Raw genomic sequence first — 1,153,433 nt, 5'->3', positions numbered from 1 at the left:
AAGCAAAGTAGCACAAAAGTCAGCATTTATCAATTGTCGAGCACTAACCTTTCTTGACACCAAAAAGTGCCCCTTGCAACATTCCAAAGCCTCTTTTGTGCCATAAAGGGCAATGCCCTACGAATGCATGCAAAAAAGGGGTATGTGGAGGTGATGCAAGGTTTTCACACAAAACCATATCAGCTATTATGGCATGCCCTGACTTTGCACCCACGTCTGATGCTAAAAAACTAGGTCCAAGCAGTATTTCATGCACCAAACCTACTGTGACGTGTGCTTTATGTGAAAGAACATATCTTATGCAGAATTCTTTCTGCAGTTGTGTTTGTGCAGGGGTTGCACCTGAAGTACAAATCCACGGGGTCAGCTCATGCCATAGTGCAAAGACCTGCATGGCACACAGCTTCATTTTTAGCACCAGTGCTGCTGATGACACCATCAGCCAGCAACTCTTTATAAATCTGACACTACTCAGTTTTCTGCCTTTCATGTAATGGGGCACTGATTTTGTTTCATGCAGCACTCCATTGCAGGAAGGATAGTAAGCTTAGGCTTCAGAGCATAGCTAAGGGAAGCCTCTTGCCTTTCTGTTGACGTAAATTTGGTGTTTATGAGCTAATCACTGCAGGGTGTCAACCAAATCTTAAATGTATGAAAACATTGGTAAAGAGATGGCGGCTGCTCCACAGCAGGATTTGGGAACAATCACACTAAACTTCACATTGTGGGATTCTGCAGAACCCAAGCACGATCATGTCTAACGATCGCATGGCAGATTGGCTTTCTAAGCCAACCTTTTTAGGTTTCACTTGCGCTGTGCTTATGAAATCTATTGTATATGATATACATTTTAAAAGGAGATTACATCCCACCCTTCCTTTTCATTTGTTCACGTGCTTGTCCCTTACTTACCCTTCATTTCTATTGGTTGTAGCACACCAATTCCTTTTGTTCTCCGTGTCTTCTTATCAGCAGTGTCCCGAGCTCAAAGTACTCCTTTCCATCCGCTTGAACTTCTTTGTTATTTTTAACTATGAGCGAGTCCACCACATATTTTGACCTGCATCTTGGTGAATGTGCTGCTTCCTAAATTAAAATGTAACATTTCTTATATTTAGTGCAAGTTCTTCACATATTTTTAGGCATGGGAAGATTAAGCATGTTAAGCCAATGCCGAGACTCAAACCTGGTCCCCCAGCTCTAAAGTTGGCAGCTCTGGCTGCAACGCCAAATCCCCTACCCGCTCTCCCAGCATTGCTTGGTTCAGCTCTCTGAATGGAGGCACTTTAGGCAAATCATGCAGAGGCGTAGCTAGAATGTCATATGCCCTAAATATACTCCATCCAACCGCATCATAGGACGCCCATTCATTCCAGTGAATTTGCAAATCATCAAACCAGTTGTCTAACAAGTAAAAATTATTTTTTATTTTCAATTATTCTAAGGCATTTATAACATCTATCCCAAAGACAAGACTTCCAAAAAGGCTTCTACAGTGGCTACAGATAGCGAATTTTTGAACTTGAAAACAACTTGGAGTTTTGGTGTCATGTGAATTTGGGAAAATGAGTTAACAGCTCTGTTCCCTTTTGAATTGCACTTAGTGCGAGCAGCATCCATCAACAAGGGCTTTTTCTTCTTACTTCCCCCGTCGTCTTTGCTTCCTAATCCTTGGCGCTTGCACTCCTCTCACCCTGACCCCTCCATGACCTCTGCTTCCCCTCCTTCCAAGTCAGAACTCAACCCTTTTGGCAGATTTGCTTTCAGCAGCGAGAGGATCTTGCTGCAGGTGTCAAGGAAGCCTGCTTTACACCTTATTATGCAACACTCAGTTGAGCCAAATCACACCTCTTTCAAACTGTTTACTATTTACCCAGTCCACCTTAGCTGTTACACATCACTAAAAACCAAGAGATACCAATGCAAAACTCCACAAAAGCCTGTCGTTGTTTAAAACAAGTATTATCAAACAATGAAAATCCTAGGCTCTATACAGTTACCGGAAGTGCCAGTAAGCGAAAGAGCAAAAGAGCAAAAAGAAACAAAAAACAAAAATCAAAAAAAACAAAATCAGCACCACCTCCAAGTTATAAACTAGACTTGTGCGATGATGATCATCATCGCACAAGTCTAGTTTATAACTTGGAGGTGGTGCTGTTTTTATTTTTTGTTTTTTGTTTTTTGTTTCTTTTTGCTCTTTTGCTCTTTCGCTTACTGGCACTTCCAGTAACTGTATAGACCCTAGGATTTTCATTGTTTGATAATACTAGTTGTTTGGGGATATAATCCTTAGTGGTCTTTAAACTCATTCCCTTGGACTCTCTCCTTGAACTGTGTGGTTTGTTAGTTGTTTAAAACAACACAATTTACAGTCTGCAGCAAGTAGTTTGAATTCACCTCGTTTTCTGGTGTGAGTGAGGGGTATTTGTTATGCCTTTATGAGTTAAATTCTTATGCTTGCAGTTTAGTAAAACCTACTTTGTGCTTTCCATGGCCCCAGTTACATTACACATTAATTTCTTGTAGTGGCAGGGAGAATACATTACTTGCCCTGAACCACAGGATGTTGAGCCGACACTGAGACTTGAACAGTGGTCTCCACCAGGTCCAAAGTCAACAGCTCTGACTGCTACACCACATCCTCATCTTGTCTCTGTACTGTGTTTTCTGGGACAAAGCCAAGAGCACAGCATTCCTTCTCGAAGCTCACTTAGCTTCTTCACTTGTGTTGCTTGTTTCAATTTCCTAACAAGCACTCCTTCTGAGTGAGTGCATCTGCAGGCCGTCTCTCTCTCCTCCCTGTGTCTTGCTGCCTCGTCCGGCTAACACCTTGTTGCTTCCCCCCTCGTTTTATTTATTTCACCTCTTGAATGCCGCAAAAAGCTGAAGCCCTGGCCTTTTGAGTAGTCCACTAGACTCTAGGTTTACTTCATTATGGTATTTTCTTTTTTGGACAGTTTCGAGCAACGAACGCAAAGTTGACCAGCTATTACCAAAAACTTCTCTAACAAAAACCAGAACTATTGGCTTTGTAATTGCTTGTCACGTTTTCTGTGCAGTAAACAACCCCAGGAAAGATTTTAAGCACTATTGGGTTCATCTTTCACTACTAAGAGACAGGGTTTTGCTGAAACGGTACAAAACAACTGAACTTGATAAGTACACATTCAAATAAAGGTGGTAGAGAATGCTTGACAAGGTGAGGAAATGAAGAAAGCGTAAAACGAGAGAGTAATTGATATTTCATGCACAGCTAGGACAGCGATCAAATGCTTAATCGTGCAAAACTCAACATGCTGCAGAGCGCTCAAAGCATATGAAAAACCTCCTTTCAGTGTCTCACTTGTAAAATGTCATGATTAGCAGCAGCATTGATCGGTTCATCAGACTTCTCTCTTAGCATCCATTAAGGCACTGTAATGACCCGTCTTTCTGAGGACATTGTGTGTTTGATCCCTACAACATTTTGAGGAGTTTGAAAAGAACCCCTAATTAAGCCTCTAAAACATTCAATTAGTGGGAAAATAGACGCTAACACATCGCTCAGGGCAATTCTCAAGAACCTTTGAAACCGGTAACAGAGCACTCCATTTACTCTGCATCTCAAGCCTGCTGCGGGCAGGCTTAACAAGGTGTACCGGGGTGGAAATCAAAAGCACGGGAGCCGCTTCACTTCTGTAATGGGATTGATTTTTCATTTACCTTTAATTCTTGACATTTTAAGGGGAAAAACATTGTCCCTGAAAAAAGACGTAAACAGATAAATAATAAATTACCAACAAATCTGTGAAATGATTTAGTTAATACAGTGTAACTGCTGTACATACAATTACCTTATTTAAAGTAAGGGTATATGTAAAGTTTACCTCAAGTAAACTCCTAGTTAACTAAGGAGTGAAATAACACAAATAAAGTTGTTAGTTAGTGCTAGCCCTCTCCAAGTGTGATTCTATAGTTTTCCAATGTAATTTAAAGATTAATATTTTTTTTAAGTTGTCGCTTTCGGAAATCCTGAAAAAGAACCTGCATCCTTCTCGAGGTTTGGGCAAGGGCACTCAAAGTAGGTAACCTCTTTCCCCATGCTGTGTCAACATGACATTCTCAATATAGAGACTGAGTAGCAAAGAGACAGCGAGCCTCATTCAGGGTTGGGCAGATTGGATTTTCTCAATGAATATCCTGTCTGCCATTACAAGTGCCAAAGCCTATATAATGTAATGTGGCAGACAAAGCATCCGCCACGTTTGTGATAGAGTATTCCGTCCTTCAAACTCCAAATATAGCTCTGAATCCGGTGCCCCCGTTGCTGAGTGGCACGTTTGGGGAGTTCATGCGAATCAGAGACGTAATAAGCGTTGGCAAAGCCAATAGGTCTCGCCTATGGGAGAGCTATTGGCTTTGTCAATTTCCTTAGCCATTTTGTGCTATGAAGCGGCCAGTACTGGCTGTAAGGGGCAGGGTTCCATTTTCTTAGTATGGAATTAGTCTCTGCCTTCATATAAAAAGGTTTAATTATCTTACATCTGAGCTGAAGCTCACCATGTTGGCCTCACTTGAAGACCATTCAGTGTAGGGAGGGCAGTGCCATTTGCATCTTTGAAGCATCTTGAAACCCATTGGTGCAATTTTTGGGTGCTTTTTTATATGGTAGGACTGAAGGGTATAAGCAACGAAAGGGAAGGGTGGAGGGCTGAAGGGCAGGCAACAACGTGAGATGGGCAGGGCAAATCAGACAAGCAATAACACAGAATGGGAGTAGAGGGTCACGGCAAGCAACAATTTGGAAGGAGGAAGGGGGTGCATTTAAAAGGAAAAAAAGGTACCTAAAAAAGGTGAGCAGTGGAAGGGCACTGGTCAAGGGAAGCAGTACTTGGGTCATGCTCCAGGGTAGGGATAAACACATGAAAAGGAAGTAAAGTTGGCACTCACTGACAAAAGAGAACAAAGGAAATGAGAGTGATGATGAAGCCACCCAATAGTAAGCAATGGGAGAGCACTAAGTCCCTTTAAGTAAACAAAATGTATTGCAAGCAACAGTGCATGCAATGTCTCAGATGAGACCTAAAGAATAGGGTGGGGGAGGAATAAAGGGAGGGTAAACTGGCAAATAGGCAAAGGTTCCAACCAAACATACTTAAGGGCAACTAAAAGCGGCCTTAAAACCTTTAGGGTTCAGGAGGATGAAGGCATGAGAATGTTTACATAAGGGGCGGGATGTGTTCTGTCTGAGGGGCAACAGCCTTTAACAGGCAGGACCTTTACCACTCATATATTACCATGCAGGTAAGTGTCTGTACCTTTACCACATAGTACTTTACCAAATAGGTAAGTCTTTTTTTAAGTAACATACTTTTATACTATTTAAAAGAAAAGTGACTTTAGGTTTTAAGGATGGGTGGAGGCAAAGAGAGGTGAGGGTGACTGGTGAGATTGACCTGAGGGTTCAGGGGTGGGTAGAGGTAAAAGGAGCTGAAGGTGGCTTTATGGTTCAAGGAGAGGTAAAGGGAGGTGAGGGTGACTTTAGGGTTTGGGTCTGGGTATAAGTAAAGGGAAGTGAGTTTGACTTGAGGGTTTGGGGTTGGGTAGAGATTAAAGGAAGTGAGTGTGACTTGAAAGTTTGGAATGGGTAGAGGTAAAGGTAGGTAAGGGTTATAGGATATTGGGTTGTTGGTTGAGGGGTTGAAACCCTACTCAATCAGCAACCACAATTCGTGTCAGGGTGAAACACAAGCAGACTCCAAATTAACATGTACTCAACACTTTGGTAGCTTGGCACAAAGCAGTCACTCTTAACTTAAAGGCAATGTGTAAAGTACTTATGCAGCACAAAAACAGTAATGAAGTGGAAACACAGCACAAGAAAAATCGAATAAATTAAATGACACCAAAATAACAAAACTCCAATCAGTAAACCAGGAGATATGCAATTTTAATGATTTAAGTAAAGTAGTGTTTAAAAGCACAAAGGGCCAACTGTAGTCATCTGGTCACACCGGATCAGAACGAATTCACAAGTTCAGGCTGAAACCGATGGAGAGCTGGCTGGATATAGTGACCAAGGTAGGCCCACTGAACAAATGACCTTTAATCCTGGATGCGAATCATTGTGAGGTCCTTTGTTGAGGATGTGTCACGCAGCAATAGTTCCGCCGAGCTGAGGGGTTCCAATGGGAGGTCCTACATCATGGACCAGTTGCACAGCGGCAGTTCCTATGCAGAGCTGTGAGGTTCATCGTCCAGGATGCATCACACAGCAGTGGTTCAGATAAGGAGCTACAAGGTGATGTAGCACGCTGCGTTGCTTCTGCTAGGAGCACAGCTAGGCTGGCAGAGCACCTTCATGTCCACATCCAAGGGTTCAAGACTGGGGTGGCACCACATGGGGGCAGGGCTCACAGCAGCAAGATTCTAGATCAAGGATTTAAGGTGGTTGGAGCCTTTTTTCCCAGAGTCTCTAATCAGGAGGCCAGTCAACTAGCCCTTGAAGTTGCTCTGAGGTCCAGTGTTCAAGATGCAGGTCCAGACCTTCTCACTCAGGCAGCAGGGCAGCAGAGTAGTAGGACGGCAGAGTAGAAGAACGGCAGAGTAGCAGTCCTTGTTGCAGCAGATCAATACAGCAGGCCTTCTGAGTTTTCCACTGGTCCAGAGGTCTACTGAGGTGCTAGGTCTGAGGGTCCATTACTTATACCTGGTGCCCACTTTGAAGTGGGAAAAGCTTCTGGAATCCACCCCCTACAATGGTATCTGGAATTTCCTGCCTCCCTGCCTGCCATGGCCCCAGTTTGTCTGGGACTCAAAAGACTAGTGTGAAACCATTTGTGAGTGTGCTGATGAATTTAGGGTTGGGTTGGTAGTGGTAAAGGGAGGTAAGGGTGAAATTAGGGTTGGGAATGAGTAGAGGTTGAAGGTTGTAAGGGTGATTTTAGATCTTGGGGGTGGATAGAGGTGAAGGAAGGTGATGCTGATTTTAGGGGTTAGGGGTGGGTAAAGGTGAAATATAAACGTTTTAAAATTACTCCGTTTGTTGATGAATAAAATATTCTCTAATTTCTAAAAGAGGTTCAGAAACACACACATTGTATGACAACAGTCTTAAACAAAGGGACTAAGTTTACAGCTTCATTATCAATGAAAGCGACAGGTGGCCAAAATATTTTTCAGAAATTGTCACAAACTGTCATTATTGTTAGTTGTTTGCATTCACCTCTTGAAAATGACGGAAAGTGAAAGCTTCAGTTCTATTGGTCTCAAGTTGCCCTGCAAGCAAAACCCCCAAAAGTACCACAATCTGAGCATAAGCAATAGATTGTCGCAAGCATGTGGACATTGGCAAGGAGGACGCAGAAAATACAAAATACTGAGAGCACTAGGGCTCTTCATGGATGCTGACACTACTGAACATAGGAAAACATTAATGTGTTAAAAAAACATTCTATACATCTACGTTGCATTTTTTTCCGAAGATGCAGACTAAAGAGTAGACCTAGATGGAATTTTTCATTCTGGTCATAAAATTGTCAGAATTTGGTCACTCATTGATACTCTTTCAATGCAGAGTTCAGGCCAAATTCCTCCAATTGACGCGTGGTGGAATTTTGCTGCTGTTCGAGTCACAAAATGGCAACAGAAATAATGCAAGGCTCTAACACACATGCTGGTGAGTGCAAGTGAGATTGGGGTCCCCTAGGGTGATTTCTGATCACTAAAAAAAGCCCTCCAGCGCCATTTTCTGACATTTTTAGGTGCAAGAGGTTGCGATCAGGGGGCTGCATTTTGAGTAGATTGTCTACTCAAGAAGCAGCAAAATGAACTTGAAAATAGGTTTTTGAGTAACTATTCTACCCAAACAGATGGTTCAGGTAGTTTTTTAACGCAAAACATATTTTTTTTAATGTTACGTTTTTTCTAGTGATACCATGAAATGTCAAGACAAAGAGTCTCTTTTTGAAGTTCCGAAATGGTTACTGGACAAACCAAAAGGTTTTTACAAGTGTGGCAAATGTATTTCTTGTAAATTTGTATCTGAGGATAAGAGGAGTTTTACCGATGTAACTCGAAAGTATATTTTTAAAATTGTGTCATAACACTTTAAACTGTGTTTACATGGTGGTTTGTGTTTGTAAAAAGCAATATGTTGGCTCGACAACAAGGAAATTAAAAGAGAGATGGAAGGAACAGATCAGGGCAATCAGAAATAAGGACACTAAATATCCCATGGCTAACCATTTTCACGGGAACATTCCTTGTCCCAACTAAACAAGGTCTGTTTTTTTTGGTATAGAGCATATTGTGTGTGACAGAAGAGGAGGAGATTTTGAGAAGAAAGTTAGGACAAGGGAGACTTACTAGATAAATGAACTCGGTATGGTATCATTGAGATTGCATTTGGATAGGGAATTGTATATGTTGCTCTGTGTGATTATTTAACCTTATGCAATCTTCAATTATCAGGTTTCACATTATATTCAGTAGTAATGTAAGAACCAGGTGGTTCAGAGGACATAAATTCTGATTATCAATCAAGAGTCCATAATATGGAGGTGTTTATTTCAAATTGTTTATCAATCCAGCTATATTTCTAACCAATATGGTTTTGTTGTTTTTTATTACAATTTTTATGTTCCACTTTATTATTATATTTTTTTCTGTGCTGAGATCTGATAAGTGGAGTTAGAAGTACTGTGGGCCAGATGTACGTCTGTTTTTAGCATGCACAAATGGGTTTTAGACCCGTTTGCGGACGCTAAAAACCTTGGGCCCATGTACAAAACCTATTTTGCGACTCGCTAATCAATTAGCAACTCGCAAATTTGGTTTTGCGACTCGCTAGGGGCGTTCCCTTCCATTTAGGGACTCATGAGGCATGTATGAATGTTTTGTAACTGCAGTTGCAGTCACAAAAGACTCGCAAATTACCACCTACTGCAAGTAGGTGGTAATGCAATCGCAAATGGGAAGGGGTCCCCAGGGGACCACTTCCCCTTTGCAAATGCATGTGAAAATATTTTTTAAGGGCAGGCCGTGGTCCCAGGGACCACGGCATGCCCTTAAAAAATGAAACGAAAACGTTTCATTTGTATTTTTTAAATGCATCCCATTTTCCTTCAAGGAAAACGAGCTGCATTAAAAAAAAAAACTGCTTTATTTAAAAGCAGTCCCAGACATGGTGGTCTGCTGAGCCCAGCAGGCCACAATCCCTGGGAGGACCAGCCATTCCCAATGGGGTCGCAAAATGAGAGTGCCTCATTAATATCACTGAGCCTCGTATTTTGCGACCCCATTGGGAATCGCAATCAGTGTCTCTGACACTGTAGTACATAGTAAATTGCGACTCGCAATATGCGACTCACAATCTAACGCAAATTACGAGTCGCAATTTACTATGGTCGCATATCTGACCCTGTGTCTTTTCGTCTATTTGGGTGAATGTATTATTGTATAGATAGACAAAAAATGTGGTCATGGCATCAAATAATAAGCTGTGCAGTACAAGGGAAAAATATTCAGACTATCATTGTTAATCTAACTCAGCTTCAAAATACATGTTATGTTATTTGCATTTTTAGAGCGCATGTTTACCTGGGGGTGCCCTGGCGCTGGTAGCTAACCAGGAGATCATCAGTGGGAGATTCTGTACGTTAAAAAGACAAGTTTTCAGTTCCTTTCTGAATACGAGGAGATAAGTGGAGTTCATCAGATTCCAAGGGAGGTCATTCCAGGCTTTGGCAGCGCACGTGACGAAACCTCTTCCCCCCCACGTAGCTTTCGTAGTGGGTGGTATGCTCACTAGTTTGGCTCGTAGTGAGCGCAGAGTTCTTTTGGGAGTGTTCCATTGAAACCTTTGTTTCAAATATTCAGGACCCAGGCCATGTAAAGCCTTGAAAACTGTACATAAAGATTTGAAAGCACCCGTTTCCTGATGGGCAGCCAGTGTAGTCTTTTGATTTCCTTGGCGACCGATACAAATTTGGATGTACCTGTCAGAAGTCTTGCTGCTGCATTTTGCAGGATCTGCAGTTTATTTAAATGACACTCTTGGATGTTCACGTAAAGCCCGTTGCAGTAATCCAGCCGTGATAAAATGAGGGATGAGACGACAGTTTGTATACTCTCTTCCGGCAGTAATGGTTTAATCTTTTTAATCAGTTTAAGAGAGTGAAAAGTGGCTGAGGACTTGGCGTTTATCTGATCCCCAAAGTTCAGTCTACCATCCACTATAACACCCTGGTTTTTAGCCTTCTGCATGGGTTTAGGGAGGGTACCAAGTTTAGTTTCAGGCAATTCTGTGTCATCCAGGTTTTAACTGCTTCCATGCAGTCATGGAACTTCTTGCACATCCCTAATTCTTGTCCTGGCAGCAGCGACACAACAATTTGTGTCATCTGCGTATAAGGTGAGACTGAAGCCAAAGGATCTTATCAGGGGAGCCAGAGGTGCCACATACACATTAAAAAGGGTAGGGCTAAAGGATGACCCCTGCTACACTCCACATGGCAGAGAAAATGGTGTGGAGTAAAATTTGTCTAGGGACACTATTTGTGGTCTAACAGCTAGAAAGTATTTTAATAACTTCAATGCCTTGCCCCGGACCCCACACTCTGTCAAACAATCCATCAGGAGATCATGGTGGACCGTGTTGAAGGCCGCAGAGAGATCCAGCATGATTAGTGGGCCTTACCTCCCTGAACCAGAACTTCCCCAATTTCTTCAGTTGAGTTTATGAGGGCGGCCTCAGTACTGTGCCCGTCTCTAAACCCATTCTGAGTGGGATCCAACACCTGATTCTCATGAAGAAAGGCACTCAGCTGCAATTTCATTGCTTTCTCAACCACCTTTGCCGGCAGTGGAAGGCAAGAGATTGGCCTAACATTATTTGGGTCCCTAGGATCCAGGTTGTGTTTTTTCAATAATGGAAGTATAAAGGCTATCTTCCAAGTATTTGGAAAGTCTCCTGATTCAAACATGGCATTGAACACGGATGTGAGTGAGTTGGCGATGGGTTCCAGGGCTAATTTGACCACCGATACGGGCAGGGGTCATAGGGAGAGCCTGATCTGATTGAGCCATACAGTTTCACTGTGCAATATTGTAAACTTAATTTGCATCTAACAATAGTTGGTATCTGTTAGACCTGGCCCTTTTGTCAGGTTTATCCCCAAACCTTTTGCTTTCTATTTTTCTGACCCTGTTTTTGTAGGCTATAGGATTCTGGGCACTTTACCACTGCTAACCAGTGCTAAAGTGCATATGCTCTCTGTATAAATTGTGACAATGATTGGTTATTCATAATTCGCATATTTGATTTACTGGTAAGATTCTAGTAAAGTGCACAGTGTGTGCCAGGGCCTGTAAATCAAATTCTACTAGTGGGCCTGCAGCACTGGTTGTGCCACCTACATGAGCCCTGTAAATGTACCTCAGACCTGCCACTGTAGTGTCTGCGCGCAGTTGTAAACTGCCATGATGTCCTGACAAGTGCACCCACTTTCCAGGCCCAAACCTTCCATTCCTTACATGTGAGGCACCACTAAGGTAGGCCCAATGTACCCCCATGAGCAGGGTGCAGTGTATGCGGAAGGTAGGACATGTGTGTGTGACATGTCCTGATAGTGAAATACTGTGTAATTCGTTTTTCACTATTTAAAGTCTATCTGTCCCATAGGCTTAACATTGGAGTTGCACTGTAACATTTTTACATGTGTAACTTGCAATAGGGACAAGATAGGAGAACTAAGTTTAGACTCTCTGTACTCAGAATTCATTAACACACCATTTGGTAAAGGTGGTTTTGAAATCCTGTGTTTGAAAATGCCACTTTTAGAAAGTGGGCATTTTCTTACTTACCTGTGTGCCTCTGGTTGTTTGTGTATTCAGCGTCTGTTGTGTGAGTGACAGGAGCTGAGATGTGTATTCACTCTAGACAGTCACTGGGGGGGGTTGAGGTGTTCCCTGTCTTGCCTGCGTGACTCATCGCAGGCCTGAATAGACCTGTTCTGCATTTAGAGTAGTGGGAGTCGTTGTGATTACACCTGAATAGGCTGTGTCTCCTTTGCACAATGCTGTCTCTGCTCCCTGTGGTCCTGCTGCACCAGTGAGGGCAGAGCTGGTTTGGACTGGGTTCAGAGACCCTTGCCACAAGGAGAACAAATGCATTTTGGGGTATAAGTATTACACCTAAAACCCCAAGACTTTGGATTGCTTTAAGAAACAAGAGGATCCTGCCAGGAAGAAGAGCTGAAGAGCTGTAAGGAGGAGTACAGCCCCTTTGCTGTGTGGGGTTGAGCTGCAGTTGCTCCTTCTGTCTTCGGTGGAGGAAAAGGACCGACTCTTTTTGCCATGCTGTGGTATCCTGCTTGTGAAGAATCCCCAAGGGATTGTGTGTGCTGGCCCCCTTACTCTTTCTGAGGACCAGTTGGGCAAAACCTGGAACTCTTTTGTGCCCCCAAAAAACCACAAAGGAGGACTGGTGCAGGGAGTCAGGAGGACCAGCTTTTGGAGGATTGCACCACGTTAGAGGTGAGGAAGGTTGTCTCGCCTGCCCCTGATAGATAGAGCTGGTCGCCAGAATTAAAACAAGCCCAAGATCGTCCAAATCAGCCCAAAGATGCCCGAGTTATGACCTTTTAAAGTTTGGCAACGTTTGACCTTTCCTCGCTGGGAGCGCATGGAGCTCAGCTGCCGCTCGATCGGATTCCCCCGGGGTGGGCCAGGGCCCGGAGAGATCTGCTGCGATAATGTGTTACATTGGAGGAGGGGGCGTGCGTGTGTCCCTCTTCCCTGTGCCTCCATCATGTTAAAGGGGGCCAGAACTCCATCTCCGGGCCCCCGTGCTTCCTGAGGAGTGCCGTCGCGCTTCCCTGAGAGTATAGATGGGGGAAGGCTGCTGCCTCCTTCACGTGGTCCTTCCTGCTTCCCCTGCCCGTGTCTGGGGGAGCGGGAAGCGACCGCGGTGGGCTGCAGTCTGTCTGCCAGAGCAGGCAGACCCCCAGACAAGTTGTTGGCTCCTGCAGCAGCACGCATGGTGCTGCTAGGGCAAGGAGCTGGCAAAGACAGCCGTGGTGGGCTCCCTGAGCTGCCCTCAACAAAGAGACATTGGGGCATATGTACAAGCCCCTATCGCCACAGGAATGTCACTTTTTGTTATGTTTCCGTGGTGATAGGGGCTTTGCCTTATTTACAAGGCAGCGTTAAGCCACTTAACGTAGCTTTTACGCTGCCTTGTAATATGCGTAGTATGAAAGGGGTGGGCAGTGGGTGTTCCACCGCAACACCCATTGATTTTGACGCTGCCCCCTATTTACAAGGGCAGCGTAAGTAGGAGGCAGTGCCAAAATTAAGGCCAGGGAAAACCTGATCTTAACTTGGCGAAACGAGGAGAAATGCTTTATTTCTCCTCGTTTTTGCTTTTTCCATGTGTACTGCCTTGTGCAGCACACATGGAAAAAGAAAAATGCCCTGGATTGTTTATGTGTAGGAAGGTGACCATTCCTGCACATAAACAATCATTTAAAAAAAGGACATTTTGTAACTTCCAAGTGTGCTGCATTAAGCAGCACACATAGAAGTGACAAAACGGCATTTAAAGATTGTTTATGTGCAGGAAGGGACACCTTCCTACACATAAACAATCTTCCCCTGCACGCAGACACCCTTGCACTATGGTGCAAGGGTGCATGCGTTGGCACTACACTGCTAAGTGTAGCGCCAAAGCAGGGGGAAACACAAGGCTGCACCATATCATTGTAAATATGGTGCAGCCGTGGAGAGGTGTGGCTCACTGGTTAGAGGAAGCAGACCCAGAAGCAGAGGATGGCCCGGGACCAGGGTTCAATCCCCGACGCGGCAGGGTCGTGGACCAGGGCCAGCGGACTCGATAATTCTCGCTTCGGTGCCTACTCCAACCAGGGATCACACTCGGCGACTCTGGGCATTAGCTTGCCTCATCTCCACAACGGACCCCCACATTCGCCGGGGATGCCTGGTTTCACCTTGTAGATACCCTGGAGGGACCATCTCACAGGGATAGCCAGGACGGGTTCCCCAGCGGTCTACAGCGCCAGGACGCCTCAGGGCAGCAGTGCGCTTTACAAGACACATACATTTACATTTACATTCTGAAGTGGCGAAGTGAGGCGTTAAGCCATGATGGCTAACGACTCACTCCGCCACTTCCTTGTACATATGCCCCATTGTTTGAGGTGCCTGGTGGGACAGACACCTCCCGCAAATCCCCAGAAGCGGGGATAAACCCAGCGAAACCTTGCAGTGGCTCTCCCAGCTGAGCAGGAGAGCTGATACTATGATAGTCACTGCACTAAAGAATCTCGCCCCATAATGCATTGCGAGGCCTTTTATTTGGATCATATTTTTGCCCATAACTTTGCTTGGGGTGGCCCTAGGAGGATGGGACCACCACCAAATCGTTCAGCATGATGTTCTCTTTGTGTTGAAGTCATCTGCTTGGTCCTCGCCCTAGGTTAGCAGGGTCCCCAAAATCATCACGTGCCTCATTGTTTGTTGCAATGAAAATAACAAAGTGGTGTATGTGATATCATAGTAAATGTCTAGTGCAGTGGGGGCTGATGTGTTATGTACCTTCTTAATGACAAGTGCCTAGTAGCACAGTGTTTTATGTGATTGGTCTCATGTGGTTTACATGCATCTTAATGACAAGTGCCTAGTGGCATATTGTTTTATGTGATTGGTCTCCTGTGGTTTACATGCATCTTTATGACAAGTACCTAGTGGCACAGTGATTTATGTTGTGTGGTCAAAAAGTGTTTTACATGCTATACAGTGATTTATGATCTAATGTGTTTTGATGTATATATAATACAAAGCCTATTTTTATATTACCTTATGTGGATTCTCTTTTTGTAGTGTGCCTAGTGTATCACTAGTGTTTGTGTGTGTGTGGTGCACAAATGCTTTACACATTGCCTCTGGAATAAGCCTGACTGCTCTGCCAAGCTACCAAGGGGGTGAGCAGGAGTTATCTTGCGTTTGTAACTCCCTTACTCTGACTAGAATGGTGGGTTCTGCCTGGTTTAGGTGTATGCCCTAGCCAACCAGAAACTCAATTTCTAACAGTATCGGTGTGAAATTAAAGTACTGCTACTTTGTGTTTTTCCTTTATTTTTGTACTGTTATATTGAAGGATAAGATTTGCGCGTGGTTGAAATGAATAAGGGGTGCTGCATTGGAGACTAGATTCTCCGATCACCAGAAGAAGGTCAAGAGAAGTTGGGAATTCATTTTCTTTATTTGGAACAACTCTGGAATTATTATTTTCAATATTAAGTTTGATGATAGCGGTCTTATGACAAATTGGTACTGCTATTCTTTATTTCATTTTCAGCTACTCTTTAAGAGGCTTATGTCAGGTAAATGATGTGTTTGATAAATCCCAAATTTAAAATGGATATGCAGTATAGAGAATAGCGATTCCAACTATCATGAACGATCGAAAAAGGGTTTGAAACACACAGTGCTTAATTTGAGCCTGTGGTGTCTGGTGCTTGGCACTGGCACTTAATTGTCAACACTGGCACATGTGACAGTCTGCCACAAGGTGGAGCTGTCTGGTTAATCTAGAGATGACCACAACAACAGTCAACTATTAAATCAATATACATTAAAATAACTATTACCTGCCACCCAAGCCATTCTTATAGCTTTGGGGTCCTGGAATGGTCCGATTTGTCACACTTGTAAGAGTGTGATGGTTAGTAGTTGTGTTTTTACTACCACTGGCAGCATGACAGGAGCAATGTGATGTGCAAGCTGCAGTGGCCTCCTGACGAGCACCCTGGCACTCATTTCTTTACAAATTAAGCACTGGAAAGATGGATAGTTTATTGTTTGGATCATTCAAGCTATGAATTTGTATCTAAGAATAGTTGCATCGGTAATAATTAAAACAATTTGGCTTTGTATATCCGTGTACTCAAATATACAAGTTCCGCATGGCAATAACACATTGATGGTGTGGCTTGGAAGATGGCATCTTCAATTATCGTTGTAAGTGCAAGCAGGACTCTGAGTACATGGCAGTTTCAATTTTAATTTACTATTTATCCAGTAAGTCTCCCTTGCCCTAACATTCTTCTCAAGAGCTCCTCCTCTTCTGTCATGCACATTATGCTCTATACCAAAAAAACAGATCTTCTCTAGTTCGGACAAGGAGTGTTCCTTGTGAAAATGGATAGCCATGGGATATTTAGTTTAATTATTTTTGGATTTCCTTGATGTGTTCCTTCCATCTCTCTTTTAATTTCCTTGTTGTAGAGCCAACATACTGTTTGTTACAAACACAAACCACCATGTAAACACAGTTTGAAGTGTTGCAGTTAATAAATTACACAATCCTAAAAATATACTTTTGAGTTACATAGGTAAAACTCCTCTTATACTCAGATACAAATTTACAACAAATACATTTGCCACACTTATAAAAAACCTTTTGGTTTGTCCAGTAACCATTTCCGAAATTCAAAAAGAGACTCTTTGTCTTGACATTTCATGGTATCACAAAAAAAAGTAAAATGACTTAATTTAAGTAATAAACAAGCCACTATATTTTGTATACAAGTTTGATGGGAGTGATGCCACATTTAATTGATTCTGTCTCTCTCTTTTTTAATTTTATTTTTGGTTGAGCTGTAAAACAGGAGTTATTTTGCAACGGGATCGTCTGGAAATTTTTTAAATCTTAAATCATTCATTCATTTGATAACTTTATTTCGGTCGAAGACCATAAAAGCACAGAGTAAATTACAAGAAAAATTGCACATTTCATTAAAACAATCAATAGAATCAAGTTAATACAATAATTAAAAATGAATTAAACTGGTGTTATCAAGAAAGCTGATTTTGATAAAAAGACAACATTTTTTAGAGAAATCAGCAAGAAGCGTTGTGATTCATTTGCGGCCGTAACAGGCGCACTAATTGTTTTCAAAAGAGTAAATATTGGCATGGACAGAGAATGGCTCTGAAAATTATCAGGTAAGTATAATTGGTAATAGCGATATACGGTGTGCTGCACTTTATGTTTAGAAATTATACGAACGTGAAACAGAGAGAAATTGTGGACCCATGGAGATTCAGGAGAGTAGTACCAGTAATTGAGAGCAATAGTGTGTTGTTGGAAAACAAGTTGTGTGAGGATTTTTCACTTTAGTGTTTGAGTATGAGCAATTCAAGATTTGACATCATATCATGTTGAAAAGCGGTGCCCCTTGGATCTTCAACACAGTGCAATTAATATAGTCTTTGATGTGTTCACATTTTCTCAGCTAATGTTGGCCAATTTATAGGGTGATTTAGGAAAAACATAAACAGGTTATTGCAAGGTCCTGCATGTATAATGTTAACCAATCGTTGAGATACAAGTGCAATTTAATTACAATTCAGAAGCCTATACAAACAGAAATGAATATCTAATGTAAATTCATGATGAATTAGTTCTTTCTTTTTCTATAGCTGTTATGGAGGTCTTATTTTAAAATGATCTAATGAATATTTATTGTGATGTCACAATGAAAAGGTTTTTTTTCTTTTTATACATTTGTGGGAATTATCTTATTTCACAATGATTGGTCATTTTTGTAACATAACTTGGTCTTAGGGTTGAGTGATTTTTATTTTTATTTCAATATGAATTATATTATAAGTTGTGTCTCTCATTTTTAATTTAATAGCCTTGAAGAAGCGACGGTGTTGGTGTTGCAAAACATGTGTTATCTGTTTCAGTTATTGTTGTAGAAATAGAGTAAAAACATACCTTGACTGGAAAAGAAAGGATAGTCTGGTGAAATGTTATCCTCGGATCATAAATATATATAATCATCACGCAAACAACTTACCTGTGATCATGCTGCTTGAAAAAAAAAATAATAATAATATTAGAATTTTTAGAAAACAAAAATATTGCTCAACGAGCTCTGCAAACCTCGAAGCTTAGCAGGTCAAGCAAGTCCTGTTGCTTATTTGGCTGTCCTCACAACGGTGTGTCAGCTGCTCTTGGGTACGCAGGACACCAGTGGTGCGGTTCACACAGAGCCACACTTGCTACTAGAGAATCTGATGCTCCTACAGGATGTAACCCTTCCCAGACCTGCCACCTGCTGACAACATGCCGGGGGAGGTGGCCCTGCACCGAGAATATGAGTGTGGCCACCTCTGCCTCGCCGAAGATAGAGCGGGCTGCAACCCTGCCTGTTTGCATCACCAACAGGGAGTGCAGGTGCTGCTGCCTGCTTCTACCATTGTGGTCAGGACTCGCCAGACTGATGGGATGGGTGTCAGATTTAGATGGCAAGGGGAACACAAGGACAGAAGACAGGTCAGGAAAGGAAAACAAAACAGAAAGTACAAAAAAGTCACCAGAAAAGCACACTAACATAAATATACACAGGGAAAGTCAGAGAGTAATAAAATAAAGTAAAGATAACAGTGGGATTGGGAAGTGGTTGATAGGATGGGGTGAATTAGGCTGGACGTTATTTGGAAATTTGGGAAACACAAGGAAAGCTAGACAGGACAGGAGTAGGTAAACAAAATGGCTGCGCATTGCATTGTTCCGTTCGCATGTATTTTTCAGCTCGGAATGCGCTACCAGTGTTAAATCACAGCACGATGTGTGTTTTCAGCCCATTCGTGGAATTCTGCTGAATCTCGCTACTTTTTTTGTACCTCTGTGGAATTCCACGAGTTTTGCCCACACGTACTAAAGAGGGCCCCCTGCCACTTTGTTGACATTCACAGTTGTGTTTGCCTGGAGATAGATTCTCACCTTGTTAAGGTTTGAGTGCATAAGGTTAGTAGTTGCCAGGAAACTCTGCTGTTCGTTGCTTTTTTTTTGCAATATTGTATGGTGCAAACTCAGCTTAGAGCACTGACTGGAATGCTTTGCATGAGCACCATTTGTATAACACTTCAAACAGTTACTCAGTGAAAACACCACACAAAGGGACATATTTACAAGAACTGATGCATCGGCATCGGTGGGTCAGATTTATTGTGCCTGAAGCAAATGACCTACCGACGTCATGGATGCACTGTATTTACAATACAGTGCTCCATGGCGCAAGGATTCACAGATACGTCAGAAATTTTGAAGCATCTTTTGGTGGTAAAGTGACGCACTGCTGGAGTTGGTCGTGAGAATAACGCAACTCCAGCAATGCATCAGAACACAGATGTGAGTCTCATGTTAAAAGCCCTGCATCGATCCTTACACTTGGTTTGAGAAGAAATAGGGATTTTGACGTAGTCAAGTCATAGAGTAACGCAGTAAAAAGTTGTAAATTTCACAGCATCAGTTCTACATGGCTTTTAACATGGGAACGCCTGTCCTGCATACATTATATTTGGCGCAGGTATAATGTGACTCAGTCCTCTACAAAGTGAATCATTGGGTCCAATATGTCAGTTTGTAAATATGGAGCAGTGTGGAGCACTGATTGCGCCCCTACTGCACACAAAAAAATGACACTGTGGCAGCGCTAGCACCTTATAAATATGCCCCAAAGATTCAACACCAAGTTAGAAAAATAACTTTGATTTGAATAATAAAACAGGACCATAACAACATAAATCCATTCAGTAGAACCAGAGAGGTTGATTTTTAAAGTTTATAATGAAAAATTGGGCCAAAAAGCACAAAGCGCTATTGGGGACAAAGTCACAAATTCAGGCCAATCGCAGTGGAGCGAGGGCCGGCTACAGGAACCAGTTAATCCTGCTGAACAAAGTACCAGGAAAGGCAATGCAGCAATTCCGAGAGGGTGGCTGCGGTGTGAGGTCCTGTTGCGTTGCGGATCCTGTCAACAGGGCTTGCGATGCAAAGTCCGGTGTCGAGGAGTCGAGGCACAGCAATGGGGATGCATTAATTCCAACGAGCAGTGAAGATGGAATAAAGAGCTCCAGCATTGCCGTCAAGGCTGCTGTCGACAAGAGATGAAAATAACTTGTGCCGGGAAAGGCATTGCACAGCGGCAGTTCCGTAGGCAGTGCATCAGTCTCAAGAAGAGGGAGGCGGCAATGGAAATCTTTTTTGATGGGTCCAATCCACGCAGCAGCAGCGATGCACCGGTTCTGCTCAAGGGTGTGCCGCTCAGCCGAGGATATGCTTTGGTTCTGCTCAGGGATGATTGTGCCACCCACATAAGTAGCCCATTAACCATGTCTCTGGCCTGCCATTGCAGAGCCTATGAGTGCATTTTACACTGCCATGTCGTCCTGGCAAAATAAACCTTTTGCCAGGCCCAAACCTTCCCTTTTTATACATACAAGTCACCCCTAAGGTAGGTCCTGGACATCCCAGAGGACAGGGTGCACTGTATTTAAAAGGCAGGATATGTTCTTTTAAGTTTTGTATGTACTGGTAGTGAACACTACTTAAATTCATTTTTCCACTACAGCAAGGCTTATATATCCCATAGGATAACATTGGGATTAATTTATGACATTTTATAAGTTTAATTTCCAAATGGGAAGATATGATTTATTCAAATTTGGTGTCTCTGGAATTCTAATTTAAAATCCTAACGTGTGGTTGGATTTTCAATTACAATTCTGAAAATTCCCCTTTTAAAAAGTTGTCATTTTGTTGCTTTAGCCATTCAGTGCCTGTAGCCTGTCTCTGATCACATGATTGGGTCTAGTAATGTAACTTTATTACTGTAAATGAGAATATGAATAACGCTGCAAACCGCTCTGAGCCCCCAAATGTAATCGCTGAGGATAATCATGAAGGTGAGGGGCTAGGCCAGATAGCTCTTGTAAATATGCCTGTTATTACAACTACATCAGCGGACCTGTATCAGGTTCACCTCACCCCTCTATTTAAAATAATTTCCTGGAATATTGCAGGCATTCACCCTAAATTATCAGATGAGATTTGGTTGGAGTATATTAGGGGATTTGACATCATCTGCCTGCAGGAAACATGGCTTAAAGAGGGCATTGTGTTGGATGGCTATTATGCTTTTATTGTTCTTGCCACCCCTTCGCTGGCTGGGAGGGCAAAAGGAGGGTTGGTGACACTAATCACATTTAAATACGGTTCCATAAAAGCCCTCTGTGTAAGTTTGTCGCCTTGGTTTCAACTGATTATGATTTCAAACCTGACGCAGGTCAGGTTAGTATTGGTAAATTGGTACTACAATATTTTTGACTTAAATAGCTGTCATGTTATGGACGGAAATTAATAATGTTTCCAGGAAGTGGTAGCCATTATGTATCCTTTGGGTAGGGGACTTTAATTGTACCTCTTGAGTGCATAGCACTAAACAAGTCTGTGACCTCTTGGATACAGAGGGCCAACCTCTGGCGCATTTTATCCATACAACGCTGAGTAATGCATTAAACTCTATTATCATTGAGAATGACCAAGATAGTGTGATTAGCAGCTCTTCAGCCCAGTGCCCCACTTTTGTTGGTGGTGGCAGGGAAAGTTTTATTGATTTTTTTGTTTATTTGTTGGGAGTTCTCATTTGTCAGTGACTTCGAGGTGGTACCCAATTCTTCTAGCGATCACAACTTACTCACTGTCTTTCTTAGTATAACAGCTCAGGCAGGGATGGGTGATGGTCGCCTGATTTATTATAACCCCAATAAAGGGATAAGATTAAATTGAAGCAAGATAAATCCTACCCAATTTGAGGCAGAAAGAGTTAAAGTAAATTATGATCTGATAATGAGGTGCCTTCAACAAGTCTACCCCTCAGTCGAGATTGTCCGAGGTTTTGAAAGGATCTGCACAGACGTAGCTAATAGATTAACCCACCCTGTCAGGTTAAAGAAGCCTCAAGAGGCACGGTGGTTTAATGCTGAATGCTCTAGAGCCGACAAGAATTTAAAAATTGCTCTTCAAGACAGCCTTCCTAATGAACCCAAATTAAATGTGCTAGACGATTATTTAAAAGTACCATTAACAAAAGGAAAGAGGAATTGAGGCATTTGGCCTGGGAGGACTTGGAGAGAGCAAGTGCCCTTAAAGACAGTAAAAGTTTTTGGGATATTATTAACCGTCCACAATTTACGAAGGAGGTGAAGAAAATAGATTCATTGATTTTGGCCGACACCTGGGAATCCCACTTCTCGGCCATATTTAACCCAAATTGCTTGCAGTTAACAGGGAGTAGTGAGGATCTGCCCATGGATTTAACCTTGGCCTCCCACTTTAGTGCCTCTCTCACAGTGGCAGAGGTTGATGAAGCCTTAGTAAAATTAATCTGCATGAAAGCCCCAGGACCAGATGGGGCACCCCTATTGACTAATGTCTTCAAATCAGTTGTGATTGGTTCCATCCCAGAATCATTGAAGGAGGCCATTGTTGTTCCTGTGAATAAAAAGGGCAATAGAATGACCCCGCTTGTTACAGGCCAATTTCCCTCATCGATGCTACTGCTAAGGTGTTGGGGAGGGTTGTTCTTGCTCGACTTGAGGCTTGGGCAAGCATCAAGGGGGTCATTTAAAACACCCAATACGGCTTCCGGAGGGGGTTGGGTACCACAGAGCAGTGCCTCAATATGTCCCTGGTTATGGGCAAGTACATGAAGGCCAGGAGGGGTTCTATCCACCTGGCCTTCATGGACTTGTCCAGTGCTTTTGACCACATTAACAGGGAGAAATTGTGAGAGCTAATGGGGAAAATGTGCATAGAGGGAGCACTGATTTCCTTTCTGAAAAGACTCCATGCTAACACCTCTGTGACCATAAAATATGGCCCACAGGGGGAAAAGACCAAGCTCATTGTCTCCACAGAAGGTGTTCAGCAAGGGTGCATTTTAGCTCCGTTTGTTTTCCTGATTTACACTAATGTTTGGAGGCATTTTTATTAGGAAAGAAAATTGATTTCCCCAGTATTTGGGGGGAAATCAGTCCCACTACTTTCATATGCAGATGACACCGTGCTCATGGCTTTGGCGGCAAACAGCTTACAAAAATTACTCAATGCCATCACGGATTATATGTTGGCTCTTGACCTAAAGGTTAGTTTTACAAAATCGTATGTCATGGCCTGTGGCCCTAAAATTACCAAAACTTGAAATTTTATTGTAAGGGGCAAGAGTATTGAGAAGCGGAAAAATGTTACTTATTTAGGGAACGTGTTTAACAACGAGACGAAGTGGGAACCACTTGCCATTGCAAGAGCTCAGCAGACAAGCAGGGTTGTGGAGGGGCTTTTCCGCTTTGCCTGCAAGTTAGGCCACAAGCTGGTGACTGAGTTAGTTACACTATGCAACGCAAAAGGTTTATCTGTTGTGTCTTATGGGGCAGGGGTTTAGGGCCGTACAAAAGGGGGTGGTGATGGACGGAGCATTAGAACCAATCCAACACTCACACCCAGTCAGCAGATCTGGGTTTGATCCATCACCGTTCTTTAGCCCACTCTGCCACCCCAGTTCAGACATGGCCATATGCAAATCAGTCTGACTCTGTGCCTCATGGGAACAGTCCAGCCCAAACTGCCAAGCCATGCCTTCCCTGGACCGGAAACAAGCTTCCTAGGACCGGTTTCTGGCATTTCAGCCGTCTTCAGCCAGGCTTGCTTGAATCCAGTGGCAAAGTGAGCAAGGGACTCACGTCTGAGCATACCCTGCCAACTTATGGCGAACAAAGCGGTACAAAAGGGGGTGGTGATGGACGGAGCATCAGAACCAATCAAACACTCACACCCAGTCAACAGATCTGGGTTTGATCCATCACCGTTCTTTATCCCACTCTGCCACCCCAGTTCAGACATGGCCATATGCAAATCAGTCTGACCCTGTGCCTCATGGGAACAGTCCAGCCCGAACTGCCAAGCCATGCCTTCCCTGGACCGGAAACAAGCTTCCTAGGACCGGTTTCTGGCATTTCAGCCGTCTTCAGCCAGGCTTGCTTGAATCCAGTGGCAAAGTGAGCAAGGGACTCACGTCTGAGCATACCCTGCCAACTTATGGCGAACAAAGCGGTACAAAAGGGCCATGTCTGAACTGGGGTGGCAGAGTGGGCTAAAGAACGGTGCTGGATCAAACCCAGATCTGTTGACTGGGTGTGAGTGTTTGATTGGTTCTGATGCTCCGTCCATCACCACCCCCTTTTGTACCGCTTTGTTCGCCATAAGTTGGCAGGGTATGCTCAGACGTGAGTCCCTTGCTCACTTTGCCACTGGATTCAAGCAAGCCTGGCTGAAGACGGCTGAAATGCCAGAAACCGGTCCTAGGAAGCTTGTTTCCGGTCCAGGGAAGGCATGGCTTGGCAGTTCGGGCTGGACTGTTCCCATGAGGCACAGGGTCAGACTGATTTGCATATGGCCATGTCTGAACTGGGGTGGCAGAGTGGGCTAAAGAACGGTGATGGATTAAACCCAGATCATTTGACTGGGGGTGAGTGCTTGCAATGTTCAACACTCCGTCCATCATTTCCTTTGGTTTTGCTTTGTTCGCCATAAGTTGGCAGGGTATGCTCAGACGTGAGTCCCTTGCTCACTTTGCCACTGGATTCAAGCAAGCCTGGCTGAAGACGGCTGAAATGCCAGAAACCGGTCCTAGGAAGCTTGTTTCCGGTCTAGGGAAGACATGGCTTGGCAGTTCGGGCTGGACTGTTCCCATGAGGCACAGGGTCAGACTGATTTGCATATGGCCATGTCTGAACTGGGGTGGCAGAGTGGGCTAAAGAACGGTGCTGGATCAAACCCAGATCTGTTGACTGGGTGTGAGTGTTTGATTGGTTCTGATGCTCCGTCCATCACCACCCCCTTTTGTACCGCAGGGGTTTGGGGCCACCATAAAAGTTACCTTCTACAAGTTATGGAAAATAAGTTTTAAAAAGGCTACTGATGACCCCAAATAGCACTCCCCACAATTTTTTATCACCGAGAATTGGGGATAGAATATGTAGAGGATCGTATTGACATCGCCCCTTTGCTCTTATGGGCCAAAATCTGGTTGTCGGAGGAATTATTGTTCTCTAGGGAGATGATTGAAGATTGTATCAACTAGGATAATGCACTGTCGATCCCCTGGCTTCGATTTGTGAGGGAAAGGCTTTTTGATATCGGCTTGGGAGAGTACTTTGACAATCCGACGAGTGAGTATTCACACAAACGTTAAGGCCATCATAAAAGAGGCGCATTATTTCTGGGCAACCGCGTGCCACATGCAATCTGAGGCGACAGATCCCATTTGCTCATTCACTGCCAAACAGCCATTTTATTTAACTTTCACTATTAACGTACAAACACGATTTTTTTTTAACCAGATTTCCTCTAGGCACTGTGCACTTTCTAGTGGCATTCCCAAGACAATCTGGGTGGGCCCAACAAACTCATTCCTTGTCCTTGTGACAATATGGCAACCCAGAGTATGTTGCACTTTATGTTATTTTGCTCGGTTTACAAAGAACCAAGGGGAAAAATGTTAGCACCACTTCTAAGGGACATCCAGCCTTGTACATAGGTTGTCAGGGTCCAATATTTGCAATCATTGGCTACTCCTGCTATTTGTATTGCGGTCTCAAATTATATTAAAGTTGTAATGGCCATTAGAAAGCGTTCTAAACTATAGTAAACAAATAGGAAGGAAAAATTATTTTTTTACTGTGTAATTTTAATCATTATGAAATTTTATGGTTGATGATATCTTATATTTATGTGATTTTAGCAATAAGGATATGTAAATGTTAACATGTAATGTCTGTTTGTCAAACGTTTGTGGTCTTGGCACTAAATAAAGTTATTTTGACTAGACTTGACTGGGTCTAGTTGGCAGTTGGGCTTTGTGTATTACTTCAAGACATGCACACACAATGGAAGATAAGGTGTGACTTGATGGGCCATCCAGGCAGGATGGGAGGAAGGAGCTGTGCACAACATCACTTACACCTGATTAGGCTTTGTCCTGTCCACACACAAAGGGGTGTATACACCCCTGTAGTGAGTGTGGAACAAGGCAAAGAATGAGGGACCTCTGTGCACTTCAAAGGCATGTCTTTGAAGCCTCCTCCATGACTGAGTACAAGTACTGGACCCCCAAACACTACCACTTCAGTACACTACTGAACCTGAGGATCCACTGCCAGGAAGGACTGCTGTGCTGCTGAAGCACTGCCACTCTGCTGGACTGCACTCTGAGGAACTCCTGCTTTACTGTGCTTATCTACTGCCTGCTGCCCTCCTACTTGGGTGAGAAGGACTGGACTTGCCTCACTTGACCCCAGAACCCAGAGTGACTTCAAGGGCTATCTGGCTGGCCTCCTGATTTAAAGCCTCAGGGACATAACAGTCTTCCAACTACCACACCTGGGCTCTGCCATCTGTGAGTCTGCGCTGCCAAGTGGTCCCACCCCAGTCCTGGACCCTTGCAGTGGGTGTAGGGTGCTTGCCAGCAGAACTGATGCATCTTCTCTGCTGAGTGACGCATCCCTGAGCAGAACTCATGCATCTCCTCGCCTGACCGGCCCATCCTCGAGCAGAGCCGACACATCACTGCTGCTGCGTGGATTGGCCGCATCACAAAAAGACTTGTATCACCACCACCTCCCACATCATGGGACCAATGCATTGCCTTCGAAACCGCCACTGTGCAATGCTTTACCTTGCACAAGCTCCTTGCATACCTCATCGATGGCAGCCCTCAATGACGACCCTGAAACTCCACATCACTGCTTCAATGCTCATCGGAATCGACGCATCGTCTCTGCTGTGCCTCACATCCTTGACATCGGACTTCACATTGCAAGCACCATAAACAGGATCCTCGACATCGACACATCAGGACCTCGCATCACAGCCTCGTCACATCTCGGAACCAACACATTGCCTCTGCTGTGCACCGCATCTTTGAAGTGGATCCATGCAACACTCTGCAACCAAGATTTAAGGTACTTTGGTCAGTGGGCCTAACTGGGTCCCTGCATCAAGCCCATGCTCCATCGTGATTGGCCTGAACTTGTGAGTTTGTTCTGATCCGTTGCAACCAGAAATCCCTAATAGCGCTTTTAGCTACTTGATACTACTTTACTCAAAAACATTGAAATTCGATGTCTCCAGTTCATCTAATTGGATTTTTGTAGTTTTGGTCTTGTTTTATTTATTACATTTAGCTCTATCTTTCTAAACTTGTGTGGAATCTTTCTGTGTGGTCTTTTCACTGGTTCACTGTTTAAAGTAACAAATACTTTACAAACAGCCTCCAAAATTAAGCTTGACTGCTCTGTGCCAAGGGTGAAGACAGTTTCATTTATGGTTTGCCTGCCTTTTACCCTGTCTAACATTGTAGTTGCTGCTTGATCAGGGCTCATAGGAAAGCAAAAAGTTGGGCGGAAGATCACCCTAAGACTTTCTCAGAGATACTGAGGCATCAGTCTTTTGCAGAGAATCATTGAAAGTCTCAGGAGTATCACAAAAGGTTTCTATTTACTAACAAAAATAGTGATGGGGCACAAAAACACTGGATACTCTTGCAGTTCCCCCTTCCCCACAATTCCACCACTCAGTGGGTGCAGTAAAGAGTGCTACAATGTTCTCCACCTGACTGGAGCAGGATAGAAAGAGATGCTGAACTTTGAGGAAGCTGCAGCAGGTCTTCTCTGATGTCCTACAGAATGCGAACAGAAACCAGGGATAATTTCCATAGCAGGCCTCTTGGTGGGGTCAAACAAGCTGAGCCATAACAATGTGAGGGCCCCTGCCAGTACAAGAGAATGCCAGGACAAAAGAATAGAGGATGACTATCAGGACGGTGTGACTGCCTTGCAGGGCAAAGACAGCAGAGTAAAATGCAGACTCCAGCAGCACATTCAATATGACCACAGATATTTGTCCAATGAGAACACTGGAGAAGATGATAAGAGAAATACTGATGAGAGGGTTAGTAACAAGGAAGTCAGTTACCTTCCTGGGGCCGGCCGCATTACAGAAAGTGCCCCAGGGGCGCAATGGGTATGTGTGCCTGGTTTGTGCACCCCTAGAGCACTTTGGTATTACAAAAGGGGTCGCAGACATTTGTGCGCCCTGTTCTGTAATACTGATAGCTCTGGCACACATGTAGCAACAGAGCTATCATGAGAGGGTGTTCCCTCATTTGCATTGGGGTATGGCCTCATGCAAATAAGGGAATCACATTGCCTCTGCACACGAACCTTTTTATGGACATGTGCGCAGAGGCAAACATGCCTTTAGGAGGCACACAGAAAGTCCACCACAAAAAGTTGGTTCACTTATAGTGCGCCTCCTAAAGGCAGCCCTCTGGAGGGGAGAAAGTGGGTCCCATTCAACCCCCCAGTCATCCTCTTGCTGGCGCATGCAATCAGTCATTGCACCCGCATGTAGGGGGATCTCTCTCTCCTCTTAAAAGTGCTGGCAGGTTGCCGCTTGCACGGTAAAACAAGGGCGGCTTTGAAGCAGTCACTCCATATTTCACTTGAATGCACTGCCCCCCGCAGCACAAGTTCACAGCTGCCCTTCGGAGCAACACATTCACAGTAATACGGCACACGTTCAATGTTTGCACACGGCGCACCGATTTAAATGTGCACCTTAGCACAAAGAAGGAAAGTGAGCCGTATATGTAATACGGCCCTAGCTGATGTGGAGTCGCCATCCTCTTTTTGTTGTTCATCATGAAAGCAATCTACTCCTTGATGACATATATGGTTAAAACATTGATCTGCATAAATGCAAAACAACGTTTTTCAATACTCTGTATGGTTGTGAGGGGATTATTCTTGCCCTATATTTCCTTCTTGTCCTTATTTATGTTGCTATTTTCCAAGATATGTTAAAGTATACCGCATATTTTTAGTACCTGAGGTGAAGTTCCGCTTTAGCAAAATAATGAGGTATATTCCTCAGCACTCAGCCCAGCAACTGAGGATTTGACTTTGCCTCTACCAATGTCACAGGTCATTCTACAGGAGATAAAGTGGTGGCTTATTCAAGAGAATATTTTGAAGGGGTCTGTTAGAAATTGTGTTACTGGTTGACTGGGGTGTGAGCCCGAGTCAAGGACAACCACAATCCTTGTCAGGGACAAGCAAACCACGAATTAATTTGTGCTGAACCACCGGGTAGCTTGGTACAGAGAGTCAGGAGTACTTAGAGGCAATGTGTAAAGTATTTGTGCAACACTGTAAACAATAAAACAGGGGAAACAGCACACATAATTTAATATGTAAAACAAGACCAAAATAATAAAAATCCAATCAGCAGCACCAGAGTTATACATTTTTGAAGAACAAACTGTATAATAGCATCTAAAAGCAGAAAGCGGCAACCACAGCTACCTAGTCGTGCTGGACCAGGTCAAAGTCAAAAGTTAAGGCTGACTGCGATGGATTGTGAGTCGAATACAGTACCAGATTAGTCCTGCTGAAGTTTTACTTTCTAAAGTTATGTGCCAAAGGCCCAATCTCATTGTATAGGGTCGCAAGGAGTGCATTGTAGGTGCAGCCAGTGTGCTGCAAAGAGCAGGCCGGGCGTTGCGGACGAGCGGACTGGAGCTTTGCGTTGGCAGTCCCCTGCTGGCTGTCGATGCTGTGGTGCAAAGAGATGGGCTGGCGGTTACTCACGCTCAGATTTGGTGATAGCTGCATGGTGTTGGTGTAAACGGGCCTATTTGCGAGGGGCCATAAGCTTCATTTCAAGAGCTTGTGAGCCACACCAAGGAACCAGGGCCTGAGAGGCACCACTTGGGGTCAGGTACTCGCTTCAGCTGGGTCCAGGGGCTGGTTGGAGAGCCTTTTATGTCTCTGAGACTCAAATCAGGAGGCTAACAGACTAGCTCTTTGAGTCACTCTGGGGTCCTGGCTTTAAGATGAAGTTGCAGGTCCAGTTCTTCTTCGCCAGGCAAGAGGGCAGCAGGTCAGCACAGCAGGACAGTAGTTGCTTTAGAACAGCATTCCAGCAGAGTGGTCATCCTTGTAGCAGCACAGCAGTCCTTTTTCCTAATAGAGTATCCACAGGTTCAAAAGTGTACTAAAGAGCTGATGTCTGAGGTCCTTCTTTTATACATTGTTGTGGCTTTGAAGTGGAAAGACGCTTCTAGAGGCATGCCTTTGCACTGCACAGATGCCCTGCCTTCCTGGTACTGGCTCCAGTCTAATTATAGGGGGTATGCTGCCTATGTGTAGTGGCAGTACACAGCCTATTCAAGTGTAAGTGGGTCTGGGCCCAGCTCCTTCCTTCATCCCATCTTGCCAATGATGGCCAATCCAGTCACACCAAAGCTCCCATTGTGTGTGGTTGTCTAAGAGGAATGCAAAAAAGCTCAGTTGTCAGCTACATCCAGTCATGTGACCAGAGACAGGCTGCAGGCACCAAATGACTAAGGCAAGAAAATGCCAGCTTTCTAAAAGTGGAATTTTCAGAATTGCAATTTGAAATCTGACTTCACCATAAGTTAGGATTTTCAACTGTGATTCCAGAGACACCAAATATAAACTGATTATCTCTTCCCAGTTGGAAATTACACTTCTAAAATATAATAAGGCACCTCCAATGTTATCCTATCTGAAAGATAGCTTTGCAGTAGAAAAAAAAAGGAATTTAGGAGTTTTTCACTACCATGACATAAAAAACGCAGAAGTACATGTCCTGTTTTTAAATACATGGCACCCTGCCCTCTGGGATGTCTAGGACCTACCCTAGCGGTGACGTATATGTATTATAAAGGCAGGTTTGGGCCTGACAAAAGGTATATTTTAGGTAATCACACAAGGGGGCTTGAGGAGATTTTAGGAACTGCGGGAACCAGCTCCCCACTCATTAATCATATCACAAAACAAAGGCCCCGGGTCCGTAATGATAGGGAGGTCTAGCAAAAGGCTGAGTGCACTCTTAAGCGCACAGGGGGATTCCCTTTTCAGAACAGTGCCCCTCACACACCAGAAGTGTCATGCTTCATCATAGGGGTGCCTCCTCGCATGAGAGACCTAGTCTCTGCGCGGGCTACGGGGGTCGCATGACACCTCTGGTGTATGAGGGTAACCGTCCTGAAAAGGGAATCCCCCTGTGCGCTTAAGAGTACACTCAGCCTTTTGCTGTACCTCCCTAACATTACGGACCGGGGGCCTTTGTTTTGTGATATGAAAAGGTTTATTTTGCCAAGTCAAAATAGTAGTTTAAACTGCACATACAGGCTCTGCAGTGGCAGGTATGAGACATGTTTAAAGGGCTACTTAAGTTGGTGGCACCATCAGTGCTGCAGGCCTACTAGCTACGTTCCCTTTAAGGTGCTCGCGCGCGCGCGCGCACCTTCCATGACGTCAGCGCGCACTCCCGGATGTGGAGCGCGCACAACGATTCCAGGACGTCGGGAGAGAGGCGCCGCCGCTTTAAGAAGCGGGCGGCGCGAAAAGCAGGCACTGTTGAAGCGGTGCCGGAGAGGAGTCGTGGAGAGTGCAGGTAAGGGTGCTTGAGGGCTTGGGGGGGGGCGGCTCGGGGCGTGTGTATGCAGAGCGCGGGGCTGATTGTGGCCTTTTGTTTATGTATTGATGGCAATCACAGCCCGTGAAGGGGCTCTGATTACCACCAATACTTAAACAAAAGGCCACAATCGTCCCTGCGCTTTACTAGCAAAACAGTACAGTCGGTTTAAATCACAGCGTGTACCAAAGTACACGCTGTGTTTTTAAACTGGCTCTACTCTTTTGTTAGTAAAGCGCGGTGCGGGGACGATTGTGGCCTCTTGTTTAAGTATTGATGGTAATCGGAGCCCCTTCACGGGCTGTGATTGCCATCAATACATAAACAAAAGGCCACAATCGTCCCGGCACCACGCTTTACTAACAAAAGAGTAGAGCCAGTGTAAAAACACAGCGTGTACTTTCAGAAAGTACACGCTGTATTTTGAAACTGGCCCGCTCTCCCGCTCAAACTTATGGAGGCGTTTCCAACCCCATCCGGGGCCTCAAATGACAAACGCCTGTACATGCCGCCCTTACTGTAGCCTGCTTTGAATCCGACTTTCTAGTCATAATTGTATATATGTGCAAGTCTCTGCATCTATCTATGCACTCTAATTTCTTCGGAAGTTGCACTGCTTGTCAAAGAAAATATAAAGCGTTATGTAAGATGCATTTATGTGTCGGGGTAGTTCTGTTCTCAAAGGCCTCTCTATGCCTCGAACATGGGGAATTGACTTGAAGTGAAGGAACTGGTGAGTGTCCTTACTCAGTTGGCAGTATTCTTATTTATAAAAAACACACCCACATGGTGTTGCTGCTAATGAAGAATTACAGGCCAATCCAATGCTGGTGACGTTAACCCTTGTAATCTGTCTATGTTTGCAATACTGCGATCCCATCAGAAATAGATCTGGTAGTGCAAGATGTTGGCTATTTGTATACTCGGTGCACAAAACAACAAGCTAATTGCTTCAAATGTAGGCGCGCTTCTCTAAAGAAATCCCGTTTTAGTGGCAGGACATGAAATCCAACAATTGGATGCACAGCAATGCCAACACCAACACATATGCTGTTCTTGAACTTGGCCTGGACCTTGAACCTGAATTGCCCAGAGAATGCTATAAAAGAGTTCCTAATTTTCATTTAAAAATCTTTAAGATGCGGCACATCTGGCTGGAGACCAATATGTCCACATTCCTTTGACTCTGCTAGGATGCCTACAGGCGCCAGACACATCCCAAAGTTACCTGGGAGCCATTGACGCAGGGAATGCAGTGAGGAATCTAGCGGTGCCATTATAGTAGCTTCGCGTTGCTGGGCAAGCTAGTGGTGCCCATCTTGCTTTGTCCCCCATGGCTAAATGTTAGTGGTATACAGGTTACATGAAACAGATGAGAGCAGCGGCGGTAAGGTATGTGGGGAGACTCCTGGGTGCGGGTGAAAGGAGCTGAAGCCAGGAGGTCTGAGGAGTTGGAGGAGAGGGAGCATGTGTTACCTAGTGTGCTGTTGCTGAATCTGAGCAGCAGCATTTCAGAGTTGGCACCGGAGGATGGGGGGTGTTCACCATGGAAGTGGAGGTGCTGAATCTCGAGTGGGCCAGGATCTGCCCATAACTGAATAACAAGGCCATGGCTGGAGATTGTTTGGCTGAGCATGCAAGTCCCAGGTTCTAAAGAAGCTACCCAGCGCTGTGCTATAAAGGAACAGCAAGCATGTTGAGATGTAGGAAATGGAAGGGAGACTTCTATATTGCTTTGAACAGGGACCCCAACAGTAAATATTGAAGGTGCTGGCTGATAAAGCAGGCTGACTCCCAGAGAGAAGACCCTCATGAGAAAAGTACTGACATTGTTGACAAGACAGTGGTCATTGAGCCATGTTGAAAGCAGCAAATCATAAGCTGGAGGGCCTCATCAGCAAAGGTCAAGAGGTGGACCGTTAGCAGGGAAAGGCTTCACAGAGACTCCAGAAACTGGGGCTCACTCTGCTTTGATGTTTGTTAGACCTGGCACCATTGGCGTGGGTCTCCCTTCCATATTTGTTGCTGTTGCCTCATGTGTTTTTGCTGGTTATAGATGCTTTGGGCACTGTGCCACTGCTGTTAAGTGCCACAGTGCAAGTGCTCCCTATGGTAAATTGATGTATGGATTAGTGACACCATGATTGGCTTGATTGGTTTACTTGTCAGACCCTAGTACAGTGCTCTGCGTGTGCCCAGTGCTTGTAACCAATGCTGGTGGTGGGCTTGCAGCACTGATTGTGCCACCCACCGGAGCAGCTTACAAAGTGTGTCTCAAGTCTGCCATTGCAGAGCCTGTGTGCAGTCTGGTACTGCCATGCTGACTGGGAAAGTGCACCCACTTGCCAGTCCCTAAACCTTCCCTTTTATACATATTAGTCACCCCTATGGTAGGCCCAAGGGCAGGGTGCATTGTAGGTAAAAGGTAGGACATGCCCTGGTGTGGGTGGCATGTCCTAATAGTGAATGACAGCCATTTGCGTTTTTCACTATTGCAAGGCTACCTGTTCTCTATAGGCCAGAATGGGCAGTTTGATTATTACAAGAATGGAAGGGGCTAAAAATGCATTATCTTTTGTAAATGTTAACATCTATGACAACATTTTAGCATTGTAGACATATAGAAATTCTCTACTCACTCTTGATGGCCTTGGTGCTGTCGCTCTGAACACTGTCATTTGAATGGTTGAATGGTTGCTTGAGACAGAAGATACACTGGAAGTCCTTAAGAAGCCAAAGGCTGGCATCTTAGCAGTAGGCAAGCGTGAGTAACCTGGCGGGCGGAGTCCTGACCTACGTTCCCTTTAAGGCGCACGCCCTGTGCTTCATTTTAAAATATCTAAAGGCACCTGCTGCACATATTTTTGTGTGCCCACCAGGAGTGAAAAGTTTGGGAACCACTGGTATGGGAGATGCTATAAAACAAATGAAATACATGTGACAGAGGAATGAGAGGTACCGTTGAAGGGTGATATTAAGGGAATCATTGAGGAATCCCAACAAAGCTTGTTGTATGCTGGTGCATTGTAAGATTGTCATTTACTATTCCTTAAAAGCTAATAAAAGTCAATATATAATGATACATGTGTAGTAGAATGCACCATTGATTCCTAGTTTTCTTGGGGGGAGAGGCCACTCACTGCACTTAGGAGCCTTGTACTGTGAAAGAAAACTAACTATTTAAAAGTTAATCACCGAGATGCAGCACCAACATTCCCACTACATGTTCCCGTTTTTGGCAAACTCTTCCAATATAAAATACTGAATTCATTAGTAATTAGAGTTTGTTTTTGTGTGCCCATGTGTTTATTTTTTTCGAATTACTCTTGTACTGTTTACATCATACTAATAATGAAACACATTGGCACACGCCTGTTTGTCCTAGACTGGAACCCCAGGTAATTGTTTGGTATTTTTTTCTATTGGGGTCTCTAGACCGGTCCCATTCATAGTTTGTGATTCTTCAAGCGTTTGCTGACTATCTTGTCTTCAGTTGCAGGTTTCCAGTCTGTAAGGTATTTGGATAGGAGTGGTCAGGTGCGAGTACCCACAAAGACAAGGTAATTCTGTGTACGTTCCTCGTTGGGTTGGGGGTTGCTGGGTAAATAGAATCACGATCTGCACCCCTTTTCTTATGCAGGTTTGGGAGACCGTACTACGAATACAATTGCACAGCCAGACGGGAGTACAGGCAGAGCAAACAGGTAATTGTTTGCTAGAGTTAAAGTAGTGCATCTTCTGTTGCAGGCTTCGCAGCCAGAACCCCATACATTCACACAGGCGTACGTGAGTTCAAGCAGTAGAGGTAATTGTTTGGTAGAGTTAAACTGTGGTGCATCTTCATCCTTGTAGTATAATATACTTACCCATGTTTTCTTCTGTTGCAGGCTTCGCAGCCAGAACCCCATACATTCACACAGGCGTACGTGAGTTCAAGCAGTAGAGGTAATTGTTTGGTAGAGTTAAACTGTGGTGCATCTTCATCCTTGTAGTATAATATACTTACCCATGTTTCCTTCTGTTGCAGGCTTCGCAGCCAGAACCCCATACATTCACACAGGCGTACGTGAGTTCAAGCAGTAGAGGTAATTGTTTGGTAGAGTTAAACTGTGGTGCATCTTCATCCTTGTAGTATAATATACTTACCCATGTTTTCTTCTGTTGCAGGCTTCTCAGCCAGAACCCCATACATTCACACAGGCGTACGTGAGTTCAAGCAGTAGAGGTAATTGTTTGGTAGAGTTAAACTGTGGTGCATCTTCATCCTTGTAGTATAATATACTTACCCATGTTTTCTTCTGTTGCAGGCTTCGCAGCCAGAACCCCATACATTCACACAGGCGTACGTGAGTTCAAGCAGAAGAGGTAATTGTTTGGTAGAGTTAAACTGTGGTGCATCTTCATCCGTGTAGTACAAAGGATTGCATTCATGAGCTAGGCATCAACGTAAGCCATGTTCCCTTATCTTGCAGGCTTTGTGGCACAGCAGGTTCAAACCGGCGGGCACGGAAATGTTCAAGCGCAAAGCTGTCACTTTGGGAGAGTGCAATGCTTCACCACAAAGGAAGAAATGTTGCCTTGTATTCAAGGGAGAGTGGATGAAGGAAATTGTGGAGGCTGAGACGCAGAATTCACGGAGCAAGGTTCGCGTGCAACTCGGGGAACTTTTCCAATACAGTCCAGACGTGGGCTTGATTTGCAAAGCATGTGCCGAAGCCAAGATTGTTGGGGACTTTTCCACAGGGAAGAAATTGAGTGATGGCTGGAAACTGGATTACACGAAATGCCATCTACTTAGCAAAGTACACGAGTCTGCCATGGTGATCTTGAGAAACAGAAGTGCTGCTGCCAGGTTTGGTTTTGGAGTGTGGGCAATGCTGACAGAAACTGCCACTGACAAAGCAAATAGAATGGAAGTAGTTGAACGCCAAAGATCTGTGCCTGAAGAGATAAAGATTCTCATCAACAACGTGTTGCTGGCAGTCAAGATGAATACTTCAATGTTATCTGTACAAGACATCCATGACCACCTAGCTTTGTATGTCAAGATACCAGACAGCTGGAGGAGCAAGAACTATGCCTTTGAGTTCCTTGAGGCCATCAATAGCGTGATACACTGTGAAGCTATGGCAGAACTTCGTAACGCTTTGTATCACACATTGATAATTGATGAGAGCACTGATATTTCTGTTTCAAAAATGCTCATCCTGTACTTCAAGTTCCGACCAGTAACATCTACAGAGCACAAAACACAGTTTGGGGGCATAGTGAAGCTGACTAGTTGTAATGCTGAGGCTATCACTACTGCTGTGAAAGATTTCTACACTGCCAATGAACTGGACCTTATGAAAATGGTCATGTTCACATCTGATGGTGCGTCCGTGATGCTGGGTAAGAATAATGGTGTTGCTACTCACCTTAAACAAACCATACCTCATCTAGTTGAGCAACATTGTGTCGCCCATCGAGAAGATTTGGGAGTTGATGATGCCTGGAAAAGGGTTCCAATGGTTAAAGAGATGGAGACATTATTGAGGACTGTCTACACTGTGTTCTCCAGATCTCCTGCAAGGAAGTCCAAGCTGGATGAAATTGCATCGGTCACTGAATGTGAAGTGGTCTCTTTTCGACCACTGAATGAAGTCCGGTGGCTTTCAAGGCATTTTGCTGTTGGTGCACTAATTCGTAATTACGAGGCTGTTCTTAAGTACTTTGAGCATGAGAAAGTTGAGGAGAATGATCCAGTTGCTAAATATTGTTATAAAAAGCTATCAAACTCCAACTACCATATTTCACTTGCAGTACTTAATGACATTCTGGGTGAATTTGCATCTTTGTGCAAACTATTCCAAAACAGTTCTCTGACTACTGTTGAAGCTGTACAGTATGCAAGAGCAAAGATTGCCCAAGTTAAGCAGCAGTATTTGGGGGACACTGTCTTTTGGAGCAGCAATGTAAGAGATCTGATGGTGTTGTACAAGGAAAGGCAAGAGTTTGACAGTGGGCCTATTTTGTCTTTTGTTTCCCTTCTTTGTGAGCACATGCAAAAAAGGTTCCCTGAAGATGAGCTGAAAGAATGGGCAAGTTTTGAAATACAGGCAATGGCCGCACAATCACATTTTGATTTTGGGACTGAGAATATACAAAGACTTGTAGAAAAGTATAAAAATGTCTTGGTCCTGGGTGATTGTGAAACACCAGAAGATGTTGTTAGGCAATACAGTGACTATAAATATGCGGTGGCAGAACATGTAAAGGGTGGGTTATTTACCACCTTTCAAGACATGGTGAATTTCACTGTACGCAATGCTGCTCAGTATAGTGTGGTGGCTCAGCTTGTTGATGTCTGCGCAACGTTTCAAGCATCTAGTGCAGATTGTGAACGAGGATTCAGCCTCATGAATACTATCAAGAGTAAGTTGAGGAACAGACTAGAGCAGAAGCATTTGGATATGCTGATGAGGACAAAGGCCTACCTCCTGAACGGGAAAGGTGACCTAGATCGAGTTTATAACCACTGGAAAAATGCCAAAGATCGCCGTGAGAAGCAACCCTGTCACCCCTCTAGTGATGCCACTTGACATGTCTCCCTTATTGTCTGTATGTGATATTGTATAGGCTCCCAACCATTTCCCCACCCAATTAACAGTGCTCACGTTAATAATATTTATTAAAATCATATGATGGTACCACCGTTTAAGTCTTGTGCTTTTCTAAACTTGAAGTGTACTTGCCTGTGTAACCAATTCATGTCATGGCGTGTTTATCCAATTTGGAAACTGCCCTTAAGACACTTATTGTGGCACTGTATGTGTGAAAATGCACCATCTTTTCACTTTTTAAAGTAAACGTTCTGAGTGACATTTGACGCCGCGCACACGCGCAGTCTGGTTCCTGGCGCACATAGCCATGGTTGCAGCGCACAGAGACCCTCCACTGCCGCACACAGAGGAAAGAAATTAGAGGGAACATTGCCTACTAGTATCATTTAATTTACAGGCCCTGGTTACATGTCGTAACACTTTACTAGGGACATATAAGTACATTAAATATGCCAATTGGGTATAAGCCAATTCTACCAAGTTTTAAGAAGAGAGTACGAGCACTTTAGCACTAGTTAGCAGTCCTAAGGCCAACAAAAAAGAATTCAGTAAAAAGTGGAGGGTAAAGATAAAAAGTTTGGGAATGACTCTGCAGAAAAGGCCAAGTCCAACAGGGACACTGTCATCTCCTCCCACCTTTCACCACAAGTGGCAGTGCCTTGGGATGGGGGGCTTGGATGGGTTCCCGACAGTTAAATGGCAGATTGCCCCCACCACAGGCAAAAAGATCTTTAAATTGGAAAGACTCGGAAACAATCAGATGAACAGTAAATGGCTTCTCTCCATACTCGAACGGTCAGTTAATGGTGTTTAGAATTAACAACATGACATCAAGATCATATGTGGTCAGACAAGGTGGTAGCAGGTCACCGCCCTTAGCCAAAATAAATTTCAGGTCAAGTCTTCCAATGGACAGAGGAAACAGTGGTACAAATTTCAGCAGAATATATTTGCTGTGTGTTGTATGTGAAGGCTGACAAAATTAGCAGGACGATTTCTCCCTCTCAGGACTTTGCATTGAATGCAGAAGTGCTTGTGATGCTTTGCCAGAGGTGGGAGAGGCCTGGGACAGATCTTTTTGTGACTTCTAGGAATGCTCCTTTGCAGCGCTTTTGTTCAAGGAAATTAGAAAAAAGGGGCATGGGGGATAGATGCTTTGACCTGCCCATGGCCAAAGGGGAGGCTACATGCTTTGCCATCATTCAATCTGGTCCTCGGAAACTTAGCCAAAATTAGAGACCAGGGAGCAGTAGTGACATTGATTGGGCCAGCTTGGCTCCACTCTTGCTGGAGTCATGTCCTGAGGGCAATGAAAGTTTGTCAGAAAATACTTCTCCCAATGAGTCCTTGTCCTTTGGAGTTCCCCAGGTTGACTCAAGAGTCCTAAGTGAAGCTCAAACTGTCAGCAAGAAACTTGAAAGGGAAGGTTTAAGAGCAATAGGGTTATCAGAGAAAGTGGCCCTTCTTTACAGGCTTCTAGGAAGTCTTCCACCTTAAAGTCCTATAATAAGCATCTGAAGTATTTTTCGAAGTGGTGCACCTTGACAATTTGGTTCCTTATTTGACAGACTTGGCAGACATTTTATCCTTTCTGTAGGATGGATTTAAGTGAAGGTTATAGGTTCCAACTTTAAGAATACAGTGATCTGCAATTAAGGCAGTCCGTGCATCCTGGAACAATTTACCAGATGACCGGAGATTGGTCAATAGATCATTTAATGGTTTTCAGAATTTAAGACAAGCTGTGGTTCGGCAGCTACCTTCATGGGAGTTGCTGTTGGAGGCTTTGAATGATCCTTTGTAGGAACATTTAAAATTAATTGATATCAGTAATCAGACATTGAAAAAAAATGTTCACATCAGCTAGAAGATTGGGAGAGCTGGGTTTGCTCTCGGTTACACATCCATTTCTTAAGGTATTTGATGATGGTGGTATCGAGACAAATACAGCATTTAACAGGAAGCAGGAAATTGTTCCGCCAGTTTTTCTTCCTTCTCATTCAGACTCAGAGGAAAATCACCTTCATGGATTGGATGCGAGAAGGGCTCTGTTATATTACCTGGGCAGCGTGACGGAGTACATAGCCTCATCTTCACTATTTGTAAATGTTTGACGTGCCAAACTAAGCTCAACGCCTTAGTACCAAATGGCGGTATTATGTGATAATGGCTGGGAGGCCTTACCATGTAATATTAACATGATCCCCAAAAGTGGATCTCAGATTCACACTAGTAATCCATCTCAGTACTTTTCAGAGCTGTCAAACTTTACTATTGAGGTCAATGGGAAAATCTCAGGTGTCACTTGCTGGGTGAGGTCAACGGAACCTAGTTAGTGTTAAAGTCTTGCAGGTCCACAGACCAAGCCTCGACAGTCAGAACAATTTTACCTTAACCAGGGAGTCTGGGTGCAAAGGTGACTTGGCTGTCCTTAGTGCTGAACGGTAGCTTCGGGAGCTGTCAATAACAGCACTTGACAAAACAGTACCTGCAGGTTGAGTTCAGAAAAGCCCCTTGAAGAAAAAGCTTGGCGGAGCCCCTGGTCTAGGAATCACCAGGTAGAACAGCACTACCTAGCACAGGCATCCCGGGTGCAGAGGTGTGCCTGGCTACATGTGGTGCTGAATGGGACGGCAGGTGCTGGCTTTACTATGTGTGCCAACAAAGCCTTCTTTGGAATGCAAAATTTCGACAACTGCACCACAGGAGTGGAGGGGGACGATGTAGAAGGTTCCCTTTGCGTGGGGCATCGAGTGAAGTAGTTGGTAGTCAGTCAGACCACCAACAAGCCTTGGTCCCTCCAAAGGTCCAGGCTGGGTCAGTCTTCTTCCAGAGGTCCTGGGAATGCTGTAGAGGGCTGAGACTGGCTGAGGTTCAGGACTACACTCCCCAGTAGGCACCAGCCTGGTCACTTTTGGGCTGGTCCATGACCGTACCCGGTGGTGAGTCCTTCTTTTGATCGTGGAAGTGTGGTTTGTGCCTGCCAACTGCAGGGGACCAGTACCTCTAGTTCTAGGGAGTCCTGGGGAAGTCTTTGGGTTGCAGAGGGGTTCACCATCCCTTTGGAACCGGTCTCCGGTCCTGGATGAGTCATAGTCCAGCAGGTGCAGGAGGGCTGCCACAGGTCCAATCTTCGTGCCTCTTCTTTGTGGAGTCCTGCCTAGCGCAGACATGGGTCTCTTCTTTGTCCTTTTATTCTTCAGAGCAGATCTGTACTTCTGATCTCAGGGATGCCCCTTAAATGCTGGATTTAGGGAGTATTTAGCGGTGAGAGGGCTAGTAGCCAATGGGCTACTAGTCCTGTGACTAATCTTTGTCTGAGGTGACTACACCTGGAGGGTCCATGTCACCAAACTACCAAGAACGCAATATTTTTGGGACTTTTAAAGATGGCATCCTCAGCTGTATGGACCCACTAGCCCGCCCTAGAGGTGTGGCTAGCCTTTTGCGGGTGGTACGCCTCTTGAATATTTAATTTCCCACCTGTTTGCGAAACATGAGTGCCTGGGGAGAGGGGGACCTTTGTCTCCACTGGGAAACTAGTCAATTACATTTCAGAGGCGGTCAAGGCTCTGAGGCTCACCACTTTGATGGGTCATTCACTAGCCATCCTGGGAAGGCAGAGGAATGACCTCCTTCCTGCCCAGTCCTTTTGTCTCACATCTCCCTCTGAGAGTGATAGCACTCACCAGCAGGAGCTTAGACTTCTGTCTTGACGGCAAACAACTCGGGAAGCCCACCAAGACACAAGGGAACTCGATATCTTGGTTGGCAACCTCTAAGGATGCCATCTGGGTGCATGCCAGCTCACCCTCGACATGCAAATCGTGTCAGGGGTGAAAAAGCAATGTGTATGATACCAAACATGGCTAAATTCAGTGGTACCATTATGGAGCTGGCTATCTCAGTTTTGTCCGGTAGCCAGTCCACGGTAACTGATGGACCGCCGTTTACTTACAGTAAACTTGAATGGCAAAGTTACTGAAGAGGCAAATATGTCCCAACATATATGCCTTCATCATTAAAATAATGCACCCTGCCTCCTGGGCTTTAGGAGGTCTACCTTATGGGTGAAATATATTTTAAGACAGTGAGGGGTCTCTGACACACATGGGATTGGAGTCTAACTCGCACAGGAGAGCTGCTCGTGCTGGCTGCGACAGCAGCTTTGCGGACTTTACTTTTACTCAGGTCACTCAGGGTGGCCCAAGTAATTCAGCAGCCTTGGTGACCCCTTTAACATCCTTGCCCTGGGTACCATTGTTACCATATACTAGGGACTTATAAGGGGGGGTGAAGTATCTTGCCAATTGGAGGTACCAATTCACATTACCGTTTGAGGGAAAGAGCACTAGCACCTGGCCTGGTTAGCAGTTGCAAGGGCACTTTCAGTTCTAAAACCACAGAATGTAGAGCAAAAAGTGTGGGGGGTGACCATCGAAAAAGGGCACTATCCTACAGCCTTCAATTCAGACACTGAGTAGGTAGGTAAGATTTCCTATAGAGATGGCTTACAAGGACTCTGTACACCACTCCCTATTAGTGATACAGGGTCAGTCTACCGGGGGAATGTTGACGTCAATGGCAGAAATACAGGTTGCCTCATTATTAGAGATGTGTAGTGCGCTTTTTCATCAACATTCACAAAACATTGTAGAGCTGGATGATGTGTTTGGATCTAGGGTCTTAGCCTCCATGAAGCAATAGAGTCTGTTCGAACCTGGTCAACGGAATAAATGATTTCTGAGTGTGAGTTCAGTTGTCCTGCTGTTATTGGCATGTTACTTCTCATAGGTGATGAAGCAAAGCAACGGGACAAGGAGGTAATGCTTCAGTTACTTAGTCGTAAATTCATTACCCCACATACGTTCTTGCTTTGTATTCATTAACACCCTTCTAATCTTTCCTGAAAGATACCAGGCCAACTGAGATGTCTGTGTCTTGTGTATGAACAGGTAGAGGTAAGAGAGGCTCTTTTTAAAAGGGGTATTGTGATTGGTGGTGTCTGGAGTCATTGCTGCGTCATAGATAATGAATCAAATGAGGAAGAACACGGCATAAAGCAATTACCAGTAAGTAATTGAAGCATTTCACCCTCCTGCTCCATCAAAAGAACTTCAGTTACCACCTTCCTCACACAGCAATTTTGGTAACCAATGTGTAGACTTTCTGTTACTCCCTTCTCTCTCAATTTATCCATTGTTTCCTCCTTAGTGACTTTAACATTTGGGCTGATCAACCCTAGTTCCCTGGAGCAGCCAATCTTCCTGATTCATGTGTAGCCCTTGATTTTATGCAACTACTGTCTGAACCCACTCCGCTGGGCACATGATTTATTTTTGTACCTGTGGCACCAAACCCCAATATTCAAGCACACCCCAATATTTACATGATCCCAAAATTTACCTCAGGCAATTTGGCTCCACACTGCTTTGACCTTGAGATAAGAGTCACCACCCTCCTCAACACGAGGCCCAACAGAAAAACATTAGTAGAGTAAATAACAACTGGAACCACTCAAATGCCTAAGTTCCAGTCTAAGGAAAAGTTAGAGAGCTTTATCACAAAATCTCAAAAATAAGCAGTACATAATAATGTTAATGCCATGGAAACATACAGCAATACATAATCAGAAATCAGAATAGTTCTAAATCCTAAATGAACAGCAAAGTCAATAGAGAACTAGACAATTAATAATTGGGCAGGAGCACAAGGAATACTAACAGTATCCTAGGAGGAAAAGGAAAAGTCTCATGGCTCTTCCTCAAAACCAGGGGTTTTATGCACATTTCTAACATAATCATGAGCAAAAAACTGCAAATTCAGCACAGCATGATCACAGATAGCATAACATTAACCAATCTTCATTTAAAAGGTCACAGTTTCTAAGGCAATTTCTCTCACCTCTCTCTACGTGTGAGAACCCATTAGCTCCTGTTGCTATCTGCATATGCACAAAACAATATGTTACATTAACTATCGATAACCCAAAGACAACATTTTCAACCAGACCCACATCAGGAAGCTACAGCAGGAAGACCTTCAAAAATGCTACATTACAGATCACAGAGAAAGTTTTATTCAGAGTACATGAGCTTGGAGAAAATAACCAGTTAATGCACAGTGTGCTTTACTCTGCAAAGTCTGCAGAAGACATCCAGGGGGATATTGATTGAGAGGGAAAATGAGCAGGAGCAGTTTGAACAGATCATCAGAAACAACATCCATAATAACTAAAATGGTGTCCAAATAGAAAATGTGGTCTAAATAAACATACTATTAAACACACTTCTAAATATTCTAGAAATCTCATTCTAAGTGCAATATTATTATTAAACCGGTTATGAATAGAATTCATCATAAAAATCATTAGAAATTCAAAATGATTTCTCACCCAAAATTGCACTTTAATAAAAATATCTTCAACAATATCCCTCCTTTGGATATATTTATAATCATAAAAATACATTAATGAACCTTGAATAATCATCATTAGAATGAAGTCATAATCTTCAGTTGTTTTCAAGAAGTTTCTTTCGCCATCTTCATCTGAATGTAGACATTTTCCTTCTGACATTCTAATTCCATTTCCTTAGATCCCCTTTCTCTTCTTCAACCAATTAGCTTGAGCTCTTTCAATTACACACTTCATAAAATTAATAAAAAAATACATAGATTTTTTGCACAAACCATTACTATTATCACAGGGTAAGTATGCATTTTAATGTACTAACACCCACATCACTCAACTGTTCACTAGTTTTTTCAAAACCTTTTCAATGATTACTAAATCAAGAACCTATACTTTCCATATCCCATGTTCCTAAATTAATTTAGTCACATTACAAATATTGGTAGGATTAGTTACATACAAGTATAATTCTACTATTATCTGGTACATAGGTGCAGAAATTCTTCGCCTTTGTTACCCTTTAGACTCCTCCTTCATTTGCCATGATAATGTCTAATGCTAATCTATTCTGCATAACAATTGCTTTATAAAACCTCCTGATGTATCTACTGCCATTCTAGCTACTAAAGTTGAAAGGTGCCTAATTCTCACATTATTCATAGCAACCCCTGATGAAGGCATAGTAACTCCTAAAACATCTAAAACTACTGAAGCAAAACTCGTTTTAGTTCTACTAAAGCAAATTAATCATCAATCTCTTTCACCTGATCATTTCTAGGAAATAATAAAGCCGCATAACAAGCACCTTCTCAATTTTTTGGGCAAATTCACATACTCTTTATTTCCATACACATGTGATAATTCCCCTCAAGAATGTCTCTCCACTTGATAGAATATCACCTTTTTTTTCAAACTTACATTCACACACACTCTTTCCTACTTTTCCAACTTTATCTCCACCTATACGTTTTCGTACCAAACATAATTCATCCTTTCTTTCTTGCTTCATTCTCAATCTAGGATGTAAATTTGAACTTCTAAATTCTTCCCCATCCCTTAATTAGTGATCTACAAATCTTCCTTCCTCTGGATTCCTCACAATTTTAATCCCTCTTTAATTATAATCAATAATGAACTCAATTTTCTCTATATTAAGACTACACACATACTTTCCACTCATTGTGTTAGTCTCTACCTTAGTGTAAGCAATACTCATCGTATACATACCACAGACCTGGCATCTTTTGCCATGGTTTACCTTGTATTTTTGCTTCTGACCTCCTGTTTTTTGACTGTGTGCTGTACTTCTGGTTACTGGCAGATTGCTTTGATCGGAGGGGCACAAGACAGGTCAGCCTTCTCAACATCAGAAGGGCACTACCAGTTCTGGCTTATGCCTTTTGGGTTGAAGAACGCTTGTTAGAAATGGGATATCTGGTTGTCTAGGGCATGCGCCTCCACCAGGCAGAAACCACCACTCTAGTCGGGGCAAGGGAGTTACACGCTGTAGAAAACCCCTGCTCACCCACTTGGTAGCTTGGCAGAGCAGTCAGGCTTATCCCAGAGGCAATGTGTAAAATGTTTGCGCAACACACTCAGAAAGCAGTGAAACACTGGGCACACCACAAAAGAAACTCCATACAGGTTATGTAAAAATAGCCTTTGTATTATCCATAAAACACATTAGAATATAATCACATATATACACTGTGCCACCAGGCACTTGTCATGTATTTACAGGGATTGCATAACTCATTATGCCAATCGGGCCACTGTAAACCACATTACAGTAAGTTAGGACAATCAGTAACTACTGGCAGGAGTGTACTTAGCACACCACTTTTAGTCATAAAATATCATCAGCAGTGCATCATTTCCATAACACATCATGCCCCTCTCAGGCATAATCATAACTGCGCAGTAGGCCACATATGTTCCTCCATGCACCTTAGTACACATTTATCCGAGTGCAACCTTGGCCGTGTAACCCCAAGGCCTAATCACATCAGGGCATAAACCCCAGAACAGTCCTCAGCACATCGCATTATGCAAATATCATAGCGATCCTTAGTAAACCCTTGTAAGGGGTGCACACATTGTGGCCATAAGAACAATAGAAAAGACCCCCAATAGTTTGCTTAACCAGGAGCGTGGGACCAGGATGAACCGGCATCAATCCCCCTGGTTACACGCAGTCCCCTCCAGCTCCAGGTACTGTCCAGTTCAGTGAGTGCACAAAGTTTATGGGGTCACAGACCCAACATTTATATGCTGTGTCTTTGTTCTTCCCCCTAGCAGAGGGCTCTGTGCCCAGTCAAAACCAGTTCTGGGGGGTACTTATATACATCTTTTCAATTGCACAAACACCTTTATTGTTAGTTTAGGCTCTGGCTCCAGACACACCACAGGGGGGCGGAGCCAGCATTGTGGAAGGCAGGCACAGCCCTATTCATGTTTAGTTGCCACTCCTCCCACTACTCCAAATGCAGATCAGGCCTATTCAACCTAGCGCTCACTCACCCAGACCCTCTGCAGCCACTGCACCTCCCAAGCCCCTGTCTCTCCAAGGCCAGCCAGTCAATACACAACAGGCAGACACAAAGACACATAGCACACAGAAATGCCTACTTCTAAAAGTGGCATTTCTAAAATAGTGATAATAAATCTGCGAACACCAGTACGCAGCATTTATCACCACTATTCCAAACATACCAAACTTGATCACTCTGCCCCTCTCATGTCAGGAATTATCACTGAAGCACATATCAGGGAATCCCCAATGCATTCCTATGAGAGGGCAGCTTCACAGCAGTGAGAAACCAGATAGGCTGTTTGTCAATACCAGGACATGCCACACAGCTAAGGCACATGTCCTACTTTTTACCTACACCGCGCCCTGCCCATAGGGCTAGCTAGGGCCTACCTTAGGGGTGACTGATATGTAGTAAAAGGGGAGTCACAGACATGGCAACCACTTTATGTGCCACGCCACAGTGGCAGTAAATTGGGCACGCAGGCCAAACAATGGCAGAGGCCTGAGATAGGTTTAAAAAGCTACTTTGGTGGGTGGTGCAAGCAGCGCTGCAAGCTCACCAGTAGCATTTAATTTACTGGCCCTGGGTATATGAGATACCACTTTACAAGGGACTGATAGGTAAATTAAATACGCCAAGCCGGTGTAGACCAATCTTACCACGTTTACCATAGAGAGCACATTCACTTTAACACTTAACAGCAGTGATAAAGTGCCCAGAATCCTAAAACCACCAACACAAGGTCAGGATAAATACCAGGAGGAAGGCAGAAAGTTCTGGGATGAGCCTGCAAAAAGGGCCAAGTCCAACAACGCCCCTGTCACATTCCAGAGGTTGGTCAACCAGGTCCTAACTGGATTGGAGAATTTCAGTGCAGCCTACCTTGGCGACATTGCAGTCTTCAGCTTCAGTTAGGAGGACCATTTGCACCACCTCCAGGAGGTGCTAAAGGCCCTGCAGTGTGCAGGCCTCACTATCAAAGCCAGTAAGGGCCAGATAGGGCTGGGGTCTGTGGTGTACTTCGGACACCAGGTAAGGAGCGGCAAGGTGCAGCCCCTAAAGATGAAGATTGACACCATTCTGGCTTGGGCACCCCCCAAAACCCAGATAAAGTGCGAGCCTTTTTAGGTCTCACTGCTTACTACAGGAGATTTGTCAAGGGATACAGCACCATTGTTGCCCCCTTGACAGACTTGCCCTTCAAGAAGCAGCCCTGTCAGGTGATCTGGACGGAGGCATGCAAGACCGCTTTTGAAAACTTGATGGAGGCCATGTGCATGGCACCCGTGCTCCTGGCTCCTGACTTCTCCAAGGAATTTGTGGTGCAGACTTCTGCCTCAGAGCATGGTCTGAAAGCCGTGCTTCCACAGCTAAATGGAGAGGGCCTAGATCAGCCTATAGCCTTACTTAGCAGGAGGTTATGTCCCCGGGAACAGAGGTGGAGCGCAATAGAAAGGGAGGTTTTTGCTGAGGTCTGGCATTGAAGAAACTTAGACCTTACTCGTTTGGGACTCACTTCCGGGTTCAGGCAGACCACAGGCCCCTCGGATGGTGAATGCAGATTAAGGTTGAAAGGGTGAGAATCCTAAACTGTTGAGGTGGGCCATCTCCCTACAGGGAATGAACTTTATGGTGGAACAACACCCTGGAACAGAACACAACGTTGACACTTTCCAGGTACTTCCACCTTATGGATGGGAACTCCCAAGAGGTTGAGTAGCTCTCCCCACTTTCAGCTTAAGGGGACACGTGTTAGACCTGGTATCCTTTGGCATGGTTTGCCCTGTCGTTTTGCTTCTGACCTCATGTTTTTTTACTGTGTGCTGAACTTTGTTTTCACTGGTGTTAGGACTCCGGGCCCTTCACCACTGCTTGACAGTTCTAAAGTGCAAGTGCTCTATGTCTAACAGGTAATTGTATATGGTCTATCCATGATAGGCCATTTTTGTTTACAAGTAAGTCCCTAGTACAGTGCTCCAGGTGTGCCAAGGACCAGTAAATCAAATGCTACTAGTAGGCCTGCAGCACTGATTGTGCCACCCACATGAGTAGCCCTGCAAACATGCCACTGCGGAGACTGTGTGTGCAGTTTTAAACTGCCATATCAAGTTCACCTACTTGCCACGCACAAACCTTCCCTTTTATTACATGTAAGGTACCCCGAACTTAGACCCTAGGTAGCTCCATTGGCCGGGTGCAGCTTATTTAAAAGGTAGGACATGTACTTGTGAGGTTTACATGTCCTGGTAGTGAAAAACCACTAAATTCGGTTTTTGCTACAGTAAGTCCTATCTCTCCCATAGGTTAGCATTGGAGCTGGCTGGCAAAGTCGTACCAGTGTATCTTCTAATTGGGAGGAGAAAGAAAACTGGAGTTTGGTATCGCTGAACTCACAATTAAAAAACACATCTTTTAGTGAAGGTGGTTTTTAGATTGCAGGTCTGAAAGTGCCACTTTCAGAAAGTTTTCTTACTTAACCTAGAAGACACGTCTGGGTGGGGTGACAGTTGCGTTTTATGAATTCACTCAATAGATAGTTACACACAAAGGGAGCTGAGGAGTGCCCTGCATATCCTGGTGGCCCATAACCTGGGGGATGGGTCTCCCTGAGATTGAGTGGAGGGACGAGCTGACACTTGGCCCTGAATAGGGTCGTGACTCTCCTCACACAAAGAGCTGCGTACCCCCCTGAAAAGTGTTTGGAGCCAGAGCTAGGAAGGGCAGGGTGATGCGCACTACAAAGGCCTTTCTTTGAAGTCTCCCTACTTCAAAGGCTAGAATGTGTATAAATACTAGACCTCTGACACCAAATACTCGGAACACTTCTGGACTGAGGTCATTCTGCCAGGAAAATTAGCTGTTGGGCTGCCAGGAGGGACTGCCACTTTGCTGTTTGCTTTGCTGTGTTGGCCTGCTGCCTGCTGTTTCTATCCTGGGTTGATAGGACTGGACGCTGCTCCCTACATCCTGCTTTCTAAAGTTTCTCCAAGGGCTTGAGTTGAGCTTGCCTCCTGTTGGAAGTCTCAGCGCCATCAAAGACTTCTCCTGTAGCACCTGGGCTCATCTGCTGAGAACCTACTTGCCAAGTGGTACCAATTCCAGTTCCTGGGCCCTTGAAAGTGAGTTTCAATGCTACAAGATGAAATTGACACCAAGCAACTTCGGATTGGTCGCATGTCTGCAACACTGATCCCGTACCACTGCCTTCACCGAAGCTGTGGTCCCCGCTCGATGCAACAACTGTGACGTACAACACAGGCTCTGACAATGACACAGTGCTTCCGAAGAACTGCCACTGCAGGAGACCTCAGCACCACGCCACCAATCTCCTCTTATACCACTCTGACTCCTATGCCACAGCTGTGGCCAAGTGGTTCGACCTCAGTGCCAGAAATCCGAGGCTTCGTGGCTTGGCCGCCGACTGCATTATCGATACTGCACAGCAGTATGGAACTGAGGTATCGCACCTGCAACTGATGCATCACCTCCCCTGCGCCTTGTATCGTCTCCAGGCATTAGCGACTCAATAACCCTGCACCACCTCTAGGAACTGACGCCTCACTTGCTAAAGTGACGCCTTCCCTCCTTTGCACAACGCACCATTCCCGAGTGCTAATGTGCCAAAGAAGCTGCCCAGCAGTAAGGAACTGACACATCACCTGCTTTTACTACGCCTCACCTCCTCTGCACCCCGCACCGTGGTTGAGGTTTGACATATCCAAGGTACTGTGTTGGGGTCTGCCTGACTCCTGTATTCAGCCGGTGTTCCCTCGCGGTCGAACTGAACTTGTGGATTGGCCCAGTCAAGCGTGACCTGTTAGACACAGTCGGAGCTATTGTTTCCTTAGAACTACAACTTTACAGAATATTGAAAACCCCATAACATGATTTGAGTATGCTGAATTTTTGTCTTTTTGGTATTGTTTTACTCAGATAAATACTGGCAATTTTTTTAAACTTGTGAGGAGTACTTTTGTGGTAGTTTCACTGTCTTACTGTGTGTGCGTTTACAAATACTTTACACATTGCCTCTGGGTATAAGTCTTACTGCACTTGCGAGACTACCAAGGGGGTGAGAACAGGTTATTGTTAGTGTGTAACTTACTTATCCTGAGAAGAGCGAGGGTCACTTCTTGGACAGGGTGCAAATCTGTGCCAACTAGAGACCTCGTTTCTAACAGGTATAGTGAAATTTATTGACATAAATTAAATTGAAACAATAAAATCAGTCAGGAAAGGAAAAAGTGCATCACATTCATTAAAAATAGCTATGACAATATTGCAGGACAATAAATAGGACAAACGGAGCTGGTTATGGGTTATATTATCAGCAACAGAAGTAGGAAGCCATGTGCAGATATATCAACTGCCTATTTTTGTGATGTCTAAATACTCATTTATCGTCCTAAAACTATTTTCATTGAAACCACTACCACTAACTTTTCTATGTTCAAACCTATTATGCCTAATTTAATTTTGATTATCTGTAATTATGTTAACCTTCAAAACATAGCCCATGGAAATAGCAAGCTAAACAACAGCCAAATTAAAAATATTAATATTGTTATCAACATTATAGTCCCTATAATTTTACAGTATCTGTCGTTTCCCGTCTTCAGGTTCAGACAGAAAAAAATCTATCTTAAACCAAAATCAAGAAACATTCTTTTTAAAAAAACAAGATTGTTTTCTTTTTCTTCTAATCATCTTCTTGACAGTTTATGACTTAATTTCAAAATTCTTTAAAACATGCATCAGATCACTGTCTAGTCAATGGGTTTTCTTTAGCTAGTTAAAAAATAAGGAAAACAATTTTAAAAGTTCATAAGTCTCTATTCAGTAGAATTCTCAATTTTACTCAAAGTCTCTTATTAATCAATCTTGTTAGGTTTTAGGTTAATTCAACAGTCACTTCTTCTCATTAAAGGTGGTTCTTCTTTTGTCTCTATTTCTCTTTCAGATTCAGTTTCATACTTGAACTGGCAATAGTTCACAACTGGGTCAAAATCTTTTAACTCTGCTGCTTCTTCTTCTACAGATACGGTGGCTAGATACACCCATTTAAGCAAGGTATAGTTTCTATTTGGCACTCTTCTTGTTGTTGATCTTTTAGCAACAGGTGACTCACTACCACTAGTTTCAATCTGTTTGTCTCTCACATTTGTCAACTAGTTCACAGGGGTTGCAAGTTTTTTTAATTGTAATATCTTCTTCAGGTTTTGTTTCTTTGGCAACTGTATTAGTCACAATGTCTTTTTTTCACAAACACTTGTACTCAAACTTGAACTTGCCCTTTAACTTGAGCTTTGATCAACCTTTTCTTTATCTGCTTTGTTCACAGCAAACTAATTTGTCTTTTTTTTCACAAACACTTGTACTCAAACTTGAACTTGCACTTTAACTTGAGCTTTGATCAACCTTTTCTTTATCTGCTTTGTTCACCACAAACTAATTTGTTCCTTTGGAGGATCAGTGAAACTTTGATCCTTAGCTGCAATTTTTCTTGGATTGGACCAGAGACAACCTCTTCTTTCTGCCGCTCATGCTTTTGATTTTGGGATTAAAACAGCTCTTCACTCTGATCTCAGCTTTGAAACTGAACTTCGTTATTTTCACATGCTTCATCAGAACTTTTACTCACCTGAAATTCAAACCTTCTCGCTTAATTGATTTCCTTGCTTTTGTCTCCACCAGCTTCATAATTCACCCCAGCCCACTGGATCTATGCTGCGAACTCGGGTTTGGCTATAATCTCAATCTAGTACTTTACCCTGCACTTGACTCTGTGTACTTGACTCAGGACCAGCCAACTAATTCACCTCTGCAACTGCTTTCAGTATTTTGATGTGAGTAGCGTGAATCCACTGCGGCACTCCGGAGCACTTGACCGCTGTGTTCGACAGAAAACTCACCTGGCAGGGTCCACGCCACCTTTTTCCAGGCAGCTCTTCCTCATGTGTCTGCGGATTGTGACCCAGTCCCCAGGCTTAAGAATGTGACATGGAGGATCTCTTGCCTCCTCTGCTGCCACATTCGCCTGATGAGAAACATATCTTACCATACCAGCCAGATCTTTCCAGTAATCTAACACAATGTCATCACTTATTGAAAGTAGTGCAGCTGATTGAACATATGCCAGCTTCATTGCTCTACCCATCATAATTTCATGTGATGACAAACCAGTCTTTCCATCAGAGTTAAGTAGGATATACTTTCATTCAGTATTCATACACAAATCCTGATAGTTCTTTTTATACCCAAGTCTTTCGCATTAGTTTTACTCATCATCTGCTGCCTCATCCTGTAAATCTCTCAATTCGCTTAGTGAAGTCTGAATTGAACTAGTGAAGAAATAATTTATACTCAGCATTTCGAGCTGAATTTACACTTGCACTTTTATCAATCTCATTCTCCTGCACAACAGTTTCATCTTGTAATGCATAGTATTTTACCATTTAATCCGTATAACTGTTACCAAGTGTCACAAAGTCTTTTTTTTTTTTGTGGGCAACACATTCCACCATAGCAATTTCTTTTCGCTTCAATATTCCTTTCAACAAAATCAAAATAAAAGAACAATTTTTAATATAAGCTCCAGAAGATGTCATAAACGAATATAGCACATTACAACGCGATGTATTACATTGCGTGCTTTCACAACTCGGTTGTTACAATGAGCGCGTTGTTAATACGCAATGCATTTACATCGCAAGTCATTACAACGAATTGCAGTAGGGGGCGCGCTGGATTTAGGAATAGAATTATTTATGCTTCCTACTCCAGTTTGCGCAACAGTAGGGAAGATGTTGGAATTTATTTCCAATACCTCAGCGCCCCCTACAGCAAGTTGTTGTATTGACTTGCGATGTAAATGCATTGCGTACTAACAACGCGGTCGTTGTAACAACCGCGCTGTAATAGTCCTGCTATGTAATGACAGCATTGCAAACGCTGCAAACGCTGTTTCCGTCATAAACCCCCTCTGTGACCAATGCTGGCCAAAATCATGCATAACTCCAAAATTACATTTGCTGTCTGTGTAAATTGTCACATACAAATTTTCTGACAAGCAACAAGCTCTTGTCAATGCAACCAACTTTACCACTTGTGCTGAAATTATATTCGACAGAAAAGATGCTTACAAAACCTCAGAAATGCATAGGCAGCTCCCAGTGCACCATATTGGTCTCTTAAACAAGAACCATCAACAAATGATTTCAGATCAACCATTTCAAGAAAAGCTTCTTTTATGTCTGGCCTTGGTTTTGTGCATAACGCATCACTGTGAGGCGGTCATGTTCTGGGTCACTCTTCATTTCATCACCTTCCGTGTCTTCACAATTTCTGTCTGAAATAAGAAGCAGTGTTGCAGGGTTCAAGGCATTACATCTCCTAATAGAGATGATTTCAGCAGCAAGTATCACCTTCTTATAACGAGTCTGCCTACTGTTAGTTAAATGCAGTGTCCTTGTTCTTGTCAACAGAATTTCAGCGGAATGTGGAACACAGACAATTAAAGTATGTCTCATCACAATCACTTCACTTTGTTCAATGGCAACACAAACAACTGATTTCAAACATCCTAGAAGACTTCCCCTTCCCCTTCTATCTTTTTTTTCTATGACTATGTTCTTTCCGTCTTCTGCTTCTTTCGCATGTCCATACTGTCTAGTTCTTGGAAAAACTGCACCTTTTTTTTTACCATCTTTGACCTTTTAATCAGTTCAATTTCTTTTTTGGTAAGATCTCATACCTCATTTTTGACAGGATGTCTTTAATCCAGAGGCTTCATCTTTTGTCAAAACTGGAAACAACTGAACTTGTACATTTTCTGAATTAAACTTAAAGACTGAATCCTCATCATGTTTTTCACTTGCAACACCATCCATTGTACAATAAATTAAGCAATTAATTTTGCAGAGTAAGTCCCTTCACAAAACGTTCACAGGACTTGAATCACACAAAATGATGTTTGTACTCCATCTGACCAATTCTAACAAACATATGCTGAAACCTGATTACCAATTTGTTTACTGCTGATCCCTACAATTTGTACTTCTCTTCCTGAGAGGGGTGGGTTTGGGACATCTACTGTATGCATTGTAGACTTAGTAGCCCCCGTATCAATTAAAAATAAACCAGTATGGCCATCAACTTCATCAATATATGGGCCACTTTGGCCTACCTCTAGGACTGCTGCAATTACACAATACTCTTCACCCCTCAGGCACTGTCATTGTGAACTGATCTTTGCCAACTCAGAATCAATGGATTCTGCTGATACCCTGCATTTTCGGGCATTTTATTTATCACGTTTTGCTGCATCACTGGAGCTGTACACATTACCATTTAAAATGATTTCTGATTCTGTACATTCTCCTAAGATTTCTGCATATTGGACACATTTCTCTAAATCCAGTTAGTATTCTGTTGGCATTCCCTCTTCCAAATGCCCGATTTTTCTGTAGAAGTGATATGCTGCATTCTTTTTTGTCATTTCAACATTCATTTTTATGCCATCACTCATCAATTCTCTTTAACAACCTTGCCGCATCATTCCAATTCCCAAGTGTCCACCATTCATTTGATTCATCCCATTCATTCCAGACTGTACAAAATTCATTTTTAAAACTGTTTGATTTTGGGACCTTTTCTCAAACTGCTTTGTCTGAGCAATCATCAGCTTCTCTTTAAGCTTTTGTTAGGAAATCACTTTGCACTCACCTGGATTGTGGCTCATCTTGTAGAAGCGAGATGAGTCTCCAGATGCTTGACCACAATTCCTCTATCAAACTCTCACCCCCCCCCCCCTAAAAGGTGGTAATTCTGGAAACCCAGAGAGTACGACAAAGGGAAAGGGTTGGGATGAGAGAGAATAAAGGCTCCTCTTGCTGACATTCTCACTTCTCAGTTCACTCCTAGGTTCCTGATTCAGAGTGGTAAATTGGATGGATGATATCTTATGTCTGCCATTGGCTGAAAATGCAATGCAGGTTGTGAGTTACTTCAAACAGTGTATTTCTAGCTAATGATATTATTATTTTGCGATGATACCTTCCCTCACCTTCGAATACCCCTTCCCTTATGTGTTGGAAAATGTGCTCCCTCACTCTCTTTGATGATGAATCTAGACAGGGCATATTCCTAACATAAATTAGAAACACTGTAGACCTACTGTTACTCAAAATACCCCCCCAACTCGTGAGACTAAAATGTGGATCATACCCACCTACGCCCTCTTACTGGATTTGTTAGGTGAACTGCTTCACAATGTCTTCCTTCAGAAATGCATAGATACTTTCTCATACAAACATCTTTCTCACATTATACTTTATAACTGTACAGTAGCACACAGGTATTCAACTAACATGTTTAATTTGCATCAAAAAGTTTGTAGATATTACTGTAATACAAACATAAGTCTTTTTTGAGTTCCTGTATCAGTAAGAAGACACTTGTAACAAAGTTTCTTGCAGAAGTGGAAACATTTTATCGAGTTCATTGCCTTTGTAAATATACTTGCTACTTGTAACTGAGTTTTGCCCTTTTTGCCTCTTTTGCAGATGCAGAGAGGTCTGCATGTACGGAGCTTCTTGATTAGTCAGGTAAGCCTTTCACGTACAGGTACTAGCGTGTTACTGCCTTGCAAAGTTCTAACTGTGATTTTGGTTTCCTTGTCTAGATGTCCACATTGCTGGGTCGTGATGCAGAAGTCGGAGTGCAAGATGCTTCCTACTTCAGCTAAGATTCAGAATAGTAAGGCCTCAAGTGCAGTTGGGCGGGGCTTAAATAGGCAACCATATCCAACCCCAACCCAAGCCAGCCACGCCCGGCCACACCCATAGAAGAGTTCATGTTTTTGAGAGGTTTGTCAAGTATTACATTAAGTAATGCAGGAAGTTACAAGAACTATTAGCACATTGTGTTGGCATTTACATTGTGCAGAGGAGTGGTCCCATTCAAACTGATTGTGCATTGACATCCTTTAAGGGTCTTTTGCCCTAGGCACAGCTATGGCATCCCCAATAGTACATCCTTCCCAAAAAATCCCTCCCACTGGTTTGGGTTTGGTTGGTTATCTTTGGTGGAAATAACAAGCCAAACTTGGTACGTGTACATGACCTGCTAGTTCCCATGTTCTAGCTTCTGGTCTATAACCCCAACAGTCTATTAAGTAGAATAATGTTTCCGTATTCTCTTGGAGTCTAAAACTTTCTTTACTTCAAATGCTTGATGACCTTCCACTTCACCTGGAGGGGGATATTCTGATAGATGGGTTACTTCTGACACTGGCTTTAGCAATGGCACATGAAACACTGGGTGGATGGCCATGGTTGCTGGTACCTCAAGTTTGTAGGCCACTTTGATGATTTGTTTAAGAATTTTAAAAGGCTCAATTTACTTTGGGTTGAATTTGTTGCGTTCTTGCAAACACAAATGTTTTGTGGGCAACCAGACTAGATGTCCCCTTTTTTGGTGAGGCATAGGTTGTTGCTTTTTATCAGCTTGTACTTTGTATTGTTCTTTAACTACAGTCAAATTGCCATGAGCATATTTCTGTACTTTTTAGATTTCCATGGAATTCCTGGACTGCAGGTGGTAAATGTTTTGTGGTTACATGAAAGTCCATCATTCGAGGGCGAACCTCATATCAGCAATAAAAGTATGAGTAACCTACAAAATTATATAGGGTATTTTTGTAGGTGAATTCTGCAGCCCATAGGAGGTCTGCCAGTTCTTGACCAGATTGTAACAGGTGGCCTCGTAATAAGTGTTCCATACATTGGTTGACTCGTTCCATCTGGCCATCTGTTTGTGGATGATGACTAGTCGAGAGTGGGGCATCTATGTCCATGAGATTGCAATGGGTTTGCAAAAATTGTGACAGAAATTGTGGATCTAGGTTCTTAATGAGCACTTATGGAATTCCATGCAATTTCACTAGTTCTTGAAGAAAAACTGTAGCCAGTTTTTAGATGTGGGCAGGGATTTCAAAGGAATAAAATGGGCCATATTAGTAAGGTGACTGACTATTACAAAGGCTGTGGTATAACCCTCCAGTGTTCCGGGTAGCTCTACTACGAAATCTAGAGACACACTGTGCCAGGGTTGAGGAGGGTTTGGGATGGGCTTTAAGGAACCTGCAGGAACTAGATGGGAGTTGTGACTGAGTGGATTCAGTTGGTGACAAAATGCATCATTAGCATAAAACAGATCATTCTCTAATGTTCCTTCAGATTTATTAATGAGGTGTTTTGCTTCTGCAGGTTTTTTTGCCTTTTGTACTTCACTATTAAATGTATCGAAATTATTTTGCCCCATCAATCCTTCTTGAGTGACTATTACCAGTGGGTTTCATGTATGTTCTGGAATTATATGACCATATCCGGATAAGGCATCTGCCTAACTATTTCTCTGTCCTGGTTGGGATTGGATTATGAAATCACAGTCACTAAAAAATGTAGTCCAGTTGAGTTGTCTAGCTGATAGTGTTCAGGCTGAATTAAGAAACTGGAGATTTCTGTTATCAGTCAAATTTGTAGCTGTGTGCTTGGCCCCTTATAAATATTGTCTCCACTACTCAAATGCTCTTTTAATAGTTGGGAATTCTCTATCGGCTACAGATAATGGCCTTCTGCAGGGCTTAACTTGTGGGAAAAGTAGGCTACTGGATGCAGTTGGCTTGTTTTGCTGTGCCTTTGGGAAAGTTCCCCTCCTACTGCTGTTTGGGAAGCATCTGCTTCCACTATAAAAGGCTGTTCGGGATCTGGGTAGATTAAAATTGGTGGTGTTATAAACTGGTCTTTCAGTGTGTGAGAAACTAATTCAGCTTCTTGCCCCACAGAAACGTAGCTCCTTTCTTTAGAAGTGTAGTGATTGGGAACTCAATGCTGGAAAAATGATCAATAAATCTGCGATAGAAATTTGCGAACATCCAAAACATTTTGCACGTCCTTGATGTTTTGGGGGGTCTTCCAGTGCTTAACAGCTTCTACCTTTTTTGAACCCATTTGAACCCCAGATGGAGATATGATGAGGCCCAGGAATTCTACCTTTTGTACACAAAAAGTGCACTTCTCAAGTGTAGCATAGAGATGGGATGATTCTCTCTAACCCTTTGAAACTGGCCTGGACGTGCTGAACATGCTCATAATACAAAGTAGAATAGATCAAGATGTCATCTATATAGCCTACAGCACACCTATTAATGAAATCCCTTAGTAGCTCATTGATGAAGTACTGAAATGCTGCGGGAGCGTTGCACAGTTCGAAAGGCATGACGAGATATTCATAGAACCCAAAACTAGTACAAAATGCAATTTTTCACTCATTGCCTTATCGCATCTGTACAAAATGGTAGGCCCCCCGCAGATCTAATTTTTAATAGATGGTGACCTTCTTCATTTGGACAAGCAAGGTGGACAATAATGGTAATCCTGCCCAAGGCCCGAGAATCCATGCATGTTTCAATTTCATTTCCATCCTGTAGTAACAAAGAATACCCGAAGACTATGGTAAAACAGAGAACTTCTCTTAGATTTTGGCCAATCAGAATGGCAACTAACCTATTAAGTATTATTATACATGATAGAAGTTTTTTATTTTTTTGCTTTAGGTTCAACAATTTGGGATCAATTGATTGCATGAAAGAATTTCTATTGAACAGTGTCTTCATTTCCTCTTTGAACGAAAAGTCATAGAGAATGGGATTGTTTCTTTCAACAAGAGGTATCCACCAAGAGGCAGCTGGACCTCCTAAATAGGATAAAACTAAAGCCATTTTGGACTGTTCATCAGGGAAAAGGGTTGGGCGACACATGAAATTAAGTGCCATTGATTTATAAATAAAGCAGATTTAGTTGAGTCACATTGAACTGTTAAGGGGGAGCCAGTGGGACCGCTGGGGGAACCTGAATATCAAGGCCCACTATTGACTCGCTACTAGAGTTTGGGGAAAGGCTAACACTGAGGGTTTGACTACTGGTCTCCCCTTGGACAATAACGGAGGTGAACCCCATGCCTTTCCACTCTCGACTGACATCTGATCTTGCATGTCATCCAATGATAGTGACGAAACTTGGAACGCTCTTTGTAAATTCCCTAATATTATGGCCAGATCGCACAATGTCACAAGCTCCTTCTTTCCCAAGCGGGAGTCTATTAGTGGGCTTACTATTCTGTCAGGAAATTACGTTCCACCAACCTAGATTATGGCTGACCCTCTAGAGGCGAAATGAGTCTCCAAGATACCTGATCCCAATTACATTGTCAAAACTCCCAAGCCCTCAAAAAGAGTTCAACAGGGGAAAGGGTTTGGAATGAGAGAGAGAGAGAGAAAACAATTCTCTCGCAGACGTACCCACTTCTCGGTTCACTCCTAGATTCCTGATTCTGAGCGGTGAATTGGATGGATGACTTCTATGTCTGCCATTGGCTGAAAAAACAAAGCAGGTCATGAGTTACTTCAAACAATGTATGCCTTGCTAATGCTATTATTATTTTTCAATTTTACCTTTCCTGACCTTTTAATACCCCTTTATCGGTTATGTTGGATAATGGGCTTACTTACTCTCTCTGATGATGAATCTAGATATGGCTTTTCCTAACATAAATGAGAACACCATTAGACCTGCTCTTATTCACAATACCCACCAACTAGGGAGACTCAAATGCAAAAGATATCCACCTATGCTCTCTCACTGGGTTTGTCAGGTAAACTGCTTCACAACTTCTTCCTTCAGAAGTGCATGATTACATTATTTTCCATAAATCTTTCTCACTTCTTACTTCAGGAGTCTCGTGCAATGACACATTATACTTTACTGTATAATAGTACACAGTAATTCCAATAATATGATACATTTGCATCAAAAACTTTGTAGATGTTACTGTAATACAAGCATAGGTCTTTTGTGAGTTCCTGTATCAGAAAGAATGCACTTGCACTTTTGCAGATGCGGAGAGGCCTGAACACTCGGAGCTTTTAGGTCATTCAGGTAAATTTTTCATCACAAGTGGTAGCTTGCTACCGTCTTGTAAAGTTCCAAATGTGATTCTGGTTTTCTTGTCTAGATGTCAATGATGCTGGATCGTGATGTAGAAGATGGAGCGCATGCTACTTCCTCCCTTGGGTAAGGTTCCAAATAGTAAGCACTCACATGCGGTTGGGCAGGGCTTAAATAGGTACCCACACCTAACCGCGCCCCAAGCCAGCCATGCCCAGCCACACCCAAAAAACAGCCCATGCTCTCACAAGGTTTGTCAAGTCTTGCCTTGGGGATTGCATAAAGCTACAAGTGCTATTGGCATATTGCCCATGTGCTGGCAGTTACATAGTGCAGTGGAGTGGACCCATTCAACTTGATTGTGCACAGACATCTTATAAGGGTTTATTGCCCTATTAGCATCTATGTAAAAAGAACAATTGATGGACAGAAGGCTGAATAATGTCAAACATTCACCCCAGTACAGAGATCTGGGCCAAAAGCCATCGTTTTTTGCTGCCAATGCGATTACAGTTTAAAGCCAGCCATATGCAAATCAGTCTTGGCCCTGCTCCCCGTGGGAACAGTCCAGCCCGAACTGCCAGGCCAGGTCTTCCCTGGACAAGAAACAAGCATCCTAGGACCGGTTTCGGGGTACCATCTCTCATCAGGCTAGCTTGACTCCAATGACATGGAGAGTACAGGACCCACGTCTGGGCATACCCGTCTGACTCTGGGCGACAAATGTACCCATGCCATTCGAGTTTAAACCCAGCCATATGCAAATCAGTCCTGACCCTGCTCCCCATTGGAGCAGTTCAGCCCGAACTGCCAGGCCAAGTCTTCCCTGGACCGGAAAGAAATCCTCCTAGGACCGGTTTTGGGGTATCATTCCTCATCAGCCAGGCTAGCTTGACTCCAGTGGCATGGAGAACACGGGACTCGCGTCTAAGCATACCTGTCCCACTAGCGGTGACAAATGCAAAAAGAACAGCCGATGGACAGAATGCTGAACAATGTCAAACATTCACCCCAGTACAGAGATATGGGCCTAAATCCATCATTTTTTGCTGCCCATGCCATTCGAGTTTAAACCCAGCAATATGCAAATCAGTCTTGACCCTGCTCCTCATGGGAACAGTCCAGCCCAAACTGCCAGGCCAGGTCCTCCATCCCTGGACCGGAGACAAGCATCCTAGGACTAGTTTTGGGGTATCACCCCTCATCAGCTAGGCTAGCTTGATTCCAGTTTCACGGAGAGCACGGGACTCATGTCTGGGCATACATATTCCACTCGGGGTGACAAATGCAAAAAGAACAATTGATGGACAGACTGCTTAACAATGTCAAACATTCACCCCAGTACTGAGATCTTAGCCTAAATTCATAGTTTTTTTCTGCCCATGCCATTCCAGTTTAAACCCAACCATATGCAAATTAGTCTTGACCCTGCTCCCCATGGGAACAGTCCAGCCCGAACTGCCAGGCCAGGTCCTCTCTGGACTGAAAACAAGCATCCTAGGACCGGTTGTTGGGTATCACCCCTAATCATCAAGGCTGGGTCCAAACTGGGGTGGCGTGGTGAGCAAAAAAACGATGGATTAAACCCAGATCTTTGTGACTGAGGAGTGAATGTTTTCATTGTTCAGCATTCAGCCCATCATTTTTTTTGCGCTTTTTTTTGTTTTTCAAAGAACGTCTATGGCATTCCGACAGCTTTTTCTACTTTGCGTCAAAATAATCACTACTATTTTTTGCCAGCTTCGAGATCTCACCTATTCTTTTAGTTTACCAACACAAGTCATTCTGTTGACTCAGCTCTGGTCTTAATTCTGACACAAAAGCAGCTATGAAACCACTGACCTCATCTCTTCAGGATTTTTGATTCCACTGCGTTTCTTACAAATGTGCTAAACCTTTCATAAAAAGAATGCCTGATTTGTTCAGCTCCTATGAAGCTTTCAAAATCTTTTGACAATTTATCCTTTTCAGGAACTCATTTTCTCAAATGCTCAATCACAATCTTCGATTTATCCATCACTTCTGCAACCAATACATTACTCAGACCAATCCTTACTGGTTCTTGTGCTGGCCATCCAGTTACAGCTTTACAATCTACTCCTATAAAAGTATTAATCACTATCTCAACCAATTAATTCAAATCAGTCCACAGCACCTGAGAAATGTGTGTCAATTTGTGTACCTTATCATACCAATTTGCTGGATCCTCTTGCAATTTCAGGAGATTATCTGTAAAGCAACATATTAGCTCTCAGCCACAACACATGCATAAGATTTCCTCTGTGAATCTCCAAAGGAAACCCTAAAACCATTCCTGACATTGCCTCTATGTCAATTCCTAAGCTCCTTGCCCCACTATCAGTCCCCTTTGATTTCTTTCTACTTGTTGTCCCTCTCTCTCGATATTTCCCTAAGTCACTCCATTCTTTTGTTTCATCAATTAAATCTCTAATATGAGCTGTCAAAGTAATCAGGTCCATTTCTTTAATTTCATCATGAGTCAAATCCATTTTGTAATTTTGTTTCAAATTTAGCATTTTGCTGATTTCAGCCTCTAATTCATCAGCTACAACTTCTAATTGATCATGTTCAACATTTGCACATCTAGCTTTTTTAATCAAATATCTAATTTCATCAACATTGTAAATCAACAGCCTATTTGAATCAACATTGCTCTGCAGCAATTCACAAAATTCAATTTTTAAAATACAAATATAAATTTCTCTAGGTGCCTCCTTAACTACCACTGTCCTTTCAGGAGTGACAGCTTGAACTCATGTATCCATTTGCACATTTTGGCTCATACTCTATACTGCGGTCATTATCGACTCACTTGGTGCACTCGGTACCACACCAATAGGTGCTTGCACCACAGTACTATCTCCTCCTCCACCTGTATATGGTCCCACATTAGTAGGAGCTGTACCTGCTGTTCTGTCTTTGTATGGAGGAGGTCTTGAATTCAAAAGCTCATCTATAACGTCATCTCATCAAAATCATTTTTGTCAACCATGGCTTTTTCCTCAGGATCTGCACAAAGATCTTTACGTCCACCTCCAGACACCTCCAACTCAGAATGCTGTAACAGTGCAGAGTATTGGAGTGGCAAGGTGAGAGAAAGGGATTTGGGAAAGGAACAGCAGTGTGGGAGATCTGAAAAGGAAAGATTAGTCAAAAAACAAAAATGAACTATGCTTCAGTCACCTATCACCACACTCCACACATAACTAATAACAAAACATGAATGATAGGTGTTGCCCTCAGAATACAAATGTTTATAATCTGTGCCATGTTTTTGGTGTGAGAAAAATAGAATTTCATTAACGACCACGGTTGTCCTGGACATGCAACTCTCGCACATACTGTCACTTATGTCACAAAAAGCATGAGATTTCTCCAAGACCAGTGCGAGATGAACAACTTCTAGGTTGCCACACCGGGAAGATAGAGCACGAATCTAAGAAAGGCCACAAGCCCTATTACATCATAGGAGACTTAGTATTGACACTTGTTTCACCTGAAAAAAGAGCATGGTTAACTCAACTAAGAGATATTTGCCATGAATTGTATTGAAATGTATGCTCCAAAACAGGAAGCAGAATTCTTATGGTTGCTTCGTTCTCAAAATAAAACTGCTAACCGGTAAAATCTGACCAGTCTTACTCAAGTCTCCTCTCCCCCCTGGAGACACATGCAAATCTTTCATCCTGCCACTTCTCACCACAGGGCGCTAGCTGGAAACAGAAGGAACTGATCCTCAGCTGAGATGCAGAATAGAGAGCGTGTACCCTTGGGTGGGGCCGGTCTTATACTGAAGCCACACCCAAGATAGTTGCCATACCGGGGCACTTGGGAATTGTAATTCGGAGGCAGAATGCTGGACAGCCAGAATAGAAGGCAGTGGTTTAGTGGTCACAATGTCAAGGTTGTCACAGTAGGCTACAGTGCAACCACGAATGCACAGACCTAGCGATACCATGGGCCTTACCACCGGGTAGGCCCCAAGTCATTTGCACATTACGCATGAGAAAAGGACCTATAAGCGAAGGAAACTGGGGTTGGAGCGGGCTCTGGAGTGCTCACCGCCGTGATGTCAACAATCGGCTTGCTTTTATATCTTGTTTTATCTCGATTTCTTTTTTCAATAGCTATAGCAGGGAATGTGTTTACACATTCAATCATATCCTTCCCTCCAACTCTTCTCCTGTTAATCCATTTTGCCCTCTAGTCAGCATTTGAATGAACTTTTCAACTGCTGTGTTACTTTCTTTCTCTGTCGCCATGCAATCCCATTTATTAAGCACCTCAAACTGTGTGAGTCTGGGCATCGGCTTCATGTCATGCATGGTTTGTTTTAGGAAATCTAACTAGTATTAAAGGTACCTTTCAATGGAAATTGCAAAACTTCATAATCTGCGATGTAATAATCTCAGTCCAAAATCCAGATACACGTATCGTACCCATTCTCTTTCATCATTTGGCAGGCTGGTGTTCCTTCTGCTGGTGTTTTCTGACCCTCCCTAGGTGATACAGTAACCTTAGGTTTTACAAACAAATTCCCCATTATTCCTACTCAAAACAAACTCAAAATAGACTCAAAATCACAATAAAAGAACTAGTGAAAAACCATCAATCACAGCGCGGCTCTATAATAGGCCAACCTATCACAGTGTGGTTTTGATGACACCCAACCAATCAAAGCACAGCTTTGGGATGACGTCTCACCAATCCCAGTGCGTATCACTGGATGAGGAACCAATCAATGCGCAAGTTCTCAGTAAACAGGAAAACAATTGCAAAACCACTTTTGACCAAATAAATCATTAAACCATTGTCGGCTTACCCTAGAAAGGAAGTAAAAGTCAGTACATCAAGTATGACAATTCAATTGCAAATCACAATAGTTTCAGAAACCGCAAAAACTAAAATGCAGAGTCAAGAATGGAAAACAAAATACATATCACGTTAAATAGAGCACTGGAAAATGCCATAAATTCATCAATTAACACAAGGCAAACTCGCGTCCAGCAGAAATTTACCCCAGCCAGTGCTCTTAGTCTTGTGCGCTCAGAAGAAGAATACACCAACTCAAATAGGTGCACAGTCCTGAAGAGAAAAACATAGTAGTTCAGAATTCCCATAAATGTGTATGAGGATCCTCACATTAAACACCACAATTACAGAAAAGTAATCACTATATCTTGGATTTTGATTAATCCGATAACCAACCAACAGAACTTCAAGCGAGTTACAAACATGAATAATACTGCTTCACAAAATGAATCAACCCACCATTTGAGCCAACAATCATCATCGCATATCCAAATAATTAACACAGATAACAGAAATCAATATCCCAGACACAACACATACTCAAATGTGCACTCATATAAAATCAATTCACCCTACTTATTCTTATACTCAAAATCATTCATGAATCTCAGCTTGTCACTGCTCAGGAATGTCCAGCATTAGAATTATAGGCAAAGTTCCAAAAACTCTTAGCTCCCGGCGTACTGGACATTAAGGACTAGGAAACCTCTGGAATCTTTTGGGGAGCCCCTAAGAGAGCGGAGGTCTTCTTACACAATCATCCTCTGCTACCAAGATCTGTGGACGCCGAACTCCAATAATCAAGCACACCCCAATATTTAGATCACCCCAAACTTCACATCAGGAGGTTCAACTCTGCACTCCTTTGACCTTGTGATAGGGAGTCACCGCCCTCCTCAACATCAGGCCCAACAAAAAAACAGTAGTAGAGTAAATAGTAACTGGTACAATTCAAATACCTGAGTTCAAGTCTAAGAAAGGGTTTTATCACAGAATTTCAAAAATAAGTAGTATAGAATAACTGTTAAATGCCATGAAGACATACAGCAATACATAATTAGAAATCAAAATAGTTCTATGACCCAAATGAACTGCCAAATCAAAAGAGAAGTTGCTAATTAATAATCACTAAGATTCCCTAAAGACTAATAAAAACTCTGTCAGGATCACAAGGAACAATGATAGCATCCTTGAGGAAAAATAAAAGTCTCATCGCCCAGGCTTTCAATACACATGTTTAACATATATGATGAGCAGAAAACTGCAAATTCAGCATAGCATGATCACAGATAGCACAACAGTAACCAATCATCATTTAAAACATCACAATTTCTAAGGCAATACCTCTCACCCATCTCTATGTGCAAGACCGGATCAGCTCCTGTTGCTGTCCAGAGATACACAGCACATTATGTTACATTAAGTAAGCAGTAACCCATAGACAACATTTTCAACCAGACCCAAGTCAGGAAGCTACAGCCGAAATACCTTAAACATTATACATTACAGCACACACAGAAAGTTTTATTCATAGTACATGATCTCCAGGAAAATAAGCAATTAGGTCACAGTGTTCTGTGCTCTGCAAGGTCTGCAGAAACCATTGGAGGAGATGACATCCAATGGGACCTTGATTGGGAGGGGAAATGTGCAGGAGCAGTTTGAACAGTTCATCAGAAACAACATCCATTTTAATTAAAATGGTGTACCAATAGAAAATGTGGCATAACGAAAACATATTATTAAACAAACTTCTAAATATTCTAGAAATCTCAGTCTAAGAGCAATATTAATAATGTGTCAGTTACAATTAGAATGCATCATAAAAATCATTAGTACTCCAGATTACTTGTCACCCAAAATCGCACATTTAAAATAAACTTCAACATACCCTCGGAGGAGGCAAACTGCTGGCATACTATCCTTTTTTGTATAGTGATCATCTAGCGATTCCTTTCACCCTTGTTATCCCTACTCCTAATCACGTCAAACCTGCTCCTTCCTCCAAGCATCAGTGATGTGTAATAAATTCATACATTTTACAAAGCTGTTCATGGGATCATTATAGTTCTGCTGGCCATTGTCTGAGCATACATCTGTTTTTAACTACTAGTTCACCAATGGTTTGGCTAAGGAGTTCCTCCCAATCACCAGCTCAGTCCTACTGCACTGTTCTTGAGCTCAGACATTAAAACAAACAAAAGACTTCCAAAAGTCTTGAAGGCTCATAGCAATCTGATTAGTCTTTTTTTTTTAAAACACCAAGTTTATCAGAAGGCACTTCAGACCTATACCAAACTTGTAAGAACTACTCATGCCTCTTACTATGCTATCTGTACCTCCAAGTGACCAAATATCCTAAGTAATTTGTTTTATAAATCACTTTTCTTTTAACCCTATGAGCTGCAATGGGGGCGTGGCCATGACTAAAGAGAGATGGCCACCTACGCTGCAGTGAAGGAGAATGGATTCCTCACATCACGGACATCCTTGAGAAGTGGAATGCTCCCTTAAATGTATCGTGCAGAGAGTGGACCTTAATTCCAGCTCTCCATATTGAATGTTTTCAATCTTCTCAGCCAGTCACACTGATGGATTGTTAACATGGGGCTCTCAAGGAGAAAACTCACTGATGCAAGGGCTCTGGTCCCGCGGAAGCTGACTAGCATTCAGGAGCCATCTACTCCAGATAAATTCGCTGAATAAGATCTTCAGGTACACTGCCTCATAAATTGATTTAGATCATATTTTGGCAATAGTTGCAAATTTCTTTACTTTCGACAATGTTGGGCTGTGTTTGGTAGAATTTCTACCGAAGTTGTTCTAGTTATCATACAGGCTTCTCTACTGAATTTAGTCATAAAATCTGCCAGATTTTTTCTCATGCTATAAGTAGATTGCCTTTCCTCTACGCAATTTTCATTCTCATGGGCATTGCATCAAAATCTGCACAAAAATCGCAATTGGGCTAAGCTTTTGGTAGGATCTGCCATTATTGAGGCTCTGTTACTATATGGAGTTTTGATCACGTAACAAATATGTTACTGTTTACTTACCACAGTTAACAGGAATTGCTGCAGCAGATCAACTCCATCTTACTCTTACTAGCATGAGTCGCAGCCGTAACAGATATACTGCCTCAGTGGTGTTGTGTTGCTGCTCACTCCAACCTGTCACTGTCTTACCCTTTATTATAGTCTGCTGTATCCCATATTTCTCATGGGCCACATGGAATGGGAGTCGATATATTTGCACAATACCTGAATGAGACAGTCCTACTTTCCACTGCTACCATATCAGAATACTCCAACCTTGCCCCTTCCACCACTAGTGTCAACTGTGTCTATAGTGATATGGCTGAGAAGGTCCCAAAAGTTGGATCAAAATGCAGCAAAGCTGAACCCCCATTTCCGCGGTCACCTATCAAACCTAACAAAGACAGCACTTCTTCAATAGACATGATCCTTAAGAAAATAGAGGACGTAGTCGAGTTAGCAAAATCCACTAAGATGAACAGCAATGCGATGCAATCTGATCTCAGCACTATGAAATTGGATATTTGTCAAATAAATAGCAGAATCGCTGAGGCTGAAAATAGAACCAGTAACTTGGAAGAAAAGGGAACCTCTAACACCAGTTACTGTGATGCTGTCCATAACACTCACTCTTCAAAAAACAAAATAGGATTTAGAATACCGTAACAGGCGAGACAATCTATGTATCTTTGCCATCCCTAAAGGATCAGAAGGAAAAGACCCAAATGCCTGCATATGTTTTCTGGAAGCCGGAATACCAAAAATGACTGGTCTCTCCTTCAAAAAAGGATTTGAATTAGAAAGAGCTCACAGAATTCTGGCTCATTCCCCGTCACAAGAGAAACCTCTGAGACCTTTCACATGTAAACCTCTCCAATACGAACATGCAGACTTGGTTCTCCAATATATGAAAAAGTACATATATTCATTGGGAGAGGAAGAACATCTATATTTCAGAAGACTATTCTAAGACTACTGTTGACCTGAGGAAGTCATTCATAGCTTTAAGTACTAGACTAAGAGCCAGACAAATTGCATTTTCCTTTGCAAGTCCATCTCACTTCAGGATCTTCTTCAATGGCTCCTTGCGTATCTTCTAAACTGACTGAATTGAACTTAAGACATTTCTTGAAGACTTGTATGACTCTGAAATGGAGGCTCAAGGTAGGGTGGTTTCACCAAATGATCCAACACTCCTTCACCTGCAAAAGAAATCTTCATATGACAGATATGAGTTGCACCCCATTGAAGTTATTTTCTGCACCGGTCATTTACTAATGGAACATTCATTTGGCACCTGGTTTCATCATCTTTCTGTTAGCGGGTTTATGATGTGAAGTGGCAAGTGATATATACTGTATTGACTGTAAGTTTAGCAGTGTACAAGCTTCTATCTGTTGATACAACAGTGCACTATTAGCATTTCTCTGTTCTGGTATCTGTTGGTAAAACTAACGGCTATGTTTTATGTTTTTGTCCACCAATGGAGCCTATTCTCCTTCTTTCCCCATGTCGTTGGGATGTAAGGGGGGGTTAGGGCGGGTAGGGGAGAAAATGTTGTTCTTGTTTGCATTGTTGCTTATATTTTTCATAATGGTTGGTGTCTATGCGAATGGGCAGACCAATCTCTCGCCACCTTCTTATTTTTATCCTTGTTTTACGAGTATGCTGTTGATTTTATTGCTGACATCGCAAGGTGTCCAGTTGTGTCCTCAGCGAAAGATTAAGAAAACAAACCTTAAGGTGGTCCTTGTGTCAGCTCTTACATCTGATGGTCTATACAGAGTGGCTTGTAATTGACAGAGTGGAAAGTCTATTTTAGGCCTGGGCCAAAATTCCATTCCGTTCGCGGAAATTCCGATAATTTGGCATTTTCGCGTTCCGCGGAAAGCACGAAAATGTCAAAATTTCCGCATTCCGCAGCTTAGCGATAATTTGTTTCTTGCTCGCGCTGTAAAAAAATACATTCTTGCGTGCGCGCAATCGCCTTACCTGAATCCCTGCGTTCGCTGACAAGTTTTCCCGACCCGGTCGCGTTCTCCACGAGATATTGGATTGTTGGTAGCCATTTTGCGCTGTCTCTCAACAGTTTGCGCTCGCATTGTCGCGCGATAACGTCATTTGTTGCGCGATCACGTCATTCTTCTCGCGATCATGCACCGCGCGAGTATGAGAAGATTAAGATCTCGAACACGTCATTCTACACCGCGAGCAAGAGGGTGAGGCTACGGGCACGTCTAATCGAACGCGAACAGGAGAAAGAGACCCTGAACACGTCATATCCAACGCGACAGGGAGCAAGAGAATGCGATCATGTCATTTTCGAGACGCCATCGACATCCGGCGGAAGTAATGTGAAGCTCGAGAACTCGAACATGTAAAATTTTCAATTTGGAGAGGAATATCAGCTCTAGCAGCATGAAACCTTCTGCAAATGCTGATTTTGGATGAAAACAACTCCTCACATTGACATTTGGCTGTCCTTTTTTGTACAAGGAGTCCTTTTTTAAAAAGGTGGGGAGAGGGAGGAAGTGACACAGAATCTCCAACTTCCTGTTCCTGTCCAGCAGGCTCCTCCCAGTGCTTTGTCCATCTCCTGCTCATTCTGCCTTTGGATTTGGAGCTGGAAAGATCACTCTTTTTGTCTGCTGCATCATTGCAATTGGATTTGAGGATTTTTGGAATAGGATATTTTACAAGTAAGTGGTTGTTGTGTCTGTTTGATTGTGGGCATTGCAGTTGTTGTAACTACAATTTATTTTTGATAACTATCATCATTCCTTTTTAAAAAAAATGTTGTGGGTAGTAGTAGTAGGCCCGAGCTAGCCATGGGCATGGCCTTATGGGTGTGTGCATGATGAAGCAACTGTTCCTTTTGGTGTTTTTTTTAATGTATTTCATTTTCAAGCATCATTTAGGGCATGGATGGCATTGGATTTAGTTGGGGAAGTGTGTTTATTTGGGGTGGCCTTTCTGATGTTGTTGTGCCTGGCCATGTGACTGGTGGCCATTTTGAAGCCTAGGCCTGCAAGCTTGCCTTGCCTTGTCTGCCAACAGGCCTGCTTTCATCCACTAGGATCAGAGCAGGTAGCCACAGCTTTATTAATCAAGTGTTTTCTGTGTGGTCTGTTGAATTTAGACTTCATTTAGGGCATGGATGGCATTGGATTGAGTTGGGGAAGTGTGCTTTTTGGGGGTGGCCTTTCTGATGTTGTTGGGACTGGCCATGTGGCTGGTGGCCATTTTGAAGCCTAGGCCTGCAAGCTTGCCTGGCCTTGTCTGCCAACAGGCCTGCTTTCATCCACTAGGATCAGAGCAGGTAGCTACAGCTTTATTAATCAAGTGTTTTCTGTATGGTCTGTTGAATTTAGACTTCATTTAGGGCATGGATGGCATTGGATTGAGTTGGGGAAGTGTGCTTTTTGGGGGTGGCCTTTCTGATGTTGTTGGGCCTGGCCATGTGGATGGTGGCCATTTTGAAGCCTAGGCCTGCAAGCTTGCCTGGCCTTGTCTGTCAACAGGCCTGCTTTCATCCACTAGGATCAGAGCAGGTAGCCACAGCTTTATTAATCAAGTGTTTTCTGTGTGGTCTGTTGAATTTAGACTTCATTTAGGGCATGGATGGCATTGGATTGAGTTGGGGAAGTGTGCTTTTTGGGGGTGGCCTTTCTGATGTTGTTGGGCCTGGCCATGTGGCTGGTGGCCATTTTGAAGCCTAGGCCTGCAAGCTTGCCTGGCCTTGTCTGCCAACAGGCCTGCTTTCATCCACTAGGATCAGAGCAGGTAGCCACCGCTTTATTAATCAAGTGTTTTCTGTGTGGTCTGTTGAATTTAGACTTCATTTAGGGCATGGATGGCATTGGATTGAGTTGGGGAAGTGTGCTTTTTGGGGGTGGCCTTTCTGATGTTGTTGGGCCTGGCCATGTGGATGGTGGCCATTTTGAAGCCTAGGCCTGCAAGCTTGCCTGGCCTTGTCTGCCAAAAGGCCTGCTTTCATCCACTAGGATCAGAGCAGGTAGCCACAGCTTTATTAATCAAGTGTTTTCTGTGTGGTCTGTTGAATTTAGACTTCATTTAGGGCATGGATGGCATTGGATTGAGTTGGGGAAGTGTGTTTTTGGGGGTGGCCTTTCTGATGTTGTTGGGCCTGGCCATGTGGATGGTGGCCATTTTGAAGCCTAGGCCTGCAAGCTTGCCTGGCGTGGTCTGCCAACAGGCCTGCTTTCATCCACTAGGATCAGAGCAGGTAGCCACAGCTTTATTAATCAAGTGTTTTCTGTGTGGTCTGTTGAATTTAGACTTCATTTAGGGCATGGATGGCATTGGATTGAGTTGGGGAAGTGTGCTTTTTGGGGGTGGCCTTTCTGATGTTGGTTGTCTTAAAGACATGCTTTTGTTGTATGTGTCTGGTCACTGGTGTGTTGGTGTGCAATGCATGCACCCTGCAGACCTTTTTGGCACCTGTGAATGTTCGTATTTACAATTTGTTGCATTAAAAAGGCAGAGCAGTGTGCTTTAGCATGCATCCTTTACCTGGCTTTTATAGGCCTTTTGTCAGCTCATGGTGTTTCCCAGGCCCCCGGCTTGTTTGTGATTTGTGAGTGTCCATGTGGGTGGTGGCCTTTTTTTGTGTTTGGACTGGGAGTTATTAGTGTCCTGCTTTTGCCATAGGCCTGCATGGTTTTCCTATTAGCTATTTGGCTTACTGCTTTCATCCATCCACCCCCTTTGCCAGCAGCAGCTCCATGGATGCTGAGATGCTCAAATAACTTATTGGCAAATAGGGTCCACCCCACTTCCATTACATTTTTATTTTGGTGGTTATGATTAACTTTCCTATCCTTCCTGAGAGTGTAGTTTGTGGCTGTACACAGTAGTATAACATAGCCCTAGTTAAAAAAAAAAGTCATACATGGCTAGACTATCTTTTGTTTGCACTAGTACAGTACTAAGTAACTGAACCACAACAACAAATGCAACATTTCACTGATGTTCTTCTCCTGGCTTATTTGCTTTTAGGTGCACAAAAGACAGAGTAGGAGGTGTCATCAGCATCACCCAGCTACCCGTTGTACTGCCAGCCAGACAGAAGTCCTGCTGCGCATCACATCCACGTGTGACCAGAACTTGTTGTGCATCTGCATCCTGCCTGACATCTGAAGAAGATGGCCCCAAAGAAAGGTACCAGGTCCAGTACCAAGAAAGTTGCCGGTGAGAAGAAGGAACAGAAAAAGGAAGTGCCATTAACCACGACTGGTGGTGTGCCAGCCAATGTTTTTTTTGGCACCAAAAAAGTTACGCCTGCAGCAGCGTTGTCCGGGAACCAAGCTGGGAGAAGCACAGCGGTCCAACCCCACCAACCTAGGCCCAAGGGCTTTAGTGTCGCAGATGTAGCCAGTCTACTAACGAGCAGCGATGTTGAAAAAATGTCATTACCGCAAAGTAGTACACAATCAAGTTCAACGCAGGCGCAAACTCAGCAGATCAGTGTGCAGCCGCAACAAGAACAGCAGCAGCCGCCGCAACAAGAACAGCAGCAGCTGCCGCAACAAGAACAGCAGCAGGCGCCGCAACAAGAACAGCAGCAGCCGCCGCAACAAGAACAGCAGCAGTCTCCACAACAACAACAGCAGCAGCCGCCGCAACAAGAACAGCAGTGGCCGCAACAGCCCACCGTAGTAGTTGTTGCTCCTGACGTAGGGGCATTTCAGGAAATCGAGCTTCCTGCAGACAAAGTGGAGCAAAGTGAAACCACTGTTTCAGAAGATCTATTGTCTTCCAGACCACCAGCAAGGAAAAGGAGGCTTAGTCCATCATCTTCTTCTTCAAGCCCCGCTTCTGATGATCGTGATGCCACTTGGCTCCCACCAACTCAGTCTGAGAGTGATATACGCCACAAGACAATGCTTCTGAAAAGGAAGGTCCCAGAAAAACTTAGAGTTATGGAGGTAGATGTAGAAGAGGGGGGTGATGATGTTGATGAAGACGAGCCAGTCATCACGCACATTACTCCCGCCCCAAAGGGATTGGAGACCAACATTCTCACCCTATCCAGAAAGGCTGCTACTGAGCGGAATGTAGCACGGATATCACCAACACAGGTTACACCACCACAACCTCCAGCTGCCATATTTTCCAAGGCCCGGCAGGGACCTACATCCAGCTCAACCATCTCAGTAGGTAGTGGTAGTAAAAGTCACAGTCTAGGTGCACAGGGTCACATTTCAAGCACCCCCTCCAGTTCATCTGGTGTTGAAAGTGGCACATCCAGCAGTGCCAGAAAGTTCTCCTCCCCAGTTTGGGACTTCTTTTCTGCTAGCGCCAAGGAGGAGAACGTTGCTATATGCTCAATTTGTCGGCAAGGTGTTCGGCGTAGTAAGCTTGGTACAAACGATGGTACCGGAGGACAAGCAAGTCATCTAAGAATACACCACACTATTGTGTGGGAGGATCACCTACTTAAGTTAAAAGAAAGTAGAAAAACTCAACCCATTGGAGTTGGTCAGGATGAATCAGAGAGCGATATTATTGCGGTGGCAGGTGAAGAAGAGGGAGGCATTTCTAGCCCTGTCCCCAGTAGTGCAGTGGTAACGCCCACATCCTCCTCAGTAACATCAGAGTGGCACCGCAGTAAGAGCCATACTCAGAGTCAGGATGAGACACCAAGGCGACTGAGTACCTCAATGAGACAATCTGTGTCGTTGAGCCTTAGTGGGTTAATGAAAACAGCACCACAAAGGAAAGTAATCCAGCCTAGCATTGAGAGCATGTTTAAGTTGGAGGGGCAGTTCCAATGCAACCACCCAACAGCACGATTGTACAATGCGAAGCTGGCTAAAATGTTAGCGCTGGACCTTCTTCCTTTTTCATTTGTGGAAGGGGTGGGTTTCCTTGAATTTGTGTCTGCCATCTGCCCTAAATGGAAGGTTCCCAGCCGGTCCTATTTCGCAAGAATTGCTGTTCCGGCACTACATCATGATGTGCTGGAATTGGTTGGACAAGCTTTGCAGCAGAGTGCTGTGCACAATATCCACCTGACAACAGACATGTGGACCAGTTGCCAAGCCACAGATTACATGTGCATCACTGCACACTGGATCTCTTTTGTGGGGGTTAGAGATAAGCTATCTGCACGAGGTGTTGTTGACACAGCTGCGATTTTTGAAGGTACTCAGAAACATGCAACTGTAGCCATGTTCGCCATGGAGAAATCTCATACAGCTGAAAACATTTTACACGAGTTTCGCAGCAAGGTTTTGGAATGGCTGCGGCCCAGAGGGCTTGGTATTGGTTTTGTTGCCCCAGACAATGGCAGTAATGTACTTAAGGCCATGGAACTTGGTTCCTATTTCAGGGTTCCGTGTTTGGCGCACTGCATAAACATTATAGTTCAAGACTTTCTGAAAAAAGAACCCATAGTCAGTAATTTACTGGCCATCTGCCGAAGAATATGCACTCATTTCAGCCATTCTTTTAAAGCTCGGAAGCAGCTGAGGATCATCCAACGTGAACAAAGGATGCCAGTCAAGGCACTCATCCAGGAGGTGGCAACACGTTGGAACTCAACGTATTACATGCTTGATCGTCTGTACGAACAGTACAGGTCACTCCATGAATATGTCTGGAACAGAAGCGGGGATGCTAGTGTTAAAGGCATGAACTTTGAGAGGGATCAATGGACCCTAATTAAATGCCTGACTGAGATGCTGTGTCCTTTTGAGGTCTTCACACGTGAAGTCAGCAAGGAGGACTGTACAATGGGCCAAGCTATCCCCTTATTGCAAATGCTAGAGCATGAGCTGAATAATGTGTCTGAATCATACAAAGGTGTAGAGGACAGAAGGTAAGCCCATGACTTGGTGGAGAGCTTATCCCGGCACTTAGCTGAAAATGTAAGGATACAAAATAAAATTTTGTCACAAGAACATTACATTTGTGCCACAATTCTGGATCCACGTGCAAAATTAGGAATACTGAAGACATTCTTTGCTTTTTCCGACATTGATGTTTCCCGCTACAAAAGTTGTATAGCTGAAGCAGCCAGTAAGTTGGAAAACGAACGGCTGCTAATTAAAAGCCCGCAAGATCAACCCAGAAGAAGTACTGAAGCAGGCCATGCAGGATCAAGTGCAACTTCGTCGGCTGAGGGCAGTGCGTTTGGATCACAATCACAACACTCACCATCACTATTGACTACAGAAACAATGACTGGATCATTAGGCCGAGTACAATCATTATCATTACAGGATTGGTATGTAAAGATAGGCCTTAATAAGCACAGTGCTGATGCACAGAAAAAACAGCACGAAAGCTTAGCAGCAGCAACCCTGAACATTGAGCGGATGGTCCAGGCCTATCTGGACGACCCAACAGAGGGGTACGTTGATCAAAACCCATTGCAGTATTGGTATAGGAAAAGGTCTGAATGGCCACAGCTCAGCAGGCTGGCGATAAGCTATCTGGCTTGCCCTGTCGCAAGTGTCTCTTCCGAATGTGTTTTCAGTGCTGCTGGTTCCATTGTATTACAACAAACAAATGATGGACGGAATGCTGACAATGCATACATTCTCCCCCAGTCAAGAGATCTGGGTTAAATCCATCGTTCTTTTGCCCACTACACCACCCCAGTTTAGACATGGCCATATGCAAATCAGTCTTGACCCTGTGCCTCATGGGAACAGTCCAGCCCGAACTGCCAAGCCATGTCTTCCCTGGACCGGAATCAAGCATCCTAGGACCGGTTTTTGGCTATCAGCCGTCATCAGCCAGGATAGCTTGACTCCAGTGGCGTAGTGAGCACGGGTCCCACGTCTGGGAATACCCATCCCACTTAGGGCGAAAAGCGTTACAACAAACAAATGATGGACGGAATGCTGACAATGCATACATTCTCCCCCAGTCAAGAGATCTGGGTTAAATCCATCGTTCTTTTGCCCACTACACCACCCCAGTTTAGACATGGCCATATGCAAATCAGTCTTGACCCTGTGCCTCATGGGAACAGTCCAGCCCGAACTGCCAAGCCATGTCTTCCCTGGACCGGAATCAAGCATCCTAGGACCGGTTTCTGGCTATCAGCCGTCATCAGCCAGGATAGCTTGACTCCAGTGGCGTAGTGAGCACGGGTCCCACGTCTGGGAATACCCATCCCACTTAGGGCGAAAAGCGTTACAACAAACAAATGATGGACGGAATGCTGACAATGCATACATTCTCCCCCAGTCAAGAGATCTGGGTTAAATCCATCATTCTTTTGCCCACTACACCACCCCAGTTTAGACATGGCCATATGCAAATCAGTCTTGACCCTGTGCCTCATGGGAACAGTCCAGCCCGAACTGCCAAGCCATGTCTTCCCTGGACCGGAATCAAGCATCCTAGGACCAGTTTCTAGCTATCAGCCGTCATCAGCCAGGATAGCTTGACTCCAGTGGCGTAGTGAGCACGGGTCCCACGTCTGGGAATACCCATCCCACTTAGGGCGAAAAGTGTTACAACAAACAAATGATGGACGGAATGCTGACAATGCATACATTCTCCCCCAGTCAAGAGATCTGGGTTAAATCCATCGTTCTTTTGCCCACTACACCACCCCAGTTTAGACATGGCCATATGCAAATCAGTCTTGACCCTGTGCCTCATGAGAACAGTCCAGCCCGAACTGCCAAGCCATGTCTTCCCTGGACCGGAATCAAGCATCCTAGGACCGGTTTCTGGCTATCAGCCGTCATCAGCCAGGATAGCTTGACTCCAGTGGCGTAGTGAGCACGGGTCCCACGTCTGGGAATACCCATCCCACTTAGGGCGAAAAGCGTTACAACAAACAAATGATGGACGGAATGCTGACAATGCATACATTCTCCCCCAGTCAAGAGATCTGGGTTAAATCCATTGTTCTTTTGCCCACTACACCACCCCAGTTTAGACATGGCCATATGCAAATCAGTCTTGACCCTGTGCCTCATGGGAACAGTCCAGCCCGAACTGCCAAGCCATGTCTTCCCTGGACCGGAATCAAGCATCCTAGGACCGGTTTCTGGCTATCAGCCGTCATCAGCCAGGATAGCTTGACTCCAGTGGCGTAGTGAGCACGGGTCCCACGTCTGGGAATACCCATCCCACTTAGGGCGAAAAGCGTTACAACAAACAAATGATGGACGGAATGCTGACAATGCATACATTCTCCCCCAGTCAAGAGATCTGGGTTAAATCCATCGTTCTTTTGCCCACTACACCACCCCAGTTTAGACATGGCCATATGCAAATCAGTCTTGACCCTGTGCCTCATGGGAACAGTCCAGCCCGAACTGCCAAGCCATGTCTTCCCTGGACCGGAATCAAGCATCCTAGGACCGGTTTCTGGCTATCAGCCGTCATCAGCCAGGATAGCTTGACTCCAGTGGCGTAGTGAGCACGGGTCCCACGTCTGGGAATACCCATCCCACTTAGGGCGAAAAGCGTTACAACAAACAAATGATGGACGGAATGCTGACAATGCATACATTCTCCCCCAGTCAAGAGATCTGGGTTAAATCCATCGTTCTTTTGCCCACTACACCACCCCAGTTTAGACATGGCCATATGCAAATCAGTCTTGACCCTGTGCCTCATGGGAACAGTCTAGCCCGAACTGCCAAGCCATGTCTTCCCTGGACCGGAATCAAGCATCCTAGGACCGGTTTCTGGCTATCAGCCGTCATCAGCCAGGATAGCTTGACTCCAGTGGCGTAGTGAGCACGTGTCCCACGTCTGGGAATACCCATCCCACTTAGGGCGAAAAGCGTTACAACAAACAAATGATGGACGGAATGCTGACAATGCATACATTCTCCCCCAGTCAAGAGATCTGGGTTAAATCCATCGTTCTTTTGCCCACTACACCACCCCAGTTTAGACATGGCCATATGCAAATCAGTCTTGACCCTGTGCCTCATGGGAACAGTCCAGCCCGAACTGCCAAGCCATGTCTTCCCTGGACCGGAATCAAGCATCCTAGGACCGGTTTCTGGCTATCAGCCGTCATCAGCCAGGATAGCTTGACTCCAGTGGCGTAGTGAGCACGGGTCCCACGTCTGGGAATACCCATCCCACTTAGGGCGAAAAGCGTTACAACAAACAAATGATGGACAGAATGCTGACAATGCATACATTCTCCCCCAGTCAAGAGATCTGGGTTAAATCCATCGTTCTTTTGCCCACTACACCACCCCAGTTTAGACATGGCCATATGCAAATCAGTCTTGACCCTGTGCCTCATGGGAACAGTCCAGCCCGAACTGCCAAACCATGTCTTCCCTGGACCGGAATCAAGCATCCTAGGACCGGTTTCCGGCTATCAGCCGTCATCAGCCAGGATAGCTTGACTCCAGTGGCGTAGTGAGCACGGGTCCCACGTCTGGGAATACCCATCCCACTTAGGGCGAAAAGCGTTACAACAAACAAATGATGGACGGAATGCTGACAATGCATACATTCTCCCCCAGTCAAGAGATCTGGGTTAAATCCATTGTTCTTTTGCCCACTACACCACCCCAGTTTAGACATGGCCATATGCAAATCAGTCTTGACCCTGTGCCTCATGGGAACAGTCCAGCCCGAACTGCCAAGCCATGTCTTCCCTGGACCGGAATCAAGCATCCTAGGACCGGTTTCTGGCTATCAGCTGTCATCAGCCAGGATAGCTTGACTCCAGTGGCGTAGTGAGCACGGGTCCCACGTCTGGAAATACCCATCCCACTTAGGGCGAAAAGCGTTACAACATGTCTGAACTGGGGTGGTGTAGTGGGCAAAAGAACGATGGATTTAACCCAGATCTCTTGACTGGGGGAGAATGTATGCATTGTCAGCATTCCGTCCATCATTTGTTTGTTGTAACGCTTTTCGTCCTAAGTGGGATGGGTATTGCCAGACGTGGGACCCGTGCTCACTACGCCACTGGAGTCAAGCTATCCTGGCTGATGACGGCTGATAGCCAGAAACCGGTCCTAGGATGCTTGATTCCGATCCAGGGAAGACATGGCTTGGCAGTTCGGGCTGGACTGTTCCCATGAGGCACAGGGTCAAGACTGATTTGCATATGGCCATGTCTGAACTGAGGTGGTGTAGTGGGCAAAAGAACGATGGATTTAACCCAGATCTCTTGACTGGGGGAGAATGTATGCATTGTCAGCATTCCGTCCATCATTTGTTTGTTGTAACGCTTTTCGCCCTAAGTGGGATGGGTATTCCCAGACGTGGGACCCGTGCTCACTACGCCACTGGAGTCAAGCTATCCTGGCTGATGACGGCTGATAGCCAGAAACCGGTCCTAGGATGCTTGATTCCGGTCCAGGGAAGACATGGCTTGGCAGTTCGGGCTGGACTGTTCCCATGAGGCACAGGGTCAAGACTGATTTGCATATGGCCATGTCTGAACTGGGGTGGTGTAGTGGGCAAAAGAACGATGGATTTAACCCAGATCTCTTGACTGGGGGAGAATGTATGCATTGTCACCATTCCGTCCATCATTTGTTTGTTGTAACGCTTTTCGCCCTAAGTGGGATGGGTATTCCCAGACGTGGGACCCGTGCTCACTACGCCACTGGAGTCAAGCTATCCTGGCTGATGACGGCTGATAGCCAGAAACCGGTCCTAGGATGCTTGATTCCGGTCCAGGGAAGACATGGCTTGGCAGTTCGGGCTGGACTGTTCCCATGAGGCACAGGGTCAAGACTGATTTGCATATGGCCATGTCTGAACTGGGGTGGTGTAGTGGGCAAAAGAACGATGGATTTAACCCAGATCTCTTGACTGGGGGAGAATGTATGCATTGTCAGCATTCCGTCCATCATTTGTTTGTTGTAACGCTTTTCGCCCTAAGTGGGATGGGTATTCCCAGATGTGGGACCCGTGCTCACTACGCCACTGGAGTCAAGCTATCCTGGCTGATGACGGCTGATAGCCAGAAACCGGTCCTAGGATGCTTGATTCCGGTCCAGGGAAGACATGGCTTGGCAGTTCGGGCTGGACTGTTCCCATGAGGCACAGGGTCAAGACTGATTTGCATATGGCCATCCATGTCTGAACTGGGGTGGTGTAGTGGGCAAAAGAACGATGGATTTAACCCAGATCTCTTGACTGGGGGAGAATGTATGCATTGTCAGCATTCTGTCCATCATTTGTTTGTTGTAACGCTTTTCGCCCTAAGTGGGATGGGTATTCCCAGACGTGGGACCCGTGCTCACTACGCCACTGGAGTCAAGCTATCCTGGCTGATGACGGCTGATAGCAAGAAACCGGTCCTAGGATGCTTGATTCCGGTCCAGGGAAGACATGGCTTGGCAGTTCGGGCTGGACTGTTCCCATGAGGCACAGGGTCAAGACTGATTTGCATATGGCCATGTCTGAACTGGGGTGGTGTAGTGGGCAAAAGAACGATGGATTTAACCCAGATCTCTTGACTGGGGGAGAATGTATGCATTGTCAGCATTCCGTCCATCATTTGTTTGTTGTAACGCTTTTCGCCCTAAGTGGGATGGGTATTCCCAGACGTGGGACCCATGCTCACTACGCCACTGGAGTCAAGCTATCCTGGCTGATGACGGCTGATAGCCAGAAACCGGTCCTAGGATGCTTGATTCCGGTCCAGGGAAGACATGGCTTGGCAGTTCGGGCTGGACTGTTCCCATGAGCCACAGGGTCAAGACTGATTTGCATATGGCCATGTCTGAACTGGGGTGGTGTAGTGGGCAAAAGAACGATGGATTTAACCCAGATCTCTTGACTGGGGGAGAATGTATGCATTGTCAGCATTCCGTCCATCATTTGTTTGTTGTAATGCTGGTTCCATTGTAACATTGAGAAGGACCAGTCTATCGCCAAAAAACGTGGAGAGGTTAACAATGATCAAAATGAATCAGCACTTCATACCACCGAATTACACAATACATGAAGCAATGGAGGAAGATGAGGACAGCAGCTCAGGTGACGGAAGTATTGTGTCAGATGATTACCTACTACTGGCTGAACCTCCAGAGTTTGAGGACGAGCTATACTTCCCTGACAATTGGGCTTGCACTTACTGTCTTCCTCCCTTTTTCCCCCTTTGTTTGTGTGTCTGTCGTTCCGGTTACAAACTTGTGAATCACAACAAATCCATTACCACCGTCTTCTACTCTTCTAATTTAATATACAAGTTTCAGGTGTCTGCAATTTGACAGTACAGTCCTCCGAATCCAGCTCCTCCACTCCATCATACTGAATCTCCCGCCCAAATCCATTGCCCTCATGAATGATGATTGGATGAAATAGAAGAACAAATTCAAACTTTCCTAGTCCCGCCAAAAGAAGTGGAGCATGAATCAGATGACTACTATAGCTATCCTCCTTTCAGAGCCGAGAGAGACTGCCATTAACTGAAAATAAGATGGAACAGGTAATGATTGATGCCATGCATTGGACGCAGAGTCGCAGACTGAATGATTTAGATTTTGTTGTGTTTGTTGTGCATGAATTTATGTAATTGTGCACTGCCACTAATCAACTTTCTACAGAACACACTAAACTTAACTCAAGGTCAATTCAATTTTCCCCTTATTGCAAATATTAAATTTGTACTTCTCCTACAGCTAGGTGATACATTGATTTTAATTCAATACAGGAAGGGGACTCACTCAATCTGCGCAATGAGTATGATTGACACAACAACACCGTCCATCATGATGATGGCGAAATAGACGGCCCGTTAACTTAAGATGAGAAGGAACAGGTAATGACAATTAATGGCATACATTGGACAACTGACTCTGAGCGATTGGTCTTTGTGTTTTTGTTGTTTGTTTGTTGTGCACAAAGTGAAGTCAAAGTGTACTAGTAATCTTTCTTTCTGTACACACTAAAGAATGACTCAAGTCAGTAATATTTATATTTCTACTCTTGTTGTGTCATAAAAATTTTACTTATACTGCAGGCCGATCTTCACAGTCAGTCAGTAAAATGATCGGAGATGATGATGAAGTCAGGAGGATGTTTCATGAGTGGCATAAAACAGAAAAGCCTAAAGGTAAACACGTCAACAACAACCACAGCAGACCCAAATGTCTGTGTAGAAGTCGAATAGAGTGTAGCGGTGGGATGACTGCAGTGCATTGATTTTACTAACTTAAACTGTAAAATGCTATGTTTGGAATGGATAATGTGCTTTGCGTTTGTCCAACTCTTTGAGAGAAAAAAAAAGGACTCTAAAGTGTTAACGTAGGATGTGCTACTGCTAAGCACTGTGGGCCTGCTCTCTCCTGTTACTGTTGAAGGCCAATGCTGGAAACAGAGAAGAGTATAGACGATGCATACATGCCACCTCGGAAAGTGTTCTTGTTGCACTATACCATAACTTGTGCATTTGTTTCAACTTTGTTTCTCAATATCCCCTTTGGTTTTCCCATGTACAATTACAGGCCGGGCCTTGCCCTATACTTTGGAAAACATTACAACGCATACTTACCTTACCAATAAATCAACATTTTTTTTCCAGCCGGGCAGTGGCGAGGCGACACACCAAAGATTGATGGATGAGAGGAGCAAGAGGAATGCCGAGATGCAAATCCAGTCCACATTTTTACCAGGATAACACAGTAACAGTATCCACTTTAATCTTCTTTTAAATAATTTGATTAATATTTTGTATACAATCTTTACAACAGTGTGTTCTTGGAGTTGTTATTATCATCATTAGGTTTGCTCTGTGTTTACGATTCTTCCCTACCAATATTTAAAATTTCTATTTGCTATCTGTAAAAGTATTAAGACCGGAACAACAGAACAAGAACTAGAAGTGTATGTAATCCGGGTCTCTCATCATCATGCATGCATTGCCTTTTTCTCCCTTAACATATGGATATGGTAGTCTTCAATGATTGTCGTTTGTTTGTCTATGTATGCATACTGTTTTTCTATGTCAAACCTTTCCCAAAAACCCCCTTCCCATCCATTCAACAAAACCTAACCCTCTACCCCCGGGCTGTGTGACTTATTGTCGAGTTGTAACTAAATGAAATGTACACCAATACGTAATCACACACTTGCTGGGGTGGATGTGGTGAAAGCAACACTATTTCAATTTCAAGGCAGAGCGATGATCTTCTTCTGCTTGGCCACCCTTGAGTAGGATATTTCAGAGGTTATTTTATTTAACATAGGAACATATACCTCAGCATGAATTGCCGGCATTGATTGGATTTGTTTGTTGTCATTCCTCATATACAGCACTAACTGTTAGGCTGTAGGCCTAGTCAAGTGACTCGACACAACTATAGTTTGTAACTCTGTCTAGGAGGCTATCCCAGCCACCATTATGTTTTTTTGTCAAATATTTGAGCATATTATTGTTGCTCGGTAAGTTCTGTACTGTACTTCATTCTACTACTCCTCTAACAGTCTCTCAAAGGCGATTGACTGTCTCCTTTTCGTTTTTTGCAAATGCTGCCGCCCTGCCAGTGTCTACTACTACTACTATGCTACCACCACCACCACCCCAATCATGGCAGGTATGAAAAAGGAAACCATCTTCACCATGCAGCCAGTGCTGTGCCACAGTTGGACATAAACATCAAGCACCGGTAAGAGAGAAGTTTGGGGGAGGCAGAATTAATAATGGAAATGTTGTCAATGATTTCATTTTCACACACCAGTCCAAAGAATGCATAGACTAGAGGACAGACTGAAAGTACTAGAAGGACAAGTCAATGAGTGAGGTGTGTCGCATCTATCTGTTTTTGTCTTATACAGTCAGCCAATTATTTAAATCAAACACAGGCTATGGGCGGCCATGCACCAGCAAGGAAACAGTGTGATGTAAAACAGATACCCCATCTACAAAACATTAACAACATTGCATGTAACATAGAAAAATATATTTAATTTACCCCAACAAAAATAAACTAAACCCACAAAAGCTGACCCACCCCCCTCCCTAACCCCAACCAATGTCCATAGGAGAAAAAAGTCTGTAACGCCCAAACAAGTTCCCACCCACCCAAACAAGAATTAAAAAAGGGGCACAACAGGATGACAGGGACTAAGTGGTGGGGCGGGACTCAAGGAGAACACGCATCTGGCCTTCTAAACGGGCGACGCGGTGTATAAGGGCGCGGCAGTTGCAGCCACAGTTGGGGGGCACCGGAGATGGCACTATGGTGGCGGCGGGCAGCCACCAGACGGTGGCGCCGTACCGCTGGAGGGCGGTGGCTGGGGCCCGGGGCACTGGAGGAGGCTTGAACAATTGCTGCCGCAATCTCCTCTTCCTCCTCGGCTAGAACCACCAGCCGCCGGTATTCCCTCTGGATTGCCTCCAGCTTCCGGCGCGGTGCCTTGGCGGCCAACTCCTTGCGATTTCGTTTCGGAGTAGCTGTGTATCAAAAAGAAAAAAACAAGACAATTGTAAAATATACTCTTAGAAAAACAGTAAGACAAGTTAATTATTTATACACATAGTGGCATGGTAGAGTAGCACTATAAAGCACAGTAGTACATAACATTTTAAATCTCGCTCGTCCTTCTTCCTTCCACCCGTCTTTCACTTTTTAGTTGAACAGTGCACCAGGTGCTCCTCTCCATAAAACTTTCAAAGCGGAGTTGAAATCAGATAGATGAGGCCATTGGTTACTCAATACTCCCGCTCCTATGCCAATTAAAGGGAATTCTAGTCTTCTAGTTCACTGTTCAAACGTCCCCAACAACTCATACTTACTTACGACATCGGATAGCGGGCGGACTTTGTCCGCCCGCCATCCTCACGCTAAAAAGGTCGGGGGTCCCATGGGGACAATTAATTAGGATGATGCGCCCGGCACAGTGGCGGGCGCATCCTGGTTTTTTTACATTCTGGTTGGCGTTGCCGAAAGCAATGCTAAAAATACATGTTGTGCTGCTTTTCCAAGCGCAACATGACGGGCCCCGCACGGAGCCTGTCACGTTTTGCTTTGAAAGGCGGGGGGTACCATAGCATAGGTAGGTACCCTCCATGGGGGCCCCCAAGCATACTCTGCAATGTCTGCATGCCTTTCCGTGGCGGACGGCAATGCCACCACGCAAAGGCATTCCAAAATGCAGATTATATGGCTGGCGGTGTGTTCAGAGAGACACCACCGCCATATTGAACCCTTTTCTGACTGGTCGACATGTGGGGGGTCTGAATATTTTCTACAGGGATGGCGGGAGGTTTGCCCCTGCGGTGTCGGCAGTGAATTCCAGCCGGCCCGGCGGGGGCAATACGCCCACCATCCTAATGGGGCCCTAAGTCACAACTGTACAGTATACATATACATACAGTACACCCTTGCAGTGAGTGTACTGTCAAGTTCAACAATAGTTAAGGATTATGAATCTAACTTACCACCGCGTGCCACTGGTGGTGCCCCTCCCCCTACCGCTCCGTTGCTATCTGCAGCAACTGCCGCATCCTCGCCCTCCGCGTCGCCTTCGCTGGCCCCGGCAATGGTGGTCGGTAGTGCGCCTAGAAAACATTACACATTTATTAGGCATCATATACACCTCCCCCCTATTGATCAGTAGCAAGGTTGAAAAATGAGTTAATACTAACATACATCACTAGTACAAATCAGGTAGTAGTAGAGTAGACACTAATAGTTATATATGATCATTGTAGCCTTTGCTTAATTAGCCCTAGCCATGCTACCATTTTACCTTTGTGTCTTTTATTTTTGCACATGTGACGTTACCTTGCAGCTTCTTGTATAAGACACCTTTGAGCCCACATGACCTGCCTCACACTGCTACTGTCTAGTCTACGCGCTGCATACAAGCAGTCAACAAAAACATTAACAAGCCACTTTTTTAGGAAGTACTGGTGTACTACTGTTACTGTTAGTCCATATTGCTTATCCATAAATGCTACACTTTTTGGCACGGCTGAGAAATGCTTGCAAATTGCAATATACTAACGCACACCATTTCATTTTTCGCATTACAGACGGAAGATTCCCTTCTACGAACCAGAGCTTCTGAATGATGCAACAACTACCAGTACTAGGTTCTTCTAAGGTGAGGGGTCCCTTCACTCACATCTTCATTTATAAATTTATATAAACTAAATTCCTAGGGGATGGTGGTGCTGCCTTCCACCACTGTTCAGTTATCATGATTTAATTGCCAACTGTATAAGTGTAACAATGTATATTGTTTTAATGTTATTGATTTTCTGGTTGGTGCTGCATTTTATAATAAAACGGTGTACAGAGCTTCTCAAATTGAAATAAACATTTTGAACTTACATAGACTTGGTGGTATTTGGTGTGGACTAACTTACACGAGTGAGCAAATTAAAGTAAGGGTGTGCACGTGCATTGCTTCCACGACTGAGAGGTTGGGTGTGTTATGTTCTGGGTTGTCTACTTGTTGGGTATCTTGGGGGGAGGGTTCCGAGACCTAATAGTTATGACAAGACAGTACTATAGTCAAGCAGTGGAACTGTGGTGGGTGCGGAATTTCTGATTGAGGTGTGCGAGGAAGGTCCAACCAACCATCACCAACATCCTATTTTCTGGTGCAAATGTCTGTGTATGTGCAAGATCCCTACAACAGTAGTAGTATGTCCTATAGGCTATCATATCAAAATAGTAATAAATCTGGTAGGGCTGTTGTTGCTGTGAATTTTCAAAGCCTCAAGATTAACAAAGACTCAAGATCAATAAGAGTAAAAGTAGTACAAGACGACGACCCAAAGGATTGGACTCAATGGCTCGAGCTACTGGTGAATATGAGTTTTATATTACAACCTTTCACATAAAGAGTGGCACTGGCCAACTGGGCAAGACTAGCTACTACAGTACAGACAGACTGATAGTATGTAGTAGTAGTAGTACTGAGAGTCATCATAGCGGAGGCAGGGATAAGATTTTTGAAACTGTACAGATCGAAGGATAATTGGTGGTAAAAAAAATAGCATTTGGAAACAAACAATAGTTCGTGAAAAATATGGGGCAGTAAAAGTTATGGAATAAGAAATATTATTAAAAACAAGAAGACTTACTGGGGCCAGCAGAGGAGCCCTCAGCGGTGTCCTCCTGGTGGTGTTCTGACTGTCCCGCCGACTGCCCACTCCCTGTCTGTCTGCCCCTGGGTGCTGATGAACAGGAAAGATATAAGAAAGAGACAAACATTGATGGATGGTGTCACACAAATACAATATTTTTCAACAACGGTCAAAAAACACTTATGTAAACAACAATTGCAATAACTACATTGACCGATCTCATCTGGTCAACAAGTAATATCGGGGGATTCGCAGTTCGACTACTTAAGTTACTATTTATCAACAGTAATCCAGTCTTCCATTCTGATTCCAGAATACTAAGTTACAACTAAGCCTAAGTACAACGTACCACCCAACCTAGCCCACCTATTCCAGGCATGCCAATTGTACATTAAGTATGCATTTCCAATGTATTCCTCAACAATGCATATGGTCAAATCATGGAGGACACATGACTACATTTTTTGTATACACCACATTTTTGGTTTGATTGATTGATGCTGATCTGCTAGTGCTAACTGCTAAGCCTACCACCACTCATTGAACAAACTAGAAAAGGTTCTAATAAAGACTGCCGTACTAGCAGCAAGTCACGTAACTGAGTGAGGGGGCATCACGCATACCACTAACAAATTAGAAGCTCATACAAAGTACCTAAACCTAAGTATCAATCCGCCCCTATCTATTAGTGACAGGACAAAGTAAGGAGTGGACTAGAGTCACTGTAGCATTACGTAACTTAATTTCTCTAAAATAAACTCGTAAAGAATCACGCTAAGCAAGCGCAAACGCAAAGCTGCAAACAAGTAAGATTAGTAGTAGCGCAGAAGAGAACCTGTGTCATAATCACAGAAGACTTTTAAACGTTATTAACCTGGAATGTATTGTAAGCAGCCACATTCTAGCTGGTTGGAAGGAAAAAAAGACATTCGCAATATATAACACAGAGCAGAAGAACAGACACAAAGTTGTAATAATTAAATAGGTACTCACCAAACCCCGGGACCTCCACTCCTAGCAGGTCCAGCAGGTCCTGCTCACGGTCCAGGATGTCGGACCACCGGTGCGTCAGCTGCGCCTGGGTGCGCCGGACCCCAGAGAAGCGCGACACTGCCCGGCGCACCTTCCCCCACCGCTGCTGACGCTCCCGGAGGCCGTACCCGGACCCAGGCCTGCCACCTGCTGCCAGGGTTGAGGGGAGGTGGCGCTGCACAAAGAAATTTAGTGCAGCCAACTCCACCTCCCCTAATAAGGCCCGTGCCTGCACCCCTTATGGGCGCCGCCTTCCGCAAGGAAGGCGGTCGCGGCTCTGGCTGCGACGGCGAACAGCCCTACCCTTAGACATGGTTCTGGGGACGGGGCGGGAAAGAAAAGGTAAAGAAAATAAAGGAGTAAAGGAAATAAATAGCAGGCAATAGAAAGAGAGAAAAAGTAGCTAAAAAACAAAAAAAAAGTAGACAAAAACAAAAAATATAGAAGCAGGAAAATAGTTAGAGAAATAATAAGTAAGAAAGATCAAAAAAAAGTGGCTATAAACAAAGGATTGAAAAGATTTTGGGAGGATTCAAAATCAGGCCCCAGAGCCATGCAATAGAGTGAAAAACAAGATGGCCGCACCCATTGCGACCACGTGCGCAAGTTCGCGCAATATTTTCTCCCCGAGCAAGCAAAAAGCAACGCGATAAAGTAAAAGCGGTCGCGAACAGGAAATAACTACCGCAAACGGGCGCGAACATGCATTGCGCGACCCGGAACAGGAAGTAAGCATCGCGAGAGGGCGGGACAAGTGAAAACAAGAGGGCCGCGCCCGTGAGCAACCGCATGGGTAAGTTAGCTACCCGCGATCACGCAAAAAATACCGCTAACAGGTGGGAAAAAAACTTCTGCGTCTTTGCGATATTTCTGGCGTGTTTGCGGAGATTTTCAGCATTTTCGCGATAAATTGCGATAGTTAATATCGCAAATTCCGCCCACCCCTAGTCTATTTGCCATCTTACTGTTTCTTATTATGGTCACAACATCTCTTTGATCCCATATGGCTATACCAACTAATCATCTCAATATTATTTCCTTTAACACTAAAGGCCTACACCACCAAGTCAAAGCACGCAAAATCATAAACTCTATATGCAGATTGAAAGGGGATAATATTCTCTTACAATAATGCAAAATATGCTAAAAATGAATTCCTATCCCAACGCTCCACATGGGTGAGCGACTTACTTTGTTCTCTTGCTGATGGCATTGATGTTGCTATCCAAGAGAGCAAATGTTTTGGTTATAGATCATTCAACTGATAAGAAAGACAGATGGATAATTGCAAATCTCCTTAAGCATGAGGAAGTGTTTTATGCCATAAACACATTTGCTCCAAATACAGATGACCCTAAATTCTGTGAGTACTACCCCACTTAATGCTAGGATAATTTTTGGAGGCGGTTTTAATTTACCACTTGATTGTACACTCCATAGCTCCTCCTGCTGTCACTACAGACCCCCTAGAGTTAATAAAAAACTGTTCATCCTCATGCCAGAGATATGATCTCAGAGATGTCTGGAGACTTCAACACTCTGAAGCATTAGACTATACTGTTCATCCTCATGCCAGAGATATGATCTCAGAGATGTCTGGAGACTTCAACACTCTGAAGCATTAGACTATACCTTTTTCTCGTCACCACATAATACACATTCTAGAATAGACTACACCCTGATCTCAGGGTCACATCTACAAGCTGTTCAAGAAACCTCCATTCAACCTAGGTATATCTCAGATCTCTCATATATAACGGTATCTCTCTCATGGAAATCATCACCTATACCACAACAATTGTGGTGACTCAATGATGAAATCTCACTAGACCAAGCATACTTAACACAAATTGGTAATGATATAAAAAGAATTCTTGCAACTGAATAAACAGGATGATACTTCCTCTATTATTCACTAGGATGCCTTGAAAGCGACGATTAGAGGTTCTTTAATACATATACACTCACAGAAGAATAAGAAAACAAATGAAACGATCCTAATATTGGAAAAAGAAATTAAGTCTCTTGAACTTCTACACAGGCAGTACAATGACCCCTTAATTCTACAAGATCTAACCAATGGGACATGCACTCTCAATAAGATTTTAAGTACAGGACACTCCTGCAGAGGCAGTTACAGTGGTTGTTACGAAGGAAGGCGAAGACCTCACACAACCTAAGAAGAATAGGCCAATATCATTAATTAATATTGGTTGCAAAATTTTTTTTTTTTTGTTTGTTTTTTTTTTTAAAAACCTTTATTGACATTTCAACCAAAGACAAGTATGGGCCTACAACCCCCGGGGCCGGCCGCTAAGCAGTCAGAGTAACAGAAAGTAAATTTTAGTCACAGGCCGCACCTCGGGGAGCAGATTCTCCATGCTAGTATACTCTTGGCCACTGAACAGCCCAAGTGGGAGACCAGGATACAGAAGGTTTTCATTTTATAATGAGGAGTGGAAGGATCAGGTGCCAAACAATTTCCCAGCAGCAAAAAATGGCAGGCAGAATAGTAAACGTCAACAATAAACAGCAATCTATCAGGTCAATGGCGCTGAAACAGGAAGTTAGGATGTGGAGGAATATCACGGCCATTTGCGCCTGCAGTCCCCTGCCCTAAGACCCAGAAAATACCACGGAAATTGAGGCACACATGAAAAACAGTGATTGACAGCGAGGGAGACCCACCGTGCTGATCCCAGAAAAGAAAGACAAAGAAGAATAAGAGAAGAAAAAAGGAGGCCATGGAAAAAAAAGTAAAAGACTAAAGAATCCCCTCCCCCAACCCCCCACCCTGCACCTCTGCAGATGAGTACGGCCCCCCCCCCCAGCAGTGTGCCTGTCGCCCCGGAACCAGACCCGAAATATAGAAGAAACAGAGAAAAAGGAGTAAGAAAAGAAACCCCACCGGACGGGGGGTAGAGAGAGTATTAATAAACTGGAGGAGGGCCTTCAAAACATGCCCCCGGCTCCTCCCTCCCGCACAATATGTTTTCCCCCAAAGCAAACAGTAAACAACACAAAATCGACCATGTCAAAGAGAAATGGGGAGCATTATGCACCTATTACACTATCAGTTATGCCGTGAGAGCACTCAACCCCTTTGCCCGCCCGCCTATTAGATGACAACCTCTGAAGGATCTACCTTATCCTTGGCCACTCTTTGCGAATCTACCCATGCATATCCATCGACCCAGCGCCATGTCCAATGTTACAAGGAAGAGGAGCGTCCAAAAACGACCAGGAAGCGACACACACATGTAGGGTGGACGTCTCTGAGTACCAACACAGTCAGCATTTTGGAGGATCATCTTTCCCAGTACTGCCCCAGGATCTGCACTGCACACAAGGTCCAGGAAGGCGGAATCAGCCAGAGCAGGCGACCGTTGCTTGAATATTGCCTGGGTCGCCAGAGGCTGCGCGTGGGACAAAGCCTCCACCCCCCGCTCAAATCCAAAACCTCCGGAACAGACCAGACCCACAGCCAGCTGATCACACGTTGGCACATTGTCCGGAGTTTCCAGCTTTTCCCTATTCACAGGGGCGGCCACGACACTGTCCTCCTGTGTGAAGTGTAATAAGTCCCTGTGTACCTGGGAACAGGCAGATCGCAACTGCTCCGACGCTGACGCCATACCATCAAGCTTTCTCCCCAATACCCAGGCGCCGTGAACCAAGGTGGAATGAAGGGCACCGAGAGCTTCGAGAAGGTCACCGTACCCCAGCACAGCTCCCGGCGCTCGCTCCGCCACGCTCCTCGTAGTCACACACTCCCAATCTTGCTGAGACCCAGCGTACAGGATGATAGACTCCATCCTATCAAGATGGCCGCCGGGTAGGTCCACCCCAGATTGGGACCGGGACTCAGGCACAAGCGCCTCAAGTTCCATGTCACTGGAAACAGGGTTCCGGGGGCAGGCAAAAATATGTATCCGGTGTGTGGTCACGGGTAACAGTCATCCCCACCATGGACCAGCGCCCGCGAAAATCCGGGAGCAGCCCGCGAAAATCGGGACGAGTTACGAGCAGCGTCCGGGCAGCTCACCGGTGAAGGCTCAGGCAATTACCGGAGAATCCCGGAATTGCCACCTCGGGCATGCACTCGTTCCGCTACGCTTAGTGGTAGGAATGACCACGGCGGAATTCAGGATAATATTCGCACCGCTCCGGTACTCCGACTCCACCCAGTCACCAAAGGCCGCTGTTGTTGAGCTGCCGCCCGGCCATGTTGTCCACCCGAGGTCCCGGTTCCAGGGTTGCACAGGCCGCAAACTTCAAATGAAAATTTCTCCGGCGGTACCACCGCCAGAAACTTCAGAATCACACGATCGGTTGCCGCTCTCAGTCACCAACACGGGCATATAGCGCAGGCTAAGGATCTCATGCAGGATATCTGTGCGGGATGTGGAGGTTCACGGAGCCGGGAGCCTACGCTGCCGTCCCGATCGCCATCTTGGCTCCTCCATTGGTTGCAAAATTGATGCAAATGTCTTGGTAACCAGACTGGAATCACTAATTCCGGACCTTGTTCAGCCCAATCAAGCAGGGTTTGTAAAACACAGACTCTCAAGTGACAACACAAGACTATTCTCCTATGTTATTGAAAGGGCGCACTCAGCTTCTATGCCCACCATGACCATTGCTTTGGATGCTGAAAACGCCTTTGATAAGGTATCGTGGACATTTCTGAGTTCTTCATAAATTCCAGCTGGGAATTGACCTTGTCCGAATGCTTATGTCTCTTTACGATAAACCTTCTTCCAGCATCTGCCTAAATGGCCCCCTTTCTGAGGCATTTCCTGTTAAAGCAAGGTACTAGACAAGGATGTCCACTGTCCCCAGCATTGTTCCTGCTAGTAATAGAAGCCTTACTTTACATGATTAGAAACATTTCCAAATTACAGGTATTAATTTTAATATTAATAAGGGTAGCATGAGAGCACCTAGCCGTACTTTGAGCAGCAGGGATGCAGAGTCTGTATAACTCAGAACCTTACACTCTGCTGTGTATGTTATCACCGCATCTACAAAATTATTGTTAATGCCAATGCGATACGGGTGGTGGTCAAAGCAGCAGCGAATGCTGATGAGATTTTGATTTTCGCTGATAATGTGGAACAATCAATCAGAGCACTATCTCAAACCATAACCACATATTCAATATATTCTGGATATACCTCACACAAAGATAAATCAGAGGAATGGCGCTAAATATTCTGGGGGGCAAGGAGGTACTAGGCAACATGAAATACATGCGTATAGAATTTAACAGTGACCTATTAATATTATCACAGAAGTCACTGGCACTAGAATCTTACCTATGAATGAACTACCTAATTTGATTAATAAACTCTTTATAGTAGAGAACCCTTTACCAAGCTTTTCCCAAACACTTTCAACCTCCAATGGAACAATTTCCTCATGCAAATCAGTTATATTCTTAATATATTTCTTTAAATTTTGACTCACGTCAGGAATGTAAGTACAGCAGTGTTGTACCGTCAGCATTCCATAGACTCCTCCCTCTTTTGCTAAAATAATGTTAAGGGCAAGTCGATTTTGCTGATCATGGCTCTCATGGCAACCATTTCAGTATTTACCACTAAGAACCCTTCAGCTGTGCTTGTCGATAAGCGATCCACAACTGTAGACAGTTTTCTAATTTTATGTGCATTTAGAGATATTCCAACGGCTGGTATCAGTGCTCCAAAGATATCCCCTACAATTTCTGACCAACTTTCTCTCCTTCTACGTGTTAGTTGTCTACCTATCTCGTGCAAACCGTCCTCTCCCCTTCCCACATGAAATATTTTTGGGAAGACCAAACCTAGGTAGCATGTACCATACCAATGGTCCGATAACCTATAGTAAGCCTTGTTCTCACAGATGTAATATATTCCAGGGAATACCGGATCATTTCCTCCTTTAAATCCCCATCCTCCCATGATCTTATATACATCATGACATTCACTTGCACCTACAAAATAATTATCATACACAGTGTTATCTCTACTGATGCACAATTTCCCTCTCTGAGGACAATCTAAAGCCATTGCAGGATTTGATTCTCCCTTTAAATGGTTTTCTTTCTCAACATCCCAAAATGTTGTTTCCATCCTTTCCCCAGATACCTCTCTTTGCATCTTAATTCTCCGTTCTTCTACCATGTCCCAAAAGGTCTTCTCTTCATTCCTCAGACTACAAGTAAGATTGTTCCTAAACACTTCTTCTAAAGTTAATTCTCTAGTTTCTAAGAAAAATTCACCTAATGTTTTTCCAGGAATCACCTTATTTAACTCGGGAACTACAGGTATTTGTGAAAAGACATTATCTACATTAGTATAATAATACTCTAATTTCCCTGTTTTATAGAATAAACTTGCTACTACACTACATGATATTCCATATGTCAGAGGAAGGTGGTGATAGGTGACACCCTCCGACACCGATGCAGGTAATTGCATATAAACATAGCAATCTAAACGTCCATAGTCTTTATATATTCGTACAGTAGCTTTGAAAAAACATTATTTGAAAAATCAGTTATAGACCTATCCTTATGTAAATCAGTTCCATCTACCAGTTTAGTCGCATGAGTATCATAAACTTCTTCTCTATTAGTCTTATTCTCAGGATGGTTTTCCACCCTTTCGAATGTTACTTTAAACAAAATTATTATGGCTGATATGATCCATAGAAGCATTAGTAATCCTGTGCAACAACAACACACCTTGCACCATCTTCGGAAAAACCCACATGTAGGTTTTCTACCTTCTGTGTTTGCCATTTCGGAAATGATCAGTGTCTTTTGACATAGCTTCTTTTAGTCACAACTATAATTTTTTGTCTAAACCCAAGGCTCTAAGTGCTGACTTGGTTCTTTCGATTATGTGTCTCGTCCATATTTCAATCTCTCTGCATCTGCTCTTTGTCACATCAATCTGGCATTTGATCGTCTTTGTCCTCTTTTTCACAGTCTTGGTTCAGAACTTCCTGATCATCCATCTCTTCTCTGATGTCAGACAAGATTACTCTCAGGATTTCCAAATCTTCTTCTTCTTCAGCCACTTCCGGTAGTCACTCCTAGACTTCCTTGGCTGTCTGCTCCCTCTTGTATATCACATATGTACATTCCGGTGACTTATACTTCTGGTTGGGTTTCTTTATTCTCTTTTCTTTCTTTAAGTGTGCCTGTGCAGTGTCTTCTGGCTTCTCTTGACTAGACACTTCCTTCACTTGTTCAGCGTTAGATGATCCTACTCTCGTCAGTCGGTATCTCAATCTCTTTATCTTATTCGGCCACATTTCCTCTTTCGACGTTCTTTTCAACCTATTTCCCTTTTCACCTCGCTCGGTTTTCCAAGCTCTCTTCCTCAAGACTCGTCCTCCTTGGCCTTCTCCTTCACTTTCTTCAGATTCTGTATCGGTTTGGCTTTTACCTTCTTTGGATTTTTCCCTCAAGACCTCATGTTCTCTATCTACAGTTTTCCCTCCTCGTGTTTCTTCCACGCAATCTTCCTGCTGACTAACTGTCCATTCTTCTACCTGGATGTGTGTTGTCCCTACGCCTCCTCGGGGGTCTTCCGCAACAATCTTACCCTCACTCTCTGTATCTAATTCCTCACCTTCTAGTTCTATGACCTCAGGTGGAACCTCTCTCGTGCTTGCATGTGGGGCTTCCTTATCGAGAATTTCTTTGTCAGTTTCCTCAATGTTTTCTTATACCTTTTCTTGTACTTCCACCTGTTCAGTGTCTGATTCGGAGCTAGTATCGGAAATTTCCAGTCGTCTCCTTAACAGTTAATTTTTTGGCTCCGCAACTTGACTCGGCTCCAATTCTCCCCTTCTTGGAGTATGTCTTTTCTTGTTTCTTCTGATTCTGACTCAAAGCTGGTATCCGATTCTCCCAAATACTCTTCCTCAGGTCTATTGATGGGACTAGGGATTCGAAGAGTATGACTAGCATGAATCCAGTTCTTCACTCTGGCACACTTCACAGTAGTCGTCGTGGTCCGAATCACTTGACGTGGCTTCCCCCAACGTGGGACCAGACAATTTCTCCTTCTATGCACTTTGATCCGCACCCAGTCTCCTGGACTTAAATCATGAGCTGGCTTCAAGGGTGGTTGCATCCGATTCAACCTGATGAAACACAGAATGAACGGAATCAGCCAACCCCTTGCAATAATCCAAAACGAAGTCATCAGATATAGGCAGTAGTTTGTTGACAGGAATGAAAACATGTCTCATCACTCTACCCATAACAATTTCATTGGGGCTCAGGCCAGTATTCCTATCAGGAATCGATCTAATAGTCATGAGCACTAGAGGCAAGACATCAGGCCATTTTAAACCTGTGGACAAACACATTTTTCCCAATCTGTTTTTAATGGTACCATTCATCTGTTTCACTACTCCAGAAGCCTCTGGACGATAGGCACAATGTAGTTTCTGTTGTACATTCAATGCTTCACAAATCAATTTTATGATTTCATTCTGAAAATGCTTTCCTCTCTCTGATTCAATCGTCACTGGAAAACCAAACCTAGGAATGAATTCTCTCAATAGGAGTTTCGCTACTGTAACCCCATCACTCCTTCTGGTCGGGTATGCTTCCACCCAGCGTGAAAACAGACAAACAACCACTAGAACGTACCTTAGCCGGTTACATGGGTGCATTTCGATAAAATCAATCTGCATTCTAGTAAAAGGACCTTCCTCTCGTCCTATTGTTCCCAGACTCACCACTGTCTTCCTTCCTGGATTATACTGCTGACATATAAGGCATCATTGATAAATGCTCTCAGCTACAAGCCTGAACTTGGCATTGTATCAGGTCTGTTTGAAAAGTCTAATCATGGCATCCCTACCTACATGTGCTTATCCCATCACAATTCCTTCACTTTGCTCCAAACTCTTACAGGTAGCAGCTACTGCTTTCAAACAACCAGGCAACACTATGGCCATATGATCTAGTACAGCTGAAAAGTATGCAATTGGTCATCTCAGTTTTCCATGCTTCTGTACTAACACAGAAAGTGCACACCCATCTCTCTCACTGCTAAATAGCTCAAATTCCTTTTCATAGTCAGGCATTACAAGAGCCGGTGCTTCACACAAGCCATCTCTCAATTGTTAAAATGCCTTCATCTCCTCTTTGTTCAGTTCAAGGGGGTCTTTCACATCACTTTTTGTCAAGCGCACCAAAGGTTTTGTAATCAGCGAAAAGTTACTGATCAACTGGCGACAATATCCCACCATTCCAAGAAACATTCTCACTTCTCTCTGCATCATTAGTGCTCTCATTCCCTTTATTATTCTGATCCTGTCTGCAGTCACCTTCCTTAGGCCCTTCTCAATCTTGTGACCTAGATACTGTACTTCCTTTTTACAAAATTGTAATTTCGATGGGGATACTTTAAGTCCTCCATCCGCTAAATGATTCAACAATGCAACTGTGTCCACTACACATGCCTCTCGTGTCCTCGGTGCCACCAATAGGTCATCGATGTACTGCACTAGTACTGAACTTTCGGGCATTTTTAAATCTTCCAAGGACTTCTTTAGAATTTGATTAAATATTGAGGGACTTTCTGTATACCCCTGTGGGATTCGGCACCATGCCAAAGTACGTTCGTCGAACCGGAACGCAAAAATCTGTTGGCTGTCAGGGTGCAATGTGATAGAAAAGAAAGCATGACACAGGTCAATGACCGTGTACCATTCTGCATCATGGGGAATCTGATATAGGATCACTGAAGGGTTTGGTACAATGGGACAGCAAGGTACAACAATCTTATTCACTTTTCTCAAATTTTGCACTATCCTGAAAGTTACGTTAGGCTTCTTCAAACCCATGATTGGGGAATTACATGGACTACTCATTATCTCTCTCAAAATTCCCTGTTCAATCATTTTGTCTATTACAGGGGTCACTCCTGCAATTATTTCTGGTGTCAATTTATACTGGGGAATATTCGGGTAGCTTACTCCTTCTTTTACAGTTATCTTCACAGGGTCTACTCTTTTCATCAATCCCATATCTTCTCCCGTGAAATCCCACACTTCGGGTTTCACTGTTTTCTTCAATTCCTGAGGCAATTCCTCTGGGTCAAATACAACAAATGCCTCAGTAATTTCGGGTTCCAGATTGGCCATTGTCATTCTATACAGTACATCTTCATCCAGAGTTTCAAAGGCTATGCCATCAGGAGTACAGAAAATCGTACAATTCATCTTACACAACAAATCCCTTCCTAACAGATTCACAGGGCTAGTATTGCACACAACAAATCGATGCATATCAGTGAATTTCCCTATTTTAACTTTTACTGGATCAGTAAGGTAAGTTTTTATTTGTCTATTTGAGACTCCAACTACTTGGATTGTGTCACCCGAGAGAGGAAGATTTTTAACGTCAGCTGATCTAACAGTTGACCGAGTAGCACCAGTATCTACTAGGAAAGTAATATTCTCATCATTTATCTTTCCATCCACAAAGGGTCCTGTCTGGTCTACTTCTAGAGTTGCGCCAAGTACGCACTCTTCTTCCTCTCCTAGGCACTGTCAATAACTCTCTTCTGACTCACTCTCATCGCGCTGCAGCCAATACTGCGAAACAGCACTAGCGCGCGGTAGCTTTGTTACCTGTTCTTCGGTGTAGAATCCTGTCTCATTACTGTATCTCTGAGGATTTACGCTCTGTGGAAAAGGTGGCTTTGACACCTGACACTGTTGGGCAACAACCTGCTGCTGTCGCGGCGGTTGACAACTCACCTCATTCTGCACCTGTGGATTCAATGATGCATTATCGCCATTAGCACTCGGGGCCAATTTACACTCGGACTTCCAATGCCCTAATTTTTCGCAATTATGACATGGCCATCTCTTTTTTGCTTCCTCTAAGCTGATTTGTCCCTTTCCTTTTCCAATATTAGGTTTTTGTCTCACTTGGCCCATGACATTTGCTTGCTCAATCAGCTGGGCTTCTTGTCGCTCCACTACCTTAACCTGTTGCAGTACTGGGTTTTTCAGAACCAACCCAGCGGTGCCAGGGGACACACCCGAAGACTTCGAGTTCTTCCTGTTTTCGGACCACAGAAACACAGAGTCTTCTAGGTAAAGTCAAAGATCATATTTATTGGCTGCAGACCAATCACAGGTATCCGAGAAGTACAACACAGTGTATGTTCTCAGGAGACTGCTCCCAACCAAAAACCAGTCTTTTCTTATATACAGAATATTACGCTCTGGGCAACACCGCCCCTGTTTTACAAGTGGTCGTTCACATATTTTCACTTCAAAGGAAGAGCACAGTCATGATGATAATCCCACATTTCAGCTCGGTCAGCACATGGTTATTTACCCAGCGAGGCTCAGAACCCTCATCAGATATCAGCAGACCCCAATAAAACTGACACCTCCTACTCGTAAAACAAGCCATAAAGTAGGAAACAGAGTAGAGTGTGAAAGGGATTAGTCAGGAGTCGCGTGGGATACACGATTCTATGATGTGTTGGGCCCTGATGCTAATCCCATAAGGCCGCAGTAAAAGGAACCGGCCGGGCAGGACTGACCTCGGGCAGCGGTGTCAGTTTGCATAGGTCACACAGAAACAAAAGAAAGATTGTGTGTCCTTTAGGCCTGGGCATGGCCTCAATGTGCAGCCTATGTGAGGGCAACCCCAAAATGGTTACCCTTTTAAAATGGAACCCGAAGGTTCGACATGTAGTATCGTATACACGGTGAATTCATCGGTGAAACATGATGAAAACACTCATACATACCGCATTAGTCATTTGCGGTTCGCTGATACCAAAATCGGCAGGGTAGGACCGTGTTACCAACATGGTTCCAAAATTTACAGTACCACAGACCCTCCTTTTGCCCTTACATAGGCAATAACTATACTATTGCTTAGTTCGTCCCTTGATACAGGTCTCCTTACACATGATGTAACACAGAGGCTACACACTACAGGAGCACACTGTACACATAGACAGAACAGGAAAAGGATGGCTAAGATCGTCCCAATGACTATTAGAATCTTCCATCCCCAAGCTGATATCAGTCCCCAGAACCACCCCATCATCGACCAGTCTCCTTTATCCACATGAATGGATTCGGAAATCTTATGCAGTTTGGAGATGGCTTGATAGACTGTCGGAGCGCTATCTGGTATGAAAATACAACAGCTTGATTGGATAACCTTGCATACCCCACCACGGTCTGCAAGTATGACATCTAGAACCATACGGTTCTGTAACGTCATGAGGCGATCCGCTTGGAGCTCAGCTTACAAGTTACCAAGGGCACCAGCCGTTACATTAACAGTGGTTTCAACTACACGAGTCAGTTGTCTCAGGTTCCTACTATTGACCATTGGTCCCCAAAATGGCAGGAAACCCAGGAAAAAGTCTCCCGCTTCCTGACCGGCAGTATCCTCCTTACTAACAACGCCTCTCACAACTCTGGTCTTGTGATAATCAGAGGCGGCAGTAAATGTCGGCGGTAGCAAATTTGCAACATAACACGTGCCCGACAAATCAGGGGGCAACCATGTATATGCTCGATCATTACAAACAAAATATGTACCCTTGGCTGCCAAAAACGCAGGGGAAAACTGTGATGGGAAAATGTACGTTTCAGCACAGTCACTCTTCCCTAACTGAGCTCTTGGATTTTGACCATTACCTTGTAAACAGAACCGACCTATGTGGGGTACGACCCAAATCGGGGATGAACTTTTACGCTGTTTCTCGCCCAGACAAATGCTATACCCCGTCGCGTTCCAACCCACATAAGCTCGCAACTCATCCTTGGGAATAGATGAATATGCATCGATATTTCTGCTCATGTCAGCAACTCCTTTCATCAAGGCTTTATTGTTCGTGCTAGGTCTAATGGAACGCGGTGGTCGTGGGGAATAGGTCTCAAGTGCAAAAAGAAACATAGTCTGGAATGCCCATGATGACCCATTATAGCTAAACGGCAGCACTAGATATGGGATACCTTTATTAATGGTATGCAGCATCAAACCACACACCCAGCAATTCGTCGTATTCATAACTAGTTGGTGCTGGTGCAGAAGTTGAATAAATGAATTGTTTACGAACTCAGAACGTCTAGCTTGTTCATGTTCAGGCAGAGGGTGGAAAGAGTGTGAGGAAACAGTAGGAAGAGGTATGGGCTGTATAGTGGGTGCAGACGGCACTTGAAAAGACAATAATACATAACCTACAGAAAACATCATCATGCTAAATAGGACAAACAGACATAATATTACAAAACGTTTGCTATTCATTACTTTACACATTCTGCTCTTAAAATGTATTTCCTCAGCGGGTCTCTTCATCTCGAAAAACTCCATCCTCTAATCGTGCTGTTCGCGGCGGGTGAGTGTCTTCTGCTAAGGAGTACACCTGTCAGTCCAGGGAACGCCCTAGACCAACCAGACCGTTGACCTAACGTCTCCGGCTTGTACCCCGAAGTCTTGGCACCGCAACCCTGCAGCTGAACCCGGATGGCGGTTCGAAAAAGCAAAAATAAGAAAGTTTTTCAGATGGAAGAGAGAGCTGCACTTCTCAAAAAAATATATCAAGGAAAAAAGAATTTTTATTTGTCCATAGTTCTCTGCCTCAGATTGTAGCGACTTCTTGTAGGTACTGTTTGGTCTTGAAACAAGAGTTCAGGCTCTGTAGTGTCCAATAGAATTGACGGTGGCACAGTTTCTTGCAAGATGTCATCGCTTTCCTTCTCAGAAAGCGTTCCTTTTACTCGTGCATCGCTAAACGGCAAGAAACGAGGCACAGTCTCAGTCTCTGAGTCAGCGATTCCTTTCTGGACCCACTGGTCGTCAGGAAAAGGCAAAGGGACCCTTTTGCAGTGAACGCCGTGTACCCAGTTCTTTTTACCTTTTACTCGAACAGCCGATCTCGTGGAAAGAAGGACGAGATGGGGGCCGGTCCAACGGGGCTCATCATTCTTTGTCCTTTTGAAATTTTTGACCAGCACCCATGATCCAGGATTGATAGGGTGTCCTGGAGCTTCAGAGACCTGGGGCAGAGTATCATGCACCTGTTGGTGTAAAACACGCAATTTAGCCGTCAATTCATACAAATAATCAAGCAGTATTGGGTGTTCGATCTCGCTGAATTTTGTAGGCCTTGGCACTCCCCATATATTGGCCGGGCGGCCAAACACGATTTCGTAGGGACTAAGTCCCAGCCGTGAATGCACAGTCATTCTAGTTGATAGGAGTGCTAAGGGCAGAGCGTCAGGCCATTTAAGACCAGAACTCGCTTGGATCTTGGCTAATTTGAGCTTCAATGTGCCATTGTAACACTCTACTAGTCCAGCTGATTGGGGGTGATTTGCAGCGTGGAATTTCTGCTTTATACCTAGTCCCTCACATACATTCTTCATCACTCGTCCCACGAATTCACTCCCATTATCACTCCATACCATTCTTGGCATTCCAAACCTAGGGAAGAATTCTTTGACAAGGGCTTTAGCTGTGGATAAGGCAGTATTGTCTTTTAGGGGGATATGCTTCTATCCACCTTGAAAAAGCGCAGACAACAACAAGTACATATTTCAAATTGTTGCACCTTTCCATGTGGATGAAATCTAGCTGCAAAACCTCAAACGGATACGTTGGAGGCGCAAAATGGGCGGCTGGAGTTGGGGTTCCCCTACCAGGATTGTATTTCAAACATACCATGCAATTTTTGACCACATTCTCTGCACACTTGAGAATTCCAGCGTTCTGCCATACTAGAGCCAACAACTTACAAATCCCTTTCACACTGATATGCGCTATTCCATGTGCCATCGTGACCACTGGAAGCACATATGCATCAGGTAACAACCATCGCCGGTGTTCTGACAGGTCAATCCAACAACCATTTTCATCCAATTTACCCTTACTTTCTTTCCACATGCTCAATTCTTTCTCTGTGGCTTCAGCTTGAAGGGACTTCACACTCTCTATCGTGTCTTCACACATTCCAACATCACCCACCCATCTTGCAGGGCCTGTAACATACATTCGATTCGTCACATCTTTTGCTGTTTCTTTCGCGATTTCGTCAGCAAATGCATTACCACGACCAACATCATCAATAACATTCTTGTGTGCACTGCATTTCACAATCGCAACCTGTAATGGCAAGGTCAACAACTCAAGGAGATCATTCACCAACTGACCATTCTGAATCTTAGTTCCATGCGAAGTCAGGAACCCACGTTCTTTGCACAAGCGCCCAAAACTATGGGCCACGCCAAAGGCATACTGACTGTCAGTATATATGTTCACTTTCATTCCTTTCGACAACACGCATGCTCTTGTAAGTGCAATTAATTCCGCTGCTTGAGCCGAATAATGTGGTATACGTGCAGTTTCAACAATCGTGTGCAGAGTCGTGACAGCATATGCAGCAGTCGTATCACCATTCGGAAGCTTGAAACACGAACCATCCACCCATAAGGTACCATCACACTCAACCAGGGGAGTATCTTTAAGATCCACTCTCCCTTTTGTTTCTTCTTCTGTTCTGAACGGACAATCATGCTGTTCAATCTCATCTGTGTCTGCTGAAATCGGCAGTAAAGTAGCTGGGTTCAACGTGTTGCACCTCTTTATGTGCACATGACTCGCTAACAGTGTCAACTCATAACCTGACAATCGAGCACTAGTTAGGTGCTGTGTCTTGGTCCTGTTTAATAACGTGTCCACTGCGTGTGGCACCATCACAATCAACGTGTTGTTCATTACTAACCCTGCAGACTGTCGAATAGAAGCAGCTGCTGCCGCTGTGGCTCTCAAACAACTTGGCAATGCCTTGGCTACCGGATCCAAAGTCGACGAAAAATACGCGCATGGACGCTGTCTGTCTCCAAAAGACTGTGTCAGCACTGACAAAGCACAACCTTCTTTCTCGTGAACATACAATGTAAAAGGTTTACTGTAGTCGGGGGTACCCAATACAGGAGCCGAACATAATGCCTTACGTAATTCCGAAAAACTTTTCTGACACTCTTCAGACCATGAGACGGGATTCGGTGTATCTTTGCATGTTAATGCTATCAAAGGTTTTGCCAGCAAAGAAAAACTCGGGATCCACTGCCTACAGTATGAAGTATTCCCCAAGAAAGCACGCACTTCTCTCTGTGTTCTTGGCACGCTCAATTGTGCAATGGCCTGAATTCTTTCTGGGGTCAGTTTCCTTCCCTCCTTCGACAAGAGATGACCTAAGTAGGTCACTTCTTGTCGACAATATTGCAGTTTTGAGAGAGACACTTTGTGATGAAAGGCAGACAAATGACGCAACAATGACAATGTAGCTTCTCTACAAATCTCCTCCGTATCCGCGGCGATTAGTAAATCGTCAACATACTGAATAAGGGTAGCACCGCTAAGTAAGACAATTGTATCAAGCTGCGCTTTTAAAGCCTGACTGTATATTGATGGACTTTCACAGTAGCCCTGCGGGGCGCGTTTAAAGCGGAAGCTGCGACCTCCTAAACTAAAACCAAAAATATCCCTGCTTTCCTCTGCAATCGGAATGCTAAAGAAAGCGTTCTTTAAATCAATCACTGAGAACCAAGCAGCGGAAGCTGGGATCATAGTCAACAAGGCAGTTATATCAGGGACAACTGGAAACTGTGGCACAACTATCTTATTTACCTCTCTAAGATCGATCACAAATCTGTAAACAGGTGGCTGAGAAGGGTCAGTACGTTTTAAAACAGGCAAAACAGGACTATTGCAAACGTTGCCTCTTGTCTCTTCAATTACATCCTTTTCAATCAAGTCATAGATGATCGCTAACAACGCTTTCTCACCTTCATTAGAGATCTTGTACTGGGGAATGCGTGGCAATTTAACACTGGCTTTCAAAGTGACCACATATGGCGGTATTTCCAAGCGACCCACATCGTTAGGACCAGTAGCCCAAAGGACATCCGGAAGAGACGACAATTCAGCTGGAAGTTTATTCTTCGACAAATACATTGGAGAAATCACCTCCCTACCCAGTGTAAGTTGTACTCCCGAGGGGGAACAATATAATGTCGCATGTAATCTCTTTAACAAATCCAATCCTAACAGATTTTCACCACAACCTGTCGTTAGGATAAGGGGTGCTTTCAGCTCACAAGGTCCGACCGAAAGGGGCATAGGACTAGAGATCGGGTTCCTAACCAGGGCGCCAGAAAAACCTACTGAAACATTCATTTCGCCAGACAAAGGCACGCCAGGGAGTTTCGAGTGCATAATTGAACTCTTTGCAGCACCAGTATCCAATAAAAAAGGCTCTGATACACCCGCTGTAGTCACCTTGACATACGGTCCACTCTGGTCCACTGGTACTGAAACAACTCCCTCTCTCTGTCTATGGCTGTCCTAGTAATCATCACCTTCCGCATTTCCATCTTCTGCATAATAGTCGTTATTATAGTACTGAGCTGTCCCACCAGTTACATTGGCCTGCTGATCAAAACTGTTCATCGTATTTTGAGGCGGAAGAGGACGCGCGTTCTGGGGAACATTCCCACGCCCTCTACCTCTAGGAGCTTGCTGACCACCTCTACCTCTCGCGCCATAAGCATTATTCGTGCGCTGCAACAATATAGGACAACTATACTTAAAATGACCTTCTTGTTTGCAATACGAACACTGATTGGGACCCACAGGAACACGCGGTTGGGAATACTCGAACCTTTGCGAGTTACTCTGAAACTGTTGGGGTTGTCGATAGTTACTCTGATCTTGCTTATAGCTATTCTGATCTCCACGTGGCGGGTAAGCCTGCTGTAAAAGAACCTTCGTCTTTAATTCTTTTGTTTTCTTGTCTGCTCTATCCTTCTCATCTTTATCCCTATTTTCGTAATACTGTGCAGTAGCCAGTATTTGCGCTGATGAGGAAACAGCCCAAGAACTCTCTGAATCTTTTAATTTCTTACACAACTCGGGAAGCAAATTATGCACAAATGTATCAACAAATAACCGTTGTCCACCTTCCGTACTCATGTCTTGACCACTGTGGTCGATAAATGTTTCTTCAAACCTGGTGAAGAAATCAGACACTGTTTCGTCTTTCTTTTGTTGGCATGCGGATAATTTATCCCAATTCACACGCATCGCTGGCATTAAAGTCTTCATGTAGGTAATAATTCTACCAGGGAGTTCTGCTACTAAGGGCTCAGGTTTCGCACCACCAACTTGTCTAGTATCTGTAGCAGTGATATTAGCCCATGTGCCACCTAATTCTGCAGCATGATCTGTATTACGAATCAACCCCCATAAAGGCTGCGGAACGATAGTCCCGAACAACATATCTATGTCAGCTAGGTTCATGACACACGATTCTGCAGTCTGTGATAACTCCTTATAATATCCTGCGGGGTTTTTACGGGGGTCAGGCAATGTCTGCTTAAGGGCTAAAATTTCTGATCGCTTCCAAGGAACATGTACCCAAACACGTTGGAAATGAGCTGGCATGGCCGCAATACTGTTAGCGGCATCAGCCGCAACCGCGTCCTTCCATACCGGAGGGACTTCTCTCATAGGGTATTGTCTAACCTTCCTATCAGAAGAGTCACGTTCAAACAGTGACTGAGAAGGACCCTCGATCCTAAAAGACAACAATGTCGCAACTGCCTTCTCAACATCGGGACCCACAATCGTACCTTTTCCAAATTCAAACCGTACATGACACAATTCCTGCGGGCTTAACTCCAAACCATGATCTTCCAATTCCTCACAGAGGAATACACACATTTTCTCGAAAACGTATCTCTGTTTTGGTGTTTCCCATTGATGAAAAACATTTACAACAGACTCTACATCATATCTTGAAGGAAAAACAATCCATTTATATGCCATGCGGTCTAATACTTCTTTCTCTTCAGAACCTGGCAGCTGACTACGCAACTGCGTACGTTGTGAACCAGGGGTCGTACTAGATGACCCAAAGAGAGGCGATATAAAACTAGTGACCGAACTAGCTATTCGTTGTCGTGTAGAAGGAGAAGTTGAGGCAAGAACAGGGGGAAAGACAGAGGGAAGAAAAACGGGTGCAGATACAGGTACAGGGGTCGTATCAGGAAGAGCGCCGAGGGAAGCAGCTGATGTACTAGGTAAAGTCACAGGAAGCGCAGAAGAGATAGGCAGCGAAACCGGCGGCCCTTGAGAGGGCTGCGCCGTAGGCATAGGAGCCGGGTGAGGAGGAGCTGGCGGCTGCGGAAAAGCTTGCGGCAAATTAACTGGAGGCCGTACATTTAAAGGCTGCGGAGGCGCTGTAGCACTCTGCGCATACGGGGGTGGCGAACTCAGCAAATGTGACATTAGGGGATCTTTCTCCTTTTCTTCTGACGCATCTTGCTGAAGGGGCGGCAAAACTGGGTAGCATTTATCAATCACTAATTTACGTTGCCTGTGCAGCTGCTCATTCATTTGCTCTTCTTCATTATCTTTAAACTGCAAGGCTGCTTGCATTATCGACATACCTTTCTCTCTTTTATTTTTCTTGGCTAATTTGATTTCTTTCTGCTTGGCTTCCTTTCGCCATAGGCGGAAAGAATCAAACATCGCCGGCCGGGCTTTCTTTTTAAATAATTTAACTTCTAAGTTATCTAGGATTTCTGTGTCGAAACTACCATTTTGGGGCCATTTTAAAACACCATTCTTCCTGGTGTATCGGATCCATACTTCATTATACACAATGGGGCCCACGCCATGTTTCACATAAAGCTCATACGTTGGAGTTCCAATTGGAGGAACCGGACACGAATCCTCTAATCGGGAGTCCCTATTACAACCCAAACAAAACAAATTTCCAAATATACTAGAACCAGGCATCGTCGCTCACTAGTCTAGTTTCAAACTTCAAAGGATTATCGAATACGATAGCCTCGTGAATACACGAGTCCTTCGGCTTTGGCACTTGCAAGTTCCAAATCAAAGCGATCCCAAAGGGATACCAAACCAAACTAAGGACTGGGAGACGCTCCACTTATACTTAACTGAGGTATCGATGACGTCACCAGAAGACTCGTTAAATCGTTTCGCTCTACCAAATCATCAAGGGTCCAAAACAGGGCGATAGTCAGGGCAGCAGTCCTTTGTAGCCGTCGGGACGCGGAGAACCTCGCAGCAAAGACTTTCGGACCACGTCGACATGCAGGGGTCGACGAAGTGGCGGCCTTCCTCCAGAATTTTCACACGAAGCTCCTCACAAACCTCTGGCTTGGACCGGTACCGCTGAAATCGCCCAGCGTTGGGCGCCAACCTCATTCTGCACCTGTGGATTCAATGATGCATTATCGCCATTAGCACTCGGGGCCAATTTACACTCGGACTTCCAATGCCCTAATTTTCCGCAATTATGACATGGCCATCTCTTTTTTGCTTCCTCTAAGCTGATTTGTCCCTTTCCTTTTCCAATATTAGGTTTTTGTCTCACTTGGCCCATGACATTTGCTTGCTCAATCAGCTGGGCTTCTTGTCGCTCCACTACCTTAACCTGTTGCAGTACTGGGTTTTTCAGAACCAACCCAGCGGTGCCAGGGGACACACCCGAAGACTTCGAGTTCTTCCTGTTTCGGACCACAGAAACACAGAGTCTTCTAGGTGAAGTCAAATATCATATTTATTGGCTGCAGACCAATCACAGGTATCCGAGAAGTACAACACAGTGTATGTTCTCAGGAGACTGCTCCCAACCAAAAACCAGTCTTTTCTTATATACAGAATATTACGCTCTGGGCAACACCGCCCCTGTTTTACAAGTGGTCGTTCACATATTTTCACTTCAAAGGAAGAGCACAGTCATGATGATAATCCCACATTTCAGCTCGGTCAGCACATGGTTATTTACCCAGCGAGGCTCAGAACCCTCATCAGATATCAGCAGACCCCAATAAAACGGACACCTCCTACTCGTAAAACAAGCCATAAAGTAGGAAACAGAGTAGAGTGTGAAAGGGATTAGTCAGGAGTTGCGTGGGATACACGATTTTATGATGTGTTGGGCCCTGATGCTAATCCCATAAGGCCGCAGTAAAAGGAACCGGCCGGGCAGGACTGACCTCGGGCAGCGGTGTCAGTTTGCATAGGTCACACAGAAACAAAAGAAAGATTGCGTGTCCTTTAGGCCTGGGCATGGCCTCAATGCGCAGCCTATGTGAGGGCAACCACAAAATGGTTACCCTTTTAAAATGGAACCCGAAGATTCGACATGTAGTATCGTATACACGGTGAATTCATCGGTGAAACATGACGAAAACACTCATACGTACCGCATTAGTCATTTGCGGTTCACTGATACCAAAATCGGCAGGGTAGGACCGTGTTACCAACATGGTTCCGAAATTTACAGTACCACACTGTGCCCACATCGCCTTCTCTTTCAGCTTGCGTTGTTTTGCTTCAATATCATCACTAAAATATTTTGCATGTCGTAACACTTCGTCTATCTTTTTATTTTGCCAATCTACTGTATGCTGTTTGATCATTTCGCTTACTTCAGGTCTTAAACCATAAACAAATCGATATACAAAATGACTTAAATCCTTCTCACTCACTTTTTCATCACCACTGTATTGCTTAAAAGCTAATAGCAACCTTTCATAATAGGCATGGACATATTCCTTAACCTCTTGGTGAGTTCTATCAATTTATACCCAATCAGTTTCTTTTGGTGGCACTTTATTTTTCAAAAAAGTAATTACCTGCTCATACTTTCTCATTACCTCCGGATCAGGGGCACCCATTTTAGGATCTCTAGGGTACTCTTGAGTTGGCCATCTTACTGTAATTTTACATTCTGCCCATAAGTCTGCGGTACAATTATATCGAACAGACCATTTAAATCTATCCACAACACTTTGGATAATTTAACAAACCTTTCCACCTGTCGATACCATTCAACAGGTTTTTCTCTTAGCCTGGGGAAATCATTTGTAAATAATAAAATATCCTGTCTAGTCCAGGGAACATGCACATAACCTCCTCCTGGGATCTCCCTCATGGGGCACTCCATTACTACAATCTCTTTTTCTCTTACCGGAAATGCCGAAAAGGTCTTATCTGTTGTATCCTCTCTCTTTCGAAACCACCTACTCTTCCACCTGTCTACATCACCCCATTTCCTCAATAAGGCAATCAATTCTTTAATCTGAGTCAATCTTCCTGCAGTATTTAGATTCTCAATATCCTTGTCAGAAAAGTCTACTCTATATGGTTTCTGTAAGGATCTTATTTTCTCAAAATCAATGCCCATTTCACTCGCTGTTTCTTCAAGTTTCTCATGCAGACTCTTTGCTCTCCAAGTTACACTCTTGCAGAGAAACATTAGCTCTTCATCCTGATATGCTTTTAATTTTTCAGTCGGAATAGTCCCTACTATTAATTCTTCCAATGTTATCTTTAATTTTGCCACATCTAGAGGTTGAGGTTCTGTATCTTTTCGCTGCAAACGCCTTAGCCAATCGCTTAATTCATCAGAAGTGGGACCTACAGGGATTGTTTCATTTCTTATTCGCTCCGTATTTCTTTCTGGATTTCCTGGCGCCGATTCTGTTGTCATCAGCGTATTACTTGCTGGACTTTGATTTATCATCAGATTTTTAGGAGTACTTAACCCTGATGTTCCTGCCATTTTTCCCCATGCATTTCTTCTAGAATCACTTTTTCCTGTCTCGATTTGCTTATTACTGTTGTAAGGAACTCTTAAACAATGTTCACTATCTTTCTGTTTATCAAAAACAGGCATCAGTGGCCCTATAGTTACAGGTACGGTTACGGCTTCCATATTTTTGGTTAATTCCCTAATTTTCTCAGTTAATTCCAGAGTAGTTCTAGCTAGTTCAGCTGAGTTTTCATTTCCTGTCCTAACAGGTTGTGCCAATTCGGAGCCTCTAAATTGATTATTTTTCCCAAAATCAGGTGGCGTTTGCTCAAAATATTTATTTCGCAGGGTTTCTTTTAACGGCGCACTCGGCGTCAGCAACGTAGAATTTGGTTGATACAGGGGAGGACTTTTATAAAACATGTCTTCTAGCACATCATCCTCCGACTCATTCACACGATACTTATAACCTTCTGACCCTGTATTGTTTTTCTTCTCTGTACACTTTCTGTCACTTGTCTCCTCAGTATTTCTCAACGGAAACCTCCCATCAGTCATGTTTGCACTTCGCCATCTTCTCATTCTGCCATCATGACTTTCCTGCCCACACGGTCTACCATCCATGTAATTATACCTTCTTCCACTTCGATGCCATTCCCTTTCATACATCTCTTCTTCCCATTCCGTCAAAGCTTCGAACTGAGTAGGTCTAGGTCTCGGTTCTAACCTCATCATTCTTTCTCTTAAGTTTCTTAATACAGCTAAACTAAACGAACCACTTTCTGGAAACGCTAGAACTCCATCTTCTTTTGTATATTTTGCCCAATTATCTAGCCAAATACATGCATGGTACCCATATTTCGCTGCCATAAAGGATGCAGGCGATTTTGGTGGAGGAAGTATCTGTCCTTCCCTAGTCACAGTTGGCTTATCCTTTTTAAATAGACTTTTAATTTTCCCAAACCATGACTTTCTCCTTCTCAGGTGGATCGTAATACATCATTTTTATTTTCTCTAGTTCTGAATCACTAAACTTCTCAAGTCACTTCTCTTGCGAGTATTCCGTATGCTCTCCAATCACAGCGCGACTCACACTAACGCACCAATCCTGTGCGTCTACGTCACACTGAAACTCTCAACTCCTAGCGCGTCTCACACCAACGCACCAATCCGTGAAAGCTTCGTCTCTCTACAGCTGGCCAATCCTAGCGCGGTCTTTCTGACGTCAGCTTTTCTTGCTACTCCTGGTTCTGCTGACCCCTCCTTTACAAATTTTATCTGCAAACTTTTCTTACGTTTTCTTCAATCAAAATCTGTTAGTAACGACATAAAAACACCACCATTGCCTGTTTCGCTAAACCAAAGAGATAATTTTTTTTCATTTACACAAGAATTCTGCATTTCCAGTAGGCAGCGCTTACCTCTACCCTACCACAGAATTATTCTGTTTCGCCGATAAAGTAGCACTTCCCTCTACCTTACCCTTCTAACAGGCAAAAAGGCTAACCGTTTCTCTGGGGATAAAATACATGTGGAGCTACACTGCTCCTGAGAATTAAGGCCAGAGTTTCACAAGAGAACCTGTTGCTATTGCACTCACGCACATCCACACAGAAATGTCCCTAACGATAACACACAACGATGTTACCAACTCGAAACCAGACAATACACCGTGCGACTTCTCTTGCCACACGTTTTCCCCGTGTACCTACAGGGCATCCAACTTCCTACGTCCCGGAAGTCTTCAAAAACAACATAAAACGCAACACGACTCACCATAGAATGTTAGTTCATAAATCAATAATCAATAATCACCAAACGAATGCAATAAAACCATAACTCTGCTACCAGAAAAACTGCTCCAGCGCAAAGGGCAAATTTACATATCCTCCATGCGTCACAGACCCGTCCTCACACTTATTCACTCATACACACATTCATTGGTGGGGCCCATAACACCAACACTCATACGTCTCACTCGAATCTGCACACAGGAGGAAAGAAACTCTGGACATGTGGGGTACCTTGTTACCTATCGGGGAAAAATTCTTTACATTATATACATTATATACATTAGTACCTATAGAATCCTAACTTTTAACATCAAGGCACTCCACCACTTGGTCGATGGACCAATTAGTTGGACTGGTTGATGGTGATTTAGAACCAGCTAAAACACATTTAAAGTTTCGGAACCTTAGGTTAATCAATACCTTATTAAAGAATCACGGACTCATTTTATTAATCAATGCTTAGTTTATCTAATTAATTCACTTTCATTAGCACAGTCAAATCTCAATCAGATCAGAATTTTAATGAGCATCATGAACACAAATTGACATGACAAGTATATTTACCTAAATTTGAATATAGGTGACCATTTCCAGAAGAACCCATCAACCCACAGCTTAATATAATTCCTTCAGATGAAATCGTCCGGTTAAACCCAAATTGGGACCCAAATAAGTCCGGGAAAGTCTCTCTCTTAGCACGACTCAGTCCCACACGTAGCCAAGGGACCAGACTTTCGCGCCAATAAATCGATCCTTCTCACCAACTGTCACCCACGGAAAATTTTGGAACAAACCTTTTTTCCCCTTCTAAATTTCCCTTTATATATTCTTTTCCCCTTACATCTAGAACAATGTGCAACAATTTTGAAGTAGAAGTGTTCTGATTGGCTAAATCCCCTGAATTTTGCAATAGGGTCTTGTATTCCCAAGTTTTCTCAGTTCCCATGAGATTGAACATGTCATCTCCCAAATTGTATTCTTTTGTACTGTTCTCAGGCGAAAAGTTCCGAAGTAACAGCATGTAGACCTCCGGGTACAGGTCGCCTTTGTCTTTTCAGTCATTCACACTAGCTGGGTCCTGGCAAATCTCCACGTTCCTATCCTTGACAAGGAACACGTAGTCTTGTTGTTAGAGGTCGCCTGCAGATCTTCAGAGCCATCCGAGTCTGCACAGTAGGCATTGCGCTCAAATGACGGTGGCCACTTCCGAACCCCATTTTGAATCCTGCGGCCTAGTAGGCCCGAATGCCAACTTAAGCAAAAACAAACATAAAAGTAATTAATATATGGAAATGAAGATTCTAATGTTTAAACCCATACTAATCCCAATATATATTAGTATTTGCCTAGCTTGTAGCAACATTTAAAGCAATAATACTCACCACTCCGCAACACTGGAAGCACATACCATCACAAAAGCACATAAATCATGCAATTCTCTGTGTCAACACATCCTACGGTTAATTTGCATGCCATAGTTAATCATTAGATTTATTAGCCATGCAATTAGCATTTTAGTCCCACGTGTATCTTGTGTTTATCAAGGTGTAAATGTTGGTTAGTCATAACATTACAAACAATTAATACAGGTTAATAGTTAGAATGATTACATAATTAGTATTTTCATGCAAATAGAGAAGGTATACAAAATGTTGTTTTACCTGCTCCACCAGCTTCAATCACTTTACCTCCATTCAAAAAAAACAAAGTTCTTCCTTTTATTTTCTACATATCCACCTTTTCTGTAAAGTCATGACTTTTCTTCCTTTTCTGCCTCTCGAACGATTGTTAAACCAGCTATAGTGAGCCAGGCTCGAGTGTTGTTACTCCCTTACCTGGTCTGCTTTCATACCTGCTGTCCCATCTGCAGAGACCACATCATGCTGCAGTTTGCCTTATCTCCACTCTTCCCTCCATCCTCACATACCACATGACCACTCTTCATTGGATCCCCATTAACAAACCTGTAATCCTCACACATTTCAGCTTTACCCATCCCACCCATCCATGGACCTTGTTACCTGTAATCTAAGTTATATCCGTAGCCACAATGCGACCTCAGGTCCATCCTCTTCAGCCAGACTCTTGGAGGTCAGTCTGTCCTTTTACTCGGCTGCTGTCAAATGGAATTAGCTTTCTCTAAAAATCCATATCCTTGATGGCTGTGTCTCTTACCACAGGGCTTTCAAAACCTGGCTGATTCCTCCTTCTTACTTCTTATCCTGGACTCAGCACCTTATTCGGCCTCTTAGCAACCCTACAGCGCCAGGATATGCCCTTGGGTAAGTGCACCCTACTCTGCGTCCACACACCATCATGCACTTACCTACTGTATATTTCCCTTCGTTAAATGGCGTCTTTTTATCAACCAAACCTCGCGTCCTGTTACTCATTAAGAAAAGCTAAAACAGTCAATTTACTAAAATTAGAATGCAACATGATTCAATGACTATGCATTTAATTGATTCAAACTACTGTAATTATATACTAAATTGAAAGACTAAGATTTAACAATGCACAATGTTGATTGGGTGGAGTATTAGGAATCGTATTAGACCTTTCAGTTTATTTACTACTATCCACAATTTGTAGACTATTCAGACGTGCAAAAAAAAGCATTGACTAGTAAAAAAGAGAATGCATAACTATTTTTAAATCAAGACTAATTCATGCCTGTATCTTTTGTAAAAGAGCCACTCCATCCAAATCTTAGGATCCATGTGTCGGCTGTAATAACACAATGAGAATTGTAAAAGATTCTTCTGTTTAGCACACCGACTTCCAGGGTTCCCTTCCTTGAACAAAGAATGTACAGCTGTGCAGGACTGCCCTTAGGAACAGTCAGTCTTGCCTGATATATGAGGCTCATGCCTATACACGCTTGTTACATATCCATGGCCGGGACAATAAACACTGACTATATTCTTACTAACGAGCACTAGGGCACCTGATGAGGAGATACAAACATGAAACTTGCAATGTATTTATTAAAGAAACAACTTGAGTGGCTGACTGAGGCTTAGGCCCAAATCATGTTATCCACAAGAATAAAGACGGTAAACTACGAATACATTTAGCATGAGAGAATACAATGATTATAATTTAGTTATTTGTGTGGCTCTTACTACGTGTAAATGCAGTGGCAGCTGTCACCTATTGGAGGGAGGTGGAGAGGGCAAATCGGAGGTGAGTGCCAGTGCAAATGACATTAACAAAATTGCCAACATGCATTACATTATCATAACTTTAAAACGGTAATGTAATGGATGTTGGTGATTTAGTGTGCATACATTTAATACATTAGAAAAAGAAAAAACAACGTACATACCTTGCGGCACGGCACGTCCATGCTCCCTTATGTTATCCTTCACTACTCCAGTGGGCGCCCCAGGCAACTCCCCTAACTAATCCTGGCACTGCTCTCATGCAGCATGAGAGCAGTGCCAGGATTGGATGGAGCAGGCTCTCTTAGGGCTCCAAAGAGCACTGGAGGCAGGCGCGCAATGCCCACAGGGCTAAAAGGGCTTCAGACCACCCCCTCCCCCGCCCCGTGTCTCAGCCCGGGCTGCTGAAGCACGAGCTGCTGTGGCTGGGCAGTATCTGGAGTCTTCTATCCAGCATAGCCCCAATTTTTCACAGGTCTTTAAAGACCATTTGCGTATTTACATACCTTTGTAAACAAGGCTTCGTTTTTTTTCTAGTTCCAGTACCCCCTGGGCCCCCACTCTGCCTATTCTTTACATTTGTATTTTACATATACGGCCGTACTGTGAGGATGCATTTCAAGAAAAGAAATATAAAGTAGGGTCGCCAAAAGAAAATTGCCAGTCTTGTGTTGTTTAAAGAGCTTACAAAGGCCTGGTCTTGACACTAAGGTGCCGATTCCGATCCGGTAAAACCCGGGTACAAATGGTCGTACGGAGCGTTTTCTCCGTCCGACTCGTGCCCGAGAAAAACACCCTACAAACTCACAAGTACGATTCGCACAGAAATACCATTTCCGTACGAGTCGTAAAAAACACCGACCGGCAAAAAAATACATACAAATCTGATTCTGGACGGCGCATATGCGACGTCCAGACGGAGTCAGGCAGCGTTTTACGGACCAGCAAGTACGATTCGTGCCGACGTCACTCCGCATGTAGCATTTGTTACGGGAGCCAAAAACTGCCGGGAAATTGAGGAAGACGTGAACAAGGAGCACCGATACGCGACGGACAGCCATGGACCCCAACCTACGCGTCATCCCGGCCCTCATAGCCTACGACCTCGTGTTCAGAAACCGACGCAGACGCCGCAGAAGGTCAGAACAACCCCCAGGGGCTAAGGGGGGGGTGCAAGGGGCAGGAAACATAACCCACACCCCACAAAATACTAATGCATCCTGCACATTGATTACCTCCATGGTCTGGTCACTTCGGGGGGCGTGTCCACCAATCCCACGTCCCTCCACAACGGAAGTCGACGTGGACGCGCACCCGTCACCACCACAATGGTGGTACGGGACGTACCCACACCCCTCAGAGCGTGGGTACGGTCCGTACCACCATTGTAGTGGTAATGTAGGGGTACGCGTGTACGGCCCGTACCCACGCCCCAGAGCGTGGGTACGGACCGTACACGCGTACCCCTACATCACCACTACAATGGTGGTACGGACCGTACCCACGCCCCCCAGAGTGTGGGTATGGCCCGTACCACCATTGTGGTGGTGACGTAGGGGTACGCATGGTACGGCCCGTACCCATGCTCTGGGGGCGTGGGTACGGGCCGTACCACCATTGTGGTGGTGATGTAGGGATACGCGTGTACGGACCGTACCCATGCTCTGGGGGCGTGGGTACGGGCCGTACACGCGTACCCCTACATCACCACTTCAATGGTGGTACGGGCTGTACCTACGTTCTGGGGGTGTGGGTACGGTCCGTACACGTGTACCCCTACATCACCACTACAATTGTGGTACGGACCGTACCCACGCCCCCAGGGCGTGGGTACGGCCCGTACCACGCGTACCCCTACATCACCGCCACAACGGTGGTACGGCCCATACCCACGCCCCCAGAGCATGGGTACGGGCCGTACCACCATTGTGGCGGTGACGTTGGGGTACGCGTGGTACGGCCCGTACCCATGCTCTGGGGGCGTGGGTACGGGCTGTACCACCATTGTGGTGGTGATGTAGGGGTACACGTGTACGGACCGTACCCACGCTCTGGGGGCGTGGGTACGGGCCGTACACGCGTACCCCTACATCACCACTACAATGGTGGTACGGGCCCTACCCACGCTCTGGGGGCGTGGTTACGGTCCGTACACGCGTACCCCTACATCACCACTACAATGGTGGTACGAACCGTACCCACGCCCTGTACCACGCGTACCCCTACGTCACCACCACAATGGTGGTACGGCCCGTACCCACGCTCTGGGGGCGTGGGTACGGGCCGTACCACCATTGTGGTGGTGATATAGGGGTACGCGTGTACGGACCGCACCCACGCCGCCAGAGCGTGGGTACGACCCGTACCACCATTGTAGTGGTGATGTAGGGGTACGCGTGTACAGACCGTACCCACGCCCCCAGGGCGTGGGTACGGGCCGAACCACGCGTATCCCTACAGCCCCATTACATGATGGATACAAGGCGTACACATGCCACGGATGTAGGTGTACGGCGTGGTGCAGCACATCAGCTGTAAATTAGGGGTGGTGTATGCCCAGGACAGCAGTGTACCACAGAAAGAGCGCAAGTGGGTGGGTGGGTGGATGCAGAGGACTCCCAGCAGTGCCAAGACATCTGAGGGGTGGGTGCCTATCACTCCCAGCAGTGGACAGACATATGAGGGGTGGGTGCAGAGGACTACCAGCAGTACCCAGACATATGAGGGGTGGTGCCTATCACTCCCAGCAGTGCCCAGACATATGAGGGGTGGGTGCAGAGGACTACCAGCAGTGCCCAGACATATGAGGGGTGGGTGCCTCTCACTCCCAGCAGTGCCTAGACATATGAGGGGTGGGTGCAGAGGACTCCCAGCAGTGGACAGAGACATGGGGGGGTGTACATCATTATCAGATGACCACAGCTCCAAGGGTGAATGTACGTATCCCTAACTTAGGACAATGATGATAGTGCCATAACAACACATCACTGACAGCAGTGTACCACTCCCAGGAGGAAGGATGTCTTTCCCCCACTGCATGACACACCTCATGTGGGTGTGAGGGCAAATAACACATGCATACCCACCCCTGGCAGATGCAGCACAATACACACACTGAGATCATGCCACAAGACTGTATAGTCATGTCACTGCCTAACAAGCTAAGAGAGCCAAAGAGAACACACACTGTCACGCACATCCCAGGACTGATATGAATGTTCAGGTGCTGGGCTAGCCACCAAGATGTTGTTTGTCATGGAAGGAATGGGGTGGAGTTCCCACAGATACAATGCCCACAATTGTCAGTCAGGTGTGCAAACACCCAGCAGAACAAGTACCATATGTGTACTAGGCTGGGATTACACACATGCATTGTGCGGAAAAGGGACCATTTATCCATGAAGGCATGGCAAAATACTCTATACACAAGTACAGTGATTACCAAGGATGGCACAGACGATGCAGCCGGACACATTGCTGAGCAGGCATGGCCAGAGTTGAAGGGATCCATCACCAACAAAGGACATGTAGACACAGGGCAACACAACAATTGTGCAACTCTCTGCAGGGGAGATGTCAGGTGCCACAGAGGAAGGAACACCCCTTGGGACAATGTCTCCAAACACAAAGAGCAGACACGACAAAGAATCTTTGCAGAGATCTTGTGATGGCACGCAGATACCAGGTTCCACCCCATGAGCAGCAGACTACAACATTTCCCTGAAACATAACACATGCCCACAACCCCAACTCCTGTAGCATCAGCATCAACATCAATACCTGAAATGCAAGACTTTTCAAACGAAAAAGAAAATGCTTTATTCAGCATAAAAATAATAATTTGTAAACGAGACTATTCACAAAGGCCAATGGCCAGTCCATATCATCAGTCCTTGGGGGGGACACATGGCCATGCGTCTCCCCTAGCTTGCCTGCACATCACAAGACTGTGTCGTCGACTGGGGGGGCATCATGACCAGGCACCGCAGGGACAGGTGGGGGAAGGGTAGGTGTGGTGGGTGCAGGGATGGATGACTCCACCACAGGGGGTGGGGCAGCACCAAAGGTGGAGGCGAGCTCGGCGCTGCACACTTCTGCCAGTTCTTCAAGCGTCTCCCCTGCACCCGGAGAAACAACAGGCCCCAAGGAGGGGGGGGTCGGAGGGATGGGTTGCAGCGCTACTGGGGGAGGTGGTGGATGGGCTGGGGGACTTAACTCCCCTACCCGTGGAGTGCCTTGACCGTTTGCGTCCAGGTGAACTAGTGGGGCTGAGGCCCAGCCCAGCAAAGTAGGCCTCCTTCTCCGAATCTGGGGCAGGGGAGCCAAGGGGAGTGACATCGGAGGGACTGGGGAGTGAGTCATGTGGACGAGGACTGTGGCTGCGTGCCTGCCTGTGTGCCCCAGACCCAGTGGGTGTGCCTGCTACCCCCTGAGTGTGCGTGTCAGGAGGTGTGCGCTTGCCCTTACGTGGTGGTGTGCTGCTTCTGTCTGGTGGGGTGCGTGTGTGTGGATGTCTTGGTGTGCTTGGGACAGGCATGGGTGTTGGACTTGTGGATGGGCCAGGGGTAGGGGGGGGAGGCAGCGCTGCAGGTGACTCGCTACTGCCGTCAGTGACGAGTCCAGGGACCTCAACAACATCCGTTGGTCAGACATCGCTGATGACATGTCCTCCATGTACGACACCATCTGGGTCAGCAGTCTGGTGTGGCCATGGAGGACAGTCAGGATCGATGTCTGCCCAACTTGCAACTGCCGCTGAATGTCCACAGACTCGGCAGTGAGGGCAGCAGGGGGGACAGGGGCAGGGGGTGCGGTGCCTGGCACGAAGGAGACACGGTGTGGCCTAGCACAGACAGAAGGGACCCGAGCGAGTGGGAGGGCGGTGATGGGAATGGAGGGGGCGGCGAGAGATGTACTGCTGCTTTCAGCTGTGGGAGCAGCCTCCGCCCCCTCTGGGAGCTCAGCCTCGGACCCGTCTTCCTCGTAGTCTTTGTTGGTACTGGGCAGGTCCTCCGCCTCACTCCCCTCGCCCTCCGTGCCACTAGATTCCACCGACTCCACAGCAGTGGTGGCACCACTGCTCGATCCCTCCTCCACATCAGTGCCGGTGTCTCCCTCGGTGTCCTCCGATGATGCTGTGGGCAAGGTGAAGAGACAGGAAAAAATCAGTCACCTGTATACATCTGACACATGAGTCCAAACAAAATAGGCAACAGTGCATATCAGGAAAGGCATCATGAGTAACATCTAGGGTGCTCCCCACATATGTAAGCCCTGCACTTCCCAGTTGGTTGACGCACCATGCCACTTGCAAACAATGAAAATTAGGACACAACAGCTAAAAACTTGAAATCCCAAGATCATGAGAAGCTAGTGTCTGGGATCAGTTGAGCACAGCAAGACTATGAAGGCATGCCACCTTTTGTTCACTGGGAAACAAACAGTATTGTTGCACCCAAGGCCAAATACCACATGCCAATGCAGAAGGTGTCCCCACACTCAGAGACCTGTGAGTACTTTTGACACCCCAAAGAAATACATTGTGACTCCTGGAGAATCACAACCCTTTACAAAATGGACATGTCTAGCATGTGTGAATGTGGCACTCTGTGAACACAACACACATGTGTCTGTATAGCAGAAGTCACACAAGGAGGTGCACACCAAACTACATGTACACAGTCATTGTCTGAGCTGCCAGACTCATTCAAATCAGCCACTGTTAGGCAGAAATGGCGTAGCAGTAAGTACATATACATGGCACCAGGGTGGTCTGGATGACTCGACACTCGTAAGTTGGTATCAGCAACAACCAAGGACTAACCCAAATGCAAGCACACTGTGGGAACATGTATATGTATGAACTCCAAACAAGTGTTGTTCAAACTGTGCGTTACTTTAAAATGTGCCAGCGTGTCCCTGGAAAGTGTAAAGGGGGTGTCTTGTGCACTTCCTTGGGAGAAATCTGTCATGCAGGCACATCATTGTCCTTCACAACCAAAAAACAAGGTCAAGCATATGAAACATTGAGACATGTTGACAGGTGTAGTGAGTGCCAATGGACATTTTCTCAGAGTAACAACTTGAATAATGTCATTTGTCACACGGCTATCCGTCACCTGATCACACAGTTGGCTACACACATCACCTACTGACTGTCATCTGGAGTGGCACACATGTCCACACCCAGGACAATGCATGAGCTAATGTGCCTGCAATTGTTTAGCAAAAAAGCCTAGCTGTACTGTGGGTTCCCCCTCATGGCAAGGCAGAATGTACCCACAGATGTCAGCACACAAAGAAACAACTGTGTAGCATCTGAACCACACACAGGTGCCAAAAATGTCCAAGCAGGATACATGATTGTCAAGAACTGACACAGGCAATGAAGCACCAACAGCAAGCACTGGCCAACATCATGGGGGCACTGCACGATGACTTTCTGTACTGCGAATCATCACATACAAGTCAGAACTGGCAATGAAACATCAGGGTTGAACATGTACGCCCCTCCCGCACACACCCACCCATACCTGAGTCAATGTGACTGATACCAATCAAGAAGTGAAAGCTCTTATTCAGGGTTCCAATAACTGTGCTTGAAAACTAGCTTCATTAACACAACATCACCTTGTAGGGCTGGCAAAACATATTGGTCACAAACAAACATCAACAGATTGTTGTGAATAGCCACACAGGCACTGCCCAGTGTGAGTATGCACAAGCAAACTGCTGTATCCCTGTCCAGTGGGCAAATGTATCACACATGTGAAAACTACTACCTAGGCCAGGGAACAATGCCACAGAGGCAGAGCCATGATGAACCCACAGTGAAGTGCACAGTGTTGGATGACACACATGAGTAGGAGGACAGGCTGTGTCAGGGGACTGTAGTGTGCACACTGCTCCATGGTCCTGGAATGAGCTGACTGTTACAGGAGCAACCGTCCCAGCACTATGCATATATCCCACTCATGCACATCATGTCTGAGGCCACAACATTGTTAATGCATGCAGCAAGTCTGTTCATTTGAAACCTCACACTCCTATGTTGGGACTCAGCATCAGTGGCAACAAATATGCACCCCCAAATGACTGTACAGGACAGGGCACAGGCAGACCACCCCCACACATGATGCTGAAAGCAGTGTGCACCTTGATAAACTGGCAGCCTAGATGACCATGTGTAATAGTGATAACACACAGACCAGGTAACACATGTCACGGAGGGGAAGGGAGGAAGAACAGCACAGGTTGACTGTGGGGGAACAGGATATGCACTGCACATATATACCCTGGCAGTGTCTCCAGGCGACTGAGCAGCAACAAAAGCTGGCGACACACAACAAACACACATGTACCTACCCCCTTCCTACTGCTGTAACTCCTGTATCCGCCTATCCAGGTCAGGGAAGACCACCGCCAGGACACGCCGCATCTGGTGGGTCAGGCGCCAGCGCCCGCCATGCTTGTGAGGAGCCTCCTCCTTCAGCATGACCCGGGCGATCCTCCGGGTCCAGCACCGGATGTCCTGCCATCTCTTCCTCACTTGTGGCAGGCGCCGACTGCAACCCTCGGCCTATTGCACGGCCTTGACGGCATCCTTCCAGATCTTCCCCTTGTGGTAGGGGGATACCTGTGTGGATGACAAAGTGGGACAACATCACTACACCTGCACCATGTCACAGAGACACACATTTGAACATCTTAGATTTGTAGAACAGGGCATAGTATGCTGGTAAGTAATAGCACCTTAGTCATAGGGACTTTTTCCACTGGGGATGCACCAATGCACTACATGGCATAGTAAGTACACAGGTGGCATGAGGGGTGCGAACCAATCTCTGATCATGGCACACACTGTGCATCCCAAGCAACACAAAGCTGATGGACAGCACCGCAAAGCAGTCACATGCCCCAGGCCACTGACGAAACCTCAGCAGAGTACACAGACACACACAGGCACACATCAATCACCTGCCATTGGCAACAGCGGATGCAAACCTCACTCTGCACATGTGCCACTTGCCAGGGGGGGTCACAGGTGTGGGGCTAGCTCAGCAAGTCAGACACACAGCACGGCTTACTTCACACATCAGATGGATTGAGCAGTTGCCTCCTCCATGCAGCTGTGGTGCAACACTCCACATAGACACTCATCCACATGACAAGAAACATTCACACACATCAATGTCCAAGGGGCGTACACATCATTTGGACACTCTCACCACTCTCACCACAGCTCCACTCAACTCTCACACACATCTGTGGGTGCAGTCACCTGTCACACCGGGGTGACCACTGAATCACCGCAGGACAATAGAACAAGAATGCCCAAGAGGATTTGACTGGCGGAATGTGCCATGCACTATGCAGTGAATGTCACAGTAAGCACAATGCAAGTGAGGAGTGCACACATGAACTACTTCAAGCCCTGCATGAGAGACATAAGCCATCCCCCCCCTGGGACCCACTCCACCCAACATTGCATGTCTGTCACACCTGGCCACAATGCCAGAAGTGACCGACACAATAAAGGTGCCCAGGCAAAGGTACTGGAGTCAGCACTCACCTGCTCCCCTGGTCGACCATACAGCATGGGGTACTGTGGGAGGATCACATCCAGCAGGGCCTCGTTCTCCTCCTGGGCGAAAGGCTGGGCCCTCTCCACAGTCCTTGACATGGTGCCAGAGGGAGACAATACAGCAGCAGTGGTATCGACTGACATGTTATGCAGGCAAGTGCCCTCTCATGGGTTTTGCCTGCCTTATATCTGCCTTGCTGGCTGTAGTAAATACACTTAACGAATTTGAATTGTGAATATAATTTATTGATAAGCTCAACCGGACGTCTTCTAGCGTCTGGCTCTCTCTCACAGAATAACGAAATTCTCCTAACTGATACTCTACTTTCCAAATAAACAACTTCGTTAACAGTACCCTTACACTCGAGATAATGCCCTTGAGCATGCACATTTAAACATACACATCTCCAATGCGCATTCTCGCTCTGCTTTGTCCTCGTGAAACAGAATCACCAAACACGCGGACAAAGCAGAGCTAACACGCGACACTACACATCTCCTCCCTTACACAAAACATTAATTTAGTCACATATATACTCTTGTAAAGATACAGGTGGTTTGATAATCCTTTTAGGCCTAACAAAAACCTTTTCATTCTGTGAAGACATATGTTTGACATTATCCAACTTGACATCACCTTGTTGGGAAGTAACATTAACACTTTTACTAAGTACAGTGGGTTGAGCATTCAAACTAGGTTTGGGAGGGTTACATAATGCAACTCTCTTCAAATTCCAGCACTTTCCATCCTCCAGAACAATTGCATTTTTCTTTAAAGAAATAATGCTTTACGGTGGAAAAAACTTGCTAAACCCCTTCTTGGTAAAACCTGGTTTTTTGATCCTAACCCACTGTCCAATAGAAATGTTGACATCTTTAGTTCCATGTTTGTTATCATAAAATTTTTTAGATTCATCATGTTTAATAGATAAATTATTTTTTACCTCCCTTGATGACCAAATCACATCCTCTGAGTTTTTAATCCAACCAGGACACCATTTACCCCTCGGTTTTCTTCCCCTCATCAGCTCAAAAGGAGAAAACTTGGTTGAATCGGTAATTGCAACTCTGTACGCCCATAAAGTTTTAAAAATTTGAATTTCCCATGGAATACTATTTTGGCAAGCTAGTTGTATGGCACCTTTAAGAACCCTGTTATACCTTTCAACTAAACCATTACCACTCGGGTTGTACAAAGACGTAGTTCTATGAGTGATACCGCATTTCGTTAAATAATTAGTCATGGTTTCCGAAGTAAACTGCACCCCATTATCACTAATAATGTTAGCTGGAGTGCGTTCAGATGTAAACACTTCGTCAAAGAATGCAATTACCGATTCTGTATCAACCTTTTTGATTATCTTGAGGACAGGCCACTTAGAGAAAACATCCATCATGGAAATTATGTATTTACTCGACTCACCAATAGGACCCATGATGTCTACTGCAATACTTTCCCAAGGTACACTAGGACAATAGAAATCACTCATTGGCGGTCTAAGAGTTTTGAGAGATTTATCAGCATTGGAACATAAACTACAATCTCTTATTAACCTTTCCACCGAAATATCCAAACCTGGCCACCAGAACTTATTTTTAACAATACACTTTGTTTTATTAATTCCCAGATGTCCTTCGTGACACAATGTTAAAATCTTCTCTCTGAGTGCTGAAGGAGGAACAATCTTATCACCCCTCATTAAAATACCATCTACACAAGACAATTCGTTCCTGACCTCCCAAAAAGGTTTGATATCGCTGGCTTCAGGCTTACGCAGCCAGCCACCAATGACCCATTTCAAAACCTCATTCAAACATTCATCATTGGCAAAAGCCTCTTCCCATTCCTTTTTATTTAGTGCCTCCATACCATGATCCCAAAGTAACGCCACTTGCTCATTATCCATTAGTTCATCGCTATTTTCAACCAACTGGACTGGCAACCTTGACAAAAAATCAGCTACAGCATTTCTTTTCCCAGGTAGATATTCCACCTTGTACAAGAAGTCTATAAGTCTCATTGAGATGCGAGCTAGCCTAGAAGACACATTTATCATACCCACATTTTTTAAGACTTTAACCAGGGGTTTGTGGTCGCACTTGATGGTAACATCACTCCCCCATATAAAAGTACGAAAGTGCTCTAAAGCCCAAACACAAGCAAGAGCTTCTCTTTCGATTACAGCATAACGAGTTTCAGCGGGAGACAATGACCTAGAAGCATACGCCACAATGTGTTCTGAACCAAATGTATCCATCTGTGAAAAAACTGCGCCAATCCCAGTCCCGCTAGCGTCTGTGGTGATTATATTTTTTGCCTTTGGATCAAAACCTTGGAGTGCAGGAGCAGAAACTATGGCATTTTTTACGTCATTAAACTCCTCTTGACATACATCACTCCAAAAAAATGTACTTTTTGACTTGAGGAGATCTCTAATATGAGAAGTTCTGCATGAAATTCTTTTTACAAATTTCGAGAAGAACTCAACTAACCCCAGAAAAGATTTGACTTCATCCTTGTTCTTTGGACTAGGGGCATCAGAAATCGCAGAAACTAATTTAGTTTTTGGGCGAATACCAGAGGCGCTAATTTCATGACCTAAATAAGTTACTACATTTGAGGCAAAATTACATTTTGAAGGTTCAATAGTTAAACCAATTTTTTTTAGCAGGGACATGACATGGAATAACCTTGCTTTGTGTTCTTGGCTATCCTTGCCCATTATCAAAATATCGTCCTGAAAAATAAGAACATAGTTCAAATGCCCGAAGATTTTAAACATCAGTCGCTGAAACACAGCCGCCGCAGAGGCGAGCCCAAAAGGCATCCTTGTGTATTGAAAACATCCAATGTGAGATATAAAGGATGTTAAATGTTTGCAAGAATCAACCAAAGGAATCTGATGGTACGCTTGGGATAGGTCAATTGTTCAAAAAACTGTCATTCCTTTACATTTGGTGATCATTTCATTGATTTTAGGGAGAGGAAATTGATCAACCAAAATATTGTCATTCAGATGTCTTAAGTCAATGCATAACCTGAGATTTCCATTGGATTTCCTTGCTGCGACCAATGGAGAAACCCATAATGAAGCTTCAACAGGTTCAATAACTCCTTTTTTCATTAAGCACTCGAGTTCCTTCTGTACTTCCTCTCTAACAGAAAAAGGAACATTGCGTAATTTATGAATTTTAGGACACGCATCAGGTTTGAGACGAATGAGATGCTCAAACCCTTCAATTTTTCCTAACTTGCCTGAACACACCTCTGGAAATTTACTATAAAGCACTTCCTTTAAGGAATCCCCTTCATTTACTACCAGGACTTGCTCAATTCAATTAGGATCAAGTATTATGTCAAGTTTTCTTTGGTCCTTCCAACCCAAAACAGAAGGTCCTTTCTTTGATACATAAAGCTTGCATAATGCATTTCTGTTTTTGAATCTAAACACTAATTCACGGTACCCTACTAAATCAATAGGCTCACCATTATAACTTAGAGGTGTGATGTCTGGTGCAAATAATTTAGGACCAAGCTTGATGACAAATTTATCTGACCACACAGACTCATTCACAATGGTAAAAGGGTCTGAATCAGCCGCGATGTCAATGTTAACACCTCCTAAGGAGATGTGACACATGGGTTTGCTAGAATCATTATCATGAAAGATATTGAGAACTACATTACTCAAAAAATTGGAAGAATGATCATCACTATCTTCATTGTTAGAAGAAACATACCCTTCCTCAATACATTTGACTTGTTGATTTTTAAAACTACTGGCATGACAAACTCTGCTGAAATGACCCATCTTTTTACAGATGGAGCATCTCTGTTTAATAGCAGGGCAGCTGTTATCATTGGCTAAATGGTTCTTACTATCACAATGATAACATTTGTATACTTTGTCTTTCTTAACTGAACCAATTTTGTTTTTTACTGTGAACTTTGGAGTTTTGCCTTTAGTTCTATTAGAAACCACTCTGGCTACAGTGTCGTGCTGAGTATCGTCAGAATTTTCTTTTTTTAGTGCCTTAGCACATCTACCCGACAATTCTGCCTTCCTGGCGATAGCTAATACATCTTTGAGTGCATTATCTCCATTTACCCATAACCTATCTTGAATGGAAGAATCATAAGCATGCATTACTACTTGGTCTCTAATCAATTCTTCCTCAATAACACCAAATCTGCAGTCAATGGCTAACTTCTGAAGAGCAGTTACAAAATCATCAAAAGATTCATCTTTAAGTTGTTTCCTTTTGAAAAATTTAAACCTTGTAACACCAATACAGACTTTAGGTGAAAAATAATTGTCCAATTGTCTGATGGCTTGATTAAATACATTTTCATCACCAGCAACAGTTTCTTTATTTAATTTATTATAAACCCTTAAGCCTTCTGGTCCTAAACTGTGCATTAGTAACCCTTTTTTTCTGTCTGCAGATAATTTATTTGCATGGTCAATGGTGAACAAATAATTAATAAAATACTCCTTCCATTGTAACCATGGGACAGGAGGATCACCAGGGGTGCACAAGAATTCTTTAGGTGGATTGACGGTAATACTGGTGGCAGGCGTAGCCATTGTTAATGTTTAGTGAAAAAAACTGCACAACTCAATATGTATTTATAGCTGAAAAGGAAATCAAGTTATGGTGATAACAGAGAAACAAAGCTGCAAGAAAAACTTAAACCTGTAATAAAGTTGGGTTAAACTTGAATTATAACTTAAATCCGTGTGACACTGCTGAGGAAAAAAGATAACTGTTCCCACAAAAATTATTTGTAGATCCTTGTTTGATAGGAGTGACTCTGTAGAAAAAAAACCGAAATATTGCCAAGTTAGAAGTAAACTTTGAGTCCGACTTTGTTGCTCCAGTAACAAAAATAAAGCCCACTAAACTCAAACCTCTTAAAGCTTGTGACGCTAAGACGCTTATCTTTCCATTTAAAGTACAGAGAAAGGCTTCATAAGTCACTCACACTGTAGCAAAGAAAATAATAATCTTCCAGAATGTGTGGAACACACTACGCTTGTGGTTGGTTTGATAATGAGCACTCTGTCGTTTCCTCTCTTTCGCGCTGTAATTGCTTGAAAATTGGCGCACTACGCTCTAAAAGAGACACTTAATCAACCGGTGCCCAGTCAAACGTTGTTACTGCTTGACACTTGCCCCACTAAGTTCAAACAATTTTTTTTTGCCTCCAATCGAGACGAAGCGCACCTCTTACCGCTTACTGCTGTTTTGAATCATCGCAGAAGAGATTGTAAAGTGACAGCCAAGGCGGAGAGTGTGGAAACAGCGATCGGAAGGACTTTGTTTGCAAATACGAGGCAGTCTGAATTAACCAACCAAAAGAAGCAGATGAACTGAAATCCCAACGGCCAATAGTGTGTTGAGTACTTCGTAGTGAATTAACCAACCAAACGAAGCGATTGAAATCCAAACAGCCAACAGTGTGCTGATTACTTCGTGGTGAAGCCAAATGAGGTTGCTGGATACTTGATGAACCAATCCAGAAAAGTGAAGAAAACACCTCATCAGAATCCAGAAGAAAACGTGTGAATTCTCTCCGGTCGAGCTCCCAGTCGCCAAAATGTAAGTGTAGTAAATATACTTAACGAATTTGAATTGTGAATATAATTTATTGATAAGCTCAACTGGATGTCTTCTAGCGTCTGGCTCTCTCTCTCAGAATAACGAAATTCTCCTAACTGATACTCTACTTTCCAAATAAACAACTTCGTTAACAGTACCCTTACGCTCGAGATAATGCCCTCGAGCATGCACATTTAAACATACACATCTCCAATGCGCATTCTCGCTCTGCTTTGTCCTCGTGAAACAGAATCACCAAACACGCGGACAAAGCAGAGCTAACACGCGACACTACACTGGCCTATTTCATTTACAGGAGTACAGAGTGATTGGTCAGACTCATTTGCATCATACGTTTCCTCCAATCCCTTTAAACATATACCAGTGACAGCCTTTGCATCTTTCGATTTTGCAGCATCATGTCAAGTCAACAACCACTTTGCAACAATGTTAAATGTGGCCAACTGATTTTTCCAGATCACATGATGTAAAATTTTGAACTTGAAACTCGGTATCCATGACAACCAGCATGCATTTAGGCCCTAATACTTGTCCCTCATGTGTCCCCATTGTAATTCTTAAATCCCCACACAGGTACGACGCTTTTCACACGTACCCCTAAGGCACCATCACTACAGTGATACGGGCCGTACTCACGCGTGTACGGGCCATACACGCGTGAGTACGTGCCTATCACTATAGTTGGGGGTACCGTAGGGCCTAGTGATACAGCACGTACTCACGCGTGTACGGCCCGTACACGCGTGAGTACGTGCCGATCACTATAGTTGGGGGTACCGTAGGGCCTAGTGATACGGCACATACTCACGCGTGTACGGGCCGTACACGCGTGAGTACGTGCCGATCACTATAGTTGGGGGTACCGTAGGGCCTAGTGATACGGCACGTACTCACGCGTGTACGGGCCGTACACGCGTGAGTACGTGCCGATCACTATAGTTGGGGGTACCATAGGGCCTAGTGATACGGCACGTACTCACGCGTGTACGGGCCGTACACGCGTGAGTACGTGCCGATCACTATAGTTGGGGGTACCATAGGGCCTAGTGATACGGCACGTACTCACGCGTACACGCGTGAGTACGGGCCCTACACACACCCTCAGAGCGTGTGTACTGCGGTTTACTGCTTACACTGGTGATAGGAGGCGCACACGAAAGGAATGGAGGTGTCAGACTCGCACAAGGCTGTACATCAAGTCATTGTCAGTGCAGTCCTTCATGTGCAGGGCCTAGGTGTGTCAGGTAGTGATGTGGCACATGTCTCCTCATGTTGTGGCACAATAGATGTGTGATGAGCTGTTTACACATGTCATGTGTGATGGGGCACTACGTGGCACACTTCCCCTTCACACTTTGCACATGTGTGCATGTGCGACACACGTGTCAAGCACTGCATCACTGGTATGGCACAGTCAGCAACACCTGCAACTGTCCCCTGATGCCAGGTACACGGATAATTACACCTCACATGTGACTCCCAGTGTGCCACGATGTGACTATGTCATGTGTGTGTCATGTGTTCCCATGAGCTTTCCGTTGTTGTTCCGTCAACTCCATCTGCTGTTGCAGCATCCAACATGTGTCTGTGTGCATATGTGCATGACACACATATACGCACACCATGCCACATGTGGACTCACACGTTACATGTGTCATGATGGTTCGAAGATGACTTCCTGGCATGAGGCAATATCTGCATTGTCTCAATGTCTGTGACATCAGTTTGTGACATGGACCCCTTAATGGAAATGTGTGTCATCTGTCCATTTCCACATAACATGTGACCTGTGCGTCTAGACTCCCGCCAGCTGTCTGTATGAGATGACATCCTTCAAATGCTGATGTGTGGATGTCTGTCACTCATGTAATGTGTCTGGCTTGTCACTTACACTGGCCAACAGCTATTTCATGGCATGTCACGTCAACATTGCCATGCAACTATTGTGGCTGGCTCTTCGCAGGAGTATCACCTGGCTGGCCCACGTGTCCTGGATGTATTGCACAGCACAGACTCTGTATTAAGCAGATGTGTATTAGCTGTTGAACATGTGCTCACCTCAGTGACATTGGTGTGGTAATGTACTCACTCTTCGTTATTCCTTCCAAATCTCTGCAGGGCACCGCCTCTCCCCAGACGAATGCCAGACCTGGATGCCATGCGTGAACATGACTGCATATGCAGATATCGCTTCTCGCAAGAGTTGATAGAGGACTTGACCCGCCGGCTTACACCACACCTCCAACCACAACACAGGTATCCTACAGCTCTGACCCCCAAGGTGAAGGTGATGGCAGCCCTACATTTTTTTGCCACCGGCACGTTTCAATTGACCATAGCTGATGTCGGTGGCATGTCCCAGACAATGTTCAGCCGTGTCCTGCATGATGTTATAGAAGCCATGTTGGTGCACCTGGATGAATTCATCCATTTTCCCACTCGTGAGCAGTTGACAGGTGTCAAGGGTGAGTTCTATGCCCTGGGAGGGATGCCTCATGTAATTGGTGCCATTGATGGGACACGTGTGGCTTTGGTACCACCACAGGCACAGGAGGTAGCCTATAGAAACAGAAAACATTACCACTCCATTAATGCCCTTGTGGTGTGTCTTGCTAACATGCTGATTTCCCATGTCTGTGCACGTTTTCCAGGGTCCGCACACGATGCATACATCATGAGGCGTAGCAGGGTGCCAGAAATGATGCTGCAGCTGCACGTGGAACGAGCATGTCTTGTTGGTGGGTATACTCTGTTAGTCCTGTGTTCAGCGCTATCTTTGTATCTTACGGCATCTCCTGACCCACTTCTTCACATGATGTTTCCATGTAGGGGACTCTGGCTATCCCAACATGCCATGGCTGATGACGCCTCTCCGCAACCCCAGAACAGCCGCAGAACACCGGTACAACGACACCCATGGGCAGACGAGGCGCGTGATTGAGAGGACGTTTGGACTCCTGAAGAGCAGATTCCGGTGCCTCCACAAGACTGGCGGCGCCCTCCCATATGCCCCGGTGAAGGTCTGCAAAATCTCCATTGTGTGCTGCATGCTGCACAACATGGCAGTGGAGAAGGCCGTGCCACTCATCCTTGATCCGGATGAGCAGGATCATCCACCCGTGGAGAATGAAGGGCTCGGGCACGGGGCAAGTGAGGATGAGGATGAGGATGAGGACATCCGGAGTCAGCTTATCCGCAACTTCTTCTCATGATGGTGAGTCCCTGTGTCTGAGTGTGCACGCTTTGAGCCTTGTGTGGCATGTGTTGCAATGTGTGTGTCGAGCTGACTGTGTGCTAAGTGACTTGGAGGTGTGTTCTGATGTGTCATTCAAGTGATGATGTCATTCCACACATATTAGCTGGGACACTAAATTTGTTGAGGGCATGGTGACAACATCATTCCTGTAGAGTACATGTACATGTCTGCGGATTACTAGCTCTTCGCTGAATTGTTGTGTATCTGTCCTCCCCAGGTTCTTGCGGCTGTCGTCTGCTCATGTCATCATTGCCCTCCTGCTATTCCTCATGAGTATTGCAACGTGTGCTGGATCAGAGTTACATGCACAGACATGGTGAAAAGTCATTTGGGGTAAGGAGTGCAGCAAGGCATTTTGTGGGTGGTACGTGTTTGTGATATGTGGGGACTGCTCCTGTGCATGTTGTGTTACCATGCATACATGTCGACTCACCATGGGCCACATGACGTGTTGCATGGCTCCCATGAATTGATGGTCACCCTTCCTGACAGTCATCTGTAATGGTGTGTAGATTCTGATGAAGGCATCAATGTGTGTATAACGTCCCTCAGGAACATATGGGATGCTAATGGTGGACATAGTGTGGGACATCCCCATATGAGGTCTTAATGGGAATTGTAGACTCTCCGTGTGCAGCAAGCGGTGTTAGGCTCAACCCCTTCACTTGTGTGGCAGCTCAGTAGGATTTACACATCTGTGTGTTGAAGGGGATGTCCAGTGTAGGTCACACATGGTCAGCCAAATGACCTGTGAGTCTGTTCCAATTGATGCATTTCCCTTAGTGTGAGGCTGAGTAATAAAGGTGTTCGTCACACTCCAAGGTGCCTCATCTCTGTCAATGCAGGTCTCTTGCCACTTTGCATGCGGCATATCTGGCATAGTTGTGGAAGATTATGCATAGGAGTCCATGTGTAGTTTAGCAACATGCATGCAGTTGCTCATGGGTTAGGCTCCCTATTGGGCATGAAGTTCATGGTCGTGTATGTTTTTTGGCATGTTGGTCCACACAATGGGCCATCAACAGCTGCTGAGGGTGTGTCTCCTGTGCGCAGGTCGGCCTTCAGTTTCCTGATCCGGTGTCATGCTTCTTTGGTGATTGTGCATGCATTGTCTCTGGGTGTGCCATGTGACACTGGACACTCCTTACTTTACACACGTGCCTGTTGCAGTTGTCCTTCTGACATCCTAGTCTATGTGTGCAAATTCTGTCGTTTTGCAAGGAGATGCCGCCTGCTGCTGCGGCCCCTGCAGCAAGGGCCAAGAGAGTATCCAGATTTGGCAACACGCACGCCTCCAGGATGCTCCTCACTTCCTCCCTCCACCCATTCATTTTGCTGTCCTCAGCTTGTCTATGCCACTGTTGCCGCCACGCGGTGCCAAAGGCTGGACCATCAGCACATGCAAGGTGCACATTGCACCACCATCCTGTCCTTGCATAACCCACATCACACTACAGTCTGATGTATCAGCCACACTCCGAGCTATGTCCATCCGCACATCTAACGCCTGCTGTCAGACATACCCTGGGCACACACACGACACCTTTGCATGCTGAGTGTGCAACTCCAACTGCCTACACTGCGCTGCCCCGCCTTCCAGGCCCTGTCATACCAACCAGGTCATGTCCCTAATACTCCCCACCGGCTCTGTAGCCCAGCAAGGGCATGGGAGTGGGACTCAAGGCTACAGCATGTAGTATGGTGTCATCGTCTGGGACATGGCACAGGTATCATCTCTCAGCATGTCAATCTACAGAGTGTCCAGGACCCCCCTCTCCACCATCACATGCACACAGCACCTCATCATCAGCTTGTATGCCATTGACAGCCAGGTGCTCCTCACCCTCAAGAAAGACACAGACATTGGCAGTTCCGTCATTCAAGTATGCATGAGATCTATTGATGAATGGCTGCACACGAGCCACCTGAGGCTGGACTTGTACAGGACTGAGGTGAACATCTGAGGATTGTCCCCTTCCAGCTGGGTCAAGTGCCTGTGTCCCACCCGCAAGAGCCCTGCACAAGCACCCAGTGGCCACACACACAAGATGGTGTGCATCATGTTTGGCTCGCTCACATATGCCATGCTAGTCCACAGCATCTGTACCTCATGCTGCAACGCCCTCTGCATTATGCACATGATCCACAGATAGATCCACTCCAAGGAAAGACAGACCATCCCCCAGGTCCATGACAACATCCGTGTCAAATACTGCCCTGCCCTCACGGAGCAAGTACATCCAAACTCCCAGGAAACTGGTCCACTTCCAGGGGGCATCTGCACACCTCAGATTCAACCCCCTGCGCCCCAGCCACCTCACCGTCCACCATGGATAGCTGCAATGGATCACTGTCTGCTGCAGGGTGACCTCCACACTCCCCACCCACACTCAGGAGGCAGTCCACAACCCCGACCCCAACCAACCTTGTACGTCTGTCATCTTAGATCCCGTTGGGCCATCTCCGTGCATCCAACCTTGCCCTGGCCACCGTTCTTCACATCCACCGTACTCCAGCATACAGGACATTGTTCTCCCACCTGGCCACACATACCTGGGACTTCCTCCCCGGGAACCTCCACATGAGCCATGACCTCTACGCCTTGATGATGATCTGGGTGCCCGGAGAACCTTGTCCCTCCTGGTCAGACCGGCTCTGTTGTTCAGTGTGAGCAGGGCTCCTGGGTGTGTCCTGGGATGTGGCAGGAATGGGGGGGTGGTTGGCACAGATGTACCTGACGCACGTGCTGCAGGGGCTTGGGCACCAGAGGGTCCAGGTTGGTCGGGGTCATCCACGGAGTGGTGAGAGTCATCGCTGCCGGTGGGATCATCTTCACGCGGTGCCTGGGACTGTGATTCTTCCCCCCCAGTGTTGTGGGGAGATCGACGACGTTGCCCTGTGTGTGAGAGAGAGACAATGTTAATGGTGTTTCATGCGACATCTATGTTTCATACATATTAAAGTTGACACATTTCCTCCAGGTAGTTGGATGTGCCTAGCATTCCTCTCAATGTCCACTTGGGGATGGGTATGCTGCGGGGGACTGATTGGGATGTTCTCCTGAGTGTTTGACCTGTAGATTGTTTGCTCTGATGCTTATTTGGCTCTGGATCGGTCTTGTTGTGTCACATGTCCATTGTGGGAGTGTGTAAATCCGTTGCCTGCCACGGGTGTGTGTGCTTGTGTTGGGGGGGGGGGGTTGTGACCGGGCCTGCTGTTGTGTGTAGTGTGAGTTGTCATTGGGTCTCCCAGGTGATGTGTCTGTCCCCTCATGGTGCATGCTGGCATGACAGTGAGTGTGAGTTCCTGTGCTAGATACCTGTGCTTGTGGAGTTGGTGTTTGAGTGTACAGTGGTCCCAGGAGGGCCTTGTGCTGCATACAGCAGGGCCAAGTGTCAGCTACCTTGTCAGTACTTTGTCAGTCCCTGTGCATTGTGCATGGTTATGTACCTATGCCATATGGGCTGAGGGCATTGGTGTCTGCGTCTCATTTTCACAATGTGTTGTGTGGGGCCCACATTCCCAGCCTCCCGGACATCCAGTCTTGTGTTTGTGGTTGTTGTAGGCTTGGACATGGCCTTGCCTTGATTTGTGAAGGGTGCATGGAGACGTTAGTGGCATGAGCGTGGTTTTTGAGTGTGGTTGTTTGCGGTGAGTGCTTGGGGCAAGTTGCGTGCATTCGGTGTATATGTGGTGTGGACCCCATTGCCCCCATGTTACGTAAGTTGTTTGTGTACTCACCAGGCTCTGCGACTCCTTCGACTCCGTGTACTCCCACCGGTGGTAGCAGGGCCATCACCTTCTCCTCCCAGGGATGGTAGTGTACGGGTCTGCGGGGCGGCCCACCTCCAGTGATGTTAGTCTGGGCATATTCTTCATTCATTTTCCTCTTGACCGCCCTGCGCAGATCGTACCACCTGGCTTGGCATTCATGCCTGGTCCTTCGGATGGGCGCAACAGCATTCACCTTATCGACAATCCTCTGCCACATGGCAGATTTTTGAGCTATGCTGGTCTGTAAGACCAATGTTCCAAACAGCTGTGGCTCGACTCTGATGACTTCGTTGACAATGAGGTCCAGCTCCGCCGTTTTGAACTTTGGATTCTTGTCTGTGGGCATGGTGTGGGGTGTGGGTGTGGGTGTGGATGGTTGTGGGTGTGAATGTGACGGTGTGTGTGTGAATGTGAAGAGGGGGATGTTTGTGGAGGAGGTTGTGTGAAGGTGTGTGAGTGAAGGTGTAGTGGAGGTATGAGTGATGTGGAGTTGTTTCTCTGTGGAGTTGTTTCTCAGTGGGGTCTGGCAGCAGTGGGTCTGTTGCAAAGGCTCATGGGTTGTGTGTGTGGGCCCTTTTTATAGGTCCATTTTTGTGTGTGGCTGTGTTTGAATTTTGGTGGGTGTGTCATAAGAGGTGGTTGTGATTTGGGGCCTCTGTTTGGCTGTTTGAATGTGCCAGGTCAGTCATTGAGATGTATTTTGTCATGTAGACGTGTTTTGTGGTGCTGTGCGAGTCGAATTGACCCTCCTTGTGCTGTTTTACAGTGTCCTGGTGCTGTTTTACAGTGTCCTGGTTCTGTAAGAGTCTTTTTCGCGTAGGTACGATCCGTACATACGCGATGGTGGGTGAGGGTGCTGGGGTACGGTGTTGGAGTGCGGCGCGTACATGCGGTGGGGGTTCGGTGCGTACACGTGCGGCCCTGGGGTACGGCGCGTACATGCGGAGGTACGGCGCGTACATGGGGGGAAGGCGCGTACATGGGAGGCGCGTACATGGGGGGGAGGGCGCGTACATGCGGTGGGGGTACGGTGCGTACAGGTACGGCCCTGGGGTACGGCGCGTACATGCGGAGGTACGGCGCGTACATGGGGGGAAGGCGCGTACATGGGGGGGCGCGTACATGGGGGAGGGTGCGTACATGCGGTGGGGGTACGGTGCGTACAGGTGCAGCCCTGGGGTACGGCGCATACATGCGGAGGTACGGCGTGTACATGGGGGGGTAAGGCGCGTACATGCAGTGGGGGTACGGTGTGTACAGGTGCAGCCCTGGGGTACGGCGCGTACATGCGGAGGTACGGCGCGTACATGGGGGGTAAGGCGCGTACATGCGGTGGGGGTACGGTGCGTACACGTGCGGCCCTGGGGTACGGCGCGTACATGCGGAGGTACGGCACGCACATGCGGGGGTGATGCGCCTACATGGGGGGTACGGCGCGTACAGGTGCGGGGCTGGGGTACAGTGCGGACAGGGGGGTAAGGCGCATACATGGGGGGTACGGCACGTACAGTTGCGGGGCTGGGGTACAGTGCGGACAGGGTGGTGTACGGTGCTGACATATTTGGGGGTGGGGGGCTGTACGGCTCGTACACGGGCATGAGTTTACCCGTGTACATGTGTGCTACTGCGTTGGCTCCGTACGGGCCTTTTTACGTGCAATTGTGTGACGGACGGTCGGGATCGTACTTGCGCACTCGGACTTGTGTTTTACGATTTGCACGTAAAAATTTCTGCCTCACTCTCGTACACTTTTCCCGACGATATTCGGACGTGAAAACTTTCCGACGCACTCTCGTAGACTTTTCCCGACGCTATTCGTAGTTATTTTTCACGGACGAATCGTACTTGCCCGTTTGTACGGTGCTTCTACGACTCGTACGTAAAAAAATACGGATACGGGTCGTACGCAAATTATTTTTAACGGATCGGAATCGGCACCTAAATAGGGCTATAAATAAAAAAGTATGTATTAATTTGTGATGTGATGTTTCTGTCTTTGTTCTCTTTAATTATCAGTCATGGATCATTCAGGCAGCCCTAGAACACAATTAAAAGTGTTTTTATTTATATTTGCTGTTCGAAGTATGGACAGATAAGTGCTGAAAATACGGCTTTAGGTGACTGTTTATTTTTGTACTATCTAGGACATCAAAATAATGAGCTGGCAACCCTAAACATAAGACTGGAAGTTTGATACCGGATCAGCACACTATTTATTTCCTCCACCCTCAATCCCTGATTAGTACCATAATAGCAATAGTTTAACTTGTGCCTGAAACCCTACGCCGCCGTCAATAACATGCTGAGTTTCTTCAAGTGTCTGGGAATGCACCCTGCATTCAGACAACTCACTCATTCTCGCCCTTCACTATCACGCTCACCCTGAACTCACAGCAATTACAATGCACTCACACTGATCACCATACATTCACACCATTCACCCGCTCACCCTTCACTCACAGTGACCACCCTGCACTCACATTGATCACCCTGCACTCACAATGCACTTACGCTGTTCAACCTGTACCTTACCCTGCAGTCACATGAGCATACTACTCACCCTGCACTCATGTGACACTTCACCCACCTGTCCCCCTCACTGCTCAATATGCAATCTCACTCAAACAAGCCCATCACTAACCTTGCATTAATTCACCCCACTCTGCACTTAAATCCGCACCTAAATTCATATGGTCACCTTACTCATCCTGCGGTCACTCCTCTTACCCTGCTCTCACACTGTTGCATCACTCACCGTGCACTCACATGGGCACTCCTGCCACCCACACAGTGCAGAGGATTAATGTGCCTGCTACAAAGAACGTGTACCATGCAGATCACAGAACTGAGTGTGAGTAAACTATGAGTAGCGCTATCATAAAATGAAATGTTTGTCAGAAAGGTGCTATAGAGAGATGAGGTGCATTGTTGGTGAGTGGTAGTGAGGGAATTCATGGAAAAGGAGGAAATGGGGGGATGCGCGCCAAAAAAGACTGTTGCATCGTATGCGATTTGTGCTAGGGCCAGCCCTGGCTGGAAGTGTTAGCCCCCCGAAGTTCGGGTCTAGTTGCGCCCTTGACTGCAGGCCTTTGCTCCGTCTCAAACCAGCTGTCCAAGACAGCTGGGTTAAGAGGTTTAAAGTGCATATGTCTGACTGTCCAGTTGCAAAACGGCCGGCCACAGGGACATGTGCACTTCAAGCATAAGTGCCCTGACCATAACTTCTTTCTGCTGTTGCCAGGCAGCAGCTGCCCAGCCCCTGTCCTGACACTCGGCTCGGGACGGGGTTACAGTGGGGCAACCTCCTCCACCCTAATGGAGGAGCCACCCCTGGCATTCACCTACCATTAAGTGATTAATACGATGAACACAGATTAACATTGTTATTGAAAACATGTAAATGTAATGCAATAGTGCATGAAACGTTAAATTGCACTGTAGCAATAACAGCAAGTCCATCCCTTTGTGTTTGACACCCGTTTAAACAGTTTCTCCAAAAGTGAGCCTCTATTCAGCAGTAGAGGGCAAACTTTGCTTAATACTCACAGAGACACCAAAATCTGTTGTTCAACTTTGGCAGTTTATGACTGGTATTATATAGTGCGGAAAAATGATTATCTGTGCTTGCACCTCGGCCACAGACTGATGGCCGCTGATCAGATAGCGCAGCCTTGGGCACGCTAAAACTGTGGTTTCAAGTGGGGGCCTTTAGAGCCTACGGTAAGGAAGGCTGCCTAAAATCTAAGAAAAATATAACAGACCCTTTCTATAGAGGCGCCTCTCATAAAGCATCTTTCATTACATTCCAAGGTTAAATGCCTGGTATAGACTTGGGGTAATTACTAAAAATCCTTCAATTTCTGGAGGAAGTGAGAAATCCTGAGCAGACTCCATCGGGGTAATTACCGCCATCTTTTCGCGACATAGGCCAAAGTCCACCTGTGGATTTTTTTTTTTTTGCATATTTATATAGCGCGAACTCGACCCGAAGGTATTGGAGCGCTTTACATGAGCACCGTATTTACATAACACATTCAGGCACTGGGAGATTAAGTGATTTGCCCAGAATCACAGGATGTGGACGCGACCTCGAGGCTCGAGCCCTGGTTTCCTGCACCAAAGTCGGCACTTTAAGCCGACGGACCACATCCTCTCCCCCATCTAGGATTCTCGAAAGGATTCTCCTCCATGCTTCACATCCTCCAGAAATAAAATGAGTTCATGCTACCACCCAACTCGAAATTACGTCCCAAGTTTCTCCTTATTTTTTTAGTTCAGTTCTCAGTGTCTATAGCGATACAGCAGTGCCCTCAAGCGGCAACTGGGGGCGATTTAGACATTAAAGGTAGAGCAGTAGAACATGTCAGATCTGTATGATGAAAGCAGATGTGTTGAATTTCCTTGTAACCAGTGGTCGAAGTGGGGGGGGGGGGGGGGAAGTAGGGGAACTGTGGGCGGAGATCTGGGGGCGGGAACAACCCGAGGATTGGGTCAGTGGGCGGAGTCAGAGGTGTGGCCAGAAAGAGCAAATCATTCAAATTTTTTGTGTTTGGCATTTTACTACCCAGCTACAGCTTATTACGTTATTTAATTCAGCCAAAGGATACACGTTTATTTAAGGGTTAATATGAGTTATTGACATTAAAATACATTCACAAAGTGGGATTTGTTTCCAATCACAGAATGTCCCAAATACGCTTAAAAGTGGAATCACAAGCCATTTGTCTCCGAGCCATGGAGTTTCTGTCATCAGCACTTCTCCTTTCTTCCACAAGAGCAGTTCAAACATGAATAGCAACATATCCTAGTTTGCAAATGTTTTCTATACAATTATGGCTCTGCAATATTTGCCACATAATGCATCACCTGCTGCATAATTTAACGATTTTAACTAATAAATTGTTTGTAGCTCAAACGGATCAATAGTTACAAACAAACGTGACTTGTGTTTCTGCAAAGTGGACAGCCCTTTGCAAAGGTTGACTGATCACGCTTCTCACTGCTGCATTTGAATGATGCACTGCTACTAATAAGGGAAAATCTTTGCAGACTGTTAGCATGTGTAAAAATTTAAAAATAATAAAGTATCAGAAAATATACAGCATTACGTTGCAGCTTTTTTTTGCTGCATGATTTAGTCAACACTGCAGAATAATTTTTTCCTCCATTGCTACATAATTACACTGGTCCCAAAGCAGGCAGCACATGTTTTAAGTGCTTGTGCATGAAGTAGAGAGACCGTGAAGTTTGTGAACTAAGGGGCATATGCATCAACATTAGCATTTGCGATTCCTTATTAGCGAAAAATAAGGAATCGCTAATAAGGAATAGCAAAAGGCTATGCATGTAGGAATCGCTATTCAAATAGCGATTCCTTAACATTCCTTATTACCGAATCGGTAATACCGAATCGGTAATAAGGAATACCTACCCATTCATTCCTATGGGCTTGGAGGCCCATAGGAATGAATGTAAAGCCATTCTGTATTAGCGATTCGGTATTACCGAATCGCTAATAGCGGGAGCACTTTCAAGGGTGCCAGGGTGTCAAAAGGACACCCTGTTGCACCCCTGAAAATGATATGTGCACATATGTTGCACACACACATGCTCTAAGGGCATGTGTGTGCGCAACATGAAACTTTGAAAAATGCACAAAAGTGCATTTTTCAAAGTTTTTGCAAATTACCATGCAGTTCATCTTCATGGTAATTTGCTCCCCTTATTAGCGAAATCGCTAATTTTTTAACTTTGATGCATTGCATTTAAGGAATCTCACTTTGGGATTCCTTAAATGCAATCGCTATTTAAGGAATCGGTATTTAAGGAATCCCTATTTAAAGAATCGCTATTTAAGGATTCCTTAAATACCGATTTCTGCTTTTGGGTTGATGCATTGGGATTGGGTATTTTTTACTTAATACCGGGAGCTAATAAGGAATCGGTATTTTACCGACTGGATTTTGGCTTGATGCATAAGGGTGTAAGTTTGGTGTGCGTGCAAATCCTGCATCGCCGACCCCTGATGAGTTGCATCTACTACTGCTGAAACAAGGCCATTGGAGGTACCAATGGCTGCAGCGGACAGGTCTCCAGGCCAAGGCCGGCTTTAACGCTGGTGGAGCCCGGTGCCCCCAATGACTCCCTCCGCCATGGATTCCCTCACTACCACCCTTCAACAGTGCCCCTCGAGTCTCCATAACCACTGTATCGCTCAGATGCATTTGATTTGATTTACAGCGCCACTGATACCAGTGTAGGGTGCCAGAGCACTTTACGTCACACATTACAGAGAGACAATCAATCATATGTGTGTAAATCACTCTATAGGAAATACATAAGAAAAAGTACTACAAGGTGTAGGAGTCACATGACACTATACTAGTAAGCAGTATAGTTTAATAGTGATTGGTCTGGAGAAACACAAACTCTGAATTTAGAACGTAATACCTTGATTTGGGGTTCTCTTTAATAATCAGAATTGATTTTATCCATATGAACACCCTTTGCAAAATTAGGATAGTCAAAGTCTGGCGGAAAAAACATAACTCTCTAATTTATACCTTGCAATTTGATTGCAGCTCTTAGATGACAGTTAATAGCTCACTATTCTATGTTAGGATTTTGACTTATAAACTGCAAGTAAGAAAAGGATCTCTCTGACAAAAGCAGTAACCCACTGACCTGTGTACATTATGTGCACTTTGTGATCTGCATGGTACATGTTCTTTGCAGCAGGCACATGAACCCTCTGCACTACCTTTCCACAAGTCAAAACTTACCCTTGACAAAACTCCATCTCTCTCTAGGAAGAACATTAACCACCGGAGTTATCATTAAATTTTTATTGTTTCCGAAATTGCTGGAGGCCTGGAAGGAAGCAGCAAGTGCTTTTAGAAACATAATATACATGCAAACATAACACACCCAACCCGAGTCAGTACCTCCAGGAATGGTGCCCTTCCCCACCCATGAAAAACAATATTGTTCAAAGAAAGACGAGAAAACAAGTAGCGCTTCACTGGCAAACTTAGTAAAGTGGTGCTAATATGTTTTGGTGAATAAAATCAATCTGGCCATTTTGAGACCACTCTATCTTTTATTGTATTTTAATTGCATTTTTTATAGCGCTTACTACCCCTGACGAGGCGTCTAAGCACTTTTTCTGCGAGTAGCACGGTACTTCGGGCCCCATAAAGGGTTAGCGGTGAATTAATATAGTGAAATATGAAAGTAATTTGAGTGATGGATATGTTAGTCAGGTATTTGGATTAAGAAGGATAGTGTAGGGATAGAAGAGGGAAAAAGGTTTGCATTTATATAGTGCTTGCTACCCCTGAATGGGATGTTGAAGCGCTGTTTCGGCGACTAGCACGCTACTCCGGAACGCATAAAAGATTAGTGGTGAATTAGTATAGTGAAATATGAAATTAATTTGAGTGGTGGATATGTTAGTCTGTTACACAAACGGGAGTGGGCGGGCAGTCAGTGATCTGACTGAAAGGATCAGACATGTTTCTGAGGCTGAGTCTAGCTGATGGCCCCACACTGCACAGCCCTGGAAAGGGTGTATCACCAACTTACTCCCTCTCGCCACCATAGGCAGATCTACCCCTTCTCCTGTTCGACCAAAGCTTGCCCAGCCCACAAGTGAGTAGTGCAGAGAGCTGGCCCAGCCCTCTCTGTAACTACTGACTCGAGGACACACAGTGCCAGTTTTATCTTAGGCACTTAAGTATCCTGGGAGTTGGGGTTGGAGGTCGGGAGGCTGCAGCACAAGAGCACACGTCAGCTAGGGCCCAATAGAGCTGTGTCTCCGTGCTCCAGCCCTCTGAACAGGCAAACATAGTATTTCTGCTGATTGACATACAAAAATAAAATGTGCTGCAGTTCACCTCTAGAGCAGGTACGGAAAACAGATCTCCTGAATGGACAATATATTTAATATATTTGAGGTGTATGTGAACATTCAGCCAATAAAGTCCACATATACAGCATAGAACATAAAAGTAATTGTTAACTACCCTTTAATTAGCGTTAAAAACTGCGTTAATTACTTCCCAAAGGTACTCGTTTGATCACCCTCAGAAGAATGAAAACACGAGTTGGCCCTGCAGGGATTCAAATGTATGCTATGGACATGACATGCAGATGATTGCAGCATGTGCATAACACACTTCTCTTTCTTATCAGTAACAGAACCTATGCCCTACAAGTGGTCACTAAATCTCTAACAAATGCTTTTGCCCATGGAGCACTCTGCTAGGATTCAACCATGTAACATAAAGATCACGCACAGTGCACTGCATCAAACACACAGACCAACTGAGCTATTCCATTAGTTTGAAGGAAAGGAGGGACTTTGAATACACACAGATAGCTGCAGCAAGTCCCTTAACCCACTGAGATATCTCACTATCTGATGCATCTGGCCCGCATACAAATATTACAATAGCCGAGTGAGGTAATGATTCTATTGAGGAAATCTGTAAAGCAGTTGAAACCCATGGACTCCAGTGCCACTGTGGCCAGCAGAGCTTTTCATTCCTCTAAGGTTGATTAATTAAAACCACTGAGATTGGGAAAAAAGACACAGATTAATTACAGTGTTACATAACAAAAAGTCTGGTATAGCCAATTACGCTATGGGCTTATTTAAAGTTTGACGACGGGATACTACCTCAAACAAGCATTTGTAATGGAATAGTTTCAATAAGTGAGGAGGAGCAAGACATAAAGAGAGCGAGACAAAGTAAGAAAGTGGGTGGGGGCAGCTGCTGGGGGTGGTGGGCACTGCATCTCTCTTTAGGAAGAAAATTAATCACCACAGTTATCATTACATCTTTATTGTTGCCTTCTCTGGGCAGCAGAGGCGCAACTAGAGCCAAATTTGGGGGGGGGGGCAACGAAAAACTTCAGGGGGGAGCTGACTTTTCCAGCAATATGCAGAATGGAACTGCATGGGCTCTAAGGAGGGGTGAAAAGCAACAAAGCCTTGTTAACACGTAATTGGTCTTTCAAAGACCTGTGAAGTACTCGGGTGCGGCTGTGTATGCCCGGGAAGCTGTCTCAGCCCGGGCTGACACACTCGACAGGGTGTTGTTGGGAGGGTGGGGGAAGGGGGGCAGGAAGGAAGAAACAGAGTCCTTTTCCTTCTCTGCCCGTCCTGCCTCCCGACCTGCCACGAACTGCAAGCCTTATTTGTAGGCCTTGGCTATTTCTGGCCCTGTGACGTGTGTTTAACTAAAAAAGTTGGGGAACAGAATCGGTTAAATGAAAGAAGTAGGGGCACGCCGTGCCCTGCCGTTCCCGCCCACTTCGACCACTGCATGTAAGCAACTCCTAATTGACAGAGGGTGGGTACATTCTGCCACCCGAGACTACAGCCTGGCCTGGTACAAACGGTTTCTCCCAAAACACCAGAGTAAACACTTATCGGAACACATTGTAAATTCCATTGTTTTCATCTGTGCGCCTGCGGATAATTTCTCTTGCTTTTGAATTCTAAACTTGGGAGGAAGGGGTGGGGGGAGGGAGCAGACCACAGACCACAGACCCAGAAATGTGTGAAAAAGGCCGCTTTATTGAAACAGGTGCACATAACATAAAAAATTCCTCGGCAAACGCCTTACAAAACTAAACCTCACTAACCAACCATATAACTAACCCACGCCTCTAAAATGTTCTTGAACCAGCCCCCACCTACACATTACAACATTACAACAATACACATCAGTGCAACAAAATATAACCCCCAAATCCGAACCTTCCGTTAGACAACTTCCCCTGCCTGCCTCTTTACCCTTGACAAACCCCAAACATGCGTAACCTATATATAACATAACTTGCCTACCCATTCCCTGTCGATACCCCAAATCCAACCATAACCAAAAAACCTATTTTAACCCTGGCAAACTTCGAATAACCCCAGCACTGCACCTGTTCCAACCGACAAACATAGCCTTACCCCTGCACACCTGTCCCAACAAAAGCCGCCTAAACCTTATAAAATCAAAAAACTAAAAACCCAAACAGAAAAAGCCCAAAAAATTGGGAGGGAGGGAACAAACACCAAAAACTATGCCTATGCTCCCAGCCACCAGGTCACCAAACCTAAAATGGTGGCTGGGAGCAGGAGCCCAACCAATTTATGGTTGGGCTCTATTGGGCTACAATTGGGCTATAAAAATATGAGCCCAAAAAGAAAATGGCGGGCCTGTGCCCGCCACCCCCACTCCCAAGGCGCCCGGGGGGGGACCTCCCTGTGTTCGCCCACTCCCCCCAAGCACCCCTTGTGAGGGAGGGGTGGGGGGAGGGAGCAGACCACAGACCCAGAAATGTGTGAAAAAGGCCGCTTTATTGAAACAGGTGCCCATAACATAAAAATATTCTTCTGCAAATGCCTTAACAAACTAAACCTCACTAACCAACCATATACCTAACCCCCGGCCCTGCCCCCGTGCCTAAAATGTTCTTGAACCCGCCCCCACCCACACATTACAACATTACAACAATACACATCAATGCAACAAAATATAACCCCCAAATCCAAACCTTCCGTTAGACAACTTCCCCTGCCTGCCTCTTTACCCTTGACAAACCCCGAACATGCGTAACCTATATATAACATAACTTGCCTACCCATTCCATGTCGATACCCCAAATCCAACCATAACCAAAAAACCTCTTTTAACCCTGGCAAACTTCGAATAACCCCCACCACCCAGAAAGGAGGGGGGAGCAAACTACCCCTCCTTTCTGCCCCCCCAGCTAGGCCAGCTGCTTTCCCCCTACCCGCACCTACACTTGCAAACACCTTGCCAACACCTCCCTAATCTCAAGCAGATAAAGGTCCATGCCAAGCCTGGACAAATTCACCCCGTCGTCTCTGAAAAATTCAACTGCTTCAAAACGAAGCTCCCTATGCGCCAAGGTGACGAAAAAACCGGGAAATTTTGGAGTTCACCTTCCTCCGCGCCCTGTCAATGGCTCTCGGGTTCAAAGCACCCCTCCACACTCTGCGCGGAACCAACTCTGTCCACAAAACGTGGCACCCAGCCCATTGCTCCTTCAGTCTCGCTAAGTCCTTCTTCATGGCCCTCATCAATACCACACCTTTTACACCAACCAGATCGTTCTCCCCCAGATGAATCAGCAACACGTCCAGGCACTGGCCCCCAACCATCCATCTATTAAGGCACGGTATCAGTTCTTTCCACAACATCCCACCCTTACCCTTCCAAACAACTCTAAACATCTGTTCATTAAAACCCAACATTTCACCAAAGTAACAACGGCATGCCTGAAACTGTGCCCATTTTACAAAGGAATGCCCCACAATCCAAATTGTCAGCTCCAATGACTGGGGCCCAGCCACAGAACCTGTAACGAGAAAGGAAAAGTGAGACTCAAACCAAAGAGGATGACGCATGCGCCTGGTCCGCATTCTGCCTTACGTGGCGATGATAACAATCAGATGACCATCGCCCCAAGCTCATTATATCCCCTCGTGACCAGCCCCTGTTCTGGGCCTCCGTTGCAGCCCCAATCCTGAAGGAGTGCATCCCATACCCCACCCCGTCCAACCCCATACTGGACTTGGCCTTCCGCAACACCATCCGCAGCTGGTAATCCGTTACCCTCTTCCCGTTAGCATGCTGAAAAACCGCCTCAGGCCCCACACCCTGCGAAATAGCACGCCATTGGCACGCCCAGTTATGGGGGCACGTTGCGGCTGCCACAGCCGCTTTCAACCGCACCCCTTTTCCCAATCCCCTCTGGTCCGTTTTAGAGCTGGCTAGCCAAATATGTATCCCTTCCTCCTCGATGGACACATCTTCCCACCGCACACCCCGTTTTAGCCTGTTGCCCAGAAGCTCAGACACCCAGAACGCCCCGAAGAACATCCACACCATAAGGGTTGAGAATAAACAGGACTCAAAGTCATCCTTGCAGACTGCCGTCAACTCCTCCAGTATACGAGATAGCTTCTGCCAGGTGAGGGGGTACGCGCCGCACTCTCCCCCCCTCTCCCTAGCCCAACCTTCCAACATCCTCCTTCCCACTTCCCCTGCCGACGGAGTATATCCCCATAGGAGTTTCCCCATGAAAGCAATACCTGCCAACTTTCCCGCAATGGTAACCTTCATCACGCCCCTTTCCATGAGTACCAAAATGAACTGAATAACATCCTCCGACCAACGCCAGACCTCGGTTCGCTTACAAGCCCCAGATGCCAAGAAATCCCTCCAAGCCAGATTGTATGCTGCCCATGTCGAAGCCGACAGGGATCCTAACACCAGCTGTTGCACCCTACGTTGCCTACATACCAAAGATGCTCCGGCATTGGGGTCGGTGTCCTGTCCGCCTCCTTGGCAAGCCCACGGAATCTCCCCCACTGTGAACGAGACAAAGCATCCGCTATGTCATTGTTCACACCTGGTATATGCAATCCCCTAAAAGCAATGTCTTGTCTGAGGCAGCGAAGCACAGAAACCCACAGCAACTTCAGAATTTGTTCATCTCTAGCGGACTGTCTGTTAATGACCTCCACCACCGCCATGTTGTCCACCCGAAACAAGACTTTCTTATGTGCCAACTCTTCACCCCACAGTGTCAATGCCGCCAGTAGCGGGAAAAGCTCCAGGAAAGCTATACTCCTCCCACCATCTTTCCACTGCTGTGGCCACTGCTCAGCGCACCACCTGCCCTGCCAGTAAAGGCAAAATCCTGCGCCGCCTGCTGCATCAGAAAAGATCTGCACGTCCCACTGTACATCCTCCTCTCTGGTCAATGGCACCCCATTGAAAGACTGCAGAAAAACTGTCCACATGCGCAAATCCTCCTTCACCTCTGCTGATAGGCGAACATGGTGGTGAAGTAAATGATGACGTGCCAGCGCCCGTCCCAACCGCCTGCAAAATGTCCTCCCTGCTCTGACCACCCTGCATGCAAAGTTAAGATGACCGAGGAGCACCTGTATGTCTTTTACTGTCACCTTCCGTTTGGACAGCATTCCGTCCAACAATTGCAACATTTTACCTTTCTTGTCATCTGGCAAGCGAGCCCGCATTGCCACAGAGTCAATTTCAATCCCTAAGAAGGACATAGTCGTACAAGGACCCATTGTCTTCTCGGGTGCCAACGGCACTTCCATGTCACCCATGAGATCATGGAAGGTGTTCAGGGCTGCCTGGCAGTCCGTGGAGCCCGGTGAACCAACAAAGAAGAAATCATCCAGGTAGTGCGTCACCCATGTGTGACCCGTGCGCTGTGAGAAATACCACTGCAAAAATGTGCTAAAACATTCAAATATAGCACATGACATTGAACAACCCATCGGTAGAGCTTTGTCCACGTACCATTTTCCCTCAAACTGGATCCCCAGCAGGTTCCAATCATCGGGATGGGCTGGAAGTGACCGAAAAGCCGACTTAATGTCACACTTTGCCGTCTCTGCAGTCGCGCCCGCGGTCACCACCAGTGACATGGCCACGTCAACTGAGGAATAAGAAACTGAGGCCGCCTCCTCATCAATGAAATCGTTAATTGAAGACCCCTCAGGCCATGAAAGGTGCTGAATAAACCTGTATTGTCCCTCCTCCTTTTTGGGCACAGGTTCAGGATCAGGTTCTCTGTTGGCCAATCATTAAAGGGGCCTGCCATTCTCCCTTCACTCACTTCCTTGTTCAGTTTCTCTTGCACCACCACCCTGTGTTCCGCTGCTGATTTCAAATTGTCCGCCCACCTTCTCTGTCGTGGTGCCTGATAGCCCAAACGCAACCACCACTGAAACCCCTCAATCAAAACCTTTTTTGCCCCCAGATCCCCATACCCCTGCAGGCCCTCCACCAATTTCGCCAGCCTATTTGGCGTAGGAGCTTTTGGGCCCAGTACCCTGCAGACCCTTACCCCCCCTATTGTTCTGGAATTGCTGTGAGGGGCCCGGGGTGCTGTTACCTGGCTGCTGCCATTGCTGGTTTCCCTGTGGTTTGATGCCCCAACAGTTAACAAGGGGGTGACGCTTCACACACATCGAACATTCATGCCTGAACTTTCAGTATTCCCTCATGCATAGACCTTTATTGAAGTCCCAGCACGCTCTTGTCCCAGTTTGCGTTGACCCTGTGCCTATCACCCTTCCCCGGGTGGGCTTTCCCTGAAAGGGCCGGTACACCAGTGGCAGCCCGCTCGCTGTAAATACCGTCTTACCCCCTGGTGTGCTGCCAAAGATCTGTGTCTAGCTCCCCCCATTTGGCCTCCGGGTCCCATGCCATACGCTCCCGAAACTCCTCATCATATTGCGCCCAAGCGTATCCGCCCCCAGTGATCTGTGCCTTCCTAATGACATCCATGTACTTAAACAGGGCTACACAGCGCTCAGGAAACTTCTCACAGTACACACTGGCGTATATTAGAAATTCCGCCGTCCAGTTCTCTATTGTCACTGGCACCCTAGGCCTTTTAGCAAGTTCATATTCTTCCTCCTTGGATCCTTCTTTGGATCTTACCTCCCTGTGAAATAGCTTCACTAATTCCACGTATTCCCCTTTCCAGATATGTTCCTTGGTGGCCAACATTAAATGCGCCCCCAAAGGTTTTGTCACCCCCATATATGGCAGTTTCTTAATCTTCAGCTCCTTGCTCTGTAAGGGCTCCGTGCCACCCCCAGCCGCCTCCGTGTTTGTCCCGCTCTCCACCTTGGTACCCTGAGTCGCCCCCCCAGCTTCCGGTCCCACCCCTATGTCTTTTATGTATTTTCCTCTATGCAGTCTGCCCTCAGGCGCCCCCCACCCCCTTCACCCTCTGTCCCCACAGACACCATTTTCAGTTTGGCCTGTGGTCTACTAGCCTCACCTGGCTCTAAGGGGGGTGCTCGGACAGGCGCCGACCGCCTTGCCACTGCTTCCGCAGAATCCACTTGCCGAGGAGCCCTCACCACGGGTCGTATTCTCTCCTGGTCCCAGACGCTGCTGTCCTTCTGATCGGCGCCACCGCCGGTGCCTGTAATATACTATGAACAACGTGAGAGGGCCCCCCTCCTCCACTTCCCGCAACTCCCCCTCTTCGGGGGTATCCTCGTCATAATCAAGCACAATAGGCTCTTCCTCCTGGAGCACTTCAGTAGCAAATCCTACACACGGGGCCTTACCGGGTCCAACCTGTTCTGCGCTGGCCCTAACGCCCCCCACATGACCTCCGTGCGGGGGAGCCGACTGTACGTGCCGGTTCTCCCCCATGCATTGACCTCTGTGAAATTCCTTCTCCGCTGGTAAAGCTGACCACCGCGCTCCACTTGGTGTTGGGGCAAGCGAGGCCGTGCTGGGCCTTTGTGCGCTGGCCGCGACGGGATCCCCCGCCGGTACGGGATGCACCGTGCAGGGCTCTACCCTCCCTTCTCCTCGGTGTACGTGGGCCGCACCCCACCCTACTGAGTCTGCAGCGCTGCAACGCCCCCCGACCTGCAAAGAAAAAGTTTGGACTGACGTGCTGGGACCCTTACCCCTGCCTGTTACCCTCTCCTCCCAAGAGCCCGGTGCACCCTCACCAAATCGCCTACCCCCGTCCAGCCCAGAACTGACTGTACGCACCCGCTGGGAGGTGTTCCCCCATCCTCGTCCCCACTCCAGTCTAACATCGCCTGAACCGAGGACGGGACCCCCCTCTGTCTCGCACCTCCAACTCTCCCGAGAGCCCACCCCCCATCCCTTCCAAAATCCCAGTGGAAAAGTGCGCGCCCGTCTCGAAACTCAGGGGGGGCACCCTTCGGCTGCCCCCTCCCAACGCTGCCCCGAACCCCTTCCGCCCAGGAGGGAAAAATATCTAACCCCTTCCATGCCTGGGCACCCCCAGCCGGATCCAAGTCCGCGGCCACGTCCCCCTACCCCCGCCAAGGACCCCCATCCTCCCCATCCACACCAATTCTCCCAGCCCCTCCGCTCCGCCGCCTGACTCTGGCCGAAATTGGACGCAATCTGATAGGGAGCCCACCCACCCGCCGCCAAACCGCCTGATCCCACCTCCCCTTCCACTCGGGGAATACCTGCGCCGCGCCCTGCCTCGCCCGTCGCCGTTACATCCCCCACAAAGGGCAAAGCGGGGAAGCGCCGCTTGCTGCCTCGCGCTCCCCCTCGCCTCCCTCTCGCCACAGGGGCTGAAACGGCCCTCTCCCGTAATTCCGATGCCGGGAGAGGGTCACTAGAATAAACCGCCAAGCCTCTCAGCCCGACGTGGCCCTCCCTCCCCCGCGCCCCAGCCCACCCGCCTCCCCCGACAACACACCCTTCCCCGCCTGGCACGAAACAGCCGGGGCCGCCTTCTTAGTCCGCGGGCGGCCCCGCTCACTTACCGGCGAAGTCCAGGGGCGCTTGGGGGACCTGCAAGCGGCCACCACTGCCGCCACGCCCGCCACCTCACCAACGACGAGGCCCATCCGGCCCGCCTCGCTTAGCAGCCGGAGTTCCTCCAGGACACGGTAGTCTTCATGCTCGATAACCCTTCCGATAATCGCCACAGAAACCACCGCAAAAGCTGATGCACCCCATAACCTGACACTAGACAAGCCCAAAAAACACCAAAAACTATGTCTAAGCTCCCAGCCACCAGGTCACCAACCCTAAAACGGTGGCTGGGAGCAGGAGCCCAACCAATTTATGGTTGGGCTCCATTGGGCTACAATTGGGCTATAAAAATTATGCGCCCAAAAAGAAAATGGCAGGCCTGTGCCCGCCACCCCTCTCCCCCTGCCCCTCCCAAACCGCCCGGGGGGGGACCTCCCTGCGGTCGGCAACTCCCCCCAAGCCCCCCTTGTGATCACAGGACACAGGCAGAATTATGTTCTGGAATGATGGGTGCAATGAACAGCATCCCTTGAAACTGTACTTCCGAGGCACATTTCTGCACCAAAGCAGCACAGCCAATCATAGAAGCCGTATCACATTGACATTACCAATAGTGTAGATGCGGTGATAACATACACAGCAGTGTGTATGGTCAGAGTTATACAGACTCTGCATCATTGCTACTCAAAATAAGGTCAGGGGCCCGCATGCTACCCTCCTGACCTTTACATGCGGGCCCCTGGTCAACAGAAGCCATTGGCTGCTGTTTATTGGACTCAGCACCAACAATAAGAAGATGTTAAGGAAACAGACAAGCATTTAATTAAAGGTTTATTGGTGTTAAAAAAAGAAGCAACTAAGGAGTCCTGCATGCTAAACTTTAGACACCTTCAAACACATCTTGCTGCAAAACTACAAAAATATGACAGTTTCTTTAAAATTCAAAACGTGTATTTAATATTAACACACAGAACCTAGTCAACCTCATACAACTGATTATACAAGTGCATTGAGAAGAATTAATTTAAAAGTGATCTTATCAAACATGAATTTAGCAATTCTTCCCCCTACACTGACAATGCCAATAGTGAACTAATGAGGCAAGTCAGTTGTTCTGTGCAGTCTCTGGGTGGCCTGGGTTGCTGTTATGCATGAGCAACATTATAGTTTATTATATCAAACACAGAAGAAGGTTATGTACAGAGCACTTCCTGAACTCATGTATTTTTAGGTCCTCTTATATGTGATAATGAAGTGAAGAGGAACAGTGGAATAAAACAATTGTCTACGATCACACAATTTCTAGTTTCACATTGTTCAGTTCAGCCACTAGATGTATACGCTTCGCTTCCTCTGCACTCACCTTACCACCAATCCTCTCCAAACCCCCTCACCCGATGCACTGGCATTAATGCTGCCCTCTGGCACATTACAGACCAGACTTTTTGGACCCTGGGAAAATATTTGCAAGTGCCCATCATAGAGGAACCCAGAATTGTCTTAATAGGTGACCTAATGTTTATATAGTTCTAGGTTCAGGGCACTGCACTCAGACAAGGTACAGACTAAAATGCATTCTTACGTAAAAGGGGTGTTACTCCGATGCAGCTAACCTCTAGGGAGAGAATCTGGTGTAAAGGCCAAAAATGCTGACTTAGGAACAGGTTTGCGTCTTGGCATCAGCTCAACATCCTGTGATTCTGGGCTAATCCCTTTATTTACCCCTGTCTGAATGCACCCGTCTAGATAACAATTGACTAAAAATTCGAAACTTCTTCCTCATGGATGCACAGCAGGAGAACTGTTGCACAAAAACTAAGGACATCTCACTGAACAGCAGACACAAACTGCTGACTATAAATACAAACATTGATTCTGTTATACTAAGTGCTGGAATTGGAAAACAATTACTCTGGGAACCCATACATTTGGGGTCAATGTGGCAGAGGAAAGGGGGTGTAGTCATGAGGGGCACAGTCATGAAAATAGAAGTTTCACAGTCCACTTATACATTTGCACCAAAGAAATTGGCAATAAGGAGAAATGTGACAACCAATCTGTTCTAGCTGACTTAACTGGTCACAATGAGGCTGTGTCGAAAACATATTACAGGGTTAAGACACCTACTGCAGAGTTCTTTGTGTACCCAGCAATTTTCAGCGGGTTATAATAAAAGCAAGATAACTCTGGTGGTTAATGCAGTTCAGTATACTCTGTTTTGTCCAGATACAGTTTTGACTCATAAAGTAGCAAGGTGCAACATGTAGACCACAGATTTGTATTTTATGTAGGTAGGCGAGTGGGTTACTGCTTTTGACACAGAGATCCTTTTGTTACTTCCAGTTAATAAGTTGTAATCCTAATATAGCACAGTGAGCATGAAAGAGCAGCATACTCACTGCAAGTCATTGATTTAGAGACTAATTGCTTTTCTCGCAATCTGCTGTTATTCCACATTTGCAAAAAAGTTTTTATTTTGGTAGTAATAAAGTCTTGTTGGTATAGACAAACCGAATCACTGCATTTCGTTTTAAATCCTGTTTTGGGGTTTCTTTCAACCATGCATTCTTAACATATAATGTCTACAAGTATGGACATACGACTCCTACGCTTTATAATACTCATTGTCTTTTGTAACATTTCCTGTGCATTAATTTACGTATCTGTATAATTTATTGTCTCTTTGTGTGTAAGGTAAAGCGCTCTAGCACCCTACACAGGGGTGTATAGTGCCACAAAAGAATTACAAATAAATAAATTAGTAAGTGTCATTTAAATCTTCATTTGTATATTTACTTACACACACAGATACAACTCACATTCTTACCATGCCTGTACATTTGATACATGGGGTGCTGAACAAAGTAAAAAACCTGCCTCAAAATCAAAGTTTCTCTAAAGGACTTGTGAAGTGATAAGCTCTGTGCCTTTGTTTCCTTCCATTGCATTAGCATCTAGGCTGCTGATAATCCCTAGCATAGATGAAAATTGATCAAAAAAGGTCTGATAGCCCTTGAAATTAAGCCTTTGTTTTAGACCCGGCAAGAATTGAAAATGTTGCCGGAACAGAAAGCAGACAATGTGTGGGCACCAGGACATTTACTTGCTCCTGGGAGGCATTCCACGCTTCGTTCACACCTATTCAAGGGTGAGCACAGGCTGGGAGCTGGTAGAGACAGCCTATACTAAGCCATCTGACAGTTCAGGCAGGTAAAGGGTAACTTTCTAAATATTACTTTTCCTTAATATTTATTAAACATCTACCCTTACCATTGAATTTGATTTTAATAATTATTACAAATATTTATTTTATTTTTGCTGGTCCCATTCAAGAGATACAGTATAACTATTTTAATCTACGTTCTGGTTGTCTACATTTTTTTTACATAGGGTAGCTATGCCTGCCACAGTGACAATAGCCCTTTGGGCCTTGTCACTTTATGGACATGCCAACATTCATTTTCTAAATGCCCCACTTTCCAATACTGGTGAACACTACCTTGTGGGCTACATGGCCTATATAAAGATGACTTACTAATATTTAACAGGGAAGTTTTTCCCTGTCAAAAAGGGTGATATTAACAGGTCACAATGCAAGTTTTTACACTGCAGCTGTCAGGCTTAAATGGTCACCCTGGGGGATGGCACAATAATTGCAGAGGTCCACAGGAGACAGTTTTTTTAACTTCTTCATTTAAGCAGTTTCCAATGTAACAAACAACAAACACAATGTGCATGCTATTCAGTTGTCCAGTATCCGATGCGTCACTTAGGTGTGTATACCTGTACCCCCCTATAGCCAAATCAAATCTTAGATACATACATGGAATGCCAATAATAATTAAAGAGGCACATGCAGCAGTGAGAGTGCCTGTACTCTGACAGCATAAGTGTATACATTTTGCCAGTATCCAATTGTATGTCCACGGCAGCTCCTGATGCGCCACCTCTACATCGCTGTCTATCATCTCAGTAATATCCTGCATGATAGCCTCCCAGATTGCCACATCATCTGGTACTTTAGCATCCCATGAGAGCCCATGCACTGGGCACTGGATAGCAGTGCCCCAATGTGTAGAGTCTAAAAACCAGCAATAAAATTCGGTCCAGCAAAAGGAAAAAATCTGGCACTGGACAGCAGTGTCCCAGTGTGCAGAGTTTAAATCACAGCAACAGAATAGGGTCCAGCAAAAGGTGAAAGATCTGGGGTGACCGTGCAGAAAGGTGGAGTTCCTACAGGTGGTAATATAGGGTCAAGGAGTTTGGACACAGTTCTTAAAAAGTAAATCATCGAGCATTTGCGGATCACTTTGTACGGGTCTATACCTCCACTCTGGCTTCCACCCACACATATTCTGCAGAACTATTAGCCACTTTGGGTCTGCCTGTCCTAGAACCCCAAGATGTAAAGGACCTGGACTCTGATCTGTCAAGCGAGGAGGTGTCCAAGGAGATTGGCGCCTTGCAGTCCGGTAAGGCCATGGGTCCTAGAGGCCTCCCTATTGTACTTTACAAATGTAATGCCTCTATGATTGCCCCATATCTCACATGGATGTACGAGGAGAGTGGGAATGCCTGAAACGCAGAGACTAGCCAACATAGTTGTTATTCATAAAAAAGGCAATCCTCCTGAGCAGTGTGGCTCGTACAGACCTATCTCCCTCCTGGACCCTGAAGTGAAAAAATGTGCCAAAATCCTGGACCGGCGTCTCACACCTCTCCTTCATGAACTGATACACCCGGACCAATCCGGCATTATGCCAACCAGAAATACCGCCCTTAACCTTAGACGCCTGTATGGTGTGCAGGGTAGGGCATCCACAATTCAAGAGGAGGCAGTGATTATGTCATTAGATGCCAAAATGGCATTCAATATGATCGAATGGCCCTTCTTATTTTCTACACTTGAAATGGGTTTGGTCCTAAGTTTTTATCCTGGATACGACTTCTTTACTCAGAACCGCTGACCCAAGTTACAGTAAATGGGGAACGATCGGCAACGTTTGTTTTGCAGAAGGGAACGAGACAGGGATGCTCCCTTTCCCCCTTACTTTTTGCCCTGGCCTTGGCGCCTTTGGCGGGGGATCCCCTCATTCAGGACCTCAATTGGACGGCGGACTGGATGGATAAAATCTCCCTCTACGCCGATGATATTTTGGTGTACTTAGCCAGGCCGCATTTCTCCATCCACTGTGTCTGCACATATTTGCCCTATTTCAGAAATACTTGGGCTATATTATTAATTGGGATAAATCCCTGGTTTATGTTCGGAGTGGGAAGTGCCCGGTTCTACCTGCATGCTGTGAAGCCAAAATATTCACTGACGGTTTAGTGTATTCGGGTATCTACATTACGGTTAATCCTACAATATTCTATGACCGTAATCTCGCTCCTCCGTTGCGACATTTTCACGCTGACGTGCAGCATTGGAAAACTCAACCCCTTACTTTGCTTGCAGGGCTGCTCTCTATAAGATTATAGCGCTTTCCCGATTTCTTTATGCCCTACAGAACACACCTTATCCGATCTCACCACAATATTTTAATGCCATTGATTCAGAAGTTCACGCATTGTTGTGGAATAACGGTACCCCTCGCACAGCTTTGGCTAAACTCACAAAAAGACGGTACAACTGTGGTATGCTCTACCTGCGATTAAAAGTTATTATTGGGCCTCACAATTAGTGGTTCTCAACCACTGGATGCACCGTACCGGTACAGATCCGGCATACAGGATGGATAGGCACCACATGCTCCCCAGTAACTACCCCAGGGCCCTCCATGTAGGGAAGAAACATGCACCAACACTCACTCCAACTTACACCACAATTGCCGTATGGCATACGGCAACGACTGCCCTGGGGCGGAAGGCCAAAATCACGCAAGTCCCGCCACTGCTCGACACATACCAGCTGGGAGTATTGTCGAAGCGACCGGGATATGATAAATGGGACTTGATCGGTCTCTTGAAGGTGGGCGACATGTGGGCGTGGGGCAAGGTGGTCCCATTCAGTGCCCTTCAGCGGGATTATCAACTACATAGAGGGGAAACTTTTCGTTACCTTCAATCCCGGAGTGCACTACAGAAAGCTATACTGAAAGGTACCGACTAGCCGGTCTCTTCACCGTTAGAGGACAGATTATTAGACCATGATCTCCAAGAAAAATACTCAATAACACACCAGATACACTGGAGAAACTTTGCGCCAAGTGGGTGGATGATGTCCGTGAGGTGGAGATTCGCTCTCGTTTCAAACTCATCCAACTTAAACTATTATACAGAGCTTACTACACTAGCACGGTACTTGTCGAAATGGGTGTGCTGGGCTCTGCCACCTGTCCCCGTGGGTGTGGTCAGTGGTGGGAGTGCCCAATCCTTAAGACGTACTGGGGAAGGGTCACATCTGCGATGTCCTCAACCTGTCATAAATCTATCGATGTATCACCCCGCCTTTGCCTTTTTAATATTTGGGAGGCTACTGACTTGTTCAGAGCTGAGAGATTGTGGGTTTCCCTAGGCTGTATGGTTGCAAAGCGCAACATAGCTAGGACTTGGAAAGGAGTGACGAAGATAAGGTTCAGGGAGTGGGAATCTGACATGGACTGCTGCATGCAGGCAGAAAGAGTGATTTATGAAGGTAGAGGGTGCCCGCAAAACTGGACTAGAATTTGGAGGGCCATGGAGGGATGATATGCACTCCTTTCAATGACCCGTCCCCATTGTCAGCTGACCACGATGTTGAGTAATGTCTGTACACGAAGTAATGCATAGGAAACGCGATCTTATGTTTCCGTTGATTCACTATGTAAAATGTTGCACTACTGCATTGGGACTGCCGTAATTGATGAAGATGGCACAGCACTGCACTTTATTATTCTCTACCTATGCTGCTCTTGTTTTGTTTATATAATAAAAAGATTTATTAAAATAAAAAAGTAGATCATAGTTTAACCTATTTTAATAGTTCCACGTTTACACCATCTTCCCGGAAAACCTTCCTCCTCGCACATTGACACCCACCTTACATGAGGGCAACCTTGAAAGGATAGTGTTCCCTTGGTAGTCGTTCCTCCAGCTACCTTGCACACAAGCTGTCAGAAATAATAAAAAATGTAAATAAAATCAAAGTCGTGAATAATAGTGCCACAAGAATATCGTTGTAGCGGATGGTTTTGTTTTTGTAAATATCATCTTTTTCCCCCAAATTCAGCTTTCGGGTTCTTATTTATTTCTTATTTTAACTATAGAAGTTCTTTGTGCTCAACACCAAAAGCTCCTTGGTAAGAGTGCAAATCCAACAGTTTAAAAAGATTTAACAACCTCATATACCAAACAATCCTTGTGAACTCTTGGAACCACACACAGAATGCTCTTTCTGTACTCCTTACACCCCCTCGTTCTTAAATTCATGCCCTGGAACGCTAAAAAAACAGGCACTGCTCACTTCCCACAGTATGAGCCTTTTCGGAGTGAGAACTATTCCAGTGAGATGTCCCCGTGGTCACAAATCATTGACTAGCTTTCTTCAGAGGGCAGGGCCTTCTTTATAGAGCAGCCCTTGACAAGATGGAGGTCAAATGCTCCTTTGAAATATCAGAGGCCTGAGCACAACCTGGACACCCTGGTAACATTATTGTGGCCTGTGTCAAAAGTGCCCCCAGCCACACCTCCCTCTCCCACTGGGCATCCATCTATTCCGCCTCTTACCAAGGGAGGCCACATAGTGATGTGTCCTCAGTCAGAGAACCTGGTGAGACCATGATGGTAGGGGCTGGAACAGCAGCACCTGGGGCCTGACAGTAACAGAACTATTACTTGATTCCCAAGAACATCTGCCTCGCCGAACTGCACACTTGGCGGGAATGAAACTGCTATTAACGGGGGAGGAGATTCATTATAGGAGTACCAGATACCACTGAGTTTTCTTTATTAATGAGTAGTTGTAGAAGCTGCAGACGATAATATGTGGCTCTGTACCAAATATATTCTGACGGCTCTCCCAGCACAATGCGATCCCTGGAGATAATTTGCGATGCTTCAGGCAAACACCGAACACATTATCTTGTTCTAGGGTAGATTTCAACATACCATAGAAGCAATTGGTCTGTTGACATGTGCCAAACATGCCCAGTGTTAGCTACAAACAATCCACACACTGCTCGGGACCTGCAGAAAATAGACAAAAGTAGAGAAATGTTAAAGTAGATGAATCAATTGTCAGTTTGGCTAGTATGTGTTAGCAAAGTGAGGCTCAGAGGAAACTGTCTCAGCACAAGCATATAACTGTAATGTTACTCAGTTTCCTCAGTATAATGAAGAAATGCCACACAGGAATCAGGAGTGACGTTAAGTTTATTATCACACCTCAACCACCGCTGTGACAAGTTGGCCTGGTATATGATGTTCACTAGTTAAAGTGACCACCTTGTACCATGCCTAGCAACCCTTATGGTGTGGTTGTAAGTCAACCTTTTCGGACTAGCTGCCCTAGTGGTAGCGTAGGCTAAGCAGTCTTTGAGGCTAAACTCGTGAAGCGTGTTAAGCCAGCTGTTTTACCAAATGTAACCCCCTTTTATACCAATGAAAGGACACCACACAGATATATATTCAAAATATATAGGTATTTATTTCTCAAAGTAACCCCTAGTCTCTTTATGAGCACAGGAGCACAAATCGTCAAACAAGATTACAGTAGAATACACAGAAGTTGCACTTTATATGGATAGGCCCTGGTGGCCACTCAAACCATATACTAAAATAGTGGTATAAGTACCATGGACAGAAAAGGGAAAAGGCCTAGGGCCTCTAGAATCGCTGGGCCTACAAGGAGCTAACTTCAGTTAGTGACCAGGAGGTCCACGGGTGGCGTGTGCAGAGCAAATAGTCACACGCGTGCTCCCATAGGTTTCAATGGGTGCGTAAAAAGTACAAAGTTACTGCAAAGAGGATCTTCCGGATGGACTAGGAACTCAAGATTTGGAACACAGGCACTAGAGATGTAATACTACACTTGGGCACAGGAGTGCCAGCTTTACCTCACCCACAGGAAGCGGGTGCATAGGCCTCGGAGTGCGTCGGGTTTCTTCTATCTGTTCCGTGGAGCCTGAAGACAAAGATGCTGCAGGCGGTCGGTCCGGGAGAGATGCGGTGGATCCAAGGGTGGATCGGAGATGTTGAAGACCTGTAAGCAGAGGGGACAGTGTTCACAGTCACTAGCCAGTGACCAGCGTGGCACCAGGTGGGTACCAGGCAATGTCGGGTGCAAACAGGAAGAAAGGTGCAGCTTGTCTCTGCAGCCACGTGGTCCCTGGAGGTCGAGGACGTCCAGGAGTCGGTTCACGAGCTGTCCCACGCAGGTTCTCGCTGTCGGCGGTGTCGGCGACTTGATCGAAGCAAACAAGCCTTGGCAAAAGCAATTGTTGTGGAGAACAAGATAAGCTGATGGCTCTGACCAGCAAGGTCAGAGGGACTGCTCCTTTGGAGGGGAGCAAGGGCCAGTCTGGAGCAACCAGACCAGCGGTGTATTTCTTGAAGTTCGTCGCCAAGATGGCCACTAGCCAGCGGGCCAGCAACCGGTTAGGCGCGTCGAGTGGCAAAATGCAGAAGGGCCCCACGCAGATCGTGGAGATGCTGGAGGGCTCACCTTTGGTGCAGATGCTGCTCGAGGGTTGGGCTTCTCAGATCCCAAAGCACAACTTGGAGGGAGCCTCGGTTGTTGCGCTTGCAGCTTGTCGTGGTCAAATGTAAATGTAAATGTCAAGGTACTTATAGAGCGCACTGTCACCAGACGGCCACCTTGCGGTGTCGCCTTTGCGGTTTCCTGGCGCTGATACTCATACCGCTGTGGAACCCCTCCTGGCTTTCCCCGTGAAGTGTCCACTCCTGGGCACCCCCAGGGTGAAGCCAGGCATCCTTAGCGCTGTTGGGGCCGGTGTGGAGGCTAAGCAAGCTATTGCCCAGAGTTGCAGCGTGGGGCCCATGATCAGAATAGGCACCGAGGCGAGAATAGACAGGTCTGAGGAAATTGAGCCCGAGCCCCACCGAGGCGGGAATTGAACCCTGGTCCCTGGCCAGAACTCTGCTTCAGGGTCTGCCGCTCTAACCATTGAGCCACACTCCTCCACGGTCGTTCCAAGATGGCTGGCTCCACGTGTCTCGGTGCCTCCACGGGTCTCCTCTTTTCAGGGACTGTGGATCGGGCGGTGAGAGGTCTGGAGGTCCAGGTCTTGTCAGTCTCTGGGCTCGGGCTCCGGCGGGAGGCGGCGGCAAAGCAGACGTTGATTCGCTGGATGGTGCTTGCGTTAGCAAGGTGGTCACTCCCTGACCACAGGGGAGATTTCCTTCAGTCTTCTGTGCAGCAGAATGTCGAAGTTCCCGTCTTCTTCTTAGTTTCAAGTTGATTCCAGGATGTCTGAAGTCTTAGGACACAGCTCCTACCTTTAAGCGGATTCTAGGGGCCGGACTACCTGCTAGGTCCCTCCCTATGGGTGGGACCAGGAAGGGGGGTGGTTACACCCCCAATCCTTTGTCCAGCTCGCCCCAGGCCCGGGACTGGTGTGCCCCAGGACCGGTTTGAACTGGCATATGCACCGAGGCTCCTTGTGAGCCACAGGCATGTCTGGTTTCTTTCAAGCCCTACCTGACCAATACACAAAATCCTGTCTGGGGTGGTGCACGCACCTCCCCTGGCAGGAAACCCTTTGTCCACACCTCCCAAGCTGGAAGGACTCCCAGCAGCAGCAGGGCAGACTTGTGTCTGTGGTGGCAGCATCCATTTTGTGGAGCTGAGGCTATGTCTGATTTTACCCGGGTTTCAGGTACTGTACATGTCGTGTCCCTCTAGAAGGGTGGAATGCTAACCCCGTCGCCAGAATTGGCGAGGGGTTAGTATTCCAATTCGTATGACACCTTACTCGACATGTTTTGATAAAGCCAAACCAAAGATAGCATTTAACCGCGAGGTTCATAATGCACTTAAGAGTATATGGTATGACGATATCTGGAAACAGTAGAAGGAAGTTGTTCCGACCACTGCAGACAGGCTCAGCTCATGCCAGAGCACCATCTCACATGGAACCAAGCACTCTGCCTTCAGGATTGTTAAGGCCTGCCATAGGAGTGACTTATAGGTTACCAGGTGTCCCATTTAAGGTTAGGTATAGGTATACTACACCTAAGTAAGAGGTGGTTACACCAACTTACCCCAGCTGAGTGATCAGCCAGTTGTGTCAAATTTGTTAGGCCAGGCCAGGGGTGGCATAATACATGCTTCAGCCCCTGGTAGGCCTTGGGTACACCAATGCCCTGGGTACCTAGTGTACACTGGTACAGGGGCTCACAGGGTGATCCACTTCCAATTGGTTATGCACCTAGGGTGCATAGTTTTAATTTAGTAGAGAGAACAGCAGGCTGGGATCCTGAATGGCAGGATCTCAGGCCAACTAAGTCGAAAAACCAGCTAGACACTAGGCAAAAATTTGGGGGTAACCATAGTCAGATATCCACCTTCCTACACAACCCCCCCCCAAACGAAGGGAGATAAGGCTGACCTTGACCAGGTAAGCCTATATTGCCCAAGTGGCCATATAAGGAGGAACCAGCACTGGCATGGTTACCCCCTGTCTCATGGTCCACTAAGCAATCGCTCACCCTAAGGGTATCAGAGGGTCTCCACCATAGGGAATCTCTACCTTTGGTGTGTCTTGGCAAAGTAAAAGGCTGGTGTTGAGATGGAGTACTGAAGTGAGTGTCCTCAAAGTGAGGCCTCAGCTTCCTCCAATCATCCTCCACCATGGATGCCTTTCTTTCCTTAACTGAGTGGCACTGTGCTCTCAGGGTCAGCCTCTGGCTACCTAAAGCTGGAGGCTGGGTCCCTTTTGTGGGCTTACTGGAGGGACAGGTCAGGTTTGGGGCCCTAAGGTCCCATGTTTGCCTGTGCCCAACAGAATCCCTCTGGGGGAGGTCCCTAACTACCTGTAAAGGAGATCCCTCAGGAATGTTTTTACCCATCACCTGACTAGGGCTACTAGCCAGGCAATCCTCATTCTTTTGATGGGGGGGTTCTTGTGGACAGGGGCCCTCTGGGGGTCCACTGGCCTCCCTGACCTCTGCAGCCCTGGGCTGACTGAGGCAGGGTAGAGAGAGGCAGGCTACCTGCACCAGACTGGGCCCCACCTTGGAAAGGTCCACTGACATCAGAGGCTCTGCCAGGCCAGGCCTGGCTACCTCTGGGGCAGTTCCTTCACAAGGGGTGAGGTCAGTTCCCTGAGGAGGCTGACCTTTTCCTAATGTCTGGGGAGAGGGAGACTTTTCTTCCTCCCCACTACTCTCTGTTTGTGTGGAGTGATCCATAGTTTCAGGCTTCACTACACCTATGTCAGTCTGAGTATAGGCTGAGACCATTACAGCCTTGCCAACCTTTTCAGGGGGGCACTCAGTTTGTGTTTGAGCTGTGACTGTCACAGCTCTGCCAGTCTCTACAGGGAAGTCTGTCTGTGCCTGGGCTGTGGCTACCACTGCCCTTCCAACCTTTCCAGGGAGGAAATCTATTTGGACAGGGGTTGTGAATGGCACAACCCCACTACCCTTTTGTGAAAGGCCTACCATTTTAGAATGGGTGTGTTGTTCAACTCCAGCCCAAGCTGAGAGTTCTAAGTCATTCCCCAGTAAGCAGTCTACAGGCAGGGTTGGGGACACTGCCACCCTTTTAGGGCCAGTGACACCTCCCCAGCTGAGACACACCTCTGCCATGGGATGACTGTTCTGTTTGCCATCAATGTTAGTTACCTGGTAGGAGCAACCAGGCAAAAGCTGCTCAGAGGGAACTAGCCAATGGGCCACCATAGTGATGCTAGCTCCAGTGTCTCTGTAGGCCTCAGCTTTTGTACCATTGATGTAGGGCTCCTGTCTGTACCTACCCAAAGTGTTGGGACAGGCAGTGAAGTTGGCAAACCCCATGCCACCATCACAGACAAGAGTATCTGCTGTAGGGGAATTGGCTAAGCCAGGGTCCCCCTGTGTTCCCCAAGTAAACCCACCCAAATTTTTGGGGGCACTCCCACCACCTGGGGGATTACTGCTAACAGTAATAGGTGGTGTGACAGGAGTAATTGGAGGAACAGTTTTGTTTGTAGCCCTTGGGCAACTGCTGTCAGTTTTCCAATGCCCAGGAATTTTACATTCATGGCAGTAAGGCTTTTTACCTGTGGTAGAGGAGGGAGCTTGGGACCCACCACCCTGTGGGGAGTTTTGGGGCCCTGAGGAAGATTTCTCTTTTGCTTTATCCCCACCCTTCTCTTGAGGTTTGGTGGTATCCTTCTTTTGGTCACCACCCTGATTCTTAGGCCTGATCCTGGTCCTGACCCATTTATCTGCCCTCTTTCCCAATTCTTGGGGAGAGGTCAAATCTGAGTCTACCAGGTGTTGATGGAGGAGCTGGTTTTGACAGTTACTTAAAATCTGTTCTCTCATCATCAAATTGTACAATCCTGTATAATCAGAGACCTTACTTCCCAGCAACCAACCCTCCAAAGCCTTAGTGGCACATTCAACATATTCAGACCAGTCCTGAGTCTGTGTCTTCTGGGTGTCTCTGAACATTAACCTGTACTGTTCAGTGGTTAAGCCTAACCCATCAACTAGGACACTCTTCAAGACTCTGTAGTTTCTGACATCCTCCTCCCTAACAGTGAGGAGTCTGTCTCTGCCTCTTCCTTCAAAGGAGAGCCAGAGGATTGCTGCCCACTGGTCTTCAGGAACCTGCTGCACTTTGCAGGCTCTCTCAAGAGCAGTCATCCATTTGTGGATGTCATCCCCACTTTTGTAGGGGGGCACAACCTTAGACAGGTTCCTATTATCAAAGACCCTATCTTTGTCCCTAGGGACGATGCTGCCACCAGTGGGTATAGACCCACTCTCTCTAGGTTGCCTAGCCTTGTTCAGTTTCTCTTCCATCAGGGCTACTTCTAGCTCCTGCTTCCTGATCCTCAGCTGGGCTTCCTGCATTCTGGCCTCATGTTCCCTCCTCTGAGGGGTGGTCATCCTTCTCCTGGAGTGACCTTGAGAGCCTCTAGAGGCATGAGAAGCATTAGAGTCACCTGAGTGATTCCTTTGCCTCCCAAGCCCCTGGTTAAGTCCACTGGGGCGATCCAATGGGGTGTTCCCATTGTCAGTCCCCAATAGCCTTAGTTTAGCTGGGCCAAGTATAACACTTGGCACTGGGCTAGTTCTCCCTTCATCCTCACTACTTTCTGTATCCTCACCACTTTCCTCCTCTGTAGTATGATTCTCATCTACGGGATGGCTATTGGAAAGGGGTACTTCAGTAGCATCTTCAGAAGGGGGGCCTCCTGTTCCTGTCCCTAAGGGGCCTAACTGGGAAGCTTTCTTGAGCTCTCTCTGATTTTCATCATTTTGCAAGAGTTCTCTGAGCTCAGCAGAGGTAGGGTTCTTGGGCTGTTTAAGGCCTCTAAGAGTTGCCAAATGCCTGAGCTCATTCTGGTTAAGGGTAGCAAAGATGGATGGTGCCCTCTGGGGGTCACTCTCAACAGAGATGGGTACAGTGGACCCCTCTGCCCCCGCCATTGCTCTTAAGTGTGGGTGGATGTGTTGCAATCTACCTACACTTGGGTTTACCTACTAAACCTATCTAGTAGTTGTAGTCAGGGTGTGCTACTCCCTTTGCTCTACAACAACTAAGTTCAGTAGAACTTATGTAAATCTAATCTTGTTTTATATGTACCTACAGGTACCTATGTGATCTTTCAATTGGTAACCAAGAGATTACAATGGTAAAACACAGCAAGCTCAAATCCAACCGCTGCTCACCAATGTGAGAAGTTGGCCTGGTATATGATGTTCACTAGTTAAAGTGACCACCTTGTACCATGCCAAGCAACCCTTATGGTGTGGTTGTAAGTCAACCTTTTCGGACTAGCTGCCCTAGTGGTAGCGTAGGCTAAGCAGTCTTTGAGGCTAAACTCGTGAAGCGTGTTAAGCCAGCTGTTTTACCAAATGTAACCCCCTTTTATACCAATGAAAGGACACCACACAGATATATATTCAAAATATATAGGTATTTATTTCTCAAAGTAACCCCTAGTCTCTTTATGAGCACAGGAGCACAAATCGTCAAACAAGATTACAGTAGAATACACAGAAGTTGCACTTTATATGGATAGGCCCTGGTGGCCACTCATACCATATACTAAAATAGTGGTATAAGTACCATGGACAGAAAAGGGAAAAGGCCTAGGGCCTCTAGAATCGCTGGGCCTACAAGGAGATAACTTCAGTTAGTGACCAGGAGGTCCACGGGTGGCGTGTGCAGAGCAAATAGTCACACGCGTGCTCCCATAGGTTTCAATGGGTGCGTAAAAAGTACAAAGTTACTGCAAAGAGGATCTTCCGGATGGACTAGGAACTCAAGATTTGGAACACAGGCACTAGAGATGTAATACTACACTTGGGCACAGGAGTGCCAGCTTTACCTCACCCACAGGAAGCGGGTGCATAGGCCTCGAAGTGCGTCGGGTTTCTTCTATCTGTTCCGTGGAGCCTGAAGACAAAGATGCTGCAGGCGGTCGGTCCGGGAGAGATGCGGTGGATCCAAGGGTGGATCGGAGATGTTGAAGACCTGTAAGCAGAGGGGACAGTGTTCACAGTCACTAGCCAGTGACCAGCGTGGCACCAGGTGGGTACCAGGCAATGTCGGGTGCAAACAGGAAGAAAGGTGCAGCTTGTCTCTGCAGCCACGTGGTCCCTGGAGGTCGACGACGTCCAGGAGTCGGTTCACGAGCTGTCCCACGCAGGCTCTCGCTGTCGGCGGTGTTGGCGACTTGATCGAAGCAAACAAGCCTTGGCAAAAGCAATTGTTGTGGAGAACAAGATAAGCTGATGGCTCTGACCAGCAAGGTCAGAGGGACTGCTCCTTTGGAGGGGAGCAAGGGCCAGTCTGGAGCAACCAGACCAGCGGTGTATTTCTTGAAGTTCGTCGCCAAGATGGCCACTAGCCAGCGGGCCAGCAACCGGTTAGGCGCGTCGAGTGGCAAAATGCAGAAGGGCCCCACGCAGATCGTGGAGATGTTGGAGGGCTCACCTTTGGTGCAGATGCTGCTCGAGGGTTGGGCTTCTCAGATCCCAAAGCACAACTTGGAGGGAGCCTCGGTTGTTGCGCTTGCAGCTTGTCGTGGTCGTTCCAAGATGGCTGGCTCCACGTGTCTCGGTGCCTCCACGGGTCTCCTCTTTTCAGGGACTGTGGATCGGGCGGTGAGAGGTCTGGAGGTCCAGGTCTTGTCAGTCTCTGGGCTCGGGCTCCGGCGGGAGGCGGCGGCAAAGCAGACGTTGATTCACTGGATGGTGCTTGCGTTAGCAAGGTGGTCACTCCCTGACCACAGGGGAGATTTCCTTCAGTCTTCTGTGCAGCAGAATGTCGAAGTTCCCGTCTTCTTCTTAGTTTCAAGTTGATTCCAGGATGTCTGAAGTCTTAGGACACAGCTCCTACCTTTACGCGGATTCTAGGGGCCGGACTACCTGCCAGGTCCCTCCCTATGGGTGGGACCAGGAAGGGGGGTGGTTACACCCCCAATCCTTTGTCCAGCTCGCCCCAGGCCCGGGACTGGTGTGCCCCAGGACCGGTTTGAACTGGCATATGCACCGAGGCTCCTTGTGAGCCACAGGCATGTCTGGTTTCTTTCAAGCCCTACCTGACCAATACACAAATCCTGTCTGGGGTGGTGCACGCACCTCCCCTGGCAGGAAACCCTTTGTCCACACCTCCCAAGCTGGAAGGACTCCCAGCAGCAGGAGGGCAGACTTGTGTCTGTGGTGGCAGCATCCATTTTGTGGAGCTGAGGCTATGTCTGATTTTACCCGGGTTTCAGGTACTGTACATGTCGTGTCCCTCTAGAAGGGTGGAATGCTAACCCCGTCGCCAGAATTGGCGAGGGGTTAGTATTCCAATTCGTATGACACCTTACTCGACATGTTTTGATAAAGCCAAACCAAAGATAGCATTTAACCGCGAGGTTCATAATGCACTTAAGAGTATATGGTATGACGATATCTGGAAACAGTAGAAGGAAGTTGTTCCAACCACTGCAGACAGGCTCAGCTCATGCCAGAGCACCATCTCACATGGAACCAAGCACTCTGCCTTCAGGATTGTTAAGGCCTGTCATAGGAGTGACTTATAGGTTACCAGGTGTCCCATTTAAGGTTAGGTATAGGTATACTACACCTAAGTAAGAGGTGGTTACACCAACTTACCCCAGCTGAGTGATCAGCCAGTTGTGTCAAATTTGTTAGGCCAGGCCAGGGGTGGCATAATACATGCTTCAGTCCCTGGTAGGCCTTGGGTACACCAATGCCCTGGGTACCTAGTGTACACTGGTACAGGGGCTCACAGGGTGATCCACTTCCAATTGGTTATGCACCTAGGGTGCATAGTTTTAATTTAGTAGAGAGAACAGCAGGCTGGGATCCTGAATGGCAGGATCTCAGGCCAACTAAGTCGAAAAACCAACTAGACACTAGGCAAACATTTGGGGGTAACCATAGTCAGATATCCACCTTCCTACAACCGCCGAGCAACTGTCACAGGACAATACAGTCACCTCAGGGAGGCTGCCACGGAACCTTGGTGGCATTAAGGTTCTGAGGGCAGGAGTCAATCCTCGCTACCATAGTTGCTAGTCCTGGGCCAATCCCAGTGACCAGGGACCGACCAACCCTCCGTCACCCAAGCTAGGATGTCACACTAACCATGCTCGAAAACATACTATTAACGACCAGACTATAAATGTGACAATGGGGAGCTGCCCATTTCAATGGAATGAGTTCCTATTTTGCACCAGTGATAAAACATACCAGCTTGAGGCTGTGTGCCCCTCATACTAAACCGCAGGACACGCATAGATTAATGACCCATGTCACCCCGTGAGAATGATACCGAAGCCTCCACAGTGTCAGACTTTTCAAACCATATTTCCTACCTTATGTACAACTATATGGTATCCGTTCAATAGCAGTACTGCCTGAGGTTACCTGCCAGTCCCCAGAAGTTCATAGCGCCGCGCTAGCAGTTGATCTTGATATGAAATTATTAATCATTCTTAATCCCCATTCTTAGCAGAGTTAAAAAACACAGCACTTTTGGTAATCCACCAACAAACAATACACAGCCACTCCACCCGCACAGAAGGAAATGGAGTTACCAAAAATGATTTCCCAAGTCTATGTTTCAATGGATTGAGATACCTTGCGAAGAAGACGTCATAAACAGCAATTGAAGTCTAAAGGGAATTTAAAAGACAAGAATCAGGATCAAAAGATATTTTAGGGGGATCATTCTAAAACACAGGGTGGATTCTGCAAAAGAAAAGAAAAAATCAATACTATTGCCAAGGTAAAGATCAGGAGAGATATGAGTTCAGAATGGGAAAGAGATTAAAGGTGCAGAGGTACATCAGTCCTCTGACTCTTACTTTTCTCAGAATCATGGGGAGAAGTAAACCCATCCACCCAAGAATATCCAGAAATCCCAAGGGCTCAACAAGGTACAAGCCTACCAGCAACAGAAAAGGAACATAAAAGATTGGGGCAAATAAAGATGAAAAAGTAGCTATTACTATTTTAGCTACTACACGGTGCCACACAAAAGGTGTTCTCCTGACAAGCAGCGATCACAGTACCCCACTTCAAACAAATCCCACTTGTATCTCAAGCACCTTCTGAAAATAAAGGGACCAACTAACTATATTCATGTAGAAAATCAAGATGGGCACTTAGGTGAACAAAACCAGATTTACCAAACTCAAAATCTCATTAAAAGTCAAGCTGAATGGACTGTTCAAGAATATTTTGGGCTAACACTCTTATGATGATATTAAACTGAAAATGATTGGCTACCACAGGTTGCAACTAATGTCACCACTTCTCAACTTTTCTTTCAAGAATTGGGAATAACTGCACGGACTCAGCAGTACTCGGACCTATTCCAGCTTTTTTCCTATCTTCCGTGGAGAAACCACTGACATTTTTCGCCTGCTCAGAGTAGCAGAAAGTGTCAGAAGGAGGGCTGGTGGGTGAGGGAAGAGTCAGTGCAGGCTTCAGCCTTTCCATGGAGAAAACTGGCTGCTGCTTCTTACTGCTGCAGGAAGCTGGTCTGTCTTGCTACCTATACCCCTGAAGCCTGGAAACAAGTCTGGTGTCCATGGGCCCAGAATTACAGTTTCTGGTGATTGAGCACTGTTAGACTAGGCATCTTTTGGCGCGTTTCCCCTGAGTTTTTGCTTTCTGACCTCCGGGTTTTGACTTTGTTTTTGCTGGCTTAGTGTCTCTGCGCACTTTTTCACTGCTGATCAGTGTTACAGTGCAAGTGCTCCTGTTGTAAATTATGTTATGGATTGGTGTTTCCATGATTGGCATATTTGATTTACGTGTCAGTCCCTAGTAAAGTGCACTGAGTGTGTCAGGGCCTGTAAATCAAATGCTGTTAGTGGACTGCAGCCCTGGATTGTGCCACCCACACAAACAGCCTGTAAAAGTAACTCTGGCCTGCCATTGCAGAGCCTGTGTGCAGTTTGGGACTGCCATGTTGACTTGGCAAGAGTACCCACTTGCCATACCCTTCCCTTCCCGTTTCTTACATGTCAGTCACCCCTAAGGTAGGCCCAAGGTACCCTTGTGGGCAAGGTGCAGTGTGTGTGAGAAAGGTAGGGAATGCCCTGGTGTGTGTGGCATGTCCTGATAGTGAATTACTGCCAATTTTGTTTTTCACTATTGCAAGGCTACCTGTTCCCATAGGACAGAATGGGGAGTTTGTTTATAACATCTTATAAACATAACTGCCCCTGGGAACAAGATAGAAAATAAAGTTTAGTATGCCTGAACCCAGAAAATAAAGAAGCATCTTTTAGTGAAGGTGATTTTTACATTCTGTGTTTGAAAATACCACTTTTAGAAAGTAGGTATTTTCTTTCTCAGCCATCTGGTAGGCCTGGTTCTAAGAATCAATTGCACCCTTAAAAACTTCAAAGATCTCAGACTTTTTTCAGTCACAAGGCAGAATTAGTGATGGAACAGCCATTAGTGGAGCAAACCGTGGCCAGCACAGAGGCTGACGGCAATCCTGTAATAGAAAGTGCATCGCAAAGTCATGTTGCTTTTGGACTTGCAGGGGAGGCAAATAATGCAAACTTATTGGGAGGACCTTTCTCGATTTTTTTGTCACACAACGCAGTGGTTATAAAAACTCAATTCCCTTCATTGTCCATCTCGGATGAGCCTCCCTTAGAAGGCCCTTGCAGCGATACCCCCAAGGCGGGGGAGATCTCAGCGGTCCAGCAACCAATTCTGGTATCCCTTGAAAAAGAACGTAAATCCTGTTTAGGCAGCCCAAAGAGCCCCCAGTTTGGGTATTGCACATTCCCATCATTCAAGGCTAGCTCAGTTATAGATCCGGGCTTACCAGAGAGCAGCTTTAGCCCAGCTAGTCGAATGCAGGATCTGTACACCGGGACCGCAACTTCTCCAGCGTGGCATTCGCAGGGCTTGGCTGGAATAGAAGACCTTAACGCTGATACTCAAGGCTCGACAGATACAAACAAGCTGTGGACAGCCATTCTGAGCTCTATGCAAGTCACGGTTATGGCCCTCAACCATCATACCAACAAAATGGACATTCAGGTGGATTTACTCAACACCATGGCAGTTTTTGCATTGAGGAGAAACTAGAAAACCTAAATACTCTTATAACTCGAGTGCAAGCAAACAAGGACACAAACTTCACTATATGCTTGTGCAAGGAGGTGGTCGATAAGTTTGTGCAGCTTCTGGTAAACGAAAGCTTGGGGGAAGTAAGAGCTAGCCTCACCCCAAAGGGTGAACACCTAGGTCTTCCAGCATGAAATGTGCCCGGTGAACTCAGTGCCCCCAGTCTGGGACGTCAGGACGCTCCTGCCACAGCAGAGGGATGGCAGGCGGGTACACCCAGCCCGGGGAGCCTGTGGGGCGAGGAAAACCCAGCCTGCACTCAAATGCTGCTCCATCTGCGCACATTTGCATGACAAAGAGAGAAAGGAAACATGCCAGGAAGGGTAGAAATAAGGCTCACCACAAGATCTCTAGGAATTTAAGTTTGATCTCAACCAGGACCCTCGGGAGGACAAAGGTCACCATAAAGTCATTGATTCACCGGCGGACATTGCTGTGCCGGCACGGATCGCCCCAGTAATTGCTATAACCCCACAAAGCAAAGAGGGCAACAGCCCGCCAATAACGCCCAGTGAAATGGCAAATCACGTTGTAATTAATGAAGATATTACCCACCCCAAGGATTGTAGCCTGTCATTAAATAGGCATATTGCTCTTTGTAGGTGTGGTGTGACATCAAGAAGGCCAACCGACTCAGCAATTCAGAATCAATCTATTGGGAAGGGAAGTTGTCATGTCCCATAGAAATCATTACTATTGAAAAGCAGGCACTCTCACGCATGCAAGGGGGTGAGTTGGGTGATCTGTCAAGATCTAGGGATGGCCCAAGCCAGGACATAGTGGAATCGAAAGAGCAGGCACATCGGCTCCTATGGATTCTAGAATTCAGGTCTAGAGGCAAGCAGGATGTTTTAAATCATGCAAACATCCTAAAATTAACAAGGGCGCTGCCAAGTCTGGAGAACTTAGTGTCAGACAACATCTTTTCCATCAAATTTAGGCGAAGCTTAAAGACCTGGCTTTTCCAACAATAATGCAGTCTTGTTGGCTGTTAGCGGCTGCTCTTCATCTTTTCTGTCCTGGGGTCAGGACAGCGCCGGGAAACTCCATGGAGTAGCCGCGCGCTTAAAAAATACCCCTATAACATAACATAACATAACAAATTCCTTCTGACTAGAGGAAGACAGGTCTTGGAACCCAAACTTATTACATTTTCTGTGCCGGGCCTCCCACCAACATTTTGGAGTCAAAAAATCTGCAGAAGAGCTGGGGAACATTAGTGGTAGTCTTCCAGGGAGATTGATATCCCCTATTTGCACACCAACAATACCCTGCCATGGGGACAGGTCCCACAAGAACAATACTGAGAAGTGTTTTAAAGGGCCAACCGCCCAATGCCCCTTCACCTACTTATGCCAAGCACCCCAGCCTCACAATTCACTTAAAACCAGAGTGTGAGCCCATGGAGCAGCGAAGGACCATAAGGAGGCAAAACGTTCAGGAATGCCGGAGCTGGCTGCCATCCATAAGCACATATTCATGGAACCTGGGAGGATTAAAGCCAAAAATTGAGGATCCCTCCGTAGTGGAATACTTGAGTGCATTTGATATAATAGCAGTGCAGAAAACATGGGCTCAAGTCAGTATTTCGCTTATAGGGTCCGTGGAGTACAGCAGACCGGCACAAGGAGGCAAAATGTTCAGAAATGATGGAGCTGGCTGCCATCTGTTTTATCTACGACTACCTCTAAGGACTGAATAGCGGTGCAATCTAGTGCGGTAGTGTGGTAGTGTTAAGGAGTGCTTTAACCACATGTTCATGAAACCTGGGGGGAAAACAGCCAAAAATTGAAGATACCTCCGTAGTGGAATACTTGATTGCATTTGATATAAAGTAGTGCAGAAAACATGAGCCAAGTCAGTATCGCCCCTTATAGGGTTCGTGGAGTACAGCAGACAGGCACAAAGGAACAGCCTCTTCGAAAGGGCAAATTGCAGCCTGGCAGTTTACGTTAATCCTAATCTAACCACAAAAATGACAGTACGGGCCATACCTGATGACTAGCTACTGGTCTTGCGTCTCGATGGTTGGGCCCAGTAGTTGGTTGACCCGCTGGTCTTTGTTAATGTTTATATCAAGTTCATTGCAAACATGTTACAGCTAAAAAGTATTTGTCAGACATCCCACCTTTTAATTACCAGCGATTTTAACTCCAATCTGTTCCATCAGCCAAGCGAAAAGCATTCCATCATAATTGGGGTACTCCCATGTTATAAGTGCAAGAGAAGACTGGGCAAAAACTGTTAAGCGCTTGTGAATTAGCCGGCCCTATTGTCCTGAATGGCCGTTTCCTGGGTAATGTACCACCATCAAGGACCAGGTCGTCTGACAAGACTGTTTCATACCTGGATTACGACATGGCAAATCATCTTTCATACAGCTGGATAGTGGATTTCAGTGTCGCCAATCAACCGGAGAGCGACCACTACCCTCAAGTAATAATGATTGGAATCAACAAGAGTGAACACGACCGCGCATGAATTCTGCAGGAAGATGCTCACTTGGACAATTTAAAATGTTTGAAGTGGAATTCAATTACCATCAATGATCTCTCAGATGCGGCTGTGGAGATCTTAAAGTCTTTTGCCTCTATGGAGACCAACCCGATAGCAGCCTGGGAACCATTCACTGTTTATTTAACAGACAAATATCCAGCCAACTGCACAAAAAAGGGGGTGTGCTTTGTTCCCCAAAAGAGGTCAATTATGCCGAGACCCATCTGTCTGATGAGAGAACTCTCAGCTACCTACAATGTCACCCTCAAACTCTAGAGCTGCTACAATCATTATGGAGGGACAGGAAGAAGTTAAAAAGATAGTGTTGGAAAACGAGGCAGGACTTGCGAGGCCTGCACAAATAACATATCACATTTATCCTTCACTGGAAACCAAACACTCTATTGGAGCGCTTGACTCTCAGAGGGTAGCGTTGCAGAGCAGTCTAAGGCTTACTCAAGGGAGGTGGTGTAGGCTAGAAATCGCCATTTACTAGTACGCAGAAATAACACTCAATACTTGATTGTCCAGTCTGTACTTTGCTTTATAAAAAGGAAGAGTACATTTATTAAGCACACACACTACTCAATACTATGCACCAATTCACAAATATACATAAGCTTCTGGACTTACTTTGTGACATCGTGTAACATTTCCACCCCTCCCGCGGGGGGGGGGGGGTCAAGTATAACCCAGGGCAGCCAACTACGCTACGCTCGCATAGTTTGCGCTACGCAAATTGCACGTAGCACAGTGCAAAAACACGTAGTGTAGTTGCCATTTTTTGCTTGCTCGTTCGCGGTCCTCAACGTCAAGTTGGTGACCGGGAGCGAGCAAAATGACCTCCCGGCAAGACTTTTTCCTCGTTCGCGATCAGCAACATCAAGTTGGCGATCGTGAGCGTGGAAAATAAACCTCCCGGCGAGATTCTCACCGCGGGGAGGTCAGGTTTCTCATTGCGAGTGGTCTCGAATGCTTGCGACTGCTCATGATGAGAAACTACCAGTCCGCGTTGAGAAAGCTGCCGCTCGAGTAAAAATATACTCTAGCGGCAGAAAACGACAGCTCGCACTGTGCGAGATGTCGTTTTCAATGATTGCACAGTGCGGACAAGCATCCGGCACTGTGCAATCATCCCGAACAGCTCACTACGCAGTTCGCGTAGCGCTTGGCGTATCTCGCGTAGTGCGAAGTGCACTTCGCGTAGCTACGCGTAGCGCTACTACGCAAACTACGCCCAGGGTTAGTCAAGTATCACCACTTCCATGTATGCACATCATCTTGCACCCTAATGCAGTGGGTTGACATAACCTGGAGTGAGGGCCTTGCCCACTGGCACCATCCCAGTGGCAACCCACCCCATCATCTCAACAAGCATTAAAAATAGGTACACCTGCCCTGGGGACACATAACCCTGACTGAGCATCTCATACTGTCCATACAGTATACACCTCTACATCTTAGGGGTTAATAGTCTGGGTTGTTCGTCACCTAAAGCAGCAGCAGGAATACATGTTTAGACATCACTTTAAATGAGGTACTTATCATAGCTGATAACAGTTGTAATGCATTGCAATCACAGCCCCTAAAAGGCATCACAGTTATAATCACAGGACTCAGTAAATACAGCCAGACACCCTAGCAGGAATATCCAGCAACAGAATCCTCCTTTGCTTATGACTTCACATTACCCATGTGACTTACAGTCCCAACAAGAAACAATATCATGTGGATGCACCATTGTGCAAATTCACCTTTCCACCTCTACGGGGGGTGGGGAGGGGTGTGGGTCATCTCAATAACCACCAGGTTTAACCTTTCACTCTGTTGTGAAGTCTCAAGCATCCACTTGCAGCTGCTGAACTAAAGTTCCATCTTCAATGAAGCTTGAAAAACCATGGCTAACCCTTGAGGGGTTGCTTCTTGTAAGTCCCCCAGAAACTGAGGGTGGGACTTTTCATCTTCCTGCTGGGGGGAGGCTGCGCTGCTCCTGCAGCACCCCCAGCACCTCTTCAAACAAAGGGGTGACCTCCTCCTCTGGGGGCCACCTTGCGCCCATCCACAATACTTTTGTTGTTGGATAGTCTTTATTTCGATCTCACAGATCATAAAAGACAATTGCAAAATTATTTAAAAAAAGAAACACACAGTACTACATATTAACAGATATAGATAAAAACATAAAAATTTAAATCAACGCTTAACAATATACGCTTAACATAAGGCGGAGTTGATATTAAAGCATAATTTTTATTTTTTTTAAAAGAGTTGTTTATAATATTACCCCCATAAAACTAATATAAAAGTACAAAATATAAAAACTAGTGCCCAGCCATTAAGGCTAGAACAAGTACAGATGCAATTCTATCAGGTTACAATTCTGTATATACGTAGGCATAGGATGAACATCCACAATGCAATCCCCATACTTCGCAATGCATTATGGGGCACACCATGGGCCCAGCGCCCATATTAGAACAGCGGCTCTGCCGCTGTGTCAGGTAGAGCCGCACAGCCTGTTCCTGCGGCCTGGCGCCGCATCCGCCCTTCGTTGGGGGTCCAGTCTCACCCGGACCCCTGCTGCCCAGGTATGATCTACGTGGCTTGGGGAGCGCAACCCCGGCAGCGTTTCACGGGGGCCTGGTCCCACCCAGGCCCCCCGCATTGCAGGATCGGTGGGGAGCAGCTCGGGGAGCCCACCCCCGGCAGCTCCCGCCGGCTCCCTGTCTGGCCAGCACTCTCAGCCGGCACTCCATTTCAGGGCTGACCGCTGCTGCGGGCAGACACGAGGCAGTATCCGCTCCAGCAGGTCTTTGGGGGAGTGCGACGGCACTCCATCCACCTTCCCGCTACCGCGGGGGAGTGCGTCGGCACTCCCCCCTCCTCTGCCTTCACTTCGGGGCCCGGAGATGGGGTCCCAGGCCCCAGGGTATCTTCACAGGCAGCGTGACGGCGCTCCCCGGCTTTTCTTTATCTCACTTCACTTCGGGGCCCGGAGTTGGGGGCCCTGGGCCCTACTTCCCATTCCCAGGGGGGCGCAATGGTGCTACCCTGTCTTCATTGTCGTCGGGTCCAGGGTGGGCTCCTGGCACCCCACAGGGGTATTTTCGCGGGGAGCGTGACGGCGCTCCCCGACTTATCTTCGGTGGTTAGAGGCCTGGAGTTGGGAGCCCGAGCCCCTCTCTCCATTCCCCAGGGGCGCGACGGCGCTCCCTGGTCTCCATTTTCGTTGGGTGCCAGGGTGGCCTCCTGGCACCCCGCTTGGACAGTTTCACAGGGACTGCGAAGGCGCTCCCCGACTTTTCTTCTGGTGGGGGCAGCCCCCGGGACCTTACCCACCCCGTGGGCATATTTGAGACCAGCGGTGGAGGCCCATGCGCTTCATCGTCGATCTTCTCAGAGGTCAAAGGTCACCTACCTTCTGGGGGGCATATATAGGCCCCCAGGGGACCGATCTTCCACATTTTGGCCTCTTCTTGCTCCTGGTGGCGCTCCCCAGCCAGTGGGAGCACTTTCCTTTGCTCTCCTGCTCTCAAGAAGGGCGAATTCATTCAGCAGGGAGCGGTCTTCACTGGCTCCCTGCACCAGCCTTTCGCCTGGCTCTCCTCCTGGGCCTCTCTACTTGCAAAGAGGCCCAGGCTTCTACTCACTGGTCCTGGGCTCCTGTTGTGGCCCTACAGGGTCCTGGGCCAGTCTGGAGGTTCTTCCTTCCAGCTGCCCATGGCGCCAGGCTCCAGCACCAGTCTTCCTCAGCAGACCACACCCTAGAGAGCGCTCCTCTTCCTGTGCAAACTTGTTTAAAAGAATTTGGGGGCACATGCATCAAGGTAGGATTTTGCGAGTCCTTAATGTTCTACTTGCACTTATTCAGAATATTTGCACTTGTTAGGACCTCGCTGCCTTCTTTTACTCACCTTCGCTCTCAGGAGGGTGTTCTAAGTAATCCCGGGGGCTCACAGCACACAGGCGCGGCCGCCATCTTAGGTGTGGATAGCGTTGCGGGCTAGCCTCTACACACCCCACCGGAAGAGGGGATTAAACGCGCGATGGCGCGTGCACGTGCAGGAGCGCGCCGGTGGCGTGCCAAAGGCGCGCCTAAGGCAAGCCCGTCTGCGCCCGTCCGCGCTAGAACGGGCCCAGGGGCCAGGACCCATGTATCTTCTACCCAGGATCAGACTAAGTATACTAGCGCACCGCTCCACCAGCTTAATAGGGCACCTATAGTCAAATGCTACCATCAGATGCGGTGTGATAAACTTGTTAAGTGCTGCTCACACTGTTCATTTACTTTTCTCCCTCCTACTTCTATTCCCACCGCTTGTCCAGCCCAATATAAAATGTATCTACTTAATTGTAGATCTATGTCTAAACATCGCACGGAGATCTCGATGTTGCTCCAGGAACTTGCCCCAGATGTTATATTTCTAACCGAAACCTGGATTGACTCTAGCTCAGACCCAATCATTGTGGAGACACTCCCCCAGGGATATCTAATACAGAGGGTGGACAGAGCTATGGGCAAGGGTGGAGGCATCGCGATTCTCTTTAAAGACTGTTTCACCTGTCGTCTACTAGGTAACCCTCTTATAGACTGTGAGAATATGCATTTCTCAATTGAATTCTCCCCCCTACTGTCAGTTTCTGGCATCTTGATTTATCGTCCTCCAGGAGCAGAAGGTGCAAAGTTTTGGTAGAGACAGCGATCAACTTAGCCAGCATGTCCGCCAATTTTATTCTCCTAGGCGATTTTAATCTACATTTCGACGACCCAAAAGCGGTAACTGCTGTTGAATTGTGTGAGAAAGTGGCTCTGTATATACTGTTCCCTAATGGGTACAGGGTGTACAGAGTCCACAGTCCCCCAGAGGCTGATAGAGGTCAAAGTTAGGTATGACCTTACTCTCAAAAGTGGTAGCTTGGTCGAGCAGTAAGGCAGTACCTGAGGACAGTGTAAAGCATTTATTGTACACACTCAGTCAGCAAATGGTTTCACACACTCAATAACTGAACTCTAGGCCAATGGTTTATATATATAAAATATATGCTTGTTTTATTTTTAGAACCACAAAGGGAATAAAAATATACTTTTCTCAGAATGAGAGATTGAATATAAATACTTTTGCAATAAGCAATGGATTTTTGTAAACAGTCACAGTTGGTTGCAATAAACAATCCTATTTCCTAAACATAACAATGCATTGAGCTCAATGGTAAGTTCAGGTTATCTTGTAATAAATTACTTTTCAGATTACTTTTGAAATTCCAGGTCTGGCTCCTAGATCCAGCTCTGGGTCAGTACTCAGAATCAAGTGATGAAAGTCGACTTAATAACTGTAATGATTTTTAAATAATATTTAGCTATTTCAAAAGTTAGCACTTAGAAAATATTTCAAAGAAAACATTCAATGGATCTCTATGGCAAGAAATTCAAATTGCAGGTAGAGTACTTTATCGTTACTTTAGTAATCCAGGACTGGGTACCTAGACCCAGGACTGGGGTCCTTATCAGAAACAGGTAAGTAATTTCGTTTGCAGAAATGGTACGATTTTAAAAGAATATTTCAATTTTGCAAAAATAGACACTTAGAAGAAATTTCACAGAAAAGCAGACAATGGTTTCCTATGGAAGAAAAATGAGTTAGAGGTAAGTACAGTTGTGGACACTTTTCAGAGTCAGGGCTGGGCACCAAGATCCAGCACTGGGAGCTCACCTAAGAGCAGGTGAGTAAATTCGTTTTTGTCACTTGGCTGATTTTTAGTGAATATTTGCAGTTTTGAAAAGTTCACACACAGAAGATTTTTCAAGAAAAAGCCAGTCAATGTTACCCTATGAGGAAAATGAAGTTAGCGGTTTAAGGGTAAGTACCCGACTGGCAGAGTTGAAATTCCGGGCATAGACTCAGGGGTTCCCCAGTGTCAGGTAGGTACAGTTGGTTCACCCTCAGCGGTTTCAGGACGGCCGGGTGCAGAGAGAGTTAGGCCCAATGTTATCCTATGAGGGATAGGGGGGGCCTTGGTTGGTGGCTGCTGTCTGGCAAGCCACGCGGCTGTGGGAGCTGGGCTCCTGGTCACTTACTCAGGGCAAGTGGGGACGTAGGTTAGTGTAGAGAGTGCACTGCCAGGGCCACTCGGGCGGCTGGGTGCAGGGTGCTTTTGAGCCTTCGGTCGCTCAATGGAAGTCAATGGGAATGTTCCGGTTTGGAAAAAGGCTGCAAGCTCGGGGATGAGGATGCTTCAGATGCCACCACCACTTCGAGAGGTAAGTTGGGTAGTTGTAGGTTAGGTGGGTACCCCGGGATTGGGCACAGGGGGCCGCAGGGCGCCGGGTGCAGGGGTGCCTTTTGAGGTCGGGAATCTTACCCTCTTGTTGATCGCGGTTGGGGTGGCACTCTGTTCTGAGGCTGCAGGCTTCTTCCGGAATGTTGAGGGGGGTCCTTGGGTGCCGGACTCGGGGTCACAGTCGCCGTGGGGTCGTCCTCAGGGTCTTTGTTCACTCCGGCACTGGCCAGGCTTGGCTGGTGCAGAGTGTGCTGGGTTCGCGGTTCCGGGCTGCTGCCAGGGGTTAGAGATAGGTTTCTGAGTAGAGCCTCTACTCATGAGAGTCCCAGGGGCTTTAGAGTTCAAAGGTAGCCAGGTCCTCCGGGGTATTTGAGGTTGCTGGCCACAAGAGATGCTGCGCTGGAGCAGGAGCAGGTTCGAGGGTCGACAGGCCGGTAGGGCTGGGGCCAAAGCAGTTGGTGTCTTCCTCTTTTTAGCAGCTGCAGGGCAGGTCTTTGTTCTTCTTGCTCTTCTTGTAGTTTCGAATCTGGGATCTCCGGAAGGAAGGTTCAGGGGGCCCCTAAATACTAGATTTAGGGGCGTTACAGGTAGGTGAAGGCCAGGGACCAATGGGTCCTTGTCCTGGGGTGGGTACACCCCCTATCCTGCCTCTCTCCTGTGGGAGGGGGGCAGTAGCCTAATCCTGATAGGGTAGGGCCTCCCATCTTCAAGATGGCGAGAGCCCGGAGATGTGCTTCACCTCGCCTCCCCCACCTGAGGGGTGGGGTGGGCAGGCTGGCACATCCCCTGTCCTTGTATGGGGTTTCCGGCCAAGCTTCCTGCCAGAGTGGGGGGTTGCAGTGGCCTGGGGAAACTCCAACTGGCGACATGCCTTTGAAGCTGGGGGAGGAGATTTCTCACCTCACCCAGGATGTGCATTGTTGCAGGCCCGGAAGAGCAGGGGCTCTCCCACCCAGGGGTCCAGCAACGTGTCTGCTGTGTGGCAGCCTGGGCAGCCTCAGAGCAGACGTGGATTGTAGGTTAGCTGTAAGGGGGCATCTCTAAGATGCCCTCTGGGGTGCTTAGTACATTAAATCCCACACTGGCATCAGTGTGGGTTTAATGTGCTGAGAAGTTTGATACCAAACTTCCCAGTCTTCAGTGTTGCCATTATGGTGCTGTGGAGCTCGTGTTTGACGAGCTCTCAGCACCATGTACTTGTAAGAGGCAGCACTGTACTTACAGTGCCCAGGAATGGACCTGGGTACTGTAGGGGCACAGGGCTCCTGCTCCTGTGCCCACACCATAGGCATAAGGCACCCAGCCAGAGGGGTGGCTGACATATGCCTTGGCAGTGTAGGTGATGGGCATGGCACACAGAGATGTGTGCCATGTCGACTCTTTGTTTTGTCCTGCACCCAGACACTCAGCCTGCAAAGGCAGTGTGTGTGTAAGGGTACAGGGCCTCTAAGGGTGGCACAATGAGTGCTGCAGCCCTTAGAGGCCTTCCCTGGTCACAAGGCCCTGGGTACCTAGGGTACCATTTACCAGGGGCTGACATGTGGCCAGGGTTTGCCAATTGGGAGTTTGTGTGTTTTAAGGGAGGAACATAGGCCCTGGGCACCTGATTGGCAGGAGCCCAGGGCACAACAAGGAAAAGTGCATCAGCTATTAGGCAAAAAAAAGGGGGGGTGGGTCACTGCAACAGAAACCCACTTTCTCACACAAGCCCCCCCCAGCCCAAAGGCCAGGAGACTTCTGCCAAAGCTGGGAGAGTCTACCTAGTCTTTCAGGCGAGGAAGAGTTGGGGAAGTGGTTTGAAAGTTGCAGGGCCTACTCTGCCTTACATCCTTCTGCCTAGGTCAGTCCCTTTGGGGAGCTGGCCTGTCTTATTAGTTTCAGGACCTAACTCCCAAGGCTCCTCTCCTTGTCTTTTACTGTCCTGGTCCCATCTTTCTATTTTGGGTTTAGAGGTGTATACCTCAGTAGTTTCTAACTTAGCCAGGGCTAGGCCCAGCTTACCCACAGAGGCTACCCACAGCTTGAGCAACCCCACCATGACCAATAAGGTCAGGGGGCCTGACTTGCTATTTGGCAGGGGGTTAGGCCACCATGCCAAGGATAGGGCTGCCATGAAGGCTAACACCCAGCAGAGGCTGCTGACAGCTGTCAGTGCCCAGAACCACACCTTTAGCTCCTGACTGGCAAGTGAGGGGGCTATTTTATAGTTCTCTTTGGGTCCTGGCTGTTGGTCTGTTTGAGGATAGGGGGTCCCTACTCTTGGTAGGGAACACCCCTCCTCTACCCTTTGTTCTGCCACCTGAGGAGCCACTAATTCAGGCTGGACAGTTGCCTGACTAGTCAGGTCTTGCTGTTGGCTAGGGGGGGCTTTACCAGTGCCATTGTGGGAGTTTTCCCTTACTGGGATAGAATCTCCCTGGCTCTCTGGAACTGTGGCTAACAGTTGCCCACCTTTCCTACCCTGTTTCTTCTCACTCATTTGGGACTCAGCTGCACTGACTGCAGGTTGAGCCCCCACAGGTTCTTTGGGCGAGGCCTGGCATTGGGCCAGCACCTCTCTTTGGCTCAGTTCCACATCTAAGTGATCATTCCCCAAGAGACAATCAAGGGGGAGGTTTTTACTGACTATCACTTTTCTCCATCTAAGGGACCCAGCTGTGGCTAGGGGCACTATAGCCACAGGCCTAACAGTGACTCCCCCTGGGACAGTTCTTACCCTTCTTGTTTCCCCTGGGACATATTGGTGTGGGAATACCAACCTGTCATGTACCACAGTGTGACTGGCACAGGTATCTCTCAGGGCAGTGGCTGGGATTCCATTCACCAGTAGGTGGTGGAAGTGTCTACTTCCTTCTGGGATCTCCAGCTTGCTTCTTGGGCCCATTCCCCAGTTGAAAGCTAGGAGGACTTCCTCATCTGAGGACCCTCCCTCCCAAGCTACACTGGCAACCCCTGGGGCTACACTAGTCACCCCTGGAGCTGTACTAGGAACCTTATTTTTAGGACAGCTAGAGTCCTGGGTGTGGTGTCCAGCCTTCTGACAGTTGAAACACCATATTCTGTTGGGATCCCAATTCTTACCTTGGTACCCTGGTTTAGTTTGTGAGGTGTCTTTGGGCCCACCCTCCTGGTCAGGTTTTTGGGGGGCTACCTGGGACTCCTTTCTTTTATCCACAAGGGGTTCACTCTCTTTCTTCTGGGAAGGCTTTGGGACCCCTTGGTTCTGGTCCCTCCCAGTGGACGTCCTAGTCACCCTAGTCTTGACCCAGTGGTCTGCTTTTTTTCCCAATTCTTGGGGGGATTTTAGACCTAGGTCTACCAAATGCTGATGCAACTTTTCATTTGTGCAGTTACTCAAAATATGTTCCTTCATGAATAAATTGTACAATCCAGTAAAATCCTGCACACCATGTCCAGCTAACCAACCATCCAGTGTCTTCACTGAGAAATCTACAAAATCAATCCAGGACTGGGTCTGGGTTTTGTGAGCCCCCCTGAATCTAATTCTATACTCCTCAGTGGTGAATCCAAATCCCTCAATCAGAGCTTCCTTCATGAGGTCATAGGATCCTGCTTCTGGCCCAGAGAGGGTCAGAAGCCTGTCTCTGCAGTTACCAGAGAACAGTTCCCATAGGAGTGCCCCCCAGAGAGGTTTCTTTACTTTTCTGATATCACAAGCCCTCTCAAAGGCTGTGAACCATTTGGTGATATCATCACCTTCCTCAAATTTAGGGACAATCCCTTTGGGGATTTTAAGGTCAGAAGTTTCCTCCCTATCCTTGTTTTTATTATTGCTGCCACCATTGATGGGTGCTAAACCCATCTCTCTCCTTTCCTTTTCTAGAGCCAGGAGCCTGGACTCTAGATCTATTCTTTTGGCCAGCCTCACAAGGCTGTCCTCTTCACTGGGGGGTCCCCCAGTGTTGTCTCTGGGACCAGAGCCACCTGTGTGGTCTCTAGGTGCCCAGATGCTAATTCTTGAGTTGGAGGGTATGGGTGCCATCTCCTCCCTAGGGAATAGTATGGGGAGGTTGTTGTCCACCTCCTCTGTTTCCCTTTCCTCATCTGACTGGCCATCACCATGTTCAGATGGGTGGTCTTTAGCATACTCAGCCAGGAGCTCCTGGAGCCCTTGTTTGGTTGGATGCAGACCCATTTGTAAATTTTTGAGTTTACATAAGGACCTCAATTCCTTGAAAGACAAGTGTAAGTAAGGTGTGAGGTCGAGCTCCTCCACCAGGTCCATGTTATTATTATCACTAATAGCTGGGTTTGTTTGAGACATTCTAACCTGACAGTTCTAACCCTCTACCCTGACTATAGTGATTTATTTTTCTAAAATTCTAATGGGACTTAACCAAGGCCCTAGCAAGACTTTTAGTAATTTTGGAAAAACCAATCAGAATTCTAAAGGCAATTTTTAAGAGTTCTGTCGTGTGATCAGATGGTAACCAAGTAGTCCAACAAATGCAAGTTTGTATCCCACCGCTGATCCACCAATGTGAGAAAGTGGCTCTGTATATACTGTTCCCTAATGGGTACAGGGTGTACAGAGTCTACAGTCCCCCAGAGGCTGATAGAGGTCAAAGTTAGGTATGACCTTACTCTCAAAAGTGGTAGCTTGGTCGAGCAGTAAGGCAGTACCTGAGGACAGTGTAAAGCATTTATTGTACACACTCAGTCAGCAAATGGTTTCACACACTCAATAACTGAACTCTAGGCCAATGGTTTATATATATAAAATATATGCTTGTTTTATTTTTAGAACCACAAAGGGAATACAAATATACTTTTCTCAGAATGAGAGATTGAATATAAATACTTTTGCAATAAGCAATGGATTTTTGTAAACAGTCACAGTTGGTTGCAATAAACAATCCTATTTCCTAAACATAACAATGCATTGAGCTCAATGGTAAGTTCAGGTTATCTTGTAATAAATTACTTTTCAGATTACTTTTGAAATTCCAGGTCTGGCTCCTAGATCCAGCTCTGGGTCAGTACTCAGAATCAAGTGATGAAAGTCGACTTAATAACTGTAATGATTTTTAAATAATATTTAGCTATTTCAAAAGTTAGCACTTAGAAAATATTTCAAAGAAAACATTCAATGGATCTCTATGGCAAGAAATTCAAATTGCAGGTAGAGTACTTTATCGTTACTTTAGTAATCCAGGACTGGGTACCTAGACCCAGGACTGGGGTCCTTATCAGAAACAGGTAAGTAATTTCGTTTGCAGAAATGGTACGATTTTAAAAGAATATTTCAATTTTGCAAAAATAGACACTTAGAAGAAATTTCACAGAAAAGCAGACAATGGTTTCCTATGGAAGAAAAATGAGTTAGAGGTAAGTACAGTTGTGGACACTTTTCAGAGTCAGGGCTGGGCACCAAGATCCAGCACTGGGAGCTCACCTAAGAGCAGGTGAGTAAATTCGTTTTTGTCACTTGGCTGATTTTTAGTGAATATTTGCAGTTTTGAAAAGTTCACACACACAAGATTTTTCAAGAAAAAGCCAGTCAATGTTACCCTATGAGGAAAATGAAGTTAGCGGTTTAAGGGTAAGTACCCGACTGGCAGAGTTGAAATTCCGGGCATAGACTCAGGGGTCCCCCAGTGTCAGGTAGGTACAGTTGGTTCACCCTCAGCGGTTTCAGGACGGCCGGGTGCAGAGAGAGTTAGGCCCAATGTTATCCTATGAGGGATAGGGGGGGCCTTGGTTGGTGGCTGCTGTCTGGCAAGCCACGCGGCTGTGGGAGCTGGGCTCCTGGTCACTTACTCAGGGCAAGTGGGGACGTAGGTTAGTGTAGAGAGTGCACTGCCAGGGCCACTCGGGCGGCTGGGTGCAGGGTGCTTTTGAGCCTTCGGTCGCTCAATGGAAGTCAATGGGAATGTTCCGGTTTGGAAAAAGGCTGCAAGCTCGGGGACGAGGATGCTTCAGATGCCACCACCACTTCGAGAGGTAAGTTGGGTAGTTGTAGGTTAGGTGGGTACCCCGGGATTGGGCACAGGGGGCCGCAGGGCGCCGGGTGCAGGGGTGCCTTTTGAGGTCGGGAATCTTACCCTCTTGTTGATCGCGGTTGGGGTGGCACTCTGTTCTGAGGCTGCAGGCTTCTTCCGGAATGTCGAGGGGGGTCCTTGGGTGCCGGACTCGGGGTCACAGTCGCCGTGGGGTTGTCCTCAGGGTCTTTGTTCACTCCGGCACTGGCCAGGCTTGGCTGGTGCAGAGTGTGCTGGGTTCGCGGTTCCGGGCTGCTGCCAGGGGTTAGAGATAGGTTTCTGAGTAGAGCCTCTACTCATGAGAGTCCCAGGGGCTTTAGAGTTCAAAGGTAGCCAGGTCCTCCGGGGTATTTGAGGTTGCTGGCCACAAGAGATGCCGCGCTGGAGCAGGAGCAGGTTCGAGGGTCGACAGGCCGGTAGGGCTGGGGCCAAAGCAGTTGGTGTCTTCCTCTTTTTAGCAGCTGCAGGGCAGGTCTTTGTTCTTCTTGCTCTTCTTGTAGTTTCGAATCTGGGATCTCCGGAAGGAAGGTTCAGGGGGCCCCTAAATACTAGATTTAGGGGCGTTACAGGTAGGTGAAGGCCAGGGACCAATGGGTCCTTGTCCTGGGGTGGGTACACCCCCTATCCTGCCTCTCTCCTGTGGGAGGGGGGCAGTAGCCTAATCCTGATAGGGTAGGGCCTCCCATCTTCAAGATGGCGAGAGCCCGGAGATGTGCTTCACCTCGCCTCCCCCACCTGAGGGGTGGGGTGGGCAGGCTGGCACATCCCCTGTCCTTGTATGGGGTTTCCGGCCAAGCTTCCTGCCAGAGTGGGGGGTTGCAGTGGCCTGGGGAAACTCCAACTGGCGACATGCCTTTGAAGCTGGGGGAGGAGATTTCTCACCTCACCCAGGATGTGCATTGTTGCAGGCCCGGGAGAGCAGGGGCTCTCCCACCCAGGGGTCCAGCAACGTGTCTGCTGTGTGGCAGCCTGGGCAGCCTCAGAGCAGACGTGGATTGTAGGTTAGCTGTAAGGGGGCATCTCTAAGATGCCCTCTGGGGTGCTTAGTACATTAAATCCCACACTGGCATCAGTGTGGGTTTAATGTGCTGAGAAGTTTGATACCAAACTTCCCAGTCTTCAGTGTTGCCATTATGGTGCTGTGGAGCTCGTGTTTGACGAGCTCTCAGCACCATGTACTTGTAAGAGGCAGCACTGTACTTACAGTGCCCAGGAATGGACCTGGGTACTGTAGGGGCACAGGGCTCCTGCTCCTGTGCCCACACCATAGGCATAAGGCACCCAGCCAGAGGGGTGGCTGACATATGCCTTGGCAGTGTAGATGATGGGCATGGCACACAGAGATGTGTGCCATGTCGACTCTTTGTTTTGTCCTGCACCCAGACACTCAGCCTGCAAAGGCAGTGTGTGTGTAAGGGTACAGGGCCTCTAAGGGTGGCACAATGAGTGCTGCAGCCCTTAGAGGCCTTCCCTGGTCACAAGGCCCTGGGTACCTAGGGTACCATTTATCACGGGCTGACATGTGGCCAGGGTTTGCCAATTGGGAGTTTGTGTGTTTTAAGGGACGAACATAGGCCCTGGGCACCTGATTGGCAGGAGCCCAGGGCACAACAAGGAAAAGTGCATCAGCTATTAGGCAAAAAAAAGGGGGGGGGGTCACTGCAACAGAAACCCACTTTCTCACAAATTGGTAGCAGATCTTGCGACTTTGCAGCTTCCGCAAAAGGTCTCAAAGGCCACACATATGAAAGGACATCGCCTGGACTCTGTGTTCTCCAACGTGGAGAACCGCATAGGAGATGATCCTATTCCTGTCCCTTGGTCCGACCACTTCCTTATTCCTCTTTCCTGGTGTCCCAGGAGCCTTATCCCGCAAATCCAACCTCTAATGACTTTGAGTCGACCCTGGTCTAAACTCAACCCAGATAATTGGATCCAGGTATTGGAGAAGACCAGACCTATACCTGATCCCTGTCCAATTGCAGCGGATAAAGACTTCTGCAACTGGATCGAAGACTCATTAAATCAGGTTTTACCCAAAACTTTGATGAAGAAAAAAAATAGTTCCCATAAATCCCCTTGGTATTCTGCGGAACTACGAGCTCTCAAACAATGTTGCAAAGTACATGAAAGAAGGTGGAAGAAGGATTTTTCTGCTAGTAAGAAGAATGAATATAGAATAGCCATCTGTAAATACAGAGCAGGAATAAAGAAGGCTCAAGCATCTTTTTATGAGGAAAAAATTCTTCAGGCTTCTAACTCCCCTAGAGAAACCTTTTTAATCATTAACAAACTTATCAAAATCCCTGTCCCCCCTATCGCCCCCGATTTGTCAGGGAAACAATGTAATAAACAGGCAGAGTTCTTTAGCTCTAAAATTCATAAAATATTGCAATCAATGCCCTATGCCGAGGACACACGCGATGATCAAGGTGCCTATCCCACTAGTCATACGCTGGATTCCCTCCCCCCTCTTTCTCCAGAAACTCTTTCGACCTTATTCTCTTAGGTGAAAAGTGGCTCACCTAGGGACCCGGCTCCCATGAACATCTTGGTTAAGGCGGTATCTACAGTCGCCCCTGTTGTTATAGATGTGATTAATTCCTCACTCAACACAGGAATAGTGCCCCCGAAGTGGAAAAGGGCAATGGTGAAGTCATTGTTGAAAAAACCCAACCTAGACCCGGAAGAGTTAGGTAACTACCGCCCCATTTCCCTTCTCCCTGGGATCGCCAAAATAGGAGAGAAATATGTGAACTCTATACTTTCCAATTTTTGGGAATCTCATAGTGTTCTGTATCCCTCTCAGACTGGATTCCGCCCACGACAGAGCACGGAGACCGGTCTGGTAGCTGTAGTGGAGGAAGGTAGAAAGATTGTGGACGCTGGAGGGTCGGCAGCCATTATTCTTCTCGACCTAAGTGCCGCATTCGATACGGTAAACCATCCTACTCTTATCCACCGCCTCAAAAAAATAGGAATAGTTGGTATGGCCTTGAAATGGCTTTGTTCCTTTTTAGAGGATCGCTTCTTCCAGGTCTTTGAGGGAGATGTGAGCTCACTACCTCAACCTCTGCTATGTGGCGTCCCCCAAGGATCTTCATTAAGCGCAACTCTTTTTAATATATATATGGCCCCCTTGGCAGCAATTATAGTACCATTCGGAATTCAAATGGTAACCTACGCCAACGACACCCAATTAGTCGTGAAGAACCAAGCTCATTAAGCCTGGCGGCGCAGGGTATGCCTGAAATCTTCTGAGTTCGCCTTACAAATTACAGAGACACGGAACACTCTGTCTGGCATAGGAACTTCAATTTATTAGCTGCAGCTAGGTACAGTTGTCCTAGAAGAACATCCGTGGTAGGTTCTCAGGAGACTGCCACTTCAATCCGTGGCTCACAGTCTTTTGTAGCGCTTGAATCCCCTAAAGCAACAACCCCCACAATGTGCAATAAAAATACAAATCATCCACAAGAAAACATTCTTTGTACAAGATACAGGATAATGGGTAATAGAAATTCCTTCCCTAAGGTCGTGTTCTCTACCCGACCCTATAGGTCAGGTGGCATAGCCATTCCTTGGTTAAATTAATTTACGACAGGACGTGTTTGCGTGTTGAAGATGGTGATTCGTAAAACAACTGGAGAGGCCCAGAACGGTCACCAAGGGTCAATAGATGGTTATCTGGGGGACTAGTTGCTTCGAGCCGGGTCTCAGAATGGACTTAGCTCGGGGAAACAGGAAAGGTCGTGTAATATGTGCAACAGTATAGAACGTGAAAGAAACGCTATGAAGGTTGAAGGGACCTGAGTGAGGGCAACAGCGTAATGGTGTTACAAGCAAAGATGGGGCCGTATTTGAATTTCCTCAGACCCTCCTTTTGCCATTACTCAGGCAAAGAAGCCAGAGGCTGTTGTTAATCTGAATCAACTTCAATAGCCATGAAATCTACAAGCTGTTGTTGCAGCATTACCTTTGTGTCCGCTGCTTTCTGTGCCACCGGATTTGGAACACACAGGGTGGCGCAGAGCCCGCATACAGCTGGACCACATTGTAGGCAGAGGCAACATGAGAAGAGAATAGCAAAAGTCGCTCCGACAAAGGTAAGAATCTTCCATCCCCATGTAGACAGTAGTCCCCCAAACCATCCCATCAAAGACCAATTCCCTTCATCCTGGTAAACGGACTCAGCGATCTTATGTAGCTTAGAGATGTAGGGGCGTTGTCTGGAATAAGAATGCAACAGCTAGATCCGATCAATCTGCATACGCCCCCACGGTCAGCAAGGATGATATCTAATACCATCCTGTTCTGAAGCGTGACGAGGCGGTCAGCAGCGAGTTCTGCAGTGATGTTACTCAAAGCTCCAGCTGTTTCATTGACAGTGGCTTCTACAACTCGAATTAGTTGTCTTATGTCTCTACTGTTGGCTATTGAGCCCCAGAATGGAAGGAGTCCTTTCAAGACATCCCTGACTTCTTGCCCTGACGTATCCTGGCCAGACGCCACCCCTCTTTTCTGTAAATGATGCTTGGCATCTGCTATATATGTAGGGGGCAACAACCAAGCGATATAACAAGTGCCTCTCCAATTACCAGGTAGAGAAGTGTAAGCCTTATTTCCACACACGAAGTATGTATTACGTGAGGGAACCATGCGAGGCCAATCTGTCCCATTCAATGTCACAATATGTTGCAATTGCTTGTACCTTTATATTCTAACCCTCCTTTCCTAATACAGAATGGTGCTTGTCCTGGTACCACTAGAAAAGTTTGTCCTTTTCGAGAGGTTCTATTAGAGGGCAGAAAATACAAATCCGTAGATTTGGTTTGGCGATCAACATATTCTGACTTCTCACTATCCGTCCCATATATCCTTTTTCTGTCCCGCCAACATAAATGGTATAGATGTACTCCCAAGCTCCTTACTTCTCGAGTATCCCCATCCCCAGAAAATACCCAACTGGCGCTCAATTCCCACCATGCACTACAAGAGCCATTAAATGAAAAAGGAAGGGTAATGTATGGCATTCCAGTATTCACCGAAGTTGGCAGAAGACCGCAAACCCAACAGTTCGTCGCATTAGTGGCCAATTGATGTTGGTGTAGCATGGAAACAAATGTGTTGTTGCGGAATTCACTCCTTCTTGACTCAACATGAGGTGGTAGAGTGCCATGTGTATGCATTTCAACCGTAACTTTGGGAGTAGGCTGTGTAAAAACTACGTGTAGTCCCCATCCTATACAAGACAATATAATACATATCAAAATCAATATTATTAAAACCACTATAAAACGATTATGCAGTAATTTACAATGCTTTGTGCTCATTGTTTGTATTTTGTCCATTCCCTTGTTAACAGTCATTTCCAGCTCTAAATATTGCCCGTGACGGGAGGTTGCTTCACTCAGCTGTGATTGTCTGTAGTTCTTTATACTTCCCTACAAGTCCCACAGGCCTAGAGCCACATCTTGGGTCACAATTCTGAGACTTACGATCACGGCCCTGCAATCATGTGGAAATCGGGATAAAGACAAAGTCAATGAAGCACTATTGAGGTATTTTGTTCAGTCTGGGCCTCAAATCGTACCTCTGGGAACCAGGTACAATTTGTTCTTGGAAAAGGAGATGTGGTTTGGTAGTGTCCGATTTCACTGCCGGTGGTATAGCTGCCTGGAGGACCTCGTCGTCGTCTTGTCCTGCTCCGGCAAAGTCTAAGCGCGCATCGCTGAATAGTCCAAATCTTGGTACTCCTCCGGTTTCAGAGTCACTAATTCGTTTATGAACCCATTGATCATAAGGCAATGGTAGGGGCACTTTCTTGCAATGTACCCCATGTACCCAGTTCTTTTTGCCGACCACCTTTACTGCAGTACGCGTCGTCAGTAGCACCTGACGAGGTTCTCTCCAGCGAGGTTCCAAGTTCTTTGACCTCTGGACGTTTTTGACGCAGACCCAGTCTCCTGGCCGTATGGTGTGACCAGGATCCGTTGAAGCCTGGGGCAAAGTATCTTGTACCTGTTGGTGAAGGACACGTAACTTAGTGGTTAGATCATGTAAATAGTCAATTAACAATGGATGCTCTATCTCTGAGTATTTCTTTGGCCTTGGGACTCCCCAAACATTTGCAGGGCGTCCAAAGACAACCTCATAAGGACTAAGTCCCATACGGGAATGGGTGGTTGTTCTGGTGGATAAGAGAGCCAAGGGCAAGGCATCAGGCCAGGCAAGACCCGTGCTGGCTTGTATTTTCGCCAGTTTAAGCTTAAGGGTGCCATTATAGCATTCCACCAAACCTGCTGACTGAGGATGGTTTGCTGCGTGGAATTTTTGCTGAATGCCAAGGCCTGTACATACTTTCTGCATGATCTGACCCACAAATTCACTTCCGTTGTCACTCCAAATAATTCTTGGTAACCCAAATCTTGGCAGAAACTCCTTCAAAAGGACTTTTGCCGTGGATAGTGCAGTATTATCTTTCAGGGGATAGGCCTCTACCCATCGGGAGAAGGCACATACCACAACAAGAACGTACTTCAGATTGTTACATCGTTCCATGTGGATGTAATCTATTTGTAAAACCTCAAAAGGGTAAGTTGGGGGAGCAAAGTGTCCTGCTGGTGTTGGTGTTCCCTTCCCCGGGTTATGCATCAAGCATACAATACAATGCTTAACTAGATTGTCTGCACATTTAGGGATCCCCACATTCTTCCATACCGGAGCCAGAAGCTTGCATATACCTTTAGCGCTAATATGGGCTGGACCATGTGCCATGGTAACTACTGGGAGTACATAAGCATCTGGTAACAACCAGCGTTGATGTTCTGACAAGTCTGTCCAGCACCCTGTCACATCCAATCTTCCTATACTTTCTTTCCACGTACTCAATTCTTTCTCTGTGGCCTCTGCCTGGATCGTTTTCACACTGTCCACAGTATTCTCACACATCCCTCCTTGTGCAACCCATCTAGCAGAGCCCACAACATACATGCGGCTTGTAGTGTCTCTAGCTGTCTCTTTCGCTATGTGGTCTGCGAAAGCATTTCCTTGACCTACATCATCAGTGATTTTCTTATGTGCACTACACTTCACAATCGCTATCTGAGTGGGCAAGGTGAGTGATTCAAGGAGGTCGTTTACCAATTGGCCATGCTGTATCTTAGTGCCATGGGATGTGAGAAACCCTCTTTCCTTCCACAGGCGGCCAAAACTGTGGGCCACTCCAAACGTATACACATTCACCCTTTTTTCTTCAGCCAACACACAAGCTCTAGTCAGTGCTATCAATTCAGCTGCCTGGGCTGAGCTATGTATAATACGCGCTGTTTCTACAACAGTGTATAAGGTAGTGACTGCATAGGCTGAGGTCGTTTCACCATTGGGAAGCTTAAAACAAGAACCGTCCACCCATAAGGTCCCATCCGGGTCCGGGAGTGGAGTATCCTTTAAATCAACTCTGCCTTTTGTCTCTTCCTCCATGCGGAGGAAGCAGTCGTGTTGCTCCTGAGTGTCATTTTCTACTGGAATTGGCAGCAATGTTGCCGGGTTCAAGGTATTACATCGCTTAATGTGTATGTGGCTAGCCAAGAGCGTCAATTCGTACCCCGAAAGGCGTGCACTGAGGTGTTGGGTCTTTGTTCTATTTAGGAGGGGGTCTACAGCATGCGGTACCATGACCATAAGGGTATTATCTAATACCAATCCAGCAGACTGGCGAATGGAAACTGCCGCTGCTGCTGTAGTCCTCAAACAGCTAGGCAATGCCTTGGCCACTGGATCTAACGTGGCCGAAAAATAGGCACAGGGGCGTTGCTTGTCCCCAAATCGTTGCGTTAAAACTGATAACGTGCAACCTTCTTTCTCATGAACATAGAGTGTGAAAGGCTTACTGTAATCAGGAGTACCTAACACAGGGGCAGAGCATAAGGCAGTGCGTAAATCAGTGAAACTTTTCTGACATTCCGCAGTCCATGGAAGCGGGTGTGGTGTATCTTTAAGAGTGAGTGCCAACAAAGGTTTTGCCAGAAGGGAAAAATTGGGGATCCATTGTCAACAATAAGAGGTAATACCTAAAAAGGCACGCACCTCTTTTTCCGTACATGGAATAGGCATTTGGGCAATTGCTTGGATACTTTCTGGGGTCAATCGCCGTCCCTCCTTTGACAAGAGATGACCTAGGTAGGTAACCTCTTAGCAGCAATATTGCAATTTTGATGGTGAAACCTTGTGGTTGTGGTCAAATAAGTGGTGTAACAGTGAAATGGTAGCCTTTTTACAAGTGTCTTCAGAATCTGCTGCAACCATCAGGTCATCCACATATTGAATGAGAGTGGCCCCTTGTGGTAAACACAAAGTATCGAGCTGTGATTTCAATGCTTGACTATAAATGGAGGCGCTCTCGCAATAGCCTTGAGGAGCTCTCTTGAACCGGAAGCTTCGGCCTGCTAAGGAGAAGCCAAAAATATCCCTACTTTCCTCAGCAATGGGAATGCTGAAGAAAGCATTTTTGAGGTCAATGACGGAAAACCAGGAAGCTGAGGCTGGTATCATTGTCAGCAGGGCATTAATATCCGGGACAACAGGGAATTGAGGTATCACAATCTTGTTGACCTCTCTGAGATCAATCACAAAACGATAGACAGGTGGCTGAGAAGGGTTGGTTCGTTTAAAAACAGGCAGAACAGGGCTATTGCATACATTTCCCCTAGTCTCTTCGACCACATCGTTTTGTACCAAATCATGAACTATAGTCAAAAGAGCTTTTTCGCCGTCACTGGAAATTTTATATTGTGTAATGCGAGGAAATTTAGTATTAGGCTTGAGCGTTACAATGTAGGGAGGAATCTGCAGGAGGCCCACATCATTGGGGCCAGTGGCCCAGAGGGTGGCTGGAAGAGAGTGTAATTCAGGGGGAAGCTGATTTGTAGACAAGTACATCGGTGAGGTCAATTTCTTACCTAAGGTAAGACGTACACCAGAAGGGGAACAGTGTAATGTTGCATACAATCTCTTCAATAAATCCAAGCCCAACAAATTTTCACCACAACCGGTTGTTAAAAGGAGCGGGGCCTCCAATTTGTAAGGACCAATTGAAATGGGCAAAGGGCATGAAACCGAGTTTTGAACTGGGGCGCCAGAAAAACCTACAGAAACACATTTATACAGCCAGACAAAGGTGCCCCAGGGAGTTTAGAGTGAATCATAGAGCTCTTTGTTGCACCAGTGTCTAATAGGAATGGCTCTGTAATACCTAGTGCTTCCACATCAACATAAGGCCCACTTTGGTCCACTGGAACTGATACTACTCCCGTACTTTGTCTATGGCTGTCCTAGCTAGGTTGGGAATTCTGGCTCTCAACCTCAGTATAGTAATCACTGTTGTAATAGTTGGTAGACTGAGCATTTTGCTGATCAAAATAATTTGTGGAGTTTCCAGGGGGCATGGAACATTGGTTATTAGGCGGCGTACCTCGTCCTCTACCTCTTGGTGCTGACTGAGAACCACCTTGGCCTCGTGACGCGGGAATACCGCTCGTGCGCTGTAACAAAACCGGGCAATCATACTTTAAGTGGCCTTCTTCTTTACAATAAGCGCATTAATTTTGGCCCAGTGGGGGTCGGGGAACGAAAGGCCCAGACCTCTGCAACTGTCTCTGGAATTGTGGAGACGGCTGATATTCACATTGGGCAGGGCGAGGAGGATAAGCTTGTTGCAAAAGAACTTTTGTTTTCAACTCTTTGGTCTTTTTATCAAGTTTCTCTCTTTCCTCTTTATCCCTATTTTCATAATACTGGGCAGTAGCCAATATCTGGGCCGAAGAGGAGACCGCACACGCGCTTTCGGAATTCTTCAACTTATTAGATATTTCCGGAACCAAATTTGACACAAATTTGTCTACAGTCGTTGGCCACCTTCCGTGCTCATATCCTGACGACTATGATCGATGAACGTCTCCTCGAAACGCGTGAGGAAATCAGAGACGTTTTCATCCGCTTTCTGCTTACAATCTGCTAACTTATCCCAATTAACTCGCAGAGGGGGCATCATAGTTTTCAGTAAGGCAATGATCCTAGCTGGGAGTTCTGTAATTAGAGACTCAGGTTTGGCACCACCCACTTGGAGTCTGTCCGCGACGAGTATGGCAGCCCAATCACCCCCCAGTTCCCTCACATGGTCCTCCTTCCGAATCCTAGCCCATAACGGTTGTGGGACCACATTACCCATTAGCATGTCTATATCGGCCAAATTCATAATGCATGCATCGACAGTTTTGGACAACTCTTTTTAGTACCCAGCCGAATTTTTACGAGGGTCCGGTAACGACTGCTTAAGGGCCAATACCTCAGATCGTTTCCACGGAACGTGTACCCACACACGTTGAAAGTGAGCAGGTATAAGAGGATTACCACCCTGTTCTGCAACCTCCTCTCTCCACACCTGGGGGAACCTCTCTCATGGGATAGTGTTTTAATTTTCGCCTGACGGAGGAATCGCGTTTTGGCAAGGACCGGCAGGCAAGCATCATTCTAAAAGTGACAAGCGTTCCTACCGCGTCCTCAACCTCTGCGCCCACAATCAGCCCTTTATCAAACTCGGCCTGTACATCGAGCAGGCCCTGAGGGGCTCGTCCCAATCCCATATCCTCCCACTCTTGACTTAAAATGTTACACATAGTATCAAAAACATATCTCTGCGTTGGTGCCTCCCACTCCTGAAAGGTGACCATAATATCTTGCACACTATACTGGGGGCCATTCGTGATCCACCTTCGGGCTTGAAGATCTAGCACTTCCCGTTCCTCCGGACCTGGTAGCTGACTACGAGTTTGTCTACGAGGAGGAACAGGGGTCATTTGAAACGTCCCAAAGAGAGGGGACAAAAGGCCAGAAACGGTATCAATCATTCGCCTCCGAGCGGAGGGAGAATTCGTCATTAGGACAGGAGACAGAATATTAGGCGGGGCAGAAGAGGGAGTAACATTTACGGAGGGAGCCGAAGGTAAGGGAGAGCTTGGCAATGCCGGAGAAAGCTGTGGTGGGGGTGCAGGAACCGGTTGGGGAGCGACAGGTGGGACAACAGGCGGAACAGGCGGGGCAGGTGCTAATAATAAAGGTGCATTCGCTCCGGGGGCAGGCGGTAATCCAAAAGGTACATTAGCTCCCTGCGCATAGGGCGGGGGTAATCTCAACAGATGGGACATTAAAGGATCCTTCTCAGGGTCCACATTTTTCTCCGTAGGGGAAGTTGGCAACACTGGATAACATTTATCTATTGCCATACGATGTTGCCTATCTGAGACCTCGATCGCATGATCGGTTTCATTATTTTTAAACTGTTGCGCAGCTTGTAAAATAGACATATCCCTCCTATCTCTTTTAGCTTGTTTTATTTCTTTCTGTTTGGCCTCCTTACGCCATAGGCGAAAAGAGTCAAACATAGCCGGCTGGGCTTTTCGCTTAAACAAAGTGTTCTCCAAATTATCTAAAATATTGAGCTCAAAACTGCCGTTCTGTGGCCATCGTAAAACACCATCTTTCCTAGTATAGCGAACCCATGCCTCATTAAAAGCTATGGGGCCAATACCATGTTTAGAATATACTTCATAAGTGGGAGTTCCGGCCAGAGGAATTGGACAAGAGTCCTCCAGTCGGGAAGCCCTATCGCGATTACAACAAAACCATCTTCCAAACTTACTGAAACCAGGCATCGCTGCCACAATAGTTTCTTTACAAACTTCAAGGGGTTAATTAGTCACTTTATAGTACAAAAACTGCACTCACCCCTCGGTTTCGGCTTTTGCAAAAGTCGAACAAAGACAAAACAAAGACAAAGGAGTGGCCACTATACTTAACTTAACCAGATGTTTTCGTACGCCAACAGAGGTCCATCTGATGTCTCGCGATACAAATTACCAAGGGAGCCAAAGCGTGGCCGCAGTCAGGGCAGCAGGTCTTTTCAGCCGTTGGAAGGGAGAAGCCACACAGTAAAAAACCTTCGGTCCACTTACGACATGCAGGGGTCGATCACGTGGTGCGCGTCCTCCGGAATTTCCTTGCGGGGCTCCTCACGATCCTCGGGCTGGACCCACGACCTCTGAAGCGGCCTCACAGAGGGCACCAAATTGAAGAACCGGGCTCATTAAGCCTGGCGGCGCAGAGTGCGCCTGAAATCTTCTGAGTTCGCCTTACAAATTACAGAGACACGGAACACTCTGTCTGGCATAGGAACTTCAATTTATTAGCTGCAGCTAGGTACAGTTGTCCTAGAAGTACATCCGTGGTAGGTTCTCAGGAGACTGCCACTTCAATCCGTGGCTCACAGTCTTTTGTAGCGCTTGAATCCCCTAAAGCAACAACCCCCACAATGTGTAATAAAAATACAAATCATCCACAAGAAAACATTCTTTGTACAAGATACAGGATAATGGGTAATAGAAATTCCTTCCCTAAGGTCGTGTTCTCTACCCGACCCTATAGGTCAGGTGGCATAGCCATTCCTTGGTTAAATTAATTTACGACAGGACGTGTTTGCGTGTTGAAGATGGTGATTCGTAAAACAACTGGAGAGGCCGAGAACGGTCACCAAGGGTCAATAGGTGGTTATCTGGGGGATTAGTTGCTTCGAGCCGGGTCTCAGAATGGACTTAGCTCGGGGAAACAGGAAAGGTCGTGTAATATGTGCAACAGTATAGAACGTGCAAGAAACGCTATGAAGGTTGAAGGGGCCTGAGTGAGGGCAACAGCGTAATGGTGTTACAAGCAAAGATGGGGCCGTATTTGAATTTCCTCAGACGTGGCTCTTAACCAAACTACCCACCAGACCAAGGGCCTTTTCTTTTGTTTAACTGAGGTTTTTAAATGGATGACTGCCTCCCAGCTGAAGCTGAATGGTGATAAGACAGAGATTATGATCTAGGGCAATCCCCCCCCCAGCTATACTGGAGTCCTCCTGGCCAGTATGCATAGGCCCCCTTCCTGTCATTAAAAATGAAATAAAGAGCCTGGGCATTTGGCTTGACCAGGATCTGTCGTTCAAGGTGCAGGCAAATAAGACAGTGGCCACCTGTTTCGGCCTGCTTAGAATGGCTAGGAAAGTGCTTCCTCTCCTTCCTCCTCTAGCCAAGAAAGTCCTGGTCCAGTCCTTGATACTTTCAAGGATTGGCTATGGCAATGCCCTTTTTCTGGGTGCCCCAGCGTTAGTTATGACTAAATTACAAAAGATCCAAAACTGTGCAGCCAGACTGCTGTCAGGCGTATCCAATCGTACCTCAGCTAAACCATCTATTCGCTCACGTCATTGGCTGCCGGTGAAGGATAGGGTACATTTTAAAGCCCTTTGTATTGTTCATAAATCCCTTCAAGGGTATGGTCCTCCACTATTGGCACCCATGATTCGCCCACATAAAGTTAACAGGAATCTCCGATTCAATGATCTTCATTTGGTATCGATCCCTAAAGTCAAAAGGGCCAGAAGCGGCGGCCGTCTTTTTTCTTTTAATGCGGCCCATCTTTGGAATGCCCTGCCCCTCCAGTTACGGAGGGAACCCAACCACCTAGTTTTCCGAAGACAATTGAAAACCTTCTTGTTCCCATAATCATCCTCAGCCCTTTCCGAGCAGTCACATTCAGCGCTGGGAGGCCTCCGGGTAGCCATGCACTTTGTAAATGCCCTTTCATTCATTCATTCATTGCGATTATTAAGGAATCGCAATTAAGGGCTCGCAAAAGCCTATGCATGTAGGAATAAACGATCCTTAATTGCGACTCGCAATTTGCGAGTCGCAATTAAGGAATGGCTCCCCATTCACTCCTATGGGCCTACAGGCCCATAGGAATGAATGGGAGATTGCATGTGCAATTTGCGAGTACACATGCGCAATTTGCGAGTACCAATCGGTACTCGCAAATTGCGCATGCAATTTCAAGGGTGCAAGGGTGTCAAAAGGACACCCTGTTGCACCCCTGAAATTGTGATGTGCACCCATGTTGCGCACACACATGCCCCAAGGGCATGCGTGCACAACATTAAACTTTGAAAAATGCACTTTAGTGCAATTTTCAACATTTTAGCAAATTACCGACCAGTTCAATTGCTCGGTAATTTGCGGCCCCAAATAGCGAAATCGCTATTTAAAAGTGGTTCTTGCATTGTATTTAAGGAATTGCAAATTGCAATTCCTTAAATGCATTCACAATTTACGAAAACGCAATTAATTGTGATTTCTTAAATTGCGAGTGTCTTACACCCTGATGCATCGCAAAAGCCCTTTTTGCTGGCGCGAACGGATGATTTTTGCAAATCGCACCGTTTGCACTCGCAAAAAAGGTTGATGCGTGTGCCTGTTGGAGGGGGCTGCTAGGAAGTCTCTGTTTTCCCTATCAAACAGCGACACATCACCTCTCTGCCACTGCTCCCTCCTTCCTGCCCAGGCCTCTGCGTTAGTTCAAAATGGCGTTGTCCAGGGGTCTCATGCCACATGGTCTCTGAAAGCCCCTTCCCCCCTTGCTGCCCTCTCTTCAGAGCAGCTTGGTGCCTGGCACCAGGTGACAGCTTGCATCTACATACATGTCTGCATGTAACCAGACTGGTGCCCCTTACTCCAGCTGCAGCGCAGTGGCCTACCCTCACCAGGGGGATGCCGGTAAAATCCACATGCAGTCTCTTTCATCATTAGTTCACTGTGGGTGAGTCCCAACTTATGAAGCTCTCCCACAGTAAAAGCTCAACAATTAGGTGTTCAAAAAGTGAAAAATCTTGGTGGCTCAGATGGTCAGAACCACCTTCTAACAGATAGATATGGTGCTTCAAAAGAACCAGACAAGAAACCTTTTGGTCTAAGCTACTACATGCCTCAAATCCCAAGGGCTCAAGAAAGTTCTGGAAGTTGGTCAATGAAACCGACAAAGGCACAAGGGCAGCAAATAATGCAAATATTAGCGAGGACGGCTGGGTAGAGTACCTAGAGTCACATCTTGCCGGAAACGTGATAAATATTCGGAGCAGCCCCAGGAAGACCCTATGGAGAGCACTGCCTCTGACCCACTGGAGTATACAGCCTCAGCGATAATCAAGATCATTGAGAAATCACGGCTTGACTGCGACCCTGGACCAAATGGAATTCCCCAATCTCTCTTTAAACAAAGCACTTCTGTATGGGCAAGCTTCCTAGCTGATATCTTCAGAACTATACTTGCGGAAGGGAATATTCCAGACAGCTGGAGAGGCTCAATCATCCACCCAATCTTTAAAGGAGAAACCGCCTTATCCCCAAGCAACTACAGTCTAATAGCACTACTGGGCGCAGATCTCAAATATTTTTCATCATTGCTGCTTCAAGACCTAGCTGCATGGGCGCCTGAAACAGGCAGGCTACCCTCAAATCAGATGGGATTTATGAAGAGTCAATGGACACTAACAAACCTGACGGCTGTAGGATTAATTAAGAGAAGAGCAAACTACCCTGGCTCGTCGCTGTATTGCTTTGTCGACTTTAAAGCAGCATTTGATCGTGTACTGTACGACGAGCTGTGGGACAAGCTTCAGCGTTGGGGAATCCTGCAAAACCTTTTGAGGGCAATTAGGCTGCTCTATGCAAATACCTGGGTCAAGATCAAGGTCGGAGATGGAATCCATCTGTCGAGAGAAGTAAGGACATCGATTGGCCTCAAACAGGGATGTGCCCTTGCACCCCTCCTATTCATATTATAAATTTCAGACATCTCCTCGGCAGTTGATGAGCTAGTATCCCATGCCTGAGTCTTGGGGGTCTCTCACTGTCAACATTCATTATGCAGATTATCTGCTCCTTCTCAGCAACACCAGAATAGGGCTGATGAGACTAATCAATCGCCTACCAACATATGCAGTTGACAACCAGCTAGAGATCAACCTCAAGAAAACTAAGGTAATTCCGCTAAACTGGCGCATCTCCAATGAGCGCAAACTGCACCTTAATGGATCCACGATAGACGAGACAGCCAGCTTTGTTTATCTAGGTGTCAAGATAGACTCAAGGGCATCATTGCACCTCACAAGGAAGCAAGTAAAGGAAAAGCCCTGGCTCTAAACTTTGGGTTTGCGACTTTAGCGAAAACCATTTGGGGACATAACGTTCAATCTCTGGCCACAGTAATCAAATCAAAATTGATACCAACCTTATCATATGGAGGTGAAATAATGCTGGGGTCAGATGTCAGCTTACTGAATAAATTAGCAACAAGAACCTTTAAGTAAACTTCCCATCTACCAAGATCAGTAACACTGGCTCAAGACAAGCTCGAGTTTTTGCTGGTAAGGCAGTCCTTTGCAAGTCCTGGGGCATACACAAATTCTTGTCACAAGCTGAGATCTGCTACTATGGGGTCATTAGCCCACTGTGCCTGGTCTGAAATCAACCTCCAGAGAGGTAAAGACAATTACAAAAAGTATCTTGAGGACAGCATAGAAAAAGTTGGGCTGGGTGAATTATGGAAGCTAGACCCAATGGAACAAGTGTTCAACAGAATGGTAAACAAAAGTGTCAAACCACAGAGTTGGGTAGAGGATAAAGGAATGGTGGCCAAACAGGCGTATGGGTGGCTGGTGTTGAGCTCCTATGATGATCAAAAGGACCAGCCTCTTCTGAAAACCACCTACTCCTTCAAGGATAAGCAGAAGTTACTGATAATGAGACTTGGAGAGCTCCCCATCCTGGACTTAAAGCCAAAATGGCATGAGGATGGGCAAGGGAAGACATGAAGTACCACTTGTGCCTCCAGACAAATCAGATGCTGCTGCATGTCCTTTGTATCTGCCCCTGTCTAGACCTGCAGCAGAAGACTTTGCTGCGAAATTATTTTAAAGTCCTAGGGATTAGGACGTGATTTTACAGTTGGCCTGAAAAGGGGTGTAGCAGGAACAACCCCTGTACCACTGTTCTCCACACCACTGTAGCCAAAGGTGGGTGGCCAGCGGACTGGTAAGAAAATTAGATCAAATTTCCCTCCTGGACAATGCTAATAACCTGCTACTTTAGGCATCACAGCATGTGCCTCAGTGCACATGGAAAGAGATTAGTTAACCCTGTTTCGGCCGCAGTGGGCTGCTAGGGATGTAGTAGGTTCTGCTGATTAATGCAAAAGGAACAAATGATGGACAGAATGCAGAACAATGTCATACATTCACCCCAGTACAGAGATCTGGGCCTAAATCCATTGTTATTTTGCTCACCATGCCATTCCAGTTTGGACCCAGCCACATGCAAATCAGTCTTGACCCTGTGCCCAATGGGAACAGTCCAGCCCAAACTGCCAGGCAAGGTCCTCCCTAGACTGGAAACAAGCATCCTAGGACCGGTTTCGGGCTTTTTAGCCCTCATCAGCCAGGATAGCTTGACTCCAGTGGCATGGAGAGCACGGGACCCACGTCTGGGCATACCAGTCCCGCTCGGGGTGACAAATGCAAAAAGAACAATTGATGGACAGAATGCGGAACAATGTCATACATTCACCCCAGTACAGAGATCTGGGCCTAAATCCATTGTTATTTTGCTCACCATGCCATTCCAGTTTGGACCAAGCCATATGCAAATGAGTCTTGACCCTGTGCCCAATGGGAACAGTCCAGCCCGAACTGCCAGGACAGGTCCTCCCTAGACTGGAAACAAGCATTCTAGGACCGGTTTCGGGCTTTCAGCCCTCATCAGCCAGGATAGCTTGACTCCAGTGGCATGGAGAGCACGGGACCCATGTTCTGCTGAACCTTCAAGCCCTTACCCTGTCCTGTTGAAAACCTGCTTTACCTGCAGGTCTCACACATGTACCTCAGCACTTTATATGTGCTTCTGCGCCCATAGGCAGTGACTATGTGACTTTACTTAGATCAAGGTGGGCTGCTAGGGATTCAGTAACCTATTTCTTTCTTTAGGTTCTTCAAACCCCTATCCCGCCCTGTTGAGCATTGGTTTGCCTCCAGGATTTAACATGCATCTCGGCGCTTTATGCATGGCAGCTACTTGGGCTCACGATTAGGAATGGCTTTTTAATAATGTGATATTTATCTTTTTTATTACTCCCTGGGGCAAAAGGAGCCAAGAAGGGGAAGAGACATGTAGTGCACTAGGCCCCCCAGTATCATGAGCAGGAGTAGTTTTTTTTAATATACTTTCATATTGCCTGTGTACTCCATATTTTTTATATATAACAAGTTCTGTGATATGTGAATTTAGGTCTTGTCATAGTTTATGGTATTGACTAACGAGCTGTTAGAATAGCAAAATGTTGGAATAGTCTTCCTTTGGAGTTAAGAAGAGAGCCATGCGAAAGGAGATTTTGCAAGCTACTAAAGACCTGGCTATTTGTACAACCATAGCAAAGATAGACATGGTCAATGAACTTATATAGCAGCCGGACTTGCAGGCAATCAGCCACCCTCTCCAGAGATGTCTCTAGCGCGGGGACACACCGTTGGTGTAACCAAGCGCTCTATAAATGTACAAATAAATAAATAAACTATTTTCAAACTGTAACTGTAGTTGCCGAGTCTATTTCACAGCTACCCTCTGAGAAGACACAGCAGTATGCATCTTTGTTTCACCTCTTGGGTCAGGTGTGGAGAAGCACATATACCTACCTGTTGACTTCAACTCCTACTTCTAATGAGGGTATAAAACTTGAAAACTGAGTGGTGGAGGGGGCGGGGGTGGGGAGGTTGAAGATTTCCTTTCAACTCCCTTGCAAGCAGCAGTTAGGCACACGCATTTTTGTGGCCAGTTCTAGCCATTTGAACTGAATATCTTCGGTTCACTGAAGTAGTAGCGCATTGATGAGCACATTTGCAGGAGGCAGGGCACTGTTAATGTGCTGCCAGATCTGCAGTGGGCAAGCCTACAGTGAGCTGTCTTCTGACTTACTGCTGATTGAGACTGTTGTTTCACGGCCTCATAAAGACCATGCTTAACGGATGGTACATGTGGGCCTGCAAACAGAGAAGTGAATGAGTTCCAGAGATTGCTAAAGAACAGGAATACAGGATTTCTACGGGATACCAGTTATTATACACCAACACTCGGGTGGTCAACCTGTATCCAAGCAGAATATGTGTTTGTCTTCCTTCTGGCATCACTATTCTAAGGGCCCTCCCCAGTTCTGCAGGTCTTTCTCAAATCTAACAATAACCCTACAACTGATGCATGTCACTTTGCCTATCCTTATGTGAGCGTACCTTCTGCACACATTTGTGGCCTTTCAAGCATGTGCTTGCCACTGCATGTAACTGGCTATCACTCTATGTGCTTACTCAAAAAGATATCAATCTCTGTATACAAAAGTATCAGTCTTCCATATACTCGCCTGTCTTCTCTGTATATGATTACATCTGTTACTACTTTGCCCATTGTTGTATTTGTAGGTGATTCTGACTATTTCTACTAGTGATGTCTCCATGTTTAACCTGATCTATTTCTGCATGTGCTGCCAGTTTTCAAGGTTCCCCAATTCCATGACTATGTCTTGCAGTCTACGTTTATTTTGCAATTTGAAAGGGCTAAGAATACATTTTAGTGCCGTCTAACCTACTAAATGATTCTAAAAGTTAACAGACGCCTCATTGGCATGCTGAAAGTAACAACATTTTAGAGGTAGCCAGGGGCGTGGCCAACGCTGAGCTAGATGGCAGCACCTTAGGTTTCTACAGACCCCCTGCCTGCAATGCACCATCACCTTGTGGGTTTCATGTACCACCCCAAGTTGCATGGGTATGCCCAGACGTGGGCCCCATGCTCAGTGTCACTGGACCCAAGTTCTACCTGACTGAGGAGCCCATAAGTAGGGCAAAACCAGTCCTGAGTTGCTTGTGTTCTGGTTCAGGAAGGACCCAGCTTGGCAGTTCGAGATGGACTGTTCTCATGAGGAGCAGGGACAGGACTGATTTGCATATGGCTGGGTCTAAAGGTTACATAGTGAGAAAAGGAATGATGGGTTGTAGTGCTACCCCTAGCGATTGCCAGTGGTTCGTTGCCTCCCATCACCTTTTGCATTTTTCGCAATCCACCATCATAGTGATGATGATTGCCTTTCATACGCAAAAATGAGGGGAAAAAAGTTCTGGTAGAATAAAATATTTGGCTAAGATCAGAAATTTACAAAGGGAAGACTTGATTTATCCAGGTTTTCTGTTTCACTTTATACAAATTGGCTGTAAATTTATATTTATTTGTCTGTCCTTACGTTAAGGTTTTGCTTTTATCCCAGTGCATTTTTCTGTAGTTTTTAAATATAGAGCAGCCTAGATCAAAGGCTGAGCACTTTAAGTGAGCACCAATTACATCGCACAAGGTCACATGTGTTGTTTATAGACATGAGGAGATTAAGCGATTTGCGTAGAATGAATCAGAGGACGTTCCGGAGACGCAAAGACTTGAATCTGACTTCCCAGTTCCACAGTGGGCAGCTCTGACTCTAAGGCTACATCCTGGGCGGAGGGAATGAGGCAGGCAGAAGCCATATGAAAGCTCGGCTCGTGGTTCCTACAGGACCTTAAGTGAGCCAGAGCCAGGTTTAGGTCTCGAGCTGTCAGTGGCTCGCCCTCCTCTACTGCATACTGCTATTGCATATGAAATATGACTGATGCAGTGCCGTGGGCCTTTTTTTCAAAAGTCCCAAAAATTAACAAAGGGCTGGTATTTTTCACTGCCTCTGTACTGCAAAAACAATAGCTATTCTATTCGTATTCCGATTAACAATAAACAGGCGTCCTTGAAAAACACTCCGCTGGTTTAAATGACTGAAGGTCACATTTAGCTGGCAGGGGTGCACAATTGTGTTAAATGCTTTTAGCGACTCGTGGCTTTTCAGTCGACATAGCTGAATTTTTAAATGCGTCGCATATAACAGAAGACCCCTTGACAGGTACAGTAGAGCGGATTTCAAGCAAAAAGGAACTGGAGCCTGGCGCACACGAAATTCAATTTCAGTGAGAGGCTTGTGCTAACATTAGAGGTCTGCCTGACGAAGCAACTCTCAAGCGTGCAATGCTAGTAGTGGCGCACATAAACGCAATGTTGGTTAGGCGTGCCTCTGTTTACGCCAAGGCAGGATTAAGACACTGCAGAGTTCTCCTCGAAGTAGCTCTGAGGCGCACGAAGCAAATCCGGCGAGAAAAGAATAGAGTCCCGAACAACATGGCCAGAATAACACATATTGTATACATTGTCTGTCACTACCAGACGTCACGCAGTCATTCTTCGGTCTAGCACAGCCCGCTTCCAAGTGCGTGAATCAGTAGCTCCCGCCAAATGATAGACGACAGCTAGGGCAGTGTTTATACACCGCAGAGACACGTGCGGATTCAGCTTCCAATGAGCACTTTAGTATGTTGTGCAGCGTACTAGGATTGGATAAATTGATGCCATACTCCAATCCTAGGCTACTTTACACTGTATAAAACCCTCCCACCTTATACGACTCCCAAGATAAATTCGACAACAGGATTGGGTGCTATGCGACCCGGATGTAATGACAGTACGAACAAATGTTTTCCATTATAATATCAATAACGGATAATATTAGGTGGAATTCACGAGCTCTTCGTGTAAGTAGCGGATAGGTATCATTTCACATAAGCCAACCAAAGCCGTCTGTCTAAATTGGTCCCAGTAGACAGACCGCGCGCAGCTCCTATTCATAGACGTCACGTTTTGGAACGATAAAAAAAATTCTGCTGAAAGCTATGGATACGCAGTTGACAGTATACGGAGCACCTTAATGGAAAGGCAGGCACGTTCTCCCTGTTGGATTGAGTGACGCTTGTTTCGCTGCTTGATATGAAATGCATCACTCCATCGTTCCGCTACCCTGCGCTGGGCGTTATCTATGCTTGTGATCCTTAAAAAGCGCCCTGATGTATCCACCCACAGTTATTCTGTGGCACTTTGGGAGATCAGGGACCAAACTGACGATTAAAACCCGCTTCAGCCCTGCTCGTAATGCACTGCCTGGTGGTGCTAGGCAAGCGGTCTACTCACTGCCAGCTTTTACCGTTACATCAGCTCCCATTGCCATTGTGTGCATGAATAGTAGAATTAACACAGGCAGCTAAAGCAAGTGCCCACTTAACTTATTTTCTTCCCTACAGGGGGAACTTTCTTACTAACATCTGCTTGTCGCCAACGGTCAGCGAAGTCGCCATGAGTCGCAACTTCAAGCCCGGAGACCTAATCTTTGCCAAGATGAAAGGCTATCCTCACTGGCCGGCACGAGTAAGTCTTGTTCTTCCCACCTGCGCTGCATGATTCTCTTATAGCTCCCCCAGCACCTTCAATATACCACTTTATCGAAACTTAGAACACTTTTCATAGTTGCATGGGTTTGACAAATCTCAATGGCCCATCTAGTCATCGTATTTGCCTCAGAAAGCAATAGAGCCTTGACAGGTCGGTGTTCAGAAGAATACTTAAGCATGATTTGTGATCCCACTCACTTCAGGATCGTTTCTACTTTTTTAGTGGCAAAAGCTTTGATGTGCTGGTTCGTACTGTTACCCTTTCGGGTATCACGTGTCTGCACGGGAAACGGTAGTAGCCATGAATCTAATTTTTAACGTTATTCTAGAGCTTGTCGTTATATTGCTGTTTCACTCTAGTATCCCATTTTTTGTTTTTTTGGTCCATCGTCTTCTTAAGAAGAACACTTGATTTTGATTATTAAGTCTTACCTATTTATTGTAAAAATAATATACTACCTTCTCCAGTGGCTTTGAATTAACAAGCATTGGCATAGCCAACAGGTCTCTCCTTTGGGATCTTAAAAGTGTTTAGCCAGAGCAATTGCTTTTGCCAATTTCTTTAAGCCATACTATGGTGTAGAGCGTTGCCGCTGCTGTGCAGCATGTTGATACGTTTTAATAAAAAAGTGTGTTAAACATTTGTTACGTTATAAATATATAACCAAGAAGACAATATGTACAATTGAACGACCCTATCCAAAAAGAATTAACATAAAAAAGACTTATAGTGTTTTTCTCCTAGTCATGCTGGCAAATACTTCCTGCCTGTTGTAATGCTGGTTTGTTATTGTTTATTTTTGTTATGGAGGTGGGTGGGTGGGGGCATAAACAATGGGATGGTGGATTTGTTCTTGTTTCAGAATGTTAGTGTATTTCTAAGTGTGTGTGTTTTGTGCGGGAGTAGGTCCCTGCGTGTTGGTGTGCTTTCCATGTGTTTTGTGTGGGAGTCAGCACATGCCTGGACATGTTTTTCTGTAAGTATGTTGTCTGTGTGGTATTTAAGGCTAGGTTGCGTGGGTGTTATCGTCTTCCCAGAGACAAGTTTCTTTGACAGATTTCTCCCCTGGATGAGAAACATTAACGCTCCCATTTGTCTGTGGACTGACCCCGTGACCGATTGTGCAATGGGCACTTGCAGTTCCAAACATCCTACCTTGCACAAGGCGAGCCAGGTGTGCGCAGTAATCACAAATGTCAACACATAACAAAATGTTGGAACACAACTTCACCGCCTCTCAGAAAAGCACTCGTCTTTTTTAATAGCGAGGGTGAAATTGTATGTCCTTTCAATGTCACCTGGTTAGAGGTTCGGAAATGCACACACAACATTGCATGTTACATTAAAGCTTCTGCCAATTTGGTTGTATACAAGACATGTAAATAATATGTTACACAATTTGTATCATCTAGCAAGTAACCAAGAAGGCTACACACATGACTCCCCGCCCCCATCACCAATATACACACACAGTACTACATGCCGGACCCCCGCAATCCTTCAGCAAAGCGCCCCCTTTACTTACTCTGAGTACCAAGCTCTCCCGCTAGAAACTGAAAAGGAGTCGCGTTAACTGTTTGGTTCAAGGGGGAAGAAAACACACCGCAGGTTGCCGACGTAAATGGGGGCGTTCACTAACCCATGGTCTGACAGCAGGCAGGCAAGAATAAGCCCGCGAGAGCGAGCACCAGGCAATCTGTTTTTCGCGTTAACTGTTTGGTTCAAGGGGGAAGAAAACACACCGCAGTCAGCCGCCGTAAATGGGGGCATTCACTAACCCATGTTCTGACTGCAGGAATAAGCCCGCGAGTGGTGCACGCGAGAGCAAGCACCAGGCAATCTGTTTTTAATTATCGCGCCCGCGTCTTGGCATGATAATTTAAAACAGATGGTGCCTGTGCGTGTAACCCCAAGCCTTAGCTGTGGGCGGTCACATTGGCTGGGAAAGGCGGGACATGCGCACGCCTTTACCCAATTGCGTGCTGTCATTTTTAAAAGACGTTTTAAAGACGCATGCAAACGCCAATTAAAATAATGCTGCAAAATCCACACAAGCACGAGCTTGTGAAAAGTAGAGTTCAGCTGCAAGAGGCCGTATCCTTAGAGCAGCGCATGCGCGCTGCTCTAAGGCTCGACCTAAAAACTTTCTCGGTTCATTGCTTGTTATTATATTGAGGATTGAAAAAATGAAAAATAATTAAGGTATGGTTACTAATTCTCCCCGTCCCTCTGGTGGTGGTGTTTTGAAACTTATTGAAATACTTATCCAAAGTCTTTACTCGGATATTTACATGATTTCATGCATGGGAATGCCTAGTATTTTATGAGGTATTACTTTATGAGTTGACTTTAATAATAACAAGTGTGATTTCTGGTGATTCTGGACCGGAGGACATTTTTACGTTTCTCCTGCAGAGCGCTTGCGCGGTTCTTGTGAAATCTGTTGTATTTAATATGTCTTATAAAAGGGGCTCATATCAGTTTCTATTGTCGAATTGCTATGTTAATTTGCTTTTGTGTGGAACTTTTTTTTGCACACTTTTAGGATACTTCTACTAAAGTTGTTCACACTGTTTAACCCCCATTCACTTTCAAGATAAGATCTCTTCCCACAGAAAAGTCATACAGCTTCTAACAGTATGCTGGAATGCTTGCTTTATATTACTTAGTTGTGTAAAGCAGATGCTTTAGCCTTAGAACGTTTGTGGCATGTCCTGTTCATGCCTCAGTACCTTTCTTTGCACTTTGTAGGCATTATTGGATAGATATTTTCTTCATAATCTATTTGGTCATTATGTGGAAATTCTGAATGTTGTAATAAACATTGCACGTTAAACATAAAGTTAATATACAAGAGCCATGCTATATTTTAATACTAAACAGGCTACCGCAAAGTGCAGTTACCTTTCAGAAAACATAGTCATGATTCGAATGGTGCAGTAGGTGCAGTAGCTTCGGGTCCAAAAGTTGTCAGACCTTACCTGAACACATAATATTGTTATATTTGACTACTAAACAGAAAATCACAATTGCAGTTACCTTGCAGTTAAAAGGGACTTGATTTGAATGGTGCAGTAGGTGCAGTGACACTGGGGCCAAATGCTCTAGAGGCCCACTAAACCCAGATATTTGCTAAAATTGAAAACTAAACAGGCATCCCACTAAACATCTAAAGTTGCTATATTTTACTACAAAACAGGCAGTCACTAGTGTTGTTACCTAGCAGACAGCAGGATAGTGATTTGAATGGTACAGCAGGTGCAGTGGCACTGTGCTCAAAAGTTGTCATAACTCCACTGAACACCGAATATTGCTATTTGTTACTACTAAACAGGCAGTCACAAGTGCAGTTACCTTGCAGACAACAGGCTCATTATTTGAATGATGCAGCAGGTGCAGTGCACCGGGCCCATAAGTTATTAGAACTCCTCTAAACACCTAATATTGCTATATTTTACAACTAATCAGGGAGTCGCAAGTGCATTTATCTAGCAAGTGCTAGCTTGGGTCATGATTTCAACAGTGCAGCAGGTGCAGTTGTACCAGGACCAAAAGCTCCAGGTTTCCCACTACACACAGACTGTAGCTATATTTTACAACTTAACAGGCAGTCACAAGTGCAGTTATCTTTAAGGCACTAGGGTCATGATTTGAATGGTGCAGCAGGTGCAGTGGCGCCTGGCCAAAAAGTTGTCAGAACTCCTCTAACCACCTAATATTTCTATATTTTACTATTAAATAGGTAGTCACAATTGCAGTTGCCTTGCAGTTGAAAGAGACTTGATTTAAATGGTGCAGCAGATGCAGTGTCACCAGAGCCAAAAGTTGTCAGAACTCCTCTAAACAGCAAATGTTGCTATAGTTTACTACTAAACAGGCAGTCACAAGTGCTGTTATCTTTCAGGCAGTAGGAAATTGATTTGAATGGTGCAGCAGGTATTGTGGCATCAGGTCAAAAAGTTGTCATAACTCCACTAAACACCATATATTGTTATATTTTACTACTAAACATGGAGTCACAAGTGCAGTTATCCTGCAGGCAATAGGGTAATTATTTCAATGGTGCAGCAGCTGCTGTGGCACTGGGTCCAACAGTTGTCAGAACTCCTCTAAACACCTAATATTGCCATAGTGTACAACTAAACAGGTAGTCATATTTGCAGTTATCTAGTAAGCGCTAGGGTCCTGATTTAATTAGTGCAGCAGGTGCAGTGGCAATGGGACCAAATGCTCTGGCACCCCTCTAAACACCTAATATTGCTATATTTTATTCCCAAATGAGCAACCACAAATGCAGTTACCTTGCAGCCAACAGGGCCACAATTTGAATGGTGTAGCAGGTGCAGTAGCACCCGGCCCAAAAGTTGTCAGAACTCCTCTAAACACATAATATTGCTAGATTTGACCACTTAACATGCAGTTTGTATTTATCTTGCAGTTTAAAGCTGCCTTGGTTAGAAAGGTGCAGCAGGTGCAGTGGGCTCCGAGGCCAAAAGCTCTAGGGACCACACTAAACCCAGCATATTGCTAAATTTTACTACTAAACAAGACAATCACAAGTGCATTTATCTTGCAGGCAATAGGGTCATGATTTGAATGATGCAGCAGGTTCAGTAGCTCCAGGACCAAAAGCTCTAGGCAACCCACTAAACATATAATATTGCTATATTTTAGTACTATACAGGCAGACACAATTGCCTTAGTGTTAAAATGGGCTTTATTTGAAGGGTGCAGTGGCATCAGGGCAAAATGCTCTACGGGCCCCACTAAACGCAGACAATTGCTAAATTTTACTACTAAATAGACAGTCACAAGTGCAGTGATCTAGCAGGCAATAGGGCCATGATTTCAATAGTGCTGCAGGTGCAGTGGCACTGGGCCCAACTGTTGTCAGAATTCCTCTAAACACCTAATGAAGCTACATTTTACTACTATATAGGCAGACACCATTACAGTTATCTTGCAGTTAAAAGGGGCTTAATTTGAATGGTGCAACAGGTGCAGTGGCATCGGGGCCAAAAGCTCTAGGGACCCCAATAAATGCAGTATATTGCTAAATTTGAGTACTTAAACAGGCAGTGACAAGTGCAGTTATCTAGCGGCACTATTGCCATGATTTCAATGGAGCTGCAGATGCAGTGGCACCGGGGCCAAAAGTTGTCAGAACTCCTCTAAACACCAAATATTGCTATATTTAACTACTAAATAAGCAGTCACAAGTGCAGTTACCTTGAAGGCACTAGGGTCAGGATTTCAACTGTGCAGCAGGTGCAGCGACACCGGGGCCCAAAGCTCTAGGAACCCCTCTAAACACTGAATACTGCAATAGTTTACTACTAGACAGGCAGTCACAAGTGCAGTTACCGTACAGGCAATAAGGTCATGATTTGAATGGTGCAGCAGGTACAGTGACACTGGCTGCAAAAGTTGTCATGGCTCCTCTAAACACCAAATGTTGCTACATTTTACTACCAAACAGGCAGTCACAAGTGCAGTTATCTTGCAGGCCATAGGGGCATGATTTGAATGGTGCAGTAGCTCCCGGCCAAAAAGTTGTCAGAATTCCTCTAAACTCATAATATTGCTATTAAATCAATTAGTTCTATAATTTCCCTCTTTTATTTGATTTTTCAAAATGTTGCTATTTCTTACCTGCATTATACTACTAGTAACAGCACAATATATTGCCTTGTTGTACATAAAGAAGTCCTAACACGTTGACATACTTTTTGTAATTTATATTGTACAACTACTCAGCAATCTACAACTTAACAAAAAACAGCTTATTATTAATCACATAGGCGAAACCTAGTGCATTTACCAATGCTTGTTACGTTTTGGCTTAGTGCTCAAGGGTCTGTTTTATTTCAAAGTAGAATGATTTACATGCGTTACTAACATCTGTAGCAGATAATCTTGCTATACAATGACATCCTTAAAATAGATTTTTGTGGTAGGTACTGACCCATAAACCTACTACTGTAACAGTTGTTTGGCTTTCCTAGTTTGTTACAATATTGCAGTGACATTACTATACATTTGTATCGTGTGTGTTTGTTGGCACAATAAGTTAAAAGGGTACTTGCTTTCGCTGCCTGTGGTAATTCCACTATTCAGGCACACAAAGGCAGTGGGAGCGAATGTAACGGTGAAAACTGGCATTGAGTAGAACGCTTGCCTAGCACCACCAGGTGCTGCTTTACGAGCAGGGCTGAAGCAGGTTTTAATCGTCAGAGAGTGCCCTGATCCCACAAAGTGTCACTGAATAACTGTGGGTGGCTGCGTCAGGGCGCTTCTTTATGGATCACAAGCATCTCTGCCAAGTCTTTATGTTTTGTCCTGGACTTATATGTAAAACTACAGAGCATGACATTTGCACAAACGTTAGCACCTGAACTGGCTGTTTACACATGTTTTTAGGATATGAAATTGCTTTTAACGTGTAATTTTAATTGTACATTGCCAATGCATTAGCTGTGTTTTGAATTGCTTAAACAATAAAGATGAGTCTGATTATTATGTGTTACTTTCTAACATTGGCTGACTTTTACACATTTACTTGGTATACTGAATAAATGTTGAAACTGAAAGTGAAATATTTTTTTCTATTGGTGTTGTGCCAACTGAATTGCCTTCATGGGGTGGAAGAGTTTATGGTGCATTTCTTGCTCTGTCTGAAAAGTGCCTACCTAAAAGCGCTAGAAATTGAATGTAGCACAGCTTTCTGACTTCCTACTTTTGCAACTGTTTCATGAAGTTTAGCCTGTGCAGTAAAAATATTGAAATCTGTTGAGTTTATTGACAGAACTTCCAGCAGTAAATTTTAAGGCTTTTGGGATTATGCTGAAGGATATACAGAGCAACCAGTGGTAAACCATGGAAAAGAAGGCAAGTGTTATAGGGAGGAGCAATGAAGAACTTTAGTTAGAAGGGCTGCTTACTTAAAGTTCAGGAGGGTGAATTCATGGCGGATGTAGGAAAGTAGGATCTGCTTTTTATGGTTACCCCCACTTTTTGCTTGATGTAACACTGTTTTTGACTGGTCCGACTGGGATCCTGCTAATCAGGACCCCAGTCTTTCTGCTTTCTCTATAAACTGTTATGATATGTACTTAGGTACACTCCAGATTGGATACTGGGGTACCCTTGTCAGTCCCTAGTATGTGGTACACATGTACCCACGGCATAGGTACCCTAGAGGCCTCCCATGGGCTGAAGCATGTATTTTGCCACCCATGAGAGGCCATGCAAAATGTAACTACTGGCCTGCCATTGCAGCCTGTGTAAGTTGGTGCATGCACCACTTACCTAAGATATAGATTTACTATATCTAAGGGCCACTGCACTTAAAACCTATAAGTCACCCCTATAGCAGGCCTTTACAATCCTGAAGGCAGGGTGCTTGGTTCTAAGTGAGAGGGTGCTCCTGCATGAGCAGAACATCCCTGCAGCCTACGGAGTCCATTCTCCCGGGTTGTCAGTGAAACAGCCATATACAATATATAGAGGGGCATTCCACGACCGCGTGATGACCAACTCTAAAACGGCTGAAACAAGCTCTATCGTGTTTGGTGTCAAACATGTTGGAATCATACCTCCCACACCGTGTGGGAGGTATGATGCCACCCCTCAGAAGATAGCTTCGTGGGGTCCCTGGTGTTCCCGGTACCAGTCTTCTAACTCGGACAGCACAAAATGGTTGCTGCCGACCAGAGACACATTTCTGCCCTCCTGCTGCTGAGCCAAGCTCGAGCAGGGGAAGGCAGAACAATAGGCATCCTGTCACAGGGAGGTGTGACCACCTCCCAGACAGGATTAGGGGCCAGATGTACGACGCGCAAAATAGTGCGTCGCAAATTGCGAGTCTTTTGGATCTTGCAATTTGCGAGGCGCTATTATGCCTATACACAAGTGTTATTACACTGTTTTGCGATTCCCAATGGGGTCGCAAATAGAGAGGCTCATGAATATTAATGAGCCTCTCGCAATTTGCGACCCCATTGGGAATGGCAGGCCCTCCAAGGTATGGTAGCCTGCTGGGTTCAGCAGACCACCATGTCTGGGACTGCTTTTAAATAAAGCAGTTTTTTTTCAATGCAGCCCATTTTCCTTAAAGGAAAAAGGGATGCATCTAAAAAAGAAAAAAATGAAACATTTTTGTTCCATTTTTTAAGGGCAGGCAGTGGTCTCTAGGACCACTGCCTGCCCTTCAAAAATATTTTCCCCTGCGTTTGCAAAGGGGAAGGGGTTCCCAGGGGATCCCTTCCCTTTTGCGACCCCATTACCACCCTCTTGAAGAGGATGGTAATTTGCGAGTGTTTTGCGACCCCAATTGCGGTCACAAAACAATTGTACATTGATTTGCTGGCGCAATTAGGAAGGGAACACCCCTTCCTAATTGCGACTCGCAATTCCTAAATAGTGAGTCGCAAATAAATTGCGAATTGCTATTCAGGAATTGTACATGCCAAAAGTGATTTTGCATGCGCAAACGTGTTCGCAAACCATGGCGTACATCTGGCCCTTAGTGTATTAGGACTGGGTGGGTGCGCTTGCCAGCGACTGAAAGTTAGCATGTGGGGCACATTTGGTGTCCCTGTGCATAGTCCAGTTCAAACCAGTCCTGGGAGCCATTGGCTCCCGCTCTGGCGTGAAATTGGGCAAAAGACATAGGTGTATGCCTGTCCAGACCTTCCCCTGCGAGTGTCCCCTGAATCTTTCCAACCCTCTCCCGTGGGAACTTAAGGGTTTACCTGGCTGTAGGACCTTAGATTCGTCGTGGACAAGATTCTGACCTGAAACCACTGCACTTCGACCGTCTGGGTACCCTGGACTTCGTTTGTGCCTGACTCTGTCTCCCTCTCAGTCTGCTGCATCGTCTGTGCCTATGCACCATACAGGATCCATGCAGGACATGTGGAGCATCAAAGACAACTGGAGATAATCTCACTTCGAGTGAAGGAGTCACTCCCCTGCATTCGCAGGCACTGCAACACTGCTGACCGGTCTGCTGAGCCCGAGTTCCTGCAGACTCCATGAGGCTCAGCAACACAGGAGGTTGGTTTCTCTGCCCTTCGATGTCCGAGCTGCCCTCTCACCAAGTTTGAGGTCAAAATCCCTTGTGGGGGCTGCAATACCCAAACCCCTGTTCACCGCGTACTTTTGCAAGTGCATGCGCTTGTTGGCAATTCTTTAACAAGTGCATTGGGCTCCGAGTAGCCCCAACATGTGGCATCTTCTTCCACAAAGATCTTCGACCACCTCGCACCTCCGTGGATTGTCGTTTTGTGAAGCTGCTCGAGATCCTCCTGTGCCTCCGGCCTGTGGGTCCAATTGAGGGTCAACTTTGCTTTTCTTGGGCTCCCTTGGTTGCTCCAGGCTTGCCCTGACTTTCCTGTGTTTGGTTAGTCTCCTGGACCTTGCTGGTCCGAACCATACACTTCCTTGACCTTCTGTGTGGGTTGCTGTTGCCAAGGCGTGTTGGTGCTCCCACCGGACACCGACCCCTCAGCACTCAACATCCTTCATGGGACAGCTCGTATCCGGCTCCTGGTTATCCTCAACGTCGCCTGGTCCCCGCAGCTGCAAATTCAAGGTCACCGTCAACTATCCTGAAGCACCCGACATCGGTAGGCATTCGTCTACCAAGCCCCTGGTCACTCCCAAGTGACCGAGACTCTGTCCCCTCTGCTTTCAGGTACTCTTCGACTGGAATACACGTTTGGATTCCAAGAACATTCTTCTCTCTTCCAGCAGTGACTCTTCTTCGAAGTCCTCCATTGGGTTTGACGGCGGTTTCCGACGCCACTTAACACCTATGCACCTGGCTTCCCTGGGTTAGGTAACTTTGGTACTTCATTATCTACGGGTGCTTCTGTCTTCCACAGGGTTTCTTCGTAGTCCACTGGTAAGGGTCCTTAATCTCTAAAACTCCAACTGTGACTTTCACATAGTGTTGTACGGAACACGCGGTCGTGTTCCCACACTGCACCTGTCCTCCCTGGGCCCCACTGTGTATTAGTACTATTTACTGTAATTTCTTAGCTTAAGTATTGTGCGCTTTGTGTCTATCTCCGTGTAGGAGATACTGTAACATACTAGATAGTGTTATATAATAAATACACATTTTTCATAACTATTGTGCGGTTCTCTTTATATATTTTTTTTTGACAACAAACTTTATTGGCATTTATAAGGACACCGGGGAGCTCGTCCCCATACACGGTACCAATATGGATAGAAGAACAGTGAGAATTGGCATCCTTGTTCAACCCCCCCCCCTGGTCTGCAAAACATCAGACCCCCAAACCCTCCCCCCCGCCCGCACATCACACCAGTCCAGAGTCCAACACAAATATGCAACATTTCCTAACAGCATGTGCTCCATATTCTGATTACTCTCCCTCAAGTCCTAGGGCCCGGGGCCCCGGAGGGGAAGCCACCGGGGCTCTGATTAGCCTCTCTATTGGGTCCAATGGCACTGCACCCTCCCGCACAGACAATACGATGCCCCGATATCGCGCCCATCTCTTCCAGACTTTACCATGCTTGGCCGGACAACCCCTTGCCAGGAATACCGCCTCTTCCGCGGACATGCAGCGATCCAATGCCCTCTTCCAGGCCTGAACCGGGGGCGGGGCAGAGGACTTCCAATGCTGGGCAATATCTCGCTTGGCCAGCGTCAAACCCAGAAACAGGAGGTGTCGCTTATAGATATTGCCCCCTATCTCCTCGGTACAGTGCAACAGTGTTAAGCGGGGATCAGGGGGAAGCTCCCAACCCAGCACCCCCCCCAAGCAGGACAGAACCGCCTCCCAGAACGGGCGTAGCCGACCACAATCCCACACCGTGTGGAGAAATGTACCATCCCCGTCGCCGCAGCGAAGACACGTGGGGGACTCAATTAAGTGCATGCGCCAAAGGCGGTGCCGAGTGTAATACGCCCTATGCAAGTATTTGAATTGTATGAATCGGTATTTGGTGGCTACCGCCGCATCTCGCGGACCCGCGATAGCTTCCGCCCAATCATCCTCCGTGAGTGTGGGGATATCTCGCTGCCACGCCTCCTTGGTGTTATCTAGGGTGGTGTTCATGAAGGTCGTCAGTGTCTGATAAATCTGTCGGATTTTGTGATCCCCGAGGTCCCCCATCAACAGTCTACCCTCTAGCGGGTGGAACTCTGGCAGAGTGTCTAGGTGAGGTTCTCTTTATATTTATTTATACTATAAGATTGCATTCTGGTAAAACAAGCTGCTTTACCCTCCTTCAAGACTTAGCCTGAAGGCTGCTCTCCCGAGATACCACTTTGATAGCTTTCTAAGGTTGTCTGAGACCTCTTAAATCACCATAAGGGTTGTCTGAATTGGTGCAGGGTGCCCATTTTAATTAGCGGAAGCATATACCAAGCCAGCCTCTCACAGCAGGGTAACGTGGGACGGGAGGAAGAAGAGTTCTAGATCCTTTGGGAAGACTTGCTTGCCATTCTTTCGATCTGGGTAAGTGAAGTCTTATCTTCATGTTGATGGGTCCATTTAAAGTTCCAAGTTCCTTCACTAGATATGCTTTTTGACAGCTGCTCACTTCAATGGCCACTGCTCTAATTAAGATTATTAGATTAGAACTCTGTGGTAGATCCAGAAGGGTAGTTGCAATAATATGTTGTCTTTGCATATCTATTACTTTCGATTCCACTCGAAACAACTAGTGTCTTTTAATACAGGTGTTAAATTCCTTATTTTATGAGGTGGATTAAGTCTTCATGCCTATGCACCACTAGCAAGGTTTATAGCTAATTTTAGGATTGTGACATACAAAAAGTCCAGCATAGCAGACTAACTCTTGATTAGAGGAAGTCATTTATATGGAAAGTGTGACATACTACAGTGGCCACTCTTGTCTTATTAATTTCGAACAATTAAAATGTTGTATTATATTATGATTTACCAAATTATGGCAACTAAAGTTTGTACAGTTACCCCCCTTTCAGACTAAATTGAAAATAGGTATTGTCGGTTCTGCAGCAGGGTTATTTAATGGTTTGAATGTATTTTAATGGACTGGTCCTTATTTGACCTTTTACAGGAGAAAATTGTTTACCTCCTATCAAAGGTTATCAAAAATAGACAACAAACAAGTTGACAGACAATGACCTCTTTGTGGTACAGCGACCTACTCAAAGACCTACTCAAAGAGGTGGGCGATCTCAGAGGTTTTCATTTTTTTTTTTTATTATTTTTATTTTCATCATCATAGTAGACACATAGATACAATAAAACAAAAACATATAAAAATATACATCAACCGTATGTTAAATTCAGAAAGAAGGAAAACAAAATTGCATGAAATATGGAGGAAGAAAGCAGCAATCATACAGTAATCAAATAATCATGAAGGACCATATAAGCACAAATTGAAATAATCACAAAATAATATAAAGTTATATAATCACGAGGGCACTAGGAAACTTATAAACTCAGATTTACATAATCACAAAAACAATATAGAGTTATATAATCAAAAGGACATAGGTCGCCAAAGTGCTTCTAATTTGACTAAGGAACGAAGTCCCCTTGTGCTTGCCAGGGCAGCCTCTAAGCCATAAGTTTCTTTGATTATAACCCAAAAGTCCTCGACCAGAGGAGGTGTGGGGGAAATCCAAGCCAAGCAATAGTCAATCTAGCAGCCGCCATTAAGATTGAAAAAAGACGTGCTATACCTGAATTATTCTCTTTGTATCCCAACATAATTTCAAGATCAGTCAATGGGTGATCCAATCCAAGTTTTAGCTGAAGTAACTGTTCGATTTTCTGCCAAAAGACCGTCAGTAATGGGCACGAAATAAACATGTGTAACAGATCAGCAGCGTACAATCCGCACTTAGGGCAGTATTTTTTATCCCCCACAATATTTCCTTGAGCCCATTTAGCTATTCTAGCCAGCGTATAATATAGCATACAAGTAGTACGTAGTTGCTGGAGTTGCAGATTGACGGAATGCACCGAATCCTTTAAATTAGCTAGTGCTTGTTTAATCATACTAGGAGAGACCACTATACCCAGAGTTTGACTCCAGCGTTCGGCTAATTTTTCACTACCATCTAATTTAAAACTAAATAAATGTATATACATCATACCTATTAAAGACTTGGTCTTTCCTCCATATATGCAATCCCAGACATTTGACTGAATAAACTCATTTGCAACAAAACTTGTAGTCAAATAGTCTCTTATTTGCAAATATTTTTTTTAAAAAGTTTATCGGTAATTTATAGATTATACGCAGATTTTCAAATGATTTAATTCCTTTCTCATTATAAATTTCGCCCAGACATGAGATCCCATACTGAGCCCAGGATTTGCCAGCCTGATCCTGAAAAATCTCAGGGAGCAATGGATTCCCCCACAATGGAAATTTATTATGGATTTTTGGTAGTTTGCACTTAAAAGACATGTCTCTCCAGATATCCACAATATCCCTCAGAGTCTTAAACTTGACTCTCTTAAAATAATTTGGATCGTTTATTCCATACAAAAACATGTCCCTCTGATTACCTAGAATAAGCTTAAATAATGGATCAGTCTTGTCCAGGCCCAGCAAACAATGAAAACGACCAGTAAATGAGGCCCAAAAATATATTTTGAAATCCGGGAAGCCTGATCCTCCTTGTTCATACGAAGATTTACGTAACTCAATTGCTCTCCTAGGTTTTTTATAACCCCATATAAAGCTACTACAAATGCCCTCAAGTTTTTTGAAAAATATGTTAGGGATTTTCAAAGGAATTGACCGAAACAAATATAAGAATTTGGGGAGTATTTTCATTTTGATTAAGTTACATCTGCCAAGTAATACCAAAGGAAGCCTATGCCAAATTTTAAACAACTTAATAGTTGCCTGTAAGAGTGGTGCGTAATTAATATCTATGATCCAGTTAACTTTAGCAGTTATTTTTACCCCCAGATAGGTTACAGTTGTATACGCCCCAGACGTAACATTTTGAATCCCGATTGTAGTGAGCACTTGAGTTTTATTAACATTCAGCTTATACCCTGAAACATTACCATATTTCTCTGCTTCGTCGTTGATCCTAATCACGGCCACGCTTGGATTAGTAGCATAAACCGCTATGTCGTCAGCGTATGCCGTGAGTTTAAGTTTAAAAGTACCAGATTCCAACGGATTAATATGTGCGCAAGATTGAAGAGTGCGTAGGAATGGCTCTATGTATAAAGCAAAAAGTAGTGGAGACAAAGGACATCCCTGTCTGGTCCCACATAAAATCCTAAATGAAGCTGATCTGGATCCCATATAAGAAAGATTAGCTTGTGGGTTACAATATAAAGCTTTTACACAAGACTGAAACTGCTTACCTATACCTATCTTTGATAGTAGAGCCCATAAGAATTCCCATCTAACACGATCAAATGCTTTTTCAGCATCTAATAGGATCATACCGAAATCTATTTTTTTTTGCTCTGCATAATCAAATGCGCTAATAGCCGTGTTAACGTGAGCAGTAGTATCCCTCCCTAATATAAATCTGTGTTGACTTTCAGAAACTAAATCCGGCATAAGCGGAGCTAAGCGGATTGCCAAAATCTTAGAAAATATCTTTGCGTCCGCATTAATAAGAGAAATTGGCCGGTATGAACCACATTCAGTTGGTGGTTTGCCCTTTTTTAAAAAGAACACAATCTGTGTCCTATTCCATGATGCCGGCACCTCTCCACTAATAGCTACATATTGTATCACCCTAGTAAGAGTGGGAGAAGAACCAAGATGGCGGATTGAAGCCGCCACGGAGAGCTGCAGCCTGACGGTCTCCCTATACCCCCTGCAATAACTCGCGCAATGAAGAAGTTTTGAGCGAAATACCGAGGAGAAGTCTTTTGCAACAATAGAGCCGAACGAATGTGGCAGCTTTTTCTTCTGAAATTCAGTCGGAGATCATTAGAGCGGTTGCTGGCTGCTTACTGCTCTCTCCCGAGGCGTTCGTCTGGTTGCTCGGCATTCTACTGGTCAGGTCTCTCTCCTGCAGCAGTTGTTTCAGACCTCGAACACGGGGGAAGGATGGCGCCGCCGAAAATGACACCGCGGAGCACCCGCACCGGCCGTAATATTGCTGGGAGAGGAGAGACTGGCCTGCTTACCGGTGCCGGTGTAAAGGAGAGACTGGGCATTACGACCAGTAAACCGCTTTCGCACCTACTACAAACAGGGAGAGTTCCGGAGCTCTTGGCAGGCAAGTGTTCTTCTGGCAACAATGTTACTGAGACTTTACTCACTGCAATTTCGGATGGTAACATTGTTGTAACAAGTACTGGTGCTCCCTCTATAGATACAGCTTTGGTAGTATTGGACAATGATTGTGTTGGGAATGTGTCCAGCGTGAGTAGCGGCGAAGGCGGGGGGAGTCAGCTAACTGAGCCTTTGTTGTCAGCACAGCACGCTGAGGTGCTCAGTAGACACGAGGAAGAGGTAGCGGAGCTGTCCACATCTCTTGACTTGAGCCAAACTCGAAATCAAAGCAGAAATCAAAGCAGAGAAGCGGGGCAGCATAATGTGGCTTCGCTAGCGGGGGGAGCTAAGACTTTTACTTCAGAAGACAGTGTTGCACAAGAAGGAGAAGGCAATAGCGAAGCTAATGATTCGGTTTCATTTGATGATATAGAAGAGCCAGCCGAGCTTTTAGAGCAGACGGGGAGTAAGTCATCGATCATCAGAAAGGGCAAAGGGAAAGTTAAAAATAGATCTCAGAGGTTTTCTAAGGTGGGCTCTGGTGGGCATGGAGCACTTGGGCTACATCTGAACAATTGCGGCCATGTTAGCATTTGAAGAACTAAAGTAAGAGTTTGAGTTGATGGATATTCAACGCTTCTGGTATTTGCAGTTGAAACACGCACTCTGACACCATGTTGCCTGAGGTGGCTTCATTGGAGGACCATCTGCTTTTAAAGCAATCTCTCTTGCCTATAAAAATGAATGTATAGCTCCCATGGCCCGCTCGGTGCTTTTTGATAAAGCATCAGAATGAGTGGAGTAAATGGATTTCTCTTGCAGAATTTGCCTACAACTCTTTGCACTCTTCTAAGGGAACCTCTCCTTCCTTTTGTTGTACTAGTATCCACTCCCACATCTTTCCTGCATGTCTTTCCCCTACCACAGTTCCGCCTGTCACACACTCTCTATTAGCACATCAGGGAAGTTAGGAAATGGGTCTGTCAGTACCTTCTTAGGGCAAAGGCAGAATATAAGAGACAGGTAGATCGTCATTGTAAACCTACTTGAGAATACACGTTTGGGGAGAAGGTTTGCCTGTTTACGAAATATCTACATATGCCAGTCTCCCATCCTAACTTTGCCCCTCAATTTGCATGTCTATTACTATTCTTGCATTAGTAGGACTATGTTGAATTGCTTAACACGTGGAAAATATATTGTGTTCCATATATCCTGCATGAAACCTTTAAACCTTAAGAGAAACACCACTACCTCCCGTATTGTTTGTTGGCTCCCAAGAATATGAGGAGGAAACTATTCTTGATTTCTGTATGAAGGTAGATCAGTCCCAGTATTTAATACCCCGGAACATGTATGATAGCTCTAAAAGATTCTCGGATTCGGCTTATTTCATGCATGCCACTCAATAGATGTCTACATTTCATAAACTGTATCCAGTGAAGGAAGGTCCCAGTGTAATATACAGAGAGGGGGATTCTTCCAGGTTGGCATGGTCAGAAGTGTCAGGAAAGATCACAGAAGCGCACAGTACCTTTACTGGGGCATGCAGGATTTAGACCCTCCTTTAAGTTCAGAAGAGGCCAGGCTTGGCTAGTGTGGAGGATGGGAATGTAAAAACTTGGCTAGTTCTCATTTCCAAGTTGTGGAAGGGTCGTCCGAGCCCTAATAGATCAGTGACTATATAAATGATGTAGGGACATCATTTATATAGTGGGACAGTGCCTGGTAACATCTCCAAGTTGTATTGGATTTGCTTCCATCAGATTGTCACTCAGCATTTGCAATCCTTCACTGTTATTTTTTAATCTCAGCTCCATCTCCTTCTTGTTGTCTTAGTCCCTTGGTTTTTAGGTCTCGCCTGACCCAGCGCATGCGCTGCTCTGGCGAGACTTTTAGTAAGGGCTTCAAAAAATGCTACCATGGCCGGCCTACAGCTTGCGTGCATGTGCGCGCGCTTACGAGCAGAGGCGCCATATGGCTTTCCTCGTCATGCTCATTAAGCGTATCACTCGCCGCGCTTGATCACTTTCACTTTCGCGGCCGCTTTGCTGTTCTCAGTGAGCCAGTATTTTCACGCACATATGCAGGGATTTACTTCATGGCTCTGACAGCAGAGCACTGTTTTTACAGCTCTCATACTGGATGGAAAAAAGTAACTATTGCATTAAGAAGGGAAGGGGGCTTTGCAGCCACCTCAAACTATTCAGTGTGTGTTCTTGTTGCTGTCCTTGACTTGCTCTGGTGTACGGAGGACGTGCTGCGAGCCTTTCACGCTGCCTTACGGAATTCTCCAGTCAACTCCAAGAACCCGGCAGCAAAGGTATTTGGCGGTCCATTCACGTGTGCGTGTGATGTGTGCTTTCTGCTTCCTCCTCTGAATGGCTCTTTTTATAGCCTGCACTCTTTTCGGTTTGTCTCTGATAAATGAAGTGTTGCCACAAGAAAGTGAGTGACATTATTTCAAGGAAATATGGTCTTTAAAATGCTTTACCAGAAGCGGCTGTTACTGTTACCAAGAACTCAAAAAATCAGCTGCTTGTCTTTTGCATAAACTACATCATCATCTAGTTCTCATATAGTGCTAATATAACCAATTTGTGACAACGAAGTGCTCTCACACGATTCAGAGAAGCCCTTTGAGTTGGCATACAGGGACCATCGCTTGTCTTCTGAATCCCAGTAGATTGTTTTACCTATGGATAAAGGCAGAATTTACATGCCTACCATGCAAATATGCCTGCCATGAACTTTCTGCTTTTTAATTGTTTTTATTTTTTAGTGTAAATACGTCATGTCTCTTGTAAACCATCATCATGCGAGCACAGATTAGCTGCCAGATTATGTAATCTAAAGTACCTTAAAATAATAATGGGTGGGATCATGCAATTTTTCATAACCGCTTTAACTTATTTTGGGGGTTCCCATATGTGACAGTGGAAGTTGTTTAAAGTAACTGTATCTTCTAATGTTTTCTTGGTGATGTCTATTTGGATGTATACATCTTACTGCAGATCCCTCACCTTATTAATTAACCTTTCAGAATTTTGACTGGTCCAAAACATGTTTCCCACCAATATCTCAAGTCAAATGTACTTTAATCGGTTAAAAAAAACAATACAAATAAAAGCAGCAAAATAAGAATACAGTTAAAAATAGCTCAATACACAGTTGCTATAACAAGGGAGAAGTGCAAAATTTTCTCTAAGGACAATTTAAAAATTATTCATCCATCGATTTACGAAGTTTAAAAACATGTTTTAAAAATTCTATCAAAGAAGCAACAATAAATACAGTGTCCATCCTTTGCAATTCTAAAAACGCTGGGTGGCATCTGTTTACCTTCATCTCTTTAAGGATTGGGACAATAAATTTCCTACGGGGCAAGGTATAGAATCTACAGAAAAACAGCACGTGAATATCAGATTGCGAAGATAGGTCATCACATGGACATAAACACAATTCATTAGACCAGGAATTCATTACTGGGAAAGTTAACAGTCTAAAAACAATATTAAATCTGAAACGTGTAAGGCAAAATCTATCGTAATTTGACATAGGGAGGCATAAGTATGGTTGTAATTTAGCACCACTTAATATCAACTGATGGCAACAAACCGTCTTTTTCTTCATTTCCTCTAACAATCTTTTTTCCCTGAGGTGTTCCATACACAATTTTTTCAATAATTTCCTAGAGATGTGTGTCATAGAAAGTGGATCCTCATAATATTGTTGACAGCAGATTTCTGTCAGAAAGGTCTTCACATAATTTAACCATTTGAAAACATTGGCATTTTCAAGTTTTAGCACATCCTGGAGTATGGCACGATTAACAACACACTCATTAACAGTCCAGACCCTGTGCCACAATAAAATGGGCTGAATTCTTATCGTATCTGAGATATACGGCTGCCCCAACTCCTCATGACAGTTAAGGGTTGCAGTACTATCGGGTACAGACAGCATGTACCTCATAAACTTATTTTCAGATAATTGCATAGAGTTTATGTTGGCGTACCCCCATAGTCCTGATCCATAAAAAAGCCACCGATATACACGTTGCATTATAAACAGTTAAAATTTCCCTGAAGGGCTTCTTTCCCAGTTTCTGTATAAAACTCTTTAGGGCCATTATAGTCTTTGAAAACAAAAGAGTTCTTGCCCTTATAGCGCTTGTCCATGAACCAGTCTCATGAAACAAGATACCTAAATAAGAAACGGTGGGCGTGATTTCTAAGCGAGCATTATTTATTAACATAGTTTTCATTTGCCTCTTGGATCGTGTTCCACAGTTCATGGTAAAGGTTTTACTACAGTTGATTTTTAGTTCCAAACTGTGCATGAACTTATTAAAGGATACTATTAAGTTTTGAAGGGCAATGGGTGTTCGCGCCATTAAAACAGCATCGTCCGCGTACAAGAGCGCAGGGATACACCGATTACCAACAATGGGCACATCTCTGCCCTCCTGCAGTAGACGACGCTCCAGCCCATTTATGTAGATCAGGAATAGAAAAGGTGCCAGGACACAGCCCTGGCGTACTCCACGCCCTATCCCAAAAGATCTACTACATTCCCCCCCTTTTCCATAGCGGACAGTAGCTGTGGCCCCAGAATACAGCTCCCTCAAGAAGCAAATAATCGGATCATCCACGCCCATCCTTTGCATCAATTCCCATAATTTATTATGGGAAACACAATCAAAAGCCGAAGTAAGATCGACAAAAGCAAGATATAGACGCTCCTTTTTTATCGATATATACTTCTGCTGAATAAAAAATAAGTTTAAGCACTGCTCAATAGTTCCTATGCCCCTTTGGAAACCAAACTGTAGGTCACTTATTACCCCAGTATCCTCCGCCCAGTTTTGTAATTTTGCTAAAATAACTCTACCGAGGATTTTTATAGATGAGTCAAGTAGGGATATTGGCCTATAACATGCGCAATTTTGCCTATCTCCCTTCTTATAAATGGGAACGATAATAGATGTAAACCATGATGGATTTAAGCCCCTCGCTAATGCTGCATTAAAAAGCTGTACCAGCATGGGCCCCCAGATGTCACTGTTAGCTTTATACAGGTCAGCTGGGATCCCATCTGGACCTGCTGCCTTTCCGCTCTTTGTAGCTTTCAAACTTAATAAAACCTCAGGCAGGGTAACCACTATTTTTTCGGCAACCCCCCCTTTCTCCCATAAGACCTCCAACCGAGTAACCGCAACTTTTTGGACATCCATCCCTTTCTCACATATTAAGGTAGAAACTTTATGAGGGCTCTGTTCTGAACACATATAGAGGGTGGAAAAATGTGTAACCCAGTCGTCCTCACTAATCACAATTTCTATGCGAGCCTTGGTGTTGTCAAAAAGGAGAGGCGCATTAGCTACCCTCCAAAATGCAGATGTGTCTTTGGACTGTGAAGCATCACATAGTTCTTCCCACGCCGCCCTCTTTATGGTATTCTTCATTTGTTGCAGTACCAAATTGTAACGGTTCCTTAAGTCTCTTATTAAGGGGGGGTCCCGGGGTTCCCGATGAATGGCATGTTTAAGCTCAGTGAGGGCCTTTGTACATGCATTATCGAACCATCTTCTACCATTTTTGGGCCTGTTCCTAGGAACAGCCCTCAAACTCTCTTTAATGGTGGCTGCTATAATATTGAAATGTTCTATTATATTTTCACTCTTAGCATTTTCATCTAGGCAAATTCTAAAGCTATCTGTACAAGTTTTAGCCAGTTTAGCTAAGAATTCGTCCGGAACCACCTTACTCCACTTAAGGGAATACCCATTTTGTCTCCCCAGCAAAACATCCGGGGCTACCTGTACCTGCAACTTATCATGTTGACATGCTGTAAATGGGATATCAATTTCAAGTACTTGTGGGTAATGATCACTCAGTGGCAATTCATAAATCTTAAAGCTAGTGATCCTGAATCCAGAAGTATTTGAACAAATAGTAAAATCAATGGTGGTCGATGCTCCCCTCCCAATAAAGGTCGGGACAAATGGTGTGGGCGCATGGCCAGTTCGTTTACATATCCCAAATCACAGTTGAATAATATCTCATTTAACAAATCCCCAGTTAGAGTATGTTCAAAGTGTGTAAGGTTAATGTCTTGCTCTAACATTAAACCTTGTGATAACTTTATTTTGGTCGACCGACCATAAAAGTGCACATGCATACATCAACAATTACAAAGACATGATAAAACAATAAATATACATATAAAGTTAAAAAAGTTAAAAAGAATTAAACTTGAGGTTATCATACAAAGATAGTTAGGTTAAGAAGGTTTGTCTCCTACGCCACATACTGTGCAAATAGCGGGATACAGCAAAGACAATGTTGGGATGTGTGTCATAGATTAGTGACCTGCAAGCCTGCTTAAAGTGGCGAAATCCCAAATTCCTACAAATAGGAGTCAACCAACATTTCCTGATTGCGTGATAGGCTGGACAGAAGAGCAGTACATGTGCAACAGACTCTGTTTTATAATTGCAAGCAGGACAGCTTTCCTGATTTTGAGTCTGCCACTTAGACGAAAAGGACCGAACCGGTAAAGTACCAAATCTTAGCTGGATATACAATTTTCGTGCCAATGGGGGTTCTATTTGATCCATGAATTCCTCTAGTTTGGAGTCTTGCTTAACCATGAGGAATTCTAGGGACAACCTACCCAGGGCTGAAGAGCTCGAAAAGGAAGAAAAATTCTTCATGGATATCAGGGCAAGAAGTTTTTTCCTTGTTATCCCAGGGCAACTTGCTTCCGGGTTTGCCCACAGATCTGGAAGTCCTAATTGGATACAACCTTCATTAATATGTGTAAGCCAGGGGATCTCTTTATATTTAAGAGCAGGCCAAATCTTTGCGAATTCTGACCTATAAGAGGTCAATTCAGGCACTGACCACAGCCTCTTCCAATACAAAATTGGTCTCGCACTGATGATCTCCTCTATTGGGACTAGTCCAAGATCAAGCCTAAGGGGGATCAGCGGAGTGCTAGAAGGAAGCCCCAAAAGGGATCTTAGGAAAGACTGCTCAACCTTGAGGAGAGACACTGTCTGCTTATGCCCCCAAAGTTCAGCCCCATAAATTACTGCCACTCTTGCCTGTCGACAATAAATTTCAAGGGCAGGGGAGACAGGTTTAAAAGTTGATTTTTTAAAAACTTTATTTAAACCCCCTGTCAATTGGGCAAGTTTGAGCGTAGACTTAGCAATTTGGGAATTCCAGCTAAAGTTCTCCGTTAATGTAACGCCCAGATAAACAAAAGTTTTAACCCTTTCAAGGGGAATATCAAATAAAACTGGGTTAGGACGCACCCGCTTAGGGGGGTTAAAAATCATATATTTTGTTTTCCCCAGATTTATTTCAAGTCCTCTTAGCTCACAAAACCTCGCAAAACCATTCAGTATGTTTTGTATGCCCGATGACGTTTTTGACAATAACAGAGTATCGTCTGCAAACATCAATGCGGGCACACGACCTGACACCAATTTAGGAGCGTCATTGTCTACCACACGGTTTAGGTGGTCGACAAGACCATTTATATAAAGGCTGAATAATGTCGGGGCCAGGACACACCCTTGGCGAACGCCTTTTTGAACAGGGAAGCGTTCAGTAAGCTCACCATACTTGCCACACCTTACTTGGGCAAAATTGTTGTTATGGAGCCTAATTAGGACGGCCAATAAGTAAGGTGGAAGGCCCAGTTCTGCCAATACTTGCCACAGTTTAGTTCGTGGGACTAGATCGAATGCCGCCCGCAGGTCCACAAACACTAGGTAGAGGCAGCCAGCCTCCACCAGAGCTGTTTTCCAATACAAGACCTGCAGGCGAAAAATCTGATCTAGGGTAGAGGTACCAGCCCTAAAGCCTCCCTGAAATGTGGAAAGAATCCCATTCTCCTCAATCCATCCCATGACCCTGTCCAAAAGAACCCTCCCCATTAATTTTTGTGAGGTGTCGATAAGGCTAATCGGCCTATAATTGGAGGGGGTTAATGGACAGCCCTTTTTAAAAACGGGTACTATTTCAGCCCCAAGCCAGGTGTAAGGTACTTCGCCCCCCTGTAGGATACGATTAAACAGGACAACCAAGTAAGGTGCCCATATCTTTGGTTGAGCCCTAAATAAGTCCCCTGGCAATTTGTCCAAGCCTGGAGCCTTATTTGGGAGCATTTTTCCAATTGCTATTTCCACCTCAGCCAAAGTGAAAAGTTCAGATGGGGCATAGCACCCTGGGGCTGGTAAAAGATCTGAAGTATCAATGGACAGACTATCAAGGTTGCTTGCGCCATAGAGATCACTAAAATGGCGTTCCCAAATTGAAGCAGCTATGTTAGGGGCAGGGGTGTGGGAATGCCCACCAACTCCAGTTGCAACAATGGTCCAAAAGGATTTTATGTCCTTGCAGCCAAGCGCACGTCCCAACTCTTCCCACAGTACAGCCTCCCCTTCCTTCTTCGCTTTGCTGATTGCCTTTTTATACAAAGAACGATTTGCTCTAATTTGCTCCCTGTCCTTAATTTTTAATGCAATCAGCAAGTCCTTTTTGGCTGTGCGGCAGGTTTTATTAAACCACCTGTCTGTTAAGGCCCGGGACTGTTTAACCCTTTTAACTGGGTATAGGGTGTCCTTTAATGCAATAACCAGATTGCCATGGATATCTGTAGGGCTACCAAGAGGCCCGACTCTCCCCATCTCTTCTATGAATGGTATTATTATTCCATACAGCTCCGCCAGCTTACTAATGGACATTTGAAGTTCTGGCCACTTTACTCTCCTTCTACAATTTGTGATTGTCAATGGGTCAATCACAAGATGGTCACCCGGAGCAGGATTTTTAAGTCCAAAACTTCCTGGTTTAAGTGTCAGGGCTAGAGCATTGTGATCACTATCAGACCTCTCAATGACCACAAATTCATGGAGCCTGTCCCAATGTCTGGCTTCAATGAAAATGTAGTCAATTGTTGAGGTATGATTTGCTCTATTAAACGTTACATTACCAGGTCTATCTGGCATCACCCTACCATTGCATGCTCGCAGTGATGTAGCTAGGGAGAGTGACTGCAATTGCAAAACAAGGGGGGTCCATACCTTGACCAGAGGGGCCAGTGGGTCAGGAATATTCCATAATGCATCTACTTCATCACGTTCTCCCGTATTTGAGTCCAGAAGAGGCTCAAAGTGGCAGTTAAGATCCCCGCCCAGGATTAACACAGTAGAGGAGTCAAGTAACTGTAAGAGTTTAGACACTACAGTAATAGCCTTTGACTCAAGGCCCCTCTTAATAGGCCTTGAGTAGACATTTATCAGGGCAATGCTTGGGCCGTTCACTACATCCAATAATACAAGTTGTACATCCCGAGAATCAGTTGGAATATCCTTTGCCTTAATCCCCAGATGGGAGCCAACCCATATAGACAGCCCCCCCGATGGCCTTCCCCTACCACTCTTACATGCTAGAATGTCAAATGTTGCAAAACCCGGGGCCGCACTCTCTTCAAGCATCCAGGTTTCTTGCAGCATGCAGATGTCAAAGGAGGAGATGAACGTAACCCACTCAGGGTTGGGGAGTTTATTTTTAAGGCCTGCCACATTCCATGAGATTATTTTAATCCCTTCAACGTTGGGGGTTTGCTTAGTTATTTGAGGTTCCAATAAGTTAGTAGAATAACTCAAAGTTAAGGGACCAGCATCCACCCTCTGTTTGGTTACGCATTCTAGAGGGGGGCATGGGGTAGCGGGAGGGACAGGTAATTCTGGAGTCAAGATCCTCTTCAACAGACTTTGTCGCTCAATTTGTCCGGGATTACCATTTTGAAGCAGCCCGAGATGTACAAGTAGATCAGACTGGGTAGCAACAAGGGGAAGTTTGGTCGTATGTCTCATCTGTCAATCGCAATCATCAAGATTCGAAAGAACCTCATATCGATTCGAGACATCCAGTGGTGTGAGAGGGATCAAATGATCCTGCCTCCCAATACGATTCCCATAGCCCCATGGTAGTACATTGTCCCACCCTGAAATGCTATCAAGGAACATTGGTTTGGCATTAATTTCAGACCTTTTATACTCTTTTTTATGAAATAGACAAGAATTAGTCAAAGAAACGGAAGGAGGCCCAAGGTATCTTGTTCTGCTCCCTTGGTTTCTGGGGTAAAAAAAGGTTAACTCCAAGGGAGTAATAGAAGTACCAAATGTCTCTGCAGGCCAATTAAGGATATACCTTACAGCCGCAGGGTCCCTGAAGTTAATAAGAATTAAATCCCCCTTAATATCCTTCTTCCTACTTCCCAACCAATCCAGTCGGCGAACGTGAAGAATTTCGCCATTGATGATATGGGGGAGTGGGCGATTTTGACTCAGCCAATGTACAGTCTTACTTTTAAGCTGAGCAAATCCCTCCCTCTTACCATCAGGCAGTTTAGGAACTCTCGCCAACACCACCACATAGGGGACTGCTTCAGGAGGTAATTCAACCTGGGGCTCCCTGAGATTTTTTCCCCTAGCAACACTGGGACTCACGCGCTCATTAAAGCCCGCATTTTTTCCATCTCGTTTATCCCCAACCCTTTGAGTTTCATTTTGGGCTTGTACGTCCAAATATCTTACAGATTTAGGGGTTAATTGGGACAGCTCTTTAGCGCTAGTAATCGTTACACTAGCTCCGGCTGGACCTTCTCCTGCGACAGGACATGGAAGTAGTTTGGTTACAACAGGAGAATGGTCCAACATTACTATATCTCTAGTCTGTCCCATTTTATAGTTGATGGCCGATTCTATATTCCCCAGTCTTTCCTCAACCCTCTTTAACCTCTCAATAATAGGTAGAATGAAGGACCTTATAAGGTGCTCAATACTTTCAAGGGGGTCATTAAGTTGTATTTCCTTAGGAGGACAATGTTGGGGGGTGCCTACCTCCACCAGGTTTAGAACAGTATTCGAGGCAACCTTTTTGGTTTGTTCAGGCAACGAGGGAGCTTTAGGGATAGTAACAACAGGTTTGGTGATAGACGTATCACTTCTCCCAAAATCAGTGTGACTAATTTTAGGTCTACATGCATCTCCGCCCTTCTTTCTCCTTTTTTTGGGTGGTGGGACGGGAACTTTAGACTGCACTAAAGGTCTAGTCTTCCTTTTAGTAGGCTCTTTACTTGGCGGGGAAGAGATTGGTAGCACTTCTGTTCCCGACAAAGAGTCACGCGAACAAGAGATAGTTATTACATGTGTGGAATCCAAGGAATTAGCTGGGGAAGATGGGGGAGATAACTCCCGAAGAAGTGCAGGGACACCATCTAATGAGGTCAAATCATCATTAGACGGGTTTACAACCGACTGGGTATCTTGTTGTAAAAGGTCAGTAGGGGGCCTTTTCTTCAGGCATTCAATTGACTGGCGGCGCTCAGCCCTTCGCTCAGCTAGTATGTCCTCTCTCTCTAAATCCATAGTGACCTTACTGAAATATCGGTCCAATGTGCCCTTAGCCAAACCACCAGACTTTAAAGATGACGAGAACTCTTGATTCTCAGCCATAGTGACTTAAATAAGCAAGCAAGCGACCACTACAAAAGAAGGGGAAGGGAGTAGACGACCCCAAGCAAAAAAATGTCACACACAATATAAGTCCAGGTAACTCCCAATCAAAGTCACTGGCCCACGATGGGCCTATCTCCAACCGAAGACAATCCACAGAGAGTGACAAAGTGAATCCTGATAATCAGGTGCTACTAATATAGCCAGTCAGGGTAGGTCCAATGATGCAAAGCAGAGAGACAATATACAGATGGAAAAGATGGCAGGAAAGGCCAACACTTTCAACACTTACAGATTGGTAGAGATGACAGAGGGTATGCCCAGCCCGGCCTCGAGCGGTCCTTGACGGGCAAGGACGGGCCCGCCCTTGGCCCGGGCTTCGCCCGGGCGCTGCCCGCGCGCGTCCCGCGCTGCGTGGAGCCTGGGGGTTATTTAAGCAGCCCGGGCGCTGCCTGATGACATCAGCGGCAGGCGCCCGGAGCTGAAGGTGCTGGGATTTGTAGTTGTGCAGCCTCCCGGCGATGTCCCAGTTCGGGTGAAGAATAGTCGTGCCCCCGCTGAAGATGCCGTTCCCCTCACGGCGAACCTGTGTCCAAAGAGCGACAATGGTGAGTTGAAAAAGCGCGTCCCGCGCTGCGTGGAGCCTGGGGGTTATTTAAGCAGCCCGGGCGCTGCCTGATGACATCAGCGGCAGGCGCCCGGAGCTGAAGGTGCTGGGATTTGTAGTTGTGCAGCCTCCCGGCGATGTCCCAGTTCGGGTGAAGAATAGTCGTGCCCCCGCTGAAGATGCCGTTCCCCTCACGGCGAACCTGTGTCCAAAGAGCGACAATGGTGAGTTGAAAAAGCGCGTCCCCTTTACATTAAACCACAAATTCCTTTTTGACCCTTGTTGCAAAGATGACAGTTAAAATCCCCCCCCCCCCATAAAATCATTACTTCCCTCTCCTTGCTATCTATCTCCCCTTGTAAATCATCATTTAGCCTTTTTACAATATCCTGAGTTACACTACTTGGGATATTATTATAAAAATTTACAATAACAAGACTGGTCCCAGCTTTAGTATCTATCACTACTTTGTGATAGAAACTACACTCTGAGTGGAAGCGGACCCTCTCGTATGATATGCAGTTTGAGAGGTACGTAATTAGACCGCCTTTAGGTCTCCCGTGTGTCCCTCCCACTGCAGGAGTGCAGTAAGTTTTATTACCAGTTAAATGTATGGGCTCTATAGTCCAAGTTTCTTGGAGGGCCACAATATCCATGCCATCTATGGCTGTTTCCCAAGAGGGATTAGAAATGTTCTGCTTTAAACCTGCCACATTCCAAAACATCACAGTAGAGTTTTCTTTATGACTAGGTATTACTGCCTCGTCCATGTCAACATAGCCCCTATCAATCTTATTTATTTCAACTATAGTTTCGCCCAAGCTTTCTATTGGCCTGGAAATCTGATTTTGGCTGTTTTGAAAAGGTGATCCCTTTTTACCTTTAACATTCTCCTGCGCCACCAATTTGGCCAAATTATCCGATTCTTTGCTTGCTGATGAGGTCTTATTACTCAGACTGCCAGTGGTCGTATCAGAGTTTTCCTGAGATAAACTGATCACTGATGGATTTAAAATAGTATTTACGGGTGACAACAAGTCGAAAAATTCTTCATAATCCGGGCGTCAGTCAACCATCTCCAGTGGACTGAACCTATTGTAGCATGGGAGGAGAGGTGGAACAAACTGTACGCCTGGCCAATCTCCGCGATATGGCCGGCCACCCTTTTGATCACTCCCATCCCTTCGCTGTATTAGGGTCCAGTAGTCATCTTCCCTCCCTCCCTGACTATTGGTATTTAAATTCCTATACATGTCGTGCCTCCTCCCTTCCCTAGCACAATTTACGTCCCTGGTCCAGCTCCATCTGTCATCTGGCCAATATCTCACCAGTGCTGCCAGGTGACACCTTGCTGCTTTAGTCGTAACTGTGCCTCTGTAAATGGCAACCCCAGAGTGCACTGGAATTAGTTCCTGTTTTTCTGCACTTTATCGGCCTGCTCAGGAGACTGCTCCGTGTTCACCAATAAAATTCCTCAGCACTTCCACAGCCACAAGGACCAATATCTCCTCCTACGGCACTTAAGGAGCTACCAAAATACTCTCTCTCACTTCCAAGTACGTCACCTGCCAGGAAACTATCTCCTAAAAGATCTTCCCACAATGAAAGGCAGAAAGATCACCATAGAAAGAAGAAGGCCTCTTCCACAAGGAAACTGTTCCGTCCTGGGACTGTTGATTTTCAGCTCCGCTTTAGACGCTGGACTCCTTATCGTTGTCAAACATGAGCCCAACTTTTTAAAAGGTGCCATCATATTTTCTGGGTCAGTCCTGTGACGCCGTGCAGATTGAGGTGTTTCGGCTAGCTACTTTGGACTTGATCAGGGTTGTTCCGGCAATCTCTGCGCTGCCCCTCAGGATTGGAGCATATTCTTGCGGCTTGGTTACTCTGATGGCTCAGACATGTACAACTTCTGATTCTGCAAATTCACTGGCTCTGACCCAAAAAGAAGTCGATGCCTGCCATTCCCAGTTCGGTTGGAACATCCATCGGCGCTGATGCATTCATAGAACAAAGGAGCCAAAGACAGTGCCACTCACAAAGCCTTTGTGTGAGGAAATTATTCCTCTTGCAGGAGCCAGCTAAGCCGAAATTCACTGATGTACCTTTGGCAGAGCACTTTCCTAGGGCTAAGATACGTGCAGATGGAGAAGTTGTTCTGCTGCAATTGCAAGACTCTCCAAAATACAGTTGTGTAGAATATGGTGATACCTCACTATAATATTGATGTTGCTTACAAATTTTATGTGGCCTTGACACTTCACAGGAAGGAGAAATCTCGTACCCTTTAGGCCTACCTAAGAAGAGGTTTCCACATTTAAGACTGATTCGGAGCGCAACTAAAGGCTTGGAATTTACCATACTGTCTGCCGAGGCAAAATCTAACATTTTGACTGGAATGTTGCAACCCTCCTTCTCCATTTCTTTTTTTTTTAAAACATCTTTTTATTGAAGGTTTTCTCTTTAAGTACAGGCGGCACATTATACATTTGTCCTGCATCATATCAAGCATGTATCAACAATATTGAGAACATCAAATATTTATGCATTTATATAAAGGTCAAGGTATGACATATGAATATGCAGGCTACAGTTACATCTTTGCCCAAGTGTGGTTATGGTGACCTTGTGAATGTTTCTCATTGTCTCTATGTGCAGTATCAGTGCCAAGTGTCTGATTACGATGTCTATTTAAGTGAACTGTAACTGATGATAAAAGATAAAACAGAAAAGAACGCCATCTTTAGCTTGTGGAAGCTATATCGTAGTGTAGGTGTGGAGGAGTATAAGGGCCAATACATTGCGAAAGTAGAAAGAGCGATAATAGCAAAGTCTAGTAATATGTTAATGATATGCGGGAGGTGTTGCACTGTCCGCTTGCCGTGTTTGGCCCGCCGCGTTGGAATGGTGGCGGCCCCTAACATCATGTCGAAGAGGAAAGGTGCAACCCTCCTTCTCCATGACTGTGCCCTTGATTCCATTCTATGGGGCCTTAGATCCTGTCATGGATGCTTGAGAGAAACCCTTTTCTGGCACAGCGGGCCAAAGACAGAGATGCCATTGGCTTGCTTCGGGTAACCCCCCTCCCCCCCCCCCCCCCCCCCCCCCCCCCCCAATACAATACTTTCCATACTCTCACCGTAAAGTCTGTTGGTCCAAATGTCATCCTCAAAGCAAAATCCGAATGCTTCCCCATAGTGCCCCCTTTTAGAGTTAGAGAAATGAATGTGACCTAGAAAGTCTGCTTCTAGCAGTTGGACCTCTGTACTACTACTGTCTCCTGAGCCGATATGTGCATGCCCCGTCAGTATTTGCAAACATGATGGTGATCTGTTCACCAGACCACATAAAAAAGCTCTTTCAGACCTTTTCAGTGTCTGAAAGGATACATCCAAAGAGAACTTGAAGTGCAGCATAGACCCTTTTTTGAAGGCATCTTTGCTTGGTGCTTGGGCTCAGCTGTAATGCTATGCGTGCAAGCTGGGATGTGTTCCAATGGCCTCTTCAAGTACTTCCAAGCCACACTCATTAACATGGCCTTCAATGGTGAGAGATGGCAGATTCCTCTCTGGAATTCTAAAAAAAAAACTGTTGAGCTGAAGGTTTTGTGCTGAGCTTAGACTTACCAGTAGGGCAATTCCACCACTAATGTAGAAGGTCTGTGGCTACTCCAGAAAAGTAGAGTGCCAGCAGAGACCGCCTTCTCAGCCTGCCCCAACGCTGCATGTGTGACTCGAGTCGTCACAAACCTGTAAAAATTAATGTTGCTGAGGTAACGATGTGGAACCCACCAGTCTCCTTCTCTGAGGCCTTTGAAGGCCGTGCTGAGAGAGGTAGAGTAATCCCAAGGATGTAAGGAAAGTCGTAGAGATGATGCTGCAATCACATTTTAAGATGGCCCAAACAGAAAACATTTTGGACGATGTACTTGACGTCTGACTTGAAGATAATTGCCACAAGATAGCCAGTATCATAGGTGAAGAGCTCAGCCCTACCAGAGGCTACCTCGCTTCGACAGAGATCTAAGCCATGCCTTGGATGTTGTTTTTATAGACTGTGGGATCATTTAATCCTGCAGTACATTCTCGAATCCCAGGACACTTTATTCACTCTGTAGCCTACTACTCAGATGGGGCAAAAGGTCACAGATTTTGGGCTGTCCACAGGCTGACAGGATTGACTGGGCTGGTGATTGGCAGGAAGGGGGTGGTGATGCTTTCTTTGATGATCTGATAGATAATAGATTAAGCGTCTTCACAAGATCAGAGCGGTGTTATCCTCAAGAACCGATGAGGTAATGTGCCCCTAACAGAATTAAAACCATTAGAAAGTAGGCAGTATTGAATAAGTCACAAGACTAAAGAAGGCACAAGATCAGGGAAAGCTAGAAACCATGGAGGTTTATTAAATAGACTTTAAAAGCGCAGTACAGAAGGCAAAAATAACAGTGAAATGCATGGTAAATCAATATAGGCAATTATCATAAGGCTTAATCAGAAGCGGTAAAGAGTCTGACATGAAGTCGAATCCCAGAGAAAAAATATTCTAATTACCAAGTAAGAGAGAGACTAACAAACGTCCGGTCTCTAAATCTGGGCAAACCAAACTTGGCTCGCCTCTCAGAAGGAGCCCTTGTATGACAAAATACATAGTGAAGTTGTCACCATAAGATAATTGAATTGACAAATCAGAATTCCAAAAATAATGCAGCATTATCCAACTGCATGCACGAAGTGTATCTTAATACAACCCCCTTGTTTTTGACCTCATATCGGGTATCTCAATACAAATCTAGTAACAAAACAGTGACAGTCTTCTGTGATGAATAGGCTTACAGTGGCTAAAGCGTAAAGTCCTTGAATATGTTGCAGAGAAAGGAAAGCTTCCACCGGAAGTCTTCAAGAACAGCCTGTCAATATAAAAGTGCACATTTTGCTGTGTGTGATGAGCAGACAATAAAAACTCACGTCATTGCTGAGTTAGAATTCCAGTTAAACATTAGGCCTAGTTTGAACCTAGTTTAGAAACGCAGGAAGATAGTTATACAAAGTACAGTGTTTAGTGTTTTTTTTAAAATAATTTAGCATCCGGGGTAACATCTGGGCAATACACATGACAGCCACAATCCTGGGTGGCACTGTGGATGACATCCTGGGAGACAATGGCCTGAGCCATTGGTGGCCAGTAATGCCCAGGACAAGAGGCAAATATAAATTTGGGTGAGTACCTATCAAAAGTCATGAGACCACAAACGTTACTTAGGTTATTTCAAGGCAATTATGATACAAAGCCAACAGCAGCATATGCCCTCTCCACAATCCACTGCTGGCTTTGCTGCTTGAAAAACCCCTTGACTTTCCACCACACCCCCTTCCCCCCTTAAGTCCTCATCTAGTGGGGAGATGGTTGCCCATTTTTTTCATCTATAAGTTGGTGATCACAACAAATTGCTAGGTCCTTCATCTACGGCCTACGTTTACTGCCCCTTTCTCAGGACCAATCGTCTTTCACTAGGACATGTTTTCTTTAGCACCCCTAAGTTTTGGAGGCAGCAGCTCTTGCCGCGTTGACCAAAGGCACCATTTAGGTGGTGCCTTTAGAAGATGGTGTACACTATTCTATTCCCTCCACTTCTTTGTTTTTTAAGAATGATGAAAGTCTGAACATTGCTCTTTGCCTTCTATACTTGTTCATTCAAGAGGACAGGTGCAGGGTGTATTCCCTGAGCGTATTACTGCTGTCCTTAAATGCATGCATCCACTGAATGTTGTCCATGGATCTTCTGATTGCCTATTTCCATCTTCCAATTCTTCCCACCCACGGATACGTTAGCTGAGGTTCATGGTGGGATCCCTGTACTCATTTCACAATTCTACCATTTGGGCTGAAGACCGCTCCAGTATCTTTCAGAAACTTGTTGGCAGTGTCACTATGATGGTCAGCAGCCCATGTACGTGTGTACTTGGACTCCAGGCCAAAGACAGTGGAGTCTCTGGCACTGGTGGTGTATCACCTTCAGGGGACAATGACACCGCTTTGCCTTAACACGAATGAGGTTAGGAATAGCCCACCATTTGGTGGCATTCCCCGATATGAAAAAGGGTTCCAAATCTGCGTGCCCTTGTGATGGGGTGTCCACACAGAGTTGTTGTCATTTCTTAATGTTCTGCAAATTTTATATGTATTTTAGGAAATTTTATTTAAAACCTGTCTTTTTAAAATATCAAGTGCGCACTACTAGAACCGCTATGAAACTAATTTTATCTTTAAACAGTCCTGTTATTTGTTTTTTTACAGCATCTTACATTTTAAAATGTATTAGCATCAGGAAATCGATAGTTCTCTGATTATATTCAGGGCATTTTTACATGCTTTTTGCACTTTGGAAAGCTTTTTGCTCATGACACTTTGTAGAGGGCAGCAGCCCATGCACTAGTATATCTTGGTACCATACATACCGCAAAGTTTGCACTAAATAGTTGCTGGAATCTAAAGTTGGCTATGCCTTATGTTATTTATAAGTAAGCTGTATTATATAGATTTGTTAGGCTTTTTATATATTTTAGGTTTACGTTGCACATGACACTTTAAGCGGGTACATGCACTTTAAATGTTTATGCACTAAATATCTTGGTACTGTATATTCTGCGTAACTTGCACCCTAGGATTGATGGAATTTAGAGATATTGTACTGTAAATCCACTTATAAACTGTCCATTATTGCAATGTTTACGATGGTGACTACTGACGTTGTTAAGGATTCATGTATTCTACATTTGGATCTTATTTTTATTTTTTGTATGTTTTATGCTGTCATAATTGTTTGCTTATATGGTTGTATTTTTTACATACCGAATAAAAGCATATGAACTGAACTGACTGTCCTTCACAATGTTCGCATTAACACCAACTCCCAAAAGTGTCAACTCTCTTCTTTGCAGAGAATAGCACTTTTTCCCCTTGCGGTATTGCATATATTTGGGAGATGATTCCAAGATTTCAGACTCTACTATGTCTCGCGGGTCTTTCATTTGCTTGGCATAATGTTTCCTGTTGGTGCCAGATTGCAGATGAGTCTTTCTGTTGTGTCTGCGGAGACACTGGCATAGCCAATGGGTCTCGCCTTTGGGACCTTATCAGTGCTTAGCCATGCAACAGTTGATGTTGTTGCACCAACGATATTGTGCTGCATAACTAAATACTTATAATGTCCCAAAAGCGAGACCTATTGGCTATGCCAATGCTTGTTATCCTTTATATTTATTTTTCTCTTTTCTGCCTGCTGCATTGTTTTGTTCCCTTACCTCTGTGTGCTCTGTACACAGAGCATGCTGCTGTTATCCATCTCAGCAGCACCTCAGTGGTGTTTGTGTGAGCTACAGCGGCAGTCTCCGCAACCATTCTGCTTGACCGGAGTTCTGCCTTGCTCCATTTCGACAGTCCAGATCCTCTCTTCTGCATTCGGCTGCTGGCCTGATTTCTGCTAGAACTGGGACTAGTAACAATATGCCTTTGCTGAGTTAAAGGTAAGCTATAAAAACCAATGGTGTGACATATTCAGTGTTTGTTGATTTCAAAAAGTCTCATACTGTTTCTTTGTCTTTCTCTTTCTTCCATCAGTGGTACTGAGACAATCCTAGGCATTCTGAACCAGTGTCTATGGTTTCTTTTCTTTTCCCCCATTTTCCCTGGATTCCTAACTGATGGATAATTATTCAGTACATTGGTTGGAACGTGTGGATGATTGAGATTGTTGGTTATATTCCTTTTAGGGAACTACACTATTAGCCCTGGCAGTGGCATTACCAGCTGTGTCACTCGAGACAAAAGCCTGCCTTATGCAGATCAGTGCAATCCCTGCTCCTCATGGGAACAGTTAATCCCGAACTGCCAGGCAAGGCCTCCTCCAAAAGGGACCACAAGCATACCTAGACTGGTTTCAGCCTAGTTAGATCTCGTCAGTGAGGTTGTGCTTGGATCCTGTGGCACAGCGTGCAAGGGACCCATGTCTGGCCATACACTTGCAAAAACAACAATTGATGGACAGAATGCAGAACAATGTCATACATTCACCCCAGTACAGAGATCTGGGCCTAAATCCATTGTTTTTTTGCTCACCATGCCTTTCCAGTTTGTACCCAGCCATATGCAAATCAGTCTTGACCCTGTGCCTCATGGGAACAGTCCAGCCCGAACTGCCAAGCCAGGTCCTCCCTGGACTGGAAACAAGCATCCTAGGACCGGTTTCGGGGTTTCACCCCTCTTCAGCCAGGATAGCTTGATTCCAGTGGCATGGAGAGCACGGGACCCACGTCTGGGTATACCCTTCCCACTCGGGGTGACAAATGCAAAAACAACAATTGATGGACAGAATGCAGAACAATGTCATACATTCACCCCAGTATAGAGATCTGGGCCTAAATCCATTGTTTTTTTGCTCACCATGCCTTTCCAGTTTGTACCCAGCCATATGCAAATCAGTCTTGACCCTGTGCCTCATGGGAACAGTCCAGCCCGAACTGCCAAGCCAGGTCCTCCCTGGACTGGAAACAAGCATCCTAGAACCGGTTTCGGGGTTTCACCCCTCTTCAGCCAGGATAGCTTGATTCCAGTGGCATGGAGAGCACGGGACCCACGTCTGGGTATACCCTTCCCACTCGGGGTGACAAATGCAAAAACAACAATTGATGGACAGAATGCAGAACAATGTCATACATTCACCCCAGTACAGAGATCTGGGCCTAAATCCATTGTTTTTTTGCTCACCATGCCTTTCCAGTTTGTACCCAGCCATATGCAAATCAGTCTTGACCCTGTGCCTCATGGGAACAGTCCAGCCCGAACTGCCAAGCCAGGTCCTCCCTGGACTGGAAACAAGCATCCTAGAACCGGTTTCGGGGTTTCACCCCTCTTCAGCCAGGATAGCTTGATTCCAGTGGCATGGAGAGCACGGGACCCACGTCTGGGTATACCCTTCCCACTCGGGGTGACAAATGCAAAAACAACAATTGATGGACAGAATGCAGAACAATGTCATACATTCACCCCAGTACAGCGATCTGGGCATGAATCCATCGTTTTTTTGCTCACCATGCCTTTCCAGTTTGTACCCAGCCATATGCAAATCAGTCTTGACCCTGTGCCTCATGGGAACAGTCCAGCCCGAACTGCCAAGCCAGGTCCTCCCTGGACTGGAAACAAGCATCCTAGGACCGGTTTCGGGGTTTCACCCCTCTTCAGCCAAGATAGCTTGATTCCAGTGGCATGGAGAGCACGGGACCCACGTCTGGGTATACCCTTCCCACTCTGGGTGACAAATGCAAAAACAACAATTGATGGACAGAATGCAGAACAATGTCATACATTCACCCCAGTACAGAGATCTGGGCCTAAATCCATCGTTTTTTTGCTCACCATGCCCTTCCAGTTTGTACCCAGCCATATGCAAATCAGTCTTGACCCTGTGCCTCATGGGAACAGTCCAGCCCGAACTGCCAAGCCAGGTCCTCCCTGGACTGGAAACAAGCATCCTAGGACCGGTTTCAGGGTTTCACCCCTCTTCAGCCAGAATAGCTTGATTCCAGTGGCATGGAGAGCACGGGACCAACGTCTGGGTATACCCTTCCCACTCGGGGTGACAAATGCAAAAACAACAATTGATGGACAGAATGCAGAACAATGTCATACATTCACCCCAGTACAGAGATCTGGGCCTAAATCCATCGTTTTTTTGCTCACCATGCCTTTCCCGTTTGTACCCAGCCATATGCAAATCAGTCTTGACCCTGTGCCTCATGGGAACAGTCCAGCCCGAACTGGCAGTTCGGGCTGGACTGTTCCCATGAGGCACAGGGTCAGACTGATTTGCATATGGCCATGTCTGAACTGGGGTGGCAGAGTGGGCTAAAGAACGGTGATGGATTAAACCCAGATCATTTGACTGGGGGTGAGTGCTTGCAATGTTCAACACTCCGTCCATCATTTCCTTTGGTTTTGCTTTGTTCGCCATAAGTTGGCAGAGTATGCTCAGACGTGAGTCCCTTGCTCACTTTGCCACTGGATTCAAGCGAGCCTGGTTGAAGACGGCTGAAATGCCAGAAACCGGTCCTAGGAAGCTTGTTTCCGGACTAGGGAAGACATGGCTTGGCAGTTCGGGCTGGACTGTTCCCATGAGGCACAGGGTCAGACTGATTTGCATATGGCCATGTCTGAACTGGGGTGGCAGAGTGGGCTAAAGAACGGTGATGGATTAAACCCAGATCATTTGACTGGGGGTGAGTGCTTGCAATGTTCAACACTCCGTTCATCATTTCCTTTGGTTTTGCTTTGTTCGCCATAAGTTGGCAGGGTATGCTCAGACGTGAGTCCCTTGCTCACTTTGCCACTGGATTCAAGCAAGCCTGGCTGAAGACGGCGGAAATGCCAGAAACCGGTCCTAGGAAGCTTGTTTCCGGTCTAGGGAAGACATGGCTTGGCAGTTCGGGCTGGACTGTTCCCATGAGGCACAGGGTCAGACTGATTTGCATACGGCCATGTCTGAACTGGGGTGGCAGAGTGGGCTAAAGAACGGTGATGGATTAAACCCAGATCATTTGACTGGGGGTGAGTGCTTGCAATGTTCAACACTCCGTCCATCATTTCCTTTGGTTCTGCTTTGTTCGCCATAAGTTGGCAGGGTATGCTCAGACGTGAGTCCCTTGCTCACTTTGCCACTGGATTCAAGCAAGCCTGGCTGAAGACGGCTGAAATGCCAGAAACCGGTCCTAGGAAGCTTGTTTCCGGTCTAGGGAAGACATGGCTTGGCAGTTCGGGCTGGACTGTTCCCATGAGGCACAGGGTCAGACTGATTTGCATATGGCCATGTCTGAACTGGGGTGGCAGAGTGGGCTAAAGAACGGTGATGGATTAAACCCAGATCATTTGACTGGGGGTGAGTGCTTGCGATGTTCAACACTCCGTCCATCATTTCCTTTGGTTTTGCTTTGTTCGCCATAAGTTGGCAGGGTATGCTCAGACGTGAGTCCCTTGCTCACTTTGCCACTGGATTCAAGCAAGCCTGGCTGAAGACGGCTGAAATGCCAGAAACCGGTCCTAGGAATCTTGTTTCCGGTCTAGGGAAGACATGGCTTGGCAGTTCGGGCTGGACTGTTCCCATGAGGCACAGGGTCAGACTGATTTGCATATGGCCATGTCTGAACTGGGGTGGCAGAGTGGGCTAAAGAACGGTGATGGATTAAACCCAGATCATTTGACTGGGGGTGAGTGCTTGCAATGTTCAACACTCCGTCCATCATTTCCTTTGGTTTTGCTTTGTTCGCCATAAGTTGGCAGGGTATGCTCAGACGTGAGTCCCTTGCTCACTTTGCCACTGGATTCAAGCAAGCCTGGCTGAAGACGGCTGAAATGCCAGAAACCGGTCCTAGGAAGCTTGTTTCCGGTCTAGGGAAGACATGGCTTGGCAGTTCGGGCTGGACTGTTCCCATGAGGCACAGGGTCAGACTGATTTGCATATGGCCATGTCTGAACTGGGGTGGCAGAGTGGGCTAAAGAACGGTGATGGATTAAACCCAGATCATTTGACTGGGGGTGAGTGCTTGCAATGTTCAACACTCCGTCCATCATTTCCTTTGGTTTTGCTTTGTTCGCCATAAGTTGGCAGGGTATGCTCAGACGTGAGTCCCTTGCTCACTTTGCCACTGGATTCAAGCAAGCCTGGCTGAAGACGGCTGAAATGCCAGAAACCGGTCCTAGGAAGCTTGTTTCCGGTCTAGGGAAGACATGGCTTGGCAGTTCGGGCTGGACTGTTCCCATGAGGCACAGGGTCAGACTGATTTGCATATGGCCATGTCTGAACTGGGGTGGCAGAGTGGGCTAAAGAACGGTGATGGATTAAACCCAGATCATTTGACTGGGGGTGAGTGCTTGCAATGTTCAACACTCCGTCCATCATTTCCTTTGGTTTTGCTTTGTTCGCCATAAGTTGGCAGGGTATGCTCAGACGTGAGTCCCTTGCTCACTTTGCCACTGGATTCAAGCAAGCCTGGCTGAAGACGGCTGAAATGCCAGAAACCGGTCCTAGGAAGCTTGTTTCCGGTCTAGGGAAGACATGGCTTGGCAGTTCGGGCTGGACTGTTCCCATGAGGCACAGGGTCAGACTGATTTGCATATGGCCATGTCTGAACTGGGGTGGCAGAGTGGGCTAAAGAACGGTGATGGATTAAACCCAGATCATTTGACTGGGGGGGAGTGCTTGCAATGTTCAACACTCCGTCCATCATTTCCTTTGGTTTTGCTTTGGCCATACACTTGACCATGCAACACACTTGTTCAAACTTGACAAAAAGTGATGGGCGGAAAGCTTACAAATAGTGCAAACTACTGGCAATCACTCTGGATAGCATTCCAGGCCATCATGCTTTGCAAACTCTGCTTCTCTAAACAGAGGCCCATAGTGGATTGGAATGTTACATAGAGTTATTGCCAGTAGTTTAGATCCTTTGATAGAAGTGAGGTAAACCAAAACCGGGAGATGTTGCTAGGAACCGACCTATTGTCTGTATTTGTCCTTCATTGCCTCTGATCTTAAGGGCCCCGGGTGCCCTGGCCATAACCCTAGAGTGCACGCTAACCTAGCTTCCATGTTCATGTCCTGCATACCTTCTGAGCCTGACCTCTTCTGAACTTAAAGGACAGTGTAAACCCTGCATGCCTGGGTATAGGTATTGTGCTAAGGCAATCTTTCCTGATATTCGTAAACACTATCTAGAGCGATTGCCGGTGTTTAGACTATTTACAAGCATTTTTCTCATCTCTACTTGAGTGTTTGATGTAATGCCCTAGAAAACCACGGGACGCCTAGATATGGACAACTTGCCTGCTGGGCGCAGGATTCACGCTATACCACACTGACACTTCCTAACAAGTCACAAACTGGCCTTGAGTTGATTGTGTTGCTATCTGGAGGGGGCGCGTCTGGCGGTTTGGGATGGATTTTTTCCATGAGGAGCAGTATCAGTATCAATTTGCATAAGGCACGCCTCTGTCCGGTGTGGCGCACTGACCAAGTAACTATGGGATGTAAAGCTGTACAAAGTGTTTGCTGGTGGTTTATGCTATTATTTTACCGCTTTTTGTTTGTTTGATGTAGCACCCTGCCAATAAGTATAAATTCAAGTGGCAAGCTTCTTGCTAAGCATAAGCTCTTGCACTAATGTGCTAATACTTAGATTCACATATCTGTACCAAGATTTAAAAATTGTGCAAAGACAGACCCTAATGATTTGAAACATTTCTTAATTATACAAGACTGACATAAAACCACAGACCGACATTTCAGAGTAACCCTCATTTTCTGCACACTCAGTGTATGTGAATGGCCCTTATTTGAACAGTTACCGTTGTCATTTCATTTGAGGTCTAGTTGAAATAAATGACCAATTTCTGTCTGTGGCGTTCAGAAATATGAACTAGTCCAGAATATTTCAATGGCTATTTAAAATTGGCCAGAGCCTAACCGTCAACTTTGCATTTCATTGTGGCAATCACTCAAGTCATTCAAACATGACATCCACTATATTTGGTTTACCATTCAATTGCAGTGTATGAAGGGCTTTTTAGGCAGAATCTGTTACGAAGATTTGTTCATGCTATATCTTGGTGACTTTGTGCTTCCTTAGCAGAATCTTAGGACTTCCATCAAGGCATTTCAATGTGGGTGGGTAGTAAACCTATTTAAGAAGATTGTTCCTAATAAATGCACTAGAAATAACATGCATTAATTTTTTTTTACAACGTTACTGTTAGGCCTGTCAACCTTAGGGTTGTCGTCCCCAATCTTTTTGCCTTAGGCCTCCATTTTTTGCAGATCTCGTTTTTGTTGGCCTTAGGACTCGCCACACTTTACCACTGCTAACCAGTGCTAAAGTGTGTGTTCTCTCTCCTTTAAACATGGTGAAAATGGCTTACATCTAATTGGCACATTTAATTTACTTGTAAGTCCCTAGTAAAGTGGTACTACATGTGCCCAGGGCCTGTAAATTAAATGCTACCAGTGGGCCTGCAGCCCTGATTGTGCCACCCAGTCAAGTAGCCTTTTAAACTTGTCTTAGGCCTACCATTGGAGCCTGGGTGTGCAGTTTAAACTGCCATTTCGACCTTGCAAAGTAAACCTTTTGCCAGGCCGAAACCTTATTTTTTAATACATATAAGTCACCCCTAGGGTAGGCCCTACACAGCCCATAGGCCAGGGTGCAGTGTATTTAAAAAGTTGGACATGTACTTTTACATTTTATATGTCCTGGTAGTGAAAAACACTTAATTTCGTTTTTTCACCACTGTAAGTCCTGTCTCTCCCATAGAATAACTTTGGGTTAACTTATTATGTTTAATAAGTGGTAACTTTCAATAGGGAACAGGTAGGCATGTCGAGTTTAGTGTGTAAAGAATTGTGTAATTTAAAACCCTCTTGTTAGACCTGGCTTTTTCAGCGGGTTTATCCCCAGACTTTTTGGCCTCCTGTTTGTATCCTGGTTTTTGTTGGTTTTATGACTCTGGGCACTTTACCACTGCTTATCAGTGCTAAAGTGAAAATGCTGCTCCTGTAAATTGTGTTTATGGATTGGTGATTTCATGATTGACATATTTGATTTACTAGTCAGTCCCTAGTACAGTGCACTGAGTGTGCCCAGGGCCTGTAAATCAAATGCTGCTAGTGGGCCTGCATCACTGATTGTGTCACCCACATGTGCAGCCTGTAAATGTAACTCAGACCTGCCACTGCAGTGTCTGTGCGCAGTTTGGTACTACCATGTCGACCTGGCAAGTGCACCCACTTGCCAGGCCCTAACCTTCCCTTTTCTTACATGTAAGACAGTACACAGGTAGGCCCAAAGTACTCCTGTGGGCAGGGTGCAGTGTATGTGAAAGGTATGACATGTACTGGTGTGTGTGATATGTCCTGATAGTGAAATACAGTGTATTTCGTTTTCCACTATTGAAAGGCTATCTGTCCCATAGGATGGAATGGGAGTTTATTTATAACCTCTTGTAAATAATTTTCACATTGGAACTAGATTGAAAGATGGAGTTTAGTATGCCTGAACTCAGAATATAAAAATGCATCTTTTAGTAAAGATGATTTTTATATTGTGTATTTGAAAATACCCCTTTTAGAAAGTGGGTATTTTCTTGCTTAGCCATCCTGTGTGCCTCTGCTGGTTAGTGGATTGATTGTCTGGCTTTTGAATGACAAAGGCTGGGGATGTGCATTCTCTTAGATGGGGTGGCAGGGCTGATGTGTGTCCTGCCTTTCATATATGAGTCAGGGCTGGGCTGAACAGACCTGGGCTGCATTCAGAGTAGGGGGCGGAGTTCTCACTAGCACCTGAATAGGCCCGGTCTGCATTTGGAGTGGTGAGAGATTTCCCTTGCACCTGAATAGGCCCTGTCTGCCTTACAAAATTTTGTCTTCACCTCGTGCCGGGCAGCTGCACCAGAGAGGACAGAACTGGTTTTGGCTGGGCAAAGAGCTTCTCTGCCACCAGAGAACAAAGGAATGTGTGCTGTAAAAAGTGTGGCCCAGACCCCTGAACTTTAGATTACTGCTGAACTAAGTAACCTGCCAGGAAGAAGGACCAGGAAACTGGAGGAGGAGTACTGCCGTGTGCTGTTGGGGTTGGCCTGCAGTGGTTGCTTCTGTCTTGGGCAGGGAAAGGACTGGACTGTGCTTTCATCATCCTGCTGTTAGAGTTTTCTCCAAGGGCGTGAAGTAGAGCTTGCCTCCTGTTGGAAATCTCAGGGATAGAAAAGGCTTCAGAGATTACTTCTAGAATTCAAGAGTAACCTTTGCCAAGGGGAAGAGCTGGAGCAACTGAGGAGAAGTACTGCCCCTTTGCTGTGTGCTGTCTGGGGTTGGCCTGCAGTAGCTGTTTCTGCCAAGGAAAGGACAATGACTTTTGCTGTATGTGGTCTCCCCTGCTTGAGGAAGATCTCCAAGGGCTTGACGTAGAGCTTGCCTCCTGTTCTGAAGTTTCAGGGACACAGAGACTTCACCCCCAGCTCCCCTGAACTCCCTTGCTGAGTGTTCTGACCTGCCAAGAGGTGCCTGTTGCTGTTCTGGTCCTCTGGAGGTTGTTCCTGCTGTTGGGAGCTGGAAAAGTAATGCAACGAGGACAAGTACAACGCATCCATACCTGTTTTTGACACATCGCAGAAGAAACCGATGCAGCGCCTGCCCGCAGCTTGAGAAATCGCTGCACGTCGCATCGAGTGCACCGATCTACGAAGGCCGAATCACCCCACCGATTCCGATGCAGCCCTGCTGTGCAGCTGCAAGAATCAAAGCATTGTGGAACGGCAGCTGAAGAAATCAAAGCTGTGCCGTTCCCACTGCCGTATTGAGAACCGGCGCATCCCTGATCCTCACGCATCACACAGGGGTGCCAAGTCGACATCAACGCTGGGGCCACAGTAAGAAACTGACACATCACCTCTCGCACAGTAAGAAACTGACGCATCACCTCCCCTGGAGTAAGGAACCGACACATTTCCTTCCCTGCGCGTAAGATACCGACGCATCACCTTCCCTGGAGTAAGGAACCGACACATCACCTTCCCTGCGCGTAAGATATCGACGCATCACCTTCCCTGCTGCTGTTTTTGTCTATGATTTTGACTCATCCAAGGTACTTTGTGTTGAAAGTGTTGCATCTATATAATTTGCTATGGATAGAACTGTTTCTACCTTTTGAAAGTCATATTTTGATTACTGTAGTGTGGACTTTTGTCGTATTTGGTCTTGTGTGGTTTAGATAAAGATTACTTATTTTTCTAAACTGGTCTGGTGTCCATTTGTAGCGTTTTCACTGTATTACTGTATGTGTGCACAAATGCTTTACAGACTGCCTCTGAGATAAGCCTGTCTGCTCGTGCCAAGTTACCAAGGGGGTGAGGAGGGGTTATTTTTAGAAGTGCATCCCCATTACCCTAACTAGGAAGAAGGGTCCCTACTTGTACAACAGTACAAACCATTGCCAACTACAGAGCCCCATTTCTAACACCTCTTTAATGGTAATGTTGGATTTTAAGTCATAATTCTGAATATTCCACTTTTAGAAGTTTGCCATTTTCTTGTCCTAACCATTTGGTGCCTGTATCTTGGGTCGCATGACTAGGTATAGCTGGCAGTAGGTATTTGTATATTGCTCCCAGACAGTGGGACAAAAGGGGAATAGTTGTTTGCAAGAAGGGGCCATCTCTGACTTGATGAGGGGGAGGAGCTGTCACCTACCACACTTGCACATCACAAAAGCTCTGCCTGAGCACACTCACAAAGGGTTTGACACTAGTATTTTGTGGCCCCAGACAAGGAGGGGCTAAGGAAGGGAGGCAGCAAATTCCAAGCACCCATGAGCATTGCAACCCTGCACCTCCTCGAAACCACTGATGTGCAACGAATCCGTGATGCAGGATCTCACAAGCTCCGCTAACCAGTATTTAAGGTACTTTATTCAGGGGGCCTAACTTGGTCCCTGTATCTGGCCTGCTCTCCAACGCCGTCGGTCTGAACGTGTGACTTTGTTTGGTCCAGCCTGACCAGATAGCCACAGTTGGCGCTTTCTCACTGTTCTCACTTAAAACTCTAGAGTTGCATATTTTCGGTTCTACTGATTGGATTTTTGTCAATTTAGTCTCAAATAATCTATTACATTTTAATTTCCTCTACATAGGTGTAGGATTTGTCTTATGTTGTGATTCCACTTTATTACTATTTATGTGCTGCATAAATACTTTACACATTGCCTCTAAGTTAAGCCTGACTGCTTTGTGCTAAGCTACCAGAGGGCTGAGCACAGGTTAATTTAGGGTTTGCTTGTGACTTCACCTTGACAGAAACTGTGGTTGCTACTTGAGTAGTGTTTTAACCCCCCTCAACCAGTATCTCAATTTCCTACAGTTACTGAGGTGAGAGGTCGTAACCATAATCATCTTTTAAAATGAACCACTTAAAGTTACAGATCCTGTGCAGCTTGCATGCTTTTCTCACACTCATGAATTTATCTCCCATTATTCCATAACCAGCACTCTATTTTTTTGCCACAGCCCAGAAGCGGTGGCAAAGATGGCATTGTCTAAATCAGGATTCTTTCCTGTGTCTTCCCCAATGTGTCATCTTGCATCCCTTCTCTTCTGTTTGTTATGCTTGGGGTGAAGTCTAGATATCTTGAGTAGTTTCTGCTTTAAGAAGTTGTGTTTTTTAGGGACTCAGGAGTTGTTTGTTCTCTCTGCTAGTCATGGGCAAGGCAGGGCAGCATCCTCCCTGGAGCTGGTCTCATTCCACGAGCACCATAGATGCCCACACGTGAGTCAGACGTTTGAGCGTAAGCAGCAGAGCCTACCATCAAGTGCAAACAGGCCTATTAGACCTATTATCTTTAGGATGACCTTTCCCTAAACGTTTTGCCTTCACCCTTTATATTTTTAGGTCTCGCCTGATCCAGCGCATGCGCTGGTCTGGCCGAGAAATTTTGTGTACGGGTTTTCAAAGTGCTGCCTGTGGCCTAAAGCTTGCGTGCACGCGCGCAACCGCCACGTGCTTGATCATATCCGCGATCACTTTCAATTTCGCGAGCCGCGCGGCCGTGTCATTTAAACGGCCACGCGGCCAATGCTTGTTTTGTTCTTATTTGCGTGCTTTTTAGGTCAAGCCGATGGTCCATGCATGCGCGTCTTCGCTTGGGACGATCTATTCTAAAAAGGGGCTTTTAGCCCTCCAAATACTTACCGTTGGTTGGCTTTATCGAAGCTCTTATTTGGTTGCTGCTCATTGGTCAGCTCGTCACTTTAAGTTTGTTCTCTTTCTGCGCTTCTCTGTTCAATAGAGCTTGGATGAAGTACAGAATCGCTTTATTGGTATCCTTCCACTGTTACCTCGCCATTAACAGTAAAAGAGAGCGTCATTTTCAACCATGCATCTTGAGCAAATGCCACTAAATGTTTGCATTCTGTTTTATTATAACAGCAAAGACACAATGTGCCAGTGACAGCAAATCTAAGACACGAGTTTCTGTATTATAACAACCAATTATTTTACAGCTTTTCACAAGTTGGTCAACCTAAGGAGATAAGAATCCTTTTTCTAAAGCAAAAGGATTGTTTTCTCCTTCGGTCGACCGGAGGGTTCTAAGATTGATCCAATCAAGTTGGGCTCTATAGTTTGTGTAAAGTTCTGTGTCAGAGGAGGGTTAGCCCATGCTCTGCAGAACCTCTTCACTTCGATATTTAAGCATCATTAAATATTTTCTTCCTAACTGAGCTGCAATTACAGCACCAATAGCTTGGCTTGCCGTAAAAACGACAACTTCTTACGTGCGTTGAACCCGTCCCTCCTCCAGAAACTTACTGTCACTTGCGTTCTTCATTACTCTTCCATTCTACTTCACCAAGATGTCAAAGTCTTTCCTTAGACTTGAATGTAATTATCCTTAAAACTGGTATAAGAATTTAAAACTGTCATACAACTTCGGGTGAGGGGCTTAGAATTAGGGATGCTTTTCGACATCAAATAGCACTGACAGAAGCTGCTGTGATGTACAGGAGCATCCAGTACCCTTACCGTGACAGCAAGAGCTGCCTATTATGGACCTGGGGAACCAGGTTCGAGCCTTAGCGTTGGCTCAAAATCCTGTGATTCTGGGTAAGTTGATTGATCTCCCCCATGCCTAAATAAAATAAATGATTGTGAATGTGTGTAATGTAACTGGTGTTCATGTAAACCCTTTCAATACCTTCAGGTCGAGTTTGCGCTTTCTAAAACTACAAAAAATGCATCCTGACATTGCCTGCCATCTACGCAGAGTGTGCTAGCGCACATTTACTGATCTACGCCCATGCACTCCATATTCTTCTTCCCTGCCCCCACACCATTGTATCCTACTACCCCGCATTACTCTATACCTCAGAAGCTGCTTTTCCCCCTCCAAACCTTCTCCTTTACACCCCACTCAAAACCACCCCACTTTTCTTTATTTTATTTTAAACTTTGCTTTGCTGTTACTGCATGTGTATGGCACAAGTAAGTCCTCTGCCCCAGTAAATCTTTGAGTGCCAGGTGTGACTGCTATGCTTCATGTGTGAAAATATAAAGTTGTATGCTGACTTAATAATTTAGCATGACTTGTGATGCACTCACTGAGACTGCATTCATTCCTGATGCTCTGTGTCGTGCTGTGATTATTATGTGACTTGTCTGACCTTAACAAAGACATTATCTGAACTTCAAGAATAGCTACAAAGAAAAAGAATAGTAATCACTTTCTTTTAAAGTATTCGTTCTGCATCATGTTGATGACATTAATGCTGGTCTGCCAACGTTAACTAAACAATCATTATGTAACCTCTGCGATTTGCAGCATTTAGATACTGCTGTTTTCTAGTATAAATGACATTCATATGTCAATTTTAGTAAACTTGAAGCTCCATCTCATAATGTATATTCCATAACAAGAGGGAGAAGCACACAAATGCAAGTGTATAATTAGAAGGACCTTAACATAGGGTCTCATATCCCAAGGAGAGTCGAGAAACAGAGTTATAAGGAATTTCAATCCTTGACAGCAAACATCACAAAACACATCTATTGGAGTGCTCATTCTTTATTTCTTTGCTTCCACTTAAACAAGCATTGGCATAGCCAATAGGTCTCGCCTTTGGGACCTTATAAGTGTTTAGTTATCCAGCACAATATCCTTGGTGCAACAACATCAAGTGTTGCATGGCTAAACACTTATAAGGTCCCAAAGGCGAGACCTATTGGCTATGCCGATGCTTGTTGATGACTTTGTTTTTGTTGGCCATAGGACTCTGTGCACTTTACCACTGCTAACCAGTGCTAAAGTGCTGCTGCTCACTCCTTAAAACATGGTAAAATTTGCTGACACCTGATTGCCATATTTATTTACTTATAAAACCCTAGTAAAGTGGTATACCATATACCCAGGACCAGTAAATTAAATGTGACTAGTGGGCCTGCGGCGCTTATTATGCCACCCACTTAAGTAGCCCTGTAAAACGTACCGTAGGCCTACCATTGCAGCCTGCCTGCATTTTTAAACTGCCATTCAACTTGGCAAAATAACCCCTTTGGGAAGCCTAAAACTCGCTTTTTAATACACATCACCCGTAAAGTAGGCAATAAGCAGCACATAGGGGAGGATGAATTGTAATTAAAAAGTTGGATATGTACTTTTAAGTATTACATGTCTTGGTAGTGAAAAGCTCACAAATTATTTTTTGACTATTGTGAGGCCTACATCTCCCATACGTAACATTGAGTTACATTATTACATTTATTAAGTAATAACTTTTGATTGGAAGCAGGCAGGACAGTCAAGTTTGATGTCTGAGAAATTGTAATTTAAAGCATCTTTAATGATAAAGTTGGATTTTTATGTCACAATTCTGAAAATGCCACTTTGAGAACGTTCAGTACATTCACAAGTTTTTAGAAGTCCTTTAAGATTATATATCGATCTTGTTAACGTCCGCATAAGTGAATTAATCAAGACAATTTTTATGTGAAATGACATATAACTCTCTGTGAGTACAACTTCTGAGTCCCTTCAAATAAATAATTTGTTCCCTTCTTTTGACAGATTCATTATTACCGCTACAAAGGTTTTGTCCCTGTTATCTTTGATACAAGGGATTCAGCAATACTCTTTAACTTCACGATTAGTCTTGTGAGTATTTGGGCACATGGGTCATATACAGCTAGCTCTGAATGGCCTGGAATTTAATTAATACAATATTCCTTTCTGTCTTTTTCTTGAATGTTATAGAAACCAGTGACTCTTTTGAAGCAAATGTTTACAGCTTATTTACCCAATTTGGGATTTTAAAGTGAGTGAAATTATATTTATGCATGATTATGGATATTTTGGTGATGGTCTTTGCCTCTCTTCTTTTTAACAATAGAGATGAACCTTTATCTCAAAAAATAGAGATGGTCTTTTTTTATGGGTTCTTTATACACACGCAATTTTTAGCTCGCTTTTGTATCACTGCAGGTGTTGTATATACTTCATTGTTATATTAATTTCATTTAGATACTGTCCAATATATTGCTTACATTTTTTTGAATATTTCATAGGCGGGGTCTTTACCATCCTCTTCAAACACCTGTAGATGATCTCACTGACTCCCAGCTACGGAGACCAAAACACTGACGCAAAGTCCAATTTCCTTGAAAGTTATTATTTAATGTATTATTTACAACCTTGTTCTATTGTGATAGACAGTTTCAAACACTCTGTATAGGATTTGGACAGTTAATACATTGACCTATGGTAATGTATGATTTGTAAAATTCATGTATAACTGCTCTTAATGTGATTTACTTTTTGTGAACCCCTTCAAAAATACCTCTTTTGAATATATATAAAATTACAAATCTACACACCTACTTCTGAAAAATCCTTTTTCAAGAAATATATATTTTTTGTTTTTGATTGATTTTCAAATAACTTTGAATTACATTTCTTGATTCATTATTTGACTTATAAAAATCAGATAAGTGTATTTGTGCAAATATTTCCTTTTTGGGCACCTGTAATTAGTATATCACTATGTACCAATGCCCCGAGAGAATACTGGGTTGCCCTTCTTCTTTTTCTATGTACTTTGAGAATGTTGGCAATTTTTGTCCTAACCATTTGGTGCCTGAAGCCTGTTCCTGGGTCACGACTAGGTGTAGTTGGCCTTTGTGTATTCCTCTCAGTTTCACAATAGAGGGTCTGGGTGTTGGTAGGATGGACCATCTCTGACATGATAGTGGGGCGGAGCTATCATCTGCCACACTTGCATTTCAAAGGCACTGGCGCAGCTCACACACAATGGACTTCACACTGGTCTGTTGTGCACTCAGACAGACTGTGGCCAGAGCAGGAAGGCAGGAAATTCCAGGCACCTCAGTTTATGGAAACCCCAGAAGCTTCTCCCACCTCAGAGTGGGCACCAGGTATAAATATTTGATCCTCAGATCCACTATTCAGATCACTTCTGAACCTGTGGAAGACTCAGAAGAAGAATTGTTCTGCTGCCCTGCTGCCACACTGCATTGAGTAGGAAGGACTGGACCTGCATCCTGAACCCAGGACCACCAGAGGGACTCCAAGGGTTAGTTGGCTGGCCTTCTGATCAGAGCCTCAGGAACAGAAAAGGCTCCATTAATCTTGAACTGTGCACCTGGACTCTGCCTGCTGTGAGTCCTCCTTCCCCCTCCAAGAGGTGCCTCCCCTGTCCTAGACCCTTGAAAGTGGAATTAAAGGTTCTCTGCCACCCAGCTGTGATCCCCATCAGAACTGGTGCAACCTGACACAGGACCTTCAATCACGGCACTCACTTCCTGATCAGAACCAGCGAGACGCAAGTTGGCACAAACCTCACCTTGCAGTCCTCACAGCCTCTCATCAGAACCGACACAGGTCAATGCAACTTGATGCAGCACCCCACCATTGTTCCTCAGAACCTCCGCTCTCCTACGCAACATCCCGCATCCATGACATAAGGTACAGTTCTCGGGGTGCCTAACCTGATCCCTGTATTCGACCCGCGCTCCATTGCAGTTAGCCTGAACTAGTGACTTTGTCTTGGTCCGGCACGACCACGTAATCACGGTTGGCGGTTTGTGCTTTTAAGCACTATTTTTACCTAAACCTTTAAAATTGCATATCTCCAGTTCTACTAATGGGATTTTTGACATTTGGTGTCAAATAACTTATTAAAATTTGCTCTGTTTTTCTAAATTGGTGTGGCATTTTTCTTGTGTTGTGTTTTCACTTTATTATTGAATCCTGACTACTTTTGTGCTACGCTACCAGAGGGTTAAGCACAGGTTAACTTTGTAACTAGTGGTTCACCCTAACTGAGATTGTGGCTGTTGCCTGAGAAGGGTCTCACACCCTCCTCAACCAGCAACCCAATTTCTTACAAGGCCACTTCAGAGGCAGAAAACCAAAAATAGCTTTGATGAGTTGTGAATCAGGGAGCAGTGTTTTGTTGGCAATAACTTTTTTCCACCTTCACCTTATACCTTTGTCTACAGTGCTCAGGAAGAGTTGGAGTAGAGCTGTTCTGCAATCATTGTGATCATATTGGTATCCCTGAAATAGCCCATTGAGTAGATTACAAAACTATTGATTAATAAACTTGTCATACATTGTCAAAAATTGATTAAAAAGTGGTCACGGTTTGTGTACCAAGCAGAATAATCACTTTTAAGGAATCTAGAGTAATGTATGCACACATACAAAATTACCAAGATATATCAATTTGTAGTTTCTTTATTTTACGTGAAATAAGTAATAAATACCTAGGTGGACTCCTATTTTAAATACTTGTGAATGTAAAGGAAATTCCTACGTCCGCTTGTGCCCAACCACAATTACCAGCAGTTTTTCTTGAAAGTATTTCTGATAAGGACTTATAACTGCAGATTCCTCACATTGTGTCAGACTTGATCCAGAAGATTTTCATAGCAACTCCTTTGTGCGCGGTAGGTGGCATCGTGTGACTCCACGTCAGGTCCATCCTGCTCTGGATGCGATATTAGGGCCACTGTATCTGTGCTACCTCTGTGTGCTGACGCCAGTTCCTTTTTCTTTTCGTACATGCCGGTGCGGATCTGGAGCTCGTTCCCTTGAGTCTGTCAGACTTGATAGAGTTTTTCTATCCAAAATGATTCCAGAGTGCAAGAGCCATGTCCCATTCTAAAGCCACAGAATTCATGTACAGATTGCCACAAACAGATGTCAGTGACAGACCCCCCACAAGATATGTTTCCGGTGTCTGAGCTCCAACCATGACTCAGTGTCTCCTGTGAAGCACACCAAAATGAACCTGAAGGCCATCCACAACCGTGAAGCCAAACTCTATGTCACAGTGCATCAATGGAAGTCGAAAGAGTCCCATTTCAAGTCCATAGTGCCAAAGCGATTCCTGGGCTGGTCTCTGGACCGATCATTGTCCAAGTCGAGATTTTCAGGTAAGTCTAAGAAAAGTAAAAGGCATAAAAAATCCAAATGCAGCTCCTCCTCGATCTGCCACTTCCACCATTCAGAGTTGTGTGACACCCCATGTAAGGTGAGGCCACAAACTCTTGGAACTTATTCACACCCTCTTTCCAATCCGTCCTGACTTTCCAGGCCCTTGAGCCACACCTCTACAAATTCAGGATTTATGACAGGTGTTTGACCTCATTTTCATCTACATCTCAAGGCGAACCTGGAAGGATTTCCACCAATATCGCATCGACTCTGAGTGTAAAGAAATGCCTCTTTTCACATGTTCATCCCCACGTTTGTGGACTAATGCTGCTGGTTTATCGACTTTGAATGTGCACTGAGGCCTGCTAACCTAGATCATTTCCAGTATTTTAACTCATTACAAAGTGTATGTTGAATTTGCTACCCCCATATGGCAAGGACTGTCTTACTTTTACGTGCCTAATATATGGTACCCAGGACATGCAGCACTAATTGTGCTACCCTGTGTGTGACAAGGTACAAAATGGCACCCAGCCTGCCACTGCAGACTGGAAAAGGGCAGTGGTAACACTTCTAGTTTGACTTTGCCATACAACCCGATGGCAAAGCTCCCTTCTTCCCTTAGCAATATATGTAAGACTTCCCTAAGGAAGGCCTAGCGAGCCCTAAGGCAGGGAGCTGTATATTATTAAGTAGGACATGTATTTTTATATGTGTCTTAACAGCAACTATTCTAAATTGTCGTTTTTGCTGTGGGAGAGTTAGTAGCCCCATTGGCTAAAACAGGATTAGCAGCTGACCCTTCAGCCCGGCTAACTCCTGAATGGGACTACTCAGATGGGTACTGTAAAGTATCACATTCATTGTGTCATTAAACCCGACTTGATGTCCAAGTTGAATTTGATGTCACTGTTAAATAAATACAACTTTTAGAAAGTTGCCACTCTGTGATCCAGTTTTATTGTCCAGTGGCCTCACACGGTCACTGGTCACCAGAGAGATGTTTGCCCTCCTGGGGAGTCGTGTGAACAACTCCCAGACTTAGGAACAATAGCAGTTTGCTAAAAAGGTGAGTTGTCACCTCCCCTTCGGAGGAAGCCACACAAAAGGCGAGTTTCAAAGGCAATGCGGCCTTTGGTGGGCAACTGGCGATCACACTCCTGAAGAACCGCCCTTTGTTGAGGTAGAAGGGCTGGCAACGGGGACAGAGAGGGGAGCCCAGTGCCCAAACCGGTTTTCCTGTTGGCATATAGCCCACAGGTAGCCACACATCTAGGGTGGGCTACCAAGCTCCTAACATCCTAGGAGGGTCCAGAAATCTTGAAAGTGGGCAGAATAATGCACTCTGGGGTTCCTAATACCACACATAGCCAGGAAGTTGTCGCCAAGTGGAAGTGGAGTGGACCTGGTAGCCTAGCAGCTAGTGACCTCATCATTCCCCCAGGGCACTTTCTGGGAATAAAATGTTGCACCTTTGGCACCCTGAACCTCAGATCAAATCAGATCATGAACAGGGTCCAAAAAAGGACTGCCCTGCTGACCCCTGAACTGCGCAAAGAGAGGTTGCATCAACTTGTGAACTGCACCTGGTGCACCTTGGGCAAGTGAAGAGAGGACTGTGCCTGTGGCTCCTGGCTTGGGGAACGGTCGTGCCCTAGACCAAAGAAGTGGCTCCAAGGGTCACCAGCACCAGGGTCATCCTAGCTGAAGCAGCCAACCTCAGCAAGTCAGTAGCCACTCCACGATAAACTCCACTGGCTGCCCCTGGGCGCCCCAAGTGACTGATCCTTGACGGCCAAAAGTTGCACCAGAGTCAGCCGGATCCGGGAGTGTCATCTGAGTCCAGATTGATAGCCCTAAAACCTCCAGCAAGGTATATCGCTGGGACTGCTGAGTACGGAGACCGGGGGTCCATTGCAGCCGGTCCTCTATTTTCTCAAAGTGGACTTCGAGGGATCTCAACCTCTGTGGCCGTCGCTCCAACTGACCAGAGAGGAATAATTGCACAGACACCCCTGTCGACTGCACAGCATCCAGAGCATCTTTGAGCATCTTCCATCTCTTGCATCTGCCGCATCAGGACCACTCCATTAAAGTATATGGCGGTTGTGCCGTAAAATTTGGAACTGGACTGGGAAACGCTTTGGTGGCCAGGTAACTGCCCATATACTCCTCATTGGCCCCACAGACCTTCTTCCTGATGAATTTGGTTGCCCAAGCCAGGCTGGAGTAGCCAAACTCAATTCTTACAAACGTTTTAAAAGTTTTCGAACTTTACGGTTACTGATTCTTCTTAGCGGTTGAATTAAAAATGACGTTTTCCGGTGGATTTTGCTCATCTTGGACTCTAAAAATTAATAAACATATAATCATATCTTTATAAATTGGGGTCGGATTTCTTTCATGTTGTGTGGCTTTCTCTTTTCGTTGTTTGGTACCGTTGAATGCTTTACGCTAGTTTCTTTTTTTAAGCCTTGCTGCTCTAAACCATAGCTACCCAGGGTTGAGCTTAATGGTTTACAAGGAGCCTGTCTGCACCAAGGCAGTTTTTGCGAGTGTAATACATAGTAAGGCCGCACAGCCATACCATACAATACACCGAAATACTCATACAGAGTCACTTCCGCAATATCAATATGAATTTGGAGATGATGGCGATAGTATTAGCCATGGTTACAGGGGCCACAAACTTATTTTTGGATTTAGAGGATGCTAGAGGCTTACATACATACCCTGATGCTAAACCCCCACCCTCCGCTTCCTAATGTGGCCACTGAAGAGTCTACCTCCTTTGCCACGTTGAGGAGAGCACCTCAGTTCTTGGACTTAAGCTTGCCTACCACAGAGGTCAAGACAAACACTCTGATAGAAGTGGTTCACCACGGACAGACTAACCAAGGAGCTCATGCTACCATTTATTGAGGCCTTCGCCTGTTGGGCACCTGGCCAAAACCAGGATCTTGCACTCAAGTCAGTAGGCAAATTTCTAGGCATCACAGACCTTTCCATTGGGACCCAGCCTTCCTACTGCAAAACCCATCACCAGAAAGCTTGGCATGCAGGCCTCCACTAGTAGTCTGAACCCAAATGCATTTTCAGATGACCCACCAATACAGTGCTTAGGCAACATGCTTGGATCCGATCCACCAGATTCTCGAGTGACGTCCAGCAGACACTTATGGACATGCCTTTCGATGGACATGTGTTTTGTGAGAGACAAGGCAGACTTGGCTCTCGAACGTTTGAAGGATAGCAAAGCTACCACGTTCTCTTGGGCTTGCTCTGCCTATGCAGAAGTTCCCCCATCAGTTTTGCCCGTTTTGATGCTTCGGGAGGGGTCACTAACAGAGACACCGACAAAACCTGCCTCATCAACAACAAGCCTCCTAGTCCTTTCGAAGAAGAAGCAGGGGAGCAGGCAGCCAGTGTTCAGGCCCCCATGGGGAACTATCTATCACAGCCACCCTCTCTGCAGCTGCTGCAAAACCACTTTAGGTCACCCTCGGTAGCACACGAGTACCTGGTTGCAGGCTGCATCACCTTTCACCTCCACCGGTGGAAGAGCATCGCCTCCGATCAATGAGTGCTTCAAACTATGGAACATGGTTACTCCCTACCCTTCCTGTCATATCTCCTTGATATACAACACGCACCACACCACCTCCCAGAGGACCACTTGTCCATACTCGATGAAGAAGTCCAATCTCTCTTGGACAAGGGAGCCATAGAGAAGGCACTGGCATAAGAGTTTGGAACTGGCCATTTGTTCTTGGTGTCAAAAAAGGATGGAAGCGTTCACTCAATCCTAGATCTTTGCCCTTTAAACTTCTTCATTTGGAACGAAAAGTTAAAAATGCTCACTCTTCTGTCCTAGATCCAAAAGACTGGATTATGACGTTGGATTTGCAGGATGCCTATTTCCACATTCCCATCCTGCAATCCCACAGGTTTTGTTTCAGGTAGGCGAAGAACACTTTCAGTTCTCAGTGCTCCCCTTTGGCCTTACCAATGCACATTGGGTGTTCACGAAAGTGATGGTAGTGAGTGCAACTCATCTGCAGAAGTTGGAAGTACCAGTCTTTCCATACCTCGACGACTGGTTGCTGAAAGTAGGTTCGCCTCAAACAGTCCTAGACTATCTCCCGGCAATGGCAAGCCCATTGACATCATTGGGCTTCTCCATCAATTTGCTGACGATGAACCTGATTCCTTCGCAACGGTTTCCTTTAATCAAGGCCATCCTGAATGTGTTGCTCTTCCGAGCCTTCACTCTGCCTCAACGAGTCCAGGACATTTAGGCTACAGCCCCAATGTTTTAACCTTTGGCCTGGGTCGCAGTGAGAGTGGCGCTGAGGATTCTGGGCCTCTTGGCCACCTGCATCTTGATAGTGCACCACACCAGTTGTCACAAGTGGGCGCTGCAGTGGCTCTGAAGTCCCCATGGGTTGTACACCAAGGGAATCTTTTGGATTCCATGCAGTTGTCAGAGGAATCTGCAAAAGATCTACAGTGGTGGCTGCTCAACTTCAATTTGTCCGGTGACAGCCCTACTCCACCCAGAGCTGATGGTCTTGACTGATGCATTATTGCTGGGGTGGGGGGCTCATCTGGCTGAGGTGGAGAGGACTCTGGTTTGTGTTGGAGACCCCTCTCCATATCAAGTTATTGGGGGTAATGGGCAATTCACTTGGGACTGAAGGCTTCCTCCCTACCATCAAGGGGGAATCGCGTACAGATACAGACAGCTCAATCCCAATGTGGTAATACAACAAACAACGTGGATTGGGGTTGTGGGTCCTGTGCCAGGAGGCTCAACCTCTCTGGAAACTGCTGAACTCTAAGGGCTTTTTCCTGGTTGCCCAGCACCTTTGGACGCCAGGTAAACAAATTAAGCCGATGTTGCATAGTGGATCACAAATAGCAGTTACACTCGGAGGCGGCACAAGGCATCTTCCAGCAAAGAGGAGAAACCTGTCTTAATCCATGTGCTGCTGCAGAGTACGAGTAGTGTCTTAGTTTTTGGTCATTTCATTGGAGCTCACAAGGTGGTTATCCCTCAGAGACACCTTTTACCTATATTGGGGCCTGGCACTTCTATACACCTTTCCACCCCTACCTCTCCCACCTAAAGCAGTAAAAAAAGTCAGGCAAGACCGGGCTCAATTTTTTCTACTGGCTTTGGACTGAGCGAGGAGAATGTAGTACACAGAGTTCTGGCCATGAGCATATGTCCTCTTATTCGGCTGCCATTTTGAGAGGACGACCTGTTGCAGCAGCAGGGCCAGGGTCCCGCACTCAAGCCTGCACAACCTACACCTCCATGCATGAAGATAGAGCAATGACAGTTGATGGCTTTCGATCTTCTTTTCGAATTGGTTTATGTCATCCTAGCAGGCAGGTATCCCTCCACCAAAATTATATATGCAGGAGGCTGGGAGAAATGTGTTTCGTGTTCCTCCCATAACGTTCAGTCTGTACAGGCAAAATTGTCTGACATGTTATTGTTCTGACTCGCTAGCACAGCAAATCCTGTCTGTGGCAACCTTTAAGGGTTATCTGTCGGCCCTCTTGACCTTTTTATTATTGGCAAATCAGCCATCCCATTTTAGGTCTCGCCTGCGTTGCAGCGAATGCGCTGCTTCGCCTTGGCGAGAACTATTGTCGTTGCTTTTGTGTCCGGCTTCTCTGGAAGCGGGGTTGGTGTCCGCCCTGTCACCCTTAGGCCCCGCCCACCCAGACTGGAGATTCGAGTCGCGCACGGCGTCTCTTCAGACACGCTTATTTATTTAAGCGGCAGAAATGCGCGATGATGTGCACGGCATCCGTTGTGCACGGCGTCTCTTCCATCTTGTTTTTTCTGCTGGCCATTTTGAACGCGCTCTCTTGTCCAGCTGTTTGCATGCCCATGTCCGCAGACGCCGAGGGAGGAGCACGCTCCATTAAAAGGTTCAAACCAGTTGACTTTGCCAGTGTTTGCGTTTTTCAGCAGCCTCTTCCTTGATGTACAGGGTGTGCCTGTCTCTTGGATACTAAAGAACAAAACACCTAGTCCTCCCTGGATTTAGTTTAAATGACACAATATTTTTATATACCCTTTCATGAATTGAAACACAAAAGATGGGGCTTTATAAATTGCCTATTATTCAAAAGTTTTTTATTTATTACACATTCTTTTATTGTGTGATGGAGACAAACGTAACTAATACAAACATCTATATACAATATAAATGACAATACAATACATTGAACAGCACCCTAGGCAATTTAAACATCCAATCATCTACCATACTTGGCCAAACCATTCATACCAATAGGCTGACTCATACTCTACTAAACTAGAAGGCCCTTCAACAACTACTCCCTTTTGGGACACAGATAATTTATCCGTGTCAAACTTTTTAAGACAATTATTTTCTTAGTAAACACTTAGAACCAAAAGAAAACATCAAGGGCAGGACTTTTTGTGTGGAGTGTGTAAAGGACCAACTGGTCGACTGGTCTACGCGTTTCAAACCTCTAACTTTATGAGGTTCTCATCAGGACCCATAAATTCTGAAAAGAAAATCAAAAAAAGAATAAAAAATGATAACTCTCAATTTTAATTTGGCATTTACAGAACTTGAGCCAGCCCCCATTCTCAGCCTGGCATACCCACCTTATGAATATTTATACACGTGTGGTCTTAGCCTGCTTAATGTCCAAACGATTATTCAATCAGCTAGTGCCTGGAGCTGAAAACAACGAAATATGACAATAAACCTACTCGTCAAATACTTCACACACACAATGGACAGACGCACAAGGACAAGACAGTAAGTAGGAGAGTTGCTCACCCTACGATTTCAAATGCTTCCCAAATAGTCGGTTGGTCTAGCGTTCATGTGTCCCCTTTGTTGGGCGTAATCGGGCTTTTAATAATCCGCTGCCATCAAAGACTGTGAATAAAAAGAGCGAAGCGGTGAAGCTTGCGTGTGTAATAACGCTGTTGAGCTAATGTGCCGCTTTGAGCTTCCCCATAACGTGGACTCAATAGATCATCGCCTACCTGGTGATTGCTTCTTCTCGCCATTCTACGGAGCCGTATACCTCAACCGGGGATTGCTTGAGTGACCAGGAAGTGAATTAGATCCTTAACGATAGGTGATGCGCATAGCATCATGGGAATTGTAGTTCTTTTCTTGGGAGCAATGGGAAATGTAGTTCCCATCTAGTCCATGATGTTGAAAACTTTATTAAACAGGGATTAATATCAATGCAAACGATTAGATCGTAATTATGCGATGAACTGTTGATGCGAAAAAATGTAGTTTCCATTGGACCAATGTCACAAACGCTTAGTCAAAACATATTTTATGTTTTGTTGAACGAATATTTTGTTGGAAAAATCCCCCAAAAGGCAGATACCTTTGGTGAGATACAGAAATGTGAATTCATACACAGGGAGAAGTCCACTGATCCTACTCAAGTCGTGAGCGGTCTATATATTTCAGCTATTTCATTAAGACCGTTGGTCGTTGTGTTAAATTTCATAATTAGAAATGACTCTCTTTGACTCAAGCGACCTTCCAAGTCACCACCACGTGGATCTTGCTCAATTTTGGACAAAACTGTCCACTTCAGATCTTCCTCACGGTGTTTCAATAGGCTCCAATGACTCACTAGTGGAGCATTTTCAACTTTCCGTCGGATCCTCGACTTATGTTGAATGATGCGTTGTCGCACTTCCTGGGTAGTCTTGCCTATATACAATTTAGGGCATGGGCATGTGACTGCGTAAATCACATTTTTCGTCCTACAATTAGTAAAGGCATCATGTTTCCAATAGATGTTATTAAAGGTGAATGTATCGCCTTCTATAGTTTGTTCGCAGCAAATGCAGGATCCGCATCTGTGATGACCGACGATTGGAGGCAAAGCTAATAGTCCTCTCAACGTGGGGGGCTGTGGTTTAGGCAGAGCTGCTCTTACAATGAAGTTAGCTATGCTTTTTTCTTTTTTGAACGCGAATAGGGGTGGTGTGGAAAAGTCATTATGGAGATCTTTGATCAGGTGCCAATTTGACAAGACTAGTTTGCGAATTTGATGTGAATTGGGACTAAATGTTGTCACACAAACCGGTCTATTCGCTGTCTTCTTCTTTTTGCTTGTCAATAGGGTTTCCCTTGGTGTCCACCAGGCTCTTTTTAGGGAATGTTTAAGTAGTTTTCGTGGGTATCCTCTCTCAAGTAGTCGGTCTTTAAGTTTGTTGGCATGAAAAAAGTATTCTTCTTTTTGAGAACAATTCCTACGGATCCGTAGGAACTGCCCGTACGGTAAATTCTGCTTTAGGCTCCGAGGGTGATTGCTGGTGTAATGCAATGCCTTATTTCGATCGGTTGGCTTCCTAAAGAGTGTGGTTTCTAATTGTCCTGATAGGTTTTTTACTTGAACGTCCAAGAATGTTATTGATTTGTTGGAAGCCGTGCAGCTGAATTTGATGTCTCTCGTTCGTTCATTGAGCCATCCTACAAATTCATCCAATTGTTGTTCAGATCCAGTCCAAATGAGAAAGATGTCGTCTATATATCTCATATAGTTAGAAATGTTAGTCGAATAGGGGTTGTTTTCATAAATGAAATTATTTTCATATAGTCCCATGAAAAGCACCGCTAGCTCAGGGGCGAAAGGACACCCCATCGCCACGCCTTTTATTTGAAAGAAGAACTCAGAGTCGAAAGAAAAATAATTCTTCGAAAGTGCAAATTTGGCGAGTTCTAGAATAAAATCAGATGGAACCTGGACTGGCCGTTCTCTTTTCTCCAGGAACCATGTCAGTGTCTCTAGTGCTTGGTCCTGAGGAATCTGGGTGTAAAGTGACACCACATCTAGTGTCACCATTAGTTGATTTTTACTATCAAATTTGACTGATGTTATTCGGTTCAAGAAAGCTGTGGTGTCCTTCAGGTGGGCAGGGATGTCGTTGATGAAAGGTTTTAAGAAGAAATCTATATATTGAGCAACTGGTTCAATGAGCGACTCACACCCTGAGACGATTGGTCTACCAGGGGGGTCGATCTCGCTTTTATGTAGTTTTGGTATAACATAAAAGACTGGTATCCTAGGATTTTTATTTTGTAGAAAAATCCGTTCTTTTGGGCCGACGAAACCTTGTGTATACCCTTCCTCAATAATTTGAAAAAGTTGACTTTGTAGCTCCTTGGTTGGATCCCTTGCAATTTTCCGATAGCAGCTGTGATCCTCTAGCTGACGTAGCGCTTCTTTTTTGTATTTGTTTAAGTCCCAAATGACCACTGCTCCTCCCTTGTCAGCTTGTTTGACTACCACTGACCTGTCATTTTTAAGTGCCAGCAGAGCATCTTTCTCTTGTTTGGCAAGATTGTAACTGACGAAATTTTTCTTCTTTTCTATTGTTTGTATCCCGGAAAGAATGGTCTTTTCAAAAGTACTGATGTCTTTAGGGATTTTTGGTCCTGATGGACAGAATAAGGATTTTCTCCTTAATCCTGTTATCTCTATTGGGGAGGTTTCTGGGGCATCCTGAAAAAATATTTTGAGCCGCAACTTCCGACAAAATTCAATTATTTCTAGCTTCAGTTTGACAAAGTCCGTTTGCCTGGATGGTACAAATCCTAATCCTTTGGATAGTACAGATAATTCTGCTTCTGTTAAGATTTTTTCAGATAAATTGAACACAGGTGAAGGAGCTAGCTCCTGTAGTATTTTTTTTTTTTTTTTTTTTTTGTTTTTAAAAGTTTTTATTGAACAATAATTCGATTACAAGCACGGGCCTACAACCACCAGGGCCGGCCGCTAAGTACAGAATGAAATATACATTTATCAAAGCTGCAGTCGGTTCCCGGGGGTCGGCCCCGTAGTGAGTCCGGATAGTTCTAGAGGCACAGGAGACTTAGATCAAACAAACACAGAAAACTAAAAGAAAAACAAAAGGCGAGGCATAAAGACAAACGGCGCAGGTCAGGCTTCCTCCGGGGAACTCCAGGTCAGACCATTAAGCAGCACACGAAAGGAAGGAGTACCGGGAGGCTGGGGACGGGGGGGGGGGCCAAGGGAACTGAACGTCCATATGTAGTCATTCCAAAAGGTGCCCGGAACCGTCAAGGGTCAGGGGGACATGGCGATATCGGTGTCCACCAGGGGGGGCGTACAGATACCCCCGCGATAAGCATTCCATTGCCCCCAGATTCTGCCCCATGCCCCCGGCTTACCACGGGCAACGTACACAGTCTTCTCCCTGAACATACACCAGTCCATATTCTCCTTCCATACTGACACGGTGGGCGGCCGCTGGGCACCCCAAAGCTGCGCTATATCTCTCTTGGCAATCATGTTCCCCAGGGCCGCCCACCGAGTCTGAGCCGCGCTATAATCATTGGGCTCCCACACATTCAGGACACAGCGACGCACCTCCGGCAGCAGCACAACCCCAGTGACCTGTCCCATAACCGTATGTACCCGGCGCCAGTAGTCCGCCACCTCGCGGCACTCCCACAGGATATGGAGAAAGGTGGCACTGAGCCCACAACCCCGCCTACAGAGCCCATCGTCGGAATATCCCATCGAGACCAAGCGAGGACCCGTCACATACACCCGGTGAAGAATCTTAAGCTGTACCAACCGGAGACGGGCTGGAATGGCTACCTCTTTGGGGGACGACAGTGCAGACTGCCAGTCCTCGTCGTCCAATTCCACTCCATCCCCCGTCCAAGCCTCCCGAAGGCGCACCAAGAGGTCAGCCCGATGATTAATCAGTTTCTTATAAATTAAAGAAATAGTGCTGTCCGGGACATGTCCGTCAAGTATGCGGTCCTCGAGGGGCGAGGAAACCGGGATCGTGGTCCCCTCTCCAAAGACCGAGAGCAGGGCGTGTCGAACCTGGGCATAGCGGAAGAACTCCCTGTCCGTAAGCTCATATTCGGCCTGAAGAGCCGCGAAAGTCTTAACCGCGCCCTTATGCCACAGGTCTCCTACTTTGCTGATACCAATCGTGTCCCACTGGTCAAACCCCTTCGTAGTCCAGAGGCTCCCCAGGCGATCGGAGGCAAACAAAGGAGTAGCACATGTCAGTCGCTCACCCCAGCCCGTGGCCGCAGTGGCGGCCCTCCAGGTCCGCACAGCAATCTTAGTAGGACCCGTAAGGGTCCGGCCAGCCGAGCGGGAGTACAGCGCCCTGTTATAGTCCCCGCCGGGAAGCAGGAACTTGTCCATCTCATACGCCGGGTTCAGGCCAGGCGCATACGTGGCATGGTTGATGGCCGAAAGCTGCGCGGCCCAATAATACCTGCGAATGTCGGGAAGCGCGATGCCCCCGTCATACCAGGGGAGAGTAAGCTTAGCAAGAGCAATGCGCGCCCGCCCGTCCCACACCAGTCTCCTCTGCAGGGTCTCTACCTCCCGAAAGTAGGCCACTGGGATGACGTCGAAGGAATTCTGGAGTGCATAGAGGAACCTGGGAAGGGACATCATTTTGAACAGCGCGGCCCGACCCAGCGGGGACAGGGGCAGCCTGCACCACCGGGCCGTATCCTCTCGCAATCGCCGAAGCGGACGCAGGAGATTCAGCTCATAGCGAGCCACCGGGTCCAGCGAAACGTATATCCCCAGGTACTTAAAGCCGCTCAGTGATACCTGGATCGGAAGCCGAGGCGGTAGGAGTGGAGGACCACCGGAGATCGGATAGACGCAGGATTTAGACCAATTGATCGTGAGACCCGAATTATTCCCAAAGGAAGTCAGAACGTCAAAGAGGACGTTGAGCGACTGCCGCGGTGAGGTGAGATATAGGAGAATATCGTCCGCATACAGCGAAACCCGATCTTCAAAGCCCGGGGCCCACCGGATCCCTCGAAGCGAGGGCTCCCAGCGGAGCCAAGCCGCGAGTGGCTCCAGGGCGAGAGCGAAGAGCAAAGGGGACAACGGGCATCCCTGCCTCGTGCCCCTGCCGAGGGCAAAGGGCCGAGAGACCCGCCCGTTCACCACCACCTGAGCCATGGGTCCCGTGTACAGAAGCTTCACCCAGCCAATAAATCCTTCCCCAAAGCCAAATTTAGCCAAGACAGCCCAGAGGAATGGCCACTCGATGGTGTCAAAAGCCATCGTGGCATCCAAAGAAACCAGCACGGCCGGTTCGGAGAGGAGCTCCGCCCTGGCAAGGGCGCCATGAAGACGCCGCAAGTTAAGAGCGGTGTTACGATGCGGGATGAATCCGCATTGGTCCGGATGAATCAGATCGCACACGACGCTCAACAGACGATTAGCAAGGACTTTCGCCAGGATCTTAGGCTCCGCATTTAGCAGTGAAATAGGCCGGTAAGAAGTACAGCGATCTCGCGGCTTGTCCTCCTTGGGGATAACGACTATCGTGGCCAAACGCTGATCGGCCGGGAGGGAACCCGCCGCCAGAGACTCACGGAACATGCGACTGAGGAAGGGGGCAAGCTTGTCAGGGCGCAATTTATATAGCTCAATGGGCAGACCGTTGGGACCCATAGCCTTGCCCGAGCGAAGGGAGCGGATCGCGGTCGCTATTTCATCCACCGACAAGGGGGCGTCCAGCCGCTCACGGTCCTCAACGGACAGGCAGGGCAAGGCGATATCCCTCAGTAGAAGGCGAGAGTCGTCCTCATCCCTGTCAGTCACTGGGGAGTACACAGCCCGGAGGTGGTCGGCAAAACATTCCACAATCTCGTCAGGCTCCGTCACACACACACCATCCGCAGCACGCAACTCCGGGACCACACGATTCACTCTCTCCTTCCTGTCCAGCCACGCGATCAACTTTCCCGCCTTGTCCCCGGCATCGTACAGTCGACCCTGCTGCTCCCTATACATAGTTTTGGCCGCGTCAGTGACCAGGGACCTATATTCAAACTGTTTCAGGCTGAGGGCATGGAGCCCGTCCGGAGTAACATTCGCCTCCAAGGCCGACTCCAGCCCCAAGATGTCAGTCTCCAGCCTCACCACTGCCTCACTCTTGACCCTCTTAGCCACCACTATCTGGGAAAGGGCTTGTCCGCGGATCACGGTTTTAAAGGCTTCCCACAGGGACATTGCAGAAGACACCGACCCCTCGTTATCCAGGAAGTATTGGTCCATAGCCTTAACCAGGCTGTCACGAGTCGTAGGGTCTCGCAGGTACCATGGGTTAATGGGAGCGATCCGCCCTGCAGACCGCGGCCCGGTGTCAAAAACAAGCCACAGCGGAGAATGGTCGGAGATACCCCGCGCCAGGTGCCTGACCTCTCGAATCCGACCAGTCTGCGCCGCGGGCATAAGGAAGTAGTCTAACCTAGAGAGACTCCCATGCGCCCCCGAGTGAAAGGTGAATTGACATTGGGTCGGATGCATTAATCTCCAACTATCCACCAGGCCGAAGGTCTCCAGCATCCCACCCAGCCATGCCTGGGCAGCGGGGAGGGTCCTTGGTGGGTGACGATCCAGTTCACCCGAAACCACAGAATTAAAGTCCCCGCCCATGAGCAGGAGGCTGTCCGGAAGGTCAAGCAGCATTCGACCCAAGTCAGTGAAGGTGGAGCTCTGGAGGCCCGGGGGGACGTAAACTGAAACCAGGGCAAGGGGCTGCCCCTCCCACCTCCCAATCAAACACACATAGCGCCCTCTGTCGTCCGAGACTATCTTAGTGATCTCCACCGGAAGTGAGGTTCGCAGCAGAATGCCCACCCCCCTGGAACCAGTTGTGAAACCAGAATGGGCCACGAGGCGGTATCCCCCCCTGTTCATTGCATGACAAACATTGCCAACCAGATGCGTCTCCTGGAGAAACACCACATCAGGAGTCAAACGACGCAAATATTGCAGTACTACACCCCGTTTGATACGGTCCCCCAACCCATTGACGTTCCATGACATAAGCCTCAACCCGTCCCCCCCCATCCCCCCCAATAGATCAAGGGTCCCCCAGCCTGCAGCACAGTTCCCAAATGTGGACAAAAATCAGTACCTCGCCCTGTAAACAAAAAACACACAGCAAAACAAACCCTCCTCCCCCCCAACCCCCCCCCAGGACCAACTCCCCCCACCCTGCACCCCTGCGGGCCAAAAAACCCCCCCAACTTAGGAGGTAAGGGACCCGTCCCCGCCCGCCCCCCTCACTGGTCCTGGTAACACACAATATGCAAATGAAATAAGACCCGACTGTACAGTGCAAAAAGGCAAAATCAAGGACCAAAAGTCATTCTAAAGGGGACCCATCACCTGCGGTGCCCGCAGAGGGTCCGGGACGGCCACCTCCGTCCGGCAGAGAGTCCAGCCAGTCACTTGCAGCCACAGGAGAGTCAAAAAAGGCTGTCCGATCCCCATGTTCCACTCGGAGTTTTGCAGGGTAGAGCATCGAATACTTTAGACCCAGCTCACGGAGACGACGCTTCACCCCTTGGAATCCCATCCGTTGTTTCTGGACCAGTTGCGTGAAGTCCGGGTAAAAATTGATGGTCGAGTTCTCATGACGAACCGGGCCGTGGGTCCGTGAGGCCTGCAGAATAGCGTCGCGGTCCCTGTAGTAGAACAGTTTGGCAACGATAGGCCTCGGGGGGGCCCCCGGCCGTGGCCGACCGCCCGGAACTCGATGGGCCCGCTCCACGGCAAAGAACTTACTTAGGCCAGCCGAGGACAACTGTTTCAGGATAAGTTCCTCGACCACGAGGTCAACCGGGCGGCCGTCAGAGGACTCCGGTACACCTATGACGCGGATGTTGTTGCGTCGGGCACGTCCCTCGAAGTCCTCAAGCCGCCGGGCCATATGGTCGTTAACCACCCTGATGTCTCCAAGCGCGGCCCGCAGATCCGACACCTCCGCACCGAGGGTTAGCTCCTGTAGTATTGACGTCGAGTCCTCATTTCCCATGGCTGTGAGTAACGTAAGCGGCCTCTGCCCTGCCGCTGGCCTCGGGCTAAAAAATGCGGCCCTTGGTTAATTTGTTGATCCTGGTTTTGTTGTTTTAACCTTGGATTTATGTTTGTCCCTGTGTTGTCTTCCGACTCACCCCCTGAGGATGAAGATGTTGTGTCGGAGAAAGTGATGAATTTCTTTCTTGAACGTCCTCGATAGTTTTGCAAATAATTCCTCGATTCGTTGTTACTGTAGAAATCTTTGTTTAAGTACGGGTATGTGGATTCCAAAGAAAAATTCTTTTTGTCCGCCTCAAATTTGTTGCTTTTTTGAATAACCGTGTAGTCTTTAAACTCAGATATCTCCTTATCAACTTTTTCAAGTAATGTTTTGGCGTCAGTAAGACTTTGGTTGTTTCTAACTTCTGTTTCCAAGTCGGCTATTTCTTGTAATTGTAACAGTGACAACCTATGGGCTGTTTCAACAGTCAACACCATTAAATCCCGACTACATTTAGTCTCAATACAACTATAGCCCTTCTTGTATATCGGGTCGTCGATAAAAACTACTGGAATATTTCGTATTTGTAACCCTGATGGAATCGTTCCTTCTTTAAGGTGTTGTAATAGAAAATGACCATGTAAGTCTGTCCTAATTTGTTTTTTGCGTAATCGAATAAGTTTGTCAGATTCGTTCTGAGTTTTTGCAGTGGCACTCAAGGTGGCTGAAGCGAAAACAGGGGGTTCTCGGATCAAGTTCTGGATATGTTCCTCACTGTAAGCGAAGGCATCTTTTTCTGCCATCGTACAGCTTACTCATAAGGTGAAGTGACAAATGTGTTTGTACAAAAATCCTTTCGCCCCTGAGCTAGCGGTGCTTTTCATGGGACTATATGAAAATAATTTCATTTATGAAAACAACCCCTATTCGACTAACATTTCTAACTATATGAGATATATAGACGACATCTTTCTCATTTGGACTGGATCTGAACAACAATTGGATGAATTTGTAGGATGGCTCAATGAACGAACGAGAGACATCAAATTCAGCTGCACGGCTTCCAACAAATCAATAACATTCTTGGACGTTCAAGTAAAAAACCTATCAGGACAATTAGAAACCACACTCTTTAGGAAGCCAACCGATCGAAATAAGGCATTGCATTACACCAGCAATCACCCTCGGAGCCTAAAGCAGAATTTACCGTACGGGCAGTTCCTACGGATCCGTAGGAATTGTTCTCAAAAAGAAGAATACTTTTTTCATGCCAACAAACTTAAAGACCGACTACTTGAGAGAGGATACCCACGAAAACTACTTAAACATTCCCTAAAAAGAGCCTGGTGGACACCAAGGGAAACCCTATTGACAAGCAAAAAGAAGAAGACAGCGAATAGACCGGTTTGTGTGACAACATTTAGTCCCAATTCACATCAAATTCGCAAACTAGTCTTGTCAAATTGGCACCTGATCAAAGATCTCCATAATGACTTTTCCACACCACCCCTATTCGCGTTCAAAAAAGAAAAAAGCATAGCTAACTTCATTGTAAGAGCAGCTCTGCCTAAACCACAGCCCCCCACGTTGAGAGGACTATTAGCTTTGCCTCCAATCGTCGGTCATCACAGATGCGGATCCTGCATTTGCTGCGAACAAACTATAGAAGGCGATACATTCACCTTTAATAACATCTATTGGAAACATGATGCCTTTACTAATTGTAGGACGAAAAATGTGATTTACGCAGTCACATGCCCATGCCCTAAATTGTATATAGGCAAGACTACCCAGGAAGTGCGACAACGCATCATTCAACATAAGTCGAGGATCCGACGGAAAGTTGAAAATGCTCCACTAGTGAGTCATTGGAGCCTATTGAAACACCGTGAGGAAGATCTGAAGTGGACAGTTTTGTCCAAAATTGAGCAAGATCCACGTGGTGGTGACTTGGAAGGTCGCTTGAGTCAAAGAGAGTCATTTCTAATTATGAAATTTAACACAACGACCAACGGTCTTAATGAAATAGCTGAAATATATAGACCGCTCACGACTTGAGTAGGATCAGTGGACTTCTCCCTGTGTATGAATTCACATTTCTGTATCTCACCAAAGGTATCTGCCTTTTGGGGGATTTTTCCAACAAAATATTCGTTCAACAAAACATAAAATATGTTTTGACTAAGCGTTTGTGACATTGGTCCAATGGAAACTACATTTTTTCGCATCAACAGTTCATCGCATAATTACGATCTAATCGTTTGCATTGATATTAATCCCTGTTTAATAAAGTTTTCAACATCATGGACTAGATGGGAACTACATTTCCCATTGCTCCCAAGAAAAGAACTACAATTCCCATGATGCTATGCGCATCACCTATCGTTAAGGATCTAATTCACTTCCTGGTCACTCAAGCAATCCCCGGTTGAGGTATACGGCTCCGTAGAATGGCGAGAAGAAGCAATCACCAGGTAGGCGATGATCTATTGAGTCCACGTTATGGGGAAGCTCAAAGCGGCACATTAGCTCAACAGCGTTATTACACACGCAAGCTTCACCGCTTCGCTCTTTTTATTCACAGTCTTTGATGGCAGCGGATTATTAAAAGCCCGATTACGCCCAACAAAGGGGACACATGAACGCTAGACCAACCGACTATTTGGGAAGCATTTGAAATCGTAGGGTGAGCAACTCTCCTACTTACTGTCTTGTCCTTGTGCGTCTGTCCATTGTGTGTGTGAAGTATTTGACGAGTAGGTTTATTGTCATATTTCGTTGTTTTCAGCTCCAGGCACTAGCTGATTGAATAATCGTTTGGACATTAAGCAGGCTAAGACCACACGTGTATAAATATTCATAAGGTGGGTATGCCAGGCTGAGAATGGGGGCTGGCTCAAGTTCTGTAAATGCCAAATTAAAATTGAGAGTTATCATTTTTTATTCTTTTTTTGATTTTCTTTTCAGAATTTATGGGTCCTGATGAGAACCTCATAAAGTTAGAGGTTTGAAACGCGTAGACCAGTCGACCAGTTGGTCCTTTACACACTCCACACAAAAAGTCCTGCCCTTGATGTTTTCTTTTGGTTCTAAGTGTTTACTAAGAAAATAATTGTCTTAAAAAGTTTGACACGGATAAATTATCTGTGTCCCAAAAGGGAGTAGTTGTTGAAGGGCCTTTTAGTTTAGTAGAGTATGAGTCAGCCTATTGGTATGAATGGTTTGGCCAAGTATGGTAGATGATTGGATGTTTAAATTGCCTAGGGTGCTGTTCAATGTATTGTATTGTCATTTATATTGTATATAGATGTTTGTATTAGTTACGTTTGTCTCCATCACACAATAAAAGAATGTGTAATAAATAAAAAACTTTTGAATAATAGGCAATTTATAAAGCCCCATCTTTTGTGTTTCAATTCATGAAAGGGTATATAAAAATATTGTGTCATTTAAACTAAATCCAGGGAGGACTAGGTGTTTTGTTCTTTAGTATTTCCGGCTCAGTTCTGCTGGTTTTTTGAGCCAAAGCCCAGTTTTGGTTTGTCTCTTGGATACAGCGCCCCGGCTGCTCCTGCTCACCAGCTCATATCGCGTGGCCGCTCAAAGGCCTCAGTCCTTGGAGACGGGTGAGTCTGTGTGTGACTCAGATGTCAATCTCAAGAATGTTCCCTCTTCCCTATATCATGTTTCCATCAGAAGCGAGGAAGGGACATGCTGTTCCGCTTGCATGCCCGCCCCTCCAGCACCACTTTTCATTTCGATCTCATAGGTTCAAAAGCAAATTTGGTGGATTCCGATTCAGACTTTAATGAAAGTACAGGATAGCCTGCCCGCTCAAAAAGAACGATGTACCATAGCAGAACCTGTCAAGATGAAGCCTGCGTGTCTTTAAAGTCGTGTCTCTTTGTGTTTGTAGCTAGGATTTTATCGTGGAAGAGGCAATACGTGGAAGAGGCAACCTCATGTCCAGACAAAGCTAAGATTATCTTTAAAGTTGAAAGACCCTTACTGCCCAAGTCACCATACATTCTGTGCAGCTGCGAGTCAACTACAGTCCACTAATTTCAGAATCCTGTTTCACAAAATCTGGATTTGCTGATATTTCAGAGTGCAAATTGCGTTTAGTACTTGATTAAAACCTCTGAAATGTGTTATATTCACAATCATGTAGAAAGGAGATTGTCACCCTTGGAATGACCTTATGTGTAATCCTATAAAGAGTAGGAGAAACTATGCTTCAAGATACATACATTTCAAGGGAGTGTAAGTAAATAGGGTTCCCTCCTGGAAAATGTTTCCAAATAGATTAAGAAAGTGAAAGTTATACATGCTGAATGCAAAAGGTCTCGCATTTGTTAAAGTTAGAGCGGTTGCTGTTGAAAATGTTTTTTACCTTTGTTTTTTTATTTGCAGTGGAGTTCTTATATTTGCATAGCACTATTGCCAATGGTATAAAAAAGCTAAAGTAAAAAACATTGTTATTTTCAACACCCAACAGCTCTAACTTTAAAAAATGCAAGACCTATTGCATTGCAAATGCTCGTTAAATTACCTGTAGTGATGCGGTTTTTAAAAGGGCTGATCCCTATATCCACACCAACAACTTTTGTGTTGCTGCAGTGGGACCTCAATTTGGTCCTCACATGTTTCATGCGCACTCCTTTTAAACTGATGCACAGCTGTCCTCTGCATTTGCTTACCACAAACCCAGTGTTCCTCATTGCAGTCACGTATCCCCTCAAGTCAGTTAACTCCAGGCATTGTCCCTCCAGCAGCCATACAGATCTTTTTTCTCAAACTGGTCTTCTAAACAAATGTAGTCACGGCCTTCCACATAGGCAAATCAATCCCTTTGCCATCATTGTATGCTCCTCCTCATCCCTCCAAGGAAGAGGAGGAGCTTCATCTTCTTAATCCTAAGGGGGCCTTTATCTTTTGCATTGTTCAGACCAGAGACTATTGATTGGACGATCACTTTTTCTGGGGTTCTCTGGAGCCAAAAAAAGAAAGTGGTACAAAAGAAAAACATTTCACGATGGATTGTTTTATGCATAAGGATATGTGACGGGCTAGCCACCAAGCAGCCTACAGAAGGATTGTATGCTCACTTCACCAGAGCAAAGATTGCTAGCACTGCACTGGCGTGCAGTGTACCAGCATTGGACATTTGCCAGGCCTCTACATGGGAGTCTCTCCATACTTTCATGAATAACTATACCCTGAACAGCCCGGTCCGGCTGGATGGGCACTTCGTCCAATCTGTCCTGTCTGATTTCCTGATCTGTGTCATTCTACGGACCCACCACCTAAGGAGGTATTACTTTGGTATCGATTCACAAGGTGAGGAATCTGTGTTTAGATGCCTGTATCAGAAGAACATGTTACCTTCGTAGCTCTTTTTCTTGTAGAGACTCTGTCTAACTGCAGATTCCTCACTAACCTACCCTCCTCCCCGGTCTGTGGAATGGACTCATAAAGCCCATTGATAGGGCCATAACAGTATAGATTTGCACACTGGTGTATTTTCATTGTTATGGGCTCAGCATCTGACATCACAGACAGATAGCAGAAATAAACTGACATCTGTGAGTGGTGCGAATATAGTGGCACCAACATCACATTATGAGCTGTGTGTTATTTTGCAGTGCACGGGACTGGATATAAAACAACTGACTGGAATGGAGAGCAAGAGTTCTCTTGTTCAGTGGCTGGCCTGGTGCAGTCCAGACTTTAAGAGTGTGTTGCCGTTGACTGAATCCAATTTAATCGCTGCTGTCTAAAGAAATCTGACAGTTTTAATTTTTAGTAGTGGATTTAATGGATTCCGGCTGGCGATTTTGCCTGCCGGCACGCGCGCACTCTTAGCCTGATGAAGTCGGCACAGAGAAGCGATCTCCTTTGCTCGGGGCAAATACATAAAACATGAATTAAGGTTTCTTTTCCTTGTCCGCATAAGTGGCAGCTTATGTCATGAGTGGCTGGGTGGCGCCAGGAGGGAAGATGAGCTAGAATATTCTACTCGTCCAGACATAGAGCCACAAGTCATGCTTTAATCCATGTAGGATAAGTGCAGGTGATGTAATTCTGCTGCTTGGTTGAGGAGTATGAGTTTATGACTGACCACGCGTGGGAGCGTTTGCATAAGGCTGCCAAATCCTCCAGGTTTTTTACTTTTTTGGGGACCTGAGAGATGTTAATTTCTTAAAGACCTGATGGGAGAGGAGTTTGCTCCAGGCTTCGGACAGTGAGAATTCCCTCATTTTGCCATCCTTTTGCCATCAAGAAGTTGTCTATATGATGATCTATGGTCAGATTGCGCAAGTTCGTGCCAGATTAACCTTTGCATGGAATCGAGCGATGCCAGTCTGAGCCTGTGATAGAAGTTGAGAAAACAGCTGCCTCTGGCCCAGTACTGTTTTATGATATTATACTTGAGTCTCACTTGCGCCGCTGACGCTATCTTTGGAAGGCGCAGAGTGGCTTTATAAATGGTGGTGACCAGTTTGTCCAGAATCAAATGTAGAGACCTTCCCATAGAGAATGACGCTGGCCTTTCGTACTTTCAGTTGGGCATTCCTCTTGAGTAATTTACAAAAACATCTTGATTTGGTATGGTAGTGCATTTCGTTGAGCTCCATGCTTCGTAGAAAGAGAACATATTAAAGGTAGAAGCAAGAATGGAACTGTATGTTTTGTTTTTGTTTTTTCTCATTTTCAAACATTGATTGATGAGTATAAACATCTTCAAAAAAGACAAAATTGGTTATTTTGTGATATCCGTTCAGACATGTAAATTTCCGTCATTTAGTGAGAGCAGCTGGGCTTGATTTATTAATTGTTATCCCTCAGAAAATGAAAAAGTTCATCGAGACGTAGTATTGGAAATGAAGCAGTTTGCCCGATAATGCCTAACGATCTAATCCTTTTTGTTTGAGCAATTGTATTTTTTCTTAGGCAGACATCTTTCATGTATCACTGGCATCATTTTTAGGTCTCGCAAGCGAACAGATTTAGTTTTCTCTGTTGGCAAACAGACCTATTGTGTTCTATATAGGCTTAGAGTGGGCTTTTCGTCCATACCTTGTTTGTGATTCGATCGTTTTCTTGTCTATCTCATTCCCTGATCCTTATTCAATGGCTTTCCTTTGGATTCGTGTGCTTATCCCACCGAAGGAGCATTTTGGTCTCACTGTGTTTTGATTGAATGAGTTGTAGCTTTCCGCTGCTGACTTGAGGGGACTATTTTTTCCTTGTTCGGGTACTCTGTGAAAGTGTATAGCTTTCCTTGCTCGTTTCCTCGCCCCCTTACCCCTAGCTTTATATTATTATTGATCTTTTTTCTTTACTTTCTGCGAGGGCCACTGCTATTGGGTGTCTTGCATTTACTCCCTGCACACTTCCTTCCTCCCCCTGTTCACAGTAATTTTTGTGTTTTTTAATTATGTTTACACGAGATAGGCATTTGAACGCTGCTACCCAGCGGCTCGCTTGCCCCAATTTGCTCAGCATCCAATGCATACCTTATTGTTTAGTTTACCATTCCTAAATTGGCATCCGGCATCTTCTACAGTAAATTCAGAATTAAAGTATAGTGATGGTTGCACGTATGCATGCACACAGACATGATGTCCGTCATTGAATAATATATTTTGCTTTGAGAAAAGTAATTCAAAGATGGCCTTTGTGTACCCATCTTTAAATAATTTTATTTTGCATGTAGGTTAAAAAAAAGTTTGAATGGCGGAGACCTATTTTCTTTGCCAATATTTGTTATGACTTTTGACGTTTTACAATGTCATTAGCCATTTTAGGTGTTTTGGCTCACCACTTTTGGCCATCAAGAGTCATTCCTTGTGTGTCATTTTGCCCTGTGCCCTAAACGAAACATAATAATGGTAAGGTCCGTTTGATAACTGGGGCCTTTAATTTTGCTTCGTTTTATTGATTTACCCAACTAGAACCTAGTTTGACGTTGGCCACAAATTCGCCTAAGGGTTTTCCTTTTGTTTTCTTCTGAAATTAATGTACGTTTGCTTACACATTTTACATCTACTGCTTTTTATTGCAGGTTGATGAGGTGACTGATGGTGCAGTGAAGCCTCCGACAAATAAAATGCCCATTTTCTTTTTTGGGACTCATGAGACGTAAGTTTTGATGCCTACAAAACTTGCTGATAATGTTTTTGATGCCTAGAAACTAACTGATGTACATAGGAAGCTGTGATACTACCAAGCTTGTCAGGAGTTACAATGAAATAACAGGTGTTGTTTAATTCATTGAGTCTAGATATTGTGGATTGGGATACTGCACAGCTCATTAGAGATGGTCTACGAGGATTGACAACATTCAAGTTTGTGACTGGACAGTGTATTGAATGTGCAGTTTGGTTGATGATTATGTTGTTTAGATTCTACAATGTGTGAAGGCTGATGTCGCGTGGTCTGTGCCAACTATTTAAATGCCCCTTTGTCCCAAAGTGTTGTCAGTCCCAATCTTGCAAATGTTATTTTTGATGATTTGTGAGTTTGAGTCGGTGATTACAAAAAAAAAATAGCACAAGCAAAGCCCAGCACTAAAATGAGTGTTTAGCTTTGCTTGGATCTCGAGAGGTATGGCACAGGGCTTGGCTGCATGCCAGTCCCCGAACCCAATCCCTGCCACGCAGCGCCTACTGCAGAGAGGGTACAGGGCCTGGCTGCAGAGCTCCTCTTCATTCCTTATTAAACTAGAGTCATTAACGCAGATCTGCCCGCTCTGATCTTGTTATGCACTGACTTGCTTTTCTTTCTTCCAATCTTTCGGACTTCTGGATACATGTCTTTGTACTTGCATATAGACTGAAATGTTATGTTTTATGGAAAGTGCCCTGTCAAGCTTAAGTTACTACTGATTTGTACATCCCATTGTTGCTCCAGGAACAATGTCGATCCTCCCGGTCTCTTCCCCCGTTGACAGTGCTGAACACGTCCAAGACTGTGCTCGATGTTGATAGCATTAGGGGCGGAGGGGGCATGAGGATGTGAGAGAAGGCACATGAGACGTCATTGAGTTATAGTCACATAGCTCTTGTCTTCTAATAGAGTCTCTCAGGAGATCTTTAATCTCTCATACGTGACGGCTCTTATATACTAAATAGAACTCAAGACTACTGTTACTCTCTGCTCTTAAATTAACGTCATTTACATGCAGTTTTTTCATTTCACATTATAGTAAACGCTCAAGGAATTACACAGTACCTTTAGCTGAATGAGACACGTTAGTGATAGATTCCTTACCTTAGAATATCCCCAGGCATCAGACTGGATCCAGAAAAGTTTTTTCGTCAGCAGTACCCCTGCGCGTCGGTAGGTGGCGTCGTGCGGCTCTGCGTCTGTCGCTGGCATCGTAAGCGCCGAGATGACGTCACGGAGACTACTTATGCGCCACCCATGTGCGCTGACATCAGTACTTTCCTTTTCCGCGCCAGTAAGGGCAGATCCGGTTAGAGCACGTACCTTAGTCACTTTTTGACTATCTTTTTGAGACTTTTTGTCTCTTGTAAGTTTGAGTCTACTCTGGTGCAAGTAGGGATGCCTGGTTTTAAGTCTTGTGGGGCCTGCAGTCGCAACATGTCGGTGGCGGACCCCCACGACGTCTGTCTCTACTGCCTTGAGAGAGACCATGACTCCCGGGCCTATATGAACTGTTTGGCGAAGGCCTTGAGGGAGCAACTCCGGAAGCTGTTTGAGGTCCGGCACTCGTCCCCGCGCCGTTCACGGTCCAGGGGCCGCTCCAGAGAACGCTCGCGGGGCCACCATCATCTCTCCTCAGGCTCTAAGTCTTCACCCTCGGATTTGGGTAAGAGACGACATAAAAAGAAGTCGAAGAAGCATTCTCGCTCTCCGACGTCCCCACGTCGGTCCCCGGATGCGGACGAGGGGGACAGGAGTTCTGCTCCTGCGGCACCTTCGGAGCCTGGGAGTCCCGCGGCCTACCCACCCTACCCGGGTCCGTCAGCGTCTCCCGCACAGGTGCAAGAATTTCTTGCTACCATGGACCGCCTGTTTAGGCCTCGGACTCCCGCCGGCACGCCCTTGGACCCCGTGGTCCCGTGTCAGGATCCTGTCGGGCCATCGGTGCCGCCGGCGGCTCTGGCCCCGGCGCCTCAGTATCCTGCGCCGCTGCCTCCGGCCACGGCGCCACAAGGTCCTGCGCTGCCGGCTCCGCCTCCGGTGCCGCAGTGGATACCATTTGTTCCGCCCCTGCCCAGGTTCTCAGACACTTTTGTCCCTACCTGGGATCCGCATTGGGACACGCGCCAGTGCGACCCCGTCCGGCGCCATTCTGGGCGCCGTTTGTTCCTTCCCTGGTCCCTACCCTGCCGCCGCAGTCTGTCCCACATACGGCGGAGGTGGAGGACGACTGGGAGGGGTCCGAGGATCCTCTTGCTTGTCAGTGTGACTCCGAGCAGGACTGGGCAGACGAGTTAGAGGAGGCCGGCGGCCTTGATCTCTCCTCTGACCCGGGGTTTGCCTCTCCGCCTACCATGGAGGAGGGCGCTTCGTACACGATGGTGCTTCGTCGGGCCGCTGAGGTCCTCCACCTTGATCTCCCTACGGTGGCTCTAAAGACTAATCTTCTCACTGAGGTGCTCCAGACGGCGTCCACTTCGTCGGAGCCCCTGCTGCCATTTAATGACACCCTCACTGATGTCTTACTGGGCACTTGGTCGCGGCCAGCCTCAGGGGCCCCGGTGGATAAGAATGTCGCCAGGCGTCATCGCCCGGCGCCGGGTAACCCTGCCTTTCTGACTACTCATCCTACGCCCGAGAGCCTTGTCATCCAAGCTTCGACGTCCCAGAGTGCCTTTCCCACGGCGCCGCCAGATAAGGACTCTAAGAAGCTGGAGCAGTTCGGCAAGCGGTTGTTCTCTTCGGCCAGCTTAGGGCTGCGGTCGGTGAACACCGCATGCCTCTTGGCCCGCTATTCCCACGCAGTGTGGGATGCCGTTGCACAGGTGTTGCCTCAGTGTCCTGAAGAGGCCCAAGCTGTGCTGTCTCAAGTTGTTGGCGAGGGTAAGGATGCGGCTAAGTTCGCCATTCGGTGTGGTTGAGGTCTACCGGGTTCTCGCCAGATGTACAAAGCTCACTCATGGACATGCCCTTTGATGGCACCCGCCTGTTTGGCGATAAGACCGACAGTGCGCTGGAGCGTTTTAAGGACTCTCGGGCTACGGCCAAGTCCTTAGATCTTTCCTCGATAAGCCCAGCCACTCCTGGTTTTCGTTCCTTTCGTGGCCATGGCAGGGGCGCCCAGGCACGTTCCTTCAGCAAGCCTGTGCAGAACCAGCCTCAGCGCGGATGCGGCTTCCGCAGGGGCGGGTCTAGGAATCAGCGTGGGGTCAGTCCACTTCCGCCCCTGCTTCTACCTCCAAACCTTCCTAATCCGAGCTTTGTGGAGCACCCCATGCCAGTGGGTGGCAGGATCCGCCATCACCTCTCCCACTGGCACGCTGTCACATCAGACAAGTGGGTGTTGTAGATCATCCGCAAGGGTTACTCCCTTCCCTTTCAGTCCACCCTCAGTCCCACCACATGTCGGGGGAACACTTGGCAACTCTCCAGCAGGAAGTTACGACCCTCTTGGCCAAGGGGGCCATCAAGTGCGTTCCTGGGCCGGAAGTAGGGAGTGGTTGTTATTCCCACTACTTTCTTGTCACCAAGAAGGACAAAGGGGGTCTGCGTCCCATCTTGGACCTCCGGAACGTCAACCGCTTCCTCCGGAAGGAGAAGTTCAAAATGCTGACTCTGGCTCAGGTTTTGGCTGCCCTCGACCCTGGAGACAGGATGGTAGCGTTGGACTTGCAGGACGCATATTTTCACATCCCCATCCTGCCGGCCCACCGGCGTTACCTGCGGTTCACGGTAGGCCCGGGGCATTTTCAGTTTGCCGTGCTCCCCTTCGGCCTTACCAGCGCCCCTCGGGTGTTCATGAAAGTGATGGCGGTGGTCGCAGCTCATCTGCGCAGGTCAGGGTTGTCAGTCTTCCCCTACCTTGACGACTGGTTGTTGAAGGCAGGCTCGCCCCAGGCAGTCGTTTCCCACCTTCAGACTACGGCCGACCTCCTGCATTTGCTTGGGTTCTCCATCAACGTGCCGAAGTCGCACCTGAGTCCCTCTCAGCAGATCCCCATCATCGGAGCGATTCTGGATTCGACGCGGTTTCGGGTTTATCCTCCCGAGCAACGAGTCCGGGATATTCAGGCTATGATTCCGATCTTTTAGCCTCTATCCTGGGTTTCAGTCAGGATGACCCTCCGGCTCCTGGGCCTGATGGCCTCCTGCATCCTGCTAGTGCAACATGCCAGATGGCATATGCGGGCTCTGCAGTGGGACCTGAAGTTCCAGTGGGCACAGCATCAGGGCAACCTGTCCGATCATGTCCAGATCTCGGAGGGCACTGCACGACAATTGCAGTGGTGGCTCACGAATCGCGATTGGGTCAATGGCAGATCCTTCTCCCTTCCCCAACCGGAGCACACAGTGGTGACGGATGCGTCCCTCCTGGGATGGGGAGGCCACTTGGGAGAGGCGGAGATCAGAGGACTTTGGTCTCCGGCACAGTCCCGGCTCCAGGTCAACCTTTTGGAGCTTCGGGCGATCCGACTTGCGCTGAAGGCATTCCTTCCCTTTGTCCGGGGAAGTGTGGTGCAGGTGTTCACGGACAACACCACCGCCATGTGGTATTGCAACAAACAGGGCAGGTGGGGTCATGGACCCTATGTCAGGAGGCTCTGCCCTGGGCATGGCTGGAACGTCAAGGCATTACCTGGTGGTTCAACACCTGGCAGGTTATCTGAACACCAGGGCGGACAAACTCAGCCGCCGGTGCTTGATGGATCACGAATGGCGTCTGCACTCGGACGTGGCGCAAGGTCTCTTTCTGCAGTGGGGAGAGCCTTGGTTAGATCTTTTCGCCACCGAAGAGAAAGCGCAATGTCATCAGTTCTGCGCGTTGGAATTTCCAAGGCGGCACTCGCTCGGCTACGCCTTTCGTCGCGAGTGGAGTTGCGGTCTGTTGTACGCCTTTCCGCCTTTACCACTTCTGCCCAGAGTGCTGAAGAAGATTCGGCGTGACCGGGCCCAAGTCATCCTTGTGGCTCCGGATTGGGCACGAAGATACTGGTATCCCGAGCTACTCAGCATGGTGATAGATCCCTCGTTCCGTATTCCTCTTCGGGAGGATCTTCTGTCGCAGCAGCAGGGGACGGTCCTCCACCCCAACCTGTCCAGCCTCCACCTCCATGCGTGGAGATTGAGCGCCGACAGTTGACAGCTTTCGATCTTCCTTCTGAAGCCTGTGATGTCGTTCTGGCAGCCAGGTGTCCATCCACTAAGACGGTATACACCTGCCGGTGGAACAAGTTTGTGGTGTGGATCCCCTTTCTGCCCCTCTTTCTGAGGTCCTTCTGTTCCTACTATCCTTGGCCCAGCAGGGCTCTGCTCTGGGCACTATCAAAGGTTATCTTTCGGCCATCTCTGCCTTTCTACGGCTTCCAGATTAGCCTTCTCTCTTTAAGTCCCCGGTTGTTAACCGTTTCCTGAAAGGCATTACGTACACGTTTCCTGCCGTGCCTTTCATAATGCCTCAATGGGACTTAAATCTTGTCTTGACCTATCTGATGTGCACTCCCTTTGAGCCCCTTCATAACTGTCCTCTACGTCTTCTCACTCTCAAGACGGCTTTCCTGGTAGCTATCACCTCTGCCAGAAGAGTGAGTGAGCTCCAGGCTCTTTCTTCTAAACCTCCTTTTCTTTCTGTTCATCCGGACAAGGTGGTTTTAAGGACCCATTCTTCTTTTTTGCCAAAGGTTGTCACGCCCTTCCACATCGGGCAGACCATCACCTTGCCCACCTTCTTTCCGCCTCCGCATCTTTCAAAAGAGGAAGAGGAAGAGAGGATACGCCGTCTGGATCCAAAACATGCGCTCTCGTTCTATCTGAAGAGCACACAGCAGTTCCGGGTGGATGACCAGCTCTTTGTTGGCTACATGGGCGCCAAAAAAAGGTTGGGCCGTGCACAAACGAACCATCTCTCGGTGGGTCGTTCTGTGCATCAAAGCATGTTACTTGTTGGCTACAAAGAGCCTCCTGTGGGGCTGCGTGCCCATTCTTCCAGGGCAACTGCAGCCACTACTGCATTGGGACGTGGTGTACCCTTGCAGAATATTTGTCAGGCAGATACGTGGGCCTCGCTGCACATGTTTACCAAGCATTACTGCCTTGACGGTCAAGTCCGGAGAGACGGTTACTTTGGCCGTTCTGTCCTCCATGACTTTCTGGTGTAATCTATTCACAGACCCACCACCGGTATATATTGCTGGGGTATGTATTCTAAGGTAAGGAATCTATCACTAACGTGTCTCTTTCAGATGCACAAGTTACTACTTGTGTAACAATATATCTGTAAGAGAAATTAGTTAGTGATAGATTCCTTACCGCCCCACCCATCCTCCCCGTTCTGTGAACTGATTCTAGGGTTAGGGTCATCCCTTCCAGGGCCCTAGTTTCATGTCACCAGTGGTCAGTTTCTTGCATGGCTCTGCGTTCCTGGCGCAGAAAGTCGTGTACAGAACTGACGTCCGCGCGCATGGGTGGCGCCTAAGTAGTCTCCGTGACATCATCTCGGCGCTTACGACGCCAGCGACGGACGCGGAGCCGCACGACGCCACCTACCGACGCGCAGGGGTACTGCTGATGAAAACTTTTCCGGATCCAGTCTGACGCCTGGGGATATTCTAAGGTAAGGAATCTATCACTAACTAATGTTTCTTACAGATATATCGTTACACAAGTAGTAACTTGTGCATCTTGCTAGAGCCAAGGGAATCATCATGAGACTGCTCCTGTTCTAATGTTTTATAGACAGTTGTTAAAGTTTCACAACTTGAGTAACCGAACAGAAACAAAGGTTCATTCAAGATTTGTATATGACTCTGTGAGGGTCGAGACAGTTGTTACAGATGCCAGGCAATTTTTTGAAGTGTCACAAGGATGTGATGACATTTTTTGAGGTGATGCTGCAAAAGAAGTTCCAAAGTTCGCAACAAGCAGCAAATTTCGCAGAAGCTCAACTTGGTGGCCTGCACAAAGATTATTTCTGCTGGAGAGATATACACACTGGTGCAGGGCAGAACCCAAGCAGGAGAACACAGGTGAAGTTCGGAGCCCAAACAAAGGCTTCCTTTCATCTGCTGGGAGGAAAGGCAGGCATCTGGCCATGCCTAAAGTGTGGCTTTTGTAGACTGAGATCCTCAAATCCCGTAGGTCATTGAATCCCGGAACCCACACATTCCGCTCAGTCTGCCTCGAAGATGAGGCAAGCTGTCATGGCTTTTGGGATGCCAGCATGGGAACAACATTGGCTATGCTGGTGATTAGGAGGGGGCTGGGTACCAAATGGGCCAGACACATGTGGCAGCCTCAAACCTCGGTGGCATGACTCTTGTCTCTCAAGCGTGGACGACATCCTAAGTGGCAATGCCCTGAGCAGGGTGTGGAACGGACAGCTAATAATGTCCGTTTTGAGAGGTGGATGGGACTTAGGATAAGTACCTGTGGCAAGCCATGGTCGGTCACCTGAAGGTCCTTGAGCACTGTTCAAATGAAGTAAATAAATAAAGTAAATACACCCATAAAGAAGCAATAGCAAAATGTGAAATACGCTTGAAGAGACGAATCTTTGAAGAAAATCTATTGGTCTTTTCAAGTGTCTTCCACATTTTGCTGCTGCTCACCAAAGAGTACAGCAAGGGGCAGTGTGTCAGTATACTTCAGCCATTGGCTCTTCTGACTTGAGTGACAGCATTTGCTTGTGCACATACCTAAAAGTAGTCTTCTGGGGTTAGTGGACATAAAGCACTATGTGTATGCCAGTGCCAGTTAATACCTATGCATATTGCAGTGTCTTTGCTGTCTTCCTTAGCATTCAAGATATTCACTTAAAGCTACAATAACTATTTTCATTAAAAAGTAGCATTTGCATATTTGTTTACCCTATCGGAAACCAGCACAAATAACTAGAGTAGCAAAAGTGAATATGCACACTTATATGTTGAGGTCAAGCCCTCTCTTTGAACTACTGTGCTGAAAGCAAAGGCATAGTAAAAATTATTTTTCCATTATACTGTCTCACTCTCACCAAAGGGAGACGTTGAAGCAGGTGTGCTCTTGCCATAATTCTCTTGTGTCCTGACATTGAGAGGTAGTGGTGGATTCCTCTAGGACATCTAGTAAGGTCTTATGGAACTGCAGTGTGGTACAGCAGGCACTTGCACCCGAATCTAGTTGGACATCTTCTAGTAACGCCTTGTGGCACTGGAGCTCTGTGTAAAACTTTTGAAGTACTTGTATCTGACTCAAAATTGACACTTAGTAAAGCTTTGTGGTACTGGAGCTTTGTGAGATGCTAACTGTATTTGATTTGCTATTGCTTTCAGGTCTGGTCTAGGAACACGTTTAGCTGTTTCACCATCCTCTTGTTGTACAACAAATAATAATAAATATATAAATACATACATACATATGCATACACGGACTTTTAGTCATCCTTCTTCATCTATTTTTCTTTTCGTGCCTGTCACATTTTGCTTTACACCAACACACATCATGGGGCAGTGGGGCAGTGGGTCAGACCACTTCTCTTCATTGAGAGTGACAGCATTTTATTTGTGCACAAGTGCACGTCCACCTTAATGACAGTCCACCAGTGCCAGGGCTGGTGTGCCTAAAGGCACTCTGTATTACCAGTAACTGGTAATACCTATGTATATTAGGGTGTCTTCATCGTCTTCCATAACATATAAGACAATCACTGAAAGCTGCAGTAATGATTATCAATGTACGCCATCATTACAATATCTATTGGCACATTCTTTATTTTGAGTTTAAGAAACTCTCTTGATACTGTAGTATTCTAAAGTATCGTGTCCATCTAGTCTTGGGGGCCATTACCATTGTTGTTGTAGTTCCCCTAGTCTTATTCTGGTATGCCCATAGCATACATGCCAACCCTCCTGATTCAGACGAGAGACTACCGATTTCAAGGCTTGTTTCCCGCCTCCTGCATTCAAAAACCTGATTACTCGGTAGGCTTCTGCCGGCTGGAACTGGTCTAGTAAGACTCGTAGAATTCACTGACACTAACTTGCTCCTGGAGTCCAGTTCACTGCATTTGTGTCAAGCACTCTCTGTCTGCCATGGCGCTTTGAATGTTCTCCAGGCGTCTGACTGGATCTGTAAACTTCTCAACTGTACCTCAGTGCTCCTTCAGATGGCGCGTGCAGCTCTGCACTAACGCCGGTTTATTCCAGAAGTGATGTACGGAGCCTATATAGGAACTATTGTTGCATGCTGATGTCAGATCCCTCTATCTTCATCGCCAGACACGGATCCAGAGCTCCTTTCGTGTCTCTCAGAGACATTAGCCTGAACTTTTCTCAGTGTGCAAGGGACGTCACTTCTAAAAACAAAAGGTTTTAAACCCTGTAGGGACTGTCACAAAAAAATGTGTATGGTAGATCCCCACCAGGTATTCCTGTCGTTTTTGGGGTCGAGCCACGACTCCAAGGCCTGCAGCGACAGCATCAATGAACTCTAAGGCCACCCCAGACTGCGAATCAAAAGTTCACATCGCCAAGCATAAAAAGACTTCATTGGGACTGTACCACGTCTTTATCGCTGTCTTCGTCCAAAGTGTGATCCCGGACGATTAGTGTTCCCAGAGCCAACGAAGCCACTCTAGAGTCTGGCCCTCATGCGTTCATAATAGTCAGATCAGTCAAAAATGAAATACAAGAACTGAGGTGGGATTCCCTTCCCTCATGCAACGTACATTCGGCTGAGCAGGCGAGAGGATGGCGCCACACCTCTCGATCTCGCAGCCAACTTTAAAGCCGATTTCGCAGCTGGTTCTAGCAAAACCCAATTTCCGGGACCAACAGCCACACCACATCAGATCAAAGAGTTGTATACAGCCATGCTCAGTCTCTTTGGATCCTTGCCAACTCACTATGGTACGCAGTCCGTCCAGAATGAGGCAAGAGGCCTCATATCTGGAGTACCACTAGCGGGTTCACCCTCACCGCCAGTTGGGCCCACCAAGCCCGTCTTACTTCTGGCTCCAGTTCCAACCCTGCTCCTGGCACCATGGCCTGCGCTGGCCCCAGGCACATCGACACCAGGTCCTGATTCTTCTTTCCGATGCCGGTCTGACTCTGTCCTAAGTCACGCCCAGTTTCGCCTGAGGTGCCACTTCCCCCACTTGATTTACGCCTCCACAAGAGAGAACACATACTCTGCATTTTTTTTTTTGAGCAGACTCCGACAATGACGAAGACCTGAATGATGAGTTTGCTCAACCCTACTAGGATGATAATTGGTTCGAGGACACAGGAGGCTAGTGGTTTTGATACCTCCCTGGAAACTGGTCTCCTCCAGACCGGACACGGAGTAATCTGCTTTCAATGCCATGGTGATGCGTAGGGTTACCGCAGTACTTGACCTTCAGCTCCCCACCTTGGAGTTTAAAACAAATGTTTTGACAGCTGTCCTTCAACCAGAGTAAACCTCTTCTGAGCGTCATCCATTTAACGAAGCACTGACGAATACCGACAATTAACAAACTGCCATGCAGCATTTCCCTGCTCAAGGTGACTCTGCTTTTCACTCGCAGCACCCTCCTCCTAAAAGCCTAGTGATGCAAGCCTCCATGAACCGCTCTAATCCCAACATGTTTCCTAGCACTCTCTCGACAGGCAATCTTAAGTCAGTGTAAACATTTAGCAAATGTGTTTTTTCTTCCATCAGTCTGGTCCGCCAATCTGTTAATGTTAGCTGCGTGTTGGGTGTGCTACTCCCACGCTCCTTGGGATTCGGTGGCACAAGTCATCTCTGGTGTTCCCGAAGACCTTCGTCCTTTTCTCGCTCAAGCAATTCAGCATCGTGGTGATGCAGCTAATTTCATGATTCTTTGTGGCTTAGACACCACTGATTCCATTGGGTGGGCCATCAGTAACAGTGTTACCATTCACCGCCATGCGTGGCTGCGATCGGCGTGGTTCTTGGGCAATATCTAGTCCTTCCTGATGGACATACCCAAGGCTGATTCCATTCTAGAGTATTTTAGGTAGAGCAGGGCTACCGCTTTCTCTCTGGGTCTTTCAGCCTCAACTTATCAACCGCAACAGCTCCACTTCTCCTTTCACAGATTTGACCAAGGTGCCCCATACCTCCAGCCTGTCCAGCTTCCACAAAGTACCTAGCAGTGTTACTGTCGCACCACCGTGGCTAGGGTCAACGGCCGCCCAGTCTACTGCTCTCCCTGCTGTCTTACCGGCCAAATCTCTTTATTGTGACCTTACATGAGCAAAGTCACCCTTAGGAGGCACAATCTACCCATTCTACATAGGTTGGCAGGCAATACCTTCAAACAGGTGGGTTCTACAGATCGTTTTCAGGGGCTAGGCCTTACCCTTCCTGTCTTCCCTATCATACTTTCCAGTATCCCCCAAGCGCCTAATTGAGGACCATCTCTCCATTTTGCAGACGGACATGCAAGCCCTTTTGCCCAAAAGGGCTATCAAGAAGGTGCCTGTGCTAGAAGTAGATCATGCTTGTTATTCCTGCTACTTTCTGAAGGACAAGAAAATGGATGACTGTGGCCTGGTTTAGATCTGTGCCTTATCAACACCTTCCTCCAGAAGGAGAAGTTCAAAATCCTCATCCTTGCCCAGATATTGGTTTCCTGGACCATAGATACTGGGTGGTGGCATTGGACCTGCAAAACACCTATTTCCATATACCCATCCCACTGACTCACCGGCTCGCAACAGGAGCATTTTCAGTTTGTGGTGCTCCCCTGTGGTCTCACCAGTGCCCTTCAGGTGTTCACAAAAGTGATGGCAGTGCATCCCACCATTAGGAGGCCATGACTGCCAGAATTCCCCTACCTTGATGACTGGCTGTAGAAGAAGGGCTTGCCTCAGGCAGTCTTCAACCACCTCCAGGCTACGGTGAACCTCCTATCATCTTTGGGGTCACTATCAATGTGCTGAAGTCACACCTAACTCCTTCTCTAAATCTCCCCTTTATTGGTGCCATTCTGGACACTGTTTGGTCTCATGCCTTTCCCTTGGGAAAGAGATTCCAGGACATTCAGGCTAAGATCCTAGTCTTTCAGCCTCCGTCCTGGATTTCTCTGAGGATTTCAGTCCTGGATTTCGACTCTGAGGCTGCTGGGACTGAAGGCGTCCTGCATCCAGCTCGTCGAGCTTGCCAGGTGGCATATGCGGGCTCTGCAGTGGGATCTGAAGTCTCAGTGGGCCCAACATCAAGGGGGCCTCTCTTACCACCTACGTCTTTCAGAGAAAACTTCAAAAGATATGCAGTGGCGGTTACCATACCACAATTGGATCAGCAGCAGACCCTCTCCCTTCTCCACCCAGAGCTTACAGTGATGACCAATCCATTGCTTCTGGGCTAGGGCATCCATCTGGGACGGGGGAGATCAGAAACCTCTGGTCTCCAGCAGAGTCCCAGCTCCATATCAACATTCTGGAGCTGAGGGCCATCCGATTGGCATTGCTCACGAACAACACTATCGTCATGTGGTACTACAACAAGCAGTGTGGGGTGGGGTCATGGACCCTGTGCCGGAAGGCCTTGCGCCTCTGGAAATGGCTGGACCTCCAATGGATCTTCCTGGTTGTGAACTGCTTGGCAGGCTCTTTGAATTCCACGGCAGACGATCTAGGCCATCAGAGCCTAGAAGATCACAAATGGCAGTTGCATCCAGAGATGGACCAATGTCTCTCACATTATTGGGGAGAACCTTGGCTTGATCTATTTGCCACCGCCAAGAATACGCAGTGTCATCACTTCTACGTATTCGAGTTTTCAAGTCATCTCTCGCTTTGAGACTCCTTACACCTCGAGTGATATTTAGGACTCCTGTTTACCTTTCCTCTGATTCCACTCCTGCCCCGAGTTCTCAAGAAAATCAGGACTCGCAAGCTCAAGTCATCCTAGTAGCTTCCGATGGGGCATGGAAAGCATGGTTTCCAGAACTCCGGTGCTTGAGCATGTGTCCTCCAATCAGTCTGCCTGTCTGGGACCACCTGCTGTCGCTGCAACGGGGCAGGGTTCTGCACCCAGGCCTTCACAAACTCCACCTTCATGCTTGGTCATTGAGCGGCGACAGCTGAACACCTTCAGCCTTCCTCTGGAGGTGGTTGATGTCATCTTGGCAGCCTGGCATCCATTGAAGAAAACTGCATATGCCTGTCGTTAGGAAAGATTTGTAGCTTGGTGCGGGACAACCAGATTGACTCCATCCAAGCCATGTTATCTGACTTTTATTATTTGTTTTGTCTCTTGTCCAGCAAGGCTTTGCTTTGGGCATGGTTATGGGTTATCTTTCCGCCTTCTTACGGTTGCCAGATCAGCCTTCTTTGCTTAAGTCACCAGGTTTGATGCAATTTTTGAAAGAGCTTCAACATATGTTTGCCTCTTCTCCCTTTGTAATGCCCAAATGAGACTTTAATCTGGTCCTTTCTTATCTGATATTGTGAGAAAGTGCCATCTTTCTTGCATGGTATGCCCCCACTTTTTGCTAAATCGCTGAATGTACTTTGAATGAGTGTGCCCTAGATTCCTGCCAATCAGGTGCCCAGGGCCTATGTTCCTTCCCTAAAAACACAAACACCAAATTGGCAAACCCTGGCCACATGTCAGCCCCTGGTAAATTGTACCCTAGGTACCCAGGGCCTTGTGACCAGGGAAGGCCTCTAAGGGCTGCAGCACTCATTGTGCCACCCTTAGAGGCCCTGTACCCTTACACACACACAATGTCCTTGCAGGCTGGGTGTCTGGGTACAAGACAAAACAAAGAGTCGACACAGCATACATTCCAGTGTGCCATGCCCACCACCTACACTGCCCTGGCATACATCAGCCACCCCTCTAGCTGGGTGCCCTATGCCAGTGGTGTGGGCACAGGAGCATGAGCCCTGTGCCCCTACAGTACCCAGGTCCATTCCTGGGCACTGTAAGTGCAGTGCTGCCATTTAAGAGTACATGGTGCCGAGAGCTCGTCAAACACGAACTCCACAGCACCATAATGGCAACACTGAAGACTGAGAAGTTTGGTATCAAACTTCTCAGCACATTAAACCCACACTGATGCCAGTGTGGGATTTAATGTACCAAGCACCCCAGAGGGCATCTTAGAGATGCCCCCTAAAACCTAGCCTACAATCCACGTCTGTTCTGAGGCTGCCTAGGCTGCCACACAGCAGACATGTTGCTGGACCCCTGGGTAGGAGAGCCCCTGCTCTCCTGTGCCTGCAACATTGCACATCCTGGGCGAGGTGCTAAATCTCCTCCCCCAGGATGGGCAGGGGGAAGCTTCAAAGGCATGCCGCCTCTGTGAGCTTCCCCAGGCCACTGCAACCCCCCACTCTGGCGGGAAGCTTTGCCGGAAACCCCAAACAAGGACAGGGGATGTGCCAGCCTGCCAACCCCACCCCTCAGGTGGGGGAGGCGAGTTGAAGCACATCTCCGGGCTCTTGCCATCTTGAAGATGGGAAGCCCTGGCCAATCAGGACTAGGCTACTGCCCCCCTCCCACAGGAGAGAGGCAGGATGGGGGGTGTACCCACCCCAGGACAGGGACCCATTGGTCCCTGCCCTTCACCTACCTGTAACGCCCCTAAATCTAGTATTTAGGGGCACCCTGAACCTTCCTTCCCCAGATTCCAAGATCCGAAGAAGAGCTAGAAGAAAGAAGACCTGCCCTGCAGCTGCTAAGAAGAGGAAGACACCAACTGCTTTGGCCCCAGCCCTACCGGCCTGTCGACCCTCGAACCTGCTCCTTCTCCAACCCGGCATCTCTTTTGGCCAGCAACCTCACAAACCCCGGAGGACCTGGCTACCTTTTGACTCTAAACCCCTGGGATTCCCATGAGTAGAGGCTGTACTCAAAATCTACTTCTAATCCCTGGCAGCAGCCCGGAACTGCAAACCCTTCACACTCTGCACCCGCCAAGCCTGGCCTGTGCCGGAGTGAACAAAGACCACGAGGACGACCCCACGGCGACTGTGACCCCGAGTCCGGCACCCAAGGACCTCCCTCGACACTCCTGAAGAAGCCTGCCGCCTCCGAACCAGGTGCCCCCCCCCAACCGCGATCAACAGAGGGTAAGATTTCCCGACACCAAAAGGCACCCCTGCACCCGGCGCCCCACGGCCCCCTGTGCCCAATCCCGGGGTACCTACCTATCCAACTTACCTCTCGATGTGGTGGTGGCGGCACCTGAAGAATCTTCGTCCCCGAGCTTGCAGTCTGTTTCTAAACCGGAGATTTCCCATTGAAATCAATTAAGCGCCCGACGGCTCAAAAGCACCCTGCACCCAGCCGCCCGAGTGGCCCTGGCAGTGCAACCTCTACACCTATCTACTTCCCCACTTGCCCTGAGTAAGTGACCAGGAGCCCAGCTCCCACAGCCGCGTGGCCTGCTAGTCAGCAGTCACCAACCAAGGCCCCCTACCTCTCATAGGATAACATTGGGCCTAACTCTCTCTGCACCCGGTCGCCCTTGTGCCGCTGAGGGTGAAGCAACTGTACCGACCTGACCCTGGGAGACCCCTGAGTCTATGCCCAGAACCGTAACTCTGCCAGTCGAGTACTTCCCTTTAAACCAATAACTCAATTTTCTCCATAGGGTAACATTGCCTAGCTTTTCCTGAAATTTCTTCTAAATGTGGACTTTTCAACACTTAAAATATTCACCAAAAATCAGCCGAGTAACAAACGAAAATACTCACCTGGTGAGCTCCCAGTGCTGGATCTTGGTGCCCAGCACTGACTGTCAATTTCTGCAAACTTTAAATATTCTTTAAAAATCGTATAATATCTGAAAACTTAATTACTTACCTGTTTAGGATAAAGTACTGGATTACAAAAGTAACGAGAACATACTATACCTGCAAGTTGAATTTTCTGCCATAGGGAATCATTGACTGTTTTCTATGAAATATTTTCTAAGTGTCAACTTTTAAAATAGCAAAATATTGTCTAAAAATCATCACAGTAATTAAGTCGACTTTTATCACTTGATTCCAAGTATTGACCCAGGACTGAATGTAGGATCCAGTCCTGGAATTTCAAAAGTAATCCTAAAAGTAATCTGTGGCAAATAACTTAAAACTTCCATTGAACTCAATGCATTATTGTGTTTAGAATTATGTTGCCTATTGCAACCACTTGTAACTTTCTACAAAAGTCAATTGCGTATTGCAAAAGTATTTATATAAAGCATCTCATTCTGAGAAAGTATATTTTAATACCTATTGTTGGTTCTAAAATAAAACAAGCATATATTTTTTATATATAAACCATTGGCCTAGAGTTCAGTTATTGAGTGTGTGAGACCATTTGCTGGCTGAGTGTGTGCAACAAATGCTTTACACTGTCCTCTGATACTGCGTTACTGCTCGACCAAGCTACCACTTTATAGAGTAAGGTTATATCTAACTTTAGCCTCTGCCAAACCTCTGGGGACTGTGGACTCTGTACACCCTGTACCTATTTGGGAACAGTATATACAGAGCCACTTTCTCACAGATATGCACTTTGTTTGAGCCGCTTCTCAGTTGTCCCTTATGCCTCCTTACTGTTAAGAGCTTTTCTCGTCACCATCACCTCAGCAAGGCATGTGAGTGAGCTTCAAGCTCTTTGTGTCAATCACCATGTACTACCTTGTTCCCAGACAAACTGTTTCTGCTGATGAGAGCGAAATTTCTACTACAATGGATGATCAGGTCTTTGCCACGATCTCTGAGGGAAAAATGGCAAGATGGCGCAGAAGAGAACCATCTCCCACTGGATTGTGCTCTGCTTTAAAATCTGCTATGCACTGGCAAAAAAAGCAGCCTCCGAAAGAACTGCTTGCTCATTCTACCAGGGCAAAGCTGCTACCACTGCATTAGCATGCTAAGTTCCTATCCTAGATGTATGCCAAGCAGCTACATGGGCGTCCCTCCATACGTTCATGAAGCATTATTTTCTGGACAGTCTGGTTCGCCTAGAGGGGCATTTTGCCTGCCCGGTCCTGCAGGACTTTCTGGGTTGAGTCCATTCACAGAGCCGTCTCCAAATAGGCACTGCTTTGGTATCTATTCAAAAGTTGAGGACTCTGCGGCTAGAAGTCGCTATCAGAAGAACAAGTTACTTGCCTTTTGGTAACTTTCTTTCTGGTAGAGAAGCTATCTACAGATTCCTCACTGAACCTCCCTTCCTCCCCATTCTGTGCTTGGACTCTATCCATTAATAAGTTCCCAAGTTTAGCAATCTGGAAACTGGTCACAAGAATTAGTTTTTGGGACGCTGCGTCTGGGGGCGTGGACAGCCTCGAAAGCAACTGACTTCAGCGTGCAGAGGTGGCACCTTTTTTAGGCTCTGCATGTTATTTCTGGAGTGGAACCGTGTCAGTGTGGAGCACCTGACAGCACGCTGAGGTACTGCTGAAAGTGTCCGGATCCAGTCTGACACCTAGAGAATATTCAAAATTTGAGGGCTCTTCAGCTAGAACAGAGCCTCTATCAGAAAGAGTGTTACCGAAGGTAAGTTATTTGTTCTGTTCTCACCCATCTGCTGACCATAGAGTAACGCTTTTGCCTCCTCTAACCATAGGGTTAGAGAGAAGGATGGAATTTGGCGTTCTAATTGCCAACTCCATTTTCCCATTTAATGGAGGCTGCGGGCCAAAGGCAAGCCCATCTGCGCCCTGCTCCATCCAGCACAGGTCAGTTCAAGTACACCAGAAACCAGCTACTACCATTGAGACCCCCACCACTACCTCTATGTTCATCATTGCTGGGGTCAAGTAATGAACTTCCGACTAATAGCAAATGAGTCTGCAGTCAATGCAGTTTCAAACTGTATTGGAGTAAGGACTCTCATCTCACTACTCAGGAGCTACAAGTAGCAACATGGAATCTGGGTATGATCAATGCTCGCTCACTGTCCAGGCATGCCATTGACATTAGAAGGTTCTTAGCTATGTCTCCGCAAGAGAACCCCTCAAACAGCTGCATTGACTCCCAATTGAGGCAAAGATTAAGTTTAAAGCCCTCTGTATTGCTCATAGGGCCATAAATAACAAGGCACTAGTAAAGCTGAGAGAGTTGATAACCATTTATGTTCCAACTAGACAGCTGAGATCCTCGCATCTTCATTTCCTCAATACAACAAGGGTAAAAAGGATGAGATGAGAAGGAAGATCATTGGAACACGTAGTACCAAAGTTGTGGAACGATCTTCCACCCAGTCGCGGAGCACTGGAAAATGAACTTTCCTTCAGGAAGAAACTAAAGACATGGCTATTTCCCCGTTGATGTACCAGAGGCCCTACTCTCAGCACAGTACTCACCACCGCGAGGAAGCCTTCGAGTAGCAATACGCTTTACAAAACATAAACATTAACAAACATCTGTCCCCTCCAGCTGCTAGCAGAAGCATTAGTCTAATACTCTAGGCCAATCATTGGTCTTCCAGCAGATACATTCTATGTTCCGGTCCCCCAGGGTGTCAGTTCCCTAGCCTCGTCATGTGCGGAGAGATAGGGAACCCCAATACCAACCACAGCAGCAGTTGGCATGCAGCCATGCCCTCATTCGCTTTCTGGTCCCCCCATCAAAAGAGCTTTGCTATTTCCCAGTTCCTCAAGGGATACCAAAAGTGTGAGTCTATTCACATACAGCGTCACTGTAGCAGGCAAACCCTGGCACGCCACAAGCAAATCTGCCAGCCTGAGTTTGGACTGTAATAACTTTGGTTATCTGTTGACTTTCATAAAATTCCCAGCACTCTGCTCCCATCCCGAATTTTGCGCTGACATTGGATTAGTTATATCTGTATTCGAAGGAAGGTGATACTTGAACTCGAGAAATGCACTTAGTAGAGAGACTGTCAATGGCCAGCTGTGGACATATCTTCCAGACGTTCACTCGAATTGATATTGTCCTTGAACGTGTGATGCATACCTTTTCCAGTACCAGTAGGCTGCTCATACTTTTCCCTACAATTTCGTAGTAGTTAGTCCTAGGTAGCTTCTCTTAGTGACCCTCTTGATTTGCACTCCGTCTCTGTGTATGGGCATCAGCATGCAGTCTCAGCAGTTCCAGTCCCCTCCAGTCAGCTAACTTGGGCTTATTGATTCCCAGGTAAAAATGTCCTCATCTGTGAGCTGATAGAGGTTGGCAGACGGGGGTCTGCACCACAATTCGACCCTGATGGTGTGTGAGGGGTTGCCTATTTCAGTACTTCTACCCTAGAAAAGGTCAGTTCTTCCTGCACTGTCTTCCTTTACAGTGGCACAGGAGATCCTTTTTGCCTGCTTTGACCGATCTGATCTCTTTCCACACCCCTCCACCTATTAGGTGCCATCTTATAGAAGTGCCACAGAACTGCAATTGCTGTACTCCGAATGGGGAAGTCCTATTGGTTAAAATTACTCCAATTCACATCTCATCCCTGTCTGCAGCCTGGATGTTTTAGGTGAGGAAAGATAGCTTAGTTGAAACCACCTCCAGTAGTATTCCTTGATCTGTGATGGGAATGCTTTCTACCAGTCTTCTGTTGACCAGTCTGAAGCGGTCATTGCAGTAGTGTTGAGTGTATTTCATCCATAAACTTCTGAATGAGTAGGAAGAAAGACAGTCTGGTTGTGGAAGAGGGAAAGAGAGTTAAACACTTATATCAGTTCACAAAGACGCTCTTTAACTTAGAAAACTTTGTTTAAAAAAATAAAATGAAAGTTGTTAGTAACTGTGTTTCTGGATGGCTGAGGTATGCACCCGGTTGAAGCAGGAACCACAATCCTAGTAAGGATAAGTCAGATACACACTAAAATATAACCTGTGCTCACCCTCTGGTAGCTTGGCGCAGAGCAGTCACACTCATCTAAAGAGTCAATGTGTAACGTTTTTGTGCTATATGCACACACACAGTAACACAATGAAAACACCACAAAAAGACTCCACACTGGGTTAGCTAAATAGTCAAGACATATATCAATAAATCAAGACCAAAAATTCAATAAATACAAATCAAGATATGAATTTTTGAAGAATATAAAGGTTCTCCGTGCTTAGAAGCAATAAGCACCTATGGGGGTCATCTGGTTGCGCTGGACCTGAGCACCAAGTCAACAGTTCAGGCTGACCGCGATAGCGCACGGGCCAGATTTCAGAGCCAGGCAGGCCGAGGTAACAGAGTACCTTGATCCTGGTCGCAACAGTGAGATGCAGGGCACAGTTGAGCGATGCGTCGATGTCGATCCCGCAGTGGTGGTGATGGGTTGTTCCGGAGATGAACCGACTAAGCTGATAGGCATTAATTCTGATGTGATTCTCCGGTTTTCTCGGCGCAGTCCAGGGGATGCATTGATCTCTCCACATTGCTTCAGCAAGGATGCACAGTTTCCAATGCATTGGGTTCTGGAGGCGATGTGTTGGTTCCAAGTGTGATATGCTGATTCTACTCCCGCAACAGGGTTGATGCGCAGGTTCTGCTCCAAGCAGACTGCAGATGTGTCGATTTTTCTGGTACAAGCATCTGGGTCCTCTTCCAGTGAGCCAGGCACAGGAGCAGGGGTAGAGACTTTGATAGCCCTGAGTCCCAAGCAACAGGAGGCCAGCCAACAAGCTCTTGGAGATCACTTTGGTTGCAAGGCAGAGTCCAGCTCTCCCTCAGCAGTGTCAGAGAAGAGCAGGCAACAGGGCAGCACAGCAGAAAAGCAGGTCTTCAAGATCAGCAGTCCAGGAGAGTGTCAGTCCTTGATGCAGCACAGAGTTCCGTTACAGGTCCAGAAGTGTCTGATTTGATGAGGTCAGAGACCCAATACTTCTACTCAGTCGTGCCTTTGAAGTGGGGGTGACTTCAAAAAAGGGTCTTTGAAGTACACAGAGGCCCTTTCTTCTGAGCCCTAGCTCCAGACTAGCTGTAGGGGGTAATCAGTCCTTTGTGTGGGGACAGGACACTGCCTATTCAGTTGTAAGTCTCAGCTCCTCCCTCCCTCCCTCCCTCGAAGAGCCATCAAAATGCATATGGGTACTCGGACACACCTACATTTCCTGTGTTTGTGGCTATCTTGAGGAAATGCCCAAGTGTAGCTGTCAGCCACCCCAGACAGGTATTGGAGACGGGCTGCAGGCACACAGAGCAGTAAGAGCAGAGAAATGTCCACTTTCTAAAAGTGGCATTCTACAATAGTAATGTTAAATCCAACTTTACCAGTAAAGAGGCTTTATCATTACCATTCCAAAGATATAAAACATTGCACAGCTACTCTTTTTTTTAATCAGGAATTAGGAATTACAGCTTAAGTGTGTTAAGGAACTCCCAGTGTTAACCTCTGAGAGGAATAGGCCTCACGGTACTGAAAAACAAGTTTAGGTGTTTTTCACTACCAGGACAAGCAAAACCTAAAAGTACATGTCCTACCCTTTACTTACACAGCACCCTGCCATATGGGTAACCTAGGACCTACCTTAGAGGTAACTTCTTTGTAATAAAAGGGGAGTGTAGGGCTTGACAAAGGGTTTTAAATGTCAAGTCGAAGTGGCAGTAAAACTGCACTCACAGGTTCTGCAGTGAAAGGTCTGAGCTGTTTAAAGGGCTACTGGTGTGGGTGGCATAATCAGTGCTGCAGGCCACTAGTAGCATTTAATTTACAGGCCCTTGGTATATGGTATACCACTTTACAAGGGACTTATAATTAAATTAAATATGTCATTTGTGTATACACCAATGTTACCATGTTTAGGGGAGATGCACATGCACTTTGGCATTGGTCAGTAGTGGTAAAGTGCTCAGAGTCCTAAGGCCAACAAAAAGATTCAGCAAAAAGAGAAGGAGAGCAGGTTTGTGGAAGACCACCCTAAGGAAGACAGGTCTAACAAAAGTATACAATTGGATGATCACATGAATACATAATGGAACACAGTTGATTTTCAGTTGTGGTCACCGCCAAGAAAAACCTGGTGGTAAAGGGTACTGAAGAGTGCTCACTGCCTACCTTGCCATGAGAGCAAACTCCCATGGCGAGGAGGCATTGTTTTTTTATTTTCAAAAAGAAATTCCAGCTTTGGGATTTCCTTTTTGAAATTTCAAAAACAAAATTGTACATTTGCCGTACAGATCCGTCATGTTGATGGAGCCATCTGTTAAACATAAAATGCGTTGATGGGCACCGCCATGACGGTGGTTCCTGTCAGTACTAGAAATGTCTGCTGAGCCAGCGACATTTCTAAATTTGGCAGGTGGTACCTTCATCAGGGTGACAGAGTAAATTACTGGGGGAGAAGCAATATATCAATTGGCCCCTAGGTCTGGATTACTTGTGTGGGATGGGCTCAAAACCTGTGTGCTAACCCACTGAATTCAGCAGGCTGATGATGGATGGGTTTGCCTGTCACAGATGGCTCCCTGTTTATTTCACCAGGGTCTCATTCAGTGAAGCACAGCAGTGCAGTTTCCCAATTATGATAAACACTCTCATATTTATAGTATACAGATCAGGTTTTATATTAACACATTGACCCATGGGGTCATGGTCTAGGCTAGGCTACTGTGTTCAAACACCACACCTTTTAGGTTTGTAATGGTAAATGTAGAACACTCTGCCTCCCTCCTGTATTTATCATATATCCTTCCAAGGTCCATCCCTATTTTCAGGCTATGTGGAGCAGAAACTTCAACCCTCTTAGGAAATACCTGAAATCAGCAGAGTCTGCAATCATCTGTTACAAGAGGTCCACAATTGTATCAGTTTTGGCCTTCACTGTTTAAGGGAAGTCCTACTTTACTGTCTGTCTCAATGGAGTATGTTTTTCAGCAGTCTGTTTCTGGTCTGATTTACTGCTCCAGGTTAAGGGAGGGGTTGATGTTTTTCAAAGGGTCTGTTCAAGCGTATCTGGCACTCGACTTGGTAATATGTGCAGTATCTGGACGAACAAGATTATATTTGTCTGAGCTAGCGCTCATACAGCGGTATGTCATATGGCTTTGCTGTTACAGCAGTTGACCGTCAGAAAATAGACCTAGCTTTAAACATGGAAGGGGATGCCAGCCAATGTTTGTAATGCACATTGTATGGCCTTCTCACATGCTAGAGCCCATTTTAAACATACATGCACAATCATCTGAATCAATCTCATTACTTCCTTATTTATTTTACACCACAGCCTCCCCTCACTGTCAGTAGGCAGACCGCTGACTAATCCTGTTTGCAGAAATAGCATGGAAGCCCCTAGGACTCCCCCTCTCATTCTGTTACTGGACATCGATCAGGGACACCAAATGAGTTTGAGGAAGGCTGTGGTGGTGGGAGAGGCTGAAGGGAACAGTATAAGGAGAGATAATGAGACCAGGGGCAGTGAGCCGTAATTGAAACTCCCCAACATGTGTACCTGCCACAGAGAGAGCCAAGTGCTACTAACTACTACGTACAAAAGCAGCATTTCTGTTTAAAGGAGAGCTGCTGTGGTTAAACTTCACCGGAAGTGGGATTCCACGACCGCCTAATGCCTGTAAACACAGAACAGCGGCTAACTACCTAAGCAAGACTCTCTAAGCCTGCGCCGGATGTTAGGCTCAAGCACTAACTTACAATAACAACAGGCAGATCACACCATATGCACAACATTTTAACATCAGTGTTGATATATGTTAACATAAATATCAGGGGCGGTGGGTGAGATTTGAAAGTGGTGGGGCGCAAACGAATGAGCATACAGCACCGTAGCGAGCGAGCGCAGCGAGCGAGCCCGAACCCCAAAAGGGGGGTTTGGGGGGGTTACCCCCCACAAGAAAATTTTGAAAAAAAGAAGAAAAATCGTGCATTTTCAAGCAAATTTGAGAAAGCCGGAAGGTTAATAAAGCAATTGTGAAAGTGCAGTTATTACATTAATACCTCCCCCTCCCACAGGTCATGCTATGGTTCTTAGCGCCGGGACGCCCCGTTGCTGGGGCAGCTGTCGCGCTCAACAAACCCCTAACATAACATAACATAACATAGGTAGCTGCTTATTCAGTATTACCACAGAGCTTCATACATTCTGTCCTATTATGCTCAGGTGCTGAATTCAGACTATAAGACTCATGGAAATCTCAGCTCTAAGAGTAGAAGAAGTTGCACAGCAGTGTAATGGTTGCCAGGTTCGTTCCGCAGGAGCGTCAGGAACTTGAAGAAAAGTCCACAGTCTTCCCCTACGGCCTTCCGACTCTATTAGACTCTAGAGTAACGAATGGCACGCAAGGGGAAAACTGGGAACAAAACAAGGAAAGGCGGGGGAAGAAAAACAGCCTTACAATATACTGAATATAAAAGAGGCAGCGCAATGCGCTGTTACCGTGATTCTGGTTGAGCTGAACTGAAAGTTGCTATGCAAACAATATCGAAAGAGAAAACCAAATACATGTGAAAGTGAACATGGATGAGGATCGGGACAGAAAAGAACTGGGCAGTGCCATATAAACTACAACACAATAATGCTTAATTGGCATCACTAAACATACACTTCGGTTAATCAAGAGATGCTATGTACATTGCTGCATTGTACATCAAACAAGAAAAGATGCCTATAGGACAATATTCTCATCATATGAAGTCAAAGGATTTACTTGCAAGTATATACCAGGGAAACTAATATTTGAACACCCATAGAAGAGCAATCATTATATCCAATATGCTCACGGCAACACACCACTGCTATCACCAGTTACAAAGCAACACAGAAGCTACATTTGGCTTGTGTCAAACCATCTGGAAACAAGAGCTGCTGTGTGAAATCACTGCCACACCTGGCTCTAGTAGTACAAGTACAACATGCATTAAAAAAGAAATCAACATTCAATTATTGACCCAAAGCATCAGACGTAGAGTGTGCCAATTTCACATTTTACCTTTTATTAGGAGATTGCTCCCAAAATCCTATCTCCGACCTCTGAGTAGCTCCCAGGTGAACAAAGTCAAACACCAAAGTTTTGGCCCATAATGGCATGTGGCGTATACTACTGCCAATCATTCAATGACGTGATATTGTTATTCATTCATGCCTCAGGTTGCACTCAAACCTTGGGGCGATGCAGTTCCCCCTGAGCCACATTCAACTGCAAATAAACGAAGGAGGGCAAGTAATTATCTACCCAGAAAGACCGCCATTTTATTTAAGTGTTTCCCAAGGTGTGCATTTGAATCAACAAAAAAGGTGATTAAACCATTGACTGTGTGCTGCATGGGACTGGAGTGATGTTTTCCACGCCTTCGATTTATCAACTCTCAAATCTTTTGTAGCCACAGCAGGAAGCACTTTTACTTTCAACCAATATCATTACAGCATCTCCAAACTGCCCTCGGGTTCGCAAGGCTATCTAGCCTCGAAAAAATGGCACGAGACATCGCTGTCAAGTGGGTTCTCGTCACTTGTGACACACTAAAGCAATGTCGGCATTTTAGCCACGGACATTTCGCATTCTGAGATGAGGTTAATGTGAGCTTTATAAACATGGCCTTAGAAACCCATAATGCAACGTGCAAGAGGGACTGTATAAAATGTCATGTGAAAAAGTGAGCAGGCTACAGAATATTCCTTATGCAAACAAATTAAAAGTATCTTCAACATTGGACTCAGTGCCTCATTCTCTGTTTGTTCTACTGTGTGTTATATTGGAGAGTGCTGTGAATTGAATCATTCTGTGCCCCTCTGTCTATGCAAAGTGCAGTCCTACTTCTATATTAGTAGAATGTCCCGGTTTTTGATTTTCAACCTCTAGTCACCCTATGGTTGGGAGAATCCATTTAAATGTATAGGAGACCCCTTCATAAGCTGTTTAGCATTACTTCTGACACAAATACGTCAAGTTTCGTTTGTGGTTTAAATACCGTAATGCATCCCAGTTCATAAATAGCGCATAAACATCCTATTAAACTGTTTCCTTAAAAAAAGTTTTTAATGTTGCTCTAAAAAGAAAGGAGCAAAGTTACTCATCAAGAGCCATCTACCATGGGCACACAGTGGGGGAAAAAACAATAACGCTATGCATAGAAAAAACGAGATAATACTATATTTCCATTTCCTGTGAATTGTCGCTGGCAGTTACCACAAACAAAGCAAAAGGCATTCTCGAGATTAGGAACGATTAATTAGCGAATGGGCCTCGCAGGGCACCGTTTAAAAAAACTCGGCCTCTAAACCAGTTGAGTGCAATGGGGCAACATGCTGGATTTTCCGGCTCCGAGTAGGCCTGTCTTGTTTCTGTGGTAACCTATCTGTCGTCCGCCGTCAGATCTCAGGGTGGAAAGGTTTGACGGAAATTGAAAGTTAGTGCTGGCGAGGGACCAGTGGTCCCTGGCATTTGTGCCGTGATTTTGCGCCCCCGCGACAAGGGCCCGCACCAGCCATTTCCGAAAGGCCTCTGTTAATGAAAGAAGGGAAGAGCGGTGCTTTCCTACCTGTTATTGTTGGACGGGTTGGACCAACCCGTCCAACAATAACAGGTAGGATCACCCCAGCTGCCGCTGCTGCTTCCCTGTCACCCCTGCCGCTGACCCACCACTGCTTTGGCAGCAGCCATGACTGATGTATAGCTCCCCCATCCCTCCTCTGCCTGCATGTAGCAAGCAAAGGCAGATGATTTTGTGGGCCATACATAACATATAATTACAGCAGATAGATAACAGTAAATTCAAGGGACGTTTTTCACCTCCGGGCTCTGAGTGCAAACTGCTACCCATCTATAATTCGATAAATTCAATTCGCGATGAGGTATCACTCAAAGGCACTACGTGAATCACAAAAATAAGGTACACTGAAAACATTAATAATAAGAGTGAAACTGTGGCAGCTGTCTTCGGAGCTCACGCACACTGAAAGCATGGAAATGTAGGCCAACTGAAACCTTGGAAGCAGAGTCTTCAATGTGCTCAAACTCAAACATTCGAAGCCACGCAAGCTTTGGTGTTGCCCCCTCCCCAAAGCCCCCGCCCCTTCTCCACTACTCAGTCTCTCACCGTATGACATCTCCCCACCACTCTTATCTATCTACGACACAAAAGACTTTAAGTTCACTCTCTGCCAACACCCGTTTCCGCATCCCTCCGCCCTCACTATCCCCTTCATGCCACCCCACCTCCTCTCTCTACCACATAATACCGCTCTTATTTATGCATTTTTTCTTCCCCGCACTCACGGGCCGGGGCTTTTTCTTGGTGCCCATGCTCTCGTAGAAGGCTTTCGCTACCTGCCAGTCCATCTCTCCCTCGGAGGCGACATGCTTGAGGCCCGGTGCGCTGTCCTTCTGGCCCGGCACCTCCAGGAAGCCGGAGGAGCCGCCGCCTGGGACGGTTGGAGTATGAAATTAAGCGGCCCACAAACTCAAATGGCGGAGAGTCTACATCTTGGGGGTGGAGGTTGGGGGGGGTTGCGAGGGAGGGGGTTCGCGGGGGAGGGGGGTAAATAAAATAATCTTACCTGGTCCGCGCCACCTCGGGTCCGTTGGCGCCTTCAACAGTGCCGCTCGGTGTCTGAGACTGTCTCAGCCAATCCAGAGACGCTGCATTAGCAGCGCCTGCCCTGGATTGGCTAAAGAGCACAGATAGGGCTCGCCCATACCGAGAGACGGGGGCTGCTGCATGAGGCAACCCTCGACCTCTCGGGTCCCCTCCCTCTCAGTACAAGTTGTACAACTAGTGGCTGGCTGGCTGACAGAGAGTGCGGCGAATGCGCATGCTCGTGCTGGTCATGAAACAAACTCAAGCATGCGCAAATTGCGAGCCGCTGTCAGTCAGTGGGTGAGGTGAAACTGTCACTCAACCTTAGTGCTCGCCCCCCGGCCCCACCCCCTTCATGTCCCGACTCCCGGCCGGTATTGATTTCATTTGAAGCTACCAATTCAAATTCATTGCACACAGCAGCACGCACCGCGTGTGTAGTGGGGCAAGCAGGGCTGGTGGGGCTACGCCCCTACGCCCCAATGGACGCACCGCGGCTGATAAATATAGGAAGACAACGTGGCCTCATCCCCCCCGCAGTGGTACCCAGGAAAGCACCAGCATACATAGGCAAGTGACCTGAGTAATGAGTATAAACCTAAGGGTCATAACAAGGGCGCTGGAAATGTGCCATTCACTAGTTCTGCAGTCCAGTCAGAGGGATAACCAGCAGAACTGTGCAGGTCGGCAAAAGCAGGTGATGCTACCACCTGGGACTTGAGTCTTGGAATCAACTCAAACGTCCTTGGGACCGCACTCCTCCCTATGACAGGGCCTAGCTGAAATAGAGTCGGAGAGAATGCTCAGAATCCTACTGTAATGTCGCACTGATCCTTCAGCGTGAACTCTCGGGAACCAACAGATGTGCGCCAACAAAACAGGGTAGCGGCCAAATATAAATGCAGGATCTAAGATGGACACTGCTCAAAACTTAGGGCCTTTCCCCAGTTGCCATGAACAAAAGGTAACGCAGCTTGACCCACATGCAACTCAGTTTGCTGCAAATGCCTCGGCTTACCAAGGCCACATGCGCCCCGCCCTGGCTAGTCAACAATGCCCCACCATATGTCCTGCGACTGTCTGCCTGTCTTTAGCCTAAGCAGCAGCACCATTAGTGGTGGGTCCTGAGGAGACCTAAACCCTGACACGTTCTCAAGTCATTTCAGCTCTCCCACTCTATATAAAGCAGTGTTTTGCCTCTGATGCATTACACTTAATTTGATCAGTGTAGTGTAGCGTGGTCCTCTGTACTCATAGGGTGGAATTGTCTTTCCAAGAATTCTCACGGGGCACGGTCTGATATAGCTCTATTTCACATTTACCTTGTTCAAGTTTCAAGTTTTTTATTAGAGATTTGGATCTTTACATTGAGATCTACAATAACATAATCAAAATTACATCAATTGATACAACTGCAAAAAAAAAGCTAAAATTGTGTACACATTTATTCATTACCCGGACAGTTTATCATATCCATTGCATCTATTGCCATTGTGATTTCACTTTTTTTTTTAAAGTGGTTTTAAACATCTCTGTTAAGTTTTTAAGGCAAGACATATAAATGCAACATGTTCAATGGTTTGTACATCACAATTACATATGGTCTCTCCTCCCATCTTACATTCTGCTGTGCATCCTCACAGTTTTTAATGGCAGACATTTCATCTGTATAGCATTATGCATTGCACCATATGTTCCAAATTCTAGGTCAAATATACCTGGGTAACAGCTGCTTGATCGGATTGTATAATATAAAAGAAACTGTGTTTTGCTCCATATATCTTTACATAATTTTCCATGGAGCAGATTTTTATAGTAACATTTAAGATGACTATAAAACATATTTTGAATATCAATTCTGAACAAAGAAAAGTGCTGTAGTGCAGTTATATTAGTTACAAATGTTCCAGCCTTACTTGTTGGACCTAGGCATTCCAAAGCCATAAGTCTCCGCAAAGTGTTTTCTTTCTACTTGCTGTCTTTGATTAAGCGCCTGCACACCAGAAATTTTGCTCAGGTGAGATATGGGAAGTATGGGGAACTAACCCCACGTTTCCCAGTGAATAGAGGTGTAAAGCAGGGGTGTGTTTGGCCCCCACACTGTTCTGCCTTTTTATTAATGCTTTGGTGGACCGATTAAATGAGGTACCCTACATTGATGCCCCCAAGCTGGCCCGTGACAAGGTGCCAGCATTGATGTTTGCGGATGACACCTTGTTACTATCCAAGTCACCCTTGGGCATCCAAAGGATCCTTGACAGCTTTTCTCTATTCTGCAAAGACAGGGGGCTAGAGATTAATGCATTACAAACTAAGTATATGGTTTTAATCCCAGCAAAACATCTCGCCCAAACCCCTCTCTAGATGGTATTCTGCTAGAGAGGGTAGCTGTCTTTGACTACCTGGGTGTCACGCTGACGGAAACTTTTGGTTGTGGCCCGCAGCATGAAAAGGCAGGTTTAAGGCTAGCACAGATGGCTGGGGGAATAGTACAAATATACAGGAACACAACCTCTAGACAACCGGGTCCGCTGACTGAGATTTACAAAGTCCAAATCAGGAGCGCTATAATGTATGGGGCTGAAAACTGGGGTCATCTTCCAGCAGGTGGACTGGTTAAATCAGAGAGTAAGTTTATGAGGCAGCTCCTGGGTCTATCGCTAAGCACCCCTCTCATCCCCCTAGGTATGGACCTTGGGATTAGACTCTATGGGTCTATGGGAGGAGATTGGACTGCACCCCCTGACCTTTTGGCATAGACTATGGGCAACCCCTGACCTCGCAGCTTACCAGTCTGAACTCAAGGCGCTCTTGGGGCTCCCAGGGGTGGGAAAACTATCCTGGTTTGTACATATAAAAGAACTGTGCTTTAGACTAGGCCAGTCAAACCTATGGACCCATCCTAAGGAAGTGTCCCCGACAATATCGCGGCTTGAACTAGTCAAAGCTTATAGACTGCTTAGATTGGCCGAAACCCAAGGGAGTACACAATTGGGCCATCTAACTTCAGATTTCCTGAATTTTAAAGAGCAGTATTTATTTGAGGACTTCCTTGATGTTGTTCATCCTTTCATGGCTAGGAAACTCTACATTCAGTTCAGATTGGGCTGCCTGTTGGTCCACGCATTTACAAGCAGATGGTCAAAAGCTTCTCCTATTGGATGTCCTGCTTGTAATAGTCAAGAAAAGTCAGCCATCTGTGTTTTCTTCCTTTGTCCTGGCTATAATGCTCCCAGGAGGCATTGGCTCCTACCGTTATGCAGGAACTTGGGGTACAGGCGGTGCCTGGAGGCCTTTAGAGTTTTGAGAACCGACACTCACCCTCCGATTGTCTTTGCTGTGTCCCGTTTTCTCAACTTCATGTGGCACAGGCGCCGCAAGTTTTTAAACTCCCCCGCACTTGACAAATGTCCCTATTTTATCTCCTACTGTTTTAACATTGTTAACTTATGAAATTATTGTTTTTATATTTCTCAAAAATTAACATATTTTTTTTTTTAACTGCCATGAAATTTGACCAACTCATTTGTACATGATTATATTTGGAAATGCTCTTTCATTTTTCTTATTGCTCTGTGATGTATGTATTTTACCCTCTGCTTTTATGGTCTATAATGGCTGAAATAAAGCTTGCAAATGGAAATGGTTTTCTTTAGCATGCAGAAGACAGTGGAACCACTATAAAATATACATGTAGTTTCATAACCTTAGGTGGGGTTGTGATTCACTCATAGGCAGAAATCAGACCGTTAAACATGTTTATTTTTATTGTTATTTATTTAATCTGTTAAATCCTGGTTTATTTCTTTCCAATGTGTAGGATACATGCCTCGATGCCTCAGTTACTTACAAATTTCACATCTCTTAAAGATATAAATCCTGCTTACTTTGATTATTGGCCTTAGGCGTTCTTTTATACACCTGCCAGAAATATTTCTACAATGTATTTGACAAATAAAGAGATTGTTAAAGCTTGAATGTGTTTCTTATAGTTGTGAATCTTTCATTCGTGATGGGAATAAAGTCCATTTCTTTTTTTATACATGGAGAGTCTTCTGTGGTCCACAGTTTCGTTTCTAGTAAATGAGCTTTTCTTGGCCATATAAATAATGTCGGCTGGAGACCTTCCCACACCCCAACAGCTTGGCAAACACTCAGTGCCTAATGTACATATATATATCCGATTAATTTTTTGAAGAACCATGCCCTATACCAATTGAGTATATAATTAAATTATACATGTCGATTCGATATGGGGCTGATCTTGCTCGACAAAAGTGTGTACATGTTACCATATTGAATCCTTCTCTCTAATTTTAGACAATGAAGGTGATACATGTATATCAGAAAGAAAGTTTGTGCAAATTAACGACACACATTTTTAAATATTTTAAATGTATTATATGGCTTTTTTCTTGATATGGTAATCATATTCACACATTTATGCAATGACAAATGAACTTTGTAGTATTTTTACCATGTCTATGACCATGTGCAAATCTGAACCAATCATGCAGCACTATGTCACTTTAAAATGTAAAGCATGACCGCAACGTTACCATGTGATCAAGACTCTTAGGGCCTCATGTACGTAGCCCAATACCGGTCGGTAACGGCCGATTTTCGGTAATTATACCGTTACCGACCGGTATTTAGGCTGTTGACATGTAGGGGGCTCATTTCTGTATTCGGTAATTTACCGAATCGGTAAAAGTACCGAATCGGTAATTTTACCGATTCGGTAAATACCGAATACAGTAATGAGATGTAGGGGGACTGTGTGGTGGGTAAGGGGATTCGTTATTTACCACCAACTATTAGTTGGTGGTAAATGACGAATAGGTGTGAAAATGCATTTTTGTGCACTGTGAAGTGTGCAATGTGGCAGACATACATGCCCCTAGGGCATGTATGTGCGCCACATGTGCACACATGGAAGAATCAGGGGTGCAACAGGGTGTCAATGTGACACCCTGCCACCCTTGAATGTGCTCCCCCCATTACCGAATCGGTATTTACCGATTCGGTAATTACCGACTTACTCCGATTCGGTAACATTTACCGAATTTTTACCTACATACACTTTACCGATTCTTAAATACCGAATCGGTAAGATTCGGTATTTAAGAATCGGTAAAGTGTATGCCACCTACATATGGCCCTTAGGGAGTTGAAACACGCTATGGCGGCATCAAAAGAATAAATATTTAAAATTTGGACCTACTCCGTGGTCCGTTCCCGTGTGTGGCGAAAGCAAAGCTGGAAAGCCTGCGGAGAAATGTGTATATATATATATATATATATATCAACCACCAACTCCAATCTTCCACAAAAGAAAGGACACCAACGACTTTTGCTGGATTCCCAGATTTAATGTTATCACTCCATTGCTACGCGTTTCTGCATCACCTGCCTTAATCATGCAATGAGGAACGAATTCAGTTTGTGGGTTAAAATACATAAAAGTTGAATACAAAAAAGGTCACATGGTGATTCTTCACCAATCACTGGCTGTTAGACAGTAAGGAAAGACTTGTTTTTCGCATGTGGATTATCTGCAAACATCCTTACAAGTTTCGTTTTCATTTTTTGTCTGACACAGAAAAACTTTATTTAAACATGAAATATTCTACACCCCATATTACTTCATATTTGGTGTGTGTTCTTTCTCTAGGTTATTTGAATACTATCAGAAAAAATGTAAACATTCTTAGATAAATATGCACGTGAAATAAGGACATCATTTTAAAAGAAGAAAACTGCATTTGAGGTTTCTTTTCTAAAATTTCCAACAGATATTTTTATACAGAGAAATTTTAGTTCTCCATGTAAACATTTTTTTGCAAATAAAGTGACATAGTGCATTAACCTCTATTTAAATAAAGTGCAAGTGCGAGAAAGTGCAAAAAACCATTTCACGTATTGCATAAAGTAAGAAATCAATAGATTCTTAGTCAAGGGTCTTGAGCAAGTGCCCTAAATATTTAGCCTGAAAAGTAGCTGTGTCATATACCTTTAAATCCACAACAATTTGATTCATAGTTTCTCCTTCGCCAGTGATAAAGTATTAACACAATGTTATCATATACTAGTCAATTGCCAATCAGTTACATTATAGACATACGGAATTTCAAAGAGTAACCACTAATGTGATCCATTTCTGTTATCATCTGCGTAGCATTTTCAATTGGAATTCTTAGTAGAAAACTTTATTGATGTCTGTCTATTGTTTACTTCGCTTTCAGACTGTTCTTCATTGTTACAATTTCTTTCTTAATTTTTTCTTATTATGAATAATATCTAGAAAGTAAACCAATTTGAAGAATTAGAATGAAGCAAAGCAACACGATAAATATCTGTTAGATATAGACAAGACCTATTACTTTTGCATATACAGATGTTAGATATTTCCAAGCTCAGTTGAGTTCATATTCTCTATTTCATCATTTAGGGCTGCCACATAAGTTTCTGAACTAAATAATTTACTATGTACAAAAAGTGCAAGTGCTTCTATATACAAAATCTAATTTCTGTGATATTGGTCCTTCATGGCTAAAATGATTGGCCGGTAATTTGTTACAGAATATCCAAGCCCCAAAATGTACTGGTCCTCTACTAGATTGGCAACATTTGTGTACAGAAAGTATTGACCTTAAAAGATATTATTTGTTTACAGAATACAATTTAAAAAACAAACAATGTCAGGATCTGGTTAAAAGAAGATGGATTATAAATGGACATATAGATCTTCCTCTGAATTTAAACCATTTGGCATTTTTGTATTGAACAGCATAATATATTTTGATTCCAATTGCCTCAATTTACGCTCCCTATTTCCTCCCCTCCAGGATTTTGGAGCCTGATCTATGGCAAAATAACACAATTCATTTACATTACCATTGTGAATCTCATGCATATGTCGGGCAACTGCATAATTCGGATCTTTATTATTGATGGCCCTTAAATGCTGCAGGATTCGAATATGCACCATATGAATTGTGCTGCCAACATATAGCTTAGGACACGTACACTTTAGAATGTAAACCACAAACTCGCTTCTGCAGTTAAGCGAGTGCCTAATCTTCCATGGATTTTTTATCAAAGTCGATGTGACCTGTGTTTCGTTCTTCCCAAATTTGCAGGCTTTGCATTTAAGACACCGATGAAAACCCGGGCTGGGCTTTAGCCAAGTATGTTTACATTTTAATTCTGGGCTAGTTACCACCAGTTCGTCTCTCATCGATTTAGCCTTTCTGAACATTACTAGTGGTCTATTGGGAATAAGGTCATTCAAAATTGGGTCTCCTTTAAGTAGATGCCAATGCCTGGTAAGGCTATGTCTAACATCTGTTTGATATGCTGAAAAGCCAGTTATTAATCTTGTTACATTACCCTTATCTCGTTTGATTTTAACAGTTTGTTCACTGGGTGTAGTGAGGAGTTCATCCCTACGTAAGACTTCAACTTTTTTTAAAACCTGATTTAAGGTAGTGGTCTCAAAGCCCCTTTGTATAAATCTTAAATTGAGTTCAGTTTGTGCTTTGAATAATTCAGTACCCTCACTGCAGTTTCTTTTGATTCTGATGTGTTCTCCATTAGGGATGCTCTTTTTTAAACACTGGGGATGGAAACTCCCTGCATGAAGAATCTAGTTTCCTGCAGTGGTTTTCCTATAAGTTCTCGTATGGATGCTTCCATTCGTAACGTATATTTCCAAGTCTCAGAAAGTTACTGATGATTTGCTTATGGTTTCTGTAAATTTAAGGTTCAGATCATTACTGTTAATGCAATCAATGAACTCTTTTACTTCGGCAGTGGTCCCATCCCACACCAGAAACAAATCATCAATATATCGGACCCAGAAGATGATGTTATTATCCCAGGTCGTTTTGTACAGGACTTTGAGCACCTGCTCCTCCCACCAGCCCATATACAAATTTGCATAGCTGGGGGCGAAGCAGGTGCCCATCGCCGTGCCCTGTTGTTGCTTGTACATGTCGGGTCCAAAAAGGAAAAAATTATTTGTAAGGCACAATCTGCACATTTCTAAAAGCATCATAGAATGTTGATAGAATTGTATTGGTCTAGCTTTCAAAAAATGCCCAGTGGCTTTCAGACCATCTGTGTGAGCGATACTGGTGTAGAGACTCACCACATCCATTGTTGCCAGGATGTAAGTTTCCTTCCACCCAATATCTGCAATCTTCCTCAAAGTGTCCTGTGTCCTGAATGTACGCAGGAAGTGATTTGACACATGGTTGCAAAAACGAATCTAGATATTTTGAAGTAGATTCAAATAAACTGCCAATTGCGGAAATTATCGGTCTCCCAGGCGGGGTTACTTGATTTTTGTGGACCTTGGGGATTAGGTATAATACGGGAGTAACTGGATTGTCGACCTTCAAGAATAAAAATTCTTTTTGAGATAAAAGGCCCATTCCACGCCATCTGGAGAGGTCTTTGTGATATTTTACTTTCACCTCATCCAGATTACTGGCAGGAACCTTGAGATAGCTGTTAGAATCTCTTAATTGTGATTTTGCCTCTTTGTTGTATGCCTCTAATGACCAGAGTACCAAGTTCCCACCCTTGTCAGCCTGGCGAATTATACATTATACATATATACATATATATATATACATATATATATATATATATACATATATATATATCGTCACCCGCTGCTTTACTCCATTCACCAATCCAGGTATCAGAAAGCAGGCACGGACCACGTTTCTGTGCATTAATAGTGATTTATTTATTTATTTTTTCTATTGGTCATATATATTATCTACTGGCGGTCACCAGTATATAGTTAGGACCACGTTTCCATAGGAAAAGCATTTTTTCATATGCTTATAACTTTGGCGTCGTTTGAAGAATCTTTACGAAATTTTCCCAAAAGTTTCTCTTTTTTGATCAGCTCCTATCTTGAAAGTTTGGGGGTTATTGTTCAAGGGGGGCTGAGAAAAAAGGGGGGTCCCAAAATGTGTTTTCTCAATGCATTTTCCATAGGAAACTTTAGACAAGGCCACAGGTCAAACTCTGAACGGAATTATGCCAAATTTGGCAGGGAGAAGGGTCTTGGTCCAGAAAGCACGCTTTTGTTTAAATGGCGTTAATCCGTTCAGTAGTTTTTGAAAAATAACTAATTTGACAGATATCGATATTTGGAAATTCTGACATCTGATTGGCTGAGGGGTTACGAGCACGAGCTTGCGGCTGATTGGCTGGGAACGGTTGAAACTAGGAAGTGTTGGCAGCCATTTTGTGATTCAGTCCGTCAGCTCGCATCTCTCTGTCTACAAGCCATCGGGTCTGTAGTTCTACCTCTGTGAGGCAACACTGAAAATATACCGCAGCTCTGTCTGTGCGAGATACCCCTTTCACGGTCCCTCTCCCCACATCACCGGCTCGCGGCTCGCTCCCCACATCACAGGAAAGCAGGACCTCGGTATGTTGTGGTGTACCAAAAACACGCCTCAGTGCACAGAAACCCCTATCCGGTTAGCTATAGTATCTTATTTGTTCTCCGTACTACAGCGGAGCTACGAATGATTAGATATCCTAGAACAATGCGACTCAGGTCCTCTCAGAATTCATGGGAACAAGACACTTTCGCTTAGACACTCATACCTGTTCACAATGTGAGTAACCAGAGACTCTGTATAGTTTAAAATGTTTATTTCAACTAACGAGCTCTGTAATGTAGTAAACGTGCTAAGGTGAGGAAAGAAATGCATGTAAACAATACAATCAGCATAGTTTCAATTGCATAAAGTACGAATGGGGAAAGTATATTATAATGTCAGTGGATTAAGCCATATAGCGCTTACCACCCTCCCCATGCTACGAGCTATGTTTATTATATCAGTGGATGACCTCTGGCTCATTAGTTCTCCCTACTACAGCAGAGCTACAAATGATTAGATATCCTAGAACAATGCGACTCAGGTCCTCTCAGAATTCGTGGGAAGAAGACACTCTTTCGCTTAGACACTCATACCTGTTCACAATGTGAGTAACCAGAAACTTTGTATAGTTTAAAATGTTTATTTCAACTAACGAGCTCTGCAATGTAGTACACGTGCTAAGGTGAGGAAAGAAATGCATGTAAACAATACAATCAGCATAGTTTCAATTGCATAAAGTACGAATGGGGAAAATATATTATAATGTCAGTGGATTAAGCCATATAGCGCTTACCACCCTCCCCATGCTACGAGCTATGTTTATTATATCAGTGGAAGACCTCTGGGCTTGGACAGCGGAACCCCCTACCTCAAGTCTTATATGATAGGATTTACATCTCCGGACAAGCAGAGCTCTTCCTCTGGAAAGATTGTTCTCCAAGTGTGTGTAATTTGCATCCAGTGCAATATTTAAAGCACTCTAAATTTCAGAAGCGGAGGTCTGTTCCATGTTATGTCTATATGTGCATGGGACGAGCCAAAGCTGAATAACCTGCAAAGTTGTTTTCTGCTCTTGAACACGGCGTACAGACGAGAACTTAGTGCACAGCAGAAATAATGAAAGGCAGACAGTTCCCATGCGAAGCAGCGAAAACAGAAGTGTTTACGAGAACCAATAAATTTAGAGTCGGGTGGAAAAAGCGGCTAAAATGGCTGTGATGCAAGGTACGAACTCATGCTAACTTAGCAACGTTCGTTTGCACCTCCTAACCCCCACGACACCCTCCACTTTGGGCAGTCCTACGCACAGTGAGCAGGGGAGAGGATGTGGTCCGTCGGTTTAAACTGCCGACTTTGGTGCTGGAAACCAGAGTTCGAGCCTAAAAGTTGCGTCCACATCCTTTGATTCTGGGCAAAACACTTAATCTGCCCGTGCCTGAATGTGTAATGTAAATACGGTGCTCATGTAAAGCGCTCCAATACCTTCGGTCGAGTTTGCGCTATATAAATATGCAACAACAAAAAAAAAAGTAGAACACAGAGTCCAAAAAGTCTGAGCCAAGAAGAGCAGATATCCTATATAGGAAAATGAAGTAGGCGAAGAATGTCAACAGGGTTGAAAAGAGAAAAATTTTATAATACCATGGTGAGAGAGAAAAAAAAAACATGTAGCACCGCCAAATTAATCCATCAGTGTGTAAGAGCGGTAAGTTGCAACAGCTTCCAACAGGAAATCATTATTTTCGTCTGAAAAGGTGGACGCCATCCAATTCAGCAATTCGAAGGAGCAAACGTGCTCATTGATTATCGGTGCTTCCAAGACATAGCAGGGCAACTTGCGTGGTACTCGATGTAACTTCGTTGCAGGAAATCATGTGCAGCCGTACATACATCCCACTGAGCTAGTAAACCAAGTGCAGTAGCACATGATATGGAACCAATACCGGAACATTCACGCTCATGATTCACCAAAGGGTTCATCAGGAAAGGAAATCCGGGTCAGGTGACGCTGTGTTGGTGAGGCATAGTTCCAACGCCCATTGGAAGGGACAGGACATGCATGAGAACACTGGTTGGACGCAAGTATACCAGGGATAGCGGAAAGACAAAGTGTAAGCCACGCTGAGAGTGGCCAGCACAAGGTACTATAACAGTCAAGCATGCGGTTGCAAAGTAGCTGTAGTAGGGGTGGGTTGTCAACGAGCACAGGTGGAGTAGCCATTTCTGAGCATGCAGATCAAGAGGAAATGCGCCAGCCCTGTTGTATGTGAAGCATTGAAAATAGAATGAATTAGCTCACCAAAATGTTGAGGGATATCAGTGTTTAAAAGATGATGAACTTCTGTTCTCGTGTTGGCCACCTGCAGGACTTCAGTCTCACAGGCAGAAGTGAGAGAAACTTCTTTCTGGGACAATAAGGCTCTTATTCGGCTCAGCTTGTCGAACTCTGCCTTCAAGGTCGGACTAGAAGGCCAAATCAAGGTATCGAAACTCCCCTGAGAGGGAGGAAACAGCACGTTTTTACAGCAAACTACATGTTGTGACAATCAATCAATCAACCATGACATTTGTAAAGCGCGCTACATACCCGTGAGGGTCTTAAGGCGCTGGGGGAAGGGTGGGGCTGCTACTGTTCGAAGAGCCAGGTCTTGAGAAGTCTTCTGAAGGCAATCAGGTCCTGCGTCTGTCGTAGGTCGGTGGGGAGAGTGTTCCAGGTCTTGGCGGCGAGGTGGGAGAAGGATCTGCCGCCGCCGGTGGATTTCCGGATGCGCGGGACTGTGGCGAGGGCGAGGTTGGCAGAGCGGAGGCTGCGGGTGGGAGTGTAGAAGTTGAGTCAGTCGTTGAGGTATTCTGGTCCGGCGTTGTGTAGGGCTTTGTGCGCGTGGATGAGGAGTTTGAAGGTGATCCTCTTATTGACGGGGAGCCAGTGCAGGTCTCTCAGGTGGGGTGTGATGTGGCTGCGTCGGGGATTTCGAGGATCAGTCGTGCTGAGGCGTTCTGGATGCGTTGCAGCCGTCTCACGAGCTTGGTTGTTGTTCCTGCGTAGAGGGCGTTCCCGTAGTCCAGTCAGCTGGTGACGAGGGCCTGGTTGACAGTTCTTCTCGTGTCCGAGGGGATCCATTTGTAGATCCTGCGGAGTATTCGGAGGGTGTTGAAGCAGGATGCGGAGACCACGTTGACTTGCTTGGCCATGGAGAGGGAGGAGTCGAGGATGACCCCCAGATTGAGTGCGTGGTCGCTGGGTTCTGGGGCTGTTCCCAGCGATGTTGGCCACCAGGAGTCGTCCCAGGCTGAGGGGGTGCGGCCGAGGATGAGGACTTCCGTCTTGTCAGAGTTCAGCTTCAGTCTGCTGTGCTTCATCCATTCTGCGATGGCCTTCATTCCTTTGTGTAGGTTGGCTTTGGCGGTGTGGGGGTCTTCGATGAGGGATATGATCAGCTGGGTGTCGTCGGCGTAGGAGATGATGTTGAGGCAGTGTTGTCGTGCGACGTGGGCGAGTGGTGCCATGTAGCTATTGAACAGCATCGGGCTGAGGGAAGATCCCTGAGGGACGCTGCAGATGATCTCGGTGGTCTTGGAGTGGAAGGGTGGGAGGCGGACGCTCTGAGTTCTGCCGGAGAGGAAAGATGTGGTCCATGCCAGGGCCTTCTCTCGGATACCGGCGTCATGGAGGCGTGCTGTTAGGGTGCGGTGGCAGACCGTGTCGAAGGCTGCTGACAGGTCCAAGAGGATGAGGGCGGCTGTTTCTCCTTTGTCCATGAGGATTCGGATGTCGTCGGTGGCAGCGATGAGGGCCGTCTCGGTGCTGTGGTTGCTGCGGAAGCCGGACTGTGATGGGTCCAGAATGTCGTTGTCTTCAAGGTAGCGGGTGAGCTGTTTGTTGACGATCTTCTCAATAACTTTCGCCGGGAAGGGGAGCAGGGAGATGGGTCGGAAGTTCTTGAGGTCCTTGGGGTCCGCCTTGGGTTTCTTCAGTAGGGCGTTGATCTCGGCGTGCTTCCAGCTCTCTGGGAAGGTTGCTGTCTCGAGGGAGATGTTGATAGTCTTCCGGAAGTGGGGTGCGATGGCTGTGCAGGCTTTGTTGAAGACGTGGTGGGGGCATGGGTCAGATGGGGACCCGAAATGGATGGAGTTCATGGTCTTGATGGTGTCTTCGTCATTGACGTTGGACCAGGTGGTCAGCCGGCTGGTGCGGGTGGTGTTCTCAGCGGTGGCGGTCTCGACGACGGGTGCGGGGGTGCCGGTGTTGAAGCTGTCGTGGATGTCTGTGATCTTGCGGTGAAAGAAGGTGGTCAGGGAGTCGCACAAGTCTTGTGAGGGTGGGATGTCGTTGGTGTTGGAACTGGGGTTGGGGAGTTCTTTCACGATGTCGAAGAGCTCTTTGCTGTTGTGTGTGTTGCTGTCTAGGCGGTCCTTGAAGGCGGTCTTCTTGGCGGTTCTGATGAGTTGGTGGTGTCTGCAGATGGCGTTCTTGTGGGCTGAGTGGCTGTCTGGTGTTTGGTCGTGGAGCCAGTTCTTCTCCAGTTTCCGGCAGTTGCGCTTGGAGGTCCGGAGGTCTTCGGTGAACCAAGCGGCCTTCTTGCTGGAGTGGTTAGTGGTGGAGGTCTTGAGTGGGGCAAGGGTGTTGGCGCAGTTGATGATCCATTGTCTGAAGTTGGTGGCGGCGGTGTCGGGGTTGGTGGGATCTGCGGTAGGTCCCAGGGCGAGGGTGGCGGTCAGTTGGTCCTCGGTGACCTTGCCCCAGCGGCGGCGTGGCATCTGTTGGGTGCGGTGGTGTGTGGTGGGTTTCCTGAAGGTGAAGTGGACGCATCTGTGATCTGTCCAGTGGGGTTCGGTGGTGTGGTCGAAGGAGACGTGGGGGCTTGCGGTGAAGATGGGGTCCAGTGTGTGACCAGCGGCGTGGGCGGGTGTTGTCATGAGCTATTTGAGTCCGAGGTTGGCGAGGTTGTCGATCAGGGCGGCGGAGTTGACGTCGTCGTTGTTGTTCTCGAGGTGGAAGTTCAGGTCCCCGAGGAGGATGTAGTCCGTGGAGGCGATGGTGTGGGTGCTGATGAAGTCGGCGATGGTGTCACAGAACTGTGGTCGGGGTCCGGGTGGTCTGTAGAAGAGTGTTCATCTGAGGGTGGTGTTGGGGTTGGTCACAGTCACAATGTACGGAATACCTTTTAAGATGCCGCAGCATTTTTCATTATTCTCGAAAAAATAACTGCCATTACACAACATTGTTTCGTCTGTTGTTGATATTGTACAGGATGATGTATCTGTGTTATATCGTGGTCTGAACCAATTGCGGCTCGCGGCTATGCCTTTAGAAACCAGTCCACCGGCTCGCAGTTCTGCGCCAGCGAGCCGTCGGACCCGCAGCTCTACCTCTGTGAGCCAGCCCATTAGCTCGTAGCTGTGTCTCTACTAGCAGGCCCGTCTGCCCATTGCTCTTCCTCTGCGAGTCAGCCCGTCGGCTCGCAGCTCGGGCCCGCAGCTCTACCTCTGCGAGCCAGCCCGTTAGCTCGTAGCTGTGTCTCTGCTAGCAGGCCAATCGGCCTGTTGCTCTCCCTCTGCGAGTCAGAACACAGCTGTCCCTCTGCGAGCCAGTACGCTGCTGTGCCTTTGCGAGCCAATATATATGTTCACTGAAAAAAAACATAGGTTTTACTGACGTTATAGTTAGAAATTAGCATTTAAAAAACCTTTGAAATTTACTGAAAAAAAACATAGGTTTGAGGGGCGTTATAGTTAGCTGGACATTTCACACGTACAAAACCAGAGAAATTCCACCGTTCTAGTTAGTTCAGCTAACTATAACTCGTGCCCCCGCAATGCACTGCTCATGACGTCACATATTACATCATTCATGGCATGGTCATCACTGATGACATCTCAAATGACATCACTGATGATATCACTGATTACATCATCCACGTGAAAATCTGATGCACCTCTTCACAGTCTTAATAACCTTTAATACATCCACTGTAAAATACTTACAACCATTTTCGAAATTGTTAACACACCAATACCAGTTACTACATATGCACTCACTAATTGCTAGGTCTAGACACACATCTACACATTCATCCATACAATCACTCATACACACAGTCACTCATAAATACAATACTATCATATGCACTCATACACCTATACAGACAATCACACACCGCTACTCGTCCATGCAGTTACTCACACACCCACTTAGTCAGGCAAATAATCTATCACAGTCCCATTTACTCACCTATACAATTATATACACACCACCTCACTTATTCATACAGATAGTGACGCATACTTACTCTCTTATATAATCACTGATACAAGTACACACTCATCCATACAGCCACTGTCAGAATCACTCACTCTCACATATAGTTGTTTATGTACACCATCACTCACATATACTGCCTTTAACATATGTAGTTACTTGGACATGTACCACTGAGACATCCATTCACTCACCAACACACTCATACAGACACTAACCCACCCATACAGCTGTTTCCATATGCACTCTTGAACCCATACGCTCAGTGAATCAACCATTCACACATCTATACACAGAGTCACGCACCTCCCACCCATACACACACTCAGTCTCCCATACAAATACTCAGGCAAACAAACAATAACCCATTTAGACACTCATGTACCTACTAACCAACCCATGTAGCAGTTTACCCAACAACAGACAGACTGTTACAGACATTCACACAGTTTAGTCACTAACCGATGCATTCAATAAGACATGTTTAATCACTCACTTATATAATCGGTCACACCTGCTAAATCGTCCATCCAGACACTTATACACCCACTCATTCTTCAATACACCTTGGCATATATATAAAACATATTTAAACTTTACAGAAACGCACAGTCACTGGGTGATGTCATCAGTGATGTCATTTGAGATGTCATCAGTGATGTCACTGACCATGCCATGAATGATGTAATATGTGACGTCATGAGCAGTGCATTGCGGGGGTGCGAGTTATAGTTAGCTGTACTAACTAGAACAGTGGAATTTCTCTGGTTTTGTACGTGTGAAATGTCCAGCTGACTTTAACCTCCCTGAAACCTATGGTTCTTTCAGTGAAAAAAAAAATATATATATATAAATATATATATATATATATATATATATATATTAATGCGGAAGCCTTCGCCACTGCAATCTCTCAGTTCAACAGACGAAGCAGGAGACCCAAAATCGGTGCAATGTTTTTTATTGTAAACCCTTCGTGTCCGCCATGACGCGTTTCAGCCTCCAAGAGGCCTTGATCACATGAAGCTTCAGGAGGAATAGTGCAGTATTTAAAGTGCTACGTGCATTTGAAAAAGTAACTGACGTATATCACATGGTCAATAGACATAGAAAAAACACTAGTACATGATAGTCAAGTGCTTTTGTTTTATTCAATTATAGCACCGGTTACAAATCTAGATAAACTGCTATACATAACAAACACAACATCATCGGATGTTGAGTGTTTTGAAAATAACAGTACTATTTCAGGGAAATTTATAAAATGTTCATAAATATACCTAAAATGACACAATTGCTTGAAACCATGAAAAGATATCAAATACAACCCCAGTGGGTGTTAATTCGTTTCCATAAGCAAAAGGAATAATTAAATGAAAGATTTGTTACACCTAAATGGACTAAAAAACATTCTCAATAAGATCCATTCACAATCGATAGAAAATAATTGCATAGAATATCATTGATTTGGATAAAAACGGTATTTGTGATAAGAATATATATAAAAACTTAGCATGATAAACAAGTTTCTATAAGACTAATTGTCGCTTGAGAAATGGCGCAGCCCAAAGTGCCAGTGCAAAAGAGACGAACATATGGTAACAAGTCAAGCCCGAATGGGCATGGTGCTGAAATTCTTTGTCAAGAACATGATAATATAGTACAATTGTGAAATAAATATGTGCTAAAAAACAGTGGTGAAAAACTACTGTAAAAATATATATACATGATCTGGAGGCTGCAATTACGAAGAATTAATATATAATGTGTGCAAAAAGACAGTGCAAAACTGATTGCGGCTACAAGCATGTGAAAAAATCCTTACTAGCGTTGAGACCATGAGGTGTTTTGGTGTCTAGTGTCAGGATGTATAGAGTTTCAAATGCTCGAAGAAGGGCCTCTCGATTTCCTCCTCTTCTAAGTGGCATGACTGTGTCAATCACAAAGAATCTCAGTAGATCAGAGTTGTTATCGTGAAACTCCTTAAAATGACGTGCCACTGGGTAGGAAACATCGCTGCCGCGAATTGCTCTAATGTGCTGGAGTATCCTCTTGTAGACCTGCAACTTGGTACTACCAACATATTGCAGGCCACATGGACACTCCAGCACATAGGCAGCAAACTCCGTCTTGCAAGTAAGTAGTTTAGAAATGGGAACTGTGGCCTCTTTGAAGGGGACTCTGTAAGATTTTCTACAAACACCCTGCCTGCAAGCCTTGCAGACAGCGCATTTCACAAATCCCTTTCTAGAGCTTATCCAAGATTTAGCAACTACCAGTTCTGGGCTACTCTTAACCAGTGTGTCGCTCATCGACCTGGCTTTTCTGAATGTGATGTCAGGAGTAGCCGACATCAGACTACCAATGACTGGATCGTTGCGCACCAAGCTCCAATTCTTTTTGAAGATTTTACGTAAAGCCTGGTGTTGCCTGTTGTATGTCAAAACTAATCTTGTGGATACATTATCCTCACCAACTACAACGGTTGCCTTGGAACTTTTATTCCGTAAGGCCACAACTCTAGAGATCCCATTAGCCTTGTTTATGGCTTTGTCAACCATATCTTGCCACAAACCTGTCTCTACTGGCCTTCTGTGCTGTGTCGCATTCAGTTTGTGTGCTGCATATACGCCGAATACGCAGCCTCTCCCCAAAGGGAATACTCTGTATAAAATGTCCGGGATGGTGGCTAGTGGCATGCAACACAGTGTTGCCAGCTGTGGGTTTTCTAAATAGTCTAGTCTCCAATCTGCTGTTATGGATAAAGACTTCTACATCGAGAAAACAAATTTTGTTGTCACTGATGTGGCCTGTAAAATGTAGATTTAAGAAGTTGTAATTAATCACATTGATGAACCGAAGGGCCTGCTGTTCAGAGCCCCTCCAGATTAAAAAAACGTCATCTATATATCTATACCAATATGCCACATACTAAGCAAACTGCACAGCTAGTTAGCCACGGAGAACCTGCTCCTCCCACAGCCCCATATGCAAACAAGCATAACTGGAGGTAAAGCAGGCCCCCATGGCAACACCTCTGATCTGCTGGAACACTTGGTTAGAAAACATAAAAAAATTATTGTTGAGACAAGTGGAAATCATAGATAATAACATCTTGTTAAGATTGTGGAACGGAATGGGCCTAGTACCTAGATAGTACTCCACCGCCTTCATGCCATCATGATGGTGTATGCAAGTATAAAGGGATGTAACATCCAATGTCATTAACATATACTCATCATGCCATTTAACATCATTTACTTTACGTAAAAAATCGCCGGTATCCTCGACAAAGGAGGGCAAAGATTTTACATGTTCCTGAAGGAATGAGTCCACATACTTGGAAGTATTTTCAGTAGAACTTTTTCGTGCTGAAATGATAGGCCTGCCAGGCGGCTTCTGAGAGTTCTTATGCACCTTGGGGATGAAAAACATGGCGGGATAACAAGGTAATCATTTTTTAAAAACCTGAATTCATCTTGACTTAAAAGCCCCGCACTCTTCCAGGCTATCAACTTGTTATAGAAATCATACCATGATAGCTTCACAGTCCTGATATCACTTCTTTTGTAGCACTGGTGGTCGTTAAGTTTGTTGTAGACCTCCTCAAGATATAATTCACGAGGCCACAACACAATGTTTCCTCCTTTATCCGCTTGGCGCACTATGATGTCGCCACTGGACTGAATCTTTTTCATTAGTTGTACATAGCGGTTGTTCTGTAACGTGTATTTATAATAGACACGGTTTGTATTAGAGCACAGTCTCTTAAGTTCCACTGTTACAAGTTCATGAAAAATGTCCAAGTTGTCATGTAGCATTATAGGCGTAAATGTGGACTTTGGCTTGAAATTGGTATGACTAGTCTCATTCAAGGAAATTTGCTGACCACTAGAGCCACTGCAAGCGTTTTCACCATGAAGAGATTGCAGGTCTTGTAAAAGCGGCAGATCTTTGACAGTTAGGATAGGTGAAATACCAGTAGGTAGGTCCCCTGCATTAGCCTTATTGCAAGTGTTATTCCTTTCGAGTAGATGAAACTTGCGTAATTTTAATTTTCTGGTATATTTGAACGGGTCAATGCGTGTCTGTGCATAGTCGAAATTGCTGGCTGGGCTGAACGATAACCCCAATGATAAAATTTGAAGTTCTGATTCACTTAATGGAATGTTAGTGAGATTGATGACGGATTGTGATGACATGCTATCAGCAGATGCCTTCATTTGCGGTTCCATTTTCTGTTGGCATTTGTTTTTTTGTTGCTGTTTGGTTTGCCACTTGTTGTGGCACTGCCTTCTTTCCCGACGTTGCTGGTTGATTCTTTGGCGCCTTTGGTGTTCGCCTCCGGGGTCGCAAGGTGGATCTGCGGTCCTGACGCAAGCAGTCCACCTCTTGCGCTAGGGAGAATCTGGTAAACCCCAACCCCGTAATTTGCTGTGATGATTCATTGTCCTATTCGCTTTCTGGTATTGTGCTGAGATCAGACAAAGAAGAAACTGTTTGTACAGTAGCACTGGGACTAGGTTCAATACAGGATGTTTGAACTGGCTTTTTGGAAGCTTTGATGGCGTCGAACTTTTTGGCAAAAGTGAAAACTTGCCCTTGTTGGTAGTCGTTCTTGTCCCTTTGGAACTTATAAGCCTTTCGTTTTTTAATGATTTCTTCTTCCTTGTGCAGTTTGATTAACATTTCATCTCGGTATTTTTTGGTATTTTCTAGGGTCTCAATTTGACTAATTTCATTGTTTAAGTCGTCAATCTTTAACTGAAGGGCTGCTCGATCGCTGTCTGCATATTTAACCAAGATTGTTACTAGTTTGCGCAACGACTCGAGATTGCATTCCGCCCATTCCATAAGCATATTTGGATCAGGGTTTTCGTAGCTTGGGGCCAGCATGATGCGCAGACCACGGGGAATGCGTCCAACTTCCAGGTAGCGGGACAAAGAGCGATGCTCCCACCATTTGGATTGTTCTGCCCGCATCAGTTTCTCGAGCTTATGTTGCACAATCTCCTACCTCCTGCGAGACACCTGGCGTCGCTCGGGTCTTCCGACTCGTGCTCCGTCACTCCCGTCGTGGGTTGGAGAAATTCGTGTTGTCCGGGGGCAGCTAGTCCTGACAGGAACCGCCGAAAAAACTGCTTCCTGCTGCACGGCCCAAAATGAAGGAGGGGTCTGCTGATTACCGAGGAAGCAAAACCCGGTAAAATAGATGCGTAAGCCTTCGCCACTGCAATCCCTCAGTTCAACAGACGAAGCAGGCACAAAATCGGTGCAAAGTTTATTGTAAACCCTACGTGTCCGCCATGACACGTTTCAGCCTCCAAGAGGCCTTGATCACATGACGCTTCAGGAGGAATAGTTCAGTATTTAAAGTGCTACGTGCGTTTGAAAAAGTAACTGAAGTGTATCACATGGTCAATAGACATAGAAAAAACACTGATATATATATATGTATATATGTATGTATGTATGTATATATATATATATATATATATATGTATATATTCTTTCGAGGATCACTCAATTGCACCACCAAGCGTTGGACTCATTGGAAGTCTAAGTAATCTACACTTTTAGATGGGAGTTATTTTTGTCAGTGTATTACATTGCAACAAAGACGCTGACTTTCTTACCCATTGGGGTGGCAAGTAATACTGTAACCTATAGTTGTGGTGTGTATTGATTTTGTTTGTTTGGCTTCACATAAATTGAGATTGGCTCCTGATGCTTGTGCAGAAAGTCATCCTGGATGCGGTGGTGCAAGGAGACTGATTACATTGATAATGAGCTGTTGTTGCCATGGCATCTCAGCTTTCCTGGCTCCTAAGACCTGTGGTATCTTGTGGGGTACAGCGATTTTTTGGCATTGTTAAGACACCACAAGAAGCCTGCAGCTACAGACTGTGAGTCTCTCTCACTGGGACTGCCTCCTCATCTGGTCTTATGGTTGCTTCTTTTAACCCCTCCAGCTTCAAATGGCAATTACCTCTCTGAGAATTTGTAGCTTCCTTTTCAAGCTGCTGTACAGCTAGTCAAGTTCAGGTTTTAGTTCTCTTATCTTTCCCGTCTCCGTTATGGCTGTCTCTTCTTGTTTTTCCCAATCCATCATGGTTCTTGTCATGTGATGTTTGATCTAATTCCTTTCTCTTGTTCTTTTGCAATATAGGGACTGGAATCTGGTTGGAGAGTATGTCGCTACAAAGCTGTGTTCCTTTGCTTGTTTTCTCACTCCCTCCATTTGTTGATCCTGACTCTACACTCCAGAATAATTACACTGTTAAATAGCTTATTATCATTTTTTCTAAAGGCCTTTGAAGTCTTCCTCCAGCAAGAAGGTATTTAAGACTCCGACGTTTTCTTCCTGAGAAGGTGGCAGCTTGTTGAGGGCACTTGCTTGCCGCATATTCCTGTGTGTGGTGACATTGTGGCTTCATGAAACAGTCGCCCATACTTATGGCAGCAGAATACCCGGATTGCGTAGCACTTCAGTGCAATATTTATGTTGGTAGGTGTGGGATGAGCGTCGTATCACACCACAAATATCAAAAGAATAGACCGGCATCTTTAGTACATTTTTGCTAGGCAGTTGTTCCTGCCTAGCTAGACATTGGCCGTAGATACACTGAAAGTCATAGTGCAAACCCATTATGAGAGCTCCAGAGTTGTGTTCATTCGAAAGAACAGAGTACAGCTAGGGGCAGGTTTGTTGCTTGTTTGGGTCAGAGAGATTTGATGGAGTGAGAAATGGACCTGGGAAGGGAAAGCGGGGGCGGTGGCTTTGAGTAGAAGTGTTTCAAGTTTAGGCTTGAATTGCCTGAGGTGTAGCAAATTCTCCAGAGAAACAATTTTACAGAGGTTGGGAGTTATGGTTTTGCATTTAATCCTGGATATTAAAGATATGTTTGCTTGAATGGGGTTTGGGAGAGGCAGTGGCATTTGATCTTGTCTTCTGTTTTTAAGTCAGGCTCCTCATTACTGAACTTTTGGAAACCTTACTATTGTGTCTGATAACTTCAGCCATGCCTTCTTCAGAGCACAGGAGAAGGAATTTCACTTGTGTTTAAGGACTCACATAGGACTACATATTTCTGTTGCAGAACCAGCTTTCACATAGTGTGGGAAAGTGTACTTGTTTGTTGAACTACAAGCTTTACAAGCAGATTTGTCCCTAAAAAATATTCTTTATCCTGCCTTAGCTTAGGCATACTGTAGTGTTGATATGTTCCTTTTCACGCTGTAGTACATTCTAGTTCTGTTTTCTGGTAGTAGAAGATTGTGTTTTAAGACTTGGTCAGTTGGACCTGAATGTATACAGATGAAGTGGCTTTTGCCCAGGACTGGAAATAAAGGATGATCAATATAATGCTGCTTTACAAATTGTCGACGAGCGCGGCTCCTGGATGGCAATAGAACAAACCACTCCTCGGTTCTCAAAGACTTCCAGTACCAACGAGATAATTGTGTATTCACCAGAAAATACACCCAACTCTCCATTGGGGGCATGACTCGTCAGGGAATCCAAATCATACAGAATAAGCTATCCTGAATATCTTGCTTAAAATTTGTAAGTAAAATGGGCAAAACGTTTGGAAAATTAATTGTCACGCGCCTCCGGCTGATAACGTTCTTGTGACCTGGCATCTCAGTCATATTGTTTTGTGCACTCTCCTCTCTACATTTCAAGAGAAAAGTTGTGTACCACACTGCTTTACATAAAAAAGAGAGAAGATGCATCATTCAGGGACATTCTTTTCTTTACTGCTTTGGTAGCATGTTGGAAACAGAGAAGGATACATTAACCATGAAGTGCTGAGGTGACAGTGTTTCCTTCTGTACATTTGTGCACTGAAGGCCAATCTAAAAATGTAATCTACAGTTATGCACATTATGAACACATGTTGGATAGTGTTTTCTTCTGGACGAGTGTAGGAATTCTGGTTTGTAAGATGTTTGCCATTGGCTGCATGTTCCCGAGTTTTTCTGTTGGGTAAATGTGTTAGAATTTCGATTTCTCACCCATGCTATGACATTTGCAAGGCATTCTGGGTAAGAAAATGTACAATGACCAATGGAAGTTGCACCACAGTTCCCTAGGTGTCTAGTTTGTTTTCAGGCAATCTCCTGGTTGCTATGGTTCCCTGGGTGCTGAGCAATGGGTGACCCTAATATAACAGCCTGCCCCTCCTCGAAACAGAGAGGAAATTGGGATTTTTAGACATAGTTTTTATATTTGCATGTCATTGTGGGTAAGACAACGGGCAGGGATCTATCCAAGTCTCACCACCGTATCACAGGTCTCTAATTTTCTGAAATGCCCTAGATTAGTATGGTTCCCTGGGTGCTGAGCGATGCTAAACCCAAATACTGTGGGTACTTCCCACCTCTATTGAAACAGAGACGAACTTTGATTTATTTGTTTTAGAGTTGGTTTTGATGCTGGCAGGCCATTCTGGCCAGAGTTGCAGTTTCAGAACATTCATATCCTGCACAAAAAGCACACCCATAGATGTCCGCTACAAATCTTTCATCTCCCGCACAAAAAGCAGACCCATACACGTTTGCTATCATTTTGGTCAGTGTTGTAAGGCTTAATGCATTAACATTCTTCATTGGTTGGTAATTTGTGTCTCAGAGCAGAGATGCAGAACTTCTGCTAGGGGTGTACACAATACATTTCTTTCTACTTTGTTGCTTGTTTCTCTCTTGTTTGGACTGCGTAATACTAGTTTTATAGTAAAGCAGACCCTCACCCAGAGAGTCGGCATATGTTGATCTGATCCTACCTTTTAGCAGTGGCGAACTTCTTACTTTGTGTTGTATGGCAATGTTATAGTGCACAACTTCCAGTGCAGTGGAGTGATTACAGATGCAACTGTATGTATGATTGGAGATGTGAACTGTGTCTCACTCCTACCTTAACCTTCTGTCTTGCAGCTCCACCTGAGATCCCTATGATAACAAGTCTGGGCTAAGCCTTGTTACTCTTTTCATGTCTTTGTGTTGTTCTGAGACTTGACTAAGATGGTGCGAGTGGACAGATGAACCAGTGAACCTTTACGTACGCTCCCCATGACATCCTAGATAGGATCAGAAGTTGTTGTGTGTCATTTGCTTTTAATGTACTTACTGTGTGCAGGAGCACTCTTCAGGGTGGAATTATGCTCCTTACCAGCAAAGTGACTACCCAAAAAACTATCCACATTTGCAAAAATAATTATTTTCCTCCACTTGGTGGAGAGCTGAAGGTTGTCCAAGGAAGTGTGCAGGGCCCACTCGTCAAGTACTGTGAGCATAATTACTTTTGAACACTGAGATATAAATCTTGGAGCAGGCAATCTTAACTTCCCTAAAAACATTTCCAGAGAGAATAAGGGCCGTAGCGCCAGGATACCTCGTAAGTCACAGTTGGGTTCCATAAATATAAGTTGTTTACAGTATGGCGGCCAGTAGCCTCCATCAGCACATGGTTGATGTCCCCTCTGCTGTAATTAGAGTGCCATTGAGAATGTACTTGTGGTATGATGACCGGAACATTGCTCAAGTTTTTGAGGGATTATGCAATCCACTAAACTCTAAAAACAAATTTAAAAAAAAAAAAAAAAAGCCCTTAAACAAATTAATCACAATACTAGCAATCAGTCTACATGTTTGACCAATGTGTACCCATTTACTTGAGTCAGTTAAAACACAATGGCTCAAATATAATTAGTGAAGAAAACAATTATGAATGATGGAAATTCTTTGTGTGAAGTATTTTTTTTTATGATTTTCCAATTCAAATGAAAAAGTTTCAAAGGTAACGTAGGCATGTCAAAAAATGGGGCACTGAAAGTATGTATCCATGCATATCCTTTTAAAGTCACAGAGTAACGGGACGATTTAATTGTTGGCAGAGAGGGAACTCCCTCACAATGGCAACTGAGTTCTCTCCCTGCCAACACAGTGGTCCGCCCGCTTATAAACCGATTTATATGCTGGCAGACAATAGGCTTGGCTGTAGCAGTGACTACTCTGTAACTCTGTAGCCAGACTTCACCTACTGAGTAAGGGCAGTCAGAGAATTGGCTGTATGTCTGTCCACCCAATTAGGATAGGAGGACATATAGCTGTTTTACAGTCCTTCACCGCCAGACAAACTCTGGCGGTAAGGGACAGTAAAAAAACGAACTCCCCTGCCATGGGAGACGACTCCCATGGCAAGGGGGCCATTATCTTTTCTATTTTCTAAAAGAAGATCCTGCTTTGAGATTTTCTTTGTGAAAATAAAAAGAAACCAGTTAGGCGCAAGGCTTAGTCATGTTGAAAGAGCCCTGAACAAAACTGCGAAAAGCATTGACAGGAATTACCTTGACAGCAGTTTCTGGCAATGCTTTATAAATGAGCACCACTGAGAGGCATCTCCGTCACGGCGGCGACAAAGTAGTTTACTTGTTGCTCTGGCAGAGAATCGGGCCTCCCGCCGGTATATAAATTTGCCCCTAAGTCTTGGACTAACGGTTCCACTTAAGTCAGTTTCCCAGAACTTCACACTTGTGTGGTACAAAGTAAAGCATGTCATAAAGCACAGGCCTGGCATAGATAGGCGCTGGGGACAGTAGTACAGAGTCTCCCGCCTCTTTCGTTGGGGGAAAACTCTGCATTACTGATATTATCGACTGTTGCAAAAATTTGGTCATTCCTACAGCCTTGCAGCATCTTCCACGATAGATGAAGTGGAAGCAGCTGTTCACTTTGCAAGGAGACTTATGATAATGGCTTCAAAGCTGAGGAAGAACAGTCTTTCAGTGGTAGTATAATAATAGACAACATATGCATTATAGGCCTGCTGGTCATTATCAGCTTGATAGCCAACATCATCTACTGTGTGTGGGTTTTATGAGTCACACATGTATGGTTGAAGCAACTGGTCGATTATCTACTCCACCTGTGTACTTGTTATAATCATGCATCTTATGCACTTCTACCAACTGACAGTAACTTGTAAACGGAGAAATGCTCTAATCATGAATTGTAATGAGTCCATGTAATTTCCGTCGGTCACAAAAGTTCATAGCTAGTGGTTTGGTGCAACACAGTGTACTGCACTGACATTTTTGGAGCCTTTTACAAACCAACTCCTGAGGGAATCCTCTGCAATTGCTTCTAATTTTCACACATTGCTTCAATGCCAGTGTCGTACAGTTAACTGAACAGATGTATTCTTGTCTAGAAAATGTTTACGTAAAAGTTATAACCTTAATGAAAGACGGCATCAGTAAGATCACATACAGTCTTGTCACTAGTTCCTAATGAAGAGCAGCAACCAAAAGGATTTATACTGATGGCTTTTCCATTATACATAATACTGTACACATGACCAGTGCAGCTCTAGCACAACATCTAATCTGGATGCCGGACTGAGCCCTCCTTCTAGGGGTATATTCCCTGAAAAGTAGTCACACTTTGCACGAGATCAAAGACTCGACCACTGCTATATTCTGCCATTCAGCATAGACCTCAGGAAACTTTTCTGAGAAATGTTGTTGAACAGGTCTCATTTTCAACAGTTTACCATGGTCTGGATGATCCCATGGCTGCACTACAGTTATTGTAATGCAGTGTGCATTGCAAAATCAACATACGATCTCTGCTCATGACAGATGGAAAGCTGGGTGTTACACCAACTGAGATAGAAGTCCAGTAAAACCATACTGATAGTTTGCACACTATATCCATTAGCAACTTAAGGCCTTAACATTTCTTCAGCTCCCCATGTGAGATGGGAGTCTACAGATGTACCCTTAAATGTAGTACCAGAGTGGCATCATGCTTCCTCAAGACCTGGCATACAAACTAGTTTGCCTCTCAATATCCTCAAGGAACACATCATCTACAAACTGTTGGCAGTAGTCATTGGGCACACAATGGGCAGTATTGACCTTACATCCAGCATCTCCAATAAAAGATGAATTACTGGCTAGAAACTATTCAGCGGTTGCCAATTGGGCACCCTTATTGTGCACTGCACAGAACAAATATGCACTCTGGATTATGCTTCGTTCCCTCGGTCTCTTAACAGCACAGGTTGTGCTTGTTAAGAGACATCACAACTGCTTTGCTATGCTTCATGGCAATGTTCTTCAGATTCCCTTGAAGTGGACTTCTCAAAGTCCACCAATGGAAAAATCCCTTCCAGATTCTGATCCATAATTCTTATCCTTGGATGCTGTCCCATTATCTGATCTGGACTTAGAGTCCTCCTCCATTATTTGAAATAAGACCTATGCAGCAGTCAACCATCGAGATACCATGTCTGTTACCTACAACATCAAAATAATAATCCTCAAAAACTGGGTGCGTGGTAGGGTGCAGAGGTACTTGTAAAAATATGTATAAACTGAGTGTTCGAATTGTGTGAGTGAAATGAGCTGAAAGTGAGAATGCACTGCTGTGCAGATGAGGGTGGAGTAAAAAAAGTGTCCATAAGAATGTGCAAAAGCCAAAATCAAATCAAATACAAAGTTTCTGGTAGCAGCCAAGCAGTGCAATAAAGAAGTGAAACTGTTCCTAGAAATGAGACTTCACTATTCATCAGGAATCACCCTACATGGAAAAAACATCACATTACAAACACTCACATCAAAAAGCAAACTGTATTGCAACTGCATTTACAAAATTCAAAACCCAAGCAACAGAGTTATCCTCCCTGGCTATTGATTGTGCCCAAAACATCATTTGCAATCCAATCACAAACTCCTATGTGCTTTCAAAATAGGGGCCAAAAAAGGCGAAATTCTACTGTAATGGGCAGGAGCTTACTAAAGTGCTGACCTTTCCATATTTGGGGATCACCTTTGATGATAGAAGATCATGGGTCATGCAACGTGCCCAGAAACAGAATATTCTCGCTAGGGCTACAGGAGCCTTGTTGGGCTTTGCAAAACGGTTGGGCTGTAAACCCTTGCCCGCGATTATGAAGATATATAACGCCAAGTGCGTGCCTTTGACCCTGTATGGCAGTGAGGTCTGGGGTTATACGACGTCGGTAGAGATTCAATTAATTGAAAATGCCTTTTTCCGGAAACTGCTGTCATTACCTGCTTCTACCTCAATTTTTAATATTCATGAAGACTTGGGGGCTGGGTATTTAATGGATCAGATCTCTGTTGCCCCATTAATGGGATGGTTAAGAGTTTGGGCGCAGCATCCACCAAGCCTAAATCAGCTCATTATTCAAGACTGTCTGGCCCTTGATAAAGCCATGTGTATTCCTTGGCTGCGATATATTAAATCTAATCTGGAGACACTTGGCTATTTAGAGTTATTTGATAGACCAAGTGCGATGACCAAACTAGAGATAAAAGCTTTTAAGTCCCAGTTCATGTGTAGGGCAAGGTTGTTGAGGGAAGGCGAGGAAGTGTGCAAACCATTTGTTAGGAGATTTGTCATGTTAAGTATGGGCAGTGAGATTCAGCCATACTTGACCTATATAAACAATCCATTTCATCTGTTTTTGTTGACAAGGTTTAAACATGGCATGCTACCTTGGCTTTTAGCTCACACGAAGGGTTTCTTCAAAGAGGGCACCTTGGGCCCCTGTCCTTGTGATAATGCCTCTGAACAAAATACGCTGCATATGGTTTTTTTCTGTAAATACTATATTTTGCAACGTAAGAAATGTATGTGCCCTATTTTCAAGAACTGCCATTTTGAGCAAGTGAGGCCAGCACTGGTCTATCTGCAAATGCTAGGTTCTCCATTGGTCTGTTTTAGAGTAGCCAGCTATCTTACCGGGGCTATTAGAAGTAGAAATCGAATGTAACCTTATGATTCCTTCCCCTACTTTTTAGTCTGCTTGATAGCTTGAGACTGGGCTTTTTGATCTTCTTTTTTGAAACTGTAAAATAGTTTTATAATTCCTGGGTTGTCTTACTTTTTAATGATTGTTCACCAACTTTTTGTCTAAATTTGTTTTTATGAAATATTGTTAATTGTGTGTTGTCTGAAATTATTTTGTAAATTATTTTTAAGTGTAACTATTTGCAAATGAAATTTTGTGTATGCTTTGATGGTTTTAACTATTAACCGAATAAAGCTATTTTTTTTTTGACTGACTGCTTTCAAAATAGGATTACAAATAAGTAAAATTTTGCCAGACACAGGATTTGGAGCCCACAGCTTGCTGCAGGAACATCCTACAGCAAAAGTGGGATAAATGTGCACCAAATGGCAGTTTGTGCACCAAGTCGTGGGTAATGTCATGCTCAAATTGCATGCGACTACCGATTTTTGGATAGGAAAACTGTAATCGGCTGCAAATGGTGCACCCACTCATTTTTGCAGTCCATGCTTCTGCAAATTCATAGGTACTCCATTAGCACCAATTTAACCCTTTGGGGCTTATATAACGAACATATTTGTGCTTTACTGTCATTGAATTGGTGTTGAATGTTTTTGCTTCATTCATATGTCACTTTTGACTTTGTTTCCTGTGAATTTTTTTAATGAGTTGGTGCTTCCTCTTTTATGTACACTTAAAAAAGACACGGAGGGGGAGGAGCTTAGCACGCATCCAAGATGGTCGCGTGAGCACAGGGCTCCCCGGACCCTCGCCACTCCTCGCAATTTATCCTGATGATATCCTGATTTCTTGGACGGACTCTCGAAGGCGAACCTCGACTGAGTCCATAACTCTTTTCAGAATTTGAATCGGACTTGGGCGACCAGAATTACAGCACTTTGAACTTTTGAGGCCCACCTTGAGGCCGTGCCGGGGACTTGGTGACTTGTGGAGCCGGGTCGTAGTTGAACAACAACGGCAGTGGGACCTCATCGGTGGCCGTACCCCCACTTTCGGTTTCGTTTCCGGATCCTGACATGGTCTGATTGAGAGACTGTTTCGCTTGGCCGGGGACCAATCCATCCTCCATTTAGTGTCATCGCTGCCTCCTCATTATAGCTTCTTGGGTCACGTCGTGCCTTTCTCCGGACCGTACGAGCCAGCTTCTTGGCCTGTTTGTGCCAGACCGGCCGGCGGCCATTTTCATCAGGTCTTGCGGGCCCCTCCGGGTTGCATCTTCCAACATGACGGGCAGGGGTGAACCCGAGAAGCGGAAGACCAAGACGTCTCTTCGTGGGGGACCGTTCCAGACAAATGTTATGGACCGTTACACTCAAGCCAAAGGATCCCCCGGGCTCTCCAGTAGTACCCCGGAGCACGCCAGAGACGACCCTTCTGCCCCTGTTGACTTGTCCCTGCAGGACATTATGGGCACCATCGCCGGCATGAAGGAGACCATCGGCCAGCAGTATGAGGCTCTGGCTCGTAAAATTGACACGGTCGCCATTGATGTCACTCTAATCAGGGCCGACCTGTCTAAGACTAACGAGAAGGTGAAGTCATTGGATTTGAAGACTTCCAGCCTCACGGCCGATGTGTCGGAACTTCACACAGACCTTGGCACTCTGAAATCGGCCAACGACCTGATGTCCCATCGGTTGGAGGATTTTGAGAACAGGGCAAGACGCAACAACATTCGCGTCACAGGGGTTCCAGAGAATCCCGAGACTCGTTCGGTTGACCTCCTGGTCGAAGATCTTATTCTCACCCATCTTGCCCCTTCTGGACTGAGCAAGTTTTTCGCTGTGGAGCATGCACATCGTGTTCCGGGCGGTAAGCCCAAGCCTGGCGCGCCTCCGAGGCCTATCATCGCAAAACTTTTTCATTTCAGAGACCGTGATGCGATTTTGCAGGCTTCGAGAGTGCACGGCCCGGTGAAATTTGAAAACTCCTCTGTCAATTTTTTCCCGGACTTCACTCAACTTGTCCAGAGACAGAGGATGGGCTTTCAGGGGGTTAAGCGATGTCTCCGGGACCTGGGATTGAAGTATGCTATGCTTTTCCCTACCAGGCTTCGAGTGGAATACGAGGAACGGACCTTCTTTTTTGAGCGACCGGACAATGTGAGTGACTGGTTGGATTCCCAGCCTGGTCGGGGCGATCGAACGGGGCACCCTGGCGGTGCCGAGGGTGGTGAGCCTACACAGAAGTGACTTTCTGGTCTCTAACCCTGACAATCGGACATTGCTCAGTTGGGTTCTACTTCTTTTGTATATTTTGCCTTAGAGTAGTTCGAGTCCGGGTGGCGGGTGGAGACGGGCCTCCCTCCTCCTCCGGGGTCTTTTTGTAGAATGGGATGGTTAGGGCGACAGGCACACTGCATTTTGGGGTGGCTTTTTAGTCTGCAGGGGTGCAGGGAGGGGGGAGTTGTAACGGGGTTTGGTTGGGGGGTGGTAGAGGGTGTTTGTGTTTGTGTTTTCTTTTCTCAAGGTGGTATATTGGTTCTTTCTCTGCTTCAGGTGTCCTGCTCTCAGTGGGGGGACTCATGCAACTCTTGTGGGGATGGGGGTTAGTGGGTTGAGGTTGATATCTTGGAACGTTAATGGATTGGGGGATCATATTAAACGGGGTGTTGTACTGCAATATTTGCGTAGTTTGACCCCTGATGTGGTACTCCTGCAGGAAACGCATTTGGTCGGCAATGTGTGTCATGCTATGAATAGGTGGGGGTACCGATTGGTTGCACACTCCGGGTTCACCACTGGTTCCAGAGGGGTTGGTATTCTGGTCCGGTCTTCTCTCCCACTAGAGATTAATAATGTCATCCGTGACGACAGAGGGCATTATGCCGCCCTAACCGGTAGGTGGGAGGGTAAGACTCTTTCTTTAGCCACGATATATGTTCCCCCAGGCCTCCAGACCTCCACTTTCTCTGATGGTCGGATGTTGCTGGAACTCCCCGATAGTCTTCCCTCATGGGTGGGGACTTCAACTCCGTGCTATCCGGCGATCTGGATCGCCACCCCCCCGGGCCCTTCCCGTTTCCCAATCATGGCTTGGTGGGTTTTTGGACACCTTTGGTTTGGTGGATTGCTGGAGGTTAATGCATCCGACGCAATGTCAATACACCTTCCACTACGGGGCTCATGGGAGTCTTTCCAGGCTCGATTACGATTACTTCCTCATGCCCGCGGCCCAGTTCCCCCACGTTGGGGATGTAAGACACTTAGCCCGGGGCATTTCAGATCACTCCCCTGTGTGGCTTCTTTTCGACACGGGGACGCAAGCCGCGGGGCACATCGCCCCTATTAGCCCTTGGCATCTGCGCAACCCCAAGACTCGTAACAGCCTCATTAAGTCGCTCAACCACTACTTCCTGGAGAACGAGGGGTCTGTTTTGTCCTCAGTGTCCCTGTGGGAAGCCTTCAAAACTGTTATTCGTGGACAGGCCCTATCTTTAATAGTCGAGACCAAGAAAGCTAGGAATGCGGAGGTCGTGAAGCTGGAGGCCGAAATACTGGAGTTGGAGGCTGATCTCGACTTAGGTGTCACCCAGGATAAGCTCCACGCTCTTAGCTTGAAACAGTTTGAATATAAATCCCTTGTTACGGATGCTGCCAAGACAATGTACAGGGCACAGCAAGGTAGACTGTATGATGTCGGGGATAAGGCGGGTAAATTGATTGCATGGCTTGATAAGAAGGAGAGAGTGAACCGTGTGGTCCCTGTGCTTCAGAATTCTGACGGTATGCATGTGACTGACCCTGGCGAGATTGTGGAGTGTTTTGCTGACTATTTCTGTGTGGTCTACTCCCCGGTGTCCGATAGAGATGAGGATGACTCTCGTTTCTTGTTGCGGGACATTGGGCTGCCCTGCTTGTCTGAAGAGGATCGAGAGCGCATGGAGGCGTCGCTGTCGGCCGATGAGATTGCTACCGCGATTCGTTCGCTTCGTTCTGGCAAAGCTATGGGCCCCAATGGATTGCCTATTGAATTGTACAAATTGCGCCCGGATGAAGTCGCACCGTTTCTCCGTGATATGTTTCTGGAGTCGCATGAGCTTGGTTCCCTCCCTTGTGACCAGCGTCTGGCCACTATAGTTGTGATTCCTAAGGAGGGCAAGCCTCGTGATCGTTGTGCCTCATACAGGCCTATTTCCCTATTGAATGCTGAACCGAAGATTCTCGCAAAGGTCCTTGCTAATCTCTTACTCGCTGTCATCTGTGACCTGATTCATCCAGATCAATCTGATTTCATTCTGCACCTGGAACACTGCTCTCAACTTGCGGCGCTTACATGGCGTTCTCGCCAGGGCGGAGTTTCTCTCCGAGCCGGCCATCTTGGCTTCCTTGGACGCCACGATGGCCTTTGATACGATAGAATGGCCATATCTTTGGGCCACTCTGGCGAAGTTCGGTTTCGGTGCGGGGTTTATTAGTTGGGTGAGACTTCTATATACGGATCCGCTAGCTCGGGTTGTTGTCAATGGTAGGGTGTCCCAGCCCTTCGCTCTTGGGAGGGGTACTAGGCAGGGGTGTCCGTTGTCCCCCCTGCTCTTTGCTCTTGCTCTCGAACCGCTTGCAGCCTGGCTCTGATGGGAACCATCGATAAAGGGCATTCAGTGGGCCCCTGACTTTGAAGACCGGGTTTCGTTGTACGCCGACGATATTCTTTTGTACCTCACCTCCCCGCATGAATCCCTTAACGTCCTATTTGACGTCCTCACTTCTTTCGGTAAAAACTCCGGTTTGATCATTAATTGGTCTAAATCGTGTGTGTATGTTATCTCCGGTGGCCTCCCCCCCCCTTACCGAATAGGTTTCCCATTCAAATTTCGCAGTCCGGTTTCAAGTACTTGGGGGTCTACGTATCGTTGGACCCGGCGGTCCGCCACGAGCATAATCTCCTTCCCCCTCTCCGGCGATTGAAGTTGGACGTGACTCGGTGGCGTAGATTGCCGTTGTCGCCACTCGGTCGAGCGGCACTTTTTAAAATGATGTCCCTGCCCCGATTTCTCTACGCACTCCAGAACTCCTTTGATATTATTCCGGCGGCGTACTTTCGGGAGGTGGAGGGTTTACAGAGGAGACTTGTTTGGGACGGTCGCGCACGTATCGCTCTGGCAAAACTGACTCTCCCCTGGTATGACGGGGGCATCGCGCTCCCGGACATCAGGAGGTATTATTGGGCCTCCCAGTTGTCCGCCATCAACCATGCTACGTATGCACCCGGTCCGAATCCGGCTTTTGAGATGGATAAATATCAGTTGCCTGGTGGCAACTTCAACAGAGCGCTCTACTCTCGGACGGCGGGGAGGAACCTAACGGGACCCACTAAGATTGCAGTACGTGTGTGGAAGGATGCCAATGTGGCTGTGGGATGGAATGATCGCCTGACACGAGAGACCCCCTTGTTTGCATCGGACAGATTGGGATGCCTCTGGACAACGAAAGGCTTTGATAACTGGGATATGATTGGCATTAGCAGAGTGGGTGATCTCTGGGTGAAAGGTGCGGTCAAATCCTTTGCGGTGCTTCAGAGTGAGTATGAGTTGAGTGAGAGGGAGTTCTTCAGATATGCACAGGTCCGCCACGCTTTGCTGTCGGTCTTCGAGGCCGGTACCACAGTCCCTGCATCTTCACCACTCGAGGACCGTATACTTGATGGTCATCTGCCCGATAGTACGATTTCCTTGATTTATAAGAAATTAATCAACAATCGGGCGGACCTCCTCGTGCGTCTTAGGGAGGCCTGGACCGGAGACGGGTTGGAGTTGGATGACGAAGACTGGCCGTCCGCACTGTCCTCCCCGAAAGAGGTTGCCATTCCTGCCCGTCTCCGTCTCGTCCAGCTCAAAATTCTTCACCGTGTTTATGTGACGGGTCGTCATTTGGTTGTGATGGGTTTTTCTTCGGATGGGTTGTGTAAGCGCGGCTGTGGAATGAGCGCCACCTTCCTTCATATCCTTTGGGAGTGCCGCGAGGTTGCGGCATATTGGCACCGTGTGCATGCTGTAATGGAGTGTGTTAGTGGGGTCGCTCTGTTGCCTGAGGCTCGTCGATGTTTGTTGAATGTATGGGAGCCGAATGACTACAACGTCACCCAGGCCCGGTGGGTGGCACTGGGGAACATGATTGCAAAGCGGGATATTGCGCAGCTTTGGGGTTCCCGACGGCCTCCCACCGTGTCAGTGTGGAAGGAGAACATGGACTGGTGCATGTTCAGAGAGAAGACGGTGTATCTGGTTCGGGGCAAGCCTGGGGCGTGGGGTAGAATTTGGGGTCAGTGGAACACCTACCGAGGTAACATCTGTACGCCCCCTTTTGTAGGTACTCCGGACACTTCTCTGTCCCCCTGATCCTGAGGTTCCTGGAATACTGTACCCTTTTGACTGATTGTTCTGACTTCCCCGCTGCCTCCCCCCCTCCCTGGTCATCTTTATTGTCCTCCTGATTCTCTACCTGGTATGATGGGATCCCCCCGACGGAGCTCGACACCACCTAGACTGTTTCTCGCCTTGAGTTTTGTTTCATTGTTTCTTTGTTTGTTCCTTCTTTTTCTTTTTCAAAAATTAAAAATATCTGTATCCTGCCTAGCTTCTGAGTTGCTTAGAATATCTCCTGTAAACCTGCTTCGCCTCTGGGGATCAGTCGCTGCTTCGTGACATCCAGCAATTGATATGCATCTACTAGCGGCCGGCCCTGGTGGTTGTAGGCCCATATTTGTAACGATGCTATTTTGCACAATAAAGTTTTTCACAACAAAAAAAAAGACACGGAGGAGCCCTTCTGCGATCCTTGGCCAACAATCTATTCTGGCTTGCCATGACAGAAAGGGGAGAGTGCCTCCCCTTTCCAACGTGCCCTCTCCTGTTTTCTTACCTGCCTTGATGGCAGTGCTATGCACCCAAGCGCAGACTGGAGAAAAATAAATGGCGGCCACCATTTGCCTGATGTCTAGTAGACATTTTCCTGGACAGATGTGCCTGGGTCCCATCTCCACCACCAGGGAAATGAAATGGTAAACTATTAATTTGGCCCCTTTGGGCAATTGACAACCATGCAGAGGAGGGTTCTTCTTTATATACCATAGAATGTCCTAACGTGCTGCAGGAAATATTAGGAAAGTGTCAAAGTACATTATTGTGCTTGATAACGTTCTAAGGTTTTCAGATAAAGTATTTTTTAAAGATTCTTTTTATTAACCAAAAAGAGAAAACAAATGCTTCAGAAAAAATTACAGCATACATAGTGTAAGTTAGACATGTACAGATTCATAATATCACCACAATTCAAACCCCTCAGTGGCCCGCCCACCCAACCAATCAGACGTAGGGCACAATCATGCAACTTGATCCCTAACATGCCGGAGGCTCTACATTAGGTTAGGAGCATCCGGGTTCTGTAGCTCGCCCAGGCCCCCCATATCTTTTTCCATTTACGTAGGCATCCCCGACTCTGGTATATTGCCTGTTCAGCCCGTTGGCACCAGTCCAAATCATTTTCCCATGAGTCTACCGTGAGGGCTGCACTGGCACCCCATGCACAGCCGATGTTACGCTTTGCCACCACCGCTGCTAGGGCAAGCCATGTCGTGGCCCATTTGGGCCATACTATTTCACCTGTCACCCTAAGGATATACCATCGCACATTGACTGGGACCTGCTCCCCCACTACCATCGTCATTACTCGAGCCAAGCCAGTCCAGAATGTTTGAATCTTGGGGCAGGTCCACAATATGTGGAAAAAAGTTCCTATCTCGCCACAGCCCCTAACACACTGCACTGATGTGCAATGACCCATACGATACTGCACTGTCCTCGAGGCGTATGACCTGTTTAGAATACGGAGCTGGATAAGCCTAAATCTTGCTCGGACAGTTATCTCTCTGGGGCCCTACAGGGCCTCCCTCCAGTCATCATCCTCAAGGAAACCCACATCCGATTCCCAAGCCGCCCGCAAGGGTCCCAAACAGTCAATTTTGTTGTTTATTAGCTTTTTGTAAGTAAGGGATATCGCTCTATCTATCATTGGATCAAGAAGGAGCCTGTCCTCAAGTGGTGTGTACTTCGGTATTGGGGCCCCTTTCTTCAAGTGACAGTGAAGCGTGTGCCTCAACTGTTGATATCTGAAGTGTTCAGTCTTACCCATCTGGAACTCTGTCTGAAGACAATCAAATGTAATCATCTTCCCCTTTTCCCAACTCTTCCCCAGAAGATCTTTGCCAATGCTGCTCCACCTCTGGAATCTCTTCAAACGCCTTACTGCTCTTAAAAAGTCACCCTCCCAGAGTGGCGTTTTCTCAGTGAGTCTGGCCTCCCAACGGATCATTTTAGTCACCTTCCGCCATACCGTGACCACTGTTTGAGTGTGGAGCCGGGGGGCCCCTCCTTCCCCCGTAGAGAGCAGACAGATTGCTACCCGTACTTGCCAGGAAAGGACTTAATACCTGGCTGTTCAAATGAATAGATCACCACAAAGCAATTAGAAACTCCTGCGCCTTAAAACCCTCATGAGTGATTTACCGCACTTTATAAATCCTTGATTGAGAATAATAAGGCAAAAGTGGGAAATTGAACTAAAAAAGTGTTGTGGGCATAATACATTGTACCAAATTACCAACAGATTTTAGCCTTTTTGGGATCATGAGAAGGTGGATTCCTTGTGTTTAAAGCAATTTGTGTTGGACTGCCAGCTTTAAAGTAATGGAACAGTCTCCTAATGTTGTCAAAGAGAGTGTTAAAAAAGGTTAGTTAGTGTACAGGGAATATTGTGATAGAAGGCGTAGTTATTATTATAAAAGGATGACAGATTATCAGGTCAGGATGAGCACCAAGGTAACAAACAGAGAGAATGTATTTTCAGAGCCCGTAAAAGTTGTTAAGGTTTTGAACAGTGCAGACATTTTTGGCCTATGAGCGATTTTGCTAAATGTGCTCCTAATTGGGAAGAAGGAAGTAATGTGCTACCAGTTGCAAGAAGAGTTTGTGATCATAGTATGGTGCCAATGTAAAATAAATATGATTTAAATTTGCAAGGAGAGTATGGTCAAGGAGGTAAGGTACATGGTGATGTTCATGTGAAAAGTCAAGGTTTTGAATTGCCACATGACGAGAGTCAACTGACCCTTCAAGACTGAAGGTTAGAAAAGGAAGGTTTGGTTGAATTATTGTTGCTCTCAAAGAGGTTAAAGACTATGGGCCTGAGTTAAAGTTCAGCTGACGGGTTATTCTATCACAAATGTGACGGATATCCCGTCCGCCGTATTACAAGTGCATTATATCCAGTGGCCGTTGTAATGGAGCAGATGGGATATCTGTTACGTTTGTGATGGAGTAACCCATCCGCTGAACTCTAAATCAGGCCCTACAATTCATTTAATTGTTCCTATCTTTATGTAAATGCTGTGTGTGTAATGTGCAAAGGCCGCTTTTGGCATGGGCAAGCTTGGTTTAAGCCCAGGGCGCCTACAGTTGTAGGGGCGCACAATCAGCTGACCTACTGAGCTACCTTGAATAAATCTTTTATTCCAGACTGCTAGTTCAGTTCAATGCCTTCAAGCAGTGCGTAAAGTTATGTTTTCTTCAACTTTCTTAGCTTCCCTCAGTTACCTCTCTCCCACTCCCAATTCCTTCTCCCTCAGGCCTCTTCCAGGGAGACTCAACTCCAGTTTAGCAACTGAATAGGTTATTGAGGTGAGAGAACAAGGTGCAAATGTGTGTTCACCGGCTGGTCACTGCTCTCAAGTATTCGGCCAGGACCTGACTTGTGAGCAGAAAGGATGGGTACCAAATTTAGTTTCGCCTAGGGTACTCTCTGATGAAAGGATTGCCCTGGTTATGCAAGATTATTTTCCAAGTGTTCCAAAGACTTGCACTATTACGTTTCTGTTATAGTAAGCCGAAACAGGGAGATGTTTTCGATTTTAGAAATTGAATCATTATCAGTCTTTGCAAGTTCTATTTACCACGTGTCCATTGTGTGCCCCTCACTGCTGCTGACCCAAATAAATTAATTACTTCTCAGTGTGGGGAAAGAAATTGCAACACTGTTGCAAAGCCTGCAAGACAATTTTTTAACATCATCTGAAGAAGTCTGTTTTCAATGTTAAAAGTTAATGCATTGTACTATGTCGAAAATTACTATTTCTTCAGTTAGTCCACTAGTACCAAGTGTGTGGATTTGTAAACTGAACTGTGTTCAGTTTTCATTGTACATTTGTATTTCTAGCCATTTAAAACGCTTGCATCAACCATATGGTACTAGAAAATATAGTTTCCATTTCAAAAAGGTGTCAAATGTTTTAAACAGACAGTATGATAAAAATCCATATTTTCTCAAATCCAGCAGCCTGCGCTATAGAAAATGTAGTGAATTTCACAGTGACCTCAATGATGGCTCCCTTTATACCAAAGAAGTAGGGCCTACAGAAGAAAACAAAGCACTCAAGGTCTTCAAGGTTCACCAGACATTCCAGAAAGGATGACACAACTAACAGCACTGAATTGTGTCCCACACATTATAGAGTCAACTAGGTCTCTGTGAGTAACGCTGGTCAAGAATTTGAATATGCAGAAGCACATCAGCTCTGCCACCAAAGGAGCGAACTTCCACATTGGTATCTTAAGAAAAATAAAACCCTTCCTTCCCCAGGATGACCTCAAGTCTGCTGTTCAAGCTCTAGTGATTCCCAGGTTAGACTATGGGAGTTCTACCCTTTGCGGCCTACCCAGAGCTAAGTTGGCGCCACTAAGGGCCTCTCTTAACTCTGCTGCTAGACTCATTACAGGATCAAAAAGGAACCACCACATCACTCCGGACCTGAAATCACTTAACTGGCTTCCTTATGAGACGAGGATAAAATTGTCTGCATGGCACATAAAGCTCTACATTTCAACACTCCAGGATACCCTGCACACAAAGTAGAGCTGTCTGGTGGCTGCAGAGCATCTAGAAGCACTTGTTCCCTGCTGCTGAAACCACCAAAATCTCATAAAAAGTTAACTTATAACCGAACCTTCTCAGGCATGGCTCTGAGAGTTTGGAACGCCCTTCCCCCTGAAATCAGAATTAATCCCTCGGTTGCCTCATTCAAGAAAGAAGTCAAAGGGATGAACAAATCCATGCAGTTAAAAGTATTATCTATACTCCAGAACTTGATCTATCCCTTGCCTGCACGCATGTTTACTTCTTGCAAACTATATTCTTACTCTGTTCTACTGGTTTAGGTCCACTTGCACCCTGTGGTTTGCTTTCTAGGAGAGATGCCCACACCTTGTCCATGCTTGATGATGATGATGTTGTTACTTGTATACATGTTGTCTTGATCATTGCAAAGCGCTCTGATGCCAGCAAGGGTCATGTTCGTGCCATATAAAACGTAATAAATAAATAAATAAAAATTACAAACCTTGCTGCCTTGTCTCTGTAGGCAGGGCGATATGAAACGGGTTTGGCCTGCTGCTAATAGCAGCACTGCTGTCTAGGGGGTGCCCAGCTCTACAGAGGCGTAGATTTGACGAATGGGCAAGGCCTGGCCTTCGCGCTTGGGTGTAGCTTCACGCGGTGGCCCTGGCCTGCTTTTGCTGGCTCTGTGGCTTTTCCCTGGATTCACTTCTTATCTCCTTGATTTAGTCTGAGATTGTGGTAAGCGGTGAGAACCCCATTGTCATCCCCAAGATGATCCGACCCAACCTGTAGCAGGAGCACCTACGTACCCCATTTCCAAGGAAGCACACCTCTGGAGGAGCCAGGAGCTACCCTGGACTGAGCCCTGGGGCAGCGAGCTGTGGGTAAGTGTAGGGCTGGGGCTCTAAGGAGAGGAATGGGGTCACTTTGGGTTATTACACTAATAATCACACATGTCTGAGTACAGAACGCTCCTGGCACTGAAGCCAGGATTGGTCAAAGTGCACTTGTGACATGGGGGTCACTTGGCAGCTCTACATATGCAGTGTCTGGTTGCTGCTGCTCGTTCATAGGTTTCTGGCTCCTGTTTGAGAGAGCGAGCAGCGACAGGGAGGCAGCATAGTGCCAAACCCCAATTGGGCTACAACGTAGCATGAGTGTACTAGCCAAGTACATGGAACTGCATGGGCTTGAACTAAATCTAAATAAAACAAAGGTAGTAGGGTTTGTGGATGCTAAGTACAAGAAATACTCGTGGTATTTGGACAGTAAAACAGTTGAGGCAACTGCCTCATACAATTATCTGGGATTTAATATGAACAAAAACTGAGTTACAACAGCTGCTTTCAGCAATGTGGGTCAAAGCCCAAAATCTCAAACATGGCTTTAAATTATTGAAAAAGAAATTAAGTTGTCCATCCTATGGCCATCTATTATCAGTCATGCTCGCACAGCTAATGCCATTTGTGACTTACGGAACTGAAACAATGAGGGTTTGTGAAATTCCAAATCTAAATAAAATCCAAACAAAGGTTTATAAACATGTCTTCCACATTCACTAGTCAGCAACAATGGTCAAAAGTTCGACTCGAGTTTGGCTTGTCCAACCAAATATTCCAGAGCAAAGGCGCATTTATTAAACTGTGGAATGCTCCGCACATCTGAACCCGATTTTATTGAAACCCTGTGCTGGAATGAAATTGATGCACAAAAAGAGAATAAAACACAAGGCTCCTGGGGTTGCTATTTAATTCAGGCTATAGAGGATCTCTGTGCGCAAGACATCTACAATTCCTGTACCTGGAAAGAGGCCTTCAACAAAGCAATAAACTTAACAACAAAACTCCTTTCTCATTCAATAGACGAGAACACTCTACTACAAAGACGTCATGTTTGGACGGTGATTGAGTCATACGGCACAAGGAAGTTTCAGGAATATTTATCGGCTCATTTTTCCAACAACCTTAAAACATCAATTCATGAAATTACACTTTGGCATGTGGGAAACAAAGGATCTCATCCCTTCCTGGAAAGACCAGAATCAAAACCAAGAATGTAGACTATGTGGTTATAAACAAGAATATTTACAACACATTCTCTGTGCATGCCCAAAGCTCTTACAAGAATGTAAGATATTATTAAAAGAAATATTCACAAATATGAACATTTGTACATGCAGTGAAGCTTTAACGACCTGGCTAGGTGGGACCTCAATCCCCTTAGTTTGAAGGGGGGTAACAATTTTAAATCTGTATTTAAAATAATTAGGTCAAATTCCAGTGGAAATCCAAAACTGATTTTTAGAATTAATGGAAACTTTAGAAAATATTTTTTAGATAATGAGCAGTATTTTTATATTAATGTTCATAAAACACAGAACTATTAGTCTTATACATTGTTTTTATAATGAGGATGATTTTTAAGGTTAAAGCACGTTATGGACAATAGAAAATGAAATTGAGTTCACTAAATGTGGAAGAAGGATTAATGGTTTTAATTTCTACCAATGATTTTTATTAGGACGCTCTATGCATGTAAAATATGTTGTTTTGGTGTAATGGTTTTTAAAGACCGAACACTTGAATATAAAAAGTCATAGTGCCTCAGTTTCATGTGTAAGTGGTCGCTCTTCACTGCTTCTGTAGGTGTATGTGGCAAGCTGAGACACCACTCCCGCCACATCTCACCCAGGGCCGCTGGAAGAGGTGGGCTAAATCAGCAGACACCTTAAGGGTCACTGGAAGCAGTGAGCATGGAAGCAGTGACCATGGATCCTGAGGAGAGGATAGACTGAGTAAAGAATGGCAGCACGTGTTCAAGAATGCAGATGCAGTGGATAGCCATGGTAGTGGTGATAAAGCAATATGTGAGTATTACGAGGTCTGGCACAAAGGATCTTTAGTGGAGGATAAGCAATGGGAAAGATGGAGGTCATTCAGGAGCTTCCTTCTTCTCTTCCAGGGGATCCTCATCAATAGTCATAAGCACATGAATATTCCCGCCCATGTGCGGGACCCCGGAAACACATCATTTATATGTGAAAACCATATATGTAGCTCTATATATATATCCATATATATATAAAAAAACACACAATGCAGCCTCCCATAGACATGCTGAGCAATGTTGCAATGAATTCTCATCTACATAAATACATTCCAATAAAGCAGGGAGAAAGAAAGTCTTTGAAAACTGCTTTAATATACAGCAGAAAGCACAATCCTGCAAGGAATAATGAAAGAAAACATTGCCAGCACAAGGGCTGCAATGTAGAAACATTAGTGTAGAAAGCTGAAAAGCTAACCCACATAAACACTCAGATAAACTGGCACCGTGTCTTTACGGCAGCAATGACCCCCAGCTTCCCATCATGCCTCAGGGGTGACAGTTAGGTCAGTTGTTCTTTCCGGCTCCTTCTGTCAGGACCCTGGTTACTTCAGCTCTACTTTGTTTCTGATTTCTGTCAGAAAATACTTCAATTTTTGTGTTAAAACCTTTTTTACTTCGACGTCTTTTTGGTGTTGGAGTATTTCTGTACTGTTTTTTAGAGAGTTGAGCATTGTTTCTTAGCAGAAATGTTCTCTCTTTTTGACCCTTGACCCTCCTGTGGCAAGAAGAAGGCTCCCATCCTGTCTGTATTTTATGCCTTCCTTCTGATCATGATCCTAAAACCTGCCAGCATTGCCAGCTGCTGTCCAAGAGAACTCTGAAGGACAGGGAGAGGATTTGCCTCTATGGGCTGGCTGAGAAGAGAAGATCACCTTCTAGAGGCAGGTCACCGATGAAGAAGAGGAAGGAGAGAGCATCCACTCCATCTAGAAGTAAGATTCCAGTATGCTCTCCATCAACGTCGGGCTATGCGCCTCAAATCCCTTCATCGGCAACGAAAAGGTCGACGAGAAGACCATCGACGGCGGGCTCGCCGTCGAGAGAACACCGGTCGTCGTCGAAGAAAGGTACATCGAATCCTCCGCCGTCGTCAACCCGGCGACGATCGGCGCCGAGGAGTCGCTCCCCGTTGGTGCAGGCTCGCCCATCGTCGAGAGGCAGATCTCTGTCGTCACGGCAGCGTTCGACGTCGAGACAGGCTCCGCCGTCGCAGGGTCACCAGCGATCGGTTTCGAAGCAGACATCTCCATCTACGTCAACCAGGCGACGATCGACGTTGAGACACACCTCATCACCTGAGGCTGGACACTCATCACCCCCGTTGGCGTCCAGGCTAGATCCTCGCCGACGACGAGTCATTCGACGTCGAGACCAAGAGTGAAATATACCAAACGTCGTTCGACGTCGAAACGGCGATCTCCGTCGACGACGAGAAGTGTCCCGCTCTCGACTCCATTGACTTCAAACAGGCGGTCAGCGTCAAGGGAAAGATCGACGTCGAGAAAGATTTCTCCGTCGAATCGCTCATCGTTGAGATCTCCTGCACACTCAACGTCGAAGGCAAGGTCTATGGGCTCCAGGCATTCGACGTCGCGCCATACAACGTCGAAGCACACAGAGAGATCGACGTCGAGGAGACGATCAGGTCCTAGATACTCACCAGTAAGGGTGACACAGAGCCGGTCAACGTCAAGACACTCTCCATCGACGTCACATTGCTCATCGTGACGGCGATCGCGCACCAGAAGCCACAGAGAGTCCTCCCACTCTATTCGGAGCTCACCCCAGACGATTGCGTCATCACGCAGTGCTTCTACTCATTCACAGGAGCCTACAAGATCACCGCCAAGAGGTTCTCCAAGGAGACAGCGATCTCCTTCCATCCATCTTTCTCCCAGATGGCTGCAACCGCTTCATCATTGGCAGACAGTACCCGCAGGTCACGCTCAACGGCCTGCGGAACACTCCAGCCCACTGCACAGATCTCCCTTACAACGTCTTGTGCAGGAAGTTGACAGATCACCCACCACTCGGTCCAGAGAACACCGAGGCAGATCCCCTGAACGCAGGTCGACTCAATGGCATCACAAAAGACGGCATACACCGTCTTGGTCGTCCTCTTCGACACACTCATCCAAGAGGGATTACTCACCTACCCTGACGGATAGTCCCCCTTCCAGAGTGTCGCCCATTGATGATGTGAACACTTTCCATGATGTTCTCACCAGAGGAGCTCAGAAGCTGGGCATCACCATGTCAGCTACTCAGACGACCACGTCCATTATTTTCGAGACTCTCCATCAAAAGTCTGCGGCTAGACCATTGCTCCCTTTGGTCCCTGGGATCATTGAGCCGGTAATGGATGTCTTCCTAGCCCCATCATCGGCTAAAGCAGCTCCAGCACGGATCATAAAAAAATACAAGCCAGCTGCTTCGGATCCTCTTTTCCTTGGATCGGATCCACCTCTGGATTCTGTCATTATTGCAGCAGCGAAAAAGACGCATGCAGTTGCATCTTCCTCCTCTGCTCCTCTGGATAAAGAGAGTAGAGCACAAGATTCTTGAGGACGTAAGGCTTGTGGCTCGGCAGCATCTTCTCTACAAGTGTCCAACGCTGCGGCCCTGCTGGGTCGTTACGACAGGGCCCTATGGGATTCACTGGAACGCTTTAGAGACAAACTTCCAAAGGAGGATCAGCAGGACTTCTCTGAAATCATTCAGGAAGGTGCTCTGGTGGCCAACCAGGTAATCAGCGCTGCAGCAGATGGTGTATCTCTGGCAGCTCACTCTAATGCACATGGCATATGTGCACGACGATCTTCGTGGTTGCGCCTTACAGCGTTAAAACCGGATTCACAGCAGCGTATACTGAATCTCCCTTTTTCTGGCACTTCACTGTTTGGGGCCCACGCAGATGAAGAAATGGTGAGAATGAAGGCCGAATTGGACACCTTAAAGGCAGTGGGCCTGGAGAAGAAAAAGGAGTTTAGGAAGCGGTACAGGCCCTACAATCGGAGAGGTAACCAACAGAGAGTTCAAACCCCTCAATGGTCGCAAAACAAACACGGTAAACCCCAATACCAAGGCCGACGCTCCTCAAGGGGAAGAGGAGGGCATCAACAGCAGTCCTCCTCCGCAACAAAAACTCCAGGGAAGCAATGAGTCTCTGCTTCCTCTAGCACCATTGCACACTCCAGTGGGAGGAAGCATAGCAAGTTACATTCAAGAGTGGCGCAACATAACCAGAGATCAGTGGGTGCAAAATATACTAGAAAATGGGTACGCACTACGTTTTTGTGCGTCCCGAAGAGACATTCCTCCGGTAAATTCTCGTCAGCTACATCTAGATCTCCTGCGTCAGAAAGTGTTGAGCCTTCACGAGAAACAAGCAATAGAAGAGGTCCCTCCAGCACAGAGAGGAAAGGGAGTTTACTCAAGATACTTCCTTGTTCAGAAAAAAGACCAACCGAACAAGTTCAGACCTATATTAGATCTACGTGCTCTGAACATATACATCAAAAAGGAAAAGTTTCGGATGTTGGCGCTCCATCAAATATTCCCACATCTACAAAAAGGCGATTGGATGTGTTCGGTGGACCTCCAAGATGCGTACTTTCACATTCCAATCACAACACGACATCGCAAGTTCTTGCGATTCAATGTGGGAACAAGGCATTACCAGTTCAAAGTCTTACCCTTCGGCCTAAAATCAGCTTCAAGGGTATTCGCAAAATGCATGGCAGTTGTAGCAGCAGCATTACATCGCCAAGGCCTGTTTGTGTATCCATACCTAGACGACTGGCTGTTGAAGGTATCATCTCCTCACATGGTGCAGGAACACCTTCACACCTGCATGAATCTCCTTCAACGCTTAGTCCTGCACATCAATCTGGACAAATCGATCCTTCAACCGACTCAATCACTCCACTATCTGGGCGCCAATATCAACTCCGACCTCGGAAAAGTGTTTCCTTCGGCGGAGAGACTGTCATCAATGAGAGACAAAGGCAACATCATCCTTCAAACTCATCAGCCATCAGTGAGACAGGTGGCTTCTGTACTGGGCTCGATGGCCTCCTGCATTTTTCTCAACCCAACGCCAGATTGAGGATGAGACCGTTGCAGCAGGATCTAGAGGACAAATGGGATCAATTCTCGGGTCAGTGGAACGACAGGATTCTCCTCTCTCCTGCAGCAAAGAAGTCCATTCTCTGGTGACTACAAGCACAGAACCTTCTGGTGGGAGTCCCTTTTCACCAACCTTTGCCAGAGCAATCCCTGATCACGGATGCATCACTTCAGGACTGGGGAGCATCTGCAAACTCAAGGCAGATGGACCAACAGAGAACAGACGTATCACATCAATATGCTGGAACTGCGGGCGGTTCATTTAGCCCGCAATGCTTTTCAGCCGTCAATTCAATCCGGATCGGTCCTAGTACAAACGGGCAATACAACCACCATGTATTATCTGAACAAACAAGGTGGAACACGCTCTCGCCCTCTATCTCTCGAATCCCATGCGATCTGGCACTGGCTGCTAGCCAGGAACCTATCGATCACGGCAGTCCATCTGCCGGGAGAGCAGAACGTACGAGCAGACGCCCTCAGTCGTCACTTCCAAGAGCAAGAAGACTGGATGCTCAACGACGAAGTGGTGAAGGACATTTTTCATCAATGGGTCATCCCTTCATCGACCTCTTTGCAGACGATCAAAACAAAAAATGCCATGCCTTCGCATCCAGGTTTTACCAACCAGGAACGAGGGGGAATGCGCTTTTGATAGATTGGTCAGGGACGTTTGCATACGCCTTTCCACCCCTCCCTCTCATTCCGAAGGTGGTGGCCAAACTCCTGCGAATGAAGATGATACTCATAGCACCGGACTGGCCTCGCCAATGGTGGTATCCGGACCTGTTGCAACTCTTGGCTCGCCCGCATCGGAGACTTCCGTGCAGGCCGGACCTTCTCACCAAAATGGGAGGGAAGATTCTGCATCCCAGGCTTCCCTCGATCAGCTTAACAGCATGGCTCCTGAAGTCCTGCAGTATGGACATTTGAACCTTCCTCAAAGCTGCATGGATATTTTAAGGGAGTCAAAGAGACCTTCCGCAAGAACTTCATACTCTCTTAAGTGGAAAAGGTTTTACTTGTGGTGTATCCGTAATGGTTGGAGTCCAGTGAACGGGCAAGAGGAGGTAATCTTGCCGTATCTACTCTACCTGGCCAAATGTGGTTTGAAGTATTCATCCATAAAAGTACATTTGGCAGCCATCACAGCATATCGTATATCACTTAACCAACCTTCTTTCTTTCAACTTCAGGTGGTCAAAGACTTCCTACAGGGGTTGAAGAAGGTTTATCTCCCTGTTCGACCATCTTCTCCTCCTTGGGAGCTGAATATAGTCTTGTCTAAATTGATGGGCCCTCCATTTGAACCCATTCATAAGGCTACATTGCAACACCTTACTTGGAAAGCAGCTTTTATAGTAGCAATTACATCAGCACGCAGAGTAAGTGAAATACAAGCGCTCTGTTCTAAAGAACCCTATACGGTTTTCCACCATCATAGGGTGGTTATGCAAACTCACCCTTCCTTCCTGCCCAAGGTTGTGTCTGAATTCCATGTTAATCAGACGATTTCTCTACCCTCTTTCTTTCCCAATCCTACCACTCCAGCGGAAAGGTCTCTTGATTTGCTAGACCTCAAGAGGGTTCTGAAGTTTTATTTGGATGCAACGAAATCCATTAGAAAAGCTGATCAATTGTTTGTCAACTATGGCTCTGTTAGAACAGGCTTCCCAGCTTCTAAAAGATCCATTTCAAGATGGATAGTATCTTGCATAAAGTTGGCCTACCAAATAGCAAATAAGCCTCTGTTTGCCTCCCCTAAAGCTCACTCTGCTAGGGGCAAGGCTGCTACGGTCGCATTTCTGCACAATGTACCGATGGCCGAGATTTGCAAGGCTGCAACTTGGAAATTGGTACATACGTTTACTGGGCATTACTGCCTGGATTTGGACTCCAGGGCAGATACCCAAGTGGGCCAGGCCTCCTTACGAAATCTGTTTCAATGCTAACCTGTTGGAGTCTGTGTAGGTCTTATGGCTGTTATGTATCTTAATGGTACTTCTGTTTACTTGCTCGCAGGATTAGGGAATGGGCTTGCTATTCTATTCACGTGCTTATGACTATTGATGAGGATCCCCTGGAAGAGAAGGATAAGTTACTTACCTGTAATCCTAGTTCTCTTCCAGGGGTATCCTCATCAAAGTCATAAGCAGCCCACCCGCCTCCCCGGGCAAGTGAACATGATACATGCAATTCTTTGTAGAATGGTCTGCGGATATCCACAAAGAACAACTGACCTAACTGTCACCCCTGAAGCATGATGGGAAGCTGGGGGTCATGGCTGCCTTAAAGACACGGTGCCAGTTTTTCTGAGTGTTTATGTGGGTTAGCTTTTCAGCTTTCTACACTAATGTTTCTACAATGCAGCCCTTGTGCTGGCAATATTTTCTTTCATTATTCCTTGCAGGATTGTGCTTTCTGCTGTATATTAAAGCAGTTTTCAAAGACTTTCTTTCTCCCTGCTTTATTGGAATCTATTTATGTACATGAGAATTCATTGCAACATTGCTCAGCATGTCTATGGGAGGCTGCATTGTGTGTTTTTTTAATATATATATATATGTATATATATATATATATATATAGAGCTACATATATGGTTTTCACACATATATGATGTGTTTCCGGGGTCCCGCACATGGGCGGGAATATTCATGTGCTTATGACTTTGATGAGGATACCCCTGGAAGAGAACTAGGATTATAGGTAAGTAACTTATCCTTCTTTGGGCTTTGTCCAGACTTATTGGTTGCAAGAGGTTGTTCTACAGCATTTTTTTGTAGGTGCATTTGTATGGCAATTCATATCCCAGCTGAAGTGCTGGAGCCCAGTTTTGGGTGGGTAGTATGCTGCTCCTTGGGACTGCGTGGGTGGGAGAGTGAGTGTCTTTAATACAATCTATATCAGTGGTGTTTTCATTTTGCTCTTAAAGATCAGATTCTTAACATTCTCTTATCATGTTTTGTTGCTGTGCCCAGTCATGTAGAAGTGTGAAAGGGGTGAAAGACAGGATGCTTACAATTATAAATAGATGGTATATGATATGGATGGATAGTAATACATAAATGGTGTTTGGCCTGTCTAGAAAGTGTTTTTGTGTCATGGGTGTATAAAGCATGCTATGCAGATGTTGTCTGTGTCAACATTTGCCTATGCTTATGATTGTAGTGAAGTGAAGGAGAGTGAGATAAAGCCAAACATTTGGTTGTACCTACCATCTTCATGGTGATATGTTCCAATGTTCTGATACTCTGATTAAATGTCAGTTTGTAGTACAATGTCCTCCGAGCACACAAAAATGTTGACGTTGAAGTTGTGGTATCAACAGTTCTTTATTCCAATATCCAGGGCTTTAAGTGGGCCGGGTCTCACCAAGTCTGAGCACTGGCAGTTTTTTAAAGGGGGGCTTGAAACGGGTCTCTATCGGGCTCTGTTTTGTGCCCTGGCACAGGCGATCCATTTTTTCCGGACTGCAGTGACAGCAGGCACATCGATGTGGGCTACTCACACTGCTCAATTCTCACTAGTGGAGAAATTACGGCATGACGTCATGCCAGGTGAGCGTTTAGAGTAAGGGAAATCCTTAAAAGTGTCTTTTTGTCTCTGGATTTCCCTTCTCTGTTTGAAACTCAGGAGCAGAAACATTGTCGTGGTGTCACCAGGGCTTTAAGTGGAAGCTTTTTCAATATTATATACAAGCCATAGTTACTGCTTATTTATCTTATGCAACCAAGAATTACTGACAAAGCCAAAACTCCTGACTTCTTATAGGTGTAATGTTACTTGTTGTATCACATATCTGTATGCAAAGACAGAAACAGCAAAATGCCAGTCGGGCGGTACACTGTATGCTAAGCACAGATGTTTTTAAGACACGCCCTTAATTACATTGGTCACGCCCCTTTGAGAGACCCCCCCAGTTTTTTCATCCCACTTAAAGCCCTTCCAATATCCAATTTCGCCCTTATGCTTGGACTGTTCACTTGCCAACACGTGTTTCATCCTTACACTGTAGGCGTAGCAGCAGACTTCATCAGGGCTATAATACAAATGCGATAATATTATGGAGAGGAAAGGTAGCTGATTGTAGTCCCACCACCAAGGTCAGAGACCCATGAGGCACCTGATGTGATGTCGGTAAAAACCTATTGTGTGTGACTAAGAGTTAGCCAATTGATATAACAATGTTCAGGGACAGAGTGACGTTTTCTTTGAATTCTAAAGGTTAGGTGGAACACTATGGAGGTAATCAAAAGGTGTGGGAAACTGAAAGTGCATGAAGTGTACTTTGGTATAATAAACAGTAAAATCACCATCCATGTTGTGGTTTAAGTATAGATCGATAATCTCAGTGAAAACCCTGAATAAGTGCTTGGTTAGTAGCCCCTGGCAAACGTCACACTAAGTATTAGCGGGACGAAGCTCGCCTAGATACGTGTGTGTATAGCTTCGTCCTCTAATGCGAATAAGCAAAGTCTGTACAATATACTCAGTTTTTCATGACCACTGTATATATGGGCAGCCCTACTAATGTATGTGAAGCATATTTCAGTTAAACCAAATAATAATTTGTTTTTTTGTATAGCGTGCACCCTGAACAAACTTACTTTATGGCATTTTAAAATTAGTTGGACAAAGAAAATGAGAGTGTAAAGTAAAGCAATTTTCCTGCAATTTCTCTGACTGTTAATAGCAGGTGCAGGAAATGCCAGAGAGGTGGTGCTCAGATTGCATATCCTCAACTGGACAAATTGAGTGTTCAATACATGTTCTTCGTTCGAATTCCAGTTTCCACTCAGCTGTTCTGTATTTAATGTTTTTTGTCTCTTAGGAGCTATATTAGGGAGGAATGGAGGCACTGACTGGGGTGCTGGGTCCAGCTCCATTTAGGGTCACTAGTTCCATGGGGCAATGGCTGGGCCAGGGTAGATATTCAATTGGAGCCAGCTTCCAACTTTACCTCACAGAGTATACACCCAAAAACAATGCCTGCTGGAATACCTTCCTATTTCCGGTTTTGGAAGAGGTGTCTCACTCCTTGGCATCTCTTAAACCATCCAACCATTTTAGTGATCCACTCCCTGCCAAGTTGCTCAAAGACCTCAACTTGGCCACTCTGCCTCTCTGGTCCAGGATCATCCAACAATCTCTAACAGGGGAGGATTCTCGACTGCCTTAAAATGGGGCAAGTCACACCCATCCCCAAGAAGCCCAATGCAGACCTAACAGATCCAAATAACTTCCGGCCGATCATCAACATCATGTCTTTAGCGAAATTGCTCGAGAAATTCGTTCACACACAGCTGTGTGACCACATCGAGAATTTTCAGCTCCTAGACCAACATCAATCAGGCTTTAGATCGGGCCGTTGTACAGAGACAGCTCTAACTCACATTATTGATGACGCCTTGAGAGCTCTTGACAAAGATACTACTTGTCTCCTAATTCTTCTAGACCTGTCCTCTGCTTTTAAACAGGAACAGGGGTGGGAGCACACCGCTTCACCTCCCAGCAAGGTTCGCCCCTGGCATTATGGTAAATGCAGTCTCGTGTTGCTTGCTTTGCTAAAATATTTACGAGTGTTTCGCCTGAGTTGGCGCAGATGGTGCTGATCTCTAGGCAAGTGTTTCTGGTTCTTTAACCGTCATCAGTAGAGATTACAGGCTTCAAATTTGGGGTTTGCTGAGTAGGCTGCCAAACATCACATCAGGTCAAGTACCTCTCACTGGCGCACGGGTGCTTCTTCCACAAGCTCGTCAGCTCAGTGACTCATGGGAGTGCTTTTAAACAGGAGCAGGGGTGGGAGCACACCGCTTCACCTTCCAGCAAGGTTCGCCCCTGGCATTATGGTAAATGCAGTCTCATGTTGCTTGCTTTGCTAAAATATTTACGAGTGTTTCGCCAGAGATGGCACAGATGGTGCTGATCTCTAGACACGTGTTTCTGGTTCTTTAAACGTCATCAGTAGAGATTACAGGCTTCAAATTTGGGATTTGCTGAGTAGGCTGCCAAACATCACATCAGGTCAGGTACCTCTCACTGGCGCGCGGGTGCTTCTTCCAAGAGCTCGTCAGCTCAATGACTCACGGGAGTGCTTTTAAAAAGGAACAGGGGTGGGAGGACACCGCTTCACCTCCCAGCAAGGTTCGCCCCTGGCATTATGATATATGCAGTCTCATGTTGCTTGCTTTGCTAAAATATTTACGAGTGTTTCGCCAGAGTTAGCGCAGATGGTGCTGATCTCTAGACACGTGTTTCTGGTTCTTTAACCGTCATCAGTAGAGATTACAGGCTTCAAATTTGGGGTTTGCTGAGTAGGCTGCCAAACATCACATCAGGTCAGGTACCTCTCACTGGCGCGCGGGTACTTCTTCCACAAGCTCGTCAGCTCAATGACTCACGGGAGTGCTTTTAAACAGGAACAGGGGTGGGAGCACATCGCTTCACCTTCCAGCAAGGATCGCCCCTTATCTTCGGGGCACTGTGTAAAGCATTTGCACATAACCAACAGTAATACAGTGTTAGCACTACAAACGGGCACCACACCAGTTTAGAAAAATATCCAATATTTTTATATACTTAAAACAAGACCAAAACGATAATCCACAATACAGTACTTGAAATTCTTCAGTTATCAAAATAACCTTGAAAAACATTTCCTTGATGTCGATAGCTCCGTCCGGGGCTATCACAGCGTCATGAGCAAACAAATCCAAACAGTTCTGGCTGACTGCGGCGTCGCGGGCCTGCTGCGGTGTAGGGAAGACCCGCAAACAGTACCTTTCAGAAATGCAGGGCATCGATGACCTCTCGTTGAGCTTCCGAACACACGGCGTCCGCAGGCGTCGGTTCCGGAGGTCGGTGCAGGAGTTGTCGGGGCCCTCGCAGTCACGCGCATTGCAGATCGAACTCCTCTTTGTTGAAGTCAGGAGCACTGGAGTCGGCAGGGGTCGGGTGCAGGTCACGGTGCGAGCAGCAGCTCGGTGGCAGCGTCAGATGGCGTTGTCGGTGACACCAGGGTCGCGGTGTGAGATGAAGGCGGTGCTCGTCACGGTGCTGGCAGGTCATGGTGCAAGCAACGGCGTCGTCGTTGCTGGAGCGCTGTCGTCGGCTGACGAACTGAAGTCGATGGCACCGGCGTCGGTAGGCCAAGGCTGCCGTGCGGGATGAGGGCGGTGCGTCGTGTAACTTTACGAGCGGTGCCCTCGAACCACGGTACAAGCATCGGCGTCGATTCCGGCGTGGAGCGGCGGCATCTGGGATACCAAGGCGTCGTCGTGAATCGAGGCAGTGCGGCGCGCTGACGTCAGTTTGCTTCGGAGTTTTCTTCTTTTCTGCGTGCAACACGGATCCGGATCGTGTTCCTGGCCTGTTTCAGGCCTTCTTTTTCCGCTTTTGAGCATTTTTCTTGGGAACAGTGTGCGAATGCCTTCGGGCTTCAAGACGTGCTCGTCTTGCGCGCGCCAGATGTCAGCGACGGATCCTCACCCCATCTGCATGTGGTGTTTGGGGGGGCACCACGACTCCACAGGCTGTGAGGCGTGTCAGCAAATGAAGTAGTCCCGGCGGGAGCGCCGGATCAAACTCCTTTCGGCACGCATGTCCAGGTCGGCGTCGTGTTCGTCCCCTGTTGACGGCTTCAAGAACCGCCGCCTCCGACATCGTCCTTCTCCCAGGCCGCGAGGGCGTCGCTCACCTGTTGGTAAGTGTCGCAGCTTGTCCCTGAGGCCCGGTACCCGGCCTGTTGGGGGTGTGGGTTTTCCGCGGGTGGTGCGGCCCCACACGTCGCTACCCTATCCGCCGTTCCCCGGCGCGTTTCCCGGCGCGGGGGTGACCAGAGCCCAGATGGAGGCCTATGCGGCAGCCTTGCAGGCCTCGTTGGCTCTTCCTTCTCCTCCTTCTGTTCCTGGGACGTCTGCGGATCCCTTGCCGCGTGCGGGGACTTCTGCGGCGTTGCCGGCGCCGACCGGTTCGGATGCAGGTTCAGAGGATGTGGTGCCGTTGGGGTGCGGCCCTTCGGGGTTCCCTCTTTCGGACCACGGCGTCTCTGCCTTGCCGCAAACCCCCGCTGGGGTGCCTGTGGTGTCGCGGGAGGTTGCCGGGGCTCAGGGCGTGTCCTCGAGTCCCCCTCGGTCCTCGGGGCAGGCGGTCGAGGTGACGCAGGGGCCGGCTAGGGGTCAGGGCATGTCCCCGGGCCCCCCTCGTCCCTCCACGTAGGCGGCTGCCTCGTCGGAGGTCACGTCGACGCCTTTTCAGCTCCATTCCTTAGCCGCCCCGGCTCTGACCCAGCCTTGGTCTCCTGCGCCGCGCATTGTGGCGGAGGTCCTTCCGGCGTCTCCTTCGGTGCCGGTAGACGTTGACCTGACGCCGGTCGCGGACTCTACGGCGCCGGGCCGGCGGCGGGTCGTTGATTCGTCTTCGGACGCCCCCTCTTCTCAAGAGGTTCAGCAGTTGTTGGTTTCATCTTCTCCGGAGAAGGGTCGCCGCGTCATGGCTTTTTTTACCTGGCGTCTTCTAAGGATGGCTCTTCGCCACGCCCGCAGTCTTCGCCGGAGGCGCCTCAGGTTCCCCATTCCTCGGTCCCCATTATTCCCCCTTTCTGGGCTTGGCCTTTCCTTCCTCCGGTTGGACTGGGGGACGGCCGCCTTAGCTTGCAGCGTCGCCCACAGAGGAACTGCTTTCCCCGCCGCGAGGCCCTACGGAGGCAAGTGCTGCCTTCGCTCGGGCTGTTTCCATGGCTGCGGGAATCTTGCGCATGGGCGATCCAGCTGCCCATTTCCCCACGGATCATCTTCTGGAGGTCCTCCATCAGGGTTCTGGTGATCGGGAGCTGCTTCTTCCCTTCGAGGCTTCGCTCCACACTTCTCTTTTGGGGGCGACCCGCCACGGGGGACTCGGTGCCCCAGCAACTTCTGCACCGCCACCGTCCTGCGCCGCATGATCCTGTCTGTTCTTCCCTCCACCCCTCTACCAGGGGCCCTATTTTACAGACTGCCTTTCCCTCCCTGCCATCGGTGTTGTCTCCCCCATTGCGGGAGGCCCGCTGGTTAGATTCCTGGGGGCGCAATATCTTCGCCTCCACCAGTGCGGCTTTGCAGGCCCTTAACACTCTTTGTGTATTGGCTAGGGACACTTCTTGCTTGTGGGATTCGGCGGGGTCCCTTATGTCTGCCGCTTCTCAGGAGGGTGCCTGTGTTGATCTGAGGCACCATGTGTTGGATGACCAGAGCTGGCGGCATTTATTCTTCGCTCGGCTCTGGACATTTCGGAGGTGCTTGGTTGTACCATGGCTTCTTCTGTGGCACTTCGTCGACATGCCTGGCTGTGGGATAGTGTGTTCCCGGAGAACGTTAGGGAACGGCTGGTGGACCTTCCCTTTGATGGCACTCTTTTGTTCCACTCCCCTGCGGATTCTGCCATTCAGAGGTTTCTTGCGAGGCTTCGTCCTCCCCCTCCCCCTCCCCCCCCTCCCCCACCCCCTCCCCCTCAGTGACCTGTAAGTCGCTCTGTGTTTTGGGAGGTGTTCTTCCGTTGTTTTCCTGGGGCCTTGGAGCGAGTAGCCCCGGTTGTGTGTTCTGTGTGGTTGTTTTGCCTTCAGGTCCTTTTGTTAGGACTTTGGTGCTGTCGGCTGCTGGTCCAGCCCTTTTTTGACTTGTGGTTTTGGCTGTTGGTAAGCCATGTAGGCCCTGAGATTAGGCCTTCTGTGTATTCTTTATTGGCTGATTGGCAAGCCGTCTGCGGTTTTCTCTGCAGGTCTTTCTGTTTGTCCTCTGCTGCGGAAACTTTTTCCTCAGAGGGTTCCCATGTTCTGGGACGTAACATGCCCTATGTGGGGTAATGGTAGCTATTCTATAGCTTTATCATGTGCTGGGGAGGTGTGGTCGTCCTTCGGGCTTCTGCTCTCCGTGGCGTCACGGTATGTTGCTGTTGCGATCTTCTTGCTGATGATTTTGGAGTGGCTTGAGTTGCACCCCGGTGCGTCCTTCTCCTGGATCGCTGTGTCGCTGGCCTAGTCCGGCCTGCTATCTGCAGCATTGCGTTGTAGCGGTTTTGCGCTTCTGTCCGCCTTGGTCCTCTGTCTGGTGTTCCGGGGGGGACTGGTTTCCCCTGTTTTTGTGTTTGGGTTCATGGCTTGGTCCGTCCCCCGTCTTTATTTCTTTCTTTCTGCCTGGTTCCTCTTCATTTGTGGGTCAGTGTGTGCCGGCCCCTCCCTTGGGGCGTGTCCGGGCCCTTCTTGGCCCTGCCTGGCCTCTGCCTTCGGCCGGCGTCTAGCTTGTCCTGGGTGCACCGTTCTGTGGTGTTGTCTGCTGCTGGCTGTGCATGCCAGTGCTCGCCTGTTTGTTCTGCTACGCCGTTGTGGCTTTTGATGTATTCTCTTGTGCCTTTCTTCTTCCGTCTGCACTTTTGGTGGTGCAGCCGTCCCTGCCTTGTCCGCTGTTTGCTGCTGGGGGTGTGTGCAGCTCTTCTGTCACTGTGTATGTGTTTCTTCAGGTGGGCCCTGCCTCCGGTTCTACCCTAGGGGTTGAAGTGGTCCTTGTGTTCCTTGAGGATTTCGGGCGCTGTCTGCCCCTATGGGGTGTTGGGCAGTTCTCCCTTGGTTGGGCTTAGGTTTTCCTGGCCTTTCCCTTCTTGACCCTGTGACATGTTCCCTGCTGGGGCCCTGTGTCTCTCCTGGTAGGGAGGCTCTCTCGCAGTCCCTCCTCCCTTCTGGGTATGGCTAGAGTATCTATTCTACGTTAAGGAATCTGCGGCTAGTAGTCTCTATCAGATGCACAAGTTACTTATCTTCGGTAACGATGTATCTGGTAGAGACGATTCTAGCCGCAGATTCCTTCACGACCCGCCCTTCCTCTCCGTTCTGCGAGGACCCTCTGCTTGGGTTTCTGCAGTCGTCTCCCTCTGGGTGACTTGTCTTCTGTGGGTGTCCTCTTCATTTTCTTTCGGTCAGGCATACCTCCAGCTGGTTTCTCTCCAGCGTGAGGGCCTACTTTTGCTCCTTCCCTCTGTTGTTAGAGTTTCTGATCCCCAACCAATCTTCCTCGTTAGGGGTTCTTTTAACTGTCCTTTGACTTCCCACTCTTTTCAGAGGTTATTGCCCTCCTTGGCACTGTAGTCTGTGGATGGATTACCTGTCCTTTGACCTCCTACTCCTTTCAGGGGGTATAGCCATCCTTGGCAGTGTAGTCTGGGGATGGATTGCTGTTGCTCCTCTGTTCCGGGCTTGTGGCCCTTCCCCTTGTGGTTGTGGTTGTGGTTGCAGGCTCTCTCTCTCTCTTTTTCTGTCACGGTCCTTTCACATGCTTATGCCTCCAGGAGGGCTCTTGCCTTGGCTTGCACGGTGGTTCCACGGAGTGGTGTTTTGCACTTTTCTTGCTATGGCTTCGCTGCTCTGGCCTTCTGGTGCTTTACTGCCACCTGATGCTTTCGCCTTGGCTTACACAGTTGTTCCTCAGAGTGGTGCTCTGCTCTTCTCCTGCTCTGGCCTGCTGTTGTCGCCTTCTGGTGCCTTGGTGCCACCTGGTGATGTTTCTCACCTTTTGTTTCTCTCTATTTTGTTTCTCTGTTTTTTTCGCACACTGTTCCCATGCTCTCCTCAGTTTTGTTGTGATGGCTCCGCGTTGTGGCGTGGAAAAGTTCTACGAAGCAAACTGACGTCAGCGCACCGGGGTGGGGCTTACGTGACCTTGCTGACGTCACGCCCGCGGAAGACGTCAGGCGGAGTCACGTGGTACCGCCCCCCCGGCGTGCAGAGATGCTGGGCAAGAAAGTTTACCGGGTCCAGTCTCATGCCTGGGGATAATTCTTCTTTAAGGAAACTGCGGCTAGAATCGTCTCTACCAGATACATCATTACCGAAGGTAAGTAACTTGTACTTTTCAAACACAGAATGTTAAAAGCATCTTCACTAAAATATGGATTTTATCATTCTGAGTTCAGGCATACTAAACTCAAATTTCTACCATGTTCCCTGGGTCACTTAGGATTATAGGATATTATAATCAAACTGCCCATTCTGGCCTATGGGGAACAGGTAGCCTTGCAATAGTGAAAAACGAAGTAGGCTGTAATTCACTATCAGGACATGCCACACACACCAGGGCATGTCCTACCTTTCACATACAATGCACCCTGCCCACAGGGGTACCTTGGGCCTACCTTAGGAGTGACTAACGTGTAGAAAAGGGAAGGTTTAGGGACTGGCAAGTGGGTGCACTTGCCAAGTCGACACGGCAATAGCAGGCCAGAGTTACACTTTGCAGGCTGTTTGCGTGGGTGGCCCAATCCAGTGCTGCAGCCTACCAACAGCATTTGATTTATGGGCCATGGCACGCGCAGTGCACTTTACTAGGGACTGACACATAAATCAAATAGGCCAATCATGGAAACACCAATCCATAACATATTTTACCACAGGAGTACATGCACTTTCCCACTGGTCAGCAGTGAGAAAAGTGAGCAGAATCATTACACCAGCAAAAACAGATTAAAAACCGGGAGGTCAGAAAGCAAAAACTCAGGGGAAACACTCCAAAAGATGCCAAGTCTAACAGCCATTCTGAACGATTCAAACATTCAGTACCACATGTACGCGGATGACACTCAACTATATTTGAAGATCTGTTCTCCAGATGACATTAAAACAGTTAATGGAGCGCTTCAAAAAACTCAACAATGGCTTACTCATAACCATCTGTTACTTAATTCCCTCAAAACAGAATTTCTCCTGCAACCACGAGGCCCCCACGCAAAACTGGATCAAAGAAATCTCCGCACTGAACTGCACTCTGCATATGGTGGACTCAGCTTGTCCTTTAGGTGTCACCATGGACAAATTTCTAAACATGCAAGGCCACATCAGTGCCACCATTAAGAGTGCCAATCATCAGCTCAACACTCTTAGGAAAATCAAACCTTTCCTACATCCTGAGGACATACAGTCAGCAGTCCAATCTTTAGTTATCTCACGATTAGAATATGGCTTGGTGACCCTAGCTGGGCTTCCTAAATCTAGGTTAGCTCCGCTGAGAGCTACTCTGAACGCCTCTGCCAGACTAAACACAGGTACCAGAAAGCATGATCATATTACACCTGACTTAATCCAGCTTAGCTGACTTCACATTGAAGCAAGGATTCGCTTCAAAATAGCCTGCTGACTCATAAAGCTAAACACTTCAATAGCCCCGTTTACCTGGCAAAAAAACTCGAGCTCTCCGGAGCCCGGCGAAACAACACAGGCATAACAAGTGAGGCTAGACAGACCAACTTGTCTTTTTTGAGGGAGGTACAGTGAATACGGAAGGGGAACAGATCACAACCCAAACGGGGAGATCAACATACAAGATCCGTAGAGGCAAAAGGTCAGGACAAAGAAGATTACAAGAGGAAGCTGAGATCAGGGGACAGAGACAAGTAGGAGACACAGGAATGGAGGTACAGGTTATCAATCGTTCCTCCAAAACACTTACAAATGACATGATTTCTCTACTCAGCAAGGGCTTAAGTTTTAATCCACAGGAACAAGGAGACATTTGTAGACTCAAAGTTGACTTATTTAAATTTGTAAGGGGTCTTAAGCTAAAGATACATTTCAGCTGCAACCCGACTCGAAATAGAAGCACTAAAATATTCAGACTGGCAAATTGTATGATGTACTGAGAATACAATAAGTGTATGACACACAACTGCTCTTGTCATTAACTTACTTAGAACAATCACCACAGAACATGGAGAGACTCCTAGAAGACCTTAATGTGGATACAGATTACACTATAGCCAGTGGCCTAAGAAACAAATCCAGGTGGATACCCACTCTCCCAGGTGGCACTTCATAGACACATTTCACAGACTGGTACTTGAGGACATTGATAAACACGACAAAGAAAGGGCGAACAAGAGACACAAACACAGGGACAACTTGGTCAGAGGTGAACGCATTGCACTCAAAACATTGAGTACAGATGAGGACATTTTGATCAAGGAGGCAGACAAAGGAGGTAATGTTGTGATTATGAACCGAGATGACTATAACCTCAAGTGATGATGCCGGTTATGAAAAACTTTCGTACAACCCCATAGGACCTTTAGCCATTAAAACCAACAAACATTTGGACGAGTGGCACACAACAGGCTTGTTAGACAATGAGGAGCATCTGTATATGAATGTTTTTAGACCAACCTTCCCATGTTTGTACACTCTACCTAAGGTACACAAACATCTGCCGTTTCTGCCTGGCAGACCTATCGTGTCAGACATAGGGGGTCCCACTGAAAGACTCGCTGAGTATGTGGATTTATTCCTTGGATCCCTTGTACAGCATCTGATTTCTTTTATCCAGGATACTACGCACATTCTGAGCATCCTGGCGGGCTTACAATGGCAACCGGATATGATTTTAGCCACTCTAGATCTAGTGTCAGTGTACACTAGCATCAGACCAGACTTAAGCCTACAAGCCATACAGCGACATCTACACAACAGGCCCGCGACACAATGGCAACACACTAATATGCTTGTCACAATTATGGATTTGATCTTACAAAACAATTTTTTAATCTTTGAAAAGCATTGGTACAAGCAAAAAAAAGGAGGAGCTATAGGCTCGACATTTTCGCCCTCTTTTGCGAATTTGTTCATGGGCAGCCTGGAGGAAGAGTGGATTTGGGGCCAGAAAGGGGCACCATGGATTGATTCCATTGTCTTTTGGGGTCGTTACATAGACAACTGCCTCTTACTCTGGTCCGGAACTCAAGATAAACTAGAACAGTTCTGCACCTATCTGAACACCAATAATTTTGAGATAAAGTTCACAAAAGAATACAGCAAGTCCAGCATTACATTTTTGGACATTGAGTTCTATATTAGAGATGATAGACTACACAGTCGACTGTACCAAAAGGAGACTTCCTGCAACTCGATCCTACATGCAGGCAGTGCACACCCGGCACACCAAATACATGCCATCCCTTATGGGGAATTCATGAGGGCAAGGAGAAACTGTAGTGAAGATATTGAGCTCAGTAAATGTCTCTCAGAAATGAAGTCTAAATTCACCAGGAGAGGTTACACTCCCCACGTAATTGGGAGGGCGGAGAGAAGAATCAGAAGAACACTAAGGGATGATACATTGAAGGATAAGGTTCGGACACCACACCACAATCAACCGGTGAGACTGATAACTGATTTTAATGACACTAGTGATATCTCAAAGAGAAGTTTTACTAAACATTGGGGGATTCTGAAAGCAGATATATCAATTGAAGATCATATTGCATCTCATCCTCAAATCACCTACAGAATGGGCGGGACACTTAAAACCGACTCAGCCCCTCTATTCCACGGGTTGGTGGTGACTCTTCATGGCTCATCACCCGGACCGTAGGCTTTTACAAATGTGGCTCCTGCTGCTCTTGCAGATGGGCCCTATACGACACTAAGAAATTTATGGGAAATGACAACAGAAAACATGATGTGAGGACTAACATCAACTGTCACACTAGATACATAGTGTATATTATTGAGCGCACGTGCCAGAGGCAATATGTGGGCAGTACCATCCGACCTCTTAGAGATAGGATTGGGGAACATGTAAGGGCCCTACACCAAGAAGATGCTAGATACCCCATGGCACTACACGCTGCCGTTTGTCCTTCTCAAGGACAACACAAACGTTTCGCATTTTATGGCATTAAGGTTGTGGGACCAAGTCCACGAGAAGGCAATAGAGAACTCAGACGCACCGAGGCAACATGGATTATGCACCTTCGAACTGTTGAACATGGCCTTAACAGCGACCATGAGATGCAGTATTTCTTGGGGGATTAAACAGAGATGTCCGGATCCTTTGACACGTTATCTGCATGACATTGCAGGTCTGACTGAGAACCGTTTATGTAAACAAATATGACTAGGTTTAGTCTAAAGATTTGAGCTGCGCTACTCACTTTCATTTTGTGTTATACACCGTGAACTTACTCTGACTATTTATGATGTGTCTCCTAATTGACAGGCCTTGATTGCTTGAACACTGTTAGCTCATCTTATTATTAAGTATGCGTCTCTCCGAATATTTTAAGTGTTGGGGTTACACTTAAAATACGAATACAAACTTTTGTCCTCCCTAATCTTGTAAAGATTATGATGAATATATTATTAGGTAAATATTACATAATGCAGCACTCTTATTTTCTAACCTTCTGCCATAACCCATGCGTTTATTCTGTTTTAATTACAATTTTCAGTCACACACTAAGGTTTCGAATATGTAGACATTACATTATGGTGTGGTCCACCATAGCACAGCCGATTTTGACTCGATCTCCCAGAGTCTCAGTTTTTGGTTGAACCGAAATCGAATCCCTATGGAATATATATAGGCTTCGGAATGCATATGATTTATACACTCACTCGACAGTCACAACTACGACTTGCCGACACTACACTAATTGATGAGTGTCGGGAACATATGTGAACGCTTAAACGTTCATTTTTTGGTCATGCCCCCACTTCGTGGATATAATTCTCTCACACGAGGGAGCTGGAAAACAACTAATATTGATATACAATCAAAATAATGCCCCCTTTTTAACCTGCGGTTCAATTTTGGAGTGTTAGCATGTCAAGAAATTATTGCGATTGATAAAGTTTCCTCCCTTTGAATTTAATGATCGGGAGGCATACGCTCTGGTTGTTTCTGGGTTAACTCAGGTATAAATAGTCACTTCCGGGTCATATCCCTGTCCGCAACAGGGAACACGCCTGATGCCTACACAGACTGACAGCCTACTCGCTCACGGTAAGACTGATCACTGCAAGATAGTGTGAGAAAGTGCCATCTTTCTTGCATGGTATGCCCCCACTTTTTGCTAAATTGCTGAATGTACTTTGACTGAGTGTGCCCTGGACTCCTGCCAATCAGGTGCCCAGGGCCTATGTTCCTTCCCTAAAACACACCAAACCCAAATTGGCAAACCCTGGCCACATGTCAGCCCCTGGTAAATGGTACCCTAGGTTCCCAGGGCCTGTGACCAGGGAAGGCCTCTGAGGGCTGCAGCACTCATTGTGCCACCCTTAGAGGCCCTGTACCCTTACACACACACACACACACACACTGCCTTTGCAGGCTGGGTGTCTGGGTGCAAGACGAAACAAAGTCGACATGGCACACATCCCTGTGTGCCATGCCCATCACCTACACTGCCATGGCATACATCAGCCACCCCTCTAGCTGGGTGCCTTATGCCAATGGTGTGGGCACAGGAGCAGAAGCCCTGTGCCCCTACAGTACCGAGGTCCATTCCTGAGGACTGTAAGTGCAGTGCTGCCATTTAAAGGTACATGGTGCTGAGAGCTCGTCAAACACGAACTCCACAGCACCATAATGGCAACACTGAAGACTGAGAAGTTTGGTATCAAACTTCTCAGCACATTAAACCCACACTGATGCCAGTGTGGGATTTAATGTACCAGGCACCCCAGAGGGCATGTTAGAGATGCCCCCTTAAACCTAACCTACAATCCACGTCTGCTCTGAGGCTGCCTAGGCTGCCTCACAGCAGACATGTTGCTGGACCCCTGGGTGGGAGAGCCCCTGCTCTCCTGGGCCTGCAACAATGCACATCCTGGGCGAGGTGCTACATCTCCTCCCCCAGGATGGGCAGGGGGAAGCTTCAAAGGCATGCCGCCTCTGTGAGCTTCCCCAGGCCACTGCAACCCCCCACTCTGGCGGGAAGCTTGGCCGGAAACCCCAAATAAGGACAGGGGATGTGCCAGCCTGCCAACCGCACCCCTCAGGTGGGGGAAGCGAGGGGAAGCACATCTCCGGGCTCTCGCCATCTTGAAGATGGGAAGCCCTACCCTATCAGGACTAGGTTACTGCCCCCCTCCCACAGGAGAGAGGCAGGATAGGGGGTGTACTCACCCCAAGACAGGGACCCATTGGTCCCTGCCCTTCACCTACCTGTTACAACAAACAAATGATGGACGGAATGCTGACAATGCAGACATTCTCCCCCAGTCAAGAGATCTGGGTTAAATCCATCATTCTTTTGCCCACTACGCCACCCCAGTTCAGACATGGCCATATGCAAATCAGTCTTGACCCTGTGCCTCATGGGAACAGTCCAGCCCGAACTGCCAAGCCATGTCTTCCCTGGACCGGAATCAAGCATCCTAGGACCGGTTTCTGGCTATCAGCCGTCATCAGCCAGGATAGCTTGACTCCAGTGGCGTAGTGAGCACGGGTCCCACGTCTGGGAATACCCATCCCACTTAGGGTGAAAAGCGTTACAACAAATAAATGATGGACGGAATGCTGAAAATGCAGACATTCTCCCCCAGTCCAGAGATCTGGGTTAAATCCATCGTTCTTTTGCCCACTACGCCACCCCAGTTCAGACATGGCCATATGCAAATCAGTCTTGACCCTGTGCCTCATGGGAACAGTCCAGCCCGAACTGCCAAGCCATGTCTTCCCTGGACCGGAATCAAGCATCCTAGGACCGGTTTCTGGCTATCAGCCGTCATCAGCCAGGATAGCTTGACTCCAGTGGCGTAGTGAGCACGGGTCCCACGTCTGGGAATATCCATCCCACTTAGGGTGAAAAGCGTTACAACAAACAAATCATGGACGGAATGCTGACAATGCAGACATTCTCCCCCAGTCAAGAGATCTGGGTTAAATCCATCGTTCTTTTGCCCACTACGCCACCCCAGTTCAGACATGGCCATATGCAAATCAGTCTTGACCCTGTGCCTCATGGGAACAGTCCAGCCCGAACTGCCAAGCCATGTCTTCCCTGGACCGGAATCAAGCATCCTAGGACCGGTTTCTGGCTATCAGCCGTCATCAGCCAGGATAGCTTGACTCCAGTGGCGTAGTTAGCACGGGTCCCACGTCTGGGAATACCCATCCCACTTAGGGTGAAAAGCGTTACAACAAACAAATGATGGACGGAATGCTGACAATGCAGACATTCTCCCCCAGTCAAGAGATCTGGGTTAAATCCATCGTTCTTTTGCCCACTACGCCACCCCAGTTCAGACATGGCCATATGCAAATCAGTCTTGACCCTGTGCCTCATGGGAACAGTCCAGCCCGAACTGCCAAGCCATGTCTTCCCTGGACCGGAATCAAGCATCCTAGGACCGGTTTCTGGCTATCAGCCGTCATCAGCCAGGATAGCTTGACTCCAGTGGCGTAGTTAGCACGGGTCCCACGTCTGGGAATACCCATCCCACTTAGGGTGAAAAGCGTTACAACAAACAAATGATGGACGGAATGCTGACAATGCAGACATTCTCCCCCAGTCAAGAGATCTGGGTTAAATCCATCGTTCTTTTGCCCACTACGCCACCCCAGTTCAGACATGGCCATATGCAAATCAATCTTGACCCTGTGCCTCATGGGAACAGTCCAGCCCGAACTGCCAAGCCATGTCTTCCCTGGACCGGAATCAAGCATCCTAGGACCGGTTTCTGGCTATCAGCCGTCATCAGCCAGGATAACTTGACTCCAGTGGCGTAGTGAGCACGGGTCCCACGTCTGGGAATACCCATCCCACTTAGGGTGAAAAGCGTTACAACAAACAAATGATGGACGGAATGCTGACAATGCAGACATTCTCCCCCAGTTAAGAGATCTGGGTTAAATCCATCGTTCTTTTGCCCACTACGCCACCCCAGTTCAGACATGGCCATATGCAAATCAGTCTTGACCCTGTGCCTCATGGGAACAGTCCAGCCCGAACTGCCAAGCCATGTCTTCCCTGGACCGGAATCAAGCATCCTAGGACCGGTTTCTGGCTATCAGCCGTCATCAGCCAGGATAGCTTGACTCCAGTGGCGTAGTGAGCACGGGTCCCACGTCTGGGAATACCCATCCCACTTAGGGTGAAAAGCGTTACAACAAACAAATGATGGACGGAATGCTGAAAATGCAGACATTCTCCCCCAGTCAAGAGATCTGGGTTAAATCCATCGTTCTTTTGCCCACTACGCCACCCCAGTTCAGACATGGCCATATGCAAATCAGTCTTGACCCTGTGCCTCATGGGAACAGTCCAGCCCGAACTGCCAAGCCATGTCTTCCCTGGACCGGAATCAAGCATCCTAGGACTGGTTTCTGGATATCAGCCGTCATCAGCCAGGATAGCTTGACTCCAGTGGCGTAGTGAGCACGGGTCCCACGTCTGGGAATACCCATCCCACTTAGGGTGAAAAGCGTTACAACAAACAAATGATGGACGGAATGCTGACAATGCAGACATTCTCCCCCAGTCAAGAGATCTGGGTTAAATCCATCGTTCTTTTGCCCACTACGCCACCCCAGTTCAGACATGGCCATATGCAAATCAGTCTTGACCCTGTGCCTCATGGGAACAGTCCAGCCCGAACTGCCAAGCCATGTCTTCCCTGGACCGGAATCAAGCATCCTAGGACCGGTTTCTGGCTATCAGCTGTCATCAGCCAGGATAGCTTGACTCCAGTGGCGTAGTGAGCACGGGTCCCACGTCTGGGAATACCCATCCCACTTAGGGTGAAAAGCGTTACAACAAACAAATGATGGACGGAATGCTGACAATGCAGACATTCTCCCCCAGTCAAGAGATCTGGGTTAAATCCATCGTTCTTTTGCCCACTACGCCACCCCAGTTCAGACATGGCTATATGCAAATCAGTCTTGACCCTGTGCCTCATGGGAACAGTCCAGCCCGAACTGCCAAGCCATGTCTTCCCTGGACCGGAATCAAGCATCCTAGGACCGGTTTCTGGCTATCAGCCGTCATCAGCCAGGATAGCTTGACTCCAGTGGCGTAGTGAGCACGGGTCCCACGTCTGGGAATACCCATCCCACTTAGGGTGAAAAGCGTTACAACAAACAAATGATGGACGGAATGCTGGGAATACCCATCCCCTTCCCAGACGTGGGACCCGTGCTCACTACGCCACTGGAGTCAAGCTATCCTGGCTGATGACGGCTGATAGCCAGAAACCGGTCCTAGGATGCTTGATTCCGGTCCAGGGAAGACATGGCTTGGCAGTTCGGGCTGGACTGTTCCCATGAGGCACAGGGTCAAGACTGATTTGCATATGGCCATGTCTGAACTGGGGTGGCGTAGTGGGCAAAAGAACGATGGATTTAACCCAGATCTCTTGACTGGGGGAGAATGTCTGCATTTTCAGCATTCCGTCCATCATTTATTTGTTGTAACGCTATTCGCCCTAAATGGGATGGGTATTCCCAGACGTGGGACCCGTGCTCACTACGCCACTGGAGTCAAGCTATCCTGGCTGATGACGGCTGATAGCCAGAAACCGGTCCTAGGATGCTTGATTCCAGTCCAGGGAAGACCTGGCTTGGCAGTTCGGGCTGGACTGTTCCCATGAGGCACAGGGTCAAGACTGATTTGCATATGGCCATGTCTAAACTGGGGTGGCGTAGTGGGCAAAAGAACGATGGATTTAACCCAGATCTCTTGACTGGGGGAGAATGTCTGCATTGTCAGCATTCCGTCCATCATTTGTTTGTTGTAACTCTATTCGCCCTAAGTGGGATGGGTATTCCCAGACGTGGGACCCGTGCTCACTACGCCACTGGAGTCAAGCTATCCTGGCTGATGACGGCTGATAGCCAGAAACCGGTCCTAGGATGCTTGATTCCGGTCCAGGGAAGACATGGCTTGGCAGTTCGGGCTGGACTGTTCCCATGAGGCACAGGGTCAAGACTGATTTGCATATGGCCATGTCTACACTGGGGTGGCGTAGTGGGCAAAAGAACGATGGATTTAACCCAGATCTCTTGACTGGGGGAGAATGTCTGCATTGTCAGCATTCCGTCCATCATTTGTTTGTTGTAACGCTATTTGCCCTAAGTGGGATGGGAATTCCCAGACGTGGGACCCGTGCTCACTACGCCACTGGAGTCAAGCTATCCTGGCTGATGACGGCTGATAGCCAGAAACCGGTCCTAGGATGCTTGATTCCGGTCCAGGGAAGACATGGCTTGGCAGTTCGGGCTGGACTGTTCCCATGAGGCACAGGGTCAAGACTGATTTGCATTTGGCCATGTCTAAACTGGGGTGGCGTAGTGGGCAAAAGAACAATGGATTTAACCCAGATCTCGTGACTGGGGGAGAATGTCTGCATTGTCAGCATTCTGTCCATCATTTGTTTGTTGTAACGCTATTCGCCCTAAGTGGGATGGGTATTCCCAGACGTGGGACCCGTGCTCACTACGCCACTGCAGTCAAGCTATCCTGGCTGATGACGGCTGATAGCCAGAAACCGGTCCTAGGATGCTTGATTCCGGTCCAGGGAAGACATGGCTTGGCAGTTCGGGCTGGACTGTTCCCATGAGGCACAGGGTCAAGACTGATTTGCATATGGCCATGTCTAAACTGGGGTGGCGTAGTGGGCAAAAGAACGATGGATTTAACCCAGATCTCTTGACGGGGGGAGAATGTCTGCATTGTCAGCATTCCGTCCATCATTTGTTTGTTGTAACGCTCTTCACCTACCTGTAACGCCCCTAAATCTAGTATTTAGGGACACCCTGAACCTTCCTTCCCCAGTTTCCAGATTCGGAAATGCAAAGAAGAGCAAGAAGAAAAAAGACCTGCCCTGCAGCTGCTAAGAAGAGGAAGACACCAACTGCTTTGGCCCCAGCCCTACCGGCCTGTAGACCCTCGAACCTGCTCCTGCTCCAACCCGGCATCTCTTGTGGCCAGCAACCTCACAAACCCCGGAGGACCTGTCTACCTTTTGGCTCTAAGCCCCTGGGACTCCCATGAGTAGAGACTCTACTCAAAACCTACCTCTAATCCCTTGCAGCAGCCCGGAACTGCGAACCCAGCACACTCTGCACCAGCAGAGCCTGGCCAGTGCCGGAGTGAACAAAGACCACGAGGACGACCCCACGGCGACTGTGACCCCGAGTCCGGCACCCAAGGACCTCCCTCGACACTCCTGAAGAAGCCTGCAGCCTCAGAACAAGGTGCCCCCCCACCGCGATCAACAGAGGGTAAGATTTCCCGACACCAAAAGGCACCCCTGCACGCGGCGCCCTACGGTCCCCTGTGCCCAATCCCGGGGTACCTACCTATCCTCCAACTACCCAACTTATCTCTCGAAGTGGTGGTGGCACCTGAAGAATCCTCGTCCCCGAGCTTACAGTCTTTTTCTGAACCGGAGATTTCCCATTGAAATCAATTGAGCGCCCGAAGGCTCAAAAGCACCCTGCACCCAGCCGCCCGAGTGGCCCTGGCAGTGCAACCTCTACACCTACCTACATCCCCACTTGCCCTGAGTAAGTGACCAGGAGCCCAGCTCCCACAGCCGCGTGGCTTGCTAGTCAGCAACCACCAACCAAGGCCCCCCTATCCCTCAAAGGATAACATTGGGCCTAACTCTCTCTGCACCCGGCCGCCCTAGAGTCGCTGAGGGTGAACCAACTGTACCTACCTGACCCTGGGGGACCCCTGAGTCTATGCCCAGAACCTCAACTCTGCCAGTCGAGTACTTACCTTTAAACCGATAACTCTATTTTCTTCATAGGGTAACATTGACTGGCTTTTTCCTGAGATTTCTTCTAAGTGTGGACTTTTCAAATCTTAAAATATTCACCAAAAATCAGCCGAGTAACGAAAACGAAAATACTCACCTGCTATTAGGTGAGCTCCCAGTGCTCGATCTTGGTGCCCAACACTAACTCTGAAAAATACTTACAACTGTACTTACCAGTAACCCAATTTTCTCCCATAGGAAATCATTGACTGTTTTTCTGTGAAATTTCTTCTAAGTGTCCATTTCTGCAATCTTTAAATATTCTTTAAAAATCATATAATATCTGAAAACGTAGTTACTTACCTGTTTTGGATAAAGGTCCCAGTACTTAGTCTAGGTGACCAATACTGGATTACAAAAGTAACAAGAACATACTGTACCTGCAACTTGAATTTTCTTCCATAGGGAATCATTGACTGTTTTCTTTGAAATATTTTCTAAGTGTCAACTTTTAAAATAGCTAAATATTGTTTAAAAATCATCACAGTAATTAAGTCGACTTTCATCACTTGATTCTAAGTACTGACCCAGGACTGAATCTAGGATCCAGTCCTGGAATTCCAAAAGTAATCCTAAAAGTAATCTGTCGCAAATAACTTGACATTTCCATTGAGCTCAATGCATTGTTGTGTTTAAAATAGTGTTGCCTATTGCAACCACTTGTAACTGATTACTTTTGCAATATGCAATTGACTTTTGTATTTATATAAAGCATCTCATTCTGAGAAAATATATTTTAATGCCAAGTGTTGGTTCTAAAATAAAACAAGCATATATTTTTTTATATATAAACCATTGGCCTAGAGTTCAGTTATTGAGTGTGTGAGACCATTTGCTGACTGAGTTTGTACAACAAATGCTTTACACTGTCCTCTGATACTGCCTTGCTGCTTGACCAAGCTACCACTTTAGAGAGTAAGGTTATATCTAACTTTAGCCTCTGTCAAACCCTTGGGGACTGTGGACTCTGTACACCCTGTACCTATTAAGGAACAGTATATACAGAGCCACTTTCTCACAGATAGGTTTACGTGTGTATCATGCCACGAATTTCCCAGTTTACGATCAGAATCTAATGGGGCACGATCCATTTTACAGGTTAAAGATTTTATCGTGTGACAAGGAACAGGCTTCCCTCACAATTCAGCACGGGTCAGTTACAAACAACCTTAATATAGGTAAGGACCATACAACTATGGTAACAGCCGCAATTAGACATTTTTCTTCACTTTTATCTCATTTTTTTTATATTTGGCACTAAAAGACATCGTTACCCATTTAGGTTGGATTTTAGAGACACCACACATACTCAATTGAGATTACTAAGAGGACGTTTAACATTGGCCAGCCGGGCCGGAATTATAACCGGCGGAGTGGTGAGGGCATTGAAGCAACATAGATCTTCCTTGTTTTTGAAATTCTAGTTTCTCCTTACCATGGCACTATTCTTTGTTATAGATCACTGGATTGAACACACACGCGAAGTACAGGTAGCATATGTTTGAATTTAAAAACAGCTTGAACGGCTATATATATATGGTCCAGTTGAAGGCTGGGTGCCGAAACGCGTAGACCGTCCTATTCGTCTATGATGCCTTGTACTAACCTGTGAGGAATAAAATATTAGTTTGAAGTGTCGTTCGTGGTGCTGTGATCCTTGACTGAAAACCTTTGGGAGACCGAGGGAGAAGTGGAAGGAATTTTGATATATATATATATATCAGGCTCGGTGGGGATGGTCCAAAAGTTAGGCAGCACTCGGACGCAAAGTAGCTTTACCCCATTCGCTTTTATTCGGTACATCAATCACGTAAAGCCGGTAATTCAAAAGCAGCAGTCCACACCCTAATGCATTTTGAATTTAATCTTCTTCAGAAGGTGATTGCAGGACTGAGCGCAAAAACACCACACCTTCCATTGCATTTATAACATCGTGAGACCTGATTTGACGCCTTAAGTAAGAGTTCACGTTGGCTGCTGGGAGGTGAAGTTCAATATTTGTGCTGTCATTGCTCCAATTTAAGACTCTGTATGAGCCCCGGAACCGTGAGTGATTAATCCGTCCTTTGCGCCCCACATAAGGAAGCCCCTCATGATTAGGAGCCTCATGGCCCCCGTTTCTTCGGAGTGGTGCTCTCCCTGCGGCAGGACAACCGCAAATGTATCAGGCTCGGTGGGGATGGTCCAAAAGTTAGGCAGCAATCTGACGCAAAGTAGCTTTACCCCATTCGCTTTTATTCGGTACATCAATCACGTAAAGCCGGTAATTCAAAAGCAGCAGTCCACACCCTAATGCATTTCGAATTTAATCTTCTTCAGAAGGTGATTGCAGGACTGAGCGCAAAAACACCACACCTTCCATTGCATTTATAACATCGTGAGTCCTGTTTGGACGCCTTAAGTAAGAGTTCACGTTGGCTGCTGGGAGGTGAAGTTCAATATTTGTGCTGTCATTGCTCCAATTTAAGACTCTGTATGAGCCCCGGAACCGTGAGTGATTAATCCGTCCTTTGCGCCCCACATAAGGAAGCCCCTCATGATTAGGAGCCTCATGGCCCCCGTTTCTTCGGAGTGGTGCTCTCCCTGCGGCAGGACAACCGCAAATGTATCAGGCTCGGTGGGGATGGTCCAAAAGTTAGGCAGCACTCGGACGCAAAGTAGCTTTACCCCATTCGCTTTTATTCGGTACATCAATCACGTAAAGCCGGTAATTAAAAAGCAGCAGTCCACACCCTAATGCATTTCGAATTTAATCTTCTTCAGAAGGTGATTGCAGGACTGATCGCAAAAACACCACACCTTCCATTGCATTTATAACATCGTGAGTCCTGATTGGACGCCTTAAGTAAGAGTTCACGTTGGCTGCTGGGAGGTGAAGTTCAATATTTGTGCTGTCATTGCTCCAATTTAAGACTCTGTATGAGCCCCGGAACCGTGAGTGATTAATCCGTCCTTTGCGCCCCACATAAGGAAGCCCCTCATGATTAGGAGCCTCATGGCCCCCGTTTCTTCGGAGTGGTGCTCTCCCTGCGGCAGGACAACCGCAAATGTATCAGGCTCGTGGGGATGGTCCAAAAGTTAGGCAGCACTCGGACGCAAAGTAGCTTTAGATATATATAGATATATATACACACACCATGTGGGCGTGGCCAAGCCAGCCACGATGGCGGTAATGCAATGCTGAGGCTCCGTGACCAGGGCGCCAATTCATAGCGTCTCGGAGCGTTGACACGGGCGATCGTCAGCCCAGAGACCACCGGACGACACCTGCATGGCGGAGAGGTCCCGCTGGGCGCCTGAACACGTCAGGAGCGGTAGTGTCGAGGCTTCCTCCGGACGGAGCTGCCAGTGCCGCAACCCGCGACTCAAGATGGCGCCGGGGCTTCCATAAAGGAGACGGGGACGGAGCGGGGCGCTGAGGACGGCGGCGCGGTGCGCTCTCCTCGCGCGGCGGCTCGGACGGGAGCAGCCAGCAGCACCTCTGGGGATTGCGGACCGGAGCGCTCTGGAGCAGATGTTCGTCGCGGCCACATACCGACCCGCCATCTTGACTCCCGGGTGCCCGCAGTGAACCGGGATTGGACATCGACGTCGCCACCGGGGACCCCAGGTACCCTCCATACCTGATTATTGAAGAGGCGGAGAGGTGGCGCTGGGATCCGGCGAGAGCAGCGCGACCCGGGGACTCCCTGACACACGCTACCTGCCTGACTTCAACATGGCCGCTACAGGGACACTAGCAACTCCCCTGCGCCGCCGGTGAGCCCCTCGCCTTAGTGACTGTCACGACGGCGGCCCGGCCGGCCTCTCCGCCATCTCTCCAGCGCAGACCACCTGAGGGCCCCCAGGGGTCCCGGGGGCCTTGAAGATCGGAGGAGATCGACGCGACGAGCTGCACCGGCACAAGGCGGTGACCAGCCCAACACCCGGCGCCCAAGACACCGAGCGCCCTTCAAGCTCTCCACGCCACAGGCCTCACGGACTACTTCCTGGAGTGCTGCGGGGTCTTCGCCTCTGCTGCGGGCCTCTGGACGAGACTTGGTTGAAGTGGTGGCTGCAGGGACCGCCCAGGGGTCCGGCGGAGGGTGCAGCCGAGCCCTGGAGACGCCGAACGTGATCCCCCACCCACGTCATCGGACGCAAGCGAGCTACCTGCACAGAGGGTAGGCAATTGGGGGTGCCGCGCGGGGGGTTGCTGCGGTCTGCCGCTGGGGGCCCCCGGCGTCCTGCCAGTGGAGAGAGCCCCGGGACACCGGCTCGATTAGCCGCGCCTTCGTGGTCCTTTATCACCGTACCCTTCCTCCTCCCACGGACCCCAGGTGCCGCGGCAGGCTTTGGAGGCCTGGCCGGCGCCGCCGGCCCTTTGTCCACCCTAGGAGAAGACGGGATGGGGAAATCAAAGCCCGCGCCGCACCAGGCGGTCCCGGAGACGGCTCCAGAGAACATGCCCAAGACCTCGACCTGGTCTCCCAGCACGGCGTCCTCCACGGACCTCTCAATCTCGGACAAGCTGGACAAGGTCCTGGCCGCCATTGAACTATCCCGTCTGTCCATGGAGGAAAGGCTAGGTACCCTAGCGACGGATGTAAACCTGCTCCGCGATGACCACCGGAAATTGGCCGACCGGGTACACACGGAGGAACGGACGAGGGCGGAAATACAGCCAAAGCTGAAGGAACATCAGACGACACTCCAGGGGGTCCTTACCCGTCTGACCGCGGTGGAGGAGCGCGCTACCGACTTGGAAGGTCGCTCAAGACGCTGTAATATCAGGGTGCTGGGGCTCCCGGAAGGTATCGAGGCAGGAAATCCCATAGACTACATGGACACATGGCTGAAATCCTTTACTATGTCCTCGGACCGGACAGCGTTCTTCTCCATCGAGCGGGCACACCGGGTTCCGGCCCAGAGGCCCCCGCCCGGCGCAGCGCCCCGGCCACTCCTGGCGAAGTTCCTCCACTTTCGAGATCGGGATGCGGTGCTCCGAGCGGCGAGATTGGCGGCGCCACTACGGGTGGAAAACCACCACATAATGATCTTTCCGGATTATGCTCGTGCTGTACAACAGCAGCGATCCTCCTTCCTGGACGTAAAGCGGAGACTACGAGACAATAAGATTCAATACGCCCTACTGTTCCCCGCCCGTCTCAAGATCATCCACAACGGGTCCTCTCTCTTTTTTACATCCGTGGAGGCTGCACAGGACTGGGCGGATCAGCACTGTTCACGGGCGCCCACTCCTCATCCCCAAAGGGGCTCGCCTCTCAAGACCTTCCGCACCCGGAAACGCCCCAAGAAGCTTCACCATATTGAATCCAGGCCCACAAGCAGCTCCCACGATTCACCCGACCTCGAGCAGATTATGCGTGAACGACGCGGGGCTCTACAAGCAGCAATTGATCTGCGCTCTACACCGCCCTCGGAACTCATAGATCGACCCCCACACCTGTTCTCGTCAGAAGGCGAAAACGACAGCGACGGCACCGTCTCTGGGATGGACCTGGCGGTGCTCCCCCACGCCACCCCGCAAACTGCGGATGGGATGCTGGACGGACTGACCTCTCCTACCGGGCCCTGAGGCAACTCAGGCATACGGACTGCCGCACTGTATCCTTGCATATATGTCTGTCTGATGCACACGAACTCACACCCAGAGGCTGACACCCTGCACACGACGCGCATTGCTCCTTCTACATGCCCACTTAACGGGTAGCTTCGCATATGCATACCGTCACCCCCCTCATATAGAGCAGTTATCCCCCCTCGTATTACGGGAGGAAGTTTGGACGCTTCGTTTCCTAAACGATGAGTCCTCGGTATTGGGACAGTTTCCCGCACCCCCACACGTTATCAACACCCCAGTTCAAATTCGTCCCACCCTGCCATGGGGCCTCACGTTACAGACTCTCCGCTTGGGCGGGCTTCCCACCTACCTACTCTTCACAGGCGCAGCGCTTTCTCAGAGGGCTACGACATAATCTACCTGTCGGAAGCCTTGGCCGACCCGCACACAGACGCACACACCCATGGCACAGCTGCCGAGCACTGCAGACATAAACATACTCACGCTCAACACACGCGGCCTACACACCCCACGTAAGCGCTATGCGATATACGCCTACGCGAAGCGACAGAAGGCATCCATCCTCTATCTACAGGAAACCCATCTTAACTCGACTGAAGTGGGCAAATTGCGAGCAAAATGGCGCGGCCTAATCTGCGCCACGACCTACTCCTCATTCGCCCGGGGGGCACTGATCTAACGCTTTTACCCCGACACGATCTTCCTCTGCCCTCGTTGCCCAGCTGGAGACGCTGACTTTTATCACATGTTCTGGACGTGTCCGGGCATTCAGACCTATTGGTCATCTATCCACTCAACACTCAAGGAGCTTACCGGGTTGACCCACCTGACCACCTGGGAGGGCTGTGCATTGGGCATACTGGGACGGAGGAAACGACACAAAATACCAATGCGCTTTGTATCCCTAGCTCACTTGCTGGCCAAGCGCTGTATAGCCATGCACTGGCGTGATCCATCGGGCCCCCCGCTGGCGGCATGGGCAGGAGCGGTTCTTAAATGGGCAGCTGCTGAGGAAGAGGTAATCCGTGCGGAAGAAGCCAAAGGTATCCGCAAAACCCCTATTTCCCTGGAATGGGCGCTCCTATTGTACCAATTCAGACAATCCCAGACCCCGGAAGCCACAGCCACTGCCATCCAGACCCCCAACACGGTACAGCCTTCTGCTATACAGGCCCCTGAGACAGTGGATCTTCCACCACTACCCCCTGTGCCATCACCGGACCAGTCGGGTCCGTCTTCGTCACTCTATCACACTCAACGGCCCCCCACATCACTCTACACACCCGCCTCCCCCTGAGCGAGCAGCAACTGCACTGTCGAGTAGGCAATAATGGACCCGCCGCGTACGCCCACTCTAACACTACACACCCCATGGCATACCCCAGTTCAGTTCTTCCCCAGTTCCCCTCTATGGCAATGCTCTGCTACAACACAGACCACATCCTCACTGAACAAGATATTGATGTACTCCTTATGTTGACGGAGGTCTACTCTAATACCTATGTACCACAACTCTCTCTGCGACACACGCTGTATGTACGTTTAAACCTCAAAATGCCAATAAAAAGAATTTTCAAAAAAAAATATATATATATACACACACCATGTATAGAATTTACATCTCTCCTGTATCATGTTCATTTTTAATTATGTGACTTCATTTGTTGCGGGTTATAGGGTTGACATACAGTTGATGAGAGGCACCGAACACATCACTTTCGCATAATGAGATATTACTTTTTTTTCACACTCGTTCAAAATGAGCGAGCTAATGGTCACAATTGGTTCCATAACATGTCTAGGGTTTCCACGCTAAAGGTGGTTTTTCATAACTATAAATTGTTTAGAGGCACGTTTTCCTCCCATTTTAACTCTCCACAATGTGGTACAATGTGTTGATACAAGAATTATTGTATCATTCCCAGCCCTGAAGAAGTCGAGGGATATTTCCCGTTGACGAAACACGTGTTGGCTGGATGCTCTTGGTGATTGCTTGAATAAAAGACAAGAAACGGATCCATTGAACTTTATTGACAATCATACTTGAATCACTTAATGAACTTTCATAGAGTGATATAACGTGTGCATAGGACTTTGGTTTACAGTATTGTGCAGGATTCTTTCCTTCACACATTAAGAGTCTTAGGGTGTCTCCCTTACCTTTTTGCACCGTAATAATTGGAATTCCACCTAATTACACGCAGACGCTGCTAGGCGCCACTACTTCCTATACCCTCAGCACCCTACACCGAATACATTTCTAGCATTCCTGTATCTATCTGGGCCTCACAAACCCTGCTCAGGAACTAGCTAAAGACACACCTCTTCAAAGAGCACTATATCACAATGCAATAACAGTTCACTTCTCTGACAACCCTGTGTCCCTCCAATCAGTTGTTGACACTGCATGGGGCTCCTCGTGGCTAGGATAGGTTTACATCTATGATTATAATACATTGATCAACTTCATCCCAATTATTTTCAGGGAGATAAATGGAAGTACTTTGAGGCCAGGCTTGCATCCCCCACCTTCCACGAAAAGTAACATGATGCGGAGCCACAGGCAGTAGGTCATAGGAGCCGTGAGTCGAAAAGGTTTGGGCACCACTGTGAGAAAGTGCCATCTTTCTTGCATGGTATGCCCCCACTTTTTGCTGATTTGCTGAATGTACTTTGACTGAGTGTGCCCTGGACTCCTGCCAATCAGGTGCCCCGAGCCTATGTTCCTTCCCTAAAAACCTAAAACCCAAATTGACAAACCCTGGCCACATGTCAGCCCCTGGTAAATGGTACCCTAGGTACCCAGGGCCTTGTGACCAGGGAAGGCCTCTAGCGGCTGCAGCCCTCATTGTGCCACCCTTAGAGGCCCTGTACCCTAACACACATACACTGCCCTTGCAGGCTTAGTGTCTGGGTACAGGACAAAACAAAGAGTCGACATGGCACACATCCCTGTGTGCCATGCCCACCACCTACACTGCCCTGACATACATCAGCCACCCCTCTAGCTGGGTGCCCTATGCCAGTGGTGTGGGCACAGGAGCAGGAGCCCTGTGCCCCTACAGTACCCAGGTCCATTCCTGGGCACTGTAAGTGCAGTGCTGCCATTTAAGAGTACATGGTGCTGAGAGCTCGTCAAACACGAACTCCACAGCACCATAATGGCAACACTGAAGACTGAGAAGTTTGGTATCAAACTTCTCAGCACATTAAACCCGCACTGATGCCAGTGTGGGATTTAATGTACCAAGCACCCCAGAGGGCATCTTAGAGATGCCCCCTGAAACCTAACCTACAATCCACGTCTGGTCTGAGAGGCTGCCTAGGCTGCCACACAGCAGACATGTTGCTGGACCCCTGGGTAGGAGAGCCCCTGCTCTCCTGGGTCTGCAACAATGCATATCCTGGGCGAGGTGCTAGATCTATTCCCCCAGGATGGTCAGGGGGAAGCTTCAAAGGCATGCCACCTCTGTGAGCTTCCCCCGGCCACTGCCACCCCCCACTCTGACGGGAAGCTTGGCCGGAAACCCCAAATAAGGACAGGGGATGTGCCAGCCTGCCAACCCCACCCCACAGGTGGGGGAGGCGAGGTGAAGCACATCTCCGGGCCCTCGCCATCTTGAAGATGGGGAGCACTGCCCAATCAGGACTAGGCTACTGCCCCCCTCCCACAGGAGAGAGGCAGGATAGGGGGTGTACCCACCCCAGGACAGGGACCCATTGGTCCCTGCCCTTCACCTACCTGTAACGCCCCTAAATCTAGTATTTAGGGGCACCCTTAACCTTCCTTCCCCAGATTCCGAAATACAAAGAAGAGCAAGAAGAAAGAAGACCTCCCCTGCAGCTGCTAAGAAGAGGGAGACACCAACTGCTTTGGCCCCAGCCCTACCGGCCTGTCGACCCTCGAACCTGCTCCTGCTCCAACCCGGCATCTCTTGTGGCCAGCAACCTCACAAACCCCGGAGGACCTGGCTACCTTTTGGCTCTAAGCCCCTGGGACTCCCATGAGTAGAGGCTCTACTCAAAATCTACTTCTACTCCCTGGCATCAGCCCGGAACCGCGAACCATTCACACTCTGCACCCGCCAAGCCTGGCCTGTGCCTGAGTGAACAAAGACCACGAGGACGACCCCACGGCGACTGTGACCGTGCATTCAGCACCCAAGGACTTCCCTCGACGCTCCTGAAGACGCCTGCAGCCTCAGAACCAGGTGCCCCCCCAACCGCGATCAACAGAGAGTAAGATTTCCCAACACCAAAAGGCACCCCTGCACCCGGCGCCCCGCGGCCCCCTGTGCCCAATCCCGGGGTACCGACCTATCCTCCAACTACCCAACTTACCTCTCAAAGTGGTGGTGGCACCTGAAGAATCTTCGTCCCCGAGCTTGCAGTCTTTTTCTAAACCGGAGCTTTCCCTTTGAAATCAATTGATGGCCCGAAGGCTCAAAAGCACCCTGCACCCAGCCGCCCGAGTGGCCCTGGCAGTGTAACCTCTACACCTATCTACTTCCCCATTTGCCATGAGCAAGTGACCAGGAGCCCAGCTCCTACAGCCGCGTGGCCTGCTAGTCAGCAGCCACCAACCAAGGCCCCCCTACCTCTCATAGGATAACATTGGGCCTAACTCTCTGTGCCGCTGAGGGTGAAACAACTGTACCTACCTGACACTGGGAGACCCCTGAGTCTATGCCCAGAACCTTAACTCTGCCAGTCGAGTACTTACCTTAAAGCCGATAACTCAATTTTCTCCATAGGGTAACATTGACTGGTTTTTCCTGAAATTTCTTCCAAGTGTGGACTTTTCAAAACTTAAAATATTCACCAAAAATCAGCAGAGTAACGGAAACGAAAATACTCACCTGCTATTAGGTGAGCTCCCAGTGCTCGATCTTGGTGCCCAGCACTAACTCTAAAAAATACTTACAACTGTACTTACCAGTAACCCAATTTTCTCCCATAGGAAATCAGTGACTGTTTTTCTGTGAAATTTCTTCTGTCAATTTCTGCAAACTTTAAATATTCTTTAAAAATTCGTATAATTTCTGAAAACGTAATTACTTACCTGTTTTGGATAAAGGTCCCAGTACTGAGTCTAGGCACCCAGTACTGGATTACAAAAGTAACAAGAACATACTATACCTGCAACTTGAATTTTCTTCCATAGGGAATCATTGACTGTTTTCTATGAAATTTCTTCTGTCAACTTTTAAAATAGCAAAATATTACTTAAAAATCCTAGTAGTAACCAAGTCGACTTTTATGACTTGTTTCTAAGTACTGTCCCAGGACTGAATCTCGGATCCAGTCCTGGAATCTCAAAAGTAATCCTGAAAGCAATCTATTGCAAATAACTTGAAACTTCCATTTAACTCAATGCATTGTTGTGTTTAAAACTGTGTTGCCTATTGCAACAACTTGTAACTTTCTACAAAAGCCAATTGCCTATTGCAGAAGTATTTATATAAAGCATATCATTCTGAGAAAGTATATTTTAATTCCTATTGTTGGTTCTAAAAAAAAAGGACATATATTTTTTATATAAACCATTGGCCTAGAGTTCAGTTATTGAGTGTGTGAAATCATTTTGCTGACTGAGTGTGTACTACAAGTGCTTTACACTGTCCTCTGATACTGCCTTACTGCTCGACCAAGCCACCACTTTAGAGAGTAAGGTTATATCTAACTTTAGCCTCTGCCAAACCTCTGGGGACTGTGGACTATTTGGGAACAGTATATACAGAGCCACTTTCTCACAACCACTGACTGTATGGATTGGAAAAATGATATTGGGCCATCCTATTTGTTTTTTTCTGGCTCGCCCCAATAAATTTGAATTTGAGAGACCACAGGAAGTTCTCAGCATTTTTTCTGTGCTGTTTAGCAATCAAACCTCCAACCTGAGTGAGGGTGGCTAAGACCCCATCTCCCAGGCAATGAGCGTACTAGTGATGGTGACTGCACAATTATCATTGAGGGCTATAGTCTTTTTGACCTGCCCAGCGTTCCTACCAGCTTATGCCATTAAAAATCTGTTAAAGGTCTGTTCAGTTCTTTATAGTGTCCATTGACTTGTGTTGCTTCACCCTAAGTAGTGGTGCCTCTTTTGGTCTTTGTGCATGGGAGTGCAAGATGGTGGTCCTCCTGCGTGCTGTAATGTGTCTGTAGTGTTATTGTACTCTGGACCCCCTCTATTAAACCAATCATTCCTTTTGGGTCATGGGATGGTGCACTCCACATTCTTTATTTCGCATTCACTTCCCTGTTCGTTGTGTACAGCAGCCTGCAAGGAAGCACCCTTGATTGCCTATTACAATTAAATGCAATGATGATTATTTTGATAATCTAATTTTTTTATTGCAAACATATGGCTGCCACTTTTAGATGGTGGTGTCTTATTTATTTATTATGTTTTTTTTGCCTGTGCTTACAATAAGAAAAAAATAAGCATCGTACTAGATTGCCAAGACCAGACCTTTGGCTTTGCCAGTGCTTGTTTAGGAATGGTGCTGCACCTCGTTCAGAGGGCCGTGCTGCAAGGACAATCGGGGACACCGTCAAAAGTCATGGGTGGCCCTTGTACACCTGCAGCACAGCCAGCACGACGCTGCCATTGCCCCGCCCACTCGTTGGCATCACAGCCCTCGCCCGTAATTTTAAATTTGGTCTCACGTTCAATGTGTCTAATATTCAGACATCACTTTATAGTAACACGTTTGCATCGTGTGCTGTCAGAAAATTCTGGAGAACGGTAAGCAAAATCTAGCAAAGTGCATAGTAGTGAAATGCTGACGGACTATTTAAGGCGGTGCTTCTGTTGCGCACGAAGACCTCTCGTGTCGTGCAACTGTGAATGCCGCCTGAATACTTGCTTTTGGTTTCTGCATCTCCCCAATTAGGTAAGATTTATTTTTCTTTTTTCCAGAGCCTATTTGGGCCCGAATGATATATTTCCATATTTGCCCAATAAAGAGAGATATGCTAAGCCCAATAAAAGAAAGGGTTTCAACGAAGGTCTGTGGGAAATAGATAACAACCCAAAAGTGAAATTCTCCAGCCCGCATAAGGTATGTATGAAAAAAATGAAAACAGATGTATGCAAACATGTTTTTTCAGATTGAAACGTTATTTTCTGCATTTTAACTGCTGAATGCTAAAGCTGACATGGATTGCAAGGAGCGACGGTTTGTTCGGAGTCGAGTTCAGTCCTACACTGACTGCTTGGCTTCTTTGTTTCACACACTACAGAAAACATGGTGAAGGGAGGGGGCGGGCTTGGAGCTACGAGGTTTGTCCCCTTCCGGTCTGACAGCCGAGAACCGGATTCCTGGGTTGCTGTTTCGTTCATTCACTCCAGGATCAACGGTTGGCTGCTGTTCTTGGCAGCGTTCCCGAGGGGGTGAATTTTTAAAGCCATATTAATATTGCATTGGTGGAGGGGGTTGCCATGGACACTGGTAAGTGAGGCTTTAAGTGCAGCGCGCAAATAAGGTATCATATTGTAGAATGTTAAGCGGTTTTAGGATGTTAGTTGCCGAGAAGGTACGAAACGAACGTGTTGGATGAATTCATTTTATTACCTGTTTAGTATTGATTGGTCACCGCGCAGTGAACTCGAAGTTTGGGTCAAAGGTCGTCGCCAGCGACCTGGCTTTCATACGTGTAATAAAGGCTGTTACTAGCCATTCGCATTAGAAGTGTTTCATTTTGTTCTTTTCTTTGGTGATGATTTTTTTAGGCAACTAGACAAGATCCCCAGCTGTTTTTTCGTACCTTCAAAATGTTTTTATTTGTTGAGTAAGAAGGCCGTATGTTTTTTTCCCCTCAATCCAGAAACTGCTGTTCTTTTTCCAATCCAAGGAGGCACGTGCAATCTAGAGTTGCTTTCGCTTTCTCCTCCAGTTCAAAACAGGGTTTGCAGGTTGGGAACCGCGTTACACACTGGACGTGCAGCTGTGGTATTTGCGTGATATTTGGTGACGTTGTGTATTATTCTTGAGCTGGCAAATACTTGTTTATTTGTGTTTACATAGTAATGTTTATTATATAGAAGTATGCTTACTTCTGTAGTTCTACGTCATATCCCGTATTGCAGACGTACTTTTTCGCGTATTAGTGTTGTTTTGTGTGCGTGTGTGTGTGTGTGTATATATATATATATGTGTGTGTGTGTGTATATAATGAACAGCATCTTATGTTTTGTTGGGCAAATTTGTGGCTCCCGTTGTGGCGCCAGTTGGTTTGTTTAATTAAATGTTTGAAGCCCGAACACACTGGCTGTGCCATCCATCCCCCTTTCAATTACTTGTTTAACTCACTGATTGATCTATCTGAAGGAAATTATTTTTCTGAGGAGACTTGTTGATTTTTCCCCCTTAAACATGAGACTAGGCTGGATAGCATTTAATAGTGCCAATATTAATTCCTGGGGGTCTGTGCCTCGTTGACGTGAACTGAACCTCTCTCAGTGCTTCACTGACCACGTTTTCTTCAGCTTCGAGAATCGTTAGATCAGATGTCCACTCTGAAGGGTTCCAGAACAAGTGGATTTCTTTTTTATATCCACATGACGTCTGCATGTCACATGTTAGATTTGACCATTAGTGACGCAACCTGCAATTTGTTCCCCAATGCCCCTGAAGGCCATCTGCAAGCAGCAGGCCAGGTTATTTTTGATCTAGTTCTGAAGGGACTTTCCAAGGAGTAGCCTTATTCTTACAGGCAGGTCACCTGTGAGGGAATGATCTCCAAAAAGATCTTCCCACAAAAAGAAAAACGCCGTAGGAATGAGAAATCATCTAACTTGAGGAAACCGTGCCATTGCAAAACACTGGAATCTTCCTAGTCCCCTGAAGCTGCAATAGTTTACATCTGCATACCTCGCGCAGGCCTAGGCGTTCTGACAGCGATGCTGGACATCTTTAGGGTCCAATTCTTTCTGGGACACTCTCAGCGCCTGGCCCCCTCTTTTGGGCTTGACTGCTCAGGTCCCTCCACAGGTTCTGGTCTCGGCACCTAAAAGAAATTGCTTCTGCCTGTCTTCATCCTGGAGCAGACCTCCTGGCCATACTGAGTCGCTACAGGCACCTTCCTGTAAATCAGCTGAATTTATCTGTGTCGCAAAAGAGAAGGTCTGAACTTGCTCTTCGGAGCAGTCTTTTCCTAGGCCCAGAAATTCACCTGGATGGAGGAGTTATTCGCCATGACTGAGATGCCACAACACTCCTTAATGAGGATTGTGTGCACACAGAGGATGGTAGTACTGAGACTGACAGTCTGCTTCCTCCTCCTTACTGTGATGCTGTCAATTATGTTGACTTGCAAGTTGCTGGTGACCTAAATACCTCTCTGGGACAAGGCATCCCTTTATTTCTGGGTCCTTGATAGAGGAAGCATGTTCCTTTAATACAGTGTTGCCTGAATCTGCAAAACTTTGGGTCTGGCTTTGCTGCCTGAGGAGCAGAAGTGTTAATGTTTTGCTGGAAATCTTGCAAAATAGTTCTTCCGTAGCAGTACCCTTGCTCCTTTTTAAGGAGACTGTACAGGAACCTTTCTTGGCTGCCTGAGATAGAAGACCTTGGCTCCAGCACTCTTTATACAGATTGGTAGGTGCCTTAGATCCTCTCTTGGTGATCTGAAATCTTATTGTCCTCATGCCAGTTGCCAGAGATTCTGCTTCAGGCAGCTTCACACTGAACAGTGAATGCCATCTGCCTGCTAGGACACCATGTTCATGCCATGTGGGAATTGGATAAACTGGCTGTTGTAAGCATACCAGTCCAGAACACACAAGGAAGCCTTTTTAGGTCTCGCCTACGCAGCGCGCATGCGCTACATAGGAGGTCCTTTAGCCGTCGTTCTGCTCTTTTTGGAAGCACACACTCGTGCTTGTGGCGGCATCCAGCTTGCGGGAGCACGCAGCGGCGCACCACAAGTGCAGTGCTTCAAAAAAGAGCTGCCTGTGCGCGCACGCACCACTCCCGGGCTCATCTCCTGCTCCCTCTCTCGCACGCACTTAATGAGTACAGTGATTAGGTAACAGACATATAATTTCATTAGTTTATAATATTTAGGAGAACCCCAAACCGCTATTTTAAAAATAAAAAAAAAATGTAAGAACCGGATTGTTTTTTTCTTTTTTTTTCTCTCTAAACCTGCACTGTAAAGGTATAAATACTTACCTACGTGGTGATGGCATGCTTGGTAAATGCTGTTTCCCCTCCAGATGTCATGGCATTTACGCTTTCACCCTCTTCCAGCCTGCATCGTCGCCAAGGTACAGCTGAACGACCCTTCATGCACTGCAGTGTTTCTTTTCACTGACACTGAGATAGTGAAATGAAAAACACTGGTAAATACTGCTGCCCCTTCTCCCTCTTTCGTCATTGTATCCACTGCCCCCTTTTCTCCTTTCCCTCCAGCACCACTCATGGACTAGTCACCCCCACCCCACCTTCTCCTTGCTCTCTTCTATATGTTCCTCATTGCTGGCGCGTACCTGATGTAGGGGGCACGGGGGCTACATAGTAGACATGCAGTGATATTCATTCAAATTTACAGAAAGGCCCAGATCCTCGCTGCTCACGTGCAGGGCCGGACTGGCCGTAGCGGGCACTGGGCAATCCCCCGGTGCACTGCACGGGTGGGAGGCCGGTTTTGGGCCCCTGGGGGCCGTTTTTGTTACAGGGCCGTTTTTGCAGCATAGCTGCAAAATCGGCCCTGTAACAAAATCGGCTGAAAACCGGCCCTGGAAAAGAGCCCGGTTGCACCCCCAAGCCCCGGGGGGCCGGCCGAGCACTTTGTCAGGGCCGGTTTTGGTTCCCAGTCCGGCCCTGCTCACGTGCACCTGGACTGTGGACCTCTTCGTAGTCTGACCAGCCCCTTTGGTGGGGGCAGTGTTCCTGTCAGACACCCCAAGTCGGTCACAGCTCTCCGTGCCATTGTGTACCCATCGCTTTGCATATTTCTGTCTCCAGCGTCGTCTGTAAATCTTCTTTAGGGGCAGGAGCCGACAGCACGAGCCACACCTAGTGTGGGGCTTAATCTGATGATTCGCACAATTAAAGGCTTTGCTCTCCTCTCCCCGCTGTAATCTTAGTACCACCGGATTGTCTGCCGGCGCAGCAGGAAGCATCTCAGCAAGGCGCACCCAGAAAGGTTTTTCTGTGCACAGTTTGCCCATGGATAATTTGCCGCCAACAACAAAACAAGCATTGGCATAGCCTAAAGGTCTCACCTTTGGGACCTTATAACTGTTTAGACATGCAACAGTTGATGTTGTTGCACCAAAGATATTGTACTGCATAACTAAATACTTAAAAGGTTCCAAAGGTGAGACCTATTGGCTATGCCAATGCTTGTTCTGAATCAGTCTGTGATGCCGCAAGACGAATCTGCAAGTGTGGCCTGAGTTCTGTGGCCCGTTCCAGAAGCCGAGACGTGTTTTACGCCAGCATGACTTGATGTGTCCAACTGACTTGTCAGGAGATGTTCAGGCCTCTCAGATGGACATGCCTTTTGATGCAAGCGGTTGTTTTTGTGAAAAGACTGACTCATTTCTGGACTGCTATAAGAATAGAATGACTCGGTCCCAATCTATGTACTTGGCATCACCTGCAAGGCAGTTCGTCCTGAGGCTATAACGGTGCTTGGCAGCCTGGCGGGGAAAACCCTCTAAGCCGGTTACACCAACTCATCAATTTCAAATGCAATTGTTCCACTCCTTTTTCAGCAGTGATGGATCTAAAGGTCTCTGCCAACTGGAAATACATTGTTTCCTCCATCTGACAAACCTGCTACCTCAGAACCTCTGACTCCTCTCTCCATTCCCCCACCCTTATACCTCCATCCTCTGGTGTGTGGGTGGGCCTCTCTTGAGTCGGGTGCAGATTTTCCAGTTGGTCCATCCCGTTCTACACTGTTTTGTGGACCCCCCCACTCACAAGTGAGTTGTCATTTGAGTCTTTCACATGCATTGGCTACTGTGATCACAGATGCTACCTTATAGGGCTTCTCATTTGTAGATCATGTTGGTGGTTGTTTCTTGATCCTCGTCAGATTAGCGGCTGCACATGAACGTGCTAGATCTACTGTCTAGCTGCCTGGCCTTGAATATCCGGCAGTTCCATTCTTATCCTGTCAGATGACACTGTCCATTATATCATCAGGTGAACTGTTAATAGATTCGCCTGTGCCATCGGCGTAGCGAAGGAGCATTTACCTACTAGTGACCCATATGACAGGGTGTTTCTGCATGAATGGAGACTTTCAGTGACTTCTAACTGAAAGACCACTAGTCGAAAACACAACCCAAAATGAATGAGATAATCTCATCCATAGACCTCTTTGGCATTTCCCAGAACAGAAAGTGTCCTCTGTTCCTGTAGGATGCCTTCAAGTTCAGCTGATTTCAGTGCTTGCTGTACTTGTTTTCACTGATTCTTCTCCCACACACCCTGTGGAAGGTGCAGGAGAATCGAGCACACCTGATCCATTTCGCCCATTTTGATCAAATAGGATCTGGGATGCTGATCAGTTGGCACTCTTCGACCTCTTCCACACAGGGTGTACCTGCTCTTGCAGCACTTTGGTCAGATCCTCTACCCCAATCCGAAAAAGATGAATGCTTTGCGATCGAGCAGGATCCGAATCCTTTACCCACTCTGCTGATGTTGCAAACATCACTATGTCAGAAAACCCTTTACAAAATCCGTTTATGTGGGTCGCTGGATCAAGCTTGTTTGATGGTGTGTGTGGGCATGCCCCCTCTTCTATTAGATCTGGTGCGGTCTTTACACACGGACACTTGGTGCCGAGTGTTACAAGGTGGAGAAAGGGGGTTATCGCGGGTTATTCCCTCCATTAATGGATTAAAACAGGGTTGTCTACTGGCCCCATTACTTTTCTCCCTGTACATTGCTGACCTTCCAGCTTCGCTTTCATCTTGTGTTGGCATAGCCCCGGTAGTGGGGGGATCTTCTATTTCCTGCCTCCTATATGCAGACAACATCGTTATCCTAGATTTAACACCTAAGGGATTAGCTAATCGTCTGCAGGCTTTACATCTTTTTGCAGAGACCCACTGCATGAGGATAAATGCCACAAAAAGCAAAATTATGTGCATTACAGGGAAGAAAAAATCTAAATCAGAGAATTTTGGTTGGTCAGTTGGTGGTCAGAAATTGGAGGTGGTTAAGACATATACCTTCTTAGGAAAAATAATTTCTGCCAACCTGAGTGAGAAGCCTCATATCGATAATAATTCCCGTAAAGCCCTGTCTCAAGGCAAAAGTCTGAGCGCCCTTTATTCCGCCACAGAGAGAAGACACTTTGCTTGTTTACTGGAGGTCTATAGGGCAAAAAGTTCATCAACCCTCCTGTACGGAATGGAACTGGTTGACTTAAAGCACTGGGGTTTTCTACAGTTGGTAGAAGGAAAATTTATTAAGGTCTATAACTTCTCTCAACCTCACCTGTTCTGTGGCTGCCTGTAGACTTGAATTCGGTCTCCGTAGTAGTTGGGCGCAGGGCCTGTCCGCTCTAGTACGATGGGTTGCCAGCCTGGCTAGAGGAGAAACGGGGACTTTGAGATCCCTTCTCAAGGGGGAATTGTTGGGTAGCTTAAGAGAGTACTCCCAAATTGTTAAGAACTTTAGAAAGGCTGTGGCACTTCTTGAATTGGAAGAGAGTACCCTTTTTACTATTTCTTCTTCCCAGCTAAAATCTCTTTTGAAACAGGCTTCTTGGGCTCTTTGCTTCACGTTGGACAAGAAGTCCATGCTAGTAAAGAGGGGAGGTGATCTCCTTGCTAACACATACTCAATAAAGCTTGCCCAACCCTATGTCACCTGGAATCTACCACATGGCGTTCGGAGATTTTGGTTCCTCCCAAGGCAGGACTTGCTGCCCCTAAATACTCTTTTGGCAAAATGGTATGGGTCCTCTCCCACATGTAACTTTTGTAATATGTCTGCTCAGGATCGTTCTCATGTACTGTTTATATGTCCTGCATTGCGTCCACTTCGTTCGAAGTGGTTAAGATCAATATGCTTGCAATTGGGTATCCTTAATGTGAATTCTTTTTTGCAGGCCTTATATACTCCTCCAAATGAAATGTTTAGCTTCAATATTTTTAACTTTTTTAAAAGGTTTTTTTAGCTATTTATTGATAAAAAATGGAGGTATGTGTCGCTGATTATCTTGTTCAGTGGAAAATGTTGTAGTTGTCATTTTTACTTTGAGAATGTGTATTTCTATTTGTGTATCTTGTTTTATGTGGACCTCTTCGGAGTGCCAAAACATAATAAAAAAATTTATAAAAAAAATTGAATTTTGTGTGTCAAGACTTCGATCCCTTTAAATCGCACCTTTCTGAAGTCTTGCATTTTCTACTATCTTGCTCAGTGGGGGCTGACCGTTTCTAGAGTCCAGGGTTACCTGGCTACCATGTTGGCTTTCATATGTTTCCTTGCTCAGTCATCTTAGCTTAGGAAACCTTAAGTGCCACTTTTTTAGGTCGAGCCCTGAGCCAGCCTCTGGGGGTGATCTGTGGTAGTTGACTATGTGAGGGAAGCCCCGCCCACTTTTTCATTGGCTTGTGTGTTTGTCCTTTCTAAATTCTGCCTTCCGTCATTTGTATCCTTCCATGGCTACTGGCCCCTTTACTCCGTGTTTCATGAGCACTATTTTCTCCTCCCCCAGCTCGCGCCCCCCACCCCCCTCGCTGGTCGTGCCTTCTGTACTGCCACCCAGCTGTTGGTGCCTTCTCGCACCCTTCCCACCCGCACTTCCGTTTGCAATGCAATAGTAATAAATGCCCATCCTATTGCATTGTAATGCTTGTTCTGAAAGGTTTCCTTTACTTGGTTATTCCATCTTCTTTCATTGTTCCAATTTGAAACTTGTGCTGACTTTCCTTGATAGCATCTCCTTTTGAGCTTATGTATAGTTTCCCGGTTTGAATTCTTACATGGAATATATTATTGTTAGTTGCAATAACATATGCATGCTCGGTCGGAGGACTTCGCCCCCCTCAGTTTGAACACCTTTGAATACTTCTACCCTGACAAGTTGATCCTGCAGATCTTCCCAGTTACGACCCATCATATGGCCTGGTCTGTCACCCGCCTCCCCCCACTTCCTTGGGCACCCCCGAATAATGAAGACTTCCTTTTCAGCTATCATACATTTGTCCAATTCCTGTATCCATGTGCGTATGGATGGCACCCCTACAGCCCCCCCAATGGCGCACTTTTTCCTGCTTAACCAGGGTCCTCTGAGGGCATTTTTGTACTCTTTCCTTCACCCCCCCCCGCTCCCTCCCCATCCCACCAAGTAGGAGAAGAGACTATTAATTGAATCCCAGGCTTGCGGTATCATATTACATTAGTTATCACCACAGATCTTCCCAGTTACGACCCATCATATGGCCTGTTCTGTCACCCCCCCCCCAAGCTCATAATTTTTCATGGGGCCATGTCATGTATCAAGAGTTGCTATGGAAAAGAAAGACTCTGGTGGGCAGCTGTGCCAACTCCATTAGGGTAATGACCATTTACACAACTTTCTCCAGAGATTTACCATTGGTTGACATCTGCAGAGTAGCCTCCCCTGCATACTTCTACTGCACACTATTGCCTCAGCCCATGCACGCAGAGGTAGATGTTTTTGCATTACCTAATTGGTTAATTGGCATTGCTCATTCCCCATATGTCACAAAAACTCTTCCTTAAACTGTTTATTCATGAGACTGTTAGTTTGAAAATGTTATCCTAAAATAATAATTTCTTAATTTAATGATAAATAATGTAATGCCAGCTGGTACCTTATGTTTCTCTACATCCCCCTGATACCTCTTGGTCCAAAGTCAATTCGCCAGTGTTGTAAAACTCGAAGCAGGTGTGCAACATGAGCCTAATGAGCCCTGGTGTTCCAACTAGTTTTGTACTTAGGAACCTTTTGTGTGGTCACTTATGGCTCTTTATAGATTGCTTTCTTGAGGGACCCTGGGAGGAGTTCTACTTAAAAATAGCACTAAAGTGGAATGAGACATGGTCACTGTTTCAACCTGGCCTAGTCAGGCAGGCTGGGGGACTCCACTAAATCCTATCTAATTGCAATAGATGCAGAAGTTCGAAGTCAAAGCATTTTAACAGTCATAACCCTGTAGTTCGGTGTCACTTTCATGGGTTGTGATGCTTGTTTTTTAGCTTACATATTCCTCAGACCTTTGACACCCAAAGCCTTAAAACTGGAACCTTGAAATAGTATCTTCCTCCCAGAATTGCAGGGAGTTGTAGAGTGTAGTTCTTCTTTAAAACATATATGCTTTTTCTAGATGCATTCTTCCTTTTTTCCTGAAGTCTTTTTCGGATTTTCATGTTAATGGGGTTTGTCTTCCCACATTATTTTACTCCCCTATAACAGTTACAAAAAGGGTCTGCCGTAATAATGATGTGTCGAGTGCTCTTTGACTTTGTCATGCATGGTGCCATTTCAAAGAAAAACAGGCACCAGTGATCTTCATAGGTCACTGGGTTGGTTATGTTAACTGCTCAGTAAAAGTACTTCCGCTTCTTTGAGGCACACAAGTGTGAATGCTCAACGGCACAATGTAGCATTTGCTGCCCTTCAGCAAAAATTGCTGGGTGACTCTCTTATCAAGTGAACTGTGACTTTGTAGAATATTCTGGCTGTGTTTGATGGGTCCTGCGGGACATTGGGAAACATCAACCATAAGGTGGAATCTGTCTCGCAACCTATAGAGCTTGTTGACATGAATATATCTAAAAGTATTACATTTTATTTGGGCAGCTATGTGATTTGATGCCTTTGTAGGGAAGGATCATTACCTACTCTCACATGGGAAATGTTATGGAATTCGACTGCAGCAGTGTTGCTTTGAGGATCTCCAGTCTCCATTGAAACACATTGGGTCTACCTCCAATTTTGACCTCTGCACCCGGCCGCCCCTGTGCTGCTGGTGGTGGAGGTTTGGTACTCACCTGACCTTGCCCCTTGCTGACCTTTTTGCCCTGAAGACTGGAACTGTGTCTACTTGTGAAAGTCAAAGGTATTATTATTTTAAAACATACTCACCCAATTGCGAAGATCATAGTCTTAAAATAAATTACAAATAAGTATTTTTTTAAAAATTGGTCTGGATCTCCTTTTTGAGTAGTGTGTCCATTATTGGTCAATGATTTGCAATAAATGTCTTACACTCCTTTGTGTTAGGCCTAGGACTGCTCGCCCACACTACCCCTAATAGAGCACTTTGGGTTTTACGTTGAGCTCTGTACACTTCTGGGGAATCGCTGGACTCTGTCTACTGTATAAATCACCTAGTGGTATACCATATACAGAGCTAGCTTCCTACATTCCTAAAAGCAAAATGCTGTTCTCTCCATACTCCTAGCCCTTTGTTAAGCTTACTACATTGTGAGTACATTGATCTGTGAATTATTTGTATGTTAATTGACCATGAAGGTCTTTATGGCAAGCAGAGGCTTCCAGAGACCAGTGGCATCCTTTCATGACAACGTAGATTTGCTTTTTGATGTGCAGGAAGCAATGACTCTCCTATCCTCTCTCTTACTTTAAACCTTGAACTTGGTTTCATGTCCTCATTCACTATCGTCCTTTTTGCCAAGCTTTCACATGCTCACTCTTTGCTGCATTGAAGAGTAATATCTTCACTGGGCTGCAGTTGTTTATATAGACTGAGCTGTAAGTTTCAATCTTGTAGTGTAGTTCCTATATCCCTGATAGGCTCTGCTCATTGGAACAATATACACCATAGATTTGACATAGGACTGAGGTCAGTATGTCTCTATTGAGTACATTAAACTTAATTACTTGTGTGTGCCAGCTAACTCGGAGGTCACTAGAAACTTCTCGACTTTTACAAGAAGGGATTAGTTTCCGACAACCGCATAAACATGACAACTTTGTTTCCTTTAGAGTCGGAACAATCTCAGAACCGTGGAAATGATAAGTTTCACTCAGTCAATCGTGCATGCTTCGTTTCTACAGAGTTGCACAGAAATAGAGAGGCGGGCGTTTCAATAAAAAGGGTTTATTGAACAGTCTTATTTCTCATGCAAGAGATATGAACTGCTACAATCGTAAGACAGGCTGTGAAGTACAATATGTACAGAGTTAGAAGTAAGATAAAATAATACTGCAATAGCATGGTTTGTAGCTATGACATATATTCATAAAATACATACATAAATAATACAGACTAAAATGAGGATACTCATCTGATGCTTCTAAAATAGTTCTACCCCAGTGTACCTAACCTAAGTGTAGTACGAGGTAAGAAGTAGGTGCTGTTTTCTAAAGTATAGCTAACTATAGCTATACTTTTAGTTTTGCCAAGAGTTGCCAAAAGTTTCTCTAAGTTCTAGTCTGCTCCATACCTTAGAATTCGCGAGGTTGGAATCTTTTCCGGGACTCGATATCTAAAACCCCGCAAGGGGAGTCAGAAACACTGGAGCTGGATTCTCTGCGAAGAGGATGACAGCGTCTGGTCAGTGCGTCAGGCTGGAACTCGATCTCCTTCCGAACTTGCCGTGGCGAACCGCAAGTAGGCAGTCGAGCTGGATCGTGCCGGAACCGTGGTTTGCCAGGGCAAGTGCAGGTATATTTATACCTTGAAGGTGTTTAGGAATGCCTGTATTGACGTAAAAGTCGGTCATCGGAACGTCCTGAATGAACCCCTAAGGAATAGATGTTCATGCATACTAAATGAGTTCTTGGAGAAATAAATATCCAAGCAAGGGAAATGCCTAAAGGCTTAAGAGTCTGGCTTTCAAAAGAACTTGTTGTGACGTGGGTGGACGGATGCAGGAGACCATGTCTGTATTTGGTTAGCATGGACAATGCCTAAATAAGGGCTGGATTTTCTATGCCTAAATAAGGGCAATATGAATTGTACCTATATAAGGGCATAAATCAGGAAACCTATATACGGAATCCAAATCTACACACAACACCCACACCAGTTTCGTATGAACGACATTACTAAATCCTAAACATGTCTAAAAGAGAATATCGCATGATAATTGAATACATACTCAAACATATCTAAAAACTTGTCTTAAAAATGCATTACAAACCCATTTCTATGCATAAGGTGCTGTACATATTAAAAGCAATGTTTCATTCTAAGCATATGCGTGCATTGAAAATGCCAACAAGAATGAGAAACAAATATATACATATGATGAAAAGGCTCTTTAATACAGATGAAAAAAGGGCCAAAACCATTTCATATCAGGTTAGCATAAATCAATTGTTGATGTGACAAGGTGGTATAATGTCCCTGGAAGTTTTCAAAGAATTCTGTTCTCTATGAATAGTTCTACTACAAGCAGCCTACTTTGCCAAAAATGAAAACTACAAATTTGGGTGGATAAAAAAATAATCATAGCAAAAGTTCCAAAGTCAGTCCCTTGTTTGAAAAGAATGAAGGCCAAATTCAGAGTATCTTTGGAACACTGTGTGCCTGAATCAAAAGTCAGTGTGTGGACCTGGAGAAAACATGAAATCTTCTATTTCTGTTGACAAAAATTTGTCTACCGTTGTAGGTGAAAGTTGGAATACCTCATTTAGAAGATTAACTGCACATAGATGTGTACTATCGCTTTCAACAGTGGAAGCATCAGCAATGTTTGTATCGGATGTTACCTGCGTGCCTGATGTGTTCTCTCGTACCTCAGCAGTAGCAATTTGCATCTGTGAGATCTCAATGAATGCCGTCATTAGGATTGGTAGCCGCTGGGGACAGCACGGAGCCTGGACTGTTACTGGGTCCAGCAGAGTATCGATATCCGTAGGCATGACTGATGGGAGTGTTAGACAGATGTCTAGCACGCATCCTTCACCGCAAAGCAGGCAGCGTAGAACAGGTAAGATGCAATCTTGCCAGATTGGTCTGAATGACAGAAACCATGTGGTATTCAATTCTCGTAGACGAGGTAAACCCAAAATTTGGACGATGCGCTCACAACACTTCATCTCCAATAGAGCTCTCTCTATGGTGCCTGGAGTGACACTGGTGGTGAGGCTTGTCATATCGTAGCAGTAGTGCACGAAGTTTGGAAATATGCAGAGGACTGCTTGAAAAGGTGATAACAGTCCTGCACACACATTCTTAAATACATGTATAATACTGCTCGTATCAGACATGTTTAAGATGCGACCTAACATTTCTGAGAAATGTACAGAGCAGTTTGTATACAAAAGGGTATGTATCTCGGCAGAAGTCCTTGCAACTTGGAGATCATAGGTTTCTTTGGCCGAGGTCAGTGGCATTGTTTTTTTGTAAAAGAATGGCTTTCATTCTGCTTAGAGTATCAATTCGTATAGAAGAGATGTTCAGTGAAGGCCACAAAGGCGACTCTCTGACTGTGTCTATTTGTGGAAACAAGACTTGCATACAGCAAGTGACCCTGGATGTAACCGTAACTAGATATGGAATACCTGGCAACATGCCACAGCAGCTGTGATCATTCAACATAAGTCACTCCCATTAGAAAGTTGGCCAAAAATTGGATTAATCACTGCAGCCGGTGAAACTTGCAGGTGACAAGATAAGTTTGTTGTGGAACCATCACAGGCCCCGTGTAAGTTAATACCCTGACAAAGGAGAGAACCGCTTAGTGTGTGTTCACAGTTTTCACCGCTGAGAAACACTTCACGTTCCCCACTCCAACATCTATGTGTGTAAGGTAATTCCCAGGATGTCTTGATGCATTCTTTACCCAACCTTTCATATTTGCCAACTGTTATATGTATCTGAAAGAAACACGTTAGTTAGATTCCTCACCTTAGAATATCCCCAGGCGTCAGACTGGATCCGGAAGATTTTTCGTCAGCAATACCCCTTGCGCGTCGCTAGGCGTCGTCTCCGGCTCCGCATCCGTCGTCGGCGCCGGAATGACGTCGTCGGAGTACTTAGACGCCGCCCTCGCGCGCTGACGTCAGTTCTTCTTTTTTCCGCGCCAGTGAGCGCAGATCCGGGAGAGCTACCCCTTTAGTCAATTTTTGACTAACTTTTTTGATCCTTTTTGATCGTGTCTCGACACCGGTGCCGGTAGGATGCCTGGGTTTAAAGCCTGTACGGACTGTAACCGATTGATGTCGGTTACGGACCATCACCGCCGGTGCCTTTACTGCTTGGGACGCGGAGTCGTGCTCTGACTGCAAGGCCCTGACCTCGAAGGCTAGACGGGAGCGGTCCCGTAAGCTTCTCGAGATTCGCCACTCGGCTCCGCGTGCCTCTCGATCCCGGTCTAGGAGGAGGTCCAAGGATCGGTCGCGGAGCCGCAGCCGACATCACCATCGGTCGTCGGGATCCAAGTCTTCGGGTAAGTCGAAGCATTCCAGGAAGTCCAAGAGGCGACACCGCTCTTCGGACTCCCCTCGCCGGTCGCGCGACTCGGCCGAGGGTCAGGGTGGTTCCACCCCCGCGGCTCCGGTGGAGCCGCAGGCGCCGCGCACGTCCCCATACCCTCCGGTCCCTGGGACTGATGCGACGCCGGCGGAAGTCAGTGCCTTCCTCACGGCCATGAGGAAGCTGGCTCCGCCGTCGGCGCCCGCTGGTGCGCCTTCGGGCCCCGCGGACCCGACTGGGCTGCCATGCCTGCCGGTGGCTCCGGCCCCAGCGCCGTTGACGGCTCCGGCCTCGACGCCGCAAGCGCCCGTGGGACCCGTTCTCGAGTCCCCGTCGACGCCGGTCAACCTCGTCACGCCTCCTCCGCCGGCGTCGACACCGGTACCACCCCCGACGCCGACGTTGACTCCGTTCGACGTCGAGCCCCGGTTCAGTCCCACTCCGGGCCCGGCGATCTACCGCCCGGCTCCGTTACTTTCTCCTCTACACCAGGAGTCGGATGATGGGGACTACTGGGAGGGATCCGAGGATCCTATGGCCGCTCAGGCCCAACTGTCCCAGGACTGGGCAGATGAACTGGGGAAGGCCAGTGGCCTGGATACCTCGCCAGACAATGGATTCATCTCTCCTCCGACTGTGGCTTCGGAGGAGGGTGCTGCTTTCTCTGTGGTGCTGCGCAAGGCGGCCGCAGCCCTTGGGCTCGAGCTACCTGCCGTGGCTGTGAGGACGAACGTCCTCACTGAGGTGCTTCAGTCTGCAGCAAGCTCCACTGAGCCTCTGCTGCCATTCAATGAGGCCCTCACTGACGTTCTACAGGGCACCTGGTCCAAGCCCTCCACAGTTCCTCCTGTAGACAGGAACGTCGCCAGGCGCCACCGCCCTGCTCCGGGCGACCCCAGTTTTCTGTCCCAACACCCTACCCCTGAGAGCCTGGTTATCCAGGCCTCCACCTCCCAATCCTCTTTCCCGACCGCCCCGCCGGACCGGCATTCCAAGAGACTAGAGCAGTTTGGCAAGAAGCTGTTCTCCTCCCTTAGTTTGGGCCTGCGGTCTTTGAACACCGCTTGTCTCTTGGACCATTATTCCCACTCTCTGTGGGATGCGGTGGAGGACGCGCTGCCCCTGTGTCCGGAGGAGGTCCGGACACGACTTACCCAGGCTCTGGCCGATGGGAGGGATGCCGCGCGACATGCTATACGATGTGGGCTTGACACCACGGACTCGCTGGGTAGGGCGATTTCTACCTCAGTGGCGCTTAGACGTCACGCCTGGCTGCGGTCCACGTCATTTTCGGGTGATGTCCAGAGCTCTCTCATGGACATGCCCTTTGATGGCTCCCGCCTTTTTGGCGAGAAAGCAGACAGTGCGCTGAATCGCTTTAAGGACTCCCGGGCTACGGCCAAGTCCTTGGGCCTCTCGGCCCCGCGGTCGCAAACTTCCGCCTTTCGTGGCCAAGGAAGGGGTGCCTCCTCACGTGCGCCTAGCCACCAGCCGCAGAATCAACCTGCGCGCGGTCGCGGACGTGGTTTCCGCCGAGGCGGTTCTGGAGGACGACGAGGTCAGCCCACATCCACCCCGGCAGCATCCGCCTCAAAACCTTCCTAGTCCGAGCTTTCAGGCCCATTCCACGCCAGTGGGCGGCAGAGTTCGCCATCACCTGCTCCACTGGCGGTCCATCACATCGGACAGGTGGGTGCTGCAAATCGTCCGAAGGGGCTACTCCCTCCCCTTCGAGACGACCCCTCCAGCCATGCCACCGCAGCACCACCGTATCTCGGGGGATCATTTGAATCTTCTCCACGAGGAAGTTTCGGCCCTCTTGGCCAAGGGGGCCGTCGAGCGCGTTCCGAACCCAGAAGTAGGTCGTGGTTGTTGTTCCCACTACTTTCTGGTTCCCAAGAAGGGCAAAGGGGGCCTACGCCCTATCTTGGACCTCCGGAACGTCAATGCCTTCCTCCGGAAGGAAAGGTTCAAGATGTTAACTTTGGCTCAGGTTCTAGCTGCCCTAGACCCTGGAGACTGGATGGTAGCGTTGGACTTGCAGGACGCATATTTCCACATTCCCGTCCTGCCGGCCCACCGACGTTACCTGCGGTTCACGGTGGGCCAAGAGCACTTTCAGTTTACCGTGCTCCCCTTCGGCCTCACCAGTGCCCCTCGGGTGTTCACGAAAGTGATGGCGGTGGTCGCAGCTCATCTGCGCAGATCAGGGGTCCCAGTCTTCCCCTATCTCGACGACTGGTTGTTGAAGGCGGGCTCGCCCCAGACAGTTGTCTCCCACCTCCAGACTACGGCGGATCTCCTGCATTTGCTGGGATTTTCCATCAACGTGCCGAAGTCACACCTGAGCCCCTCTCAAAAGCTCCTCTTCATCGGAGCGGTTCTCGATTCGGCGCAGTTCCAGGTCCATCCACCGGAACAGCGGGTCCGGGATATACAGGCCCTGATTCCCATCTTTCGGCCTCTATCCTGGGTCTCGGTCAGGCTAGTGTTGCGGCTTCTGGGGCTGATGGCCTCCTGCATCCTACTAGTGCATCACGCCAGGCGGCGCATGCGGGCTCTGCAGTGGGACCTGAAGTTTCAGTGGGCCCAGCATCACGGCAAGCTGTCCGACCATGTTTTGATCTCGGAGGGCACTGCACAGCAGTTGCAGTGGTGGCTCACGGACCGCGATTGGGTCAAGGGCAAGAGCCTCTCCCTTCCCCAACCGGAGCATGTCGTAGTGACGGATGCGTCCCTCCTGGGATGGGGTGGCCATATGGGAGAGGCGGAGATCAGAGGCCTCTGGTCTGTGGTAAATAAAATATTACGCTCTATGTATTTCAGAATATCAATAAGATCATGCATAAAGCAAGAGGCTGAGTCTGTGGTATCAGGTTCATAAAGGGATTTATTCCAATAACTCGAGTCAAAGGGAGAATATTACCATCACCAAAAAAGGATCTGGAAAGGGACTCAAAAGTATTCTCAAAACATTATTCACAGAGTACAGTATATATACATTTCTCAATTGTACGTAAGCAAAAGAGCAAGAGAGAATGAGATAAGAGCATGTGGGCGTGTAAGTAGGCGTGAAGGTGGGCGTCCATGTGGGCGTCCACTTGATGATAATGGGTAATTTGTCATGTGTGGGTGGATACCTGGAGAATCCTGCAATGTCAGCAGAAATATTTGGCAGAGATGCGTGCGCAGTCGCATGACGTGTGATAGACGTGCAACTAGAGGGAGAAAGGGACTTGACATTTAGCTCTACATGTGGAGACAAAAGTCTGGGGTTATGTCAACCTAATCCCAAATCATATCTAACATCCTATGTTTAAAGAACTATGTTATCCAAAAAGAAAGGTCTCTCGAACAAAATCTATTCTATACTGACTGTGAGTGCGTGTACAAGCGTCTAAGTGTCTACACTAGATGCGAGGGCAGAAATCTTCCATAGTAACAGGGCTATGAATTACTTGCATAAAGACAGAGAAGCCGGGCCCTTTGCTCGATAGCTGGAAGAATGTTTACTTAAACTACTAGACAGGAATGCATTGGGTAGGGAGCGGAGCAGATAATCTCGAAGGTGAAATACAGTTTTTGGCAGGCAACAGGCTGGAGTCAGGCACCGTTAGCCGCGCAGGGAATAGGACAAAGTTCATGGATACAGATGCGAGCTCAGACTGGAGCTTTCAGAGGCAGAAGGCAGGAAAAGGCTTAACGGCAGAATCAGGGCCTACTCGCCTGGACTGAAAAATGGGATAAATGAACCATATAAAGCCGGTGGCCTTTCATACTTAGAAATAGAATATCCGGCCCATTCATGGCGGATCTGAAAGAGGACATGTTGACGGTGGACGCACAAGTGTTTGCGTCTTCATAACTGGAACTGGAGGGAACATACATGTACTTGTGATTTATACATGAAACCGTTGGGGTCCAAGATAGGGGACATAACTGATCATAAAAATCCATATTTCCACAGGTCTCCGGCGGAGTCTCGTCTCCACATCAACCTGTTGGAGTTGAGAGCGATCCGACTTGCACTGAAAGCCTTCCTTCCCTCTGTCAGGGGAAGTGTCGTGCAGGTGTTCACGGACAACACCACCGCCATGTGGTATTGCAACAAACAGGGCGGGGTGGGGTCGTGGACCCTTTGTCAGGAGGCTCTGCGCCTCTGGACATGGCTGGAACACCAGGGCGTCACCCTGGTGGTTCAACATCTGGCGGGCTCTCTGAACGCCAGAGCAGACGAACTCAGCCGCCGGTGCATGATGGATCACGAATGGCGTCTGAACTCCGAAGTGGCGCAAGGTCTCTTTCAGCAGTGGGGAGAGCCTTGGTTAGATCTATTCGCCACCGAAGAGAACGCGCAATGTCAGCAGTTCTGCGCGTTGGAATTTCCAAGGCGGCACTCGCTCGGCGACCCTTTTCGTCACGAGTGGAGTTGCGGTCTGTTGTACGCCTTTCCGCCTATACCACTTCTGCCCAGAGTGCTGAAGAAGATCAGGCACGACCGGGCCCAAGTTATCTTGGTGGCTCCGGATTGGGCACGAAGGTACTGGTATCCCGAGCTACTCAGTATGCTGACCGATCCTCCGATACGTCTACCCCTTCGGGAGGATCTTCTGTCGCAGCAGCAGGGGACGGTCCTCCACCCGAACCTGTCCAGCCTCCACCTCCATGCGTGGAGATTGAGCGGCGGCAGTTGATGCCATTTGACTTGCCTCCTGAAGTCTGTGATATCATTCTGGCAGCCAGGCGTCCCTCCACAAAGACGGTATACGCTTGCCGGTGGAACAAATTTGTGGCATGGTGCACAGCAAAGGCTGTGGATCCCCTTTCCGCCCCTCTTTCTGAGGTTCTCCTCTTTCTTCTTTCTTTGGCCCGGCAGGGCTCTGCCCTGGGCACTCTGAAAGGTTATCTTGCTGCCATCTCTGCCTTCTTGCGGCTTCCTGATCAGCCTTCTCTTTTCAAGTCCCCTGTAGTTACACGCTTTCTAAAAGGCATTACTCACACGTTCCCTCCTGTCCCTTTTGTAATGCCTCAGTGGGACTTGAATCTTGTTCTGACATTCCTGATGTGCGCTCCCTTCGAGCCTCTTCACAATTGTCCTCTTCGTCTTCTGACTCTTAAGACTGCTTTTCTGGTAGCCATCACCTCTGCTAGACGGGTGAGTGAGCTCCAGGCTTTATCTTCAAAGCCTCCTTTTCTGTCTGTTCATCCGGACAAGGTTGTCCTTCGGCCTCGTCCCTCCTTTCTTCCGAAAGTGGTGACTCCATTTCATCTTGGGCAGTCTGTCACCTTGCCCACCTTCTTTCCGCATCCTTCCAAAGAGGAAGAGAGGCTCCACCGTCTAGACCCAAAACGTGCGCTCTCCTTTTATTTGGACCGCACAAAGCAGTTCCGGGTGGACGACCAACTTTTCGTTGGATACGTGGGTGCTAAGAAGGGGAAAGCGGTGCACAAACGGACCATCTCTCGGTGGGTCGTGTGCATCAAAATTTGTTACTCCTTGGCAAAAAAGGACCCTCCTGTTGGGCTGCGCGCCCATTCTACTCGGGCCACAGCGGCTACTACTGCTTTGGGACGGGGTGTCCCTTTGCAGGACATCTGTCAGGCGGCGACGTGGGCTTCGCTACATACGTTTGCCAGGCATTATTGCCTTGACAGCCAAGTCCGGAGGGATGGCTTCTTTGGCCGTTCTGTCCTCCAGGACTTTCTGGTGTGATCTTGGTTCGCAGACCCACCACCGGGGATGGTATTGCTTGGGTATCTATTCTAAGGTGAGGAATCTAACGTGTTTCTTTCAGATGAACAAGTTACTTACCTTCGGTAACGATGTATCTGTAAGAAACATTAGTTAGTTAGATTCCTCACCGACCTACCCATCCTCCCCGTTCTGCGAACTGACATCTAGGGTTAAGGTTATCCTTTTCAGGCCCCTAGATTTTATTTTTGGCACCAGTGTCGGTCTTTGCATGGCTCTGCGTTCCTGGCGCGGAAGGCTATGTACAAGAACTGACGTCAGCGCGCGAGGGCGGCGTCTAAGTACTCCGGCGTCATTCCGGCGCACGACGCCGATGACGGACGCGGAGCCACAGATGACGCCTAGCGACGCGCAAGGGGTATTGCTGACGAAAAATCTTCCGGATCCAGTCTGACGCCTGGGGATATTCTAAGGTGAGGAATCTAACTAATTAATGTTTCTTACAGATACATCGTTACCGAAGGTAAGTAACTTGTTCCTTAGGCAATACTGAAAATGGAAAGTTGTAACAGGCAGAGTAATTTTACCATGTATGATCCACTCAGTAGCTGGTTTTTCTGCCCCTGTGAATGGTAATTTTTCCAGTTTTTCAATGCTCAGTATAGAGTAGTCTGCTCCCCTTTGTGCCAGTCTGATCTGTTTTTCAGTGATATTAAATTCTGAAAACAGTGACGTAGTGTTGATTAAACGCCAAGGCGCACAGCCTGCACGCAAGTTTTGTAGCGTCCAGCCTAATAGCATGATAGAACGTAGCTGAGACTGACCATGTTGCAACATGACCAAGTCCTGTTCCATGATGTCTGACAGAAGACACAATGCTGTCCAATTAATATATTCTGGATGACAGTCGTTAACCCATTGTCTACTACAGAGAGAGTTTTCTCTAAATTAATACGATCAATTTCTCGTATTTGTTCTGCAGTCTCTGCTTGAGTAACCTTCCATGTTTCATTATAAGCAGCGTAGATACCGGCATATATGAAACGTTTTTGATGCGGTTTTCTTGGTCCTAGCAAGAATTCCTTAAGGGCTGCACCTTCTTGAAGTAAAGTTAAGTGTCGTTTTACATCCTTCAGCGTAGCTTTCTGTAACCAATCAAGGCAAAGTTTCCCTACGCTGTATGTTGTTACTACCCCTGGATGTTGTCTTTGAACATAGTGTGGGTCTGGCCTATTGATAGTGAAACCCTGTGTTTTATTCAGGAATCGATCTTGACAGTTATTCATGTCTGTTGGCCAGAGCAACCATTTTTTCCATTCTGAATCTGATCTGTTGTGATGCAAAATAGTGCTATTTTGCATCAATAGTGCTATTGCTTGCAGGTATAGGTATGGTCGGTGTGTTCATGTCTTAGATCCTGGCTAATCCTAGACAAGACGTTTGCTGGACAGTGTCATTCAAAAACATAATTTGCTCAGGGATGATACAGGCTCTAAATAAAGCTTCTACCCCCTGTACTTGCCAATCTTTTGTACCCCAGACAGCCTTTGTCTCAATGTTGTCTTTCCAAAAGTCGAAACCTTGTCTAGACAGTTGGGCAATAAAGGCTGTAGAATAAATCTGTTTCGTATTGGTTAACATATTTTTAGTTCCTGTCTTGTTCACAATTTTAAAGTAAAACGTTTCCGGTTTAGACAAATTGTAGCCTGAAAAATATGGACACTTCATTGCAAAAGTTTTTGAGCTACCCTTTGGAGGTGTAGGACAATGTTCCCGTTGGTTATACATAAATAAATTTCTAGGCGTTGCAGATTTATGCAAGAAATGATGACCATAATGGTTATAACAATACATTTGTTCATAGTCTGAACCCTCTAAATATTCATGATTTGTGAATACAGTAGACCTCTCTAGATCAGGCATCATGTTATTAACCGTCTCGAAGTACCAATCATCAGAAAAGGTTCTAGAGGTAATAAAGTCACTTAATGAAATCTTAAATAAATGTGGAATCTTCAAAAGCTCCGACGGGCCAAAAATGTCATATCGAGTTTGGTCTCAAACTATACCATCATGTATAGGAAAGGCTGTGATATTCACTGCTGACAAGTCTCTTGCTTCACGGTGGTATGATTTGTGTGGCTGGAGAAGTAAGTTCACTCTTTTACTTGCTGTGTCCATTTGAATATATCTTATATTTATCAGCATACCCAGAGCTAATACCGGAGCTAACCAAAGTAGAAAGAAGAATATTCCCCAAAAAAATCCATAGTTCAATCCATGGTGAAACCAGATAAGTCTTTTTCAGGAGATGAAAAAAGTCTGTTGCTTGTTCTTTGAAAGTTCTTTTTGCTGGCGTCGTTTCAGATTCGCTTGGATCCACAGAAAACGTATCAAAGTTCATGAAATAACCAGAGGCAGTTCTGTCAATGGTTGGAATTGCATCAGGATTTGTTGAATTTGCTGGAACCAGTTGATCACTTGTTACAGACATGTGTATCTGGACGAACTGTTATTTGGGTTTCAAGAGGGACACGTTCCATAGCGTTGTTGCTTAGTCCTTTACTTCGCACTGCAGAATCTTCAAAGGTGATGTGTCTGTTTGAACCTTGTAGCTAGAGGAGTGCGTCTGCTACATTGGCGGAGTCCACTTGGCCTACTGCTTAGTATCAGCCACATAGTGTGGTTCGATCAGGTCGATGGACACAAATCTTTTCTTCTTTTTACCAGCAAGGGGTGGCAAAAGTACTGTTCTTGATCCGTGGATTGCTAGGACAGGTACTGGTTGTCTGTAAGAAGGCCCAAATTCCTTCTTGTCCACGATCTTTTCTCTGACTAGATTACCAAGCTTTGGGATCCAGACAGGCCTTGCTGGGACGGCCGTTTTTTCCTCAGTGATGGTTGGCTTCAGGAGCACGTTGCTTTGTTTTGTTCTCAGTTCATTTAAGTCCTGTAAAACAGCCAAACTATCTTTGATATCAAATTTATTATTTTCCATCACTGTGCCTTGCATATCAAGGTCCGGTACCAACATTCTAGTTCCAAACAGAACTTCATACGGAGTGACTCCCCCCTAGAGAACTTCTTGGCAGGTTATTAAGTGCGCGTTGGACCCCATAAAGGTGTTTGACCCACCCATCACCCGAACCTAATACTCTAGCTGTTATAGACTGCCTTATGTCCCGTTTGTTTTCTTTCAACAACAGAATTTCCCTCAGGATGGAATTGAGAAGAATACCGCAATGCTACGCCCAAACTGGTCATGGCTTCTTTGTAAGCTCAAGAGCTAAACGCAGGACCCTGGTCAGAATGTAGTGTGCCAATTGCGTATGTGCCGATAAAGATTCGCAAATCTTTTATAACAGTTTGAGCGTCAGCCAAGCGCTGAAGCCACATCCATAGGAACCTAGATTTAGTGTTTGTGGGACTGCATTTGTCCAAGAGAACGCCTACACGTAGATAGTCTAATGCTGTCTAATAGTGGTGTCTGAACTGGGCTGGCTATGTTGTAGTCAGGTATCTGGTGGCGTTCTGTACTGCGATCTCTATTGCAGTCTATGCAATTATTGATGAAGATGTGAATCAGCGTATTCATTCCTGGCGACCAGTACATCTCTTTCAGTTCTAAAATTGTTTTAGGGATCCCCTAATGTGTCAGACCCTCTCCCAGATGTGCTTCGTAAATCAAAGCTGCTCTTCGTTCCATGTTTGCTATTACCCTATCCCCCCACTCCAGAGATTCGAGCAAACGGAACATTGTTTACATCAATTATATGAGTATTTGAGTGTAAACTTCTTGGGTAATGCTGCACCGCTGTCTTTGCTAGAAGCATTAACAGCCAGCATTATTTCACTGTCTATTTTCGTTTTTGAACGAGTAATTGCGGCTACGGAAGCCGTTTGCACAGCCCCTTTCGCGGCTTCATCAGCCAATGAATTCCCTTCAACGTGAATGCCATCAGCGTATGTATCATGTGAGTGTTTTGTAGTCCGTTTCGCAACTGAACTACCTGCTCTCAAAACATTTTATGCTTGATTGTGCCAACTTTTGCATCCTTGAATCCATTTTGAAGCCAATTCTGTAAATATTCATTGTAAGATTGAACACAGTAAAAAGAATCGCACACTATGAGGGGGGGAGAGTTCGCGAACCGTGTTTTCAAGTGCCATCTTGAATGCTTGTAGTTCAGCTCGCTGAGCTGTACAATCTCCTAGAGATTGCGTTTTTGTGACCATTGGTATGAATTTGCCATCACACATACGACCTTTGACAATCGCGCATGCTGCACTGTAAGCTTGTTTACTCCTCGTAGCGGGTTGTGCAGATCCATCAGTATAAACTATAAATTCGTACTGATCAAGAGGGAGAATTTCAGTAGGCAGAGGACATTCATGTTTGTATTGCAGGAATGCTTTTGTTTTCAAATAAGGATCAAAAACATATTCAACATCAGTTGCAGCAAGAGAAGTAACCCATTGTATCCATCTCGGATGTAAAGCTTTTGCATTCGGAATGCTAGCTTTAGTAACTGCCTCTAAGGCTGGTACAGGAGTCGCGACCATTATTAGTTTCCCCTGTGCTAGGGCTCTTTCTTTTGCTACAGTGGTTTGAACTGCTGTCAGAATCTTTTCTGTAGAAGTGAATTTCATTTCTGCTTGTGTATACAAGTGTGATTTGTATGCAATTGGTACTTTTTCACCTTTGTTAAAAGTTAAGTAGGTGAATCCGCATTGACCCGGAATGATTTGGATCACTAAGTTGCGTACATTTACGCATATTTGCTAACATGTCTGTTTGAAGTGAACCCAGAATTTCTGTGTTCTTGTGTGCAAGTTGTGGTTTTGAAATCCGGTTTGATTAATTCGTAGAGAGGTTTGTACCTCTCTGCGTAGTTTAGAATGTATGTTCTTCCAAAATTCAGGAAACCTAGAATCGACTAAGTTCTAAAGCGTTTTTGGAGGTTGGAGCAGCGCACACTTTCCTAAAAAGTTGGCTGCCAGGCTTATGCCTTCACTTGAAAGTTCATATCCAAGGAAAACGACATTGAGATGGGCATTTCTGGACTTTTTAAAAATTTTTATTTTTATTGTTTTTCTTAGAACAGTTTACAGAGAGACTCATCCATGCAATAGTACACTACACTTAATACACCTTGGTAACATATGATCAATGGCAACAGTTGATGACAGTGCAGAGATCCAGGAAACACCATCATAAGCAGAGTATTCCTATTAGCGCACACACATTCTTGCACGTCCTACTATTAGGCCTGTACTCAAACCATCATATTGTGTAGGAAGACCTAGACAAGTCCATACATAATGCAAAGGATAATGACATCAACAGTTAGCATACAACATTTGGGGTTAATCAGATGTTACGTCGTTGCCGCTGGTTGAAGTGTGTTGGTAAGTATTGAATAATTCCCAGAAATTTTTGGGCCTGTTGCACGGGGGGAGTAGGTCACTGAAGAGTTCTGTCTGCGTGCTGCGGTATGTCATGTCTTTCCTCCACTGAGAAATCGTAGGGAGTGGACCGCGAGACCAGTTGATTGCTACCCTTCTTTTCGCCATCAACAATCCCATATCCACCAATCGGCGGACTCCTTTGGGATTTAATTTAGAATGGCCAAATAATGTCAGTGTTGGGTCAGGTTCTAGGGTTTGCCTAATTATTTGACCTAATTCACTAAATACTGAGACCCAAAAGGCCGCAATGCCCGGACAAGTCCATGCCAAATGAAGGAAGTCGGCCAATTGTGCGTGGCAGCAATCACATGTATTGTTATCTCTTAATCCGTATCTATACAACCTGTCCGGTGTATAATACACCCTGTTTAGGTATTTAAAATGTACCAGTCTATGCCTGCCATTAAGTGAGATCCTCTTGGTGCTGGTGCAGCAGTAGGTCCACATAGCGTCGGCAATTTCTATATTCAAATCTCGCTGCCATGCCAAACGAGCCTTCGTGTAATGATTTGCTCTGTATGCCATTGATGTATTGTAAATATTGGCTACCAAGCGCTTGGGGGATGTTGCTCGTATGATGTGTGTTAAAGCCAATAGCTCCGGTGGCTCGTGATACTCTTCCCCTAGGAGCTCTCTCAGCGCATTCCGAATTCTATGAAATTGGAATTGCGTCAAGGTGGTAGGTGTTGGTTCATTGGCGCTAGAATCATTCCAGGTTTTAGTTACTCCATCGAACAGTTCCCCAACCCAAGGTGTTCAGCGCTAGTGTGACCCCCCTCTCCCTGCAAGGTGTTAGCCACATGCACCATTCTAATAAGACTTTAGGTGAATACAGCAGCGCTCCCGCCTGTTGCCACAGTAAGTAGTGCCAGGCATGCGTTAAGGTATTGGTCTGCAGCCTGAAATAGCATCGCAGGTAGTGGGAGCGGGGCTGCCACTTCTGATTCAATACGAAGATGTGGTATGTCCGGGGGGCATGTATCCAATAAAAAGCGGGCGCGCATTGCTCAGCTCTGTAATAGAGATCAAAATATGGGGCACCCAGCCCACCCATGTAGTAAGGTAGGACCAGTATTTGCCACTTAACGCGCGGTTGCCTACCGGCCCATGCTTGTCTAACCATCAGGGTATTGAGGCGGTTGAAAAACATGCGTGGGAGAACCATAGGTATATTGGTGAATAAAAATAGTAGTCGCGGCAATACCACCATTTTCATGATGGATATCCTACCTAGCAAGGACAGTGGGAGCTTAATCCATCTCTCAACGACATCCTCTAATCTGCTAAAGGCCGTCCCATAATTTTCCCTGAACACCGTCTCAGAGTCCGTATGTATTTTAATACCCAAATAACGTACCGCGTCTGTGGCCCATAAGAGAGGGCAGTCTAGATCGCAGCGAATAGTGGTAGGTGTAAGCGGAAAGACAATGGACTTCGGCCAATTGACATGTAATCCGGAGAGTACACCGAAGCACACTACCTCACGGAGTACTGCCGAGAGGTTGGATTCTGGGTGCCTCACATAGAGGAGAGTGTCATCAGCGTATGTGGACACTATAATTTTGTAACGAGGAATGCATATACCCCGATTCTGATGATATTCCCCTAAAGCACAGGCTAGGGGTTCTGCTACTATAGCGTAAAGTAAAGGAGATAACGGGCAGCCCTGTCTTGTGCCCCTGGAAATCCATATTGGATCTGAGACTGTTCCCGATTTTTATTCTAACCGTGGGCCTGCTATAAAGGGTGCCCAATAGTTGGAGAAAAACTGAACCCACTCCCATCCTAGTCAATACTTGTATAATAAATGGCCATTCTACAGAATCAAATGCCTTCTCTATGTCTAGAAAGACTGCTACAGCCTGTGTCTCTGGTTTAATATGTTGCAGAGCACCAAAGACAGTGCCCGGGTTATAAGTCAAATTCCTACCAGGAACAAACCCCGCTTGTTCCGGTGCTACTAAAATTGGGACTAGAGGAACCAGTCGATTAGCGAGGATTTTTGCGAACAACTTTGTGTCCACGTTGAGCAGGGATAGAGTGCGGTATGAGGCACATTCCTCCGAGGACTTACCGAGCTTGTGAAGGGCCACTATCACAGCTTCCGACAGAGGGTGGCATAGTCCCTGTAACTCACATGTCAAACAGTGTCGCTAGCTGTGGGAGCAGTAAATCTATGAATGCCCTATAGAATGCAACCGTGAGGCTGTCGGACCCATGGGCACTCCCCGCACGCATGCTAGATAATGCTAGGGGAATTTTGTCTTTTTCTATAGGTCTCATAAGGAATTCCCTGTCAGTGTTCGAGAACCACGGTAGTTGTATGTGCGCCAGATAATCAATTATATCATCATCCGTGGTGGTTTTTCGAGAGGTGTATAATTCAGAATAATATTTACGGAATCTGTCTGCAACCTCTGTAACGCCAGACAAAATCTGCCCCCCAGCTGATCTAACCCACTGTTTGTATCGCTTCCCTGCGTGTCCTAAGTTACTGTTCTAAGACGGTGCCTGGTCTATCATTCTCACCATATGTTCTGGCTGTGGCGTATTTGCCCATATGTTTGACCTCGTCATCCGCTGCCAGATTATATTCGCCCAGCAAATCTGCAAGTTCTCCCTCAACCGAGTTGTCCCTAGCTGACAACAGGCGTCTTTCTAAACCCTTAATTTTACCCTCCAAGTCTGCGAGGCGGTTGCGTATGGATCGGAGGACCACCGAGTGTTTGGATATAGTGATCCCCCTAATGTAGACTTTAAAAGCTTCCCAAATGATTTGATCGTCTTACACAGAGCCCACATTCTTTTCGAAAAATGTCTCAATGTCCTCGGCCAGTTCTTCTTTGAATACAGCATCTAGTAGGGAGGAAAATGCCAAGTAAACGGGGGTATTAGCCTGCAAGGAGTATCCAGCACCAAGAGAATCGGTGAGTGATCAGAGAGAGTGTACGTGGTAAAACCTGACAGGTGTGGACCTTATCGCAAAGTGACCTAGCAGCAAACCAATAGTCAATACGAGTGTGTATGTTATGATATGCAGAGTAGTGTGTATAGCCACCAGTGTGCGGATGTGTCAGATGCCATACGTCGCCTAAGTCAAACCTAACCAGTGCACATTCAAGCTCCCTGGCAGCTGCAGTATTGGGTTGTACAGGTCCCCCAGATCTGTCCAGGGTAGGGTTACGAATCTGGTTGTAATCCCCCCCCCCCCCCACCACCACAACTGTAAGCTCTCGCTGTGGTTCACCACTTTATTGACTAGTGCAGAAAAAAACTCAGGATTATCGAAATTTGGGCCATATATATTCACTGTGAGTAGATCTATGCCCTTCCCACCACACCTAGTAATGGTATATCTACCTTCAACATCAGTAATCAACGGTGTGATGGTGAGTGTGGACTTAAGAGTTGACCCATGTGAGTAAGCCTCTCGCGTGTGTGGTAAAGCCTGCACCATGTATGTCATCTAGTAGACCTCTACAGTGTAACATTGGGGAATTGAGAGGGAGGTGCGTTTCTTGCAGTAAAGCTACATCAATTGTGTGCCTCTTCAGATATGCAAGGACTTGGCAGACTTTTCTGTGATCATTCATCCCCGAACATTCCATGTGAGTGTTCTGAGTGTGTCCATCCCAGAAGCTCGCCAGTCTGTCGCTTTGCTTGTCTTGGGATCATTCAATGTCGCCATACTGCATGGTGCCGAACTGTGTAGCATGTGAGGTGGTCTAATGTCTCGCCTACAACATCGTCTAAGTCTCATCAACCCTCCGCACCCCTCCCACATCAAGGCCCCAATTCTGGACTTTTTAAAAGTTGAATTTGTAACCCTCCGAGGCAAAGCCCAATATAATGGTGTTCACCCTGTTCATGTGTCTGTACAGGTCATCATCTGTCAGATATATTTATCATTGACGTATGACAATGCCTCGTCATCATCAATTTGTATTGACTCTGTTACTCTTGCTGAGAATAACCCCGGGCTGTTCTTGAACCTCTGTGGTAGTCGACAAAATTGACCCTGAGTCCCCATTATTGAGAAAGCGGTCAAATATCTACTTTCAGGTGCAATATTTTGACAAAAGAAACCATTTGAAATGTTTAATGTGGTTTTGTACTTTTTACGCACAATGTTATTCATTAATGCTGTACTGTGTGCATTTTGCACTGCAAATGTTTTACAACATGAGTTTAGGTGTCTGTAATCCAAAACTAGACGATATGTATTGTCTGGTTTGGAAACAGGAAACAAAGGATTGTTCATTGATGAGGTGCATGTTTCAATCACCACCTGGTATTCACGTTGATCTAAGATCTCCCTGACCTGTTTTTTAGCGTCTTGCTTAACCGGGTACTGCCTTTGTGCAGCTGGTTGATTTATTTTTCTTTTAACTGGATTTTGTGGTGAGGTGAGTCCTCATCCCATCCTACATGATTTTTAGGTCTCGCCTGACCATGCGCTGGTCTGGGGAGAAATTTAGTAGGTGGGTTTCGAAAGTGCTACCCACCTTTTTGTGCTGGCGACAAGCTACAGCGCACGATGGCGTGTACGCGCACAGCTGCTCCCCGCATTCCCCCCTCCCTTCTCGCCCAGCTTTCTCCTGCACTATACCCCTCCCCCCGCTGCTGTGCGCGCATCCCTAGCGTGCGTCATCGCGATCACTTTCGCTTTGAGAGTGATCGTGATGAGGGATTGTCAGTGAGTAAGGGCATCGGGTGCATTGCCCTACATTGCTTTCGGCCCCTCCTTAAACCTACCTAGTTATGAAGATGGCATGGTAGAGTCCCAATGGGGTAAGGTTGGTGTGACAAAACAGATAACATGGACGAACAGCCCTAGCGGAAGAAGCATATGTTCTGCTGCGTCTTCTGGCCACACATACCAAAAAATTAACACACACACAAACCTTCCCCTATCCTTTGGCTGTCTCTCTCTCGACCGATACACAAGCCCCGCCCCCAATATCTATCAACATCCCCCCCCGCCCCCATAAGCCTTCTCCGAACGGAAAATAGATATTACATTTACAAAGCACTACCTTTCTGAACCTGTGATACATCTGCGACCTTTGCTGCGTCCATTTGCGGTACTATGGTTACCCGCCTTTCGTCTAATTTCTACAATTGATAGGAACCGAATGATTTAGAGGGACTGAGAATTTCATGTGGTGAACCCCACATGGGTACGAAATAATAACCGTTCAGAAACAGAGAACCACGTTGTTAAGGAACAGCCGGGTTTTACTTCATGTGCGTCATTGGCAGATCCCTCCCCACGCAGAACAGTGCCCTTGTTCTCCTTCTGTCCCCCTCTCTACCCCCCTGATTCTGTGCCTTTTTTCTCCTTCTGTCCCCTTCGCTGCCCCTTTGATTCTGTGCCTTTTTTTTCCTGTCCCCTTCGCTGCCCCCGTGATTCTGTTCCTTTTTCTCCTTCTGTCCCCTTCGCTGCCCTGTGACACAACCACACAAAAACAAGCACACACAAACCACAACCACACACACAGCAACCACACACACACACACACACACCACAACCACACATACAACCACACCCACACCGTCAGTGCACACTTTCACCGGGCACAGACACCATCAGTCGTCAGTGCACGCTTTCACCGGGCACTAACACCACCAGCCGGCAGTGCACACTTTCACCAGGCACACACACCACCAGCCATCAGTGCACAATTTCTACCGGCACACACACCACCAGCCATCAGTGCACACATCAATTGTTAACGCATCCACAATTAACTATTGTAGCAATCGCAATATGGCAAACTTTACTTTTAAACATATTCATCTAAAGCGCAGCATGCCACCATTCCTACAAAAAAAAGAATTTTTTGGGACCTACAATTTATAGACTTTGGTTGCAATTGGTGTTGCAATATTTAGCAATGCCAATAGCTCAAGCTTAATTAATGCGAGACCTATTGGCTATGCCAATGCTTGTTATATAATCCTGGGGCCTGGGCCACTGCCCATTTCCTGGCATAAGTATATTTTAAATGTATTGGAACATTGCTGGAGAAAGCTGGCATAATGATGTCTTCGCAATGTGGGCACTCCCTGACAAATTCTGGTGGCCAGTCTCGTTCTGCAAGAAGTATGTCATAACCCCTTGAAAGATGCTCCCAAAAGATTGCTTTCACTTTTCTTGGTATGTCTCCCTCCATCCGGAGTGTTATTTCATATAACCTATGCAGAGAACTAACCCTGGTGTCTGCAGTCTCAACTTGAATGTCCTCATTCATGTCCACTGTCTCCAGAAGCCCCTTCAGGTTCTGGCGAGCTACTGTAACTTCTGCTGCACTGTCCAACATTGTCTGAGCTCATTGTCCGTTGTTGAGTTGCGTTCTCAGAATCCTCGGCATGTCTGATCTTAAGACCTGCTACCTTCTTCGAGAATTGAGGTTTTTGTTTGTTTTTCTGAACGTGTTGATCGTCTTTGGACTTCACGCGTTCTTCTTTGTTCTCTGACCGTCCTCTTATTTTGGATGTCTGTGATGATATCTGAAAGGTACGAGAGGAACGTGTATCAGTATCTTGATATCTGTCAGGTTTTCTCAAACTATCCCTATTCCTGCGGTTGTACCTCCTTTCAGAGGGCTCTCCTTTTGAGGAGACCTACCTCAGGATTGAGAACGCTTCTCTTTGGAATGCTGTTTGTTATTTTCCCACTTCTTTTTAGAAGAGGTAGGAGTGTTTTTAGGAAAGACCTTATCAGGACTTTCAGACAGTTGTGGTTTAACTGTATAGTTCTATTAGCTTTTGTATGTTATTAAGTAATTTCTTGTCTGACATTGAATCAATGTCAGGGTCAGGTGTGTAGCCGGCTAAGATCGGCCATGTTGCTCCTGGTCTACCTAGTGGACTGAGCCTGGTAATGTGATTGTAATGTTTTGGGGCGCCTTTAAACCAGAGCTCATGCTCCTGGTATGTGAGTGGAATTTCAATATCCTCGAAAGGAATATATTACTCAGGTGGATCATCTTCTTTGTAGAAGTGAAACAAGTGTGTTACTGGATTTGATTCTGGGAATACTATCCATGAATAGAATACCTCTGTCTGGTGAGATTCATGTGCCTCTATCACGAAAACTGCCCTACCACCTCTTGGTGTTAGGCCATGTTTTATAAGTTTTAGAGTGATTGCTCGCCTTAAATTTGATTGGATGATTATAGCACCCTCGTCGGTTTGTTGAAAACCTGTACGATTAAAAGCTGCTGTGAATTGGTCAGCCGCAGCTCCACCAGTATCGGTGTTTGTGCTGTTTTCAGTCATTGTTTAATGAAAATTTCAGAGCAAGTTTCAAGGGAACAAAGATAAGGTGCACAATATTTTGGAACACTGTATCCTTCAACTTTGAACAAACCAAACAGCTAATACATAGGATTTTTGTCCCACTCAGCTATGGCGGATATTATCCCAACCCACTCCAGACGTCTTATGGAGTATTACGAGTAGGGGTCTCTGAGACAAGCACGACTGAGTTACTTCAGTATCTAGTGTTAAATTAGTGCCTTACCAAACCGTTGGGTGCCATGTAGTGTAGTTCCTATATCCCTGATAGGCTCTGCTCTTTGGAATAATATACACTATAGATTTGACATAGGACTGAGGTCAGTATGTCTCTATCGAGTACATTAAACTTAATTACTTGTGTGTGCCAGCTAACTCAGAGGTCACTGGAAACTTCTCGAATATACAAGAAGGGATTAGCTTCTGACAACCGCATAAACATGACAACATTATTTCCCTTAGAGTGGGAACAATGTCAGAACTGTGGAAACCATAGATAACTGTTTCGCTCAGTCAATCGTGCATGCTTCGTTTCTACAGAGTTGCACAGAAATAGAGAGGCGGGCGTTTCAATAAAAAGGGTTTATTGAACAGTCTTATTTCTCATGCAAGAGGTATGTACTGCTACAATCGTAAGACCGGCTGTGAAGTACAATATGTACAGAGTTGGCAGTAAGATAAAATAATACTGCAATAGCATGGTTTGTAGCTATGACATATATTCATAAAATACATACATAAATAACACAGGCTAAAATGAGGATACTCATCTGATGCTTCTAAAATAGTTCTACCCCAGTGTACCGAACCTAAGTGTAGTACGAGGTAAGAAGTAGGTGCTGTTTTCTAAAGTATAGCTAACTATAGCTATAGTTTTAGTTTTGCCAAGAGTTGCCAAAAGTTTCTCTAAGTTCTAGTCTGTTCCATACCTTAGAATGTGCGAGGTTGGAATCTCTTTTCCGGGACTCTATATCCAACACCCCGCAAGGGGAGTCAGAAACACGAGCTGGATTCTCTGCGAAGAGGATGACAGCGTCTGGTCAGTGCATCAGGCTGGAACTCGATCTCCTTCTGAACTTGCCGTGGCGGACCGCAAGTAGGCAGTCGAGCTGGATCGTGCCGTAACCGTGGTTTGCCAGAGCAAGTGCAGGTATATTTATACCTTGAAGGTGTTTAGGAATGCCTGTGTTGACGTAAAAGTCGGGCATCGGAACGTCCTGAATGAACCCCCAAGGAATAGATGTTCATGCATACTAAATGAGTTCTTGGAGAAATTAATATCCAAGCAAGGGAAATTCCTAAAGGCTTAAGAGTCTGGTTTTCCAAGAACTCGTTGTGACGTGGTTGGACGGATGTAGGAGACCATGCCTGTATTTGGTTAGCATGGACAATGCCTAAATAAGGGCTGGATTTTCTATGCCTAAATAAGAGCAATATGAATTGTACCTATATGAGGGCATAAATCAGGAAACCTATATACGGAATCTAAATCTACACACAACAATCTCTTCCATAAGTCGTTGACACGTACTTAGTCCTCACTTGTTATACACTCCTTCCTTAGTCATTTTTCATTAAGTCCAGAGTGTTCCAGATTCTTCTCCCTTCAACCACTTGCAATCATGTTTCCTTCTCCCTGTCATTGCCTTCCTTCCACCTCCCACATGTACTGCTGTCATGTTCCCTACCCTCAACCCTTTAAGTTTCCTACCCTGTGATTTCTTGTCTTCTTCCCTGATAAAGGAGGATCAGGATGAGATTCTTCTGACTAGAGAGATTTGCACTGGCTGTCATGTCAAGGGACAGCTGTTTGGGTGGGTCGGAATAGGCATTAGGGACTTTAGAGGTTTGAGGTTAAATGTTAGGCTGTCAAGTTAAAATGTGAATTGAGGAAAGAGACGTGTGTGAGGACATATCCCGAGGTACAGGTAACAACGCTTCAAACTAATGTGCATTTTTATTATTATTGGTAAGTAAGTTGCTCTTCATCACTGGTATTTAGAGACAAATGACGTTTTCGTGAATAATTAACATGAGTTTACAAAAAGATTGAGTAGCAACACCCCGCCTCATTGTATGCCCCTGCACCCCTCATACTGACAATTGCTTAGTAAACTTTGGAAATATATATATAATATATATGTATTTTTTTTTTTTACAAGATTTTCTCATCTATTATTGCGGAGGAAGACGACACTGAGGAAAGTGAAGAGAAGATGGGCCCCAAGCGAAGGAAGCATGCAGTTGTAAAAGTGAGGACTTATTTCAGATTATTTTTTTACATTATGATGCGGGGCTTCTGGAAAACACATCATTGCTTTTTAATCTAAGAAAGGCCTTGGTAGTGTTGTGTTCTCCAGATATGCCTAGTTTATTCAGAGTTGTTTTATTACAGTAATCTTATCCAAGAGGACACCTGGGCAATAGGTTTGCTGTACAAATAAAATCACATTTATATAATTGTTACTTGTTTTACATTGAATAACTTGGGTTAGCGTGGGGGTGAAGAAGAGTATTTAATTGAAAGACATTAAAGAGTGTAATTCATTTTTGATCTTCCGTAGAGAGTGGCCTGTCTTCTTGCACATGTTGCTGGAATACACATTGCCGTATAGTCTGAATTTTGTTTTACACATAGCCTGGTAGACTTGAAAAGGTGTGGGGCTCTTTATGCTTGTAAAGGCTTATTAGGAAAGAAGTGGTCTGCTTTGTAAGAGATTTGCAATCTTGTGAGCAAATGGATGTTTTCCAGGAGTGTGTGTGAAGTTTTTGCTCATTTTCCAGATAAGGGAACAATTTAGTGAGAGTGCCCTAGATATCCTTTTTTCTTCTTCTAAAGCTAGGTTGTATAGATGTTCTTCTGCACCTTAGGGGAGCCAAGGAATGTACAAATGGTCATACTTTCAGCTCAGTGGCTAAGTTGTGGTGGATTGCCTCATGGCAGATTCAGGCTTGCTTAAAAGTAGTGCAGACTTCCACTTGGAGCAAAGTCAAGGTTTTATTTATAATTTGCACACAACCCTTAGACACAAATACATTACACATGAAAAATAATAGCCTTTAACTATTCTTGAGAAACATAAACACTACAAAAATGTGTTTCTCTGTAGGAAAGTACCCATTTTTTACATGGTCACCCTACATTTGCCTGGTAATTGATGAAATTTTGACTGCTAACCAAGTCACCAATGCCAGTGTTCTTTCCCTAAAACAAAGTAACTGTGCAATTGTTCGCCAATTGGCAAGACCTTTAGCACCCCTGTAAGTCACTAGTAAATGGTCCCCCTGGTACCTTGGGCATAGGTCATGTGGAGGGTCCCTAAGGGCTGCAGTATGTATTGTGCCACCCTAAGGGACCCACCACCAAACTCATGCAGACTGCCATTTCAGGCTGCGTGAAATGGTGCAGACAAAAGTGAAAACATGACTTGGTACACGCAGTCTGTGCCATGCCCACAGACACTGCATGCAATATATGTAAATTCCCCCTACATCAGGTTTCATAGCCCTAAGGCAAAGTGCATTATATTGCATGTGAGAAATTGCCCTCTTCCTACATTGCTTTAGCTCAGGGCAAATGGGGAACAAAGTAGCACCAAAGGTGCACCCTCTGCGCACTAGGGCGACCGGGTGGAGGGTGCTGTTTCGACGCCGGGCACCCTGTTACTCGCAATGTGGAAACTCCGGTTTGCAAAGGCACTGCAGGCTTGGGAAGAGTTGTCTTCTGGGTGCGACCACCACTTTGAGAGGTAAGTTGGGTTCTTGGGTTTGGCCACCCAAGGCCGTGGGGCGTCCGGTGCAGGGGTGCCTTTAGGGTCGGATCTTCTTACCAGCTCCTGGTCGCGGTTGGGGGGACCTTCCGGATTTAGGCTGCAGGCGTTTACTGGAGGTTTGAGGCAGGTCAGGGGTCCCGGATCTCCGGTCAGGATCGCCGGGGGGGACCTCCTAGTGGTGTTTGCTTGGGTGGTGTACGGCGGGTTCAGAGTGGTGCGGTGTCCGTCTGGAGCCAGAGGTTGGAGATAAAAAAATTCGGTGTTCACGGGAGACACTGTCTTTGGTTGAAAGCAGACAGGTCCTCCGGGGTTTTCGAGGTTGCTGGCTGCAGGACACACCGGGATTTCGCAGGTTCGAGGTGGAAACAGGCCGGTAGGGCTGGGGCCAAGTCAGTGGGCGTCTTCCTATTGTTAGCTTCGGCACAGCTATTCGGTCCTTCTTCTTTTCTTGTAGTTTCTTCTGGTCTGACGAAGCAAGGTTTAGAGTTGCCCCTAAATACTAGATTTAGGGACGTTACAGGTAGGTAAAACGGTTGAGACCAATGGGTCCCTTCCTTGGGGTGGGTACACCCCCTATTATGGGGGGCATAAACCTTTTCCTGGTTGGCTGGGTCCCCAATCTACAAGATGGCGAGGACTGAGAGTTCTGCTTCACCTCGCCTCCCCCACCTGAGGACTGGAGTTGGCAGAGGTGGCACACGCCTCTTCCTCACTTGTTTTTTCCATCGGTTCTCCTGCCCAAAGAGGGGTTCAGAACCAGTGGGGACCAGTTGCTGAAAGCAGCAAGTGGCCTGGGGAAGCTCACAAAGGTGGCAAGCCTTTGATGCTTCCCCTTCGTTGACCCTGCCCAACCCGGGGGAGGAGGCTTGGCACCTCGTCCCAGGATGTGCAATGTTTCAGGCCCCGAGAGGAGCAGGCTCGCGACCCAGGGGTCCAGAAACCTGTATGGTGGTGGCAGCTGAAAGCAGCCACTCACCCTGGATACTAGTGGTAAGTTAGTTTTCAGGGGGCATCTCTAAGATGCCATCTGTGTGCATTTTTCATTAAATCCCACACTGACATCAGTTTAGGTTTTATGTGCTGAGAAGTTTGATACCAAACTTCTCTGTTTTCAGTGTAGCTATTATGGTGCTGTGGAGTTCGTAATAGCAAACCCCCAGCACCATATACTCTTAATGGCAGCACTGCACTTACAATGTCTAAGAATGGACTTAGACACTGTAGGGCTACATGGCTCATGCACCTGTATCCTTACCACTGGTATAGTGCACCCAGCTAGAGAGGTGACTGATCTATGCCAGGGCAGTGGGTTGTAGGCATGGCACACAGGGATGTGTGCCATGTCGACTCGTCACTTTGTTCTACACCAAAACACGCAGCCTGCAAAGGCAGTGTGTGAGTGTGAAGGTACAGGACCTCTAAGGGTGGCCAAATAAGTGCTGCAGCCCTTGGAGACCTTCTTTGGTCACAGTGCCCTGGGTACCTGTGGTACCATTTACCAGGGGCTGACATGTGGCCAGAGATGCCAATTGAGTTTAGGCTTCAATTCAGTTATAGGGAAAGAACATAGGCCCTGGGTACCTGGTTAGCAGGAGCCCGGGGCACACTCAGTCAAAGCACATCAGCACTTCAGCAAAAAGTGGGGGCAACCATGCAGAAAGAGGGCACTTTCTCACAAGGACATATCGGCATGAGCAGATATGCCCCTGTGCTGTTTAGTTCAATTGCTAAATAGTACAAGTGAACGTGGAAGCCATCTTAAAAACATATTATAGCTGGTGCTCGCAGCGAGAAAAGGGCCAGTTCTCGCTTCAATATTTAAACAAACTAGGAATGTACGGCACACACCTTGGTCAATTCAGCTCTTTATTTGGGCAAAAGCTCTCCTACGCGTTTCGAACTTCACGTTCTTGGTTACGGTAGTAATACTACCGTGACCAAGAATGTGAAGTTCGGAACTTGTAGGAGGAGAGCTTTTGTCCAAATAAAGAGCTGAATTGACCAAGTTGTGTGCCGCACATTCCTAGTTTGTATATATATATATATCTATATCTATATCTATCTAACTTTCAATAGTCCTGTCTTCTTCCTTTGTTAACAGGTACAGACCACAAAGTGCCAAGCAAAATTTGACGTGCTTAATTTATTTCTCCATGGTCAGCATAACGTTTCGGCTGTTGACACACAGCCTTGATCACATGACCCCCCAGTGACGCACATGATTTATATACAACTCTTTATTGGATGTTGTCAGTTACAACTGCGTTTTGAATAAAGATAGAGCTAAACAAAATACTTCAACGGCAGAAATACTTGTTAAAATCCATAAATATATAAATAACTCTAAAAAATCGTCATGGTTAAATACATAGTCATAAGTAATATGATAAAATTCTTACATTATAAAATAATATCATTTGGTATGTAAGACTAATAAGAAAAGCCTACATTGCCGGGTACCTTTGATGCCATAGTGACACGATATGATCCCTGTTGCATGAATTGCGCTCTGATAAAATATTATTCCAAAAAACACGTCGTAACTTGCCAACTTAAAGTGCAAATGCTCAAATTGTTGTCTCACAAGTAGACATAGTGCAAAAGTAATATTAATCCCATACATATTGATGGAAAGCTTCATATTACATCCTAAATCACGATAATGATAAAAATTGGTGCTAAAAAAGTGATAAAAAACTAAACAAATCACACCTATTCTTGTGATGCTCAAAAACTAACAGTTCCTATTATGATATACATGATCTATTCATTGGATAAAAATGATAACACTACATCCAATAAAAAATCCTCATGATTTCATATTCAAGTCAAAACCAGTCTTCTTTACAGATATGATCCCCCAGATCTAAAATTCTTAACAAAAATAGTTTTAAGAGTTCTTAAGAATATGACTCAGGTTATCCTTACAATAAATACAGGAAAGTGGATACATAAAAGAAGTAAAAGATCCCATAAAAATACTTTCATAAAAAATTGTGTAAATCTTCTCCTGTATTTAATCCCTTCGGAATTCTAGTATCTAAGAGAAGAATATATCTAGATTCCAACTGTCTAAGTTGTTTTTCTCTATTGCCGCCTCTTATATTTTTTTTTACAGAGTCAATTACATAATAGCATAAGTCATTTAAGTTTTTATTGTGGGCTAATTTAAAATGATGAGCTACCGGATAAGTATCATCGGAATTGACTATTGCTCTTAAGTGTTGCAGGATACGATTGAACACTTGTAACTTAGTACTGCCTACATATTTCATTTTACAAGTACATTCCAATACGTATACTGCATAATCCGTGCGGCAAGTAAAAAGACTTTGAATTTTAATAGGATTCTTCTCAAATACACTTGTATATTCAGTAGTGTTGATGCCAAACTTACATGCCCTGCATGAAATACATTTGTGGAACCCAGATTTATTAGATAGCCAGTTGGTGGAGTTGATTACCTCAGGATTAGATTTGACTAGTGCATCTCTCATTGAGGGCGCTCTTCTAAACGTAATGAGAGGATTAGTCGGAAGTAGGGGGGCTAAGGTTATGTCCGTTTTTAATAGAGGCCAATGCTTTGTTATGATACCCCTTATTTTCTTTTCTTCTACATTGTATGTAGTTATAAGTCGAACTCCACCTTGGCTATTGGGTAGACCCTCATCCTCTTTTCTTTGGCTCTTTTTTTTGGATGTAGCAGTAGTGTTTAAACACTCCTCTCTAGTGTGGCTATTAGCCTTGTTTTTGGCCTGTATTAACTCTTTTAAATGGTAACCACGAGCCAAAAATCTCACTAGGGCCTCTTCTTGGCATTTTTCCAAATCTATATCAGAACTACATATTCTACGCATACGTAGAAATTATCCGTAGGGTATGCTTTTCATAAGGTGACCTGGGTGAGCACTACTAGCGTATATCTATCTATCTATCCACCTCCAATCTCGCTTCCTCCTAAGCAACGGGTGTGACACAGCTAGGGTCGTGATGCAGCAAGGTTTTAATTTCTACCACAAAGCACACAGATAAAGCGTGTTGTCATCAATCTCGCACCTGGCAGTCGCGTTTTGGTGGATGCCTTCATCCATGACAGTGCTGTGCTAGACTGTCAATTAAATGGAAATTCACCGGGTTTGTTAAAATACTTCATGGATGCTTCTCATTGGAGCAGCAATATCAGCATAGAAAGAGGACATGGAAAGTTCCTCAAGTAATTACTTTCCTCTTTCACTCCTCCGTTACACTCCAATGTGCCAATCGTGCCCACAGAAAGCCACCAACAGTCCACATTCGTAGGCTTTGTTAAGTAACTTGCCCAAGCATGTAATAATGCTCCGACTCCGTCGTCCATGGAATGCCAGCTCCTCTCTCACGCAGGATTAATGGCGGATTGCCCTGCTGCTCACCGGCCCATTCACCAGTGAATCTGCTGCTCTCTCCCTATTGCCCAAACATGATTCAGGCCGGGGGGGGCGCCGCGTTATGCATCCCTGCATTCTACCACCAAATGTCGGCAGCCACAGAGCTCCTGAACGAGAGGCGTGCCAGAAATGCGGAGCCGACCTCTGCCAAATATCCACCTCCAATCCCGCTTCCTCCTAAGAAACGGGTCTGACACAGCTAGGGTCATGATGCAGCAAGGTTTTAATTTCCACCGCAAAGCACACAGATAAAGCGTGTTACCATCAATCTCGCACCTGGCAGAAGCGTTTCGGCGGATAAGTAAGTACTTTCCTCTTTCTCTCCTCCGTTACACCCCATGTGCCAATCCTGCCCACAGAAAGCCGCCAACAGTCCACATCTATATAGAAGGAACCACAAACCTGATTAAATCCAGTTCAACAGAAATCGGGTACGGACCACAGCGTGCTTGGATATACAAGTGCTTTATTGCGGAAATTCACAGCATGAGGCGTTTCGACCGGGTCTCCCCGGTCTTGATCACATGACGTGCTTGAACCTGTAACAGTGTTATTTAGTGACACAGTGATTACTTGGACCCTCCTTCGAACAGGATGCAGCTAAACAAAATACTATATGTATGCATACATTGATAATCAGCTCAATATATATAGATGGATGCAGCAACTACCAGCATAAATTGAAGCTGCAAAACAATGTTGTTTTTTACAAAAGCCAAGTGTCTAAATGCGGTAGTGTACTATCAAAGCATAATATTGACACAGAAAAACTGTAATTAATTCGACAACAGTTATCCATAGTTCAGCAGTTATCGTATATAGGGAAGAAAATAGTGCATAATAGTTAAAGTGCTGGTGCTTAAAAAAGTGCTTATGTCAAAAGTTAAAACAGCTATTTAATTCTTCATAGCTGAAAATGTAATACAACTACACTGATAGCCGTGCTATGCCTGTAAACATATATTCTGATTATAAAAGTGCTTGTGCAAATATAAATAGAACATAGTGCAAAAAACGGACATCAATGAGTGCCATTGTATACCGCAACGAAATTAATTTTTAATTCACAGCTAGCGGATAAATGGGGTGCAGATTCAAAGATAACTTAATGTGCAAGTAGGCAGTGCAAATGTCAGACCTTACTGCTGAATAGTGCAGATATTGATACAGTACATAGGTAATTGGGGAATCATATACAGTTTTCTAAAACCGATTAAAAAGCCAGGTAAAACCCCGTAAAAAACAAATAAAACCGATTGAAAATCGGGTAAAAACCGGGCTAAAATCAACCGAATAAAAAACTGAGATATACAAATCACCACAATTCATATTCAGGGGAAACGGATGCAGAGCCATGTATACATTAGATTACAAGAAATTGTGCAGATCCTCTCCCATATTGAGACCATTTGGCATCTTTGTGTCGAGTTGTAAGATATATTGTGTTTCCAACTGACGCAATTTCTTTTCTCTATTTCCTCCCCTTATTGACCTTGGTACTGCATCAATTACAAAATAGCTCAAATCATTCCGGTTGTTGTGAACAAGCTTAAAATGTCGTGCAACAGGGTAACTAAGGTCAGAATTGACTATTGCGCATAGGAGTTGCAAAATGCGATTGAACACCTGCAGCTTAGTGCTGCCCACGTATTGTAAATGACAGAAACATTCAAGTATTTACACCGCAAAATCCGTTCTGCAAGTGAACATCCCATTGATCTTGGAGGGAGTATGTTCAAATGCATCGGTGTATTCCTGTTTATTGACCCCAAATTTACACGCTGGGCAGGAGCTACACTTGTAAAAACCGGTCCTATTAGATAACCAGTTGCTGGGAGCAAGTACCTCAGGGCTGTTTTTAACCAGTGTATCCCTCATTGAGGGTGCCCTTCTGAAAGTAATCGAGGGCAATTCTGGCAAGATTGGTGATAGTTATGTCTGTTCTTACTATTGGCCAGTTTTTATAGATAATGCTCCTTACTTTTTTTTCCTGGCGACTGTAGGTGGTTATTAATCTTACCATGTCACTGTTTTTGTGTGGGTTGACATTCGTTAATTCTTGGACAGCATTAAGTACACCTGTCTCTCTGTTGATGTTGTTAGCCCTAAGTAATGCTGTATTCAAGTCTTTTATTTTATATCCCCGTGTTAGAAATCTCTGTAATGCTTCTGCTTGGCATTGGGTAAGGTTCTTTATCTGAACTGCAGATTCTTTTAATTCTTAAGAATTCTCCATACGGGATACTCTTTGAGATGTCTGGGGTGGGAGCTACTGGCATGTAATATTGAGTTTCCTGCTGTGCTTTTTCTGTGAAGTTTTGTCTGTATGGCATTGTTGTCCATATATATCTCCACACCAAGAAACTGAACTCGCTGGTTACTTATGTGGGCTGTAAATTCTACATTTAAATCATTGTTGTTGATAGCATTGACAAAATCTTGTGCCGACTCGCTTGATCCCTGCCAAATCACACAGACATCATCTATGAAACGCCACCATTGAAGTACATGTGTGTCAAACAGCTCCCTGGGAGTGTGCCTGAGGTCATGCTCCTCCCACCAACCTACGTGCAAGCACACATAGCTGGAAGAGAAGCATACCCCCATGGCCACCCCGTGCAACTGCTGGTGGACCTCTTTGTTAAACAAAAAGTAATTGTTCAATAAACACAGTTCAGTCATTTTCAATTACATAGTGTTGTGTTGGAAGAGTTATATGTTCCTTTTAGCTAAAACATATTTTACAGCTTCCAAACCATTGGTATGATGTATACTAGTATACAGGGAACATATATCCATGACTATAAAATGGTAGTCCTGATTCCAGGTAACTGACTGTAGTTTTGAAAGTAAGTGTCCAGTCTCTTTAATGACAAAGGGAAGGTTTTCCACAAATTCATGTAAATAAAAATCCACATACTTGGACATAGCTTCAAGAAGGCTTTTCTGAGCAGAAATGATGGGTCTCTCCGGTATTGGAGTAACTTTTTGTGAACCTTGGGAATTAAGTATAAGGTGGGTGTAATGGGATGATCATTTTGAGGACGTTATACACATTTTTACCCAACAATCCTATATATATATATATCTCACTCGTTGCTTGGCTCCGTTCAAGACAAAGGCGCTCTAACACGCACTCGCAGTTTCAATTTTGCATTTACTTTATTTCGAAATGCAATCCATAAGCAGGTCAACAGCCCAACGTTTCGGTCTGCCCTCAGACCTTGATCACGGGTATGAAGCAAAATGTCATATGTTACTTTTTTAAAGGTACATACACAGATATTACGTCATATACTGTGACATGCTTAGCATTATGGATCTTGCAGTTTTATATTAAACAAACTCATTTTTTCGCAAATAAATACAAATAATGAACAATGAAGGGTTATTTGAACACGTTGCATTTTGTAATTGTAAAGCCACATTAGACCCTCCGGTGGGTATCAATTTAAAATGGGAGTGTAATACAGGGGTTTCAGCTTGATATATAAGTACGTATTTGTTACATATCAGATTATGACAGTCCGTCATTTAGCCCTCTGGTGGGCATTAGTACCCAAAGCATAATAGTGTATTTCTGTTTTATATACCCCTGTATATCATTTATTGTTCCCTCCGGTGGGCGACCCCCATGTGTAATTTTTTTGTTATGTTATCTGTCATTTTGCATTGTTTTCGCTTTTGTTTCATGTTCAACCTTTTCATTGCACTGCTAAGATAATAAGTCGGCAGGCTGTAACTATATATATATATATATATATATATATATATATATATCTATATATCCATCCATCCATCCATCCAAACACAGTTTCCTCGTTTAAAGAGCCCAGACCCTTGCAGGGCGGCTTAGTCAAGCAGGAACGAAGAGTCCTAATTATAATCCAAATTTATTTCCTCACAGAAAGACTACCTGATTGTATGTAGTCTACCAATTACTGTGTCCGTGTTTGATGAGCACATTTTCGAATTTTTTAAAGATTTCAATGAACTGCATACTTGTTGAATTGTTTGAAAAACTGCATTTCTTAGTATTATTCATGCTTTACGAAAGTGTGCAAAATAAACAGTGCCATGAACTTGCCTTGCGCATTTTCAGACTCCGAGTGTGTGCTTTATTTCCTTGAACACCATCCCGCAGAATGCATTATTCCACAGGCATCCCTTACCGGCCTCCTGTTACAAGCAACAAATCAACAAGTATGCAGTTCATTGAAATCTTTAAAAAATTCGAAAATGTGCTCATCAAACATGGACACAGTAATTGGTAGACTACATCCCATCAGGTAGTCTTTCTTATGCTAGAAAAGCATGTGACATTTTACGTTAGTTTGATTTTTGCCTTCCTGTGATCAAGGCTTAAGGCCAAGCTGAAACGTGTAAGGAGTTATGGCAAGTGACTAAAGATGGACTACCAGCCTGTCTCTAGAGTTTGAAATCCTTCGTGCACTGGAGTTGTCACATTTCTGTGATGAAATAATTTTGGACACTCTCACTCTCTCACTCTCTCTCTTCTGCCTCTCCCTTGAAGGTGCCCCCTGAAGACCTACCAGCCTCTTACTGAGCTGGCTGACTGGTATCTTATAGACTCACACACGGGATCTTTCTGAACACCCACAGGTGAAAGCCTGTGCCAGTCACATCCCAAAGGTGGGCTATTGGTTGTGCCACACGAAATTAGGGTTCCACCATTTTGCTATTGGTGGCAATAAGAAATCTGAAAGAGACACGTTAGTGATAAATTCCTTATCTTAGAATATCCCCAGGCGTCAGACTAGATCCGGAAAGTTTTTCGTCAGCAGTACACCTGCGCGTCGGCAGGCGGCGTCGTGCTGCTTCACGTCAGTCGCTGGCGTCGTAAGCGCCGAGATGACGTCACGGAGACAAGTTAGGCGCCACCTATGCGCGCTGGCGTCAGTTCTTTCTTTTTCCGCGCCAGCAAGCGCAGATCCAAGAGAGTGTGGTACTCCTAGTCAATAAAATTGACTTGTTTATGAGATTTGTGTCTTGTTTTTGTCGACAATTCGCCTTTTGGTGCAGTAGGGATGCCCGGGTTTAAGTCCTGTTGGGACTGCCCTCAGACCATGTCGGTGACTGACCCGCTCAGCGTGTCTCTCTTCTGCTTGGGGCACGCCATCTCCCCGAGACGTGCCCGGATTGTCGGGCCGTGGCGCAAACGACTTGCGGGAGCGTTCCCGGTAGTTGTTGGAGGCTTGGTACCGTGCCACTCAAGGTCCCACTCCCGTGGGTGGTCGAGGGATCGCTGACACAGCCGACACCATCGTTCATCGCACTCTGGGACAGGTAAGTCACAAGCGCCATTAAAGGTCGAAGGAGCGGCGTCGCTCTTTGTCTACCCCTCACCGCTCGCGGAACTCGGTGGAGGGGGGTGGGTGGTCACTCCCCCACGGCTCCTTTGGGGCCTCTGTTGTTGCCTGCGGCAACCCGCAAGTTGGGGCCCGTATGTGGCTTCGGAAGAAGTACAGGTACTTCTGTCGGCCATGGGCCCTCCGGCACGCCTTTGAGCTTCGAGGACCCCTTGGGTGGTTCTACCCCCGTGCCACCACCTTTGGCCTCGGTTACGCCGGCATGATACCCTGTGGCGCTGTTGGCTCCGGCCTCGTCGCTACCTGTGATGGGTTCGGCCTCGGCGCTGCCGTTGGCTCCAGCTGTAGCACAGCCGGATGCCTCGCGTGGCAGTTTGCTCAGGCCTCGCCGACGCCTTCGGATCCGGCATCGGCTCCGGGCTCGGCACCACCTTCGGATTTGGCATCGGCGCCGCCTTCGGACCAGGCGCCGGCCTCGGCGTCGTTGCCTCCAGGGCCGGATTATATCAAGCCTGCCTTGTCCTGCCTCCAATTCCTATTCCTGACCAAAGGGGGATATTTGGAGGGGTCTAAGGACCTGCTCGCTGTGAGGATGATCTACACTACATTGACAATATGGAGGATCCCAACAAGCTGGAATTCCCTCCACACCATGATACACTATGCCCCTCCTCCGTAGTTACGGAGGTGGTGGGTTCATTCTGTGATGTGGCGTAGGGGAGGCTCCTAACCTCAAATTCCCTATGGTGTCTATCAGGGCAAATCTCACTGCAGTGCTTTGGCAGCGGCCTCCTCTACAGAGCTGCTACTACCCGTCAATAACGCACTTTAAAAGTCACACAGGGGTACCTTTGCATGCAAGGCAACCCCAGTTTGATCACACAGCACCTACCGCCAGCGTGCCTAGTGGTCCAGAGCTCTGTGTCTCCAAGGGCCTTTTGGCCCTCTATTCCATCTCTGTGCGGGACATGGTGGCGCAGGTGCTGCCACAGTGTCTAGCGGAGGCTTGGGAGGTGCTCTCTCAAGCAATTGCCGAGGGCAAAGATTCACCATCCATTATGCTCTTGACCCCGCATCCTCCATGGGCAGAGCGATTTGTATAACAGCAGGGTGGGTCCCAGGGCTAGCGGGCAGATCAGTCTACCGCCACCGCTGCCTCAAAACCTTCCTAGTCTGCTGTTTCAGTCCACTGTTTCAGGCCCACCACACGCCAGGGATGCCTACTTTCACGTCCTGCCGTCCCAGCGGCGTTACCGGCGGTTCATAGCCAGCCATGAGCACTTTCAATTCCCCGGGCTCCCCTTTGGGCCTTACCAGCGCCCCTCGGGTGTTCCCTACAAGTGCTGGAGGTGGTCGTAGCTCGTCTGCGCAGATCGGGTGTTTGTCTTCCCCCTATCTCGACGACTGGTTGTTGAAGGCGGGCTCGCCCCCAACAGTAGTCACCCACCTTCAGACTCTGACCGACCTCCTGCATTTGCTAGGGTTCTTCATCAACGTGCCGAAGTCACACCTGAGTCCCTCTCAGAGGCTCCCCTTCATCGAAGCGGTTCTGGATTCAACGTGGTTTCGGGTTTATCCTCCCGAGCAGCGAGTCTGGGATATTCAGGCTATGCTCCCAATATTTCAGCCTCTGTCCCAGGTTTCAGTCAGGATGATGTGAGAAAGTGCCATCTTTCTTCCATGGTATGCCCCCACTTTTTGCTGAATTGCTGAATGTACTTTGACTGAGTGTGCCCTAGACTCCTGCCATTCAGGTGCCCAGGGCCTATGTTCCTTCCCTAAAAACCTCAAACCCAAATTGGCAAACCCTGGCCACATGTCAGCCCCTGGTAAATGGTACCCTAGGTACCCAGGGCCTTGTGACCAGAGAAGGCCTCTAAAGGCTGCAGCACTCATTGTGCCGCCCTTAGAGGCCCTGTACCCTAACACACACTGCCCTTGCAGGCTGAGTGTCTGGATGCAGGACATCCCTGTGTGCCATGCCCACCACCTACACTGCTCTGGCATACATCAGCTACCCCTCTAGCTGGGTGCCATATGCCACGTGAGCCCTGTGCCCCTACAGTACCCAAGTCCATTCCTGGGCACTGTAAGTGCAGTGCTGCCATTTAAGAGTACATGGTGCTGAGAGCTTGTCAAACACGAACTCCACAGCACCATAATGGCAACACTGAAGACTGAGAAGTTTGGTATCAAACTTCTCAGCACATTAAACCTGCGCTTATGCCAGTGTGGGATTTAATGTACCAAGCACCACAGAGGGCATCTTAGAGATGCCCCCTGAAACCAAACCTACAATCCACGTCTGGTCTGGGAGGCTGCCTAGGCAGCCCCACAGCAGACATGTTGCTGGACCCCTGGGTAGGAGAGCCCCTGCTCTCCTGGGCCTGCAACAATGCACATCCTGGGCGAGGTGCTAGGTCTCCTCCCCCAGGATGGACAGGGGGAAGCTTCAAAGGCATGCCGCCTCTGTGAGCTTCCCCAGGCCACTTGCAGCCCCCACTCTGGCGGGAAGCCTGGCTGGAAACCGCAAATAAGGACAGGGGATGTGCCAGCCTGCCATCCCCACCCCTCAGGTGGGGGAGGCGAGGTGAAGCACATCTCCGGGCGCTCGCCATCTTGAAGATGGGAGGCCCTACCCAATCAGGACTAGGCTACTGCCCCCCTCTCACAGGAGAGTGGCAGAATAGGGGGTGTACCCACCCCAGGACAAGGACCCATTCGTCCCTGCCCTTTATCTACCTGTAACACCCCTAAATCTAGTGTTTAGGGGCACCCTGAAGCTTCCTTCCCCAGATTCCAGAATACAAAGCAAAGCAAGAAGAACGAAGACCTGCCGTGCAGCTGCTAAGAAGAGGAAGACACCAACTGCTTTGGCCCCAGCCCTACCGGCCTGTCGACCCTCGAACCTGCTCCTGCTACATCCCGGCACCTTTTGTGGCCAGCAACCTAACAAACCCCGGAGGACCTGGCTACCCTTTAGCTCTTAGCACCTGGGACTCCCATGAGTAGAGGCTCTGCTCAAAATCGGCTTCTAATCCCTGGCATCAGCCTGGAACCGTGAACCCTGCACACTCTGCACCCGCCAAGCCTGGTCTGTGCCGGAGTGAAAAAAGACCACGAGGACGACCCCCCGGCGACTGTGACCCCGAGTCCGGCACCCAAGGACTTCCCTCGACGCTCCTGACGACGCCTGCAACCTCAGAACCAAGTACCCCCAAGGTGAAGCCAGGCATCCTAGCGCTGTTGGGGCCGTTGTGGAGATTAAGCAAGCTATTGCCCAGAGTTGCAGAGTGGGACCCATGATTAGAATAAGCACCGAGGCGAGAATTATCGGGTCCGGGGAAATTGAGCCCAAGACCCGCCGAGGTGGGAATTGAACCCTGGTCCGGGCCAGACCTCTGCATCAGGGTCTGCCACTCTAACCATTGAGCCACACTTCTCCACAGGGTAAGATTTCCTGACACCAAAAGGCATAAATAAATAAAAGCCATTGCCATTCACAATGCCAATACCTCAAAATCTCGCAAATGCGAGTCCTGTTGCATAGCAAATGCTTGTTATTGTTGCCTGAAAGCTGCTGGACAGACAAGCAACTCAGCAGCAGCAGGTGCATTTAAACCCTTAAGCTATTTGTAAACACATTGTCTCCACCCTCATGGAGCCCAGAGCCAGGAGTGGCCCTAAAGCCAGCCCTGTCTGTTGTATTTGGTGACAGCCGGTTGAAGCTTGTTGCTAGAGGGTGTGTATTCAACCTGTCATCGGCGACTTGAGCATGTGATGTGCAGACAAGGCCCCGGTGTTCGGAGGTCCGATTTAGAATCATTTGTTGGGCGGACCTTAAGTCACTCGCACTGTTATCATTCGGACCGCAGTCGTCTGAGGCAATGGTGGACCCTGGGTTTGTGTGGCATGTGACGTGTTGCATCTTTGGGTGGTGCTTGGTGGGGAGCAGTCGGCCAGTGAGACAGTCCAGCAGTCGAGTCCGAGTCGCCACAGCACCGCCACTTGTTCCGTCCTCAGGTTGTGGTAGCTGGGGTGCCCCTCATTCCCATAGCTGCCAAGGTTTCAGATTGCTTATGTGTGACAGTCTCGTAATTTCAGTGAAATTATGAGTGACATTAAACGACTGAGTGACACTTTTTCGCAAGCAAAATCAAGGAATGAATGTGAGAAAGTGGTTCTGTATATACTGTTCCCAAATATGTACAGAGTCCACAGTCCCCAGAGGTTTGACAGAGGCTAAGTTAGATATAACCTTACTCTCTAAAGTGGTAGCAGTGTAAAGCATTTGTTGTTCACAGTCAGCAAATGGTCTCACACACTCAATAACTGAACTCTAGGACAATGGTTTATAAAAAATATATGCTTGTTTTATTTTAGAACCAACAATAGGTATTCAAGTGTACTTTTTCTCAAGATGAGAGGCTTTAGTTGAATACCTTTGCAATATGCCATTGACTTTTGTAGATAGTTACAGGTTGTTGCAATAGGCAACACAATTTCAAACCCAATAATACATTGAGCTCAATGGTAGTTTTAAGTTATTTGCAATAGATTACTTTTCTAACTCAGGACTGGATCCTAGATTCAGTCCTGGGACAGTTCTTGGAAACAGGTGAGTGAAGTCGACTTAGTTACTGTTGTGATTTTTAGGCAGTATTTTGCTTTTTTTAAAGTTGACAGAAGAAATTTCATAGAAGAACAGTCAATGATTCCCTATGGGAGAAAATTCAAGTTACAGGTATGGTGTGTTCTCGTTACTTTTGTAATCCAGTACTGGGCTCCTAGGATCAGTACTGGGACCTCAATCTAAAACAGGTAAGCAATTAAGTTTTCAGAGTTGGTACGATTTTTAAAGAATATTTGTAATTTGCAAAAATCGACAGAAGAAATTTCACAGAAAAACAGTCCATGATTTCCTATGGAAGAAAATTGGGTTAATGGTAAGTACGGTTCTGAGAGCTTTTCAGGGTCAGTGCTGGGCACCAAGATCCAGCACTGCTATCTCTCTTAATAGTATATTCGTTTTCGTTACTCGGTTGATTTTAGGTGAATATTTTAAGTTTTAGAAACTCCACACTTAGAAGAAATTTCAGAAGAAACCAGTCAATGTTACCCTATGGAGCAAAATTGGGTTATCGGTTTTTGGGTAAGTACCCGACTGGCAGAGTTAAGGTTCTGGGCACAGACTCGGGGGGGGGGGGGGGGGGGGTCTCCCAGGGTCAGGTAAGTACAGTTGTTACACCCTCACCGGCACAGGGGCAGCCGGGTGCAGTGTGAGTTAGACCCAATGTTATCCTATGGAAGGCAGGGTGGCCTTGGTTGGTAGATGCTGACTAGCAGGCCACGTGGCTGTGGGAGCTGGGCTCCTGGTAACTTGCTCAGGACAAATGGGGAAGTAGATAGGAGTAGAGGTTACACTGCCAGGGCCACTCGGGCGGCTGTGTGCAGGGTGCTTTTTGAGCCTTTGGGCGCTCAATGGTTAGCAATGGGAAAGCTCCTGGATGAACAAAGGCTGCAAGCTCGGGGTCGAAGATTCTTCAGGTGCTACCACCACTTCGACAGGTAAGTTGGGTAGTTGGAGGATAGGTAGGTACCCAGGACTTGGGCACAGGGGGCCGTAGGGCACCGGGTGCAGGTGTCGGGAAATCTTACCCTCTGTTGATCGCGGTTGGGGGGGGTACCTGGTTCTGAGACCGCAGGCGACGTCAGCAGCGTCGAGGTGAGTCCTTGGGTGCCGGATTCAGGGTCATAGTCGCCGAGGGGACGTCCTCTGGGTCTTTGTTCACTCCGGCACAGGCAAGGCTTGGTGGGTGCAGGGTTCGCGGTTCTGGGTTGATGCCAGGGGTTAGAAGCTGGTTTTGAGCAGAGCCACTGCTCATGGGAGTCCCAAGTGCTCAGAGTCAAAAGGTAGCCAGGTCCTCCGGGGGTTGTGAGGTTACTGGCCACAAGCGGTGCCGGGATGTAGCAGGAGCAGGTTCCAGGGTCGACAGGCCGATAGGGCTGGGGCCAAAGCAGTTGGTGTCTTCCTTTTCTTAGCAGCTGCACGGCAGGTCTTCTTTCTTCTTGCTGCTCTATGTTTTTCGGAATCTGGAATCTAAGGAAGGAAGGTTCAGGGTGCCCCTAAATACTAGATTTATGGGCATTACAGGTAGGTAAAGGGCAGGGACCAATGGGTCCCTGCCCTGGGATGGGTACACCCCCTATCCTGCCACTCTCCTGTGGGAGGGGGGCAGCAGTAGCCTAGTCCTGATTGGGCAGGGCCTCCCATCTTCAAGATGGCGAGCACGCGGAGATGTGCTTCACCTCGCCTCCCCCACCTGAGGGGTGGGGTTGGCAGGCTGGCATATCCCCTGTCCTTATTTGGGGTTTCCGGCCAGTCTTCCTGCCACAGTGGGGGCAGCAAGTGGCCTGGGGAAGCTCACAGAGGTGGCATGCCATTGAAGCTTCCCCCTGTCAATCTTGGGGGTTGAGACCTAGCACCTCGCCCAGGATGTGCATTGTTGCAGGCCCTGGAGAGCAGGGGCTCTCCTACCCAGGGGTCCAGCAACATGTCTGCTGTGTGACAGCCTAGGCAGCCTCCCAGACCAGACGTGGATTGTAGGTTAGGTTTCAGGGGACATCACTAAGATGCCCTCTGTGGTGCTTTGTACATGAAATCCCACTCTGGCATCAGTGCGGGTTTAATGAGCTGAGAAGTTTGATACCAAACTTCTCAGTCTTCAGTGTTGCCATTATGGTGCTGTGGAGTTCGTGTTTGACGAGCTCTCAGCACCATGTACTCTTAAATGGCAGCACTGCACTTACAGTGCCCAGGAATGGACCTGGGTACTGTAGGGGCACAGGGCTCATGCTCCTGTGCCCACACCACTGGCATAGGGCACCCAGCTAGAGGGGTGGCTGATGTATGCCAGGGCAGTGTGTTTGTGTGTGTTAGGGTACAGGGCCTCTAAGGGTGGCACTATGAGTGCTGCAGCCCTTAGAGGCTTTCCCCGGTCACTGTCTGGGTACTTAGGGGAATTGGTGGGTGCTGTGTTGGGACTCTGGTATCCTGTCATGATCTCCAGAACAGAGTAAGTACTGGGATCCTCTGCCTGCACATTGTTCATTGTCTGGATACTGAGGAGGCATGTACACCTATGTAGTAGATGAGGACTAAGGGTAGATACTAAGTTAGATTGCGTTGTGTCCTTAAGGCTGGGCCCGAGTCTGGTAAAGCCTGAGGCAGCTGAATGTAAGAAGGAAGAACTTGCAAGTCTGAGGATCTGGCCTGTGCCTATCAGGACAAGGGACTTGAATCCCTAGGGGGACCTGCACAAAATAACAAAGTACCCTCATGAGGATAGCTAAGTGATCTAAGTCACAAGGTCCTGTGCCGAGCTGCATAGAGGAAGCAAGAATGTTGTCTTAGTCGAGGAGCTACTCCTTTGCACTTGTGGAAATGTGAACCCACATTGTACCCTGTTGGTTACTTATAATCTCCCTTCCTTCACCTCTGAGGGACAAGTTGACACACATTCACACCCACAGTGTCAGATCTGTTATAGTGGTCTGATTTCAGAGCCCTCTGAATTGTCTATCCCTTAAGTTCCAGAGTGATTGCTGGTTGAAGCCACAACTCAGACTAACGCTAAGCTGAAATTTCTCCACTCCCAGAAACTGTGCCTTTCCAAGAAGTGAGCAGGGTCTGTCAACACCCAGTGTAGATCATTAGAGGGAAGGTAAGTATGTACGGCACGCATCAGTACCCTGGAGCTTAATATTTTCCGAAGTCTGCTTATGCTGCCTCTATTAAAAGTGATCCACAGAGCGCATCTAAAGTTATTTTCCTGGAAGCCTTTGCAAGAAATATGCTGTTCAGCTACCTGGAGGAGCAGGCACACATTCGGGTAGCTCTACTGCCTGAATGTGAATGTAGCAGCCGACTCTTTAGAGAAAAGGGCAGCCCTCCGCAGTCAGTTTCAGTAAAAGTGAGCCTGCTTCTCGCTTCATTCTAATTCCTTTTACTGCTTTCTATTCTGTCATTGATCTGAATATATGAAAGATCCAATACTGGAGAAGATATTGGATACCTGTAACTCCAGTTTTCCAGTATTGGTATCTATCTTATATTTGTAGGAAGCTGGCTCTGTATATACTTTACCAAAGTGAGTTCTAACGTGCACGGAGTCCAGTGGAACCCCAAAGGTAGGCAGAGGTAAAGTTAGATAGCACCTCCTCTAAATCTAAACGGGCCAAGGAGGGGACCAAGCGGACTTACCTCCTCTTACTTGCTGCTGGGACCCTGACGCTGTTTGTACCTCCCGCCGCCGTTGATTTCCAGCTTCACGGTCGCTGAGGGGGGGGGGGCACTACAGCTCCCAGCAAGCCCTGCGCCAACATCCTGCACGGCCCACCCACTTCCAGGACCAGCGCGCCCGGAGGCGCATTATATGCGGCAGCTTCCTCCGCGTCGCGGACGCCGAAATCGCCTATATAGAACTGGGTAATAGAACAGTTCACTATTAGGTCTTTCACCTAGGGACTGTTACTGTGCCCCATTTGCTATTTGTTTGCTTGTAGGATTGTGTTTTAACATAATTGTATTAAGGGATACTGGTAGTTCCCAACTAAGGCTTTTTTCGTTTTTTTTAAATCATATATTTGGCTGTATGCATATTTAGAGAGCCAATTATGTCTAAAGTTAACAAGGAGAACGCACGTCCTACTTCAGCTACCCCTGACCATTATCTTTTTAAAGTAGTTGACAAAATTAATAAAAGCGCCGACAATCCTTGGGTCGGGGGAGTACCTCTGCCCCATTACTCAGCACTCCTAATTCATCTATTTCCTTGTCCACCCCATTAGGGGATGTTAGTGGTAACTTGGAGTTTCCTGCACTTTCAACTACGATTACCCATGTAGAACCAGACCCAAACCTGATCACGCCGGAGTCTTCCCATGTATCACCAGTTTCATGCTCTCCGGCTCTGAGAGCCCAGAGAGTATTAAGATCAGGGAGGGGTGTAGGTAGGATAACCCTTCCAAAACGGAGGGGGAATCATAACAAAAAAAGATCTGACCCCCCCCATCCAAGTGTGTTGTCAGTGACCCAGGTACAGTAATTAACAACTCTCAAGTAAAACTAGACCCCGAGCAGCTAGAGCTCTTGATTACCATTATAGATGCAAAGTTTGACAAAATTATTAAACCTTTAATGGACAAACTTGATACTCTTTTAGGGGAAATAAAGAGGTTGGGAGGCCTTTTGAATTCGCATATTGGGACAAAGGTTAGCCCAGAAGAATCCTTAAAGGTCAATGGCCCTGTAATGGAGACCCTTAAGATACCCAATGGGGGATCATGTCCAGTTACTGTAGTTGTACCGAACCCAATGGTGTGTTTAAGTACTCCAACCAAAACTGTGACCGTGGATAAGCCAGGGAACATCGAAGCGAAGTCTAAAATATATGGTTACTCGACGCCTAACTTACCCCCGGACTGTGCACCATATGTGGTGGTTTTAACCAACGTTCCACCACTTTCGGACACCGGGACTCGTAGTAACCCAGAAACCCATGAATCCCTGAAGAATAAAACTGTGGCCTGGCTTAACCGAGAGCGCGGTTTCCCAGTAGCTTTGTCCCATCAAATTCTAACCACTACCAGAGCCAATTGGATAGGGAACTCACACAAAAGTATCAGTGGTGATTGTGTAATTGTTAACTTTAAAAATCCCCAACTTGCTACCACTACCTTGCTCAGAGCCACTTCTCGACCCCTGATCGACCAGGGAATCTTACTCAGACCTTTGGAGTTTTTCTATCAACATTTAATCGATCAACCACCTAATGGTTTCAGATGGGGTAGTGGCTGTGCCTCTAGTGTGCCCAGTAGGTTTGAGGTGGTTACATCCAACCCGTTTCAATCCCTGAGTGGTTTAGACTCTAACGATTGACTGGATCTTGATGAGGCGCTGCTTGAAGTTGGAACAGTATTCTGTGGAGTAGAGTCAGAAGAAATTACTATAGGGCCCCCAGCTAATGTTAGTATGCTTCTTGATTGTTGCCCGATAACCAGCCTCGTGGGTGATGATGAGGGGGGTAGTGGGGTTTTGCCTGTAGTAGACAACCACTGCACGAGTCCAAGCATACTTATTCAGGATGAAGTTATTGAAACATCCATTGGGCCTTCGAGTAGTTTTCTTGCCAGCTGGAATGTTGCGGGGTTAGCATCTAAAGAAGATAGTCTGGGGTGGTCAGAATTTATCGACCTTTTCGATATCTGTTGTTTCCAGGAAACATGGTGCAAAAAGATTTCCGGTTACAATGGTTTTGTCTCTTACCAGTTACCTGCTACGGCATCTACTTCTGGTAGAGCTAAGGGAGGGCTTCTGGTTTTGATCACTATCAAACTACCCATTATTGTTAAACATGTTTTAGTGGGGGCTCATTCCCAGATTTTATGGCTTTCTCAGGGGGACGGAAGAAACATCCTTTTAATTAATTTTTATAATAACGTGGTAGACGCACTAGGTAGTGCTCTGGTTGATATTATAGCGGGCTCAAATGTTGTGTTTGAATATATTTTGGCGGGGGATTTTAATATTGCAGTATGTCCCCTCTCCAACCATTGTATGTGTGGGGTCACCAACTGCTTTGGGGATGCGGATCTCCATTTCCCTCATAATAAGTATGGGGAATCCCTGAACCATCTCTTAGCGGCACATGATATGGAAATATTGGTCAATGAAAAGGATGATATAGGTGAGAGTATTCCCACATTTTCTGGGAGGGGGGCAAATACTGTTATCGATTTTTATTAGTATGTCATTGAGCCTTGTCCCATGGAGTTTGGCACCTAAGGTCGTGGCTATAATGCTTAGCGACCATAACTGTATTACTGTAGAGGTTGCTCTATGGAATAAAAAACCTGTACCTGAATCAGGGGTTATAGGTAATATTGAACCACATAGATCAAATGGTACAAGGTTAAGATGGAATGGCGACAAAGCGGAAATGACGTCTGATCTAATTATTAACAGCTGCTTATTTGAAATTATTGAGATTCTTGAGCAGGCTGACGTCACTGCCTATTCTATTCAACATTTTATTAGAATTAATTCCATCATTGATCTAAAATTTACCAAATCAACTGAGCGTAAGTCCAATCAGCAAATGGGATGCTTCAATCATGCTTGCACCCTTGCACTTAAAGAGCTTAAAGATGTACTGGCAACCAAACCTAGAGTTAGGAGCCAGGTGTCTCAGCTTAGATTAAACTATAAGAATACAGTTAAGCGAAGGAAGACTGAGTTACAACACGAGGCCTGGGATAAATTGACGCAGGCTGCTGAAAGGAAAGACTGTACACTATTTTGGGCCACTGTTAACTGTCCATTTGTAAAAGATGAGAAGGTACCATAATTAACATCTATGGTCAGTGTGAAAACATGGATGTTCGAGGCATATGAGCTGCAGATTGTACACTTAGCATAGGTCGCCATCTGGTGTTGGGCCCGGATGTTTGCAGTTTGTTTTTCTTCTTGGACCGTCTTTGGAAGTCACGAGTTTGGTGACTCCTCCTTCGGTCCGTACTGCGCATGGGCTTCGGCTCCATCCTCAGATTGTTTTTTTCCGCCATCGGGCTCGGATGTGATACTTCGTGCTCCGGCTTCGAACTTCTACGGTTCCAGCCTCGACGGAAAATCCTCGATTCTTCGAGTTCCTTCATCATCTTCATCTCTCGAAGCGGCACTTTTTCCATCCCGTACATCGACACCGGCCTTCGGGCCCTCCGCGACTCCGGTCCCGGCCGATGGAAAGGACTCCGTTTAAAAAGTGCCCAAAATGTGGGTCTAAATTTCCCCACACCGACCTCCATCAGGTGTGTAACCTTTGCCTCTCTCCAGAACACGAGGCTCGAGACTGCCCCGCCTGCAAGTCTTTTCGATCGAAGAAAACGATCCGAGATCGAAGGGCTCGACGCACCATGGCGCACTCATCCTCGACAGCTCCACCGGACATCTTCGGAGACGACGCCGAAGCTTCGGGGCAGACACACACCGAACTGGGAGAAGACATCGTCAGCGCTTCCGAGGCCGACGACTCCGACCTGGAAGACGTAACACCAGGACAGCGGGCCGTGAGTACAATGCCCCCTCCCAGCCCCACACCGAAAACCAAAGAGACTCCGGTTACTCCCTCGCCTGCCGGCCTGGGCAAAACCAAAACCAAAGCCTCGATCACCCCACCTTCGGGCCCGGTGTCGAAGCACTCAAAGTCTCACGGCAGCTCGGGATCGAGCCAGCCGACGCCCGGTGCCGATAAACACCACTCGGCACCGAAGCCTGCAAAATCCAGCTCGACTCCGAAACCACCGGTGCCGAAGCCTGGACACTCGGCGCCGACCAAACACAAACAGAAATCGGTCGGCACCGACGCTCCGGCGCCGAAACAGCATTCGACGCCGAAACACACGGAGACCTCCAAAAAGCATGGCGTACACAGAACATCGAAACCTCCGGTTCCGAAATCGCCGGTGCCGACAGACGACTCGGCGCCATTGGCTCTGTTTACACCAGACCCTTTACAAAAGACTTTGTCCAGAGATCCAAAGACTGGCCTTCTGACTGTGATTACCAAGAAGCGTCGCCTTGAGGCTCCGGCTCCTCCTCCTCCACCCAAAAAGAGGGACTCAGCTACTTCTCCCCTTAGAGTACCCTCCCCACTGCCACCCCCCCTCCCACCACCACCCCCTCCACCTTTACCTCACTACAATCCGGCCCCATCCCCAGATCCGGATGACGGGGACCCGGGCAATGACCCAGGGGACGCCCCAATGGATCCCACTCCACCAGGGACCCCAGATCCATGGGAGGATTATAATAACCCTGATGTACCCAATGTACCTCAAGACGACCTATACCCATCAAGGCCGTCTCCTCCAGAGGACTCTTTAGGTTTTCACCATTTAGTGCAGAGAGCAGCACACTACCATGGGGTGGACATGCACACTGAACCAGTGGAAGAAGACTTCCTACTGGATACATTTGATTTACAAGATCGTTCCACTGCTATTTTACCCATGCTTAAGGGTGTCACCAAGCACGCTACAGAGGTATTCAAAGACCCTGTCAGAGCCAGAGTACTAAACCCTAGAATAGAGAAGAAGTACAAGGCGGCACCCACAGACCCTGCATACATCAAGGGCCCTGCTCCTCTAGATTCCCTAGTTGTCTCCACAGCTAGAAAGCGGGCTAACTCCCAATCCTCAGGAGATGCCCCACCACCAGACAAGGAATCTAAACTTCTGGACGCGTCTGGTAAACGCACCGCCTACCAGGCTGCAAACATGTGGCGCATTGCAAATACACAAGCACTGCTTGCGCGATATGATAGAGCACACTATGATGAATTAGAGGCTCTTATGCAGCACCTTCCAGAGAAATACAAACGCCAAGCTCATGACCTGATACAGGAGGGCAAACTAATCACAAACACCTCCATTAAGTGTGCCCTCGATGCAGCAGACACTGCTTCTAGAGCCATAAACACCAGTGTCCTGCTTCGCCGCAATGCCTGGCACAGGATATCAGGGTTCAAGCCTGAGGTCCAGACATCAATACTTAATCACACCTTTGACCAGCAAACACTCTTCGGCCCAAAGGTAGACGAAGCGCTCGAAAAAATGAAGAAAGATACAGACACAGCGAAGTCTATGGGAGCGCTCCAGACCCAAGCCTCTAAGCGTTCCTTTCGACGCTCGTCCTTTCGTGGCACAGGTAGAGGCTCCTCCACCGACAATGCCTCTACCTCCTACAAATCCCCTCCTCAAAATACCTTTTCAAAGGGCAACCAAAGAGGTGGTTACAGAGGCAACAACAATAAGGGCAGGGGCAAAACCAACAATACCCGTTCTGCCACCCCACCCGCACAATGACTCCCCTTCGCTCCCCCCAGACCATTCCACTCCGGTCGGGGGCAGACTACAAGATTTTATCCACGTATGGGAGTCCATAACATCGGACAAATGGGTGACCCAAATCATTCGGTCAGGGTACTGCCTCGAGCTAACATCTACCCCACCCAATATCCCACCAAGGCACCGTCCAATGTCCCAAGAGCATTCCACACTGCTCAAACAAGAGGTACTCTCGCTCCTCCAGAAACACGCTATAGAGCAGGTACCCGACAATCAACGAAATCTAGGGGTCTACTCCCTATATTTCTTAATCCCAAAGAAAGACGAGACCCTCAGACCCATTCTGGATCTCCGGCCTCTAAATGCCTACATACATTCAGACCACTTTCACATGGTCACCTTACAACAAGTCCTCCCACTCCTCTGCCAGGGAGACTTTCTCACAACACTGGATCTGAAAGACGCGTACTTTCACATTCCAATACACCCCTCTCACAGAAAATACCTCAGGTTCGTGGTGGACGGGCAACATTACCAATTCAAGGTTCTCCCCTTCGGGGTCACCACGGGTGTTTACCAAATGCCTAGCAGTAGTAGCAGCACACCTCAGACGTCAACATGTTCACGTCTTCCCTTACTTAGACGACTGGCTCATAAAAGCCGCGTCCTACCACCAATGCGTGCAACATACAAACAGCACCATCCAACTGCTTCATCAGCTAGGCTTCACGGTGAACTACCAAAAGTCCCACCTCATACCATCTCACACAAAGCAATATCTCGGGGCCACCATAGACACCTCAAAAGGTATTGCCTATCCAAACTCAGCCAGAATCACAAGCATTCTAGCCTTACGCAAAATATTCCTTCCTCAACACTCTCTACCAGCAAGAGTGTTTATGAAGCTCATAGGGATGATGGCGTCTTGCATCTTCATAGTGCCCCATGCAAGACTCCACATGCGTCCACTTCAGGAGTGCCTAGCACAACAGTGGAACCAGGCCCAGGGTCAGCTGACGGATCTGGTGTTGGTGGACGGCCGCACACATCACTCTCTGCAGTGGTGGAACACCACAAACCTTTCCAAGGGACGGCCGTTCCTGGACCCGGTTCCCCAAGTGTCTCTAACAGCGGACGCATCGCTCTCCGGCTGGGGAGCGCACCTCTTACACCTCACAATGCAAGGTCTGTGGACGCCACAGCAAAAAACGCTCCACATCAACCATCTGGAGCTTTTGGCGATCTTTCTAGCCCTAAAATCTTTCCAAAAGCAGATTTCAGGCAAAGCAGTCCTCATTCGCACAGACAACATGACTGCGATGTATTATATACAGAAACAGGGGGGGACACACTCTCCCCAGCTCTCCCGCTTAGCCCAGAGCATATGGAGATGGGCAATTCCCCAAAACATTTTTCTCCTGGCACAACATGTTCCAGGCGTACAAAACACCATAGCAGATCTGCTCAGCAGACAGACTCAACAACTACACGAATGGGAACTGCATCCACAAGTTCTTCACCCATTCTTCCAACAGTGGGGGCATCCTCAAATAGACCTCTTCGCCACCCACGAAAACAAAAAATGCCCAAGCTTCGCCGCCAGATACCCACACCCATTGTCCAAGGGCAATGCGATATGGATGAACTGGTCAGGCAGATTTGCATACGCCTTTCCACCTCTCCCACTAATTCCATTAGTGGTCAGGAAACTACAACAGCACTCCCTCACACTCATTCTGGTAGCTCCGACGTGGGCCAGACAGCCGTGGTACACCACGCTACTACAACTATCAGTGGTACCACATCAAAAACTGCACCTTTCCCCATGCCTCCTAACCCAGAACCATGGAGAAATCAGGCACCCGGACCCAGCTCAGCTCAACCTGGCGATCTGGCTCCTGAAATCTTAGAATTCGGGTACCTTAACCTTCCCCCTGATTGCATGAACATCATCATGGAAGCCAGACGTCCTACCACTAGAGCATGCTATGCCGCAAAGTGGAAAAGATTTGTAATGTACTGCCGTAACAATACAATCAACCCTCTAGATGCATCCATACAACACATCATATGCTATCTGCTACATCTTCACAGGTGTAACCTGGCGTATTCATCCATACGCCTACACCTAGCAGCGATCGCTGCCTATCTACAAAACAGACAGCATTTGTCACTCTTCAGAGTGCCCGCTATTAAAGCCTTCATGGAAGGCCTTAAACGAGTAATTCCTCCCAGGGCACCACCCTCCCCTGTATGGAATCTAAATTTGGTCCTTACACGACTAATGGGTCCGCCCTTCGAACCAATGCACAAATGTGAGCTACAATTTCTTACCTGGAAAACAGCTTTCCTTGTAGCTATCACTTCCCTTAGAAGGGTTGGTGAAATACAAGCGTTCACCATACAGGAACCTTACATACAAATGCATCACAGCAAGGTCATACTTCGAACTAATCCGAAGTTCCTGCCCAAGGTCATTACCCCCTTCCACCTCAATCAATCAGTGGAATTACCTGTCTTCTTTTCGCAACCCCAATCTGTTGCGGAAAGGGCCTTACACACACTAGATGTGAAAAGAGCGTTGCTATATTACATACAAAGAACGCAACCCTTCAGGAAGACCAAACAGTTGTTCGTTTCCTTTTCTCCACCACATAAAGGCAACCCCATCTCAAAATCAGGGATAGCTAGGTGGATTGTAAAATGCATACAAATTTGCTATCAGAAGGCAAAGAGAACATTATCTGTTCCCCCTAAAGCCCACTCTACAAGAAAGTTAGGGGCTTCTATGGCTTTTCTAGGGAATATACCCTTAGATGACATATGCAAGGCAGCCACATGGTCTACACCGCACACATTCACAAAACACTACTGTGTAGATGTGCACTCCCAGCAGCAAGCTAGGGTGGGCCAGGCTGTACTAAAAACACTCTTTCAAACAGCTGCAACGGATACCGGTAGTCGCCGCTAAGGTTGGGTACTGCTATATAATCTATGCTAAGTGTACAATCTGCAGCTCATATGCCTCGAACGGAATATGCTACTTACCAGTATGCATCTGTTCTTGGCATGTAGAGCTGCAGAGTTGTACACGCCCACCCGCCTCCCCGGCTGCCTGTATCCGTTCCAGTCCATCTTATTTAGATACAACACACATGGGTTTCTCACTGTTATTACTACGCTCCATCATTTCCCGGTTGGCGAAAAACAATCTGAGGATGGAGCCGAAGCCCATGCGCAGTACGGACCGAAGGAGGAGTCACCAAACTCGTGACTTCCAAAGACGGTCCAAGAAGAAAAACAAACTGCAAACATCCGGGCCCAACACCAGATGGCGACCTATGCTAAGTGTACAACTCTGCAGCTCTACATGCCAAGAACAGATGCATACTGGTAAGTAGCATATTCCTTCCCATTTTTCTATTATTTTTGATTCGGATAAAGCCTTGGGAAATTATAATGACTGTTGGCCCATTGTCCCCTTGGATATTAGCATCACCGAGGTCTTAGATAGCATCGGTGTAAGCAAAGGGGGAAAGGCTCAGGGTCCCGATGGGGTGCCCATCGATGTTTATAAGTTAGTCCCGGAGGTATGGGGACCCATGTTGGTTAAAGTTTTTAATGCAGCAGTTTGTTTTGGGGTACCCCCAACTTGGGAGGAATCAATTATAATACCAATATTTAAGAAAGGAGATCGGAGGACGTGAAGAACTACCGTCCTATCTCCCTGTTGGATTCCTCTGTGAAACTAATGAGCCGGGTACTTTTGGTCAGACTGGAAGAATGGGCAGAAACCAATGGCATCCTGTCAAATTGCCAGTATGGGTTTAGAAAGGGACGCGGGACGATCGAGCAATGTTTAAATCTTGAACTTTTGATTGGGAAATACACCCAGGCTAAGAAGGGCTCTATTTATCTCTGCTTTGCAGACTTGAGTAGTGCTTTTGATATGGTGGACCACGCAATTCTCTGGGCCAAGTTGATTGAAATGGGGGCCCCTGAGGGTATTGTCTTTTTCTTGGCCCGACTCTGTCAAACTACGTACTAGCGTACGATATGGTTCTAGTGGGGAGTGTACCACCAAATTTTTGATCGGACGGGCATAAGACAGGAGTGTGTTCTTGCCCCCCTGCTCTTTACCCTTTTCATTAATGAAGTGGACTCCGTCCTACAGACGGTAGCGGCAGACGCCCCTAGAGTTAATAATATCAGTGTTCCGGTATTACTCTATGCGGACGATGCCGTGTTATTGTCCAGGACCCCGATAGGCCTTCAACGCTTAATGGATGGGTTTTCACAGTTTATTAAATCTAGAAAATTAGTGATTAATAAAAACAAAACTTATACCATGGAGTGTGGGCCGGGGAAGAGTAAGCCCCACTCTTATTATATAGATGAACATAGGGTCCGACAAGTCTATAATTTCAGTTATCTTGGTATCACTTTTTCCAAGAATTGCAGTTGGGCCAGCGAGCATATAAGTGTTAGAGCTAAGATGGTAAGGAGCGCTAATGGGGTCTTTACTTTTGCCACTAAACTAGGGGATAAACGGATAAGCGATATGCTTAAGATCTTTCAGTCACGATGCCTCTCCACCACCCTTTATGGGGCGGGGGTTTGGGGTCTTGCTCCGACCGGGTGCTTACAGGTGGAGGAGAATGTCTTTTTAAAAAGACTTTTGAGTCTGCCCAAATCTGCTTCTAATGACTTAGTCCATAGAGAACTTGGTATTCCATTTCTGAATGATCTGATCCTCCTGAGGCCATTATTGCTGTGGTGGTCAATTTGGCTGAAAGAAGAGACATCTTTAAATAGAGCCATTATTAATGATTGTCTCACTGTTGATAACCATTTAAAGATCCCATGGATCAAATATATTATCGACAGTTTCCAGGAGATCTATGGCCTTGATATTAAAACTGATAGATATGGGGCTTCAGAAATTCCAAAGTCAGAAATGAAGCATATCTTTTTGATGTGTAAAACTGAGAGACGGGCCTGCAATACTGGCATTCTATCCACCTGTGTGCGTTACAGCAATATGAATGAAATGGAGGGTTATCAACATTATTTGACCCAAGTGACCAGTGTTTCTCACTCGTTTGTTTTAACTAGACTAAGAATGGGGATTGTGCATAATCTGGTCGCCTTCCCTTCCGTGAACAAGCAGCCTGTTGGTCCCTGTCCGTGTGATAACGTGTCAGCACAAAGCACTATGCACTTTCTCTTGCTGTGTCAATTATATGGGAACTTCCGTGAAGCCTTTTTGTAACCCATTTTTGTTAAGTTTGGTGTCAGGACAGTACATGATTCTATGAAATTGCTCTTTAATCTGCACCATCCTGACATTTGTGTTTTTTACTGCTACTTTCCTACTAAAAGCTATCAATGTTAGGAAAAGTATGAGTTTTTAAATATTTATTCTCCCCTCGCCTGTATTATGTTTCCTTTTTATATATCAGCTGTCTAATGTGATTGTAATTGTTCTGTTATTGTATTTTATTATATATGTGCTTTTATGGACATTGCTTTTTTGTTCCGAATAAAGCCTTATGAAATGAATGAGATAGCACCTCACTCTCTATTCTTGGTAGTGTGGTCGAGCAGTAAGGCAGTATCAGAGGACAGTGTTAAGCATTTGTTGTACACTCTCCATCAGAAAATCAATTCACACACGCAAAGACTGAACTTCAGATAAATTGTTTTTGTATAAAAAATATTCTTTTAGTTATTATATTTTTGTCAACCAAGCAAGCCTGGAACAGGTAAGCAATAAATACTTTACAGTAGTAATGCATTTTGTAAACAGTTTTAATTGTAATTGTATATGCACTTTGTTTTGACTTGCAGTATGGTTGCAGAGAAATGCAATACTTTGTTAATACAGTACATAGACTTGAATGGGCTTTTCAGTAAAATACCAGGTAAGTTACTTTTTAAATTACTTTCCTTACTCGGAGTAGTATACCTGGATACTACTCTCTGACATTTCCTGTAAACAGGTAAGTAACATTGTTTTGGTTAAACAGTACAATTTGAAAGAATTTCTTTAGGTTTTCAAACTCCACACTTCGAAACTTTTCCCAGAAAAAAAGTCAATGTTATCCTATGGAGGTAAATGGTGTTATCGGTTTTGAGGTAAGTATTTGGCGGTGGGAGTTGAGGTTTTGGCAATGGGAGTTGAGGTTCTAGGGATAGACTCAGCAGTCCCCCAGGATCAAGGATGCACTGTAGTTACACCATCAGTGGCACTAGGGCGGCCGGGTGCAGAGTGCTGAGCCCAATGTTATCCAATGGGGGCCTTCGGTTGGTGGCTGCTGACTAGCAGGCCACTTGATTGTGGGAGCAAAGCTCCTGGACTTAAGCTAAGGGCAAATGGGGAAACAAAGTAGCACCAAAGGTGCACCCTCAGCGGCACTAGGGTGGCTGGGTGCGGGGTGCTGTTTCGACGTCGGGCGCCCTGTTTGCAATGGGGAACCTCCGGTTTGCAAAGGCACTGCAGGCTTGTGGACGAAGGTCTTTTGGGTACGACCACCACTTCGAGAGGTAAGTTGGAAAGTTAGGGGTTGGTTAGGCACCATCAGTTTGGCCACTGAAGGCTGTGAGGCGTCTGGTGCACGGGTGCTTTTTGGGGTCGAATCGTCTTACCAGCTACTGTCCCGGTTGGGCGGACCTTCGGGTTTTAAGCTGCAGGCGTCGGCTGGAGGTTTGAGGCGGGTCAGAGTTCGCCGGATCTCTAGTTAGGATTGCCGGGGGGGACCTCCTCGTGGTGTTTGCCCACTCGCGCTTGAACCATGGACGTGGGTACAGAGTGGTGCAGATTTGCGGTGTCTGGCCGGAGCTAGAGGTTGCAGGTGAACAAACCCAGTGTTCACGGGAGACACATTCTTTGTGGTTGAAGGCAGGCAGGTCCTCCTGGGTTTTCGAGCCTGCTGGCTGCAGGACACACCGGGATTTCGCAGGAGAAGGTTTGAAGTGGAGACAGGCCGGTGGGGCTGGGGCCAAGTCAGTGGGAGTCTTCCTCTTGTTCGTTTCTGCACTGCTGTTCGGTCCATCGTCGTCTTCTTTTCTTGTAGTTTCTTCTGGTCTGAGGAAGCAAGGTTCAGGGGTGCCCCTAAATACTAGATTTAGGGGTGGTACAGGTAGGTAAAAAGGTTGGGGCCATGGGTTCCTTCCCTGGAGTGGGTACACCCCCTATTATGCCACCCTCCAGTGGGAGGGGGGCATAAGCATCTCCCTGGTTGGCTGAGTCCCCCCCCATCTGCAAGATGGCGTGGACTGAGAGTTGTGCTTCACCACGCCTCCCCCACTAGAGGGGTGGAGTTGGCAGAGGTGGGCACACCTCGCTTGTTTTTCTCGCAGGTTCTCGTGCCCAGAGTGTGGGTCAGAACCAGTGGGGACCAGTTGCTGAAAGCAGCAAGTGGCCTAGGGAAGCTCACCAAGGCGGCAAGCCTTTGAAGCTTCCCCTTTGTGAACCCTGCCCATCCTCAGGGAGGAAGCTTGGCACCTCGTCCCAGGATGTGCATTGTTTCAGGCCCCAGAGAGCAGCAGGCATTCGACCCAGTGGTCCAGAAACATGTATGTTGGTGGCAGCTGAAAGCAGCCACTTAGCCTGGACAGTAGTGGTAGGTTAGTTTTCAGGGGGCATCTCTAAGATGCCCTCTGTTTGCATTTTTCATTAAATCGCACACTGGCTTCAGTGTGGGTTTAATGTGCTGAGAAGTTTGATACCAAACTTTTCAGTGTAGCCATTATGGTGCTCCCAGCAAACTCCCAGCACCATATATTCTTAATGGCAGCACTGCACTCACAATGTCTAAGAATGGACTTGGACACTGTAGGGGTACAGGGCTCATGCACCTGTACCCTCACCACTGGTATAGTGCATCCAGCTTGAGGGGTGAATGATCTATGCTAGGGCATTGGGTTGTTGGAATGGCACACAATTGTGTGCCATGTCGACTCTTCACTTTGTTCTTCACCAAAACACGTAGCTTGCAAAGGCAGTGTGTGTGTGTAAATACACATGGCTTGAAGACTGGCACAATAAGTGCTGCAGCCCTTAGAGGCCTTCACTGGTCACAGTGCCCTGGGTACCTGTGGTACCATTTACCAGGGGCTGACCTGTGGCCAGAGATGCCCGTTGGGTTAGTTTTGGGGAAAGAACACAGGCCCTGGGAACCTGTGTGGCAGGAACCCAGGGCACATCAAGTCAAAGTGCATCAGTAGTTTAGCAAAAAGTGTGGGGGGGGGGGGGGGTGTTACTGCAACAGAAACCCAGCTTCTCATAATATTCATATGCGACCCGCTGTTCCCGGACAGGCGCTCATTGATGTACTCTGCTCACACTTTGAGCTATGAAATCTGAGCTGTTGTGGCCCGTAGGGGAGATTAGAGCTTCCACCTCATGATCTGATGCTTAGATTGTTTCAATTAAGGTGGATTTGCTACTCAACGCGCACTTTTGTTGAGGCCTATGGCCGTTTTAACACTGTTTATTGCTGTTTAAAGTTATCAAGGATGCCCAGCCTAACATCTGGGAATGATTCAAGCATGTGAATGTATAGAGGATACTTGCGTTGGAGAACTGGAGCTGCTGGTAATTAACTCATTTCTAGAAAGCACCACGAAACTGCGGTTTGTGTAACAGGTTTAATTGCTTGCTGTAGGGGATGGAAAGTGCTAGAATTAAGAATTTGGCATATAATCTCATTAACACGAACGTTGAATGTAAGGCTGGTGCCTCCGCTCGTTCGTTATACCTATTTCCAGACTCGTTTCGTCTGGTTTGACAGGACTTTTACTGGACAATGTCATGTCTTCTATTGACTAGGCAATGCTTGCGACAGAATATGAAAAGTAGACTAAAAGAAATCCCCTTTAATTTCACTTCCAGAGTTCTAGGTGTTTCAGCAAAGTGAAGTAAGGATTTTTGTTAAAATGAGCTGCATTTATTACTGGCACCTTGCATTGTGAATTACTTAATATATCACTACAATAAATGCAAACCAAAAACTTTGTTGCTCATGGTATAAGGTATTACCTAAACACACGTTACAAGGCTGCTACAAGTCATTTAGGATTTACGTTACCATATTAAGGCATAAGACCACAGATTTTAAAAGGTCACTGTAATCTGCAGTTATTTGCACTATTCTTTCAGTCTACGGTTGGAAGGCATTTTATTCCTTATAATATTTGGTTGTATCTTTCTCCCAGCCCTTTCATAGTTTAAAAAAAAGAAAAAAAACCTGGCCTGTTTAGAGTTTGATGCTGAAATTGTAGCCACCTCAGGCCTGTGAGCCAAGACTAGATGGAATTCTAGCATATCTTAGCCAAAATATGGACTTTACTAATGTAAACAACAGATCCCATAATGTAACATATTGTAGGATAAAAAGCCAGGACTGTCTTGAGGGTCACATACGATATGGGACCACTTAGCATATATACGTTCTCTATTGGGGGGAAAAAAACATTGGCAAGCCATTACGTCTGTTCTAGCCATTTTACATCTTAAGGCGCTTCTTGATTGAATTTTACATGAGTCTGTGTGGATGGTGGAATGTGAGAGCGCATTAGTACAGCCAATCCAGTCCCCTATTTATCCATCCAGGTCTGTCGCACACCTATTCATTTGCACGACTATTGCATTCACCCAGTCACTAAAACAAAATCGCCAAACAGTGCACTTAAAAAAAGTCCAAACTTATCGGTTATACCAAGTTTTGCTTTTCAATGGCATAATTTTTTCCAAATTGTGCAGGGTCTGGTATTGATAATTTCAAAATCGGTGTATGATATGGACATTTCAGATTTTCGTATTAACCTAACTTAAGCCAAAATAATAATTTTACTGGGTGGCTCTGATAAAGTCAGAAACACAGCATGTTTCCAACTCTGCGCGAATTGGGTGAGAAGGAAAGAAACATTCCATCCCTTAGTTTAATGAAACCACCAGTGTCTAAACTCTGTTACTAAACATTTTCTCGGTCGCCACATTTATATATCTGAGACCTGCGCTCCTTTTGATCATTTCTTTCTCTTGATGGTTCTGTATACACTTCAAACAACATTGTTATTGGCGGGCAAGACAGCCATCACCAACTGAGAGCCTTCGAGAAATGGCAGTTTAGTGCCATCTAGCATGTGATCCCGACATCACAGGGCATAAAGCACGTTGGTTCTTTAAATTGATTTATCCGTTGGAGTCATTTTCTCTTGGTAAACCCCATTCCACTACACCCCATACAAATGGGTATGTACCATTTCCTTTGCTATGGAAAATTGCTTACTTCAGCTTTTTACTGGTCTAATTTGCTGGCATTTTCAGATTTCAAAACAACCTCCAAGGTGAGGCTGACCACAAACCTACAATTTAGTATTACCACACTTGGCAAGGGCAACTCTACTAACGCACCCTTTCCCATCCCACTCCATACAATTATGAATGCAGACACTCCACCTACTTGTAAATCTTCTGCAATTTAACTGGTCTGCAAGCACACATATACACTGATTCTGCTTCTTTGAATTTGAATCAGGGAATTTCCTGTCTCAAATCTTTTGTTTTTTGCACATGTATGTTTTGCTTTCGTTTGTCCAAGTATACCCACGACCAGGTTGGGAGGTTAAGACAAGGCAGTTAACTACATTCCCTAATCCCTTCTTTACTTGGCTCATTTCCGTCTTCCTCTGCTTTGTTGTAGTCAAATTTATTTCCTTCCTTCCTCTTTGTTTATTCTCCTTTACCTCCTCTTCCCCCTTCATACTTTTTTCACTTGCTCCTCTTAAATACAGCGTCCTAATCCGTCATAACCTCCCTTGCCCACTCCCACAGTCTCCCTTCCTTCCATCATGTTGTGCCTCCAAAAACATTTCCTACTTCCTGTTTTCTGAGAACACCATCAGGGTGGGGAACCAGGTCATAGTACAGGTCAGTGTGAGGACCCGACTCTAATTTAAATCATGTCTTGATAGCTTGTGAGTTTAATCACTGCCTTCAATTGAAAAATTCTCACGGGCTGAAATCTTGAACGACCGGTAGGGTCAGCCTCTTGACCCATATCATTCTAAAAATACTGAAGCTTAATTATTTTAATGTCTGTTATCGATGTTAGTCATTAGGTGAGTGCCATGTCTCCGAGCTGTCTTTTGTCAACTTGGATTGACTTAACTTGTCAAAAATGTTTTGAATGTAGTTTAAAATATCCAAATGGTGATGGAAGGAATGCTTACAAATAGTCTAACAACTGGTAATCGCTTGGGTTAGCACTGCAACCCACGTTTTTCTGCCTACCATGCCACCTCACATTAGATCCAGCTTTATGGAAATCTGCCTTGGTGCTGCACCTGTAGGAACAGGCAATTCCGAACTGCGAAGCCAGGACTTTTTTTGAACCAGACCACAAGCAACGCAAGACCAGTTTTGGTCTAATTGGGCCCCTTCATTCAGGTGCAGCTTGGTCCAGTGCCACAGCGAGCACAGGGCCCATGTCTGATGTGGTGCCCTCCGTGGCCAAAAGGATGCCCACAAATGCAAAAGGCGAAGGGAGGAATGCTTGAAAATGTCTAATCACCAGCAGACCAACACATTGTATTTTTGCCCCACTATTCTACCTCAGATTAGACCCAGTCATGGGCAAGCCTGTCTGAAATAAGCTTTCTGCAGCAGATTTTACTATCAGATTGTTTCTGAAATAAATATACTTTTCCAAGATCAAAGTAGTGTGTTGGCAGCAGAAGTGCCTTGCAGCAGAAGTGCCTTGCCTTGCTAGCGTATGGTGGAGGTAGCAGTTACGATGGTGCTTGAGGGTGAAGGATCAGTTATGAAAACATGGTTCTGGTTTGATGGGCTGCATGCCACTCTGGTTAGGGCAATATCTTAACTCTTCACAATTGATAGATTTTTTTACAATATGTCACAGAGGGACTCGGTGTGAAAGTGTTCTGAATAGTCTGGTTGGGAGGATTGGGGCCTATTTGTGTCCAAATAGTAGTTTGCTATTCTAGCCCTTTTGAAAACTCCATAAAACGGTTAAGATTATACCTACTTACTAAACCTATTATGTTGTCTTATGTAAGTAATGTATGCTGGCTTAGTTCTTACAACAACAAAGTCTTATCCTACAATGCACATTAGACAGATCTCCAATTACCTTCACATGCATAGGATAACCTATATTGTACATTATACAGACCACCAGATGCACTCCCCTGCATAACCCAACCTACAGTGCATGTTACACAGACCTCCAGGTACTCTTGGTTGCATAACACAGTACCAAATAAATTATTATGCAATCAAGTATTGAGGTACACAGCAGTAAACCTTTGAGGCTAAATTATTTTCTTCGAATTGCAGGTTCCTGCTAAACTGACAAGTATCCCCTCTCCGACTGAGGCACAGGAAAAAAGTGCTGGAGCTTTGGTAGATGGAACTGCCGTTTTTGACCATCCCAGTGGTGAAGTATGTTTTTTTAATAAGTTGGAGGGTGGCAGGTGCTGCTTTTTAGTTTTATATTTTAAGTTGCAGGTTATTTTTCCTAACATCCCATGGTGGGTGGCCTCTTTTCCATAATGGCCTTTGTAATATTTGATTTAAATCTGCCACTGAGATTTTGTTCCCCTCATTTCTGTATGATGTGCACATTCTTTTTGTAAGACTATCAGTCATCTGACAAACATTGACTAACTATCTAGTATTCGTCCAAAGTTCGATATGAAATGTATTGTCCATTTTTTTTTTTTTATAAATCTAATTTTGTTTTCTTGTGATTAGATATGTAGCATTTGAGATTAAGGTACTGCTGTCACTCAAACTATTACCAGTGCTAACTGGAATAGGAATCCTTTTGATTCTTAGGTTTAGTGTCTCAGATTTTGAAGAGAAGATTGAACCGGATGCCTGACTTTGGGTACCTAGTGGTTTACAAAAGCTGAAGTTTGGATGAAAATATTTCACAGAAAAAACATAGTAAAATATTTTATCCAAAAAAGGCTCATAAGGAATTTTAGCAGCTTGAGTGACTTGGCAAATTCAGGGCACCACCCAAGTCTCCCTAAATACCAGTAGCAGTAGAAGGATATAGGAGTGTTTTCCACTGCAGTGTTCCCCTTCCCCGTAGATAACGTTTTTATTTTTCTGTGCGTCCCTTGCTAACCCCGGTGGCTGCTTGTTTTAGCTTTCCCTTGCAAGAGTGCTGGTTCTGTTCAGGATCTTTTAAACTCTCTGGTTGAATCAACCGATATATTCATCATTGTCCTTTAGTGTAGGGGTTTGGGAAAGTAACCCTTTATGACATGGTCACCCCCAGTCTTTGCCTAGTAACTGAGGTGATTTTTTACTGGAAGTGCACTGGGTTCCCGCTAACCAGGTCCCCAGTGCCACAGCTCTTTCCCAAACCTGTACAATTGTTTCCCCAAATTGGCATAACCTTTAGCACTTTCTGTAAGTCGTTAGTAAATAGTAACCCTGGTACCTAGGGTCTGAGGTACTAAAGAGGGTCTCTAAAGGCAGCAGAACAAATTGTTCCACTCTAAGGAACCCCTCACCAAGTACATGCAGGACTTCTATCGCAGTCTGCGTGTTGTCCCCACAGCAGACCTGACAGCCCTATGGCAGGGTGCTGAATTTTACATGTGAGGGCATACTTGTATGAGCAGATATGCCCCTGTGCTGGTCAGTCCTATTACTTTAAAACATGTGCCAGACACTATTGAAAATGAGTTCCCCAGCTCCATGATGGCTTCACTGAAGATGGGAATCTTTGGTATCAAACATCTCGTATTGAAAACCCACACTGATTCCAGTGATGGATTTACCAATACATGCATCCAGAGGGCACAATAGAGGTGCCCTCTGAAAACCTACCAAGCTCTGGTGTACTCCCTGACTGGTTTCTGCTAGCCTGCATCCCGGGTCACTGTTCTGACCTCCTAGGGTGAGAGCCTTTTGCTCTCAGGAGATCCAGAATAGAAGCCTGTCCGGAAAGATGGTGTCACACCCCCTCCCACAAGATGAACTGCTGATTAGCCTTCCTAGACTGGCAAGCATCAAAGAGCTGCAGCCTTTGAAATACGAGTCTGGCTTCCCCTCACAGGAGCGGAAGCGGACCCCCCATGTTCAAAGTTCCTCTGGCACCTGGACAGGTGGGAAAATTAGCTGGTCAGGTGGGCGTGCCACCCCCAGGCTAGTACCACCCCTAAGGTGGGCTAAACTGAGGTGGACACGATTTTTCAGAAGTAGCCATCTTTGTGAGGGCATACATAGGAATTCTGGGACCTGGTAAAGCCCCCTTCCAACAAGAAGTGGTCATATAGGGGGCTTAGTGACCCCAAGGGTCAGCCCAGTGGCTACTACCCTATACTCGCGTAACGCCCCTAAATTGAGTATTTAGGGAAGCCCCTGGCATCACAAGAGGAGACCTGATGACCTGAAAAAAGACTGACCAGAAGAGTTGCACAACGAAAACAGAAGTCCCAGGAACTGTCTTTGTGCTAATCCTTCTGGCCTGCCTGCTGACTTCGCCCATTGCACCAAAAGTCAACTTGTCCTACAGCTGTTGAGTCCCCAAAGCCTGGGAGACCTGCCAGCATTTGCCCAGGGACCAAGGCCTCCTGAGGGACACTGGAACTGCATCCTGCAGACAGCAAAAGAAAGACCAAGAAGACTCTGGTCCCGCCAAACTCCGCCGCCGCCAAGCACCACTGCATCCAAGCCCCCCATCCCTTGTCGAAGTGGGCCAACAGTGTCAGCGTGGTCCCCAAGCCCTCAAGGTACTGAGTCCACTGTGGCATGACTCCTCTAAAACTCCCGATGTCGCCTGCAACCTCTATTGCCAGCCCCCCTCAACCGCGAGTGTTGGTTGACGGAGCAACCAGACATCCCAAAGACCGCCTGCACCCAGACGCCTCGTCCCGAGGAGAAGAGTACCAAAGGTGTCCGCACTTGCCATAACCTCGCAAGAACCAAAGCCATCCATTCGTTTCACCGGACTGGTCTCACTGTCCTATCCTGCAGCCTCTTTCTACTATGACCATTCTACATAGGATACCATTAAGCACACAATGCTGTTTTGCACCTCTACACTTTGACGCCCAAGTGGTGTTCTACTGATGCTGCCTTGGACCTTGCTCACCACTCAACTCCTAGAGAAGGGTCCTGTAAGTCGCTGAAGAGAACTGGTAAACCACATATGATTTTTCTCCTGTAGGTTAATATTGCAGAACCCAGAAATTGCACTGTCGACTTTTTGAACTGAAAATAATTCATATTTAAAAACCTACTTACCTGGATGATTTTCTTCTAATGCCTAAACATATAGAAACATACTTGCTATTTTTATAAATTAGTGTGAATCTCCTTGAGGTGTGTCTCATTAATTGACTATTGTGTGTATTTTCAGATGTCGTGCACTTCTGTCTATTAAGCCTAAGGCTGCTCAACCTCTACCCCGAACAGAGCACCTTGGGATTGCCTTAGCAAGCCCCCTGTTCCCCCATAAGGCAACCACTGCACTCTTTACACAATATATCTCATTTTGATATACCGTATAAAGAGCAAGCTTCCTGCAGAGGCCTTCATGAATTCATGCAGAAACAGCGTCATAAGGAAACTTCCAAGCGACAAGGTGAAAACCACTATCAACAAGCATTGGCATAGCCAATAGGTCTCGCCTTTGGGACCATATAAGTATTTAGTTATGCAGCACAATATCCTTACTGCAACAACATCAACTGTTGCATGGCTAAACACTTATAAGGTCTCAAAGGCAAGACCTATTAGTTATGCCAATGATTGTTACTAAACGCAGATTGACTGACACAGCGCAATTAAGTACTACCCTTTCCCCAAGCACTGTCTTTTTAACCATCAGCTTTACCACTGTCTAAATTGTTCTATAAAGGATGTGGCTTTGGGATATTGGATAGAAACTGATTAAAACTAGGGTTACTGAGCCACACAGAACTGAAGATTAATAAACTGGTCTCGTAAAACGATATGTATCTTTAAAAACGTATACTAGATTCATATGAACACGAATAACAATAGCCCTAGCCAGTCACCTAAACAATAGAAAGCATGGGTGGAAAGTGCAACAGAATTAAATGAAAAATATGAACCCAGCTGAGCACGAAAGGCAATCAATGGGACTTGTTTATTAACAAACGTTCTGCTACACGCCAAGAAACGTATGGCTTATTTACCCCAAAAAACTTTTTTACAAAAGGCATCTTCTTGATTGTGAAAGTGCACTCTAATGAAAAAAACGATCTTGTCAAACTGGTTGGCATGTTCTAGCTAAAAGTATATAAAAACAAAAGGTAAATATTTGCGGCAATGTCAAGCGAAATAGAATGTCCGGATCAATACCAAAATATGACACTATGACATCTACCCACTTCCTGTTTGGGTCACGTAGTGGCCAGCTTGTATTTCTGACAGCACGACGGGCAGAATGGGTGATGCACTACGCATCGAGGTAAAAGTTGGAGTTCCTCGGGTCATATCAACATCTCATTACTGACCCGGAAGCCTCTTGTGCGTTTCTTGTTTCGCGAGAAGCGGGTAAAGTAGACCATCAAAATCGGATCTAAAATATAACAGTGCAGAAGGCACCTGGGGGAAGGCAGTTAGTCACTGTGCCATACTAAGAAGCGAACATATTCTTTATGAGATGTAAAGCAATGTTTGGTGTCTCTTAGCAACCCTTCCTTTGGGCAAGCCAGAATGGAAAAGTCGCACGCACGAAGCAGAACCAGCGCTCCGGGTTAGCGATCATGGGGGCGTTTTAGGGAAAATGCAACTTCTAATATACAACATAACCAGCCTACAAGAGCCCAAACAAAAGCAATGCGGTGCGTGTGTGTTTGTGCGCACGCAGTGAGCTCTCTTTCAAAGCACATACTCGTGGCGCACCGCTGCGCACTCCCGCAAGGCGTATGCCGCTGCAAGCATGTGCTTTGAAAAAAAGCTGCACAACGGCTAAAGGTCTCCTATGCAGCAGAGCATAGAGCCACAAGTCCCATGCCACTAAGTTGCCCAATATCTCCACGCACAAGGTCACCTTCGCCCACACAACAAAGCCCAGATCCATTGGATGACTACGATGTGGTCCTTCCAGACACAGCCATAGACCGCCTGTCCCAGCCAAATTATTTCCCCCTGATGATACCACTTCTTATCATAGTGTGATACAGAGGGTAGCAGAAGGTCACATATTGCCAATACAATTCACCTTCAGACCCTCTCGACATCAGAGGTCACCCTACTGCAGACTCCTTGATCGTGACTACAGTGCGTAGAAGAGCACCATCACAAAGCACTGGGGTTGATCCACCTCCCGACAAGAAAAGTAAGCGCATTGATGCTGCAGGAAAAAGGGTTGCAACAGGACATGCCAACCATTGGCAAATTGCAAATTCAGTGGGCCTCTTATTACGCTTCAATAAAGCTAAATGGGATGAAATGGAAGATCTATTACAGCATCTTCCTGAGCAATACAAAAAGGAAGGGGAGCCATTAGTTGCAGACGGGAGACGAATATCTAATGCAATAATCCGATGTGCTCTAGATAGAGCAGACACAGCTGTAAGAGGGATTAATTCCTCAATGATGCTACTTCGAAATGCATGGATTCGTATATCAGGGTTCAAGCCAGAAGTGCAATAGTACGCTTTAAACATACCCTTTGATGGCAAGCATCTCTTTGGTCCAGAAGTTGGCAAGCAACTTGACAAAATCAGGAAGAACACAGAGACTGCAAAGAATAGGAGCCTTGCAATCTACTATGCAAAAACAGCCCTTTCTGAGGTATCAAGGAAGAGGGGCCTCAAAGAATAACACCCCAGAGACCCCAAGTTTAAAACGTCGGCAGCAACAATACCACCAGTAATCTGGAAAGGATATTAGAGGTGATTTTCAATCAAGAGGCAAAGGTACAGGAGCACCCGCAAAGAAAATCTCTACCTCAAAACAGTAACTTACCAACCATTTCCCCCCCATCTCACGTCACCTGTCGGGGTAAGGCTGCAACAGTTCATCAGTTGTGGCTGGCAGTAACATCAGACCAGTGGGTGTTGGACATCATCAGTCAGAGATATTTGCTAGAGCTGAAAACTCGACCACCAAACATCCCAAGAAAAAATACCCTTAATCCTCTTCATCTACACCTGCTAAAAGAGTTAAAAGTGTTACTACAAAAAAGGGACATGGAACCTGTCCCATAAAAACACCAAGGAAAGGGAGTATACTCCTTATACTTCTTATTGGACTTGCACCCATTCAATCAACACATCCTAGCTGAACACTTTCACATGGTGGTGCTACAGGATATGATACCACTACTTCAGGAAGGCAGTGCTAACCAGACCTCTATGCCATTGTCCAGACCCTAAAATGTAGGTCGAATGCGTTGTTTCCAATTGGAAATGGCTAGCTTACCTGTAAGTCCATAATTAAGGGTACCCTAGTAACCAGGACATGTAATTTAGATGGGGTACCCCAGGTCTTGCAGCACTGATTATGCCACCCTCGAGGTCCCCAAAATAAAACCAGTCCGCCAGTGCACACTGGTAGAACAGTTGTGCACTGCTGGCCCGACTTTTCCATTGAAAGAAGCAATGGCAAGCCACCAGTGCTGGACATGAGTATGTCACCCCTCTGGCAGTCCTAGTGTGCTCTAAAGGGGAGGTGCAGGCAGGACATATACTGTGCATCTCCTGACAGTAAAAGACGCAACACTGCCATTTTTACTGTGGTAAGAATTGGTCACCTGATTGGCAAGTACAGAGTTAATTGCTGCCCCCTTAGTTTGCTAACTCAACGGTGTGACCAAAGTAGGCACTCCAAGGTATCCAGCAACTCCTTACATTAAACCCAACTTATATCTCAAGTCGCAATTAATGCAACTAGTTGCAGTCTGCAACTTTAGCACAGCTGACACTTTTTTGCCCTTAAAAGTCCTGTACCTTCCCAAGCACACATGGAGCCTGCTCCACGAGGCAGCTTTCTGCCCTCCTGCAGAGACGTGCCAATAACTCTGGAAGGAGAATGAGGGATTGCAGGCCAGGGAGGTGTCACCTCCCTCCTGCAGGAAGCCACTTGGGTGTTAGCCCAAAAGGCAGACATCAAAGGTGAAGCCGCCTTTGAGGGGCAGATGTGGAACACTAGTGGAGACGGCTACCCCATTGTTGAGGTAGGCAGGCCTGCACAGGAGACAGAGGGGGGATACAAGTTCTGTGGGAAGCTGGCTCTGTATATACTATACCAAAGTAAGGTATTAGTGTGCACAGAGTCCAGTGGATCCCCAAAGGCTTACAGAGGTAAAAGTAGATAAAACCTTACTCTCTATTTTTGGTAGTGTGGGCGGGCAGTAAGGCTTTATCAGAGGGTAGTATTAAGCATTTATTGTACACACTCAGGCAAGAAATGTCACACACTCTAAGACTGAGCTCAGACCAATTGTTTGTATCAAAAATATTTCTTTCTTGTATTTTTACTTATAGAACCAAGCAGGACTTGGTATAGGTAAATATGATTGCACTTTTCAAAAAGTTAAAAAGCAAGCTGGATGAATATTGACTTTTCTTACAGGTTTGAAAAAATGTGCAAATACAGATGTAATTACTTTGGATTACTTTTTAGGATTACTTTCTCTACTCAGTGTGATCTGCCTAGATATCACACTGGGACATATCCTGGATAAAAGGTAAGTAAGACAGTTTTTGTCAAAACAGTTTCTTAGGTTTTCATACAATTTTCAACTCACACTTAGAACTTTTTCCACAGAAAAAGTCAGTGCAGTTCCATGGGAGAAAATCAGGTTATCGGTTTAAAGATGAGTAATCGGCCTTGGGAGTTGGGTTTTTGGGGTTAGAACCAGGGTTCCCCCAGTGTCAAGGATGCAGTCAAAGAACACCCTCTGCGACACTAGGGCGGCCAGGTGCACTGTGCTGATGCCCTATGTTATGCAATGGGGAACAGAGGGCCTTTGGTTGGGGACTGCTCGGGGTCAAGCCACTTGGATGTGGGAGCAAAGCTCCTAGGGTTTAGCTCAGAGCAAAGGGGGATCCCAGTTAGCACACAAGGTGCACCCACAGCAGCACCGGTGCAGCCAGGTGCAGAGTGCTGATTTGGCGTCGGGTGCCCTGTTGTTTTTAATGGGAGTTGCCGGTTTTGGCTGCAGACTCGGTCCAGAAAGTCCTCCGGGAGGAATCAACAGCTGGGCAGGTAAGTTGGAGGTCTGGGTGACATAGGTGCACCTCAGGTCCCCTTCTCCAGGCCGAAGGGTGGCTGGATGCAGGGGTAATTTTTAAGGTCTGATTTCACCTTACTGGGACACTGGTGGTTGGGGGGAGAGTCTCGGTGCAGAGTCTGCAGGCGACGACGGGTAGTCCTGGAGGAGTCAACCCACGGTGGACTCGGACAATGGAGTACAGGGGGACCTCGCTGGGACAAGTAGGCCACTCTGACTTGGGCCATAGGTGTCAGGTGCATTGGTGGTTCCAGGCGTCGGGTTTCTTTGTCTCCAGCAGGTGTGAAGTCTTTCTTTGGAGATTCTTTGGAACGGAGCTCCTGTTCACAGGCAATCTGGTCTTTGTTGAAGACAGTCAGTCCTCCCAGTGGTTCTGGAAGTCGCTGGTTGCAGGACAAGGTGAAGTTTGGTGCAGGATCTCTGGAAACCGCAGACAGGCCGGTAGGACTGGGACCAAGTCAGTTCTTCTCCGCTGTCTCCTCTGCAGCTATCTTCTTTTGTCTTCCTTCGTAGGTTGCGGGAGTCTGCCTTTTAGGTTCAGGGCTGTCCCCGAAATACTATATTTAGGGGGCGTTTTAGGGGTCCTGAGGTCAGTAGCCAATGTGCTACTGACCTTAGGGTGACTACACCCTTGGTGTGCTCACCCCACGTGGGGGAGTTTGCACAATCCCGAACACTGATTGGAGAGTGTGAGAAAGTGGCTCTGTATATACTGTTCCTTAATAGGTACAGGGTGTACAGAGTCCACAGTCCCCAAGGGTTTGACAGAGGCTAAAGTTAGATATAACCTTACTCTCTAAAGTGGTAGATTGGTCGAGCAGTAAGGCAGTATCAGAAGACAGTGTGAAGCATTTGTTGTACACACTCAGTCAGCAAATAGTTCCACACACTCAATAACTGAACTCTAGGCCAATGGTTTGTATATAAAAAATATATGCTTGTTTTATTTTAGAACCAACACTTGGATTTAAAATATACTTTCTCAGAATGAGATGCTTTATATAAATACTTTTGCAATATGCAATTGACTTTTGTAAACCGTTACAAGTGGTTGCGGTAGGCAACTCTATTTTAAACACAACAATGCATTGAGCTCAATGGAAATTTCAAGTTATTTGCAATTGATTACTTTTAGGATTACTTTTGGAATTCCAGGACTGGATCCTAGATTCAGTCCTGGGTCAGTACTTAGAATCAAGTCCTGAAAGTCGACTTAATTACTGTGATTTTTAAACAATATTTAGCTATTTTAAAAGTTGACACTTAGAAAATATTTCAAAGAAAACAGTCAATGATTCCCTATGGAAGAAAATTCAAGTTGCAGGTACAGTATGTTCTCGTTACTTTTGTAATCCAGTACTGGGTGCCTAGACTCAGTACTGGGACCTTTATCCAAAACAGGCAAGTAATTACGTTTTCAGATATTATACGATTTTTAAAGAATATTTAAAGATTGCAGAAATTGACACTTGAAAGAAATTTCACAGAAAAACAGTCAATGATATCCTATGGAAGAAAATTGTGTTACTGGTAAGTACAGTTGTAAGTATTTTTCAGAGTCCGTGCTGGGCACCAAGATCCAGCACTGGGAGCTCACCTAAGAGCAGGTGAGTATTTTCGTTTTCGTTACTCGGCTGATTTTTGGTGAATATTTTAAGATTTGAAAAGTCCACACTTAGAAGAAATATCAGGAAAAAGCCAGTCAATGTTAACCTATGAGGAAAATAGAGTTATCGGTTTAAAGGTAAATACTCGACTGGCAGAGTTGAGGTTCTGGGCATAGACTCAGGGGTCCCCCAGGGTCAGGTAGGTACAGTTGGTTCACCCTCAGCGACTAGGGCGGCCCGGTGCAGAGAGAGTTAGGCCCAATGTTATGCTATGAGGGATAGGGGGGGCCTTGGTTGGTGGCTGCTGACTAGCAAGCCACGCGGCTGTGGGAGCTGGGCTCCTGGTCACTTATTCAGGGCAAGTGGGGAAGTAGGTAGGTGTAGAGGTTGCACTGCCAGGGCCACTCAGGCGGCTGGGTGCAGGGTGCTTTTGAGCCTTCGGGCGCTCAATTGATTTCAATGGGAAATCTCCGGTTTAGAAAAAGACTGCAAGCTCTGGGACGAGAATTCTTCAGGTGCCACCACCACTTCGAGAGGTAAGTTGGGTAGTTGGAGGATAGGTAGGTACCCCGGGATTGGGCACAGGGGGCCGGGGGGCGCTGCGTGCAGGTGTGCCTTTTAGTGTCGGGAAATCTTACCCTCTGTTGATAGCGGTAAGGGGTGCACCTTGTTCTGAGGCTGTAGGCTTCTTCAGGAGTGTCTAGGGAGGCCCTTGGGTGCCGGACTCAGGGTCACAGTCCCCGTGGGGTCGTCCTCGTGGTCTTTGTTCACTCCGGCACTGGCCAGGCTTGTCTGGTGCAGAGTGTGCTGGGTTCGCGGTTCCGGGCTGCTGCCAGGGATTAGAGGTAGGTTTTGAGTAGAGCCTCTACTCATGGGAGTTCCAGGGGCTTAGAGCCAAAAGCTGGCCAGGTCCTCCGGGGTTTGTGAGGTTGCTGGCCACAAGAGGTGCCGGGTTGGAGCAGGTTCGAGGGTCGGTAGTGCTGGGGACAAAGCAGTTGGTGTCTTCCTCTTCTTAGCAGCTGCAGGGCAGGTCTTCTTTCTTCTTGCTCGTCTTTGTATTTTGGAATCTGGGGAAGGAAGGTTCAGGGTGCCCCTAAATACTAGATTTAGGGGCGTTACAGGTAGGTGAAGGACAGGGACCAATGGGTCCCTGTCCTGGGAGGGGGTACACCCCCTATCCTGCCTCTCTCCTGTGGGAGGGGGGCAGTAGCCTAGTCCTGATAGGGTAGGGCTTCCCATCTTCAAGATGGCGAGAGCCCGGAGATGTGCTTCACCTCGCCTCCCCCACCTGAGGGGTGAGTTTGGCAGGCTGGCACATCCCCTGTCCTTATTTGGGGTTTCCGGCCAAGCTTCCCGCCAGAGTGGAGGGTTGCAGTGGCCTGGGGAAGCTCACAGAGGCGGCATGTTTTTGAAGCTTCCCCCTGCCCATCCTGGGGGAGGAGATTTAGCACCTTGCCCAGGATGTGCATTGTTGCAGGCCCAGGAGAGCAGGGGCTCTCCCACCCAGGAGTCCAGCAACAGGTCTGCTGTGTGGCAGCCTAGGCAGCCTCAGAGCAGACGTGGATTGTAGGTTAGGTTTAAGGGGGTATCTCTAAGATGCCCTCTGGGGTGCTTGGTACAATAAATCCCACACTGGCATCAGTGTGGGTTTAATGTGCTGAGAAGTTTTGTACCAACTTCTCAGTCTTCAGTGTTGCCATTATGGTGCTGTGGAGTTCGTGTTTGACGAGCTCCCAGCACCATGTACTCTTAAATGGCAGCACTGCACTTACAGTGCTCAGGAATGGACCTGGGTACTGTAGGGGCACAGGGCTCCTGCGCCCACACCATTGGCATAAGGCACCCAGCTAGAGGGGTTGCTGATGTATGCCATGGCAGTGTAGGTGATGGGCATGCCACACAGGGATGTGTGCCATGTCGACTCTGTTTTGTCTTACAACCAGCCTGCAAAGGCAGTGTGTGTGTGTAAGGGTACAGGGCCTCTAAGGGTGGCACAATGAGTGTTTCAGCCCTTCGAGGCATTCCCTAGTCACAAGGCCCTGGGATAAATTGCACCATACAATACTTGTTGTATGTGTGTAACTGAGCGCAAGACACATGCTCAAATGTTCTACTCTGGACTCCATTCAATTCATAAAGCTTTATTCGGCACATATAAATGACCATGAAAGCATAAACAAAAAAAGACAACAATACATTTTTTTACAAAGACATTGCAATTAAAACTTACAATTGTTAATTATAGTTAATGGCTCATTGAGAAATACATATGATCATTCATAAATATATAAAATGAATAATAAAATGCGTTAAAAACTCATACTTTTCCTGGAATTGATGCACTGATTTAAAAAGGTGGCAGTATAAAAACAAATATCTGCCGATTGCAGATTAAAAATTAAAGCCATAGCATGTTTGACTGTACGTGTTCCGTATTTAACAAACAGAGGTTTCAAAAATACTATACGAAAACTTGTATACAGTTTACAGAACAGCAGAAGGTGCACAGTGCTCTGTGTAGATACATTATCGCACCTACATGGCCCAGTCGGGTGTTTCTTAATGTTTGGATGGGCTACTAAACAATGTGCCATCCCAAATCTTAGTCTGGTTAGCACAAATTTGTGTGAATGCCTAGAAACCATAGTTGGGTAAGATGGAAAACCCTCCATTAGATTGTATCTATTATAAAAAATGACAGAGGACAATGATCCGGCTATGGTTGCTCGTTTCCTTTCTGCATAAGTTAAGAATATACTTTTCATTTCTGATTTGGAGATCGTGGATGCTGCACTGGGATTATTTAAAATATTCAGATTAAAAATGTCTGAGAAACAGACAACAACATATTTAACCCAGGGAATATCTCGGTATTTATCCAAACGTAAGCAATCCTCAACAATAGTTCTGTTAAGTAGCTTCTCATCGCCAAGCCAAAAAGACCGCCAGATCATCAATGGTCTAAGTGATATCAAATCAATTAAATAATTAATGGCTAGTTCGCGATGGCTTAATTCAGTTGAGGCAGAGATGGGCAAAAACAGGAGCTTTTTTAAAAACATATTTTCCTCCAACTGTAAGTTGTAGGTACAGCTATAGCCCCATACTCCCGCCCCATACAGAGCAATAGTCACACATCTAGCTTGGTAAATCTTGAGCATATCCCTGGTTCGACGATCCCCAACTTTTGCAGCAAATCTATAAATACCATAAGCATTTTTTGCCATTTTATTCCGGATGTTATTAAATTCATTGTTCCATTTCCTGTCGTTGGAGAAGGTAATACCTAGATAATAGAATTTATCCACCTGTTGCACCTTTTCGCTGTCTATATAAAAGGCATTTAACATTTTAGCTTTAGCTCCGCAGGTCATGGTATGCGTTTTCCCCTTATTAATTACTAGTTTTCTATCTTTAATAAAAGAGGAAAAACTATCCATTAGTCGTTGTAATCCGACAGGTGTTCGAGAGAGTAAAACAGCGTCATCGGCATATAATAACACCGGCACCGCAACACCGTTGATCTGGGGAGCATCAGCATTAACCATTTTTAAAATATCAATTCCATTAATAAATAAAATAAATAAAAGAGGTGCCAGAACGCAGCCCTGTCTAATTCCTCGTGTAACACAGATTTTTGGAGTACATTCTCCTCTGGTTCCAAAACGTACATTGGTTTTCAATTTCTCGTATAACCTAGCGAGAAAAAAGATTATGCCTTCTGGGGCTCCTAACTTTTACAAAGTTGGCCATAAAATGGAATGATCTACCATATCGAATGCGCTGCTCAGGTCAGCAAAACAAAGATACAGGGAACCAGGTTTTGCTTCAGTATACTTCCCGATCAGTAGATCAAGATTGATGTACTGTACCTCGTCCCTTCCTAAAACCATACTGGCTGTCAGCCAGTATGCTATCCTGCTCAGCCCATTCCTCTAATCTTACTAACATCACTCTACTCATAACCTTGACTGAAGAGTCAAGGAGAGAGATCGGGCGGTAATTCTTAGCATCAGATCTACTTCCCTTTTTATGAATTGGCACAATAATTGATTCACCCCAGGTTACAGGGGCCTCGGCACACACGGCAGCATTAAAAACAATAGTTAAGAGAGGGCCCCAGACATCTGGCGCAGCTTTATAGACATCTATAGGTACCCCGTCCGGGCCCTGGGCTTTCCCTCCTTTGCTAGCACGTATACCACATTTGACCTCACTAACAGATATGTCCAAAGGCAGAGCAGGCCACTTATTGAGACTAGCATCAGTGACATTATCAGAGTCAAAAATGCTGGAAAAATGTGCAATCCAACCCTCGCTAGAAACATTAGAAGTCAACTGGGGTGTTTTTTCATCCCTTAGAAAAGGCGAGTTGACCGTGGCCCAGAATAGTATGCAATTTGATAATTCTGCAGCTTGGTTGAGGGAATCCCAGGCCTGTTGCTGCAGTTCACCCTTCCTCTGTTTGAGCGCACATTTATATTCCGTTCTTAATTTATTTACCAGTTTTTTGTCCCTGGGCCTCACTGCTAAAGCCTGCTTGAGGTCAGTTAATGCGGAAGTGCAAAGGTGATTAAACCATCTCGGTCCGTTCCTACTTTGCCCGCTATTGCGCCCGGTAAACTTGGCATCAATAGCTTTATTAATTTGGTTAAAACAATATAAAATCCTCTCAGAGTCAGAACTATTTTCTAAAATAGAAGCAATGTCCGGCAGGCTCTCATTAATTATAGAGCTAGTTAAATCATCGGCTCTTTCACCTATCCATCTTAGCCTTACACCGTTAGTCCTATGTGGTTCTACGTTAGAGATAATAATTCCCACATCCACCGAACTGCCGGCCCAGAGGGTGGTGTCCAGAATAATACGGTTGTGGTCACTCAAGGTAGTTACTTCAATTCTTGGTGGATCAGAATATGAACTAATATTAGAAGATGTGATCACGTGGTCAATGACCGAGCAGGTGTGCCAATTTTTAAAAGTGGGAATGGATAAACCATTAGCATCTTTACAGCACTCCACTATTTCCAGGTCATAGCAGCCCATGAGCTTATGCAGTGCTTCCCCATAACTGCTATGTCCGAAATGCGGAACATCCCAGCCGGCACTGTTGGTAACCCCACAGGCCCTTTGTGTGGACAAATCGCACAAAGTAGTATTGAAATCCCCTACCCAGATAAAATCAAATACAACATTCTCTTCCAGACATAGGTTTTCAATAGCGCCGGCTAAGTCTGTTACTACTTTGACCCGGGTAACATCAAAAATGTTATTATAATAGTTAATCAATAAAACATTATGGTCTTTGTCATCCACAAGCCAGAGGATCTGCACAAGGTCCCCTACAGGTATATACTTTTTAACCACAATAGGACGACAGATCGTTACAAGTATAAGGAGACCGCCTTTCGCTCTGCCTATACCTCCTCCCAACGCCGGTAAATTGTAAGAAACAAATCCCTCATAGTTAACTTCATCTTTACACCATGTTTCTTGAAGACATAAAATGTCATGGGCATTAACAACCGTTAACCATCCCGGATCCCTCTCCTTTGATTTCAGCCCTGGCACATTCCAACAAACAATAGTAGTAGTACCTTTACCCCTAACACAATTACTATCAAGCACCATACCGTCGTTTCGTTCCCAATTCGCGTTCTGGTTTGGATTGCTTATGTCCCCACAATCGGGCGGTGCCCTTGTATCCACTGCCAATTCAATTTCTGTTTTGTTGGGGATCTCTTGGGCCATGGTATTTTCTGTATAGGTATCCACACAGGGAATAATAATCACCTGGGGTAAGAACTGCCCTCCCTGATTAAGTCAATCATTTACATCCAGAAAACCTAGGGGTTGAAACCGGTTTTGCATTGAAATGTCAGGGTGTGGCCTTTGTGTGGCCGGGCATAATCTAGTTCCTCTACTCCCATAAGGGGCAATATTATGATGGCTATAAAAGAAAGCAAGCGAGCGGGCACACACATTATTGTCGGTAATTGGTAATGAGGCAGCTCTTGATAATACAGTGGCGGCATGTTGAGGATGTTTAAAGTTTATAATGACGCAGTCACCACTAAAATTTTTCTTAGAGCTCCCTATCCAATTTACCCTTCTGGTAGTCAGAACTTGATCCGAGAGTTCAGTTGGGAATCCACAATGCCTGTGCATCCAGGAAACTGTTTTATTTTTTAAAGACTCGTGAGTTTCCTGATGATTCCCGTTCACAACAGGGGGAACATTGGTTAAAACTACCACATATGGTGCGCAGTCAGGGGGGAGATTAATGGCGCGCCTTCGCCTTACCTCAGTCCAATCCTCTTTTCTATCAGGTATTAAAACAACCTGGCTATCATTACAGCCTAAGGGCTGTGCTGTCGGGTGGTTCTGCACAACACTCCTGCTAATATCTAAACCTGTAACATCGCCAAGAGGAGCAACCTGAGTATCATGATTGCGTATTATTGGGGCTGACACACTATCCGCTTCCACCAGTGTTTTTTTGAGGAGATCGCCTAATCTATTAACCTCTGCGGTTAGCTGATCAATTTTTACCATAAGAGGTTTGACAATACCCTTAATCTTTAAGTCGATAGTGCTTACTAAGTTTTTGATTTGTTCAGCATCCAGTTTAACGGCATCATTATTTGCCGTAATATCCTCATCCTTATGTGGATTCTTGAGGGGGCTAACTACTCTTTTTTTTTTTTTGCAGGCCAGGCACCCCCACGTTTAGTCTGGGTCTTTCTACATGCTCTAACCACTCTAGGTAGTGGGGTGGGTGGGTGCTGCACTATGGAATCAGTAGAAACCTCTAGGTCAACTAAGGTAGAAGTATTCTGCACAATCCTTTCCCTATCAGAAACACCGGGATTAGTGCAGACACTACTACTGTCATCCAGTGCCAATGGAGCAGGTGAAAGTTGCATACTAAGTAATGGGGGGGGCTGCTTAGCCCTAGGGATTGTCTCCTCTCGCAGTTGATTTTACTAACAATCTTCACTAAGTAGTTATCCAGAGTCTGGGGCATAGAGGGAACTTTTTGCTTTGACATGCTTAACAGTCACAAATTATCAATTACAAAATGAATAAAGCTTTTCCTAATTACACGAATAATAAGATAATGAGGGCCGTTTGCAAGCAAAGTGTGATATACACAACATACATACAGCCCCCAATTACAAGAAACAAAACACTTAATAAACTCTCACTGTATACAGGTCGCGAAGGTCGACAGCCTGTATGAATCAGAACCTTGCGCCCAGCCCAGTCACATCCTGTCCCGGACTGTCCACCCTTTGTCCGGGCTTCGTCCTGGGCGTCCCGCTCGCGTCCCGCGCAGCTGTAGGTTACCTGCAATATAAGGAGTCCGCAACCAATAGGCAGATGGGCGTGCACGGCACAGCTGAGAGCCCCCACGCGCTCCTGGGAGCTGTAGTCCCGTGTAGCGCCTCACCGGCTCCTTCCCAGCAGTCTCCAACAATCACAGCCCCTCCAGGGACTACGGCGGCACAGGTATCAAAATGCCTCCAAGGAGCGAAGCATATCTCACAGTGAGGAAGACATCCTGCGGGGTGGTTCCTTCTTCCTGTGCTGTAGCTGCTCTCTTGGCGGAATGGAGGGTGCGCAGCACTTTCACTTCCCTGCTTCGAAATGATGCCTGCAGCTCCGTTTTGAATCGGTTCACAACGTGAAATCTACTTCGCCAGGCACCCCCGGTACACCGACTCCGAGCATGCAACAAACGAGTGGGATGGGCGAAAAGAGTGCTCTTCCGCTGGCTTCTCCGGCGGGAAGCGGACTGACCCACAACCTGTTCCCCCAGGGTTCCCTCTGCGGGAACTCGTCCCTGCCCCGCTGTTCTCGTCCAAGCAGCGGCAGGCTGCCCAGAAGTGCCTCTCACGGGTTTCGGGAGACAGGTGAGACCGGTCTAACTGAGTTTATTGATCGTCTACCTGCAGGATCCCTCTACCGTCGAGAGGGCACTGGGCTGTGCGACCCGCTTCCGGAGCACGGCCGCTTGTAGAGCAGAGCTGGTAGGCGGCGACGGAGAGACAGCTAGAGCTGTGCTGCCTTGGGTTGAGTCGGAGTCAGCAGACGGACACCCAGGCAGCAGAGACTCAAAATTCCTGCTTAGGCACAGCAGCAAAAAACAAGGTTAAAGAACAACTCCAGTCCTCACTCACAATCTTAATTACCCAAAAATGCCAAATGGCAGACACAGGCTCCCACCCATGACAGAAGAGTAGCGTTACCCATTTGCAAAGCACTGCAGTGCCTTGTCAAGGGTAGGAAGAGCTGTATAAATGTAATTATAATACCATAAAGTCCACTTAGTCTGATTAAGGCAACTTGAGGGGAGCTTCCTATTCTAAAGTGTACATGAACATCTGCAAAGATCCCATGATGGAGAAGGAAACACTGCCTCCTTGTAATCCTAGTTCTCCATTATTGGAATCCTTGCTGAATTAATGAACATCCCTCCCTCTTCCTGAAATTCAGAGGGAATAAAGAACCATGTACCAGAACAAGTGCTAATATACTAGTACAAGTGGTACAAAAGCATCTAGCTTTCAACTAGCCTCTAGCCTTAAAGGCATAGTGTATGTGTGTGTGTATATATATATTTACTTAAGCCGGATGTCTGCTGTTATGTCATTTTTCCTATTTTATTTCAAATGGAAGCGCTGAACTGCATAGGAGTTCAATAACGTCCATTAATAAATGTATGAATTTGCAATTAAATAGATAAATAACATCTAATAAATTGTGAACATTATACTCATGATGAAGAATTATTACTTAAAACACTTTGGGTCCGATAAGTGGTTTGTAATATTCCGGCTCATGCTTCTGTTTATGCACGGGTCAGAGTTACAACTTTGAAGATATTTAACGCATCAGACAATTAATTGGACGTGTTAAACAACTCAACTCCGTTAAATTTTGTTAGGTCAAACCTGCCAAAATGTAACCGGGAAAAACACACGGTATTTACTCTATCATGCAGATTTTGGTGCATTAAACACCAGAATTTTCTTTTTATTCCCCATGAACTCGTAAAAGGTCTCATTTATCACACCAGATAAATAACGTGCCACGTGGTATCATTATTAATCGGGGTGATAAATGATGTCTTCACTTGTAATCAGGCCCACGGTCTCCTAAAAGCTCATTAGCAGACATTGTCCAAGACTGAGTAAAGAAGCTGGCTACATTTTGTCAGTAATTCATCAACTGGGACCCCACTGTGGGAAAGGTGGTCATACTGTACCAAACTCATTAGGCAGTTTATTTATTTGAACTATTTGGAATCAACTACAACAAACTAATTGGTTTTTTACTGTGCATGTATTTGCTTATGATTATTAAGCTTTAATTCGTTTTTAAAACCCTTTCCACATTCATCACACTTGTATTTCATTCGGGCATGAAATTGCTTGTGCAGTCTTAGGGATGATGCCTGACTAAAGTTCTTCCCACATTCACTACATGGGTATGTTTTCTCTCCTGTATGTATTCGCTTGTGCGCAACTAGGGATGCAGAGTGTCTGAAACATTTCCCACAGTCACTACATGTGTATGGCTTCACTCCTGTATGTACACGGTGGTGTATGACAAGAGTTTCTGACTGAGTAAACCTCCTTCCACATTCACTACATGAATAAGGTTTTTCACCAGTATGTAATAGTTTGTGAACTGTGAGATTTTCAAAGCGACTGAAACCTTTCCCACACTCACTACAAGCAAAGGGCTTCTCTCCTGTATGTTTTCACTGATGTGCCACTAATGTTACAGAGTAGCTAAAACTATTCCCACAGACGTGACAATGATATGGTCTCTCACCTGTATGAATTCGCTGGTGTACACTAAGGCACTCTGCCCGACTAAATGTCTTCCCACACACATTACACATGTAGGGTTTTTCACCTGTATGGATTCTTTCATGATTATTTAGTGTTGCTTTCTGGCGGAAGCTTTTACCACATACACTACATTTATAAGGCTTAAGTCCTGTGTGAATACTCTGGTGAGCTACCAAATGAGAAGACAGTCAAACACTTGAAACACGCATTACATGTGTATGGTCTTTCACCTGTGTGGGTGGTCTTAGGAAGCGTAAGCGCTTGCTGAGTGTGAAATCTCGCATTACACTCTTTACAGCCACAAGGCCCTGGGTACCATTTACCAGGGGCTGACATGTGGCCAGGGTTTGCCAATTTGGGTTTTGTGTTTTTTAGGGAAGGAACATAGGTCCTGGGCACCTGATTGGCAGGAGTCCAGGGCACACTCAGTCAAAGTACATTCAGCAATTCAGCAAAAAGTGGGGGCATACCATGCAAGAAAGATGGCACTTTCTCACAGAGAGTGCCTGCCATCTGCAAGATGGTGGGCACTGAATAGTGGGCTTCACTTAGACTTACCCACCTGAGGGTTGGGGTTGGCACACCTTCTGGACTGTTCTAATTTTTTTCCGCTGGTCTTCCCGCCAAAAAGGAAGGGGGCCTGCTCCAGATACCAGAAGAGACTGGGAGTCGTGTTACAAAAGCGGCAAGGCCTTTGAAGCTCCCTTGCTACAGCTGGGTCTTCCTGTGCTGGAGGAGATGTGACCACCTCCGCCCAGGAAAGGCTTTGTTTCTGGGCTCATGGAGCGAAGCCTCCCACCCAGGGGTCCAGAAACATGTCTCATGGTGGCAGGCTGGTGTTTACCTAAAATGCTCTCTGAGTGCAGTGTATAGTAAATCCCACACTGGCATCCGTGTGGGTTTATTATGCTGAGAAGTTTGCTAACAAACTTCCCAGAATTCAGTAAAGCCATTGTGGTGCTGTGGAGTTCGTAATGAGAAACTCCCAGACCATATATTCTATATGGCTTTCCTGCACTTACAATGTCTAAGAATGGACTGGACACTGTAGGGGTACAGTGCTCATGACACTGTACCCTCACCATTGCTATAGTGCACCCAGCTAGAGGAGTCTCTTACCACTACCTAGGTAGTGGGTTGCAGGCATGGCACACAGGTATGTCTACCATGTCTACTCTTTTCTCTGCACCAAAACACGCATCCTGCAATTGGCAGTGTGTGTCAAGACAACACCATTGAGGTTATTGGTGACATCCTCGACAACGCAGATCTGAGAGGTGCCAATAAAGATTTCATCAAGCAATGCATTACTCTAGTCTTAAAAAACAACATGTTTTTGTTTAAAAATGATCTTTTCCTTCAGTGCAAAGGTACGAGCATGGGCGCTACCTGTGCGCCGAGCCTGGCATGCCTCTATGTGGCCCATTTCGAGGATAGACATGTGTTCAATGAGGCGGCGCCCTTCTTTGAGAATGTCAAGTTGTGGCGCCGCTTCATTGATGACATCTTCTTCATTTGGGAAGGTACGGTCGAAACTCTAGAAGAGTTTCTTGAATGGCTTAACTTGGGAGATGAGAACCTCAAGTTCACAGCAGCCTTTGACAAAAATGTAGTGAATTTCTTGGACATCTCCATTAAAAATATGGAAGGAGCATTAGGAGTAGAGCTTTATGTCAAACCCACAGACAAAAACACACTCCTACATTATAATAGCTATCACCCAAAATCGCAGCGGGATAATATCCCCTTTGGACAGTTTCTCCGCCTCAGGAGAAACTGTTCCAATGTGCAGGACTTTCTTAAACATGCAGGGAACCTAACTGAGAAACTGATAAACAGAGGATACCCCAAGAAGTTAATTAAAAATTCCTGTAAAAGAGCACGATTTTATAATAGGGAATGTATGATACACCCAGAACCGAAAGTCTCCGAAAGCCAAGCAACAGCTGACCCCAAACTGGTATTTGTAAGCCAGTTTTCAAATATCAGTAATAGACTGAAGAATGTGATTTACTCAAATTGGCACATTTTGAACGACGGAAAACTGGACAAAATCCCTAAACCAATCTTTGCTTTCCGACGTAATGAGAACATCAGACACAATTTGGTTCATACATATAGAGAAACCAATGACAACAACCAGATTACGCTCACAGGGAACAAAGCAGTAGGAAATTACAAATGTAGCAGTTGTTCAATTTGCGACAATTGTATTGTAACCAAAACCTTCACTTACAATAACTACATTATGACTGCCAAAACGCTTAATAACTGCAGGAGCAGCAATCTTGTTTACCTCCTCCTATGTCCTTGCGGGCTAGCATATGTGGGGGAAACAGGCAGGGAACTCAGAACACGTCTGTTAGAACACAGATCTGCACTCAAGACCAATAAAAATAATGCTCCCATGGTTGAGCATTTCACTAAATACAAACACAAACATACGGACTTTTCATGGTACATTATTGAAAAGATCAGCTGCTCAAAACGAGGCGGCAATATTGAAACAAAACGTAAAAATAGAGAACAATGGTACATTTCCGCTTTAGACACAGTCCATAAAGGCCTCAATACTAAGGAGGATTGGATGAAAATAGTAACTTAACTAAATGATTAACAGGTTAGATTTGAGATTAACGATATATTAGTTAATAGCAAGGTCAGTGGTTTAAAGAGACTTTAAACACACAACAACTGAAACAAATTTACCAATCATTTTCCTCAAGAAATACGAATGATTATGCCGTGAAAACTTGGCACTGTCGCAATGAATTGACAGACGTAAATCTGGAGGATTGTGTAATCGGTATCTGTCCAGTTGGGATAAATTCGGACTAAATAATAGACCTCCTTTTGAGAATCAAATCTAAATGTAGATCATAGCCCGTTCATAAAAATGTCCTTCTTTAACTCTTCAAAATCATACTAAGGTTTTTATTTGACTAAATATTGTGGGATTCATATTGTCTTTTGACCTACTTGTCTGGATATGTATATACATAATTATGTCTTTGTCCGTATTAGATTCAACCTTATCTGGGACTTTAAAATCATGAGTTGTTTATACTTCACAACGTGTAGTTTTCGAGTATAGAGCAGTTTTTAATGATAGACCCGATAAATATTGAGGCTAAAACGAATAGCAATCTATGAAATAATAAACGAACAGAACAAGACATCCAGCGAGAACGCGTTGTTATCTAACATAGTTCAATAAGGCTCTTGATAAAGATCTAGACTAAACAAAAAAAATAAAAAAAAGAACTAGCCGAGTATTGTTCGCCGGCCCCCCACGATGACGTCTATCTCTGACGTTGTATAAATAGGCAGTCCTAGTCGCATAGTCCGTTATTGATGTTGCCCGCGATCGGAAGACGCGGAAGTAGCTGCCCGGGAACGTAGATCGTCGGACTTCAACAGGTACGTTTGATACTGACCAGGGTACCATACGCCGAAAGAATCCACTTTAATAAATAGGCGCTAAAGATACGCTGCCATTAGTTTGATTAATTCACGTTCTAAAATTACTTCGTGGATTTAAAATGAAATATCTGGCCGGCACGTTACATTCAAATAAAACGTTATGCACCCAATTGAGGTTTATGTTTAAACTCCCATTAGTAGGGTTGTTACCATGCCACTAAGTATATTTTTTACTATGTTTTTTCCTTTGTTTAAAAACATTTGAGGCCAATTATTGCTTAAAGCGTGAGATTTAAGACACACGTGGGTATATTTTTCTCATACTCGTTTCTGTATACAGCCACGAATTAACCGTACCCGGAGCAGTAAAAGAATCCTCAACAGCTCAGAATTGTTTAACATAAGGTGAGCCATAAATCAAATTCATTGCACAAATACAGAATAGATGCAACTAATATTGGGTACACTACCCCGATCAGCCATAAGGTTTTTTCCACATTAAACCCTAGTGAAACTAAACGGAGTTCCCTTGTTTGTAGGAACAAAGTGACTTACAAAGAAGCACGCAGTGAGGAAAATAAATAAGATGTCCTTTGCCCACACCCACGAAGAACCTTGAAAGGTATCTTTAAGAATGTTTACTAACTGTGTAGGCAGATGAAGAGGGTAATTAATGTTAGAACTCTCCATTTTGGAGCTCCATTTGGGAGCTTCATATCTACATGAAAAGAATAGATGGAGTATTTTCGAAACTCAATGAACGAGATAGAATAAGTTTTTTTATCATTCCTTTGACAGCCCAGGGAAGTGTTTAATCGAAAAAATCACGCCCGCAGGAGCGCAGCAAAACCAATTAGCAAGCCTAGTGCGCTGGTCGCACAGGTGAGTCTCTCAAAAACCCAATGAGATTTCATCCCTAAGTCTCTTTAATAGTGTGTAGTGAGAGTATGAATGATGATTAATTGATGGAGTGACTAAATGGAAACACTTTTGATGCGGGTCACGTTGTTTTATAAAACCAGAGAATTTAGACAATATGATTATGGCTATGTATTCATGAGGGGGTATTTTTTGTCCACACGAAAGAATGAATAGTTAGAAACTGAAGTTGTCCCATAAACATAAGACATGAGATTTTTTAGACTTCTGTTAAAAAAAGGGAAAGAAAACACTATGTACATTGATAGTAAAAATTGTTTTTCATTTGTGCCTTAGGCAACCAATCATGGATAAGGAGATACCATTTTTAATAGTCCTGAAGAAGGAGGTCACAAACTACGAATAGCCTCCGAAACGCGTCGACGCAATTCCGTTGTGTTAAATTTGGAAGGGGCATACAATACCTTTGTTAAATGAGGAAGTCAACCCTTATTCAATTGTAGCCCACAAGGTTTCCGAATTAATTGTTTTATGACAAATTGACTGTCTTTTTTCAAAATCTCCTTGATTTGTGTTTTCGTCTTATTCAGTGTTTTTTTCATTTAATTTGCTTTTAAATGTGTTTCTGTTTTATTAAAAATTGTATGTATTTTTTATGATCATATTGTGGTTAAAGAAACTTTGTGAATCAAATAAACCATTCAATTGATTTTATATAAACTGACGTTGCCTTGCATTTAAGTGTTCCATGATAGTGAGTGATTTTGTGAATACCTGACCTTGGTAATTGTTTTTAATAGAATGTGTGAATGAATTAGCAAACATTGGATTCGAAAAGGAAAACATTTTTAACTTTACAGTGTGTGTTAAGGTACAGGACCTCTAAGGGTGGCACAATATGTGGTGCAGCCCTTAAAGGTCTTCACTGGTCACAGTGCCCTTGGTACCCATGGTACCTTTTACAAGGAACTTGCATGTGGCCAGAGATGTGCCGATTAGGGGTACAAAGTTACAGCTGTGGGAAAGAACACAGGCCCTGGGTAGCTGATTGGCAGGGACCCAGGGCACATCAAGTCTAAAGTGCATCAGAAATCTGGCAAAAAAGTGGGTGGGGTTACTGCAACAGAAACCCACTTCCTCACAAGTTCCTAAACCAATTTCCCCAGGTGCAGGCAAAGGAGGTCTGAACACAGGGAGATGGGCCATGCCATCTTGGGAGTGGGCAGAACACTTCCACACTCCACAGGAAGTGTTGACCAGGTGCGGTGGAACCTTGTAACGCATTAGCTACCAACCACATCCTGCCCTGAGGGCAATTTCCTAGCGTAAATGGGGCCCCTAGACCATTGATCTTAACCGACTTGGAAGGACTGCCCTGCTGCACCAAGGGCCCAGCAAAGAGAGGCTCCACCAATGAGGACTGCACCTAGTGACTAGGAAAGAGAGGGACAGTGCCTGCCCCAGAGCCCGGTCAAGCCAAGAGAACTCAAAGGGCCAGCTGACTGGCCTCCTGTTCCTAGCACAGGGACACAACAGCTGAAGAAGCCTACTGGGGGAAGTTGGTAGCCCAAAGTCTTCAAGCCACTACCACTGCTGCCGTGAATTGCCTAAGACCAAGACCCGATGCACAACATTAAGAAGTGCTGTCGGAGGTTTGCTGGAACCCTCAGGAGGCAAGTTATCGACCCGGGAAGGATTGGCCGGTGACCGAGAGAATGAGCAACTGGTAGTCCAGTGTGACTGAACTTCGGTCACACTGAAGCGAACTTCTTGGGATGTCAACCCTGTAAGTAGGACCCTATCATCATCATCTTCGTTGACTGAGGAATCCCTGCATGAAGACCCCCGTCACCCGCATAGCATCCTGAGAGCATCTTCAGCATCCTTCATCCCTTGCATAAGGACCACTCCATAGTAAACCATTGTAGTGCAGGTAAAGTGCCTGGATATGCTGAGGGACTGCTTCTTCTGTGACGGTAACTGTTTTTGAGAACCTTACTGGTTCCCCTGATCAGCTCCCTGCAGGTCTTGGTCTCCCCAAGTGCTTGTAGCCGAACGCATTGACACTTACCTAAGTTTTCATTGACTTTGCCAAGGCTTGTTCACAGTTTAGTGCCATTGCTTTGATTTTAATATTGCTTGTATACTTTACATCTCTGGAACCCTCCAGTGGATCTTTTGGTTCTAGTATCTAAATTCTTCTAAAGATGTAGTCTGTTTTTATAAATTAGTGTCGGATTTCTTGCATGATATGCCCATTTTTTTAGTTGTTTTGATGCTGCTTAAATGCTTTACACTTGTTCCTTGGTGTGAGCCATGCTGCTGAGTGGCACAGCAACCAGGGTTGAGGTAAGGGTTTTAGAGACTAAACCTGCTGGACCTAAACAGGTTTGTAAGTGTATTGCACAGTGAGGTTGCCCAACAACTCCATTTACTACACCCGATTTCATCACACCAATATATAAAGTGTGTGTTTTATGCTAATTTTCCTATCTTATAATATGGAATTTGGTTATTTGACTTCTTTTGCAGGACGTGACGAAACCAGCTGAAATTCCGGTGGTAAAAGCGCGAAGAGGCAGAAAAAGAAAGGTAATCTGGGGTTAACCCTTGTTCATGAACAGAGAGAACTCTTGGTGCAAGGCAGCGCTACACTCCTTGTGGATGTTTTACCAGTAGATGTGCTCTCTGCAAGCTATATCGTGAGCAAGTCAACCGACCCCGTATCCAGCGTTTATCTAGATCACAACATTGCTGCCAGACATTGGCACATAAACTGCATGGACAGCCTCAGGCTTATCTGCTGTCTATCTTAGTTATGAGAAATGGGAATACATTGTTTTACTATATTTTGTAGCAGCTTGGAGAGATTTCTACTGTTCTTATTGAAGGTCAGCCGTACCAAATGTTAAGCAAAAGACACGCAGATGAGGGACGGAATGCAGTGCAAATCAAACATTCACCGCCCGTCAAGGATCAGGGTTAAATCCATGCATTCTTTCGCTCACCATGGCACCCCAGTTTAGACCCAGCCATATGCAAATTAGTCTTGACCCTGTTCCTCATGGTAACAGTCCAGCCCGAACTGCTAAGCCAGGTCCTCCCTGAACCGGAAACAAGCATCATGGGACTGGTTTCAGGGCATCACCCCTCATCAGCTTGCTTGAATCCAGTGACACAGTGAGCCCGGGACCCACGTCTGGGCACACCGATCAAACATTCACCCCCAGTCAAGAGATCTGGTTTAAATCCATTTGTTCTTTTGCTCAGGCTGGACTGTTCCCATGGGGAACAAGGTCAAGAGTGATTTGCATATGGCTGGGTTTAAACTGGAATGGCATGGGGAGCTTAAAAAACGATGGGTTTAGGCCCAGATCTCTGTATTGGGGTGACTGTCTGACATTGATCAGCATTCTGTCCCATCAATTGTTGTTTTTACATTAAAAGTTTAGGCATCTAGGAAAGATGCAAAAAAAAAGTTAACGTTTTCTTCCTATTTTGTTGTGCTTTCTCTGGTTCAATTTCTGGGCAAATGTGCATTTAAAATCCAGTTGCTGTTCATTCTTGAGAACGTCATGGCACATACTTAAAAATTCAATTTTGTACTGTATGTTTTGTAAACTCTATCATGACAACCATGGACTTGTTTTACTATTTAGGTTGACATACAAGCTGAAGCAGAACAGGCAGCGGCAGCGCTGGTAGCTGCAGCCGCTTCAGCATCGACAACAGTAGCAGCTTCCCCCAGCACTGTGGTTCCAAAGCCGGGTCCTAAGAGAGGAAGACCAGGTGGGTTTGAGTAATAAAACTTGATCAGTCTTTTCTTGAAATTGTTGCCATGGATGACTGCGTGTTAGAAGTACTGCCACTTTCTTTCAAACATGGAAAGTGTGAGAAGTTGGCCTGGCATATGCTGTTCCTAGTTATAGGGACACCTTGCACCAGTCCAATTCGACTCTTATTGATGATAGGTTTAAGACAACCTTTAAAGAAAGCTATCCTAGTGGTAGCTGTGGAGAGCAGCCTTCAGGCTAAGTCTTGAAGGAGTGTTAAGCTTATTGTTTTACCATAATAACCTCTTGAATATCCAAATGAAAGAGTAGCCCACACAGGTATATATATAAAATATATGTATTTATTCTAGACAGAATCCCACAGTCACTTTATGTGGCTAGTGGCAAAGTTACACTTCAAACAAGCATTTATAAACACAATAAATAGCACAGAAATCAATGGGCCCCAGGGGGGGACCAAACCATATACTAAAATAGTGGTATAAGAACCACGACAATTCTACAGGCAATGCCTAGGGCATTCAGGATCGCTTGCCCCTTCAGAATCCACCCACAGTTAAGAGGAAGGGGACCCACGGGAGGCGTGTGCAGTGCGAGAAGTTGCTATCGGGATCGCAATGTTAGCCTATGGAGAATGTCGCGGTTGAATAATTAAGGTTTAAGGACACTTCTAACAACAGTACAAAGTTAAGGCTTGAGACTTAAGGCTTTGGAGAGCCCACCACCACGGGAGTACCGAAGTACCACTGTTACCTGCCCCAGGGAAGCCGGGTGCATTGGTCGATTCTGGTGTCGGGTCGCGGGCTGATTTTCTATGGAAAAGTAGTCCAAACTGCTGCTAGCTGAAAGCGTCGTTGAAGTCATGAAGATTAAAGTTGAAGGGAAGATAAAGGTGAACCTGAAAGCAGAGGGGACAGAGTCTGGGTCACAGCACAGTGACCAGGGAGCTCACAGGAAGGAGCTCGTGGATGTCGGGTGCTTCAGGTGTGGAAGGTACAGCTGGGCTCTGCAGTCACGGGCTCCGGGAGGCTTCAAGGAAGGCCAGCTTCTGGAGGGCGACTGTCCCACGGCGGCTGAGGGTCGCTGCGGTGTTAGTGTCCCGATTGGATCCACTAAGCATTGGCAACCGCAACCCACGCAAGATGAACAAAGCAGCTGCTGGTGCAGACCCACGAGGTCTGAGGGTGCTCTCCTTTGCCGGGAGCGTAGAGCCGGCCTGGAGCAACCAGGGGAACTCTTGGAAAGATAGGTTTTCCTCCGTCAGGGCCCACAAGTCGAGAGACAAGGGACCGCGGCGGGCAGCAAAATGGAGTGCGTAAAAGGGCTCCCACGGGCCACCGGAGTGGACTAGGGGGCTGAGCTTTGGCACGGATGCTGCTTGAAGGTTGGCTCAGAAATGGGCCAAAGCACAACTTCCCCACTGGTCGGGGTCGTGTGCTATGCAAGAGGTGGCCGGGGTCTCGGGGTATGCAGGGATCTCGGCACCCACGTGGTCCACGGTGCTCAGACTTGCTGGGCACGCTCACAGGACTCTGGGATGCACTGGAGACCCACCTCAAGGTTGATGGAAGGCGTCGAAGTTCGTGAGAACAGCGAAGTTCCAACCGGGTATCTTGCAGTCTTTTAGGTGCCTGCCAAGCAGGGGGATAACTCCTTTATCCCAAGGGAGATTTCTTCAGTCAGCTGGGCAGCAGCTCGTCGAAGGTCAGTTCTGTGAAGTCCTGTACGAATCTAAGGCTCTAGGGCAAAGTTATTCCCATATATCCCCAAGATTAGGGGATGGTCCAAAATAGAGCCCACCAATCAGAGTAGTGGCGGGAAAGGGTGGCTACACCCACTCCCCTTTGTGTGTTTCCCGCCTGGGCGAGGGGCAGGATGCCCCTGAACCGGTTCCAGGCGGTGTATGCAGAATTGGGGCTCTGCAGCTGCCTACGTGCAACTCTGAAAGGACATTTGGTGCACCCACCCTGTTCCAATCCACATATCCTGTCTGGGGAGGTGCTGGCACCTCCCTGCCACAGGAGCCCTATTGTCCAGATGGCGAGGCTGGGGTTTTCCCCAGCAACAGCCAGCCAGAGTCGTGTAGGTGGCGGACAGTAGCCATTTTGTGGTACATGTGCACTTTTAAATTGGTGTCTAAATTCTACCGCTTTTCCCATATCACCCTCCTAGCAAGGGGGAATCGTGCCCCCATGCACATGGCTGGACTGGGGGTATGATTCCTTCATGTTTGACACCAAACACGATATGGTTCTGTGTAGCCATTCCCAAGTTACAGCGATGACGCAATAACTTATAATGCGGTTAAGAGTATATGGTATGGCTACACTACAAACAACCCAGTAACGATTTTACGAAGGTTGCAGAGAGGTCCTACTCATGTAGGGGTCCCCCCTCACACATACCTCAGCACCCAGCCCTGTAGGATTACCAGGGCCTGCCATAGGGGTGACCTATGAGAGTATATGTGTTGTAATGGTATGGGACATAGGGTACCTACATCCCTGTAAGGGGTGCTAGCACCACCTTACCCAGACTACAGTAGTGGTCTGGTGGTGTCAGTTTGGGTGGCTGTCCCAGGGTGGCACAATAAGTGCTGCAGCCCTGGTAGGCCTACTGGGGGACCCATGCCCTGGGTACCTAGGGTACCATCTACAAGGGACTGGTAGGGCATGCCCAGCATCCAATTATGTTTGTACCTAGAGTACTCACAACAGTTTTAGGGAGAAAGCAGATAGGCTGGGGTCCTGGATAGCAGGATCCCAGCCAGACTAGTCAAAAACCACTTAAATACCAGGCAAAAAGTTGGGGGCAACCATTAGTCAGATTCCACTCTCCTACAGAAAGACTTATGTGTCCTGGCAACTACAGCTAACCTAGATGTATTCCTAAGGCTCACGCTTGTGTGAAGTGAGATAACCCTTACTGTTGTTGTGTTTATTTATTTACTTACTTATTTTTAAAGTTTTTAAGCCGTTATTGATAAAGAAGCGGACAAAACAATACAAACTGTGTTAGGGCCTTAACAATTAACAATCGTGATGGACACTGAAGCTAGTCTTCCCCACATCAGAGTATGATGCCCCTGGGGATCACTATGGGAGCCTTTGCGAAGTGTATGGTGTGCCTTTCCGGATAAGCGTGGTAGTGCCCCTAGCATATGTTGAGTAAGTTGCAAAGTTTCTGTGTGATGCCCATTTGGTGGCAAAAGTGGTGTGAAAGCAGCCTCATGTGTGTCTCTTGTAACAATGCTGTAGGAAGCTGGCTCAGTATATACTCTACCAAAGTAAGGTATAGTGTGCACAGAGTCCAGTGGATCCCCAAAGGCTTACAGAGGTAAAAGTAGATAAAACCCTACTCTCTATTTGTGGTTAGAATCAGGGTTCCCCTGGGGTCGAGGATGTACTCTCACAGCACCCTCAGCGGCACTCGGGTGCAGAGTGCTGAGGCCCAGTGTTATTCAATAGGGGGCCTCCGGTTGGTGGCTGCTCACGAGCAGGCCACAAGGTTGGGGGAGAAAATCCCCTGGTGTTGGGCTCAGGGTAAAGGGGGGTCCAAGTTAGCACACAAGGTGCACCCGCAGCGGTGGCTGGGTGCAGGGTGCTGTTTTGTAATCTGGTGCCCTGTTGTTTTAAAAGGGAGTTACTAGTTTTGAATTTTGGCTGCAGGATCAGTCTAGGAAGTCTTCGGGAGAAACCAACAGCTGGGCAAGTAACTTGGAGGGGACATAGGTGCACCTCGGGTTTCTTTCTCCACGGTGCAGGACTGCTGGAAGCAGAGGTGTCTTTTGAGGCCGGATTTCACCTTACCGGGCCACTTGCAGTTGGGGGGTGTTGGAAGCTGGCTCTGTATACACTGTACCAAAGTAAGGTAAAGTGTGCACATGTCCAGTGGAACCCCAAAGGTAGGCAGAGGTAAAAGATAGCACCTCACTCTCTATGGTAGTGTGGTCGAGCAGTAAGGCTGTATCAAAGGGTAGTGTTAAGCAGTTGTTTTACACACTCAATCAGCAAATTATATCACAAACTCAAAGACTGAACTTCAGACCAGTTGGTTTTGTATAAAAATATTCTTTTAGTTATTTTATTTTCTAGAACCAAGCAAGCCTGGCCCAGGTAAGCCATAAATACTTTGTAGTAGTAATGCAGTTTGTAAACAGTTTGAATTGCCATTGTATATGCAAAAACTTTATTAATGAAATTTTCACACCAAAACTGAGCGGTCATACACAGAATGCTTCGAAACGATATCCATCGACTTATTTCCATTATGTACATTCTAGTCCTGAACACATTTCACAGTTAAATATACTTTCCACTTACATGGCATAGCAGCAAAAATCAGCGTTTACATGCTACTATCGGACTCATCATCCTGTTCACCGCCAATCCCTGTTGCATTTCACTAGTCCCTACATAACTCTCTCCAGATTACTATGTCCTCCTCTAGCTTTTCATCCGTGCGACAGGCTTTCAAATGCAGTTCCTCCGCCAGGAACCCCTCTCCCACATCCCTCATCCAACTCACAAACGATGGGCTCGCTCATCCAACCAGCAAATGGCCACCCACCGTTTGGCCAACACCAACGCTAGCTGTAATAACTTATTGGCCATTTCCCTTTTTAGGTCTCGCCTAGCGTTGCTAAGCACATGCGCAGCTCGCTCTGCGAGATTTAATGTTTTTCAGGACTTCCAGTAAAGGGCTTTAAGCCCCGCCCCTCTTTTCCTTTGACCGGCGTTGCCGTTTATGCTAAACGGTGGCCAGCCATTGGAAAAGAGCTGTGTGTGTTACCTCCCTTTGGCTTTTTCTGCCGTCCCACTTGGACGGGCTCGCCTGCTTTCCGTTCAAGTCGCAAAGGATTTCTTATCTTTATGAGGCCATGTGTTTACACATGGCCCCATAAAGACAAGAGATCCCAATGCTTGCAGCGCGGTCCTCCTTTCACTATCGGGACCGCGCTTATGCATCTAACAGCCATTGACAAAGCAAATAGTCCTGGCTTGTTGCAACATAATCAGCACAGCGCCCTTTTACGAGCGCCGTGCTGTTAATTGTTTCTCTCTGCTCTCACTCCCCCCTCCCATGCCCAGTGTACGTAGTTTAATCCTACTCTGGAAGTGGGTCCTCCTTCAGTGACACGCGGCAGCCCCTCTCTCTTTGCTGTCACGTTAGTGTTAGAAGGGGCCTCCGCTCTCTCTTCCACGAGTCTACGTCCCGCTTTCTCCGCCTGTCTGGTGCGTTACTGAAGTTACTTTCCAGGCCTCAGTGCCGTGCCGGTCACTGTCTCAGAACCATCTAGCGTGGGGACACACTCTGCTCGTGTTCTTCAGCACACACCGCTCGGCTCTCCGTCTCCTCGGCGCTGCTCTCACATTCCATTCCATGGGCCTCCCTTTCTTGACCCATAGCTGTCTGGCCAGCCCCTCTCTGTGACTGGGACCCCGCAGGGAGCTTTGCTGCGGATACCGCCGTCTCCAGGGCCTGTAATCTCGCCAGTCAGCTCCGATCTCACCTCCTTATCAATACCTTTGTACGGCGGACTTAGCTCGAGCCGTGTGATCCTTGACACAATGGCCGGCCCAGGATCCAATCCCGCTAAGACTCTTAAAAGATGTACCTCGAGCCTGAGCAGCCCCCTGCTGCGCTTCGCAAGAGGGATTAAATATTTAGATAATGAAGATAATCCGAGTTGTACTAACCAGTCGAGAACAACATGTTCGAGGCATATGAGCTGCAGATTGTACACTTAGCATAGGTCGCCATCTGGTGTTGGGCCCGGATGTTTGCAGTTTGTTTTTCTTCTTGGACCGTCTTTGGAAGTCACGAGTTTGGTGACTCCTCCTTCGGTCCGTACTGCGCATGGGCTTCGGCTCCATCCTCAGATTGTTTTTTTCCGCCATCGGGCTCGGATGTGATACTTCGTGCTCCGGCTTCGAACTTCTACGGTTCCAGCCTCGACGGAAAATCCTCGATTCTTCGAGTTCCTTCATCTTCATCTCTCGAAGCGGCACTTTTTCCATCCCGTACATCGACACCGGCCTTCGGGCCCTCCGCGACTCCGGTCCCGGCCGATGGAAAGGACTCCGTTTAAAAAGTGCCCAAAATGTGGGTCTAAATTTCCCCACACCGACCTCCATCAGGTGTGTAACCTTTGCCTCTCTCCAGAACACGAGGCTCGAGACTGCCCCGCCTGCAAGTCGTTTCGATCGAAGAAAACGATCCGAGATCGAAGGGCTCGACGCACCATGGCGCACTCATCCTCGACAGCTCCACCGGACATCTTCGGAGACGACGCCGAAGCTTCGGGGCAGACACACACCGAACTGGGAGAAGACATCGTCAGCGCTTCCGAGGCCGACGACTCCGACCTGGAGGACGTAACACCAGGACAGCGGGCCGTGAGTACAATGCCCCCTCCCAGCCCCGCACCGAAAACCAAAGAGACTCCGGTTACTCCCTCGCCTGCCGGCCTGGGCAAAACCAAGACCAAAGCCTCGATCACCCCACCTTCGGGCCCGGTGTCGAAGCACTCAAAGTCTCACGGCAGCTCGAGATCGAGCCAGCCGACGCCCGGTGCCGATAAACACCACTCGGCACCGAAGCTTGCAAAATCCAGCTCGACTCCGAAACCACCGGTGCCGAAGCCTGGACACTCGGCGCCGACCAAACACAAACAGAAATCGGTCGGCACCGACGCTCCGGCCCCGAAACAGCATTCGACGCCGAAACACACGGAGACCTCCAAAAAACATGGCGTACACAGAACATCGAAATCGCCGGTGCCGACAGACGACTCGGCGCCATTGGCTCTGTTTACACCAGACCCTTTACAAAAGACTTTGTCCAGAGATCCAAAGACTGGCCTTTTGACTGTGATTACTAAGAAGCGTCTCCTTGAGGCTCCGGCTCCTCCTCCTCCACCCAAAAAGAGGGACTCAGCTACTTCTCCCCTTAGAGTACCCTCCCCACTGCCACCCCCCCTCCCACCACCACCCCCTCCACCTTTACCTCACTACGATCCGGCCCCATCCCCAGACCCGGATGACGGGGACCCGGACAATGACCCAGGGGACGCCCCAATGGATCCCACTCCACCAGGGACCCCAGATCCATGGGAGGATTATAATAACCCTGATGTACCCAATGTACCTCAAGACGACCTATACCCATCAAGGCCGTCTCCTCCAGAGGACTCTTTAGGGTTTCACCATTTAGTGCAGAGAGCAGCACACTACCATGGGGTGGGCATGCACACTGAACCAGTGGAAGAAGATTTCCTACTGGATACATTTGATTTACAAGACCGTTCCACTGCTATTTTACCCATGCTTAAGGGTGTCACCAAGCACGCTACAGAGGTATTCAAAGACCCTGTCAGAGCCAGAGTACTAAACCCTAGAATAGAGAAAAAGTACAAGGCGGCACCCACAGACCCTGCATACATCAAGGGCCCTGCTCCTCTAGATTCCCTAGTTGTCTCCACAGCTAGAAAGCGGGCTAACTCCCAATCCTCAGGAGATGCCCCACCACCAGACAAGGAATCTAAACTTCTGGACGCGTCTGGTAAACGCACCGCCTACCAGGCTGCAAACATGTGGCGCATTGCAAATACACAAGCACTGCTTGCGCGATATGATAGAGCACACTATGATGAATTAGAGGCTCTTATGCAGCACCTTCCAGAGAAATACAAACGCCAAGCTCATGACCTGATACAGGAGGGCAAACTAATCACAAACACCTCCATTAAGTGTGCCCTCGATGCAGCAGACACTGCTTCTAGAGCCATAAACACCAGTGTCCTGCTTCGCCGCCATGCCTGGCTCAGGATATCAGGGTTCAAGCCTGAGGTCCAGACATCAATACTTAATCACACCTTTGACCAGCAAACACTCTTTGGCCCAAAGGTAGACGAAGCGCTCGAAAAAATGAAGAAAGATACAGACACAGCGAAGTCTATGGGAGCGCTCCAGACCCAAGCCTCTAAACGTTCCTTTCGACGCTCGTCCTTTCGTGGCACAGGTAGAGGCTCCTCCACCGATAATGCCTCTACCTCCTACAAATCCCCTCCTCAAAATACCTTTTCAAAGGGCAACCAAAGAGGTGGTTACAGAGGCAACAACAATAAGGGCAGGGGCAAAACCAACAATACCCGTTCTGCCACCCCACCCGCACAATGACTCCCCTTCGCTCCCCCCAGACCATTCCACTCCGGTCGGGGGCAGACTACAAGATTTTATCCACGTATGGGAGTCCATAACATCGGACAAATGGGTGACCCAAATCATTCGGTCAGGGTACTGCCTCGAGCTAACATCTACCCCACCCAATATCCCACCAAGGCACCGTCCAATGTCCCAAGAGCATTCCACACTGCTCAAACAAGAGGTACTCTCGCTCCTCCAGAAACACGCTATAGAGCAGGTACCCGCCAATCAACGAAATCTAGGGGTCTACTCCCTATATTTCTTAATCCCAAAGAAAGACGAGACCCTCAGACCCATTCTGGATCTCCGGCCTCTAAATGCCTACATACATTCAGACCACTTTCACATGGTCACCTTACAACAAGTCCTCCCACTCCTCTGCCAGGGAGACTTTCTCACAACACTGGATCTGAAAGACGCGTACTTTCACATTCCAATACACCCCTCTCACAGAAAATACCTCAGGTTCGTGGTGGACGGGCAACATTACCAATTCAAGGTTCTCCCCTTCGGGGTCACCACTGCACCACGGGTGTTTACCAAATGCCTAGCAGTAGTAGCAGCACACCTCAGACGTCAACACATTCACGTCTTCCCTTACTTAGACGACTGGCTGATAAAAGCCACGTCCTACCACCAATGTGTGCAACATACAAACAGCACCATCCAACTGCTCCACCAGCTAGGCTTCACGGTGAACTACCAAAAGTCCCACCTCATACCATCTCACACAAAGCAATATCTCGGGGCCACCATAGACACCTCAAAAGGTATTGCCTATCCAAACTCAGCCAGAATCACAAGCATTCTAGCCTTACGCAAAATATTCCTTCCTCAACACTCTCTACCAGCAAGAGTGTTTATGAAGCTCATAGGGATGATGGCGTCTTGCATCTTCATAGTGCCCCATGCAAGACTCCACATGCGTCCACTTCAGGAGTGCCTAGCACGACAGTGGAACCAGGCCCAGGGTCAGCTGACGGATCTGGTGTTGGTGGACGGCCGCACACATCACTCTCTGCAGTGGTGGAACACCACAAACCTTTCCAAGGGACGGCCGTTCCTGGACCCGGTTCCCCAAGTGACTCTAACAGCGGACGCATCGCTCTCCGGCTGGGGAGCGCACCTCTTACACCTCACAATGCAAGGTCTATGGACGCCACAGCAAAAAACGCTCCACATCAACCATCTGGAGCTTTTGGCGATCTTTCTAGCCCTAAAATCTTTCCAAAAGCAGATTTCAGGCAAAGCAGTCCTCATTCGCACAGACAACATGACTGCGATGTATTATATACAGAAACAGGGGGGGACACACTCTCCCCAGCTCTCCCGCTTAGCCCAGAGCATATGGAGATGGGCAATTCCCCAAAACATTTTTCTCCTGGCACAACATGTTCCAGGCGTACAAAACACCATAGCAGATCTGCTCAGCAGACAGACTCAACAACTACACGAATGGGAACTGCATCCACAAGTTCTTCACCCATTCTTCCAACAGTGGGGGCATCCTCAAATAGACCTCTTCGCCACCCACGAAAACAAAAAATGCCCAAGCTTCGCCGCCAGATACCCACACCCATTGTCCAAGGGCAATGCGATATGGATGAACTGGTCAGGCAGATTTGCATACGCCTTTCCACCTCTCCCACTAATTCCATTAGTGGTCAGGAAACTACAACAGCACTCCCTCACACTCATTCTGGTAGCTCCGACGTGGGCCAGACAGCCGTGGTACACCACGCTACTACAACTATCAGTGGTACCACATCAAAAGCTGCACCTTTCCCCATGCCTCCTAACCCAGAACCATGGAGAAATCAGGCACCCGGACCCAGCTCAGCTCAACCTGGCGATCTGGCTCCTGAAATCCTAGAATTCGGATACCTTAACCTTCCCCCTGACTGCATGAACATCATCATGGAAGCCAGACGTCCTACCACTAGAGCATGCTATGCCGCAAAGTGGAAAAGATTTGTAATGTACTGCCGTAACATACAACACATCATATGCTATCTGCTCCATCTTCACAGGTGTAACCTGGCGTATTCATCCATACGCCTACACCTAGCAGCGATCGCTGCCTATTTACAAAACAGACAGCATTTGTCACTCTTCAGAGTGCCCGCTATTAAAGCCTTCATGGAAGGCCTTAAACGAGTAATTCCTCCCAGGGCACCACCCTCCCCTGTATGGAATCTAAATTTGGTCCTTACACGACTAATGGGTCCGCCCTTCGAACCAATGCACAAATGTGAGCTACAATTTCTCACCTGGAAAACAGCTTTCCTTGTAGCTATCACTTCCCTTAGAAGGGTTGGTGAAATACAAGCGTTCACCATACAGGAACCTTACATACAAATGCATCACAGCAAGGTCATACTTCGAACTAATCCGAAGTTCCTGCCCAAAGTCATTACCCCCTTCCACCTCAATCAATCAGTGGAATTACCTGTCTTCTTTTCGCAACCCCAATCTGTTGCGGAAAGGGCCTTACACACACTAGATGTGAAAAGAGCGTTGCTATATTACATACAAAGAACGCAACCCTTCAGGAAGACCAAACAGTTGTTCGTTTCCTTTTCTCCACCACATAAAGGCAACCCCATCTCAAAATCAGGGATAGCTAGGTGGATTGTAAAATGCATACAAATTTGCTATCAGAAGGCAAAGAGAACATTATCTGTTCCCCCTAAAGCCCACTCTACAAGAAAGTTAGGGGCTTCTATGGCTTTTCTAGGGAATATACCCTTAGATGACATATGCAAGGCAGCCACATGGTCTACACCGCACACATTCACAAAAAACTACTGTGTAGATGTGCACTCCCAGCAGCAAGCTAGGGTGGGCCAGGCTGTACTAAAAACACTCTTTCAAACAGCTGCAACGGATACCGGTAGTCGCCGCTAAGGTTGGGTACTGCTATATAATCTATGCTAAGTGTACAATCTGCAGCTCATATGCCTCGAACGGAATATGCTACTTACCAGTATGCATCTGTTCTTGGCATGTAGAGCTGCAGAGTTGTACACGCCCACCCGCCTCCCCGGCTACCTGTATCCGTTCCAGTCCATCTTATTTAGATACAACACACATGGGTTTCTCACTGTTATTACTACGCTCCATCATTTCCCTGTTGGCGAAAAACAATCTGAGGATGGAGCCGAAGCCCATGCGCAGTACGGACCGAAGGAGGAGTCACCAAACTCGTGACTTCCAAAGACGGTCCAAGAAGAAAAACAAACTGCAAACATCCGGGCCCAACACCAGATGGCGACCTATGCTAAGTGTACAACTCTGCAGCTCTACATGCCAAGAACAGATGCATACTGGTAAGTAGCATATTCCTTTCAAAATGTCTAATGTGCTGGTATTCGTGGAGTGATTGTTGACTTTTTCAGAAAACGCATTCCATGCTAATGTTTGGTGGGCCCCTTCTATGGAACGTTTATTGCAAGGTAAGTGCATTCATATAGCACTTACTGCCCTGACCAGGTGTTAAACCATTGATGCTTGACTAGACCCTCAGCAGCCCACCATTACTTCCTTGATCCCGCTGCGCCCCATAGTAGGCACTTGCCTCCATGTCAATCCTCTTAAAAGTGACTGTCTGTGAGTTGAAGTCCTCTCGCAGTTATAGAGGCGCTCTATAACCTGTGAGCTGATCGCACTTCAGAGCAGACTTCGGTAGGAAAAAAACGGAGTTCGGGCCTGGGTCTCATTGTAATCTGCTTGCCCTGCCCAGTCTCCCACTCTGGCTCTGTGTTACCCTTGTTACAGCGCTTCCGCGTAAAATGCTTGTGTGCGTGAAAGAGGCGCTTAACTCGACGATAAAGCAGATTTCTTATAAGCCCAGCCCCAACAAATGTTCCCAGGAACAAGCAGTTATATCAGCTGTGTCCATAGTGCCCTCCCAATGCCAAACTAAATTCGCCACACTCTCATTGCTCCATCCTACAGTGACCTTAGAACCTCTTTAAGGATTTAATGTAAGTTCTCAAATTCGATTGGCTGAGCTGCAGAATGTTGGATATATGATTAACAGCAGGGCTTTAAGTGGGCCGGGTCTAAAAAAGCAGGAGCCGAAACATGTCCCTATCGAGCTCCCTATTTTTGCCATCACCCTAGGTGATCTTTTATTTAAAATTTAACTCTGACAGTAAAGGTTGGTACTGCGGCAAAGAGCCTGGTTATAGTTTTCGCAGTGTCATCATTTTAGAACTAAATCATTTTCAATATTATATGCAACAAAGCCATAGTTGCTTTTTTTTTTTTTTATCTTATGCATCTAACAGCCATTGACAAAGCCAATAGTCCTGGCTTGTTGTATGTGTAATGTTACTTGTATTATATATCTGGATGCAATGACAGAAGCAGTAAAATACCAGTCGGGTGGGATGCAATGCTAAGCACAGATTTTTAGCTTAAGTGTTTTAAGCCATGCCCCTAATTACACCTACCACGCCCCTATGAGAGACCCCCAGCTTTTAAATACCTCTTAAAGCCCTGATTAACAGACACTTTCCCTCTCGATTACTATTTAGTAGCACATATCCACCTCTAATTTTACTTCCGCTGCCGCCTCCACCCACCACCTACACCCCTTCAAGTCCAGTTGATGACTTTTAGTCCTTAATTTAAACTTGGACTCCGAGTGCCAGGGATAGCCCCCCCCCCTCTTCCAAGGAACAGGAAAACACAGTCTCAACGTCTTGCATTGTGCTTGTAATCAAGTGAAAAGGAAAAGAGGAAGTAGGGAGAGAGAGTAAAACAGTAGAGGAGGAGAGAAGAAGGGAGGGTAAGGGAGAAAATGGATAGAAAGATTTCAAATTATTTGCCGAGTATTATTTAGATCCGTGTAGTGCGCATGAGGGGATTTCTATAGGAGGAAGTGGAGGGGCCTGGTTAAGGGTGACTATACGGAAGAGTCAGGAGAGGGAGAAAAAGGTTGTAAATGTAAAGTGGTGTTGCATAATAGATAAAGTAGCTCAGAAAGATACAGCACAACACAAAACCCCAAAAAGAGTGAAAAAGACAAAAATACTGGTCCAGTATAATAGGGGTATCCTTTCTGGGTTTTACCAGTAAGCCTGGTGGTTCTTCCTCGAATGAACAAGGGAGTCCAGGGCAGCATTCTAGAAATCTCAAAGTTTGGCAGTTTGTTGTACTTCGTACATTTGAGCAGGTCCCTGACATCTGTGTCCTGTATTGAGCATATGTCGCATCTCCTGGACGGGCAGTGATTTTCTTCCTGTACAGCATTGGGAAGAGCTCCCTACGAGTGTCAGTCAGCTTGACTGTCGGGCCACAGCATAGCATAGTTCTGCATCTTTAACCCAGCTCCAACAGCTTCGAGGAGGGTCTAGAATCCTGTGATGTGCGATGCGCCGGGGAGTCACGGCTTGCGTTGCGTTTCAGAAAGTCACTGACCTGTTGTGAAATGGTGAAAATGTGAACTTTGTCCTGATATGTGAGGCGGAGGCACGCAGGGTATAGCATTGCATACTGAATGTCGAGTTGCTGAAGTTTCTGTTAGATGAGCAGGAATTTCATGCGGGCCTCTTGTATCCCTATTGTACAGTCAGGGTATATGAACACTTCATTCCCTTCAAAGTGGAGCGTGTGTTTCTTGCTGGTTAACCGTAGGACAGTGTCCCGATCACAATAGTTCAATAGGCGGGCAGTGATCAGTCTGGGGGATGTTCCAGGTGGGTGCATGAGCCATCAGCGAGCGGTGGGTCCGCTCAACTATAAGCATCTTGGAGAATAGCTCTACCCCAAACATTGTTGTCAGCAAATGCTCCACATCTTCCATTCCACCCATGTTAGTGGACTCAGGAAGACCTATAATCCGTATATTTCTGCGTGACCTTGCTTAATTTTTTGCAGATATTCTATGTTCTGCCTCCATTATGCTGCCATCCTGTTTAGCTTTTCGGTAATGGAATCCATCCGAGAGCACATGGTGTCTATTTTAGATTCTGTGGAGGTGAGGCTGTTTCCTTGCGAGGAGGAGCGACTTCTCATCCTTGTCATTGGTTTGTTCTACAGTAGGGGAGTCTTCAGGGCTTGTCTGGTCTGCACCGCCACCCTGCACCTGAGCCGGTTTGCGAACGTCAATTTGGAGCTTGGTCTGTCTACTGTCCTTTTTACTCATGTGTTTTGCTATGGTAAAGCCTTCAGACCAGTGTGTGCAGTGCTGGACTGTACAGCACATTGTTCGAGGCATATGAGCTGCAGATCACACACTTAGGATAAGATCGCCATCTGGTGTTGGGCTCGGATGATTGCAGGTTGTTGTTGTCTTCGAAAGAAGCCTTTTGGTCACGAGATAGGTGACTCCTCCCCTGGACAACAGTGTGCATGGGCATCCACTCCATCCTCAGATTGTTTTTTTCCGCCATTGGGTTCGGATGAACTTTTCCACTCCGACTGAAAACTTCTGAAAATGCAGCTTTCGAAACCAAAAACCTTTACAACTTGACGTCGAAATCCAATCGGACCGTTTCCGGATACGGCTCATGGAAAGGACACCTTTTAAAAAATGCCCCCAATGTGGAGCAAAGTTCCCCCACAGTGACCACCACGAGGTCTGCAACCTGTGCCTCTCGCCAGAACATAACTAATCCAGCAAGAGCTCGACGCCAGACCAGCTCCAGAACCAGAGGACATCTTTACCCAGGATGTCCCGGAAGACGATTCCGAAGACCTCCAAATCGTATCCGAAGCGGACGATTCATCACTCCGGGGCAACGAGTGAGTACCAGTGCCCCTACCCCAACACCCCCAAAAAAGGCATCGGTCAAGACTCCGCCAGCTGGCCCCAGTCGCGACCGAAAATCGTGTTCAGAAGCCCCGCCCTCGGGCTCGGCTCCGAAGAAATATAAGCCTACAGGTGGCTCGAGCAAACCACATGTGATTGTGCCCACAATACCTTCGGCACCGAAGACTCAACACCTCTCGGCACCGAAACCATCGAGGCCGAAATCTCCACCGGCACCGAAAAGTTCTTCGGCACCGAAACCATCATCGGTACCGAAAAAAGTCCAAAAAGACTCTACCGATTATCCAAAACATAGATCGGAACCGAAAAAGTCGGCACCAAAGCCACTTTCGAACAATGAAGAACTTTTTCGCCCTGATCCCACGCAAAAAAGGATTTATATCAATCCAAAAACCGGACATGTCACCGCTGTGCCATACAAGAAAAGGAAGCTAGACACACCTCCTCCAGCTCCCATAAAGAAGAAGGACTTCGCCACCTCACCCATTCGTCCTTCCTCTCCTATATCACCTCTCATCCCACCCCCCCTGCCCCATCTCCTTCTTCTCTACCATCTCCTTCACATACACCACCTCCAAGGGATGATGATGATGACTTTGGGGAGGGGGTGATCCGGATGACCTTAATGATCCTAATGATCCTTTCACTCTCCCGGATACGGCACCCTTAGATGAGTGGGCTTACCCGTTACCTGATATTCCTGATCCCACTACATACCCCTCCAAACCCTCCCCTCCAGATGACCACCTAGGGTTTGGGCAGCTGATAAACAGGGCGGCACTTTTCCATGGCGTCACCATGTACTCAGATACACCCGAAGAAGACTTTCTTCTAGACACATTCGAACAGTCCCAAAAATCAGTTCAGATCTTGCCCATGATTAAGGGAGTCATAAAACACGCCACAGAGGTTTTTAAAGACCCTGTCAGAGCTAGGGTTCTTAAACCCCGAATTGAGAAAAAATATAGACCTGCCCCACAAGATCCCGCGTACATTAAAGCACAGCTCCCTCTAGACTCTTTAGTAGTTTCAAACGCAAGAAAGCGGGCTAACTCCCAAGCAACAGGAGACACACCGCCCCCAGATAAAGAGTCCAAGCTATTAGAGGCCTCGGGCAAAAGAGTTGCAGCACAAGCTGCTAACCATTGGCGTATTGCCAACACACTAGCCCTTTTAGCCCGATATGATAGGGCTCATTATGATCAGTTAGAAGATCTTTTACAACACCTGCCAGATCAGTACAAATCCCAGGCCAATGACCTCATCCAAGAGGGAAAACTCATATCTAACGCATCAATCAAATGTGCACTAGACGCCACGGACACTGCTTCTAGGGCGGTCAACACAAGCATACTACTTAGACGCCATGCATGGCTACGTATTTCAGGCATTAAGCCGGAAGTGCAAACAACAATACTTGGTCAACCATTCAACCAAGAGTAACTATTTGGGCCCGCAGTAGATACTGCACTAGAGAAAATGAAAAAAGATAACGAGACTGCTATATCAATGGGAGCATTACAGTCTCCACAACCACGAGGCTCCTTTCGACGCTCCTTCTATAGGGGAGCCTCCAAAAATGTTGGAACAGACACCTCTTCCACTTTTAAACCTCCGCACTAACATCCCCTAACAGAGGATATTTTAGAGGAGGATATAGGGGAAACAACACCAAGGGCCGAGGTCGGGGCAATACCAACACACGTACCTCTCCAGCCACTATACGGTGACTTGCCTCCACTCCCCCCAGACCATTCCACTCCGGTCGGGGGAAGACTACAACAGTTCCTACCTGTCTGGAATTCCATTACAACAGACAAGTGGGTAAGACAAATTATCCAGTTTGGTTACTGCCTTGAACTCACAAATACCCCCCCGCACATACCACCCAAACACCGTCCAATGTCACCACACCATCTTACACTCCTCAACCAAGAAATTCGGTCCTTGCTTCAAAAACACGCAATAGAACCAGTTCCACTCCAACATCAGGGTACAGGAGTATATTCTCTATACTTCCTAATTCCCAAAAAGGACGAGACCTTAAGACCCATACTCGACCTCAGACTACTAAATCAGTACATACACTCAGATCACTTCCATATGATCACTCTCCAACAAATCCTCCCACTACTTTAACAAGACGACTTCCTTGCCACATTGGACCTCAAGGATGCATACTTTCACATCCCCATACATCCTGCTCACAGGAAGTACCTAAGATTTGTGGTAGACGGACAGCACTATCAGTTTACGGTCCTCCCATTCGGAGTAACAACTGCACCCAGGGTATTCACCAAATGCTTAGCAGTAGTGGCAGTGCATCTCAGGAGACCACAAATCCATGTCTTCCCGTATCTCGACGATTGGCTCATAAAAGCCAATACTTTCGACAAATGCGTTCTCCACACTCACCGCTCTATTCAAACCTTATACAACTTGAGATTTAACATCAACTATCCCAAATCTCAACTGCAACCCTCCCACATACATCAATATCTGGGAGCCAACATAAATACTTCCAAGGGCATAGCTTATCCCAGCACAGCCAGGATAGCCAACATACAAAACCTCATCTTAAAATTTCAAACTCAACACTCTCTTCCAGCAAGAGTGTTTATGCAACTGTTAGGCATGATGGCGTCATGCATCTCCATTGTGCCTCACGCATGACTTTAAATGCGTCCCTTGCAAGAATTTCTAGCACAACAGTGGAACCAGGCTCACGGACAACTTACCGATCTGGTGTTGGTGGACAGTCGCTCACTGAAATGGTGGAACACCATCAACCTGTCCAAAGGGCGTCCGTTCTTAGAGCCTCTTCCACAAGTAGTGCTGACAACCGACGCATCTCTCACAGGGTGGGGAGCCCATCTCCTTCAACACACCACTCAGGGCAGATGGACCACTCAACAAAAACTGCTCCATATCAATCACCTAGAACTTCTAGCGGTGTTCCTAGCACTAAAATCCTTTCAGGTACATCTAAGGAACAAAACTGTCCTCATCCGCACAGACAACATGACGACCATGTATTACATACAAAAACAGGGGGGGACACATTCTCTCCAACTGTCCCAACTCGCACAGAACATCTAGAGATGGGCAATTCCCCAAAACATCTACCTGCTAGCGAAACACCTTCCAGGGGTTCACAACCAGGTTGCCGGTCTCCTAATTCGACAGACACAGCAAATCCACAAATGGGAATTACACCCCAAAGTCCTACTCCCATTCTTCCAAAAATGGGGCCAACCAGACATAGACCTGTTCACCACACACAAACGCAAAATGCCCAACCTTCGCCGCCAGGTTTCCACACCCACAGTCGAAGGGCAATGCAATATGGATGAACTGGTCAGGCAGATTTGCGTACGCTTTTCCGCCTCTCCCACTCATTCCATTTGTGGTACGCAAGCTCGGACAACAGTCTCTAAAACTGATTCTAGTAGCTCCCACTTGGGCACGTCAACCCTGGTTCACGACACTTCTGGAACTATCGCTAGTTCCACATCAAAAAATGCGCCTAGCCCCGGCCTTATTAACCCAGAACCATGGAGAAATCAGACACCCAGATCCACAGCAATTGAACTTGGCGATCTGGCTCCTGAAGTCTTAGAGTTCGGTTACCTCAATCTCCCACCAGACTGTATGAATATCATAAAAGAAGCTAGAAGACCTACTACTAGGGCATGTTATGCTGCAAAATGGAAAAGATTTGCCATTTACTGCACTAACAATAATATACGCCCACTGGATGCTTCCATCCAAAACATTATTTGCTATTTACTACACTTGCAAAGATGCAATTTAGCGTATTCCTCCATACGTCTACACCTAGCAGCGTTAGCAGCCTACTTACAAAATCGACACCACTTGTCACTATTTAAGGTACCAGCTATCAAAGCCTTCATGGAAGGTCTCAAAAGAATTATTCCTCCAAGATTACCACCTTCCCCAGTGTGGAATCTAAATATTGTTCTAACAAGGCTCATGGGCCCTCCATTTGAACCTATGCATAAATGCGAACTGCAATTCCTTACATGGAAAGTGGCTTTCCTTATCGCAATCACATCCCTGCGAAGGGTAAGTGAGATACAGGCCTTAACTATTGAAGAACCATTTCTACAACTACATCGTAACAAAGTGGTTCTTAGGACAAACCCAAAATTCCTACCAAAAGTCATTTCCCCTTTCCATCTTAACCAATCAGTCGAGCTGCCAGTCTTCTTCCCTAATCCAGACTCAGTAGCTGAGAGAGCCCTTCATACCTTAGATGTTAAGAGCCTTGCTTTATTACATCGACAGAACCAAGGCTTTTCGCAAAACCAAACAACTGTTTGTTGCTTTCTCTCACCACATAAAGGCAACCCCATTTCAAAATCAGGTATAGCCAGGTGGATAGTTAAATGTATCCAAATATGTTACCAAAAAGCTAAACGCACTCTTACAGTTCCCCCTAGAGCGCACTCCACATGTAAAATAGGGGCTTCTATGGCATACTTAGGGAACATTCCCTTAGAAGATATTTGCAAAGCAGCCACATGGTCTACCACACACACCTTCACTAAACATTACTGTGTTTATGTGCAATCCAAACAACAAGCTTCCGTAGGCCAGGCTGTCCTAAAAACTCTAATCCAAACTGCTGCGACAGATGCAGGTGACCACCGCTAGGGGAGACACTGCTATATAGTCTATCCTAAGTGTGTGATCTGCAGCTCATATGCCTCGAACGGAATATGCTACTTACCAGTATGCATCTGTTCTTGGCATGTAGAGCTGCAGAGCCACACACGCCCACCCACCTCCCCGGGATCTGTATCTGTTCCAGCATTTGTCTTAATTAGACACTACACATGGACATACTTTCTCTTTATTCTTATACACTCCATCATTTCCCATCATGGCGGAAAACAATCTGAGGATGGAGTGGATGCCCATGCGCACTGTTGTCCAGGGGAGGAGTCACCTATCTCGTGACCAAAAGGCTTCTTCCGAAGACAACAACAACCTGCAATCATCCGAGCCCAACACCAGATGGCGATCTTATCCTAAGTGTGTGGCTCTGCAGCTCTACATGCCAAGAACAGATGCATACTGGTAAGTAGCATATTCCTTTCAAACACCCCCCTCGCCAGTGAGGGGTGCGATAAGTCAGAGCTGTTGCTTCCAAAAATAGTATTCTTACAAACTCACCTGACCGAGATTAACATGCTTTTCTCCTCATTCATTTTCCACAAGAGTGGGAGATTTATCTGGAGGTGCTTTGCCTTCTATTTTAGAAATGGATAACCCTGTTGCTGATTTGATTTTTATCCGTAAAGCATGTCAAGTGTTCACAGTCCAGTTCTTGGCTCTGCAGGCAGTATTGTGGATTGCATTTTTGATTATCTGGAGGATCTTAAATTGTTTGTGTGTTTCTCCCTTCTGCTTCTTGTCGCTAGAAGTGCTTAAACATTAGAGTATGAGATGTAATACTTTTGTTCAAAACGCTATATGTAAGCATCTTTCTGAGGCACTGTTCATCTTGTTTCACCCAATTTTCAATATCTTAGCTTCTGTTCGCTCTACTGCCTCATAAAGCTTTAAAAGCGGTGACAGAGTCTAGAAAAATATCTGTTAGTCGAGTGAATTGCAGGACCTCTTTCGTATTTCGAACCACTGTACTGTGTTACGTAAAGATTTCTGTGTAAACGTGTTTGCTTAGGGATCGGCATTAGGGCGAACCCCTGGGGTGTGTTGATTATCTAACAGGAGCGCTAAAGTTCTGACCATAAGAGTCCCTAAAACAATAGGGCCCCACTCCAAAAAACACTGAAACTATTGAAAGACCAGACTTTCAAATTGTCTGTAAAACCACTGAGGTCTTTGAGTGGAATAGGAGAGCTGCAAAACCACAGGCTCTAGAAGCCGAAAAAGCTTGCAGTCTAAGCAGCTCAAGTGTCTTTCCTTCCAATTGGTCTACAGTGAAAGTCACCAGTAAGGAGTTGCCAAAGGTTGTTGGCTCAGCTACACAGTACGATGCAGCTCGAAGACGGACAGGCATCTTTGAAGGATAAGTCCCATGGGGACACGAAATGCTTTGACATCAGCAACATTGAGAGGACCAAGAGGCCACTGTATGCAAAGATTTACCCACTAGACCGAAATAAAAGTTCCATTGAGGAATCTATGCAACAGTATAAGGTCCCAGGCCCTATAGACCTAAAAAGACTAAAACAGGAGACCAACACTTAAAACTGAATAAACACCATTAGAGGTAAAAATTAGACCCAGAGTTGGGGGATAGGAGTTCATGCATGTGCAACAAGAATCAGAACTTGAGGCCCATGGCGAGGTAGAGATACTAAAGGAGGACAGCGAGGCTGACTCTCTTCAAAAGGAGGTAGCCACCTATATCTCAAGGTCACCTTCCCCAGATGACATCTCCACATGCACAGGGTGGTTAAGAGAGCTGCAGACACTTTAAAGAAAAGAATGAAAGGGAAGACACGTTTTCTTTAAGAAACCCTGATCCCTGTATTTAAAACAAATAATTTTCTACCTGTGCAGCCTAGCATCTTGCAGCAGGAGTGGGAGGTATTCCAGAAACTCGCATCTGCTAAATTGGTTATCTCTAGGGTAGGAAAGAAATGCTGTGAATCCACCCAAGGTCCAAATAAACATACAGAGCCATGTCGATTCAAAACCTCACAGATCGCGTCTACCGTGAGGAAAAGAACCATGCCACGTGGGGACTTTAGGCCTTCCTCCAGACTAAAATAGTAAAAGACTAAAAGCAGCGGGCAGAAATGATGGCGGGCAGCTGCTACACAGTGGTGTTACTGCCAACTCGTATGCCCTCCTGTGAGAAAGTGGCTCGGTATATACTGTTCCCAAATAGGTACAGGGTGTACAGAGTCCAGTCCCCAGAGGTTTGGCAAAGGCTAAAGTTAGATATAACCTTACTCTCTAAAGTGGTAGCTTGGTCGAGCAGTAAGGCAGTATCAGAGGACAGTGTAAAGCATTTGTTGCACACATTCAGTCAGCAAATCGTCTCACACACTCAATAACTGAACTCTAGGCCAATGGTTTATATATAAAAAAATATACGCTTGTTTTATTTTAGAACCAACAATAGGTATTAAAATATACTTTCTCAGGATGAGATGCTTTTTATAAATGCTTTTGCAATATGCAATTGGCTTTTGTAGAAAGTTACAAGTGGTTGCAATAGGCAACACAGTTTTAAACACCATAATGCATTGAGTTATATGGAATTTTAAGGTTCGAGGCATGTGGGCTGCTGAATTCATATCTGTGCATAGATCGCCGCCTAGTGTTGGGTCCGGATGTTTGCACGTTGTTGTCCTGGAAGAGTCTTCGAAGTATCCTTGGATAGGTGACTCCTCCCCTGGACTACAGTGCGCATGGGCATCCTCTCCATCCTCAGATTGTTTTTTTCCGCCATTGGGTTCGGATGTGCTATCTTAGCTCAAGTTAGGAAAAAATTTTGTCGAGGCCACAAGGCCTTTAGTTCGCGTCGGTACTGTTTATCGATCGGTTTTCGATACTCTCTGTTAGTTTACTAACTTTCAGCACCGACTTTGTTCGCATTTACCTGTCCATCAACTACTTCGACGATGGAATCGAGGACGCCATTCAAAAGGTGTCCGGTATGTAATGCGAAGTACCCACACATCGACGTCCATCCGGTGTGCAACAAATGCCTTTCGCCGGACCACGACGAGTCGACATGTATGGCCTGTGCCCGGTTCCGTTCAAAGAAGACTCTGCGGAATCGTCGAGCGGCGCGGCTCGAAGCGCAGCACGCGGCACCGGCCCCAGCTGACATCTTCGACGACGCGGACGACGTCGAAGAAGTAGAAGTCTTACCCTCCAGTCCCGTTTCCGACCAAGAACCCGGATCGGACGAGGCCGACGAGTCACTCTTCCACAGAGGTGAAGACGACACCGAGGTAGGAGACGACGAGGAGGCCTTAGGGGCCGAAGAGAGTAGCTCCGATGATGAACAAGGCCTACCTGTTCAAACCGAGAATTCACCAGTGCCACAGACTATGGCTCCGGTCGAGGGATCGCCTTCGGGCCTTACCCGAGACCTATCACGCAGTCCTTCGGCCCCGCCCTCGGGCCCGGCCTCGGACGTTCAGCGGCAGCCATTACCGCTTAAGCCAGCTGGTTTCCCTTCCACGAAACCGAAACCGAAAGCTGCTCAGGTTCCTACGAAACCGAAACTGAAAGTGGCGCTAGTCGGATCGAGGCCTTCAACACCTTCGACGCCGGCGCACCGTGTCGGCACCGACCGCACCAAGGGGGACTTCGGTGCCGAACTCGAGACGGGCGACATGGGAGTCGACAAACGGAAGAAGGCCATCGGCGCCGAAAAACCTGCTCGGTTACCGGCGTCGACGCCACCGACACCGAGGGCCGTCCCGCCTGCTACGCCTCGCAGCACTCCCTCGACGACACCGAAACCTTACGTGTCGAAGACGTCGACGGTGATCTCCGCACCTCGGCTCGATGCACCACGGGCGCAGAAGATATCTGCAGCCGCCTCGACGACCCTGGCGGGGGCCACGACCTCTAAGGCGCCCCGAGTACGGCCTGGCGCAATGCCAGGCTGCAAAACCAAGGCTGCCCTCCAGGACCAGTCGGGTTCGATCGATCCAGCGGTTTCGTCGGTGCCGACCAGCATTACCTTCGGCTTGCCTCCATCCACAATCCCGAAGGCGTTTCAACTCAGGACACAGGCCACCAAAACTGCGGTTACGCCTGTCGAGCCGTCTCCGTCACGCGTCATCGACGCCGACACTGGCAGGATGATTCTCCACGACCGAAGGATAACTTCGGAACCGCCTTTGGAACCTTTCAGGATCCCGCTAAAGAGGAAGCTGCCTGTGGACACAGAACCTCTCCTGTATGAACCCTTTCATTCACCCTACCAGGATCCACACCGGGCCTCCCCCACACGCTCCGACACGGATGCATTGGAGGACTACATGGGTGAACAAGTCCCCTACCATGTGGACACGGACCCTGATGACCAGCAGGACCCTGACCAAACTTGGGGCGACCCTGCAGACCCCAGTGCACCTCTTGATGCACAGGACCCACAACTATATGGGGCAAAAACGTCACCCACAGAGGATACTGCGGCGTTCAACGCTCTGATTGAACGGGCGGCGAACAACCATGATGTACAGCTTCACTCTGATATCATCGAAGATGACTTTCTAATGGACACCTTTGCATCCTCAGAAAGACATGTAAAGACTCTGCCAATGTTGAAGGGGGTCCTTAAGCCAGCCACTGACATTTTCAGGGAACCCACCAGGGCACGAGTGATAAACCCCAGGATCGATAAGAAATACAGATCAGCACCTGGAGATCCTACTTACATCAGAGGACAATTACCACTCGACTCCATCGTTGTGGCGAATGCCCGCAAGAGGGCACACTCGCAGACAACGGGTGACGCTCCTCCCCCGGACAAGGAGTCCAAGGTGCTGGAGACCTCCGGCAAGCGAGTTGCCGCACAAGCTGCAAGCATATGGCGCATAGCTAACACTCAAGCGCTCCTCGCTCGCTACGATAGGGCGCACTATGACACAATGGAGCAACTCCTTCAACACCTCCCTGACCCCTACAAAGAAGGTGCAGAAATCCTTATCAGAGAGGGACAGCTACTCACAAATGCTGCCATCAAATGTGCACTAGACGCTGCTGACACGGCTGCCAGGGCCATCAACACTAGCGTCATCCTACGACGTCACGCCTGGCTACGTATCTCAGGATTCAAGCCTGAGGTACAAAACAATATCCTTAATCAGCCCGTCAACCCCGACTTTTTGTTCGGGCCTGAGGTTGACGCCACCCTCGAGAAGATAAAAAAGGACACGGACACTGCAAAGTCCATGGGCGCCCTACAAACTCAGTCCTTTCGGAGCGGCTCCTTTCGTCGCCCCGGAAACAAGGGAGCAGGCAGAGGACAGGGGTCACAACAAACATATAACAAGGGTAATACGCAGACCACCTACGATAAGAACACCCGAGGTGGCTATCGTGGCTCCAGTACCAAGGGCAGAGGACGTGGCTACGGCAACACCAGGTCCTCCCCCAAGAACAAGCAGTGACGCCCTCTCCCTTCCTCCCGACCACATAACACCTGTCGGGGGAAGGCTACAACGGTTCCTGTCCACGTGGAACTCCATCACCACGGACAGGTGGGTCAAAGATATTATAAAATACGGTTACTGTCTGGAGTTAACTTCCACTCCACCCACAATACCACCAAGAAACCGTCCTATGTCCTCAGAGCACTTGACGCTCTTACAGCAAGAGGTAGAAAGTATGCTTCTAAAAGGCGCTATCGAGGTCGTGCCCGTCCACGAGCGGGGCACGGGGGTTTACTCCCTCTACTTCTTAATTCCAAAAAAGGACGGGTCGCTCAGGCCTATATTAGACCTGAGACCCCTGAACCAGTACATTCTTTCGGAGCACTTTCACATGCTCACTCTACAGCAAGTCCTTCCGCTTCTCCAGCAGGGAGACTTCCTAGCATCACTGGACCTCAAGGATGCGTATTTTCACATACCCATCCACCCATCACACAAAAAATACCTCAGGTTCACTGTTCAGGGGCAGCACTATCAGTTCAAAGTCCTTCCCTTCGGCGTGACAACAGCGCCCAGGGTTTTCACAAAGTGCCTAGCTACGGTGGCGGCACATTTACGGAGACAGCACATACACGTCTACCCCTACCTAGACGACTGGCTCGTTCAAGCGAGATCAGCCCAGCAATGTGCAAGCCACGTGTCCCGTACCATTCACCTTCTTCACAGTCTGGGATTCTCACTAAATTACCCAAAGTCTCATCTCCAGCCCGCACACGTACAACAGTACCTAGGTGCGACTATAGACACTCTGGCGGCCACAGCTCAGCCAAATTTAGTGAGGATCAACGGCATACAAGCGCTGATCTCCAAGTTCAGACCCAACCACTCGCTTCCAGCGCGAGTGTTTATGCAGTTGATAGGCATGATGGCCTCCTGCATCTTCATAGTCCCGCACGCGAGATTACATATGCGCCCACTTCAGGAGTGCCTAGCACGTCAGTGGAATCAGGCTCAAGGACAGTTGAAAGACCTAGTGTTGGTGAGCGGTCGGGCATACAACTCTCTGCATTGGTGGAATCCACAAAACCTTTGCAAGGGCCGACCGTTCCAAGAGCCTGTTCCACAAATAGTACTGACAGCGGACGCGTCTCTCCAGGGATGGGGAGCTCATGTACTCCACTACACAGTGCAGGGACTATGGACGACACAACAGAGGAAGATGCACATCAACCTTCTGGAACTGATGGCAATCTTCCTGGCCATGAAGGCTTTCAAAGTACATCTGTGCAACAAGGTCGTGTTGATCCGGACGGACAACATGACCGCAATGTACTACATACAGAAGCAGGGAGGGACACACTCTCCACAGTTGTCTCATCTGGCTCAGAGCATGTGGAAGTGGGCCATTCAGAGGAACATGTTCCTCATGGCGGAACACCTCCCCGGCAAGGACAACCAGATGGCGGATCTGCTCAGCAGACACAGCCACCAGATGCACGAGTGGGAGTTACACCCATCGGTACTCCAACCGTACTTCCAGCAGTGGGGTCACCCAGAAATAGACCTATTCGCGACAAGCGAAAACGCAAAATGCCAAAGCTTCGCCGCCAGATTCCCACACCCGCAGTCGCAGGGCAATGCGATATGGATGAACTGGTCCGGCAAATTTGCGTACGCTTTTCCCCCAGCACCGTTGATACCGCTGGTGGCTCGCAAACTCCGACAACACTCCCTGACACTCGTCCTAGTTGCTCCCACGTGGGCACGCCAGCCGTGGTACACCACCTTCCTCGAACTTTCCGTGGTACCGCATCAAAGGCTGCGGATCAAACCCGCGCATTTGACGCAGAACCATGGAGAGGTTCAGCACCCAGATCCGCAACAGCTGAACCTGGCGATCTGGCTCCTGAAGTCCTAGAGTTTGGCTATCTCAATCTGCCACCTGACTGTATGGACATCATCAAGGAGGCCAGGAGACCCACTACAAGAGCTTGCTATGCAGCCAAATGGAAACGGTTCGTCATTTATTGCGGTAATAATGACATTAACCCGCTGGACGCATCCATCCACAACATCATATGTTACCTCTTACACCTATACCGATGCAATCTGGCGTACACCTCTATACGTGTCCATTTGACCGCAATATCAGCCTATCTGCAAACCAGGCAGCACCTCTCTCTCTTCAGAGTGCCTGCCATCAAAGCATTCTTGGAAGGACTCAAACGAGTCATTCCACCTAGTCACCCACCGGCTCCAATGTGGAACCTCAACTTGGTCCTCACACGCCTGATGGGTCCACCCTTTGAACCTCTACACTCATGCGAGATTCAATTCCTTACCTGGAAAGTAGCCTTCCTGGTAGCGATCACTTCCCTAAGAAGAGTTAGTGAACTCCAGGCACTAACCGTTCAAGAGCCATTTATTCAGGTTCACGCCAACAGGGTCGTACTACGTACCAACCCCAAATTCATGCCCAAGGTAATATCGCAGTTCCACATGAACCAGACTATTGAACTGCCCGTTTTCTTCCAAAACCCACAAACTGTTGCAGAGAGGGCATTACATACACTAGATGTACGGAGGGCCCTCATGTACTACATCGACAGGACTAAACCCTTCAGGAAGACAAAACAACTGTTCGTTGCCTTTGCCCCACACCACAAAGGTAACGCCATCTCCAAAGCAGGGATAGCCAGATGGATAGTTAAGTGTATTCAAATCTGTTATCAAAAGGCAAAACGCACATTAACTATTCCACCACGAGCCCACTCAACACGCAAGTTGGGGGCTTCCATGGCCTTCCTAGGAAATATTCCCCTGCATGATATATGCAGAGCAGCCACATGGTCCACTACACACACATTTACAAAACACTATTGCGTAGATGTGCAGTCAAAACAGCAGGCAGCTGTAGGACAGGCTGTTCTCAAAACACTTTTTCAGACCACTGCAGCTGGCACGGGTAGCCGCCGCCAATAGAGGGCACTGCTATGTATTCTATGCACAGATATGAATTCAGCAGCCCACATGCCTCGAACTGAATATGCTACTTACCAGTATGCATCTGTTCTTGGCATGTAGGGCTGCTGACATTCATATCGCCCTCCCTCCTCCCCGGCGCCTGTCGCAGCTGCAGCTCTCAGAATTATTGCAAGCATGGTCATCACTTTCTGTATCTACTCCATCACTGCCACAATGGCGAAAAACAATCTGAGGATGGAGAGGATGCCCATGCGCACTGTAGTCCAGGGGAGGAGTCACCTATCCAAGGATACTTCGAAGACTCTTCCAGGACAACAACGTGCAAACATCCGGACCCAACACTAGGCGGCGATCTATGCACAGATATGAATGTCAGCAGCCCTACATGCCAAGAACAGATGCATACTGGTAAGTAGCATATTCATTATTTGCAATAGATTACTTTTTGGATTACTTTTGGAATTCTAGGACTGGATCCTAGATTCAGTCCTGGGACAGTACTTAGAAACAAGTGATAAAAGTCGACTTAATTACTGTGATGATTTTTAGACCATGATTTGCTATTTTAAAAGTTGACACTTTGAAAATATTTCATAGAAAACGGTCAATGAATAGAAGGTGATACCTGGGACTCTCCTTCTGCTTTATCCGACACATCTGACCCACATATCTCATTATTTTTATCTGGAATTGGGACTGGGCCTGGGCCTGGGACAGCGATTAATACTGTCTCTATACATGTCTCTACACCTGTATATAGGGCTATACTTCTATCTAGGACACAGGTAATATTCCAGGTAAAACTCCAAGTGAAATTTCAAAAGGAGATTAGGGGGTGCAGATACAAGAGATACAAGAGAAAGCTCCAGAGTGGAAACAGACGGGGTACTTTGACGCCAGTAATATATCCAAATTGTATTGCGAAACCCACTAAGCCCCTTAAAATCTCAAACATGGAAAAGAACACCGGAGAGAACCAGAGTGATAAGGAGGACAGAGGGGAAAGACCCACTACGGAAAAAGAACAAAAGGGCCAGAAAACACAAACTGGGATGACAAATAACGCCGCCTCTAACAAGGAAATGGGGGATGAAACAGGTGAATCACTACAGGCTGAAGTACTGAAGCTACAAGACCTCGAATACAGGAACTAAACGGGTACCTGCCCCACATACAACTAATAGACATAAAGGCCCTGAAACCAGAGGAACTAAAATAAAGGAGAAAGATTTGGCAAAAGATCTGGTAAAAGACTTGGCAAGAGATGAAGCTCAGGAAAAAGGGAAAACTAAAGCTAACAATATGGAAAAAAAACTGGAAAAAGAAAGAGAAAAAACTAAACGAAAGGAGAGAGAGAAAGAGAGAGAGAAAGAAAAGGAAAAAGAGACTGGCAACAGGAAGGAGAAAGTGAAGATAACGGAGGAAGATGCTAAACTGGAACTAATGGCTAAAAAAGCACAGAGACTACAGACGATAAATTTAAAGGCAACCGCAAAAATACTGGCATAACGGGCATAATTCACAACCAAGAATCTCTAATATATTCAGCCCCCTACACAAGGATCGCCTGAGGGATGCAACAACAAACTATGGGGAAAATATACAGAAACTAAAGCAGATTAGGAATCTGGAGGAAAACATACCCCCAACCAACTTGGAGGAAAGTCTAATTCCAAACACTGGCGAAGGAACTTGGAACCTTGAATTAAATGCGACCCAGGAAGAGTCTAGTACACTTATAGAGACAGACACAGCTGCATTAAATCAGAGAGAGCAAATGGAACAAATGGATAAAAAAAAATACCCCAGGAGCTGATTCCTCGTTCCTACTCTCCGAACTTGCAAGAACTACTAGGGGGGGGAAGAAGTATATTTAGCTAGTCATTCTCCCTCGGACGTAGATTCTGAATCAGAGTTATATGAAACAGGAATGTCTATTTCTAGTGACTCAAGTCAATCGAGCAGCTTAAGAGAATCTAGTCCAAGGGCACGAAGGGGAGCAGTATCCCTGGAGATTTCTGGATCCAATGACTCAAGATTATCTAGTGAAAACAACGTCAGGAAAAAAAGGAGCTGAGGGAAAAAGAGGTCAAAATACAAAAGAGAACAAATTGTGCTTAATGAGGAAACTACAGACCCTGGTAATAATACGGACTATGTCAACAGTAGATCTAACCCCTCCCGGAGAAGTCCAAGAAATAAATCTTCAGAAGACTTATTAGGTCAATACCCTGGTGTACCAGGAAACCAAGAAAGACACCAAAAAAAAAATGACTGAACCCTCATTAAGCCAGGTTCTATGTTCAATAAAAAACTTCCACGAGGATGTGAAAAAAGAGAGCCAAAAGAATCGCACGGCTATCGAAAAACTACAAGGTGCTGTGAAGAAAGTGGGTTGCATTTGCTCCGAGATCTCTGAAAGAATGGTTAAGGTAGAAAATCGTACCGAGAATCTAGAGACTGATGTCGTGATACTTCAAAAAAAGGAAACTGAACAAGATGGTATAATAAGGGATCTCATGGCCAAAGTCGAGGATCATGAAAACAGATCCAGAAGAAATAACCTAAGGTTTCTTGGAATCCCGGAGAATTTTGAAGGAAGCGATGCTAGAGGGGCAATGATTGACCTACTTAAATCATCATTTCCAGAACTGGCATCCTGGGATATGGAAAGGGAAATTCAGCGGGCTCACCGCTTCCCCTTAATGTTATCAAAAAAAGATTTTAACAAGCAAAATCAATACCCTAGGGCAATGCTGGTCTATTTTGGGAATTTTATCCTCCGGGAAAAAATCTACGACCTTGCAAGACCGACCACCCAAAGAGAGTATAAGGGGTTCAAATTCTTCGCCAGACCAGACTTCGCTCACGCAACTGTGGAGCGAAGATGTTAAATGCGTCAGCTATTTGGACCATTTGAAAAAATTGGAGCAAAAGTATTCCTGCAAAATCCGGCACGCCTAAAAATTATCTTTAAAGGTGTAACAAGAAGCTTTAATAGCGAAACACTGGCGGAAGATTATCTTCGGGAGATTACAGAGACAGCCTCTGGAAATCCAGGGAGGAAAACTAAATTAGATATATGATTCACAGCAAAGCAAAAATATCGGACTAATTACTTATTGTAACTTGAACTTAAGAGTAAGAATAACATGTTGAAACATGGACTATTGGCGGAATGACTGAACGGATTGGGGGGAAAATTTAAATTCAAATGTTTAAGGAAAAATTTGAGTTTGGGTCATCTATAAAAGATAAAGATTTCATTTATATTAAACTAGCCTAGATCGCAGGGCCCGCCTGCGCAGATGTCGCACCCCTGGTCCAGACCGGTCCAGGTAACCTTCAAAAGTGGTGGTGTGGGGGGAGGGGGGGGGGGGGGAAGGGGAGGGGGGGAAGGATGGACAGGATAGACATAAAGGATAGAAAATCAATGCTAAAAAGGGAAAGGAAAATACATACAAGGATCACAGAAAATCAGAATCTCAGAGATATAAGATATGGTAACTCCGTACCAGTACTATGGCGGTGATAAAAATACTATCGCTGAATATTTGTGGCCTGAATGACCTTAAGAAAAGGCAAATGGTTTCAATAGGGCTACAGAATTGGGGAGCTAATGTTGTATGCATGCAGGAGACACATATTGAAGGGTCCCAAAGCCAGTTGTTAAATACACTAGGGTATAAATTAGTGTGTGCTACTACACAAGGAGTTAAAACTAGGGGGGTTGCAATTTTGGCTAAAGGGAGTGGATTGGTGTTTAATAACTCTAAAACTGATAAATTTGGCCGCTGGGCAATTACTGAATGCAGCTATCAAATAGGGCAAAAAATGACAATTTGTGCTATTTATGGGAGCAATACAGACGACCCCGTGGTGTTCGATGAAGTCTCTAATGAATTGTCACATTGGCCCCCCCCCCCCCCGATTTTTCTTTGTGGGGACTTCAATATAAATCTTCCTACCGACTGGTCCTTGAATGATGACTGGACATATAAAGGACGTAAACCTAACGTATTTCGCTCCCTTAAATATCTGTGTCTTACACATGGTCTTGTAGACAGCTGGCAGACTTCAAACACTAATACTGGTGATCTTGGCTATACATTATATTCAAATCCTCACCGTACGCATGCCAGAATTGACTATATTCTATTCTCAAATTCATTAATTAGGAATTCCCAAATTGTTAAATTACCCCGAGTACTATCTGATCATAATCCTCTCTTTTGCACATTGAGTATTAGGCAAACTAAAATAGTCTACTCTGTGGTCATTTGAAAAAGCTTTACTGAATGACCCTCAGTACTGTCTTCATATGAAAGACTGGATACCCAAGTTCCTAGTAGAAAATATTAATAGTACCTCAATAGAGGTTGTCTGGGACACATTGAAAGCAGGGATCCGGGGGGAGACTATGTCATATTCATTTAGAGCAAACAGACAAGAGAAAGAAGAGCTACGGAGACTACAGGATGAGCTTATGCTAGCAGAAGCAGCACTCATCAGTAACACTAGCAATATAGATACAATCGGGGATATTTTCAGTACCTTAACTCAAGTAGCAGTAGCCAAGGCAGCAATTACTAATATGTTCTCAGATAAGGCAATACGCTAAGCCACGGCACAAACAGAATTAATATACGAAGTTAATGAGCAAGTGGGCCATCAATTGGCGATGCGACTGCGTCAACAGACCAATGCTAATTTAATAAGGGAGATTGTAGATCCAGTGGAAGGTCAGTTAAAAGATCCAGAGCTGATCAAGCAAGCATTCTGGAGGATCTATAAAGAATTATATACCGACAATAATAATAGAGACACTACAGAAATAGAAAGGTATTTAGAGAATTGTGAAGTTGTAAAGCTTGAGGAAAACATACAGCTGGCTCTAGAAGAAACTCCGAATATGGAAGAGGTACTGACCGCAGTCAAGTATCTCCCTAAAGGAAAGGCGACCGGTCTAGACAGTATCCCCTTAGAGTTCTATGATATATTTATAGATGAAATTAAATACATCCTCAGGGACCTGATCATTCATATCCTCTCCGGACGGGAACCCCCAAGTTCTTGGTCTAAGGCAAAAATTGTGATTTTTGCAAAAAAAGGGAAACTTCCAGAACATTTAGGATCATATCGTCCAATAACCCTTATAAACGCTGGCTAACCGAATTGCACCAGTAATACATAATGTTATTGTCAAAAGTCAGCACGGTTTTGTTCCTGGAAGATCAACTATAAATCATATCCAGAGGGTTATTACACTTGTAGACGGAACAGAAATTACAGGAGATCCTATGGCTTTAATCCTTCTGGACGCAGAGAAAGCATTTGATAGGGTCTCCTGGCAGTTTCTCTGGAAAACAATGGAGATGGTGGGATTTCGAATAAAGATTATTCAAGCAATACAAAAAATGTATAATAACCCTAGGGCTGTAGTATCTGTTAATGGAAGTCTGACTAAGGAAATCGCTGTTTCTAGGGGTACTCGTCAGGGATGCCCTTGCTCCCCATTGCTTTTTGCAATATATATAGATCCTTTCATTCGATACCTGGAGAAAAACAATCATATAACTCCTATTATTTTACAGGGGTCTACAACAAAAACATTAGCATATGCTGATGATATTGCTATAGTTACTTCCGATCCTATAACAGCAATATTGAATATTGAGGCCGAGGCTAGAGAATTTGGGCGGGTATCAGGATATGCCCTAAATCAAGGAAAGACACAAATTGTTTTCAATCAAAAAATTGTGATGGATGATCCTAGAGTGGTGAAGGGAGCAACATATCTGGGTGTTACAATCTCTTCCAAACTAGAGGAAGTAGTGGAGATAAATCTTAAACCAATGCTGAACACGATACAAAAAGATCTACGACGATTAGATAATCTCCACCTGTCCATTATTGGAAGAGCAAATGCAATTAAAATGGTGTATTTCCCTAAGATATTATATTTATTTAGGACAATTTGTCTAGAGTTTTCAAACCAATGGTTTACAGCAATAGAACGTACCTTTTCTAGATTTATATGGTCATATGCTCAATCGCGCCGTGCATATAAATATCTTACCCTCCCTAAGGACAGAGGGGGGCTAGCACTTCCCAATTTAAAAAGATATTACTGGTCATGCGTATTACTTTACAGCAAGGAATTATTACAAGGGGGGAATAATATAGAGAAACATACCGCCTCAATCCTTCATTTACGTGTCGGGAATTCCTGCTATGGCTACCTCTGGAGGCACTTACACGACAGTTATCATAAAAAGGTCAAATTCAAGACTCTTTATAGCTGCTTCAAGGTATGGAAGGCGGTTAAAAAAGTGCTAGAAATAAGACGATTCTCATATTACACTCCAGTCTTAAATAACCCAAATCTCCCAACAATTATCTTTAAAGATAATTGTGTTTATAAATGGCATAATTTAGGAATTATCCAACTAGGTGATTTTTTTACTAACTTGGGGGTTAAATCCTTTGAAGCTATGAAGGAAGAATTTGGCTTAGATTGGCGAGATTTTTTCAAATATCTCCAGATTAGAGACTTCTTAAAGCATAAACCTGGAGTAAAAACACTCTGGAAAAAATCTTTGGTAATAGAGACCATTGTACATCCTAAAAAGCAATCGATTGGTGGAGTTTATGAGCTATTGTTAGACAAGTTCCCTGATGATTTAGACAAAACATCTATAAAGTGGCAAAGTAAACTTGAGATCTCTAAAGAAGAATTTTTATATTCCTATCAGCTAGCACAAACCATTCTTATCTCTACCAAACTTCAGGCACAATACTATAAAACCTGTTTTTTTCTCTATTATACTCCCGATAAGATTGCAAAATGGGGAACGGGTAAAGGGACTTGCTGTCCGAGATGCAATCTATTTAAAGCAGACCCCATCCATATCTTTGCCTCTTGCCCAGCGCTAGTGCCTCTGATCCAAGATATAGAGATGTTCTTAACCTCTGTTCTTTACAGAAAGGTTTTCTTGTCACCAGCGGCACTGGTACTTGGGCTGGAAGACTCAGATAATCCTGAGAATGGTCATGATTTTATATTTGCTGCTATGGCTGTTTGTCGATTATGTCTAGCCTCGGCTTGGCTGGATCCGCTACCACCCACATTTCAACAATGGCTAGCCAGGCTTTTAGCAGTACATAACATTGAGACAGCCATATATAGACGGAAAGGTAAAAGAAGATGCGAAAAGGGCTTGAAAATATGGACTCCACTTACACTCTGGCGAGACTTACAAATTTGATTTATTATCATTGCTGTTATGGATCTTTCTTTCTTTTTCTTTTTATTGTTCTAATTGTTTTTTTATTGGTGAGGTATGGTATATACATATATTTTGTAAAAGATTTTCCCTTAATGTTTGTTTATTTAAAAATGATAATCATAATGTAATGTTCATGATATTAATGTACAATATGTTAACCTGTCCGGGGGGGGGGGGGGGGGGGGGGGGGAGTAAACAGATAAAAAAATTAATAAAAATATGTAAAAAAAAAAAAAAAAAAAAGAAAACGGTCAATGATTCCCTATGGCAGAAAATTCAAGTTGCCGGTATAGTATGTGATAGTTACATTTGTAATCCAGTACTGGGTGCCTAGGCTCAGCACTGGGACCTTTATCCAAAACAGGTAATTACGTTTTCAGAAATTATACGATTTTTAAAGAATATTTAAAGTTTGCAGAAATTGACACTTAAGAACTTTCACAGAAAAACAGTCAATGGTTTCCTATGGGAGAAAATTGGGTTACTGGTAAGTAGAGTTGTAAGTATTTTTCAGTCAGTGCTGGGCTCCAAGATCCAGGACTGGGAGCTCACCTAATAGCAGGAGAGTATTTTCGTTTTCGTTACTCGGCTGATTTTTGGTGAATATTTTAAGTTTTGAAAAGTCCACACTTAGAAGAAATTTCAGGAAAAAACAGTCAATGTTATCCTATGGAGAAAATTGAGTTATCGGTTGAAAGGTAAGTACTCGACTGGCAGAGTTATGGTTCTGGGCATAAACTCACGGGTCTCCCAGGGCCAGGTAGGTTCAGTTGGTTCACCCTCAGCGGCACAAGGGCGGCCGGGTGCAGAGAGAGTTAGCCCCAATGTTATCCTATGAGAGGTAGGGGGGCCTTGGTTGGTGGCTGCTGACTAGCAGGCCACGCGGTTGTGGGAGCTGGGCTCCTGGGCACTTACTCGGGGCAAATGGGGAAGTAGATGGGTTTAGAGGTTGCACTGCCAGGGCGGCTGCTTGCAGGGTGCTTTTGAGCCTTTGGGCGCTGAATTGATTTCAATGGGAAAGCTCCGGTTTAGAAAAAGACTGCAAGCTCTGGGACGACGATTCTTCAGGAGCAACCACCACTTCGAGAGGTAAGTTGGGTAGTTGGAGGATAGCTAGGTACCCCGGGATTGGGCACAGGGGGCCGTGGGGCGCTGGGTGCCGGAGTGCCTTTTGGTGTCGGGAAATCTTACCCTCTGTTGATCGCGGTTGGGGGGGGCACCTGGTTCTGAGGCTGCAGGCTTCTTCAGGAGTGTCGAGGGAGGTCCTTGGGTGCCGGACTCGAGGTCACAGTCGCCGTGGGGTCGTCCTCGTGGTCTTTGTTCACTCCGGCACAGGCCAGGCTTGGCGGGTGCAGAGTGTGCTGGGTTCGTGGTTCCGGGCTGCTACCAGGGATTAGAAGTAGATTTTGAGTAGAGCCTCTACTCATGGGAGTCCCAGTGGGCTTAGAGTCAAAAGGTAGCCAGGTCCTCCGGGGTTTGTGAGGTTGCTGGCCACAAGAGATGCCGGGTTGGAGCAGGTTTGAGGGTCGACAGGCCGGTAGGGCTGGGGGCCAAAGCAGTTGGTGTCTTCCTCTTCTTGCAGCTGCTGGGCAGGTCTTCTTTCTTCTAGCTCTTCTTCGGATTCTGGAATCTGGGGAAGGGAGGTTCAGGGCACCCCTAAATACTAGATTTAGGGGCGTTACAGGTAGGTGAAGGGAAGGGACCAGTGAGTCCCTGTCCTGGGGTGGGTACACCCCCTATCCTGCCACTCTCCTGTGGGAGGGGGGCAGTAGCCCAATACTGATTGGGCAGGGCTTCCCATCTTCAAAATGGCGAGAGCCCGGAGATGTGCTTCACCTCGCCTCCCCCACCTGAGGGGTGGGGTTGGCAGGCTGGCACATCCACTGTCCTTATTTGGGGTTTCCGGCCAAGCTTCCCGCCAGAGTGGGGGGTTGCAGTGGCCTAGGGAAGCTCACAGAGGCGACATGCCTTTGAAGCTTCCCCTGCCCATCCTGGGGCTGGAGACCTAGCACCTCGCCCGGGATGTGCATTGTTGCAGGACCAGGCGAGCAGGGGCTCTCCTACCCAGGGGTCCAGCAACATGTCTGCTGTGTGGCAGCCTCAGAACAGACGTGGATTGAAGGTTAGGTTTTAGAGGGCATCTCTAAGATGCCCTCTGGGGTGCTTGGTACATTAATCCCGCGCTGATGCCAGTGTGGGATTTAATGTGCTGAGAAGGTTGATACCAAACTTCTCAGTCTTCAGTGTTGCCATTCTGGTGCTGTGGGGTTTGTGTTTGACGAGCGCTCAGCACCATTTGCTCTTAAATGGCAGCACTGCACTTACAGTGCCCAGGAATGGACCTGGGTACTGTAGGGTCACAGGGCTCCTGCTCCTGTGCCCACACCACTGGCATAGGGCACCCAGCTAGAGGGGTGGCTGATGTGTGCCATTGCAGTGTAGGTGGTGGGCATGGCACACAGAGATGTGTGCCATGTCGACTCTTTGTTTTGTCTTGTACCCAGACACCCAGCCTGCAAGGGCAGTGTATGCGTGTAAGGGTACAGGGCCTCTAAGGGTGGCACAATGAGTGCTGCAGCCCTTAGAGGCCTTCCCTGGTCACAAGGCCCTGGGTACCTAGGGTACCATTTACCAGGGGCTGATATGTGGCCAGGGTTTGCCAATTTGGGTTTTGTGTTTTAGGGAAGGAACATAGGCCCTGGGCACCTGATTGGCAGGAGTCCAGGGCACACTCAGTCAAAGTACATTCAGCAATTCAGCAAAAAGTGGGGGCATACCATGCAAGAAAGATGGCACTTTCTCACACCTCCTCAACAGATAGTCAACAACAATGGGAAGATGTGGAAGGCCTAATGCCACACTTTCTGAAGGAGTAAGCAAAGAGGTAAGCCGGCCTTTAAGGAGGGGCTGATGTGAGAAAGTGGATTTCTGTGGCAGTAAACACCCCCCTTTTAACTTTTTTTTTTGTTGCCAGACTACTGATTCTCTTTGACTTGGTGTGCCCTGGGCTCCTGCCAATCGGGTGCCCAGGGCCTGTGTTACTTCCCTAAAACTGCCTAACAGCCAAAACCCAATTGGCATCTCTGGCCACATGTCGGCCCCTGGTAAATGGTACCCAGGTCCCTGTGACTAGAGAAGACCTCGAAGGGCTGCAGCACTTATTGTGCCACCCTTAGAGGCCCTGTGCCCTTACACACACTGCCAAAACAGAGTCGACATGGCACACATCCCTGTGTACCATGCCCACAACACACACTGCCCTGGCATACCTCATCACCCCTCTAGCTGGGTTCCCTATGCCAGTGGTGTGGGTACAGGTGCATGAGCCCTGTGCCCCTACAGTACCCAGGTCCATTCCTGAGCACTGTAAGTGCAGTGCTGCCATTAAGAGTATATGGTGGTGGGAGGTCGCCAACAGGAGCTCCACAGCACCATGATGGCTACACTGAAGACTGAGAAGTTTGCTATCAAAGTTCTCAGCACATTAAACCCACACTGATGCCAGTGTGGGATTTAATGTAAGATGCACGACAGAGGGCAACATAGTTGCCCCGTGAACCTAACCTACAATCCACGTCCTGTCTGAGGGGCTGCCTAGGCTGCCACACAGACATGTTGCTGGACACCTGGGTAGAGAGCCATCCGCTCTCCTGGATCTGTAACCATGCACATCCTGGGCCAGGTGCTAGGTCTCCTACCCCAGGATCGGCCGGGGAAGCTCCAAAGGCATGCCGCCTCTGTGAGCTTCTCCAGGCCACTTGCTGTACTCAGCAACTGGCCCCCACCGGTTCTGACCCCCACTCTGGCGGGAATCTCTAAGGGAGGAAAGGGGGCGTGCCAGCCTCTGCCAACCCCACCCCTCAGGTGGGGAAGGCGAGGTGAAGCCCGTTCGAGGCATGTGGGCTGCTGAATTCATATCTGTGCATAGATCGCCGCCTAGTGTTGGGTCCGGATGTTTGCACGTTGTTGTCCTGGAAGAGTCTTCGAAGTATCACGAGATAGGTGACTCCTCCCCTAGACCACAGTGCGCATGGGCATCCTCTCCATCCTTAGATTTTTTTTCCGCCATTGGGTTCGGATGTGCTTATCTTAGCTCAAGTTAGGAAAATTCAGTTTAAGGCCAAAAGGCCTTTAGTTTTCGTCTGTACTGTTCCCGTTCGGTATCGACTGCTTTCTTTACTAGTTTAGACCCTTCTTCCAGCCTTTCGGATCCGTTTGATCCGAACATCGAACTTACATCGACGATGGAATCGAGGACCCCATTCAAACGGTGTCCTTTATGCCGTGCCAAATACCCACACATCGACGTCCACCCGGTATGCAACAAATGTCTCACCGGATCACGACGAATCGAAATGCATGGCCTGTGCCCGATTCCGATCGAAGAAGACTCTCCGGAATCGACGGGCGGCGAGATTAAAAGTGCAGCAATTGGCGCCTGCCCCGGCCAACATCTTCAGCACCGAGGACGAGGATGTAGAGAGCGTGGAAGAAGTAAACTCCAGCCCCGCTTCCGAACACGATTCCCGATCGGAAGACGACGATGAAGTGCTTTTTCACAGGGAAGAAGCCGTCGACGAGGTAGGAGACTACAATGAGGCCTTTGGGGCCGAAGAAGATAGCTCTAGCGAAGAGCCAGGCCCACCCGTCGATACGGAGGCCGTCAAAGTGCGTCATTCTACGGCTCAGGTCGAGGGATCGCCTCCGGGCCTTACCCAAGATCAATCCCTAAGTTCTTCGGCCCCGCCTTCGGGCCCGGCCTCGAACATCCTGCACGAGCCGCTATTACCAAAGACGACTGGATTCCCTTCAACGAAACCAATCGTCCCACCAGTTCCACCGAAACCAAAAGTGAAACTGGCCGTGATCGGCTCGAAGACCTCCACTCCTTTGACGCCAGCAAAGGCCGTCGGCTCCGAACGCACTAAGAGGGATTTCGGCACCGAACTCGCTGCAGCGGATATCGGTACCGACCCGAGAAAAAAGGCCCTCGGTCTCACAAAAGCGCCTCGGCCCCGGCCACCAAAATAAAAATGGCCGCTCCATCTGAGTCCACATCGAAGACGGCGGCACACGCCAAGTCATCGACTCCAACGACCGTTGAAACCTGTCTTACAATCGATGACCCTGTGGCTCCGAAGCAGTCGACGACTACCTCCACGGTACCGACCGGCATCAAAGAACCTTCGGCGTTCTCAGTGCGACAAGTCGCGGCGTCGTTGCAACGCATCAGGGAACGAGCAGCCCTCTGATCCACGTCGGCCCCAACGCGAACAATTCTCCAAAGGCACCCTCGGCGCCAACCAACCTCACTTTTGGTTTGCAGCCATCCACGGCGCCGAAGATGTTCGAGATCCGAACACGTGTCCGCCAGACACAGTCCCCATCTACTGGACACACACATTCTGAGCCTTCACAGCCACAATTCATCGACGCCGACACTGGCAGACTGATGCTCCGCAAACGGAAGATCACGCCAGCGCAGAGCTTGGACTCCTACAGAATACCTCTAAAGCACAAATTTCCAGCAGAGTCGGAACCAGTTCTGTATGAATGCTTGCAAACCTCCTATCAGGATCCCCAGTCCTTTTCTCCTACGTCTTCCGAAACTGACGCAGTGGAGGAGTACATGGGCGATGATACCATCTACCCTGGGGATGTCGATCCTGATGAGCAGCAGAACCCAGATCAGGCATGGGATGACCCTACAGACCAGGGTACCGCGCCAGATACCCAGGACACGCAGCTTTACAGCGCCAAAACATCTCCCACAGAGGACACTGCTGCCTTCAATGCCCTCATAGAACGTGCTGCCGCCAATCATGGAGTACAACTCCACTCTGACACTATTGAGGAAGACTTCTTAGTAGACACTTTCGCCTCCTCCGAGAGAACTGTCAAAACTTTGCCCATGTTGAAAGGTGTTCTCAAACCTGCAAAGGACATTTTCAAAGAAACAACCAGGGCACGGGTGCTCAACCCCAGGATTGAAAAAAAGTACAAGCCTGCGCCCGGAGATCCTATGTACATTAGAGGTCAGCTACCTCTGGACTCCATGGTAGTTGCTAAGGCTCGCAAACGAGCCCATTCGCAAACAGGTGATGCTCCTCCCCAGACAAGGAGTCTAAGGTGCTGGAGACCTCAGGCAAAAGAATTGGAGCTCAAGCAGCAAACATCTGGCGCATTGCCAATACACAGGCCCTCCTGGCCCGCTATGATCGTTCACACTACGACACACTAGAATCGCTACTCCAGCATCTGCCAGATGAATACAAAGAGGCAGCAGAGCTCCTCATCAGAGAGGGACAACTCCTTACCAACGCATCCATTAAGTGCGCACTGGATGCTGCCGACACAGCGGCCAGGGCAATAACACCAGCGTCATGTTAAGACACGCTTGGTTAAGAATCTCAGGATTCAAACCAGAGATCCAAAACAACATCCTGAATCAGCCAGTCAACCCCGACTACTTATTCGGCCCAGAAGTTGACACTACCTTAGAAAAAATAAAAAAAGACACTGACACTGCGAAGTCAATGGGGGCTCTGCAGACGCAGCAATTTCGTGGTGGCTCCTTTAGTCGCCCCGGGAATAGAGGAGCAGCTAGAGGCCAGGGGTCACAGCAGCAATACACTAAAGGGGGCACACAGAGTACCTACGATAAAACCAACAGAGCTGGATATCGTGGCTCCAGCACCAAGGGCAGGGGACGTGGTTACGGCAACACCAGGTCCTCCCCCAAAAACAAACAGTGACGCCCTCTCCCTTCCCCCCGACCACATAACACCTGTCGGGGGGAGACTTCAGCGGTTCCTGTCCATGTGGAAAACCATCACCACAGACAGGTGGGTCAGGGACATTATCCAACACGGTTACTGTCTCGAATTAACCTACACTCCTCCCAACATACCCCCAAAGCACCCTCCTATGTCCGTAGAGCACTTAGCATTATTGCAGCAGGAAGTGCTAAGTATGCTGCAAAAAGGTGCAATAGAGGTCGTGCCAGTCAACCAGCAGGGGACAGGGGTGTACTCTCTGTACTTCTTAATCCCGAAAAAGGACGGGTCACTCAGACCTATACTAGACCGGAGACCCCTCAACCACTACATTCTCTCAGAGCATTTCCATATGCTCACCCTACAGCAGGTTCTCCCGCTGCTCAGCCAGGGAGACTTCCTAGCCACACTAGACCTCAAAGATGCGTACTTCCACATACCCATACACCCATCACACAGGAAATATCTCAGGTTCACTATTCAGGGACAGCACTATCAATTCAAAGTCCTCCCCTTCGGTGTGACAACAGCACCCAGGGTTTTCACCAAGTGCCTAGCTACAGTGGCTGCACATCTAAGGAGACAACACATTCACGTCTACCCTTACCTGGACGACTGGCTTGTTCAAGCAAAGTCAGCCCAGCAATGCGCCAGCCACATGTCCCTCACCATTCACCTTCTTCACAGTCTGGGATTCTCACTAAATTACCCAAAATCACATCTCCAACCCGCACACGTACGACAGTACCTGGGCGCGACCATAAACACTCTGGCAGCCACAGCTCAGCCAAATTTAGTGAGGATCAACAGCATGCAATTGCTGATCTCAAAGTTCAAACCTCAACACTCCCTTCCTGCACGAGTGTTCATGCAGTTGATAGGCATGATGGCCTCCTGCATTTTCATAGTCCCCGCACGCGAGACTACATATGCGCCCGAGTGCTTGGCACGTCAATGGAATCAGGCTCACGGGCAATTAAAAGACCTAGTGTTGGCGAGCGGTCGGGCATACAACTCTCTGCATTGGTGGAATCCACAAAACCTTTGCAAGGGCCGACCGTTCCAAGAGCCTGTTCCACAAATAATACTGACGGCGGACGCCTCTCTCCAGGGATGGGGAGCTCATGTACTCAATTACACAGTGCAGGGACTATGGACAACACAACAAAAGAAGATGCACATCAACCTTCTGGAACTGATGGCAATCTTCCTAGCCATGAAGGCATTCAAAGTACACTTGTGCAACTAAGTCGTGTTGATCCGGACGGACAACATGACTGCCATGTACTACATACAGAAGCAGGGAGGAACACACTTTCCACAGTTGTCTCATCTGGCTCAGAGCATGTGGAAGTGGGCCATTCAGAGGAACATATTCCTCATGGCGGAACACCTCCCCGGCAAGGACAACCACATGGCGGATTTGCTCAGCAGACACAGCCACCAGATGCACGAGTGGGAGCTACATCCGTCAGTACTCCAACCATACTTCCAACAGTGGGGTCAACCAGAGATAGACCTATTCGCCACAAACGTAAACGCAAAATGCCAAAGCTTTGCCGCCAGGTTCCCACATCCGCAGTCACAGGGCAATGCGATATGGATGAACTGGTCTGGCAGATTTGCGTACACTTTTCCCTCAGCGCCATTGATACCGCTAGTGGCACGCAAACTGCGACAACACTCACTGACACTCATCCTAGTTGCTCCCACATGGGCGCGCCAACCATGGTACACCACCTTTCTAGAACTTTCCGTGGTGCCGCATCAAAGGCTGCGGATCAAACCCGCACTTTTAACGCAGAACCATGGCGAAATTCAGCACCCAGATCCGCAACAGCTGAACCTGTCAATCTGGCTCCTGAAGTCCTAGAGTTTGGCTACCTAAACCTGCCACCTGACTGTATGGCTATCATCAAGGAGGCCAGAAGACCCACTACCAGAGCTTGCTATGCGGCTAAATGGAAGAGGTTTGTCATTTACTGCAACAACAATGACATTAACCCGCTAGACGCATCCATTCAAAACATCATCTGTTACCTCTTACACTTATACCGATGCAATCTGGCATACAATTCAATACGTATCCATTTAACAGCGATAGCAGCCTATCTTCAAAACAGGCAGCACCTCTCTTTATTCAGAGTGCCTGCCATCAAAGCCTTCCTGGAGGGACTCAAACGAGTAATTCCCCCAAGACACCCACCAGCACCGGTGTGGAACCTCAATTTGGTCCTCACCAGACTAATGGGTCCACCCTTCGAACCTCTCCATTCATGTGAGATTCAATTCCTCACCTGGAAAGTAGCTTTCCTAGTGGCAATCACTTCGTTTGTGAACTCCAGGCACTAACCATTCAAGAGCTATTCATACAGGTTCACGCAAACAGGGTTGTACTACGTACCTACCACAAATTCATGCCCAAAGTGATATCGCAGTTCCACATAAATCAAACTATTGAACTGCCTGTTATCTTTCAAAATCCACAGAATGTCGCAGAGAGAATGCTCCATACACTAGATGTAAAGAGGGCCCTCATGTACTATATAGACCGAACTATGGACTTTAGGAAGACAAAACAACTTTTCGTTGCCTTTTCTCCACAACACAAGGGCAACGCCATCTCCAAAGCAGGTATAGCCAGATGGATTGTTAAATGTATTCAAATTTGCTATCTCAAAGCTAAACGCACATTAACGATTCCCCCACGAACCCACTCAACACGAAAGTTAGGGGCGTCCATGGCTTTCCTGGGAAACATTCCTTTACAGGAAATATGTAGAGCAGCCACATGGTCCACTATGCATACATTTACCAAACACTACTGTGTAGATGTACACTCAAAACAGCAGGCAGCTGTAGGACAGGCTGTTCTCAAAACTCTTTTTCAGACTGCTGCAGCTGGCACGGGTAGCCGCAGCTAATAGGAGGTACTGCTATGTATTCTATGCACAGATATGAATTCAGCAGCCCACATGCCAAGAACAGATGCATACTGGTAAGTAGCATATTCAATACATCTGTGTTGCAGTTTTGCTTGGCTTTAACTGCTTTGGAAAAGTAGCTTCTGGTGCTGCCACATGATAAGGTACCCAAATGTTCTGACTAAGAGAAAGCCAGCAGTATTGTTGCATGTTATGTTATGTAACGCAGTAAACCACTGTATCAGGTATACTAACTGAAATGTTTCTTAATTTCTGTGAATCCTAGCTTCAAATCCAGCTTCAATTGCAGCTGCGATTGCAACTTCAACTGCTACAGAGGTCAAAGTTCCAAAGCCAAGAGGGAGGCCAAGGATAGTGAGGCCACCTCCTCCAGAAAGCACCATGTGAGTTGTTTTGCTACATTATAAAATGTAAGCATCCGTCAGCATTCATCAGACTGTGACACAAATCTTTGCAGTACCTGCACATGGCTGTGTAATGAAGTGACTGCAGGTGTTGTCTGGTTGGTGAGAACTCCTATATGTTCAAAAATCTTGGTCCTGCCAATCAGTGTAATGGTCCAGTTTGGTCCCTTATAATACATTTCCTTATTTACTTTTAGACAGAAGTTCCATATATTGGATATCAGCATCACATTTTTGCATTATTGTGCTACCACACTCTTATTCCACCCACAGTATTTTAGAGCTCCTTTTCCATTGAATTGTATATGTGATAATGCAAATAACAAAAGGAAAACTATAAACACTGATACTGCATTAGGACAGCCTTTTCCTAAATGTTTACCTAATCTATGCCATTGTAAGAGGGTACCAACTACCTAATTTTAAATGGCTAAACCTAAATGCAGCATTGCGGCCAGACGTACTAAACCAAGTCACTCTGAATAAAATAATAAGCAACTCCATAAAAAAACTGTCTTTTGGTAAAGTGACATGACTTTTTATATGAGGAAGGAGCTGTGCCTAGACATAACCACTATATTTAGGTGGACCCACAAAACATATGATGCAGATGCTTAAGCTAACCTCTCTATGCCACTGGAAATTTTCAGGGCAGCTTGTGCAATATTGTATAACTTCTGTGTGCAATTCCTGAAGTGGCTATTTTAATGCATTTCAAGCCCGTAAGGCACCTTTCCATATCATGCTAGTAATTAATAGAGTGTGTTGATGTATTGCCTGTAAATGTGAGCAGTGGTAACTGGTATCAGTAATTAGAAAGTACTTGACAGCATTTAAGCTGGTTTTGCTCCATAGCGAGAGAATTTGTGCAAGCCTTGTAGCAATGTTTGACTAAAGTCTTACCCACCAGCAAAGACGAGAGTGAATTTTTAATTGGCGGGCTAGTCATTTTAACCAGTGTATTAATGTGCCGCTAATGACCACTCACAGGAGTTGGACTGCTTTAGGAAGAAGGTCCTTCGCACAACGACAAAGTGGTGTTGTCCTGCCCATTGTTTTCTGATTTAGCCCTGTGGTTTCCTACAGAGAATTCAACAATTTTGCAATTCCACTGGAGAGTACTCCCCTGTTATACAGTCAAAAGATATTCATTGATGGGCATAAATACTGAAAACCAAAAAGTAAAAAACCCAATTAAATGAAAATATCACACAAAGCAACACAACAGCATAGATCCTATTTCTGCTGTCCATGGAAATTGCAGAATACCTGTAGATTTAAAAATGCACACACTTCAAGGAGCCTGCACCTTCCCTACGATAGCATGTTTTATACTGGCAGTTGACTCAGTCCACACCTTTCAAAATCTTAATAAATACCTTTATATTGAGTTGTACCAAACTTGTACTAGACACCGGGTTTTGAGAGTCGCTTTTGACTTCACACAGTATAGCTACTGCACAGAACTTGGAAAGTGAGTAGCTTTTGCTTCAATTTTATAGGATGTTCACCGACAGTCAAAATTGTAGAGCAAGCTCATCTCCAATCAAAATGAGAATGGTATAGGAAAACCAGAACAGTGTTGTTTGGATGTGATAATTATAACCAAAAAGATTTTTTCACAGCAGCTTCACTGGCTAAAGTGTTTTCTCTGGCATCTGAATTTAAACAATATTGTTTCATTTATGTTACGGGCTGATTTCTATGGGTTTCCAAACTTATTGTCATTTGTGTGAGAAGCTGGGTTACTGTTGCAGTACCCCCCCCCCCAAACTTGTACTTACCTGTAAACCGATAACTCAATTTCCTTCCAAATTGCAAATAACTAAACTGCTTTACTTGCCGTTTCTCTAGGGAACATCCCAGGGTGATATCTAGGCATATCACACTGAGTAGAAAAAGTAATCTGTAAAGTAATCTAACAGTAGTTTCCACTGTATTGAAAGCATTTACAATCCTGTAACAGTCGGTTTCATTCAGCTTGCTTGTTCTGTTCAACCTGCCTTGAAAAGTACAATTTACACTTACCTGTACCAGGCTTCCTTGGTTCTAAATAATATTTTTATACAAACAAAATTGGCCTGAGTTCAGTCTTTAAGTGTGTGACATTTGCTGATTGAGTGTATACAATAAGTGCTTAACACTACCCTCTGATAAAGCCTTACTGCTCGCCCACACTACCACAATGCTTTTACCTCTGCCTGCCTTTGGGGTTTCACTGGTCTGTGTGCACACTATACCTCAAATTAGGTATAGTAGATACAGAGCCAGCTTCCTAAATTACCCCGCACCCCCCCCCCCCCCCCCCCCCCCCCCAACCGCGAGAGGCCCAGTAAGGTGAAATCCGACCTCAAAAGGCACCCCTGCAACTGGCCGGTCTGCAGCCTGGAGAAGAGTACCTGAGGTGCACCTACGTCCCTGAACCCTCCAACTTACCTGCACAGCTGTTGGTTCCTCCCGGAAGACTTCCTGGACCGGGCCTGCAGCTAAAAACCAAAACCGGCAATCCCCATTGAAAACAGGGCACCCTACTCCAATCCAACTCTCTGCACCTGGCCGCCCCTGTGCCGCTGTGGGTGCACATTGTGTGCTAACTTATATACTATACCAAAATAAGGTAAAGTCTGCACAGAGTCCTATGGCACATACGCTTTAGGAGCATATTCCTCATGCAGCTATGCCCTCACCTGCGGGATGGTGCACCCTGCCATTAGGGTTGTATGGCCTGCTAGAGGGTCAACTTACCTATGCCACAGGCAGTGGTCTGGGCATGGTTTTATCGACTCTTCATTAGTCTGCACCAAAACACGCAGAGAGAGAGAGATATATATGTTCGAGGCATGTGAGCTGTAGATCACATGCTTTGCATACTCCTGCCATCTAGTGTTGGGTCCGGATGTTTGCAAGTTGTTTTTCTTCAAAGAAGTATTTCCAGTCACCTACTAGTAGGTGACTCCTCCTTTTGGTGATAGTGTGCATGGGCATCGTCTCCATTGTCAGATTGGTTGTTTCCGCCATCAGGTTCCGATGTGTATTGCTGTGCTTCATTTCTAAACCATTCTTCGGGTTCCCATCGGTGCTCAATCCATTCTACCTGCGTTGGTATTGTTTTCAATGCGTATCCCACTTCTCCGCGTATCGTATCCGTCGAGCAAAACCTCTATTTCGATGGGAAAATTCAGGAAGGCCGTCCCGCCTAACCGCGTCGGTCCACCTCTCAGTCGATTGAACGGACTCCATTCAAATTCTGTCCTCACTGCCACGCGAAGTATCCACGCACCGACTCACACAAAATGTGCAACTTGTGCTTGTCTCCTTAGCACAACGAGCAGGACTGCAACGGGTGCCGATCGTTGCGATTGCCTGGCACGATGTTGTGAAATGCAGAGTCAAAACGTCAAAAACACGCCTGACATCTTGGGTGAAGGATCCAAGGACGAATTCGCACAAAGGGCAGAGGAAGAACTTTCCTCTATTCCGGAATCGGACTCCGAGATGGAAGAAGAATTAACACAAGGTTTACTCCTGTGAGTACCAAACACCCCCTGCCCCAGAATCCAAATCGGCCAAAACAAAAGGCTTCGGTTCCACTGCTGCCTTCAGGCCACGGTAGGCACAGAGTGACGCCCCGCCCTCCGGCTGGGCACCGAAACAAGTCGCTAAGCCTTCCGGTTCAGGATAGTCAGCCAGAGTCAGGCACCGAGTTTCGGAACTGAAACCTTCTGCGTCAGTCATTCCATCTCGGCACCGAAATCCACGGGCCGAAACCATAAAATACACTTCAGAAGTAGCTGGATCCAATTTTCGATGTCCCAAAACCCAAATCTGACTCAAAACAAAAGAAACTTTATATAAATCTAGATACAGGACATGTCCTTAGTAAACCGCCTCAGAAGCACAAACCTGAGTCAAAGGACACACTTTATCATATTCCTTTTAAGAGCAAGAATGTAGGTATTAACTCCTGTCCTCCTCCTTCACCACTTTCCCCTGCACCACCTTCCCAATCATTTGAGTATTTACTCATTACACCAACTAACTCCACCACCTGAGGATGATGGGGAAGTGGGGCGGGACAATATTTTACCAATAGATCCCTGGAAGGATTACAACACTGATTCACCCACCTACAGCTCTACATGCCTAGAGCAGATGCTTACTGGGCAAGTAACATTATCCATATAGAGGGTGTGTGTGTGTATGTCTCTGGGGTGGCATAATACATGCTGGAGCACTCTCTCCTAGGCCCTCTCTGGTCACAAGGCCCTTGGTACCTGAGGTCCGGAGGTGTGTCCATTGTGGAGACAAAGGTACAGTTTTGGTAAAGAACGCAAGCTCTGGGAGCCTGATTGTCAGGGACCCAGGGCGCACTCAGTCAGGTTGGCATCAGGTATCTGCCAAAAAGTCAGGGGGAACCATACAAAAAGGGGCACTTTCCTACAGTCTGTATGTGGCATGTATTGCTGTAGATTCACATGCACCCATCCTCCTTCCTGGACACCTCTGTTGGTTGTGACGGTTATCTACATTAAACATCACACTATTTTCACATGGTCATCTCACTGGAATACATCATCCTTCACAATCAAACCTCACCCGCCAAGGGGAAAACAATCTATAGTGGAGTTGAGGACCATGCGCTTTGGAAACAGACAAGGAGGAGTCACTACACCTCATGACGCGAAAGACTTCTTCAAAGATAAACAACTTGCACAACTCCGAGGCCAACACTAGGTGGTGGACTTATGCTAAGCATGTGAATTTACAGCTCTACTTGCCACAAACACTGGGTAAGAAACAGTTACCTTTTTGTACCAAATAACTGAGTTCTCACCCCACCGAAGTGCTTCCAAAAGCTACAGACTGTACTGTGATTTGGGGTTGTTGCCACATCTATCTCTATTCAGTGGATTCCCTGCTTTTTCTAGTTAATCCATGATTTAGGCCTTGTAATGCATGCATTTTCTTATAAGTGTATAATGCAGTTAGTGGCTTGCTAAGCTCCAATGTAGGAAACTTAGAAATGACCTTTCTATATGTTTGTATCAAAATTATGAAATCGGTGACGGTGTAAATAATGAATGCCCAGCATGCGGGGTGGGGGTATGGGGGTCTGGATCAATCCCAGGTTTTACAAATATTTATATAAGATACATTTCGATGCCGTGAATGGAAATTAACTAACTTGATTAATGATTATTAATCTGGCATGAACCATCCCTAGTGGACCTGCTTGAGGCCCCCTGCTGTAAAGTGTGCATTTTTTTTTTTTTTTGGCTTTTGCTACTGATGGGACGTATTTTTTGTCTTTTATTTTTTAATAGCATTGGTGAGAAAGATGAGAAACCAAAATCAGAAATTGAAGACCAATTGCAAAAGCAACTGTTGGCTAAACCTGATGAAGTTCAAAAAGAGGAAGAAGACAAGTCAAGAACTCCTGAAAAGAAAGAAGACCGCATTGGAGGAGAACCCAAGAGTGCAAATGTAGTCAGAAAAGGAACCTCATCAAACACTGAATCTGATGGGGAGGAACATCAACTACAACAGCAGGAGGAAGAGGAAGAACAGAAGGTACCAATATATTGTTTTCAAAAAGGAATTTTGGTTGGCAGAGAGACCTTTTTGTTGTGTGTATCATTGTGTTGACGCATGATTTGTTTTCTCCAAGCGGGTGAGAGATAATCTAATACTGCTGCAGAATATAATTGCTTTTTCTTTACATCACTCCGACTGATTCAAAGCTCTACCTTGAGCTGAGATCACAAACAGCCCAAGGCTGCTCAAGTCCCTTTTTGCCTCTCATCAAGACCTTTAAGTCATTTTGTGAAATGCTTTGTCAATTTGATATTTTGTAAAGCAAAACAGACTCTTTTCATTACACTTGGATGTCCTTTTTCTTTTTAGGCTGGCAAAGAGCCAGCGCAAGTTTCAACCATTTTACAAAAGGAGTAATCTTGCGCCTTTTTGTGTTATTGTCTGCCGATATTCCCTCTTACTTTCCTGAGCTAGTCTTATGAAACAGTACTTGTTGTTTTTTGTTTCTTTTATGTTGTGTATTTGCATAGGGCCATCTGAGAGAGACTACTAGACGCAGATTCCTAACCCTAGAATATTCCCCAGGCGTAGAACTGAATCATGGAACATATCATTCCCCGGATGCTGGCCCTGTGTATATACTATACCAAAGTAAGGTGTAGTGTGCACTGAGTCCAGGAGATCGCCAGAGGTATAGCAGAGGCTAAATTAGATAATGACTAACAGCTGTATTTGTGGTAGTGGGGTCAAGCAGTTAGGGTTTTCAGGAGGGTGTGTTAAGCATTTATTGTAGTCACTCAGACAGAATCCAGACCAATTAGTAAGTATCAAAAAGAGTGTACTTAAGTTTTATGTTCGAGGCATATGAGCTGCAGATTACACACTTATGCATAGATCGCCATCTGGTGTTGGGCCCGGATGTTTGCAGTTTGTTTTTCCTCTTGGAAAGTCTTTGGAAGTCACGAGGTCGGTGACTCCTCCTTTGGATCGTATTGCGCATGGGCTTCGGCTCCATCCCCAGATTGTTTTTTCCGCCATCGGGCTCGGATGTGATCTTCGCGCTCCGGTTCCGAACAGCTTCCAGTTCGACGATCGATGCGCAATCCTCACCCCAATCGCTGTATTGTTTTGATCACGATCTCTTCAATCAACGCGCCTTCTCATTGACACAAACCCTCGGTTCCAGTCGTCGACGGCGGCCTTCGGGCCTACCCAGGCTTCGGTCCCGGCTCATGGAAAGAACTCCATTTAAAAAGTGCCCTCAATGTGGGTCCAAATTTCCCCACACGGATCTTCATGAGGTATGCAACCTTTGCCTCTCCCCGGAACACGAGGCTCGAGACTGTCCGGCCTGTAAGTCTTTCCGATCCAAAAAGACTATTCGGGACCGAAGAGCCAGATGGAACATGGCACACTCCTCGACGTCCATTCCAGTCGACATCTTCGGAGACGACATCGACGATCAGGAACATCATCGTACCGAAGAGGACCTCGTCAGCGCTTCCGAGGCCGACGAGTCAGATGTGGAGGACATCACCCCGGCGCAGAGGGTCGCGAGTACCAATCTACCCCCTCCCACACCCGCGCCGACACCCAGAAAGGCTTCGGTCACGCCTTCGCCTCCGGGCCTAGGCAAGACCAGAGACACTGCTTCACACACCCCACCTTCGGGCCCGGTGAAGAAGCCAAGTAAGCCTTCCGGCGGCTCGGGCTCGAGCCAGCCTGCCGAGAAACACACTTTGGCACCGAAAAAGAAGATGGCCTCGACACCGAGCTCCGCACCGCAACCCTCGGGGTCGAAACCCAGCCCTTCGGCACCGACGCCATCTTTGGTGCCGACCAAACCACACAAGGGCACCGACACTTCCAAGCCGAAGCACATCTCGGTGCCGACCAAGAGACCGGAGGGTCCCAAGCCGGGTTCTAAACATCAAACCGGCACGGAAAAACCTAAGAAATCATCGGCTTCGACGCCGACGGACCGAATTACCTCACCGGAGTTATTTACACCGGATCCCTTGCAAAAAACTTTTACCAAGGATCCAAAAACTGGACATTTGACGCTAAGAAGAGACATTTGGAGAAGCCTGCTCCACCTCCAAAGAGGAAGGATTCTGCTACCTCTCCATTCAGAATACCTTCCCCCTCCTCCCCCACCACCTCCACACCCACCACCCTCTCCACCCCCACCTCATAGTTCTCCTACTCCGTCTCAAGACGATGATGATCATGGGGACCCATATTCTGATACAGGAGATGTGCCACAAGACCCCACCCCTAAAGGATCTCAAGATCCATGGGACGATTACCATATACCAGATATCCCCAACGTCCCACAAGACGATATTTATCCTTCTAGACCATCTCCACCTGAAGATTCACTAGGGTTTAACCACCTTCTGCAAAGAGCAGCACATTATCATTGGGTGGACATGCATAATGACCCTGTGGAGGAAGATTTCCTCCTAGACACATTCGATACTACACAGAGGTCCACCTCCATACTGCCCATGCTCAAAGGGGTGGTATAGCATGCGGTAGAAGTTTTTAAAGACCCAGTTAGAGCCAGGGTCCTTAACCCACGTATAGAAAAGAAGTACAAATCTGCTCCCTCAGATCCCTCTTACATTAGAGGACCAGCGTCACTAGATTCCTTAGTGGTCTCTACGGGACGTAAAAGGGCACTCACAAGCGTCGGGCGATGCACCACCACCTGACAAGGAATCAAAACTGCTAGAGGCTTCAGGCAAACGCACAGCATCCCAGGCCGCCAACATATGGCGTATAGCAAACACTCAGGCACTGCTGGCCAGATATGACAGGGCTCATTATGACGAATTAGAGAGCATAATGCAACATCTCCCTGAAAAATATAAAAGTAAAGCCAACGAGTTGATTCAAGAGGGTAAAACAATCACAAACACCTCTATACGTTGTGCCCTAGACGCAGCAGACACAGCCTTCAGGGCCATTAACACCAGCGTCCTTCTCCGTCGTCATGCTTGGTAAGGGGTTTCTGGGTTTAAACCAGAAGTACAAGCCTCCATCCTTAACCATCCCTTTGACCAGGAACATCTATTCGGGCCAAAGGTGGATGAGGCCTTAGAAAAGATGAAAAAGGACACGGATACAGCAAAATCCATGGGGACCTTACAGTCTCACCCGCCCAGACGCTCCTTTCGCCGCTCATCCTTTCGGAGTGCATCCAGAGGCTACTCCTCAGACACAGCGTCCACATCGTACAAGTCCCCTACTCAGACCACCTTTACAAAAGGTTACCAAAGAGGCGGCTACAGGGGTAACAACAACCAGGGCAGAGGCAAAACAAACAACGCCCATTCTGCCACACCTACTACCCAATGACTCCTCCCCCCCCCCCCCCCCCCCCCCGCTCCCCGAGACCATTCCACTCCAGTCGGGGGCAGAATCACAAATTTCCTTCATGTCTGGGAGACCATCACCTCAGACAAATGGGTGACCCAAATAATTTGGTCAGGATACTGCCTGGAATTAACATCTACCCCCCAAACATTCCACCCAGGCAACGCCCAATGTCACAAGAAAATTCCACAATGCTAAAGCAGGAGGTAATCTCCCTCCTACAAAAACAGGCAATAGAACACGTTCCTGTCAATCAACAGAATTTGGGGGTTTACTCCCTATATTTTCTAATACCAAAAAGGGACGAGACTCTACGACCTATTCCATATCTCCGGCCCCTAAACACATACATACATTCAGACCATTTTCACATGGTAACGCTTCAGCAGGTACTTCCGCTCCTCTCCCAGAACGACTTTCTCACCACACTGGACTTAAGACACATACTTCCACATTCCAGTACACCATGCTCACAGAAAGTACCTCAGATTTGTAGTGGACGGACAACACTACCAATTCGAAGTGCTCCCGTTCGGAGTCACAGCAGCACCACGGGTTTTCACCAAGTGCCTAGCGGTGGTGGTGGCACACCTCAGAAGACAGCACATTCACGTCTTCCCATACTTGGACGATTGACTGATAACAGCCACTTCATGCAACCAATGTGTACACCACACCGCTACCACAATCCAACTACTTCACCAACTAGGCTTCACGGTGAACCACCAAAAGTCCCAGCTAACACCATCCCACATAAAACAATACCTTGGTGCCACCATAGACGCCTCAAAAGCAATAGCCTACCCCAATCCGGCCAGGATTGCAAGCATTCAGGCTTTGCGACAAAAATTCGTACTTCAACACTCCCTTCCAGCATGAGTGTTTATGCAACTGATAGGGATGATGGCCTCTTGCATTCTCATAGTGCCTCACGCAAGGCTCCAGATGCGTCCACTCCAAGAGTGCTTAGCGTGCCAATGGAACCAGGCCCAGGGGCAACTGACACCTGGTGTTGGTAGACGGTCGCACCCATCGCTCTCTGGTGTGGTGGAACACCACAAACCTTTCCAAAGGTCGACCGTTCCTGGACCTGGTTCCCCAAATAATACTAACAACGGACGCATCGCTCTCCGGCTGGGGAGCTCATCTATTACACCTCACAGTGCAGGGCACATGGGCGCCGCAACAAAAGTTACTCCATATCAACCATCTGGAGTTACTAGCAATATTTCTAGCCCTGAAATCCTTTCAACCACGGATTTCAGGTAAGGCAGTCCTCATTCGCAGACAACATGACGGCCATGTATTATATTCAAAAACAAGGCGGCACACACACTCCACAGCTCTCTCAATTAGCACAGAGCCTATGGAGATGGGCAATTCCCCACAAAATCTTTCTCCTAGCTCAACATGTCCCAGGAGTCCAAAACACTGTGGCAGATCTGCTCAGCAGACAGACACAACAGATCCACGAGTGGGAACTTCACCAACAGGTTCTTCATCCGTTCTTTCAAATGTGCGGGCATCCACAGATAGACCTCTTCGCCCCCCACAAAAACACAAAATGCCCAAGCTTCGCCGCCAGATACCCACACCCATTGTCCAAAGGAAATGCGATATGGATGAACTGGCCAGGCAAACTTGCGTACGCTTTTCCGCCTCTCCCACTCATTCCATTAGTGGTGCGAAAGCTACAACAGCACTCCCTCACACTGACACCTAGTAGCTCCAACGTGGGCCAGACAACCGTGGTACACCACGCTGCTGGAACTCTCGGTAGTACCACACCAAAAGCTACACCTCTCACCATGCCTACTAACCCAGAACCATGGAGAGATCAGGCATCCGGACCCAGCTCAGCTCAACCTTGCGATCTGGCTCCTGAAATCCTAGAATTCGGGTACCTAAACCTTCCCCCTGACTGTATGAGCTACATCAGACAAGCTAGACGCCCTACCACTAGAGCCTGCTACGCTGCCAAGTGGAAAAGGTTTGTTGTTTATTGCCATAACAACACAATCAATCCTCTAGACATGTCTATAAAACACATCATATGCTACTTGCTCAACCTACAAAGGTGTAATCTAGCCTATACCTCCATTCGACTACACCTCGCAGCAATTGCAGCTTACTTACAAAACAGGAAGTACTTATCACTTTTCAGAGTACCTGCCATTAAAGCCTTCATGGAAGGCCTCAAAAGAATAATTCCCCCCAGAGTACCACCCTCACCTGTGTGGAACTTAAATATTGTTCTCACAAGGCTGATGGGGCCTCCCTTCGAACCTTTGCATAAATGCGAACTGCAATTCCTCACATGGAAAACAGCTTTCCTTGTAGCCATCACTTCCCTTAGAAGGGTCAGTGAGATACAAGCACTTACCATACAAGAACCTTTTCTTCGAATGCACCAGAACAAGGTTGTTCTCCGTACCAACCCAAAATTCCTACCTAAAGTCATTTCCCCTTTTCACCTAAACCAATCTGTAGAATTGCCAGTATTTTCCTCGCAACCTCAGACCGTTGCAGAAAGGGCTCTACAGACGCTAGATGTCAAACGAGCCTTCCTTTACTATATCCAAAGAACACAACCTTTCAGAAAGACCAAACAACTGTTTGTCTCTTTCTCTCCACCACACAAGGGCAACCCCATCTCAAAATCAGGGATAGCTAGGTGGATTGTAAAATGCATCCAGATTTGCTACCACAAAGCAAAACGAACGCTTTCCGTTCCCCCTAAAGCCCATTCTACACGGAAGATAGGGGCTTCCATGGCTTTTCTAGGGAACATCCCACTAGATGATATCTGCAAAGCAGATACATGGTCAACACCGCACACTTTCACTAAACACTATTGTGTAGATGTGCAAACCAAGCAACAAGCTAGTGTGGGCCAGGCTGTACTAAAAACACTATTTCAAACCACTGCAACAGATACCGGTGGTCGCCGCTAAGGTTGGGAACTGCTATGTTCGAGGCATGTGGGCTGCTGAATTCATATCTGTGCATAGATCGCCGCCTAGTGTTGGGTCCGGATGTTTGCACGTTGTTGTCCTGGAAGAGTCTTCGAAGTATCCCGAGATGGGTGACTCCTCCCCTGGACTACAGTGCGCATGGGCATCCTCTCCATCCTCAGATTGTTTTTTTCCGCCATTGGGTTCGGATGTGCTTATCTTGACTCAAGTTAGGAAAATCTAGTTTCAGGCCAAAAGGCCTTTAGTTTTCGACGGTACTGTTCCCGATCGGTATCGACAGTTTACAGACTAGTTTCGCGATTTTAACAACTTTTCGGATCCATTCAATCCGACCATCGACCGAACTTCAACGATGGAATCGAGGACCCCATTCAAGCGGTGTCCTGTTTGCCACGCCAAATACCCCCATATCGACGTCCACCCGGTGTGTAACAAATGCCTCTCACCGGATCATGACGAATCGAAATGCATGGCCTGTGCCCTATTCCGATCCAAGAAGACTCTACGGAATCGACGAGCCGCGCGACTGGAAGCGCAGCAAGCGGCACCGGCCCCGGCCAACATCTTCAGCACCGAGGACGAAGATGTCGAAAGCGTGGAAAATACACCCTACAGCCCCACTTCCGAACACGGTTCCCGATCGGAAGATGTCGATGAAGAGCTTTTTCACAGGGAAGAAGCCGACGATGAGGTAGGAGACTACGATGAGGCCTTAGGGGCCGAAGAAGGTAGCTCCGGTGAGGAGCAAGGCCTACCCGTCCAAATGGAGGATATCCCAGTGAGTCATTCGACGGCTCCGGTCGAGGGATCGCCTTCGGGCCTTACCCAAGACCAATCCCGCAGTTCCTCGGCCCCGCCCTCTGGCCCGGCCACGGACATTCAGCAAGAGCCATTGTTACCTAAAAAGACTGGTTTCCCTACCACGAAACCGAAACCAATCATCGCACCGGTTCAACAGAAACCGAAAGTGAAACTGACACTGGTCGGCTCGAGGACTACCACACCTTCGACGCCAGCCAAACCCGTCGGCTCCGACCGCACCAAACGGGACTTCGGTGCCGAACTCGCTGCAGCCGATGTCGGCGCCGACCCAAAAAGGAAATCCTTCGGTAGCGCCAAGGCCCCCGGCACCGAAACAATCGGCACCAGCCATCAAGGTGAAAATGGCCACTGCATCGCTATCCACCTCGAAGGCAGCGACTAAGGTACATTCATCGACGCCGTCGTCGGCTCCTACCCCTCCTCGGCTCGATGACCCGGTGACTTCGAAGAAGTCCACGCCTGCCGATACGGAACCTATCGGTGCCAAAGAACCATCGGCGTTCCAGGTGCAACAAGTGGCAGCGTCCTTGCAACGCATCGGGGAAAAGCCAGCCCTCCAGACCTCGTCGGGCTCCGAACCAAGTCGGGCACAGAAAGCACCTTCGGCACCGGCCAACATCACCTTTGGTCTGCCGCCATCCACGGCGCCGAAAATGTTCGAAATCCGAACCCGCGTCACACAGACAAGGTCCCCATCTACCGAACACTCGACTACTGGGACATCGCCGTCCCACTTCGACGCCGACACCGGCAGGCTTATGCTCCGAAAGCGGAAGATCACTTCAGGGCACGCTTTGGACTCTTATAGGATCCCGCTCAAACAAAAAATGCCGGCGGAATCGGAACCAGTTCTTTATGAACGCATCCACACCTCTTACACAGATCCATCATTCTCTCCAACGCACTCCGACACGGATGCAGTGGAGGTCTACATGGGTGACGACGCCACCTACCCCGAAGACATGGACCCTGAGGGCCAGCAAGACCCTGATCAGGTCTGGGATGACCCCGTAGAGCCAGGTGCCGCTCTGGATACACAGGACACGCAACTTTATGGCGCAAAAACGTCCCCCACAGAGGACACTGCTGCATTCAACGCCCTCATTGAACGTGCCGCAGCCAATCGTGGAGTGCAACTCCACTCAGACACTATCGAGGATGATTTCTTGGTGGACACTTTTGCATCCTCCGAGAGGACTGTAAAAACTCTGCCCATGTTAAAAGGTGTCCTAAAGCCAGCAAAGGACATTTTCAAAGAAACCACCAGGGCACGGGTCATAAACCCCAGGATCGAGAAAAAATACAAACCCGCACCTGGGGACCCCACGTACATTAGGAGCCAGTTGCCTCTGGACTCCATTGTAGTTGCCAATGCTCGCAAACGAGCACACTCGCAGACAACTGGTGATGCTCCTCCCCCGGACAAAGAGTCCAAGGTTCTAGAAACCTCCGGCAAACGGATTGCAGCCCAGGCATCAAACATATGGCGCATCGCCAATACACAGGCACTCCTAGCTCGCTACGACCGTTCACACTATGACACGTTAGAGACCCTACTCCAACACCTGCCAGGCGAGTACAAAGAGGCAGCGGAGCTCCTCATCAGGGAGGGCCAACTGCTCACAAACTCATTGTGAGAAAGTGGCTCTGTATATACTGTTCCCTAATAGGTACAGGGTGTACAGAGTCCACAGTCCCCCAGAGGCTGATAGAGGTCAAAGTTAGGTATGACCTTACTCTCAAAAGTGGTAGCTTGGTCGAGCAGTAAGGCAGTACCAGAGGACAGTGTAAAGCATTTATTGTACACACTCAGTCAGCAAATGGTTTCACACACTCAATAACTGAACTCTAGGCCAATGATTTGTATATATAAAATATATGCTTGTTTTATTTTTAGAACCACAAAGGGGGGTAAAAATATACTTTCTCAGAATGAGAGGTTGAATATAAATACTTTTGTTTCAAGCAATAAATTTGTGTAAACAGTTACAGTTGGTTGCAATAAACAATCCTATTTCCTAAACATAACAATGCATTGAGCTCAATGGTAAATTTAGGTTATTTGTAATAAATTACTTTTCAGATTACTTTTGGAATTCCAGGTCTGGATCCTAGAACCAGCCTGGGGTCAGTATTCAGAATCAAGTGATGAAAGTCGACTTAATAACTGTAATGATTTTTAAATAATATTTAGCTATTTCAAAAGTTAGCACTTAGAAAATATTTCACAGAAAACATTCAATGGATCTCTATGGCAAGAATTTCAAATTGCAGGTAGAGTACTTAATCGTTACTTTAGTAATCCAGGACTGGGTGCCTAGACCCAGGACTGGGGTCCTTATCCAAAGCAGGTAAGTAATTTCGTTTGCAGAAATGGTACGATTTTAAAAGAATATTTCAAATTTGCAAAAGTAGACACTTAGAAGAAATTTCACAGAAAAGCAGACAATGGTTTCCTATGGGAGAAAAATGAGTTAGAAGTAAGTATAGTTGTGAACACTTTTCAGAGTCAGGGCTGGGCACCAAGATCCAGCACTGGGAGCTCACCTAGGAGCAGGTGAGTAAATTCGTTTTTGTCACTTGGCTGATTTTTGGTGAATTTTTGCAGTTTTGAAAAGTTCACACTTAGAAGATTTTTGAAGAAAAAGCCAGTCAATGTTACCCTATGAGGAAAATGAAGTTAGCGGTTTAAGGGTAAGTACTCGACTGGTAGTGTTGAAATTCCGGGCATGGACTCAGGGGTCCCCCAGTGTCAGGTAAGTACAGTTGGTTCACCCTCAGCGGTTTCAGGACGGCCGGGTGCAGAGAGAGTTGGGCCCAATGTTATCCTATGAGGGATAGGGGGGCCTTGGTTGGTGGCTGCTGTCTGGCAAGCCACGCGGCTGTGGGAGCTGGGCTCCTGGTCACTTACTCAGGGCAAGTGGGGAAGTAGGTTAGAGTAGAGAGGGCACTGCCAGGGCCACTCGGGCGGCTGGGTGCAGGGTGCTTTTGAGCCTTAGGGCGCTCAATGAAAATCAATGGGAATGTTCCGGTTTGGAAAGAGGCTGCAGGCTCGGGGACGAGGATGTTCCAGGTGCCACCACCACTTCGAGAGGTAAGTTGGGTAGTTGTAGGTTAGGTGGGTACCCCGGGATTGGGCACAGGGGGTCGCAGGGCGCCGGGTGCAGGGGTGCCTTTTGACGTCGGGAATCTTACCCTCTGGTTGATCGCGGCTGGGGTGGCACTTGGTTCTGAGGCTGCAGGCTTCTTCCGGGATGTCGCGGGGGGTCCTTGGGTGCCGGACTCGGGGTCACAGTCGCCGTGGGGTCGTCCTCAGGGTCTTTGTCCACTCCGGCACTGGCCAGGCTTGGCTGGTGCAGAGTGTGTTGGGTCCGCGGTCCCGGGCTGGTGCCAGGGATAGCAGGTAGGTTTCTTGAGTAGAGCCTCTACTCGTGGGAGTCCCAGGGGCTTAGAGCTAAAGGGTAGCCAGGTCCTCCGGGGTTGGTGAGGTTGCTGGCCACGTGGGATGCCGCGCTGGTGCAGGTTCGAGAGTCGACAGGCCGGTAGGGCTGGGGCCAAAGCAGTTGGTGTCTTCTTCTCTTTTTAGCAGCTGCAGGGCAGGTCTTTGTTCTTCTTGCTCTTCTTGTCGTTTTTCTATCTGGAATCTGAGGAAGGAAGGTTCAGGGGGCCCCTAAATACTAGATTTAGGGGCGTTACAGGTAGGTGAAGGCCAGGGACCAATGGGTCCTTGTCCTGGGGTGGGTACACCCCCTATCCTGCCTCTCTCCTGTGGGAGGGGGGCAGTAGCCTAATCCTGATAGGGTAGGGCCTCCCATCTCCAAGATGGCGAGAGCCCGGAGATGTGCTTCACCTCGCCTCCCCCACCTGAGGGGTGGGGTGGGCAGGCTGGCACATCCCCTGTCCTTGTATGGGGTTTCCGGCCAAGCTTCCCGCCAGAGTGGGGGGTTGCAGTGGCCTGGGGAAACTCCAACTGGCGGCATGCCTTTGAAGCTTCCCTTTGCTCATCCTGGGGAGGAGATTTCTCACCTCACCCAGGATGTGCATTGTTGCAGGCCCGGGAGAGCAGGGGCTCTCCCACCCAGGGGTCCAGCAACGTGTCTGCTGTGTGGCAGCCTGGGCAGCCTCAGAGCAGACGTGGATTGCAAGTTAGCTGTAAGGGGGCACCTTCTAAGATGCCCTCTGGGGTGCTTAGTACATTAAATCCTACACTGGCATCAGTGTGGGTTCAATGTGCTGAGAAGTTTGATACCAAACTTCCCAGGCTTCAGTGTTGCCAATATGGTGCTGTGGAGCTCGTGTTTGACAAGCTCTCAGTACCATGTATTCTTAAGTGACAGCACTGCACTTACAGTGCCCAGGAATGGACCCGGGTACTGTAGGGGCACAGGGCTCCTGCTCCTGTGCCCACACCATAGGCGTAATGCACCCAGCTAGAGGGGTGGCTGACATATGCCTTGGCAGTGTAGGTGATGGGCATGGTACACAGTGATGTGTGCCATGTCGACTCTTTGTTTTGTCCTGCACCCAGACACTCAGCCTGCAAGGGCAGTGTGTGTGTGTAAGGGTACAGGGCCTCTGAGGGTGGCACAATGAGTGCTGCAGCCCTTAGAGGCCTTCCCTGGTCACAAGGCCCTGGGTACCTAGGGTACCATTTACTAGGGGCTGACATGTGGCTAGGGTTTGCCAATTTGGAGTTTGTGTGGTTTAAGGAAGGAACATAGGCCCTGGGCACCTGATTGGCAGGAACCCAGGGTACACTCAATCGAAGTACATTCAGCATTTTAGCAAAAAGTGGGGGCATACCATGCAAGAAAGATGGCACTTTCTCACACAACCCCCCCCCCAAACGAAAGGTGATGAGACTAACCTTGTCCTATGGAGTCTTCATTGTCTAAGTGGAAGAACCTGGAAAGTCCATCTGCATTGGCATGGGCAGTCCCTGGTCTGTGTTCCACTTCAAAGTCCATTCCCTGTAGGGAGATGGACCACCTCAGTAGTTTTGGATTTTCCCCTTTCATCTGCATTAGCCATCTGAGAGGTCTGTGGTCAGTTTGAACTAGGAAGTGAGTGCCAAACAAGTATGGCCTCAGCTTCTTCAGGGACCAAACCACAGCAAAGGCCTCCCTCTCAATGGCACTCCAACGCTGCTCTCTAGGGAGTAGTCTTCTGCTTATAAAAGCAACAGGTTGGTCTTGGCCTTCATCATTGGTCTGGGATAGGACCGCTCCTATCCCTAGCTCAGAGGCATCAGTCTGCACTATGAACTGCTTGGCATAATCTGGAGCTTTTAGAATTGGTGCTGAGCACATTGCTTCTTTTAGGGTGTCAAAAGCCTTTTGACAACTAACTGTCCAGTTAACTTTCTTGGGCATTTTCTTGGAGGTGAGTTCTGTGAGGGGGGTCACAATGGACCCATACCCCTTCACAAACCTCCTGTAGTACCCAGTCAAACCAAGGAATGCCCTGACTTGGGTCTGGGTTGTTGGAGCTATCCAGTCCATGATGGCCTGGATTTTGGGTTGTAAGGGCTGTACCTGGCCTCCACCTACAAGGTGGCCCAAGTACACCACAGTGCCCTGCCCTATCTGGCATTTGGATGCCTTGATAGTGAGACCTGCACTCTGCAGAGCCTCTAAAACCTTCCCAAGGTGGATCAGGTGATCCTGCCAGGTGGAGCTAAAGACAGCAATATCATCAAGATAAGCTGCACTAAAGGACTCCAGCCCAGCCAGGACATGGTTCACCAACCTCTGGAAGGTGGCAGGGGCATTCTTTAACCCAAAGGGCATCACAGTAAACTGATAATGCCCATCAGGGGTGGAGAATGCTGTCTTTTCTTTTGCTCCTGGGGCCATGCCAATCTGCCAGTACCCTGCAGTTAAGTCAAAGGTACTGAGAAATTTGGCAGCCCCCAATTTGTCTATCAGTTCATCTGCTCTTGGGATAGGGTGAGCATCTGTCTTGGTGACAGAGTTGAGCCCTCTATAGTCCACACAGAACCTCATCTCTCTTTTCACCCTGTTGATGAGGTTTGGGGACCAGAACCACTGGGCTAGCCCAGGGGCTCTCTGAAGGCTCAATGACCCCTAACTCCAGCATCTTGCTGACCTCAGCTTTGATGCTTTCCTTGACTTGATCTGACTGTCGATAGATTTTGTTCTTGACAGGTGCACTGTCACCAGTGTCCACATCATGGGTACACCAGCTTGTCAGACCAGGGGTCAGGGAAAAGAGGCTAGCATATTGTTGCAAGACTTGCTTGCAGTCAGTCTGCTGTTGGGCAGAGAGGGTGTCTGAGAAAATCACACCATCTACTGACCCATCTTTTGGGCTGTAGGATAGGAGGTCAGGGAGTGGCTCACTCTCTGCTTCCTGTTCTTCATCAGTCACCATCAGCATGGTGATGTCAGCCCTATCATTGTAGAGTTTAAGGCGGTTCACATGGATGACCCTTTTGGGTGTCCTGCTAGTGCCCAGGTCAACTAGATAGGTGACCTCACTCTTTCTCTCTAGGATAGGGTAAGGGCCACTCCATTTGTCTTGGAGAGCCCTTGGTTCCACTGGCTCCAAAACCCACACCTGTTGCCCTGGTTGAAACTCAACCAGTGCAGCTTTTTGGTCATACCAGTGCTTCTGGAGCTCCTGGCTGGCCTCAAGGTTCTTGGATGCCTTTTCCATATACTCAGCCATTCTGGACCTTAGGCCAAGCACATAGTCCACTATGTCTTGTTTGGGTTCCTGAAGAGGCCTCTCCCAGCCCTCTTTTACAAGACATAGTGGTCCCCTTACAGGATGACCAAACAGAAGTTCAAAGGGTGAGAAACCTACTCCCTTCTGTGGCACTTCCCTGTAAGCGAAAAGCAAGCATGGTAACAGGACATCCCACCTCCTTTTGAGTTTCTCAGGGAGTCCCATGATCATACCTTTCAATGTCTTGTTGAACCTCTCAACAAGGCCATTGGTTTGTGGGTGGTAGGGTGTAGTAAACTTGTACTGCACTCCACACTCTTTCCACATGTGTGTTAGGTAAGCAGACATGAAGTTGGAACCTCTGTCTGAAACCACCTCCTTAGGAAAACCCACCCTGGTGAAGACACCCAGGAGGGCCTTGGCTACTGCAGGAGCTGTAGTAGTCCTAAGTGGAATTGCTTCAGGGTACCTAGTAGCATGATCCACTACTACTAGAATGAATTTGTTCCCTGAGGCTGTGGGAGGTTCAAGTGGACCCACAATGTCCACACCTACCCTTTCAAAGGGGACCCCCACCAGTTGTAGTGGAATGAGGGGGGCCTTTGGGTGGCCACCTGTCTTGCCACTGGCCTGACAGGTAACACAGGAGCTGACAAACTCCTTCACCTTTTGGTGCATCTGGGGCCAGTAAAAGTGACTCACTAACCTTTCCCAAGTTTTGGATTGCCCCAGATGTCCAGCTAGGGGGATGTCATGAGCCAAAGTTAGGAGGAACTCCCTGTACTTCTGTGGCACTACCACCCTCCTGGTGGCTCCAGGAGTGGGGTCTCTTGCCTCAGCATACAGTAATCCCTCTTCCCAATAAGCTCGGTGGGTACCACTGACATCTCCCCTGGCTTCTGAAGCAGCTTGTTGTCTCAGGCTTTCAAGAGTGGGACAGTCTCGCTGGCCCTGGCACAGCTCTTCCCTAGAGGGCCCCCCTGGGCCCAAGAGTTCAACCTGGTAAGGGTCAAGCTCCATGGACTCAGTTCCCTCAGGGGTATCTACATCCTCTCCAGGGGGAGAGGGGTTCTGAGTGTTTGGCTGTACAGAAGCTGGTCCCCCAGTCTCCTTGCCCTTCCTCTTGGTTGGTTGGGCCATTATCCCAGGCTCCAAACCTACTTTTTCACCCTTCCTCTTGCTCTGTGCTCTGGTTTGCACACACACCAATTCAGGGATGCCCAGCATGGCTGCATGGGCCTTTAACTCAACTTCAGCCCAGGCTGAGGTTTCCAGATCATTTCCAAGCAGGCATGCAGCTGGCAACTTTGGAGAGACCACTACCTGTTTCAGGCCAGTAACCCCCCCCCCCAGCCTAATGTTACCATGGCCATGGGATGACTAGTGGTGACACTGTCAGCGTTGGTGACTGGGTAAGACTTCCCAACCAAGTATTGCTCAGGGGAAACCAGTGTGTCTTTCACCATAGTGACACTGGCACCTGTATCCCTCAGAGCTTCTACCCTAGTTCCATTTACCCAGGGGTACTGTAAGTATTTCTTTAAGTTGGGGGGCCACACAGCCACAGTGGCAAACTCCACTTCTCCCAAGGAGACTAAACTTGCTTCAGTGTGTTCCCAGATTTGCTCAGGGTACACCTCTGATCCCATTTGTATACTTGCTGCCCCAGGAGTGGCTGTACTGGGTGCCTTAGGGGCTTTGTTTTGGGGGCAAGATACAGTTAGGTGTCCCTGCTTCTTACAGGTATTACACCAGGCCTTTAAGGGATCAAAGTTCTTCCCCCTATATGGTTGGGGCACATAGGGAGTAGTTTGGGTCCCACCCACCTGAACAGGTTTTTGGGGCCCTTTGGAAGACTCAGACTTTTTATCTTGGGGATTCTCACCACCTTTCCCCTGGGGAGGTTTTGTGACCACTTTCTTTTGGTCACCCCCAGTGGTTGTCTTGGTCACCCTAGTCTTGACCCAGTGGTCTGCCTTCTTTCCCAATTCTTGGGGAGAAATTAGACCTAGGTCTACCAAATGCTGATGCAACTTTTCATTTGTGCAGTTACTCAAAATATGTTCCTTCATGAATAAATTGTACAATCCAGTAAAATCCTGCACACCATGTCCAGCTAACCAACCATCCAGTGTCTTCACTAAGAAATCTACAAAATCAATCCAGGACTGGGTCTGGGTTTTGTGAGCCCCCCTGAATCTAATTCTATACTCCTCAGTGGTGAATCCAAATCCCTCAATCAGAGCTTTCTTCATGAGGTCATAGGATCCTGCTTCTGGCCCAGAGAGAGTCAGAAGCCTGTCCCTGCAGTTACCAGAGAACAGTTCCCACAGGAGTGCCCCCCAGAGAGGTTTCTTTACTTTCCTGATATCACAAGCCCTCTCAAAGGCTGTGAACCATTTGGTGATATCATCACCTTCCTCAAATTTAGGGACAATCCCTTTGGGGATTTTAAGGTCAGAAGTTTCCTCCCTATCCTTGTTTTTATTATTGCTGCCACCATTGATGGGTGCTAAACCCATCTCTCTCCTTTCCTTTTCTAGAGCCAGGAGCCTGGACTCTAGATCTATTCTTTTGGCCAGCCTCACAAGGCTGTCCTCTTCACTGGGGGGTCCCCCAGTGTTGTCTCTGGGACCAGAGCCACCTGTGTGGTCTCTAGGTGCCCAGATGCTATGTCTTGAGTTGGAGGGTATGGGTGCCATCTCCTCCCTAGGGAATAGTATGGGGAGGTTGCTGTCCTCCTCCCCTGATTCCCTTTCCCCATCTGACTGGCCATCACCATGTTCAGATGGGTGGTCTTTAGCATACTCAGCCAGGAGCTCCTGGAGCCCTTGTTTGGTTGGATGCTGACCCATTTGTACATTTTTGAGTTTACATAAGGACCTCAATTCCTTGAAAGACAAGTGTAAGTAAGGTGTGAGGTCGAGCTCCTCCACCAGGTCCATGTTATTATTATCACTAATAGCTGGGTTTGTTTGAGACATTCTAACCTGACAGTTCTAACCCTCTACCCTGACTATAGTGACTTTTATTTTTCTAAAATTCTAATGGGACTTAAGCAAGGCCCTAGCAAGACTTTTAGTAATTTTGGAAAAACCAATCAGAATTCTAAAGGCAATTTTTAAGAGTTCTGTCGTGTGATCAGATGGTAACCAAGTAGTCCAACAAATGCAAGTTTGTATCCCACCGCTGATCCACCAATGTGAGAAAGTGGCTCTGTATATACTGTTCCCTAATAGGTACAGGGTGTACAGAGTCCACAGTCCCCCAGAGGCTGATAGAGGTCAAAGTTAGGTATGACCTTACTCTCAAAAGTGGTAGCTTGGTCGAGCAGTAAGGCAGTACCAGAGGACAGTGTAAAGCATTTATTGTACACACTCAGTCAGCAAATGGTTTCACACACTCAATAACTGAACTCTAGGCCAATGATTTGTATATATAAAATATATGCTTGTTTTATTTTTAGAACCACAAAGGGGGGTAAAAATATACTTTCTCAGAATGAGAGGTTGAATATAAATACTTTTGTTTCAAGCAATAAATTTGTGTAAACAGTTACAGTTGGTTGCAATAAACAATCCTATTTCCTAAACATAACAATGCATTGAGCTCAATGGTAAATTTAGGTTATTTGTAATAAATTACTTTTCAGATTACTTTTGGAATTCCAGGTCTGGATCCTAGAACCAGCCTGGGGTCAGTATTCAGAATCAAGTGATGAAAGTCGACTTAATAACTGTAATGATTTTTAAATAATATTTAGCTATTTCAAAAGTTAGCACTTAGAAAATATTTCACAGAAAACATTCAATGGATCTCTATGGCAAGAATTTCAAATTGCAGGTAGAGTACTTAATCGTTACTTTAGTAATCCAGGACTGGGTGCCTAGACCCAGGACTGGGGTCCTTATCCAAAGCAGGTAAGTAATTTCGTTTGCAGAAATGGTACGATTTTAAAAGAATATTTCAAATTTGCAAAAGTAGACACTTAGAAGAAATTTCACAGAAAAGCAGACAATGGTTTCCTATGGGAGAAAAATGAGTTAGAAGTAAGTATAGTTGTGAACACTTTTCAGAGTCAGGGCTGGGCACCAAGATCCAGCACTGGGAGCTCACCTAGGAGCAGGTGAGTAAATTCGTTTTTGTCACTTGGCTGATTTTTGGTGAATTTTTGCAGTTTTGAAAAGTTCACACTTAGAAGATTTTTGAAGAAAAAGCCAGTCAATGTTACCCTATGAGGAAAATGAAGTTAGCGGTTTAAGGGTAAGTACTCGACTGGTAGTGTTGAAATTCCGGGCATGGACTCAGGGGTCCCCCAGTGTCAGGTAAGTACAGTTGGTTCACCCTCAGCGGTTTCAGGACGGCCGGGTGCAGAGAGAGTTGGGCCCAATGTTATCCTATGAGGGATAGGGGGGCCTTGGTTGGTGGCTGCTGTCTGGCAAGCCACGCGGCTGTGGGAGCTGGGCTCCTGGTCACTTACTCAGGGCAAGTGGGGAAGTAGGTTAGAGTAGAGAGGGCACTGCCAGGGCCACTCGGGCGGCTGGGTGCAGGGTGCTTTTGAGCCTTAGGGCGCTCAATGAAAATCAATGGGAATGTTCCGGTTTGGAAAGAGGCTGCAGGCTCGGGGACGAGGATGTTCCAGGTGCCACCACCACTTCGAGAGGTAAGTTGGGTAGTTGTAGGTTAGGTGGGTACCCCGGGATTGGGCACAGGGGGTCGCAGGGCGCCGGGTGCAGGGGTGCCTTTTGACGTCGGGAATCTTACCCTCTGGTTGATCGCGGCTGGGGTGGCACTTGGTTCTGAGGCTGCAGGCTTCTTCCGGGATGTCGCGGGGGGTCCTTGGGTGCCGGACTCGGGGTCACAGTCGCCGTGGGGTCGTCCTCAGGGTCTTTGTCCACTCCGGCACTGGCCAGGCTTGGCTGGTGCAGAGTGTGTTGGGTCCGCGGTCCCGGGCTGGTGCCAGGGATAGCAGGTAGGTTTCTTGAGTAGAGCCTCTACTCGTGGGAGTCCCAGGGGCTTAGAGCTAAAGGGTAGCCAGGTCCTCCGGGGTTGGTGAGGTTGCTGGCCACGTGGGATGCCGCGCTGGTGCAGGTTCGAGAGTCGACAGGCCGGTAGGGCTGGGGCCAAAGCAGTTGGTGTCTTCTTCTCTTTTTAGCAGCTGCAGGGCAGGTCTTTGTTCTTCTTGCTCTTCTTGTCGTTTTTCTATCTGGAATCTGAGGAAGGAAGGTTCAGGGGGCCCCTAAATACTAGATTTAGGGACGTTACAGGTAGGTGAAGGCCAGGGACCAATGGGTCCTTGTCCTGGGGTGGGTACACCCCCTATCCTGCCTCTCTCCTGTGGGAGGGGGGCAGTAGCCTAATCCTGATAGGGTAGGGCCTCCCATCTCCAAGATGGCGAGAGCCCGGAGATGTGCTTCACCTCGCCTCCCCCACCTGAGGGGTGGGGTGGGCAGGCTGGCACATCCCCTGTCCTTGTATGGGGTTTCCGGCCAAGCTTCCCGCCAGAGTGGGGGGTTGCAGTGGCCTGGGGAAACTCCAACTGGCGGCATGCCTTTGAAGCTTCCCTTTGCTCATCCTGGGGGAGGAGATTTCTCACCTCACCCAGGATGTGCATTGTTGCAGGCCCGGGAGAGCAGGGGCTCTCCCACCCAGGGGTCCAGCAACGTGTCTGCTGTGTGGCAGCCTGGGCAGCCTCAGAGCAGACGTGGATTGCAAGTTAGCTGTAAGGGGGCACCTTCTAAGATGCCCTCTGGGGTGCTTAGTACATTAAATCCTACACTGGCATCAGTGTGGGTTCAATGTGCTGAGAAGTTTGATACCAAACTTCCCAGGCTTCAGTGTTGCCAATATGGTGCTGTGGAGCTCGTGTTTGACAAGCTCTCAGTACCATGTATTCTTAAGTGACAGCACTGCACTTACAGTGCCCAGGAATGGACCCGGGTACTGTAGGGGCACAGGGCTCCTGCTCCTGTGCCCACACCATAGGCGTAATGCACCCAGCTAGAGGGGTGGCTGACATATGCCTTGGCAGTGTAGGTGATGGGCATGGTACACAGTGATGTGTGCCATGTCGACTCTTTGTTTTGTCCTGCACCCAGACACTCAGCCTGCAAGGGCAGTGTGTGTGTGTAAGGGTACAGGGCCTCTGAGGGTGGCACAATGAGTGCTGCAGCCCTTAGAGGCCTTCCCTGATCACAAGGCCCTGGGTACCTAGGGTACCATTTACTAGGGGCTGACATGTGGCTAGGGTTTGCCAATTTGGAGTTTGTGTGGTTTAAGGAAGGAACATAGGCCCTGGGCACCTGATTGGCAGGAACCCAGGGTACACTCAATCGAAGTACATTCAGCAATTTAGCAAAAAGTGGGGGCATACCATGCAAGAAAGATGGCACTTTCTCACACTCATCCATCAAGTGTGCACTGGATGCCGCAGACACAGCTGCAAGGGCAATAAACACTAGCGTCATGCTACGACGACACGCCTGGTTACGAATCTCCGGATTCAAACCTGAGGTCCAAAATAACATCCTCAATCAGCCGGTCAACCCCGACTACTTATTTGGACCGGAGGTTGACACCACCTTTGAAAAGATAAAAAAAGACACGGACACTGCGAAGTCAATGGGGGCTCTGCAAACGCAGACTTTTCGTAGTGGCTCCTTTCGTCGCCCCGGAAATAGAGGTGCAGGTAGAGGACAGGGGGCACAGCAAACCTACAATAAAGGGGGCACACAGGGTTCCTACGATAAAAACACCCGAGGTGGATATCGTGGCTCCAGCACCAAGGGCAGAGGACGTGGTTACGGCAATACCAGGTGCTCCCCCAAGAACAAACAGTGACGCCCTCTCCCTTCCCCCCGACCACATAACACCTGTCGGGGGGAGACTCCAGCGGTTCCTGTCCACGTGGAATTCCATCACCACAGACAGGTGGGTCAAAGATGTTATCCAACACGGTTACTGTCTCGAATTAACCTCCACTCCACCCACCATACCGCCAAGGCACCGTCCTATGTCCTCAGAGCACTTAGCGTTATTACAGCAGGAGGTGCTAAGTATGCTGCAAAAAGGCGCAATAGAGGTCGTGCCCGTACACCAGCAGGGAACAGGGGTGTACTCTCTGTACTTCTTAATACCAAAAAAGGACGGGTCACTCAGACCTATCCTAGACCTCAGACCCCTCAACCACTACATTCTCTCAGAGCATTTTCACATGCTCACCCTGCAGCAGGTTCTCCCACTCCTCAGACAGGGAGATTTCCTAGCCACGCTAGACCTCAGATGCGTATTTCCACATACCCATACACCCGTCACACAGAAAATATCTCCGGTTCACCATTCAGGGTCAGAACTATCAATTCAAAGTCCTCCCCTTCGGAGTAACAACAGCACCCAGAGTTTTCACAAAGTGCCTAGCTACCGTGGCTGCACATCTACGGAGGCAACACGTTCACGTCTACCGTTACCTGGACGACTGGCTTGTTCAGGCAAAGTCAGCCCAGCAATGTGCCAGCCACATGTCCCGCACCATTCAGCTCCTTCACAGTCTGGGATTCTCACTAAATTACCCAAAATCACATCTCCAACCCGCACACGTACAACAGTACCTAGGTGCGACCATAGACACTCTGGCAGCCACAGCTCAGCCAAATTTAGTGAGGATCAGCAGCATGCAAATGCTAATTTCCAAGTTCAAACCCCAACACTCCCTTCCTGCGCGAGTGTTCATGCAGTTGATAGGCATGATGGCCTCCTGCATTTTCATAGTCCCACACGCGAGACTACATATGCGCCCGCTTCAGGAGTGCTTAGCACGTCAGTGGAATCAGGCTCAAGAACAGTTGAAAGACCTAGTGTTGGTGAGCGGTCGGGCATACAACTCTCTGCATTGGTGGAATCCACAAAACCTTTGCAAGGGCCGACCGTTCCAAGAGCCTGTTCCACAAATAATACTGACAGCGGACGCGTCTCTCCAGGGATGGGGAGCTCATGTACTCAATTACACAGTGCAGGGACTATGGACAACACAACAAAAGAAGATGCACATCAACCTTCTGGAACTGTTGGCAATCTTCCTAGCCATGAAGGCATTCAAAGTACATCTGTGCAACAAGGTCGTGTTGATCCGGACGGACAACATGACTGCCATGTACTACATACAGAAACAGGGAGGAACACACTCTCCACAGTTGTCTCATCTGGCTCAGAGCATGTGGAAGTGGGCCATTCAGAGGAACATATTCCTCATGGCGGAACACCTCCCAGGCAAGGACAACCAGATGGCGGATCTGCTCAGCAGACACAGCCACCAAATGCACGAGTGGGAGTTACACCCATCAGTACTCCAACCATACTTCTGTAGTAGGGGATCTCTGTGTATAGTCATAATCTATGAATAATCCCCGCCCATGTGCGGGGACCCCGGAGCAATCAAAAATATCTCTTAAGCTGTCCCGCATTTGCAAACCTGCAAAGACACTTAAGAGACAGACAAAATAATACAGCCTAATCACAAGAAGGCTGCACTGGCCAGCACTTCCTCTGAAGTGAACACAAAAGCCAAAATAAAGTTGAAATGTCATTTTTATTCACATCTGACATGTTCCTTTATTATCACACACTCCCTTCACCAAAATCCTTTTAAACAATAGAGAGGAAGGGGTGGACAGACAAGCCCTATAGGCTGTCATTATGTGTCTGCTAAAGGGATACCGTGCCTTTAAGAAACTCTCCAGAGACCCCCGGTATCCCAGGATGCACAGCCAACACAAGTTACTTTCAGTTCTTTTTTCCGGCACCTGCTAGCAGGACCCTGGAGCTTGAGCTCTACCCTTTTGGGTGGTTTATTTGATTAAAATTGGATTTTTTGGATAAATAGTGTTTTCATTCGACGTCTAGAGCCTTTTTCTACTACTGCCTGCAATCTGGAGCAGTTTTGGCCCACTCTTAGCATGGCTTTGTTCGATAACTGCCCTGAGTGTGGGAGGAAAAAGGCCAAGACGGACCCACATGATGTTTGTATACTCTGCTTGTCGCCCTCACATGTCCCAGCTACATGTGCCATCTGTAAAACCTTTTCAAAGAGGACCCTGAGGGACAGGGAGAAGATTCGCCTTCAGGGACAGGAGCAGCAGAGGACTGGTGGGACTTCGGGGCATGGAGGATCTCATTCCCCCTCCACCGCCCATGCTTCAGCCCCTGGAGGGACCTCCGGGCAGAGCAGGGAGCAGAAACGGCGCCTACCGGCTGGTAGGTCGCGTTCGTCGGCGAGGGAGAAGGCACCGGTATGTTCGCCGTCGATCCAGGGCTCTGGGTCGCGGCAGCCTCGGCGTTCGACGTCGAGAGAGGGGCCGGCGAGACCCGGGACCGGGTCGCCGTCGCAGGTGTCACGGTCGACGTCGACAACCCATCGACGTCGTACCGAGCCCCATGGAAGACTTCACTCGCCACCTTCGCCGTCGACCCACGGCTCGACGCTGACGGAGTCGACGCCGAGATCCCGGCGCCCGCCGTCCAGGCGGAGACGATCGCCGTCGAGGCACAGGTCGCCGTCGAGGCACAGGTCGCCGTCGATGCACAGGTCGCCGTCGAGGCACCGGATGTCGACGTCGAGACACCAGCGTTCGACGTCGAGGCAGAAGTCGACGCCGCGGCGACGGAGGTCGAGGCGTGGTTCGACGTCACGGAGGCGTGGTTCGACGTCACGGAGGCGTGGTTCGACGTCACGGAGGCGTGGTTCGACGTCACGGAGGCGTGGTTCGACGTCACGGAGGCGTGGTTCGACGTCACGGAGGCGTGGTTCGACGTCACGGAGGCGTGGTTCGACGTCACGGAGGCATGGTTCGACGTCACGGAGGCATGGTTCGACGTCACGGAGGCATGGTTCGACGTCACGGAGGCATGGTTCGACGTCACGGAGGCATGGTTCGACGTCACGGAGGCATGGTTCGACGTCGAGAGGACGCTCGACTGCGAGACGGCGTTCGACGTCAAGGGCTAAGAGACGCCGGACGAGGTCGACGTCACGGACATCGGGGAACACGTCCTCAGTGATTACGATCTCCAGTCGGGGATCGGGGAGACGCGGACGTTCCCCGTCGGTGGCCTCCAAGCAGGACAGGCCCGCCAAGAAGAGGAGAGTGGCCGCGTGCCCGGACAGTTCTGGTGCGGGCTCTCCTGCTAGGAGTGATGGGGCTTCGGAACATCTGTCCCCGCTGCGTACCCAGCAGCCGCCTCTGCCTCCTGCGCCCGATCTTCCACCGGTGCCTGATCCTCCTCCTCCTCCTCTTCCTCCTCCCCCTCCTCCGCTGCCTCTGCCCCCTCCCCCTCCTCCGCTGCCTCTGCCCGTGCCTCAGCTGCCTACATCTCCACCGCAGCCACCGCCTCCGCCCCCTCATCCGTTACCCGCTCCGGTGGGGGGGGGAAGTATTCAACACTACCTGGCAGAGTGGAGGACAATAACGCAGGACAAGTGGGTGCTGAATATTGTTTGCAATGGTTACTGTCTTCGTTTCACCAGCCCGCCTCCACAGATTCCACCAGTGCGCTCCTCGTACATGGTGAGGGAGCTCCAGCGGGAGGCGGACGTTCTGTTAAAAAAGAGGGCGATAGAAGCGGTTCCTTTGCAGCAAAAAGGAAGAGGTCTGTACTCACGGTTCTTTCTCGTAAGAAAAAAGGACAAGAACGAGTTCAGGCCTATTCTAGATCTGCGTCCAGCAAACAAGTGGATCCGCAGAGAAAAGTTCCGTATGTTGTCCCTGCATCAGATTTACCCTCAGTTGCATCGAGGAGACTGGCTGTGCGCCATAGATCTGCAGGACGCTTACTTTCATGTGCCGATCGCACCAAAGCATCGCAAGTTCCTGAGGTTTCTGGTAGGCAACAACCATTACCAGTATTCAGTACTCCCGTTTGGCCTGAAGTCTGCACCACGGACGTTCTCCAAGTGCATGGCGGTGGTCGCGGCACACCTGCGGAAGACCAAGGTGTTTGTGTATCCATACCTGGACAATTGGTTGATCAAAGCGTCCACTTACCAGGAAGCCCAGTGCCATTTCAACAGGACAGCTGCCTTGCTACATCGCCTGGGACTGCACATCAACATGTCGAAGTCCGTGCCGATCCCTGTGCAGTGTCTCCAGTACTTGGGGGCCTTAGTCAATACCTTGACCGCAAGCGTGTGTCCTTCGGAGGAGAGACGCTTATCGATCCGTGGGAAGGCGCGGCATCTCATCTCAGCCCGCTCTCCTACGGTGAGGACGGTGTCTTCCTTACTGGGGTCGATGGCTTCGTGCATCTTTCTCACCCCCAATGCATGTCTGCATATGAGGCCCCTACAGGAATGTCTGGAGGATCAATGGGACCAGAGGCGGGGGCGTTGGGAGGACAAGATCCAGCTGTCTCAACACGCTTGGCAGTCTCTGAAATGGTGGTGTGCCCCAGAGAATGTCTGCAAGGGGACTCCTTTTCACAAGGATATTCCGGTCCAGACCATAGTGACCGATGCGTCTCTCCAGGGCTGGGGAGCGCATTCGGGCCCTCTTCAGATTCAGGGGATATGGTCGCAGATGGAGACGACTTACCATATCAACTTTTTGGAACTCCGAGCGGTACACTTGGCCTTGAAGGCGTTCCATCCCTCCTTCAGGACGAACTCCCTGCTGGTTCAGACGGACAATACTACGACCATGTATTACCTCAACAAGCAGGGGGGCTCACGTTCACGCACCCTGTCTCGGGAGGCACAGGCGATCTGGAACTGGCTGGTGGCCAGGAACCTGACGATCACGGCGACCCATCTGCCGGGGGTGCAGAATGCCCAAGCAGGCGCGCTCAGCAGGCTCGTTCAAGAGAACCACGAGTGGGTGCTAAACGACGACGTGCTAAGAGACGTCTTCGCAGAGTGGGGCACTCCGGATATAGATCTGTTCGCTACGGCAGAAAACAGCAAATGCCGCGACTTCGCGTCCAGGTACTACCAACCAGGGACGCTGGGGAATGCCCTATGGATCAGCTGGTCCAACAGCTTTCTCTACGCCTTTCCACCCATTCCCCTGATCCCGGCGGTGTTGATCAAGCTGTCGCAATCCAGAGCCAGAATGATCCTGATTGCTCTGGAGTGGCCGAGGCAATGGTGGTTCACCGACCTTCTTCACCGGTCTGTTCTACCACACAGACGGCACCTGCCGTGTCGGCCGGACCTTCTCACGAAGTTCGGAGGACAGATGGTTCACCCCAATCTCTCGTCCTTGAGTTTGGCAGCATGGCTCCTGAGCTAGTACAGTATGGACACTTGAACCTACCTCAGGACTGTATGGAGATCTTGAAAGAGGCGAAGAGACCGTATACGAGGACTTCTTACGCCTATAAGTGGAAGAGATTCTGCTTATGGTGCAAGGCAAAGGACTTTGACCCTACATCCTGTAAAGATGTGATTTTGCCTTATCTGCTGCAGTTAGCTCAATCTGGGCTTAATTTTCAGTCTATTAAGGTTCATCTCGCAGCTCTGACTGCGTATAGGAAGGGCCCTTCTCAAACCTCATTTTTTCAAATCCCTGTGATTAAGGATTTTTTGGAGGGTTTGCGTAAGGTGTTTCCCCCTGTTAGAAGACCTTCTCCACCATGGGAATTGAATGTGGTGTTATCTAGATTGATGAGGGAGCCTTTTGAGCCTATCCATAAGGCTTCGTTGCAGCATTTGTCTTGGAAGGCTGCCTTCCTTGTGGCCATTACATCGGCCAGGAGGGTGAGTGAGATTCAGGCTCTGTGTTGTCAAGAGCCGTATACTGTTTTCCATGCTTCTAAAGTAGTGATGCGTACCCATCCTAAATTTTTGCCTAAGGTGATATCAGATTTCCATGTCAATCAAATGATAACTTTGCCTACGTTTTTTCAGCATCCTTCCTCTCCGGCGGAGAGGTCTCTGCATTCACTTGATGTACGTAGGGTATTGAAATTCTACCTGGATAAGACAAAAGATATCCGCAGGTCGGATCAACTGTTTGTTAATTATGGTTCGGTAAGAACTGGTTTAGCTACCTCAAAGCAGTCCATTTCCAGATGGATTGTTTCCTGTATTCAGCTTTGTTACCAAAAAGCTAATAAAACATTGGGGGGTAAGCCTACGGCACATTCGACTAGAGGCAAGGCTGCTACTACAGCTTTGCTTAGGAATGTTCCCATTGCGGACATTTGTAAGGCTGCCACCTGGAAGTCAGTCCATACGTTTACGAAGCATTACTGCCTGGATTCTGATGCTAGGGCAGATGCGCAGGTTGGACAGGCTTCGCTGAGGAATTTGTTTGCACAGTGATTTGTTGGTGGTTGGGCTTACTCCACCGCTGCTTGTTGGTTGGGATGGGCTTGCCATTCTATTAATAGATTATGACTATACACAGAGATCCCCTATTACAGAAGGAGTAGTTTCTTACCTGTAACTCCAGTTCTGTAGTAGGGGTATCTCTGTTATAGTCATAAGCGACCCTCCCTCCTCCCCGGTGGAGTAACCTGATAGTATCAGGCCTGTTGTTGTACACCTTCAAAAAGAACTGAAAGTAACTTGTGTTAGCTGTGCATCCTGGGATACCGGGGGTCTCTGGAGAGTTTCTTAAAGGCACGGTATCCCTTTAGCAGACACATAATGACAGCCTATAGGGCTTGTCTGTCCACCCCTTCCTCTCTATTGTTTAAAGGGATTTTGGTGAAGGGAGTGTGTGATAATAAAGGAACATGTCAGATGTGAATAAAAATGACATTTCAACTTTATTTTGGCTTTTGTGTTCACTTCAGAGGAAGTGCTGGCCAGTGCAGCCTTGTTGTGATTAGGCTGTATTATTTTGTCTGTCTCTTAAGTGTCTTTGCAGGTTTGCAAATGCGGGACAGCTTAAGAGATATTTTTGATTGCTCCGGGGTCCCCGCACATGGGCGGGGATTATTCATAGATTATGACTATAACAGAGATACCCCTACTACAGAACTGGAGTGACAGGTAAGAAACTACTCCTTCCAGCAGTGGGGTCACCCAGAGATAGACCTATTCGCGAAAACGCAAAATGCCAAAGCTTTGCCGCCAGGTTCCCACATCCACAGTCGCAGGGCAATGCGATATGGATGAACTGGTCCGGCAGATTTGCGTACGCTTTTCCCCCCGCGCCATTGATACCGCTGGTGGCACGCAAACTGCGACAGCACTCACTGACACTCATCCTGGTTTCTCCAACATGGGCACGCCAGCCATGGTACACAACCTTTCTGCAACTTTCCGTGGTGCCGCATCAAAGGCTGCGGATCAAACCCGCGCTTTTGACGCAGAACCATCGAGAAATTCAGCACCCAGATCCGCAACAGCTAAACCTGGCAATCTGGCTCCTGAAATCCTAGAGTTTGGCTACCTAAACCTGCCACCTGACTGTATGGAGATCATTAAGGAGGCCAGGAGACCCACTACCAGGGCTTGCTATGCAGCTAAATGGAAGAGGTTTGTCATTTATTGCAACAACAATGACATTAACCCGCTAGACGCATCCATTCAAAATATAATCTGTTACCTCTTACACCTATACCGATGCAATCTGGCATACACCTCACTCAATACGTATCCATTTGACCGCAATAGCAGCCTATCTCCAGAACAGGCAGCACCTCTCTTTATTCAGAGTGCCTGCCATCAAAGCTTTCTTGGAGGGACTTAAACGAGTAATTCCCCCAAAACACCCACCAGCACCGGTGTGGAACCTCAACTTGGTCCTCACCCGACTGATGGGTCCACCCTTCGAACCTCTCCACTCATGTGAGATTCAATTCCTCACCTGGAAAGTAGCTTTCCTAGTGGCAATCACTTCGTTAAGAAGAGTTAGTGAACTCCAGGCACTAACCATTCAAGAGCCATTCATACAGGTTCACGCAAACAGGGTCGTCATACGTACCAACCCCAAATTCATGCCCAAACTAATATCGCAGTTCCACTGGAATCAAACTATTGAACTGCCTGTTTTCTTTCAAAATCCACAGAATGTAGCAGAGAGAATGCTCCATACACTAGATGTAAAGAGAGCCCTCATGTACTATATAGACAGAACTAAGGACTTTAGGAAGACACAACAACTTTTCGTTGCCTTTTCTCCACAGCACAAGGGCAACGCCATTTCCAAAGCGGGTATAGCCAGATGGATCGTTAAATGTATTCAAATTTGCTATCAAAAGGCTAAACGCACATTAACGATTCCCCCACGAGCCCACTCAACACGTAAGTTAGGGGCGTCCATGGCTTTCCTGGGAAACATTCCTTTACAGGAAATATGTAGAGCAGCCACATGGTCCACTATACATACATTTACCAAACACTACTGTGTAGATGTACACTCAAAACAGCAGGCAGCTGTAGGACAGGCTGTTCTCAAAACTCTTTTTCAGACCGCTGCAGCTGGCACTGGTAGCCGCCGCTAATCGGAGGTACTGCTATGTATTCTATGCACAGATATGAATTCAGCAGCCCACATGCCTCGAACTGAATATGCTACTTACCAGTATGCATCTGTTCTTGGCATGTAGGGCTGCTGACATTCATATCGCCCACCCTCCTCCCCGGCGCCTGTAGCAGCTGCAGCTCTCAGAATTACTGTATAGCATGGTCATCACTTTCTGTATCTACTCCATCACTGCCACAAGGGCGAAAAACAATCTGAGGATGGAGAGGATGCCCATGCGCACTGTAGTCCAGGGGAGGAGTCACCTATCTCGGGATACTTCGAAGACTCTTCCAGGACAACAACGTGCAAACATCCGGACCCAACACTAGGCGGCGATCTATGCACAGATATGAATGTCAGCAGCCCTACATGCCAAGAACAGATGCATACTGGTAAGTAGCATATTCAATAGTCTATGCAAAAGTGTGTAATCTGCAGCTCGTATGCCTCGAACGGAATATGCTATTTACCAGTATGCATCTGTTCTTGGCATGTAGAGCTGCAGATCTACACACGCCCACCCGCCTCCCCAGCTACCTGCATCTGTTCCAGTCTATCTTATTTAGATACAACACATGGGTTTCTTCACTGTTGTTACTACGCTCCATCTTTCCCTGCTGGCGAAAAACAATCTGAGGATGGAGCCGAAGCCCATGCGTAATACGATACAAAGGAGTAGTCCCCGACCTCGTGACTTCCAAAGACTTTCCAAGAGGAAAAACTAACTGCAAACATCCGGGCCCAACACCAGATGGCGATCTATGCAAAAGTGTGTAGATCTGCAGCTCTACATGCCAAGAACAGATGCATTCTGGTAAGTAGCATATTCCTTTAGGCCTCAGACCCCTAAACATATACATACACTCAGACCACTTCCACATGGTCACACTCCAGCAGGTCCTCCCTCTGCTTTCCCAAGACGACTTCCTTGCTACTCTAGACCTCAAGGCTGCCTATTTCCACATTCCCATTCACAGCGCTCACAGAAAATACCTCAGATTCATAGTGGACGGTCAGCACTATCAATTCACAGTACTCCATTTGGAGTCACCACGGCACCAAGAGTGTTTACCAAGTGCCTAGCAGTGGTGGCAGCACACCTAAGAAGACAACAGATACATGTCTTCCCATATCTAGATGATTGTCTTATAAAAGCCAACTCATACAATCAGCGTGTACAACACACTCAAGCCACTATCCAACAACTTCACGACCTGGGGTTCACAATAAATCACGCCAAGTCCCAGCTGCAACCGTCCCACACCCAACAATACCTCGGTGCCACAATAGACACCTCAAGAGCGCTTGCCTACCCCAGTCCCGCCCGGATAGCGAGCATGCAAGCTCTTCCCACCAAATTTCAACCGCTACACTCTCTTCCAGCTCGAGTGTTCATGCAACCCATAGGAATGATGGCCTCTTGCATATTCATAGTGCCGCATGTAAGACTCCAAATGTGTCCTCTCCAAGAGTGCTTAGAACGCCAATAGAACCAGGCTCAGGGTCAGCTAACCGGTCTGGTGTTGGTAGACGGTCGTACCCATCGCTCTCTGCAGTGGTGGAACACCAAAAACCTTTAAAAAAAAAAAAGGGCGACCGTTCCTCGAGCCAGTTCCTCAAATAGTCATGACAGCGGACGCATCACTCTCCGGCTGGGGAGCTCACCTACTACATCACACCATGCAGGGCAGGTGGACACCTCAACAAAAGTTACTCCACATCAACCACCTGGAGTTACTAGCGATATTCCTAGCCTTAAAAGAATTTCAGAACCAAATATCAGGCAAGACTGTCTTAGTCCGCACAGACAACATGACAACCATGTATTATATCCAAAAACAAGGCGGGACACACTCTCTGCAGCTTTCTCAGCTCGCACAGAGCATATGGAGGTGGGCTATACCTCAGAACATTTTTCTCCTAGCCCAACATGTCCCAGGAGTCCAAAACATAATAGCCGATCTCTTGAGCCGTCAAACACAACAAATCAGTTCTTCAACCGTTTTTTCAGATGTGGGGGCAACCTCAGATAGACCTCTTCGCCACCCAACAAAACGCCAAATGCCCAAACTTCGCCGCCAGGTATCCTCACCCATTGTCCAAAGGCAATGCGATATGGATGAACTGGTCAGGCAGATTTGCGTATGCTTTTCCGCCTCTCCCACTCATTCCGCTGGTGGTGCGCAAACTACAGCAACACTCCCTTACGCTCATTCTAGTTGCTACAACTTGGGCCAGACAGCCATAGTACACGACACTGCTGGAACTCTCAGTAGTTCCGCACCAAAAATTACACCTCTCTCCATGCCTCTTAACCCAGAACCATGGAGAGATCCAACACCCGGACCCAGCTCAGCTCAACCTAGCGATCTGGCTCCTGAAGTCCTAGAATTCGGTTACCTTAACCTTCCTCCTGACTGTGTGAACGTCATCAAAGAAGCTAGACGGCCTACCACTGGAGCATGCTATGCAACCAAGTGGAAAAGATTTGTCATATACTGCCATAACAACAACATTAATCCCCTAGATGTGTCTATCCAACACATCATAGGCTACTTACTACACCTCCAAAGATGCAACCTAGCATATACGTCTATCAGACTGCATCTTGCTGCCATTGCAGCAGATCTACAAAATAGACCGCATCTCTCACTCTTCCGAGTACCTGCCATAAAGGCCTTTATGGAAGGATTCAAGAGAATAATTCCTCCAAGAGTACCACCTTCCCCTGTGTGGAATTCAAACATCGTTCTCACAAGACTAATGGGGCCTCCATTTGAACCTCTACATAAATGTGAGCTACAATTCTTAACATGGAAAACTGCTTTCCTCGTAGCCATTACTTCTCTACGATGAGATAGTGAACTACAACCACTAACCATTCAAGAACCCTTTCTGCGGATGCATCTTAATAAAGTGGTTCTCCGCACTAATCCAGATTTCCTCCCTAAAGTCATTTCTCCCTTCCACCGCAATCAATCTGTAGAGCTGCCTGTATTCTTCTCCCAGCCACAAACAGTCGCAGAAAGAGCTCTTCACACCTTAGATGTCAAAAGAGCACTACTATACTACATAGAGAGAACAAAACCTTTTCGTCAGACCAAACAACTATTCGTGTCTTTCCTACCACCACACAAAGGCAACCCCATATCAAAATCTGAGATAGCTAGGTGCATTATCAAATGCATACAGATTTGTTACCACAAGGCAAAATGTACACTATCTTTTCCTCCTAAAGCCCACCCTACACGAAAGATAGGGGCTTCAATGGCATTTTTAGGGAACATTCCTTTAGATGATATCTGCAGAGCAGCTACATGGTCTACACCGCACACATTCACAAAACACTATTGTGTTGATGTGCAAACTAAACAACAAGCTAGTGTGGGCCAGGCTGTACTCAAAACACTATTTCAAACTACTGCAACAGATACTGGTGGTCGCCGCTAGGACGGGATACTGCTTTACAATCTATGCATAGTGTGTAATCTGCAGCTCATATGCCTCGAACGGAATATGCTACTTAACACTATGCATCTGTTCTTGGCATGTAGAGTTGCAGATCTACACACGTCCACCCACCTCCCCGGCTACCTTTATCTGTTCCAGTATTATCATCTTTAGATACACCACACATGGGCATCTTTCCTGTTTCTTACTAAGCTCCATCATTTCCCTGCTGGCGAAAAACAATCTGAGGATGGAGCCGATGCCCATGCGCACTATGATCCAAAGGAGGAGTTACATACCTCGTGACTTCCAAAGACTTTCCAAGACAAAAACAAGTGCAAACATCTGGGCCCAACACCAGATGGCGATCTATGCACAGTGTGTAGATCTTCAGCTCTACATGCCAAGAACAGATGCATACTGGTAAGTAGCATATTCCTTTCACTACTGGTTATCCAAGAACACCTTTCCAGATGGATAAATCTCTGGCCCAGAATTGCAACTAATTTGAGAGGAAATATCACTTCAGTGCCCGAGCACATTTTATTACAGGGAGGTAGCTTCATGAAGTGTCTCTAGACAAGTGGCCATCAGAGAAATTTGCAGGGTGGCTTTATGGGCTGATAAACACATTCTACAGAAATTGCGCTTGCTACCTTTTGAGGAGGAGGAAAGGCACGACTTGGTCAAGAATTTTTAACAAATCTATGTATTTAATATTGTGCTGTCTCTTGTTCTATCTCTGGAACTCACCGGTTAGCAATAGGAAAGCCTGAATATAGATTAGAAAACATCAGCAGTGATTCTGCTACTCTTATTCGATCTTCTTTACTGAATACGTGTCCGCCTACACCTCTTCCATCAGTAAAAATACTTTTGGATAGGCTACTTATTTAAAAGGGAGGGATGCATGTGAGAAAGTGGGTTTCTGTTGCAGTAACTCTCCCCCCCCTCCCTTATCTTTTTGTTTTGTGTCCAGACTACTGATGCTTTTTGACTTGGTGTGCCCTGGGCTCCTGCCAATCAGATGCCCAGGGCCTGTGTTACTTCCCTAAAACTGCCTAACAGCCAAAACCCAATTGGCATCTCTAGCCACATGTCAGCCCCTTGTAAATGGTTCCCTAGGTACCCAGGGCCCTGTGACCAGAGAAGGCTTCTAAGGGCTGCAGCAGTTATTGTGCCACCCTTAGAGGCCCTGTTGTGAGAAAATGCCATCTTTCTTGCATGGTATGCCCCCACTTTTTGCTGTATTGCTGAATGTACTTTGACTGAGTGCGCCCTGGACTCCTGCCAATCAGGTGCCCATGGCCTATGTTCCTTTCCTAAAACCCAAATTGGCAAATCCTGGCCACATGTCAGCCCCTGGTAAATGGTACCCTAGGTACCCAGGGCCCTGTGACCAGGGAAGCCCTCTAAGGGCTGCAGCACTCTTTGTGCCACCCTTAGAGGCCCTGTACCCTTACACACACACACTGCCCTTGCAGGCTGAGTGTCTGAGTGCAAGATAAAACAGAGTCGACATGGCACACATCCCTGTGCCATGCCCACCACCTACACTGCCATGGCATACATCAGCCACCCCTCTAGCTGGGTTCGAGGCATGTGGGCTGCTGAATTCATATCTGTGCATAGATCGCCGCCTAGTGTTGGGTCCGGATGATTGCACATTGTTGTCCTGGAAGAGTCTTCGAAGTATCACGAGATAGGTGGCTCCTCCCCTGGACTACAGTGCGCATGGGCATCCCCTCCATCCTTAGATTGTTTTTTTCCGCTATTGGGTTCGGATGTCCTAATCTTAGCTCTTTGAGTATTTAGGCCTTTACATTCGTCGGTATTGTTTTCGTTCGGTGCCAAGTATATTTGTCGAGGGCGTTCTCGAGTAGATCAACGATGAAACCAAAGACATCGAATAGCCCCTTTAAACGTTGCCCTCTTTGCAACGCTAAGTATGCTTGCTTCGACGTGCACCCGGTGTGCAACAAGTGCCTCTCTCCAAACCATGACGAAGCCACCTGTATGGCGTGTTCCAGGTTTCGATCGAAGAAGACCCTTCGCATTCGTCGAGCAGCTCGGCTCGAGGCGCAGAAAGCGACGCCGAACCCGGACAAGATCTTCGGGACAAAATCTTGGCGATAGAAGAAGAGGAGGTCGTGGACCTCGAAGTTCGATGGGAGCTCTCGGATCCGGCTTCGGAGCAAGAATCCGACTATGATGCCGAGGACGAGCGTATAGTAGACTAACAGGAAGATGGTGTCGTCGAAGAGGTAGGAGACGACGAGGAGGCCCCTGGGGCCGAGGAGGATGGCTCAGAAGATGAGCTAGGCCCACATGTCGGTACAGGGCCCAGAGAGGCACTCGATAAGGCTCAGGTCGAGGGATCGCCACAAGGCCTTACCCAAGATCATTCCTCTCGTTCTACAGCCCCGCATAAAGGCCCGGCTATGAACTATCCTAAAGAGCCATCGGTATCGAAGGCGCCATCATTCGATCAAATGAAATCGAAACTGAAGGCACAGGCACCTACCTCGAAACCGAAAGTGAAAGAGTCTCTCATCGGCAACAAGGCCTCGAAGCCCTCGGAGTCGAACAAACAAAAGAAGGCCGTCGACGCACAGAGACTTCATGGGGACGTCGAGCCGAAGGCGGTGCCAACAACCAAGGTCAAGGTTGCCGACCCGAAAAAAACGGCACCAAGGATCGTCGACACAAAAATACAGAGCGCCTCCCCATCCCGGTCCTCGTGTCGAGAACACGGCGTCTGGTTCGGGGTTAGATGCCACGTCCAAAAGGGTATCGATGGAACGTGTCGACTCAACACCGTCTCCCTTCCTAAAGAAGAAGGTGTCGGAGTCGTTACTCCGCATCCACGACACGGCTTCCATGCTTGGCGCAAAAGCACACCCGCAGCCGAAGACTGTCAGCACAGTTCACATCGCGTCGACGCACATATAATTCGGACTACCACCGGCGGTACGACCGAAGATGTTCGACGCAAAGAAGGGTCTCGAGCCGCAAAAAGGGGTCGACCCGAAGAAACCTGTCGAAGCACCAACAGGAATGCCAATGGGACAGAGAGCTGTCGAAGTACCTCAGGAAGATGAGGAGCCAAGGCAGTTTAACGATGCGGAGACTGGTAGGCTGTCAATATATAAAAGAAAGATACTGCCAGAGAAATCAATGGCGCCATACAAAATTCCATTGAAGAAGAAGAGGACCACGTCCCCAGTTCTAGTAGAACATGTTCAATATTATGACCAGGAGCCTCAGTCATTCTCACCCACACAATTTGATGTGGATGCAGGGGATGCTGGTGATGTTGAGGACACTTATCCTGTGGACACTGACCCTGAAGATCAAAACCAACCTTGGGTGGACGATATTGGTACAGGAGACCCACATACTGCTCCAGACACACAGGCATATGTGGTAAAATCATCTCCTACTGAGGATACTGCTGTTTTCAATGCCTTGATTGAGAGAGCAGCTAAAAATCATGATGTACAGCTCCACACTGATCCTATTGAGGATGATTTTCTGATGGATACCTTCTCTACCTCAGAAAGATCTGTTAAGACTCTGCCCATGCTGAAGGGGGTCCTAAAACCGGCTAATTACATTTTTAAGGAGACCACAAGGGCGAAAGTACTAAACCCTAGGATTGGCAGAAAATATAGGCCAGCTCCTGTGGACACTACCTACATAAGAGGCCAGTTGCCTTTGGACTCGTTGGTGGTGTCCAATGCTCGGAAGAGAGCCAATTCACAGACAACGGGTGATGCTCCTCCCCCTGACAAGGAGTCTAAGGTCTTGGAAACTTCAGGAAAAAGGGTTGCTGCACAGGCAGCTAACATCTGGAGAATTGCCAACACTCGGGCACTTCTGGCTCGATACGACAGGGCGCATTATGATACCCTAGAGACACTGCTACAGCACCTCCCGGATCAGTTTAAGGAAGGAGCAGAGTCGCTGATTACAGAAGGGAAGCTCATAAGCAACGCTTCCATTAAGTGCGCTCTTGACGTAGCGGACACTGCAGCTAGGGCTATTAACACCAGCGTCATGTTAAGAAGGCATGCTTGGTTGAGAATCTCAGGATTCAAACCAGAGATAGAGACAACGATACTCAATCAACCTGTCAACCCTGACCACCTTTTTGGCCCCAAAGTTGACACCACCCTAGAAAAGATCAAAAAAGATAGAGACTGCAAAGTCTATGGGGGCTCTGCAATCACAGCAGTTTAGGAGTGGATCAGAGGATCATCTAGAGGCCAGAACTCCCAACAGTCGCATTACACTAAACAAGGTACACAGACCACCTATAATAAGAATAACAGAGGTGGATACCGTGGAAACAACGTCAAGGGCAGAGGCCGAGGAAACGGCTCCAGGTCCTCCGCCACCAACAAACAGTGACGCCTTGTCACTGCCCCTGACCACGTAACACCTGTCGGGGGGAGACTCCAGGAGTTCCTGCCGGTCTGGAAGTCCATCACTACAGACAGGTGGGTGAGAGACATTGTCCAGTACGGTTATTGTTGGAGCTCACATCCACTCCACCAAACATACCACCAAGACACCGTCCTATGTCCGCAGAGCACTTGCACTTATTCCACCAGGAAGTTCTCAGTGTGCTCCAAAAAGGAGCCATAGAACTCGTGCCAGCAGAAGAACAGGGATCAGGAGTGTACTCACTGTGTATTTTCTGATCCCCAAAAAGGACGGGTCTCTCAGACCCATACTGGATTGAAGTCCTCTAAACTGTTACATTCTGTCAGAGCATTTTCACATGTTCACTTTGCAACAGGTGCTGCCGTTGCTCAGTCAGGGAGACTTTCTCGCAACACTAGATCTCAAAGATGCGTATTTCCATATACCCATACACCCATCACACAGAAAATATCTCAGGTTCACTGTTCTCAACCAACATTACCAGTTCAAAGTCCTCCCTTTCGGAGTAACAACGGCACCCAGAGTGTTCACCAAGTGCCTAGCAACAGTGGCGGCGCACTTATCCTTATCTGGACGACTGGCTTATCCAGGGAAGGTCGGCCCAGCAGTGTGCCAACCACGTAACCCACACCATTCACCTTCTTCACAGCCTTGGCTTCTCCCTGAATTATCCAAAGTCCCACCTTCAACCCACCCACGTACAGCAGTACCTAGGCGCGACCATAGACACTCTGGCAGCCAAGGCACAGCCCAATTCAGTAAGGATCAACAACATGCAGTTGCTCATAACAAAGTTCAAACCTCAACACTCACTACCGGCATGAGTGTTTATGCAGTTGATAGGCATGATGGCCTCCTGCATCTTCATAGTCCCGCACGCGAGGTTACATATGCGCCTGCTTCAGGAGTGCTTGGCACATCAGTGGAATCAGGGTCACGGACACTTGAAGGACCTAGTGTTTGTGAGCGGTCGGGCATACAACTCTCTGCATTGGTGGAATCCACAAAACCTTTGCAAGGGCCGACCGTTCCGAGAGCCTGTCCCACAAATCATACTGACGGCGGACGCGTCTCTCCAGGGATGGGGAGCTCATATACTCAATTACACAGTGCAGGGACTATGGACGACATAGCAAAGGAGGATGCACATCAACCTTCTGGAACTCATGGCAATCTTCCTTGCAATGAAGGCATTCAAAGTACACTTGTGCAACAAAGTCGTGTTGATCCGGACGGACAACATGACCGCCATGTACTACATACAAAAGCAGGGAGGGACACACTCCCCACAGTTGTCTCATCTGGCTCAGAGCCTATGGAAGTGGGCCATTCAGAGGAGCATCTTCCTCATGACGGAACACCTCCCGGGCAAGGACAACCAGATGGCGCATCTGCTCAGCAGACACAGCCACCAAATACACGAGTGGGAGATACATCCATCAGTACTCCAACAGTACTTCCAACGGTGGGGTCATCCAGAGATAGACCTATTCGCCACAAGGGAAAACGCAAAATGCCAAAACTTTGCCGCCAGGTTCCCACATCCACAGTCACAGGGCAATGCAATATGGATGAACTGGTCAGGCAGATTTGCGTACGCTTTTCCCCCAGCACCATTAATACCGCTGGTGGCACGCAAACTGAGGCAACACTCAATGACGCTCATCCTGGTTTCTCCAACGTGGGCATGCCAACCATGGTACACCACGTTTCTGGAACTCTCCGTGGTACCACATCAACGACTACGGCTAACACCCACTCTTTTAACGCAGAGCCATGGCGAGATTCAGCACCCAGATCCGCAACAGCTGAACCTGGCGATCTGGCTCCTGAGATCTTAGAATTTGGCTACCTAAACTTGCCTCCAGAATGTATGAATATCATCAAGGAGGCACGGAGACCCACTACCAGAGCCTGCTACGCGGCTAAGTGGAAAAGATTTGTCGTTTATTGTAAAAAATAATTACATCAATCCACTGGATGCATCAACGCAAAACATTATCTGTTATCTATTACACTTATACCGATGCAATCTAGCATACAATTCCATCCGTATACATTTAACCGCACTGGCAGCTTACCTTCATAACAGGCAGCACCTCTCACTGTTCAAAGTGGCTGCCATCAGAGCTTTCTTGGAGGGACTCAAACGTGTGATTCCTCCACGACACCCTCCTTCACCAGTCTGGAACCTAAATGTGGTCCTCACCAGACTGATGGGACCACCTTTTGAACCTCTACACTCTTGTGAGATTCAATTTCTAACATGGAAAGTAGCTTTCCTAGTTGCCATTACTTCCCTAAGAAGAGTTAGTGAACTTCAGGCACTAACCATTCAAGAGCCATTTATACAGGTTCATGCTAACAGGGTCGTACTACGCACCAACCCTACTTTCATGCCCATGGTAATTTCGCAGTTCCATATGAACCAATCCATAGAACTACCAGTGTTTTATCCTAATCCTGAGAATGCTCCACACACTTGATATCAAAAGAGCTCTCCTGTACTATATTGACAGAACACAAAATTTCAGGAAGACAAAACAACTGTTTGTTGCCTTTTCTCCACAATACAAGGGCAACCCCATTTCCAAAGCAGGAATAGCTAGGTGGATCGTTAAGTGTATACAGATTTGCTATGAAAAAGCTAAGCGCACACTAACAATTCCTCCAAGAGCCCACTCCACACAGAAGTTAGGGGCCTCCATGGCTTTCCTGGGAAATATTCCTTTAGAGGAGATATGTAGAGCAGCCACATGGTCCACTATACATACATTTACTAAACACTACTGTGTAGATGTACACTCAAAACAGCAGGCAGCTGTAGGACAGGCTGTTCTCTAAACTCTTTTTCAGACTGCTGCAGCTGGCACGGGTAGCCGCCGCTAATAGGAGATACTGCTATGTATTCTATGCACAGATATGAATTCAGCAGCCCACATGCCAAGAACCGAATATGCTACTTACCAGTATGCATCTGTTCTTGGCATGTAGGGCTGCTGACATTCATATCGCCCACCCTCCTCCCCGGCGCCTGTAGCAGCTGTAGCATTCAGTAATTACTAGTTAGCATGGTCATCATTCACTGTATTGCACTCCATCTATGCCACAATGGCGAAAAACAATCTTAGGATGGAGGGGATGCCCATGCGCACTGTAGTCCGGGGGAGGAGCCACCTATCTCGTGATACTTCGAAGACTCTTCCAGGACAACAATGTGCAATCATCCGGACCCAACACTAGGCGGCGATCTATGCACAGATATGAATGTCAGCAGCCCTACATGCCAAGAAAAGATGCATACTGGTAAGTAGCATATTCGGTACCCTATGCCAATGGTGTGGGCACAGGAGCAGGAGCCCTGTGCCCCTACAGTACCCAGGTCCATTCCTGGGCACTGGAAGTGCAGTACTGCCATTTAAGAGTATATGGTGCTGGGAGCTCGTCAAACACGAACTCCACAGCACCATAATGGCAACACTGAAGACTGAGAAGTTTGGTATCAAACTTCTCAGCACATTAAACCCACACTGATGCCATTGTGGGATTTAATGTACCAAACACCCCAGAGGGCATCTTAGAGATGCCCCCTAAAACCTAACCTACAATCCACGTCTGATCTGACGCTGCATAGGCTGCCACACAGCAGACATGTTGCTGGATCCCTGGGTAGGAGAGCCCCAGCTCTCCTGGGTCTGCAACAATGCACATCCTGGGCGAGGTGCTAAATCTCCTCCTCCGGGATGGGCAGGGGGAAGCTTCAAAGGCATGTAGCCTCTGTGAGCTTCCCCAGGCTACTGCAACCCCCCACTCTGGCGGGAAGCTTGGCCGGAAACCCCAAATAAGGACAGGGGATGTGCCAGCCTGCCAACCCCTCCCCTCAGGTGGGGGGGGCAAGGTGAAGCACATCTCCGGGCTCTCGCCATCTTGAAGATGGGAAGCCCTGCCAAATCAGGACTAGGCTACTACCCCCCTCCCACAGGAGAGAGGCAGGATAGGCGGTGTACCCACCCCAGGGACCCATTGGTCCCTGCCCTTCATTTACCTGTAATGCCCCTAAATCTAGTATTTAGGGGCACCCTGAACCTTCCTTCCCCAGATTCCAGATTCCAAAATCCGTTGAAGAAGTAGAAGAAAGAAGACCTGCCCTGCAGCTGCTAAGAAGAGGAAGACACCAACTGCTTTGGCCCCAGCCCTACCTGCCTGTCGACCCTCGAACCTGCTCCTACCCGGCATCTCTTGTGGCCAGCAACCTCACAAACCCCGGAGGACCTGGCTACCTTTTGACTCTAAGCCTCCTGGGACTCCCATGAGTAGAGGCTCTACTCAAAATCTACTTCTAGTCCCTGGCAGCAGCCCGGAACCGCGAACCCAGCATACTCTGCACTCGCCAAGCCTGGCCTGTGCCGGAGTGAACAAAGACCACGAGGACGACCCCACGGCGACTGTGACCCCGAGTCCGGCACCCAAGGACCTCCCTCGACACTCCTGAAAAAGCCTGCAGCCTCAGAACCAGGTGCCCCCCAACCGCGATCAACAGAGGGTAAGATTTCCCGACACCAAAAGGCGGCCCCCTGTGCCCAATCCCGGGGTACCTACCTATCCTCCAACTATCCAACTTACCTCTCAAAGTGGTGGTGGCACCTGAAGAATCTTCGCCCCCGAGCTTGTAGTCTTTTTCTAAACCGGAGATTTCCCATTGAAATCAATTGAGCGCCCGAAGGCTCAAAAGCACCCTGCACCCCGCCGCCTGAGTGGCCCTGGCAGTGCAACCTCTACACCCATCTACTTGCCCTGAGTAAGTGAGCAGGAGCCCAGCTCCCACAGCCGCGTGGCTTGCTAGTCAGCAGCCACCAACCAAGTCCCTCCTACCTTTCATAGTATAACATTGGGCCTAACTCTCTCTGCACCCGGACGCCCTTGTGCCGCTGAGGGTGAACCAACTGTACCTACCTGACCCTGGGAGACCCCTGAGTCTATGCCCAGAACCTTAACTCTGCCAGTCGAGTACTTACCTTTAAACCGATAACTCAATTTTCTCCATAGGGTAACATTGACTGGCTTTTACTGAATTTTCTTCTAAGTGTGAACTTTTCCAAACTTAAAATATTCACCAAAAATCAGCCGAGTAACGAAAACGAAAATACTCACCTGCTCTTAGGTACTCTCCCAGTGCTGGATCTTGGTGCCCAGCACTGACTCTGAAAAATACTTACAAGTAACCCTTTTTTCTCCCTTAGGAAACCATTGACTGTTTTTCTGTGAAATTTCTTCTTGGTGTCAATTTCTGCAAATGTTAAATATTCTTTAAGAATCGTATAATATCTAAAAATGTAAGTTCGAGGCATATGAGCTGCAGATTATACACTGTGCATAGATCGCCATCTGGTGTTGGGTCCGGATGTTTGCAGTTTGTTTTTTCTCTTGGAAAGTCTTTGGGAGTAAGAGGTCGGTGACTCCTCCTCTGGTTAGTATTGCGCATGGGCTTCGGCTCCATCCTCAGATTGTTTTTTTCCGCCATCGGGCTCGGATGTGAAACTTCGCGCTCCGGTTTCGAACTTCCCAGTTCACCTATCGACGCATAAATCCTCGCTCATCGAGCTTCTTCAAAGACATAAATCATCTTATTCATCTTCTCTTCGGCACTTCTTCGATTCCGGTCGTCGACTGCGGCCTTCGGGCCTATTCCGGCTCCGGTCTCGGCTGATGGAAAGAACTCCCTTCAAGAAGTGCCCTCGATGTGGGTCCAAGTTTCCCCACACCGATCTCCATGAGGTGTGTAACCTCTGCCTCTCCCCAGAACACGAGGCCTGAGACTGTCCCGCCTGCAAGTCTTTTCGCTCAAAAAAGACGATTCGAGATCGACGAGCTAGACGCAACATGGCGCACTCCTCGACCTCCGCTCCAGTCGACATCTTCGGGGACGACGTCGAAGCTCCGGGACAGCAGGACATCGAACAGGAGGACGACTACCTCGTCAGCGCTTCCGAGGCCGACGACTCAGATGTGGAGGACATCACCCCGGCGCAGCGGGTCGTGAGTACAATTCCCCCTCCCCCGCCGATCCCGAAAAAGGCTTCGGTCACACCTTCGCCTTCGGGCCTAGGCAAGACCAAGGACACTGCTTCTGACACCCCACCTCCGGGCCCGGTGAAGAAGCCTTCTAAGCCTTCCGGAAGCTCGGGCTCGAGCCAGCCGGCCGCCGGTGCCGACAAACACTCTTCGGCACCGAAGAAAAAATCGGCCTCCACCACCACACCGACCTCGACACCGAAGTCTTCGGTGCCGAAACCTGCTCCGGTGCCGACCAAACATCATAAGACCCTCTGCACCGACACTCCCGTGCCGAGACCCCCTTCGGCACCGACCAAAAAAACGGAGGTTCCCAGGAAGCACGGCTTCGACAAACCTAAGAAGCCGTCGGCCCCGAAACAGTCGGCGCCGACCAATCAACCGGGGTCACAGGAGCTTTTCACGCCGGATCCTTTGTAGAAAACCCTCACCAAGGATCCAAAGACCGGACACTTGACATTGTCTTCCAAAAAGAGACACTTGGACAAGCCGGCTCCACCTCCACCTCCGAAGAGAAAGGACATTGCCACCTCTCCTTTTAGGGTGCCTTCCCCTCCTCCTTTTACCTCCTCCACCCTCTCCACCTCCACCCCCTCCACCTCATCGTTCCCCCACCTTGTCCCCTGTCCTGGACGATTTGGGGGACCCTTACTTTGATCCAGCAGATGTGCCACAAGATCCCACCCCTACTGGATCCCCAGACCCATGGGATGATTATAACAATCCGGACATCCCAGATGTCCCACAGGATGACCTTTATCCATCTAGGCCATCTCCTCCTGAAGATTCCTTTGGTTTTCACCACTTGCTACAAAGGGCGGCACACTACCACGGAGTGGAGTTACATACCGACCCAGTGGAGGAGGACTTCCTCCTTGACACCTTTGATGATACACATAGGTCCACTGCCATTTTACCCATGTTAAAGGGCGTAATTAAACATGCCCCTGAGGTTTTTAAAGACCCAGTCAGGGCCAGGGTCCTAAACCCTCGGATAGAAAAGAAGTACAAAGCCGCCCCTACAGACCCTTCTTACATTAATGGCCCTGCACCATTAGATTCCCTAGTGGTATCCACAGCCAGGAAGCGCTCAAATTCTCAGGCGTCAGGCGAAGCGCCCCCACCTGATAGAGTCCAAGCTCCTAGATGCGTCAGGGAAGCGCACTGCGTCACAAGCGGCCAATATATGGCGTATTGCCAATACGCAAGCACTGTTGGCACGATACGACAGGGCGCATTATGATGAGCTAGTGACCATCATGCACCATCTCCCTGAAAAGTACAAGACTAGGGCTAATGAACTTATTCAAGAGGGTAAAACAATAACTAATACCTCGATACGATGTGCACTAGATGCGGCAGATACAGCCTCCAGGGCTATAAACACCAGTGTCCTCCTCCGTCGCCATTCCTGGCTCAGGGTTTAAACCAGAGGTTCAAGCCTCTATACTAAATCACCCATTCGACCAAGATCATCTATTTGGTCCTAAAGTAGATGAAGCCCTGGAAAAAATGAAAAAGGATACAGACACTGCGAAATCTATGGGAGCCCTACAAACACAGACTCCCAGGCGCTTCTTTCGCCGTTCTTCCTTTCGGGGCACGGGCAGAGGCTACTCATCGGACCGTGCATCCACGTCCTATAAATCCCCCCCTCAGTCTACCTTTACAAAAGGTTATCAAAGAGGCGGATACAGAGGCAATAATAATAAGGGCAGAGGCAAAACAAATACCGCCCGCTCTCCCACACCTCCTGCCCAATGACTTTCCCCCGCTCCCTCCAGACCATTCCACTCCGGTCGGAGGCAGGCTACAACATTTCCTTCACGTCTGGGAGACAATCACCTCGGGTGACACAAATTATTCAGTCAGGGTATTGCCTAGAATTGACATCTACACCCCCCAACATTCCACCCAGGCACCGCCCTATGTCACAAGAACATACTGCGCTACTGACACAAGAGGTGGTCTCCCTCCTCCAAAAAGGAGCAATAGAGCAGGTCCCCATAAATCAACGAAATTTAGGGGTCTACTCTCTGTACTTTCTGATTCCAAAGACAGACGAGACCCTAAGACCTATCTTGGATCTCAGACCTCTAAACACTTACATTCATTCGGACCATTTTTACATGGTAACCCTCCAACAGGCTCTTCCACTTCTCTCCCAGAACGACTTTCTCACCACTCTGGACTTGAAAGACGCGTACTTTCACATTCCAGTACAGCAATCTCACAGAAAGTACCTCAGGTTTGTGGTAGACTGACACGACTACCAGTTCAAGGTGCTCCCGTTCGGGGTAACAACAGCACCAAGGGTGTTCACCAAGTGCCTGGCAGTAGTGGCTGCACATCTCAGAAGACAGCACATTCACGTCTTCCCCTATCTGGACGATTGGCTCATAAAAGCCACGTCTGGTGTTGGTAGACGGTCGCACCCATCGCTCTCTGTAGTGGTGGAACACCACAAACCTTTCCAGAGGTTGACCGTTCCTGGACCCGGTCCCACAAATAGTCCTAACGGCAGATGCATCGCTCTCCGGCTGGGGAGCTCATCTGTTACATCTCACTGCACAGGGCACATGGACGCCGCAACAGAAGTTACTCTACATGAACCATCTGGAGTTACTGGCGATCTTCCTTGCCCTAAAATCCTTCCAGGCGCAGATTTCAGGCAAGGCAGTCCTCATTCGCACAGACAACATGACTGCCATGTACTACATTCAAAAACAGGGGGGCACCCACTCTCCACAGCTCTCTGTTAGCACAGAGCATATGGAGATGGGCAATTCCACAAAAGATTTTTCTCCTAGCCCAACACGTCCCAGGCGTACAAAACACCGTGGCAGACCTGCTAAGCAGACAGACACAGCAGATGCACGAGTGGGAACTTCATCCACAGGTTCTTCACCTGTTCTTTCAGAAGTGGGGGCATCCACACATAGACCTATTCGCCACCCACGAAAACAAAAAATGCCCAAGCTTCGCCGCCAGATATCCACACCCATTGTCCAAAGGCAATGCGATATGGATGAACTGGTCAAACAAATTTGCATACGCCTTTCCACCTCTCCCACTAATTCCATTAGTGGTCGGGAAGCTACAGCAGCATTCCCTAACCCTAATCCTGGTAGCTCTAACATGGGCCAGACAGCCGTGGTACACCACGCTGCTGGAACTCTCAGTGGTACCACACCAAAAGCTACGTCTCTCACCCCGCCTCCTAACCCAGAACCATGGAGAGATCAGGCACCCGGACCCAGCTCAGCTCAACCTTGCGATCTGGCTCCTGAGGTCCTAGAATTTGGATACCTTAACCTTCCCCCTGATTGCATGAACATTATCAGGGAAGCTAGACGCCCTACTACTAGGGCGTGCTATGCAGCAAAGTGAAAAAGATTTGTTATTTACTGCCACAATAACACGATCAATCCTTTAAATGTATCCATATAACACATTATATGTTATTTACTCCATTTACAAAGGTGTAACCTAGCATATACTTCCATTCGGTTACACCTCGCTGCCATTGCTGCCTATTTACAGAACAGACAGCACCTCTCACTTTTCAAAGTACCTGTCATCAAAGCCTTTATGGAAGGTCTCAAAAGAGTAATTCCACCCAGAGTGCCACCCTCACCTGTTTGGAACTTGAATGTAGTTCTTACACGGTTAATGGGACCCCCTTTCGAACCATTGCATAAGTGCGAGCTGCAATTCCTCACATGGAAGACAGCTTTTCTAGTGGCCATCACTTCCCTCAGACGGGTTAGTGAAATACAGGCACTCACTATACAGGAACCTTTTCTTCAGATGCATCACAACAAGGTTGTACTCCGCACCAATCCCAAATTTCTACCCAAAGTCATTTCTCCTTTCCATCTAAACCAGTCGGTAGAATTACCAGTCTTTTTCTCGCAACCCCAAACAGTTGCGGAAAGAGCCTTACACACACTGGATGTTAAAAGGGCTTTACTTTACTACATACAGAGAACACAACCTTTCAGGAAAACCAAACAGCTATTTGTTTCCTTCTCCCCACCACACAAAGGCAACCCTATTTCCAAATCAGGGATAGCTAGGTGGATTGTAAAATGCATACAGATTTGCTACCACAAAGCAAAACGGACGCTATCGGTTCCCCCTAAAGCCCACTCTACAAGAAAGATAGGCGCTTCTATGGCTTTTCTAGGGAACATCCCATTAGATGATATCTGAAAGGCAGCTACATGGTCAAACCGCACACTTTCACTAAACACTATTGTGTAGATGTGCAAACTAAGCAACAAGCTAGTGTGGGCCAGGCTGTACTAAAAACACTATTTCAGGCCACTGCAACAGATACCGGTGGTCGCCGCTAGGGTTGGGAACTGCTATATAGTCAATGCAAAAGTGTGTAATCTGCAGCTCATATGCCTCGAACGGAATATGCTACTTACCAGTATGCATCTGTTCTTGGCATGTAGAGCTGCAGATCTACACACGCCTCCACGGCTACCTGTATCTGTTCCAGTCTATCTTATTTAGATACAACACACATGGGTTTCTTCACTATTATTACTACTCTCCATCTTTCCCTGGTGGCGAAAAACAATCTGAGGATGGAGCCGAAGCCCATGCGCAATACGGATCAAAGGAGGAGTCACCGACCTCGTGACTTCTAAAGACTTTCCAAGAGGAAAAATAAACTGCAAACATCCGGGCCCAACACCAGATGGCGATCTATGCAAAAGTGTGTAGATCTGCAGCTCTACATGCCAAGAACAGATGCATACTGGTAAGTAGCATATTCCTTTAATACCCATCGTTTGTTCTAAAATAAAACAAGCATATTTTTTTATATATAAACCATTGGCCTAGCGTTCAGTTATTGAGTGTGAGAGTCCATTTGCTGACTGAGTGTGTACAACAAATGCTTTACACTGTCCGCTGATACTGCCTTACTGTGCGATCAAGCATGACCCCTGTGCCCCTACAGTACCCAAGTCCATTCCTGGGCACTGTAAGTGCAGTGCTACCATTAAGAGTATATGGTGCTGGGAGGTAGTCAGCACGAACTCCATAGCACCATGATGGCTACACTGAAGACTGAGAAATTTGGTATCAAACTTCTCAGCACATTAAACTGATGCCAGTGTGGGATTTAATGCAAGATGCATGACAGAGGGCAACTTAGAGTTGCCCCTGAACCTAACCTACAATCCACGTCATGTCTGAGGGGCTGCCTAGGCTGCCACACAGACATGTTGCTGGACCCCTGGGTAGGAGAGCCCCTGCTCTCCTGGGCCTGCAACAATGCACATCCTGGGCGAGGTGCTAGGTCTCCACCCCCAGGATGGACAGGGGAAGCTTCAAACGCATGCCGCCTTTGTGAGCTTCCCCAGGCCACTGCAGGACAGGGGATGTGCCAGCCTGCCAACCCCACCCCTCAGGTGGGGGAGGCGAGGTGAAGCACATCTCCGGGCTCTCGCCATCTTGAAGATGGGGAGCCCTACCCTATTTGGACTAGGCTACTGCCCCCCTCCCACAGGAGAGAGGCAGGATAGGGGGTGTACCCACCCCAGGACAGGGACCCATTGGTCCCTGCCCTTAACCTACCTGTAACACCCCTAAATCTAGTATTTAGGGGCACCCTGAACCTTCCTTCCCGAGATTCCAGATTCAAAAACTACAAAGAAGAGCAAGAAGAAAGAAGACCTGCCCTGCAGCTGCTAAACAGAGGAAGACACCAACTGCTTTGGCCCCAGCCCTACCGGCCTGTCGACCCTCGAACCTGCTCCTGCTCCAACCCGGCATCTCTTGTGGCCAGCAACCTCACCAACCCCGGAGGACCTGGCTACCTTTTGGCTCTAAGCCCCTGGGACTCCCATGAGTAGAGGCTCTACTCAAAACCTACCTCTTATCCCTGGCAGCAGCCCGGAATCGCGAACCCAGCACACTCTGCACCAGCCAAGCCTGGCCAGTGCCGGAGTGAACAAAGACCACGAGGACGACCCCACGGCGACTGTGACCCCGAGTCCGGCACCCAAGGACCTCCCTCGACACTCCTGAAGAAGCCTGCAGCCTCAGAACAAGGTGCCCCCCCCCCCCTACCGCTATCAACAGAGGGTAAGATTTCCCGACACCAAAAGGCACCCCTGCACGCGGCGCCCCGCGGCCCCCTGTGCCCAATCCCGGGGTACCTACCTATCCTCCAACTACCCAACTTACCTCTCGAAGTGGTGGTGGCACCTGAAAAGTCCTCGTCCCCGAGCTTGCAGTCTTTTTCTAAACCGGAGATTTCCAATTGAAATCAATTGAGCGCCCCAAGGCTCAAAAGCACCTTGCACCCAGCCGCCCGAGTGGCCCTGGCAGTGAAAACTCTACACCTACCTACTTCCCCACTTGCCCTGAGTAAGTGACCAGGAGCCCAGCTCCCACAGCCGCGTGGCTTGCCAGTCAGCAGCCACCAACCAAGGCCCCCCTATCCCTCATAGGATATCGTTGGGCCTAACTCTCTCTGCACCCGGCCGCCCTAGAGTCGCTGAGGGTGAACCAACTGTACCTACCTGACCCTGGGGGACCCCTGAGTCTATGCCCAGAACCTCAACTCTGCCAGTCGAGTACTTACCCTTAAACCGATAACTCTATTTTGCTCATAGGGTAACATTGACTGGCTTTTTCCTGAAATTTCTTTTAAGTGTGGACTTTTCAAATCTTAAAATATTCACCAAAAATCAGCCGAGTAACGAAAACTAAATCACTCACCTGCTCTTAGGTGAGCTCCCAGTGCTGGATCTTGGTGCCCAGCACTGACTCTGAAAAATACTTACAACTGTACTTACCCGTAACCCAATTTTCTTCCATAGGCAATCATTGACTGTTTTTCTGTGAAATTTCTTCTAAGTGTCGATTTCTGCAATCTTTAAATATTCTTCAAAAATCGTATAATTTCTGAAAACGTAATTACTTACCTGTTTTGGCTAAAGGTCCCAGTACTGAGTCTAGGCACCCAGTACTGGATTATAAAAGTAACGAGAACATACTGTACCTGCAACTTGAATTTTCTTCCATAGGGAATCATTGTCTGTTTTCTAAGTGTCAACTTTTAAAATAGCTAAATATTGTTTAAAAATCATAACAGTAATTAAGTCGACTTTCATCACTTGATTCTGAGTACTGACCTAGGACTGAATCTAGGATCCAGTCCTGGAATTCCAAAAGTAATCTTAAAAGTAATCTTTTGCAAATAACTTGAATTTTATATTGAGCTCAATGCATTGTTGTGTTTAAAATAGAGTTGCCTATTGCAACCACTTGTAACTGTTTACAAAAGTCAATTGCATATTGCAAAAGTATTTATATGAGACATCTAATTCTGAGAAAGTCTATTTTAAATCCAAGTGTTGGTTCTAAAATAAAACAAGCATATATTTTTTATATATAAAGCATTGGCCTAGAGTTCAGGTTTTGAGTGTGTGAGACGATTTGCTGACTGAATGTGTACAACAAATGCTTTACACTGTCCTCTGATACTGCCTTACTGCTCGACCAAGCTCCCACTTTAGAGAGTAAGGTTATACCTAACTTTAGCCTCTGTCAAACCCTGTACCTATTACGGAACAGTATATACAGAGCCACTTTCTCACAAATGCTGCCCAGTATTCTGGATCAAGGCAAACTAGCCTTCAAGAAGCCAGCCTCCAGCAAAGGGGTAACCCCCAGAGTGGAGAAAAGGATAAACCCTCCTCAAAGGACCCTAAATATATTCAGGGAAGTACAATACATGACTCAATTATTGTCACCACAGCCAGGAGGATAGCAAATGAAGTCTCCAACACCGGGCCTCTGCCAGAAAGGAAAGTAGGATGGATATGGTGCGGAGAAGGATAGAAAAGGAGGCAGCAACACAGTGGGGTATTGCTAACTCAATTGCCCTACTGAATAGATATGGCCACCAACAATGGGAGAACATAGAGGCGTTGTTGAACAAACTACCTGAGGAGGACAAAATCTATTGTCCAGGAGGTGAAAAACGTGGCAATCACCTGTCTAAAGTCCGCTTTAGATGCAGAAGACACTTCTAGTAGGCACATCTGCACAGGAACCATCCTGAGAAGAAATGCCTGGCTCAGAATCTTAGGCTTTAAACAGGAAGTTCAAACCTCCATCAACAGGTCATTCAATGGAGAAGCTCTGTTTGGCAAAGAGGTAGATGAATCTCTTCAACAAATTCAGGACAACAAAACAGCAAGGGCAATGGGGGCCCTGCAGTAAAGAGGTTAATTTAAAAGAGGGCGATTCAATAATAGGAAGCCAACAGGTAGGGGCTCCTTTGGTCAAGGAAAACAGATGGCACAACAAACTCAGGTCAACAAATAGGTCAGCAGTCAAGCTCACAAGGTTGGCAACAACAACAGAAGCAGCCCTTTCGAGGAAAAGGCAATGGCTGAGGAAGAGGCCAATCCTCTAGAGGAAGAGGAAATGGCTCTAACTGACTCAATCACTAAAAAAGGACCCACACAAAACACCAGTGGGGGAAGGATATCTTTTTTTCCACAGACAATGGGGAAAGATCACAACAGACAATTGGATTTTAAATTTGGAAAAATACGGGTAATGCATAGAGCTAACAAAAGAATCACCTGCAAACCCACCAAGAGGAAGAAAATTAATGAGATCAGAACAAACATTGCTAAACGCAGACATCAAGGAACTATACCTAAAACAGGCAATGGAAAAAGTACCGAAACAAGAATGGTTCACAGGAAACTACTCCCCATATTTCCCAATACCCAAACAGGATCAAACTCTAAGACCAATCATGGGCTTAAGATTCATCAACAAGTTCATATTAACACAACGCTTCAAAATGTGTACCCTCCATGAAATAATCCCACAAATTCAAAAGGAGGATTCCTTGGCAACAATAGACCTCAAAGACGCCTGCTTACAGATCCCCATGAACAAAAATCACAGGAAATACCCAAGATTCCTGCACAACGGAACTACCAATTCAAAGTACTTTTGTTCGGAATAAAATCGGCTCCATGGGTGTTCAAAAAATGTCTAGCTGCAGTGGCGGCATACCTAAGAAGAGAAAAGATCCACGTCTACCACTATCTAGACTGGCTCATAAGGGGGCATTCAAAACGCTACAGACACTGGGTTTCTCAATAAACCACAAAAAATGTTCAACAACAGAAAAAAGAGAACCTTCCTGGGAGCAAGATTAAATGCAGCGAAAGCAAAGTCATACCCCACAAATCCCAGGATACAAGCAATCCATCAAGAAACAACCCTCTGACAGTGAGGAAGGTCATGAAACTAATGGGCATGGTGGCTTCATACATCCCACTTATACCTCACGCTCACCTACACATGCGCCCATTTCAAGACTGGCTTACCAACAGCTGCTCTAAAGCCACAGGAAGTTGGGAGGATCTAGTGGTTGTTACACAAAGGGTGCAAGCAGTGAAACAATGGTGGGCATCCAACAAAATAGCACAGGAGAGACCTTTCAGGGACCCAACTCCATCTGTGACAGTCACCACGGAGGCATCCCTCAACGGTTGGGGAGCACATTGCAACCAGCTGAAAGTTCATGGTCAATGGAACGAACGGCATTCCAAAAAGCACATCAACTCTTTGGAAATAAAAACCGTCTTTCTAGCACTCAAGGCATTCCAGAAACACATTCAGGGGACAACCCCATTAATTCAAACAGACAATACAACAACCATGTTCTATCTGAACAAACGGGGTGGGACAAGGTCCTTTCCACTGAGCAAACCTGCACAGGAAATCTGGCAATGGGCAATAATACAAAAAAATCAGTCTACAGACAGTACATCTACCAGGAGTAGACAACATCACAGCGAACCAACTCAGCAGTCAGAAAAACTGCTCCCACGAATGGGAGTTAAAACAGAAAACTGTACAGTATCTGTTCAACATCTGGGGAACACTAGTGATAGACCTGTTTGCAACAATGCAGAACAAGAAATGCCAATCCTTTGCCTCGAGGTTTCCACACCACCAATCAAAGAGAAATGCATTTTATCTCAATTGGTCGCAGACATTTGCTTACGCCTTTCCACCAATACCCCTGAAGCAAAGAGTGTTAATAAAAGCAAAAATCCCAGGAACAAATATGATTCTCACTGCCCCTCAATGGCCAAGGCAAACATGGTACTCAACCTTCCAAGAACTATCCAGGGGAGAAATGATCAAAGCAGACAAGGACCTGTTAACAATGCAACAGGGCCAGATCTTTCACCCAGAGCCAGCGACGCTACACCTAGCAGCTTGGCGCCTGAATACATAGAATTTGGGCACCTCAATCTACCTCTGCAAACCATGTAATTTCTAAAAGAAGCAAGGAAAGAGTCAACAAGAAACTGCTATACAGCAAATTGGAAGCGATATACCACATGGTGCACCGCTAACCAGAAAAACAGTTCAATCAACACACAAGAAACAGTTATTACGTACCTTACTTACCTCTTGGACAGCAACATCAACTACTCTAGCATTAAAGTGCACCTTGCTGCCATAGTGGCATACACAAAACCAAAATCATGCAAGAGCTTCTTTTCAAGACCTGTAATCAAAAGATTTTTAGAATGAGCAAAAAATTTCCCCACCAAGAGCAGCTCCAGTACCCACATGGAGCTTAAATACAGTATTTTATGAACTAATGGCAAAGCCCTTCAAGCCCATGCATACAGCGGCCCTAAAACACATTACCCTGAAGACAGCCTTTCCCATTGCAGTAACATCACTAAGAAGAGTAAGTTAACCAGCAAGCTTTAACAATAAAAGAATAACCGTACTTACAAATCCACAAGGATAAAGTAATCTTAAAAACGAACCCACAGTTTGTGACAAAAGTGGCATCTAAGTATCACTTAAACCAAAACATTCTCCTGCCGGTTTTCTTTAAAAACCCAACGACTAAGGGAGAGAGAAGCATCCATAACCTGGATGTAAGGAGGGCTTTATTCTATTTACAAAAAACAGAACAAATCAGAAAGACCAAGCATTTGTTTGTCGCCTTCGCGCATACCAGCACAGGATCACCTGTCACAAATGCAACTATTGCCAGATGGATAGTACAAGCCATCCAATTGTGTTCTGCCAAGGCCAAAAAAGAACTAACCGTTCATCCAACAGCTCACTCTACTAGAAAGAAAGGAGCAACACTAGTCTTGATGGCCAATGTACCCATTGACTCCATTTACGCAGAAGCTACATGGGCATCACCACACACCTTTACAAAGCATTACTGTGTGCATATACAAATGAATAAGGAAGCTCAAATTGGACAAAGGGTGCTTAAACACCTGTTTGTAAGTTCTTCTGTTCACCACAGCCTCCGAGAACCGGGAGAAACCGCTACATAATCTGATGCACAGCATGTGAATCCAGAAAAGGATTCACGCTGCAAAACAAAATGGTTACTTACCAGTAGGAGTAGTTTTGCAGCTTGAAGAATTTTCTGGATTCACATGCGACAAACAAGTGGGGGACGCAAAGAACTACATCAGTTATTCAATAACCATCTCAAGGATTACAACAGAGAATAAGAACAGAAAAAATAATCCAAAGATGGCCACCACGCACGTCGACCTCCAGGATACCGTCTGACGTCACTCAGGGGACGTACCTGGCACCAAATGGTGGTAGACTGCGACCAAACCAAGAAAAAAAAGACCCAATCACTAGATGACGAAATGATGCACAGCATATGAATCCAGAAAAACCTTCAAGCTGCAAAACTACTCCTACTGGTAAGTAACCATTTCGTTGTGTATTGTACGATCTTTATAGATAATCATATGTCACAGTAATTCCCCATTGAGTTTATCCTAAGATGCAGAACAAAGAATACAACTAACTATTTCTTGGAGAATGAGAGCCTATGGATGAGGTCACCAGAAAGGCATCTTTATCCTTTGTCATTGTGCTGTCTCACAGGCCAGTATGGTAACTCCCTTTCACCCTTCAAACCTTTTTGAAGTACCCGACAAGCACTATTTAAAATAGTCATCTTTTTTGACAGTGCTGAAAGTCGTTCTCATGTTCCTCATTCTTTAGTATTAATATGTGAACTTCTGTAGCTTGAAGAAGGGTCAGTAGATTGAATTGTCAAGCATGTGACTTATGATTGAGATCCTGGTATAATGGTCGAGATGCTTGTGTAAAAGCATGGATTGCTCTCACATGGCTTTTAGCAATGCAGTCATAATAAGGGGAATCTGGTGTTTTATGTTTTTTAATTGAAGTGTTTTATTTTCTCATCTATTATGTTTCAGAAGGGAAAAGCAGGCAAGCAGTTGCAGGTAATCCCAAGGCGAAATGTATTAAAAACAATGCATGAGAAAGAAGCAACTGAGAAAAAGCGGAAAGAGGAGCAGGTTGAAACAGAAACGTGAGTGTCCCTTTTAGAGGAACAGGAACCCAATAATGTATTGTGTACACACCAGTCAATGAACCTGCGACTAGTAACTTTAGTCTCGTTGAAGGTTCCTACTAACTGTATTCATTCCTTTGATAGTTGTAGATTTTAGGGTTTCCCCTGTATTCAGAAAAACTGTATTTTGGTAGACCGAAGCACTTGTTTTTGTTTTCTTATGCCATTCAAAGGTACAGGTGTATTTTTAGTTTTTTTAAACAAACTACCTATTTAACCTCTGGCCTTGAGCAACATGGAGGAGGACTAAGGCTCAGAATTAGAATTTACATGTAGATTTTCACATAAAGCTTTTTGCCTGTTAGTAGTGGACGTGTCTGAGATCAGGGCCCTTGACACAACAGCATGAAAAAGCTGTCTTGTTGGGTTTTCCTCAGTTTTACATTTCATCAATTGGGGATCAGATAATCATTGTTGTGTCCTAGATGACAGTTTTGTTCCATGTGTAAATCGTTGCTATCTCGTGCACATTTGTCTCCTGGGAAAAGCTGGTGTTAGCTGTGCACAACCTTGAAAACTACAAAAACTTTACATTAAGAATTAATCCTATTTTATCATTTGAAAAATGTTGTGAATTGTATACTGCGCCGAGGACGAAGATGTGGAAGGCGTGGAGAACCTACCCTCCAGCCCCGCTTCCGAACACGATTCCGGATCGGAAGACATCGAAGAACAACTCTTTCACAGGGAAGAAGCCGACACCGAGGTAGGAGACTACGATGAGGCCTTAGGGGCTGAAGAAAGTAGCTCCGGTGACGAGCAAGGCCTACCCGTACAGACGGAGGATATCCCAGTACGTCAGTCTATGGCTCCGGTCGAGGGATCGCCTTCGGGCCTTACCCAAGACCTATCCCGCAGTTCTTCGGCCCCGCCCTCTGGCCCAGCCTCGGACATTCAGCGACAGCCATTAGTACCCAAAACGACTGGTTTCCCTTCCTCGAAACCGAAACCAAAAGTCGTATCGGTTCAACAGAAACTGAAACTGACACTGGTCGGATCGAAGCCCACTACACCTTCGACGCCAGCCAAACCCGTCGGCACCAAACGGGACTTCGGTGCCGAACTCACAGCAGCCGACGTCGGCGCCGACACACGGAAAAAGGCCATCGGTACCGCCAAACCACCTCGGCCCCTGGCACCGAAACAATCGGCTCCGGCCACGAAGGTCAAAATGGCCGCTGCGTCGCACACCACTTCGAAAGCAGCACCAAAGGCCCAATCATCGACGCCGTCGACAGCTACTACCTCTCCTCGACTCGATGACCCTGTGGCCCCAAAGAAGTCCACGCTTGCCTCTACAGAACCGCTCGGCGCCAAAGAACCGTCGGCGTTACAGGTGCGACAAGTTGCAGCGTCCTTGCAACGCATCAAAGAAAAGGCAGCCCTCCAGGACACATCGGGCTCCGAGCCGAAAAAAGCTCAAAAAGCTTCTCCAGCAACACCCAACATCACTTTTGGACTGCCGCCATCCACGGCGCCCAAACTGTTTGAAATCAGGACACGTGTCACCCAAACTAGGATCACACCTGCCGAACGCTCTCCTACGGAGACGTCACCGTCCCACATCATCGATGCCGACACCGGCAGACTTATGCTCCACAAGCGGAGAATATCTTCCGAGCAGGCTTTGGACTCCTACCGGATCCCGCTAAAGAAAAAGCTGCCAGCGGATTCGGAACCAGTTCTTTACGAACGTCTCCATACCTCTTACCTAGATCCACACCCCTTCTCTCCGACACCCTCCGAAACCGACGCTTTGGAGGACTACATGGGTGACGACGTCCCCTACCCCAGAGAGCTAGACCCTGAAGGCCAACAGGACCCTGACCAGGCTTGGGATGACCCTGTAGACCCGGGTGCACCTATGGATACACAGGACACGCAGCTATATGGCGCGAAAACGTCTCCCACAGAGGACACTGCCGCATTCAACGCCCTCATTGAACGTGCTGCGGCCAATCATGGTGTGCAACTCCACTCTGACACAATCGAGGACGATTTTCTAATGGATACTTTCGCATCCTCAGAAAGGAATATCAAAACTCTACCCATGTTAAAAGGTGTCCTCAAACCAGCAAAGGACATTTTCAAAGAACCCACTAGGGCAAGAGTAATAAACCCCAGGATCGACAAAAAATATAGGTCGGCGCCTGGGGACCCTACGTACATTAGAGGCCAGTTACCTCTAGATTCCATCGTAGTCGCAAATGCTCGCAAACGGGCGCACTCGCAGACAACTGGGGATGCTCCTCCCCCGGACAAGGAGTCCAAGGTGCTAGAGACCTCCGGCAAACGGGTTGCAGCCCAGGCAGCTAACATATGGCGTATTGCCAATACCCAGGCGCTCCTAGCTCGCTACGATCGCACACACTATGACACATTAGAAACCCTACTCCAACATCTCCCTGACCAATACAAAGAGGGAGCAGAGATCCTCATCAGGGAGGGACAACTCCTCACGAACGCATCCATTAAGTGTGCACTGGATGCCGCAGATACTGCTGCCAGAGCAATAAACACCAGCGTCATGCTACGACGACACGCCTGGTTACGAATCTCCGGATTCAAACCTGAGGTTCAAAATAACATCCTCAATCAGCCGGTCAACCCCGACTACTTGTTCGGACCAGAGGTTGACACCACCCTAGAAAAAATAAAAAAGGACACAGACACTGCAAAGTCCATGGGGGCTCTCCAAACGCAAACCTTTCGGAGTGGCTCCTTTCGTCGCCCCGGAAATAGAGGAGCAGGTAGAGGACAGGGGTCACAGCAAACCTACAACAAGGGCAACACACAAAGTACCTACGATAAAAACACCCGGGGTGGATATCGTGGCTCCAGCACAAAGGGCAGAGGACGCGGATACGGCAATACCAGGTCCTCCCCCAAGAACAAACAGTGACGCCCTCTCCCTTCCTCCCGACCACATAACACCTGTCGGGGGAAGGCTACAAAGGTTCCTGTCCACGTGGAACTCCATCACCACGGACAGGTGGGTCAAAGATAGTTCGAGGCATGTGGGCTGCTGAATTCATATCTGTGCATAGATCGCCGCCTAGTGTTGGGTCCGGATGTTTGCACGTTGTTGTCCTGGAAGAGTCTTCGAAGTATCCTTGGATAGGTGACTCCTCCCCTGGACTACAGTGCGCATGGGCATCCTCTCCATCCTCAGATTGTTTTTTTCCGCCATTGGGTTCGGATGTGCTATCTTAGCTCAAGTTAGGAAAATATTTGGTCGAGGCCAAAAGGCCTTTAGTTCGCGTCGGTACTGTTTATCGATCGGGTTTCGATAGCATTTGGTTAGTTTACTAACTTTCGGCACCGACTTCTTTCGCATTTACCTGTCCATCGACTACTTCGACGATGGAATCCAGGACGCCATTCAAAAGGTGTCCGGTATGCAATGCGAAGTACCCACACATCGACGTCCATCCGGTGTGCAACAAATGCCTTTCGCCGGACCACGACGAATCGACATGCATGGCCTGTGCCCGGTTCCGTTCCAAGAAGACTCTAAGGAACCGAAGAGCGGCGAGACTCGAGGCGCGGCACGCGGCACCGGCCCCAACAGACATCTTCGACGAGGCCGACGTCGAAGAATTAGAAGTCATACCCTCCAGCCCCGTTTCCGAACACGACCCCGGATCGGACGAGGGCGACGAGTCACTCTTCCACAGAGGTGAAGACGACACCGAGGTAGGAGACGACGAGGAGGCCTTAGGGGCCGAAGAGAGTAGCTCCAATGATGAACAAGGCCTACCTGTTCAAACCGAAGAAACACCAGCGCCACAGCCTTTGGCTCCGGTCGAGGGATCGCCTTCGGGCCTTACCCGAGACCCATCCCGTAGTTCTTCGGCCCCGCCCTCGGGACCGGCCTCGGACGTTCAGCGGCAGCCATTGCTGCATAAGCCAGCTGGTTTCCCTACCACAAAACCGAAACCGAAAGCTGCTCCGGTTCATACGAAACCGAAACTGAAAGTGGCGCTGGTCGGATCGAGGCCTTCCACGCCTTCGACGCCAGCGCAACGCGTCGGCACCGACCGCACCAAGAGGGACTTCGGTGCCGAACTGGAATCGGGCGACATCGGAGTCGACAAGCGGAAAAAGGCCATCGGCACCGAAAAACCTACTCGGCTACCGACGCCAACAACACCGAGGGCAATACCGCCTGCTTCGCCTCGCGTCGCTCCCTCGACGACGCCGATGCCTCACCTATCGAGGACGTCGACGGTGATCTCCACACCTCGACTCGAGGACCCGCCGGCACCGAAAAAATCCACGCCCGGCTCTACGACCCTGCCCGGTGCCAAAGCCTCAAAGACGCCCCAAGTGCGGCCTGCTGCGACGCAAAGCAACAAAACCACGGCGGCCCTCAAAGACCCGTCGGGTTCCGGCCCGATCGGAGCTCCAGCAACCTCTACGGGGCCAGCCAACATTACCTTCGGCTTGCCTCCGTCCACAATCCCGAAGATGTTCCAACTCAGGACACGGGTTACCCAGACTCCGGTTCCACCGGACGAGACGTCTCCGTCACGTGTCATCGACGCCGACACTGGCAGGATGATTCTCCACGACCGAAGAATAACTTCGGAACCGCCATTGGACCCTTTCAGGATCCCACTAAAAAGGAAGCTGCCGGTGGAATCAGAACCTCTCCTTTATGAACCGTTCCATTCCTCCTACCAGGATCCACACCGGTTCTCCCCCACGCGCTCCGACACGGATGCATTGGAGGACTACATGGATGACCAAGCACCCTACCATGTAGACACAGACCCTGATGACCAGCAGGACCCTGATCAAACTTGGGGCGACCCTGCAGACCCCAGTGCACCTCTCGATACACAGGACCCACAACTCTATGGGGCAAAAACATCTCCCACGGAGGATACTGCGGCGTTCAACGCTCTTATTGAACGTGCTGCAAATAACCATGGGGTACAGCTTCACTCAGATACCATCGAAGATGACTTTCTAATGGACACTTTTGCATCCTCTGAAAGACATGTAAAAACTCTGCCAATGCTGAAGGGGGTCCTCAAACCAGCTAAGGACATTTTCAAGGAACCCACCAGGGCACGAGTGATAAACCCCAGGATTGATAAAAAATACAGATCAGCACCTGGGGATCCTACTTACATCAAAGGACAATTACCACTCGACTCCATCGTCGTAGCGAATGCTCGCAAGAGGGCACACTCGCAAACGACGGGTGACGCTCCTCCCCCGGACAAAGAGTCCAAGGTGCTAGAGACCTCCGGCAAGCGAGTTGCCGCCCAGGCTGCCAACATATGGCGCATAGCCAACACTCAAGCGCTCCTCGCTCGCTACGATAGAGCGCACTATGACACATTGGAGCAACTACTCCAACATCTCCCTGACCAGTTCAAAGAAGGTGCAGAAATTCTTATCAGAGAGGGACAGCTACTCACAAATGCTTCCATCAAATGTGCACTAGATGCTGCAGACACGGCTGCCAGGGCCATAAACACAAGCGTCATGCTGCGACGACATGCCTGGCTACGAATCTCAGGCTTCAAGCCTGAGGTACAAAACAACATACTGAACCAGCCCGTCAACCCCGACTATTTATTCGGCCCAGAGGTTGACACCACCCTCAAAGATAAAAAAGGACACGGACACTGCAAAGTCCATGGGCGCCCTCCAAACTCAGTCCTTTCGGAGCGGCTCCTTTCGTCGCCCCGGAAACAAGGGGGCAGGTAGAGGACAGGGGTCACAACAAACGTATAACAAAGGCAATACACAGACCACCTACGATAAAAACACCCGAGGTGGATATCGTGGCTCCAGTACAAAGGGCAGAGGACGTGGCTACGGCAACACCAGGTCCTCCCCCCAGAACAAGCAGTGACGCCCTCTCCCTTCATCCCGACCACATAACACCTGTCGGGGGAAGACTACAAAGGTTCCTGTCCACGTGGAACTCCATCACCACGGACAGGTGGGTCAAAGATATTATAAAATACGGTTACTGTCTGGAGTTAACCTCCACTCCACCCACAATACCACCAAGAAACCGTCCTATGTCCTCAGAGCACTTAACGCTCTTACAGCAAGAGGTGCAAAGTATGCTTCTAAAAGGCGCTATAGAGGTCGTCCCCATCCACGAGCAGGGTACAGGGGTGTACTCCCTCTACTTTTTAATTCCAAAGAAGGACGGGTCGCTCAGGCCTATATTAGACCTGAGACCCCTGAACCAGTACATTCTTTCAGAGCACTTTCACATGCTCACCCTACAGCAAGTCCTTCCGCTTCTCAAGCAGGGAGACTTCCTAGCCTCACTGGACCTCAAGGATGCGTACTTTCACATACCCATCCACCCCTCACACAAAAAATACCTCAGGTTCACTGTTCAGGGGCAGCACTATCAGTTCAAAGTCCTTCCCTTCGGCGTGACGACAGCGCCCAGGGTTTTCACGAAGTGCCTAGCTACGGTGGCAGCACATTTACGGAGGCAGCATATACACGTCTACCCCTACCTAGACGACTGGCTCGTTCAAGCGAAGTCAGCCCAGCAATGTGCAAGCCACATGTCCCGCACCATTCACCTTCTTCACAGTCTGGGATTCTCACTAAATTACCCAAAGTCCCATCTCCAGCCCGCACACGTACAACAGTACCTAGGTGCGACTATAGACACTCTGGCGGCCACAGCTCGGCCAAATTTAGTGAGGATCAACAGCATACAACTGCTGATCTCCAAGTTCAAACCCAATCACTCGCTTCCAGCGCGAGTGTTTATGCAGTTGATAGGCATGATGGCCTCCTGCATCTTCATAGTCCCGCACGCGAGGTTACATATGCGCCCACTTCAGGAGTGCCTAGCACGTCAGTGGAATCAGGCTCAAGGACAGTTGAAAGACCTAGTGTTGGTGAGCGGTCGGGCATACAACTCTCTGCATTGGTGGAATCCACAAAACCTTTGCAAGGGCCGACCGTTCCAAGAGCCTGTTCCGCAAATAGTACTGACAGCGGACGCGTCTCTCCAGGGATGGGGAGCTCATGTACTCCACTACACAGTGCAGGGACTATGGACGACACAACAGAAGAAGATGCACATCAACCTTCTGGAACTGATGGCAATCTTCCTGGCCATGAAGGCATTCAAAGTACATCTGTGCAACAAAGTCGTGTTGATCCGGACGGACAACATGACTGCCATGTACTACATACAGAAGCAGGGAGGAACACACTCTCCACAGTTGTCTCATCTGGCTCATAGCATGTGGAAGTGGGCCATTCAGAGGAACATGTTCCTCATGGCGGAACACCTCCCTGGCAAGGACAACCAGATGGCGGATCTGCTCAGCAGACACAGCCACCAGATGCACGAGTGGGAGTTACACCCATCAGTACTCCAACCGTACTTCCAGCAGTGGGGTCATCCAGAGATAGACCTATTCGCGACAAGCGAAAACGCAAAATGCCAAAGCTTCGCCGCCAGATTCCCACATCCGCAGTCGCAGGGCAATGCGATATGGATGAACTGGTCCGGCAGATTTGCGTACGCTTTTCCCCCAGCGCCGCTGATACCGCTGGTGGCTCGCAAACTACGACAACTCTCCCTGACACTCGTCCTAGTTGCTCCCACGTGGGCACGCCAGCCGTGGTACACCACCTTCCTCGAACTTTCCGTGGTGCCGCATCAAAGGCTGCGGATCAAACCCGCGCATTTGACGCAGAACCATGGAGAGGTTCAGCACCCAGATCCGCAACAGCTGAACCTGGCGATCTGGCTCCTGAAGTCCTAGAGTTTGGCTATCTCAACCTGCCACCTGACTGTATGGACATCATCAAGGAGGCCAGGAGACCCACTACCAGGGCTTGCTATGCAGCCAAATGGAAAAGGTTCGTCATTTATTGCGGTAATAATGACATCAACCCGCTGGACGCATCCATCCACAACATCATCTGTTACCTCTTACACCTATACCGATGCAATCTGGCGTACACCTCTATACGTGTCCATTTGACCGCAATATCAGCCTATCTGCAAACCAGGCAGCACCTCTCTCTATTCAGAGTGCCTGCCATCAAAGCATTCTTGGAAGGGCTCAAACTAGTCATTCCACCTAGTCACCCACCGGCTCCAATGTGGAACCTCAACTTGGTCCTCACACGCCTGATGGGTCCACCCTTTGAACCTCTACACTCATGCGAGATTCAATTCCTTACCTGGAAAGTGGCCTTCCTAGTAGCGATTACTTCCCTAAGAAGAGTTAGTGAACTCCAGGCACTAACCGTTCAAGAGCCATTTATTCAGGTTCACGCCAACAGGGTCGTACTACGTACCAACCCCAAATTCATGCCTAAGGTAATATCGCAGTTCCACATGAATCAGACTATTGAACTGCCCGTTTTCTTCCAAAACCCACAAACTGTTGCAGAAAGGGCACTACATACACTAGATGTACGGAGGGCCCTCATGTACTACATCGACAGGACTAAACCATTCAGGAAGACAAAACAACTGTTCGTTGCCTTTGCCCCACACCACAAAGGTAACGCCATCTCCAAAACAGGGATAGCCAGATGGATAGTTAAGTGTATTCAAATCTGTTATCAAAAGGCAAAACGCACATTAACTATTCCACCACGAGCCCACTCAACACGTAAGTTGGGGGCTTCCATGGCCTTCCTAGGAAATATTCCCCTGCATGATATATGCAGAGCAGCCACATGGTCCACTACACACACATTTACAAAACACTATTGTGTAGATGTGCAGTCAAAACAGCAGGCAGCTGTAGGACAGGCTGTTCTCAAGACACTTTTTCAGACCGCTGCAGCTGGCACGGGTAGCCGCCGCTAATAGAGGGCACTGCTATGTATTCTATGCACAGATATGAATTCAGCAGCCCACATGCCTCGAACTGAATATGCTACTTACCAGTATGCATCTGTTCTTGGCATGTAGGGCTGCTGTTATTCATATCGCCCTCCCTCCTCCCCGGCGCCTGTCGCAGCTGCAGCTCTCAAAATTACTGCAAGCATGGTCATCACTTTCTGTATCTACTCCATCACTGCCACAATGGCGAAAAACAATCTGAGGATGGAGAGGATGCCCATGCGCACTGTAGTCCAGGGGAGGAGTCACCTATCCAAGGATACTTCGAAGACTCTTCCAGGACAACAACGTGCAAACATCCGGACCCAACACTAGGCGGCGATCTATGCACAGATATGAATGTCAGCAGCCCTACATGCCAAGAACAGATGCAGACTGGTAAGTAGCATATTCATTATCAAACACGGTTTCTGCCTAGAATTAACCTCCAAATCTATTGACAGTCAGATCAAGTCAAGGAAAGCATCAAAGCTGAGGTCAGCAAGATGCTGGAGGCTCGAGGCATGTGGGCTGCTGAATTCATATCTGTGCATAGATCGCCGCCTAGTGTTGGGTCCGGATGTTTGCACGTTGTTGTCCTGAAAGAGTCTTCGAAGTATCCTGGGATAGGTGACTCCTCCCCTGGACTACAGTGCGCATGGGCATCCTCTCCATCCTCAGATTGTTTTTTTCCGCCATTGGGTTCGGATGTGCTTATCTTGACTCAGGAAAAACTTTTTACAGGCCAAAAGGCCTTTAGTTCGCGTCGGTACTGTTCCCGATCGGTATCGATAGTTATTTGTTAGTTTACTAACTTCCAGAAACCAACTTTTTCGCATCATACCCGACCATCGACCCGACATCGACGATGGAATCGAGGACGCCCTTCTAGCGGTGCCCTGTATGCAATGCGAAATATCCCCATGTCGACGTCCACCCGGTGTGCAACAAATGCCTTTCACCGGATCACGACGAGTCCACATGTATGGCCTGTGCCCGATTCCGATCCAAGAAGACTCTCCGGAATCGTCGAGCAGCGAGGCTCGAAGCGCAGCAAGCGGCACCGGCCCCGACTGACATCTTCAACGCTGAGGACGAAGATGTGCAAGACGTGGAGAACCTACCCTCCAGCCCCGCTTCCGAACACGACTCCGGATCGGAAGACGTCGAAGAACAACTCTTCCACAGAGACGAAGCCGACACCGAGGTAGGAGACTACAATGAGGCCTTAGGGGCCGAAGAGAGTAGCTCCGGTGACGAGCAAGGCCTACCCGAACAGACTTTGGATATCCCAGTGCGTCAGTCTGTGGCTCCGGTCGAGGGATCGCCTTCGGGCCTTACCCAAGACCTATCCCGCATCCATTCGGCCCCGCCCTCTGGCCCGGCCTCGGACATTAAGCGGCAGCCTATACTGCCCAAAACGGCTGGTTTCCCTTCATCGAAACCGAAAGCCGTCTCAGTTCAGCAGAAACCGAAACTGAAAGTTACACTGGTCGGATCGAAGCCCACCACGCCTTCGACGCCAGCCAAATCCGTCGGCACCGACCCCACCAAACGGGACTTCGGTGCCGAGCTTGCAGCAGCCGACGTCGGCGCCGACGCACGGAAAAAGACCATCGGTACCGCCAAGCCGCCTCGGCTCCCGGCACCGAAACAATCGGCTCCGACCACAAAGGTCAAAATGGCTGCTGGATCTCACACCACTTCCAAAACAGCACCAAAGGCACAATCGACGCCGTCGACAGCTACTACCTATCCTCGGCTCGATGACCCCGTGGCACCGAAGACGTCCACGCCTGCCTCAACGGAACCGGTCGGCGCCAAAGAACCGTCGGCGTTCCAGGTGCGGCAAGTTTCAGCATCCTTGCAACGCATCAAAGATAAGGCGGCCCTCCAGGACACATCAAGCTCCGAGCCGAAAAAGGCTCAAAAAGCTTCTCCGGCACCGGCCAACATCACTTTTGGCCTGCCACCATCCACGGCGCCAAAACTGTTCGAAATCAGAACACGTGTCACCCACACCAGGATCACACCTGCAGAACACTCTCCTACGGAGACGTCGCCTTCACACATCATCGATGCCGCAACAGGCAGAATGATGCTTCACAAAAGGAGGATAACTTCTGAGCCAGCTTTGGACTCCTACCGGATCCCACTAAAGAAAAAGCTGCCAGTGGATTCGGAACCACTTCTTTACGAGCCTCTCCATGCCTCTTACCAAGATCCACAGTCCTTCTCTCCGACACACTCCGACACAGACGTTTTGGAGGACTACATGGGTGACCACATCCCCTACCCCGGAGAGATGGACCCTCAAGGCCAACAGGACCCTGACCAAGCTTGGGATGACCCTGTAGACTCGGGTGCACCTATGGATACACAGGACCCGCAACTCTATGGAGCAAAAACGTCTCCCACAGAAGACACTGCCGCATTCAACGCCCTCATTGAACGTGCTGCGGCCAATCATGGTGTTCAACTCCACTCTGACACCATCGAGGACGATTTTCTCATGGACACTTTGACATCCTCAGAAAAACATGTTAAAACTCTACCCATGTTGAAAGGTGTCCTCAAACCAGCAAAGGACATTTTCAAAGAACCCACCAGGGCCAGAGTAATAAACCCCAGAATCGACAAAAAATATAGGTCAGCGCCTGGGGATCCTACCTATATTAGAGGACAGTTGCCTCTAGATTCCATAGTAGTCGCGAATGCTCGTAAACTGGCGCCCTCGCAGACGACTGGGGATGCTCCTCCCCCGGACAAAGAGTCCAAGGTGTTAGAGACCTCCGGCAAACGGGTTGCGGCCCAAGCAGCTAACATATGGCGTATTGCCAATACTCAAGCGCTCCTGGCTCGCTACGACCGAGCGCATTATGACACACTAGAAACATTACTACACTATCTCCCTGACCAATACAAAGAGGGAGCAGAGATCCTCATCAGAGAGGGACAACTCCTCACAAACGCATCCATCAAGTGTGCACTGGATGCCGCAGATACAGCTGCCAGAGCCATAAACACTAGCGTCATGTTACGACGACACGCCTGGTTACGAATCTCCGGATTCAAACCTGAGGTGCAAAATAACATCCTCAACCAGCCGGTCAACCCAGACTACTTATTCGGGCCAGAGGTTGACACCACACTAGAAAAAATAAAAAAGGACACAGACACTGCAAAGTCCATGGGGGCTCTCCAAACGCAGACCTTTCGGAGTGGCTCCTTTCGTCGCCCCGGTAATAGAGGAGCAGGTAGAGGACAGGGGTCACAGCAAACCTACAACAAGGGCAACACCCAAAGTACCTACGATAAAAACACCAGGGGTGGATATCGTGGTTCAAGCACAAAGGGCAGAGGACGCGGATATGGCAATACCAGATCCTCTCCCAAGAACAAACAGTGACGCCCTCTCCCTTCCTCCCGACCACACAACACCTGTCGGGGGAAGGTTGCAAAAGTTCCTGGACACGTGGAACTCCATCACCACGGACAGGTGGGTCAAAGATATTATCAAACACGGTTACTGCCTAGAATTAACCTCTACTCCACCCACAATACCCCCAAAACACCGTCCTATGTCCTCAGAGCACTTAGCGCTATTACAGCAGGAAGTGCTAAGCATGATGCAAAAAGGCGCAATAGAGGTCGTACCCGTCCACGAGCAAGGTACAGGGGTGTACTCCCTGTACTTTTTAATACCAAAAAAGGACGGGTCACTCAGACCTATACTAGACCTGAGACCCCTCAACCTCTATATTCTTTCGGAGCTTTTCCACATGCTCACCCTGCAACAAGTCCTCCCACTGCTCAAACAGGGAGACTTCCTGGCCACACTAGACCTCAAAGATGCGTATTTCCACATACCCATTCACCCATCACACAGGAAATATCTCAGGTTCACTATTCAAGGGCAGCACTACCAATTCAAGGTTCTTCCCTTCGGCGTCACAACAGCACCCAGAGTTTTCACAAAGTGCCTAGCTACTGTGGCGGCACATCTACGGAGGCAGCACATACACGTCTACCCATACCTGGACGACTGGCTTGTTCAAGCAAAGTCAGCCCAGCAATGTGCCAGCCACATGTCCCGCACCATTCACCTCCTTCACAGTCTGGGGTTCTCACTAAATTACCCAAAATCACATCTTTAACCCGCACACGTACAACAGTACCTAGGTGCGACCATAGACACTCTGGCGGCCACAGCTCAGCCAAATTTAGTGAGAATCAACAGCATGCAAATGCTGATTTCCAAGTTCAAACCAAAACACTCCCTTCCCGCGCGAGTGTTCATGCAGTTGATAGGCATGATGGCCTCCTGCATTTTCATAGTCCCACACTCGAGACTACATATGCGCCCGCTCCAGGAGTGCTTAGCACGTCAATGGAACCAGGCTCACGGACAACTAAAAGACCTAGTGTTGGTGAGCGGTCGGGCATACAACTCTCTGCATTGGTGGAATCCACAAAACCTTTGCAAGGGCCGACCGTTCCAAGAGCCTGTTCCACAGATAATACTGACAGCGGACGCGTCTCTCCAGGGATGGGGAGCTCATGTACTCAACTACACAGTGCAGGGACTATGGACAACACAACAAAAGAAGATGCACATCAACCTTCTAGAACTGATGGCAATCTTCCTGGCTATGAAAGCATTCAAAGTACACTTGTGCAACAAAGTCGTGTTGATCCGGACGGACAACATGGCCGCCATGTACTACATACAGAAGCAGGGAGGAACACACTCTCCACAGTTCTCATCTGGCTCAGAGCATGTGGAAGTGGGCCATTCAAAGGAACATGTTCCTCATGGCGGAACACCTCCCCGGCAAGGACAACCAGATGGCGGATCTGCTCAGCAGACACAGCCACCAGATGCACGAGTGGGAGTTACACCCATCAGTACTCCAACCGTACTTCCAGCAATGGGGTCATCCAGAGATAGACCTATTTGCCACAAGCGAAAACGCAAAATGCCAAAGCTTTGCCGCCAGGTTCCCACAGTCGCAGGGCAATGCGATATGGATGAACTGGTCCGGCAGATTTGCGTACGCTTTTCCCCCAGCACCGTTGATACCGCTGGTGGCTCGCAAACTCAGGCAACACTCACTGACACTCGTCCTGGTTGCTCCAACGTGGGCACGCCAGCCATGGTACACCACTTTTCTCGAACTTTCCGTGGTGCCGCATCAAAGGCTGCGGATCAAACCCGCGCATTTGACGCAGAACCATGGAGAGATTCAGCACCCAGATCCGCAACAGCTGAACCTGGCAATCTGGCTCCTGAAGTCCTAGAGTTTGGCTACCTAAACCTGCCACCTGACTGTATGGACATCATTAAGGAACCTAGAAGACCCACTACCAGAGCTTGCTATGCAGCCAAATGGAAAAGATTCGTCATCTATTGCAATAATAATGACCTTAACCCGCTAGACGCATCCATCCAAAACATAATTTGTTACCTCTTACACCTCTACCGATGTAATCTGGCGTACACCTCGATACGTGTCCATTTGACCGCAATATCAGCCTATCTCCAGAACAGGCAGCACCTCTCTTTATTCAGAGTGCCTGCCATCAAAGCATTCTTGGAAGGACTCAAACGAGTAATTCCTCCAAGCCACCCACCGGCTCCGATGTGGAACCTCAACTTGGTCCTCACACGCCTGATGGGTCCACCCTTTGAACCTCTACACTCATGCGAGATTCAATTCCTTACCTGGAAAGTAGCTTTCCTAGTAGCGATCACTTCTTTAAGAAGAGTTAGTGAACTCCAGGCACTAACCGTTCAAGAGCCCTTTATACAGGTTCACGCCAACAGGGTCGTACTACGTACCAACCCCAAATTCATGCCTAAGGTGATATCGCAGTTCCACATGAATCAAACTATTGAACTGCCCGTTTTCTTTCAAAACCCACAAACTGTCGCAGAAAGAGCACTCCATACACTAGATGTGAAGAGAGCCCTCATGTACTATATCGACAGGACTAAGATCTTTAGGAAGACTAAACAACTTTTCGTTACCTTTGCCCCACACCACAAAGGTAACGCTATCTCCAAAGCAGGTATAGCCAGATGGATCGTTAAATGTATTCAAATTTGCTATCAAAAGGCTAAACGCACATTAACGATTCCCCCACGAGCCCACTCAACACGCAAGTTAGGGGCCTCCATGGCTTTCCTGGGAAACATCCCTTTGCATGATATATGTAGAGCAGCCACCTGGTCCACTACACACACATTTACCAAACACTATTGTGTAGATGTGCAATCAAAACAGCAGGCAGCTGTAGGACAGGCTGTTCTCAAAACTCTTTTTCAGACCGCTGCAGCTGGCACTGGTAGCCGCCGCTAATAGGAGGTACTGCTATGTATTCTATGCACAGATATGAATTCAGCAGCCCACATGCCTCGAACTGAATATGCTACTTACCAGTATGCATCTGTTCTTGGCATGTAGGGCTGCTGACATTCATATCGCCCTCCCTCCTCCCCGGCGCCTGTAGCAGCTGCAGCTCTCAGAATTACTGTAAGCATGGTCATCACTTTCTGTATCTACTCCATCACTGCCACAAGGGCGAAAAACAATCTGAGGATGGAGAGGATGCCCATGCGCACTGTAGTCCAGGGGAGGAGTCACCTATCCCAGGATACTTCGAAGACTCTTCCAGGACAACAACGTGCAAACATCCGGACCCAACACTAGGCGGCGATCTATGCACAGATATGAATGTCAGCAGCCCTACATGCCAAGAACAGATGCATACTGGTAAGTAGCATTTTCATTAGGGGTCATTGAGCCTTCAGAGAGCCCCTGGGCTAGCCCAGTGGTTCTGGTCCCCAAACCTCATCAACAGGGTGAAAAGAGAGAGATGAGGTTCTGTGTGGACTATAGAGGGCTCAACTCTGTCACCAAGATAGATGCTCACCCTATCCCAAGAGCAGATGAGCTGATAGACAAATTGGGGGCTGCCAAATTTCTCAGTACCTTTGACTTAACTGCAGGGCACTGGCAGATTTGCATGGCCCCAGGAGCAAAAGAAAAGACAGCATTCTCCACCCCTGATGGGCATTATCAGTTTACTGTGATTCCCTTTGGGTTAAAGAATGCCCCTGCCACCTTCCAGAGGTTGGTGAACCATGTCCTGGCTGGGTTGGAGTCCTTTAGTGCAGCTTATCTTGATGATATTCCTGTCTTTAGCTCCACCTGGCAGGATCACCTGATCCACCTTGGGAAGGTTTTAGAGGCTCTGCAGAGTGCAGGTCTCACTATCAAGGCATCCAAATGTCAGATAGGGCAGGGCACTGTGGTGTACTTGGGCCACCTTGTAGGTGGAGGCCAGGTACAGCCCTTACAACCCAAAATCCAGGCCATCATGGACTGGATAGCTACAACAACCCAGACCCAAGTCAGGGCATTCCTTGGCTTGACTGGGTACTACAGGTGGTTTGTGAAGGGGTATGGGTCCATTGTGGACCCCCCTCACAGAACTCCCCTCCAAGAAAATGCCCAAGAAAGTTAACTGGACAGTTAGTGGTCAAAAGGCTTTTGACACCCTAAAAGAAGCAATGTGCTCAGCACCAATTCTAAAAGCTCCAGATTATGCCAAGCAGTTCATAGTGCGGACTGATGCCTCTGAGCTAGGGATAGGAGCGGTCCTATCCCAGACCAATGATGAAGGCCAGGACCAACCTGTTGCTTTTATAAGCAGAAGACTACTCCCTAGAGAGCAGCGTTGGAGTGCCATTAAGAGGGAGGCCTTTGCTGTGGTTTGGTCCCTGAAGAAGCTGAGGCCATACTTGTTTGGCACTCACTTCCTAGTTCAAACTGACCACAGACCTCTCAGATGGCTAATGCAGATGAAAGGGGAAAATCCAAAGCTACTGAGGTGGTCCATCTCCCTACAGGGAATGGACTTTGAAGTGGAACACAGACCAGGGACTGCCCATGCAAATGCAGATGGACTTTCCAGGTTCTTCCACTTAGACAATGAAGACTCCATAGGACAAGGTTAGTCTCATCACCTTTCGTTTGGGGGGGGTTGTGTGAGAAAGTGCCATCTTTCTTGCATGGTATGCCCCCACTTTTTGCTAAATTGCTGAATGTACTTCGATTGAGTGTACCCTGGGTTCCTGCCAATCAGGTGCCCAGGGCCTATGTTCCTTCCTTAAACCACACCAACTCCAAATTGGCAAACCCTAGCCACATGTCAGCTCCTAGTAAATGGTACCCTAGGTACCCAGGGCCTTGTGGCCAGGGAAGGCCTCTAAGGGCTGCAGCACTCATTGTGCCACCCTCAGAGGCCCTGTACCCTTACTCACACACGGCCCTTGCAGGCTGAGTGTCTGGGTGCAGGACAAAACAAAGAGTCGACATAGCACACATCACTGTGTACCATGCCCATCACCTACACTGCCAAGGCATATGTTAGCCACCCCTCTAGCTGGGTGCATTACGCCTATGGTGTGGGCACAGGAGCAGGAGCCCTGTGCCCCTACAGTACCCGGGTCCATTCCTGGGCACTGTAAGTGCAGTGCTGTCATTTAAGAGTACATGGTGCTGAGAGCTTGTCAAACACGAGCTCCACAGCACCATATTGGCAACACTGAAGCCTGGGAAGTTTGGTATCAAACTTCTCAGCACATTGAACCCACACTGATGCCAGTGTAGGATTTAATGTACTAAGCACCCCAGAGGGCATCTTAGAGATGCCCCCTTACAGCTAACTTACAATCCACGTCTGCTCTGAGGCTGCCCAGGCTGCCACACCGCAGACACGTTGCTGGACCCCTGGGTGGGAGAGCCCCTGCTCTCCCGGGCCTGCAACAATGCACATCCTGGGTGAGGTGAGAAATCTCCTCCCCCAGGATGAGCAAAGGGAAGCTTCAAAGGCAGGCCGCCATTTGGAGTTTCCCCAGGCCACTGCAACCCCCCACTCTGGCGGGAAGCTTGGCCGGAAACCCCATACAAGGACAGGGGATGTGCCAGCCTGCCCACCCCACCCCTCAGGTGGGGGAGGCGAGGTGAAGCACATCTCCGGGCTCTCGCCATCTTGAAGATGGGAGGCCCTACCCTATCAGGATTAGGCTACTGCCCCCCTCCCACAGGAGAGAGGCATGATAGGGGGTGTACCCACCCCAGGACAAGGACCCATTGGTCCCTGGCCTTCACCTACCTGTAACACCCCTAAATCTAGTATTTAGGGGCACCCTGAACCTTCCTTCCTTAGATTCCAGATAGAAAATTACAAGAAGAGCAAGAAGAACAAAGACCTGCCCTGCAGCTGCTAAAAAGAGAAGAAGACACCAACTGCTTAGGCCCCAGCCCTACCGGCCTGTCGACTCTCGAACCTGCACCAGTGCGGCATCTCTCGTGGCCAGCAACCTCACCAACCCCGGAGGACCTGGCTACCCTTTGGCTCTAAGCCCCTGGGACTCCCATGAGTAGAGGCTCCACTCAGAAACCTATTTTTAACCCCTGGCAGCAGCCCGGAACCGCGGACCCAACACACTCTGCACCAGCCAAGCCTGGCCAGTGCCGGAGTGGACAAAGACCCTGAGGACGACCCCACGGCGACTGTGACCCCGAGTCCGGCACCCAAGGACCCCCCTCGACATCCCGGAAGAAGCCTGCAGCCTCAGAACCAAGTGCCACCCCAACCGCGATCAACCAGAGGGTAAGATTCCCGACGTCAAAAGGCACCCCTGCACCCGGCGCCCTGCGGCCCCCTGTGCCCAATCCCGGGGTACCCACCTAACCTACAACTACCCAACTTACCTCTCGAAGTGGTGGTGGCACCTGAAACATCCTCGTCCCCGAGCCTGCAGCCTCTTTCCAAACCGGAACTTTCCCATTGATTTCCATTGAGCGCCCGAAGGTTCAAAAGCACCCTGCACCCAGCCGCCCGAGTGGCCCTGGCAGTGCCCTCTCTACACTAACCTACTTCCCCACTTGCCCTGAGTAAGTGACCAGGAGCCCAGCTCCCACAGCCGCGTGGCTTGCCAGACAGCAGCCACCAACCAAGGCCCCCCTATCCCTCATAGGATAACATTGGGCCTAACTCTCTCTGCACCCGGCCGTCCTGAAACCGCTGAGGGTGAACCAACTGTACCTACCTGACACTGGGGGACCCCTGAGTCCATGCCCGGAATTTCAACACTACCAGTCGAGTACTTACCCTTAAACCGCTAACTTCATTTTCCTCATAGGGTAACATTGACTGGCTTTTTCTTCAAAAATCTTCTAAGTGTGAACTTTTCAAAACTGCAAAAATCCACCAAAAATCAGCCAAGTGACAAAAAAGAATTTACTCACCTGCTCCTAGGTGAGCTCCCAGTGCTGGATCTTGGTGCCCAGCCCTGACCCTGAAAAGTGTTCACAACTATACTTACCTCTAACTCATTTTTCTCCCATAGGAAATCATTGTCTGCTTTTCTGTGAAATTTCTTCTAAGTGTCTATTTTTGCAAATTTGAAATATTCTTTTAAAATCGTACCATTTCTGCAAACGAAATTACTTACCTGCTTTTGATAAGGACCCCAGTCCTGGGTCTAGGTACCCAGTCCTGGATTACTAAAGTAACGATAAAGTACTCTACCTGCAATTTGAATTTCTTGCCATAGAGATCAATTGAATGTTTTCTTTGAAATATTTTCTAAGTGCTAACTTTTGAAATAGCTAAATATTATTTAAAAATCATTACAGTTAAGTCGACTTTCATCACTTGATTCTGAATACTGACCCAAGGCTGGTTCTAGGAGCCAGACCTGGAATTCCAAAAATAATCTGAAAAGAAATGTATTACAAATAACCTGAATTTACCATTGAGCTCACTGCATTGTTATGTTTAGGAAATAGGAGAGTAAGGTCATACCTAACTTTGACCTCTATCAGCCTCTGGGGGACTGTGGACTCTGTACACCCTGTACCTATTAGGGAACAGTATATACAGAGCCACTTTCTCACAAGTGTGACCAAATTAGGCACTCCAAGGTATCAAGCAACTCCTTAGATTAAACCCAACTGTTGCAATTAATGCAACTAGTTGCAGTCTGCAACTTTAGCACAGCTGACACTTTTTTGCCCTTAAAAGTCCTGTACCTTCCCAAGCACACATGGAGCCTGCTCCACGAGGCAGCTTTCTGCCGTCCTGCAGAGACGTGCCAACGACTCTGGAAGGAAAATGAGGGATTGCAGGCCAGGGAGGTGTCACCTCCCTCCTGCAGGAAGCCACTTGGGTGTTAGCCCAAAAGGCAGACATCAAAGGTGAAGCCGCCTTTGAGAGGCAGATGTGGAATACTAGTGGGGAGGGCTACCCCATTGTTGAGGTAGGCAGGCCTGCACAGGAGACAGAGGGGGGATACAAGTTCTGTGGGAAGCTGGCTCTGTATATACTATACCAAAGTAAGGTATTAGTGTGCACAGAGTCCAGTGGATCCCCAAAGGCTTACAGAGGTAAGAGTAGATAAAACCTTACTCTCTATTTTTGGTAGTTTGGGCGGGCAGTAGGGCTTTATCAGAGGGTAGTGTTAAGCATTTATGGTACACACTCAGGCAAGAAATGTCACACACTCGAAGACTGAACTCAGGCCAATTGTTTGTATCAAAAATATTTTTCTTGTATTTTTACTTGTAGAACCAAGCAGGACTTGGTATAGGTAAATATGATTGCACTTTTCAAAAAGTTAAAAAGCAAGCTGGATGAATATTGACTTTTCTTACAGGTTTGAAAAAAAAGTGCAAATACAGATGTAATTACTTTGGATTACTTTTTAGGATTACTTTCTCTACTCGGTGTGATCTGCCTAGATATCACACTAGGACATATCCTGGATAAAAGGTAAGTAAGACCGTTTTTGTCAAAACAGTTTTTTAGGTTTTCATACAGTTCGAGGCATGTGGGCTGCTGAATTCATATCTGTGCATAGATCGCCGCCTAGTGTTGCACATTGTTGTCCTGGAAGAGTCTTCGAAGTATCACGAGATAGGTGGCTCCTCCCCTGGACTACAGTGCGCATGGGCATCCTCTCCATCCTCAGATTGTTTTTTTCCGCCATTGGGTTCGGGTGTGCTTATCTTAGCTCAAGTTAGGAAAACTTTATTTAAGGCCAAAAGCCTTTAGGTATCGTCGGTATTGTTTGCGTTCGGTATCGACAAATATTTAGACCTGTTCCCGGATTTATTCACACTTCTCGGACCTAGTTTCGGTCCGACCATCGATCGACGTTCGAGGATGGAATCAAGGACTCCCTTCAAGAGATGTCCTTTATGTCATGCGAAATATCCACACATCGACGTCCATCCGGTGTGTAACAAATGTTTATCACCGGATCATAATGAGTCGAGGTGTATGGCCTGCGCCCGGTTCCGGTCAAAGAAGACACTTCGGAATCGACGGGCTGCTAGATTGGAGGCCAAACAATCGGCGCCTAACCCGGTTAACATGTTCAGCACTGAGGATGAGGAAGTCGAGAGCGTCGAAGAGATCGACTCGAGCCATGCTTCGGAGCCTGAATCCCATTCTGACGACTATGATGAGGTGATCTTCGAGGACGAAGACGTCGTCGACGAGGTAGGAGACGACGATGAGGCCCTTGGGGCCGAGGAAGATAGCTCGGGAGAGGAGCTAGGCCAATCCGTCGATGCGGAGGCCGAAGGACACAGTCTTGCTAAGGCTCAGGTCGAGGGATCGCCTGCGGTCCTTACCCAAGATCAGTCGGTTTGTTCTACAGCCCCGCCTGAAGGCCTGGCTTCGAACATTTCACAAGAGCCAACGCTATCAAAAAAGACTGGATTCGGTTCAGTGAAAGCGAAACCAAAACCAGCACCGGTCAAATCGAAACCGAAAGTGCAACTGGTTCAAGTCGGATCAAAGCCCTCCAATCCGTCGACACAGAAAAGGGACATCGGAACCGACCAAAGAAAGGAGGACTTCGGTACCAAGAAGACAAAAAAGGGCTTCGGCACCGAGACACAGAAGAAGGCCCTCGGTCCCGAGAAGACGCAACGGCCTATGGCACCGAAGGTTGGGGCACCGACCACCAAGGTCACGGTGGTCGATCCGACTACGTCAACACCGAAGAGTGCGGCGACCGCCAAACTTTCGATTCAACCAGGCGTCGATCCCAAACTTCGGATCGAAAACCCGAAGGCTGGGAAGAAACCGGAGACGGCGTCGAGGCCTGTCTCCAAAGAGCCTATCGGTTCCAAAGCACCGTCTGCATTCACGTTGCAACAGGTGTCGGAGTCCCTACAGCGCATCAGGGAACGGGCAACCCTCGAACAAAAAACTGGTCCCGAACCACACAAAGTCGCCAAAACTCACTCGGCGCCGGCACCGATCAAGTTTGGATTGCCGCCACCGGGTACGCCGAAGATGTTTGAACTTAGGAGGAGTGTCGAACAACCACGGCCAGTGTCCACGGAAAGGACCGATGTCGAGGACTCTCAGGACCAGTTTATCGACGCCGACACTGGTAGGCTGTTGTTCCGCAAGCGGAGAATTGTTCCAGAGAAGGCTTTGGACTCCTACAAGATTCCACTAAAGAGGAAACTGGCATCAGGTTCAACGCCAGTGCTTGTAGAAACATTCCACACCTATCATCAGGAACCACCATACTTTTCTCCTACACACTCAGACCAAGATGCAGGAGAGGGCTATATTGGGGAGGATACCACTTATCCTGTGGATAATGACCCTGATGACAAACAGCAAGACCAGGATCAGGCATAGGGAGACCCTACTGACCAAGGTGACCCACAAGATGCTCCTGACACTCATCTTTACAATATCAAACCATCTCCCACTGAAGATACTGCTGCTTTTAACGCCCTCATTGAAAGGGCAGCTGCCAATCACGGAGTGGAACTCCATTCTGACTCAGTGGAGGAGGATTTCTTAGTGGACACTGTGAGAAAGTGGCTCTGTATATACTGTTCCCTAATAGGTACAGGGTGTACAGAGTCCACAGTCCCCCAGAGGCTGATAGAGGTCAAAGTTAGGTATGACCTTACTCTCAAAAGTGGTAGCTTGGTCGAGCAGTAAGGCAGTACCAGAGGACAGTGTAAAGCATTTATTGTACACACTCAGTCAGCAAATGGTTTCACACACTTGTGAGAAAGTGCCATCTTTCTTGCATGGTATGCCCCCACTTTTTGCTAAATTGCTGAATGTACTTCGATTGAGTGTACCCTGGGTTCCTGCCAATCAGGTGCCCAGGGCTTATGTTCCTTCCTTAAACCACACAAACTCCAAATTGGCAAACCCTAGCCACATGTCAGTCCCTAGTAAATGGTACCCTAGGTACCCAGGGCCTTGTGGCCAGGGAAGGCCTCTAAGGGCTGCAGCACTCATTGTGCCACCCTCAGAGGCCCTGTACCCTTACACACACACTGCCCTTGCAGGCTGAGTGTCTGGGTGCAGGACAAAACAAAGAGTCGACATGGCACACATCACTGTGTACCATGCCCATCACCTACACTGCCAAGGCATATGTCGGCCACCCCTCTAGCTGGTTGCATTACGCCTATGGTGTGGGCACAGGAGCAGGAGCCCTGTGCCCCTACAGTACCCGGGTCCATTCCTGGGCACTGTAAGTGCAGTGCTGTCATTTAAGAGTACATGGTGCTGAGAGCTTGTCAAACACGAGCTCCACAGCACCATATTGGCAACACTGAAGCCTGGGAAGTTTGGTATCAAACTTCTCAGCACATTGAACCCACACTGATGCCAGTGTAGGATTTAATGTACTAAGCACCCCAGAGGGCCTCTTAGAGATGCCCCCTTACAGCTAACTTACAATCCACGTCTGCTCTGAGGCTGCCCAGGCTGCCACACAGCAGACACGTTGCTGGACCCCTGGGTGGGAGAGCCCCTGCTCTCCCGGGCCTGCAACAATGCACATCCTGGGTGAGGTGAGAAATCTCCTCCCCCAGGATGAGCAAAGGGAAGCTTCAAAGGCAGGCCGCCATTTGGAGTTTCCCCAGGCCACTGCAACCCCCCACTCTGGCGGGAAGCTTGGTCGGAAACCCCATACAAGGACAGGGGATGTGCCAGCCTGCCCACCCCACCCCTCAGGTGGGGGAGGCGAGGTGAAGCACATCTCCGGGCTCTCGCCATCTTGAAGATGGGAGGCCCTACCCTATCAGGATTAGGCTACTGCCCCCCTCCCACAGGAGAGAGGCAGGATAGGGGGTGTACCCACCCCAGGACAAGGACCCATTGGTCCCTGGCCTTCACCTACCTGTAACGCCCCTAAATCTAGTATTTAGGGGCCCCCTGAACCTTCCTTCCTTAGATTCCAGATAGAAAATTACAAGAAGAGCAAGAAGAACAAAGACCTGCCCTGCAGCTGCTAAAAAGAGAAGAAGACACCAACTGCTCAGGCCCCAGCCCTACCGGCCTGTCGACTCTCGAACCTGCACCAGCGCGGCATCACTCGTGGCCAGCAACCTCACCAACTCCAGAGGACCTGGCTACCTTTTGGCTCTAAGCCCCTGGGACTCCCATGAGTAGAGGCTCTACTCAAGAAACCTATTTTTAACCCCTGGCAGCAGCCCGGAACCGCGGACCCAACACACTCTGCACCAGCCAAGCCTGGCCAGTGCCGGAGTGGACAAAGACCCTGAGGACGACCCCACGGCGACTGTGACCCCGAGTCCGGCACCCAAGGACCCCCCCTCGACATCCCGGAGGAAGCCTGCAGCCTCAGAACCAAGTGCCACCCCAACCGCGATCAACCAGAGGGTAAGATTCCCGACGTCAAAAGGCACCCCTGCACCCGGCGCCCTGCGGCCCCCTGTGCCCAATCCCGGGGTACCCACCTAACCTACAACTACCCAACTTACCTCTCGAAGTGGTGGTGGCACCTGAAACATCCTCGTCCCCGAGCCTGCAGCCTCTTTCCAAACCGGAACTTTCCCATTGATTTCCATTGAGCGCCCGAAGGCTCAAAAGCACCCTGCACCCAGCCGCCCGAGTGGCCCTGGCAGTGCCCTCTCTAAACTAACCTACTTACCCACTTGCCCTGAGTAAGTGACCAGGAGCCCAGCTCCCGCAGCCGCGTGGCTTGCCAGACAGCAGCCACCAACCAAGGCCCCCCTATCCCTCATAGGATAACATTGGGCCTAACTCTCTCTGCACCCGGCCGTCCTGAAACCGCTGAGGGTGAACCAACTGTACCTACCTAACACTGGGGGACCCCTGAGTCCATGCCCGGAATTTCAACTCTGCCAGTCGAGTACTTAACCTTAAACCGCTAACTTCATTTTCCTCATAGGGTAACATTGACTGGCTTTTTCTTCAAAAATCTTCTAAGTGTGAACTTTTCAAAACTGCAAAAATTCACCAAAAATCAGCCAAGTGACAAAAACGAATTTACTCACCTGCTCCTAGGTGAGCTCCCAGTGCTGGATCTTGGTGCCCAGCCCTGACCCTGAAAAGTGTTCACAACTATACTTACCTCTAACTCATTTTTCTCCCATAGGAAACCATTGTCTGCTTTTCTGTGAAATTTCTTCTAAGTGTCTATTTTTGCAAATTTGAAATATTCTTTTAAAATCGTACCATTTCTGCAAACGAAATTACTTACCTGCTTTTGATAAGGACCCCAGTCCTGGGTCTAGGTACCCAGTCCTGGATTACTAAAGTAACGTTAAAGTACTCTACCTGCAATTTGAATTTCTTGCCATAGAGATCCATTGAATGTTTTCTTTGAAATATTTTCTAAGTGCTAACTTTTGAAATAGCTAAATATTTAAAAATCATTACAGTTATTAAGTCGACTTTCATCACTTGATTCTGAATACTGACCCCAGGCTGGTTCTAGGAGCCAGACCTGGAATTCCAAAAGTAATCTGAAAAGTAATTTATTACAAATAACCTGAATTTACCATTGAGCTCAATGCATTGTTATGTTTAGGAAATAGGATTGTTTATTGCAACCAACTGTGACTGTTTACACAAATTTATTGCTTAAGACAAAAGTATTTATATTCAACCTCTCATTCTGAGAAAGTATATTTTTACCCCCTTTGTGGTTCTAAAAATAAAACAAGCATATATTTTATATATACAAATCATTGGCCTAGAGTTTGGACTCCTTGTCTGGAGGAGGATCATCACCTGTAGACTGCGAGTTAGCTCTCTTGCGAGCATTAGAAACTACCATGGAGTCCAACGGCAATTGACCTTTAATGTATATGGGGTCTCCGGGTGCAGGTTTGTATTTCTTCTCTATTCTGGGGTTCAATACCCGTGCTCTGGTGGTGTCCTTAAAGATGTCCTTAGCATGTTTAAGAACCCCTTTCAGCATTGGTAGAGTCTTGACCGTTCTTTCTGATGTGGAGAACGTGTCTGTGAGAAAGTGCCATCTTTCTTGCATGGTATGCCCCCACTTTTTGCTAAATTGCTGAATGTACTTCGATTGAGTGTACCCTGGGTTCCTGCCAATCAGGTGCCCAGGGCCTATGTTCCTTCCTTAAACCACACAAACTCCAAATTGGCAAACCCTAGCCACATGTCAGCCCCTAGTAAATGGTACCCTAGGTACCCAGGGCCTTGTGGCCAGGGAAGGCCTCTAAGGGCTGCAGCACTCATTGTGCCACCCTCAGAGGCCCTGTACCCTTACACACACTGCCCTTGCAGGCTGAGTGTCTGGGTGCAGGACAAAACAAAGTCGACATGGCACACATCACTGTGTACCATGCCCATCACCTACACTGCCAAGGCATATGTCAGCCACCCCTCTAGCTGGGTGCATTACGCCTATGGTGTGGGCACAGGAGCAGGAGCCCTGTGCCCCTACAGTACCCGGGTCCATTCCTGGGCACTGTAAGTGCAGTGCTGTCATTTAAGAATACATGGTGCTGAGAGCTTGTCAAACACGAGCTCCACAGCACCATATTGGCAACACTGAAGCCTGGGAAGTTTGGTATCAAACTTCTCAGCACATTGACCCCACACTGATGCCAGTGTAGGATTTAATGTACTAAGCACCCCAGAGGGCATCTTAGAAGATGCCCCCTTACAGCTAACTTACAATCCACGTCTGCTCTGAGGCTGCCCAGGCTGCCACACAGCAGACACGTTGCTGGACCCCTGGGTGGGAGACCCCCTGCTCTCCCGGGCCTGCAACAATGCACATCCTGGGTGAGGTGAGAAATCTCCTCCCCCAGGATGAGCAAAGGGAAGCTTCAAAGGCATGCCGCCATTTGGAGTTTCCCCAGGCCACTGCAACCCCCCACTCTGGCGGGAAGCTTGGCCGGAAACCCCATACAAGGACAGGGGATGTGCCAGCCTGCCCACCCCACCCCTCAGGTGGGGGAGGCGAGGTGAAGCACATCTCCGGGCTCTCGCCATCTTGAAGATGGGAGGCCCTACCCTATCAGGATTAGGCTACTGCCCCCCTCCCACAGGAGAGAGGCAGGATAGGGGGTGTACCCACCCCAGGACAAGGACCCATTGGTCCCTGGCCTTCACCTACCTGTAACGCCCCTAAATCTAGTATTTAGGGGCACCCTGAACCTTCCTTCCTTAGATTCCAGATAGAAAACGACAGGAAGAGCAAGAAGAACAAAGACCTGCCCTGCAGCTGCTAAAAAGCGAAGAAGACACCAACTGCTTTGGCCCCAGCCCTACCGGCCTGTCGACTCTCGAACCTGCACCAGCGCGGCATCCCTCGTGGCCAGCAACCTCACCAACCCCGGAGGACCTGGCTACCTTTTAGCTCTAAGCCCCTGGGACTCCCACGAGTAGAGGCTCTACTCAAGAAACCTATTTGCTATCCCTGGCACCAGCCCGGGACCGCGGACCCAACACACTCTGCACCAGCCAAGCCTGGCCAGTGCCGGAGTGGACAAAGACCCAGAGGACGACCCCACGGCGACTGTGACCCAGAGTCCGGCACCCAAGGACCCCCCTCGACATCCCGGAAGAAGCCTGCAGCCTCAGAACCAAGTGCCACCCCAGCCGCGATCAACCAGAGGGTAAGATTCCCGACGTCAAAAGGCACCCCTGCACCCGGCGCCCTGCAACCCCCTGTGCCCAATCCCGGGGTACCCACCTAACCTACAACTACCCAACTTACCTCTCGAAGTGGTGGTGGCACCTGAAACATCCTCGTCCCCGAGCCTGCAGCCTCTTTCCAAACCGGAACATTCCCATTGATTTCCATTGAGCGCCCTAAGGCTCAAAAGCACCCTGCACCCAGCCGCCCGAGTGGCCCTGGCAGTGCCCTCTCTACACTAACCTACTTCCCCACTTGCCCTGAGTAAGTGACCAGGAGCCCAGCTCCCACAGCCGCGTGGCTTGCCAGACAGCAGCCAGCAACCAAGGCCCCCCTATCCCTCATAGGATAACATTGGGCCCAACTCTCTCTGCACCCGGCCGTCCTGAAACCGCTGAGGGTGAACCAACTGTACCTACCTGACACTGGGGGACCCCTGAGTCCATGCCCGGAATTTCAACACTACCAGTCGAGTACTTACCCTTAAACCGCTAACTTCATTTTCCTCATAGGGTAACATTGACTGGCTTTTTCTTCAAAAATCTTCTAAGTGTGAACTTTTCAAAACTGCAAAAATTCACCAAAAATCAGCCAAGTGACAAAAACGAATTTACTCACCTGCTCCTAGGTGAGCTCCCAGTGCTGGATCTTGGTGCCCAGCCCTGACTCTGAAAAGTGTTCACAACTATACTTACCTCTAACTCATTTTTCTCCCATAGGAAACCATTGTCTGCTTTTCTGTGAAATTTCTTCTAAGTGTCTATTTTTGCAAATTTGAAATATTCTTTTAAAATCGTACCATTTCTGCAAACGAAATTACTTACCTGCTTTTGATAAGGACCCCAGTCCTGGGTCTAGGCACCCAGTCCTGGATTACTGAAGTAACGATAAAGTACTCTACCTGCAATTTGAATTTCTTGCCATAGAGATCCATTGAATGTTTTCTGTGAAATATTTTCTAAGTGCTAACTTTTGAAATAGCTAAATATTATTTAAAAATCATTACAGTTATTAAGTCGACTTTCATCACTTGATTCTGAATACTGACCCCAGGCTGGTTCTAGGAGCCAGACCTGGAATTCCTAAAGTAATCTGAAAAGTAATCTATTACAAATAACCTGAATTTACCATTGAGCTCAATGCATTGTTATGTTTAGGAAATAGGATTGTTTATTGCAACCAACTGTAACTGTTTACACAAATTTATTGCTTGAAACAAAAGTATTTATATTCAACCTCTCATTCTGAGAAAGTATATTTTTACCCCCCTTTGTGGTTCTAAAAATAAAACAAGCATATATTTTATATATACAAATCATTGGCCTAGAGTTCAGTTATTGAGTGTGTGAAACCATTTGCTGACTGAGTGTGTACAATAAATGCTTTACACTGTCCTCTGGTACTGCCTTACTGCTCGACCAAGCTACCACTTTTGAGAGTAAGGTCATACCTAACTTTGACCTCTATCAGCCTCTGGGGGACTGTGGACTCTGTACACCCTGTACCTATTAGGGAACAGTATATACAGAGCCAATTTCTCACAGTGGTCAACTCTGGATTGATTCCGTACCTTTTTCTTGATTCACTTGCATAACAAAGCAATTGTTTTACTCATACCCGACAGAACCATTGTTTTCTTGTAAATATCTTCAGAACAGGCAGCACCTCTCTTTACTCAAGGTGCCTGCCATCAAAGCCTTCTTAGAGGGACTCAAAAGAGTGATTCCTCCAACTCACCCACCGGCACCGGTGTGGAACCTGAATGTGGTCCTCACCAGATTGATGGGTCCACCTTTTGGACCTCTACATTCATGTGAGATTCAATTCCTCACCTGGAAAGTAGCCTTCTTAGTGGCAATCACTTCGTTGAGAAGAGTTAGTGAACTCCAGGCACTAACTATTCAAGAGCCATTCATACAGGTTCACGCAAACAGAGTTGTACTACGCACTAACCCCACTTTCATGCCTAAAGTGATATCGCAGTTCCACATGAATCAAACTATTGAACTGCCTGTTTTCTTTCCAAATCCAGAAAATGTCGCGGAGAGAATGCTCCATACACTAGATGTAAAGAGGGCCCTCATGTACTATATAGACAGAGCACAGGATTTTAGGAAAACAAAACAACTGTTTGTTGCCTTTTCTCCACAACACAAGGGCAACGCCATTTCCATAGCAGGGATAGCCAGATGGATCGTTAAATGTATTCAAATTTGCTATGAAAAAGCTAAACGCACATTAACGATTCCTCCCAGAGCCCACTCAACACGAACGTTAGGGGCGTCCATGGCTTTCCTAGGGAGTATTCCTTTAGAGGAAATATGTGGAGCAGCCACATGGTCCACTATTCATACATTTACAAAACACTACTGTGTAGATGTACATTCAAAACAGCAGGCAGCTGTAGGACAGGCTGTTCTCAAGACCCTTTTTCAGACTGCTGCAGCTGGCACGGGCAGCCGCCGCTAATGGAGGGACTGCTATATAATCTATGCACAGATATGAATTCAGCAGCCCACATGCCTCGAACTGAATATGCTACTTACCAGTATGCATCTGTTCTTGGCATGTAGGGCTGCTGACATTTATATCGCCCACCCTCCTCCCCGGCGCCTGTAGCGGCTGCAGCACTCAGAATTACTGTATAGCATGGTCATCACTTACGGTATCCTTCACTGCCACAATGGCGAAAAACAATCTGAGGATGGAGAGGATGCCCATGCGCACTGTAGTCCAGGGGAGGAGCCACCTATCTCGTGATACTTCGAAGACTCTTCCAGGACAACAATGTGCAATCATCCGGACCCAACACTAGGCGGCGATCTATGCACAGATATGAATGTCAGCAGCCCTACATGCCAAGAACAGATGCATACTGGTAAGTAGCATATTCAATTTTCAACTCACACTTGGAACTTTTTCCACAGAAAAACAGTCAGTGCAGTTCCATGGGAGAAAATCAGGTTATCGGTTTAAAGGTGAGTAATCGGCCTTGGGAGTTGGGTTTCTGGGGTTAGAACCAGGGTTCCCCCAGTGTCAAGAATGCAGTCAAAGAACACCCTCTGTGACACTAGGGTGGCCGGGTACAGTGTGCTGAGGCCCTACGTTATGCAATGGGGAACAGAGGGCCTTTGGTTGGTGACTGCTCAGGGGCAAGCCACTTGGATGTGGGAGCAAAGCTCCTAGGGTTTAGCTCCGAGCAAAGGGGGATCCCAGTTAGCACACAAGGTGCACCCACAGCAGCACCGGTGCGGCCAGGTGCAGAGTGCTGATTTGGTGCCCTGTTGTTTTTAATGGGAGTTGCCGGTTTTGGCTGCAGACTCGGTCCAGAAAGTTCTCCGGGAGGAATCAACAGCTAGGCAGGTAAGTTGGAGGGCTGGGTGACGTAGGTGCACCTCAGGTCCTCTTCTCCAGGCTGAAGAGTGGCTGGATGCAGGGGTAATTTTTAAGGTCTGATTTCACCTTACTGGGACACTGGTGGTTGGGGGAGAGTCTCGGTGCAGAGGTTGCTGGCGACGACGGGTAGTCCTGGAGGGGTCAACCCACGGTGGACTTGGACTCTGGAGTACAGGGGGACCTCGCTGGGACAAGTAGGCCACTCTGACTTGGGCCATAGGTGTCAGGTGCAGTGGTGGTTCCAGGCGTCGGGTTTCTTTGTCTCCAGCAGACGTGAAGTCTTTCTTTGGAGATTCTTTAGAACGGAGCTTCTGTTCAAAGGTGATCTGGTCTTTGTTGAAGACAGTCCTCCCAGGGGTTCTGGAAGTCGCTGGTTGCAGGACAAGGTGACTTTTGGTGCAGGATCTCTGGAAACCGCAGACAGGCCGGTAGGACTGGGGCCAAGTCAGTTCTTCTCCGCAGTCTCTTCTGCTGGGCATCTTCTTTCGTCTTCCTTCGGAGGTTGCGGGAGTCTGCCTTTTAGGTTCAGGGCTGTCCGCTAAATACTGTATTTAGGGGGCGTTTTAGAGGTCCTGAGGTCAGTAGCCATTGGGCTACTGAACTTAGGGTGACTACACCCTTGGTGTGCTCACCCCACGTTGGGGAGTTTGCACAATCCCGAACACTGATTGGAGAGTGTGAGAAAGTGGCTCTGTATATACTGTTCCTTAATAGGTACAGGGTGTACAGAGTCCACAGTCCCCAAGGGTTTGACAAAGGCTAAAGTTAGATATAACCTTACTCTCTAAAGTGGTAGCTTGGTCGAGCAGTAAGGCAGTATCAGAGGACAGTGTAAAGCATTTGTTGTACACACTCAGTCAGCAAATGGTCTCACACACTCAATAACTGAACTCTAGGCCAATGGTTTATATATAAAAAATATATGCTTGTTTTATTTTAGAACCAACAATTGGATTTAAAATATACTTTCTCAGAATGAGATGCTTTATATAAATACTTTTGGAATATGCAATTGACTTTTGTAAACAGTTAAAAGTGGTTGCAATAGGCAACTCTATTTTAAACACAACAATGCATTGAGCTCAATGGAAATTTCAAGTTATTTGCAACAGATTACTTTTAGGATTACTTTTGGAATTCCAGGACTGGATCCTAGATTCAGTCCTGGGTCAGTACTTAGAATCAAGTGATGAAAGTCGACTTAATTACTGTGATGATTTTTAAACAATATTTAGCTATTTTAAAAGTTGACACTTAGAAAATATTTCAAAGAAAACAGTCAATAATTCCCTATGGAAGAACATTCAAGTTGCAGGTACAGTATGTTCTCGTTACTTTTGTAATCCAGTACTGGGTGTCTAGACTCAGTACTAGGACCTTTATCCAAAACAGGTAAGTAATTACGTTTTCAGATATTACACGATTTTTAAAGAATATTTAAAGATTGCAGAAATTGACACTTAGAAAAAATTTCACAGAAAAACAGTCATTGATTTCCTATGGAAGAAAATTGGGTTACTGGTAAGTGCAGTTGTAAGTATTTTTCAGAGTCAGTGCTGGGCACCAAGATCCAGCACTGGGAGCTCACCTAAGAGCAGGTGAGTATTTTCGTTTTCGTTACTCGGCTGATTTTTGGTTAATATTTTAAGATTTGAAAAGTCCACACTTAGAAGAAATATCAGGAAAAAGCCAGTCAATGTTAACCTATGAAGAAAATAGAGTTATCGGTTTAAAGGTAAGTACTCGACTGGCAGAGTTGAGGTTCTGGGCATAGACTCAGGGGTCCCCCAGGGTCAGGTAGGTACAGTTGGTTCACCCTCAGCGACTCTAGGGCGGCCGGGTGCAGAGAGAGTTAGGCCCAATGTTATCCTATGAGGGATAGGGTGGCCTTGGTTGGTGGCTGCTGACTAGCAAGCCACGCGGCTGTGGGAGCTGGGCTCCTGGTCACTTACTCAGGGCAAGTGGGGAAGTAGGTAGGTGTAGAGGTTGCACTGCCAGGGCCACTCTGGCTGCTGGGTGCAGGGTGCTTTTGTGCCTTCGGGCGCTCATTTGATTTCAATGGGAAATCTCCGGTTTAGACAAAGACTGCAAGCTGGGGGACGAGGATTCTTCAGGTGCCACCACCACTTCGAGAGGTAAGTTGGGTAGTCGGAGGATAGGTAGGTACCCCGGGACTGGGCACAGGGGGCCGCTGGGTGCAGGGGTGCCTTTCGGTGTCGGGAAATCTTACCCTCTGTTGATCGTGGTTGGGGGGGGGGGGGGTGTTAAAAGTGTCTATGTATATACTGTTCCTTAGTAGGTACAGGGTGTACAGAGTCCACAGACCCCAAGGGTTTAACAGAGGTTAAAGTTAGATATAACCTTACTCTCCAAAGTGGTAGCCTGGTCGAGCAGTAAGGCAGTATCAGAGGACAGTGTAAAGCATTTGTTGTACACACTCAGTCAGCAAATAGTTCCACACACTCAATAACTGAACTCTAGGCCAATGGTTTGTATATAAAAAATATATGCTTGTTTTATTTTAGAACCAACACTTGGAATTAAAATATACTTTCTCGACAGGAGATGTTTCATAAAAATACTTTTGTATATGTAATAGACTTTTTAGTAAACAGTTACAAGTAGTTGCAGTAGGCAACTCTATTTCTAAACACAATACGTTGAGCTCTATGATAAATTCAAATTATATGCAACAGATTACTTTTTAGATTACTTTTGTAATTCCAGGCTTGGATCCTAGATCCAGTCCTGGGTCAGTTCTCATAATCAGCTGTTGAAAGTCGACTTTGGTACTGTAATGATTTTTAACTAATATTTAGCTATTTCAAAAGTTAGCACTTAGAAAATATTTCAGAGCAAACAATCAATGATTCCCTATGGAAGGAAATGTAGGTTACAGGTACAGTAGGTTATCGTTACTTTTGTAATCCAGTACTGGGTGTCTAGACTTAGTACTGGGACATTTATCCAAAACAGGTAAGTAATTACGTTTTCAGATGTTATACGATTTTTCACGAATATTTAGAAATTGCAGAAATCAACACTGAGAAGAAATTTCACAGAAAAACAGTCAGTGGTTTCCTATGGAAGAAAAATGAGTTAAGGGTAAGTATAGTTGTGGGTACTTTTCAGAGTCAGTGTTGGGCACCAAGATCCAGCACTGGGAGCTCACCTAAGAGCAGGTGAGTAAATTCGTTTTTGTCACTCGGCTGATTTTTGGTGATTATTTGAAGATTTGAAAAGTCCACACTTAGAAGAAATTTCAGGAAAAATCCAGCCAATGTTACCCTATGAGGAAAATAGAGTTTGCGGTTTAAGGGTAAGTACTCGACTGGCAGTGTTGAGGTTCTCGGCACAAACTCAGGGGTCTCCCAGGGTCAGGTAGGTATAGTTGTTTCACCCTCAGCGGCTCTAGGGCGGCCGGGTGCAGAGAGAGTTAGGCCCAATGTTATCCTATGAGGGATAGGGGGGCCTGGGTTGGTGGCTGCTGTCGGGCAAGCCACGCGGCTGTGGGAGCTGGGCTCCTGGTCACTTACTCAGGGCAAGTGGGGAAGTAGGTTAGAGTAGAGTTTTCACAGCCGGGGCCACTCGGGCGGCTGGGGCAGGGTGCTTTTGAGCCGTCGGGCGCTCAATTGATTTCTATGGGAAATCTCCGGTTTGGAAAAAGACTGCAGGCTCGGGGACGAGGACTCTTCAGGTGCCACCACCACTTCGAGGGGTAAGTTGGGTAGTTGGAGGATAGGTAGGTACCCCGGGATTGGGCACAGAGGGCCGTGGGGCGCCGGGTGCAGGGGTGCCTTTTGATGTCGGAAATCTTACCCTCTTGTTGATCGCGGTTGGGGTGGCACTCTGTTCCGAGGCTGCAAGCTGCTTCAGGATAGTCGAGGGGGGTCCTTGGGTGCCGGACTCTGGGTCACAGTCGCCATGGGGTCGTCCTCCTGGGTTTAGTTCACTCCGGCACCGGCCAAGCTTGGCGGGTGCAGAGTGGGCTGGGATCGCGGTTCCGTGCTGCTGCCAGGGGTGAAAGGTAGGTTCTGAGTAGAGCCTCTACTCATGGGAGTCCCAGGGGATCAGAGTTCAAAGGTAGCCAGGTCCTCCGGGGTTTCTGAGGTTGCTGGCCACAAGAGATGCCGGGTTTGGAGCAGGAGCAAGTCCGAGGTCGACAGGCCGGTAGGGCTGGGGCCAAAGCAGTTGGTGTCTCCCTCTCCTTTGCAGCTGCAGGGCAGGTCTTCTTTTCTTCTCGCTCTTCTTGTAGTTTCGGAATCTGGAATCTGGGGAAGGAAGGTTCAGGGTGCCCCTAAATACTAGATTTAGGGGCGTTACAGGTAGGTGAAGGCCAGAGACTAATGGGTCCTTGTCCTGGGATGGGTACACCCCCTATCCTGCCTCTCTCCTGTGGGAGGGGGGCAGTAGCCTAATCCTGATAGGGTAGGGCCTCCCATCTTCAAGATGGCGAGAGCCCGGAGATGTGCTTCACCTCGCCTCCACCACCAGAGGGGGTGGGGTTGGCAGGCTGGCACATCCCCTGTCCTTATTTGGGGTTTCCGGCCAAGCTTCCCGCCAGAGTGGGGGGTTGCAGTGGCCTGGTGAAGCTCAGAGAGGCGGCATGCCTTTGAAGCTTCCCCCTGCCCATCCTGGGGGAGGAGATTTAGCACCTCGCCCAGGATGTGCATTGTTGCAGGCCCAGGAGAGCAGGGCCTCTCCTACCCAGGGATCCAGCAACATGTCTGCTGTGTGGCAGCCTCAGAACAGACGTGGATTGTAGGTTAGGTTTCAGGGGGCATCTCTAAGATGCCCTCTGGGGTGCATGGTACATTAAATGCCACCCTGGCATCAGTGTGGGTTTAATGTGCTGAGAAGTTTGATACCAAACTTCTCAGACTTCAGTGTTGCCATTCTGGTGTTGTGGAGTTCGCGTTTGACGAGCTCCCAGCACCATATACTTTTAAATGGCAGCACTGCACTTACAGTGCCCAGGAATGGACCTGTGTACTGTTGGGGCACAGGGCACCTGCGCCCACACCATTGGCATAGGGCACCCAGCTACAGGGGTGGCTGATGTATGCCATGGCAGTGTAGGGTGCGTGCCATGACGACTCTTTGTTTTGTCTTGTACCCTCAGCCTGCAAGGACAGTGTGTGTGTGTAAGGGTACAGGGCCTCTAAGGGTGGCACAATGAATGCTGCAGCCCTTAAAGGCCTTCCCTGGTCACAAGGCCCTGGGTACCTAGGGTTCCATTTACCAGGGCTGACATGTGGCCAGGGTTTGCCAATTTGGGTTTTGTGTTTTAGGGAAGGAACATAGGCCCTGGGCACCTGATTGGCAGGAGTCCAGGGCACACTCAGTCAAAGTACATTCAGCAATTCAGCAAAAAGTGGGGGCATACCATGCAAGAAAGATAGCACTTTCTCACAGCAGGCAGTTACCCTTCAAGACAGTCACCACCTGATGGCACAGGTGATCAAAAAGGAAGCAGACAGATATGGGGTAAATCTAGAGGAAGAGAAACCGTAATCCTGTTTCCTGTTGAAGACTCTTCCGCCCAGTTAATCTAGGAGTCAGTTCTTGTGAGAAAGTGGCTCTGTATATACTGTTCCTTAATAGGTACAGGGTGTAGAGTCCACAGACCCCAAGGGTTTAACAGAGGTTAAAGTTAGATATAACCTTACTCTCCAAAGTGGTAGCCTAGTCGAGCAGTAAGGCAGTATCAGAGGACAGTGTAAAGCATTTGTTGTACACACTCAGTCAGCAAATAGTTCCACACACTCAATAACTGAACTCTAGGCCAATGGTTTGTATATAAAAATATATGCTTGGTTCTAAAACACTTGGAATTAAAATATACTTTCTCGACAGGAGATGTTTCATAAAAATACTTTTGTATATGCAATAGACTTTTGAGTAAACGGTTACAAGTAGTTGCAGTAAACAACTCTATTTCTAAACACAATACATTGAGCTCAATGATAAATTCAAAGTTCGAGGCATGTGGGCTGCTGAATTCATATCTGTGCATAGATCGCCGCCTAGTGTTGGGTCCGGATGTTTGCACGTTGTTGTCCTGGAAGAGTCTTCGAAGTATCACGAGATAGGTGACTCCTCCCCTGGACCACAGTGCGCATGGGCATCCTCTCCATCCTTAGATTGTTTTTTTCCGCCATTGGGTTCGGATGTGCTTAACTTAGCTCAAGTTAGGAAAATTCAGCTTAAGGCCAAAAGGCCTTTAGTTTTCGTCGGTACTGTTCCCGTTCGGTATCGACTACTTTCTTTACTAGTTTAGACCCTTCTTCCAGCCTTTCGGATCCGTTTGGTTCGAACATCGAACTTACATCGACGATGGAATCGAGGACTCCATTCAAACTGTGTCCTTTATGCCACGCAAAATACCCACACATCGACGTCCACCCGGTATGCAACAAATGTCTCTCACCGGATCACGATGAGTCGAAATGTATGGCCTGTGCCCGATTCCGATCGAAGAAGACTCTCCGGAATCGACAGGCGGCGAGATTAGAAGCGCAGCAATCGGCGCCTGCCCCGGCCAACATCTTCAGCACCGAGGACGCAGAGAGCGTGGAAGAAGTAAACTCCAGCCCCGCTTCCGAACAAGATTCCCGATCGGAAGACTACGATGAAGTGCTTTTTCAAAGGGAAGAAGTCATCGACGAGGTAGGAGACTACGATGAGGCCTTTGGGGCCGAAGAAGATAGCTCTAGCGAGGAGCCAGGCCCACCCGTCGATACGGAGGCCGTCAAAGTGCGTCATTCTAAGGCTCAGGTCGAGGGATCGCCTCCAGGCCTTACCCAAGATCAATCTCAAAGTTCTTCGGGCCCGGCCTCGAACATCCCGCACAAGCCATTATTAACGAAGACGACTGCATTCCCTTCAACGAAAACGAAACCGAAACCAATCGTCGCACCAGTTCCACCGAAACCAAAAGTGAAACTGGCTGTAATCGGCTCGAAGGCCTCGAAGTCCTCCACTCCTTCGACGCCAGCAAAGGCCGTCGGCCCCAACGCAGTAAAAGGGATTTCGGCGCCGAACTCACTGCAGCGGATATCGGTACCGACCCGAAGAAAAAGGCCCTCGGTCCCCCCAAAGCGCCTCGGCCTCTGGCACCGAAGCAGTCTGCCCCGACCACCAAAGTCAAAATGGCCGCTCCATCTGCGTCCACGTCGAAGACAGCGACACACGCCAAGTCGTCGACTCCAACGACCGTCGATACCTGTCCTCGGATCGATGACTCCATGGCTCCAAAGCAGTCGACGCCTACCTCCACGGTGCCGACCGGCTCCAAAGAGCCTTCTGCGTTCTCAGTGCAACAAGTCGCGGCGTCGTTGCAACGCATCAGGGAACGGGCAGCCCTCCGATCCACGTCGGGCCCCGACACGCACAAGGCTCCGAAAGCACCCTCGGCGCCAACCAACATCACTTTTGGCTTGCCGCCGTCCACGGCGCCGAAGATGTTCGAGATCCGAACACGTGTCCGCCAGACACAGTCCTCGTCTACTGGGCACACAGATTCTGAGCCTTCACAGCCACAATTCATCGACGCCGACACTGGTAAACTGATGCTCCGCAAGCGGAAAATCACACCAGAGAGAGGATTAGACTCCTACAGAATACCTCTCAAGCACAAATTGCCAGCAGGGTCGGAACCAGTGCTTCATGAACACTTACAACCCTCCCATCAGGATCCCCAGTCCTTTTCTCCTACGCCTTCAGAGACCGACGCAGTAGAGGACTACATGGGAGATGATACCACCTACCCTGGGGATGTCGATCCTGATGAGCATCTACAGGACCCCGATCAGGCATGGGATGACCCTACAGACCAGGGTACCGCGCCAGATACCCAGGACACGCAGCTTTACCGCGCCAAGACATCTCCCACAGAGGACACTGCTGCCTTCAATGCCCTCATTGAACGAGCTGCCGCCAATCATGGAGTAGAACTCCATTCTGACACTGTTGAAGAAGACTTCTTAGTGGACACTTTCGCCTCCTCCGAAAGAACTGTCAAAACTCTGCCCATGTTAAAAGGAGTTCTCAAACCTGCAAAGGACATTTTCAAAGAAACAACAAGGGCACGGGTGCTAAACCCCAGGATTGAAAAAAAATACAAGCCTGCGCCCGGAGACCCTATGTACATTAGAGGTCAGTTACCTCTGGACTCCATGGCGGTTGCTAACGCTCGCAAACGAGCCCATTCACAGACAACAGGTGATGCTCCTCCCCCAGACAAGGAGTCCAAAGTGCTGGAGACATCAGGCAAAAGAATTGCAGCGCAAGCAGCAAACATCTGGGGCATTGCCAACACACAGGCACTCCTGGCCCGTTATGATCGTTCACACTACGACACGCTGGAATCACTACTCCAGCATTTGCCAGATGAATACAAAGAGGCAGCGGAGCTCCTCATCAGAGAGGGACAACTCCTTACCAATGCATCCATCAAGTGCGCCCTGGACGCTGCGGACACAGCAGCAAGGGCAATCAACACCAGCGTCATGTTAAGACGGCACGCATGGTTGAGAATCTCAGGATTCAAGCCGGAGATTCAAAACAACATCCTAAATCAGCCAGTCAACCCCGACTACTTATTCGGCCCTGAAGTTGACACTACCCTCGAAAATATTAAAAAAGACACTGACACTGCGAAATCAATGGGGGCTCTGCAAACGCAGCAATTTCGTAGTGGCTCCTTTCGTCACCCCGGGAATAGAGGAGCAGCTAGAGGCCAGGGGTCACAGCAGCAATACACTAAAGGGAACACACAGAGTACCTACGATAAAACCAACAGAGGTGGATATCGTGGCTCCAGCACCAAGGGCAGGGGACGTGGTTACAGCAACACCAGGTCCTCCCCCAAAAACAAACAGTGACGCTTTCTCCCTTCCCCCCGACCACATAACACCTGTCGGGGGGAGATTCCAGCGGTTCCTGTCGACGTGGAAAACCATCACCACAGACAGGTGGGTCAGGGACATTATCCAGCACGGTTACTGTCTCGAATCAACCTCCACTCCACCCAACATCCCGCCTATGCACCGTCCTATGTCCGTAGAGCACTTAGCATTATTGCAGCAGAAAGTGCTAAGTATGCTGCAAAAAGGTGCAATAGAGGTCGTGCCCGTCAACCAGTAGGGGACAGGGGTGTACTCTCTGTACTTCTTAATCCCAAAAAACGACGGGTCACTCAGACCTATACTAGACCTGAGACCCCTCAACCACTACATTCTCTCAGAGCATTTCCATATGCTCACCCTACAGCAGGTTCTCCCGCTGCTCAGCCAGGGAGACTTCCTAGCCACACTGGACCTCAAAGATGCGTACTTCCACATACCCATACACCCATCACACAGGAAATATCTCAGGTTCACTATTCAGGAACAGCACTATCAATTCAAAGTTCTCCCCTTCGGAGTGACAACAGCACCCAGGGTTTTCACCAAGTGCCTAGCTACGGTGGCTGCACATCTACGGAGAGAACACATTCACGTCTACCCTTACCTGGACGACTGGCTTGTTCAAGCAAAGTCAGCCCAGCAATGTGCCAGCCACATGTCCCTCACCATTCACCTTCTTCACAGTCTGGGATTCTCACTATATTACCCAAAATCACATCTCCAACCCGCACACGTACGACAGTACCTGGGCGCGACCATAAACACTCTGGCAGCCACAGCTCAGCCAAATTTGGTGAGGATCAACAGCATGCAAATGCTGATCTCAAAGTTCAAACCTCAACACTCCCTTCCTGCGCGAGTGTTCATGCAGTTGATAGGCATGATGGCCTCCTGCATTTTCATAGTCCCGCACGCGAGACTACATTTGCGCCCGCTTCAGGAGTGCTTGGCACGGCAATGGAATCAGGCTCACGGGCAATTAAAAGACCTAGTGTTGGTAAGCGGTCGGGCATACAACTCTCTGCATTGGTGGAATCCACAAAACCTTTGCAAGGGCCGACCGTTCCAAGAGCCTGTTCCACAAATAATACTGACAGCGGACGCCTCTCTCCAGGGTTGGGGAGCTCATGTACTCACTTACACAGTGCAGGGACTATGGACGACGCAACAAAAGAAGATGCACATCAACGTTCTGGAACTGATGGCAATCTTCCTAGCCATGAAGGCATTCAAAGTACACTTGTGCAACAAAGTCGTGTTGATCCGGACGGACAACATGACTGCCATGTACTACATACAGAAGCAGGGAGGAACACACTCTCCACAGTTGTCTCATCTGGCTCAGAGCATGTGGTAGTGGGCCATTCAGAGGAACATATTCCTCATGGCGGCAAGGACAACCAGATGGCGGATCTGCTCAGCAGACACAGCCACCAGATGCACGAGTGGGAGCTACATCCGTCAGTTCTCCAACCGTACTTCCAACAGTGGGGTCATCCAGAGATAGACCTATTCGCCACAAACGAAAACGCAAACTGCCAAAGCTTTGCCGCCAGGTTCCCACATCCACAGTCGCAGGGCAATGCGATATGGATGAACTGGTCCGGCAGATTTGCGTACGCGTTTCCCCCAGCGCCATTAATACCGCTGGTGGCACGCAAACTGCGACAGCACTCACTGACACTCATCCTAGTTGCTCCCACATGGGCGCGCCAGCCATGGTACACCACCTTTCTGGAACTTTCCGTGGTGCCGCATCAAAGGCTGCGGATCAAACCCGCACTTTTAACGCAGAACCATGGCGAGATTCAGCATCCAGATCTACACCTCAATACGTATCCATTTAACCGCAATAGCAGCCTATCTCCAAAACAGGCAGCACCTCTCTTTATTCAGAGTGCCTGCCATCAAAGCCTTCTTGGAGGGACTTAAACGAGTGATTCCCCCAAGACACCCACCAGCACCGGTGTGGAACCTCAACTTGGTCCTCACCAGACTGATGGGTCCACCCTTCGAACCTCTCCACTCATGTGAGATTCAATTCCTCACCTGGAAAGTAGCTTTCCTAGTAGCAATCACTTCGTTAAGAAGAGTTAGTGAACTCCAGGCACTAACCATTCAAGAGCCATTCATACAGGTTCACGCAAACAGGGTCGTACTACGTACCAACCCCAAATTCATTCATTCATTCAAATTCGCAGTTCCACATGAATCAAACTATTGAACTGCCCGTTTTCTTTCAAAATCCACAAAATGTCGCTGAGAGAATGCTCCATACACTAGATGTAAAGAGGGCCCTCATGTACTATATAGACAGAACTAAGGACTTTAGGAAGACAAAACAACTTTTCGTTGCCTTTTCTCCACAACACAAGGGCAACGCCATTTCCAAAGCAGGTATAGCCAGATGGATTGTTAAATGTATTCAAATTTGCTATCAAAAAGCTAAACGTACATTAACGATTCCCCCACGAGCCCACTCAACACGAAAGTTAGGGGCGTCCATGGCTTTCCTGGGAAACATTCCTTTACAGGAAATATGTAGAGCAGCCACATGGTCCACTATACATACATTTACCAAACACTACTGTGTAGATGTACACTCAAAACAGCAGGAAGCTGTAGGACAGGCTGTTCTCTAAACTCTTTTTCAGACTGCTGCAGCTGGCACTGGTAGCCGCCGCTAATAGGGGGTACTGCTATGTATTCTATGCACAGATATGAATTCAGCAGCCCACATGCCTCGAACTGAATATGCTACTTACCAGTATGCATCTGTTCTCGGCATGTAGGGCTGCTGACATTCATATCGCCCACCCTCCTCCCCGGCGCCTGTAGCAGCTGCAGCTCTCAGAATTACTGTATAGCATGGTCATCACTTACTGTATCTACTCCATCACTGCCACAATGGCGAAAAACAATCTGGGGATGGAGAGGATGCCCATGCGCACTGTGGTCCAGGGGAGGAGTCACCTATCTCAGGATACTTCGAAGACTCTTCCAGGACAACAACGTGCAAACATCCGGACCCAACATTAGGCGGCGATCTATGCACAGATATGAATGTCAGCAGCCCTACATGCCAAGAACAGATGCATACTGGTAAGTAGCATATTCATTATATGCAACAGATTACTTTTTAGATTACTTTTGTAATTCCAGGCCAGGATCCTATATCCAGTCCTGGGTCAGTTCTCAGAATCAGCTGTTGAAAGTCGACTTTGGTACTGTACTGATTTTTAACTTGTATTTAGCTATTTCAAAAGTTAGCACTTAGAAAATATTTCAGAGCAAACAATCAATGATTCCCTATGGAAGAAAATGTAGGTTACAGGTACAGTAGGTTATCGTTACTTTTGTAATCCTGTACTGGGTGCCTAGACTCAGTACTGGGACCTTTATCCAAAACATGTAAGTAATTACGTTTTCAGATGTTACACGATTTTTGACGAATATTTAGAAATTGCAGAAATCAACACTGAGAAGAAATTTCACAGAAAAACAGTCAGTGGTTTCCTATGGAAGAAAAATGAGTTAAAGGTAAGTATAGTTGTGGGTACTTTTCAGAGTCAGTGTTGGGCACCAAGATCCAGCACTGGGAGCTCACCTAAGAGCAGGTGAGTAAATTCGTTTTTGTCACTCGGCTGATTTTTGGTGATTATTTGAAGATTTGAAAAGTCCACACTTAGAAGAAATTTCAGGAAAAAGCCAGCCAATGTTACCCTATGAGGAAAATAGAGTTTGCGGTTTAAGGGTAAGTACTCGACTGGCAGTGTTGAGGTTCTCGGCACAAACTCAGGGGTCTCCCAGGGTCAGGTAGGTATAGTTGTTTCACTCTCAGCGGCTCTAGGGCGGCCGGGTGCAGAGAGAGTTAGGCCCAATGTTATCCTATGAGGGATAGGGGGGCCTGGGTTGGTGGCTGCTGTTGGGCAAGCCACGCAGCTGTGGGAGCTGAGCTCCTGGTCACTTACTCAGGGCAAGTGGGGAAGTAGGTTAGAGTAGAGTTTTCACTGCCAGGGCCACTCGGGCGGCTGGGTGCCGGGTGCTTTTGAGCCGTCTGGCGCTCAATTGATTTCTATGGGAAATCTCTGGTTTGGAAAAAGACTGCAGGCTCGGGGACGAGGACTCTTCAGGTGCCACCACCACTTCGAGGGGTAAGTTGGGTAGTTGGAGGATAGGTAGGTACCCCGGGATTGGACACAGAGGGCCGTGGGGTGCAGGGGTGCCTTTTGATGTCGGAAATCTTACCCTCTGTTGATAGCGGTTGGGGGGGCACTCTGTTCTGAGGCTGCAGGCTTCTTCAGGATTGTCGAGGGGGGTCCTTGGGTGCCGGACTCGGGGTCACAGTCGCCGTGGGATCGTCCTCGTGGGTTTAGTTCACTCCGGCACCGGCCAGGCTTGGCGGGTGCAGAGTGGGCTGGGATCGCGGTTCCGGGCTGCTGCCAGGGGTGAAAGGTAGGTTCTGAGTAGAGCCTCAACTCATGGGAGTCCCAGGGGATCAGAGTTCAAAGGTAGCCAGGTCCTCCGGGGTTTCTGAGGTTGCTGGCCACAAGAGATGCCGTGTTTGGAGCAGGAGCAAGTCCGAGGTCGACAGGCCGGTAGGGCTGGGGCCAAAGCAGTTGGTGTCTCCCTCTCCTTCGCAGCTGCAGGGGAGGTCTTCTTTTCTTCTCGCTCTTCTTGTAGTTTCGGAATCTGGAATCTGGGGAAGGAAGGTACAGGGTGCCCCTAAATACTAGATTTAGGGGCATTACAGGTAGGTGAAGGCCAGGGACCAATGGGTCCTTGTCCTGGGATGGGTACACCCCCTATCCTGCCTCTCTCCTGTGGGAGGGGGGCAGTAGCCTAATCCTGATAGGGTAGGGCCTCCCATCTTCAAGATGGCGAGAGCCCGGAGATGTGCTTCACCTCGCCTCCCCCACCTGAGGGGTGGGGTGGGCAGGCTGGAACATCCCCTGTCCTTGTATGGGGTTTCCGGCCAAGCTTCCCGCCAGAGTGGGGGGTTGCAGTGGCCTGGGGAAACTCCTAGAGGCGGTAGGCCTTTGAAGCTTCCCTTTGCTCATCCTGGCGGAGGAGATCTATCACCTCACCCAGGATGTGCATTGTTGCAGGCCCGGGAGAGCAGGGGCTCTCCCACCCAGGTGTCCAGCAAAGTGTCTGCTGTGTGGCAGCCTGGGCAGCCTCAGAGCAGACGTGGATTGTAGGTTAGTTGTAAGGGGGCATCTCTAAGATGCCCTCTGGGGTGCTTGGTACATTAAATCCCACACTGGCATCAGTGTGGGTTTAATGTGCTGAGAAGTTTGATACCAAACTTCCCAGTCTTTAGTGTTGCCATTATGGTGCTGTGGAGCTCGTGTTTGACGAGCTCTCTGCACCATGTACTCTTAAATGGCAGCACTGCACTTACAGTGCCCGGGAATGGACCTGGGCACTGTAGGGGCACAGGGCTCCTGCTCCTGCGCCCACACCATGGGCATAAGGCACCCAGCCAGAGGGGTGACTGACATATGCCTTGGCAGTGTAGGTGTTGGGCATGGCACACAGAGATGTGTGCCATGTCGACTCTTCATTTTGTCCTGCACCCAGACACTCAGCCTGCAAAGGCAGTGTGTGTGTAAGGGTACAGGGCCCCTAAGGGTGGCACAATGAGTGCTGCAGCCCTTAGGGGTCTTCCCTGGTCACAAGGCCCTGGGTACCTAGGGTACCATTTACCAGGGGCTGCCATGTGGCCAGGGTTTGCCAATTTGGAGTCTGTGTGTTTTAAGGAAGGAACATAGGCCCTGGGCACCTGATTGGCAGGAGTCCAGGGTACACTCAGTCAAAGTACATTCAGCAATAAAATGTGGGGGCATACCATGCAAGAAAGAGGGCACTTTCTCACAGTTCTTGCCTATGCTCCCAAGTGTCAAGGACCAGGGAAAGGAGTCCTTTAAAGAACCTGCCACATGTAAAGCAGTTCCACCTAGGGCAGAGGACAAAAATATAAGTACTTGTCTAAAGATCCTGCATACATAAAGGGCATGGTGTCAGCATATTCGATTATTACATGGACAGTGAGAAAGAGGGCTAACGTTCCAACTACCTCAGGACCACCTCCAGAGAAGAGACCTAAGGGGCGAAAAATCGAGAGAAGTGCTGCAAATCAATGGCGTATTGAAAATTCAAATGCACTACTGAATCGCCAAGCTTACCAACACTGGGAGAAGATAGGGGAACTTAGGAAGCACCTCTCTGAACAATAATGGAAGAGGCAGCACACCTCGTGGAAGAACGCAAGAACATCGCCAATTAAGTCAGCAATACACGCAGCAGATACATCTAACCGACAGATGATGTAAGGAGTAACAGAAAGAAAGACTTCATGCCTGGCAGCCAATTTCAGGGTTTAAACCTTAGGTTCAAGGAAACATCCTGAGTGTGCCAGTCAGTGGCGAACAGCTGTTTGGAAGTGCTGTTGATGACCCCCTAAATTAGTTGAAGAAAGAAAAGACAGCCAAGTCGATGGTAGCTCTGAAATCGGAGGAAATATGCAGAGGGGGTCAGTACCTTCGCGAAGACTCTCTGTAAGGGGCGCCTTCTAATCTGGAAAATTCCAAAAGACTTATCAGCAGACATACCAGGGAGGCAGTCTTGTCAGCTCCACAACAGAGTTGGCAGTACCAGCAAGGAAGGCAGCCCTTTTGCAATCACACATGCGAGAGAGTTAAAACCATAAAGGGGAGGAGCACCATCCGCAATTAAGTGACTTACCAACATTCACCAAACAATGTTGAGTAACATCAGAAGGTGCAAATTTCCACACCACAAATTCCTACAAAACACCAGTAGGAGGCAGAGTCAAAACATTCCTTCAGGAGTGGAGGAAGATCACTATACCACACACAGCTTGAATGGACGAGAGATTGAGCCTTCCCTCACTCACCCAAACAACTCGCTCTATGAGAAGGAGTAGATAGATTCCCGAAAACTAGGGCAGCAAACAGCGGAAGAAAACTTACTGGGAAACCAAGGTAGGAATGCCTTTAAGCGGGCGTTATTCAGGTGGGGCCTGAAGTCAATTTTACTAGTGTCATTTAGGTGCAAAAAGACAATAACAAAACTGACTTCACATTTTTTTAGAAATAAAAAAAAAAAATGGACAGTAATTGACAAACACTTACCTTCTAAAAACAATCCGAGACATGACTAGCTTTTTGTTGCAATGATATCAAAGATGAGTGCATACGTTACAGAGTAGTGAAAAGGAATTGAATGATTCCATTCCTTGGCTCCACTACTACCCCTATCAGAGAATTTAGGAAAATATCGTTTCCTTCCAATCTAGAACAACCACACCATCAAAATTATACAATAGGAAGGAATAATAGGAACGTGTTTTTGGGATAATGCTAGTAGTTAATGTGCCTGTGTAAATTAGACCATTATAACATTCACAGGAACATGCACATGTAGAGTTTACATGTTTAATAACCAAGACGTCCGTGATTTCCAATATGGTCTCCGGAGGTTTCAAACAGGTTATGTGGCTCCAGCTTGAGTAGTCCAGACAGTCACCATCGGAGAGTTCAGAATGGCAAGATAAGAGACGTCGCACCTTGAGTTGCTGCATGTAGGAAAGTGGGTTTCTGTTGCAGTAACCCCCCCCACTTTTTGCCTGGCTACTGACGCACTTTTTGTTGGTGTGCCCTGGGTCCCTGCCGTTCAGGTTCCCAGGGCTTGTTGTTTCCCCAAAATAAACCCAATTGGCATCTCTGGCCACATGTCTGCCCCTGGTAAATGGTACCACAGGTACACAGGGCACTGTGACCAGAGAAGGCCTCGAAGGGCTGCAGCACTTGTTGTGCCATCCTTAGAGGACCTGTACCCTGACACTCACAACCTGTCTTTGCAGGCTGCGTGTCTTGGTGCAGAATAAAGTGAAGGGTTGACATGGTACACATCCCTGTGTAGCATACCCACAAACCACAGCCCTGGCATACATCAGTCACCCCCTCAAGCTGGGTGCCCTATGCCAGTGGTGAGGGTACAGGTGCATGAGCCCTGTACCCCTACAGTACCCAAGTCCATTCCTGGGCACTGTAAGTGCAGTGCTGCCATTAAGAGTATATGGTGCTGGGAGTATGTCATTACGAACTCCACAGCACCATAATGGCTACACTGAAGACTGGGAAGTTTGGTATCAAACTTCTCAGCACATTAAACCCACACTGATGCCAGTGTGGTATTTAATGTATAATGCACAACAGAGGGCATCTTAGAGATGCCCCCTGAAATTCGACTAACTACTAGTGACCTGGCTGAGTGGCTGCTTAGGCTGCCACCACCAGACAGGTTTCTGGACCCCTGGGTCGAGAGCTTGCTGCTCTCGGGGGGCCTGAAACAATGCACATCCTGGGATGAGGTGCCGAGCCTCCTCCCCCAGGATGGGCAGGGTTCACGAAGGGGAAGCTTCAAAGGCATGCCGCCTTCTTGAGTCTCTCCAGACCATTTGCTGCTTTCAGCAAATGGTCCCCACTGGTTCTACCCCCCACTTTGGGCGGGAGAACCGGCAGGAAAAACAAGTGAGGAAAAGAGGTGTGCCCACTTCTGCCAACTCCACCCCTCAGGTGGGGGAGGCGAGGTGAAGCACAACCTCAAGTCCCCGCCATCTTGAGGATGGGGGGACTAAGCCAACCAGGGCCAGGCTTCTGCCCCCCTCCCACTGGAGAGTGACAGAATAGGGGGTGTACCCACCCCGGGGAAGGGACCCATTGGTTCCTGCCCTTTACCTACCTGTAACACCCCTAAATGTAGTATTAGGGGGCACCCTGAACCTTCCTTTCTCAGATCCAGCAACAACAAGAAAAAGAAGATAAGGACGAAAAGCCGTGCAGAGCTAATAAGAGGATGATGCACACTGACTTGGCCCCAGCCCTACAGGCCTGTCTCCCCTCGCACCTGCAAAACCCCAGCGTGTCCAGCGGCCTGCAAGCTCAATAACCCTGGAGGACCTGCCTGCATTCTCTTTCCCAGCTGCTTCTCCCGTGAACACCGGACGTGTTTGAACTGCAGCTACTGGTGCCAGCCAGAAACCGCAAATCCAGCCCATCCGGCACCCGCCGATCCCGGCCCGAGCTTGAATGGAAAAACACCACAAGGAGGTCCCCCGGTGATCCTGACCTGAGATCCGGCGACCCCTGACCTGCCTAAAGCCTCCTGACGACGCCTGCAGCCTCAATCCTGAGGACCCCTACCGCGACCAGATCGGGTAAGAAAATCAGACGTCCCAAGGCACCCCTGCACCCGACGCCTCACGGCCTTGTGTGCCCAACCCACCGGTGCCTAACCAACCCTCAACATCCCAACTTACCCCTCGAAGTGGTGGTCACTCCTGGAAGATCCTCGTTCCTGCAGTGTTACTTTGTCCCGGAGAATCTCCATTAAAATCAACAGGGCACCCAACCTCAAAACAGCACCCTGCACCCGCCTGCCCTAGTGCCGCTGAGGGTGAGCCTTTTGTGATAACCTGGTCCTCTACTTGCCCTGAGCTTAACCCTAGGAGCATGCTCCCACAACCCCGTGGCCTGCTTGCCAGCAGCCACCAACCAGAGTCCCCCTATCCTCCATAGGATAACATTGGGCCTCAACACTCTGCACCCACCCGCCCAAGTGCTGCTGAGGGTGCAACAACAGTGCACCACTGACCCTGGGAGACCCCTGAGTCTAACCCAAGGACCCTAACTCAAAAGACCGATTACCTACCTGGAAACCGATAACCTCTTTTTCCTCCAAGAATAACATTGACACTTTTTCTCCCAAAAAGTTTCCAAGTGTTGACTTTTGAAAACTACAAATATTCCTTAAAAATCAGCCGAATAACCAAAACGCATTTTCTCAACTGTTTTCAGGAAATGTCCCAGTGCTGAATCTAGGTATCCAGCACTGAGTAAGAAAAAGTATAGTTAATATAACTTACCTGCTAAGTGAATTTCCTCCCGCAGGATAACATTGGTGATTCTATGTGAAAAAGTTTTGAAAGTGTCAACTTTTGAAATGCAATAATATTCTTTAAAAATCGTACCTCTAACTAAAACGCATTTACTCACCTGTTTTCAGGAAATGTCCCAGGGCTGAATCTAGGATCCAACCCTGTGTTGGTAAAAGTAATCTTAAAAGTAATTATCTGCATTTTACTTAAAAAGCCCATTCATTTGAATGTACTACACCTGCAATGTGTTGCAAACTGCTTACTTAAAACTGTAACCAAAACCAGTACAAGTTGCACTGCAATTTTGAACTGTGTTCATACAAATAGTTTACTACTGAAAAGTATTTGTATGCTTACCTGTACCAGGCTTGCTTGGTTCTAGAAATAAAACAGTATATTTTGTATGCAAAACAATTGGCCTAGAGTTCAGTTCTTGAGTGAGTGAATTCATTTGCTGACTGAGTGTGTACATCAAATGCTTAACACTGTCCTCTGATACTGCCTTACTGCTCGACCAAGCTACCACTTTAGAGAGTAAGTTTCTATCTAACTTTAACCTCTGCCAACCCTCTGGAGACCCTTGGCCTCTATACACACAGTACCACACTTTGGTGCAGTATATATAGACCCAGTTTCTTACACTGCAGCACACTGGCGATAGGTGGATATATTTAGTGGGCAGCCCTGAACCTAGAAGGCAGATTCCCGCAACCTACGAAGGACGAAAGAAGATGCCCAGCAGAGGAGACTGAGGAAAAGAACTGACTTGGTCCCAGCCCTACCAGCCCATCTGCAGTTTCCACAAATCCTGCGCCAAAAGTCGCCTTGTCCTGCAACCACCGACCTCCAGAGCCCCTGGGAGGACTGACTGCCTTCCACAAAGACTGGATCTCCTGTGAACAGCAGCTCTGTTCAAAAGAAACAACCAAGAAACACTCCAAGCCTGCTGAGGACAAAAAAAACAGACACCTGGAACCACCACTGCACCTGACTCCTACGGCCCGAGTCAAAGTGACCCACTGGTCCCAGCGATGTCCCCCAGCGCTCCAGAGTCCAAGTCCACCGTGGGTTGACCCCTCCAGGACTCCCTGGCGTCACCTGCAGCCTCTGCACGGACACCCCCCTCCCCCCCCAACTGCGAGTGGCCTGGTAAGGTGGAATCCGACCTCAAAAGACACCCCTGCTTCCAGCCACCCTGGAGAAGAGAACCTGAGGTGCACCTACATCCCAGAGCCCTCCAACTTACCTTCCCAGCTGTTGGTTCCTCACGGAAGCCTTCCTGGACCGAGCCTGCAGCCAAAAGCCAAAACAGGCAAGCCCCATTTAAAACAGGGCACCCGGTGCCAAAACAGCACACTGCACCCTGCCGCCCGTATGCCGCTGTTTGTGCACCTTGTGTCCTTACTCGGATCCTCCTTTGCCCTGAGCTTAAGTCCAGGAGCTTTGCTCCCACAACCTTGTGGCCTGCTTGCGATAAACCGATGACACTGTTCTCTCACATAGGACTGCATTGACTGCTTTTCTGTGAACAATCTGTTCGAGGCATATGAGCTGCAGATTGTACACTTAGCATAGATCGCCATCTGGTGTTGGGCCCGGATGTTTGCAGTTTGTTTTTCTTCTTGGACAGTCTTTGGAAGTCACGAGTTTGGTGACTCCTCCTTCGGTCCGTACTGCGCATGGGCTTCGGCTCCATCCTCAGATTGTTTTTTTCCGCCATCGGGCTCGGATGTGATACTTCGTGCTCCGGCTTCGAACTTCTACGGTTCCAGCCTCGACGGAAAATCCTCGATTCTTCGAGTTCCTTCATCATCTTCATCTCTCGAAGCGGCACTTTCTCCATCCCGTACATCGACACCGGCCTTCGGGCCCTCCGCGACTCCGGTCCCGGCCGATGGAAAGGACTCCGTTCAAAAAGTGCCCAAAATGTGGGTCTAAATTTCCCCACACCGACCTCCATCAGGTGTGTAACCTTTGCCTCTCTCCGGAACACGAGGCCAGAGACTGCCCCGCCTGCAAGTCTTTTCGATCGAAGAAGACCATCCGAGATCGAAGAGCTCGACGCACCATGGCGCACTCATCCTCTGCAGCTCCACCGGACATCTTCGGAGACGACGCCGAAGCTTCGGGGCAAACACACACCGAGCAGGAGGAAGACGTCGTCAGCGCTTCCGAGGCCGACGACTCCGACGTGGAGGACATTACACCAGCGCAGCGGGCCGTGAGTAATATGCCCCCTCCTACCCCCACGCCGAAAACCAAAGAGACTCAGGTTACTCCCTCGCCTGCCGGCCTGGGCAAAACCAAAACCAAAACTTCGATCACCCCACCTTCGGGCCCGGTGTCGAAGCTCCCAAAGTCTCATGGCAGCTCGGGATCGAGCCAGCCGACACCCGGTGCCGAAAAACAGCATCCGGCACCGAAGACTGCAAAATCCAGCTCGACTCCGAAACCACCGGTGCCGAAGCCTGGACACTCGGTGCCGACCAAACACAAACACAAATCTGTCGGCACCGATGCTCCGGCGCCGAAACATCATTCGACGCCGAAACACCCGGAGACCTCAAAAAAGCATGGCGCACACAGACCATCGAAACCCCCGGTTCCGAAATCACCGGTGCCGACAGACGACTCGACACCATTGGCTCTGTTTACACCAGACCCTTTACAAAAGACTTTGTCCAGAGATCCAAAGACTGGGCTTTTGACTTTAACTACCAAGAAAAGACGCCTTGATGCTCCGGCTCCTCCTCCTCCACCCAAAAGGAAGGACTCTGCTACTTCTCCCCTCAGAGTGCCCTCCCCACTACCGCCTCCCCTACCCCCTCCACCTCCTCCACCACCTCCACCTCACAGGTCTCCGCCACCTGTACCTCACTACGATCCGACCCCATCCCCAGATCCGGATGATGGGGATCCGGACAATTACCCGGCGGACGCCCCAATGGATCCCACTCCACCAGGGACCCCAGATCCATGGGAGGATTACAATAACCCTGATATACCCAATGTACCTCAGGACGACTTATACCCATCAAGACCGTCTCCTCCAGAGGACTCCTTAGGGTTTCACCATTTAGTGCAGAGAGCAGCACACTACCATGGGGTGGACATGCACAGTGAACCAGTAGAAGAAGACTTCCTACTGGATACATTTGACATACAAGACAAATCCACTTCCATTTTACCCATGCTTAAGGGTGTCACCAAGCACGCTACAGATGTGTTCAAAGACCCTGTCAGAGCCAGAGTACTGAACCCTAGAATAGAGAAGAAGTATAAGGCGGCACCCACAGACCCTGCTTACATCAAGGGCCCTGCTCCCCTAGATTCCCTAGTTGTCTCCACAGCTAGAAAGCGGGCTAACTCCCAATCCTCAGGAGATGCCCCACCGCCAGACAAAGAATCTAAACTTCTGGACGCGTCTGGTAAACGCACCGCCTCCCAAGCTGCAAACATGTGGCGCATTGCAAACACACAAGCACTGCTTGCGCGATATGATAGAGCACACTATGACGAACTAGAGGCTCTTATGCAGCACCTTCCAGAAAAATACAAGCACAAGGCTCATGACCTGATACAGGAGGGTAAACTAATTACAAACACCTCCATTAAGTGTGCCCTCGATGCAGCCGACACTGCTTCTAGGGCCATAAATACCAGTGTCCTGCTTCGTCGCCACGCCTGGCTCAGGATCTCAGGTTTCAAGCCTGAAGTCCAGGCATCCATACTCAATCACCCCTTTGACCAGGAAACACTCTTTGGGCCAAAGGTAGACGAAGCGCTCGAAAAGATGAAGAAAGACACAGACACAGCAAAGTCTATGGGGGCACTCCAAACACAAGCCTCCAAACGTTCCTTTCGACGCTCGTCCTTTCGTGGCACAGGCAGAGGCTCCTCCACCGATAACGCCTCTACCTCCTACAAGTCCCCTCCTCAAAATACCTTTTCAAAGGGCAATCAGAGAGGTGGTTACAGGGGTAACAACAATAAGGGCAGGGGCAAAACCAACAACACCCGTTCTGCCACCCCTCCCGCACAATGACTCCCCTCCGCTCCCCCCAGACCATTCCACTCCGGTCGGGGGCAGACTACAAAACTTTATCCACGTATGGGAGTCCATAACATCGGACAAATGGGTAACCCAAATCATTCGGTCAGGGTACTGTCTCGAACTAACATCTACCCCACCCAATATCCCACCAAGGCACCGTCCAATGTCTCAAGAACATTCCACTCTGCTCAAACAAGAGGTACTCTCACTCCTCCAAAAACACGCTATAGAGCAGGTCCCCGTCAATCAACAAAATCTAGGGGTCTACTCCCTATATTTCTTAATACCAAAGAAAGACGGGACCCTCAGACCCATTCTCGACCTCCGGCCTCTAAATGCCTACATACACTCAGACCATTTTCACATGGTCACCCTACAGCAAGTCCTCCCACTCTGCCAGGGAGACTTTCTCACAACCTTGGATCTGAAAGACGCATACTTTCACATTCCAATACACCCCTCTCACAGGAAATACCTCAGGTTCGTGGTGGACGGGCAACATTACCAATTCACGGTTCTCCCCTTCGGGGTCACCACCGCACCGCGGGTGTTTACCAAATGCCTAGCAGTAGTAGCAGCACACCTCAGACGTCAACACATTCACGTCTTCCCTTACCTGGACGACTGGCTGATAAAAGCCGCGTCCTACGACCAATGTGTGCAGCATACAAACAGCACCATCCAACTGCTCCACCAGCTAGGCTTCACGGTGAACTACCAAAAGTCCCACCTCATACCATCTCACACAAAGCAATATCTCGGGGCCACTATAGACACCTCCAAGGGTATTGCCTATCCAAACTCAGCCAGAATCACAAGCATTCAAGCCTTACGCAAAACATTCCTTCCTCAACACTCTCTTCCAGCAAGAGTGTTTATGAAGCTCATAGGAATGATGGCGTCTTGCATCTTCATAGTGCCCCATGCAAGACTCCACATGCGTCCACTTCAAGAGTGCCTAGCACAACAGTGGAACCAGGCCCAGGGTCAGCTGACGGATCTGGTGTTGGTGGACGGCCGCACACATCACTCTCTGCAGTGGTGGAACACCACAAACCTTTCCAAAGGGCGGCCGTTCCTGGACCCGGTTCCTCAGGTGATTCTAACAGCGGACGCATCGCTCTCTGGCTGGGGAGCGCACCTCCTACACCTCACCATGCAAGGTCTATGTGAGAAAGTGGCTCTGTATATACTGTTCCCTAATAGGTACAGGGTGTACAGAGTCCACAGTCCCCCAGAGGCTGATAGAGGTCAAAGTTAGGTATGACCTTACTCTCAAAAGTGGTAGCTTGGTCGAGCAGTAAGGCAGTACCAGAGGACAGTGTAAAGCATTTATTGTACACACTCAGTCAGCAAATGGTTTCACACACTCAATAACTGAACTCTAGGCCAATGATTTGTATATATAAAATATATGCTTGTTTTATTTTTAGAACCACAAAGGGGGTAAAAATATACTTTCTCAGAATGAGAGGTTGAATATAAATACTTTTGTTTCAAGCAATAAATTTGTGTAAACAGTCACAGTTGGTTGCAATAAACAATCCTATTTCCTAAACATAACAATGCATTGAGCTCAATGGTAAATTCAGGTTATTTGTAATAAATTACTTTTCAGATTACTTTTGGAATTCCAGGTCTGGATCCTAGAACCAGCCTGGGGTCAGTATTCAGAATCAAGTGATGAAAGTCGACTTAATAACTGTAATGATTTTTAAATAATATTTAGCTATTTCAAAAGTTAGCACTTAGAAAATATTTCACAGAAAACATTCAATGGATCTCTATGGCAAGAAATTCAAATTGCAGGTAGAGTACTTTATCGTTACTTTAGTAATCCAGGACTGGGTGCCTAGACCCAGGACTGGGGTCCTTATCAAAAACAGGTAAGTAATTTCGTTTGCAGAAATGGTACGATTTTAAAAGAATATTTCAAATTTGCAAAAATAGACACTTAGAAGAAATTTCACAGAAAAGCAGACAATGGTTTCCTATGGGAGAAAAATGAGTTAGAGGTAAGTATAGTTGTGAGTACTTTTCAGGGTCAGGGCTGGGCACCAAGATCCAGCACTGGGAGCTCACCCAGGAACAGGTGAGTAAATTCGTTTTTGTCACTTGGCTGATTTTTGGTGAATTTTTACAGTTTTGAAAAGTTCACACTTAGAAGATTTTTGAAGAAAAAGCCAGTCAATGTTACCCTATGAGGAAAATGAAGTTAGCGGTTTAAGGGTAAGTACTCGACTGGCAGAGTTGAAATTCCGGGCATAGACTCAGGGGTCCCCCAGTGTCAGGTAGGTACAGTTGGTTCACCCTCAGCGGTTTCAGGACGGCCGGGTGCAGAGTGAGTTAGGCCCAATGTTATCCTATGAGGGATAGGGGGGCCTTGGTTGGTGGCTGCTGTCTGGCAAGCCACGCGTCTGTGGGAGCTGGGCTCCTGGTCACTTACTCAGGGCAAGTGGGGAAGTAAGTTAGTGTAGAGAGTGCACTGCCAGGGCCACTCGGGCGGCTGGGTGCAGGGTGCTTTTGAGCCTTCGGGCGCTCAATGAAAGTCAATGGGAATGTTCCGGTTTGGAAAAAGGCTGCAGGCTCGGGGACGAGGATGTTTCCGGTGCCACCACCACTTCGAGGGGTAAGTTGGGTAGTTGTAGGTTAGGTGGGTACCCCGGGATTGGGCACAGGGGGCCGCAGGGCGCCGGGTGCAGGGGTGCCTTTTGACGTCGGGAATCTTACCCTCTGGTTGATCGCGGCTGGGGTGGCACTCGGTTCTGAGGCTGCAGGCTTCGTCCAGGATGTCGAGGGGGGTCCTTGGGTGCCGGACTCGGGGTCACAGTCGCCGTGGGGTCGTCCTCAGGGTCTTTGTCCACTCCGGCACTGGCCAGGCTTGGCTGGTGCAGAGTGTGTTGGGTCCGCGGTTCCGGGCTGCTGCCAGGAGTTAGGAATAGGTTTCTCGAGTAGAGCCTCTACTCATGGGAGTCCCAGGGAATCAGAGGTCAAAGGTAGCCAGGTCCTCCGGGGTTTTTGAGGTTGCTGGCCACAAGAGATGCCGCGCTGGAGCAGGAGCAGGTTCGAGGGTCGACAGGCCGGTAGGGCTGGGGCCAAAGCAGTTGGTGTCTTCCTCTTTTTAGCAGCTGCAGGGCAGGTCTTTTTTCTTCTTGCTCTTCTTGTAGGTTTCTATCTGGAATCTGCGGAAGGAAGGTTCAGGGGGCCCCTAAATACTAGATTTAGGGGCGTTACAGGTAGGTGAAGGCCAGGGACCAATGGGTCCTTGTCCTGGGGTGGGTACACCCCCTATCCTGCCTCTCTCCTGTGGGAGGGGGGCAGTAGCCTAATCCTGATAGGGTAGGGCCTCCCATCTTCAAGATGGCGAGAGCCCGGAGATGTGCTTCACCTCGCCTCCCCCACCTGAGGGGTGGGGTGGGCAGGCTGGCACATCCCCTGTCCTTGTATGGGGTTTCCGGCCAAGCTTCCTGCCAGAGTGGGGGGTTGCAGTGGCCTGGGGAAACTCCAACTGGCGGCATGCCTTTGAAGCTTCCCTTTGCTCATCCTGGGGGAGGAGATTTCTCACCTCACCCAGGATGTGCATTGTTGCAGGCCCGGGAGAGCAGGGGCTCTCCCACCCAGGGGTCCAGCAACGTGTCTGCTGTGTGGCAGCCTGGGCAGCCTCAGAGCAGACGTGGATTGTAGGTTAGCTGTAAGGGGGCATCTCTAAGATGCCCTCTGGGGTGCTTAGTACATTAAATCCCACACTGGCATCAGTGTGGGTTTAATGTGCTGAGAAGTTTGATACCAAACTTCCCAGTCTTCAGTGTTGCCATTATGGTGCTGTGGAGTTCGTGTTTGACGAGCTCTCAGCACCATGTACTTGTAAAAGGCAGCACTGTACTTACAGTGCCCAGGAATGGACCTGGGTACTGTAGGGGCACAGGGCTCCTGCTCCTGTGCCCACACCATAGGCATAAGGCACCCAGCCAGAGGGGTGGCTGACATATGCCTTGGCAGTATAGGTAATGGGCATGGCACACAGAGATGTGTGCCATGTCGACTCTTTGTTTTGTCCTGCACCCAGACACTCAGCCTGCAAAGGCAGTGTGTGTGTGTAAGGGTACAGGGCCTCTAAGGGTGGCACAAGGAGTGCTGCAGCCCTTAGAGGCCTTCCCTGGTCACAAGGCCCTGGGTACCTAGGGTACCATTTACCAGGGGCTGACATGTGGCCAGGGTTTGCCAATTGGGAGTTTGTGTGTTTTAAGGAAGGAACATAGGCCCTGGGCACCTGATTGGCAGGAGCCCAGGGCACAACAAGGAAAAGTGCATCAGCTATTAGGCAAAAAAAAGGGGGGGGTTACTGCAACAGAAACCCACTTTCTCACAACGCCACAGCAAAAATCGCTCCACATCAACCACCTGGAGCTCTTGGCGATCTTTCTAGCCCTAAAATCTTTCCAAAAACAGATTTCGGGCAAAGCAGTCCTCATTCGCACAGACAATATGACTGCGATGTATTATATACAAAAACAGGGGGGGACACACTCTCCCCAGCTCTCCCGCTTAGCCCAGAGCATATGGAGATGGGCAATTCCCCAAAACATCTTTCTCCTGGCACAGCACGTTCCAGGCGTACAAAACACCATGGCAGATCTGCTCAGCAGACAAACACAACAACTACACGAATGGGAACTGCATCCACAAGTTCTTCACCCATTCTTCCAACAGTGGGGGCATCCTCAGATAGACCTCTTCGCCACCCACGAAAACAAAAAATGCCCAAGCTTCGCCGCCAGATACCCACACCCATTGTCCAAGGGCAATGCGATATGGATGAACTGGTCAGGCAGATTTGCATACGCCTTTCCACCTCTCCCACTAATTCCATTAGTGGTCAGGAAGCTACAACAGCACTCCCTCACACTCATTCTGGTAGCTCCGACGTGGGCCAGGCAGCCGTGGTACACCACTCTACTACAACTGTCAGTGGTACCACATCAAAAATTGCATCTATCCCCATGCCTCCTAACCCAGAACCATGGAGAAATCAGGCACCCGGACCCAGCTCAGCTCAACCTGGCGATCTGGCTCCTGAAATCCTAGAATTCGGATACCTTAACCTTCCCCCTGATTGCATGAACATCATCATGGAAGCCAGACGTCCTACCACTAGAGCATGCTATGCCGCAAAGTGGAAAAGATTTGTAATTTACTGCCGTAACAATACAATCAACCCTCTAGATGCATCCATACAGCACATAATATGCTATCTGCTCCATCTTCACAGGTGTAACCTGGCATATTCATCCATACGCCTACACCTAGCAGCGATCGCTGCCTATCTACAAAACAGGCAGCATTTATCACTCTTCAGAGTGCCCGCTATTAAAGCCTTCATGGAAGGCCTTAAACGAGTAATTCCTCCCAGGGCACCACCTTCCCCTGTATGGAATCTAAATTTGGTTCTTACACGTCTAATGGGTCCGCCCTTCGAACCAATGCACAAATGTGAGCTACAGTTTCTCACCTGGAAAACAGCTTTCCTTGTAGCTATCACTTCCCTTAGAAGGGTTGGTGAAATACAAGCGTTCACCATACAGGAACCCTACATACAAATGCATCACAGCAAGGTCATACTTCGCACAAATCCGAAGTTTCTGCCCAAAGTCATTTCCCCCTTCCACCTCAATCAATCAGTGGAATTACCTGTCGTCTTTTCGCAACCCCAATCTGTTGCAGAAAGGGCCTTACACACGCTTGATGTAAAAAGGGCGTTACTATACTACATACAAAGAACGCAACCCTTCAGGAAGACTAAACAATTGTTCGTTTCCTTCTCTCCACCACATAAAGGCAACCCCATTTAAAAATCAGGGATAGCTAGGTGGATTGTAAAATGCATACAAATTTGCTATCAAAAGGCAAAGAGAACATTATCTGTTCCCCCTAAAGCCCACTCTACAAGAAAGTTAGGGGCTTCTATGGCTTTTCTAGGGAATATACCCTTAGATGACATCTGCAAGGCAGCCACATGGTCTACACCGCACACCTTCACAAAACACTACTGTGTAGATGTGCATTCCAAGCAGCAAGCTAGGGTGGGCCAGGCTGTACTAAAGACACTTTTTCAAACAGCTGCAACGGATACCGGTGGTCGCCGCTAGGGTTGGGTACTGCTATATAATCTATGCTAAGTGTACAATCTGCAGCTCATATGCCTCGAACGGAATATGCTACTTACCAGTATGCATCTGTTCTTGGCATGTAGAGCTGCAGAGTTGTACACGCCCACCCGCCTCCCCGGCTACCTGTATCCGTTCCAGTACATCTTATTTAGATACAACACATGGGTTTCTCACTGTTATTACTACGCTCCATCATTTCCCTGTTGGCGAAAAACAATCTGAGGATGGAGCCGAAGCCCATGCGCAGTACGGACCGAAGGAGGAGTCACCAAACTCGTGACTTCCAAAGACTGTCCAAGAAGAAAAACAAACTGCAAACATCCGGGCCCAACACCAGATGGCGATCTATGCTAAGTGTACAACTCTGCAGCTCTACATGCCAAGAACAGATGCATACTGGTAAGTAGCATATTCCTTTAATTGTGGAGTTGGTTTGTATGAAACCCTAAGAAACTGCAAATGTACAAAAACTAAATTACTTGCCTTTCTCTAGGAAATGCCCCAGTGTGATTTCTAGGCATATCGCACTGAAAAGTGTTTTTGACTGTTGACTTACCCGTAAACAAACCAGTTGCACCAAAATGCATTTCAAATGTATTTCAACCTCCATATACCTGCAAAGTACTATTTCACTTACCTGCTCGAGGCCTGGCTTGGTATTTGAAATAAAATAACTAAATACTATATTTTATACTAACCAATTGGTCTGAGTTCAGTCTTTGAATGTGTGACATTTCTTACCTGAGTGTGTACAATAAATGCTTAACACTACCATCTGATAAAGCCTTACTGCTCGCCCACTCTACCACAAATAGAGAGTAAGGTATTATCTACTTTTACCTCTGCACACCTTTGGGGTTCCACTGGTCTCTGCGCACACTATACCTCACTTTGGTATAGTATATACAGAGCCGGCTTCCTACACCTTGGTACCTTTTACAAGGGGCTTAGATGTGGCCAGAGATGTGCCAATTGTGGATACAAAGGTAAAGCTTTGGGAAAGAATACAGGCCCTAGGAACCCAATTGGCAGAGACCCAGGGTACACCAAGTAAAAGTGCATCTTGTGTCAGGCAAAAAAGTGAGGGGTAACCAGGCAAAAATGGGCAAGTTTCTATACAGAACCGTTACTTTTTCTTATGGATAACCTCTGTTTTTCAAACTGTGCTGGTTTCCAAATATAAAATTTGATGGGGATTGAAAATCTTAGCATATTAATATATCATGTCCCCTTTTAGATGTTCAGCCTATAATCTCAAGTGCGTGTGTTTATTCAATGAATGAGTGTACATGTAAATGTTTAATCATCTTATATTACCTGATTTGATATGGACATGTTTTGTAACGGTTTTGTAACACCTGGTTTGAGGCACGTGAGCTGTAGATCACATGCTTTGCATAGCCCGCCATCTAGTGTTGGATCCGTATGTTTGCACTTTGTTTTTGTTCAAAGAACTATTTTCCAGTCACAAGGTAGGTGACTCCTCCTTTCGGTGATAGTGCGCATGGGCATCGGCTCCATTGTTAGATTGTTTTTTCCGCCATCTGATTCGGATGTTAATTGCTGCGCTCCGTGACGTGCAATCCACTACCCTAAACGGTATGTTCGAGGCATATGAGCTGCAGATCACACACTAGCATAGTAGATCGCCATCTGGTGTTGGGCTCGGATGCTTGCACCTTGTTGTTGTCTTGGAAGAAGTCTTTGTAGTCACAAGATAGGTGACTCCTCCCTTGGACGATTTTGCGCATGGGCATCAACTCCATCCTTAGATTGTTTTTTTCCGCCATTGGGTTCGGATGCAACTTTTCCGTTCCGGTTCGAAATGTCAATTTCAAACTTTTTCGAAGCGCAAAACTTCCAAAAAATCATAGGATTCACTTTCATCTTCGACCCGACTTCATCGCCCCCATTCCGGTAGTCGACGCGGGCCGATGGGCCTATCCACACGTAAGGCCTACGGCTCATGGAAAGGACGCCATTTGAGAAATGCCCCCAGTGTGGAGCAAAGTTCCCGCACAGTGACCATCAAAAGGTCTGCAATTTGTGCCTATCACCTGAACATGACGAGTCCAGCTGTCCAGCCTGCGCATCCTTTCGATCGAAGAAGACTATTCGGGATCGAAGGGCTCGACGACACTTCATGGCGCTGAGACCAGCTCCGGAACCAGAGGACATCTTTGATGAAGGCCCCGATGTCCCAGAAGAAGATTCCGAAGCTCTGGAAATTGTGTCAGAGGCAGAAGACTCAGACGACCCCATCACTCCTGGGCAACAAGTGAGTACTACTGCCCCTACCCCAAGCCCTCCAAAACCGAAGGCAGTGGTCAAGATTTCGCCTGTTGGCCCCAGTTGAGACCGAAAACATCCTTCAGAGGCCCCACCTCCGGGCTCCGCTCCGAAGAAAAAGGGACAAGCCTTCCGGTAGCCCGGGACCGAGCAAACCTCATGTAATTGTCCCGCTGGCGCCTTTGGTACCAAAGCCAAAGGAACATTCGGCTCCGAAATCGGCTCCTACGCTTTCCACCTCCAAAAGGCCCCTGAAAACCCTGAGTCCTGTGGATAAGCCGGCTTCGAACGTTTCCAATCCTAAAGAGCCGGCTTCGGTTCCGAATCCAACATCCTCAGCACCGAAACAGAAGCCTAAGGACTCTAATACGCCTCCGAAGGCCAAAGACCATAAAGATCAACCGCAGACTCGTTCGGAACCGAAAAAATCGGCACTGAAAGCGGTTCCCGAGGAACAAGAACTTTTTCACCCACATCCTATTGATCCAAGGCAGAAAAAGATTTATATAAACCCAAAAACAGGACATGTCACGGCTGGGCCATGTAAAAAGAGGAAACTGGACACACCACCTGCACCAGTTCCTGTACAGAAGAAGGACTCTGCCACATCACCTATGCCTCCTTCTTTTCCTATACTTCCTTCTAACCCACCTCCTCTGTCTAAATCACCCTTACCTCTAACTTCTCCACCACATACACCACCTCCAGATGATGATGACCTGGGGGGGAATGATCCGAATGACCCGTTCACGGATCCAGATACCTCACCACAAGATGATTGGGCATACCCTATCCCAACAGATCTACCAGACCTCCCAGACCCACAGCCATATCCCTCAAAACCATCTCCCCTAGAGGATCACCTTGGGTTTGGACAATTATTAAATAGGGCTGCAGCTTATCATGGTGTCACAATGCACGCAGGCGCACCAGAGGAAGACTTCCTCTTAGATACATTTGAACAATCCCAAAAGTCAGTGCAAATATTACCAATGATCAAAGGCGTCATTAAGCATGCCCCTGAAATATTTAAAGATCCCGTACGTGCCAGGATTCTTAACCCTAGAATAGATAAGAAATATAGGCCTTCCCCTGAAGATTCTACTTATATCAAAGGATAGTTGCCTTTGGAGTCTCTAGTCGTTTCCTATGCTAGAAAGCGCGGCAACTCCCAGACCTCCGGGGATGCGCCACCCCCTGATAAAGAATCCAAATTGCTGGAAGCTTCTGGCAAAAGGGTAGCGGCACAGGCAGCCAATCACTGGCATATTGCCAACACACAAGCACTGCTGGCACGATATGACAGGGCACATTATGACCAGCTGGAAAACCTATTGCAGCATCTGCCTGACCAGTATAAATCACAGGCAAATGAGCTTATCCAAGAGGGCAAGCTAATTTCAAATGTGTCAATTAAATGTGCACTTGACGCAGCAGACACAGCCTCTAGATCAATCAACACCAGTGTACTCCTTAGTCGACATGCCTGGCTACGCATTACAGGCTTTAAGCAGGAGGTCCGGACTACCATACTCAGTCAGCCATTCAACCAAGAACAGCTTTGGACATAGCAGTCTTGATGTCCTTTTTCATTTTTTCAAGTGCAAAGTCCATGGGAGCGTTACAGTCTCCCCAAACTCGTGGCTCCTTTTGTCGCTCCTTCTATAGAAGAGCCTCCAAAAACATGGGCGCAGACCCCTCATCTTCATTTAAAGCCACTACTCAAACATCCCCCGGTAGAGGATATTTTAGAGGCAGATACAGAGGAAAAAACAATAAATGAAAAGGTCGAGGTAATAACACTCGCACCTCCCCCGCCACAAAACAGTGACTTTCCTCTGCTCCCCCCAGACCATTCCACTCCGGTCGGGGGCAGATTAATGTCCGCAGACCATCTTGCGCTCCTCAAACAAGAGGTTCACTCACTGCTTCAAAAGCACGCAATAGAGCCAGTTCCCTTAGAGCATCAAGGAACAGGGGTCTACTCACTGTACTTCCTAATACCCAAAAAGGACGGGACTCTGAGACCAATACTCGACCTCAGACCCCTAAGTCTGTATATACACACAGATCATTTCCATATGATCGCTCTTCAACAAGTGCTCCCGCTGCTGCAACAAGGAGATTTCCTTGCCACACTAGATCTCAAGGACGCCTTCTTCCATATTCCCATACATCCTGCTCACAGGAAGTACCTAAGGTTTGTAGTGGATGGACAACACTACCAGTTCAGAGTCCTTCCATTCGGAGTGACAACCGCACCCAGAGTATTAACGAAATGTCTTAAGGTAGTAGCTGCACATCTCAGAAGACAACAAATTAATGTCTTCCCATATCCAGACGACTGGCTAATAAAAGCCAAATCATTCAACCAATGTGTTCTACACACTCACCAAACCATCCAAATGTTACACAACTTGGGGTTCACGATCAACTACACCAAGTCGCATCTCCAGCCCTCTCATATACACCAATATCTAGGAGCCACAATAAACTCCTCCACAGCGCTAGCATATCCCAGTCCAGCCAGGACAGCCAGTATACAAACTCTTATCACAAAATTTGAAAACCAACACTCTCTTCCAGCCAGAGTGTTCATGCAACTCATAAGCATGATGGCATCTTGCATCTTCATTGTGCCTTATGCAAGACTTCAAACGCGTCCCTTACAGGAATGTCTAGCGCGTCAGTGAAACCAGGTTTGAGGACAACTTACAGATCTGGTGTTGGTGGACAGCCGCACGCATCGCTCTCTACAGTGGTGGAACATAACAAACTTGTCCAAAGGGCGGCCGTTCCTCGAGCCTCTTCCACAGATAGTGCTGACGACAGACGCATCACTCACAGGATGGGGAGCCCATCTCCTCGGACACACAACTCGGGGCAAATGGAACACTCAACAAAAAGTGCTCCATATCAATCACCTAGAACTGCTGGCAGTATTCCTAGCACAAAAAACCTTCCAACTACATGTACAGAACAAGGCTGTCTTCATCCGGACGGACAACATGACAGCCATGTTTTACATACAAAAACAAGGAGGCACACATTCTCTGCAGCTGTCCCAGCTCGCACAGAACATTTGGAGATGGGCCATTCCTCAGAACATATACCTACTTGCAGAACACCACCCAGGAGTTCACAATCGGATTGCGGATCTGTTAAGTCGACAGACACAACAGATTCACGAGTGGGAACTACATCCCCAAGTTCTATTACCCTTTTTCCAAATGTGGGGCCAACCAGACATAGATCTGTTCGCCACACGAAAACGCAAAATGCCCAACCTTCACCGCCAGGTTTTCACACCCGGAGTCAAAAGGCAATGCGATATGGATGAACTGGTCAGGCAGATTTGTGTACGCTTTTCTGCCCCTCCCACGCATTCCACTAGTGGTACGCAAGCTCAGGCAACAATCTCTCAAACTGATACTAGTAGCTCCCACATGGGCATGTCAACCGTGGTTCACAACATTACTAGAACTCTCACTAATTCCACACCAAAATTTACGTCTCTCCCCGTCCTTAATAACCCAGAACCATGGAGAGATCAGACATCCAGATCCAGGTCAACTGAATCTGGCGATCTGACTCCTGAAGTCCTAGAGTTTGGAACATTATCAAAGAAGCCAGAAGACCTACTACTAGAGCTTGCTATGCTGCAAAATGGAAAAGATTTACCATTTACTACACTAACAATAATATACACCCACTGGATGCCTCCATCCAGAACATCATTTACTACTTACTACATTTGCAGAGATGTAACTTAGCATACTCATCCATACGTCTGCATCTAGCAGCACTCTCAGCTTACTTACAAAATCGACAACACTTGTCACTTTTCAGAGTTCCTGTGATCAAAGCCTTCATGGAAGGACTTAAAGAATTATTCCTCCCAAATTACCACCCTCTCAGGTGTGGAATCTAAACATTGTTGTTACTAGGCTCATGGGACCCCCATTTGAACCTCTACATAAATGCGAACCGCAGTTCCTTGCATGGAAAGTAGCTTTTCTTATTGCAATCACATCTCTCAGAAGAGTGAGTGAGATCCAGGCTTTAACCATACAAGAACCATTCTGTTCGAGGCATATGAGCTGCAGATCACACACTTAGGATAGTAGATCGCCATCTGGTGTTGGGCTCGGATGCTTGCAGGTTGTTGTTGTCTTCGGAAGAAGTGTTTGGTCCAGCTGTCTAGCCTGTGCATCCTTTCGATCCAAAAAGACCATTCGGGATCGAAGGGCTCGACGACACATCATGGCACAGAGACCAGCTCCGGAACCAGAGGACATCTTTGATGAAGGCCCAGATATCCCGGAAGAAGGTTCCGAAGATCTGCAAATAATTTCCGAAGCAGACGACTCAGTCGACCCCATCACTCCTTTGCAACGTGTGAGTACCACTGCCCCTACCCCACCAAAGGCATTGGTCAAGACTTCGCCTGCTGGCCCCAGTCGAGACCGAAAACATCCTTCATAAGCCCCGCCTCCGAGCTCGGCTCCGAAGAAACATAAGCCTTCCGGTAGCTCGGGACAGAGCAAACCGCATGTAATTGTCCAATCGGCACCCAAGACAAAAGACCACTCGCCACCGAAATCGCCTCCGAAGCCCTTGGCACCGAAAACACCAAGGCCAATAGACACACCGGCACCGAAGGTTCTCAAGCCCACAGATGCACCTTCCGCTCTGAAAACCACATCTGCACCGAAACCATAGTCTGTACCGAAACCACCGGCTAAGGACTCTCATACGCCTCCTAAAGCCAAACAAGCTACCGATCCACCAAAACCTCGATCGGAACCGAAAAAATCGGTACCAAAGACTGTTCCTGAAGAACAAGAACTTTTTCATCCAGACCCAAGAAAAAGATCTACATCAACCCCAAGACTGGACATGTCACCGCGGTGCCATGTAAAAAACGGAAGCTGGACACACCACCTGCCCCAGTTCCTGTAAATAGAAAGGACTCTTCTACTTCCCCTATCCCTCCTTCCTCTCCTATACTGCCTCCTATCCCACCCCCTCTGCCTACACCACCATTTCATATACCCTCTCCATCTCATACACCACCACAGGATGATTATGATGACCTAGGGGGGTGGAGGTGATCCTAATGATCCGTTTACGGATCCAGACACCACACCGTTGGATGATTGGGCATTCCCCTTACCAGACATGCCTGACCCTCAGCCTTATCCCTCAAATCCATCGCCTCCTGACGATCACCTGGGGTTTGGACAATTATTAAATAGAGCAGCAATATACCACGGCATCACAATGCACTCAGACGCACCAGAGGAAGACTTCTTATTAGACACTTTCGAACAGTCTCAAAAGTCTGTACAAATCCTGCCCATGATTAAAGGAGTCATAAAACACGCCTCCGAAGTCTTTAAAGACCCCGTTCGTGCCAGGGTTCTCAATCCACGAATCGAAAAGAAATATAGGCCTGCTCCTGAAGACCCTAACTACATCAAGGGCCGACTCCCTTTGGATTCTTTGGTCGTTTCCAATGCGCGGAACCGTGCCAACTCACAAACCACAGGAGATACACCACCCCCAGACAAAGAATCCAAACTATTTGAAGCCTCTGGCAAAAGAGTAGCAGCACAAGCCGCTAATAACTGGCGAATTGCCAACACCCAAGCCCTACTAGCACGCTATGATAGGGCCCACTACGATCAATTAGAGACTCTCTTACAACATCTGCCAGACCAATACAAAACCCAGGCAAATGATCTCATTCAGGAGGGAAAGCTCATTTCAAATGCAGCAATTAAATGTGCACTTGACGCCGCAGACACCGCCTCTAGAGCAAGTGTGCTCCTTCGACATGCATGGCTACGCATCTCGGGCTTTAAGCCAGAGGTACAAACTACCATACTTAGTCAGCCATTCAATCAGGAGCAGCTCTTTGGGCCAGCAGTAGACGCTGCACTGGAAAAAATGAAAAAAGACAAACTGCTAAGTCCATGGGAGCATTACAATCTCCCCAACCACGTGGGTCCTTTCGGCGCTCCTTATATAGAGGAGCCTCCAAAAATATTGGAACGGACACCTCCTCTACATTCAAAACCGCCACACACACACATCCCCCAGTAGAGGATATTTTAGAGGCGGATACAGAGGAAACAACAACAAGGGGCGAGGTCGAGGTAATAATAACACTCGCACCTCCCCTGCCACGAAACAGTGACTTTCCTCCACTCCCCCCAGACCATTTCACTCCGGTCACAACAGACAGGTGGGTAAGACAAATTATCCAGGATGGTTACTGCCTGGAACTCACAACTACCCCAGCCCCCCCCCCCCCCCCCCCCCCCCCCCCCCCGCCGCCGCATATACCACCCAAACAGCGTCCCATGTCACAAGATCATCTTACACTCCTCAAACAAGAGGTTCTCTCATTGCTTCAAAAGCACGCAATAGAACCAGTTCCCTTACGACATCAGGGTACAGGGATATATTCACTCTGCTTCCTAATCCCCAAAAAGGACAGAACTCTAAGGCCAATACTCGACCTCCGACCCCTAAATCTGTATATCAATTCAGATAATTTCCATATGAACACTCTTCAACAAGTGCTCCCACAACAAGGCGATTTCCTTACCACACTAGATCTCAAGGACGCCTACTTCCACATTCCCATACACAGAAAGTATTTAAGGTTTGTGGTGGACGGACAACACTACCAGTTTCAGGTCCTCCCATTCGGGGTAACAACTGCACCCAGAGTATTCACAAAATGTCTAGCAGTAGTAGCAGCACATCTCAGACGGCAACAAATTCATGTCTTCCCGTATATAGACGACTGGCTAATAAAAGCCAAGTCATTCAACAAGTGTGTCCTACACACTCACCAAACTATCCAAACTTTACACAACTTGGGATTCACAATAAACTATCCCAAATCTCACCTCCAACCTGCTCACATACATCAGTATCTGGGAGCCACAATAAACACCTCCACAGCCCGAGCATATCCCAATCCAGTCAGGATAGCCAATATGCACGCTCTTATCGCAATATTGCAAGAATGTCTAGCACGTCAGTGGAACCAGGCTCACGGACAACTTACGGATCTGGTGTTGGTGGACAGCCGCACACATCGCTCTCTCAAATGGTGGAATATAACAAACCTCTCCAAAGGGCGGCCGTTCCTAGAGCCTCTTCCACAGATAGTGCTGATAACGGACGCATCACTCACAGGATGGGGAGCCCACCTCCTCGGCCACACCAATCAGGGCAAATGGACCACTCAACAAAAAATGCTCCATATCAATTACCTGGAGCTGCTAGCAGTGTTCCTAGCACTAAAATCATTCCAAATACATCTCCAAAACAAAACTGTCCTCATTCGGACAAACAACATGACAGCCATGTATTACATACAGAAACAAGGAGGCACACATTCTCTCCAGCTGTCCCAGCTCGCACAGAACATTTGGAGATGGTCCATTCCCCAGAAAATATACCTACTCGCAGAACACCTTCCAGGGTTACACAATCAGATTGCCGATCTGTTAAGTCGACAGACTCAACAAATCCACGAATGGGAACTACATCCCCAAGTTCTAATACCCTTTTTCCAACAATGGGGCCAACCAGACATAGATCTGTTCGCCACACACGAAAACGCAAAATGCCCAACCTTCGCCGCCAGGTTTCCCCACCCGGAGTCAAAGGGCAATGCAATATGGATGAACTGGTCAGGCAGATTTGCGTATGCTTTTCCGCCTCTCCCACTCCATTCCATCAGTGGTACGCAAGCTCAGGCAACAGTCTCTCAAACTGATCTTAGTAGCTCTCACATGGGCACGCCAACCTTTGTTCCCAACACTACTGGAACTCTCGCTAGTGCCCCACCAAAAACTGCATCTCTCCCCGTCCTTATTAACCCAGAACCATGGAGAAATCAGACACCCAGATCCAGGTCAACTGAACCTGGCAATCTGGTTCCTGAAGTCCTAGAGTTTGGTTATCTCAACCTACCACCAGACTGCATGAATATTATAAGGGAGGCCAGACGACCTACCACTAGAGCCTGCTACGCTGCAAAATGGAAAAGATTTGCCATTTACTGCACTAACAATCATATAAACTCACTGGATGCATCCATCCAGGACATCATTTGCTACCTGCTACACTTGCAAAGATGTAATTTGGCATACTCATCCATACGTCTCCACCTAGCGGCATTAGCAGCCTACTTACAAAATAGTCAACACTTGTCACTCTTTAGAGTGCCTGCGATCAAAGCCTTCATGGAAGGACTAAAAATAATTATTCATCCCAGATTACCACCTTCTCCAGTGTGGAATCTAAACATTGTTCTTGCAAGGCTCATGGGACCCCCATTTGAACCTCTGCATAAATGTGAATTACAGTTCCTCATATGGAAAGTGGCTTTCCTTATCACTATCACATCCCTCAGAAGGGTGAATGAAATCCAGGCTTTAACCATACAAGAACCATTCTTACAATTACACCGTAACAAAGTGGTTCTTACAACAAACCCGAAATTCCTTCCAAAAGTCATATCTCCGTTCCATCTTAACCAATCAGTAGAGCTACCAGTGTTCTTCCCAAATCCCGACTTGGTAGCTGAAAGAGCTCTTCATACCTTAATGTCAAAAGAGCCCTTCTGTACTACATTGACAGAACCAAATCATTCCACAAAACAATTGTTCGTTCCTTTCTCACCACCACATAAAGGCAACCTCATTTCCAAATCTGGGATAGCTAGGTGGATAGTTAAATGTATCCAAATATGCTACCAGAATGCTAAACGCACACTAACGGTTCCCCCTAGAGTGCATTCCACACGCAAAATAGGGGCTTCCATGGCATTCTTAGGAAACATTCCCCTAGAAGATATTTGTAAGGCAGCCATATGGTCTACAACATACACCTTCACTAAACACTATTGTGTTGACGTGCAAGCAAAGCAACACGCTTCTGTGGGTCAGGCTGTCCTTAAAACTCTATTTTAAACTGCTGCAACCGATACAGGTGGCCACCGCTAGGGGAGATACTGCTATATAGTCTATCCTAGGTGTGTGATCTGTAGTTCATATGCCTCGAACGGAATATGCTACTTACCAGTATGCGTCTGCTCTTGGCATGTAGAGCTTCAGAGTCCCACACGCCCGCCCACCTACCCGGGACCTATATCTGTTCCAGCATTGTCTTACTTAGACAACACACATGGACATCTCTCTCTTTTCTACAAACTCCATCATTTCCCATATGGCGAAAAACAATCTGACGAAGTTGATGCCCATGCGTCCTGTCGTCCAAGGGAGGAGTCACCTATCTCGTGACCAAAGACTTCTTCCGAAGACAACAACAACCTGCAAGCATCCGAGCCCAACACCAGATGGCGATCTACTATCCTAAGTGTGTGACTCTGCAGCTCTACATGCCAAGAACAGATGCATACTGGTAAGTAGCATATTCCTACAATTACATCGTTACAAAGTGGTTCTTAGGACAAATCCAAAAGTCATATCTCCTTTTCATCTTAACCAGTCAGTGGAGTTACCAGTGTTCTTTCCAAACCCAGACTCTGTAGCAGAGAGAGCTCCTCACACCTTAGATGTTAAAAGAGCCCTTCTTTTTTACATTCACAGAACTAAATCTTTCCGCAAAACAATTGTTTGTAGCTTTCTGTCCACCACATAAGGGTAACCCCATCTCCAAATCTGGAATTGCAAGGTGGATAGTTAAATGAATCCAAATATGCTACCAAAAAGCTAAACGCACATTAACAGTTCCCCCTAGAGCGCATTCCACACGCAAACTAGGGGCTTCCGTGGCATTCTTGGGGATCATTCCCTTAGACATTTGTAAGGCAGCCACATGGTCTACAACACACACCTTCACTAAACACTATTGTGTTGACGTACAAGCAAAGCAACAAGCTTCTGTGGGCCAAGCTGTCCTTAAGACTTTATTTCAAACTACTGCAAACGATACAGGTGACCACCGCTAGGGGAGATACTGCTCTATAATCAATGCTAGTGTGTGATCTGCAGCTCATATGCCTCGAACGGGAAATGCTACTTACCAGTATGCATCTGTTCTTGGCATGTAGGGCTGCAGATCCACACACGCCCACCCACGTCCCCGGGACCTGTATCTGTTCCAGTTCTATCTTACTTAGATATACACACATGGACATCTCTTTTTCTTCTATTAAATCCATCATTTTCCATCATGGCGAAAAACAATCTAAGGATGGCGTTGATGCCCATGCGCACTATCGTCCAAGGGAGGAGTCACCTATCTCGTGACTACAAAGACTTCTTGCAAGACAACAACATGGTGCAAGCATCCGAGCCCAACACCAGATGGCGATCTACTATGCTAGTGTGTGGATCTGCAGCTCTACATGCCAAGAACAGATGCATACTGGTAAGTAGCATTTCCCTTTTCTCGAGTTTCCTATTCTCGGCGTATGGTTTCAACTCAAAGATCTTTGATCGATAACTCGTGGAGGGCTGTTGGGCCTCCCCGCGCAGGGCTCACTAGCAGTCGATGGAAGGGACTCCGTTTAAGCTCTGTCCTGGGTGTTGCGCCAAGTTTCCGCGCGCTGGCCTGCACAAAGTGTGCAACCTCTGTTTATCCCCAGAACATGACAAGAAAGATTGCAACGTGTGCCGTGACCGTCGTGCTAGAAGTCATGAGGTGCAACACCAAGGCGGCTCCATACCGGACATCTTCGGCAAAGATTCCGACCGAGAAGAAACACAAGCTCAAGGAGCCGAGGAAGAAGAAAACATCTCCGTGTCCGAGGCCGACAACGACATTGAAGAAGAGGAGCAAGTTACAACAGGTCAGCATACCATGAGTACAGAAGCCCCCTTACCCCAACAACACAAAACCAAAAAGGCTCCGGTCCTTCCTCTGCCTACGGGGCCATGGTCGACACCAGGAAAAAGTTTTGAGCACCCGGGCCAGGCGCCAAAACATAAGGAGACTCCTTCTGACTTGGACTCGAGTTGGCCCCATGCCGGCGCTGAAATCAAAACATGTTGTGGTCCAAGTTCCATCTTTATCAAAGACTAAATCTTCGGTACCGAAGGGTTCGGAGCCGAAACCTTCGATGCTGAAAACGGCGAGCAGAGACAAAAAAATTACTCCACCAAAAGAGCCTCGGTCCGATGTTCCACCTTCGGATCCGAAACAAAAAGAACTGGTTATAAACCCATGCCAAATTGCCTGAAAAAAAGAAAATGGGCCAACAGGAAGTGTACCACATTCCCCTGAAGAGAAAAAATGTGGGTCCTAACCCTTCACCTCCATATATTCCACCTCCTTCTCCCACTAATCCTCAATTACTCATCACACCCACTAATTCACCACCACCAATATGACCTGACCCACAGGATCATGGGGATGAGGATAGGCCACTGGAGGTTGACCCATGGCAGGATTACGACACTGACCCAAACGGATAATGACCCTGTTTTGTATCCGTCCAGACCCTCACAACTTGACGACAATATAAGGTATATTGAGCTTCTTAACGGCTGCTCGTTATCATGGGGTGGAACTGCATAAGGTGGTTTTAGAGGAGGACTTCTTGTTTGAGACCCTAAGTTCCTTTAAAAAAACTACCCATACACTGCCAATGCTTAAGGGGGATGCTTAAAAGCACAGATGAGGTTTTCAAAGCTCCTGTAAGGGCAAGAATCATCGCCCCTAGAGTTGAAAAGAAATGTAAACCGGCACCTGCTGACCCTGCTTGCATCAAGGGTCAGCTGTCATTGGACACTCTTGTGATTTCCAATGCTCACAAGATAGCTAACTCACAAACCACAGAAGAGGCTCCTCCTCCTCCTGATAAGGAGTCCAAGTGAATTGATGCCTCTGGCAAAAGGGTAGACTCACAAGCGGCTAATCACTGGTGCATCGCTAATGCTCAGGCTTTGTTAGCCAGATATGATAGGGCTCATTATGATGAGTTAGAAAAGCTCATGTAATTTCTGCCTGATGAACATGAATCTTAGGCAAATGATCTTATTCAGGAAGGCAAACTTATCACCTATACCTCCATCAAGTGCACCCTAGACGCAGCAGCGCACCCTAGCGTACTGCTGCACAGACACGCATGGTTTAGAATTTCAGGTTTCAAACCTGAGGTACAGTCCTCTATTCTCAAACACCCATTGGACAAAGAGCACCTCTTTGGTCCAGCAGTTGACACCACGCTGGAAAAGATAAAAAAAAGATACAGAAGTCGCAAAGTCCATGGGTGCTTTGCAGTTACCTGCAAATAGGGGTTCCTTTCGTCGCTCCTCTTACAGGGGTGGCTCCAAAAATATTTCTACAGAAAATCCCTCCTCCTCTTACAAGGGTAACAACCAATCACCCTCATCAAAAGGCTATTTCTGAGGAGGTTTTAGAGGAAACAATGGTAAGGGAAGAGACAGAGGCAACTCCACACGCACTTCCCCTGCAAATAATAATCAGTGAGTTCCTTCCGCTACCCCCGATTATTCCACTCCTGTCGGGGGACAATTTCTCCCTGTCTGGAACACAATCACCTCAAACAAATGGGTTTTACAAATTATCCAATATGGGTACTGCCTGGAGCTTACAGACACTCCCCCAAAGATGCTTCCAAGATCGCACGCACTGTCACAAGAACACCTTACCCTTCTAAAGCAAGAAGTTCTCTCTGTTACAAAAATGAGCTATAGAACCAGTTCCATTAAAATATCAAGGGGCTGGGTTATACTCCCTCTACTTCTTAATTCCCAAGAAGGACGGCTCTCTAAGGTCTATACTAGACCTTGGAGAACTAAATCTATACATTCAGTCGGACCACTTTCACATGGTCACACTCCAGCAAGTGCTCCTGCTCCTTCAACAAGGCGATTTTCTGTCCACTCTGGACTTAAAGGACGCCTATCCCAATGCACCCTGCTCATCGCAAGTACCTCAGGTTCGTAGTAGCTGACCAGCACTCTCAGTTCAAGGTGCTACCATTCGGAGTAACTTCCACACTCGGGGTTTTCATCAAGTGCCTGGCAGTATTCGCAGCTCATCTACGAAGACCACACATTCATGCCTTCCCATATTTGGATGACTGTCACAAAAAAGCCAACCCACAAAAGAGCTGTCTGTCACACTCACAAAACAGTGCAGTTGCTCAACAATCTTGGATTCACAGTAAATCTGTCCAAATCCCATCTACAACCATCCAACACACAAGCGTATCTAGGAGCCACAATAGATGCACAAAAGGCTTTGGCCTACCCCAATCCGGCCAGAATCTGCAACATGCAAACTTTACTCTGTCAGTTTCAGCCTCAACACTCATTACCAGCTAGAGTATTCATGCATTTACTAGGAATGATGGCGTCTTGCATTCTAATAGTCCCTTATGCAAGACTCCACATGCTTCCCCTTCAGGAGTGCTTAACACGTCAGTGGAACCAGGCTCAGGGTCTCTTATCAGATCTAGTGTTGGTGGATGGCCGCACCCATTGCTCTCTGCAGTGGTGGATTACACAAAACCTTTCAAAAGGCGGCCCTTCATCGACCCGGTTCCACAGATGGTACTAACAGCAGACTCATCGCTCAATGGTTGGGGAGCTCATCTCCAGACGCATACAATTCAGGGCCTGTGGAGCCGGCAGCAAAAGCAGCTTCACATAAATCATCTAGAGCTGCTAGCGTTTTTTTCTAGCGCTCAAAGCGTTTGAAGTACATCTAGTAGGTAAAGCTGTCCTGATCTGTACAGACAACATGGCAGCAATGTACTACATACAAAAACGGGGGGACACACTCTCCAGCTGTCACAACTAGCACAGACCATCTGGAAATGGGCTATACGTCACAAAATGCATCTCTTTGCAGAACACCTCCCAGGAGTAAACAATCATATTGCAGATCTTCTCAGTTGTCAAAGACAACAGATTCACAAATGGGAAATCCACCCTCAGGTTCTCGTCCCATTCTTCCAAATGTGGGTCTTTCCGGACATAGATCTGTTGCCACAAACCTAAACGCTAAATGCCCAAGCTTCCCATCCAGGCATCCACACCCATTGTCCAAAGGCAATGCAATATGGATGAATTGGTCAGGGGTATTTGCATACGCTTTTCTGCCTCTCCCACTCATTCCTTTAGTGGTTCGGAAGCTCAGACAGGCGTCCCTGACACTAATCCTAGTTACTCCCACATGGGCCCTGCAACCCTGGTTCACAACACTGTTGGAGCTCTCAGTAGCTCCTCACCAAAAACGACATCTCACACCTAATCTTCTCACTCGAAGCCATGGAGAGACAAGACATCCAGATCCCAGTTATCTCAATCTTGCGATCTGGCACCTGAAATCTTAGTTTGGCTACCTTAATCTCTTGCCAGACTGCATGAACATCATCAAAGAGGCTAGACGTCCTACCACGAGCATGCTATGCAGCAAATTGGAAAAGATTTATAATGTACTGTAATAAAATCAAACTGACCCGCTGGACGCTTCAGTTCAAAACATCATTTGCTATTTATTACATCTGCAGCGTTCCAATTTAGCGTACTCTTCCATACGCTTAAATCTTGCTGCAATAGCTGCATGCCTACAGAACAGACAGCACCTGTCATTAAAGCATTTATGGAGGGACTTAAAAGAATCATTTCTGCAAGTCTTCCACCTGCTCCAGTGTGGAATCTCAACATTGTCCTTATCAGACTCATGGGTCCACCCTTTGAGCCATTGCATAGATATGCACTGCAATTTTTCACTTGGAAGGTAGCTTTCCTCATAGCTTTAACATCATTGAGGAGAGTGGGTGAGCTTCAGGCACAAACCATAGAAGAACCATTTTTAAAAGTACGCCAAAACAAGGTGGTTCTCTAGGACCAACCCTAAATTTCTACCAAAGGTCATTTCTGCCTTTCATATCAACCAATCTGTTGAGTTGCCTGTGTTCTTCCCTCAACCAGATTCTGTGGCAGAATGTGCTTTGCACACTTTAGATGTGAAAAGAGCACCACTTTACTATGCAGAAAGGACGAAACCTTTCCGAAAGACTAAACAACTGTTTGTCGCTTTTGCGCCACCCCATAAAGGCAATCCTATATCTAAATCCGGCATTGCAAGGTGGATAGTCAAGTGCATTCAGACATGTTCAGCAAAGGCAAAACAAAGAGTCCCCCCCCCCCCCCCCCCTAGAGTGCACTCCACACGCAAACTAGGGGCTTCTATAACATTCTTGGGGAATATAACCATAGACGACCTCTGCAAAGCTGCAACATGGTCTACACCTCACACATTCTCAAAACACTATTGTGTAGATGTGTTAGCAAGGCAGCAAGCTAGTGTGGGCCAAGTAGTTTTACGTACACTATTTCAGACCACTGCAACAGCTACAGGTTAGCCATCGCTTTGGGAGAGAACTGCTGTATAGTCCATGCAAAGCATATGATCTACAGCTTACATGCCTTGAATGGAAAATGCTACTTACCCAGTGTGCATCTGTTCTTGGCATGTAGAGCTGTGGAGTCACATGTGCCCACCCGCCTCCCCAGATACCTATACCTGTTGCAGTAATATCTTACTTAGATACACATATACTTGAACATCTCTTACTAACTCCATTATCACCCTCTGCGGCAAACAATCTCACAATGGAGTCGATGCCCATGCGCACTATCACCGAAAGGTGGCGTGACCTACCTCGTGACTGGAAAAGACTTCGAACAAAAACAAAGTGCAAACATCCGGACCTAACACTTGATTGCATGCAATAAAAAGCATGTTACTCTACAGCTCTACATGCCAAGAACAGATGCATACTGGGTAAGTAGCATTTTAAAGAGCTGTAGGCTGTCAGCCTGTTATTTGAAGACAAATACTAATGTTGCTTCATTAAAAAATAGGCACTCAGTAGACCATATAAGTCAAGCACTAGAGATCTTTCTGTTTTGTGTTTTGGCAGGAGTCACAAGGAGGATACCAAGAAAGTTGACATCAAGAAAATGGACAAGAAGAAAGGTAGGTTACCCATGTAATGATTGATTGTGAATGCCTATGGTTGGTTTGAGAATGAGTTACTACTCGCTGAATTATTTTCAGTTCTAAAAGCAATACCAGAATATTTTTTGTTAGAACACAGTGATGAGCTTCTCTTTCAATGAGCAAAATGTTAGGAACAGTGAAGTCTTACAAACTTTAGAAGAGAAGTGACACCTTGAAATTAAAATCTATTTTAGTAAAATAGAACAATGTAAAGACAACCCCTTTATTTGGAATGGTAGATTTGGCTTAGGAAGCAGAGAAGATGCAAAACGCTTATGATCTAGTTAGAGGGCACAAGATGCATGGTAACCCATGTCTCCGGCTGCACCCAAAAAGAATTGTAAACCAAAACATAAATTAAAAATACTTGACGAGAATGACTAATAAAAGAGAAAGGAACGGTGCAGTATCAACAATAATGATGACCAGTTAATGTCTTGTTTGGGACACAATTCACAAAATCCCACTTTTAAGTCAATGTAAAGCATAACCCCTGAAGGAAAAGGTGACATCAGATTTCTCCTCAGTAGCCAAAACAAAAACATGAGGAAATGGGTGCTGAGTCTGGTTGCAGGTCTGTCATACGTCAAATTTAGGGACTTATACACGAATCGCCCCTGGACAACACACTGTATACTGTCAATTGTTTGAGAGCCATGTAAAGATAAGAATATATTGTAATGAAGTACTGTGCCTGGTGTTGACGATTCCTATTGTTAATAAAAAGAAATTTTAAAAAATATATTTTTTAGGGACTTCTAATTATGAAGATTAACTGCGATTAGTCATGTTTCTTTGAAGTAATAGTTTTAAAATTGTTGGCTCTTAACATTCCAGTCTATAGAAATCCAAGTAATTAAAAAAAAATACATAATTAACCCATCAAAGAAGTGTTATGTTCAAGGCATGGGTGGCTTAAGATGCACGTTGTGCATACTCCTGCCATCTAGTGTTGGGCCTGGATGTGGGCAAGTTGTTTTTCTTCGAAGAAGTCTTTCGAGTCACGTGGTACTGTGACTCCTCTTGCTGCAATGTGCATGGTCATCGACTCCATTGTTAGATTTTCTTACTGCCGTACTGTCCAGATGTGTGCTCCGGTTCAACATAGTTGTAGTGTTCTGTTCCGGTCAACGATTGCTGTTTCAACTGGACGGCTCTCCGTCAAGCTGGCTCCATGTGGGAGTTCACTTCTCGGGGCCTCGTTCCGTCTCCCGATCGTGTCTCCTCAGACACTGCTTCTACACCGTACAAGGTCAACAATCAGCCCTCTGCTTCCAAAGTGGGGGGTCAGATCCAGTGGGGACCAGTTGCCTTAGTTTTCAGTGTAGCCATTATGGGGCTGTGGAGTTCGTAATGACAAACTCCCAGCACCATGTTCGAGGCATGTGGGCTGCTGAATTCATATCTGTGCATAGATCGCCGCCTAGTGTTGGGTCCGGATGTTTGCACGTTGTTGTCCTGGAAGAGTCTTCGAAGTATCCTGAGATAGGTGACTCCTCCCCTGGACCACAGTGCGCATGGGCATCCTCTCCATCCTTAGATTGTTTTTTTCCGCCATTGGGTTCGGATGTGCTTATCTTGACTCAAGTTAGGAAAATTTAGTTTTCAGGCCAAAAGGCCTCTAGTTTTCGTCGGTACAGTTCCCGATCGGTATCGACAGTTTACAGGCTAGTTTAGTGATTTTAACAACTTTTCGGATCCATTAAATCCGACCATCGACCGAACTTCGACGATGGAATCGAGGACCCCATTCAAGCGGTGTCCTGTTTGCCACGCCAAATACCCACATATCGACGTCCACCCGGTGTGCAACAAATGCCTCTCACCGGATCATGACGAATCGAAATGCATGGCCTGTGCCCGATTCAGATCCAAGAAGACTCTCAGGAATCGACGAGCCGCGTGACTGGAAGCGCAGCAAGCGGCACCGGCCCCGACCAACATCTTCAGCACCGAGGACGAAGATGTCGAAAGCGTGGAAAATATACCCTCCAGCCCCACTTCCGAACACGGTTCCAGATCGGAAGACGTAGATGAAGAGCTTTTTCACAGGGAAGAAGCCGACGATGAGGTAGGAGACTACGATGAGGCCTTAGGGGCCGAAGAAGGTAGCTCTGGTGAGGAGCAGGGCCTACCCGTCCAAATGGAGGATATCCCAGTGCGTCAGTCGACGGCTCCGGTCGAGGAATCGCCTTCGGGCCTTACCCAAGACCAATCCAGCAGTTCCTCGGCCCCGCCCTCTGGCCCGGCCACGGACATACAGCGAGAGCCATTATTACCTAAAAAGACTGGTTTCCCTTCCCCGAAACCAATCGTCGCACCGGTTCAACAGAAACCGAAAGTGAAACTGACACTGGTCGGCTCGAGGCCCACCACACCTTCGACGCCAGCCAAACCCGTCGGCTCCGACCGCACCAAAAGGGACTTCGGTACCGAACTCGCTGCAGCCGATGTCGGCGCCGACCCGAAACGAAAAGCCATCGGCACCGCCAAAGCGCCTCGGCCCCCGGCACCGAAGCAGTCGGCACCGGCCACCAAGGTGAAAATGGCCACTGCATCGCTATCAACCTCGAAAGCAGCGACTACGGTCCATTCATCGACGCCGTCGACGGCTACTACCTCTCCTCGACTCGATGACCCGGTGACTTCGAAGAAGTCCACACCTGCCTCTACGGAACCACTCGGCGCCAAAGAACCGTCGGCGTTCCAGGTGCGACAAGTGGCAGCGTCCTTGCAACGCATCAGGGAAAAGGCAGCCCTCCAGACCTCGTTGAGCTCCGAACCGAAAAAGGCACAGAAGGCACCTTCGGCACCGGCCAATATCACCTTTGGTTTGCCGCCACCCACGGCGCCGAAACTGTTCGAGATCAGAACACGGGTTACCCAGACAAGGTCCCCATCTACCGAACACTCACCTACTGGGACATCACCGTCCCACTTCATCGACGCCGACACCGGCAGGCTCATGCTCCGAAAGCGGAAGATCACTTCCGGAAAGGCTTTGGACTCCTATAGGATCCCGCTAAAGCAAAAGATGCCGGCGGAATCGGAACCAGTTCTCTACTAACAAATCCACACCTCTTACACAGATCCACAGTCGTTCTCCCCGACGCACTCCGATGCAGTGGAGGACTACATGGGTGACGACACCACCTACCCCGGGGACATGGACCCTGAGGGCCAGCAAGACCCTGATCAAGTCTGGGATGACCCTGTAGACCCAGGTGCCGCTCTGGATACACAGGACACGCAACTTTATGGCGCAAAAACGTCCCCCACAGAGGACACTGCTGCATTCAACGTCCTCATCGAACGTGCCGCAGCCAATCATGGAGTGCAACTCCACTCCGACACTATCGAGGACGATTTCTTGGTGGACACTTTCGCATCCTCCGAGAGGACTTTTAAGACTCTGCCCATGTTGAAAGGTGTCCTCAAACCAGCAAAGGACATTTTCAAAGAAACCACCAGGGCAAGGGTAATAAACCCCAGGATCGAGAAAAAGTATAAACCCGCACCTGGGGACCCCACGTACATTAGAAGCCAGTTGCCTCTGGACTCCATCGTAGTTGCCAATGCTCGCAAACGGGCACACTCGCAGACGACTGGTGATGCTCCTCCCCCGGACAAAGAGTCCAAGGTCCTAGAGACCTCTGGCAAAAGGATTGCAGCCCAGGCAGCAAACATATGGCGCATTGCCAATACACAGGCGCTCCTAGCTCGCTACGACCGCTCACACTATGACACGTTAGAGACCCTACTCCAACACCTACCAGACGAGTATAAAGAGGCAGCGGAGCTCCTCATCAGGGAGGGACAACTTCTCACAAACGCCTCCATCAAGTGTGCACTAGATGCCGCAGACACTGCTGCAAGGGCAATAAACACCAGCGTCATGCTACGACGACACGCCTGGTTACGGATCTCCGGATTCAAACCTGAGGTCCAAAATAACATCCTCAATCAGCCGGTCAACCCAGACTACTTATTTGGACCGGAGGTTGACACCACCTTAGAAAAGATAAAAAAAGACACGGACACTGCGAAGTCAATGGGGGCTCTGCAAACGCAGACATTTCGTAGTGGCTCCTTTCGTCGCCCCGGAAATAGAGGTGCAGGTAGAGGACAGGGGGCACAGCAAACCTACAATAAAGGGGGCACACAAAGTTCCTACGATAAAAACACCCGAGGTGGATATCGTGGCTCCAGCACCAAAGGCAGAGGACGTGGTTACGGCAATACCAGGTCCTCCCCCAAAAACAAACCGTGACGCCCTCTCCCTTCCCCCCGACCACATAACACCTGTCGGGGGAAGGCTCCAGCGGTTCCTGTCCACGTGGAATACCATCACCACGGACAGGTGGGTCAGAGATGTTTTCCAACACGGTTACTGTCTCGAATTAACCTCCACTCCACCCACCATACCGCCAAAGCAACGTCCTATGTCCTCAGAGCACTTAACGTTATTACAGCAGGAAGTGCTAAGTATGCTGCAAAAAGGCGCAATAGAGGTCGTGCCCGTCAACCAACAGGGAACAGGGGTGTACTCTCTGTACTTCTTAATACCAAAAAAGGACGGGTCACTCAGACCCAATCCTAGACCTCAGACCCCTCAACCACTACATTCTCTCAGAGCATTTCCATATGCTCACCCAACAGCAGGTTCTCCCGCTGCTCAAACAGGGAGACTTCCTAGCCACACTAGACCTCAAAGATGCGTATTTCCACATACCCATACACCCGTCACACCGAAAATATCTCGGGTTCACTATTCAGGGGCAGCACTACCAATTCAAAGTCCTCCCCTTCGGTGTGACAACAGCACCCAGAGTTTTCACCAAGTGCCTAGCTACAGTAGCTGCACATCTACGGAGACAACACATCCACGTCTACCCTTACCTGGACGACTGGCTTGTTCAAGCTACGTCAGCCCAGCAATGTGCCAGCCACATGTCCCGCACCATTCACCTTCTTCACAGTCTGGGATTCTCTCTAAATTACCCAAAATCACATCTCCAACCCGCACACGTACAACAGTACCTAGGTGCGACCATAGACACTCTGGCAGCCACAGCTAAGCCAAATTTAGTGAGGATCAACAGCATGCAACTGCTGATCTCAAAGTTCAAACCTCAACACTCCCTTCCTGCGCGAGTGTTCATGCAGTTGATAGGCATGATGGCCTCCTGCATTTTCATAGTCCCGCACGCGAGACTACATATGCGCCCGCTCCAGGAGTGCTTAGCACGTCAATGGAATCAGGCTCACGGGCAACTAAAAGACCTAGTGTTGGTGAGCGGTCGGGCATACAACTCTCTGCATTGGTGGAATCCACAAAACCTTTGCAAGGGCCGACCGTTCCAAGAGCCTGTTCCACAAATAATACTGACGGCGGACGCGTCTCTCCAGGGATGGGGAGCTCATGTACTCAATTACACAGTGCAGGGACTATGGACAACACAGCAAAAGAAGATGCACATCAACCTTCTAGAACTGATGGCAATCTTCCTGGCAATGAAAGCATTCAAAGTACACCTGTGCAACAAGGTCGTGTTGATCCGGACGGACAACATGACCGCCATGTACTACATACAGAAGCAGGGAGGAACACACTCTCCACAGTTGTCTCATCTGGCTCAGAGCATGTGGAAGTGGGCCATTCAGAGGAACATATTCCTCATGGCAGAACACCTCCCGGGCAAGGACAACCAGATGGCGGATCTGCTCAGCAGACACAGCCACCAGATGCACGAGTGGGAGCTACATCCATCAGTACTCCAAACGTACTTCCTACAGTGGGGTCATCCATAGATAGACCTATTCGCCACAAGCGAAAACGCAAAATGCCAAAGCTTTGCCGCCAAGTTCTCACATCCACAGTCGCAGGGCAATGCGATATGGATGAACTGGTCCGGCAGATTTGCGTACGCTTTTCCACCAGCACCATTGATACCGCTAGTAGCACGCAAACTGCGACAGCACTCACTGACACTCATCCTAGTTGCTCCCACATGGGCGCGCCAGCCATGGTACACCACCTTTCTGGAACTTTCCGTGGTGCCGCATCAAAGGCTGCGGATCAAACCCGCGCTTTTGACGCAGAACCATGGAGAAATTCAGTACCCAGATCCGCAACAGCTGAACCTGGCAATCTGGCTCCTGAAGTCTTAGAGTTTGGCTACCTAAACCTGCCACCTGACTGTATGGAGATCATTAAGGAAGCCAGGAGACCCACTACCAGAGCTTGCTATGCAGCTAAATGGAAGAGGTTTGTCATTTACTGTAACAACAATGACATTAACCCGCTAGACGCATCCATTCAAAATATAATCTGTTACCTCTTACACCTCTATCGATGCAATCTGGCATACACCTCAATACGTATCCATTTGACCGCAATAGCAGCCTATCTCCAGAACAGGCAGCACCTCTCTTTATTCAGAGTGCCTGCCATCAAAGCTTTCTTGGAGGGACTTAAACGAGTAATTCCCCCAAGACACCCACCGGCACCGGTGTGGAACCTCAACTTGGTCCTCACCCGACTGATGGGCCCACCCTTCGAACCTCTACACTCATGTGAGATTCAATTCCTCACCTGGAAAGTAGCTTTTCTAGTGGCAATCACTTCGTTAAGGTTCACCCAAACAGGGTCGTACTACGTACCAACCCCAAATTCATGCCTAAAGTTATATCGCAGTTCCACATGAATCAAACTATTGAACTGCCTGTTTTCTTTCAGGATCCACAAAATGTCGCTGAAAGAATGCTCCATACACTAGATGTCAAAAGAGCCCTCATGTACTATATAGACAGGACTAAACACTTTAGGAAGACAAAACAACTTTTCGTTGCCTTTTCTCCACAACACAAAGGCAACGCCATCTCCAAAGCAGGTATAGCCAGATGGATCGTTAAATGTATTCAAATTTGCTATCAAAAGGCTAAACGCACATTAACGATTCCCCCACGAGCCCACTCAACACGTAAGTTAGGGGCATCCATGGCTTTCCTGGGAAACATTCCTTTACAAGATATATGTAGAGCAGCCACATGGTCCACTATACATACATTTACCAAACACTATTGTGTAGATGTACACTCAAAACAGCAGGCAGCTGTAGGACAGGCTGTTCTCAAAACTCTTTTTCAGACCGCTGCAGCTGACACTGGTAGCCGCCGCTAATAGGAGGTACTGCTATGTATTCTATGCACAGATATGAATTCAGCAGCCCACATGCCTCGAACTGAATATGCTACTTACCAGTATGCATCTGTTCTTGGCATGTAGGGCTGCTGACATTCATATCGCCCACCCTCCTCCCCGGCGCCTGTAGCAGCTGCAGCTCTCAGAATTACTGTATAGCATGGTCATCACTTTCTGTATCTACTCCATCACTGCCACAATGGCGAAAAACAATCTGAGGATGGAGAGGATGCCCATGCGCACTGTGGTCCAGGGGAGGAGTCACCTATCTCAGGATACTTCGAAGACTCTTCCAGGACAACAACGTGCAAACATCCGGACCCAACACTAGGCGGCGATCTATGCACAGATATGAATGTCAGCAGCCCTACATGCCAAGAACAGATGCATACTGGTAAGTAGCATATTCAATACTCTTAATGGCAGCACTGCACTTACAATGTCTAAGAATGGTCTTAAACACTGTGGGGGTACAGGGCTCGTATACCTCTACCCTCACCACTGGTATAGTGCACCCAGCAAGAGGGGTGACTGACCTATGCCAGGACAGTGGGTTGTAGGCATGGCACACAGGGATGTGTGCCATGTCGACTCTTCACTTTGTTCTGCACCAAAACATGCAGCCTGCTAAAGCAGTGTGTGAATGTAGTGATACAGGGCCTCTAAGGATGGCACAATAAGTTCTGCAGCCCTTAGGGGGTCTTCTCTGGTCACAGTGCCCTGGGTACCTGGGGTACCATTTACCATGGACTGACCTGTGGCTAGAGATGCCATTTGGGTTTAGGCTTCAATGCAGTTTTTAGGCCCTGATTGGCAGGAGGCCAGGGCACACTCAGTCAAAGCACATCAGCAATTCTGTAGTAGGGGATCTCTGTGTATAGTCATAATCTATGAATAATCCCCGCCCATGTGCGGGGACCCCGGAGCAATCAAAAATATCTCTTAAGCTGTCCCGCATTTGCAAACCTGCAAAGACACTTAAGAGACAGACAAAATAATACAGCCTAATCACAACAAGGCTGCACTGGCCAGCACTTCCTCTGAAGTGAACACAAAAGCCAAAATAAAGTTTAAATGTCATTTTTATTCACATCTGACATCCTCCTTTATTACCACACACTCCCTTCACCAAAATCCCTTTAAACAATAGAGAGGAAGGGGTGGACAGACAAGCCCTATAGGGCTGCTAAAGGGATACCGTGCCTTTAAGAAACTCTCCAGAGACCCCCGGTATCCCAGGATGCACAGCCAACACAAGTTACTTTCAGTTCTTTTTTCCGGCTCCTGCTAGCAGGACCCTGGAGCTTGAGCTCTACCCTTTTGGGTGGTTTATTTGATTAAAATTGGATTTTTTGGATAAATAGTGTTTTCATTCCACGTCTAGAGCCTTTGTCTACTACTGCCTGCAATCTGGAGCAGTTTTGGCCCACTCTTAGCATGGCTTTGTTCGATAACTGCCCTGAGTGTGGGAGGAAAAAGGCCAAGACGGACCCACATGATGTTTGTATCCTCTGCTTGTCGCCCTCACATGTCCCAGCTACATGTGCCATCTGTAAAACCTTTTCAAAGAGGACCCTGAGGGACAGGGAGAAGATTCGCCTTCAGGGACAGGAGCAGCAGAGGACCGGTGGGACTTCGGGGCATGGAGGATCTCATTCTCCCTCCTCCGCCCATGCTTCAGCCCCTGGAGGGACCTCCGGGCAGAGCAGGGAGCAGAAACGGCGCCTACCGGCTGGTAAGTCGCGTTCGACGTTGAAGGCGAGGGAGAAGGCACCGGTATGTTCACCGTCGATCCAGGGCTCTGGGTCGCGGCAGACTCGGCGTTCGACGTCGAGAGAGGGGCCGGCGAGACCCGGGACCGGGTCGCCGTCGCAGGTGTCACGGTCGACGTCGACAACCCATCGACGTCGTACCGAGCCCCATGGAAGACTTCACTCGCCACCTTCGCCGTCGACCCACGGCTCGACGCTGACGGAGTCGACGCCGAGATCCCGGCGCCCGCCGTCCAGGCGGAGACGATCGCCGTCGAGGCACAGGTCACCGTCGAGGCACAGGTCGACGTCGAGACACCAGCTTTCGACGTCGAAGCACCAGAAGTCGACGCCGCGGCGACGGAGGTCGAGGCGTGGTTCGACGTCACGGAGGCGTGGTTCGACGTCACGGAGGCATGGTTCGACGTCGAGGAGGCATGGTTCGACGTCGAGAGGACGCTCGACTGCGAGACGGCGTTCGACGTCGAGGGCTAAGAGACGCCGGACGAGGTCGACGTACAGTTCGACGTCACGGACATCGGGGAACACGTCCTCAGTGATTACGATCTCCAGTCGGGGATCGGGGAGACGCGGACGTTCCCCGTCGGTGGCCTCCACACGGGACAGGCCCGCCAAGAAGAGGAGAGTGGCCGCGAGCCCGGACAGTTCTGGTGCGGGCTCTCCTGCTAGGAGTGATGGGGCTTCGGAACATCTGTCCCCGCTGCGTACCCAGCAGCCGCCTCTGCCTCCTGCGCCCGATCTTCCACCGGCTCCTCCACCGGTGCCTGATCTTCCTCCTCCTCCTCCTCTTCCTCCTCCCCCTCCTCCTCTGCCCTTGCCTCAGCTGCCTACATCTCCACCGCAGCCACCGCCTCCGCCCCCGAGGGTTCCTCACAGGCAGAGATCTCGCCCTCGCAGGCGATCACGGAGTAGGCGCAGATCGTCCACTCGCTCTGGACATGGACGACGGAGGTATCGGTCTCGTTCCAGAGGCTCGAGGGGCACGAACTCTTCTGGGACTGGACGGTTTTCGCCCTCGCTGTCGGAGACGCCTCCTACCCGCGTCTCGCCGGTGGATGACATTGCCACGTTCCAGGAGGTGCTGATGAGAGGGGCGGCGAAGTTGGGGATATCAGTCACTACCCCTATTCCCACTACTTCTGTGATCTTTGAAACTTTGCATAAGGTTCATCTGTCGCGCCCCCTCCTCCCGTTGGTTCCGGGGTTGGAGGAACCTGCAATGGAGGTGTTCTTGACGCCGGCCGTGGTGAAACCGGCGCCCTCGAGACTGCTAAAAAAGTACAGGGCTCCTGACTCGGACCCGGCGTTTCTCAGAGTGGATCCTCCACCGGACTCTGTTATCGTGGCGGCGGCTCGTAAACAACACTCTACGACGCCTTCCTCCACGGCTCCTCCGGATAAGGAGAGTCGCAAAATGGACTCCTTGGGGAGGAGGATGTGCTCCACGTCGACCACTACGATGAAGGCCGCTAGCGCCTCCGCTCTGTTGGGGCGCTATGACAGGTCTCTTTGGGACTCCCTGCAACAGTTCGCTGCCTCCCTGCCTAGAGACAAGAGGGAGGACTTTCAGGAGGTGCTGAACGAGGGCATGATGGTCTCTAATCAGATCATCAGTGCGGCGGGGGATGTGTCGCTGCTGGCGGCCCATGGGTACTGCCACGGTATACACATGAGGAGGCATTCCTGGCTGCGGCTGACCCCGCTCAAGCCTGAAGCACAGCAGAAGATCGCCAATTTACCATTCTCTGGCACGACGCTGTTCGGGTCGCATGCGGATGACGAGATGGCCCGCATGAAGGCTGAGGCGGAAACTCTGAAGGCGGTGGGGCTGGAGAGGCCCAAGGAGCAGAGGAGGTCCTTCCGATCCTCGGGCAGGCGCTACGCCAAGCAGAGAGGTCAAGAGCGTCAGTCGGGCCACCAACAACAGCCCCAGCAACAACAGCAGTTCCCGAGGCAGTCCTTTCAGAAGCGCCAGAGGGGCAGAGGACAGCATCAGTCCTCGTCGGGGAACAAAGGCCCGGCCGGGTCAAAGCCCTGAAAAGTTACTTCCCCCTCATCCGTTACCCGCTCCGGTGGGGGGAAGTATTCAACACTACCTGGCAGAGTGGAGGACAATAACGCAGGACAAGTGGGTGCTGAATATTGTTTGCAATGGTTACTGTCTTCGTTTCACCAGCCCGCCTCCACAGATTCCACCAGTGCGCTCCTCCTACATGGTGAGGGAGCTCCAGCGGGAGGCAGACGTTCTGTTAAAAAAGAGGGCGATAGAAGCGGTTCCTTTGCAGCAAAAAGGAAGAGGTCTCTACTCACGGTTCTTTCTCGTAAGAAAAAAGGACAAGAACGAGTTCAGGCCTATTCTAGATCTGCGTCAAGCAAACAAGTGGATCCGCAGAGAAAAGTTCCGTATGTTGTCCCTGCATCAGATTTACCCTCAGTTGCATCGCGGAGACTGGCTGTGCGCCATAGATCTGCAGGACGCTTACTTTCATGTGCCGATCGCACCAAAGCATCGCAAGTTCCTGAGGTTTCTGGTAGGCAACAACCATTACCAGTATTCAGTACTCCGGTTTGGCCTGAAGTCTGCACCACGGGCGTTCTCCAAGTGCATGGCGGTGGTCGCGGCACACCTGCGGAAGACCAGGGTGTTTGTGTATCCATATCTGGACGATTGGTTGATCAAAGCGTCTACTTACCAGGAAGCCCAGTGCCATTTCAACAGGACAGCTGCCTTGCTGCATCGCCTGGGACTGCACATCAACATGTCGAAGTCAGTGCCGATCCCTGTGCAGTGTCTCCAGTACTTGGGGGCCTCAGTCAATACCTTGAACGCAAGCGTGTGTCCTTTGGAGGAGAGACGCTTATCTATCCGTGGGAAGGCTCGGCATCTCATCTCAGCCCGCTCTCCTACGGTGAGGACGGTGTCTTCCTTACTGGGGTCGATGGCTTCTTGCATCTTTCTCACCCCCAATGCACGTCTGCATATGAGGCCCCTACAGGAATGTCTGGAGGATCAATGGGACCAGAGGCGGGGGCGTTGGGAGGACAAGATCCAGCTGTCTCAACACGCTCGGCAGTCTCTGAAATGGTGGTGTGCCCCAGAGAATGTCTGCAAGGGGACTCCTTTTCACAAGGATATTCCGGTCCAGACCATAGTGACCGATGCGTCTCTCCAGGGCTGGGGAGCGCATTCGGGCCCTCTTCAGATTCAGGGGATAGGGTCGCAGATGGAGACGACTTACCATATCAACTTTTTGGAACTCAGAGCGGTACACTTGGCCTTGGAGGCGTTCCATCCCTCCTTCAGGACAAACTCCCTGCTGGTTCAGACGGACAATACTACGACCATGTATTACCTCAACAAGCAGGGGGGCTCACGTTCACGCACCCTGTCTCTGGAGGCACAGGCGATCTGGAACTGGCTGGTGGCCAGGAACCTGACGATCACGGCGACCCATCTGCCGGGGGTGCAGAATGCCCAAGCAGACGCGCTCAGCAGGCTCGTTCAAGAGAACCACGAGTAGGTGCTAAACGACGACGTGCTAAGAGACGTCTTCGCAGAGTGGGGCACTCCGGATATAGATCTGTTCGCTACGGCAGAAAACAGCAAATGCCGCGACTTCGCGTCCAGGTACTACCAACCAGGGACGCTGGGGAATGCCCTATGGATCAGCTGGTCCAACAGCTTTCTCTACGCCTTTCCACCCATTCCCCTGATCCCGGCGGTGTTGATCAAGCTGTCGCAATCCAGAGCCAGAATGATCCTGATTGCTCCGGAGTGGCCGAGGCAATGGTGGTTCACCGACCTTCTTCACCGGTCTGTTCTGCCGCACAGACGCCTGCCGTGTCGGCCGGACCTTCTCACGAAGTTCGGAGGACAGATGGTTCACCCCAATCTCTCGTCCTTGAGTTTGGCAGCATGGCTCCTGAGCTAGTACAGTATGGACACTTGAACCTACCTCAGGACTGTATGGAGATCTTGAAAGAGGCGAAGAGACTGTCTACGAGGACTTCTTACGCCTATAAGTGGAAGAGATTCTGCTTATGGTGCAAGGCAAAGGACTTTGACCCTACATCCTGTAAAGAAGATGTTATTTTGCCTTATCTGCTGCAGTTAGCTCAATCTGGGCTTAATTTTCAGTCTATTAAGGTTCATCTCGCAGCTCTGACTGCGTATAGGAAGGGCCCTTCTCAAACCTCATTTTTTCAAATCCCTGTGATTAAGGATTTTTTGGAGGGTTTGCGTAAGGTGTTTCCCCCTGTTAGAAGACCTTCTCCACCATGGGAATTGAATGTGGTGTTATCTAGATTGATGAGGGAGCCTTTTGAGCCTATCCATAAGGCTTCGTTGCAGCATTTGTCTTGGAAGGCTGCCTTCCTTGTGGCCATTACATCGGCCAGGAGGGTGAGTGAGATTCAGGCTCTGTGTTGTCAAGAGCCGTATACTGTTTTCCATGCTTCTAAAGTAGTGATGCGTACCCATCCTAAATTTTTGCCTAAGGTGATATCAGATTTCCATGTAAATCAAATGATAACTTTGCCTACGTTTTTTCAGCATCCTTCCTCTCCGGCGGAGAGGTCTCTGCATTCACTTGATGTGCGTAGGGTACTGAAATTTTACCTGGATAAGACAAAAGATATCCGCAGGTCGGATCAACTGTTTGTTAATTATGGTTCGGTAAGAACTGGTTTAGCTACCTCAAAACAGTCCATTTCCAGATGGATTGTTTCCTATATTCAGCTTTGTTACCAAAAAGCTAATAAAACATTGGGGGGTAAGCCTACGGCACATTCGACTAGAGGCAAGGCTGCTACTACAGCTTTGCTTAGGAATGTTCCCATTGCGGACATTTGTAAGGCTGCCACCTGGAAGTCAGTCCATACGTTTACGAAGCATTACTGCCTGGATTCTGATGCTAGGGCAGATGCGCAGGTTGGACAGGCTTCGCTGAGGAATTTGTTTGCACGGTGATTTGTTGGTGGTTGGGCTTACTCCACCGCTGCTTGTTGGTTGGGATGGGCTTGCCATTCTATTCATAGATTATGACTATACACAGAGATCCCCTACTACAGAAGGAGTAGTGTCTTACCTGTAACTCCAGTTCTGTAGTAGGGGTATCTCTGTTATAGTCATAAGCGACCCTCCCTCCTCCCCGGTGGAGTAACCTGATAGTATCAGGCCTGTTGTTATACACCTTCAAAAAGAACTGAAAGTAACTTGTGTTGGCTGTGCATCCTGGGATACCGGGGGTCTCTGGAGAGTTTCTTAAAGGCACGGTATCCCTTTAGCAGACACATAATGACAGCCTATAGGGCTTGTCTGTCCACCCCTTCCTCTCTATTGTTTAAAGGGATTTTGGTGAAGGGAGTGTGTGGTAATAAAGGAGGATGTCAGATGTGAATAAAAATGACATTTAAACTTTATTTTGGCTTTTGTGTTCACTTCAGAGGAAGCGCTGGCCAGTGCAGCCTTGTTGTGATTAGGCTGTATTATTTTGTCTGTCTCTTAAGTGTCTTTGCAGGTTTGCAAATGCGGGACAGCTTAAGAGATATTTTTGATTGCTCCGGGGTCCCCGCACATGGGCGGGGATTATTCATAGATTATGACTATAACAGAGATACCCCTACGACAGAACTGGAGTTACAGGTAAGAAACTACTCCTTCAGCAAAAAGTGTACGCAACCATGCAGAAAGAGGGCACTTTCACACAGTTACTTACCCAATAAGCATCTGTTCTTGGCATGTAGAGTTGTAGATTCACATGTGCCCACCCGCCTCCCCGGGTATTTATAGTTGTTGCAGTTCTTCATTATATATTCATATTCATGGACATCTCTATACTACACTTACTTACTCCATTCTCACCCTCTTGCGGGATAACAATCTAACAATGGAGTCGATGCGCATGCACACTATCACCGAAAGGAGGAGTCACCTTACCTTGTGACTAGTAAATACTTCTTCGAAGAAAAACAACTTGAAAACATCCGGACACATCACTAGATGGCAAGAGTATGCAAAGCATGTGAATCTACAGCTCTACATGCCAAGAACAGATGCTTACTGGGCAAGTACCATTATCCTTTTATTCTCTGTTTTGGTATATCTGCAAGATGCAGAATTTACAAGGCAAAATGTGTGTCCCAGTACCAAAACAACAATCGGGTAAACCATCAAGAGGGAGATGTTCTTGTCATTTTAACTTTTTGGGAGAAATGAAAAATTGGAACTAGATACTATTTCATTATTAATTCGCATTTAGTTTTTTTTTGCATTTTATTTATGAGCTATATTATTTTATCACTAATTGCGCAATGCATGTTTAATACACAGAGCCTTCAACGGACTCAAGAATTCAACGGATACATGCTGAAATAAAGACATCTCTCAAAATTGATAATCTTGTAAGTCCTTTGGTTACTCAAGATTGTCTAGCATTTCAAATAGTAATGGTATTCAGTTACAGCATTTGTTTTGCCAATTTATTAAAAACAATGCTAATTTTGTTCTTGCTGACTTAATAGACTGATGGGCGCAGTGAGGTAGATGTTGATTCTTTCTGTACAGGATATCGACAGGTGTATCAATGCCTTGGATGAGCTGGCTTCCCTTCAGGTTACAATGCAGCAGGCTCAAAAACACACAGATATGATCACCACCCTGAAAAAGGTGAGTACAGTGAGATGGTTTGCTCATCACATTTCTGATTTGAATTTTTTCTACTTTGACTTCTATTGAGAATACCTAGCTGCTTGTATTTGTTTTGGTTTTGTATAAGAGGTTATTACATGTACCTCTGCCAATGTATTCCTCGATTGACTGATCTAGAATAAGGCAATAACTAAAGTGAAGTGTCCAATACTTAGTCAACAGTGAAATTGTTACATTGTTTAGTTTGTTATTCTACACGATTATTTTTACTTTGCTTGATAGGTTCTGTGTTATATTGCAAGCAAAGTGCAATGTTTTAAAATGTCTCTGCAACCAGTTAAGAAGTATAAAATAAAGTAATATGCTAACATCAATTAAATCTTACTTAGATTCGAAGATTGAAAGCTAGCCAAATAATCATGGAAAAAGCAACAATGCTGTATAATAAGTTCAAAAACATGTTCCTGGTGGGTGAAGGCGACTCGGTCATCACTCAAGTCTTGAGCAGATCGTTAGCTGAGCAGCGGCAGCACGAGGAAGCCTACAAATCCAAAGATCCTGGCAAGAGAGGGCCGCAGAAAAAAGTGGAAAAAGAACAGAGTGCAGGTAGGTTAATGATCCCTCTACAGGGTTTTTTTTGGGGGGATGATTTTAGTAGTTGACTGCAGTCATTCATTCTAAACAGACACCGCAGGGTATAACGTTTTGCAAACAATCGTAAAATCGGCACTTTCATAAAAATTCTGTTCAGTATTGTAGTGGAAAAAATAACTCTCTCTCTGTACAGGCTGCGAACTGCCCCTGAGTCAGCAAACTGGGTATGAGCAACAATCTAGCAGGCAGCAGAGGTGTTAAACTTCCTCGGTCACCTATCTTTAAAATGCACAGATCCATTTTCTATGCAATTAGCCTGTGGCCCCACCCCTGCTGAATCTCATGGCACTTGGATCTCATTCTTGCCCCCACAAACTTCACTTTCTCACTCTCCCTTTGTCACGCTTCCTCTACAGCCTATTAACTCCTAGCTTCCCCCAGGCCTAATTTTGCGGTTTCTTTCCGGAAATATTGCTTCTTTTGTTTTTTCACCACAAAATCCAAGGCGTTCTAGCTAATAATAATAAATCTTGAGTCGTTATATTGGTAATATGAATGTTGCCCTAATGATTTAGTTCATATAACCAAGATTTCTAGCTTGACCTGATTTGGCTGCTTTTCAGTGCTTCATGTTTGCTGATGAGAAAATTCAGTTAACTTTCACGATACTTTTAATATAAACTGATGTTCGAGGCATATGAGCTGTAGACCACACACTTAGGATAGTAGATCGCCATCTGGTGTTGGGCTTGGATGCTTGCAGGTTGTTGTTGTCTTCGGAAGAAGTCTTTGGTCACGAGATAGGTGACTCCACCCTTTGACTACAGTGCGCATGGGCATCCACTCCATCCTCAGATTGTTTTTTTTTCCGCCATTGGGTTCGGATGTAACTTTTCCAACTCTGGTTGAAAATCTCAAATACAAGTTTTTCGAAGCGAAAAAACGTCTACAACTATATCGAAGCACCTTCACTCGACATCAAATTCATCGGCTCGATTCCGGACGTCGACGCGGGCTGCTGGGCCTATCCACGCCGTGAGGCCTACGGCTCATGGAAAGGACGCCGTTAAAAAAAAAAAATGCCCCCAGTGTGGAGCAAAATTTCCACACAGTGACCATCACAAAGTCTGCAACCTGTACCTATCACCGGAACACGACGAAGCCAGCTGTCCAGCCTGCGCAGCATTTCGGTCCAAAAAGTCCATTCGGGATCGAAGAGCTCAACTCCATATCATGGCACACAAATCAGCCCCGGAACCAGTAAACATCTTCGATGAGGGTCCCGATGTCCCGGAAGAGGATTCCGAGGAACTTCAAATCATCTCAGAAGCAGACGACTCAAGACGACCCCATTACTCTGGGGCAACGCGTGAGTACCACTGCCCCTGCCCCAACGCCTCCAAAACCAAAGGCATTGGTCAAGACTTCGCCAGCTGGCCTCAGTCGAGACTGAAAACATCCTTCAGAAGCCCCGCCTCTGGGCTCGGCTCCGAAGAAACATAAGCCTTCCGGTGGCTCGGGCCCGAGTAAGCCACATGTCACTGTACCCCTGGCACCTTCAGCACCGAAGATCGGCACTGAAAACATCGAGGCCCATAGATAAACCAGCACCGAAAGTTCCCAAGTCGAAAGATTCAACTTCGGCACCGAGACCTTCATCGGCCCCGAAACCACTGGCTAAGGACTATAATACACCTCCTAAAGCCAAAGACTCTACTGATCAACCAACACCTCGATCGGAACCGAAAAAATCGGTGCCAAAATCTGTTCCTGAAGAACAAGAACTTTTCCATCCAGATCCAACACAAAAAAGGATCTATGTTAATCCAAAGACTGGACATGTCAATGCAGTGCCATGTAAGAAACGGAAACTGCCCCAGTTCCTATATAAAAAAGTAGGACTCAGCAACATCACCTATTCCTCCTTCCTCTCCCATACGACCTTCTACCCCACCCTCTCTGCCTACACCACCCTTACCTCTACCATCTCCATCACATACACCACCTCCACAGGATGATGATGATGACCTAGGGGGAGGGGTTGACCCTTATAATACTAATGATCCGTTCACGGATCCAGATACCGCACCATTGGATGATTGGGCATACCCTCTACCAGATATACCTGACCCTACACCATATCCCTCCAAACCATCACCTCCAGATGACCACCTGGGGTTTGGACAACTAGTAAACAGAGCAGCACTTTACCATGGCGTCACCATGCACTCTGATGCACCCGAAGAAGACTTCCTCGTAGACACTTTTGAACAGTCTCAGAAGTCGGTACAAATTTTACCTATGCTTAAAGGGGTGATTAAACACGCCACAGAAGTATTTAAAGACCCCGTCCGTGCCAGGGTGCTTAACCCAAGAATTGAGAAAAAATATAGACCTGCCCCAGAAGATCCTTGTTACATCAAAGGACAGCTCCCTCTGGATTCTTAGGTCGTTTCCAACGCAAGGAAACGCGCCAACTCCCAAACCACGGGAGATACACCACCCTCTGACAAAGAATCCAAACTATAAGAAGCCTCGGACAAACGAGTAGCAGCACAAGCTGCTAATCATTGGCGTATTGCCAACACCCAAGACCTATTGGCACGCTACGATAGGGCTCACTACTATCAGTTGGAGAATCTGCTACAACACCTGCCAGACCAATACAAGACCCAGGCAAATGACCTTACACAAGAGGGAAAACTTATCTCAAATGCGTCAATTAAATGTGCACTTGACGCCGCAGACACCGCCTCTCGAGCACTAAACAGAAGTGTACTCCTTAGACGCCATGCCTGGCTACGCATTTCAGGCTTTAAGCCAGAAGTGCAAAGTACCATACTTAGCCAACATTTTAACCAAGAACAGCTGTTTGGGCCAGCAGTTGACACTGCACTTGAAAAAAATGAAAAAAGACACCGAGAATGCTAAGTCCATGGGAGCATTGCAGTCACCACAACCACACGGCTCCTTTCGTCGCTCCTTCTACAGAGGAGCCTCCAAGAATATGGGAGCAGACACCTCCTCTACGTTCAAAACCTCTACACAAACATCTCCTAGTAGAGGATATTTTAGAGGAGGATATAGAGGAAACAACAACAAGGGACGAGTTTGAGGCAATACCAACACTCGACCTCCCCGCCACAAAACAGTGACTTTCCTCCACTCCCCCGAGACCATTCCACTCAAGTCGGGGGAAGACTCAAACAGTTCCTTCCTGTCTGGAACTCCATCACAACAGACAAGTGGGTAAGACAAATTATCCAGTATGGTTACTGCCTGGAACTGACCACTACCCCTCCACACATACCACCCAAGCAGCGTTCCATGTCACCAGACCATCTTACACTCCTCAAACAAGAAGTTCTCTCATTGCTTCAAAAACACGCAATAGAACCAGATCCCTTACAACATCAGGGTACAGGGGTATACTCACTGTACTTCCTAATCCCCAAAAAGGACGAGACTCTAAGACCAATACTCGACCTCAGACTCCTAAATCTGTACATAAACTCAGATCATTTCCATATGATCACTCTTCAACAAGTGCTCCCACTACTACAACAAGGCGATTTCCTTGCCGCACTAGATCTCAAGGACGCTTAGGTTCGAGGCATATGAGCTGTAGATCACACACTTAGGATAGTAGATCGCCATCTGGTGTTGGGCTCGGATGCTTGCAGGTTGTTGTTGTCTTCGGAAGAAGTCTTTGGTCACGAGATAGGTGACTCCTCCCTTGGACGACAGTGCGCGTGGGCATCAACTCCATCCTCAGATTGTTTTTTTCCGCCATTGGGTTCGGATGCAACTTTTCCGCTCCGGTTGGAAATATCAATTCCAAGCGAAAAACTTTACAACAAAACATCGAAACACCTTCATCCTCAACATCGACTACATCAGCTCGATTCCGGACGTCGACGCGGCCCGCTGGACCTATCCACGCCGTGAGGCCTATGGCTCATGGAAAGGACTCAGTTAAAAAAATGCCCCCAGTGTGGAGCAAAATTTCCGCACAGTGACCACCACAAAGTCTGCAACCTGTGCCTATCACCGGAACACGACGAGTCCAGCTGTCCAGCCTGCGCAGCATTTCGATCCAAAAAGACCATTCGGGATTGAAGGGCTCGACGCCACATCATGGCACAGAGACCAGCTCCGGAACCAGAGGACATCTTTGATGAAGGCCCAGATATCCCGGAAGAAGATTCCGAAGATCTGCAAATAATTTCCGACTCAGACGACCCCATCACTCCTGGGCAACGTGTGAGTACCACTGCCCCTGCCTCAACCTTGGTCAAGACTTCGCCTGCTGGCCCCAGTCGAGACCGAAAACATCCTTCAGAAGCCCCGCCTACGGGCTCGGCTCCGAAGAAACATAAGCCTTCCGGTAGCTCGGGACCGAGCAAACCGCATGTAATTGTCCAATCGGCACCGAAGACAAAAGACTGCTTGGCACCGAAATCGGCTCCGAAGCCCTCTGCACCGAAACCACCAAGGCCAATAGAGACACCGGCACCGAAGGTTCCCAAGCCCACAGAAACCACTTCGGCTCCAAAAACCACATCGGCACCGAAACCATCGTCGGTACCGAAAACACCGGCTAAGGTCTCATACGCCTCCTAAAGCCAAACTGTGAGAAAGTGCCATCTTTCTTGCATGGTATGCCCCCACTTTTTGCTGAATGTACTTTGACTGAGTGTGCCCTGGACTCCTGCCAATCAGGTGCCCAGGGCCTATGTTACTTCCCTAAAACAAACCCAAATTGGCAAACCCTGGCCACATGTCAGCCCCTGGTAAATGGTACCCTAAGTACCCAGGGCTTTGTGACCAAGGAAGGCCTCTTAAGAGCTGCAGCCCTCCTTGTGCCACCCTTAGATGCCCTGTACCCTTAGACACACACACTGCCTTTGCAGGCTGAGTGTTTGGGTGCAAGACAAAAACAGTCGACATGGCACACATGCCTGTGTGCCATGCCCATCACCTACACTGCCATGGCATACATCAGTCACCTCTCTAGCTCGGTGCCTTATGCCAATGGTATGGGCACAGGAGCAGGAGCCCTGTGCCCCTACAGTGCCCAGGTCCATTCCTGAGCCCTGTAAGTGCAGTGCTGCCATTTAAGAGTACATGGTGCTGAGAGCTCGTCAAACATGAGCTCCACAGCACCATAATGGCAACACTAAAGACTGAGAAGTTTGGTATCAAACTTCTCAGCACATTAAACCCACACTGATGCCAGTGTGGGATTTAATGTACCCAGCACCCCAGAGGACATCTACAAATCCACGTCTGCTCTGAGGCTGCCACCTAGCAGACATGTTGCTGGACCCCTGGGTAGGAGAGCCCCTGCTCTCCTGGTCCTGCAACAATACACATCCTGGGCGAGGTGCTAAATCTCCTCCCCCAGGATGGGCAGGGGGAAGCTTCAAAGGCATGCCGCCTCTGTGAGCTTCCCCAGGACCCCTGCAACCCCCCACTCTGGCGGGAAGCTTTGGCCGGAAACCCCAAATAAGGACAGGGGATGTGCCAGCCTGCCAACCCCACCCCTCAGGTGGGGGAGGCGAGGTGAAGCACATCTCCGGGCTCTCGCCATCTTGATGATGGGGAGCCCTATGTGAGAAAGTGGCTCTGTATATACTGTTCCCTAATAGGTACAGGGTGTACAGAGTCCACAGTCCCCCAGGGTTTGACAGAGGTTAAAGTTAGATATAACCTTACTCTCTAAAGTGGTAGCTTGGTCCAGCAGTAAGGCAGTACCAGAGTGTGAGAAAGTGGCTCTGTATATACTGTTCCCTAATAGGTACAGGGTGTACAGAGTCCACAGTCCCCAGAGGCTGATAGAGGTCAAAGTTAGGTATGACCTTACTCTCAAAAGTGGTAGCTTGGTCGAGCAGTAAGGCAGTACCAGAGGACAGTGTAAAGCATTTATTGTACACACTCAGTCAGCAAATGGTTTCACACACTCAATAACTGAACTCTAGGCCAATGATTTGTATATATAAAATATATGCTTGTTTTATTTTTAGAACCACAAAGGGGGTAAAAATATACTTTCTCAGAATGAGAGGTTGAATATAAATACTTTTGTTTCAAGCAATAAATTTGTGTAAACAGTCACCGTTGGTTGCAATAAACAATCCTATTTCCTAAACATAACAATGCATTGAGCTCAATGGTAAATTCAGGTTATTTGTAATAAATTACTTTTCAGATTACTTTTGGAATTCCAGGTCTGGGTCCTAGAACCAGCCTGGGGTCAGTATTCAGAATCAAGTGATGAAAGTCGACTTAATAACTGTAATGATTTTTAAATAATATTTAGCTATTTCAAAAGTTAGCACTTAGAAAATATTTCACAGAAAACATTCAATGGATCTCTATGGCAAGAAATTCAAATTGCAGGTAGAGTACTTTATCGTTACTTTAGTAATCCAGGACTGGGTGCCTAGACCCAGGACTGGGGTCCTTATCAAAAACAGGTAAGTAATTTTGTTTGCAGAAATGGTACGATTTTAAAAGAATATTTCAAATTTGCAAAAATAGACACTTAGAAGAAATTTCACAGAAAAGCAGACAATGGTTTCCTATGGGAGAAAAATGAGTTAGAGGTAAGTATAGTTGTGAGTACTTTTCAGGGTCAGGGCTGGGCACCAAGATCCAGCACTGGGAGCTCCCCCAGGAACAGGTGAGTAAATTCGTTTTTGTCACTTGGCTGATTTTTGGTGAATTTTTACAGTTTTGAAAAGTTCACACTTAGAAGATTTTTGAAGAAAAAGCCAGTCAATGTTACCCTATGAGGAAAATGAAGTTAGCGGTTTAAGGGTAAGTACTCGACTGGCAGAGTTGAAATTCCGGGCATAGACTCAGGGGTCCCCCAGTGTCAGGTAGGTACAGTTGGTTCACCCTCAGCGGTTTCAGGACGGCCGGGTGCAGAGTGAGTTAGGCCCAATGTTATCCTATGAGGGATAGGGGGGCCTTAGTTGGTGGCTGCTGTCTGGCAAGCCACGCGTCTGTGGGAGCTGGGCTCCTGGTCACTTACTCAGGGCAAGTGGGGAAGTAAGTTAGTGTAGAGAGTGCACTGCCAGGGCCACTCGGGCGGCTGGGTGCAGGGTGCTTTTGAGCCTTCGGGCGCTCAATGGAAATCAATGGGAATGTTCCGGTTTGGAAAAAGGCTGCAGGCTCGGGGACGAGGATGTTTCCGGTGCCACCACCACTTCGAGGGGTAAGTTGGGTAGTTGTAGGTTAGGTGGGTACCCCGGGATTGGGCACAGGGGGCCGCAGGGCGCCGGGTGCAGGGGTGCCTTTTGACGTCGGGAATCTTACCCTCTGGTTGATCGCGGCTGGGGTGGCACTCGGTTCTGAGGCTGCAGGCTTCGTCCAGGATGTCGAGGGGGGTCCTTGGGTGCCGGACTCGGGGTCACAGTCGCCGTGGGGTCGTCCTCAGGGTCTTTGTCCACTCCGGCACTGGCCAGGCTTGGCTGGTGCAGAGTGTGTTGGGTCCGCGGTTCCGGGCTGCTGCCAGGAGTTAGGAATAGGTTTCTCGAGTAGAGCCTCTACTCATGGGAGTCCCAGGGAATCAGAGGTCAAAGGTAGCCAGGTCCTCCGGGGTTTTTGAGGTTGCTGGCCACAAGAGATGCCGCGCTGGAGCAGGTTCGAGGGTCGACAGGCCGGTAGGGCTGGGGCCAAAGCAGTTGGTGTCTTCCTCTTTTTAGCAGCTGCAGGGCAGGTCTTTTTTCTTCTTGCTCTTCTTGTAGGTTTCTATCTGGAATCTGGGGAAGGAAGGTTCAGGGGGCCCCTAAATACTAGATTTAGGGGCGTTACAGGTAGGTGAAGGCCAGGGACCAATGGGTCCTTGTCCTGGGGTGGGTACACCCCCTATCCTGCCTCTCTCCTGTGGGAGGAGGGCAGTAGCCTAATCCTGATAGGGTAGGGCCTCCCATCTTCAAGATGGCGAGAGCCCGGAGATGTGCTTCACCTCGCCTCCCCCACCTGAGGGGTGGGGTGGGCAGGCTGGCACATCCCCTGTCCTTGTATGGGGTTTCCGGCCAAGCTTCCTGCCAGAGTGGGGGGTTGCAGTGGCCTGGGGAAACTCCAACTGGCGGCATGCCTTTGAAGCTTCCCTTTGCTCATCCTGGGGGAGGAGATTTCTCACCTCACCCAGGATGTGCATTGTTGCAGGCCCGGGAGAGCAGGGGCTCTCCCACCCAGGGGTCCAGCAACGTGTCTGCTGTGTGGCAGCCTGGGCAGCCTCAGAGCAGACGTGGATTGTAGGTTAGCTGTAAGGGGGCATCTCTAAGATGCCCTCTGGGGTGCTTAGTACATTAAATCCCACACTGGCATCAGTGTGGGTTTAATGTGCTGAGAAGTTTGATACCAAACTTCCCAGTCTTCAGTGTTGCCATTATGGTGCTGTGGAGTTCGTGTTTGACGAGCTCTCAGCACCATGTACTTGTAAAAGGCAGCACTGTACTTACAGTGCCCAGGAATGGACCTGGGTACTGTAGGGGCACAGGGCTCCTGCTCCTGTGCCCACACCATAGGCATAAGGCACCCAGCCAGAGGGGTGGCTGACATATGCCTTGGCAGTATAGGTAATGGGCATGGCACACAGAGATGTGTGCCATGTCGACTCTTTGTTTTGTCCTGCACCCAGACACTCAGCCTGCAAAGGCAGTGTGTGTGTGTAAGGGTACAGGGCCTCTAAGGGTGGCACAAGGAGTGCTGCAGCCCTTAGAGGCCTTCCCTGGTCACAAGGCCCTGGGTACCTAGGGTACCATTTACCAGGGGCTGACATGTGGCCAGGGTTTGCCAATTGGGAGTTTGTGTGTTTAAAGGAAGGAACATAGGCCCTGGGCACCTGATTGGCAGGAGCCCAGGGCACAACAAGGAAAAGTGCATCAGCTATTAGGCAAAAAAAAGGGGGGGGTTACTGCAACAGAAACCCACTTTCTCACACAGAGGACAGTGTAAAGCATTTGTTGTACACACTCAGTCAGCAAATAGTTCCACACACTCAATAACTGAACTCTAGGCCAATGGTTTGTATATAAAAAAATATATGCTTGTTTTATTTTAGAACCAACACTTGGAATTAAAATATACTTTCTCGACAGGAGATGTTTCATAAAAATACTTTTGTATATGCAATAGACTTTTTAGTAAACAGTTACAAGTAGTTGCAGTAGGCAACTCCATTTCTAAACACAATACATTGAGCTCAATGATAAATTCAAGTTATATGTAACAGATTACTTTTTAGATTACTTTTGTAATTCCAAGACTGGATCCTAGATTCAGTCCTGGGTCAGTTCTCAGAATCAGTTGATGAAAGTCGACTTTGGTACTGTAATGATTTTAACTAATATTTAGCTATTTTAAAAGTTAACACTTAGAAAATATTTCAGCGCAAAACAATCAATGATTCCCTATGGAAGAAAATTCAGGTTACAGGTACAGTATGTTCTCGTTACTTTTGTAATCCAGTACTGGGTGCCTAGACTCAGTACTGGGACGTTTATCCAAAACAGGTAAGTAATTACGTTTTCAGATATTATACGATTTTTGAAGAATATTTAAAGATTGCAGAAATCGACACTTAGAAGAAATTTCACAGAAAAACAGTCAATGGTTTCCTATGGAAGAAAATTGAGTTAAGGGTAAGTACAGTTGTAAGTATTTTTCAGAGTCAGTGCTGGGCACCAAGATCCAGCACTGGAAGCTCACCTAAGAGCAGGTGAGTAAATTCGTTTTTGTCACTCGGCTGATTTTTGGTGAATATTTTAAGATTTGAAAAGTCCACACTTAAAAGAAATTTCAGGAAAAAGCCAGTCAATGTTACCCTATGAGGAAAATGGAGTTTGCGGTTTAAGTGTAAGTACTCGACTGGCAGAGTTGAGGTTCTGGGCACAGACTCCGGGGTCTCCCAGGGTCAGGTAGGTACAGTTGGTTCACCCTCAGCAGCTCTAGGGAGGCCGGGTGCAGAGAGAGTTAGGCCCAATGTTATCCTATGAGGGATAGGGGGGCCTTGTTTGGTGGCTGCTGACTGGCAAGCCACGCGGCTGTGGGAGCTGGGCTCCTGGTCACTTACTCAGGGCAAGTGGGGAAGTAGGTAGGTGTAGAGTTTTCACTGCCAGGGCCACTCGGGCGGCTGGGTGCAGAGGGCTTTTGAGCCTTTGGGCGCTCAATGGATTTCAATGGGAAATGTCCAGTTTAGAAAAAGACTGCATGCTCGGGGACGAGGACTCTTCAGGTGCCACCACCACTTCGAGAGGTAAGTTGGGTAGTTGGAGGATAGGTAGGAACCCCGGGATTGGGCACAGGGGGCCGTGGGGCGCCGTGTGCAGGGGTGCCTTTTGGTGTCGGGAAATCTTACCCTCTGTTTATCGCGGTTGGGGGGGGCACCTTGTTCTGAGGCTGCAGGCTTCTTCAGGAGTGTCGAGGGAGGTCCTTGGGTGCCGGACTCGGGGTCACAGTCGCCGTGGGGTCGTCGTCAGTGTCTTTGTTCACTCCGGCACTGGCCAGGCTCGGCTGGTGCAGAGTGTGCTGGGTTCGCGGTTCCCGGCTGCTGCCAGGGGTTAGAGATAGGTTTCGAGTAGAGCCTCTACTCTTGGGAGTCCCAGGGGCTTAGAGCCAAAAGGTAGCCAGGTCCTCCGGGGTTGGTGAGGTTGCTAGCCACAAGAGATGCCGGGCTGGAGCAGGTTCGAGGGTCGACAGGCCGGTAGGGCTGGGGACAAAGCAGTTGGTGTCTTCCTCTTTTCAGCAGCTGCAGGGCAGGTCTTCTTTCTTCTTGCTCTTCGTAGTTTTGAATCTGGAATCTGGGGAAGGAAGGTTCAGGGAGCCCCTAAATACTAGATTTAGGGGCGTTACAGGTAGGTGAAGGGCAGGGACCAATGGGTCCCAGTCCTGGGGTGGGTACACCCCTATCCTGCCTCTCTCCTGTGGGAGGGGGGCAGTAGCCTAGTCCTGATAGTGTAGGGCTCCCCATCTTCAAGATGGCGAGAGCCCGGAGATGTGCTTCACCTCGCCTCCCCCACCTGAGGGGTGGGGTTGGCAGGCTGGCACATCCCCTGTCCTTATTTGGGGTTTCCGGCCAAAGCTTCCCGCCAGAGTGGGGGGTTGCAGGGGCCTGGGGAAGCTCACAGAGGCGGCATGCCTTTGAAGCTTCTCCCTGCCCATCCTGGAGGAGGAGATTTAGCACCTCGCCCAGGATGTGCATTGTTGCAGGACCAGGAGAGCAGGGGCTCTTCTACCCAGGGGTCCAGCAACATGTCTACTGGGTGGCAGCCTAGGCAGCCTCAGAGCAGACGTGGATTTGTAGGTTAGGTTTAAGGGGGCACCTCTAAGATGCCCTCTGGGGTGCTGGGTACATTAAATCCCACACTGGCATTAGTGTGGGTTTAATGTGCTGAGAAGTTTGATACCAAACTTCTCAATCTTTAGTGTTGCCATTATGGTGCTGTGGAGCTCATGTTTGACGAGCTCTCAGCACCATGTACTCTTAAATGGCAGCACTGCACTTACAGGGCTCAGGAATGGACCTGGGCACTGTAGGGGCACAGGGCTCCTGCTCCTGTGCCCACACCATTGGCATAAGGCACTGAGCTAGAGGGGTGACTGATGTATGCTATGGCAGTGTAGGTGATGGGCATGGCACACAGGGATTTGTGCCATGTCGACTTTGTTTTTGTCTTGCACCCAAACACTCAGCCTGCAAAGGCAGTGTGTGTGTAAGGGTACAGGGCCTCTGAGGGTGGCACAAGGAGTGCTGCAGCTCTTAGAGGCCTTCCGTGGTCACAAAGCCCTGGGTACTTAGGGTACCATTTACCTGGGGCTGACGTGGCCAGGGTTTGCCAATTTGGGTTTGGTTTGTTTTAAGGAAGGAACATAGGCCCTGGGCACCTGATTGGCAGGAGTCCAGGGCACACTCAGTCAAAGTACATTCAGCAATTCAGCAAAAAGTGGGGGCATACCATGCAAGAAAGATGGCACTTTCTCACACATACCATGCAAGAAAGATGGCACTTTCTCACACACCTACATCCAGGTTCTGGTTGATTGCTGTAGTTCTCTAACTCAGGATATAAATTGCATTGGTGTCACTGCAACATTAGAAAATTTTAGTCTCAAAAACCCCGTTTTCAAATATCATAACACTCTCGCAGATTGATTGACTCATTCCTACACCGCCCAGTGCAGCAATGAATATCCTTAGTACGGTTCATACGACCCCTATAGTCCCTTATCTACATTCTGAGGGTTTTCCGGCTGAGCAAGAGCGCAGGAGTTGTTTTGTATTAGAGCCTGAACAATCCAACTTATCATTGGCAGCAAATATTTGCACTCCGGTTAGTGTCCCAGCAAGAATATCTGACAGCAGAGATGTGCCCATGTTGCAAGCTTTACCCTCTCCCCAGGTCAGTGCAGAGTTAGTTAATGGGGATAGTTTGAACATCCTCTCATGGAACCTGGCAGGTATAAGTAGAAAGTGTAGCTGCCCGTATTGGTTGAATCTGGTTTCTCTCCAGGAAATGTGCTTATTTCAGGAAACCTAGTGCCAGATTCCTATACATATTCTTGAGTTTAAGTCCTTTTTCAAACCAGCAGTACCTGCCAAAGCAAGACTGGCATCAGGGAGGCTACTTTTGGTAAATCACACCCTCAATTGTGAAATGAAAGAGCTGGTTACTAATAATCCAGACATTTTGAGGATTAGGCTTGCAAATGGGAATGGAAAAACTGTTGATATGTATAACGTATATGCTAGGAGCACCAGAGGTGGTAGTTCGCTGACCCTACTTGTCTTGGATAATCTATTGGGAGACAGGCATGCCAGCTACCCGCTGATAATTGGTGCCGATTTCAATGTTACATTTGAACCCCTTGATTATGTTGAGTCCTTTGATATGTCCGAAGAGGATAAAGTTTGGAGGGCACCTCTGCTGAAATTACCTCCAATCAAAAAATGGTAACATGCTGCCCTCCAATTGAACGCAATATCCCTAGAATACAGGCTAAGGGCCACCAATGGTCGAACTAATTCTGACAGAAGTGGTGGAATTACCTTTATAAGAACAAATGGGTCAAGTCGGATTGACTATATGCTAGTTGACCTGACCCTGTGGCCCTAGTACAAGACATGTTTATACATTAGGCCTGTGACAGCGACCATAACTCCCTACACCTATCCATTAGTCATCTATGGGGGAGAAATCGGCAGGATTTCACTGCCCCACTATGCACAAGGGAGTTAAGTGCCACTAATGATAAGCGTTGGCTTAAATGGCCCATGGTTTGGGCAGATGAATCTAGAATGCAAAAGATTAATGAAGCTCTAGTTGAACATTTAGTGACAATAGAATCAGCAAGCAGCGATCCACACACTATGAATACCTGTAGTGTCCTCCATAGAGCTTTTTTTTACAGCAACTGGCCACCTTTTTCTATATCCCTTCTAAAAAGATTAGATCCTCGTGGGGAACTCGCTATGGAGTAAATCCTTGGTACAATAAAGACGGTGGGTCAGCGAGAGCGAGATTGACCACAGCAATTAACAAAAGGTACCAAGTAAGCATCCGTGATTGCAGAACGGTCTACAGACAGGCACAGGGTAAAGCTAAAAAACAATGGGATGAAGGGAGATGGGAAGAGCTAGAGGAGGCTATTGGACATCCTGATCCTTGACAATTCTGGTTGTTAGTGGCTAAAACAAACTTTGACCGCTCCCCTCCCCTGGCTAACAACATCCCATCAATAGAATGGTACGATCATTTCAGTGAGCGAAAGCTATCGGTAGTATTACCTATGGAATATAGGATACCCCCAACTTGGATGCCCAACGAAGTATCATTGTATTTACTAGAAAAGCGATTGAGTTCCTTAGAAGCCACTATACCTGCCAAAGCTTCAGGCTCAGATGGCATCCCAGGCGACCTCTTTCGCGCCGACAGGGCGAACTGGGCAATGTATTTCATGAACTTGGCCAATGATATTGTCGGAGGAGGAAGGATTCCGGACTCGTGGAAGGGGGCTGAAGTGATCCCAAATTTTAAAAAAGGGGACCGGTCTAACCCTGCCAACTACTGCCCAATTAGCTTGATAGATTGCGCCCAAAAGGTCTTCAGTAGCTTGCTCTTAACTAAAATCCAAACCTGGATGGATGAGAAGAACATCCTCTCTCCACTACAGGCAGGCTTTCGATGGAAGACCAGTACTATTGATCAGGCCTTTCGCCTTCTCTTGCTATATAGGAAGGTGGTTGTGTTGGGCAAAGGCAGTTAATATCTTGCCTTTATAGATCTCAAAACCGCGTTCGACCTAGTCCCCAGAGATCTACTTTGGCAAACCCTCATGAATCTGGGAATGCCCCTTGAAATCTTAGAATCTTTGGTTAGGCTGCATGACGATAATTTTGCACGTGTGAGGTGGGGTAACCAGGGACAACTTACAGACCCAATTAAGATCCGGCGTGGGATACACCTAGGGTGTGTCCTGGCCCCTACCCTTTTTTCCCTCTATGTCAACCAGATTGTTGACCTTTTATGTTCAACTCCGGCTGATGCCCCTTCATTGGCGAACCAGAAAATACCTACCTTGCTGTTCGCTGATGATACTCTTTTGATATCTAAAACTCCTAGGAGTCTCCAAAAGCTTCTGGACCAATTTAAGGCCTTCTGTGATGCGAGGGGCTGCTTTAGACAGGAACAAAAAAATTGGGTGGATAAAATATGTTAATACCTTCCGGGCAGCAATCGGTCTCCCAAATGAGTCTGTTGGCTCCCCCTTCCGGGCAGCAATCGGTCTCCCAAATGAGTCTGTTAGCTCCCCACCACTGTATTCAAAGGACCTAATAAAGCACCATATTGGTTATGGGTAGAGCAGACCACTTACTCGAGGATTCGCCATGGTAGTCTAATCGATGTATTTTTAGATATAAAATCCTCTAAACATCTTGAGAATTTTTTGCTACCATTAAAGTGCCTGGGGACAGGAAACTGCATACGCAGTTTAGGTATGGCTGTTTACCTATTAATGCTTTTACCAATCTTTGGCTAAACAAAAACAGCCAGCCTAAGGGATGCCCGTCTTGCTCGGATCCAAACCAAACTGTGGGACACTTCTTTTTTTGCATGCCCCGCATATGCTAGATCAAGAAGGAATTGGTTGGTTCCATTATGTAGACAGTTAAGGTCTTGTAGCCACCTCGAAGCCTTACGGATCTTAAAATCAGATAAAAGACCATCTTTTGTATGCGCTGTTGCAAAATTTCTTGGCCAGTTTTGGGCCATCAGGCGAAGGCTACTGTCTACTCTTCCTTGTGCTATGGTCTAGCTGCAGTAAAAATTCCATGACTTGAGGGTTTGTTTTAATTTTCAGGATCCTGTATTTAATTTTCCTTTTAAAAGTCTTTTAAACTAATTTTACCATTTTTATTCAAATTTATAAAGGCAAAAGGGTCTCTATGGAAAGTTTCAGAGTGTTAACTGTGGAGATTGTTAGATACTAATGCACTTGCACTTTACTCTTCTTACCTATTTTTACTTGGTTTTAATAGAGACAACATACTGTAAATGTTTCTCTGAGATCATCTTTGTGTCTACATTTTACTATGAGATACTTGACTTTTAGAACCTGGTGTATTAAATGCTCTCATTTGTGATAACTGTATCCTGGGCTTCACTGCCAAGGAAGAATTTGTGTGCATCTTTTGTGGTTTTACAACCGAGATAAAGATTTAAACTGTGTGAAATACCATATTTGTGTCCAAGAAATACATGGGTAATCAACACAATGAAGCCTGCTAATTTCAGTTTTGTGATTTACTTCTCTTCCTTTAAGATGGAAAGACAGTAAATGGAGGGCGAGATTCACAAGACAAGACGCATCAGAATGGCGACAGTAGTGAGGAAAATGAAGACCAGGAATCGAGTAATGCTAAGAAAAGGTAAGGCATCTTTATTATTCAGCTGTCTCTTAAACAATTATGTAGAACTGTTCGTAAAGGTGGGATAAAAAGGAAATGGACAGTAGGGTTGAAAGTTGGCTTCCCAAGAACTTGACAGATTTGGCTGTATGTGAGAAAGTGCCCTCTTTCTTGCATGGTATGCCCCCACTTTTTGCTAAAATGCTGAATGTACTTTGAGTGTACCCTGGACTCCTGCCAACCAGGTGCCCAGGGCCTATGTTCCTTCCTTAAACACACAAACTCCCAATTGGCAAACCCTGGCCACATGTCAGCCCCTAGTAAATGGTACCCAGGGCCTTGTGACCAGGGGAGACCCCTAAGGGCTGCAGCACTCATTGTGCCACCCTTAGGGGCCCTGTACCCTTACACACACACGCTGCCTTTGCAGGCTGAGTGTCTGGGTGCAGGACAAAATGAAGAGTCGACATGGCACACATCCCTGTGTGCCATGCCCACCACCCACACTGCCAAGACATATGTCCGTCACCACTCTGGCTGGGTGCCTTATGCCCATGTTGCGGGCACAGGAGCAGGAGCCCTGTGCCCCTACAGTACCCAGGTCCATTCCCGGGCACTGTAAGTGCAGTGCTGCCATTTAAGAGTACATGGTGCTGAGAGCTCGTCAAACACGAGCTCCACAGCACCATAATGGCAACACTAAAGACTGGGAAGTTTGGTATCAAACTTCTCAGCACATTAAACCCACACTGATGCCAGTGTGAGATTTAATGTACCAAGCACCCCAGAGGGCATCTTAGAGATGCCCTTCTACAACTAACCTTCAATCCACGTCTGCTCTGAGGCTGACCAGGCTGCCACACAGCAGACACGTTGCTGGACCCCTGGGTGGGAGAGCCCCTGCTCTCCCGGGCCTGCAACAATGCACATCCTGGGTGAGGTGATAGATCTCCTCCCTCAGGATGAGCAAAGGGAAGCTTCAAAGGCCTGCCGCCTCTGTGAGCTTCTCCAGGCCACTTGCAACCCCCACTCTGGCGGGAAGCTTGGCCGGAAACCCCATACAAGGACAGGGGATGTGCCAGCCTGCCCACCCCACCCCTCAGGTGGGGGAGGCGAGGTGAAGCACATCTCCGGGTTCTCGCCATCTTGAAGATGGGAGGCCCACCCCATCAGGATTAGGCTACTGCCCCCTCCCACAGGAGAGTGGGAGAATAGGGGTGTACCCTCCCCAGGACAGGGACCCATTGGTCCCTGCCCTTCACCTACCTGTAACGCCCCTAAATCTAGTATTTAGGGGCACCCTGATCCTTCCTTCCCCAGATTCCAGAGTCCGAAACTACAAGAAGAGCAAGAAGAAAAGAAGACCTGCCCTGCAGCTGCTAAAAAGAGGAAGACACCAACTGCTTTGGCCAAAGCCCTACCGGCCTGTCGACCCTCGAACCTGCTCCTGCTACTTCCCGGCACCTCTTGTGGCCAGCAACCTCACAAACCCCGGAGGACCTGGCTACCTTTTGACTCTAAGCACCTGGGACTCCCATGAGTAAAGGCTCTACTCAAAATAAGCTTCTAATCCCTGGCATCAGCCCGGAACCGCGAACCCTGCACACTCTGCACCCGCCTGGCCTGTGCTGGAGTGAACAAAGACCACGAGGACGACCCCCTGGCGACTGTGACCCCGAGTCCGGCACCCAATGACTTCCCTCGACGCTCCTGACAACGCCTGCAGCCTCAGAACCAGGTACCCCCCTAACTGCGATCAACAGAGGGTAAGATTTCCCGACACCAAAAGGCACCCCGGCGCCCTGCGGCCCCCTGTGCCCAACTCCTGGGTACCTACCTATCCTCCAACTACCCAACTTACCTCTCGAAGTGGTGGTGGCACCTGAAGAATCTTCGTCCCTGAGCTTGCAGTCTTTTTCCAAACCGGAGCTTTCCCATTGAACTCAATTGAGCGCCCTAAAGCTCAAAAGCACCCTGCACCCAGCCGCCCGTGTGGCCCTGGCAGTGTAACCTCTACACCTATATACTTCCCCATTTGCCCTGAGCAAGTGACCAGGAGCCAAGCTTCCACAGCCGCGTGGCCTGCTAGTCAGCAGCCACCAGCCAAGGCCCCCCCCCTGCCTCCCATAGGATACGGGAGTGTAGGGTGTACAGAGTCCACAGTCCCCACAGGTTTGGCAGAGGCTAAAGTTAAATATAACCTTACTCTCAAAAGTGGTAGCTTGGTCGAGCAGTAAGGTAGTATCAGAGGACAGTGTTAAGCATTTGTTGCACACACTCAGTCAGCAAATGGTCTCACACACTCAATAACTGAACTCTAGGCCAATTGTTTATATATAAAAAGAAATATGCTTGTTTTATTTTATTTATTTTTTTATTTTATCTAGATTCTCTGGTAGTACCCACAGCACGTAAAAGGGCCAACTCCCAAGCGTCAGACGAAGCACCACCACCTGACAGAGTCTAAACTCTTGGACGCATCAGGCAAGCGTACTGCATCCCAAGCTGCCAACATATGGCGTATCGCTAATACACAAGCGCTACTAGCCAGGTATGACAGGGCCCATTATGACGAATTAGAAGCCATAAATCAGTTGACTGGGGGTGAGTGCTTGCAATGTTCAACACTCCGTCCATCATTTCCTTTGGTTTTTGCTTTGTTCGCCATAAGTTGGCTCAGACGTGAGTCCCTTGCTCACTTTGCCACTGGATTCAAGCAAGCCTGGCTGAAGACAGCTGAAATGCCAGAAACCGGTCCTAGGAAGCTTGTTTCCGGTCCAGGAAAGACATGGCTTGGCAGTTTGGGCTGGACTGTTCCCATGAGGCACAGGGTCAGACTGATTTGCATATGGCCATGTCTGAACTGGGGTGGCAGAGTGGGCTAACGAACGGTGATGGATTAAACCCAGATCAGTTGACTGGGGGTGAGTGCTTGCAATGTTAAACACTCCGTCCATCATTTCCTTTGGTTTTTGCTTTGTTTTATTTTAGAACCAACAATAAGTATTAAAATGTTCGAGGCATGTGGGCTGCTGAATTCATATCTGTGCATAGATCGCCGCCTAGTGTTGGGTCCGGATGTTTGCACGTTGTTGTCCTGGAAGAGTCTTCGAAGTATCCTGGGATAGGTGACTCCTCCCCTGGACTACAGTGCGCATGGGCATCCTCTCCATCCTCAGATTGTTTTTTTCCGCCATTGGGTTCGGATGTGCTTATCTTGACTCAAGTTAGGAAAAACCTTTTACAGGCCAAAAGGCCGTTAGTTCGCGTCGGTACTGTTCCCGATCGGTATCGATAGTTATTTGTTACTTTACTAACTTCAAGAACAACTTTTTCGCATCATACCCGACCATCGACCCGACATCGACGATGGAATCGAGGACACCATTCAAGCGGTGCCCTGTATGCAATGCGAAATATCCCCATGTCGACGTCCACCCGGTGTGCAACAAATGCCTTTCACCGGATCACGACGAGTCCACATGTATGGCCTGTGCCCGATTCCGATCCAAGAAGACTCTCCGGAATCGACGAGCAGCGAGACTTGAAGCGCAGCAAGCGGCTCCGGCCCCGACCAACATCTTCAGCGCCGAGGACGAAGATGTGGAAGACGTGGAGAACCTACCCTCCAGCCCCGCTTCCGAACACGACTCCGGATCGGAAGACGTCGAAGAACGACTCTTTCACAGAGACGAAGCCGACACCGAGGTAGGAGACTACAATGAGGCCTTAGGGGCCGAAGAGAGTAGCTCCGGTGACGAGCAAGGCCTATCCGTACAGACTGAGGATATCCCAGTGCGTCAGTCTATGGCTCCGGTCGAGGGATCGCCTTCGGGCCTTACCCAAGACCTATCCCGCATTTCTTCGGCCCCGCCCTCTGGCCCGGCCTCGGACATTCAGCGGCAGCCATTACTACCCAAACCGGCTGGTTTCCCTTCATCGAAACCGAAAGCCGTATCGGTTCAGCAGAAACTGAAAGTGACACTGGTCGGATCGAAGCCCACCACACCTTCGACGCCAGCCAAACCCGTCGGCACCGATCGCACCAAACGAGACTTCGGTGCCGAGCTCGCAGCAGCCGACGTCGGCGCCGACACACGGAAAAACACCATCGGTACCGCCAAACCGCCTCGGCTCCCGGCACCGAAACAATCGGCTCCGGCCACAAAGGTCAAAGTGGCTGCTGCGTCTCACACCACTTCGAAAGCAGCACCAAAGGCACAATCATCGACGCCGTCGACAGCTACTACCTCTCCTCGACTCGATGACCCCGTGGCACCGAAGAAGTCCACGCCTGCCTCAACAGAACCGGTCGGCGCCAAGGAACCGTCGGCGTTCCAGGTGCGGCAAGTTTCAGCGTCCTTGCAACGCATCAAAGACAAGGCAGCCCTCCAGGACACGTCAGGCTCCGAGCCAAAAAAGGCTCAAAAAGCTTCTCCGGCACCGGCCAACATCACTTTTGGCCTGCCACCATCCACGGCGCCAAAACTGTTCGAAATCAGAACACATGTCACCCACACCAGGATCACACCTGCAGAACACTCTCCTACGGAGACGTCACCATCACACATCATCGATGCCGAAACTGGCAGAATAATGCTCCACGAGGAGAATAACTTCCGAGCCAGCTTTGGACTCCTACCGGATCCCACTAAAGAAAAAGCTGCCACTGGATTCGGAACCAGTTCTTTACGAACCTCTCCATACCCCTTACCAAGGTCCACAGTCCTTCTCTCCGACACACTCCGAAACCGACGTTTTGGAAGACTACATGGGTGACCACGTCCCCTACCCCGGAGAGATGGACCCTGAAGGCCAACAGGACCCTGACCAAGCTTGGGATGACCCTGTAGACTCGGGCGCACCAATGGATACACAGGACACGCAGCTATATGGCGCAAAAACGTCTCCCACAGAGGACACTGCCGCATTCAACGCCCTCATTGAACGTGCTGCGGCCAATCATGGTGTGCAACTCCACTCTGACACCATCGAGGACGATTTTCTCATGGATAATTTTGCATCCTCAGAAAGGAATATCAAAACTCTACCCATGTTGAAAGGTGTCCTCAAACCAGCAAAGGACATTTTCAAAGAACCCACCAGGGCAAGAGTAATAAACCCCAGGATCGACAAAAAATATAGGTCGGCGCCTAGGGACCCAACCTATATTAGAGGCCAGTTGCCTCTGGATTCCATAGTAGTCGCGAATGCTCGCAAACGGGCGCAGTCGCAGACGACTGGGGATGCTCCTCCCCCGGACAAAGAGTCCAAGGTGCTAGAGACCTCCGGCAAACGGGTTGCAGCCCAAGCAGCTAACATATGACGTATTGCCAATACTCAGGCGCTCCTAGCTCGCTACGATCGCGCACATTATGACACATTAGAAACCTTACTCCAACATCTCCCTGACCAATACAAAGAGGGAGCAGAGATCCTCATCAGAGAGGGACAACTCCTCACAAACGCATCCATTAAGTGTGCACTGGATGCCGCAGATACAGCTGCCAGAGCCATAAACACTAGCGTCATGTTACGACGACACGCCTGGTTACGAATCTCCGGATTCAAACCGGAGGTGCAAAATAACATCCTCAACCAGCCGGTCAACCCCGACTACTTATTCGGACCAGAGGTTGACACCACCCTAGAAAAAATAAAAAAGGACACAGACACTGCAAAGTCCATGGGGGCTCTCCAAACGCAGACCTTTCGGAGTGGCTCCTTTCGTCGCCCCGGCAATAGAGGAGCAGGTAGAGGACAGGGGTCACAGCAAACCTACAACAAGGGCAACACACAAAGTACCTACGATAAAAACACCCGGGGTGGATATCGTGGTTCAAGCACAAAGGGCAGAGGACGCGGATACGGCAATACCAGATCCTCTCCCAAGAACAAACAGTGACGCCCTCTCCCTTCCTCCCGACCACATAACACCTGTCGGGGGAAGGCTACAAAGGTTCCTGTCCACGTGGACCTCCATCACCACGGACAGGTGGGTCAAAGATATTGTCAAACACGGTTACTGCCTAGAATTAACCTCCACTCCACCCACAATACCGCCAAAACACCGTCCTATGTCCTCAGAGCACTTAGCGCTATTACAGCAGGAAGTGCTAAGTATGCTGCAAAAAGGCGCAATAGAGGTCGTACCCGTCCACGAGCAAGGTACGGGGGTGTACTCCCTGTACTTTTTAATACCGAAAAAGGACGGGTCACTCAGACCTATACTAGACCTGAGACCCCTCAACCGCTACATTCTCTCGGAGCATTTCCACATGCTCACCCTGCAACAAGTCCTCCCACTGCTCAAACAGGGAGACTTCCTAGCCACACTAGACCTCAAAGATGCGTATTTCCACATACCCATTCACCCGTCACACAGGAAATATCTCAGGTTCACTATTCAAGGGCAGCACTACCAATTCAAGGTTCTTCCCTTCGGCGTGACAACGGCGCCCAGGGTTTTCACAAAGTGCCTAGCTACTGTGGCTGCACATTTACGGAGGCAACACATTCATGTCTACCCCTACCTGGACGACTGGCTTGTTCAGGCAAAGTCAGCCCAGCAATGTGCCAGCCACATGTCCCGCACCATTCACCTTCTTCACAGTCTGGGGTTCTCACTAAATTACCCAAAATCACATCTCCAACCCGCACACGTACAACAGTACCTAGGTGCGACCATAGACACTCTGGCGGCCACAGCTCAGCCTGAATTTAGTGAGAATCAACAGCATACAAATGCTGATTTCCAAGTTCAAACCAGAGTGTTCATGCAGTTGATAGGCATGATGGCCTCCTGCATTTTCATAGTCCCACACGCGAGACTACATATGCGCCCGCTTCAGGAGTGCTTAGCACGTCAATGGAATCAGGCTCAAGGGCAACTAAAAGACCTAGTGTTAGTGAGCGGTCGGGCATACAACTCTCTGCATTGGTGGAATCCACAAAACCTTTGCAAGGGCCGACCGTTCCAAGAGCCAGTTCCACAAATAATACTGACAGCGGACGCGTCTCTCCAGGGATGGGGAGCTCATGTACTCAACTACACAGTGCAGGGACTATGGACAATACAACAAAAGATGATGCACATCAACCTTCTAGAACTGATGGCAATCTTCCTGGCTATGAAAGCATTCAAAGTACACTTGTGCAACAAAGTCGTGTTGATCCGGACGGACAACATGACCGCCATGTACTACATACAGAAGCAGGGAGGAACACACTCTCCACAGTTGTCTCATCTGGCTCAGAGCATGTGGAAGTGGGCCATTCAGAGGAACATGTTCCTCATGGCGGAACACCTCCCCGGCAAGGACAACCAGATGGCGGATCTGCTCAGCAGACACAGCCACCAGATGCACGAGTGGGAGTTACACCCATCAGTACTCCAACCGTACTTCCAGCAGTGGGGTCATCCAGAGATAGACCTATTCGCCACGAGCGAAAACGCAAAATTCCAAAGCTTTGCCGCCAGGTTCCCACATCCGCAGTCGCAGGGCAATGCTATATGGATGAACTGGTCCGGCAGATTTGCGTACGCTTTTCCCCCAGCACCATTGATACCGCTGGTGGCACGCAAACTCAGACAACACTCACTGACACTCGTCCTGGTTGCTCCAACATGGGCACGCCAGCCATGGTACACCATCTTTCTCGATCTTTCCCTGGTGCCGCATCAAAGGCTGCGGATCAAACCCGCGCATTTGACGCAGAACCATGGAGAGATTCAGCACCCAGATCCGCAACAGCTGAACCTGGCAATCTGGCTCCTGAAGTCCTAGAGTTTGGCTACCTAAACCTGCCACCTGACTGTATGGACATCATTAAGGAGGCCAGGAGACCCACTACCAGAGCTTGCTATGCAGCCAAATGGAAAAGATTCGTCATTTATTGCAATAATAATGACATTAACCCGCTAGACGCATCCATACAAAACATAATTTGTTACCTCTTACACCTATACCGATGCAATCTGGCATACACCTCAATACGTGTCCATTTGACCGCAATATCAGCCTATCTCCAGAACAGGCAGCACCTCTCTTTATTCAGAGTGCCGGCCATAAAAGCATTCTTGGAAGGACTCAAACGAGTAATTCCTCCAAGCCACCCACCAGCTCCAATGTGGAACCTCAACTTGGTCTTCACACGCCTGATGGGTCCAAACTTCGAACCTCTGCACTCATGCGAGATTCAATTCCTCACCTGGAAAGTAGCTTTCCTAGTAGCAATCACTTCTTTAAGGAGAGTTAGTGAACTCCAGGCACTAACCGTTCAAGAGCCATTCATACAGGTTCACGCCAACAGGGTCGTACCACGTACCAACCCCAAATTCATGCCCAAGGTCATATCGCAGTTCCACATGAATCAAACTATTGAACTGCCTGTTTTCTTTCAAAACCCACAAACTGTCGCAGAAAGAGCACTCCATACACTAGATGTAAAGAGAGCCCTCATGTACTATATCGACAGGACTAAAGTCTTTAGGAAAACAAAACAACTTTTCGTTGCCTTTGCCCCACACCACAAAGGTAACGCTATCTCCAAAGCAGGTATAGCCAGATGGATCGTTAAATGTATTCAAATTTACTATCAAAAGGCTAAACGCACATTAACGATTCCCCCACGAGCCCACTCAACACGTAAGTTAGGGGCCTCCATGGCTTTCCTAGGAAACATTCCTTTGCATGATATATGTAGAGCAGCTACCTGGTCCACTACACACACATTTACCAAACACTATTGTGTAGATGTGCAATCAAAACAGCAGGCAGCTGTAGGACAGGCTGTTCTCAAAACTCTTTTTCAGACCGCTGCAGCTGGCACTGGTAGCCGCCGCTAATAGAGGGCACTGCTATTTATTCTATGCACAGATATGAATTCAGCAGCCCACATGCCTCGAACTGAATATGCTACTTACCAGTATGCATCTGTTCTTGGCATGTAGGGCTGCTGACATTCATATCGCCCTCCCTCCTCCCCGGCGCCTGTAGCAGCTGCAGCTCTCAGAATTACTGTAAGCATGGTCATCACTTTCTGTATCTACTCCATCACTGCCACAATGGCGAAAAACAATCTGAGGATGGAGAGGATGCCCATGCGCACTGTAGTCCAGGGGAGGAGTCACCTATCCCAGGATACTTCGAAGACTCTTCCAGGACAACAACGTGCAAACATCCGGACCCAACACTAGGCGGCGATCTATGCACAGATATGAATGTCAGCAGCCCTACATGCCAAGAACAGATGCATACTGGTAAGTAGCATATTCAATACTGTTCGAGGCATATGAGCTGCAAATTACACACTTGTGCATAGATCGCCATCTGGTGTTGGGCACGGATGTTTGCAGTTGTTTTTCCTCTTGGAAAGTCTTTGGAAGTCACGAGGTCGGTGACTCCACCTTTGGATTCGCGCTCCGGTTCTGAACAGCTTCCAGTTCAACGATCGACGTGCAATCCTCACCCCAACTCACGGTATTGTTTCGATCGCGATCTCCCCACTCGACACGCCTCTCATCGGCAAAAACCTTCGATTCCGGTCGTCGACGACGGCCTTCGGGCCTACCCAAGCTCCGGTCCTGGCTAATGGAAAGGACTCCCTTCAAGAAGTGCCCTCGATGTGGGTCCAAGTTCCCCCACACCGATCTCCACGAAGTATGCAATCTCTGCCTCTCCCCTGAACACGAGGCTCGAGATTGTCCGGCGTGCAAGTCCTTCCGTTCCAAGAAAACCATTAGAGACCGAAGGGCTAGAAGAACCATGGCACACACTTCGGCGATTCTGGACGACCTCTTCGAGGAAGGCGTTGACGCTTCAAAAGAACACCACACCGACGAAGGACTCGTCAGCGCCTCCGAAGCCGACGATTCAGATGTGAAGGACATCACTCCGGTACAGAGGGTCGTGAGTACTAATCTACCCAAGATTTACCTACAGGGGACCCCACTCCCACAGGCTCCCAAGACCCATGGGACGATTATAATATCCCTAACGTCCCACAGGATGATCTCTACCCTTCCAGACCTTCCCCACCAGAAGACTCACTGGGGTTCAACCATCTATTACAAAGGGCAGCACACTATCATGGGGTAGATCTCCATACCGACCCCGTGGAGGAGGATTTCCTCCTAGATACGTTTAACACCACATATAGGACTACCTCAATATTGCCTATGCTCAAGGGAGTTATAAAACATGCGCCAGAGGTCTTTAAAGATCCAGTCAGAGCCAGGGTCATTAACCCGCGCATTGAAAAGAAATATAAATCCGCTCCTACAGATCCCTCCTACATCAGAGGGCCAGCACCACTAGATTCTCTGGTAGTATCCACAGCACGTAAAAGGGCCAACTCCCAAGCGTCAGACGAAGCACCACCACCTGACAGAGTCTAAACTCTTGGACGCATCAGGCAAGCGTACTGCATCCCAAGCTGCCAACATATGGCGTATCGCTAATAAACAAGCGCTACTAGCCAGGTATGACAGGGCCCATTATGACAAATTAGAAGTCATAATGCAACATCTCCCTGATAAATACAAACCTAGGGCCAACGAGCTAATTCAGGAGGGCAAAACCATTACTAATACCTCCATACGTTGTGCCCTAGATGCAGCAGACACAGCCTCCAGGGCCATCAATACTAGTGTCCTCCTACGTCGCCATGCCTGGCTAAGGATCTCTGGTTTTAAACCGGAGGTACAGGCCTCCATCCTCAACCATCGCTTTGACCAGGAACATCTGTTTGGCCCAAAAGTGGATGAGGCCCTAGAAAAGATGAAAAAGGACACAGACACGGCAAAGTCCATGGGAGCTCCCAGACGCTCCTTTCGCCGCTCTTCCTTTCGGAACACATCCAGAGGCTACTCCTCCGACACCGCTTCCACTTCATATAAGGCCCCTACCCAATCCACCTTTACAAGGGGCTACCAAAGAGGCAGCTACAGGGGCAACAATAACAAAGGCAGAGGCAAAACAAACACAACCCGCTCTGCCATGACGCCTACCCAATGACTTCCCTCCACTCCCCCCAGACCATCCCACTCCGGTCGGTGGCAGACTCCAAAATTTCCTCCCTGTCTGGGCCACCATCACCTCAGACAAATGGGTAACACAAATAATTCGGTCAGGCTACTGTCTAGAACTAATATCTATCCCCCAAACATTCCACCCAGACAACGCCCAATGTCACAAGAACATCTCGCACTACTAAAGCAGGAGGTAATCTCCCTCCTACAGAAAAGGGCGATAGAACACGTTCCTACCAACCAACTAAATATGGGGGTCTACTCCCTATATTTTCTCATACCAAAAAGGGACGAGACTCTGCGGCCCATGCTAGACCTCAGGCCCCTAAACAAATGCATACACTCGAGCCATTTTCACATGGTAACACTTCAGCAGGTACTATCACTGCTTTCCTAAAACGACTTCCTGACCACTTTAGACCTAAAAGACGCTTATTTCCACATTCCAGTGCACAACGCTCACAGGAAGTTCCTCAGATTCGTAGTGGACGGCCAACACTACCAATTCAAAGTACTCCCATTCGGAGTCACAACAGCACCATGTGTATTCACCAAGTGCCTAGCAGTAGTGGCAGCACACCTCAGGAAACAACACATCCATGTCTTCCCATACCTAGACGACTGGCTAATAAAAGCCAGTTCATACAGCCAGTGTGTACAACACACACATGCCACTATCCAGCTACGTCACCAACTGGGCTTCACAGTAAACCACGCAAAGTCCCATCTAAACCATCCCACATAAAACAATACCTCGGTTCCACCATAGACACCTCAACAGCGCTTGCCTACCCCAATCCTGCTAGGATTAAAAGCATTCAGGCTCTATGCGCAAAATTCATGGCACAACACTCCCTTCCAGCTCGAGTGTTTATGCAACTAATAGGGATGATGGCCTCTTACATCTTTATAGTACCTCACGCAAGACTCCAGATGCGTCCTCTCCAAGAGCGCTTAGTGCGCCAATGGAACCAGGCCCAAGGTCAATTAACAGATCTGGTGTTGGTAGACGGTCGCACCCATCGCTCTCTGCAGTGGTGGACCACGACAAACCTTTCCAAAGGTCGACCGTTCCTAGGTTCATCTAATACATCTCACCGTGCAGGGCACATGGACACCTCAACAAAAGTTACTCCACATCTACCATCTGGAGTTACTAGCGATCTTCTTAGCCCTAAAATCTTTTCAAACGCAGATATCTGAAAGAAACACGTTAGTTAGATTCCTCACCTTAGAATATCCCCAGGCGTCAGACTGGATCCGGAAGATTTTTCGTCAGCAATACCCCTTGCGCGTCGCTAGGCGTCGTCTGCGGCTCCGCGTCCGTCGTCGTGCGCCGGGATGACGTCGTCTGAGTACTTAGACGCCGCCCTCGCGCGCTGACGTCAGTTCTTCTTTTTTCCACGCCAGTAAGCACAGATCCGGGAGAGCTACCCCTTTAGTCAATTTTTGACTAACTTTTTTGATCCTTTTTGATCGTGTCTCGACACCGGTGCCGGTAGGATGCCTGGGTTTAAAGCCTGTACGGACTGTAACCGATTGATGTCGGTTACGGACCATCGCCGCCGGTGCCTTTACTGCTTGGGCCTCGATCACGACGCGGCGTCGTGCTCGGACTGCAAGGCCCTGACCTCGAAGGCTAGACGGGAGCGGTCCCGTAAGCTTCTCGAGATTCGCCACTCGCCTCCGCGCGCCTCTCGATCCCGGTCCAGGAGGAGGTCCAAGGATCGGTCGCGGAGCCGCAGCCGACATCACCATCGGTCGTCGGGATCCAAGTCTTCGGGTAAGTCGAAGCATTCCAAGGAGTCCAAGAGGCGACACCGCTCTTCAGACTCCCCTCGCCAGTCGCGCGACTCGGCCGAGGGTCAGGGTGATTCCACCCCCGCGGCTCCGGTGGAGCCGCAGGCGCCGCGCACGTCCCCATACCCTCCGGTCCCTGGGACTGATGCGACGCCGGCGGAAGTCAGTGCCTTCCTCTCGGCCATGAGGAAGCTGGCTCCGCTGTCGGCGCCCGCTGGTGCGCCTTCCGGCCCCGCGGACCCGACTGGGCTGCATTGCCTGCCGGTGGCTCCGGCCCCGGCGCCGTTGACGGCTCCGGCCTCGACGCCGCAAGCGCCCGTGGGATCCGTTCTCGAGTCCCCGTCGACGCCGGTCAACCTCGTCACGCCTCCTCCGCCGGCATCGACACCGGTACCACCGTCGACTCCGTTCGACGTCGAGCCCCGGTTCAGTCCCACTCCGGGCCCGGCGCCGGTACGACGTCAATGGACGCCGCGATCGGCGCCGCTAGAGACACATTTTGTCTACCGCCCGGCTCCGTTACTTTCTCCTCTACACCAGGAGTCGGATGATGGGGACTACTGGGAGGGATCCGAGGATCCTATGGCCGCTCAGGCCCAACTGTCCCAGGACTGGGCAGATGAACTGGGGGAGGCCAGTGGCCTGGATACCTCGCCAGACACTGGATTCATCTCTCCTCCGACTGTGGCTTCGGAGGAGGGTGCTGCTTTCTCTGTGGTGCTGCGCAAGGCGGCCGCAGCCCTTGGGCTCGAGCTACCTGCCGTGGCTGTGAGGACGAACGTCCTCACTGAGGTGCTTCAGTCTGCAGCAAGCTCCACTGAGCCTCTGCTGCCATTAAATGAGGCCCTCACTGACGTTCTACAGGGCACCTGGTCCAAGCCCTCCACAGTTCCTCCTGTGGACAGGAACGTCGCCAGGCGCCACCGCCCTGCTCCGGGCGACCCCAGTTTTCTGTCCCAACACCCTACCCCTGAGAGCCTGGTTATCCAGGCCTCCACCTCCCAATCCTCTTTCCCGACCGCCCCGCCGGACCGGGATTCCAAGAGACTAGAGCAGTTTGGCAAGAAGCTGTTCTCCTCCCTTAGTTTGGGCCTGCGGTCTTTGAACACCGCTTGTCTCTTGGACCGTTATTCCCACTCTCTGTGGGATGCGGTGGAGGACACGCTGCCCCTGTGTCCGGAGGAGGTTCGGACACGACTTACCCAGGCTCTGGCCGATGGGAGGGATGCCGCGCGACATGCTATACGATGTGGGCTTGACACCACGGACTCGCTGGGTAGGGCGATTTCTACCTCAGTAGCGCTTAGACGTCACGCCTGGCTGCGGTCCACGTCATTTTCGGGTGATGTCCAGAGCTCTCTCATGGACATGCCCTTTGATGGCACTCGCCTTTTTGGCGAGAAAGCGGACAGTGCGCTGAATCGCTTTAAGGACTCCCGGGCTACGGCCAAGTCCTTGGGCCTCTCGGCCCCGCGGTCGCAAACTTCCGCCTTTCGCCCCTTTTGTGGCCAAGGAAGGGGTGCCTCCTCACGTGCGCCTAGCCACCAGCCGCAGAATCAACCTGCGCGCGGTCGCGGACGTGGTTTCCGCCGAGGCGGTTCTGGAGGACGACTAGGTCAGCCCACATCCACCCCGGCAGCATCCGCCTCAAAACCTTCCTAGTCCGAGCTTTCAGGCCCATTCCACGCCAGTGGGCGGCAGAGTTCGCCATCACCTGCTCCACTGGCGGTCCATCACATCGGACAGGTGGGTGCTGCAAATCGTCTGAAGGGGCTACTCCCTCCCCTTCGAGACGACCGCTCCAGCCATGCCACCGCAGCACCACCGTATCTCGGGAGATCATTTGAATCTTCTCCACGAGGAAGTTTCGGCCCTCTTAGCCAAGGGGGCCGTCGAGCGCGTTCCGAGCCCAGAAGTAGGTCGTGGTTGTTATTCCCACTACTTTCTGGTTCCCAAGAAGGGCAAAGGGGGCCTACGCCCTATCTTGGACCTCCGGAACGTCAATACCTTCCTCCGGAAGGAAAGGTTCAAGATGTTAACTTTGGCTCAGGTTCTAGCTGCCCTAGACCCCGGAGACTGGATGGTAGCGTTGGACTTGCAGGACGCATATTTCCACATCCCTGTCCTGCCGGCCCAACGGCGTTACCTGCGGTTCACGGTGGGCCCAGAGCACTTTCAGTTTACCGTGCTCCCCTTCGGCCTCACCAGTGCCCCTCGGGTGTTCACGAAAGTGATGGCGGTGGTCGCAGCTCATCTGCGCAGATCAGGGGTTCCAGTCTTCCCCTATCTCGACGACTGGTTGTTGAAGGCGGGCTCGCCCCAGGCAGTCGTCTCCCACCTCCAGACTACGGCGGATCTCCTGCATTTGCTGGGATTTTCCATCAACGTGCCGAAGTCGCACCTGAGCCCCTCTCAAAAGCTCCTCTTCATCGGAGCGGTTCTCGATTCGGCGCAGTTCCGGGTCCATCCACCAGAACAGCGGGTCCGGGATATACAGGCCCTGATTCCCATCTTTCGGCCTCTATCCTGGGTCTCGGTCAGGCTAGTGTTGCGGCTTCTGGGGCTGATGGCCTCCTGCATCCTACTAGTGCATCACGCCAGGCGGCGCATGCGGGCTCTGCAGTGGGACCTGAAGTTTCAGTGGGCCCAGCATCACGGCAACCTGTCCGACCATGTCTTGATCTCGGAGTGCACTGCACAGCAGTTGCAGTGGTGGCTCACAGACCGCGATTGGGTCAAGGGCAAGAGCCTCTCCCTTCCCCAGCCGGAGCATGTCGTAGTGACGGATGCGTCCCTCCTGGGATGGGGTGGCCATTTGGGAGAGGCGGAGATCAGAGGCCTCTGGTCTCCGGCGGAGTCTCGTCTCCACATCAACCTGTTGGAGTTGAGAGCGATCCGACTTGCACTGAAAGCCTTCCTTCCCTCTGTCAGGGGAAGTGTCGTGCAGGTGTTCACGGACAACACCACCGCCATGTGGTATTGCAACAAACAGGGCGGGGTGGGGTCGTGGACCCTTTGTCAGGAGGTTCTGGGACATGGCTGGAACACCAGGGCGTAACCCTGGTGGTTCAACATCTGGCGGGCTCTCTGAACGCCAGAGCAGACTAACTCAGCCGCCGGTGCATGATGGATCACGAATGGCGTCTGAACTCCGAAGTGGCGCAAGGTCTCTTTCAGCAGTGGGGAGAGCCTTGGTTAGATCTATTCGCCACCGAAGAGAACGCGCAATGTCAGCAGTTCTGCGCGTTGGAATTTCCAAAGCGGCACTCGCTCGGCGACGCTTTTCGTCACGAGTGGAGTTGCGGACTGTTGTACGCCTTTCCGCCTATACCACTTCTGCCCAGAGTGCTGAAGAAGATCAGGCACGACCGGGCCCAAGTTATCTTGGTGGCTCCGGATTGGGCACGAAGGTACTGGTATCCCGAGCTACTCAGTATGCTGACCGATCCTCCGATACGTCTGCCCCTTCGGGAGGATCTTCTGTCGCAGCAGCAGGGGACGGTCCTCCACCCGAACCTGTCCAGCCTCCACCTCCATGCGTGGAGATTGAGCGGCGGCAGTTGATGCCATTTGACTTGCCTCCTGAAGTCTGTGATATCATTCTGGCAGCCAGGCGTCCCTCCACAAAGACGGTATACGCCTGCCGGTGGAACAAATTTGTGGCATGGTGCACAGCAAAGGCTGTGGATCCCCGTTCCGCCCCTCTTTCTGAGGTTCTCCTCTTTCTTCTTTCTTTGGCCCGGCAGGGCTCTGCCCTGGGCACTCTGAAAGGTTATCTTGCTGCCATCTCTGCCTTCTTGCGGCTTCCTGATCAGCCTTCTCTTTTCAAGTCCCCTGTAGTTACACGCTTTCTAAAAGGCATTACTCACACATTCCCTCCTGTCCCTTTTGTAATGCCTCAGTGGGACTTGAATCTTGTCTTGACATTCCTGATGTGCGCTCCCTTCGAGCCTCTTCACAATTGTCCTCTTCGTCTTCTGACTCTTAAGACTGCTTTTCTGGTAGCCATCACCTCGGCTAGACGGGTGAGTGAGCTCCAGGCTTTATCTTCAAAGCCTCCTTTTCTGTCTGTTCATCCGGACAAGGTTGTCCTTCGGCCTCGTCCCTCCTTTCTTCCGAAAGTGGTGACTCCATTTCATCTTGGGCAGTCTGTCACCTTGCCCACCTTCTTTCCGCCTCCGCATCCTTCCAAAGAGGAAGAGAGGCTCCACCGTCTGGACCCAAAACGTGCGCTCTCCTTTTATCTGGACCGCACAAAGCAGTTCCGGGTGGACGACCAACTTTTCGTTGGATACGTGGGTGCTAAGAAGGGGAAAGCGGTGCACAAACGGACCATCTCTCGGTGGGTCGTTTTGTGCATCAAAATTTGTTACTCCTTGGCAAAAAAGGACCCTCCTGTTGGGCTGCGCGCCCACTCCACTCGGGCCACAGCGGCTACTACTGCTTTGGGACGGGGTGTCCCTTTGCAGGACATCTGTCAGGCAGCGACGTGGGCTTCGCTACACACGTTTGCCAGGCATTATTGCCTTGACAGCCAAGTCCGGAGGGATGACTTCTTTGGCCGTTCTGTCCTCCAGGACTTTCTGGTGTGATCTTGGTTCGCAGACCCACCACCGGGGATGGTATTGCTTGGGTATCTATTCTAAGGTGAGGAATCTAACTAACGTGTTTCTTTCAGATGAACAAGTTACTTACCTTCGGTAACGATGTATCTGTAAGAAACATTAGTTAGTTAGATTCCTCACCGACCCACCCATCCTCCCCGTTCTGCGAACTGACATCTAGGGTTAAGGTTATCCTTTTCAGGCCCCTAGATTTTATTTTTGGCACCAGTGTCGGTCTCTGCATGGCTCTGCGTTCCTGGTGCGGAAAGCTATGTACAAGAACTGACGTCAGCGAGCGAGGGCGGCGTCTAAGTACTCCGACGAAGTCATTCCAGCGCACGACGCCGACGACTGACGCGGAGCCGCAGACGACGCCTAGCGACGCGCAAGGGGTATTGCTGACGAAAAATCTTCCGGATCCAGTCTGACGCCTGGGGATATTCTAAGGTGAGGAATCTAACTAACTAATGTTTCTTACAGATACATCGTTACCGAAGGTAAGTAACTTGTTCTTCAGGCAAGGCAGTCCTAATCCGCACAAACATGACAGCCATGTATTGTATTCAAAAACAAGGCGGCACACACTCTCCACAGCTCTCTCAGCTAGCACAGAGCATATGGAGATGGGCCATCCCCCAGAAAATATTTCTCCTAGCTCAGCATGTCCCAGGAGTCCAAAACACTATGGCAGATCTGCTCAGCAGACAAACGCAACAAATCCACGAGTGGGAACTCTACCCACAAGTTCTACACCCGTACTTTCAGATGTGGGGGCATCCACAGATGGACCTCTTCGCCACCCACGAAAACATCAAATGCCCAAGCTTTGCCGCCAGATATCCACACCCATTGTCCAAAGGAAATGCGATATGGATGAACTGGTCAGGCAGATTTGCGTACGCTTTTCCGCCTCTCCCACTCATTCCACTAGTGGTGCTCAAACTACAGCAACACTCCCTCACACTAATTCTAGTAGCTCCAACTTGGGCCAGACAACCGTGGTACACCACACTGATGGAACCATCTGTAGTACCGCACCAAAAATTACGCCTCTCTCCACACCTCTTAACCCAGAACCATGGAGAGATCAGACACCCGGACTCAGCTCAGCTCAAACTTGCGATCTGGATCCTGAAATCCTAGAATTCGGTTATCTAAATCTTCCCCCTGACAGTATGAACGTCATCAAGGAAGCTAGGCGACCCACCACTAGAACGTGCTACGCCGCCAAGTGGAAAGGTTTTGTTTTGTCACAGCAACACCATCAATTCCCTAGGCGTCTCCATCCAACACATCATAGGCTACTTACTCCACCTACAAAGGTGTAATCTAGCATATACGTCCATTCGCCTCCACCTCGCAGCTATAGCAGCTTACCTACAAAACAGGCAACATCTATCACTCTTTAGAGTACCTGCCATTAAAGCCTTCATGGAAGGCCTTAAAAGAATAATTCCCCCCAGAGTTCCACCCTCACCTGTGTGGAACCTAAATATCGTTCTCACCAGACTAATGGGGCCTCCCTTTGAACCACTGCACAAATGTGAACTACAATTTTTAACATGGAAAACCGCTTTTCTCGTAGCCATCACTTCCCTCAGAAGGGTCGGTGAGATACAAGCATTTACCATTCAAGACCCCTTTCTACAAATGCACCATAACAAAGTTGTTCTCCGTACCAACCCAAAATTCCTCCCTAAAGTCATTTCTCCCTTTCACCTAAACCAATCGGTAGAACTACCAGTATTCTTCTCGCAACCACAAACCGTTGCAGAAAGAGCTCTCCACACACTAGATGTCAAACGAGCCTTACTCTACTACATCGAGAGACCACAACCTTTCCGTAAGACCAAACAACTGTTTGTCTCTTTCTCTCCACCACACAAGGGCAACCCCATCTCCAAGTCGGGGATAGCTAGGTGGATTGTCAAATGCATTCAGATTTGCTACTACAAAGCAAAACAAACACTATCTGTTCCCCCTAAAGCCCATTCTACATGTAAAATAGGGGCTTCAATGGCTTTTCTAGGAAACATCCCATTAGATGATATCTGCAAAGCAGCTACATGGTCAACACCGCACACTTTCACTAAATACTATTGTATAGCTGTGCAAACTAAGCAACAAGCTAGTGTGGGCCAGGCTGTACTCAAAACATTATTTCAAACCACTGATACAGCTCCGGGTGATCGCCGCTAAGGGTACTGCTATATAATCTATGCACAAGTGTGTAATCTGCAGCTCATATGCCTCAAACGGAATATACTACTTACCAGTATGCATCTGTTCTTGGCATGTAGAGCTGCAGATCTACCCATGCCCACCGGCCTCCCCGTCTACCTTTATCTGTTCCAGTTTATCTTATTTAGATAACACACACATGGGCATCTTCACTGTTTATTACTACGCTCCATCATTTCCCTGCTGGCGAAAAACAATCTGAAGATGGAGCCGAAGCCCATGCGCAATACGATCCAAAGGAGGAGTCACCGACCTCGTGACTTCCAAAGACTTTCCAAGAAGAAAAATCACTGCAAACATCCGGGCCCAACACCAGATGGCGATCTATGCACAAGTGTGTAGATCTGCAGCTCTACATGCCAAGAACAGATGCATACTGGTAAGTAGCATATTCCTTCTCAGAATGAGATGCTTTATATAAATACTTTTGCAATATGCAATTGACTTGTGTAGAAAGTTACAAGTGGTTGCAAGAGGCAACACAATTTTAAACACAATCATGCATTGAGTTCAATGGAAGTTTCAAGTTATTTGCAACAGATTACTTTTAGGATTACTTTTGGGATTCCAGGACTGGATCCTAGATTCAGTCCTGGGTCAGTACTCGGAAACAAGTGCTAAAAGTCGACTTAGTTACTGTTATGATTTTTAGACAATATTTTGCTCTTTTAAATGTTGACACTTCGAAAATATTTCATAGAAAACAGTCAATGATTCCCTATGGAAGAAAATTTGGATACTGGTAAGTACTGTTGTGATTATTTTTCAGGGTCAGTGCTGGGCACCAAGATCCAGCACTGGGAGCTCACCTAATAGCAGGTGAGTATTTTCGTTTCCGTTACTCGGCTGATTTTTGGTGAATATTTTAAGTTTTGAAAAGTCCACACTTAGATGAAATTTCAGGAAAAGCCAGTCAGTGTTACCCTATGGAGAAAATTGAGTTATCGGCTTTCAGGTAAGTACTCAACTGGCAAATTTAAGGTTCTGGGCACAGACTCAGGGGTCTCCCAGGGTCAGTAGGTACAGTTGTTACACCCTCAGCGGCACAGGGGCAGCCGGGTGCAGAGTGAGTTAGGCCCAATGTTATTCAATGGGAGGCAGGGGGGCCTTGGTTGGTGGCTGCTGACTAGCAGGCCACTCGGCTGTGGGAGCTGGGCTCCTGGTCAATTGCTCAGGGCAAATGGGGAAGTAGATCGGTGCAAAGATTACACTGCCAGGGCCACTCGGGCGGCTGGGTGCAGGGTGCTTTTGAGCCTTTGGGCGCTCAATTGATTTCAATGGGAAGGCTCCGGTTTAGAAAAAGACTGCAAGCTCGGGGACGAAGATTCTTCAGGTGCGACCACCACTTTGAGAGGTATGTTGGGTACTTGGAGGATAGGTAGGTACCCAGGAGTTGGGCACTGGGGGCCGTCGGGTGCAGGGGTGCCTTTTGGTGTCGGGAAATCTTACCCTCTGTTGATCGCGGTTGGGGGGGGGGTACCTGGTTCTGAGGCTGCAGGCGTCGTCCGGAGTGTCGTGGGAAGTCCTTGGGTGCCGGACTCGGGGTCACAGTCGCCGTGGGGTCGTCTTTGTACACTACGGCACAGGCCAGGCTTGGCGGGTGCAGTGTGTAGGGTTCGCAGTTCCGGCCTGATGCCAGGGATTAGAAGCTGATTTCGAGTAGAGCTCATGGGAGTCCCAGGTGCTTAGAGCCAAAAGGTAGCCAGGTCCTCCGGGGTTTGTGAGGTTGCTGGCCACAAGAGAGGCCGGGTTGGAGCAGGAGCAGGTTCGAGGGTCGACAGGCCGGTAGGGCTGGGGCCAAAGCAGTTGGTGTCTTCCTCTTCTTAGCAGCTGCAGGGCAGGTCTTCTTTCTTCTTGCTCTTCTTTGTATTCTGGAATCTGGGGAAGGAAGGTTCAGGGTGCCCCTAAATACTAGATTTAGGGGCGTTACAGATAGGTGAAGGGCAGGGACCAATGGGTCCCTGTCCTGGGGTGGGTACACCCCCTATCCTGCCTCTCTCCTGTGGGAGGGGGGCAGTAGCGTAGTATTGATAGGGTAGGGTTTCCCATCTTCAAGATGGCGAGAGCCCGGAGATGTGCTTCACCTCGCCTCCCCCACCTGAGGGGTGGGGTTGGCAGGCTGGCACATCCCCTGTCCTTATTTGGGGTTTCCGGCCAAGCTTCCCGCCTGAGTGGGGGGTTGCAGTTGCCTGGGGAAGCTCACAGAGGTGGCATGCCTTTCAAGCTTCCCCCTGCCCATCCTGGGGGAGGAGATTTAGCACCTCGCCCAGGATGTGCATTGTTGCAGGCCCAGGAGAGCAGGGTCTCTCCCACCCAGGGGTCCAGCAACATGTCTGCTGTGTGACAGCCTAGGCAGCCTCAGAGCAGACGTGGATTGTAGGTTAGGTTTAAGGGGGCATCTCTAAGGTGCCCTCTGGGGTGCTTGGTACATTAAATCCCACACTGGCATCAGTGTGGGTTTAATGTGTTGAGAAGTTTGATACCAAACTTCTCAGTCTCCAGTGTTGCCATTATGGTGCTGTGGAGTTCGTGTTTGACGAGCTCTCAGCACCATGTACTCTTAAATGGCAGCACTGCACTTACAGTGCTCAGGAATGGACCTGGATACTGTAGGGGCACAGGGCTCCTGCTCCTGTGCCCACACCATTGGCATAAGGCACCCCGCTAGAGGGGTGGCTGATGTATGCCATGGCAGTGTAGGTGATGGGCATGGCACACAGGGATGTGTGCCATGTCGACTTTGTTTTGTCTTGCACCCAGACACCCAGCCTGCAAAGGCAGTGTGTGTGTGTAAGGGTACAGGGCCTCTAAGGGTGGCACAATGAGTGCTGCAGCCCTTAGAGGCCTTCCCTAGTCACAAGGCCCTGGGTACCTAGGGTACCATTTACCAGGGGCTGACATGTGGCCAGGGTTTGCCAATTGGGGTTTTGTGTGTTTTAGGGAAGGAACATAGGCCCTGGGTATCTGATTGGCAGGAGTCCAGGGCACACTCAGTCAAAGTACATTCAGCAATTCAGCAAAAAGTGGGGGCATACAATGCAAGAAAGATGGCACTTTCTCACACCCTGCCACCTTCCAGAGGTTGGTGAACCATGTCCTGGCTGGGCTGGAGTCCTTTAGTGCAGCTTATCTTGATGATATTGCTGTCTTTAGCTCCACCTGGCAGGATCACCTGATTCACTTTGGGAAGGTTTTAGAGGCTCTGCAAAATGCATGTCGCACTATCAAGGCATCCAAATGCCAGGTAGGGCAGGGCACTGTGGTGTACTTGGGCCACCTTGTAGGTGGAGGCTAGGTACAACCCTTACAACTCAAGATCCAGGCCATCCTGGTCTGGGTAGCTCCAACAACCCAGATCCAAGTCAGGGCATTCCTTGGCTTGACTGGATATTACAGGAGGTTTGTGAAGGGATATGGGTCCATTGTGACCTCCCTCACAGAATTCCCCTCCAAGAAGTTGCCCAAGAAGGTTAACTGGACAGTTAGTAGCCAAAAGGCTTTTGACCCCCTGAAAGAAGCAATGTGCTCAGCACCAATTCTAAGAGCTCCAGATTATGCCAAGCAGTTCATAGTGCAGACTGATGCCTCTGAGCTAGGGATAGGAGCGGTCCTATCCCAGACCAATGATGAAGGCCAAGACCAACCTGTTGCTTTTATAAGCAGGAGCCTACTCCCCAGAGAGCAGCGTTGGAGTGCCATTGAGAGGGAGGCCTTTGCTGTGGTTTGGTCCCTGAGGAAGTTGAGGCCATACTTGTTTGGTACTCACTTCCTGCTTCAAACTGACCACAGACCTCTCAGATGGCTAATGCAGATGAAAGGGGAAAATCCAAAACTACTAAGGTGGTCCATCTCCCTACAGGGAATGGACTTTGAAGTGGAACACAGACCAGGGACTGCCCATGCCAATGCAGATGGACTTTCCAGGTTCTTCCACTTAGACAATAAAGACTCCATAGGGCAAGGTTAGTCTCATCACCTTTCGTTTGGGGGGGTTGTGTGAGAAAGTGCCATCTTTCTTGCATGGTATACCCCCACTTTTTGCTGAATGTACTTTGACTGAGTGTGCTCTGGACTCCTGCCAATCAGGTGCCCAGGGCCTATGTTCCTTCCCTAAACCAAAACCTCCAACTCAAATTGGCAAACCCTGGCCACATGTCAGCCCCTGCTAAATGGTACCCTAGGTACCCAGGGCCTTGTGACCAGGGAAGGCCTCTAAGGGCTGCAGCACTCATTATGCCACCCTTAGAGGCCCTGTTCCCTAACACACACACACTGCCCTAGCATACATCAGCCACCCCTCTAGCTGGGTGCCCTATGCCAGTTGTGTGGGCACAGGAGCATGAGCCTTGAGGGTGTAACGACTGTACCTACCTGACCCTGGGAGACCCCTGAGTCTGTGCCCAGAACCTTAACTTTGCCAGTCGAGTACTTACCTTAAAGATGATATCTCAATGTTCGAGGCATATGAGCTGCAGATTACACACTTTTGCATAGATCGCCATCTGGTGTTGGGCCCGGATGTTTGCAGTTTGTTTTTCCTCTTGGAAAGTTTTAGGAAGTCACGAGGTCCGTGACTCCTCCCTTGGTTCGTATTGCGCATGGGCTTCGGCTCCATCCACAGATTGTTTTTTTCCGCCATCGAGCTCGGATGTAATACTTCGCTCTCCGGTTCCGAACATTTCCAGTTCGACGATCGAAGCGTAATCCTCGCTCATCGCGGTATTGTTCAGATCTCCTCAGTCACCTTTTCCTCGACACATCTTTGATTCCAGTCGTCGACGGCGGCCTTCGGGCCTATCCAAGCTCCGGTCCCGGTGCCCTTGATGTGGGTCCAAATTCCCCCACACCAATCTTCATGAGGTGTGCAACCTCTGCCTCTCCCCTGAACACGAGGCTCGAGACTGTCCCGCCTGCAAGTCTTTTAGATCGAAAAAGACTATTCAAGATCGAAGGACCAGACGAAACATGGCGCACTCCTCGACCTCCGTTCCAGTCGACATCTTCGGGGACGACGTCGAAGCTCCGGGACACCAGCACACCGAAGAGGACCTCGTCAGTGCTTCCGAAGCCGACGACTCGGATGTGGAGGACATCACCCCGGCGCAGAGGGTCGTGAGTACTATACCCCCTCCCACACCCGCGCCGACACCCAAAAAGGCTTCAGTCACGCCTTCGCCTCCGGGCCTAGGCAAGACCAAAGACACTGCTTCAAACACCCCACCTTCGGGCCCGTTGAAGAAGCCTAATAAGCTTTCCGGCGGCTCGGGCTCCAGCCTGCCAGCGGTGCCGATAAACACACTTCGGCACCGAAAAAGAGACCGGCCTCTACCTCGACACCGAGCTCCGCACCAAAGTCCTCGGTGTCGAAACCCAGCTTTTCGGTACCTACCAAACTTCATAAGGCCCTCGGCACCGACACTCCCGCGCCGAAGCCTACCTCGGCACCGACCAAAAAATCTGAGGTTCCAAAAAAGCACAGCACGGACATGCCTAAAAAGTCATCGGCCCCGAAACCTTCGGTGCCGACGGAACAAACATTATCTCAGGAACTGTTTACACCGGATCCCTTGCAAAAGACACTTACCAAGGATCCAAAAACTGGACATTTGGCACTCATCTAAAAATAGACATTTGGACAAACCGGCTCCGCCTCCACCTCCAAAGAGGAAAGACTGTGCTACCTCCCCTTTCAGAGTGCCTTCCCCACCTCCTCCACCCCCTTCGCCTTCTCCACCCATGCCTCATCGCTCTCCGACCCCATCTCCAGACCATGATGATCAGGGGGACCCATACTACGATCCAGGGGATATGCCACAAGACCCCACCTCTACAGGATCCCCAGGCCCATGGGACAATTATAATAATCCAGACATTCCAGATGTCCCACAAGATGACCTTTATCCATCCAGGCCATCTCCACCAGAAGACTCATTAGGTTTTCACCACCTACTTCAGAGGGCGGCACATTATCACGGGGTAGAGCTACACACTGACCCGGTAGAGGAAGATTTCCTCCTCGACACCTTTGATACCGCACATAGGTCTACTTCCATACTACCTATGCTCAAAGGGGTAATAAAACATGCGCCAGAGGTTTTTAAAGACCCAGTCAGGGCTAGGGTCATTAACCCATGCATAGAGAAAGTATAAAGCTGCCCCCACAGATCCTGCCTATATCAAAGGGCCAGCACCACTAGATTCCCTAGTGGTCTCCACTGCACGGAAGAGGTCAAACTCCCAGGCGTCAGGCGAAGCACCACCACCTGACAAAGAGTCAAAGCTACTGGACGCATCAGGAAAGCGCACTGCGTCACAGGCAGCCAATATATGGCGTATTGCCAACACTCAAGCGCTATTGGCCAGATACGACAGAGCGCATTATGATGAACTAGAAACCATCATGCACCACCTCTCGGAAAAATACAAAAATAGGGCCAATGAATTAATTCAAGAGGGTAAGACCATAACTAACACCTCTATACGCTGTGCCTTAGACGCAGCAGACACAGCCTCCAGGGCCATTAACACTAGCGTCCTCCTCCGTCGCCATGCTTGGCTGAGGTACAGGCCTCCATATTTTCATCACCCATTTGATCAAGAACATCTATTCGGCCCAAAGGTAGATGAGGCCCTCGAGAAGGACACAGATACGGCGAAATCTATGGGAGCCCTGCAGTCACACCCTCCTAGGCGCTCCTTTCGCCGCTCTTCCTTTCGGGGCACAGCCAGAGGCTACTCCTCAGATAGCGCGTCCACTTCCTACAAATCCCCTGCTCAATCCACCTTCACAAGGGGTTATCAAAGAGGCGGCTATAGAGGCAATAACAATGAAGGCAGAGGCAAAATAAATACCGCCCGCTCTGCCACACCGCCTACCCAATGACTTCCCCCTGCTCCCTCCAGACCATCCCACTCCGGTTGGGGGCAGGCTACAAAATTTCCTTCACGTCTGGGAGATCATCACCTCAGACAAATGGGTGACCCAAATTATTCGTTCAGGGTACTGCCTAGAATTGACATCTACCCCCCCAAACATTCCACCCAGGCAACGCCCAATGTCACAAGAACATTCCACGTTACTAAAACAGGAGGTAATCTCCCTCCTACAAAAACATGCGATAGAACAAGTCCCCGCCAGTCAACAAAATCTAGGGGTCTACTCCCTATATTTTCTGATAACAAAAAGAGACGAGACTCTACGACCTATTTTAGATCTCCGGCCTCTAAACACATACATACATTCGGACCATTTTCACATGGTAACACTTCAGCAGGTACTTCCGCTCCTCTCCCAGAACGACTTCCTCACCACACTGGACTTGAAAGACGCATACTTTCACATTCCGGTACACCATGCTCACAGAAAGTACCTCAGATTTGTAGTGGACCGGCAACACTACCAGTTCAAGGTGCTCCCATTCAGGGTCACAACAGCACCAAGGGTATTCACCAAGTGCCTAGCGGTAGTGGCGGCACACCTCAGAAGACAGCACATTCACGTCTTCCCATATTTGGACGACTAGCTAATAAAAGCCACGTCCTACAACCAATGTGTACATCACACCGCCACTACCATCCAACTACTTCACCAGCTAGGTTTCACGGTGAACCACCAAAAGTCCCAGCTAATACCATCCCACACAAAGCAATACCTCGGTGCCACCATAGACACCTAAAAAGCCATAGCCTACCACAATCCTGCCAGGATTGCAAGCATTCAGGCTTTGCGTCAAAGATTCATACCTCAACACTCTCTCCCAGCAAGAGTGTTTATGCAACTAATAGGGATGATGGTCTCTTGCATTTTCATAGTGCCTCATGCAAGACTCCAGATGCGTCCACTCCAAGAGTGCTTAGCGCGCCAATGGAACCAGGCCCAGGGGCAACTGACAGATCTGGTGTTGGTAGACGGTCGCACCCATCGCTCTCTGCAGAGGTCGACCGTTCCGGGACCCGGTTCCACAAATAATCCTAACAGATGCATCGCTCTCCGGCTGGGGAGCTCATCTACTACACCTCACAGTGCAGGGCACATGGACGCCACAACAAAAGTTACTCCACATCAACCATCTGGAGTTACTGGCAATCTTTCTAGCCCTCCAATCCTTTCAGACACAGATTTTAGACAAGGCAGTCCTTATTCGCACAGACAACATGACGGCCATGTACCACATTCAAAAACAAGGCGGCACACACTCTCCACAGCTCTCTCAACTAGCACAGAGCATATGGAGATGGTCAATTCCACACAAAACCTTTCTCCTAGCCCAACATGTCCCAGGAGTCCAAAACACCATGGCAGATCTGCTCAGCAGACAGACGCAGCAGATCCACGAGTGGGAACTTCACCCGCAGGTCTTCACCCGTTCTTTCAGATGTGGGGGCATCCACACATAGACCTCTTTGCCACCCACGAAAACAAAAAATGACCAAGCTTCGCCGCCAGATACCCACACCCATTGTCCAAAGGCAATGCGATATGGATGAACTGGTCACGCAAATTTGCGTACGCCTTTCCACCTCTCCCACTAATTCCATTAGTAGTGCGAAAGCTACAACAGCACTCCCTCACACTGATTCTAGTAGCTCCAACATGGGCCAGACAACCGTGGTACACCACGCTGCTGGAACTCTCGGTAGTGCCACACCAAAAGTTACACCTCTCACCATGCCTCCTAACCCAGAACCATGGAGAGATCAGACACCCGGACCCAGCTCAGCTCAACCTTGCGATCTGGCTCCTGAGATCCTAGAATTCGGATACCTTAACCTTCCCCCCCGACTGTATGAACGTCATCAGAGAAGCTAGACGCCCTACTACTAGAGCCTGCTACGCTGCAAAGTGGAAAAGATTTGTTGTTTATTGCCATAACAACACAATCAACCCTCTAGACGCATCTATACAGCACATCATATGCTACTTACTCCATCTACAAAGGTGTAACCTAGCATATGCATCCATTCGGCTACACCTCGCAGCAATTTCCGATTACCTACAAAACAGACAGCACCTATCAGTTTTCAGAGTGCCTGCCATTAAAGCCTTCATGGAAGGCCTCAAACGAATAATTCCCCCCTGAGTACCATCCTCACCTGTGTGGAACTTAAATATAGTTCTCACAAGGCTAATGGGACCGCCTTTCGAACCTTTGCATAAATGTGAACTGCAATTTCTCACATGGAAAACAGCTTTCCTTGTAGCCATCACTTCCCTTAGAAGGGTCAGTGAGATACAAGCACTTACTATACAAGAACCTTTTGTCCAAATGCACCCGAACAAGGTTGTCCTCCGTACCAACCCAAAATTCCTACCCAAAGTCATTTCCCCCTTTCATCTAAACCAATCGGTAGGATTACCGTTTTTTTTCTCGCAACCTCAAACTGTTGCAGAAAGGGCTCTACACACACTGGATGTTAAAAGGGCCTTACTTTACTATATCCAGAGAACACAACCTTTCAGAAAGACAAAACAACTGTTTGTCTCTTTCTCTCCACCACATAAAGGCAACCCCATCTCTAAATCAGGGATAGCTAGGTGGATTGTAAAATGCATACAGATTTGCTACCACAAGGCAAAACGCACGCTATCTGTTCCCCCTAAAGCCCACTCTACACGAAAGATAAGGGCTTCTATGGCTTTTCTAGGGAACAGCCCATTAGATGATATCTGCAAAGCAGCTACATGGTCAACACCGCACACTTTCACTAAACATTACTGTGTAGCTGTGCAAACCAAGCAACAAGCTAGTGTGGGCCAGGCTGTACTAAAAACACTTTTTCAAACCACTGCAACAGATACCGGTGGTCGCCGCTAGGGTTGGAAACTGCTATATAGTCTATGCAAAAGTGTGTAATCTGCAGCTCATATGCCTCGAACGGAATATGCTACTTACCAGTATGCATCTGTTCTTGGCATGTAGAGCTGCAGATCTACACACGCCTCCCCGGCTACCTGTATCTGTTCCAGTCTATCTTATTTAGATACAACACACATGGGTTTCTTCACTATTATTACTACTCTCCATCTTTCCCTGGTGGCGAAAAACAATCTGAGGATGGAGCCGAAGCCCATGCGCAATACGGACCAAAGTAGGAGTCACCGACCTCGTGACTTCTAAAGACTTTCCAAGAGGAGAAATAAACTGCAAACATCCGGGCCCAACACCAGATGGCGATCTATGCAAAAGTGTGTAGATCTGCAGCTCTACATGCCAAGAACAGATGCATACTGGTAAGTAGCATATTCCTTTCTCCATAGGGTAACATTGACTGGTTTCTTCTGAAATTTCTTCTAAGTGTGGAGTTTTCAAAACTTAAAATTTTCACCAAAAATCAGCCGAGTAATGAAAACGAAAATACTCACCTGCTATTAGGTGAGCTCCCAGTGCTGGATCTTGGTGCCCAGCACTGACCCTGAAAAATATTCACAACCGTTCTTACCAGTAACCCAAGTTTCTTCCATAGGAAATCATTGACTGTTTTTCTGTGAAATTTCTTTTAAGTGTCGATTTTTGCACACTTTAAATATTCTTTAAAAATCGTATAAATTGTAAAAACGTAATTACTTACCTGTTTTTGATAAAGGTCCCAGTACTGAGTCTAGGCACCCAGTACTGGATTACAAAAGTAATGAGAACATACTATACCTGCAACTTGAATTTTCTTCCATTGGGAATTATTGACTGTTTTCTATGAAATTTCTTCTCTCAACTTTTAAAATAGCAAAATAAAAATCCTAGTAGTAACTAAGTCGACTTTTGTCACTTGTTCCTAAGAACTGTCCAAGGACTGAATCTAGGATCCAGTCCTGGAATTACAAAAGTAATCCTGAGAGTAATCTATTGCAAATAATCTGAAACTTCCATTGAACTCAATGCATTATTGTGTTTAAAATTGTGTTGCCTATTGCAACAACTTGTAAATATCTACAAAAGCCAATTGCATATTGCAAAAGTATGTTCGAGGCATATGAGCTGCAGATTGTACACTTAGCATAGATCGCCATCTGGTGTTGGGCCCGGATGTTTGCAGTTTGTTTTTCTTCTTGGACAGTCTTTGGAAGTCACGAGTTTGGTGACTCCTCCTTCGGTCCGTACTGCGCATGGGCTTCGGCTCCATCCTCAGATTGTTTTTTTCCGCCATCGGGCTCGGATGTGATACTTCGTGCTCCGGCTTCGAACTTCTACGGTTCCAGCCTCGACGGAAAATCCTCGATTCTTCGAGTTCCTTCATCATCTTCATCTCTCGAAGCGGCACTTTCTCCATCCCGCATCCGGCACCGAAAACCGCAAAATCCAGCTCGACTCCGAAACCACCGGTGCCGAAGCCTGGACACTCGGTGCCGACCAAACACAAACACAAATCTGTCGGCACCGATGCTCCGGCGCCGAAACATCATTCGACGCCGAAACACCCGGAGACCTCAAAAAAGCATGGCGCACACAGACCATCGAAACCCCCGGTTCCGAAATCACCGGTGCCGACAGACGACTCGACACCATTGGCTCTGTTTACACCAGACCCTTTACAAAAGACTTTGTCCAAAGATCCAAAGACTGGGCTTTTGACTTTAACTACCAAGAAAAGACGCCTTGATGCTCCGGCTCCTCCTCCTCCACCCAAAAGGAAGGACTCTGCTACTTCTCCCCTCAGAGTGCCCTCCCCACTGCCGCCTCCCCTACCCCCTCCACCTCCTCCACCACCTCCACCTCACAGGTCTCCGCCACCTGTGCCTCACTACGATCCGACCCCATCCCTAGATCCGGATGATGGGGATCCGGACAATTACCCGGCGGACGCCCCAATGGATCCCACTCCACCAGGGACCCCAGATCCATGGGAGGATTACAATAACCCTGATATACCCAATGTACCTCAGGACGACTTATACCCATCAAGACCGTCTCCTCCAGAGGACTCCTTAGGGTTTCACCATTTAGTGCAGAGAGCAGCACACTACCATGGGGTGGACATGCACAGTGAACCAGTAGAAGAAGACTTCCTACTGGATACATTTGATATACAAGACAAATCCACTTCCATTTTACCCATGCTTAAGGGTGTCACCAAGCACGCTACAGAGGTGTTCAAAGACCCTGTCAGAGCCAGAGTACTGAACCCTAGAATAGAGAAGAAGTATAAGGCGGCACCCACAGACCCTGCTTACATCAAGGGCCCTGCTCCCCTAGATTCCCTAGTTGTCTCCACAGCTAGAAAGCGGGCTAACTCCCAATCCTCAGGAGATGCCCCACCGCCAGACAAAGAATCTAAACTTCTGGACGCGTCTGGTAAACGCACCGCCTCCCAAGCTGCAAACATGTGGCGCATTGCAAACACACAAGCACTGCTTGCGCGATATGATAGAGCACACTATGACGAACTAGAGGCTCTTATGCAGCACCTTCCAGAAAAATACAAGCACAAGGCTCATGACCTGATACAGGAGGGTAAACTAATTACAAACACCTCCATTAAGTGTGCCCTCGATGCAGCCGACACTGCTTCTAGGGCCATAAATACCAGTGTCCTGCTTCGTCGCCACGCCTGGCTCAGGATCTCAGGTTTCAAGCCTGAAGTCCAGGCATCCATACTCAATCACCCCTTTGACCAGGAAACACTCTTTGGGCCAAAGGTAGACGAAGCGCTCGAAAAGATGAAGAAAGACACAGACACAGCAAAGTCTATGGGGGCACTCCAAACACAAGCCTCCAAACGTTCCTTTCGACGCTCGTCCTTTCGTGGCACAGGCAGAGGCTCCTCCACCGATAACGCCTCTACCTCCTACAAGTCCCCTCCTCAAAATACCTTTTCAAAGGGCAATCAGAGAGGTGGTTACAGGGGTAACAACAATAAGGGCAGGGGCAAAACCAACAACACCCGTTCTGCCACCCCCCCCCGCACAATGACTCCCCTCCGCTCCCCCCAGACCATTCCACTCCGGTCGGGGGCAGACTACAAAACTTTATCCACGTATGGGAGTCCATAACATCGGACAAATGGGTAACCCAAATCATTCGGTCAGGGTACTGTCTCGAACTAACATCTACCCCACCCAATATCCCACCAAGGCACCGTCCAATGTCTCAAGAACATTCCACACTGCTCAAACAAGAGGTACTCTCACTCCTCCAAAAACACGCTATAGAGCAGGTCCCCGTCAATCAACAAAATCTAGGGGTCTACTCCCTATATTTCTTAATACCAAAGAAAGACGGGACCCTCAGACCCATTCTCGACCTCCGGCCTCTAAATGCCTACATACACTCAGACCATTTTCACATGGTCACCCTACAGCAAGTCCTCCCACTCTGCCAGGGAGACTTTCTCACAACCTTGGATCTGAAAGACGCATTCTTTCACATTCCAATACACCCCTCTCACAGGAAATACCTCAGGTTCGTGGTGGACGGGCAACATTACCAATTCACGGTTCTCCCCTTCGGGGTCACCACCGCACCGCGGGTGTTTACCAAATGCCTAGCAGTAGTAGCAGCACACCTCAGACGTCAACACATTCACGTCTTCCCTTACCTGGACGACTGGCTGATAAAAGCCGCGTCCTACGACCAATGTGTGCAGCATACAAACAGCACCATCCAACTGCTCCACCAGCTAGGCTTCACGGTGAACTACCAAAAGTCCCACCTCATACCATCTCACACAAAGCAATATCTCGGGGCCACTATAGACACCTCCAAGGGTATTGCCTATCCAAACTCAGCCAGAATCACAAGCATTCAAGCCTTACGCAAAACATTCCTTCCTCAACACTCTCTTCCAGCAAGAGTGTTTATGAAGCTCATAGGAATGATGGCGTCTTGCATCTTCATAGTGCCCCATGCAAGACTCCACATGCGTCCACTTCAAGAGTGCCTAGCACAACAGTGGAACCAGGCCCAGGGTCAGCTGACGGATCTGGTGTTGGTGGACGGCCGCACACATCACTCTCTGCAGTGGTGGAACACCACAAACCTTTCCAAAGGGCGGCCGTTCCTGGACCCGGTTCCTCAGGTGATTCTAACAGCGGACGCATCGCTCTCCGGCTGGGGAGCGCACCTCCTACACCTCACCATGCAAGGTCTATTGACGCCACAGCAAAAATCGCTCCACATCAACCACCTGGAGCTCTTGGCGATCTTTCTAGCCCTAAAATCTTTCCAAAAACAGATTTCGGGCAAAGCAGTCCTCATTCGCACAGACAATATGACTGCGATGTATTATATACAAAAACAGGGGGGGGACACACTCTCCCCAGCTCTCCCGCTTAGCCCAGAGCATATGGAGATGGGCAATTCCCCAAAACATCTTTCTCCTGGCACAGCACGTTCCAGGCGTACAAAACACCATGGCAGATCTGCTCAGCAGACAAACACAACAACTACACGAATGGGAACTGCACCCACAAGTTCTTCACCCATTCTTCCAACAGTGGGGGCATCCTCAGATAGACCTCTTCGCCACCCACGAAAACAAAAAATGCCCAAGCTTCGCCGCCAGATACCCACACCCATTGTCCAAGGGCAATGCGATATGGATGAACTGGTCAGGCAGATTTGCATACGCCTTTCCACCTCTCCCACTAATTCCATTAGTGGTCAGGAAGCTACAACAGCACTCCCTCACACTCATTCTGGTAGCGCCGACGTGGGCCAGGCAGCCGTGGTACACCACGCTACTACAACTGTCAGTGGTACCACATCAAAAATTGCATCTATCCCCATGCCTCCTAACCCAGAACCATGGAGAAATCAGGCACCCGGACCCAGCTCAGCTCAACCTGGCGATCTGGCTCCTGAAATCCTAGAATTCGGATACCTTAACCTTCCCCCTGATTGCATGAACATCATCATGGAAGCCAGACGTCCTACCACTAGAGCATGCTATGCCGCAAAGTGGAAAAGATTTGTAATTTACTGCCGTAACAATACAATCAACCCTCTAGATGCATCCATACAGCACATAATATGCTATCTGCTCCATCTTCACAGGTGTAACCTGGCATATTCATCCATACGCCTACACCTAGCAGCGATCGCTGCCTATCTACAAAACAGGCAGCATTTATCACTCTTCAGAGTGCCCGCTATTAAAGCCTTCATGGAAGGCCTTAAACGAGTAATTCCTCCCAGGGCACCACCTTCCCCTGTATGGAATCTAAATTTGGTTCTTACACGTCTAATGGGTCCGCCCTTCGAACCAATGCACAAATGTGAGCTACAGTTTCTCACCTGGAAAACAGCTTTCCTTGTAGCTATCACTTCCCTTAGAAGGGTTGGTGAAATACAAGCGTTCACCATACAGGAACCCTACATACAAATGCATCACAGCAAGGTCATACTTCGCACAAATCCGAAGTTTCTGCCCAAAGTCATTTCCCCCTTCCACCTCAATCAATCAGTGGAATTACCTGTCTTCTTTTCGCAACCCCAATCTGTTGCAGAAAGGGCCTTACACACGCTTGATGTAAAAAGGGCGTTACTATACTACATACAAAGAACGCAACCCTTCAGGAAGACTAAACAATTGTTCGTTTCCTTCTCTCCACCACATAAAGGCAACCCCATTTCAAAATCAGGGATAGCTAGGTGGATTGTAAAATGCATACAAATTTGCTATCAAAAGGCAAAGAGAACATTATCTGTTCCCCCTAAAGCCCACTCTACAAGAAAGTTAGGGGCTTCTATGGCTTTTCTAGGGAATATACCCTTAGATGACATCTGCAAGGCAGCAACATGGTCTACACCGCACACCTTCACAAAACACTACTGTGTAGATGTGCATTCCAAGCAGCAAGCTAGGGTGGGCCAGGCTGTACTAAAGACACTTTTTCAAACAGCTGCAACGGATACCGGTGGTCGCCGCTAGGGTTGGGTACTGCTATATAATCTATGCTAAGTGTACAATCTGCAGCTCATATGCCTCGAACGGAATATGCTACTTACCAGTATGCATCTGTTCTTGGCATGTAGAGCTGCAGAGTTGTACACGCCCACCCGCCTCCCCGGCTACCTGTATCCGTTCCAGTACATCTTATTTAGATACAACACATGGGTTTCTCACTGTTATTACTACGCTCCATCATTTCCCTGTTGGCGAAAAACAATCTGAGGATGGAGCCGAAGCCCATGCGCAGTACGGACCGAAGGAGGAGTCACCAAACTCGTGACTTCCAAAGACTGTCCAAGAAGAAAAACAAACTGCAAACATCCGGGCCCAACACCAGATGGCGATCTATGCTAAGTGTACAACTCTGCAGCTCTACATGCCAAGAACAGATGCATACTGGTAAGTAGCATATTCCTTACCTAACGCATCTCATTCTGAGAAAGTATATTTTAATACCTATTGTTGGTTCTAAAATAAAACAAGCATATATTTTTTTATATATAAACCATTGGCCTTGAGTTCAGTTATTGAGTGTGTGAAACCATTTGCTGACTGTGTACAACAAAATGCTTTACACTGTCCTTTGATACTGCCTTACTGCTCGACCAAGCTACCACTTTAGAGAGTAAGGTTATATCTAACTTTAGCCTCTGCCAAACCTCTGGGGACTGTGGACTCTACACACTGTACCTATTTGGGAACAGTGTATACAGAGCCACTTTCTTACAGGCCGCCCTACCTGTCCCCATGACACATCCCCTGTTGGGATCTTGTTTTGTTCCAAGCTGGTGGGGTTCTCTCGCAGCCCTCCTCCCCTCTGGGTATGGCAAGGGTATCTATTCTACATTAAGGAAACTGCGGCTAGTAGTCTCCATCAGATGTACAAGTTACTTACTTTCTTTAACGATGTATCTGGTAGAGACGATTGTAGCCGCAGATTCCTGCACCACCCTTCCTCCCCGTTCTGCAAGGACCTTCAACTTGGTCTTCTGCACTCGCCTCCCTTCGGGTGGCATATGACTTCTGCGGGTGCTCTTTCTCTTCCTCCCTGGCAGGATGCTTTGTTCTGTTGATTTTTTCCACTCCTTCCTTTCTGGTAATTGGACGGTAGGTTCATGTGTACTTTTGCATCCCTGCACCCTGGTTCTTCCAGTGTGGGACTTACTCATACTCTTCTCCCTTTTTTCATTGCTTGGGGTTTCTGACTCCTCTGCAATCCTCTGGGCTGGGGTCTCTTGGCTGTGCCTCAGCCCTTAGCTCTTACAGTGGATACGACACACCTTGATAGTGTTGTTTTGGGGTGATTTGTCGTTACTCATCTGTTCCGGACTTGTTGCCCTTCACTGTTATAGATTGTGGTTACATATAGATTGTGGTTACAGGCTTTCTGTCATCTGCCACAACATTTTTCACGTGTTTTCTCTGCCTCCAGGGAGGATATTGCCTTCGCTTTGCAGGGTTGCTTCTTAGAGCTGTGCTCTGCTCTTTCCTTTCCATGACTTTCAGTAACGCAGTGCTGTTCCTCACCATTCGTTTCTTCCCTTTCTGTTTCAATGATTTTTTTTGCCGCACACTGTTCCCATACTCTCACAGTTTTGTTTGTGATGGCTCGCGTGGTACCGCCCCCGGCGTGCAGAGATGCTGTAGCAAAAGATTTGCCCGGATCCAGTCTCACGCCTGTGGATAATTCTACATTAAGGAATCTGCAACTAGAATCGTCTCTACCAGATACATCGTTACCGAAGGTAAGTAACTTGTACGACATCACTACCCTTGGCATGGTGGTCTAGCCCCATGCCAAATAGCAAGTTAGGCCCCCTGACCCTGTCGGTAATGGTAGGGTTACTCAAACTGTGAGTAACCTCTGTGGGTAAGCTGGGACTTGCCCTAACTAAGTTAGAATTTGCAGAGGTAGGCACCTGAACCCATAGCAAATGTCCTTGCCAGTAAAATAATGCAATGTAACTTATCAGAAGCTACCAAAGTGATTGCAGTATTAGTATTCTGCAAATTAGTGGCCATCACTTCTAACTGTTTTTTGTGTTGCCTAGGAAACCTGGTGGACCCATCGCATCTGAACCTTCACAACAAACTAATGAAGACTCCGGCTCTGAAAATTAACACACCTACTGTAACTCCTCCATCATGAACACTGCAAAGTCCATATTCTGACAGTTGTGCAGCTAAAACCTTTAAAGACTGTTAGAAGTTTTAAATATTTTTATTAGTAATTTGATGTTTTGAAGAACATTGTGTTTGTCCAACACCCCTGTTTTTTTTGTTTTTGTTTGATTTTGTAAACCAAAGCGTCTTTTCCTGTTTGTTTGTGCAGTACTGAAAAAAATACAGAACTTTAAAGTGTTAATTGTTGTACATGCAGGAAAACAAAGGTATTTTATGTTGCAAAGCTTATTCCTATGCTACTTGCTGTAGATGTAAGTGCGCAAGTCACGAAGTAATGGTACCAAACATTCAAATTATGGTTTTTTTAATATCAAACTGCATACCTTGTATGCATTTACCCATCCCGAAACACTGACACTTTACATTGTTATGTAGTTTGTGTGGCATCAGAGTAGCTTCTAATTTTATTTCTTCTTTTTAGTTTTCTAAGAGTTCAAGTAATTTTTTATAGCAGTGTTTTTAATCCCATATCATGTGTACTCATTGTGTATTTGTGAGTTATTTTTTATAAAGAATTTTTTGCGTTTTGCAAAATTGTTGTACTGTGCAGGTTTAGACTGAAGTGTAAATAGATGTTTTACAACAAAACTATTGTTTTAGATCATTTAGTCTGTGATTACTTGTGTGACTGTAGTAATTGGGTACACTTCTTGACACAGAAGTAAGTTTGAGACTTCATTGGTAACGTAGTGGTGGTGATTCTTTCGATTCATTTATTTAAACATTGGTTCCCTTTTGAACAATGATGAAAGCTGCAAAATCTAAAATTGCACAGCATGGCATACAGAGCTTTTATTGTGGAGTAAGAAGTAAGTATTGCCATAGGTTTACAGTTGTACTGGTTAAAAATGGAGGGCATTCTAGTTAACACTCTTTGCTTTGGTTATTTCAACTCCTTAATATTCCAATGCTCTGGTTATTTACTAACCTCCAACAGTGACCTTTAAATAACCCTCCTTACCTCTGAAGAGAGTTCACCTAGTGGTGTTTCTGATGGATAGATAACTGCAGATTCCTGTCCATTTTAATTCCCCTAGGCCCCAGATCAGATCTGGATACATTTTCAAACAAGTGCTCTCGTATCAACAGTTTGTGCCATCATACTTCACAGATGCCTCGCCCTACCTCTAAGTGATAGCATGAAGCTCTATATAGCTGCCACCCTTTAGTTTTTTTCTGTGCCCTACAAATGGGGCACTGCTTTGCACTAGGAAGTGGGAGCTGGAGTTCCACTCTGGAATGTTGGTCAGTGCTTTACTGACTTCCAATGTTTTTCTTTGACAGTGCACTAGGGAACTATCCCCACTGAAGACCATAGTCTTCACACCATGCCACACCTGCAGGTAGTAAATGTTTGTTACAGATCTCCACAGTCTCTGTCTTTGGCATCTTTGATCCACACAGATGCTCCCGGATGCACTCAAAGGTCATCAGGGGGGCGGGAGGCAAAGCTTTAGGTTGCCAAACACAAAAAACAAGGCAAATTGTGCTACTTTCCTGGGAAATATCACGCAGTCTTCACCCAAAGGACCAACTGCATTAGTAATCAGACGCTGACCCCATTTCCCAGCTGTAGCTGATGCACTCCGAATATTTTGTGCCAAGTGTCTACACAGCAGGTAGAGGCGCAGAGAAGCAATGCTATATCTCTTGCTGAGAGTATAGGTCACCACCACACACATCAACACCATGCATGACTAATGCACATACAAAGCTTACACATCACAAAATGACATTTGCCATTATTATGCACCCCACAACCACATGTGTGTATATGTTTGTTGCATGTGTAACTGTATGTTCGAGGCATGTGGGCTGCTGAATTCATATCTGTGCATAGATCGCCGCCTAGTGTTGGGTCCGGATGTTTGCACATTGTTGTCCTGGAAGAGTCTTCGAAGTATCCTGAGATAGGTGACTCCTCCCCTGGACCACAGTGCGCATGGGCATCCTCTCCATCCTCAGATTGTTTTTTTCCGCCATTGGGTTCGGATGTGCTTATCTTGACTCAAGTTAGGAAAAACTTTTTTCAGGCCAAAAGGCCTGTAGTTCGCGTCGGTACTGTTCCCGATCGGTATCGACAGTTACTTGTTAGTTTACTAACTTCAAAACCAACTTTTTCGCATCAACATCGACACCATCGACGATGGAATCGAGGACACCATTCAAGCGGTGTCCTGTTTGCAATGCAAAATATCCCCATGTCGACGTCCACCCGGTGTGCAACAAATGCCTTTCACCGGATCACGACGAATCCACATGTATGGCCTGTGCCCGATTCCGATCCAAAAAGACTCTCCGGAATCGACTAGCAGCAAGACTTGAAGCGCAGCAAGCGGCACCGGCTCCGACCAACATCTTCAGCGCCGGAGACGAAGATGTGGAAGGCGTGGAGAACCTACCCTCCAGCCCCGCTTCCGAACACGATTCCGGATCGGAAGACATCGAAGAACAACTCTTTCACAGGGAAGAAGCCGACACCGAGGTAGGAGACTACGATGAGGCCTTAGGGGCCGAAGAAAGTAGCTCCGGTGACGAGCAAGGCCTACCCGTACAGACCGAGGATATCCCAGTACGTCAGTCTATGGCTCCGGTCGAGGGATCGCCTTCGGGCCTTACCCAAGACCTATCCCGCAGTTCTTCGGCCCGGCCTCGGACATTCAGCGACAGCCATTAGTACCCAAAACGACTGGTTTCCCTTCATCGAAACCGAAACCAAAAGTCGTGTCGGTTCCACAGAAACCGAAACTGAAAGTGACACTGGTCGGATCGAAGCCCACTACACCTTCGACAGCAAAACCCGTCGGCGCCGACCGCACCAAACGGGACTTCGGTGCCGAACTCGCAGCAGCCGACGTCGGCGCCGACACACGGAAAAAGGCCATCGGTACCGCCAAACCGCCCCGGCACCGAAACAATCGGCTCCGGCCACGAAGGTCAAAATGGCCGCTTCGTCGCACACCACTTCGAAAGCAGCACCTAAGGCCCAATCATCGACGCCGTCGACGGCTACTACCTCTCCTCGACTCGATGACCCCGTGGCCCCGAAGAAGCCCAAGCCTGCCTCTACAGAACCGCTCGGCGCCAAAGAACCGTCGGCGCTTCAGGTGCGACAAGTTGCAGCGTCCTTGCAACGCATCAAAGAAAAGGCAGCCCTCCAGGACACGTCGGGCCCCGAGCCGAAAACAGCTCAAAAAGCTTCTCCAGCACCACCCCATATCACCTTTGGCCTGCCGCCATCCACGGCGCCCAAAATGTTTGAAATAAGAACACGTGTCACCCACACTAGGATCACACCTGCCAAACGCTCTCCTCCGGAGACGTCACCGTCCCACATCATCGATGCCGACACCGGCAGAATTATGCTCCACAAGCGGAGAATATCTTCCGAACACGCTTTGGACTCCTACCGGATCCTGCTAAAGAAAAAGCTGCCAGCGGATTCGGAACCAGTTCTTTACGAACGTCTCCATACCTCCTACCCAGATCCACAGTCCTTCTCTCCGACACACTCCGAAACCGACGTTTTGGAGGACTATATGGGTGACGACGTCCCCTACCCCAGAGAGATGGACCCTGACCAGGCTTGGGATGACCCTGTAGACACAGGTGCACCTATGGATACACAAGACACGCAGCTATATGGCGCAAAAACGTCTCCCACAGAGGACACTGCCGCATTCAACGCCCTAATTGAACGTGCTGCGACAAATCATAGTGTGCAACTCCACTCTGGCACAATCGAGGACGATTTTCTAATGGATACTTTCGCATCCTCAGAGAGAGATATCAAAACTCTACCCATGTTGAATGGTGTCCTCAAACCAGCAAAGGACATTTTCAAAGAACCCACCAGGGCAAGAGTAATAAACCCCAGGATCGACAAATATAGGTCGGCTCCTGGGGACCCTACGTACATTAGAGGCCAGTTGCCTCTGGATTCCATCGTAGTCGCAAATGCTCGCAAACGGGCGCACTCGCAGACAACTGGGGATGCTCCTCCCCCGGACAAAGAGTCCAAGGTGCTCGAGACCTCCGGCAAACGGGTTGCAGCCCAGGCAGCTAACATATGGCGTATTGCCAATACCCAGGCGCTTCTAGCTCGCTACGATCGCGCACACTATGACACATTAGAAACCCTACTCCAGCATCTCCCTGACCAATACAAAGAGTGAGCAGAGATCCTCATCAGGGAGGGACAACTCCTCACGAACGCATCCATTAAGTGTGCACTGGATGCCGCAGATACAGCTGCCAGAGCAATAAACACCAGCGTCATGCTACGACGACACGCTTGGTTACGAATCTCCGGATTCAAACCTGAGGTTCAAAATAACATCCTCAATCAGCCGGTCAACCCCGACCACTTATTCGGGCCAGACGTTGACACCACCCTAGAAAAAATAAAAAAGGACACAGACACTGCAAAGTCCATGGGGGCTCTCCAAACGCAGACCTTTCGGAGTGGCTCCTTTCGTCGCCCCGGAAATAGAGGAGCAGGTAGAGGACAGGGGTCACAGCAAACCTACAACAAGGGCAACACACAAAGTACCTACGATAAAAACACCCGGGGTGGATATCGTGGTTCAAGCACAAAGGGCAGAGGACGCGGATACGGCAATACCAGGTCCTCCCCCAAGAACAAACAGTGACGCCCTCTACCTTCCTCCCGACCACATAACACCTGTCGGGGGAAGGCTACAAAGGTTCCTGTCCACGTGGAACACCATCACGACGGACAGGTGGGTCAAAGATATTATCAAACACGGTTACTGCCTAGAATTAACCTCCACTCCACCCACAATACCACCAAAACACCGTCCTATGTCCTCAGAGCACTTAGCGCTCTTACAGCAGGAAGTGCTCAGTATGCTGGAAAAAGGCGCAATAGAGGTCGTACCCGTCCACGAGCAAGGCACGGGGGTGTACTCCCTGTACTTCTTAATACCAAACAAGGACGGGTCAAAACAGGGAGACTTCCTGGCCACGCTAGACCTCAAAGATGCGTATTTCCACATACCCATTCACCCCTCACACAAAAAATATCTCAGGTTCACTGTTCAAGGGCAGCACTACCAATTCAAGGTTCTTCCCTTCGGCGTGACAACAGCACCCAGAGTCTTCACAAAGTGCCTAGCTACTGTGGCTGCACATCTAGGGAGGCAACACATTCACGTCTACCCTTACCTGGACGACTGGCTTGTTCAAGCAAAGTCAGCCCAGCAATGTGCCAGCCACATGTCCCGCACCATTCACCTTCTTCACAGTTTGGGGTTCTCACTAAATTACCCAAAATCACATCTCCAACCCGCACACGTACAACAGTACCTAGGTGCGACCATAGACACTCTGGCAGCCACAGCTCAGCCAAATTTAGTGAGGATCAACAGCATGCAAATGCTGATTTCCAAGTTCAAACCCCAACACTCCCTTCCTGCGCGGGTGTTCATGCAGTTGATAGGCATGATGGCCTCCTGCATCTTCATAGTCCCACACGCGAGACTACATATGCGCCCGCTTCAGGAGTGCTTAGCACGTCAATGGAATCAGGCTCACGGGCAACTAAAAGACCTAGTGTTGGTGAGCGGTTGGGCATACAACTCTCTGCATTGGTGGAATCCACAAAACCTTTGCAAGGGCCGACCGTTCCAAGAGCCTGTACCACAAATAATACTGACAGCGGACGCGTCTCTCCAGGGATGGGGAGCTCATGTACTCAATTACACAGTGCAGGGACTATGGACAATACAACAAAAGAAGATGCACATCAACCTTCTAGAACTGATGGCAATCTTCCTAGCAATGAAAGCATTCAAAGTACACTTGTGCAACAAAGTCGTGTTGATCCGGACGGACAACATGACCGCCATGTACTACATACAAAAGCAGGGAGGAACACACTCTCCACAGTTGTCTCATCTGGCTCAGAGCATGTGGAAGTGGGCCATTCAGAGGAACATGTTCCTCATGGCGGAACACCTCCCCGGCAAGGACAACCAGATGGCGGATCTGCTCAGCAGACACAGCCACCAGATGCACGAGTGGGAGTTACACCCATCAGTACTCCAACCGTACTTCCAGCAGTGGGGTCATCCAGAGATAGACCTATTCGCCACAAGCGAAAACGCAAAATGCCAAAGCTTTGCCGCCAGGTTCCCACATCCGCAGTCGCAGGGCAATGCGATATGGATGAACTGGTCCGGCAGATTTGCGTACGCTTTTCCCCCAGCACCATTGATACCGCTGGTGGCACGCAAACTCAGACAACACTCACTAACACTCATCCTGGTTGCTCCAACAGTGGCACGCCAACCATGGTACACCACCTTTCTCGAACTTTCCGTGGTGCCGCATCAAAGGCTGCGGATCAAACCCGCGCATTTGACGCAGAACCATGGAGAGATTCAGCACCCAGATCCGCAACAGCTGAACCTGGCAATCTGGCTCCTGAAGTCCTAGAGTTTGGCTACCTGAACCTGCCACCTGACTGTATGGACATCATTAAGGAGGCTAGAAGACCCACTACCAGAGCTTGCTATGCAGCCAAATGGAAAAGGTTCGTAATTTATTGCACTAACAATAACATTAACCCGCTAGACGCATCCATCCAAAACATAATTTGTTACCTCTTACACCTATACCGATGCAATCTGGCATACACCTCAATACGTGTCCATTTGACCGCAATATCAGCCTATCTCCAGAACAGGCAGCACCTCTCTTTATTCAGAGTGCCTGCCATCAAAGCATTCTTGGAAGGACTCAAACGAGTAATTCCTCCAAGCCACCCACCAGCTCCAATGTGGAACCTCAACTTGGTCCTCACCAGACTGATGGGTCCACCCTTCGAACCTCTGCACTCATGCGAGATTCAATTCCTCACCTGGAAAGTAGCTTTCCTAGTAGCGATCACCTCTTTGAGGAGAGTTAGTGAACTCCAGGCACTAACCGTTCAAGAGCCATTCATACAGGTTCACGCCAACAGGGTCGTACTACGTACCAACCCCAAATTCATGCCCAAAGTGATATCGCAGTTCCACATGAATCAAACTATTGAACTGCCTATTTTCTTTCAAAACCCACAAACTGTCGCAGAAAGAGCACTCCATACACTGGATGTAAAGAGAGCCCTCATGTACTATATAGACAGGACTAAAGTCTTCAGGAAAACAAAACAACTTTTCGTTGCCTTTGCCCCACACCACAAAGGTAACGCCATCTCCAAAGCAGGTATAGCCAGATGGATCGTTAAATGTATTCAAATTTGCTATCAAAAAGCTAAACGCACATTAACGATTCCCCCACGAGCCCACTCAACACGTAAGTTAGGGGCCTCCATGGCTTTCCTGGGAAACATCCCCTTGCATGATATATGTAGAGCAGCCACCTGGTCCACTACACATACATTTACCAAACACTATTGTGTAGATGTGCAATCAAAACAGCAGGCAGCTGTAGGACAGGCTGTTCTCAAAACTCTTTTTCAGACTGCTGCAGCTGGCACTGGTGGCCGCCGCTAATAGAGGGTACTGCTATATATTCTATGCACAGATATGAATTCAGCAGCCCACATGCCTTGAACTGAATATGCTACTTACCAGTATGCATCTGTTCTTGGCATGTAGGGCTGCTGACATTCATATCGCCCACCCTCCTCCCCGGCGCCTGTAGCAGCTGCAAATCTCAGAATTACTGTAAGCATGGTCATCACTTTCTGTATCTTCTCCATCACTGCCACAATGGCGAAAAACAATCTGGGGGTGGAGAGGATGCCCATGCGCACTGTGGTCCAGGGGAGGAGTCACCTATCTCAGGATACTTCGAAGACTCTTCCAGGACAACAACGTGCAAACATCCGGACCCAACACTAGGCGGCGATCTATGCACAGATATGAATGTCAGCAGCCCTACATGCCAAGAACAGATGCATACTGGTAAGTAGCATATTCAATATACATGCTGTGCATACTCCTGCCATTTAGTGTTGGGCTTGGACATGTGCAACTTGTTTTTGTTCATAGAAGTCTTTTCGAGTCATCCGTCACCACCTGTATCCGGTAATGTGCTTTGGCATCAACCCCAATGTTAAATTTCTTTTTTCTCTGCCGTCTGGTTCCACAGCCCCCAAGGTGTTTACCAAGTGCTTAGCTGTGGTAGCTGCTCACCTCAGACGGACCAGCATCTGCATTTTTCCCCACCTCCACAACTGGCTGATCAAGAGCATCGCATGGCTGCAATGCCTAGCTCACACGCAGGCCACTGTGTTCGAGGCATGTGGGCTGCTGAATTCATATCTGTGCATAGATGGCCGCCTAGTGTTGGGTCCGGATGTTTGCACGTTGTTGTCCTGGAAGAGTCTTCGTAGTATCCTGAGATAGGTGACTCCTCCCCTGGACCACAGTGCGCATGGGCATCCTCTGCATCCCCAGATTGGTTTTTTCCGCCATTGGGTTCGGATGTGCTTATCTTAGCTCAAGTTAGGAAAATTTCGTTAAGGCCAAAAGGCCTTTAGTTTTCGTCTGTACTGTTCCCGCTCGGTGTCGACAGCTTTTCTTACTTGGTTTAGAAACTTCTTCCATTTTTCGGATCCATTTCAATCCGACCATCGACATTACATCGACGATGGAATCGATGACCCCATTCAAGCGGTGTCCTTTATGCCACGCCAAATATCCACACGTGGACGTCCACCCGGTGTGCAACAAATGCCTCTCGCCGGATCATGACGAATCGACATGTATGGCCTGTGCCCGATTCCGATCCAAGAAGACTCTCCGGAATCGACGGGCAGCGAGATTAGAAGCGCAGCAATCTGCACCGGCCCCGGCCAACATCTTCAGCACCGAGGACGAAGATGTTGAAAGCGTGGAAGAAATAAACTCCAGCCCCGCTTCCGAACACGATTCCCAATCGGAAGACGCCGATGAAGAGCTTTTTCACAGGGAAGAAGCCGACGACGAGGTAGGGGACTACGATGAGGCCTTTGGGGCCGAAGGAGATAGCTCTGGTGAAGAGCAGGGCCTACCAGTTGAAACGGAGGCTATCAAAGTGCGTCATTCTACGGCTCCGGTCGAGGGATCGCCTTCGGGCCTTACCCGAGATCAATCCAAAAGTTCTTCGGCCCCGCCTTCCGGCCCGGCCTCGAACATCCAGCAAGAGCCATTAATACCGAAAAAGACTGGTTTCCCTTCAACGAAACCAAAACCAATCGTCGCACCAGTTCCTCAGAAACTGAAAGTGAAACTGGCAGTGGTCGGATCGAAGACCTCCAGTCCTTCAACGCCAGCACAATCCATCGGCTCCGAACGCACTAAACGGGATTTCGGCGCCGAACTCGCTGCAGCGGATGTCGGTACCGACCCGAAAAAGAGGGCCGTCGGTCCCACAAAAGCGCCTCGGCCCCCGGCACCGAAGCAGTCGGCCCCAACCACCAAAGTTAAGATGGCCACTACATCGGAGTCCACTTCAAAGGCAGCGACACGGGTCAAGTCATCGACTCCGTCGACCGCTACTACCTCTCCTCGACTCGATGAGCCTGTGGCTCCAAAGCAGTCGACGCATACCTCTACGGAACCACTCGGCACCAAAGAACCTTCGGCGTTCTCGGTGCGACAAGTTGCAGCGTCCTTGCAACGCATCAAAGAACGGGCAGCCCTCCAGTCCACGCCGGGCCCCGACCCGAAAAAGGCTCCAAAGGCACCTCCGGCACCAACCAACATCACTTTTGGATTGCCGCCGTCAACGGCACCGAAGATGTTCGAGATCCGAGCGCGTGTCCGCCAAACGAGGTCCCCATCTACTGGACACTCTCCTACTGAGCCTTCACTGTCCCAATTCATCGACGCCGACAACGGCAGACTCATGCTCCGAAAGCGGAAGGCCATGCTAGAGCGGGCCTTGGACTCTTACAGAATCCCCCTGAAGCAGAAACTGCCAGCGGAGTCGGAACAGGTTCTATACGAACGCCTGCACACCTCCTATCCGGATCCCCAGTCCTTTTCTCCAACGCCCTCCGACACGGACGCAATGGAGGATTACATAGGTGATAATACCACCTACCCTAGGGATATAGATCCTGAGGAGCAGCAGGACACAGATCATGCTTGGGATGACCCTGCAGACATGGGTACCGCAACAGATACCCAGGACACGCAGCTTTACGGCGCAAAAACATCTCCCACAGAGGACACTGCTGCCTTCAATGCCCTCATAGAACGTGCTGCAGCCAATCATGGAGTGCAACTCCACTCTGACACAATTGAGGACGACTTCCTGGTGGACACTTTCGCCTCCTCTGAGAGGACTGTCAAGACTTTGCCCATGTTGAAAGGTGTCCTCAAGCCAGCAAAGGACATTTTCAAGGAAACAACCAGGGCACGGGTGCTGAACCCCAGGATTGAAAAAAAATACAAGCCTGCGCCCGGGGACCCTATGTACATTAGAGGTCAGTTACCTCTGGACTCCATGGTGGTTGCTAACGCTCGCAAACGAGCACACTCGCAAACAGGTGATGCTCCTCCCCCAGACAAGGAGTCCAAAGTGCTGGAGACCTCGGGCAAGAGGATTGCAGCTCAAGCCGCAAACATCTGGCGCATTGCCAATACACAGGCCCTCCTGGCTCGCTACGATCGTTCACACTACGACACGCTAGAGTCACTACTCCAACATCTGCCAGACGAATACAAGGAGGCAGCGGAGCTCCTCATCAGTGAGGGACAACTTCTTACAAACGCATCCATTAAGTGCGCACTAGATGCTGCTGACACAGCCGCAAGGGCGATAAACACCAGCGTCATGTTACGCCGCCACGCTTGGTTACGAATCTCCGGATTCAAACCAGAGATTCAAAACAACATCCTGAATCAGCCAGTCAACCCCGACTACTTATTCGGACCAGAAGTTGACACCACCTTAGAAAAGATTAAAAAGGACACTGACACTGCAAAGTCAATGGGGGCGCTGCAAACGCAGACATTTCGTAGTGGCTCCTTTCGTCGCCCCGGGAATAGGGGAGCAGCTAGAGGACAGGGGTCACAGCAGCCATACAATAAAGGGGGCTCACAGAGCACCTACGATAAAACCAACAGAGGTGGCTATCGTGGCTCCAGCACCAAGGGCAGAGGACGCGGATACGGCAACACCAGGTCCTCACCCAAGAACAAACAGTGACGCCCTCTCCCTTCCCCCCGACCACATAACACCTGTCGGGGGGGAGACTCCAGCGGTTCCTGTCCACGTGGAAAGCCATCACCACGGACAGGTGGGTCAGGGATATTATCCAGCACGGTTACTGTCTCGAATTAACCTCCACTCCACCCACAATACCGCCAAAACACCGTCCTATGTCCACGGAGCACTTAGCATTATTGCAAAACGAAGTGCTAAGTATGCTGCAAAAAGGTGCAATAGAGGTCGTGCCCCTCAACCAGCAGGGGACAGGGGTGTACTCCCTGTACTTCCTAATCCCAAAAAAAGGACGGGTCGCTCAGACCTATACTAGACCTCAGACCCCTCAACCACTACATTCTGTCAGAGCATTTTCATATGCTCACCCTACAGCAGGTTCTCCCGCTGCTCAGACAGGGAGACTTCCTCGCCACACTAGACCTCAAAGATGCGTACTTCCACATACCCATCCACCCATCACACAGGAAATATCTCAGGTTCACTATTCAGGGACAGCACTATCAATTCAAAGTCCTCCCCTTCGGCATGACCACAGCGCCCAGGGTTTTTACCAAGTGCCTAGCTACAGTGGCTGCACATCTACGGCGACGACACATTCACGTCTACCCTTACCTAGACGACTGGCTTGTTCAGGCAAAGTCAGCCCAGCAATGCGCCAGCCACATGTCCCTCACCATTCGCCTCCTTCACAGTCTGGGATTCTCACTAAATTACCCAAAATCACATCTACAACCCGCACACGTACAACAGTACCTGGGCGCGACCATAGACACTCTGGCAGCCACAGCTCAGCCAAATTTAGTGAGGATCAACAGCATGCAACTGCTGATCTCGAAGTTCAAACCCCAACACTCCCTTCCTGCGAGAGTGTTCATGCAGTTGATAGGCATGATGGCCTCCTGCATTTTCATAGTCCCGCACGCGAGACTACATATGCGCCCGCTTCAGGAGTGCTTAGCACGTCAATGGAATCAGGCTCACGGGCAATTAAAAGACCTAGTGTTGGTGAGCGGTCGGGCATACAACTCTCTGCATTGGTGGAATCCACAAAACCTTTGCAAGGGCCGACCGTTCCAAGAGCCTGTTCCGCAAATAATACTGACGGCGGACGCGTCTCTCCAGGGATGGGGAGCTCATGTACTCAATTACACAGTGCAGGGACTATGGACAACACAGCAAAGGAAGATGCACATCAACCTTCTGGAACTGATGGCAATCTTCCTGGCAATGAAGGCATTCAAAGTACACTTGTGCAACAAAGGCGTGTTGATCCGGACGGACAACATGACTGCCATGTACTACATACAGAAGCAGGGAGGAACACACTCTCCACAGTTGTCTCATCTGGCTCAGAGCATGTGGAAGTGGGCCATTCAGAGGAACATATTCCTCATGGCGGAACACCTCCCGGGCAAGGACAACCAGATGGCGGATCTGCTCAGCAGACACAGCCACCAGATGCACAAGTGGGAGCTGCACCCATCAGTACTCCAACCGTACTTCCAGCAGTGGGGTCATCCAGAGATAGACCTATTCGCCACAAACGAAAACGCAAAATGCCAAAGCTTTGCCGCCAGGTTCCCACATCCACAATCGCAAGGCAATGCAATATGGATGAACTGGTCCGGCAGATTTGCGTACGCTTTTCCCCAGCGCCGTTAATACCGCTGGTGGCACGCAAACTGCGACAGCACTCACTGACGCTCATCCTAGTTGCTCCAACATGGGCGCGGCAGCCATGGTACACCACCTTTCTGGAACTTTCCGTGGTGCCGCATCAACGGCTGCGGATAAAACCTGCACTCCTAACGCAGAGCCATGGCGAAATTCAGCACCCAGATCCGCAACAGCTGAACCTGGCAATCTGGCTCCTGAAGTCTTGGAGTTTGGCTTCCTAAACCTGCCACCTGACTGTATGGAGATCATCAAGGAGGCCAGGAGACCCAGTACCAGAGCTTGCTATGCAGCTAAATGGAAGAGGTTTGTCATTTACTGCACCCACAATGACATCAACCCGCTAGACGCATCCATTCAAAACATCTGTTACCTCTTACACCTATACCGATGCAATCTGGCATACACCTCAATACGCATCCATTTAACCGCAATAGCAGCCTATCTCCAGAACAGGCAGCACCTCTCTTTATTCACAGTGCCTGCCATCAAAGCCTTCTTGGAGGGACTCAAACGAGTAATTCCCCCAAGACACCCGCCGGCGCCAGTGTGGAACCTCAACTTGGTCCTCACCAGACTAATGGGTCCACCCTTCGAACCTCTCCACTCATGTGAGATTCAATTCCTCACCTGGAAAGTAGCTTTCCTAGTCGTAATCACTTCGTTAAGAAGAGTTAGTGAACTCCAGGCACTAACCATTCAAGAGCCATTCATACAGGTTCACGCAAACAGGGTCGTACTGCGTACCAACCCCAAATTCCTGCCTAAAGTAATATCGCAGTTCCACATGAATCAAACTGTTGAACTGCCCGTTTTCTTTCAGAATCCACAAATTGTCGCTGAAAGAATGCTCCATACACTAGATGTAAAGAGGGCCCTCATGTACTATATTGACAGAACTAAACACTTTAGGAAGACAAAACAACTTTTCGTGGCCTTTTCTCCACAACACAAAGGCAACGCCATTTCCAAAGCAGGTATAGCCAGATGGATCGTTAAATGTATTCAAATTTGCTATCAAAAAGCTAAACGCACATTAACGATTCCCCCACGAGCCCACTCAACACGTAAGTTAGGGGCATCCATGGCTTTCCTGGGAAACATTCCTTTACAGGAAATATGTAGAGCAGCCACATGGTCCACTATACATACATTTACCAAACACTACTGTGTAGATGTACACTCAAAACAGCAGGCAGCTGTAGGACGGGCTGTTCTCAAAACTCTCTTTCAGACTGCTGCAGCTGGCACTGGTAGCCGCCGCTAATAGGAGGTACTGCTATGTATTCTATGCACAGATATGAATTCAACAGCCCACATGCCTCGAACTGAATATGCTACTTACCAGTATGCATCTGTTCTTGGCATGTAGGGCTGCTGACATTCATATCGCCCACCCTCCTCCCCGGCGCCTGTAGCAGCTGCAGCTCTCAGAATTACTGTATAGCATGGTCATCACTTCCTGTATCTACTCCATCACTGCCACAATGGCGAAAAACAATCTGGGGATGGAGAGGATGCCCATGCGCACTGTGGTCCAGGGGAGGAGTCACCTATCTCAGGATACTTCGAAGACTCTTCCAGGACAACAACGTGCAAACATCCGGACCCAACACTAGGCGGCGATCTATGCACAGATATGAATGTCAGCAGCCCTACATGCCAAGAACAGATGCATATTCAATACCTCCTATACTGTTCAGTCTTCATGATGATTATAAGCAGATCTCACCTCCAACCCCGCCAAGTACAACCCTTCCTTAGAGCAGTTCTTGATTCCCATGTAGTAAATGCTTACCCCTGCCCGCAAAGATGCAAGCATTCTAGATGTTGCTGCCTCATTTTTAGCCATATTGTCAGGTAATAGTCAAGATGATAATGCGCCTTCTAGGTTTTGCTGGCATCCTGTATTACCAGAATTCCTCTCACTAGGTTACACATGGGTCCTTTACTACACTGCCTAACTGTGCAATGGTCTCAGGCTGAGGGTCATTGGGAGGATCTTGTGTTGATTTGGGGCCTTACTGATCACTTTCTGCAGTGGTGGAATGCAAACAATCTGTTGCAGGGACAGCCTTTTCTTGCCCAGTTTCTCTGGAGACCATCACCAGAGATGCCTCACTCACTGGGGGTAGAGGGGGGCCTTCTGCAGGACCTCACTGGACAAGGGGTATGGTGGACCCCTGCGCAAAGGGGGTTGCAGAGATCAAGCTCCTACAGCTGATGGCTATCCGACTGGCTATCGGGACATTCTTTCTTCATTTCATTCAGTGGAAGGTAGTTCTGATCCAAACAGACAATAAGACTGCCATGTTTTACCTCCTAAAACAGGAGGAAATGCATTCACTCCAGTTGTCTGTTAGCTCAGGGCATTTGGCGATTCATCATAAGGTGCATCTATTGCTTCAGTACATTCCCGGGATGGAAAAAATCTTAGCAGACCTGCTCAGCAGGAACGTCAACAAGACCATGAATGGGAACTCTACCCCCAAGTCCGCCTTCCATACTTCCGTTTTTGGGGGTCCCGCAGATAGACCTGTTCACCACTGCTGATGCCCAAGCTTCGCCGCCAGACTCACACACTCAGTCCAAGGGCAATGCACTATTGATGGTTTGGTCAGGGATATTTGCTTGCCCTTTGACGCCCCTCCCACTCATCCCCTTCGTGGTTCAGAAGTTGACCCAGACATCCCTCACTCTCATCCTACTAGCTCCAACCTAGGCATTCCAGCCCTTGTTCACCACTCTGCTCGAACTCTCCCTAGTTCCTCACGAGAAGTTCCCTAACCGACCTGACCTCCTTTCTCAAAATCGGGGCACTCTCAGGCATCCCAACATACAGCAGCTCCATCTTGCGATTTGGCTCCTGCAGTCTTAGAATTCAGCTGCCTTAATCTTCTTATTGAGTGTATGACCATTCTAAAATGAGCAAGCCTGCCCACAACTAGGGCCTGCTATGTGGAAAAGGTTTATTTATAACTGGCTCCCTAACCACAGTGAGCCTCTCCTCAGGAGATTGTCCGTTATCTTCTCCATTTAGGCAAGCTGGACATCACCTATATGTCTGTCAGACTCCATTTCACTGCGGTAGCTGCTTACCTTCAAAACGGACAGCACGCTTAGCTTTTCAGAATCCCAGTTATTCAAGCTTTCATGACGGGTCTCAAACGGGTTATCCGACCACTGGCACCCCCCGTTACTGTGTGGAACCTTAACATAGCACTCACTCGACTAATGGGTCCTCCTTTCGAACCACTTCCTTCTTGTCCACTGCAATTTCTTTCTTTTAGAGTAGCCTTCCTTATGACAATTACCACCCTCAGGCGTGCGTGTCCGTGAAATGTATGCTCTCACCTTAAAAGCTTTCTTCCAAGTGCATCAAGATAGAGTGGTTCTCAGAACCAACCCTACATTCCTACCCAATGTAGTCTGCAGTTTCTCTTATCGACCAAACTATAGAACCCCCAGTGTACTTCCTGTAGGAAGCTCTGTATTTACTATACCAAACTAAGGTATGGTGTGCAGAGTCCAGAGGTTTACAGAGGCTAAAATAGAAACTACTAATGCTCTCTTTTGTGGCATTATTTATTATTTATTTGAGAGTTTAATATAGCACTGGCTAGACCCGGAGGTATCGGAGCGCTTTACATAAGGTTCCACAGAAATTACAAAATTACATCAGTTCCTAGAAAACCATTTCAAGAGTGTAGAAGACGAAATAAATGGAGCTTAGAAGGGTAAGGGGGTTGGGTAAGGGGTAGGAGGTAGATAGGATGGAGAGACGAAGGAGAGTCTGCCCAAAGTCCGGCTGGGTAGGTGACGGCCGAGGGGGAAGTCCACAGCCCATCTCCTCTTTAGCTATCAGGTAGCTCCACCGGGCATCAGCCAAACAGCTAGGTCTCAACGGGAAAAGAATTAAAGAGCAAAGAGGAGGGATACATAGAGCGTAGAGGGGTAAGTGGGTGGAGTACAGGGGTAGGAGGGAGAATACAACGGAGAGACGAAGTAAGTTCTGTCCAAAGTCCGTCTGGGTAGGTGGCGGCTGAAGGGGCAGTTCACTGCCCATCTTCTCTTTAGCTATCAGGTAGCTCCACTGGGCATCGGTCAAAAAGCTAGGTCTCCACGGTCAGAGGTAGGTACACAGATTCCGTATCATGATGGGTAGGCCGCATGGGGGATGTGTTTGAGGCATGATTAATTCTGCCCAGGTGCCATCTTAGGGTCAGGCGGGCATGGGTGCTTACTGCAGCCTTTACTGCTGTGAAAAGCCGGCTTTAAGAGGGTTTAAACCACCCTCTGCCCCGCTGGTGTAAACTCGGTGGGCCAGCCCATGTAGCCCTGTCTGGTTTAAGGGGTTTTTCTTCTTGCTGTGGTCCGGTGGGGTGAGATGGTGGGGGAGGATCAAGATACTGCATGGCTGGGCGGGTGAACGTCCTCCGCCAGTCAGCCACCTACACCCCAGCCCCCCCCCTGCAGCGGAAGTCGCTCATGGGATGTGCCCGGCTTCTCCATGTGTCTTCTGCCCGTATGTGAGAAAGTGGCTCTGTATATACTGTTCCTTAATAGGTACAGGGTGTACAGAGTCCACAGACCCCAAGGGTTTAACAGAGGTTAAAGTTAGATATAACCTTACTCTCCAAAGTGGTAGCCTGGTCGAGCAGTAAGGCAGTATGAGAGGACAGTGTAAAGCATTTGTTGTACACACTCAGTCAGCAAATAGTTCCACACACTCAATAACTGAACTCTGGGCCAATGGTTTGTATATAAAAAATATATGCTTGTTTTATTTTAGAACCAACACTTGGAATTAAAATATACTTTCTCGACAGGAGATGTTTCATAAAAATACTTTTGTATATGCAATAGACTTTTTAGTAAACAATTACAAGTAGTTGCAGTAGGCAGCTCTATTTCTAAACACAATACATTGAGCTCAATGATAAATTCAAATTATATGCAACAGATTACTTTTTAGATTACTTTTGTAATTCCAGGCTTGGATCCTAGATCCAGTCTTGGGTCAGTTCTCAGAATCAGCTGTTGAAAGTCGACTTTGGTACGGTAATGATTTTTAACTAATATTTAGTTATTTCAAAAGCTAGCACTTAGAAAATATTTCAGAGCAAACAATCAATGATTCCCTATGGAAGGAAATGTAGGTTACAGGTACAGTAGGTTATCGTTACTTTTGTAATCCAGTACTGGGTGTCTAGACTCAGTACTGGGACCTTTATCCAAAACAGGTAAGTAATTACGTTTTCAGATGTTATACGATTTTTGACGAATATTTAGAAATTGCAGAAATCAACACTTAGAAGAAATTTCACAGAAAAACCGTCAATGGTTTCCTATGGAAGAAAAATGAGTTAACGGTAAGTATAGTTGAGGGCACTTTTCAGAGTCAGTGCTGGGCACCAAGATCCAGCACTGGGAGCTCACCTAAGAGCAGGTGAGTAAATTCGTTTTTGTCACATGGCTGATTTTTGGTGATTATTTTGAGTTTTGAAAAGTCCACACTTAGAAGAATTTTCAAGAAAAAGCCAGTCAATGTTACCCTATGAGGAAAATGAAGTTAGCGGTTTAAGGGTAAGTACTCGACTGGCAGAGTTGAAGTTCTGGGCATAGACTCAGGGGTCCCCCAGTGTCCGGTAGGTACAGTCAGTTCACCCTCAGCGGTTTCAGGACGGCCGGGTGCAGAGAGTGTTAGGCCCAATGTTATCCTATGAGGGATAGGGGGGCCTGGGTTGGTGGCTGCTGTCGGGCAAGCCATGCGGCTGTGGGAGCTGGGCTCCTGGTCACTTACTCAGGGCAAGTGGGGAAGTAGGTTAGAGTAGAGTTTTCACTGGCAGGGCCACTCGGGCGGCTGGCTGCAGGGTGCTTTTGAGCCGTCGGGCGCTCAATTGATTTCTATGGGAAATCTCCGGTTTGGAAAAAGACTGCAGGCTCGGGGACGAGGACTCTTCGGGTGCCACCACCACTTCGAGGGGTAAGTTGGGTAGTTGGAAGATAGGTAGGCACCCCGGGATTGGGCACAGAGGGCCGTGGGGCGCCGGGTGCAGGGGTGCCTTTTGATGTCGGAAATATTACCCTCTTGTTGATCGCGGTTGGGGTGGCACTCTGTTCTGAGGCTGCAAGCTTCTTCAGGATAGTCGAGGGGGGTCCTTGGGTGCCGGACTCGGGGTCACAGTCGCCGTGGGGTCGTCCTCGTGGGTTTAGTTCACTCCGGCACCGGCCAGGCTTGGCGGGTGCAGAGTGGGCTGGGATTGCGGTTCCGGGCTGCTGCCAGGGGTGAAAGGTAGGTTCTGAGTACGGCCTCTACTCGTGGGAGTCCCAGGGGATCAGAGTTCAAAGATAGCCAGGTCCTCCGGGGTTTCTGAGGTTGCTGGCCACAAGAGATGCCGGGTTTGGAGCAGGCGCAAGTCCGAGGTCGACAGGCCGGTAGGGCTGGGACCAAAGCAGTTGGTGTCTCCCTCTCCTTTGCAGCTGCAGGGCAGGTCTTCTTTTCTTCTCGCTCTTCTTGTAGTTTCGGAATCTGGAATCTGGGGAAGGAAGGTTCAGGGTGCCCCTAAATACTAGATTGAGGGGCGTTACAGGTAGGGGAAGGCCAGGGACCAATGGGTCCTTGTCCTGGGGTGGGTACACCCCCTATCCTGTGGGAGGGGGGCAGTAGCCTAATCCTGATAGGGCAGGGCCTCCCATCTTCAAGATGGCGAGAGCCCGGAGATGTGCTTCACCTCGCCTCCCCCACCCGAGGGGTGGGGTGGGCAGGCTGGCACATCCCCTGTCCTTGTATGGGGTTTCCGGCCAAGCTTCCCGCCAGAGTGGGGGGTTGCAGTGGCCTGGGGAAACTCCTAGAGGCGGCAGGCCTTTGAAGCTTCCCTTAGATCTCCTCCCCCAGGATGAGCAATCACCTCACCCAGGATTTGCATTGTTGCAGGCCCGGGAGAGCGGGGGCTCTCCCACCCAGGGGTCCAGCAACGTGTCTGCTGTGTGGCAGCCTCAGAGCAGACGTGGATTGTAGGTTAGTTGTAGGAGGGCATCTCTGAGATGCCCTCTGGGGTGCTTGGTACATTAAATCTCACACTGGCATCAGTGTGGGTTTAATGTGCTGAGAAGTTTGATACCAAACTTCCCAGTCTTTAGTGTTGCCATTATGGTGCTGTGCAGCTTGTGTTTGACGAGCTCTCAGCACCATGTACTCTTAAATGGCAGCACTGCACTTACAGTGCCCGGGAATGGACCTGGGTACTGTAGGGGCACAGGGCTCCTGCTCCTGTGCCCACACCATGGGCATAAGGCACCCAGCCAGAGGGGTGACTGACATATGTCTTGGCAGTGTGGGTGTTGGGCATGGCACACAGAGATGTGTGCCATGTCGACTCTTCATTTTGTCCTGCACCCAGACACTCAGCATGCAAAGGCTGTGTGTGTGTAAGGGTACAGGGCCCCTAAGGGTGGCACAATCAATGCTGCAGCCCTTAGGGGTCTTCCCTGGTCACAAGGCCCTGGGTACCTAGGGTACCATTTACTAGGGGCTGACATGTGGCCAGGGTTTGCCAATTGGGAGTTTGTGTGTTTTAAGGAAGGAACATAGGCCCTGGGCACCTGATTGGCAGGAGTCCAGGGTACACTCAGTAAAAGTACATTCAGCAATTTAGCAAAAAGTGGGGGCATACCATGCAAGAAACAGGGCACTTTCTCACACAACCCCCCCCCCCCCCCAATCGAAAGGTGATGAGACTAACCTTGTCCTATGGAGTCTTCATTGTCTAAGTGGAAGAACCTGGAAAGTCCATCTGCATTGGCATGGGCAGTCCCTGGTCTATGTTCCACTTCAAAGTCCATTCCCTGTAGGGAGATGGACCACCTTAATAGCTTTGGATTTTCCCCTTTCATCTGCATTAGCCATCTGAGACGTCTGTGGTCAGTTTGAACCAGGAAGTGAGTACCAAACAGGTATGGCCTCAACTTCTTCAGGGACCAAACCACAGCAAAGGCCTCCCTCTCAATGGCACTCCAACGCTGCTCTCTGGGGAGTAGCCTCCTGCTTATAAAAACAACAGGTTGGTCCTGGCCTTCATCATTGGTCTGGGATAGGACCGCTCCTATCCCTAGCTCAGAGGCATCAGTCTGCACTATGAACTGCTTGGCATAATCTGGGGCTTTTAGAATTGGTGCTGAGCACATTGCTTCTTTCAGGGTGTCAAAAGCCTTTTGGCAACTAACTGTCCAGTTCACTTTCTTGGGCATTTTCTTGGAGGTGAGTTCTGTGAGGGGGGTCACAATGGACCCATACCCCTTCACAAACCTCCTGTAGTATGCCCTGACTTGGGTCTGGGTTGTTGGAGCTATCCAGTCCATGATGTCCTGGATCTTAGGTTGTAAGGGCTGTACCTGGCCTCCACCTACAAGGTGGCCCAAGTACACCACAGTGCCCTGCCCTATCTGGCATTTGGATGCCTTGATAGTGAGGCCTGCATTGTGCAGGGCCTCTAAAACTTTTCCAAGGTGGATCAGGTGATCCTGCCAGGTGGATCTAAAGACAGCAATATCATCAAGATAAGCTGCACTAAAGGACTCTAGCCCAGCCAGGTCATGGTTCACCAGCCTCTGGAAAGTGGCAGGGGCATTCTTTAACCCAAAGGGCATCACAGTAAACTGATAATGTCCATCAGGGGTGGAGAATGCCGTTTTCTCTTTTGCTCCTGCGGCCATGCCAATCTGCCAGTACCCTGCAGTTAAGTCAAAGGTACTGAGGAATTGGGCAGCCCCTTATTTATCTATCAGTTCATCTGCTCTTGGGATAGGGTGAGCATCTGTCTTGGTGACAGAGTTGAGCCCTCTATAGTCCACACAGAACCTCATCTCTCTCTTTTCACCCTGTTGATGAGGTTTGGGGACTAGAACCACTGGGCTGGCCCAGGGGCTCTCAGAGGGTTCAATGACTCCTAACTCCAGCATCTTGCTGACCTCAGCTTTGATGCTCTCCTTGACCTGGTCTGACTGTCGATAGATTTTGTTTTTGACAGGTGCATTGTCACCAGTGTCCACATCATGGGTACACAAGTTGGTCAGACCAGGGGTCAGGGAGAAGAGGCTAGCATACTGCTGCAAGACTTGCTTGCAGTCAGTTTGCTGTTGGGCAGAGGGTGTCTGATAAGACCACACCATCCACTGACCCATCCTTTGGGCTGTAAGAGAGGAGGTCAGGGAGAGGTTCACTCTCTGCTTCCTGCTCCTCATCAGTCACCATCAGCATGGTGATGTCAGCCCTGTCATTGTAGAGCTTGAGGCGGTTCACATGGATGACCCTCTTGGGTGTCCTGCTAGTGCCCAGGTCAACTAGATAGGTGACCTTACTCTTTCTTTCTAGGTTAGGGTAAGGGCCACTCCATTTATCTTGGAGAGCCCTTGGTGCCACTGGCTCCAAAACCCACACCTGTTCAACCAGTGCATCTTTTTGGTCATACCAGTGCTTCTGAAGCTCCTGGCTGGCCTCAAGGTTCTTGGATGCTTTTTCCATGTACTCAGCCATTCTGGACCTTAGGCCAAGCACATAGTCCACTATGTCTTGTTTGGGTTCTTGAAGAGGCCTCTCCCAGCCCTCTTTTACAAGACAAAGTGGTCCCCTTACAGGATGACCAAACAGAAGTTCAAAGGGGGAGAAACCTACTCCCTTCTGTGGCACTTCTCTGTAAGCGAAAAGCAGGCATGGTAACAGGACATCCCATCTCCTTTTGAATTTTTCAGGGAGCCCCATGATCATACCTTTCAATGTCTTGTTGAATCTCTCAACAAGGCCATTGGTTTGTGGGTGGTAGGGGGTAGTAAACTTATACTGCACCCCACACTCCTTCCACATGTGTGTTAGGTAAGCAGACATGAAGTTGGAACCTCTGTCTGAAACCACCTCCTTAGGGAAACCCACCCTGGTGAAGACACCTAGGAGGGCCTTGGCAACTGCAGGAGCTGTAGTAGTCCTAAGGGATATTGCTTCAGGGTACCTAGTGGCATGATCCACTGCCACTAGAATACATTTGTTCCCTGAGGCTGTGGGTGGCTCAAGTGGACCCACAATGTCCACTCCTACCCTTTCAAAGGGGACCCCCACCACTGGTAGTGGAATGAGGGGGGCCTCTTGCCACTGGCCTGACAGGTGACACAGGAGCTGACAAACTCCTTCACCTTTTGGTGCATCTGGGGCCAGTAGAAGTGACTCACTAGCCTTTCCCAAGTTTTGGATTGCCCCAGATGTCCAGCTAGGGGGATGTAATGAGCCAAAGTTAGGAGGAACTTCCTGTACTTCTGTGGCACTACCACCCTCCTGGTGGCTCCAGGAATGGGGTTTCTTGCCTCAGCATACAGTAATTCCTCTTCCCAATAAGCTCTGTGGGTACCACCGACATCTCCCCTGGCTTCTGAAACAGCTTGCTGCCTCAGGCTTTCAAGAGTGGGACAGTCTCGCTGACCCTGGCACAGCTCTTCCCTAGAGGGTCCCCCTGGGCCCAAGAGTTCAACCTGGTAAGGGTCAAGCTCCATGGACTCAGTTCCCTCAGGGGTATCCAAATCCTCTCCCTGGGGAGAGGGGTCCTGAATGGTTTGCTGTGTAGAAGCTGGTTCCCCAGTCTTCTTTCCTTTTCTCTTGGTTGGCTGGGCCATTATTCCAGGCTCCAGACCTACTTTTTCACCCTTCCTCTTGCTCTGTGCTCTGGTTTGCACACACACCAATTCAGGGATGCCCAGCATGGCTGCATGGGCCTTCAGTTCAACCTCAGCCCAGGCTGAGGTTTCCAGATCATTTCCAAGCAGACAGGCAGCTGGCAACTTTGGAGAGACCACTACCTGTTACAGGCCAGTAACCCCCGCCCCCCCCCCCCCCCCCCGCCTAATGTTACCATGGCCATGGGATGACTAGTGGTGACACTGTCAGCGTTGGTGAGTGGGTAAGACTTCCCAATCAAGTATTGCTCAGGGGAAACCAGTGTGTCTTTCACCATAGTGACACTGGCACCTGTATCCCTCAGAGCTTCTACCCTAGTTCCATTCACCCAGGGGTACTGCAAGTATTTCTTTAAGTTGGGTGGCCACACAGCTACAGTGGCAAACTCCACTTCTCCCAAGGAGACTAGACTGGCTTCAGTGTGTTCCCAGATTTGCTCAGGGTACACCTCTGATCCCATTTGTATGCTTGCTGCCCCAGGAGTAGCTGTACTGGGTGCCTTAGGGGCTTTGTTTTGGGGGCAAGCTACAGTTAAGTGTTCTTGCTTCTTGCAGGTATTACACCAGGCCTTTAAGGGATCAAAGTTCTTCCCCCTATATGGTTGGGGCACATAGGGAGTAGTTTGGGTCCCACCCACCTGAACAGGTTTTTGGGGCCCTTTGGAAGACTCAAACTTTTTATCTTGGGGATTCTCACCACCTTTCACCTGGGGAGGTTTTGAGACCACTTTCTTTTGGTCACCCCAGTGGTTGTCTTAGTCACCCTAGTCTTGACCCAGTGGTCTGCCTTCTTTCCCAATTCTTGGGGAGAAATTAGACCTAGGTCTACCAAATGCTGATGCAACTTTTCATTTGTGCAGTTACTCAAAATATGTTCCTTCATGAATAAATTGTACAATCCATTAAAATCCTGCACACCATGTCCAGCCAACCAACCATCCAGTGTCTTCACTGAGAAATCTACAAAATCAATCCAGGACTGGGTCTGGGTTTTGTGAGCCCCCCCTGAATCTAATTCTATACTCCTCAGTGGTGAATCCAAATCCCTCAATCAGAGCTTTCTTCATGAGGTCATAGGATCCTGCCTCTGGCCCAGAAAGGGTCAGAAGCCTGTCTCTGCAGTTACCAGAGAACAGTTCCCACAGGAGTGCCCCCCAGAGAGGTTTCTTCACTTTTCTGATATCACAAGCCCTCTCAAAGGCTGTGAACCATTTGGTGATATCATCACATTCCTCACATTTAGGGGCAATCCCTTTGGGGATTTTAAGGTCAGAAGTTTCCTCCCTATCCTTATTTTTATTATTGCTGCCACCATTGATGGGTGCTAAACCCATCTCTCTCCTTTCTTTTTCTAGAGCCAGGAGCCTGGACTCTAGCTCTAATCTTTTGGCCAGCTTCACAAGGCTGTCCTCTTCACTGGGGGGGGTCCCCCAGTGTTCTCTCTGGGACCAGTGTAGGAGAGTAGGGTCTGCTTTCTATGTTAGCCCCCACTTTTTGCTTTTGCTTTACTGGTTTTCGACTTAGATGTGGCTGTGGGTCTGCTAATCAGACCCACAGCCCTGCTGTTCTCTCTCTAAATTGATACTATGTACTTTAGTCTATGTACTTTAGGTGCATAACCCATTTGGATAGGATCACCTTATTGGCCCCTGTACAGTGTACCTTAGGTACCCAGGGCATAGGTGTACCCTAGGCCTACCAGGGGCTGCAGCATGTATTATGCCACCCCTGGCCTGGCCTTCCATTATGACACAAATGGCTGATCACTCAGCTGGGGCAAGGTCGTGTGATCACCCCTTGCTTAGGTGTAGTATTCCTATACCTAACTTACATATAGACACGTGTACCTATCAGCCACTCCTATGGCAGGCCTTTACAATCCTGGAGGCAGAGTGCTTGGTAACATGTGAGATGGTGCTCTAGCATGAGCTGAGCCTGTCTGCAGCTTTCGGTACCATGTCCTTATAGCTGTTCTATGATATAGCCTACCATATACTCTTAAAGTGCCTTATAATCTTAAACGGTTATGGTAACTATGGTTTGGCTTTATCAAAACATGTCGTGTAAGGTGTCTAACACTTTGGAATAATACCCCCATCCCATTTCTGGGGATGAGGACATTATCCCTCCCTTCTAGAGGGAGAAGACATGTTGTAACCTACTTACCCGGTTAAAGTTAACCAGCGCCCCAGCATCACAAAATGGATGCTGCTGCCACAGACACGAGTCTGACCTCCTCCTGCTGCTGGGAGTGATCCCGGCAAGGGAGGATTGGACAATAGGTATCCTGCCTTGGGAGGTGCGAGCACCACCCCAGACAGGCCTTAGTGTATTGGGGCAGGGAGGGATGAAAAGAATGAGACATGCCTGGGGCACACAAGGTGTCCCGTGCATAGTCCAATTCAAACCGGTGCTGGGGCACTCCAGCCCCAGTCCTGGCGCGAAACTGGACAAAGGGAAGGGGGTGTAACCACCCCCCTCCCAGGTCCCACCCATAAGGTGTGACCTAGCAGGTAACCCAGCCCCCCAGATTTGGATAAGAGTGGTAGCTGGGCCCCAGGAGATTAGATTATCCTGAACCTGCAACTTGAACAGAAACTCTGGACCTTCGACATTCGACGAAAGAAGAAGACTGAAGAATCTCCCTTGTGGCCAAGGAGTGGCTACCCTGTGCAAACAGGCACCATCAAGAGACTACACTTTGCTTTGCCGAAGTTCTACGAGGGACCGACTGCAGAGCCCGACCAGAGCCTTGACTTCCAGACTTCTCCGACCCTGATCCACAGCCGAGCTGAGATCCGTGGAGGCGACGAGAGACGTGGGACCGGCTACCTGGGAAAAGTGGCGAGTATCTTCCAGCGCAGCTTCTGAGCTACCCTCGAAGTTGTGCACTGGGATTGAGAAACCCCAACCCCAAGCACCATCTGCACCGAAGATCAGCCCCCCACACTCCACGAGTCCTGCGTGGGGCCCTTCTGCATTTTCCTGCTTGCCGCGTCTGTCCGGTTGCTTGCCTGTTGGCTAGTGGCCTCTGTGACGACGCATCCAGAAATCTTCACTGCTGGTTTGGCTGCTCCAGACTGGCTCACGCTTCCTTGCAAAAGAGAAGCACCCCAGACCTTCCTGGTCTGCACCAGAAGCAAGTCCTCCGTTCTTCGTGGGTTCCGCTTGCCAAGGCTTGGTGAGTCCTTGTTCAACTTCGACGCCGCCGACAGCAAGAGCCTTCGTGGAACAGCTCGCCTCCTGGTCCTGGTCGTCCTCGACGTTTCCTGGTCCCCGTGGCTGCAGCGACAAGCTTCACCTGCAATCTTCACGACATCGCCTGGTTCCTTCCTGGTTCCACGTGGTCACTGGCTAGTGACCTTGACTCTGTCCCTTCTGCTTGCAGGTATCCTCTCTTCTTGATCCCAGCCTTGGGATCCACCGGACACTCTTCACTGACTGCCTGTCAGCATCTTTCCTTCAGGCATCCATAAAAGTCCACGATGAAACCCGACGCAAGTTCACACCTATGCACCCGCTGTCCGTGGGCTAGGTAACTTGGGTACTTCGGTGCTCACAAGGGTAGTGACTATCCTAGGGTCTAGTTTCGGAGTCTCGACTCTCTAGCTGCTTCAGAAGTGTCCTTAAACTGTTAATTTCTAACTGCTAGTAATTCTATCGACTTTTACGCATTACGCGTGAGTGTTTCCACTCTGCACCTGAATCCCGTGGGCCTCCCACTTCCTAACTGTTGCTAGTGTAGTGTAGCCCCAGCGATTCCCTAGGCCTAGGCCTACCCTATTTCCGTGACAGTGGTCCTTATACCACTTCTTTAGTATATGGTTTGCGTGGCCCCTAGGGCCTAACTGTATTACTTACCTGTGTGACTTAATGTATGCTTAAATAAGACTGTGTTGTACTTACCTCTAATCTCATAAAGAATGCTGAGGGTTTGACTAGAATAAATGCACTTTATTTTATATATATATCTGTTGTGGTGTCCTTTCATTTGGTATTCAAGGGATTATATATGGTATCACAGCTGGCTTCACATGCCATTCAGAGTTTAGCCTAAGACTGCTCTTGTCCATGCTACCACTAGGATAGCTGGTCTATAAGGTTGACTTTACAACCAATCACCATAAGGGTTGTTTGGACTGATATAAGGTGTACACTAGAACTAGTGACATCATACATCAGGCCAACTTCTCACATTGGTGGCAGCGGTGGGATCTGAGCTTGCTGTTGTAATACCATTGTAATCTTGAGATACTAAATTGAAAGATCCCACAGATATTGTTTAGGTACATATAACATAGATTATAATACTTAAGTCCTACTGGACTTAGTGGTTTTAGGTTGAAGGGAGTAACACACCCTGACTACAACTGCCAGAGAGGTTTAGTAGAAACAACTAGTGTAGGTAGGTGCACACACCACACCCTCACTAGATCATGTCTCTGGGAAGAGATCAAGAAGATGCTCTCTCAGGAGGGGCAGGTCTGAAGAAGACCCCCTCTAGATATGATACCCTAACTTTTCAGGAGATGAGACAATTTTGTACCTCCAGAAAATTAAAACAGGGTGCAAACCCTACCCTCCTTCAGCTAGTACAACTCCTAGAGGAGTATGATACTCTTAGGGCCTCACAGGCCAGTACCCTAGGTACAAAGGAGGGTCTACCCACCACAGATGAGTCAAATGGGACTTCAGATGAAGAGGTAGACAGCCAGGGCCAAGTAGGAAGACTTAGCCAGGCTAACCTAAGCTTCCATGGGAGTTTGCATGGGGTCCCCCCATACAGACCCCCAAGTGGGCTTACCCAGAGAAGCAGGAGGGACAGATCCCCTTCAAGGGAATCCATCCACTCCCATGTCTCTAGCATCTCTAATACTTCCTCCCACAGGGGAATGACTTCCCCCTGAAAGAAAGGAGCATGAAGCCAGAATGAGGGAGGCTAATCTGAGGATTCAGAGGGAAGAACTTGCCCTTGCCAAGGAGAAGCTTGCTCTGGCTAGAGAGCAAAAGTTAAGTGGGTCAGAACCCACTGGTGGCAGCAATATCCCTAAGGATAGAGACAGGCACTATGATAATAGAAACCTGAGCAAGATTGTCCCTCCCTACAAGTGTGGGGATGACATCCACAAATGGATAACTGCTTTGGAGAGAGCTTGCAAAGTGCAGCAGGTACCCCAAAGTCAGTGGGCAGCTATCTTGTGGCGCTCCTTCTCTGAGAAAGGTAGAGACAAGCTCCTCACAGTTAGTGATGAGGATGCAGACAATTACACTGTCCTGAAGAGTGCTCTGATTGATGGGTTTGGCCTAACCACTGAACAATACAGGTTCTTGTTCAGGGATACCCAGAAGACACAGACTCAGGACTGGACTGACTTTGTAGATTGTGCCACTAAGGCTCTGGAAGGCTGGCTAGTGGGAAGTAAGGTTAAGGACTATACAGGATTGTATAATTTGATCATGAGAGAACAAATCCTTAACAACTGTCAAAACCAGCTACTGCATCAACACCTGATTGATTCTGATCTGACTTCTCCCCAAGAATTGGGAAAGAAGGCAGATAGATGGGTCAGGACTAGAGTTAAGCAGAAAAACCAGAACCAGGGCGGTGATCAGAAAAAGGCAGATCAGAAGGATAATGATCAGAAACAAAAAGACCGGAAGTCTTCACCAGGCCCCCAAAAGGCTCAGGGGGAGGGTGGTCCCAAAAATGATAAGAAGAAAGATGGCCAAAAGAAACCATGGTGCAACTATTGTAAGTCCAACTCACATTGGTTTAGTGAGTGCACCAAAAAGGATAAGCCCCCAGCCACCATTGCCCCTAAGGCAACTGTACCCCCTAGTCCAGCTGTAAGTGGTGGTTCCCAGCAAAAGGGCGTAGAAGGGTTAACCCTGGGAACTGAGGAGGATTCTGGCCTAGTCAGAATACCTACTCAGGCTGTTCTGATCTGTGATGGGGACTTAGCTTTGTCCTCTACTGTAGGCCCCAGTAACCTGGGCAAGTACAGACAGACTCCTTTTATCAACCAAAGAATGGCTCAGGCCTACAGGGACACTGGGGCTAGTGTCATCATGGTGACACCTGCCTTTGTGGACCCTGGACAGATCATACTAGGTGAGAATTACCTAGTGACCAACGCTAGCAATGCCACTACCTCCCATAGTGTGGCTATTGTTAACTTCTCCTGGGGAGGGGTAACTGGCCTCAAGAAAGTTGTTGTTAGTTCAGACCTTCCTGTAGAGTGTTTACTGGGCAATGATCTTGAAACTTCAGTTTGGTCTGAAGTGGAGTATAGGACCCATGCAGAAATGCTGGGGATAGATGCACATGTCCTTGCTATGACCAGGTCACAGGCCAAAAAGTGCACCACTGAACAAGTGCTGGATCCTGAAACTATGGACCAGTCACAACCCAAGAGAAAGAGCAGTAGGGTTAAGGCTGTGCCTTCCCCCCTGCCTCAGGTGGTGGATCAGCCCTCCCAGGAGGATGATTCTGGGAGCCCTGAAGGAACTGTCCTAGAAGAACTTGAACCTGATCAGGTTGAGTTTCTTGGGACAGGGGGACCTTCAAGGGCAGATCTGAGGCAGGCACAATTAGACTGTCCCTCTCTTGAACCCCTCAGACAGCAGGCTGCTGCTGAGGTTGCAGGGAATGCTCAAGGTACCCATAGAGTGTATTGGGATGAAGGGCTACTGTACTCAGAGGCTAGAGACCCCAAGCCTGGTGCATCCAGGAGGTTGGTCATACCACTGAAGTTCAGAGGCTTCCTTCTTACCTTGGCCCATGATATTCCCCTTGCAGGACACTTAGGCCAGAACAAGACTTGGGACAGGCTTGTCCCTCACTTTCACTGGCCCCATATGTCAGAAGATACTAAGGAGTTTTGTCGCTCCTGTGTCACCTGCCAAGCCAGTGGCAAATCAGGTGGCACCACAAAGGCCCCCCTCATACCACTACCTGTGGTGGGGGTCCCCTTTGAAAGAGTGGGCATAGATATTATAGGACCAATGGACCCACAAACAGCATCTGGGCACAGATTTATACTGGTGATAGTGGACCATGCCACCAGGTATCCAGAAGCTATTCCCCTGAGGACCACAACAGCTCCTGTTGTGGCAAGGGCCCTGCTTGGAGTATTCTCCAGAGTGGGCTTTCCAAAGGAGGTCATTTCTGACAGAGGTGCCAACTTCATGTCAGGATACTTGACTGCAATGTGGAAGGAGTGTGGTGTGAACTACAAGTTCACCACACCCTCTCACCCACAGTGCAATGGGCTTGTTGAGAGATTCAACAAGACCCTAAAGGGAATGATAAAAGGGTTACCAGACAAGCTTAGGCGAAGATGGGACATCCTTTTACCCTGCCTTCTGTTTGCTTACAGAGAGGTCCCACAAAAGGGGGTTGGCTACAGCCCTTTTGAGCTTTTGTTTGGGCATCCTGTAAGAGGACCCCTATGTTTAGTAAGGGAAGGATGGGAGAGACCTCTCAGACAACCCAAACTTGATATAGTGGATTATGTACTTGGTCTCCGCTCCAGGATGGCAGAGTATATGAAGAAGGCTTCTAAAAACCTTGAGGCAAGCCAAGAACTCCAAAAAGCTTGGCATGACCAAAAGGCTGTGCTGACTGTGTACCAGCCAGAGCAGAACGTGTGGGTGTTGGAGCCAGTGGCCCCAGCAGCACTCCAAGACAAATGGTCTGGACCCCACACTATTGTTGAGCAAAAGGGAGACGTCACCTACTTGGTGGACCTTGGGACTCCCAGAAGCCCCCACAGGGTGATTCATGTCAACAGATTGAAGGCATATGTTGACAGGGCAGACATGGGCTTACTCATGGCTACAGATGAGGGGCAGGAGGAAGAGAGTGACCCTCTCCCAGACCTGTTGACTCAGAACCCTGATGATGGCTCAGTTGATGGTGTGGTCTTTTCTGACAGCCTCACTGATCATCAGCAACAGGACTGCAGACAAGTTCTGCAATCCTACAGACATATGATCTCTCTGACCCCACGTCAGACCAACTGGTGCACCCATGAGGTGGACACTGGTGACAGTCTGCCTGTGAAGAGTTAAATCTACAGGCAACCTGACCATGTCAGGGACTCCATAAAAGTTGAGGTACAAAAGATGTTGGAGCTGGGAGTCATTGAACCTTCAGAGAGCCCTTGGGCTAGTCCTGTGGTCCTTGTGCCAAAACCTCACACCCAAGATGGTAAGAGAGAGATGAGGTTTTGCGTGGATTACAGAGGTCTCAATGCTGTCACTAGGACAGATGCCCACCCAATACCTAGGGCAGATGAGCTCATTGACAGACTGGCAGCTGCTAAGTTTTTGAGCACATTTGACCTGACAGCAGGCTACTGGCAAATCAGACTAGCTGAGAGTGCAAAGGCCAAAACTGCTTTCTCGACCCCAGGAGGACATTATCAATTTGTGGTAATGCCCTTTGGTTTGTTGAAGAATGCACCTGCCACTTTCCAAAGGTTGGTGAATCAAGTCCTTACTGGGTTGGATGATTATTGTGCAGCTTATCTTGATGATATTGCTGTCTTTAGCTCCACCTGGGAGGATCACCTGGTCCACCTGAGGATAGTGAGGCCTGCCTTTTGCAGGGCCTCTAAAACATTCAAGGCCACTAAGTGCCAGATAAGGCAGAGCAAGGTTGTATACCTGGGCCACCTGGTTGGTGGGGGTCAGGTTCAACCACTGGAGAGCAAGATCCAGACCATAAAGGACTGGACTCCTCCAACTACCCAGACTCAGGTCAGAGCTTTCTTGGGCCTGACTGGGTACTACAGAAAGTTTGTTAAGAACTATGGGTCCATTGTGACACCACTTAATGACTTGACCTCCAAGAAAATGCCAAAGAAAGTTCAGTGGGCAGTAAGCTGTCAAAAAGCATTTGATGACCTGAAGCAGGCCATGTGCAGTGCACCTATTCTGAAAAGTCCAGACTACTCCAAAGAGTTCATTGTCCAGACAGATGCTTCTGAGTTAGGTGTGGGAGCTGTTCTTTCACAACTGAATATAGATGGTCAAGACCAGCCCATTGCTTTTATAAGTAGAAGGCTGACCCCTAGAGAGAAACGTTGGTCAGCTATTGAGAGGGAGGCCTTTGCTGTGGTTTGGGCCCTGAAGAAGCTGAGGCCATACTTGTTTGGCACTCACTTCAAGATTCAGACAGACCATAAGCCCCTCTTGTGGCTAAATCAGATGAAGGGTGAAAATCCCAAACTTCTTAAGTGGTCCATTTCCCTACAGGGGATGGACTTCACAGTGGAACATAGACCTGGGACTGACCATGCCAATGCAGATGGACTCTCCAGATATTTCCACTTAGAACATAAGGACTCAACTGGTCAAGGTTAGTTTAATGTCCCTAAGTTTGGGGGGGGGGGGTTGTGTAGGAGAGTAGGGTCTGCTTTCTATGTTCACCCCCACTTTTTGCTTTTGCTTTACTGGTTTTCGACTTAGATGTGGCTGTGGGTCTGCTAATCAGACCCACAGCCCTGCTGTTCTCTCTCTAAATTGATACTATGTACTTTAGGTGCATAACCCATTTGGATAGGATCACCTTATTGGCCCCTGTACAGTGTAACTTAGGTACCCAGGGCATAGGTGTACCCTAGGCTTACCAGGGGCTGCAGCATGTATTATGCCACCCCTGGCCTGGCCTTCCATTATGACACAACTGGCTGATCACTCAGCTGGGGCAAGGTCGTGTAATCACTCCTTGCTTAGGTGTAGTATTCCTATACCTAACTTACATATAGACACATGTGTACCTATCAGCCACTCCTATGGCAGGCCTTAACAATCCTGGAGGCAGAGTGCTTGGTAACATGTGAGATGGTGCTCTAGCATGAGCTGAGCCTGTCTGCCGCTTTCGGAACCATGTCCTTATAGCTGTTCTATGATATAGCCTACCATATACTCTTAAAGTGCCTTATAATCTTAAACGGTTATGGTAACTATGGTTTGGCTTTATCAAAACATGTCGTGTAAGGTGTCTAACACTTTGGAATAATACCCCCATCCCATTTCTGGGGATGAGGATATTATCCCTCCCTTCTAGAGGGAGAAGACATGTTGTAACCTACTTACCCGGTTAAAGTTAACCAGAGCCCCAGCATCACAAAATGGATGCTGCTGCCACAGACACGAGTCTGACCTCCTGCTGCTGGGAGTGATCCCGGCAAGGGAGGCTTGGACAATAGGTTTCCTGCCTTGGGAGGTGCGAGCACCACCCCAGACAGGCCTTAGTGTATTAGGGCAGGGAGGGATGAAAAGAATGAGACATGCCTGGGGCACACAAGGTGTCCCGTGCATAGTCCAGTTCAAACCGGGGCTGGGGCACTCCAGCCCCAGTCCTGGCGCGAAACTGGACAAAGGGAAGGGGGTGTAACCACCCCCCTCCCAGGTCCCACCCATAAGGCGTGACCTAGCAGGTAACCCAGCCCCCCAGATTTGGATAAGAGTGGTAGCTGGGCCCCAGGAGATTAGATTATCCTGAACCTGCAACTTGAACAGAAACTCTGGACCTTCGACATTCGACGAAAGAAGAAGACTGAAGAATCTCCCTTGTGGCCAAGGAGTGGCTACCCTGTGCAAACAGGCACCATCAGGAGACTACCCTTTGCTTTGCTGAAGTTCTACGAGGGACCGACTGCAGAGCCCGACCAGAGCCTTGACTTCCAGACTTCTCCGACCCTGATCCACAGCCGAGCTGAGATCCGTGGAGGCGACGAGAGACGTGGGACCGGCTACCTGGGAAAAGTGGCTAGTACCTTCCAGCGCAACTTCTGAGGTACCCTCGAAGTTGTGCACCGGGGATTGAGAAGCCCCAACCCCAAGCACCATCTGCACCGAAGATCAGCCCCCCACACTCCACAAGTCCTGCGTGGGGCCCTTCTGCATTTTCCTGCTTGCCGCGTCTGTCCGGTTGCTTGCCCGTTGGCTAGTGGCCTTTGTGACGACGCTCCCTGAAATCTTCACTGCTGGTTTGGCTCCTCCAGACTGGCTCCCGCTTCCCTGCAAAAGAGAAGCACCCCAGACCTTCCTGGTCTGCACCAGAAGCAAGTCCTCCGTTCTTCGTGGGTTCCGCTTGCCAAGGCTTGGTGAGTCCTAGTTCGACTTCGACGCCGCCGACAGCAAGAGCCTTCGTGGGACAGCTCGCCTCCTGGTCCTGGTCGTCCTCGACGTCTCCTGGTCCCCGTGGCTGCAGCGACAAGCTTCACCTGCAATCTTCACGACATCGCCTGGTTCCTTCCTGGTTCCACGTGGTCACTGGCTAGTGACCTTGACTCTGTCCCTTCTGCTTGCAGGTATCCTCTCTTCTTGATCCCAGCCTTGGGATCCACCGGACACTCTTCACTGACTGCCTGTCAGCATCTTTCCTTCAGGCATCCATAAAAGTCCACGATGAAACCCGACACAAGTTCACACCTATGCACCCGCTGTCCGTGGGCTAGGTAACTTGGGTACTTCGGTGCTCACAAGGGTAGTGACTATCCTAGGGTCTAGTTTCGGAGTCTCGACTCTCTAGCTGCTTCAGAAGTGTCCTTAAACTGTTAATTTCTAACTGCTAGTAATTCTATCGACTTTTACGCATTACGCGTGAGTGTTTCCACTCTGCACCTGAATCCCGTGGGCCTCCCACTTCCTAACTGTTGCTAGTGTAGTGTAGCCCCAGCGATTCCCTAGGCCTACCCTATTTCCGTGACAGTGGTCCTTATACCACTTCTTTAGTATATGGTTTGCGTGGCCCCTAGGGCCTAACTGTATTACTTACCTGTGTGACTTAATGTATGCTTAAATAAGACTGTGTTGTACTTACCTCTAATCTCATAAAGAGTGCTGAGGGTTTGACTAGAATAAATGCACTTTATTTTATATATATATCTGTTGTGGTGTCCTTTCATTTGGTATTCAAGGGATTATATATGGTATCACAGCTGGCTTCACATGCCATTCAGAGTTTAGCCTAAGACTGCTCTTGTCCATGCTACCACTAGGATAGCTGGTCTATAAGGTTGACTTTACAACCAATCACCATAAGGGTTGTTTGGACTGATATAAGGTGTACACTAGAACTAGTGACATCATACATCAGGCCAACTTCTCACAACCAGAGCCACCTGTGTAGTCTCTAGGTTCCCAGATGCTAATCCTTGAAAGGGAGGGTATGGGTGCCCTCTCCTCCCTAGGGAATAGCACGGGGGGGTTGTTGTCAACCTCCTCTGCTTCCCTTTCCTCATCTGACTGGCCATCACCATGTTCAGATGGGTGGTCCTTAGCATACTCAGCCAAGAGCTCCTGGAGCCCTAGTTTGCTTGGATGCAGGCCCATTTGTAAATTTTTAAGTTTGCATAAGGACCTCAATTCCTTGAAAGACAAGTGTAAGTAAGGTGTGAGGTCGAGCTCCTCCACCAGGTCCATGTTATTATTATCACTAATAGCTGGGTTTGTTTGAGACATTCTAACCTGACAGTTCTAACCCTCTACCCAGACTATAGTGACTTTTATTTTTCTAGAATTCTAATGGGACTTAAGCAAGGCCCTAGCAAGACTTTTAGTAATTTTGGAAAGACCAATCAGAATTCTAAAGGCAATTTTTAGGAGTTCTGTCGTGTGGTCAGATGGTAACCAAGTAGTCCAACAAATGCAAGTTTGTATCCCACCGCTGATCCACCAATGTGAGAAAGTGGCTCTGTATATACTGTTCTGTAGTAGGAGATCTCTTTGTATAGTCATAATCTAGTGAATAGTCCCGCCCATGTGCGGGGACCCCGGAGCAATAAAAAATAATCTCTTAAGGTGTCAAATCATGCAGACCTGCATCCACCTTTAAGAGAGAATTTAATTTAAAGACAGATAATGCAGCCTATACCCACAGGCTACCCTGTCCAGTACTTCAACTAGAATTCCACCAACATCCACAAACAGCACTGCCTGTCCAGCTTTTCTCCACAAGGGAAAAAACCCTGCCTCTACCAGCAAAAGCCTCCAGAATGATAGAGAGGAAGGAATGGACAGACAAGCCCCATAGGCTGCCATTATGTGGCTCAGAACAGGATACTGTGCCTTTAAGAAAACTTTCCAGAACTTTCCCAGTATCCCAGAATGCACAGCAGGTCCCTTTTACTTTCAGTTCTTTTTTCCGGCTCCTGCTAGCAGGACCCTGGAGCATTGAGCTCTCCCTTTTCAAGGGTGTTTTGTTACTTTTCAAGTGATAGAAAGTCCTTTTTCCTTCTGGTGTTATCAGAATGACTGGCTTGTTCGACAAGTGTCCTGATTGTGGAAGAAAAAAGGCTAAGTCAGACACACACAGGGTTGCATCGTCTGCCTTCCCCAGTCCCACGTGCCTGAGGAGTGTGAGATCTGCCGCTCTTTTTCAGCCAGGACCCTGAGAGAGAGGAAGAAGATCAGGCTCCAGGTCCTGGAGGACAGAAGGCTGAAGGCACGAGGTGGGTCTGGAGGGGCTGATTCTGCCCATGCTGAGGCCTCTGGGGGGCTCCCCAGGGGCAGGAAGACCAGCAAGTGTCCCCACTCCCCGTCGAGGGCGTCGACGGTGGCGTCGAGGGGGATGACTACGGTCTGTTCGCCATCTCCCCAGGGCTCTGGGGAGAAGCGGCGTCGACGTCGAAGGAGCTGAACAGGCCGCCATCGACGACATCGGCATCTTCTGCGACGTCGCCGTCGAGCCAGCGACGGCGAGATCAGGCCCGGCGTCGGCGCTCGCCGTCGAAGGGGGAGCGCCGCTCGCCGTCGGCGAAGAGGCGACGGTCGCTGTCGAAGCGGTCGCCGTCGAGGCGGTCGACGTCATGGAGATCGACGTCGGGACGATTGCCGTCGAAGAGATCGACGTCGAGAAGACGATCGGCGTCGAGACGGCGCAGGGGGAGCCCTGACGCCAGGAGTAAGAGGGGAATGAAGTCGCCGGGATCAGGGTACTCCGTGGTGTATACACCCCCTCGGAACCCTCCGCCACCACCGACTCCGACTCCTCCTCCACCGCCACCACCACCACCACCGCCTGCGTCACCACCTCCACCTCCTCGTTCTATACCACCTCGCACTCCGTTGGGGCCGCCTGCAGTTCCACCGCGGTCAGTCTCCCTGCCCAGGTATCCGACTCCGCCGCAGGGGACGCCGAGGCCGCGTCACCCACGGTCACCGGGCCCGGCAAGACCGTCGGACAGGCCGAAGCCGAGGAGGTCGCGCTCCCGCTCCGTCAGGAGGAGAAGGTCGCGGAGCCATAGGAGGTCGTCGTCGTCTACATCAGGACGGCGCCATAGGAGGCACAGGTCCAGGTCACGCACACGGTCCTCGGCCAGGGACTTCTCACCGACGCTGTCGGACTCACCGGGGACTAGGGTGTCTCCGGTGGATGATCTGGTCTCCTTCCAGGAGGTGCTGCTGCGGGGGGCAGCCAAGTTGGGCATCACGGTGACGGTACCGACACCCACGACTTCCGTGATATTCGAGACTCTACACAAAAAACACCTGTCTCGCCCCCTGCTGCCTCTAGTGCCGGGAATGGTGGAACCCGCGTTGGAGTTGTTCCTCACTCCCGCGGTGACGAAATCCGCTCCCTCACGGCTCATGAAAAAGTATCGGGCCCCGGACTCGGACCCTGCTTTTTTACGGATGGACCCGAAGCCGGACTCTGTCATCGTGACGATGGCGAGGAAGCAGCATGCGACTGCTCGACGGTCCCGCCCGACAAGGAGAGCCGCTGGCTGGACTCGGCGGGCAGGAAGGTGTGTGGGACCGCGTCTACCACCATGAAGGCGGCAAGTGCGGGGGCGCTGTTGGGGCGTTACGACCGGGCCCTGTGGCAGTCCCTCCAACAGTATGCGGACCTGCTGCCCCAGGACAGGAAGGAGGACTTCCTGGAAACGGTGCGCCAGGGGATGCTGGTTTCTAACCAGGTCATCAGTGCGGCAGCGGATGTCTCCTTGTTGGCGGCGCACTCTTACTGTCATGGTGTCCATCAGAGGCGTCACTCTTGGTTGCGCCTGACGTCGCTCAAGCCAGAGGCTCAGCACAGAGTAGCCAATCTGCCCTTCTCGGGGAAACCCTGTTTGGAAAACATGCGGATAATGAGTTGGCCCGCATGAAGGCGGAGACCCTGACGGCTGTCGGGTTGGAGAAGGCCGAGAAGAAGAAGCGCCCGTTCCAGAGGAGGTTCGGGTCTACGGGCAGAGGGCGTGGGCAGGGTTCGGGACAGCAGCAGCACCAACAGCAGCAGCTCCGGAAGCCCTTCCAGAAACGCCAGAGGGGTAGAGGAGGCCAGCAGGCTGCTACCACTACCAAGGGCCCGGCCGGGTCTCGGCCCTGAGCGACTACTTCCCCCTCAACCGTTACCCACTCCAGTGGGGGGAAGCATTACATTTTTTCCGGCAGAGTGGAGAAAAATTACTCAGGACAAGTGGGTGCTGAATATTGTTTGCAATGGATACAGTCTTCGGTTTATTAGCCCGCCTCCAGCGATTCCGCCGGTAAGTTCTCAATTTCAGCTGCGAGAGCTCCAGGCGGAGGCAGACATCTTGTTGAGAAAAAAGGCGGTAGAAGAGGTACCTCTGTCTCAAAGGGGAAGAGGTCTGTACTCTCGGTTCTTCCTCGTTCGCAAGAAGGACAAGAACGAGTTCAGGCCCATTCTGGATTTGCGTCAGGCAAACAAATGGATTCGCAGAGAGAAGTTTCGCATGCTATCGTTGCATCAGATTTATCCTCAGCTGCAACGGGGAGACTGGCTCTGTGCCATAGATCGACAGGATGCATACTTCCATGCGCCCATCGCACGGAAGCACAGGAAGTTCCTGCGATTCCAAGTCGGCGCCAATCACTATCAATACACAGTACTGCCATTCGGGCTAAAGTCTGCGCCCAGGACCTTCTCGAAGTGCATGGCGGTGGCGGCGGCACACCTGCGGAGGAACAAGGTGTTTGTCTACCCGTATCTGGAAGATTGGCTGATCAATGCATCATCCTTCTCGGAAGCGCAAGAACACTTCCGGTGGACGTGCGCTCTCTTGCACAAGCTGGGGTTACACGTCAACATGTCCAAATCGGTCCCGACTCCGGTCCAGTGCATACAGTACCTGGGAGCCTCCATCGATACGCGGTCAGCAAGCGTATCTCCTTCGGAGGAGAGACGGTTATCACTCCTTCGGAAGGCTCAGGACTGCTCCATCGACGACAGTGAGGAAGGTGTCTTCGCTGCTGGGATCGATGGCCTCTTGTATCTTCCTCACGCCTCACGCACGGCTGCACATGAGACCACTGCAGGAGTGCTTGGAGGATCAGTGGGATCAGAAGACAGGTTCTTGGGACGACAAGATACGGCTGTCTCTACATGCTCTTCAGTCTCTGAAGTGGTGGTGCTCGGCGGAGAACCTCCTCAGGGGGGTTCCCTTCCACAAGGACATTCCCACGAACAGTGTCGTGACGGATGCGTCTCTCCAAGGCTGGGGAGCGCATTCCGGGGAATTGCAGATTCAGGGAAAATGGTCCCCGTTGGAATCGACATACCACATCAACTTCCTGGAACTAAGAGCTGTCTTCCTGGCGCTGAAGGCCTTCCTTCCGTCCTTCCAGACCAACTCACTGCTGATACAGACGGACAATACAACCACTATGTATTACCTCAACAAGCAGGGGGGGTCGAGATCGCGCACTCTGTCGCAGGAGGTGCAGGCGATCTGGCACTGGCTTCTGGCCCGAGGACTGACGAATACGGCCACGCATCTGCCAGGGGGTACAGAATGCTCAGGCGGACGCACTGAGCAGACTGATTCAGGAAAACCACGAATGGGTCATAAACGACGAAGTACTAGGAGAAGTCTTCGCAAGGTGGGGGACTCCAGACGTAGATCTGTTCGCCACCGCCGAAAACAGCAAATGCCGAGACTTCGCATCCAGGTACTACCAGCGGGGGACGCTCGGGAATGCGCTATGGATCGACTGGTCGAACAGCTTTCTGTACGCTTTTCCACCCGTTCCCCTGATTCCGGCAGTGCTCATCAAGCTGTCCCAGTCCAGGGCACGGATGATCCTGATCGCCCCGGAATGGCCCAGACAGTGATGGTTCACGGACCTACTTCACCGGTCTCTCCTTCCTCACATACGGTTGCCGTGCAGGCCGGACCTTCTCACGAAGTTCGGGGGGCAGATGGTGCACCCCAACCTCTCGTCTTTGAGTTTGGCGGCATGGCTCCTGAAATAGTGCAATATGGCCATCTGAATCTACCAGAAGATTGTATGGACATACTGAAGGAGTCTAAACGGCCTTCCACTAGGACGTCCTATGCCTATAAGTGGAAGAGGTTCTGTATCTGGTGTAAGTCCAAGAACTTTGATCCTACGACATTTAAGGAAGATGTCATCCTTCCATATCTTTTACGTTTGGCACAGTCTGGCCTTAATTTCCATTCCATTAAGGTTCATCTGGCTGCTTTGACTGCTTACAGGAAATGCCCTTCACAGACTTCCTTCTTTCAGATCCCTGTGGTCAAGGATTTTTTGGAAGGCTTGAAGAAAGTGTTTCCTCCTGTCAGACTTCCCTCGCCTTCCTGGGACTTGAATGTGGTGCTGTCCAGACTGATGAAGGAGCCTTTTGAACCCATTCACAAGGCTTCATTGCAGCACCTATCCTGGAAGGTGGCGTTCCTAGTGGCCATTACATCGGCCCGCAGGGTGAGTGAACTTCAGGCATTATGTTGTCAAGAACCTTATACTGTATTTCACGCTGCTAAGCTTGTAATGCCTACTCCCCCTAAATTTCTTCCTAAGGTTATCTCTGATTTTCATGTCAACCAGACAATAACTTTACCTACGTTCTTTCAGAATCCCTCTTCGCCAGCGGAAAGGTCTCTCCATTCCCTGGATGTTCGGAGGGTGTTGAAATTTTATCTGGATAAGACCAAGGATATTCGTAGGTCAGACCAATTGTTTGTTAATTATGGATCAGTCAGGACCGGTCTCGCGACCTCTAAGCAGTCCATCTCTCGGTGGATTGTGCCCTGCATACAATTGTGTTATCAAAAGGCTAATAAGACGTTAAGGGGTAAACCTAAGGCTCATTCCACCAGGGGCAAAGCTGCCACGACGGCTTTGCTGCGTCATGTTCCGATTGAAGAAATCTGCAAGGCGGCCACTTGGAAGTCGGTCCATACCTTTGCTGCGCATTACTGTCTGGACTCAGATGCCAGGGCGGATGCTCAGGTTGGGCAGGCTTCACTGCGAAATCTGTTCGCACAGTAGTGGTATTGTCTTGTATCTTCTCCACCGCCGTTTTTGTGTGGGGATGGGCTTGCCATTCTATTCACTAGATTATGGCTATACACAGAGATCCCCTACTACAGAAGGAGTAGTTTCTTTTCTGTAACTCCAGTTCTGTAGGGGGGGTATCTCTGTGATAGTCATAAGCGCCCACCCTCCTCCCCGGTGGAGAGATGATTATTCATGTAAGGAATGCTACAGGTCTGGCGTGCTACGCCTTCAAAAAGAACTGAAAGTAAAAGGGACCTGCTGTGCATTCTGGGATACTGGGAAAGTTCTGGAAAGTTTTCTTAAAGGCACAGTATCCTGTTCTGAGCCACATAATGGCAGCCTATGGGGCTTGTCTGTCCATTCCTTCCTCTCTATCATTCTGGAGGCTTTTGCTGGTAGAGGCAGGGTTTTTTCCCTTGTGGAGAAAAGCTGGACAGGCAGTGCTGTTTGTGGATGTTGGTGGAATTCTAGTTGAAGTACTGGACAGGGTAGCCTGTGGGTATAGGCTGCATTATCTGTCTTTAAATTAAATTCTCTCTTAAAGGTGGATGCAGGTCTGCATGATTTGACACCTTAAGAGATTATTTTTTATTGCTCCGGGGTCCCCGCACATGGGCGGGACTATTCACTAGATTATGACTATCACCACTACAGAACTGGAGTTACAGAAAAGAAACTACTCCTTCCTCAATAGGTACAGGGTGTACAGAGTCCACAGACCCCAAGGGTTTATCAGAGGTTAAAGTTAGATATAACCTTACTCTCCAAAGTGGTAGCCTGGTCGAGCAGTAAGGCAGTATCAGAGGACGTGTAAAGCATTTGTTGTACACACTCAGTCAGCAAATAGTTCCACACACTCAATAACTGAACTCTAGGCCAATGGTTTGTATATAAAAAATATATGCTTGTTTTATTTTAGAACCAACACTTGGAAATAAAATATACTTTCTCGACAGGAGATGTTTCATAAAAATACTTTTGTATATGCAATAGACTTTTTAGTAAACAATTACAAATAGTTGCAGTAGGCAACTCTATTTCTAAACACAATACATTGAGCTCAATGATACATTCAAATTATATGCAACAGATTACTTTTTAGATTACTTTTGTAATTCCAGGCTTGGATCCTAGATCCAGTCCTGGGTCAGTTCTCAGAATCAGCTGTTGAAAGTCGACTTTGGTACTGTAGTGATTTTTTTTTTATTTTTTTTTTTTATTTTTTTTGAAACCTTTATTACAAATTTCAATAGATATACAGGTATGGGCCTACAACCTTCGGGCCGGCCGCTAGTAAACAATAAGGTCATAAACATATAGGTATAAACACAAGCAGCAAGCAGTACAGGTCCCAAGGATCCGAAATATCATTTGCGGCTATAGTCCTTGACATCCCAAATGACGGTTTCATTTTAAAAGAAAAAAGAAACAAACCCACAAGGCGGCAAAAGTCCAGGTGACATTATGCGCTCCCCTAGGGAGGGGCCTACCAAACTACAATGGAAGGAGGGGGGGAAGGGCAGGGGGCAGAGACAAAACCATCCCGACAACACAGAATCATGGAGATGCGCAGACTAGGGAGACAGGGCCTCAGCAGAGTCACGCGTTAGGGGCGGGGCGCAAATCCCGCCACAATAGGAGTTCCAGGGGCCCCACACCTTTATCCATTTCCCAGGCTTGCCTCTCGCCACATACACAGTCTTTTCTCGGAACATACACCAATCCATATTTTCCTTCCACACCGAAATCGTGGGTGACCTCTGGGAACCCCACAATTGTGCTATGTCACGCTTGGCCACCATATATCCCAATGTCGCCCACCACGTTTGCGCCACCGTGTAATCAGTCGGCTCCCAAACATTCAACAAACACCTCCTCGCCTCGGGGAACAACGCAACATGCGTGACCGCCTGCAATACTGCATGCACGCCACGCCAGAACTGAGTCACCTCCGGACATTCCCACAAAACATGGAGGAAGGTCCCAATCATACCACACCCACGCTTACACATCCCATCCACCGCATATCCCATACGCATCAGGCCAGGACCCGTAACATACACCCTGTGGAGTATCTTGAGCTGGACGAACCGAAGACGGGCCGGTATGGCCACCTCTTTCGGGGAGGCCACCGCAGACACCCAATCCTCGTCATCCAGCTCCAATCCATCAGCGACCCATGCCTCACGAAGGGCGGCCAGCAGCCCCGAGCGATCATTGACGAGCTTTTTATAGATGAATGAAATAGTGCTATCCGGCACATACCCATCTAGTACTCTATCTTCCAATGGGGAGCACTCCGGGATGGACGCGACCTCCGGAAATACGGAGAGCAACGCATGACGAACCTGCACATACCGAAAGTACTCCCTGTCATGCAATTGGTACTCCGCTTTCAGCACATCGTACGTTTTAAATCCCCCCTTCATCCAGAGATCCCCTACCCTGCTAATGCCGATCGTGTCCCACTTCTCAAAACCTTTCGTCGTCCACAAACAACCCAATCGCTCGGAAGCATACAATGGCGTCGCCCGGGTCAACCGATCCTTCCACCCCATCGCCGAGTTTGCCGCGTGCCACACACGTACCGCGACCCGTGTCGGACCCGTCAACCGCGCGTCGAGCGATCTGGAGTAGAGCGCCCTATTGTAGTCACCACCCGGCAACAACAATTTGTCCATCTCAAAAGCCGGATTAAGGGCAGGCCCATAAAGCCCGTGATTTATCGCTGCCAGCTGGGAAGCCCAATAATAACGTTTGATATCGGGGAGGGCGACCCCCCCGTCGTACCACGGGAGCGTCAGCTTCGCGAGGGCGATCCGCGGCCTCCCATCCCAGAACAGTTGGCGCTGCAGACCCTCCACCTCCCTAAAATAGCTAGCCGGCACGACATCCATTGTGTTTTGTAAGGCGTATAAAAACCGCGGCAGTGACATCATCTTAAACAGCGCCGCCCAGCCAAGCGGCGAGAGCGGCAAGCGCCGCCAACGCGCCACATCCGCCTTCAAACGTTGGAGGGGGGGAGTAAATTCTGTGTGTATCGGGCCACTGAGTCCAGGGTAATAAAAATTCCCAGATACTTGAATCCCTGATGAGCGACCTGGATCGGGCAACCCCGCGGGAGGATAGGAGCCTCTCCAAAAAGAACATAAACACAGGACTTAGCCCAGTTGATGACTAGGCCGGAGTTACGGCCAAAGGAGGACAATACATCCACCAACACAATTAACGATTCACGCGGGGAAGCGAGATACAAAAGAATATCATCCGCATAGAGAGAGACTCGGTCCTCATACTCCTGGGTCCATCGGAGACCACGAATCGAAGGGTGCCACCGCAGCCACTCCGCCAGGGGCTCCAAAGCGAGCGCAAAGAGGAGAGGCGACAGCGGACAACCCTGACGCGTGCCCCTGCCCAACTCGAAGGGAGCCGACACTCTACCATTCACCACCACCTGCGCCAGCGGTCTAGAATACAGCAATTTCACCCAACCGATGAATCCCGGGCCAAACCCAAACTTCTCCAGCGTCGCCCAAATATATGGCCACTCAAGCGTATCAAACGCCATAGTGGCGTCCAGGGACGCCAAAATGGCCGGCTCACGTATAAACGGAACCCTCGCGAGCACCCCATGCAGACGCCGTAGGTTAAGCGCGGTGTTGCGATGAGGAATAAAACCGGACTGATCCTGATGGATCAGATCGCACACCACGCCAACCAATCGATTAGCCAGCACCTTAGCAAGGATTTTCGGTTCCGCATTCAAAAGCGAAATGGGCCTGTAGGACGTGACTCGATCCCGCGGCCTCCCCTCCTTATGAATAACCACGATGGTGGCGAGACGCTGGTCCAGCGGGAGAGAACCCGCTGCCCGAGCCGCGAGAAACATATCACGAAGATGAGGCGCTAAGGTATCCGGCCGCAACTTGTACAATTCAATGGGAAGGCCATTAGGACCCATGGCCTTGCCAGAAGCAACTGAGCGTATGGCCAGGGCGATCTCCTCAGACGTCGGAGTCGCGTCCATCAACAATTTATCCTCCTCCGAAAGGGAAGGCAACCCAATATCTTTAAGCAGGACGCGGGAATCCTCTTCTGGGCGAGAAGAGACCGGGGAGTACACCCCGCGGAAAAGCAATCAACAATTTCCTCGGGATCAGTAACACACACACCATCCACTCTCTCAACCAGCGGCACAACTCGACTCGCTCTCTCCTTTTTATCCAGCCACGCAATCAGTTTTCCAGCCTTATCCCCCATATCATACAGTCGCCCCTGTTGCTCCCTACTCATGCCCTTGGCCGCTTCAGTGACCAGGGCCTTGTAGTCTGCTTGTTTGAGTCTGAGAGCATGCAATTTGTCCTCCGTGACACCACGAGCCAGGTCACCCTCCAACTCAGTAATTTCAGACTCAATACGAGCCACCTCCTCCCGCTCGCGCCTCTTGGAATGGGAAATGAGGGACAGGGCTTCCCCCCGGAGTACCGTCTTGAACGCCTCCCAAAGAGAAACAGCAGACGAGACCGATCCCACATTATCTTCAAAATATCGCTCAAGGGATTTAATCAAATCTGCACGAATTGTGGGATTACGCAGGTACCAGGAGTTGATCGAGACCACCCTCCCCTCCACCCCCAGGACAATATCGAAGTGTAACAGAAGCGGGGAGTGGTCTGAAATACCCCGGGAAAGATGTCGCACCTCCCCGATCCTCCCCGCCTGGGCCGCTGGCATAAGAACATAATCAAGTCGTGAAAGACTACCATGGGCCCCGGAGTGGAACGTGTACTGTGTCTGTGCAGGGTGTTTTAGCCGCCAACAATCCACCAATCCCAGGGTGTCCAAGAGTCCAGACAACCAAGTTTGGGCCCGGGGGAGGTCCCTGGGGGGGTATCGATCCTCGGCTCCGGAAACCACAGCATTAAAGTCCCCTCCAACCACTAGAATCCCCTCTGGTAGCCCAAGAAGAAGGCGCCCCAAGTCGGCAAAAGTAGTAGTCTGCAAACCCGGCGGGACATAAATAGAAACCAAAACAATCACTCTACCCTCCCATCTGCCCACCAGTGCAGTGTAGCGCCCCCTGTCATCATGGATCACCTCGTCAACCTCCAGGGAGCGAGGTTTTAACCATTATGCCCACACCCCTCGAACCAGAGGTGAAGCCCGAATGAGCCAGAAGGCGATAGCCCCGCCTATTCATAGCACAGAAGGAATTACCAATGAGGTGTGTTTCCTGCAGAAACACGATATCGGGTGAGATCCGTTTTAAAAACTGCAGGACCACCCCCCGTTTTATCCTGTCCCCCAGTCCGTTAACATTCCAGGAAAGAAGTCTCAGTCCCCTACCCCCCATCACAACCAGCCCCAACCACCACCCTCCCAGAGAGCACTTTAAGTATGAAACAACAATGATCCTGCCTTGTGGTACGAACAAACAATACCCAACCCCAACCCAACATTCCAAACAAAACTCCCCCCACCCTGCACCCCTGCATGAGCCCAAACAGCCCCCCCCAACTTGCAGTGTGCCTGTCGCCCTTGCATGAACTAAAATACAAAAAGACCCCCCGGAGGAGGAAAGAGAACCCCCTCAAGACACACCACAACCTCAAAGCGAAGGAGGACAAAGCATGACAGTCAAGGAACCCTGAGCCCAACAAAGAGGTGACATCACCAGAAAGTAGCCCCAGTGTCAGTACATTAGGCCCGGTCCGGTGGGCACTCCCCACTCGCGGCCCCCAGTCCCTCTCGATCATGTCCCCTAGTGTCCAACCAATCCCCCGCCGCCTCCGGACGGTCAAAGAAATGAGAACGACCCTCGGATTCCACCCGCTGCCTGGCCGGGAAAAGCATGGCGTACTTCAAGTTCATGTCTCAGAGCCGCCGTTTGACGCCCATGAAACCCAGCCTCTGCTTCTGGACCGCTTGCGTGAAGTCAGGATAGAAGTTCACCTCAACGTTCTCTAGCTTAAGCGGCCCCTGCACTCTAGAGGCTTGTAAAATCGCATCCCTATCCCGAAAATTGAAGATACGTGCAATAAGAGGCCGCGGAGGAGCTCCAACCTTCGGCTTGCCACCAGGAACTCTATGGGCCCTCTCCACAGCGAAGAATCTGCTCAATCCCCGAGGCATCAGACGATTGGAAATCAAGTCCTCCACAAAGAGATCCGCAGCCGAATCCTCCAATCCCTCAGGCACTCCGATAATGCGGACGTTGTTCCTCCGGGCCCTACTCTCGGAATCCTCCAGTCGCCGATCCGTGAGAGCACTGGCCTGCCGGAGCCGACGTACCTCCGTTTGAAGGGCAGCCACCTCAGTCGTGAGGCCCGACGCGGTGAGGGCTAAAGAGTCAACCCTATCATTTGTCTTGGAAAGATCAGCCCTGACAAGGTTGACATCGATGAGAACCGCGTCAAGTTTGTGCGCCAGGGTGTCAAACTGTTGACCCACCGAGGTCTTCATCTCCGCTATGGCGCCCATGATATCCTGCAAGGTCAGGTCCGTTGGCAAATCCGGGGCATCCGCGGGCCGCTCCGGAGACTTATGCGACCTGCCGGGAGAACCTTTCGGCAGGGTGTAGCGATCCATAACGTTGGCCTGGGTAGAGGCACCACGCCGGGCTGATTTGGCCTTCAGCCTCTCTCCATCCTGCTTCGTCGCCATCGCCCTGTAATCCGTGCACCCACGAGTCCAGCGACGGGGGGCGAACAATCGAGGCCGAAGACCCCAGAGGTCACCTCAGGAAGGCGGAACGGGTCCCCGCAGAGTAGGCAGGGTCCCCCAGTGAGCCAACCACCACACTCCGCGAAAGAGCCGGGATCCCACTTGTGATGATGGCGAGAGGGCTCGAAAGCGAAAGTGAAAGTGAGGGGTGCGCGCCCCGCCAGGCTCATCCCGCCGTTGTTATTCACTTCACCACTGGATCGCCCCTCAACTCAAGTCCGGGGTCAGAGGAGAAGCAGGCCGCAAACTTCAAGCGAAGCCCATCACCGCACCCGGGGTCCGATTCGAAAACGGAAAACGGGCACCACCTCGGCTCAGGTTCACAGACAAAGTCCCCTCAACCAAATCAGGATGAGGACAGGATAGATGTAGGAGGTCGTGGAGGTCCTCGGGAGCCTCGCACCTACGCGGCCATCTTGGTTGCGCGCTAGGCTCCTCCCACTGTAGTGATTTTTGACTAATATTTAGCTATTTCAAAAGTGAGCACTTAGAAAATATTTCAGAGCAAACAATCAATGATTCCCTATGGAAGGAAATATAGGTTACAGGTACAGTAGGTTATCGTTACTTTTGTAATCCAGTAGTGGGTGGCTAGACTCAGTACTGGGACATTTATCCAAAACAGGTAAGTAATTACATTTTCAGATGTTATACGATTTTTGACGAATATTTAGAAATTGCAGAAATCAACACTTAGAAGAAATTTCACAGAAAAACCGTCAATGGTTTCCTATGGAAGAAAAATGAGTTAACGGTAAGTATAGTTGTGGGCACTTTTCAGAGTCAGTGCTGGGCACCAAGATCCAGCACTGGGAGCTCACCTAAGAGCAGGTGAGTAAGTTCGTTTTTGGTACTCGGCTGATTTTTGGTGAATATTTTGAGTTTTGAAAAGTTCACACTTAGAAGAATTTCCAGGAAGAAACCAGTCAATGTTACCCTATGAGGAAAATGAAGTTAGCGGTTTAAGGGTAAGTACTCGACTGGCAGAGTTGAAGTTCTGGGCATAGACTCAGGGGTCCCCCAGTGTCAGGTAGGTACAGTCAGTTCACCCTCAGCGGTTTCAGGACGGCCGGGTGCAGAGAGAGTTAGGCCCAATGTTATCCTATGAGGGATAGGGGGGCCTGGGTTGGTGGCTGCTGTCGGGCAAGCCACGCGGCTGTGGGAGCTGGGCTCCTGGTCACTTACTCAGGGCAAGTGGGGAAGTAGGTTAGAGTAGAGTTTTCACTGGCAGGGCCACGCGGGCGGCTGGCTGCAGGGTGCTTTTGAGCCATCGGGCGCTCAATTGATTTCTATGGGTAAGTTGGGTAGTTGGAGGATAGGTAGGTACCCCGGGATTGGGCACAATTGGGCCGTGGGGCGCCGGGTGCAGGGGTGCCTTTTGATGTCGGAAATCTTACCCTCTTGTTGATCGCGGTTGGGGTGGCACTCTGTTCTGAGGCTGCAAGCTTCTTCAGGATAGTCGAGGGGGGTCCTTGGGTGCCGGACTCGGGGTCACAGTCGCCGTGGGGTCGTCCTCGTGGGTTTAGTTCACTCCGGCACCGGCCAGGCTTGGCGGGTGCAAAGTGGGCTGGGATCGCGGTTCCGGGCTGCTGCCAGGGGTGAAAGGTAGGTTCTGAGTAGGGCCTCTACTCGTGGGAGTCCCAGGGGATCAGAGTTCAAAGATAGCCAGGTCCTCCGGGGTTTCTGAGGTTGCTGGCCACAAGAGATACCGGGTTTGGAGCAGGCGCAAGTCCGAGGTCGACAGGCCGGTAGGGCTGGGGCCAAAGCAGTTGGTGTCTCCCTCTCCTTTGCAGCTGCAGGGCAGGTCTTCTTTTCTTCTCGCTCTTCTTGTAGTTTCGGAATCTGGAATCTGGGGAAGGAAGGTTCAGGGAGCCCCTAAATACTAGATTTAGGGGCGTTACAGGTAGGGGAAGGCCAGGGACCAATGGGTCCTTGTCCTGGGGTGGGTACACCCCCTATCCTGCTCCTCTCCTGTGGGAGGGGGGCAGTAGCCTAATCCTGATAGGGCAGGGCCTCCCATCTTCAAGATGGCGAGAGTCCGGAGATGTGCTTCACCTCGCCTCCCCCACCCGAGGGGTGGGGTGGGCAGGCTGGCACATCCCCTGTCCTTGTATGGGGTTTCCGGCCAAGCTTCCCGCCAGAGTGGGGGGTTGCAGTGGCCTGGGGAAACTCCTAGAGGCGGCAGGCCTTTGAAGCTTCCCTTTGCTCATCCTGGCGGAGGAGATCTATCACCTCACCCAGGATGTGCATTGTTGCAGGCCCGGGAGAGATGGGGCTCTCCCACCCAGGGGTCCAGTAACGTGTCTGCTGTGGGCAGCCTCAGAACAGACGTGGATTGTAGGTTAGTTGTAGGAGGGCATCTCTAAGATGCCCTCTGGGGTGCTTGGTACATTAAATCTCACACTGGCATCAGTGTGGGTTTAATGTGCTGAGAAGTTTGATACCAAACTTCCCAGTCTTTAGTGTTGCCATTATGGTGCTGTGGAGCTCGTGTTTGACGAGCTCTCAGCACCATGTACTCTTAAATGGCAGCACTGCACTTACAGTGCCCGGGAATGGACCTGGGTACTGTAGGGGCACAGGGCTCCTGCTCCTGTGCCCACACCATGGGCATAAGGCACCCAGCCAGAGGGGTGACTGACAAATGCCTTGGCAGTGTGGGTGTTGGGCATGGCACACAGAGATGTGTGCCATGTCGACTCTTCATTTTGTCCTGCACCCAGACACTCAGCCTGCAAAGGCAGTGTGTGTGTGTAAGGGTACAGGGCCCCTAAGGGTGGCACAATCAGTGCTGCAGCCCTTAGGGGTCTTCCCTGGTCACAAGGCCCTGGGTACCTAGGGTACCATTTACTAGGGGCTGACATGTGGCCAGGGTTTGCCAATTGGGAGTTTGTGTGTTTTAAGGAAGGAACATAGGCCCTGGGCACCTGATTGGCAGGAGTCCAGGGTACACTCAGTAAAAGTACGTTCAGCAATTTAGCAAAAAGTGGGGGCATACCATGCAAGAAAGATGGCACTTTCTCACACCGTTACGCTGCGATCAGCCTTAAAAACGGCATCTAGTCGCCATCTTGGGCCTCCAGGTGGATCTAAAGTCTAGCGACCAACTCACTTATTAACCAGATGGCTCAGAGGCCACGCTTCAATTCCCCATTAAGCGCGGCAGCACGGGCCACTCCAGTATGCACCTGGGGCCTCAGGGTCAGCCGCCAGCTCTCGGCACGCAATCGTGCTGCTCCTCCGTCCCGGCCGTCATCAGGTGCCTCCGCTCCTCAAGCTGCGTCGTCATAGGCCATCCGACATCGGAATTCAGCGATTCCGGATCCCCGCAGCAGATTCACTGTGATTCCTCAGGCCCACAGTCAGCCCCTGCAGGGGTCCTCACCTGCAATCGTGCCCAGCAGCGGCATCACGGAGCTCCCGTAACCTGTCTCCGGTCCGTCACTGGCAGTTCTTCTTCTCCTCACTGGCCACTTTCTTGGCAGCACTTTTCTTTGGGGCCATCTTGAAGCTGTCAATTGGCAGTGGCACTTAGCTGTACAAGCGTAAGAGACTGTAGGACTCACGTCACTTGTTATGTGGTCACGTCACTTTGTGCAGGCCTTCTGTCTGGCAGTACTGTGAGTAATGTCTCTTATCCACCCGACTCCGGTTCAACTTGGCTTCCGCTCCTCTTCCGGATTCCCCACCTTGGTCCCCGTCCTTCTCCAGCGCATTCAGGTAGTGTGGGTAAGTAGTTAGGCTTATCGGAGGGCAGTGCTAAGCATTTGTTGTACACACAGGCAAGAAATGATTACACACAATGACTAAATCTGAGACCAATCCTTTCTAAAATTATTACTTTTTGTATATTTACTTCATAGAACCAAAGACACTTTGTTGCAATAAGATACGTTTTGCAGTATCTCCGTTTTTCAATGTAAAAACTGGACACCGTGCACTTCTCAATCAGTACAATGTTATCCTATGGGAAGAAAACACAATCAGTAATATGCCAGTAAGTAAACGAAGTGTAAGAATCGCCCCACCAAACACAGTGTCAGCACCCACATGACACCTAAATATAGTACCCACTCAGCTGATGAAGGCAACATTTGAACCACTGCACAAGGCGACGCCACAAATGCTCACACTGAAGACAGTTTTTTTAGTGGCTATAACTTCACTAGTAGAGATCCACGTTTCATGCCAAAGGTAGTATCAAAGTTCCACCTAAACCAATCCATACAAATACCAAGTTTCTTCCAAATTCCAGAGACGCAAGCAGAGAGCATTGCACACTCTTGATGCTAGAAGAGCAGTCTTGTATTACTTTGAAAAGACAAAGGAATACAGAAAGACAAAGCAATTCTTTGTTTCTCATGCAAACAGTTTTGCAGCGTGAATCTTTCTGGATTCACTATGCTGTGCATTACTCCGCGATCTGGTGGTTGGGTCCGGATTCGTAGTCTTTCTTTTTTTTTTTTTGTAGCCCAGGTGGGCGTCGACGTCCCACCATTTGGTGCACCTCTCGTGACGTCGTCGTGCTTCCTGCGGAAGTCCCACCTTTGGGGCGCCATCTTCAGATTCTTTTTTACGCAGTTGGGTCTGGACCGTCATCGAGAAGCTCCAGAGTTTTAGACGAAGGAAGAAGGAAAATACGCGAGTTTCATCGAAGGAGAGCCCTTAGAAGACTACAGAGAGAAGGTATTACAGCCGGGGCGACGAAGAAGGAGGGGATCCTCGAAATTCTTCGACGCACAGAGGAAAATGCGCACTCAGAGGCTCTGAGCGCAATGGACAAGACACCATTTAAGTTCTGCCCTAACTGCTACCACAAGTACGCGCAGAAGGACCAACATCCGGTCTGCAACCTTTGCCTGCCGTTCGACCACGAGAGCAAGGACTGCAACGCCTGCTCCGCCTTCGCGCCGAAGACTCTCCGGGTGAGAGAACGTCAGAGGAGAGCCAACTTCAGCATGGAAGGCAAGGGTAAGGCCCCGTCGCTGCACGATCTGGGCCTCTCCACCGACGATGAAGACAACATCGCCGAGGGACCTGATGTCTTCACGGTCGCAGAGACCGATAAGAAAACGCCTGACGAGGTAAGAGACACGTCGAGTTCAAAACCACCGAAAGGGCCCCGAAAATCGGATGGTGACTCTCGAAAAAATGAGTCAAAGTCCTCGAAGGAAACACCGGCGCCGAAAATTTCGACGTCCGCCAGTGCTTCAAAGGACAAAAGGCCGAGTGGATCCTTCGACAAGGACTCCCAGGGGCCGAAGACCGCCGAGAGGCAGAGTTCGTCAAAACAGACCCACGAGGTGGGACGTTCGGCGACGAAAGACAAGGCCGTGTCGACGCAAGCTCCGTCAAAGAGACCTGCGGTCGACGCCGAGCACATCTCAAGCATGGAAAAGAAAAAGAGAAGGCTCGAGGCGAAGATGGAGAGCATCCTTCAGAGGAAGAAGGAGTTCAATGAAACAATTCAGATCCCAACAGTCCCGTCGAAGGAGATTTCGACGCCGAAGAGCAGTCGAGGGGTCCTGAAGAGGAGGAAGAAGGCACCTACTATGAGGGAGAAGGTGATGAAGAGGATTAGCAGTCGTTCTCTGGCTCGGCGCCGTCGACGAGCCAAGAGCTGGAATGGCAGGACATCGACACCGAAAACCCCGAAGAGCCCGTGGACTCGTATCCTTCGAGGCCTTCGCCGCCTAACGACATCGGGGCGTACAACATGGTCGTCAAGAGTGCTGCAGCAGCTTTTGGCGTGAAATTGGACGAGGAGAAGCCGAAAGCAGACTTCCTACTCGAAACTCTGCTTCCCATACAGACAAGGTGCCAGTTCCTCCCCATGATCCAAAGCGTGATGAACCAAGGGAAGGAGGCGTTTAAGGACCCGGGAACATGCCGGTCCATCACACCCAGAACGGAGAAGAAGTACAAGCACTCCTCGCAGAACCCTCCTTACATCAAGGGATCGGTCACTGCAGATTCCATCATTGCTTCCACGGCCAAGAAAAGAGCCAATGTGCCGGCGACATCGGGGCCACCTGACAAGGAGAGCAGAAGGATGGACCTCACTGGAAGGAAGGTAGAAAGAAACGCCGCAATGCACTGGCGCATGGCAAACTCAAACGCGCTGCTGAACAGACACCAGTACCAGCACTGGGATGAAATGGGGGAACTAGTCAAGCATCTCCCAGAAGAGTACCGTCAAAGGGCTTCCCATCTAGTGGAGGAAGGGAAGAATATCGCCAACTCATGCATCAAGACTGCATTGGACGGGGCGGAAACTTCGAGCAGACTGATGGCCATAGGGATCACTGAAAGGAGACAGGCTTGGCTCAGAATTTCTGGATTCAAGCAGGAAGTCCAGAATAACATACTGAACACCCCTTTCAACGGTGAAACGCTGTTCGGGGAAACTGTGGACGAGAAGCTCACCCAACTGAAAAAGGAAAATGAGACGGCAAGATCCATGGGGGCCCTGCAATTCAGAGGGATGCGAAGAGGCACCCCAAATCGGAGACCCTACGGAAGGGGAGGAAGCCAGCAGGGTGCGTCGCACCAGACATTCCAACACGGGCAGCAGGGTGACAGGCACAGCCAGCAGGGACAGCAGAAGCAGAATTGGCAGTACCAGCCTCGAGGCCAGTCCTTTCGAGGGAGAGGAAACGGACGTGGCCAAAGGAGGAGAAGGGGAGATCAACCCTCATCTAAGTGACTACACACGCAAGAGGACGCTCACCCACAGCATACCCCGAAGGGTGAAGCGCAGTGTAAAAACATCAAGGGGGTTACACAAAACAAGCGCCTACGAACACGCAACACCGGTGGGCGGAAGACTGGGCCTCTACCTACAACAATGGCAAAAAAATAACCTCAAACAAATGGGTTCTCAACCTCATACAGCACGGATACTGCATAGAGTTAGAGAGAAGGCCTCCAAACAAGAAACCAAAGAAAAGACAACGCTCGGGCCAAGAGCTCGCTCAACTCAGGGAGGAGACACTTCAACTTCTAACAAAGAGAGCCATAGAACCAGTGCCATGCAGAGAAAGGAACAAGGGAGTGTACTCAAACTACTTCCTTGTACCAAAGGTGGACGAAACACTAAGACCCATCCTGGACCTAAGGTTCCTAAACAAATTCATAAAGGGGCAAAAATTCAAGATGACATTACTACAAGAAGTGCTACCCCAAATGCGAGGCGGAGACTTCATGTCCACCGTGGATCTCAAGGACGCCTACCTGCACATCCCAATGAACAGGCGACACAAAAACCTGTTAAGGTTCAACATCAACCAGGATCATTACCAGTTTACAACCCTAGCATTCGGCCTAAAGTCAGCACCAAGGGTTTTCACAAAAGGCCTTGCAGCAGTAGCAGCGTACCTACAAAGGGAAGGGATTCTTGTGTACCCTTACCTAGACGACTGGCTAGTCCAAGTAAGCACTCGCAAAAAGTGCGAGGAGCACTCAGAACGGGTGACAAGAACACTAACAAACCTGGGGTTCTCGATACACTGGGGGAAGTCATTGTTAGAACCAGAGCAGGTGAAGATCTTCCTGGGGGCGAAGATCAACACCATAGACGGAACGGTGATGCCCAGCGACAGCAGAACAATAGCCCTGCTGAACGAGACGCGTCTCTACCAGAAGGGGCGAGTTCTGACAGTGAGAACAGTGAGCAAGATCATGGGGATGATGGCGTCATGCATCCACCTAGTCCCCAATGTACGGCTTCACATGAGACCATTCCAAGAATGGCTGCAACAGCAATGGTCACAAGCAAGCGGGAGTTGGGAGGATCTAGTGGTTGTTACGCACGCAGTGCAGGAGGAGATAACATGGTGGAACAGGGAGAACTTAACATCAGGAAAGACCTTGAAACCACCAAACCCAACTGTGACCATTACCACGGACGCATCACAAATAGGATGGGGAGCACACATGAACAAACTCAGGGTGAGGAGTCTGTGGACTCCGACAGATGCGGTCAGACACATCAATTACCTGGAATTGAAGACTGTCCTGCTAGCCCTGAAGGCCTTCCAGAAACAGCTATACAACCAGAAAGTGTTGATACAGACGGACAATACCACTACCATGTTCTATATCAACAAGCAGGGAGGGACACAATCGCTCCCCCTTTCCACTCTGGCACGGGAGATTTGGAGATGGGCCATCCCTCTCAAGATAGACCTGCTGGCCATACACCTACCAGGGAAGGACAATGTGGAGGCAGACTGGCTCAGCAGACAGACATCGGCATCCCACGAGTGGGAGCTCAATGGACAGGAAACACAGAGGCTATTCCAAAGGTGGGGAACACCGACAATAGACCTGTTTGCAACACGCCTGAATGCAAAATGCCGAAACTTTGCATCCAGACAACCAGAACAGCAATCGCAAGGGAATGCCCTATGGATAAGCTGATTTACGTAAATGGGTCGCGACACTGCTCGTCATGCTGCAAATAACCCCAAAGGATTCTGGATAGTGTAGTGGCTACGGTGAGTACGCCTACGCCACGAGTATATAGAAATATAATGCCATCCCTGGACACGTGTTTCGAGGTAATTGCCTCTCGTCAGCAGGGAGCAGGTAGGTATGCGGGGTGCCGATGACTGCCATATATATAGGTAAAATACCTTCCAAGGCGCGCAGGTGCAGACACCGGGCTCGTCAGCCAAAGTCGCTCGAATGAGCTATTAGTGATTTACGTAAATGGGTCGCGACACTGCTCGTCATGCTGCAAATAACCCCAAAGGATTCTGGATAGTGTAGTGGCTACGGTGAGTACGCCTACGCCACGAGTATATAGAAATATAATGCCATCCCTGGACACGTGTTTCGAGGTAATTGCCTCTCGTCAGCAGGGAGCAGGTAGGTATGCGGGGTGCCGATGACTGCCATATATATAGGTAAAATACCTTCCAAGGCGCGCAGGTGCAGACACCGGGCTCGTCAGCCAAAGTCGCTCGAATGAGCTATTAGTGATTTACGTAAATGGGTCGCGACACTGCTCGTCATGCTGCAAATAACCCCAAAGGATTCTGGATAGTGTAGTGGCTACGGTGAGTACGCCTACGCCACGAGTATATAGAAATATAATGCCATCCCTGGACACGTGTTTCGAGGTAATTGCCTCTCGTCAGCAGGGAGCAGGTAGGTATGCGGGGTGCCGATGACTGCCATATATATAGGTAAAATACCTTCCAAGGCGCGCAGGTGCAGACACCGGGCTCGTCAGCCAAAGTCGCTCGAATGAGCTATTAGTGATTTACGTAAATGGGTCGCGACACTGCTCGTCATGCTGCAAATAACCCCAAAGGATTCTGGATAGTGTAGTGGCTACGGTGAGTACGCCTACGCCACGAGTATATAGAAATATAATGCCATCCCTGGACACGTGTTTCGAGGTAATTGCCTCTCGTCAGCAGGGAGCAGGTAGGTATGCGGGGTGCCGATGACTGCCATATATATAGGTAAAATACCTTCCAAGGCGCGCAGGTGCAGACACCGGGCTCGTCAGCCAAAGTCGCTCGAATGAGCTATTAGTGATTTACGTAAATGGGTCGCGACACTGCTCGTCATGCTGCAAATAACCCCAAAGGATTCTGGATAGTGTAGTGGCTACGGTGAGTACGCCTACGCCACGAGTATATAGAAATATAATGCCATCCCTGGACACGTGTTTCGAGGTAATTGCCTCTCGTCAGCAGGGAGCAGGTAGGTATGCGGGGTGCCGATGACTGCCATATATATAGGTAAAATACCTTCCAAGGCGCGCAGGTGCAGACACCGGGCTCGTCAGCCAAAGTCGCTCGAATGAGCTATTAGTGATTTACGTAAATGGGTCGCGACACTGCTCGTCATGCTGCAAATAACCCCAAAGGATTCTGGATAGTGTAGTGGCTACGGTGAGTACGCCTACGCCACGAGTATATAGAAATATAATGCCATCCCTGGACACGTGTTTCGAGGTAATTGCCTCTCGTCAGCAGGGAGCAGGTAGGTATGCGGGGTGCCGATGACTGCCATATATATAGGTAAAATACCTTCCAAGGCGCGCAGGTGCAGACACCGGGCTCGTCAGCCAAAGTCGCTCGAATGAGCTATTAGTGATTTACGTAAATGGGTCGCGACACTGCTCGTCATGCTGCAAATAACCCCAAAGGATTCTGGATAGTGTAGTGGCTACGGTGAGTACGCCTACGCCACGAGTATATAGAAATATAATGCCATCCCTGGACACGTGTTTCGAGGTAATTGCCTCTCGTCAGCAGGGAGCAGGTAGGTATGCGGGGTGCCGATGACTGCCATATATATAGGTAAAATACCTTCCAAGGCGCGCAGGTGCAGACACCGGGCTCGTCAGCCAAAGTCGCTCGAATGAGCTATTAGTGATTTACGTAAATGGGTCGCGACACTGCTCGTCATGCTGCAAATAACCCCAAAGGATTCTGGATAGTGTAGTGGCTACGGTGAGTACGCCTACGCCACGAGTATATAGAAATATAATGCCATCCCTGGACACGTGTTTCGAGGTAATTGCCTCTCGTCAGCAGGGAGCAGGTAGGTATGCGGGGTGCCGATGACTGCCATATATATAGGTAAAATACCTTCCAAGGCGCGCAGGTGCAGACACCGGGCTCGTCAGCCAAAGTCGCTCGAATGAGCTATTAGTGATTTACGTAAATGGGTCGCGACACTGCTCGTCATGCTGCAAATAACCCCAAAGGATTCTGGATAGTGTAGTGGCTACGGTGAGTACGCCTACGCCACGAGTATATAGAAATATAATGCCATCCCTGGACACGTGTTTCGAGGTAATTGCCTCTCGTCAGCAGGGAGCAGGTAGGTATGCGGGGTGCCGATGACTGCCATATATATAGGTAAAATACCTTCCAAGGCGCGCAGGTGCAGACACCGGGCTCGTCAGCCAAAGTCGCTCGAATGAGCTATTAGTGATTTACGTAAATGGGTCGCGACACTGCTCGTCATGCTGCAAATAACCCCAAAGGATTCTGGATAGTGTAGTGGCTATGGATAAGCTGGTCAAAGACATTTGCCTACGCTTTTCCACCGATACCGCTGTTACACAGGGTGCTCGACAAGTGCAGGACCAGCAACATGACACTGATCCTAGTAGTGGCACCACAGTGGGCAAGGCAAACTTGGTTCTCTCAAATAGTGGAAATGGCACAAGGCACTCCTCACAAATTCACAAGAAGAAAGGACCTGCTCTCCATGCAGAACGGAGAGGTCCTGCACCCAGAACCAGAGAGCCTCAGCCTGGCGGCATGGCTCCTGCAGACTTAGAGTTTGCGCACCTGAACCTACCTCAAAGCACTATGCAAGTGCTGCGGGAGGCAAGGAGATCTACAACACGAAAATGCTATGGGGAGAAATGGAAAAGGTTCACAATATGGTGCAGCAGAAATAAACTACTGAATAAAATGACAACAGAGTCAACGGTGCTTAGATATCTCACACACCTACTAAACAGTAATCTATGCTCATCCTCCCTAAGGGTACACCTGGCGGCAATCGTGGCTTACACACGAGGGGAGAGAGGAGGAAGTCTCTTTACGTCACTGGTAGTAAAGAGATTCCTAGAAGGGGCGAAAAGAATTGCGCCTCCAAAGAGGATGCCGCCGCCGGCATGGAACCTCAACGTGGTCCTAACCGAGCTTATGAAGGCGCCGTTTGAGCCCATCCACAAGGCCACGCTGCAAATGCTGACAATGAAAACAGCCTTCCTGGTAGCGATAACCTCGCTGTGCAGAGTGAGCGAGCTGCAAGCACTGACACTGCAAGAGCCATACATCCATATACACAAGGATAGGGTGGTGCTAAGAACGGACCCACACTTCATGCCTAAGGTGGTGTCGGCGTTCCATATGAACCAGACAATTCAGATACCAAGTTTCTTTCAAAACCCCACGACAAGCGCAGAAAGGGTACTGCACACTCTGGACGCTAGAAGGGCAGTGATGCACTACATTGAGAGGACCAAAGAGCACAGGAAGACCAAGCAGCTCTTTGTCTCCCCTTGCAACTAGTTTCCTGGGTAGACCCGTGACAAAAGCCACCATTGCACGATGGATTGCACTGACAATACAATTCTGCCACAAACAAGCAGGGCAGGAGCTATCGGAGGGGCCGCGAGCCCACTCCACAAGGAAGAAGGGAGCAACTATTGCCTTTCTGGCAAATACGCCCATTCAGGACATATGCCTGGCGGCAACATGGGCTTCAGTACACACGTTCACTAAGCACTATTGCGTGGACGTTCAGATGAACAAGGAAGCACAAGTAGGACAGAAGGTGCTTCAACACATATTCAACAGCCAACACTCATCTACCACCCAGCCGCCACAAAGATAACAAACCGCTACAAAGTCTATGCACAGCATAGTGAATCCAGAAAGATTCACGCTGCAAAACGAATAGTTTCTTACCTGTCGGTGTAGTTTTGCAGCTTGAAGATCTTTCTGGATTCACTAGCGAACCCACCCACCTCCGCCAGGAAGATGAGGATGGAGGAAGAGGTGGAAGGACATGGAAGAACAGAATGATTGGAATACTAAAGAAATTGGAAAAGGAAAATTAAGAGCACGCCTAGGGTTAAAAAAAAAGAAGAAGAGGAAAAAAGAACCCGAAGATGGCGCCCCAAAGGTGGGACTTCCGCAGGAAGCACGACGACGTCACGAGAGGTGCACGTCGATGCCCACCTGGGCTACAAAAGTAAGACTACGAATCCGGACCCAACCACCAGATCGCGGAATAATGCACAGCATAGTGAATCCAGAAAGATCTTCAAGCTGCAAAACTACACCGACAGGTAAGAAACTATTTGTTTTCTGGGACGGCCAGTAACCAAGAACACAATTGCAAGCCATACATTTGTTCCACAAACAAGCAGGACAAACGTTACAAGGTGCCCCGCTGGCTCACTGAACAAGACAGAAAGGAGCAACAATAGCCTTTCTAGCTAGTGCTCCAATTCAGGACATTTGCATGGCAGAAACCTGGTCTACAGGGCACATGTTCACGAAACATTACTGTGTGGACATTCAAATGAATAAAGAAGCAAAAGTAGGACAAAAAGTCTTCCAACATCTATTCACGAACCAACGCTCATCTTCCACCCAGCCACCACAAGACTAGCAAACCGCTACAAAGTCTATGCACAGCATGTGAATCCAGAAAAGTTTCACGTTGCAAAACGTATAGCTTACCAGTCAGTGTAGTTTTGCAGCTTGAAGAATTTTCTAGATTCACTAGCGAACCCATCCTCCTCCACCAAGAAAGATGTGAAAGGGGGGGGAGGATGTCAAGAAAAAAAAAGAATCCAAAGGTGGGAGCTTCCGGAGGAAGCACATCGACATCCCTGGAGGGCACCAAATTGGATGTCGACGCCCACTGACATAAACAAAACAAGCATTGGCATAGCCAATAGGTCTTGCCTTTGGGACCTTATGTTTTGCCAGACTTATTGGCTTCGCCAATATGTTTAAGCTATGTTCTAGAGCAGTGTCCCAAGAGACGCATTACTGTTCCTTTCAGAATGTGTACACCCCCCCCCCCCCCACGCCTCCTACGGATGAAACCGATGTCTGCACAATCTAAACCTGACATTTTATTTTTAGGAAATAAAAATCTACCAATAGAGGAACTGGCTCTTATTGTCAACTGCAAAGCGAGTTTCCCAAATGAGAACCAGCCCGGGCTAACAATGAATAGAGTGCTTAGAAGTGGACTATCCCCGCAGCCAGCAGTGCACAAAAAATGCTGCATATTACTGGATTGTTCATGACACACACCCTTGCAGTCCATACAGAGAGATGTCCAAGAAAACAGACCTCACTCTTAATTTCAACACCAGCTTACCCACTGAACCAACGTGTGTGACCCTGAGCAAATACCTTTGAGCGTTCATCTTTTATGAGTCAAACGGGATAAAGAGTCCAGAGATGCGCTACACTTTAATAAACCATTCATCCATACTGGACTCTTATTTCACCACGCAGCAGAAAAGTGCACCATGCGCAAATAAGCACTTAGATAAGGTTTGTCAATACGGAGTATCTTCATACGGGACATACTACGGACATACTACAAATATAACACAGTGTATAAGTGATGTAGCCCTAATCTCCTCTGCAAATCATAACACAATGTGTGTGGGGTGAGGGCAGAAAATACATGATAGATATAAACACACCACAAATCCCTGCCCTTTTGTGGATAGACTGGTATTATCCCAAGCAGATTGTGCGCGTGGGCAATGGAATCCTCAGCGGACCATGGACCGGTGTAGCGAAGAGTGTCCGGGCTGTAAGCTTTGACACTCCCCACCTCTTTTGTACGGTGGCTGCACCGGGCTTCCATGGCAACGGACAGCCACAAAGAAAGGTTCGGAGGAGAGACTGGCACAGGTAGCACAATAAAAGAGACAACGAGGGACACACAAGAGAAGAGGGGAAGCAAATACCGAAAAGAGTGAGACACAAGCAGTTAAATAGACTGAGAAAAGAGAAAGACGTAGTGGATGGAAAGAGTTCAAAAAGGGAGAAGGAGACTGATCAATGAAGGAACAGGGAGTGGAACGTAAGACACCCACAACAGAGGCCTTAGGGGAGAGAGTGGTCAAGATGAAGACCATCAAGAGAGGGTGAGGCGAGATGGACATACTGAATAGTGTTGCAGGAGACAGACAGGCATAAGAGGACCAGCCGAGTAGGAAGAAGCTGGCAGGAGGTGCCTATAGGAGAGAGACAGGCTAACGAAAGGCAAAGGGCATCCGAGGTAAGAGAGGCGGGGGAGAGGGAGACAACCTGACTAGCGGGTTTGAGATTTGAGAGAAGAAAAAGGCTGTGAAGGGGGCTGGTCGGAGATTGCAACAGGTTAGAGACGTACTAAGAAGCACAGACTGCAGGAGATTTTGAGGGGAGAGGTTGGCTTACTAAGGACTGATAGATAGTAGAGACCGAAAGGTGAGCGAGGTCGAGTAGGCAGAGGATGAGCAAAGAGGGACATAGAGAGAAGGTCTTACTGGCAAGAAAGTTGCAGAGAGTTTAGAGAAGGGACAGAAGAGAGACTTGAGGAGTGGGGTAAAACTGGAAAGAAAGTTGCAGAGAGGTTATCAGGAGAGTGGCACGGTTATTTGACCCAAAACCGGCAGCAGATGCTGGTAAGAGAAAAACAAGTGATGCAACACGCAAGCAGCATCGCGATCGGCGGTCTTCACTTTTGAAGCACTGCACTCCTGCTTGTGGCGGCATCCACCTTGCGGGAGCGAGCAGCGTCCATATGTTTGTAATTAACGTGGCCGCGCCGCTGCTCGCACCCGCAAGGTGGATGCCGCCACGACTGCAGTGCTTCAAAAGTGAAGACCGTTGGCTAAAGGCCCTCCTAGGGCAGCGCATGCACGCTGCTTAGGCAAGGCCTAAAAAAAGGACAAATACAACAGTTCCGGACCCAACCACTAGATGGCGGAATAATGCACAGTATGTGAATCCAGAAATTACTTTAAGCTGCAAAACTACACAGACAGGTACGAAACTTTATTTTTTAAATGCAAATCGACATATATATTTCCTTCCTTATACATATATACTTTTCATGGACTTATGTATCTTTTTATTTATTACTTTGCTTCTAATTTAGCATCTCCAATGCACTACCCTATATCTCACCCTATACCTCTCATATCCTCTACCCTCTGACTCATCTCAAACCTCTTTCTCTTTCCAATGCACTACCCTATTTGAGACCTATACCTCTCTGAATATATCCTCTACATTCATCCCAAGCCCCATTCTACCACTACAATCCCCAAAATAACCCTTTCTAGACTCTTGCCTTCTCTGCCCCTCCATGCATCATCTCATACCTCTTTTACTATTCAGATCTCCCAAACAAGCCTTTCAAAACCCTTTTCTCTGACTCTTCCCAACCTCCACCTCCCCTTTACTCATCCTAAACCACCTACTGCTATGAGCTCCCCAAAACAATTCGAAATCCTACCCTCTTCTATCCCTACACTATCCTTTTCAATCCAAATAACAGATGAACATGTCCACCTCTCAAACTGATTTATTTCCCCATTAATCTTGTTTGGGTTCTGGAGTAGTGTGCTACCTGCCGAAAAGTGCTCCAGAACCTCATTGGGGTTTGTCAGTGCTATATAAATGCAAACCCTTCCCTCCACTATCCTTTTAAAGCCAAATAGCAGGCTAACATGTCCACCGCTCAAATTAACCTCGGCGGGGGTAGTAAGTGCTATATAAATGAAATTACAGGGGCAGCTGGGTGCAGAGTGCCAACACAGCATCGGGTACTCAGTGCAAACAAATGGAGAATCTTGAAATCGAAAAAAAGAAAGCAGCAGCTGCACAGGTAAGAGGGATGTGCTGGGGCATCTGGACATCATCGGTAGATCTCTGCAAAGCACAGGGGCTCCGGGTGCTGGGGTGTCTTTTGACGTCGGAGGTCAGCTTCCCAGTGTGGTCATGATTGGAGGGGGCGTCAATGTGCAGAGGCTGCAGGCGTCGACATGGAGTCTGGCAGGACTCAACCCACAAGGTGCTCTGGCTCAGTATCGCTGGTGAACCTCTTCTGGACAGGTGAGCATCTTGGACCGTCGTGTGCAGAGGTGATTGACTTTGCGCTTCCACAGGCAGAGCACTTGGTCTTTAAAGTTGGTTTTATCCTGAACAGGTACACTGTCCACAGGAGATCAGGAGTCTTTTTAGAAGGCATGAAGTCCTCCAGGGTTGGAATGAATGCTGGTCTGCAGGACAAGTCGCCCTTCTGTAGCAGGGTCCTTGTGGGCTGAGTCAGACCGGTAGGTTTGGGCCAATTCCGTCGAGGTCTTCAGTCTTCGCTGCAGCACGGCTGCTCTTTGTCCTCTTCTTTGAAGGTCATCAGTAATCTGAGAATTAAGGTTCAGGGGGTGCCCCTAAATGCTATTTTATGGGGCGTTACAGGGGTCAGAAGGTAGTAACTAATGGGTTATGCACCTTACGTCTACTCCCTCTGAGGAGGGGGCATATCCCTAACACTATTGGCTAGAGTCCTCCAAAACAATATGGAGGATCCTCAAAGGAGGTGGTCACTTCAGCTCAAGGTACCTTAGGGGTGGTTTGGGCTGAGAGGGGATGCACCTCTCCTGCTTGCTAATTTTCCTGCCAACCTTGCTGCCAAAAATGGGGCTTAGGCGGGGGGGGGCAGGCAATCTACACTAGCTGAAGAGACCCTGGTCAGCATAACAAAGGACAGGAAGCCTTTCAGGCTCACCGCCTTTCTATTCTGTTCCTGCTTGGGGGTTGGTGTGAAGCACCTACACCGAGAGTAGGCTTTGTTGCTGACCAAAGAGTGCAAAAGGCTCCCCCCTCGGGGTCAGAAACCTGTCCAGAGGTAGCAGGCTGATGGGGACCAGTCGCGCACACAGTAGCAAGTTGGTAGGATTTCAGGGGGCACCTCTGAGTGCATTTCTTAATAAATCCAAAACTGGCATCAGTGGGGTTTTATTACGCTGAGATGGTACCAATCATTTTGGAATTCGATAAAGCCGTCATGGAGCTGTGGAATTCGTGTTGACAAGCTCCCAGCCCATGTACTCAGTATGGCTTCACTGTGCACTTATAATGTCTAATAATGTACTTGTAGAGATCAAACGACATGAGTACACCCAGTTGAGACCTGGGTGATAAATGTATGTAACAAAAACAATTTCTCAACAGGTAGTATTCGTTAGGCTATTAAATAACCATGCACATATAGTTGCAAGAAGAAAAGAGCAGGGAGACTCCAAGGTTAAGGAATGTGCCAGGGACACTATATATTCAGAACATGTAAAGGGAAAAACAACAGTACCAGCACTGTTTACATTGAATGTGGGTGTAACCTGAAAAAGACTGTGCACATAAGTGCTCTTGACACACAAGGTGGACGGCGCAAGTAACACAGCGATGAACTGTGCAGAGTGAGCAAAGCAATAATATTTACAAGGTACTTTTGGTTCACGAAAAATTATTTACAAGAGTTACAAAGGGTTAACAATTTGTGAACCAGAGTATTGCGCCAGAAGTTGCGCTGGGAAGTCCACGGCATTATGACCCATAGTAGGTTAGGTTTATCTTCCGGACCAGGTTACTGGTTTGTTTTTGCTGTACAAGAAAGGGGAGATGACAAGGTGGGTGTCGGGTTGGAAAGAATCTGCCGGTAGATTAGTTAAGGGTCCCTGTTGTGTCAGACGACCGGGATACTAGAATCATAAGGTGGGGGCGGACTGTGCAGGCGTAAGGAAGTATTATCTGCTGGTGTGCATCAGGGGTATGAGCTAGGGGAAGAAAATTAAATTAAGGGTGGTTAGAATGGAACCCTGGGTAGGACTGGAAAGGTGTATTGAATTAAAGTCTAAGTGAATGGGGGAAGGGGTGGGAGGAAAAAACTCACCAGAGATCTGCCAGGGTATGTAACATCTATGCAAGGTAAATGTCCATCAGAGTATGGGAGGGTGTCAACACAAGGGCCTCCTGGGTGTGACCGATGGGTTTAAGAAGCCGGCGTCTACAGTAGAGCGTCCAGATGCTGTGGACACAGGTTTCTAGAGTCCTGTCCAACAGTAGGCGGAGTGAGAAGTACTTTGAATCGTGCCAAGTGAGGTAGGAGGTTCCCCTTAGAGGGGACCTGTGGTGTCACTGGGACAACCGGTGCACAAAGAAAAGGCAGCCAAATGCCGGCGTCACTTGGGAGGCGTCTAGAGGCTGGGTAAATAATATGAACAAGCATTTACAATGCAACGGTCTCGGCATTGTTAGAGTTAGAGCTATTGGCATTGCTCGTGACAATGCCGTTTCTTTAAATGTTTTAAAAACAAAAAGATAAACAAAAATAATGTCATGAGCAATGCCAATAGCTCTAACTTTACCAATGCCGAGACCATTGCATTGTAAATGCTTGTCTTTAAATCCCCCAGAATTTAAATGGTACTCTCAAATCTAGTGGTAAATTTTCACACGTCTAAATGTACGTTTCAAAATTGTTTCTTTGTGACTCAGACCAGTGGTTGTTACAAAAGGTAGAAATATGAGCAGCCTTTGCTGTGCCTTGCATCGATCTCCCTGTATGACAACGGTTTTATCATTATGCGGCTCCTATCCTCTGGTGAGGGCGTAGTGACGCCATTGTCAGGGGTCGTCTCCTCTGAATATGAACTTTCTAAGAGCACACGCCCACTGTTCTCGATTTCAGTTCGCTTGGGTACGTTATAGCACGCTTGGGTAGGTTGTAACACGCACATGTTCAATACCGGTATTAATATTCACACCGCTTTATTTGTATAAATATGGGCGACCTGGGACACAATTCTAAAAATCCAAGAACTGTTTTTTTTCTGGATACAAAGCCATTGCTTTCAGTTGTCTGGGAAACCTGTCTCAGGCCACACAGGGATGCTTCCCGCCCCTATAAATTCTTGCAGATTACCTATCAATGAATCCCACTATACAAAGTAAAATATGAATTGGGGGATACCCCCAAAACGCGAAATCGTAATTGTTACCCGACACTTTGTGAGAAAATAATTATTGAGAGTGAAAAAAAGCATGAATTACTTTATGAAAACATTAAGTGGCAGAGTGAACAGTCCTCTGGACACATCTGTGAAAGTGATGCCTTCCGCACAGAGCGGGTCCCCAGCGCGGCCTCTGAGAATAGCGATAAAGGCATGCTACAGCCATTTGCATTTCTTTAGCGCTTATTTTCACATGCAAATTCGAACGTTTTCACAGGTTCTGGGCTGAATGAAGCCCCCCGGCAGCAACCTTACAGCTTAACCCGGGCATTATGTTTTAACGAAAGTGTTTGTTTAAGCAATTACAAACGCCGCCACATTGATATTCACCGTGTCCCTCCTCCAGCTTCAGAAAACACAAGCCAGCCCGCCGACCCTCCCCCCTCTGCTGTCCCTTCAGCACAGCGATATGACAACAACAACACATCCAACAATGGACATCCTACAAGGTGACAGTGAAAGCTCGAAACGCAAGGTACGTGTCCAGAGCGTAACCTGACGTACAGTACGCAAGAGGAAAAGGGGAGTGGCCTATGAGCTCATCCATCACCCCGCATGTTAACCTGTTAACAGGGGGTAATCCCCCAGAGCCACGTTTCCTCAAAGAAAATGACGTCAAAATGATATATCTCTCTTTTCATGTCTAGTCTGACAACTGGAGTCTTCAGGTAACACAATAGGGCAGGCCGTTTCAAAAAGCCATCTTGTCTCTTCAGTCAATGGACAGAGGAGCAATTTCGGTATCAATTATATTGACATGGCACCGTCCTTGGCAGTACATCTGACTGCTTAACAATACACTTAATTGCATTTTAACACTGCGTCATGCATACACTGTAACCCAACTAGTATCTGTTACCGAGCGAGGCTGTGACAGGCCTATTGGTTTGCAATATGATGCCACTACAAAGTGACGGCGATTAAATAAAACTGCCGCTTCTCATGGAGGCGGAAGTCTCCTTACCGTGACCCCATCTCCGTCTTCATTTTCTACCCACACAGGTCGCAGAGCTTAAACAGGCATTTACAATGCAATGGTCTCGGCATTGGTAAAGTTAGAGCTATTGGCATTGCTCATGACATTATTTTTGTTTATGTTTTTGTTTTTAAAACATTTAAAGAAACGGCATTGTCATGAGCAATGCCAATAGCTCTAACTTTAACAATGCCGAGACCGTTGCATTGTAAATGCTTGTATCATAGTAGGTTTGGGCTTAAACAGCCCAGTCAGCAAAGGACAGTGCGATAAAAATCCAGAGCTTGTTTATGATGCCGCACGTTTGGTAGGGGTTACATACCTGTTTACCGACGGAAATAAGACGGGGTTACTCACATTTTCCTTTTAAATAAAATGGATTAAACAATACAGAACATGTGCAGGTCACTGCAGAGAAGCATGAGATTCCACTTACTGAGGCCGGCATCGAGGACCTAGGTTGCGCACAGGTCCGTGGTGGTCACCCGTCAGAGCAGCCCCATGTCACCCCTAGATTCTGCCAGAGACTCGAAGCACCATCCCGGGCGGTCGCTAAGGACTCTTTGCAGGTGTAACCAAGGGACGGCGAGCCTTAGGAGCCAAATTACACAAAACGGGTGACGTATAAGAAGGACTCAAATAAAGCATCCGACCTGACGGAGACCGCGGCCATCTTGGAATGGGAAAGCTCTCCGATGAAAGGAGGGCGAGGAGATACGAGTAAAGACTTAGAGGCGTTGATACATTTTACGTTCCTTTGTTTAATTGACTTCATGAAATGTAGAATTACGGATAAAATGTTTCAATGATGTGGCGGAGTCAATTAAGAAGGCCATGGCCGGGGGCCCATAGCTGCAAAGTTCAGACAAGCATGTGTGCTTTAGTGTGACATTTCCGTGGTTTCAAAGCTTTTCCTTAATATCTCGTGCCGAGTTAAAATATGACTCCTGAGGTCTTGGGCCATCCCACAATATCCGACACTGCGCGTATTAAGTATGCCTGTAACTTGATGGGGGAGAGGGCCAGAGGTGCGGCGTCTGTGACAGGAAAGTGATGCCTCCTTTAACAAAGAAAAACAAGGAGATCAGGTGAGGGAGCAACGCCGGGACACCACCGCCTTTCTCCGAGGCACAGCAGAAAATGCCTCGGAGAAAGGGAGCGTCCTTTTCGGATTTGGGGGCGTGTTTTGCTGTTGTCTCCTCCCTGAGACTTCTCGCAAAAAACACGCCCCCCGATCCGAAAAGGACGGGGCATAATCGGAGTGACTGGACCTCTTCTCCAGTGGCTGGCCAGCATTTAAGAGGCCAGCCAATGGAGAAAAGGAGAGAAGAGGGGCGGGTGCAAGCCCCTCTTCTTAAAGTCATTAAATCTCGCGAGCGAGACTGCGCAAGCGCAGCCATCGCTAGCCGAGACCTAAAAAGGCCGATAGTCAAGAAAAGTTACGGATAGGGTGAGCGAAGTAGTTGGCAACGGGGTGGCTGGTATAAGCACTTACCTAGGGTATCAATTGGAGATGACCATGACCTGCGTCCGAGGTCCAGGCGGGATCCTCTGGGGCTGGCAACCGGGATGGGTGTGAGTCCAAGTCGGTAGTGCAGATTGTGAGAAAGTGGCTCTGCATACACTGTTCCCAAATAGGTACAGTGTGTACAGAGTCCACAGTCCCCAGATGTTTGGGTGAGGCTAAAGTTAGATATAACCTTACTCTCTAAAGTGGTAGCTTGGTCGAGCAGTAAGGCAGTATCAGAGGACAGTGTAAAGCATTTGTACACACTCAGTCAGCAAATGGTCTCACACACTCAAGAACTGAACTCTAGCCCAATGGTTTATATAAAAAATATATGGTTGTTTTATTTTAGAACCAACAATAGGTATAAAATATAATTTCTCAGAATGAGATGCTTTAGTTAAATACTTTTGCAATATGCAATTGACTTTTGTAAGTAATAGTTACAGGTTGTTGCAATAGGCAACACAATTTCAAACACAATAACACATTGAGATCAATGGAAGGTTTAAGTTATTTCCAAAAGATTACTTTCAGGATTACTTTTCTAACTCCAGGACTGGATCCTAGATTCAGTCCTGGGACAGTTCTTAGAAACAAGTGAGTAAAGTCGACTTAGTTACTGTTGTGATTTTTAGGCAATATTTTGCTATCTTAAAAGTTGACAGAAGAAATTTCATAGAAAAACAGTCAATGATTCCCTATGGGAGAAAATTCAAGTTACAGGTATAGTATGTTCTCGTTACTTTTGTAATCCAGTACTGGGCTCCTAGGCTCAGTACTGGGACCTTTATCTAAAACAGGCATGTAATCACGTTTTCACAGTTGGTACGATTGTTAAAGAATATTTGAAATTTGCAAAAATCAACAGAAGAAATTTCACAGAAAAACAGTCAATGATTTCCTATGGAAGAAAATTGGGTTAATGGTAAGTACGATTCAGGGTCAGTGCTGGGCACCAAGATCCAGCACTGGGATCTCTCCTAATAGCAGGTGAGTATTTTCGTTTTCGTTACTCGGTTGATTTTAGGTGAATATTTTAAATTTTAGAAACTCCACACTTAGAAGAAATTTCAGAAGAAACCAGTCAATGTTACCCTATGGAAGGAAATTGGGTTATCGGCTTTTGGGTAAGTACTCGACTGGCAGAGTTAAGGTTCTGGGCACAGACTCAGGGGTCTCCCAGGGTCAGGTTGATACACCCTCAGCGACACTGAGGCGGCCGGCTGCAGAGTGAGTTAGGCTGAATGTTATCCTATGGGAGGCAGGGGGGCCTTGGTTGGTGGCTGCTGACTAGCAGGCCACGCGGCTGTGGGAGCTGGGCTCCTGGTCACTTGCTCAGGGCAAATGGGGAAGTAGATAGGTGTAGAGGTTACACTGCCAGAGCCAATCGGGCGGCTGGGTGCAGGGTGCTTTTGAGCCTTCGGGCGCTCGATTGATTTCAATGGGAAAGCTCCGGTTTAGAAAAAGACTGCAAGCTCGGGGACGAAGATTCTTCAGGTGCCACCACCACTTTGAGAGGTAAGTTGGATAGTTGAAGGATAGGTAGGTATCCACGAGTCGGGCACAGGGGGTCGCAGGGGGCCGGGTGCAGGGGTGCCTTTTGGTGTTGGGAAATCTTACCCTCTGTTGATCGCGGTTAGGGGGTCCCTGATTCTGAGGCTGCAGGTGTCGTCAGGACCGTCGAGGAGAGTCCTTGGGTGCCGGATTCGGGGTCACAGTCGCCGGGGAGACGTCCTCGGGGTCTTTGTCCACTCCGGCACAGGCCAGGCTTGGCGGGTGCAGAGTGTGCAGGGTTCGCGGTTCCGGGCTGATGCCAGGGGTTGGAAACTTGCTTTGAGCAGAGCCACTGCTCATGGGAGTCCCAGATGCTCAGAGTCTCGCGGTAGCCAGGTCCTCTGGGGTTTGTGAGGTTGCTGGCCACAAGAGGTGCCGAGCTTAGCAGGAACAGGTTCGAGGGTCGACAGGCCGGTAGGGCTAGGGACAAAGCAGTTGGTGTCTTCCTCTTCTTAGCAGCTGCACGGCAGGTCTTCTTTCTTGTTGCTCTTCTTTGCTTTTTTGGATTCTGGAATCTCAGGAAGGAAGGTTCAGGGTGCCCCTAAATACTAGATTTAGGGGTGTTCCAGGTAGGTAAAGGGCAGGGACCAATGGGTCCCTGCCCTGGAGTGGGTACACCCCCTATCCTGCCACTCTCCTGTGGGAGGGGGCAGTAGCCTAGTCCTGACTGGGCAGGGCTTCCCATCTTCAAGATGGCGAGAGCCCGGAGGTGTGCTTCACCTCGTCACCCCCACCTGAGGGGTGGGGTTGGCAGAGGCTGGCACATCCCCTGTCCTTACTTGGGGTTTCCGGCCAGTCTTCCTGCCAGAGTGGGGGTCAGAACCGGTGTGGGCCAGTTGCTGAGTACAGCAAGAGGCCTGGAGAAGCTCACAAAGGCGGCATGCCTTTGAAGCTTCCCCCTGCCCATCCTGGGGGAGGAGACCCAGCACCTCGCCCAGGATGTGCATTGTTGCAGGCCCAGGAGAGCGGGGGCTCTCCACCCAGCGGTCCAGCAACATGTCTGCTGTGTGGTAGCCTAGGCAGCCTCTCAGACCAGACGTGGATTGTAGGTTTTGCAGCGTGAATCTTTCTGGATTCACTATGCTGTGCATTATTCCGCGATCTGGTGGTTGGGTCCGGATTCGTAGTCTTTCTTTTGTTTTTTTGGTTTTTTTTTTTGTAGCCCAGGTGGGCGTCGACGTCCCACCATTTGGTGCACCTCTCGTGACGTCGTCGTGCTTCCTGCGGAAGTCCCACCTTTGGGGCGCCATCTTCAGATTCTTTTTTCCGCCGTTGGGTCTGGATCGTCATCGAGAAGCTCCAGAGTTTTAGATGAAGGAAGAAGGAAAATACGCGAGTTTCATCGAAGGAGAACCTTTAGAAGACTACAGAGAGAAAGGTATTACAGCTGGGACGACTAAGAAGGAGGGGATCCTCGAAATTCTTCGACGCACAGAGGAAAATGCGCACTCAGAGGCTCTGAGCGCAATGGACAAGACACCATTTAAGTTCTGCCCTAACTGCCACCACAAGTACGCGCAGAAGGACCAACATCCGGTCTGCAACCTTTGCCTGCCGTTCGACCACGAGAGCAAGGACTGCAACGCCTGTTCCGCCTTCGCGCCGAAGACTCTCCGGGTGAGAGAACGTGAGGGGAGAGCCAACTTCAGCATGGAAGGCAAGGGTAAGGCCCCGTCGCTGTACAATCTGGGCCTCTCCACCAACGATGAAGACAACATCGCCGAGGGACCTGATGTCTTCACGGTCGCAGAGACCGATAAGAAAACGCCTGACGAGGTAAGAGACACGTCGAGTACAAAACCACCGAAAGGGCCCCGAAAATCGGATGGTGACTCTCGAAAAAATGAGTCAAAGTCCTCGAAGGAAACACCTGCGCCGAAAATTTCGACGTCCGCCAGTGGTTCAAAGGACAAAAGGCCGAGCGGATCCTTCGAGAAGGACTCCCAGGTGCCGAAGACCGCCGAGAGGCAGAGTTCGTCAAAACAGACCCACGAGGTGGGACGTTCGGCGACGAAAGACAAGGCCGCGTCGACGCAAGCTCCGTCGAAGAGACCTGCGGTCGACGCCGAGCACATCTCAAGCATGGAAAAGAAAAAGAGAAGGCTCGAGGCGGAGATGGAGAGCATCCTTCAGAGGAAGAAGGAGTTCGACGAAAGAATGAAACAATTCAAAATCCCAACGGTCCCGTCGACGGATGTCGTTGAGATCGAGGAAGAAGGGGGTTTTGACGCCGAAGAGCAGTTGAGAGGTCCTGAAGAGGAGGAAGAAGGTCGCACCTACTATGAGGGAGAAGGTGATGAAGAGGATCAGCAGTCGTTCTACGGCTCGGCGCCGTTGACGAGTCAGGAGCTGGAATGGCAGGACATCGACACCGAAAACCCCGAAGAGCCCGTGGACTCGTATCCTTCAAGGCCTTCACCGCCTGACGACATCTGGGCGTACAACATGGTCGTCAAGAGTGCTGCAGCAGCCTTTGGTGTGAAATTGGATGAGGAGAAGCCGAAAGCAGACTTTCTACTCGAAACTCTGCTCCCCATCCAGACGAGGAGCCAGTTCCTCCCCATGCTCCAAAGCGTGATGAACCAAGGGAAGGAGGCGTTTAAGGACCCGGGAACATGCCGGTCCATCACACCCAGAACGGAAAAGAAGTACAAGCACTCCTCGCAGGATCCTCCTTACATCAAGGGATCGGTCACTGCAGATTCCATCATTGCTTCCACGGCCAGGAAAAGAGCCAATGTGCCGGCGACCTCGGGGCCACCTCCTGATAAGGAGAGCAGAAGGATGGACCTCACTGGAAGGAAAGTAGAAAGAAACGCCGCAATGCACTGGCGCATGGCAAACTCAAACGCGCTACTGAACAGACACCAGTACCAGCACTGGGATGAGATGGGGGAACTAGTCAAGCATCTCCCAGAAGAGTACCGTCAAAGAGCTTCCCATCTAGTGGAGGAAGGGAAGAATATCGCCAACTCATGCATCAAGACTGCATTGGACGGGGCGGAAACTTCGAGCAGACTGATGGCCATAGGGATCACTGAAAGGAGGCAGGCTTGGCTCAGAATTTCTGGATTCAAGCAGGAAGTCCAGAATAACATACTGAACACCCCTTTCAACGGTGAAACGCTGTTCGGGGAAACTGTGGACGAGAAGCTCACCCAACTGAAAAAGGAAAATGAGACGGCAAGATCCATGGGGGCCCTGCAATTCAGAGGGATGCGAAGAGGCACCCCAAATCGGAGACCCTACGGAAGGGGAGGAAGCCAGCAGGGTGCGTCGCACCAGACATTCCAACACGGGCAGCAGGGTGACAGTCACAGCAAGCAGGGACAGCAGAAGCAGAACTGGCAGTACCAGCCTCGAGGCCAGTCCTTTCGAGGGAGAGGAAACGGACGTGGCCAAAGGAGGATAGGGGGAGACCAACCCTCATCTAAGTGACTACACACACAAAAGGACGCTCACCCACACCATACCCCGAAGGGTGAAGCGCAATGTAAGAACACCAAGGGGGTTACACAAAACAAGCGCCTATGAGCATGCAACACCGGTAGGTGGAAGACTGGGCCTCTACCTTCAACAATGGCAACAAATAACCTCAGACAAATGGGTTCTCAACGTCATACAGCACGGATACTGCATAGAGTTAGAGAAAAGGCCTCCAAACAAGAAACCAAAGAGAAGGCAGCGCTCGGGTCAAGAGCTCGCTCAACTCAGGGAGGAGACACTTCAACTACTGAAAAAGAAGGCCATAGAACCAGTGCCATGCAGAGAAAGGAACAAGGGAGTGTACTCAAACTACTTCCTTGTACCAAAGGTGGACGAAACACTAAGACCCATCCTGGACCTAAGGTTCCTAAACAAATTCATAAAGACGCAAAAATTCAAAATGACATCACTACAAGAAGTGCTACCCCAAATACGAGGCGGAGACTTCATGTCCACCGTGGACCTCAAGGACGCCTACCTTGCACATCCCAATGAACAGGCGACACAAAAACCTGTTAAGGTTAAACATCAACCAGGATCATTATCAGTTTACAACCCTGGCATTCGGCCTAAAATCAGCCCCAAGGGTTTTCACAAAATGCCTTGCAGCAGTAGCAGCGTACCTACGAAGGGAAGGGATTCATGTGTATCCTTACCTAGACGACTGGCTGGTCAAAGCAAGCACTCGCGACAAGTGCGAGGAGCACGCAGAACGGGTGACAAGAACACTAACAAACCTGGGGTTCTCGATACACTGGGGGAAGTCATCGATAGAACCAGAACAGGTGAAGATCTTCCTGGGGGCGAAGATCAACACCATAGACAGAACGGTGATGCCCAGCGACAGAAGAACAATAGCCCTGCTGAACGAGACGCGTCTCTACCAGAAGGGGCGAGTTCTGACAGTGAGAACAGTGAGCAAGATCATGGGGATGATGGCGTCATGCATCCACCTAGTCCCCAATGTACGGCTTCACATGAGACCATTCCAAGAATGGCTGCAACAGCAATGGTCACAAGCAAGCGGGAGTTGGGAGGATCTAGTGGTTGTTACGCACGCAGTGCAGGAGGAGATAACATGGTGGAACAGGGAGAACTTAACTACAGGAAAGACCTTGAAACCACCAAACCCAACTGTGACCATTACCACGGACGCATCACAAATAGGATGGGGAGCACACATGAACAAACTCAGGGTGAGGGGTCTGTGGACTCCGGCAGATGCGGTCAGACACATCAATTACCTGGAATTGAAGACTGTCCTGCTAGCCCTGAAGGCCTTCCAGAAACAGCTATATAACCAGAAAGTGTTGACACAGACGGACAATACGACTACCATGTTCTATATCAACAAGCAGGGAGGGACACAATCGTTCCCCCTTTCCTCTCTGGCACAGGAGATTTGGAAATGGGCCATCCCACTCAAGATAGACCTGCTGGCCATACACCTACCAGGGAAGGACAATGTGGAGGCAGACTGGCTCAGCAGACAGACATTGGCATCCCACGAGTGGGAGCTCAATGGACAGGAAACGCAGAGGCTGTTCCAAAGGTGGGGAACACCGACAATAGACCTGTTTGCAACACGCCTGAATGCAAAATGCCGAAACTTCGCATCCAGACAACCAGAACAGCAATCGCAAAGGAATGCCCTATGGATAAGTTGGTCAAAGACATTTGCCTACGCTTTTCCACCGATACCGCTGTTACACAGGGTGCTCGGCAAGTGCAGGACCAGCAACATGACACTGATCCTAGTAGTGGCACCACAGTGGGCAAGGCAAACTTGGTTCTCTCAAATAGTGGAAATGGCACAAGGCACTCCTCACAAATTCACAAGAAGAAAGGACCTGCTCTCCATGCAGAACGGAGAGGTCCTGCACCCAGAACCAGAGAGCCTCAGCCTGGCGGCATGGCTCCTGAAGACTTAGAGTTTGCGCACCTGAACCTACCTCCAAGCACTATGCGAGTGCTGCGGGAGGCAAGGAGACCTACAACACCAAAATGCTATGGGGAGAAATGGAAAAGGTTCACAATATGGTGCAGCAGAAATAAACTACAGAATAAAATGACAACAGAGTCAACGGTGCTTAGATATCTCACACACCTACTAAAAAGTAATCTATGCTCATCCTCCCTAAGGGTACACCTAGCGGCAATCGTAGCTTACACACGAGGGGAGAGAGGAGGAAGTCTCTTTACGTCACAGGTAGTAAAGAGGTTCCTGGAGGGGGCGAAAAGAATTGCGCCACCAAAGAGGATGCCGCCGCCGACATGGAACCTCAACGTGGTCCTAACCGAGCTTATGAAGGCGCCGTTTGAGCCCATCCACAAGGCCACGCTGCAAATGCTGACAATGAAAACAGCCTTTCTGGTAGCGATAACCTCGCTGCGCAGAGTGAGCGAGCTGCAAGCACTGACACTGCAAGAGCCCTACATACAGATACACAAGGATAGGGTGGTTCTAAGAACGGACCCACACTTCATGCCTAAGGTGGTGTCGGCATTCCATATGAACCAGACAATTCAGATACCGAGTTTCTTTCAAAACCCCACGACAAGCGCAGAAAGAGCACTGCACAGTCTGGACGCTAGAAGGGCAGTGATGCACTACATTGAGAGGACCAAAGAGCACAGGAAGACCAAGCAGCTCTTTGTCTCCTTTGCAACTAGTTTCCTGGGTAGACCCGTGACAAAAGCCACCATTGCACGATGGATTGCACTGACAATACAATTCTGCCACAAACAAGCAGGGCAGGAACTATCGGATGGGCCACAAGCCCACTCCACAAGGAAGAAGGGAGCAACTATTGCCTTTCTGGCAAATACGCCCATTCAAGACATATGCCTGGCGGCAACATGGGCTTCAGTGCACACGTTCACTAAGCACTATTGCGTGGACATTAATATGAACAAGGAAGCACAAGTAGGACAGAAGGTGCTTCAACACATATTCAACAGCCAACACTCATCTAACACCCAGCCGCTACAAAGATAACAAACCGCTACAAAGTCTATGCACAGCATAGTGAATCCTGAAAGATTCACGCTGCAAAACGAATAGTTTCTTACCTGTCGGTGTAGTTTTGCAGTTTGAAGATCTTTCTGGATTCACTAGCGAACCCACCCACCTCCGCCAGGAAGATGAGGTTGGAGATAGAGGTGGAAGGACAAGAATGAACAGAATAATTGGAATACTAAAGAAAAATGGAAAAGGAAAATTAAGAGAACGCCTAGGGTTAAAAAAAAAAAAAGAAGGGAAAAAAAGAACCCGAAGATGGCGCCCCAAAGGTGGGACTTCCGCAGGAAACACAACGACGTCACGAGAGGTGCACCAAATAGTGGGACGTTGACGCCCACCTGGGCTACAAAAAAAAAACCCCAAAAAAACAAAAGAAAGACTACGAATCCGGACCCAACCACCAGATCGCGGAATAATGCACAGCATAGTGAATCCAGAAAGATCTTCAAGCTGCAAAACTACACCGACAGGTAAGAAACTATTCGTTAGGTTTCAGGGGGCATCTCTAAGATGCCCTCTGTGGTGCTTTGTACATTAAATCCCACATTGGCATGAGTGCGGGTTTAATGTGCTGATAAGTTTGATACCAAACTTCTCAGTCTTCAGTGTTGCCATTATGGTGCTGTGAAGTTCGTGTTTCATGAGCTCTCAGCACCATATACTCTTAAATGGCAGCACTGCACTTACAGTGCCCAGGAATGGACCTGGGTACTGTAGGGGCACAGGGCTCATGCTCCTGTGCCCACACCACTGGCATAGGGCACCCAGCTAGACGGGTGGCTGATGGATGCCAGGGCAATGTAGGTTGTGGGCATGGCACACAGGGATGTGTGCCATGTCAACTCTGTGAGAAAGTGCCATCTTTCTTTCATGGTATGCCCCCACTTTTTGCTGAATGTACTTTGACTGAGTATGCCCTGGACTCCTGCCAATCAGGTGCCCAGGGCCTATGTTCCTTCCCTAAAACACAAAACCCAAATTGGCCAACCCTGGCCACATGTCAGCCCCTGGTAAATGGTACCCTAGGTACCCAGGGCCTTGTCACCAGAAAGGCCTCTAAGGGCTGCAGCACTCATTGTGCCACCCTTACAGGCCCTGTACCCTTACACACACACACTGCCCTTGCAGGCTGTGTGTCTGGGTACAAGACAAAACAAAGAGTCGACATGGCACACATCCCTGTGTGCCATGCCCACCACCTACACTGCCATGGCATACATCAGCCACCCCTCTAGCTGGGTGCCCTATGCCTATGGTGTGGGCACAGGAGCAGGAGCCCTGTGCCCCTACAGTACCCAGGTCCATTCCTGGGCACTGTAAGTGCAGTGCTGCCATTTAAGAGTATATGGTGCTGGGAGCTCGTCATACACGAACTCCACTGCACCATAATGGCAACACTGAAGACTGAGAAGTTTGGTATCAAATTTCTCAGCACATTAAACCCACACTGATGCCAGTGTGGGATTTAATGTACCAAGCACCCCAGAGGGCATCTTAGAGATGCCCCCTCAAACCTAACCTACAATCCAAGTCTGTTCTGAGGGTGCCACACAGCAGACATGTTGCTGGACCACTGGGTAGGAGAGCCCCTGCTTTCCTGGGTCTGCAACAATGCACATCCTGGGTGAGGTGCTAAATCTCCTCCCCCAGGATGGGCAGGGGGAAGCTTCAAAGGCATGCCGCCTCTGTGAGCTTCCCCAGGCCACTGCAACCCCCCACTCTGTTTGGAAGCTTGGCCGGAAACCCCAAATAAGGACAGGGGATGTGCCAACCCCACCCCTCAGGTGGGGGAGGCGAGGTGAAGCACATCTCCGGGCTCTCGCCATCTTGAAGATGGGAAGCCCTGCCCAATCAGGATTAGGCTACTGCCCCCCCCTCCCACAGGAGAGAGGCAGGATAGGGGGTGTGGCCACCCCAGGACAGGGACCCATTGGTTCCTTCCCTTCACCTTCCTGTAACGCCCCCAAATATAGTATTGAGGGGCACCATGAACCTTCCTTCCCCAGATTCCAAAATCCGAAGAAGAGCTAGAAGAAAGAAGACCTGCCCTGCAGCTGCTAAGAAGAGGAAGACACCAACTGCTCTGGCCACAGCCCTACCGGCCTGTTGACCCTCGAACCTGCTCCAACCCGGCATCTCTTGTTGCCAGCAACCTCACAAACCCCGGAGGCCCTGGCTACCTTTTGACTCTAAGCCCCCTGGGACTCCCATGAGTAGAGGCTCTACTCAAAATCTACTTCTAATCCCTGGCAGCAGCCCGGAACCGTGAACCCAGCACACTATGCACTCGCCAAGCCTGGCACGTGCCGGAGTGAACAAAGACCACGAGGATGACCCCACGGCGACTGTGACCCCGAGTCCATCACCCAAGGACCTCCCTCGACACTCCTGAAAAAGCCTGCAGCCTCAGAACCAGGTGCCCCCCCAACCGCGATCAACAGAGCGTAAGATTTCCTCACACCAAAAGGCACCCGGCGCCCCTCGGCCCCCAGTGCCCAATCCCAGGGTACCTACCTATTCTCCAACTACCCAACTTACCTCTCGAAGTGGTGGTGGCACCTGAAGAAACTTCCTCCCCGAGCTTGCAGTCTTTTTCTAAACCGGAGATTTCCCATTGAAATCAATTGAGCGCCCGAAGGCTCAAAAGCACCCTGCACCCAGCCGCCCGAGTGGCCCTGGCAGTGCAACACCTATCTACTTCCCGACTTGCCCTGAGTAAGTGACCAGGAGCCCAGCTCCCACAACCGCGTGGCCTGCTAGTCAGCAGCCACCAACCAAGGCCCCACTACCTCTCGTAGGATAACATTGGGCCAAACTCTATCTGCACCCGGCGACCCTTGTGCCGCTGAGGGTGAACCAACTGTACCTACCTGACCCTGGGAGACCCCTGAGTCTATGCCCAGAACCTTAACTCTGCCAGTCGAGTACTTACCTTTAAAACGATAACTCAATTTTCTCCATAGGGTAACATTGACTGGTTTCTTCTGAAATTTCTTGTAAGTGTGGAGTTTTCAAAACTTCAAATATTCACCAAAAATCAGCCGAGTAACTAAAATGAAAATACTCACCTGCTCTTAGGTGAGCTCCCAATGCTGGATCTTGGTGCCCAGCACTGACTCTGAAAAATACTTACAACTGTACTTACCAGTAACCCCATTGTCTTCCATAGGGAATCATTGACTGTTTTCTATGAAATATTTTCAGTGTCAACTTTTAAAATAGCAAAATATTGTCTAAAAATCATCACAGTAATTAAGTCGACTTTTATCACTTGATTCCAAGTACTGACCCAGGATTGAATCTAGGATCCAGTCCTGGAATTCCAAAAGTAATCCTAAAAGTAATCTGTGGCAAATAACTTGAAACTTCCGTTGAACTCAATGCATTATTGTGTAGAATTGTGTTGCCTATTGCAACCACTTGTAACTTTCTACAAAAGTCAATTGCATATTGCAAAAGTATTTATATAAAGCATCTCATTCTGAGAAAGTATATTTTAATGCCTATTGTTGGTTCTAAAATAAAACAAGCATATATTTTTTTATATATAAACCATTGGCATAGAGTTCAGTTATTGAGTGTGTGAGACCATTTGCTGGCTGAGTGTGTGCAACAAATGCTTTACACTGTTCTCTGATACTGCTTTACTGCTCGACCAAGCTACCACTTTAGAGAGTAAGGTTATATCCACCTTTAGCCTCTGCCAAACCTCTGGGGACTGTGGACTTTGTGAGAAAGTGGCTCTGTATATACTGTTCCCAAATAGGTACAGGGTGTACAGACTCTTTGTTTTGTCTTGCACCCAGACACTCAGCCTTCAAGCGCAGTGTGTTTGTGTTAGTGTACAGGGCATCTAAGGGTGGCACAATAAGTGCTGCAGCCCTTAGAGGCCTTCCCTGGTCACAAGGCCCTGGGCACCTAGGGTACCATTTACCAGGGGCTGACATGTGGCCAGGGTTTGCCAATTTGGGTTTTAGGTTTTAGGGAAGGAACATAGGCCCTGGGCACCTGATTGGCTGGAGTCCAGGGCACACTCAGTCAAAGTACATTCAGCAAAAAGTGGGGGCATACCATGCAAGAAAGATGGCACTTTCTCACACCGAGCGCGAAGGAACCAGGAAGTAAACTTCGCAGGCCAGAATGACGTCACTCCTCGAGGCGTGTACATCGGAGTGGGCAGGAATGTGTGAAAATGGTTAAAGGGCCAGAGTCGCCCGGGGAGGCAGACGTTCTGCGCAAGGGCAGAGACCGATACGATTAGATTTGAACACAGATGTGAATTGAAAAGATGGAAAAAGGTCAAGAATTGAAGAGATGATAAAGAAGAAATCGCAGGGACACGAGTTCATGAATCAACAGTTGACAATTTGGAATTCATTCTTGATGCAATATGAGACCTATTACATAGGATGCATGCATGGTTTCATAAAGCGAATCATAAGGTCACCAGTGTGTCCATCATGAAGTAATCCTGCAATAGAGGCTTGATATGATGCCATGTAGCCCAGAAGAAGCAGGCTTGGTAGTAGAGAGCTAGAGGGTCCAGGGACGGCTCAGTTAAGAAGTGTGAAAAGAGTGGTTCTGAGCCATGCCATGTGGGTAATACACCTAGCAGGATGAAAAGTGTGAGGGAACTGGTTAGAGTGGGTGAGGAGTTCGGCTAGATAGAGGGATGTTACATAATAATGGACTTGGACACTATAGGGGCGTATCTGCTCAGGCAGTTAGGTCCACACAAGGTATAGTGTGCCCTGTATTAGGGCTGTAAGGCCTGCTCCACGGGTGACTTACCTATGCCTCTTGAAGTTTTGATTGGCCTGGCACACAGGAATGTGTGCCAGGTCAACGCGTCGCTTTTATCTTCATCAAAACAGGCAGGCTGTTGTGGCAGTATGCCTGTATTCGGTGAGGGATCTACAAGGGTCGCACAATACATGCTGCAGCCCTTCGAGACTCTTTCTGGTCACAAGACCTTTGGTACCACTGGTACCTTTTTTTTTTTTTTTTTTTTTTACAAGGGACTTATATTTGAGCCAGGTATGTCCAGTTGTGCAATAAATAGTAAAATTTTGGGAAAGCACAGGCACTGGGAACTTGGTTAGCAGGAACCCAGTGCACACTCAGATGCATCAGTCGGGCAAAAGGTGTGGGGTGGGGGGGGGGTACTGCCACAGAAATCCAGTTTCCTACACTTCCCACATCCAGTCTGTAGCGGAACATTCCCTTCATACTCTGGATGTCAAAAGTGCGCTCATGTACTACATTGACAGAACAAACCCCTTTCATAAGACACAACATATCTTATGCCTTTTTAAAGCCACACAAGGGGCGTGCTATTTCAAATGCAGAATTTGCACGCTGGCTTGTTGAGTGCATACAAACATGTTATGACAAAGCAAAAAGAACCTTACCTGTCCTTCAAGGCCTCACTCCACTCAATAGAAGAAGATTCCCTGGCTTTCTTGGGTAACATACCTCTAGCTAACATTTGCAAGGCAGCAACATGGTCCACCCCTCACTCATTCATGAAACATTATTCTGTGTAATGTTAACCAGGCAGTGTTGCGCACAGTTTTTCAATCTTCTGCAACATCCTACAGTTAAGCCACCACTTTTGGGAGGACTGCTTTACAGTCTGTGCACAGCATGTGTTCTACGGCTACACATGCAAAGTAAAGGTGCCACAACCAGATGCTTACAGGATAAGTAACATTTTCCATTTTTAGCAAGGTCATCTTTTCTTGTACTTCCTATGCTTCACCTACATTTTGCCCTCCATGTGGAAAAAAACTATATAACAATGGAGCCCATGCGCATTACCAGAGATAAGTGGAGTCACTATAAATCGTGACTGTTAGAAACGGGAAAGCGTGGTGCGGAGCGGGTAGGCTAAACTCCGGAGGATTGTGTACAGCATCTGCGCAGCACACACTCACAGGCTACACACTGGACAAACAACAAAAGAGACTCCACACCAGGTTATGTGAAAACAGTATGGGGCAGATTTATGTTGCACTTGCGCCACTTTTGCGCCGCCGTTGCGTCACTTTTGTGACGCAGCAGCGGCGCAAATCCTGCGCCATGGTGCGGGGTATTTACAACGTGACGCATCTGGGAGATGCGTCACGTTGTAAAGCCCTGCGTCACATGTAGGCGTTCCAGGGCAGGTGGGGACGTTCCGGCGCAGGAACGCCTCCTAAAAGTGGCTGAGTGAAATCTACAAGATTTCACTCAGTCACTTTTGAGCCCATGCTGCGTCAAAACCCTGCGCCTGCTTGAAGCAGGCGTAAGGATTGACGCAGCATTGTGCAGATATGGCCCCCCAGAGCATTGCTGGAGCTGCGTCGCGCTTGCGACGCAACTCCAGCAATGCGCCACTTTTTTACGGCACAGATGCGTGACGCATCTGTGCCGTTTTTGCCCCATGGTGCGCCGCATTATAAATGCGGCCCATTCATGATGGCGGAGCTGGGGCGCAAAATAACTGGCGCATCCCTGCTGACATGCAGGGATGCGCCAGTTATTATAAATCTGCCCCCATATGTATTATGCAAAACACATTAGAATACCATCACAGTTGTGGACACTGTGTCAACTGGTGCCAGGTAGCAATATACAGGGGAATTATTTACAGGGCAGGGCCAATCGGGCCGCTGCCAGAACCATCATAAGACACAAGGGATAAATGAAAGTCCATTAGCAATGACTGTGTAACGGCCAGTACCTACTGGCGAAACAATGAAGGTAGCAACATTGCAATCAGCATTTTAGCATAGGGTAAAGCCCTGTCAGAGCAGGCATGAACCTCTGAATCAGGCGTAAATCACCTATGCCTGGAATGAAAACCTCCGGTTAGGCAACGTTCATAATCGTAATAGCATTAGGCATAAACATGTGACCATAGAGGCATCCTCATTAGCATAAATCCCATTAGATTAGGCATAGCCATAAACATAAATGCAACATTAGGCATAGACTGAAACATCGGATTAGGCATAGAAATACCAAAGGCATAATCATATTAGCATTAGGCACCATCATGAGGCATTTCAATAGGCATAACCATGTGCGTGTGAAGGCATCATCATTAGCGTAAAAGCATAAACTTAGGACATGATAATCCGGTTATTAGGCATCACTATAGGTACCAATGCATTATGCAACAATCGACATGGGGCATGGCCCATGAGGCCTTTCGATAGGCATAAGAACACATTAGCATGTGGCGGGAACATAAAGCATCCTAACATGGCATTAGGCAGGGACCTGTGGGCATAATCTCATTAGCATAAATCACAGTATACCTAACCATGTGACCTTAGAGGCATAAACATATGCATCAGGCATCCTCCTGAGGCAGAAATCACATCCTGCATAAGGTTGGGCATAAACATATTAGCATGGGGCATAAGTGCACCTCGGAAATACCAACTTGGTGCCTATCACCTTTAGGGCCAGGTTAGTCCTTGGCGCCACGGCGCCTGGGGAGCCCCTCCGGTGGGGACTCGAAAGTTAGAAAGGCCCAACGTTGGAGCTGCCCGCTCTAGCAGGGCAGCCGTGGTGAATGGGAGCCCCTACTCTGGGACTCTGAGGGAAAAGTTTGTCACACCGTTGCAGCCGCCCACTGTCACACGGGGCCATCTGTGAAATCAGCACCGGAAGTGGGCACCGACAACGTGCCCCACCCTTTTCGTCCAGACACGCGGGGCTCTCCCATGCTCACGAGAGCCCCGCACACCAACAGGCCATCTCCAGGCCTCTCTTCACTCTACCCGGGCCGCAGGCACAACACCACGCAGGCGGGGTGGGCTCCCGCCGGAACCAGGCTCTCCTCTTCACTGCACGGGTGCGGAGCGAGGCTGCCCCTCCCGCTCCGGCACGTCCCCTCACGTCCGCACGGCTTCCTCCGGACGGCGAGCCCCCTCGTTGCTAGGCAATGTCCCGCGCTGGCTCCAATCCCAGCGCGGCGCTGCCTCTGACGACACGGGGATATCCTCAAAGTTCCCGGGCCGGCGGCGGTGAGATCGGCATCCACTGCACACGTAGATCCCCGGGCAGCGGCAGTGACACGCGGGGTGATTCTCTTGCACCTTCAAAGTGGGGCTGCAATGCGGGGTGGGCTCCGCTGTTAAGAGGACGCCAATGCGGGGTGGGCTCCCGCTAGATACACCATAAGAGCGGGGTGGGCTCCCGCTCGCCAAATGAACACCGGTTGTGGCAATAACGTGGGGTGGGCACCCGCCCTTCGATCAGCCGCACGGGGGGGATCCAAAACGCTGGGATTCCCTCATCACGCTGGCAGCACAGTGCTGCAGGAACCACGCTCTCCTCTTCTGGGCAGGCAAAGCGCTCACACTTCCAGGGTCCCACATGAGCAGGTAGCGCCCAAGCTCCTCACCTCCTTGGAGTGCAGACAAGCAATTTGTAGTGCTCACGAGGCGCTAAGGCAGGAGAGCAGGCAGGCAATACTAGGAAAGATCAGCAGGCAGTGGGCACTCATCAGTACAGGACAGCAGTTCCTAGGAACAGTCAACCCCCATATTGTGGCACTCCTCCTGGCATGGCAGTCTTCACTTCAGTAAAGGTCTCTCACTGGCACTGTGGACAGCAGAGGGGTACAGATGGGCACAGGGGCCAGCACACACGCCCATGCGGCGGTACCTCCTGGCAGAGTGTCCCCTCTCAATCAAAGTCCACGCACAGCTCTGACACATGGAGTCTCAAGCTCCTCTATATATATATACACTCCTCACCCCACCTACCAGAAAGGGCCAGCAGCTTCTAGAAGGTTCCCTGGGGAAACCGGTCCCAACTGGTTTTGGGGGAGGTGTAGGGCAACCTGCCTGCCAGGCTTCCTTCCAAAAGCTGGGGGTGTGTGAGATGGACACACCCCAGGGGGCGGAGTCAGCCTTTGTCACTTCGAGCACTAGACCGCCAACCCCCTTCAGGCAGTCGAGCACAAGGCTACAGAAATGGCGACTGTTTTAAAAGGAACATTTACACAATGGTACAAATAAATCTGCGCCCACCATTCAGCATTTAACATTTGCATTCCAGACACACCAAACATGGCATCTACGTTTTCTACCATGGGGGTCCCTAATGTAAGCCTATATGAGGCAGACAACACACACACACTTTGCACTGCTAACCAGCGCTAAAGTGTTCAGAATCCTGAACCCACCAATTCCATCACAGCAAAAAGGCTAGGGGGAAAGGCAAAAAGTTTTGGGATGACCCTGCAAGCAGGGCCAAGTCCAACAATGACTCTAAAAATACTTTTTTTTACAACATATTTTATTGATTTTGCATGGTATATACCGGGTCGTAACCCGAAGGATGCAATTTGACAGATATATGTAATCCTGTATACATTTAAACATAACTTATGGAAAACGTCCATACATAACAGTAATAACATTGCGCAGTTCCTTTCAAATCCCACCAAGTTAAAATCGAGCAATTGAACATGCTGTCTGTAGGGTTTAAATGATTTACCTGAACGTATAATGACTCATCTAATCAAGGGAACGCATCCTGTCAGGGGTCTGAAGTGGCAAGGGGGGTAGTTCTATGCCCCTGTAATCCCCCCACCGCAGCCATATTTTCTTATGTTTATGGGGACAATCCTTAGCTTGGAACACAGCTATCTCTGAATTCGTCAATGGCCTTTTTCCATCTGCCTATCGTCGGAGGAGACGTACTTTTCCACTGCTGGGCAATACCTCGTTTAGCAATGATGACTGCTAAAAATAATAGGTGCTGCTTGTATCGGTTCTCCCCAATACTATCGGTACTGTGCAATAACAGTAACTTCAGCTCCAGTGGTAGATCCCACGACAGCACCTCGCTTAGGCAAGCCACAACTCTCTGCAAGAATGGTTGCAGTGCTGTACACTGAACACCCCTACACCGTGTGTATGAACGTCCCATCCACATCTCAAGCATAGAGGTGATTGGATGGCCCCCATCTTCCAGAGTCGGACTAGAGTATAATATATACGGTGTAAATATATATATTTTTTTTAAAACCTTTATTCCAATTTCGAAAAGATACAAGTATGGGCCTACAACCAACAGGCCGGCCGCTAAACGCAGTGTAAACCTAGGCACGACTTAACATGCACATCAATGAAGCAGCAAAAGAGTTACTAAAGTGCTAATTATCGCAGTCAGCCACAGCCGCAGTCCCTAAACAAACAGGAAAGGTTTCATTTTTTTGAAAAACAGAAAACATCAAACTCACAAGGCAGAGGAGGTTAATGGCAGAAACATGTGCTCCTCGTATCGAGGGAGTAAACCAACCCGGGTAGACAGAGGGGGGGGGGGGGGGCAAGGCAGAAGCGACTCATGTCGCAGGAGCATACAGGAATGCGGGGGCTAGGGAGACAGAGCGGCGACGGTGTAAATATTTGAACTGTGTAAGTCGGTAGCGTGATGATATTGCTGTGCCATACGTGCTTGCCAAGGCTTCTGTCCAGTCATTGTCAGTCATGTCTGGTATGTCCTCTACCCAAGCCATTCTGGTCTTATGCAGTGTGGTATGGTTCTGCGTTGTCAAGGTTTGATAGATCTGTCGGATCTTGTGGGCACCTGTGTCGCCCATCAGAGGGTGGAATTCGGGCAAGGCATCGATCGGGCGCAAGTGGGGAGTGAGGGCATGCCTAAGTTGAAGATATTTATAAAATTGAGTTTTATGTAATTGGAACTCCATCTGGAGCTGTTGGAACGACTTCAGAGCAGGGCCCCTGTACTACATCCCCTATGGTGGAAATTTCTACAAGATGTAGGTGGGAGGCCGCAAAATAGTCATAGATGTACGCTGCCCCGATACCACCGCAATAAGTTGACTACTTGCACGTGCTCAGTGCAACTCATATTGCCCCATCATGCCAGAGAAATTTGTTATGTACTGCGTGTACCTGTGTAAACCAAGCTTGCGGTATGGCATATGGGAAATTCTGTAGCCTACAGAGTAGGTCTGCGGACATGGCGACATAAATACCTAGGTACTTAAATCCTGTGGTAGCACGCAACAGTTGTTCAGCCCATCCCTCATGGCCCTGATGCCAGCACAGCGGGAATAGTATAGATTTAGTGGGGTTAGTGTGAAGACCGGTGGTTTGGCCAAAGACACGCAGGATCTGTAGGATGCGGGGTGGGTCATAAAGAAAAGGACATCGTCCGCATACAGCGCAATGCGATCAGAAGGGAATAGGGCCCATTCAAAACCCCTGAGTACCGGGTCACTACGTACCCACCCCAACAAAGGTTCCACGGCGAGGACGAACAATAATGGCGACAGGGGGCAGCCCTGCCGCATGCCACGGCTTATGGGAAACTGGACCGAGCGATGTCCAGCAACTCGAATTGAGGCAGTTAGCCCTGTATAGGAACAGGGGGCCAAAATTAATGGTGCCCAGGAGTCTGAAGAGGTATGACCAGCTGAGAGAATCAAACGCCTTATCAATGTCTGCAAGCTGAATAGCGGCAGGACGGCCCAGCTCCGGGGCTCTAGCCATGGCGTTATGCACCAGTCTGGTATTGTGACGTGTGGGGCATAAACCCGGATTGGTCCGGGTAGACTAGATCCTGTATACATGATCTGAGGCGGTCAGCGAGGACTTTGCCCAGAAGTTTGGGCTCAAGTTAATGAGAGAGATAGGTCAGTATGATGGGGGCTTTTCTGGCAGGCGTCCTGGCTTTAAGAATTGGACTATCTCCACATGTCGCCACTCTTGAGGGAGTAGGAATTGGTCGGCAGCTTCATGTGTGGCCTCAAGCAGGAATGGACCCAGTGTGTTCATATGTGGTCTCAGGAACTCCATGGGAAAACTTTGGGTCCGAGAGCCCGGCCCGGGTGTATGGCCACCAGTGCAGCGCTAAGTTCGTCTATAGTTATAGGTGCGTCGAGTAGATCTCGCATGGGGTCTGTAAGTCTACGGGGAGGAATATCACATAAAAATGTGTCTATAGAGGCCTCCGATAATTGATCTTGGCTTGCATATAGGAGCGAGAAAGAGCGTGCACACTCCATAACCACAGTCTCGGGAGATGAGCATAAGGCTCCCGTATCGTTCCTATGAACCGGAACACTGGTAGGGGACTACTCCGCTTGGCATAGCTTATGAAGCATTTTGCTGGATTTATCTCCCCATTGGTAAATTCTATGTTGCGATGCTAGCCGATTTCTTGAGCCTCCCCTATAATGTGATGCTGTATGGACTATTGTGCCTTAAGTATGGAGTGTTTGAGAGCAGGGCTCGGGTCGGCAAGGTACTAAGTCTACAGGGCCCTCTGGCGGTCCTCCAGATCCAATAATTGCACCACTCGTTTGCGTTTGGCCGTGGCACGGAAACTGATATTCATCCCACATAATGTGGGCTTCATGGCTTCCCATAAGATACATCTAGAGGGAGTTGAGACGCCATTAAATTGAAGATATTCTGAGATCGCTAGTGACAGGGTCTCCATATATTCTGGGTCCCTTAGGTGCCATGGAGACATCCTCCACCTACATGGGGGTTTGTAAGAGTATACCCGGAGCATGCACTGGACTGGAGAATGATCAGAGAGGCCCCTGGGAAGATGTGACACCCCAGAGACCCGATACACGTATCTACGGGGGATGAACATATAGTCCAGGCGGGTCAGGGAGCCATGGGCTGTGGGCATGTATGTGTAACTATGCTCAGGGGGGTGGAACTCATGCCAAATGTCTGACCAGCCTAACGTGGTAGCCAGAAGGAGTAGTTTGGTTCTATCTGTTGGGGGATTTTGCCTGTAAGACCTGGGGTCACCGGGCCCTAAGGGGGTAACGTGACTCGAGCGGCGGGGCATCCGAAGGCTTAAGTGTAAAGCGACCATACAACACACTCATCCCCTGAAGCAGGAAACGCACACAATAATGGACGTCACACAGTAGGTTCAATGAAAATCAAACAAGTTTATCTAAGCAGTTAGATGCAAACGCAGTTCATGAGATGGCAATGGGCATTACTTGAACACATTGACAGTAGATTCACCAGCATTTCATTATGGTGCCCTAGGCAGTACCTGAACACATTAGTGTCAGATTCACCAGCAATTCATTATGATGCACCATGCAGTACCTGAATACATTAGCGTCAGATTCATCAGCAACTCATCATAGTTCCATTGGCAATACCTGGCGAACCTGGGGGAACGGTGAACACAGCGGTTAACCAGCGCGCTGCGCCCCTCCCACCACTAGCGTTTCAATCTGCCGTGGGTACCTTGCGCGGTATCTAGCGATTATCAGCGCTTTAAAATAGGGCTGGAAAACGTAGCGCCACACATGGAAGACTACTAGCGCTTACGCGCAGAACTTGAGGACTCAGCGCTACTCGTAATAACCAGGCACTAAGCACTTCAGAGCAGGACGTGAGAACACAGCGCTACTCGTAATAAACAGGCATCAAGCACTTCAGAGCAGAACTTAAGAACACAGCACTACTCGTGATAATCAAGCATGAGGCACTTCAGAGCAGAACTTAAGAATACAGCGCTACTCGTAATAATTAAGCATCAAGCACTTCAGGAGCAGAACTTCAGAATACAGCACTACTCGTAATAATCAGGCCGTAAGCATTTCAGAGCAGAACTTGAGAATACAGCGCTACTCGTAATAATTAAGCATCAAGCACTTCAGAGCAGAACTTCAGAGCACAGCGCTACTCGTAATAATTAAGCATCAAGCACTTCAGGAGCAGAACTTCAGAATACAGCACTACTCGTAATAATCAGGCCGTAAGCATTTCAGAGCAGAACTTGAGAATACAGCGCTACTCGTAATAATTAAGCATCAAGCACTTCAGAGCAGAACTTCAGAGCACAGCGCTACTCGTAATGATCAGGCCTTAAGCACTTGGTCCCCTTGTACGCTGCAGTCTAGCAGCAAGGGGGGCAATCCCACGGAGAGAATCAGAGTCTCCGATGCCATGGGGAATCCCACGGAGGGGAACCAGAGTCTCGGAGTGCGGTGCCGCTCCCGATCGACAAGGGGCGCACTGGGTCTTCCACCAGCCTCCCGGGGTGCAGGGGGGTGAGTCCCATGCCTCCTCACGGCCACGCTACCTCCAAGCCCCCGGGGGTTACCTCGATCTTGGCGTCCTGGGGGGATCTTCATTGCAGCGGCGTCCGTCATGGCTCCGGGCCCCGCAATCAATGCGCTCAGCAGCCGGGGGACAGGTCACAGCCTCTCACGCCTCCGACAGCAGCTGCGATGGCAGCGACAGGGCCCCGGGCTTCTCCGCGGCCCCGACTCAATGATGGGGCACACTTCAGGCCTCCGGAACGCGGCGGTGAGCACGCTTCAGGTCCCCGCACCAGGGGGGTGACAAGTTAAGCAGGGGCGACGGCGGGCTCAGCGCTCCGCGCCCGATGCGGGACTGACTCAGGGGATCCCAGGCAAGGTCGGGGAGCGCAGGGGTCACAGCGCTAGTACCTGGTTGATCCCCAGCAGTCCAGCAGTCACTTTCAGCTTAGGTTTCAATAGGGAGCTTCAGCATTAGGTTTCAGCATTCAGTTTCAGCATGAAGTTCCAGCGTTTGGTTTCAGCATTCAGTTTCAGCATGAAGTTCCAGCGTTTGGTTTCAGCATTCAGTTTCAGCATGAAGTTCCAGCAATCTTACTGGCGCAGATGTCTCTGGCGCCCTTAGGGGTTCTGTTTCTTGGGGGTAGGGATTGAGTTGGTGACTAGTTCCTTCCTAGTCAGGTTTGGCAGATGGCCCCTGGGTCCTCCTACCGCTGGGCTAGATCAGTGGGCTGTACAGGATCCCTCACTCACTTAAAAGGCAGTACCTAAGTCCTGTCACTTTCAGAGGCATAAGTCCCTGGCTAGGCCCTACCGCCTAAAAATCCTGCGTGGATCCTCCAGGTCTGCTTTACCCCAACTGGCCAACTGACTAGAAAAAGTTCCCTCCCTCACTTAAGTAGCCATAGGTCAGGTGACCACTATCCAAGGCGGCAAAAGTAAAAACCACACCTCCCTTCTAGAAGGTTCCACACACATTCCAGGAGCTTCCCCATTCTACCTATGGGACAAAAAAGGCGGGCTGGTGTCGCAACATTGTTGTGGGGTTCCAGCCAGCTCCTGGCAGCTAGGGTGCTACTAATGAAGACCACTCTGCAGTAGCAGGGGCCTGTGGCAGCCATCTTGGGAGAAGGGAGCACCTGCACCTTAACACTGGTTGGCAATGAAAAGGCGCCCGGAGACCTAAGTCCAACATAAAAATGAGGGTGGAAAAAATGAGGCACGATCAAAAATATAGGGGGAGACCACCCTAGGGCTGACAGGGTCTAACACGCGTCCCCCCCAGCCGAAAGAGGGGAGAGCTACCCAACCTCTAGGGAGTTCTTATCGCTAAGGCGGAAAAACCTGGAGAGACCGTCAGCATTGGCGTGGTCAATTCCGGGCCGATGTTCCACCCGAAAGTCCATCCCCTGTAGGGAAATGGACCACCTCAACAACTTGGGGTTTTCGCCTCTCATCTGCATGAGCCAGCAAAGGGGGCGGTGGTCGGTCTGAATGAGGAAGTGAGTTCCAAAGAGATATGGCCTCAACTTCTTCAGAGCCCAGACCACCGCGAAGGCTTCTGTCTCAATGGTGCTCCATCGCCGTTGCCGAGGGAGGAGTCTTCTGGAGATGAAGGCCACTGGTTGATCTTGGCCCTCGGTGTTGAGTTGCGAGAGCACCGCACCTATGCCGTGCTCTGAGGCGTCTGTCTGTACAATGAATTCCTTACTGAAATCTGGAGTTGCGAGTACTGGAGCGGTACACATCGCATGTTTCAGCGTGTCAAATGCCTCCTGGCAACCAGCTGTCCATATAACCTTGCGAGGTTGCTTCTTCGAGGTCAATTCCGTCAAGAGGGTTACGATGGTACCATATCCCTTGACAAACCGGCGGTAATACCCAGTGAGGCCGAGGAAAGCTTGGACCTCTGTTTGGGGCTTGGGGGGCTCCCAAGCCAAGATGGTCTCTATTTTGGCCTGGAGGGGTTGCACCTTACCTCTGCCCACCAGGTGTCCCACGTACACGACAGATCCCTGTCCAATCTGGCACTTGCTGGCTTTAATTGTTAGGCCAGCGCGGTGCAGCGCCTGCAATACCTCCTGGAGGTGCTGCAGATGGTCCTCCCAGGTGCTGCTGAAGACAGCTATGTCATCTAGGTATGCCGCTGAGAAGGACTCCAGACCAGATAGTACCTGATTCACTAACCGCTGGAATCTGGCCGGAGCATTTCTGAGCCCAAAGGGCATCACTCGGAACTGAAAGGGGCCCTCAGGGGTTGAAAATGCTGTCTTCTCCCTTGCTCCATCGGCCATGGCAATCTGCCAATATCCGGATGTCAGGTCAATGGTGCTGAGGTACCGGGCTGCTCCCAGCCGGTCCACCAGCTCGTCTGCTCGTGGGATGGGGTGAGCATCTGTCTTCGTGACAGAGTTCAACCCCCTGTAGTCCACACAAAACCGAAGTTCCGGTGTGGTACCCGGTGGGGCCGCTTTCTGCACCAACACCACCGGACTAGCCCACGGGCTGCTGGAAGGTTCTATCAACCCCAGCTCCAACATCTTGGCTACCTCACGCTGGATGCTATCCTTCACTCGGTCAGAGAGCCGGTAAGACTTGTTCTTCACCGGGGGGGGGCTGTCCCCTGTGTCCACATCATGGGTACACAGATGAGTGATTCCAGGCGTGAGGGAGAACAACGAGGCGAACTGTCCCAGGACATGGCGGCAGTCCCTCTGTTGCTCTGGCGTCAAGGATGGGGAAAGGACTACACCTTCTACCGAGCCATCCTTCTCCTGTACCGCTAGAAGGTCAGGAAGAGCTTCACTCTCTTCCTCTTCGCTCCCATCCGTCACCATAAGGAGAGCAAGCTCTGATCGCTCATGGTGCGGCTTCAGGCGGTTGACGTGGAATACCCTAAGGAGCTGTCGGGGGGTCTTTAGATCCACTACGTATGTGGTCTGGCCTCGTCGCTCCACAATGTCATACAGGCCAGTCCACCGGTCCTGGAGGGCACAAAGCTCCCCAGGTTCCATGACCCACACCTTCTGTCCAACGTCCAACTCGACTGTCCGAGCGTTGCGGTCGTACCACTCCTTCATAACGGTCTGGCTAGCCTCTAGGTTCTCTGAGGCCGCCTTCCACAGCTTGGCCATCTGGCTGCGGAACGCCAGCATGTAGCTGACAATGTCACGGGAAGCTTCTGCGAAGTCTTCTCCCACCCCTCCTTCACTAAACCGAGCGGACCCCTAACGGGATGGCCATAGAGCAACTCAAACGGGCTGAACCCGACTCCCTTCTGCGGTACCTCCCGGTAGGAGAACAACAAGCAGGGGAGGAGGACGTCCCATTTACGCCTCAAGCCCTCTGGCAGGCTCCGGATCATTCCCTTCAAGGTTTTGTTGAAGCGCTCTACGAGCCCATTAGTCTGGGGGTGGTAAGGAGTGGAGAACCGGTAGGTCACTCCACACTCCTTCCACATGGCCTGCATATAGGCCGACATGACGTTTGTGCCCCTGTCCGACACCACGACCTTGGGGAATCCCACTCGGGTAAAAATCCCCAACAGTGCCCGCGCCACCACCGGTGCAGTGATGGTCCTCAGAGGAATAGCCTCTGGGTACCAAGTGGCGTGCTCCACCAATACCAGAATGAACCGGTGTCCCGCTGAGGTCGGAGGGTCCAACGGCCCAACAATGTCTATTCCGACCCTCTCAAAAGGGGTTCCGACCACGGGGAGCGGTTCCAAAGGGACCTTCAATTTAGTCCCAGTCTTGCCACTTGCCTGGCAAGACTTGCAGGTCTTACAAAAGGTGTCAGAGGCAATCCTCATCCTGGACCAATAAAAATGTGGAACCAACCGCGCAAAGGTTTTGTCCAGGCCCAGATGTCCGGCTAAGGGTATCTCGTGCGCTAACTCCAGCAGGAAGGCCCGGTAACATTGGGGGACCACTATGGCCCTTGAAGATCCATGTACCGGCACCTTAGGCTCACTGTACAGGAGACCATCCTCCCAATACACATGATATCCGCCCGCCTCCTGACTGGCCACTTGGGATTTGGCCTGTCGCCGCATGCCTTCAAGCGTGGGGCACGCACTTTGTGCCTGACAAAATTCCTCCCGGGTAGGCCCTCCTTCCACATGCCAGTCGGCAAGGGTCGGCAAGTCCCCCACAGGAACGACATCCACCTCCGCGGGCTCCGGGGGCACCTCTGCGGCCTCCCCATCCACCTCGCGGGACGTGTCCTCTACCACGTCCTTCTCTCCACACTTGGCGTTGGGTTGGGCCATAATTCCAGGCTCCAACCCGGGGTGAGTTCCATGCCGGGCAGCCATGGACCGCGTGACTACGCAAGTCCACCCTGGTAATCCCAGCATCTCGGTATGAGCTCGAAACTCTACATCTCTCCATTTGGTGTGCTCCAGGTCGTTCCATAGCAAGCACCCCACAGGCAAGGCAGAGCTCACCGCAACTCTCAGTAGGCCTTTGACTCCTCCCCACTCAAATGAAACACGAGCCACAGGATAGTGACTCACACTGCAGTCAGCCAATACGGCCGGATGGAACTCCTCGGGGACTACTTGGTCTGGGGACACCAGCCGCCTCACTACGGTGGTCATGCTGGCACCTGTGTCCCTCAGAGCCTCCACCTCCTCCCCGTTGACTCTCACCCTCTGCTGATATTTAGCAGTGTTCGGGGGCAGGGACACTACGGGGACCACCTCTCTATCCCCGAGTGAAACCAGGGTCAGGCCTGTCCACTCCCCTTCCCTATCTAAGGGCAGCTCCACCCCAAGCGCTACACTACTTACCCCGGGGCTCTTCCCGCCCGGTGGGCCTGGGGGTCGCTTGCGACACTTGGGATCTCCTTTGTAGTGTCCAATCTCCCCACATTCGTAGCACCTCACAATCCTTGGCTGCTGACTCCTGTCAGGGTAAGTGGGTTTTGTGGAATTGGACGGGGGTGGGGTTCCTACTCCTTTCCCAAACTTATTTTGGGGGCCTTTTGAGAACTCCACCTTTTTATCTCCCCCCTCTTTCTTCTGGGGGAAACCCTGTCCTCCTTTCGAGCCGTCTCCCCCGGGGCCCTTGTGAGACACCTGGGTGCTCACCCAAATATCTGCCTCCTCTGCAAGCTCACGGGGATCCGTTAACCTGCGGCGCAGCTCCGGAAAGGACTTATCCAAGAGGTGCTCCCGTAAAAAAAGATTGTACACCCCTTGGTAGTCCTGCACCTCACTGCCACGCACCCAACCATCTAGTGCCTTACGGGCATAGTCAAAAAAATCCACCCAAGTCTGTGTGGACAGCTTATGGCTGCCACGGAACTTCTGCCTGTACCTCTCGGGGTTGAGACCAAATTTCTTGAGTAAGGCCTCTTTCATGGGGGCATACCTGACCTGATCTGCCTTGGCTAAGTATAACAGGGTGTCCCTGACATTGGGAGGTATATAGCGATACAGGCCCCCTCCCCATGGGCTGTCAAGGCCACCTCGTATGCCTCCAACCACTTGACAATAACGTCCCCCACTGTGTAGCTGGCAATGACTTCTTTGGGTAAATAAAATTTTGACTCATGGGACTCTCTTGGTACGCTGCCACCATTGTCCTTATTGGACGCATTTAACTGGAGGGCGCGCAGCTCCAACTCCTTCAGCTGAAGCTCGTGCGCCAGCTTCTTTTCCTCCATTGCCCATCTCTTGTTTTCTCTTTCTCTCTCTCTCTCTCATGTTCCAATTTGGCCAGCTCCCACTTTAACTGCCTCTCCTCCCTCCTGTCCTCGTACTCCTCTGGAGACGCGCTCCTCCTAGACCCTGTCCTACTACTGGCCCCAGAACGTCTCCCTGGGGGCACATTTTCGGACATATCCACATTGAGTATGTCTAGTACTTCCTGGGCGCTCTCCTCCTGAGGTGCATCTGGCGCCTCCTGTCCCTCATCCTCTCTCCCTTCTGGGTGGGCCTCTACCCATGCCCTTAAGGCGGTACGGCGTTCCGGTCCTTTGGCCCTCCGCACCTCAGGCACCCCCATCCCCTGCCCGAATTCCCTCAGTTGCCTTACAGTGTACCCCTCGAGGTTGGCTAACCGGAACTCCATCGTGACAGGTGGGTACCTAGATACTAAGGAAGAAAAATTCTAGGATATGGGTGACAGTTGCAAGCTAACCAGGATTTCTACACCCTCAGTCTGGACAGTGGAATGTAATCAGTGCAGCAATAACAGTTGCAGAGCTTAAATACACTAGGCGTTTAATTGTGGCGCCCTCCGCTTCACGGGAGGGTGCTGTATGGTCACAGATCCTAATCCCACCGCTCGCCACCAATGTAAGACCTGGGGTCACCGGGCCCTAAGGGGGTAACGTGACTCGAGCGGCGGGGCATCCGAAGGCTTAAGTGTAAAGCGACAATACAACACACTCATCCCCTGAAGCAGGAAATGCACACAATAATGGACGCCACACAGTAGGTTCAATGAAAATCAAACAAGTTTATCTAAGCAGTTAGATGCAAACGCAGTTCATGAGATGGCAATGGGCATTACTTGAACACATTGACAGTACATTCACCAGCATTTCATTATGGTGCCCTAGGCAGTAGCTGAATACATTAGTGTCAGATTCACCAGCAATTCATTATGATGCACCATGCAGTACCTGAATACATTAGCGTCAGATTGATCAGCAACTCATCATAGTTCCATTGGCAATACCTGGTGAACCTGGGGGAACGGTGAACACAGCGGTTAACCAGCGCGCTGCGCCCCTCCCACCACTAGCGTTTCAATCTGCCGTGGGTACCTTGCGCGGTATCTAGCGATTATCAGCGCTTTAAAATAGGGCTGGAAAACGTAGCGCCACACATGGAAGACTACTAGTGCTTATGCGCAGAACTTGTGGACTCAGCGCTACTCGTAATAACCAGGCACTAAGCACTTCAGAGCAGGACGTGAGAACACAGCGCTACTCGTAATAAACAGGCGTCAAGCACTTCAGCGCAGAACTTAAGAACACAGCACTACTCGTGATAATCAAGCATGAGACACTTCAGAGCAGAACTTAAGAATACAGCGCTACTCGTAATAATTAAGCATCAAGCACTTCAGAGCAGAACTTCAGAATACAGCACTACTCGTAATAATCAGGCCGTAAGCATTTCAGAGCAGAACTTGAGAATACAGCGCTACTCGTAATAATTAAGCATCAAGCACTTCAGAGCAGAACTTCAGAGCACAGCGCTACTCGTAATGATCAGGCCTTAAGCACTTGGTCCCCTTGTACGCGGCAGTCTAGCAGCAAGGTGGGCAATCCCACGGAGGGGAATCAGAGTCTCCGATGCCAGGGGGGAATCCCACGGAGGGGAACCAGAGTCTCGGAGTGCGGTGCCGCTCCCGATCGACAAGGGGCGCACTGGGTCTTCCACCAGCCTCCCGGGGTGCAGGGGGGTGAGTCCCAGGCCTCCTCACGGCCACGCTACCTCCAAGCCCCCGGGGGTTACCTCGATCTTGGCGTCCTGGGGGGATCTTCATTGCAGCGGCGTCCGTCACGGCTCCGGGCCCCGCAATCAATGCGCTCAGCAGCCGGGGGACAGGTCACAGCCTCTCACGCCTCCGACAGCAGCTGCGATGGCAGCGACAGGGCCCCGGGCTTCTCCGCGGGCCCGACTCAATGATGGGGCACACTTCAGGCCTCCGGAACGCGGCGGTGAGCACGCTTCAGGTCCCCGCACCAGGGGGGTGACAAGTTAAGCAGGGGCGACGGCGGGCTCAGCGCTCCGCGCCCGATGCGGGACTGACTCAGGGGATCCCAGGCAAGGTCGGGGAGCGCAGGGGTCACAGCGCTAGTACCTGGTTGATCCCCAGCAGTCCAGCAGTCACTTTCAGCTTAGGTTTCAATAGGGAGCTTCAGCATTAGGTTTCAGCATTCAGTTTCAGCATGAAGTTCCAGCGTTTGGTTTCAGCATTCAGTTTCAGCATGAAGTTCCAGCGTTTGGTTTCAGCATTCAGTTTCAGCATGAAGTTCCAGCAATCTTACTGGCGCAGATGTCTCTGGCGCCCTTAGGGGTTCTGTTTCTTGGGGGTAGGGATTGAGTTGGTGACTAGTTCCTTCCTAGTCAGGTTTGGCAGATGGCCCCTGGGTCCTCCTACCGCTGGGCTAGATCAGTGGGCTGTACAGGATCCCTCACTCACTTAAAAGGCAGTACCTAAGTCCTGTCACTTTCAGAGGCATAAGTCCCTGGCTAGGCCCTACCGCCTAAAAATCCTGCGTGGATCCTCCAGGTCTGCTTTACCCCAACTGGCCAACTGACTAGAAAAAGTTCCCTCCCTCACTTAAGTAGCCCTAGGTCAGGTGACCACTATCCAAGGCGGCAAAAGTAAAAACCACAGCTCCCTTCTAGAAGGTTCCACACACATTCCAGGAGCTTCCCCATTCTACCTATGGGACAAAAAAGGCGGGCTGGTGTCGCAACATTGTTGTGGGGTTCCAGCCAGCTCCTGGCAGCTAGGGTGCTACTAATGAAGACCACTCTGCAGTAGCAGGGGCCTGTGGCAGCCATCTTGGGAGAAGGGAGCACCTGCACCTTAACACTGGTTGGCAATGAAAAGGCGCCCGGAGACCTAAGTCCAACATAAAAATGAGGGTGGAAAAAATGAGGCACGATCAAAAATATAGGGGGAGACCACCCTAGGGCTGACAGGGTCTAACACGCGTCCCCCCCAGCCGAAAGAGGGGAGAGCTACCCAACCTCTAGGGAGTTCTTATCGCTAAGGCGGAAAAACCTGGAGAGACCGTCAGCATTGGCGTGGTCAATTCCGGGCCGATGTTCCACCCGAAAGTCCATCCCCTGTAGGGAAATGGACCACCTCAACAACTTGGGGTTTTTGCCTCTCATCTGCATGAGCCAGCAAAGGGGGCGGTGGTCGGTCTGAATGAGGAAGTGAGTTCCAAAGAGATATGGCCTCAACTTCTTCAGAGCCCAGACCACCGCGAAGGCTTCTGTCTCAATGGTGCTCCATCGCCGTTCCCGAGGGAGGAGTCTTCTGGAGATGAAGGCCACTGGTTGATCTTGGCCCTCGGTGTTGAGTTGCGAGAGCACCGCACCTATGCCGTGCTCTGAGGCGTCTGTCTGTACAATGAATTCCTTACTGAAATCTGGAGTTGCGAGTACTGGAGCGGTACACATCGCATGTTTCAGCGTGTCAAATGCCTCCTGGCAACCAGCTGTCCATATAACCTTGCGAGGTTGCTTCTTCGAGGTCAATTCCGTCAAGAGGGTTACGATGGTACCATATCCCTTGACAAACCGGCGGTAATACCCAGTGAGGCCGAGGAAAGCTTGGACCTCTGTTTGGGGCTTGGGGGGCTCCCAAGCCAAGATGGTCTCTATTTTGGCCTGGAGGGGTTGCACCTTACCTCTGCCCACCAGGTGTCCCACGTACACGACAGATCCCTGTCCAATCTGGCACTTGCTGGCTTTAATTGTTAGGCCAGCGCGGTGCAGCGCCTGCAATACCTCCTGGAGGTGCTGCAGATGGTCCTCCCAGGTGCTGCTGAAGACAGCTATGTCATCTAGGTATGCCGCTGAGAAGGACTCCAGACCAGATAGTACCTGATTCACTAACCGCTGGAATCTGGCCGGAGCATTTCTGAGCCCAAAGGGCATCACTCGGAACTGAAAGGGGCCCTCAGGGGTTGAAAATGCTGTCTTCTCCCTTGCTCCATCGGCCATGGCAATCTGCCAATATCCGGATGTCAGGTCAATGGTGCTGAGGTACCGGGCTGCTCCCAGCCGGTCCACCAGCTCGTCTGCTCGTGGGATGGGGTGAGCATCTGTCTTCGTGACAGAGTTCAACCCCCTGTAGTCCACACAAAACCGAAGTTCCGGTGTGGTACCCGGTGGGGCCGCTTTCTGCACCAACACCACCGGACTAGCCCACGGGCTGCTGGAAGGTTCTATCACCCCCAGCTCCAACATCTTGGCTACCTCACGCTGGATGCTATCCTTCACTCGGTCAGAGAGCCGGTAAGACTTGTTCTTCACCGGGGGGGGGCTGTCCCCTGTGTCCACATCATGGGTACACAGATGAGTGATTCCAGGCGTGAGGGAGAACAACGAGGCGAACTGTCCCAGGACATGGCGGCAGTCCCTCTGTTGCTCTGGCGTCAAGGATGGGGAAAGGACTACACCTTCTACCGAGCCATCCTTCTCCTGTACCGCTAGAAGGTCAGGAAGAGCTTCACTCTCTTCCTCTTCGCTCCCATCCGTCACCATAAGGAGAGCAATCTCTGATCGCTCATGGTGCGGCTTCAGGCGGTTGACGTGGAATACCCTAAGGAGCTGTCGGGGGGTCTTTAGATCCACTACGTATGTGGTCTGGCCTCGTCGCTCCACAATGTCATACAGGCCAGTCCACCGGTCCTGGAGGGCACAAAGCTCCCCAGGTTCCATGACCCACACCTTCTGTCCAACGTCCAACTCGACTGTCCGAGCGTTGCGGTCGTACCACTCCTTCATAACGGTCTGGCTAGCCTCTAGGTTCTCTGAGGCCGCCTTCCACAGCTTGGCCATCTGGCTGCGGAACGCCCGCATGTAGCTGACAATGTCACGGGAAGCTTCTGCGAAGTCTTCTCCCACCCCTCCTTCACTAAACCGAGCGGACCCCTAACGGGATGGCCATAGAGCAACTCAAACGAGCTGAACCCGACTCCCTTCTGCGGTACCTCCCGGTAGGAGAACAACAAGCAGGGGAGGAGGACGTCCCATTTACGCCTCAAGCCCTCTGGCAGGCTCCGGATCATTCCCTTCAAGGTTTTGTTGAAGCGCTCTACGAGCCCATTAGTCTGGGGGTGGTAAGGAGTGGAGAACCGGTAGGTCACTCCACACTCCTTCCACATGGCCTGCATATAGGCCGACATGACGTTTGTGCCCCTGTCCGACACCACGACCTTGGGGAATCCCACTCGGGTAAAAATCCCCAACAGTGCCCGCGCCACCACCGGTGCAGTGATGGTCCTCAGAGGAATAGCCTCTGGGTACCAAGTGGCGTGCTCCACCAATACCAGAATGAACCGGTGTCCCGCTGAGGTCGGAGGGTCCAACGGCCCAACAATGTCTATTCCGACCCTCTCAAAAGGGGTTCCGACCACGGGGAGCGGTTCCAAAGGGACCTTCAATTTAGTCCCAGTCTTGCCACTTGCCTGGCAAGACTTGCAGGTCTTACAAAAGGTGTCAGAGGCAATCCTCATCCTGGACCAATAAAAATGTGGAACCAACCGCGCAAAGGTTTTGTCCAGGCCCAGATGTCCGGCTAAGGGTATCTCGTGCGCTAACTCCAGCAGGAAGGCCCGGTAACATTGGGGGACCACTATGGCCCTTGAAGATCCATGTACCGGCACCTTAGGCTCACTGTACAGGAGACCATCCTCCCAATACACATGATATCCGCCCGCCTCCTGACTGGCCACTTGGGATTTGGCCTGTCGCCGCATGCCTTCAAGCGTGGGGCACGCACTTTGTGCCTGACAAAATTCCTCCCGGGTAGGCCCTCCTTCCACATGCCAGTCGGCAAGGGTCGGCAAGTCCCCCACAGGAACGACATCCACCTCCGCGGGCTCCGGGGGCACCTCTGCGGCCTCCCCAACCACCTCGCGGGACGTGTCCTCTACCACGTCCTTCTCTCCACACTTGGCGTTGGGTTGGGCCATAATTCCAGGCTCCAACCCGGGGTGAGTTCCATGCCGGGCAGCCATGGACCGCGTGACTACGCAAGTCCACCCTGGTAATCCCAGCATCTCGGTATGAGCTCGAAACTCTACATCTCTCCATTTGGTGTGCTCCAGGTCGTTCCATAGCAAGCACCCCACAGGCAAGGCAGAGCTCACCGCAACTCTCAGTAGGCCTTTGACTCCTCCCCACTCAAATGAAACACGAGCCACAGGATAGTGACTCACACTGCAGTCAGCCAATACGGCCGGATGGAACTCCTCGGGGACTACTTGGTCTGGGGACACCAGCCGCCTCACTACGGTGGTCATGCTGGCACCTGTGTCCCTCAGAGCCTCCACCTCCTCCCCGTTGACTCTCACCCTCTGCTGATATTTAGCAGTGTTCGGGGGCAGGGACACTACGGGGACCACCTCTCTATCCCCGAGTGAAACCAGGGTCAGGCCTGTCCACTCCCCTTCCCTATCTAAGGGCAGCTCCACCCCAAGCGCTACACTACTTACCCCGGGGCTCTTCCCGCCCGGTGGGCCTGGGGGTCGCTTGCGACACTTGGGATCTCCTTTGTAGTGTCCAATCTCCCCACATTCGTAGCACCTCACAATCCTTGGCTGCTGACTCCTGTCAGGGTAAGTGGGTTTTGTGGAATTGGACGGGGGTGGGGTTCATACTCCTTTCCCAAACTTATTTTGGGGGCCTTTTGAGAACTCCACCTTTTTATCTCCCCCCTCTTTCTTCTGGGGGAAACCCTGTCCTCCTTTCGAGCCGTCTCCCCCGGGGCCCTTGTGAGACACCTGGGTGCTCACCCAAATATCTGCCTCCTCTGCAAGCTCACGGGGATCCGTTAACCTGCGGCGCAGCTCCGGAAAGGACTTATCCAAGAGGTGCTCCCGTAAAAAAAGATTGTACACCCCTTGGTAGTCCTGCACCTCACTGCCACGCACCCAACCATCTAGTGCCTTACGGGCATAGTCAAAAAAATCCACCCAAGTCTGTGTGGACAGCTTATGGCTGCCACGGAACTTCTGCCTGTACCTCTCGGGGTTGAGACCAAATTTCTTGAGTAAGGCCTCTTTCATGGGGGCATACCTGACCTGATCTGCCTTGGCTAAGTATAACAGGGTGTCCCTGACATTGGGAGGTATATAGCGATACAGGCCCCCTCCCCATGGGCTGTCAAGGCCACCTCGTATGCCTCCAACCACTTGACAATAACGTCCCCCACTGTGTAGCTGGCAATGACTTCTTTGGGTAAATAAAATTTTGACTCATGGGACTCTCTTGGTACGCTGCCACCATTGTCCTTATTGGACGCATTTAACTGGAGGGCGCGCAGCTCCAACTCCTTCAGCTGAAGCTCGTGCGCCAGCTTCTTTTCCTCCATTGCCCATCTCTTGTTTTCTCTTTCTCTCTCTCTCTCTCATGTTCCAATTTGGCCAGCTCCCACTTTAACTGCCTCTCCTCCCTCCTGTCCTCGTACTCCTCTGGAGACGCGCTCCTCCAAGACCCTGTCCTACTACTGGCCCCAGAACGTCTCCCTGGGGGCACATTTTCGGACATATCCACATTGAGTATGTCTAGTACTTCCTGGGCGCTCTCCTCCTGAGGTGCATCTGGCGCCTCCTGTCCCTCATCCTCTCTCCCTTCTGGGTGGGCCTCTACCCATGCCCTTAAGGCGGTACGGCGTTCCGGTCCTTTGGCCCTCCGCACCTCAGGCACCCCCATCCCCTGCCCGAATTCCCTCAGTTGCCTTACAGTGTACCCCTCGAGGTCGGCTAACCGGAACTCCATCGTGACAGGTGGGGACCTAGATACTAAGGAAGAAAAATTCTAGGATATGGGTGACAGTTGCAAGCTAACCAGGATTTCTACACCCTCAGTCTGGACAGTGGAATGTAATCAGTGCAGCAATAACAGTTGCAGAGCTTAAATACACTAGGCGTTTAATTGTGGCGCCCTCCGCTTCACGGGAGGGTGCTGTATGGTCACAGATCCTAATCCCACCGCTCGCCACCAATGTAAGACCTGGGGTCACCGGGCCCTAAGGGGGTAACGTGACTCGAGCGGCGGGGCATCCGAAGGCTTAAGTGTAAAGCGACAATACAACACACTCATCCCCTGAAGCAGGAAATGCACACAATAATGGACGCCACACAGTAGGTTCAATGAAAATCAAACAAGTTTATCTAAGCAGTTAGATGCAAACGCAGTTCATGAGATGGCAATGGGCATTACTTGAACACATTGACAGTAGATTCACCAGCATTTCATTATGGTGCCCTAGGCCGTACCTGAATACATTAGTGTCAGATTCACCAGCAATTCATTATGATGCACCATGCAGTACCTGAATACATTAGCGTCAGATTCATCAGCAACTCATCATAGTTCCATTGGCAATACCTGGTGAACCTGGGGGAACGGTGAACACAGCGGTTAACCAGCGCGCTGCGCCACTAGCGTTTCAATCTGCCGTGGGTACCTTGCGCGGTATCTAGCGATTATCAGCGCTTTAAAATAGGGCTGGAAAACGTAGCGCCACACATGGAAGACTACTAGTGCTTATGCGCAGAACTTGTGGACTCAGCGCTACTCGTAATAACCAGGCACTAAGCACTTCAGAGCAGGACGTGAGAACACAGCCTTACTCGTAATAAACCGGCGTCAAGCACTTCAGCGCAGAACTTAAGAACACAGCACTACTCGTGATAATCAATCATGAGACACTTCAGAGCAGAACTTGAGAATACAGCGCTACTCGTAATAATTAAGCATCAAGCACTTCAGAGCAGAACTTCAGAGCACAGCGCTACTCGTAATGATCAGGCCTTAAGCACTTGGTCCCCTTGTACGCGGCAGTCTAGCAGCAAGGTGGGCAATCCCACGGAGGGGAATCAGAGTCTCCGATGCCTGGGGGGAATCCCACGGAGGGGAACCAGAGTCTCGGAGTGCGGTGCCGCTCCCGATCGACAAGGGGCGCACTGGGTCTTCCACCAGCCTCCCGGGGTGCAGGGGGGTGAGTCCCAGGCCTCCTCACGGCCACGCTACCTCCAAGCCCCCGGGGGTTACCTCGATCTTGGCGTCCTGGGGGGATCTTCATTGCAGCGGCGTCCGTCACGGCTCCGGGCCCCGCAATCAATGCGCTCAGCAGCCGGGGGACAGGTCACAGCCTCTCACGCCTCCGACAGCAGCTGCGATGGCAGCGACAGGGCCCCGGGCTTCTCCGCGGGCCCGACTCAATGATGGGGCACACTTCAGGCCTCCGGAACGCGGCGGTGAGCACGCTTCAGGTCCCCGCACCAGGGGGGTGACAAGTTAAGCAGGGGCGACGGCGGGCTCAGCGCTCCGCGCCCGATGCGGGACTGACTCAGGGGATCCCAGGCAAGGTCGGGGAGCGCAGGGGTCACAGCGCTAGTACCTGGTTGATCCCCAGCAGTCCAGCAGTCACTTTCAGCTTAGGTTTCAATAGGGAGCTTCAGCATTAGGTTTCAGCATTCAGTTTCAGCATGAAGTTCCAGCGTTTGGTTTCAGCATTCAGTTTCAGCATGAAGTTCCAGCGTTTGGTTTCAGCATTCAGTTTCAGCATGAAGTTCCAGCAATCTTACTGGCGCAGATGTCTCTGGCGCCCTTAGGGGTTCTGTTTCTTGGGGGTAGGGATTGAGTTGGTGACTAGTTCCTTCCTAGTCAGGTTTGGCAGATGGCCCCTGGGTCCTCCTACCGCTGGGCTAGATCAGTGGGCTGTACAGGATCCCTCACTCACTTAAAAGGCAGTACCTAAGTCCTGTCACTTTCAGAGGCATAAGTCCCTGGCTAGGCCCTACCGCCTAAAAATCCTGCGTGGATCCTCCAGGTCTGCTTTACCCCAACTGGCCAACTGACTAGAAAAAGTTCCCTCCCTCACTTAAGTAGCCCTAGGTCAGGTGACCACTATCCAAGGCGGCAAAAGTAAAAACCACACCTCCCTTCTAGAAGGTTCCACACACATTCCAGGAGCTTCCCCATTCTACCTATGGGACAAAAAAGGCGGGCTGGTGTCGCAACATTGTTGTGGGGTTCCAGCCAGCTCCTGGCAGCTAGGGTGCTACTAATGAAGACCACTCTGCAGTAGCAGGGGCCTGTGGCAGCCATCTTGGGAGAAGGGAGCACCTGCACCTTAACACTGGTTGGCAATGAAAAGTCGCCCAGAGACCTAAGTCCAACATAAAAATGAGGGTGGAAAAAATGAGGCACGATCAAAAATATAGGGGGAGACCACCCTAGGGCTGACAGGGTCTAACACGCGTCCCCCCCAGCCGAAAGAGGGGAGAGCTACCCAACCTCTAGGGAGTTCTTATCGCTAAGGCGGAAAAACCTGGAGAGACCGTCAGCATTGGCGTGGTCAATTCCGGGCCGATGTTCCACCCGAAAGTCCATCCCCTGTAGGGAAATGGACCACCTCAACAACTTGGGGTTTTCGCCTCTCATCTGCATGAGCCAGCAAAGGGGGCGGTGGTCGGTCTGAATGAGGAAGTGAGTTCCAAAGAGATATGGCCTCAACTTCTTCAGAGCCCAGACCACCGCGAAGGCTTCTGTCTCAATGGTGCTCCATCGCCGTTCCCGAGGGAGGAGTCTTCTGGAGATGAAGGCCACTGGTTGATCTTGGCCCTCGGTGTTGAGTTGCGAGAGCACCGCACCTATGCCGTGCTCTGAGGCGTCTGTCTGTACAATGAATTCCTTACTGAAATCTGGAGTTGCGAGTACTGGAGCGGTACACATCGCATGTTTCAGCGTGTCAAATGCCTCCTGGCAAGCAGCTGTCCATATAACCTTGCGAGGTTGCTTCTTCGAGGTCAATTCCGTCAAGAGGGTTACGATGGTACCATATCCCTTGACAAACCGGCGGTAATACCCAGTGAGGCCGAGGAAAGCTTGGACCTCTGTTTGGGGCTTGGGGGGCTCCCAAGCCAAGATGGTCTCTATTTTGGCCTGGAGGGGTTGCACCTTACCTCTGCCCACCAGGTGTCCCACGTACACGACAGATCCCTGTCCAATCTGGCACTTGCTGGCTTTAATTGTTAGGCCAGCGCGGTGCAGCGCCTGCAATACCTCCTGGAGGTGCTGCAGATGGTCCTCCCAGGTGCTGCTGAAGACAGCTATGTCATCTAGGTATGCCGCTGAGAAGGACTCCAGACCAGATAGTACCTGATTCACTAACCGCTGGAATCTGGCCGGAGCATTTCTGAGCCCAAAGGGCATCACTCGGAACTGAAAGGGGCCCTCAGGGGTTGAAAATGCTGTCTTCTCCCTTGCTCCATCGGCCATGGCAATCTGCCAATATCCGGATGTCAGGTCAATGGTGCTGAGGTACCGGGCTGCTCCCAGCCGGTCCACCAGCTCGTCTGCTCGTGGGATGGGGTGAGCATCTGTCTTCGTGACAGAGTTCAACCCCCTGTAGTCCACACAAAACCGAAGTTCCGGTGTGGTACCTGGTGGGGCCGCTTTCTGCACCAACACCACCGGACTAGCCCACGGGCTGCTGGAAGGTTCTATCACCCCCAGCTCCAACATCTTGGCTACCTCACGCTGGATGCTATCCTTCACTCGGTCAGAGAGCCGGTAAGACTTGTTCTTCACCGGGGGGGGGCTGTCCCCTGTGTCCACATCATGGGTACACAGATGAGTGATTCCAGGCGTGAGGGAGAACAACGAGGCGAACTGTCCCAGGACATGGCGGCAGTCCCTCTGTTGCTCTGGCGTCAAGGATGGGGAAAGGACTACACCTTCTACCGAGCCATCCTTCTCCTGTACCGCTAGAAGGTCAGGAAGAGCTTCACTCTCTTCCTCTTCGCTCCCATCCGTCACCATAAGGAGAGCAAGCTCTGATCGCTCATGGTGCGGCTTCAGGCGGTTGACGTGGAATACCCTAAGGAGCTGTCGGGGGGTCTTTAGATCCACTACGTATGTGGTCTGGCCTCGTCGCTCCACAATGTCATACAGGCCAGTCCACCGGTCCTGGAGGGCACAAAGCTCCCCAGGTTCCATGACCCACACCTTCTGTCCAACGTCCAACTCGACTGTCCGAGCGTTGCGGTCGTACCACTCCTTCATAACGGTCTGGCTAGCCTCTAGGTTCTCTGAGGCCGCCTTCCACAGCTTGGCCATCTGGCTGCGGAACGCCCGCATGTAGCTGACAATGTCACGGGAAGCTTCTGCGAAGTCTTCTCCCACCCCTCCTTCACTAAACCGAGCGGACCCCTAACGGGATGGCCATAGAGCAACTCAAACGGGCTGAACCCGACTCCCTTCTGCGGTACCTCCCGGTAGGAGAACAACAAGCAGGGGAGGAGGACGTCCCATTTACGCCTCAAGCCCTCTGGCAGGCTCCGGATCATTCCCTTCAAGGTTTTGTTGAAGCGCTCTACGAGCCCATTAGTCTGGGGGTGGTAAGGAGTGGAGAACCGGTAGGTCACTCCACACTCCTTCCACATGGCCTGCATATAGGCCGACATGACGTTTGTGCCCCTGTCCGACACCACGACCTTGGGGAATCCCACTCGGGTAAAAATCCCCAACAGTGCCCGCGCCACCACCGGTGCAGTGATGGTCCTCAGAGGAATAGCCTCTGGGTACCAAGTGGCGTGCTCCACCAATACCAGAATGAACCGGTGTCCCGCTGAGGTCGGAGGGTCCAACGGCCCAACAATGTCTATTCCGACCCTCTCAAAAGGGGTTCCGACCACGGGGAGCGGTTCCAAAGGGACCTTCAATTTAGTCCCAGTCTTGCCACTTGCCTGGCAAGACTTGCAGGTCTTACAAAAGGTGTCAGAGGCAATCCTCATCCTGGACCAATAAAAATGTGGAACCAACCGCGCAAAGGTTTTGTCCAGGCCCAGATGTCCGGCTAAGGGTATCTCGTGCGCTAACTCCAGCAGGAAGGCCCGGTAACATTGGGGGACCACTATGGCCCTTGAAGATCCATGTACCGGCACCTTAGGCTCACTGTACAGGAGACCATCCTCCCAATACACATGATATCCGCCCGCCTCCTGACTGGCCACTTGGGATTTGGCCTGTCGCCGCATGCCTTCAAGCGTGGGGCACGCACTTTGTGCCTGACAAAATTCCTCCCGGGTAGGCCCTCCTTCCACATGCCAGTCGGCAAGGGTCGGCAAGTCCCCCACAGGAACGACATCCACCTCCGCGGGCTCCGGGGGCACCTCTGCGGCCTCCCCATCCACCTCGCGGGACGTGTCCTCTACCACGTCCTTCTCTCCACACTTGGCGTTGGGTTGGGCCATAATTCCAGGCTCCAACCCGGGGTGAGTTCCATGCCGGGCAGCCATGGACCGCGTGACTACGCAAGTCCACCCTGGTAATCCCAGCATCTCGGTATGAGCTCGAAACTCTACATCTCTCCATTTGGTGTGCTCCAGGTCGTTCCATAGCAAGCACCCCACAGGCAAGGCAGAGCTCACCGCAACTCTCAGTAGGCCTTTGACTCCTCCCCACTCAAATGAAACACGAGCCACAGGATAGTGACTGACACTGCAGTCAGCCAATACGGCCGGATGGAACTCCTCGGGGACTACTTGGTCTGGGGACACCAGCCGCCTCACTACGGTGGTCATGCTGGCACCTGTGTCCCTCAGAGCCTCCACCTCCTCCCCGTTGACTCTCACCCTCTGCTGATATTTAGCAGTGTTCGGGGGCAGGGACACTACGGGGACCACCTCTCTATCCCCGAGTGAAACCAGGGTCAGGCCTGTCCACTCCCCTTCCCTATCTAAGGGCAGCTCCACCCCAAGCGCTACACTACTTACCCCGGGGCTCTTCCCGCCCGGTGGGCCTGGGGGTCGCTTGCGACACTTGGGATCTCCTTTGTAGTGTCCAATCTCCCCACATTCGTAGCACCTCACAATCCTTGGCTGCTGACTCCTGTCAGGGTAAGTGGGTTTTGTGGAATTGGACGGGGGTGGGGTTCCTACTCCTTTCCCAAACTTATTTTGGGGGCCTTTTGAGAACTCCACCTTTTTATCTCCCCCCTCTTTCTTCTGGGGGAAACCCTGTCCTCCTTTCGAGCCGTCTCCCCCGGGGCCCTTGTGAGACACCTGGGTGCTCACCCAAATATCTGCCTCCTCTGCAAGCTCACGGGGATCCGTTAACCTGCGGCGCAGCTCCGGAAAGGACTTATCCAAGAGGTGCTCCCGTAAAAAAAGATTGTACACCCCTTGGTAGTCCTGCACCTCACTGCCACGCACCCAACCACCTAGTGCCTTACGGGCATAGTCAAAAAAATCCACCCAAGTCTGTGTGGACAGCTTATGGCTGCCACGGAACTTCTGCCTGTACCTCTCGGGGTTGAGAACAAATTTCTTGAGTAAGGCCTCTTTCATGGGGGCATACCTGACCTGATCTGCCTTGGCTAAGTATAACAGGGTGTCCCTGACATTGGGAGGTATATAGCGATACAGGCTCCTCCCCATGGGCTGTCAAGGCCACCTCGTATGCCTCCAACCACTTGACAATAACGTCCCCCACTGTGTAGCTGGCAATGACTTCTTTGGGTAAATAAAATTTTGACTCATGGGACTCTCTTGGTACGCTGCCACCATTGTCCTTATTGGACGCATTTAACTGGAGGGCGCGCAGCTCCAACTCCTTCAGCTGAAGCTCGTGCGCCAGCTTCTTTTCCTCCATTGCCCATCTCTTGTTTTCTCTTTCTCTCTCTCTCTCTCATGTTCCAATTTGGCCAGCTCCCACTTTAACTGCCTCTCCTCCCTCCTGTCCTCGTACTCCTCTGGAGACGCGCTCCTCCTAGACCCTGTCCTACTACTGGCCCCAGAACGTCTCCCTGGGGGCACATTTTCGGACATATCCACATTGAGTATGTCTAGTACTTCCTGGGCGCTCTCCTCCTGAGGTGCATCTGGCGCCTCCTGTCCCTCATCCTCTCTCCCTTCTGGGTGGGCCTCTACCCATGCCCTTAAGGCGGTACGGCGTTCCGGTCCTTTGGCCCTCCGCACCTCAGGCACCCCCATCCCCTGCCCGAATTCCCTCAGTTGCCTTACAGTGTACCCCTCGAGGTTGGCTAACCGGAACTCCATCGTGACAGGTGGGTACCTAGATACTAAGGAAGAAAAATTCTAGGATATGGGTGACAGTTGCAAGCTAACCAGGATTTCTACACCCTCAGTCTGGACAGTGGAATGTAATCAGTGCAGCAATAACAGTTGCAGAGCTTAAATACACTAGGCGTTTAATTGTGGCGCCCTCCGCTTCACGGGAGGGTGCTGTATGGTCACAGATCCTAATCCCACCGCTCGCCACCAATGTAAGACCTGGGGTCACCGGGCCCTAAGGGGGTAACGTGACTCGAGCGGCGGGGCATCCGAAGGCTTAAGTGTAAAGCGACAATACAACACACTCATCCCCTGAAGCAGGAAATGCACACAATAATGGACGCCACACAGTAGGTTCAATGAAAATCAAACAAGTTTATCTAAGCAGTTAGATGCAAACGCAGTTCATGAGATGGCAATGGGCATTACTTGAACACATTGACAGTACATTCACCAGCATTTCATTATGGTGCCCTAGGCAGTACCTGAATACATTAGTGTCAGATTCACCAGCAATTCATTATGATGCACCATGCAGTACCTGAATACATTAGCGTCAGATTCATCAGCAACTCATCATAGTTCCATTGGCAATACCTGGTGAACCTGGGGGAACGGTGAACACAGCGGTTAACCAGCGCGCTGCGCCCCTCCCACCACTAGCGTTTCAATCTGCCGTGGGTACCTTGCGCGGTATCTAGCGATTATCAGCGCTTTAAAATAGGGCTGGAAAACGTAGCGCCACACATGGAAGACTACTAGTGCTTATGCGCAGAACTTGTGGACTCAGCGCTACTCGTAATAACCAGGCACTAAGCACTTCAGAGCAGGACGTGAGAACACAGCGCTACTCGTAATAAACAGGCGTCAAGCACTTCAGCGCAGAACTTAAGAACACAGCACTACTCGTGATAATCAAGCATGAGACACTTCAGAGCAGAACTTAAGAATACAGCGCTACTCGTAATAATTAAGCATCAAGCACTTCAGAGCAGAACTTCAGAATACAGCACTACTCGTAATAATCAGGCCGTAAGCATTTCAGAGCAGAACTTGAGAATACAGCGCTACTCGTAATAATTAAGCATCAAGCACTTCAGAGCAGAACTTCAGAGCACAGCGCTACTCGTAATGATCAGGCCTTAAGCACTTGGTCCCCTTGTACGCGGCAGTCTAGCAGCAAGGTGGGCAATCCCACGGAGGGGAATCAGAGTCTCCGATGCCAGGGGGGAATCCCACGGAGGGGAACCAGAGTCTCGGAGTGCGGTGCCGCTCCCGATCGACAAGGGGCGCACTGGGTCTTCCACCAGCCTCCCGGGGTGCAGGGGGGTGAGTCCCAGGCCTCCTCACGGCCACGCTACCTCCAAGCCCCCGGGGGTTACCTCGATCTTGGCGTCCTGGGGGGATCTTCATTGCAGCGGCGTCCGTCACGGCTCCGGGCCCCGCAATCAATGCGCTCAGCAGCCGGGGGACAGGTCACAGCCTCTCACGCCTCCGACAGCAGCTGCGATGGCAGCGACAGGGCCCCGGGCTTCTCCGCGGGCCCGACTCAATGATGGGGCACACTTCAGGCCTCCGGAACGCGGCGGTGAGCACGCTTCAGGTCCCCGCACCAGGGGGGTGACAAGTTAAGCAGGGGCGACGGCGGGCTCAGCGCTCCGCGCCCGATGCGGGACTGACTCAGGGGATCCCAGGCAAGGTCGGGGAGCGCAGGGGTCACAGCGCTAGTACCTGGTTGATCCCCAGCAGTCCAGCAGTCACTTTCAGCTTAGGTTTCAATAGGGAGCTTCAGCATTAGGTTTCAGCATTCAGTTTCAGCATGAAGTTCCAGCGTTTGGTTTCAGCATTCAGTTTCAGCATGAAGTTCCAGCGTTTGGTTTCAGCATTCAGTTTCAGCATGAAGTTCCAGCAATCTTACTGGCGCAGATGTCTCTGGCGCCCTTAGGGGTTCTGTTTCTTGGGGGTAGGGATTGAGTTGGTGACTAGTTCCTTCCTAGTCAGGTTTGGCAGATGGCCCCTGGGTCCTCCTACCGCTGGGCTAGATCAGTGGGCTGTACAGGATCCCTCACTCACTTAAAAGGCAGTACCTAAGTCCTGTCACTTTCAGAGGCATAAGTCCCTGGCTAGGCCCTACCGCCTAAAAATCCTGCGTGGATCCTCCAGGTCTGCTTTACCCCAACTGGCCAACTGACTAGAAAAAGTTCCCTCCCTCACTTAAGTAGCCCTAGGTCAGGTGACCACTATCCAAGGCGGCAAAAGTAAAAACCACACCTCCCTTCTAGAAGGTTCCACACACATTCCAGGAGCTTCCCCATTCTACCTATGGGACAAAAAAGGCGGGCTGGTGTCGCAACATTGTTGTGGGGTTCCAGCCAGCTCCTGGCAGCTAGGGTGCTACTAATGAAGACCACTCTGCAGTAGCAGGGGCCTGTGGCAGCCATCTTGGGAGAAGGGAGCACCTGCACCTTAACACTGGTTGGCAATGAAAAGGCGCCCGGAGACCTAAGTCCAACATAAAAATGAGGGTGGAAAAAATGAGGCACGATCAAAAATATAGGGGGAGACCACCCTAGGGCTGACAGGGTCTAACACGCGTCCCCCCCAGCCGAAAGAGGGGAGAGCTACCCAACCTCTAGGGAGTTCTTATCGCTAAGGCGGAAAAACCTGGAGAGACCGTCAGCATTGGCGTGGTCAATTCCGGGCCGATGTTCCACCCGAAAGTCCATCCCCTGTAGGGAAATGGACCACCTCAACAACTTGGGTTTTTTGCCTCTCATCTGCATGAGCCAGCAAAGGGGGCGGTGGTCGGTCTGAATGAGGAAGTGAGTTCCAAAGAGATATGGCCTCAACTTCTTCAGAGCCCAGACCACCGCGAAGGCTTCTGTCTCAATGGTGCTCCATCGCCGTTCCCGAGGGAGGAGTCTTCTGGAGATGAAGGCCACTGGTTGATCTTGGCCCTCGGTGTTGAGTTGCGAGAGCACCGCACCTATGCCGTGCTCTGAGGCGTCTGTCTGTACAATGAATTCCTTACTGAAATCTGGAGTTGCGAGTACTGGAGCGGTACACATCGCATGTTTCAGCGTGTCAAATGCCTCCTGGCAAGCAGCTGTCCATATAACCTTGCGAGGTTGCTTCTTCGAGGTCAATTCCGTCAAGAGGGTTACGATGGTACCATATCCCTTGACAAACCGGCGGTAATACCCAGTGAGGCCGAGGAAAGCTTGGACCTCTGTTTGGGGCTTGGGGGGCTCCCAAGCCAAGATGGTCTCTATTTTGGCCTGGAGGGGTTGCACCTTACCTCTGCCCACCAGGTGTCCCACGTACACGACAGATCCCTGTCCAATCTGGCACTTGCTGGCTTTAATTGTTAGGCCAGCGCGGTGCAGCGCCTGCAATACCTCCTGGAGGTGCTGCAGATGGTCCTCCCAGGTGCTGCTGAAGACAGCTATGTCATCTAGGTATGCCGCTGAGAAGGACTCCAGACCAGTTAGTACCTGATTCACTAACCGCTGGAATCTGGCCGGAGCATTTCTGAGCCCAAAGGGCATCACTCGGAACTGAAAGGGGCCCTCAGGGGTTGAAAATGCTGTCTTCTCCCTTGCTCCATCGGCCATGGCAATCTGCCAATATCCGGATGTCAGGTCAATGGTGCTGAGGTACCGGGCTGCTCCCAGCCGGTCCACCAGCTCGTCTGCTCGTGGGATGGGGTGAGCATCTGTCTTCGTGACAGAGTTCAACCCCCTGTAGTCCACACAAAACCGAAGTTCCGGTGTGGTACCCGGTGGGGCCGCTTTCTGCACCAACACCACCGGACTAGCCCACGGGCTGCTGGAAGGTTCTATCACCCCCAGCTCCAACATCTTGGCTACCTCACGCTGGATGCTATCCTTCACTCGGTCAGAGAGCCGGTAAGACTTGTTCTTCACCGGGGGGGGGGGGGCTGTCCCCTGTGTCCACATCATGGGTACACAGATGAGTGATTCCAGGCGTGAGGGAGAACAACGAGGCGAACTGTCCCAGGACATGGCGGCAGTCCCTCTGTTGCTCTGGCGTCAAGGATGGGGAAAGGACTACACCTTCTACCGAGCCATCCTTCTCCTGTACCGCTAGAAGGTCAGGAAGAGCTTCACTCTCTTCCTCTTCGCTCCCATCCGTCACCATAAGGAGAGCAATCTCTGATCGCTCATGGTGCGGCTTCAGGCGGTTGACGTGGAATACCCTAAGGAGCTGTCGGGGGGTCTTTAGATCCACTACGTATGTGGTCTGGCCTCGTCGCTCCACAATGTCATACAGGCCAGTCCACCGGTCCTGGAGGGCACAAAGCTCCCCAGGTTCCATGACCCACACCTTCTGTCCAACGTCCAACTCGACTGTCCGAGCGTTGCGGTCGTACCACTCCTTCATAACGGTCTGGCTAGCCTCTAGGTTCTCTGAGGCCGCCTTCCACAGCTTGGCCATCTGGCTGCGGAACGCCCGCATGTAGCTGACAATGTCACGGGAAGCTTCTGCGAAGTCTTCTCCCACCCCTCCTTCACTAAACCGAGCGGACCCCTAACGGGATGGCCATAGAGCAACTCAAACGGGCTGAACCCGACTCCCTTCTGCGGTACCTCCCGGTAGGAGAACAACAAGCAGGGGAGGAGGACGTCCCATTTACGCCTCAAGCCCTCTGGCAGGCTCCGGATCATTCCCTTCAAGGTTTTGTTGAAGCGCTCTACGAGCCCATTAGTCTGGGGGTGGTAAGGAGTGGAGAACCGGTAGGTCACTCCACACTCCTTCCACATGGCCTGCATATAGGCCGACATGACGTTTGTGCCCCTGTCCGACACCACGACCTTGGGGAATCCCACTCGGGTAAAAATCCCCAACAGTGCCCGCGCCACCACCGGTGCAGTGATGGTCCTCAGAGGAATAGCCTCTGGGTACCAAGTGGCGTGCTCCACCAATACCAGAATGAACCGGTGTCCCGCTGAGGTCGGAGGGTCCAACGGCCCAACAATGTCTATTCCGACCCTCTCAAAAGGGGTTCCGACCACGGGGAGCGGTTCCAAAGGGACCTTCAATTTAGTCCCAGTCTTGCCACTTGCCTGGCAAGACTTGCAGGTCTTACAAAAGGTGTCAGAGGCAATCCTCATCCTGGACCAATAAAAATGTGGAACCAACCGCGCAAAGGTTTTGTCCAGGCCCAGATGTCCGGCTAAGGGTATCTCGTGCGCTAACTCCAGCAGGAAGGCCCGGTAACATTGGGGGACCACTATGGCCCTTGAAGATCCATGTACCGGCACCTTAGGCTCACTGTACAGGAGACCATCCTCCCAATACACATGATATCCGCCCGCCTCCTGACTGGCCACTTGGGATTTGGCCTGTCGCCGCATGCCTTCAAGCGTGGGGCACGCACTTTGTGCCTGACAAAATTCCTCCCGGGTAGGCCCTCCTTCCACATGCCAGTCGGCAAGGGTCGGCAAGTCCCCCACAGGAACGACATCCACCTCCGCGGGCTCCGGGGGCACCTCTGCGGCCTCCCCAACCACCTCGCGGGACGTGTCCTCTACCACGTCCTTCTCTCCACACTTGGCGTTGGGTTGGGCCATAATTCCAGGCTCCAACCCGGGGTGAGTTCCATGCCGGGCAGCCATGGACCGCGTGACTACGCAAGTCCACCCTGGTAATCCCAGCATCTCGGTATGAGCTCGAAACTCTACATCTCTCCATTTGGTGTGCTCCAGGTCGTTCCATAGCAAGCACCCCACAGGCAAGGCAGAGCTCACCGCAACTCTCAGTAGGCCTTTGACTCCTCCCCACTCAAATGAAACACGAGCCACAGGATAGTGACTCACACTGCAGTCAGCCAATACGGCCGGATGGAACTCCTCGGGGACTACTTGGTCTGGGGACACCAGCCGCCTCACTACGGTGGTCATGCTGGCACCTGTGTCCCTCAGAGCCTCCACCTCCTCCCCGTTGACTCTCACCCTCTGCTGATATTTAGCAGTGTTCGGGGGCAGGGACACTACGGGGACCACCTCTCTATCCCCGAGTGAAACCAGGGTCAGGCCTGTCCACTCCCCTTCCCTATCTAAGGGCAGCTCCACCCCAAGCGCTACACTACTTACCCCGGGGCTCTTCCCGCCCGGTGGGCCTGGGGGTCGCTTGCGACACTTGGGATCTCCTTTGTAGTGTCCAATCTCCCCACATTCGTAGCACCTCACAATCCTTGGCTGCTGACTCCTGTCAGGGTAAGTGGGTTTTGTGGAATTGGACGGGGGTGGGGTTCATACTCCTTTCCCAAACTTATTTTGGGGGCCTTTTGAGAACTCCACCTTTTTATCTCCCCCCTCTTTCTTCTGGGGGAAACCCTGTCCTCCTTTCGAGCCGTCTCCCCCGGGGCCCTTGTGAGACACCTGGGTGCTCACCCAAATATCTGCCTCCTCTGCAAGCTCACGGGGATCCGTTAACCTGCGGCGCAGCTCCGGAAAGGACTTATCCAAGAGGTGCTCCCGTAAAAAAAGATTGTACACCCCTTGGTAGTCCTGCACCTCACTGCCACGCACCCAACCATCTAGTGCCTTACGGGCATAGTCAAAAAAATCCACCCAAGTCTGTGTGGACAGCTTATGGCTGCCACGGAACTTCTGCCTGTACCTCTCGGGGTTGAGACCAAATTTCTTGAGTAAGGCCTCTTTCATGGGGGCATACCTGACCTGATCTGCCTTGGCTAAGTATAACAGGGTGTCCCTGACATTGGGAGGTATATAGCGATACAGGCCCCCTCCCCATGGGCTGTCAAGGCCACCTCGTATGCCTCCAACCACTTGACAATAACGTCCCCCACTGTGTAGCTGGCAATGACTTCTTTGGGTAAATAAAATTTTGACTCATGGGACTCTCTTGGTACGCTGCCACCATTGTCCTTATTGGACGCATTTAACTGGAGGGCGCGCAGCTCCAACTCCTTCAGCTGAAGCTCGTGCGCCAGCTTCTTTTCCTCCATTGCCCATCTCTTGTTTTCTCTTTCTCTCTCTCTCTCTCATGTTCCAATTTGGCCAGCTCCCACTTTAACTGCCTCTCCTCCCTCCTGTCCTCGTACTCCTCTGGAGACGCGCTCCTCCAAGACCCTGTCCTACTACTGGCCCCAGAACGTCTCCCTGGGGGCACATTTTCGGACATATCCACATTGAGTATGTCTAGTACTTCCTGGGCGCTCTCCTCCTGAGGTGCATCTGGCGCCTCCTGTCCCTCATCCTCTCTCCCTTCTGGGTGGGCCTCTACCCATGCCCTTAAGGCGGTACGGCGTTCCGGTCCTTTGGCCCTCCGCACCTCAGGCACCCCCATCCCCTGCCCGAATTCCCTCAGTTGCCTTACAGTGTACCCCTCGAGGTCGGCTAACCGGAACTCCATCGTGACAGGTGGGGACCTAGATACTAAGGAAGAAAAATTCTAGGATATGGGTGACAGTTGCAAGCTAACCAGGATTTCTACACCCTCAGTCTGGACAGTGGAATGTAATCAGTGCAGCAATAACAGTTGCAGAGCTTAAATACACTAGGCGTTTAATTGTGGCGCCCTCCGCTTCACGGGAGGGTGCTGTATGGTCACAGATCCTAATCCCACCGCTCGCCACCAATGTAAGACCTGGGGTCACCGGGCCCTAAGGGGGTAACGTGACTCGAGCGGCGGGGCATCCGAAGGCTTAAGTGTAAAGCGACAATACAACACACTCATCCCCTGAAGCAGGAAATGCACACAATAATGGACGCCACACAGTAGGTTCAATGAAAATCAAACAAGTTTATCTAAGCAGTTAGATGCAAACGCAGTTCATGAGATGGCAATGGGCATTACTTGAACACATTGACAGTAGATTCACCAGCATTTCATTATGGTGCCCTAGGCCGTACCTGAATACATTAGTGTCAGATTCACCAGCAATTCATTATGATGCACCATGCAGTACCTGAATACATTAGCGTCAGATTCATCAGCAACTCATCATAGTTCCATTGGCAATACCTGGTGAACCTGGGGGAACGGTGAACACAGCGGTTAACCAGCGCGCTGCGCCACTAGCGTTTCAATCTGCCGTGGGTACCTTGCGCGGTATCTAGCGATTATCAGCGCTTTAAAATAGGGCTGGAAAACGTAGCGCCACACATGGAAGACTACTAGTGCTTATGCGCAGAACTTGTGGACTCAGCGCTACTCGTAATAACCAGGCACTAAGCACTTCAGAGCAGGACGTGAGAACACAGCGCTACTCGTAATAAACAGGCGTCAAGCACTTCAGCGCAGAACTTAAGAACACAGCACTACTCGTGATAATCAAGCATGAGACACTTCAGAGCAGAACTTAAGAATACAGCGCTACTCGTAATAATTAAGCATCAAGCACTTCAGAGCAGAACTTCAGAATACAGCACTACTCGTAATAATCAGGCCGTAAGCATTTCAGAGCAGAACTTGAGAATACAGCGCTACTCGTAATAATTAAGCATCAAGCACTTCAGAGCAGAACTTCAGAGCACAGCGCTACTCGTAATGATCAGGCCTTAAGCACTTGGTCCCCTTGTACGCGGCAGTCTAGCAGCAAGGTGGGCAATCCCACGGAGGGGAATCAGAGTCTCCGATGCCAGGGGGGAATCCCACGGAGGGGAACCAGAGTCTCGGAGTGCGGTGCCGCTCCCGATCGACAAGGGGCGCACTGGGTCTTCCACCAGCCTCCCGGGGTGCAGGGGGGTGAGTCCCAGGCCTCCTCACGGCCACGCTACCTCCAAGCCCCCGGGGGTTACCTCGATCTTGGCGTCCTGGGGGGATCTTCATTGCAGCGGCGTCCGTCACGGCTCCGGGCCCCGCAATCAATGCGCTCAGCAGCCGGGGGACAGGTCACAGCCTCTCACGCCTCCGACAGCAGCTGCGATGGCAGCGACAGGGCCCCGGGCTTCTCCGCGGGCCCGACTCAATGATGGGGCACACTTCAGGCCTCCGGAACGCGGCGGTGAGCACGCTTCAGGTCCCCGCACCAGGGGGGTGACAAGTTAAGCAGGGGCGACGGCGGGCTCAGCGCTCCGCGCCCGATGCGGGACTGACTCAGGGGATCCCAGGCAAGGTCGGGGAGCGCAGGGGTCACAGCGCTAGTACCTGGTTGATCCCCAGCAGTCCAGCAGTCACTTTCAGCTTAGGTTTCAATAAGGAGCTTCAGCATTAGGTTTCAGCATTCAGTTTCAGCATGAAGTTCCAGCGTTTGGTTTCAGCATTCAGTTTCAGCATGAAGTTCCAGCGTTTGGTTTCAGCATTCAGTTTCAGCATGAAGTTCCAGCAATCTTACTGGCGCAGATGTCTCTGGCGCCCTTAGGGGTTCTGTTTCTTGGGGGTAGGGATTGAGTTGGTGACTAGTTCCTTCCTAGTCAGGTTTGGCAGATGGCCCCTGGGTCCTCCTACCGCTGGGCTAGATCAGTGGGCTGTACAGGATCCCTCACTCACTTAAAAGGCAGTACCTAAGTCCTGTCACTTTCAGAGGCATAAGTCCCTGGCTAGGCCCTACCGCCTAAAAATCCTGCGTGGATCCTCCAGGTCTGCTTTACCCCAACTGGCCAACTGACTAGAAAAAGTTCCCTCCCTCACTTAAGTAGCCCTAGGTCAGGTGACCACTATCCAAGGCGGCAAAAGTAAAAACCACACCTCCCTTCTAGAAGGTTCCACACACATTCCAGGAGCTTCCCCATTCTACCTATGGGACAAAAAAGGCGGGCTGGTGTCGCAACATTGTTGTGGGGTTCCAGCCAGCTCCTGGCAGCTAGGGTGCTACTAATGAAGACCACTCTGCAGTAGCAGGGGCCTGTGGCAGCCATCTTGGGAGAAGGGAGCACCTGCACCTTAACACTGGTTGGCAATGAAAAGTCGCCCAGAGACCTAAGTCCAACATAAAAATGAGGGTGGAAAAAATGAGGCACGATCAAAAATATAGGGGGAGACCACCCTAGGGCTGACAGGGTCTAACACGCGTCCCCCCCAGCCGAAAGAGGGGAGAGCTACCCAACCTCTAGGGAGTTCTTATCGCTAAGGCGGAAAAACCTGGAGAGACCGTCAGCATTGGCGTGGTCAATTCCGGGCCGATGTTCCACCCGAAAGTCCATCCCCTGTAGGGAAATGGACCACCTCAACAACTTGGGGTTTTCGCCTCTCATCTGCATGAGCCAGCAAAGGGGGCGGTGGTCGGTCTGAATGAGGAAGTGAGTTCCAAAGAGATATGGCCTCAACTTCTTCAGAGCCCAGACCACCGCGAAGGCTTCTGTCTCAATGGTGCTCCATCGCCGTTCCCGAGGGAGGAGTCTTCTGGAGATGAAGGCCACTGGTTGATCTTGGCCCTCGGTGTTGAGTTGCGAGAGCACCGCACCTATGCCGTGCTCTGAGGCGTCTGTCTGTACAATGAATTCCTTACTGAAATCTGGAGTTGCGAGTACTGGAGCGGTACACATCGCATGTTTCAGCGTGTCAAATGCCTCCTGGCAAGCAGCTGTCCATATAACCTTGCGAGGTTGCTTCTTCGAGGTCAATTCCGTCAAGAGGGTTACGATGGTACCATATCCCTTGACAAACCGGCGGTAATACCCAGTGAGGCCGAGGAAAGCTTGGACCTCTGTTTGGGGCTTGGGGGGCTCCCAAGCCAAGATGGTCTCTATTTTGGCCTGGAGGGGTTGCACCTTACCTCTGCCCACCAGGTGTCCCACGTACACGACAGATCCCTGTCCAATCTGGCACTTGCTGGCTTTAATTGTTAGGCCAGCGCGGTGCAGCGCCTGCAATACCTCCTGGAGGTGCTGCAGATGGTCCTCCCAGGTGCTGCTGAAGACAGCTATGTCATCTAGGTATGCCGCTGAGAAGGACTCCAGACCAGATAGTACCTGATTCACTAACCGCTGGAATCTGGCCGGAGCATTTCTGAGCCCAAAGGGCATCACTCGGAACTGAAAGGGGCCCTCAGGGGTTGAAAATGCTGTCTTCTCCCTTGCTCCATCGGCCATGGCAATCTGCCAATATCCGGATGTCAGGTCAATGGTGCTGAGGTACCGGGCTGCTCCCAGCCGGTCCACCAGCTCGTCTGCTCGTGGGATGGGGTGAGCATCTGTCTTCGTGACAGAGTTCAACCCCCTGTAGTCCACACAAAACCGAAGTTCCGGTGTGGTACCCGGTGGGGCCGCTTTCTGCACCAACACCACCGGACTAGCCCACGGGCTGCTGGAAGGTTCTATCACCCCCAGCTCCAACATCTTGGCTACCTCACGCTGGATGCTATCCTTCACTCGGTCAGAGAGCCGGTAAGACTTGTTCTTCACCGGGGGGGGGGCTGTCCCCTGTGTCCACATCATGGGTACACAGATGAGTGATTCCAGGCGTGAGGGAGAACAACGAGGCGAACTGTCCCAGGACATGGCGGCAGTCCCTCTGTTGCTCTGGCGTCAAGGATGGGGAAAGGACTACACCTTCTACCGAGCCATCCTTCTCCTGTACCGCTAGAAGGTCAGGAAGAGCTTCACTCTCTTCCTCTTCGCTCCCATCCGTCACCATAAGGAGAGCAAGCTCTGATCGCTCATGGTGCGGCTTCAGGCGGTTGACGTGGAATACCCTAAGGAGCTGTCGGGGGGTCTTTAGATCCACTACGTATGTGGTCTGGCCTCGTCGCTCCACAATGTCATACAGGCCAGTCCACCGGTCCTGGAGGGCACAAAGCTCCCCAGGTTCCATGACCCACACCTTCTGTCCAACGTCCAACTCGACTGTCCGAGCGTTGCGGTCGTACCACTCCTTCATAACGGTCTGGCTAGCCTCTAGGTTCTCTGAGGCCGCCTTCCACAGCTTGGCCATCTGGCTGCGGAACGCCAGCATGTAGCTGACAATGTCACGGGAAGCTTCTGCGAAGTCTTCTCCCACCCCTCCTTCACTAAACCGAGCGGACCCCTAACGGGATGGCCATAGAGCAACTCAAACGGGCTGAACCCGACTCCCTTCTGCGGTACCTCCCGGTAGGAGAACAACAAGCAGGGGAGGAGGACGTCCCATTTACGCCTCAAGCCCTCTGGCAGGCTCCGGATCATTCCCTTCAAGGTTTTGTTGAAGCGCTCTACGAGCCCATTAGTCTGGGGGTGGTAAGGAGTGGAGAACCGGTAGGTCACTCCACACTCCTTCCACATGGCCTGCATATAGGCCGACATGACGTTTGTGCCCCTGTCCGACACCACGACCTTGGGGAATCCCACTCGGGTAAAAATCCCCAACAGTGCCCGCGCCACCACCGGTGCAGTGATGGTCCTCAGAGGAATAGCCTCTGGGTACCAAGTGGCGTGCTCCACCAATACCAGAATGAACCGGTGTCCCGCTGAGGTCGGAGGGTCCAACGGCCCAACAATGTCTATTCCGACCCTCTCAAAAGGGGTTCCGACCACGGGGAGCGGTTCCAAAGGGACCTTCAATTTAGTCCCAGTCTTGCCACTTGCCTGGCAAGACTTGCAGGTCTTACAAAAGGTGTCAGAGGCAATCCTCATCCTGGACCAATAAAAATGTGGAACCAACCGCGCAAAGGTTTTGTCCAGGCCCAGATGTCCGGCTAAGGGTATCTCGTGCGCTAACTCCAGCAGGAAGGCCCGGTAACATTGGGGGACCACTATGGCCCTTGAAGATCCATGTACCGGCACCTTAGGCTCACTGTACAGGAGACCATCCTCCCAATACACATGATATCCGCCCGCCTCCTGACTGGCCACTTGGGATTTGGCCTGTCGCCGCATGCCTTCAAGCGTGGGGCACGCACTTTGTGCCTGACAAAATTCCTCCCGGGTAGGCCCTCCTTCCACATGCCAGTCGGCAAGGGTCGGCAAGTCCCCCACAGGAACGACATCCACCTCCGCGGGCTCCGGGGGCACCTCTGCGGCCTCCCCATCCACCTCGCGGGACGTGTCCTCTACCACGTCCTTCTCTCCACACTTGGCGTTGGGTTGGGCCATAATTCCAGGCTCCAACCCGGGGTGAGTTCCATGCCGGGCAGCCATGGACCGCGTGACTACGCAAGTCCACCCTGGTAATCCCAGCATCTCGGTATGAGCTCGAAACTCTACATCTCCCCATTTGGTGTGCTCCAGGTCGTTCCATAGCAAGCACCCCACAGGCAAGGCAGAGCTCACCGCAACTCTCAGTAGGCCTTTGACTCCTCCCCACTCAAATGAAACACGAGCCACAGGATAGTGACTCACACTGCAGTCAGCCAATACGGCCGGATGGAACTCCTCGGGGACTACTTGGTCTGGGGACACCAGCCGCCTCACTACGGTGGTCATGCTGGCACCTGTGTCCCTCAGAGCCTCCACCTCCTCCCCGTTGACTCTCACCCTCTGCTGATATTTAGCAGTGTTCGGGGGCAGGGACACTACGGGGACCACCTCTCTATCCCCGAGTGAAACCAGGGTCAGGCCTGTCCACTCCCCTTCCCTATCTAAGGGCAGCTCCACCCCAAGCGCTACACTACTTACCCCGGGGCTCTTCCCGCCCGGTGGGCCTGGGGGTCGCTTGCGACACTTGGGATCTCCTTTGTAGTGTCCAATCTCCCCACATTCGTAGCACCTCACAATCCTTGGCTGCTGACTCCTGTCAGGGTAAGTGGGTTTTGTGGAATTGGACGGGGGTGGGGTTCCTACTCCTTTCCCAAACTTATTTTGGGGGCCTTTTGAGAACTCCACCTTTTTATCTCCCCCCTCTTTCTTCTGGGGGAAACCCTGTCCTCCTTTCGAGCCGTCTCCCCCGGGGCCCTTGTGAGACACCTGGGTGCTCACCCAAATATCTGCCTCCTCTGCAAGCTCACGGGGATCCGTTAACCTGCGGCGCAGCTCCGGAAAGGACTTATCCAAGAGGTGCTCCCGTAAAAAAAGATTGTACACCCCTTGGTAGTCCTGCACCTCACTGCCACGCACCCAACCATCTAGTGCCTTACGGGCATAGTCAAAAAAATCCACCCAAGTCTGTGTGGACAGCTTATGGCTGCCACGGAACTTCTGCCTGTACCTCTCGGGGTTGAGACCAAATTTCTTGAGTAAGGCCTCTTTCATGGAGGCATACCTGACCTGATCTGCCTTGGCTAAGTATAACAGGGTGTCCCTGACATTGGGAGGTATATAGCGATACAGGCCCCCTCCCCATGGGCTGTCAAGGCCACCTCGTATGCCTCCAACCACTTGACAATAACGTCCCCCACTGTGTAGCTGGCAATGACTTCTTTGGGTAAATAAAATTTTGACTCATGGGACTCTCTTGGTACGCTGCCACCATTGTCCTTATTGGACGCATTTAACTGGAGGGCGCGCAGCTCCAACTCCTTCAGCTGAAGCTCGTGCGCCAGCTTCTTTTCCTCCATTGCCCATCTCTTGTTTTCTCTTTCTCTCTCTCTCTCTCATGTTCCAATTTGGCCAGCTCCCACTTTAACTGCCTCTCCTCCCTCCTGTCCTCGTACTCCTCTGGAGACGCGCTCCTCCTAGACCCTGTCCTACTACTGGCCCCAGAACGTCTCCCTGGGGGCACATTTTCGGACATATCCACATTGAGTATGTCTAGGACTTCCTGGGCGCTCTCCTCCTGAGGTGCATCTGGCGCCTCCTGTCCCTCATCCTCTCTCCCTTCTGGGTGGGCCTCTACCCATGCCCTTAAGGCGGTACGGCGTTCCGGTCCTTTGGCCCTCCGCACCTCAGGCACCCCCATCCCCTGCCCGAATTCCCTCAGTTGCCTTACAGTGTACCCCTCGAGGTCGGCTAACCGGAACTCCATCGTGACAGGTGGGGACCTAGATACTAAGGAAGAAAAATTCTAGGATATGGGTGACAGTTGCAAGCTAACCAGGATTTCTACACCCTCAGTCTGGACAGTGGAATGTAATCAGTGCAGCAATAACAGTTGCAGAGCTTAAATACACTAGGCGTTTAATTGTGGCGCCCTCCGCTTCACGGGAGGGTGCTGTATGGTCACAGATCCTAATCCCACCGCTCGCCACCAATGTAAGACCTGGGGTCACCGGGCCCTAAGGGGGTAACGTGACTCGAGCGGCGGGGCATCCGAAGGCTTAAGTGTAAAGCGACAATACAACACACTCATCCCCTGAAGCAGGAAATGCACACAATAATGGACGCCACACAGTAGGTTCAATGAAAATCAAACAAGTTTATCTAAGCAGTTAGATGCAAACGCAGTTCATGAGATGGCAATGGGCATTACTTGAACACATTGACAGTAGATTCACCAGCATTTCATTATGGTGCCCTAGGCAGTACCTGAATACATTAGTGTCAGATTCACCAGCAATTCATTATGATGCACCATGCAGTACCTGAATACATTAGCGTCAGATTCATCAGCAACTCATCATAGTTCCATTGGCAATACCTGGTGAACCTGGGGGAATGGTGAACACAGCGGTTAACCAGCGCGCTGCGCCCCTCCCACCACTAGCGTTTCAATCTGCCGTGGGTACCTTGCGCGGTATCTAGCGATTATCAGCGCTTTAAAATAGGGCTGGAAAACGTAGCGCCACACATGGAAGACTACTAGTGCTTATGCGCAGAACTTGTGGACTCAGCGCTACTCGTAATAACCAGGCACTAAGCACTTCAGAGCAGGACGTGAGAACACAGCGCTACTCGTAATAAACAGGCGTCAAGCACTTCAGCGCAGAACTTAAGAACACAGCACTACTCGTGATAATCAAGCATGAGACACTTCAGAGCAGAACTTAAGAATACAGCGCTACTCCTAATAATTAAGCATCAAGCACTTCAGAGCAGAACTTCAGAATACAGCACTACTCGTAATAATCAGGCCGTAAGCATTTCAGAGCAGAACTTGAGAATACAGCGCTACTCGTAATAATTAAGCATCAAGCACTTCAGAGCAGAACTTCAGAGCACAGCGCTACTCGTAATGATCAGGCCTTAAGCACTTGGTCCCCTTGTACGCGGCAGTCTAGCAGCAAGGTGGGCAATCCCACGGAGGGGAACCAGAGTCTCGGAGTGCGGTGCCGCTCCCGATCGACAAGGGGCGCACTGGGTCTTCCACCAGCCTCCCGGGGTGCAGGGGGGTGAGTCCCAGGCCTCCTCACGGCCACGCTACCTCCCAGCCCCCGGGGGTTACCTCGATCTCGGCGTCCTTAGGGGATCTTCACTGCAGCGGCGTCCGTCATGGCTCCGTGACCCGCAATCAATGCGCTCAGCAGCCGGGGGACAGGTCACAGCCTCTCACGTCTCCGACAGCAGCTGCGATGGCAGCGACAGGGCCCCGGGCTTCTCCGCGGCCCCGACTCAATGATGGGGCACACTTCAGGCCTCCGGAACGCGGCGGTGAGCACGCTTCAGGTCCCCGCACCAGGGGGGGGGTGACAAGTTAAGCAGGGGCGACGGCGGGCTCAGTGCTCCGCGCCCGATGCGGGACTGACTCGGGGGATCCCAGGCAAGGTCGGGGAGCGCTGGGGTCACAGCGCTAGTACCTGGTTGATCCCCAGCAGTCCAGCAGTCACTTTCAGCTTAGGTTTCAATAGGGAGCTTCAGCATTAGGTTTCAGCATTCAGTTTCAGCATGAAGTTCCAGCGTTTGGTTTCAGCATTCAGTTTCAGCATGAAGTTCCAGCGTTTGGTTTCAGCATTCAGTTTCAGCATGAAGTTCCAGCAATCTTACTGGCGCAGATGTCTCTGGTGCCCTTAGGGGTTCTGTTTCTTGGGGGTAGGGATTGAGTTGGTGACTAGTTTCTTCCTAGTCAGGTTTGGCAGATGGCCCCTGGGTCCTCCTACCACTGGGCTAGATCAGTGGGCTGTATAGGATCCCTCACTCACTTAAAAGGCAGTACCTAAGTCCTGTCACTTTCAGAGGCATAAGTCCCTGGCTAGGCCCTACCGCCTAAAACTCCTGCGTGGATCCTCCAGGTCTGCTTTACCCCAACTGGCCAACTGACTAGAAAAAGTTCCCTCCCTCACTTAAGTAGCCCTAGGTCAGGTGACCACTATCCAAGGCGGCAAAAGTAAAAACCACACCTCCCTTCTAGAAGGTTCCAGCACATTCCAGGAGCTTCCCCATTCTACCTATGGGAGAAAAAAGGCGGGCTGGTGTCGCAACATTGTTGTGGGGTTCCAGCCAGCTCCTGGCAGCTAGGGTGCTACAAATGAAGACCACTCTGCAGTAGCAGGGGCCTGTGGCAGCCATGTTGGGAGAAGGGAGCACCTGCACCTTAACACTGGTTGGCAATGAAAAGGCGCCCGGAGACCTAAGTCCAACATAATAATGAGGGTGGAAAAAATGAGGCACGATCAAAAATAGAGGGGGAGACCACCCTAGGGCTGACAGGTCTAACATTGCCCTAATGCATGCATTCTGTCCAGTACTGTCATGGTGTCGTTCCAATCTCCACCCAGGAGTGTCAGGTCGTCTGATAATTCACCCCATAAGCGTGTTATCTTTTCAACAAAGGTGGCTCCTAACAGCAGAGGGGCATATTTACTTCCTAGGTTCAGGCGTTCCCCATAAAGTGTGCCTGATGACAATACCTATCGCCCGCCCGGATACAGCCTGTGTTTTGTGTGTACAAAGGGGACAAGGCGATGTATAAGAATGGCAGACCCACGGGAGCCCCTGGTGAACCCGGCGTGGTATATGGCGTGATACCCACATCTGGAGAGATTTGGAGAGGGGGTCTTAGTGCCCAATAGGTGTGTCTCTTGTAAAAAGAGAATATCGGCCCCATAGCGTTTGGCTTGGCAAAGGAGAAGGTCCCGTACATTCCACAAGACTATGGTCGATTCCCCAGGCGGGGGGGGGGGGACTATGGTCATCTACCCCCAGGACTTGAATGTGTTAAAACTGAGACGGTGGGATCGGGACTTGATCGTTGCGCACTTACTAAAAAAACTAAGAACAATACTAACATGGTACCATAATATACCCCCAAAACCCCTTCCACCCCCCGCCCGATACTGCCTGGAACACAGAGCATCTGTCGCGACGGAGGACCCGCTCAGATCCCCAACAGAGGGACTCAAAGCCCCTCCTCCAAAAGTACCCAAATAACCCATGTAACTTTAACAAACAGTAAAAGTGCCTAGGGAGAGAAGAAGTATGTGGCTGAACATCCACACAATCTTTGCAGGTCGTACAGAGCTAAGTATACTTGTGGGTTATCTGCAAATGTGGCCTCGGTTCTTTGAATGATAGATGTCTACAACTGGTGTTATAATGTTTCTTCCGGGTCTGTGGAATGCCAGGCAGATCCCGATCTGTATCGTTGTTTGGATTTGTTTCGCTTTGGCCTGTTCCTGTGAGGGTCCTGACATGAGTCTGATTCCATTGGCGGTGGGGTACGTGATTTCAGATGTGTTCGTTCATCTGTCCAGGCAAATGAAGAAGTAGGACTTAGAATTATAAATGACTCGCATGCGGGTCAGATATAAAGCATGTATTGTATGTTCAATTCCCGCAGCCTGCGTTTCGACTCCATAAAAGACTGCCGCTGTTGTTGTACCAGAAGGGTATAGTCCCGGAATATAATTATAGTTTTAGAATCATGTTTAAGTTTGTCTTTCTGGGTCCTGGCAAATTGCTGAATGGAATCTCGGTCCGCATAGTTCAGAAACTTTGCAATTACGGGTCTTGGACTTTTCCCTGGAGGCAGCTTCTTTGTTAAAGCACGATGGGCCCGCTCTACAACAAAACAGGCGGACAGTTTGTCCGTTGGCAGGAAGTCTGTTAGCCACTGAGTGAGGAATTGGGTCATAGATGAGCCCTTGCAGCCCTCCAGGAAGCTGACGAAGCGCAAATTATTGCGTTGTGCGCGTCCTTCACCGTCTTCAATCTGAGAGGCCAATTCCTGTGTCATCACCGTGAGTTTATTTACTTTCATCTGCAGGGTGGTTACTGCATCTTTGATTGTTGACACGCGTGTCTCCGCCTCAGTAATGCGGTCCACAACCTTCTGGAGATCTTGGCGTAAGAAGGAGACCTCTGATCCCACGGCGCCAATTTTGGCATCCAGTGGGTTCCTTGCTTCGGTGACGGCTGCCTGGAATGTTGCATTGTCTGGCATCATGCTGCTCATGTCGCCCCCAGTAGTGCTGCCAGGAGCTGTGGCATACTGATCAAGGGTACTCTGCTTGGTACCTGCCGCGCCCGGCTTGTCTTTGCTCATGGCAATGGACGACTCAGCAGCTGGGTTAGAATTGCGGATCTTATTGAAGGAGAAGGGTGCGGCCTTCGTCGTTGTCTCCCGCCCCCAGACCACCAGGCAATCGTTGTACTTCTCAGGGGTGACGCTGCAGGCCGGGCCTTGTGAAATCCAACGTGTCTCGGGCCACAAGGCGAACTGGGCCTAGCCGGGCCGCCTCCGTAGCCCTCAACCGCTGGCCAAGTAGGCCCCACTATAGGGATCAGACTTGCCGGACCCCCAGCCCACCATGCGCAACCAAATCGCTGTAGAGTACCGGCACCCCCTCTCTGCAGGATCGCCACGTATGGAGCTCACCTCTGGTCCTCATCACCTGGTCACCCGGTCACATGTACCCGGCAGTGGCTTCACTCAGGACTCTGGAGATGGTTCTGATAGCGGCTGTGAAGAATCTGTTAGCGGCCCCAGCCACACAGTCTGTCCGGGCACCTGGTGTGTCCTGATCTGCGCCAAGTGGCTGGGCCGCTCGCCCCAGCGGGAAGCACGGCCAGAGGAGAGAGGCTTATCTTGGATACGGTCCGGGGGCATTCCCAGCAGGAAAGCCCCGTGCGGCAGTCGGCCTACATGACCAACAGGCCGCATCCACAACTTGGAGCCAGCTGGGCGGATCACAGGGCACCCCACCACCTACCTCGAGGGTCTGAATGGGGTTGGTTCTGCCCGCTAGTCTGCAAGTGGAGCTCAAGGCGGAGATGCAGGGCGATCTCCAGTCCCGCGACCTGCAGCGCCAGGCATCAGCATGATCCCCATGCTGCTCGTGGTGAGCAGTCTAAATATCGAAAATTTAATTTCGACCTACAATAATATCGAGTCCAGAATATCGAAGGGACAGAATATCGATGTCAAGAATATCGATGGACAGAATATCGACCCTAAGATAAGTAATATCGATTTTTTTTATATCTATGTTAGTAATATCGAAGTTAGTAATATCGATATGAAATATATCGATGTTACTAATATCGATGTCACTAATGCTATGTATTTTATTATGTATTTACTATGTATGTGTTAATTATTTTTTGTTAAGTGTTCTACTGGTTTTAAAATATATGTATACAATTTTTATATGTTAATAATGTTTTTTTTAAGTTAATTTTGTGTTTTACTACCGTAGCGGGTTGTGGGTTTATAGGGGAATAGGGTGGGAAGTAATTTAATTATATGAATTTAATTATACATTTTTGGGAATTATAAATTAATTTTAAATAATTTTTGGTTTAAATTCTGTAGCGGGTTGTGGGTTTATAGGGGAACAGGGTGGGAAGTAATTTAATTATATGAAATTATTTATAAATTTTTAGGAATTATAAATTAATTTTAAATAATTTTTGCGTTTAAATTCTGTAGCGGGTTGTGGGTTTATAGGGGAATAGGGTGGGAAGTAATTTAATTGTAATTAAGTAATATTTTTATTTATTTATTGGTATTGATAATTATATTTTTGTTAATTAAGTATTAATTGGTAATTAATTTTTATTAATTGGTAATTAGTTTGATTTGAGTGTTTTGTGCGTTTATAGGGGAATAGTGTTGGAAGTAATTGAAATCTAATTAAGTAATTATTAAATTTGTTGCTGGGTATTGATAATTAATTAATTGGAGATTAATTATTAATTGGTAAATATTTTAAATTATAATATTTTGGTTATGAAAAATAATTTATTGTTAATTAATAATCAATTGGTAATTAGATGTTTAAATATTATTTATTGATATTTCTAATTAATATATTAATAAGTAATTATTAATTGGTAATTAATGTATAATAATTATTATTTTTGGTATAAAAAATATGCAATTGTTGAATATTTTCTAATTGGTAATTAAAGTTTGATAATAATTTTTTGCTATAAAAAATTTAATTGTTCAATATTTTTTAATTGGTAATTAATATTCATTAATTATTATTTATTGGTATTTATTAATAATTTATTGCTAATTAATTATTTATTGGCAGTTATGTTTTTAATAAATATCTATTGGTATTTGTAAGTGATTTTGAGTTATTTAATAATTACATTATTAATTATTTTAAAGAATTATTGTATTTATAAGTATGTTATTTTTAACTTCAAAGCTATCCAACACTTTCCCTACTGTTGCACTCTCTGGAGTTGGAATAGTAATTTTTACCCCTACGCTATCCAACACTTTCCCTACTGTTGCACTCTCTGGAGTGGGAATAGTAATTTTTATCCCTACGCAATCCAACACTTTCCTTACTGTTGCACTCCCTGGAGTTGGAATAGTAATTTATACCTCTACGTTATCCAACACTTTCCCTACTGTTACACTATCTGGAGTGGATATAGTAATTTTTAGCCCTCCGCTATCCAAAATTTTCCTTTCTAGTTTTATTGTCTCTGCTATTTAATATTTTTTTTAATATTTTAGCTAATGAAGTATATAATTAATTTTAACAATATTTAAATTAAATGTAATTTTTTTAATTTGTTATATATACTTATTTAATTTTTATTTATGTTATTGTTTTATGCGTGTAATGTTTTTGCAATTTTTAATATTTTAAAATAATTTATAATTTATTAAAATAATTATAAAAACATTATTAAGTAAGTATATATATTATATATTATGGGGCCGATTTCGATTCTGGAAATATTTCCCCCGTCCGAATTGGATCCTGATTTTTTCCGTACGAATCGTACACGTAGCGTACAAACTGCCAAGTACGATTCGCATGGGAAAAACTCCATACGAATCACATCGGGAAAATTTCCCCACACGTCCTCGGGTCGGAAATTGTGTCCGACACATCCCCGGACGATTTACCGTACGAATCAGAAAAATGAAGTCCGACCGCTCAAGTACGATCAATCCCGTCCTTTCGATTTCACAACTGTATGGAAAAAACACCGTACGGACCGAACTCCCATAGCAACCATGGAGACACGTGCCCGCATACGCGCCGAACACCCCACCACAGACCCCGCATGTACGCGCAAAACGCCCTACGGCCGCGGATGTATGCGCTGAACCCCCACCAGTGTATGCATGGAGCGTACCCCCACCCATGTATGCATGGAGCGTACCAACTCCCCACCCGTGTATGTACGGACCGTACCCACACCCCACCCGTGTATGTACGGACCGTACCCCCACCCGTGTATGTACGGGCCGTACCCCCACCCGTGTATGCATGGAGCGTACCAACTCCCCACCCGTGTATGTACGGACCGTACCCCCACCCGTGTATGCATGGAGCGTACCAACTCCCCACCCGTGTATGTACGGACCGTACCCCCACCCCACCCATGTATGTACGGACCGTACCCCCACCCGTGTATGCGTGGAGCGTACCAACTCCCCACCCGTGTATGTACGGACCGTACCCACACCCCACCCATGTATGTACGGACCGTACCCCCACCCGTGTATGCATGGAGCGTACCAACTCCCCACCCGTGTATGTACGGACGTACCCCCACCCGTGTATGTACGGACCGTACCCCCACCCGTGTATGCATGGAGCGTACCAACTCACCACCCATGTATGTACGGACCGTACCCCCACCCGTGTATGCATGGAGCGTACCAACTCCCCACCCATGTATGTACGGACCGTACCCCCACCCGTGTATGTACGGACCGTACCCCCACCCGTGTATGCATGGAGCATACCAACTCACCACCCGTGTATGTACGGACCTTACCCCCACCCGTGTATGCATGGAGCGTACCAACTCCCCACCCATGTATGTACGGTCCGTACCCCCACCCGTGTATGTACGGACCATACCCCCACCCCACCAGTGTATGTACGGACCGTACCCCCACCCCACCAGTGTATGTATGGACCGTACCCCCACCCGTGTATGTACGGACCGTACCAACTCCCCACCCGTGTATGCATGGAGCGTACCAACTCCCCACCAGTGTATGTATGGTCCGTACCAACACTCCACCAGTGTATGTACGGACCGTACCCCCACCCGTGTATGTACGGACCGTACCCCCACCCGTGTATGCATGGAGCGTACCAACTCCCCACCTGTGTATGTACGGACCCTACACCCAGCCCCCCCTGTATGTACGGTGCGAAACACCACCACCGATGGACGGTGCGGACCAACACCCTGCCCGTGTTCATACGCACCCTACCCCAGGCCCACACACCAGCACCCTCACCCAACATCGGGCATGTACGAGTCGTACTAAGCCATAGCAAAGGACAGCACTGTACAACAACATGGCCCATGTACGCACCGTACAGACGCAAAAAACACTCCTACTGAACCAGGACAAACCAAAAAAACACAAGGAGAGTCAATTCGATGCACACAACACCACAAAACATGTCTGTTGGAAGGCGGACCCCGAGGAGTCGGTGAGACCACCAAGGGGGGGGGCCCTCTCACTGCACGAAGTAGCCGAGCGCTGCTGAGAAGTCTCCTGAGAGATCCTTCTCCTATCACGTACTAGCACAGTAACACCACCACACAGGACTCAAGGAGGTTGTCTTGTGACAAGCAATTCTTTATCAGCAATAAAAAAGGTTACGAGGTCAATATTTACACGAAGGGATCGAGGGATCCACCAAAAGTCTCAGAGTCTCTTTGGAAGGGTCGGGGTAGCGGGACAGTCTTTGGCAGGAATGCGGTACGAGGGTACCTGGGGCCCAGTTCTTATCCTCAAGCTGGAGGACCTCCGGATCTCGGAGGGGTCGAGCCGCGACGGCTTCAGCAGGGCTCTGGCGTACAGTTCGTGGAGAGCCGCGATTCAATCAGCAGGGCTCTCAAGATGGTTTCTGCTCAGCTCGAGCCGCGACGTCGTCAGCAGGGCTCCGAGGAAGGTTTCAGCGAGGTTGGGCCGCGACAGCGTCAGCAGGGCTCCGATGTTCCAGGTGGTTCAGAAAGGGTTCACAAGAAGGAGCCGCAACGCAGTCAGCAGGGCTCGTGATGGTTCCGACAAGAGTTCTTCTCCATAGGGTCAGCCGCGATTCAATCAGCAGGGCTCTCGACTCCGGGATACAACTGCCGAGCTGTGGTGGGGTCGCTCCAGATATAGGCCTGGAGCCCTTTGATGTCCGGACCTATGCGCCCGAGGGGGCGGAGTGGCCGGGTGGAGGTGGCCAGACGCCCAGCAGGAGAGGCGCCAGGCCCCTGGGAGTTGCAGGGCGATCACACCTCGAGAGGGGAGGACAGTTGGGGGTCCCATCGATACTGTCCTCCGCCGGGGGCGATGAATGGTTCCTGCGGCACCCCCTGACTAGTTCGTGGTGCCTCGATGTCGGGGCTTCGCTGGGGGTCGAGGCCGGGTTGAGCGGGGTCGCGTCGGCTGGTGCACGGTGTGACGTGGATGCCAACAGGATGGCGGAGCCACGAGGAGTATGCGACCACGTGCAGCTCCGGGTGAAGGGCCTTGGTGCAGTTCAGACGGGTGGCCTGTGACGGCCGGGGCGGGGAACGGCCACAATCCAGGGGGTTAAGGACCACGCCACGAGGCCGGGTCCAACAATGTCCAACACGCCCAAATACATCCTATACACTGACCTGCAACTGACAAACAGCTAAACAGAGGCCCAAACCACTACCACTCCTTATAACACACCCACCCAAAGTTCAAACACAGCCACACCCACAAATGGACCAATAAAAAGGCCCAACACAAGCAAACCATGATCCTTTGCAACAGATCCACTGCTGCCAGACCCCAGAGACAACGCACTGCACCATACTTCAAACATCAATACACCTTACACTTGCACTCCTTCACACAACCACCATCACAAACACACCCTCATCACATTCACACACACACACCTGCACAACCACACTCACACACCCACAACCATCCACACCCGCACCCCCACAACCATCCACACCCACACCCCACACCATGCCCACTAACAAGAATCCAAAGTTCACAAAGGACGAGATAGGAGGTCCTTGTCGACGAAATCATCAGAGTCGAGCCACAGCTCTTTAGAACATTGGTCAGACGGACCAGCATATCCGAAAAATCTGACATGTGGGAGAGGATAGTCAATTCCGTGAATGCTGTTGGGGCCACCATAAGGACCAGGCATGAGTGCCAAGCCAGGTGGTACGATCTGCGGAGGACGGTCCGCCGCAAAATGACGGACGACCACAACCAGGCCAACATCACTGAAGGAGGTCCGTCCCGCAGACCGGTACACTACCATCCCTGGGAGGAGAAGGTGATGGCCACGCTGCCGCCGTTGAGAGTAGACGGACTAGAAGGTGTCCGAGAGCCTGGTGAGTACACAAACAACTCACCTCACATGGGGGGAACGCCATACACAACCCAAATACCAATCATGCACGCAACCCCCCCAAAGCCAGCACCGGACACAACCACACTCCAAAAACACACACATGCCACTAGCGCCTCCATGCCCCATGCCCCAAGCAAGGCCATGCCAAGTCACAGGCCACACAAAACACCAACACAAGATAGGATGTCCCCGATGCCGGGAGGGTGGGCCTGAAAACTAACATAAAGCAACTCTGAAGCACACAACAATGCCCTCAGCCCATATGGCTTAGGGAACAGCCATACAAACTTTGTGTCCCCACACAGTACTGTTTTGCCTGCTAATGGTGGCCGCGTTGCAGGACGACATGGGTATGAAGGCACAATTTGCACATAACAGCAGCTAATGAAGACGCAGCACACTGAAAGAGTGTCAGCACACACCGCCACAGCAACAGCGCAGACTCAGACACTACGCCCAATGGGTGCCGGCAGAGAAGAAAAAAACCCACATGAATAAGCCAATGGCCTTTGAAAGACCTGCAAACTGTGTGTGCCCAGGAAGCTGGGCTGAGGTGACAGAGGGTGACACACAGAGGGAGGGAGAGAGGCAGAGAGAGGGACAGAGACAGAGGTGGACACAGGGAGACAGACAGAGGGAGGGAGGAGGCTGACAGAGGGAGGGAGAAGGGGAGACGGACAGAGGGAGGAGGCTGATAGAGGGAGGGAGAAAGGGGGATAGAGGGAGACAGACAGAGGGAGGAGGCTGACAGAGGGAGGGAGAAAGGGAGATAGAGGGAGACGGACAGAGGGAGGAGGCTGATAGAGGGAGGGAGAAAGGGAGATAGAGGGAGACGGACAGAGGGAGGAGGCTGACAGAGGGAGGGAGAAAGGGAGACAGAGGGAGACGCACAGAGGGAGGAGGCTGACAGAGGGAGGGAGAAAGGGAGACAGAGGGAGACGGACAGAGGGAGGAAGCTGACAGAGGGAGGGAGAAAGGGAGATAGAGGGAGACGGACAGAGGGAGGAGGCTGATAGAGGGAGGGAGAAAGGGAGATAGAGGGAGACGGACAGAGGGAGGAGGCTGACAGAGGGAGGGAGAAATGGAGATAGAGGGAGACGGACAGAGGGAGGAGCCTGATAGAGGGAGGGAGAAAGGGAGATAGAGGGAGACGGACAGAGGGAGGAGGCTGACCGAGGGAGGGAGAAAGGGAGACGGACAGAGGGAGGAGGCTGACAGAGGGAGGGAGAAAGGGAGACGGACAGAGGGAGGAGGCTGACAGAGGGAGGGAGAAAGGGAGACAGAGGGAGACGGACAGAGGGAGGAGGCTGACAGAGGGAGGGAGAAAGGGAGACGGACAGAGGGAGGAGGCTGACAGAGGGAGGGAGAAAGGGAGACGGACAGAGGGAGGAGGCTGACAGAGGGAGGGAGGGATAAAGGGAGACGGACAGAGGGAGGAGGCTGACAGAGGGAGGGAGAAAGGGAGACACAGGGAGACCAAATCACCCTTGGGTGGTGTGGCCATGTCCGCTCATCAGCAGGTGGACTGTGTGCATGTAGACAAGGTTTGGCAGTGCGTGAACCCCCCCTTCAACCTTTGATAAACACTGGGCCATGTGTCAATCTGTGCACGAGTACATCCGTGCTGCAGGCACAAACAGAACCTTACACCCAGTATACCCACCCACTGTGTTTGTCAGAACCCTGTCACAAATTGTTAAGTTACCTACCTGCATTCTCAAATAGCATGGAAAAAACAACATTTGGCCACGTACAGTGCAACACGTAAGGCGGCTCTGCATGGCTTGCTACGCCCGCTCACTACACTGCTGACTGTGTTCCCAAAAGATGCATCGACTAAGATTGTGTCACACATAGGTAAAGTGTCGAAAGCTGTGGCCAAGGGACATACCCATGCACAAGTGCACTGTGAGAGGAATGCTAGCCAAATCCAACCACCCAGAGGAACTGTGCCAAATCAAAAATGAATGAAACATGGATGTCGCATGTAACACAATTAACACTGTCTCTCTCACACACAGGTCAATGTAGTCGATCTCCCCCCAACACTGTGGGGGAAGACTCACAGGACCAGGCTCTGCGTGAAGAGGACCCCACCAGCAGCGACGACTCTCACCACTCCGTGGATGACCCAGACCAACCTGGCCCCTCTGGTGTCCAACCACCTGCAGCACCTGCGTCAGGTACAACTGTGCCAACCACCACCCCCATTCCTGCCACATCCCAGGAGACACCCAGGAGCCCTGCCCGCACACAACAACACAGCCAGTCTGTCCAGGAGGGACAAGGTTCTCCGGGCACCCAGGAGGAGGCAGGCAACACCGCAAATGCCATCCCTCAGGAGTCCCGGAGACCCGATGTGCCCATAACGGCAGGCCAGGCGCAAGTGGGCAGGGGTGGTGGGAGTGGAGGACGGTGGAGGCGCGAACCTGCCCAGTTGGCTCAGGCCCCGGCTATGTCACACGTCAGAAACATCCTGGACACATACCGGCGTGACTCCAGAGGCATCGACCAGGTAGTGGAGACCGTCAATGAGATGAAGACCCTGCAGGTCGAGCATCATGCCAGTCATCTACAACACCATGGACGGATGGAGGCAAGACTGGCAGAGCTCCTGGCGGTGCACAGGGACGTGAGCCAATCCCTCCGTCAGATCGCCCAAAGCCTGGCAAACCCTCCCTGTGCCACCAGGCGTAGACCAGCACCAGAAACAGGGAGGGAGGAGGAGGAGGATTCGTCTGACGGAGCGTCCCTAGCATCGTCAAGGCCTGCTTCTGAGGGTCCCCGCAGGAAGGTGGGTCGTCCACGCAAAAGACCGTGAGAGTCAGCGGAACATCACCATCTCCCAGGTCACCTGGCCTGGCACCTGTCCCTCTGGCCCAACAGCAGCACAGCAGCAACTGACATTCTCTGCCACATGGCCTTGCTGGTCACTGTCTGACCAATGTTGACAAAGACTGTGGCATAGACTCTGATGACTTTCAATGGCAGGATACCAACTCCCCCTGTGAACTTTGGATTCTACACTCCCGCCATGCACCTCTTGTCACCCCCCCAAACACGTACCCCAGCACCAATAAAAATCATCACAATCACAAGATGATGCCGTCAGTTTGCATTATTCCACTGCATGTGTGTGTTGTAAAGTCAAACCATGCCTGATTTCAGAAGTAACTCCAAACATCCATACCCTGGGGTCTGAGTCTGGCACAGGACACACATGGGTCACAATGTACCATCCAAGACAGACATGGAGCACCATACTCACCCGTGATGGGCCCAACCAGCTGAGGGGGTGCCCGCACAACTGTGCCTACAGACCTATTTAGAAGAGCAACAGTCATGCGCAGAGGTCAGGGATCATGTGGAGTGTCCTGAGGTGGGAGTCCCAGGTATGTGTAGACACGTGGCAGAACCATGTCCTGCATGCTTGAGTCAGGTGGATGTGGAGAATGGTGGGCCAGCCAAGGTTGGATGCATGGAGATGGCACAATTGGGTGTTGGATCACAGTGCCACAAGGTTGTGTTGTGGTTGTGGGCTGCATCCTGAGTGTGTGCGTGGATTGAGAAGGTCATCCTGCAGCTGGCAGTGATCCACTCCCCCCATCTCTGTTTGACGTTGATGTGGCCTGGTCACCGGATGTAGTAGCAGAGCTGTGCAGATGCACCCTGGATGTGGACAAGTATCATGGGATTTCTAACGCACATGTCCGTAGAGTGCAGGGTAGGATTAGACACGGATGTCGTAGTTGACCTGGGGGATGGTCTCCCTCTTGCCTTGAGGTGGATGGAACTGGGCATCTTGTGCATAATGCAGAGTGTGCTGCCGCATGAGGCACAGATGCTGCTGATCAGCATAGCACATGTCAGCAAGCAATCCATGATGAGCACCAGCTCGTTTGCGTGGACACTGGGTGCCCTTGCTGCAGGGCCTGCAGCAGCATGTGCCATGTCAAGGAAACAATGCCACAAGTAGCACACAAAGACAAGGATCTCAGGAAGGAACTATGCAAAAGGTGTATGTCAAGGAAGGAATGTCTGATTCAACATGGCACACACACACACAATGGATTCACATGCAGCACAGTGGCCGTCGTGGAGACTGACATGCCACAATACCTACACAGCCATGGACATCATGCACAATACAGGATCTAATCCCTGACAAACAGCTTGCATCTTGCTACTCTACACATAGACTCATATGCACCATCTCTGAGAACAATGGCAGACATGCCGCATGCACAGTGGCAATAGATCACCATTGACAGAGATGAGGCACCTTGGAGGCAGAGGGACACCTTTATTACTCATGTGTGTTGGAATGCTAATGCAACTCTGTCAACACATACACAGGTCATGTGGATGAACACGTGAGGCCAACACTGGCACCCCCCTTACCACCACAGATGCTGGAAATCCATGGCACTGGCAAACAAGTGACGGGTTACAGCTAAACACCCCCTGCTGCTCACGGAGAGGCTGCTATACACCATTGAGCCCCTAATGGGGAATTCACACACCATGTCAACCCGGTGCAACCCGTATGTTTCCGAGGCAGTGTTACACACATTGATGGCTCCATCACAATCCACAATCCCATTACAGATGACTGTCACCAAGTCTGACCATCAATTCAGGTGAATTCTGCTCCATGTCATGTGCCCCATGGTGATTCTACATGTATGTAAAGTATCCAAACATGAACAGGAGCAGTGCACACACATTCAAAACAAATACCACTCCCAAAAAGCCGTGCTGCATCCCTTACCCGAAGGAGATTTTCGAACTTGTGCGTGCATGTAACGCTGATTCAGCACCTGTTGCTGTGTTCATGAGGAATAGCAGGAGCACAACAATGCCACCAGCAGACAGCATGCGCAAATACCTGTGGATGGGAGACACACCAGAAGTCAGCCAAAAGAAGCACATCCGCATGCATGTGCATGTACTCGACACGTATTAGGTTGTCAACATGCTAGGTGACAATGATGACTCTGGAAAAACATTCTTCTATTGCACCATCACATCCAAACACACCTCTGACTCACTTGGAAGACATGCAGATGGACACACACATTGCAACACTTGCCACACACAGCCCAATGCGTGCACACTCAGACACTGGAACTCACCACTAAGCAAAGAAGTTGCGTATGAGCCGACTCCGCATGTCCTCTACCGCCTCCTCCTCCTCCACATCACTTGCCTCGTGACCAAGCCCTTCATCCTCCACGGGTGGATGGTCCTGCTCATCTGGATCCAGGATGAGTGGCACAGCTTTCTCCCCTGCCATGTTGTGCAGCATGCAGCACACGAGGAATATCTTGCAGACCTTCACCGGTGCATATGGGAGTGTGCCACCGGTCTTGTGGAGGCAACGGAATCGGCTCTTCAGGAGGCCAAATGCCCTCTCTATCACTCGCCTGGTCCGCCCATGGGCGTTGTTGTAGCGGTGATCGGCAGCCGTGCTGGGTATGCGGAGAGGCGTGATCAGCCATGGCATGTTGGGATAGCCAGCGTCCCCTACATGGAAACATCATGGACAAGAGTGGGTCAGGAGAAGCAGTAAGACAGGAAGATGACGTTAAATACAGGACTGCCAGAGTATACCCACCAACAATACATGCTCGTTCGTTGCGCAGCTGCAGCATCATTTCAGGCACCCTGCTACGCCTCATGATGTACGCATTGTGTGCTGATCCTGGAAAACGAGCACAGACATGTGAAATCACCATGTTGGCAAGACACACCGCAAGGGCATTAATGGAGTGGTAATGCTTGCGGTTACGGAAGGCTACCTCCTGTGCCTGTGGTGGTACCAAAGCCACATGTGTTCCATCTATGGACCCAATGACATGGGGCATCCCTCCCAGGGCATAGAACTCACGCTTGACAGCTGTCAACTGCTCAGGAGTTGGGAATTTAATGAACTCATCCAGGTGCACCAACATGGCCTCTAAAAAATCATGCAGAACACGGCTGAACATGGTTTGGGACATGCCACCGACATGGGCAATGGTATGTTGAAAGGTACCCGTGGCCAAGAAATGTAGGGCTGCCATCACCTTCATCTTGGGTGTCAGTGCAGTAGGATACCTGTGTAGCGGTTGGAGGTGTGGTGCTGGCCGTGTCGTCAGGTCCTCAATCAAGCGTTGGGGGAAGCGGTAGCGGCGTATACAGTCATTTTCCTGCATGTCAGCCAAGTCCGGAATTGGTCGGGGGAGAGGCGGAGCCCTGCAGTGAATTAGAAGGGACAACGAAGAGTGAGAACAGTACACCACCAATGTCAATGTACAGAGCACATGCTCAACAGGCAATACACATATGCTACATACAGAGTCAGGTCTGTGCAATATGCCCTGGACACGTATGCCAGGCATGTGACACTCCTACCAAGAGCCAGCTACAAACGTTGATTCTCAACCTCAATATGCCATGCCATGAAACTAGCTGTGGGCCAGTGTAAGTGAGCAGGCAGACGCATTACAGGAGTTACAGACATCCAAATATGTGCAGAAGAAGGATGTTTATTGTACAGACAGGTTGCGGAACACTAGAGGCACAGGTCACATGTCATAGAATAAGGACAGACCACACACCTTGCCATGAAGGATTACATGTCAAGACTGATCACACATACATTGAGAGTATGCAGATATGTCCTTGTTTTGGAACTCCGTGTCGATGCATACATACACACCTAACGTCGGATTACACATGTGTGCTGGTGTGCGTAACAGTGTGCCATGCCCATCTATACACAGACACATGTTGGTTGCAGCAACTGCAGATGCATTTGACCAAACACCTACAGCAAACCTATGGGAACACATGACACACACATGACAGAGCTACAGCGCGCAACGCGGGCATTCACTTGTCAGGGGTAACATTCCGTGTACCTGGCATCAGGGGACATTTGTGGGTGTCGGTGACTGTGCCATGCCAGTGACGTATGGCCCACCAAGTCAGTACTACATGCACACATGTCAAAGGAGTGAAGGGGATGTGTGGCACATAGGGCACCATCACACGTGACATGTGTACACAGCTCATCATACTGTAATTAGCTTCAGACCTCAGGAGTATGATGCCACATCACAGCCTGACCCACCTGTGCCCGACACATGCAGTACTGCACAGACACTGCCTTGATGTCCAGCCTTGGCCATGTATGACAGCTCAATTCATTCCTGTGTGCCGCCTGTCACCACTGTCAGGTGTGAATCCCACCGTACATACGCTCCGAGGGCGTGTGTGGGGTCCCTATCACTATGGTGGTGCTGGCGTATGCGTACGCCATAGTGATATGGACCGTACACGCGTGTGTACGGTCCCTATCACTATGGTGGTGCTGGCGTATGCGTACGCCATAGTGATACGGACAGTACACGCGTGTGTACGGTCCGAACTACTATGGCGTACACGTACGCGAGCACCCCCATAGTGATAGGGACCGTACACACGCGTGTGTACGGTCCGGACTACTATGGCGTACACGTACGCGAGCACCCCCATATGATAGGGACCGTACGGTCCCTATCACTATGAGGGTGCTCGCATACGTTTATGCCATAGTAGTCCGGACTGTACACACGGTCCCTATCACTATGGGGGTGCTCGCGTACGTGTACGCCATAGTAGTTCGGACCGTACACACGCGTGTGTAGGGTCGGTCCGCATCACTATGGCGTACGCATAAGCCAGCACCACCATAGTGATAGGGACCCTACACACGCGTGTACGGTCCGTATCACTATGGCGTACGCATTCGCCAGCACTCCCATAGTGATGGGGACCGTACACACGTGTGTACGGTCCGTTGCAATGCATTTGGGGTGCCCTAGGGCTGTGGAACGCACCGTACCTGTGTTGTGACATAGGATTGACATAGGGGACACATGAGGGACAAGTATAGGGCCTAAATGCATGCTGGTTGTCATGGAGACCGAGTTTCAGGTTTGAATTTTGCATCATGTGGCCAGCAGAAGTCGGTTGGAGACAATATACTTTGTTGCAATGTGGTTGTTGACATTACATCATGCTCAATTTTAAAACCATGCAAAGCCTGTCACTGGGGTAGTTTTAAAATGATTGGAGGACACATAGGATGCAAATGTGACTGAGCCAATCACTCTGTACTCCTGTAAATGAAACAGGCCAGCAAGGAAGATATAAGGCAGCCAGGTCCCTTGAGAGAGCACTTGCCTGCACATCCTTTCATTCCACAACACTGTTGCTGCTTGTCATTCCTCTGGCACCATGTCCAGGTCTGTGGAGAGGGCCCAGCCATTCACCATGGAGGAGAATATGGCGTTGGTGGATGTGATCCTCCCACAGTACACCATGCTGAATGGTCGACCAGGGGAGCAGGTGAGTGCAGACTCCACTAGCTTAAACTGTGCCCCTTTTTGTGACTGACTTCTGGCATTGTGTCCAGGTGTGACAGACATGCAGGGTTCTTCATAGTGGTTCCCAGGGGGGGAAGGGCTCATGTCTCCCATGCAGAGCATGCTGTAGTTCCTGTGTGCACAACGCACTAGCATGGTGCTTACTGTGACGATCACTGCATGGTGCATGCCGCCTTCGGACTGCCTAATCCTCCTGTAAATGTTGTTTCTACAGTCCTGATGTGAGTCTGTGCTCCCCCCAGGGTGACAGGTGCCAGGACCCACAGATGTGTGTCTGTTCAGTGTACCTGTGGTGAGAGTGTCCAAATGATGTGGTCATCCCCTGGACATTGGTGTGTGTGTGTGAGTCCCCTGTCATGTGGGTGTGTGCATATGTGGAGTGTTACACCCCAGCTGCATGTGGGATGGATACACCCTGCCCATCTGATGTGAGCAGGGAGCTGTGCAGGATGTCTGCCGTGCTGAGACAGCCCCACATCTGTGACACCCCCAGTCTAGTGGCACATGTGCAGAGTGAGGTTTGTAGCGGCAGTTGCCAATGCCAGGTGATTGTTCAGTGCCTGTGTGTGTCTGTGTACTCTGCTGAGGTAGCGTAAGTGGGCTGGGGCATGTGACTGCTTAGGGGTACTGTTCAGATTCCTGTTGTAGCTTGGGATGCACAGTGTGAGCCTGCATCATTGATTGAGTTGCACCCCTCATGCCACCTGTGTACTTTCAATGGCACCTACTGCATTTGCCCAGTCCCAGGAGGATGATGTCACTATGACAAAGGTGCAATGAGTTGGCTGCATACTATGGCCAGTTCAAACATGCATAATTTGTAATATGTGTGTCTCTGTATCATTGATAAGGTGGATTGATGTATTGTCACTTTTGCATCCTCACAGGTAGGCGTCTGTGCCAAGGGGGAGATCTGGAAGCAAGCTGTCAGTGCCGTGAGGAGGACGGAGGGTCGGAAGCGGCGCCTAGCCCAGGTGAGGAAACGCTGGCAGGACATCCGGTGCTGGACGCGGAGGATCGCACGGGTCCTGCTGGGGGACTCACCTGTGAGCCACAAAAACCGTGGGCGCCGGCGTCTGACCCACATCCATAAGCGTGTGCTGGCGGTGGTCTTTCCCGACTTGGACAGGTGCTTACTGGAGAAGCAGCAGCAGGAAGGGGGTAGGTACATGTGTGTTTGTTGTGTGTGACCAGCTTTTTGAAGTGCGCAGTTGCATGGATACACTGCCAGGGTTTAAATGTGCAGTGCATATCCTGTTCCCCAAAGTAAAGCGGTGCTGTTCTTCCTCCCTTCCCCTCCTTGCCATGTGTTCCCTGGTCTGTGTGTAGTCACTCTTGCACAAGGTCATCTAGGCTGGCAGTTACTCCAAGTGCCCAATGCTTGCAGCATCATGTGTGGGGGTGGTGTGTAACAGGTTTTTGAACGTTGCCTGTGCCCTGGCCAGTTCTGTCATTGTGGGGTCCATGTTAGTTGGCACTGATGCTGAGTCCCGACATGGGAGTGTGTGTTTCATGTGTACTGCCTTACTGCCTTACTGCCTGCATGTTGAATGTTGTGCCCTCTGACATGATGTGCTTGAGTGTGAGATATGCATAGTGCAGGGATGGTGGCTTGTGTTCCAGTCATATCCATCCAGGGCCATGGAGTAGTGTGGCCACTACAGTCCCCTGGGGCACCTTTTCCTAGATATCATGTGTGTCATCAGACAATGTGGACATTCTCTGTGTCTTCAGCATAGTTTGGGCCCTGTGGCATAGTACCCTGGCCTCATTTGTATTCACGTATACTGTGCTAAATGTGTCCACTGTACAGGGTGACCTAATTTAGCTGGTGCATACTCACAGGGGCCAGTGCCTGTGTGTCTCGGTACAACTATCTGATGATGGTTGTTTGTCAGTGATATATGTGGACAGGCGCACCAGGGGTAGTTTGTGTGCGATCAGGATTAATTGCAGGCCATGTGTTTTCATCCCAGACTAAGAGGTGTAAGTACTTCCTCTGTCTCAATCACATTGTCTCAGTTGGGGGGGGGGGGTTGGTGCGGGCAAGGCCTACATGTCCAAACCTGAAGTCTCCTTGCTCGGTCTGGCCAGTGTGTGATGTTTGTGTGGCCAAACACTCAAGGTGCAGTGCCCCAGTCATGTTGGCCATGGTTTTCAGTATTACCTTTGCAGCATGTCCCAAGAGTTGATAGACATGGTTCCTGCTCATCCCTTTCTTGGCTACGCTGTGTGTCGCTGATGCTGTGCTAGATTGTCCCCAGAGCCTGGCTCCTCTGTACAATTTGATATCAAGTTATTTGCTATTGTGTCATGCTCTCCATATTTTAACAGTGGCATGGTGGGTCAACAAACTGTGTGTTGCAGGGACTACATATGCACCTTGTATTGTAGATGTTACTCTTGTTGCTTTTCAGGCTATGCAGTGTGACCTATGTAGAGTTGACTCATGTGACATATGTTTACAGGTGTCTGATTTCTCCTGTCTCTTCACCTTGCCCACAGCATCGTCGGGGGACTACGAGGGAGACACTAGCACGGACCGTGAGGAGGGAGCGAGCACCAGTGCCAGCAGTGCTGAGTTGGCTGGCACATCGAGTGGCACGGAGGCCGACGGGAGTGCAGCGGAGGACCTGTCCAGTCAAACCACCACCGACTATGACGCAGACAGGTCCGAGGCTGAGCACTCCGAGGGGGCGGAGGCAGCTCCCACAGCTGACACCAGCACTCCATCACTACCCGCCCCCTCCATTCCGATCACCGGCCTCCCACTTGCTCGTGTCCCTTCCCGCCATGCTAGGTCACCACGTGTCTCCTTCTTGCCAGGCACCGCACCCCCTGCCCCTGTCTCTACTGCTGCCACCAATGCCGAGTCTGTGGACATCCTGCGGCAGTTGCAGGTTGGTCAGACTGCGATGCTTAATGTCCTCCATGGCCACAGCCGAGTGCTCAACCAGATGGAGGCATACATGGAGGGCATTTCAGCTGCGCAGTCTGACCAACGCAACTTGCTGAGGTCCATAGACTCGACACTGACTGCAGCAGTGGGTCTCCTGTAGCGCTACGTCCCCCCTACCCCTGAACCATCCACACTTCCCACTCCCATGCCTGTCCAAAGCACACCCAGATGTCCCCATGCACGCACACCACCAGACACAGGCACCACACCACCAGGGAAGGCAAAGCGCACACCTCCTGGCACGCACACACAGGGTGAAGTAGGCACACCCACTGGGTCGGGGGGAAACGGAAGACACGCAGCCAGAGTGGGAGTCCACATTCCTCACGACCACCACCCTCCGAATCCACTCCCCTCAGCTCTCCTGGCCAGGATTCCACCAAAGACTCCTTCATGGCCGCTCTGTCCCTGAGCCCCAAAGTGACACCACCCCGCAAGCGGTCAAAGGAGTCCCCGGTCAGGGTAGTTGAGGCCCCCCCCCTGTCCACACCCTCCCCCAGTAGCGCTGCGAAGCATCCCTGCGACCCCCCCCCCTCATTGGGGCCTGTGGTTCCTTCGGGTGCAGGGGAGACGCTGGGCGACCTGGCAGTAGTGTGCAGCGCCGTGCTCAAATCCACCTTTGGCGCTGCCCCACCCCCTGTGTTGGAGTCGTCCGTCCCTGCACCCACAACACCTATCCTTGCCCCTCCTGTCCCTGCGGTGCCTGGTCCTTCCCCCCCACATGATGCCCCCCCCCTCCTGTGGATGACAAGGTAGTCTGAACTGTGCAGGCAAGCTAGGGGACACGCATCCCAATGTGTCCCCCACCTGGATTGGAACTATGGACTGCCCTATGGGCCTTGTGCATATGGAACTCTTCATACAATTCATTTTAGAACATTGCTGAATAAAGCGATTTTATTTTCCTTGGCACACTACTGCTTTTCTGGCATTGCTGTTGGTGGTGCTGCTCCATGATTTGGGGTGGCGATAATGTGTTAGGTGTCTGGGATATGTTGTAGTGTGCTGTTCGTGGGGTGGACACTGTTATCTGTGTGCCATCACACGGTATTTGCGATCAAACTTTGCTCATGTAAGCTGTTACTGCATGGTGACATTGTCCCAAGGTGTGTACCTTCCTCTGTGGACCCTGACATCTTCCCTGCAGGGTGTTGTGAAGATATTTGTGCAGTGCTGTGTCTACATTTGCTGGGTGTGTGACGGACCCCTTCAACTTTGGCCATGCATGCTGGGCAAGGTCTCCACCTGCATCATTTGTGTCATCCTTGGGGGTCACTGTACTTGTGACTGGAGTATATTGACAGGACTTCATGTGTACATGTTACCTTTTCCGCACTATGCATGTGTGTACTCCCAGCCTCGCACACATGTGTTTCGTGTTCTGCTGGGTCTTTGAGCACCTGACTGACAATTGTGGGCATTGTATCTGTGTGTACTCAACCCCTTTCTTTCCATGGGCACAGCTGGGGGGACTCTGCACCCACCCCTCCTGTGTCTGGGCACTGCTGGGAGGACTCTGCACCCACCCCTCCTGCGTCTGGGCACTGCTGGGAGGACTCTGCACACACCCCTCCTGCGTCTGGGCACTTCTGGGAGGACTCTGCACACACCCCTCCTATGTCTGGGCACTGCTGGGAGGACTCTGCACACACCCCTCCTGCGTCTGGGCACTGCTGGGAGGACTCTGCACCCACCCCTCCTGTTCTGGGCACTGCTGGGAGTGATAGGCACACACCCCTCCTGTGTCTGGGCACTGCTGGGAGGACTCTGCACACACCCCTCCTGTGTCTGGGCACTGCTGGGAGGACTCTGCACCCACCCCTCCTGTGTCTGGGCACTGCTGGGAGTGATAGGCACACACCCCTCCTGTGTCTGGGCACTGCTGGCAGGACTCTGCACACACCCCTTGTTGGACAGGCCACACAGAGGGCTTGCTTCCCCCCCGCACGACAGGGCCCGAGCTCCGGCCCACCAGGCATACCCCCGTGACAAGCCCCTGTACTCCGTCTCCCGACGGACCCTCTGCCCTCGGACCCCTACTCATCACGGGGCCCAGCCCCACCGGCTTCCCCGGCCGGGTCAAGCCGCCATCTTGGGCCCTGCACCACGCGGCCGCGTGGCCTCACCTCGACCCTAACCCCGGGCCTGGCCGGCCCGACATCCCGGCACCACCATCCACCCAGGAGGTGAGCGGACCACTTGGCAGGTCAATGGGAGAACGAAGCGTCAAGAGCTCTTCCCCCGCCAGGTGCCGATCGCCTCCAGCAGCCCCCAGGCGCTGGCTCCACCCCCTGCTGGGTGTCTGGACACCTTCATCCCGGACCCTCCGACCTCCAAGTGCGAGGGTCCGGACATCAAAGGGCACCAGCCCTATAACTAAGGCAGCTCCGGAGCAGGAAGGCAGTTGTATCCTGGAGTCGAGAGACACCGAGTGAACTCAACCCTGACGGTCTACTGGCGCTGCCGTAGCCCGCTCTTGTGAACCATCGTCCTGCCTGCTGGCGCTGCCGCGGCCTTCTGCAACCTTCATCTTCCTGGGACCTGCTGGCGCTGCCGCGGCCCGTTGTAACGACCATCTTCCTGGGACCTGCTGGCGCTGCCGCGGCCCGTTGTAACAACCATCTTCCTGGGACCTGCTGGCGCTGCCGCGGCCCGTTGTAACGACCATCTTCCTGGGACCTGCTGGCGCTGCCGCGGCCCGTTGTAACGACCATCCTCACCGGGACCTGCTGGCGCTGCCGCGGACCGTACATCTTCCGGGGACCTGCTGGCGCTGCCGCGGCCCGTTGTATCAACCATCCTTACCGGGACCTGCTGGCGCTGCCGCGGACCGTTCTGCCTAAACACCAAGCTCGAGGATTGTGAGCTCGTCATCGTCTCATCTGAACTACCTGATTGGTAAATAGACTGACCCGCTACCCCCTTCCCTACCTTACGAGACTCTAATCGAGGGGACCCCTGCGTCCAGACCTCCTTGTACCATTCTACCGTATCATAACTAAGTACCTATAAAGAACACTGAACCTTATCCGTGTGTGATCTCTGTCTGTGGGGGGGGGGAAGTTACTTGTCTGTACGATCGCTGGAGACGGCTCTCCCCGGAGACCTCTCCCCCTGACCCCGGCCGGCCCTCCCGGTCCGTCTACCTTTTCTAACATTGGTGGCCAGCGGCGCGATCCGAATCAACGCGTAATCGTACAGAGAGTAGCTCACCCCACGACAAAAACACGATGTCGACCAAAGAGAGCAGCTCCACCGAGAAATTCCAAATGGAGAAATTAGAAGAATACAACCACCGCGAACTGAGACAATTTTGCATGGAACTTGGCATTGCTACCACCGGCCTGAGTACCAAGGATGATCTAAAGCGCGCTCTGGAGTCATGGACAGAAACGGGGGTCACAGGACCCTCCGACCAAAGCAGCGTCACACCAGACCAAACCAGCATCACACCAGAGGGGAACACCACGGCTCCCGAGGAGCAGGGAACGGGCCTCCCGCAAGAGGAGATCCGAGAAAGAGACAGAGTCAGATTACACGAGTTGGAGATGGCACGACTCAAGATGGATGGGGAACTCAAGTTGGCTGAACAGAAACTTAACCTCGAGCAGATGCGGCTTCGAGAGGAACGAGAAGAAAAGCAGAGACAAAGAGAGCTGGAAGAGAAAAAAATAACGCTCGAGCACGAGCGCCGACTAGCGGAAATAGAACTGCGCAAACAGAATAAGGAACTGGGGGTGCCTGAGCGACCACACACCCCGGGGCCAAGTGAGAAAAAAGTTCACATCCCCAAGGATGTTGTCCGCGAATATGTCCGAGAAGACGACATACAACAGTGGTTTAAAGCCTATGAGATCGCAATGACCTCCCACCGAATCGACCGGAGTGATTGGGGAGCCGGACTTTGGGGGAGGTTTATCAACGAGGGTCGCGATGCCCTGCTGCAGCTCCCCGATCACCAGATGTCGTCCTACGACCACATGAAGGCTGCCCTCCTCACCCGCTACGGCCTCACGCCCGAGATGTACCGCCAGAGGTTCAGAGATTGCACCAGGATCCCAGGTACAACTTGGGTAGAATACGTGAACTATTTCAGCCGGGCATTCGAAGGGTGGATCAAGGGAAGTCAGGTCGCCACTTACGAACAACTCTTCAACCTTATGGTGTGGGAGCACCTGTCAAACAACTGTTTCGTCGAGCTCCGGCAGCACCTACTCGACAGTAAGCTGACCGACCCCCGGCAGCTCGCCGCCGAAGCTGACCGGTGGGAAAGCACCCGAGTGGGCCGGAGAGGGCCCCACGATCAGAACAGAGGCAACCAAGGCCAGCACCGTCCTCGGGGAGGAGGAGGGGGCCAGGGGCGAGGGAGAGACGCCTTACCAACAACACCCGTGGCCAGCACCCCGCCTCCGGCCGGCCGGGGCAACCCCCCGTTGCGGCCTGGGTACCGAGCCAACGTCACGTGCCACCGGTGCCAGCGACTAGGCCACTACGCCAATGACCCGAACTGCCCGCTAAATCAAACACCCAAGCCCCGCCAGGTAGCGGCCGCTGCCCTAGGGGAAGAGCAATCATCGGAGGGACCCGAAGAGTACGAGCCGGCCCAGCAAGGGTGGGAACCGGCCGCCATGGTCCTGGCATGCCTAGGGGGAAGAGACATGGTTCCGCGGGCTCCCCTACCCGCCAACACCCGAAAGTACGGTCAGTGGGTGACCATTAATGGACAGAGAGCCGAGGCCTTGCGTGACACCGGCGCCAGCGTGACGGCCGTCCGCTGTCATCTGGTGAAGCCCGAGCAGATCCTGCCGAACATTCTCTGCCCCGTCCGCTCGGCAGATAACTCTGAGAGTATGTGTAAGATGGCCTGCGTCCCGTTTGAATGGGGAGGGGTCTCCGGCCTACTGAAGGTGACGGTCCGGGACGATGCCCCCGTGGACTGCCTCCTGGGGAATGACCTCGAGAGTTCCCCGTGGGCCACCGTCGAGAGAAGAGAGCACTTGGGGATGCTGGGCCTCCCGGACTGGGCCTGCATCACCACCCGATCCATGGCCGCCCGGGCCACCCCCCGATCAGAAGAAACCGAATGGCCAGCACCTCCGCCCCCGGTTGCCCCCGTCGAGGGCAACGGCGAGTCCGATCTCCCGGACCCGACTATCGAAGCAGACGCACAACACCAGGACCTTCCGGATCTGGCTCAGTGGCGTCAAGAGGGGGGGCCCACCCAAGAACAGTTCCGCCAGGAACAAAAGACCTGTCCCTCCCTCGAGGGACTCCGCCAACAAGCCGATACCCAAAACGCCGGGGACACCCCCGGAACCCACTGGGTCTACTGGGACAACGACCTGCTATACAGCGAGCAAAGAATCGCCGAGCTGGGGGCCGGTCGAGTTCTGGTGGTACCGCTCCGCTTCCGAGACTTTCTGCTCAACCTGGCCCACGATGTCCCCCTGGCTGGACACCTGGGCCAGGACAAAACATACAGTCGCCTGGTGACCCACTTTTTCTGGCCGAAAATGAGGAATGACGTCCTGAACCACTGCCGATCTTGCCCCACGTGCCAAGCCAGCGGGAAGAGTGGTCGGAAGCTGAAGGCCCCTCTGCAACCCTTCCCTGTGGTCACCACCCCGTTCGAGAGGGTGGGGATAGACATTGTGGGGCCTCTGGACCCCCGCACAGCACAAGGACACAGGTTCATCTTGGTACTAGTGGACCATGCCACCCGCTACCCCGAGGCGGTGCCCCTACGGACAGTGACAGCTCCGGTGGTTGGCCGGGCCCTGATGGGGATCTTCTCCAGGGTAGGCTTCCCCCGAGAAGTCGTCAGCGACCGAGGTACGAATTTCATATCTAAATACATGAAGTCCCTCTGGCAACAATGCGGGGTCACCTACAGATTCACGACCCCCTATCACCCCCAAGGGAACGGACTAGTGGAGCGTTTTAACCGCACTCTCAAGGGGATGATTGGGGGATTGGAAGAGCCTCTCCGTCGCCAGTGGGATGTGCTGCTCCCGTGCCTCCTCTTCGCCTACCGAGAAGTCCCCCAGAAGTCCCTCGGCTTTAGCCCCTTCGAACTCCTGTACGGGCACCCTGTGCGAGGGCCCCTCAGCCTAGTCAAGGAAGGTTGGGAGATGGCCCCCTTAACGACCCCTCCCGACGTCTTCAAATACATCCTGGCCCTACGAAACCAGACCCGGCGCTTCAGGGAGATGGCCAAGGCAAACCTCGAGGCCAGTCAGGAGGACATGAAGAGGTGGTATGATCACAATGCCTCCTCCGTTGAATTCGAGCCTGGGCAGCAAGTATGGGTGATGTCCCCCACCGAACCATGTGCCCTGCAAGACAAGAGGACGGGGCCCTTCAAAGTGGTCGAGCGTAAAAGCCCCGTCACTTACCTCATCGACATGGGGACCACCCGGAACCCCCTGCGGGTCCTCCACACCAACCGGCTCAAACCACACTTTGTGCGCTCCGAACTAAGCCTCCTGATGGCGACCGACAGTGGTACAGAAGAAGACTCCGAGCCCCTCCCGGATCTCTTGAAGACTCAGGAGAAGGACGGCTCCGTGGATGGGGTCCGGCTCTCCGACGCCCTCACTTCGGAGCAACGCCAGGACTGCCGGGACCTCCTGCTGCAGTTCGCTGCCCTGTTCTCCCTCACCCCCGGGGTCACTCCTTGGTGTTTGCACGACGTAGACACCGGGGACAGTCCCCCGGTCCGGCACCGGGCCTACCGCGTACCAGATCGGGTACGGGCCTGCATACAGGAGGAAGTGGCCAAGATGCTCACGATCGGGGTCATCGAGCCCTCGGACAGTCCCTGGGCCAGTCCGGTTGTATTAGTTCCCAAGGCCGCTGCCCCCGGCACCGCCCCTGAACTGAGATTCTGCGTCGACTACCGGGGCTTGAACGCTGTCACCCGGACCGACGCTCATCCCATCCCCCGAGCAGACGAGCTGATCGACCGGCTGGGGGCCGCCCGCTACCTCAGTATCTTCGACCTAACGGCGGGCTACTGGCAGATCGGCCTCACACCCAGGGCTCAGGAACGGTCAGCCTTCTCCACCCCCGATGGCCACTATCAATTTAAGGTCATGCCCTTTGGCATGAAGAATGCCCCCGCCACATTCCAACGTCTTGTGAACCAGGTCTTGGCCGGGCTCGAAGAATTCAGCGCTGCCTACCTGGACGATATCGCTGTATACAGCCGCCACTGGTCCGACCACCTCCGTCACCTCCAAGAGGTCCTCCAAGCCCTCCAGCGGGCCGGCCTCACCATTAAAGCCGGCAAGTGCCAAATTGGCCAAGGGTCGGTGACCTACCTTGGGCACCAAGTGGGAAGCGGGCTGGTGGCCCCACTACAACTTAAGATTGCTGCCATCCAGTCCTGGCAGCCCCCCGTCACCCAGACCGAGGTCCGAGCCTTCTTGGGGCTCACCGGATACTACCGGCGGTTCGTAAAGGACTACGGCAGCATCGTGGGGCCCCTCACGGGACTCACATCCAAGAATCAACCGAAGCGGGTCCACTGGACTCCTGATTGTCAAGCGGCCTTCGAGGAGCTGAAGGCCGCCCTGTGCACCGCCCCGGTGCTCCAGGCCCCCGATTACAGTCAGGAATTTGTGGTGCAGACCGACGCCTCCGACCACGGCCTCGGGGCCGTCCTCTCTCAGCTGAACTCCGAAGGTCATGACCAGCCGGTGGCCTTCATCAGTCGACGTCTCCTGGCCCGAGAACAGCGTTGGAGCACAATCGAGAGGGAGGCATTTGCAGTAGTGTGGGCCCTCAAAAAGCTCTGACCCTATCTCTTCGGTACCCACTTCCGGGTACAAACCGACCATCGACCCCTGCAATGGCTGATGCAGATGCGGGGGGAGAACCCAAAACTCTTGCGCTGGTCCATTTCCCTGCAGGGAATGGACTTCACTGTGGAGCACCGGCCAGGCCAAGACCACGCCAACGCGGATGGCCTGTCCCGCTTTTTCCGCCTCGACGAAGAGAGTCCCCAAGGAGATGGGTGACTCTCCCCGCCTTCAGCTGGGGGGGACGCATGTTGGACAGGCCACACAGAGGGCTTGCTTCCCCCCCGCACGACAGGGCCCGAGCTCCGGCCCACCAGGCATACCCCCGTGACAAGCCCCTGTACTCCGTCTCCCGACGGACCCTCTGCCCTCGGACCCCTACTCATCACGGGGCCCAGCCCCACCGGCTTCCCCGGCCGGGTCAAGCCGCCATCTTGGGCCCTGCACCACGCGGCCGCGTGGCCTCACCTCGACCCTAACCCCGGGCCTGGCCGGCCCGACATCCCGGCACCACCATCCACCCAGGAGGTGAGCGGACCACTTGGCAGGTCAATGGGAGAACGAAGCGTCAAGAGCTCTTCCCCCGCCAGGTGCCGATCGCCTCCAGCAGCCCCCAGGCGCTGGCTCCACCCCCTGCTGGGTGTCTGGACACCTTCATCCCGGACCCTCCGACCTCCAAGTGCGAGGGTCCGGACATCAAAGGGCACCAGCCCTATAACTAAGGCAGCTCCGGAGCAGGAAGGCAGTTGTATCCTGGAGTCGAGAGACACCGAGTGAACTCAACCCTGACGGTCTACTGGCGCTGCCGTAGCCCGCTCTTGTGAACCATCGTCCTGCCTGCTGGCGCTGCCGCGGCCTTCTGCAACCTTCATCTTCCTGGGACCTGCTGGCGCTGCCGCGGCCCGTTGTAACGACCATCTTCCTGGGACCTGCTGGCGCTGCCGCGGCCCGTTGTAACAACCATCTTCCTGGGACCTGCTGGCGCTGCCGCGGCCCGTTGTAACGACCATCTTCCTGGGACCTGCTGGCGCTGCCGCGGCCCGTTGTAACGACCATCCTCACCGGGACCTGCTGGCGCTGCCGCGGACCGTACATCTTCCGGGGACCTGCTGGCGCTGCCGCGGCCCGTTGTATCAACCATCCTTACCGGGACCTGCTGGCGCTGCCGCGGACCGTTCTGCCTAAACACCAAGCTCGAGGATTGTGAGCTCGTCATCGTCTCATCTGAACTACCTGATTGGTAAATAGACTGACCCGCTACCCCCTTCCCTACCTTACGAGACTCTAATCGAGGGGACCCCTGCGTCCAGACCTCCTTGTACCATTCTACCGTATCATAACTAAGTACCTATAAAGAACACTGAACCTTATCCGTGTGTGATCTCTGTCTGTGGGGGGGGGGAAGTTACTTGTCTGTACGATCGCTGGAGACGGCTCTCCCCGGAGACCTCTCCCCCTGACCCCGGCCGGCCCTCCCGGTCCGTCTACCTTTTCTAACACCCCTCCTATGTCTGTGCACTGCTGGGAGTGATAGGCACCCACCCCTCCTGTGTCTGGGCACTGCTGGGAGTGATAGGCACACACCCCTCCTGTGTCTGGGCACTGCTGGGAGGACTCTGCACACACCCCTCCTATGTCTGGGCACTGCTGGGAGTCATAGGCACACACCCCTCCTGTGTCTGGGCACTGCTGGGAGTGACAGGCACCCACCACTCCTATGTCTGGGCACTGCTGGGAGGACTCTGCACACACCCCTCCTGTGTCTGGGCACTGCTGGGAGGACTCTGCACCCACCCCTCCTATGTCTGGGCACTGCTGGGAGGACTCTGCACACACCCCTCCTGTGTCTGGGCACTGCTGGGAGGACTCTGCACACACCCCTCCTGCATCTGGGCACTGCTGGGAGGACTCTGCACACACCCCTCCTATGTCTGGGCACTGCTGGGAGTGATAGGCACACACCCCTCCTGTGTCTGGGCACTGCTGGGAGTGATAGGCACCCACCCCTCCTATGTCTGGGCACTGCTGGGAGGACTCTGCACACACCCCTCCTGCGTCTGGGCACTGCTGGGAGGACTCTGCACCCACCCCTCCTGTGTCTGGGCACTGCTGGGAGTGATAGGCACCCACCCCTCCTATGTCTGGGCATGTACGGTCGGGACATACACGGGTGTGGGTACGCTCCATTCATACACGGGTGTGGGTGCGCTCCATTCATACACGGGTGTGGGTACGCTCCGTACATACACTGGTGGTGTGTGGGAAGCTACATTCATACACGGGTGGGGGTACGCTCCATTCGTACATGGGTGTGGGTGCGCTCCATTCATACACGGGTGTGGGTACGCTCCGTACATACACTGGTGGGGTGTGGGTACGCTCCATTCATACACGGGTGTGGGTACGCTCCGTACATACACTGGTGGGGTGTGGGTACGCTCCATTCATACACGGGTGTGGGTGCGCTCCATTCATACACGGGTGTGGGTACGGTCCGTACATACACGGGTGGTGAGTTGGTACGCTCCATGCATACATGGGTGGGGGTACGGTCCGTACATACACGGGTGGGGTGGGGGTACGGTCCGTACATACACGGGTGGGGAGTTGGTGCGCTCCATGCATACACGGGTGGGGGTACAGTCCGTACATACACGGGTGGGGGTATGCTCCATTCATACACAGGTGTGGGTGCGCTCCATTCATACACGGGTGTGGGCACGCTCCGTACATACACTGGTGGGGTGTGGGTACGCTCCATTCAAACACGGGTGGAGGTACGCTCCATTCATACACGGGTGTGGGTGTGCTCCATTCATACACAGGTGTGGGTACGCTCCGTACATACACTGGTGGGGTGTGGGTATGCTCCATTCATACACGGGTGTGGGTACGCTCCGTACATACACTGGTGGGGTGTGGGTATGCTACATTCATACACGGGTGGGGGTACGCTCCATTCATACACTGGTGTGGGTACGCTCCGTATATACACTGGTGGGGGGTGGGTACGCTCCATTCATACACGGGTGTGGGTACGCTCCGTACATACACTGGTGGGGTGTGGGTACGCTACATTCATACACAGGTGGGGGTACGCTCCATTCATACACGGGTGGGGGTACGCTCCGTACATTCCCGTACCCACGATTTGCAGGCCTGGGTACGTACCGTACCCAGGCCTTAAGAGTGTGGGTACGAGTCGTACCACGCCCACCACTACGTCACCCCAACAATGGCGGTACGGCCCGTACCCACGTTCTAATGGCCTGGGTACGGGCCGTACCAGCATTGTTGGGGTGATGTAGGGGTACGCGTGGTACAACCCGTACCAACGCTCTGAGGGCCTGGCTACGGTGCAGACCCCCAATGGGGTGCCGTAGGGGTACCCCATTCCCGGATCACATTCGTATGTATATTTTCGTCGGTCGGTGTTTGGTACGATTCGTACGGAAATGGTGTTTCCGTGGGAATCGTACTTGCATGTTTGTAATGTTTATTTCCCGGGTACGAGTCGGACGGAGAAAACGCTCCGACCGACGGTTCGTACCCGGTTTCTCCAGGATCCGAATCGGCACCCATATGTATATGTTTAATTATTTTTTTATTAAATTATATTGATTAATTATTCATTTTTAACATTATGAAATATATTTAATTATGTTTATTTTATTTATAAGTATTATTATGTTTATTTTACATATTTTTTGTAACCAAAAAACCCCGATATTTTTAAAAACAATATTTTTGACATCGATATTTTATTTTCGATATTTTTGTACTTACCATGTTGTAGATAGGATGTCGATATTCTTGACATCGATATTTTTGTTGCGATATTTTTGTAGGTCGATTTTCTGACCTTCGAAATTTTGTCAGAGATCCGCTGCTCGTACCTCCAGGGTCCGGGATTCCCACCTCGAAGCTCCGCCGGGTATTTCTGATGTGCAGCCATGCAATTGGAGTGCTCTGTAGGGCAGTATGTTGTTGGATTTAATTATTTTGTGGCGTGGATGTGCGGAGCTCCATTAAGGTGCGTCCGCCATGTTAGCCTTCCAAGCCAAGGCCCTTAAAATACTTTTTGAACAAAAAGAAGTTGCACATGTCTGAGCCCAACCCTGGCAGGAGTATGTGTGTACAGCATGTGAATCTACAGCACTACATGCCACCAACAGATGATGCTTACAGGATAAGTATAATTTTCGTAGATGTATTGGCTGCAGATACACATGCTATGAAAACTTCTGCCATCTAGTGTTTGGGACGGATTTTACAAGTTTTTCTTGCGGAAGTATTTTTACTGCTCATGTGACATCGAGTCTCCACCTCCTCGAAGGAACGTGCATGTCCTACGGCTTCTTTGTCAGATTGATTTTTGCAGCCAAAGGGTTCAGACGGGTTGCGCTGGATCTCTGCAGCTTCGACACCTTCACGGCCAATGAACTCCTAATGGTTTGTACCGGACTCTACTCATTAAAAGCAACTGCGACAAGTCATCCTTGACTAGCAGATCTGAGTTTTTCAGACGCCGCACGATTTTACGGTCAAAGGGCCTAGCTTCCTTCCAGGATCTGTTAAGAATGTTCAGCTCTGGGTAATTGAGGGTAAAAGACAGTCTTTTCTGTAAATGCCCTCAGTGCAGGTCTAAATATGCTTAGTCAGACACACCAGATGTCTGCAATCTCTGTCTTTCGCCAGAACATAAGGAATTGCTTTCCGCAGCCTGTTAAAAAATAAAGACACTTTGCACCATACGAGACGTTCCTCCTCTGGTGAGAATTCTGCTTCTGCCGCCAACTCCATATTATGAGCTAGCTGACCAACATTTTCCAACCATTGGAGACTAAGAAGGTGATGCTCCAAGAGAAGAGGATGCCATTGTAGCCAGTCCGCACTGTCACCTCCAAGTCCAACCAGCACGAAAAAGACGGGTACGCGTTGCTGGTAATGGAACCACCACGTGAACAGAGACCATCAGAGTCGGGGCCCAGGGCGAAGATCACGCCATGGAACATGAGTACACAAGACCCACCGCATATATAAAAAGCAATCGCTCAGCCCTCGAAACAACGCCTAGGTGCACCACACCCTTTAGGTTCTTGCTGAAACAGACAGCAGGCCTCAAAGCTGAGACAGGGTGAGAATATACTCTATCCCAATCAGGGGACAGGCACGAGGCAGCAGCACTCGATGCCAGAAAAAGCTTTCAACTCCTGTACCCAACACAGCAATACACCAGACAATCCTCTGGCAACGACAAAACCATCGGTACCGAGCAAACACATGGGGGCCGATTCCGATCCTGGAAAAATTTCCCCCGTACGAATCGTATCCGGATTTTTTTCCGTACGAATCGTACAAGTAGCGTACAAACTGCCAAGTACGATTCGCATGGGAAAAACTCCATACGAATCACATCGGGAAAATTTCCCCACACGTTCTAGGGTCGGAAAATGTGTCCGACACATCCCCGGACGATTTACCGTACGAATCAGAAAAATGAAGTCCGACCGCGCAAGTACGATCACTCCCGTCCTTTCGATTTTACAACTGTATGGAAAAAACACCATACGGACCGAACTCCTATAGCAACCATGGAGACATGTGCCCGCATATGCGCCGAACACCTCACCCCAGACCCCGTATGTACGCGCAGAACACCCCCCCAGCCCTCGTATGTACGCGCCGAACCCCCCCCCATCCCCCACATGTACACGCCAAATACCCCCCTGGCCGTGGATGTACGCGCCGAACCCCCACCAGTGTATGTATGGAGTGTACCCCCACCTGTGTATGTATGAAGCGTACCCACACCCCACCAGTGTATGTACGGAGTGTACCCCCACCCGTGTATGTAAGGACCGTACCCCCACCCGTGTATGAATGGAGCGTACCCACACCCCACCAGTGTATGTACGGAGCGTACACCCACCCGTGTATGTACGGACTGTACCCCCACCCATGTATGAATGGAGCGTACCCACACCCCACCCGTGTATGTACGGAGCGTACCCCCACCAGTGTATGTACGGACCGTACCCCCACACGTGTATGAATGGAGAGTACCAACACCCCACCAGTGTATGTACGGACCGTACCCCCACCCGTGTATGAATGGAGCGTCCCAACATCACACCAGTGTATGTACGGACCATACCCCCACCCGTGTATGAATGGAGCGTACCAACACCCCACCAGTGTATGTACGGAGCGTACCCCCACCCGTGTATGTATGGAGCGTGCCCCCACCCGTGTATGTACGGAGCGTACCCCCACCAGTGTATGTACGGACCGTACACCCACCCGTGTATGAATGGAGCGTACCAACACCCCACCAGTGTATGTACGGAGCGTACACCCAGCCCCCCTGTATGTACGGTGCGAAACACCACCACCGATGGACGGTGCGGACCAACACCCTACCCGTGTCTGTACGCACCCTACCCCAGGCCCCCACACCAGCACCCTCACCCAACATCGCGCATGTACGAGTCGTACTAAGCCATAGCAAAGGACAGCACTGTACAACAACATGGCCCATGTACGCACCGTACAGACGCAAAAAACACTCGTACTGAACCAGGACAAACCAAAAAAACACAAGGAGAGTCAATTCGATGCACACAACACCACAAAACATGTCCAACACGCCCAAATACATCCTATACACTGACCTGCAACTGACAAACAGCTAAACAGAGGCCCAAACCACTACCACTCCTTATAACACACCCACCCAAAGTTCAAACACAGCCACACCCACAAATGAACCAATAAAAAGGCCAAGCACACACAAACCATGATCCTTTGCAACAGATCCACTACTGCCAGACCAGAGAGACAACGCACTGCACCATACTACATACATCAATACACCTTACACTTGCACTCCTTCACACAACCACCATCACAAACACACCCTCATCACATTCACACACACACACCTGCACAACCACACTCACACCCCCACAACCATCCACACCCACACCCCCACAACCATCCACACCCACACCATGCCCACTAACAAGAATCCAAAGTTCACAAAGGAGGATCTGGAGGTCCTTGTCGACGAAATCATCAGAGTCGAGCCACAGCTCTTTGGAACATTGGTCAGACGGACCAGCATATCCGAAAAATCCGCCATGTGGGAGAGGATTGTCAATTCTGTGAAAGCTGTTGGGTCCACCAGAAGGACCAGGCATGAGTGCCAAGCCAGGTGGTACGATCTGCGGAGGACGGTCCGCCGCAAAATGACGGATGATCACAACCAGGCTAACATCACTGGAGGAGGGCCGCCCCGCAGACTGGTAAACTACCATCCCTGGGAGGAGAAGGTGATGGCCACGCTGCCGCCGGTGGGAGTAGACGGAGTAGAAGGAGTCCGAGAGCCTGGTGAGTACACAAACAACTCACCTCACATGGGGGGAACGCCATACACAACCAAAATAAAAATCATGCACGCAACCCCCCCAAAGCCAGCACCGTACACAACCACACTCCAAAAACACACACATGCCACTAGCGCCTCCATGCCCCATGCCCCAAGCAAGGCCATGCCAAGTCACAGGCCACACAAAACACCAACACAAGACAGGATGTCCCCGATGCCGGGAGGGTGGGCCTCAAAACTAACATAGAGCAACTCTGAAGCACACAACAATGCCCTCAGCCCATATGGCCTAGGGCACAGCCATACAAACAGTGTGTCCCCACACAGTACTGTGTTGCCTGCTAATGGTGGCCGCGTTGCAGGATGACATGGGTATGAAGGCACAATTTGCACATAACAGCAGCTAATGAAGACGCATCACTCTGAAAGAGTGTCAGCACACACCGCCACAGCAGCAGCGCAGACTCAGACACTCCGCCCAATGGGTGCCCGGAGATAAGAAACAAACCCACATGAACAAGCCAATGGCCTTTGAAAGACCTGCAAACTGTGTGTGCCCAGGAAGCTGGGCTGAGGTGACAGAGGGTGACACACAGAGGGAGGGAGAGGGGGAGAGAGAGGGACGGAGACAGAGGTGGACACAGGGAGACAGACAGAGGGAGGGAGGAGGCTGACAGAGGGAGGGAGAAAGGGAGACAGAGGGAGACGGACAGTGGGAGGAGGGTGACAGAGGGAGGGAGAAAGGGAGACGGACAGAGGGAGGAGGCTGACAGAGGGAGGGAGAAAGGGAGACAGAGGGAGATGGACAGTGGAGGAGGCTGACAGAGGGAGGGAGAAAGAGAGACAGAGGGAGACGGACAGTGGGAGGAGGCTGACAGAGGGAGGGAGAAAGGGATACAGAGGGAGACGGACAGAGGGAGGAGGCTGACAGAGGGAGGGAGAAAGGGAGACAGAGGGAGACGGACAGTGGGAGGAGGGTGACAGAGGGAGGGAGAAAGGGAGACGGACAGAGGGAGGAGGCTGACAGAGGGAGGGAGAAAGGGAGACAGAGGGAGATGGACAGTGGGAGGAGGCTTACAGAGGGAGGGAGAAAGGGAGACAGAGGGAGACGGACAGTGGGAGGAGGCTGACAGAGGGAGGGAGAAAGGGAGACAGAGGGAGACGGACAGAGGGAGGAGGCTGACAGAGGGACGGAGAAAGGGAGACAGAGGGAGACGGACAGTGGGAGGAGGGTGACAGAGGGAGGGAGAAAGGGAGACGGACAGAGGGAGGAGGCTGACAGAGTGAGGGAGAAAGGGAGACGGACAGTGGGAGGAGGGTGACAAAGGGAGGGAGAAAGGGAGACAGACAGAGGGAGGAGGCTGACAGAGAGAGGGAGAAAGGGAGACAGAGGGAGACGTACAGTGGGAGGAGGCTGACAGAGGGAGGGAGAAAGGGAGACAGAGGGAGACGGACAGTGGGAGGAGGCTGACAGAGGGAGGGAGAAAGGGAGACAGAGGGAGACGGACAGTGGGAGGAGGCTGACAGAGGGAGGGAGAAAGGGAGAAAGAGGGAGACGGACAGTGGGAGGAGGCTGACAGAGGGAGGGAGAAAGAGAGACAGAGGGAGACGGACAGTGGGAGGAGGCTGACAGAGGGAGGGAGAAAGGGAGACAGAGGGAGACGGACAGTGGGAGGAGGCTGACAGAGGGAGGGAGAAAGGGAGACAGAGAGAGACGGACAGAGGGAGGAGGCTGACAGAGGGAGGGAGAAAGGGAGACAGAGTGAGACGGACAGTGGGAGGAGGGTGACAGAGGGAGGGAGAAATGGAGACGGACAGAGGGAGGAGGCTGACAGCGAGAGGGAGAAAGGGAGACTGACAGTGGGAGGAGGGTGACATAGGGAGGGAGAAAGGGAGACGGACAGAGGGAGGAGGCTGACAGAGGGAGGGAGAAAGGGAGATGGACAGTGGGAGGAGGGTGACAGAGGGAGGGAGAAAGGGAGACGGACAGGGGGAGGAGGCTGACAGAGGGAGGGAGAAAGGGAGACAGAGGGAGACGGACAGTGGGAGGAGGCTGACAGAGGGAGGGAGAAAGGGAGACAGAGGGAGATGGACAGTGGGAGGAGGGTGACAGAGGGAGGGAGAGAGGGAGGAGGCTGACAGAGGGAGGGAGAAAGGGAGACGGACAGTGGGAGGAGGGTGACAGAGGGAGGGAGAAAGGGAGACGGACAGAGGGAGGAGGCTGACAGAGGGAGGGATAAAGGGAGATGGACAGTGGGAGGAGGGTGACAGAGGGAGGGGGAAAGGGAGACGGACAGAGGGAGGAGGCTGACAGGGGGAGGGAGAAAGGGAGACAGAGGGAGATGGGACAGTGGGAGGAGGCTGACAGAGGGAGGGAGAAAGGGAGACAGAGGGAGGAGGCTGACAGAGGGAGGGAGAAAGGGAGACAGAGGGAGACCAAATAACCCTTGGGTGGTGTGGCCATGTCCGCTCATCAGCAGGTGGACTGTGTGCATGTAGACAAGGTTTGGCAGTGCGTGAACCCCCCCTTCAACCTTTGATAAACACTGGGCCATGTGTCAATCTGTGCACGAGTACATCCGTGCTGCAGGCACAAACATTACCTTACACCCAGTATACCCACCCACTGTGTTTGTCAGAACCCTGTCACAAATGGTTAATTTACCTACCTGCATTCTCAAATAGCATGGAAAAAACACAATTTGGCCACGTACAGTGCAACACGTAAGGCGGCTCTGCATGGCTTGCTACGCCCGCTCACTACACTGCTGACTGTGTTCCCAAAAGATGCATCAACTAAGATTGTGTCACATATAAGTAAAGTGTCGAAAGCTGTGGCCAAGGGACATACCCATGCACAAGTGCACTGTGAGAGGAATGCTAGCCAAATCCAACCACCCAGAGGAACTGTGCCAACTCAAAAATGAATGAAACATGGATGTCGCATGTAACACAATTAACACTGTCTCTCTCACACACAGGTCAACGTCGTCGATCTCCCCCCAACACTGGGGGGGAAGACTCACAGGACCAGGCTCTGCGTGAAGAGGACCCCACCGGCAGCGACGACTCTCACCACTCCGTGGATGACCCAGACCAACCTGGCCCCTCTGGTGTCCAACCACCTGCAGCACCTGCATCAGGTACAACTGTGCCAACCACCACCCCCATTCCTGCCACATCCCAGGAGACACCCAGGAGCCCTGCCCGCACACAACAACACAGCCAGTCTGTCCAGGAGGGATAAGGTTCTCCGGGCACCCAGGAGGAGGCAGGCGACACCACAAATGCCATCCCTCAGGGGTCCCGGAGACCCGATGTGCCCACAACGGCAGGCCAGGCGCAAGTGGGCAGGGGTGGTGGGAGTGGAGGACGGCGGAGGCGCGAACCTGACCAGTTGGCTCAGGAACCGGTAATGTCACACGTCAGCAACATCCTGGACACATATCGGCGTGACGCCAGGGGCCTGGTCCAGATTGCGTCCACCCTCACAGACATCAAGGGGACCCTCGAGGAGATGAAGACCCTGCAGGCCGAGCAACATGCCTGTCAACAGCGACACCAAGGACGGATGGAGGCAAGACAGGCTGAGCTCGTGGCGGTGCAAACGGACATGACCCGTGTACTCTGTCGGATTGCCGAAAACATGGGCAACCCTCCCTGTGCCACCAGGCGAAGAACATCACCACCCACAGGGAGGGATCAGGAGGAGGAGGATTCATCCGACGGAGCATCACAAGCATCGTCACGGCCTGCTTCTGAGGGTCCCCGCAGGAGGGTGGGTCGTCCACACAAAAGACCGTGAGAGTCAGCGGAACATCACCATCTCCCAGGTCACCTGGCCTGGCACCTGGCCCTCTGGCCCAACAGCAGCACATCAGCAAATGACATTCTCTTCCACATGGCCTTGCTGGTCACTGTCTGACCAATGTTGACAAAGACTGTGGCATAGACTCTGATGACTTTCAATGGCAAGGATACCAACTCCCCCTGTGAACTTTGGATTCTACACTCCCGCCAAGCACCTCTTGTCATCCCCCCAAACACGTGCTCCACCACAAATAAAAATCATCACAATCACCAGATGATGCCGTCATTTTGCATTATTCCACTACATGTGTGTGTTGTAAAGTCAAACCATGCCTGATTTCAGAAGTAACTCCAACCATCCATACCATGGGGTCTGAGTCTGGCACAGGACACACATGGGTCACAATGTATCATCCAATACAGACATGGAGCACCATACTCACCCGTGATGGCCCAACCAGCTGAGGGGGTGCCTGCACAACTGTGCCTACAGACCTATTTAGAAGAGCAACAGTCATGCGCAGAGGTCAGGGATCATGTGGAGTGTCCTGGGGTGGGAGTCCCAGGTATGTGTAGACACGTGGCAGAACCATGTCCTGCATGCTTGAGTCAGGTGGATGTGGAGAATGGTGGGCCGGCCAAGGTTGGATGCATGGAGATGGCACAATAGGGTGTTGTATCACAGTGCCACAAGGTTGTGTTGTGGTTGTGGACTGCATCCTGAGTGTGTGCATGGATTGAGAAGGTCATCCTGCAGCTGCCAGTGATCCATTCCCCCCATCTCTGTTGGACGTTGATGTGGCCTGGTCGCCGGATGTAGAATCAGAGCTGTGCAGATGCACCCTGGATGTGGACAAGTATCATGGGATTTGTAACGCACATGTCCGTAGAGTGCAGGGTAGGATTAGACACGGATGTCGTAGTTGACCTGGGGGATGGTCTCCCTCTTGCCTTGAGGTGGATGGAACTGGGGATCTTGTGCATAATGCAGAGTGTGCTGCAGCATGAGGCACAGATGCTGCTGATCAGCATAGCACATGTCAGCAAGCAATCCATGATGAACACCACCTCGTTTGCGTGGACACTGGGTGGCCTTGCTGCAGGGCCTGCAGCAGCATGCGCCATGTCAAGAAAACAATGCCTCAAGTAGCACACAAAGACAAGGATCTCAGGAAGGAACTATGCAAAAGGTGTATGTCAAGCAAGGAATGTCTGGTTCAACATGGCACACACACACACAATGGTTTCACATGCAGCACAGTGGCCGTGGTGGATACTGACATGCCACAATACCTACACAGCCATGGACATCATGCACAATACAGATTCTAATCCCTGACAAACAGCTTGCATCTTGCTACTCTACACATAGACTCGTATGCACCATCTCTGAGAACAATGCCAGACATGCCGCATGCACAGTGCCTCCAAGGTGCCTCATCTCTGTTAATGGTGGTCTGTTGCCAGAGGGACACCTTTATTACTCATGTGTGTCGGAATGCTAATGCAACTCTCTCAACACATACACAGGTCATGTGGATGAACACGTGGGACCAACACTGGCACCCCCCTTTGCACCACAGATGCTGGAAATCCATAGGACTGGCACACAAGTGACGGGTTACAGCTAAACACCCCCTGCTGCTCACGGAGAGGCTGCTATACACCATTGAGCTCCTAATGGGGAATTCACACACCATGTCAACCCGGTGCAACCCGTATTTTTCCGAGGGCAGTGTTACACACATTGATGGCTTCATCACAATCCACAATCCCATTACAGATGACTGTCACCAAGTCTGACCATCAATTCAGGTGAATTCAGCTCCATGTCATGTGCCCCATGGTGATTCTACATGTATGTAAAGTATCCAAACATGAACAGGAGCAGTGCACACACATTCAAAACAAATACCACCCCCAAAAAGCCGTGCTGCATCCCTTACCCTAAGGAGATTTTCAAACTTGTCCGTGCATGTAACGCTGATTTAGCACATGTTGCTCTGTTCATGAGGAATAGCAGGAGCACAATAATGCCACCAGCAGACAGCATGCGCAAGTACCTGTGGATGAGAGACACACCAGAAGTCAGCCATAAGAAGCACATCCGCATGCATGTGCATGTACTCGACACGTATAAGGTCGTCAACATGCTAGGTGACAATGATGACTCTGGATGTGTCACTCGAGTGATGGTGCAATGGAAGAATGTTTTTCCAAACACACCGCTGACTCACTTGGAAGACATGCAGATGGACACACACATTGCAACACATGCCACACACGGCCCAATGCGTGCACACTCAGACACTGGAACTCACCACTAAGCAAAGAAGTTACGTATGAGCCGACTCCGGATGTCCTCTACCGCCTCCTCCTCCTCCATATCACTTGCCTCAAGACCAAGCCCTTCATCCTCCACGGGTGGATGGTCCTGCTCATCTGGATCCAGGATGAGTGGCACAGCTTTCTCCACTGCCATGTTGTGCAGCATGCAGCACACGAGGAAGATCTTGCAGACCTTCACCGGTGCATATGGGAGTGCACCACCGTTCTTGTGGAGGCAACGGAATCGGCTCTTCAGGAGGCCAAACGTCCTCTCTATCACTCGCCTGGTCCGCCCATGGGCGTTGTTGTAGCGGTGTTTGGCAGCCGTGCTGGGGTTGCGGAGAGGCGTGATCAGCCATGGCATGTTGGGATAGCCAGCGTCCCCTACATGGAAACATCATGGACAACAGTGGGTCAGGAGAAGCAGTAAGACAGGAAGATGACGTTAAATACAGGACTGCCAGAGTATACCCACCAACAATACATGCTCGTTCGTTGCGCAGCTGCAGCATCATTTCAGGTACCCTGCTACGCCTCATGATGTAGGCATCATGTGCTGATCCTGGAAAACGAGCACAGACATGTGAAATCAACATGTTGGCAAGACACACCACAAGGGCATTAATGGAGTGGTAATGCTTGCGGTTCCTATACGCTATCTCCTGTGTGTGGTACCAAAGCCACATGTGTTCCGTCTATGGACCCAATGACATGGGGCATCCCTCCCAGGGCATAGAACTCACACTTGACACCTGTCAACTGCTCAGGAGTTGGGAATTTTATGAACTCATCCAGGTGATCCAACATGGCCTCTAAAAAATCATGCAGAACACGGCTGAACATGGTTTGGGACATGCCACCAACATGGGCAATGGTATGTTGAAAGGTACCCGTGGCCAAGAAATGTAGGGCTGCCATCACCTTCATCTTGGGTGTCAGTGCAGTAGGATACCTGTGTAGCGGTTGGAGGTGTGGTGCCAGCCGTGTCGTCAAGTCCTCAATCAAATGTTGGGGGAAGCGGTAGCGGCGTATACAGTCATGTTCCCTCAGGTCAGCCAAGTCCGGAATTGGTCGAGGGAGAGGCGGAGCCCTGCAGTGAATTAGAAGGGACAACAAAGAGTGAGTACAGTACACCACCAATGTCAATGTACTGAGCACATGTTCAACAGGCAATACACATATGCTACATACAGAGTCAGGTCTGTGCAATATGCCCTGGACACGTATGCCAGGCAGGTGACACTCCTACCAAGAGCCAGCTACAAACGTTGATTCTCAACCTCAATATGCCATGCCATGAAACTAGCTGTGGGCCAGTGTAAGTGAACAGGCAGACGCATTACAGGAGTTACAGACATCCACATATGTGCAGAAGAAGGATGTTTATTGTACAGACAGGTTGCGGAACACTAGAGGCACAGGTCACATGTCATGGAAAAAGGACAGACCACACACCTTGCCATGAAGGATTACATGTCAAGACTCATCACACATACATTGAGAGTATGCAGATATGTCCTTGTTTTGAAACTCCGTGTCGATGCATACATACACACCTTACGTCGGATTACACATGTGGGCTGGTGTGCGTAACAGTGTGCCATGGCCATCTACACACAGACACATGTTGGTTGCAGCAACTGCAGAAGCATTTGACCAAACACCTACAGCAAACCTATGGGAACACATGACACACACATGACATAGTTACAGCGTGCAACCCGGGCATTCACATGTCAGGGGTAATATTCCGTGTACCTGGCATCAGGGGACAGTTGCGGGTGTCGGTGACTGTGCCATGCCAGTGACGCATGGCTCAACAAGTCTGTACTACATGCACACATGTCAAAGGAGTGAAGGGGATGTGTGGCACATAGGGCACCATCACACATGACATGTGTACACAGCTCATCATACTTTTATTAGCTTCACACCTCAGGAGTATAGTGCCACATCACAGCCTGACCCACCGGTGCCTACACACGTGTGTACGGTGCGTAGTACTATGGCGTACGCATACGCCAGCACTCCCATAGTGATAGGGACCCTACACACGCGTGTATGGTCCGTATCACTATGGCGTACGCATACGCCAGCACTCCCATAGTGATAGGGACCCTACACACGCGTGTACGGTCCATATCACTATGGCGTACGCATACGCCAGCACTCCCATAGTGATAGGGACCCTACACACGCGTGTACGGTCCGTATCACTGCATTTGGGGTGCCCTAGGGCCATGAAACGGACCGTACCTGTGTGTAAATATTGAAATAACATAAGGGACACATGAGGGACAAGTATAAGGGCCTAAATGCATGCTGGTTGTAATGGAGACCCAGTTTAAAGTTTGAATGATTGCATCAGGTGGCCAGCATAAGTCGGATGGAAACAATATACTTTGTTGCAAAGTGGTTGTTGACTTGACATCATGCTCAATTTTTAAACCATGCAAAACCACTCACTGGGGTAGGTTTAAAGGGATTGGAGGAAACGTAGGATGCTAATGTGACTGACCAATCACTCTGTACTCCTGTAAATGAAACAGGCCAGCAAGGAAGATATAAGGCAGCCAGGTCCCTTGAGAGAGCACTTGCCTGCACATCCTTTCATTCCACAACACTGTTGCTGCTTGTCATTCCTCTGGCACCATGTCCAGGTCTGTGGAGAGGGCCCAGCCATTCACCATGGAGGAGAATATGGCGTTGATGGATGTGATCCTCCCACAGTACACCATGCTGTATGGTCGACCAGGGGAGCAGTTGAGTGCAGACTCCACTAGCTTAGACTGTGCCCCTTTTTTGTGACTGTGACTTCTGGCATTGTGTCCCTGTGTGACAGACATGCAATGTTGTTTCGAGTGGGTCCCAGGGTGGGGAAGGCCTCATGTCTCCCATGCAGAGCATGCTGTAGTTCCTGTGTGCACTCCTCACTTGCATTGTGCTTACTGTGACAATCAATGCATGGTGCATGCCATATTCTGCCTGGCTACTCCTCCTGGGAATGTTGTTGCTACAGTCCTGATGTGATTCTGTGGTCCCCCCAGTGTGACAGGTGACAGTACCCATAGATGTGTGTTTGTTTAGTGTACCTGTGCTGTGAGTGTCCAAATGATGTGTTCGTCCCCTGGACATTGGTGTGTGTGTAAGTCCCCTGTCATGTGGGTGAGTGCATATGGGGAGTGTTGCACACCAGCTGCATGAGGGATGGATATACCCTGCCCATGTGATGTGAGCAGGGAGCAGTGCTGTGTGACTGCCGTGCTGAGCCTGCCCCACACCTGTGACACCCCCCAGTCTAGTGGCACATGGGCAGAGTGAGGTTTGTACCCGCAGTTGGCAATGGCAGGTGATTGTCCTGTGCCTGTGTGTGTCTGTGTACTCTGCTGAGGTAGCGTCAGTGGGCTGGGGCATGTGACTGCTTTGAGGTGCTGTACATAATCCTTGTGTAGCTTGTGATGCACAGTGTGATCCAGGATCATTGATTGTGTGGCACCCCTCATGCCACCTGTGTACTTTCAATGCCACGTAGTGCATTTTGCCTTCCACAGTGGATTATGTCCCTATGACAAATGTGCAATGAGTTGCCTGCATACCGTGGCCTGTTCAAAGAAGACAAATTGTTAATATGTGTGTCTCTGTGTCATTGCTCAGGTGAATTAAAGTATTCTCCCTTCTGCATCCTCACAGGTAGGCGTCCATGCCAAGGGGGAGATATGGAAGCAAGCCGTCAGTGCCGTGAGGAATACGGAGGGTCGGAAGCGGCGCCTAGCCCAGGTGAGTAAACGCTGGCAGGATATCCGGTGCTGGACGAGGAGGATTGCACGGGTCCTGCTGGGGGACTCACCTGAGAGCCGGAAGAACTGTGGGCGCCGGCGTCTGACCCACATCCATAAGCGTGTGCTGGCGGTGGTCTTCCCCGACTTGGATAGGCGCTTACAGGAGAAGCAGCAGCAGGAAGGGGGTAGGTACATGTGTGTTTGTTGTGTGTCACCAGCTTTTGGAAGTGCGCAGTTGCATGGATACACTGCCAGGGTTTACATGTGCAGTGCATAACCAGTTCCCCAAAGTAAACCGGTGCTGTTCTTCCTCCCTTCCCCTCCTTGCCATGTGTTCCCTGGTCTGTGTGTAGTCCCTCTTGCACAAGATAATCTAGGCTGGCAGTTAATCCAAGTGCCCAATGCTTTCAGCATCATGTGTGGGGGTGGAGTGTAACAGGTTTTGGGACCTCGGTTGTGCCCTGGCCAGTTCAGTCATTGTGGGGTCCATGTCAGTTGGCACTGATGCTGAGTCCCAACATAGGAGTGTGTCTTTCAATTGTACTGCCTTCCAGCATGCATGTCCAATGTTGTGCCCTGTGACATGATGTGCATGAGTGGGAGTAATGCATAGTGCAGGGACGGTTGCTTCAGTTGCAGTCATATCCATCCAGGACCATGGAGGTGTGTGGCCACTACCGTGCCCTGGGGCACCTTTTCCTAGGTATCATGTGTGTCATACAACAATGTGGACATTCTCTGTGTCTTCGGCATAGGTTGGGCTATGTGGCATTGTACCCTGGCCTCATCTGTATTGACGTAAACTGTGCTACATGTGTCCACTGTACAGTGTGACCCAATTTTGCTTGTGCATACTCACAGTGGGCAGTGCCTGTGTGTCTTGGAACGACAATCTGATGATGGTTGATTGTCAATGATATATGTGGACAGGCGCACCAGGGGTAGTTTGTGTACAATCAGGATTTAGTGCAGGCCATGTGTTTTAATCCCAGAGTAAGAGGTGTAAGTACTTCCTCTGTCTCAATCACATTGTCTCAGGTAGGGGGTGCTTTGTGCGGGCAAGGCCTACATGTCCAAATCTGAAGTCTCCCTGCTAGGTCTGGCCTGTGTGTGATGTTTGTCTGGACATACACTCAAGGTGCAGTGACCCAGTCATGTTGGGCATGTTTTAATGTATTAGCTTTGCAGCATGTGCAACAAGTTAATAGACATGGTTCCTGCTCATCCCTTTTTTGTCAACGCTGTGTGGTACAGATGCTGTTCACAATTGTCCCCAGAGCCTGGCTCCTCTGTCCTATTTGAGAGCAAGTAATTTGCTGTTGGGTCATGCTCTCCATTGTTTCTCAGTGGCATGGTGGGTCAACCAGCTGTGTGTTGCAGGGCCTACATATGTACCTTGTGTTGTAGATGTTACTCATGTTGCTTTTCAGGCTATGCACTGTGACCTATGTAGATTTGACTCATGTGACATATGTATACAGGTGTCTGATTATTTCCTGTCTCTTCACCTTGCCACAGCATCGTCGGGGGACTCCGAGGGAGACACTGGCACGGACCGTGAGGAGGGAGCAGGCACCAGTGGCAGCAGTGCTGTCTTGTCTGGCGCATCGAGTGGCACGGAGGGCGAGGGGAGTGAGGCGGAGGACCTGTCCAGTAACACCACCGACTATGACGCTGACGGGTCCGAGGCTGCTCCCACAGCTGACAGCAGCACTCAATCTCTACCCGCCCCCTCGATTCCCATCACCGGCCTCCCACTTGCTCTGGTCCCTTCCCGCCGTGCTAGGTCACCACGTGTCTCCTTCTTGCCAGGCACCGCACCCCCTGCCCCTGTCTCCACTGCTGCCGCCAATGCCGAGTCTGTGGACATCCTGCGCCAGTTGCAGGTTGGTCAGACTGCGATGCTTAATGTCCTCCATGGCCACACACGAGTGCTCACCTAGATGGAGGCATACATGGAGGGCATCTCAGCTGCGCAGTCTGACCAACGCCAGTTGCAGAGGTCCATTGACTCGACACTGACTGCAGCAGTGGGTCTCCTGCAGCGCTACGTCCCCCCCCTACCCCTGCACCATCCACACTTACCACTCCCATGCCTGTCCAAAGCACACCCAGACGTACCCATGCATGCACCCCACCAGACACAGGCACCACACCACCAGGGAAGGCCAAGCGTACACCTCCTGTCACGCACACACAGGGTGAAGTAGGCACACCCACTGGGTCGGGGGGCAAACGGAAGACACGCAGCCACAGTGGGAGTCCACATTCATCACAACCCACTCCCTCCAAATCCACTCCCCTCAGCTCTCCTGGCCAGGATTCCACCAAAGAATCCTTCATGGCCGCTCTGTCCCTGAGCCCCAGTGTGACACCACCCCGCAAGCGGTCGAAGGAGTCCCCGGTCAGGGTAGTTGAGTCCCCCCCCCCTGTCCACACCCTTCCCCAGTAGCGCTGCAACCCATCCCTCCGACACCCCCCCTCCTTGGGGCCTGTGGTTCCTTCAGGTGCAGGGGAGACGCTGGAGGACCTTGCAACTGTGTGCAGCGCCATTCTCACCTCCACCTTTGGCGCTGCCCCACCCCCTGTGGTGGAGTCCTCCGTCCCTGCACCCACAACACCTACCCTTGCCCCTCCTGTCCCTGTGGTGCCTGGTCCTTCCCCCCCACATGATGCCCCCCCTCTGTGGAAGCAAAGGAGGTATGAACTGTGCAGGCAAGCTAGGGGACACGCGTCCCTAATTGTCCCCCACCAGGAATTGGACTATGGACTGCCCTATGGGCCTTTACATATTCAACTTTTAATGACAAATCTTTTTTTCATTCTGAATAAAGCTATGTTTTTTTCCCTTTGCACACTACTGCTTTTCTGGTATTGCTGTTGGTGGTGAAGCTCCATGATTTGGGGTGGGGATAATGTGTTAGGTGTCTGGCAAATGTAGTAGTGTGCTGCTCATGGGATGGACCCCGGTATCTGTGTGCCATCACAAGGTATTTGCGAAATAACTTTGTTCATGTATGCTCTTACTGCATGGTGACATTGTCCCAAGGTGTGTTCCTTCCTCTGTGGACCCTGACATCTTCCCTGCAGGGTGTTTCCTAAATGTTGTGCTGAGCTGTGTCTACACATCCTTTGTGTGTGACGGATCCGTTCAACTTTGGCCATGCATGCTGGGCAATGTCTCCACCTGCATCATTTGTGGCATCCTTGGTGGTCACTGTACTTGTGTGTGGAGTATATTGAAGTTACTTCATGTGGACATGTTCCCTTTTACACACTATGCATGTGTGTACTCCCAGCCTCGCACACATGTTACGTGTTCTGCAGGGTCTTTGAGCACCTCACTGACAATTGTGGGCATTGTATCTGTGGGTACTGCACCCTTTTCTTTCCATGGGCACTGCTGGGAGGACTCTGCACCCACCCCTCCTGTGTCTGGGCACTGCTGGGAGGACTCTGCACCCACCCCTCTTGTGTCTGGGCACTGCTGGGAGTGATAGGCACCCACCCCTCATATGTCTGGGCACTGCTGGGAGTGATAGGCACCCACCCCTCCTATGTCTGGGCACTGCTGGGAGTGATAGGCACCCAGCCCTCCTATGTCTGGGCACTGCTGGGAGTGATAAGCACCCACCCCTCATATGTCTGGGCACTGCTGGGAGTGATAGGCACCCACCCCTCCTATGTCTGGGCACTGCTGGGAGTGATAGGCACCCACCCCTCCTATGTCTGGGCACTGCTGGGAGGACTCTGCACCCACCCCTCCTGTGTCTGGGCACTGCTGGGAGTGATAGGCACCCACCCCTCCTGTGTCTGGGCACTGCTGGGAGGACTCTGCACCCACCCCTCCTGTGTCTGGGCACTGCTGGGAGTGATAGGCACCCACCCCTCATATGTCTGGGCACTGCTGGGAGTGATAGGCACCCACCCCTCCTATGTCTGGGCACTGCTGGGAGTGATAGGCACCCACCCCTCCTATGTCTGGGCACTGCTGGGAGTGATAGGCACCCACCCCTCCTATGTCTGGCACTGCTGGGAGGACTCTGCACCCACCCCTCCTGTGTCTGGGCACTGCTGAGAGTGATAGGCACCCACCCCTCCTGTGTCTGGGCACTGCTGGGAGGACTCTGCACCCACCCCTCCTGTGTCTGGGCACTGCTGGGAGTGATAGGCACCCACCCCTCATATGTCTGGGCACTGCTGGGAGTGATAGGCACCCACCCCTCCTATGTCTGGGCACTGCTGGGAGTGATAGGCACCCACCCCTCCTATGTCTGGGCACTGCTGAGAGTGATAGGCACCCACCCCTCCTATGTCTGGACACTGCTGGGAGTGATAGGCACCCACCCCTCCTATGTCTGGGCACTGCTGGGAGTGATAGGCACCCACCCCTCCTGTGTCTGGGCACTGCTGGGAGGACTCTGCACCCACCCCTCCTGTGTCTGGGCACTGCTGGGAGTGATAGGCACCCACCCCTCCTGTGTCTGGGCACTGCTGGGAGTGATAGGCACCCACCCCTCCTATGTCTGGGCACTGCTGGGAGTGATAGGCACCCACCTCTCATATGTCTGGGCACTGCTGAGAGTGATAGGCACCCACCCCTCCTATGTCTGGGCACTGCTGGGAGTGATAGGCACCCACCCCTCCTATGTCTGGGCACTGCTGGGAGTGATAGGCACCCACCCCTCCTATGTCTGGGCACTGCTGGGAGGACTCTGCACCCACCCCTCCTGTGTCTGGGCACTGCTGGGAGTGATAGGCACCCACCCCTCCTGTGTCTGGGCACTGCTGGGAGGACTCTGCACCCACCCCTCCTGTGTCTGGGCACTGCTGGGAGTGATAGGCACCCACCCCTCATATGTCTGGTGTTGGACCCGGCCTCGTAGAATGGCCCTCCGTGCCCCCGCACCACCGAAACCTGGTACCTGCAGCCCAAGCACACGGCCCAGCCGACCCTTCCCACCAGGACACCCGCACCAACCCCGGACATCCCCGTCCATGGCCTCTCTCCTTTCGGCCACCCCGGGCCCGCGTGCCCACTCCATGCAACAAGATGGCCGCCCGGCCCCAGCGCGACCCGGGCCTCGAGGCGCCACTCCGGCTGGAGGACATCACGCTTCCAGGGGATGAGAGAGGGAGGAGCAGTTTCTATCGCACCTCTGAACTCCCCTGGGACGATCGGTTTCGATCGGCCCTCCGGCCTCCCTGCGGGCTGGCTCCGTACCTGCTGGGTGTCTGGGACTCCTCCCGACCCGGCCCTGAAAGGATCAAAAGACAATAGCAGGAAACCCCGACGAGCGGCCCCCAGGTGACAAGACCCCTGCCTGCACAGACTCCGTACATCAAAGAGGGGTCGACCTATAACAAGGGGTGCTCTAAGACTGTCCGGCAGATTCGACGCTGGAACAACGAGAGCCTGCCGACGTGGTCGCGGCTCCTGGAACTGAACCAACCTAAGCCTGCTGAGTGACTCGCGGCTTCCTGAAGATCGTAAGACCTCCGAACTTGTGCCTGGGCCTGCTGAGTGACTCGCGGCTCCTTGAAGATCGTAAGACCTCCAAACTTGTGACGAAGCCTGCTGAGTGACTCGCGGCTCCTTGAAGATCGTAAAACCTCCGAACCTGTGCCTGAGCCTGCTGAGTGACTCGCGGCTCCTTGAAGAACGCAAGACCTCCGAACCTGTACCTGAGCCCGCTGAGTGACTCGCGGCTCCCCCAGACGCTCACGGTCCCGCCGGACCCCGACCCCGACCACGTATCCCCCAGCTCGAGGATTGTGAGCTGTGCGCCGGATACGTCCCTGCTTTGAACCGTTACCAGAGACTGTCCCGCTACCCCCTACCTTTCCGAGACTCTTGAGCCCGTGCTCACCTTGTACATATTTGCAGTGATACCTATTTGATAAAGCTTGTTTTCTGAGAATACCCAGTGTGGTCACTCTGTGTCGTGTGGTGCCAGAAGTACGATCCTAGTTGCGAGATTCCTCCCCCTGGGGAATCTCCCGCCAGTGCCCGGCTACGATACTACACGGGTGGGACTCAGGGTAGTCAGGACCCCCTTCCGGGCTCCCCTGAGGTCGCCGTCTAACATCTGGGCACTGCTGGGAGTGATAGGCACCCACCCCTCCTATGTCTGGGCACTGCTGGGAGTGATAGGCACCCACCCCTCCTATGTCTGGGCACTGCTGGGAGAAATAGGCACCCACCCCTCATATGTCTGGGCACTGCTGGGAGTGATAGGCACCCACCCCTCCTATGTCTGGGCACTGCTGGGAGTGATAGGCACCCACCCCTCCTATGTCTGGGCACTGCTGGGAGGACTCTGCACCCACCCCTCCTGTGTCTGGGCACTGCTGGGAGTGATAGGCACCCACCCCTCCTGTGTCTGGGCACTGCTGGAAGGACTCTGCACCCACCCCTCCTGTGTCTGGGCACTGCTGGGAGGACTCTGCACCCACCCCTCCTGTGTCTGGGCACTGCTGGGAGTGATAGGCACCCACCCCTCCTGTGTCTGGGCACTGCTGGGAGTGATAGGCACCCACCCCTCCTATGTCTGGGAACTGCTGGGAGTGATAGGCACCCACCCCTCATATGTCTGGGCACTGCTGGGAGTGATAGGCACCCATCCCTCCTATGTCTGGGCACTGCTGAGAGTGATAGGCACCCACCCCTCCTATGTCTGGGCACTGCTGGGAGTGATAGGCACCCACCCCTCCTATGTCTGGGCACTGCTGGGAGTGATAGGCACCCACCCCTCATATGTCTGGGCCCTGCTGGGAGTGATAGGCACCCACCCCTCCTATGTCTGGGCACTGCTGGGAGTGATAGGCACCCACCCCTCCTATGTCTGGGCACTGCTGGGAGTGATAGGCACCCACCCCTCCTGTGTCTGGGCATGTAGGCTCGGGACATACACGGGTGTGGGTACGCTCCATTCATACACGGGTGGGGGTACGCTCCGTACATACACTGGTGGGGTGTGGGCACTGCTGGGAGTGATAGGCACCCACCCCTCCTATGTCTGGGCACTGCTGGGAGTGATAGGCACCCACCCCTCCTATGTCTGGGCACTGCTGGGAGTGATAGGCACCCACCCCTCCTGTGTCTGGGCATGTAGGCTCAGGACATACACGGGTGTGGGTACGCTCCATTCATACACGGGTGGGGGTACGCTCTGTACATACACTGGTGGGGTGTGGGTAAGCTCCATTCATACACGGGTGGGGGTACGCTCCGTACATACACTGGTGGGGTGTGGGTATGCTCCATTCATACACGGGTGTGGGTATGCTCCATTCATACACGGGTGGGGGTACGCTCCGTACCTTCCCGTACCCACGATCTGCAGGCCTGGGTACGTACCGTACCCACGCCTTAGGAGCGTGGGTACGGGTCATACCACACCCACCCCTACGTCACCCCAACAATGGCGGTACGGCCCGTACCCACGTTCTGAAGGCCTGGGTGCGGGCCGTACCAGCATTGTTGGGGTGATGTAGGGGTACGCGTGGTACGACCCGTACCCACGCTCTGAAGGGCTGGGTACGGTGCGTACCCCTACGGCACACCATTGGGGGTCTGCACCGTACCCAGGTCTTCCGAGCGTGGGTACGGGTCGTACCACGCGTACCCCTACATCACCCCAACAATGATGGTACGGCCCGTACCCAGGCCTTCAGAACGTGGGTACGGGCCGTACCGCCATTGTTGGGGTGACGTAGGGGTGGGCGTGGTACGACCCGTACCCACGCTCTTAAGGCGTGGGTACGGTACGTACCGGTATTGTTGTGTTGCCGGTTCGCGTAAACATCCACTTCCGTTGTGGCGGACGCTTGCGTTGCTGGACACGCCCCCACCCCCTCGAGGTGACCAGGTCCTGCAGGTCAGGTATGTCCAGGGCATGTGTGATTTGTGACTTGGGTGGGGGTTATGTGTCCTGCCCCTGCCCCCCCTTTGCCCCTGCATCAGTTCCTGTAGAGCAGGTGGACTGCTATGAGTGCTGGGATGACACGTAGGTTCGGGTCCATGGCTGTCCGTCGCGTCCAGGTGCTCCTTGTGCGCGTCGTCCTGATTTCCCGGCAGTTTTTGGCAGCCGGAGAATTTAATCCGTGCGGAGTGACGTCGGTGCGGATCGTACTTCCTGGTTCGTGAAACGCCGCCAGAATGCGTCCCGACGTCACGTCGGCGCTGTCTCGGATCACATTGGTATGTATTTTTTCGTCGGTCTGTGTTTTTTACGATTCGTACGGAAATGGTGTTTCCGTGCGAATCGTACTTGCATGTTTGTAATGTTTTTTTCCCGGGTACGAGTCGGACGGAGAAAACGCTCCGTCCGACGATTCGTACCCGGTTTTTCCAGGATCGGAATCGGCCCCATGGTGTCCACTCGCTCCTTATCAGAGCCAAGATGCACATCCCCTCTGAATAAGGTATTGGAGCACAGCCACACTTCGACTCCGAAAAAGGCTTCATTAATCACTACGACACCAACACCCTACACCTCTACTACAGCAAAGAAACAACAAACAGAAAGACATGCCGCCAAAACAGCAAAAAATCTAGTGGCCCTTGAGTCAGAAGGAAATATTTTTTAAAACAATCATGAGACAGAAGCACTAAACAAGAGAGGAACTTTTACCAGAAAAGTCCCTGTAGGAAAAGGCTCCTTTTTGCATGGTTGTCCCCCACTTTTTGCCTAATGTTGATGTACTTTGACTGAGTGTGCCCTGGGTTCTTGCCAACCAGGTACCCAAGGCCTATGTTCTTTCCCTAAACTGTACTGTTGAAAAACCCAATTGGCAAGTCTCTGGCCCCATGTAAGTCCCTTGTGAAAGGTACCGTAGGTACCAAGGGCACTGTGACCAAGGAAGACCTCCAAGGGCTGCAGCACTCATTGTGCCACCCTTAGAGGCCCTGTACCTTTACAGCCACACACTGTCATTGCAGGCTGCATGTTTTGGTACAGAACAAAGTGAAGAGTTGGTATGGCACACTGTGTGCATTGCCTTCCAACACACTGCCTATGGTATAGGTAAATCTAGTATATGGTGTGACCCAGTATCCCTCAAAACCTGGGCGTCTAGAATATGTAGTACAATTAGTTCTGTCGGGTAAGTGATTGCTTTACAGTTTCATCAAAACATGTAGAGAAAGAAAGAGAAACACACCTGGATTGAATCAATCAAAATCAATATATTGTCATCTTATTCTCTTTTTTGTATTTATAGTTTTTGTCACAACATAGTATGGCTGTCACAAGCAAACAAAAATAATTGAAAACAACGAAGGGGTGACTTATAAGTGATTAGGTGATCTGGAAGTGAGAAGGTGTTGTAAGTGAAAGAAATATGTACAGTGCTATACAAGAAGTATATAAAAAGGTAAAATCAATGGACATCCGTCCCTAAACACATGAATCTCCAATAGGCCTATTACATATTCAGTTTTTTTGCGCGGGGTGGAGAACGTAGGGTATGGAGTATCGGGATACTTCAACATTTCGACCTAGGGAAGTGCGGGATTTCGACGGAGTTAAAACGGGTCTTCTTCAGGACAAGGGGAAGACCGCCTGTTTGGACAAAATTAATCAGCAATAAGTGGGATGTGTTTCATAAAGTGCATAAATAAACTGATAGTCAGATAGACCTACCAGTAGACGTGGTATGGGATACCATTAGAAGTCCTATTTGATGAGGCGTAATCAACCAACCTGTTGGATTCTGAAAGAGGCAATTGAGTAAACGAGCAATTAGTGCTGCTAGACTAGCTCACATGATCATGCTGCAAAAGGAAAGAGGGTTACCTTTAGAGAGGGCGGGAATGAGTCACGTTACTCGGGAGGGAATCCTATTCCAAGAGTCAAAGCTGTCAAGGGGAAAGGAACAATGGATTTAGCAGTCTGAGCCTCATTCCAAGATTACTGTCCTACTCATTAGGCTTGAGGAAGCGTGAACAAAAAACATAGCCAAAACAGTGTAAGGGCTCTACATTGTAAAGTTTGCGCTTAGATTTAGCGGTCTGAGCTTCAATCAGAGAGTACTATTGTGCATTATTATGCTAGATGAAATGTAAATAAAAGCATGGCCAGAAAGTAGTGAATGAAAAGCATGCCAAAACTGAGTAAGGGCTCCACATTGTGAAGTGTGCGCTTAGATTTAGTGGTCTGAGTCTTAATCAGAGTCCTATTGTGTTTAATTAGGCTAAATGAAATGTGAATTAAAAGCAGAGCCAAAAAAGTGTGTAAGGGCTACACATTGTAGTGTGCTTGTTTAAAAACACGGCCGGAGGTGAGAGCATAGACGTCATGTTCAATGACATGAGGTAAATGTCAGACGTGGTAGCATAATTACTACCGGGTGTGGCAGCATGCACATTAGGGCCGTGAGACTAATAGCCAAGACGGGGTGATGTATTAACTCCTGTTGCGAGAACCGGATTTAGAAAAAAAGAGTATTGTAAAATCAAGGCACGTAAGTGAACGCTGGCTCTAAAACATTCAATTATTTAATGCGGAAGAGGTCGTGTAGGTGCCTGGTGTGGCAGCATGCACATTACAGGCAATTGCGGGATGATTACCTTCGTAAGAGAATCTTGAAAAACCGGATCGTCAATGAACGCTGGTTCTAAAGCATAGGAGGCCGTGCAAGCAGGCCTTTTAGTGGGCCGGGTCTTTCCGGTGCTGGGCACCTGCAGTTTTTCAAAGGGAGCCTCGAAGCGGGTCTCTATCAGGCTCTGTTTTGTGCCCTGTTTTTTTTCTGGACTGCAGTGAGAGCAGGAACATCGATGTGCGTGTGCTCACACTGCTCACTTCTCACTAGTGGAGAAGTTACGGCATGACGTCATGCCAAGGTGAATGTTGAAGGGGAAGGAAAATCCTTTAAAGAGAGTCATTTTCTCTCTGGATTTCCCTTCTCTTTTGGAAACTCGGGAGCAGCAACATTGTCTTGGTGTCACCAGGGCGTTAAGTGGAAGCTTTGCAGTGGCGGCCCCTCCAATGGGGCGTCGGCCCACTGCTTTCTCACAGTGGGAGAAGAAGAAACATAAAATGGTACAGCTACCATTTTATGTTTCTGCTTCTCGCACTGCAAGAAAGCAGAAGTGCCTGGTTGTGGGTGGGAGGGTAGGCAGGTCTGCTTAAAATCAGGGGAGGCGTGGCTAGCCCACTGTTGTAGGCCCAGACTGTTAGGTCGGCCCTCTGGGGCCGACCAAAGCAGTCATGTGTACTATCCCTTTACTCTCCCTTTTCTCTACGTAGGCTGCCTACATAGAGAAAATGGCTTCCTTCAGGCGCCCGGCAGGGCGCCGGCCCCACCAATCACAATGCTGCCATTGCAGCATTGTGATTGGTGGAGGGAAGGGAGGCTGCCTGTGGTTGGCTGCTTTTTAGGTCTCGCCTGAGACAGCGCTTTAGCGCTGCCCTGGCGAGAGTTTTAGTAAGCGGGTTTTGGAAGTGCAAACTAGTGGCTTTTCAGGCCTCCAGCTACAGTGCATGTACGCCGGGCGCGCGCACCATTTGTCAGCCTGCGTGATCACTTTCACGGCCGCTTTGATGTTCTCAGTGAGCCGCGCGGCCACTGAGAACATCAAAGCGGCCGCGAAAGTGCACGCCAATTGCTTAGGGTAAGAAGACAGACCTGATGGCATGCTAGATCTAAGGACTTCCTATTAGGATTAGGTGAAACACTGCCTGCCAGAACAAAACTTTCTGTAAGGAAACCTCACGACCTCCGTCCGTGTGGTTCACTTTTCCTCTACCTTAAATTAAAATTGAATGCACCTTCTATCGAAACATAAATATTACACTTCAATATGTGACATCATATTCTGCTGATTACCATGCACTCTTTCAGACTCTAATTTGTGAATCCTACACACTACTGGGGCTCCTTTATAGTTCTCTCAGATCTCAAGTCAAAACTCATCCTTTCTTTCGTCAGCCGACCGTCTTCGGTGGAGGCCAGACTAGTCCTACATGGTGGTCTGTGTCATGGCGCCCCTAGAAGCGTTATTGATGCATTGTCCAGCTATATGCCTGCTACTTAATAAAGACATGTCCAAAAATACCTACTGGTTGACACACTGGATGGTGCAGAAAGCTCAGGAACCAGCACGAGGAGACAGAAAACAGCAAGAGTCAGAAAAAAAGGCATGTGCAGAGGGAACTACTCATTGGTCAAAAATGACACTAAAAAGTCCCAGCAGCTGACAACTGACTCCAGGAATTCCGGTCATTTTGTAGATTTGATTTTCTGAAGGACCAATTATTTCCAGCACATGGCAGGATGTACTACACATGACATGGCGCTTGAGATGGGCATTCCCAGCAGACTGCGATAATTGCCGGTGTTGACAATTAGGTGCCGGTTCCGAGCACCGGAAACCACTGGCTCAAATTAAGCGCCCTCCCTCTGACCCTCAAATTAACAAGACATGACAAGTTCTTACGAGCGCGGATCAACTTTTCAATAGAATACCAGCTAGTTTGGAAAAAGTCCCAAATATATAACACTTCATTATTATAAAAATAATATAAGGAAACGTGTAAAGCAAACAGAGAAGCTGAATCCATCTGTATCTGACCCAAAACTGATCTTTATAACTCATTTGCCATTGGACTTGAACTGACAAAGAAGCCCGTGCCTTAGTATTACCGTGAACGTCTAAAGAGAAAAGTTTTTAAAGAATTAAACATCTCAACATTGTATGGGTTGGGCCGGCTTGGCAATCGCATTGTGAAATCATCAGACGTTACCTAGCACGTTTCAGCACCCGGTTTTTTGGAGGATGACGAGCACTTTTTCAGTTTTGTTTGCTTTTATAACAAGCATTGGCATAGCCAATAGGTCTCGCCTTTGGGACCTTATAAGTGTTTAGCCATGCAACAGTTGTATAACTAAATACTTATAAGGTCGCAAAAGCGAGACCTATTGGCTATGCCAATGCTTGTTCTGCTTTCCGAGGAGAGCTGCTTCAGAAGGAAAATGCGGGACCTGTGGATCGTAAGTTTTATTTCATTATAATGAAACCCCTCCCGCCTCCCCCACGCAATCCCCCCACCCGCCTGTAATGTCAACACGACTTATTAGCTATTGGAGAAGGGTGCAACGTCCTCCTTGGCCCAAAGTCCCCGTCTCCCCTCCGTGAACTGAAGCTCCAGCTGACATTCCACTGCGCTGCCTGAAATAGCAGAGGCCAGCACCCGTAGAGGGCTAGTGGGGGGCCAGCGGAGTTAAAGGCGCCAGAGGCCCGGGAACTGTGGAGGGGACGCAACAATGGCCAGGAAGTGCACCCCTATAAAGAGTAGCAGAGAGCGGGTAGGGGGAAAAGAGGAACAAACCGTCTACTTATCTATTATTGTTCCTTAAAATGGTTAAATCGTGGATATAATTTCCCGCATTAGGGCACACCACAAACGTAATAATATATTTCCATATACTTATATTCATAAAGAGTGTAATGTTTACCATAAGAAACAGTGAATTCTCTTTGATATGTAACATGTGGAAGGAATCTGTGGATTTGCTAAACACACAATAAGCACGGGAAATGCAACGCTATTGCCATTAGAATGTTCTTGCAGCACTACCTAGTTAGGGAGCCTTCATGCCTGTTCTTGAAGATTCCACACCTGAATAAAGTCTGTTTTCTGTTTCAGGACTATCCTCAGTAGTGTTGGTGGAGAAAATATTCAGAGGGTGTTTTTGGTATAGTGTTCTTGTGAGCGCGTAGATACCATACTATTGCCCTCATTCTGAGTTTAGTTGTAATGGTGGTAAATCTAGTTATCCAGATTGTAGAACCATGCATGTTTCACGGAATTGTGAGGTTTTTTTTTGTAGTGTGGTGCTGTATTTACGACAGTAACAGGTGCGAAAAAACACTCTCCCAGAGTTAACATAAACGTATATTTTGTGCATGTGATCCCAAAATGAGCGCGCTGCAACCAGAAATGCACAGGATAAGAAAAAATAGCATATGTTTGTTGCACAGAAAAAGGTATATTTCCTGCATAAACCGTTACACATGTTAGCACGTGTAAAGTGTCCTGAGCAGAGATCTTTCCGGAACACTCTTTCCACACTGGATGCAGGGTCATAAAAAAATAAATACAATTCATCTCCATACAGCAAAGTATTAGGGGGCTGTGCCTCCGATGCCCTGGTTCCTTGGGTGGGGTCCCATATATCATTAGCAGCCTGTGTGACGATGTGAGACCCTGTTTTCCCAGCTTCTCCATGAAGAGGATGGGGTGATTAATCAGAGCGTGGGGCCCATTGTGTGCACAATACAGTGCAGAAGATTGTCACAAATTCAATGGTTCTGAAATATATCGACCCCGGAAAAATTAAAGGTGAGTTGGCCACATCGGGATTCGGAGTCACTGAGCCTTTCTGCTAGCGAGGATGTTATTTATTGTATATCTTGTGTTTTGACTTGCCTGCCACGAAATGTAATGATGCATGGGTTTCGGAAAGATGGAATGCTGAGTCAATCCTGACTTCACTTGCTGAGCTCTCTTGCAAGATAGGACTTTTGTCGTTATGTGTTTTGGATTAGGTATTTTATAGTGTGAACGCAGCTAGCAGGGAGAGATCTGAACGTTGTTCCTATTGGGTGCAGTGTAACCCTCTTTGAATGGGGTCCAAAGCCTATGGGAAGTGTTCGAAGTACTTTATCAGTGGAGGATGAGATGCGCCTGTTTAGAGCGCAGGGCATACTAAAGCCCCTGCACAGTAAGGACACTGACATCCATTGCAATATTGAAAACACGTCATCACTATCCATGATTATTATTATAGATGTAAAGACATTTAGAATTTTGGAGGAATGGCTGTGCACTGTCAGTGACCTGGTCAAAGAGGGCATGAAACAGCTGAAACTGGACCATATATTCAAAGCTGTTCCTAATAGTGGCCCTCTAAATATGTTTGGCCCAGGGCACCCAAAATCCTTAAGATGTCCCAGTTTGCCCACTCTTTTTGTAAAAATTACCTCGGGGGAGATCCCCCCCGAACCCCTCTTACTTTGTACAGGCTCGCTCGCTGTGGTGCACTCCCACACAAATTTTCCACCGCACCACTTTCAAATGTCACCAGCCGCCACTGTATACAGGACATAGTTGCTGATTATTTATCTTATGCAACTAAAAACCATTGACAAAGCCAATAGTCCTGACTTGTTGTAGGTATGATGTTACTTGTTGTATTATATATCTGGATGCAATGACAGAAACAGAAAAATACTAGTCGGGCGGCAGATTATGCTAAACACAGATTTTTAGCTTGTGTGTTTTAAGCCACGCCGTTAATTACATTGCCCACACTGCTTTGAGCGACCGCCCCAGTTTTTTCATCCCACTTAAAGCCCTGCATGAGTGCCCAGAAAATTCCAACCGCACATGGAAATGACCAAATTTAAAAACATTAACTTAAGTTGCGTATCGAAACACTAGCTCCATACTTAATTACTTGATGAACTGACTCACCAGAATCCGGTCCGTGTTTTGTATCAGCCAAGGACGCCAGTGATGCTGAGTCAAGCGAGTAGCAGGCAGTGAGCGTGTAGTGCTAGAGGCACTCTTGTGGTCTTACACCCTGTGATGACCTTTGATTACCATTATTTTAATTGACTTTGGTCCTAGACTGAATGTACGATGTCTTGCATATGCTTTGCTTCTCTAAAAAGGTTATTCTTTGTAATCTTGCAGTCTTTCAGTGGGAGCTGTCACGGAGTAGAACAGCCTTGCCAAGAACAGAATGTGTGGGATGGGCATTTGAAAGCATGAGAGGGAGAGAGAGGTGTGGAATGTACTTTTTGGTCTTGAAGTGCAGTGTTGTGAGTAGTGATGCACAAATGTGCTCGGTGTTGTACATTGAGAGATGAAGTATGTGAATCTATAAGCAGTGTGCACAAATATGCATTGTGTTGTACATTGATAAGTATTATGAAGTTCTTACTAGTGGCTTTGACATGGCCTCATGTCATCCTGTTTTCTAACTCTGCCTTGCTTGAGCTTTATCTGCGTGCACAGCAGCGCTTGCAAGTTGTTTGGGTTAATCATGTTCAAGAATTGTTTTGTGAGAGATTGTTTAATGTCCCCTGGCGTGAGCTTCGTCAAGATAAAGGCTGGAACATGCAAGATTGGAGAAGGGGATGTGGGAACTCCTTCCTGCCAGGGAATGCTTGCTTAGAAGCTGGCCAGTTCTGGTAAGATTCCTTTGGCGGGGGGAGGGTTGTCTCAAACCATCTAGTGTGTTTTAAGATTATAAAGCTGAGAGTTGTTGACTTTGTCCCGTTTGAATTAAAAAATCACGGTTTCTGATGCGTCCACTTCGGCGGGACCCTGGTTGTTGAGGCTCTTAACCACGGCTGTTTAATTCCCCCAGTCAGGACTGGGCTAAGATGCAGTGTTTGCGCCAGATGAAGTATTGAGTTTTGACTAGTGCCATTGTTATGCGTGGTTCCAGTGGCTGTGGTCATTTGACGTGCTTGAGCTTTGATTATTGCCATTGGGATGTTTGGCCAGTGGCTTTGATCATTTGAGGTGTTTTCTTTATGATGTGTGAGTGAGTTGAGTTGCACATCCAAAGTAATCATTTGATGTAACTTGTGTATATATATCTTTCTGATCTCTTACAGGACGTCCAGCATATTATACTTTCTTCAGTGTTATCTCATATTATTTGCTGCTTGTTTATTCATGGTAAATGTGACAGTCAAATGCATGAGTAATGCCAAGTGTGTTATTAATGCTTGCACATAAACATATATATCTCTTTGTCTATTTGAATGTTCTGCATTTGGCATCTGGGAAAGCCTTTCTGTTAGAGAGCATTGTGTAAAATAAAAAAACCCAAGTCTTATTCTAAAAGAGAGAGTCCTTGCAAATCCTTTTCTAAAGGAGCTGTTTGTTTTGTGTTAATGTGTTTTACTTCGTTGGGTTGAGCCACCATGAGGCAGATTCTGTATTATCTGATAGGCGAAAGCAAAACAGAGCGGAGCTGTGTGGAGCTGCGGGAGAGAGCTCTGTCATGCCGCCACCTGCTTTGGCCTGCCCTCTGGTCCTCCCCCGGTCATTGCTTCAGCTAGCTTCATCTCAGGGGTCAGGAGCAGCCAGCACAGCCTGAGAGATTCTGGGAGCCGCATAATCCAGCTCTGCGAGGACGCTCAGCTCGGGTGCGAGGCAGCAGGGGAAGAGGCTGCTCCCCATCGACCTTTCAACCCCCATCAGGTTGGGGGGGTTCCACGGCAGGTTTTCCCCCCACGGTCAGACAGTGACTCCCATGGGTGGTCCACAACTGCTAAGGCTACCGGCACCAGCCCGTGTCCACACGGTAAGGCTGATTAGGCGGCTTGGAGGCCAGAGAGTGCAGCCCCCTTCAGCGGGTGGCTACCGGGGGTCAGCTCAGCTTATTCATCAGCAAGGAGGGGGGGAAGGAAAGCCTTGCAAGCGTGGCCGCCATTAGCGGGCGGCCGGTAAGTGAGTGCCCTCGGCTGTAGAGGCGTCACTAGGCTTGGTGTCACCCAGTGCGGTAATTCATGGTGTCACCCGTGTGGTCCGCACCCCCCTAGTGACACCACTGCACTGGCCGACGCAACGTAAGTGCCCAGATATCGTCGACAGCCCAGCATTGTGCACTACTTCCACGAAGCTATGATTTTGTCTTGTGGGCAGTGATGGCGCAGCCTCTCTGACGCGGATTCCCATTTAAAAAGTTGCGTCTTAAGTTTCTGATAAGTGTAAAGATGTATTCCTACACCTCTTCTTCTACTTAGCGCCTCATGCATCGAGGTGATTTGGTCACGGCTGTCACGATACCTGTGCGGGATGTAACCTTTGATTTTCCCTGGTCTTTGCTTCCCCTTCCCTCCCTCCGTGTATTCCTTCTGCTTCCAGGCTGGGCATGTGAGCGAACTGCGTGTGTCTTCAGTCTCCGTTTTTTTTTTTTTATTGTTTCCTGCCGGTCGCCATTCAGTATTTATTATTCTGCATACATACATTTAATTTATCGTTCTGAGATTTGTTCCTGAGTCTGTTTGGCATTAGATTGCATGATGCTGCAGTGGGTGCTGTGTTGTCCGGCGGCCGCCATGGGCTCTGACCTCGTTGGACCGAAATCGGAGATGCCAAGTCAGTGCCACCATACTGCCCACACAGTCACTTCTCGTTGTTACATCGAGCACACACATCAACCACTCACACATTTCCCCACAAGTCAGACGCCTTAATTTAATGATTATCCAGGCACTCCTCTCCTCCTTGCTCCAAGGAAGTTGTCATTTTCACCATGCAAACTCGCTAACCTCCACTTTTATTTTAAATCTCTTTTCCGACTGCTTTGTCCTTGTGCCCTCCACGAGCACCACAGCGCTGCTAAAGGTCAAGAGTTTATTTGTGTTCAGGTTTTCATCACTCGAACCCCTACTCTCCTAAGCGCCCCACCCCAAAACGCCGTACTTTTTAGGTAGTCTCCTGGTGATGCTCACTCATTTAGCAGGTGGCAGCCAGTCCCCCGATGGTGTCACGGTGTCACCCCATGTGAAGGTGTCACCCGGTGCGGTCTACACCCCCCGCACCCCCCTAGTGACGCCACTGCTCGGCTGGAATCGCTGCGACGGCCAGACCAGGTGAGGCGCGGCTAGCAGTTCTGCCTTGTGAGCCCCGCTTGCCTTTGCTTCCTACTCCCGCACCTTACCCGCAGTCCGCTCACAGTTATAGTGTGCTTGTCACCTCTACCTTCTCGCTGCTACAGTGGCGTCAGAGAACAGAGTGCTGAGGAATCTTCGATCTTTCCCCTCACGACCCCCCACCCCCGAGTGTCAGAGTGGTGCTCTCAGAGGCGCTTAAAAAACAGGGAACCTGCGCCGTGAAGCAACGAACAGCAAGCAGTATGTCCCAGGTGGAATATGGAAGGACAAGTTACAATGCCACCAAGGAAACTCCCCGGGAGAAAGGGTACTACCCTTCGAGTTGACACCTCTCAGGTCCCTTCCGGGGGGGCTCAACAACAGTCACTGCAAGATAAATTATCATCACCAGGAGGCCAACTGTCACAAGTGCAGATCAACAAGTTCTTTAGTAAGGCCTCACCTCAATTTCAGACCCAGACCGGCTCTGTCTCTTGCGCGACGTTGCAGCGTGGGCCAGAAGCACAGGCCTATGACCAGCCTCCCTTCCACTGCCCTGGCTTCATCGCTGGATCATTTTCTGAGGACTCCCACTCCTGCATGCCTAAGGCCTAGGTCTCTCCTGACAATCTCCTGCAGTGCAGGACTCTCCAGGAGGGTTTTACTACGAACCAGGATACTCCCATTGACTCATTTAGAGCCCACTCCATCGGCTCTGGAGACTTTACTGTTTTAGACTCTACAATACTTACTGCACCTAACTCACAAGCACAAGTCCATGACGGCAGTTCGTCCGCCCCTTTAACCCTGTGAAAGACTTGGACTGGTCAATGTTTAGAGAAAAGGCGGTATATGTGGCCAGGGGTTGCCCCAAGAAATGGATCCGTATGTGGGGCCTGTGGAACTCCTACCGTGGGGACTTATGTCAACCCCCCTCACCACCAGCAGTGACATTCCTCCTTCACCCTAGACCCTTCCAGTGACGGTGTGTATTGCTTGCTTCTACCTATTGTCCTCATGTTATTTTGCCTCTTGCTTCCTCTGTACTGTATTTGATAATGCTGATGCACTTATTCTTTAATAAAAAGATTTATAAAAAAAAAAAAGAAGGCAGTGGTGATCCGGCAGCAGCTCATACATCACCTGAGTCTGCCCTGCGCTGCAGCCCAGGCGCACATCGAATTGAGCTCATTGACTCCTTATCACCAAGAAAGAGGCCAATGTACGAAAGCCCCTTTGAACCTAAAAATCTATCCAATCGGTTCCTGGCCTCCCTAGGAGCCCAAATTGAGGCCTCCCTAGCGCAAACACTGGACTTCAGTTCTCATCACAATTCTTGTGCAAGAAGGCAAGGACTCGCTTACGCCCTCGGGCCTGCAAATCCTTTCTCGATCTCATTGACGTCCCTAAACGTAAAACAAGACTCCATTGCAACTGCCTTATTATGGCAATCACAGAAAATGGACCTTCAGATTGATTTAATTCAAACTTTGGCCTCAACTTTGACCGACTCGGGCTCTAGGCTAAGTTCCCTCGAAAGGTCTATAGGGCCTCCCGACAGCACTAATTCTTGTTCCTGTTCCCCATTAATTAACAAACTTTCATCCCTTCTCAGTTTTAACTTTTACAAGCCTTGGTGGGGCAAACACAATTAGATGGGAATCATTGTCTATCTGATGTTACACCTCTACACTTTAAGGCCCCTCTGCTTCCTCCTGATAGAATTGGGAGACAAAATTATCAAGGTCCTGAAAAAGTTGCAGAACTTGTTTTTTTCCTCACTTTGCTCACAAGGGCTCACATGACATTCTCAACAGAAACAACCTTCTTCGCCTATTCAAGCACATCCCGGTGCTCACTGGAATTACCTCTTCTGATCTTATAGAAGTCAAGTTTGCCTGAATTCCAGGCAAAGGGGCTTTGGAAGCAACTGTTACTACGTGGTCACGAGAATCCCTAAGGGATTCAATTTTTGGGGAAGCCAGTTTCTTTGAAGACTGGGGCATAGAACTTTGGGTCTCCCCCCCAACAGAAATATCCCGACGTACTTCTTCAGGATGACCCAGTGAGGTCTTACACAAGCGTCCTGAAAGAGTCACGGGGTGCAACCCACGACTGGCTGCCAGATGCATCAAAAGCGGATAACTTCATTAACATTTCATATAACAACCAAAGTTTGGTGAGCTGTAAATCAATCTTCTCTGTCCCCCATAATATTCACAGCCGCCATGGGCATTCCCATCGAGAGCCTCCAGCCCTCTGTCCCCAGCAGTATTCTTCTTAACGGCTCAGTTAAGCGGTCAGATTCTAAACTGACCATTTCCTCGTGCAACGCTGTCGGGTTGAAGTCAACCCTTTCATCGAAATCAGCAGTGGACTATTTGAGCAAAAGTGATATCATCTGCTTTCAAGAGTCTTGGGGGCATATTATCAAGGGCAGTATCGCCGCTTTAGTGACACTCTTTTATCGCCCTATTAACAAGGCATTGCTAACATGCATTAGCGCATGTTAGCTGGCGTTTTGTAACGCTTCTCATGTTAGCGATATACATCGCTAATGAGATGCAAAATAGACGTACCTACGAAAAACAACATGTAAAAAGTCGCAAACACGACATCGCTGTATCAACAACGCTGCCCCTGAATAGCGAAGCGATAACAAAACGCGTGCTAAGCCCCCATTATCGCATGATTCTAACGCCTGATGGGCAGGTGGATTGTGTGGTTAGGTACACACTCCCCTAATAACAAGCATTTCATTAGCGCTGTGAGATCATCGCAGGATTTCACACGCTAATGATGATTATCACACTCTATCACTGGATTGTACATTGCCTGGTCGCCAAGGGTTGCTAATGCGCCGCTAACACGGCGATGTAATTCAGCGATAGAGGGCGATAGTGTAAAACGCACTAAGCGTGATTTGCGATATTTATCGCGTGTTCTTGATAATATGCCCCTATGTCTTTGTCTCCATCAGCTCTCCACGGCTATTATGAATTCTTTCAACCAGCATCCCGGCCTAATTCTCATGGCAGACCTTCTGGGAGGGCTCTCCATTTTCATTAAACATACCTGCAAGATTGGAGCTACCCCCCTCTATCGGAACCCCTTGGCTGGGCAAATTTTATTAATCACAGGTCTTTCACTCCAACCAGGGCCTTCCCTTTGCTTTTAATCAACTGCTATCACAACACAGTTAAAACATCAAAGTCATTGGCAACAGCTCTTGATCAAGCATCTGGAAGAGCTCCTACTTGAGTTTGCCTCTGCTGCAATTTTGTTATTAAGCAATTTTAACATCAGAGATCTGGGACTCAACGTTCATTTAGTCACCAAAACCAAAGAGCAAGAAGCCATGAACACTTTCTTAACCAATTACAATCTAAGTTCTGCAAAGCAAATTATATTGGCACAGGATCCCAGCGTCCATCTATCTGCAACAGTTAAGAATCTCTCGACCATTCATTATAATTTTTTATCGCCATCTCTGGCAAGTAAGTTAGTTAAAATGGAGATCCCCACTTGTACAGAGAGCAATCATAACCCTTTGACTGTAATAATGTACTTGCAAGTTCCTGTTGCTGCCGAAGTAACTGAAGTGGGGCATTCAATGCAGATCGAACTCCACACTCTAGTCAGAAGAATCAAATGGGACTCTTTAGGTGCCGATAAGGTGGGCACTTGGCTCATGGAAATAATTCCAAATTTCATTCAATACTCTCCCACAGGCCATCATCATAGGTGGGATACAGCCATTACTAAATTAGGAGACCTTCTAACAGGCCCTGAAGTTCATCACAGATTCCCCAGGCCTCACCTGCGGCGGATTTCCAATCCGGTTTTAGTTACCCAAAGAAGAGCCCTAATGAGGGCCGTGCGCTTGCATAAATCTAAAGGGACAGAGCTTACTACCAATAATATGGATTTATTACGTAAAGCCTACAAAAAATCAACATGGGAAGCTAAGAAACAAAAAGAACAGAAGGACTGGCTAAAAATATTTGCTCTGTTAAAGGAAAAAAACCTGACTCACTTTTGGATCCATATAAACAAACTTCGCTCCTCCAACAAGAGCAGAGGGAACACGGTTTCTGAAGAAGTCTGGTCTCAGTATGTGATTCAACAATACTGCTGTGATATCCTGGACCTCGCTGAGGTCGTAATCAGAGATCCTGCCGACATTACGCTGATAGATACCAGTGAGCTGACTACCCCGGCCCACGTCTATAAGGTTCTGAAATCTATGAAAAACGGTGGTGCTCCAAATATACCTTTTTCTGTGCACATAACATATGCTATTTCCTTCATAAACAGTTACACATGTTAGCACGTGTAAAGTGTCCTGAGCAGAGATCTTTTCGGAACACTCTTTCCACACTGAATGCAGGGTCATAAAAAAAAAAATACAATTCATCTCCATACAGAAAAGTATTAGGGGACTGTGCCTCGGATGCCCTGGTTCCTTAGGTGGGGCCCCATATATCATTAGCAGCCTGTGTGACGATGTGAGACCCTGTTTTCCCAGCTTCTCCATGAAGAGGAAGGGGTGAGTAATCAGAGTGTGGGGCCCATTGTGTGCACAACACAGTGCAGAAGATTTACACCTCTCCGGGGTCAGAAGGCACCAGACAGCTCTAAATATCCCCCTTCCAGGGGCAGGTCTTGCAGGCCCTGGGTGAGCAGGGCAGCCGTTCCCAGGCAGTAGGCTGTGTTTGAAATAACAATAACTGCATATTCATAGCATTTAATAGCGTAATAGTTGGTTTTAAACACTGCAAATAGCAGGTGTTAGTGTCACAAATTCAATGGTTCTGAAATATATCGACCCCTGAAAAATTAAAGGCGAGTTGGCCACATCGGGATTTGGAGTCACTGAGCCTTTCTGCTAGCAAGGATGTTTGTTATTGTATATCTTGTGTTTTGACTTGCCTTCCATGAAATTTAATGATGCATGGGTTTCGGAAAGATGGAATGCTGAGTCAATCCTGACTTCAGTTACTGAGCTCTCTTGCAAGATAGGACTTTTGTCGTTATGTGTTTTGGATTAGGTATTTTATAGTGTGAACTCAGCTAGCAGGGAGAGATCTGAATGTTATGCCTATTGGGGGCAGTGTAACCATCTTTGAATGGGGTCCAAAGCCTACGGGAAGTGTTCGAAGTACCTTATCAGTGGAGAATGAGATGCGCCTGGAATAGAGCGCAGGGCATACTAAAGCCCCTGCACAGTAAGAGGGCATGAAACAGCTGAAACTGGACCATATATTCAAAGCTGTTCCTAACAGTGGCCCTCTAAATATGTTTGGCCCAGGGCACCCAAAATCCTTAAGATATCCCAGTTTGCCCACTCTTTTTGTAAAAATTACCTCGGGGGAGATCCCCCCCAAACCCCTCTTACTTTGTACAGGCTCGCTCGCTGTGGTGCACTCCAACACAAATTTTCCACCTCACCACTTTCAAATGTCACCAGCCGCCACTGTATACAGGCCATAGTTGCTGATTATTTATCTTATGCAACTAAAAACCATTGACAAAGCCAATAGTCCTGACTTGTTGTAGGTATGATGTTACTTGTTGTATCATATATCTGGATGCAATGACAGAAACAGAAAAATACTAGTCGGGTGGCACATTATGCTAAGCACAGATTTTTAGCTTGTGTGTTTTTAAGCCACACCCTTAATTACATTGCCCAAGCCCCTTTGAGCGACCCCCCCAGTTTTTTCATCCCACTTAAAGCCCTGCATGAGTGCCCAGAAAATTCCAACCGCACATGGAAATGACCAAATTTAAAAACATTAACTTAAGTTGCGTATCGAAACACTAGCTCCATACTTAATTACTTGATGGACTGACTCACCGGAATCCGGTCCGTGTTTTGTATCAGCCAAGGACGCCAGTGACCCTGAGTCAAGCGAGTAGCAGGCAGTGAGCGTGTAGTGCAAGAGGCACTCTTGTGGTCTTACACCCTGTGATGACCTTTGACTACCATTATTTTAATTGACTTTGGTCCTAGACTGAATGTACGATGTCCTGCATATGCCTTGCTTCTCTTAAAAGGTTATTCCTTGTAATCTTGCAGTCTTTCAGTGGGAGCTGTCATGGAGTAGAACAGCCTTGCCAAGAACAGAACGTGTGGGATGTGCATTTGAAAGCATGAGAGGGAGAGAGAGGTGTGGAATGTACTTTTTGGTCTCAAAGTGCAGTGTTGTGAGTAGTGATGCACAAATGTGGTCGGTGTTGTTCATTGTGAGATGAAGTATGTGATGCTATAGGACATTGAGAGATAATGTATGTGAATCTAGAAGCAGTGTGCAGAAATGTGCATTGTGTTGTACATTGATAAGTATTATGAAGTTCTTACTAGTGGCTTTGACATGGCCTCATGGCCTCATGTCATCCTGTTTTCTGACTCTGCCTTGCTTGAGCTTTATCTGCGTGCACAGTAGCGCTTGCAAGTTGTTTGGGTTAATCACGTTCAAGGATTGTTTTGTGAGAGATTGTTTAATGTCCCCTGGCGTGAGCTTCGTCAAGATAAAGGCTGGAACATGCAAGATTGGAGAAGGGGATGTGGGAACTCCTTCCTGCCAGGGAATGCTTGCTTAGAAGCTGGCCAGTTCTGGTAAGATTCCTTTGGCGCGGGGGAGGATGGTCTCAAACCATCTAGTGTGTTTTAAGATTATAAAGCTGAGGGTTGTTGACTTTGTCCTGTTTGAATTCCAAAATCCCAGTTTCTGATGCATCCACTTCGGCGGGACCCTGGTTGCTGAGGCTCTTAACCACGGCTGTTTAATTCCCCCAGTCAGGAGTGGGCTAAGATGCAGTGTTTGCATAAGATGAAGTATTGAGTTTTGACTAGTGCCATTGTTATGCGTGGTTCCAGTGGCTGTGGTCATTTGAGGTGCTTGAGCTTTGATTATTGCCATTGGGATGTTTGGCCAGTGGCTTTGATCATTTGAGGTGTTTTCTTTATAATGTGTGAGTGAGTTAGGTTGCACATCCAAAGTAATAATTTGATGTAACTTGTGTATATATATCTTTCTGATGTCTTGCAGGACGTCCAGCATATTATACTTTCTTCAGTGTTATCTCATATTATTTGCTGCTTGTTTATTCATGGTATTACTCATGCATTTGACTGTTACATTTATCAAGTGTGTTATTAATGCTTGCACATAAACATATATATCTCTTTGTGTATTTGAATGTTCTGCATTTGGCATCTGGGAAAGCCTTTCTGTTAGAGAGCATTGTGTAAAATAAAAAAACCCAAGTCTTATTCTAAAAGAGAGAGTCCTTGCAAATCCTTTTCTAAAGGAGCTGTTTGTTTTGTGTTAATGTGTTTTACTTCGTTGGGTTGAGCCACCATGAGGCAGATTCTGTATTATCTGATAGGCGAAAGCAAAACAGAGCGGAGCTGTGTGGAGCTGCGGGAGAGAGCTCTGTCATGCCGCCACCTGCTTTGGCCTGCCCTCTGGTCCTCCCCCGGTCATTGCTTCAGCTAGCTTCATCTCAGGGGTCAGGAGCAGCCAGCACAGCCTGAGAGATTCTGGGAGCCGCATAATCCAGCTCTGCGAGGACGCTCAGCTCGGGTGCGAGGCAGCAGGGGAAGAGGCTGCTCCCCATCGACCTTTCAACCCCCATCAGGTAGGGGGGGTTCCACGGCAGGTTTTCCCCCCACGGTCAGACTGTGACTCCCATGGGTGGTCCACAACTGCTAAGGCTACCGGCACCAGCCCGTGTCCACACGGTAAGGCTGATTAGGCGGCTTGGAGGCCAGAGAGTGCAGCCCCCTTCAGCGGGTGGCTACCGGGGGTCAGCTCAGCTTATTCATCAGCAAGGAGGGGGGGAAGGAAAGCCTTGCAAGCGTGGCCGCCATTAGCGGGCGGCCGGTAAGTGAGTGCCCTCGGCTGTAGAGGCGTCACTAGGCTTGGTGTCACCCAGTGCGGTAATTCATGGTGTCACCCGTGTGGTCCGCACCCCCCTAGTGACACCACTGCACTGGCCGACGCAACGTAAGTGCCCAGATATCGTCGACAGCCCAGCATTGTGCACTACTTCCACGAAGCTATGATTTTGTCTTGTGGGCAGTGATGGCGCAGCCTCTCTGACGCGGATTCCCATTTAAAAAGTTGCGTCTTAAGTTTCTGATAAGTGTAAAGATGTATTCCTACACCTCTTCTTCTACTTAGCGCCTCATGCATCGAGGTGATTTGGTCACGGCTGTCACGATACCTGTGCGGGATGTAACCTTTGATTTTCCCTGGGCCTTGCTTCCCCTTCCCTCCCTCCGTGTATTCCTTCTGCTTCCAGGCTGGGCATGTGAGCGAACTGCGTGTGTCTTCAGTCTCCGTTTTTTTTTTTTTTATTGTTTCCTGCCCGTCGCCATTCAGTATTTATTATTCTGCATACATACATTTAATTTATCGTTTTGAGATTTGTTCCTGAGTCTGTTTGGCATTAGATTGCATGATGCTGCAGTGGGTGCTGTGTTGTCCGGCGGCCGCCATGGGCTCTGACCTCGTTGGACCGAAATCGGAGATGCCAAGTCAGTGCCACCATACTGCCCACACAGTCGTCACTTCTCGTTGTTACATCGAGCACACACATCAACCACTCACACATTTCCCCACAAGTCAGACGCCTTAATTTAATGATTATCCAGGCACTCCTCTCCTCCTTGCTCCAAGGAAGTTGTCATTTTCACCATGCAAACTCGCTAACCTCCACTTTTATTTTAAATCTCTTTTCCGACTGCTTTGTCCTTGTGCCCTCCACGAGCACCACAGCGCTGCTAAAGGTCAAGAGTTTATTTGTGTTCAGGTTTTCCTCACTCGAACCCCTACTCTCCTAAGCGCCCCACCCCAAAACGCCGTACTTTTTAGGTAGTCTCCTGGTGATGCTCACTCATTTAGCAGGTGGCAGCCAGTCCCCCGATGGTGTCACGGTGTCACCCCATGTGAAGGTGTCACCCGGTGCGGTCTACACCCCCCGCACCCCCCTAGTGACGCCACTGCTCGGCTGGAATCGCTGCGACGGCCAGACCAGGTGAGGCGCGGCTAGCAGTTCTGCCTTGTGAGCCCCGCTTGCCTTTGCTTCCTACTCCCGCACCTTACCCGCAGTCCGCTCACAGCTATAGTGTGCTTGTCACCTCTACCTTCTCGCTGCTACAGTGGCGTCAGAGAACAGAGTGCTGAGGAATCTTCGATCTTTCCCCTCACGACCCCCCACCCCGAGTGTCAGAGTGGTGCTCTCAGAGGCGCTTAAAAAACAGGGAACCTGCGCCGTGAAGCAACGAACAGCAAGCAGTATGTCCCAGGTGGAATATGGAAGGACAAGTTACAATGCCACCAAGGAAACTCCCCGGGAGAAAGGGTACTACCCTTCGAGTTGACACCTCTCAGGTCCCTTCCGGGGGGGCTCAACAACAGTCACTGCAAGATAAATTATCATCACCAGGAGGCCAACTGTCACAAGTGCAGATCAACAAGTTCTTTAGTAAGGCCTCACCTCAATTTCAGACCCAGACCGGCTCTGTCTCTTGCGCGACGTTGCAGCGTGGGCCAGAAGCACAGGCCTATGACCAGCCTCCCTTCCACTGTCCTGGCTTCATCGCTGGATCATTTTCTGAGGACTCCCACTCCTGCATGCCTAAGGCCTAGGTCTCTCCTGACAATCTCCTGCAGTGCAGGACTCTCCAGGAGGGTTTTACTACGAACCAGGATACTCCCATTGACTCATTTAGAGCCCACTCCATCGGCTCTGGAGACTTTACTGTTTTAGACTCTACAATACTTACTGCACCTAACTCACAAGCACAAGTCCATGACGGCAGTTCGTCCGCCCCTTTAACCCTGTGAAAGACTTGGACTGGTCAATGTTTAGAGAAAAGGCGGTATATGTGGCCAGGGGTTGCCCCAAGAAATGGATCCGTATGTGGGGCCTGTGGAACTCCTACCGTGGGGACTTATGTCAACCCCCCTCACCACCAGCAGTGACATTCCTCCTTCACCCTAGACCCTTCCAGTGACGGTGTGTATTGCTTGCTTCTACCTATTGTCCTCATGTTATTTTGCCTCTTGCTTCCTCTGTACTGTATTTGATAATGCTGATGCACTTATTCTTTAATAAAAAGATTTATAAAAAAAAAAGAAGGCAGTGGTGATCCGGCAGCAGCTCATACATCACCTGAGTCTGCCCTGCGCTGCAGCCCAGGCGCACATCGAATTGAGCTCATTGACTCCTTATCACCAAGAAAGAGGCCAATGTACGAAAGCCCCTTTGAACCTAAAAATCTATCCAATCGGTTCCTGGCCTCCCTAGGAGCCCAAATTGAGGCCTCCCTAGCGCAAACACTGGACTTCAGTTCTCATCACAATTCTTGTGCAAGAAGGCAAGGACTCGCTTACGCCCTCGGGCCTGCAAATCCTTTCTCGATCTCATTGACGTCCCTAAACGTAAAACAAGACTCCATTGCAACTGCCTTATTATGGCAATCACAGAAAATGGACCTTCAGATTGATTTAATTCAAACTTTGGCCTCAACTTTGACCGACTCGGGCTCTAGGCTAAGTTCCCTCGAAAGGTCTATAGGGCCTCCCGACAGCACTAATTCTTGTTCCTGTTCCCCATTAATTAACAAACTTTCATCCCTTCTCAGTTTTAACTTTTACAAGCCTTGGTGGGGCAAACACAATTAGATGGGAATCATTGTCTATCTGATGTTACACCTCTACACTTTAAGGCCCCTCTGCTTCCTCCTGATAGAATTGGGAGACAAAATTATCAAGGTCCTGAAAAAGTTGCAGAACTTGTTTTTTTCCTCACTTTGCTCACAAGGGCTCACATGACATTCTCAACAGAAACAACCTTCTTCGCCTATTCAAGCACATCCCGGTGCTCACTGGAATTACCTCTTCTGATCTTATAGAAGTCAAGTTTGCCTGAATTCCAGGCAAAGGGGCTTTGGAAGCAACTGTTACTACGTGGTCACGAGAATCCCTAAGGGATTCAATTTTTGGGGAAGCCAGTTTCTTTGAAGACTGGGGCATAGAACTTTGGGTCTCCCCCCCAACAGAAATATCCCGACGTACTTCTTCAGGATGACCCAGTGAGGTCTTACACAAGCGTCCTGAAAGAGTCACGGGGTGCAACCCACGACTGGCTGCCAGATGCATCAAAAGCGGATAACTTCATTAACATTTCATATAACAACCAAAGTTTGGTGAGCTGTAAATCAATCTTCTCTGTCCCCCATAATATTCACAGCCGCCATGGGCATTCCCATCGAGAGCCTCCAGCCCTCTGTCCCCAGCAGTATTCTTCTTAACGGCTCAGTTAAGCGGTCAGATTCTAAACTGACCATTTCCTCGTGCAACGCTGTCGGGTTGAAGTCAACCCTTTCATCGAAATCAGCAGTGGACTATTTGAGCAAAAGTGATATCATCTGCTTTCAAGAGTCTTGGGGGCATATTATCAAGGGCAGTATCGCCGCTTTAGTGACACTCTTTTATCGCCCTATTAACAAGGCATTGCTAACATGCATTAGCGCATGTTAGCTGGCGTTTTGTAACGCTTCTCATGTTAGCGATATACATCGCTAATGAGATGCAAAATAGACGTACCTACGAAAAACAACATGTAAAAAGTCGCAAACACGACATCGCTGTATCAACAACGCTGCCCCTGAATAGCGAAGCGATAACAAAACGCGTGCTAAGCCCCCATTATCGCATGATTCTAACGCCTGATGGGCAGGTGGATTGTGTGGTTAGGTACACACTCCCCTAATAACAAGCATTTCATTAGCGCTGTGAGATCATCGCAGGATTTCACACGCTAATGATGATTATCACACTCTATCACTGGATTGTACATTGCCTGGTCGCAAAGGGTTGCTAATGCGCCGCTAACACGGCGATGTAATTCAGCGATAGAGGGCGATAGTGTAAAACGCACTAAGCGTGATTTGCGATATTTATCGCGTGTTCTTGATAATATGCCCCTATGTCTTTGTCTCCATCAGCTCTCCACGGCTATTATGAATTCTTTCAACCAGCATCCCGGCCTAATTCTCATGGCAGACCTTCTGGGAGGGCTCTCCATTTTGATTAAACATACCTGCAAGATTGGAGCTACCCCCCTCTATCGGAACCCCTTGGCTGGGCAAATTTTATTAATCACAGGTCTTTCACTCCAACCAGGGCCTTCCCTTTGCTTTTAATCAACTGCTATCACAACACAGTTAAAACATCAAAGTCATTGGCAACAGCTCTTGATCAAGCATCTGGAAGAGCTCCTACTTGAGTTTGCCTCTGCTGCAATTTTGTTATTAAGCAATTTTAACATCAGAGATCTGGGACTCAACGTTCATTTAGTCACCAAAACCAAAGAGCAAGAAGCCATGAACACTTTCTTAACCAATTACAATCTAAGTTCTGCAAAGCAAATTATATTGGCACAGGATCCCAGCGTCCATCTATCTGCAACAGTTAAGAATCTCTCGACTATTTATTATAATTTTTTATCGCCATCTCTGGCAAGTAAGTTAGTTAAAATGGAGATCCCCACTTGTACAGAGAGCAATCATAACCCTTTGACTGTAATAATGTACTTGCAAGTTCCTGTTGCTGCCGAAGTAACTGAAGTGGGGCATTCAATGCAGATCGAACTCCACACTCTAGTCAGAAGAATCAAATGGGACTCTTTAGGTGCCGATAAGGTGGGCACTTGGCTCATGGAAATAATTCCAAATTTCATTCAATACTCTCCCACAGGCCATCATCATAGGTGGGATACAGCCATTACTAAATTAAGAGACCTTCTAACAGGCCCTGAAGTTCATCACAGATTCCCCAGGCCTCACCTGCGGCGGATTTCCAATCCGGTTTTAGTTACCCAAAGAAGAGCCCTAATGAGGGCCGTGCGCTTGCATAAATCTAAAGGGACAGAGCTTACTACCAATAATATGGATTTATTACGTAAAGCCTACAAAAAATCAACATGGGAAGCTAAGAAACAAAAAGAACAGAAGGACTGGCTAAAAATATTTGCTCTGTTAAAGGAAAAAAACCTGACTCACTTTTGGATCCATATAAACAAACTTCGCTCCTCCAACAAGAGCAGAGGGAACACGGTTTCTGAAGAAGTCTGGTCTCAGTATGTGATTCAACAATACTGCTGTGATATCCTGGACCTCGCTGAGGTCGTAATCAGAGATCCTGCCAACATTACGCTGATAGATACCAGTGAGCTGACTACCCCGGCCCACGTCTATAAGGTTCTGAAATCTATGAAAAACGGTGGTGCTCCAAATATACCTTTTTCTGTGCACACAACATATGCTATTTCCTTCATAAACAGTTACACATGTTAGCACGTGTAAAGTGTCCTGAGCAGAGATCTTTTCGGAACACTCTTTCCACACTGAATGCAGGGTCATAAAAAAAAAAATACAATTCATCTTCATACAGAAAAGTATTAGGGGACTGTGCCTCGGATGCCCTGGTTCCTTAGGTGGGGCCCCATATATCATTAGCAGCCTGTGTGACGATGTGAGACCCTGTTTTCCCAGCTTCTCCATGAAGAGGAAGGGGTGAGTAATCAGAGTGTGGGGCCCATTGTGTGCACAACACAGTGCAGAAGATTTACACCTCTCCGGGGTCAGAAGGCACCAGACAGCTCTAAATATCCCCCTTCCAGGGGCAGGTCTTGCAGGCCCTGGGTGAGCAGGGCAGCCGTTCCCAGGCAGTAGGCTGTGTTTGAAATAACAATAACTGCATATTCATAGCATTTAATAGCGTAATAGTTGGTTTTAAACACTGCAAATAACAGGTGTTAGTGTCACAAATTCAATGGTTCTGAAATATATCGACCCCTGAAAAATTAAAGGCGAGTTGGCCACATCGGGATTTGGAGTCACTGAGCCTTTCTGCTAGCAAGGATGTTTGTTATTGTATATCTTGTGTTTTGACTTGCCTTCCATGAAATTTAATGATGCATGGGTTTCGGAAAGATGGAATGCTGAGTCAATCCTGACTTCAGTTACTGAGCTCTCTTGCAAGATAGGACTTTTGTCCTTATGTGTTTTGGATTAGGTATTTTATAGTGTGAACTCAGCTAGCAGGGAGAGATCTGAATGTTATGCCTATTGGGGGCAGTGTAACCATCTTTGAATGGGGTCCAAAGCCTACGGGAAGTGTTCGAAGTACCTTATCAGTGGAGAATGAGATGCGCCTGGAATAGAGCGCAGGGCATACTAAAGCCCCTGCACAGTAAGAGGGCATGAAACAGCTGAAACTGGACCATATATTCAAAGCTGTTCCTAACAGTGGCCCTCTAAATATGTTTGGCCCAGGGCACCCAAAATCCTTAAGATATCCCAGTTTGCCCACTCTTTTTGTAAAAATTACCTCGGGGGAGATCCCCCCCAAACCCCTCTTACTTTGTACAGGCTCGCTCGCTGTGGTGCACTCCAACACAAATTTTCCACCTCACCACTTTCAAATGTCACCAGCCGCCACTGTATACAGGCCATAGTTGCTGATTATTTATCTTATGCAACTAAAAACCATTGACAAAGCCAATAGTCCTGACTTGTTGTAGGTATGATGTTACTTGTTGTATCATATATCTGGATGCAATGACAGAAACAGAAAAATACTAGTCGGGTGGCACATTATGCTAAGCACAGATTTTTAGCTTGTGTGTTTTTAAGCCAGGCCCTTAATTACATTGCCCAAGCCCCTTTGAGCGACCCCCCCAGTTTTTTCATCCCACTTAAAGCCCTGCATGAGTGCCCAGAAAATTCCAACCGCACATGGAAATGACCAAATTTAAAAACATTAACTTAAGTTGCGTATCGAAACACTAGCTCCATACTTAATTACTTGATGGACTGACTCACCGGAATCCGGTCCGTGTTTTGTATCAGCCAAGGACGCCAGTGACCCTGAGTCAAGCGAGTAGCAGGCAGTGAGCGTGTAGTGCAAGAGGCACTCTTGTGGTCTTACACCCTGTGATGACCTTTGACTACCATTATTTTAATTGACTTTGGTCCTAGACTGAATGTACGATGTCCTGCATATGCCTTGCTTCTCTTAAAAGGTTATTCCTTGTAATCTTGCAGTCTTTCAGTGGGAGCTGTCATGGAGTAGAACAGCCTTGCCAAGAACAGAACGTGTGGGATGTGCATTTGAAAGCATGAGAGGGAGAGAGAGGTGTGGAATGTACTTTTTGGTCTCAAAGTGCAGTGTTGTGAGTAGTGATGCACAAATGTGCTCGGTGTTGTTCATTGTGAGATGAAGTATGTGATGCTATAGGACATTGAGAGATGATGTATGTGAATCTAGAAGCAGTGTGCAGAAATGTGCATTGTGTTGTACATTGATAAGTATTATGAAGTTCTTACTAGTGGCTTTGACATGGCCTCATGGCCTCATGTCATCCTGTTTTCTGACTCTGCCTTGCTTGAGCTTTATCTGCGTGCACAGTAGCGCTTGCAAGTTGTTTGGGTTAATCACGTTCAAGGATTGTTTTGTGAGAGATTGTTTAATGTCCCCTGGCGTGAGCTTCGTCAAGATAAAGGCTGGAACATGCAAGATTGGAGAAGGGGATGTGGGAACTCCTTCCTGCCAGGGAATGCTTGCTTTGAAGCTGGCCAGTTCTGGTAAGATTCCTTTGGCGCGGGGGAGGATGGTCTCAAACCATCTAGTGTGTTTTAAGATTATAAAGCTGAGGGTTGTTGACTTTGTCCTGTTTGAATTCCAAAATCCCAGTTTCTGATGCATCCACTTCGGCGGGACCCTGGTTGCTGAGGCTCTTAACCACGGCTGTTTAATTCCCCCAGTCAGGAGTGGGCTAAGATGCAGTGTTTGCATAAGATGAAGTATTGAGTTTTGACTAGTGCCATTGTTATGCGTGGTTCCAGTGGCTGTGGTCATTTGAGGTGCTTGAGCTTTGATTATTGCCATTGGGATGTTTGGCCAGTGGCTTTGATCATTTGAGGTGTTTTCTTTATAATGTGTGAGTGAGTTAGGTTGCACATCCAAAGTAATAATTTGATGTAACTTGTGTATATATATCTTTCTGATGTCTTGCAGGACGTCCAGCATATTATACTTTCTTCAGTGTTATCTCATATTATTTGCTGCTTGTTTATTCATGGTATTACTCATGCATTTGACTGTTACATTTATCAAGTGTGTTATTAATGCTTGCACATAAACATATATATCTCTTTGTGTATTTGAATGTTCTGCATTTGGCATCTGGGAAAGCCTTTCTGTTAGAGAGCATTGTGTAAAATAAAAAAACCCAAGTCTTATTCTAAAAGAGAGAGTCCTTGCAAATCCTTTTCTAAAGGAGCTGTTTGTTTTGTGTTAATGTGTTTTACTTCGTTGGGTTGAGCCACCATGAGGCAGATTCTGTATTATCTGATAGGCGAAAGCAAAACAGAGCGGAGCTGTGTGGAGCTGCGGGAGAGAGCTCTGTCATGCCGCCACCTGCTTTGGCCTGCCCTCTGGTCCTCCCCCGGTCATTGCTTCAGCTAGCTTCATCTCAGGGGTCAGGAGCAGCCAGCACAGCCTGAGAGATTCTGGGAGCCGCATAATCCAGCTCTGCGAGGACGCTCAGCTCGGGTGCGAGGCAGCAGGGGAAGAGGCTGCTCCCCATTGACCTTTCAACCCCCATCAGGTAGGGGGGGTTCCACGGCAGGTTTTCCCCCCACGGTCAGACTGTGACTCCCATGGGTGGTCCACAACTGCTAAGGCTACCGGCACCAGCCCGTGTCCACACGGTAAGGCTGATTAGGCGGCTTGGAGGCCAGAGAGTGCAGCCCCCTTCAGCGGGTGGCTACCGGGGGTCAGCTCAGCTTATTCATCAGCAAGGAGGGGGGGAAGGAAAGCCTTGCAAGCGTGGCCGCCATTAGCGGGCGGCCGGTAAGTGAGTGCCCTCGGCTGTAGAGGCGTCACTAGGCTTGGTGTCACCCAGTGCGGTAATTCATGGTGTCACCCGTGTGGTCCGCACCCCCCTAGTGACACCACTGCACTGGCCGACGCAACGTAAGTGCCCAGATATCGTCGACAGCCCAGCATTGTGCACTACTTCCACGAAGCTATGATTTTGTCTTGTGGGCAGTGATGGCGCAGCCTCTCTGACGCGGATTCCCATTTAAAAAGTTGCGTCTTAAGTTTCTGATAAGTGTAAAGATGTATTCCTACACCTCTTCTTTTACTTAGCGCCTCATGCATCGAGGTGATTTGGTCACGGCTGTCACGATACCTGTGCGGGATGTAACCTTTGATTTTCCCTGGGCCTTGCTTCCCCTTCCCTCCCTCCGTGTATTCCTTCTGCTTCCAGGCTGGGCATGTGAGCGAACTGCGTGTGTCTTCAGTCTCCGTTTATTTTTTTTTTATTGTTTCCTGCCCGTCGCCATTCAGTATTTATTATTCTGCATACATACATTTAATTTATCGTTTTGAGATTTGTTCCTGAGTCTGTTTGGCATTAGATTGCATGATGCTGCAGTGGGTGCTGTGTTGTCCGGCGGCCGCCATGGGCTCTGACCTCGTTGGACCGAAATCGGAGATGCCAAGTCAGTGCCACCATACTGCCCACACAGTCGTCACTTCTCGTTGTTACATCGAGCACACACATCAACCACTCACACATTTCCCCACAAGTCAGACGCCTTAATTTAATGATTATCCAGGCACTCCTCTCCTCCTTGCTCCAAGGAAGTTGTCATTTTCACCATGCAAACTCGCTAACCTCCACTTTTATTTTAAATCTCTTTTCCGACTGCTTTGTCCTTGTGCCCTCCACGAGCACCACAGCGCTGCTAAAGGTCAAGAGTTTATTTGTGTTCAGGTTTTCCTCACTCGAACCCCTACTCTCCTAAGCGCCCCACCCCAAAACGCCGTACTTTTTAGGTAGTCTCCTGGTGATGCTCACTCATTTAGCAGGTGGCAGCCAGTCCCCCGATGGTGTCACGGTGTCACCCCATGTGAAGGTGTCACCCGGTGCGGTCTACACCCCCCGCACCCCCCGCACCCCCCTAGTGACGCCACTGCTCGGCTAGAATCGCTGCGACGGCCAGACCAGGTGAGGCGCGGCTAGCAGTTCTGCCTTGTAAGCCCCGCTTGCCTTTGCTTCCTACTCCCGCACCTTACCCGCAGTCCGCTCACAGCTATAGTGTGCTTGTCACCTCTACCTTCTCGCTGCTACAGTGGCGTCAGAGAACAGAGTGCTGAGGAATCTTCGATCTTTCCCCTCACGACCCCCCACCCCCGAGTGTCAGAGTGGTGCTCTCAGAGGCGCTTAAAAAACAGGGAATCTGCGTCGTGAAGCAACGAACAGCAAGCAGTATGTCCCAGGTGGAATATGGAAGGGCAAGTTACAATGCCACCAAGGAAACTCCCCGGGAGAAAGGGTACTACCCTTCGAGTTGACACCTCTCAGGTCCCTTCCGGGGGGGCTCAACAACAGTCACTGCAAGATAAATTATCATCACCAGGAGGCCAACTGTCACAAGTGCAGATCAACAAGTTCTTTAGTAAGGCCTCACCTCAATTTCAGACCCAGACCGGCTCTGTCTCTTGCGCGACGTTGCAGCGTGGGCCAGAAGCACAGGCCTATGACCAGCCTCCCTTCCACTGCCCTGGCTTCATCGCTGGATCATTTTCTGAGGACTCCCACTCCTGCATGCCTAAGGCCCAGGTCTCTCCTGACAATCTCCTGCAGTGCAGGACTCTCCAGGAGGGTTTTACTACGAACCAGGATACTCCCATTGACTCATTTAGAGCCCACTCCATCGGCTCTGGAGACTTTACTGTTTTAGACTCTACAATACTTACTGCACCTAACTCACAAGCACAAGTCCATGACGGCAGTTCGTCCGCCCCTTTAACCCTGTGAAAGACTTGGACTGGTCAATGTTTAGAGAAAAGGCGGTATATGTGGCCAGGGGTTGCCCCAAGAAATGGATCCGTATGTGGGGCCTGTGGAACTCCTACCGTGGGGACTTATGTCAACCCCCCTCACCACCAGCAGTGACATTCCTCCTTCACCCTAGACCCTTCCAGTGACGGTGTGTATTGCTTGCTTCTACCTATTGTCCTCATGTTATTTTGCCTCTTGCTTCCTCTGTACTGTATTTGATAATGCTGATGCACTTATTCTTTAATAAAAAGATTTATAAAAAAAAAAAAAAAAGCATTGGTGATCCGGCAGCAGCTCATACATCACCTGAGTCAGCCCAGGCGCACATCGAATTGAGCTCATTGACTCCTTATCACCAAGAAAGAGGCCAATGTACGAAAGCCCCTTTGAACCTAAAAATCTATCCAATCGGTTCCTGGCCTCCCTAGGAGCCCAAATTGTGGCCTCCCTAGCGCAAACACTGGACTTCAGTTCTCATCACAATTCTTGTGCAAGAAGGCAAGGACTCGCTTACGCCCTCGGGCCTGCAAATCCTTCCTCGATCTCATTGACGTCCCTAAACGTAAAACAAGACTCCATTGCAACTGCCTTATTATGGCAATCACAGAAAATGGACCTTCAGATTGATTTAATTCAAACTTTGGCCTCAACTTTGACCGACTCGGGCTCTAGGCTAAGTTCCCTCGAAAGGTCTATAGGGCCTCCCGACAGCACTAATTCTTGTTCCTGTTCCCCATTAATTAACAAACTTTCATCCCTTCTCAGTTTTAACTTTTACAAGCCTTGGTGGGGCAAACACAATTAGATGGGAATCATTGTCTATCTGATGTTACACCTCTACACTTTAAGGCCCCTCTGCTTCCTCCTGATAGAATTGGGAGACAAAATTATCAAGGTCCTGAAAAAGTTGCAGAACTTGTTTTTTTCCTCACTTTGCTCACAAGGGCTCACATGACATTCTCAACAGAAACAACCTTCTTCGCCTATTCAAGCACGTCCCGGTGCTCACTGGAATTACCTCTTCTGATCTTATAGAAGTCAAGTTTGCCTGAATTCCAGGCAAAGGGGCTTTGGAAGCAACTGTTACTACGTGGTCACGAGAATCCCTAAGGGATTCAATTTTTGGGGAAGCCAGTTTCTTTGAAGACTGGGGCATAGAACTTTGGGTCTCCCCCCCAACAGAAATATCCCGACGTACTTCTTCAGGATGACCCAGTGAGGTCTTACACAAGCGTCCTGAAAGAGTCACGGGGTGCAACCCACGACTGGCTGCCAGATGCATCAAAAGCGGATAACTTCATTAACATTTCATATAACAACCAAAGTTTGGTGAGCTGTAAATCAATCTTCTCTGTCCCCCATAATATTCACAGCCGCCATGGGCATTCCCATCGAGAGCCTCCAGCCCTCTGTCCCCAGCAGTATTCTTCCTAACGGCTCAGTTAAGCGGTCAGATTCTAAACTGACCATTTCCTCGTGCAACGCTGTCGGGTTGAAGTCAACCCTTTCATCGAAATCAGCAGTGGACTATTTGAGCAAAAGTGATATCATCTGCTTTCAAGAGTCTTGGGGGCATATTATCAAGGGCAGTATCGCCGCTTTAGTGACACTCTTTTATCGCCCTATTAACAAGGCATTGCTAACATGCATTAGCGCATGTTAGCTGGCGTTTTGTAACGCTTCTCATGTTAGCGATATACATCGCTAATGAGATGCAAAATAGACGTACCTACGAAAAACAATATGTAAAAAGTCGCAAACACGACATCGCTGTATCAACAACGCTGCCCCTGAATAGCGAAGCGATAACAAAACGCGTGCTAAGCCCCCATTATCGCATGATTCTAACGCCTGAAAAAAACCTGACTTAGCAGTATTGCTTATGGGAGGTGGATTGTGTGGTTAGGTACACACTCCCCTAATAACAAGCATTTCATTAGCGCTGTGAGATCATCGCAGGAATATCACACGCTAATGATGATTATCACACTCTATCACTGGATTGTACATTGCCTGGTCGCAAAGGGTTTCTAATGCGCCGCTATCACGGCGATGTAATTCAGCGATAGAGGGCGATAGTGAAAAACGCACTAAGCGCGATTTGCGATATTTATCGCGTGTTCTTGATAATATGCCCCTATGTCTTTGTCTCCATCAGCTCTCCACGGCTATTATGAATTCTTTCAACCAGCATCCCGGCCTAATTCTCATGGCAGAGCTTCTGGGAGGGCTCTCCATTTTCATTAAACATACCTGCAAGATTGGAGCTACCCCCCTCTATCGGAACCCCTTGGCTGGGCAAATTGTATTAATCACAGGTCTTTCACTCCAACCAGGGCCTTCCCTTTGCTTTTAATCAACTGCTATCACAACACAGTTAAAACATCAAAGTCATTGGCAACAGCTCTTGATCAAGCATCTGGAAGAGCTCCTACTTGAGTTTGCCTCTGCTGAAATTTTGTTATTAAGCAATTTTAACATCAGAGATCTGGGACTCAACGTTCATTTAGTCACCAAAACCAAAGAGCAAGAAGCCATGAACACTTTCTTAACCAATTACAATCTAAGTTCTGCAAAGCAAATTATATTGGCACAGGATCCCAGCGTCCATCTATCTGCAACAGTTAAGAATCTCTAGACCATTTATTATATTTTTTTATCGCCATCTCTGGCAAGTAAGTTAGTTAAAATGGAGATCCCCACTTGTACAGAGAGCAATCATAACCCTTTGACTGTAATAATGTACTTGCAAGTTCCTGCCGAAGTAACTGAAGTGGGGCATTCAATGCAGATCGAACTCCACACTCTAGTCAGAAGAATCAAATGGGACTCTTTAGGTGCCGATAAGGTGGGCACTCGGCTCATGGAAATAATTCCAAATTTCATTCAATACTCTCCCACAGGCCATCATCATAGGTGGGATACAGCCATTACTAAATTAGGAGACCTTCTAACAGGCCCTGAAGTTCATCACAGATTCCCCAGGCCTCACCTGCGGTGGATTTCCAATCCGGTTTTAGTTATCCAAAGAAGAGCCCTAATGAGGGCCGTGCGCTTGCATAAATCTAAAGGCACAGAGCTTACTACCAATAATATGGATTTATTACGTAAAGCCTACAAAAAATCAACATGGGAAGCTAAGAAACAAAAAGAACAGAAAGACTGGCTAAAAATATTTGCTCTGTTAAAGGAAAAAAACCTGACTCACTTTTGGATCCATATAAACAAACTTCGCTCCTCCAACAAGAGCAGGGGGAACACGGTTTCTGAAGAAGTCTGGTCTCAGTATGTGATTCAACAATACTGCTGTGATATCCTGGACCTCGCTGAGGTCGTAATCAGAGATCCTGCCGACATTACGCTGATAGATACCAGTGAGCTGACTACCCCGGCCCACGTCTATAAGTTTCTGAAATCTATGAAAAACAATGGTGCTCCAGGGCCTAACTGCCTTCCATCTGCTGTATTCAAATGTGCGCCGGAAAAATGGGCTAAGCTATTACTTCCCTTATACAACTATGCGTTTACTACCTTTCAGATACCAGATTCATGGAAAGGCTCGATCTTATGCCCAATTCTTAAAAAAGGAGATCCTTCCCTTCCAGCTAACTACTGACTCATAGCCTTATAGATCTTGAGGCCAAGGTTTATGCTCAGTGTCTTCTCAAGTCACTAGGAGAATGGGTTGCGGAAAATAATATTTTACCATACTTTCAAACGGGGTTCAGAGCTTCTGCCTCCACAATTGACAACATCACCGCCCTAGCCATTCTGAGTCACAAGCAGCGCAAAAAAATCAGCTCCCCCTCTATTGCTGCTTTATAGACTACAGTGCCGCCTTCGATAAAGTGTCTCGTAACACTCTATAGAGGAAATTAGACAGATGGGGGATCCCACGGAGCCTGCTCGGAGCCCTTATCTCCTTGCATAAGAACACATGGGTGCGAGTCAGAACTGGCCCCACGACAGTCTCTGCAAAAATTACAACTCCAGATGGCCTAAAGCAAGGATGTGTTCTTGCTGCCCTCTTGTTTAACCTCTACACAGCTGACCTGTGGAGATTCCTGGAGCAAAGCAGCCTCCTTCCACCAAAACTGGGCCATGCAAAAATTAATTTGCACACTCTGCAATATGTTGACGATATTGTCATAATGGACCAGGCCAAGTCTGGCCTCCAACGAGCCTTGAGTAAGCTCGACGAACACAACACAGGTAATGCTCTTAAAATTAACCAGGATAAGACTAAGGTTTTGATTTTCGGCCGTTGCAAGAAAGAGAAAATTCAATTGTGGAACATTGGGCCCGCAAAGATTAAAACAAAATCAAAATACAACTACCTTGGGGTTTGGTTTAGCGAGTCTTTTACTTGCAGATATTCAAACGCTTGCAAGGTCCGGAAAATATGTGAGACTCTTGGAAAACCTGCTCTCTCCCTCTCCTGCCTCTCCCCAACCGGTCCCTCCTTCCCAAAAACTCATCACAGACTATTTTTGCACTTTGTCCTATTGTCTCTTCACCAAACTGAGCCACAAGGCTCATTTTATCCATGATTTTGAAGCTTATAATTACTGTTATGTTCACAGTACAAGATTGCCTTGTTAGAAACATGTGTTATGAATTTGATGGTTTGCTTCACTTTGTTTTTAATGTGGTAAAGACGCTACGGAGAAATTTTTATTGCAATGGTTGTAACTAACTGTGCTAACTTAATAAAATCTACTACCGGGCGTAGCAGCATGCACATTAGGGCCGTGAGACTAATCAGCTATTTGATATGTCAACACAATTCCTAGTTACACTGGACGTGGCTTCATTTTATACAAGTATCCCACAAGATCAAGGGATGGAATACATACGTGAAATACTGAATAGAAGACCAACTCCACACTGGATCCCCTCCGAGTTCTTGGTCAACCTATTGGAGATTGCCATGACGAAAAACGACTTCGTATTCCAAAAGGACTACTACTTCCAGCTTAAAGGAGTAGCTTTGGGAGCCGGATTTGCCCCCAGCTTGGCTAATTTGTTTATGGATAAATTCGAAGACATGTACATATACAATACAGATAATCCCTTCATTGATAACATCACACTGTGGAAGCGGTATATTGATGATGTCATTATGGTATGGACGGGGACAGAACTCAATTCAATTGACTTCCGATTGTGGCTGAATGGGAGATCGCCCGACATTCAATTCACCGTGAACTATGACAAGGAATCGATTTGTTTCTTGGATCTCTCTCTATGGATTGAGGATTGATTGATTTAAACCACTTTGTTCAGGAAGCCTACTGAGCACAACACCCTGTTGAAATACTCTCCTTACCACCCGAGAAACCTCCGGGACAACCTGCCTTATGGACAATTCCTAAGGGTTAGAAGGAATTGTTCACGAATGTGAGAAAGTGGCTCTGTATATACTGCTCCCAAATAGGTACAATGTGTACAGAGTCCACAGTCCCCAGAGGTTTGGCAGAGGCTAAAGTTAGATATAACCTTACTCTCTAAAGTGGTAGCTTGGTCGAGCAGTAAGGCAGTATCAGAGGACAGTGTAAAGCATTTGTTGTACACACTCAGTCAGCAAATGGTCTCACACACTCAATAACTGAACTCTAGGCCAATGGTTTATATAAAAAATATATGTCTGTTTTATTTTGGAACCAACAATAGGTATTAAAATATACTTTCTCAGAATGAGAAGCTTTAGGTAAATACTTTTGCAATATGCAATTGACTTTTGTAAATACTGGTTACAGGTTGTTGCAATAGGCTCCTAGATTCAGTCCTGGGACAGTTCTTAGAAACAAGTGATAAAAGTCGACTTAGATACTGTTGTGATTTTTAGGAAATATTTAGCTATTTTAAAAGTTGACACTTAGAAGAAATTTCATAGAAAAGCAGTCAATGATTCCCTATGGGAGAAAATTCAAGTTACAGCTATAGTATGTTCTTGTTACTTTTGTAATCCAGTACTAGGCTCCTAGGCTCAGTACTGGGATCTCTATCTAAAACAGGTAAGTAATTGCATTTTCACAGTTAGCACGATTTTTAAAGAACATTTAAAGTTTGCAAAAATCGACACTTGGAAGAAATTTCACAGAAAAACAGTCAATGGTTTCCTATGGAAGAAAATTGGGTTACTGGTAAGTACGGTTGTGAATATTTTTCAGGGTCAGTGCTGGGCACCAAGATCCAGCACTGGGATCTCTCCTAAAAGCAGGTGAGTATTTTTGTTTTCGTTACTCGGCTGATTTTTGGTGAATATTTTAAGTTTTGGAAACTCCACACTTAGAAGAAATTTCAGGAGAAACCAGTCAATGTTACCCTATGGAGAAAACTGAGTTATCGGCTGTTGGGTAAGTACTCGACTGGCAAAGTTAAGGTTCTGGGCACAGACTCAGGGGTCTCCCAGGGTCAGGTAGGTACAGTTGTTACACCCTCAGCGGCGCAGGGGCAGCCGGGTGCAGAGTGAGTTAGGCCCAATGTTATCCTATGGGAGGCAGGGGGGCCTTGGTTGGGGGCTGCTGACTAGCAGGCCACGCGGCTGTGGGAGCTGTGCTCCTGGCCACTTGCTCAGGGCAAATGGGGAAGTAGATAGGTGTAGAGGTTACACTGCCAGGGCCACTCGGGCGGCTGGGTGCAGGGTGCTTTTGAGCCTTCGGGCGCTCAATTGATTTCAATGGGAAAGCTCCTGGTTGGAAAAAGGCTGCAAGCTCAGGGACGAAGATTCTTCAGGTGCCACCACCACTTCGAGAGGTAAGTTTGGGTAGTTGGAGGATAGGTAGGTACCCAGGAGTCGGGCACAGGGTGCCGCAGGGCACGGGGTGCAGGGGTGCCTTTTGGTGTCAGGAAATCTCACCCTCTGTTGATCGCGGTTGGGGGGTACCTGGTTCTGATGCTGAAGGCGTCTTCAGGAGCATCGAGGTAAGTCCTTGGGGGCCGGACTCGGGGTCACAGTCGCCGGTGGGTCATCCTCGTGGTCTTTGTTCACTCTGGCACAGGCCAGGCTTGGTGGGTGCAGAGTGTGCAGGGTTCGCGGTTACGGGCTTATGCCAGGGATTAGAAGCTGATTTTGAGCAGAGCCTCTGCTCATGGGAGTCCCAGGTGCTTAGAGCCAAAAGGTAGCCAGGTCCTCCGGGGTTTGTGAGGTTGCTGGCCACAAGAGGTGCCGGGATGTAGCAGGAGCAGGTTCGAGGGTCGACAGGCCGGTAGGGCTGGGGCCAAAGCAGTTGGTGTCTTCCTCTTCTTAGCAGCTGCACGGTAGGTCTTCTTCATTCTTGCTCTTCTTTGTATTTTGGAATCTGTAATCTGGGGAAGGAAGGTTCAGGGTGCCCCTAAATACTAGATTACGGGCATTACAGGTAGGTAAAGGGCAGGGACCAATGGGTCCCTGTCCTGGGGTGGGTACACCCCCTATTCTGCCACTCTCCTATGGAAGGGGGGGGGAGCTGTAGCCTAGTCCTGATTGGGTAGGGCCTCCCATCTTCAAGATGGCAAGCGCCCGGATATGTGCTTCACCTCGCCTCCCCCACCTGAGGGGTGGGGTTGGCAGGCTGGCACATCCCCTGTCCTTATTTGGAGTTTCCAACCAGGCTTCCCGCCAGAGTGGGTTTGCAAGTGGCTGGGGAAGCTCACAGAGGCGGCATGCCTTTGAAGCATCCCCCTGTCCATCCTGGGGGAGGAGACCTAACACCTCGCCCAGGATGTGCATTGTTGCAGGCCCAGGAGAGCAGGGGCTCTCCTACCCATGGGTCCAGCAACATGTCTGCTGTGTGGCAGTCTAGGCAGCCTCTCAGACCAGACGTGGACTGTAGGTTAGGTTTCAGGGGGCATTTCTAAGATGCCCTCTGTGGTGCTTGGTACATTAAATCCCATACTGGCATCAGTGCGGGTTTAATGTGCTGAGAAGTTTGATACCAAACTTCTCAGTCTTCAGTGTTGCCATTATGGTGCTGTGGAGTTCGTGTTTGACAAGCTCCCAGCACCATGTACTCTTAAATGGCAGCACTGCACTTACAGGGCCCAGAAATGGACCTGGGTACTGTAGGGGCACAGGGCTCATGCTCCTGTGCCCACACCACTGGCATAGTGCACCCAGCTAGAGGGGTGGCTGATGTATGCCAGGGCAGTGTAGGTGGTGGGCATGGCACACAGGGATGTGTGCCATGTCGACCCTTTGTTTTGTCTTGTACCCAGACACTCAGCCTTCAAGGGCAGTGTGTGTGTGTTAGGGTACAGGGCCTCTAAGGGTGGCACAATGAGTGCTGCAGCCCTTAGAGGCCTTCCCTGATCACAAGGCCCTGGGTACCTAGGGTACCATTTACCAGGGGCTGACATGTGGCCAGGGTTTGCCAATTTGGGTTTGAGGTTTTTGTTGAGGGAAGGAACATAGGCCCTGGGCACCTGATTGGCAGGAGTCCAGGGCACACTCAGTCAAAGTACATTCAGCAATTCAGCAAAAAGTGGGGGCATACCATGCAAGAAAGATGGCACTTTCTCACAACGAAGATCAGATTTTTTGGGTTTTTGTGAAAACTGTTTTACTTACCTTTTATCTAGGAAATGTACCAGTGTGATATCGACTCATATCACACCTAGTATAAAAAGTAATCGAAAAAGAAATCACAAAGTAATTACAAAGTAACTGCAATGTAATTTCAACTGTTTCCAAATATTTGACCTACCTGTAACAAAGCCAACTGCATTCAATTGCATCCAACTGTATTATTCTTGAAAAGTACTATTTTATTTACCTACACCGTTGGTTATAAAAAATAAAATACAACTAAGAAATATTTTTATACAAAGCAAGAGTCAGAGTTCAGTTTTTGAGTGTGTGAAATCATTCCTTGCCTGAGTGTGTACAATAAATGCTTAACACTACCCTCTGATAAAGCCTTACCGAATTTTAAAATTGGTATATATAACGTGTATGCAAGGGGCTTACCAGGAGGGAAGCGATCGGAGGTAGTTTTAGCATTAAACACCCTTGTCGAATCCAGTACCACTGACGTGCTCCCATTGGTTGCGGGAGATTTCAATACGACTTTTGAGCCACTGGGACCTCACGATATGCTCTTAACAGAGGAGGAAGATCTTAGATGGGGCGTCCCACAGCTCGAGATCAAGTCAGCCAGCAAATGGACAGAGGCGGCCCTGTATCTGAAAGGGTTCTGCCTGGCCAACCAAATGAGGGCAGCTAATGGGAGAACCATATCAGATAGGACATGTAGCAAAACTTATGATAATGGAATCAGGGCAAGTAATATAGATTACATTCTGGTCCACCTGAAGATGTGGTATACCCTAGTGGATATGGTGGTTATGCCACGGATCGAAAGTGACCACAATCCACTAGTTGCCACTTTTGATTTGGGTTTAGGAGACAGAATGGATCGAGCATCCGGAATGACTAGTCAGGTTGCTGTTTTATCAAATGACGAACGCCACCTTAAGTGGCATAAAGTTGCAGAGCACCCTGACCTCTTAGATAGCATCAGGACCAATGTTGAAGAGGCGTTGACATCAATAGCGGCAGGAGGATTCAAAAGCCAACCTCCAGCCGTAATTGAGGAAATACATAAAAGATTATTTATTAATCTTAAGTCTTGCTTTTGTAGAACTTCCTCAGGGAAAAAAGTCACTAGAAATAAACAGGAGGAATAGGTATAGTATAACGCCTCCTGTAAACTAGCTCGTAGAGATCTGGGGCTTGCTCTGAAACTAAGAGATTCAAGTAAGATCAAAAAAGCCCGCAATACCTATAGGAAGGTCCAATGGGAAGCAAAAAAAGACTGGGAAGAAAGTGAGTGGCAAGAGTTAAAGATAGCATGTTTGGACAAAAACCAGAAAAAGTTCTGGGACATATTTAAATGGAAGAGGGGTGAAATCGCTGATAGCCCACATAATCATGTTCCCCAGAACTCCTGGGTCGAATTTTTTAAGTCACAATATGCTAAAGATACTGAGGAGATCAGTATGCTTCATCAGGAGAGGGTGTTTTATAATAACCCTGTTTTTAATGTTGAGGAGGTTGACTTGGCGCTTGATACGGTAACTCAGGGACGTGCACCTGGCATGGATTGTATCCCGGCCGATGTATTTTTGAATGATAGGCAAAGATGGCGCCAATATATTACTTGTTTAGCCAATGCTATAGCCCAGGGAATGGCCATCCCCCAATCCTGGAAAGGTGCGGAAATTGTCCCGATATACAAAAAAGGGGACAAATCGCTGGCCAGCAATTATAGGCCAATCAGTTTGATTGATGCCATGCAAAAAATCTTTGGCCGGCTGGTGTTGGGCAGAATCCAGACCTGGATGGAGGATAACAACATCTTAAGTCCTCTCCAGGCTGGATTCCGTCTAAAAACCAGCACCATAGACCAGGTTTTTAGGTTTATTATCCTTTATTGGAGGACTGTGGTTTTAGGAAAAGGGGTTCTGTACGCAGTGTTTGTTGACCTGCGGGCGGCATTTGATCTGGTCCCGCACAACAGACTATGGCAAGTACTGGAGGGGCTGGGGATGGCACCGGAGTTGTTGGCATTGGTCGTTCGTTTGCATGAGGACAATTTTGCCCAGGTACGGTGGGGACGGCAGGGAGAGGTTACGGAGCCTTTCCCCGTCGATCGAGGAGTACGGCAGGGTTGTGTCTTGGCACCGACCCTGTTCTCACTCTTCGTGAACGGGGTGGCATTGTTCCTCTCCCAGGTCCCCTCGGATGCCCCGGCTATGACAGGTAATCGCATTCCAGTCCTCATGTTCGCGGACGACACCTTGCTGATTTCTAAAACTCCGAGTGGCCTACAGCTTCGAGGAGTTTTGTTTGCTGCGTGGACAGGAAATAAATGTCGCCAAGACCAAGTTTATGGTCCTTAATGGTCCTAATCCGTGTAGGTCTTACAAACCTTTTAAAGGCGTAATCCTTATGAATGACATACCCTTGGAGCATGTTGACGCATTCACTTATCTGGGAGTCACTCTTCAGAAGAATATGCGTTGGAATAGTCAATTAGACTTGTCCATACTAAAGTTCCAACAACAGACAGGTTTCCTTTTGAAAAGATTTAAAACCTCGCGGACACAACCAATTGGCCCCCTCCTAGAGATTTACACAATGAAGATTCGTAGTTCGTCTCTATATGGTTCTGAGTTATGGGGGGTACGGCAATAATGCACAACGACTGAATGGTATGGAGAGTGAGTTCATTCGGAAAGTTGTTGGTGTGCCGCAAAGTACCCCCTTGTTACCTTTATTTTGGGACCTTGGTCTGAAAACCTTACAAGATACTGCTAATTTGCGGCCTCTGCTGTATTGGCGTAGGGTATGGTCAACTGAGGAGCTTAAGCATTATGCTATGGGCCTAAAGGAAATTATGCAAAAAGACCTTTTTCATAAGATAGAGTGGCTGAGGTCCATAAAATCATTACTTTACAAACTGGGATGGAATAACTTATGGGATGACCCCCAAAATGCGGTGTTCCCTTCAAAAGAAACACTCAAGGCTAAGTACTGGGAAATAATTGGCTTAGAATCATTAGCTAAGGGGAGTACTTCTCATCTAACAGCCAGATACTTAGAAATCAAGGCTTATCCTAGACAGGAACCATTCTGGGGTTTGATTGAAGCTCCCACTGACCGTAAGCTTTACTTTCAGTTTAGAATAGGTACCCTTCCAATTCGTATCTTTTCATCTAAATGGGCTAAAGGGTCTCAGGATAAATGTCCCAAGTGTTTGGATACGATAGAATCTTTGAGTCATTTTGTGTTTTTTTGCCCTCTTTACGTGCTTCCACGTAAAAAATGGGTACTACCTGTCTGTCGACTATTAGGCTTCCAAAGGTATGAGGAGGCCTTAAGAATTCTGCGTACAGATCCGAGCCCGGTAATTGCAATAGCATTGGCAAAGTATATAAAGTGGGCTTGGATAATACGGTCCAGACAAATTAACTCCAAAGTGCCCCTCGAATAGGCGCCTGCACTTATTTATTCGTTTATTTGCTAATATATAGATCGGCTTAACTGTACAAAATGCTAGCCCGGGATATCTAGCTGTTTTTATTGTATATTTTAGATGCGGACAAAATGTTGTTCTGTAAATATGAAATGTTCTTATTTATTTGGATGTATAGGCATCAGCATTGTGTATGAAACATGATGAATAGTGTAATTCACGATTATTGCTTATATGAATTATGTTGACAACTAAGTTTTGGTATAACCTGTATTGACGCAAATGGTTGATGTTCGATACTTTTATGACTTAATTGTCGAATAAAGTTTTTTGAAAATGAAAAAATGATAAAGCCTTACTTCTCGCCCACACTATCACAAATAGAGAGTAAGGTATTATCTACTTTTGCCTCTGTAAACCTTTGGGGATCCACTGGACTCTGTGCACACTATACATTACTTTGGTATAGTATATACAAAGCCAGCATCCTGCACAGGGTCTCCAGTTTTATGTCCCAACTGTTTACAGTTGTAACTCCATGCCTTTTAGGGATCAAAGTTTTTACAATTGTACCCCTTTTTGGACTGTGCAGAGTTCTGGGATCCACCGTGCTCGGTAGGTTTTTGGGTAGCCTTCAGAAGACTCTTTACTTTTATCGTTAGGATGTTCACCCTCTTTCCCCTGGGGAGGTTTTGCAACCCCATTCTTTTGGTCACCCCCAGTGATAGTCTTGGTCACCCTAGTCTTGACCCAGTGGTATGCCTTCTTTTCCAGTTCTTAGGGGAGAAATTGGACTTAGGTCTACCAGATACTGATGCAAATTTTCTTTAATAGAATTACTTAAAATGTGTTCTTCCATAAACATATTATAAAGCCCATTGTAGTCATGCGCATCACATCTAGTTAACCAGTCATCAAGTTTTTTTACTCAGTAGTCTATGAAAGCAATCCAGGACTGACTCAAGGTTTTTTGAGCCCCATGAAGCTAATTCTATATTCCTCAATGGTAAGTTCAAAGCCCCTAGCCAGGGTCCCCTTCATGAGGTCATAGGACTCCGCATCTGTCCCTGTGAGGGTCGGGGGTCTATCCCTGTACTTATCAAAGAACAGTTCCCAAAGCAATGCTCCCCAGTGTGACTTCTTCACATTTCTTCATGCACAAATCCTCTCAAAGGCTGTGAAACATTTTGAGATGTCATCTCCTTCCTTAAACTTGGGGACAAATCCCTTTGGGAATTTTAGGGTCAAAAGAGTTTGCTCCGTCCTTAGGTATTATGTTGCTGCCACCATTTAATGATGATAGGCCCATGTCTGCTCTTTTCCTTTCTATAGCCAGGAGTCTATCTTCCAGGGCTATAATACAAGCCATCCTTCCTAAAAGGATGTCTTCCTCATTGAGGCTGTCCTCAATGTTGTTTGGGGTGCCTGATCCACCCGTGTGGGAGCCTGGTACCCTGTACACTACTTTTGGAAATATGGGAGGAGGGACCACATTGTCTCTGTGTAGGTGAGGAGGTTGGGAATGGCCCCCCTCATTACTACTTGCTTCTTCTGGTAGGAGGCCCTCCTCCTCAGAAGGGTGTTCTTTAGCATATTATGCCAAGAGCTCCTAGAGCATGGTCTTGGTAGGATTGGAACCAGTTTTAATTTTCTTAAATCTACTGAGGGTGCATAGCTCTGTTGCGGCCACTCACCTGAACGAGCATGACATCTGCAGGGGAGATTACTAAACCCTGTACCCTCTAGAACACCTCTTGAAACTACTGATATAAACACCAGTCTCAGCAGGGATTCCGAAGGGTAAGGGGAATGGGAAGAGAAAGAAAAGAAACACAACACAGCTGCGTCTGCCACCTGGTCCAGCTGGGTTTCCGTTTTTTCAGACAGCAGGGCAACTCAGAGATATGTAAAAACCTTGAATTGAAAAAAACAGTAGGTGTGACAATGTCTCGTTCAATATTGGTCATCAATAAAAAACATAATGGTCAACAGAAAAATAAAGCACCTTTTTAAATGAGGATCCACTCAATGATAAATGGAGGAATTGTCTTATTCTCACGTTTGAGTTCCTTGGGAACTATTCGCCTATGGTTCTCATCCTTGGAGGGACTTAAATCACAAAGGAAAGGATACATGAAATAAATATTAACAGGCATGCACAATGCACTTATTCTCACATTCGGAATATGTGCTGCTTACCTATAAATCACCTTTGCCTTGTAATTCCTGCAAACAATATTAAAGAAAGAAAAATACAACAACTTCCCCCTTCTGTTATACATAAGATTCGTTGCTGTGTTGAGTTTGTTGTTATTTCGGCTTCAGTAAGGCCCGGCAACCCAAATGTGTTCCTAATTAAACAAAAGTACGTAGCTGCAGTCCAAACTTAGATTAGTTCCTGTTAAGACACAGAGTCAGTATTAGAAGTAGAAGCACATTTATTAAAGTAAATGTAAATCAATTAAGCCCACAGGCAACGGAAGGGAAAGGTCAACTGGAGACCGAAGTGCATAATCAAATCGCCAACATTCCATGACATCATATAAATAGCACACGAAGATTCTATGATGACATATCATGACAAGGAGATAATGGGCTAAACGGTTAGGAATGCAAATGGGGAAGAGAAAACTACAATAGAAATAGAAAAGATATATACTGAAGGTACATCATCTTTTTTTCCAAAGAAAAGATAAGATCAATACATTACAAAATTCTCAAAATGTTTAGGTAAAGTCACTGTTCTACCAAATGAACTTTGAGCAGCATTAATACCAGAACTTGTATTGGGTCTACCATCACTGAGATCACAATTAACCAACTCTGAGTTACTGTTTAATTTAGAAACTTCCTGCACATGGTTTTGCAAATCAAGTTCCGCATTAACTCCATTGCAAGTGTCATTATTAACATCAATAGGTGTGGATGTAATAGTGTTATAAGTGCGACTCTCATAGTTCCCATTACTGGTATTGAAACTAGAATCATTAGAAGTAATTTCCTCATAAACCAAAACGCTTTCATCTAACATGTCTTCACTCTGTGCATCCTTTCTCATGAGAAGTTTTTCCTGACCAGGTTTCAATTTCACAATGTCGCTTTTGCTCCACCAACCTTTTTCTCTTAGGCAAACAGCACCTTTGGAAACTTCTTTAACAACAAATGGTGAGGTGAACATGGATTTTCCTTTAGGTACCTTGTAAGGCTTCTTAATAATGACCCAATCCCCTTTCTCAAACACTTTGTTTTTTGCTTGGTTGCTCACATCACTGTATTGCTTGGTAGCTTTCTGTTTCTCAACAATTCTGTCGTACATTTGTTTCATCATCATTTGAATAGTGTTCTTTTTGAACCAATCTCCTAATTTAGGAGTAAGCAGTGTTACAATTCCTTCCTCACATCAAGTAAAATGGGGAATAATTGGTCATGTTGTTAGCAGTATTATTATAACTGTTTACTTTTCACTGATATATTCTTTTACGTGCAACTTAGATGCTAAGGCTAACTGCACACCTTCTTTTAGAAACTTGTTCACACGCTCCATTTGTCCGTTAGATGATGGACTATATAATGGTGTTTTTTTCTTGCTTTATACTAAGCTGTTGTAAGAATTCAGTCATCTTTGTTGATACAAGTTGAGTACCATTGTCTGATACTAAAATCTTTGGTTGCCCTTCAATAGAAAATATTTTCAAAAGGAATTCAATTACTATTTCAGTAGTGATATTTTGAATGAACTCATAGTGAATCCATTTGGAGTAGTAATCTGATAGGACTACTAAGTACCTGCAGTCATTGTCAAGTAAATGGAATGGTCCTGAAAAGTCAATTGCAACTTTAACCCAAGGTCCATTTGGGATTTCTACTAGTTGCATTTCATTTTTTCCTTTTTTCCAATGCTTGTCTGCCTTTACACATTGAATACAGTTGTCAACATGCAAGTTGTCATCAGAACTTATTTCTGGCCACCAGTAGTAGTTTTTCAAATTTTTCTTAGTTGCGGTTGAGCCAGGAAGCCCTTTGTGTGCTAGTCCAATTAAATTCTTTCGCAGTTGATAAGGTGGGACGAAAAAAGGTCATGTCTTTTAAGAAACCCATTTTCCACTGTCAATTCATCAGATACCTGTTGGTAGCTTTTCAAGTCCCGATTCAAACTTTTAACTGGAGGCCATTTATCTGTAAGATACTCAATAACTTGTTTCAAAGTATTATCTTTTTCTTGTGATTGCCACCATTCTTTTTTCTGTAACATTTTCTTTACACATGATTTTAGCATCAATGTGTGCAACTACACATTCCGTATCCTCTAAACTCACCTCTTCTGTATCAGAAATAGGTAGGAGTAACAAACAGTCAGCGTGACAATTTTTACCACTCGGAATATGTTTAATTTTGAAATTTAACTCCTGCAATTTAGACAAAAGTCTCACTAGTCTGGATGATGCTTTGCCGTTGCCTCTCCCACAACCGTCCATCATATAAACTAGTGGCTTACGGTCGGTAATTATTTCAAATTTCTTACCCCACAAATACGTTTTCACCTTCTCCACAGCCCATACACATGAAAGGGTTTCACGTTCTATTGTACTGTAATATTTTTCTGCGTTTTTCAACCTTCTTGAAATAAATGCAATGGTGTGTTCTTCTTCTCCTTTCTTCTGAAAAAACACTGTTCCAATCCCTACAGCACTAGCATCAACTGTTACAATATTTCTAAGATTTACATCATATGGATAGAGAGCAGGTGCTTCAACAATAGATTTTTTTGTTTCTTCAAAAGCCACATACTGTTCCTCACACGTCATATTTAACACCGTTACGCAATAATTTCCTCAATGGTTCTACCTTGTCTGCGTATCCAGATATAAAGCGTGCATAGTATTCGCTTAGACCCATGAATGATTTAAGCATTTCTTTATCTGTTGGTTTAGGTGCCTCTCTTATTGCTTTAACTAAATAATTTTTTAGTTTTATCCCATCTGAGGTAAGTACATGTCCTAAATTCTCAATGTTGTCCTTCAGAAATTTACATTTGTTTTTAGAGACTGTCATGCCCCTTTCTTTTAGAATATTCAAAACAGTATTTAATATGACAATATGCTGTTGAATGGTGCTGGCATGTACTAATAAGTCGTCCTGAAATTTTTTCAACACCACTAATGTTATCAAATAAAATGTCCATCAATTTTTGACAAACCCTAGCTGCTGAGGCTAATCCAAAAGGCAACCTAACGTATCTATATACTCCGAAGGGTGTGACAAAAGTGGTGAGGTCTTTAGAATCTTCAGATAGACAGATTTGGTGCTATGCCGACTTGAGATCAATCAAAGAGAAATACTTAGATCCGGCAGTGGATGCTAATATTTCTTGCACCTTAGGCAAAGGGTGACAATCAATAATTATATTTCTATTGAGTGATCTCAAGTCAGCACAGAGCCTAATATCTCCTGTCTTTTTTTTTTAAACAACAAAGAAATTGTTAAGACAGTATAAGTAGAAGTAGAAGCACATTTATTAAAGTAAATGTGAACCAATAAAGTCCACAGGCAACGGAAGGGAAAGGTCAGCTGGAGACCGAAGTGCATAATCAAATCGCCAACATTCCATGACATCATATAAATAGCACACAAAGATTCTATGATGACATATCATGGCAAGGAGATAATGAAAGGCTAAATGGTTAGGAATGCAAATGGGGAAGAGAAAACTACAATAGAAATAGAAAAGATATATACTGAAGGTACAACAGTTCCCAATAAGGAAAAAAAGTACTTAGCGCAGTTCACGTTTGGTCAACGAGGCGCTGCTTGTTCACTACGGAGTGTTGGTGCCAGCTCAAAGACGCATTGACCGGTCTAGAACTCCGGCACGTTGACAGATCCAGAAGAGAAACCAGACGGAAAAGTGAAGACAAACCACAGTCACCTCAGTGCACAACTCAGGGAGACAGCAAGGCAACTCATGTATAGACACAGGGATGAAAGGAAGGCCCTGATGCCAAACAGTGAACAGCCACACATATACTCCTGTCAAGTAGTTGTATACATGTCAGCAGCACAACACACAGGGCCCATTGACACACTCCATGACTGTCAAACACATGTAGGAATCTACATGCATACCCCCATCACACCTGCAGCACACAACACCAGTGTCAGACACACAGAAGGGTGTCAACAATATCCAGTCATTACACAGACAAACAATCACACTCCCTGTGTGGTATCCACAAACAGCACACACACACACAGGGATGCCAGAACCAATGTCTGCACAAAAACAGCAGCCAAACACATAACACAACAAAAACACACACAGAACCACAACAAGACCAGACATGACCTGTGCAGCAAAACTGTGGAAATGCAATGGGAGCACAGACAGAACAGGAGTGTACAACTCCATCAGTCAGGAACAATGCACAGACAACATACCACAACACAGACAAGAAGTGCACCATCACAAAACAATCATGGACACAAACTGGGAGAAATGGCCCTACAATGACACACAGACAGACATACCACACCACTCATCAAGTCAACATGGTGTCATAGTGTACCACATGCCTGTACATGCACAAGAATGACAAGAGACAGCTCAAATATGAGAGGAGAAAACACCAAGGACACACCTAACACAAGCATAGGAACTAGAATAGACCTAAGTTCATGTGACAGACACACAAGTAAGGCACACCACACCGGCAACACACATCTGAATGAAACAAACCACACCAACAAAACACACATACTGACATGCAAATAGATGCTTTGTGTTTGGTGTTCTATCAGCTGCAAGAAACAACACAGCCCAAACACTGCACACAGCCACATCAAACACACAACAGATGCACATGCCAAGAGCCCGACTCTTTTTAACATCTATGTGGCACCCCTGGCCAGAATTCTGAGAGAGTTTGGGTTCATCCCCGTCGACTAAACGGATGATACCCAGCTCTTATTTCCTTTCAAAAGTCTCACCGACGAAGTGAGGACGGCCTTTTCCGAAGGCATGAAAGCTGTGGCAAAGTGGATGACATCGAACTATCTCCAATGTAATGTAAATAAGACCGAAGTCGTGCTTTTCGGGGAGGCAAGAGCTTTGTGGACGCCGGACTGGTGGCCATGCGAGCTTGGCCAAGTGCCAGAACCTAAACAGGTTGTAAAAAACCTAGGGGTACGCCTCGATCGAGAGCTCTCTTTTAAACAACATGGTAACTGGGTGGTTGGCCAATGTTTCCATGTTATTGGACTCTTAAGAAAAGTTTTTCCAATATTACCGAACTCCACCAGAAAAACTCTGGTACAGGCACTAGTATTGAGTCGCCTGGATTATTGCAATGGACTCCTGTTGTCAGCCTATGAGGGTGTCCTAGCAAAACTCCAGGTGATACAAAATACTGCAGCGAGGCTAGTGTTGAATGCCCCTCCAAGAACGCCATCGAAACCCCTCCTGGATAAATTACATTGGCTCTCAGTCCGTAAGAGGATCAATTTTAAGATTTGCTGCCTGACCCACAAGAGCCTACATGGATGTGGGCCCTCCTATTGGAAGGATACATTTATCCCATATAATCCCACACGATCTCTCAGGTCAAGCAGCCAACTTTTATTGAGAGTACCAACCACAAAGAAGGCCAGACAAGGTGGCAAAGCTTTGTCGGTTGTCGGACCAATTTCTTGGAATAAACTCCCTCTCGAGCTTAGGCAATGTCCAGAACATCTTAATTTTAGAAAAAAACTTAAAACATTTTTATTTTAGATTTAATTCATGTACCCTATGTCCATTCTGAACTGAACTATAAGCTAAACTGTTGCTGCTGGTATCCTTCTTTCTCTCTCTCTCTTCGTTTTCTGTGCGCAGAGATACTCTGTATAGAGTCGATTCTAGCGCGTTACAAACCATAAATAATAATAAATCACATTGCAAACACAGCAGGACATCAGGGGATGCACACCAGGCAAGGCAACATACACCCCAGCACTGCATGCACACCAAGCAGTGTGTGCACACCAAACATACCAGTCCCACACAGATATGAGTGACACACCATGAACACCCACAACAACAATCAAAACAGCAAACTGACAACATCACACTCAGGAAGTGAAGCAGCACCTCAGCAAACACACATACACCTAACTCAACACCCACAGATGCACAAGTCTGGGACACCATAGTGGAAACAACCTGACCAGAGGACTGTGCAGCACAAACAGTTGAACTGCATATGAACAACCATGACTGCTAAACAGTACAAGAGAATCACATATAACCATGTGGGAAAATGTCCTGAGTGGCACATTCCTCCTGCGCAAAGATCTGCACCACAAAGCACAGTGTCAAAAATGAAGTAATGGGGAGGCATGTGGTACTGTAAATTTCAGAACCATGTTGGTAACATGGTCCTAGCCTGCCGATTTTGGTATCAGCGAACCGCAAATGACTAATGCGGTATGTATGAATGTTTTCGTCATGTTTCACCGATGAATTCCCCGTGTATACTATACTACATGTCAAACCCATGGGTTCCATTTTAAAAGGGTAACCATTTTGTGGTTGCCCTCACATAGGCTACGCATTGAGGCCATGCCCAGGCCTAAAGGACACACAATCTTTCTTTTGTTGCTGTGTGACCTATGCAAACTGACTCCACTGCCCGAGGTCAGTCCTGCCCGGCCGGTTCCTTTTACTGCGGCCTTATGGGATTAGCATCAGGGCCCAACACATCATAAAGTCGTGTATCCCACGCGACTCCTGACTAATCCCTTTCACACTCTACTCTGTTTCCTACTTTATGTCTTGTTTTACGAGTAGGAGGTGTCCGTTTTATTGGTGTCTGCTGATATCCGATGAGGGTTCTGAGCCTCGCTGGGTAAATAATTATGTGCTGACCGAGCTGAAATGTGGGATTATCATCATGACTGTGCTCTTCCTTTGAAGTGAAAATATGTGAACGACCACTTGTAAAATAGGGGCGGTGTTGCCCGGAGCGTAATATTCTGTATATAAGAAAAGACTGGTTTTTGGTTGGAAGCAGTCTCCTGAGAACATACACCGTGTTGTACTTCTCGGATACCTGTGATTGGTCTGCAGCCAATAAATACGATCTTTGACTTCACCTAGAAGACTCTGTGTTTCTGTGGTCCGAAACAGGAAGAACTCGAAGTCTACGGGTGTGTCCCCTGGCACCGCTGGGTTGGTTCTGAAAAACCCAGTACTTCAGTTGGCGCCCAACGTGGGGCGATTTCAGCGGTACCGGTCCAAGCCAGAGGTTCGTGAGGAGCTTCGTGTGAAAATTCTGGAGGAAGGCCGCCACTTCATCGACCCCTGCATGTCGACGTGGTCCGAAAGTCTTTGCTGCGAGGTTCTCCGCGTCCCGACGGCTACAAAGGACTGCTGCCCTGACTATCGCCCTGTTTTGGACCCTTGATGATTTGGTAGAGCGAAACGATTTAACGAGTCTTCTGGTGACGTCATCGATACCTCAGTTAAGTATAAGTGGAGCGTCTCCCAGTCCTTAGTTTGGTTTGGTATCCCTTTGGGATCTCTTTGATTTGGAACTTGCAAGTGCCAAAGCCGAAGGACTCGTGTATTCACGAGACTATCGTATTCGATAATCCTTTGAAGTTTAAAACTAGACTAGTGAGCGACGATGCCTGGTTCTAGTATATTTGGAAATTTGTTTTGTTTGGGTTGTAATAGGGACTCCCGATTAAAGGATTTGTGTCCGGTTCCTCCAATTGGAACTCCAACGTATGAGCTTTATGTGAAACATGGCGTGGGCCCCATTGCGTATAATGAAGTATGGATCCGATACACCAGGAAGGATGGTGTTTTAAAATGGCCCCAAAATGGTAGTTTCGACACAGAAATCCTAGATAACTTAGAAGTTAAATTATTTAAAAAGAAAGCCCGGCCGGCGATGTTTGATTCTTTCCGCCTATGGCGAAAGGAAGCCAAGCAGAAAGAAATCAAATTAGCCAAGAAAAATAAAAGAGAGAAAGGTATGTCGATAATTCAAGCAGCCTTGCAGTTTAAAGATAATGAAGAAGAGCAAATGAATGAGCAGCTGCACAGGCAACGTAAATTAGTGATTGATAAATGCTACCCAGTTTTGCCGCCCCTTCAGCAAGATGCGTCAGAAGAAAAGGAGAAAGATCCCCTAATGTCACATTTGCGGAGTTCGCCACCCCCGTATGCGCAGAGTGCTACAGCGCCTCCGCAGCCTTTAAATGTACGGCCTCCAGTTAATTTACCGCAAGCTTTCCCGCAGCCGCCAGCTCCTCCTCACCCGGCTCCTATGCCTACGGCGCAGCCCTCTCAAGGGCCGCCGGTTTCGCTGCCTATCTCTTCTGCGCTTCCTGCAACTTTACCTAGTACATCAGCTGCCTCCCTCGGCGCTCTTCCTGATACGACCCCTGTACCTGTATCTGCACCCGTTTTTCTTCCCTCTGTCTTTCCCCCTGTTCTTGCCTCAACTTCTCCTTCTACACGACAACGAATAGCTAGTGTGGTCACTAGTTTTATATCGCCTCTCTTTGGGTCATCTAGTACGACCCCTGGTTCACAACGTACGCAGTTGCATAGTCAGCTGCCAGGTTCTGAAGAGAAAGAAGTATTAGATCGCATGGCATATAAATGGATTGTTTTTCCTTCAAGATATGATGTAGAGTCTGTTGTAAATGTTTTTCATCAATGGGAAGCACCAAAACAGAGATACGTTTTCGAGAAAATGTGTGTATTCCTCTGTGAGGAATTGGAAGATCATGGTTTGGACTTAAGCCCGCAGGAATTGTGTCATGTACGGTTTGAATTTGGAAAAGGTACGATTGTGGGTCCCGATGTTGAGAAGGCAGTTGCAACATTATTCTCTTTTAGGATCGAGGGTCCTTCTCAGTCACTGTTTGAACGTGACTCTTCTGATAGGAAGGTTAGACAATACCCTATGAGAGAAGTCCCTCTGGTATGGAAGGACGCGGTTGCGGCTGATGCCGCTAACGGTATTGCTGCTATGCCAGCTCATTTCCAACATGTTTGGGTACATGTTCCTTGGAAGCGATCAGAAGTTTTAGCCCTTAAGCAGACATTGCCTGACCCCCGTAAAAACCCCGCAGGATATTATAAGGAGTTATCACAGACTGCAGAATCGTGTGTCATGAACCCAGCTGACATAGATATGTTGTTCGGGAATGTCGTTCCGCAGCCTTTATGGGGGTTGATTCGTAATACAGATCATGCTGCAGAACTAGGTGGCACATGGGCTAATATCACTGCTACAGACACTAGACAAGTTGGTGGTGCGAAACCTGAGCCCTTAGTAGCAGAACTCCCTGGTAGAATTATTACCTACATGAAGACTTTAATGCCAGCGATGCGTGTGAATTGGGATAAATTATCCGCATGCAAACAAAAGAAAGACGAAACAGTGTCTGATTTCTTCACCAGGTTTGAAGAAACATTTATCGACCACAATGGTCAAGACATGAGCACAGAAGGTGGTCAACGGTTATTTGTTGATAAATTTGTGCATAATACGCTTCCCGAGTTGTGTAAGAAATTAAAAGATTCAGAGAGTTCTTGGGCTGTTTCCTCATCATCGCAAATACTGGCTACTGCACAGTATTACGAAAATAGGGATAAAGATGAGAAGGATAGAGCAGACAAGAAAACTAAAGAATTAAAGACAAAGGTTCTTTTACAGCAGGCTTACCCGCCACGTGGAGATCAGAATAACTATAAGCAAGGTCAGAGTAACTATCAACAACCCCAACAGTTTCAGAGTAACTCGCAAAGGTTCGGGTATTCCCAACCGCGTGTTCCTGTGGGTCCCAATCAGTGTTCGTATTGCAAACAAGAAGGTCATTTTAAGTATAGTTGTCCTATATTGTTGCAGCGCACGAATAATGCTTATGGCGCGAGAGGTAGAGGTGGTCAGCAAGCTCCTAGAGGTAGAGGGCGTGGGAATGTTCCCCAGAACGCGCGTCCTCTTCCGCCTCAAAATACGATGAACAGTTTTGATCAGCAGGCCAATGTAACTGGTGGGACAGCTCAGTACTATAATAACGACTATTATGCAGAAGATGGAAATGCGGAAGGTGATGATTACTAGGACAGCCATAGACAGAGAGAGGGAGTTGTTTCAGTACCAGTGGACCAGAGTGGGCCGTATGTCAAGGTGACTACAGCGGGTGTATCAGAGCCTTTTCTATTGGATACTGGTGCTGCAAAGAGTTCAATTATGCACTCAAAACTCCCTGGCGCGCCTTTGTCTGGCGAAATGAATGTTTCAGTAGGTTTTTCTGGCGCCCCGGTTAGGAACCCGATCTCTAGTCCTATGACCCTTTCTGTTGGACCTTGTGAGCTGAAAGCACCCCTTATCCTAACGACAGGTTGTGGTGAAAATCTGTTAGGATTGGATTTGTTAAAGAGATTACATGCGACATTATATTGGTCCCCCTCGGGAGTACAATTTACACTGGGTAGGGAGGTGATTTCTCCAATGTATTTGTCGAAGAATAAACTGCCAGCTGAATTGTCGTCTCTTCCGGATGTCCTTTGGGCTACTGGTCCTAACGATGTGGGTCACTTGGAAATACCGCCATATGTGGTCACTTTGAAAGCCAGTGTTAAATTGCCACGCATTCCCCAGTACAAGATCTCTAATGAAGGTGAGAAAGCGTTGTTAGCGATCATCTATGACTTGACTGAAAAGGATGTAATTGAAGAGACAAGAGCCAACGTTTGCAATAGTCCTGTTTTGCCTATTTTAAAACGTACTGACCCTTCTCAGCCACCTGTTTACAGATTTGTGATCGATCTTAGAGAGGTAAATAAGATAGTTGTGCCACAGTTTCCAGTTGTCCCTGATATAACTGCCTTGTTAACTATGATCCCAGCTTCCGCTGCTTGGTTCTCAGTGATTGATTTAAAGAATGCTTTCTTTAGCATTCCGATTGCAGGGGAAAGCAGGGATATTTTTGGTTTTAGTTTAGGAGGTCGCAGCTTCCGCTTTAAACGCGCCCCGCAGGGCTACTGTGAAAGTCCATCAATATACAGTCAGGCTTTAAAAGCGCAGCTTGATACAATTGTCTTACCTAGTGGTGCTACCCTTATTCAGTATGTTGACGATTTACTAATCGCCGCGGATACTGAGGAGATTTGTAAAGAAGCTACATTGTCATTGTTGCGTCATTTGTCTGCCTTTCATCACAAAGTGTCTCTCTCAAAACTGCAATATTGTCGACAAGAAGTGACCTACTTAGGTCATCTCTTGTCGAAGGAGGGAAGGAAACTGACCCCAGAAAGAATTCAGGCCATTGCACAATTGAGCGTGCCAAGAACACAGAGAGAAGTGCGTGCTTTCTTGGGTATTACTTCATACTGTAGGCAGTGGATCCTGAGTTTTTCTTTGCTGGCAAAACCTTTGATAGCATTAACATGCAAAGATACACCGAATCCCGTCCCATGGTCTGAAGAGTGTCAGAAAAGATTTTCGGAATTACGTAAGGCATTATGTTCGGCTCCTGTATTGGGTACCCCTGACTACAGTAAACCTTTTACATTGTATGTTCACGAGAAAGACGGTTGTGCGTTGTCAGTGCTGACACAGTCTTTTGGAGACAGACAGCGTCCATGCGCGTATTTTTCTTCGACTTTGGATCCGGTAGCCAAGGCATTGCCAAGTTGTTTGAGAGCCACAGCGGCAGCAGCTGTTTCTATTCGACAGTCTGCAGGGTTAGTAATGAACAACACGTTGATTGTGATGGTGCCACACGCAGTGGACACGTTATTAAACAGGACCAAGACACAGCACTTAACTAGTGCTCGATTGTCAGGTTATGAGTTGACACTGCTAGCGAGTCATGTGCACATAAAGAGGTGCAACACGTTGAATCCAGCTACTTTACTGCCGATTTCAGCAGACACAGATGAGATTGAACAGCATGATTGTCTGTTCAGAACAGAAGACGAAACATAAGGGAGAGTGGATCTTAAAGATACTCCCCTGGTTGAGTGTGATGGTACCTTATGGGTGGATGGCTCGTGTTTCAAGCTTCCGAATGGTGATACGACTGCTGCATATGCTGTCACGACTTTGCACACGATTGTTGAAACTACACGTATACCACATAATTCGGCTCAAGCAGCGGAATTAATTGCACTTACAAGAGCATGCGTGTTGTCGAAAGGAATGAAAGTCAACATATATACTGACAATCAGTATGCCTTTGGCGTGGCCCATAGTTTTGGGCGCTTGTGGAAAGAACGTGGGTTCCTGACTTCGCATGGAACTAAGATTCAGAATGGTCAGTTGGTGAATGATCTCCTTGAGTCGTTGACCTTGCCATTACAAGTTGCGATTGTGAAATGCAGTGCACACAAGAAGGTTATTGATGATGTTGGTCGTGGTAATGCATTTGCTGACGAAATCGCGAAAGAAACAGCAAAAGATGTGACGAATCGAATGTATGTTGCAGGCCCTGCAAGATGGGTGGGTGATGTTGGAATGTGTGAAGACACGATAGAGAGTGTGAAGTCCCTTCAAGCTGAAGCCACAGAGAAAGAATTGAGCATGTGGAAAGAAAGTAAGGGTAAATTGGATGAAAATGGTTGTTGGATTGATCTGTCAGAACACCGGCGATGGTTGTTACCTGATGCATATGTGCTTCCAGTGGTCACGATGGCACATGGAATGGCGCATATCAGTGTGAAAGGGATTTGTAAGTTGTTGGCTCCAGTATGGCAGAACGCTAGAATTCCCAAGTGTGCAGAGAATGTGGTCAAAAATTGCATGGTATGTTTGAAATACAATCCTGGTAGGGAAACCCCAACTCCAGCTGGCCATTTTGCGCCTCCAACGTATCCGTTTGAGGTTTTGCAGCTAGATTTAATCCACATGGAAAGGTGCAACAATTTGAAATATGTACTTGTTGTTGTCTGCGCTTTTTCAAGGTGGATAGAAGAATATCCCCTAAAAGACAATACTGCCTTATCCACAGCTAAAGCCCTTGTCAAAGAATTCTTCCCTAGGTTTGGAATGCCAAGAATGGTATGGAGTGATAATGGGAGTGAATTTGTGGGACGAGTGATGAAGAATGTATGTGAGGGACTAGGTATAAAGCAGAAATTCCACGCTGCAAATCACCCCCAATCAGCTGGACTAGTAGAGTGTTACAATGGCACATTGAAGCTCAAATTAGCAAAGATCCAAGCGAGTTCTGGTCTTAAATGGCCTGACGCTCTGCCCTTAGCACTCCTATCAACAAGAATGACTGTGCATTCACGGGTGGGACTTAGTCCCTACGAAATCGTGTTTGGCCTCCCGGCCAATATATGGGGAGTGCCAAGGCCTACAAAATTCAGAGAGATCAAACACCCAATACTGCTTGATTATTTGTATGAATTGACGGCTAAATTGAGTGTTTTACACCAACAGGTGCATGATACTCTGCCCCAGGTCTCTGAAGCTCCAGGACACCCTATCAATCCTGGATCATAGGTGCTGGTCAAAAACTTCAAAAGGACAAAGAATGATGAGCCCCGTTGGACCGACCCCCATCTCGTCCTTCTTTCCACGAGATCGGCTGTTCGAGTAAAAGGGAAAAAGAACTGGATACACGGCGTTCACTGCAAAAGGGTCCCTTTGCCTTTGCCTTACGACCAGTGGGTCCAGGAAGGAATCGCTGACTCAGAGACTGAGACTGTGCCTCGTTTCCTGCTGTTTAGCGATGCACGAGTAAAAGGAACGCTTTCTGAGAAGGAAAGCGATGACATCTTGCAAGAAACTGTGCCACCGTCAATTCAATTGGACACTACAGAGCCTGAACTCTTGTTTCAAGACCAAACAGTACCTACAAGAAGTTGCTACAATCTGAGGCCGAGAACTATGGACAAATAAAAATTCTTTTTCTTTGATATATATATCAGCTCTCTCTTCCATCTGAAAAACGTTCTTATTTTTGCTTTTTCGAACCGCCATCCGGGTTCAGCTGCAGGGTCGCAGTGCCAAGACTTCGGGGTACAAGCCGGAGACGTTAGGTCAACGGTCTGGTTGGTCTAGGGCGTTCCCTGGACTGACAGGTGTACTCCTTAGCAGAAGACACTCATCCGCCGCGAACAGCACGATTGGAGGATGGAGTTTTTCGAGATGAAGAGACCCGCTGAGGAAATAAATTTTAAGAGCAGAATATGTAAAGTAATGAATAGCAAACGTTTTGTAATATTATGTCTGTTTGTCCTATTTAGCATGATGATGTTTTCTGTAGGTTATGTATTATTGTCTTTTCAGGTGCCGGTTGCACCCACTATACAGCCCATACCTCTTCCTACTGTTTCCTCACACTCTTTCCACCCTCTGCCTGAACACGAACAAGCTAGATGTTCTGAGTTCGTAAACAATTCGTTTATTCAACTTCTGCACCAGCACCAACTAGTTATGAATACGACAAATTGCTGGGTGTGTGGTTTGATGCCGCATACCATTAATAAGGGTATCCCATATCTAGTGCTGCCGTTTAGCTATTATGGGACATCATGGGCATTCCAGACTATGTTTCTTTTTGCACTTGAGACCTATTTCCCACGACCACCGCGTTCCATTAGACCTAGCACGAACAATAAAGCCTTGATGAGAGGAGTTGCTGATATGAGCAGAGATATCGATGCATATTCATCTATTCCCAAGGATGAGTTGCGAGCTTATGTGGGTTGGAACGCGACGGGGTATAGCATTAGTCTGGGCGAGAAACAGCGTAAAAGTTCATCCCCGATTTGGGTCGTACCCCACATAGGTCGGTTCTGTTTACAAGGTAATGGTCAGAATCCAAGAGCTCAGTTAGGGAAGAGTGACTGTGCTGAAACGTACATTTTCCCATCACAGTTTTCCCCTGCGTTTTTGGCTGCCAAGGGTACATATTTTGTTTGTAATGATCGAGCATATACATGGTTGCCCCCTGATTTCTCGGGCACGTGATATGTTGCAAACTTGCTACCGCCGACATTTACTGCCGCCTCTGATTATCACAAGACCAGAGTTGTGAGAGGCGTTGTTAGTAAGGAGGATACTGCCGGTCAGGAAGCGGGAGACTTTTTCCTGGGTTTCCTGCCGTTTTGGGGACCAATGGTCAATAGTAGGAACCTGAGACAACTGACTCGTGTAGTTGAAACCACTGTTAATGTAACGGCTGGTGCCCTGGGTAACTTGACAGCTGAGCTCCAAGCGGATCGCCTCATGACGTTGCAGAACCGTATGGTTCTAGATGTCATACTTGCAGACCGTGGTGGGGTATGCAAGGTTATCCAATCAAGCTGTTGTATTTTCATACCAGATAGCGCTCCGACAGTCTATCAAGCCATCTCCAAACTGCATAAGATTTCCGAATCCATTCATGTGGATAAAGGAGACTGGTCGATGATGGGGTGGTTCTGGGGACTGATATCAGCTTGGGGATGGAAGATTCTAATAGTCACTGGGACGATCTTAGCCATTCTTTTCCTGTTCTGTCTATGTGTACAGTGTGCTCCTGTAGTGTGTAGCCTCCGTGTTACATCAAGTGTAAGGAGACCTGTATCAAGGGACTAACTGAGCAATAGGATGATGCTACAGCAACATCTTCATGACTTTATGAATATAGACCTGGACTCAGATTAGTATGAGTATAGTTATTGCCTATGTAAGGGCAAAAGGAGGGTCTGTGGTACTGTAAATTTCGGAACCATGTTGGTAACATGGTCCTACCCTGCCGATTTTGGTATCAGCGAACCGCAAATGACTAATGCGGTATGTATGAGTGTTTTCGTCATGTTTCACCGATGAATTCACAGTGTATACTATACTACATGTCGAACCCTCGGGTTTCATTTTAAAAGGGTAACCATTTTGTGGTTGCCCTCACATGGGCTGCGCATTGAGGCCATGCCCAGGCCTAAAGGACACGCAATCTTTCTTTTGTTGCTGTGTGACCTATGCAAACTGACTCCGCTGCCCGAGGTCAGTCCTGCCCGGCCGGTTCCTTTTACTGCGGCCTTATGGGATTAGCATCAGGGCCCAACACATCATAAAGTCGTGTATCCCACGCGACTCCTGACTAATCCCTTTCACACTCTACTCTGTTTCCTACTTTATGGCTTGTTTTACGAGTAGGAGGTGTCCGTTTTATTGGGGTCTGCTGATATCCGATGAGGGTTCTGAGCCTCGCTGGGTAAATAATTATGTGCTGACTGAGCTGAAATGTGGGATTATCATCATGACTGTGCTCTTCCTTTGAAGTGAAAATATGTGAACGACCACTTGTAAAATAGGGGTGGTGTTGCCCGGAGCGTAATATTCTGTATATAAGAAAAGACTGGTTTTTGGTTGGGAGCAGTCTCCTGAGAACATACACCGTGTTGTACTTCTCGGATACCTGTGATTGGTCTGCAGCCAATAAATACGATCTTTGACTTCACCTAGAAGACTCTGTGTTTCTGTGGTCCGAAACAGGAAGAACTCGAAGTCTTCGGGTGTGTCCCCTGGCACCGCTGGGTTGGTTCTGAAAAACCCAGTACTTCAGACACACACACAGGCAACCCAAGGGGACAGCTGACATGAAAGTGAAGTGGTGTAGACGTCAGTAGTGGACATGGCATGAGTGTACCATACACAAATAGATGGAGTGCAGACTCACAATGTCTAGGCATCTGAAGCACAGATAGGGGATGGTATGACACCACATTCCACATGCCATACTGGAGGCAATAAAGCCCCATGTGACAGCAATGCATGAGAAAACACACCCAAAATGTCAGTGTGGCTGAGCAGGTATGCACAGTGACCACAAACAGCATCAAGACACATGGATGATCAACAAAACACAACACTGACTTGCCAGTCACATACTCTGCACACTCACAATTGCCAATAACAACAGGTAGGAGTCAGCCTGAACTGCAAGGACACAACAACACACTGCACAGTGCACAACATACAACACACACATGTGCACACAATCACAGGGCCGAACAATCACACAAACAGGCACTCTACTCCTGGGTGACACATGTGTGTAGTTGACATTGCAGGGGCACACACACATCAACACTCCCGACAAATCCACCCCTTCACACTGCACATTTCTTGACCACCCAAGTGCACACATTGAAAGTAACCCATGTGACTAGGATGACTGACCATCAAAAGATGGACTATACACCTACACTGCTGAGGAACACATAAAGTAAGTTCACACATACATGATGACCCTGGCCAGCCTGCCTGCAATCCTGTGGATAGAATCCCACTCTCTGTTGGCAGTGCCTCCAAATCTGACATGTGTACAATATAGCTAACATGAACAAAGTATGATAATGACAACAGTATTTCAAATGAAACCACCATCATTGCACCCACAAGCATCAGAGTCAAGAAGAACTGAAGTCCCTGTCACCCCTGTAAAAACTAGAGAAAGTGAGACAAGCCATTGGCAATGTTTAAGTGGCATACAGAGCATGTGGCACAATAAACCATACACACACAGAAAACACTTTAATCAGTAAGGACACTGACAAAACAGACAACAGGAGCAACTGTCTTTAGTCACATATTGCACACATAGGCACCAATATTAGACAATAGTAAGGCCAGTGGCCAGTCCAATGTGCAGAGTGAGTCCATGAGAAGATGCACAGGCAAGGGGTAACCAGCAGTGAACAACAAGGCCAGTGGCCAGTCCAATGTGCAGAATGAGTCCATGAGAAGATGCACAGGCAAGGAGTAACCAGCAGTGAACAACAAGCCCAGTGGCCAGTCCAATGTGCAGAGTGAGTCCATGAGAAGCTGCACAGGCAAGGGGTAACCAGCAGTGAACAACAAGGCCAGTGGCCAGCACAAAGTGCAGCGTGAGTCCATGAGAAGCTGCAAAGGCAAGGGGTAACCAGCAGTGAACAACAAGGTCAGTGGCCAGCACAAAGTGCATAGTGGGCCCATGAGAAGTTGCACAGGCAAGGGGTAACAAGCAGTGAACAACAAGGCCAGTGGCCAGTCCAAAGGGCAGAGGAGTTACATGAGAAGCTGCACAGGGAATGTGTGCCACTGTACCCTGCCATGGTCAGCAATACAGTCAGGGGGGTAAGAATGTGCAGTACAGGCACCGCTGTGGGAGAGACAGGTGTGTGAGGGTGACTACCACTCAGACTTGGCTGTCAGTCGGACTGGGAGCTGGCTGTGTGTCGGAGACAGTTGGAGGCCTTGATTGGGGAGAGATAGGCCCAGCTGAGGTAGAGGCATCAGTGGCTTGTGAAGCCGGAGGGCTGCTTGGACCAGGTGGTGTAGTGACACGTGGAGGTGGAGTCATGCTGCCGTGAGACACAGTGTGGGTGGGAGATTGTGGAGGGGTGCCTTTCCACTTCTTAGGGACTCTAAATGGCTTCCCTGTCTTGGGATTGATGGGAAGTGGTGTGGACACAACAGGCACACTCACCACCAAAGCTGCATCAGGTGCATACAGTGGCCCACCCCCCGGGGACATGCTGGATCCTCCAGTTCGCTTGTACTGGCCTTGCCTTTGCACCTCCAATCCCCTGTTTACCAGGTGTTCCCCCTATAGTGCCCTCCTTCCCCTGCTTCACTGGGCTTTGGATGGGAGTCGAGGTTGTGGGTGAATCTGCCTTGGAGCTCTTCTTATGTGTACTCTTAGCAGGCACCACCTTCTAAGTGGGCACGGAAACTGTCTGCTTGTCGTTGCAAGACGCTTTTGGGACAAGAGAGTCCTTGGCTGGTGATGCCTCCGAGGCATGTGACCCTGAGGTCTGCTTCTTGGCTTTGTGGCCCTTGGTGTTGCCGGACGGGCTTTTGTCTTTGCGCTCTGGGGTGGCTTTAGTTTTCTGTGGGGATGGTGTCTGCGCCCTGGACCGCTTGGGCTGCTGCTGCTGTGTGCTGCGTGTGCTGTACCTTGACCTTGGTGTCTGTTGTGAGTGGTCACTATCGTCAGATGTGGCCACTGGCAGGGGGTGGATAAAGGGACTGGATTTGGACTCCGAGATTGTGCCAGTTGAAGGGCTGCCGTCACTGCGGAGGACAAAGACTGGATAGTCCGGTGTAGCCCACCCACGTCTGAATGTATGCCCTCCATGAAAGCAACCACCTGTGCCAACTTTTTGTCATGGTCTATGAAGGCATTGAGGAGAGCTGTCTGGCCCACACACAGCTGGCGCATAAGGTCCACGGACTCAGCACTGATGGCAGCAGGGGGGGGGGCAGGGGCAGCGGTAGCGGTGCCTGGGATGAAGGACACTCTTCCCTTCTTACTGGTGCGAACACAGGCAGCACTAGGGGAAGTAGCTGGGAGGGTGGACACTGTACGCTGTGTGGTGGACGAGGAGGCAGAGTCCCCATTCCCTGTGCCCGCCAACAAAGATGCGTCACTGCCGTCGTCAAATGACGTAGAGCTTTGCGTCTCTGACTGTGATTCCTCCAGCAGACTCCTGTCCCCCTCCGAGGCGCTGGTCACATCTGTGTCACTGTGCTCGTGTGCAGCTAATGTGCTTGATGCCTCACCACTGGTGTCCATCCCCTGTTCTTCCGTGCCCACGGGAGATGCTGCATGAGAGAGAGATGTAAGGTCAGTTCATTGGCATCAACAGAACAAACATATGCAAGCAAAGCATCACTGAAGAGGATGAAATCTACATATTGCACACCACCCTGTGCAATAACATTGTGCAACCTCAATTTTTTACTCGAACAGTGCGTGTCAAAAAGCAAACCAGGCATAAGTGAGCCATGTGATGACCACACAGCACAATATCCTGCCGGTGGGTCCGTTCAAGCAGACACACAAATAGCTCTGAGCACACCTAGGGCCCTGATGGGGGCAAGGATGAACCCCACAACATGTTGCCACTGTCATATCTGGATAGAGCAAAAGGTGACAACACAGATACAGACTCCAACATAAAATTCAAAATGGCCATGAGCTCATGCCATCCACCATGTTGTACTTTGGGGCACAACTACTGTTGCACATTGGCGTCAGATATCTAAGCCTCACAAATCTGAGGTCAGGCAATGCACGCATTGATGAAAGCACTCTCAGAACAGGCACACTGCCGTTCCCTTCCATGTGATTTACCAGACTACCCCAATGCAGACATTACCTGAGGCCCACAACTTAGAATGAATGTAAATGCCCAGTAATCAAATAACATTAGGAAGTACAGGTAGGGCAAATGCATGCCAGCTGCACCCAGCACAGAGGCCACTTACAAACCATTGCATCACACTACCAACATGACATAGCCCAGCGCTGGCCCAGGCTGTGTACACATGCAGCCACTCACAGCCAAAGTCACCTTTCCCAAAATACTCACCCCTAGCTTGCTTTTGATGCTCCTTCAAACGTGCATCCAGCTCAGGCTGTGTCACGGCCAAGATGCGGGCCATTAGTGGTGTCATGCTGCGCTGCGCCAACCTGCAGTCCGAGGGATCAGCCCCAGGGTCATCTGGGCCACGTTATTGCTCAGCCGGCAGATGTCATCCCACCTCTTGTGACAGTGGGTGCGCCATCGGCTGGAGACACCCAGAGCCCGCACCTTGCATGCAATGGCCCTCCACACGGCCTAACGCTGGTGTACTTTGAGCTGCAGGCATGGGAGACAAAAGGGGGAAAACATCAGTGACACAGTGTTATGTACCAATATCTCAGTACAGTAGCATGATACTGACTCATCACAAATCCACAGATATTTCTCACAGAGACAAGAATGCATCTCACATGGTACATCAGTGTGGCAGAACCACACGTAAATGCATACTGGTGTGAGTGTGGACACAGCACCTGCCCATCTCATACACATGCAGGATGCCAGCACATAAAGACATGTGCAGTCTGCCCATATCTACAGTCCATTTTTAAGTAGAGCAAGACATATATTACATATCAACATATGCTTGGGGGTAGACTCACTGTGTCCAACACTGCGCAGCCCTCAATGCCCTTGCCCTGTGAATGGATGTCACATTGAGGGACATGATCTTACAAACCCCCACCCTTCTCAGAAGGCCGGTTGTGTGCAATCTACAGGACTGAGACGGCTCATTGATGGAGAGTAAGAAAAATAAGACACATGTCACACTCTGCACATTCATTGATGTGTCCTTGTCAGATTGGGTGGTGACTGTGCAGGCCAGGTGGGCTCACACTGAGAAGGACAACAGGGACTCACACAAGCAATCACTGCCCTGACTCCTGCATTACCAACTTGCTGCGTCACTGTATGGCTGACAAGACAATACATGTCCCTCAAATCTTGAGGTGCAGGCAGGGAAACGTGTGACATAGGCTACACACCCCTTCCCCCTGGAGAAAGCATGCTAGGCAGTGCATGACAGAACCCCACACTCTCAGGCACACACTGCATCAGCACAACTTTATGTGTGCCCCCCCTGCACTCTCACTCACACTGTTGAAGACTTACCACGACATTTGGGGCACCCTATAGCCTTGGATAGTATGTGAGCACCTCGTCCACCTGGACCTCCAGCTCCTCACTGGTAAAGGGACTGGCCCGGATCTTCTCAGTCCTCGCCATCACTGTGGCCAGGTGACAGCAACTGCAACAGTTGGTGTTGAGGTGTGGGAGGCAGCAGTCCCCGGAGGCAGAAGCAGTTGAGGGGTGGCAGGCAGCAGTCTCTGGAGGCAGAAACTGTTGGTGTTGAGGGGTGGCAGGCAGCAGTCCCTGGAGGCAGAAGCTGTTGGTGTTAAGGGGTGGCAGGCAGCAGTCTCTGGAGGCAGCAGCAGCAGCAGGTGAGGGGTCTCAGGCAGCAGGCACTGGAATCTGTGGAAATGTGAGGCTCTCTCCCACGCATATATAGCCCCCTGGGGTAGTATCTGTGCTTCTAAGCTGCTGCAATTGGTGCTCCAGGTCAGCCTTTTTCAAATGCATCCAATGAACGGCTCCGCGGTGGCGGAGCACGCTTACCGCGATTTTCAAAATTGCATTAGGCTACCACGATTGTGGTTCCCAATGGCTGTAAGGGCATGGTCCATGGCGGTGACACAACGCATGGGCCAGGCGGGCGCTACCGTGGTGGTGCATCTTTCTATTGCATTCAAAGACCAGCCCCGCGGTGGCAAAGCACGCCTACCGTAATTTTCAAAATTGCATTAGGCTACCGCGATTGCGGTTCCCATTGGTTTTAAGGGCATGGTCCATGTCGGTGACACACTGCTGGTGTCAGGCGGTAGCTACCGTGATTTGGGTGCCATACATTTACATGAGGGACCGTCATTTGGGGTGCGGAGCATGCCAACTGCCGCTATTGCGTTTCGGACATTGGTGTTGACACACCGCTGGCACCAGGCGGTAGCTACCACGATTTGGGTGCCATACATTGATGCCTATGAACGTGAGTTGAGTGGCGGAGCATGCCAACTTCCATTTGGCAATACATATATATCTATCACTACCGCGATTGTGTCTTGGGCATTGGTCGTGACACACCGCTGGTGCCAGGCGGTAGCTACCGCGATTTGGGTGCCATACATTGGAGCCTATGACCATGATTTTGGTGTCGGAGCATAACAACCGGCGTTTGGCAATACATATATATCTATCACTACAGCGATTGTGTCTTGGGCATTGGCGGTGACACACCGCTGGTGTCAGGCACTAGCTACCGCGATTTGGGTGCCATACATTGATGTGAGTGACCGTGATTTGAGTAGCGGAGCACTTTGACAGCACCTATGGACACCTATGTGTCAATGGCCAATGGGCAGTTATCAACAGTGCACAGTGGCCACATGATTAATGGCACATCATTGTGCACACAATGCCGATGTCACATTTTCCCACTGCTGACTACACGTCATGCTTGTGTATGTGATTTAGTACATTGGCATGTACTCCCTCACATGTCACTTGTGATATTGATGGGCATGTACACAGAACAGTGTTGTTATGGACTCTCCAATGTGTACACATATCAATGTGTGAAAGTGCTGTGACAATCACAGTGATGTATGTTTTAATGAGCAATGTGCATATTTGACTGTCTTCTTTTCTTGGATCATGCACACACGTGTTGTTTACTCTCAGGCTGTGGTCATTGTGTTGTTGATGTGTGCTATGTTCAACTTATGCCTGAAGGTGTGTCAGGTACAGCAGCTAGGTATGACACCGTAGTGTTGCTGTTTTACACATACGCTGGATGAAATACTCTCAGGCGTGCTCATGCTAGATGTGGCCATATCCCTATGTGCATTCTCATAATCAGATGTGGTTTCGGAGGTACTTGCTGTGTGATAGGGGACAAGTGTACGAGTAGTGTAGCTGAAGGTGTCCCTACATGTAAGCTGATCTGTAACTAAATTGTGATGACACTCATTGTTGGCGTTGTGTCAGTCAAAACGTAAGATGTTGTGCACATCTCATGGTGTATTGCATTGACATGTGTTTACTTTCATCTCAACTAGGAGGAGACCAAATCTGCATCGCAGTGCTGGCAGACATGGAGAATGAGGAGATCATCCGGAAATTCCGTCTGGATAAAGCCACCCTACAGAACTTATGCGCTATGTTGGAGCCTCACCTGCAGCCTCGCAGAACATATCCAACAGCTTTCACCCCAACGTCTAAGGTGATGGCGGCCCTGCATTTTTTTGCCACTGGATCATTCCAGCACACGGTGGCCATTGCAGGTTGAATGTCACAACCTATGTTCAGCATGGTGCTGTGTGATGTCCTGTCTGCTTTGTTGATCTACAATGATAGATATATCCATTTCCCCAGGGGGCCTGAATTGGCGGCTGTGAAGGGAGATTTTTATGCCCTTGGACACATCCCCCATGTTGTTGGTGCCACTGATTGCACACATGTTGTGCTTTTTCCACCACAGGCACGTGAGCACCTCTATAGGAATCATAAACATTTCCACTCCATAAATGTGTAAGTGGTGTGCCAGGCAGATATGATCATCTCGCACGTGTGTGCCAAATTTCCAGGCTCAGCCCATGACTCATACATCATGCATAACAGCATTGTATCACAGCTGATGGCTAATTTACTTCCTGGGCGTGCATGGATTGTGGGTGAGTATGCATAGTCAAATAGTGTGCTGTGTGTGTGACATGCTGTCCTCTGCCACAGTAACATTACAAGGTTTCTCTGTGTTCCTCACACCTAGGTGATCTGCATATCCCAACCGTCCTTGGTTGCTGAGCCCACTGCGGAATCCCAGGACACCAGCTGGTGTCCGCTACAATGATGCCCATGGGAGGACACTTTGTGTGGTAGAGCGTACTTTTGGTCTCCTGAAGTCACAATTTTGCTGCCTGGACAAGACTGGAGGTGTAATTTCAACCGTGGCTGAGTATGAGATCTGCGCAAAACCAATAATATTATAAAGATGCAAGCAAATATTTGAGACGTGCTCAAGGGAACAAAAGGGAAACAGCCACCTATGTCCCAATATTCCTTCGTTATAAGAGTACCCAAAGGATAAACACAAAACAGAATATTGTCCCCGAGCATAAAGCAAATAAGACTTGTGGTGCACTGATGTACTTGCCCGGGAAGGTGTGTCAGATTGTAGTGGCATGCTTCACAACCTAGCCATTCGCAAGTAGATCCCCCTGATCATGGATGATGATGAGCAGCCAAGGCCCCCGCCTGCAAACCAACCCATGTCCAGTGACGAGGACAGTGGAGAGGAGGAAGGTGTTGACCTGCGTCAACAGCTCCTTCACTTGAAGGTGAGTGACAATGTACAACGGACCCATTGTCTGATGATGTTGCTGTTGTTGTGAAGGTGTACGTGAGCTTTGTGACTGCAGCTGGTTGTTGACTCAGTGGTTGCTGACAATGTTTCTGGGGCAGGGTAGTTTGGAACATCTACAGGATGTGTATGTTGGCACTCGTTGCTCATTGTGATGTGTGCATGTTGGATTAGCTTGATGGTAAGTGTTGTATGATGTCTGTGATGCCACACCCAGACTAGTGAATCTTGTTCTGTTGTGTTTTCCTAGGTCCCTTCAGCCTCTCCTTGCCTACATACATTCCATACTCCTGGTACATTGTAATCATAGTGAAGTCTGCACATCCTGGAATAAAGACGGAGCAGAAACAACATGTGTGTAAGGAGTATTTATTTACAGTGGTGACATGTGAGGGGGGAACATTTACATTGAGGTGATTAGGGGAGCAGTGAGTTGACAGTTATGGTAAATGAGAGGATCGAGTAGTCACCACATTGATATGGTGACTCAGTCCAACAGACAGATGCCATTCACAAGGCAGTGTGGGGAAGGACAGTCCAAAAAGTCAATGCAGTAGTGAAGAGGGTTGCCATCATGGCTGGCTCCGTGACTGTTGTTTGGCAGGTGCTTTGCCACGGGAGACTCACAGGGATTTCTTGGGACAGCCCCTTCGTCGCTTGGCGGGGGAGCCGCTTCTGTAGGGCCAGTGGGTTCTGAGGGCTCACTCCTCTCTGTGGTCGCAGGGGAGGATGTTGAACTGTTATCCTGCAGCCCACCAGGGGGAGGTGGCGCAGGCCTGTGCCTCAGTACCGCCACTTGCTGGCCCAAGAGGTCCACAATTTGGCCAATGCGGGTGTCGATGGACCTCATCAGCAGGATGAGCTTGCGGAAAACTTCTTCTGACCGGCCCGTTTGTCCCTGGGCCTGTTCATAGGCCCCAATTACTCTGTTTATACTGTCCAGGGCTTGGGTCCCAGGTTCTGGTTGTCTGTGAGTGACCCTGCCCCTCCCACCTGCCCTGCTGCCACGGAACTGTTGCCTCACCACTGTAGGCACCTGCATCCTCTCCCTGCCCTCCTCAGTTGGTGGGGTGGTCATCCTCTGGGACAGGTAGAGTGTGGCAGGCAGCACTGGTACTGGTAGTGGTGGTGGTAGTGGCGGCGGAGGACGCGCAGGCCGTAGCAGCAGGGGTCTGCAGTGAGGTTGGTGTTGCTGCAGATGTGGCGGGGGACGATGTTGTCCCGGGACCTGTTGCACCCTAGCACACCAGATGGGCCAGCTCTGAGCTCCTGGTCCTCTGACTCCCGGGAGTCAACATCCGAGAGTCCGTGTTCCAGGGGGGGTGTGGGGAGGGAAAACTGCAGAGGACAACACCAGCAACCTGCAGAGCCAGTCAGTTCTTGGTCACCTGTGGGTCGGATGGGAAATGGTCATTGTAGTGCACACCACAAGCGTTGTGTTACAATGACCAAGCTGTGTATTATTCACTGTTTTTACACCACACATTTGACTAATCATCACATTGTTTGTATGCGCACTTCTGTGCCTCCTGAGATGATGTTGAGGTACATGCATTACTTGTCCATGGTGTAAGGTGTCAAAATATAGCATGCGCCACATGCATATTTTGTGATTACAGGGACATGTTGCCATCTAGGAACTAGCGCAAAAAAGATTTTCTGTGAAGGCTCTTTGTTGATTACTCTGCCCTGTCAGACGTAACATCTGGGCATGAACTGGCCATTGTTATCTCATGCATACCTTTGTCATGTCATGTGCATATCTGAATTTGTAACACCAACTATGCTTTCTTGGTTTTCATATGGTCCTTGTTGCTCTGGCCCCATGGCACTTGCACATGGCATTCAGTGCTGTGCATGATTCTGCACAGACTTTCTTCAGCATGTTAATTGGTGTGTCACACTTTGGTTGCTGTGACAGTTTAATTTGCTTAGCTATCTGCACACTGTGAGTGGCAAGGGTATTTGTGTGTATATTTGTGTGATGAGAGGGCTGTTGTTGTCATATGGCACCATGCTTTTTGAGAGGAATGGATGGGTGCATGTACTGGCTACTTACCTGTAATGTTTTCACATTTGGGTTGGATTTGTGACACCTCTGTGTGAGTGTGTGGTATAGGCTTCCATCCTGCTCAGGGCAGGGACACAAAAGCATAATAAGTCTGACTACCTGTTCATTTGTAGTGGACAGTGCAATGGCTGACACATGCATCTGGGTGGGAGGGAGTGCTCCATCTTGATGGGCTGAAGAACAAGGGGGCCTGGTGTGAGTTGTTGGGCAGGCCTCCCACCTCCAAACAGCCCTCCCAGGGAAGAGGTCTACCCACCTGTTAGGTGAGTGTGAACGATTCAATGGCTGGCAAATGCTTCTGGGTGGGGAGGAGTGCGCCATCCTTCTCAGGGGTGGGACAGGGGGTTGGTGGGAGTTGTGTTGCAGGCCTCCCATCCTCAAACAGCCCTCCCTGGGAAGATGACTACCTACCTGTTAGGTGAGTGTGAACCATTCAATGGCTTCCAACTGCTTCTGGGTGGGTGTGGAGTGCTCCATCCTGCTCAGGGGTGAGACAGGGGGCCTGGTGGGAGTTGTAATGCAGGCTTCCCACCCACAAACAGCAATCCCTGAGAAGATGGCTACCTACCTGTTAGGTGAGTATGAACCATTCAATGGCTTCCAACTGCTTCTGGGTGGGTGTGGAATGCTCTATCCTGTTCAGTTGTGGGACAGGGGGCATGGTGGGAGTTGTGTTGCAGGCCTCCCACCCCCAGACACCCCTTCCTGGGAAGATGGCTACCTACCTGTATGTTTGGTTGTTGTGATACAATGGCTGCCACATGCTTCTGGCTGGGGGGAGTGTTCCATGTTTCGGAACTGTGGGACATGGGGGCTTGTTGGGAGTTGTAATGCTACCCTCCCACCCACAGACATCCCTCCCTGTTAAGATGGCTACCTACCTGTTAGTTTGATGAGGGTAATGTGATGGCTGCCACATGCTTCTGGCTGGGGGAGTGCTCCATCTTGCTGAGCTGTTGAACAAGGGGGCCTGGTGGGAGTTGTGGTACTGGCTGCCTGTACACATGCAACCCTGGGAATGTTGCTGGCTCCCTTTGCGGTGATTCAGATGGAGTCTATGTAACATCTGCGACACCTGTGTTGGGTATTGTGGTGCTGATGGATGGAATTGGGCCTAAGAGGTGTAGCTTTGTAGTTGTGCAAGTCAATACATAGCAGTCTAATGGTGTACATTTGTTTGTACTTACCAGCCTGCACTCCCCCGGGTATTTCTGTGAGACTCTCTGGATGCAGTATGGCAAGCACCTTCTCCTCCCATGCAGTGAATGTTTTTGGTGGAATGGAAGGGCTACCGCCAGTCCTCTGAGCCTGCTCTTGTGGCTAATGTTGTCTGTTGGACCAGGGTACCAACCACTTGTGGTTCTACTCTTATTATCAATAGCCTGCGCACACCCACTAGTAGGTTTGAGTCTTTATAACTGTTTTGACAGATTTAGAATGTTTTTTGGGTGCTCCTGGGGTGGCGTCTTCCGTCCTGAAAAGACGTCACTGTAGTAAATACTTTGTAGTGCTTCCAAACACCTTTGGTTGTATCCCCCTAGGCACTCCTGTGGTCCTTAGAAAATGATTTTTTCTAAGGACCACAGGAGTGCCTAGGGGGATGCAACCAAAGGTGTTTGGAAGCACTACAAAGTATCTACTCTTATTATCCCATCTACCATGACTGTCAACTCACTCTCTGTGAATTTGGGTATTTTCTGTGTTGCCATGATGTGTGATGTGCAAAGAGGTTATAGGTGCAGGGTTGTAAGTGGTGGGGGTGGTGGTGATGTGCAGAGGGGTTAGAGGTGCAGAAGTGGTGGTGGTGCTGTGAGTGGTGTGAACAGTGATGGTGTGTTGATTTGCCTCTCCTTTGTGCTGTGGTGTTGGGCCCTTCAGTTGTGGAGTATTTGCAAAGGATTGTGGTCAGGGAAGAGGCTGGTTTTATACTCAGCTATGTGGGTGTGTCCAAATGGGGTATTGCTGTCAGGTGTGTTGTGTGGGTTGTCCTGGGATTTGTATTTTGGTAGTTGCCATGTGGTTGTGTCATTGGGGTGTGTTATGTGTTTTTGGGTGCATGGCTAGTTTGCTGTGTGCACTTTGTGGCCTTGTTGTGAGTTTTTTCTGTTGACTGCCATATTTGTCATGGAGCATCCGCAGCAGTGGCTTTGCTGCAGCTCTTCCGCCGGCTCTCCCATTCATCACTGTTACCGACCGTGGTGGTCAGAAACAGCGGAACATACCGAGGTCACATCGGGGATATCCTCATTTTCTGTGCTTTGTCTCCGCTGTGATGGCGGCGGTTTGGTGATTTTCCGCTGTGAATCCGACCACCACGGTCTTGTTTTAGCCATCTTCGCCCGCTACAGGCAGTTTTTCTTTGCCTCGTTCTGCCGCGGTTGTTTTTTTTGGGCGGTTGATCCTAATTGTACCTCCGGTTTTTCCGTGGTACCGGCGGGCTGTTGATTTGCACTACCATGGCGGTCGGGGTGGTTTTCCGTCCGCCACCCTAATGAGGCCCATTGCACGCTCAGTTATATCCATTCAGATATTATTTTGTTAGGAACTTTATTCAATTTTTTATAACAAATAGTGTGGATGGGCACTATCAATTGCAACATATAATCAAAACATGTGTTTTCCATTTAGAGATATCAGGGACACATAGCATTATCAACTTTTGTTTGTGTTTACAGGTTCTGTATTCGTATACTTGCACAACTAACTTATTTCATATAGGCACAGTTCCAACTGTACTCAGGCACAACTCAGGCTATAACATTTGACTCACTGTCACCTGTGTTAGTTTCTCTATGCATGTCTACATTCTCCATTGGATTGAGTAGTTCCCTACACAGTTCTCTCCATTCACTAACATCTTCCTCTAATTTTTCATCCTTTCTACACGCCTTCATATGTATCTCTTCCGCCAAGGACCATTCCCGAACATCTCTCAACCTCGCTTTCTATTGTTGGAGCGTGACTACTCATCCATACTATAGCTACCCGTCGTCGTGCCAAAACGATGACCAGCCGCCGCAATTTGTATGCCTTTTTTTTTTTTTTAGGGCCTCGAAACCTGTCTCAGCAAACAATGTAAAGGACAAACTTCGATCCGTATACCAATACCCGCATGCACTCTGTCAACTACGTATTCCCAGTTCCCATTCATCTCTACACACTCAAACACCAAATGCATGAACCCTGCTCGCACCTCGGTACACCTGGGGCACACATGGATGCGGCCAGGATCAATGCAATGCCCATTTAGATATTATTTAAATGCACACCAGGAAGCAGTGTATGAGGAAAAGCAAGCATCTGCAAACCCAGTGTCTTGCCTATGCGAGAACTACCTTTGTTGATGTTTTAGGCACACCAAACCAACGGGGGAACCCCTGCTGTGCTTAGCCTATATCTCTATACCAGTCCAAGGGGATCACCCTATGGTATTAAAAGGACTCTCACCCACTGGGATTCCAAGTTGCATGCTTCATTTTTTTATTTTTTTTTAATTTAGCGCAAGCTTTGACCCAAAGGTATTGGAGCGCTTTACATGAGCACCAGTTACGTTACACAAGGACACATTCCTTTTTTAGTAGGCATAGGGAGATTAAGTGATTTGCCCAGAATCGCAGGAAGCTGAGCAGACGCCGAGGCTCAAACCTGGTTCCCCAGCTCCAAAGTCTGGTAAGGCCACAACCTCTTCCATCATAGAGTGCTCCCCCAGATACCTAACAAATCTGGATGGGCTCAACCTTGGTAGTCAAGGAAGCTCTTTGGTTATTGGGTGGGATCCTAGATTTAAAATAGTCTATGGTGTCTTAATGGTTAATTTAATTTTTAAGGGGCACCCTGCTGAGTTAAAAACGGGTGGGGATGCACTAAGGAAGTTAGTATCCTTTGTATCCCTTTGTCAACATGCTTCAGCCATCACACCAGTCTCTTACTGAGCTAGTTGGCTTTCATCAGGACCTCACTAGGATCTCATTAGTATCCAATTGTTGAGCCTTCAGTTGTAAAAGTTCAATTAATCATACTCATACATGCAACCCATTTGGTCTCTATGTTCACGTTTCTCTGTAGGTATGGGAGAGACGGAGATAATTAATCAAGAACAAAATCATTACATAGATCTGTGTACATCCTTATACATGCCTCCAAGTAATCACTTTATATTATTTCAAATCAAGCAGGACCAGTGTGTATGGATTATAAAGTGTGAGTTTCCATCAAAGTTACTCTAAAAATAGGCACATACTCTGCATGCATTAGGTTGGTATCCAGTGTGCAAGTATTATCCTTGAGTTTACCAAGCGTTTGTCTGTGCAACACTCATCATACATATAAAGTGTTAATTTTGCTCATTCCCCTTACTTAGTAGCATCCTATGCTGAGCGGCATGAGATTTTAGGCATAGCAGCAAGGCTGAAAGGTTGGGGGAAAAAAAGTTTTGACGTGGCAGCAGTGGCCGCGTCTAGTGTGTTTTTTTTCTTTTTTTTTGCTGGCTGGAGGGAGAGGTGGAAGGCATCTTCATCCTCCAAGTTTCACGCACTCCATGATGCCTTGCACCCTTCTCTCCAGCCAACAATTTAAAGAAAAGCATTTTAAAACAGCCAGCATCTTAACTTTTGTTTTCATATTAAATGTTCAGCCATGCTTCTCATCAGCTGCACTGCTGTGCAACATGGCTAAAACATTGACAAAGGCAATAGCTCGAATAGGTGAGACCTGTTGGTTTTGCCAATGCTTGTTTTGATTTGTAGCTATTTTCAGACTACTTAAATTGAGACACGTGTTAGTGAAGTCCAATTTTCACATACCCTTGTCTGCGGCCTGTTCATATCGGAAGGAGCAGCTTCAACCACTCTTCAGTCTTGCTCCTCTATCCCTGCAGCGCACATACCAGTTCTTCAGCACCCTATCTTTTTATTTTCTGTTTCTCCCAAATCTACAGAATCTCTATAATCTTGGCACCCAAAATGCAAAATGTTTTTTAAAAATGTGCATGATGGTTCACATTATGCTTTGGCTTGGGTTCACTGCCTGTGTTTTTTTTTTTTTTTTACATAATCTGGTTCTTGAATTTGGACATGCTCTTAATGAACAGTGTGATGGCCACCAGAACTAAAAGAACACTTTTTCTCAACCAATTCTCAAACATTTTTGAGTGAACTTTTGTAAATTACACCCATTTTAGGGAATTACCTAGTTCTTCTAATATCTTTTCACAGGAAGATTCACAAACTGGGCAAGCACGTTTGGAGCCTTCTAAATGAGTGGTGTTTAGGGGAGGACCCTTATCGGCCAATCAGCCACTTTAAATCAGCCATTTTAAATATCTGCCAGAGAAATAGCTCATTAACCTTGCTTCCACATTTTCTCTTTCATTTTTTGTATTAAAGTGCATGAGTTCTCAACAAATTAACTAAATTGGCCCAAATACCATGTTCTGGTGCAAGTTTTGGTGTAATTATGTCTAGGAGTATTTGAAACACAAACATAAATCTTTGACTTGAATGGAAAAGCCAGCCTTTGGGACCAAGCCTGTGAGTGGAACCCTCAACCCTTCAACCCTGCTACCCCCTCTCATCTGCACCTAATCTGTTTGACTTTACAGCTGGATATATTTTGGTGCATGTATACATGTTTTGGGAGCTGTTTTGCAGATCTTTGAAATTAAGCTAAAGTTATCAGCAATCTAAAAAAAATACCTTTCATCTGAAGGACTTTCCCTTCACTCTTGCCCGTCTTTACCTTTTCTTCCTTTAAAAACTACCTTTTTAGGTCTCACTGAGTCAGTGCGCATGCGCTGCTCGGAGAGACATTTAGTATGTGAGTTTTGAAAGTGCTGCTGGCTGGCGACAAGCTTGCATTCCTGCGAGCGTGCACGCACGCAGCCGGCAGCTTTGCAATATGTACAGCCGTGATCACTCACTTTCGCGCGCGCAGCCTACTTTCACTTTTCGCGCGCGCACCACTCGCGGTTCTTGTTTGTTTCTATTTTATCAGCCTACTTTCACTTTTCGCGCGCACGCGCACCACTCGCGTTTCTTGTTGATTGTTGCTCATTGCTGCTCTCCCGGCTGTGGTTGTAGAGTGCTACATATGTAGGACAAGTGTTCTAGCTCCCCACATAGGGGTAGAAACCGCTATATAAATGTTACAATTAAATCTCCCAGTCTTTGTAGTGCGTCATCATTTCAGTGTGATGTGACTAGAAAAAACACAAGGGATAACTGAAGTGCTCCGTGTACATACAAGCTCTTTGCAGAACAAGTTACTTACCTTCGGTAACGATGTATCTGTAAGAAACATTAGTTAGTTAGATTCCTCACCTTAGAATATCCCCAGGCGTCAGACTGGATCCGGAAGATTTTTCGCCAGCAATACCCCTTGCGCGTCGCTAGGCGTCATCTGCGACTCCGCGTCCGTCGTCGGCGTCGTGCGCCGGAATGACGTCGGAGTACTTAGACGCCGCCCTCGCGCGCTGACGTCAGTTCTTGTACATAGCCTTCCTCACCAGGAACGCAGAGCCATGCAAGAGACCGACACTGGTGCCAAAAAATTCTAGGGCCCTGAAAGGGATAGCCTTAACCCTAGATGTCAGTTCGCAGAACGGGGAGGATGGGTGGGTCGGTGAGGAATCTAACTAACTAATGTTTCTTACAGATACATCGTTACCGAAGGTAAGTAACTTGTTCATCTGAAAGAAACACGTTAGTTAGATTCCTCACCTTAGAATAGATACCCAAGCAATACCAACCCCGGTGGTGGGTCTGCGAACCAAGATCACACCAGAAAGTTCTGGAGGACAGAACGGCCAAAGAAGCCATCACTCCGGACTTGGCTGTCTAGGCAATAATGCCTGGCAAACGTGTGCAGCGAAGCCCACGTTGCCGCCTGACAGATGTCCTGCAAAGGGACTCCCCGTCCCAAAGCAGTAGTAGCCGCTGCGGCCCGAGTAGAATGGGCGCGCAGCCCAACAGGCGGTTCCTTTTTAGCCAAGGAATAACAGATTTTTATACACAAAACGACCCACCGGGAGATGGTCCATTTGTGTACAGCTTTTCCCTTCTTTGCACCCACGTAGCCAACGAAAAGCTGGTCGTCCACTCGGAACTGTCTAGTGCGGTCCAAATAAAATGAGAGCGCACGTTTTGGGTCCAGACGGTGGAGCCGCTCTTCCTCTTTGGAAGGATGCGGAGGCGGAAAGAAGGTGGGCAAGGTGACAGATTGCCCAAGATGAAAGGGGGTCACCACTTTCGGTAGGAAGGAAGGACGAGGCCGAAGGACAACCTTGTCCGGATGAACAGATAGAAAAGGAGGTTTGGACGATAGAGCCTGGAGCTCACTCACCCGTCTAGCTGAGGTGATGGCTACCAGGAAAGCAGTCTTAAGAGTTAGAAGACGAAGAGGACAATTGTGAAGAGGCTCAAAGGGAGCGCACATCAGGAATGTCAAGACAAGATTCAAGTCCCACTGAGGCATTACGAAAGGGACAGGAGGGAACGTGTGAGTAATGCCTTTAAGAAAGCGTGACACTACAGGGGACTTGAAAAGAGAGGGCTGATCTGGAAGCCGTAAGAAGGCAGAGAGAGCAGCAAGATAACCTTTCAAGGTGCCCAGGGCAGAGCCCTGCCGGGCCAAAGAAAGAAGAAAGAGGAGAACCTCAGAAAGAGGGGCGGAAAGGGGATCCACAGCCTTTGCTGTGCACCATGCCACAAATTTGTTCCACCGGAAGGCGTCTACCGTCTTTGTGGAGGGACGCCTGGCTGCCAGAATGATATCACAGACTTCAGGAGGCAAGTCAAATGGCATCAACTGCCGCCGCTCAATCTCCACGCATGGAGGTGGAGGCTGGACAGGTTCGGGTGGAGGACCGTCCCCTGCTGCTGCGACAGAAGATCCTCCCGAAGGGAAAGACGTATCGGAGGATCGGTCAACATACTGAGTAGCTCGGGATACCAGTACCTTCGTGCCCAATCCGGAGCCACCAAGATGACTTGGGCCCGGTCGCGCTTGATCTTCTTCAGCACTCTGGGCAGAAGTGGTATAGGCGGAAAGGCGTACAACAGACCGCAACTCCACTCGCGACGAAAAGGGTCGCCGAGCGAGTGCCGCCTTGGAAATTCCAACGCGCAGAACTGCTGACATTGCGCGTTCTCGTCGGTGGCGAATAGATCTAACCAAGGCTCTCCCCACTGCTGAAAGAGACCTTGCGCCACCTCGGAGTTCAGACGCCATTCGTGATCCATCATGCACCGCGGCTGAGTTCGTCCGCTCTGGCGTTCAGAGAGCCCGCCAGATGTTGAACCACCAGGGTGATGCACTGGTGTTCCACCCATGTCCAGAGGCACAGAGCCTCCTGACAAAGGGTCCACGACCCCACCCCGCCCTGTTTGTTGCATTACCACATGGCGGTGGTGTTGTCTGTGAACACCTGCACGACACTTCCCCGGACAGAGGGAAGGAAGTCTTTCAGTGCAAGACGGATCGCTCTCAGCTCCAACAAGTTGACGTGGAGGCGAGACTCCGCCGGAGACCAGAGGACTCTGATCTCCGCCTCTCCCATATGGCCACCCCATCCCAGGAGGGACGCATCCGTCACTACGATATGCTCCGGTAGGGGTAGGGAGAGGCTCTTGCCCGTGACCCAATCGCGGTCCGTGAGCCACCACTGCAACTGCTGTGCAGTGCCCTCCGAGATCAAGACATGGTCGGACAGGTTGCCGTGATGCTGGGCACACTGAAACTTCAGGTCCCACTGCAGAGCCCGCATGCGCCGCCTGGCGTGATGCACTAGTAGGATGCAGGAGGCCATCAGCCCCAGAAGCCGCAACACTAGCCTGACCGAAACCCAGGATAGAGGCCGAAAGATGGGAATCAGGGCCTGTATATCCCGGACCCGCTGTTCCGGTGGATGAACCCGGAACTGCGCCGAATCGAGAACCGCTCCGATGAAGAGGAGCTTCTGAGAGGGGCTCAGGTGTGACTTCGACACGTTGATGGAAAACCCAGCAAATGCAGGAGATCCGCTGTAGTCTGGAGGTGGGAGACGACTGACTGGGGCGAGCCCGCCTTCAACAACCAGTCGTCGAGATAGGGGAAGACTGGAACCCCTGATCTGCGCAGATGAACTGCGACCACTGCCATCACTTTCGCGAACACCAGAGGGGCACTGGTAAGGCCGAAGGGGAGCACGGTGAACTGAAAGTGCTTCTGACCCACCGTGAACCGCAGGTAACGCCGGTGGGCCGGCAGGATGGGGATATGGAAATATGCGTCCTGCAAGTCCAACGCTACCATCCAGTCTCCAGGGTCTAGGGCAGCTAGAACCTTAGCCAAAGTCAACATTTTGAACCGTTCCTTCTTGAGGAAGGCATTGACGTTCCGGAGGTCCAAGATAGGGCGTAGGTCCCCTTTGCCCTTCTTGGGAACCAGAAAGTAGTGGGAATAACAACCACGACCCACTTCTGGGCTCGGAACGCGCTCGATGGCCCCCTTGGCCAAGAGGGCTGAAACTTCCTCGTGGAGAAGATTCAAATGATCCCCTGAGAGACGGTGGTGCTGCGGTGGCATGGCTGGAGGGGTCGTCTCGAAGGGGAGGGAGTAGCCCCTTCGGACGATTTGCAGCACCCACCTGTCCGACGTGATGGAATGCCAGTGGAGCAGGTGATGGCGAACTCTGCCGCCCACTGGCGTGGAATGGGCCTGAAAGCTCGGACTAGGAAGGCTATGAGGCGGATGCTGCCGGGGTGGATGTGGACTGACCGCGTCGTCCTCCGGTACCGCCTCGGCGGAAACCACGTCCGCGACCGCATGCAGGCTGGTTCTGCGGCCGGTGGCTAGGCGGACGTGAGGAGGAGGAGCCCCTTCCTTGGCCATGAAAGGAGCGAAAAGCGGAAGTTTGAGGCCGCGGGGCCGAGAGGCTCAAGGACGTGGCCGTAGCCCGGGAGTCCTTGAAGCGAGCCAGCGCACTGTCCGCTTTGTCACCAAAAAGGCGAGCGCCATCAAAAGGCATGTCCATGAGGGTTCTCTGGACATCCCCTGAAAAAGACGTGGACCGCAGCCAGGCGTGACGTCGAAGCGCCACCATGGTAGAAATCGCCCTACCCAGCGAGTCCGTAGTGTCGAGTCCACATCGGATTGCATGGCGCGCTGCATCTCTCCCATCGGCTAGGGCCGAGGAAAGCTGCGCCCGGGCCTCCTCCGGGCACAGTGGCAGCACGTCCTCCACCGCATCCCACAGAGAGTGGGAATAACGGTCCAAGAGACAGGCGGTGTTCAAAGACCGCAGGCCCAAACTGAGCGAAGAGAACAGCTTCTTACCGAACTGTTCCAGTCTCTTGGAATCCCGGTCCGGAGGAGCGGACGGGAAGGAGGATTGGGAGGTAGAGGCCTGGATAACCAGACTCTCGGGGTGGGGTGTTGGGACAGAAAACTGGGGTCACCCGGAGCAGGGCGATGGCGCCTGGCAACGTTCCTGTCCACAGGAGGGACTGTGGAGGGCTTGGACCAGGTGCCCTGCAGAACGTCAGTGAGGGCCTCATTGAATTGCAGCAGAGGCTCAGTGGAGCATGCGGCAGACTGAAGCACCTCAGTGAGGCTGTTAGTCCTCACAGCCACGGCAGGCAGCTCAAGCCCAAGGGCTTCGGCCGCCTTGCGCAGCACCACAGAAAAAGCTGCACCCTCCTCCGAAGCCACAGTCGGAGGAGAGATGAATCCAGTGTCCGGTGAGGTATCCAATCCACTGGCCTCCCCCAGTTCATCCGCCCAGTCCTGAGAAAGGTGCCCCTGAAGGGCCATAGGGTCGTCAGACCCCTCCCATTCGCCCCCGTCATCCGATTCCTGGTAAACAGGAGGAATGATCGGAGCCGGTCGATAGACAATATGTGTCTCTAGCGGCGTCGGGCGGCGCCGCATCGGCGTCGGGACCGGACAGGGGCTGAACCGAGGATCGACGTCGACCGGAGCCGGCGTCGGGGGTGGTATCGGTGTCGGCCCCTCGGGGACCTGCAGCGTCGGGGCCGGAGCCTCCAACGGCACCGGAGCCGCCGGCACGCGAGGTCGCCCAGTCGAGTCAGCGGGGCCCGAAGGCACGCCAGCGGGCGTCGACGGCGGGGCCAGGCTCCTCATGGGCGAGAGGAAGGCACTGACCTCCGCCGGCGTCGCATCAGTCCCAGGGACCGGCGGGTATGGGGACTTGCGCGGCACCTTCGGCTCCCGCGGAGCCGCGGGGGTGGAACCACCCGGACCCTCGGCCGAGTCGCGCGACCGGCGAGGGGAGTCCGAAGAGCGGTGTCGCCTCTTGGACTTCTTGGAGTGCTTCGACTTACCCGAAGACTTCGAGCCAGACGAGATGTCGAGTGCGGCTCCGCGACCGATCCTTGGACCTCCTCCTGGACCGGGATCGAGAGGGGCGCGGGGCCGAGTGGCGAAGCTCGAGAAGCTTGCCGGACCGCTCCCGCCTAGCTTTCGAGGTCAGGGCCATACAATCGGGGCACGACTCCGCATCGTGGTCGAGGCCCAAGCAGTACAGGCACCGGCGGTGATGATCGGTCACCGACATCAGTCGGTGACAGTCGTCGCAGGCCTTGAAACCAGGCATCCTACCGGCACCAGAGTCGAGAAGTGACCAAAAAGAGTCGAAAAAGTTATTCAAAAATTGACTAAAGGGGTAGCTCTCCCGGATCGGTGCTTACTGGCGCGGAAAAAAGAAGAACTGAAGTCAGCGCGCGAGGGCGGCGTCTAAGTACTCCGACGTCGTCATTTCGGCGCACGACGCTGACGACGGACGCGGAGCCGCAGACGACGCCTAGCGACGCGCAACGGGTATTGCTGACGAAAAATCTTCCGGATCCAGTCTGACGCCTGGGGATATTCTAAGGTGAGGAATCTAACTAACGTGTTTCTTTCAGATTAGACTCACAGGGAGAGAGACAACTTCGATGTTGATTTAGCCAAAGTGTAGCCCTTTATCTTTATTCACACAGTATGAGTGAGAAATGAGAACCATAGTTAAGCAGACACTTATCAGAATACAGGATATAAGATCAGCAAAACAGCTCAAAGACTGTACAAGCAAAACGATTGTCACCACTTTCTATTACAGCGTTACACTCCAAAATGCATAGTGCTACAAGGCCCTTATTCTTCTCATAGAGGTATGGGCAATACCTACAGCTTCATACCAACACATAAACCAGGGTACCGCATAGCGCTCTAGGGCGGAAAGGTCCAGGACCAGCAGCAGGTCTGTCCCCCTGCCATCCTGCCCCGTGTCCTCACAAATCAACACCCCTCCACAGGGTCAGCTCAGTAAATCTGTCAAACTTTTTGGGTAGCCCTCTTTCTCTGCTGCTTCATGCCCTTCCCCCTGACACTGTTGGAAGGCTTCAGTAATAGCCCCTAAAATTGTGCGTATGCCGAAAAAAGAACTTGAGGCCCCTGGATGACAAATGTACCCCATCACTATGGGACAGCGCACCATCCCCAAGATGTCCCTCTTTGGGTCCCTCAACATTTACCCTTAGGTATATGGTCCATGGCTGTTCATACCAGCACCATAAATTGTGGGCCATATAACATCTTTAGAGTGCACAATTGGACCATCACAGATGCCATGTATCAATTTGATCTGGCAATGTAAATATTTCAGCAAATCACTGTTTCCTCCCAACAAGGAGGCTAACGTGTCTTTGCTGAACCACCTTCATCCATGGATGGATGTTCCTTTCTGTGTCACGTTGGCATCCCCACAGTTTAAATAGGACTCCTCACCCCCACGGATGGACCCCGCCACTGGCAGATTGCTCTGCCTTCTTGAACCCTAAGTCAACGTTTTGCCTGATGGTACTAATAGCTGAGCCCCAAATAGATTGAAAATTATTCTCTGTGTCGCTGGATTCACCTTTGCACTGAGTGATACCACACCATGAGGCATGAACCACTTGGCCATACTGACCCAGGTATGATCTTCAACTGAATCCCAGTTTCCTTTCCAGGGGTTAGCTCACCACTCCCCAGTAAGGCCTCAGCAAATGCCTACTCCCACCTGTCTATTAGCGGACGGCCCTAAAAATGTTGCCTTGCCTGATAATGGCTCCCAGTACCACACCGGGCGCTCCAATTACCAGATAACAGACTGAAGACTTGTTGCTGTACATCTTTTGACCTCTATCCAAGAGGATCCTTATTAATTTGATGGTTGCTTTCAGCTTCAGCAGCAAGTGGTGGGTTTCATTGGTGTAGGTCTCCGTACACATATGTGCTTCGAGGAGGACAAAAACGCCTTCTTAACTTTCTTAAGACTGACTTTGTTCCATGGTGTGAACAGTGCGGCGGGGTGTGACTTCATTGATACTAATACGTTTGTCAAACATTTAGTTTATATCTGTGTATCTTGTTTTTCTTTCCACTGCTTGTCTTGGGGCCACTTACAGATCAGTAATTGAGCGAGTACTTTAAAGTTAACTTCTGACACTAAAAAACCTCTTTCAAAAATTATTTTGGCAATGTATGTGCCTCTGTGAGGTCTCACTGTACTCCATGCTTTCCGCACTCCCTGTCCCCCCCGCCCCCGCACGCTTCTGCTTCCCTGCTCTCCCCTCCTCTACCCAGCCCACCCTTTGTTTCTAGCGCAGCGCCCGTGTTTAGCAGGAAAAGCACGAACGTCAGTGGCTGCGCAGGCGTTCTCCTCCAATATTTTCACAACACTAAGGCACTATGGGACATGTAGTCCCGGCCTGCAGAACTGGAGACTGTTAGTAGTATCAATATGACCCAAATTGCTTATTTAGGGTGTTGTCAATATGTGAACCCTGTCACGTTTATTTGCTGCAGCTCAAATGCGGCACGCAATTAGTCTTGTTTGCTGTTCAAGGCATGTTGCTAATCCCGGCAGTGCATATGAGCACATTATACTTTTGTCCTCTAACATACGCCATACGTGATTTCACAAGTATTCCCCCATGGTGCTTTCAAAGGAGATATAATAACGACGTAACACAGCGTGTCTCCTTTGCCTTTCATTTTTTCAAGCAGCACGTTTCCAATAGATGTTTTTTACCACTGTTCCTTGCCGCCTGACTGCCGTGCACGCCACACGTGAGGCACTGTTCTCATAGCCATAGGATGACGACAGCAATGCACTCGCTGCAACACATGCCTGCACAACTCACAATGACTGGCCTCTCCGAGATCCAGTGACATCTACACCACCCTGTACATATGGAGGAAGGTGCCACTCTTACCAGCACATTTCTGCAGGTCCAGCTAAGATTTCATGACTGCATGCACTCCACTATACACCCGAAGTAGCACTGGTCTCACCATGTCACGTAAAAGGCAAGCCCTAATCTTAAACAGACACATACTTTGGGGCATGCACTTCGATCACCAGCACATCTAATTAATGGTTGCCGGCTATACCACTACCATGCAGACTCTGGAGGGACGGCTTTTGAACAAAAAACTACCATGATTAGAAACCTATGCAACTGCTTTCTAAGTGCATGCCATTGAATGCCTGCCACATCTCAGCGCCTAGCAGCGCTACTCTAAGCACAAAGCTTCCATGTTAAACAACAATAGATGTTGTAGCACCCAGTAGAATGTGCTTCGTTGCTAAATACTTATAAGGTCCCAAAGGCGAGACCTATTGGCTATGCCAATGCTTGTTTTTCCTGTGTCCTGTAGTGCTTTCAGATATCGTTAATTGGTACATTGTGTTATACATTCTATAACATTGCTTCTTCTTCTTCTCTTGTGCTCCCTTTGGCCCGACAGCCACTATTTTTCTCTCCTTGTTGTTTTTGGTTTCACTGCAATGGATTGAAGCAGCTTAAAGACAGCATTGGCAATAGAATAGTAACTGAACAGATATAATGTCAATTATGTGATTGATAATAGTGCTGCTTATCTTTCAGATTGTCAGACTATGTAAACTTCTATGTAGGTGGTTGTCTCAGCGAGTGAATGTGAATCAATGAGTGAAAATATTTTTGTTGAGCTCAGCATTCACCTAAGCTGCATTTTAGCGCTAATTAAGTCTGGGAAGGAGAACGTGCTAAAGACGCCGACAATAGAAACTTGTAGAAGGCATAAATCTAGCAAATTAAATGAATAATAAACGAATTTCTTTTTAAATGATCTGGAATTACTTGAACGGCGGCTACCAGTTGATTCTATAGCTGGGAATCCATAAAGTAAAATGCTTTGCCACCTTTATTGCCATACTTGTACCTAAGAGTTACAGTAAGGGCCGACTGGGCAGAGCACAGATAATGGCTACCGAGATAACTCTTTATTCGAGCGTGGATTTCCGAGGCTATTGTTCGATAAAGTGCTTGGGGCCTCAAACATTACGCCTTAAATTGAACTTTGTCAGGACCGGCGCAATTTCCTCCTGAATTTCAATGTTTGATCGAATTTGCACGGACTAAGTACATTGCCCTGTTCTGCAGGTTTTGAAGCATGGGTAACAGCATGGTACAGATGCCGCCTGCGCCGTCACTGGGATCCGTTCTCCATCCTTCGGAGATGCGCCGGGTCTTTGGTAAGTTCTTCTCCGTTCCATTAGATAGACACTCTGGCCTATTACTACATTGGGCTTGCCAATTTAGATCTTGCTGTATATCAGTTTTCAAGACTACCACATACTCGTCATAATGACATTCTTTAAGTAATTGCTTGACCAAGTGCTGATATATTCCAGTCCAGTGAGATGACCGTGTTTTGTACCTGAAATCCAGCGAGGACATTTTGTTTACAATACTCAAAGGAGATTGCGGTTTCTGGACACCTTTAACAAGTGGATTGAGATCTACCCTTGCTCCGTACAATTCTCTTCTCCTGATGAGCCATACATTGTTTGAAGGGTCGAAATGCTGTCGACATTAAAGGCACAGAGACTGCTTATCATTAAACTGGTCAATGGGGAGCCGATAAATGAATAATAGGTTCGCTTCTTGTAATTTACAATTCTTCCTGTATACTAACCCTATATTGATCACCTGTATACTAACCCTATCTTGATCACCTCTGTCTATTCGCCTTTTTAAAGATCACCATTTAATCACCATATTCACTTTGCACTGTGATTATCTAACTTCACAGAGCACTATTGTTATTTGATGGAGTTCCTCTTGTATATTATTTTGAGCTTTTCTGCAAAAAATGTGTTTATGAAAATGTTATCTCCAAGTCTCCATATATTGTGATTTAATTATGTTACGAATACATTTGTGATTATGATTGGAGTAATTAACAGCCAGCTACCATTGCAAATAGTTTGAAGAATGAAACCTTGAAGGAGCTTTGTTGTTCATACATACCACTGACTCAACCCTCCTTTGGTCTCTGGGCAGCTTCTACCGTGTAGCTGGTTTACTAGTAGCAAGAGTTGGCCTGATCCAGTCTGTGACACAAGCCTTGACTACTGCCTACCAGTATTTTTGAGAAATCACTTTCAGGCTTTTTCTGCATACCTTGAGTTGTACAGAACAGGCATAAATTGTGATCATTTGGGATATGAAGGACGTTTTCTTCAAATGTCATTTAATACTGAAATAAAGGCTTTCTTTTTTTTTTAATTGAAAATTGGATAGCATCAACAATAATATAGTTCAGTAAATGAATTATGATGACATGTAGCAGCAACATTCTTAAGTCATGAAAGCGAGGCATAGTACAACGTATTATAGTATGCACTTTATCTACCCCTCTATGTCCCCCGGGTGGCGTGTAGTGGGGCTGGGCCTGCCCTGCCATTATATCCAGGCTAGTCACTGTCGTCTGATTCCTGATCTGGCGGGGGAGGTTCTCAGATATCTCCCCGATGGTGGTTCCATTTTCCCCACACCCTCGTCCATTTTTTCGGGCAGCCTCTGTGTACTTAGACAGATTTCTCCGTCACCATTGTGTGGTCCATGTCGCGACACCATTGCTGGTGCGTTGGGGAGTGTTCTGACCCCCAGCACTGAGCTATATTTCGTTTTGCTAAGGTCATCGCTAGCGTTACCCAGTCTTGGTCAGCGTGAGTCAAATCTGTGGGTTCCCATAAATAAAGACTTTCTTAGTACCATTCTCTGGTCTAAACACGGTTTGAGGTTGACTCAAAGGGTTGTAATCCTTGAGCGTGTTTGCCAAGCCTGTGTAAAAGTGATTCCTCAGTGATTAAATCAGAGACGTTTCAGGGCATAGGGAAAGTGGGCTCTGGGCCAGGGATCCTGCCTTTCAGGGGGAGGGGGCTGATACAGCCAGTTCTGTTCTACCGAGAGTCTTGCCCTGGTGACCTTGAGTAAGTAGTTATTCAATTAGTTGTTTTAAATACCGTTTTCCTTCAATTTATTTTTATGTGGAAATGTGCGACTCTAGTACAGAAATGTTCTTTGTTTCATGCAACATCCATAAAAAAAAGTTTCTTTTAGATCAAAACAGGGCCTCGCTTATTAGAAATGGGAGGATGTCAGAGAGGTTATTTGCAGTAATATTAACGAGATGCTGCTGGGTTACAATATTGGAAATGCATGCCACTATCCCTGAATATTAGATGCGATCTGGCCAAAGAGGACATGAAAGAACTGAAACTGGATCATTAATTCATAGCTGTTCCAGACAGGACCCTCCAAAATGTTTGGGCCAGGGCCCCCAAATCCTTAAGATGTCCCTGAGTGATTTTGGTCATAAACATCAAAACTGAAATTGGGTGGTAACTGGCTATTCGTGTCCAATAGAGATGTAGTTGTTTTTTTTTTTAAAGCAAAGATTTTACCACTTTTTTTCCTCCAGTCACGCGAAAGGGCACCAGTCTAAAATAAAATAGTTTAAACTAAAAGTTCTGCCGGGCACCAATCTGTCCTCAATAGCATGCATCACCCTCAAGGGACAAATATCTGGAGATTCAGATTTAGTCGACATCAATATCTTGTGTTGTGAATTTTTGAAGATTAGGGATAGTGTCAACAATAGGGCCTGTGTAATCACAGGCAGATGTAACAGAATCCTTTTCTAGACGCCTACTTCCATACAGAGTTTGAACTTTGTTAGTAAAAAACAGCAGCTGACTTGAACAGTTCTGGAGACTGGATGGATTCTTTGGTTAAACAGGTAGGATAGGCAATTAGTCAACCATCTTGACTTATGCACGAAGACAGTTAGGAAATACCTAAATTATTCCTCCATAGTAAGTGCATTTTTTCTGATGGATGTGACTTTTATCCACTTTGAGCAAAGCTCTAAAGGCTGCCAACCTTCTGTGGTTTAATTAAGTGCTGTTTCCTTTCAGCCTGCTGCAAAGCAAGACTTTCACCTCTAAGGTTTGCTGAAAACCAGGCATGGGAAAGCTTCCTTGCGGGCTTTTGATTAGATGGTTTAGGTATTATGCCTGGGAGGGCACCAGAAAAACATTTATTAACAAGCATTTGCAATGCAATAGGTCCCGCATTTATGAGACTGAGTTATTGGCAATGTACATGTCAATAGCTTAAATTCTCCCAAATGCAAGACCTATTGAATTGCGAATACTGTTTAGTGCAAGCGCGCCATTGGGCGCTTGGAAAACAAACAGAGGCCACATACCTTTTTTTAGACTAGCCTCATCTAAAGAAAGGGGCGTGGCCTCTATTAAGTGCAAGTGTGGCATGGGGCTCTTGGAAACAACCCACCCAAAAAATATTTGTAAAACAATAGGTGTCGCATTTGCGAAAGTTTAAGCTATTGTCGTTTACAATGCCAATAGCTCAAACTCTCCTAAATGCGAGACCTATGGCATTCCATAGAGCCAGCCGCCATTGTCCAAGCTTCTTGGAAAGCAAAAGCACGCTGAATGTTGCTACAAAGCACGTCGTGCCTGCAGTAAGAAAACTCACTAAAGAAATTGTGCTTACAGATTAAATAACACAGATAGTGTAACAGAAGTAAAAGGGCCAGTCCTTGTGGGAGGTTACAAATGAAGAAAAGGCGGTACTAAGGAGGAACTAACAAGCTGATTACCGAATCAGAAGCCAGCATTTACAAAGGACAAAGACACAAGCCAATGAAAAATATGGGTGGAGTTTCAAGTGCATACTCTAATACAGCATGCTTCACAGAGCAGCACATGCGCTGCCCCGGTTCGACCTAAAAAGTGAGGATAAGAATTTTGGACCTGAAAGGTCAAATGACCCATTCCAGCACTCCTTAAATTGCACTGTGGCTTCATCTTTCCTAAGCCTATGGAACGGTCAAAAAGGAAGTTAAATGCAGTGAGCTAATTGGTTTCATTATGCCCATAATCTGACTTGTAAAATATCTTTTTTAGAATGGTCAGTCCAACTGATGTGGCTTATGGTGTTAAACTGAAGTGTCGTATAGGAGCTAAGAAATAAGATCTAAAATATCCCTTACTGAATTCCCCATTTTATAAAGGCCTGTGTTTCCTAAAGACTCAAATGTGTTGGTGTATGGTGAGGTATATCACAAGCTAAAATTGTCTAGATCCATCACTTGAGAGTTCCCAATGACTAGTACCTTTGACACGTTTCCCCAAAAAATTAAAAGTGGAGTTAGACAGTCTGTAAACATACAAGTTGCATACCCAATAATAGGGGACGTCCCCACAGGCACAACTGGGCCCCAAAAGGGGTTGTGAGAGTTTGCAATCTTCGTATATACGTCAATACTCAAATCTTAGTTCACTTCTTCATATTTATTTTCTTCATATGAATTAGTTCCTTTTGTGATTTCATACACAATATTCTTTTCAAGTAGTTAATACATTCTACTCTTGCTCCAATGCATTTCGGGTATGACACCCTTCTCCAGGGAACAACAAGCTGTGAAATAATATGAATATGTCTTACTACATGAGGCGACACTGTGTTAAACTAAATCTAATGGTGAGAAGTGGACGATAACATATGGTGCTGTATATCGTGATTGCTTAGGGTTTTTTTAGAAAAAAGGTGAGGTTAATTCGCGGCTATCTAACTGGTGTCGTGATAACATTTAAAATCATGAGCAGCTAATGGCAGTGAGGTTAGTTGGTGGCGATTATATCATTTAAATTGTCCTACACAAGGTAAAATCCGTATTGCATTGCACTTAGGAAAGTGGAATAACCCCTGTTGATATCGTTTTAAGCGTAGTCGGATTACTACAGAGAGAATATATCATGGCTGCCAACGCATTATTATTAAATGTGGTAGGACAGTTAGTGTGATGGGTTGGAAAACCACCTCTGTTTTAATCATGATGTGCTTTATCCGGTGAAGCTAAAAACGGCGGCTTCTGTCGGTTTAAACTTCCGTAAATCATTGAACGACCAAACATGCAACTCTATCCGGTTAGGATAATTTACTTACGGGAGTGATCGCGCCTCAGCGTGCTCCGTTTTAATGGTACTCCATCGGTTCGTGGTTGTGTGTGTCCCGTTCGGTGAAGGTTAATAAAGTGCCGTGCAGAGTATGAACAGTAACAACAGACTTGGTTGCTGGCTTCACGGCCGCCATATTGAAATGGTGTATTAAAAGGTGCATTGAAATATCTTCTCCTGTATGTGCTCTAAAACAACATGCTCTTATATACATTCAATGTGTTTACACAATATGCCAGCTGTGGGATAACAAAAATAAAAAAGTTTCAACAAAAGGTACAACAAAAGGTAAATCCGAACACCAACTGAAAGATCCCGGATACTATCTTCATTATCTCCATTCATAGTGTGGTACACCTGTAATAGTAACCTAAACATAGATTGCATCTCAAAAAACTGTGTTTTAACCCCTGTCCCACAATGAAGTTAAGATTATCTGATTGCGTGGATCTCCCAAAGGCTGCTATAGAAAACAGATGTATACAATAAGAATACTATAGATAGCAAGTGTATTCCATCCTATCATTCATCTCAAAGGGTTTCAAGTCTTTTTATCCAATAATTCTCTCTTTGTAAGAGGTATTTATTATTGTCTCTTCCCTCCTCTTTGTTGATGACTTCCAAAATTAGAAATTTGAGTTGGCTGATGTTATGCTGCATTTCATTAAAATGGCTGGCTACTGTGGATTTCAAATTTTTGTTCCATAAGTTAGATTTGTGTCCGTTCAGTCTTGTTTTGATCTTGCGTTCTGTCTTGCCAACATATCCTTGGCCACATGATCATTTTAATAGATATACTACATTTGTGGTGTCGCATGTCGCAGTTACTCGTAACTTAATGTTGTTGCCTTTACGTGTGTGAGTTATGCTATGTCCTTTGATGGCATTATTGTGAGAAAGTGGGTTTCTGTTGCAGTGCACCCCCCCTTTCTTTTTTTTTTGTTGCCAGACTACTGATGCTCTTTGACTTGATGTGCTCTGGGGCCCTGCTAATCAGGACCCCAGGGCCTGTGTTCCTTCCCCAAAACACAACCCAATTGACAGCTCTGTCCACAGGTGGAGGGGTGCCGCTGTTGGCTGCTGGCGCACACGTCTGGGATTCTCTCACCAGGGCACTGCTGGTGCTGTGATTGCGGCGTAAGAGGCAGACCGCCGGTCTCCATGCATGGGCAGCAGTGCCAGCAGGGAGGCATCAGGGAGCATGCTCCTCTCTTGCTGAAGTTTCCCTTCCTCCTGTTGAGACGGATGGCATTGGCGGCTGGTTTGTGTAGCTTATTGGTGCCTCTCAGGTAGAGGTTTAATATAGTGTGGGCCCCATCACCCTCTCATGTGCCAGGGCTCCTTCGACATCAGCAGCCATCCTGTCACAGTGAGCATGATGAGGTGTGTCTGCCTCGAGGCTTCGACGTCACGCTCGCTCCTGGCTGGATGGCAAGTACCACATGCGTCTCAGCCAATCCAGATGCTGCTCCAGCAGCGCCAGAATTGGCTTGAGCAGTGATACTTGCCGCTCATTAGGATTCCAGAGGCTGCGTCATAGAACAACCCTTGCTCTTCTAATGAGCAGCCTAGTGCGCATGTTCCGGCTGGTCGCAATTTTTTTAGCTATAAACAGAACATGCGCACACTTGCTGTGTGATCTGCCGACCACCTGACGAATATCATCACTTGCACTGAACTTCTGCTGCTCTGCTGCCCTGCCGCCCCCCCCCCCCCTTCTGAGCAGACTGCCTCGCGCAGGAGTGGTCCAGTGGCCAGCCTGGGATTGTGAGTGACTGTGCACGCGCGACGCTTGTTTTGAGTAGTGGGGCAATGCCCAAGCGCCCTAATGGATGCACCGCCACTGAGTAGGGGTTGTATCCAGTGGGTCCATGATATAAAGTACATCATCATCAGCCACCAGTAATATTTTGTGAGACGCCTATCCAAAATCCATCTGTTTTCTCTCTTTGTGACCATATATGGCTTGTACTAAGAATTCTATTGACATGACAAAAAACAAATGTGACATCAGACACCCTTGTCATCAGTAGCGGCTCCTCCGTTAAGGCGGACAAGTGTCACCCCACTGCCTTCAAGCAGTGAAAGAAAGGAAAAAATAAAATTATAACTAATTTAATTTTTTCCTCCTGCTGCGCCAGCTTGCGTGAGGGGGTGGAGCTAAAGAGTAGAGGAGTGCTACAACTCTCATAAGTTGCAACAAAAAGAGGTACCTCTCTGACTATGGATCAAAAAAAGTCTTTTAACAACAGAGGTTACTTGTATTAACTCTGAATCTATTCAATTGATGTACTTTATTTCCTTGTACATTTATATATTTTTCCCATTTCTTGAATTAGAACATACTCCTCAAGTTGATTGAATCAATTTGTACTCATATACCATACCCTTTTGGCTCTATCAACCATTTTCTATTTAAACATATGAGTGAAAAAGCACATTAACACATTTACATGTCAAACAAAACAATTACTGCATTGTTGGAGACATGACTAAGACGTAAACAAGTCAACAGATTTATCAAAAAACCGAATTAATACGTTCTAAGATGGACACATTAGACATTACATACATGTTACAAACACATCAACATGGACATTTATGGACTTAGATAGATCTTATATGTACTACTATGCTTTTGTATGATGGGGCCTATTTACTTTGTCTCCATGATACTTCTTTATTGTGTGGTCCTAGTGAGGTCAGAGTGTAAATATAGAACTCCTTGACTATGCCATTTTAATAGAGCTTAGACTGTCCATTATTTAACGCAATGTTTCAAAATGATTGCTTTTGGCCTCAAGAAAGTGATGCCGACTCGTTTCAACCTTCGTGGTGGGTGGGACCATGGGGTATTTTGATGGAAGGTCTTCATCAGGGCGAGGGAAACTTTTGTAGGACACTGCAATTACATAATGCAGGACATGGGGAGGTTATTAGCTATCAACTAATGGGAAAAATATATAAACGTACAAGAAAATAAAGTACATCAATTGAATAGATTTGGAGTTAATACAAGTAACCTCTGTTGTTAAAAGACTTTTTTTGATTATTGGTCAGAGAGGTACCTCTTTATGTTGCAATTTATCGTAGATTCCAGCCTCTCCAGTCCTGAATTGAATCACTCCCCTTTATGAGACTTACAACTCTCATAAGTGCCCAATGACTGTTTGGTCGGCCCTCTCGGGCCGCCCAAAACAGTCATGCGCACTTACCCTGTTCTCCATATAGGCTGCATTACAACCTGCATGGAGAACATGCCCACCCCTCCAGCCCGTAGCCGAGTGCCTTATCACAGCGTTCAGACCAATCACAACGCTGGATTGCAGCTTTGTGATTGGCTGCGGGGAGAGTGGGAGCCCTGGTGCTTCCTGCTTCTCGCAAGAAGCCAGGAAGAGGACGCAGGAGAGGCGGTGGCTGCCATCCAGCCGACCGGGAGGTACGTGATTTTTTATTCTTATTTAAATGATCCACTGCTTCTAGGTAGCAGCTGCGACTGCTTGTCGTGTGCCTGGCTTAAACTCTACCTCTTCCAAAAGGATGTTGTTTATACCTATTCTGGATGTTGGCTTAATATATGGACTCATGGCCATAAATATCCAATCTTCTCCCAACTTACCCTGTCAAAACCCTTTCACGCATCAAGAGCCAACAGGGTTCACAAGGTCCTTTTTTTTGTTTTGCTTTATCAATTAAAAGAGTAGTTCTACGTATATTATTATCAAAGGTTTGGCACTCCCTTAGAAAGCCTGATTGGTCTACTTGTATTACGTGGGGGAGAACTACTGTAAGTCTATGTTAATATCCACATATATAGCTTATGATTGCCATTCAATAAGGGAATAGGCCTATTTGAGTACGATATGAATCTTTTCCCAGGCTTCAATAGTTCTATTACTTCAGCCTCATCCATAGTTTTGGGGACATGTTACTAATATTCCTGGTATACTGTTAACGGTAGGGAGGGCTGAGACATCTTGTAAACCTTCGCAGTAGATCTACCAAGTGTCAGGGCCTTCCTAGACTTTAATTTTTTTATGGCTTCCTTTACTTCTTTCTGTGATGTAGTCTGGAGAACACCTACATTAACCATCATCAAAGAAGCATACAAATGTAAAATCAAAGTAATAAGACGATAAGAGATGTGAAAAATTGATTGTCAGGTCCGATTTATTTCCAACTACAATACAAAGCCTATTCCTATGTTATTTTCACACAGGTTGTGTTCCAATCTTCATCCATGAGCACGAGTAGTATTGTCTTTACAATGTAAAGTATACACGTTTCAGTCCATGTGGTCCTAGACTAGTAGTATCACTTTACAGCAAAGTATTGATTTGGAAAATGTCAAAGGCAGCTGTAGTAATCATAAATACAGATGAATTCACCAGATTGATACAACCGAAAGGTGTTTCTTCGACTTTGACTTTTCCAGGCTAATTTACGCCGGTAGGAGTATATGATGAGTAACCATAGGTTCCCGTCCTTGCAATTTAAAATGGTGTATACTAGAAAGTAGGGTGTCGATAGTAAGGTGTTAATGTTTCAGATGGGTATCGCAAAATGTCATAATTGTCATGGAGGAACGTTTATTCCCTAGTCAAATAATACGAATAAGTGATTGTTTACTGACCGTAGCAGGGGGAGCAAATGCAGTTTCTCTTCTATCAGGGCTACTTCAGCCGTCATTGTGAGGAGGTCTAAATGTGACAAAGTGTCTTGGGGTTTTTGCAGTTCTGGGTCTTTGAGTGTATAGTGACACAAAGAAGGCCATAAAGACTTCCCCTTTTTCCACTCATCAAAGATAAGCTGCATGGAGTCTCTTAATGACAAGATATTATCTGATTTGCTTCCAGAGCCTGTGCTTTATTTCTATATTCATAAGATCAATGATGTAGTGCCAGTAGGGCCGTTTCTGATTTATTAATTAGTAGTGTATAGTTGACCACTTATTTATATTTCCTAGCATAGATCAGTTAATCACCTGTTAGTGGCTGGTCTCTGCGTTTTTTAAGTCAGAATCCTGAACCAAATTAAGTCACAATCTATGTATTTTATCGGCCGATGCCAAGGCGACTAGCTTTCCCCTGCTCACCACTTTCAAGTGTTCCCCTCGTTATGTTTGGGGTGTCCTTTGTACTCAAATAGTCCTTAATTGTTGGAGATGTTTCTTTCCTGTTGGCAGTATCTTAGTGTGTGCCTACCTAGTCTCCATTCGCTGTCTCTTGGTGGTCAGGGGTGCATGGTCTGATATGGATAAAACCCCCATGTTGCATCCCCCAGTTGTCAGTAGCCCTCCTGAGATCAATAGAAGCTCTATTTGACTGCCTGATGAGCGTGAGAAAAGGAGGTGTAATTTTTCCCTCCTGGGTGTATTCCCTGCCACCCGACACAACCTATTAGTCAGTCCTGAGTCTTGGATGTGTTTCACTATGTCTAGGGACATTTAGAGGCTTGTCAATTTCTCACTCGTGCTCACGTTTTATTAGCCCTTGTTACCTGATTAAAGTTGCCCCCTGGTATTTCGCCCCTTTAGGGAAACCTTAAAGTTTTCTTACAACCGCCCCTGTGAACACAACTTGGCCTTGTTTTACAGCGAACACAGTAGTTACGGTGCATATATGTGTGCCTAGTCAGCATTTCGTAAGGTCCTACTGTCCCTGCTTGCCTGTAAGGGTCTCTAGAATATTGCACCTAGTAAGTAAGATCACCACTCATTTAGGTTTCTTTGAGGCTGGTGGATGTTGTATCTGCGTTCTGCAATGCACAAGTTACTACTTGTGTAACGATATATCTGTAAGAGACTTTAGTTAGTGATCGATTCCTTACCTTAGAATATCCCCAGGCGTCACACTGGATCCGGAAAGTTTTTGTAGCAGAAGCCCTGCGCGTCAGTAGGTGGCGTCGTGCGGCTCCGCGTCCATTGCTGGCGTCGTAAGCGCCGAGATGACGTCACGGAGACTACTTAGCCGCCACCCATGCGCGCTTTCCGCGCCAGGAACGCAGAGCCATGCAAGAAACTGACCACTGGTGCCATGAAACTAGGGCCCTAAAAAGGGGGATGACCTTAACCCTAGAAATCAGTTTGCAGAACGGGGAGGATGGGTGAGGTGGGAAGGAATCTATCACTAACTAATGTCTCTTACAGATATATCGTTACACAAGTAGTAACTTGTGCATCTGAAAGAGACACGTTAGTGATAGATTCCTTACCTTAGAATAGATACCCCAGCAATACCAACCTCGGTGGTGGGTCTGCAAATAGATTACACCAGACCGGACTGTCAAGGCAGTAATGCTTGGTAAATGTGTGCAGCGAGGCCCACGTAGCTACCTGACAAATGTCCTGCAAGGGGACGCCGCGTCCCAAGGCAGTAGTGGCTGCAGTTGCCCTGGTAGAATGGGCACGCAGCCCCACAGGAGGCTCCTTCTTAGCCAAGGAATAACATGCTTTGATGAACAGAACGACTCACCGAGAGATGGTCCGTTTGTGCACAGTCCGACCTTTTTTGGCACCCATGTAGCCAACAAAGAGCTGGTCATCCACCCGGAACTGCTGTGTACGCTTCAGATAGAATGCGAGTGCACGTTTTGGGTCCAGATGGTGGAGCCTCTCTTCCTCCCTCGAAGGAGGCGGAAAGAAGGTAGGCAAAGTGATGGGTCTATCCGATTTGGAAGGGTGTAACCACCTCTGGCAAAAAAGAAAGACGGGTCCTTAACACCACCTTGTCTGGATGAACAGAAAGGAAAGGAGGTTTGGAAGAAAGAGCCTGGAGCTCACTCACTCTTCTGGCAGAGGTGATAACGACCAGGAAAGCCGTCTTAAGAGTAAGAAGACGCAGAGGACAGGTATGAAGGGGCTCGAAAGGAGCGCACATCAGATAGGTCAAAACGAGATTCAAGTCCCATTGAGGCATGATGAACGGCACGGGAAGAAACGTGTGCATGTGCCTCTCAGGAAACGGTGAACAACCAGGGACTTAAAGAGAGAAGGCTGATCTGGAAGCCTCAAAACGGTGGAGATGGCCGAAAGATAACTTTTGATAGTGCCCAGAACAGAGCTCTGCTGGGCCAAAGAAAGAAGGAACAGAAGAACTTCAGAAAGAGGGGCAGAAAGGGGATCCACAGCCTTTGCTGTGTACCATGCCACAAACTCGTTCCACCTGCAGGCGTACACTGTTTTAGTGGAGGGACGTCTGGCTGCCAGAATGACATCACAGACTACGGGAGGAAGATCGAAAGCTGTCAACTGTCGCCACTCAATCTCCATGCATGGAGGCGGAGGCTGGACAGGTTCGGGTGGGGGACCGTCCCCTGCTGCTGCGACAGAAGATCCTCCTGAAGAGGCAGACGGATCGGGGATTGATCGCCATGCTGAGTAGCTCGGGATACCAGTATCTTTTTGCCCAATCCTTAGCCACAAGGATGACTTGGGCTCGGTCGCACCGAATCTTCTTCAGCACTCGGGGCAGAAGTGGTATAAGCGGAAAGGCGTACAATAGACCGCAGCTCCACTCGCGACGAAAACCGTCGCCGAGCGAGTGCCACCTTGGAAATTCCAAAGCGCAGAACTGATGACATTGCGCGTTCTCTTCGGTGGTGAATAGATCTAACCAAGGCTCTCCCCACTGCAGAAAGAGACCTTGCACCACGTCCGAGTTCAGACGCCTTTCGTGATCCATCAAGCACCATGAGTTCGTCCGCCCTGGCGTTCAGGGAACCTGCCAGGTGTTGAACCACCAAGGTAATGTCTTGATGTTCCAGCCATGTCCAGAGGCACAGAGCCTCCTGTCATGGGGTCCAGGATCCCACCCCGCCCTGTTTGTTGCAATACCACATGGCGGCGGTGGTGTCTGTGAACACCGGCACCACACTTCCCCGAACAGAGGGAAGAAGTGCCTTCAGTGCCAGTCGGATCGCCCGCAGCTCCAAAAAGTTGATATGGATCCGTGACTCAGCCAGAGGCCTCTGATCTCCGCCTCTCCCAAGTGGCCTCCCCATCCCAGGAGGGAGCGCATCCGTCACCACTGTGTGTTCGGGTTGGGGAACGGAGAGGGATCTGCCATTGACCCAATCGCGATTCGCGAGCCACCACCGCAATTGTCGTGCAGTGCCCTCCGAGATCTGGACATGATCGGACAGGTTGCCCTGATGTTGTGCCCACTGGAACTTAAGGTCCCACTGCAGAGCCTGCATATGCCATCTGGCATGTGTCACCAGCAGGATGCAGGATGCAGGATGCAGGAGGCCATCAGGCCCAGAAGCCGGAGGGTCATCCTGACTGAAACCCGGGACAGAGGCTGAAAGATCGGATTCATAGCCTGAATATCCCGAACTCGCTGCCCAGGAGGATAAACCCGAAACAGCGTCGAATCCAGAACCGCTCCGATGAAGGGGAGCTTCTGAGAGGGACTCAGGTGCGACTTCGGCACGTTGATGGAGAACTTCAGCAAATGCAGGAGGTCGGCCGTAGTCTGAAGGTGGTTGACGACTGCCTGGGGCGAGCCCGCCTTCAACAACCAGTCGTCGAGGTAAGGGAAGACTGACACCCCTGACCTGCGCAGATGCGCTGCGACCACCGCCACCACTTTCGTAAACACCCGAGGGGCGCTGGTAAGGCCGAAGGAGAGCACGGCAAACTGAAAATCCTCCTGGCCTACCGTGAACCGCAGGTTAACACCAGTGGGCCGGCAGGACAGGGAAGGGAAAATATGCGTCCTGCAAGTCCAACGCTACCATCCAGTCTCCAGGGTCGAGGGCAGCCAAGACCTGAGCCAGAGTCAGCATTTTGAACTTCTCCGTCCGGCGATTGACATTCCGGAGGTCCAAGATGGGACACAGACCCCCTTTGTCCTTCTTGGGGAACAGAAAGTAGTGGGAATACCAACCACTCCCTACTTCTAGCCCAGGAACTCACTCGATGGCCCCCTTGGCCAAGAGGGCCGCAACTTCCTGCTGGAGAGTCGCCAAGTGTTCCCTCGACATGCGGTGGTTCCGAGGTGGCATGGCTGGAGGGGTGGACTGAAAGGGAAGGGAGTAACCCTTGTGGATGATCTGCAACACCCACTTGTCCGATGAGATAGCGAGCCAGTGGGGGAGGTGATGGCGAATCCTGCCACCCACTGGCGTGCTCCACAAAGCTCGGATTAGGAAGGTTTGGAGGTAGAAGCAGCAGGGGCAGATGTGGACTGCCCCCACGCTTATTCCCAGAGCTGCCGCGTCTGCGGCCGCACTGAGGCTGGTTCTGCACAGGCTTGCTGAAGGAACGTGTCTGGGCTCCCCTGCCTTGGCCACGAAAGGAACGAAAACCAGGAGTGGCTGAGCTCTTCGTGGAAAGACCCAAGGACTTGGCCGTGGCCCGCGAGTCCTTAAAATGCTCCAGTGCACTGTCTGCCTTATCACCAAACAGGCGAGTGCCATCAAAGGGCATGTCCATGAGTGTGCTCTGGGCATCGGGCGGAACCCAGTAGATCGCAACCAGGCATGGCGACGCAGCGCCACAGTCATAGAAATCACCCTGCCAAACAGTGTCCAAACCACACCGAATGGTGAACTTAGCCACATCCTTACCCTCCCCAACCGCCTGGGAAAGCACAGCATGGGCTTCCTCAGGACACTTAGGTAACACCTGAACAACCGTATCCCACACCACGTGGGAATAGCGGACCAATAAGCAGCCGGTGTTTACCGACCGCAGCCCCAAGCTGGCCAATGAGAACATCTGCTTACCGAACTGTTCCAGCTTCTAAGAGTCCTTATCCGGCAGAGCCGTGGGAAAGGCACTCTGTGACGTCGAGGCTTGGATGACCAGACTCTCCGGCGTGGGATAAGTGGTCAGAAACGCGGGGGTCACCAGATGCCGGGCGGTGACGCCTGGCAACATTCTTATCCACAGGGGCCCCCGTGGCCGGCCGCGACCAAGTACCTAACAGGACATCGGTGAGGGCGTCGTTGAAGGGAAGCAGTGGCTCCGACGAAGTAGACGCCGTCTGGAGCACCTCAGTGAGGAGGTTAGTTTGGAGGGCCACCGTAGGAAGATCAAAGTTGAGGACCTCAGCAGCCCAACGGAGCACCATCGTGTAGGAAGCGCCCTCCTCCATTGTAGGCGGGGGAGAGGAAAACCCCGGGTCAGAAGAGACATCGAGGTCGCCGGCGTCCTCCAGATCGTTCACCCAGTCATGCTCAGTCACACTGATGGGCAAGAGGGTCGCACGGACCCCTCCCAGTCATCCTCCACCTCCATTGCAGGAGGAACCAGCCGCAGCGGTAGAGCCGGAGCAGGGACAAACGGCGTCGGAAACGGTGCCGTGAACGGCGCCGGCCGGGGTCGGGCCGGCGCCGTCTCCCAATGCGGATCCCAGGCAGGAACAAAATGGTCCTGGAACTGGGGCAAGGGCGGAACGAACGGCACCCACTGCAGCGCCGAAGGTGGCGCTGGGGCCGGAGCCGGCAGTGCCGGACCTTGTGGCACCGGGGGCCAATGGCGTAGGGTCCTGTGGCACCGAAGCTGGATCCGCCGGCGGCCCAACAGGATCTGGACACAGGACTTAAATCCAGGCATCCCTATGTGCACCAGGAGAAAAAAGCGGAGACAAAAGTCTCAAAATAGTCATCAAAAAGTGACTAAGGTACGTGCTCTATCCGGATCTGCGCTTGCTGGTGCGGAAAAAGAAAGAACTGACGTCAGCGCGCATGGGTGGCGCCTAAGTAGTCTCCGTGACGTCATCTCGGCGCTTACGACGCCAGCGACGGACGCGGAGCCGCACAACGTCACCTACTGACCCACAGGGGTACTGCTACAAAAACTTTCCGGATCCAGTCAGAAGCCTGGGGAAATTCTAAGGTAAGGAATCTATCACTAACGTGTCTCTTTCAGCTATTCGGATTTAAATGTGCTTGTGTCATCCTGTTTAAGATGGATTTCCTGTAGGAGAACTACTTCTGCCTTTCTCTTACAGCTTATTGTAAAAACATTCGCACTTTATAGGTGAATTTGGGCCTCTGACAATATATGTTAACTCCTTAATCCCCATCTGTTGTGTCGCCCTTCAATCCCCACCTGTTGTGTTACCCTTCAACTCTCTCCTCCTGTGACACATGACAAGGTACATATGTGCTTCCCCCATAGGTTTCCAAAATGCCCCCACTCCTCTACTCCAATATCCCAACTGGACCTATAAGGATAACTACAATTAGCAGTAATTGAATGACCTTAAGTCTTCCTGCGTCACTGAGTTCACCGGTTTTGTGTACTGTCCAATATGTTAAATTCACCATGCCTGTAAATGCGGTTCTTTGCAGCTTTATGTTTTATCATTTTCTTTTTTGTTTTGAGTTTGCCGGTTCTCGACGTCCCGTACATTATTTTCCCGTCCCTCGAGAGTTCAGTCTTACATGCCTTGTGTGTGAGGTCTGGCTTTAGTGTCTGCTGGAGTTTGCCGTTAAAATTGTATTTCAGTCATTTGGGCGGCGCCCGTGACGTTTTGTTCCTTGGTGTTTGCCGCCTTCCCTTTGAGGCTATTTTGCCGGGGTTGGATCCACCTCTGTGTCATATGCGTTTTCACAAGGTGTCTCTATTATCAGGGCTTATAATTGTACCTTCTGGGCTATTAAAATTGTGTTTTCCAGGATTTGTGGATCACACGTTCTTTTGACTGGAAAGAGGAACACTTGGCTGCTACATCTCACTACCTCTGGTGTATTTGGACTGGGTTCGGGCCCACCATGTGACTCGTTCTATGACTTTGGTTTCGCCCTCTTTAAGGTGCAGTATTTGTGTAAAGATTGTGTCCAAGTAGTCAATAATATCCTGTTGGATATGGCCCTTCTGAGGGGATTTCCCTAAAACACTTTGGGGCATATTTATAACAAAATGTCGGAGTGCGGAGCTGCATCAACTTTGGCAGCGCTGTGCTCAGACTTTACCAAAACGCAGGGATGCACCATATTTACAACAATACGGCGCACCACTGTCCTTTCCCTAGTGCTTAAATTAGTTGCCTAGCGCCAATGCATGCTCCCTTGCACTATAGTGCAAGGGTGCCTACTTTGCAGGGAATGATTGTTTATGTGCAGGAAGGTGTCCCTTCCTCCACATAAACAACCCATAATGGCGATTTGTTACTACTATGTGGTCTTGGAAGTGGCAAATCGTCATTATTGAATGATTGTTGATGTGCAGGAAGGGACACCTTACTGCAAATGAACAACCATAAATGGTGTTTTGTCTCTATGTGTGCTGCAGAATGCAGCACACCTAGAAAAAGCAAAAACGAGAAGAAATAAAACTATTTCTTCTCATTTCGCTATTAGTTTTTGGCACAACCTCAGATTTACACATCCTTCTAAATATGGAGCAATGCCAAAAAACAATGGGTGTTGCAGTGGAATGCCCACAGCAACACCTATTGCACGCCCCTTTCACACTAAGTGATGCGTGTAAAGAGGCTGCATTTACAAGGCGGTTAAGCCACAAACAGTGGCTTAACGCCGCTTTGTAAATATGGAGAAGTGCATAGCGCCAGCAGAATGTTGCTAAAAGTGACGTTCTGGTGGCGCTATTCCCTTGTAGATATACCCCGTTTTTTTTCTCCTAGTTTTTGCTGATTCTCTTTTCGTGGCCTTCGAGCTCTGGGTGCAATGTGAAAGCGACACGCCCATCCTACCCATGCTAGGAAGGGGTGCTTACGTGGTTGGTTTAGGTGTTGTTCCTGTGAGTGCCCTGTACACATTCCCAGGGCAGGTACTGCACTGGCTGATGGTGGGACGAAGTACTGATTGTGCCACACACCAGAACAGCCTTTCAAACATGTATCGACCCTGCCATTGCAGGCTGGTGAGTGCGCATTTGCACTTATGCTCAGGTTGGCATTTCTAAACCAGTAGCCAATGCTGAGTAGGCCATTCACTACCCCTAGGACACCCCTAGGTAAGGCCTGAGGGCTGGAGTAAGTGGTAGTGAAAGGCAGGGCAGGTACACATGGGTGTTCCCTGACCAGGCAGTGAAGAACCCCTATGTGGGTTTTCCCTACCTAGGAGGTCGGCTCTTCCCAGGGGACAACACTAGGGTTTTGCTGATTCTCTTTTAGCGGCCTTAGGACTCTGGGCACTATCCCACTGTAAATGCAGTGTGAAAGTGCGCGCAACCTTCCTACACACATTGGGGAGTGGTGCTTACCTGATGTTTTTAAACATGCATCAAGCATGCCATTGCAGGCCTGTCTGGGTGCAATTGCACTTAGGACTGGCCTGTGTTTTAGAAAGGCCAACCGGAGTTTGAGGGGACCAACATGGGGGAATGGTTGAAATTACTTCAAGCTGCAATAGTGGTTTACAATGGAGCAGCCTTATAATGTTTTCTATCAATTGATTCACAATGACAAACCCTCTCCTGTGGTAAAGCGGGATTTGTCATTAATAGCTTAGAAATGTCACTTCTAGAAAGTGGGCATTTCTCTGCTCTCAAACTCTTTGCATGCGTTTTAGTTTGACTCCAGTCCACTCTGGAGGCTGGGGGATAACATCTGTGCATTCTCCAGAAACAGCTATAAATATATGCATGCAACTGGAACGACAGACCTCTGCCATTTGAGGGCCTTGCTGGATAGATTGGAGGAAGAGGTTTTGACACTTGGCCTCTGGGAGCCAGATCTTGGCCCCACTAAAGATTAAGATCTGCATTCCACGGCCTCATGGCAGACAGGAATGAAATTTAGGGGAGACATCTGTGGTTCAAAGAGAAACCCTCTGAACCACCCCAAACTTCAAAGGAACACTACAGTATAACTACTGGTGCCATACTTCCGCAGGGTAGAGATGCACTTGTGGGGACGTGGGACCACAGATCCTGAAACTGCATGGTGGACACTGCCAGAGGAATCTGTTGAGCACAAGGAGGATTACTGCAATTGGAAGGGACCGTCCATCCTTTCTAAATAGTGGCTGGCCTGGGCTGAATACCCTGGTCCCAGGAACATCAAAGACTCCCGCGAGGGACCCACACCATCTACCTGTGACACCTTGAGAGCGGCACTCTCTTAAGTGCCTTAAGCATCTGCTGGTTCCCAACTGGTGGTGCGGCAAACTAAATTTTGTGCTTGGAGACCGGATTAATGTAGCGGCCAGTATCAGGGCAAAGTTTCTTGGAGGGGAAGAACCGTGGACGTACAACAAAATAAAAAATAGCTTACCTACATCCTGTAGTGCTAGAGGCACTCTTGTGGCCTGGCACCCTGTGATGACCTCTGACTACCATTATTTTAACTGACTTTGGTATCCTAGCCCTAATGTACAATGTCCTGCATATGCCTGTTTCTCTTAAAAGTTTTTCTTGTACTCTTGCAGTCTTTCAGTAGGAGCTGTCGCAGAGTAAGACTGCCTTGCCAAGAACAGAACGTGTGGGATGTGCATTTGAAAGCGGGAGAGGTGTGGGATGTACTTTTTGGTCTTGAAGTGCAGTGTTGTGAGCGGTGGTGCACACATGTGCTCGGTGTTGTACATTGAGAAATGAAATATGTGATTCTATAGGACATTGCGAGATGAAGTATGTGATGCTATAGGCAGTGGTGCAGAAATGTGCATTGTGTTGTGCGTTGGTAGAATTATGAAGTTCTTACTATTGGCTTTGACATGGCCTCATGTCATCTTGCTTTCTGACTCTGCTTTGTTTGAGCTTTATCTGCGTGCGAGACTGTTTATGTACCCTGGAATGCTTTGTGAGCTTTGTCAAGATAAAGGTTGGAAGATGCGAGAATGTAAAGGTAACGCGAGAACTCCTTCCTGCCATGGGAGTGCTTGCATGGAACCTGGCCAGTTCTGGTAAGATTCCCCTGGAGCGGGGGGAGGTCTCTCCCGAACCTTCTTGTGTGTTTTGTGATTATAAAGCTGAGGGTTGTTGACTTAGAAACCGGGAGTTTGGAATCCGAACAGGGACGGACGGATCTACTTCGGAGCGTGGACCCTGGTTGCTGAGGCTCTCAACCACAGCTGTTTAACTTCCCCAGTCAGGAGTGGGCTGAGATGCTGTGTTTGCACCAGGTGAAGTATTGAGCTTTGGTTAGTGCCATTGTGATGTTTGGCCAGTGGCTTTGATCATTTGAGGTGTTTTCTTTGTGATGTGTGAGTGAGTTGAGGTGCACATCCAAAGTAATCATTTGATGTATATATAGCTTTCTGATCTCTTGCAGGACGTCCCAGTATATTCGCTTGAGTCTTATCTCATATTATTTGCTGCTTGTTTATTAATCAGTATTATTCATGCATTCAGATTATTGCTGGCATATAAACATATATATCTATACATATATTTTAAAGTTGTGCATTTGGCATCTGGGAACGCCTTTCTGTTAGAATAAGGCTTGGGGTTTTATTTTACACAATGCTCTCTAAGAGAGAAAGTCCTTGCATTTTGTAAAATAAAACCCTTTCTAAAGGTGCTGTGTTATGTCTCCTGCTTCGCCTTGTGGGTTTGAGCTACGGGGTGGAAGATTCTGTATTATCGGAGGGGCGCAAGCAAGACACATCCACGCTCCAATCTGGCTCTGTGCACTGCAGGCATAGGCTCCGAGAATCCCTGCAGCCAATCCTTACACTGCATGAAAGCAGCATCAGGATTGGCCTGAGTGCCGCCAATTTGCGCTCCCAGGTAACTGGGAGCCTGTCTGCTCTCTCCAACTCGGCAATGCAGCTGGGGTTGGAAAGAGTTTCAGTGTACATGCCGGTTTGGCCACCGGGACTGCCGGCCAAACCATCATACTCACTGATTACAGTGCAAAACACTACTCCACTAGCCTGTCATCTCTGGCCCTGTCCCCAAGCATAAGCTCTGAAAGGCAAAATAAAACACTAATAAACTAAGGTGTATCCATAGTAGTGCCTCATTCTACGCCATGCAGCACTGCTGAACTGGTACCTGTGTGTAACTGGAATTGTCGGGTGTGACCAGTATCAATGCGCACCAGACGTACCTCATTTCCAACGAGGTAAGGTTTTAGCAACTCTTCATTGTGTGTGACCGGAACTGTCTGGTGCGACTCTTATCAATGTGCACCAGATATGGTGTCTTATTTTCAGGGAGTGCAGAGGATTGGACTCGTGTTCCATGATGCCCGGATTGCCTCTGTGCTACTTTAATTGTTGTGTGCCTGACGGAGTGCCTCCGTCTTCCAAAATGCTCACCTGCATCATCCTCCATTCATCGATTGTTCGTTTTGTGCCCTCAGTGCTGTGGACCAACTGCCCTCTCCTCAACCGGCCCAACAAATTTGTGTTGCCAGGTAGCATTGCCCGGACCGAGCCTGAGTGGTGAGAATAATTGACTGGGCTAAGGAATGCTTCCATGACCAATCGGAAGCGGGTCAAGAGAGTGCGTTCCCCCGTGCTTCGCAGAACCGAGCTACTGCTGGAAGGCACAGTCTGAAATGCTTTAATTGAATGACGTTCGCCCAGCCCGCTGCTGGTCCACATACTGTGGGTGAACTTCCTGAGTAGTGGCCAAACCTCCATTTGGCAACTGTCACCTAATTGTACAAGTTACTTACCTTCGGTAACGATGTATCTGATAGAGACGATTCTAGCCGCAGATTCCTTAACGTAGAATTATCCCCAGGCGGGAGACTGGATCCAGATTTTTTTTTTTGCCACAGCATCTCTGCGCGCTGGGGGCGGCACCACGTGACTCTGCCCTGACGTTGTCCGCGGACATGACTTCAGCGAGGTCACATAAGTCACACCCCGGCGCGCTGACGTCAGTTTTCTTCGGAGAACTTTTCCGCGCCACAATGCGGAGCCATCACAAACAAAACTGAGAGAGTATGGGAACAGTGTGCGAAAAAAGCAGTGAAACAAAAAGGGAAGAAGCGAATGGCGAAGAACAGCACCATGAGGGACAGTGTCGAGCACTGTGGTACTGAAAGTCATGGAAGGGAAAGAGCAGAGCACCACTCTGAGAAGCAACCCTGCAAAGCGGAGGCAATATCCTCCCTGGAGACAGAAAAACATGTGAAAAAAGTCAGGGTAGACGACAAAGTCTGCAACCACAATCTATAACAGTGAAGGGCAACAAGTCCGGAACAGATGAGTAACGACAAATCACCCCAAGACAACACCATCAAGGAGTGTTGTATCCCCTGCAAAGAGCTAAGGGCTGAGGCACAGCCAAGAGACCCCAACCCAGAGAACTGCAGAGGAGTCAGAAACCCTAAACAATTAAAAAAGGGAGAAGATTATGAGTAGGCCCCACACTGGAATAACCAGGGTGTAGGGATGCAGAAGTACACATGGACCCACCGTCCAATTACCAGGAAAGAAGGAATAGGACGAATAAACAGAACAAAGCATCCTGCCAGGGAGGAAGTGAAAGAGGGCACCCGCAGAAGACAAAGCCACCCGGAGGGAGGCGAGTGCAGAAGACCAAGCTGTAGGGTCCTTGCAGAATGGGGAGGAAGGGCGGGCCGTGAAGGAATCTGCGGCTAGAATCATCTCTACGAGATACATCGTTACCGAAGGTAAGTAACTTGTACATCTGATAAAGACTACTAGCCGCAGATTCCTTAACGTAGAATCAATACCCTAGCCATACCCAGAGGGGAGGAGGGTCTGCGAGAGAACCTCACCAGCTTGGAAGAACACAGGGCCCCAACAGGGGATGTGTCATGGGGACAGAAAGGACGGCCCAGCCCCCACCAAGCAAAAGTAAGCAAGAACAAGGAGAGGGGAAGGCCAGGATACCACAAGCCTACCCGAGGGGCAATGGGCGTCCGCCAGAAAACCCGGAGGGACAGACGGCACCAAGCGAGTACCAAAGGAAGAAAAGAACCACCCGCAAAATCCAAGGAGAAGAGGTGGAACGGAGGCAGAGCCTGCCTCAGGAGAACACACACACACAGCGAAGGGGACAGCTGAACGGGTATCAGCCCGAGGCAGGGGACAAGGCAGGAACGGGCTCACAGCCGATAGGCGCATATGGAGAAGGAAGACACAGTCGCGCAAAGCTCCAGCAAAGCTAGGGACAGGGGCACACGCCGAGGCCCACGGAGGTGGACCATAACTACCAGTTGTGCGCAGCAGGCAGCTGGCAAATACTATAAAGTAGTGTGCCCAGAACAAGCTGAGCGCAAGACGAAGACAGAGGCAAGGGAACCCCAGAACAAGCCCCAGAGAAGGACCGTCCCAGTGGCACAACCCGGCCCACAAAGAGAAGTGGGACCAGCCAGAAGATAAAGAGAAGAACCCCCCAAGAAAAAGCCGGGATAGGGGGGGGGGGGGGGGGGTTAGGGAGATAAGCGACCCCCGGAAAGCGTGAAATATGGAGTACAGACCTAAAGCCGTCAACCAGAACACAGGAGAACACCAGGAATATCCTAGCCCCGCTGGAGCACAAGGCCAGGCCGAAACGACAGATAATAAGGTGGAAACACCGAGACGCGACGCCGTAGACGGCATGACAAAAGTCCGTCTGGTGATCCAGAGGCTGAAGAGGGAAGGCAAAACGCACAGAAGCAGATATCCCGCAGGAACAAAGGGCAAATGTACAACAGGCAAGCCCTGTAGAAGAAGGATAGAAACACCATTGGATACTGAGCAGGACAGATCCTGGAGCAACGCAAGCTGCACTAAGGCGGAAGAAGAAAAGAGACCGCACCAAGTGGTATACAGTGACGCCAGGAAACGCGAGGAACCCGAGAAGGTATCCACACCCGCCCAGCTTAGGACAGAGCTATACAATAGCCCACAAGTACCCCACCTAGGGTATCACACAACCCAAAACAAAGCAGGGGAACACCTCTTAGGGAAACACGCTGCAGAGGTCAAGAACATAAAAGACCTGTAGGTATCACCACAAGCGGCTTACCAAACAGCCAAAAAATACACAGTTGGTCCAACCTGAGGACCTATACGGGTTCACCAACAGCCAAAAATCACACACCACAAAAGTTGAAGAGCTGTACCAGCAGCCAAAAGTACAAAGGGGCTAACGTAAAGACAGGCATTCCAAGCCACACACAGCACACAGACGGGCCAACCGAAACACTAGGCCCAAAGAGAAAGGTGGGATAAACGCCTCCCATAAAACACCTGAGGACCGACAAGCCGAAGCTTACGGAGGGGGAGGAGGACGGAGCCCCGCAAGAAGTCGTTGAATAGCGGAGTCTGCATGGGTGTTAAATAAAAGAATCCCATCAAAAGGTAGGTCAACAAGACGCTCCTGAATATTCTCCGGAAATACGCTATCCCGCAACCAAGCATGGTGGAGGAGGGCCAGAGAACTCGCCATAGCGTGGGCGAGAGAATCAGAGACATCCAAGGCCGAACGGAGAATAAACGCAGCTAACTCCCGAGCATCCAGCACATGGCGCCGCAGACTAGCCCGGGCACCGTCGTGGGATGTGCGAGACAGGAGGGACTCCGCGGAGTCTCATAGGTCGGAGGTAGCCCTGGCCAACTCACAAAGTGTGTTGAGCGCGTGCAGAGCAGCACTAGTGGAAGCGAAAATGTTACGCCCCCAGGAGTCCAACCACCGGAGGGAGTAACACTGACGGCAAGGAAGGAAAAGCAGTCTGCAGGACACGGCCCTGGGCAGATGGGTGGGAAAAAAGGCAGACTGTATTGTGCTGGGTAGGACGGTGGAGGAGCGGCTGAGGAACCGGATCCCCTGTAGCAGGACGCCCCCAGAAGAGAGTTGTGGAGCGAAGCTTTAAATGGAAGCAGCAGCTCCCCTCCACCAGAGCCCTGGTGGAGAACCTGCAACAAGTGGTCCGTTGGGAGTGGAGAGACCGGGTTGCCCATTTGCAAAATGCCGGTGGCCGTGGAGATGGCCTGGACAAAGGCTACACTCGCCTCCGTAGGGCGTCGTGAGGGAGAGAGCAAGTCTTCCGTGGGCGAAGGCTGCAAACTAAGCCGCCCGTCCCTGTGCCCTGCTGGAGGAAGAAACGGCCAGCCCCTGTAGGATGGAAGACCCATGGACGAGTGAGGGGCCTGAGGGGTCTCCGGAGAAGGCGGAGAAACCGGCGGGGCAATCAACTGTAAGGTGCGGAAGAGCGGGTCCGGGGGCCGTGGACACGAGACGGCGTAGAACCCACCCTGGAAGCCGCCGGGGAAAAGGCAACAATGCAGCGTCCAGTCTCCGGTGAAGAGGAGACAAGGAGATGACAATCCTCCAGGAAGGAAGGGACATCCGGAGAAAAGTCAACAATCCGACGTTGGGATGGCGCCGGGGAGTCCGCCATGGGCACCAATGTGGCCTCGATCGGCGCCAAAGTGTCCACCAGGGGTGCCGAGTCGACCTCCACCACCACGTGCCTCATAGGAGGGGGGGGTCGGAGCCGAAGCGGCCAATGACCGGCACCGAAAAGGCGCCGGCTCGACCGCCGATGAGGCAGCCGCCTGCGCAGAGGACCGAGAGGGACTCATAAAGGCACCCCGGCCTCCACCTGCGGCGCCGCCAAGGCCGGGGAGGAAAGCCGTCAGCAATGGAAAGGCGTCGGCTCGGCCTCTGGTAAGACAGCCGCCTGCCCAGAAGACCTAGGGGGACCCCGGGACAAGCCATGAGTCCCGGCGACCTCCTGTGACACCACAGGGAACCCCGTGAAGTTTTGCGGCGAGGCAGGGACGCCATGGGTCGAAGAGGGGAACCCCGTAGGGCCGGACCTCGTTGACACCACACCTCCAAAACCTGAAGCCGAACTTGTCGGTGCCGGGGGTGAAACCGCCGGCGAGTCTGCAGAAGGCCCCGCGCATAGCGAGGGATCCGCGGACGTCTCAGGGAGAGGAGGGGCACCCAAAGAAGCCTGTAGAGCCGTAGCGTAGGCCTTCATTTGTGCCCTTGTTGCCCCAATGCCAGGAAACGGCGGATAGGGTGGCGACGGGCGAGGGCACACGTCCCGAGAGGAACCCGCGCCCTCTGCAGAATGAGGACAGGGCCTCGGTGGCATGCTGCAGGACTTACCGGCAAGCGAATGACGCCCATGGGGCCTCAGTGAAGGATGATGCCGCAGCCGGAATCGGCGGCTTCTGGACCCTTCCGAGGTAGGGGACGGACGCTGTGACGAGACCGATCTGGACAAGCGGGCCGAAAGCAATTTCATCCAGCGCTCCCGCCGGGACTTCGGCTTGAGATGCTGACAAGAGTCGCAGTCCGTAGAATCATGGTGCTCGCCCAAACACCACATACAAATAGGGTTAGGGTCCGTCGCCGACATCTGACGCATACAAGAAGCACACGTCTTGAAACCCGAAGGCATTGCACACTGTTCCTAACGCAAAGGCGTTAAAAGAGGCCTGAAAATTGGTCAAGGGAACTCACTCTGATGTCAGCGCGCCGGGGTGGGACATGTGACCTTGCTGATGTCACGTCCGCGGACGTCAGGGCGGAGTCACGTGGTGCCGCCCCCTGGCACGCAGTGATGCTGTGGCAAAAAAAAAAATCCGGATCCAGTCTCACACCTGGGGATAATTCTACGTTAAGGAATCTGTGGCTAGTAGTCTCTATCAGATAGCCCTGCTATCTACCCCACCTTCTTCCCGGGGCCCCTGACTAAGTGTGGCCACAATTTGCCTAGAATCAGAGAGGGAAGGTTTTCTTTATATCCTGCCCATTGGTGTAGAGTAGTCCGGGTTAGCTGAATGGTGGAGGAGGGCTTGGGCCATGCGTCTGCATGTGTATTATCAACTGACCTGACAGATATCAGAGCACCGCATTATGGTGCTCTGGGGGTGTGAGAGCGCTCCATAAGGACCAGCCTGATATCTGTGGCACCACGCATCTGTGCAGAGTGAGTCTGAGGGAGTGACTGCCTGTTATTAATTACATCGCAATGCATTGTTGATTTACTTGTTGATTCCATGCCAAAAGCATACTACGCTTGACATTTGTTTTTACCCGTGCAGCCTTGGCCCTCGGTGCAGCTCAAAAGCATTATTATTATGTAAATGTGTGTAAATATAAATGTGGTTGTATTTGTAAAGCGCACTGCTACCCAATTAGGGTCTCCTGGCGCTGTAACTCATACCGCTGTGGAACCCTTCCTGGCTTTTCCCCGTGAAATGTCCACTCCTGGGCACCCCCAAGGTGAAGCCAGGCATCCCAGCGCTGTTGGGGCCGTTGTGGAGATTAAGCAAGCTATTGCCCAGAGTTGCAGAGTGGGACCCATGATTAGAATAGGCACCGAGGCGAGAATTAACAGGTCCGAGGAATTGAGCCCAAGACCCGCCGAGGCGGGAATTGAACCCTGGTCCCAGGCCAGACATCTGCATCAGGGTCTGCCGCTCTAACCATTGAGCCACACTTCTTATCTGTGTGTACACATTTCTGAAGTCTTTAAGATCTGGGGTGCACTCTATAGCTGTGTGGTATTGAATTATAATTGCCAGGTGGGCCTTGTTCTGGCAACGTTTTGTACTGCATCAGGGTGCTGGGTGGTTCAGTAGTATCTTTCCCAGGTGTGCCTAGTTCTGCTAGTGATATTGCCAAATGTGATTTATGCCCAGAATGTTCCTGTTGTGTTAGTGTGCGTGTTGAATAATATTTTTTTTACGGTGTTTTAAATAGCGCGAACCTGACCCAAAGTTATTGAGCATCAGAGCGCTTTACATAGCACCAGCTGCATTACACGAGGACACATTCATTTTTGTTAGGCACGTGGAGATTAAGTGATTTGCCCAGAATCACAGGCTGTGCAGCGTCATTGCCGAGACTCAAACCCGGTTCCCCAGATTCGAGGTCGACCGCCCTAGCCGTTAGGCCAACTCCTCTTCCCTTTATTTACATACACCACTTGTGAAGTCTCTTTTATGATGGTCAGTGTATTTATAGTGTGTGAGTGATGTGCTCATACTTTACACATTGTCTCTGTGACAAGCCTGACTGCTCAGTGTCAAGCTACTCAAAGTTGACCACACGTTATACAGTGAGTGTAATCACTCACCCCTGACACCACTGGTAGGTTCTGTCTGGCTAGGGCCTCGCCTCAGTTAACTAGAATGTGCTAGTTACAACATATCAGTTCTCCCACTTTCCTCTGTAACATTTCATATCCCTATGTTGTCCTGTCTATCCTGGTGCTCTAAATTCTTGCATTTCTCTTGAAGAAACAGTGTGGCTATTTATATGATATTTTGGCTGCATTGTGCCGCTCACTCCTTTCATAATTCCCACTCTGCCTTCGAGATCCTGTATGTAATCTTTGACCCATATTCTCCAAGTCTGTGTACAGGTATTGATCATCTTCATGACAGACCTGACAACAGTGCCCAACTCTTGTTTTAGGTCTTCCTCCAGTGTTTGCATATATTTTGTAGCCCAATTCTTAAGTCTTCTTTCGTCAAGGTGGAGTCTTCTTTTGTGCTTCCACAGGTGCCACTTGCTTGTGGTGTTTCAAAGTGTAATGCTGGATCTGAACTTGCCCATGTCTAATACTTGCTAACCCTTTTCTGACCTTTAGGCCTCTGTGATCCTACCATTAACTAGATTCACTTGTTGCCTTTGGTGTCCATGGTACCTCATGCTGTATTCATCTTGACTTTTGAATTTCCCTTTGTCATAGGAACATTGATGTTCTTCAGTTACAGGGCCTCTTATGCTTTGATGTGCAACTGCACCATTTCCCTTTTTCAGGCTACATCCAAAATTGGCCAATTTCACCATGAAAATAGCATTCGATCTCACTCCTTTCTCTTTACGGTGATAGCATAGATCTCTGCTATGAGGGGCCCCAGGATATGAAAAATCAGCAGATATCTGCAGCCCAGTCATGGCCCCTCACCCCATATTTCTTATCAGCCCTCTTCTTCAGGCCCAATCGTGCGATTACCTTGGGGTTCAGAACTGTGCTCCATCAGATTACAACTGCTTTCTGTGAGCACACGCCTCCTCTTCTGGCCACACTTACCTCTTTCCTTTTCTGCTTTTTGCTGCCTTGGGGGTGTGGGAGGAGGGAACCTCCACTGTATCTTTATTGGGATGGACCACTCATCTGCATTGGTGAAGACATGGAACCCAAATCTAAGTGCCCAAATGTACTGTTGTCTGGATCTCTAATGATTTTTTTTTTTTCCTATCATAGGCTGGTCTCACAGATTGTGGTCTTGTTGAACCAGGAGGGGAGCCCAAAGTATTATGCTGATAGTGGTGGAAGGCTATTGCCTTCACCAGGAGTCAAGCAGCACGAGGAAAGTGGTGGCAGCATACCGTGCAGTGAACAGTAGTAGTGAACAGGTCATTTTTACCCTATGTCACTGGAGTAAGGCCTACAGTCGCTTGGCAATGACCTAGTGTATCAATGAAAGAAAAAACAACCTTATTTAAAAAAAAATCTTTAAAAAATAACTAAATAAAATAAAAAGGGGCGTTAAGCCCGACCATTAGTTACCACTCATTGGCATCCTCATCACTCTTTGCTGCCTTCTAATTCGAGAGCACTTGCAAGGCATCGCTTGCTGTGTGACTGCCTTGTGTGCTCACGGACAAAGTACAGATTGATTTAACTTAATTAGTCGCAGTCCACTGCTCCTGCTGTAAATTGAGTTACTATATAGATTTGTTTTGCCCTTTTATATAGAGCGAACTCTGGTTGATAAACAACAAAATCACTGGAAGACATTGTTGGTCGGACCAGCTGCATCTGTATGACCTGGTCATTTCATGCAGTCAAAACTTATCATGAATGCCACTCTTTGCATGTTACACAGTGACCGCTGCTGCTTTGTAATCTATCCCACTGCACAATAATTTACCCCAATCTACCCCACTCCACTATAACTCCACTGCGATCGACCCCACTCCAATCGACCCAGCTCACTGTACACCTACTCTAACCCCACTCCAGCCCACCAGTCTACCCCTCTTTACTCCGCCCCATTCTACCCCTCTTTACTCCACCCCACTCGACCCCAATATGCCCCCCTCGTCTGTCCCAATCTACCCATCTATCCCACTCTACTCCAATCCACTTACCCCACTCCAATCTGTCCCACGTTTCTCCACTCCATTCTACCCCGCCTACCTTAATCTACTCCACACCTCCCCAATCTACCCCACCCTACTTCTACTCCACTCCAATCTATCCCATTGCACTCAAATGTACCCCACCCTAATCTACCTCATCCTACTCTACCCCAATCTACCTCACTCCACTACAATCTATCCCTACCCCCACTCCAATGTACCACAATCTACTCCACCCCCTTTTAGCCATGCTGAACAGCAGCCACACTGGTGTTCAACATGGGTAAAACACCTTGCCAACGCCAATAGCTCGTTAAAGTTCCGCTGCTGTGTTCTTCACATCTACCTGATGTAGGCCAAGGGTTGAGTTAAGTGCTGCACAGCGTGGGAGTAGTGACTCTGCACTTGGTTATTTGTGTTTCTGGGAAGTTTACAGTACAGGATGGAGCACTACTGTGCAGTATAGGTTTGGTTAGTGCATGTAATGGGTGTATGTATGCCTGTAAGGAATAAATGGCACAAGAGATGTAGTGCTGTACAGAGCGTGCACAATGAGAGCATGTGCTGGGTGAATGTATGCGTGCATGAAGTACAATAAGTGTGAAGTGTTATGCAGCACATATGTTGTGTGCTGGCATTGTGTGGGTAAATAGCACACCCTGGTTAAATATAGAAAAGCTTCAGTGCTGAAAGGGGGGAGGAGGGGAGGGGAAAGAGAGAGTGTTTTTTTATTTTTGATTGAACAAGTAACTTACCAAAGGTAACACCTGATCTGGTAGAGACTATCTACCTGCAGATTCCTTATCTTAGAATTATCCCCAGGAATCAGACTGGATCCGGAAATTTTTCATGAGCAGTATCCCTGTGTGCTGGTTGTTGGCGTTGTTCGGCACCGCGTGTCTTCGTCCGCACCAGAAATGATGTTAATGGCACCTATATCTGCCCCACCCAGACATGCTGACGTCAGTTACTTTTGGCGACTTTCCACGCCAGAAGCGCAGAGCCACGAAACGCACTGATCACTGGTGTGGAAAACTAGGGCCCTGAAAGAGAAAAACCCTGTCCCTAGAAATCCGTGCAGGGAGGATGGGTGAGTCTGTAAGGAATCTGCAGCTAGATAGAGTCTCTACCAGAAAAGGTATTACCAAAGGTATGAAACTTGTTCATCTGATAGAAACTTCTAGCCAAATATTACTTACCTTAGAATAGATACCCAAGTAATAACTACCCGGAGGTAGGTCTGTGGACCAATTTCACACTAATAAGTCCTGCAGGACCGAATGGGCAAAATGCCTATCCCTGCGGCCCGAAGTGTCCGGACAGTAATGTTTGGTGAACATGTGCAGCGAGGCCCAAGTTGCTGCCTGGCAGAATTCCAGGACCAAAACTCCACGAGCTAACGTGGTAGTTGCAGCTTTAGAATGAGGACGCTAACCCTCAGGGGGTTGCTTCTTGGCCAATGCATAGCAGATTTTGATGCAGAGCATGATCCATTGGGAGATGGTCCACTTCTGCACGGCCCGTCCTTTCTTTGATCCGACATACCCCACAAAGAGTTGGTCATCCACCCGGACCTATTTCATGTGGTCATGGTACAACAATAACGCCCTTCTTTGGTCCAAACTGTGAAGTCACTCCTCTTCCTAGGAGGGGGTGAGGCAGAGTGTAAAACATAGGCCGAGTGATGGTTTAGCCTATGAGAAATGGAGGGACCAGTTTCGGAAGAAATGAGGCTCTCGTACAAAGCACCAGTTTGTCTGGGTAGATGGCGAGATGAGGCTTGGCTAACCGGCCTGAAGCTTAATGATCCTCCGGGCAAATGTTATTGCCACCAGGAAGGCCTTTTTGATGGTAAGGAGAGTGAGTAGACAATTGTGCAGAGGCTCAAAGTAAGCGCACATAATGAGGACAAGATTGAGATCCCACTGGGGCATAATATAAGGGAGTAGGAAGGAACATATGATCCACACCTTTCAAAAACTTATGTACAATAGGGGATTGGAAATGGAAAGGCTGGTCAGACAACCGAAGGAAAGCAGAAATTGCAGAGAGATATATCTTAACAATGCCCAGGGCAGAGCCCTGCTGGGCAAAGGAAAGAGCAAACAGGAGAATGTGAGAAAGGGGGACAGAAAGGGCATCAATGTCTTTCTGAACACCAGCCCACAAATGTAGCCCAATGGCAGGCGTAAACCTTCTTAGTAAAGAGAAGCCTGGCTGCCAAGATAACAAATTTCGGGCAGAAGGTTGAAGGCTATCAACTGCCACCACTCAAACTCCATGCAAGAAGGCAGAGCATTGACCAGTTCGGGTGCAGAACCCTCCCCTGCTGCTGCAATAGAAGATACTCCTGAAGGGGAAGCCTGATCAGAGGACCGATGGCCATGCTCAACAGCTCGGGATACCAGATTCTCCGTTCCCAGTCTGGAGCCACAAGGATGATTTGGGCCCAGTCTTTCCTGGAGAGGTGAACAGGAGGCCTGAGCTCCACTCAAGATGAAAAACGTCTCCGAGCGAGAGCCGCCTTGAAACTCCAGCACGCAGAACTGCTGACATTACGCATTCTCGGCAGTGGCCAACAAATCTAACAAAGGCCCTCCCCACTGTATGAAGAAACCTTGTACCACCTACTTATGGAAACGCAATTTGTGATCCACTAGACACATTTGGCTGAGTTCATCTGTCTCGTGTACAGAGAAGCTGCCAGATGTTGAACCACCAGGGATATGTCCTGCTGTTCAAGCCATGTCCAGAAATGCAGGGCCTCTTGACAAAGGGTCCGTGACCCCACCACGCCCTGCTCGGGCGGTGTTGTTGTCTGTGAACATTTGCTCTAGCCTTCCATGGATGTAGGGTAGAAAGGTTTTCAGTGCCAATCGGATCACTTTGAGCTACACAGATTGGTCTCCGGTGGAATCTGGACTCCACATCAGTCCTCTGATCTTCACCTCTCCCAGATGGCCGCCCCATCCCAGGAGTGATGCATCTGTCACAGCTGTCTGATCTGGTCAGGTAAGGCAGACGGGTCTGCCGCTGACACAGTCGCTGTTCGTAAGCCACCACTACAGATCCTTTGCATTTCCCTCAGATCTGGATCATGTCGAAAAGATTCCCCATATGCTGTGGCCATTGAATCTTCAGGTCCCGCAGCAGAGCCCACATATGCCAATGGGCATGCTTGTCAAGCAGGATGCAAGAGGCCATGAAGCCCATTAGCCTCAGAGTCAGTTTCACTGAAATCAAGGATAAAGGCTGAAACATCAAAATCATAGCCCTTATGTCCTGGACTCGCAGTTCGGGAGGACAGAACCAAAACTGCAACGTGTCCATAACAACTCCAATGAAAGGGAGAGCCTGAGAGGGAGTCAGTGTGACCTCTGCATGTTGATAGTAAACCCTAGCAAATGCAGAAGGTCCAACGTAGTCTGGAGGTGGGGTGAGCCCGCCTTCAACAGCCAGTCGAGATAATAAAAGACTAGCACCCCTCATCTCTGAAGATGAGATTCAACCCTCGCCATCACCTTGGTTAACACCAGAGGGGTGCTGGTGAGGCCAAAAGGGAGCACAGTGAACTGAAAATGCTCATGGCTCACCGTGAACCGCAGGTAGCGCCTGTGAGCAGGCAGGATGGGAATGTGAAAGTAGGTGTCCTGCAAGTCCATTGCTACCGTCCAGGGCAGACCGGACCTGAGGCAGAGTGAGCATCTTGAATTTCTCCTTCTTGGCAAGCAGAAAGTAGCAGAAATAACAACCCCAACCTACAAAAGAGCTGCCAATTACAGTCTGAGAAGAGATAGGTGATCCTCTATCAGCCCTTCTTAAGTGGGTGGCATGGAGGTATGGGTAGTCTCGAATGGGAGGGAGTAGCCCCTACGGACAAACTGCAAAATCCACCCATCTGATGTTATGGACTGCCACTGGGGCAGGTGATGGGGAATCCTACCACTCGGTACCCATGATGTTCTGTGGGCACACTAGGAGAGTTTGGAGGCTACAGCTACAGGGGCGTTGGAGGACTGACTCGACCACTCTACCGACGGGGCCAGTAGGAACCTTGGCCATGCAGAGGCTGGAGAGCTTGCGTGCCGTGGTGGCTGGGCAAGTAAAGGCGCGGTTGCACGCCCCTTCCGTGGCCACGAAAGGAGCGAAAACCAGATTGGGGGTGACGAAGGGCCATAGAAAGGCCCAAGGAACTGGCCATAGCCCTGCTGTCCTTAAAGTGCTTCAGCACTGAATGCGTCTGGTCTCCAAAGAGACAGAAGCCATAAATGGGTGTGTCCATGAGTGAGGACTGGACATCCTCAGAAAAGCCAGTCATCCCCAAACAGCCATGGCATCGCAGGGCCACTGTCAAAGAAACCACTCTGTTTAGTGAGTCAGTGGTGGCAAGTTCACAATGGAAGGTAAACTTCGCCGCATCCCTCCCATCTGCAATAGCCTCGGCGAGCACAGCCTGGAACTCATCCAGGTCCATTGGTAGCACCTGCACAACCGTTATCCACAACACCTGAGTATAGCGGCCCAAAATGCATGCAGTGCTCACAGACAGTGGTGCCAGGCTGGCAAACGAAAACATCTTCTTTCGAAGATTGTCCAGCATATTGGATTTCCTGTCTGGGGGTGCGGTAGGGAATGTGCCAGTATTTAAGTGGACCACCATGATCTCCAGGATAGGGTGTTGTGTGAGGAAAATTGTGTCCCTTTGGGTGGGGCAGTGGCCGCAGGCAATCATCCTGTTCACTGCCCTTGTGTTGGGCTTGGGCTGGCAGGATGTCAGCAAGTGCCTTATTTGAAAGGGAAAAGCATCTGAAGCACATTTATTTATTTACTAACTTATATAGCTTCTGAACCACTCCCATAGGGGTATCTCTGTGCTTGCAGACGAGTAAGAAGATGCTAATACTGTGCGAGACATCTAGAATAGGAATGTTTTCAAGGACTTTCTGAAGTGGAAATAGTCTGTGCACTGCCTCATTGTAAGCGGGAGTGAATTCCAGTTCTGTGGGGCATGGTAGGAAAAAGCCTTCCCTCCGGTCCTGACCTTGTTAATGTGTGAGACTTTAAGAAGGGATTCAGAGCTGGATTGCAGGTCTCTAAGGGGAGTGTATTGACTAAGCTTCTCCGCCAAATATGATGACCCGTTGCCATGCACTGCCTTATGGGTGATGCAGCAGATCTTAAATGTTATTCGCTTGCGCACCGGGAGCCAGTGCAACTGCCGCAATAGCGGGTTCGACTAAGATCTATAAGGGGCGTTCAGTACCAAACGCGCTGCTGTATTTTGCACCACCTGTAAGCAATCCAACAAGGCCTCATTGGCGGATATCGGTAGAGCATTGCAGTAGTCAAAGCGGCTTAGGACTAGTGACTGGATAAGAGTCTTCTGTGTATGGTCTGGAAGAAACGGAAATACTCGCCTTAGCAGACTTAATACATGAAAGCATGAGCGTATCGTTTGAGACACTTGCTCCTTCATGTTTAAACTCTGCTCAATGCGCACCCCTAGATTCTTTACTGATGCCTTCGAAGCAGGGGGGGGGGGGGGGGGGAAACTCCCTGGGCCACCACTTTGGTGTCCACAGCAGGGTGGCTTCTCCAAACAGCATAATCTCTGTTTTCCCGCCATTTAGTTAGAGATAGTTAGTACACATCCATTGAGATATTGCTAGCATGCCGGTTGAGAAGTTGTGGAGTATTTATCAAAGGAGAAGGTAAGCTGAGTGTCATCCGCATAGGACATTGGTACAAATCCATATATCCTCATAAGGTTGGCCAAGGGAGCTATATAGATGTTGAATAAGGTAGGGCTCAGACAAGATCCCTGCGGGACTCCCTTGGACAACTTCCTGGACTTAAGACATATAAGGACCCAGGCTAACTGTCTGGGAGCTGTCCGAGAGGAAGCTGGTCATCCACTGCAAGGCCTTTCCTTTTATCCCAGTTTCCTCTAATCTCCTGAGCAAAATTCGATGGTTGACGGTGTCAAATGCCGTCTAATAGCACCAGTAGAGTAGATTGTCCTCTATCTAGTGCTAGCCTAATATTGTCCGTGACTGCCACTAGGGCTGTTTCCATACTATATTTCGGCCTGAAGCCTGATTATGACACATCCAGGCAATCTGACGCTTCGACATAAGCCGATAAATTCTTGTTGATGTGTTTTTCCAGCATTTTGCTCAGGAGCGGTAGGAGGGATATAGGTCGCAAGTTAGATAGATCTTTCATAGAGGCCTTGGTGTTTTTACATAGTCTTGAATGCCACCAAGGGCAAGCTAAGATCCAGGACCTCAGCTGCCCTCTACACCACCATTGCGGAAGAAGCTCCCTCCTCCATAGCCACTGTAGGGGGAGAGAGCATGCCAGTATCGGGAGAAGTATTCAGTCCACTGGCTTCACCCAGATCCTCTACCCAGTCCAGTTCTTCATAAGGTTGGTATTCTTCAGGGGTCCAGCGACCCCTCCCTATCCTCCTCGAGACCTAGTCTGTAAGAATAGGGTTCAGACTAAAGTCTGGAAGGCATGGCTCCAATCAGCACCGATCATGGCTCCAGTCAGCACCGATCCAGCATTGGACGATGCCCCTCTGGCTGTGTGTTAGAGTCGGGAATGAGAATGGGGGTGGCAGCACCAGTGGCAACAAGATCATCGGCCTTCGGGATCAGCATTGGGGAAGGTTGAGCTGGCACGACTGGCACCAATTCTGATCCATCTGTGGATCCTTGGGGCCCGACTGGTGCAGGGACCGGAGCCACCAGCATGGATCCTGTAGGGGCCCCTTCCAAACCTGTAGGGCCCAAAGGTGTGCCAGAGGAAAAAGACCGTCCAAAGATGAGGTGATGTGGTGCATGGCCTCATAAAATTCCCGCAATCAGGTGGGGTTTGCTCCAGCTCCTAAACACTCAGGGAGGCACGGAGCCGACCCAACTGCACGGCCAGGCCTCAAGTGGTGATGCTCCCTCATCTAGTAGGCGGACTAACGAGATGAAGGTGAATCACGATTCGATGACAACTTCGTTTTGTGGGACTTGGACTTACCGGAATGGCTCTACGACTTCGAATAAGATGACAATCTTGAGCTCCACGACCACTCCCAAGGACTTCCTCTCGACCAGTACAGTGAATGTCGCGCGTTGAGCCACAATAAGCTTGAGGAATTCTTCCCTCAAGGCCTTTGGGTGCATGACGCAACAGTCGGGGCAGGCCTTCGGGTCGTGGTCCCGTTCAAGGCACCAAAGGAATACAAGATGTGGGTAAGTCTTCTTTGATGACATCCCTGCCACACCAGGAGGTAAACCTCAAAAAAGACTGACAAAACATTGAAAAAATCCTAGTCAGAAAGTGACTAATGGGTAGCTCTTCCTGGATCTGTGCTGGCTGGTGCGGAAAGAAAAGAACTGACATCAGTGTTCCTGAGCATCATCTATATAGGCGCCGCAAACGTCACTTCCGGTGTTGACAACACCAACATCATCACCAGGAGCCAAACGACATCACCTACCAGCTTGCAGGGGTACTGCTCACAAACATTTTCTGGATCCAGTCTGACATCTGGGAATAATTCGAAGGTAAGGAATCTGCGGCTAGAACACTATCAGATGGATGTGTATATGTAAGGGTATAATGCATTGAGGTACTAGTGTTGAACAGTAAGTAATCTGTGAATGTATACTGAGTAAGTATGCCTCTAATGGTACAGTACATGGAGGGCTCTGAGTTCCATTTTGGGAAGAAAAGGCGTGCCTGGTGAAGACATGTGGAGGAGAGGCATCCCCAGACTTGTGCATTGCTGCATTCCTGTGAGCTGGGTGGGACACACACTAGGGGGAAAAAAGGAAGAGATGCCTTTTACACTTAAAAAGACTGCTCTTTGATTCAGTGATAGATCACAAGGAAGGGGCCTGGACACATCTCAGGAAAGGAGAGGGGGTGGATAATAGAATCCTAATGAGTAGGGCTGGGGGTCTGGGATTAACCTTTTGATGTACATATCATTATAGCTGACATCCAGGTGGTCACTCCCATGAATTGTGTTGTGGGCCAATCTGCTTCTGAGTCTTGCCTGCTGTGACAATCTTTTGTGAGGAAAGGAGAAGTGTCAACTTCAAAAGACGCAGAACCCCAAAATAAAACTTCAAAGACTGAACCCCTAAATTACAGTCTGGAAATTGACTATAAGAAGGGAAGGTTGAGACCCCAAAATGTTTAATCTGCTAAGCAGCCAGACGTGCTTTCTGAGAAGGGGGAAGCTCTAAGACTTTTACCTGTGACTGGGTGAAAATGCCTGCAAGCCTCCCAGCTGGGTGAGGGAACATAACCCAAGACACCAAGATCACCTACCTTAGAGACTGAAGCACCAGCGCCTGCCTGATTGCCACGACCAGAGAGCCCTGTCCTACCCTCCCCGAAGGAGGTTGGGACAGGGATTTGCATGACCACTACTAGAGCCCTGACCTCAAGAGGAATTATGTTGCTGCTTTTGAATGTCATACACCTTTGCAGGTCTTGAGTTAATAAAATACTTCTTTTGTTTGCATAAAAGTAAGTACTTGACTGGACATTGATTTATTGTTTGTAGTGTGGACCTTTGAATTACGAGTAATGTTCACTCACATCTACACTCCCCCTGAGGGAGTCTTGAATGCTCAACTACATCTACCATTGAGAGTCAAGTGCAGAAGGGGGTAATTGGCCCAGTTGCTCGGGGTCCATAGTAGGTCAGGCCCTGGGACATCAGGCTTAAAATGCCTCAATCACCACCGTTGGACCCAGTACCCCTGCATGCCCCTATGACCCTCTGAAAGGGGTTTGTACAGTCTCCCACTCCATTACTGGACCCCCGGAAGATGCGTACTCTAGGGCTAACAGATGGCAGGCTCTCTTGTGCCTGCAATCTGTCTCTGGGCGTCTCCTTACATCCAGGGAAAATTATTGTAGGAAAGGGGCATCTACGTCTATCTCAGGACATTTACAGCTAGTTTTGTCTCCTGTAAGCTCACAAAGGTGTTGTAAAAAGGCATTATTTGTATAGTAACCCCCACCCCCAGTTCTATGTGTTTTAAGAGATTAAAAAAACGTTTTAGCTGACATGTCAAGAATTTTCAACTCTATTCCGGACCCAGGCGAGGATTATGCTTCTCAATGAATAGCAGCCAATAAAAACATTTGAAAAACGACATGTCCCATGACTATAAGGGGATTGTCATAGCTCACATGCACCAATTGCATAACTTCAAGTCCCATAAATGTCTGAAACACTATTTTGGCTCCTCTTTCTCTTTGCTCTAACAAACACTGCCTGGAAAACAATTAACATTGAATATCTTTTGCACTCAAATTGTCCCTTCAATCTGAACAGTCCCATAAAAACTCGCCAACGGAGCTGCATGACTTATGACCATGGTGATCCATCCCACGACTTTCATACCCTTGATAAGAAACCAGAGTTGTATATCCATCAGGCTGCCAACAGAAGTTGGTGTCTCTTACGCTTGTTTGCATCACTGCGTAAAATAGAAAGAAAATGTTTTGGCCCTTAAACTGCAACACCACCATCAAATTCTATGCATTTGAACAAATAGGTGGGACAAGCATCAAATAACATTTTGAGATTACATCAAAATTAAGTAAATTGAGAATGTAAGACTTGTCAGCCAAAAATGACATTGGGTGGGATCATCCTCACCTCCATGTCCTTAATAGGATTGAAATTTCTTGACATGTCAGATTTTTTTTCTATTCTAGGTCCAGACCTTAGGCTCAGGTTATGCTTGTTCAAAGCTGTACCACAACAATAGAAGCTACATCAACAATTGGTTTATGGCAGGAAGTTTTAAACGTAGATGCTGATGACCATTTAGCGGTTATCATGATATCCTGTAGACAAGGACCCAACTCAAGTGCTTTCTGGGCCATTGCCCCTCTCGTCAAATTTGGTAACATCTATACCCACATCTGACGACAGCCAGAATACCCACCAGTTAGTGGTGGCAGATGCTGGTCCAAACAGTTTCTGTAGTGCAATCAATAATTGGGCTCTTGGATTTTATCATAACTCTCTCATACACGCTTCATATTCTTTTAAATAAGACATCTAAATAATCATAAATTAAGAATCACAATGAGAGTTAGTTTTGGTACGGTTTGAGATGGACAAGGAACCTCCATTCAGAGAAAACACCATCTGCTAAGTCGAGCACCCGAACAGCTGAAACTCTTCTGCATGATCTCAAACATAGCATCATCATTCATTTTGCTGACAGATCTTCATTATCAGGAAAACATTTTAGGAATCTGAGGACTGTGTTCTAGTTCCACAATACCGTAGCTTGGGAGGTGTAGACAGTTAAAGACTTCTCAGTTTTCATATTCACTGTAGGAGAGTAGGATCTGCTTCTCATGTTTACCCCCACTTTATTCTGGTGTTTCACTGTTATTAAACTTTAGTCTGGCTGGGACCCTGCTATTCAGAGCCCCAGCCTAGCTGCTTCCTCTCTAAATTGATTACATGTACTTTAGGTACACCACAGATTGGATCCTGAGGTACCCTTGTGAGTCTCTAGTATATGGTATACCATGTACCCAGGGCATAGATACCCCAGAGGCCTACCAGGGGCTGAAGCATGTATTATGCCACCCCTGGAAAGCCACTCAAAATGACACCACAGGTCTGCTACTGCAGCCTGGGTAAGGTGATGCATGCACCCCTTACTGAGGTATAGGTTCACTATACCTCACCTATCACTGCACATAGTAACCTATCAGTCACCCCTATGGCAGGCCTTATCAATCCTGAAGGCAGGATGCTTGGTTATATGTGAGAGGGTGCTCAGGCATGAGATGAGCCCCTCTGCAGCATTAGGAATCTCTTCTCCGGGGTTGTCAGTGGTGCTGCCTTACCATATACTCTAATCTAAAACGGTTAATGTTAACTTTGGACTGGATGCACAGAAAAATGTCGTGTTTGGTGTCAAACACCTTGAAATCATACCCCCACATCAGTTCCTGATGTGAGGATATGATCCCACCCTTCTAGAGGGAGAGACATGGCAGTACTAGTATACGCGGTAGAAATCTAATAGAGCCATGGCATCACAAAATGGATGCTGCAGCCACAGACACAAGTCTGGCCTCCTGCTGCTGACCGAAACTCCAGCAGGGGAGGCCTGGACAATAGGTTTCCTGTCACAGGGAGGTGTCACCACCTCCCAGACAGGCTTGTGTTTATTGGGGCTGGGTGGGAGCACTCTGAGTGCTTTGAAGTCCTGCACTGGGGGCACATTTGGTGTCCCTGTGCATAGTCCAGCTCAAACCGGTTCAGGGGCTTCCAGCCCCTGCTCTGGCGTGAAACTGGACAAAGGAAATGGGTGTAGTCACCCCTCTTTTCAAACCCTCCCATAGGTGTGTCCCCAGAGCTAGTCCAACGCCTTTCTTAGGTAGAAGTAAAGAAACTCTGTAACCAGAACTTTAGATATCCCTGGACGAAACTCCGAATCTGAATCCTGGAACTTCGACACTCTACTAATGACTAGAGGACTGAAGAAATCTCCTATGGGGTCAAGGAGTGATTCCCCTGCTTGGCAGGCACAAACAAAGCATTTTGCTGGTCTGCATCTCTAAAGCTCCCTCCGGACTCCGAAGTATTTGCAGCCCAGGAAGAGGATTTCCAGACATCTCAGAGGCCGACCCGAGTCCCCAGTCCCCAGCAAAGCTGAGACCCGCAGCCCTCGTGAGGAGCGTGAAACCAGAACTCCTGTTCACCGTGCACTTTTGCAAGTGCATGGACTTCTCGACGTCTCTTGAAGTTGTGCTTGGGGTTACTTGTAGCTCCCACCTCGAGCAGAGAATCCACCGAAGATTGTCGGCCTAGTCACCCCGAGTGACCCGTGGGCCGCCATTTTGTGTTTCTTCTCGATGTCCCTTCGCGATCACTGGTCCGTCGACTGGTGGGTCCCTGAGGGGGTAACTTTGAATTTCCTTGGGCTTTCCTGGTTGCTCCAGACGTACCCCGACTACCCACCAAGTGGTGAGTCCCTCAAACCTTGCTGGTCTGCACCGAAGCATCTTTCTCCTTTCTGCATGGGTCAGGTCAGGGTCCCCATGACCTGACCTCTAATGCTGACCAGGAAGATGACAATGATCTTGACCTGGAAAATCCAGCTCCCCTGGAAGATGATGAGGAGGACAAAACCAGCCCCCTCGTTTTCCCTCCTGGAAGAGATGGTGGTGGGCCTAGAAGGTCTAGAACTCCCTCAGTGGAGTCTAATCATTCTTCATCTATAGGGACCTCTATTTCCTCTCATAGAAGGGAAACCTCTCAGTAGAGGAGGGAGGGACTGCTTAAGTATGAGGAAGCTCAGCTTGAAATCAGGAGAAAGCAGGTAGCCCTAGAAAAGGAGGCCCTAGAGTGCTACATAGCTAGAAAAAAGTTGGGACTAGAGTCCCATGGTGGCAGCAACATCCCTAGAGATAGGGAGAGGTCTCAGGACCATAGAAACCTTGATGAGATTGTCCCTCCCTACCAGAGTGGGGATGACATCCACAAGTGGATAACTGCACTGGAAAGGGCCTGTAAAGTTCAAAGGGTCCCACAGGAGCAGTGGGCAGCAATCTTATGGCTCTCCTTTGCAGACAAAGGTAGAGATATGCTCCTCACTGTTAGAGAGGAGGAGGCAGATGATTATACCAGTCTGAAAAGTGCATTGATTGAAGGGTTTGGCCTAACCACTGAGCAATACAGGTTAAAGTTCAGAGATACCCAACAGGCACAAAATCAAGACTGGGTGGACTTTGTAGATTGTGCTACTAAGGCTCTGGAGGGTTGGTTACTTGGCAGTAAGGTGTGCGACTTCAAAGGATTGTATAATTTAATCATGAGGGAGCAGATTCTTAACTGTCTCTCCCTCTAGAAGGGTGGGATCATATTCTCACATCCGGAATTGATGTAGGGGTATGATTCCAAGGTGTTTGACACCAAACGACATGTTTCTGTGCAGCCAGTCCAAAGTTAGCATTAACCATCTTAGATATAATGCACTTAAGAATATATGGTCAGGCTGCACCACTGTCTAGGGCAGTGGTCTTCAAACTTTTTGATGTTGAGACCCCCTTGACAAACCTTCTTAGGTGTAAGGACCCCTTCGGACAATATTTTCTAGAAACTGGTTCTCCTCATCATCAACATCTATCGATAGCTATAAATGCCCCTGTTATACCTGCCATCTTTTGGCATGTTTCTCCTGTTTTTTTCCTTTCTGACCTAGTTCTGACTGCTGTTCTGTGTTAAAGTGCAAGGGCTCCTATTGTAAATTGTATTATGGATTGGTGTTTCCATGATGGTCATGTTTGACTTACTAGTAAGTCCGTAGTAAAGTCCACTGAGGGTGCTGGGGCCTGTAAATTAAATGCTGCTGCTGGGCCAGCAGTACTGATTGTGCCACTCACCCATGCAGCCCTGAAAAGGGTTATCAGACCTGCCATTGCAGAGGCTGCGCGGTTTGTAACTGCCATGTCGACCTGGCAAGTGCACCCAGTTGCCAAGCCCTAATCTTCACTTTTCTTTCATGTAAGGCACCCCTAAGGTAGGCCCAAGGTACCCCTGTCGGCAGGGTGCTGTGTATATTAAGGGTATGGCATGCACTGGTGTGTGTGACATGTCCTGGTAGTGAATGACAGTGTGTTTCATTCTTTACTACGGAAAGGCTATCTGTCTCATAGGATAATGGGAGTTTACTTATATCTTCCCATTGGGACAAGATAGATAAATGGGGTTTAGCATGCCTGAACTCAGAATATAAAAATGCATCTTTTAGTAAAGATGATTTTTATGCTCTGTGTTTGAAAATACCACTTTTAGAAAGTAGGCATTTTCTTGCTTAGCCATTCTGTGTGCCTCTGCTGAGTTTGTGGATTGACTGTCTGGCTTTGGAGTGACAGGGGCTGGGGATGTGCATTCTCATCAGACAGCTACTGGGGAGGGCAAGGTGTGTCCTTCCTTTCCTGGATGAGTCAGGGCTGAGCTGAATAGACCTGGGCTGTATTTATAGTAGTGGGAGGAGACTATCTTGCACCAGATTGGGCCTGGTCAGCCTTGGACGATGCTGTCTCCATCTCCTGCCAGGAAGCTGGGCCAGAGAGGATGGAACTGGTTTGGGCTGGGCACAGGCACGCTATGCCCAAAAGCACAAAGAGAAACAGAGTATAAATATTGGGGTCCAGACCTTGTAGAACTCGCTGGAATCAAGGAACCTGCCAAGAAGAACTGGAAGAACTGCCAAAAGGAGTACTGCAACTTTGCTGGGTTGTTGCTTTGTTGGTTTGGCCTGCAGTTGCTGGTTCTGCCTTGGGCAGTGAAAGGACTGGTCGGAATTTTCTTTACTTGTTGCCTCCTGTTTTGAAGTATCAGGGACCGCAAAGTCTTCACTGACCTCTGGGTACCGCCTCTGGAACCGTGGTTTCAGTTGCCACAGAGGGGGTAAGCAACCGACTCCGTCACTGACTCTGCCGCTGGCTCCATGCCCTGAAGGCACCGCAGAGGGCACCGCTGCATCTTGCACCGCAACCCTGGTCTCACTGATGACCATCGCCAAGCTGTTGCTTGCACCGTGACCTGTGGGCACTGCACCGCCTTAATTCACTTCGCCGTGCTGGTCTCACCGACGCAGTCACTGACTTCGACAACCGTGACCGCACCGTGGCTTGGGGCACTGCTCATAAGTCTTGCGACACACTGCCCCGTCCCACACCGCAGTCTGGACCAACCGACCGACGCCATCTCCCCGCAAAGTGCATATTTTTAAGTACTGTATGTTGGATTTTTAACGTTTTAGTCTTGTTTTGAATATATAAAGTATTGGATATTTTTCTAAACTGGTGTGGTGTCCTTTTGTAGTGCTTTCAGTGTATTGCTGTTGGTTATGTGCAAATCCTTTACACACTGCCTCTGAAATAAGCCTGACTGCTCGTGCCAAGCTACCAAGAGGGTGAGCAGGGGTTATTTCAGTAGTGCATCCCTCTTACCCTGACTAGAAGGACAAAGGTGCAAACCATTGCCAACTAGAGACCCCCATTTCTTACAGCCCCCAATTACCACAGCAAATATATTTACGGTGGGTAAATTGTATTAAACAGTGTTTAACAAACCAAAGGTCATTGAGTGTAGGGGTGTAGCCAAAGGTGTAGCTAAAAACAAAGAGCCTTATTTATGAGGAATTGGCGTAGGACAGCGCGGCAAGTCTTCTTGCGGTGCTGCCCAATGCCAATGTGAAAGGGCAGGAATACACTGTAATTATGAAATGCGGTGCATTCCAGTCCTTTTCCCTTCCCAAATTGCTGCCTAGCACCAACGTAGGCAGAATTGTTTTTGTACGGGAAGAGGCACCTTCTTTCACCAAAACAATCCTGAGGGGTGTTTTCCTATTTCTATGAGAGCTGCAGAATGCAGCATACACGGAAAGATGAAAAAACGAGTAGAAATTAAAACATTTCTCCTCGTTAAGTGTCCACTGGAGAGGCGTCAGTTTTTGGAGCTGCCCCAGGTTTACGTGATCCTTGACGCAGAGTAAGGCAACACAGTGACTTGCGCTGCTATGTCTTACTGATTACTCCATATCTATGAGGCAATTCAAAGCCATGCAGGGTGACTTTGCACTGCCTCAAAGGTATGGTTGAGATGGTTGCGCCACCGGAGCATCAAAAAAAGTGATGCTCTGGCAATGCAAGCTTCTCATAAATAAGCCCAAAATATTCTGTACGTTTTTTTTAGGTCTTTCACCTTCAGGTATCTATATATAAAATAATGGGCAGTGTAAATGAAAAAAAAATAAAAAAAGTTATTGCTCAGTGGGAAATGCACTGTAGTACATTATGAAACCTCTATTAGTTAATGCACTGCAGCGGTCTGTGTGTAACCAGAGAACCACAGAATTAAATCTTGATTAGTGCAGTGGAGAATAGTGATGTGTATTTTTAGTGTTACGAAGTCACAGCCTGTGACGGAAAGCACTGTGAATATGCAAGTACATTTTTTATACTTGCATTACACACAGGGTAAGATACAATGCTGCAAAACGTGTGAATAGTTTTACAATAAAATGGTGCTTTCATTCAAAATGTACGTTTTAATAATGCCAGAGCGTATGTAATGCAGTTTTCCAATTTTTACATAACTCTCCCTTCAAAACCGCTTTAGGGGCACTAAGGGCTGTGTAAATGCAGTCAAAATTAAAAGCAAGAACTTCCCAGCCCAGTAGTTAACTCTGCACTTCAACTAAAAAAAAACACATCTTTGTCTTCACAAAGAGCCAGAACTGCTCCCAAGCATGCTTTACGCTTGCAGATTACCAGCGCATTTGCCTTTCATTCAGGCAGGTAGCTGATAACGATCTTAATTAGCCGTCTCAGGACGGCTGTCTTTTTACAGGGACAAGTGAAGCTGGGGAATCTGCGACCCCCTTCCTAGGACTCCACAACCCCCTTGGGGTCGCGCCCCACAGTTTGAACACCTCTGGTCTAGGGCTACTTGCTGCTTTCTGACGTGAAGCTTCCTCCTACTTCAGCAGTCTCTCTCTCCTCTCCTGGGAGGTTTCCCTCCAATGAGCAGAGATACAAGTCCTTATAGATGAACCAGAATGGTTAGACTCCACTGAGGGAGATCTAGACCTAGGCCCACCACCAACTCTTCCTGAAGGGACAAAGAGGGGACCATTGTGGCCCTTCCCCTCATCTTCCAAGGAGCTGGATTTTCCAGGTCAAGATCATTGTCATCTTCCTGGTCAGCATTAGAGGTCAGGTCATGGGGAATTTCACCCCTAGGCCCTTCTTCATGTGCTGCTCCACCCACTCTGCCTACCCCTTCAGACCCTATAGGTCTTCTGAGATCATCCAGCTTGAGTACCTCTATGAGATGCCGAGTGGTTGGGCTTTTGCCTGTCTTCAGTTTCCTAGTACTGCATAATGCTCTCAATTCCATGAATAGGAGGTGATCATACTTGGAGGGAAGAAGCCCATTGGCTTCTGGCAGGGACCCACTGGTTCCTGGCCTTGAAGACATCACTAGTGAGGTGTGGTGTATTGCACTACCTACTCTAGTGTGGCCTACTAAACTCTCTTGAGTTGTAGAAAGGGTGTGCTAAGCCCTTAACACACAACTCTAAGTTCAGTAGAACTTACTATATTCTAAAGCTTGTATTATATGTACCTAGGGTACCTTTAGTGGTTTTCAGTTAGTCACTCAATTGAGATTATCTGGTAAAACAATAGCAAGCTGGAATCCCACCGCTGCCACCAATGTGAGAAGTTGGTCTGGTATATGCTGTCCACTAATTATAGTGGGCACCTTGCACCAGTCCAAACAACCCCTTATTGACGTTAGGTTAAAGACCACCTTTATTGAAGGCTGCCTTCCATAGCTACCACTAGGATAGCTTTCAATAAAGGTTGCTGCGGGACACCTGATGATTTTAAGGCACTCAGGGGCCTGGACAAAATGTTGCAGCCCCCGCCTGGCCAGGAATGCTGGGAAGTGTAGTCTCCCTTCCTCAACGTAACAGCAGCAGCAAACTCCCGGCAGAAAGAACAGCGAGGGTCCCAAGCTGCGGGACACCTGACGATTTTAAGGCACTCCGGGGCCTGGACAAAATGTTGCGGTCCCCTCCGGGCCATGAATGCTGGGGAGTGTAGTCTCCCTTCTCCAGCGCAGCAAGAAAAGCGAGCATGCTGCAGGACACCTCTGACAATTTTGAGTTGCTCCATGGCCTGGACAAAACGTTGCAGCCCCCTCCCGGCTAGGAATGCTGGGGAGTGTAGTCTCCCGTCTCCGGCGCAGCAGCAGAAAACTCCTATGCAGAAAAAAGAGCGAGGGTCCCACGCTGCAGAACACCTCCTACGATTTTGAGGCGCGCCAGGGCCTGAACTAAACGTTGCGGCCCCTTACTGGCCAGAAATGCTGGGGAGTGTAGTGTCCCTTCCCCCAGCTTAGCAGTGTTAGACCTGGCACCTTGGCGTGAGTTTCCCTTCCACTTCTTGCTGATGTGCCTCATTGTGTTTTGTTGGTGTTAGCTGCTCAGAGCACTGTGCCACTGCTAATCAGTGCCACAGTGCAAGTGCTCCCTTTGAAAACTGTATACATTGCTTGGTGTCCATGATTGGTTCATTTGGTTTACTGTCAGCCCCTAGTAAAGTGCACCAGGAGTGCCAGGGCTTGTAAATACAAATGCTGCTGGTGGGCCCGCAGCACTGGTTGTGCCACCCACAGAAGCGGCCTAGTAAAATGTGTCTAGGGTCTGACTTGGGCCCGGTCGCGCCTGATCTTCTTCAGCACTCTGGGCAGAAGTGGTATAGGCGGAAAGGCGTACAACAGACCGCAACTCCACTCGCTACGAAAAGCGTCGCCGAGCGAGTGCCGCCTTGGAAATTCCAACGCACAGAACTGCTGACATTGCGCGTTCTCTTCGGTGGCGAATAGATCTAACCAAGGCTCTCCCCACTGCTGAAAGAGACCTTGCGCCACCTCGGAGTGCAGACGCCATTCGTGATCCATCATGCACCGGTGGCTGAGTTCGTCCGCTCTGGCGTTCAGAGAGCCCGCCAGATGTTGAACCACCAGGGTGACGCCCTGGTGTTCCAGCCACGTCCAGAGGCGCAGAGCCTCCTGACAAAGGGTCCACGACCCCACCCCGTTTGTTGCAATACCACATGGCGGTGGTGTTGTCCTTGAACACCTGCACGACACTTCCACGGACAGAGGGAAGGAAGGCTTTCAGTGCAAGTCGGATCGCTCTCAGCTCCAACAAGTTGATGTGGAGGCGAGACTCCGCCGGAGACCAGAGGCCTCTGATCTCCGCCTCTCCCATATGGCCACCCCATCCCAGGAGGGACGCATCCATCACTACGACACGCTCTGGTAGGGGTAGGGAGAGTGTTGGACCCGGCCTCGAAGAATGGCCCTCCGTGCCCCCGCACCACCGAAACCTGGTGCTTGCAGCCCAAGCACGCGGCCCAGCCGACCCTTCCCACCAGGACACCCGCACCAACCCCGGACATCCCCGTCCATGGCCTCTCTCCTTTCGGCCACCCCGGGCCCGCGTGCCCACTCCATGCAACAAGATGGCCACCCGGCTCCAGCGCGACCCGGGCCTCGAGGCGCCACTCCGGCTGGAGGACATCACGCTTCCAGGGGATGAGGGAGGGAGGAGCAGTTTCTATCGCACCTCTAACTCCCCTGGGACAATGGGTTTCAATCGGCCCTCCGGCCTCCCTGCGGGCTGGCTCCGTGCCTGCTGGGTGTCTGGGACTCCTCCTGACCCGGCCCTGAAAGGATCAAAAGACAATAGCAGGAAACCCCGACAAGCGGCCCCCAGGTGACAAGACCCCTGCCTGCACAGACTCCGGACATCAAAGCGGGGTCGACCTATAACAAGGGGTGCTCTGAGACTGTCCGGCAGATTCGACGCTGGAACAACGAGAGCTGCCGACGTGGTCGCGGCTCCTGGAACTTGAACCCACCTGAGCCCTGCTGAGTGACTCGCGGCTCCCTGAAGATCGTAAGACCTCCGAACTCGTACCTGAGCCCTGCTGAGTGACTCGCGGCTCCCTGAAGATCGTAAGACCTCCGAACTCGTACCTGAGCCCTGCTGAGTGACTCGCGGCTCCCTGAAGATCGTAAGACCTCCGAACTTGTACCTGAGCCCTGCTGAGTGACTCGCGGCTCCTTGAAGATCGTAAGACCTCCGAACCTGTACCTGAGCCCGCTGAGTGACTCGCGGCTCCCCCAGACTCTCACGGTCCCGCCGGACCCCGACTCCGACCACGTATCCCCCAGCTCGAGGATTGTGAGCTGTGCGCCGGATACGTCCCTGCTTTGAACCGATTACCAGAGACAGTCCCGCTACCCCCTACCTTTCCGAGACTCTTGAGCCCGTGCTCACCTTGTACATATTTGCAGTGATACCTATTTGATAAAGCTTGTTTTCTGCGAATACCCAGTGTGGTCTCTCTGTGTCTTGTGGTGCCAGAAGTACGATCCTAGTTGCGCGATTCCTCCCCCTGGGGAATCTCTCGCCAGTGCCCAGCTACAATACTACACGGGTGGGACTCAGGGAAGTCAGGACCCCCTTCCGGGCTCCTCTGAGGTCGCCGTCTAACATTGGTGGCAAGCGACGGGATTCGGGCCCATCACCTAGAGATCGTACAGTGAACAACGGACGCACGACCAACAAAGATGGCAGAAGGAAGCGCCATGAGCTCCGCAGAAACCAACGCCAACAGAGTGTTCCAGGTGGAGCATCTAGAAGAATACACACACAAAGAGCTAAAGCAATTTTGCAAAGAACTTAAAATCGCTACTACTGGCCTCAACACTAAGGAAGACTTGCAGAAAGCACTGAAAACTTGGGTGGAGACCGGGGCCTCCCGCCCGGAAGGCACGGGGGAGCGCCCCGACGAAGCCGAACCCCCTCCAAGTGAAAGCAGCGACAATCAGGTGCGAGGCATTGTACCAGACGGGGGCCTATCCCCGGAAGAACTCGCGGACAGAGAGAGAAGCCGCAGTCATGAACTCGAGTTAGCCAAACTCAAAATCGAGGGCGAATTGAAGTTAGCGGAGAAAAAGCTAGCGGTAGAGCAAATGCGCGTACAAGGCGAACTGGAAGAAAAGAAGCTCCAACGGGAGCACGAAGGAAGGAAGCTCCAACTGGAGCACGAACGCAGCTTAAAAGAACTCGAGCTCAAGGCCCGAAATGAGGACGGGAGGCCCTCGGGAAACCGAGAGACGGCCCCTCCAGCGGAACAGAAGGTCCACATCCCCAAGGATGTGGTCAAGGAATATTATAAAAACGATGACATTCAGCAATGGTTTCGGGCCTACGAGGTCGCCATGACCTCCCATCGGATTCCACAGAAGGACTGGGGGGCGGGGTTGTGGGGGCGGTTTCTGAGCGAAGGAAGGGACACCCTGCTCGACCTACCCCTCTCCCTGCAGACCTCCTACAGCCACATGAAAGAGGCTCTCCTCACAAGATACGGCCTCACCCCAGAAATGTACCGCCAACAGTTCCGGGACTGCAGGAAGATCCCAGGCACCACCTGGGTGGAGTATGTAAACTTTTTCAGTCGGGCCTTCGATGGGTGGGTCAAGGGCAGCAAGGTCACCACCCTTGCCGAACTCACTGATCTCATGCTATGGGAACATCTGGCTGCGAACTGCTTCATAGAGCTACGTCAACATCTGCTGGATAGCAAGCTCACAGATCCCCGGAAGCTGGCTGTGGAGGCTGACCGCTGGACCAACACCCGGGTCTCCCGGGGCATGGTAGGAGAGTACCCCCGAACCAGTCAGGGACCACCCCGCCAGAGAGGGGGAGGGAACCAGGGAGGGCCGAGAGAGTCCCAGCCTAGCCCCCCGAAGACACCACCTCCACCTTTCCCGGCGCCCCCCCCACCAGTAACAGGGCCCCCTGGGAGACGAGGACACCGGGTGACCGTCACATGCTTCCGTTGCCAGAAACCCGGGCACTACGCCAATGACCCCGAGTGCCCCATGGCCACCCAAGTCACCCCTGCGAGACAGATAGCCAACGTAGCCCTGGGGGAGGAGGTTGAGGGAGCCGAGGAGTGGGAACCCGCCGCTATGGCCCTAGTATCCCTGGGAGATAGGGAAATGATCCCTGGTAGCCTCCTACCGTCCAACACACAGAAATATGGGCAGCTCGTCAAGATCAATGGCCACCAGGTAGATGCCCTGCAGGACACCGGGGCCAGTATCACCGGTGTCCTCAGGCACCTAGTTCCCGAGGAGCAGATCCTCCCCAATGTCTTTTGCCCCGTAATATCCGCAGACAATAGGGAAAGTATGTGTCAGGTAGCCCTGGTGCCATTTGAGTGGAGAGGGGTGATGGGTAAACTCAAGGTGGCCGTAAGAACCTCCCAGCCGGTCGACTGCCTCTTAGGGAACGACCTGGAGAGTTCTCCCTGGAAGCACGTAGAGCGCAAAGCCCACCTAGGAATGATGGGACTCCCCGAGTGGGTGTGTGCCACCACCCGATCTATGACAGCCCGACTCACTCCCCGGAGAGAAGTCGAGGGCACCCCGGTCGAAGAAACCCGTACCGTCCCCGCTGAGGGTCCTCCCGTTCCCCCATCGGAAGGGTCCGTCGCCAGCGACGAACCCGCACCATCCGACCCCGCCCCGGTCCCCGAGTTGGGGGATCTACCCGAGTTGGCCCATTGGCGCCACGAGGGCGGGCCCACCCGGGAAGAATTTTGCCGGGAGCAAGCCACCTGTCCTTCCCTGATCGGGCTGCGGCGCCAGGCCGAGGGCCAAGCCGCCGGTGACCAGACCGGAACGCACCGAATCTATTGGGAGAATAACATCCTGTATAGTGAGCAGAAATCGGTGGAGCTGGGGTCCGGACGGGTACTGGTGGTACCCCTCCGCTTCCGAGATTTCCTCCTGGGCTTAGCCCACGATGTCCCCCTCGCCGGTCACCTGGGTCAGGACAAGACCTACAGCCGTCTCGTGACCCATTTTTTTTGGCCTAAGATGAAAGCAGCGGTAGAGGCACACTGCAAGTCCTGCCCCACGTGCCAAGCCAGTGGGAAGAGTGGGGGGAAGCGCAAGGCTCCCCTCCAACCCTTCCCGGTCGTCAGTACCCCCTTCGAACGAGTCGGAATCGACATCGTGGGGCCACTTGACCCCCCCACCTCCCAAGGTCACCGTTTCATCTTGGTCCTAGTAGACCACGCCACCCGCTATCCGGAGGCTATTCCCCTATGCACCATTACGGCCCCCGTGGTGGGCCGGGCCCTGATGGGGATCTTTTCCAGGGTGGGTTTCCCCCGCGAGGTCGTGAGCGATCGCGGCACTAATTTTATATCAAGGTATATGACGTCCCTGTGGCAACAATGTGGGGTGTCCTATAAGTTCACCACTCCGTACCATCCCCAAGGGAACGGCCTAGTAGAGAGGTTTAATAGGACTTTGAAAGGGATGATCGCTGGCCTAGAAGAGCCCCTCCGGCGTAAGTGGGACGTCCTGCTCCCTTGCCTCTTGTTCGCTTACCGGGAGGTCCCCCAGAAGTCCTTAGGGTTCAGCCCGTTTGAATTACTCTATGGGCACCCCGTCCGAGGTCCCCTCAGTTTGGTTAAGGAAGGGTGGGAGGCAGCACCCCAGGCCACCCCCCGAGATGTGTTCCAATATGTCCTGGCCCTCCGGAACCAGACCAGGAGGTTCCGAGAACTGGCCGAGGCCAACCTGGAGGCGAGTCAAGAAGAAATGAAGCGCTGGTACGACCAGAATGCTACTCTGGTCGAGTTCCAGCCGGGCCAGCAGGTGTGGATCATGGCCCCCGTGAAGCCTGGCGCCCTCCAGGACCGATGGACTGGGCCCTACAAAGTGGTTGAGAGGAAGAGTCAAGTCACCTACTTGGTGGACGTCCAGTCGCCTCGGGATCCCCTCCGGGTCCTGCACGTGAACCGCCTCAAGCCTCACTTCGTGCGGACAGAACTGAGCCTCCTGCTGGCCACCGATGACGGGGCCGAAGAGGAGTCGGATCCCCTCCCGGACCTCCTGTGTGTCAAGGAGCAGGATGGCTCCGTGGAAGGAGTGAACCTCTCCCCAGCCCTCACTGCCCAGCAACAAGCGGACTGCCGCCAGCTCCTCAGACAATTTTCCGACCTCTTCTCCCTGCCCCCAAGGGTTACCAACTGGTGTGTTCACGATGTGGACACCAGGGACAGCCCGCCGGTGAGACACCGAGCCTACCGGGTTCCTGACCGGGTCCGGTCCTGCATTCAAGCTGAAGTCTCGAAGATGTTGACCCTGGGGGTGATCGAGCCCTCTGACAGTCCCTGGGCCAGCCCTGTGGTCCTGGTTCCGAAGGCAGCAGCCCCCGGTGTCGCCCCCGAGCTCCGGTTCTGCGTGGATTACCGGGGGCTCAATGACGTTACCCGAGCCGATGCCCACCCCATTCCACGAGCCGACGAGCTCATTGACCGACTAGGGGCAGCCCGGTTCCTCAGCACATTCGACCTCACCTGCGGATACTGGCAGATTGCGCTCACCGAAGGGGCCAAGGAGCGGTCTGCTTTCTCCACCCCCGATGGGCACTACCGCTTCCGCGTGATGCCCTTCGGGATGAAAAATGCCCCGGCCACTTTCCAGAGACTGGTAAATAGGGTCCTGGCCGGGCTAGAACAGTTCAGCGCGGCCTATCTGGACGACATCGCTGTCTTCAGTTCAGAGTGGAGTGAGCACCTCCGGAGAGTGCTAACCGCCCTGCGCCAGGCAGGCCTCACCGTAAAAGCCAGCAAGTGCCAGATCGGGCAAGGATCCGTAGTCTACCTGGGGCACCAAGTCGGGAGTGGCCAGGTCGCCCCTCTACAGCCAAAGATCGACGCCATCCTGGCCTGGGACCCACCCATCACCCAAACGGAAGTCCGAGCCTTTCTGGGACTCACGGGCTACTACCGCCGATTCATTCGGGGGTATGGCAGCCTGGTCGGCCCTCTCACTGAACTCACGTCTAAAAAACAGCCAAGGAAGGTGCAGTGGACGGCTGCCTGCCAGGAAGCTTTCGATGCTCTAAAAAAGGCCATGTGCACTGCCCCCCTCCTCCAGGCTCCCGACTACACCAAGGAGTTCATAGTCCAGACCGATGCCTCCGAGCATGGCATTGGGGCCGTCCTGTCCCAAGTGAATGATCAAGGCCTAGACCAGCCCGTCGCCTTCCTCAGTAGGCGGCTGCTACCCCGAGAACAGAGGTGGAGCACCATAGAGCACGAAGCCTTTGCCGTGGTCTGGGCACTCAAAAAACTACGACCCTACCTGTTCGGCACTCATTTCAGAGTCCAAACTGACCATCGGCCCTTGCGATGGCTCATGCAGATGCGAGGAGAAAACCCCAAGCTACTGCGGTGGTCAATCTCCCTCCAGGGAATGGACTTCACCGTAGAACACCGCCCTGGTACGGACCACGCCAACGCTGACGGCCTCTCCCGGTTCTTCCGCCTCAGCGAAGAGAACCCCCCAAGATGATGGGCAGTTCTCTCCGGCTTTCAGCTGGGGGGGGACACGTGTAGGACCCGGCCTCGAAGAATGGCCCTCCGTGCCCCCGCACCACCGAAACCTGGTGCCTGCAGCCCAAGCACGCGGCCCAGCCGACCCTTCCCACCAGGACACCCGCACCAACCCCGGACATCCCCGTCCATGGCCTCTCTCCTTTCGGCCACCCCGGGCCCGCGTGCCCACTCCATGCAACAAGATGGCCGCCCGGCTCCAGCGCGACCCGGGCCTCGAGGCGCCACTCCGGCTGGAGGACATCACGCTTCCAGGGGATGAGGGAGGGAGGAGCAGTTTCTATCGCACCTCTAACTCCCCTGGGACAATGGGTTTCAATCGGCCCTCCGGCCTCCCTGCGGGCTGGCTCCGTGCCTGCTGGGTGTCTGGGACTCCTCCTGACCCGGCCCTGAAAGGATCAAAAGACAATAGCAGGAAACCCCGACAAGCGGCCCCCAGGTGACAAGACCCCTGCCTGCACAGACTCCGGACATCAAAGCGGGGTCGACCTATAACAAGGGGTGCTCTGAGACTGTCCGGCAGATTCGACGCTGGAACAACGAGAGCTGCCGACGTGGTCGCGGCTCCTGGAACTTGAACCCACCTGAGCCCTGCTGAGTGACTCGCGGCTCCCTGAAGATCGTAAGACCTCCGAACTCGTACCTGAGCCCTGCTGAGTGACTCGCGGCTCCCTGAAGATCGTAAGACCTCCGAACTTGTACCTGAGCCCTGCTGAGTGACTCGCGGCTCCCTGAAGATCGTAAGACCTCCGAACTTGTACCTGAGCCCTGCTGAGTGACTCGCGGCTCCTTGAAGATCGTAAGACCTCCGAACCTGTACCTGAGCCCGCTGAGTGACTCGCGGCTCCCCCAGACTCTCACGGTCCCGCCGGACCCCGACTCCGACCACGTATCCCCCAGCTCGAGGATTGTGAGCTGTGCGCCGGATACGTCCCTGCTTTGAACCGATTACCAGAGACAGTCCCGCTACCCCCTACCTTTCCGAGACTCTTGAGCCCGTGCTCACCTTGTACATATTTGCAGTGATACCTATTTGATAAAGCTTGTTTTCTGCGAATACCCAGTGTGGTCTCTCTGTGTCGTGTGGTGCCAGAAGTACGATCCTAGTTGCGAGATTCCTCCCCCTGGGGAATCTCTCGCCAGTGCCCGGCTACAATACTACACGGGTGGGACTCAGGGAAGTCAGGACCCCCTTCCGGGCTCCTCTGAGGTCGCCGTCTAACAGAGAGGCTCTTGCCCGTGACCCAATCGCGGTCCGTGAGCCACCACTGCAACTGCTGTGCAGTGCCCTCCGAGATCAAGACATGGTCGGACAGGTTGCCGTGATGCTGGGCCCACTGAAACTTCAGGTCCCACTGCAGAGCCCGCATGCGCCGCCTGGCGTGATGCACTAGTATGATGCAGGAGGCCATCAGGCCCAGAAGCCGCAACACTAGCCTGACCGAAACCCAGGATAGAGGCCGAAAGATGGGAATCAGGGCCTGGATATCCCAGACCCGCTGTTCCGGTGGACGAACCCGGAACTGCGCCGAATCGAGAACTGCTCCAATGAAAAGGAGCTTCTGAGAGGGGCTCAGGTGTGACTTCGGCACGTTGATGGAAAACCCCAGCAAATGCAGGAGATCCATAGTAGTCTGGAGGTGGGAGACGACTGACTGGGGCGAGCCCGCCTTCAACAACCAGTCGTCGAGATAGGGGAAGACTGGAACCCCTGATCTGCGCAGATGAGCTGCGACCACCGCCATCACTTTCGTGAACACCCGAGGGGCACTGGTAAGGCCGAAGGGGAGCACGGTGAACTGAAAGTGCTCCTGACCCACCGTGAACCGCAGGTAACGCCGGTGGGCCGGCAGGACGGGGATATGGAAATATGCGTCCTGCAAGTCCAACTCTACCATCCAGTCTCCAGGGTCGAGGGCAGCTAGAACCTGAGCCAAAGTCAACATTTTGAACCGTTCCTTCCGGAGGAAGGCATTGACGTTCCGGAGGTCCAAGATAGGGCGTAGGCCCCCTTTGCCCTTCTTGGGAACCAGAAAGTAGTGGGAATAACAACCACGACCTACTTCTGGGCTCGGAACGCGCTCGACGGCCCCCTTGGCCAAGAGGGCCGAAACTTCCTCGTGGAGAAGATTCAAATGATCCCCCGAGATACGGTGGTGCTGCGGTGGCATGGCTGGAGGGGTTGTCTCGAAGGGGAGGGAGTAGCCCCTTCGGACGATTTGCAGCACCCACCTGTCCGACGTGATGGAACGCCAGTGGAGCAGGTGATGGCGAACTCTGCCGCCCACTGGCATGGAATGGGCCTGAAAGCTCGGACTAGGAAGGCTTTGAGGCGGATGCTGCCAGGGTGGATGTGGACTGACCGCGTCGTCCTCCAGTACCGCCTCGGCGGAAACCACGTCCGCGAGCAGGCTGGTTCTGCGGCCGGTGGCTAGGCGGACGTGAGGAGGTGCCCCTTCCTTGCCCACGAAAGGAGCGAAAAGCGGAAGTTTGTGGCGTGGGATCGAGAGGCCCAAGGACGTGGCCGTAGCCCGGGAGTCCTTGAAGCGAGCCAGCGCACTGTCCGCTTTCTCACCAAAAAGGGGAGCGCCATCAAAAGTCATGTCCATGAGGGTGCTCTGGACATCCCCTGAAAAGGACGTGGACCGCAGCCAGGCGTGACTGCGAAGCGCCACCGTGGTAGAAATCGCCCTACCCAGCGAGCCCGTAGTGTCGAGTCCACATCGGATTGCATGGCACGCTGCATCTCTCCCATCGGCCAAGGCCGAGGAAAGCCGCGCCCGGGCCTCCTCCGGGCACAGTGGCAGCAAGTCCTCCACCGCATCCCACAGAGAGTGGGAATAACGGTCCAAGAGACAGGCGGTGTTCAAAGACCGCAGGCCCAAACTGAGCGAAGAGAACAGCTTTTTGCCAAACTGTTCCAGTCTCTTGGAATCCCGGTCCGGAGGAGCGGACGGGAAGGAGGATTGGGAGGTAGAGGCCTGGATAACCAGACTCACGGGGGTGGGGTGTTGGGACAAGAAACTGGGGTCGCCCGGAGCAGGGCGGTGGCGCCTGGCAATGTTCCTATCCACAGGAGGGACTGTGGAGGGCTTGGACCAGGTGCCCTGCAGAACGTCAGTGAGGGCCTCATTGAATGGCAGCAGAGGCTCAGTGGAGCATGCAGCAGATTGAAGCACCTCAGTGAGGAGGTTAGTCTTCACAGCCACGACAGGCAGCTCAAGCCCAAGCCCAAGGGCTTCGGCCGCCTTGCGCAGCACCACAGAAAAAGCTGCACCCTCCTCCGAAGCCACAGTCGGAGGAGAGATGAATCCAGTGTCCGGTGAGGTATCCAATCCACTGGGCTCCCCCAGTTCATCTGCCCAGTCCTGTGCAAGTTGGCTCTGAAGGGCCATAGGGTCATCAGACCCCTCCCAGTCGCCCCCGTCATCCGATTCCTGGTAAACAGGAGGAATGATCGGAGCCGGTCGATAGACAATATGTGTCTCTAGCGGCGTCGGATGTGGCGTCGGGCGGCACCGCAGCGGCGTCGTCGGGACCGGACAAGGGCTGAACCGAGGATCGACGTCGACCGGAGCCGGCGTCGGGGGTGGTATCGGTGTCGGCGCCGTAACGAGGTCGACCGGCGTCGACGGGGGCCCACGCTTGGGCCCCTCGGGGACCTGCGGCGTCGGGGCCGGAGCCTCCAACGGCGACGGGGGCCGGAGCCACCGGCATGCGAGGTCGCCCAGTCAAGTCCGCGGGGCCCGAAGGCGCGCCAACGGGCGTCGATGGCGGGGCCAGGTTCCTCATGGCCGAGAGGAAGGCATTGACCTCCGCCGGCGTCGCGTTAGTCCCAGGGACCGTCGGGTATGGGGATGTGCGCGGCGCCTGCGGCTCCGCAGGAGCCGCGGGGGTGGAACCACCCGGACCCTCGGCCGAGTCGCGCGACTGGCGAGGGGAGTCTGAAGAGCGGTGTCGCTTCTTGGAGTGCCCCGACTTACCTGAAGACTTCGAGCCAGACGAGTGACGATGCCAAGGGCGGCTCCGCAACCGATCCTTGGACCTCCTCCTGGACCGGGATCGAGAGCGACGCGGAGCCGAGTGGCGAAGCTCGAGAAGCTTGCGGGACCGCTTCCGCCTAGCTTTCGAGGTCAGGGCCATACAATCGGAGCACGACGCCGCGTCGTGGTCGAGGCCCAAGCAGTACAGGCACCGGCGGTGATGATCGGTCACCGACATCAGTCGGTGACAGTCGTCGCAGGCCTTGAAACCAGGCATCCTACCGGCACCAGAGTCGAGAATTGACCAAAAAGAGTCAAAAAAGTTAGTCAAAAATTGACTAAAGGGGTAGCTCTCCCTGCGCTTACTGGCGTGGAAAAAAGAAGAACTGACGTCAGCGCGCGAGGGCGGCGTCTAAGTACTCAGACGACTTCATCCCGGCGCACGACGCCGAAGACGGACGCGGAGCCGCAGACGACGCCTAGCGACGCGTAAGGGGTATTGCTGACGAAAAATCTTCCGGATCCAGTCTGACGCCTGGGGATATTCTAAGGTGAGGAATCTAACGTGTTTCTTTCAGATATCACCTTTAAAGTGTAGCTTCGAACCGTACCTGCAGCTTTGTGGTTTGAACCGTACTGCCTTTGAAAATATTCTGGGTTTGCACCGTACTGCCTTTTAAAGACTCTGGGTTCGCACTGTATTTGAAATAACCCGTGTTCGCACCGTACCGGTGCTTTAATCCATGTACGGCGCGTCCCTGGCTGTCTGGACCGTACCGCATTAAAAGCTATTGCCATCACCACCCCCTTTTGTACTGCTTTGTTCGCCATAAGTTGGCAGGGTATGCTCAGACGTGAGTCCCTTGCTCACTTTGCCACTGGATTCAAGCAAGCCTGGCTGAAGACGGCTGAAATGCCAGAAACCGGTCCTAGGAAGCTCGTTTCCGGTCCAGGGAAGGCATGGCTTGGCAGTTCGGGCTGGACTGTTCCCATGATGCACAGGGTCAGACTGATTTGCATATGGCCATGTCTGAACTGGGGTGGCAGAGTGGGCTAAAGAACGGTGATGGATCCAACCCAGATCTGTTGACTGGGTGTGAGTGTTTGATTGGTTCTGATGCTCCGTCCATCACCACCCCCTTTTGTACCGCTGTGCTCACGCGAGAAGCGTGAGACTCGGCAAGCGTACTCCGGCTCACGCGAGAAGCGTGAGACTCGGCAAGCGTACTCCGGCTCACGCGAGAAGCGTGAGAAACGGCAAGGCACTGCAAAAACCTTGCCCAGAGCATCCCAAAGGCGCTACGAAGTGCGCAGAAGACCTAAGAACCTGATTTTAACGAGAACTGTGCCATATTGAGATCTGTGGACTGCCCTTAAGCAACTAAAGAGTAACTGGATTGATATTCCCCAAGAGAATCGTATTTATGCAACCTGCCTGAAAGAAAACCTTTTAGGTAAAGAATTATATTTTGGATAAATACAGCCTTGTGTCTTTGTGTGGTGGGGTGGTGATTATTGTGTGGGACAATTGGAACGCTTAACCTTATGCCCTCTGGAAGTCTAGCCTGACAGCTCGCGCCACGTTACCTAGAGGGTGAGCAGGGGTTATTTTTAAAGAGGTGATCCTTTGCCTTGACTTAGATGAAAAGGGTCCCTGCTTGTCGCAAGTGCATACCTGCGCCAACCAGAGACCCCGGATTCTAACAAGCAGCAACAGCAGGAACCAACTCCTGGGCAGAAAACAGCAAGGTTCCCACGCTGTGGGACACCTGACGATTTTAAGGCGCTCCAGGGCCTGGAAAAGAAGTGCGGCCCCCTCCGGGCCAGAGATGCCGGGGAGTGTAGTCTCCCTTCTCCAGCGCAGCAAGAAAAGCGAGGGCCCCATGTTGCAGGACACCTCAGACAATTTTGAGGTGCTCCATGGGCTGGACAAAACGTTGCAGCCCCCTCCCGGCCAGAAATGCTGGTGAGTGTAGTTTCCCTTCTCCAGCGCAGCAGCAGCAAACTCCCAGGCAGAAAGAAGAGCGAGGGTCCCATGCTGCAGAACACCTCTTACCACTGAGGTGCTCCGGGGCCTGAACAAAACATTGCAGCCCCCTCCGGGCCAGGAATGCTTGGGAGTGTAGTCACCCTTCTCCAGCACAGCAGCAGCAAACTACCGGGCAGAAAGAACAGAGAGGGTCCCATGTTGCAGGACACCTCGGACAATTTTGAGGTGCTCCGTGGCCTGGAGAAAACGTTGCAGCCCCCTCCCGGCCAGGAATGCTGGGGAGTGTAGTCTCCCTTCTCCCGAGCAGCAGCAGAAAGCTCCTGGGGAGAAAGAACAGCGAGGGTCTCATGCTGCGGGACATCTGACGATTTTAAGGTGCTCCAGGGCTTGGAGAAAATTGCGGATCCCACCGGGCCAGAAATACTAGGGCGTGTAGTCTCTCTTATCCAGCGCAGCAGCAAACTCCCGTGCAGAAAGAACAGCGAGGGTCCCACGCTGCAGGACACGTGACTATTTTAAGGTGCTCCAGGGCCTGGAAAAAAGTGCGGCCACCTCCGGCCCAGAAAAGCTGGGGAGTGTAATCTCCCTTCTACAGCGCAGCAGCATCAAACTCCCGGATAGAAAGAACAGCAAGGGTCCCACGTTGCAGGACACCTGACGATTTAAAGCACTCTGGGGCCTGGACAAAATCTTGCAGCCCCCTCAAGGCCAGGAATGCTGGGAAGTGTAGTCTCCCTTCACCAGCTCAGCAGCAAACTCCCAGGCAGAAAGAACAGCGAGGGTCCCATGCTTTGGGACACCTGACGATTCTAAGGCACTCCAGGGCCTGCGGCCCCCCCTCTGGGCCAGAAATTTTGGGGAGTGCAGTCTCCCTTTTCCAGCATAGCAGTAGCACACTTCTGGGCAGAAAAACAGAGAGGGTGCTATGCTGAGAGACTGCTGATGGTTTTGAAGTGCTGCAGGGCCTGGATAAAATGTTGCCCCCCCTTCCAGGCCAGGAATGCTGTGGAGTGTAGCCTCCCTTCTCCAGCGCAGCAACAGCAAACTCCCGGGCAGAAAAAACAGCAAGGGTCCCACGCTGCGGGACACCTGCCTATTTTAAGGCGCTCCCTCCGGGCCAGAAATACTAGGGAGTGTAGTCTCCCTTCTCCAGCACAGCAGCAAACTCCTGGGAAGAAAGAACAGCGAGGGTCCCACGCTGCGGGATACCTCTGAAGACCCACGCTGCGGGATACCTCTGAAGATTTTAAGGCGCCCCGGCGCATGGACATAACGTTGCAGCCCCCTCCTGGCCAGGGATGTTGGAGAGTGTAGTAACCCTTCTTCAGCGCAGCAGCAGCAAACTCCCGGGCAGAAAAAAAAGAGCGAGGGTCCCACGTTGCAGGACACCTCTGACAATTTTGAGGTACTCCGGGGCCGGACAAAACGTTGCGGCCCCTTAGGGGCCAGGAATGCTGGGGAGTGTAGTCTCCCTTCTCCAGCGCAGCAGCAAACTACCGTGCAGAAAGAACAGCGAGGGTCCCATGCTGCGGGACACCTGACAATTTTAAGGCGCTCCAGGGCCTGGAAAAAATTGCGGCCCCCTCCGGGTCAGGAATGCTGGGCAGTGTAGTCACCCTTCTCCAGCGAAGCAGCAGCAACCTCCAGGGCAGAAAGAACAGCAAGGGTCCCACGCTGTGTGACACCTGACAATTTTAAGGCGCTCCGGGGCCTGGACAAAACGCTGCGGCCTCCTACAGGCCAGAAATGCTAGGGAGTGTAGTCTGCTACTGCTCTTGCTGCTGTGCTGGAGAAGGAAATCTCCACGGCAGAAAGAACAGCGTGGGTCCCACGCTGCGGGACACCTGACGATTTTAAAGCACTCCGGGGATGGGACAAAACATTGCGGCCCTCTCCGGCCAGGAATAATGGGGAGATTAGTCTCTCTTCTCCGGCATAGCAGCACACTCCTGGGCTGACGAAAAAGCGAGGGTCCCACGCTCAACACCTCATATGATTTTGAGGCGCTCCGGGGCCTGAACAAAACGTTGAGGCCCCTTACTGGCCAGAAATGCTGGGGAGTGTAGTCTCCCTTCTCCAGCGCAGCAGCAGAAATCTCCTGGGCGGAAAAAGAGTAAGGGTCCCACGCTGCAGAACACCTCATACGATTTTGAGGCGCTCCGGGGCCAGACAAAACGTTGCAGCCCCTTACAGGCCAGGAATGCTGGGGAGAGAAGTCTCCCTTCTCCAGCGCAGCAGCAGAAAACTCCCTTGCAGAAAAAAGAACAAGGGTCTCACGCTGCAGAACACTTCATATGATTTTAATGAGCTCCAGGGCCTGGACAAAAAGTTGCAGCCCCTCCAGGCCAGGAATGCTGGGGAGTGTAGTCTCCCTTCCCCAGGGTAGGAGCAGCAAACTCCTGGGCAGAAAGAACAGAGGGTCCCACGCTGCGGAACACGTGACGATTTTAAGGCGCTAAAGGGCCTGGAAAAAAGTGCGGCCCCCTCCGGGCCAGGAATGCTGGGGAGTGTAATTTCCCCTCCTACAGCGCAGCAGTAGCACACTCCCGGGCAGAAAAAACAGCCAGGGTCCGACGCTGCCGGACACCTGGCGATTTTAAGGCGCTCCAGAGCCTGGACAAAATTGCGGCCCCCTCCGGGCCACAAATGCTAGGAGTGCAGTCTCCCTTCTCCAGTGCAGCAGCAGCAAACTCCCGGGCAGAAAGAACAGCAAGGGTCCCAAGCTGTGGAACACCTCTTACGATTTTAAAGAGTTCCGGGGCCTGGAAAAAAGTGCGGCCCCCTCCGGGCCAGAGATGCTGTGGAGTGTAGTCTCCCTTCTCCAGCGCAGCAGCAAAGTCCCGGGCAGAAAGAACAGTGAGGGGCCCATGCTGCAGGACACCCCTGACGATTTTAAGGCACTACGGGGCCAGAACAAAATGTTGCGGCCCCCTCCTGGCCAGGAATGCTGGGGAGTGAAGTCACCCTTATCCAGCGCAGCAGCAGCAAACTCCCGGGCAGAAAAAACAGCGAGGACCCCATGCTGAAGAACACCAATGTCAATTTTGAGGCGCTACAGGGCCTGGACAAAACGTTGTGGCCCCCTCTGGGCCTGGACTGCTGTGGAATGTAGTCTCCCTTTGCCAGCGCAGCAGCAGCACACTCCTGGGCAGAAAAAACAGCCAGGATCCGATGCTGCCAGACACCTCTGACGATTTTAAGGCACTACGAGACAGAACAAAACGTTGTCGCCCCCTCCAGGCCTGGAATGCTGGGGAGTGTAGTCTCCCTTCTCCAGAGCAGCAGCAGAAGCAAACTCCTGTGCAGAAAACAGCGAGGGTCCCACGCTGCGGTACAGGTGACGATTTTAAGGCACTCCAGGGCCTGGAAAAAAGTGCGCCCCTCTCCGAGGCAGAAAAGCTGGGGAGTGTAATCTCCCTTCTACAGCGCAGCAGCAGCAAACTCCCAGGCAGAAGGATCAGCAAGGGTCCTGTCACCAGGTATGTCGCCCCCCTAGCCACCGCGTGGTCCTCCCCGAGCTGTGCGCTGTAGCTGCGGTGTGACCGCTGTTGTTCCTGCATTCTTGGTAACTTGTGCCCTGATAGTCGTTCCCCCCTCGTTCCCCTTTGCATTCTGTATCCCGTAACCGCTTTCCCCCGTTCCCCTTTGCATTCTGTATCCCGTAACTGTTCTCCCCCTCGCTCCCCCTTTGCCTTCTGTGCCCCCCGACCTCTGCTTCCCGCCGCTGCTCCCTGCGGCCCCGCCCCCGCCGCTCCCATTCGCCACCCCGCTCCCGCCTCCCAGCTGCTCCTCCCTCCCACGCCCACTTATATGGAGGCTGCGCTAAGGTAAGCCCGTCTGCGCCCGTCCGCGCCCAGTGCCAGGACCCCTGGCCCCCGTCGACGCCAGCCCACACGACAGACCTACGACGCCGCAACCCTCAACGCACTCAAACCCGGCCGAAACCCCGTCTGCTACCAAGCCACCCCGAAACGCACCCACGGACACTTCACCTGCCAAGCCTGCAACTTCACCTGCCTCCAGACCTGCGCCGCACCCACCAAGCCGAACACCAGCTACAACCACCTCAAGTGCATCCTGCTCAACACTCGCTCCATCCACAGACACGCCGTCGAACTCTGGAACCTCCTCGACACAACATCGCCAGACGTCGCCTTCCTCACAGAGACCTGGTTGACTGCCTCCTCAGCGCCCGACATCGCCACAGCCATCCCGGACGGATACAAGATCTCCCGGAGGGACCGCGTCAACCAGACTGGAGGAGGCATCGCCATCGTACACAAGAACACCATCCGCATCACGACCAACTCCGACGACACCTTCACCGCCGCCGAACACCTTCACTTCCAGATACACTCTGACCCCAAGATGACCCTCAGAGGCACCCTCATCTACAGACCCCCGGGACCGCACACACAGTTCAGCGAAGACATCGCAGACTTCATCAACCCGTACGCCCTCCCCTCCGCTGACTACATCCTCCTAGGGGACCTCAACTTCCACCTGGAGAACAACAAGGACTGCAACACCACCACCCTGCTGGACAACCTCGCCAACCTCGGACTCAAGCAACTGGTGAACACCCCCACCCACTACGCCAGCCACACGCTTGACCCAGTCTTCTCATCCAGCGAACACATCTCCTTCAGCCACTCCACTGGACTTCATTGGACAGACCACAGCTGCATCCACTTCAGCTTCAGAAAAACCACGACCCACCACCGCCCGCAGCAGGTTCCTCGCCGGAGCTGGAGCAGGATCACTGCCGAGCAGCTCACCACCTCCCTCAGCCGGAACCCTCCCACCAGCACAACGGACCCCAACGAAGCAGCCAGCAACCTCACACAGTGGCTGACCACCTGCGCCGACGACCTCGCACCACTGAAGAACCCTCCCAGCAGACCCGGCAGCAAGAAAGCCCCCTGGTTCACCGACGAACTAAAGGACTCCAAGAAGAACTGCCGCACCCTCGAGAAAGCCTGGCGCCACGACCAGACCACAGAAAACATGACCGCCCTCAAGCACGCCACCCGCAGGCACCACCAGCTGATCTGCACCACCAAGAAGACAGCATACAAAGAAAGACTGGACAACAACGCCCACAACAGCTAGGAATTATTCAGCATCGTCAAAGAGCTCTCCAACCCCAGCGCCGGAAACAACGACATCACTCCTTCACAAGACCTCTGCAACTCACTCGCCTCGTTCTTCCACCGCAAGATCGCCGACATACACAACAGCTTCGGCACACAAACCACGCACCCAACCGCCGAACCAACGCCCCCCACCACAACCCTCTGCGCCTGGACCACGGTCAGCACCGAAGACACCACCCGCACGATAAACACCATCCACTCCGGATCACCTGCCGACCCCTGCCCCCACCACATCTTCAACAAGGCCGACTCCATCATCGCACCCCAACTACGGGACATCAACACCTCCTTCCACACCGCCACCTTCCCGGAGAGCTGGAAGCACGCCGAGCTCAGCGCCCTCCTGAAGAAACCTACAGTGGACCCCACCGACCTCAAGAACTTCCGCCCCATCTCCCTCCTCCCTTTTCCTGACAAAGTCATCGAGAAGACCGTCAACAGATAGCTCGCCGCCTTCCTCGAGACGAACGGCTCCCTCCACCCCTCGCAATCCGGTTTGAGCCAACTACAGCACCGAGACCGCACTGATCGCAGCCACCGATGACATCAGATCCCTGCTTGACAACGGGGAAACAGTGGCTCTCATCCTCCTGGACCTCTCTGCATCGTTCGACACTGTCTGCCACCGCACCCTTGTACAGCGCCTCAGCAACATCGGGATCCAAGAGAAGGCACTGGAGTGGATCATCTCGTTCCTCGCCGGAAGAACTCAGAGAGTCCGCCTCCCCCCATTCAGATCCGAGGCCTCCGAAGTCATCTGCGGCGTACCACAAGGATCATCCCTCAGCCCAACCCTTTTCAACGTCTACATGAGCCCCCTCGCAGCCATTGCACACCAACACAACCTCAACATCATCTCCTACGCCGACGACACCCAGCTGATCCTCTCCCTCACCAACGACCCCGCCACCACCAGAACCAGCCTCCAGGAAGGGATGAAAGACGTCGCCGAATGGATGAAGAACAGCCGCCTGAAACTGAACTCAGACAAGATGGAAGTCCTCATTCTGGGACCATCGCCCTCCGCCTGGGACGACTCCTGGTGGCCCCCTGCCCTGGGCACCACTCCCAAGCCAACGGACCACGCACGTAACCTGGGCTTCATCCTGGACTCCTCCCTCTCGATGACTAGACAAGTCAACGCCATCTCATCATCATGCTTCAACACCCAACGCATGCTCCGTAAGATCTTCCGATGGATCCCCACCGAGACTAGGAAGACGGTCACCCAGGCACTCGTCACCAGCCGACTGGACTACGGGAACACCCTCTACGCCGGAACCACAGCCAAACTTCAGAAAAGACTCCAACGCATCCAGAACGCCTCCGCACGATGCGTCTTGGACATCCCCCGACACAGCCACATCTCCAGCCACCTGAGAGACCTGCACTGGCTACCCGTCAGCAAGAGGATCACGTTCAGACTCCTCACCCACGCACACAAGGCTCTCCACAACCTGGGCCCCAAGTACCTCAACAACCGCCTGACCTTCTACAAGCCCACCCGCCAGCTACGATCGACCAGCCTCGCCCTCGCCGCCGTACCACGCATCCGCAGAGCCACCACCGGAGGAAGATCCTTCTCCTACCTGGCAGCCAAGACCTGGAACTCCCTCCCCATCCACCTTCGGCTGACCAAGGACCATCTCTCCTTCAGGAGGCAACTCAAGACCTGGCTTTTCGAGCAGTAACGGACCCCTCTCCCCCAGCGCCTTGAGACCCTCCGGGTCAGTAGCGCGCTATATAAATGCTATGATTGATTGATTGACGCTGGCGAACACCTCTTACGATTTTAAAGCACTCCGGGGCCTGGACAAAAAATTGCGGCCCCCTCCAGGCTAGGAATGCTGGGGATTGTAGTCTCCCTTCTCCAGCGCAGCAGCAAACTCCCAGGCAGAAAGAACAGCAAGGGCCCCATGCTGCGGGACACCTGACGATTTTAAGGCGCTCAAGGGCCTGGAAAAAAGTGCGGCTCCCTCCGGGCCAGGAATGCTGGGGAGTGTAGTCTCCCTTCCCCAGCGCAGCAGCAGAAAACTCCCGGACGGAAAAAGAGCAAAGGTCCCACGCTGCAGAACACCTCATACGATTTTGAGGCGCTCCGGGGCCAGACAAAACGTTGCAGCCCCTTACAGGCAAGGATTCTGGGGAGTGTAGTCTCCCTTCCCCAGGGAAGCAGCAGCAGCAAACTCCTGGGCAGAAAGAACAGAGAGGGTCCCATGCTGCGGGACACGTGACGATTTTAAGGCGCTACAGGGCCTGAAAAAAGTTCTGCCCCCTCCAGGCCAGAAAAGCTGGGGAGTATAATTTCCATTCTACAGCGCAGAAGTAGCACACTCGCGGGCAGAAAGAACAGCCAGGGTCCGACGCTGCCGGACACCTGATGATTTTAAGGCGCTCCAGAGCCTGGACAAAATTGCGGCCCCCTCCGGGCCAGAAATGCTAGGAGTGCAGTCTCCCTTCTCCAGTGCAGCAGCAGAAAACTCCTGGACAGAAAGAAGAGCGAGGGTCCCATGCTGCGGAACAACTCTTACGATTTTGAGGCGCTCCGGGGCCTGGGAAAAACGTTGTGGCCCAATCCGGGCCAGAAATGTTGGGGGAGTGTAGTCTCCCTTCCCCAGGGTAGCAGCAGCACACTCCCGGGCAGAAAAAAAAAGCGAGGGTCCAACGGTGCCGGACACCTTACGATTTTAAGGCGCTCAAGGGCCTGGAAAAAAGTGCAGCCCACTCCGGGCCAGGAATGCGGGGGAATGTGGTCTCCCTTCTCCAGAGCAGCAGCAGCACACTCCTGGGCAGAAGGAACTTCGAGGGTCACACGTTGCGGGACACGTGACTATTAGAAGGGGCTCCAGGGCCTGGAAAAAAGTGCAGCCCCTTCCGGGCCAGGAATGCTGGGGAGTGTAGTCTTTCTTCTCCAGAGCAGCAGCAGAAAACTCCTGGGCGGAAAAAGAGTAAGGGTCCCACGCTGCAGAACACCTCATACGATTTTGAGGCGCTCCGGGGCCTGAACAAAACGTTGAGGCCCCTTACTGGCTAGGAATGCTGGGGAGTGTAGTCTACCTTCTCCAGCGCAGCAGCAGCAAACTCCCGGGCAGAAGGAACAGAGAGGGTCCCATGCTGCGAGACACGTGACGACTAAGGCGCTCCAGGGCATGGAAAAAAGTGTGGCCCCCCCCTTCCGGGCCTGGAATGCTGTGGAGTGTAGTCTCCGGCGCAGCAGCAGAAAACTCCTGGGCACAAAAAAAAAAAAGAGCGAGGGTCCCACGCTGCAGAACACCTCATACGATTTTGAGGTGCTTCGGGGTCTGGACAAAATATATCAGTCCCCTCCAAGCCAGAAATGCTGGGGAGTGTAGTCTCCCTTCTCCAGCGCAGCAGGAGCAGCAAACTCCTGGGTAGAAAGAACGGCAAGGGTCCCATGCTGTGGAACACCTCTTACGATTTTAAAGCGCTCAGGGGCCTGGACAAAACGTTGCAGGCCCCTCCCGGCACGAATGCTGGGGAGTGTAGTCTTCCTTCTCCAGCGCAGCAGCAAACTCCCGGGCAGAAAGAACAGCGAGGGACCCATGCTGCGTGACACCTCTGACAATTTTAAGGCCCACGGGGGCCTGTACAAGACGTTGCAGCCCCCTCCAGGCCAGGAATGTTGCGGAGTGTAGTAACCCTTCTCCAGCACAGCACACTCCCGGACAGAAAGAACAGCAAGGGTCCGACGCTGCCGGACACCTCTGATGATTTTAAGGCGCTCTGGGGCCTGGACAAAACGCTGCGGCCACCTACAGGCCAGAAATGCTAGGCAGTGTAGTCTCCCTTCTCCAGCACAGCAGCAAACTCCCGGGCAGAAAGAATAGCAAGGGTCCCACGCTGTGGAACACCTCTTACGATTGTAAAGCACTCCGTGGACCGGACAAAACATTGCGGCCCCCTCCAGGCCAGGAACACTGGGGAGAGTAGTATCTCTTGCCCAGCATAGCAGCACACTCCCGGGAAGAAAGAAAAGCGAGGGTCCCACGCTGCATTACACCTCTGACAATTTTAAGGCACTCCGAGACCTGGACAAAACGTTGCAGCCCCCTCACGGCCAGGAATGCTGTGGAATGCAGTCTCTCTTCTCCAGAGCAGCAGCAGCAAACTCCTGGGGAGAAAGAACAGCGAGGGTCCCACGCTGCAGGACAGGTGACTATTTTAAGGCGCTCCAGGGCCTGGAAAAAAGGGCAGCCCCTACAGGCCAGAAATACTGGAGAGTGTAGTCTCCCTTCTCCAGCGCAGTAGCAAACTCCCAGGCAGAAAGAACAGCAAGGTTCCCACTCTGTGGAACACCTCTTACGATTTTAAAGAGCTCCGGGGCCTGGACAAAACGTTGCAGCCCCCTCCCGGCCAGGAATGCTGGGGAGTGTACTCTTCCTTTGTCAGCGCAGCAGCAACAGCAGCAGGAACCTCCAGAGCAGAAAGAACAGCGAGGATCTAATGCTGCAGAACACCTTACTAATTTAAAGCACTCAGGGGACTGGACAAAACATTGTGGCCCCCTCCAGGCCTGGAATGCTGGGGAGTGTAGTCTCCCTTCTCCAGACCTGCAGCAGAAGCAAACTCCTGTGCAGAAAGAAGAGCGAGGGGGGTCCCACGCTGCAGAACATTACATACGATTTTAAAGAGCTCCGGGGCCTGGACAAAAAGTTGCAGCCCCCTCCGGGCCAGGAATGCTGGGGAGTGTAATTTCCCCTTATACAGCGCAGCAGTAGCACACTCCCGGGCAGAAAGAACAGCCAGTGTCCGATGCTGCCGGACACCTGACGATTTTAAGGCACTCCAGAGCCTGGACAAAATTGCGGCCCCCTCCCAGCTAGGAATGCTGGGGAGTGTAGTCTCCCTTCCCCAGGGTAGCAGCAGCAGCAAACTCCCAGGCAGAAAGAACAGCAAGGTTCCCACTCAGTGGTTCACCTCTTACGATTTTAAAGAGCTCCGGGGCCTGGACAAAACGTTGCGGCCCCTTACTGGCCAGAAATGCTGGGGAGTGTAGTCTCCCTTCACCAGCGCAGCAGCAAACTCCCGTGCAGAAAGAACAGCGAGGGTCCCATGCTGCGGGACACCTGACCATGTTAAGGGGCTGCAGGGCCTGGAAAGAAAGCGCAGCCCCCTCCGGGCCAGGAATGCTGGGGAGTGTAGTCTCCTTTCTCCAGAGCAGCAGCAGAAAACTCCTGGGCGGAAAAAGAGTAAGGGTCCCACACTGCAGAACACCTCATACGATTTTGAGGCGCTCCGGGGCCAGACAAAACATTGCAGCCCCTTACAGGCCAGGAATGCTGGGGAGAGAAGTCTCCCTTCTCCAGCGCAGGAGCAGAAAACTCCCGTGCAGAAAAAAGAACGAGGGTCCCACGCTGCAGAACACTTCATACGATTTTAAAGAGCTCCTGGGCCTGGACAAAATGATGCAGCCCCCTCCGGGCCAGAGATGCGGGGAAGTGTAGTCTCCCTTCTCCAGTGCAGCAAGGAAAGCGAGGGCCCCATGCTGAAGAACACCTCTGACAATTTTTAGGTGCTTCGGGCTTGGACAAAAGATTGCAGCCTCCTCCCGGCCAGGAATGCTGGGGAGTGTAGTCTTCCTTCACCAGCTCAGCAGCAGCAAACTTCCAGGCAGAAAAAACTGCAAGGGTCCCACCCTACGGGACACCTCTGATGATTTTAAGGCGCTCCAGGGCCTGGACAAAACGTGCGGCCCCCCTTCGGGCTAGAAATTTTGGGGAGTGCAGTCTCCCTTCGAGCATAGCAGTAGCACACTTCTGGGCAGAAAAAACAGAGAGGGTCCTATGCTGAGGGACTCCTCTGATGATATTAAAGTGCTCCGGGGCCTGGATAAATTGTTACTGGCCAGGAATGCTGGGGAGTATAGTCTTCCTTCTCCAGCACAGCAGCAAAAACATCTCCTGGGCCGAAAACAGCAAGGTTCCCACGCTGTGGGACACCTGTGACAATTTTTTTTCATTTATTTTTTTTAAAACTTTATTTTTCGTTTTAAAACAAACAATCTTAATACTCCCCCCCCCTATCCCCGGCATCAGAGATAAGCAGTACATACAGGTCCAAGCAAAACACATATACTTATACAGTACCTCAGAGTGAGACAGGTCACCGGCAATATCGTGTGAGTATCCGGTCCAGCCCCGCTCAGTGCCGCACAGGAGTAGCCTCGCCTTCATCTCCTCCCCCCTCAGAAATTAGCGGGGAATACAACTCTCCACTTGTTCCCTCCGACTCACTCTGCGACAATTGCCCCTTCACCGCCAATCCTTCCATACACAGAACTCGCCACGCCAGAAGGTCCTCCTGCAATTTTTCGTCCCTCCTAGAACACTGCATATGCGTTTCTTCCGCCAGCGTCCATTCCCTCACATCCCTGAGCCACATATCAAGCTCCGGGGCCTTCCGTCCAATCCAGGTAATCGCGACCCTACGCCTCGCCAAAACTAGCATTAACTGCAGCAATTTATAGGGTAGTTTCCATTTCCTCGGCTTGGGAACCAGGGCTAACAGGCAGTGTTGGGGTGTCCGTTGGATTCGGAGGCCAGTGGCGGCCGCGATGCAGCCTACCACTCCTACCCAGAACCTCTCTACCAGCGGGCAGTCCCAGGCCAAGTGTAAAAATCCCGCCCCTGCTGCGCCGCACCGAAGGCAGTCGTCCCCCCTGCCCGTTCCAAATCTACTCAGCGCCGTCGGAGTAAGGTAGGTGCGGTGCATAAAGTTAAAATGGGTGAGCTTGAACTGCGCGTTACAGGACACTCGTCTCGTCAAAGCTCCGATTCGCATTCGTTGCCCTTGATCCAATGGCTCTCCCAAGACCACTTCCCAGGCCGCCCACGCCGGAGGCTCCGGAGGAGCCGAAACGCGTTTCATTGCCGCATATAACAATGCAATTAATCTGCGGCCCCGGCCACACGTCAGCAGTACATGAAGGGTCTGAGTCATCGGGGGTATCTCCGGGCACTGTGGCCAGACCGAACGTACCACCGCACGCAGTCCTTGATAATGTAGGTATTGTCCCCCACTAAGGCCATAAAATTCCTCCGCTTGCTCGAACGACAGGAAGGTCTCCGAGGGGTACAGGTCTGCCAGCACTTCACAACCCCCCTCTTTCCAGTTCCGGTAGGACACCTGGCGTTCTAGTTCCACCATGGGGGCCAGTATCCAAATTGGTAACTCCCTATGGAAGGGTGCCGCACCCAAGACCCGTTCGACAAACCGATGCCATATCTGTGCCGTATGAGTCACCACGTAGGGCAACGCAGCGTCGGCTCCCGACCCCCGCATCAAAGCCAATTGAAGTTCCTTCGCCGTAGCCCTTCCCGCCAGTAATCACGTCTCCCACACATCCGTGTCTGCAAACCATCTGGCTGCTGGGAGGAGCTGTGCAGCATAATAACAAATCTAAGCGTGGGGCTTCCAATCCCCCCTCCTCATAGGCTCGCACGACCGTCCTGAGGGCCACCCTACTGCGTCCCCCCGCCCAAAGCAGGGAGGTCAGCAGCGAATTGAGGGCCCGGAAAACCCTAGGAGGGAGAGGGCACAGCGTATTCTGAAGGACGTACAAAGTCTGTGGCAGCATGACCATCTTGGCTACCGCCAAGCGTCTCATTAGGGAAAGCGGCAGGGCGTTCCAAAATGTCACAGACTGCCGAAGCGAAGCAAGTACGAGATCCATATTCTGTGCTAGCGCCAATTCCTCTGTGGCGGCCACTTGAATACCCAAATACCGGAAACTTGTTCGTTCCCAGCGCAATCCAAGCTCCGGCAGGTCCTCGTAGGGCACTGCATCAAAGCCCGAAACCAGGAATATAAGATTTTTACTGCGGTTAATTCTCAGGCCCGACGCCTCCCCAAAACGGTCCAGGTGGTGCAGCAAGACTTGAAGTGCCTCTGTCGGTGCCCTCAAATAAAAAAAGGCATCATCTGCATAGAGCAATATCACATTACGCGTATCCCCCACCTGGATTCCCCATTGCTCCATTTCCGCCCGGATCGTGACAGCGAACGGCTCAATCGCCAGCACGAAAAGTAGCGGCGAGAGGGGGCATCCCTGTCGCGTGCCCCGTCCCAGCCGCCACTCATCCGACCTCGCGGCACCCACGCGCACTCTCGCCCGTGGAGCGCTGTATAAGATCTGTATCCACCGGCGAAAGTTGGGCCCTAGGCCCACCCTCCGAAGGACCTCCTGTAAGTACGCCCAATCCACGGTGTCAAACGCCTTGGCTAGATCAATAGAGACCAATACCATCCGTTCTTCCCGACTTCTCACTTCATGCTGAATGTGGTTCAGACGTCTGAGATTCATTGCCGTATTCCTCCCCGGGATAAACCCACATTGGTCCTGGTGCACTAAATGCGCCATATGGGGAGCCAGCCTGGTGGCCAACAATTTCGTTAGGATTTTGACGTCCGTATTCAACATGGTGATCGGGCGGTAGGACGACGGGTCATATTTATCACCCCCTGGTTTGAGGATCATACAAATTTCTCCTTGGGCCATGGTCCGTGGGAGGTCACCCCTCTCCAACGTCTCATGAAATACTTGCAACAGAAGCGGGGCCAGCTCATCCGTGAACTCTTGGTAAAATTCTGACGGAAAACCATCACTGCCGGGCGATTTAGCACACGGCAAGCTGGCCAGCGCTCCGCGGACCTCCGCCAATGACAAGCCCTCCTCTAAGCCTTCCTGATCCGAATCCGCCAGGGTCGGGATACTCAGCCCTAGTAGATATGGCAAGTATTGGGCCTCCGAGATATCTGGGGCCGCCTCGTACACCTGCCGCAAATGAATTTGGAGTACCCCCAGTATCTCCTGCTCCGAGTATACCACGCGTCCGGTGGAATCTCGCAGGGCCACAATACGCTCGGGAGCCTGCTCTCTCCTAAGGATCCATGCCAGCAGCCGTACCGATTTATCCCCCGCTCTATGGAGGCGCTGCCTATATTGGCCCAGAGTGAATTTGTCCAAACTATCTAAGGTGTCCTGCACCCGTGCCCGAGCCTCCCTTTCCTCCTGCTGTTGCGCCGCATCGGGGTCCCCCACTCTCTGGATCTGTCGGAGGAACTCCTCCTCTATTTGTAGATCCCGGAGAAGCAGTTTCCGGACACCGTAGGTGAGCCCCATACATGCGCCCCTCACAACTGCCTTCAGGGCTTCCCACTTTGTGTCCATTGCTATGTCTCTCGCTCCCCAATTGAGGGCCACAGTCCCCTATGGCTGCCGCCACACTCGCTCTCCCCACCTGATCCCGGAGGAGGTCCGCCGGAAGCCTCCACGTACGAAGACGGACCACCGGGGGTCCCCATTGGACCACGCATGCCACTGGCGAGTGATCCGATAAAAAGCGCGCCAGGTGTGTAACCTCCACTGACATACCCCGCCTCTCATCCGCCACCAAAACCCGATCCAGCTGACTATAGGTGTTGTGCGTGGGGGAATAGCAAGTGAACACCTTCTGTGTGGGGTTCTTTTGGCGCCAAACATCCACCACCCCTATGTTTTCCATCACTTTCTGGAGTTGGTCGGTCATACGTGGCTTCGTCCCCACCCGAGGGGGCGCCCTATCCAGCACTGGATCCAGGACACAATTAAAATCCCCACACCAGAGTATCGGGGTCCCCAAATCATAAGTCAAGACGTCCTGCAAGGCCCTAAAAAATGCACCTGTGACAATTTTGAGGTGCTCCATGGCCTGCACAAAACGTTGCAGCCCCCTCCCGGCCAGGAATGCTGGGGAGTGTAGTCTCCGTTCTCCAGGGCAGCAGCAGAAAACACCCGGGTGGAAAAAAGAGAGAGGGTGCCACGCTGTGGGACACGTGACTACTTTAAGGCGCTCCAGGGCCTAGAAAAAAGTGCGGCCCCCTCCGGGCCAGAGATGCTGGGGAGTGTAGTCTCCCTTCTCCAGCCCAGCAAGAAAATTGAGGGCCCCATGCTGAAGAACACCTACGATTGAGGCGCTCCAGGGCCTGAACTAAACGTTGCAGCCTCTTACTGGCCAGAAATGCTGGGGAGTTTAGTCTCCCTTCTCCAGCACAGCAGCAAACTCCCAGGCAGAAAGAACAGCAAGGATCTCACGCTGCAGAACACCTGACTATTTTAAAGCACTCAGGGGACTGGACAAAACATTGTGGCCACCTCCGGGCCAGGAATGCTGGGGAGTGTAGCCTCCCTTTCCCAGCGTAGCAGCAGACATCTCCTGGGCAGAAAACAGCGAGGTTCCCACGCTGTGAGACACCTCGGATGATTCTAAAGAGCCCCAGGGCCTGGACAAAATGTTGCGCCCCCCTCCAGCCCAGAAATGCTGGGGAGAGGAGTCTCCCTTCTCCAGCGCAGCAGGAGCAGCAAACTCCCAGTTAGAAAGAACAGCGAGGGCCCCATGCTGCAGGACACGTCTGACAATTTTGAGCTGCTCCGGGCCAGGACAAAACGTTGCAGCCCCCTCCGGGCCAGGAATGTTGGGGAGTGCAGTCTCCCTTCGAGTGCAACAGCAGAAAACTGCCGGGCAGAAAAAAGAGCGAGGGTCCCATGCTGCGGAACACCTCTTACGATTTTGAGGCGCTACGGGGCCTTAACAAAACATTGCAGCCCCCTCCGAGTCAGGAATGCTGGGGAGTGTAGTCACCCTTCTCCAGCGCAGCAGCAGCAAACTACTGGGCAGAAAGAACAGAGAGGGTCCCATGCTGCGAGACACGTGACGACTAAGGCGCTCCAGGGCATGGAAAAAAGTGCGGCCCCCTCCGGGCCTGGAATGCTGTGGAGTGTAGTCTCCGGCGCAGCAGCAGAAAACTCCTGGGCAGAAAAAAAAACAGAGCGAGGGTCCCACGCTGCAGAACACCTCATACGATTTTGAGGTGCTTCGGGGTCTGGACAAAATGTATCAGTCCCCTCCGAGCCAGAAATGCTGGGGAGTGTAGTCTCCCTTCTCCAGCGCAGCAGGAGCAGCAAACTCCTGGGCAGAAAGAACGGCAAGGGTCCCATGCTGTGGAACACCTCTTACGATTTTAAAGCGCTCCGGGGCCTGGACAAAACATTGTAGGCCCCTCCCGGCACGAATGCTGGGGAGTGTAGTCTCCCTTATCCAGCGCAGCAGCAAACTCCCGGGCAGAAAGAACAGCGAGGGACCCATGCTGCGTGACACCTCTGACAATTTTGAGGTGCTCCGTGGCCTGGACAAAACGTTGCAGACCCCTCCAGGCCAGGAATGTTGCGGAGTGTAGTAACCCTTCTCCAGCACAGCACACTTCCGGACAGAAAGAACAGCCAGGGTCCGATGCTGCCGGACACCTCTGACGATTTTAAGCCACTCCGGGGCCTGGACAAAACGCTGCGGCCTCCTACAGGCCAGAAATGCTAGGCAGTGTAGTCTCCCTTCTCCAGCACAACAGCACACTCCCGGGCAGAAAGAATAGCAAGGGTCCCACGCTGTGGAACACCTCTTACGATTTTAAAGCACTCCGAGGACCCGACAAAACATTGCGGCACCCTCCGGGCCTGGAATACTGGGGAGAGTAGCATCTCTTCCCCAGCATAGCAGCACGCTCCCCGGAAGAAAGAAACGCGAGGGTCCCACGCTGCATTACACCTCTGACAATTTTAAGGCACTCCGAGACCTGGACAAAACGTTGCAGCCCCCTCCCGGCCAGGAATGCTGTGGAATGCAGTCTCCCTTTGCCAGCGCAGCAGCAGCACACTCCTGGGCAGAAAAAACAGCCAGGGTCCGATGCTGCCGGACACCTCTGACGATTTTAAGGCACTACGGAGACAGAACAAAACGTTGTCACCCCCTCACGGCCAGGAATGCTGGGGAATGTAGTAGCAGCAGCAAACTCCTGGGGAGAAAGAACAGCGAGGGTCCCACGCTGCAGGACAGGTGACTATTTTAAGGTGCTCCAGGGCCTGAAAAAAAGGGCAGCCCCTACAGGCCAGAAATACTGGAGAGTGTAGTCTCCCTTCTCCAGCGCAGTAGCAAACTCCCAGGCAGAACGAACAGCGAGGATCTCACGCTGCATAACACCTGACTATTTTAAAGCACTCAGGGGACTGGACAAAACATTGTGGCCCCCTCCTGGCCAGGAATGCTGGGGAGTATAGGTTCCCTTTCCCAGGGTAGCAGCAGCAGCAAACTCCTGGGAAGAAAGAACAGCAGGGGTTCCACGCTGTGGAACACCTCTTACGATTTTAAAGCACTTCGGGGCCTGGAAAAAACGTTGTGGCCCCCTCCGAGCCAGAAATGTTGGGGAGTGTAGTCTCCCCTCTCTAGCGTAGCAGCAGCAACGCACTCCTAGGCTGGAAAAAAAGTGAGGGTCCCACGCTGCCGGACACCTATGATTTTGAGGCGCTCCAGGGCCTGAACTAAACGTTGCACCCCTTACTGGCCAGAAATGCTGGGGAGTGTAGTCTCCCTTCTCCAGGGCAGCAGCAGAAAACTCCAGGGTGGAAAAAAGAGCGAGGGTGCCACGCTGCGGGACACGTGACTATTTTAAGGCGCTCCAGGGCCTAGAAAAAAGTGCGCCCCCCTCCAGGCCAGAAAAGCTGGGGAGTGTAATTTTCATTCTACAGCGCAGCAGTAGCACACTCCCGGGCAGAAAGAACAGCCAGGGTCTGACGCTGCAGGACACCTGATGATTTTAAGGGGCTCCAGAGCCTGGACAAAATTGCGGCCCCCTCCGGGCCAGAAATGCTAGGAGTACAGTCTCCCAACTCCAGTGCAGCAGCAGGAAACTCCTGGACAGAAAGAAGAGCGAGGGTCCCATTCTGCGGAACACCTCTTACGATTTTAAAGTGCTCCGGGGCCTGGATAAAACGTTGCAGCCCCTCACGGCCAGGAATGCTGAGGAATATAGTCTCCTCTCCAGAGCAGCAGCAGCAAACTCCTGGGGAGAAAGAAGAGCGAGGGTCCCATGCTGCGGAACACCTCTTACGACTGAGGTGCTCCGGGGCCTGTACAAAACATTGCAGCCCCCTCCGGGCTGGAGAGTGTAGTAACCCTTGAACAGCACTGCAGCAGCAAACTTCTGGGCAGAAAGAACAGCGAGAGTCACACGTTGCGGGACACGTGACTATTAGAAAGGGGCTCCAGGGCCTGGAAAAAAGGGCAGCCCCTACAGGCCAGAAATACTGGAGAGTGTAGTCTCCCTTCTCCAGCGCAGCAGCAAACTCCCAGGTAGAAAGAACAGCAAGGTTCCCACTCTGTGGAACACCTCTTACGATTTTAAAGAGCTCCGGGGCCTGGACAAAATGTTGCGCCCCCCTCCAGCCCAGAAATGCTGGGGAGAGGAGTCTCCCTTCTCCAGCGCAGCAGGAGCAGCAAACTCCCAGGCAGAAAGAACAGCGAGGGCCCCATGCTGCGGGACACCTGACAATTTTGAGCTGCTCCGGGCCAGGACAAAACGTTGCAGCCTCCTCCCGGCCAGGAATGTTGGGGAGTGCAGTCTTCCCTCGAGTGCAACAGCAGAAAACTGCCGGGCAGAAAAAAGAGCGAGGGTCCCATTCTGCGGAACACCTCTTATGATTTTGAGGCGCTCCGGGGCCTGAACAAAACATTGCAGCCCCCTCAGGGTCAGGAATGCTGGGCAGTGTAGTCACCCTTCTCCAGCACAGCAGCAGCAAACTCCCAGGCAGAAAGAACAGCGAGGGCCCCATGCTGCGGGACACCTGACAATTTTGAGCTGCTCCGGGCCAGGACAAAACGTTGCAGCCCCCTACCGGCCAGGAATGCTTGGGAGTGTAGTCTCCCTTCTCCAGCGCAGGAGCAGAAAACTCCCAGGCAGAAAAAAAGAGCGAGGGCCCCACGCTGCAGAACACTTCATACGATTTTAAAGAGCTCCGGGGCCTGGACAAAAAGTTGCAGCCTCCTACTGGCCAGAAATGCTGGGGAGTGTAGTCTCCCTTCCCCAGCGTAGCAGCAACAGCCGCAGCCATCTCCTGGCCAGAAAGAACAGCGAGGGTCCCACGCTGCGGGACCCCCGACGATTTTGAGGCGCTCCAGGGCCTGGAAAAAAAGTGCGCGGCCCCCTCCAGGCCAGAGATGCTGGGGAGTGTAGTCTCCCTTCTCCAGCGCAGCAGCAAACTCCCGGGCAGAAAAAATAGCGAGGGCCCCATGCTGAAGAACCCCAATGTCAATTTTGAGGCGCTACAGGGCCTGGACAAAACGTTGTGGCCCCCTCTGGGCCTGGACTGCTGTGGAATGTAGTCTCTCTTTGCCAGCGCAGCAGCAGCACACTCCTGGGCAGAAAAAACTGCCAGGGTCCAATGCTGCCAGACACCTCTGACGATTTTAAGGCACTACGGAGACAGAACAAAACGTTGTCGGCCCCTCCAGGCCTGGAATGCTGGGGAGTGTAGTCTCCCTTCTCCAGACCAGCAGCAGAAGCAAACTCCTGTGCAGAAAGAAGAGCGAGGGTCCTACGCTGCAGAACACTTCATACGATTTTAAAGAGCTCCGGGGCCTGGACAAAAAGTTGCAGCCCCCTCCGGGCCAGGAATGCTGGGGAGTGTAATTTCCCTTCTACAGCGCAGCAGTAGCACACTCCCGGGCAGAAAAAACAGCCAGCGTCCGACGCTGCCGGACACCTGACGATTTTAAGGCGCTCCAGAGCCTGGACAAAATTGCGGCCCCCTCCCGGCTAGGAATGCTGGGGAGTGTAGTCTCCCTTCTCCGGCGCAGCAGCAGAAAACTCCTGGGCAGTAAAAAAGAGCGAGGGTCCCACGCTGCAGAACACCTCATACGATTGAGGTGCTTCGGGGTCTGGACAAAATGTATCAGCCCCCTCCGGGCCAGGAATGCCGGGGAGTGTAGTCTCCCTTCCCCAGGGTAGCAGCAAACTCCTGGGCAGAAAGAACTGATGCAGATTGGGGTGTACAAAATCTCCCTACTTCCACGGATAGAGTAATTTCACAGTTACACGCACATACACTCACCATACACTAGGGCCCATTTCACTAACATACACTCAAATACTCCACCAGCATTGAACCTGTGGAAAGAAAACTCCTAAACACCCCACATCTACACTGAGGTCAATAAGACCTAGTTATTGTAATTGTCATAATCTAAACAATCTATACAACAATAATCAAATAGAGTACTCAATAATCGATAAGAAATAATCACCAACACCGTATTTAAAATTATGATTCTTTATCTAAAATTAGTCAAAAGAAATTAATCAGAATAAATCATTTTCTCATAATTACCTATTCTAGCTAAATGTCAGAATGGGTCATCAGGACAAGTCTCTCAGTAGAAATCTCCCGAGTCACCGTCCTCACAGCATCGATCTTCACCAACGCAGGTTTGGGAAGAAAATGGCAAAGTGGCCAAGACCCTCTCTAGGCTAACAATTTTTATAGTATTTTAAACAAAAGAAAGCAACAAAAAGTATTCTTTGCGTCCGCTGAACCTCTGAGCAAAGCGAGAAGGAAAGGATGTAGCATCGCTACATTTGGAAAATCTCCGCTCAGGAAAATCACAAAAATAAAAAGACAGAACAGGAACCAAAAACAAAAAAGTAACTTTTAACATCCACATTTCCTCGGCGATGACACAATGAGCTCAGAGTTCTTTCTTTATGGCTCCTTTGTCCTCCAAGGCTGTTCCGATACATCTGGAAACTCGCCCAGAACTGCTGCTGTCCTCACGGAAAGTTTTAACCAGGCAAGGACTGTGGTCAGATGTCTCGTGACCATATTCAGCAAGGCCCTCTCATCACAAATCACTCACTCGAGGCCAGGCTGCAAACGGCAGCCATTTTTCGTTAGGCCAAAATAGACCATCTTAATTGAAAGAGACAAAAACAACGTTACCACAGCATAGTGATTAAACAGTGTTAACCCCACTAATACCCTTATGTGTATGTAATTATCTAGCCTTTGCAACACAGGAAAGCATTAATTCAAAAGCGTTTAGTGCTTTAAAATAAACAGCACTCAGCAACGTTTATTTAATAAAACATGCACATTGTCAATAGGCAACACATACGCGTTCCCACGTGTAATTCTCTCTTGTTAATTCGTACATGTTGATAAGTAAAAACACTTACACAAAACAAATAATTAATAATTAATGATTATTAATGTTAATTATGACAAATAGACAAACCGGAGCTTAAAAACCCAATAGATTTTCAACAGAAAATTCTGCTCCAGCACAGCGAGGGTCCCATGCTGCGGGACACCTGATGATTTTAAGGTGCTCCACGGCCTGGAAAAAAGTGCGGCCCTCTCCGGGCTAGTAATGCTGGGGAGTGTAGTCTCCCTTCTCCAGCGCAGCAGCAAACTCCCGGGCAGAAAGAACAGCGAGGGACCCATGCTGCGTGACACCTCTGACAATTTTAAGGCCCACGGGGGCCTGTACAAGACGTTGCAGACCCCTCCAGGCCAGGAATGTTGCGGAGTGTAGTAACCCTTCTCCAGCACAGCACACTCCCGGACAGAAAGAACAGCCAGGGTCCGACGCTGCCGGACACCTCTGACGATTTTAAGGCGCTCCGGGGCCTGGACAAAACGCTGCGGCCTCCTACAGGCCAGAAATGATAGGCAGTGTAGTCTCCCTTCTCCAGCACAGCAGCAAACTCCCGGGCAGAAAGAATAGCAAGGGTCCCACTCTGTGGAACACCTCTTATGATTTTAAAGAGCTCCGGGGCCTGGACAAAACGTTGCAGCCCCCTCCCGGCCAGGAATGCTGGGGAGTGTACTCTTCCTTTGTCAGCGCAGCAGCAACAGGAACCTCCAGAGCAGAAAGAACAGCGAGGATCTCACGCTGCAGAACACCTTACTAATTTAAAGCACTCAGGGGACTGGACAAAACATTGTGGCCCCCTCCGGGCCAGGAATGCTGGGGAGTGTAGTCTCCCTTTCCCAGCGTAGCAGCAGACATCTCCTGGGCAGAAAACAGCGAGGTTCCCACACTGTGAGACACCTCTGATGATTCTAAAGAGCTCCGGGGCCTGGACAAAATGTTGCGAACCCCTCCAGCCCAGAAATGCTGGGGAGAGGAGTCTCCCTTCTCCAGCGCAGCAGGAGCAGCAAACTCCCAGGCAGAAAGAGCAGCGAGGGCCCCATGCTGCGGGACACCTCTGACAATTTTGAGCTGCTCCGGGCCAGGACAAAACGTTGCAGCCTCATCCCGGCCAGGAATGTTGGGGAGTGCAGTCTCCCTTCGAGTGCAACAGCAGAAAACTGCCGGGCCCATTCTGCGGAACACCTCTTACGATTGTGAAGCGCTCCGGGGCCTGAACAAAACGTTGCAGCCCCCTCCGGGTCAGGAATGCTGGGGAGTGTAGTCACCCTTCTCCAGTGCAGCAGTAGCACACTCCCGGGCAGAAAGAACAGCCAGGGTCCAACACTGCCAGACACACCTGACAATTTTAAGGCCCACAGGGCCTGTACAAAACGTTGCAGCCCCCTCCAGGCCAGGAATGTTGCGGAGTGTAGTAACACTTCTCCAGCACAGCAGCAGCACACTCCCGGACAGAAAGAACAGCCAGGGTCCGACGCTGCAGGACACCTGATGATTTTAAGGCTCTCCGGGGCCTGGACAAAACGTTGCAGCCCCCTCCGGGCCAGGAATGCTGAGGAGTGTAGTCTCCCTTCCCCAACGTAGCAGCAACAGCCGCAGCCATCTCCTGGGCAAAAAGAACAGCGAGGCTCCCACGCTGCAGGACACCCAACGATTTTAAGGCGCTCCAGGGCCTGGAAAAAAGAGCGGGCCCCTACAGCCCAGAAATGCTGGGGAGAGGAGTATCCCTTCTCCAGCGCAGCAGGAGCAGCAAACTCCCAGGCAGAAAGAACAGCGAGGGTCCCATGCTGCGGGACACCTGACAATTTTGAGCTGCTCCGGGCCAGGACAAAACGTTGCAGCCTCCTCCCGGCCAGGAATGTTGGGAAGTGCAGTCTTCCTTCTAGAGTGCAACAGCAGAAAACTGCCGGGCAGAAAAAAGAGCGAGGGTCCCATTCTGCGGAACACCTCTTACGATTTTGAGGCGCTCCGGGGCCTGAACAAAACATTGTAGCCCCCTCCGGGTCAGGAATGCTGGGCAGTGTAGTCACCCTTCTACAGCGCAGCAGCAGAAAAATCCCAGGCGGAAAAAGAGCGAGTGTTCCATGCTGCGAAACACGTGACGATTTTAAGGCGCTACAGGGTCTGGACAAAATGTTGCAGCCCCCTCGGGCCAGGAATGCTGGGGAGTATAGGCTCCCTTCTCCAACGCAGCTGCAGAAAACACCCGGGCAGAAAAAAAGGGAGAGGGTCCCATGTTGCAGGACACCACTGAGAATTTTGAGGTGCTCCGTGGCCTGGAGAAAACATTGCAGCCCCCTCACGGCCAGGAATGCTGGGGAATGTGGTCTCCCTTCTCCAGAGCAGCAGCAGCAAATTCCTAGGGAGAAAGAACAGCGTGGGTCCCATGCTGCGGGACACGTGACGATTTTAAGGCGCTACAGGGCCTGGAAAATAGTGCGGCCCCCTCCGGGCCAGAAAAGCTAGGGAGTGTAATTTCCCTTCTCCAGAGCAGCAGCAGCAAACTCCTGGGGAGAAAGAACAATGAGGGTCCCACGCTGTGAAACACACACCTCTGACAATTTTAAGGCGCTCCCTGGCCTGGATAAAACGTTGCAGCCCCTGACGGCCAGGAATGCTGGGGAATGTAGTCTCTCTTCTCCAGAGCAGCAGCAGCAAACTCCTGGGGAGAAAGAACAGCGAGGGTCCCACGCTGTGGGACACCTCTGACAATTTTAAGCCGCTCCGGGGCCTGGACAATACGCTGCGGCCTCCTACAGGCCAGAAATGCTAGGCAGTGTAGTCTCCCTTCTCCAGCACAGCAGCAAACTACCGGGCAGAAAGAATAGCAAGGGTCCCACGCTGTGGAACACCTCTTACGATTTTAAAGCACTCCGTGGACCCGACAAAACATTGCGGCACCCTCCGGGCCTGGAATACTGGGGAGAGTAGCATCTCTTCCCCAGCATAGCAGCACACTCCCGGGAAGAAAGAAAAGCGAAGGTCCCACGCTGCATTACACCTCTGACACTTTTAAGGCACTCCGAGACCTGGACAAAACGTTGCAGCCCCCTCCCGGCCAGGAATGCTGTGGAATTCAGTCTCCTTTTGCCAGCGCAGCAGCAGCACACTCCTGGGCAGAAGCAACAGCCAGGGTCCGATGCTGCCGGACACCTCTGACGATTTTAAGGCACTACGGAGACAGAACAAAATGTTGTCACCCCCTCATGGCCAGGAATGCTGGGGAATGTAGTCTCTTCTCCAGAGCAGCAGCAGCAAACTCCCGGGGAGAAAGAACAGCGAGGGTCCCACGCTGCATGACAGGTGACTATTTTAAGGCGCTCCAGGGCCTGAAGAACAAGTTACTTACCTTCGGTAACGATGTATCTGTAAGAAACATTAGTTAGTTAGATAGATAACTCACCTTAGAATATCCCCAGGCGTCAGACTGGATCCGGAAGATTTTTCGTCAGCAATACCCCTTGCGCGTCGCTAGGCGTCGTCTGCGGCTCCGCGTCCGTCGTCGGCGTCGTGCGCCGGGATGACGTCGGAGTACTTAGACGCCGCCCTCGCGCGCTGACGTCAGTTCTTGTACATAGCCTTCCGCGCCAGGAACGCAGAGCCATGCAAAGACCGACACTGGTGCCAAAAATAAAATCTAGGGGCCTGAAAGGACAACCTTAACCCTAGATGTCAGTTCGCAGAACGGGGACGATGGGTGGGTCGGTGAGGAATCTAACTAACTAATGTTTCTTACAGATACATCGTTACCGAAGGTAAGTAACTTGTTCATCTGAAAGAAACACGTTAGTTAGATTCCTCACCTTAGAATAGATACCCAAGCAATACCATCCCCGGTGGTGGGTCTGCGAACCAAGATCACACCAGAAAGTCCTGGAGGACAGAACAGCCAAAGAAGCCATCCCTCCGGACTTGGCTGTCAAGGCAATAATGCCTGGCAAACGTGTGTAGCGAAGCCCACGTCGCCGCCTGACAGATGTCCTGCAAAGGGACTCCCCGTCCCAAGGCAGTAGTAGCCGCCGTGGCCAGAGTAGAATGGGCGCGCAGCCCAGCAGGAGGGTCCTTTTTAGCCAAGGAATAGCAAATTTTTATACACAAAACGACCCACCGAGAGATGGTCCGTTTGTGCACAGCTTTCCCCTTCTTAGCGCCCACGTACCCAACAAAAAGCTGGTCGTCCACCCGGAACTGTTTTGTGCGGTCCAGATAAAAGGAGAGCGCACGTTTTGGGTCCAGACGGTGGAGCCTCTCTTCCTCTTTGGAAGGATGCGGAGGCGGAAAGAAGGTGGGCAAGGTGACAGACTGCCCAAGGTGAAATGGAGTCACCACTTTCGGAAGAAAGGAGGGACGAGGCCGAAGGACAACCTTGTCCGGATGAACAGACAGAAAAGGAGGCTTTGAAGATAAAGCCTGGAGCTCACTCACCCGTCTAGCCGAGGTGATGGCTACCAGAAAAGCAGTCTTAAGAGTCAGAAGACGAAGAGGGCAATTGTGAAGAGGCTCGAAGGGAGCGCACATCAAGAATGTCAAGACCAGATTCAAGTCCCACTGAGGCATTACAAAAGGGACCGGAGGGAACGTGTGTGTAATGCCTTTGAGAAAGCGTGACACTACAGGGGACTTGAAAAGAGAAGGCAGATCAGGAAGCCGCAAGAAGGCGGAGATGGCAGCAAGATAACCTTTCAGGGTGCCCAGGGCAGAGCCCTGCCGGGCCAGAGAAAGAAGAAAGAGGAGAACCTCAGAAAGAGGGGCGGAAAGGGGATCCACAGCCTTTGCTGTGCACCATGCCACAAATTTGTTCCACCGGCAGGCGTATACCGACTTTGTGGAGGGACGCCTGGCTGCCAGAATGATATCACAGACTTCAGGAGGCAAGTCAAATGGCATCAACTGCCGCCGCTCAATCTCCACGCATGGAGGTGGAGGCTGGACAGGTTCGGGTGGAGGACCGTCCCCTGCTGCTGCGACAGAAGATCCTCCCGAAGGGGCAGACGAATCGGGGGATCGGTCAACATACTGAGTAGCTCGGGATACCAGTATCTTCGTGCCCAATCCGGAGCCACCAAGATGACTTGGGCCCGGTCGTGCCTGATCTTCTTCAGCACTCTGGGCAGAAGTGGTATAGGCGGAAAGGCGTACAACAGACCGCAACTCCACTCGTGACGAAAAGCGTCGCCGAGCGAGTGCCGCCTTGGAAATTCCAACGCACAGAACTGCTGACATTGCGCGTTCTCTTCGGTGGCGAATAGATCTAACCAAGGCTCTCCCCACTGCTGAAAGAGACCTTGCGCCACTTCGGAGTTCAGACGCCATTCGTGATCCATCATGCACCGGCGGCTGAGTTCGTCTGCTCTGGCGTTCAGAGAGCCCGCCAGATGTTGAACCACCAGGGTGACGCCCTGGTGTTCCAGCCATGTCCAGAGGCGCAGAGCCTCCTGACAAAGGGTCCACGACCCCACCCCGCCCTGTTTGTTGCAATACCACATGGCGGTGGTGTTGTCCGTGAACACCTGCACGACACTTCCCCTGACAGAGGGAAGGAAGGCTTTCAGTGCAAGCCGGATCGCTCTCAACTCCAACAGGTTGATGTGGAGACGAGACTCCGCCGGAGACCAGAGGCCTCTGATCTCCGCCTCTCCCATATGGCCACCCCATCCCAGGAGGGACGCATCCGTCACTACGACATGCTCCGGTTGGGGAAGGGAGAGGCTCTTGCCCTTGACCCACTCGCGGTCCGTGAGCCACCACTGCAACTGTTGTGCAGTGCCCTCCGAGATCAAGACATGGTCGGACAGGTTGCCGTGATGCTGGGCCCACTGAAACTTCAGGTCCCACTGCAGAGCCCGCATGCGCCGCCTGGCGTGATGCACTAGTAGGATGCAGGAGGCCATCAGCCCCAGAAGCCGCAACACTAGCCTGACCGAAACCCGGGATAGAGGCCGAAAGATGGGAATCAGGGCCTGTATATCCCGGACCCGCTGTTCCGGTGGATGGACCCGGAACTGCGCCGAATCGAGAACCGCTCCGATGAAGAGGAGCTTCTGAGAGGGACTCAGGTGTGACTTCGGCACGTTGATGGAAAACCCCAGCAAATGCAGGAGATCCGCCGTAGTCTGGAGGTGGGAGACGACTGCCTGGGGCGAGCCCGCCAACAACCAGTCGTTGAGATAGGGGAAGACTGGAACCCCTGATCTGCGCAGATGAGCTGCGACCACCGCCATCACTTTCGTGAACACCCGAGGGGCACTGGTGAGGCCGAAGGGGAGCACGGTAAACTGAAAGTGCTCTTGGCCCACCGTGAACCGCAGGTAACGCCGGTGGGCCGGCAGGACGGGGATATGGAAATATGCGTCCTGCAAGTCCAACGCTACCATCTAGTCTCCAGGGTCTAGGGCAGCTAAAACCTGAGCCAACGTTAGCATCTTGAACCTTTCCTTTCGGAGGAAGGCATTGACGTTCCGGAGGTCCAAGATAGGGCGTAGGCCCCCCTTGCCCTTCTTGGGAACCAGAAAGTAGTGGGAATAACAACCACGACCTACTTCTGGACTCGGAACGCTCTCGACGGCCCCCTTGGCCAAGAGAGCCGAAACTTCCTCGCGGAGAAGATTCAAATGATCCCCCGAGATACGGTGGTGCTGCGGTGGCATGGCTGGAGGGGTCGTCTCGAAGGGGAGGGAGTAGCCCCTTCGGACGATTTGCAGCACCCACCTGTCCGATGTTATGGACCGCCAGTGGAGCAGGTGATGGCGAACTCTGCCGCCCACTGGCGTGGTATGGGCCTGAAAGCTCGGACTAGGAGGGCTTTGAGGCGGATGCTGCCGGGGTGGAAGTGGGCTGACCACATCGGCCTCCATTTCCGCCACGGCGGAAACCACGTCCACGACCGCGCGCAGGTTGGTTCTGCGGCTGGTGGCTTTGCGGACGTGAGGAGGCGCCCCTTCCTTGGCCACGAAAGGGGCGAAAAGCGGAGGTGTGCGCCCGCGGAGCCGAGAGGCCCAAGGACTTGGCCGTAGCCCGGGAGTCCTTAAAGCGGTTCAGCGCACTGTCCGCCTTCTCACCAAACAGGCGAGTGCCATCAAAAGGCATGTCCATGAGGGTGTTCTGGACATCCCCGGAAAATGACGTGGACCGCATCCAGGCGTGGCGGCGGAGCGCTACCGTGGTGGAAATCGCTCTACCCAGCGAGTCCGTGGTGTTAAGCCCACATCGTATGGCGTGCCGTGCTGCATCCCTCCCATCGGCCAAAGCCTGGTTAAGACGCGTCCGGACCTCCTCCGGACACAGGGGCAGCACGTCCTCCACCGTATCCCACAGGGAATGGGAATAACGGTCCAAGAGATAAGCGGTATTCAAGGACCGCAGGCCCAAACTAAGGGACGAGAACAGTTTCTTGCCAAACTGCTCGAGTCTCTTGGAATCCCGGTCTGGCGGAGCGGTCGGGAAGGAGGATTGGGAGGTAGAGGCCTGGATAACCAGACTCTCGGGGGTGGGGTGTTGGGACAGGAAACTGGGGTCGCCCGGAGCAGGGCGGTGGCGCCTGGCAACGTTCCTATCCACAGGAGGGACTGTGGAGGGCTTGGACCAGGTGCCCTGCAGAACGTCAGTGAGGGCCTCATTGAACGGCAGCAGAGGCTCAGTGGAGCTTGCTGAGGTTTGAAGCACCTCAGTGAGGATGTTAGTCCTCACAGACACGGCAGGCAACTCGAGCCCAAGGGCCTCGGCCGCCTTGCGCAGCACCACAGAAAATGCTGCACCCTCCTCCGAAGCCACGGTCGGAGGAGAAGTGAATCCAGTGTCTGGCGAGGTGTCCAGCCCACTGGCCTCCCCCAGTTCATCTGCCCAGTCCTGAGAAAGCTGTGACTGAACAGCCATAGGGTCCTCGAACCCCTCCCAGTCGCCCCCTTCTTCCGATTCCTGATAAACAGGAGAAACGATCGGAACCGGACTGTAGAGATGGTAGGACTCAAGCGGCGTCGGTCGACGCCGTAGCGGCGCCGGGTCCGGAGGAGGGCTAAACTGGGGCGGTGTCGGCGCCAAAGGCGTCGGCGGCGCCGGAGGTGTAGGCGTGTACGCCGGCGGCGCCGGTGGTTCAGTCGCCGGCGGAGGAGTGACTAGGTCAACCGGCATGGGCCCCGCGGGGACCTGCGGCGTCGAGACCGGAGTCGGCGCCGGGGCCGGAGCCGCCGGCAGGCGAGGTCGCCCAGTCGAGTCCGCGGGGCCCGAAGGCGCGCCAGCGGGCGTCGACGGCGGGGCCAGGCTCCTCATGGCCGAGAGGAAGGCACTGATCTCCGCCGGCGCCGCGTCAGTCCCAGGGACCGGCAGGTATGGGGGCGGACGCGGTGCCTGCGGCTCCGCCGGAGCCGCGGGGGTGGAACCACCCTGACCCTCGGCCGAGTCGCGCGAGGGGAGTCCGAAGAGCGGTGTCGCCTCTTGGACTTCTTTGAATGTTTGGACTTACCCGACGACTTGGAGCCGGACGATCGATGGCGTCGGCTAGGGCTCCGCGAGCGATCCTTGGACCTCCTCCTGGACCGGGATCGCGCACGACGCGGAGCCGAGTGGCGAAGCTCGAGAAGCTTGCGGGACCGCTCCCGCCTAGCCTTCGAAGTCAGGGCCTGGCAGTCGTTGCACGACTCCGCGTCGTGGTCGGGGCCTAAACAGTAGAGGCACCGGCGGTGGTGATCGGTCACCGACATCAGTCGATGGCAATCCTCGCAAGCCTTGAACCCAGGCATCCTACCGGCACCAGATGTCGACAGACAAGGATAAAAAATGATCAAAAAGATTTAGTCAAAAAAGACTAAAAGGGGTAGCTCTCCCGGATCTGCGCTTACTGGCGCGGAAAAAAGAAGAACTGACGTCAGCGCGCGAGGGCGGCGTCTAAGTACTCCGACGACGTCATCCCGGCGCACGACGCCGACGACGGACGCGGAGCCGCAGACGACGCCTAGCGACGCGCAAGGGGTATTGCTGACGAAAAATCTTCCGGATCCAGTCTGACGCCTGGGGATATTCTAAGGTGAGGAATCTAACTAACGTGTTTCTTTCAGATAAAAAGGGCAGCCCCTACAGGCCAGAAATACTGGAGAGTGTAGTCTCCCTTCTCCAGCGCAGTAGCAAACTCCCAGGCAGAAAGAACAGCAAGGTTCCCACTCTGTGGAACACCTCTTACGATTTTAAAGAGCTCCGGTGCCTGGACAAAACGTTGCAGCCCCCTCCCGGCCAGGAATGCTGGGGAGTGTACTCTTCCTTTGTCCGCGCAGCAGCAACAGCAGCAGGAACCTCCAGAGCAGAAAGAACAGCGAGGATCTAATGCTGCAGAACACCTGACTATTTTAAAGCACTCAGGGGACTGGACAAAACATTGTGGCCCCCTCCAGGCCAGGAATGCTGGGGAGTATAGGTTCCCTTTCCCAGTGTAGCAGCAGCAGCAAACTCCTGGGAAGAAAGAACAGCAAGGTTCCCACTCTGTGGAACACCTCTTACGATTTTAAAGCACTCTGGGGCCTGGAAAAAACGTTGAGACCCCCTCCGAGCCAGAAATGTTGGGGAGTGTAGTCTCCCTTCTCCAGCGTAGCAGCAGCAACGCACTTCTAGGCTGGAAAAAAGCGAGGGTCCCACGCTGCCGGACACCTATGATTTTGAGGCGCTCCAGGGCCTGAACTAAACGTTGCACCCCTTACTGGCCAGAAATGCTGGGGAGTGTAGTCTCCCTTCTGCAGAGCAGCAGCAGCAAACTCCTGGGCTGAAAGAACAGCGAGGGTCACACGTTGCGGGACACGTGACTATTAGAAGGCGCTCCAGGGCCTAGAAAAAAGTGCGCCCCCCTCCAGGCCAGAAAAGCTGGGGAGTGTAATTTCCCTTCTACAGCGCAGCAGTAGCACACTCCCGGGCAGAAAGAACAGCCAGGGTCCGACGCTGCAGGACACCTGATGATTTTAAGGGGCTTCAGAGCCTGGACAAAATTGCGGCCCCCTCCGGGCCAGAAATGCTAGGAGTACAGTCTCCCTTCTCCAGTGCAGCAGCAGAAAACTCCTGGACAGAAAGAAGAGCGAGGGTCCCACTCTGTGGAACACCTCTTATGATGTTAAAGAGCTCTGGGGCCTGGACAAAACGTTGCAGCCCCCTCCCGGCCAGGAATGCTGGGGAGTGTACTCTGCCTTTGTCAGCGCAGCAGCAACAGCAACCTCCAGAGCAGAAAGAACAGAGAGGATCTCACGCTGCAGAACACCTTACTAATTTAAAGCACTCAGGGGACTGGACAAAACATTGTGGCCCCCTCCTGGCCAGGAATGCTGGGGAGTGTAGTTTCCCTTTCCCAGCGTAGCAGCAGACATCTCCTGGGCAGAAAACAGCGAGGTTCCCACGCTGTGAGACACCTCTGATGATTCTAAAGAGCTCCGGGGCCTGGACAAAATGTTGCGAACCCCTCCAGCCCAGAAATGCTGGGGAGAGGAGTCTCCCTTCTCCAGCGCAGCAGGAGCAGCAAACTCCCAGGCAGAAAGAGCAGCGAGGGCCCCATGCTGCGGGACACCTCTGACAATTTTGAGCTGCTCCGGGCCAGGACAAAACGTTGCAGCCTCATCCCGGCCAGGAATGTTGGGGAGTGCAGTCTCCCTTCTCGAGTGCAACGGCAGAAAACTGCCGGGCAGAAAAAAGAGCGAGGGTCCCATTCTGCGGAACACCTCTTATGATTTTGAAGCACTCCGGGGCCTGAACAAAACGTTGCACCCCTTAATGGCCAGAAATGCTGGGGAGTGTAGTCTCCCTTCCCCAGGGTAGCAGCAGCACACTCCCAGGCAGAAAAAAAGCGAGGGTCCAACGGTGCCGGACACCTTACGATTTTAAGGCGCTCAAGGGTCTGGAAAAAAGTGCGGCCCACTCCGGACCAGGAATGCTGCGGAGTGTAGTCTCCCTTCTCCAGCGCAGCTGCAGAAAACACGCGGGCAGAAAAAAAGGGAGAGGGTCCCATGTTGCAGGACACCACTGACAATTTTGAGGTGCTCCCTGGCCTGGATAAAACGTTGCAGCCCCTCACGGCCAGGAATGCTGGGGAATGTAGTCTCTCTTCTCCAGAGCAGTAGCAGCAAACTCCTCGGGAGAAAGAACATCGAGGGTCCCATGCTTTGGGACACCTGACGATTTTAAGGCGCTCCAGGGCATGGACAGAACTTGCGGCCCCCTCCGGGCCAGAAATTTTGGGGAGTGCAGTCTCACTTCTCCAGCATGGCAGTAACACACTTCTGGGCATAAAAAACAGAGAGGGGTCCTATGCGGAGGGACTCCTGATGATTTTGAAGTGCTCCGGGGCCTGTATATATATATAATGTTACAGCCCAATCCTGCTAATGCAAAAAAGTACACAGTTCCTCTAGTCGAGAAAGAGAGGAAGGGGGAGGGAAGGTGAAGGATATACAGGGATGTATTGTCACGTGTCATGGGGAATAAGGCCTGGTCACGAGTAGTGCAGGTCAAGAAAGTAGAAGGGGGGGGGGGGGGGAACCTTATTAGAACTAGGGCTCTCACACACCCAGCAAGCTAGGTGTCATGCTTCATCATTTGAGCCTGCCCCTCGTCAGGTCGGCGCTGCAATTCCTGACGGGCTCCCAATATTGGGGCTCTTTAGCGGGGATCTTTTGTTCCTGCCGAAGGGTGCCGTGGGGGTAAGGGGCCCTAGGAAGTGTAGATGTAAATGAATGTATAAAATAGGTACTGTTAGTCCACACGTAAATTTTATTAAAGTGGTAAACAGCCTAATTAAAAACAATGGAAGTTGAGGTGGGTATAGACACTAGTGGTTATGTAGCTAGTTATGCTTACCCTACTCTCAAGAAGATCGACATGTTTCGTGCTTTGATAGCCAAAATGGTCAGAGCACTTCCTCAGGATCAGATAATAAGGACTATCTACAAAAAAGGTAAGTGACTAATCTACATACCTAGCAGGTGCAACAAGGTAACCTGCAAGGGAAGATAAAAGACAACAACGTGACAATAAACAACAAAAAACAACACATTGAAATGCACTCACATGATGAGACTGTAGTCAATGGGAGGCTCTAAGTGTCAATGGGAATACACACGGGTGCAGGGAAGTGGCAGTCACCCAGGTTCAAGGTATAAAATTATTCACAAAATGTGATAAAAACAATGTGTGCAGTAAACGGAATAACTAAAAAATATCCAATCAAGGCAGTGCAGGCAAAAAACTCACCTAAGCTGCTATCAAGCCAATCTTGCAGCAGTGACCGGCGGGTATAAAGGACTCCAATGTGGGTCCTAAGGATTGTTGCCGGAAGGGTGAGAAAAAGGATTAACATAAATGTGAAACCCCCACAGTACCGGAAACGGTACTGGAAGGAGTATGGAGGATCAAACCATGGCGCCCACGTTGGTGAGGGAGACCAAGGATAGTCAGGGCGGCCCATCGCCTCATCGTAAACTCGCACGGGCGGTAAGGTGTGCAGCCATGGTGACCCAGCAAAGCAAGGGGCAGTCGGCGCGGGGGCCAGGAACAAAAAGGGGGTATGCCGCCACACGCCCACGCTGTCAACCTGGTGTCAGGGACAAGTGCCGCCACCCCTTGTTGCAAGCGGGCCAGGTCACGGACGGTGGCGCCCATGAAGTTACAACAATGGAGTAGGTGCCAAAACCGCTCCGTGATGAAAACTCACCTCAATGAGGGTCTGGACCACGGAGGAGGATACAAATATTACTCACCGCGTCGAAAGGCGCCTGTGCTCCTTAACCTACCCCTACCGCCGGCCCTGGGATGGTTATTGGTGGGTCTGGGTACGAGCCCGATATGCTGCGTGAGGATGACGTGTATCGCGTCATGTGACCACTAGCGTGGGACCCCAATGGTGGAGTTAGTAATGCCGGGGCTGCCATGATGGGACGGGGCGGAAACTAAGGTGGATGCTTACTGGTGACGTAGAAGACGTCATGTGACCAGCAGTGCCTATCAGCAAGCCAGAAGCGGCGGCCATCTAAGACCGGGAAGGGTAGTATCGCCAGCGTAAGGTACACTGGGTTGGTAACAAAATTAGTAGCGTGGGTACATTGAAGGTTGGATGTACATGTAAAATTTAAAAAGTTAGAACCAAAGGGACAGTATACATCGGGGTGCCTGGGGGGGCTATGCGGTATACAGAGGCCTAATAAGGAGGTCATCAAAGATGTCAGATGATGTGGTAAAGGGCACAGACCCCAGGGTGTATCTGGGTCTAGGAGATAAGTCATATCTCAGTGGGGGATCAAGCTCAGGTAGAGGAACTGTGGGCAGGAGGATCTCATCCAGTGAGTGCACCCCATGGGATGTCGTCGTTAAGGCCTGTCAGGTGTGTGGATAATCTGAGGACCCATCTCTGCTCAAGCCTGAACAATGCATTTTTAGTGATCTGCGGATGAGCCTCTAAGACTAACCAGCTCATTGAATCAGCATGGTGTTGCATTTCCTTGAAGTGTGTGTAGAGTCTAGTTGTCATTCTGACAGCGTATGTTGCTTCTGTGCTCCGTAATCCTAGTCTTAATCGTGCGAGTAGTCATACCTATGTAATGTAGGTCACAAGGGCATGTAATCATGTAAACACAATTCTTTGTGTTACAATTAGTGTGTCTGGTCAAAACCCAGTGGAAATCATTTTTGAAAGTGATGTCCTTGGTGGTGGTGGTCAAGTTACAGGCCACACATGAACCACAGGGGAAGTGACCTTTTACTGTTGGTAAATCCCACATAGTGCGTTGGTCATAATCGATTTTGGTCTTGTGTGGACCAGAAGGTCCTTGATGTTTTGTGTTCTCTTGTATGCAAACTTTGGTTTGGGTATGTTCAGGCTACCTGTCTCTAGAATACTCCAGTTTCTCAGAATAATTTTCTTGATTCTAGTAGAATCAGGCGTGAAGGAGGTGACACAGGTAAGTATGTCAGTTTCAGGTTTCGTTCGTGTCTCAAGGAGTGCCTCTCGTGGGTTATTTCTAGCTCTTTTCATGGAGTTACGGACCTGTCTTTCGGGGTAACCCCTAGCCTTCAGATTGGATGATAAAACTCCAGCCTCTGTGTTATAGTCTGCCACCCTTGAGCAATTACGTCTAATGCGTAGGAACTGACCAAATGGTAGATTGTCCCTCAATGTTTTGGGATGATGGCTGTCATAGCGCAGTAGACTATTGCGATCGGTTGGTTTTTTATATAATGATGTGCTAAGAGTACCATCTAGAAGTGTGATGTTCAGGTCCAGGAATGGTACTGAATGTTCTGATATTGTGTGAGAAAATCTGAGGTATTCATTTTGTTCATTGATCCATTTAGTGAATTCTGCACAATCAGTGAGTGTACCATGCCAAAAGATAAGTATGTCGTCGAATCGTTTCCAGAGTGTAATGTTGCTACGGAAAGGATTCGAGATGTTAAAGATCACGTTTTCTTCAAAAGCTGCCATGTAGAGACACGCTTCACTAGGAGCAAAAGTGCTCCCCATCGAAGTACCCTGGCTTTGATGATAGAGTTGTCTGTTGAATTCAAAGAAATTCGCAGTCAAAGCCAGGGTAGCACAATCAACAATGAAGGTTCTGGGCGTGGGTGATGACCAATTAAGTGCCCGCAGTGCTGACTCAATAACTGCCTAAGTGGCCCTCTGAGGAATATTAGTGTAGAGGGCCTCTACATCCAAGGTGACTAGATAGTCAACATTGCCTGTGTCAGTGAAATGGTCAATTATCTTAAGGACATCAGTGGTGTCTTTTATGAATGACGGGGTGTCTCGTACCAAGGGTTGCAAAAAATGATCACAAAATTTAGACAGAGGCTCGAGGAGTGAGCCAATGCCAGAGACGATTGGTCGACCCGGGACCGGAGTAGTGCCCTTATGAATTTTTGGTAGGGTATAGAAGAACGGAACCCTCGGTTCTCGAGTTATCAAGAACTCTGCTTCTTTGTGGGTAATGCAACTGTTGGATTCAGCCTCATGAACCAAAGTGGTAATAATGGTTTTGAGTCGTGGAGTCGGGTCAGACGTAATAGGAGTGTAATATCTCTCATTACAGAGTTGGCTGGCCAGGAATGCTGGGGAGTGCGCTCTCCCTTCTCCAGCTCAGCAGAAAACTACTGGGCAGAAAAAAGAGCAAGGGTCCCACGCTGCAGAACACCTCATACCGGGCCAGAAATGCTAGGAGTGCAGTCTCCCTTCTCCAGTGCAGCAGCAGAAAACTCCTGGACAGAAAGAAGACTGAGGGTCCCATGCTGCGGAACACCTCTTACGATTTTGAGGCGCTCCGGGGCCTGGGAAAAACGTTGTGGCCCAATCCGTGCCAGAAATGTTGGGCAGTGTAGTCTCCCTTCCCCAGGGTAGCAGCAGCACACTCCCGGGCAGAAAAAAAAGCAAGGGTCCTACGCTGTGGGACACGTGACGATTTTAAGGCGCTACAGGGCCTGGAAAAAAGTGCGTCCTTCTCCAGGCCAGGGAGTGTAATTTCCCTTCTACAGAGCAGCAAACTCCTGGGGAGAAAGAACGACGAGGGTCCCACGCTGTGAGACACCTCTGAAAATTTTAAGGTGCTCCGGGGCCTGGACAAAACGTTGCGGCCCCCTACAGGCCAGAAATGCTGGGGTGTGTAGTGTCCCTTCCCCAGCGTAGCAGTAACAGCAGTAGCAATCTCCAGGGCAGAAAGAACAGCGAGGGTCCCACGCTGCGGGACACCTGTGACACTTTTGAGGTGCTCCATGGCCTGCACAACACGTTGCAGCCCCCTCCCGGCCAGGAATGCTGGGGAGTGTAGTATCCCTTCTCCAGGGCAGCAGCAGAAAACTCCAGGGTGGAAAAAAGAGCGAGGGTGCCACGTTGCGAGACACGTGACTATTTTAAGGCGATCCAGGGCCTAGAAAAAAGTGCGGCCCCCCTCTGGGCCAGAGATGCTGGGGAGTGTAGTTCCCCTTCCCCTGGGTAGCAGCATTAGCAAACTCCCGGGCAGAAAGAACAGCGAAGGTCCCACGCTGCAGGACACCTGCCGATTTTAAGGCGCTACAGAGCCTGAGCAAAAGTGCGGCCCCCTCCGGACCAGAAATGCTTGGGAGTATAGTCTCCCTTCTCCAGCGCAGCAGCAACAGCAGGAACCATCTCCTGGCAGAAAACAGCAAGGTTCCAACGCTGTGGGACACCTCTGACGAGTGAGGTGATCCGGGGCCTGAACAAAACATTGCAGTCCCCTCCGGGCCAGGAATGCTTGGGATTGTAGTCACCTTTCTCCAGCACAGCAGCAGCAAACTCCTGGGCAGAAAGAACAGCCAGGGTCCGACGCTGCCGGGCACCTGATGATTTTAGGGCGCTCCAGAACCTGGACAAAATTGCGGCCCCCTCCGGGCCAGAAATGCTAGGAGTGCAGTCTCCCTTCTCCAGTGCAGCAGCAGAAAACTCCTGGACAGAAAGAAGAGCGAGGGTCCCACGCTGCAGAACACCTCATACGATTTTGAGGCGCTACGGGCTGGACAAAACATTGCAGCCCCCTACAGGCCAGGAATTCTGGGGAGTATAGTGTTCCTTCTCCAGCAGAGCAGCAGCAACAGGAACCTCCAGGGCAGAAAGAACAGCGAGGATCTCACGCTGCAGAACACCTTACTAATTTAAAGCACTCAGGGGACTGGACAAAACATTGTGGCCCCCTCCTGGCCAGGAATGCTGGGGAGTGTAGTTTCCCTTTCCCAGCGTAGCAGCAGACATCTCCTGGGCAGAAAACAGCGAGGTTCCCACGCTGTGAGACACCTCTGATGATTCTAAAGAGCTCCGGGGCCTGGACAAAATGTTGCGAACCCCTCCAGCCCAGAAATGCTGGGGAGAGGAGTCTCCCTTCTCCAGCGCAGCAGGAGCAGCAAACTCCCAGGCAGAAAGAGCAGCGAGGGCCCCATGCTGCGGGACACCTCTGACAATTATGAGCTGCTGTTTTGAATGTAGCTTCTCACCAATAAGCCACACCCAATCCCTGCACTCCCACCTGGGAGGCAAATAACAAAATGCAAAGACTATCACTTTTAGAATAATGCTTGGGGTTTATTACATAATACTCTAAACAAAAGCTGTCTCAGATACCAAATGCATAAGATTAAAATATATGTAGCAAACTCATAATCTAAAGGCATGAATCAATAACTGAGCAAACTATAATACTGATTAATAAACAAGCAATAACTGATATAAGATAAGGTACACTGGACATCCTGCAAGAGATCAGAAAGATATACATATATAGAGAGCAGAGGAGTACTCTGGATGTGCACCTCCCACACCACAAAGAAAACACCTCCAATGATCAAAGAACCACACAACTCAATACATCACCTGGTGCATACACTGCCCACTTCTGACTGGGGGAATTACAGGCGGGGATCAGAGCTCAGCAAGCCAGGGTTCAATCCGAGATAGACACGTCTGCCCTCGCTCGGAATCCAAACTCCCAGTTTCTCAGCCTGCAACCCTCAGCTATAAACACACTAGAAGATTCGTGAAAGACCTCCTCCCACCGCCAGAGGAATTTTACCAGAACTGGCCAAGTTCCAAGCAAGCATCTCCATGGCAGTAAGGAGCTCTCAAGTCTCTTCCTCCATTCGCACTTCTTCCAGCCTCTGTCTGGACGAAGCTCTCACAAGGCCTTCCACAGTACACTAAACAAAAACAATCGCTCAGGAAAACACCAAGACCTTGAATGTTAATAACCCAAACAACTTGCAAGCACAGCTGTGCACGCAGCAGCAAGGCAGAGTCAGACATGAGGCCCTGTCAAAGGCAATAGTCCGCACCTATAATTCTCATCCACACAACTTACAAGCACCACTGTGCACACTGAAAAGTTTGAAGCAAGGTAAAGTCAGAAGGCAGAATGACATTAGACTATGTTAAAGCCAATAGGTCAAAGTCATAATTCACCTAACCCAAATAACATTATACACTTAATCCCTCAGTATACAACATTGAGCACATGTGTGCACCACCACCCACAAGACTGCACCTCAACATCCCATACCTTCTATTCTTGGAAAGACTATTCCACTAAAAGGCAGAACAAACTTAAGTCAGTACAGAATGTTGGTGATTGAGGGTCATCTGAGGGTGTCAGACCGCAAAAGTGGCTGATTCACTACATTGCACCCCATGACCCTTGATCATCACCATTCACATATGTAAAATCCCTCTTTTTCTATACACAGCAAGAAGGGCTGGGGCAGTCTCCTTCTCTCACTTCTCTCACTACACCCCTCACAGGTGCTGCCCCCCTTCACAAATCTCTGCGGACACTAAATGGCCCCTTGCCAAACATAACAAGCAGAGACTTCTCCGGCTGTCTCTAGCTCGCACCTTATCTCTTCAAGGTCAACGTGCTCTGAACTCCTGCTGCCAACTTTCACCTGTACCTATCTGCTCTGTGACTCTCTCTACTGGGGAGAGGAGCTGGGATGACCCCTCCCGTAGGAATTCCTCCTAAGTCATCACAGAAAGCCTGAGCTCTTCTCAGCGTTGCTGGATGATCTCACTGCAAGCCTCCCAAACATCAGTCTCAAAGACGCTTTCAAATGACCCACTCCCAGAACAACTCGTTACATGTCTGAGAGGAAAAACAGCTTTAACCTCTCCTTACCTCCAGCAAGACTTCACATTCTTTAATCTGAAAATGCTCCCCCATTCTGTCTAACTAATTCAAGCAAATTCTTAATGTCATTAGTCTATCACCACATGAAAACAAAAAACTAAACTGCTCTTGACATATCAAAAAGAAAAAAGCATTGGCAATATAAAAAGTCACATATCAAGTCCCATGCTACTTCTGTAACAATATCTGGGACAGCATCAGTCGAAGAAGGTATATATTTGTTCAGTTAATAATAATCAACTGTCATGCGCCAAGTATTGTCACCACCTCAACCTGTCAAGCCCTGAATGATCTCACTGATCCCTTCACGCCCATCTGGCATTCTGTACTGTTTCAAATTAATTTCCTTTATAACATAGGGCACCTTCACTGGGAAATCTTGTGTTTCAAACTCCACTTCAGGACTTTCTATCAAATCCTGTGCAAACAGTTTTTCTGTCTGTACATGCCACTTAATACCCATTGCAATCTCCCATAGGCAAATCACATTTTCTCTACCAGTATCTCGTGGTGCGCAAACCCACAAAATCATCTGCATTCGTCCAGCATCTGAATTTAAAAGTAACCTTTCATGTACCTGCACTTTCCTGTAACTAAAAAGGGCACATTGCTCTTGAATGAACTCACCGTTGGTCTGTTTACCTTCCTTCACATTCCTTTGTAGCTGAAAAACTTCATCAGAAGAATTAATTAAAACTGTCTGTGTAGCTCGTAGACTGACTGCATTCTCTGTAACATTTATCACATCTGAATCATTCTGGCTGGTCAAAGTAAACAGCTTCAGAGCCTGGTCCACGTTTAATTCTGTCTTCAAAGATATATTTTCAAACTGGGCATCAACTAGCTCTGTTTTCAACTCACTACGTTCTTTTTGCAAATGCCCACATGTTTGATGCATATTAACCAACACATTTGAAATAACACCGCTGTCTGTCTAAAATGTCATTAATCTCCTGCTGATTAACACCCTTCATTGCAACTCCGGAGTCTTTAAACTCGAAGAAGTCCCACGCTTCAGAGTTATGCTCTGACATTTTACATTCACTTTGCAACTGAAAACATTTGATATGCATTCCTTAGCAAACACTTGAAAGGGAGTCAGCCCTTTCTGCCTCACGTAGCAAGCTATTTATAAGCACTTTTTACAAAACACACTTAAACACACACACACACCAATTCTAACTCAGCATCACATGGGCTACCCCCATGCAAATAAATCAATTGATATCTAAGAGTCTGCTTTCAATTTCTAAAAAACATATTTCGTCCCCTTTTAAATCAATGTTCAGATCCTGCAACCGACTACGCCAAAATGTTTTGAATGTGGCTACTCACCAATAAGCCACACCCAATCCCTGCACTCCCACCTGGGGAGGCAAAGATACTACACATTTGCACTTCCTAAGGTGGGCAAACTTCCAACACTCCCCTAAAGGCAAGGCAAGAAAACAATAATTTGCGCATCACTTGTGAGGAGTAGCGCCAACTTCCTATAACACAATTACCTGCTAGAAGGGAATTCACCCATCCTTCTACAACAGAATACTTGGCCAAGAAGAGTCCACACCTCCTGCTACAAGGAAAAGACGAATTGGTATATCTGGGATGTATTTATTAGTAAATAGCATCACACAGTAAGCCAAATGCACCTAACATAGCAGACTCTAACATAGTCTGCTATGTTAGGTGCATTTGGCTTACTGTGTGATGCCATTTACTAATAAATACATCCCAGATATACCAATTCGTCTTTTCCTTGTAGCAGGAGGTGTGGACTCTTCTTGGCCAAGTATTCTGTTGTAGAAGGATGGGTGAATTCCCTTCTAGCAGGTAATTGTGTTATAGGAAGTTGGCGCTACTCCTCACAAGTGATGCGCAAATTATTGTTTTCTTGCCTTGCCTATGGGGGAGTGTTGAAAGTTTGCCCACCTTAGGAAGTGCAAAGGTGTAGTATATTTGCCTCCCAGGTGGGAGTGCAGGGATTGGGTGTGGCTTATTGGTGAGTAGCCACATTCAAAACAGCTGCTCCGGGTCAGGACAAAACGTTGCAGCCTCCTCCCGGCCAGGAATGTTGGGGAGTGCAGTCTCCCTTCTCGAGTGCAACAGCAGAAAACTGCCGGGCAGAAAAAAGAGCGAGGGTCCCATTCTGCGGAACACCTCTTATGATTTTGAAGCGCTCCGGGGCCTGAACAAAACGTTGCACCCCTTAATGGCCAGAAATGCTGGGCAGTGAATTCTCCCTTCTCCAGAGCAGCAGCAGCAAACTCCTGGGCAGAAAGAACAGCCAGGGTCCTACGCTGCAGGACACCCGATTATTTTAAGGCGCTCCAGAGCCTGGACAAAATTGCGGCCCCCTCCGGGCCAGAAATGCTAGGAGTGCAGTCTCCCTTCTCCAGTGCAGCAGCAGAAAACTCCTGGACAGAAAGATGAGCGAGGGTCCCATGCTGCGGAACACCTCTTACGATTTTGAGGCGCTCCGGGGCCTGGGAAAAACGTTGTGGCCCAATCCGGGCCAGAAATGTTGGGGAGTGTAGTCTCCCTTCCCCAGGGTAGCAGCAGCACACTCCCAGGCAGAAAAAAAGCGAGGGTCCAACGGTGCCGGACACCTTACGATTTTAAGGCGCTCAAGGGCCTGGAAAAAAGTGCGACCCACCCCGGGCCAGGAATGCTGCGGAGTGTAGTCTCCCTTCTCCAGGGCAGCAGCAGAAAACTCCAGGGTGGAAAAAAGAGCGAGGGTGCCACGCTGCGGGACACGTGACTATTTTAAGGCGATCCAGGGCCTAGAAAAAAGTGCGGCCCCCTCTGGGCCAGAGATGCTGGGGAGTGTAGTCTCCCTTCCCCTGGGTAGCAGCACTAGCAAACTCCTGGGCAGAAAGAACAACGAAGGTCCCACTCTGCAGGACACCTGCCGATTTTAAGGCGCTACAGAGCCTGAGCAAAAGTGCGGCCCCCTCCGGACCAGAAATGCTTGGGAGTATAGTCTCCCTTCTCCAGCGCAGCAGCAACAGCAGGAACCATCTCCTGGGCAGAAAACAGCAAGGTTCCCACGCTGTGGGACACCTCTGACGAGTGAGGTGATCCGGGGCCTGAACAAAACATTGCAGTCCCTTCCGGGCCAGGAATGCTTGGGATTGTAGTCACCTTTCTCCAGCACAGCAGCAGCAAACTCCCGGGCAGAAAGAACAGAGAAGGTCCCATGTTGCAGGACACCTCCGACAATTTTAAGGCGCTCCGGGGCCTGGACAAAATGCTGCGGCCTCCTACAGGCTAGAAATGCTAGGGAGTGTGGTCTCCCTTCTCCAGCACAGCAGCAAACTCACGGGCAGAAAGAACAGCAAGGGTCCCACGCTGTGGAATACCTCTTACGATTTTAAAGCACTCCGGGGACCGGACAAAACATTGCGGCCCCCTCCGGGCCAGGAATGCTGGGGAGTGTAGACTCCCTTCTCCAGGGCAGCAGCAGGAAACTCCCGGGTGGAAAAAAAGAACGAGTGTCCCACGCTGCCGGACACCTCTGACAATTTTGAGGTGCTTCGGGGTCTGGACAAAATGTTGCAGCCCCCTCCGGGCCAGGAATGCTGGGGAGTATAGGCTCCCTTTCCCAGGGTAGCAGCAGCAGCAAACTCCTGGGCAGAAAGAACAGCGAGGGTCTGGAAAAAAGTGCGGCCCACGCCGGGCCAGGAATGCTGCGGAGTGTAGTCTCCCTTCTCCAGCGCAGCTGCAGGAAACTCCCGGGCAGAAAAAGAGGGAGAGGGTCCCATGTTGCAGGACACCACTGACAATTGAGGCGCTCCCTGGCCTGGATAAAACGTTGCAGCCCCTTACGGCCAGGAATGCTGGGGAATGTAGTCTCTTCTCCAGAGCAGCAGCAAACTCCTGGGGAGAAAGAACAGCGAGGGTCCCACGCTGTGGGACACCTCTGACAATTTTAAGGCGCTCCGGGGCCTGGACAAAACGTGGCGGCCCCCTACAGGCCAGAAATGCTGGGGAGTGTAGTGTCCCTTCCCCAGCGTAGCAGCAACAGCAGAACCATCTCCTGGGCCGAAAACAGCAAGGTTCCCACGCTGTGGGACACCTCTGACAATTTTAAGGCACTCCGGGACCTGGACAAAATGTTGTGGCCCCTTAGGGGCCAGGAATGTTGGGGAGTGTAGTCTCCCTTCTCCAGCGCAGCACCAAACTCCCGGGCAGAAAGAAGAGCGAGGGTCCCATGCTGCGGAACACCTCTTACGACTGAGGTGCTCCGGGGCCTGAACAAAACATTGCAGCCCCCTCCGGGTCAGGAATGCTGGGGAGTGTAGTCTCCCTTCTCCAGCACAGCAGCAGCAAACTACCGGGCAGAAAGAACAGAGAGGGTCACACGTTGCGGGACACGTGACTATTAGAAGGCGCTCCTGGGCCTGGAAAAAAGGGCAGCCCCTACAGGCCAGAAATACTGGAGTGTAGTCTCCCTTCTCCAGCGCAGCAGCAAACTCCCAGGCAGAAAGAACAGCAAGGTTCCCACTCTGTGGAACACCTCTTACGATTTTAAAGAGCTCCGGGCCTGGACAAAATGTTGCAGCCCCCTCCCGGCCAGGAATGCTGGGGAGTGTACTCTTCCTTTGTCAGCGCAGCAGCAACAGCAGCAGGAACCTCCAGGGCAGAAAGAACAGCGAGGATCTCACGCTGCAGAACACCGGACTATTATAAAGCATTCAGGGGACTGGACAAAATATTGTGGCCCCCTCCGGGCCAGGAATGCTGGGGAGTGTAGCCTCCCTTTCCCAGCGTAGCAGCAGACATCTCCTGGGTAGAAAACAGCGAGGTTCCCACACTGAGACACCTCTGGTGATTCTAAAGAGCTCCGGGGCCTGGACAAAATGTTGCGAACCCCTCCAGCCCAGAAAAGCTGGGGAGAGGAGTCTCCCTTCCCCTGGGTAGCAGGAGCAGCAAACTCCTGGGCAGAAAGAACAGTGAGGGCCTCATGCTGCGGGACACCTGACAATTTTGAGCTGCTCCGGGCCAGGACAAAACATTGCAGCCCCCTCCCAGCCAGGAGTGTTGGGGAGTGCAGTCTTCCTTTTCGAGTGCAACAGCAGAAAACTGCCGGGCAGAAAAAAGAGCGAGGGTCCCATTATGCGGAACGATTTTGAGGCACTCCGGGGCCGGACATTGCAGCCCCCTCCGGGTCAGGAATGCTGGGCAGTGTAGTCACCCTTCTACAGTGCAGCAGCAGAAAAATCCCAGGCGGAAAAAGAGCGAGTGTTCCATGCTGCGAAACACGTGACGATTTTAAGGCGCTCCAGGGCCTGGACAAAAAAAGAGCGGCCCCCAGGAATGCTGGGGAGTGTACTCTACCTTCTCCAGCGCAGCAGCAGAGAAATCCCGGGCGGAAAAAGAGCGAGGGTCCCATGCTGCAGGACCCCTCATCAGATTGAGGCGTTCCGGGGCCGGACAAAACGTTGCAGCCCCCTCCGGGTCAGGAATGCTGGGGAGTGTAGTCTACCTTCTCCAACGCAGCAACAGCAAACTCCTGGGCTGAAAGAACAGCGAGGGTCACACGTTGCGGGACACGTGACTATTAGAAGGCGCTCCAGGGCCTAGAAAAAAGTTCACCCCCCTCCAGGCCAGAAAAGCTGGGGGGTGTAATTTCCATTCTACAGCGCAGCAGTAGCACACTCCCGGGCAGAAAGAACAGCCAGGGTCCCAAGCTGCGGGACACCTCTGATTATTTTAAGGCGCTCCAGAGCCTGGACAAAATTGCGGCCCCCTCCGGGCCAGAAATGCTAGGAGTGCAGTCTCCCTTCTCCAGCGCAGCTGCAGGAAACTCCCGGGCAGGAAAAAAGGGAGAGGGTCCCATGTTGCAGGACACCACTGACAATTTTGAGGTGCTTCGTGGCCTGGAGAAAACGTTGCAGCCCCCTCACGGTCAGGAATGCTGGGGAATGTGGTCTCCCTTCTCCAGAGCAGCAGCAGCAAATTCCTAGGGAGAAAGAACAGCGTGGGTCCCATGCTGCGGGACACGTGACGATTTTAAGGCGCTACAGGGCCTGGAAAATAGTGCGGCCCCCTCCGGGCCAGAAAAGCTAGGGAGTGTAATTTCCCTTCTACAGAGCAGCAGCAGCAAACTCCTGGGGAGAAAACAACGAGGGTCCCACGCTGTGAGACACCTGACAATTTTAAGGCGCTCCCTGGCCTGGATAAAACGTTGCAGCCCCTCACGGCCAGGAATGCTGGGGAATGTAGTCTCTTCTCCAGAGCAGCAGCAGCAAACTCCTGGGGAGAAAAAACAGCGAGGGTCCCACGCTGTGAGACACCTGACAATTTTAAGGCGCTCCGGTGGCCAGGACAAAACGTTGCAGCCCCCTCCCGGCCAGGAATGCTGGGGAGTGTACTCTTCCTTTGTCAGCGCAGCAGCAGGAACCTCCAGGGCAGAAAGAACAGCGAGGATCTCACGCTGCAGAACACCTGACTATTTTAAAGCACTCAGGGGACTGGACAAAACATTGTGGCCCCCTCCGGGCCAGGAATGCTGGGGAGTGTAGCCTCCCTTTCCCAGCGTAGCAGCAGACATCTCCTGGGTAGAAAACCATGAGGTTCCCACACTGTGAGACACCTCTGGTGATTCTAAAGAGCTCCGGGGCCTGGACAAAATGTTGCGAACCCCTCCAGCCCAGAAATGCTGGGGAGAGGAGTCTCCCTTCCCCTGGGTAGCAGGAGCAGCAAACTCCCAGGCAGAAAGAACAGTGAGGGCCTCATGCTGCGGGACACCTGACAATTTTGAGCTGCTCCGGGCCAGGACAAAACATTGCAGCCCCCTCCCAGCCAGGAGTGTTGGGGAGTGCAGTCTTCCTTTTCGAGTGCAACAGCAGAAAACTGCCGGGCAGAAAAAAGAGCGAGGGTCCCATTCTGCGGAACACCTCTTACGATTTTGAGGCGCTCCAGGGCCTGAACAAAACATTGCAGCCCCCTCCGGGTCAGGAATGCTGGGCAGTGTAGTCACCCTTCTACAGCACAGGAGCAGAAAACTCCCAGGCAGAAAAAAAAGGGAGAGGGTCCCATGTTGCAGGACACCACTGACAATTTTGAGGTGCTCCGTGGCCTGGAGAAAACGTTGCAGCCCCCTCACGGCCAGGAATGCTGGGGAATGTGGTCTCCCTTCTCCAGAGCAGCAGCAGCAAATTCCTAGGGAGAAAGAACAGCGTGGGTCCCATGCTGCGGGACACGTGACGATTTTAAGGCGCTACAGGGCCTGGAAAATAGTGCGGCCCCCTCCGGGCCAGAAAAGCTAGGGAGTGTAATTTCCCTTCTACAGAGCAGCAGCAGCAAACTCCTGGGGAGAAAGAACAGTGAGGGCCCCATGCTGCGGGACACCTGACTATTTTGAGCTGCTCCGGGCCAGGACAAAACATTGCAGCCCCCTCCCAGCCAGGAATGCTGGGGAGTGTAGTCTCCCTTCTCCAGGGTGGCAGCAGCAGCAGCAAACTCCTGGGCAGAAAGAACAGAGGGTCCCACGCTGCGGGACACGTGACGATTTTAAGGCGCTACAGGGCCTGGACAAAAGTGCGGCTCCCTCCGGGCCAGGAATGCTGGGGAGTGTACTCTCTGTTCTCCAGCGCAGGAGCAGGAAACTCACGGGCACAAAAAACAGCGCGGGCCCCATGCTGAAGAATACCAATGGCAATTTTGAGGCGCTACAGGGCATGGACAAAACATTGTGGCCCCCTCAGGGCCTGGACTGCTGTGAAATGTAGTCTCCCTTTGCCAGCGCAGCAGCAGCACACTCCTGGGCAGAAAAAACAGTGAGGGTCCCACGCTGCGGGACACCTGACTATTTTAAGGCGCTCCAGGGCCTGGAAAAAAGTGCGGCCCCCTCCTGCCCAGAAATGCTGGGGAGAGGCCAGGACAAAACGTTGCAGCCTCCTCCCGACCAGGAATGTTGGGGAGTGCAGTCTTCATTCTCGAGTGCAACAGCAGAAAACTGCCAGGCAGAAAAAAGTGCGAGGGTCCCATTCTGCGGAACACCTCTTACGATTTTGAGGCGCTCCGGGGACTGAACAAAACATTGCAGCCCCCTCCGGGTCAGGAATGCTGGGCAGTGTAGTCACCCTTCTCCAGCGAAGCAGCAGCAACCTCCAGGGCAGAAAGAACAGCAAGGGTCCCACGCTGTGCGACACCTGACAATTTTAAGGCGCTCCGGGGCCTGGACAGCTGGGGAGTGTAGTCTCCCTTCTCCAGGGCAGCAGCAGAAAACTCGCTGGCAGAAAAAAGAGCGAGGGTCCCACGCTACAGAACACTTCATACGATTTAAAAGAGCTCCGAGGCCTGGACAAAAAGTTGCAGCCCCCTCCGGGCCAGGAATGCTGGGGAGTGTAGTCACCCTTCTCCAGCACAGCAGCAGCAAACTCCTGGGCTGAAAGAACAGCGAGGGTCACACGTTGCGGGACACGTGACTATTAGAAGGGGCTCCAGGGCCTGGAAAAAAGGGCAGCCCCTACAGGCCAGGAATGCTGGGGAGTGTAGTCTCCCTTCTCCAGCGAAGCAACAGCAAACTACTGGGCAGACATAACAGCGAGTGTTCCATGCTGCGAAACACGTGACGATTTTAAGGCGCTCCAGGGCCTGGACAAAAGTGCGGCCCCCTCCGGGCCAGGAATGCTGGGGAGTGTAGTCTACCTTCTCCAGCGCAGCAACAGCAAACTCCCGGGCAGAAAGAACAGCAAGGGTCCCAAACTGCGGGACACCTCTGATGATTTTACGGCGCTACAGGGCCTGGACAAAACGTTGCAGCCCCCTCCGTGCCAGGAATGCTGAGAAGTGTAGTCTCCCTTCCCCAGCGTAGCAGCAACAGCCGCAGCCATCTCCTAGGCAGAAAGAACAGCGAGGGTCCCACGCTGCGGGACCCCCGACGATTTTAAGGCGCTCCAGGGCCTGGAAAAAAAGTGCAGCCCCCTCCAGGCCAGAGATGCTGGGGAGTGTAGTCTCCCTTCTCCAGCGCAGCAGCAAACTCCCGGGCAGAAAAACCAGCGAGGGCCCCATGCTGAAGAACACCAATGGCAATTTTGAGGCACTACAGGGCTTGGACAAAACGTTGTGGCCCCCTCTGGGCCTGGAATGCTGGGGAGTGTAGTCTCCCTTCTCCGGCGCAGCAGCAGAAAACTCCTGGGCAGAAAAAAAGAGCGAGGGTCCCACACTGCAGAACACCTCATACGATTTTGAGGTGCTTCAGGGTCTAGACAAAATGTATCATCCCCCTCCGGGCCAGGAATGCTGGCGAGTGTAGTCTCCCTTCTCCAGCGCAGCAGGAGCAGCAAACCCCTGGGCAGAAAGAACGGCAAGGGTCCCATGCTGTGGAACACCTCCTACGATTTTAAAGCGCTCCGTGGCCTGGAGAGAAAGTTGCATCCCCTCCCGGCCAGGAATGCTGGGGAGTGTCGCCTCCCTTCTCCAGTGCAGCAGTAGCACACTCCCTGGCAGAAAGAACAGCCAGGGTCCAACGCTGCCGGACACCTGACGATTTTAAGGCGCTCCGGGGCCTGGATAAAACGCTGCGGCCTCCTACAGGCCAGAAATGCTAGGTAGTGTAGTCTCCCTTCTCCAGCACAGCAGCAAACTCCCGGGCAGAAAGAACAGCAAGGGTCCCACGCTGTGGAACACCTTTTACAATTTAAAAGCACTCCGGGGAGCGGACAAAAAACATTGCGGCCCCCTCCGGGCCAGGAATGCTGGGGAGTGTAGCCTCCCTTTCCCAGCGTAGCAGCAGACATCTCCAGGGCAGAAAACCACGAGGTTCCCACACTGTGAGACACCTCTGGTGATTCTAAAGAGCTCCGGGGCCTGGACAAAATGTTGCGAACCCCTCCAGCCCAGAAATGCTGGGGAGAGGAGTCTCCCTTCTCCAGCGCAGCAGGAGCAGCAAACTCCTGGGCAGAAAGAACAGTGAGGGCCCCATGCTGCGGGACACCTGACAATTTTGAGTTGCTTCGGGCCAGGACAAAACGTTGCAGCCTCCTCCCGGCCAGGAATGCTGGGGAGTGCAGTCTCCCTTCTCGAGTGCAACAGCAGAAAACTGCCGGGCAGAAAAAAGAGCGAGGGTCCCATTCTGCGGAACACCTCTTATGATTTTGAGGCGCTCCGGGGCCTGAACAAAACGTTGCAGCCCCCTCCGGTCAGGAATGCTGGGGAGTGTAGTCTCCCTTCTCCAGAGCAGCAGCAAACTCCTGGGCAGAAAGAACAGCCGGGGTCCGACGCTGCAGGACACCTGATGATTTTAAGGCGCTCCAGAGCCTGGACAAAATTGCGGCCCCCTCCGGGCCAGAAATGCTAGGAGTGCAGTCTCCCTTCTCCAGTGCAGCAGCAGAAAACTCCTGGACAGAAAGAAGAGCGAGGGTCCCACGCTGCAGAACACCTCATACGATTTTGAGGCGCTACGGGCTGGACAAAACATTGCAGCCCCCTACAGGCCAGGAATGCTGGGGAGTATAGTGTTCCTTCTCCAGCAGAGCAGCAACAGCAGTAGCAATCTCCTGGGCAGAAAGAACAGAGAGGGTCCCACGCTGCGGGACACCTGTGACAATTTTGAGGTGCTCCATGGCCTGCACAACACATTGCAGCCCTTCCCGGCCAGGAATGCTGGGGAGTGTAGTATCCCTTCTCCAGGGCAGCAGCAGAAAACTCCAGGGTGGAAAAAAGAGCGAGGGTGCCACGCTGCGGGACACGTGACTATTTTAAGGCGATCCAGGGCCTAGAAAAAAGTGCGGCCCCCTCTGGGCCAGAGATGCTGGGGAGTGTAGTCTCCCTTCCCCTGGGTAGCAGCACTAGCAAACTCCCGGGCAGAAAGAACAACGAAGGTCCCACGCTGCAGGACACCTGCCGATTTTAAGGCGCTACAGAGCCTGAGCAAAAGTGCGGCCCCCTCCGGACCAGAAATGCTTGGGAGTATAGTCTCCCTTCTCCAGGGCAGCAGCAGAAAACTCCCGGGCAGAAAAAAGAGCGAGGGTCCCATTCTGCGGAACACCGCTTATGATTTTGAAGCGCTCCGGGGCCTGAACAAAACGTTGCACCCCTTAATGGCCAGAAATGCTGGGGAGTGAATTCTCCCTTCTCCAGAGCAGCAGCAGCAAACTCCTGGGCAGAAAGAACAGCCAGGGTCCGACGCTGCCGGACACCTGATGATTTTAGGGCGCTCCAGAGCCTGGACAAAATTGCGGCCCCCTCCGGGCCAGAAATGCTAGGAGTGCAGTCTCCCTTCTCCAGTGCAGCAGCAGAAAACTCCTGGACAGAAAGAAGAGCGACGGTCCCATGCTGCAGAACACCTCTTACGATTTTGAGGCGCTCCGGGGCCTGGGAAAAACGTTGTGGCCCAATCCGGGCCAGAAATGTTGGGGAGTGTAGTCTCCCTTCCCCAGGGTAGCAGCAGCACACTCCCAGGCAGAAAAAAAAGCGAGGGTCCAACGGTGCCAGACACCTTACGATTTTAAGGCGCTCAAGGGCCTGGAAAAAAGTGCGGCCCACCCCGGGCCAGGAATGCTGCGGAGTGTAGTCTCCCTTCTCCAGGGCAGCAGCAGAAAACTCCAGGGTGGAAAAAAGAGCGAGGGTGCCACGCTGCGGGACACGTGACTATTTTAAGGCGATCCAGGGCCTAGAAAAAAGTGCGGCCCCCTCTGGGCCAGAGATGCTGGGGAGTGTAGTCTCCCTTCCCCTGGGTAGCAGCACTAGCAAACTCCCGGGCAGAAAGAACAACGAAGGTCCCACGCTGCAGGACACCTGCCGATTTTAAGGCGCTACAGAGCCTGAGCAAAAGTGCGGCCCCCTCCGGACCAGAAAGGCTTGGGAGTATAGTCTCCCTTCTCCAGCGCAGCAGCAACAGCAGGAACCATCTCCTGGGCAGAAAACAGCAAGGTTCCCACGCTGTGGGACACCTCTGACGAGTGAGGTGATCCGGGGCCTGAACAAAACATTGCAGTCCCCTCCGGGCCAGGAATGCTTGGGATTGTAGTCACCTTTCTCCAGCACAGCAGCAGCAAACTCCCGGGCAGAAAGAACAGAGAAGGTCCCATGTTGCAGGACACCTCCGACAATTTTAAGGCGCTCCGGGGCCTGGACAAAATGCTGCGGCCTCCTACAGGCTAGAAATGCTAGGGAGTGTGGTCTCCCTTCTCCAGCACAGCAGCAAACTCACGGGCAGAAAGAACAGCAAGGGTCCCACGCTGTGGAATACCTCTTACGATTTTAAAGCACTCCGGGGACCGGACAAAACATTGCGGCCCCCTCCGGGCCAGGAATGCTGGGGAGTGTAGACTCCCTTCTCCAGGGCAGCAGCAGGAAACTCCCGGGTGGAAAAAAAAGAACGAGTGTCCCACGCTGCCGGACACCTCTGACAATTTTGAGGTGCTTCGGGGTCTGGACAAAATGTTGCAGCCCCCTCCGGGCCAGGAATGCTGGGGAGTATAGGCTCCCTTTCCCAGGGTAGCAGCAGCAGCAAACTCCTGGGCAGAAAGAACAGCGAGGGTCTGGAAAAAAGTGCGGCCCACGCCGGGCCAGGAATGCTGCGGAGTGTAGTCTCCCTTCTCCAGCGCAGCTGCAGGAAACTCCCAGGCAAGAAAAAAGGGAGAGGGTCCCATGTTGCAGGACACCACTGACAATTTTGAGGTGCTCCGTGGCCTGGAGAAAACGTTGCAGCCCCCTCACGGCCAGGAATGCTGGGGAATGTGGTCTTCCTTCTCCGCAGCAGCAGCAAATTCCTAGGGAGAAAGAACGGTGTGGGACCCATGCTGCGGGACACGTGACGATTTTAAGGCGCTACAGGGCCTGGAAAATAGTGCGGCCCCCTCCGGGCCAGAAAAGCTAGGGAGTGTAATTTCCCTTCTACAGAGCAGCAGCAGCAAACTCCTGGGGAGAAAGAACAACGAGGGTCCCACGCTGTGAGACACCTCTGACAATTTTAAGGCGCTCTGGGGCCAGGACAAAACGTTGCGGCCCCCTACAGGCCAGAAATGCTGGGGAGAGGAGTCTCCCTTCCCCTGGGTAGCAGGAGCAGCAAACTCCTGGGCAGAAAGAACAGTGAGGGCCCCATGCTGCGGGACACCTGACAATTTTGAGCTGCTCCGGGCCAGGACAAAACATTGCAGCCCCCTCCCAGCCAGGAGTGTTGGGGAGTGCAGTCTTCCTTTTCGAGTGCAACAGCAGAAAACTGCCGGGCAGAAAAAAGAGCGAGGGTCCCATTCTGCGGAACACCTCTTACGATTTTGAGGCGCTCCGGGGCCTGAACAAAACATTGTAGCCCCCTCCGGGTCAGGAATGCTGGGCAGTGTAGTCACCCTTCTACAGCGCAGCAGCAGAAAAATCCCAGGCGGAAAAAGAGTGAGTGTTCCATGCTGCGAAACACGTGACGATTTTAAGGCGCTCCAGGGCCTGGACAAAAGTGCGGCACCCTCCGGGCCAGGAATGCTGGGGAGTGTACTCTCCCTTCTCCAGCGCAGGAGCAGAAAACTCCTGGGCAGAAAAAAAGAGCCAGGGTCCCATGCTGCAGGACACCTCATAAGATTCTGAGGCGTTGCGGGCCGGACAAAACTTTGCAGCCCCCTACCGGCCAGGAATGCTTGGGAGTGTAGTCTACCTTCTCCAGCGCAGCAACAGCAAACTCCCGGGCAGAAAGAACAGCAAGGGTCCCAAGCTGCGGGACACCTTTGATGATTTTAAGGCGCTACAGGGCCTGGACAAAACGTTGTGGCCCCCTCTGGGCCTGGACTGCTGTGGAATGTAGTCTCCCTTTGCCAGCGCAGCAGCAGCACACTCCTGGGCAGAAAAAACAGCCAGGGTCCGATGCTGCCAGACACCTCCGACGATTTTAAGGCACTACGGAGACGGAAGAAAACGTTGTGGCCCCCTCCAGGCCTGGAATGCTGGGGAGTGTAGTCTCCCTTCTCCAGCGCAGCAGGAGCAGCAAACCCCTGGGCAGAAAGAACGGCAAGGGTCCCATGCTGTGGAACACCTCTGACAATTTTAAGGCGCTCCGGTGGCCAGGACAAAACTTTGCAGCCCCCTCCCGGCCAGGAATGCTGGGGAATGTAGTCTCTTCTCCAGAGCAGCAGCAGCAAACTCCTGGGGAGAAAGAACAGCGAGGGTCCCACGCTGTGGGACACCTCTGACAATTTTAAGGCGCTCCGGTGGCCAGGACAAAACGTTGCGGCCCCCTCCCGGCCAGGAATGCTGGGGAGTGTACTCTTCCTTGGTCAGCGCAGCAGCAACAGCAGCAGGAACCTCCAGGGCAGAAAGAACAGCGAGGATCTCACGCTGCAGAACACCTGACTATTTTAAAGCACTCAGGGGACTGGACAAAACATTGTGGCCCCCTCCGGGCCAGGAATGCTGGGGAGTGTAGCCTCCCTTTCCCAGCGTAGCAGCAGACATCTCCAGGGCAGAAAACCACGAGGTTCCCACACTGTGAGACACCTCTGGTGATTCTAAAGAGCTCCGGGGCCTGGACAAAATGTTGCGAACCCCTCCAGCCCAGAAATGCTGGGGAGAGGAGTCTCCCTTCTCCAGCGCAGCAGGAGCAGCAAACTCCTGGGCAGAAAGAACAGTGAGGGCCCCTTGCTGCGGGACACCTGACAATTTTGAGTTGCTTCGGGCCAGGACAAAACGTTGCAGCCTCCTCCCGGCCAGGAATGCTGGGGAGTGCAGTCTCCCTTCTCGAGTGCAACAGCAGAAAACTGCCGGGCAGAAAAAAGAGCGAGGGTCCCATTCTGCGGAACACCTCTTATGATTTTGAGGCGCTCCGGGGCCTGAACAAAACGTTGCAGCCCCCTCCGGGTCAGGAATGCTGGGGAGTGTAGTCTCCCTTCTCCAGAGCAGCAGCAAACTCCTGGGCAGAAAGAACAGCCGGGGTCCGACGCTGCAGGACACCTGATGATTTTAAGGCGCTCCAGAGCCTGGACAAAATTGCGGCCCCCTCCGGGCCAGAAATGCTAGGAGTGCAGTCTCCCTTCTCCAGTGCAGCAGCAGAAAACTCCTGGACAGAAAGAAGAGCGAGGGTCCCATGCTGCGGAACACCTCTTACGATTTTGAGGCGCTCTGGGGCCTGGGAAAAACGTTGTGGCCCAATCCGGGCCAGAAATGTTGGTGTAGTCTCCCTTCCCCAGGGTAGCAGCAGCACACTCCCAAGCAGAAAAAAAGCGAGGGTCCAACGGTGCCGGACACCTTACGATTTTAAGGCGCTCAAGGGCCTGGAAAAAAGTGCGGCCCACTCCGGGCCAGGAATGCTGCGGAGTGTAGTCTCCCTTCTCCACCGCAGCTGCAGAAACACGCGGGCAGAAAAAAAAGGGAGAGGGTCCCATGTTGCAGGACACCACTGACAATTTTGAGGTGCTCCGTGGCCTGGAGAAAACGTTGCAGCCCCCTCACGGCCAGGAATGCTGGGGAATGTGGTCTCCCGTCTCCAGAGCAGCAGCAGCAAATTTCTAGGGAGAAAGAACAGCGTGGGTCCCATGCTGCGGGACACGTGGCGATTTTAAGGCGCTACAGGGCCTGGAAAATAGTGCGACCCCCTCCGGGCCAGAAAAGCTAGGGAGTGTAATTTCCCTTCTACAGAGCAGCAGCAGCAAACTCCTGGGGAGAAAGAACAGCGAGGGTCCCATGCTTTGGGACACCTGACTATTTTAAGGCGCTCCAGGGCCTGGACAGAGCTTGCGGCCCCCTCCGGGCCAGAAATTTTGGGGAGTGCAGTCTCACTTCTCCAGCATAGCAGTAGCACACTTCTGGGCATGAAAAACAGAGAGGGGTCCTATGCGGAGGGACTCCTGATGATTTTGAAGTGCTCCGGGGCCTGGATATAATGTTACAGCCGAATCCTGGCCAGGAATGCTGGGGAGTGCGCTCTCCCTTCTCCAGCTCAGCAGAAAACTACTGGGCAGAAAAAAGAGCAAGGGTCCCACGCAGCAGAACACCTCATACCCGGCCAGAAATGCTACGAGTGCAGTCTCCCTTCTCCAGTGCAGCAGCAGAAAACTCCTGGACAGAAAGAAGACTGAGGGTCCCATGCTGCGGAACACCTCTTACGATTTTGAGGCGCTCCGGGGCCTGGGAAAAACGTTGTGGCCCAATCCGTGCCAGAAATGTTGGGGAGTGTAGTCTCCCTTCCCCAGGGTAGCAGCAGCACACTCCCGGGCAGAAAAAAAAGCAAGGGTCCCACGCTGTGGGACACGTGACTATTTTAAGGCACTCTTGGGCCTGGAAAAAAGTGCGGCCCACCCCGGGCCAGGAATGCTGGAGAGTGTAGTATCCCTTCTCCAGGGCAGCAGCAGAAAACTCCCGGGCAGAAAAAAGAGCGAGGGTCCCACGCTGCAGAACACCTCATACGATTTTGAGGCGCTACGGGCTGGACAAAACATTGCAGCCCCCTACAGGCCAGGAATGCTGGGGAGTATAGTGTTCCTTCTCCAGCAGAGCAGCAACAGCAGTAGCAATCTCCTGGGCAGAAAGAACAGAGAGGGTCCCACGCTGCGGGACACCTGTGACAATTTTGAGGTGCTCCATGGCCTGCACAACACATTGCAGCCCTTCCCGGCCAGGAATGCTGGGGAGTGTAGTATCCCTTCTCCAGGGCAGCAGCAGAAAACTCCAGGGTGGAAAAAAGAGCGAGGGTGCCACGCTGCGGGACACGTGACTATTTTAAGGCGATCCAGGGCCTAGAAAAAAGTGCGGCCCCCTCTGGGCCAGAGATGCTGGGGAGTGTAGTCTCCCTTCCCCTGGGTAGCAGCACTAGCAAACTCCCGGGCAGAAAGAACAACGAAGGTCCCACGCTGCAGGACACCTGCCGATTTTAAGGCGCTACAGAGCCTGAGCAAAAGTGCGGCCCCCTCCGGACCAGAAATGCTTGGGAGTATAGTCTCCCTTCTCCAGCGCAGCAGCAACAGCAGCAGGAACCATCTCCTGGGCAGAAAACAGCAAGGTTCCCACGCTGTGGGACACCTCTGACGAGTGAGGTGATCCGGGGCCTGAACAAAACATTGCAGTCCCCTCCGGGCCAGGAATGCTTGGGATTGTAGTCACCTTTCTCCAGCACAGCAGCAGCAAACTCCCGGGCAGAAAGAACAGAGAAGGTCCCATGTTGCAGGACACCTCCGACAATTTTAAGGCGCTCCGGGGCCTGGACAAAACGTTGCGGCCCCCTACAGGCCAGGAATGCTGCGGAGTGTAGTCTCCCTTCTCCACCGCAGCTGCAGAAACACGCGGGCAGAAAAAAAAGGGAGAGGGTCCCATGTTGCAGGACACCACTGACAATTTTGAGGTGCTCCGTGGCCTGGAGAAAACGTTGCAGCCCCCTCACGGCCAGGAATGCTGGGGAATGTGGTCTCCCGTCTCCAGAGCAGCAGCAGCAAATTTCTAGGGAGAAAGAACAGCGTGGGTCCCATGCTGCGGGACACGTGGCGATTTTAAGGCGCTACAGGGCCTGGAAAATAGTGCGACCCCCTCCGGGCCAGAAAAGCTAGGGAGTGTAATTTCCCTTCTACAGAGCAGCAGCAGCAAACTCCTGGGGAGAAAGAACAGCGAGGGTCCCATGCTTTGGGACACCTGACTATTTTAAGGCGCTCCAGGGCCTGGACAGAACTTGCGGCCCCCTCCGGGCCAGAAATTTTGGGGAGTGCAGTCTCACTTCTCCAGCATAGCAGTAGCACACTTCTGGGCATGAAAAACAGAGAGGGGTCCTATGCGGAGGGACTCCTGATGATTTTGAAGTGCTCCGGGGCCTGGATATAATGTTACAGCCGAATCCTGGCCAGGAATGCTGGGGAGTGCGCTCTCCCTTCTCCAGCTCAGCAGAAAACTACTGGGCAGAAAAAAGAGCAAGGGTCCCACGCTGCAGAACACCTCATACCCGGCCAGAAATGCTACGAGTGCAGTCTCCCTTCTCCAGTGCAGCAGCAGAAAACTCCTGGACAGAAAGAAGACTGAGGGTCCCATGCTGCGGAACACCTCTTACGATTTTGAGGCGCTCCGGGGCCTGGGAAAAACGTTGTGGCCCAATCCGTGCCAGAAATGTTGGGGAGTGTAGTCTCCCTTCCCCAGGGTAGCAGCAGCACACTCCCGGGCAGAAAAAAAAGCAAGGGTCCCACGCTGTGGGACACGTGACTATTTTAAGGCACTCTTGGGCCTGGAAAAAAGTGCGGCCCACCCCGGGCCAGGAATGCTGGGGAGTGTAGTATCCCTTCTCCAGGGCAGCAGCAGAAAACTCCCGGGCAGAAAAAAGAGCGAGGGTCCCACGCTGCAGAACACCTCATACGATTTTGAGGCGCTACGGGCTGGACAAAACATTGCAGCCCCCTACAGGCCAGGAATGCTGGGGAGTATAGTGTTCCTTCTCCAGCAGAGCAGCAACAGCAGTAGCAATCTCCTGGGCAGAAAGAACAGCGAGGGTCCCACGCTGCGGGACACCTGTGACAATTTTGAGGTGCTCCATGGCCTGCACAACACATTGCAGCCCCTTCCCGGCCAGGAATGCTGGGGAGTGTAGTATCCCTTCTCCAGGGCAGCAGCAGAAAACTCCAGGGTGGAAAAAAGAGCGAGGGTGCCACGCTGCGGGACACGTGACTATTTTAAGGCGATCCAGGGCCTAGAAAAAAGTGCGGCCCCCTCTGGGCCAGAGATGCTGGGGAGTGTAGTCTCCCTTCCCCTGGGTAGCAGCACTAGCAAACTCCCGGGCAGAAAGAACAACGAAGGTCCCACGCTGCAGGACACCTGCCGATTTTAAGGCGCTACAGAGCCTGAGCAAAAGTGCGGCCCCCTCCGGACCAGAAAGGCTTGGGAGTATAGTCTCCCTTCTCCAGCACAGCAGCAAACTCCCGGGCAGAAAGAACAGCGAGGGACCCATGCTGCGTGACACCTCTGACAACTTTGAGGTGCTCCGTGGCCTGGACAAAACATTGCAGCCCCCTCCCGGCCAGGAATGCTGGGGAGTGTAGTCTCCCTTCCCCAGGGTAGCAGCAGCACACTCCCGGGCAGAAAAAAAAGCGAGGGTCCAACGGTGCCGGACACCTTACGATTTTAAGGCGCTCAAGGGCCTGGAAAAAAGTGCAGCCCACTCCGGGCCAGGAATGCTTCAGAGTGTAGTCTCACTTCTCCAGCGCAGCTGCAGAAAACTCCCGGGCAGAAAAAAAAAAGAGAGGGTCCCATGTTGCAGGACACCAATGAAAATTTTGAGGTGCTCCATGGCCTGGAAAAAATGTTGCAGCCCCCTCACGGCCAGGAATGCGGGGGAATGCGGTCTCCCTTCTCCAGAGCAGCAGCAGCAAAGTCCTAGGGAGAAAGAACAGCGTGGGTTCCACGCTGCAGGACACATGACGATTTTAAGGCGCTACAGGGCCTGGAAAATAGTGCTGCCCCCTCCGGGCCAGAAAAGCTAAGGAGTGTAATTTCCCTTCTACAGAGCAGCAGCAGCAACAAACTCCTGGGGAGAAAACAACGAGGGTCCCACGCTGTGAGACACCTCTGACAATTTTAAGGCGCTCCGGGGCCAGGACAAAACGTTGCAGCCCCCTACAGGCCAGGAATGCTGGGGAGTGTACTCTTCCTTTGTCAGCGCAGCAGCAACAGCAGCAGGAACCTCCAGGGCAGAAAAAACAGCGAGGATCTCACGCTGCAGAACACCTGACTATTTTAAAGCACTCAGGGGACTGGACAAAACATTGTGGCCCCCTCCGGGCCAGGAATGCTGGGGAGTGTAGCCTCCCTTTCCCAGCGTAGCAGCAGACATCTCCTGGGCACAAAACCACGAGGTTCCCACACTGTGAGACACCTCTGATGATTCTAAAGAGCTCCGGGGCCTGGACAAAATGTTGCGAACCCCTCCAGCCCAGAAATGCTGGGGAGAGGAGTCTCCCTTCCCCTGGGTAGCAGGAGCAGCAAACTCCTGGGCAGAAAGAACAGTGAGGGCCCCATGCTGCGGGACACCTGACAATTTTGAGCTGCTCCGGGCCAGGACTAAACATTGCAGCCCCCTCCCAGCCAGGAGTGTTGGGGAGTGCAGTCTTGCTTTTCGAGTGCAACAGCAGAAAACTGCCGGGCAGAAAAAAGAGCGAGGGTCCCATTCTGCGGAACACCTCTTACGATTTCGAGGCGCTCCGGGGCCTGAACAAAACATTGCAGCCCCCTCCGGGTCAGGAATGCTGGGCAGTGTAGTCACCCTTCTACAGCGCAGCAGCAGAAAAATCCGGGGCGGAAAAAGAGCGAGGGTCCCATTCTGCGGAACACCTCTTACGATTTCGAGGCGCTCCGGGGCCGGACAAAACGTTGCAGCCTCCTCCGGGTCAGGAATGCTGGGCAGTGTAGTCACCCTTCTCCAGCGAAGCAACAGCAAACTACAGGGCAGACATAACAGCGAGTGTTCCATGCTGCGAAACACGTGACTATTTTAAGGCGCTCCAGGGCCTGGACAAAAGTGCGGCCCCCTCCGGGCCAGGAATGCTGGGGAGTATACTCTACCTTCTCCAGCGCAGGAGCAGAAAACTCCTGGGCAGAAAAAAAGAGCGAGGGTCCCACGCTGCAGAACACTTCATACGATTTTAAAGAGCTCCGAGGCCCGGACAAAAAGTTGCAGCCTCCTACTGCCCAGAAATGCTGGGGAGTGTAGTCTACCTTCTCCAGCGCAGCAACAGCAAACTCCCGGGCAGAAAAAAAAAAGAGCGAGGGTCCCATTCTGCGGGACACCTGATGATTTTAAGGCGCTACAGGGCCTGGACAAAACGTTGCAGCCCCCTCCGGGCCAGGAATGCTGAGAAGTGTAGTCTCCCTTCCCCAGCGTAGCAGCAACAGCCGCAGCCATCTCCTGGGCAGAAATAACAGCGAGGGTCCCACGTTGCGGGACCCCCGATGATTTTAAGGCGCTCCAGGGCCTGGAAAAAAAGTGCGGCCCCCTCCAGGCCAGAGATGCTGGGGAGTGTAGTCTCCCTTCTCCACCGCAGCAGCAAACTCCCGGGCAGAAAAAACAGCGAGGGCCCCATGCTGAAGAACACCAATGGCTATTTTGATGCACTACAGGGCCTGGACAAAACGTTGTGGCCCCCTCTGGGCCTGGAATGCTGTGGAATGTAGTCTCCCTTTGCCAGAGCAGCAGCAGAAGCAAACTCCTGTGCAGAAAGAAGAGCGAGGGTCCCACGCCTCAGAACACTTCATACGATTTTAAAGAGCACCGGGGCCTGGACAAAATTGCGGCCCCCTCCCCGCTAGGAATGGTGGGGATTGCAGTCTCCCTTCTCCGGCGCAGCAGCAGAAAACTCCCGGGCAGAAAAAAAGAGCGAGGGTCCCACACTGCAGAACACCTCATACGATTTTGAGGTGCTTCGGGGTCTGGACAAAATGCATCATCCCCCTCCGGCCAGGAATGCTGGGGAGTGTAGTCTCCCTTGCCCAGGGTAGCAGCAGCAGCAAACTCCCAGGCAGAAAGCACAGCGAGGGTCTCATGCTGCGAGACACCTGATGATTTTAAGGCGCTCCAGGGCCTGGAAAAAACACTGTGGCCCCCTCTGGGCCTGGACTGCTGTGGAATGTAGTCTCCCTTTGCCAGCGCAGCAGCAGCACACTCCTGGGCAGAATAAACAGTGAGGGTCCCACGCTGCGGGACACCTGACTATTTTAAGGCGCTCCAGGGCCTGGAAAAAAGTGCGGCCCCCTCCTGCCCAGAAATGCTGGGGAGAGGAGTATCCCTTCTCCAGCGCAGCAGGAGCAGCAAACTCCTGGGCAGAAAGAACAGCGAGGGCCCCATGCTGCGGGACACCTGACTATTTTGAGCTGCTCCGGGCCAGGACAAAACGTTGCAGCCTCCTCCCGGCCAGGAATGTTGGGGAGTGCAGTCTTCCTTCTCGAGTGCAACAGCAGAAAACTGCCGGGCAGAAAAAAGAGCGAGGGTCCCATTCTACGGAACACCTCTTACGATTTTAAGGCGCTCCGGGGCCTGGATAAAACGTTGCAGCCCCCTCCGGGCCAGGAATGCTGAGAAGTGTAGTCTCCCTTCCCCAGCGTAGCAGCAACAGCCGCAGCCATCTCCTGGCCAGAAAGAACAGCGAGGGTCCCACGCTGCGGGACACCCGACGATTTTAAGGCGCTCCAGGGCCTGGAAAAAAGTGCGGCCCCTTCCGGGCCAGGAATTCTGGGGAGTGTACTCTCCCTTCTCCAGCACAGCAGCAGAAAAATCCCGGGCGGAAAAAAAGCGAGGGCCCCATGCTGCAGGACACCTCATAAGATTCTGAGGAGTTCCGGGGCCGGACAAAACAATGCGGCCCCCTACAGGCCAGAAATGCTGGGGAGTGTAGTGTCCCTTCTCCAGGGCAGCAGCAGAAAACCCCCGGGTGGAAAAAAGAGCGAGGGTGCCACGCTGCGAAACACGTGACGAATTTAAGGTGCTCCAGGGCCTGGACAAAACGTTGCAGCCCCCTCCGGGCCAGGAATGCTGAGAAGTGTAGTCTCCCTTCCCCAGCGTAACAGCAACAGCCATCTCCTGGGCAGAAAGAACAGCGAGGGTCCCACGTTGCGGGACCCGACGATTTTAAGGCGCTCCAGGGCCTGGAAAAAAAGTGCGGCCCCCTCCAGGTCAGAGATGCTGGGGAGTGTAGTCTCCCTTCTCCAGCGCAGCAGCAAACTCCCGGGCAGAAAAAATAGCGAGGGCCCCATGCTGAAGAACACCAATGTCAATTTTGAGGCGCTACAGGGCCTAGACAAAACGTTGTGGCCCCCTCTGGGCCTGGACTGCTGTGGAATGTAGTCTCCCTTAGCCAGCGCAGCAGCAGCACACCCCTGGGCAGAAAAAACAGCCAGGGTCCAATGCTGCCAGACACCTGACGATTTTAAGGCACTACGGAGACAGAACAAAACGTTGTTGCCCCCTCCAGGCCTGGAATGCTGGGGAGTGTAATTTCCCTTCTACAGTGCAGCAGTAGCACACACCCGGGCAGAAAGAACAGCCAGTGTCCGACGCTGCCGGACACCTGACGATTTTAAGGCGCTGCAGAGCCTGGACAAAATTGCAGCCCCCCCCCCCCCGGCTAGGAATGCTGGGGAGTGTAGTCTTCCCTTCTCCGGCGCAGCAGCAGAAAACTCCTGGGCAGTAAAAAAGAGCGAGGGTCCCACGCTGCAGAACACCTCATACGATTGAGGTGCTTCGGGGTCTGGACAAAATGTATCAGCCCCCTCCGGGCCAGGAACGCTGGGGAGTGTAGTCTCCCTTCTCCAGGGCAGCAGCAGAAAACTCCCGGGTGGAAAAAAGAGCGAGGGTGCCACGCTGCGGGACACGTGTCTATTTTAAGGCGTTCCAGGGCCTAGAAAAAAGTGCGGCCCCCTCTGGGCCAGAGATGCTGGGGAGTGTAGTCAACCCTCTCCAGCGCAGCAAGAAAAGCGAGGGCTCCATGCTGAAGAACACCTACGATTTTGAGGCGCTCCAAGGCCTGAACTAAACGTTGCAGCCCCTTACTGGCCAGAAATGGTGGGGAGTGTTCTCCCTTCTCCAGAGCAGCAAACTCCTGGGCAGAAAGAACAGCGAGGGTCCCATTCTGAACACCTCTTATGATTTTGAGGCGCTCCGGGGCCTGGACAAAACACTGCAGCCTCCTCCTGGCCAGGAATGCTGGGGAGTGCAGTCTTCCTTCTCGAGTGCATCAGCAGAAAACTGCCGGGCAGAAAAAAGAGCGAGGGTCCCATTCTGAACACCTCTTATGATTTTGAGGCGCTCCGGGGCCTGGACAAAACGTTGCAGCCCCCTACAGGCCAGGAATGCTGGGGAGTAAAGTCTCCCTTCTCCAGCGCAGGAGCAGAAAACTCCCGGGCAGAAAAAAAGAGCGAGGGTCCCACGCTGCAGAACACTTCATACGATTTTAAAGAGCTCCGGGGCCTGGACAAAAAGTTGCAGCCCCCTCCGGGCCAGAAATGCTGGGGAGTGTAGTCTACCTTCTCCAGCGCAGCAACAGCAAACTCCCGGGCAGAAAGAACAGCAAGGCTCCCACTCTGTGGAACACCTCTTACGATTTTAAAGAGCTCCGGGCCTGGACAAAACGTTGCAGCCCCCTCCCGGCCAGGAATGCTGGGGAGTGTACTCTTCCTTTGTCCGCGCAGCAGCAACAGCAGCAGGAACCTCCAGGGCAGAAAGAACCGCGAGGATCTCACGCTGAAGAACACCTTACTAATTTAAAGCACTCAGGGGACTGGACAAAACATTGTGGACCAATCCGGGCCAGAAATGTTGGGGAGTGTAGTCTCCCTTCCCCAGGGTAGCAGCAGCACACTCCCGGGCAGGAAAAAAGGGAGAGGGTCCCATGTTGCAGGACACCACTGACAATTTTGAGGTGCTCCATGGCCTGGAGAAAACGTTGCAGCCCCCTCACGGCCAGGAATGCGGTCTCCCTTCTCCAGAGAAGCAGCAGCAAATTCCTAGGGAGAAAGAACAGCGTGGGTCCCACGCTGCGGGACAGGTGACGATTTTAAGGCGCTACAGGGCCTGGAAAATAGAGCGGCCCCTCCGGGCCAGAAAAGCTAGGGAGTGTAATTTCCCTTCTACAGAGCAGCAGCAGCAAACTCCTGGGGAGAAAGAACAACGAGGGTCCCACGCTGTGAGACACCTCTGACCATTTTAAGGCGCTCCGTGGCCTGGATAAAACGTTGCAGCTCCTCACGGCCAGGAATGCTGGGGAATGTAGTCTCTCTTCTCCAGAGCAGCAGCAAACTCCTGGGGAGAAAGAACAACGAGGGTCCCAAGCTGTGGGACACCTCTGACAATTTTAAGGCGCTCCGGGGCGTGGACAAAACGTTGCGGCCCCCTACAGGCTAGAAATGCTGGGGAGTGTAGTGTCCCTTCCCCAGCGTAGCAGCAACAGCAGAACCATCTCCTGGGCCGAAAACAGCAAGGTTCCCACGCTGTGGGACACCTGACAATTTTAAGGCACTCCGGGACCTGGACAAAATGTTGTGGCCCCTTAGGGGCCAGGAATGCTGGGGAGGGTAGTCACCCTCTCCAGTGCAGCAGCAGCAAACTCCCGGGCAGAAAGAAGAGCGAGGGTCCCATACTGCGGAACACCTCTTACGACTGAGGTGCTCCGGGGCCTGAACAAAACATTGCAGCCCCCTCCGGGCCAGGAATGCTGGGGAGTGTAGTCAACCTTCTCCAGCACAGCAGCAGCACACTCCTGGGCAGAAAGAACTTCGAGGGTCACACGTCTAAACTGGGGTGGTGTAGTGGGCAAAAGAACGATGGATTTAACCCAGATCTCTTGACTGGGGGAGAGTGTCAGCATTCCGTCCATCATTTGTTTGTTGTAACGCTTTTCGCCCTAAGTGGGATGGGTATTCCCAGACGTGGGACCCGTGCTCACTACGCCACTGGAGTCAAGCTATCCTGGCTGATGACGGCTGATAGCCAGAAACCGGTCCTAGGATGCTTCATTCCGGTCCAGGGAAGACATGGCTTGGCAGTTCGGGCTGGACTGTTCCCATGAGGCACAGGGTCAAGACTGATTTGCATATGGCCATGTCTAAACTGGGGTGGTGTAGTGGGCAAAAGAACGATGGATTTAACCCAGATCTCTTGACTGGGGGAGAATGTATGCATTGTCAGCATTCCGTCCATCATTTGTTTGTTGTAACCTTGTCCAGCACAGCAGCAGCAAACTCATGGGCAGAAAGAATAGCGAGGGTCACACGTTGCGGGACACGTGACTATTAGAAGGCGTTCCAGGGCATGGAGAAAAGGGAAGCCCTTACAGGCCAGAAATACTGGAGTGTAGTCTCCCTACTCCAGCGCAGCAGAAAACTGCCGGGCAGAAAAAAAGAGCAAGGGTCCTATTCTGCAGAACACCTCGTACGATTTTGAGGCGCTCCAGGGCCTGAACAAAACATTGCAGCCCCCTCCGGGTCAGGAATGCTGGGCAGTGTAGTCACCCTTCTACAGCGCAGCAGCAGAAAAATCCCAGGTGGAAAAAGAGCGAGTGTTCCATGCTGCGAAAAACGTGACGATTTTAAGGCGCTCCAGGGCCTGGGAAAAAGTGCGGCCCCCTCCGGGCCAGGAATGCTGGGGAGTGTACTCTCCCTTCTCCAGCGCAGCAGCAGAAAAATCCCGGGCGGAAAAAGAGCGAGGGTCCCATGCTGCAGGACACCTCATAATATTTTTTGAAGAGCGCAAGGGCCTGGACAAAAAGTTGCAGCCTCCTACTGGCCAGAAATGCTGGGGAGTGTAGTCTACCTTTTAAAGCACTACGGGGACCGGACAAAACATTGCGGCCCCCTCCGGTCCAGGAATACTGGGGAGAAGAGTATCTCTTCCCCAGCATAGCAGCACACTCCCGGGAAGAAAGAAAAGCGAGGGTCCCACGCTGCATTACACCTCTGACAATTTTAAGGCACTCCTGGACCTGGACAAAATGTTGCAGCCCCCTACGGGCAAAGAATGCTGTGGAGTGTAGTCTCCCTTCCCCAGCGCAGCAGCAACAGCCGCAGCCATCTCCTGGGCAGAAAGAACAGCCAGGGTCCGACGCTGCCGGACACCTCTGACGATTTTAAGGCGCTCCGGGACCTGGACAAAACGTTGCGGCCCCCACAGGGCCAGGAATGTTGGAGAGAGTAGTCTCCCTTCCCCAGCGTAGCAGCAACAACTGCAGCCATCTCCTGGGCAGAAAAACGTGAGGTTCCCACACTGTGGGACACCTCTGACGATTTCAAGGTGCTCCGTGGCCTGGACAAAACATTGCAGCCTCCTCCCGGCCAGGAATGCTGGGGAGTGAAGTCTTCCTTCTCCAGCGCAGCAGCAACAGCAGTAGCAATTTGCAGGTCAGAAAGAGCAGCGAGGGTCCCAAGCTGCGGGACACCTGCCGATTTTAAAGTACTCCGGGGACTGGACAAAACGTTGCAGCCCCTTACTGGCCAGGAATGCTGGGGAGTGTAGTCTCCCTTCTCCAGCGTAGCAGTAGCACATTCCCGGGCAGAAAGAATAGCGCGGGCCCCACGCTGAAGAACACCAATGGCAATTTTGAGGCGCTTCAGGGCCTGGACAAAACATTGTGGCCCCCTCAGGGCCTGGACTGCTGTGGAATGTAGTCTCCCTTTGCCAGTGCAGCAGCAGCACACTCCTGGGCAGAAAAAACAGTGAGGGTCCCACGCTGCAGGACACCTGACAATTTTGAGCTGCTCCGGGCCAGGACAAAACGTTGCAGCCTCCTCCCGGCCAGGAATGTTGGGGAGTGCAATCTTCCCTCGAGTGCAACAGCAGAAAACTGCCGGGCAGAAAAAAGAGCGAGGGTCCCATTCTGCGGAACACCTCTTACGATTTTGAGGCGCTCCGGGGCCTGAACAAAACATTGCAGCCCCCTCCGGGTCAGGAATGCTGGGCAGTGTAGTCACCCTTCACCAGCAAAGCAGCAGCAAACTACTGGGCAGACATAACGGCGAGTGTTCCATGCTGCGAACCACGTGACGATTTTAAGGCGCTCCAGGGCCTGGACAAAAGTGCGGCCCCCTCCGGGCCAGGAATGTTGGGGAGTGTACTCTCCCTTCTCCAGCGCAGCAGCAGAAAAATCCCGGGCGGAAGAGCGAGGGTCCCATGCTGCAGAACACCACTTATGAGTGAGGTGATCCGGGGCCTGAACAAAACATTGCAGCCTCCTGCTGGCCAGAAATGCTGGGGAGTGTAGTCTACCTTCTCCAGCGCAGCACCAAACTCCCGGGCAGTAAGAACAGCAAGGGTCCCACGCTGCGGGACCCCTGACAATTTTAAGGCGCTCCAGGGCCTGGAAAAAAAGTGCAGCCCCTCCAGGCCAGAGATGCTGGGGAGTGTAGTCTCCCTTCTCCAGCGCAGCAGCAAACTCACCGGGCAGAAAAAACAGCGAGGGCCCCATGCTGAAGAACACCAATGGCAATTTTGAGGCGCTACAGGGCCTGGACAAAACGTTGTGGCCCCCTCTGGGCCTGGACTGCTGTGGAATGTAGTCTCCCTTTGCCAGCGCAGCAGCAGCAAACTCCAGGGCAGAAAGAACAGCGAGGATCCCAAGCTGCCAGACACCTCTGATGATTTTAAGGCTCTCCGGGGCCTGGACAAAACGTTGCAGCCCCCTCCGGGCCAGGAATGCTGAGGAGTGTAGTCACCCTTCCCCAGCGTAGCAGCAACAGCCGCAGCCATCTCCTGGGCAGAAAGAACAGTGAGGGACCCACGCTGCAGGACACCCAACGATTTTAAGGCACTCCGGGGCCAGAACAAAATGTTGCGGCGCCCTCCTGACCAGGAATGCTGGAGAGTGAAGTCACCCTTATCCAGCGAAGCAGCAGCAAACTCACGGGCAGAAAAAACAGCGTGGGCCCCATGCTGAAGAACACCAATGGCAATTTTGAAGCGCTACAGGGCCTGGACAAAACGTTGTGGCCCCCTCTGGGCCTGGACTGCTGTGGAATGTAGTCTCCCTTTTCCAGCGCAGCAGCAGCACACTCCTGGGCAGAAAAAACAGCCAGGGTCCAATGCTGCCGGACAACTGACGATTTTAAGGCACTACGGAGACAGGAATGCTGGGGAGTGTAGTCCCCCTTCTCCAGAGCAGCAGCAGAAGCAAACTCCTGTGCAGAAAGAACAGCGAGATTCCCACGCTGCGGGACAGGTGACTATTTTAAGGCGC

At 48.8% G+C, this 1,153,433-nt stretch overlaps 1 protein-coding gene and 1 long non-coding RNA gene across 6 annotated transcripts; both read left to right on the top strand.

The window, feature by feature from the left end:
* The first annotated feature begins 212,062 nt into the window (after positions 1-212,062).
* PSIP1 (PC4 and SRSF1 interacting protein 1) lies at positions 212,063-755,378 on the top strand. Of its 5 annotated transcripts, none has more exons than XM_085633866.1 (17): positions 212,063-212,184; positions 212,728-212,851; positions 288,233-288,309; positions 399,242-399,383; positions 434,342-434,431; positions 471,976-472,080; positions 498,174-498,233; positions 499,301-499,430; positions 544,802-544,919; positions 550,265-550,511; positions 606,075-606,190; positions 684,827-684,882; positions 700,214-700,284; positions 700,448-700,549; positions 700,921-701,137; positions 716,960-717,065; positions 754,658-755,378. In XM_085633866.1, exons 2-17 carry the CDS (start codon positions 212,780-212,782, stop codon positions 754,725-754,727), a joined length of 1,779 nt encoding a protein of 592 aa, XP_085489992.1. In that variant the 5' UTR covers positions 212,063-212,184; positions 212,728-212,779; the 3' UTR covers positions 754,728-755,378. The 5 variants fall into 5 exon arrangements, with proteins under 5 accessions (XP_085489992.1, XP_085489999.1, XP_085490009.1 ...); XM_085633873.1 differs by having other exon boundaries at positions 212,106-212,369; XM_085633883.1 differs by lacking the exons at positions 212,063-212,184; positions 212,728-212,851; positions 288,233-288,309 and adding an exon at positions 398,866-399,067.
* LOC146866141 (uncharacterized) lies at positions 495,053-495,645 on the top strand. The gene is made up of 3 exons (XR_014970542.1): positions 495,053-495,167; positions 495,302-495,384; positions 495,561-495,645. It is a non-coding gene; the product is annotated as an uncharacterized LOC146866141 (long non-coding RNA).
* Positions 755,379-1,153,433: the final 398,055 nt, after the last annotated feature.

Source organism: Triturus cristatus, chromosome 2_1 (assembly GCF_964204655.1).
Source record: "Triturus cristatus chromosome 2_1, aTriCri1.1, whole genome shotgun sequence".
Lineage (NCBI taxonomy): Eukaryota > Metazoa > Chordata > Amphibia > Caudata > Salamandridae > Triturus > Triturus cristatus.
The sequence above is the reverse complement of the archived record's forward strand: the minus strand, read 5'-3'. Positions and strand labels throughout refer to the sequence as shown.

What these genes read in the sequence shown, in the direction of transcription:
- PSIP1 (XM_085633883.1), top strand. Translation starts at nt 398,883, where the DNA reads ATGGGTGGCCCTTGTACACCTGCAGCACAGCCAGCACGACGCTGCCAT. An exon ending in TCCTAAGAGAGGAAGACCAG is followed by an intron (nt 499,431 to 544,801) that starts GTGGGTTTGAGT and finishes TGTGAATCCTAG; the next exon opens with CTTCAAATCCAGCTTCAATT. An exon ending in GAAAATGGACAAGAAGAAAG is followed by an intron (nt 684,883 to 700,213) that starts GTAGGTTACCCA and finishes TTTAATACACAG; the next exon opens with AGCCTTCAACGGACTCAAGA.